At 36.7% G+C, this 1,153,433-nt stretch overlaps 1 protein-coding gene and 1 pseudogene across 5 annotated transcripts; one reads left to right on the forward strand and one right to left on the reverse strand.

Annotated features, from left to right (window-relative positions):
* Positions 1 to 229,054: 229,054 nt before the first annotated feature.
* RBMS3 (RNA binding motif single stranded interacting protein 3) lies at positions 229,055 to 901,557 on the forward strand. 5 transcript variants are annotated; one of them, XM_063114184.1, is made up of 14 exons: positions 229,055 to 229,209; positions 371,392 to 371,564; positions 421,550 to 421,608; positions 516,172 to 516,263; positions 660,653 to 660,810; positions 675,668 to 675,747; positions 771,308 to 771,414; positions 787,642 to 787,680; positions 791,057 to 791,103; positions 802,036 to 802,132; positions 804,357 to 804,407; positions 849,508 to 849,618; positions 896,271 to 896,351; positions 901,426 to 901,557. In XM_063114184.1, exons 1-14 carry the CDS (start codon positions 229,135 to 229,137, stop codon positions 901,555 to 901,557), a joined length of 1,302 nt encoding a protein of 433 aa, XP_062970254.1. In that variant the 5' UTR covers positions 229,055 to 229,134. The 5 variants fall into 5 exon arrangements, with proteins under 5 accessions (XP_062970254.1, XP_062970251.1, XP_062970252.1 ...); XM_063114181.1 differs by lacking the exon at positions 787,642 to 787,680 and adding an exon at positions 857,279 to 857,326; XM_063114182.1 differs by lacking the exon at positions 787,642 to 787,680 and adding an exon at positions 857,279 to 857,326 and having other exon boundaries at positions 371,395 to 371,564.
* A 92,768-nt stretch (positions 901,558 to 994,325) lies between these two features.
* Positions 994,326 to 995,079, reverse strand: LOC134391251 (large ribosomal subunit protein uL30-like; annotated as a pseudogene).
* Positions 995,080 to 1,153,433: the final 158,354 nt, after the last annotated feature.

Consider the following 1,153,433-nt stretch of genomic DNA (forward strand, 5'->3'; position numbering starts at 1 on the left):
CATGCATTCACTTGTACAATTGGAGCATAAGAAACATTACCAGCACGTTTCAAAGGATACTATTAAGGGCCCCAACCTTTGCTACCAACTTACGGATAGTGGTCAGGTTGATATAAAACTGTTTAGTCTAAATAAGTCCAATCTAGTCCCAAGACCTCACTTGTCTTATTTCTAATGAGAGGGAGAGTGACTAAATGGGTTTACTGACCAAGTGAGGAATAAAAATTGGCTGATAATATTGCATATTACTTTCTTTTTTATGTTTGTAATGGCTGTACATGGCCTGAGATAAAGTGGAGGTCAAAGTTAAATTTGAGTGAAGAAAATATTAGTCATTAGAGGCAGATCTAAACTGGATCCAGAATGAGGTTTATACACTGATGAGACCATGGAGAGTAATGGGCATTCAGATCATGGACTGCTTGGGTGTGAATCCTGGCACCACCAGTCACTTGCTCTAATGGGGACAAGTTTCTCTATCTCAATCTGAGTCTCATGTTCCCTACTGTAAGATGACAGTCATTGACCCTTTGTTTTACAGATTTATTATAAGGATTAAATGAGTCAATGGCTGCTACGTGCTTATAATAATGCCTGGCATGTAGTTAATTGCTATATAAGCTCTTAAAACTTTATTTTCAGATAAAATACAGGAAAGGGGAATTTTAGAGTAGTTCAAGGTACCATTTTTTCCCCATTTGTGAAGCCCACTTCAGAGCTCTACAAAAACATCTTATGTGGACAATAGGATAGAAAAAATTTAACAGATCATTAGAATAAGGAATATGAGTTGAGCTTCAGGTACAGCAGGTTCCAGATGCCCAAACTTGTGACAGTTCCATTGTGGAGGCCACCAAGATTCATTAGTACATTTGATAAGCTAATATGCAAATGTTACAAAGCTCCTGGATTCTTCTCTGGTTGGCATTTGTGACAGCAACTGAAATCCTTGGTGTGGGAGGGTTTAAATACTCCGAGATGAGATGCCATTGAAAGTGCCTCTGTTAATCTACTCTCTGTAATATTTAAAATGGATCATAGATGTTGCTCTGCTACCTTCCCTTCAACTCCACTGAGCTCCAGAACCTTTAATAATTGGCTAGATAATGAAGCTGAAATATCTTAATACATTCACTTGTTTCCAAAGGAAGCAAGTCTTAAAAGTCACATCATAAGGTTGGGGGTGGGGAGGGGGAGTGTATTCCATAATGATGGAGACTTTGTCTGTCTTGCCCATGACTATATCTCCATGCTTGCAACATTCCCTGGCATACACATTAATACACTTTCATTATGCTCTATTTTGTTTTAAATTTGAATAAATATGCAGATGGAAGAATAGATGAATATTTCAATGAAAAGAAAATATGCTATTTATTTCTGAATGTATATATATGTGAAGTAAAAAAAAACCCGGTTTAAGTTCCTCCTTGCAATTTTATAGCCAGGAAAATTCCAACTACAAAAACTCCAGCCTTTCTTGGGTAATCTGGGAAACTTACAGCTCATAAATCAGTGAATCCACTACTCTAATTTATAGGCATTCAGGTTTTCGATGTGACAAATACAATGTAGACAATCACTTAATATAACACATAACTGAACTATAACTCACATTATTTGTTGTTAAAGTCACCTTTTATATTTTGAGATAATCGTAGATTCACATGCAGTAAAAAATAATACATAGAGATCCCATATACTTTGTCTCCAGTTCCCCCCACTGGTAATATCCTGTAAAACTGTAGTGTAATATCACAATTAGGATATCAACATTGATACAGTCAAGATCCATAATATTTTCATCATCCCAAGGATTCTTCAAGTTCTCCTTTTATAGCCATATCCACTTCCCTCTCTCTCCTTCTCCACTCTCATTTTTCAACCCCTGGAAACCACTAATTAATTGTTCTTCATCTCTATTATTTTGTCATTTCAAGGATGTTATGGAAATGGAGTCATACAGTCTCTTGACTGGCTTTTTGTAACTCAGCATAATTATCTGGAAATTCATCCAAGATGTCCTCTGTATCAACAGTTTGTTTCTTTTATTGTTGAGTATTATTCTGTGTTATAGATGTGTCACAGTTTAACTATTCACCCGCTGGAAAGCATCTAGTTGTTTCCACTTCCTGGCTATTATTATGAAAGCTAACATGAGCACTCATGTACAGGTTGTTGTATGACCATAAATCTTTATTTTTCTGGAATGAATGCCCAGGAACGCAGTTGCCATGATGTATGGTAGTTGTGTGTTTATTTAAAAAACAAAAAACCAAACTGACAAGCTAATTTTCCAGAGTGGCTGTACCATTTCACATTCTTACTAGCAATGTATGAGTGATCCTCACTATCATTTGATGTTATCAGCACTTTTTAGTTTAGCTCTTCTAATAAGCATGTAGTAATATTTCATTGTGGATTTAATTTTCCTTTCCCTAGTGGCTAACAATGTTGACGATTTTTTCTTTTTTCTTTTTGTTTTTTCTTTTAATTTTATTTTGTCGATATACATTGTGGCTGATTATTGCTCCCCATCACCAAAACCACCCTCCCTTCTCGCTCCCCCCCTCTCCCCAACAATGTCCTTTCTGTTTGCTTGTCGTATCAATTTCAAATAATTGTGGTTGTTATATCTTCTTCCCCCCCCCTCCGGTTTGTGTGTGTGTGTGTGTGTGTGTGTGTGTGTGTGTGTGTGTGTGAATTTATATATTAATTTTTAGCTCCCACAAATATGTGAGAACATGTGGTATTTCTCTTTCTGTGCCTGACTTGTTTCACTTAATATAATTCTCTCAAGGTCCATCCATGTTGTTGCAAATGGCAGTATTTCATTCGTTTTTATAGCTGAGTAGTATTCCATTGTGTAGATGTACCACATTTTTCCGTATCCACTCATCTGATGATGGGCATTTGGGCTGGTTCCAACTCTTGGCTATTGTAAAGAGTGCTGCGATGAACATTGGGGAACAGGTATACCTTCGACTTGATGATTTCCATTCCTCTGGGTATATTCCCAACAATGGGATAGCTGGGTCCTATGGTAGATCTATCTGCAATTGTTTGAGGAACCTCCATACCATTTTCCATAGAGGCTGCACCATTTTGCAATCCCACCAACAATGTATGAGAGTTCCTTTTTCTCCGCAACCTCGCCAGCATTTATCGTTCATAGTCTTTTGGATTTTAGCCATCCTAACTGGGGTTAGATGGTATCTCAATGTGGTTTTGATTTGCATTTCCCGGATGCTGAGTGATGTTGAGCATTTTTTCATATGTCTGTTGGCCATTTGAATATCTTCCTTAGAGAAATGCCTACTTAGCTCTTTTGCCCATTTTTTAATTGGGTTGCTTGTTTTCTTCTTGTAAAGTTGTTTGAGTTCCTTATATATTCTGGATATTAATCCTTTGTCAGATGTATATTTTGCAAATATTTTCTCCCACTCTGTTGGTTGTCTTTTAACTCTGTTAATTGTTTCTTTTGCTGTGCAGAAGCTTTTTAGTTTGATATAATCCCATTTGTTTCTTTTTCCTTTGGTTGCCCGTGCTTTTGGGGTCGTATTCATGAAGTCTGTGCCCAGTCCTATTTCCTGAAGTGTTTCTCCTATGTTTTCTTTAAGAAGTTTTATTGTTTCAGGGTGTATATTTAAATCCTTAATCCATTTTGAGTTGATTTTAGTATACGGTGAGAGGTATGGATCTAGTTTCATTCTCCTGCATATGGATATCCAGTTATCCCAGCACCATTTGCTGAAGAGGCAGTCCCTTCACCAGTGAATAGGCTTGGTGCCTTTGTCAAAGATCAGCTGGCAGTACGTGTGTGGGTTGATTTCTGGATGCTCTATTCTATTCCATTGGTCAGTGGGTGTGTTTTTATGCCAGTACCATACTGTTTTGGTTATTATAGCTTTGTAGTATAGCTTAAAGTCAGGTAGTGTTATGCCTCCAGCTTTATTTTTTTTGCTCAGCATTGCTTTGGCTATGCATAGTCTTTTATTGTTCCATATAAATGTCTGGATAGTTTTTTCCATTTCTGAGAAAAATGTCTTTGGAATTTTGATGGGGATTGCATTGAATTTGTATATCACTTTGGGTAGTATGGACATTTTCACTATGTTGATTCTTCTAATCCAAGAGCATGGGATATCTTTCCATCTTCTTGTATCCTCTCTAATTTCTCTCAGCAGTGGTTTGTAGTTCTCATTATAGAGATTTTTCACCTCCTTGGTTAACTCAATTCCTAAGTATTTTATTTTTTTGGTGGCTATTGTAAATGGGTAGGCTTTCTTGATTTCTCCTTCTGCATGTTCACTATTGGAGAAAAGAAATGCTACTGATTTTTGTGTGTTGATTTTGTATCCTGCTACTGTGCTGAAATCATTTATCAATTCCAAGAGTTTTTTTGTAGAGGTTTTAGGCTGTTCGATATCTAGGATCATGTCATCTGCAAACAGGGACAGTTTGACTTCATCTTTTCCAATCTGGATGCCCTTTATTTCCTTCTCTTCTCTGATTGCTCTGGCTAGTACTTCCAACACTATGTTGAATAGGAGTGGTGAGAGTGGGCATCCTTGTCTAGTGCCTGTTCTTAAAGGAAAAGCTTTCAGCTTTTGCCCATTCAGGATGATATTGGCAGTGGGTTTGTCATATATGGCTTTAATTATGTTGAGATACTTTCCCTCTATACCTAACTTGTAGAGGGTCTTTGTCATGAATGAGTGCTGAACTTTATCAAATGCTTTTTCAGCATCTATAGAGATGATCATATGGTCCTTGTGTTTGAGCTTCTTAATATGGTGTATCACATTTATTGATTTGCATATGTTGAACCAACCTTGCATCCTTGGGATGAATCCCACTTGATCGTGATGAATAATTTTACGTATGTGTTGCTGTATTCTGTTTGCTAGTATTTTAGTGAGGATTTTTGCATCTAAATTCATCAAGGATATCGGCCTGTAGTTTTCTTTTTTGGTTATATGTTTACCTGGCTTTGGTATCAGGATGATGTTTGCTTCATAGAATGAGTTTGGGAGATTTGCGTCCGTTTCAATCTTTTGGAATAGTTTGTAAAGAATCGGTGTCAGTTCCTCTCTGAATGTTTGGTAAAATTCTGCTGTGAATCCATCTGGTCCTGGTCTTTTCTTTGTTGGAAGCCTTCTGATAAAAGCTTCAATCTCCTTTATTGTTATTGGTCTGTTCAAATTTTCTACGTCTTCATGGTTCAGTTTTGGGAGCTTGTGTGTGTCCAGAAATTTATCCATTTCCTCCAGATTTTCAAATTTGTTGGCGTATAGTTGTTTATAGTAGTCTCGAATGATTCCTTGTATTTCAGATGAATCAGTTGTAATATCGCCTTTTTCATTTCTAATTTTTGTTATTTGAGTCTTCTCTCTTCTCGTTTTTGTTAGCCATGCTAATGGTTTGTCAATTTTATTTATCTTTTCAAAAAACCAACATTTTGATTCGTTGATCTTTTGAATTGATTTTTGGTTTTCCATTTCATTCAGTTCTGCTCTGATCTTAATGATTTCTTTCCGTCTGCTAACTTTAGGTTTGGATTCTTCTTGTTTTTCTAGTTCTTTAAGGTGAAGTGTTAGGTTGTTCACTTGCCATCTTTCCATTCTTCTGAAGTTAGCGTTTAATGCAATAAATTTTCCCCTCAATACTGCTTCTGCAGTATCCCACAGGTTTTGGTATGATGTATCATTGTTTTCATTAGTTTCAATAAATGTTTTGATTTCCTGCTTGATTTCTTCTTGGACCCATATGTCCTTAAGTAGAATGCTGTTTAATTTCCATGTGATTGTATAGTTTCCAGTGTTTCATTTGCTTTTAATTTCTAGTTTTAATCCATTGTGGTCTGAGAAGATAAATGGGATAATTCCAATTTTTTTGAATTTATTGAGACTTGATTTGTGACCTAATATGTGATCTATCCTGGAGAATGATCCATGTGCTGCTGAGAAGAATGAATATTCTGAGGTTGTTGGGTGGAATGTTCCTTAGATATCTGCCAATTCCAATTGGTATAGAGTCTTGTTTAGATCTTGTGTTTCTCTACTGATTCTTTGCCTAGATGATCTGTCTAATATTGACAGTGGGGTGTTCAGGTCCCCTGCTATTATGGTATTAGTGTCTATTTCCTTCTTTAGGTCTAATAGAGTTTGTTTTATAAATCTGGCTGCTCCAACATTGGGTGCGTACATATTTATGATTGTTATGTCTTCTTGATGGATCAGTCCTTTTATCATTATGTAATGTCCCTCATTGTCTCTTTTTACGGTTTTTAGTTTAAAGTCTATTTTGTCAGATATAAGAATAGCTACTCCAGCTCATTTTTCTTTTCTGTTTGCATGGTAAATCTTTTTCCATCCTTTCACTCTTAGTCTGTGTGAATCTTTATGGGTGAGGTGGGTCTCTTGTAGGCAGCATATAGTTGGTTCCTCCTTTTTGATCCAGTCAGCCAGTCTGTGTCTTTTGATTGGGGAATTTAAGCCTTTTACATTAAGAGTCGTTGTTGAAAGGTGTTGATTTATTCCTAGCATTTTATTGGTTGTTTGGTTGTCTTAGGTGTCTTTTGTTCCTTGCTTTCTGATTTACTGTTTGGTTTCTGTGTTTGTTGGGTCCTTAGGTTGTAGATAGCGTTTTTGTTTGTTTGTTTTCTCTTCATGAATGCCATTTTTATTATACTAGTGGGTATTGATTTTTCTTGGGTTTTTATGGCAGTGGTAGTTATTTTTCAGGAACCAAACCCAGTACTCCCTTGAGGATTTCTTGTAAGGGTGGTCGTGTGGTAGTGAACTCCCGCAGTTTTTGTTTGTCTGAGAAATATACTATTTGCCCTTCATTTCGGAAGGATAGCCTTGCAGGGTAGAGTATTCTTGGCTGGCAATCTTTGTCTTTTAGTATTTTGAAAATATCATCCCATTTCTTTCTGGCTTTTAGGGTTTGTGATGAAAAGTCTGATGTTAGCCTGATTGGGGCTCCCTTTTAGGTGATTTGATGCTTCTCTCTTGCAGCTTTTAAGATTCTCTCTTTGTCTCTGAGTTTTGCCAATTTGACTATGACATGTCTTGGAGAAGGCCTTTTTCGGTTGAATACGTTTGGAGATCATTGATCTTCCTGGATCTGAAGATCTGTGATTTTTCCTATACCTGGGAAGTTTTCTGCCACTATTTTGTTGAATATGTTTTCAATGGACTCTCCATTTTCCTCCCGTTCTGGAATACCCATGACTCGGATATTTGAGCATTTAAGGTTGTCTGATATCTCTCTCAGATTTTCTTCAATGTTTTTGATTCTTTTTTCTTTCTTTTTGTCTGCTTGTGTTATTTCAAACAGCTGATCTTCAAGTTCAGAGGTTCTCTCTTCAACTTCGACAAGCCTGCTGGTTAAACTCTCCGTTGTGTTTTTTATTTCACTGAATACCTTCTTCAGTTCAGCAAGTTCTGCTACATTTTTTTTTTCAGGACATTGACTTCCTTGTACATTTCCTCTTTCAGATCCTGCATACTTTTCCTCATTTCATCGTGATGTCTAGCTGAGTTTTCTTGTATCTCATTCAGTTTCCTTAGAATTATCACTCGAAATTCCTTGTCAGTCATTTCAAGGGCTTCTTGTTCTATAGGATCTAGAGTTTGCGATTTATTAACTTTTGGTCATGTACTTTCTTGATTTTTTGTATTTATGGTATCTTTTTTTTGGTGTTTATTCATTGTGGCAGGGGGTTTCACAGTCCACCAGTTTGAGACTAATGACTAACTAAGATGTTGCTGTGGTTGCCAATTTCATATGGCTCCCTCCGTGACTGCTCAGTGGGCCTCTAGTGCCTTGTGTGTGTGGTTGCCTCAGGTCTTGGGCTTCTCCGGGGAGCCACCTTTCTGGTCAGCTTGGACTCTGCTGGGCTGGTGGATCACGTACCACAGGGTGTGTGATCTCTGTTGAGCTTTCACTTCCTGTGCAGGACTTCTCCCTGTTCCGTGTGCTCTGGCCCAGGTTGTTGGATCATGCAGTGGCGACCCCACAGGGTGTGTGGTTTCTGTCGAGTCTCTGCCTCCCTGGCCACACGTCTCCCCACTCTGTGCGCACTGTGCTGTGCTGGGGCGTGTCTTCTGCAACCTTCGTCTATCAGCTGGGCCTTCAAGACCCTGCTCGGCACCACCTTGCCCAGGAAGTCTGCCAGGTTTCTGGTAGCACAGACGACCGGTCACTCTGGGTGCCTTTGTAGCACTGTGTAGATCTTTCTCGGGACTTGTCCACCTTTGTATCCCCCTGGCATAGACCGAATCTAGCGCCCACCTGCAGCCAGCTCTCTGGCAGGTTCAAGCGGACCTGGGAACTCTCCTACCACACTATTCCCAACCAGAAATTGGTTAGGCTTTTTTCCGAACTGGTGGCCGCAGAGATGGTATCTGCCTCCCAGTAACAGGAAGTTTACCGGGGGCCGGAGTCCAGGTTGTGTTGGAGTGACAGTTGGCCCACCCGTACTTCCTTGCCCTCCCGACACTGGCCGGGGACGCCCCACACTGCCAGCCCCGCCAGAGAACCGCGGAGGGAGTGGGAGGGGAGGCCGGCCCGCAAGCTCCAGAAAGCCCCGCGCTGGACCAAGCAAGTGGGAAGACTCAGTGACAGCTGAGCCGGGCGGAGCTGCCAGCACCTGGGAAAATGGAGGCAGCCCCGGGGCATTGAGTGGACGGGTGATGCAGGCGGGAGCCGGGTGGGCGTCAGCCCCCCGAACAGAGCTGGGCCAATTGTCACTCACAATGCTGTGCCAGGTCGGGTGCTCACTCTCTGCCTCTGGTTTGTCACCTTCCCCGTTCTCGGCCGCTGCCGCCTTGGGCTGTTCAGTCGCGGCGCGGCTCGGGCGCTCTCAGGAATCTTCTTTAATGCCAGCCTGAAACCTCAAAGACTGAGTAGGGCAGCTGGCCGCCTTCAGCGCGGCCCCGGCCTCCGGGATCCTGTCTGCATCCACAGCAGCCCTGGAGCCGTGTTCCCTGTTTCGAGACTCGCTTTTGCAGCTAAGAAACAGTTCTTTTCCTGCTCCACACTTCAAAGCTGTTGCCTGTAAATGAGGCAGCCTCTCCTGCCAGGGTCAAAGTGGCGGTCAGCCCCCACGACCGGCCAGCAGCTGCGGTCCTCCCTTAAGAGATGGCAAGAGGAAGGTCCACAAGTTTCATGGCTGCCTGAGGCCCAGTGGCCGCCTTTTCCACCTCAGCTACTCTGCGCCATTAGCCATTCTTTTAACATAGGTCTGCTGGAGGTAAATCCTCTCAGTTTTCCTTCATGTGAGAATTTCTTGATTTCTTTTGCATTCCTAAGGTCTATATAATTCTGGGTTGACAATTCTTTCCTTTATGCACTTGAGAAATATTATGTCACTTCCTTTAGGCCTACATTGTTTCTGATAAGAAATCTGTTGTCATTATAATTGTTTACTGTTTATAGGTAAGATGCTGTTTCTCTCTTATTGCTCTCAAGATTTTTTTTTTTTTTTTCAGTATTTTGACTATGATGTGTCTGGGCATGAATTTCGTTGGATCTATTCTATTTGAGGTTCAGCTTCTTCTTGAATCTACATGTTTATATTTTTGGCCAAACTTAAGAAGTTTTCACCCTCTATGCCTCTGAGTAGTTTTTTTAGCTCCACTGTCTTTCTTTTCTCCTTTCAGGACTCAAATGTCATGAATGTTATATCTTTTTCTCTAGTCCCACAGGTCCTTGAGGTCTATTCGTGTTTTTTCAGCTTATTTTCTCTGTGTTTCTCAAATTAGATAATTTCTATTACTCTGTTTTAAATTCGCTGATTCTTTCACTGTCCCCTGCCATTTTGATTTTGAGCTCATCCATTGAATTTTAATTTAAGTTACTATATTTTTCAATTACAATATTTATATTTGGCTCCTTTATATATCTTCCATTTCTTGGGTGATGTTTTATTTTTCTGTTTGTTTCAAGTGTGTTCATAATTGCTAATTGATTCATTTTTATGATAGTAGCTTCAAAATCTTAGTCAAATAATTCTAACATTTCTGTCAACTTTGTATTGGTGTCTACTGACTGTCTTTTTTCATTGGAGTTGAGGTTATCAAGGCTCTTGGTATATGACAAGTGTTTTTCAGTTGAAACCTGAACATTTTGGGTATGTTGTTAAGAGACTCTAGATCTTATTTGTACCTTTTGTTTTAGCTGGTTTCCTCTGACACTGCTCCAACAAGGGAAGGGTGCACTGTCTTGTAACTTCCAGATGGGTGTAGAAATTCAGGATTTCTACTTAATCTTTGTTTATACCCTGAGAGAGTAGGGGGTCCTTATTACTAATGGATGAGGGTGGGAGTCCTAGCTATTCATGAGGCTTCCCATGTACCATTCTGACTATTACCGCATTCCGTGTGGCTTCCCTTAACACCACGGTGAGGGGAGGGTAGTCTTGTTACCTATGGGTGGTGATGAAAGCTCTGACTCCATTTGGCTCTTCTGACACTGCCCCAGCAGGAAACTTGGCACTGTGTTACTACTGGTGGGGGTAAAAGTCCATGATCCTCACACAGTCTCCACTGATACCACAGGGGCAGCTCCATTACCACCTGGCTAGAAAAACGTCTCAGCTCCCAACTCAGCCTTCTCTGACACCACCCTAATGAAGGTGTTGGGTGCCTCACTAAAGCTGGCAAAGGTGGAAGTCTAGGTCCCCAGCTCAAACTTTGCTGGTGTGGGGTGTGGTAGGGCCGCAGTTCTTTCTGTGGCATTTCTTGCTGTAGAGCTGTTATTATCTAGAAGCTTTTATCTTGCTACACTGTCCTTTTCTTGGTTCTTTAGAAAAAGAGAGTAGGCTTGGGGGAGAGGGTGAGTTTGTTTGTTTGTTTGTTTGTGCTCATTGTTGTCTCTGAGTTGCTGGCTTCTTCAGCCATAAGTCTTGGATATATAAAGCAGAAAGTAAACCTTGGGAATTTACTACAGTGTCCTTTCTTAGATCTGGAGGTCCCTGGCTGGTTTTCCTTCTTCCTGCCATTTTTCTGAATCTTACTATGTTCATTTTATATACAATAATAAATTTTTTGATGCTACTTAGTGGAAAGATTAGGGAAACATTATAACTATTTTATCTTCCCAGAAGAGGTCCATTGTATTCATTTTTCTTCAACATTTAGAACTTCTTTCGTGAAGGAACAGATTCTTCTCTACCAGGTTCACTGTAACTTCTTTTCTTTTCTCTGCACTATCCAACGATAGTTCTAATTTGCATCATCTTTTTGTTTACCATGTCAGATTCTAATAGTTGTAATGAAGTATAAAAGAAGATATTCAAGATATTTCCAAGTGGATTGTCTTCTGTAATTTAAATTAAGAAGGCATTACAGTATTAAGAAATTGCAATTAGTGTATTGAGCCTATATGTTCTTATTCAATACAGAAAAGAAATAGAGAGGAAATACTAGGACAATTGAGAGAAAAAATACAAACACAGTTTGGTTCTATTATAATTCTCAATGAACAAGCTTATACTAAACCAAACCTATAATATTCATATCAAAGCTTTTGAATATTGCTTTGAAATGAAGTTTGCTTTAAATATTTTGAAAATGAGAGATCATCTTTTCATATTATGATATTTTAGCTGTTACTGAACAACTGAAATAGTATAACAGAGTAATGCTATTCATATTGTGGTCCATAGACCACAGCATCAGTATCACCAGAGAACTTGTTAGAAATGCAAATTCCTGGGCCCAACACTAGACTTAATACATTAAAGTTTCTGGAGAAGGGGCCCAAAAGTTGGCATTTTTAGCAATTCCCAGAATCCACAGATGCTTCTTATGTATACCTTTGACTAGGTGAGTAGGAAACCTTTGGATGCAGTACCTCATTGCACATTTCATCTCTACCACTTCTTAAATGTGTAACTTTTATCCTCTAGTTGCCTCAGTTTCCTTACCTATAAAACAGAATAACAATAAGATATGCCACTGAAGATTATTTTGAGAATTAAAAAAAATTGATAGATAAAAAGTACTTGTTATAGTTGTGCCTCATACCTAGTTAAGGCTTGATAAATGTTAGCTATTATTAATATATAGTATGATCATAACAGCTAAAATTGAGACCTTTCATTGATTTATTTCCTCTTTTCCACTTTCAGTGGAATTCATATGGCATGGCAATATCTGACTTACTAGTATGCTTTCTCAGTTTCCAAGACAACATATCTTTCCAGCAATGCAAACATGAGGCTATTGTATATCAATTTTATATTCCTTAATGGCAAATATTTTGGTGCCTAAAAAAAGCATGCATGAAGACATGAATGTGGGTATGTGCACATGTTTGTGCACACTCACACACACATGCACACATGCACACACGCGCGCGCACGCACACACACACACACACACACACACACACACACACACACGTTGACTTAGATTGTATTTGTAGAGAACACTCTATGGAACCCCAGTAGGTAAAACACTGGGATTGTTTCATAACTGTTCCCTTGCTTCCCATGGTTTTTGTGGCTTGTCTATCCTCCATATTTCCCTGCCTAGTTAATAGTTGCAACACACCACACTGAATACATCCTTCCTTGCCTCTTTTCTGCCTGCCAGAGCCTCTGAACTTCAGGGCCACTTGACTGCTTATAAAAAAAAAATTACATCTTTGTAATTTAGGCTCCTTAAAACCTCCTCCATTATAATTTCTTGAAACCCACTCTCTACTGCTCCCCTGTAATAATGTTCCTTTTGATATAATCTAGTCTTCAAGCCTTGGAACTTACCATGTTGTAGTAGTCCTTTTCTGTTGCTTATAACAAAATACTTGGAACTGGGTGATTTGTAAGAAATCAAAATTTATTGCTTACAGTTTTGGAGGCTGGGAAGTCCAAAGTCCAGGGAACACATTTGGTGATGGTATTCCTTGGTAGTGGCTACAGCAACACTGAGTATCACATTGCGAGATGGTGGAAGCAGAGAGAGAGCTAACTTTCCTAGTTGGCTCCTTTTAAAGCCCTCAGAACCACACCACGACCACCATTATTAATCCATTCATTAGGGCGTGGTCCTCAGAATCTAATCACCTCATTAAGGCCCCACCTTTCAATTACCATAATAAGATTTCCCACCCTCTTAATATTGTCACAGTGGGGACCAAACCTACAATACATTAAACTTTGGGGGGACACAATTCAATCTACTGCACATGTGTATTCCCACCTCACCCTCATCTTCCCCCTGCAACATGTATTTGTTGGAAGGACAGATTGAGCTATAGTCTGTACTTGGGTCTTGATATTTACTTTTATATATCCCATCTCATCATCAGTTTATTCATTATTTTTAGGTCAGGGAAAAGGTTAAATCTTTTATCTCTTTATATATCCAGACTTTGGTGGTCTTTGTCTCTAATAAAATAATTTTAAAAGTACTAAAATTTTGATAAGGCTTTTTATTTCATGAACTATTTTTATGAACTCTTTAATAACAACAATAACACGGGTTGAGTTATTTCTTTATTGGAGGCACTGTGCTTTATATAATGACTCATTCAATTTTCATTAGGTAAATATTGTTATTTATTTACTGTAAGGTAATTATCGTTCTTATCCACATTTTCCAGAGGATAAAACTGACACCTCTAACTTCCTGAGGTCACAATGATAGCAAATGGTGGTGAGTGGCTTGGAACTCAGGCAGTCTGACTCCAATAGCTCTCTTTTACATCTACCTTGCTCTGCTACCTTTTAATATTACCAAAGAGAAGACAATTCAAGAAAGTTAACTTTTTCTGGGATAATAATTAGGTTCTCTGGCTTCAAATTCTGTATTTTTAATACCGCAGAACTACTATACAAGCAAATGCTTATTAATGGAAATAAAGACTTGGGAAGACTTTTGTGTGGTATATTTTTTCTGCTTCTGACATCTGAGATCTCACTGCAATGATGTGAATTTCTTGTTGAATGTAATAGAGAAAGAGAAGGAAAAAGGAAGGGAGAGGGGGAGGGAGAGTTGGATGAAAGGAGGTAGCAAGAAGGCACATTTCATTAAGAAGATTGGGTATTTGTGACATTCTGTGTGCTGTCCATGTTTTCTATCTATTTTACTAATTGAAATATGAGTGTCCTCATATTTGTTGCCAATTTTCAATTATTAATGAAGATCTGTCTGAAAAAGTTTTATAACAGGTTTGCCCCTTGTTATACAGAGAAATAAGAAGAAAATAAACATCAACAAAAACAAAACCCATGCCTGTGGTTTGAGCAATTACCAACCACTAACTCTAGCTTCAAGTTCTATTAAAGTACTGAGACCAAAATTAGGAGGAAAAATCTGTACATATCCAGGGAGTAACACAACATTAGCAATAAACAACTTCGTTTATAAAGAACAAATCATGCTAGACAGATTTAGTCACACTTTTCCAATTGAATCACTGAGTTAGTAAATGAAGAGAAACAAGTAGGTATAATATTTTTGGCTCATGAGCTAGGAACATATAGATATGTCTTTCTGTACATAAAGTCCAACCCAAGGAGGGGGAAGTTAAGGAAAAAAACTAGCTTAATCAGCTATGGAAATTATTGATTTGTTCCTTGAACAATGAGGAGGAACCAGAAAGCAATGAATCAGAACTGTGTGTAATTGGAATGGTGCAAGGCAATAAATTATTACTCTATAGCTGAATCCTATCAATGCATTTGCTAGAACTCTAGCTCTGTTTCAGTCTATACTGAAAACTCGAAAGGAGGTGTCATACTCTACTAGCCCCTTCTTCATCCCAACTTAAGTGGTCTTACGGTCCAGCTCTCATCAAATCTAGGTGCCTTTTACCTGTACCTTGACTACTGTATTGTGGTGGCTGTCACTGTGGTCACTGTAATTTCTCTTCCAGAATCCCAGACCACTTTCTCTCATGCAGGGAGCATCTTTGCCAGGTACTGGATTTTGAACCAAGGGATTACTTACCTTTCTTCTGATTTCTCAGGATCTAAGAACTTTCTGTTCTTATTTTGTAGAATTATTGTCTCTAGTGTTGGACTGTGGGGCTACATGCAAGCATGTTGACAGTTTCATGGTGCTGTTTTATTTTTCACAGTCTTCCTGGATAAAGGAGGCTTGGTAGCCCACTGGCCCCCCTAAAATGAAAATAGCTCATTCTCTTTGTAAGCAACTCATCTTCCCCTCCATTTCTAGCTAGCCTCTTTCTCGCAAGTCAGAATGCTATACTGCAGCATTTTCATTCTCTCACAACTTTTGCTATTATGTGGAAAAAAAAAATCCTGAAGAGAGCAAAGGAAAGCACACCATGTTCTAGAGCAGGCTATTTCAAATAATACCCATCTTGGAAACAATACATTTTATTGTTTGATTAACTATATACTTTTCCAAAAATAATTTTAGCATTATACACTTGCTTTTTAATGTATTTTCTTTTCAAAATGAACAATTATTCTTTTTCCATATGTGCAAAGGGAAGGAAGATCTGCTCTCTTGTGATGGTTAGGAAGATTATGATAGTGAAAGAAATGTAAATTATTGCCTATTCTTCGTTGCTATAGCCTATCTTTTTCTCTCTAAATCTGACTCTACCTTTCCAACTCTGACATACAATTCTTTATTTTCTCATCTGTCTTTGGACACTCTGGAATGTTGGCCCTTCTTTTCTACTACCAAGTTAGTTTATGAAACTGAGGCCAAGCCCATGCCGTGCTTCTTTCACTGTTGCGGTAACTGAGGTCTCTTTGTTCACATACTTGGGCATAAAAAAGTATTTCCTGTGATGTTAATGAATAGAGAAAATGAGATTTTCATTTTTTTTCTATTCACAAATGGTTTCTCATGTGAGCTAACCTAATAAGGGAAGAAAGTCGCAAAGGAACTTATATTTGTTCATTATCAACTATGTACCACGAATTGTTCTAAATATTTACCTGACCTTTGTCCCTCTTTCATTTACTCTTTCCCAAAAAGCTACAAGATAGTTCCATTTTACAGATGATAAAATCAGGTATTAGAGTTCAAGTTACTAGTGCAAGATTGCAGAGACAATAAGAGACAGAGCAAAGTTGAAAACAAAGGTCTGTCCGTTTCCTACTTGGCCAACATCTCCAGAACTGGTCCAGACAGCGCCTCTGCTTTCCCGCTCAGGTCCCTTCTTTTATAGGCTACTGTCTCCTATTCTTATTGTACACTCTCCTCCATCTGCCTATGACATTTATTGTTAACTTTTAAAAAGTTAAATTATTTAGTAAAGGATAACTTAAATACAAAAATGTGCACGGTGCATGCACAAGGTTTCTTGAGCTGAATGTACGTCAAGCTTAACCTGCTCCAGAGAGTGGTTTGGCCCCAAGCAAAGGCGTCCAGTGCCTATTATCCTTCTGTCTTACTCTTGCTTTGATTTGCCCCTCTTCCGACTATGATTTTCTCATTTGCCCCGATTTGTACTGCCATTAGGCTGCCTCTGAATGCACAATCCATTCAGCATCCATCCACATCAAAGCGAGGGAGAACCAGTATCAAGGGTCTCCTCCGTCAGCATCCATGCTTTGAGAGGGATACACAGTCACATTTAAATGGTATCTATTCAGTAGAAATAGGGCTACAATCCCACTTCTCTGCAGCCGTTAACTCTTAAGTCCTCCCAGCATTCTTTCACAAAAATATCAATTCAGGAAAAAAAGTTAGACTTGATTTATGCTAGAATTTCACATCAAGCAAAATCATTACTTGTAAATATAAATTATAGCCTTGCTATTGTGGGAAACTGATAAAAAAAAGAAAGCAATTTCTACTCTTTTGCTTAAAAATACTTTGGTATGATAAAGGACTGGATGTGGAAGCCATTGTTTCACTCTGATGAATAAAAAAGCATACTTACAGTGTGGTATTAAGGATGTCAAACTTAAAATCAGGTTTTGTCTTCAACATTTACTCGAATGTTCTTTATCAGTCTAAATCTTTGAGTCCCTGCTCCTAGCCAGTCAGAAACAGTTTTTTACCATATTACTCACTGAACTGTCCTAATTAAAATGTGTTTTGATTTCATTACAAAACCTAAACCAACCAACCAATCAACTAAATGTACATGCAAAAGAGGACCCTCAGCGGTGCATGTCCAGTAACTGAGTTTTGCTCTGTCTGGCATAAAAACTGAGTATTTCTCTTTGTTCGCAATGCCTGATACAAAATGATATGTGTTCCACTGACTCTAAATATCCTGGAGACTGACACGAATCTTTTGCTAAGTTTTATTAGCAGTATATCAACTTTTTATTTATTTATTTATATTTATTTATTTATTGACACATAATAGATAATACATATTTGTGGGGTACAGAGTTGACTCTTAATACTTGTGTACAATATGTGATGATTAAATCAGTATAATCAGCATATTCATCATCACAATATATAATCATTCTTGTGTTTATTAACCATTTTCTTGCTGACTCTCCTCCCCATTTTCCACCTCTACTAAGCACACTTCTGCTCTCTCCTTCTGAAAGTTCAAAGTATTATTGTGAGTGGTCTTTTGTGCTTGGTTCATTTCACTTAACATAATATTTCCCAAGCTCATCCATGTTGATGGGAATGGCAGTATTTCATTCTTTTTTGTGGCAGAGTAGTCTTCCATTGTGTGTATATACCACATTTTCCTCATCCAGTCGATTGTCACTGGACATTTGTGTTGGTTCCATAAGTTGGCTATTGTAAATAGAACTGTGATAAACATGGGAGTGCAGGTGTCCCTTTGACATGATAATTTCCTTTCCCTTGGTTATATACCCAGTAGCGGGACTGCTGGATCATATGGGAGTTATATCTGTAGTTTGAGAAACCTCCACAATGTTTTCCATAATGGCTGTGCTAATTTACAGTCACAATAACAGTGTAGGAGGGTTCCCTTTTCTCTGCATCCTTGCTAACATTTCTTATTCTCTGTCTTTTTGATAACAGCCAGTTGAACTGGGTCAAGATGATATCTCAAAGTGGTTTTGGTTTGCATTTCTCTGATGATTAGTGATATTGGGCATTTTTTCATGTACCCGTTGGACATTTGCATGTTTTCTTTTTAGAAATGTGTAGTTAGCTCCTTCATCCGTTTTTTAAATTGGATTATTTGGATTTTTACTTTAAGTTGTTTGAGTTCCTTGTATATTCTGGATATTAATCCTTTGTCAGAAGTATAGTTTGCAAATATTTTCTCCCATTTTATAGGTTGTCTTTTTATTCTGTTGATTGTTTCCTTACTGTACGTAGCTTTTTAGTTTGATATAGTTCCATTTGTTTATTTTTTTCTTTTGTTGCTCATGCTTTTGAGGTCTTATTGACAAAGTCTTCACCTAGTCCTACATCCTGTAGTGTTTCCCCTACAATTTTTTCAAGGAGTTTTATAGTTTCAGGTCTTATATTTAAGTCTTTAATCCATTTTGAGTTGATTTTGGTATATGGTGAGATAAGGTTTCTAGTTTCATTCTATACACATGCATATCCAGTTTCCCCCACACCATTCATTGAAGAGGCCATCCTTTCCCTATTGTATGTTTGAGGTACCTTTGTTGAGGATCAGTTGGCTATAAGTTCTTGGGTTGATTTCTAGGTTTTTATTCTGTTCCATTGGTCTGTGTTTCTGTTTTTATGCCAGTACCATTCTGTTTGGGTTACTACAGCTTTGTAGTATAATTTGAAGTCAGGTAGTGTAATACCTCCAGCTTTATTTATTTATTTATTTGCTCAGTATTGCTTTGGCTATTTGGGGTCTTTTGTTCTTCCATATGAATATTATGATTGTTTTTCCTGTTTCTGTGATGAATGTCATTGGCAGTTTGATGGGAATTGCATTGAATCTGTAGATCACTTTGGGTAGTATGTATAATATCACAATGTTAATTCTTCTAATCCATGAGCATAGAATGTCTTTCCATCTTTTGGTGTCCTCTTTAGTTTCTTTCAATAGTTATTTGTAGTTTTCACTGTAGAGATCTTTCACCTCCTTGGCTAAACTGACTCCTCGGTATTTTGTTCTTTTTGTAGTTATTTTAAATGGGCTTGCTTCTTAAATTTATTTTTCTTCTAGTTTGTGTTGGTGTACAAAAACACTACTGATTTTTGTGTATTGATTTGTGTCCTGCAGCTTTGGTGAATTCATTTATCAGCTCCAAGAGATTTTTGGTAGAGTCTTTAGGTTTTTCTCTACATAGAATCATGCCATCTGCAAACAGGGACAGTTTGACTTTGTCTTTTTCAATTTTGATGCACTTTATTTCTTTCCCTTGCCTGATTGCTCTTGCTAGTACTTCCAATACTATGATCAATAGGAGTGGTGAGAGGAGTCATCCTTCTATTTTTTGTGTTCTTAGAGGAAAAGCTTTTAGCTTTTCTCTATTCATGATGATTTGGGTGGTGGGTTTGTCAAATATATCTTTTAACAGGTTGAGATACTTTCCTTCTATACCTATTTTATTGAAAGTCTATCATAAAGGGATGTTAGATTTTGTCAACTGATTTTTCTGCATTTATTGAGATTCATGGTTTTTGTCCTTGATTTTGTTGATGGAGTGTATCATATTTTTGATTTGCATACATTGAACTACCATTGCACCCTTAGGATGAATCCTACTCGATCGTGGTGTATAATCTTTTTGATGTGCTGTTGTATTTTGTTTGCTAATATTTGGTTGAAGATTTTTGGTTTTGTTCATCAAGCATATTGGCCTATAGCTTCCTTTTTTGTGTCTTTGTCTGACTTTGGTATCAGGGTGACGCTGGCTTTGTAGAATGAGTTTGGGAAAATAGCCTCTGTTTCAATTTTTTGGAATAGTTTTTAAAGGATTTGTATTGATTCTTCTTTAAAAGTTTGGTAGAATTCAGCAGTGAAGCCATGCAATCCTGGGCTTTTTTTTGTCAGGATACTGCTAATTACTGCTTTAATCTCATTGCTCAATAGATCTTAATTAAACAGATCTTTAATCAATAGATCTGTTCAGGTTTTCTATTTTTTCTTCATTCAGTCTTGGTAATTTGTATGTGTCCAGAAATTTAGCCATTTCCTCCAGATTTCAAATTCGTTAGCATGTAGTTGTTCATAATTGTCTCTTATTGTTTGTATTTCTGTGATATTGGTTGTAAATCTGCTTTTTTAGTCCAATTTTTTTATTTGGGTCTTCTCTCTTCTTTTTTAGTTTGTCTATTTTGTTTAACTTTTCAAAACACCAACTTTTTGTTTCATTGATCTTTTGTATCATTTTTTGATCTCTGTCCCATTTAGTTCTGCTCTCATCATAATTATTTCTTTCTACTAATTTTGGAATGGAATTGTTCCTGTTTTTTCTAGTTCTTTGAGGTGTAGTGTTAGGTTGTTCATTTGAAGTTTGTCTTCTTTTGATATAAGCATTTATTGCAAAAAACCCTTCCTTCTTAGTACTGCTTTTGCAGTATCCCGTGGGTTTTGGTAAGTTGTGCTTGTATTTTCATTCATTTCAAGGAATTTTTTGATGTCCTGCTTATTTCTTCTTTCACCCTTTGGTTGTTCAGGAGCATGGTTTTTAATTTCCATGTGTTTGTGTAGTTACCAGAGGTTTTTGTTGTTGTTGTTAATTTCTAGTTTTTTTCCATTGTGGTCTGAAAATATACTTTATATGATTTTAATCTTAAATTTTGTTGAGGCTTACTTTGTGGCCTATCACGTGGTCTAATCTGGAAAATGATCTATGTGTTGGTGAGAAGAATGTATATTCTGCAGTTGTTGGATGAAATGTTCTGTAAATGTCGATCAATTCCATTTGGTCTAAAGTGCTGTTTAAATCCAATATTTCTCTGTTATTTTTTTGTCTAGATAATCTGTTGATTGCTTAAAGAGGCATGTTAAAATCCCTAACTATTATTGTGTTGGAGTTCTATCTCTCTCTTTAGATTCAATAACAGTAGCTTTACATATCTGGTTGCTCTGGTGTTGGATTTATTTATATTTTATAAATAAATATATTTATATATATTATTGTTATATCTTCCTGCTGTGTTGATCCTTTTCTCATTATATAATGTCCTGCCTTGTCTCTTTTTATATTTCTTGGTATGAAGTCTATTTTATCTGATATATTATGGTAACTCATGCTTGTTTTGATTTCCATTTGTGTGTAATATCTTTTTCTATCTCTTCACTATTAGTCTATGTGTGTCTTTATTGGTGAAGTGTGTTCCCTGCAGGCAGCATATAGTTGAGTCTAGTTTTTTAATCCATTCAGCCAGTCTATATGTTTTAAGTGGGGAATTTAATCCATTTACATTCAGGATTGTTATATAAAGCTATTGCCTTCTTCCTGCCATTTTATTAAATTTTTTTATGGTTGTTTTTTGTTCCTTTTGCTCCTTTCTTTCCCTTTTACTGTCTATGCTGGGGTATTTTTTTGTTTTTTTTTTAGAGATAAGATACTTTTTTCCCCCCTTTCTCTTTTGTGTATCTTTTCTACTAGAGGATTTTATTCTTTCTTGTATATTTATGGTCATATATATCACTCACTTAAGTCCAGATTTAGAACTCCCCTGAGGATTTGTTGAAGTGCTGGTCTTGTGGTGGTAAATTCTCATTACTTTGGTTTGTTTGGGGAGGATATTATTTCTCCTTCATTTCTGAAGGAAAGCTTTGCTGGATATAGTATTCTTGGTTGACAGTTTTTTTCTTTTACAACTTCGAATATGTCCCATTCTCTCCTGATCTGTAGGGTTTCTGTTGCGAAGTCTGCTGTTAGCCTGATCAGGGTTCCCTTATAGGTGATTTGATGCTTTTCTCTTGCCATTTTTAGAATTCTAAAATTTTGGCTTTTTTAATTGATTAAATATATTTATAGGGTACAGAATAGCATATCAATACATGTGTACAATATGAGGTGATTGAATCAGGATAGCTAGTGTACTCATGTTTACAAAACATAATCCATCTGTGACCCTTAACTAGTTTCTAGCAAACCCCCTCCCACTCCCCCTTCCCACCTCTAATAACCACAGTTCTGTTTGCTTTTTTTCTTTAGAAAGTTTAATGTATTATTATGATCTTTTTCCTTCCTTCCTCCCTCCCTCCCTCCCTCCCTCCCTCCCTCCCTCCCTCCCTCCCTCCCTCCCTCCCTTCCTTCCTTCCTTCCTTCCTTCCTTTCTTCCTTCCTTCCTTTTGTGTCTTAGGGAGGTCCTTTTTGGGTTGCATCTGTTTGGGGATCTTTGAGCTTCTTAGATCTGTGGGACCATCTGTCTCTCAATACTTGGTAAGCTTTTGGCTATTATTTCATTAGACAGGCTTTTGTATTAGTCTGTTTTTGTTGCTTATAACAATATACCTGAAACTGGGTGATTTATAAAGAAAAATGAAATTTATTGCTTACAGTTTCTGAGCTGGGAAGTCCAAAGTTCATCTGGTGGTGGTGACAGTGACCCACAGGTCTCACATTGCAAGACGGTAGAAGCAGAGAGAGAGAAAGACAGACACTCCTCTTCTTTGAAAGCCCTCAGAACCATGCCCCTTGCCACCATTTTCAATCCATTCATTACTGCATGGTCCTACAACCCAATCACCTCTTCAAGACCCCACCTTACAATTATTGTAATAGGAGTTCCCACCCTGTTAACAGTCACAGTGAGGGCTAAGTATCTAATACATAAAACTTGGGGGATACAATTCAAGCTTCATTGAGTTTTGGGGGGACATAATTCAATCCACTACAGCTTTCAATGCCTTTTTTTCCTTCTTCTTCCAGTACACACATAATAATATGGATGTTTTTACACTTAAGGTTACCAGAAAGATCTTGTAGGCTTTCTTCATTTTAAAAAATTCTTCTTTCATTTTTTGGTTCTACTCTGTTAGTTTAAAAGCCTGTCTTCTAGTTCAGAAGTTCTTTCTTCTGTTTGTTCTAGTCTGCTACTTATGCTCTCAGTTGTATTTTTTTTTTTTTTTTTTTTATTGAATGCATTCTTCAGTTCCAGGGTTTCTTCTTGGTTCTTTTTTATTATTTCTATCTCTTTGTTGAATTTCTCATAAATTCCCTGGACCTTATATATATATATATATTTTTTAACTTCATGTGATTTCTATCTATTCTTTTGTCTGTCATGTGGCATTTCATTAATACTGACTTTTTGGATTTCTCTTCAGATGATTCCCCAGTTTCCTGTTGTTTGGGGTCTGGTATTGGAGAATTGCAGTCTTCTTTGGGGGTGTCATATTTCTCTGTTTTTTTCATGCTTCTTTTGTTGGTGTCTGAGCATCTGGTGGTTGTGTAGTCACTTCCTTTAATTTTCAGAGTGGTTTTTGAGGGGAGAAATATTATAGAAATATTATAGAAGTATTTTATGTTGATAGTTGGGTTGGACTGTGTAGGTTTGGTTCTGGGTGGGCATAGTAGTAAGTGTTGGCTCACTCCCTGCACCTTCTCCACTGGTGCAGATGGCACAATCTGCTAGATGGGACACTGGGTTTCCATGGAGGGTGGCATGGATATAGGCAGCTTCTAAGCCCCCATTGTGCTCTGCACTTGTGCTAGTAGACTCACTGCATCAGGAGGATCTCTAAGCTCTGGGGGTAGGAAGATGTGGATTTAGGCAGCCAGTGCAAGAGACTTTCACAGCCCCTTTTCATTGTCCGCTGGAGAGGTTGCATGGCATTGAGTTGGGTGGGGCTCTGGATTCAGGCATCCAGTGCAAGGGGCCAGTACAGCTTCTACTTGCTGTCTAGGGGAGCAGGCATGGGGCAGGGCTCTGGATTTCCAGAGGTGGAGGGCATGGATCCAGGCAACCAGCAAAAAGGGTTAGTGCAGCCAATGGGAAATACAGTCACATGGGCTCTTAGCTTCTCCATATGTTGTGCTCACTGTCCATGAATTCCCCACAGTTACCTCACAGCCTGGTTTGCAGGTGTCTATGGTGGGGATGCTGGCTGCTGGACCGCCCTTACCCACCTTGTCCCAGCAGTGCAGAGTTTCTCCAGTCTCCAAGCCAGTCCTGGTTGAGAGTTTCTCCAGTCCTTCTATGTCTTTATCTTGAGTTTCTTGGTCTTGGGGGGTTTTCCTCACATTAAGCTGGATTTTGTTATTTTCTCCTAGACACACTACTGTTCACGTGACTATCTATTTGCTACTTTGGACTTTCTTTGCACCAGAGGCCGAGTTGTCTTTTTAAACACTAAAATTCTTAATATGCTCTTTTAAAAATGATTGTCAGTTACCTTTAAAAAGAAATCAACTAATTTTTTTAAAAAATTGAAACCTATTCGTATGGGTGACATATTTATATTGCTACATAAGATATAAAAAACATGTTAACAGTAGATGCTATTTAAGTCCCAGAAGATGATGTTTGTTTGGGTACTGATTAAACAATTTATTTTTAAAGGTTTTGTATTTTCATCATATATAGACCTGCATCCAGGAGCTCAGGAAAGGACCATTTGTAGAAAACCTGTATGCCAAAATAACGATTTGGGGAATGAAACAATGTACATCTTTGTGCTTTAATTTCCTATTCATATAGCCATGGGTTTCCTAATATGAGGTAGCTTTCAAATATGAGGTAACTCCTTTCCAAGGTCCTATCCTCTGATGGCAGGTCAGTGACTGTTAGCAAATACCAAGAGCTGACCACATAGACATAGCACCAAAAAGCTATGTCGCAAAGAGGGAAACTATACTCTTGTCTAAATTTCATTACATCTGACTCTCTATTGACTATTTCAATTACAAATTTTGGTTTGGGCCCATAAAGAAAATGTGATATGAATTTTCTGAAATGCCCAAATTTTTATGTGATTCCCTGACTTCACTCACCATTTCCACTGTGACAAACATTCTGCGTAGCAGGTAATTAAAAGCATTACTTTATTCTACTCCCACCATCCACTTTCTCTGTGAATTTGGGTCCCTATCACTCAGAGAGAAGCAGAGAAAATAAACAAGGGTAATGAGTCTTGAAGGCATTCCAGTGGTCCTCAAAGCCTTTTCTTTTGTGACCAGTAAGGGGATCGGAACCCTTGTTCTTTTGTGATCGGTAAGGGGATCAGAACCCTTGGCTTGGTGTCGTCTGCACCACACTCAGCCAGTGAGCACACCGGCCATCCCTATATAGGATCCGAACCCGGGGCCTCGGCGCTCCCAGCGCTGCACTCTCTGGAGTGAGCCACGGTTTGGCCCTGTCAAAGCCTTTTGTATGTCTTCCCTCCAGGGGTTTGGTTATCGAGCCCCTCTTTGGAATCCATGAGTCAATCAACTCTCCTCTTCCTTTATATAGTTAGGGTTGGGTTTCTGGTACTTGAAATAACTGGGTCCTGACTTATAGAAGTTATGCTTATTGACAAAAGCGTATATTCATATTCACCTGCATCCATGATTTCCCTTTTGTCTTTTTATTATTATTTTGCTTTGTATTTCAGAACCATATGTCATTTGTTACATAAGAGGAAATTTTGAAGAGTTGAATTTCAACATTTTTTTAGAATTCTTATATAACATAATTTCCAGAAAAATTTTAATCATGAGGTCACCCTCAAACAGACTTATTACTCACCATCCAGAAATAATAATAGAAAATATAATAATAATGTTCCTAGAGTTTATGAGTGTAAGTATAAGAAATTGATTATAGGTGGGCAGGGAATTACATTACTCACTATTTTGAATGTGCTGTAATTTAGGATCTTTAAGATGGAAGGCATCCCTTCAATGATTAGGAGAGACACAGGTGAAATAAATATTTTATTACTTATGGGCCCTGGGAGTACACAGCATGCCTGGAGGCCACACACATGGAGGTTAGGAAGTGTGTAGAAAGAGAGAGGGGGGTCCATGGGTCAGTGCCTTTATTGGGTCCAGGACATTATCCAAACAAGTTTCCCATGGGAAGTTCTAATTGGTGAGTTTGAAACAAGCAGGCATGAGTTCCAGGAGGTCATGCTGTGACTGAGAGGTGGTCACTGTCATATATCTGTACAGTCCATGCAGGGTATGGGGGTCAGAGAGCCAGTCAAGTAGGTTGTATTTTGCTGTCCCACAAGGAAGTAGTCCACAGGAGGCAGTTGTATAAGGCACCTATGTATCTGGATTGACCACATTGAGGAACTGGCAGGAGGTGTTTACCTGGAAGCTGTGTCAAGAGTGACTAAGCCTACTTCTGGTACGGGGAAGTTAAGTTTACATTTAAAATGGTTGCTGAGGCAACATAAAATTATATTAATTCACTATAGGGAGATATTAAAGAAGGATACATTTTCTCATTGTATATGGAATAAATATTATGAAAATACCTAGTATTGCAAATGTGACTTATTATCATCATCATCATGATTAAGGAACATATCCTAGACCTGACAATCATCACTCAGATTTTGTGAGGGTCAAGAGTTTTCACTTTGATTAATTGCATATTATTATGAACAGGATTGTTATTATCAAGATCTTTGCTTCATGATTTTTTTCCTTTCTGAAAGAAGTTCAGATCACATAAAAGTTATCCAAAAATAATTAGAAATGGGTGGCAGGAAATGGAGCAATTAATAAATGGGGATTGCTAATCAATCTAGGGCATAAATCACTGTATGGCAACAGTTTTGTATTATGACTTTTGTGGGCCCTAGGCAATTTTGCCTTCCTGGGCCCTTCCTCCATAAAAAATTATTAAAAATTGTATTTTAGGACTATTGTTATAACAACAAACCTACTAATATTATGTGATAAAACATTTTTTGTGAGCTAAAAGTTCATTTTTTTTCCTTCTAATTGGAGAAACAAAAGTATTTTAGGTCCCTGAAAGTATTATCGGCCCTTGGCATTGTGCCTACTTTGCTTGGTAGCTGTGTTGACCTTGAACAAGTCAATCGACTCACTCTCAAGCCATGTTTAGATTAGATCATGGAGGGCAAAGCTCTGGAGAATGAAATGTAGGAAAAGAAAGTTTTATTAGAAAGCCAAAAATGGTAGAATGTGGCCTAGTGAAAGAAGACTTCAATCCGGCTGCCAGGGGTGGGGATGGAGAAAGCACTAGGAGTGGAGGTCCCAAGAATCTGGAGAAATGTTTAAAAATGGAGCCGATGGAAGCATAAGTAGAACAAATAAACACTAACCAAAATCCTGATCTCAGCCATCTCCAAGGTTATCAACCGAAACATGTATGTAGCAAATGACTCCAGTCTTAATAGCCCTTATGGAAGAAATTGCTTTTATTTATATAAACTAAACACTTTGTGATAAAATGCCTATCTATTTTATTTTTGGCTTCTCTCAATGAAAGAAAATTATCCTCCATGCAATTGCAGCTCTGAAAAGAAATTAATATTTTTGCCTTTCTGTGTTTTTCCCCAGCATACCTTTCAAGTTAAGTCTATAAGCATTTTACGTGCAAATCTTTTATATGAAGGAACGTCAAAGCCTAATGTGTCAGCGGAGACTTGCAGGCACAGTGCTCATTTCATTTGTAAAAAGTTAAAAGTCATAGTCCTTCCTGAACATTCTCACCTTTATTTCTGCTGAAAATAATGCCAAAAGGTTAGAGGGGTGTGGGAGGTGATGGGGGGCATGTTTTAACTAAGACTTTAAACAGGTTTACAAATATATCTTTGAGAACTGCTTTATGAAAATTAGGCGAGGATTAAGTACATGTAAATATATTATAGTTGAATACAATTAGAATTGTCATGTCATAGAATGAAAACCTTTTATTCTGTACTCTAACAAAAATCCAACTCCCCTTTATTGCAAGTCATGCCCTTTCCCTTAAAATAAAAATAAAATAGATTTTAATTGATTTTTTTTCAGTATAGTGGGTTGTCATTACCACTATAGTAACATTTCATGTTATTACTATTATTTTCCATGGTCATGTATATGGGGGAAAATACACAGTATCTCATTCTGTGGGTTATAGAAAGAGAAGTTTTGGGTAAATTACTTCTGTCTAGAAAGACTCCTATCTTTTGTTGTGTCATTCATCAGGCAAGGAGAAGAGGGAATCAAAGAAAGATGAGTGATTCTGATGTAACTAACAGACCAACCACAAGCTGATTTGAATAGTGAACATGGTGCATATCCACTCTCATAACCATGTATTATCCTCACAACTTCAGCAGGTTTTATTTATATACTAACAGAAGGACCATGTAAAATCCATACACGGTCCGTCATCAGGAGGACTATAAAACACAAGGGTTTGTTGTACATGTGATGATTATGGAGTGAGACTGTGCAGTGTTCCCTATACCTCGAAAACAAAGCTTCAACTTAAACCTTAAGCGAACTGTTTTGGGTCAGCTTATCAAGGGTACGCAGAGCCCACTTAGCAATATCTCCAAGGCCATTTGTCCTTAGGGGAGAGAGAAAAAGAAACCATAAAGTTTATAATAGTTGGTGTTGTCTGATTGAGTTAAGTGGAATCTTTGAGTAGTTATTTTAGTCCGTTTGTGTTGCTATAACAGAACATTTGAGACTGGGTAATTTATAAAGGAAAGAGGTTTATTTGGCTTATGATTCTGGGACAGCTGCATCTGGCATGGGCCTCAGGCTGCTTCTAGTCATGGTAGAAAGGGGCAGGCAGCCGGCGGGTACAAGCAGGTCACATGGTGAGAGGAAGCAAGAGAGAGAGAGGAGGTGCCTGGGTCCTTTAAACAATCAGCTCTCAGGAACTAATAGAGCAAGGACTCACGCACTACCCCTCCTCCCCCAGGGAGAGCATTAATGCATTCATGAGGGATCTGCCCCCATGACTCAATCAGTTTCCAACACTGCTACATTGGGGATCAAATTTCCACATGAGTTTTGGAGGGGACAACACATCCGAACTCCATCAGTAGTCAACACTGCTTTCATAAGCAGAAAGAGGAATGTCGTCTTGCAAACTTTTTCTTTCCTTTTCCTTTCTTGTTTGATGGCTTATTTGCACAGTTCTTACTCTAATAATCTGAACTACAGAGATGCTTTTCTGCATATTGTCCATGCTGGGATAAAAAAATATAGAAAACTTTGATTTTAAGTGAATACTGCTTATAGAGATTTATTTTCCAAATAAACACGAACTTATGCACTAATTGCATACAAGTTTCTGATGCTGTTTTGGGGAATTCTCAAAGATTTATGAATTTTCTAAATATTCCTATCACCAACTTAGACATACTTCAGGATTTTATCTTTGCTTTTGGCAAAATACATTGAGTTTAAAGGTTGTAATAGAAAATGCTCCACACACCAAGTATTGGATAAAATCTGAGGCTTTTCAGAATGCTACAGAAAATTCCAATTCAGCTGCCCTTCTGGAATTATAAAACAAGTCTGCCAAGCTTTATGTTAATTTTACACTTTGTATATGCAAATAAAAGAAAATATTCGACCATTTTTCAAGACACTTAATTTGACCAAATCAGGTTTGTTTTCACCAAATGAAAAATGCATTCTTCATTTACCACATCATTTTACTTTTCTTTCTTATGACTCTTTTTTTCTAAGCAGAGTTTGCAATCAGATGCCTACTAGCTGGGTGTTCACGAGCTGTGATGGATTACTTTTAATAGGTGCTATTTTCCTACTTCATTAACTGCTCTTTATCTGGTGGTGTTTCTTTGGGCAAGTTAGAAAAGAAACAATGGTTTAACCATTTACCCAAATAGGCAATGACACTAAGTATATTTCTTAAAAGTTGATTATGTATACACAAGGATGTGTTTATTTGGGGAGTATGTGTGAGTAAGAGCTTGAGTGTGTGTGAGCATGTGTGTGCTTCTTTCAACTTAAAACTCTCTCTCCGCCTGGCAGACTGCCATCTCCATGCCAGTCTCCATAGCAACTTCCTTAAGAGTAGAGTAACAGAAATGTGAGGAGGCTTCCTGCCCACAAAGCTGCCACAGCCCTGCCAGAGACCTGACTAGACAGAATCTCAGAACACTGCACATTCCATGAGAATTCTGCAGGTTACTGTAGCTGGTTCTGTTTAAAGGTGCAGCACCTCTAGTCCTGTGAGGAAAGTTAAAGAATGTCTTCTGACTGGTATTCCCACATATTGGAATGTGGGTATGCACCCCCTATGTCTTCACATTATTTTCCCTCCCCATCCACTTTGAATAATTTAAATATTTTATATCTAGCATTTATTTTTGAGTGATATTTGTAACTTTGCTTGATTGAGACCATTGCCTGATATAGTGTGTTGAAAACTTAATCAGGATATGATTTAAGTACCTTTAAATTACTTGCATAAAGTGATGACAAAGTGAGACTTTAAATATTTTGTTCCATCTTGCTTTTATGAAAAGATTCATTTATTTCTTTTTTAATGAATTGTAATAGATATGCCAGTTTTTCCAAGAAATTAATGACAGTATTTATTTAATATACATATATCTAGTTCTTAACGGAGAACAATTTTTTTCCCCTGTAGGACACTTGGCAATATTTGGAGACCGATATTGTCATGGCTGGGGCTGTGATATTGGAATCTAGTGGGTAAAGTCTGGGGATACATTTAAACATCTTATAGTCTACAGAACAGCTCCAGGATTACTGGCCCAAAATGTCAATAGTGTCAAAGTTGTGAAACCCTGATATATATACATACATGTAATGGTGTCTGTGTGTGTGTATGTACATATAAACAATTTTAAAAATAAATATTATGTGTAGCAAGCTCAGATAGGAATAAACTGTGCTAAAGTGCCTTTCTATCTAAGTTGATTTTGCTCTGCCTGCTCAGACTGGGCACCAGAACTCTAATGACAATTGCCAATCTAGAATCTACTGTTCAGATGTGTCTATATAATGTATTTAGCATTCCTATAGCTGCAGTTCTTTTTTTATAAAGCACAAAGGATTAGCTGAGAATACCAGACCTACCCTAGGGAGTAAGAACTATGTATACTTTACGTACAGTAAGAATGATTCATATGCAATGAACTATAAATAATATACAAGGTGTTTTTGACATTAGCTATTAATTCTTTCCCATAAGGAATTAGTAAAATGCTTAGTAAGTATGGCTAAGGGAAGTATTTATGATCTGCAGCATCCTGATTCCTCATTTCATTACCAAAGTTCTGCTAACACTCTCCAGGGTGTTTATGTTGTTTCTACTCCATGCTATTTGCAGTTTCCTTACATCAGTTTTTTAAAAACAATTATGGAAAATTCTGAATTTCTGGTTGAACAAATGTAAAGTACACATTAAAGGCAAACCAAGGTGTCTGTGATAGAGACTCTCTGCCTCGGGAGGTTCTCTTTCAGGTCTGGAAGCTTCCCCATGGAGGGCTGAGAGACAGCTGTGGAATACTAATTTCTGGCCCTACGGGGCCAGCACACGGCCCAGCAGGTAGGTCTTGCCGCCACCACCTGACTCCATCCCCAGCCCAGCCAAGTGCGCATGGATCAGAGAGGCACCGGCTGGAGAAATGGAAGTTCTGCAGAGATCATGCGCCCTGCAGTGCAAGCGCACGACTCAGCAGGTAGGCCTCACACCACCACCCGACTCCATCCCTAGCCTGGCCAAGTGCATGCTGACCAGAGAGATGCCTTCCTGGAGAGACCCAAGACCCGAGGTGACCAAGCACCCAAGGCACTAGTGGGCAACCAAGCAGACACTGAGGCAGCCATATCAAATTGGCAGCCCCAGCAGAATCCTAGCCAGACAATAGTGTCTAACCAGTGGACCATGAAATCCCCTGCCACAATGACTAAACATCAAAGGAAAGATACCAGAAATATGAAAAATCAAGAAAGTACACCACCAAAGAGTAATAACTCTCAAGCTCTAGATTCTATAAAACAAGAAGCCCTTGAAATGTCTGACAAGGAATTTCAAGTGATAATTCTAAGGAAACTAAATGAGATACAAGAAAACTCAGCTAGACAACATGATGAAATGAGGAAAAGTATACAGGACCTGAAAGAAGAAATGTGCAAGGAAATCAATGCCCTGAAAAAGAATGTAGCAGAGCTTGCTGAGCTGTAGAACTCATTCAATGAAATAAAAAAACACAACAGAGAGTTTAACCAGCAGGCTTGCAGAAGCAGAAGAGAGAACTTCTGACCTTGAAGATGGGCTGTTTGAAATAACACAGGCAGACCAAAAAAAAAAAAAAAAGAAAGAAAGAAAGAAAGAAAGAAAGAGAAAAGAATTAAAAACTTTGAAGAAAATCTAAGAGAGATATCATACAACCTTAAGTGCTCAAATACCCAAGTCATGGGTATTCCAGAAGGGGAGGAAAAAGGAGATTGCATTGAAAATATATTCAACAAAATAGTGGCAGAAAACTTCTCAGGTATAGGAAAAGACACATATGTTTAGATTCAGGAAGCTTAAAGATCCCCAAATGTATTCAACCCAAAAAGGTCTTCTCCAAGACATGTTATAGTCAAATTGGCAAAACTCAAGGACAAAGAGAGAATCTTAAAAGCTGCAAGAGAGAAGTGTCAAATCACCAATAAGGGAGCCCCAATGAGACTAACATCAGACTTTTCATCACAAACCCTATAAGCCAGAAAGGAATGGATGATATATTCAAAATACTAAAAGACAGAGATTGCAAGCCAAGAATACTCTACCCTGCAAGGCTATCCTTCCAAAATGAAGGGCAAATAGTGTATTTCTCAGACAAACAAAAACTGCAGAAGTTCACTACCACAAAACTACCCTTACAAGAAATCCTCAAGGGAGTACTGGGTTTGGTTCCTGAAAAATAACCACCACTGCCATAAAAACCCAAGAAAAATCAAAACCCACTAGTAAAATAAAAATGGCAACAATGAAGAGAAAACAAAAAAAAGTTTATCTACAACCCAAGGAACCAACAAATACAGAAAACAAATAGTAAATCAGAAAGTAAGGAACAAAAGACATTTAAGACATCCAAACAAAAATCTATAAAATGCTAGGAGTAAATCAACACCTTTCAATAACAACTCTTAATGTAAAAGGATTAAATTCCCCTAACAAAAGACACAGACTGGCTGACTAGATTAAAAAGGAGGACCCAACTATATGCTGCCTTCAATAGACCCACCTCACCTATAAAGACTCACATAGACTAAGAGTGAAAGGATGGAAAAAGATTTATCATGCAAACAGAAATGAAAAACGAGCTGGAGTAGCTATTCTTATATCTGATAAAATAGACTTTAAACTAAAAACCATAAAAAGAGATAATGAGGGCCACTACATAATGATAAAAGGATTCATCCATCAAGAAGACATAACAATCATAAATATATATGCACCCAATGTCAGAGCAGCCAGATTTATAAAGCAAACTCTGTTAGACCTAAAAAAGGAAATAGACACTAATACCATAATAGCAGGGGACCTGAACACCCCACTGTCAATATTGGACAGATCATCTAGGCAAAGAATCAGCAGAGAAACACAAGATCTAAACAACATTCTTGACCAATTGGACTTGGCAGATATCTACAGAACATTCAATCCAACAATTTCAGAATATTCATTCTTCTCATCAGCACATGGATCAGTCTCCAGGATAGATCACATGTTAGGTCACAAATCAAGTCTCAACAAATTCAAAAAGATTGGAATTATCCCATGTATTTTTTCAGACCACAATGGATTAAAATTAGAAATCAGTAACAAACAAAATTCTGGAAACTATACAAACACATGGAAATTAAACAGCATTCTACTAAATGACATATGGGTCCAATAAGAAACCAAGCAGGAAATCAAAAAATTTATTGAAACTAATGAAACTACTGATACATACCCCCAGTACTAAGGGGGAAATTTATTGCACTAAATGCTTACTTCAGAAGAATGGAAAGATGGCAAGTGAAAAACCTAAAACTTCACCATAAAGAACTAGAAAAACAAGAACAATCCAAACCCAAAGTTAGCAGACAGAAAGAAATCATTAAGATCAGAGCAGAACTTAATGAAATTGAACCCCCCCCCAAAAAACCCAAAAGATCAATGAATCAAAAAGCTGTTTTTTTGAAAAGATAAATAAAATTGACAAACCATTAGCATGGCTAACTGAAAAAAGAAGAGAGAAGATCCAAATAACAAAAATTAGAAATGAAAAAGGTGATACTGCAACTGATACATCTGAAATACAAGGAATCATTTGAGACTACTATAAACAACTATATGCCAACAAATTTGAAAATCTGGAGGAAATGGATAAATTTCTGGACACACACAAGCTACCAAAACTGAGCCAAGAAGATGTAGAAAATCTGAACAGACCAATAACAATAAAGGAGATTGAAGCTTTTATCAGAAGGCTTCCAACAAAGAAAAGCCCAGGACTGGGTGGATTCAGAGCAGAATTTTACCAAATATTCAAAGGTGAATTGACACCAATTCTCCACAAACTGTTCCAAAAGATTGAAAAAGAGGCAATTCTCCCAGATTCATTCTATGAAGCAAACATCACCCTGATACCAAAACCAGGTAAAGAAACAACTAAAAAAGAAAACTACAGGCCGATATCCTTGATGAATATAGATGCAAAAATCCTCAATAAAATATTAGCTAAATTATAACATAGGCAAAATTATATACCACGATCAAGTGGGATTCATCCCAGGGATGCAAGGTTGATTCAACATATGCAAATCAATAAATGTGATACACCATATCAATAAAATCAAACACGAAGACCATATGATCATCTCTATGGATGCTGAAAAAGCATTTGTTAAAATTCAACATTCATTCATGACAAAGACCTTCTATAAGTTAGGTATAGATGGAAAGTATCTCAACATAATTAAAGCCATATATGATAAACCCACTGCCAATATCATCCTGAATGGGGAAAAGCTGAAAGCTTTACCTTTAAGAACAGGAACTAGAGAAGGATGCCCATTGTCACCACTCGTATTCAACGTAGTGTTGGAAGTACTAGCCAGAGCAATCAGAGAAGAGAAGGAAATAAAGAGCATCCAGACTGGAAAAGATGAAGTCAAACTGTCCCTGTTTGCAGATAACATGATCCTATATATCAAACAGCCTAAAGCCTCTACAAAAAAATCTCTTGGAGTTGATAAATGATTTCAGCAAAGTAGCAGGATACAAAATCAACCCACAAAAATCAGTAGCATTTCTATTCTCCAGTAGTGAACATGCAGAAAGAGAAATCAAGAAAGCTTGTGCATTAGCAATCAGAGAAGAGAAGGAAATAAAGGGCATCCAGATCAGAAAAGATGAAGTCAAACTGTCCCTGTTTGCAGATGACATGATCCTATATATTGAAGAGCCTAAAACCTCTACAAAAAAACTGTTGGAATTGATCAATGATTTCAGCACAGTAGCAGGATACAAAATCAACACACAAAAATCAGTAGCATTTCTTTTCTCCAATAGTGAACATGCAGAAGGAGAAATCAAGAAAGCCTGCCCATTTACAATAGCCACCAAAAAAATAAAATACTTAGGAATTGAGTTAACCAAGGAGGTGAAAAATCTCTATAATGAGAACTACAAACCACTGCTGAGAGAAATTAGAGAGGATACAAGAAGATGGAAAGATATTCCATGCTCTTGGATTGGAAGAATCAACATAGTGAAAATGTCCATACTACCCAAAGTGATATACAAATTCAATGCAATCCCCATCAAAATCCCAAAGACATTTTTCTCAGAAATGGAAAAAACTATCCAGACATTTATATGGAACAATAAAAGACCACGCATAGCCAAAGCAATGCTGAGCAAAAAAAATAAAGCTGGAGGCATAACAATACCTGACTTTAAGCTATACTACAAAGCTATAATAACCAAAACAGTATGGTACTGGCATAAAAACAGACACACTGACCAATGGAATAGAATAGAGAATCCAGAAATCAACCCACACACTTACTGCCATCTGATCTTTGACAAAGGCACCAAGCCTATTCACTGGGGAAGGGACTGCCTCTTCAGCAAATGGTGCTGGGATAACTGGATATCGATATGCAGGAGAATGAAACTAGATCCATACCTCTCACCGTATACTAAAATCAACTCAAAATGGATTAAGGATTTAAATATACACCCTGAAACAATAAAACTTCTTAAAGAAAACATAGGAGAAACACTTCAGGGAGTAGGACTGGGCACAGACTTCATGAATACGACCCCCAAAGCAAGGCAACCAAGGGAAAAATAAGCAAATTGGATTATATCAAACTAAAAAACTTCTGCACAGCAAAAGAAACAATTAACAGAGTTCAAAGACAACCAACAGAGTGGGAGAAAATATTTGCAAAATATACATCTGACAAAGGATTAATATCCAGAATATACAAGGAACTGAAACAACTTTACAGCAAAAAAAACAAGTACCCCAATTAAAAAATGGGCAAATGAGCTAAATAGGGATTTCTCAAAGGAAGATATATGAATGGCCAACAGACACATGAAGAAATGCTCAACATCACTCAGCATTTGGGAAATGCAAATCAAAACCACACTGAGATACCATCTCACCCCCGTTAGGATGGCTAATATCCAAAAGACTGAGAATAATAAATGCTGACGTGGTTGTGGAGAAAAAGGAACTCTCATACATTGTTGGTGAGACTGCAAAATGGTGCAGCCTCTATGGAAAATGGTATGGAGGTTCCTCAAACAATTGCAGATAGATCTACCATATGGGCCAGCTATCCCACTGCTGGGAATATACTCAGAGGAATGGAAATCATCAAGTCGAAGGTATACCTGTTCTCCAATGTTCATTGCAGCACTCTTTACAATAGCTAAGAGTTGGAACCAGCCCAAATATCCATCATCAGATGAGTGGATACAGAAACTGTGGTATATCTACACAATGGAATACTACTCTGCTATAAAAAAGAAAGAAATACTGCTATTTGCAATGCCGTGGATGGACCTAGAGAGAATTATATTAAGTGAAACAAGTCAGGCACAGAAAGAGAAATATCACATGTTCTCACTTATTTTGGGGAGCTATAAATAAATAAATAAATACACAAACAACCGGGGGGGGGGGGGGGAGGAAGACACAACAATTACAATTCCTTGAAGTTGATATGACAAGCAAACATAAAGGATATTGTTGGAAGGGAGGGGGGAGACGGAGGGGGGAGGCAGGTTTCGTTAATGGGCCACAATAATCAACCACATTGTATATTGACAAAATTTTTTAAAAAATTAAAAATTAAATAATATAAAGGCAGACCAAGGAAGTTTTGTTGTGTTCAGCATTGCTACATAAAGCGTGATTTCCTAAACTGGTGAAGGATCCCTGTTTTTTGATTACCAGTCTCCAACAAAATAGATGAAATTGAGAGTAAGATTTTAGATACATTTACAATAATTTGACAGTACCACAGCATCCAAACACTCCTCATCAAACACTCCGGGTGTTGTCGAATTCACATGGTGAGTCACGGGTTCACTAGCTATGAACTAGTCAGCGTGATCATGCGAACTCACATGGTGGATCATATATGGGTCTATGACAAATTAGAAATTGAAAATATAACAAACTCCACCACCAATAATACAAGAAACAGCATGACATTCACTTTATTTTTAATTATCTGGAAATGCCTTCTTATTTTATTCGTGCATCGGTCAGCTCTGCATTTATCTGGAGAGGTCTGGTTACGCTACCCCTATGTTTTGTTACAGCATTGAGGTTAGTTGTTTCTTACAGGTAGAGTAATGTATGCATTTGGTACTACCTACAGTGGGTCTTCTTTTAGAGAGAAATTAATATTACACATACCAGTAAAGATATACTAAATTATGCTGGTGTAATCAACAACCCCCAAATCTCTGAGGCTTAAATCAGCAAAGGTTTATTCTGGCTAACAGTCCCTGTCTATCATGGGCAGGCAGGAGCTCTGCCATTGCTCTTATGTTAGTCACTCAGGAACCCAGGCTGATGGAGCATCCTCCCTGTTTACGTTGCTGATCATTGTTCAGAGAGCAAGGAAGACTTTTGCCACTCTTTCATCAGGTAATTAACTCACATGTCCCTTCTGTCATCTCAGTATCCAGATCTTGTCACTTGACCCTATCCAACCATAACAGAAAAGAGGTGCAAATCTAACATGTGTCCAGGAGGAGGAGAGCCACAGAAATTTGGTGAACCCCATTGATGACTATGACACTATAAAACTTCAAGGTACTACTATTAAGCACATACCTTTGCCTTTAATATTCCTAGGTTTACTCTTTAGCATAACACTTTCACCTTTACATAGGTATAAGAGGCAGTGTAGGAAAGCAGAAAGAATATTTCCTTTTATTTCAGATAGAATCCCAACCCTACATCTTAGTTGTAGTACAATCATATATAAATTATTTAGTCACTTGGATATGGGAAAATAATGCCCACCCCATGGATTGTCATGAAGATTAAATTCAATAACTTTCATTAATGTGCCTTTCATATTACTTGTTAAATGTAGACAAGTGAAAGTGTTTATTGTTAGGCTATAATAGTTTCAGTTCAGCTTACAAAAATATCTTTTTCTGGTTTGGAAAAGATAATATTGGGGTTAATTTTGGTAGGTAGAACTCAGCTATCAAACCATGGTAGATCCTTAAACATCATTACAATCTTATCTATTGGTGTTGATCTAGCCAACATGTTTGAAATCACGGTGGGTGTGAGGGGATGCAAGTTACCAGATTTTTCCTTGGGATAAAAATGTTTCTAGTCTTTCTCACATTTTCCTGTTATAGCATTTTGTGATGCCACTTGGGTCTTGATTGTTCCAGATTACTGTGTAATATCATTTCTAGGAAATTAGAAATTAGATATGGGGGGGTCTTATTTCAAATCTCTGTTCAATTTCAACTGACTTTCATGCTAATTATATACATAATTTTTTTCTGCTTAAGAGTATTTTATGTAGGTTAATTCTTTTTAGAACAGATTATTTTATAGAATCAAACTAAATTTAATAAAGATAATTGATATGTCAGAAGATTATTTGTATGAAGAGCAGATGCTGTTAATGATCAGACAGTTTTGCATTTATGACAAGGAAAAAGCTGTCCCAGCAATGGTAAAATGTCAGTGACTTATTTCCAATGTAAGGGTAACACACAAGCTTTGCAGTCTTCCTTTCCTATTCTGCAATGAACAGTTTGTTATACCACTGAATCAGTCTCTCTCTTTCTTTATAAACCTCCTTTTCTTCCTCTTCTTCTGGATTCTGGACCCATTCAGAGATTTTATTATTTATTTATTTAATTTTTATTTTATCCTTATACAATGTAAACATTTTTGCGGCCCTTTACCAGTTTCTCCCTAAACCCTTCTCCCCCTCCCCCTTTTCCATCTCTCGTGCCCTCACTTCTGTTCTCTCCTTTTGAAAGTTTAAGAAATTATTGTGATTATTGTATCTTTCTTCCTTTGTTCATTTTTTTTTTTCAGATCCCACTTATGAGTGAGGACATGCAATATTTCTCTTTCTGTGCCTGGCTTATTTCACTTAACATAATTTTCTCTAAGTTCATCCATGTTCCTGTGAATGGCAGAATTTCATTCCTTTTTATAGCAGAGTAGTATTCCATTGTGTAGATATACCACATTTTCCTTATGCAGTTGTCCACTGATGGACATGTAGATTGGTTTCAACTCTTAGCTATTGTAAATAAAACCGCAATAAACATGGGAGTGCAGGTATTCCTTCAACATGTTGATTTCCATTCCATTGGGTATACACCCAGCATCAGGGTTACTGGATTGTATGGCAGTTCTAAGTGTATGTAATTGTTTGAGGAACCTCCATACTGTTTTCCATAATGACTGCAAAAATTTACAGTCCCACCAACAATGTAGGAGGGTTTCCCTTTCTTCACATTCTTGCCAGCATTAGTTATTCTGTCTTTTTGATTCTGGCCAGTATAACTGGAGTGAAATGATATCTCAATGTGATTTTGATTTGCATTTCCCTGATGCTTAATGATGTTGAGCATTTTTTCATGTATCTGTTGGCCATTTGTATATCTTCCCTATATAGCTCCTTTGCCCATTTTTTAATCTTATTACTTGGTTTTTTTTAACTGTTGTTTGAGTTGCTGTATATTCTGTATATCCCTTGTTGGATGCATAGCTGGCAAGTATTGTCTCCCATTCTGTGGGCTGTCTTTTCACTCTGCTGTTTCTTTTACTGCACAGAAGGTTTTCAGTTTGATACAATCCCATTTGTTTATTTTTTTCTTTTAGTTGCCTATGCTTTTGGTATCTTGTTCATAAAGTCTTTGCCTAGTCCTACTTCCTGAAGTGTTTCCCTTATGTTTTCTTTTAATAGTTTTGTTTCAGGTCTTATGTATAAGTCTTTCATCCACTTTGAGTTGATTTTGGTATATGACAAAAGGTATAGTCCTAGTTTCACTCTTCTACATATGTTTGTCAATTTTCCCAGCACCACTTATTGAAGAGGCTTTTCTTTCTCCAGTGTATGCTCTTGTTGTCTTGTCAAATATCAGTTGGGTTGATTTCTGAGTTCTCTATTCTGGTCCACTGGTCTGAGCATCTGTTTTTATGCCAGTACCATGCTGTTTTGGTTACTATAGCTTTGTGGTATAATTTGAAGTCAGGTAGTATTATGCCTCTAGCTTTATTTATTTATTTATTTTTTGCTCATGAGTGCTGTGGCTATTTGGCATCTTTTATTGTTCCATGTGAATGTTAGGATTGTTTTTTCTATTTCTGTGAAGAATGTCATTAGTATTTTGATGGGGAATGCATTGAATCTGTAGATTGTTTGGGGTAGTATGGATATTTTCACAACGTTAATTCTTCCAATCCAAAAACAAGGATTGTCTTTCCATCTTTTTTCATTCTCTCTAATTTCTTTCAGCAGTGATTTGTAGTTCTCATTGTAGAGATCACTCACATTCTTGGTTAAATGGATTCCACGTTTTTTTTGTTTTTGTTTTTGTTTTTTGGTGACTATTGTAAATGAGCTTGCTGTTTTGATTTCGTTTTCTGTTAGTCTGTTGTTGGAGTGTAAAAATCTACTGGTTCGGGGGTGTTGACTTGTATCCTGCAAAGTTGCTGAAATTGTTTATTGGCTCTAAGAGTTTTTGATAGAGTCTTTAGGTCTTTCTATATATAGGATTATGTCATCTGCAAACAGGGACAGTTTGACTTTGTCTTTTCCAATTTGGATGTCCTTTATTACTTTCTCTTTCTCAATTTCTCTGGCTGGTACTTCCAATACTGTGTTAAATAGGAGAGGCAAGAGTGGGCATCCTTGTCTTGTTCTCATTCTTAAGGATCAATTAATTCAGGGTGTCATTGGCTGTGAGTTTGTCATATATGGCTTGTATTGTATTTATTAGTTTCAAGAAATTTTTTGATTTCCTGTTTAATTTCTTCTTGGAACCATAGGTTGATCAGGAGCATGTTGTTTAATTTCCATGCATCTGTATAGTTTCTTCAGTTTTATTTGTTACTAATTTCCATTTCCAATCTGTTGTGGTACGAAATTATATCTTTTCAAAAAAAATTTGTGGAGACCTGCTTTGTGACCTAACATATGGTCTATCCTGGAGAACGTTCCATGTCCTGATAAGAAGAATGTATATTCTTTAGTTGTTGGATGAAATGTGCTGTAGATATTTGCCAGGTCCAGTGGGCCTAAAATGTAGTTAAATCCCATGTTTCTCTGTTGATTTGTTGCCTAAATGATCCGTTCAATGCTGTGAGAGATTGTTCAGTTCCCCAACTCTTATCATGTTGTGGTCTGTGCTTTTCTTTAGGCCTAATAGTGTTTGCTTTATAAATCTGGGTGCTCCAGTGTTGGGTGCATATATATTTTTGATTGTTATGTCTCCTTTCTGGATAGATACCTTTATCATTATATAGTGGCCGTCTTTGCTTCTTTTTATGGTTTTTGGTTTAAAGTCTATTTTATCTGACATAAGAATAGATATGCTCATTTTTGGTTTCCATTTGTGTGGTATATCTTTTTCCGTCCCTTCACTATTGGTGTGTGTCTTTACAGGTGAGGTGAATCTCTTGAAGACAGAATATAATTGAGTCTAGCTTTTTAATCCAATCAGTCAGTCCGTGCCTTTTGAGTGTGAAATTTAATCCACTTAGATTTATGGTTGGTATGGGAAGGTATTGTCTTACTCCTGGCATTTTATCAATTTTCATTTGGTTGTTTTAAATATCTTTTGTTTCTTTATCTCCCTTTTATTGTTTGTCTTTGGTGTTTGTTGGTTTTTTGAGGTGGTAAGATTTGGTTTCTTTCTCTTTCTTCTTTGCATCTTTATTCTACTAGTGGGTTTTGTTCTTTCTTGTATATTCATGATAATGATCATTGTTTTGGGGATTCCAGATGCAGGACTCCCTTAAGGATTTCTTGCAGGGCTGCTTGTGTGGTGTTGAACTCCTACAGTTTTTGTCTGGATAATACACTATTTCTCCCTCATCTGAAGGTCAGAGTTGATGGGTATAGTATCCTTGGCTGCCAGTTTTTTTCTTTTAGTATTTTGAATTTATCATCCCATTTTCTTCTGGCCTACAGAGTTTCTATTGAGAGGTCTGCTGGTGGTGTGATAGGGGATTCCTTATAAGTAACTTGACACTTTTCTCTTGCTGCTTTTAGGATTCTCTCTTTGTCTTTTAGCTTGCCAGTCTGACTATAATGTGTTGATTGGAGAGTATCTTTTTAGATTGAATCTGTTTGCGGATCTTTGAGCTTCCTGAAATGGAAGGTCCATGTCTCTCTCTATACCTGGGAAGTTTTCCACTATAATCTCATTGAACAGTTTTTCAGTGACTTTTCCTTTCTCCTCCCCTTCTGGAACACCCATGATTTGAATATTTGCATGCTTAAAGTTGTCTCCTAGCTCTCTCTTACATTTTCTTCATTCTTCAAAATTCTTTTTTTTTTTTTTTTTTGGTCCACCTAGGTTATTTTGAAAAGACTATCTTCAGGATCAGAAATTCTTTCTTCTGCTTGTTCTAGCCTGCTGCTTAAGCTCTTGGTTGTGGGGTTTTTGTTTTTATTTTTGTTTTTGTAGTTGTTGAATGAATGATACTTTCAGTTTCATGAGTTCTACTACATTCTTTTGCAAGGTATTCATCTCTCTGTAAATTTCCTTCTTCATATACTGTATTTTTCTTCTTGTTTCACTATGTTGTCTGAGTCTTCTTGTATCTCACTGTTGGTCAGAATTCCTTTTCAGTCATTTCAAGGGTTTTCTGCTCTATAGGGTCTGGTATTTGAGAATTACTGTATTCTTTTAATGGTGTCATATTTTCTTGGATTTTGTATTTCTAGCTCCTCTGTGTTGATGTCTAATCATCTGCTAGAGCAGTTGCTTGTTCTATTACTCTAGATTGGGCTTTGAGGGCAGAAACTTCTTTTTCCAGTCTCTGCTAGTGACCCTCCTTGTGTCAATCCAGACAAGTGTCTGGTGGGCTGCCTGCATGGTGGCTGTGCCTGCTACCATGGTGGTGAGCCAGTTTTGTAGCAGCTGTGGCTGTGGTGGTGGCTGTGGTGGGCCACCTACATGGAAGTGGTATTTTTGGCATGCTCTTGCCTTCTGCCAGGCAGCAGGGGCTTCCCATGGCTCCTGCCTAGGACCCTATGTCCATGCAAAGATTTTGAAAACTGATTTTTTCCAAGTTCCTGGGCCTAACTTCAATTTGAAGAGTCATTATCATTGTTTTTGTAATGGCCATTGTGGTAAATTAATGCAAAAATATTGCCATTTCTTTCACCTATTTCTGTAACTATGTTACCAATTTGGCTTTGCAGCTCCCTTCTTTAAGATATGGAGTCTATTTCCCCATTCCTTTAATCTGGCATGTCTGTATTGCTTTGGTCAGTAGCAGTGATGGTATGTCACTTCAGAGCCTTGGCCTCAAGAGGCCTTGTATGCTTCTATTTTCTCTCCTGGAACCCTGCCACAGCCATGAGAACAACCTGGGCTAGCCTGCTGGAGGATAAGATCCCATGTGAAAAAGAGCCAAATCATTCCTGCTGAGGCCATTGTAGACCAGCCAGGATCCAACAGACCTGCAGCTGACTGCAGACCCAGGAGTGAGCACATCAGAATTTCCCAGGCGACCCTATGACAAATAATACATTGTGGTGTTTATGTCACCAAGTTTTGGGGTGGTTTGTTAATACTGCAACTGTTATGTGCACCATAGGCATATTTAATATTTCCATGCCTAAGTGAAGGGAGGGGACAATAGTGATTGTTAGTCTCAAGGAGATTCATCAATTGAATCCTAAATCTCAGAGTGTTTCCTCTCAAAATAGCTACATTCTTCATTTACCTAGGGATTCTCATCTTCACCACTTTTAGTTTCCTTTAGCTTCTGTAACAAATTACCACAAAGTTAATAGCTTAAAATAACAAAACTTTGTTACCTTATGGTTCTGGAGTTCAGAAATGCTAAAATCGTGCATCATCTGAAATCTGAATAGGATGAGAATGCCCCAAATCATTGACTCCTATTTGTTGTTGTTGTTGTTTGTTTGTTTGCTTGTTTTCTCTTTTTTTTTTTTTTTTTTTTTTTTGCTTAAGAGTTCTTCTCTCAATTTGTCTTTTTCCTCTTACAGTTTACTATAAGCATCAAGAAGAAACAGGGCCATACTTTCAACACCTCACTTGGAATTCTCTTTGGCTCAATACCTGAAGGTAGTGCTCACACATTCTGCTTTCCACATATATGGAGGACACAACCCAACTACTTCTGACACTATATAGCAAAGATCCCCTTTCTCCCAGCTTCTAATAGCGTGTTTCTCACTTCCCTCTGAGTCTTTATAAACAATGCCTTTCAAGTCCGTATTTCTACTATCAGTCTGTTTATGATGCTTTAAATATCCTCTAAGAGTCCTCCTCTCTTACATATAAGTCCTCACAAGAACAGTCATTAGCACTGATATTTCCACTAATAGTGTGTTTAAGGCAACCTAATATTATCCATCATTGTCCCCAGAATTCTTGCAGCCTCTGCCAATTGCCCAATTCCAAAGCTACTTCTGCATTTTTAGTTGTTTTTTTACAGAAGCACTTCACTTTTAGTGCCAGAGTCTGTATTTGTATTGTTGCCGTAACAAATTAGCACAAACTTAGTGGCTTGATCCAACATGAATTTATTATGTTACATTTCTGGAGGTCAGAAGTCCTAGAGACAACATCTTAACAGGCTGTACTCTTTCTGGAGGTTGTAAGGAAGAATTCATTTTCTTGCCTTTTCCAGATTCTAGAAGCCACCTACGTTCCTTGACTTGTGACCATTTCATCTGTCTTCAAAGCCAGCCACATAGCATCTTCAAATCTCTCTCTTCCCCTTTCTCTGATTTACCTCTGCTTTTGTTGTCATATCCCCTTCTCTGACTCTGACACTCCTGCCTCTCTCTTATAAGGACCCTTGTGATTACAGAAGGTCCACTCAGATCATCTAGGATAACCTTCCCATCTCAAGATCCTTTACTTAGTCATATCCACAAAGTCCCTTCTGCAATTGAAGGTGATATGTTCACAGGTTTCTGAAATTAGGTCATGGATATCTTTGGGAAGGGGGCATTATTCTATCTACCACAACTCTCTTTCTAGGTGGGTTTCTTTTTTTTTTAATATCAAGATCCATCTACAGCAAATAATTCTCTTTTATGGTATTAAAAAGGGATGCATATACCAAAATTATGGTTCTAAAAGATGAAAAAAAAAACTTTATCTTATTGGAAATTGATATACAGTGAAAAGTAAAATAAGTCCTACTCATTTCCTTAAATAAATCTCTTTGAATTCTAAGCTACAAATGAACAATTCATGGCTTAAATGCTTTTAACTAGTATTAAATTTTTGCTAGTAAGAAAGATCATTCTTCATAGAAGTCTGTCAACAATAAGCAAAGAACATCTTTGGATTAGTGGGAAAATAGAAATGCCCTGTGGTCTATCATTTCTCTGATGCTTACATTGATATGATCTGCCTCTGAAGCTGTTAACAAGGCAGAATCACACTGTGCTTGCTTCTAATGACCACAGCTGTCAGTCACATTTCCATTTTAGGGACAATGTATGGAGGCTAAACCAAATTTTTAAAGACCTCTAAGGTTATTTGTTCATATCTTGGCTTTGGGTTTGATCACTCCTCACTTAGCTACACCATTGTCATTGTTACTGCTGTTTGTAAAATTGTTTAGCTTCTTTTTAATTCCAGCCACAGTATTTGACACCCTGTCCTTCAGTGACATTGAATGCCACAAGCTGATTGTATCCTGTGGAGAAAAAATTTCCTTTTATATATTTTGTTTACTTGCCATTAGCTGCTTGTGACCTTCGTTCTTGCTTTGTAAAATTGCATAAACAGAATATAAAGATAGATCTTCACTAACCCTATCCCATGGGCCATGGCAGTATTAAAATAGTACTTCTCAGTGTCTTCTATTTGCAAAAGACACTATTAGTTATTCTTGTCACCTCATATAATCTAAATGTATGACCACAACTCTTATTGTACTTCTTTGAAGGCCCTTGGATTCTGGTCCAAATATTGCTCTTGATATAGGAAAAGATTATTTACTTTCTCTCCATGATTGTTTCACTTCTGGATTTAAGGCACAAGCAGTGAAATAAAATGTAATTTTTTAGCTCAGTGTTAGGTTCTCCTCCTTTCCGCATTCTGCTGAGTATCCTGTTTGCTTTTTGAAAATTGGATTTTCACGGTGAAGAACATCATCAAAGTAAGTCCAGAATAATTCCAAACTATTTTCTCCATAGAACATTTGGTTAGTGTAGAACCCAGCTGTTGACAGATGCAAGGTACAATGAGAAAGATACCCTTCTGTGATATTTATTCTCTTGCATTCATGCTATGCTCCTGTGACAGTGAAATACTATGAACTGACTTTTTATGCTAATGTTAAAAGAAAATCCAGAATGCTACACCTGGAAGTTGTTTTGATGCTTTGCCCACACGTATTATTTCTCCCTTTCCAGAGCTAATTTTCATGTGCCATCAATCTGCCTCCTCACCCACTACACTGGAGTCCATCTGGAATTTCTTTAGATCATCTGTGGGTTTCCCCCTCCTGTCAAATCAAGGCATGTTAACGTCATCAGAACCCTTCTTAGTTACCATCTGCCACCTCACTACAGATTTGAGATTCCTACAGAATTCACAAGTCCTGAAACTAGTCATGGTTCCATCGAAGACTTTTTATGCTGTAATCTATAGTGTTATCATTAGGTATTGATTGATTTTCTAGCATTTGACCGCACGCACGTGTGTGTGTAGGTGTGTCTTTTAATGAACACTGTGGTTGATTAGTAGGATTGAATTACAAACTGGGAATTTTTATAAAAGATATTATGACTTCGTGGTTAAATGTAGGACTTTGGGGTTAGCACACAGGTATAAATCATGACTCTGCCCTTTACTAATATTTCATGCTTAGGCAATTACCTTTGCTCTCCAAGACTCAATTTCTTTTTCTTTAAAACAGTGATCATGATAGAACCTTCTCGATAGGGTTTTTGAGAAGATTTAATGAGATCCTGCAAATTACATCCTTGGCATGGTGTTTGGCAGGTGTTAAATACTCAGTAAATTTCATCTTTTATTTTTTCATTTGATAAAGATGTTGAGCAAATGTTCAGAAAAGTTCCAACTGAAATAGGAATATGATTATATTGGTTAAAAGGGAGTTGACATTTATTCCCTCAGTATAAATTTACTATACACTTAATATACCTCTGGCATTGTATATATAAATTTGATGTCCTTGTCCTTAAGCAACTCACAATATAGGAGGGAAACAGTAAAACAAAGGATGATAACACAACACAACTATGATGTGTAGAGATATGGCCAAAATGTTATGAGAAAACAGGGGTACCTACCCTGAATGTTGGAAAGAGGATGGCAAAGAGATGGTTTCCTGCAGGAAGTGGGGTCAACATTCAGTCCTGAAATTATTCTAGGTGCAGAGACAAAAAGAATGATATGATATAAAACAAACCAAAAACAAAATTAAACAAAAAACTAAACTAAAAACTGGATTATGGCAAAAGAACTAAATTGAATTTCTGGCTTGAATTTGTATAATATCAAAACCTGCTTAAGGAACTAAATAGCCTATTGGGCAGATCTCATTTAGGCCATGCTATAAATACCTGGCTTAGCTTCTGCCCTTGCACTAAAGTTAATAAAATAATTGTGACTACTGTTTTATTTAATACCCACTATGGGACAGATTCTGAAGTTGGTTGCTTAACAACCATTGTCCTCTCTGGTCATGTTATATTTATTGTTTTCAAGCTAAGTCCAGTAAGCATGCCACCACTGCAGAAACCTGTAGCAAATGAAAGGAATGTTAAACAGAGTTTGAATGCCCAACTCTCTTTACTCTGTCCAGGTGATTTGGTTATTTTTATTATGAGGATTAGAGATGTAAATTTAAAGATCTAAAGAATTCCTCCCTGCTGTTACCAAATACTTAGTGTTTTGATATGGCAATATTCAACAGCTTTAAGATTCTAATTAAAATTATTAAGAGTGTATAACTTTCCTAAATGTCAGCAACCAAACTTGCAACTTGTTAGCAGCTGATGCTTTTAAAATATGAAGTTATCAAGTTACTAAATTTGAAACTTTGCATACCTTCATCCCTAACTCTCATTCCTTCCCTCCCAAGGACGAGCACAGACAGTAACTTTCTTTGTTTCTGGACATGCGTGACTTCCAGAGAAAACCATAAAAGTTTGTCAACCTTCTACATGGAGAAGCCTACAGAGCAGAGGGACAAGGCAGTGAAGGGGCTCTTTTCCTCCGTTTTATGGAGGACAATGATCATTTGGATTTTGTAAGATGCTACAACCTTGAAGTTGTGCTCTTCAGTGAGAATGTAAGCTCTGTAGGAAATGTAAAGAGCTCTGATGACCATGCCTGACCCCTTGTTAGAGTTGCTTCTCTTGACTGCTAGCATGCCTGTCAGGTTTGGAGGTGGTTTCTGGATTCATTATCTGCAGAAAAGAGAAGTGTGGCTTCTTCATGGATATTGATCCTATAATGTGCCTTTGCTTTTAGTGATCACAGTGGGCTTACCAATGCTAAGTATGTGTGCACTATTTAAAAGGTTTAACTGCAGTGAATTGAGCTAATAAATATTTAAGTAAATAGTGTAGTTGCTGATTGGATTGTCTTGATTGTGTGTTCCTACTTTTCCATTTCTCTCCACTGCTTACCATTATACACTGACATACCCAACACCTGTCACTTTTGGTTGGTTGCTGGTTTTTCTTCTAAGGTCCTGTATTTCCTAGTGTCTTAAAGCAAAAAATGTTTAGAAAGAGATCATATAAAATGGATGGCAAATATCTAGCTACCCATCCCTTACCATAGAAGCCATCACCTATTGATTACAGTACCCTTTCTTGTTGACACTGCACTTGGCCTGAGAATCCTTCTCCTTGCTTCAGAAAGTATAAACAATGGGAGATGGCAGGTGAGATGAAACCTGTTGGTCCTTTGAATGAGTCATATTTTTTCATACTTCAGGAAACCAAGTGAAATTGGGCAAGAACGCTTAAGTTCTACCAAGCTTGTAAGAAGAAAAATGCTTATTTTATATGTGCATATGTGTATATGTTTGCTTATGTGTGTCTCTATTAACATACATTTGAGGGAGAGAGAAAGGGAGATTAGTTCATTACATACAGTTAAACAAAATAACTGTGTGTATAGAGTTTTCATAATCTATAATAAATTCAATTAGTAAATTGTAGAAAGAATGACTTTGTAATATTTTCCCCATTATATACATTTATTATAGGAACACTCTGTAAGATTGTCTTTCTTGTAAAGGTAAGTAAACATTGTCTATCTTCGTGAAAAAAAAAAATTAGTCTGGCAGTACCTATACAGGTTTATAGTTGGAAACTATAACTTCTTTTTATGGGGTTTAAACACAGGGAATGGTTCATGGTGATTTGGTTGTCACAGCAAACCTAAGCAACACTTTGTAATTTTCAAAATTCTATGAGAAACAAAAAAGATGGTTAAGAAGAAAGCTGTTCCATCCCTGGGCATCATACAGAGTAGAAGTCGATGGTTCTCACTCCTTTGATTTTGTATTTCATCTGAAAAGTAGAGTAGAAAATTTTCTCACCTCCTCAGGTCATTTAAATTTGCGGAACATTTTTTAAAAAGGGTTTCTACATAGTCGTAGGTGAATTAAGCATCTTATTATTTCTGGCAAAGGTTTTTTAAGTCCCTGTTAGATTTATTTACCAACTGCTCAGTTTTCAGTCAGGAGCACCCAAGCTCTTAGTCTGAAGTTTGAGTTAATTCAACCAGTTCTATCAGATAAAAAAATTAAAAAGACTATTTTATTTATTTTTTCTCATAGTAAGATCATTTACTTGCTTTGGGAACAGCACTATTACATTATTTTAATGTTTCTTTATAAAAGTTTGTAGCAGTTCCAACAGCTTCCACTTCCCTCTGAAAATACTTTGTAAATAGAAGTGAGAGCAGTGAAATAGGTCATCCCTGTGATAGATTTTTTATCTTCTGCTTTCTCTTTCATCATTCAGAATTTATCATGTTTACGTATGATATTAAGCAAAAGATGATTTTTCCATAATGTTGAATAGGCAGGTGTGTGAATTTCAATAGTTTTTTGCTAAAGTATTTTGGAAGAACAGATTGTCCTGGAAAAGTGATATTTGCTAATATCTTGTATTGAAAAGTGACTTTCCATCTGACCAGTTGTTATACCCTATTGATGGAAATTATAGTCATTTTGAAAAACATTTGCTGGTGTTTGGCTTTCTAGGCACTTTTGATTGGGTTTACTGTGATTCCATATGAATTCTTCAGCATCAAAACTATTAGCTTAGAATTTTAAGATTGAGAGGCAACCTTTACCATCCCCTTGGCAGACTGAAAGGAAGTTCCTTAGTAAAAGGCAAAAAATTTATACAATCTGAAGAGAAACCACAGTGTGAAAGGAAGTTCTTTAGGAAGTCGGTCTGGAAATTACTACACACTCAAAAATGTCTTCCTGACCAATTAAAGTACTCTCAGAAACAAATTTGAAGTCCCTCCTTTCCATATAATGTCTGAAATGTGGACCATGGCATTGGCTTTACAGAGAAAGAGAAGGAAAGGGAATTTGGGAAACTGAACCAGCTCCTATACTATACTTGCTTCTTGGATATGTCAGAGAATTTAGAGGATGCAAAGTTAGAGGTTGGGAAGAAGACAATTTATGGAAAAGAAATGGAACTATAAGAATGTTAATATGTCTCTGATTGTGGAAACATATGGAACCAATAATAGACCCTGCCACAGTGACTAAAAATTAGCATGTGTGTCAGACAAATGTGGGATGTCTTTTTCTTTATATTATAAGTTTGCATGTGATTTTTCCCCTGCCTTTTCAGTGTTTTTAATCTAACGATGAGAAGACGGTTAGCAGCAAGACTCTTTCTCCACGTTCATCTTTACTTCCCCCATTTTACTTCTCCACCAGATAAATGTGTTTGGGTTGGAAAGTGAAGTTAGTGGTAGCAGTGGCACTAAAAATATCCTGGCTGCCAAGATATCCTCTCAGAGAACATCATGTCACATATTTAGGGAAAATACAGCTTTTATTCTAAATAAAATGAAGTGGAATTTTATAATGCTTGGAGTTAACTACACTTCAGAGCTTCTTTTCACTTTGGAATTTCATTTTACGCAGGCATCCTGAAGTTAGAGTACGAGCAGAAAAACTCACATCAAAAAATTTCTTCTTTAAAAAGATCCTTTATGGGGCTGGCAGGCTTGCTCACTTGGGAGAGGTGGTACTGGTAACACCAAGGTCATGGGTTTAGATCTTGTTACTGGCCAGCTTTGAAAAGGAGGGGGGGTGTCGGGGAGGGGGGGGAGAGAGAGAGAGAGAGAGAGCGAGAGAGAGAGAGAGAAAGAAAGAAAAGAAAGAAAGAAAAGAAAAATCCTCTAAGTTTCAGGACTTTTATGCTTTGAATGGAACTTTTACACTAGCATAACTAAGCCACAGAAGATTCAGGTCTTGTGTCTTACTTGATTCTGAGTCACACACCCATTGAATGGATGATGGAGTGAATCAGTTACTGATATTTTTAAAATTTTTTGTCCTAGAATGTATAATTTCTATTAGTTACATATACATACGATGTTCTATCCTTCCCTTTTTAAATACACAATTAAATAATGACACTACACTATTATGTTTATATTTAGTTAACAGGAATAATTTCTGCTAATTATTAATGCAATAGAGACCATGCTGGTAAACAATTGTGCACATTTCTTGACCCACTTACTACAATTTGTATCTGACCTCCTGATCCTTGGGAAATTTTATCTGCTGTTGTGCCACTTTTATCCTGTCTCAGCTATTTGTACTGAGCTGTTAGCTGTCTGCAGGCAGCTCAAAACTGCTTACAGAGGTAAGAGGCCCGCAGAGATCAGGAACTACACCAGACAATATAGTTTGCTCTTGTTTTTGCATATCTGAGTCACATTATCAAACAGTAAAATAGAAGGATATGGCCCACTACACAGAAATATATGAGAAAATAAATTTTGAAATTCCTTTTTAAATTTATTTTTTATCGTAACATATTTGATTGTACATATCTGTGGGATATTAAGTTGAATATCAATACCTGTGCAAATATGTGATGCTCAAATCAGGATAAACAATGTATTCAACATTATATAATGTAATTGTTTTTCATGTCCCCTTACCACTGCTCCCTTATCCCCCTGCCTCCCCCTTTGTCCACCTCTGGTAACCTCAGTTCTGTTCTCTGCTTTTGAAAGTGCAAAGTATTAATATTATTATTAATAATATTAATATAATAGTATATACTATCAATAATATATTGATATCAATACATTGATTGCTGATATAACATAATCACATATAATATATGTGATTGTTGTATCTTTCTTTTTTAAAACATTTATTTATTTATTTTTTAGCTCCTACTTATGAGTGAGGACATGTGGTATTTCTCTTTCTGTTCCTGGCTTATGTCACTTGACATGATTTTCTCTGACTGTTTCCATGTTGCTGTGAATGACAGAATTTCATTCCTTTTTATGGCAGAGTAGTATTCCATTGTGTATATATACCACATTTTCCTTACTCAGCCATCTGGCAATGGATATTTAGGTTAGTTCCAACTTATCCCAATGATAATTCAGAATAAGGAAAGTAGGTCATATTTGAAATTGGGTGATTTCAGAGGTTGCACTCATTTGTTATATAGGCTATGAAACTGGTTAATGATAATAATGCAAATAATATAAATATAGGTGGTAGATTATTAGAGTAACAGTTTTCAATTAGGCACACTTCCCTGTCTTCACATGCTTATGTAGTTCACCCACACTGACTCTAAGCTTGGCCATGGGACTTGCTTTAACCAATGAAAAATTAACTAATGTGACATAAGTAGAGACTCAAATAGGCCTGGTGCATTGAGGCTAGCTTTTTGTAACACTGACATCATGTGAAGACACCCAGGCTATAAACTGCTAGAAACACGTGATCCAGCTGATGGGCACCATGAACCTTCAGATAAGTAGGATCATTTTATGTCATCCAACCCCATTGAGCTGCCAATTGAGGACAGCCACACAAATGAGCCAAGGTGGGACTAGCAGAAGAACCATCAGAAGAACTCAGCCCAAATTGCTGGTCATGCATTAATAAGTGATAACTTTGAATCTACTGAGTTTTGGGATTACTGGTTTCTGATATGGTAAGTAAGCATGGATTTTTAAAGTTATTTCTCTCTCTCTCTCTTTCTTTCTCTTTTTTCCTTCTTTCTCTGCTTTTAAGTCTCAAATAACAATACGTATGAGGATAGATAGTGCAGGGCCGGTACAATAGATTGAAGATGTCATCAAGGGACTTTCTATCTTTAATGTCTTGGCTTGCTGTTTATGACTAGATGACTTTTCTATCTTCAGACATCACATCTATGCTCAGCGCAGGAAGAACGGAAAATGTCTTCACTTACTGCTCCTGCTCTATTCATTAGGAAAGCGGAAATATTGCAGGCATCCCTACCAGACTTCTGCTGTATTTTATTGGATAGAACATATCATCTGGCCACTTTTAGCTGCTAGGGTGGCTGGGGAAGTGAGTGTTTAGCTTTTTCAGCCCCTTTAGTGAATGCAGGGAAATGGATTTGGGAATGACTACTGTATTATCCAACAACAGTGTCAGGTTTTTTTGTTGTTGTTTTCTTTTCACATTGCTTTTATCTTCATGGTCTTACATGCAACTCCAAAAAAAGGAACCAGATAAAACTATATTTGTATCTATTCATTAGTTAGATAATATTTACCCCTTTGAGCCTCAGTTTCTGTCTTTAAAAATGTGAAATAATGCTGCATTCTTCAAAAATGTGTTTAGAATATTAAATTATAATATGTATAATCATATAAAGAAATGATATTAATTATAGGTAGGAATGATTTAGGTAAATTTTTATTTGCCATTTTTGTGATACATAAGGCCATATTGTTTTGAATGATCAAACAGGTATATACTGACTTTCCCTTCACCTTATCTTTCTAGTTATTAAAGTCAAAATATCATTCATAAACAACTTTGACTCTAGTGAACCTTTCTTTCTGTAAGACTAGTTTAGGTTTGAAAAAGTGAAGAATGTCTGTTTTATCCCAGAAAAGCTCTCTTCCATTCCATGACTTAGGGATCCAGGAAACTTCTGTCTTATGGCAGAGCCATGAGCACATGGCCTCATGGTCACAAGTAACTAGGTGATCAGAAATGGAGGCATGTCAGCTTTAATGGTCTTGGTCCAGAAGTGACAATTGTTACTTCTTGTTTTTATGTATTATTCAGAATTATCACATAGCCCAACATACCTCAAAAAGGGGGGTAGAATATGTAGAGAAGTATGGATATTTAGTGAGCACTAATTGTCTTTACCATAGAGGAAACTGATTTCTTCATAGTTATAACCTTGAGGGTTAATTCAGTGAAGTAATATTTATACAATACCTAGTTGAATATCTGGTTCCATGAGCACTGAGACAATATCTGTTTTGTTTACTTCTATATGCTTAGCAATGGGCAGAGTGTTTGGCAAATAAGAGGGACAATAATAAAATGAATAGATGATGACAGAACAACTGCATGATTGACTGACTGAATGAACATACAGCCAGTGATAACTCCCTTACTCTCAACTGTATTTTATTATCTTTGAGTGCAGACAACACAACTTATATTTCTGTGTCTTCATAGATTAGTAAAATGTCCAGCATGTAGTACATACTCAATAAATATTTGTTGATTAGAGGTTGATGAAAAACAAGGCTAACAGTCCACAGTCTAACTATGATCGCACTGAATGATTTGCTTTTCCTTTCACAGGAAGGGTTAAATTTATAATGGAATAAATTGTATCTTTCACTGGAAGTTTATGTATATTTTAGAAGTAGAATCTTGGAAAACCTCATTCAACTTTGAAATACCAGGACAAATGTTCACCATGTGCTACACGAAGCTTAAGGCATTTAATATAACTGCCCTGTTATAGCACATTGCTTTTCTTCCTTAAACAACATAAATTTGCTGAGCTGGGCATTAGAGAACTATGATTTGTTGACATGAATTCAATGTGATCCCAACCTGCATAATAAGAATGTTTTGATTCATTTGCCAACTTTGATTCCTTCGCCAACTTTTGTGGATCATGCTTTTGGTCTTGGCAATCTCCTGCATATCAGCTATCCCATTTCTCTGAATTTTCAGAGAAAGTCATTAATTATTTTTCTTTGCACTCCTGGGAGTTATCACATGAAATTACTAGACAGCAGCAGTGGATTCTTTCCCTGAGACATTTTTAAGTTGGGGTGGTACCAAGGATTTCTGAAAGTCAGAGACCAGGTCTAACTGGTTCACTGTCAACTGGTGTTTATCCAAAGATTATTGTTTCACTCAGTCACAGCAAACATAAGTAAACTGAAGTGCTAAAGTGTCCATGAATACATGAAGCGTGCTTTTCCATTTTTATTCACAAGAAGTGTTCTCTTGATGGAAACTCTAGGTGAATATGGAAACCTGCATTTTTGGCTTTAGAGAGGAAAACATTTGAAATTCTAGTTTGGGGATTTGTACAAGTACAGTGTGAGGCAATAATATTTAAATGACACCTGGAGGATGAATAAATGTCAACCTTGCAAAGAGAAGAGGAAATGGCATTTCAGGTAATCAACATATATAAAGTTATTTAGGAGGCAGAGAATTTGGAGCTTTCAGAATATAAAGAGTCAAGTTGGTAAAGAAAATGGAAAATGACTGGCCTGAGAGGAGAAAAGCGAGGAGAGTTTGTTGTTCCAAAAGTCAAGAGGAATATCATCACATTAGGTCAAGTAAGTTTAAGATTAAAAAGAAGTCCATTGAGTGGAGGATATTTGTGACATCTCATATTTTGGTATTGGCATTCACACAAGGGTTTTTTTAAATCGTTTTTTAAAAAAATTTCAAGTGCATTTTTTTGCTGTTTGTTTTAATCAAGAGCAATGTGCTCATGGTTTTGAGCAAGGAAGTGTCTTTGAAGTAGAGTGACTAATTAATGGAAAACGAGAAAGTCACCATAGTGTGTCTAGATAATACTTATGAGCAGTGTGCATATGCAGAGGAAGAGAGAAAACAGTAGCTAGCAAAGGAGGTGGCACTAAGGGAGTTTTTCTTTTTCTTTTTTGGTTGAGGCCAATTACAGCAAGTTAAAATGCTGATTTCAGAGAGCCAGCAGAGAGGGAGAGCCTGAAAATGCAAGTAGGAGGAGATAACTGAAATGGCAGCAACCTTAGAATCTAGGCACCCATGCAGGGACTGGCCTTTGCTAGGAGGAGCCCCACTTACTCCAAGGTTATTGAGGAAAAAACGGGAAAGATGAGTCAATACTTAGGTTAGTTTATAGATCTGACAGCAATGTTAATTATATACATATATATATTTTAGGAAATATAAAGCAAGCAATTAGCGTGGAGTTGAGGGAGAAAGGCTAGAAGGTGGGTAAGAAGAAAGTTCAGGTATTTGAAGGCAGTGAAGAGTGGTTGTGGAGAGTGGGAAAATGAACTTATTAGAGAACTGATGTGAAGAATGCCAAGCAGTGTTGGGTGACCATTTGAACTGATGACCAAGAATTTATAGTGAGATCAGCAAATTACAGTTGAATTACAGTGGACCTAGAAGCAAAGTGAGAATAGTTTACAAAAAGCTTCTCTCTCAAATTTCTTAATATTAAATCCAGGGCTGGTGCCATGTTTCTACAATTATCAAGGGTCGAGGACTCTTTTGTTTTGGTACTCTGCTTTTTCCATCATTTAACTTTACTTCATGGCAAAGATGGGCTTCACTCCAACCAGTAAAAAGAGAGAAGATATAAAAAAATGTGCATCCACCCCCCTTTTAATGTGTTGCCAGAGAATGGGGTGATTGAATTAATGACTTTGAAGACTGTATTAGTCCATTTTTGTGTTGCTATAACAGAAAACCTGAGAGTGGGTAATTTATAAAGAACAGAGGTTTATTTGGCTAATGATTTGGGGACAGCTGCATCTGGCACGGGCCTCAGGCTGCTTCTACTCATGGTGGAAAGTGACAGGCAGCCAGTGGGTACAAGCAAATCACATGGCGAGAGGAAGCAAGAGAGACAGAGAGGAGGTGCCAGGGTCTTTTAAACAACCAGCTCTTGCAGGAACTAATAGAGCGAGATCTCACTCACTACCCCCAACCCCCAGGGAGAGCATTAATCCATTCATGAGGGATCTGCCCCCATGACTCAAACAGCTCCCAACACTGCCACATTGGGAATCAGATTTCTACATGAGTTCTGGGAAGACAATACATCCCAACTCCATCAAAGACTAAGGAATTTCAGGTGTTGAGAAGTCCAGGACCTTACTGTGGGAATGGGTGGCTGAGGTGACATGAGGAAAAAGTCATTAGAAATGAGGAAGTCAAGGATGGAATAAGCCATACTATATAGGTCTTTCCCATGGACCATGATATCCAGAATGATGGCAGAATTTGGGAAACAAAATGAAAGACCCATGTTATTTTTTATGATTTTCAAAATTTAGAGTATCCAAATCTAGTGCTGGTTATCTTTACACATATGACCTTTACTTAACTTTAATGCTTTATTTAAATTATAAAATAAATATGCCCGTAATTTAAAATAATCCAACAGAGAAAGTTATGGATTTAAAAGCCAGAATGTCTTTCTCTCATTGACCCTTTCATTCCTGGTACCACTCCTTTGAGATAATTGTTTGAATTTTTCTAGAGTCTCCTTGGTGGTTAATCCAATAATTTAAAATAATGTACTAAATTCTATGTTTTTTTTTTTAATGTGACTGGTAAGGGGATCGCAACCCTTGGCTTGGTGTCATCTGCACCATGCTCAGCCAGTGAGCGCACTGGCCATCCCTATATAGGATCCAAACCTGCGGCAGGAGCGCCGCTGCGCTCCCAGCACCGCACTCTCCCGAGTGAGCCACAGGGCTGGCCCCTAAATTCTGTTTTTTATCACCATTATACAGTATTTGTTGACTTCCTGATAACAAAAATTGCGAATTTAGAAGAATTGTAATTCTAAAGTCCTCCTTTACCCCTCTACCTCCTGATTTTGTTAGTAATATTATTTTTTTGTTTTAACAATTTTTAATCTACCTACTTAATCTTCTATTTCTTGATTGCAAACTTTGGGCAGTCCTACTGGGAAAGATAGGGAACTTAGTGTATCTCCCTGACTCTCCTCTGGTCCTCTTTCACTTCCTACCAATAGGCTTAACATGTCAAGACTGTGTCTTTTACATCTTCTTCTGTGATTTAATTAATTCACCAATGCTTTACCCATAAAATGATACTAAACTTTGAAAATTTTATTTTTTTTTATTTATTTTTATTTATTTATTTATTTTTCCTTCGGAATTTCTATTTTTTTCTTTTTAATTTTATTTTGTCGATATACATTGTGGCTGATTATTGCTCCCCATCACCAAAACCTCCCTCCCTTCTCCCTCCCCCCCTCCCCCCAACAATGTCCTTTCTGTTTGCTTGTCGTATCAATTTCAAATAATAGTGCTTGTTATATCTTCTCCCCCCCCCCCCCCGGTTTGTGTGTGTGTGTGTGTGTGTGTGTGTGTGTGAATTAATATATTAATTTTTAGCTCCCACCAATAAGTGAGAACATGTGGTATTTCTCTTTCTGTGCCTGACTTGTTTCACTTAATATAATTCTCTCAAGGTCCGTCCATGTTGTTGCAAATGGCAGTATTTCATTCGTTTTTATAGCTGAGTAGTATTCCATTTGGGCTGGTTCCAACTCTTGGCTATTGTAAAGAGTGCTGCGATAAACATTGGGAAACAGGTATACCTTCGACTTGATGATTTCCATTCCTCTGGGTATATACCCAACAGTGGGATAGCTGGGTTGTATGGTAGATCTATCTGCAATTGTTTGAGGAACCTCCATACCATTTTCCATAGATGCTGCACCATTTTGCAGTCCCACCAACAATGTATGAGAGTTCCTTTTTCTCCGCAGCCTCGCCAGCATTTATCGTTCATAGTCTTTTGGATTTTAGCCATCCTAACTGGGGTTAGATGGTATCTCAATGTGGTTTTGATTTGCATTTCCCGGATGCTGAGTGATGTTGAGCATTTTTCCATATGTCTGTTGGCCATTTGTATATCTTCCTTAGAGAAATGCCTACTTAGCTCTTTTGCCCATTTTTTAATCGGGTTGCTTGTTTTCTTCTTGTAAAGTTGTTTGAGTTCCTTATATATTCTGGATATTAATCCTTTGTCAGATATATATTTTGCAAATATTTTCTCCCACTCTGTTGGTTGTCTTTTAACTCTTTTAATTGTTTCTTTTGCTGTGCAGAAGCTTTTTAGTTTGATATAATCCCATTTGTTTATTTTTCCTTTGGTTGCCCGTGCTTTTGGGGTCGTATTCATGAAGTCTGTGCCCAGTCCTATTTCCTGAAGTGTTTCTCCTATGTTTTCTTTAAGAAGTTTTATTGTTTCAGGGTGTATATTTAAATCCTTAATCCATTTTTAGTTGATTTTAGTATACGGCGAGAGGTATGGATCTAGTTTCATTCTCCTGCATATGGATATCCAGTTATCCCAGCACCATTTGCTGAAGAGGCAGTCCCTTTGCCACTGAATAGGCTTGGTGCCTTTGTCAAAGATCAGCTGACAGTAAGTGTGTGGGTTGATATCTGGATTCTCTATTCTATTCCATGGGTGAGTGTGTCTGTTTTTATGCCAGTACCATACTGTTTTGGTTATTATAGCTTTGTAGTATAGCTTAAAGTCAGGTAGTGTTATGCCTCCAGCTTTATTTTTTTTGCTCAGCATTGCTTTGGCTATGCGTGGTCTTTTATTGTTCCATATAAATGTCTGGATAGTTTTTTCCATTTCTGAGAAAAATGTCTTTGGGATTTTGATGGGGATTGCATTGAATTTGTATATCACTTTGGGTAGTATGGACATTTTCACTATGTTGATTCTTCCAATCCAAGCGCATGGAATATCTTTCCATCCTCTTGTATCCTCTCTAATTTCTCTCAGCAGTGGTTTGTAGTTCTCATTATAGAGATTTTTCACCTCCTTGGTTAACTCAATTCCTAAGTATTTTATTTTTTTGGTGGCTATTGTAAATGGGCAGGCTTTCTTGATTTCTCTTTCTGCATGTTCACTATTGGAGAAAAGAAATGCTACTGATTTTTGTGTGTTGATTTTGTATCCTGCTACTGTGCTGAAATCATTTATCAATTCCAGCAGTTTTTTTGTAGAGGTTTTAGGCTGTTCGATATATAGGATCATGTCATCTGCAAATAAAGACAGTTTGACTTCATCTTTTCCAATCTGGATGCCCTTTATTTCCTTCTCTTCTCTGATTGCTCTGGCTAGTACTTCCAACACTGTGTTGAAGAGGAGTGGTGAGAGTGGGCATCCTTGTCTAGTTCCTGTTCTTAAAGGAAAAGCTTTCAGCTTTTGCCCATTCAGGATGATATTGGCAGTGGGTTTGGCATATATGGCTTTAATTATGTTGAGATAATTTCCCTCTATACCTAACTTATAAAGGGTCTTTGTCATGAATGAGTGCTGAACTTTATCAAATGCTTTTTCAGCATCTATAGAGATGATCATATGGTCCTTGTGTTTGAGTTTATTAATATGGTGTATCACATTTATTGATTTGCGTATGTTGAGCCAACCTTGCATCCCTGGGATGAATCCCACTTGATCGTGATGAATAATTTTACGTATGTGTTGCTGTATTCTGTTTGCTAGTAATTTAGTGAGGATTTTTGCATCTATATTCATCAAGGATATTGGCCTGTAGTTTTCTTTTTTGGTTATATCTTTACCTGGTTTTGGTATCAGGATGATGTTTGCTTCATAGAATGAGTTTGGGAGATTTGTGTCCGTTTCAATCTTTTGGAATAGTTTGTAAAGAATCGGTGTCAATTCCTCTTTGAATGTTTGGTAAAATTCTGCTGTGAATCCATCTGGTCCTGGGCTTTTCTTTGTTGGGAGCCTTCTGATAACAGCTTCAATCTCCTTTATTGTTATTGGTCTGTTCAAATTTTCTACGTCTTCATGGTTCAGTTTTGAGAGCTTGTGTGTGTCCAGAAATTTATCCATTTCCTCCAGATTTTCAAATTTGTTGGCGTATAGTTGTTTATAGTAGTCTCGAACGATTCCTTGTATTTCAGATGAATCAGTTGTAATATCGCCTTTTTCATTTCTAATTTTTGTTATTTGAGTCTTCTCTCTTTTTTTTGTTAGCCATGCTAATGGTTTGTCAATTTTATTTATCTTTTCAAAAAAACAACTTTTTGATTCGTTGATCTTTTGAATTGTTTTTTGGTTTTCTATTTCATTCAGTTCTGCTCTGATCTTAATGATTTCTTTCCGTCTGCTAACTTTAGGTTTGGATTGTTCTTGTTTTTCTAGTTCTTTAAGGTGAAGTGTTAGGTTGTTCACTTGCCATCTTTCTATTCTTCTGAAGTGAGCATTTAATGCAATAAATTTTCCCCTCAATACTGCTTTTGCAGTATCCCACAGGTTTTGGTATGATGTATCATTGTTTTCATTCGTTTCAATAAATTTTTTGATTTCCTGCTTGATTTCTTCTTGGACCCATATGTCATTAAGTAGAATGCTGTTTAATTTCCATGTGTTTGTATATTGTCCAGAGTTTCGTTTGTTATTAATTTCTAGTTTTAATCCATTGTGGTCTGAGAAGATACATGGGATAATTGCAATTTTTTTGAATTTAATGAGACTTGATTTGTGACCTAATATGTGATCTATCCTGGAGAATGATCCATGTGCTGCTGAGAAGAATGAATATTCTGAGGTTGTTGGGTGGAATGTTCTGTAGAGATCTGCCAATTCCAATTGGTCTAGAGTCTTGTTTAGATCTTGTGTTTCTCTACTGATTCTTTGCCTAGATGATCTGTCTAATATTGACAGTGGGGTGTTCAGGTCCCCTGCTATTATGGTATTAGTGTCTATTTCCTTCTTTAGGTCTAATAGAGTTTGTTTTATAAATCTGGCTGCTCCAACATTGGGTGCGTACATATTTATGTCTTCTTGATGGATCAGTCCTTTTATCATTAATTAGTGTCCCTCATTGTCTTTTTTTATTGTTTTTAGTTGAAAGTCTATTTTGTCAGATATAAGAATAGCTACTCCAGCTCATTTTTCTTTTCTGTTTGCATGGTAAATCTTTTTCCATCCTTAACTCTTAGTCTGTGTGAATCTTTATGGGTGAGGTGGGTCTCTTGTAGGCAGCATATAGTTGGTTCCTCCTTTTTGATCCAGTCAGCCAGTCTGTGTCTTTTGATTGGGGAATTTAAGCCTTTTACATTAAGAGTTGTTGTTGAAAGGTGTTGATTTATTCCTAGCATTTTATTGGTTGTTTGGTTGTCTTAGGTGTCTTTTGTTCCTTGCTTTCTGATTTACTGTTTGGTTTCTGTGTTTGTTGGTTCCTTAGGTTGTAGATAGTGTTTTTGTTAGCTTGTTTTCTCTTCATGAATGTCATTTTTATTATACTAGCGGGTTTAGATTTTTCTTGGGTTTTTATGGCAGTGGTAGTTATTTTTCAGGAACCAAACCCAGTACTCCCTTGAGGATTTCTTGTAAGGGTGGTCGTGTGGTAGTGAACTCCCGCAGTTTTTGTTTGTCTGAGAAATATACTATTTAGCCCCTCATTTGGGAAGGATAGCCTTGCAGGGTAGAGTATTCTTGGCTGGCAATCTTTGTCTTTTAGTATTTTGAAAATATCATCCCATTCCTTTCTAGCTTTTAGGGTTTGTGATGAAAAGTCTGATGTTAACCTGATTGGGGCTCCCTTATAGGTGATTTGATGCTTCTCTCTTGCAGCTTTTAAGATTCTCTCTTTATCTCTGAGTTTTGCCAATTTGACTATGACATGTCTTGGAGAAGGTCTTTTTGGGTTGAATACATTTGGAGATCGTTGAGCTTCCTGGATCTGAAGATCTGTGATTTTTCCTATACCTGGGAAGTTTTCTGCCACTATTTTGTTGAATATGTTTTCAATGGAATCTCCATTTTCCTCCCCTTCTGGAATACCCATGACTCGGATATTTGAGCGCTTATGGTTGTCTGATATCTCTCTCAGATTTTCTTCCATGTCCTTGATTCTTTTTTCTTTCTTTTTGTCTGCTTGTGTTATTTCAAACAGCCCATCTTCGAGTTCAGAGGTTCTCTCTTCAACTTCGACAAGCCTGCTGGTTAAACTCTCCGTTGTGTTTTTTATTTCGTTGAATAACTTCTTCAGTTCAGCAAGTTCTGCTACATTTTTTTTCAGGACATTGATTTCCTTGTACATTTCCTCTTTCAGATCCTGTATACTTTTCCTCATTTCATCATGATGTCTAGCTGAGTTTTCTTGTATCTCATTCAGTTTCCTTAGAATTATCACTCAAAATTCCTTGTCAGTCATTTCAAGGGCTTCTTGTTCTATAGGATCTAGAGTTTGAGAATTATTAACTTTTGGTGGTGTACTTTCTTGATTTTTTGTATTTCTGGTATCTTTTTTTTGGTGTTTATTCATTGTGGCCGGGGGTTTCACAGTTCACCGGTTTGAGACTAATGACTAACTAGGATGTTGCTGTGGTTGCCAATTTCATATGGCTCCCTCCGTGACTGCTCAGTGGGCCTCTAGTGCCTTTTGTGTGTGGTTGCCTCGGGTCTTGGGCTTCGCTGGGGAGCCACCTTTCTGGTCAGCTTGGACTCTGCTGGGCTGGTGGATCACGTACCACAGGGTGTGTGATCTCTGTTGAGCTTTCACTTCCTGTGCAGGACTTCTCCCTGTTCCGTGTGCTCTGGCCCAGGCTGTTAGATCGTGCAGTGGCGACCCCACCGGGTGTGTGGTTTCTGTCGAGTCTCCGCCTCCCTGGCCGCACGTCTCCCCACTCTGTGCGCACTGTGCTTGGCTGGGGCGTGTCTTCTGCACCCCTCGTCTATCAGCTGGGCCTTCAAGATCCTGCTCGGCACCGCCTCACCCAGGAAGTCTACCAGGTTTCTGCTGGGCACAGACGACCGGTCTCTCTGCGTGCCTTTGTAGCACTATGTAGATCTTTCTCGGGTCTTGTTCACCTTTGTATCCCCCCAGTATAAACCGAGTCTAGTGCCCACCTGCAGCCTGGTCTCCGGCAGGTTCAAGTGGACCTGGGAACTCTCCTACCACACTATTCCCAACCAGAAAATCGTTAGGCTTTTTTCCAAACTGGTGGCCGCAGAGATGGTATCTGCCTCCCAGTAACAGGGAGTTTACCTGGGGCCAGAGTCCAGGGTATGGTGGAGTGACAGTCGGCCCTCCCGTACTTCCTTGCCCTCCCAACACTGGCCCGGGACACCCCCTGCCACCAGCCCCGCCAGAGAACCGCGGAGGGAGTGGGAGCGGAGGCGGTCCGCAGGCTCCGGAAAGCCAGGCGCCAGGCCAAGCAAGTGGGAGGGCTCAGTGATGGCCGAGCAGGGCGGAGCTGCCCGCACCTGGGAAAATGGAGGCAGCACCAGGCGGTGAGAGGCCTGGTGGTGCAGGCGGGAGCCGCGTGGGCATCCCCCCCCCCGAACAGAGCTGTGCCAGGGATCATTCACAGTGCTGTGCCAGGTAGGGTGCTCGCTCTCTGTCTCTGGTTTGCCGCCTTTCCCAGTTCTCGGCTGCTGCCGCCTCGGGCTGTTCAGTCGCGGCGCGGCTCGGGCGCTCCCAGGAATCTTCTTTAATGCTGGCCTGAAACCTCGAATCCTGAATAGGGCAGCTGGCCGCCTTCAGCGCGGCCCCGGCCTCCGGGATCCTGGCTGCATCCACAGTAGCCCTGGCGCCGTGTTCCCTGTTTCGAGACTCGCTTTTGCAGCTAAGAAACAGTTCTTTTCCTGCTCCACACTTCAAAGCTGTTGCCTGTAAATGAGGCAGCCTCTCCTGCCGGGGGCAAAGTGGCGGTCACCCCCCACGACCGGTCAGCAGCAGCAGTCCTCCCTTCTAAACTTTGAAAATTTTATAAATAGAATTTATAATATTATGGTTTTTATTTATTTATTTATTTATTTATTTGTCTTTTCGTGACCGGTAAGGGGATCGCAACCCTTGGCTTGGTGTCGTCCGCACCGCGCTCAGCCAGTGAGTGCACCGGCCATTCCTACATAGGATCCAAACCCGCTGCAGGAGCACCGCTGCGCTCCCAAGCACTGCTGCGCTCCCAAGCACTGCACTCTCCCGAGTGCACCACGGGGCCGGCCCATATTATGGTTTTATTAGTATTACTCACTTCAGAGTCAAAATGAAATGAGAATGTCTGGTCTCATGGATGAAGTCTATGTTCTCCTGAAGACAATCTTTACACAACACTCCAATTTTCTGATCTAAGTTACAATGTCTACTTTACAGCCTTATGGCTTGACTGCCATTCTTTGATTCCTTCTTGCTGTTTTACATTTCATTCCTAAAGTCATTTTATTGTTTCTGAGATATCATGATTTCTCTCTCTTGTATTCCTCTCAGTTTGCTGGAGTTTTGTTTTTAGAAAGAAGAGACGGAAAGTAAATTTTCAGAATTCTCCCACATCACTCTTGCACTCTTGACCTATACTTCTTATTGTTTTTTTTTTCTAACATGAAATATTGATGATGAGAAAGAATTTTAATGCTATTTTGATTCTTATTTCTTTATAGATTATGTGCTTTTCCTTTTGAGAAGATTTAGAATATTCTTTTATTGGAGTGCTGAAAACTCATCAAAATGTATAGGCTTGAAACTTTTTTCACTGGTTCTGAAGACTTGAAATAACTTTTCTATTTGTTTTTTTATTGGTACATTTTCTTTGTTCTCTTCGAGCACTCTGAGTCTACCCTCCATGTTTCTTTCTTTTTTTTTTTTTTTTTTGTCTTTTTCATGACTGGTACTCAGCCAGTGAGTGCACCGGCCATTCTTATATAGGATCCGAACCTGCGGCGGGAGCATCGCTGTGCTCCCAGCACCGCACTCTCCCGAGTGCGCCACGGGCTTGGCCCTACCCTCCATGTTTCTTAATATTTCTCTAACATTTCCCATCTCTTTATTTTTTTGGACCGTGTTCTATTTTTCCTTGAATTTATGTTACCTGTTATTAATAGGTTCTTTATCTATATTCATTCCATTATTCAGTCTCTCTAAAGAGACTAAAAATTCAGACAGTTTTGTAATCATTTTATTAATTTATGAGATCTCACTTATTCTTTTTAATTGATCCTTTTTCCTAGTTGCTTGTCTTGTTATACATGACTATTTTCTCAAATTTCTCTGAGAAAAATAAATACCATTTAAAAACTCATTATTGCTTTTGTTTGTTTCTTTGCATTTACTATCTTCTGGGTCAGTGCTTCTATTGTCTACTTTGGTTTTTCTCATTGAAGTTGTGAACTTTCTTCAAATACTAAGTAAACCTTGGTTGACTATTCATAATTAAAAATGAAGAACTGCATTGATTAATGTAGACAGCTGGCCTACATTTCTTTTACAGTTGTGGAACTGTTGTTCCCAAAGCCTTACACTCTGAAAAGGGAAAGCCAATTCTATATAAGAATAAGGACCCTGTCAGTGTGAAGATTTCCCTTTAGACTATGTGGATGGGACGTGTATTGGCAGGACCTGGGCCACCACTGTTACCAAGCTAAAGAATATTTTATTTTGAGGTTTTATTGGTTAAAATCTTAGGTGCAGAAGAAAGGATCCACTCCAGTTAGTTTAATTAGGAAGGCATTTATTAAAAGATAGTAAATAACTCACCTAGTTGTAGGGAGGCTTACAGGATGAGTCTCTAGAAGAAACTGCTGGAAAAACAAAAACAAAAATGGAAAACAGTTGACAGAACCTCACTGAAGAACTGGCCTAATTAGGGAACTCACAAAAGGCCACTTAGACCCTAAAGCATCCAACCTCTGCTGCCACGCACAGCAGCAGAACAGATGCCCTGTGCCCAGCCTTCCTTTCAAATTGTATCCCAGGAAGCAGTATTCACACTGTGGGGAACCATCAAAAGTAGAGAGTGCTCAGAAGATTCAGAGAGGTCACAAATGTCAGAGGTGCCCTACATAGGGAAACATACTTGAGCCTGTTTCCATCTCCTGGTTTATCTGCTTTTCCTTTTGAGCCAGTGATTCTATACTTGGCTTTGTACCTCTCTCTAGTCCTAAAACACAAACTAATGATCCCTTACCAATTAATTTTTCTCATTAGAAAGCCCTACCTGAGGCTTGAGATGGGATTCACTTCTGCAGCCAGCTGAACAGAAAATGAAATTGAAGGGGTTGACCAGCCCCAGCTGTGCACAGCAAATTCTTTAACTATCCTAATTCTCACCTGTAGTTTACTGTACTCCCTGTACCTGCTGATTCCAAACTTGGTGCTCTGAGGGGGTCCACCAGGAAGCAGTGTGCCCACCTCCACTGTAGACCCTTCTGACTATTTTCTCTGATCTGATTGATTCATCCATAAGACTCATCTAATTGCTATCTTCCAGGAATTAATCAAAATTTCTGGTTTGCAGATAGCATTTTTCCTTTTTCTGCACTCTTAGGGATGAGTTGTTTTTGTATTTCTTTAGCATCATTTCATTGGGTCTTTGGAAGGAATTGAAGGTAAATGTGTGTGTTGACACAACTATTTTGTTACAAGGTTTAGTCCATGTTTTAGAAAAAAGAAAAGCAAAGAAAATCTCGTAGCTGGCACCCCTGTCTGCCCTCTGCCCTGTGTTTACTTCTATATTGCCAACACCAGGGGATGGCGAACATTTTCTAAAAAGGGTCAAATAGTAAATATTTCAGGCTTTTTGACCCTATGGTCTCTGCCACAACTACTCAAATCTGCTATTGTAGTGCAAAAGCAGCCATAGGCAATATATGAAGATATAGGCATGGCTGTGTTCCAGTAAAAGTTTGTTTACAAAAACATGGCCAACAGACCATAGACTGCACATCCCTGGTCTACATGAGAGGTGCTGAGGCAGAATATACTGACAGTCTTAGCACTAGACAAGGAATGGAACATTTGAGTATGCAATTGCTTAAACTCTTAATCTCTCCTTGTGCATAAGTATTCAAAATTTTAACTGAAAAATTGTAGGTTTATGAATATACCAGTCTACTCACAAAATGCTTTGTTTTACCATTTCCTTATGCCAGTGAATGAAATCATTTGTAGTAGGCTTTTTGTGACTTTGCTAGTTACAATATGAAGGCAGTATATGCAAATAATTTTCTGGTGTAAAACACACTGATATCAGAAATATTTTCCTCAGAAATGAGCATGTTTACATGCAAAGGAGAAGAAAGGAAAAATCTCCAAAAGTAACTTTAGAAAACTAGAATCTTACATCCTGGTAAATTAGCACACGAGGAGACAACAAAAGGCTACTTGCCGTTATTTTCATCTGAGTTTTCACTTAAATAGGAAACATATTACAATTTGGAGGCAGGAAAAGGGCAAAACTGTGGAGAAAAAAAATACTATAAAGTATTTTAAAGTTTAAATGGATCGGAAAGTTGCTGAAAACATACTTTCCCCACACGTTTACTAAGGTGGATTTGTGACAGAAGCAGATTATATTTCCCTCTTTCATTTTATCCATGCAATACTTCAACACCAATAAAAATCCCTTTAACTCAGATGTTCAGCTTGACATTTGTATATGCAAACTGGAGAGAGAGAGAAAATGCCACTCTGAAGCTGTCTTGGAAAGAGCAGCAAACCTTAGGGGGTAGGGCATTAAGCCTCCAAGTGAGGGGAATGTTCACACTTGCGAGGGCTGATTCTCCATGCTTTCTCAGTTGCTTCTGTTGCTGTTGAGGCGAGAAGTGGCTCTTTGGGGTGCTGCTTTTGAATGAGAAGTGGCTCTTTGGGGTGCTGCTTTTGAATGAAAAGTCTCCACTCATGACTTTCACTGCAGCGCCGCTCCCTTGTTTGCAGCCAGGCTTCTTCCCACGTCCCTCTCTCCCACATCTCTAATGCAACTAAAACGGACTTGACTTCGTTTTTCTTGACTGCTATGTGGCATGTGATATTTTTCTTTAAAATTTTAAATCTTTGATTCGTAAACCCTGTATTTCTTGTTTTCTTCCAAAATCTTTAATTACTTCATCATTTGGAATTCTTCCCTACTACTTCTATTTTGTAAATATAAAGGTTTTGCCAACTTTGATGCTCATTGAAGGACAGGATTATATAATGATTCAGAGCATAGGTGCCTGAGCCAGATGGAATGGCTTCAAATCCTGGCTTGACCTCTTATTAGCTGTGTGGACTTGAGCAAGACCCTTAACACTCTATGCCTCAGTTTTTCCATCTTTAGAATGGTCCAGTAATAGTGATTACTGAGAAGAAAAATGTGTAAAGCAGTGTTTCTCATATTTTAATATGCATACAGATCAAATGGAAATCTTGATAAAATGCAGATTCGGATCCAGTAATTTGGAGGTTGGTTTTCAGAGTCTGTATTTTTAACAAACTCCCAGGTGATGTGAATGCTATTGGTCTGCAGACCACATGGGAGTAGCAAGGAAGAAAACCAAGCTTGGCACTATAGAAGTGTTAGCATCAACGTCATCATCATCACTGTCATCATCACTGTAGTCAACATCATATTTCTCTTTCCTTGAAAAATTCTCTTCTTTCAGTGATCTCATGTATTTCCTAAATATCGTCCTACAAGAATGAAAGCTTTGTAAGTTCAGGGATCTTATTCGTCTTATTATATCTAAGCATTCATTAAGTATTTGCTGGAAAAAGAAAAAGAAGGAAAGAGGGAAGGAGGTAAGGAAGGTAGAATAGTTACATTCCATGTAACTCCCAGTGTTTATCACAGATCTGACTTCTCTCCAGAATTCCACCCACACCACTGACTCTGCTAAACATCTACATGTGGAAGTTCCCCAGTATCTCACTTTTAACTCTTGCAAAACTCACTTTAATATCTGCACTAGTCCTTCCCCTCTTCATCTTTTTTTTCTCAAAATCTGTGACTCTCTTCTAGGTTCTCTTCATGGTACTCCCACATTTTTCTTTCTTTCTTTTGTTAATGCCATTTTTTCCTAGAAGGAAAGCCCTCAGCCGGTTTCCACCTGTCTAGACAGTATATACTCTTGATAGCTCATCTCACCTTCCACCTCTCTCAAGGAGCTCTCCTGTAGGCCCCAATTAGATGCGTATTCTTAATACCCTGACACCAATAATACTGCAGATGGTATCTCTCTCAGGGCACACATCTACCTGATTGTTTTGTAGGGTATAGCAGTGTTACCCAACTTCAGTCATGCACCTGCTGGCTTTAGGATTTTGACATAGCCCTGTACCATCTCTATTATTACTGTCATTTTTATCAAAATATATATGCACAGAGTTTAAAGAGAAAAAAGTTCTAAAAGTATGTAGATAATCCTAAAACTGAAAACAAGAAGAAGCAATAGGAAAAAGAATAATCCTTTCCTGAACACACATGCATATTTCCTATTCCCTATTCCTCACGGGCAACCACTTTCAACTCTTTTTGTGGGTTCTTTTGTTTTTACCTCTACTTCACTAAATAACATGCTTATGCTGCTGTTTCTTCCTCTTCATTTTAGTAATATGTATAAACTCTCCATTCTGAAAAGTGAAGAGCTGATTCTCTTTCCTATCCCATTTCTACCATGCAGGGGTCCACTTCCCATTTCCCTAGTTTCAATAGTTCATGATTTGGATTAGATCTATGTTTGATGCTTACATTATTTTGACAGCTCAGCCAATAATGATTTCCTTTTTATGTACAATCTTTTGTTTTTTCCAGAGTTAATAATTGTGTGCCCATCATTATCATTTTGAAGATCTCCTTTATTCTCAAAGTGTATCTCTCCAGTGTCTGGTCCCTTGTTTCTGTGATTGTGGGTCTTTTACTTTTTTGGGTTACTTCTTTGTTTTTGTGTTTGTCCATGTCCTCCAGGTTTTCATATTTGTTGGCATACAGTTGTTTATAATAATCTCTAATGATTCTTCATATCTCTGTGGTATCAATTATAATGTCTCCCTTTCATTTCTGTTTTTTGTTATTTGGGTCTTTCTCTCTCTCTCTTTAACCTAGCTAATGGCTTGTCTATTTTATTTATCTTCTCAAAAAAACAACTTTTTGTTTTATTAATCTTTTGTTTCATTTTTGGGGTCTCTCATTTAGTTCTGCTCTGATCTTAATTACCTCTTTCTGTCCACTACTATTAGGATTGGATGGTTGCTGGTTTTCTAGTTCTTTGAGGTGTAGCATTAGGTCATTTATTTGAAGTCTTTCTATTCTTTTGATGCAATAACCGTTTATTGCAATAAACTTCCCTCAGTACTGCTTTTGCAGTATCCCACAGGTATTGGTATGATGTATCTTTATTTTTATTAGTTTCAAGAAATTTTTTGATTTTCTGTTTAGTTTCTTCTTGGACCCATTGGTTATTCAGGAGCCTGTTGTTTAGTTTTCATGCACTTGTGTAGTTTCCAGAGTTTCACTTGTTATTGATTTCCAGTTTCAATCCATTGTGATCTGAAAATATACTTGGAATGATTTTGATTTTTAAAACTTGCTGAGACTTGATTTGTGACCTAACATGTGGTCAATCCTGGAGAATGTTCCATGTGCTGATGAGAAGAATGTATATTCTGCAGTTGTTGGATGAAATGCTCTATAGATATCTTCCAGGTCCAATTGATCTAAGGTACAGTTTAAATCCTGTATTTCTTTGTTGATTTCTCTGTTCAATGCTGAGAGAGGGGTGTTCAGGTCACCCACCATTATTGTATTTGGGTCTATCTCTTTTTTTAGATCTAAGAGTGTTTTCTTTACATAGCTGGTGCTCCATTGTTGAGTGCATACATATTTTTTATTGTTATGTCTTCTTGCTGGATAGATCCCTTTATCAGTGGCCTTCTTTGTCTCTTTTTATGGTTTTTGGTTTAAAGTCTATTTTATCTGATATAGGAATAGCTAATCCTGCCCATTTTTTGTTTCCATTTGCATGATATATCTTTTCCCATCCCTTCACTTTTAGTCTGTGTGTGTCTTTATAGGTGAGGTGAGTCTCTTGAAGACAGCATATACTTGTGTCTAGCTTTTTAATGCAATCAGTCAGTCTGTGTCTTTTTAATGAGGAGTTTAATCCATTTATATTTAGGGTTGTTATTGACAGGTATTGCTTTACTCCTTTTTATTGCTTTTAGTTTAGATGTTTGAAATATCTTTTGTTCCTTTTTTCCCCCTTTATTTTTCATCTTCAATGTTAGTTTGATGTTTGAGGTAGCATGATTTAGCTTCTTTCTCTTTCCTGTTTACACTTTTGTTTTAACAGTGGGTTTTGGTCTTTTTTGTAAATCCATGATAGTGATTATTGTTTTTCACATCCCAGATGCAGGACTTCTTTGAGAATTTCTTGCAGGGTTGGACATGTGTTGGTGAACTCCCACAAATTTTGTCTGTCTAGGAAATACACTATTTCTCCCTCATTTCTGAAGGAGAGCCTTGCTGGATATAGAATTCTTGACTAGCAATATTTTTCTTTTATTATTTTGAATGTATCAGCCCACTTTCTTTTGACCTGTAAAGTTTCAGTTGAGAAGACTGCTGTTAGTCTGATGGGGGCTCTCTTATGGTTATTTGCTGCTTTTCTTTTGCTGCTTTTAGAATTCTCTCTGTCTTTGAGCTTTGCCAGTTTGACTATAATATGTTTCGGAGAGGATTGTTTTGGATTGAATTAGTTTGGGGATCTTGGGCTTCCTGGATCTGAAGATCTGTGTTTCTTCCTCTACCTGGGAAGTTTTCTGTTTTTATTTCTTTGAATAGGTTCTCAATGACTTTTACTTTCTCCTCTCCTTCCGGAATACCCATGATTCAGATGTTTGTGTGCTTGAAGTTGTCTGCTAGCTCTCTTAGATTTTCTTAATTTTTAAAAATTTAAAAATTCTTTTTTCCCTTTTTTTTTTTTGTCTACCTGGATTATTCAAAAAGACCACCTTCAAGATCTGATATTCTTTGTTCTGCTTATTCTAGCCTGCTGCTTAAGCTCTCTATTGTGTTTTTTATTCCATTGAGTGAATCCTTCAGGTCTAGGAGTTTTGCTACATTCTTTTTTAAGGTATTAATCTCTTTGCAAATTTCCTCCTTCATATCCTGGTTATTTTTTGTTTCGTTGTGTTCTCTAATTGAGACTTCTCTTATTTATTTGAGTTTTCTTAAGGTCATTGCTCAGAATTTCTTTTCAGACATTTCAAGGGTTTCCTGATCTATGGGGTCTGGTACTTGAGAATTATTGTTTTCCTTTGTTTTTTCTTCTTGTTTATTTGTAGTTCTAGCACTTTTTTGTTGTTGATATTTAGTCATGTGTTATGGCACTTCTTTCTTCTATCACTCTGGAGTGGGCTATGAGGAGAAAGACTTCCTCCTCTATTTGTAGGTTCCTCTGGTGACTCTTGTATCCATGCAGTCAAGTGTGTTGTGGGCTGCCTATACATTGTCCCTGGCTGCCACTGTGGTGGTAAGCCATCATTGCAATGGCATTGGGTGTGACAGTGGCTGTGATAGACCAGCTAGGCTCCTGCTCAGGCTGTGGGCAGGACTATCCAGGGCTTGAGTCTGGTCTCCAGGTGATGGTGCATGGGGCAGCACTCACCTCAGCTCCTGCTTGGGCAGTCCTTTTTTGTTTTTGTGGAATACATGTCTAGCAGCTTTGTGACAAAGGGTATATGTGATGTAAATATTTTGCAACCATGCATATCAGAAAATGTCTTTTTCTACATCACATTTGATTGATAGTTTTGTTGAATATAAATTTAGGTTTCAGATCATTTAGCTTTAGAATTTTGAAGGCATTGCTTCATTGTATTTTGGCTTCCATGCTTCTATTAAGAATCTGATGCTATTTTGATTCTTGGTCACGATTGTATGCTAACTTTTTTACTCTGGAAGATTTTAGGATCTTGATCTTTTTTCATATTGTTATCATGTATGTGAATTTTTATGAAGACCTATTTTCATGTATGCTGGAAAATTGGAGGCCTTCAAATCTATAAATTTTAAGTTCTTTATTTACAAAAATATTTTTGTATTTTGTGTTGATATTTCCTCTCATCCTGTTTTAACCATTTTTCTTTCTGGAATTGCTGCTATTCAGATGTTCCATCTTCTAGATTCATTCTCTAAATGTCTTATACTCTCTTTTACATTTTTTGTTTTTTCCATCTTTGTTCTATTTTCTGGGAGATTCCCTTGTCTTTATCTTTCAATCTTTCTATTGAGGTTTTAATTTTTATCAACATATCTTTTAATTTTCAAGAACTCAGTTTTGTTTTTTGAATGATCTTTTTATATCATCCTTTTCTCAATTCACAAATAAAATATTTTCTATTCTCTTTTTGAGTATATTAACAATATTTTTGAAGTTTTCTTCTCCATGCATCATCTCTGTTTTCTTCAAATTTCTTTTTCTATGGGTTTGGTTTCTGTTTTGCACAATAGAGTGTTTTTCCCCCCTCAGTATCTGTCTGTTATTTTTAACTGCTCAAACTTTAGAGTGTGGTCCCCAAGCTGGTTGGAAATTCTTATATGCAGATGATAATTTTCAAATGTCGGTTGACTTAGCTGTTTTTGGGGGGAATCCCCCAAATCATCACCTTCCAGTCAAGTTGGTCAGAATCACCAGAGAATATTCCAGTCTTTTGTAAACTCAGCATCATATGTAAATTTTTACTTATTCTCTATTTTCGCTAAAGTACTGCTGCTCTTAGCTCTGCCTTACTTCTCATCGAAGTATTTATTTACTCATTTTAGACATGAATCCTCCAGTCTTTTGCAGGGGCAGGCAGTGGCAGTTGTGTGACTATGAAGAGTGGAAGAAGGAATCTGTATATCAAAGTTTTTCTTGAACAAAATCACAGTGTACTCTCCGATTTTTCTCCACTGTCACTCCCTCTTCTGGAAGTTCCCATACTATCAACTCTTAAGCCTGTGGGAGTTCTCTAGTGAAAGGTAGATTGTTTCTTAGCTTTCTCATGGAGTCTCCACATTCAGCTTTCCCAAGACTGAATATGCAAGCTTCCCCTAGTGCTGCTGATTTCAAAACTATCAAGTTATGTTGCTGTTGTCTCTTCTTCACTCCCTTTTGTCCCTGTGAATTTGTTCTTTTTAAAACATCTATTTACCATCATTTTATTTGAAATGAGTGCATCTAAATGATGTCATCCAATCCTCCCTGTGTCATTTTTTTAAACTTAAATACGTACTTTCACTTTATCTTAAGAAATATTTGTAAAATGTTTTTTTCTGCATAGTTATTTTTCTTATGCACACCAAATAAACACACAGCAATTTTTTAAATTGCCCACAAAATGCCCAAGATTATTTTATGAACATCTAATTTCAAGCATAACTTATTTGGGGAAGTACTATGCAGTATTGCTCAGCATGGGATTGACACTCCTGAGACATTTATTGACTTGAAGAATTAATGGTCCCTGGACATTCCTTAGAATAATTTTTTAATAGTGTATCTTATACAATACATTCATGTATGAGCTGTGTGTGTGTGTGTGTGTGTGTGTGCATGCATGCATACATGCAGCAGCTAATCATTCAGTCACTGAGTGGAAGGAACACTACAGATTGTTTACCCCCAGGAACAATTTCCCACTGTTGAGTTGCCGTATCACTCAGCAGGGCTGAGACCCTGTCAGTGGCATGAGTATTGTCATTATTTTCCAGAATATTACCATCTACTCACTTGATCCACTAACCTCCTATTGTACCTCATGAAAGAAATGTTTAGGCATAAAGGCAGATACACTGTAGAACCAAGAAGAGGAAGATACTTTCAGCATGCACTTTGGTTTGGGAACAGGGGTCAGTGCTTCTCTCTCTCTCTTTTTTCTCTTTCCTGGATAGTTTATTAACTTTCCTGTAGGGAAGCGGTAATTGCTAACATAAATGAAGTGATCCTAGTTTAGATTGTTTGTTTACTAAGTTAAGACAAATCAATTAACATTTGATTTAGTCATTTCTCTGTGTTCGCCAAGGGGTGAAAAAATAAATGAGCTAATAGCTGGTTAAATTCATGTACAGGTTCCCCCACACCCCAGTTAGCATTTAAAATCAATCATTATACTACACTGAAATGATGTAATTCTTTTTTGTTGGTCATATTGACATTTACATGAGGTTGTAGAATCTGAAAAATTATGTGTTTTAGTGGTTTATCTGATTTACTTATCCCAGTAATTTTATATATTTCCCATTGCTTCATAGTAATAAATGCTCATAATATATGCTATGTGGCAGACATTGTTTGGAGAACTATGTATATTAACTCACTTAATCCTTACAACAACCGTTCAAAGTATATATTATTCCACTAACAAGATCAGGCACTCAGAGAATTCAGAAATTTTCCCAGAGACACATAGCTAGTTAGCGGTGGTTCAGCTCTCTGAAGCCAAACCCATTGACTGCAGAGTTCATCTTTCAACTCTACACCCCACCAACATCCTATCTTCTGAGATAATGCTTGTCCAACTTGGCTGAAGGAGTGAACATTCTCGACTAAAGAATGAAGACGAAAAATTTCTTTTTCTGTCCTGAGGTTATGCTTATGATACAGGTTGTATAAGAATCTAGGGTCTACACAAGATATTCAATACAAGGGTACTTCCAAAAGTTGGTGGAAAGATAAAATTACAATATAGATCTTTCCATGAACTTTTTGATGACCTTTCATATAAGCCCATTGCTTTCTCAAGGTTAAATAATGGCCTCTCAGTGTATTTAATTTTAATCTTGTTTAAGGCTGCCTTAAAATTAAAATAATGTGAATTCATTGGACTTCTAAACTAAAGAAATCATATCAAAATAACAAATACAAATTCAAATGATGTGAATTCTGGGCTCTTAAATTCTTGAAATCTTTTTTAAAAGTCAAACAAAACAAAAAACCTTGAAGTGCTAAACAGAACATTATTTTAGTTATAAGAAGATTAAAAATGGAGCTTTGCATTCAATACTCATAACTTAATTTCACATGGTTAAATTTACTATCTAAGTGCTTTAAACCCATAGTTGTTTTCAAATATATCAACCTAGTTCAAAATATGACTTAGGAAAAATTGAGAAAGTCACTCACCTGTACTTTTTCTCCTTTGGGAGGTAAAGCATTCAGCAGAAAATTTAAAAACAGCAAAAAACAAAAAACAACAAAAAACAACCAGTCCAAAAATAAAATCAATGCATTCCTTTTCATCTACTTCCACTTCTGTGACAGTTATTTTAAAATATTTTATTTTTTGCACTTTTTGTGAGTTCATTATTACTGTGTTTCCAAAATTGTCTTCATTGCCTGAGTTAAATTAGTTCTGTTATTTTATATTTAGTTGATGAGCAATCTTCCTTTTATTCTTTACAAAGGACTTTTTAAATCTTTATTTGGCCTCAGAGCAGAATCTGTCCTCACAGAATTAAAAATTGGGAATTTGAATAGGAAGCTAAAATGGCTTGATGTCTATATTTGAATGACTCAATATAGGAATGTTGAAATAATCTAGTCTTCCCGTTTTCTAAAAAAAAAAAATCATGAATTTTAGACTTTTTCAAGAAAGAAAGGTAATAGGGAAAGATAATATAGCTTCTCCTTTAGAGTTTAATAATACTATCTTTTTAAGGATAATTAATATGACAATTTATATGAATATAAATTAAAATATTTAAGGAAAATATTTTGTATACAATGCTGAATGTATACACATACACAAATAACATGAATAAATGAATGCATATAAAATATATACATATCGATATGGTTTGAATATGTCCCCTCCAAAATACAGGTGTTGCCAATGTGATAGTATTAGAAAATGGGGTTTTGGGGAGGTGATTAGCCCATGAGGGCTGCTCATCTGTTAAGGGATTAAGGAAAAGAGGCTTCACACTTACCTTTCTGCCTTCTGCAATGTGAAAACTCAGCAAGAAGACCCTCACTAGACACCAAATGTTGACACCTTGCTCTTGAACTTCCCAGCCTCCAGAGCTGTGAGAAATAAATTTTTGTTCTTTGTAAATTACCCAGTCTGTGGTATTTTTTTATAGCAACACAAATGACACATATATACATATAAATGTTTGTATGCATATATTTAAACCCACACATTTTATTTAGGTCCACATTGTAATAGACTTTCATTTTCTAAATCTAGAATACCTCTGGTGAATCCATGTTTTCCTGAGATGGTAAATTTCTGCTCTTCAAATAGTTTCCGGGCGAGCCTGTGGTGCACTCGGGAGAGTGCGGCGCTGGGAGAGCGGCGACGCTCCCGCCGCGGGTTCGGATCCTATATAGGAAAGGTCGGTGCACTCACTGGCTGAGTGCCGGTCACAAAAAAGACACACACACAAAAAAATAGTTTCCGTTTATCTTAAACTACCTGTTTGATACAGGAAGATCAGATTAATGTTGAATATGAGACAAACATTCTTAACACTAAAATGATTTATTCTCACAATATTTTAGACCAAACGTGACCATGAAAAATGCTTGCTAAAGTACACCAGAAAAACAATTAACTTACCAATCAGATAAGATATCTCTTAGTTTTCTAAGGGATATGATGTCAGTCAGTATTCACATAAACTGGGTATTTCAAACAAAAGAAATTTAATACTGGTAATTGCTTACAAAAGAGGGAGAAGGGAAAGAAAAGCAAAGAGAAGAAGAGAGCCTTTTCTTTTTAATAACGATAGCAATTGCTAAAAACCCATATGTGTGGAAGAGAAGTAGGGAAAATGATGTCATCCAGAATTCATGATTGCTGTGATGTCGAGGCTGTTAGAGCAAATGCTGAAGCTGTCCTTGCCAATCAATGTATACACCAATGCTCTTCCCATTCTGCAAGAAGACTGCACTTCCACCACATTGCTAATCTATATGTATATAGAATTGTTAGAATATTATTTTCTAATTGTTTATTGCTGGTGTAGAGAAATACCAATTGGTAACAATAAATATTCCATAAACCTGCTGAAAACTTTTATCAATATTCTAGTCACTAATCTACAGTTTCTCTTGGATTTTCTACACAATGTTATCACCTGAGTACAATTACAACTATTTCATTATTTATATAATTAGTTCTATTTTTTTTTCTTTCTAGGAATTTTTCCTGTAAGTATAGGTTTTTGAGTTTATTGGCTTAAAAATATTTCCTGATATTCTCTTATAGTCTTCTGATTAATCTCTTCACTATCTTTAGTTATATCTCCATTTTATTCCTAATATGCTTTGTTTTTTCTTTCTCGTCTTTATTCTTTTTTTTATTTCTTGACATTTTTTTAATTCAATATATTTTAACATTTACTTGTGGGGTACAGTACGTTGTTTCAATGCATGCATATACTGCACAATGATACACTTAGGGTAGATAGCATAGTTTTGTACCAATTAGTCCATCAGTTTTCCTCTTTGCCCCAAACCCCCATCCCCAGATATTATCTGGTAAACATTATTCTACTCTCTACATCCATGAAAATCTGTTTTTTTTTTTTTAGATTCCACATAAGAGTGAGATAATATAGTATCTGATTTTTATGTGCTTAACTTCATTTAATATGATGGTTCCCAGTCCCATCCTTGTTACTGCAAATGATAGGATATCTTCATATTTTTTAATAGCTAGGTAGTATTCCATTATATATACCACAGTTTTTTATCCATTCATCTGTTGATGGACATTTTGGTTGCTTCGATTTTGGGGCTATAGTGAATAGTGCTGCAATGAACGTAGGAGTGCAGGTGTCTTTTTGATATATTGATTTCATTTCCTTTGGGTATATACCCAGTAGTGGGATACCTGGGTCATTAGGTGGATCTATTTTTAGTTCTCTGAGGAAACTCTGTTCCTATTTCCACAGTGGATGTACCAATTTACCTTCACCAGAAATGCATCCTTGCTAGCATTTGTTATCTTTTGTCTTTTTGATAATAGCCCTTCTAACTGGAGTTAGATGGTATCTTATTGTGGTTTTAATTTGCATTTTTCTGATGATTAGTGATGTTGGGCATTTTTTCATGTGCCTGTTGCCCATTTATATGTTTTCTTTTGAGAAATGTCTGTTCATGTCCTTTGCCCATTTTTTAATTGGGTTATTTGATTTTTTGCTGTTGAATTGTTTAAATTCCTTACATATTCTTGATATTAGCCCCTTGTCAGATCTGTAGTTTCAAACACTTTTTCCCAATCTGTAGGTTGTCTCTTCACTTTGTTGACAGTGGCCCTTCCTGTGCAGATGCTTTTTAGTTTGATGTCGTCTTATTTATGTATTTTTGCTTTAGTTGCCTGTGCCTTTGCAGTCTTGCTCAAAAAAACCCTGCCCACTCCCATTTTGTGCAGCATTTTCCCTCTGTTTTCTTCTGGTAGTTTATGGTGTTAAATTTAGGTCTTTGATCCCTTTTGAGTTGATTTCTTTATATGGTGAAAGATAGGGGTCTAGTTTCAGTCTTCTGCATGAGGATATCCCATTTTCCCAGAACCACTTGTTGAAGAGGCTGTCCTTTCCCTGGTGTCGATTTTTGGCACCTTTGTGGAAAACCTTTGTAGCCCCTTTGGCTGTAAATGTGTCGGTTTATATCAGGGCTCTCTATTCTATTTCATTAGTTAACTTGTCTGTTTTTATGCCAATATCATGCTATTTTCATTACTATAGTTTTATAGTATATTTTGGAGTCAGTAAGTGCAATACTTCCAACTTTGTACATTTTGTTCAAGGTTGCTTTAGCCGTATGTGGTCTTTAGTGGTTCCATACAAATTTTAAGATCATTTTTTCTATTTCTGTGATGAATGTCACTGGTATTTTTATGGGTAATACATTGAATGTACAGGTTGCTTTGGGTAAAAGGGACATTTTGATGATGATAATTCTTCTAACCCATGAACATGGGATATCTTTCCACTTACTTGTGTCCTCTTCAATTTTTTTCACCAATGTTTTATAGTTTTCCTTGAAGAACTCTTCCACCTCCTTGGTTAAATTTGCTCCCAGCTATTTTATTTTTTTAGTAGCTATTGTGAATGGGATCACTTTCTTGATTTCTTCTTCTACCATTGCATTATTGGCAAATAGGAAGGCTACGGAATTTTGTGTGCTGATTTTGTATCCTGCCACTATTACTGAGCTCATTTATTAGTTTTAGTAATTTTTTGGTGGAGTCTTTAGGCTTTTCTATATATAGGATAATGTCATCTGCAAATAGGAATAGTTTGACTTCCTTCTTTCTGATTTAAGTGCCCTTTATTGCTTTCTCTTGCCTTATTGTGCTGGCTAGAACTTCTAGTACAATGTTCAATAGGAGTGGCTGATTTTGTACCAGAAATTTGTCAGTTTTGCAAGTTTTTCCCCCAAAGCAAAGTTGTTTACATTGCTGAATCATTTTTTCCCTTTGTCATTAACTTCAGGTTTTTTTTATTATTACCCTATTCTACTTTATTTGTGATTTACCTGTGTTCATTTCTTTTCTTGAAATATATGCTTATTTTATAAATTTTCTACCTTTCTTCTTTTTTAATATAAGTGGTTATGGATATATATGCAATAGTCTCATCGTATCCACAGGATACATTTCAAGACTGCCCAATGGATTCCTGAATCTTTGGATAGTACCAAACCTGGTATATACTTTGTTTTTTCTTATACATACATGCCTGTTATAAAGTTTAATTTATAAATTAGGCACAATAAGAGATTAAAAACAAAAAGTTCTAATAAAATAGAATGATTTAGAAAATATACCAACATCACTACTCTTGCACTTTGGGGCCATTTTTAAGTAAAATAAGGGAGACTTGAACACAAGCACTGCCATACAGCAACAGTACATCTGTAATGGAGATGGATGCTAAGTGACTAATGGGCTGGTAGCACAGACAGCATAGATATGCTGAACAAAGGGATGATTCACATCTCAGGAATGATGAAGCAGGACAGTGTGAGATTTCATCATGCTATTCAGAATAGCATAAAATTTGAAACTTATTGTTTATTTCTGAAAATTTCCACTTAATATTTTCAAACCATAGTTGACTGCAGGTAAATAAATCCATAGAAAGGAAACTGTGGATAATGGGGGACTACCATATCCACATATATCCGTATACTTGTGCGTACATATGAGCTTTGCTGACATTATAGAATGTAATATATTCTTTATTTTGTTGTGATCAACATGTAATTTAATTTAATTTAAATATGTATACACACACACTAAATTATTATATATGTATAATCTGATCTTCTAGGACTAATCCCCTTTCTTCTTTCATGTAAAGTCTCTGCCTAACATTTGTTTTTTCTGTGGACTGCAGATTTTTTACCCAGAAAAATCCATTTCACTTCCATTTCATTATTTTCGCATAATTTGAATTCTGAAGTAGGCTATCCAGTTATGCCATAGATAAGGATTATTGATGTTTTTGTCAATCTACATTTTTTAAAGGATTTATTGAGAGATACGACTTGATAAGCTTCCATTAGCCTATGAGAACATGTAGCTCTTCTCTGTTTTCTTGACTCTTTTTAACATGTATTTTTATGTTCTCTATCTAATAATTGTAATGTCTGAATCTCCCACGGGTCTGATTCTGCTGACTGTTGTTGTTCTTTGCCCTTTCTCATGGGGCTCTGCATGTTTAGTAAAATGTAGCAAAATTTTCACAGCAAGATGCTTATTTAAAAAAAAAAATTATTGTAGTTTTTTTTTTCTTAAATTTCAGGATGAAATTTTTTTTGTTTTCCAGAAAGGAATTTTGCTTGTTGTTGTCATGTGTCTGGGAATGTTGGCAGTTTTTGACCAGTTTATGAATAAGGATATTCCCTTTGGGTTTTGTACTTTATTTAGTATACCTTTTTGAACCCCTCACCTAGAGAAGGCCCCACCTAGAGAATCATTTTGTCTTTAATAGCCTGAGTCCCACGAGTCTGTAAAAAGTGATGCTCAAATTCACAGTTCGGAAAAATCATCTTAACATACAAGCCAGATGTCTTAGTCAGTTAGGACTGCTTTAAGAAAAAGTGCCATAGACCACGTGGCTTAAACAACAGAAATTTCTCATAATTCTGGAGGCTGGAAAGTTCAGGATCAAAGTGCTGGCTGCTTTGGTTTCTGATGTGGGCTCTCCTCCTAGTTGACAGATGGACACTTTCTTACTGTGTTCTCGTACGGCAGAGAGAGAGAAAAAAAAGAGAGAGAGAAAGCTCTTTCCTGTCTCTTCTTGTAAGGGCACTAATCCCATCAGGAGGGCTTTTGACCTAATTACCTCCCAAAAGCTCCATCTCCAAGTACCATATTGGGGATTAGAGTTTCAGGATATGAATTTTGGGGAGACAAAAATATGCAGTTTATAGTCCCAGATTCATCTCAGTTTTTGGCCTCAGAGTTATATGCCTTACTTTATTGGCAGGTCATTGATGCAGTCAAAGACATAACAACATGTTTTCAACTATTTTTAATAGTTTTTACTGGATATAATTTGTACACCATGTTGGGTGGTGAAATGCATCCTAGTTCATAATGATTAGAGTTATGAAATAAGCTAAACTTACATCAATAAATGAATGTTAAATAAATAGATAAATATTGCGATATCCATTCTGTGGGACACAGCTTGCTCAACAGCTTTTTAAACAGAACTTACTAGGTCTATATATGCTGAAATGTAAAATTCTTTTACAGTTTTGAGACAAAATCAGGTAAAACATGAAAAACATGAGAGAAAGAAATGCATACAGGCACAGATGTATGCATAATGTAAATGACCTTAAATAATTCTGTAAGAATGCATTCAAACTATTACCAGCAATTACTTGGACAGAAGAGAATAAGATCTGTAGAGAAATGAGGAGTTGAAGAAAGAATTTTACTTTTTAATCTAAAATCTTCTGAATTGTTTATTTTTTTAGGGAATATATGTTCATCTATTAAATTTTTAATTACATTTTAAGGAATCCTGATAAAAGATAGCCTGATCACTAGTAAGGTCTTTATATGAACTAGCCTAGTCCCATGAATATAAAATAAAATAATATAATATAGAGTTATTTTTGCAATATCTATGAATATCTTTATTAATTTCATAAAAGGTTTTGCTGATGCAAAAAACTTTCACATAAAAATTTTATAGCATATAACCTAAAACAAAAGGAAACTATATGAAATAAAGATAATATTCCTTTAATATAATTTTTTTAATCTAGCTTGTTCTTCACCTTGATTTGGCATTGAGTAGTCACTGCATTTCATAATTTCCATCTTCTCAGCTGCTGAAATTTAAGCTCTATTAGAGCTAACTCTATTAAATGTTATATCCTAGGTTTGTTGTTTAAATAAGTTTAAATTAGTTTTAATTCAGAGAAGGATCTTTCTTCTGTAAACACGTGTCAGATTTGTTAAAAATAAATTACCAAGTAAAACATTTCCGAAAAAAAGTTCATTCCTGCTATAGTAGTTTGTGATAACTACTTGAGCAGTCTCACAGATAATTTTTTTAACTAAATATTTTAGTGATTTTATTTAAAGCAGTAATTGTATCAATTAAAATTTTGAGGAGACTAAAAATTTTTTTAACACCTTCTCTATTTTTCACACTGCATTTTTCACCAGTTGAATTACCGGCTTGGAAGATAAGTATAAAAAGCTACTTATGAATTTTTTACTTACTCTATTGTCATGAGGACCTCATGAAAAATAAAATATGTATATCATAATGATAAATCTGTATGTAGCTCCAGTCTTCAGAAAATACATACAAAATGTTTTTTTTTTCATGATTACTTTTGTCCTCAAATGCATAACCTTTTTTTATGCCTGCAACAAATACAACTGAAAACTTAAACTACAGCCCTTATTTCATAATGGCCCCAATGTAACGCATTGACTCTAATGGCTTCATTTTACTAGTCAGTGATGTTTGAAGCATGATGAGGTGCTTGGCAACTGGTGAGAAGGCATTCTAAGCAGTGAGAGGAGCACAAGCTTCAAGATCTAAAACAGCAACTACATTTGTGTAAAGCAAATAATTCTGAATAGCTGTAAACTAAGCTACTGTATAATTGGAACCTAGGGTACAAGAAGCAATAGACAGTCATGCACCTGGAGAAGTAGACAGGAGAAGGGCCATGTCATGTAGAAGCTTTTATACCACTTCATAATTTACTACGTGGGTAGAGAGAGAGAAGGAGATGAATCGGTGGATATAGGGACATAGATAAAAGGACATGAATACATGTTTTATATTACACAAATAAAAGTATGTATATTACACATATTGACTAAAAAATTAGTATATTTCAATATATTATATTAGATCTGCATTTCTACATTTATCAACTCCCTTTGCTTATTAGGTGTCTTATACATTTGATGATCTTTTGAAATAATACAGCATTGTTTTCTTGAACAAACTTAAAATTCTATAAAATCCCTATCAGTTCAGAAAACACTTGAATGAATTTCTCATGAGGATTTGGGTTTATAATTAGGCATGTTCACTAACATTTATGAAGGAGAACAGATAATGGGGCTCCCAATTTAAATGAATCTTTCTGACCTCATCCTTTGTTTATTCTTACACATACCCCATTATGGTCCTACAAAATTAATATGATGGACCATGTCATTAAGTGTTAATTATGTGGCACGTATTATCAGCAATGTAGCAATTTAAAGGTGGTAAAGCTGTTGCCCTTGAAATAGTTTGGAGGTTTGAAATATGAAAAATTTCTGTATTCTATGGTCTACTTAGTACATATGTCAGAAGAGCATTGGTAATGGGCAAAGAAACATACCATTTCTAGTATTTATTCATCTTTATTCATATATCTTTATTCATACTCTAGTATGTGGGTTAGAATCTAAACACAGAACAAGTCCCTAATACAAGTTCATTATGAACAACTTACCAAACTGTGTATCATTTAAATGTCCTGTAGTTCCAAGTGGATATTCTTCCTTTTGTAAATCTTGTATAGTGTTGTTCGGGGACTGGTGTTTCTTTGCAGAAAGTTTTAAAAAAGAGAAATATCTCTTTCATGGGAATTTTTAAAAAATGCAACAAAACCTCTCCATCTCAAGCCGTTGATTATTCTATTTTCTCTGGTTCTTTCCAATTCTAGGTGTGTCAGTGTTGTTAAAGATCAAAGATGGTGGGGAGAGAGGCTTTCCTTTCCAATTTATATTTCATTTGGCTTTAATTATATTTTACTGCTGTCTCTTCAAAACTCTTTGAAGCTTGACCCCCATTGCAACAGTGCTAAGAGGTTGAGAAATCTGATTATGACATTTGAAAGGAGGGGCCTTTAAGAGGTGATTAGATTGTGAAGACTGTGCCCTTGTGAATGGTTGATCCATTTATGGAGTAATGGGCATGGTTTTGATGGCTTTATAAGGAGGGCAAATAGGAAGGTTAGCTCTCTCTTGCTCAGCCCATTCTCACCATGTGATACTCTTGAGTTGCTGTAGAAAGTCACCACTCAGGAGAAGGCCCTCACCAGATGCATTCCCTGGACTTTGGACTTCCCAGCCTCTGAAACTGTAAGAAATAAATTTTATTTTTTTACAAAATACCCAGTTTCAGATATTCTGTTATAAGCAACAGAAAATGGACTAATACATTTACTCAAGTTAAATATTCTTATTTTATTAGTAATTTTTGGTTTGATCCCTTAGAGAAGACATCATTGTTGCCCTTTTTTGTTCATAATATTTATAAAACCTAGAACTCATGGTTTTGCTAATAATACATAAAATATCTGGTGATACATTATAGTGCTGTGATCGATATGTCATTTAATGTACACATATTATCATAATATACAAATAATTATTAATATATAAATTTAAGAATGTCAGAGAAATGTGCTATTCTAAGTAGTTTAATTTTGGGGGTGGTTGAATTGCAATGATTCTTAGGTGCATATTTTCACATCGTAACATCTCTGAAATTGCATTATGCCTTATAAGCCGTGATGACTCACTGTCTCCTTTAGTCAGATGATAGTTTCAGCATAATGGTCATTGCTCTCTCATGAGCAGACCTGGTTGTGATTCATGGTGGCATATCCAGACAACTTCAGCTCTCAGTGTTTTATTCTGTGCACCATTTAAGGACTATTTGAGCAGGGAATATAAATCCTGTTTGTTGCTTTAAAACCTTCCAATAATACCTTCTGCTGATATTTAGCAAGAGTTGACCCACTCCGATTTGATCATCACATATTTTATGGTATTAAAATCTAGCTCTGTACCCCATAAATGAGTACAAGCAATACATGTCAATTAAACAGTAAATAAATTTATAAAAATTTGGAAAAAAAAAAAAAAGACTGGCAGAATGGGTGTCAGAAGCTTGGAAGAAAGGCTCAGAGACACTAGTGGAATATCCTCTTAAGAAAAGCTGCATCACTAACTGTCTTGCTGGTTCTGATAATGCTGTTTGTACAGAAAACAAGGGCAGTGACATTTTGAGTTGGAAAGTGATACAGAAAATTCTGTCTTGAATGTGATAGTGTTACGAGTAACTTTATTTCACTTATATTTTCTTTTTTAATGATTACAAAAGAGTGATAGAGTTAAAATTATGTCAAAGGAAATCTAAAAGAATTATTTCAATAAGTGTAAAATAAAGATTCTAAGTGATAATGAAATATTGTGTCATTTTATAATTGGCAAGTTTTTAATTCTTTCATAGAATCTATAAAATACTTGTGTATAATGCAATTAATAGTATCTTAGAAAACTGATGAAAATTGTAATTGTCTTCTTTTTCATGGTAAGTAAAGTGGATATTATTAAAACTTTGTTTTTTTTATTTTGGGATTTTGTGAAATCATCCCTATAAAGGTCAATTCTGGCTGTGCATGCTGTCAATTAGCATAAAAAGATTAGAGAATATAGCACTTAATAAGCGGTAAGTTAGAAATTGTTTCTTTACATCTCTGATATCAGCTCTTCAGTTTTTTTGTTTGTTTGGCCTGACATTTAATTGCAGGGGGATAAAAAGTCAACCAAGCCAAACACTTTCATTTATTTGACTTTTATTTTAATCAGATTTTATTATTTCACTTTTGCTAAATACTTATGTTTTATAAAATATATTAGAGATTTACCCTATACCATACTTGACCTAATATTCTTGTGATCTGCTTTAGTCATTTACAAGAAATTCACAGGCCCTGAGAAAAACAATTTAATGTGAATCAATAGGGGACTCTCGACTACCCAAGTGTTATTACCTAACATTTCATTCTCGTAAAACTTATTCTTTATTTAAATCAGCATAAGCACTTGTAATGAAAAAAACTATTTGATGACAGCCTTGGTATGATCATTTATTATATGCATTTTAGAAAATGTATTCCATCAGAATAAAGAAGAGAAAATGGAGATGTTAGATCCTAATGTAATGCCGTCTTATGTTTTCTCTCTGTAAAATTATTGATTTTCATTTACCAGAGTATCTGTTTCCCTAGCTCATAAATTCAATAGCTGACTGAGACCTACAAATGCAATGTTTCTTTAAGATATTAGAAATATAGGAGGGATATGGCACTGTTTCCATCATCTAAATCATTAGGAAGCACTTTGTACAAACAATTCATAGCATTTATCTCACCGTAGAGATATTATTTGCACACAAGTCTGTTGACTGAACATAACCATGCAATTTTTGTCAGCAGGAATCTTTTGTTCTATCTAAATCCATAATTCCTAGAGTCTTGTCTAGCTTGTGGCCTATTGTTAAATGCTCAGTGAAGTATCATGAATGGAATATAAGCTACCTGAGGTTACAGACCTAATCTGTCCTGTTCCTTTTGCCCAGTAGGTACTCAGTAAATATCTTAAGTGAATAATGTAATGAGGGGAAAAAAGGTCTTTGAACTTTCTCCCAAATTATGAGCATTTGTGAAGCAAATGGCAACATGGATGAGGAACAATTTTAGCTGCATTTGTGCACCCGACCTTGGAGGAGCTGCCAAGTCACCCTTCCTACCACACACCTCCCTTCAAAGTCCCCCTGTCTTGCTGAGCTGCAGACAGAGCTAGCAGACAGGAAGGAAGGCGTGCCTCCCTGACCTTGCTTCCCACAGATTCCCAGCCAGCTGCGGGCCTGGGAAGGACAGATTTTCAATAGGTCTGCCATTCAGGTTCATTTGATTTAAATAAATATTTATCATTAAAAGTGCTCCAATTCAATGCTTATTAGTATTTTCTCTCTGAGTGACTCCAGTCTGAAGTTCAGATTCTAGAGTATGGATGATCTGTAAGTAAAAAGGACTTTTTTTGTGAGTATTCATATCTTTAAGGCTGACTGTAGATTTTAATGACTGACAATTGCTATTTAAAACTATATTTCTGGGGCCTGGCCCGTGGCTCACTTGAGAGAGCGTGGTGCTGATGACACCAAGTCAAGGGTTAAGATCCCCTTACTGGTCATCTTTTTAAAAAACAAACTATATTTCTGGCTACAGATGAATGTGGCTGAAACTCTACCTAGAATTATGAGTTCAAGAGTTGAATAAGAGTTGCGTTGCCATGATATCAGAGACACAAAGTTGAATACAGGGTCTTGAATCTTTTAACTTGTAGCAGAATATTATTTTATAGAGGCTAAGATTTATATTTAAAACATTGGCCCCTGACTCTATACTCTTGTACTTCTATAATTTTTCCTCTTTTATATCAGGTTTCATGACCTACCCCCTACCTTTTGCACATGGTTTTCTCTCTCTTCAAGCTCTAAGATCTTTCTTTTATCCCTACAGTTCAACAGTGTGAATTTTAAAATGACTTATAGTCCAAAGGTATGAGGATCTGATTATTTTAAGAAATAGTGGCTTGCAAAATTTAGCCATTTCCATGGAGCACAGCTAGGTAAAATAACAAAATTTTAGGCTTCTAAAAAAATAATGCCTTTTATTGGTCATCTCCAGGTAGTAATCTCACACCAACTCCTGTCAATAACATAACTAGAGACAGTTACCCTAACAGATGTTTCTGTAGATTATTGCCAGTGAACAGAGCATTCCCATTTCTCAATGGATACCTCAGATTGCAACGTACACATGAGTACACAATAAACAGGATTTATCTTAAGCAAAAGTTAAATGAGACATGATTGAAACAAAAGGAAAAAATGAGAAAAACTCATTGACAGCTAAATTGCTCACTCTTGATTTTTCTCTCTCCCTCCCTCCTTTTCCTTTCTAAAGACTCAAAGAACTATAGAAAACCATTCAAAAATGAAATTTAGAAAATCAAAATGGAAGAAGCAAGAGGGGATTTTCTGAGGCAGGAAAAAGGGCAAGTGAAGAAAAAAGATGTTAGCTGAATGTGAACTGTACCAGTATGATGGCAGACACTGAAATGAAACATTCGGGGAAAGGAGGCAAAGAAAATTTATTCATATTTGAACATCTGTTGTTCTAGTTAATGAAGCAGATACTTCACCGAGGTTTGATTCTCACAACAATCCTATGAAATAGATATTATTATGCCCAGCTTCACATGTCATGTAACTTAGGCTCAGAAAGTTAACTAGTTTATCCAAGTTTTCACAGCTCGTAAGTAGCATTAATGAGCTGGGAACTCCAGTCTGTTGCTCCAGACAGAAGATTCTAGAGAGAGTTGGAGAATGTACACGGAGTTTAAAAGGCTAAACTATGGAGATAGAAACATTAAAGTAAAAAAAAAGGGGTAATAATGATAACTACTTATGTAATTAAGAGCTTGGAATAGAGAAGAAGGGATGAACTGAACAGGAGCTAGGGATCTGATTCTAAAAGTGACAAGCCAAATAAACGCATCCTTCTATATATTTTACATTTCAAATACTTCTCACAATTGTTCTATAGTGGGAAAGTTACACATTAAACTGGTAATTTTGTCTATTTTCTCAACATACTGACTCTGTAAGTCCCATCTGAGTGACATATTGATTGGAAGGAACAATTCTAGGACCTATAGACGGAGTGGTAAGGTGAGAAACACCATTCATAGATTAGTTTAGATATCTGGATTCATAGCTCAGCTCTGCCACCTGTCCCTTCCGCTCTTGGGGTCTCAGTTTCTTCACTCACAGTAGAGGCATTTGGATAAGATGACTTTTGAATTTTCTTTCTCCATTAGTACCTATAATTCTATGATTTTTGATCAGTGGTATACAGTTAAGACCCTTGGATGATTGTGCCTGTCAGTGTGACTTTTTATTCTTTTTTTTGTTTGTTTTGTTTCCCCTAATTTACTAAGCTGTGAGATTTTTGTTGTGGGTTTTTCGCTGCTTATAGACTCTTTTTTTTTCAGTCTTTGAACAGTAGCTTGTGAGCAAGCTGAGGATTATTATTAATTTGTGGCTTTAAACAATGTTTACTCTCCACATGCCTTAGATTCCTAATCTTTCAAATGGGGATAATACAATGAAATTATCTACCTTTTAGGTTTAGTAAATAACTGTTATAATTAAGAGTTCTTAATATAATACTGCTTGTTACACAAAATATACTACGTAAATTTTCAGTAAATGATCACTTCTCTTACTTTTCCAAAATAAATATAGATTACTTGCTTTTCATAAACTGGAGGCTATCTCCTCAGAAATTAAATGTAACATTGCCAATTTCATTTTCTGAGAAAAACATCCTCTTTTATATGGCTCCAAAAATTAAGGTTCTAGAAATAAAAGTGTTTTTTCAAGTTAGTATGAAAGGAATGAGATTTTATTTTAGTTATGTTCTGATTCAGCCATTGATCTATGCAAACCTAATGCTAGTTTTAAAAATTTGTTAATAATTTATGACTTTGCTGACTGACCATAGGTAAAATTTTGTAGTGATTTAGCCAAAAGGACACTAGTGTAATCAAGTTAAATTGACAAATGAAAGCATCAAAGTCACTGTACTAATATTCTTAACTGCTGTGCTTTTGCTAACAACCAAGGATCTATTTCTTTGATATTTTGTAAACTACATCTTTGCATTGCTACTTAATATGTTTCATATACAAATCTTGTTCACTTAAAGGCAATAGAATTTACCATTTTCAAAAGTAATGGTTATAAGAATCACCCATGGAACTTGGTAATAATTTTGCTTTCTTGGCCCTACCCGCAGAAATTCTGATTCCGTGGTTGTGCAGTGAGGTTCAATAATCTCATTTTCAATGAGCACTCTAAGATACTAAATCATGCATTGGTTACTATAGTATAGGGACCAATTTGTAACCTTCATTTGGATTTCCTACAGAACTCACAAATAGCAGCTGCTCAACAAATTCATGAATGAATGAATCAAATAATCAGTGAAAAAGTGAATGTCTCTATATCATCTTATCTGGGTGGATACTCATGCATTTATGACTTAATTAATATTGCTCTTTATTGCTTGCTGATATGAAAGTAGAAATCTTTTGGTTATTAAGGGATCGTGACCGGATTCTTGGGTCCTATAGATCCCATACTTGGTTATTTCTGATTAATATAGACCTGAATTCCTGATATTTAGTACCTTCCCTTTCTGGTGAACACTAAACTCATGGCATTTAACTATCACCTCCATATATAGCAAAGCAAATATGGGATAATTCTTTTGTCCTATAATAAAAGCTTCTCCCCTCTCTCATTGCTTCCTCTTTCCGGTATTTTAGCCAGCATTTTTTTTAGAATACTAGGCAGACCCTGATCACCACTCCACACAATTTAATCAACTTTGCATTTTAAAAGAGGGAATTTATAACAAGAAAGGTAGGAGTGAAACTTATATTCATTTACATTATGCATCCCAAACTCACAGAGTTGGCTTTAAATGGTTTAATTACATTGTATTATTTTTCCTATACCTTGGAATCAATGGCTAAGAATGAGTGGAATGAGTGAATCTGGTGTGAATCAGTGGAAACCAGAATTGAGTTATTAGGACTATACATTGAAATATAAGCACCCTATTGAAAGGAATTGAATCTCAAATTATGAAAGGTGAAATTGGTTGAAAATAAAAAGAAGACTTGGTTATTCCTATGACATATAACTAATATTTCTACTTTGAGTATTATTTTTTAAATTAATTATTTTTCTTCTGATTCAAAGAATATTTATTTGCTGAAAAGTTGGGGAAATTTAAAAATGTATAACAAAGCAATAGCACATTATCGACAATTCCATTGCTCAGCTGTAACTGCAATGAGACTTTTTGTGTAATATATTTTATTCTTAGGAACATATCTCCATTTTTTACTTACTATTCTATTGCTAGCAATTTTTCATTTCATTAATAATTACTAGAAAACATTCCAATTACTGCATATCACTCTGCCATACAAATGTACCACACTTTCTTTGCTGTCCCTTATTATTATATATTTAGGTTATTTTTAAATTTTTTTGTCCTAATACAAAGACAGATGTCCTCATACATGAATCACTCGGTGTACCTCTGATTCTTTAATGAAAACAAATTCTAAGAAATGGAATTCTTGGGTCATATTGTCCTATTTCTCTTTAGAAAACATTTATCAATTTATTTCTTCATCAGTATTGTGTAAAAGCACTCATCTTTCCATACATCATCAACTTAGGGCAGGTACAAAATAGTATCTCATTGATCTATTTTCTTTTCTTTGATTAGTAATAAATTGGAATAAATGCAAGCTTTAATTTCCCCTTCAATATATTTTTTTGGAGTTAGGGGGACTGGGGGAAAAACTTTGATGGAAAACCTATCCCAAGTTTGCTTTACATGGGGTAGAAAAGTCACCAGATCAACAATGAAGTTTCTGAAAAACTTGAGAAGTTCAAATGCTATTAATCACCTGACGCTCATGATGTTGACCAGAGAATACTGAGGAAAACAAATAAGAAATTATAAAGGCAAGAATTAGTCTATCCAATAAATATCTTAAAAGATTAATCTATTTGAGATCACCAGAAAGCAGGCCATGATAGTTAAGACCAAGGGTTTTTGAATCCCGCAGCTCTGAGTTAGGATCCCAGCTCTGCCATTTATTAGCTGGGTGGTTTTGACAAAGTTATATTTCTTCACCATCAAGTGAGGCTAACAACGCAATTTCATAGGATTGTTGTAAATATGAAATACGATTTTAAAATTTATATCACAACTCAATTTATAGCACTTAAGAAATCGTAGCATGAGTAAAAACAGTAAAAGTTGTCATTGATATGTCATGATTGCTATTATGCCAGGCAGATGGACTGACTGACACAGAAACAAGGTTGACAGTGACCTTTGTGAACCTTTTGTGATACAGTTGAGAAAACTCCATGAACGCATTCCCCTAAAAATACCAGCCCATCCACCCTAACAGCTCACCTCCTGCCTTTATTGCCTGAAATTCTACCTTAGAAGATTTGTTCACTTTACTTTAAACATTTTCTATTTTAAAATAAAAACATACAGAAAGATGAGACCTATTTTTTTTACTAACCATTTACATTTCAATATGAATTAGTTGATCAGATTCTAACTGCAGATTTTAATAATGAGAAACTTGAGAGCTCTGTGTGCCTGAAGGAGTCAATGAAGAATGATATTATCCTGGAGTACCCCTGATTTGAGAAAGTAACATAACAATGGTGGTGATGAAAAAGAATGGTTAAGAAGAAAACTTATTTGTTACATTAAAATAGAGAATTTGTCAGTGAAGAGCTAAATACAGTAAATTTGTTTGGTAAAATGATTTGTAGAGGGAAGTATATAATTGTGTTTTGTATTCAGTTGGTGGAAATAAAATGAGTTCTTTAAATCACTGAGTTCAGCAGAAGAAATAGATGTGGAGACAGACAAGGTATCTGGGGTGAGGTAGGAATACCATTGGAACTCAAAGGAATGATCAGAGTACTGCTTTCATCTGGACATGTTCAATTCTTGTCACTGGTCCTGGGGCTCCCTCCTCATGATGTTATGTGAGTAATAAAAGCCACGTGGAAGCATGTATTAAGGGGCTGAACCACCTGTGGCCTGGGAAACATCAAAAGGCAATTGTACTACAGATAAAGGGTGAGACCAGGAGTATGTGAATTTGGATTCTAATAAAATAAATTTTCATGAGACAGCAAGGTTCAGAAGTTCTTGGAGGTGTCGTGGACAAGTTGTCCCTCCCTTTTTCATCATACACATCAATGAAAATAAATTAGGTGGACTTGCTTTGTCTCCACTTTCCTTCACCTGCTCTACACGGTGTACTGCTCAGAACCAAGAGGCACAGAACTTCCCCTAGAGACTTGTGTGGACTGACTTATGATACCAGCTTTGTGTTTTAGGCCATGTGGCATCTTGTGTCAATACCTTTTTTCCATTTACTTGCAACCACCCTGGAAGGAGTGACACACCCAATGGGGCTAGGATATTTAGAAGTGGGGACCACAGCAAGGGTATCTCCAGAAGGATGATGGAAGCTTGAGGGTTTTTTTCTTTCACTTTTAGCCATCTGCCCTTGTGGGCTCCAAGGTTATTTTACTGTCTCAAGAGTATGTTGTTCAACAGTTGCTGAAAGAAGGTTACATTTGGTGAATATTCAAATACCTAATTAGACTCACTTCCTAATATTTATAGTAGGAGTTTGATAATATAGAAATAGCAAGTAAAGAATGGTGCTTGGAGGAATCATGTCAGTATCAGTCTGTTTCTGTTGCTTATAACAAAATACCTGGAACTGGGTAATTAACAAGAAAACGAAATTTATCACTTGCAGTTTCTGAGGCTGGGAAGTCCAAAGTCCATCTGGTGGTGGTGACAGTGACCCAGGGGTCTCACATTGCAAGAGGGTGGAAGCAGAGAGAGTGGAGAGAAAGACAGACTCTCTTTTCTCTTCTTTTAAAGCCCTCAGAACCATACCCCTGACCACCATTATTAATCCATTCACTAGGGCACGGTCCTGCAATCTAATCACCTCTTCAAGGCTACACCTTTCAATTATATAATAGGATTTTCCACCCTCTTAACAGTCACAGTGGGGACCAAGTTTCTAATGCATAAAACTTGGGGGACACAATTCAAGCTTCAGTGAGTTTTGGGGGGACGTAATTCAATCCACTACAGGTCACAAATTGATCTTCTATAAGGTCGTTCCTACTCTAGCTGCTTTCTTTTTCATGATGAATACTTCTGACCCAATTAATCTAAAAACTGTTGTTTAGATTTCTTCCTTCAATGACAAATTTTAGAAGTATGAAACTAAAATCTTAAGATTTGTTATTAGTGAGAAAGCCCAGTCTTAAAACTCAGCTACCTCTTAATATCCAAGAACTCATCATTGCACTTGTGTAGTGGCTTTTTCAAACTCTCTGTTTTTCCTCCTGTCCCTCAAATCATTTGCCTTGAGCTATTTCATTTCTGATTTGCACTTTCACTAGAACATGGATCTCTAGAGAAATTGAATTCAAATAATTCATTTTTATTGCTTATAGAGGAGAGTTGATAGGAAGGAAGCTGAAATGACAGAAATGAGATTTTAAATCTCTTCTATAGATTTCGTTTATTCCATCCATGTTTATTGATTGTCTACTGTGTAATAGGTGCAGTAGGGAATACAGAGAACATAAAGCATGGTGCCTGCCCTCCAAGAGATGTTTATCTCAAAAAAAGATGTTCTATACACAAATTATGTTATCTTAAGTTCCCCATTGAGAAAGACTGGTATAAATAAATATATCCACATTAAAAAAATAGCTGCACCACCAGGAAGTTATAAGTGTCATATAAATAGCACACAAAATAAATAGTGGAAGAATTCAGTTGAGAATGAGGCAAGTTTAGAGGGTGTGTGATCAGGAAAAGATTTACTGAAGAACTAACATTTGTCACAAACTAGATGTGTGAGAACATACTACCTGTGGTTATTTCAAGTTCTGAAAGTATTATATATTGATTGTACAAAATTGAAAAGTACAGGAAAGCATATAAAAAATAAAAATTACTCATAATCTTACCAGTTAGTGAGATACCCATTGTTAGTTTTTGCAGCATATTGTTATAAGCTTTTCCCCTCTTTTTATGTATAAGTGTGCTTGTATTTGTAGTGTGGCAATTAAGGTCCTGACAGGAAACAAATGTCAAGGTCAATTTCTATGAATGGGTAAAACATAGGGAAACCACAAGGGGTTGCAGAGTAACCCAGGAGCTATTACCAGCCTTTAGCCAGTTGAGTAAGGGACAATGGGAGGATGTGATTACTGGAACCTGGAAGGAGGGCAAGTAGAGAAAAAGATACCTTAAGAGAAGCAGTTACCTTCATTCAAGGGACTCAGCCAGCCCAAGCAACCTTGTACGGAGAGGATTAGGAAAATAAACACCCTGATCTCCTCCTCTCCCTTGTCTCAGATATCATGCAGGGGTTTCCCATTTGTGAAGCCCAACTGGAAAACAGAGATCAGAAGGGCTCATTAAATAGTGCATACAGATTAGTTTCCTGGGGCAGAAAGCAAGATGGAGAGGGTTATGAATAAATCTGGAAGGGTAAATCAGCATATCTTCCAAAATTGGATCAATTTATTTTCAATCTTTTTCACTAATAATGCTAATGCTATAATATGTGTATGTGTATGTGTGTGTGTTCATTTGTTTGTTTATTTATTTAGTCTATATAGTGGATTGAATTATGTCCCCCCAAAACTCATTGAAGCTTGAATTATGTCCCCCAAGTATTACGTACTAGAAACTTAGCCCCCACTGTGACTGTTAAGAGGGTGGGAAATCTTATTATGGTAATTGAAAGGTGGAGCCTTGAAGAGGCAATTAGATTTCAGGATCATGCAGTAATGAATGGATTAAAGATAGTGGTCAAGGGTGTGGTTATGAGGTCTTTAAGAGGAGAGTCTGTCTTGCTCTCTCTCTGCTTCCACCCTCTTGCAATGTGAGACCCCTGGGTCATTGTTCCCAACACCAGATGGACTTTAGAATTCTCAGCCTCAGAAACTGTAAGCAATATATGTCATTTTTCTTTATAAAATAGCCAGTTCCATGTATTTTGTTATATGCAACACAAATGGACTAATGCAGTCTACGTATACATCTTTATTTTTTTTAAGATCAATTCCAAGAATGGGATTGTTTGGCCAAAGGATATAGTTATATTTAAGGCTTTTGATGTTTATTGCCAAATTATCTTTCAGAAGACTATACCCATCTGTAAAAGTGAACCTTTAATGTATCATCTCCTTTGATACATGGAGATGAACAGACTATTTATAGATGGAAACTTGGGGAGACTTCCAAGTAGCCACTATGGAAAAGGGAGTGGAACTGAAAGGGCATGTGTTGTATCCCACAATACATAACTCATGGAGGTTGTCCATAGTAGAATTAGTAACAAGGTCTAATAGTTCATTCCCCCTCACAGTGTTTGAAAGCCCCAGTATTAAGATGGACCAGATCTGTAATACAAGACACAGTATAGCTTCAGAAATAACACCCCAGGTATCTACAAGTAGGTTCCAGATTAGAAGTGGTAGAATGAGAACAATTTCAAACTCAAATTACAAAAGGAGATTTACCTGGTAGAGTTATGTTCAGTAGATGCAAGACAATAGTACAAATGAATAAGCCTGAGGGGCATTTGACAAATTACAGTTCAGATTGTGGCTCCACTACTAATTACCTGTGACTTTGGACCAAATGAAGTACAATCTCTTGCTGTGGAGGTTAGAGAATTTGTGTTGAAAAGTGAATGTTCTAAGAGGAGAGAAACATGCATTTGTTGTGGGTTTTTTTTTTGAATGTCAGGATTCTCTGGCTCAGTGTACAATAAGTCATTTGTATTTTTCTCTGTAGTCTTCTCATTTAAGATAAAAGCGACACATACTACAGCATCTGATGCATGACAGGGGCTTGATAATTAGTCACTACTAAGGAGAGTAAATGGTGACTGAATCTTGAACCCTGTTTTTTTGGACATTGGCCCAACTGGTGAGGGAAAGCAAGCCCATTGACAAGCCAGTAATGCAGGTATTAAGCAGTTGAACAACATTTATACTTAATGTTTAACAAACTGGATAGAGGTGTTCAGTTAGGAAAATTAGAATAAAAAAGATTTTTCTAATATAAATCTCCAGAAAAATACATAGAATTTTATCAATTGTAATTTTTCCATAATTTTTGAATCCCTTTGTATTCTGTTACCACTTACTTGCCTTTCAGCACTGGTAGAGGAATGATATTTATATGTCAACAAGTCAATCTCTAAAATATCCACTGAAGCATTAGTATATGTCCTTTGTTTTGCCTGCCCAGTTTCCACTCATCTTTCTTTGGGTGACATTAACACAGTTTCTTTCTGAAAAACTCCAGTTTTCAGTTCATGAAGTTTGTGTGGACCTGAAAGAAGGGAACTTGTAACTCAGGCCTGCCTATTCAGAGCACAGGACCCTAACCTCAGTGCTTGGTTCTGGGGTGATGTGACCACAGTCAATCCAATCAGAGGGAAACCTGGGATTTTATGGGCCTTTAGTAAGAGCCCACTTTTTCTTTTTCTCCAATGGACTTAGGCTTATAAGGGTGAAAGCCTAACACTGCTGGTAGCAATCTTGCTGTCATTAGGTTACCTGATAAAGAAGCCAGCATGGAGATGGTCTGCAGTGAGCTGAGTTGACAAATAAAAGTGATAAACTAGCTCCTGTCACTACCCTGATACCCTGGATCAAACTACATCTAAAGTCAGATCTCCCCTTTAACTTCACAGTTACAAGAGACAATAGTTTTTCTTTTTCAGCTTTAGTTCGTTTGATTTGGGGTTTTCTGTCATTTGCAACTAATACATATACTTGGTTCAGCAGTTTATTTTTCATGGAATGTGAGGTCATAGTTAGGACATTAAATCTTTCCAGTTCCCATGATGGGACTGAAAATTAAATTTCATGCTATTCAACAGAGTTTGAGAACCAATAAGCAAGAATACACTGGAGGTCACAGCACCTCTTTGAACTTGAGGGCATAATTTTGTATCTTTTATGCAAGAGACACTTCAGCAGGAAGTCCTCTAATCACTGAAATACTGCACTTTAAAAATATGTATAAGGCAAACATGTGAGGAATCTAGTGGAATCTCTCCATTTTGTCAAAAGAGAATCTTCTAAGAGGAGAGAAACATTCATTTGTTGGCCTTTTTTAAAGTCAGGATTGTCTGGCTCAGTGTACAATAAGTCATTTGTGTTTTTCTCTGTAGTCTTCTCATTGAGGATAAAAGCAACACATATAACTGCCAGCCCTGGTCCCACTCACTGCAGACTGATTTCTTCACTGCTTTTATCTCAGCAGTTGCTAATGTCACAAATAGGCAGGCTTTGAAGTCATAGGGAGGAGACCAGAGCACACAACTCCTTAACTGTACAGCAACCAGGAAACGTCTTTGGAAACCACAATTTCAGCAAATTCAGTTAGGATGCTCTTGCTTACAGGGAGCAGGGGGAATCACTGCCGATTGATATGTAAAGCTATTTCCTTCATCTTTCTCTTAGTCTCAGGTGTGAGCAGAAACCCTGTCCGTGTGTATTTTTGGTTTGAAGCTGAAGAGAAAGAGGGGCAGAGAACCTGGGCCCCTTGGAGAGGTCCTGCCCCTGTGGCCAGTATGATTAGTACGTTCCTTTAGTGTGGCTTTGGAATTAGGGGAAAGGTGGAAGCCAAATGGTACTGGAAATAGAGAAGAGAGGAGGACGACCTGTTTCTCACTTTCTTCCTCTTTGTACTTGCTTTTCCATTTGCATCCTGCTTTGGACATTGAGGCATGAACAGACATTCATGACAGGTATTTAAGTTCTTTGTGGATTGCTTTGAACTTTGGATACAAGGTGCTTATACAAGTTTCCTGCATTTTTGTTTATTCGCTTTTATGGAGTAGATGGGAATAACCCCAAACCACATGGATTTTGGGGGCAGGGGGTGTAGATCCTTAACATATGAATCATGTTGGCCTTTCCCCTTCCTTCTGTCCCTCCCATGCTCCTTCCATGCCTTATACTGCTTTCTATCTTGGAGTTGGAAGAGGTGTGGAGAATTTCTACTGAAAAGTGCCATTGTCCACACACACTGAGGACTCCATTGCGTGAAATCTAATTCCATAGTTCATAATTTTCCTCCTTTGCTTTCCTGTCTCTTGGCTGTGTGTTTAAATTTTCCATCAGACTCTTGCTACTCTTTGTTTCTCTCATTCTCTCTCCTTCCTGTTTTTAAGTAGCCTTTTCAAGCTTACCCCCAAACAATTTTATATGGCCACGTTTCTCTCCTTCTCTCTGTCACTGCACCTTACCTTTTCAGAAATTTTCCTTTTCTGAATTTTTTCTGAGTGCTAAGACTCTGGGCAAGGCCTGCCCAGGGTGCCTGCAAAGCTTCTTAGGGAAAAGGCTTTGGAAACTTTAATGGGACAGTAACATTCCGAGCTTGGCATGAAGGGCTAAGAATCCACAATTTTCTCTGGCATGAGATTTTTCCAGAGGCCGTCCCCATAATGCTTGCAGAACTTGGAATTTCCTGATGTGATATTAGGGTTACAGACAGTCAGTTTGCCTATAAAAGCTAATCTGAACCTTAGTCTCTCATAATTATTGAAAAAAGAGAAAAGCCATTTCCATGACAATCTTCCTCCTTTTTATTTTATTTTTATTTTATTTTTTGTACCTTTATTCTAATACGTGGCTTGGAATTGCTCACATTTAAACAAGAAATATCAATGTGCTGACTGTATAATTATTTCACAATAATTAAGACAATGGGTTAAACAAACTTACATGCAGCACCCATTCTATCTGACAGAGGCTCACAATTCCTTTTAACATCTGTTTTAAATATGTAGATGTAACTTAAACTTTATTTGCCTATTTATGAGAAAAACAATTTCTCTTTCTATCTCCTAATTCCCTACATGGTTGGGTGTGATTTAACAATTTCTCATAGTCCTGGTGAAGGGTCTGGTCAATTTTAAAGGTAAGAAGTATTCGGGAAGAGGAAAGGTTAGGAACAGAAACCCCAGTGTGGAGAATGTCACCAGGCAGGCTTCTGGAGTGAGACACTGAGTGACTCCCTAGAGCTGGTGGTGGTGTGATGTAACAAGGCAAAGGAAACTCCTAGACCAGCCCTGCCAGCACACAGCAATGTGGTCCTTAGAAAGCTACTGATAGAATCTGAGCCTCAGATTAGACAGAATCTGTAAAATATGATCTGGGACTATTACTATCTTGCAGAATTGTTGATGGGATTAGATAAAATAATGTTTGTAAAGTACCCAGTACATTTGTATTTAAACCTACATAAAACTTTCTATGGGCCAGACAGGGTCTGAATATGCTACAAATATTCTTTCATTCCTCATGACAGCTTGGTGAGATAGTCTTATTTTTATTATCATTTCATTTCTCAGAGGTGAAAAATGAGTTACAGAGAGATTAACTAACTTGGTTAAGGTCACACACCTACTGACAGAACTGGAATTCCAACCCAGATATCTAGTCATCAAAACCCTGCACCTAACCCTGGGGTGGTGCCTTCTATATATCAGGTTACTCCATGAATGTTAATGTTTATTCTTGATTGTTGCCCTATTGTGTTTTTATGATTTCCTATTATATCTTTTGGCTTTGTGACATGGATAATTGCTATTTTACCTGTAATGTGACTACTGTCTTAACATATAGCTTCCTCTTTCAATGTTACTATTTTCTTAGCTGTTTCCTTGCCCACTGACCCCTCCATTTGTCTACACTTACATTCCTCAACCCCCCTACAACTTTTCACCCTCCTGGTTTAACACATGTTTAATAATGTTGTATGGCTTATTTTTAAAGTTCCTTTTCCTGAATTTAGAACTCTTAAGTAGAACTCAATAAGTTGCTAGAGAATAAATTATAACCCACATCAAATATAGGCAAATTTGTATTTTGTATTTTGTTTTAAATGTCTTGTTTCCTACAACTTCACTCTCAGCTGATAAATAAATGGCCTAATGTACTGTAAAAGCTTCGTTCACGTCATATTCATGGCAGGTAACCCCACTCCATCAGACTTCCTGCTGAGCACTAGTCTTCCTACCTTCAGTTATCCTAGTGCCTATGTCTTAGAATGCAAAATGGTGGGTGGATTCAGCTGCCAGAATGTAATGTCAAACGTGTTTTTAAAAATGGATGAGATTCTCTATCTAGGTTTGGCCATGGGCCCCTCAACTCCCTGTTGTCTTATCCTTAGCCACCAGATCACTACCTTCAGGTACCTGCCTGGCCCTACAGTGATCTGAGTTTGTGATGAATGCTTCAGCAGCAGGTTTCTGGATATCCAGAGGTAACAGTTTCAATCATGCTTGATATATCACTTGGTTTATATACATGTCTATCTTTGCTTTTTACTTGCCTTCCACCTTGTTTTTGACTTCACCATCAATCCAATTCTAGGTCCAGATCGACTCCAGTTTTCTCCCACTTTCTGTATGATTCCTAGCTGTCTTTGTTGTTCTGTCACTACTGGGTCCTGGTTCCTCATGGCCATTGTTCCCTCACTTGGACCCAGCGCCTACTGAATCACATTGCCATGGGCCAGCCCTATGTGGCAGCTGCCATGTCTGATTTTTGTCAGGCCACCTCCTGACTTAGGGACTTCCAAGGCACTCAGATGCTATACTTTTAGCACCCAAGGACAGTTTCTCCTTTTCAACCTGGTCCCTCTGAACCTTTCATGACATTTGAGTCAGTCTTCAAGAACCACACAAGCAAAACTGTTGGGAGTCTCCCACGTTGTCCGTATCACTTTCTTTGTGCTTTATAATAAGGTTAGTTCACACTATCTCTTATCAAGCATTAGGTGAATTCCTATTATTCCCTCGGTGCTATTTAGGGTGTTGTAGAAGTACTATGATTTCCTTTTCAAGGCAGTTTGCTGCATATGGGGGGAAGTTGGCCAAATGACCCATGCCCGGATTTTCAGCTGAGCCCTAACACATGTAACTTAAATAAAAGAAGCTGCTAGTATAGCACCTGACTGGCATCTCTGAATCCCCCAGGGAAAGTACATAAATTTGATCCAGAAAAACCCCCTCTAGTTGCCTACACTAATACTATAATTTTGACTATTAGTCCTGGCAAAGAATAACCTATAAATCTTTTTAACTCTGTGGTATCTAACCCGACAATTTAAAAAGATGCCACAAAATTTAAAAAGATGAATCCCCAGTAAATACAAGATGTTCTCAGTTGACTGTACCTGGTTTTTAGCAAAGATGTTTTACACCAATGCCCAAAAGACAGATCTTTAATAGCCACCATTTCTGTTTCAAGTTGCAGACAGTAGGGGTAGATAGAAGTACATATCTGAAAGGCAGCTGAGGTTTCTTCCTGACACCAGATACTTCTTTCCTGGAATTGGGCCAGGTTGGAGCTGTCTGGATTGTTTGTGAGCCTGCTCCAAACCAACATATTTATTATCAAGGAGGAAAGCTTGCCTGATGTTAGATCACTGATGTTTGCCTTGCAGTGTTTTCTTGCAGAAAATTGCAAGACAGTGTTTGAAATGAGTTTACTGAGGAAAGTACAAAAAAAATCCACTTTTTTCAAGGGCAAAGCCCTGAAAATATTCTTGCAGATTGGGAAAACTGGCTATTTCCTTTCACTCTATTTTTATAAGATGAAAGATGCATCTAAAAAGATAAATAGTGATAATCTTTGAGGGGTCAATGATTTTTTTTTTTTAAGGTTGGAGCAGTCTCACTAAATGTTTTAAATATTCTTGGTTGTGAAAATGGGGCTTTTTAAATGAGTATTTGGCCCAATCAATGCTTATAAAATATCTGCATTCTGTTGGTACAACACTCAAATCTTTTGTGGTGGTTTTGAGAAAACCCAGACTTCTCAAGTCTGGGAACAGATGGAGCTCTAAACTCAACTGCATTTCACAACAGGGACATGTGTTACTATCTGCCTGTCTGTTTTCACTTTATGTGAGATGTTCCACTCTCTAGTCAGCAGAGTTATTAAACTTCTATGAGCATACAAGCTTTTGAAGTGGATGTGCTGCACAGTTATAGAAATTAGAGAAATCCAGACTCAGCTATGCCTTTTTAACAGTTCTTGGTAATTAAGAAGACCTTTAGAAAGTGTAATCGTTTAAATATATGTTACAAGATGGGCTCTGTAGCATTGTGGTTACAGGTATTAATATGCTTACATCTGCAAGAACTTGAAGTTAGATGCTTTGAAAACATCAAGATAAAAAAATTAATCTCAATCCTAAAATTTCTCATTCTCAGGTAGCTGGCTAAAATCCACTGGAAGAGAATTAATGGATGGTACATGTGGGGCACTGTAGATATTGTGCATTTTTCACAACTTTATCATATCACATGTAGCTGTCTATCTATCTGTCTGTCTGTCTATCTCTATTTTGTCTTTGCGGCTGGCCAGAACAGGGATCTGAACCCCTGACCTAAGTGTTACAAGGCTGTGCTTTAACCAACTAAGCTATCTAACCATCCTTTTTTTTTTTTCTCTTTTTCTTTTTTTGGTGCTGGCCAGTATGGGGATTTGAACTCTTAACCTTGGTGTTATCAGTAAGGTTACTTCGACTAAAAAGACCCATACTACACGTAAAATGACTCAACTTATGTATATACAATTGACTCAAAATGCTTTTAGAATATTTGCTTTTTAGTTAGTCCTAAAATATTGACTGGATAAAGGGATCAGTCTTAGACATGGTACTTTGTATAGGTTTAACTACAACATTGTAAAACATTATTAACGTAGGACAAACTTAGAATATTTGTTATTGGGTATATTGGAACCCTGGAGAAAATAGCATTTGAAATAGTCACATGTTGGCATGGATATTTTTGTATGTTCAAGATCTTAATGATTTCCTTGTATTTTAAATTCCCAAGATCATAGTCTCTGAGACCATTCTCTCTAATTGTCTGCATCATTGCATCTCTGCTTTCCTTTGCATTGCTGTGGAAGGCTCTGAAATGCCAGCTGGGATCTGAAATAGCTTTGTTTGTTTGTTTTGTTTTTATTGAATTTGTGGTACTTAGGAGGTGAGTGAGGGAGGCCTGGTAGAGTTTTAGCTGTCAGCCCTTAGCCAAATGAATATTCCTTTTCTTGTAATATGGTTTTTCAGAACTTGGACAAATTGGCTGCCTTGTGTCTTTTTTGAGTAGAATGGGCCATGATTAAACTTGGTTGAGTAGTCAGTAACTAATTCAATATAAGTTTTACAGAAAGTCCCAATTAAGCATAATATAACAAATGTTTATGTTCAGGAGAGACAGACTAGGACTTAGATTAGAGAGTTGGGTCTTCAGTGCTTTTCCTCTATGTAATATGATAAAAATAAATAAATAAATGGCTTTAGACAAGTGGTTCTCACAGTGTGGTCCCTGGACCAGCAGCAGAAGCATCATCTGGAAATTTAGTTAGAAATGCCAATTTGGGGCCCCTTCCCTGATTGATTTTAATGGTAGAGGGACAGGAGCTTGAAGATGTCCACATGGCAGGTGGTCCTTTGGATAATCCTTAAGTCATAGAGCATAGGAAACTATCTGATTGACCTACTCATCAGGTTGTCTGAGATTGGAAGAAATCTTGTGAAGTTGTATCTCTGTCTCTTGCCTATATGAAAGGATTATATCCCCATGCAGCCATCCTAGTTAAAAATAACCCTATTTTTAAAATTTCATGGTTTTTAAAATAATTCACCCCCGATTTAACAACCTTCATCATCTGGAAATTTGTTCTGTGGCTTAATTTAGGCAAACCATTGTGTTATCTATTTTTTAAAACTAAAAATATAAACAAACACATAAAAAAATAGCTGCTTAATATCCTCTTCCTTTCCTTTGGACACATGAAAAATAATTAAATACTCTATTTGCCTTATGTATATACTTCATGCTTCTTCATATAAGTCTTTTCTTCTCAGTTTTATCTTTTCAGAATTTATTTCTCAACACATGTTGAGAAATAAATTAACCTAGTTCTCCAATTGGAAACATGTTGAAGCAAAGTCCCTCTTTTGCATGAGGATAGAAAATGACAGTCCTTTGGATACAAAATTAGTTCCTCTTAATCCCCCCCACAAGGTGTACCATTTTGTGCTCCAACTTGTATGGCCTATAAACTTTGAGGAATTTTGTTGTCTTTGAACATTACCCAGCAAATATCCTCTAATTAATTTAATCCCTACAGACATATGCTTGTTGATTAGTATAAATCAAGGCCAAGAAATATCAGTCCTGCTTGGAAAGCTCTGCTTCTGGCAAGAAGAGTCTTGATCTGAGTTGTTCAGAGCTCATGCAGCAAAGACACTTCAGGAGGGATTTTACCCAATTTACCCCCATTTTATAGAGACAATTGGCAGACACAGTAATCTTCATGTATGTGCTTATTTCTTCTGACTTCTTTCTCCCAACTGCTAATGAAAATTAATATTTCTATTTTTGCAGAAATAAACTAATCAGAAAGCTAACCATCCTGAGAGGTCACTTAATACATCCTGTTTGCTTAAATCAATTTTCCTCTAAAGGATAGTGAGGATGCATGCCTTTTTGTTTTTTTCAGGACTTCCAGACTTGAAGTACCAATTGTCTTTATAGATAATGCAGTTCCATGATTAACAACACCGTTCATCAGAAGAATTTCTCTAATGCTTAAACTCAAGGCCTTCAACTATATCTCAAGATCATTGTCTCTGCCTTCCTTTTCCATGCCTAGAAGTCCAGCAGTAAATGCAGTAAATCACCCTTTAGCTTTCTTCTCCCTCATTAAATTATCCTGATTTCTTTAATCTTCTTCTGTCTGTTTCTAGCTTTCTACCTTTCTCTTAATTCTTTCTAAACTCTTTTATAAACCAGATTTTATATTTTAGGAGGATCAAGGCAGTGCTGACGTGAGTGGGCAGATGAATTACCTAATGATTCTTGGGTATATTTTTATTCTTATACCTCAAAGTCACATTACAAAATCATAGACTGTTGTGGTTATCCATTCTTCACATACTTACATGTGGATTTAGGATTTTATTTTCTTCCAGCCTATTTTATATGTTGGTAGACAAATAGAAAACCCTCTTATTGATTGTTTTTAAAAGAACAGAATTTGAAGTTATGATGTCTACACATAATGCTTTTCTCAGGCCAGTTTTATTAGAGATTGGTTAGCCTTTATTTAAATTGTAAATATTAGTAAATATAGTAAATATTTTACTAGGTAATATTTTAGGCTTTGTGGGCCATAAGGTCTCTGTTACAACTACCTGACTCTGCTATTATAGCGTGAAAGCAGCCATAGAAATATCTAAATGAATGGACATGGCCGGTTTTAATAAAACTTTACTTATAGGCAGTATATGTAAATTGAATTCATGTAATTTTCACATCACAAAATATTATTTTTCTTTTGACCCTTTTCCAACTATTTAAGAATGTAAAAGCCATTCTTGTGGACAGTAGAACAGGCAGTGAGCTGGAATTGGCTCTTGGGCTATAGTTTGCTGACCAATGAATCATATGAAAAAGAATATATTAATGAAACACTACAAACATTTATAAACCTATGTCATATCTTTTCATCCTAAAATGGTTGTTTTGTTCTCTTTCATATTTACTGCTGCAGTCTTTTACAAATCAGACCCATTTTCACTGTTTTCTAATATTCTTTCTAGCACTGGTTTAGTGTCACCACACCACACTCCTCCTAATAGATAAATGACAGATGTTCAAACAATGTTGAATGAACAAATGAATGAATAAGAACTGGGCAGGGAAAAAGGATGGAAGAAAGAGAGTACCTAAAATGAAGACAATTTTATAATTGGTAAAGTGGAAAAATAAATACTAGTAAGCTCTTTGAAAGAAGGGATTTTTTTTGTATTTTGATCAAAGAGAAAAAGTTTTGAATTGAATATAATTCCATTGCTCTTCCTACTTTTCCTTTAGTATTGCCTCAGATTTGTGGGTAAGTTTTAATTTTTGTGCTTATATTAAGATAAAAACACCTGTGCTATTAAAAAAATGTCATTCAGTACAATGAAGTTATATTCCTATGTGTGACTGGTTCACTCAGTCGAGAATCTTGTGCTACCTAAAATAAAGTTAATTGGTTCAAATCCACTCTGGACAAACTGCTTCCATAGCAGAAGACCTAACTTCTAAATGTGAACAGCAGCCTAGTAAATTCTTACTCTTGACAAGAAGATCTAGGGAAGAGAATGTGGGTGAATCAAAATGAATCCTTCCCAGCAATTAAAAATATGCCTTATGTAGTTTATCCTTTATATAGTAGATAAAAGATTTCCTCAAATAAATGAAGAACAGCATGTTTAGAAAACTATTGAGTATTTATTTAGTCTATCTTTATGGGATACAAAATCCATCCTAGTTAATGAAAATCCCTTTTTATGAGTTAATTTTTTTTGAACATTGAAAATCTTTATCATTATTGCACCCATATTTATTCTATGCATGTAGATATTTACGTAAACTTCCTTGGTCGTTTTGACTTTGGAAAAACACTGCTGTTTTGACAGCTGTGACAACATGTATTCTTGTGCTTTCTTTGGCTTTACTGCTTTAAGTATATATTAAGCAATACACTGAAAATGTTTATTTAAATAAGAAATAAAATAGAAAAGCCACCAGTTAATAGATGTCTAGGATGCTTTGTATTCTATTGAATGTGACCAGTCGCCTCTGGAAGGGTTTAGGCTCTTAAAGGGTGAGAGAACAATCTATATCCATTAGAACAAGCTGATGAACTGCATTTCCACAGGCTTGACTTGCTCCAGTTAAATGAGAGACAAGCTAGCTAATAGATCCATCAGATAAGCCAGCTAAGGCCACAGCTTTTATTCTACATGGAGAGAGATTTAATTGGGAAGAGGCCAGGTTTACTATTCCAGTGCTTTCCAAATATGTGCTCTAGAGCTTGACTTCCATAACATGCAACCAACTAAAGGTTCTGTAGTGAAATTAGTTTAAGAGTCACTATGGGATATGGTCTGCCACTGGAGATTCATAGGGCATATTAACATATTAAGGGCTCTGAACAGTCCTGCGATAGATAGCTACATCAGGAACATGTTTGCTGGTTCTTTGTTGTCCTGTATACATTATGAGGCTAAAATTAAGTAGTGCTTAGTTAACCTACTACGTCACTTTAAACTGTGACTTTTGGACATGGAAAATTCCCCAAGAAGATGAGATCAAAAGTCAGAGAATGTTTTTCATCTATAAAATGTTTTTTCTCTGCTTAGAGATGAAAAACTATTTTTTAAAAATTTTAAGTGATTATGATCTTATATATTCTCAACTTGAAAGTTTTTTTTTTTTTTAAGGTTTTTTTGTGGAACTGACCATGGAATGAGAAGTAAAATACTACCCTTCCAAATTCTTTATAAGTGCCAAAGTGTATCCATTTAAGTGGGTCAGCTATGAGTTAGGGTCATTAAACCATAGTCCTGGTTATACAATGCTCAACAGTGCCTTTGGTTATGTTAAGGGGTTTTGCAGAAATACTAGAAAGAAAACATTTTTATTTTCATTTATAGGTTGACAGCATGCCACATGCATGTTTACATGTATGTTTTGAAGTGATAGGATGTGGCAACTCCCAAAGATTATGGATCATGGGACTAGAACCAGGTTTCTCACCCTTGGCACTACTGACATTCTGCACGAAGTGGGATGTTTAACAGCACCCCTGGCTTCTGTCCACTAGGCTCCAGTAGAATTCCCTCCTTCAGTAGTGACAATCACAAATGTCTCCAGATATTACCAAACGTGCCCTGGGAGGCAAAAATCATTCCCGTTTGAGAACCACTGGGCTGGCAACTCTGCTATTTTTTTTTTTTTATATTTTATTTTATTTTTTTAATTTTTTAATTTTTTATTTTTTATTTTTATTTATTTTTTTTTTTAATTTTGCAACTCTGCTATTGAGCTACTTGGTTAGGTTGTTGCCTGGCTGCTTTTTCATTTCTTCACAATTTATAAACTGAGCTTTAACTACTTTCACAGCACTTGATTCATTCATCTGGCAATGAGCTCCAAAATATGGCTTTTTAGTTGTAAGCATCCTGCTCATATTTTTTACTATATTCTTTTAAAATAAATTCATAATTGCTAGAGGTCTAATTCATTATTATAAAATCCAAATTGTGTAGAAGTCCCCAGTTTCTGCTGTTCATGGGGCAGAGTATGAAGCAAGAATAGTTTAGGTAGTTGTATTAGTCCATTTATGTTGCTTATAACAAAATACATGGAACTGGGTAATTTATTTTTTATTTATTTATTTATTTTTTTTGTTTTTTATTTATTTATTTATTTATTTATTTATTTATTTTTTAAATTTTATTTTGTCGATATACATTGTAGCTGATTATTGCTCCCCATCACCAAAACCTCCCTCCCTTCTCCCTCCCCCCCTCCCCCCCAACAATGTCCTTTCTGTTTGCTTGTTGTATCAACTTCAAATAATTGTGGTTGTTATATCTTCTTCCCCCCCGCCCCGGTTTGTGTGTGTGTGTGTGTATGTGTGTGTGTGTGTGTATGTGTGTGTGTGAATTTATATATTAATTTTTAGCTCCCTCCAATAAGTGAGAACATGTGGTATTTCTCTTTCTGTGCCTGACTTGTTTCACTTAATATAATTCTCTCAAGGTCCATCCATGTTGTTGCAAATGGCAGTATTTCATTCGTTTTTATAGCTGAGTAGATCAAACTAAAAAGCTTCTGCACAGCAAAAGAAACAATTAAAAGAGTTAAAAGACAACCAACAGAGTGGGAGAAAATATTTGCAAAATATACATCTGACAAAGGATTAATATCCAGAATATATAAGGAACTCAAACAACTTTACAAGAAGAAAACAAGCAACCCAATTAAAAAATGGGCAAAAGAGCTAAGTAGGCATTTCTCTAAGGAAGATATCCAAATGGCCAACAGACATATGAAAAAATGCTCAACATCACTCAGCATCCGGGAAATGCAAATCAAAACCACATTGAGATACCATCTAACCCCAGTTAGGATGGCTAAAATCCAAAAGACTATGAACGATAAATGCTGGCGAGGCTGCGGAGAAAAAGGAACTCTCATACATTGTTGGTGGGACTGCAAAATGGTGCAGCCTCTATGGAAAATGGTATGGAGGTTCCTCAAACAATTGCAGATAGATCTGCCATACGACCCAGCCATCCCACTGTTGGGAATATACCCAGAGGAATGGAAATCATCAAGTCGAAGGTATACCTGTTCCCCAATGTTCATCGCAGCACTCTTTACAATAGCCAAGAGTTGGAACCAGCCCAAATGCCCATCATCAGATGAGTGGATACGGAAAATGTGGTACATCTACACAATGGAATACTACTCAGCTATAAGAACTGGGTAATTTATAAAGAAAACGCAATTTATTGCTTACAGTTTCTGAGGCTGGGAAGTCCAAAGTCTATCTGGTGGTGGAGACAGTGATCTGGGGGTCTCAAATTGCAAGGCAGTGGAAGCAGAGAGAGCAGAGAGAGCAAGAGACAGATTCTCCTCTTCTTTTAAAGCCCTCAGAACCACACCGCTGACCACCATTTTTAATCCATTCACTACTACGTGGTCCTACAATCCAATCAATCACCTTTTCAAGGCTCCAACTTTCAATTACCATAATAGGATTTCCCACCCTCTTAACAGTCACAGTTGGGGCTAAGTTTCTAATACATAGAACTTGGGGGACACAATCAAGCTTCAGGAAATTTTGAGGGGACATAATTAAATCCACTACAGTACTATAACTTCTAATATGGTAATTAAATTATAGGATAATATGTTCTAGAGTCAATGGGATGAAATATGAAAAATATTTTGGGGAAGTATCTGCATAATTTGTTTGAATGTGTGATTTATGTGAAAAATATAAATATAATTTACTATTTTAATAAAGCTAAGACTTTGTCAGATTAATCAGTCTGTGAGCACACTAAAAGTGGTGACAAATAAGATATTTTCAGCTCTGAACTTTTCACCCCAGATTCTTGGGTCCACACTTCATTTTCTACTGGAAGAGATTCAATAGTTAAAAAAATAATTTAAAAAAATGTGGACTAGCAGGAACATGTTATAAAATTAATGCTATGCAATCCATGAACCTGGAGAGATCACGTTTATGTATCTGAATTGCTTGTAAGATACTACGTTAGCTTAATTTTTAAATGTATCAAATTTGTGTCACATTAATAACAACCTATGCAATTTTTAAATTAGCTTTTCTGGTATTTTTACATTTCACTCTTTCTTTTCTCGTTATTGTCACTTTTCAACTTTATTTCTTATTATTCAGATCAGAAAACTAAAAGAATAAAACTGTCTGCTCAAAAATAAATCCACTGGGCAAGCAGAGTTTTTTTTCACACAAACGTTCATGTACACACACAATAAGATAAAAAAAGAGAGTGAGGGAAGGGGAGGGTAGAGAAAGGAAAGGAAAGAAAAGAGCTAGAGAGTTGCTAGAGATATTTATGATTCGAAACGTGCCTTACAGCACAATCTTTTGTACCTATTTTATTAGAACAAAATTAAAAAGGAAAAGACAATACAGAGCCTTAGTGAGAGAAACTGTAGGCAACTAAAGTCCAGTGCACTCAATTGGGCAGACACTGGAATGACCTATGATGAGGAGGAGCTTTTGGTTCTTTTTGGGCTTGGGTAACAGCAGCACGCTGACCACTTCTTCCTCTTGCAGAGGAGGCTGAACAAAACCAAGCATAGCTTTCTACAGGATGAGCCATCCAAGGTGTTGGCACATGGAACCCATCGTTTGGAATCTGCTTAGTCTCCTAAATCATAAGGATTGGCTCTGGGGATGATACAGTGAAAAGTCACAAGTATTGAGAAGTGGACCTGTGTTTTGCCATTCATTCACTGTGGGGCTTTGAGTGTCTCCTTTTGTTCACTAGATGTTGCATAGAGGTCCTGTGGTAAGTCCAAGGATGCTCAACACAGAGTCCCTTTAGGAACTTTTAATCCATTGGGCCCTCTAGGAAAGAAGGTCAAGAGAGTCATCGTTTCCTGAAAACTGTTTTCATGAGGCACCAGTGAATATTTACTTTTGGTCTTGTTAATATTTAGGCTGAGAACAAAGATTGACTCGAAGCATTCATTTAATGCATATCTTTAATTCATTTATTTTGTGCACCTGCTTCCTAGTTAGTGAGAAAAGTTATTAAAGACAGGATTATGGTTTGTAAGCCTTTTCTTAGCTCTTACTACATTATTTTGAAATGATCTGAGAATACTATATCTAATATGTTAAAATGATCTATTGAGTGTATATTCAATGTATTGTAAAATCTCCCTCCCCTACTAAACTATCAAAGTATCAAGGGCAGGGTCTGTGCCTTATTTATCTTTGGAACCATAGTGTCTAATAAATAGTAAGAGCTCAATAAATGTCAAACTGAACAAAGATTAGAATTGTGATATGTGATCATAGGACCAGTAGAATGCACGATATCTGTTTGTGATGAAAGAAAAGTAAGGTCGGTTAAATAAGTTTAATTTTCATAAAAAATTATATTCCCACTATGTCAGATTATCTAAGAATTTAGCTCTCCAGAGGTGCAAAGGGATAAATATCATTTTGTTCCCTTGAGTATTTCTTTCCTGGAGAGAACGTGGCTGGCTTGCCCATTCAGTCCTGTTCCTTTTCATTCTGCCATGCAAGAAAACATCCCAATATTCAGCAACCCCCAGTTTTCCTTTATATTTATTTCTACCTCATCTTGTGACCAAAGGGAACTGAGTTGAAAAACTCTGCTAAGAATTATGCGCCTACTGACCATGCTGACCTGAATCTCTTGGTCCCTTGCTTGTTTTTTTCTTAAGTAATTGTGTTCTGAGCAGGTTTTCAACTCTAGTTGCTAACAACATGTCAGATAAATAATAGATGAAGCAACATATGTATTTCTTATGTGCCATGGAAGTCTTACTCTGAATAAATAATAAAACATTCGGAGGATAGCGAGAGTGGTTACAAAGGACTGTTTCTATCAAGCTTTCCAGCCCATTTGGTATATAACAAACAGATTTAACCCAAGCAGTTTCTTTTGTCACCATAAATTGTTTTGTCCCACCCACTTTGGATGGGAAGAATCATGACAGTAAAATGTGGATCTAACAGTAAGTTCAGAAAATGCTGATGCATGGTTTCATGTATGATACATGTAAGTTCAGAAAATGCTGATTCACGATTTCATGCATGCATGTTTTCCTTTCATGAAATCAAAGGAGACAGGATAGAAAACACTATTTCTCAGTAATGTTGCATTGCAATTCTCAAAAACTTTCCATTTGTGCCTTTTCAGACAAAGTTTGTAAGAAACTTCACTTCACTGAATTTTTTGAATTTTCTTAAATCTTAAGTCATTAATTTTACCTTCTTAATACTATATATTGTGTGTAGATGTGTGTATGTTTAATTAATACATTTAAGTACAATGAAGCTACATGTGGCTTAGTTCAAGTAGAAAATTGAACTTTGTATATGACGTTGATATCTTTCTGAAGCAGGGGTTGGCAAACTTTCTGCAAGAGTCAAAGAGTAAGTATTTCCACTGTGGTGGCCATACCATCTCTGTTGAAACTACTCAATAATAATGGACATGGCTGTGTTCCAATAAAGCTTTATTTACAAAAACAGGTGGCAGGCTGAAGGTGGCCTGTGGTTTAGTGATCCCTATTCTAACAAAATGCAAAGTGGATAATATGCGAAAGAAGGCACCTGTCTGTACAGCTGCCGGTCATCTTTGTGTAAACACATTTATAATCAAATTCAGTACTAGATCTTTTTTATTTTTCCTAGACCACATATGAATCACTTGTCATTACCAAATAAGAAAATAATGCCTTTGTCACCATAAAACATTGCTCCCCACCCCCGTTCACATAATTCCCTTTAGCGTATCCCTCTCTATTTAACTGCTTGGTGATAAACCTTACTGGTAAGAAGAGCCAGAGATTTGCTGCCAGAATGACTTAGCATCCTCAAGCCCCTGCCTGCAGCTCCTGAAAAAGCTCCCAAGCTCGGCTGGTTGCCTGCACTGGCACTCTGTTACTGAGGGTTAGAGTGGATATCACATTTCTAATGGATTAGCTGACTATTGGGAATGCAGAAGGGTTTTTAAAGTCTCTTAACTTCTAAATGCGCACATAAATGGACTTCTATGAATATTTAATTTGAGTGCAAGACCCGAAGTTCTTTGCAATTAGTTTGACTGTTGCTTTCAGGAGAGAGAGAGAATTTTCTTTGAGTGTTGTAGGATTCACAGTGCACTCTTTGTTTTCTTCATTTTGGGACTTTCCGTGAGCTGGGTCATGACCACTTTTATAAAATGTTCAGAATCCATTCCTTTCTTGGTACATCTGTCTTCTTCCAGTTATTAGTAAAGAAAGAAATGGACTTTTCAGGTACAATATCTCTCACGTTTTTAGTTAACTATCTTCTCTCTCTTGTCTTTAGTTAGGATCTCAGCAAAACCCAGATACTTGGGTTTGCCTAATGGACTGGAAGTCTTGGCTGCAACATTCATCTGCTTAACTTTCCAATGAAACAAGAAGCTTATTGGAAGTATAATCTGGCCTGAAAATCTAGATGATCTTTTGCCACAAAAATTCTCGAATAATGCTCTCAAAAAATGATTGACCGAATAAATTTCAAGCTTCTAATCCTAGCTCTTTCTCTAACAGTGGAATCCTGGGTAAGATCCTTAATATTTCTGAATAAGAGTTTCCTTATTTACAACACGAGAGATTTTTATAAGGCAATTTTAGATCTCTTATCGCTTTTAAATTTGATACATCTCTGGGCTCAACACTTTGCTAGGTACTGAAATGTCTACCAAATGTTAGAAATACCTGACCTCTGGGGAGCATAACATTAATTAGAAAGGCAACAAGAACACATAGAATAACTAGAAAAAATAAAATGAATCTTATAATCAAGAATGACTAGTATTGTTTTCAGAATGACACAGGTCATTGAGAATGGGGGAAAAGGTGATGAAAAACAAGAATTTGAAGTAAGTCACTAATATGGAAATCAGGCAGCTAAAAAGAAGAAAGGGAAATTTTGTAAGAGAGTTATTAAAGGAAAAAGATGTAAACGAATATATGGAAACAGGAAAGAAGATGTGTGTTGAGAAAAGCTGGAGATTTGGCAATCCCAAATCCTTGTACTTTATTAATATTGAAAGTGCTCTGCTGGGGACAAGTTCTTTTTTCCTTTTTTTTTTTTTTTTTGTCTCTTTCCTCCTTTTTTCTTCTTTCCTTCCTTTTTTCTCTTCTCTCCTTTTTGCTTTAAAGTGAACATGATAGAAATGGCATTCATGTTATTTTATTCACCAAATATTTTCTGAGCTCTTGATATATACCTGAGGTCAGCCCTCAGCAATGCTTGCTTAGGTTATTGCAATAGCTTCTTATCTGTTGTCTTGGTATTGAGCTTGTCCTTCTGTGGTTTCTCTACTCCACTCATGCCAGAGTAACAGGCAAGTCTAAAACTTTCAAAATGCAAGTCCCACCTTGTCACTGCAGTTCCCAACATCTGTGGACACAGCACGAGCACTTTCATTAGCATTGTCAGCCCTTTGAGTATAGCTCCATCACCTAAAGCCTCGTCACTCCTCACTTGTGCACCAATGAAACCTGATTTCTCTCACTTCCCTGGGCCACTTTCTCTACCTTGCTTATTTATATCTGGTGTCATCTGGTTGCAACAACCAGATGGTAATTATAGAAAAAAGTTTGTGTCTTTTCATTTTTGAATTCCAAATACCCTGCACAATATTTGGCTAATAGGTGTACAATGAATGTTGAACAAATATCCGGTCTTTGGCACTAAGTTTACAAAGTTTGAGAAAGAGCTCATGTTCTTTCCTGTATAAATTGAAGTTCCCTAAGTCTTCAGAAAATTATCTGGCTTTAATTGGCTTTCTATCTTATTTGAATCTCACATCTAAACATATCTTTTTCTCTGTCTATCTGCTGTCTGTCTAGTTCCATTATTAATCTTGAGAATAAATGTTTCAATGTATTCATCATAAATGCCTTAATTTTCTTTAATTTGTACCATCACCATCTGCTATCTTTTTGTGGTGGATTCTGGAAAATATTGTGGGTTGCCACTGTGGGAGAGTCTTTATGGATTAAGGTAACACTGTACTTCTGTTTCACAATATACTCGACCCAACAACAAGACAACATAAGACCTTCCATGGCAACATCTGTGGAGAAATAAATCCTTCTGTGTGTGCAAGCATCTGTATCCCATATATCTCTACATGGTTAGGACATGCATTTTCCAGGACCTTTATTTATTTAGCACAAATAAGTCTATTTTCCACAAGAAAGTTGGAAATTGTGAGAAATGCCCACACCCATCCAATGCCAAAGAATGGACACAGAGACACGAGGTACAGTGAAGTGAGAATTTAATTATGTCCAAGGTTCAGATGTCTGCAGGGCAGGCACACAGAAAAAGGCTGTAGTAAACAATTTATTCCCTAGTGCACAAGTCCCTCCCCCCACTTCCTCATTGGCTGAGTACTACAGGGTGCAAAATATTCCTGATGGCCAGAATTTATTACCCCCTTGCAATGCAAGGAATTCCTTTATCTGGGGGCTCAAGACAAGCCTATGAAATAGGCCCACTTGAGCCCTGTGATGGGAGAAACACCAGGGAATGAAGAAGACAATAGGGGCTGTTAACTAATTACCATCTCGAGGAGAACCTTATCTGTTCAAAGAAAGCAATAGGGGCTAGTAACTAAGTAATGAATTACCATCTCAATAAAACACCCTCAGATAAATCATTTCTGAAAATGAATCACTTAGATTATTTTCTTACAGAAATGTATGAACACACTATATATAGGCAACATCCTTCACATGCTTTAAATGTGAATAAATACTAAAGATACTTTGCTTCTATGACTTATTCTGAGTTTATGATCATTTGATGCATTTTGATAGGACTTTGAAGTCAATAAAATGCATATTTCACCTCTTTACTATTTTTATTTACTTTATTTTACTTAATGTTTTATTTATCTACTTTTGTTCATACAAGAAATCATAATTACAGCAAATGTATATCCATCTATTCCTTCATCTCCAATTTGTTCCTCCCCAGATGCCACCATTATCAGTTAGGAGTTTGGTGTGTATGCTTTCCGACCTTTTTCTATGCGTTTATATAGCTATAGATATATAGGTGTATACACCCTCATAAATGCTTTCATAATATATGCATATATGTATATGGTTGTATTTTGTATTTTATTTCCATAAATGCTAGTCCTATAATAAACACATTCTAACTTTTCTTTCTTTCTTTTTTAAGTCTTTTGTGTTTACATTTAGTTCTTTAACCCATCTGGTACTTTGTTGTTTAAATGGTGTAAGTACAATCCTATTTTTACTTTTTCTGTAAGCAAATAGACAATTGTCTCTATAGTAGTTTTTCAATACTAAATTTTTTCATTAGGATTTGAAATACCATCTTTGTCAAAATCTTAATTCGTACGCACACACGGACTTTTTGAAACTCTCCTCTGTAACTATAGTCTATTTGTCTACTCTTGTGCCTATATCACACAGTTTTTAAAATTAGTCACCCTTTGTACTATCACATTATATTTGGTAGAAGTCTTCACTTATTATTTCTTCTCAGTATTGCTTGATTATTCTTGTATCTTTCCTTTTTCATATGACTACTATAATCAGTTTGTCAAGATCTATAACAGTAAAGTATTTTTGTTTTGTGTAATAAAGGCATTGCATACTTTCTTATGGATTTATTCCTTAAAATTGTCTTTTTGTTAACTTTGTGAATAGATTCTTTTTCCTATTAAATTTTCTAATTGGATATAGTGAATACATTTTTAAAACTTTTAATTTATGTGATTTGACTCTGAATCCATCCATCTTTCTGAAATCTTTTAATATGTCAATAATTTTAAAGTTAATTTCTTTTTTTGTGTGTGTGTGACCGGTAAGGGGATCGGAACCCTTGGCTTGGTGTCGCCCGCACTGCGCTCAGCCAGTGAGCACACCGGCCCTTAAAGTTAATTTCTATGCATATGTTATGTTGACATAAAGACAGTTTTATCTTTTTTACTTTCATACTTCTTATTTTTCTTATCTTATTGGATATGGAAGCACATCTCATTCAGCGATGAGCAAGTAGCAGAATTCTTCTACAGTTCCTGAATAAAATAGGTACATTTCTAATATTTAGTCATAATGTAGGACATTTATTTTTCTAGTAGATGTCAGGATTAAGTAAGCACGTTTCCTACTAATGCTGATTTGCTGAGGGTTTCTCACTGGTAAAGATGCTATATGTTTTCTCATTCATTTACTGGTGAATTAACAAACAACAATAACAAAGACTAACACGTGTCCGCTAGAGCTTTGCCTGCCCTGAGTTCTGCTGCTTCCTGCAGCTAGAATAGTGTGTAAAACAGCCCTCAGCTGCCTGGGGGCAGGCGGCCAGCCATGTCTGTCCCACACTTGAGTGAGTCACAGACTGACAGAAAAATGGAAAATGACAACAACAAAAAGACTAACATGTATTGATTCTTTATGCTAGTTATACAATCTCTCAGTTCTCAACCAACCTCTTTACTTGTAGGGAAACTGGGGCACAAAATGGTCATATAAATTAACCAAATTTACATAGTAAGTAGCAGTAGATAGGCTGTAATAAGGAGAGTTAGTCTTTTAAAAACCCTATTTATCATGAAGTGTTTTTCTTTTCAAATGCAGCTAGATTTACTTGTTGAATATTTAATTTAGTGGCTTTGAATTTATGTTTATAGGTGAGATTCACTGACAAGTCCTGGAACTGGACAGAATTGGATTTCAGCTGCTTACTGACTGATGTATGTAATGTGCTGAGTGATTTTCTTTCTCCTTTTTTTTCGGGAGCATTACATACATATATGTTATGTATGTATGAGCATATGTATACATCTATGGGATAGACATTATGTTCATTAAAGAATTAATGAAACATCTGTGAATCTGTTTGGATCTAGTGATACTTTTAAAGATAGAGGTTGACTTCCTTAAATTATTTCAGCAAAGTTGCAGGATACAAAATCAACACAGAAAAATCAGTAGCATTTCTATTCTCCAATAGTGAACATGCAGAAGAAGAAATAAAGAAAGCCTGCCCATTTACAATAGCCACCAAAAAGATAAAATACTCAGGAATAAAGTTAACCAAGGATGTGAAAATTCTCTATGAAGAGAACTACAAATCACTCTTGAGAGAAATTAAAGAGGACAGAAGAAGGTAGAGAGATATCCCATGCTCTCGGATTGGAAGAATTAATATTGTGAAAATATCCATACTACCCAAAGTGATCTACAGATTCAATGCAATCCCCATCAAAACTCCACTATCCCCGGAAGTGGGATAGTGGGATCATATAGTAATTCTATCTTTAATTTTTTGAGGAACTACATACTGTTTTCCATAGTGGCTGTGCCATTTTACATTCTTACCTACAGTGTACAAAAGTTATAATTTTTCCACATCCTCACTGACACTTGTTAATTTCTTTCTTTCCTCTTCTTCTTCCTTTTTTTTTTTTTTTTTTTTTTTTGATAGTAGCCATCCTAAAGGGTGTGAAATGGTATCTCACTGTAGTTTTGATTTGCATTGTGGTTAGGGTTTTATTTTTGTTCTTGAGATCTCCCATGAGTCCTTCAGTGAATGCTGCATTTGCTTCCACCACCTTCTCCAGAGATATAGGTGAGTCTCATTTCTGGGAAGATGTGCTTCAGCTTAATTTCCAAAGACAGGGGGGATGCTGAAAGGTACAGTAGGATGACAGCTAATTTCCTGGGAAGGGACCCTCCCATTATTTCTGACTGTCCCCAGACACTTTTTTGCCTCTTTTTGAAGCAAGCATGCATTCTTCTTGAGTGCAAAGTTTTCTTCATTCATTCAATAAATATTCATTAAAAGCCATTATGTTGCAGTTACTGTTTTAGGAGACAGGGATACCAAAGTGAAAGAAACAAAGTCCATGCCTTCATGGAGCTTACATTCTAGTGAGGGGAAACTTAATACATAAATAAAGAAGTAAATAGGCAAAATGTCAAGTAGAGATAAGTGCCTTGGAAAAAAATAAAAAGGTTGTATTTGTTTTCTATTGCTGTGTAACAAATTACCACTAACCTAGCAGCTTGAAATAACACAAATGCATTATCTCACAGTTTCCTTCTGTCGGAGTCCAGCATGACATAGTGATTCTCTGCTCACGTGGCTGAAATCAAGGTGTCAGCGAGGGCTGCTAGCTCATCTGAGGATTGGGGTCCTCTTCCAAGCTCATTTAGTGTGCTGGGTGAATTCAGTTTCTTGCATTTTTAGAACCAAGATCCCCGTTTCCTTGGTGGTTGTCCTCCAGGGGGCTGTTCTCAGCTCCTAGAAGCTGCCCACCATCTCCTGCCATGTGGTCCTCTCCACAACATGGCAGTGGCTTCTTCAAGACCAGAAGGAGAATCTCTTTGCTGCTTTGAAGCTCTGACTTCCTCTATCTCTGAACTGTAGACCCAGGTTTAAAAGATCCATATGATTAGATCAGGCTCACCCAGAATATCTCCCTTGTTGAAATCAACTGTGCATTATAACATAACCTAATCAGAGAGGTAAAAATCCATCCTATTCAGTCTTGGGGATTATACAGGGCATGTGCACCAAGTGGTAGGGATCTTGGGGACCATCCTAGAATCCTGCTTACCACACAGGAAAAGGGGATGGGTAGTACAGGAGTGGGGTGATGCAGGGCAGCCCCTCTGGCAAGTGACATTTCAACACAGCTATGCGATTTCTTGGGGAAAAGTGTTTTCTGTGACGGAGGAATGCAAGTGCCATGTCTGAAGCAGGAGCATTAATGATGAATATGTGTTAGAGACAGCAAGAAGGCAGCTGGGGTAGAGTGACTGAGGGAAAGAGTTTGGGGAGATCTGTGTGGGAGGCTCAGATCAGGTCAAGACTTGAAGGCTATCATAAGAACTTTGGTCTTTATAGCAAACTGTTGCTTTTTGGGGTAAAGCGACAATATAAATTCCTTATTATTATTATTATTATTATTTTTTAAAGGGCTTATAAAGTTGTGTTGAGATTCATTTAGGAAAACATTTATGAACACTAAACCTCTAGTACTTAACTGGTTCACAGCCTGGAAAGGCTGAGGTTCCCAGTTGTCAGTGGAAGTCACAATGGGATGGGGATGGGGAATGAGGAAGATTATAAGCTCGATGTTTTAAAACAACACAAATTGTGCGTGTTCCTATGGTGAAGCTTCTGGAGGAAATAAAAATGTCAGGACATGCATACACACACATACACATGTAATATTCATATTACTTAGTGATGCTTTTGGTCAGATTGAATATGCGCCACATTTCATTGTAAAGACTTTAAATTTCACCTTATACAAACAAACTTACATGCCCTGACTATTCTTAACCATGATTTACTGAGGATTCTTTTATTTTATTTTGTTTTTTTAGTTTTATGGATTAGACTGTACAAAGTTAGGACTTTGGATGTGACAGGAAGTGTGAGATTAGCATCTCTAATTGGGCCACGCATGTTTTCTTTTATGACCGCAAAACCAACTTTGCTGTATCTACTTAGACATCACTGAAACAGAAGAAAAAAATAGAAATCTTGAAAATCAATTTAACAAATCAAGGCTTCTGCCTGAAAGGGTTACTGGTGTGTAGCCTGCAAACCATTTTGCAAAATGGACAGTTTTCTGACTATGAAGATACAGGTAATCTCCAACCATCTTTCTTACTCACACAGCAACGTTAAAAGTAATGTGCTGAATTTCTAGGCATATTCTTAGACACTTTACCTGAGTGTGTCAATACTGTTCCAAGATCTGACAATTTCTTTCTCTTACAGTTTCTTTTCTGCCAAATTCTCTCCTTGCTGATGGAGACACCATCTGCTACTTGTGCAGTGACTGAGACATCACTGAAACATCACTGTCAGTTTTATTTCAACATTCAAACAATTACTGGTTTGTTTTTGAAGCAGTTCTCACTCTAAAGCTCCTCATTTAAGATTTATCAGTCATGTTAACATTTGCAACGTCAAGGCACATGTTCTAGAAGCAGCCTTTCATTGACTTGCCTTCTATTGGCCATTAGTGTTCTTGCAGAGGGTGGACGCCCTCCAAGCCAGATACTTTCCTCATTACATCCTTACAAACTATAGAGTTTGGGGGTGAGAGTGGGTTGGTGTAAGGTCAAAGAATTAGAAAACAGCGACTACTCAAACAGTTAGCACAGAACACCACCAAAGAAGCCACCAACAATGGGCTTTTCATTATCGTCACTGTCCAGTCACAGAAAGCAGCTTGTTCCCCCAAATAATACATCCCCAAATGGAAGCATAGTTCTTGAGAGCCCTTTTCCACATTTTTTGTTATCCTTTTCCCTTTCCCTTCCTCTCTCTCTCTCTCTCTCTCTCGGGTCCTTGTACGAGCCAGCTGCAAAACACACACACACACACACACACACACACACACACACACACACACACTTGTTCCAAGTATTTTTTTGGACCCTTCTGGTTACTTCTGCTTCTGAGATTAATCCATCGAGGCGAAGGCAATTTAGCCAAGAGGCTGAAGAGCATGTGCTCTGGGGTTAGACATATTTGTTTTTGAAACTTAATTTCACTGTTTGCTAGCTCTAGTTCAGGAGTCCTTGGTATGGACCCCATGCAAGGTTGCTGTGAGGATGGCTTATGTACTGTATACAGTGTGCCAGGCAATGATAAGCTCGCTTTCTCTCTCTTGCTCTCTGTTTCTCTAGTTCACTCTGTGTGTATGTTTGCACATGTGTATGTACAATATGCATATATACATATAACATATACATGTATAGTATAATGAATTGTGCTCTCTATATAATCATACAATAAATCTGCTTCTATTGCAATTTTTCCTTATGCTCTTCTCTTCCGAGAACCTACTCAAGTCTCTCTATTCCCTGGAAGCTATATAGAGTCCTGAGAAAACTCTCACTAGGTCGTATCTAGAGGAAGAGAAGAGATGAAGAAACTGTCGTTATCCACAGCCCTAGATGAATCACACCTAATATAATCACAGAAAGATAAATGTCTATCCCTACCTATATAGTATATTATGTATTTGCACATGTATATGAAGTTACATGTATATATCTAAACCCTTTAAGCCAGATTTCTCATATTTGCAAATTTTATCTCTATAGTTAATTGAATTAGTGGCAGCATCGGAGAAAAGGAAACCAAGAGACTTAGAAAGTTCTTATTCTTTGTTTAGGACTGTAAAATGAGATATATCTGATGAATATCATGAATACTTGTAAAAATGATAACTGTTTAGTTACTAAGATTCCCTTAAAACTGAATTTGCCAGTTAGTATTAACCAACAAATTTTCTCCTTTGTCCCATACTTGAAATTTTACTTTTCCGTATAGATGACCTCAGATCTTTCTGATTTTCTCTTTTCTTAAAAAAACAAACAAACTTGGTTCCTTAGGAACATCATCTTCTAAAATAATATCAACTGTTTTGCTTTTGTTTCGGTGTATGGTCAAGAATATACTTCTCTAAACTATAATTCCAGATTTACACTTAGACCTATTTATCTTTGTTTCTATAAGATATTCTCAATTGGATATACTGTTAAGTATATGGAGCAAAATACTGATGGGTATAGAAGGAAGGAAACAGTTCTCCTCTTCCTTATCAGTCTCATGAATACCACTATTCATCTTCTTTTACAGACCCACTGTCCCTGATAATCTTTTCCTCTGAATTTCAATATCAATTATTTGCTGAAATAAGCATTAAGAAATTTATTAATGGACTCAAAGCCTTTTCTTTAAGTGGCTTTTATTTTCATAGCATTATGCTTGCTGTTGGAAAAGGTACGATGATACATTAAAAAAAGTTGACAGTTTAGAACAGGGTTTGGCAAACTACAGCAGGCCAAATCCAGCCCACTGCCTGTTTTTGTAAATAAAGTTTTATTGGCACTCAGCCACATACATTATTTTACAGATTGCTGCAATGGTAGAGTTGAACAGATTCAACTGAGATTGCATGAGCTACAAAACCTAAACTGTTTACTATCTTTACTTTACAGAAAATCCCTGTTCTGAAAGATTGTGGAATGTGTGTGTGTGTTTGTGTGTGTGTGATAGTGTAAGATATAAGTGTATGCATAAATGCATATTCTAACAGTTTTGAACTTAGACATACTTGCCACAATAAAACAAAAAATGATATAAGTTCCAAAATGATGTGATAATAAAGATAAAAGAGCAATTAATATCTGCCGAAGGGCTAAAAAGTAGATAATATTTCACAAAAGACTTCACATTTCAGTAGAAATTTTAAAGATAGTATGATTTTGATAACAAGAGGTGAGTACAGGCAGTTCTTTCAATAAACCTTTGCTGAATGTCTACTGATATATTCAAATACGTGGAAAATTTACTCAGCATGAGAAGCTGGCCCTTCCTTGTACTTTCTGCAGGATCTAGCATGGTGCCTTGCACTTAGTATGTTGACAATAAAGACCTGTTACTTAATTAGCTGATGAAGTAGTATGTAACAAATGCATGATAACATTCTACAGCATAAACTATAACAATGTTAAAGAACTTCTGGCAAGATTATTTGGAGAGGATGCATGGGGAGGTCACTGCAACTGAAGTGGTGTGATGGATATGACAGTTCTTGGGTGATGATTACCATTTGACACTAAGATTCATTTATTATACTAACCTTAATTCTCTGACACCCAAAAGAATTTTTCAGTTGCGATGATTTTCATGGCTGGTAAAGAGAACATTGTATGCTTTAGAATGAAAATTCCCAATCAGCTGTGCCCTTTGAAGTCGGAATTCAATAAGTGGTACTAATATTAGAATGAGCCTGATGCTAAGGGCAAACTACTTATGATAGTTTGCCATACTTTGCAGCATGGAAACAGTAATTTTATAGAATTTTCCATTAATAAACCACTCTTTATGTCTTTGGCCGATGGGAATTAATTTTTTGGATACTAGACCTAATTGAATTAGCTCATCACCTTAAGCTTATACTAATAAATTTGGTGATAGCCTTAAGCCTTCTGCCTTCTCAACTCAGTTTATTTACATGGTTTTAGTTACTGATGACTTCTAAGTCTCCAGTGCAGAGCTCTCTACAGAACTCCAGACCCACAGAAATATCCAGAAATGTCATTATGTCTGTGTTTATTTGAATGTCTAGAATCCTTGCTAACTATTAATCTTTATGAAAGCATGCTCTGTGTCTCTTTCTCATGGTTGTAGTTCCAGCCTCTACAAAATACGCATCCCATTGAAGACCATCATTAAATAGGTGCTTAATGAATGACTAGATGGATGATTCATGCGGAGTGCTGTACACTAGATGTGGTATTAGGTGCAGAGACATGAAAATTATTAACTCCTGCCTGGCATCATTCATGATCTAGCATTGAAATTCCTCTTAAAACAGATAAACTAGCTTACCTCCTGATGTTAAGCTATTAAAAGACTTGTAAGAATCGTTTTCCATTTATCTTATCGTCATTTTTATAGGTTAATTTCATTTTGAAGAATCAGCCCATTCAGTCTCAGTCACTCTGGGGCTGTGGGACTGTCCTCCAGAGATGTTCTATGTGACTTTAACTTCCAACACACTCATGCAGGAGCAATAGTGTGCTTGGGCTCATTGAATGTGCACTGAGCCAGGAATCAGCTGTAAAGTGTCCTTTAGTGTGGAAAAGAAGAGTCGGTATTAGAATCAATTACTCAGGTATAAAGAAATTAGCTTGTGCTAGGTTGATTTTTTTTTTTTAAAGAAAGAGAGGAGGATAGGAAGGAAGGAGGGAAAAAAGGAAGGAAGGAGCAGAGGGAAGAAAAAAGGTAAAAAGGAAGGAAAAAGGGAAGAAGGAAAAGAGAGAAGGCTTTTTACAAATTCCAGTTCCCAAGCCCGTTATATAGGTTTCTACGGTTTTAAAAATAAAAAATGAATAGTAGCTATTTAATTCAATAAGAATTATTAGTAATATCTAATGAATGCAAGACACTATTAAATGTTTTATTAACACATATAATTCCAATGACAATCTTAATCAGATAGGTTCTGTTTTTAGTCTAATTTTACAGATAAGGAAACTGAGGCACAGGCAGGATAAGGGACTTTATTAAAGTTATAAAGTTGGGCGGTAAGCAGAGCCTGCCCTGATTCCAGCAGTCAAGCCCTAGAATGTGCGCACTGAACCACTTTTCTTCAATATTTCTCTTCCTCAACATGTTTTTATGGAATATAATCTATGTACCAGATACTCTCACATATGTTATTTTATTTTAACCTCCACAGTAACCCTGTGAGCCAGGGATTTTCACATGGGGAAGAGTGCAGAGTTATGGAGTGACTTAGTCAAGATCTCATAAGCAGAAATAGGCAGGGTCAAAATTCATGTCTAGGCATTGGACTTTAAGTCCAATGTCATTTGCATTCCCATTATATCTACCTGATCATTACCTAGCCAAGTATGTGAAAGAAACTGAGAGAATTTGAAATTAACTCTATTTACTTTCGTGCCAGAAACCCTTTTTCCAATCTCCAAAGTAATATGAGTCATTGTAATAAGTAGTACTCAATAGTGGTCAGAGCTGCTTCTTACTCTGTCCTAGCAGAGGTTTACTAGTCACTGCATGGCAGTTCCCACATTCTAGGACGAAACATCTGATCAGTCACAGTGTGTCAGGACACTACCTGGTCCAATCAGATAGGAGTGTGGGGAGTCACCTACTGAAGCCTTGCTGGTCTTCAGTGGGAGCTGTTAATGCACAGCATGGCTGGCAAGTGCCCCAAAACACGTCTTCTGGATCATACAGAATTTTCTATCACATTCCACCCTTTGAAGTTTCGAAGCTTGACAATAATAATAAAATTAAGTGCCAGAAAGCACCATGTATTACAATTATTTTATAAAAAGGGTCTGTGATAAGCAAAAGCTCCCTCAGATACTTTATGTTTACAAGCCATAAAACAAGCACTGTTGGGAAAATAAAGACAATCCCCACGTCAGGGGGGCAACAATAACAATAACAAAAAATCCTCACTATCCTCAGAGAAGCAACTCTGCTGAGACCCAGCAAGAAACTTATGTTTGAGGAATGTTACAAAAGATATTATGTCAAAGAAGAGAAAACACTTTTTTTCCCCTGTTCCTCTGGGGGTGATGGGGTGTGAGAAGAACTTAAAAGTTTCTACCCATTTCCTTGTGCAGCCTCCTTCCTTTTGAGCTCATGATTTAGATCCATTTAAAAGGATTTATTTGAAAGAAGCTTCTTATACCATGGGGGCAGTTTGTCTCTCTCTCTTTCTCTCTCAGGCCTTTGTAAATGAACAAAGTAACCACTTGTCCCACACAGGGTGCAAAGAGGTTTGGTGTGGGTTTTACTGTCCATTCAGGCTGTGTATTCAGCTAGTTGTAAGTGAAATCTTTAGAAACCACACAGCAGGAATCCTTTGCTTGGGGCAAGGGGTGGGGAGGGAACTTTGAAAAACCTATTGAAACTCTGAGAGTTGTTGGGTAGAAACTGTTCTTTTTAAACTTCCTCATAGGCAGCACGGAAATAAACACACACAGGAAGTCATTTAGCCTCTCAGTGAACTTAGCGTTGACATTTGCTTACCAAAAAGTCCATTGTAAGTATTTTAAAAATGCATGTACATGTGTATGTATGTGTGTGTGTGTGTGTGTGTATGCACATACAAGTATATGTATGTACACACACACACATATATTTATATAAACATTTTCTAATTCTCCCATATCGTGATGTTCATAATGAGTACTGCAAAAAATAAAACTAACAATGGGGGGGAAAAGAGTAACACACAAAAATATAGGGGTAGATACCTTTTACAACACTGTATTTTTAGGCTTAGGAGCTAGACATGCATTGTATATTCTAAACAAATATTTTACAATTTGCTGGTTGGCCTTTCACACGTGTACTTTGTAGTATTTTAAACTAACTCCTTGACCCACAATGTCATTATTTATGTGTAATGTTTTGTTCACACGTTTTATTTTTTCCTATATGATTTTTAATTTGGAAGTGACTCAACTTTAAAGTCTTCAATGAACGGTCATTGAATCCCTAATGGGAACTGGAAATGCTGATTTAAAAAGCCAAAGGAGAAAGGCAGTAAATACATTGTTAGAAAGAGAAATCCGTTCAAACTAGTGAAGGCAAAGGGGCAGTCACTGGAATGATACATGGGATTCCTGGGAAACGTGTTACTGGCCTCACGTGAACCAGAAAGTCCTTGGTTTCTCTTTCCTTCTGGGCCACATAGTCTCTTAACTCTGCTTCTTTCTGCACATCTGTTCCTTTCACTTTGCCTATTCAGTGGTCATTTAATTGCAATTTCTACTCAAGATCACCTAAACAGATAAGAACCTAATATGTGAATACAAGAATAATTTAAAGAAATGAGGATCAGTTGCAAGAAACTGGAGCCAAAAACTTATAACTGAAACTTCTTCCATCTCCTTTGAGTAAGACAACCAAACCCCAGTTCTTTTATTATATCACTTCTTACTTCAAGTGGCCAACAGAGATTTGCCATTCATTGCATGACAATTCTATATTTCCAGGTGAAGACATGTGATTGCTCAGGTGGTTCAGATTCACATGGTTTAATCAGACTTAATTTGAGGAATTTACCTGGAATAATCATGTCTGTATAAGGATATACTTCAGCAGGAACTGTTGGAAGACAAGCTGGACTGCAAAGGCTATGGAAACATGTCTACTGCAATCATTATTATGGAACTCTCTGCTTTGTTAGTACATGCAATATTTCCATATATTTTAATAGTATTTATTAGAAAGGACATAAATTCTCAAGACTAACTTTAGCAGTATTTTTAAGTTACCATTGGCACACACTTAAAGTAATTTCAGTTTAAATTTATCCACTGTTTCTAGAATTATCTTGCAATTTCTTCCTGCTAAGGGCATTGCAGGAAGTGCAATGATAGTGACTGAGCAAATTTAAAGGAGACAAATATATGCAATTGAGTTGTCTATTGCATCATCACTAATAATTAAACCTTAGTTAACTTTAGTGCATCATTCTGTGATAATCATATCACAAAAAGGGAAAGATGGTATTATTCTATAAAAGTGAGTGGTTCTCATGCCTGCATGTCACAATCTCATGCTTTTTGGGATCATCAATTCTCTCTTTATATTTATATTAACATACATGAGTATAGTCATGCATCACTTAACAACAGGGACATGTTCTGAGAAGTGCATCATTAGGCAATTTTGTCATTATGCAAACATCAGAAGGTGTACGTACACAAACATAGATGGTATGTGGTATAGCCTACTGCACACCTAGGCTGTACGGGATAGCCATTATAATTTTATGGGACCACCATGTAAATGAAGTCCATTGTTAACCTATAATGGTTTCTCTCTTAATCTGTCTTTCAGAGTAGAGTATGTGGGTTATTCCTGAGCTTTATTCTTAGGAGACAAGTTGTTAATCAGTAACCAACCCTAGTTTTGTATCCTTTGAACCTTTATTCCTTAGCTCTGTATACTTACTAGCTTCGTGTTCTTAAGCAAGTTGCCTAACCTCTGTATGTCCAAGTTTCCTCATCAATAAGATGTGAATAGTAACACATACATCACTGGATTGTTTGAGGATCCAGAGGGACTATGCATGAAAGACACATAGCAGCGAATGTTCAATTAACATTGCCATTACGATCACCACTATTACACTCATTATTCTTAGAGAGGTGGTTGTAGTAACTGCATCCCATTTCCTAATCCCCAGATCTGGCTCATCTCTGATTTCACTTGCAACTGTGATGGACAGTTCTGATTCACCTAGCACCTGACAGCATCCTTCCTGATTTTACCTGTGTGTCTTTCCACCTTCTGCCCCAGGGCCTTCTCTGATGACAAGAGAGCTTATTCTCCCATGCCCAAACACAGCTTGGAAATACTGGTGATGATAATTCCCTTGAGGGCAACCCTTGTCCAGTGGCAAATGCTCTAGCCTCCCATCTTTCAGTGGACAATTTTAGGTGGTGTTTTGAACACTTCTCAGAGGTCTCAACAGAATCCAGTGCCTTTTACCTTATAGCGTAAATCTCAATAACACACATTTATATTGATTTTTCATTTTCTTACCCAGTCTCTCTGTTCCTTCCCTCCTGTTTGCTTTTGGGGATTACATATTCCTTCTCCCACAAACAAACAAACAAACAAACAAACAAAATAACCCAGTCCTTTTCTTAGAATCTGCTTTAGGAAGAACCCAAACTAAGACAGCATTATAGCAGAATATGTGAGAGCATGAATTCTGGAGTCCCTGCCTAGATTTGAATCCCAGCTCAACTGTTTAGTAGATATATGATCTTAGATTTTTAAGTTACCTCATTTCCTTCTAACTCAGTTTCCTCACCTATAAAATGCAAATAATAATAATTACCTCTTAATATTGTTATGAGGAATACATGAATCACTACAGTGATATAAAGCACTTGAAACAGTGTCTGAGAGATAGTTTAGATAGTAGGTTGCGTGTAAGTGTTAGCTCTTATTATTTTCCTGTAGCACTCATTCAGTTGTGTCTAGGAATCTTATGGTATTGGTTATTCCCTTTCTCTTCATTGCATTTTTTTTTCTTTGTGCAGCTTCCTTCTTCCCCTCCCTTTCTTCCTTTTGTTTGCTAGTGCTGACTGAGCGGATAGAACAGCAAGTGTTCCCTGGAGCTCTGTAATTTCTGGAAGCATGTAAGAGGTCCCTTCTTTTGTGCTGCACTCCATTTTTTCTTACGCCAACAGCCCTGACCCCTGATCTGTTGGCAGACACCGGATGATGCTGCCAGCTCTTGGTTATTCAGAGGCTCTTTATCCAGACTCTTTGCACTTCTCTCTGGCTGCCTGCCTTTTGGCTGTCAGATGCTCCCTGGCATTGCTCTCAGTGGTTAAGCCAAGGAGGAAAAAGATAGTGAAACTCAGATTAGGTAATTATGGAGTCTCAAAAATTAGGATTTTTGGATACCTGGGCTTCAGTTTCTGAGCCATCTCTACCCTTTGTTGCATGGAAAATTTGCAGTCAGTCTTTTGTAGTAGCAGTATATTTTTCTTTGATCGAAACATAATTAAGATGGACATAAATAAAATGCATAGACCTCAAGTGTTCAATTTGATGAATTTTGGCAAATGTATGAATTCATGTAATGACCCCTACAAATAAGATAGCAAACATTTCCATCACCTTAAAAAATTACCTTATTCTCCTTTCTAATCAATTTCCTGCAGCTCCTCTCAAAACTTCTGATTTCTATTACTGTACATGTTTACTTCATTTTGAGCCTCATGTAAATGAAATCGCTCACGTCTATTCTTCTGTTCCTGTCTTAATGATTTTGATTCATCCATGTTGTTGTGTGTATGAGAAGTTTGTTCTTTTTGATAGATGAATAGTTTTCCATTGTATGAATATATTCCAATTTTTTAAAAAATCTGTTCTCCTATTGATGGACACGTGGGTAATTTTCAGTTTGGGTCTTTTATAAACAAAGCTGATATTTACATTCTAGTAAAAGTCTTTTTGTATATTTATATTTTCTTTTGGGTAAATAAGTAGGGGTAGAATTGTTGGGTTATGAGGTTGAAGTATATTTAATTTTATAAAAAAAATACCAAACAGTTTTACAAAGTAGCTATGCCCTTTTACCCTGACACTGACAACATATGAGAATTCCAGGTACTCAATAACTCACTAACATTTAGTGTTATCAGTCTTTTTAGTTTTATCAATTTTAGTGGTATGAACTGGTATATTTTTGTAGATTTATTTTATGATTTCCTCATGACTAATGATTTTGAGCACCTTTTCATGTGCTTACTGTCCATCCCCAAATCTTCTTTTGTGCACTGTCCTTTCAAGTCTTTAATGGCAATATAGTCAGGCCAATTTGACCAATGTTTTTGAGCTCTAGCTATCAATCATTTAAAAAGAGAATGGAGTGTCTGGAGTTCTATGGTAGATGCAAAGAAGTTCAGGGAGTCAGCCATTTAGTAGCAGATGCTGTGAATACTTTGCTCATACCTTGGCAGTTACTTTTCCTGGGCATGTCAACAATCTTTTGGGACACTGTACTTGAGAACTTTCTTATGGCCTATATGTGAGGCAGGCCAGAGGCAGTGCCAGGAATTAATGCCCTCAGCTAATACAAATGGGAATTGGAGGTTAAATGCTTCACCTTCCATGCATGTTGGCTGAAAAAACTTCATGGCATGTTCTATACTATCTCCCAGAATCCTGCAGTGGAACTGAGACTTGGTTCTGTATAGGAATAACTTATTCAAAGTGCAAATATATTGGCTCACTCTTTATTGTTACTGATTTATCTTACTGATTTTCTCTAGGGTCATTTCCAAAATGAAGTACTTGTATTCAAGTTCTTGCATTATGATATGCTTCTGAGCAAACACAACTAAGGTAGCTATCCCAAAAGATGTGTGTTGGGACATAGAGTCGTGTGAAAGATTACTTAATAAATTTGGTGAATTATGCTGATGAAATTATAACATTAATTTCCTGGGTAGCCACACAGATGAAAAGATCAGATGAATATGGCAGAAAATCAGTAATGTCAGTGTCCGGTAGAAGCAAAAATCCTTATGTGCTGGTGGCTGAGGTTGTTGGAATAGGTTTTCCAGAAAAGGTTGAGTCTAGCAGGGTCATTGAAGTGTGAATTGAGAGGAAGCGAGGAAATTATAGGAAGCAGATGACTGTGACAAAGGCATGAACATACAAATCATATTTGGAGTAACGGTCTATCTGGAGATTGAGGTTATATGGAAAGGAACAAAAAACAAGCCCTGCAATGTCAGTTACGATGAAATTATAGAGAATCTCAGATGAGAGACTAAGAAGTTTTGACTCTGTCTCGTAGATAGTGGAGAGGCATTGATCATTTTTTGGCAAGTAATAAAACAGTAAAAGTAGGTTTTTAGAAAGACTAATTTAGTGTCATTAAGGAGGGTCAATCAAGGCTTAAAAGGACATTTCTTGATTCAGTTTTGGTGGCTCTGATGTAAACTGATAAAATCCTAAAAATTGGTGTGGTAATTGGAATGGAAAGGACAACATCAATTCAAGGACTTCTGAAAAGATTCAATAGAATTTGGGGACACTGATAATGGAAGTTGGAGGAGCGCTAAATGAGTCAAGGTTGTTCTGAGGCTTCAAGGCAGTTGATTTCTGAATGTGAAATAATGTTTTTATAACATTAATAAAAATAAGTAAGCTATAGGGAAGGTGAAATTTTAAAGTAAAGCAATCAATTCATTTAATTTTATGCACAGCCATTTAAACTTTGGTTACTCTTGTGGTGACTGATAGGTATACATCGCTGTTCAGCAGATATTTTAAGATTTGGGGCTGGAATTCAGGAGAGAGTTTAGACTTTTAAATTATATCTGGGCATTACCTTCTTTGAAATAATACTTACAGCTTTGACCATGAATGAGATCACAAAAGAGAAAAGTTAAAAGAGTTAAGAACACAGAACTGAGGTTTAAGCCCTGTAAAATGACCTAATTTAGGGAGAATAAAGAAAAGGAGATGCAAGTAGTGAGACAAGAAGGTACAGTCGGAAGGGACATGGGATCAAGGAGAAAGTTGATTATAATGAGGAGCGGGTAAACACTGTCAGAGGGTTCAAAGGTCAAGCAGAATGAAACACCTTAGAGCTGTGGAAAAGGCAATATATTACCTTGACCTCAGTGGGCTCTCTGGAGCCTGGTTGGAAAGCTGAGGTTCATATACATGGGGAACAATATAAAACAACACAGTCACATGCTAAAGTGTTTGAGCAACACCGTGTGGGCTCTGTGAGAGCAGGAAGGCAAGGGGTATGAGCTGGAGGCATCAGGAGTGGAACCGAGTAGGGAGTATAACTTCAGCATGAGTTTTACAAAAGAGGGGGAAAAGGACTTTTAGGAGGAAGACCACCATGAATAAAATCATTGAGGAGAGACTGATGCCATTTGAAAACAAGGGGTGAGGATATTTACAAACTGACTTATGCATTAACTTTAAGTCCCCTAAGCTAATGTAAATGTGAAAATAGGCAAGAGACTTAACCATGTAGTTACAAGGCCTAATCTTGAAAGAGCAGCTTACAGAGGAGACTGAGTTAGTAAAAATGATTGATTTTAGTGGCCATAGATGCAGAGCAGAAACCAAGACACTTTGGGGGCCAAAGGTAAGTTTTGTAGTGGGCTTATTTACTCTTCAAAGTGACTCTGTATGTGGTACAAATAACAGGGATATTTATATCGGTACAGAACTTCCATGCTTAGAACCAAGCACAGATTTTCTATTTTTATGAAAGTTCAGTGTTACTTTTCCAACACAGGTCTATCCTAGGGAGGTATGCAGTAGTATGTACCTTTTTATTGCTGTGCCAGTACATCTCATTGAATTATTGAACTATATGGATAGCACACATGGTTAAGGTGTTGGTGGAGGATGGGAGTGGGAAAGCTACCTTAACAAGTCTGTATTCTCCAGTTTTGGGTTTAAATAATTTACATTGTTAACTACCATTAAATAACTGATTTAAGTTTTCTTTTTCTTTCCAAATATTTTTGAGGCTATTGTGAGAGAAATGGCCCTATCTAAATTATTTGAGTTGTTGAGGTTCTTACTTTCTTTTGGTTATCCTAAGATGCTCAAACCTGTCTTCAAAAAAGTTGTTTCTCTAAGAATTTAATGGTATCAGAATATAGCCCAATGGGAAACACAATCTTGGATGGAAGTTTCTTCTCCACTGGGTTTCCTGAATATAATGGCAATGTGATTAGCACATTTTCCCAGTGATTAAGTTGGCATGTGCCCATAGACTTATAAATAGAATTTATTGTGAAAGTTACTGTGCTATTGGTGTAAGTGGTTGTTGCAATTTGATGATAGAAAGTGTTCTCTGAAAAGAAACTATTATATGCCTTCTATGCCATGGCCATCTGAGGACAAAGAAGGATAAAAGATACCAGTAAGTTTTGTGTTTACTTAATTCTACCCTATATGCAGTTACAACAATCAGATACATTTAACATTTGGCGAATTGAAATTTTTCTACTCCTCTGTTTTCAATTGCATTGGCAGAGCAGGTTGGGGGTAAATGGTAATTTCAAATCTTTCACCATTTTGCTGCCTTTAGACAGTAGAATGGTGATATGTTGGAATGTGTCCAGATTTCTGCTGATGCTTCCCCAGGAGAGCAATAGACTCATGGTATTTGAAGACCATTTAGAGTTAGGCACCAGTCTGTGCCTCAGTCCAATCCTCGTAAACTAAGATTTTTGTTTACTGCATTCAGATGAGACTAATGGTGAATTTCTAAAATGAACACTGTGATGAAAAGACATTTATGTAATTGAAAATATCACTGTTGCTGTCACCACTAAAACATATCTCATTTCTGAAGGATGGAAAAACTAGGAAAAACTGTTTTCAATAATATCAATTTCAATGAGACTTTGTGTTTTGTGATCCAGTCAAAATTCTATTAATGAGAAAACATTTTTATCCATCAGAACAGTATTTAATGTTTCCTCTTAAGCCATTAGCCATTTCCCTTTATCAGCTGAGTCCTGTGCCATGATCATACATGACAATGCATGCTGCTATATATAGCTGGCTTGGGTTTTATACAGAGCCGTCTTTACATTGCATTTCTTTCTTCTTGATAGTCTAGCTCCACAGTGAGAGCCTATCAGACTAGTAAATCACGAGTGACCATGAGCCCTGGCTTCAGCTCCCAGTGGAACAGCAGCCAGCCAGCCTGGAATACATACTCCTTTCCACGAGCAAGCTTGCACTACCAGTCCCATGCCAGCTACACCTATTGTACTGGACACCCTGCCGTAAGTACCCAATTTTTCTGTATTTAGTAAGTTGGATGCTTTATGCAGGCACATTTTAAATCCAGAGTTTGTCTCTCTCTGTTAACTGGTCTGTTTCTCTAATGCTATAATTTCTGAGATAAGAATATGCTGTGCTTGAGTAGAAGAGATGAGCCACAGAGAACTTTAATGTTTAAATGACATATGTTTGGATGATCTTTGCTGAAAATGGATATTTCATTTAAACTTATTTCTTGGTGATATAAGTTAGCAGAATTTTCAGAATGGTGCTGGCGTGGAGACTGAATGTATGAATGTCTCTGGTTTTATTCTTCTGGCTTCTTGGCTGTTGCTTATAAATTTAGTTGGTTGCTTTTGTGTTGTGAGAAGGTATCTTTCAAAATGTCACAGAGGAGTCAGTGAATTCTGGATGTCCCCACTTTCATCAATGACCTTTTTGATATATTTATACAGATACAAATATGTAGAAATAAATTCATCTGAGGTTGTTGGCATAGATGACTCAAAGGGCAAGAGAAATAAATTTTTAGCAAGGAACAAAATGAACTCATGGAGTTTGAGGACCTTTTAGAATAGGCTACCTGTTTCTGCCAAAATGTTTTTCTGTGTCTTAATCTAATCTTCATAAACTAAGATGTTTGTTTTATTGAAAATTATGTTTTACACACTTGGAAAAGATCATGATGAATGTTGATTAGGAAGATCTCTGTTCAGTGCTAAAAATCCAAGCACAGGGCTCCTGGATAATGAGAGGCTTTGCAAGTGAGTCACACGTGCTTCTCATAGCAACTCCTCCAACTGGTCAGGGATGGATTCTGCAGCCATTCGGAAGACCCATTGTGGATTTCTGTGCTTAAGTTCTTCTGTTTGCATTTCAAGGTTTTGGAATTATGAAGTATCTGAGGCTTCTAAGCTGAGAGAATGTGTCTCGAATATCATTTCATAAAGTCACTTGCAAGAAGACTCAAGGAATTCACTCAAAATGTAAATTAGTATGATTTTGTTCAAAGGCAATTTAGAAATAACTACCAAAACTTAAAGTGTACTACTTTTTGACTCAATAGTTAAACTTTTGGCATTTAACTGGACACGTACAAGGATATATGCACAAGGATGGTGTTAGCAACAGTTTTTAAAACTACTTGGAACAAGAACCTAAATCACCATCATTCATTTTCATCCATACATTCTTTCGACAAAAATTTATTGTGCAAATTACCCATGTATTATGTTCCAGCATTTTTCTAGGTAAAAGTGGTACAGGAGTGAACAAGGCTAAGTCTTCTTCTCATGGAGCTTCCATTCTAGGGAATGGGGAAGCTAGTAATTGTATAAATAGACATATAAATAAGTAAAAAGAAAGAAACAAACAAAATATACAGTAATGTTAAATGCTATGCAGAGACTTAAAATACGTTGAAATGATAGAGAATGACTGGATGGCTAGTTGACACTGTTTGGTCCGCCAAGTCTTTATTCTGGAGGCTAGGTTTCATCAGAGATATGAATGAAAGACAGGCATAACTATGAAGAGTTCAAAGAAAGAACATTCCAAGCAGATGAAGCAGGAAGTGGGAAAGGTCTCAGGCAGGAATGAACCTGGATGTTCGCTATACAGGGAGAAAGTCAGCATACCTGGAGCTCAGTTAGGAGGGAATGGAAGGAGATTTGTCTGAGAGAAGGGCAGAGGCCAGAGGATGCAGCACTTTGTCATCCAGAGTATTTAAGTGTGATGGGAAACCACTGAGTGTTTTAATCAAGGAAATAATATGACATTATTTTTTTTTTTTTTTTAGAATTCACTCCGGCTGCCAGGTGGAAAATTTTTGGTAGAGGAATAAGAATGAAAGCACAGAGTCAAATTAGGAAAGATGACACACACTTGTGACTATAAGAAAATACTAAGTTTTTCTTGTATGTCCTTTGATTAATTTGATATTCAAAATATATGCAACTTGTTTTCATAATAATAAAAACAGTTGCATGTATTTTGTATACATTTTTCTTTTGTAATCAGTTCCATATCTAATATGTCTCATTAGTTTTTCCCTTCGGTCATTATTTCTCAAGCCAGAAGATGATGAATTATAATTTAATGAAGTGTTTCTATTTATATTCTTATTGGCTGCTAGGTTATCTAAAAGTAGCTGATGTTTATTGAGCACTTAATATATTCCAAGCTCTGTAATAAGCACTTTTACATGTGTTTTTTATATATATATGTTTTTGGTTTTGTTTTTCCAAAATGACCCTGGGAGGTAGGTACTATTATTATCATCATTTTAAGGTTTAATGAAATGAAGTTCAGAAAACTTAAGTATCTTGCCCCAAGTTACACAACCAACAGGAGGGCCTGAGATTCAAAGATTGGCTCTCTAGCTATTCACCAGAATTCTCATCCATTGTATCTGACTGCTCCTTGCCATTGAATCACAGTGTCTTTTTTTTACATGCTGAGGACAATTACATGATTGCACCCCAGACAGAACTCTTTCTAATCATTTAATTTAAATGTGCATGTTACTCCTTAGGGAGGTATTTGCATTTATAGCATACCTGATTTAAGTCTGGGGGTAGGAATGAAGAATAGGTACTATCCTGTCTTGGAAACCCCTGGGAAAATTACAGGTTGTCTAGCCACTTTCTGTGCTTTAAAACCCAGCAAGCAATACTTTCTTTTGTCATACTGCAGAGAGTAAAGTTACTCAAGAAAGAAAAGTAGAAGCAAAAGATTAGACAATCCTTATAAAATAGCCATGGATGTTGCACTTCCGATCTCAAGAATACTCTCAGGATCAATTTTAAAGCCTACTTGACATTCTTCCATTCTTTCAACACTTAACTTTCAAATTATCTTCCCATGCCTGATCAGATGGCATTAAACTCATGACCTAAGATTAGTGCTCACTTAATTCTACTACTGCTTTGTAGAAGGAATTATGTTATCTGAAAATAAAGCAAAGTTTCAGTATAGAGAGACCTTGAGAGCTGGGTTAGGATGACAACATACAAAAGTGTTGACTACCTCATAATTTTTACTTGGATCCATTTTGCAAGCCAAAGTACTAGAGAAATATTTGAGGCTCCAAAATGTGAGAGCAGATTTCATAGTTGCCATGGAGTGTAAGATCGACAGAGGTTTTGTGGTTAAAACCACAGAAATGGAATTCTTGTCTGAATAGATTCCCAGTGATTTTCTTGAGTCATATAATTTAGTAGCTTGTAATGGAGCTATAAATGCTCTGCCTGCCTTATGAGACTCTGGTCCTTTTCTCCAGCTTACTAGTTTGATTGAAGATTTCCAGTTCTTTGACTAATTTCCTGGGGTTACAACAGTGTCAGCCAATGTGATGTTTGTATAGTAAGCATATATGACTCAAAGAGCTCCCTTTTGCCTCATTTCCCCTGCTACTGAGGAATCCTGATATCCCATAAGTATCTAATTTAGTTAACTAGAAATCAGAGTTGTTACAATTTCAGAATAGTTAGGTAGGCCTCTACCTGACCAAGTAAGGATTTTCTCAGAGCCCTTTTGTACAACACTGTATTAGTTTCCTGTGGCTGCTGTAACAAATACCACAAACTTGGGAGATTAAAGCAACACACATTCATTCTCTTAGAGTTCTGATGGTTAGAATTCTGAAATTAGTTTCACTGAGCCATAATTAAGATGTTGGCAGGGCCACACTCCCTCTTGATGCTCTAGAGGAGAATCTGTTTCTTTGCCTTTTCCGGCTTCTAGAGCTATGTCTCTTGTATATTTTGGCTCATGGGCCTTTCTTTTATCTTCAAGGTCAGCAACACAGCATCTTTAAATCTATCTCTGCGCCATCTTCCCATCACCTTCTATGTCTGTACTCAAATCTCTCTCTGCCTCCCTCTTGTAAATCCACTTGTGATTACATTTAAGGGCCCATCCAAATAATACAGTATAATCTTCCCATCTACAGATCCTTGACTTTGTCACATCTTTAAAGTTCCTTTTGCCATGTAAAATAACAGTCACAGGTCTGGGGATTAGGTCTTGGACATCTGGATGAACCATTGTTCAGCCTACCACCATTGTAACATTCAGTGACTCAATAGGTAACTTTTGATCCATGAGGTAATTATTTGGGATGTCCTGAAATTAGTGAGGCTTGTCTCACTGAAGGAGATAATGTGAGAGGGATTTTGTGAATAACTGAGGATGGGAATGGATACCCTATGGCAATTTAAAATTACTGAAACTCATAAACATAAGTGTGATTTTTCTGAAACCCACTGTTTTCCCACATCTAAAATGAGATAGATGATAACTGTCTTCTTGATAATCACTCCAATACATATTTTAAAAGAAAATGCAAAACAAAGTTATCAGTACTCTGCCAATGTTTAATACACTGCACTAGTAAAGGAAGAAACCTTGTCCAGGCATCTAGAATGGCATGTTCAAGTTGGGATAAGAAATAGCAAAAAGTAATATTCAAAATATTCAAGTAGTGCAATGATATAACTCAAAAGTCAAATATTAAATGTACAATACTCTTTCTATTATCTAAGAAAGCTAATGATATATAATATAATTTTTTTACCTGGCCATATTATTTGTAGCACATTTCACTCATAAAAGCATTCTATCATTATAACGCTTTCCAAATAGTCCTAAATTGTTGCTGTGATCTTTCCTATGCCAATTTTGTCAGTAGCTAAACAATAACTCCATGTGCTTCATCACTTGACATAGGGAATGTCATTAAATTTCCAACAAGTTCCTATTAACTGATAGCTATTAAGTGACTGGGGATCATGTTAATCATAAAAGGGGATTTGTTGGCTACCCTCATACTAGCTCTCTACTCCCCCCACATCTGCTCTTCTTTTCTTCTTTCTCTTCTCATATCTGAAAAGATATTATCATTTATGTGATCCTAGGGACATGGAGAGAGGGAGAAGGGAAGTGGAAAAAATTTAACGTAGTTGGGGATAATCTGATCCTAGTTACTGAGGCACGGAGCCTGTGTATTATTTTCCTCTTTCTCCAGTGAGGAAGTATCATATGACTATGTAACCCATTGAAGCAAGTCAGGAGATAGCTTGTCCCAACCTTGGGACAGTGACCAGGTGGAGCTGACTTAATAAGGGAGATAAAAGAGAGAGGTGGTAGAGAAAATAAAGAGTAGTAGGAGCATGCTCAGAGGTTCGTGATGCCTGGAGGTAGTGGAGGCTTCTTCTAAGGTCTTGCCTCTCTTTCAGGAGTAGAACAGTCAGATAGGGGAGAAAAAGAAAGCAGATTGGTGCTGGATTTCTTTCAGAAAAAATCTGCAAGGGGAAGGATGAAGATGTGCTACTGTCTTGCTGTAGAATTCTCTCTCTTTTAGTCATTAAACAGGTTTAAAGGAGATTCCCTCCCTAAAAACTTGCTTACAAAGCACAGGGACAACCACCTTCCACCAGGAATTAAGTTGTTAAATAAAACAAGGTTTCCCCAAATCCACAAGAAGGGACATCATCCCTCAATGAAGGCATTTTCTATCTATGTCCATGGCAACTTTCCATGTCCATGGCACCCAGGAACCTTACTAGCTGCTTCTTGAGCCCAGACCATACGTTTTTTCCATGGACAGGTACAAACATTTTGTTTGGAAGTTCATAGAAGAGATTGGAAGAGGTTGCAAGTCTCCTTTCTCCTACATAAGGACTTTTATGCTTCAAGGCTATCACCCACTAGTTCTGTGCTCTATTAAGCAAACCACAAAGATGTCTTGGAATCCTAGTTTGCTTGTTTGTAGTTTCTGAGACGAAACACAAATACTGGAATTTAGGTTATTAATTATTTTCATTGGTTATCCCAATTACCTCTATTCTATTTACTAATGTGTCGGAGTGTTTCAATACTTTAACAACCAGTATGACTGGACACTAGCTTAATAATAGGTCTTCACAAGCTGTTGGGGCTATGGAAAACTTTGTAAGGAGTACTGAAAACAAACAGTTTTTAGGGAAATAATGACCAGATCTTTAACTTCTATGAATTATCTTTTGTAAACTATTTTGCCTGATAACTCACCAGCATTCTGATAGCTAGATAACTATATATCTCAGTTTTCCTGGTATATGCTTTTTTTCCAGTATAGTTATTAATAGTGTCCCCTTTTGCCCTCCGAAACATTCAGATTTAGAAGATATATATTATATGGTCTCCCTACTACAGACCTTTACAAAAAAGGCATATTCCTTGTGCATAAATCTTACTGTGGTCCATTGCCTCAGGGTATAAAAACTCCCTCAGGGAGCACCAGGAAAGGAGATGCCTCATGTAATGATTAATCAGGCATCATAAACCAAATGGACTTCCAGTCTTTCCCAACCACGTACATATCTCTGTGCTAAGTGAGAAGAACAAGGTTATCTTGGTCTGGAACTCACATCCTTTGCAATTATTTGAATTTATGAGATTTTTAGATAACTTAAAAATGGGAAACAGAGTATGTCGTTTTTCAAAATTCTTCTAGAAACATAAACAGAGTCTGAAGCTGAATACTCAGTGGTAATTTTTCCTAAACTTGTTTTTTCATATCCTGAAGGCTGTTCTTAGTGAAAGAAGCTGCTCAGAACTCAAGACTCTTGCTGCCCCCAACCCTGCCCAGCTTCTCTAAAGGCCAAGAGATTAAATATCTCAGCACATCTATATCTCTTTCATAGTACACCATGTCCAGGGCTGTCATTTATTCCCCAACAAATTCCTGTCTAAGACTAAATATACAAAGCAGATAATAACATGTTTGCCCTCATTGAAGGAGGGGTAAAAATCTTTATCAGTTAAAATTCTTTTGCTATTCATAACAGATATCCAACTGAAAGTGCCTTCAAAAGGATAAGTGCATATTAACTGTCTTAATAAAAAATCTGTACATAGAGGTGCATATTTATATTTGCCCGAGATGGCTGCAATAATACCATGCATCGTACATGCTTCTCTACAATGTGGCATTGCCAGTTCCCAAACAAGAAGTGGTATCTAAATATCCTCTTCTTGAATCTGGCTGGCTTTGTGACTCACTTCTAATCAATAGAATGTGGCAGAAGTGATGCTGCATGACTTCTGGGTCAAGATTGGAAAATATCATGCAGCTTCTATCTGGTTCTCTTAAAAAGCTTAGTTTCTGGAAGAGTGTCATCACAAATGTGGTGGAGCAGAAAATCCCTGGCATTACTCCCTCGCAGAAAAAATCAACTGGCAATGATTAAAACACAAAATTGCCATCCTGAAATCACCAGAACTCAGGGGAGGAGATGGAGAGTCCCACTAAGCCCATGAAGGTATGGAAAGCCACAACAGGCAGGAGGAAGGTTCACTTCAAAAAGCCCCAGCCACTTTCCCAAGCCCACATGGTGCAGCACACAGAAAAACTCCCTGAAGTCTGCAAAGCTGGGCAGCACTGTTTACAAGAAGCCACTCAGATCTGCATAGGGGAAAAGTGCCATGACCACTGTGAAGAAAAACATCACTTCAGAATGCCCCGTTTCATTCTCCAAGCTGGTGTAGCTGCTCATGAATTTCCCCTGCATTCATATAAGTGGGAGGAAGGCTACTGGACCTGCAGGCTCAGACATAAGGAGAGAAAGTAAGAATGGATGTTTGATTTGCTTAGTGGTCTATTAGTCTTCATAGGGTCACACGCAGGACCTGCTCCATGGGAAACATTTTGAGTACCAGAGGGAGATGATCCACCAGGGGTACATTGAGGTGCAATATTTATAGCTGATCTGTATAATGATCATCACAGGCACCACACAGTGGAGATGGACTGATGTCACAATGCTATAGTTAACACAATCTGTGAGAAAAACTCAGTCCCGGATGGATTTTCCACATAGCCCAGTTGCTTCTGTGGAGTCTTCCCATGACTTGGAAGTGACTTAAAGGCTAAGAATTAAATTCCAGTTCCTGCAATAAATCTGTCGCAGCTCACAAATCAATGGCAGGACAGCAAGTTAGTTCAGGCTCAGTATTTAAGTGGTGGTGGTTGCTGTAAATCCTCCACAGAGGAGAAAACAACTGCAGGCCAGAGATAAAGTTCTGATATTGTGCAGTGAAGGTCTAACACCACCAAAGAACACCTACAAAAGCTGGAAAATGTAGCCATTTCCTCAAATGCATAGGCATCATATAAAGACAAAGATCAAGAAAGAACAGAGAAATCTGATACAACCAACAAAGCCCCAGCAATGAGCCCAGAAGAATAACAAATTTATGATATGTCTGACAGAGAATTCAGAATAATCCCCTTAAAGAAGTTCCAGAGTCACAAGAAAATACAGATAGAAAGTTAAATATTTGGAAAATAATCCAGGAACAAAATGAAAATCAAAAAAATGTAGTCAATTAAAACAACAAAAACAAAAACCCCAAAATTCTAGAATTAAAGAATATATTACCTGAAATGAAAAATGTGATTGAAAACTCTAAAGTCAGATCGTTACATAGAGGAAAGAATCAGTGTACTCAAAGACACAACCTTTGAAATTACCCAATCAGAGGAGCAAAAAGAAAAAAAGAATGAGTAAAAGTGAAATAGGCCTGCAGGGATTATGGAAAACCATCAAATGAAATAACCTATGTATACTTGGCATATCCAAAAGAGACAAAAGAGAAAAAGATGTTGAAAGCATATTTGAGGAAATAATGGCTGTAATTTTCCTAAGTATGGAGAATGATGACAGTTCCAAGCACAGAGAGCTCAGAGGTCACCAATCAAGTTCAATCTGAAGAGGAATTCCCCAAAGCACATCATAATCAAATTATCAAAAACTAAAGACAAAGAAAGAACATTGAAAGCCAGCAAGAGAAAAGAAACACATAACATTCTGTGGAGCTCTAATACAGCTTTCATTGGATTTCTCAGCAGAAATCCTACAGGCCAGAAGACAGTTGGATGATATATTCAAAATGATGAAGAACAAAGACTGTCAACCAAGAATTTTGTATCCAGCAATACTAACCTTCAAATAGGAAGGAGCAATAAAGACTTTTTTGACAAACAAATGCTGAGGGAATTCATCAATACTAGACCTGCCTTTCAAGAAATGCTAAAAGGAATTCCTCAATCTGAAAGAAGAAGACACTAAAGGGTAACAAGAAAATATTTGAAGGTGTAAAACTCACTTGTAAAGTAAGTGCACAGAAAAATTTAGAATACTCCAATGCTGCAAGCATGGAGAATAAGCCACTTAGAACTTTAATATGAAGACTAAAGCACAAAACTTTTAAAGATAATAATAAACTCAACAACTGTATAAGAGATAGGCAATATTAAAAGATGTAACTTGAAACAACAAAATGTCAAAAGGTAGGGGAAAATGACATCAAGGTGTAGTCTGCTTTTGTTTTTTTCTCTTTTCTTAGCAATCAAAGTTAAGCTGTTATTCATTTAAAATAATCTGTTATAACAGTTATATGTTTTTGTAAGCTTTGTGATAACCATAACACAAAAATCTATAATAGATATACTAAAAATAAATAGTGTGAAGTCAAAATATACTATGAGAGAAAATCATTTAATTACAAAGGAAGACAGTAAAACCTAAAAAAAGGTAAAAGGATCAAAAAACATAACAAAAAGGAAGTAATAATTCTCTGTCTATGAATAATATTGTGAATGTAAATGAATTAAATTCCTCGATTAAAACACACAGAGTGGCTCAATGGATTATAAAACATGAACCAACAATATGCTGCCTACAAGAAAGTTCACCTATAAAGACTCACATGGACTGAAAGTGAAGGAATGGAAAAAGCTATTCCATGTAAATGGAAACCAAAAGAGAATAGGAGTAGCTGTCCTTATATAAGATGAAATACACTTAAAGCCAAAGAAAGTAAAAAAAAGATTAGGAAAGTTATATTGTAATAAAGGGATGAATTCAATAAGAGGATATAATAATTCTAAAATATACACTGCTTTTGTTATTCTTTGTCCTTGATTTTTCACAGTTCGATTATATCGTTTTAATGTAGTCTTGTTTAGATTGACTCTAATTGGAGACATTTGATCCTCCTGTACCTGGATATCTATATCTTTCTCCAAATTTAGAAAGGTTCATGCTATTATTTCTTCAAATAGTCTTTCCATCCCTTTGTTTTTCTCTTATTCATAAATTCCTGTAACTCAAATATTTATTTTTTAACTGCTATTCCATAAATCCTATAAGCTTTATTTAATTCTTTTTCATTATTTTTTTCCTCCTCCTCTGACTATGTATTTTCAAATAAGCTGTCTTTGAGTTCACAAATTCTTTCTTCTGTCTGACCAATTCTGCTATTGATGCTCTCTATTGCATTTCTCCTTTTACTCATTGTGATTTTTAGCTTCAGAGTTTCTGTTTGATATTTTAAAATAATTTTAATCTCTGTTATATTTCTTATTTTGGTCATTTATTGTTTTTCTTGTTTCATTGAATTGTTTCTCTGTATTTTTTTTGAAGTTCCCTGAGCTTCCTTAAGACAATTATTTTGAATTCTTTGTGAGGCTGTTCATGTATCTCCATTTTTAGGGAGTCAGCTGTTGGGAGATTTGTGTGCTTTTAGGTGATGTTATTCTCCTTGATTTTTCATGTCTCTTGTTCCCTTATATTGATGTCAATGCATTTTAAAAATTAGGGACTTATTTCAGTATTTGCTGACTGGATTTGTTCAGAAATTCTTCAGCAGTCAGCTCATCCAGAGATTCTGAGAAGGTGAGCTGGCATGGACCAAGGGTAGTCTTGATTTTGGAGTCCCCAGGCACACTGGCCTAGTGCCTGAATCAACCAGGATGTGGGCCTGGCACCTGGGTCCACAGAGTGAGGCCTAAAGCCTGGATCTACTTGGATGGACTTGTTGAATGAAGTCATATCTTCAGTGTAGCAAACATTATGTACTGTGTGCTGGATATTATCCTGTGTAGGCACAATGGTAGGGGACAGAGTAAAAGAGGAAGGGAATAGAAAATAATATAAAATGTCCATATGTTCAAATTGCTTAAAAGCTAGTGGAAAAAAGAATTGAGGAAACAAAGTGATATTAGATAATTGCTAGGGAGGTTCTAAACCAATGGTTCTCAAATGTTAAATGTTAAATGTCTTAACATTTAACATTTTTCCATAGGTTGAGAAAGCTGTAGACATGTAATGGCTAAACCTTGGGACTCTGGAATCAGACTGACTTGTGTATATATCTTAGCTCTGTCACTTATTTGGTGTATGATCTAGGACAAAGTTATTGAATATCTGAGTCAACTTCCTCTATAAAGTATGAAAATTATAGTCTACTTTTTGAGGTCATCATGAGAATTTAATGAGATAATATATGTAAAGCTGTTTAACACAGGCTTAACCCTTAAAAATCACTTGGTAGAAGTTACATGAAAATAGAAAAGAAATCAATTTTAATTTGGGTCATCAGAGAAGGCTCATAGACTTCCAGTTTGCACTATTTGGGTGGTGTCTTCTTAAAGACAGTTGAACTTAAGCTTTAAACTACTGAGAGTTCTTTAGGTACATGTAGCCTTACTTATGTTTGCCTGGAAATTTCAACCTTTCTCCTTTATTTGTTGTTGAACATTCATGCTTTAGTAGACCAAGGCCAGGAAGACATTAGAACTTTGTGCAGACTTGGTCATTCGTAGTGAGGTCTAAGATCTAAATACCATTTGTTTCATGTGCTTTTCTTCCCAAAGACAGTATTTTCCAGATAATATTGAGAATCAGTTATGCTTCTCTCTCCTGACCTTTATTTTTCTCACATGGCTTGAAAAACTGGAGTTTCATCTAGTGTATTTTATTGCCTTTGTTTAGTTCCTAGTCATGATAGTCTCTCTTCCTGTAGCCTTCCCTCTCTTCTAATAATTCCTTATACCATCTGTATGATGCATGGTTTGATGCTATTTAATTCTGAGTGTCCAAAACAAATGTTCTGGGAAATGAATCAGCTATTTGTCTGGGCTTGGTCCATACCTTGCATGGCAGATGCTTGGATTTCATAGGACATTGTCAAAACTGCAGGCTGCAGTATTTCATGCTGTTCTGCTAAAACTCCAATAGCTCTCAGTTTTGTATATTTGATGTTCTTTAAAAATCCCCTGCCATGATAATTTTTGAAAATTAACATTGAAATTGATTAAATGCAGTAAGCATCACATTAAATAGTAAATTTTTAAATTATCAATAAAACATTACCTTACAGAAATAAACTATTTTCAAAGACTTTAATAGCATAGGATCTTGAACTATTTGGTTATAACCACTGGGGTGAGATTAATCTCTCTTTATAATAAAAATTCTGATACCTGAGAACAATTTAAAGATGATAAAAAAAAAAAAGAATGTGGCACCATTGTTACAAAAGGCACAGGAGATGAAAAGGTTTTGGTTTATGATCAGTGCTATTCTAAATGCTAGGGGTGACTTAAATTATCAATTTTATCTGTTATCTGTTACCTATATGAGTCAAGCCTCCTAAACACAATCTTATTATGCTGAGTCTTTGAAAGAAACAATGACAAAACATGCTTCCATTGTGATGAGTCCCTTTTGAAAAGTAAAATAATTTTACGCTTAAAAACAAAAGTGCTTTTGATTAGTTCTTCTCACCCTTTTATGGAAGGCAAATTTTATCAGTCACTTTTCTGAAAGGACTTTCAAAGCTGTCTCTTAGGGAAAAGCTTTGTGGCAATCACAGGCAGTGAACTTGAATGACATCAGCTTATCAGCTCAGCTCATTGGAGCTTCTCTGTAATCATTCATGTATGAAGATCCATTAAGACTGGCTCAGGCTTTCCCCCTCACCCCGATTACAAAATTAGTGCAGGTTCTTTTGGGACAAACATTCAAACTTTTCAAATATACATTCAAGTGAATTTTTTTTTTTTTTTTTTTGTCCTTTTTTGTGACCGCGATCAGCCAGTGAGCAAACCGGCCATCCCTATGTAGGATCCGAACCCGCGGCGGGAGCGCTGCTGCTCTCCCAGCGCCGCACTCTCTCGAGTGAGCCATGGGGTCGGCCCTTAGAGTGAAAATTTTAACTTCCTCCTTCTTTAGCCATGGAGGAGAGTTGTTTGTCTTTCCAGATAAATTCTGGTTGTGAAAACTTATTGTTCAGTAGCTGTTTAAACTTAGATGTACATTTGAATACTAATAATAGAGAAATAATAACAAGAATATAGCAATATATGTACCTCTGAACTCAATATCCTGCTTCAGAGACAGAATAATAACAACAGTTCTGAAGCTCTCATATACCCCTTTAATGAATCCCCTTTCTAGTCCACGTAGGTAAACATAATTCAGGATTTTGTTTTAAGCTTTTCCTCGCCTTTCTTTATAGTTTTGCCAGTTACAGGTATCTAAACATATTATTACCTGGTTTCAAACTTTATATCAATGCAAAATGTATTTTATGTATTTTTGGAATTTTGGTGGGTTTTTATTCAACATTATGTTTTTGAGGTTTGTGCATTATGATGTGATTAGCTATAGTTCATTCAATTTTATTGCTGTGTATAGTTCATTTTCTGAATATATCAGAATTGATTTATCTATTTTAATGTTGATGAGCATGTGGGCTGTTCCTTGTTTTTGCTTTAATGAGCAATGCTGCTGTGTTCCTGTTTCCTGCTGCACATGTTGCCTACACCAAGAACTGGAATTGCTGGGTTGTAGGGTGTAACCCATTCAAATTGTCTAGGCAATACCAGATTGTGGCTGTACCACAGCTTAGGTTGGAGTGTGAGCATCTTCTATTTCCTGTTGCATGAAATGCTGTCCTATCTTTTCTTCACTTTTCTATTAGGATTTTTGTCTTTTTCCTTATGATTAGTAGAGTTTCTTTATAAACCTGGGTAATAATTGTCAGCTCTGTATATGACAGATTCCTCCTCTTAGTTTGTTGATTGTATTTCATTCGTTATGATGTCTTTTGATGAGCAATGTTCTTAATTTGAATGTAATACATTTAATCTTCTTTAAGTTGGTAATGCTTTTCGTGTGTTGTTCGAGAAATTCTTGTTTGCTACAAGGCAGATGATGGCTGTCTCTTCTTATCCCTGTCCCTCTTGTAGAACGATCAGAGAAAAGAAGCCAAGCTTTTCCTTTCTTTTCATAATAAATTTATCTTCAGTAATCCTTTTGTTATTTTTATATGGGAAATTTGAAGGATAACTAAGTGGGGTCAGACATTCAGTGTAGTGTGTTTTGACATAGCTCACTCTCTCCCCTTTTTTCTCTCATCTTTCTTTGCATACCTATGGAACCACCAAGAAGATCTCTGGGGAAGAGCAAAGCTATATTTACTCAGGTTGTCTTGGGATGTCAGATTCTACCCCAGACAAGATTATCAAAAAATTTCTTTGGAACAAATGCAATGTTATCCCTGAAAGAATTTTGGTGGCTAGAAATAGGATACGACATAGAGGAAAGCCCATTACACTTAATTCTGGAGCTTCCTTTTTGTCACTCCGCAACGTATCATGAACATCCTTTCCTTGCTAAAAATATAAGATATATCTTCCTTTTGGTTGTTGAAAAAAGTATAATAATATACCTTTATAATGAAGTATTAAATATTTTCTTGTTAGGGACCATTTAGGTGGTCTGCAATTGTTCTTTATAATCATAATGATAGAGCGAATTGCATGTGTATGTGTATGTAACATTGTGTGAATATACACATGTGTGTTCACGAATGTCTGTAGGTATATATTCCTATATATGTTCATAATATTATTTCTTTAGAATTGTTTTAGAGAAGTAGAATTGCTATGACTAATGATATTTTTGTTTAAAATTTTTACGGTAACTACTAAGTTGCCTTCTCACTAATGTTGACAATGGTACGTTTTACCACACTCTAGCCTGTATTAGACACTGTAAGCTAATTAGACTTTTGTTAATTGGGTTGAAAATGATATTCTATTGCTTTAATTTTCATTTATCTCATCACTGGATAGGCCAACTTTCTTTTCAAATGTTTATCAACCATTCATAATTTTTCAAGACTTTAGCTCCTTCCCTGAATAAAAGTAAACTGATAATATAAAGCAGTATACCCGAAGATATGTTTGTCATTTTACTGCAACTGTATTTTCATCATAAGAGCAATAGAATTAAATTTTTATCACCTGCAAATTGGTATTTTTGTGGCTATTTGTACTTTACCTAAAAAAATCGCATACCTAATCGTGCTGCAAATGAATGAATTTACCTGGGTTTAGTGCCTGAAATCTTTCACTTTGGGTGTTTTAAAATAAGATGAAAAAAAAAACAAAGATTTTCAAAAAACTTTTACCAGTGTTATCTCATTTGATCTATTATATGTTTGTAACAAATTTTTAGATCAACAGATGTCAAGTTAAATAAAACAAAACACAACAAAATGCGTATCAGTTTATTACTGCAAAGGTTCATAAACAGATGTTGTATATTCAAGATTCTGATCTTCATTCCATAGAACAAGCTTTTAGCCAAAATATTTTTAAATGTTAATGACCAAATGTAAAAAAATCATAAATAAAACCTGGAAAATTTACAAAATTCAGAATAAGAGGAAACACTTCGGAGGGTACATGGATAGCTCAACTTTCCTGGTAATGTTCTGTTTCTGAAGCTGAGTAGTGTGAAAACAGGTATTTGCATATATATGCTTTATAATTTCTCATATTTATAAGACATTCTTTAAAAATTAAAACCTCAGTGCTTGCCTTTTTCCATTTCTACAGTGGCACATAAAAAAAGGATTACTACTCTAAAGCTTAATGATCACATCTGAGGGGTTCAAATGCCAGTACATTTGGCAGCGATTCAGTGCAGGGTTTGTTGAGCCAATTCACCAGTTCTGAGTGGCCTGGGTGTCTGTACCTAATCTGGCAGAGGGAACATTCTGATGATAGCAATTACTCTGATTCTTTTAGTTCATATGGCCACAGAAGTAATAAAAGTTCTTAAAGGCATCTACTAAAAAGGATGAAAAATAGGGATGGTATATGACTCAGCAAATCTACTAAAAACTACTATATGTACAATATTTTTTAAATTTATCCAACTGTTCTTCTTGATTGATTATTTTTTATAAATTATATTATGTAGTTTGGATATATTATAATATATACCTGATACTCATAACCTTCTACTATTTTCTAAATTGAGATGATGAGTTTCTGGAATCTCCCAAAATGCATTTGTTATTGAGGCCTAAGGATACGTATTATGGGCTTCGTGTGGTCCGTCTAACTTATTTTGAAGGATAATCCATTGAATAGCTAATGATTGTTACTCTTGTATGTAATAGTTAAAATGCATAAGAATTTCTGTGAAGCAGTCTTTTCAGGGTGGGAAGACCTGTCTTGTTTAAGCAAATATAATTTTTGTTGGCAAAGATTTTTACTGGTGGACATGAAAAAAACTGCAGCCTCACTTTTGGAATGCATACACATTTGGACCTGACATTGGCTTTGTTTTCCCTCTCAGGTACTACAGCAGACATTTGCCCTGTAGCAGCATTCCATTGAAGTGGTGTTCAACACTGCTATCAGTGGCAGTTAACATTTATGGCACAATTCATTTAGGTTTTTATGAGTCGTTCATATTCCCTTTATGATCCCAAATAGGAAATGTCAGTGCAGGGAATGAGTAATACTGTACACCAAAATCTCTTTGGTTTTATTTTTTACGTTAATATTCACTAAACTTCTAACCCAAGAGGTATAGTTTCCTGAGCCATAAGTGTCGTGTACACCTTGGAGGTCTCCAAGCATCATCTGAATGGAATTTCTTACTGTGGAGTGATACTATCTTCTTTACTCACTTTAAGAAAATATAGTTTAGGGACAAAGACATGACATTGCACAGCACGTAATACCATTAATTTAATTCTTTTGTTTATTTAACAAATACTTGTTGCATATTTATTGAGCACCTACTATGTGCCAGGCCTTGGGGTGAGTTTGTTCAGGTATTCACATGGCTGGTTGCTATAACAAACCAACTCTCAAATTTTAGAGGCTAAACAATTAGAAACTTATTTCTTATTCATGTGAAATCCACTTGGGAGTCAGAAGATTTTCCACAAGGGATTAGGTACTAGTTTCATTATATTTCCCAACTTTGCCATCCCCAAGAGTCTTGGAGTCATCCCTGGGACCATTTTTATATAACTTGCAAAGAAGGGAGGAGAGAATAGAGAAGTGCGATTGGGAAGTCTTCCTGCATCTTTCCTTGAAGGAGCATCATAACTGCTACCATAGTCCATTTGTTAGGACTCAGCTATGCAGTTATGCTGATTGAAAGAAAAACTGAGAAATGTGGCATAGCCATTTTTTTAGAAGAGAGAAAGTAAGTTTGGTGAGCATGTAGCCAGTCTCTGCCAAATATGCTACAATATTAGACAAGGCAGATGAGCTTCCTAATGTATGGAGTGGCCCTTTTGGTATGGTGAGATAGGCAATAAACCTAGAAACATATGGATAATTGCAGGTAGTGTTGAATGCTGATAAAACAACAACAAAGAGTAATGGGATTCAGTGTGAACAGCAGAGGGAAGGGAGCTCTGCTAAGAAGCATGATGAGAGAAAGAATTTCTGTTGAGATAAAATTCCATCAGAGACCTGAACAAAGGGAAATGGTTGGCCATGCAAAGTCTTAGAGAAAACCTTTCCAAAGAACAAAGGGCAAAACCTGAATAGACTTAGTGTACTCAGAGGACAGAAAGAAGGTGCATCTGGCCTAAGCTTATTGACTGATGTTTGGAGTGGGATGGAGGAACAGAGGGAAAAGCAGGAAGGCACATTATGCAGGAAGGTCTTCGTTGATTTTATGTACAGGGATTTTTGCTGAGCATTTTAGATACTTTATCTCTTTTAACATTTTCAGCAAATCTGGGAGGTAGGTATTATTTGTTCCTCCTTTTAGAGACGAGGAATGGAGTTTTAGGGAGTTTCAATAACTTCTGCAAGGTCACACAGCTGATGAAGAAGCAGAGTCAGATTTACACCTGAGTCTGTTGGACCTCAAAACCCATGCTTCTAACCATGACGCAACTGTGCTTTTAACCAAGTTTTTAGTTAATACTGAAAACTTCTTTTCTATTCCATGCATGGAAGAATGCAAAAGAATGGGCTCCGCCATCTTAAAATTTCTGACAACTTGAAACTACTGAGACTGTCCCAAAGCTCATGTATATTCAACAAAGACATTTAAAGTATTTCTGTTTAAAAATTTTTCTAATAAACAGGCTTTGCTCTTGAATTAAAATTTTTAGACACACTTATCATTGTCAATTATCAGTTATTGTTATGTAAGGGAACTTGTGAAACTCAATCCATGTCATTTCTTTTTTTTTTTTTTTTTTTTTGTCGTTTTTTTCGTGACCGGCACTCAGCCAGTGAGTGCACCGGTCAGTCCTATATAGGATCCGAACCCGCGGCGGGAGCGTCGCCGCGCTGCCAGCGCAGCACTCTACCAAGTGCGCCACAGGCTCGGCCCAATCCGTGTCATTTCTTATGAAAATACTGCTCCCAAATATTCCTCTTCATGAAAATGTACAGCAACCTTACTCTAAATTAAATAAGGAACATCCAGTGCATGTTTGGTAACTAATTCCTTTTTTTCTCCTATCTAGCCTGCTGTTTTCAGAATTTATATTTTTTTCAAACTGCCCCTACCATCATTCCAATCTTAACTTCCCTGGCATCTAACTTTTCTTAAGTTTAGCTATTCAATTTGGAACTCATTCTGAAGTATAGATTAATAGGTTCAATCAATGTCAGTCTACATTTCTCTCAAAATCTAAACCATCGGAAATTCACATCCAATTAAGGATGAGAGGTTGCATGGAGTCCTAGTCTACCTCTATCACATTTCTTTCTTACAATAAATTTTCTTTCCTTTTCTTGTATTTCTTTCCTCAAGGCATCTTTTGTCAGCCCATGGAGGACAGGTTCACTCTTAAACTCTGGGATACAAAAGTAATTCCACATAAGACATTTATGTGGAAAAGTAGTCCATTTCCTCATTTTCCATAAATGAGATGGGATTACCAGAGAACAAGGGACCCTGAAAAGTGTTGCTGTGTACAGAAAATATCTGTATTGGAAGGAAGCCTATTTGGTAAAACCTTGAACTTGTTATATGATATGTAAACATCAGGATAGAAGGTCTCCCTTTTGCTCTTCCTCATTCTTCTAATGCATGAAATATTCACAGATTTAAAAAAAGGCATTTTTTTTCTTTAAAGATAGGGATAATTCTGTAATTGATTTCAGAGGAAATTAAATAAATGTGAACACTCCATAATGGCTGAAAGCAGAAGCTGAGTAACATTTTTTAGAAGAAAACTAAAGGGACGTAGGCCAGGTAATCTCTCCTGGCATCAGCTTCCACTCTTCACCATCGTCCTTTGCTAATTGTATCTTGTAAGTTTGACACTGCACAATGAGCAGAGACCTAAATTTGTGTCCTGACCCTGCCATTTATTTGTTTGATGACTCCGGAAAAATCAGTTGTAAATCTTGACTTTGTTTTCTTCCCTGTAAAGTATGATAATACAGAGGAAAGCGCTTAGTAAATATTTAATGTTATATTAATGGAAAAATGTTACCATCCTTAGAATCAAACTTTTCTGATGGAATTTAGCATCCTAAGTTTGTCTCATTCTTTTTGTATGATCCCTGTCCATTCTGAGCTCTCTATCATGCCTGGACCCTCCTACTTCCAAAGCTTTCCCTTAGTTTGTTTCATTCAATGCTTCCCCTGTAATTCTTTTAGGATCAAGGAAGCAATTTTAAAAAGAACTGCATACAGATTCGTGGATTAAAAAAAATTTTTTTTTATGCATTCCTGAATAATGTGGCACCTTTCATCCCTCTCTTCTCCGTCCCTATCCTTACTCTTCCTAGTCCAATTTGTCCCACTGTTTTCTTCTTCCAAGAAAATGCATTTTTACTATTTCCTTGGACTTCATAAACTTCCCAACTCTTTGAATCAAATGGTGTTCCCCTTCGAGGAATAAAAGAAGTCATTTAAAATTATCTGAATTTTGAATTTAGTGAAGGTTTCACTTCCTCCAGAAAGTTCTTCCTGACTCCATGTGCCTCAGTATAGACACATTGCTACAGGCTTGTGAATACCCATAATGCTATCATATAATCTCATATAAATTCATTTCAGGGGGAAATGTGTAATTCTGGGGGAATTACAAAGTACTTACAATATTCTTTTTAAAGACAGGTTATTTCTAAATTGAGAATGGCTTATATATTTATTTGTTCTTTTGAAAAATATTTATAGACCATCTACCTGTGCCACATGTTGATCCATGCTTGGGGTGCAGAAATGAATTAGTCGCAAACGCTCAAGAAGCTAGTAGTTTAAGAGAGTAGGAGATACCTACCAATCATTAAAATCTCAAGACAAGGGTAAGTACAAGTCTGTGGAAAGTGCCATGGAAACACCAAATATGAGATGACTGCCCTTGCTTTCTAACCAGGGATGACATCACAGAATAAAGGGCAATTTAGTGGAATCTTGGAAAGTTTGGTTAGCTGTGTGGGGATGAGGTCATTAAAAGCAGACATAATAACAAAGCAAAGGCCTATTTCTTCTTGCATCATCAGTCACTCTGAGCCAAATTCCTTTGTAACGTGAGAAAGTTAGATTAGATGAGTTTTCATGTCTCTCTCCAAACTCCATTCTCCTAGGATTTCTGCGATGTTCTGAATACCCACTACATGAAAGCAATGTAGTGACCTCTGTGAGGAAAATGTTAGGTCTGTCTTTGAGAAAATTATCCTCCAGAAAGACATGGTAAAGAGGTTTCATTTCTTTAGCTAGCCAATTGATAGCAGTGCTTGAGGTGCTGTGTTGAGAAGGATTGCAAAATTGCATCTAAGTTCATCACAACAAGCGCTATGACCAATTATTAATGTCAACTCTGGTGAGTTATGTACATCACATGTTTACCATCCTTGTCATAATCTTAGAGGTTAAATTTAGTAAGTCATCCAAAACCTTATTAAAATAGAAAGTTGAAGAAATGAATTTTAAAAAAGAAAATACCTTGAAAATCAGAGTGTTATTTTATGCATATTCACATCATTAAATACAAAATCCCCAACTTCATGGTCTGTTCTTTTTACAACTAATCCAATGTCCATAGCCATTAAAACTGCTTATGTATTTTGGGGGTGCAAAAGGTAAACTCAGTTAAACTGCTTTTGACAAATTAGACTTCATATGTCCTCCTAACACCTATTGTCTGCTATGGCATCAGATGTGTGTGCCTCACTAAAGCATATATTCTTGGAGGACAGGGACCTTTGGGTCAGTATAGTGACTGCAGTATTCCTAGCAGCATTGAGCCCAGGACTGCTACATGTGAGGTATTCAATGGGTACCTGCTAGTTGAGTGTTGAGTAAAAAAAAAGAAAAGTTCTACAAGTTAGTTTGTGTAACTTTTTGGGCTGTCAAAGTACGTGCAGAAATTCACATGTGCAGACCATAAACAAGATGTGAGAGAATGTCAGGTACTCAACTGAAGGCAACATTGCACGAGGAAGGGAAGTTTAGAAGTGAGGTTATTTCAGAAATAAAACTTTGAGAATCTTGCATATAACTAAATAATAAGCTGGCTTTTCATTTACAGAATGGCAATGAATGTTAAAGTATTCACAAAGATTCATGGAGAAATATAAAGTTATTCTGATGAAGTGAAGTTTTAAATGCAAAGAATGAATATATTTTATAGACTTATCTCAGCATGTAACAGATTTTGATGAATACAGTGCAGACCACGGGTATAGAATTCATTTATGCAGATTCTTATGGCATAGCCCATTATAATTCTTGAAATACATTTAGCCCATGTTTAATAAAAACTCCAGAAAATTTATAATTTGCTTTTACGCCTCTGTCTTTCCATTTTTCTCTTAACCAATTTATACAAGACAGGCTATTCCTATTGTTGGGTTTAACTTTGAAATTTCATTATTCATTAAATTGTTTAGAGAAATGTTTCAATTCTAGGAAGTGCTTCCTTCCAGCTAAACCTCATAATCTTTTAAAGTTAGAGACCCATTTCTGGCTTCACCAAGGTACCAAAAGTCCTATTGAAGCTCACATTGTAGATTAAAATATTGATTGTAAAAATGTCTATGAATGTGAAAACTTCAGTTCAAGAGCTTATTAGTTATGAAGTTAGCCTCTTCATCTTCTGACTTTAGCAAATTATTTTGAATCCTATTGCAATTGCTTTTTAAGAAGTCTCTTATTTTCTCTTTCTACAACAAAGTTTAGTATTTCAGAGACACAGTTTGTGACTTTGTAAGGAAGATGTCCTCGGACCTCCTGCCATAGGAGAAAGTTAGAACGAGGACCCTTTAATCACTTCCAGGCATAAACACCTTTGGATGAATTCAGGATGGACTGGCTTCATTTTGAACTCCAATACAGAAATGTCTTTGTTACTTGAGTGTATCTCAGATATCCAACCCTATCTGTTAGAAAAAAATTATATTAGTAACCTGATTTAAAAAGAAAAAAGAGAAAATATTACACCTTCTAGGGTACCTTCTTGCTGCAGTGTTTTATGTATTTTTCCTTAGTTAACTTGTGTAGTCCTTTGAGAATTTATAAGCAAAATTAGTGAATGTGCGGAAAAGGTAATGTGAAAGATGGTTAGAAGGAAAGAATTAACTTGAAAAGATGTGAATAATTCATTTTCTAACATCCCCTTCCAGAACCTAAATCCTGAACACTATGAATAGAAATAAGGCGGTTCCTGAACTTGACTCTATTTGAGGAGTTTAATAGACATTGGATTGAGTATATTTCTTTAAGATGAAAACTTTAAGCATTTTTTAAACATAAAAAATGGTCTAGCAGTCTACTTGCTCATGAAATTCACATGATTAAATATAACGAGGATTTTTCCTCCACAGAGTAAATAACCTCCTTCCCATGTGTATATTGATATAAACTCTCAGTGCATTTGTTTTATGATTTAGCACAGATGGTTTCTCCCTTGTTTGAGGCTGAAAAATGGATTTCCTTTTGGCTCCCCTCGAGTTTTTTGTCTTTGATTGTTACAGAGTAGGTGTTAGCTTTTCTTGAAAATCACACTTAAAGAAAACTACTGGTATGCCTTTAAAATGTTTTTATAAAAATTTGTTTATATTTCAAAAAGAAATGCACTAAGTTATTATCTGTTGTTAGCACACTTTAGAATTTATGTTCTCATGATAAGAACAATTCCGGAAGAGTCATAAGAAAACCACATGATTTTAAGAAAAATCACTTGAAAATCCATTATATTAAAACAGACAGTTGGCATTTATTATACTGCTTATTCTACATATTTTGTCATTGTCAGCATAACATTCAAAGGCATATTATCTGTTTATCACATTTAGATAGAGATAATAAGATTAATCAAAATAAGTAGGATATAATCTGAAGATTTTTTAACAGTGTGGTGAAGAAGATTTAAATAATTTCTCTATTTTATCTAAGCTATTCATAATTACTACATTTGTTTCTAGGTCAATATCATTTAGTCTGGCATAAGTGCTTGGCCTTTTCTAAACCATTTAAAGTCATTATTCCATAATTATCAAAACAATACCATGAAGTACACAGTGTTATGTTCTCTAACGTGATAGATACAAAGAAACAGGAGGCTTAAGTGGCTTACCTCAGATGACCCAGGATTGGGGGGAAGGGAATTAAGTTAATATTAGTTCTCAGTTTTTTTATGGGAACAATTCTGTCTTTTGAGGCATAGTATTTGAATAGATGTCCTCATTCTTATAGGGTACATTCCCAAATGGGAACATTCTTTGGACACATCGGGCCTGAGATGAGCCTTATAACAGTAGTAGTAACAGCTAACATTTATTGAGTGCTAAATATATTTGGCAGTTAACAAAACTTTTTAAACATTACTTCATTTAATTTTATTAATTACCTATGAGATAGAGCCTGTTGTTATCACCATTTTAGAGATGAGAAAACTTGGCTTTAAGGACTAGACACTGACCCAGTATCATGAAAATTAATAGATACTATAGTCTAACACCAGATATTATGCTTTTTACCAATATACTGTGTCATGAGAAGAATTCCTCTGATCAGGAAAGCCAGAACAAACCTTATCACTAATAAGAATATTGTAAAAGCCTGTTCTAATTCTTTAAATTACTGTTGGACAAATATAATTAAGCTTTGAAAGTAACTCATCAGATTAAGATCCTACATTATAATTTAATCCTTTTGGGTTTGGGTATTGCTATAAGCACAGAGCTGTACAAAGAAGTGTGAGGCTTCACAAATTAAATGATTAGCAGTTCTAATTTGGTAATGGTATGTCTACCAAAGTAAGCTAAGCAAACAAAGAATCCTCCTTTTGTATATGGATCTTGGCCAAACACGTTTCTCCCTGGTGCCATTGTGTTTTCAGATGTCTTCCTCCCGTGGCCTAGGCTAGTTTTCCTCCATGCTTTCACTCCATGTTTCTTTCCAGCCCTGCTGTTTCAATCCCTCTTACCCTACTTGCCACTACTTTGGTTCCTTTTCATGCTTCCTTATGTCTGCTCACTGTCCCTGAGATGCCTTGCAACTCTTTTAAGATTCTAAATGCAACTGATACGTGATTGGTGCAGGGTCTATGGAGTCAATAAGAATTTTAAAGACAAATTTAGACATGCTGTAATTCAGTGACAGTGGTGAGTGAATGTTATAAATGAAAAGCTGTGCTGCAGATTAAAACTTAATCAATATATGCTAAGTGATTGGAGGTCTATATTCTTCATGTAGCCTTGTCAACCTCCTTTGTCCTTTGGGTTTGCCTAAATCTTCTATGCATTTGCTGTGCATGTATCTGTCTCTTTCTCCATCACCTTAAAATTTTTCCTCTGCTCATTTTATTAAGGAGCAAAACAGCTTTGCAAAGAAATACCATCCATCAATAGAAAGTAATGAGATTTATCTACACATGATACACTAGGGTTTTCTTTTTCCACTATAAGTTGCTCATAAGCCACACATACTGTCCTTTCCAAGTTGGGTTGAATTTTATTTGCATTTACACAGATGAACTCTATCAGATTTTAAGATCAAAAGCCTCAGATAGATTCCCTGTGTAAAAGTATATTAAAACTCAAAAATAAAATGCAATACTTCAAGATTAAAATAATGAAAAAGTCATGTTTAATGCATTTGATAATTATTGAATTAATAGTCTCCAACTGGTTCCATTTGGAGTTGGCATGGACAGGGGTAAGCAAATCAAAATAAGCCCAGTTTCATTCATAGAAGACCTCACAGCCTGGGAATTTTGTTTTATACTTTCTATTGTTTTCTTTCTTGTGAGCGTTGCCACCACCCACATTTAAATTAATGGGTTAATCTGCACATAATTATATGTAACTATTATAAAGTTGGAAATACAAAACATTAGCCAAATTCTCTAATCGCTCTAAATATCCTGATTCCTTGAAATAATGTTGCTGAGGGATTGATGTCTCATCATCTACATATCCTTTAAATGTTTCCCACGAATGTCTCCCACCTTCTTCTTTACTCCCAAATGACTAACATATGTTCCTTTTTTTTTTTTAAAGCAGGATTTCCACTGAAACTGAATAAATCAAGAGATCATGGAAAGCTTAAGAAAGTAGAAGAAAGGTCATGATATATGTAGGGGCTGAAAGGGTGTAGAAACTAAAGATTTTCCTCCATTTGTGGTTCTAAGATATTTAATCTGCTTCTATTGAGCAGTGTAATGAAAGACACTACTAAAACTAAACGGTAGATATTTTGAAGAAATTCTGTGCTCTTCTTACTAAACTAAGCCTACTTTTGAAAAAATGATTGGCCGCTGGCAATTTTGATTGACAAAATACAACATGTTGGACAAGCTGTCATGATCATCATGATAGGCACATGATGGAATCATTGCAGTTTTTCTGTCTTTCTATATCATCATTCAACATAGATGCTGTACCCACTGCCCTCTTTTGGCTCATGAATATGAGTGGAAACATGGAAAGCAGGGTTTATTTGATATCATTTATTCAACAAGCTCTTGCATTCTTTGCAAGAAGTTGGGATACAGAAAGAAATAAAACACTGCCACTTGGAATTTTCATTCTAATAGGAGAAAGATATAATAATAAAAAAATAGCAGCACCTAATGCAACATAATATCTGATAGAAAAGAGGTATAAGTGCTGGCTGGTTAGCTCAGCTGGTTAGAGTGTGGTGTTATAACACCAAGGTCAAAGCTTCCGACCCTCTTACTGGCCAAAAAAGAAAAGAGGTATGTACATAGTACAATGGAAGCAGCAGGGAAAATATGGTCGACTTCTCCTGGGATGGAGAAGTGGGGAAGGGATAGACATCTGCAAGTAGAGATCTACCTGAATTTGACTTGATTGCCCAGGTCCAAGCACTGAGATGACCTGAAGACCTACCCCAGATTATTACTAAACAAATTTCTGAGATTTTTAAAACCTCACAAGTAACTTCCATCTTCAACTCTGCTCCTGCTTACACAGGTTCTGTTTCACCCCATGTCAACCAGAATGAGAAACTAGCTTCATCATCAATTTTCTCAAAAATGTTCAGTCACACTGGCCTTGACTATGTTCACTGAGTATTTCATGACTCCAGAGAGGCAATAACAGATGTTGCACAGTCTATTACCATCTCTTTCACTTGCTCTTCTTTCTCTCTTTCTTTCCAAACACCTAGAATCAAAGAAATGTCTCTCCTGGCTCTTTTTAGAGTAATCAAACCACCTTTTAAAAATTTTGGCCGCAGCCTCCACTCATGCTCCAACAGACTGATCTACCCTAATTGGGCTTATTAGAAAATTTTCTCAGCAAAGGCAGTTCTCCCTCAAGCAGGAATTGTCAGATAGGCTTCTAAGAGAATGAAACTTTATGACACAAAGAAAGCTTCACTGGGATGGTAAAAACTTGGCTGAATGAACAAATGGCCTTGGACCATTCCTGAATAAATATGATCAGGTAGTACCTATTGAGTGCTTACTAAGTGCCAGGTTCTGTTCTAAGCATGTGAAAGATTACTATCTCATCACATTTAGCAGCAGACCCGTGTAGTGACACTACTACTGTTCTGATTTTACTGCAAGCACAGAGAAGTCACTTGACCAAGGTAGCACAGCTAATAAATGGTGAACCATGATTCAAACCCAACGTCTGTGTTCTTAAAAACTATTTCAAAAGAAGTGGGCTTTGAACAGAATGTTGACTCTGTCAAAGCACTCCAGGTGTATTAGATATTGGTTTGGAAGTTGTAAGAGAAATCCAAAAAAAAATAGCAATTTAAGCAATTTGTGAATAAATTTCATCACATTTAAAAGTATAAGTTGACACATCACATCTCACATCCATTGGCTAGAATTTAGTCACATGATGGCACTTTCTTACAAAGAGAATGATAAATCAAGATTTTATCTTGATGACCATGTAACAAATAAATTCTAATACTATGTAAAAAGTGAACAGATACTGAGGCAACCAGACACCTGTGATCAAGTGTATTATCTCTTCGAATCTATCCTCAAGTTCTTTCAAGAGTCATTCCTTCTCCAAACAGTTTTACATCAGGCTTGAGTTACAAAAGAACATTGAGATTAATCAGATACAACAGACACATCTTCATTTTGTCTTTCTGTATTTGCACACCCCCAGCTCTGCACAACATGGACATGTGGAATCATTAGGGCAGAATATTTAATAATGTATGGGCATTTTTTTCTATGTTTAAAACTACATCACAGGAGAACAGATGGCCCCAGATGCCCATAAGTCCGACAGTTCTATGATGAGGAGGAAGCCTGGGGTCTTGCTCAAGTCAAGTACAGATGTGTAGGCAGGCATACATTCTCTGAGGGAGGTAAAAACATTGACCAGAGGCTTGATAACTTGATAATACTAAGAGAAAGTCTTTGGATTTTCAATATTAATAGGGCACTAATTTTTCATTTCTTTCCACTGGGTTCTAACCCAAGAGTTGGCAGGTAAATAGGTGCTCTGAAAAGAGCAAACAAATTGTCAAGGGTGAAGTTTGGCATTGATAAGGGGCATTGCTTTTATACAGCTGTAAGTATACCACTTATTAAATTATGAATCAAGATCTATACTTGATATTGTGCTCATTCAACAAGGTCAATTATGTTGAGGAGCGTAACACATGACAGCAGTGAATCCCTTGATTGCTTCAAAAGTGAATATGGGGTGGGTGGGTGGTACAAGGTAAAAAACTATTCCGATTCTGGTGCTATATGCCAGACTCTATATTAGGCTATGGGGATATAGTGATGAACAAAAATAACATCTCTGCCTTTGTGGATCTTATATTCTGGATAGGAGACAAGAACAATAAATAAATAATATAATAATGCATAATATTATTAAGTATTATAAATAATGTTAAAATTTAAATTTAAATAATAATTTTAATAATAAATACTAAATAGATGAGAAATAAAGATTTGATCTGTAATATGGTGGTATACTAAGAAGAAAAATATAGGCTAAGAGTTAGAAATAGCATGGCATGTTTTAAAGAGTGGTCAGGAAAGACCCTCTTATAAGGGGCATTTATATAGAGACCTCATTGAGATGGACAGCGAGTCAAGCAGAGGTCATAGGTGCAATGGCCTTGACTCGGGATAGTGCGCGGGTATTTGGGGAACATTAAGGAGACCAGTGTGCCTGGAGCAGAGTAAGTATGAGGCACAGTGGTTAGTGGTGAGGTCTGAGATGGCTCTAGGGAGCAGATCTTGTAGAGACTTTCAAACCAAGGTAGAGAGTTTGAATTTTGCTTGGAACAAGATAGAAAACTATTGGAGGGTTTTTAGCGTGTTTTTGCCTATTCATACAACAAAAACCCCCTAACCTTTCCCTATGTAGAGGAGAGACAAACTCAGCAGTCAGCATTCCCATCTCTTGATGATTGCTTATTCTTCTTCTAATTCATTTACATATCAACTAAATATTCTATAACTTAAAAGTCTTTATAAATAAAGACAATGAGGAGGGTGAGAAAATTCATGTAATATTGTTAAGAAACAGAAATGATAAGGAAGGAGGAAAATATGAATATCTATTAGAATCCTCATTTCCATAAATGGTCACAGGACCGTTGTTGATACTTATAATTTCCTTCTTTTGTTACTCATTTCATATTCCTTATTTCATCAGCCAGCATTTCATCTGAACATTTTTTAAATTGGTGGGTTAAATTAAGACTTCATTCCTGAACAGTCTGGAAGGCTTGAATTCTGTGTCTGCGCCTTTATGTTTTCCTGTAGCTTTCCAATAAGTTATGCATACTGGACATGAAATACTAAGAGGTATCTTGGACAATCTCCTGGGTTGCAGGAAATTGTCCCGTTGTAAAACATCAATCTGATTTCCTCTTGGTAAATGACACTGAGTGCCCAACCAATTTTTAATAACTTTTGTCTTTACTACAGGAGCACCAAGAGCCCAAAATGTCCAGGTAATGATGTCCACTTCCAATTAAGTGGAGCCCTGGTTGTATCACCTTATCAAACCATTCTTCCCTTGGGAATTAAGACAGTGAAATTAGAAGAACTCAAAAGTGTAAGAACAAAAAGCAAAAATTTTATGAAAGGGACATTAGTTGTAATAGTAAAAGGAACCTCTCTTACTTCCACCATAGTATTCTGGCTATGGGAGAAAAAGCATTGTATATTGGTGTGTGTTTCAGATTCTATTCTGCATCCTATTGGCTAACACTCCAAACTTTTGGAGTGTTATTTCCCAATAGATGCCATGTCTGAGTCTTTAACAGGCCATTCTACTGATCTATCAGCTCAGATGCTTTTGAATAATAGTATATGTAGTAACACCAGTGTATTCCATGTGCATGAGCCCATTGCTGTTTTTGTTTGTATTTTTGTTTGTTTTTATGTTTGTTTTTTGGCTATAAGATTAGTTTCTTAGTCAGAATCAATGTGTTGTGAAATGGTGCTATCAGAAGCATTGTAGAGTTGAAATGCAAATTAGTATCTAGAATAAGTGTGTACACCTTTGAAGACAAATCATTGCTTCCATTGTGATAGAAGGGCCCAGTGTAATTAATTTGCTATCAATTTCCTGTTTGGCTCCCTGGGACTGCCTTGGTATTTAGTGCTTGCAGGTTAGTTACTCAGTAATGGTGAGAGTCTTTTCAGCCTTGGTGGGGGAAGTCCATGCTTTTGAACACATGGGCATCTTCAGTCCCTGCTGCTTTGGACCCTTTTTAAATGAAAACATTTACCAAGTACTAAGCTAATTAGAGAAAGAGGCTGACTGATATACTCTGTGGATATTCTTGGCCATCCAATTATTGAGAGCCTCCTCTGTGGTGGAAGACACTTAGTTATATCTCATATAGGACAAAAATATCATTACATTTGTCTATTCTGACAGATCCATGATATAACTTCTCCCCAGACCTTCTTGTCACCAGTCTTCCAACACTGTTCTTTTCAAGTGCCTAAACCATTCAGCCAAACTATTAGCCACTGCCTATGAGTTAGGATAAATCCTTTCCTCTGGCCGTCTCTGATCTAGAGAAAGGGACAACAAAATATACTGCTCAAATCCTCTCCAGCAGCATGTTCTCCCTTCACTTTTATCTTTAAGAACTGCCTTAGATTGAGGCAGTAATGCTGAAGCAATCTATTTCCAATTGCTTTCAGTATATCATGCTATCATCTGAGCCCAAGTGTTTGTTCTTAGTCAGCCATTCATAAACTTCTCATGAAGCCTTAAGTATAGATCAAAGGGGAGGAGGCTGTGCAGCAGGAGTAGGTGCTACAGGAACCAATCACACTATTGACTTCTTCCTTTAGGACCAGCTCCAAATCCATCTCCACCTGGTGGATTGCTGGTGCGTGTGCCCAACCTCCTGATTGGATAGGTCAAATAACACAGTGTGCAGTTCAGGATGCATGGTCACCTGATGTCCCACAGTCAAGCATATAGTACCTATGAGAGCTCAGTGTCAATCTAGGAGATGTTTCTTGCAAAAAGAATAGTTATCTGTAGAATAGGATAAGACTTTGTGAAACCTTGAAGGCGTGCATTGTGATTGCCCCATTGAAGTTTCTAGCAGGTCTATGAAACACCCATATTTGCCACAAGCACTCTAAATTCCACTGGGTCTGCTGGGACATAAGGCCCAAATGGCAGAGCAGCTTTCATTGCAACCTGGACCTGTAGCAGGATCTTCTCTTTCTCTGGTTCCCACTCAAAATCAGAAGCCTCGAAGTTACCCTTTAAATGTTTTGGAGCAGCACACTCAAATGTGGTACATTTTACCTCCAAATTCCAAAGGTATCAAGCTATCACTTTGCCTCTTTCTTAATTCAGGTAGTGCAAGTTGACACAATTTGTCTTCCACTTTGGAGGAAGTATCTCAACTTGTTACAGAGCATTGGAGTCATAGAAACTTCTTGGAGTTAGTTAAACTTCCCTCTGAATTTCGGTGCTCTGTTATCCTCCAGCATGTCCGGTCAGCACAGTGCCATCAGTGTAGTGGGCCATAAGGTGATCTATAGAATGTCCAGACAAACAAAGTCCCTATGGAACAGATTTTAGGATAGAGGGGAGGAGGGCTGGCATAGCCTGAGAAAGACAGTGAAGGCATACTGTTGTCCATGTCAGTTGAAACCTAATAACCAGTGCAGGAGTTAATCGGTATAACAATAGTATTTAAAATCATGAGGCTGAATAAATTCACCTAGAAAGTGAGTGTAGAAAAAGGAAGAGGTCTGATGAATAGTGCTCACTCTAGGGTCCCTCTATTGTTCAGAAGTCAAGAAATGAAACTGGGACGGTCAGAGTGACTGAGAAATGTCCAGAGAGCTAAGGAGAAAATGAGAAGAAAGTGGTATCCCAGAAGCCAGGTAGAGAAAGTTTTATAAGGAGAATGTATTAATAGACATTCATAAATTTTGCTAGAAGAATGAGTAAAATAAGGATTGAAAACTGAATGTAGAATTTAGCAATGTGGGAGTCTATAGACACTTGAAAGAACAGTTTGAATGGAATAGAGAGCAGGGGACCAAAAGTCCTGATTGGAATGGCTTCAAGAGAAGAGAGTAATTGAAGAGAACAAGTATAGAAAGGTCTTTCAATGAATGTAATTGTAAAGATAATGAAAGAAATTAGTGTAAACTGGAGGAAGTTAATGCAGCATACTTGTGTGCTGATGGAGATGAAAGAAAAAAATGTTTCAGGAAAGAGGAGAGAAAATTACATAAATGAAGACAGTGAGTAAACAGGAATCAGAAGAGGATTCTACACTTAGGATCCAAAGATGCCTGTAATAGTTGGAAGAATATGTGGTGATTTGTAGTCAGAGTGCAGAAAAGGAAGGAAGGAGGGCAACAGTTTGAACTTAGCACATTTGTTTATTGTGTGAGAGGTTGGCTCAGAACTGCTCTCCCTTCCCCCAACCTTCACACACACACACACACACACACACACACACACACACACACACACACACACACACACACACACACACACACACACACACACACACACACACACACACACACACACACACACACACACACACACACACCCCTCCATGCAGGCACAAATACATCAGCACTGAAGCATAGAAAACTTGAAGGCCAGGTGGAAGTGCTCATAAATATTTACTAGGGCATCATATTGGTGTTTCCTGGCACTCTGTCCTCAAATACCACTATAATGCTTCAGAACCCAGTATTTTTGCTAATAGATTACAAATTGTTTCAGGACCCAGGGAGGCCTATGTGCATATTTAACATAACAATGTACATTTCATGATTTAGCAAAACAAATATAAAATCATTTAAAAATGCAGATGTCATTGATAGATTATAAGAACAGCTGCCACAGTATTATTGAGTCAGGAAAAAGAATATCTTGCTTTTCTATGTATTGAACATTTATTGACTTGGAATCATTGACATTGTTTGCCTATATCGTTGACATAAGAAGTCGGCAAACTTTTTTTATAAAGGGCCAGGTATCAAATATTGTAGGCTCGCAGACTGTATAGTTCCTGCCACAACCACTCCATTCTGCTACTGGAGTTCAAAAACAGCCATCGACAATACATACATGAATGGTTGTGTGTCTCAATAAAATTTTATTTACAAAAACAGATGAGAGGGCAGATTTGGCCTGTAGGTTATAGTTTGCCAGTTATTGTTTTACATAAATTTAGGAAATAAAAATATGTTTACTTATCAGCAATTCTTAAATTTGTACATTTCCAATATCTAACTGAAAAGAGATGTAAATTATAGCTTTCTAAAAATTTTTGGCATATTGTATTTAAACACCTAAAGAATCTATGAATGCTTACAAATTGTTGGCTTTTCTGTACATTCTTAAGCTGCTTGGCTCATTAAAATCTGGTCAGGAGGAAAGCAGTTCTTTAAAAAAGAAATCTCATTATAGAGCATGAGGGGCAATACTCCCAAATTAACTGAGGGTCATGGCATTTAGCTGGGACAAAATGTTCCATACGATGTATGTATTCTTTCCAAAGACTTTATTTTTTGAAAAAAGTTGAAATAAATACATTTCCTTCTGAAATGCTTAGTTTGCTGACCAAAGTTGTTTTTATATCATAAAATTACATTCTGTAAGACACATCTTCACTATTACTATTCACGCTTCTTAGTTTTTTGAGAAATAAATCTTAGCATTGTCTTGACAGTATTTTAACCAATCAACATCATTCATCTTGACAGACATAACTTGACTGATGCCATAATGTCCCCTTTGTTTATTTATAAATTATAATATAAGAGAAATATTCAACTTTAGTGTATATTAGTTATTTTCATGCATTGTCAATTCTTTCTCTTTTTCCCCCTTTGGAAAACCAGTCTTACCTTATTTTATTATGTGTATTTCAGGTAGAATTAATCCCGATTTTTTTCAGGTAGAATTAATCCTTATTAATCCCACAGGCTCAAGGTGGGTCTTCCCTCTAGGTCTTGCCAGTCAGAGCACTGCGCACACAGAGATGGGCACATCACACAAACCAAACTGGTCAATTTCAATCGGAAGTATTTTCAAGATTTTTTCCTTGAGCATCTGGCAAAGAGACATTTCCTTTTACTAGGGGATGAAATAGAATGTCATCTTGGAGACTTTGGGAGACATCTTCCTTCCATGAGGGTTGAAACTGCCTGAGAATGAAGATGCTGCTGAAGGCAGCAGAGCTGAAAGATACCAGGACCAGACCAAGATGATTTTGTTTCAACTCCTGCTTAAAGCTGCAATCAAAGGAGCCTAAAATTCCCTTTTGGCCATGCCAGTTTCTGTTAGATATTCTCTTACTAGCAATCTGTTCGGCTGGTCATTGTAATGAGCACCTTCTGTAATATCTTGATTTGATGCCACAGTGAATCTGAGGTAGGCTTTATAATTACTATTTGACAAATAAGGAAACCAAGCCATAATATTATCATAGAACCTTAGTTTCTTTATTTGTAAAATAGGTTGCCCAGCAACATCTAGGACTCAGATTTAGGCCTTTAAGCCTTCAAAGTTCTTAACCTCTGTGTTTTTCTCTCTCTCAAAGGGAAGGGGTCACACAGGAGGGACAAAGCCCCTTCTTTTTTCCTTCACCTTATTCAGATTCTGCCACCTTCTGCTTTATCTCTAGAAGCTAATCTATTCTCTGGCAGAAGAACTTGCCAGAAACAGAAGGAAGTCAAAGCCAGAAGCAAATATAAGCAATGGAATTGGGTAATCCATGAATTACTATGTATTATATCTATATCTATTTTGTAGTTGGCCACATTAATAAAACTAATTAATTAGTTTTCTCTTATGAAGAATTACATTCCTCCAGTTACTGATAAGGCTTCATAGTGTGGCAGAGAAGAGCACCTTTTCTGGAGTCTGTTGTTTACTAGCTGTGTGACCTTGGCACAATTATGTACCATTCTGTGTCTCAGTTTACTCATCTCTAAAATGGGTGATATTAGTATCTGCTTCATACAGTTGTGCGAATTAAATATGTTTACTTGTGTAAAATGCTTAAAACTGAATTTGCTGTGAAATACTCTCTCTGCCATTGTTGGCTATTATTATTACAATTATTGAAAACTTCTGTAGAGTCTGCCACATTCTCTCAGAACTTTTTGGTTTGGAGTTTTTTTTGTTTGTTTTTTTTTGTTTTGTTTTGTTTTGTTTTTTTAGCACTAGAACTATTTCTAGTTTATCCCAGAGCTAGGATAGTCTTTACCTAAGCTTCCTCATGCTTTAGTACATGTGGCCCTGTTAGGTTAGCATCAAGATCTTACCTTACAGAGTAATTGGATGCAGAATGGCTGGCTTTTCCTTCCTTGGAAAGCAACTAAGAAGAATGAATAAACTCTTTAAGAATATTAATTGTACATCTTAGCAGATTATTAATTTTGTATCATTCTCTGAATGCCAAAGTAAGGTGTTTGAATTTCCCCTGTCTCTTTAACTATGACAAAAACTTAACTATTGTCTAATCTTCTTTACTTCAAGTTCAGAAGTTGAGAATATTTTCCCTTCCTTTCCTTCTTTAACTTTCAATTTTTATTATAGTTATTCATGTTCTTTCTAAAAGGAAAATGAGAGAAAATAGCAGTTCTCTGTCTTGCCTTTGCATTTTGCTCTCAGAGGAACTTCTTGGAAGTCTTCTTAATTATTTATCTCTATACTTCTGAGCAATATGCCTGTCATTCTATTTCTTGATATTTCGATTTTAGATATTTTCTACCATTTTTCCATTATAGAAGTTGAAGCTTTCACTCTTTCTCACACACTCGTAGACATACTTCTCCATCATATTTCTCCAAATGCAGCTAAAACTTAATATTCAGTTAGATGATGATTCAGGGTTCATATTATTTTAACCCAGCCAAGCTATGATTTGTACTAAAATTGTACCTTCTTTTTTGTGTAATATTTTATGTACTCTGACTTTTGACTTTCGTTACTATTTGCTTAATTTTCCTGTTCTAATCTGAACTGTTGCTCTCAAGACCTGCTGCAGAACTAACATCTGGGATCTCTTTCTACACTTGTTGTGGGGATTCCCTTTCTCCCTCTTCTGTGTTGGATCCTCTGCCTTCTGGCTCCAATGTCTTTCTTCCTCTTGCTTATTCCCTCATAGCTGCCTGAACAGGACATGATTTAGATATAGAATTCCAAGTTGGATATTATTTTTCTTAGAATGTTGAATACATTTCTCCATCATCTCCTAGCTTTATGTTGATATTCAGAAATCAGATGACATCTAATTTCCAATGCTTTATATGTGATCTGAAATTCCACAATGATGTGGCTTGGTATGGGTGTTTTTCATCCATTTTTTCTGGAACTCAATAAGCCATTTCAATTGGAAAAATCATGTTATCATTCTGGAAAAATTATTGGATATATTTTGATAAATTTCTCTCCAGGTAGAGCCTTTTAAGCCTTAATAAATAGTTGGATTTTATTTTGTTTGCAGAAGGAAACCATTGGAAAAGTTATAGGGAGGGAAATTATAGAGAAAATATGTAAATCAAACCATGATACTAATAATGTTTCACATAATGACTGAATATTTTTCTACTCATAAATTCATTGTGGGAAATCCATATACAACAATTAAAATTTAACTTTTGAATAGCTATCACATTATCATGGTTGAAAAAATCACAAAAGTATGTAAATGTATATGGTGATAAGTCACACTCTTGCTCCTCTCTCCTATCTTCCCAGTTTTCAATATCCACCAACATGCGGTAACCACTTTTATTATAACAGTTTGTAAATGTTCTTTATGCAAAAATAAGCAAATGAAAATAAGTACTTTCATTTTCCATCATTTTTATATAAACTATGCACACAATTTCACCTTACTTTTAAAATTTAACATATGAGAATATTTCAAAAACCTCATGAAAAGATTCATATTATCTTTTAATTCTATTTTTCCACAAACTTTTTTTTTTTTTGTCGTTTTTTCATGACCGGCACTCAGCCAGTGAGTGCACCGGGCATTCCTATATAGGATCCGAACCCGCGGCGGGAGCGTCGCCGCGCTCCCAGCGCCGCACTCTACCGAGTGCGCCACGGGCTCGGCCCTCCACAAACTTTTTGAAGTATCCTTGTATCTTGAAACTATTTCTATATCAGTAATTAGAGAGCTTCTTCATTCTTTTATACAATTGCATAGTATTCCATTTTATTTATATAATGTAATCTATTTGTCTAATCTTCTATTTAGGGTCATGGTATTTGTTTCCAAATATTTGCTGTGAACAAGGAATAACCTGTGTATATACCTTCCTGCAGGTGTGAAAATATACTTTTGAGGTAAATAGTCAAGACTGAAATTGGTAGGTTAAAAGGTTAATGTTTTTGTAATTTGGGTAGATGTTGGTTAAATTTTTAAGTGTTGTCTAACTTGCTAGTTAACGTCTTGGGTTCCAGAATCAACTGACATGGGTTCAAATCTCAGCTTTCCCACTGCTACATTTTTAAAATGAGCAGTTTCATCTACCTCACATTGCCCAGCTAGAGCTGTTTCCATTCAGATGGGGTTATAATCCAATATCAAGAGAATTAAGGGTATGAGTATTGAAAATAGAGTCACCTGTTTCAAAAAGTTTGTCTATAAAATTTAAGAAAGAATGTAAAGAGCTTGGGATGATGGGTGAAGAGTTATTTCAAAGTGGGAGAGACTTGAACATCTTAGATGGTAGGAAAGGCACCCTTCTGCGGTAACATAGGAGATCACGAAGACCAAAGAAAAGGGAAACTATAGTGATAGGTGGATTTGTAGTTTTAGTAAAAGGGAGCTGAAGGCTTTTCCATCTAATTACTTTATTTTCACTGCAGTAGAAAGCAGGGTCACCTGAAATTAAGGGGAAAAGGAAGAGTGGAATATTAGAAGTTGGATTGTCGGGGAGGGTAGAGAAGGTTGAAGTTATTGCAGACAATGAGAAATTGAGTTGGTCAGAGAAATGGACCATGATTGCCAGCCAGTGCTGTGCTCCTATTTGAAATTAGTGATTACGAATTTACAGTGGATCTCTGCTGTCCTTCTGTGGGACTGCAGCCAAGCTCAGCCACTCAGGTGTAGAATACGTATTATTCCTTTATTTTCTAAGTAAGCAACAGGGAGGGTACAGCTCTCCACATGCATTTTTAAAATAATGAGCCACAGGATCTAAGCTGAATGAAAAATGAGGTGAAAAAAGCGATGGATTGAGGAAAGTAGAGGATAAAGTAGGATAAGGGCAATTTAACAAGCAAATAGGAAGGAGAAGTTGTAATAATAGTTGTTTTCAGTATTAAACAAGACAAATACACAAATTGTTTAGTACCACCCCTAGCACATACTTAGCACTCAATAAATGTTAGCTGATGTCATCACCATGAATAGAATTGTGTTCTACATTTATCCAACTTAACACTTCTCTTTGAGTCCAAAAAGTACAAGAATCTTTAAACAGAGAAAATAGATGAGAGAGCCTTCAAGCCAGCTGCCTATTTCAAAGGTGTAAAATCAATCTACTTTCTTAATCTGACAAGCTGATGGGGCAGTTCATTTTTATTTTCCTTATTTCTATTGCAAACACTTTGCAGTAGCTTTGAGAATGATAAAAGTACAAGACAAATGAAATTTGACCTGGTCATATCGAGCGTTTTGGTGATAACCTTCAGAAACTGCCACAAATGGGATATCTGATTTAAAGAGGCATGATTCCCTTTCTTTCACCTCCTCATCTTTGATGAGTTTGGGTTGCGAAATTGGACATAGGAAAGGTGGAAGAGAGTGAACGCTTCTAGGTCATTTGTTGTTGCCAGAACCAGGGTATATATTGATCAGCTTTGGTTATTCTATCCTCCTGTAATTTTGTTATTCCAATACCATAAAATGCTGAGTCTCTAACAGAAAGCTGTTTTGCTAGGGGTTCGCTTGTTTACTGAAGAGCAGTTAGAGGGAGTGGGAGAACTGATTTCCAAAGCTGAATCCAAACAACAAAACAAGGGAACACAATGGAAGTCATCTAATTTATTGTCTATATGAATGTGAAAGCATAGAAGAGAGCAGAATTTTTAGTAGTCCTGGATGAAAGATTAAAATAATTCAGAGTGATTTGTTGCAAGCTATGCGACAGGTCAGCACATTTGAATCTCATTTGAATTCAGCAATGATCATAAGAGGTGTAAGCAGAATATCTTCAGTTAGCTCTGCATGTCTTTTACCGGCAGTGAGAAAAATAAAACTCTTTTGCTGTCCATAGGCAGAGAACTTAAATAGTGCTGCTATTAGATGCTTTAAGTTTTCCAATGGACATATTTATCTTCCCTTTTGATCCTTTTAATTCTGTTCATTTGTTGTATGTTCTTTATTGTCTGTCTCCCTTATTAGAGAGCAGGCCCTGTATTTGTTTTGTTCCAGTTCCTAGTAAAGTGTCTGAAACATATTATTGCTGCTCATTAAATATGAGTTGCATGAATTAATGAATGAAAGATAAATGAATGTCTACATTGTGCTTTCACCTTACAAATAAATTCTGTTTTTCTGAGAAAACATTTGATTGAGACTGTGTATGAAAATCTAATATTTTTGTATTGCTCTCACAGAGCAGCGATTTAAGGCGATTTAGTGGGTAGATCCAAGATGTGTGGGGCAAAGGACTTTAACTGCTGTTGGTGATATAAAATGTTCACCATCTGAGCTGGTGCCAGTTAACAGTGGTGTGTCATGGGGGAATTTACATTTTGCTTGATCAGAGTATAGAGTGACACTTTGTTGGAAATGTCTTCAAGCAAAAGTATTTGTAAGAAAGAAATACTCCAATGGCTATATAAATCGCTTTTTTAAATTAATTGAATGTGAGCTGGGAAACCAGTCTGGGTTTTTTCTTTAAATATAGAGCTGATATCAAATTGTGATTTCAGTCATCACGGTTATACAATATACATGACTCTTTAAGAGCATTGCAAATAAGGTGGCTTAGGAAGAAGAATCTCTTGATTTTTTTCTCATTGTTCCTTTTTTTTCCCAGTGAATTCTTGACTATATAAAATATTACATCCTGATTTCCTAATGTAAGAAGCAAATATATTCCTGGATCTTTTTTTTTTATTTATGAGTAGCATTTATATTATACACAGAGTATGGCCCTTTCTGTATTTTTCTTTTGAAAACCTCTGAATAATCCATACCTACAAATGACTTGAAAATCCAATAAAAATGGGAAAGGATTGCAGGATAATGGTTACCTTTCAAGCAGAGATGAAGCTTTTTGATTACATAGAGTTTCCTTTCTCTATTTAAGAATACTTCACCCTTTATCCTTGCTCCTCACCTTCTGTTTGCAGTGATCCTGTGTATAATGAGGTGTGCACTGCACAATGTCAGAGAAGGGTCCAGATAAGAGAAGGAGCATAATCAGATAGTTCTTGTCTAACACACAGTATTTCTCTCCATTACCCTTATCTTGTACACTGTACTTCTATTACTATACCTTCCCGAGTTTTCGAAACCAATATGTAACTGTGTAGCTCTTTTACAGTAATAATAAACATTTTAACAGCTGGATGCACAGATATTAATTTATTACCTATTCATGTATATTCCATGAATTAAAGAGCAGAGCAGTTTTTACTAATTTATCTAGATGAATTTACAAGATTTAGAAAAATAAATTGATTTGTAGGATCATTTGCTTTCATTGTCTTATTTTAGGTGACTTTCAAAGTCTACCACTTTACGTTTACATGACTTTTTACCTTTCCAAATTCTCTGGTATCAGCTGCAATCCTTTTACTGCTAGACTTGCTCAGTTATTTTTAATAACACTACTACTGTTTTTAGAAAAATAATTTTCCTAGTTGATTTGCTGTATTCCTAGGTTTGAACAAATTTGTGAAAAAGCCAGATTTGAAAAATAACTACTTTTTAAAAATTAAAGTTTAATTTACACACAGTAAAAAAAAGCACCATTTTTAGTGTACAGTTCTGTGAGTTTTGACAAATGCACATGGTCATGTAACTATCACCAACCTTGCAGTTTTTATCCACTTTGTAGTCAACTCCTCATCCCACCTCCACTCCCCGGCAAATGACTGATTATTTTTTTCTATCCTTATAGTTTTGTCTTTTACAGAATATAATGTAACTAAAATCATATAGTATGTAGCATTTTAAATCTAGATTCTTTCATTTACCATGTGTTTGAAATTTATCCATGCTATTGCATTTATCAGTAGATAATTCTCATTTGGTCTTGGGTAATATTCTATTGCATGTATATACCGAAGATTTTTCTTTGTTTGTTTTAATCCATTTTCAATTTGAGGAACATTGAGTTGTTTTCAGTTTTCTTGTAATTACAAATCAGGCTTTTATAAACATGTTTGTATAGCATTTATGTAACCATAATTTTTTATCTTCTTTGTGTAAATGCCTAGGGAGTGGGATTGCTGGATCATATGGTTAAAAGTACATTTAGCTGTATTGAAAAAACAACTGCCAAAGAGTCTTTCAGAGTAGCCATACCATTTTGTGTGCTCACCAGCAGTGTATGAACGATCCAAGTTGTAGAGCTAGGGCTAGGTCTGGAGCTCACAGACCCCTTAAGGCCGTTGTCCAGACTGGGTCCCAAACCCTTCACATGCAGGTCTGCAAGCTAGGCAACTGGAAAAAAAGGTCCTTGGAGCCTTGGTTGAAGACAGCACACGCACATCTAATAGCTAGGCAGTCCAAAGAGAAACTCAGAAACTCAACTGCTACTGGTAAAGTCCAAAGAAAAACTGAGTAGCTGCCAGCAAAGTAAACATGCTCTATTTTTAGACACGAGCTCTCTGCTGGCTAGCTGCTGCTTCACAAACTCTGAAGAAGACACAAGAATAGCAACAAACTAAAAAGATACACGGGTGTGCATGGGTGCTAACTCTATCTACATACAACTTGTTTACAAAGAATGTGCTGCACTACACCCAACTGGACCTGAGGTGAGCAGGCCTGACCAAACTATTCTATTTTCCCCACACAGGTGCATCCTCACCCACCCTTCTTCCTTGTCTTTATTGCTTTCTCTCCTTCCTTCCATTTCTCCTTCTTTCCTTCCTTCCTTTCTCCCTTTCTCCTTTCCTCCCTCCTTCCTTCTCTTCCTTCACTTCCTTCCTTTTTTTTAATCTCTAATAGGTGTGTGATGATAACATATTATTGTACTGTGGTTTTTATTTTTTTTTTTAATTAGTGTCTTCCTAATGACTACTGACGTTAAGCAGCTATACATATGCTTTTTTGCCATTCATATATCTTCTCTGGTAAAGTGTCTGTTTAAATTGTTTGCCCCTTGTTTGTTTAGTTCTTGTCATGTTTTTGGAATTCCTCATATGTTTTGAATACAAGTCATTTAACAGTTACGTGATTTGTGAGTATTTTCTTTCAATCTGTGATCTGTCTTCATTCTTTCAACACTGTCTTTCAAAAGGCAGGCATTCTTAATTTTGATGAAGACTAACTATCAATTTTTCTTTTATGTCTCATGCTTTTGCTGTTGTATCTGAGAATTTTTTTACAATGATTTACTCCTATGTTTTCACATAGCAACTTTGTAATTTAGGTTTTACCTTTGGAATTAATTTTTATACAATGTGCAAGATAAGGGTCTAGGTTAATTTTCTGCATATGTATGCCGAACTGTCCCAGCACCACTGTTGGAAAGACTATGCTTTTTCCATTCATTTGTCTTTGTACCTTAGTCAAAAATCAATTCACCATACATGTGTGGTTCTATTTCTGGACTCTCAATATGCTCCATTAATCTGCTTTTCCTTTCTCTAATACCATATCATCTTGATGTAATTTTACAGTAAGTCCTGAAATCAGGTAACATAAGTCATCCAACTTTGTCCTTCTTTTTCACAACTGTTTTGTCTTTTCTTATTCCTTTGCATTTCCATATACATTTTAGAATCAGTACGCCAATTTCAGGTTTTTTTAAATCCTGCTGGGATTTTAATTAAACTTGTATTGAACTATAAAACAATTTGGGGCATCTTTATAATATTGGGTCTACATATTATGTTTTTCCATTTATTTAGGTCTTTGATTTTTTTCAGCAGTGCTTTATGTCTAATCCCATTTAATTATTTCATGTGTCTTCTTGTTTCTACATTATGAGTTTGAAATACCAACCTCACAAAAATAAATACTGTTTTCTAGGATTAAATAACAGTAGGCAATATGTATCAGCTCTTCGAGAACTCAGTGGATTGTGAGCTTTTTGAGGCTATTGCTTGTGCTTTCACCCTCTCACCCTATTTTAGTATTTAATAGATAATGCAAAATGTTTGTTTCTAGAAAATTTTCTAATAAATAGTATGTTCTGATATAGAAAGTGATCTGGATTAATCTCAAATTACTTTCCACATATAAAGGAAATAAGGCCTGGGAAAAGTTTTGTGTAAAATCTGATGGATTCTTCTTCTTATTTATTTTACTTGAAAGAATCACAATTATTCCTTTTATGAAAAAAGAGAATATTCCACTTTATTACAAGGATCACAAGAAGTATCCTCTTTAACAGTTATCTATTATATAACAGAGTAATGATGTAGTCATAGACATGGGGATATTTCAAGAGAATGCCTGAGGTCAAAGAGGTAAACCTACTTGCTTTCCAGAAATTATTTTTGAAACCTACTATTTTGTACCTTTTCTCCCATTTTGTTTAGCAGTGTCTTCAAAACAATAGAGTTTACATATCCAGTTGTCATCGTGAAGTTCATCTCAAATCCCTAATCAAGCCTGAGTTTGCTCTTAGAAGAATTACCTTAAAATATGGTATTTATTAAAAACCAATCTCATATATTTTGTTTTAAAAATTCTGAAACATGCTCAGAAGTCTATTATCTAGTCTGCTTCTTTCATGAATCTGAATGGAGAGAATTAGCTATCCGGTACCTTACCCTAGCTAGAGCACGCTGTAGCAATGCCAGAAATTCCATGGCTTAACACGGAAGGGTTTGGCATGCCTTGTAATAGCTCTTTTGCAGAGATCAAAAATTATGCTTTCTTCTATTATTATGCCTTAACGACTTAAATAATAACTATGTATTAGTTATGACAAATAGTTACCAAAAGAACATGTGTGAAGGCATTTCCAAAATAATCATTGTGATTCTCTTGTTATTAAAATCTACAAAAAATGTTGGTGGCTTTTACTCTCATCAGATGTCATTTTAAAAAAGTATAAAGGGCTTTACACCTGAAACCAATCTGAGACTTATGACAGTCCCCACATTTCACATCTGAGGATATTAAAACATGGGTGAATTAACTTGCCCAAATCCCCTCAGCTAGTTAGCAGAACCATAACTAAAATTCATGTCTCTTCCTTAAATATTCCTTGAGTGTCAATATGGTGTGTTTGCACCTTAAATCTAATTTTCTGTTTAATAATTAATGAAATACATCGTATAATCTACACATATCAGCAGCCTTTCTCTTTTGTCAGTCTGCTACTTCTCGTTGATAATCCCTAAATTTAATTGACTCTATTGGGGCTTACTGTAAAACTTTGATATAAAATGTAGCTCACAGAGGGTTCAGTAGTTGGATCATTTAGAAAGGTCTATGAGGTTAATTTGGACATGATAGCAAATACGTGTGCAAAATCTTATTTGATGTATTCCCATTCTGTGGCCTGCTGCAAACAATATCATAACACCAGAGATAGTCATTTGGTGGGTATATATGTAACAATTTAAATCCCATCGAATGATGTCCTGGATGTTTTTGCTATTCTTGAAAAGCTGACTACAAACTTACATATGTATCTCAAAACTCCTTCCCTTGAAGCACCAAGGTCATGAGATTTTAATAGTTGTATGGAAAAAATAGGTCTGTGATCATTAAGTTTGAGAGATTTTAGATTAAACAAAAAATACATGAATCTTTGAAGGAGGCTTCTCAGAGCTTGTAATAGTTTCACAGTCTAGCAGGTTGCATGCCACTCTAGGGGCTTGGGATATGACAGTAATAAAACAACGATTTCAAGACTTCATGGTGTTTACACTCTGGTAGAGGAGACAGACATTAAAAATAAATGTAAGTAGTAAAATATATGTTGAATTAGAAAATTATAATGCTATAGAAGAAAGGAAGAAGTTGAGTAGGAAAAGTGGATTGAATAAAGATGGAGGAAAGCAGGATGTGAACTTACACACTCCTGGTAAGGGTAGTATCACTGAGGATACAGCAATTGATCAAGACTTGGGGGAGGCAGGGAAAATAGCCATGTAAGTAGAGGAGAAGAACACTTCAGGCCAGGAAAATAGCCCGGAAAAGGCTCTGAGGTTGAACTGTGCCTGGAGTGTTTGAAAAACATCAAGAAGGCTCTGTGGCTTAAGTGAGTGTGAAGGTGAGTGTGAAGAGGTTAATGAGACAGGGAGAAGTAGCTGTGGTCAGAGAGATGATGGAATTTGGCATTATACGGCATTGCAAGCACTTTGGTATTACTCCGACAGAGATGGGAAAACAGCAAAAGTTTTGAAGAAAAAAGTGATATCATCTAACTTTATTTCATTTTTCTATTCACATTACTTTAATTATTTTTTTAGAATTTTTAAAAAATTTCTTGAAACATAATTGATTGTACATATCTGTGGAGTACAGCTTTGAATGTCAATACCTGGGTTCAATATGTGATTCTCAAATCAGAATGATTAGTATATTCAACATTACACAATGTATCATTTTTGTGGCCCTGTACTAATTTGTCACTAACCCCTCCTCTACCTCCCCCTTTCCCATCTCTGGTGGCTTCAGTTCTGTTCTCACCTTTTTAAGTAACTTTATTTTAGAAGGGTTAGTGGGGCTGCTCTTTGAAGAATAGTTAGTAGGGGAACAAGGATGAAAATAGGAAGACTATTGGAGGCGAATGTAGCAAGCCAGGTAGAGAAGAAAGTGGCCCTGTCCAAAGGGGTAACAGTAAAGACAGCAATAAGTGGACAGATACTGAATATTTTTAATGATGAAGGTGACAAGATTTCTTGACAGCTTGAATGAGGTGTGTAAAAGAATAAAAACTCAGAGGACTCCAAATTCTATGGTCTGAGCTATCAGAAAGATGGATTCACCATTTACAGTAATGGTGAAGACTGGGGAATGGAACAAGTTTTGGGGAAAAGACCAGGAGGTCAATTATAGATTTGCTAAGTTGGAAATGTCTATTAGGCTTCGGCGTAGAGTTATCAAGAATACCAGTGGATGTGAGAACCAATTTTCCTGGTTTCAATTCTTGCCTTTACAATTTACTGGCTGGTTGTGCTACTTTCAAAAAGCTATTTTACCTCCTCGTGCTTCCAATGTCAATCTTTAAAATGATAATAATACTACCTACGTCATAGGGTTGTTAAAGTTATTAGATTCATTGATATATATATATAGAGAGAGTAATCTATATATGTCTATTCATATCTATCTATAGATCTACAGATATTGCTATCTGTCCATATCTACATATTATGTTTATATTAAATCTATATTTAGATATATAGATCTATAGATAGATATATGTCTATAGATAAGTAGATAGCACCAAATATATTAATCACTAGAGAGTTTTAGCTATTACCATCATCATTATCATCATCATTTGAGTTTGCAATATGAGAGAGAGGGCTGGGCTGGAGATTAAAAATTTAGAAGTCACCAGCTTATAAATGTTATTTAAAGCCATAGGACTGAATCCTATCCCTATCCTATATGTGGATATAGATATTGATATTATAAATAGTGTCAATATCTATTGATATACATATTATAAATAGAGTATGCTTCATTTTTAAACTTTCTTGGTCCCGAGATCTTTTTTCTCTTAAAGCACCTCTTTATTTAGTGTGTTATGAATGTTACGAAAGGCCCTGAGTGGATGCTCAGTGAAAACTTTTTGATTAGAAAATGTCACTTAAAAAAAATTGGGCATTAATCTTCCAATCTTCCTTAGGAAAGTCAGTTAAGTGTGTTTTGTGGGAAAAAAAATCAAGTCTATATGTCAGGAGGCAAAGGCGGTGAATAAGAAGCAAAATCAATGGACTCACACTGGAGAATATAGATAGCTGCTTGATAGATACGCCAGTTCTTTCCAGTGATTCCTGTCTGTCACAGATGCATGTAGGATACAAAGCCACAGTTACACTGTCTCCAACAGATGGGAAACTATGCAAATGAGTTTTGGTTTATCAGCAATTACACGCAGTTCTCTTATTGGTCACTGGCCAGGTGCTTACATTTTTAGGGGATAGTGGGCAGCTCAGTTGTACAATCCTGATGCTGTCTTGAGCTACTTCTTTCCTTGTGAAACCTTTCCCACTGGCCATCTCTAGAACCTCTTAAGTTTTCCCTGGGCACAAGGAATCCCATTCTTTATGCATGGTGACATAACTGACCCACGGTAAACAGGACATAGGTTGAATCATTTCTCTGGTCTTGGTGGATAGATTTGCACTGTTCCTTTCATGTGCTCACATCTGTTCTTACTTGTGGCCAGATACTAGAATTAACAGAGGATTAGCTTGAAATGAGGGTTTGGCCATTGACCAGGGACCAAACTGAAATTGACAGACTCCTATGAGACTTCATCAGACGCCTATATTCTTGTCACAACTATGTTCTAATCGACATCATGCAGTGCTTGGGATAATACTCACTCTTTGTAGAATTGAAGATTTTCCATAAAAGCATTTAACAAATTGGTAAGAGATAATGAACCCTACAATTCTTTCATAGAATTTATACAGATGAAAATTTTAAGATATTGTTAATTTTTCTTCTCTCTGTCAACAATTTACTAAGCATTTCCTATACATTATTTTACTTATTTCTCAGAAAAGTCTATGTTATCCTATTTTCCTAACGAGGCAACTGAATCCTCAGAAGTTAAACAGAAATGCATAGAGTCACATTCTAGGTAGAGGTCAATATGTATTGGCACACTTCCATCGCTATCCTTGCTCTCTTTTTTTCTATGCTTTAGCACCTCCTATGACCTAGCATTTTAGGTCAGGGACCCAGAGATATTGCACTCAGTCAAGTTGGCACATTTAATCACTGAGTTTTTTGGATGACTTTTCTGTCACTTGTGGACATGATGTGAAACACCTGTGGACAGCCTTCTCTGATCAGGTGGACTTTCTCCCATGGTGCTGTTTGCTGGAGTTCTATTATAAAAAGAAGTCCTTATTTTCACTAGGTTACTTGAAGCTTTTTTTTTTTTTTTTTTTGCACATTCTATGAGGAAGTCAGTCCATTCTGTCATGTGAAGAGAAGCTAAGGAGGTTGCAAGTTTATGTTTTGGAGCTTTTCATCACTGAAGGCTCTCTTCATGAGGTGTTGTTTAGCTTTGCTTTGCATTATGTACACAGGAGCACAGAAGCAAGCTTTCATGCACATGTGAGGGCACTTCAAAAAGTTCATGGAAGGATTCCTATTATCTTTTAATTCATTTTTCCATGATCTTTTTGAAGTACCCTTTTATATCTGTACCTATAATACATTATATACACACAAATACTTTTAACTATGTATGCATTTCATTACATATATATTTGATGAATCTTGATATATACATGTTATTACCACCCACATCAAGATATAGAGCATTTCCATCTCTCCCAGAGAACTTCCTCATCCCTTTCCCAGTCAAAAGCAAACACTACCCTGAACCCCACCTGTACGTACATGCAGATGGATATTTGGGTTAAAGCTGCTATGAGCACTCTTATCACAGTCTTTGTGTGGACATAGGCACTCATTTCTCTTGAGTATTTTCACCTGTGAGTGGAATTGTTGGGGTCATAGAGATCAGGCTTCTATTTTCTAAAAATGATTTGGAATGCTATTCAGAGTGAAGGATGGCAAATCAAATGCTTAAAATGAAGTAGAATAGTTCTCGTGATTGAGGAAAGAAAAATTGAGGTTACTCAGTCTGGAAGATAGGGCTAAGAGGTGATTTCCTAATTCTCTTGAAGTATATAAAGGGTAATTTTAAGGAAGAAAGGAACACACTATCAATTTATACAAAGTACAAGATGAGAGAAAATGGGATTAAATTTCAACAAAAGAGTGCTTAGGCAGAGTATTATCATAATTAACATAGAAATAGGTTACTGTCCCCAGGGTGTCTTCAAACGTAAAATGCTTTCTTCTAGGGTAAAAGGTGGATAGGTATGGAAGCAAGCATTTCTTGCTATCTCATGAGTCCTTATTCTTGATTTGTTTTCTGGAAGATACAGTTTTTTTGTGAATGTGTTTATGATTATGTATATATATATATATATATATTTTTATAATATATATATTTTTATGTCTTGTGATTACATATATATTTTTAATTGTTGAAGCCAGAATACTTTAGTTCCATTCAAATGCTAAACTGGAATGTATGCTAGGACAAAGACTTAAATTTGGATTCTGAGGAAAACTGCCCTCCCTATCCATGGGTTCCACATCTATAGATTCAACCAAACTCAGATCAAAAATACTTAAAAAAAAAAAAAAAAAAAAAAAATGGATGGTTCTGTCTGTATTGAACAGGTATAGACTTTTTCTCTTGTCATTATTTCCTAAACAATATAACATCTATTTACATAGCATTTACATTATGTTAGATATTATAAGTAATCTAGACATGATTTAAAGTATACAGGAGGATGTACATAGGTTACATGCAGATACGATGTCATTTTATATCAGGGACTTGAACATCCACGGATTTTCATATCTCTGAGGGGTCCTGGAACCACTCCCCCATGGATACAGAGGTACCATGGTATGTGTATGGTGTGCTATTTAGGATTAACATTTGACACAGTTGGACACATTTGGCAACAGTAAAGCTAGCGAGGAGTCTACTTCCAGTGTGGCAGAGTGGCTCCTATTAGACCAACCTTTCTACAGATAACAGAAGCTCTGGACAAAGTATAATGAACAACTAACTGACAGCACTAGACAGAGCTTTCATCCTAAGGAAAGGCTTCAGTATGCACGGGTGCTGGGTGGCTAACACTTTTGAAATCATCTTCCACTTTTATTGGGACAGGGACTTATAATCTTCATATGGTTTCCTGAGAGTAGGACACAAAGACCACTTTCATTTGCCCCTGTAATACTTGCAAACCCAGGTCTTAGCTTACTTTTTTATTCTGTATACCTGTCTACTGTCTACTTTGTGTATCAATAACAGTAAAAGTCAGTACAAATTCATTCTCAGTATCAGGCCCAAGAAGGATCACTGTTAGCATATGTGACACCATTGGAAGAATTAGAAAATGCCACCCTTCTTGATAAAACAGCTTGCCTGGAGAATGCTTGGCAAGCAAACTGCAAAGATGTCTGGGGCCACTGCATAGCACAGCTTCAGGGGATGCCGTTCTCATAGTAGTCTTTATAAAGGACAGCTTCCAGAGTTGTGGCAGGCATAACCTGTTGAGCCTTATGGTGCTTCTGTCAAGGGACCCCTTCCTCTAAGAGGTCACTGCCCCATATCAGACCACATGGCTTGATGAACAGAGTGTGGCCTGGGTTTTGGCCACAACTTGCCCATTGTGCAGTGAATGATCCATACAGATGTAAATGGCAGCCTTGGCCAACTTGTTCTTTCATGGCTTAGGAGATTTCCCATTTAGTTTATACTCTTGGACTTCTTTACCTTTAAAATGCTGTTCTTGGACCGTTGTGTTTTTTTCCTGCTGCTCACTGGACAAAGATGAAGGCTGTAACTCAAAACTCTCTTTGATGTCAAAGTTATTCTTCAAGGGCCTAGCAATTCGAAAAGACACTCCAAAGCCTACATGTGTGTAGGTTTTCGTAGTATAGCTTGAAGTCCTAAGACACTAATTCTGATAATCCAATCAGCCATCATCATTTTGGAAAATAGCTTTATCTAAATTCTACCTCTGAAACCACTTTTGTTTTATCTTGAAATGTAGCTAATTTTCTATCTGAGCATGTCCTTTGATTTAAAAATGTAGGCATTATATGGTTGGGATTACAAGGATAATTTTTTTCATTTTGGTCATGGGAATCATGGCAGAGGTTCACTTTGGCCAGTCTTCCAAATATGGTGGGCACTGTATTAGTTTTCTACTGTTGCCATAACAAACTGTATTATCTTACAGTTCGGTGGGTCAGAAGTCCGGTAAGGATCTCACCAGACTAAAATCAGATATCATTAAGACTGTGTTTTTTCTGGAGGTTCCATTTCCTACTTATTTGAGTTGTGGGCAGAATTCAGTTCCTTGCAGTCGTAATTCTTGTTGGCTGTCAGCTGAGAGCCTTTCCAACTTCTAGGGACCTCCACATTCCTTGGCTCATGTCTCTTTTCCTCCATCTTCAAAGCTGGAGAGGGTGACTTAAGTCTCTCTCAAGTCACATTTCTCTGACTCACTCTTTTTTTCCTCTTCTTCTTTTAAGGACTCATATGATTAGATTGGGCCCACCTGAAAAATCTAGTAAAATCTTCCATCTCACTGTCCTTAGCCTTAATCACATCAGCAAAGGCACTTTTGTCATGTAGTATAACATATGCACAGGTTCCTGGAATTAGGAGTTGAACATCTTTGTAGGGGGCTATTTGCCTGCTAAAGCCTTCAGACATTCTGCCCTAAGTACATTCTTAGATCAATTTATTTAGTAAACATTTAATGAACCTTTAGTTAGCAACAAAGAATATAGAGATGAATAACCAGTGACCCTACTTCCTAGGTGCTTATCACTACAGAAACCAGACTCATATTTACAAATACACACCAAATTCATCATTATAAATGTCAGTTTACCTGGATAGCTCCTTAAAAATAGAGATAATCGCTTTTATTGCTGGATTACCAGTGCCAAGCTTTCTGTGTGGCACATAATAAGCACTCAGCAAGTTTTGCTGAATTCATTAATTCTAAAAGTATTTTTAAAGCATCTACTTAATGCCAATACTGTTCTAGATATTTAGTAAATATTAATGAATAGAATAAAATAAACAGAATCTGTACCCTCATGGATCTTTCACTCAAGTGAGGCACTTAATATTCTAGGGGGGCACTTGTATTCTATTGCTGAATGATTGAATGAAAACATGCATGAATGAGGCTGAGTAAATAAGTTGACAGATGGTCAGAGATTTTAATGCCTTCTAAGGGTATGTTGTATGTCCCCCAAGGTTTCATGTATTGGAACTTAATCTCCACTGTAATAGTATTAAGAGGGTAGGAGATCCTATCATGGTAATTGAAAGGTAGGGTCTTTGAGAAGTGATTACATTGTGAGGTCCATAACCTCATGAATGGATTAATCCATTGATGGTTTCATAGGTGGTAATGGGTGTGGTTCCAATGGCTCTAAAAGCAGAGCAGGTGAGGAGCTTAACTCTCTCTTGCTTAGCCATTTCACCATGTGATGCCCTGCACTGCTGCAGAGAGTGACAACCAAGAAGGCCCTCACCAGATGTGCTCCTTGGACTTTGGACTTCCTAGCCTCTGAAACTTCACAAAACACATTTTATTTCTTTATAAAGTGTCCACTTTCAAGTATTTTGTTAACAAGCAACAGAGATGGCCTAATACAGAAAATTGGTACAGAGAAGTGGGGTGTTGCTCAATAAATAATACCTGAAAATGTGGAAGTGGCTTTGGAACTGGGAATTTATACAGACTGGAAGAATTTGGAGGAGCAGACTAGAAATAGCATAGATTCTGGTGAAAGTCTAAAAAGACAAAGAAACCAGGGGGAAGTATGGAACATCTTAGAGACTGGTTAAATCATGGTGATCAGAATACTGTTAGAAATATGGTAGTAATAAATAATACCTGAAAATGTGGAAGTGGCTTTGGAACTGGGTATTATATACAGGCTGGAAGAATTTGGAGGAGAAGGCTAGTAGATTCTGGTGAGAATTTAAAAAGACAGAGACCAGCGGAAAGTATGGAACATCTTAACAACTGGTTAAAACCTGGTGATCAGAGTGCTGTTAGAAATATGGACTATAAAAACCATTCTAAGGAAGTCTCAGATAGAAATGAGGGTGAGCTTATTGGAAACTTGAGCAACAGCCATCCTTGTTACAGAGTTACAAAGAACTTGGTTGTATTCTGTTTATGCCCAAAAGTTTTATGGAATGTGGAACTTAAAGTGGTGAACCAGAGTAATTGGCGGAAGAAATTTCTAAGCAGCAAAGCGTTCGCAGAGCTGCGTAGCTACTTATAACAGTCTATGCTGAGTTATGGCAGTGAAGGCATGATGCAAAGGCAGAATTTATAATTAAAAGGGAAGAAGAGAGTAAAAAATTGGAAAACTCTCAGTCTGGTCACATAAAGAGGGAGAAAGTCTGTTCAAGAGAGGAAACCAAGTGTGAAGCCCATTGACCATTTGCTAAGGAGATTAGGACACAAGAAAAGAATTATCCAAAAGAATGGTAGAAAGATCCTGAAGGCATTTCAGAGATCTTCCAGGCATCCCCTCCCATCACAGGCCCAGAATGGGAGGCAGAATGGTTTCAGGAAATAGGCCTTAAGTGCCTTCCACAGGCTCTCTGCCCAAGGCTGCCTAAGGATGCTGCTCCCTGTACCCTGACTGCTCTGGCTGCTCCAGCTTTGGCTAAATTGGCTCCAGGTGCTGCTGGACACACTGCTTGGGAGATACAAGCCAGAAACCTTGGTGGCATCCACGTAGTATTAAGTCTGCAGGTTTGCAGAATGCCAGAGCTGTGCCACCCAGATTTCAAAGGATATATAGAAAAGCCTGGGGACCTAGGAAGAGATCTGTCACAGGGGCAGAGTCACCACAGAGAGCTTTTGCTAGAGCAATGCTGAGTGGAAAAGTGAGGTTGGAGTTGCAGCAGAGAAACCCTATCAGCACCATGTCTAGTGGAGCTGTGAAATCAGGACTACCATGGAGACCCCAGACCTGTAGAGCTGCCAGTGTAAAATGCCAGCCTGGAAGAGCTAAAGCATGGCTGGAGACCAGGAAAGCCATGAGTGGGCTACCCAAGGACTTGGGGCCCCAACCCTCCCACCAGTGTGTGGGATAACAAACATGGAGTCAAGGTACATGATTCGCCAGCTTTCAGATTTGATGCCTGCCCTGTTGGGTTGTAGACTTGCTTAGGACCTATTACCCCCTTCTTTTGGCTTATTTCTCCCTTTTTGAATGGGAATATATACCCTATGTTTGTCCCACCATTGTACCTTGGAAATAGATAACTCGTTTTGATTTCACAGATGGGATGTTGAGACATTGGACTTTTGAGCTGAAACAAGTTAAGACTTTGGGGTAAAATGAATGTATTTACCTATGAGCTGGACATGAACTTTGGGGGCCAAGAGTGGAATGTTACAGGTAAATGTGTCTCCCAAAGTTCCTTGTATCAGAACTTAATCCCCACTGTAATTGTGGTTAGAGGGTGGGAAATCTTATCATAGTAATTGAAAGGTGGGGTCTTTGAGAGGTGATTCCATTGTGAGGTCTCTACCCTCGTGAATGGATTAATCCATTGATGGTTTCATAGGTGGTAATGAGCATGGTTCTGATGGCTTTAAAAGTGGAGCAAGTGAGGGGCTTAAGTCTCTCTTGCTTAGCCGTTTTGCTATGTGATAGCCTGCATTGTTATAGAGAGTCACCAACAAGAAGGTCCTCACCAGATGTGTTCCCTGGACTTTGGACTTCCCAGCCTCTGAAACTGCAAGAAACAAATTTTCTTTCTTTATAAAGTGTCCAGTTTCAGGTATTCTATTATAAGCAACAGAAATGGACAAATGCAGAGTGTCTGAATCTTATCTCATAGGCAGTGTATTAGTCTGTTTTTGTGTTGCTATAACAGAATACCTGTGACTGGCTAATTTATAGAGAAAAGAGGTTTATTTGATTCATGAGTCTGGGACAGTTGTATCTGGCATGGACCTCAGGCTGCTTCTACTCATGGTGGAAAACAGCAGGGCAGCTGGCATGTGAAAGAAGATGACATGATGAGAAGAAGCAGGAGGGGAGGGAGGGAGGTGCCAGGATGTTTTTAACAACCAGCTCTCTCTCAGGAACTTGTAGAGTGAGATCTTGCTCACTACACTCCCTTCTCCTAGGGAGGGAATTAATGCATTCATGAAGGATCCACCTCCATGACCCAAACACCTTCCACTAGGTTCTACATCCCAATACTGCCACGTTGGGGATCAGATTTCAGCATGAGCTTTGGGGGGATAAACATATCTAACATATGTCAAGTAGTGAGGAACTAGGAGAGGTTCTTAAGCTGAAGTGAATTGATAATATCTGTTTTTAGAAACACTTGATGACAGAGTAGAGGACAAATTGGAGGCGAAGAGTAGCTCAACAAAGACTTGAACCAAGACAATGACAGTTGGAATAGAGAGGAGGGGATAGGCCTAAGGAATTTTTATAAGACTGAAATCTGGAGAGTGGAAAAAGTTTAGGGAAATTGGTCTGATATAGTAGAAGCTGATAACAAAGGTCATACATTTATAATTTATTAGAATATAGGTTATAGTTACTCTCTTAAAATTAGGCACTTGCTTAATGAGAAACATTTTTTCCTATTAACATAGTAAAGTGCACACACACAGAGACACCTCAAAGTAAAATATTCCAGTATTTTGTATTATGCTACTAACATAACCAATAATGTATGGAGTATCTGTCGAACATATAGTATCCTTCAACATTCAAACTGGGAATTTGGACAGTTTTTCTTTTTGAAAGCAATAGACTTTATGTGCAGAGCCATCAGAACTGAAAGCTTGACATGGGAAATTTAGCAGTTGAAATGCAACTAAGAACACATCAGAGGTGACCTACATAAAAAAACTTAGTACAAGTGATTCCTCCTTTGGGGAATCTACTTTTGTTCTTTCTTGTTCAACTGGGGAGAGGGAAAAAATCCTGTCTATAAAAATGCTGAGAAAGAAACTGGGATGGAGAACTGCTTTAGAAGGCCCATTTGCAATGTGTCTGTGAGAATTTCCAATAGTTGGATGTTAGAATTTATTCATTCTATCTGCATATGCTTCTTTCTTTAATGGATTTTTCAGTGATGGCACTCTTGAAATTGTCTGGTCAGTGTCCTGCAGGTGTGAAACCATTGATCAGGAAATGCTCTTGCAGCAGAAATAATCTGGAGGCATCCTGAAAGTCCAATAGGATCTTTGAAATTGCAGTCTGTTTCCTGACCCTTCCACTGACAGCTCAAAATTGTTTTCATACTTAACATAGAACAGTCATTGTAAACCACAGCAGGAAAGGAAGCAACCACCTTTGACTTTATATTTGCTGTGATAAATACACACACAGACTAAGACATAAAAGTAAAATCCTAACATAGTAGTGTATGTGGGGACAAAAAATTCAAATGTACAAAATGTTTGTTTATATTATTGAAAACTTAAAGAGATACTTGCAGTGAATTAGCTCAGTCAACTGACTGGGAATTTTAGGGTGCAAGAGTCAATCACAGTAGTGCTATACCCAAATTAGCTTTATTGTGGTTGTAGGGTTTTCCTGTTTTCCATGTAAAGGTATACACACACACACATGCATGCATACACATACTAGTTAAGAAATAAACCTAGCTTTTTTTTTCTTTTAAGATTATAGAGCTGTGTCAGAAAATCTCAAATTCTCTCTCCAGTACCTTGTGCAGTGGGCTACTAGTAAGACAATTATGTCAACTTTCAATCATGAAGTTGTGAAATCTTGGAGCTAGACAGGGGTTTGTCTAATCCCCTTATTGAGAGAGGAATAGAGAGTATTTGAGAATTTTCCAAATACATAGAGCTGGATAATTTTAGAGCTGAACTGGAATCCATATATCTTGTCCTTTCTTGAAGGATGTCCACTCACTGTTTTTGTATGTATTTAAAAAATGCAATGGTGCTGATGTTTATAAGGAGAAAGAAAAAGTAGAATTTCAGTAATGTAAGGTCCAGAATGAAGGATGTTCAGGAATATATCTGTCTTTTTCTCTGTCTTTGTCTCTCACTCTTTCTCTTTCCCTCTCCCTGTTATTATGACTATATGTCATGCTGGGAAGTTTTATTCAAACATGCTGCATATCTTAGTTTTATACCTCCCTAATATCAAAAGCCCTGTCCTTTTGCTTATCATGAGGGAAAATTTCTATGTTTTTAAATTAAATATTTGATATTTTATAAACGTTTGTCTATTGCCTGATCATAATGCTCTGAGGAGAATCAAAAGACTGAAAAACAATTTCCTAAAATTGAAAGATGAGGAAACTTGGAAGTGTGAGGGTCAATTTTTTTTCTTTGCCTAAAGCTGTTTATAACTGTTTTTACATTAATCATGAGGTTGTAATATTCCCATCATGTTTAGAAAATGATAAAAACAAAACAAAACAAAAAAACCCAAACTAATTACACTAAGAAAATATTTATTCATCTTTGTTTTCTTATTCCAAGACTTCAACTTTCACCGCTTGCTTAAAATTTTTTTAAAAGGCATGTTTCCTGAGAAAGTTGAAGGTGATTGAAGAAAGGACATTACATGACAAATTGAGGGAATTTTATGTTCCAACGTAATGTGCTGAAAGAAACTTTGTTGAAATATTTTTTGCTGTTATTCCCAGATCAAAAGATTAAGGGCTAAAAAGATTATAAGCTGCTTAAGGACAGGAGCCCAGTCTTATTTAATTTTGTTTCTTTTCAGGACTTTTATATAGAATACTCAACAGTTATTGTTATCCTGAACTGTAAGCGGCCTATAGTTCAGCTGTAGAAATTGGAAAAAAGGTGTATCTATTATTCCTGCCAAATTTTTCATTGTCCTCAATTGCATTGAAAAATTTTCTATAGACTATATTCACCAGTAAACCAGTCAATGTCAGATTTAAGTATGCAGTACTAAACCACTAAATGAGCTTAAGAATACCAACTGGCCATCAAAGATTGCTTCTACGAATTAAAAATTATAGTAAAGAATTTCACAGGTATGACTATAAAAATATTTTTAAAAAGTGACACTTGAATCCACTATATAATTCATTCATTTTAAATTATATTGAAGTTTTAACCACAGTATTATATTTTCAATACTTACTGATTATTTACTATTTTCTAGAAGGTATTACAGTTGAAAGGAAAGAGGAAGAAATATTTACTTCCTTCTCCAATTTTCCTTAAAGGTGTGAGATGAAAACAAAGTGTTTGTGTATTCCAACTCATTTCTTAATTTATTCCCACTCCCTTTCATGATTATAATCAAGGAAAAGTATGATGTCTCTAAAACTTATCATGAAAGAATATGGTCTGTGGAGCTGCAAGGTATGGCTGGAAAGTACATGGATTTTACAGTAATATAGATATTGTTTCCAATGACAAATTGGCACATACTCACTTTGAGAGGTATTGACACTTAGAGAAACTTTCTGAGCCTCCATTACTCTATATGAAAAAAATCCAAAGTATTACTGGGAATGATTGAGAAAATAAGTGCAAGAACATCCATCATATTTTCTGATATAAATATTTGCTTGTTACATATGACTTTCCTTTTCCAGAATTATCTGGTGGCACTTATTTCAAGCAAATGAATGACATTATGCATGGAAGAATCCACTTTCTGTGATCATTTAAATATACAGCTGCATATCATTTTCTATTCATACTCTGTTCTAACTCTTCTCCAAAGAGTTATTGGAAATGGAAACTAGATACAGTTGCTTGTTCGAGATGAGTGACACACTTTTCTTCTTTCACTATCCTGCTATTATTTTTCATGTATTTCCAGAGAGCTATTCACCTTGAATACAAAGTTCTTAAAGGCAATAGACATTTTTACCCACATTCTATACAGTGGCTACTCTCATATTTTAAACAGCAGAGATTTCTCTAATTTAATGAGTTGGTTAAGGATGGTAGCAGTAGGAAAGAGCTGTTAAGTGTTGTGTTTGTTAGATCCAAATGCCACCATTTTAACCAAGTGAACAAACTTAATGTCCTTCACAATAGGATCCAAGTAATAGTATGTTCCTGCTGTTGTGATGTGCTAGGAGGGCACGGTATCACCTACATAATAATCCTGACAAACAAAGTTTACCTTGAATTCAATCACAAGGAAACCATCAGACAATTCAGGATCATGAAGCTGAAAAAAAGACTAGGTTTACATTACATTAAAGGAGACTAAAGAGACACGAAGACTAAATGATCCTTCACTGGATGCTGGATTTTTTTAATGGTATAAAGGTCACAAGAAACATTTTTGGGAGGACAGCTGGGGAAATTTGAATAAGAACTGTATATTAGATAATGGTGTCACATGTCAAAATTCTTGGGAGTGAAAAAAATAAAGTGGTTTTACAGGATAATTTTTTTGTTCTTAGAAGAGATATGCTGAATAATCAAGAGAGGAGTTGTCATGTCTGCCACTTGCTTTTAAATGTTTCAGCAAAAATGTGTGTATGTATGTGTAGATGTAGTAAAATGTTAAAACTGGTGAATCTTGGTAAAGGAAAATATAGGTGTTTATAGAACTGTCCTTGCAACATTTTCAAAGGATTAAAATTTGTCAAAATAAAAAGTTGGTGAGGGAAACAAGTGTCATGTTTATATTCATGTATGAATACTTCTCAAGAAAACAAAGTTAACTAGAGTAAGACATGGCAGAAATACAGTCGAGAATAATTTTGTCTTGAGTATCTGCCTGGTTGCTCAACCAAAAATCACAGTTGCCCTTTATTCCTTCTTATTCTCACCCTGACATTTCTATTTATCCACAATCCTGTCTCCCCTCCCTTCGAAACATATCTGACATCTGTTAAACTACCTCCCTCTCCACAGTTGTCACACTAGTCCAATCATCACCACCACTGTCACCTGGCCGTAGAGGTGCCTCGTCTCCCAGCTTCCACCCCAGCCCTCCCGTTATCCGTTCGCCCCAATAACAGTCATAATGATCTGCTGAAACTTTAATTAAATCATGCTGCCTACTCCTGCTTAAAACTCCCCAGTGGCTTTCTACCCCACTTAGAATAGTAAGATTCAAGCTGCAAGCTTCGTGTCCACTTTTCTACTTTTGTTCCTGACCTATGTCTACCCTTCTGAGCTTTTCCTGTCTCACCTCTCGCTTGCTCAACTATTCTAAGCTCCTTTCGGCTCAGATTTCTCTGTCTCTGCATGGAATACCCTTTCCCCTCTTCCTGGCCCTTTTTGTCCTTCACATCTCATCCCTGTTAGGCTTTCTCTTACTCTCTAGTCTAAACTAGTGCTTATTCTTTTACCCTCACGTGACTCAGCTTTAATTTTTTGCATTATTGTTACTTTTTGTTATTTTACGCTTTTGTTTCTCATCTATCTTCCCCAAACTTAGGAAGTTTCATGAGAGCAGAGATATTGTTTGCTTTGTTCCATACTATGTCTCTAGCAACTAAAGTGATACCTGCCACATATGGGTACCTGATAAATGTGGAATGAATTAAAGAAAAATGAATAGTCTATAGATTACTGTGAAGCTGTATCAGTTAGGGCCCATCCAAGAATACAGAATCTGTGCTAATTATTTTTCTAAAAAAGAACTTGGTGCAGAGAATTGGCTACACAGGTGGTGAAAGGACTGAGAAGCCAAGCAGGGTGCTGTGAAGTAGCTGAGAGATTACCAACAGCAGAAATCTCCTTCACTCCTTAGGCTGAGGGCAAATGGAAAAATTTGCTCTGTTGGAGCCTCAGACCAGAGTCAACTGGTAGAAGCTGTAACTACAGAGAAGCTTCCTTCTGATGGAGAAGCCTCCAAAAGCAGAGAAGAATGAATGGGGAAATAACCTACTTTTCCTTCTCCCTGCTTCCAGTCTCAGGCTAGATGGATCCCAGGCAGAAGCCCATTGATGGGACCAAAGCAGAAGCCAGCAGACCTAGGAGCTTGGGAAACACAGGCTGCGCAGCAATTGCCCGTCCAGTGGAGGATGAGGGGATAGCAAGGAATGGATGTGGGGGCAAACCGACCAGGGACCTACCTGCACGGGAGCCTTTCATTGGATGAAGCATTTCTTCCTGATCAACGTAGCCCTACACGAGGGGTCTTCAAAATGTTCATGGAAGGATTTGTGTTATCTTTTAGTTCTTTTCTCCATGGACTTTTTGAAGTATCCTGTATTTAGGGGATTAGGAACATGCAAAAATATCAAAAATGTCTAGTAAGAGAAGAAAAATAACGTATTATTTATTGTGCTTTTTTCCCAGATGAACAAGCAAACTCATTATTTTGAATTTAGAGCTACTTTACATGAAAAGGTGTCTGTAGGTTGAGGAGAATGCTATTTCTTTTATTATTAAAAAATGTAACTAACTTTTTTTTTTTTTTATCCTGTGTTCTCTGGCTTGTAGGCTATCCTGTAGTGATCTAGCACACATCTTTCTGATTTTTGAGTATGGTCACCAGTAGAAAATGAAAATCACCAAACAAGGATTGTGCTTAATTATATGTTGCATTTTCCAACCCACTTGAATTCTGGAGTTTTCTTTTCTTTTCCTATCATTTGCAAAGATTAAAGTCAGCAACTGGAAGAGGCCAAGTGATCCTGTCTACGCCAGAGCCTTGAGATGCTGGCCCAGTCATGAGACTGTGAAGGGGACAGTGAGTCAGAGTGTGGACTCCCCAGCTCCTTCTAACAGTTTCACACCTGCTCTCCCCTTCCGGCCATTCCTCTGCCCACCTGTGCCTCCATTTCTCTCTCCACTCCCTTCAGACACCAAAAGAAATTAGACTGTAGTGTCTCCTTTCCTCTTCATGCCACTGTTTCAGAAGCCACCACCATTCCTCTGAAATATCATGTATTAAAAAAAACCAAAAAACCCACAAGGCAGAAAGCATCCTGGCTATCACTGTCCCAAGGGAAGGTACGCTTTCACAAAATGAAGGTAAATGAATTTATATTTTGGTAGCCTGTGATGTGATGCAGAACAGATACAGATTCTGTTTAGGGTTCCAATCCCACTAGGCCCATTAAGGAGGCAGACACAAGAGGAGCTGCCTTTAAAAGAGGACATTAATGTACATTTAAAAGTAATGGGTCGGACAGATAAATCACAGGAGGAATGTAGTACAAAACAGTGAATGAAATATTTATGCATTCCATTGAAGCCTAGCGTATGTTCCAGAGAGAGATGTTCTGGAAAGGTGGGTCTTCCCCTTTGTTCTGAATCTATTTTCCAATTGCTCTGACACAGCTGTTGGCTTCACAATCACTCTGAAGTTGATTAGATCAGAAAGCAGAGGCTTGCCTGCCCAGCATGACCAATGACAAACATCAAGGTTGTGGGTATTCCAGGCATGAAGTCTGTATATTGAAGAGGATGTTGGTGTTGCACAGGCCTCCTCCAAGTGGTTCTCCAGATTTTAGTACTGCTTCATTTGTGCATCATCTGTGTCCCAAAAAGTACACACAATACACAGTGCGTGTACACTTGCATAAAATCTACCGATTGAGCTTGAGAACGGCCGTCAGATCTATGGAGCATGGCTATTATTACATTCCCACGAGTGTTCAGCTGAAAGCAAAATCGGAACCTTATTACCTTTGTTTTAATAAAACAAAACACTTAACTATAACTTTAAGCAAAGAAATTGTTACTTATTGAGAAATTCTTTTGACTTGCTTTTGGAATGATTTAGTATTTCCGAAACACATGGACTAGGTGAGCCTAAGCGCAGATTCTTAATATGAAATATTACATTAGTATGAGATATTATGCTCACTGCTTTTCAACATTATTTCATTTAATCTTAAAAAAGAAAAATCTCAAGGAGGGAGGAGGTATGGGTTTCAGTCTCCATTTTACTGATGTGGAGATCGAGAATGACAGATGCCTCTTCCACCCCCTGCCCTTGTAGCAAGGCCTGTCCTTAGCACTGTTCTGATCCCAGGTCCATCTGAGTGCAAAACCATAGGCAGAGTAGCCTCCCAGTGAGGTGTTATCCTTTTTCCAAAAAAATCCTCCTAAGTGAATATTGGGTCACTGTGACTATGAGAACAACCGGGAATGATTTTGGGCCTCGTCAAAGGAGAACCATGAATAGCTCTTTGCCAGCAACAGCAACACTCCTGCTTGCTTTCGTCAAGTTTCATTGCCAGCTTGGCTCCTTGAGAGCTTCATCTTGCCAAAAGCACCTGGTGTCTAAATATAAGGTCCAGAGCCAACGTCATTTTAACTTCGTCATCAGGAATGGTCAGCTGAATTATTGAATCATACAACTTTAGAGTTGGTAATGACCTTAAAGTTCATCTGGTATACCCCGTCAATCTCCAGATGAGGAGAATGGCCTCTAGGGAGTTGGAGAGATTTGACTAAGCCACAGGAGTAGGGAGGGCAGTCTGGGATGAGAAATAACATATATTCACTCCCAGTTCTGAACTCTTTATAGCCAGGACACGCCATGGATTTCCCTTGGCAATAGATAGAGTCTCCTTTGAAATGCTGATACTGTATAATAGAAGTAAGAACTGAATAGCTGGGATATAGAATATGATAAGTTTTAATTTTTTAATCTTTCAGAAAAAAGCTGGCTTTTCATTTATTATTTTAAACTTCGTACTTGAAAATTGTTTATCATCTCTCCTGAAAGAGACCAACAGGAAATGAAAATACCTTACAATAAAGTTAACTTTGTAGGAAACCAAGAACAGCCATAAGGTTTTTTCTCTCTACTCTTTCAAATGCTATGTGATTGTAGGAATTTTGGCCAATAATCCAGAGGCCAAATCTAGATGCATAATTCTTTTAAACTAGTATCATCGCACCAAAAACTGAGAAGGGGCATCCTAGATATTGACATTTCAAATGGAGGAATTTTCTTCACAAGTGTAGATTTCTAATCCTTAATGCATTCTGAGAATTTGACGTTGGGTTTCTTTCATAACTGTGAAAAAACTACATTTGGAACAACAAAAACATAACTTTAGAAAACATACCATTCTTTTCTCTGAGGAGGCTCAGAGAGACTGCATTTTGCACATGTTGTGTAGAAGAAGCAGGCATACTGACCGAATACGATGTCATGTCTGAGCCCTTTTCATGTGCTGGGGGAATAATCGGACAATTATGTAAATGCCTGAAAATATGTGGCTGTTGTATTATTTTCATTTTTGAAAAGCTGGCTATTAAAACTGTTATCTACATGAGAAAAGGTTGTTTCTGATAAGTGATATATCTAAAGCACTTTTTAAAAATGCTACTGTTTCTGTGTTTGGAAATAAAGTGGGTTTTGGGGAAAGCAATGAGTATCTTCAAGAGACCAAATCCTCAAGAAGCCAGAATACAAAATACAATGCAAACTAAATTCAGCCTTCCCATGCCGTTCTCTGGTGCCGTTCCCTGGAGATTAGGTTTGGAAAACTGAATGAAGAGAGAGTATGTGAAACATTTCGTCCAATTTGTAATATTGGATCGGGCCCATTTTAAACTGTGCTAATTTATTCTTCATTGAACCATGGAGATTAATTAATCCTTTGTTTTGCTGGATTAATGAGTAATCAATATGCCAAAGGGGGAAAAAAAGAGAATGATTTCTTTCCAAGGAACAAAGCATTCAGGTAGCCAAGTCATTTTATCTTTCATGTTTACAAAGCACACCTCAACCCAGATAAAATATGTGACATTCAAGGAGATTTGAGCTCTTTCTCTGTCTCTTTCTCTTTTTTAAAAGAAAATTAAGATATCCCGAGTTTAAGGGTTTCAGATGGAATGAGCCGGTGGGACGATGCACTAAAGTAATCAGTGTGTTTTAGTGGCCTATGCTCTTCCCACAACATTTAAGTCAGTTTCTATAGTTCTTTGGCACCCTCATGAGATGAGAAGGTCAACTCCCCTGATCAGTTGTCCCTAACCACCAAAACTAAATTTTAGCATATTCTCTTACCACTAAACCAGTCTCTCCCAAGTAACTGACTTATTTTCTTCATAGTGCTTGTCACTATCCAAAATTGTCTTATTTGTTTATTTACCTGCTTCTTGCCAATCCCACAACTTTCCCTCCCCCAATATAAGCGTAGGGATTTTTGCCAATTTTGTTCAGTATTATATTCATCGAGTCTAGCAGGGAGCCTTGCACATAGAAAACAAGTAGTGTTTGTTCAATGAATAAATGAGTTTGCAATGGAATGGACTTGACCTGACACAGCTTCTCTGAGAGAAACAGTCATGTGAGGGTTTGGGTGGGGAGAACTTGGAGCTCTTAGTGGCTTAAAACCTAAGTAGGATATATTGAGAATGTTACAGCAATTTTGGAACCTGTAGTCGATCTCCAGAATACTATGGATCTACTACATTCCCTGGGTCAGGAGATGTACTGCTAAGAGTTCCATAGAGGCTGTGGTCTCCTCTGTGACTGTGCCGTCTAAGATTATTTGTGTGTAGTTCAGGAGTGGGATAGCGTGTCTGGAAGGGATGCTCCTCTTAACTGTGAGAATCAACCTAGCACTACTCAGTGTCTGCTGCCACCATATTAATTCCCATTTGGCAGATTAATAACAGATACCAGGACATACTCTGTAGAACAGTGCATTGTTCGTTTTGTGGAAGTGTATCTATAATCACAAGCTCTGAGACATATTTTTATATCCTACCATGACAGTTAGAATTTGACTATCTCATTAATATTTATGGCTTCAACCTGAAAGGTAGGGATACTAAATGCTTGTTAATATATTCATTTTTAATTTGAGTGGGGCTTATGTTATAAAACACATATGACAGTGGCATAAAGGGGTATCTGAAATCTTTTTGACATGTGTGATATATGTCTAATATAAAATGTTCAATTAAGATATGTAATCCATTGGCATCAGAACTGGCAAGTGATTCTATGTAGTAAACATATATGTTTATGAATAATCATGATGTCAGTCCCTTCCAATAAAATTGAGACTGCTCTCTTCATTTGCTGTTTCTTGACACCATTCCACTTTAAAATATGAAGTCAAAGTCCACTTTTTAAGATTTTTTTGAAATTATTGGATTTTTTTTTTATTTGAGTCACTGTACGTAGAGCCCAATGGTGGCAGGCAACAGAGACTATCCCTGTCTTACAGCAATAAAAGCAATTTATTAAAATGATATGTAGATTGGAAAATCAAAGCCTTCTCAAAGAAGAGCTGAATTTGAGAGATCAAAGAACAAGAGTTAATGAGGACTCTCTTCAAGGCATCATAGTGGTGATGAAGAAATGCTAACTATTTTCCATTTGAGGTCACTCAAGACATACATTTTCAGGAAATGAATCTGATGGGTTCAATTGAATCATGGTCAGGTGTCCATCCCTTGCATGGGTAGGAGACCATCTTTAATAAAGTTCAGAAGCAGATAGGGACTGTTCCCCAGGGGAACATTAGCGTGCTATTACCAAACAAAAAAATAAAAGGGATGCAGGTCTAGCAAAACTACAAATGTCCATTATAGTAACTAAGCTAATCCCATCAGTTTTTCATATTTTGTTTTCAGAAGCATAGGAAATCATCAATCATACTAATCACATCACCTTGAGCAATGATAAAAGAATAAACTTAGATTAAATCTTAGTGTTGATTAAAGTACAATGCAGCCAGTACTTTAAAAAGAAATATTAATTGATGGTGACAAGGTAGGAAAGTGGAAGGAAATTAATATTTGGAGAGAGCCAAGCACTATGCTAATTGCTTTACAGGAGGCTCTCATTTAATATTCATGGTGATTATAGGAGAAAAACATTCTTAAACTCATCTTGCTGATAGGGAAACTGAGGATTTTTTCAAGGAACTGTTTTCAAGGTTGCATATTTAATGACATACAAATCTAATGATAGGGTACAAGCATTGTATTATTGTCAATACAGTTCCGAAGGAAGACGTGCAATTGTTAGTCTGTCTTGCTGATATGATACTGCAGTTGTCTCGGATAATTACTACATAACTCCTCTTTGTTGGACCATCATGTTATCTTGAGACCTAATAATATATAAGCATCCCTTTTCTGCCAGTATTTTTTAGGATTCTGGAGTTTATCACTGAATAGCGTATTCTCCTTTCTCGATAAAAATTTGTTTTATTTTAAACCGGCTATATTGTTTTAACCCATCCTAGAAGCAGATCTTGAGAAAGGGATTCAGGTGTATGTGATTTTTTACAGAGGACTTTTCAGGAAACAAACAAATATTTTTTAAAAAGTGAGAGAAGAAAGAATCAAGCAAGGATGTGCTCCCAGGTAAAAACGGGGAGCCTTGTCCTGATCCACAGGGTACTCCGGAGCATACTTTGTACAGTAAGATATTTCTCCCTTGAATGTGGGGACTGGGCAAGGTATCTAATGAGGGTAATTATCCAGAGGTGGGGTGCGGTGAGCCTTCAGCAACAATATTCACAGGAGCTGGCAGAGGAGTAGACCAGCTCAGTCAAAACAATCTGGGCCAGTCATGATCAGAGTCTACTCTCATTTGACATTCAGGGCTTAAATCATTGCCTGGCACATTCCTGTGTTCAAAGGAAGAGTAGGTCTTGCTTCTTTTTTCTTCTTTCCTTGCAAGAAAAGTTTCCACTTATTGGGAAACCTCCTTTCTAATAGGAAGATACACCTCACAGCTGAGCCTGCTAATTCCTGGCAGGGGGACATGTGGTGTTGGATGTCTAAGGTGATTCTTAGTCATTGGCTGGATTTGGACCGCCTTCCATATCTGTGATGTTGTAGTGGCCTTGTCCTAGAAGACAGTAGAGTACCATCAATGCCACACAGCTGTGATTCACGGCTCTAGTCGATGTACCTGTAGTCTAATGATGAAATCTTATAAGAGAAAATATTACTTTTTTTGTTCGTTTTCTTAGCTTGCAGATCTCGCCTAAACATACATATCTTACTTTTATGGTTTAGGTAGATAGCTTTTGTTTATGTCCCTAGTCCCCTTTCTCTTATCTACCTCTCTTAAATTGAGTTTTGTGAATTGATAACACTTTTGTGCTTTAATAAACATCAGGCTATTTCATATTATTTGAGTGTGATAACTTTGAGGCTTTATTAAGCATGGGGATTTTTAAGGTGGCAAATAGGTATTTTTTACTTTCTTCTGTCATATATCCAAATGATAGTCATTTTTCATTTATTTCATTTTTACCAACTAAATCTTTCCGTGTTTCCTCCCCACACCTCCTTTCTCCTTCCCTAGACCATTATCTTAGTTCACACCATTATCACTTCTCCCCTGGGATGTTAGAATAGATTGCTATGTACTTGTCAAAAATGTATTGATGATTTACTGAGAAATCAAACACACAAGTCCCTTTACTATAAGCAAGGAGACAAGATACTAGTGGCATGGAAATGACTTTACAAAGCTGGATATTCAGAAACATTCACCCCACTAGAGAGACGCATGTCCCTTGTCTTCACAGAGGGACCCTGTTGCCAATGATAGGGTCTGGAATGAACAAGCCCATTACTTTCTTGAGAATTTATCCTTACCTTTCTCACATGGAGTTTTATACCCTATGGCCTCTCCCAAATGTCTTAGGGAGTCTGCCTTTGTGCCTGCTAACCTACTAAGTGCAAGAAGGAACTAAACCTACACACAACTGCGTACTTACGATGAGAGTACAGACCAAGTCTTCAGGAGCCTGCATGGCCCTCGCATCCTGAGTTTTAGTCGCTTCCACTCTATTCCTGCATCTCTTAACTGGTCTCTCTTCCTATATGTTCTGCTCCATTCTCATACATTGTTCACGCTGCCACTAGAATCCCATTTATTCAATGCAATTTTTTTCTCTTTATCTTTTGAGCTTTTTTCTTGTGCATGCTTTACACAGAAATGAATAAGCAACTAAAATTTTTTTTTAAATAGCAAATTGAATTATGCAATTTTCCTACTTATGTTTCACTAGTTCTCCATAATGTAATTGATTATGAATTGTATGTATGTACGGTAATTGTATGTATGGGTAAATATATATCTTTAATGTCATCTTATGCCAGTTGGCACCTTATACCCTGCACACCAAACGACTTGTAGATTTGTGAACACACCGTGCTTTTTCAAACCTCTGTGTTAACACATGACATTTTCTCTTTGGTTCAGTCTTTCCTTGCTTGTCTACCTGAGCAAATCTCAGCCATCTTTATGTCCTCATGATTGAACTCAAATTTTACCTCCTGAAAGAAGCTTTCAGTGAATTCCCAGGCAGTGTTATTACTTTTTCCTATATTTTATCCACCTTTTATATATGCACATTTTAATAATTTGTAGTTGTCTCCTATGTCTGTTTCTCCTCTGAGTCCCCGAGGGCTGTGATGTAACGACATAGATTCAGTTCCCCAAGGTTCACCTGGTTGTTGTTTTCACATGGTTATGCTGGCCAAACACTTTGTAGAAATCAGTGGAAACAAAAATACCACATCCAGCTGAAGCCTAATGAAACACACTCTTACGTAGGATTGTCTCTACGCAGAGTTGGAGAGGGCTATTCTAAGTGATTTATTGAAGGAGTGCTCTCAGGAGAAGCCTTTGAAGGGGTAAGGGAAGGCCAGTAGAACAGGGGAAAGAGGCCGAGAAGTGGTTTTAGAAGGCGAGTTTCAGCCTGCTCCCATGGGGAGCTCAGTAGCATGAGCTTTGCCTGGTTTTAGGCAAAGGAGCTGGGCTTTTACACCTCTAGATCAGGAAGGTAGTGGAGGTGAGTAGTCGTAACCTCTCAGGCACCCCTGAGTGAGGTGGCTCCTGAAAACTAGAGGTTAGCTCCAGAAAAGATGAGAAGATGGGAACAGGGGCTTGGCAAAGGAGACCTGGCAGGGGCAGAAGCAGAATCTGCTATACACAGTCAAGTGTTCTTTATATATAAAAGAAGGCAGTAGTTCTCATTTATTGAGAACTCCCTTTTTACCAAGCACTGCGCTAAGTGCCTTACATGCTTGAGCTTGGGCCCTTCAGTGTTCTGTCCTGGAGTGTTTAACCAACTTTCAGCCAGGATATTACATCACAAAACAAATCCAGTCAGTGACCCTGGGAAACAATGCCTGTTCTCGCATTTCATTGATTTCAAGATGTGCTGATTGCAAGGTGCATCATTATTTTATGTTCTCCTGGGAAGGAAAAGAAAATGTTTCCTATTAAACCATAATGAGTGTTTTCATGTCATCCACTTTGTGACAAACCTGCTTTCGGATACATTGAAATATAGGGGAAAAAAGCATGTAGGAAATTTGGAGATTTATAAATATTGATGGTCAAATGACAAGAAGCAGCAGATTATATTTAGAGTGATGCAATTTTAGATGATTAATTAATTTAATCCATTTGAAATTAATTTTAAAACGGGTTATTTAAAATGATTATTACTTTAAAAATAATATAGTACATAAATTGTAAAAGTTACATATGCTTCTAAGTCAATCACAGGGAAAGAGTTTTCAGAGTACATACACTTTCTGAAACATATTTGGTCTAGAGAAATGTATGGTATTCTCACACATGATCGTTATGTATTGAGAAGAGATTATCAATTACATTTATCAATAGTTTGTCAATGACTAGTATGATTTGTTAGAATGGTATATAGAATATTGGAAATAGTGTTTCTTGTTCATTTTTTAAAAATTCTGCAGTGTAAGGCATAAAACCAGAGAGACTATTGATAGTTTCAAGAGATTTTTAAATAAATGGGGCCAATCATGTATGATCTTGTGTGACACACCATCCTGAATCCCTACCCATTGTTTCCCTTGCACCTGTCACATTTCAAAAGGTAAAAAGCCAAGGACAACACCATTAATTTGATAAAAACAAGATTTTGATATTGGTGTAGTGGGGCATTCTATTACAGATTGGCTTTTTCCTAATTTTCCAATATTAGTGTGAATAGTATAATATTAATTATATTAGTGTGAACATTGTAAATATTAATCAATGAAATATTTTTAATGAACATTCTTTGAACAACTGCTGAATGAAATCAAACAGCCATACTTGTTATGCTTTAGTTCAGTTAGTTAATTGAAATATGAGAGATTTCTTTATTTATTGTATATTAGAAAGTGCTTATTGCCTTAGCCAGCTAGTTGCTATTACCAAAATTAAAAACTGTATAAATTATACAAAGCTATCCACAGAGGCTAGCATAAAAATTAGTGCTCCTGCTGAGGACAAAATGATGTCTTTGGTTGAATTGCCAGATACGAAATAACAGCAAGAGATAAATTATTTTCTGAAACATTATTAAAGGATTAAAGGTGGGTCTCAAATCTCTGTTGACCAGAATCATTTTCTCTTCTAGGGTTGGTATTTCTGTACTTGGTTTTGAGTTATTACAGTGGAAATTGCTGCATTGTTAAATAAAGCTAAAAGTTACAAAGAAAACAATTCTCATTTATTGTTTTGTTTATTGGTTTGGTTTTATGTACCAATGTCAGAGTTAGCTCTGACATATTTTACACATTATGAAAATTTCTATTTGGTTTATGCCTAAACTGATAAAAAAAATACTTAAAAGCAGATTTAAAGATAGAATTGGAATTTATTTTCAATTACTAACATTTTTAGAACTGAAAGTCCAAGTCTTCAAAATTGTTTTGCCCTTGTGTGGGGGTAGTAGGCTTGGTAACAAAGAAAAAGTTTTCATCACATAGTATCGCCCTTAGAAATAAGCTTCAATTTTTCTCCTGTCTAAGAAACAATATCTCAAAAGAAAGCCAAAATGATAACCTTTTAAGGGAATGTGAGAGCATCTCTCTCCTGGACCATTCAACTTGGCCCATGATGAAATTGTATCATAGAAAAAATTGAACAGCTTCAGATGTTATGAAACTGGGTCATCACCCACCATTATGATTGATCAGAAACTACACCAAAAACAGCAGGAGTGGGAAAAACCCATGGAAATAACTGCAGAACTGAGATATCTTTTATTACTGTTTGATTCAATAATTTAAATAGATTTTCTTCTTTAGTTGTTCTTTAGCTTGAATACAGAAGAAATTTAGTTTATTTTCCAGGCTAAGAATAAGAGCAATGAAATGAGCACCACCATACATTTTTCCTTTTTATACATTTTTTTTTCTGGTTTTAAATGTAATTGGAAAAATATAGATAATTTATAGAAAAAAAAATAAAATCACCTTTATTTTTACTACCCTGACATTCTTTCATTCTTTAGCCTTTACTATGTACTAGGCATTGTTCTAGGAACTAAGGTTATGGCAATAGGCATTCCTACCCTCCTGGAGCTGACAGTCTTGTAGCGAGACATAGATAATGAAAATAAAAGTAAATGATATCGTATGTTAGAAGGTGATAAGAACTATGGAGAAAGATTAAGTGAGGTCTTCACATTGCACACAATTTCAGAGGGTACCATTTACTTTCTATTGTATGAGAATCTCATGCCCTGGAACTGTGCAACTTGGCTCTCAGAAGGAGAGTTAGAGACTTTTGGCAAGAGTGGAGGGAGGAGAGGTGTGTTGGGTAGGGGTGGCTGGATTGCTTGAGAAGGTTACATTTAAGACTCGAAGATGATGCTATTTAAAAGAAGAATGTGCTAGGCAGCTGTAACAGCCTGTGCAAGGGGAAGAACATATTTGGCAAGTCTAAGGACCAGTAAGGAGGCCAGCTTGGTTGGACAAGAGTCAGTTCAAGAGCAGTAGCAGGAGATAAAGTCTGGAAAGTAATAAAGAGGCTCATGAAATGCACTGATGTACACTGGAGAGTTCTGAGCAGAGGAATCTGATTTACATCATTAACTGGTCACTCTCCCGACTGTGTAGAGAATAGAGTATAGGGCATGGAGTGGGCAAGAATGGAAGCCAGGAAACCTATTAGGAGGCTGATGCAACAATCTACGGAGAAGTGGTGGTGACTAAGATCACGGTGGTAGAAGAAGTGGATAGTATTTGGATTCTGGATATATCCTGAATAAAAGGCCAATTAAGTTTTTTTTTTTCCTATAACATATGAAATAGTAAGAAGATTAAAAATAGCTTCAAGGTTTTTTGTGACTGTTACCATAATGGGCTATATCTGTGCAGTACTTTTGTATGAATTCGTGTGTGTGTGTGTTTAGGTGTTTAGGTGTGTTTAAGCTGAGAGGGTTGTGGGTCTTGTATAGTCTAAGCCAATCATGATAATTCCGTTTCCCTCATCAGTGAATGACTTGGGAAATTGCATGTGACTGATTCTGTCTGATGAAACATGGGAAGTCTGCTGGGTGAGATACCTTCTGGTAAAGGTATCTTACATGTTTAAAAGATATAGACAGAAAATTTAGATATCTCCTGATGGTAAGTAAGGAAAACATGGCCAAATGTGGGGTTTTTCCCTTGATTTTGTAGATGTGGTATATCACACTTATTAATTTGTATATTATTCATAGTGGTGATTATCATTTTTTGTATTCCAGATGCAGGATTCCTTTGAAGATTTCTTTTGGGGGTGGTTATGTGGCGGTGAACTCCTGCAGTTTTTGTCTGTCTGGGAAATACACTATTTCTCCTTCATTTCTGAAGGATAGACTTACTGGAGGTAGTATTCTTGGTTGGAAGATTTTTACTTTTAGTACTTTGAATATAGCATCCCATTCTCTTCTGGTCTGTAAGATTTCTGCCGAGAAGTCTGCTGTTAGTCTGATGGTGGCTTCTTTATAGGTGACTTGACGTCTTTCTTTTGCATACATTGGGAAAGGACAGCCTCTTCAAATAATGGTGCTGGGAAAACTGAATATCCAGTTTGTAGAAGAATGAAATTAGACCCGTACCTTTTGCCATATACCAAATCAAGTTAAAACAGATTAAAGACTTAAATATAAGACCTGAAACTATAAAACACCTAGAAGGAAACATACGGAAAACAGATCAAGATGTAGGACTGTGCAAAGACTTTATGAATAAGACTGCAAAAGCACAGTCAACAAAAGAGAAAATAAATGGGATTATATCAAACTAAAAATCTTCTGCACAACAAAGGAAACAATCAACAGAGTAAAGAGACAGTCTACAGAATGTGAGAAAATATTTGCAAACTATGCATCTGACAAGGGATTAATATCTAGAATATACAAGGAACTCAAACAACAGTAAAAATCAAATAATCTGATTACAAAACAGGGAAAGGAGATGAATAGACATTGCTCAAAGGAAGACATACAAATGGCCAATAGGTACGTGAAAAAATGCTCAACATCACTAATCATCAGGGAAACGCATATCAAAACTACTTTGAGATACCAGCTATTATCAAAATGTCAGAGAATAACAAATGCTGGCAAGGACGCAGAGAAAGAGGAACCCTCCTAGACTGTTGGTGGGACTGTAAATTAGTGCAGCATTTATGGAAAACAGTATGGAGTTTCCTCAAACAACAGATAAAACTACCACATGACCCAGCAATCCCACTACTGGGTATATACTCAAAGGAACAAAGGAATGGAGATCATCACGTCAAAGGGACACCTGCACTCCCGTGTTTATTGCTGCTCTATTTACAATAGCCAATCCATGGAACCAATCTAAATGTCTATCAACAGATGACTGGATAAAGAAGATGTGGTATATATACAAAATGGAGTACTACTCAACCATAAAAAAAGAATGAAATTCTGCCATTCACAGCAATATGGATGAACTTGGAGAAAAACTGTAAGTGAAATAAACCAGGTGCAGAAAGAGAAATACTGAACATTCTTAATTATAAGTGAGAGTGAATGAAAGACAAAAAGAAAGAAAAAGACAAACAACAAACACAATAATATGTTGAACTTTCAGAAGGAGAGAAGAGAACTATGGTTATTTATTAGATGGAAGAAAGGGGGATGATTGGGGGAACTTTGTTAATGGACACAAAGAATGAATATGTTTTGAAATGATGAATATGCCAACTATTCCCGATTGATTATCACATATTGTACATATTGTAAATATTGTACACATATTATACCTATAGTCAACTCTGTACCCCACAAATATGTATGATCAGTTATGTTTCAATAAAAAAGTAGATAATCATAAATGATCGTTGAATATTATGTAGCCATTTTTAAAGAAAATGCTCACAGTATGTTGTCAGAGGAAAAGTATGCAGAAATTTTATAAAATCAAAATAAAAAGATTTTATCCAGATCTCACATAGTATGAGAGAGAGAGGAGAGAGGTATATATATATATTCATATATTCATAAGCGAAAAAAACAGATGCAAGTAGAATAAATATTCATAGCAATTACCTCTGGGTTATAGAATCAGATAGAATCATATGTGTAAAGTTTTGTGTTTGTTTTTATACAATTTTGCATTTCAACATTTTACAGTGAAAATGTAGAGCCTTTATAGTCAGGTGTAAGTTACTAATTTTACAAAAATTTACAAAAGATGATGCAGGTGCCCTTCAGGGCTTCTCTAATACGACTGTTAAAATCTTGGAGTCCTTTCCATGAAACAGAGAGAGACAGGGACCCTCAGTCTACCTTTGCATAACTTCAGCTCCTTTGTCAGGCTCCAGCCTCATTTTAAATCCTTCATGGAAATCGGAGATCTAAATACCACTGTTCTGAAGAGCTGGTGAGAATTCTCTGCAGTCCACCTGTCCACTGCATTTCTCCAATGCTTCAAGCCAATGGGCTACCCCTATCAATTCATGGGTGGGCTGGCCCTCATATGTGGTATCCTGCTCTTAATTGACAAACTACATAGGCATAAAATGGTGGACTCCAGTCTCTATAAGGCCTCCTCTTATGTTAGGGCACTACTTAATGGTGATATACCTAAAACAAGGATAGTAGTGATGGATTCTAATGCATAAATATTTTTCCACCCTAAGGACCAGGGCAAGATGAGACTTAAGCATGCAGATGATATCTCCAAGTTTGCTGCATAGTACAAATTAGAATTCAAATCAGCTTGAGTGACACAGGAGCTGGGCCTCTAAGCTAATTTATGGTGACCTGTGCAAGCTAAAATGAGGCAGAATCTCGACCTTTTCACCAGTTATGAGACACTGGGAATGATTCCTGAGTCACTGGTAAGATGCATTTAGGGCTAACATTTAATATTTTAGAATACATAGCAGGACACAGTATTATTCCTCCTATTTTCTGGCAAAATCATAGCATATAATCTGTCAGTCTATATGAGGGTACTTCAAAAAGTTCAAGGAAAAATAGAATTAAAAGATAATATGTATCTTTCCATAAACTTTCTGAAGTACCCTGGTGTGGACTGGAGCACTTTTGATATGTTGTTTATCTGCTGTATGATAGGAACAAAAATGAAACTGTGGCAGAGCAGGTATACTACGTTTTTATGTGGACAGTCTGCTGGTGTGACGGTCAGTGTGGTGATGTCCTAAATTGTCCGTTTGGGTTCTTCCAAAACCAGAGCTTGAGGCAAGGACTTAAATGCTGGTAGTAGGCTTGGGACATGCCTCACTGAAGTGGGGAAGGTGGAAGCAGGAAAGTTCAACATAATGGTGTGTTATCAAGGTTGCTGTTAAAAAGTTTGAAGCAAAAACCAAAACAAAACAAAAAGCTGAGGTCAGTCAGTGGGGTTCAGTGTCACTGAGAAGCTACAGAGGACTTCTAGAATCATCTGCCTGCAGGCCGGGAGACACGGGCAATTACCTACCCGCTCCTGTCTTCACTGCTTAGTGTCGTCTTGGTGCTATCACCCTCCACTTCCAGGCTACACTCACACAGCTGAGCAGCCCTGTGCACGCTGCCTCTGGGAGAAGGTGCTGGGGCAGAAATGGAACACCAGATGGCATTTGCTTGAGGTGGGGCACTCTATGCAAGGTGAGTTTGTGCTTGCATGGAACAGTTACCTAGAGCTGAAGTTGTGGAGGGGATGTGACATGGGACACCAAAGTCCCTGGTGACTTACAGCCCTTAGAATTATTATTTTGGGAGTTAGAACTTGGATGAAAGGGGTTTGGACTATATAATCTGGATTTTAATTCATTTATTGAGTACCTATTATGTTCTAGATGCTGGGGAAACAGAAATGGGTAGGATCCCCTTAAAGATTCCAATTTGGTGCAGGAGATAAGTTCATTTCAATCAAATGTGTTACCTACTCTAATGAAGGTATGCATAGGACGCCTAATGAGATTTCTTGGGAAAAGCTCTCAGAGGAGGTAAGAGGTGGGATCCACTCACATATACATACATATAGATAGACATAGATATAGATATATGTATACATATATATGCATGCGTGTACTTATATACATATACACACACACAACTGGGTGTGTGTGTGTGTGTGTATATATATATATATATATACACACATATACATATACATGGCAAGGTAATCACTGCCTGCATCATGTGAATTATTTATCCTTATTGTCAAAATTCAAATCCAGAAACATTTTAAGATTCATGGAATGCAAAAAGATCACACAATAGACTGACTTTAGTGAAAGTGTATTTTCCTCCTAATTTATGCTTTGGATACTTTTGTATTTCTGGTTTTCTAGTAGTTACTTATGTTCATTGCAAAAATAAAAAAGCATCCACAAAGCTTATTCCTCGGTTAGGATTTGTATTCAGCAGAAGAAAACCTTTGCACCTGCCACTAAAATGCATCCGCTTCTGGGTGGAATGCACCAGCTGTTTCCCAGTCTCCAATGGCACGCCAAGCAGTTCAGCACCAAGAATGAGGCATCATATCCCAGGCAAATGAAACTGGTGGGGAAATTTCAAGTCGACAGAATGCAATTACCCAAATTGAAATTAGGCCAGGGGCATATCAGGAGGCCCTCCCCATCTGTTGGGGAAAAGGATCACCAGATATTTACGAGGGTAAGTGGTCAGGATCTTAGCTTTAGGAGACATTTAAACGAAAGAACTTAAAAAAAATAGTAAAGGAAAACTGTACCTGGTATAAAAATCATATGCCTGCACTGGAAAATAACATTAAGGCCTTGAGAAGCTCAGCCTTTTTTTGCTCTGGTAGGAAGGAAATGTTTATGGATGGGGAGGTTAAATATTTCTACATCAGCTACTCTTAGCAAGGACAGGGTGTAATGGACAATTGGTTATACTGGAAGTGACAAAAAGCGATTTCCCAAACCAAACATATTGAATCTAATACATTTATCCCTGGTCATAATGGATAGAGCCTTCATTACAAGCTTATGGAAAACACTGTGTGATTTTTCTAGGGACTTTGACACAAATGTTTCTTTACCAAGAAAATAAGCTAATTTTTAGAGTTTTCAGCAAAAACAAATAAGCTGGGGTTGCACAGGCCTTTAACAGCTACGGTGTGACGATTGCACATCAGGACCATAGAATCTGCGGGTTCATTTTAGCACAGGGATCCCCTGCCTGTTTCTGCTGTCCTTGTTAACATTTGTCACTTTCTCCCAGGAGGGTGACTTTTTGTGAGGAAACAGAAGAATCTATCTTAGTCTCTGTAGCAATATGAATCTCAGCATTGGCGTAAGCTCCCCACACCCCTAATCAGAGAGAGACCAAGCATAAGGCACTTTACACCAGGTCATGGTTTTGGGGGAATCCGTCATACTGAGCATATAGACTGGCTTCCCTGTGTTCATTTCTCTCAATAATTTGCCTTCTTTTTTAGACTGAGAACTCAGTGTTTCCAGCCTGAGGGAGAAATAATGGAGGGGCATCTCTGGGCCGGATGTTTCTTTTCCAACTGCTGCTTTTTGGAGATGTGGTGTCCCTGGGTTCCCACATGCCACTCCCCGAAAGGTACCAGGGAGTCTTTGTACCCTCCCTGCAAGCGGCAGTTTGATGCCACATTGCTAATCCTGAAAAGCTCTCACTTCTCTTTCTCACTGGATGTAGAGAGGACAGGAGAGCAATGAGCAGTTAAAGAATCTTATTCAGCATTAAAAGAAAAAACTTCCTTTGTTAGGGTGGCTCACTTTGCACTCTCTTTGCTTGCAAAGAAGCAGCATACTGGGGAATCTGAGAGAATAGCCATGCTGGAGGGGGTGAGACAAGGTTGCTATCACATTGAATGCAGCTGTCCACTGTGAGCAGGAAGAAGCCACAGGCAGGCCACCTACACTCACACCCACCAAAATGTCACCATTTACCTGTCACTGTGGCAGTTCAGATCAGGAGTCCCAGAGCCTCAGGGCCTTCACACTGGTCTCTCCCCCACACAGTGCCAAACCTTCCCAGGAAACCTCCTAAACTGAGGTCGGTCCAACCAACAGCCCCTCCTAGCCATAGACAGATACTGTTCTTAAATCTTAAGAGGTGTAAGCATTTGCTCACACTTGCTGAATTCCTGCCTGAGCTTGGCCACTTTTTTTACTAATTGGCAAGCACGGTTTTCTTGACCTCTTTGTTTTTGATTCTTTCTTGATAATCTGTGGGTAACAAAGTTTATCTCTTACAGAGGAAAACAGAGAATGTATTAGTTCATGTTGACCCAGAGCTCTGCAAAGGTTAAAAACTTGGCATTACTGTTTAGAGGCTTAGCTTGTACTAATTACCTCTTAGTTTTACTAGCCCTGTATAACAAGCTACCTTCTGCACATTTTATGTGAAAGCTGATTTTCTGAAAGGATGAAAGTTGTAGGAGCAGGGAAAGAAATAGGTGCTAAGTTTTATTTCCTACTAAATAATTCTCCGTAAGGTGGGTAAACTTTTAGTAGTTAAATTGCTAAAGGTGAAGATTCTACACTACAGGAACAAATCTCTAAGTGACAATTATTCGTCTGTATTCTTAGCATTTATGAATCTCAGTAAATAGTCAGTACATTTATATTCCCTCCATTACCTTTGGCCATAAACTTTCTTAAAGAAAAATGCATAATTATGTTTCTTGACAGCATAATGGGCACGAACATTCAGAATACTAAAAGCCCCTGGTGGGCAGATGGAACATCTAGGCTGCCAGGGGTTAAACTGTTTTTGAGGCATTGGCAAAAGTGTCAGGCTGACCATATGGCTATGATTTAGTGCCATGTCTAAAAGGCAAATCATAATTTGTGGGGCTATTTTTGGAGCCTGGCCCTCCCAGCATACAGCGGCTGGGAATGGCTGGAAGTGTCACAAGGCCCTAGCTCAGATGTGTCAATCTCATGCTACTGATGTGAGCCTTGCCATCCAATCTTTGAGGCCAGCCAGTGTAGCCTTGTAACCAAAATGATGCAGTCTTATCTTAGCTCAACAACAAGTGCATCATAGCATTGTGGAATATCAGAGTTGGAATGTGACCTTTAATGACCAAGCACAACCCGCATTTTACACAGCACGTAATTGAGGCTCCAGGTGGAGAACCCACATCAATAGATTCAGTCATTCACATGTCCTGACTTTGGGTTTGATACTCTTAGATATCTTCCTTGGGATCAGGAAGGTGGTGCTGGTTAGAGGGCAAGGAATAGGCATAAAAAGAGAGTCAGGGAAACAAGAAAAATAAATTTGAAGGAAATAAATTTTTCCTTTGTAGTTCATGTCGGTTTAATTATAAAAATACCTCAATGCAGCTTTTTTTTTAACCACTAGAAGTGTGCAAATGTACGTGAAGGGAAATGAGAAATTTTATGTTTTCTAGAGTAGCACTTTTCAAACCATCTGTGGTGAAAGACTGGTTTCTGTTTTTTGTTTGTTTGTTTGTTTGTTTTTCTAATTGACCCTAGCTGATATTTTAAATTACTAGACAGATGAAATGCAAAAAAGCAGACTTCCAGAACTGCATGTCTAAACTTTATTACTTAGAGACAAGACATAAAATTCTTCAGACAAATAACTGTAAAGTTGCTAGACACAGGTTCCTGATCTCTGTACTTGCTGGACATGGACGTGTGAGTTTGCAGATCAGCACTTGTCTGTGGACCACACCTCAGGTAGCATTGCCCTTACTCTTTTCTCTTTTGTTTTGCTCATTTGTCTGGTCTCTCTAAACGACTCCTTTCTGATATCAGGGATGGGGATCTGGGCATCTGTCATTCTAGACAGGACTTTTTGTATTGAATAACAATTTAAGAAAAAAATTAAAAATTTCTCCCACGCTCAAAGGAAAGACACTAGCTTAAAACTATAGCAAAAAACCGAGCTTCTGGAATGCTGTATGAATATATGTCAGGAACACAACTATGGTTTAAATCTTTTAAGGAAGAGTTATTTTGAGGACATTTTTCATTTACCTGGTTTGAGTGTAAAGAGGATTTGAAATATTAACCATTGCCAGTTGTAGTTAAATTTGGACTCTCCACCAAATTGGTGTCCTCCGAAAGGCCTATAGACTGTCTCAGCGCATCAATTAGGAGCAGAGTTGCCAGATTTACAAAATAAAAATACAGAATGCCTGGCTACATTTGAATCTCAGAAAAATCGATGAATAATTTTTATCTATATGGTCCGTATATTTGTTGGGTCATACTATATGTAATATTTGGTACATACGTATTTTATATACATGCAGACATACAAACTTATTCATTATTTTATGAAATTCATATTTAACTAGGCATCTTGTCTTTTATCTGATAATTCTAATTAGTAAGCTTCTGGCCTGGATTTCTCCACTCTGAATTTTTCTAGGGAGAAGAATCATCCCAGCCAAATCAAATCTAGCCATATCGACCTAACTTGCTTAGCTACTGGCAGCTGGAAGCTAGAAGGTCAATAAGAAGTGATGATATTCCTTTTAGAAAAATGTTTTTCCCGTGTGGCAAAACAGCTCATTTTCCCCAGCTGTGAGGTGTTCAGTTTGGTGTTTTCCAATTCGCTGGCCCACAAATGGCACCAGTCATGGCAAAAGATGTGCTTGTGAGAAGGGCCACTAGAATCAGCCAGCTACATCAGGATAGTCAGCTCAATGGGCTGCAAGTAGTGGACTTCTTTGTATGGAAGTATACAGGGAGACATAGGGATAGACTGGAAAAAAATCCCTATTCCTATTAACACATTATAAACAAGCTGTCAGAGAGGCATCAATATCTTGAAACAAAAAACAAACAAAAACCTCAGTGATAAGTATAAGGCAAAAGTACAAAGGCAGAATTAGTTGATATTAAAAAAATGAAAATTGAATTTTTATGCAGATTTATTTTAATCATTTCAAAGATTTCTCCTTTGCCATTGGTAGCTATTATTCTTTCACGAAATGAGAATATTTGTCTTTAGGTCTTAAATGAGAGTTAGGACATTATTTTGATATAGAATTAATGCTCCCAGAATTTAAAGAAAAGCAAATTTTTCTTAAATTGATGCAGTAGGAGGAAATGGCTACTTAAATTACATGGGTAATTTATTTTTGTGTTTGTTACTCCAGGCTTTAAAAAATTTCCTCTTGCCTAATAATAAAAATGACACTTTGGAGTATACTTACTTAATAATTTCTTTTAAAATCATGTTGATTTTAAAGAATGCAATATATACTCATTTTGAGATGCATTGAAAAATGCCAAAATTTATCAAAAAGAAAAGTAAAATCTTCAATAACCCAACCACAGATGAAAAATTTCACTTTTGTTATTTTGGTATGGTTCTTCTATTTTCTTATCTACGTGTTTATATTTCATAGTTGAAAACCTACTGCATATACAATGTTGTATTCTGATTTTTTCCATTAATTATTCAATTTAAACTTCTTTTCATCCTGTTAAAATGTTTTCTAAGTATCATTTTATTGGTTGAATCTTAGTCTATACTGTTATTTATTTAACCAACCTGCTAGGGTTGGGCATTCAGGTTTCTCTAATTACTTACTTTTGAAATGCTAATCTGATGATGAGCTTTAGATTCTTAAAACTGAAATTATAGGGTGAAAAGAATGAAGATTTTTAAGACTATCTGTTTTGTTAAACAGTATTAAAAGTATTATAAACATTTGTTAGAAATGTATGGGAGTGTCCATCTCCTTGACCTTCTTAGCTTCCAAATTTCCTAATATTTCATTAACCTGTTGCATTAGTATTCTCTTAACATTATATATCCATATATATATAAGATCTCTCCATATGTGTGTGTACACACACACACACACACACACACACACACACACACACACGGAGAGAGAAACAGAACCAGAATGGTGTGTGTGTGTGTGTATATATATATATAGAAGAGAACCCTAATATATAGGGTTACATACAGAATATATATAGAAGAGAACCCTAATATATAGGAGGGAGAGAGATTTTAAGGAATTGGCTCATGCGATTGTTGTGAGGACTGGCAAGTCTGAAACCTTCAGGATAGGTCAGAAGACTGGAGACACAAGGAAGAGTTGTTGTTGAATCTTGAGTCTGAAAGCAGTCTGGCAGCAGGATTCTTACCTTCTCAAGAAATCTCAGTCTTTATTCTTAAGGCCTTCAGCCGAATGGAGGAGGCATGGCCACCCACATTACAAAGGGTGATCTGCTTTCTTCAAAGACAAATAATTTAAATATTAACCAAATCTAAAAAATAACTCACAGCGACACCTAGACTGGTGTGTGATCAAACAAGTAACCATCACAACTGTCATCCAGATAGAGTCAATGATATATGACAGAAGGTCATGCTCTTTCTTGCCAGTCTTCTCTCTGGTCAGCACCATCTGTGTCTTTGATTCTATGAAGACACAGCTGACTTACTTAAGACTTTTATACATACTGTGAGTTTTCCATTTTAAGCACAAAGATTGTCTCACCCAATTTTGGAATAGAGCATTTAATTAAGATCTCTGTTAAGTGATGCTGAAGAAAAAACTCCAGTTTGAGCCCCATATAGACATGAGTCAGGAATATTCCTCTACCATGTTGTAACTGAGTGAACCAGGATATGGTAGTGAAATCCTCTCACTCTCAATTTGCTCAACTGTAAAGTATGAAAAATCATAACTACTTCCCAGAAGCATAAGGAAAGATCTATAAGTTTGTAGTACAGTGTCTAGTATGTAGCAGACCATTACTTTAGTTTATCTTTATTTTAGTTCATTTCCTCCTTGTCTCAGTCAATTCACACTGCTGTAACAAATTACCGTAGATTGGTGACTTAAGCAACAAACATCTATTTCTCACAGTTCTAGAGGCTCAGAAGTTCAAGATCATGATAGTGGCAGATCTGTCGTCTGATTAGAGCCTGCTTCTTGGTTTGCGAAGTGTGGTCTTCTCACTGTATCCTCACATAGTGGAGAGAAAAATTATACCTTTTATGTCTCTTCTTTTAAGGGCACTAATCCCATTCACCAGGGCTCTACCCTCATGACCTAATTATGTCCTCAAGGCCCCACCTCCTAGTACCATCACACTGGGGGTTAGGATTTCAATAAAAGAATGTTGGGGAGATAACAAATGTTCAGTCCATAACACTCCCCCACCTTCTTTCTTTCCTAGTTAATCAATCCCAGTACCCACACCCAGTAGTTAGTATAGGGAAATCTTTCCCTTCTCTGATACCTCAATATTTTAGTAGCTCTTCTCCCAGAAAACTTAACATTTTTTATGTTTTGGGTATATGCTTCATTATCCCTTCTATTATTTCACAAAATAGCATGCATTAACCACTAGTAGATAAATGAGATGATTTTAGATGGAAACCTTTATTTATTCATTCTTTTATTTAACAAACGTCTATTAAGGGTGCGTTAAATTCCTAAGAGTATTCTATGTGTTAGGGATAAAATTGAATATTACGGATAAATTCCTTGCCCTGTGGGGCATAGATATTAGTGGGAGATCAAGAAAGCCATCAAATATGCAATGAAACTACAAATAATGCTCTATGAGTCAGGGTAGGCTGGGCTATTCTATGGTAACAATCACCAAATTTCACAAGTGTAATATAACCAAGTTTTATTTCTTGTTCATGACAAGTCAGTGGCTGGTCCAAGCTGCTATCCAAGGTAGCTGTCCTCAGACTTCTAAGATGCTTCCTTCTTATGGCTTTTTCTTATCAGCACATGCTTCTACCAGAGAAGAATCAAACATTAGCACCTAAAAGCTTTCACATGTATCTTTGCTGCTTCCTGTTTTATCTGCTAGAGCAAGTCACCTGAACATGCCCACTTTCAGTGCAGTGAGGAAGTGCAAGTCTTGGTTCTACTAGGGGTAAACAAGAACTGGATGTGCCTACCATAAGTATCAAATGCCATGAAAAATGTATGTATATGAGAGTGAGAGGATACAGGGTACATAGTTTTTACAAAGATAATAGAAGCAAAATAAACATGAGCTTTTATGTATATTATTGCTTAGAATTATAATGAAGTCTGTATTCCAGAAAACCAATTGAGTTGATTTAAAGAAAACTATTTAATAACTATTGTTACAAGTCAGTACTCAGATATGAGAAAAAATATTAAAGTCATTCATGAAGGCTGATGTTTGGAAAATACAGAGCTTTTAGGTCTATTTGAGGACAAGGGTAATAATATTTATATTGGAATCCTTGATTATTTAGGTACACAATAGGTGCTCAATAAAACTCTATTGAAGTTAATACTTGTAATGCTTATTGTTTTCAATTCTTCTTACTTTTCTACCTGATTAAATGTCTCAAACTATATTCTGTTATAATATTGTCCTGAGGTTTGAAATTGTCTTACAAGGCCAATTTTTATTGTTTAACACTAATAGTTTTATAATCGATTAAAAGTTTAATTTGGATATCACAGGCTTGAATCACTAGTTGTTTCTTTCTCTTTATTTGTCTTGGGTATTTTCCTAAACCATTGATAAGTATTCAGTAGGAGAAAAGAAAGTTGTAATACTATCTTAATGTTGAAATTTGAAATCTACCATCTTGTCTTTTTTTTGTAAACATCTTTTATGTTTAACATCCCTTTGGCAAATGCTATGTTGAAAGGTATTTCACAAATTTGAATAAAGAGGGCAGGAAATCCCAAGATATTTTTAAAAATTTTATTCAGTGTCATGAATGTCTTCTTGAAGATGGTAGAATTATGGTTTTTCTTTATATCTAGAACTTCTTTTCTTTTGCTTTTGACTAAGTCTTTATAATTAAAAAAACAATCAGCCAAAGAGAACTCAGCTACTCCTTGTGTGGATAGGTCGAAGGAAGCCAGAAGAGGGTCTCCCTCTCTTCCCAGTTGACGTTCATTTCATTTCTACCACTTTCCCACCTTCCAACGGCATGTCTGAGGCACCATCTCAGACTTATGAATCAAAACCTTGTCTTAAATGAGTGCTTTTCTGTCTGGGCTGTGAATCATGTGTATCTGTAAGAGTCTATGCCCTTTGATGCAGTTTGCTGCTTTGGGATTTGTACAATATTTGTTGGTTAGTTGGTAAATGGGACACAGCTGTCTTCTGAATTAGAGAGTGCCTTAACCCAGTTACCTCCTACCTTAACTTGATCATTTAAATGGAAAGCACTACTGCTCCAACAGAGCAGAAATGATATAAAAACTATTTCTGACACGAGTAGCTTGTCTCCTGAATCGCCATGGCTACTGGTATCTCTGAGGGAAAAAATAAAGAAAAGAAAAATAAAAACACAGGTTTTACAATTCTCACTAGAGGTAAATCCACTTTGCATTACTTAAGAAAAGCTTTAAGTGTGCAATGAGTGTTCTTAGGCTAATGACAATTGATGATCAGAACATTACAATAAGGTAGTGAAATAGAATAGCATTTTGGAAAGTAGCAATTTGTGTAAAAATTGCTGATAGCATCAACACATGCTGGGAACTTTACATATGAGTGGGCTATAGCTTTGGCTGAGAAGTTATTTGGTCTTTGATTTGTAAATAAGACTATTCTTTTCCCTTCAAGGAATATCAAGGCTAGATTTTAAGGGCACTAATCCCATTCATGAGGGTTCTACCCTCGTGACCTACTTATGTTCCCAAAGCCCCACCTGGCTAGTTATTAATAAAATAATACTGATTTCCTTTGTCCATACTGGTAGAATTGGCAAAAACCATCTAGGATCCTGATGTTATAGGTCTTAGAAGTTGGAGAACGCTGCAGGATGACAGCATTCTATAGTTGAAGATGACTGCATCTAGAATCACAATATTTGGATAGAGTCCTTGTTGTGCTATTAACTGTCACTATTTTAGCTTACTATATACCAAGTCCTTACCAAGACTTATGTGATCTGGCCCCAGGGCACCTCTCCAGCCTTGTTTTATGGCTTTTACTCCTCCCTCATTTTATTCCAGCCTCAATGCCCTATCTTGCATGTTACAAAGACACATTCTCCCTGCAGGCCTTCCTGCACTTGCTATTCCCTCTGCCTGGTATGCTTTCACTCCAGATGGAGGGTGGCATTTATTGAGCAGATGCAACATGTTACAAACAAGGTGTTCTAAATGCTTCACATGTTTATCTTGGTTGATTCTCGTGGTAACTGTGTAAAGTGGATAGTGACATTTGATGGATGAAGAAATCAAAGCAGATGGATGCAGGAGAGGCAGGATTGGAACCCAGGCAGTCTGGGTAGGAGCCAAGGTTTTAACACTAAGTGCTCTCACAGTACACCATACCCAGGGCATGGTTCACACCCTTGCTTTAACCTTAGGGCTCTTCCTTGGAGGGTATCTTCCCGAATATCCTACTTAAAATAGAATCCTTGTGACTCTGTTTCTCTTTACACTGCTTCACATTTCCTTACAGCATTAAACATCTCCTGATCGTTTACTGCATATTTATTTGCTTATTTCTTTATTGCCTCCACTAGAATAGGCAGTCTATAAAGGAAGGGCCTTTTTCTCATCCCTGTGTCTCTATATCCCCTGCATCCAGATTAGCTCCTGACCTGTGTCAAGGACTGAAATTTAGTGAAAGAAGGATATGAGTCAGTTTAAAATTATTTATCATGTTTCAAACATTTGATTCTTCGAACATTTCCTGGGTACCCGTTTTGTGCCAGACTCCATGCTAGTTTTTGGAAATATGAAGGTCAACAAGAATGATGTGACCTCCTGCTATTCCAGAGTTTAGAAAAGAAGGAAAGACACAAGCAAGAAAGACAAATACAGTAGAACAAGCATTCTATTAGGGCAAATATAAAGTGCAGCAGGGAAGGAAGGATTTAGGGAAAGCTGCTCCGAGGACCTGCTGGAGGATGGACGGAGGGTGAGGGAGGTGGAGGGGGGTTGGGAGAGCATCGCTGACAGAAGGAATGACAGAAGGCCCTGAGAGAGCACGAGCATGTCTTGAAAAGAGCTCCCAGTGACTCAGGTGTGGAATGTGAGGGGCAGAGTTTAAGTTTGGAGATTGGAGCAGGAAGCACGGATCACCCGGTGGCCAAGTGTCTTGAAAACTATTTCTAGGAGTTGGGACTTAATGTGATGCCACTGATGGATTTTTAAATCAATGCAATTTTTAGTATCTGATTCAGTTTACTGCCCTCAGCCTGGTAAATTGGGAGTATCTCCATTTTATAGATGGGACAACTGAGGACCAGAATGAAGGGAGGTGATTTAATTTTCTCAGTTACAGTGTTGTCCGGCCTCTTAACTCTTACTCTCCCTCCCTCCTTCCTACTGATTATTATTCTTGTCAAAAGTAAAACATAAAACTATTAACCGGCCATCCTTATCTTTCACCGAGGAACACACATGCACACATACAGCTTCTAGGAACCAGTTCTCCTGAGTGGAAACCAGTTGCCTCAGGGGCAGTGGGGTTTGTAGGTAGATGGACACCATATGTGCACTGAACCCCAATTCTCTGTTCTTCTTAACTAGCAAGCTAGATTTGAACAAGAATCTTCTATCTGAAAAGGCGACTCCAGGCTGGAGAGAACAGAGCCGACTTGACAAAGTAGAGAGGAGCTCAAAATTGGTCTGCCCACGCTTTGGGCATGCGTGAGCACTCCCAGCAAAACACAGCTGGCACATCTAATTTTAGCCTTGCCCGCCTTGAAAAGGGACCCTTTAAGGAAATACATTTTCTCTGAAACAATTTGTATTATAATATAGCAGCTGATAGACATGGCAGAATATTATTATTGGTGGGAAAAAACTCTGCCAAGTAATTACAATTTTTGTTTTTGTTATTTGTTTTTTTTTTTTTTTTGAGATGATATCAGTAAAATGATTAAAGCATCCGTGAGTCAAAATAATCATCACGAGAGAAACAATGGGAGACACAGTGATTTCATTTATAAAGAAGCTGAGAAACCTAAGGGGTCACTTCCTCTGATTTTTACAAATGGGATGTAACGATAAGAATTATTGTTTCTGATATATTCAATTGATCAGTCAGATCTGGTGATGCATGCCTTGTTAACAATAGTCCTAGAGTAGACCCTAAAATTTCTTCAATACTTAGTATCCTCCGGATCCTCCAGGAAGTAAAAGGTTAGTTTCTCAATCAGGTCTTGGATTCATCTGGCTTTCGTGCGTTAACAGGTTTTGAAAGCATCCGGGACATACTTTTTTTTCCATCTTAACCCTCAAGGTTAGTTCTTCTGCTTTAATTTAATTTTTTTTTTCTTTTCTCCTTCCTCCCTTCCTCCTCTCTTCCCTCCCGTGGTCTTGTGTGTTTAGTTTAGTGGTGTGGCTTACCTTGGAACTTGGCAAGAAAAGGAAAGAAGGCAGCTCTCCTGTGGGGTGGACGGTGGGGAGGGATAAGAAATCATCCACCGCCCGCATTTGAGTTCTTCAGGTTCAGTTCCAGCGGCAGCAGCTTTGCTGCAAAAATCGCTTTGCTATTCGAGATAGCCAGCAGAGGGAATCGGAACTTTGCTTGCAGCAGGGGTTGAAGCAAGCCTTTTTTTTTTTTTTTTTTCTTGGAGGAAATACTGCAGCCTTCTGGACTGCGTACGCTGCTCCCTGGAGAGGCTCTCTCGGTTCCACCCACCGGCTGGAAGGAGGGGAAGTGAATGAAAGGACAGGACAAGCCCCGAACACCATGTCACTCTGGGAGGGAGACAGCAGCAACTAAGCTGTGCAAGGTTTTTTTTTTTTCCTTTTTTTTTCTTTTTTTTCTTTTTTCCCTTTCTTCCTTTTTAAATTTTTTTTTCTGTTCCTTCCTTTTTTCTCTTTCTTTCTTTCTTTTCTTTTTTCTTTTCTTTTTCTTTAAGGTGGGGAAAGAGACAAACAGGAGACAGGAAGCTGATCTGCAAGGATTCGGAGTTGTGCTAAAAGGACTTTGATTTTTTTTTTTTCCCACCTCTACAAACGCTGGCAATTGACATCACTACAGACAGCCTGGTTAGAGAACAAACTGCCTCATCCCGAGTGGACCCCAGCAGCTGGGGGAAGCCCGGCAAGATCTGGGGAGACTGTGTGGGGTTATTTTTCCTACAGATCCCGCTCCACCCTCCCCCACCCCCCTTTTTTTTGTTGGTGTGTGTGTTTTTTGTTTTGTTTTGTTTTGTTTTGGAAATTCTTGCCGTGTTGGAACTAGCGAGTGGTGGAGTCTCTGAAGCCTCATCAGTCATCGGGACTGTCAGGAATAGTGGTTTAAGAGGAAGCTCGGCCTGGGGCACTATACCCTGTCATCCAGTTCCCTGCCTCGGAGATAAAGATTCCAGCTACATGGGCAAACGCCTGGATCAGCCACAAATGTACCCCCAGTACACTTACTACTATCCTCATTATCTCCAAACCAAGGTATGGCTCGACCCACGGTCTGGCAGTCAGTGTGGTATCGTTCTGCACTTGGGATGGGAAACAGACAGGCTTGTGAATTATTATTTAGCCCCCAACCCCGTCACCTCTTCCTGTTTCTTTGAAATTAGTAACATACCAATGGAGTTAATGAGGCAGGGGAAGATAGAAGAAGAAAGCAGCGAACCCGGAATGGTAGCTTTCTCTTTAAGGAGAGATAATAGTTTCACTCGAGTTCCTTTGTTGTTATTTGGCAGCATAAATGTTCCAGATATTTGTAAAGTCCTCTGCAGATCGGCAGGGTTTTTAGAAAGGAGATCACAACAGTGGTTTTCAGGCACAAGAATGTAATTTCAGGGGCTTTTCTGGTGAGCAGTTCTTTGTTTGTGGCTCTACAAGGGTTTTTCCCACTGGATAGGACATGCCAGGATGGGGGCGACTCAAACTTTTAATCGCTGAGTACAGGGTGAATGGAAGGTGTGAGAAGGTATGGGACATCTACCAAAGTCTCTTGGAGTTTGTTTGGGTGTATTTTTATTTTTAATTTGTTTTACATATTTTTAAGATGATCAGGATGCTAGAGACTGAATTAGGAGCTTTATAATAGATGTTCTTTTCTTTTAGAAGCTGTTTTTCTGTGTTAGCTGCCATCAGGAGGACTGCATCTTGAAAAGGGATGGAATGTAACTGATAATAATTGGACTTGAATTGGTTAAATACTTTAGGCTCTATGTGTGTGTGCTCAAATGATCATTAGGGGCCCAGAGGCAAGCCCATGTAACTAAACAGTGGGCAGTGCCAGCCCTGAACTTTATCCTGCAGTTAAGACATGAAAGACTCTCAGGTGTGAAATCACTGCTCCAATTTGTCAATTAAATTGAACTTGATTTGAGGGAAAAATGTTGGTAGAGTTACCACCTTGAGTGCACAGATGATATTATTTTGTATCATGGCTTCTTAATAAATAAATATGCTGACAGTGAACAAGGCGTGCCCCAGTGATCTGTGCTGTCACCACGACTCGCTGATGTGATTAGGGCTTGGTAATTCATGCTGTAGTTATCTCTCAGTTATTCTGTCTCATCAAACAATGCCTATTTGTAAACCAGACCAGGCAGCAGATTTTCAGTATTATATTAAAGATTGTTGCTTTTTTTTTTTTTTTTTTTTCATTTTCCAGTTGCTTTATGGTCCACCCTGCCCCTCCAAGGTCGACTCACATTGCTTTTGGCCTTTGTGAGCATTTAGTTTGTGCTGCTGCTGCTTAAATAGACCAGCCCTCCTGCTCAGTGCCTTGACTTTTAACTCTTTGGGGCATTGGGTTGAGAATGCTGCCTGCCATTTCTCAAGGAAATGGCAAAGCAAGGACAGGTTAAAAAGGGGAAATTTTATACTCGTTTCTCATCCCCCAAAGAAACAAAAACAATAAACTCAAGGGTTGCCTGAAAAATATCAGACATTCCATCCCTTTTACTCATTTGGCTAAATTTTTCCAAATGTTTCAAACATCATGCTTTGTTTTTGGTCCTTGTTTTCTACTATCATGTGTGTTTCAGAAAAGAAACTTTAGATAGAAATGAATTAAGTTATTCTTTTTTTCTGTGTGAGATTTCTTTTAACCTGTTACTAACAGGAAATAATAAATGTTGTGCACATTATATCAAAGACACAGGGTGTGCTGGATAAGCTGCACTGGTAGAAAGTACGTGTGTAGGGGGCAGGGTAAGAGAGAGAGTGGAGTGGTGATGGATAAGGGGAGAGCCTGAAAAACATAGAGGGAGGTTTTCTAAAATCTGTTTTGGGGTCCTATGTAGTTTAGTGTCTTGTAGACAGGCGGCATCTGGATCTTGGCATCTGGATCTTGTTACTTTCAAGCTGGCCAAAGCTATCAACTTCTGGAACATTTTTGAAGAAGTTAGATCCATTAGGCTTTCTAAGTTGATATTTGGGTAAAGTTAAGGGTAGCAGGGAATATAAGATTAGCTACTTTGGCTATCGTGGTGGTTCATATTGATTATTATGTTGTAAAATTTTGACAGTGCTGTGAAATTGTCAAATCTTGTTACGGTGGCTCTGAAATGACAGACATTAATAACATTCCTGGAAGCTGAAGATGTGAAAATGTGTCCTGTTGTGAAACTTGGGTACAGAGAGAATAAGTGGAAGGGTCAATGTGCAATCATATTTTAAAACATGCGGTCTTTCCGACAGGCTTAATACTATATAATGAAGCATTATCATTCATGCCCCAGTAGAACAGGAAAACAACTAGCTTTTTTTTCTTATCACTTTTTGCCCCTTCTGCACTTATGTCTCAAAATATAATTTATAATAATTTTTAAAGAAAGTATGTGCTGCTTATATTTATTTGGTAAGCCTGGGTAGAATTTATAAAATCTACTGTTGTAGCCATTGCTTACATTTACAATCCAATCCAATTTTTAAATCATAGATGCTTAAAATGATGCTTATATTTAAAGAATTCTTATAAGTCATATTCTGGTGATTTAAAGCTTTAATTGTGTTCCAAATTCAGGTGTGTTTTTTTGTTTTGTGTGTGTGTGTGTGTGTTTTCCTCTGTCTCCAGGAACTGTTTGCTGACAGTTCTGGGGGGGAATCTTCATGAGATTTTAAAGAATTGAAATGTTTATTATTGTATTCTTTCAGAAAATGCAAAAACACTGAACTCATTCTACTTAAATATGTGTAATGTTGAATATAGCTGCTATTTTCTTATAATAAAACAAAACGAAAGTAGGATTTTTAAAATAAATGAAAATGTTTTCCATTCCTCAAATGTATATTATAAAGTTTTAGAGAAACGTGTGACACTTTTCTGCCTTGTCTTTTTCTATTTCCCATTACATTAGAACCAATCTCTTAACTTTGCTTCTTAAAAAGGAGACATGACATTGAATAATTTTGAATAATTTTCCAAATGTTTAAGATATTTTATAGTAGAAAATGTACATATAAGTTAAATAAGATAAAAAAGAGTGGTTGACTTGTAGCTATTCTTCGTAGCAGTGTTACAGCGTGCTCACTCTTTCACAACTCATATTTTTAAAAGTTGTCATTTCTCAATTTTGTTGTGACCAATTTTTTTTCTAGCAATAAAAGCAATTTCAAGAAGGAACCTATGCTTTTGGTTAAGGAATAATGAAGAAATCTTAGTGACATGTTATAATAGTTAAATAAGAGACATGACCAAATTATAAAAGAAGTTTATCAAAGCAAATTCGCTGTTTGGAAGGCCACCCAGAATAATCAGAAAGTTGTAGAGAAAGGGGGCCCCAAAAATAGTTCATTAGCTTAATAACAAAAGACAAAATGCAGTTTGTTATAGCCTTTTCAAAAAACCTACTTGTTGCTATTGGATTATGAGATCCAAGGTGGATTTCATTCTGAATTTGAGGTACTTTGGCAGCGGGTGGGGTCGGGGGGGGGGTCTTCAAAAAAATAATTAGTTGAACAAGGAAAGCTAAAAAGAGCAAAACGTGGTCACAGCCTGGTGAATTGATATTTTGCAGTTGAGAAATAGATATTCCTCTAACATGTGATACTTGGAAAACTTAGTCATCTTCATAAGACTTAAAACATCACCCAAGCACACACAACAAGTTTCTCCTTTCTTTTTCATCATACCTTTACCAGTTCACTGTGTTTCTACCAATCCCATACACAGTTTCCAATCACACTGCTGCATTCCCTTGTTTGGCCATTTGGTTCCCCAAAGGTCTTGAAGAAAGGAGTTCAGATTAGAAGACCTTATCAGGGTTTCTCTGGCTGGTGGTACTCAGCTTGTGTTCAGAGCCTGGTGTGAAGAAAGGGTCAGGTGTAAGGAGTAATTCATCAGCTGTACACTGACTTCAGGCTGAAGTTTCAACCATCTGCAGCCCGGACTGCCTCCCAGCTCTGAAAGTCTAGTTGGAGAACAGTGGATTGTGCCATAGAAAGAACAAACACTTGAAAACAGGAGGAGTGAGAGTAGGCAAAGAAAGAGGCTTCTATAGGGCAAAGGATATTCTTAAAGATGTGAATGTACAGATCTTTCAAAAGCAAAACAAAACAACCTCTTAACACACTCCTTATACATGAAAATGTAGAAAATCTTGCAGAGGGAGGGAATGAGTTTAGAATTTCCTTGGTACTTCCTGCCTCAGATTTGCATTGATAGCCGGAGTTGGTAACTTGCCAGTTGTTTTAAAACAGCCTTGACGACTCCCAAGTTCTGTTTTCCTTTGAAAGCCTGAAACATACAAAACTGGTTTTCTAAAAATCTTCCAGTGATAGAATTTTTAGGTACAACTCCAAATATTTTCTTTCGCTGCAGGGGGGTAATATGATAGCATGAAACTATGATAAATCTTGTTTGTCTCATTTTAGAATGTATAGAATTTTAATTGGTTTTAAATAAGAGAAAAACAGAAACAAGAGGCCACTCTCCCTTTTTAGCTTATTTATGTTTTTATTATTATTATTACTATTCTTTACTCCCTCAAATCTTTATTAACAGTGGGATGGATGCAGTTCCGAAGCATATTTTACTATTTTTCTCTTCTATAATGTAGCCATTGTTTTCAAAACACTAAGTTTGTCGCCTACTTTAAAGGCGTAGAAATGTAAAAAGTTCATGTATTTTTCTCCAGAATAAATACTAACTTAAGGGAGATGCCATGTATATTTCCTTTAACAGTATCTTCCTAAAGCATTTTCCTCTTACTTTCCCTCAATTTTGGAAAAAAATATTTTTAATGCAAAATTATTTCCATAAAGTAATAAAATTTATTTGAGGTCGGGGGTAGGGGTGATTTGCAGGGAGGGACACAAAAAAGAAGGGAGGATGCAAGTTCATTCCAGGTCTTTCTGTCTTCAGGAATTTTGGAAAACTTCACTTTCACACTAATATGATTGTACACAATTCTTTTTGACATTATCAGTCTTTTTGGCAGGGAGAGGTTTCGGTCACAATTATGTCCACGCCTATTTCTGTTTTTTCCTTTAAAAGAAAACTGTTTTAGTGTCAAACTATTTTATTCAGAGTAAATGGTTGATGTTTATTCAAAATTGGCTTCGAGTACTACATTAAAATTGTTTTGTAACAGTCTCATAAGCCACAGCTGTATGTGATTAAATAGTGTAATATCAAAAGCATGTGAGAATAGACGTTTTTATGCTATAGTTATCGCACAGCAAGAGTGCAGATGGAGCTAAAGAGAGACCAAGAGCAAAAATGTATTCATGTGGTGTAATACGTGTGTTGAGGATATGCGTTGCTATTTTTTTGCAGTACTGGGAAAATGTTGAACTATTTTGGATGTGCTTTAAAAATATGCTTTCTGAAACGGAAACAGACATATGTACCATTTTTAAAAATCTGGAGTGGATAATGTCATTTAATTAGCAGACACATAGGTACTGAATGGGTCTGAAACCAATGATAGAAAGATCAAAATTACTCCCATAGAGAACACAGTAAAAAAAAAAAAAAAAAGTTAATTTCTCATTTCTGTTTTGAAATTATAAATACTTTCTCTTTCTTTGGTTTTTGCTTCTTTAGTCTTTGTAACTATGGTAAGAAAACCTTTAGACTACTTATCCCTAAAGAAAAAGTTGATTGGTAATAAGGATAAGCAACTTAGAGCCAGCAAAAGAAGTGGCAGTGTACTTATTTTTAAAGATATCTGGAAATATGATATTCAGTTTTATATGAATATTACTCTTTTTGCCAGTGTTATAGATTACAAAGTTACAGGTGGACAAACAACTTTTGCTTCTATTTCTTTAGCAAGGACGTTATAGTAAAGATTTTTTGTTTTTTATGGGATGCTTTCGCTACAGTGTTTTTGAAATGATATTTGTTCACAAAAACTATAATCTGTAGTTTTCTAGAGATTATAAATGTATATGATTAGTAATACTAATAGATCTTATAGATTTATTATAATAATAAGTAAAATAAGTTCTGATAAATCTGTAGGACTTAGTAAGCATTGTTGTCAGGGCCTTGAAACCTGTAGTGTTAGCTATTGGTTTTCAGACTTCAGATTTTAGACACTAAAAAGTAATTTTAAGAAAGAAAAAAAAGAGGTGTGGACGGAGGTGAGTTCAATCTTGTTTGGCTTTCTTTTCAATACACATTCTTTCAAGTTGGTATTGGCAGAGAACTTGTTCACATTTTAAAATTTTTGTTTTTTTTCTATGTAGGTTTATTGATCAGGAAATATACACCGTGTGGAATCAGATGTATAAATAAAGTTTTGTTAATTCAAAACTTCAATCTCTAATAGATATCGAATTTCAGGAGTATGAATAATAAAAGAGAAGGCATGGGTTCTGTTTTTTCTTTGGGTAAATTCTCTGATTTATATTGGTTTCTAGGTGAGGTGCATTCACTAAGATTCCTTCAAGGTTTAACATTTGTGACTCTTGCTTTGAGAAAGCTGAGCCTGCTTTAGATTCTTAGTGGTACTGGGAGGCGACCTCAGTTTTGTGCCATTCGTGAGTTTTTGTTTGGTTCCCCAATGCTTTCTACAGAGCAGATCAAATGCTGCTTTTCCGACTCTCTGGTGATTTGACAAATGGGACCGTCTGCATCCATCGCCACATCTAAATCCAGTGCACCAAGAGAAACACATTCATCACTTGGGAGAGGGTGGAGAGCAGTTCCCAGGGGTGGGACAAAATGACAGACATCATTTAATCATTATCAGTCCCGGCTTTGTGCTGGTGGTTAGAGTTTTCTCCTTTGAGTGAGTAGAATTAGGGCTTATCCAAAGACTTAACAGTGACAGCGCGATGCTTTACTCTTTCTTCCTCATGTAACTTCCTCTGGAATGTTGAATGATGGTCGAAGAGCTGAATGGTTATGCATGTGTTCGTCCAAACCAGGTGAGGAAATGAAGGGAACTGAGATTGCCACAAGATACTGACAACCCTCCGCTCATGAATGAATATAGGAGCCAGTGTAAATACGGAAATAACAATTGAGAGATGAAATATTTTGATTGGAGTCTGCAAAACCTACAAATCTCTGAATCTCAGAATAGTAGCCTTGAAAACATGGGAATAAAATAGTATAATTACTATAGTATATGGTATTGTAGAAGGAAAATAATTTCTCAAAGACGTATAAACAAGCACATTATCTTCTCCTCTTTTTCTTGCTGGATACCCTTCTTGCTTCCTATGAAGGCCCTGTTAGCTGAGTTAATGAAAATAAATGACATACGATATCCTATTTTAGATAATTTAAGCTTTGAAAATCACAAGTTGTTTTTATATAATTTAATGCATAAGTTGCTATTATGTTTGCTGCAATTACATGTGTATATTTGGAGTGTGAGACAGAGAACCTATCCTTTGAGAAAATTTGTTTCAATTCATGCTAATCTCTGAGTTAATTTATTCATCTGTGCAATGGTTGTGATGACCCCCAACCTCACCGATATGTTACAATGACCTCTTCTATGGGAGTTTTAAAGTCTGAGCTGTTCGGAAAAGAGCAGTCCATAAATAACCAGCAATGTTATCATTTCTGAAGCCCCACTGCATATTTTTATTTACTTTATTACAGTCCCAGCTTTGAGGGAGGCAGTCTGTTAATTTAAAACAGATAAGCATTTAGGAGCTCCCAAATTTGAAAAAGCCATTTCTATTTGCAGAAGCATAGCCCTTTACCACATAACCATTAAAAATCATGTTATAGAAGAATATTTGATGATGATGGAGAAATGTTTACAATATATCAAATAGTTAAAACAAATATATATGTTCCCAATGTTATGAAAGCATAAAGAATACAAATATATATACATAAAAAGGATTAAAGGAAATACATCAAATTCTCAAGGAAGAGAAAGTAAATGGAACCCTGAATTTTGTTTTCTGGATGATAAATGAATACAAAAACTAGACTAGATTACATACTCAGTCAAGGTAACCCTGATAGTGCCTCCTCTCGTTGTGTACAAAGTGAGGTGTAATAGGAGAAAAATAAATCTAATAATATCCTATATATTGGCAGTAATAATTTTAGGAGCTTATTTTAAAATTTGTTTTATAATTAAGTTTCCTTTTATTATGTTGTGCAGTTAAGAAATTCATATATACCTGTATTGCATTCAGTATACTAGATGCAGATGATCTTTTGGTTATTTCACTCTTAGCTGATAATTTTCAACCTGAATATAGATCATACATTGAATTTAGTAAGAATTTTTGAGAAGTCTTCCTATTTTTTTATCTTGTATACTGATGTCTATTTAACTTAGTCATTTAGGCAGATTGATGACAATTTAGTGAAAAGGAAAATTGAAAACAGAATGCTAACTATCTGGTTTTCTGAAACTGATTAAGATATCTTAAAAAGCTTTTTTTGTGTATATGAGCTATATTTGAAGCTATTATTGATGTCTGTAAACTCTCATTTTGCTCCTTTTAAAACTTATCAATCACATGCATTGGACAATGGCTCCCTGAAAATAACTTAAAATTAACGTAATAAGAATTCAAGCGAACATATTTTCCAACTGCCAAATAATTTTGAGTAGATGAAGTATTTGAAGAAGTGTATATGAATCTTGGAATGATTTTGGTGACATCACTTGCTGATAATTCATTTTATCACCATATATTTTTAAAATTTCAGAGATTGCTTTCTGAAATACCAAACAAACAAACAAAATGTGGCACACCTATGATGTTTAATCTCTTCTGAGAGATGAGAAAACCACATTTTATTTTCTTTGACTTGGTGCTAGTGTCTTGGAGGGTTGTGACAACCCCTAGATTATCCCTCGTCTCTGCTTTTGGCCCCTAGGTCTCTTGTACATTGCCCTGCACACCAATTCAGACTGTTCCTTTAGAAATAAGAATATTCTAAAAATAATAAAATTCTGATTTTCTTTTCCTAATTTATTCCAAAAAATTAACCACTGTCTTCAAACTTTGTTATTCACCTATTTAGGGCAATTTGGCCACAGCAATGGAAATTTTTGCTTTATTTTTTCTTTCTTTTGTGTGTGTATGTGTGTGTGTGTGTGTGTGTGTGTGTGTGTGTGTGTGTGTGTGTGTGTGTGGCTGGCTGGTACAGGGACTGAACCCTGGACCTTGGTGTTATCACCACCATACTCTAACCAACTGAGCTAACCAACCAGCCCTGGAAATTTAAAATTTTCACTTTCTGACTTGTTCTTGTTGTTGTATTTAACTTTGTTGATAAATTGAGGGGAAAAAAAAAAAAAAAAAAAAAAAAACAAGGAAAAAGCCAGATCGATAAACATGGAAGAGTTTTACTCTAAGTTTTGTGACTTCCTTTAACAATGGGAGAAGTGCAGGGTCATTTTAAAACCTCCGTATTTTCTAGACACTTTTGGAGCCCCTTGTCGCACATCCAGACAAACTTATTAAAGTACACTAACATTCTGTGTCAAATTTACTTTGCAATAAAATATTGAAAGAGCTTTTATAATTTTGCTCCTGAAACTCTTGAGTGCAAGTAAATTCATTTAACTTATGTGTGCCTGTGATTTGGGGGCCATCATCTTGTATATGTGGATGATCTTGCAAAATGAAAAAGAAATCTAATCTACAAGTCTTTTTGAGGTACAAAGAGATTATCAGGAGACTAAGTGGAATGAATAAAGTTGACAATGTTTTGTAGCCATGCAAATACATATTTATTAATTTTGGTTTTGCAGTTTTCTTTTTAGAGTTTAGATGCAACATATATTTTCTCTAGAGTTTAGAAGCAAAACATGTGCTGGTGTTTCTGGGAGTCCTGAAAATGGTCAGAGTGCCTAAAAAGTTGGCCACATTTCTCTCTATTGTGGCCTTTGGCGTTCGAGCTATCTCTGTATTTTAGTAATCCTAAATTTCCAGGGAGGGACACATGGTAGAGCAGCACAGCATATCAATAAATGTCATTAACATTCTTTGGCTAAAATATCTCAAAAGCAGATACACTGGATTGGCCCTTGGCAGAGAGAGCAACTGGGAGTTCCAGCTCTGGGTGCCAGGTTCACAGAAGTTTTTATTGCGCAATTGGTGGAATTGTTGACTAGAGACAGAGCGTGGATGTAACAGGTGTTTTCCTGGGCCCTCAGTTTAGGGGTGTAGGCAGAAGGCAAATTGATGGGCACAATACTTATTCTATGGCATAATCTTCCCAAATTCTTCTGTCTCAGAATAGGGGCGTGGATTTTTTTATATGTATTAAAACTGCCATCTCCTTCTGTTCTCGTTTCCATGGTTATTCACTTAGGATAACTTCTCTTTGGTGTCCAGAGGCCTCTCTCAGCCTGAGAGAATCTTTGTGCCTCTTGAAGAATACGTGTCTCTACAGATATGCACGCTCAGCCAGACCCACCAGTACTCTCACAAGTCGTTGGACACCCCGAAGTCACTGCTCCCCCAGCCTTCAGCCAAGTGTGATGGCTTTCTTCATTTTTATTCTTAACTTGATATTGTAAGAAAATCAGGATCCCAATCCGAGACATGGCCATTTCCTCCCATCATAATCAGGAAGGAATTTTTTCTCTCCTTCCAGCTCCATACATACCCTTTTATACTTGTAAACTCGCTCCCTCCCCCAATTCTCTTGTACTCACCCTATGTTTTGATTCTTTACCTAATGACTCAATTTTCCATCCCAGCCCTCTAGCCAGATCTCACTGAATTTCATCAGCAGATTCAATGAATCAACTTTTATTGTTTCTCTTACACATAACACACACACACATACATGCACATACACACATATTCCTGGAAGCCTTATTTTAATGGTTCTGATTTTCTCTGAGGCTAAAGGACCGCAGAGAAATATGGAGGAGCAAAGTGGTCTTAGGGAGACACATACCTGTTCTTTCCAGTTCTACTAAGTTTTTTACTGCTAGTTGGTAGCACAAAGGAGTGAGTCTCCCCAAAATAGGGGTGACTAATATTTTTTGCTTTTTTTAAAAAGAACAGTATCTTCCCACAATCTGAGACATATTGACAGTGTATTATGCAAGTTAAATATCTATGCTCTTTTTCCTGTTATTCTTGATAGCATCTTTTAGAAATCTTATTGATTGATCAATTCTAAAGTTTTCTCAAATAATTTCATAATAGTTATTTATATTGTGGAGAGTCTAATGATCCTCAAAACTTTTAGTGATGAGGCTATCAATAGTAGGGTCTGAAAAAATAAAAAAGATGACAGTTCTACAACTTTAATTTAACCAATGATTTATGAGAAACACCAAAGTAAAACAAAGAGAAGAAACAGAAAATAGAAAGGCTAAAGGTATCAGATCTCAATCAACTTTTGACAATTTCTGGAATTCGACAACTTGTTTTCCTTTCCAAAGGTAAAAAATAAGAGCTGTTTGGCAAGGAAAAGATAGTTTACAAATAGAAGAACCATATTTGGGAAAAACTTTACTGTGAATACAAAATTTGATGTGGAGGAGTCATATAGTTGAGACTTTTGGTATGTTGTGAAAAAAAGGACTGCTTATGTGCACAGTTAGTGCCTTGTTTTGGTTTTTCACACATGGCAGCATTCAGTAAAGTCCAGCATTTGCTTTTGTTGTTTTGACTTACCACTAGTTCTCAGGGAGAATCTGGAGAAAAGCCTTAATAATGCTTTTAATTGGAAAGAAGAGTGTTTTTCAGAAGGAGTCTTTGGTATCGAGTTTTAACACATATTTTGGAATTTCTGTATATAACATATTCACATACAATCTGTATATGCTTAAAAGTATAATCATGAGTGATGCTGATGTTGTTCTGTGCAGAAAGGTTCTGAGGAGGAAAAAATCACATCTCTGCTTATGAAACTATCAACGCTGTACTGGCATGAGAATCACACAATGCAAAACGCTAATCGAACAGTGATGTTAGAGGGTCCCTAATGTGCCTGGGGACCCAAGGAGCAGGTCATTCAAGGATGTGTGTGCCATTGTGCTTATGTGCTCTGGACTCTCAGCCCAAGCTATGTTAGAGGGAGGACCCTGGTGAAAGAGTGTCTAGATTTCAACGTGGTCTAAGGAGGGTTACCTATTACAGTTATTATTCATGGTCCATCTTCTCTGCCAAGTTTGTTATACTCACTTCTCCCTCCTTAATTTTTTAGTATAGCTGTCTGAGGGGACCTTGATTTTACATCGTGACTTCTACATCTCCCTGTCTTTCCCAGATTATCCTTCCTGTGACTAATTCTTTTATTTTTGTATCATAGCTTTTGCTGCCCTTATCTTTTCCTGCTTACCCTTTTTGCTCCTGTTCATAAGTTTTCTGTGATGGATTTCCCTTCTTTGCCCCCTGCCTGCCCTCTGGTCCTAAACTTGTGCTTCTTTCTTTCTGTTCTTTCAGCCTTCAGTCCCTTCCTGTCTTTTTTATTTTTAATTCTTGTTTTTGTTTTTTCTGTGTCTTTCCAAGGAAGAGTGAGATCGGGTTTTAACTTTCTTCTTTTTTTTTTTGGCTTGGTTATAAATCTATTTCTGGGTTTTTGAGCATATCTGTACTCTTCAATATCATATTTGTGTCAGAGGTAGTCTGTGAATAATCTGAGGACTAGGGACACAGAGTTTTTATCTTTGAATCCATTTTCAGTACCTAGTTTAGAGCTGGATGCAGACTAATAATAATAAAACATAATAAAATGTTTTCAGAATGAATTAATCTATCTTGTTCTGTGTATCCAGTACATTACTCTATTGCTGAAGGCAATGCTTTTTAAAATGAGAATTGCTTAATGTCATCTTCGCCTCTGTGATGCTTAATGTCAAAATGCATTCAGTATACCAGTGATAAGTCTTAGTATCCCTCTTACATGTCCAGATTGATGCAAGCTTTTCCTACCTTACCTTTCCCCTGTGAAATATGTACTTAGCTAGGTACCCGAGAGTTGTTGGGTAGAATTGGGTTACATTCCTAGCTAATAGTACACATTGTAACAGCAGAAAGTGAGCTAAATCAGAAACTGTCATAGAAAAAAGAAAGGAGAGAAAGGAAGGAAAGAAACCACCATAGTTCTGCATTCCAAGATGCTGGCAAGAGAGTCAACACACGTGCCAACTCAGGGAGCAGCAGGAGTGGATTTTAAAGACAGATTGAGCAGCCAGGGATTTGGAACTTGGGGAGGAGAATAAGCAAGTAGGTCAGGACTAAATGGTAGTGGTGGTGGTTTGGGGAGGATTGGAAAGGCAATTCCCGAGCAATTGCCAAGAATATCAGTCTTCACATGTGGCTTCCTTTCATGGGTTGGCAGAAAGTTGAACATATCAGGAGATGAACTTAAAGAGCCAAGAGATGGGCTCAGTGTTGGGAACATCTTTTGGTCGATATTGCTTATTCAACATCCAAGGTCTTGAGTGAAATAGTCATATATTAACCACCCATGCCATAAACCTATCCACAACAATACCTAGATGGGTTTCTTAACTTAGAAATGGGAAAAGACTTCAAGGATTAGGTGAAAAAGGACAAAATTCCCATTTTGAAAGGAGAACCCTACTGAGTTTTCCTATACAATTAATTAAGCAGGTATAAAGGCATGTCTAAAGTAAAACAAAATGATATGGTGTGTTTCTGATATGAAAGTCAAAGCCTTCCTCACTAAGGAATACATGAAAACAATAACCCAGTGTAACTAAGAGAACAAACTGTGATTTGGGTTTGGACTGCTCTTGATTTTTCCAGTTGTGCTGAAGCTCTTATGTTTGTTCTGCATTTTTTTCTCTTTTATATTCTTTTATTGTATTGAAGTCCTTATTACCATTTGTAGAAAATACAGTTTCTACATCCAAAATTCCTCAAAATTTGGTAAATTTTTCTATTGCAAAGTAATATGTTTTTGCATATCTAGGGAAACAATTCAAGACGTAGTGAAAATATTGATAATCTTCCTCAACATACCACATGGGTCCTCAATAACTCTTTGAAATAACCAGTCTTAGTAGCTAGGTGTGTGTCTTTCTACAGAATTCTCTGTGCTCATAAAAACATGCAATCTATGATATATGAGATCTATGATATATGAGATAATACTGAACACTTTATTTAACTACTTTTTTAAATGACAAACATATTTAGTACATTCTTACTAGGTTATTAGATCTTTTTGTTTCCTATTGGCAGAGTAATTGCTCTTAGTGTGTTTGTACCACACTTTATCAAGTACATTTGTCAAGTAATGTTATACGGTAAATCACTGGGCTAGAATAAGTGACTTTGGTAAATCTAATGAACCTAGGCTAAATCTGATTTTATTTCTTTTTTTCCTTGTACTTGTCCTGTTTCTCACTTTTAATCCCAATTTTAATTGAGATCAAAACATAACAATAAAGCATAATACAAAAATTTACTTACTGAAGATACTCTGTTGTGATGTTATAGAAACATTTAGTACCTAAAATCTGTCTAGAAGACAGTACATTATTAAATGTCAACAGTTTGCTCTTCCTATAAGAAAAGTTAGACCAAGAACCCATATTTCTAATAACACTTAATTCTCTGTGTATATTCACATTTCACAGAACTTAATCACACCTTTCAAAGTTTGATGACCAAGTCCCACATGCTTCTTTGGTAACTCAAGGAGTTTTTCCTAACCAAAGCTCTCCAAAGATGACTTTTCTTCTTTTACTTTGATGTGTGTGGGTTGGGGGTAGGGAGCTTGGTTTAGTACCAAACTAATCTTTTCTCCTTTTAAAACCAGAAGACTCATTGTTTTTTACCCAAGCATAAAAATCTCTAGTATATAATTCTTCATATACATGAGTTCTTTAAAAACTGCATGGGAAAAATGGAATTAAACGGTAATATGAATCTTTCCATGAACTTTTTGAAAACCCCTCATATGTTTAGGTCAAGTAGAAACATTTTAACAAAGTCTGGAAAAGGAATTTAATAATCAGAAATGAAAACAGCAGTTTGGTTGGGTGAAAGTACTCTGACTTTGCTAATAATAATGGTTTTAGGAGGCCCAAATTGTCAATTGTACAACTTGCTTTAATACCATCTCCCCAGGGTTTCCTTACCTTTTTTATATTTTAGTTTCCTGTCATTTCTTTCCATTACAAGAACATTTTAGTTATTTGATAAGAATGTCTTGAAGATCAATATTAGACTAGTAGTAATGTGTTTCAATGTTCTGCAAAGAATGCCAATATATTAACATATTACGAAGGTGATAAGATATAAATAAGAACCATTAACTCAAAGAGATTGTTATCAGTCATAATGGTAAGGAGAGGGTGATTGAAAGGTTTGGAATTGACTTGATACATGAATATAATGGAGCACAGATTCTTATGATGGCTCAGATCAATGCCATTCATGGAAACATTTTTTTGCACTTCCATTATGTTTCTCCAGCCTCCATCTCTGCAATCAGCAGGACTGAAATCATATAGAGATTTGCTTTCAAGCTTTCTCATACTTCTTACATGGATTTTTTTTATTGTTGTTTTGTTTTGGAAAGCTCTGCAAGTCTGTCTCAGCACTCTGTAGAAAGCTCACCTGGTAGTCTGAGATGAATATGTTGGAAAACTGTCTGGTTTTTATATCGCTGTATTTCACAATACTTGCACTTGCTTCATTTAAGTTTCCAGGATGCATTTTGTCTTCTAGAATAACTAAATTAAAGGGGAAAAGAAGTGGCATTTTCTTGCAGCCAGCTTACAGTGTCAGCTCTTGCTTCCCTAGAGTGAAACCTCATGTTTAAAAATGCTATGAGTGTGGCCAGCACTGGCTCTGGATATGGTGTTGTGTTTTAACTAGATAATTTTTCAGACCATTCATTGGGAGATGAAGGAATTGAGTTTTGCTTTAGTTTCTCCAGCTTAACTATGGGCTTTCAAATATCCTTCAAACTTGTTCACATTTAGCATTGCTAAACTTTAACTTTACCCTTTTGTTAGTCTTCTTCCAATTACTATGGCAACCTTCATCAAACTCCTTATGATCAAAACCCAAGGGCTTCAAACTGTATGATCCCCAACACCTGCCCTGGCATGTAGTAGATGCTTAATAAATATTAGTTTACTAAATGATTGGTCCTTCTACAGGGAATTTGCTGTTCCACATCCTGAGCTCTAATAACACTTACTGATAACAATTTGGGGCACTTAATCATTTTTTTCTTCTTTGGTATATTCTGTTAGCTCCCAGAAAAGAGAATCCTTGTCTGTTTCATCTTTGTCTTGCCCTCAAATCCTACAACATTGACTTGTACATAGTCAGTGCTAGATAATATCTACTGAATAACAATAAATGGTCTCATTCCCTAGACATCCTTTAATTGATTTATAATCTTCAAGAAAGTTTAGTAAGACCTACTTCATACTTATCTGTGCTTCTCTTATAGTTTGCTTTATTCCTTTTTAATTTCAAAATAGCATTCCACTCTTAATTCCAAAGATACTCACATAAAGCTAGAAAAAAAGTGTTAAAGTGAAATTCTCCTCAAGGTTTTTGGCATTTGTTTTCCTATAAAATATTTGCTTTCTTCTTGCTTGCTCATGTGTTTACTCTCAAGTCAATATTGACTAAATAAAAAACAGATATCTGAGTATATCTACCTCCTCCCACCCCTTTGCATATATTTGGTCTGATGATGTTTTGGAAAAAAAGGAAGTAAGATTGTTTTTTCAGCATCTGTGCAGTGCTGAATCATAATATCTTGCAGCCTAGTAATATGTTCATTCATTTTGTATCCTATAAGTATTAAGAAGGAGTTTGTTACTTGAAATATTGGGACATGAAATAAAGTATATCAATCAATACATATTTATGGAACTCTCCCTTAGGTCAGCATTATATGGGGTGGTTTGGATTAGACAGAAGGAGGTTATAATGTGATTTTGCCCTTCAGAAACTAATAATTTCTTTGAGAAAACAAAGATGACTTGTGGAACAAAGGAAAGTAATTAAATGCTAGGTTGTGTAACACTGACTTATGTTGAAGAGAAAAGACAAGGACCATTGGAGCAACTAGAGCCATGACGGGAGAAGACAGTCTTGGGTCTGCCTTGAGGTGGGCAAGTGATTTGGGTATTTGGCATATTGGTTAAGTCAGGGAAAGAAAGGAGGGTTGTCCTCCTGGAACAAGAGGAAAACATCACACAGGCGTGAGACTGGAATTGGGAGAGAGGGGACAGGTTAGTGAGAAAACAGAGAAAACAGACTTAACCGGAACGGAGAATCAGCCAGAGAGGTGCTAGGTTTGACAGCCAGAGCACAGCAACTACTGAAAGGCCTTAAAAGTCAGGGGGAAAAAAAGTGAATAATTGTTTAATCTGTGTGCAGAGAGAGATTTCATAAGTTTCATTTCAAAGGCATAACCACAATTAAAAAGAATGATAGATTCTAAATTCTTTATTGTTCTTATGAAATTCCTGCATTTTGACTACAGTGATATTTATAAATATTTATATAGCAGAAAACCTACCATAATGAAAAGTAAAAAGCAAATAAACATTTACAAAAACAGGCTTTCAGTGTATATGACAAAGGTTTAATACCCTAGATAGGAAATATGCTCCTACAACTCAATAGGAATAAAAGGGGCAAAAAACTCCAGTAATAAGAGGGGTAATAATTCACAAATGAATAAATAAGAAATAGCTAACAAGCACTCAAAAATATGTCACTAACAATCAAAGAAATGGTAACTAAAATAAAAGGGAGAAATTATTTTTACCTATTAGATTTTTTTAAAGAGTTAAACATTTCCTAATAACCATAGTAGACTGAAATATAGGGAGATAGCCATTCCCACACATGTTCATACTCAGGGGAATATTATTGGGTAGGTAGATTTGGGGTTGTAATTTGAAAAAAATGTGTCAAAGTCTTCAAAAATATACGTACCCTGTTAGATGAACAGCAAGACCAATTCCAGAAGTTTTTGCAAAGGGGTTAAAACATGTATGCACAGAGATGTTTATTACAACACTACTTTTAATAGAGAAGATTATATGCAATCTAAATGCCCATCAATGGGGAATAGATTAAATAAATGATGTTGTATCTTTGCAAAGAACCTCTATGCAGCCATGAAATTGATGAATGTAGATACAATGACTGGGGAAAATTCCATATTGTCAAGTTAAAAAAGTTATAAAGCAGTTTTGTAATATGATAACAAACCTCTCTTTAAAATCTGTGTATGTATGTGTATACAATTTTATGCTCATATCTGTGTTTATCTGTTCCTAGAAAAGCCTAGGAAAGTTATGTCTGGGTTTTTGTAGTTATAGGCATTTTTTAATGGTTTTGAATATGAACTGATCATCATTGCAAGTAATTAACATTGACAATTGCTTCCAAAAGATAATAACAACAAATTAAGAGGAAGCCAAGTAAACAAATAAGGATGTTGATGCAGTTAGTAGAAGGGAGCCATTGCAAGTTGTTTAGCTGAGAAAGACGTAACATACATAGGAAGTGCTTTGAATTGATTACTAGTATTTTGCAAGATGCAATGGAGCAGAAAGGTAACATTTCATAAGTCCAGCTAAATCTGAGTAAGCATAGATAGGAAAGCCCAAAGTATATGGAACCAGAGAAAGGCCAGTGAGGTAGGTGACACTATAACTGCAGGAATGCTGCCTGTTACTACTCTAAAAATAAAGATAATGATCCAGTTTTAAACTTGTTAATTTTAAGGTGATAATGGGACATCAAGATGAGATGTGCTATAGGCAAATAGAAAGAGAAAACTGAAGCCTGATCTTAATTCAGTGCCAAAAAGAGAGAATTAGGTATCATCTCCACGGAGGTGACATTTGAAGTGATAGGTGTATATGAGATTGCCGAAAGTGACAATAAAGCAACACCTATAGAAAGGGATAACTTATCTGAGAACTGTAACCAGACAGCTTTCTTCTCCTCTCATCCTGTCTATGCTGTGCATGTTTTTTGCTTATGGTTTAAGATTGTCTCAACATGATGAGGCTCTTTAAAATGTTAAGAAAAGAATTAGTAACTACCAAGATTAGTTGCGTGGTAAACCTCCAAAAGTTTAGAAAACTAGTCTAGCAGAAACTTATTTTTTAAACACTTATTTCTTTCATTATACATGTTTATGGGGTAGTTTGTCTCAATACATGCATATATTGAAAATTAACTCATTTATAGTCTAAATTTTTCTTTTCCAGGTTTTAATGTTATTCTTACATGTAATAGTCCCCTGACATTTGTTTATTATTTTGTTTCAATGACGATTTTGTGTGGATTTCGAGTTTTGAGCGTTTTCTTTGAAAAGAATGAGACAGTTGGCTATAGTTCATTAATTTGTTTGCTTGTCTGAGTGACCTTTTTGTTTGTTTCTTTTTGTTTGTTTTTTTATGAATGACCAATAGAATGTTTTATGTGGGATTTCATTTTCAACTCGTATTTTAGGGCACTTGTTCTCAAACTTTAGCATGCGTAAGAATCCTAGGGAAGACTTATTACAACAATGATTTATGTTGCCTTCTTTTAGAAATTCTGCCTCAGTAGATTTGGGATGGGGCCCGAGAACTATTTCTTATGATCTCCAAAGAAATGCTCCTGCTGGTGGTCTGCAGACCACAGATTGAATAGCATTGTTCTAGGAAACATGATTTTGAAGCCCACTTTTATTTTCACGTAAGTCCCTTTTCACAAAGATACATCTAACTATATCACTAAATGCAATGTTGAAATTTATTGATGGTGGTACTTTCTGATTATTGTTATACACGATATAGCCATTTAACCAGATTTTAATTTTCCTGTAATTTAAATAATTAAAATAGTTTTTATGGCTTACCCTTCCGGGTTCTGACGTCTTCAGACTTTCATCGTATGATTGGAAGGAGATTTAAAGGCGAGCACAATGAGTTGTCCCCAGGATTTTGGTAAAAAGAAAGATTAGTTTGCCTTCTGAGAGTTAAAATTAACTGATTTTATCAGTATGTGTTGAGAAACAATATTTATCTAGGTGCATATAAATGTGAAGGGACTGAAAGTTGGGTAGATGTGTGCTGCCTTAGCCAAGGAAGAGGAAATTCAAATCCCATAGTCCAAACATTCTTGCCAATAGAAAAAAGTTCTGTGCTATGTGGCTGGGATGCTACATCGAAGCCTCAGCGTGGTCTGGGGAAAAAATCCCTCTTGCTTGTCCATTTCCTTGTATTTTAATTGCATTTTATCAGAAGCCTTCTTATTTTCTTTTTATTTCTATAAAATGTGAATATCCTGATCATATAGGGTTATTTTCTGTTGTATATTGATAAATTGGCCTTCTGGCTTGTACCTTCGTCCAGTGTGAATTGATTTAGAGGAACTCTGTCTCTAGGATTCTGATCATCTCAGTGTGTGCTGAAAAGTCTAGTTCCTAAATCTACAGGGCTGGGAGAACAGCCATGGACCACCACAAATTCACCAAGACAGCCAAATGGTGGGTCCTCTGAACAGCCACCAGCCATGCTGTTGATACTCATTAGCTTTCCTGAGAATATTGTCTGCTGTTCATTTGTTCTTTCACTATGAAGCAGAGCTACAGAGATTTTACAAAATGGAAAGGAACTTTGACGTTAGTAGGGTAGCCCTGTCATTGTGAAGTTGAGGCCACAAGCTTTCACTGGAGTCTAGCTCATGAACTTGGTAATTGACATGATTTAAAAGTCTAGGTTCACTGTTCAGAAATATTCCACAGTGTTGTGTGGTGTTTCTCTTTTGTAATATCTTAGTCTGAAATGTGGTGCTTGGCATTGGGTGTAGGTGCTAGTGTTATGGTGAGAATCCATCAAACTTTAACCTCTGAGTCACTTCCTTACTTTAAGAATCACATGTCTGCATTATAAACCCTGTCTATTTTGCTTATCTTTAAAGGTAAGCTTTCCTTTCATTAAATTTTTCTTTTTAACCTTTGTAGCACAGGATGACACTTCTTGATAAAAACTGCAAAGAATAAATCCTGTTGAAATGAACATATCCATATGAACATATTCATATTCTTATGAACATATCCGTGGGAAAAATACACATTAGAGCACCAAATAAGGTTGAATGAATTGTGGACTTACTGCACTATTAGACGTAAAACATACATTCCAATATTCATTTACTAATAAAGGGGAATAGAGAAAGTTGTTTTTCACAGAGTGGTTACTATCTGTTTGCTTTTGTGTATAGTCTGTTATAATGGAAACAGAATGATCAAAAAACTTGATTCTAATTATTTACTGTCATTTTAGCTTTCATTTTTTTTTTTCTTCTCTAAAAGATTTGGTAACAAGGATGATGTATGCATCTTGTCTAGCAACAAGGATGATGTATGCATCTTGTCTAGCAGACGGTACTAGATATGTACTCGAGTGACAGTCATCATACCTATGGAGCATATTCTAAATTAAACTGATATTTAGAATGGATGGTAAGACTCTGAGCAAAAGTGGATTTAAAAGCCCTGAGAGAATATACCTGGACTTGCCACTTTTTAGCCTTGCCTCTGCCTTCCTCAGCTTTTCACAGTTGGATCCACTGATATCACAATCCTGCTGACAAAGGACTGCCCTAATTTTGACTGACTTAAGAAAGGCTATTTCAGCTCTATCTTCACTATGTGGAAGATGCTAGAAATAAACCACCCACCCAAGGATGGGAATGTGGTAATCTGATCACAAACACTGGCAATATCCTGGCACTCTCCATAAGACCAAATCTAGATAAACATATTGCCTTAATAGAACTGTAGTTCTCTCTTAGCCCCTTCTCTCTAACTAGTCATTCTGCCCAATCTTAGTGTCCACCTTGTGCTCTGTGCTCTGTTTCATGGTGGGGTCTGGATCCCCAGCATTGTTCATACCTACCTTCCTCCTCCTAAATGAAATCCAGTCCTTTGCTGAGCCCTTCCTTACCTCACTCCCCACATTCCCTGATGTGGCTCTTCACCAACTTGACTGTCTTTTCTTGTTTTTTCCCCACCATCCTAATATATAGCTTCTGCTACTGCTTCCTGAGACATCATCTGAGTTTACTCTTTAGAAACTGCCCTTACCAGCTGCCCGCGTGGACCCTACCCAACTCAATGGCCTCATCTCCTACCACTCTCCCCTCGCTCTTCCGTATTCCAGCCACACTGGCCTTACTGTTTCTCCAACGTCCCAAGGCCTTTCCAGCCCCAGTGTGTTGGCAAGAGCTATTCTGTCTTCCTCGGTTTTCCTGTTTCATCCTGCACAGTGCAAGGATTCTTCTTGTTTTTCAGATCCTAGCTTAAATGCCTTTGCTGACCACCTAGTTTAAAAGAAGCCCCAGTCAAGCTCCATTGTTTAACCATATTTTGATTCCTTGTAACGCACACAGACCTATTGTTATTGGGTATTTTCTTATTTGTTTCCTATCTGCCTTGCTTGTTAAAACATAAGCTTAACAAGAGCAGGCATCTGGTCTAGCATGTGCTCTGCTGCATTCCCAGAGCCCAGAGAAGTGACTGGTACATAGTAGGTACTTACTAAATATTGTTGAGTGAATAACTAGCTGCCTTTCAGGTTTATGTCTGTATCTGGCTCTGTTCTCCCAGTTCCTGTGCCAGATTGTGTGCCTGGATAATGATTTCTTTGTCTTTGATAACAAAAATGAACCTACTCACCTCAAATACATTGGCCAGCTTTACCCATCACCTCCTTTATCCAAGGAGACACTGATCATTGATGACTATGCCCACCACAGCCTTCCGATCCTCATAGAGTTCCAGGAGGCACCATGCATTTTCCTGAGCATGAAATCAAAATGGCTTGTCCGTCTTTGATCCTTAAAGTTGTTTCTGGATTTCCATTTTACCAGAATAGGATTGATGGCACCTGTAATGAATTATCCACATCTTCTTTAAGTAAAGAGATTTTCCAGAGAAAATTGTTTAGGCAAAGTTTGCTCTTCATTTTAAAAACACCTGATGAAAGTTATCAAAATAGTAAACCATCGGGATTCAGAGTCTGGGTCTCACTACAGCTCAGCAGTCAGAGTGGTCAGAAAGGAGAATGAATTCAACAGATGGGCGAGTATCCATCAGTTGTTCCAAAAACACCTGAAGAAACAATAGTACATGTGTATGCACACACCATGCCCGTCTGTTTTTTGTCACGTCTTTTCTCTCTCTTTTCTTAGACCTATAGAAAACCTCTGTTCTACATATTGCATGGTCTGGATATCTGATTTTGCATGTACAGCATATGTTCTTTTTTGTTTTCATAAATGTACCTCCATTTTCTTATTGAAGAAACTAGTGTCTTATTAGATATGGTTTTGGTTCAATTGCTTATCAAGGAGCAAGGGACCTGGACACAAGGTGGATTCTTGAGTCAATGTAGGAAACGTAGCTCTTTTTTCCTAGGAGATATATTTTTATTTGTCCATGTTATCTTCAGCATTTAAAAGACACTGTCTACTAGTTTCTTCAGCTTAGATCCCCAGAGCATCTGTGAGGTTTCTATCCTCACAGAGGCTTGCTTCTTCAGGTTTGCCCTTGCTTTAATAATCCAGACTTCTCTCTCTCTCTCTTCTCTCTCTCTCTCTCTCTCGCTCTCTCTCTCTCTTCTCTCTCTCTCTCTCTCAGCTTTGATTAATAAAAATCAATTAGTGTCACTTGCAACCATAGAACCCTAAATCATACAGAGTGAGCATTTAATAAATCTTGTACAATAATAATAAGACAAATAATTGATATTTAGGTATTTAGTATAATGGGGAAATACAACCGAGCTTTGGATTTTCCCTCCCTTTCTTCCATACTTCTGCCTGAACTGGAGCTATGTGATGTGTATGTATACATAAGGCAGAAGTGTCCATTACTTCCAAAGAGTGTATAGGGTCTCCCTTTCTAGTGGCTCCATTCAGTTGGTCACATTGAGGCTCTATCTGCTTCACTTTGCTTATGCTGTCCCCTTTGACTGGAGTCTTCCTCAGTTCTGGCTGCATCTCCACCTTTCATGTTCCACTCACATTCTACCTCCTCCTAGAACTATAGCTTCATTAAAATGAACCTTCCCCCTTTATTCATTGAATCTTATTCATTCTGTGCCCCCACCCCAGCATGTTGCCAAGAGCCTTGCATCTCATTGCTAGACCAAAAGCTACATTTTAACTTAATCTGTTAAATGAAGGAAAAAACATACAATTAAGAGGAAACTCATTCTTTTAAAAAATATATCAATGCTCAATTTATTGACATTGTTTAAAATAGCTGCTAGTTCTGCTGCCACTATTTCCATTACATTCATCGAACTCAGGCAGCCTTAAAACAACCTCTCTGTTATCACTCCCTTCCCCTTACCAAATGTTTCCACCTCCATTAATGTTTTTCCCACAACTGGTCATGGAGCTAATCAATGCATTGTGCTATATCTAAAGAAATCGTAAGTGGAAGGTTGGAGGAAGGTTGAGCTCTCTTCAGTGCAAATATTTTTGCATTCCTTATAAGCAGTTATGTTTGTGTGTTAGTCCTATCTCAAGTAATTTATGTACAGCTCGTATTGAGCAATGAGTAAGCATGTGATTCCCTATTTATAAAATAGCTCCTGAGCCCTCCCCTTGTGAGCCCAGCTAGAAGTGGTGGTCCGTATTGGAAGAGGGGTTTACTAGAGGTCAGGATTATGCTGGGAAAGAGCAGGGAAACCCAAGAGGGTTTAGGTGACTCATCACAGTGCACTGTTTGTGTTTCCTTGGGACTACAATGTTTGTTCATTACAAAGTAAAAGCCTAAGAAGGACAGATGAGAGACCCCATTTAGAGCACTAAATATGTAGGAACTGGCTTTCTTTGGGATTTCCAGAGAAAATAAAAGGGAACCATGCCATTATGGGTTAGAAGAATATTACAATCTAAAGGTAGTTTCATTCTAGCAATATGGAAAACAGAAGCCTTTGTAAATTAATTGCTTGTCTATGATTTGAGGGAGTATAGAACAAGAGCTGTTGAGTCTAAATCAACAATTGACTGATGAATAATTTGTTATTCACATAAGATACTTAATAGTATATATTAAATTTTTTTAAGTAAGATTATTAAGTGAATAAATAAATCATTAAATGCCTACATAGGTGAATAATATAAATCAATAAAATTACCTCTCACTTTGCTTTTTAATTAAATTAACTGAAAATGTACTAGATTCTTCACCACTAAAAAAAAAAATCTATGTATAGGAAACCCCAGTTTTCTGAAATAGCATTTTGTAAACCCATAGAGTAGTATAAAGTTTGTTGGTTTTTTAAAAAAATAGTTGTGGATCATATGTTCTGGCAATTGGAGTGAATACTTAAGACGGATAAATATTGAGTTCAACTCAGAGTTACTAGTTTGTCATAGAAGTTAGGAGAAGTGTTTGAATTCACAATGGCTTTACTACAAAATCCGTAAAGACAATTCCAATTCCATTCCACATATATTTATTCAGCATCTGCCATATACCAGGCATTCTGCTAGTTTGAATGTGTTGGCTCACTGGAAGAGACATGGTTATTTTTATGTTGCATTTCTAGAGTCTATCATAGAAAGCACTCAGTCAACACTGAATATATAATGGTCCTAAAGTACTAAACAAGATATTAGTATATGAATTACAAAGGGTTTTAAGACGGGAACATACAAGCTTAGTATGTGATATTGGAAATGTTTAGTCCCATAGTAGATACAGAAACCTGTCATGTCTAATGAAGTTTTAGAGATTATGTCAATCAGTCTGGAAGTATTGGTTAAAACTTCATGGAAGATATGCCATTTGATATGAATCTTAAGGAACTTATAGAAGTATGTGGAAATGTCTGAAGAAATGGTATGGCCAAAGGTCTGGAGTTGGAGAAGTATGCACTTGAGAGGCATACAGCATAGTGGTGGGAAACAGGGAGATAAAACTGGAAATGAAAGTTTTACCAAAAATTGGAAGAACGTGAATGCCATTGTAAATATGCTGATATGTTTTCTCTAGGAGATGATAAGCTGTAATCGTTTTTTCAGTGTGGAATAATAGCAATCAGACAATGGTTTTAAATAGTTACTCTAATATTGTTTAGCATGGGGTGCTAAAGAGAGAACTTGGAAACAGGAGGCCAGGTTAAAAGTTATAGAAATAACGATAAATAAAAGATCATGAAGCTCTGGCTTAGGGAAGTAGAGGAAGCATTGTGGAGGCAGCACTGTCAGAAACTGGGCAGTACTTTAATTCATGGGGTGAGGAATAGAGAGTTTTTAAAAGCCAGTCCAATGCTACATGCTGGAATGACTCCAAAGATGGGATATTCTCACCTGAGAGAGGAAGCATAGGAGGAAGGACAGGTTTGGGAGACGTAACAGAGCTAAGGATTTGGAAGTATTTGTTAGTCTGTTAGCCAGTGGTAGCTGCCTAGGAGCTGTAGCCTTGTATTGAGGCTTGAGATAAAGATTTCTATTAAAGATTCAGTCTTAATAATATTACGAATAATGATAACAGCAACAACTAACACTTCTTGAGGAATTTGTATTGTATTTTGCTAACCCATTAAATCCCGGCAATAATCTACAAGGTAGGCACTATGATTATCATCATTTTGCTGATATGTGATAATGATCATCATAGCTGTTAGAACAAACAAGATTAAAAGGGGAAACTGTCGAAATAGAAAAAAAAATTAAGGATCCTAGGAAATATAGAGAGACGGAAAAAACGGAAATGAGTATTATGAGAGCAAAGTGAATATGAAATATCACACAAAAATTATTTAGTGATTTCATATATTGGAAAGAGTTTAAGATATTTGAAGAATGAGAAAAAATTTATTGCATTTAATAATTTGAGATCCTTATTGACCGTCAGGAGAAATAGTTTCAGCTGGAGGGCTGGTGAAGAAGGGGTTAAAAATTTAGTGATAGTTAAACTAGAGACATTAGTGTAGCCTACTCTTTCTACAAGTTTGAGATTGAAAATTAGAAGAGAAATTGTTATATACTAATGTGGTATAATGTAATTAAGGGAAAGTGTCTTTTGAAATAGGGGCTTGAACATATTTGTGATGTCAGTCGAAGGAAGAGGAAACAATGAAGGATTGGAGATGTGAGGGCGTGGGGAAGGGGTGCCATTAAAGGTGCATCCTGGAACCAGGGGGCAGATATTGAACAGATCAAGGGCACAGGTGGAGCGATTGGCCTTAGAAAACCTAATCTGTAATCACTTCTTCCTCTAAGGAAGGAAGAAAGAGAGGATAGATGAGGGTGAAGATAAATTTTGTGTTGGGACAAAGTAGAAATAGATCATGTCTGAAAACTTTAATCTCAATAAGGTAGGTCTTCTTCTGTGAGTGCTCCGGGGGCCCACGAGAGGTCATACTGCAGAAGCAAAGGCAAATTTGTCTTCCTAGTAGAATTTCATGCTTTATAGCTCCAACAATTCAGAAAATTCGAAATTATCATTAAATGCACAGGATGTATATGCAGTGGAGTTAGATTCTTTCCACTGAAGTTCTTCAATACACTTGAATCCAAGATTTTTAGCTTCTGTATTTTTTAAAAAGCTTTGATTTTTAGTGAAATTCTAAACACTATGGTTAAGAATGAGAGGTCTGTAAACAGTGTTTGTATGTTAATGTTTTATAATTTGTCTTATGGGAAGATTTCCTCTTCCTAAGGAACATGAGACGAAGGAAAGTCACAGGAGTTATCTCCTCCAGCCCACCTTCCACATTGTTGTCAGGCTAAACATGGAGGGAAAAATCACTCAAGGTGGACTCCTTGGGATAAATTGATGTGATGAAAATTTATTGTCATGTGACACTTTGGGGAGCAGCATCTGACATATTTGTTCATGTTTATGAACTCCATGTTTATGGCTCTAATGATCTTCTGTTATTTTATTTTTCTTACATAGATTAGTGTCTTATCTCCATTAAGTTTTTCTGTTATTAGATAAAAGTGAAGCAAAGGAGAGCAAAGCAAAACAAAACATAAAACCTTTTAGTTTGCACAGTGCAGCTCACGGTGAGTCCAAAGCTATCTCTGATGTTGTATATCAATAGTGCCACTGTGTTATCACTCCTGATGCTTCTTCTGTTGCCCAAGCCATAGGTATTTCTTTTCAAATCAAATCCCTGATTCAGTAGGTTAATGGGGCTGCCGAGCTGGCACTGGTTGATAAACAAAGCTAATAAGCAAAGTTGGACATTATCTTTTATGTGCAAACAGATTTGAGGTGGGTTTGTTTGTTAGGTTCTTTTTATTCTCTCTAGAGAGCCCTGGCAGGAAAGTATCATTCTCCAGTGCTCTAATATAGCTCTTCTCTGAATTGAAATTTAGATCTCTGATCAGCCTGTGTTTGAAGAATGTAATAACAGTTTCTGTAGACTGCTTTATGCACCATAGCCAGGCCTCAAGGAAGGAAGGACACAGGTAGGACAGAAAATTGAGCTGAGTATGAGGGGCACTGACTGCCAGATTAACTGAAGAATAAGTGCTTATTATATTCTAAGTGTGTGTCTCATACCCCAATATGCAAACCACCAAGGGAAGTTGGTTTTGTGCCAGGAGATGTGTGAACATGGCATATGTTCCTGGGGTGCCTGTTTAATTCAGCGAAATTCAAGTTTCCTGGGGAAACTTTGAGATTTACTGTTGTAGGCAACTGGAAGCCACTATAAAGGAATAAGCATAGAAACACTGTGTTGAAATCTACAATTAGTAAGATTTGCTTGGTTATGGCATATGCACTTGACTAGCTGAAGGCAAAAATAGAGGAATTGGGCATTTTAGTAATCTATGGGTGAAGGAATAAGGGTATAAAGGAAAAAGAACATGTCCCTAGTAATCATCCAATCAATCAATGCCATCCACCAATTTGCAGCATTTGGATAGCCAGGTGTGTAATGTAAGGACAGGCCTTGGTTCCTCATTTGTAAATGAGAGGGCTTGAACTGGATCAGATTCTTAAGTGCACTTGTGCTGTGGGGTGTACTTTGAAAAAGTGCTCTCTAATCAAGTCTGGGAAATGCTGCACAGCCCATCTGTATTGTAGAGAGTCCCAAGGCCCCTTGGTATATTGAAGGATCTGAGGTCTGAAGGTAGGAAACCTGTTCAGATTTCATGACTCCATCATTCCTCAAACTTTGTGACCACATAGTTTTGTGGAGAATAATACCTCCAGTGTTACATTATAATACTGGGTTTATATTCTAAATGATAAGGCAATTATGAGGAATTTAAAATCCAAAACAGTTATTTTTTCCTCTAGCATCCTGTTGCTTTGGAACATACGATAAACTAATCAACTTGTATTGAGGGGCCATGTTTTTTTGAATATGTGCTCTATTTTTAAAAACTTAAACTGCTCTCAACTTGGCAAGATATTCACTTACATAGAGACATAAGAGAACCAAGAATGATCAGGGAAAAGAAAAGTTATATTTCAGGACTTGAGTTCATGCTCTGTTACAAATTTACTAGCAGAATTGTGGTAGCATTAGTAAGTAATCATAAATTAGAATCCCTAATTCATTCTCATTCTTTCTGCAGACTCTTGCTCTTTTTCTTTTTGTCTGCATTTGTGTCTATGTGTCTTTTTCTCTCTCTTTCCCTGAATATCTGCATGTCTCTGTCCATCTCTGTGCCTCCATCTCTCTCTCCCCTTTTCTCTCTCTCTCTCTCCTCTCCTCCCTTTCCACTCCTTTTTCTTTCTTCCAAGCCAGCACATCAGCAAACATATAGTTGAAATCCCATAAATTAAATGTGCATGTGCCATGACTCCCTGTATTGACCTTTTGCTGAACTACTCTTCCCTGGACACCGTGGACACTGGATAATCCCGAGATCCCTTGCCTTTTATCTGCTCACTCTCCTCTCCTGGCTGTTGTGGGTTCAGCTCTCCTTTTCCCCTTCAACCTCACCACCCCGCAGTACCGTTCTCACCTTCCCCATCTTTCAGGACAGAGGCATGGGGAGGGATGAGACAGCCTGTGAATTTCTCAGTGATGACCTGGAAGGCATTTTCTTACCATCTGCGGATCCCATAATTAATTACTTTTTCAAGGAATGTTCACATTTCTTATCTTGCTGTTATGCACATCATTTTTCAAACTTGGGAACGATGAGCTGGCATTTCAAGTAAGGGTGGTCCCACAAATCAAATGTAGTGTGACTTTGGTTTTGTTTCTTTGTTGAAACATCTGGTCTTGTTTAGTGCACAACAAGGAAGAGGTAGGAAACATGTAAAAGTCCTCACCGCCCTCCGCTCTGATGGCTTTCCCTTTCTGCCATTGTTTTGTGAAACTTACTGCCTCCAGTAGAGAAAGGAAATTCATTCCACAACAGCTAGATTTGCCAAGAATCAACTGCATATCCATGGGCACGGAGGCTCTGTGTGGCCTGCTTTTCCAAATTCCAGTCTGGGACTCCTGCCTTGAACAGAGAAGGTTGAGGCACAGGTCACTGGTGTCTGTGGTGACACGATTTACTTGCAACAGTGTCAAGTTAAATGTCATGGTATTAATACAGGTGATGTGAACCACTGCTGCCCCTCAACTTTGCTAGCCACAAAGTCATATTTTTTCTCCTCAGGAATCTGGAAAATCCGTCATAGGAATAATATTCTACATCTGTGGTACATAGACTTCAGGTTGGCAATATTTGTTAAAAGGGCATGCTGCCCACCAGAAGGACAGCATTGGTCTCCAGAGCAAGCTGTGTGTGCCAAGCAGGTGATATGTTTATAGAGGGAGAGCATGCTTAATATAAATGCAACGTCTTTTACACAGCGTCTCTCTTAAATACCAGCCTCTAGTCTTAGCCCTCTATCCTCCAGAGTCTATCCATTGAGTTTTTGGCAAAAGGAAAATTCAGGATGAATGGAGAGTAGTCAGCACAACCTAGAGGGATTATCCTTGAACAAATACATGGAAATCTTTTGGCTGTTATTTCTTATCATACTTGCACTTCTTGGTCACTGGCAAATTCTCTTCCATTGTTTTGTCTATGTTGTGGTGGTGTAGTGGTAGAGGTAGGGGGTTGGCAGAAGTGATAGAAGTCAGAGGGGTGATGACAGACCTTGTGTATACTATCTGCTTCATGCCAGGACCTATTCTAGGTGTTTAACTTAGTCTTCATAGCAACCTTATGGTAAAATCTCATGATACTGTGTCCTACAAAGTAGGGTATGATGTCATTGCAGTTGATTCCAGAATTCCTGGGCTTCTCAGCCAGCTAGCTAGCTAACTCTGGTCATTTCATTAATCTGACAATAATGCTTTCTCATGTTTTATGGGATTGAATATTTAGATTCCATATAAAAAGATGTGGCAGTAGATTAGCATCCTCATTTTACAGATTAGGAAATTTAGGTACAGACTGTTTAAGTAATTTTTCTAAGGATCACATAGCTAGAATGCAGCATGCTTATAAGGTCAGGCTGTCTCTGGAATTGATGCTTTCCTTGACTATGGTGTAGGTGGAGGTTTATAAAAGACATTAAAAGGAGGGATTGTTGCTTAAGAGGTAGGAGGCCATGGTCCTTACCCTGGTTTAGTTACAAAGACCCTGTGTTTCAGTATTGCATTCTGCTTTTTCACCAGTTGCTCAGGGGTAGAGGCAACCAGAAATGGTGTGCAAAAAAACCTGCTGGGGAGCTAAAGCTGGGAGCTGACTTGTCATGGGGCCTTGAATTTGATTTAAAGTTTCAAGTTTTATCTCAAAATGAGAATCATGAACTGTAGGAATGATTTTAAGTCTAACTTTATATGTCAAGCATACGTGTTCTCTTGTATTATGCTTTTCTGAATTAGAGTTGCTCTTTCCTAAAGAGCCACAAAAAGGCATGTGCTTTTGCTTGGCAAAGTAATGCCAGTAGCTGGCATATGAGATCAGTAAGATGTATGCCAAAAGATCATTGGATCCTCCATCTGGATTTAGCTTTGGAGAATCCAGGATTGGGAAACATTCTAAATGCCCGCCACCAGAAATATAGAGCTAGAATGTTTGTAGCCTAAAGCTTTTAGGCCTAGGAGCGTGGCCATCTCTGCTCAAATCATAGCCCTTGCTAAAATTTAACTTGAAAAAGAAAACATACAAATTTGACACTATTGAGAAGCAATTTGGCAGTATTTACCTTAAAATGTTCATAAGCTTTCATCTAATAACCTTATGTCTAGAGTAGTGGGAAAGGTTTATGTTCAGAGATATTCTTCACAGTTTTATTTGCTTATTATTTATTTAGCTAAGGAATAATATTCTGCTTGAAAAAAAATCAAACCGATATACAGAATTAAATGTGAAAATGCTTCTCACTACAGTTCTACTAGCCAGAGTTCAATCCCTCTTAACAGTTTGGTTTCTACTTCTAAAGCTTATCCTCATTATATTTCTTTCTCCTTTTCTCATATATACACATACATACAAGCAACTCATGTACATATATACATGAACATATATATGTGAAGTGTATTTTTAGCTACTGTATTAGTCCATTTGTGTTGCTTATAACAGAATACAGGGAAATGGGTGATTTATAAAGAAAACAAAATTTACCACTTACAGTTTCTGAGGCTGAGAAGTCCAAAGTCCATCTGGTGGTGGCGACGGTGACCCAGGGGTGTCACATTGCAAGATGGTGGAAGCAGAGAGAGAGAGACAGACTTTCCTCTTCTTTTAAAGCCTTTAGAACCTCACCCCTAAGCACCATTTTTAATCCATTCATTATGGCATGGTCCTACAATCCAATCACCTCTTCAAGGCTCAACCTTTCAATTACAATGATAGGATTTCCCACCCACCTAATAGTCACAGTGGGGGCTGTTTCTAACACATAAAACTTGGGGGACACAAGTCAAGCTTCAGGGAGTTTGGGGGACATGATTCAATCTACTACATTACACCCCTGGCCCCCCAACCCCATATCCTTTACAATTACAAATACATTCGTTTCCTCCCCAAAGTCTTAACTTGTTTCAACTCAGAAGTCCAAAGTCCACAGTCCCATCTGTGAAATCAATGCAAGTTATCTACTTCTAAGACACAATGGTGGGACAAGCATAGGGTACATATTCCCGTTCCAAAAGGGAGAAATAGACCAAAAGAAAGGTATAACAGGTCCCAAACAAGTCCAAAGTCCAGCAGGGCAAGCATTAAATCTCAAAGCTGGAGAATCAGGTACTTTGACTCCATGTTTGATGTCCTCTGCATGTTGGTGTGAGGGTTGGTTCCTCAAGTCCTCAGGCAGTTTCACTCCTATGGCTTTCCTGGTCTCAGTTGATGCTTTAGCTCTCGCAGGCTGGTGTTGCATGCTGGTAGCTCCATAGGCCTGGGGTCTCCATGGCAGTTCTGCTCTCATGGCTCCACTAGGCATGGTGCTGATGGGGTTTCTCTGCTGAAACTCTGACCTCACTTTTCCACTCAGCATTGTTCTAGTGAAGGTTGTCTGTGGTGACTCTGCCCCTGTGACAGATCTCTTCCTGGGCCCCCAGACTTTTCCATATATCCTTTGAAATTGGGGTGGAGGCTACCAAGTCTCCACAGCTCTGGCATTCTGCAAGCCTGCAGGCCAACACCATGTGGATGTCACCAAGGCTTCTGGCTTGTGTTTTCCAAAGCTGCAGGTCCAGCTACACCTGGGGCCAATTTGCCCACAGCCAGAGTAGCCAGAGTAGCTGGGGTGCTGGTGCTGGAAGTAGCTTCCTGAGATGGCCCTAGGCAGCGAGCCCATGGAGAGATCCTTAAGCCTGTTTCCAAAGACCATCCTGTCTCCCTAGGCTTTGGGCCTGAAATGGAAGGGTTGGTCCCAGAGGCTTCTGAAATGCCCTCAGGGCCTTTTTCCCATTCTCTTGATAATCCCTTTCCTTTGAACTAACCTTCTTAACTAATGGTCGCTGGGCTGTACCATTGCATGCTCTCTGCTTCTCTACTGCATGGCCAGGCTGCAAATTTTCGAAATCTTTATGCTCTGCTTCCCTTTTATAGTTTGGCTTTACATCATGCCTTTTCCACCGTAACTCAGTGTAGGCCATGCAGCTTCCTTAATGCGTTGCTGCTTAGGAATTTCTTCTGCCAAGCGTTCTGGTTCACAATTTTTAAGTACCACCTTCCACAAAGTCCAAGGGCAAGGACACAATGCGGCCAAGTTCCTAGCTATGGTGTATGTAGCAAGGGTGATCTTTTGTCCAGTTCCTGATAAGTTCCTCATTTCTATCTGAGACCTCACCATCTGCATGGCCTTTACTGTCCACATTTCTATCAGCATTCTGGTCACAAACATTTAACCAATCTCTGAAATGTTTCAAACTTTCTCTCATCTTTTTGTCTTCTTCTAAGTCCTTCAAATTCCTCCAACCTTTGCCTAATACCCAGTTCCAAAGCTGCATCCACATTTTCAGGTATCTGTATAGCAACATCCCACTTCTTGGTAACAATTTTCTGCATTAGTCCATTTGTGTTGCTATAACAGAATACACAGAACTGGGTTATTTATAAAGAAAATGAAATTTATCGCTTACAGTTTCTGAGGCTGAGAAGTCCAAAGTCCATCTGGTGGTGGTGACAGTGACCCAGGAGTCTCACATTGCAAGATGGTGGAAGCAGAGAGAGAGAGACAGACTCTCCTCTTCTTTTAAAGCCCTCAGAACCTTACCCCTGAACACCATTTTTAATCCATTCACTACAGCATGGTCCTACAATCCAATCACCTCTTCAAGGCTCCACCTTTCAGTTACCATAATAGGATTTATCACCCTCTTAACAGTCACAGTGGGGGCTAAGTTTCTAATACATAATACATGTGGGGCACAATTCAAGCTTCAGGGAGTTTTGGGGGGAGGTAATTCAATCCGCTACAGCTATACATATATATATATATATATATATATAAATGGAATTTTTAAGAAAATTATAAGGCTGTAGATAATTGCTCAGTATCTTACTTTTTCCACCAAATTATGGGTAGTCTTTTTTTTTTTTTTTATCAGAACTTATGGATCTACCTAACTCTTTTCTCAACTGCATAGTATTCTAGAATAAGGATGTACTGTTGAAGATTAAACTTGGTGAACACTAGGATTGTTTTTTTTTTTTTTTTTTTTTTTCTTTTTCGTGACCGGCACTCAGCCAGTGAGTGCACCGGTCAGTTCTATATAGGATCCGAACCCGCGGCGGGAGCGTCGCCGCGCTCCCAGCGCAGCACTCTACCAAGTGCGCCACGGGCTCGGCCCACTAGGATTGTTTTTGATTTTGACCTTACAAACATGCTATGGTGAGCCCATTTGTTGCTATATTTTGATACATGTATAGGAGCATATTAATGGAATCAAATCTTGGAATCAAATCATCAATTCTAAGATGGAATCAATCTTAGAAGTAGAATTGCTGAGTCAAAAGGACATTTAGAGTTTTATAGATCAGCCTAAATGCCCTCCCACCCTGCCACCATCACTGGTAAAGCTCTACTAATTCACTTTCCCCAAAACAATGTGTGACAGTACTTTGTTTATTTTGCTGGGTTTTTTTCTAGCTTCTTGAGATGAATGCTGTATCAATTATTTTACATTTTATGATAAACTTATTTTAGACTATAAATTATCCTGTGAATGCTCTGTTGGTTCTGTCCAATAGGTTTCAATATGTACTATCAGGGGTGATACTCAGAATATTTATGAACTGGTAATAACACTTCAGAAAAGGTGCCATGATTGTCTACTCCAACCACAAACAACTGGTTTGGCTGTAATGAAGTGAATAAGCCAGGTTTCAGATATGAGACTTTCCCTGGAATTCACTTCCTGCAGCCCATCACCTAACCAAACTGTACAACTTGGTATTTTCTAAATATATCAAATATACCTTGCCCTTATGCCTTTCATCAGACTGTTTTCTTTGCTGGTATTCCTACTCTCCATGACACTGCTTAGTTCAAGGCTCATCTTAAGTGATACCTCGCTGTTAAAGAAGTAATCTTTCTGTGAATGATCTTGTCATTTTCTTTAACCTTGTTATGGGAGTTGCTCTCATCTTCACCAAGGGTCAGCAAACTTTCCTGGAGAGGACCAGATAAGGAATATTTTGTGCTTGCTGGGCATACACTCTCCACTATATGCTATTTAGCTCTATGTAAGGTGAAAGTAACCATAGGAAAATGGGTATGGCTGTTTTCTGATAAAATTGTATTTACCAAAACAGTTGGCTGGCCTGAGGGCCATATTTTACTGATCCCGTATTTTGAGCTACACTATTTAATAGCTATTGTAAACTTTTCTAATCTCTTCTATTCTGCACTATACACTTCTTGGAAATGAGGCTTATGTAAGTGGCTGTGTGGCTTAACCTTTAATTCCTATGTACTCAACAGATGTTTGTTGGATGAGTGAAAAATACTAGTACCATTATTAGTCATCTGTAGAAATTTTAGTGATTCTAATATAAATAATGAATTTTGGATATATTAACATACCAAAATAAAATTTGTGTAAAACTCTCATTTGTTATCTAATTTACGCTTATATTGCTCCCTTGCTCATGTGTCAGATTTAGTTTGTTCTTTGAGATGCACTTTTTTGTCAGAATGCTTTTAGGAATAAAGAGGTTTGGAAAAAACTCGATCCAATGTTTGAAAAAGCCCTAAATAAAAATACGATAGGTCTAAAAGGAAGCCTATTCAGATTGAGTACTATGACATTTATTCTTGCTTAGGGAGGGTTATATGTTGCTAATTTGTTTTGGGCTTAAATAAACTAAGCTAAGCTATTGACATCTGAAAAATGATATATTTAGAAAGCAAACACCATTGTGAATCAATTTTTTTTTACACTTGTATTTCATTATGTGTCTTGATAAGGTATTCTTTAGGACTATAGTAGCATGTTGACTTTTGTTTGGTATGTCTGGTTTTAGGCTTTACCTGAACCTGAAAGCCTTAAATATTCTGTAGATGAAAATTTCACCTTCTGTCATTAGTGTGATAAGAGAAGGAATGTGTAGTTAATTCACAGCCATTTAGAAGCCACAGAGGCAAAACACATGTGTGCTATTACTAATTGGATAGAAAAAACAAGCATCAATAAATACCTATAGTACACATACTCATGCACACATACACACAGACACACACACACAAATACATGAAAATAAAGGAAACAAGGCATAAATAATTAAGGGATTTATGAAATTGTAAAATGTGAAAGAGACCATATTTACATAGTAAAGATTTGAGAAGGAATACTTCTCCCTGCTGACCATAAAAGGTCAAAGAATGCAGTAATGTCACATCTTTTAAACTGCTCAGTTCATCTTCCAGAGGTAGCAGGAGTTTGTTTTACTCACCTTTAGTTTTCTTCTTACAAGACTGCACTTGTTCCATCCACTCATGAAAAGAACAGCTTGTCTTATCACCCTCCAGTGGAAATGAGTTATGAGCTTTTTACCTAGAGTTTACAGGGAAGCTTTAACCTCTTTATAGTTGAATTTCAGTGATGAATACAATATCTTATTTCATCTTTGTTCATTTTTTTCCCCCAAGAATTCCTTTTCCTGTTCTGATTTGTAAGTACATACAAGATAATAATGGAAAGATCAAATTACTCCATTTGGGATCATGTTAAACACTCTTGTCCTGCAAGTCTTCAGTATTAATTTCCTGTTTCTCTTTCTGTTCATGTCAATCCAACTAGAAAAACCAGGCATTTGTGACATTCGTAACAATCTGGTGTCTCCACTATATTCAAATAAAAGCTTGCATTTTATGCAGTACCCATCTTAAAATAATCCTTCATAGACTACTTTTGTTAGCCTGTTCTTAAGTTTATAAACTGAGCTGTCAAGAATCTTGTGAACTAGAAATGTAGAGACTGAGATCACTTGGACATCAGTTGCAAGTCAAAATGATTGCTCACAAAGATGCAGAAGCTCTAATCTGGTACCTTGAGCAACAGCAGGAAGAGTGAGAGGCACTGCCCAAGACACATGGATGGCCTTATGTGGCAGCTGGCTAATACCTCACTTTTTTAAAGCCCTCGCAATGCAAGGTCCTGACTCTTAACTCATCAAACACAAGAGACTATTCCCAAGAAACGCACCTTCCCCTGATACTGATTAATAATTAGGTTTGAGTGATTACCTTTGGATGATTGGATAGAGTTTGTGATTTGCCCAAAGCCACAACCAGTTTAGGTAATCATGGAATAGCTCCTTTCTCTTGACATTTCATAAATTCATCTACACATTCATCACTGATCCTGCGCGAAGTGTAGATCAGGTATTGTGCTATGTGCCGGAGGTACAAATTTGAATGAGACAATATTTGGAACCTCGAGAGGCTTATAGGAAGTAATAAATATTCAAATCAATGATTATGTTACATTTTTATCAGTGCTTTATTGGAAGCACGAACAGAATACCAGGGGAGCATCATAGGGGTATCAAAATCAGATTCAGGAAAAATAACCTGGAGGAACCTGGATTTAGACTGAATTTTGAAGAACAAGTATGATGGCTAGTTATAGAAGAAATGAGACCGAATTGTAGCATGTAAAAAATCAAGGAGACATGAAGCAGTGCCAGGTATTTGAGAAATGACAGATACTCCAGCATGGCTTGAGACAGGTGGTATTGCTGAAGGATAAAGCCAGAGGTCACATATCAATAGACTGAGATGCTAAACTAGGGGATGTGATGCCATAACTTGGAACAAGGTGATATACGTTAAGAAAAGTTATGGAAAATGCCCATTCCATAGCATTCTGGCATTATGCCAACTCCATGTCACACAGTCACAGGCTCTTCCTTTGCTTCATTCAGGGCATTTCCATGGGGTTTGGGGCATGAGCTTCAAAATAAAGGCAGGTCTCTTCTCTCTAAATGGAATTCACATACCAACTACTAAGAGAATATATTCTTCTTAATGTCATTTCAATTGTATTTTCCCTCTTAAACTCTGGGGGTCAGCTCAGCCTGCCTTGTTCTTGTGAACAATTTTCTCTTTATTTATACTAGTTTGACTGTATATGAAAAGGGGCAGATATGCCCTCATGGGAGGCATAAGACTCCACCAGTACCTGCTGTGGTCCAGCCACTGTGCCAGACCATTTATATAGTACCTCATTTAATCCTCACCGTATCTATTGATATTATTCTCATCTTCATTTTACAGATAAGTAAAATAGGTATCTTTCTTAAAGGTGCACAGTAAATAGGAAATGTGGATTTTTAACTCTGGTTGGTCCGTTTTCAGAAAACCATTCTTTGTATGTTCTAATCCTTCCCAGTCTATGGAATATTCTTCCAAATTTGAGTCCAAAGTTCTTAGAATAGTAATTAAGTCTAACACAATGACCTATTTCTATTCTTGTTAAAATTGGTCATGTCAGCACATGTCAAAGCTGTTAAGGACATAGTCAGTTAGCACTCTGCTCATAAAACCCTGCCCTCTTGAACCTTCTGAGCTAATATTCTGGCAGGCACACAGTAGAAAGAATCAGTTTTAAGATTCTGGAGACACAGGTTTTAAACCAGGTGTTAACCATAACAGTCTTTGAGATCAGACTCAAGTCAGTTATGTTCTCTGGGCTTTGGTCCCTGCTATGTAAAATAAGGCAACTGACTGACTTCATCAAGTCCTTTTTCTCTGTGTTCCTGGATTTTGTTTTCCAAGGTGAGACACTGAATAGGCTATCTAGATCACCTTTGCACAAGCTGCTGGATTAATTGTAGATATCAATGAATTCATTTCACTCTTAGATTAGACCACGGTTGACTGTGAATGTGAAGGGTCAGAAGATTCTACAAAACAGGAGGACCTTCAGAAATTCAGAGTTCTCTGAAAGATTCAGAATGCTTGTTTTTAACTCTTAAATATCAAAGTCCTTGAAAACGTTCTAAAGGAATTTAATGAAAAACATTTTCTCCAAAGGTGAAAGGAATCATTCATTGTTTAAGAAACTAGACCATCTTTCTTCTTAGAATCATTCTATGGCATACAAATAGAGAAATTTACACTATCATAGAGAAAAATTTACACACATTCCACACATAACTTGGTGATGCGTAGTCCTCAGAAATAATACTCAAAGAGAGTTATATTCACTTTCAGGGGCATAGTTTTAAAAGAAGCATTTGCTAGCAGATTGATTTTCTATTTTATGTTAGCTATTTAGTGATGCCGTGGCTTTGTTATTCAGGCAACTTGGAGTCATCAGAAATGCATTGAAGAAAAGGTGTTATGTTTAGTTATTATTTAAGAGTTTGAATAAATAATTGGGTTTTTTTTTCCTAAATGGAAGGCTGTGAAGAAGTACTTGAATGCCAGATAAAAATATAAAAATGCCCTTTGATAGAAAAGTCAGTTAAATATAAGTGACATATTGAAAAGAATAAACTTTGAAGTCAGAGAGAACAAAATGTGAACCAAGCAAGGAAACAATGCTCTTTGTTTCTAAGATCTTGGGAAAGACTTTGAACTTTATTCCCCTGTCCTACAGGGAATGTGTTTTCAGGAATAAATTGAGTTGAAATATAAAACACTTAGCTAATGAAGTTATCAAATGATTTCCAGATCACCTGTTCATGTCATGGGGCAGGAATCTGGAGATGGCATTCCATAGAGATTTTTCCTTCATGTACAACCTCCACATAATCACTTTTCATTAAGTGTCTAATTGTACCAGATATGAGTTTTCCAAACCTATACCATGTATTAGCTCTTTTTATTGAAATATACAATCCTAGGAACTTCCTTGGAAAATCAAGAATAATTATTTTGACATTATTACCTGGTATAAATAAAATATGACAAATTTTTACTGTTTCCCGTTTAATAAGTGATGTATCCTGTTCAATTACTTCATAGTTAAGTTTGTAAGAAACTTATTTAAAAATATGAAAATAGAATAATAATTTGACTGCAAAACGATTTCAGATTTCAATGTGTATTGTATGGCTAAATTCTATAATTTTCTAAAAATGAGATAAAGGGCAAATTTTATATTGAGAGCTTTATCAATTTGTTGCATATTGCTGGCATGTATAGTTGTTAGTTGTTTATTCCTTATAAATAAAGAACCAGATATTTCCACATGTAGTTTTTCTTCTTACACTTAACTATGAAATCCTAGAGTTATCTTGATAAACTACGTAAGACAAGCTCAAATCATATTCTCAACACCGGTGTTCCATATGCTGCATTTTAACCAGAGCTCCATCACCAATACAAATAATGAGTTGCAAGACTAAAAATGAAAGCAACTTAGACAGTTATAAAGGTCAAAGCCACCAAGCTGGCTAGAGATGTTCGGCCAAGGGCTACAATTATTGGACTCCTGACTCACAAGCACACTTGTTCTTTCTCCTCTAAGTGCTGTGCATCCTCACTTAGTAAACACTAAGTGGCTCTAAATGGTTTCCTTTTAAGCAGAAAAACATGTTTAGTGCATTATTTTATTTATTGATTTTTCAAAATTAGACATTATAATGGATCCAACTGTGGCTTTAATGACGAGAATGCCTAGGAACATGTGATGAAAATGTGGAAAAAGATATAACAGTGATTTTGCCAGGCACTGTGCTTAGTGTTTTATGTAATTTTCTGCAGAATGCTCCCACAGTCAAGAGGTCTTCTCCTTTCTTCTTTTCTCTCCTTCCTTCCTTCCCTTCTTTTCTACTCTTTTCTTCTTTGAGTCGACCAACATTTCCTGTATACCCACGAAAAGCCAGATATTATACGAGGAACTAAGAATATTAAATTAAATTAAAGAGTTTATAATCTAGTAAAAATGTTTTCTGTTTTTTTGGCTTTTAGTATACTGGGAACTCATCTTTAATTACATATAAATATATGAAATGAAACTAAGCTGAAATCACTTTGGATACTTTAAAATACAATACTATTCTGGAACCTATCCTCCACGTGCCATAGACATGACTTAAAAGTTCATCCTTTAATGTTCAAATAGATCTGGTGAAAATAAGGTATGAACTTTATGAGTAGAAAATCTTAGCCTGCTATTCTTGACTTGGCTTCTCTTAAACCACATGGCAAGGTCAAGTCAGTTGTCATGCCAATTATTCTTTATACGTGAAAAAAAAAATGGCCACACTTTGGCTAATGATCTTTATATTTCTGGAAAGATACCATGTAAGAAAACACTACTATATGTAAAGGATATGTGGATGGTTCCTTGGAGTTAATTTTCAGGGGCTTTAGAAGGTACTTAAACCCTAAGACAAGGAATAAAATATGGAAATGTACTAAATAAAAAATGGAAATGTACTTTATTTTTTACATAAAGTTAATTTTTATAGTATGCATGCATAACACAATAGAATTTGTAATAATTGCAGAATTATCTATAGCTACCATAGGAAAGAAACAAAGCCATAAACTAGCTTATATCATTCCTGTGGTCTTTCAAATTTTTGTACAAAGTAGTGTTAATGATTTGGCAAGCTTGTGACTAGGGTAAAAGTTGAAAATTCTGAGATTCGGATCTTCTCTATTATTATACTATTCTAATCCTTACATGGCCTAAAATGCATGTGTAACTCCAGCATACATAGTAAAATTTATGATAGAAAGAAACAAAAATCAGTGACCATATGTAATAAATATGTCTATTGTTCTCTTGGCTTCTTTCTCCCTTCTGTCCTGAAAGGTGTGTCCCTTCTGATATTGTACCTGTAGAATTAAATATATGCATGTCTGTGTGTATTAGACGGATTGAGTTCTAGATGAAATCTTAAAAATAAACTATTTAGTATTTCTTAATATTCACAGCCTTTCTTAAAGAAGCAATCTCAGGGATGAAGTAACGCTTTCAAGATATTATGCTGTTATAGGAATTTTCGGAAAACACTAGTGAAGCCGATAAAATAACATACTCATTCAGATATTACCCTTGTTTAAACAGGGCTCCGAAATAGGACCTGTTTTCTTGGGTTTACCCACTGTGTTTGGGAAAAAATTCACTGCGAGTCAAATCACTACCTTTAACAATACCGAGAGATTTTAGTTTTGTTTTTATTTTTAACTCTGGACTTTATTAAGAGGACAAAGGAACTCACTGGAGTGGTAAAAGTGGAGATTTTACTGTGCAATGAACTTAAATGCATTTCTTTAAAAGTAACCATGAACACTGACTTCAGCCTTTCATTTTCCTCAGAAGGGACCCAGATGGAACCATCAGTCACTGTGGATGAGGGGAGAGGCACAGTGTTCTGGTCTAAGTTCTGGTCCAAGTGGTCTAAGTTCTTCCTTCCTTCTTCAGTCTCTTCATCTCTTTCGGTTTACATTGCTCTTGTGGGCTTCTTTTAGGACTGTGTAGCTCTTTATAGATTATACAGAATTTTGGCTAATATAATAAACATTTTCCTCAAGAATCAGGTCTTTATATGTAGTTTGTTTATTTGTTTGTTTGTTTTCCAGAAAGTGAAGTCTCCATCTGGATGGTCCACTTGCTAGATAACCTTGAATGGCTATGTCCTGGGCTTTGTTCATAGACATCTGCCTCTCTGTGCTGTATTTTGGCCTTGGAATTTAGTGCTTCCATGAAGCTGTAGTGGATAGGATTGTTGGGACAGGTACACTCACTTCCTTACTAGGCTCTCCCAGTATTGCAGAGCTTCATGATGGTTCCATGTGCCCTTCCACTAAAGGCCCCACTCCCCCCCACTATAGTTTAATCACTTCTCTCATTACAATATGAAGACAAGAGCTTCCTCCTCTGTTAATTCTTTTCTTGACTCCTTTCCCCCACCCCTTCATTCTTCTCTGTGACTTTCCTAATATTCTGTCCTCCTTGATTGCCTGCCTGCCCGCCTTCCTTCCTTCCTTTCCTCTCATTATTTTCTTTCTTTTCTTTTTCTTTCTCTCTGTTATTATCTTTCTTCTACTCTCATTTCTTTTTTGTTATGCAACTAGATCACAATTTATGGAGATTTATTCTATTTGCACACAGGTGAAAGAATACATGCGGATTAGGTTTAATGCTGCATTCCTTATAGTAAAAGAAGATTGGAAAAACTCAAATATCCATCAATAGGGGACAAGTTAAACTATGACCATAAAGTGGAACACCTTGCAACTCCAGAAAAGAGTCAGAAAGCAATCTATGTATTAATTTGGAAATATCGCCACAATTTTTTAAGTTAAAAATTAGCCAAGTGCAGAAAATTTGTATTTTATGTTTCCCTTCTGAAAAAGCTCGTGAATAAGATTCTATTTTTGTATTTTAATTGCTACCAGTAAGTGTAAAAGAAATTTTGTAGGAAACTACTCACGGGTGTCAGGGACAAGTCAGCTGAGGAGAGATTCTTCATTATACCTTTTTGCATTGATTAGATTTTAAAAACATGTTAATATATTATCTAATCAAAAAATTAAGTATAATGATGTAACATCAAAAGCCAAAGGGAAACTCAGTCGAAAGAAAACTACTAACCCATAAAGTGCTAAAATAATGTAAAGAATTGACATAGCTGGTATATTTGTCCAAGCTTATGGATACTCTTATGTTAGTTGTCTAGGGTTTGAATCATGTAAAATTGTCATTTTTGTAGACAAAACAACCCAACTGTTGAATATTGGCACTTCCATTTAATTAATCTAATCTTTTTTTATCTCAAATTAAGGCATCAAAAATCCATCACCAAGTTGCCTGAGCCATTATGCAGTCAAGTTTTACTTCATTCCTCTTCTGTGCTATTCATTCATTTTCCTGGGCCACTTGGGTAGTACCATGAGGGGTGGCAATCCTGAATCACCTTTCCATTCAGGTTTTATTAATTTTGCACTTAACTATAGGTTAAGTAGTCATAATCTACCACTGGGATTAAAATGTTCTTTTAAGAAGTCACTCTGAATCTCAGACTTGTCTTGCAGGTGTAAAGTCCTCATTGCCACTGAATTTATATCAGTGTAATGCAGTTTGAATCCTGTTATTCCTAAGTGTATCTCTCCTTTCTTCTTAACGAGTAAATATGGACTAAACTCCTTTGCAAGGCATGAAATTCAGCCTTATTCTCATTTCCAGCCACTGAATGCTTTTGCAAACCCACTAAACCTGTTCTTTCCCCAAATTGTGCTCCTCACTAGGCCTCCTGGCATTGCTAATGATTTTCTATTCACCAAAAAGGAACTTCTCCAGCTTCTTGCAGAGGTCTTGTTACTTTTAAAGATTCCACAAAAATAAATCTTTTCTCTATAGGTCTGATCTCTGGCCATCCACAATTTCTCTTTTGTTTCCTTGTTCCCACATACATACCCCTATTATAAATGTCCTTATTATAGTGTATTTCAGATATTTGTTTATGTGACTGTCTTCCCTACTAACTAGTGACCGCTTAACAGCAGAAACGAAGGTCCTGGTTATCCTTGTATTCCCTTTTGCTGAGCCCAGTTTTTGGTATGTGGTTTTGTGCTGAGTAAATATCGGTATATTGAGAAATGCATCTCTCTTACTATTGGACTCCTTTTCGGTATGGAAGAAAGTTTTTGAAAATCTTGTTAAAAAAGGGAAGGTCTTGGAAGTGGGGAAAGAAATGCCTTTACATTAGGATGTGAAAGGCAAAAATCTGAAAGTTAAAAAACTGTCCAATTTCTTCATTGTTTACCATAAGGACCAGATTTAGTTTTGAATGCATTTCACCAAGTTCTCTTTGATTACCTTTTTTGCTTCATATTGATGTTCATTTTGATGACAACTAAGACAGTATGAATTGTGTTGTCTTTTTGTTAATTATTCCTTAAAAAATCTTGATCCTTCCTGCTGCTTTGAAGTTCTATGTTTATATTTAATTTTAAAAGTTTAGGCTACTTTTGGGCCGAGCCCGTGGCGCACTTGGTAGAGTGCTGCGCTGGGAGCGCGGCGACGCTCCCGCCGCGGGTTCGGATCCTATATAGGACTGACCAGTGCACTCACTGGCTGAGTGCCGGTCACGAAAAAACGACAAATAAAAAAAAAAAAAAAAAATGTTAAAAAGTTTAGGCTACTTTTATGTCATAGACAGAGTTCTCCGAAGAATAACCTGAAAATTCTGAGTGAAGGAGAAATGGGAGGTTTTCTACTTCTTCCCTTTCACCTTTCCCTCCTCCTCCTGTTACTTAATATTGCTATAATTATTATTATTTTCCCTTAATCTGGAAAAATAAAAGCCTATATAAGTTGGACTTGTACCTCTGTTGAAAAATATTAAGATATCACCTTGGAGTAAGTAATCAACATAAAATGAGAATTATTTTATGGGATGTGGGTCCCACAGATCGCATGGATACATTACTATAACTAAGTGGCACTCAGAGCTGGAGTGAGTTTTACTACAAGAGGGTGTTTTAGTCCTTATATCTTTATCTTATCCAAGGATCAGTCTCCCTGTTTTATAGCTCCAAATAAAAACTAGTTTTTATATGTAAGTCATTATTGCCTTTTCAATTAATCATAATTAGCATCAAAGAGCTATTATTCATCCCTTGAGTGATGCTTATGGAATGCTAGTGGAAGTTTTAAAGCATTTTAGTCATTGGGTGCCTTTCTTTGTCAATGAATGATTATTATCCATGACCAAAGAAAGAAAAGAAGTTGGCATCATAGCAGTGTGCTCACTTAGATGGGACCTGCTTTGGTCTGGTCTGTGGTAACATTACTATGTCGTGCTAATGGCACCATGCAGTGACTGCCCTTCAGCTATTTTTCAGAGTGTCATTCCATTTAAAGAAGGTAGTACATTGGAATGGTTCACTAGGAGTATAAAATTTGAGGCTTACTGTATATCAGATTTAAAAAATGAGATTTTCTATTGAGCCCGGGAGTATGTGACAGTGGGCATGACTTTAAATGTTGAAACGTTAAGTCTGAGAACAGTGAGATGATGATTATCTGTTGGAAGGAATAGATCTGTTTTCTGTAAACGTGAATAAATTGAAATGAAATGTTAAAGCTTCTGGGGTTAAACAAAAAATTTAGTATTACACAATTCTTTTTCTATTCCACTACCCCCCATCACCCACTTCTTCACCCCAGAATTAGGATTAGTCTGTTGCTTTCCAGATGTTCCATGTCATAGTTAGGTGATTTAAGAACTCTGGAATACGTCCTGTTTTCCCTGAAGCTCCAGGTAACGTTATTGCCAGTTAATGCTAGTCTAGTATTTTCATGGCCTAGAAAGTGTTCTCTCCTTTCTTCACCTAGTTAACTTCCATTTGTCCCTCTCATGTCAGTTCAGTTCTCCCTTCCTCACCCAAGCCTTCCCTCACCTTCTTGGCTGGTCAGAGCCCCCATGGAGGTGCTTAGAGCTCTGCTTACTTTCTAACACTTGGCACAATTTCAAATTCATGTTTGTTTACATAATTAGTTTTATTAGTCTTCCATCCCTGTTAGTTTAAATGCCCCATAAAGCTGAGGACAGTCTTCAACTCACAACTGAATCATCAATTCTTGGTATAATGTTTTGCACATAATAGTCATTCAGTAAATATTTTTGAAAAATGAAGGACTGTTCAGATCTAAAAATTGTCATTTTGTCTATAGAATATCATTTGGAGTATCTATATTAAATGCATATGTAGTTATGATTTTATTAATTTTCTGAAATTCATATCAATGTCTTTTCTTTACTCTGAAGAGTAAATTAATGTTGAGTGTTTAATCTCATTATATTGGTGACACAGGTGTTTTTGGTTTTTAATTCCACAACATGTTATATCTTTTTCCCCATATAATTTAATTAGAAGTTCTGTCTCTCTCTCTCTCTCTCTCTCTCTCTCTCTCTCTCTGATAACCCTTTTGGTTTCAGGGCATAGCCACATCCACCTTTTCATGAACCAACTACTAGTGTAAGCATACAGACTTTAAAATGTGCCAAAGCTCATGGTATAATTAGAATTTGGAAGGTTAGGTGGTTGAGAGATTCTAATAAAACTTATTGTGATGCTCTAAAATAAGAATCTAAAATTTAAATATCCAGTTTCATAGTTAGCACGTGTCCAAAGGATACACAGTGAAAGCCACAGAAAGAGGATTTATTAGAAGAGTGATCATGAAACCGAAAGAAATATTCTACGAGGAGTTGAAACATAGAATAGCATCATAGAAAACTGAATAAGGTTTAGAAGAATATCTTACTGAATAAGGTTTAGAGGAATATCTTACTCTCTGCCCTTCCTTTGGGCAGAGGCCACTACAGAGTACCAACTCGTAGGTTATCATTGTCTCAATTCACTCATTCAAAGAAATGACGTGTTTCAATGTGCCATTCATGGAGCCAGGCATAGTGCACAATCAGGCACAGACCCAGTATCTGAGTGGTGAACTGGTCTTCTGCTCCCAGATGAAATTTAAAAATTTTGTGTCTGACCCAAAGAGGTCAGGATTAGATCTGGAAAATTTGAACCCCTTGTCACATTCACAGAATATTTTTAAATCTCATTCATTTCTCCAGCTTCTAGAATAATTTGTCCAGTGCAACTACTGAAATCTTTGTGAAATTTATTTCTTACTGTATGATTTGATTGGGCACTGTCACCAGAATAGACTGGGTATCTGGGCTGTGTCTCCACACCATAGACATCAGACAGTGTTTGGACAAAGCACAAATCCAACACTTGAAATTGTTGCTCATTCAAGGCCTCCAAATACTCGAATTCAAATATACCACTATGTGATATTTTGGTCTCTATTTCTCTACACTGCAAAAATGTGCCTTCCTGGTTCCCCATCTTGAAGGTGGGTGTTTGTTTATAGGTGCTAGATGTGTATTTGTATTTCCAGTTATGTTTGTCACTCAATAGCTTCTGCATTCAACCACCCTTGTACTGGATACACTTTGGGATAAGTAATATTTAGTAAGTAATATTTTAAACTAAACTGCTTTATCTAATTTATGAAATCATTTGGGCTGGAAGAGCCCTACAGCGAAACCCATAGCTCATCCCCTTTTCTAGAATAGTGGGATAGATTTTTATTGTCTATAAAATCCATTCTGGGTGGGTATCTATTCTCAGCCTTCATTATCTCCAGTGATAGCAATTCCACAGCCTCCCTTGGCAGCCTTCCCTATTGCTGAACTAGCCTTCCTTATTAATCCTATAATAATACCTTATGTTCTCTAAATATTGAAGCAGTGCTTAAGTTTCCCCTGCTAACCCATCCCTCCCTGCCCACCCTGTGAAATGCTTCCAGAGGGGGAATAATTATGTAAGCACACAGCACCAAATGATGTGTTGTGCAGCCTTGTCCTGAGGCATTCCACAAGGGGCTTGTTAGGATGGACATTGTCAGTCCACAGAAAATTAAGCTATTAAAACTGCAGCACCGGGGTGGTGGTTGAATTGCTTGTGCCACTGGGATGAAACTGCTTTGCAGACATATGAATTTCACAGCCAGTAGTGTTCTTCCCTTCCTGCGTGCTCTAATTGTACTGTTAGATTAATGCAATGATTTAGGGGCTACTCTGGCATATTTGTGCTGGTGTTGGGACAAGGGCATTGGTTGGACCTGTCCTAGGAGGGTGTGGTCCAGGAGTTTTCCCAGAAAGAGAATTGATTATGGTGTTTGGATGAGGAGCATCGTCCGCCATTTTTCATCAGTCTGTGTACTACCCAGAGTTGACACTCTACTCATATCTGTTTGAATCCCTTTTACCGTCTCTGCGCTCCCTCCCCTGGCTTCTGGATGCTTTGCTTGTGCTGGCTAGTAGTTGTGACTTCCTGCAGAGGACTGTCCTACGACAGCACAGCCGGAGAGCTGAGGCCCTTAGGAGTTTATGTTCCCCCAGTGTGTAGGAAAGCCCAGCTGCCTTGCCTTAAGTTGAGACAAACTCCAACATGGAACTTACAGCCTGTCGTTCCCCAGTGGGAGAAAACTAAAGCTGCCCTTCATAGAACTTCACCTGGTGCTCGGCTTCTTTCCCTCCCTGTCTTATTTCCCTCCAATCCCTCCCTAGTTTATCTTGGGAGAACTTCTTTAATAAATTTTGCCTATGAGTCCTCATCCTAGACTTTGCTTCTAGGGAACCAGCCTCAAGACACCAATCCTTGTTTTGCCATCTACCTGGAAGGTAACAATCACAGTCTAGTTAACCTCAGCCTTATGTGGTTAACTGACCTTTCTTTCATGGATGCTTTTCTCCTGAGAAACATGCCTGATCCTGCCCATGGAAGTCACAAGTTTTGTTCCAGGATTGATGTAATATTACTTCGAGTTTTCTGAGATCACAAAACTTACTTGGTATTCAAACCCCAAGTGCTGTATCTCTCCTGTTCTCCTGAAACTAACTTGTCCTTCAGTTACAGCACAGGCCACATCCTGCCTGCATTTAAAGATTTTGTCTGTCTTCACTGTGAATTCTTTGGGGGTACCTGGTCATCACAACCCCAACAAGCAACTCACATGGTGTCCTTCCCTCCATAGCTACCCAATAGTTGTCTGCTGCCTTCTACTGATGAAAGGACTTGAGTACATGCATGTTCATGGTAACAGTCCTTCTGGTGGGTTCACTTTGATTAACCCCTTTTGTTTCAATTTATTCAGCTCAGCTCCCAAAACGCTGTCTGATTTATCTCTTTTAAGCCCAATAAATTTTATATCCCAATTTATTAGAGTGTCAGATCAATCAAGTGCAAGTGGCAAGGTAGGAAGTGATTTGGGGACAAAACAAGAGGAAGCAGCCACGATAATTTTCTCACCTCCTTTTGTTCTTTTCTAGGGTCTTTATCAAGAAATAAAATGTTTTGTGTGTGTGTGTGTATGTATGTGTTTTTAAGTCTTCTCTCTCTCTATGTCTTTCTCAAATATTTTATCTCAGAAATGAATATCTTTTCAAGAATGAAAACTGGCTTGAGTGTAATGTCGAATTAGCCCAGGGCACTAAGGACAACTTGTCTGGTCATGAATGTTCCAGAAGCTATTACATCCAGAGCATGACACTCCATGTCATGTCAGTGTCTCCTTTAGTTCTAACCTCTTCCAATGAATACCTGGTCATATGCCCTCTTTCTGACAGGGCTGTGCACACAGTTGGTCCTCCACAGTGTTTTTCAAATTAACATTGGATCAGATTAATTTGGCACTATATTTTTGTGAGCACAAAAAGCTATTTTCCAAAGTCCTACCCCAAATACACATTGACAAATAAATAAGGAAATTGTATTTATGTTGCATGTTCCTGCAATCATTAACAAGCTGACTTTGAAATGAGGATTTAAAGTATAATAATTAAATAATAAGATTGTTATAGGATGGCTTCATACCCATGTTGTAAACTGGCATATGCTTTTGCTAGTTATTATTTTCTTAGGTACTTTCTTAAATACAGAAAAAATTCATTAACAGGAAATAAATATCAAAAAATTTCAGCAACAGGAAAACCTAGCCTTTTACTCAGTAACCATGTATTTTTTTTTCATTTGATCCACATCCCCTTAAATTTGTATAAGTGTGTGAATACGTAGTTTGTATGTATATTAATATTTGCATATGTTACTTTTATATCAGAGAGAAATTAAGGTAAAAGGCCCTGGCAAACTCTGAAACTATACTTACTCTATCTTTCAATCCATTGTCCATTTCATGGCATGATCCTTCCTGGTAGATTATTTCCCTTATCTTCTCACCAGAGGAAAGGTAGTCAGTGACCATTTGCATCTAGGGCTTTCTCAACGTTTTATGTCCAACTGGAAAGCAGTGGCACTACTGTGCAGTGTCAGCACACGGAGCATTCAGCCCTGGGAAGGTGGCTTCAGGAGCTCAGTGTGAGCTTTTTATGTGCATAAAAGTCCACATTTATAAAACTATTCCATTCCGCTACATTAACCCATTCTTCTTTAACTGTAAGACAGCAATAGAACAAAAATAGAAGCAAAACAAAACTGCTTTCAATCTACTGGACAATTTAACTTTTAAATTCACAGTCAAGTTACAATTAAGGCAATTTAGCATAGCCCCTGTTCTCAGAAATGTTTCTCCTTGTAACTGTGAGGGCGATGGGGCTTGAAGTATTCAAGGCAGAGTGATGCGTGTGACTGAGTCATGTCTCCATTGCATAGTTGTTGCTATTTTAGTATGATTAGGCTGTGAGTTTTGATATGACTAATTGACAGTTCTTCATAGGCTAGCCTGACAACCATATTTAGTTTTTGTTTATGTGAGGAACCCCACCCCCACCCCTCCACCCCATGGAGCAAGGAAATATAGCAAAACCGAATAGCAGAGTTCTCAGCGCTTCTGGGATTAGAGAGACCTGTATTTGCATCTTACCCCATGATTATAAGCAAGTTGTATAATTCTATGTTTTATTTTCCTTATCTGAACAATGGACTATATTAGAGAGTTGATGTGAAAATATAAGTAAAAGCAATTATGTCTAATAATTAGACATCATTATTATTACTTAGCCTAGTACCTGACACCTAGCAACTGCTCCTTAAGAGTGGTGGTAGTTAATAATACTAATAGCACAGTCATAGTTGTTACATTATTCTTTTGTTTTTATTATACATGATTATTATCTAAGCTTTTCACAACTCCTGTTTGCAATACAAACATAACTTAGTGTTTTTAGTACATTCCAAGGTTGAGAGTGAAGGTGTCCTTAAGAATATGAAATTAGGCCAGTCTGCTTGAATTACTTTCTATTTCTAATTTTGATTAAATGTTTTCTTAAAGTAATCTTTTACATTATTTAATAGTTTGGTTTTTTCCCATCATACAAGACTGTTTGTAAAGACTCTCATGTCTCTATATTTTTAAGAAACAGTATTCTGTTTTTATCTTCAATTTAATAGTTTTTTTTGCAGCTGTGAGGTACAGATAATAAATCAAAAACTAATATTTCCAACTACCTCAAAAAATAAAAGTCTGTGACAGACTAAATATGGGCTAAATGAGGCTTATGGATGATTTGTCCTAATTAGATATAAGGTAAATGTTCCTGCAATTGTGATTTTTATTAAAGTCAGAACATGTGGTTGTTCAAGCTTTCCTGCATTGCCCTTTAAAGAATCATTTGAAAATATTTTGGGTCTGCTGTTGCTGAGACAATATGGCTTGGCAGTGTATTGGTAACTTAATAAGCTCACCACATTTGTCATGCAGAAACTGTTCTTTATATGCAAAGCTGTCAGGCAGATTGAGTGTATAATTCTTCTTCACATGAAATAATATGATAAAACTCCAGTATCAAATTGAATGCTGGACTAGCGTTTGGAATCTTTCATGCATAGGTTGGAATTGTTTTACAATGGAAGCATTGTTTGATGACAAAAACTCTTTTTGTAACATTCACCAGTTATATTTTAATAGTAGGCATTATCCTTGTGACTACAGATCTGCCTTTTTTGCCTTCAACATACTGGAAAATGAAGTCTGCTTCTCAGTTATGTTTGACTTTTTTTTTTTTTAAGGGGTTAGCTGCTACAATTAGACTACTCTATCAGTGTTGTAGATGTTTTCATTCTTCCTACAAAAGCCTAACATATCGGATTTTGCCAGTTTTGTAATAGAGTAGACTATATTTACCTCCTTCCTGGTTTTGATTCAATCTACAATGATAAAGCTTACTAATATAATATTTTAAGTCTCAGTTCACCACAGAAAGAGAATTGAATGTGGTATGCACCCATATTGGCATGAGCACTGGGAGAAATCAGTTAGCAGAAATTGTGGATATAGCCCATGTGGCAAATTCTAGAAGGTCAGGCATTTGTATTTTGCTCAGTGGTGGACGTCCTCAGTGAACAGGCCCACCCATGTCAGTTTCAAGGAGCTAAAAGGGAAAGAAATTGCTGCAAATATGCACACAGCAAATGTGCTTAAAGCAGATCCTTGCCAAGCAAGTTCCTGTTACAGAGTGGCCTGGTGCCAAAGCTCTTCCAAGCACTCCATTGCTACTTAATGTATTTGGTATGTGGGAGAAACTCGTAACTCTGGGACTGCCCATTGTACAATGTCTGTCACGTCTGAAGTGTGTGCATTCCAAAGCCTCACAGCCACCCAACTCAGAACTCAGCAGGGAGGGCAGGGTCAGGGTTTAGCCTGGGGAGGAAGAGACCACAAAATACATTTGTGAAATTTGTCAAGTCCTTTCTCTCTCTTCTCTCCCGCCCCCCTTTTTTTCCTCTCTTTTTCACAATTCCTCCCTCCCTCTCTCTCTTTGTTTTTGCTTTTTATTGTTTTATTTTTGAAGTGAGCTCTGTTCTCAATGTATTAAAAACGATTATAAAATATTCATGGAGTATCTTAGGCCTGGGCTTGGCAAACCTTCATTCTTCAGCTGATCAGACTTTCCGGTTTTTCTTAACAAAGGAAAACCAGATTATTTGCATCCCATAACTTTATAGCAAAGCCTCCATCTGGAATGAATTCGGCGTCTTTAACAAATATGTGTTCTCTATTCAAAAACCATCTAAAAATAGTGCTCAAACAAGTAAGAAAAAATATTTTGACATTTTCTTCATGTTTTGTATGGTAAGCACAGTTTGAAACAGGCTTTCTGTTAATTTCCACAGGCTTAAGAGTTGATGTACTTTTGTATGCTTGTACAACATGTTTTGCTCAAAGATGCTTTCTGATCCAAAATTCAACATAGCAGTTGTTTGTTAGCAAGGAAGCCTTCTCATAAAACTCAAATACAGGTATCCAAAGAGAAATGTACAATCAAGATCTACTGACACATGCCAATACTGATGTTTCTTACGTAGTTTCACATGAAGTCAAAAGCACAGCTGACCTATGAAGTTGTGTTTATGATGTAAACCACAAATGACACTGATGTTAGTGACTTTAGTACCAAACACAAGAATTGCCTTACAGGAAAGCTGAACCCTTCTAAGAACAATAACCACTCCTATAATTCATTAATCAGCTACCATATGTTAGACATCATTTAATCCTATAAAGAAATTATTAGTCACTCTATGATGAGAAAACTAAGGCTCAGAAACTTTAGCAAATTGCTAAAGGTAAGATTGGTCAGATTCATATTTGAATAATTACAAAAAAAATTAAGCTCAAATTCTGTGTACCTTCTCCTTTCTAGCATTCTAGCATTCTAACACTATTTGATATTTTAAAGTATAGAGTTTGAGCAAACCTTGAACTGCGTTATTAAAAATGCTATCATTATAATTTCATTGTAACATGCTTAAAATTCTAAAATTAACCCTACAATATTAAGGTACAGGGGGTCTTCGAAAAGTTTATGGAAAGATTTGAATTATCTTTTAATTTTATTTTTCTATAAACTTTTTGAATTACCCTTGCACGTATCTTTGATTATTCTTAACCCCTAATGATTATACCTTTTGTTGTTTTGTGGAGATGATTAAGGAAAATACTCTAATCTAAAGTTGATGGACATTTATAAAGATATTTATAAGTAATGAAAAAATTGCTATCACCTAATTAATTTCTAGCAACCAGCATATTGTCCTAGGAATATTTGATATAAAATGTTGAAAATTATCTCACTCGATCAAAACTATTCCTCCTATAATAAAAATAGTGCCTACGTGACCCTAGTGATCCATAAGACTTAGGAATATGCTAGGGAAAGTCATGTTTCAGATTTACATCATGTTCTAAAGTCATATGAAACTGCACAGAACCAAGGATTGATGTAATGGTAAAATCATCTTGTAAACCTAAGCACAAATATAAAATACCATCACAGCAGTGCTTGTTTCTACTAATGCTTAGTATTCCCAGGTGTATAGTTAAGAGATGTACTTGGTAAGGTTGATTATTCTAAATTACGTTTATGGTGCAAAGTGGTATCTGTGTGTTTTAGGAAAGAACAAATAATTTTGAAAACCATTCCATTGACTACCTGATAACTTAGGTTAGAATGGTACAAAGGGAAGGGACTAGGTCTTCTACTCTTGGCCTCCCCACTTTTGAGATGAGAAAACTGAGGCTAAATGGTACCAAGTGACAGGCCCAAGACTTGAGGCCAGTTAAAGACTGAGGGATCTGGGAACAAAACTTCCTGTGTTGTGATTGGCTCTCTTTAAGCTTTTTTGAACAAACTCCACATCAATTTTGTTTTTATGTGCCAGCTCTAAAATATCAATTCCAACATCTTAAATATCATAAATAAGGCCTACAATGTATTTTATGCTTAATCTGTGAGTTACATAGAAGCAAATAAAATGTTTCATACTTTACAAATTGACATCAACTGAGGCACAAAAAAGTAATTGGCTTGCCTTCCGCCCAACAGTTTGTCCTTTGTAAACTGTAGAATAGAATGTGTCCTGTAAAGGATGAGAGGAGTGGTTCTCAAAGTGTGGTCTCTGGACCAGCAGCTTTATTACCACCTGGGAATTTGTAAGAAATGCAGATTCTCAGATTCCTCCTCACAACCCTCCCTCTCTCCCTCCTTCCTTCCCTCCCTTGTTTCCTTCTTTCCTTCCTTCCTTCCTTTTTTCTTCCTTATTACATAAACAGTTTCTTGTTTTTGCGTAATTAGTGTTTTTAAATATATAGCTATTAAGCAATCAGTATGTCAGCTATTATTCTGGACTTCTGATATAGTTCAGAACCAATTTTTTCACCCCTGTGTGGGTGACTGTTGGTGGGTGATTTCCTTGTTAATTTCAGGTGATGGCCTCACCTGTTTGTCTCTGTTGCAGTTGGCATCTTTGTTAGCAGACCCCAATGAGGGCTCAGCCTTTGCAGGCCCAGAGACTTCACAATCCTCTCACTCACGCTGGCCTCTCACCCCTGCTGGGGTAGCTCCAGGGCAGGACTGTGGAAAGGGACGAGTTAGTTGGTGAAGCCTGCCTTCTCTGGGGCCTGTGCCATAATTCTTTTGAAGATAAGTAGGGAAGCCTCATTCCTCCAGCTCGAGGCCTAAATTCCCTTTCACCAACACTAAATCCACTTCATTATCCTTGTCTGACTGAAGAAAGACCAAGACAAATGGCATTTATAAATGAAAAAATCTTGGGGGCAAGAGCTTTGGAGCGTGCCTACGAAGAAATCAGTTGTTCTCTCTGTCCGTGTTTTGTGTGGTAGAAAGAGTGCTGGGATATGGCTGCAGGTCCTCAAGGATGTGGAATTTCTGATCTGAATTTCTGATCTTTTGTTGTCCAAAAATGGCTGGAGAGTGCTGTGTTGCAGAGTCATTAATCATGATTATTAAGCAAAGGAAAAGGAGAGCGTCACAGCTGTTATTTAACTCCTAACAGTACTGCAAAGTGCATAGACCTCAAGCAGACCTTAACGCTTTTTTTTTTTTTTTAAAGAACAGAATGATGTTGTCAAGAAAGTCATATCTTTCTAGTAGGGGGACTGTGGGATTAAATAGTTGCTTCACAAGTACAATTCTAAGAGTTCTGGCAAGAATCGCTGTCTCAAATAGTATGTTACTAGCACATCTCAGATGCCATAAATTCCTTTAATAAAGAAGAAAGTTTTGAATACATTAGAGGAGGACCTGAAGTCAAAATGTTCCAAGAAAAGGCAGACTATTGCCTTAAAATCACAAAATGGTGCAGAGTTCTGTTGTCAGATCATACGCTGGGGTACAGTGAGGAGCACAGTTTGTTGGCTGCAGATAGGGGAAAAATGGGAACAGCAGCATCATTTGCACCTAAGAAGATGACCACCAAGAGGAAAAATGGTGCATAAAAGACAGGATGGGGCCAGACACAAACATTACTTTGCATTTTTGCTGAGGATAGGCCTTTAGGGTTAGATTTCTTCTGTCAAAGCAGTGTTCTTCAAGTGGTGGGGCCAGTCCTAGATCAGAGAAGGGGCAGAAATGTGTAGGGAGAGATTTTGTCTGTCTTCCTAGAGGACTCCACATAATTTGTGGAGCCTTGTGCAAAATGAAAATGTTCGGCCTTTTGTTTAAAAAAAAAATAATTAAGAATTTCAGGATGGTAGCAGCAGAGAATTAAACCAAGAATGGTGTCCTTATGAGCGAAGGGCCCTGTACATAGGTCTCATGCCCATGAAGCTAGTCCTGTCTTCCATTACATCTTTTCACAAGTTATTTTTCCTCTTTTTGCCCTGTGAACATCACCATAAGGGTGCTAACCTATGACAGAATGCAATTTTGGAAAGTCTGATTTTGGCATTGAGTATTACATGTTCTCTCTTGACTTAGTGGAGGAACCAAATAAATCTAGTGGCCAAATAAATTGAGAGTTGAATGTTTCTCAAAATCATATGCATCTGCCCCATTTATCATATTCTTTATAGCATTAGTTCCAACTATGTACTAGTGAGATTTTGCAAATTATCAAATATCTCCTTCTGTTCAAAAGTCAAGGGTCCTGAGAAGAGAGGAATGTCTTCTGCCTGACTCTATTATAGCGAAAGCAAAGCTGGTCTTACTGTGAAATCCCCTGAAACCAATTTTACATTTTAAGAGATGTCAAATATCTCAGTTTCTTTTATGTGCTTTGCTTTTTTGCTTTGACAAGGTAGTTACAGTGTTTCTGTGGCATAACAGAAATGGTAGCAAATAAAGTACATTTTATGTTTTCTATCACTTCTGCCCATTATATATATATTTTTTTTTAAAAAAAAGAGTTTAGAGTAAGTTAAATCTTTTTCTAAATAGATAAAAGGCTATCTTTATTTAATGCTTTCTAATTTAATTTGTTTTAAATTTAATTTAATGTTTTTAAACATATTCTTCTATGTTTTCTTAGTTTTCAACATGTGAGATATGATTATCATAAGCTGCATACCTATTCTTGCAGTGAATAGGAAGAGCTGGCCTCTAGCAGTAATCCTTTTGGCTTGTTACAGAAAAAATAAATTCATATATATATATATATATATAAAATAACTTCATATATTTATATAAATGTAAAAATCTCTCTCTATAAAATCCATATATATATAACTGCTGTTGTACATATGCATATATAAAGTAAATAAATAAGTGATAAAATCTTTATAGTATATGTAATTAAATTTAGTGGTAATTATATAAAAATATTAATAAATATGAAAGAATTGAAATGTTTCCTATGTTCTCTCATTTCTTTGTTATAACTCCGTGAAGTAGACCTTATCACTCTTTTTTCAGGTAAAGAAAGAGACTGAGGATAATTCAGTTACGTTGCTCATTGTCAGTCACTGGAGTTTTCAGACACTGGTCTGTATTAATTCCAAAATACATGTTCTTTCCACACTACCCTGCAGCTTCAAGCAAAACATTTTGAACTTTTCTAAGTATTTTATTCTATTATCTCTTTTTATCCCTATTGTTTTATATTAAGGAAGTCGTATAATAAATATTCAATTTGGCCAACAAGGTTATTAAAGCTTAAGGAGGTACGGTGAGTTGTCTGAGCTTGTTCAGTTCTCTAAGAGCACACAGAGAGTGGCATGTGGCACTCATAACCCAGCTCTGTGTTCTTGTCCCTAGACCATGCCATTTCTACTTGGCTTCTCCTCCTCTTATTACTCTTAACTAACAGCATTTATTTATCTTCTATAGTTTATAATCCCTTATAAGAGTCTCTGCCTACTTAACATGTGTAGAATTATTATTACTTTCCATCTCCCACCATTTACAATGATAATTACTCTCAAGCAAGGAAGACATATCACAGTTATTTTCATTCTAAGAATATAGAACAGAGCTCTTCATGTTCAGGACCATGCCAAACACTGCTGATTGGACTTCATTTAATTGGACTAAAATCAAAGGGGCACATTTTCCTCTTGTCTGTGTAACCTCACTCCTCTTGCTTAATCTTTATAAAATATCAGGTGTTTGGTAAGATCGTATCCCTAGGGATATAATTTGGGTAGCTGGTGACTCTAGAGAAGTCTAAAAGTAAGATAACGATTCCTGGTGCCATAGGGAGATACACGTTCACAGCGATGTGGAATAAATCGAGAAGAGACTATGCTGAATTCTGAGTTAGTACCAGGAATGGTGGCTTCAAGTGTGAATTGAAAATAGATACTTGGTTTTCTTATCAACTGACTTAGTAGATCATCCGTGGGGATTTGAGACCTAGTTCTCTCTACTACTCACAGGTATACTGAAGAACTGACCATTTTTAAAACCAACTTGTACGCCAATTTCAAGTGGACAGAAAATGGCAAATCTTTTATTGGCTTGAGTATATTTTTATCTCGTTGATTTTCTGGATTTGAAATATGCTAAAAATTAATTTACATGTGACTTACCCACTGTTTTCTATTATCTGCATTTATCATTTCTATTTGCATAAGGTATTAAAAGTTTAGATCACTGAAAAAAGTATCTTTGGAAATAGGTCTTTAAGAATCATAGTACAATAAATAGATTATTTAAGACTTAGGTCATGATAACATAGCAAACCATAGATATTAGCGAGTGGGTGAGGAATTTATTTCCATAGTTGTCAGAAACATAATTACCTTGAACCTTATTTTGACCAATTGCGTAGTCAAGTAAGTGTATGTTAAAATCTATAAATTATGATTTAATTAGATGGTTTTGCACACATTGTATAAACAGTTCATGCATTTGAGGAAGAGTTGGAGAAGACCCCCAGCCCATACTCACTGTAAAATTCATAATCCTGTTTGTAAGATAAAAAAAAGCCAACAAATAATTTTTATTGGACTAATTTGCTGGTAGAAAAACTGATTTATTGGCTTCTATTAAAGTAGAAACTGAAATTCTGATCAGATGAATGTTATATTATTATATGTTTAAACTATTTTAAAAGTTGAGCTATTAAGAAAGAATTGTAGTGCGACTGGTTTCTTGTATAGTGGCTATTCAGTAGGAGAATGATTTCTGAAATGAAAAATTTGTATCTGTATGTATAACTGAATTCAATAATATGTATGCATCCATGTTTTTGATCTAATGAGGTAATATATGAAAAGAAACCTAAGAAAGAGCTTGCATGAATATAGTAGAGGTTATGGTTTCTGGTCTGAGCGAACTATCTTTTGGAATTGATTTATAATGAATAATTATGTGCATAAATAATACTATATTGAGACTTTTTTGAATCTCTTAAGATGTAGTCGATTACCTGAAGAAATCATGTGTTTTCTACTTAAGTCTAGTCTTACCAAAACCGATGATATTGCTAAGTCTCAATATACTACTATAATTGACGAAGAATAATGCAATTTAACCTATTAAATGTTTTAATCTGAGTGAATAATTTTAGGAAAGTACAAAATAAATTTTGCTACTTGAAAAAATAATCTATGCATCTGTCTACTTAATATCCAATAGTTTCTCTTAAGTAGATGGCTAATATTTTCCCCCTATTTATGAAAAAGTTTTTCTTTTGTATGTAATACCAAATCACAGAAAAATGCTTCTAACTTCAAAGATGGAAGGTAATGTTCCCCCAACTAGAATGCCACTTAGGCATTGATAAGAATGTTGGTGAATTGAAAGCACTGGGGAAAGCCAATTCTAAATCATTGCCTCTCAAAAACACCTGTATTTATAACACATCCTTCACAAAACAAGAATCAGATATAGTGACATAAATTTAACTTCCCTGCTGCCTTTTATCCTAAGACAGTAAGCTAGTAAGTGGCAGAGCCAGAATTCAAATTGAGACCATCCTCTCCATTCCCCTTTGCTAAACTATGTAGTGGACTGGGCTCACACAGGTCCTTTTGTCTCCATTGTTCTTGTTTTTTACTACAATAATGCACTGCAAGCATAAATTGTAATGTTCCCATTTTATAGATAAGGAAATGTCCCCATATTATAGATAAGGAAAAGATATAGATAAGGAGTGTGTGCAGTTCAGGTACTTGCCTCTGGTCATACAGTAATGGGTGGCAAAGCTGGGATTGGAACCTAGATCTCTTTTCATAATTACCTAATACTAACCCCAGATGGAAGAAATCAGACCTCCTTACCTTCCTTCATCAAAACAAAGAAACTAAACCCACTCATAGTTGTAAAGGAAAGCCCTTTCTACCATCTTTATTCATCCATTAATTTTGAAGGCGTACTCTAGACGAGTTGCTGTGCTAGGCACCATGGAGTACTGAACAGTTTTGAATACCTATCATAGGTACTATGTGGTCTGTAGAATTTTGTTACTTGATAGCAGTCTCATGGTTCCTGAAAAGTAGAACAGACACTGTCTCCTATAAACTTATATTTCCCTTAACTAAACAAGGGCAAATTGAAATTGTCCTTGGTTCTGCTTCAGTTCACTAGTTCTGAATCTTCTTTTGGGAATTGCTGGGAGAGGGCAAGTTCCCTATCATAGCTACTATTTTTAGTTTCATAAGGACTCTTGTGTCTGTAAATGGTATTCTCTTTGTTGAGGCTAATGTCTTAAATGCAGTCCAAAATCAATTAGCTATTATGTGTAACCAGGCTACCGGTTAGAAAGGTGACTGTTCTCTTTTGCATATGCTTACCAGTATTTGGCATCTAGACCACAAGGCAAGGAGGAGAGTTACTGGTGCTGTTCTGTGAGTTGCTTAAGTCAACAATTTTCATGTGTTTCCCTTTTCTCTTCCCAGAAAGGATTATTTAAATTTTTCAACACTTAAGCATAGAAGAAATGCATAAAATAGATTCTCTTGTAATTTTCTCCCAAAGAGACTTCTCCAGAAAAGAGAGAATGCAGATACCCCAGTGGCTGTTATCTCTTTAACTACTAGGCCAGCACCTATAGACTACTCTGCAGGAACTTCAAGCCCACCAAGATGTTTCCTTGCAAAGGCCTGTACAATTCTTAATTATCAAATGCAGAGTTTCAACCATCCTGCAAACACTATGTAGCCAAGTGTGGTTACAACAATATTTGTCTTGTTAAAGACCCTGAAGTTAAATTACTGCTGCACTATTTTCCTTCAAGGCCAACTTGTGATGGTGGAAGTGAGCTATTGACTGGGGTCTTCTCATTCATCTAGACTTGCTTTATTATTTTAAATGATCTCATGAGTTAAGGGGCAGCAATTTGCATTCTTTCTTCAATGGATTCTACCTGATAATCTGACTATAATCTCCCTTGTGAAGGGAACAGAGAGACTGAGAATGAGTAAATTGTCTCTTGAAAACTCATGGCTTTATCCACTTCTGTCACAGAAGTGCCATAGATTTCAGTTCTCTTGCCTGAGGAATATTTAGTAACAGGAAGTCCTACATTCTCACGGGCTTGAAGGAGGAGGAATATTTTCCTCCCACTCTTTTTCTCTCACTCTTTCTTGCTCTTGGCTGTACTTTATGTAAAACCTTAATTTCCCCCATAGCTTTTATGGGGATTCCTCTGAAAGACATAAAATGCCTCTCTCCATAGGAAGCCTGCTCATAGGAGACAGTTCTTTCCATCTGTATATTTTACTTGCCTTGCATGTGGTTTTTTCATCCAAATGTAAAGCTCACCATGCTTTAATGCACCTTACTAGAGTCTCCCTGCAAATGTGTGTTATCAGGCTCACACGTGGGTCTGATGTTTTAAGGGACAGGCTGACAATCCATGGCCAAAGGAGGACATTAAGGAAACAGGTTTGATTGAAGTTCTGACACAGTTGTTGACAGCATAATTAAAATGATTAATTTGGAGAAGAGAAGTGTTTTAAGCTAATTAGAAATGTGTTTGGTCATATACCCAGACTGTACATGTGCCTAGCGGAATCCAACTTTTTGATATAGAGAAGGGAAAAGTGAATATATATGTTAAGACTGTGTCGTTCTTTTATTAAGAGGATACTGCAGATTTAAAAACTATGAGCTTTTTTTTTTTTTTTTTTTTTTTATTGGTGGTTTTTCTGTACGTCTTTGGGTCTATTATCCCAGCTCCTTTTGCAAGGTTGCTGACTGGGATTATTAGGGATGCAGCCATGTTCAGAAACAGAGAGAATACTTGTACCCACCAAGAGTTGGTCCATATTAATATAAATTAATTCTCAATAAAGGTGACTATTTACCTCCTTGCTGCTACTTTAGAAAGAATACAAATACAAATACAAAAACAATAGCAGGTAACTTAGCACATAGCAGGGGCTCGATATTTTGTGTGTGTGCTCAGGCAGCCAAAGCCGTGGTTTGGGCTAAGGCAAAATGATAAGGATTCTGGGCCGAGCCATGGCGCACTTGGTAGAGTGCTGCGCTGGGAGCGCGCGACGCTCCTGCCGCGGATTCGGATCCTATATAGGACTGACCGGTGCACTCACTGGCTGAGTGCCGGTCACGAAAAAAAAAAAAAAAAAAAAAAAAAATGATAAGGATTCTGCAGTTTTGCTTCCAGTTTATGCCTTAGTTTTGTTGATCATTCTGTTGTATTGTGAATTCTAGTGAAGACAATTAAATCTTACAGTTTCAGAACACCTGAATTATCATGGGCCAATTGGTTTGCAGATTATTAATGGGCATTAGCAGGGTTGTATTTCAGACTTCTTTGCATATACAACTTTGTTAAAACATTCCTTTGTTCCTATAAAAGCTAATGTTTGATATTGTAGTTTTGGAGCTTTTAGTGCACAAAGAGTATATTACATAAAATAACTCATTTGGCCTTTAAGCAATATATTTCAAAAGCCGTTGATTGTAACTTTCTAACTAAAAGTAATATGAAAAACAAGTTCTTGCCAGAGTTCAGGTTTTCTTTCTATTTGTGTTCTGCGAAGCCTGATGGTGGGTTTTCAGTTAATACCTTTGGCTACATAAAAAGGAGTTTCACCAAGAATGTTGGGAATTCCTTTGGTGCCCAAAAGGAAATATGAGGACTCTGGAGGCTGATGAGAAAGGCGAAAAATGGAGAAGCCATTAACATCATGCCAATTCTTGCAATATATTTCATTTTCTTTTAAAAATAAGATCTGAAATTGCTGACAAGAATTTTTAAAAAGCATCAAGTTAACTTTTCAGCACTTTCAAGTTTAATGCAATCAGTATTCTTTGAGTGACATAAATATGTGTAGGTGAGTGCACTATTTCTAGGTCTGTTATTTTTAATGATACTTTAAAACTGGATTCTAAGTGGCTGGCTGGTTAGCTCACTTGGTTAGAGTATGGTGCTGATAACACCAGGGTCAAGGGTTCAGATCCCTATACCAGCCAGCCACAAAAATAAATAAATAAATAAATAAAACTGGGTTCTATTTGTCATATGCAGGGTGTGGACTACAATTGATAGGGGAAAGGGTGGTCTAGGGATCTGTTTGTTTTAATTAATAAAACTAAACACATTTGTAAACTTGTTAAATTATAGTCTATTTTTTATATTCCTGATAATTAAAGTTATTATCTATGGGGTGTGTGTGCTCCTGATGGAGAAAAAAAGGTCTCTTGGGAAGAAAGGCATTTTGACGAATCATAAGAAATAGTAAATTTTGTGAATTCCACACAGTTCCCAAGACTATAACAAAGATTTTACTCCCGAAATTCATGAACCAAGGTCCAGAGGGAGTTTGGATGGAATTATAATTCAAGTGGTTTACTTTGGGAGGAATATAGGGTGGGGACAGAATTAAATGTTCAGTTTATTTCTACAGACAAAACCCATTGTGACAGCAACCTGAAGAGGGAGAGAATGCAAACTTGTTTATTTACACTAAAAGTTTCTAACAATATGAAACACTGAAGTATTCAAGACGATATAGGCCTTAAAAAAGTTTAGGTTGGTGATCATAATAATAACCTATTCAAAACATTTCAGGAAGGAGCATAACTACACTGAATAAGGTTGACTATAAACTTGAAATGGTAATAAAGTAAACAGTGAATGAGTTTTCCAGGACTGCATGCTTATAATTTACTGAGTTTCAGGCTCTCTTTATCAATAAAATTTGAAACCTTATTTTTTTTCTCATATGCATTTTTTTCCTGTTGTTTCAAGTATCTTGGCTGCCTTGTCAGTTAAGCTAATTAAGGCTGAAAATAATTCTCCAGAGGGGACATCAGGCTAAAGCATTTCAGGCAAAAATCATATTCAAGACTTTTAATCTAGTCAGGAAATATTAATAATATGCAAATGGAATTATGTATAAAAGAAATACTATAAAATGCTACATTGTTTATGGTGCATATAGTCAAACAAAACACTGCATTTACTGTCTCCAGAAAATGAAAGTTAATTTATTCAGTTCATCAACAGGCTTTATTATGGTGCCACATATTTGTGGTAGACTTAAGGTCGTGGGAACTTTTCACTCTCAACTTCACTCCTTTAAAAAAAAAAAAAAGAAAGAAAGAAATCAAATCAAACCAGTCTTTATTTTTAAAAAGGGGTACAGTACAATAATGGAAATGTGGCTTATATTCTCGGCTTTTCATTAATAAATTGAGTAGCAATTGTCAAAAACTAAAAATCTTAAACTCTCTGAGCTCCAATTTCCTCCTTAATTAAAATGAGGTCACAGGGATGCAGGATCCACTTTAAGTAGCAAATTGAAGCTCAATTCAGAAATTAGGATGTGCAGTTCTCATTCAATGATCAATCTTTAATCAAAATGTAGATTAACATTAAGTTGCATCCCTTTCTCCAGCCCCAGCCTGCAGCAGAATGGACTCTTCAGAGTAAGGAAGGAGGGACACTTCATGTTTTTTTCTCTTTCCTCTCTAGAAGTTTACCCCCTTCCTCAGCCTGCTGCCTTTCCCTTATGCTCCTCCTAGTGTCAGTGTGAGGGATGGGTAGGGGAGAGGCGAGGAAGACAAGGTAGTTCTTATTTGACTATCTTGAAATGTCTTGGTGCTCCCTAAACCAGGTCTCTTTCTTTCTTAGGAACTTTCTTAGGCTCCCCAGAGGCCTCTACTCTTAATGTTTGAAAGCACAACTGTGACACTGGTGATGTATTCTTCTCCAGCTCTCTGCTCCCTTCTCAGCCTCCCTTGGATGTCCACGCTGCAAATTCTCTCTGTAGGAGTCCCATTAGCCTCGCAGTGGTTCTGCTGGATAGGAGACACAAAAGCTTCAGCCTGGAACTCTCTCTCTTCCCTCTGTAACCACATCTTGTCCAAGTTCTTTTCATCCCAGGCCAATCCCAATACAGACACATGCTTTCACTTTATCCCCAAAGCAGCTCATAAGTTGCTTACTTTGTTCTCTGCATTTCCTGAATAGGGACCAATCATAGTCCATTTTGCCCTAGTAACTCAGAGGAAACACACTAAGCTCTTGAGGGGTTCTTCTGTTGTTTCTCTCCACTGAACTTGAGAAGGAAGGCACACAACAACTTTTTCAAAACAGGTCCTTCGTACAAGTCTCTCTTCCTAGGTTCATTGGTCTGCAACAATTTTTTAACCCTCAGTGTAGATTTAAGGCCATTTAACTAGCTCTCTGCCCTCCTACTCTGACATTTTGCAAATGCTATAACATTGCGTGTCTGACAATGTACTTAGCTATCTGCTTGTTTCTTCTTGGTGCATCACAAAATCCAATTTAACATACTGTTGAAAATGGTTTAAATTCTTATAGTCTTCAGAACTTATTATTCCAGTTTCCCTTTGTGAATTCATCCAGTGAATCCCTATTTATTCCAGCTGTTCATTTTTCAAAGAAAGTTTTTTTTTTTAAGTCATTATACAATTATGGCTAATAATGAAGGGATTGCTAAACCTAAATTAACAACATTGGTTATTTGTTTTATTTTTGTAAATTAAATGTTGAGTTAGGATTGGTTCATTTTAGCGATTACCAGTTTATTTACAAATGTTCCTAGATCTGGATTCATGTGCATGGAGCAGAAAATTATAAAGTTAATTTCAACTAATTTACTACATGAAAAATAAATGAAAACTTAATTCAATCTTAAAATGTCTTCATTTGACAAAATTGCACTGAACATCTTATACCTGTAAGTGCAAGGCAGTATAGTAGGTGGTACAGAGGCCACAGAGATGAATAAAACTAAGACACTCCTCTCTTGGGACAAAATCTGCTCTGGGACAGCTTGTCTCTCTAGGATAAACCTTAGTAAACATCACAAATATGGGATAGCTTACTTTCTTTTGAATGGTAGTTGATTATTAGCATTAAATAGGGTGTTTTCTTTTTAATATTAAAGAATATAAAGAAGAAACAAAAAAATGGTCCATAATCCACATATCCAGATATTGCCTTTCCTATAAAAACTAACAAACTAAATAAAAACAAAAACAAAATACATGTGCACAAGAAGAACATTTTAATAATATGGTAAGCTATGAAAAGAAAAGTGAACATCATCTATACAGTGCCCTGTTTCCTCTTTACAAATCTATCTACTGTTAACATTGCTTGGCTATTTTTCTAGATAATATTATATGTATATTTATATTTGCATATATGTATATAAAGTTATCATGATAGTTACACATATACCAACTTGCTTGCTTAATTTCTTCCTTGTTTCCTTCAGTTATTCACCTTGTTTTTCTCTTACAGCTCTACTTCATTCTTTTTAATCGCAACGTTGTGTTTTATGTTTCTTATTATGAAGGTATGAGGATATAGTTTCAATCAGCCCACTCTTGATGGATGCTTTCATTGTCAATGCAAACAATGATGCGATGAACATTATCATGCAAATATCCCTATGAATTTCAAGGACTGTGCTCTCAGGATAAATGCCTGACAGTTACAATACTAGATCAAAAAAACCTTGAGTTTTCTGTTATTTTAATAGAGATTGTTAAATTTCCCATAAGAAATAATTTATACATTTATATTTTACCAGTACAGTTGAGTCTGTGTATAGTGGATTGAATAAGTCCCCCCAAAACTCACTGAAGCTTGAATCGTGTCCCCCAAATTTTATGTATTAGAAACTTGGTCCCCATTGTGACTGTTAAGAGGATGGGAAATCCTATTATGGTCATTGAAAGGTGGGGCCTTGAAGAGGTGATTAGATTGTAGGCTAGTGCCATAGTGAATGGATTAAAAATGGTGGTCAGGGTTGTGGTTCTGAGGGCTTTAAAAGAAGAGGAAAGAGAGTCTTTTTCTCCACTCTCTCTGCTTCCACCATCTTGCAATGTGAGACCCCTGGGTCACTGTCACCACCACCAGATGGACTTTGGACTTGCCAGGCTCAGGAAGTATAAGCAATAAATTTCGTTTTATTTACAAAATACCCAGTTCCATACATTTTGTTATAAGTAATAGAAACAGAGTAATACGCTGTATTTCCTAATAACCTCTCTAGCATTACAATCACTGAACTTACACATTTTTGCCAAAAATTGTTGTCTTGCTATAACTTTATTTTATTGTGAAAAAGGTTAAGGTACATTTATCCATCTCTCATATTTTTTCTAGAAACTTACTATTCTTTACAGATTTTCATTTTGTATTGTCTTTTCATTGACTTTCTTAAGTTTCTTTGTAGACGAATAAAATAACATATGTATTTGACATAGCATTATATATATATTTTCCCATGTGTTTTCCACATTTCATTTTGTTTATGATATTTTTGCCATACAGAAGTTTAAAATATATATGTAATATAATCTAATGCTTTTTTTCTTTTGAGCCTTCTGGGTTTTGATATCTACTTAAACTATCTCTCCTATTCAAAGATTATGAATAAATTTAACCATACTTCTAGACTTTTTGCATTTATTTTTATATTTTAGTGTAAGGGGTGAAATACACACACAAACATCTATCTATCTGCATACACACACATACACCTATCTGTCTGCATAAACACACATACACGTGTGTGTATGTAATTTTAATCCAATCAACTAAATCTATAGTCCCCACACTAAGTATTGAATAATTTCTCTTTTCACACAGATTTGAAATTTAATTACACCGTGCATTTAATTTCCATTTTGGGGGAGTATCTTTCTGAATTCTTGTATTTTGCTTCACTTAATATAAGTTTATTTCTTCTCCCTCCCTCAAAAAAGAGTTTTAAAAAGTTGTAATTTTATACTATTATGTCTTCTTTTTATAGTGCATGGTATATCTGTTCATTCAGTAAAATATTCTATGGTATTTAGAATTTTATATTTTCTTCACATAAGTGACAAATTATTTTTTAGATTTATACCTAATACATTATATTTTTGCTTGCTACTGAAAATTGGTTTACATCTTTATGATATTTTCTACATTTAAATGATAATTTTATATATTACTTCCTTACAGAATTATTTTAGTGTTCCTAGTATATTTTAATTTGATATTCTTGGGTTGACTTAGGCATAATCACATCACCTAAGATTAACGATAAATATATCCACTGCTATCCTATTTTCATAACTTTTTTTCTTTCTCTTATCTGATTGCATTACCTAGTATCTCCGGAGCAGTATAGAATTATAGCACATTCTTATTATGTTCTTAATGAGAATGATTCTTGTTTCCCCATTAAACACGATGGTGGCATTTGACTTTGTGTGTGTGTATGTATGTGTGTGTATATGTATATGTGTTATGTATATGTGTGTGTATTAATATAAAAAGAGTAGATATTTTTATTGTTAAGGGTTTTTTAGTATCAATATTAGACTTTAATTCTGTGCCCTTTTTGTATTGATTAAGGACTATTTCTTAAATGGCCACCAGCTTCTTTCTTTGCTTGACTGAAGCTGGGCTTTTTTTTTGCTGTTCTTGTACTTACTTATAATTAGGTTTTGGGGAAGAAACATTTTATAATTTCATTCTGCCATCTGAAACCAGAAGTCTAGTGGGAATGTTTAAATTATTCATTGTGGAATCTCTGTATAGCAAATCAAGTAGAGTTATGTATTTTTCACTCGATGATTTTGCTAATATGATTCTAATATTCACAACTTAAACCAAAAACAGCCAATAATGTTTTAAAACAACATAGTTAATTATTGCTTGGAAGTTTTTACCAAAGGGCATATGGACTTCTATGAGATAAAATTATAAACCAGGAAAGAGAGAGATCAAACCTTGTATTTTAATATATATGCAGTTTCTTATTAGCAAAATCTCGTTGATAAAGATACGCAGAGTTATTTTAGGTGTGAACCAAAAGTCTTACCCAAAAGTCTTTTAGAAGTAAACGTGTTCTTCATCTGGACCGTACAACATTTGAAATCACATCAGCTGACACCAATTAGTATCTGATCCAGAAGTTTTGCCAGCAATTCTTCTAGCAAGTGAGAAGGACTTTGGTTTGCTTTTCTTTTTGGTTTGTTTGTTTTCTTTTCTCTTCTGATATTTATTTAATTGTTGATATTTTATGAAATACTTCTTAAAATTGCTGTTACAATTTATTGATTAATTATTAACAATTTTAACTTTTCTTAGTGTTTTTATCCAAACTCTAAAATTAGGAAAAACCCACATATTGGAACATTTGCTTGCTCTGTTTTGATGTATACATGTTTATGTATGTGTGTGTTAATTTCTGCAAATGCTTTATGTCCATAAATATTTATGCCACAATAAAAATAAAATTTTGTTCATTTACAGTGTGAAATATACCTCTCAAGCAGACTGTATTCTTGTTTCTCATGGTCACTTAGCCTTTCTCTCTCTCTCTCTCTCTCTCTCTCTCTCTATATATATATATATATATATATATATATATGTATGTATATACACACACATACACACATGCATACACATATATTCTTTCTTTCTTTCTTTATTTTTTTGACCGGTAAGAGGACCACAACCCTCGGCACGGTGTGGTCTGCACCACGCTCAGCCAGTGAGCACACCGGCCATCCCTATATAGGATCCGAACCCGTGGCCTTGGCGCTACCAGCGTCACACTCTCCCGAGTGAGCCACAGGGCTGGCCCCATATATTCCTGAATATTTATATTCTTGGCATATATATATACATACTATATAGTGAGTCAAGTTTTCAGGGACTTCTATGGAGTTAAAACAAGAAGAGATGGATGATGCTACTAGTGACCAATATCAGGCTCTGTTGCTTATATAGCACTCACTCTGTGTCAGGCTGTGTTCTAAGAACTTTAAATATATTACCTTACTTAACCCTTACAAAGCCTTGTAAGATAGATACTATTTATCCATTTCACTTTCAGATGTGAAATTGAGGCACAAGGCATTTAAGTAACTTGTCCAAGGTTATACAACCAATAAGTGCAAACCAGGATGTGAGCCAGGCACTTTGGTTCCCAAGCCTATATTCTTATCTTCTACACACACTATCTCATTCTTCATGCTGTGTTGTAATTACTCACTTAATGCACAGGCTCCTGCTAGACTGCCTGTTCTCTAACCAAGGAGAGCCAGGCCAATATTGCCTGTCTTTCTATCTCATGTGATCACAATGCCTGGCATGTAATAGGGCATACAAAACTGGTTTTCTTTTTTAATTGAATTAAAGTGAAACTTTGTCACTATAATATCCTTTTCCTATGCCTCCCCAGGAAATAAGCTTCACAATAAACTTTGAAAAGAGGTTTTTTGGTTAAAGAAATATAGTACAGGAAAACAACCACATATTTCTCTAATGTATACCTAATCTGAATTACTGCTTAATTCCCTTTTGTCATCAATGTATTTCAATGTGCTTTTGACAAATGGCCATTTTTAATATCTTGGAACTTCCTAACACATTACCCACATTACCCTAACACATTAGCCAAACAAGGTGACTCTTATGAAAAAATATGCACTGTGTAAAAAAACAAAAAAACAAAAAACAAAACAAAAACAAAGGGAAAGAATAGGTGGAAGATGTGTGCATTTTCTGATGACACTTGTTTAGTTAGGACACACAATTGTGTAATTGTCACATGTCAGAATAAAACATACTATTCATTGCAGCAGGAGTCTTCCAAAGTATTGGTGACTCCACAGTGTGTGACTTTGTTCACCAAATCAAAGGAAAAGCATTGAGTGTATGGTAATTCCTTTTTTTCCCCCAAATAAAAAAATCATAGGGGAAACTACATTGAAGAATAATTTACATAAAACAAGAAAGCACAAATCTTATGTTTATGGTTTGGTGACTTTTGATTTATCATAACTCCCATCTCAATGAAGGTATAGAACCATTCTGTTCCTCCAGAAACTTCCCACATTCCCTCTTCCAGCCAATGCTTCACACTCTCGCCCCTTATTTACTACTGAGATGATTTCTATCGTAGTAACTTAATTTTGCCTGATCGAGAACTTTGTTTTGATCCTTACAAAAGCAGAAGTTACTTTAAAAAAAAAACCTGTGATTATGATCACCTTTGTGTTTGTAAAGACCACTTGTTGGGTCCATGGTAGGTACAGCGTCTGGAGAAAAGTGCTGAGGAAGGACAAGCAGTGAAAGTTGAATTCACAAGTAACGTTAAACGCAGACATGGAAGGGGGTTTTAAGATTGCTCTTGAGAAACAGGTCTCACACTAGCAGTTTCTCTCACCACTTTTCTATTATGTTTCTTTGAATGACTACTGTGTGCTTTGTTTTCACAACCTTCTCCATAAAGTAATGATGGGAAAATACTTTTATGCTACATTTTGTTGATCTAGTGGCAAATTCTGTGGTACCCAGCTGTTAAGCAATCAGATCATAATAATCCCTCAAGAGAATATTTTCTTAAGGCAATTTATTGGGGCAAAGAATCCTGTGAAGAAATAAGGGTATCTTTTACTTTCGAACAGCCTGGTTAACTTCCCTCTACTTGTCATGACTAGCCAAGATGTGATCTTGGTCACTTTCATTCTATTAAATAAGTATTTATGATTGTCCTAACCGTTCTTGCTAAATATACATATGAAAATACCATGGCCACTGTAATCGTTACATGATTCACCTTTTCTCATGGACTGTGTCTCTTTAAAAAGTTGATAATTTGTACTTACTCATGTGATTAGTCTGAAGTTTAGGTAGGGAATAATATTTACCAGGAAAGATATGTGTTTGTCAGTGAATGTGTGCATGTGTTCAGATACCAAATCCCTCCCATGTGACCACAAGAGACTTCATTTTTCTCTCCTGTAAATTGAGAGTTAATGATAGATAGCACTTATTGCACTGTGCCGGTGGGAGGACTGAGTGAGATAATACACTCAAGAAATGTTGGATGTTATTCGGTTTGGAAATTTCTTAAAAGGCCAGGCCTTACATTGGGTGCAGCTTTACAAGATGTACATGAGTGGTTGCATATATATATATATATACATACATACATATATACATATATACATATATATATATATGTATATATATATATATAGTATCTGGTTTAAAAAAGGGAAAATAGTGGGTACAATCACAATTCTAACCTGTATGGTTTGTACCTAAACATCACAGCTTACATTTTAGATCGAACCATGTATAGTGTACTGCACCAGTGGGCTTAGGTATTTTGAAGTGTAATTTTGACTATACTTCTGTTGAGCTAATTAACACTAACTTAGAATCTACTCCCTAGTACAAGTCAACTCCATTGTAATAAAATTCCTTAGTCCTTGAATAGAGTCTCATTTGGGATGTAATTCCATCATCTGTCTACACACACACACACACACACACACACACACACACACACACACGAGAGATCTTCAAAAAGCTCAGGGAAAAATTCATACTATCTTTTAATTTTATTTTTCCATGAACTTTTTGAAGTACTCACATACATACATACATACATTTGAAATCCTAATGTGTACAAAGAAATAAATGAGTGGTTCCCTTGCTTTTGAAATTTTGGGTCATGTAGAAATTTTCCCTGTCTTATCTGCCCTTAAAGCTGGTCTTGCCTAGATGCCAGTCTGTCTCAAACACCTGACAATGGTTTTACTGCCCAATTTTGATTTTTGCCCTTATGTCTAGGCCTTTTTGTTGAACTTGTTCTCTCCTCATGCTTTGGCCTAAATCTGAGGAGTGTCTTGTTACAATCCCTTAGTAGACTTACTATGTTATTCAGAAAGAGTGAGACACAATGCATTTAATTTATAATACATTTGGGTAAAAATAAGCCTGGAAAGAATTGGGAATAGATTGTTCCTTATTTGGGTTTGCCTTCTTTGTGGAAGAGCATCTTTACTGCAAATAGTCACAAAGTGATTAGCAAGACCTGATTACTATGTAATATAATACCTACAGAGTCTCTAACCCAGGGGTTTGTAAAACTTCAAAATGTAAAAAGAATGATTGAGGCTTCACTAGGTAGTGAAAATATTTACACATTATCACAAGGTTAATTTAAGCTCAAATTAAAAACAACAATGATACATCTTTTTGCTATCAAATGAATAAAGATTTAAAATATATCACCTAATATGTGAAGATGAGCAGAAATGCTTATTCTCATATGCTAGTGAGTCTAACTCAGAAAAACTTTCATATTACCATTTGGAAATATGTAGGACCTAAGATATATAAATTTTAAAACCAGATTTAAATTTATATATCTTAGGTCCGACATTTCAACTTGTAGGAATTATGTGCACATATACAAAGTGATATATGACAGTAACATTGATTGCAGACATGTTGGTAGCTAGTAGCAAAACAGCGTAGATAGTATCAGTCTTGAGCCTTTTTTACATACCTTTATGTTTTTCCATTTATAAAAAGATGCTTTGGAAACAGCCATGAGAGTCCTTCTGGAATAGCCCAATCTCTGCAGCCTTATTAGATGAGTAGACGTGTGTCTCCTGATGAGAGTTTCATGCTGTGAAAGTCATTAGAATAATAAATTAAACTTCTCTACATACAGGCTGTTTAAGCTTCAGGTGTGTATTCCTTTTATGCTTTTCCTATTTTTTTGTTGCTTGAAGTATTGGGATTGTCAACCTATTCTTTCCTCCAAAGTTTTGCAAGCATAATGAGTTCATGGAGTCACTGATGCCTAAAATCATTTGTGGAGTTTAGATTGCAGTAGCTCTACCCAGTTCACCTTCTTCTCAGTTTCTAAGAGCTCAGTGAAAAAATAAGACCTAATTAATGGAAATAGACTTCACAAGAATTAAAATGGAAGATTACATAAAATGATTTTTGATATTTTGTGTTAGAGTTTGATCCCAGGTTTCATTAACATTGATATTAAGATCATCCAATAGCACCTATTAATATGTACGGAAATTATTGCATTAAGTTGCAATCTTCATATAGACAGATTTTGGAAAAGGCCTTGGGCATACCAAATGGAAATTTCTTTAAATGAAACAATATTGATGACGAAAGCTTCAGAAAACAATAACATGTAAATTTAACATTAAACTTTGCCTTTTAAAAGTAAGTATATCAAAATGATTTAGGAAAGGTGTATATTGTATACATTCTTTTTTAAAAAATTAAGACATTATCGTTTATTTTAGGGAATATGGTATAACAGAGCATTTTTCCATCCTGCAAATATTGTTGTTTTTTTTTTTTTAATTTTTATTTATTTATTTATTTTTAATTTTTGCAATTTTTTAAAAAATTTTATTATGTCGATATACATTGTAGCTGATTATTGCTCCCCATCACCAAAACCTCCCTCCCTTCTCCCTCCCCCCCTCCCCCCCAACAATGTCCTTTCTGTTTGCTTGTTGTATCAACTTCAAATAATTGTGGTTGTTATATCTTCTTCCCCCCCCCCCGGTTTGTGTGTGTGTGTGTGTGTGTATGTGTGTGTGTGAATTTATATATTAATTTTTAGCTCCCACCAATAAGTGAGAACATGTGGTATTTCTCTTTCTGTGCCTGACTTGTTTCACTTAATATAATTCTCTCAAGGTCCATCCATGTTGTTGCAAATGGCAGTATTTCATTCGTTTTTATAGCTGAGTAGTATTCCATTGTGTAGATGTACCACATTTTCCGTATCCACTCATCTGATGATGGGCATTTGGGCTGGTTCCAACTCTTGGCTATTGTAAAGAGTGCTGCGATGAACATTGGGGAACAGGTATACCTTCGACTTGATGATTTCCATTCCTCTGGGTATATTCCCAACAGTGGGATGGCTGGGTCGTATGGTAGATCTATTTGCAATTGTTTAAGGAACCTCCATACCATTTTCCATAGAGGCTGCACCATTTTGCAGTCCCACCAACAATGTATGAGAGTTCCTTTTTCTCCGCAGCCTCGCCAGCATTTATCGTTCATAGTCTTTTGGATTTTAGCCATCCTAACTGGGGTTAGATGGTATCTCAATGTGGTTTTGATTTGCATTTCCCGGATGCTGAGTGATGTTGAGCATTTTTTCATATGTCTGTTGGCCATTTGTATATCTTCCTTAGAGAAATGCCTACTTAGCTCTTTTGCCCATTTTTTAATTGGGTTGCTTGTTTTCTTCTTGTAAAGTTGTTTGAGTTCCTTATATATTCTGGATATTAATCCTTTGTCAGATGTATATTTTGCAAATATTTTCTCCCACTCTGTTGGTTGTCTTTTAACTCTTTTAATTGTTTCTTTTGCTGTGCAGAAGCTTTTTAGTTTGATAGAATCCCATTTGTTTATTTTTCCTTTGGTTGCCCGTGCTTTTGGGGTCGTATTCATGAAGTCTGTGTCCAGTCCTATTTCCTGAAGTGTTTCTCCTATGTTTTCTTTAAGAAGTTTTATTGTCTCAGGGTGTATATTTAAATCCTTAATCCATTTTGAGTTGATTTTAGTATACGGTGAGAGGTATGGACTTACTGCCATCTCATCTTTGACAAAGGCACCAAGCCTATTCACTGGGGAAGGGACTGCCTCTTCAGCAAGTGGTGCTGGGATAACTGGATATCGATATGCAGGAGAATGAAACTGCAAATATTGTTAAGATGGGTTATTTCCCCTCTCCATATCAAAGGAGAAAAGAAAAACAGTACTTGTATGTGAGGATCAATATCTGGATCTTCTAGTTTAAAACTGGAGGAAAAAAACATTACACCTAAATGCAATGAACATGAAACAAAAATGCATAGTATTTCTTCTTGTTAAATCTGTATATATTCATTCCTTCCAGCCCATACTCTTAGAAAAGACAACCTCTCTATACATCTCTCTATATACCATTTCTTTTTTTCTCATGAGGTTCCATGTCTATTGCCACAACTTCATTTAAAATCTTTCCCTTCACGTCTGCTTTTAAATATATGCAACTACCTACTGTATTTCCTCTGTTTCTGAATGGGAAAAAGAAATCAACTTAATTTAGCTGCTAATTTTCTCACTTAACAGTTCCCTATATTTTATTTGGGAACTTCTTAAACCCAACATTTCCACAGACTTTTCTCCAGTTCCTGAACACTGTCTCCTTAACCTTTGTGAGCTATAACTTGTTCCTGGAACCTCACATTTGACTTAAGTGACTTCATTCATTTGCTCTCCTTATTTTGATTGGAAGAAAAGTCACATATTATAATTTTAGGAGAGAGGATGTGAAATAAGAGTCAAACCAACTTTCAGCTTTAAGAATATTCTCTACTGTAATAAGCATATCAATTTGAGACAGATGAGGAAATCACTTTTGTAAAATTATAGTTAAAGTTGGGTTTATTTTTTCACATAAGATCACTTAAAAATAGTATGACTTGGTTAGGTGATAATTGTATTATCAGTGTCATGCAGACATTACTCAACTACATAGATCTATATGGATATATTTGAGAAATATAAAAAGAACTTAGAATACTAATGAAAGATGCTGCAAAATTTTTGTTTCTGCATCCAACTGTATTAAGAACTAAAGGAAATATAGTTGCTCTGGGGCTAAAAGCTTCCTAAAAAGCCCAAAGAGCAATCCAACTATGTACTTTAACACAAAATTAGATTCATCTCCCTACATTTTTTATTTCTCTTTCTGTAGCAGAGCTGTCAGTTTTTGGTGACTTCTTTGCCATTGTTTCTTTATAAAAGTCAGTCTCTACTAGAAAAGCATTTTGATCCTTGCTCAAGTAATCAAAACAAATATAAAGTCTTATTGGCAACCCAGATGTCTAAAAATGGGGGAAATATTATATATAAAATAAAATGATATTTTATAACACATGGGAATACTAGAAAAGAAAAAGACGATGAATTTGTATATACTGTTTAGTGAAAATTAATTTATGATTTAGTAAAAATTATTTATGATTTGAATCTATAATATAGGAATTCTTGAACACGTTTAAAAATTTTGATGGGATATTCTATTTTATGAAAAATGTGGCAATGTATGTTTTAAAAACATTCATGTTCATTTCAGTGTTAATTATAATAGAAAAATGGTTCTATCTAATTCAAATAATATGTAAGCATTCAATTATTGTACTCTACGTGATGACATATGATATCTCTGCAAAATCTTTTATTCAAGAAAAAGTATTTAATGACCTGAAGAATAACTGTGATATATTAAGAAAGCAATATACATTGTGCATGTGTGTTTGTGTATAAGAGGGTGTGTGTGAGAAAGACAGACAGAGACAGGAGAGGTAAGAAACTTAAAGTAATTCTGAAAGGAAATGTGTCAAAATAATAGCACTGGTAGAATTACAAAGAATTTATTTTTATTTTATACAATTCTCTATATTCCACATTTTCTGTTATTAATATATATTACCTTTATAATCAGGATAGCATAATAAATGATTTTTTTACAGCAAAAACAAAGCATAGTAAAACTCAAGGGACATACAATTTTTTAAAAATTGTGGGTGTACTTGCTTGATAGGAATATAATTGCTTTTTATTTTTTTCTGACTTCCTACACTTTCCCTTCTTTTCTTATGAAGAACATAAATCACTCTTAGAAGAAAATATAAAGTTGATTTTTAAGAGGCAAACAATATTCCCCCATGCTTAATCAAATATTTTGATGCAGCTAGAAAAATATAAGACAGGAATGCATTTTCTCTACAACTAGATTATTACTAATCAGGAAGAATGGTAGTACACTTTATTTTATTATGCCTTCTTTTTCTGTTCTAAGCCATTAAATGAAAGGAAATATTGAGAAATACATGTTCAAATGTCCATAAAACAATGATAGAGATGCCAACTTTGATGGAAATAAGTGAATTATTGCTGCATCTTTCTTTTTTTAATTTTATTTTTATTGATTACACATATTCATGGTGCACAGAACTTTCTTTTACACAGAGACCAGTTTGCACATGGAACTCATTAAAATTGTAACTAGTTCTTCAAACCTTCATTAATCAGAGAATTGCAAAATGTCTCCTTATATATAGTTTTGGGATACTTATGTGGCCATCAATTTAGACGACTTTTTATCAGAATAGAGAAGTTTCAGCCTGAACTAATCTGCCAGTAGAAGTTAGAAATGAATATAACATTGCATCGTTTGGTGAAAAAGACCACCAAGATCTGTGGAGTAAAACTCCACGATGCAGCTCTCTGGGAACTAGCAAATCTCGTTAGTACTTGGCCTGATCACCTGGAAAGAGGATTGTCCTTACTGAGATGTGGAAGGCTGAAAGTGGAGCAGATTTGATCTATGTTCCTTGGAGTATGCCTGGGGAGTAAATTGGTCATCACTTTGTCTCCAATGCCTAGTACATTGCCTGGCTCTTAGTAGGTGTTCAATAAATATCTGTTCAGTGAATTCATGAATTCCAAAGGCTTCAATCTGAGCTATCTTTCATATCACAATTGAAAAATGGGAGTTCAGGAGGGGCTGTTTCAAAAAAAAAGAAAAAAGAAAAAGAAAGCTTCATTTTAAGTTTAAATAAAATATAAGATGTTTTAGATTTCTTGAATCTGTGACATTCCCAATTTGTATTATTATTTTTTAGATCTCACTAATGTTTACAATAATTCTGATAAAACTTATTAAGCCACTGTCCCCAACCCAAATCATCTGTCCTTAGAACACACGCGCACACACACATTAGATGATGGTGGAAAAGGGAGAAGGAGCAATAAAAGGAAAAGTGGTTTGGCTAATTAAGGCAATCACTGAAGTTTTTCTTTAGCTTGTATTTGTGATGGTTGGGGTAGCATCAAGGAAGGAGGGAGTGTAGGGAAGACTGGTGGGAAAATGATCCTGAGTCCAGAGCTAAGTGACAAGAAAAAGAGAGAAGCATGGGGAACTAATGAGGAATAGATTATTGAACCTGGAAATGAATGCAACTGAAATTCTTTTTTTCCAGTAAAAAGGTCCCAAAATGATGACAGTGAGGACTTTCAAAGGCAGCCATTCCTAGCACACTCTCCAATTTCGTCCCTGATTTACAGAGATAACGTTTCTCAGTAAAGCAGCAGCCCTGTCTGAAACTTCAATTCCAAACCTTCAAGGCGCTGCCTTAATTAAGTTGAAGATACAATGCAGGCTCCAGCTATTCTTTCAGATGTTATGTTCTTGAAGCCTAAAATTATGTCTCTCTAACAAATAGTCCAGAGAAATGGCTTTGTGGTTTTCCTTTTATACATTCAGGGATGACAGACAGACAAGACTAATGACATGTACTTCTGGGAAGTGTTTTTAATTGACTTGTCTACAGACTTAAAGAACTCAAGCAGCCAAGTTGTCTGCTATTTTTCCTATCACTTTCCTGATAGACTTTTCTCAAGAGAGGGCAAGTAGATTATGATGTCGTTCATTGGTTTCAGTTGGGCTTTGTTGAGCCTAGAACCTATTTGAGGTATAGTCATAATAGCCTGCATCTCATGTCTTAAATTAAAATTTGTGTGAACACATTGTGGAAAGTATTGTTGAGATTGAACACCCATTTTCACGTTAGATAACCTGCTTTGGAATTCCTGTCTCTTAGTAAATGTATTGCTTTTGATAATCTTTTGGACTTTTAATTTTTGCATTTTTCTCTTTGTACTCAACTATGCATGCCCCTTGGATTTTAGTGCTTGGTTTTTAAGGCATATTCAGACCACACCCTTTCTTACTGGTTAATGGTGATATAAACCTGGCTCCTTTGCTCATGTGACTCTTAGATTCAGAGTGTCTAATAAATCACCAGAGGAGGAATAATTAAAAGCTTCTTTCAGTTCTATTATTAAATCAACAAGAATGCCTGGCCCTGCTTCTAGATGTGTTGTAATTTATACTATTAGTGTGGATTGTTTTGCTTTTCTAAAAATAATAAATGACCCAGTGAATAACACTTGGCCAGAGGCATACAAAAAACAATCCATAGTATATAGATTTGTTCAATGGCATTTAAAAGACCTTGATTAGAATTCAGTCTGGGCTGGAGTGATGAGAATGCTGTTTACTGATGGCTGTTTGAAGTCGTCCTACATGGCAGAGGCTAGACAGAGTCACAAACAGAATCATTTCTTACCTCCAGTGGCTGGATCCAGCAGTCAAGAGAAGCTGACATTTTAAAATTGAGGTATAAACATGTCTGAATGCCATGATTGCGGATGCCATTCTCATGATTTTGATTTAATGCTTTTTTTTTTTTTTTTTTCCCTGTGAAACTCCAGCAATGATCTGGGTCAGAATTCCCAAAGATGCTGTGTTAAGGTTCCTTGCAAAAATGTGGTGGTTTTGTACACAGAGTGGGGAATATCTTCTCTTGCATAGTTGTTCCCTTGCACCTGTGTTTTTGTCACCCAACCTTAGAATTGTTTCAACATATTTGGTGTTTTAAGATTGGTAGGTTTTTCTTGGATAGTGAGGGGGTGGCAGTGGGGCAGGCAGAACAGATCCAAGGTGATAAGTTTGAGTAGTTCATCTTTGAAACAGAAACAGAGACATTTTGTTGGTTTTGCCAATGGGCTGGGGCAATCTCTCATACTGAGAAAGTAAAAGTGTGTACTTGATGGGCCAGTCAAGTTTATTTACCAGAATTGGGATTAGATATCTACTTGTAAAATTATGTTGGAAACACACACACAGACACGAGCTTTATTGAGTGAACAAACATGTGGTCACTGCTCTTGTGGAACTGACAGACAGAATGTTAACATAATCATATTGAAACATGATAGTGACATCCTTATCTATTTGTGTGAGCATGTGTGTGAGTGTATATGAGAGTATGTGTGTAACTGTGTGCTGCGCATGTCATGCTAAAGGGAGGCAGAGGATGGCACAAGTAATTTTGTTTTCTTGGGTTCAAGAAAGGCTTGACATTTGATCTGGTTTTCTCAGGAAAGGTCCTGAGTAAAGATGGAGATGATACTCTAGAGGAGAGAGAAAGTCAAAGCAGCAAACCTGTCTAATCCAGAGTTTGGAGAACTAAGCAGTGTTCCAGTCAGTTACTTGTACAAAAAGGTCCTTCTGAATTATTTTCCCATTGCCTCATCACCTTTAAAAGATTTCTTCATTTGTTCATTCATCATTTATTTGTTCATTCATTCATTAATCCTTTGAACATTTTTTAAGTAAAAAGCAGATATTAATGTTCTGTTAGATGGGAGGAGTTCAGAGGTAACTGTTCTGGATCATAGAATAATAAACATGGCTAAAAAGTACCCAGTAAGGGGTGGGAGGTGGAGAAAAGAAAGAAACCATGGAAGCACATATAATCTTCCAGTGATTACCACTTATATGCAAATGTTAATGAATTAAACAGATAAATTATGAAAGTTTACCAAAACATTGTTCTCATTTTTTAAAAAATTTTTATTTGAAAAGAAGTTTAATAATTCTTCGTTGTATTTATTTATAAGAGAAGCTAGCTAAAGTGTTATTATTTTCCAATTCTAATAAACAGGACAGTATCTAGTGAATAATCAAGCAGAAATATTTCAAAAACTTAAGTTGGAAATTATTGTTAGAAAATATATTAAAAATGACTTTGTTGGGAGGCAAAGCCCTATGTTTCTTTGAACCAATAAACAACAAAGTAATTCCACTTGATTTTTTTAATCGCAGTGTTTTTCATGTATTGGTTTTCTGTTTCTTTCTCTCAATTTTACTGTTGTTCCTCTAATAATAAATGTCTCAGGGAGACCAAGCACATCTTTTTTTTTTTTTTGACATGGGAAAAGAGAAACCATTAATTGAGATGTCTACTCTGCCTAGAATTACCATTGCAAGGAAAAGAAAAAAGGACAAAAAGATTTGTCTTCAAGTTAACTCGTCTGTAAAATGGAAATGTTAATAGAACCTACCTAGTAGCCTTATTGTGATGCTTCAATGAGAAAAAAAAATGTACTAGAAGCCATTAGAACAGTGCCTGGAATATAGTAAGTGCTCAAGTATGTTAGCTCTTTCTATTCTGTGTTTATTCATTGGTAACCTAAATATAAATTTCAAAAACTAGCAGAAAAAATTCTAAGACATTGGCACACGTAGCTTTCTCTGGATTTTTAATTCTGCAAAGAAGGGTGCTTGGAATTACTTTCTGAGTTAGTGTATGGGGTTTCTCATATTAGAGTTCCTCCATAAAGTCCACGTGCATGGGGTGGTGATGTCATGTTCCTTTTGCATGTTAATCTTGAATTCATTCTGTCCATTTGCCTCCAGAACCTGCTGATCATGTGCAATGCATTGAATTCTCAGCACTGTTACTCTGGGCAGAAGCAGCTTCTGAATCTAGGAGGGAAAAAAAAAAGGATACTTTTGGGTCATGCCAAGTATAATCCTTCCCCTAAAAGAAATTTTGGCTTCCCAATAACACCAGCTGGGTGTTCTCCCTAACCTCCTGGCTGCACATATGTGGTGAATAATTGTGATTTAGCAAAAGAAAGTGAATGGAAATGAAACAAATTGAAACAATTAACTAAAAGATGTAAAAACAAGAGTCAGACTTGGCCCCCAGACCTTGTGGGAAGGAAACCCTTGGAGTTGGTTAAAGAAATGGTAATGATCAGTTTCCCAGTTTGCAGACTGTTATCAGTGGTTAAGGTCCTTATGATTTGTGCTGGAGACTGAGAAGGAATGCTAACATATGAAACCAAGCAAAGAAGTGGCAAGTAATTGAGCCTTGAGGGATCCCTTTGGAAAGGGTCTTGTCACTTAGAGGAATGCACTTTTGATATTCATCTAGCTGGTTTGTGAAAGCCTGTTTGCAGAAAATGAAATTCTAGGCTTTGCTGTTTGAAAAGGGTAGGATAGGGGTGGGTAGTGTTCTCAGAAATAATCAGAGCCTTTTGAGCATTAAAGATGATTGTGGAATGTTTGGAGCTGGAGGCACAATGATGCAAATCAAATGGTGTATTAGTATCCTGCCTAGTGAATGGGGAAACCTTAAAAATTGGTGGTCAGCGTCAGAGCCTTAGACACAATTCACTGTGGCAAAGAAACCAGAATACTGTGCACAGTGGCTGAGAAAGAAAGTGTGTTGTGAGGGTGGGGGTGAGACACCCGTGGGCTTCCAGAGAAGGGAGGACGTAGGAGCCTGGGGACCATGACCATGTGACTTCCCTCTGTCTGAGCATAATGACCAATCCAAAATGGCAGAGGTCAGCAAGAACGAGATTCTAAAGTCGTGACAATAGGTCATTACAAACGTAGATAAACAGCTCTTCAGTAAATGTAAGTTGATTTATAATGCAGATACATTTGTTAAATTGCAGAAGGTATCTGTGTGCTACATATAGCTCCGACCGGCTTGTGAGAGATGAGTTAATCTTCCAGAAATTTTGCAAGTTGGTTTGAAACAGAGTCAACATTAAAAATTATGTCAGAGAAATTTACAATTGAATAAATTATATAGAAAAGGCAATACTCATAATTCATCACATTGTAATAATTTTTACTGTGTTTTACTCTTTTCTATGCTCTTCGAGTTATTTACATGTGTTGTATCTCAATGGAGAAAATACTATGTAGTGGTGTGCTAGTGCACATTTCTTCCCAAGTCTGCATTCTGTGATGTGATGTGGGCAGCTTGAAACTGGCTTTCCATTTTCCATTTCTATTGCCCTTACTCTCAACCACATGTAAAGCAGCAGCAGGGTGGTGATTCTGAAGCTTTCCCAGGAGCAGTTAAAAAGACACAGTGTGTTAAAGGCAGTGCCATTGGCTAAAATCAGCTTCTCTATCAGTCCTTCATTGGATTCTTTCTTAGTGGCTCCATTTCTTAGCAGTTAAGAGGAACTCCTGCTACAGCAGCAGAGCCTCTACCAAAGCCAGAGGACCTCAGGGCACCACTGGAGGTCAGATTTGCTGAGCACGAACATGAACAGAACCAGAGGTTCTGATTTAATTGGTATTGGGTAAGGCCTGCACGTTTGGATTTTTAAAGGCTCCCCAAGGATACTCCCCAAAGTTGAAAACCACTAGTCTAGGCAAATTGAAGCTAATTTTTGCTTACCCTGCTGCCTACCTGACCCACCTGTGTTCACCTTCCTAGTGACTCTTCCCATGTTGCCTACCAGCTCCAAGATTACATAAGCCTCAGAACTGCACACCTCCAAACAAGAGAGGTATTCCTTGCCAATATTTCCATCAAAAGTCCCAGGAAGAAATTTACTTGGGCTGGCTTGGAACATGTGTGCCCATCTCTCAAACAATCACTGCATCCAGGACAGCCATCCCTCTGCTCAGTCATGCTCCTATACCAGAGCAACCCCACCATGACAGATGCTGGGCAAACGATGCATGCCTGCTCCACTGGGTTAGGTGTTCATTACCCTTATCTTATTGTTAAGGGCATCATGGTAATCAGCAGCCAAAAAAATAGTGGTAGTCCTAAAAATAGTACCAAAAGTATTTAAAGTCTGGTCTTTCAGCAAGTATTTTAGAATAAAATGATTCTTGTTGCATGTATTTTTAATCAGCGTATGCATATTGATCTCATTTCAAATACTGTAACTTCAACATATAGCAAGCAGTCCTGATTCTTCTTATTGGGCATTGGTTGCCAGGGAAAGCCAAAAGCTACAGTGGAAAAACTACTGAGATTCCCTCTCTAATCTGCCTCTAACTCATTTTGAAGCCTTGGACAAGTCCCTTAACATTTCTCCATCAGCTGCCTAGTCTCTGAAATAGAGATAAAAATACCTGTCTATCTCACAGGGGTATTGTGAGAGTTAAATGAAGTAATGTTGAAGAGATAATTCTGAAAAGTGTATCAAACTACAGCTGTAAAGTATCGTGCTTTACTTAGTTAGCTAGACAAGTAAAGATAAACATCCAAATGCATACATTCAGATGATTGTTTTTAATGTAAATTTTCTCCCTATATATATTCTTCTAGTTGTAGATCTGATTGGATTGCAGATTCTATCTTTTCTAAAATAAAATTTTATTGAAAAATCTTAAAATGAGTTTTTCTACTGATGGCCATTCTTAATCACTAAGTGTGACACCAAAATATATTCATATAGGAATACAAATAATTTATTTTCCAAATAAGCTCAATTAGTATTTGGGATAACATCTCTCATTTGATTTTATAATCTTTGAAACAGGTTTGCTGCTTTGACTTTCTCTCTCCTCCAGAACATTATTTCTATCTTGTCTGCCAAGAGATTTTCCGACAAGATCGATCTCAAATTTATAGCCTTCTTTTAGACTTCCATGATAAAATTCCTACTGCCATTCTCTTATATCCTGAGCGTCACATTCATAAACACACACACACACACACACACACACACACACACACACACACACACACACACGGGGCTTACGGATACAGGCCCTCACACATAGTGACATTTTACAAGGATTATTTGTCCATTATTTTTTTCTCCGATTCTTAAAAGCAGTAACTCAAAGTGTCATTCTATCCCCTTGCACCTAAGAATACTGAAGTGTACTTATACATAGAATGAATGATTGAATTAGAAAATTGATTTTTTGAAGTTGATGAGAAGTTAGGCTAACAAGAAAAAAAGTCAAAAGATTATTAAATTTTATTTTAGATTAACAGAGAAATATACTTCATTGACTCAACATGTATTTATTAAATATTTACTATATGCCAGGTATCCAGTGGATATGGGATTTAGTAGTGGAGACCACAAGTACTGCCTTGATCCACATTGAGTTATGCAAACAACACATAGGTACCTATAAATCATTTCAAATTGTGATCAGAGCTATAAAGGAAATAAGCAAGGGGCGGGACTAGACAACAATGAAGGATACTTAATTTAGTTAGTGTGGTCAAGGAAGGATATTCTGAAGAGATGGCCTTTCATATGAGACCTGGAGTAATAGAAGCGATTAGTTTTGCAGAGACCCAGAGGAGGGCATTTCTGACAGGAGGAAAGAGCAGAAGGGTATCAGGACCTGAAAGAAGAGCAAAGAGGCAGGAATGTGATGAGTAAGAAGCCCAAGATGAATAGTGGGTACCGTAGCACTCATAGCCTTTCAACCAGGTTACAGGGCAAAGAATAATTGGAATCTTCTGGGTTTTTAGTTGGGGAGTGACACACTGTGTGTGTGTAAAGAATTGATTTTAAACAGTACCTTGTACTTTTTAAAATACATTAGCTCATCATAAGTATAGTTTATTCTGACAAGAGCAAGGTATGCCAATATATTCTGTTATATGCTCCTCTGGACATTTTGATGTATGCAGTTTGCAAAGCCAGCTCTATGGATTAAAGTGGCATAGTGAAAATGAAATATAACTCATGGTCGTTAATGTGCTTGGTATTGTTCTAATTATTTTACTTTGTTTTGCATATGTTAATTTGTTTTAATCTTCACAACAACCCTATGAGGTAAGTATTGTTTTTGGTCACCATTTCACAAATAAGGAAACTGAGGCAAAGAGGGATTAAATAAACTACCCACGTCATACACATTAGTAAGTAAGCAATGGAGCCAGGATTAAGGCAGGGCAGAGAAACTCCAAACTCCATACTCAAAACCAGCATTACTTAAATCATAGTCCACAAACTGATGCCAATCTGTTGATTACTTGTCTTTGATCTGTGATAAATATGGAAATAGAGAGTGACTGTGTGATCAAGTGTCTTTTCAAGTTAAACAAAATGTAAAACCAGTTTGTGTTGTCAATGTAGTGTGGAATGGCATGTGACATGAGCTGTGTATGAGTCATGAACTGTAAGACCACATATCAGTCCACAATGGATTGAGAGAAAAATGGTCCTTTACCTCAGATAGTTCAAAAAGTACTGTTCTGAACCATGTGCTCTGCTGCTGTCTCCTCTCCTGCGTCCCCTGATATTCTACATGAAACATCATGTGCAAAAATGTCATTTGTAATTTGCCTTGTGGAAGCTGGTTTTCTTTCTTTCTCACCTCTTGGGCCTGTGGGAAAGTAAGTGAGAGAAAGGTCCAGAAGGAGAAGAAGCCATATGACCTCCTGCTCTCCACCGACACTACCAAGTAGTAGTTTGGGTTCTTTAGTGATAGTTACCATCCCCCAATCATCCTTTAACACCTCTGGAAATTGTGAGCCTATGGGAGGAGTGAAGTAGTGTAAGTGCCGGATACTTACAAACATTATCTCTGGTCAAGTGGTTCAGAAGATATGAGCATGGGGTTAATTGCACATATGGTATGTGCTACCTTTCCTCTCTCCTAAGGCAATAACCTAGTCTTCTAGCCATAAGCTACCAGCCTGGAGAAATGGAATTGGTTATGAAGTTTGAATAGATTCCTGTAATGTTATCACCATGGGGTGGGAGACGGGGTGGTACTGAGGAGAGTTTTGTTTTTGCCATCTTTGTGTATGAAGAATAGCACAGTTATTCTCAAGTGAAGAAAATAATATAAAAGGAACTGAAATAGTGTTCTTACCATTATGGTAAAATCAGCATCAGCAGCACATTATGCAGAAATCTTTATCTTTTAATCCAATATGGTAATCCTTAGATCATATCCCCCCGTTCCCCTTGCTCTAACTAGAGAGTTTTATTTTGTTCACTTAGCTAATGACTCTTCCCAGGTCAGATACAAGATATATGGCACCTGGGTGGAAGTGATGAGCTCATTTTTGTCTTTTTGTTATTGTTATTAGCGTCACCTCATATGTTTGGTATTTTGTATTGGCGTGGAACCAGATTCCTCTCCCTTTCCTGCAAAAAAAAAAAAAAAAAAAAACAGGGAGCACAGTCTAGCATAGGAATCTTTTTTTCTTTCCCTTCCTACTTTCCTTCCTCTCTTTTTTCCTCCCTCCTTCCCTCACTCTTTCTCTCTTTCTTAGCTGGAGAATTAGAAAAACTTCTGATAAAAAAAAATCATAGTGTTGAATAAATATTGCCATATGTAAGTCTCTCCTTGCAATTTTGAATAGAATCATAGCCCTGATAAAGATACTCTGAAGGCTTATGATTCTCACAGAGTCCAGATGCTTCCACAAACAGGTCACACACAGAGGTGAAATGTGGAATTTGGGGAAGACATTTAGTTCCCATGTTGCCTCACTTTAGAAATTTGACCACTATGTGTTGGGGAAGGGAACAGATACATGAAAACTAATGCTCTGAAGTGTTCAAAGTTCTTTTATGTACTCTTGGGAGCACTGAAAACCAAACAACTTGTATTGAATAACTACTATGTTTATTGAGATTCTGGAAGCAATACCTCGTTTTGACTTTAAGAGGCAAGACCTAAATTATAATGTAATCTACTAAAATATCTTTCCAGTTTTAACACGACTCTAGACATGTATCAATTTAGGATTTTTAAAAATTTATATCCCCTTTCTATATTACCACCACTTAAACAGACTAACACAAGAATATTCTTTGCAATTTTAATACAGAATCTAGATAGATAACATTTTGTATTTTGTTATTTTTCCCCTATTTCTTTTACTAACCACGTTTAAGCAAATTAACAATATCTGGAGGTGGTTAATGGAAAAACTACACACATATAGACTCACCTGCTCATATTATTCATGACCCCTCTGATGAGAAAACAAATAAAAACAAAATGAGAAACCTGTTCTCTTATTCAAGGGATAAGGAGAACTGTCAAATAGAACGGCTTCGTGAATTGTATCCTTCACCTGTGTTCTGGCCTTTGAGGTCCCACAAGCAGCCTCCAGTGCTACTATGTCATAAATGATATATTCTTTTAAAATAACAAGGGCTTTTATTTTTAGGATGCTACTTATAAGGATCTTTGCCAAGATAGCCATAACTATTTTGATTCCATAAATAAGTGAAAGTTATGTTTTTCGATCATAAGAATTGAAACAAGTGAGAACATAATCTTTTCTGAGACTAGTTCAGTGAGACTAGCTCAGTCTGCTCTCACCACTTGCTTGTTTGGGAAGAGTTACAATGTATAACTTATCCTTCTTGATTCTGCCTCTCACACTGGATGCACATCTCTTGACTAGTGTTTCCTGATGCTACTTACCCCTTGAAGATGGAGAAAAGGCAGAAGAAAGTTATTTTTGTAATACTGATCTTTCTTCTGTGACATTTGTAAATTGATTTGCCAAGACGGTATCCCCTTCAGTCTACAAGCATGCTTTAAAAATCAGTGCAGATGGCTAAATTTATTGTGGTTCTTATTCAGACTGTTGCATGTGGGTGTGCACTTGAGAGTCAAGAGAGAAAAAGGTATTGTTAGCATCAAATATCTATTTCTACAGTGCACCGGGAGCTTCTTTAGGTCGGTTATCTCAGTCAACTTCATTTCCTGGCACCTACCTTAGTATCTGGCAATGTACTGTAATATGTAAGAATTTGTTTGATCCAGCATCCCAATACCCAGTTTCACCTTCTGGCTCTGCTGCTTACTGACGATATGATCCCAGGATCATTAGTGTTTAGTGTTTAATGTCTTCAACTATAAAACGTGAGCAATATTACTACTTAGCTCATAGAATTGTTATGAAGATTGAACAAGGTAAAGTGTAAAGTGTGTAGAGTACTTGCTCACAGTGAATAACTAGTGCATGTTCATGATATGATGAGCATTTTTATACCCATCATACTGTGAAGTAAACTGTTACCCTGAGGTGGTTGGTAACAATGAAATTATAATGGGAAGGAATCTAAATGTGAAGATGGAATTTTAACCATGCTTAAAAAGTAAAAACACGTACATCAAAAAAAAAAAAAAAAAAAAAAAAAAGCAAAGAAAAGAAAAGAAAGAAAGAAAAAGATAAGCCAGAAAGACTTCAGACATATTAAATAGCATCTGACAGGATTTGAAAAAAGGTGGTGAAATGGAGGCCCACAGGTCCTCTTTTCTGGTCTGAAACTTTTTATTGAACTACCTGTGTCATAAAACAGGGAGAGACATTTTGCTACCAGTGATGATAATTTGATGCCTTCACCATATTAATATAGCAAGCGTGAGTCTATTTTGATGTCTGGAGTCTAAATGAGGAAGTCTGAAAAGAGACGAGCATTTCAGAGGTTGGGAGCTGTGAAACCAATAGGCAGCCACTCCATGTAAAGCATCCTCCTCCCCGAGGGCCTCTGACATTCCTCAGTGTTGTGAGCAGGGAGGAGAGAAATGCTTTTTAGTTGGCTCAGATTACTTTGTTCTGGTTAAATGAAAAAATATAAGCATACGTTCCTTGTCACCACAATTCCAGCTGTCCCAGTCAGGGCTCTTGTCAGAAGCAGAGGAGAGCTTATAACTCCTGAACTTAGAAAAAACCTCCTCGTCTCTGACATCCTGCTTCCTGCCTCTTGTGTGTGACAGGAAGGTAAAGAGGTACTGTCTAAACAATAGATCCTCTTCAGTGACTGGTTAGACCAGCATTAGTTGACTGGTTAGACAAGCATTAGTTGATGGCATATGGTGTTTGGCCTCCAGAAAGACACTGATCAGAAAGCAAACCCCTTAAGGAGAAAAATAAGCCAGATTTCTTGGGCTTGCAATCCATGAGCACATGTTAGAATGACCACAGTTGTTTTTAATGCCCAGCAGACCTTTACAGCTAATTCCAGTACTGCAAGACATGCAGGACTGTCTGGTTAGCTCTCAGACCCTAGTCCCCATAGCTCTTTCCACTGCCTTTTCTGACCCCACATCCAATCCCTTCTCCCGGGCCCTCTGGAACTCACAAAATCATATACAAAATCTCATTTATCCTCAAATTTAATTGAACTTTTACTTTTTGTCCCTCAAACTCAAACTTGGATATCCCAAAGTCACTGCTTCCCCTAAAACCACGTCAGATTGGGGGAGTGTACCCCGCTGGTGCCAGGCAGCCTTTTTAATCACCATCTTCAGACTATTCTCATGCTCTCTTAAGTTAAACACCCAGCTATGAATCCCAGGGGTCTTCCCACATATCACCCCACCTCTCTGTACTGCACTCACTGTGTCCTACACTAAACCTGCCACGATCTTAGTGATTTTAGTATTCTGGCCTCTCAGTTCCTTGACGTCTTCTCCTCCAGTATTTCATTTCTATTCAACCTCAGCCACTCAGCCAAACGCCATATCCTAGATCGTGTCATTACCAGTTACTAAAACCCCTTCAGAATCCCAATTTCAGGGGTCCTATTTGTGGGTCACTTTCTATTTTTCCAGCTCACTGCTCTGGATATTCTGATACCAACACTTAAAAAAAAAACAAACAAAAAAACTCATTAGGAAGTATGAGCCAATCCTTCCATTATGTTTTCTTTGTTGCCCATTTTCCCCGTGTCCCCACATCCCCCCATACTCTGCTTAGATTTCAGGGAAGCCCATTATTCCTCTCTCACATGCACTTACATGAACGTCCTTGTCCTTCTCTTCCTCTTTTGAACTACTCTAGTCAATCCTAATCTTGGCTATACCCAACTCTCTTCTTTTTTTACCTTCATGCACATGTCTGAACAGGGCAGGAAAAAACGACTGTACCATGCTGACTGGTCTCACGTTAACATCGTGACCACTAACCTCAAGTGGGTCCTTACTGCTGCCACACAACCTGAGATATTTCCCCAGTCCATTCATTCTCCCATTCCCCTCGATGACTCATTTGGACATTATCTCTCCTCTCTCCTCTGGCTGATAACTTTGCTTGCTATTTCACTAAGCAATCAAAATAGAATTTCAAAATGCTCCCATTACAACATCTTCCAACCCTTCTAAACTACCAACTTCTTTACCTTTTTACACTCTTCCTTCTTCCCTGTTACTGTGGATGAATATCAGTATCCTAGCAAAGGTCATCCCCTCTACCCACGCACTGGATCCCATAACCTTTCTCCTTTACAAGGCAGCAATTTGTCACTCTCCTATACCGTCAGTTATTTTTTTCTCCTTTCAACTGAGTTATTCTTACCGACATACAAACATGCTATGATACCCCCTCTTAAAAAAAAAAAAAAAGATTAGAAAGCTCTGACACCATTTCATTTTCAGCAACAGCCTGATTTCTCTGCCCTATTTTAAGGCAAACCTCTCTAAAGGAGTGGTCTCTACTCTCTGTTTACGCTTCCTCTCATACTGTTATCTTTTGAGGCTGCTCCAATCATGGTTTCCTCCCTAACACCCCAACAAAACAATTCTTGTCAGCATCACCAAAGATCTTATGTCACCCAGTCCAATGGACCATTCCCGTTTCTCATTTACTTTAAATCTTGGCAACATTTGACCCACTTGATTGATTCTTCTTTCTCAACAGTAGGATTGTGAGACACTGTTCTCTGGTGTGTCTTTTGCTGGCTCACCATCGGCTGCTTCTCAATCTCCTGGGCTGGTTTTCCCTCATTTCAGTGTTAGAGGATTCTCGTGCTCAGTCCTTGGACCTCCAGATATCTTTATTCTCACTCATTTTCTGAAGGAGCTCATCAAAATTTTCATCTTTAAACATCATTTATATCTTGATGATTCTCAGATTTATATCACTAAGCTTGACTTCTCACCTAAACTCCAGACTTTATGTAAAACTGAAGACTAGAATTTCCATTTGGGTGTTTAAAAAGCATTCCGAAGTTAACATGCTCAAAAAGTCATCATTTCTCCCCAAACCAGCTTTACCCTCAGTCTTAACAATCATTATAAAGGTCAGTGGTATCTTTCTAGGTGACTCGGTTAAAACCTTGATTCCTCCTTTTTTCTCACATGTCACATAGAATTTATCAGAAAATATCAATGGCTCTACCTGACCATTTTTCACCATTTCCATCATTATAATCCTGGTCCAAACCAACATAATTCCTTGCCTATATTATTGTAATACCATTTCAACTGTTAACCTTTTTTATATCCCTGCCTCTCCGTGATGTCTCAAATACCTCCCTGCCTCCCTGCTCTGTAGCTAGAGTAAACCTTTTAAATCAATTCATGCCATGTTTCTGCCCCAAACCATCTAAAAGTTTTTCATCTCATTCACAGTAAAAGAAGTTTTTATAAACATCCACAAAGCTCTTCTACTTTTCTGTCTTACCTTCTTTCTCTACCAATTTATTGTAGTCCAACCATGCTGACCTCTTACATGTTCCTTGTGCTAAGAAGACTCCAAACCTGCCTCCTTCTACTCCCTCTCCCAGTCATCTGTTTGGTTTATTTATTCAGATCTCTGATGAAATGTTACTCCATCAGAGAGAACATTCCCTAACAAACTCTATCTTTAATACATATATATTTATTTATTAAGTATAATAAATATATATATATATATATATATATATATATATATAACCCCTCTCTTTACCCCTGACTTTCCATATACCTTTACCCGCTTTATTTTTCTCTATATTCTGAAATCAGTCGAGATATATAGTTTATTGTCTGATTCTCTGCGGTAGAATGTAAGCTAAGCTTCAAGAAGATAAAAACATTTGTGTGTGTTGTTTATTGCGAGATTTCTAGTACATAGAAGAGTGCATGACACAGAGCAAGTGCACAATAAATATTTCTTGAATGAATAACTTTGAATAATGGGGTATAAGCTTGAATTTGATTGTTTTTTTTTCTTTAAATCACTGCAACGTTTAACTCAAGTCTGCTCTCCAGAAGTTAAAGAATCACTATAATTAGAGAATTTGGCTTTAAGTAAACACCATTTTGTGCCCCTACCCCCCACTCCCCTCAATCTGTGGGTTGGCAGAATTTTTCTGTTGCAACACGATAGCATTTTTTCCCTACAGAAAAAGCTTGCAGACCTGATGTCTCCTGCCTTTAATGTAGACACCTCATTAGACAGTTTCCCACATAATGTTCTGAGCATTTGAGAGGAATTGGGTTGAAGGGGATAACACTTAACTGAAAATTAAATCCTTTTTTGATTTTTTTTCCCAAATTTTAAAGCATCATTTAATTAAATCCTTTTGGAGAATTACCCTACTCAGGGAAAAATAGTAAAGTGATAACAGCAGAATCAGCTTGACATCCCCTCTAGACAATAAAAAAATAAAAATGCACAAAAATATTCAACTCTCACTGCCTTTGCCATCTTCTCTGATTGCCCAGGTATGTTTCTTAGCTGTGGGTTCTCATTTTCCTTCTTTGTCATTAGCATGGCTTTTAAATTCTCTGTGTTCAAACAGCCTCATGTTGAGATTGCTTCAGCAGTGATCCCAATCTCTAATAAAACAAGTTTACAAATTTCATGAGGAAGAGAAATGAGGGAAAAAGCCACTCTTTAGCAGCAAAGCTGCACTTGGCTTTGGGTTTGCTGTTTGTTCGTTGTGTTAAAGTACCTGAGCACGTGTTTTATCACAGAGACTGTGTGTTGAGGTGCATGCACAATGCACTGAATGTACTCAGGCATAATTTATTTGTGGACTGGGCACCTTTAAGGACATTCTGACTTCATGGTCACATGACCAGGCAGTGCAGGTCCCACTCACTATCTCGATTCAGAATCTCCCATCTGGCTAACGTATGAATTTCACACGGAGTTGGAAGGTGAAAGATATGCTTAGCAAATGTGTTTTCCTCAGGTCTGAAGTTCACTATGGTGATAGACACTGTCTCGGACTAGAGATGTGAGTTCCAAATAAAACAAAAGCGATAGTCCTCTATGTCCATTTCTGTTGCTTGTAACAGAATACCTGAAACTGAGTAATTTATACAAAAATGAAATTTATTTCTTATAATGCAAGAGGCTGGGAAGTCCAAAATCCAGGGAACACATCTGGTGAGGTGCTTGTTATTGGTGGTGATTCTTCACGTGGTGAATGGGCTGAACAAGAGAGAGCTAAATTCCTCAGTTGCTCTCCTTTTAATGCCACACCCATTACTACCCATTAAGCCATCAATGGATTAATCCATTCACGAGGGTACAGTGCTCACAATCTAATCACCTCTTAAAGGCCCCACCTTTCAATTACCATAATAGAATTTCTTACCCTCTTAGCACTGTTGCAATAGAGATCAAATCTCCAACACATGAACATTTTGGAGACACCTTTAACCCACTGCAAATCCCCAGCTTTTGAGGGGTGTTGCAGGCTTTACTGTTGTTCATTAAATGAAGATTGAGATAGTTTTTTTTTCTTGCATCAGGATCTGCTGTTTTGGGGCTCCACTATAGGGAGGTTGAGTCCTTAGTAGTGGCAGTTCTAGAGTTGCTTCATAGAGGTGGGAGTAGGAGTTAGGGGCTGCTGGTTGGTGGGAGGAAGGGTTGGAGACTGCTACTAAAAGTGGCCAGCACACTCTCTTTACTTATGTTGTATGTTTGTGATGCCTTTGGTAGGGATTGATAGGTAGGGGTGTGCTGATGGAGATTAGAGAAGTTTAAAGGACTCTTGTTGTATAAGACCCCTTGGTATCCCCGACCCCCGCAAAAAAAAATATTTTGATTTATGTTTGTATGACTTTATATCAAATTCCATTCTGAGTGAGTAACAAAGATATGGGAGATTTAAAAAATTCTTTTGAAAATTGAACATTGCAGGAATTCCCCCTCCCCCATGTCCCCTGCCTTTGTAGATAGCTTGGGGATTTCCAAATTCAGGATAAAATGTCACTGTTCCTAAATAAATAAATTTTGGAAACATAGTTTTGACACACTGTTTCCCCAAAAATGTTCTATTGCCACACATTTAAAGAGATATTTTGTGATTAAAAATAGCTTCATAGTCAAATAGGGTTGACAGACATTGCCTATTACTGTATTTCATTAAATCTAAGATGCTATTGAGTATAATACAGACTATTTGTTAATGTACTGCTGAGAAAAAAAAGGTTGCTAGTTAAACTTTGATTCCAACATAAGAAGGATCTCCATATCAAAGTTTATTTGTAGAAAAAAAAATATGTGTTTGAATTTATGAAATGTAATGAATATAACCTTTTTAGAGAGCCAGAGTGCATTAGTATAACATAGGTTTTGACAGGTACGGTAGTAAAGAACTCTGCTGAAATTTCTTTAAATCAGCATTTTCTTTTCTTTTTTTTTTGGTGGCTGGCTGGTATGGGGATATGAACCTTAAATCATCATTTTCTAAACCACCTGAGTAGCCATATGACTTTCTAGCAACTTGCCCCACCTCATAATATTTGTTAAAAGTTCTTTGGAAATAACTGGTGGAGTATTATCCAATACAAGTATGGCAAAGACAGGTGATCCATTGAAAGATAAGAAGAAATAGTGAGGAAGAAATGAAAGATGATCATGGAAGATAATAGATGCTACAAGTCAGACAGGGAAACACTTAAGAATCCAGAAAAATAAAACAATCAAAGAAAATATTCCAAACAAGCTATCAAATTTGTGTGAGAAACTCTCTGACTTTGCTAAGAGGAGTTCAGTTTGGTAAAGGGCAGAAAGGAGATTGTCTGATTATAATTGGTGAGAGTTTGTGGGGAGAAGCACAGTGACAAAAGCTATTGCTGTCATTGATACAATCTTAGCTTTAAGCATACAACTTTTCCTGAATGCTAGTTAAATCAGACGTCTGGTGGTGACTCAGATTATGTTTGTAGAAGTTTTATGGGAAAGGTTGGGAAAGAGGAATATGGTTCAGATCTTTGGAAGAAGATGTTTATATCAGCTCTGTGGTCACTACATTCTTATCTGTACAGTGAACAAAACTGAATAGTTGAGAATCCTTAGACTGCAAATGTTTAGTGATTTAGGAATCTAAGAATGTCAGATTCTGTCATTCTGGAATTTTAAAGGAGAGACTTCCTTGAAGTTATCTCTATAATGAAATTTTGTTTTGTCAAAAATCTTTGAGAAAAAGGAATAAAAAGAAAAAAGAAAATGCATAGAAAATTATTTTTTGTAAAAGTTAATATCTACAGAAATGCAAATCAATGTCGTTTTATAACTCACTGACAATGAAATGGGAAGTATAACAATGAAATTCGTTTTTAACATAATGAATTACAGCCATGATAAATAGAGTTGAAATAAGAAAATGTAGAGAAAAATAAAGAAAAAATTAAGTGGGCTATAAAATATAACCAAATATAGATATGTGTATCACAATACCTAAAATTATCTTAATTTTCACTTCTTTATTCCCTGTCTCATTTGCTTGGAGAGTATCACTCAAGAGAGAAGACTGTGTTTTTCATCACTGTTTCCCACCTCTTATGTTAGAGACTTGAAATATAGGAGACACTCAATAAATATTTGCAGAAAAATGGTGGTCATGAAGATGGCGGTGGCTGCGGCGGTTGGCGCGGAGTAGCTGAGGTGGAAAAGGCAGCCACTGGGCCTTAGGCAGCCGGGAAACTTGTGGACCTTCCTCTTGCTGTCTCTTAAGGGAGGACCGCTGCTGGTGGCCGGACGTGGGGGCCGACCGCCACTTTGCCCTTGGCAGAAGAGGCTGCCTCGTTTACAGGCAACAGCTTTGAAGTATGGAGCAGGAAAAGAACTGTTTCTTAGCTGCAAAAGCGAGTCTCTAAACAGGGAACATGGCACCAGGGCCGCTGTTGACGCTGCTAGGATCCTGGAGGCTGGGGCCGGGCTGAAGGTGGCCAGCTGCCCTATTCAGGATTCGAGGTTTCAGGCCGGAATAAAAGAAGATTCCTGGGAGTGCCTGAGCCACGCCATGGGACCGAGTGAGCAGCCTGAGGCGGCGGTGGCCGAGGACAGGGCCGGCAACGACGCAGAGGTAGAGAGGGAGCCGCCCGGCCTGGCACAGCCCTGTGAGTGACCCCCGGCCCAGCCCTGCTCGGGGGGCGGACGCCCACCTGGCTCCCGCATGCCCCACTGGGCCACTCACCGGCAAGGGGCTGCCTCCATTTTCTCAGGTGGTGGCGGCTCCGGCCCGGCTCGCCAAGCCTGTCCTCCTCTCCCGGCTTGGCTCCTCACTGAGCCTTCCCACTTGCTTGCCCCGGCACGGGGCTGGTGGCGTGGGGTATCCCTGGCCAGCGTCGGGAGGGCAAGGAAGTACAGGCTGGGCCGACTGTCACTCCACTGCACCCTGGGCTCCGGCCCCTGGTAAACTTCCTGTTACCGAGAGGCAGATACCATCTCTGCTGCCACCAGTTTGGAGAAACGCCTAACCGATTTCTGGTTAGGAATAGTGTGGTCGGAGAGTTCCCGAGTTTGCTTGAACCTGACTGAGAGCTGACTGCAGGCGGGCACTGGACTCGGTCCGCGCCGGGGGGATTCAAAGGTGAACCGTGTGCTGCGGGCTCCTCCCCCGAGGAGCTCACGCTCTGGTGTGGGAGATAAGACAAGTACACAAATAACCGCAATACCAGGAGGAAGGTGATAAGTCCCGAGAAAGATCTACACAGTGCTACAAAGGCACCCAGAGGGACCGGTGCCGAGCAGGGTCTTGAAGGCCCAGCTGATAGACGAGGATTGCAGAAGACACAGTTAGGATGGCTAAAATCCAAAAGACTCTGAACGATAAATGCTGGCGAGGTTGCGGAGAAAAAGGAACTCTCATACATTGTTGGTGGGACTGCAAAATGGTGCAGCCTCTATGGAAAATGGTATGGAGGTTCCTCAAACAATTGAAGATAGATCTACCATATGACCCAGCTATCTCACTGCTGGGAATATACCCAGAGGAATGGAAATCATCAAGTCGAAGGTATACCTGTTCCCCAATGTTCATCACAGCACTCTTTACAATAGCCAAGAGTTGGAACCAGCCTAAATGTCCATCATCGGATGAGTGGATATGGAAAATGTGGTACATCTACACAATGGAATACTACTCAGCTATAAAAACGAATGAAATACTGCCATTTGCAACAACATGGATGGACCTTGAGAGAATTATATTAAATGAAACGAGTCAGGCACAGAAAGAGAAATACCACATGTTCTCACTTATTGGTGGGAGCTAAAAATTAATATATAAATTCACACACACACACACACACACACACACAAAAATAAAAAACCAGGGGTGGGGGGGGAGAAGATATAACAACCACAATTACTTGAAGTTGATACGACAAGCAAACAGAAAGGACATTGTTGGGGGGGAGGGAGGAGAGGGAGGAGGGCGGGAGATTTTGGTGATGGGGAGCAATAATCAACCACAATGTATATCGACAAATTAAAATAAAAATAAATAAATAAATAAATAAATAAATAAGTAAATATTTGCAAAATATTTGCAAAGTGAATGAATGAATACATGAAATATAATTTAACTCACTGCATTTACTACTTATAATTTAGTAATGTGTCCTCCTTAAAGGTTTTAAACTTTTGCTTTAAAAAGTTAAAGATAATATTCTTCTGAGGAATTTATTAATATTATAGATAACAAAAAATTTTAAACAACAAACCATGGTGCCACAATGAAGGGACAGTTACATGAATTGTTTTAATGTGATCAGTCATAATTACACATCTATGATGGCAAAGGTAACAGAAGAGAATGTGCTGTGACATTTCCTCAGGTGGAAGGAGGTCATGCCCGGCATTACCTTACTTTTTTGTGTGTCTCTGCAGACACCATGCCATTTTTGCAATGACGGTGTCTGCAGAGATACAGAAAAAAGGAGACTTTTCTCCCTATTGTGATTTTTCTTACAAAGTTTAGGGTCAAATTCATCCTGCTGACTTTTTTTTACTCTTTCTCTGAAAGAGCCCCTCTTTTCACAGATTCCATTAACAATGAGTAAACTTTTGTGGTTTATATTTGAAAACTACTCCACAAAGGTCAAGCTACATCTTTGAAAGTCAATACCCAGATGGGAATGAAATGATGTCTCTACATCTCAAGGATATGACCCACATTTTTTTTTTTTATTATGAGACTTTGAATTGTAAACTTCCAAATGTATTTATGTGAGAATATGTACAAGGGGATAGATTAAGCTTTCTGTCACTTTGTATTCTAATGCTGCTGCAGAAAGAGCAAACCTTTTAAAATGCTTTATTTCAGAGTTATCCTTCTTGTTTACAAAATCTGAAACTTGACTTGAAATTTAGTGTTTTTCAGTGACAATCCTCAAGATCATCTGGTTTGCTCTTTTTGTAACTTCAGGGTATTTTTATTTAACTCTTAGCAGAACAGAATCATTTTTATCACTTGTAATATTCTGTGTGAACTTATGTATGGATATATCCCATCGCTATGTATAGTTCCCCATTCAGCATTATGGAGACCCATGCTGTGACCCAGAAACTTTAGATTCTGAGAATTAAAAGATGCATGGGACTACACTCAGGGAACTCATGATTCGGGGTATGATACCAATATGTAAATAGATACAGTATGATATAGTAAGGAAAAGGGTTGGTCCTCTTGAAATTATTATGAGTAAATAGAGGAGAAATTTGGAGAATTAAAGAATTCAGGCAGAGATGGTTTAAGAGGTGATATACAGGGGTACTTCAAAAAGTTCATGAGGACTGGCTGGTTAGCTCAGTTGGTTAGAGCCTAGTGTTGATAATTCCAAGATCAAGGGTTCAGATCCCACAAAGAATGATTACACTGTGTAATGATCAATGTACTAAGTGTCCTGATGTGAGCATTATATATTGCACGCAGGTATTGATATTCAGTGCTGTACCCCACAGATATGTACAATCAATTATGTTTCAATTAAAGAAGAAGAAAAAGAAATAAAAGTGAAGAAACAAAAAAAGAGAAAAAGTGAGGGGTGGGGGGGAAGATGTGGATCCCCACACCTGCCAGCAACAAAAAGAAAAAGGAAAAAGAAAAATATATATATATGTAGTTCATGGAAATATACAATTAAAAGTTAACACAATCTTAATTCAATCTTTCCATGAACTTTTTGTAGACCCCTCATATTCCAAGTTCTACACACACACACACACACACACACACACACACACACACACACACACACACAATTAATTAAATTGATTTTTATTATGGAATGGAGAAATATCAGGATAAGGAGAGAATAAAAATGCCTAGTGGATGATGAGCTACCAGATGCCCATTTCGTTGTCGTAGTATCATACTTAGCAAAACCAGGCTTATCAGATAGAATAAAAATATTAACCTTACTGATTCTGTTAATGTAAGTCAGATCATGTGGCTCTTGTGCCCCAAACCCTTTAATGACTCCACCAAGTCTTCACTTGGCCTCTAAGGCCCTCTGTGATCTCCCCAGCCCCACCTCTTTGACTGCATCTCCTGTTACTTTCCTGGTTCAACCTGCTGCAGCCACAGTGGCCTCCTTGCTGATCTTCAAACAAGGTCTTGCTTTAGTTCTTTTGCACCACCTATTCCTTCTGTCTAAGATGCTCTTTCCTCAAATAGCCACACCTCCATCAAGACTTGGTTCAATGTTACCTTTTCAATCAAGTCTGTCCTAATCCTCCTTCTGAAGTTTACAAACTTCCCCTCCTTTCCTTCCCCCAATCCCACCTCCCAGACTTCCAAAATGACTCTATTTAGTTGTATGTTGAATTGGGGGGTCAATCTGTAAAGAAGAATGCATGATGCTTTCAAGTCCTCAGTGCCATTTTCTAATTCAAATGTGGAAAGCCTCAGGAGCCAGTTATTATAGATCCCCACTCATCTCCACTGCTGCTCATTTTCTATCACAAGTTTTTCCTAGCCGCCATTGGGAACCCAAATTTCTGGAATAAGCTATTAGCTTGTGTATTAACAATAAACACATGGCTGTGCATATGTGTGTTTGTGTGTGTGTTATGTATGTATTTGTGTAAAGGCTTGTGGAGTATTATAGGCTATTTGGAAAATTCTGTGTCAGCAGTCACAAGATATACTCAGGGTCAAATCTCCATCTGTAAAACGAGAGTAATGTCTGTTCTACCTAATTCACAGCATTCTCATTAGGTGAAAATAAGTTTGTGTACATTACAGCAATAATGGGAAATATTATAGTACTCTCCAGTTTTATTTCCCGTTATTGTTATAACATCTACAAACATTTAAGTGCATGCTTACATTTAATAACACCTTATATTTTTATGAAGTGTTCTACTTTCAAAAGCAGTAAACAAGTAACCATTGTTTTCAAGTAAACTGTTACTTTATTTTTCTCAGAAATATTATTGATATTATTTTAATGGTAGAATTTGGATTCAAAGGTCAGTGACTTGTCTATAATCAGATTGCTACTAGGCGATACTGAGTGTCTTTTCTGCTCCACAATTTTTTTCCCACGTAAATAATGAGACAGACAATGGGTAAATATGGAGGGAGGTTGGAATTGGAAAATCATTATATTAAAATCAGAGTAAAAATTATCAATGGATGCTAACTCTACGGAGAACAATTTGATGGGGAGCAAGGTACTTTTATAGTCTTAAAGTATCGCTTCATTAAGTGCTTATTAGTTGTATGCTAAAAAATAGTAAGTATTCAATGGAAAAATTGGACAACACTTTAACCAAGTGATCAGCATGTATCTCTGGATGTGAATCCCTGGGAAGGATACAATGTCACGTATGTATGTTCCAGCTAGGAATAACACATAACCTGAATTTGAAGTCACAAAGTAACATCACACAAATCCAAAATAAAGATCATTCTTAATACAAGACAAAAAGTTTGTATTTTTCAAAAACATTAATGTTACAGAAGACAAAGAAAAACAAACAAACAAAAAATGTTCCAGGTTGGAGGAGACTAAAGAAATATGACAATTAAGTGCACTGTGACTGGATCCTATATTGTTGAGGAAAAAATGCTATTAAAGTCATTATGGGGTGACGGGCAAAATAGGAGTATTGATAGTAGATTATTATATCAGTGTTAGATTTATTGATGTTGATAACTGTGCTATAGTGAGTCATATAGGAGAACAGCCTAATTCTTGAGAAATTCACATTGAAGATTTTAGGGATAAAGAGCCATGATTTACCAATTTACTTTTAGATGATTCAGAATAAAATGTTTTTAGAAAGATAGACAGATAAATCTATTTCCAGACAGAGAGAGCAGCAAATTTTGAAGCAAATGGGGCAAAATGTAATAGGTGAAACAGAAGAAAGGATATATGGGTATTCTTGGATATTTCCTTGTACTATTCTTTCAACTTTTCTGTGTGTGAAATTATTTCCAAATAATAGGTCTAAGAAATAATAAATAAGTCCCAGTAGTTGAGGCTTCTGTTTATTTGACTCATTTGAAGGAGTTTATTTTCTTTAGTAAATACCTAACTTACAATCAGGGAGGGACTTGGTCTCTTGGGAAGGTAAGATGTTTTGTGCATAAAAATAGCAACAGAGGTGTTTGATATGATAATATTTTACTGCGTTTTCATTTTTACTATTTATTATTAATGAAATGCAGTTGCCTTTGATGCCTGCTGAGTGTTTAATAATGAAATTGTGCATCATTCATTTTCAAATGTCTGTGCCCCATATGTGTTAGAAGCATAAATTCAATATGCACCTCAAATTATTTTATGAGGGTGGAACTACAGACAGAGTTAACCAACTGATGCTGTTAAATGCATGTTTATATACACAATTGACAGATCAGCTTGGTAGTTTATAAGTTTGTGTGTTGTATGCAAAGTGCCCATTCACTGAGCTTTTGGCTATATGGTCTTAGACATCTAAGTATAGTGTGGTTTAGTAGCATATTTCCTGTGGTCCACAGTTGAATCATTCACTTTTAAAGACTGATTATATGCTTCATTAAGATTCCAGGGTTCTTTATGCAAATTAGAGTAAATTAGTTCTCAATTTATGGTGGTGCTACCCCAAAAGTTGGCTTTAGTGTTAAATGGTTGCTGTGTTGAGCAGTTCTACCCAACTTCTATCATTTCTATTAGTCTGTTTCTTTTGCTTATAACAAAATACTTGGAAGTGGGTAATTTGTGAGAAAACCAAATTTATTGCTTACAGTTTTGGAGGCCGGGAAGTCCAAAGTCTAGGGAGTGCATCTGTTGAGGGTCTTCTTTGGTGGTGGCTTTATAGCAATGCAGGGGTCTCACATATCAGAAAATGGCAGAGCAGAGAGACAGTCTCATATGTTCTCCTTTTAAAGCCCTCAGAAACATGCCCCTGACCACCACTTTTAATCCATTCACTACAGCATCATCCTACAATCTAATCACCTCTTCAAGGTCCCACCTTTCAATTACCATAGTGGGATTTCCCAACCTCAGGAGTTATAGTTGGGGATGAGCTTCTAATATATGAACTTCGGGGAACACAATTCAGTCATTCCACAGCATCATTATACTCAGCATGTTCAATGCAATACATGTCCTCAGCTAGTTTGAAATGAGAGAGGGAGACTTTTTTTAATCCTCAAGAGAAGTAACAACACTTAAGACAACAAGTTGCCAAACTTTCCCCCCTCATTTGTCCTCTTTGTCCTCTCCATCCCTCCATACAGCTCTTCTCTCCTAAGATCCTCTCTATTTTAGCCAGAGGTGAGCTGCAAGCCAGTGATTCCATAACCACAGGACCTTGATTTGCAACCAGTAACAGAAGAAATAGAAGAAGTGCTTCCATGGTGACGAAGTGTTCGAACTGTGATAAGGAAGGAAGGATGTGGAAGAGACAACTTTTAAATCTCCTCATGGTTTTGGGGGAATTATGCACTTGGCTACTCTCAGTGGTGTTAATGAGAGTGGAAAGTCTAGACCCAAATGGACCTGAGTGTAAATCTCTTCTTCACCACTTATTTGCTGTGGAACACCCTAAGCAAGCATCTCTGAACCACAGTATTCTCATCCATCAAATGGACATGATGACAGTACCAATTCAGAGGAGTCTTGTGGGGGAAATGCTATCTAACAGTCTATTTATATTGTTAGTTTAGCTGGCGATGTTATTTCTTTAATGCCACTTTTTGGAGAGTTCACCTCTTCAACTCCAAGACAGTCTTTCCAGATCTTTTTGGGATAGTGAGCAAGATGGATATAATTTGTATGAAGGAGCTAATGAATAAGTGAAACAAATTGCTGTCCCTTCATCCCTCTAGCCTTGAGAAGGTCTCAATGGCTGATATCTCATTAGCTGCACTTCCTAGAACCATATGTCAGCTATTGTAGTGAACACAATAATCTTTTAACTGATAATAACAAGATCTTGGGTTGTCAAAAGCCAGAATTATTTTTGTAATTTGAAAATTCTTCTGAATTAGAGATAAAAAGATCTTCTCAGATCTTCCCTGTTGGCAGAATTCCTGCCAGAACACACAGCCATTGCCTATCATGACTGTGACTAGGACTTCAGGAAATGCAGTTGAGATGGGTATACAGTGAAATAGTGTTCTTAGTGCTCAAAAGACCCCGTCTTCCAAGACTGTGACGTGATGCAAGTGTCAAGTGATCTAAGAAACGTTTACATGGTGTGAATAAAACCAAGAACTGTGAATCTCAACCAGCCTATTTTTTATGGTGTGTTGACACAGGAAGACACTTACGAAGGGGAGAATGTGATTTAGGCTCTTGGAACTCAGCTTTGAAAAGGAGGGTTTTGATGTTTCTTTTACAATTTTTTGCTGTACATCTGGGAAATGCTTGTTGAGAGCATGAGTCACTTTGTAGATCTCCTCAGAAATGCGTGTCCATTTTCCATGATCCCAGCCTGCCAGTGCTAGGCAGTGTTTCTGGCTGAATGCCAGCTTTGGAAAATTACTTTTTTCCTGTATGAGACTTCCTTTCTTTTTCTAGCCTTGCCTCATCCCGTTTTCTTGTCCCTGAAAATGTTAACTTTCTTTCATAAGCTGCAGAGCATAGTCACTCAGAACAAATAAACAGAGCCCAAATCTCAAACAGCTGTGACCCTACATTCCTATGTATATAAAAATATACATAAATAAATATACACATCTATATACATTTTCATCTCACAGGCTCATGCCAGTTATAGTTTGGTAGTAAAGAACTTGCATTTGAAGGTGGTTTTAACAAAAAATCAGTTTCTTGCGTTTGTGGACATAGGTACCATTTAACCGAGCATTCTGATTAAGAAGTTTGTCCTCTTGACTACAAATAAGAGCAAATCTATCTTTCAGGAGCTATAAAAATTGAGGTTTATTTGCCTTTTATAAAAGAAGACCGAGACAAACCCTAAGGGTTAACCACCACTCAAAAGTTCCGACATTCATGGTACTTTGGCTTTAGCCTCATGATCTCAAAATAGTTGCAGAATGTCCAGCATCATGCCCTGATTATATCAATATCCTGCATCATGCCCATTTTAAAGGTCTCATTAAAGCCAATGAGAAAGGAACAAAAGCCAAAGTTGTGTGCCAGCTGAGTCTATTACTTTGATTAGAAAAGTAAGATATTTTTCCCATGAATCTCCACTCAGCCAATTTTCAGTTATGCCTTTTTGGCTAGAACTGTCCTAAGGACATTCCTAGCTGAGACACTGCTTGGCAGGGAGAAAAGTAGAATGAAGGATCGTGGCTGAATCAGCTAGTCAATTGTGTTTGCTATAGGTCCCAAGAGAACAATGAAGAACTATGGGGGTTTTTTTTTGTTTGTTTTGTTTTTGTTTTTTTCAGAATGGTTGGGTTGATGGGTTTTAAACAGGGAAAGAGCCTGCAGGGATCAAATCCTATATATGTATCAGGCTGTTGAATTCAGGTTTCAAAGATATGGAGCAAAAGCATAGAAAGGTTTCGTAGATTCAGAAGCAGAAAGGTTTTTGCACCAAGCAGAGTATTTAGCTAGGGTGATAATTAAAATATTTTTAATGTTTATTTTCCATCCCTTTTGGGGAGAAAAGCTTGATAAACTTTCTAATACAATTGAATGTCTTTATTTTATTCTGAGACAAATAGTTGAATTCAATTTAAGGAATATTTATGAACTATCTACTGAGTTCAAAAGTATTGTACTGATGTCACAGGAATTCTGATACATGCTACAACACAGACGGACCTTGAAAACGTTATGCTAAGTGAAATAGGCCAGACACAAAAGGACAAACATTGTATGATTCCACTTATTTCACCACTAGAGTAGTCAAATTCATAGAGACAGAAAGTGGAAGAGAGGTTACCAGGGGCTGGAAGGACGGGGGAGTGGGCAGTTGTTTAATGAATACAGAGTTTCAGTTTGGGAAGATGAAAGAGTCCTGGAGATGGACGGTGGTAATGATTGCATAACAATGGGAATATACTTAATGCCACTGAATTGTACACTTAAAAGTGGTTAACATGATAAATTTTATGTTATGTGTATTTCACCGCAATTTTAAAAAGGAGAAAGAAAACAAACAGAACAAAAGGAAAGTAGCTGCCATCAAGGATCTTACCATTTGCAAGTGGGAAAAGTGCACTACTTACTTTTAAACCAAGTAGAGGTCAACATGGAAGAAAGAGATATTTGTGGGGATCGACAGGTCTAAAGGATAGGAAATGAGGAAATTCTTCCCATTCACATGGCATTTACAAGTTTAAGACAGATCCTGATAGATGTTTTCACATTTTATAGGTGAAATGGTAGGGACAATGGTGAAGAATATCAGGAACTCCATGACATTTCTAATGAGGAGCGAGTAGACTCTTTTGCCTGGAGTATGGACAGTGGACTTTAAATAGGAGGGTCATGGACTGTAAAGTTCAGTCTGGAGAATAAAGTGAATACTGAGGTAAGAAGTTCTATGCAATTTACTGTAGACCTGGTGTTTTTGGTAAGACATTGATATAATCAATATCGTCAAGAAAATTTGAGAGGATGAGAGCAAGATACAATTACAGCTCTTGATCTTGACTGCTGGTATGATATGGAGTAAAATGGGACCAAGTTCAACGGTGGAGTAGTTCTGAATCCAGTTGACTGGGAGTAGTCTCCTTTACCCCCCAATAGGCATTCCTATTATAGATAGATAGATAGATAGATAGATAGATAGATAGATAGATAGATAGATAGATAGATAGACAGACAGAGAGATTCCAGAAATGTCTATCATTCATTGTCAAAAATAGCTCATGCTAATTTAAAATTAGTAAACATGCTATGTTCTATCAGTTAACATTGGTACAAAATATATTTAAGTAAGATACCATCAAATCATCAACACAATGAAGTTATAAACTGTTAATTGTGCATCTGCAAAAGAAACATGAGATCTAACTAGGGCCTCCTGCATTTGTAGTCTTTGTATTTTCAGCCCAATGTTTTTTGGAAGGATGAACAGTTTTAGGACAATTCATTTTTTAATCATGGGAAGATATTTAATGCCTTCGTTGGTGCAGAGCTATAGGAAGGAGTATGACTTCCCTTTACTATTGCTTATTTAAACACAGGGCATGCCTTAAGAAGAGAAGAATATAGCAAGACTAAGTTGGCTTTTATTTAAATAGTGATTATCACTTTTGTGTCATAAGGGAGCATAGATGTGTAGAATGACATGAGCGGGAACTTCTAAATGAAAATTAGGGATAGGAATCTGTCTTCCTTTCCAATAATGCTTATAAGTAAAACTGAACTTGAATTTAATTTTCTTTAAGTTTTGTTAAACAGAGAAACTCCCTTTACAGAAAAACTAGTGCTATGCTAAGGTTTATCCTCCTCAATGTTCACAGAGCTGCTACAATTCTTTACTATCATGTAGTCATGACTCTGATGGTTAATTTTTTAAAACTGGAAAAGGGGAAATTGCCTTAAATTAAAGAAAGACAGCTTTGAACAAGTTTCCCTAGCATAAGGCATTTTAAATGTCAAGAACGTTAGTGAAGTTGCCTATACTGTAATTTAGATAACAGCACAGATACCAAGCTGTTGTGTGTTAGATGTTGAGACATGTGGATGATTGCCACTTTCAGAGCTCTTTATTTGATGCTATAGTCTTGATTTTTTTCCTTTGACAGTGTTGAAAAAAGCTCTTAGAAGTATATTGAAGAATAGACTTTTGCATATATGCCTGAAAAAATGGTAAATGCTGTGGCCTTCATATCATAAGAAGCATGTGTGTGTAGGGAAAATTATTCTACTGCAGAAAGAGCTTATCTGGAGTATCTTAAGCCAAGAAGTCAAGGTAGTACCGAAGACTCCAGCAAAACCCTATGTTAAGCCAAATACAAAAACAGCTCAATCATGTATCTTAGAAATCAGTCAAAATATTTCAAGGGATTGTGTCTTGTTTTAGTATTTATTCCCTGCAGAGTTTGTCCTCAATAAATGTTCATTGAATGAACAGATTAAACAGTGAGTGATGTAGGTTTTTACAATACTAGAAACCAAAAATCCGAGTAAAATTATGTAGTAGTTGTGAGATGTGCATTGATTATCTTTTTCTTTTTCTTTTCCCTAATAGTAATTGCAGTGAATTAGCCATATCAGTCTCTTTTCAGAGAGATCGTGGAAATGTTTCTCCATTTGGTTATGAAGTATTATTGATTAGAAATATAACAGTCAAAGATCTGATGATTTTGGAGACCTCTCCTGTATATCCTGTCCCGACTCTAAAGTGTAGCATCTTTACTAATTTGGAACTGGTATTAGTTTACCTTTCTCAAGGAGGGGGACTCTGTTCTGCACAATGTTTGCAGTCTGTGGCACAGAACTTTCCACTAGAGAATATTCAAGCTGGGTTGATAAAGAAGAATTCAAATTAAGAGCTAAGAGGATGAAGTAGTTTATTGGCACAAAGTAACTCAGCAGTTTGAAACAGAGGGAGACAAAAGACACAATGATCTCATCTAATAGTTATCTACTATTTATACTTTATTTACTGAACATTTAATTTGTACAAGGCCCTGCAGCAAAAAAGAAAGAAAAAGTATAAGAAGATTCTTAAATGTTTTTAAGATAGAGGAGTAAAAGGGAGAGAGGTTCAGCTGTTGGTCATAAATGAATCAGATATGACCTGTTCTCAAGCCAGGTAAGAGAGTTACAAAGTTAGAAATGAAATACAAACAAAAAATATGTATCTCCTTTTTCCTATAGTTCTTTAATAATTGCAGCTATATTGGATATATTTCCTTTTCCTGGCAGGAAAGTGCCTGGCCATGCCTACACTGAAGTTCAGGAGGAGAGGTCACAAGGAAAGAAATGCACAGGGCATAGATGGATGCATTTCGTGGTCTCATCTTATTTAAGGTGCTTGTTTAGAGCAGAGCATGTGAAGCATCTTTTGTCACTTTAAGTTGAGGTGTGACTGAGGGAAGCAGCGTTGTGGAGTGTCCAAACCAGATCTGGCTCTAAGTAGAAGAACCAGATCCACCTGAGCACCAACTTTACCATCTTCCCATCACCCTGGGAAAATGAGAGGGGGAAGAAAAGCTAATCTAGGACCTGTGAGAAGAGTCCCTCCAACCTGAGGCCAATTCGTTGTTAGGCTCATAGGGAAGACCAGACTTGAAGAAGCGATGGGATTTCTAGAAGTACATTCTAGGGCTGTTGAAAACTCTCTTTCCGTGGCAGCATGATGGTCACTGGAACTCTGGAAAGGTGATGGTGAAGTGAGTGGAACGATAAATTGCAATTAAAGTTGGAAAAAAACAATCATTTTTACTTTTTTCCTTTTACATCATTGTTAAAATATAATTGCAGACATGAGATTAACATTTCTTATTAATAAAGAAATAAATTCCTTACCCCTGGGAAAATCTGTCCCAAAGCAGACAGCACTATGTAGTTCTCAAACTGCTCAGTGATTTCTGCTTCCTCTCATATGAAACTTCTTGGTGCTAGAAATCTGAATGATTTTTATGTTTATTTTGCTTTGATATAAATCTGTATCTGATATCAACATTCTTCTCTATTGGATGATGCAATATCATCAGAGACTGGGTCAGAGTAAAGAATATGAAGGTGTTGTGGAGAGACCAATATCCTAGGAATCAAGAGGACTGATTTCCACTCATGATTCTCAGACTACCAAAGATGAAGATCGAGTTTTTGTTTATTTCCAGTCCATTGCAGACTAATATAAAATTAGACACTTGGATGACCTGACAATGTCAAACTGGCATAAAGGTTTTTCCACTCCTTACTCTCAATTTCTGTAATTGATCGTGTTGGATATTGGTCACAGTTTTCAAATTGGCATCAATCCATGGGCCAAACTGAGTGACACCGATTTACAGTTCTGGCTCTGCCATGTGTTTTTGCAACAGTGATTTACTCATTTCCCCCCATTTATAAAATGAAATGCGAGCACATTAAATGATTGCTGACATTCTACAATTCTATTATTATATTATTTTGATAGTATTTTCTCTTCTTTTTGCTGTTTAGGAGACATTTATCAGATCTATAGCCTACTATCTAAATGGTCTCTGTTAGGTCACACGTATAAATGACGGCAGAATATGCTTTAGCTGAGAGTTTACAGTCAATATTTTTGCAGTGTTGTCAGTTAATTGCAGCACCATTTTTAGAGTATCAGGCTTTTTTTTTTTCCTTTTTTTTTTTTTTTTTTTTTTACCAGCTACTTTGAGGGAGAACATCACTGTGTGGGTAGCTCCAGATTCTCTCGTCATACCCTCTGTCCCTGTGCCACCCTGCTCTAGTCAGTATAATGATGATGAGTTGGCAGGTCAACCTTGGGTGATAAATCTTCAATTTGCTCCACTAACAGAGGTGTGAATATTGAGTTACAAATAGGTCAGTCCTGAAGATGGCGATGAACCTGCAAACTGAACACATTAGCTTCCTCTTCTCTCCCAATCCCTCGGGTGAAAAAATATATACCAAAAGAAAGGCAACAAGAATGTTAACAGTAAAAATTGACAAGTAATATAGTCTTAGGTAGGTATTTAACTGTGGAAAGATTATGATGCTAGATTGTTACTTCATCCTCTTTGAATTTTAATGAATGACAATAAAACTGGGAATGGAAGAAAATATTTACATTGAGTTAAAAGCCACAATAACCATGGGTAAATGATTATGCTTAGTCATTTTATGCCTAGGGTTTATGTTTTTAGAATGTTTTTTAAATTCGAGGATCCAAACTCAAGTTTTCATAAATTTTAAAAAGTTCTCAAAAGAAAGTTAAATCATAATGGGAAGGTCAGGTGTTGTTCATGAATAAGTTATTTGGAAGCTTCCATGCTCTGTCTGAGAATCCCAGACTGTTAAAACTTTCTCTGAGAAAACAGATACTGCAGATAGGTAAACCATGTTTATGCTTTCAGATGCTAATTTCCAGACGTTGTATATGATCCTGTGCCGTGGCAAAAAAAAAATAAATAAATAAAAAAAATCACGGAAAATCTATTTGCCAGGTCATGTTTTTAAGAATTCCTCATTCTTAAGTACCTCTAAGAAAGAATTTTTTTCTGCCAATACTTCTGAATCCACAAATATTCTTATCTATTTTTTACTGTTTTGTGGCAAATCAGGGTACATAATTTTCATAGTGAGAGTCATTGATTTTTAATATATAGTATGTGCCATTTGTTGTACATGTGGCCATAATGTATTTTCGGTAAGATGAGCAAGAAAGTGTGTGTACTAATTTGGTGAATGAGTCGCGTGCGCGTGCGTGTGCACACACACACACACACACACACAGAGAGAAAGAGAGAGAGAGAGAGAGAGAGAGAGAGAGAGAGACTTGCTTAAACACCTCTTGCTAAATTCAGTCTGCAAATTATATGGCTATTCAACTGTCTGCCTTATTTGTCATCTACAGCAGGAGGGAAAAATCAGCCATTTCAACTATACAGTATTTGCAGTATTTCAAGGTGTACCTAGCGACCTAGGGATTGATTTGGAAAACACGCTTTGTTGTTTTGCTTGTGCAACTTGCCACTATTGGGAAAAGGTGAAGAGGCTGCACAACTTTTGAACTTCCTTGCCATCTTGGGAGAGATGTATTAGATTAGACAGATTAAAACAGTACTCGAATGTCCTCACAAAAATTCCAGCCAAATCCAGACATGATTTTTTTCCCCACTACATAGCCTACTTGTTGAATTTTTAAAAATGAACCTAATTTCTAGGTTGTCTTTTAGAGAGATACACATAAACACCCAGACTATGTTTAACAAACCTTCAAATTCCAGTGTCAGTCATTGTGATGTTTGCCTAGAGACACATTAAAATAGGTAATCGTCGGTGCCATTCTGAAGGAGATATTCATCCAGCATTGTGATCCACTCTTGATGTGTTAAACAGTTGTGTCTCACAGTTATGCTGGCTCCAAATTCATTCTGTTGAGCCTGACATTATGAAAATGTAAAAAAGCAATTAGTTTTAAACAGTAGGAGTGCCATCCGTGTGAAAGAAACAAATTACACTGTGGGGTGATATTTTTAGTGATTTTTAAGGAGATTATTAAAAATGAAATCTGCACTAAAAGCTGTGATTGTAATTTTTAGAACTGACATAGAGCAATGCATTCATTTCAAACCACTACAACTTCCTAAATGTCAGCCCAAGCCCCTTTCTCTGTGTGGCTGAAAGGTGGTCTGTCTCACTAAACCTCATCACAGCTCCCCATGAATAATCGAGCCAAGTATTCCTAACACATAATTTGTTAGCTTCGACCCTTTTGCCTTGTCATTCAGTATTTCAGCAAATATTTATAGTGTACCTACCATGAGTCAAAACTGGGCTTGACATTAGAAATTATTGTTTATAACCCTTAACTAGACCATTAACTGTGCTAAAAAAGAAATAATAATACGTGTGTGTGTACACACACACAAACACAAACACACTTTTATGCAGGGAAAAGGAAGAATTGGTAAAGGAACACAAAAATCAACTACATTGTATATTGACAAATTAAAATAAAAAATAAAAAAAGAATATGTAGCAAAAAATAACAAAATTAAATTTTTATGTTTTATTGACTACTTTCAGTTAGAAATAGCAAAATGACACTCTATTCCTTTGAAATGTCACTTGTTTTCATTTAAATAGTAAAATAATAGCTAAAATTGGCAGAATTTTTAAGTTTAAAAATCAAATTTGCTGTCTAAATTACAGTCACTTACCTGTATCCAAGTTTCTATTGCCAAGGAAGGGATGACCTTAGGTAAGTTTGTTACCATTTAAAACTCATGTTTATGAAATTTAGACACATGCTGATCTCCTATGAATGGCATCTCAAGGTTGAAACTCTGATATGCAGAAGCTGTCTAATACATTGTGTAGAATCAATGTAGATTTCAATGCTGTTCAGTAATAAATTTAAAAACATGAACATTACAAATGGTAACAATGACTAACACTGCATACTTGCTCAGTAACTGTTCTAAGTGGTTTACAAACGCTCAGTTCACTCAATCATTGCAACAGCCTGAGCAGATTAGTTCTATTGCTATCTTCAATTTTTAGGCATGGAAACTGAGGCTCAGAGAAAGTTAAATAACTTCTCCAGAGTCTCGTGACCAGCTACTGCAGAAGCATGTATGCAAACCCTGGCAGTTAGTTTCAGAGCCCCATTCTTTACCACCGTGTTCCATGGCTGAATATTAGGGGCAATTTTTTTAAAATCAATATACTCATCATAATTGATTAAAATGTACATAGTCAAAGAATTTTAGTATAGGCAGATACAATATACTTATAATTTGATTTAAACATGCAGATTATATAATAAACATAATGTGATTAAATGATGTAGCATCAAAGAATCTTAGGAAGGTGTTTTGGGGGTCCGATTAGTTAGCCAGGTACTTAAATGTTTCTACAACGTCTTCCCTCTACCCTAACAGATGATTGAGATAGGCTTGAGCATCACACTTGCTTCTGTGGCTGAAATAGCTCATGTTGCTGTCCTACCTGTTAGCACAGTTTTCCTCACAGTAATACAAATCATTGTCCCCAAAGCTTATCTAGAAGAATCATTATCATAAAATTATACTGTTGGAATTTTTGCATAAATATTTTAACGTGGGTAATAACAGGATAATTCACATTATTAATGGAAATAAAATTAGTGAGTAAATATTAATATCTTTAAGAGACACTGCAGAACTTAGAGGAAAGCATTCCTAATAGGAGACTTTGAAAACTGCGTAAATAAACTGTTTCTGTTTAGTGCGCATCAGAATGTCACATTTCTTTTGATGTAAGTCAGTCTTTAGTTTTTCTCTTGGTAATACAATACCTTCATTACCCTAAACAGTTTCTGACATAATTCTTTAACTCTTAAAATAACTGTCATATTAATTATTGGTCAGAATTCAATTCAAATAACAAGAAAATCCTGGGTTTATTTCCAATATGAGTCAAAACAGTGTGTTTTGGGGTAAGAATGCAGAATCTGGAGCCAGGCTGCCTGGACTATAAGGACAGCTCTGCCACATACCCACTCTGTGCTTAATCTTTCTGTGCCTCAGTTTCCTCATCTGTAAAATGTTTTGGATATTGCATGACATACCCTAAGCACTCCAAACGTGATGGTTGGGGTTGGGGAGACATCAAAGGGTCAAAAAAAATTATAACCTTATTCTTTGTATTTAATTGATGCAGAATAAACATTTGATAATGGTATTTAAATTACTCTGTAACCTTAGGGGACTTACATATGTAAATAGGTACAGATCTCTGACTTTCTAATATCATCATAATACAGTATATTTTTATATCTTTTCATTCTAAACCATGGAATGAGCTTACAGCAGCAGATCTCAGCTCTATTAAAAAGCATCCATCCCATTATATTGTGTAGTCACTATACCAAGCAATTTTTTTTTTCTTCAGAATATATACAATACAGAGTTGAAAAATCTACATGAAAATGCTCAGCTTTGATTAGGCTGAGCTAGAAGCCTTTTTCACAAAGAATGTTTTGTTATCTGGAGGATTTATATTAGATCACGGCTGCCAACTTAAAATCCCTTTCTTTTAAGGATGCAGGTTTGCATAATTAGCTTGCTGTTGCAGTCAGGATGCTAGCCACCTGTATTTTAATTCCAGTACATGGTGAGTCTCTCAGAGCTGGAAGGGTCCTTTGAGACCATCTAGTTTAATTTGCCTATATTACAGAGGAGAATATCGCCACTGGCAGATTACATGTCACACAGTAAGTTAGTTGTCCATCAGTACCTCAGGAAGAAAAGTTGCATTTTTAAGTGATTATTTCAATTCTCAGTTTTACATAACAAGTAGCAATAGATGATGAAGTGACTAAAGACGACAATGACTTGTTTTTCTAATAATTCTCTGCATTGACTTACCAAATCTCTGCTCCATGTGGTACCAACTGGGGTTACTTATGCAGCTCCAGTCATCTGAGAGCTTGGCTGCGGCACCTCAGTTCTCCTCTACATTGCCTCTTTCTCCATATGGTGTCTCATTTTCCAGAGTCTCTGCATGTGGCCTGTTACTATATTCTGGGGCTGAGATGGCACATGTTTCAGCCCTAAGTCTTAGCACAGTCTTTCTTACACGAGTACAAATTATTGTCCCCAAAGCTTATTTGGATAAATCAACATCACAAAACTATGTTGTTGAAATTATTTCCTTACAGCATGGTGGCTGGGTTCCAAGAGAGAGCATATCAAGAGACTAAGCCCCATTGTTCAAGTGCTTGTCAAATCTCTGCTTGTATATTACTTGTGAATATCTATTGATAATAGCAAATCTTTGGCCAAGTCCAGAGCTAATGTGAATGGACACTGGACTAGAGCATGAATTATGGAAGATGTGGTTCATCTGGAGTTACCAATGTGCCTGCCTACCAAAGTGGCAAATAATTTACGTGGTCAAGGTGAAAAGAGCAAGTTGCAAGACCTTGCATATGTGGCACATAATGTGATACTACTTAAATCAATTGACCATTTTTGTTTGTTTTGTTTTGTTTTTATTTCATTGCTTTAGTATACAGTGCACAGTCATTGATGTATTACAGAATTGGGAGACAATTGAAACTTTCCAGAATTTGATGAGCAGTAGGAATGTTCACATTACTTTTGGCAGCCACTGTTTCTTTATTGCAGATAGTGAGATTGTACAAGAGCCAGGCAGCTCTCAACATTTCAACATACAAGTCTTTGACCATAAGACTAGAAAGGAGCCAATATTTTCAATGCATTTGTCATAAAAAGTGAAGGCATGCGAATGTTATTTTGGATATGATTCACCAATAAAAAAGAGCAAGACCTTAGTCCTTTACTGGGATGAAAATTATTCTGACTTGAACCTACACTAAACTTCTGCAGATGTAACTCAGAAGGAAAAAAAAAGTGGTGCCACTGAATTGCCAGCCACCTAACAAATATTGCCTGTCAGCATGCACAAAAAATTGCAAGCATGAGTCAGTCATGAAACTGGATTACTATGTAAGTCTTCTCTTGGCCTCTTTCAAGTCTTTGACACACACCTGTGTCACTACCAGCTAGTATGCAAATTGCCTAAAAGCTCCATTAGCTGGTCTAGGCATGGGAAGCCCATCTGTTAGTTCTGTGACACTTTCCCTCTTGGATCCTCATGTGGGAATATGTCCTTGAGATACCCAGATGGATGAATTTGTGCCAGTGTCCGGTACCACCAACCTTTGGGGAAGTTGTCACTTCTGCTTCTGTTATTGACTTTAATTTTTGGTTAAAATCTTTCCCCTGCTCCTAAAGAATAAAGTTTTAACACTGAAACCTAAATAGATGGTAAAGCTTCTTTATTCTCAATAAAAAGGACACATTATTTTTTAAGCACAAGATGATGGAACATGATGAGCCTTCTATCTGAGAATTCTCGGTATTCACTGAGTGTTTTCCAGTACTGTGTGTGTGGCCTAGTGTTGACAGGAGAGAACACACAATTTCAGATTAGCTGGTGCTTGTCAGCTGCTGCTGATAGCTGTTGGAAGGTTTGGAGAAAGACAGTGGCGTGGTGTTATTTTAGCAGGCCTGCCTATTAAGGGCATTTATTGGAAATGGCCTCATGATTCCCATTTCTTCTTTTTTCCTTTAAAAAAAGACAGCACAACAATTTCATGTAAGCAATTGGAAAAAGAATTCCAACCTTCCTTTCTTTCTTAGGCAGTTTGATGAGTAGACTAAAGTATTTTGCCCATCTCAGGTTGGAATCCCCAGAGAAAAGTCAGAAGTGGCAACAACGGAATCAGAACAGCAGCCATCCCTTTGATAACTGATGTCTCTTCTTCGTAAACAGACTTCTTTCAGCTTATCCATCTGGCCTAGCAGAAGGTAGGGTGGCAGAAAAGTAATGGTAACCTCAACACCTAGGGAAAGAAAACATTAAGGATCAGAAAATAGTTCCTAGAAATATGCAATAAATCGTAATCTAGCACCAGAAAAGTACAGTATTTCCTCTTTGGAAAAATTCTTAGGTCTATGGTAAACAATCTATGAGGATATGTGAAAGTTTTAAGACAGGACAGGATTGATGCTTTTGATTATTTTGGCACCTAAATGGTTCACTATTTTATCAGATTAGAGTCTGTTTTCCATTTTGCAAAAAATGGTTCAAAAAACATACTGTTGTTATTGACAAGACTGCCAAACTGGTTATTATTTGCTAATAATGTTGTGTTAAAAGTCTGAGCAGAGTGTCTTGCCAGAGAGAGAGAGAGAGCAAAACTTTTATGCCTAACGGTGTTTGGATGAACAGGATAATTATACCCTTGTCCACAGCAGATGCTCTGTTCTTTGCTTTGGCAGTTTCTCTGTTCAGTGTGCAAATAATTTGCTCCACTAAAGTTGGTGGCTATTTGCTACAAATATATTTCTTTTCCAACAACGAATGGATTCTTTTCCATTACCACTCAAATAGCAACTGAATTGATTGGGGTTTTTATTGTTCAGCACATGCACAAATTTGATACAAAGAAGAAAGAAACATAGGAATGTCCATCAAAGGATGTTAACAAGAAAGAAGTCATTACTAAAATAGTTGGAAAACTACATTGTAACAATTATGTTGACTTATATAAATCAATATTTAAAAAAATAAATCTCAATGTTGGTAGCCAAATATTTTTTAATTCAAACGTGCCCTTAGTTTGTAATAGAAAAGACCTTTGTTTATATTTATTGCAAAAATCTTATGAGCTTTCTCTGCCTCTGCATTTCTGTAACAGGCAAAATTCACTTCTTACATATATAGTAAGACACAAAACATTAAGTTCATCTTCACAGTTTTGACAGACATGTATGACTGTCCTATACTTGAAATAAATGTGCGTATTCTCCCTGGTCAATGATGAGCAAATATAGTTCCATAAGCCACTGTGCCTTTTCGGGGGTAGCCCAGATGCTGTGGTTGTCTGTAAGCAGCAGGCTAGCAGGTGCTTTGGCAGAGAGCTGCAGAAAAAGAAGAATGAAGGAGACATATTTTCTATAATACCCCTTTTCTGTTCTTACTACAGGCCCCAGTAGCACAAAGGCAAGTATAACTACTACTCAAGTGGCCGTGTTTTCACTACTATGTAATCCAACTGAGATTTATCTAATAAAACTAAGAATATAATTGGGGGTTAAGTTTCTGAATTATCCCTGAACTCCCAAGAATAATCATTATTGATTAAATTTTTATGGTAAAATTTAACTTCCAGCAAATGACTAAGTACCATCTAAAAGATTTATTCTAAGAATATATATATATATATATATATATATATGTGTATATATATATGTGTGTGTGTATATATATATATGGGTATATATATATGTATATGCACACACATATATGAATATATACACAAAGGTACATACATACACAAGGGTACTTCAAAAAGGTTGTGAAAAAATAGAATTAAAAGATAATACAAGTCTTTCCATGAATTTTTTTTGTATTATATTTTAATTCTATTTTTCCATGAACTTTTTGAAGTACCCTCTGTGTGTGTGTGTGTGTGTGTGTGTGTGTGTGTGCGCGCATATGTGTGCCTGGTTGCATGCCCTGTCTTCAACTTTACAGCATGCCAGGGGTAGAAATACGCATTGAAGGACAAAAGTATTGCACAAAATACTTATCACCAGCAGAAGCATGAGGAAAATGTCCCCTAGAGCCTTAAGCAGAGAGGAGATAAATCTGCCTCTGATAAAGGTGTCTCAGAGGAGGTGAAATTAGAGTGAGGCCTTCAGGATGAATAGGTTTGGCCACTGGGGAACCAGGAGGAGATCCCACACAAAGCAACAGCATGGATCAGGAAGCAGTAGATTCCTCATTCGCGAATGTCATTATCAGAGCATGCTCAAATGCCACTATTAGGTTAGATGGCACTGAAAAGGATAGGTGGCCCTGTTTGAACATTGACATCGTTTTTCTCCTCTTGTTGGAGAAAGAATTACAGCTGAAAAAACACGGGGAAATGCAAGTACTGTTTCTATAAGAATACCAGACTATGATGTGTATATATAAACTAATGTTTAATAACTCACATATTTATGAATATAATTCTAGTTGTATTAAATCATCACAGTGGTGTCACTTGAGATAATATTAAGAATGATAGTCTGAATAGTAGTATAATAGGATTCTTGGAACCTCCGGAGTTTAATGAGATTAGTAATAACTTTTCTTTACATGGTACTTAGCACAACTTGCAGGTCATTTTGCTTTTGGATCCTCAGTGCTGGATGTCCACTTATTTCTAGGTGAAGAGAACGGAGTGCACAAGGGCTGTCCACAGAACTCTACCACTGCTTAAAATGTTGCATCTTGAGTTATAAATGAGTGACTCCTGTGTAAATTTGGGAACTTCCTTCCCAGTAACATAATTAATGCCTGAATCAGGGACATAGTCCTTCTTCTCTCTTCCTTCCTTTCATTTAACCTTTCCCCTTACACTCTCTAATCACACACACACACACACACACACACACACACACACCCCTATCCTTCTACTCCCTTCCACCTTTAGGAATGTGCTTATACACACTCAGTGAAAACAACAAAATTTGGGATATTATTTTCTCCTTGTGGAGAAATCTATTAAGGTTTTAGAATGGGGCACCATATTAGTCTGTATCTGTTGCTTATACCATAATACTTAAAACTGGGTGATTTATAAAGAAAACGAAATTTACTCTGTACAGGTTCTGAGGCTGGGAAGGCCAAAGTCCATCTGGTGGTGGTGACAGTGGCCCAGGGGTCTCATTTTGCAAGATGGTGGAAGCAGAGAGAGCAGAGAGAGAGAGAAAAAGACAGATTCTCCTCTTCTTTTAAAGCCCTCAGAATCATACCCCTGACCACCATTTTTAACCCATTCACTACTGCACGGTCCTACAATCCAATCACCTCTTCAAGGCTCCACCTTTCAATTACCATAATAGGATTTCCCACCCTCTTAACAATCACAGTGGGGACTAAGTTTCTAATACATAAAACTTGAGGGACATAATTCAAGCTTCAATGAGTTTTGGAGGGACATAATTCAACCCACTACAGGCACTATTGACAGGTAACCTGGGTCCATTTCTAATCATTGTTCAACCATCCCTGTACTTTCTGTGTTTTTCCTGTGTCTGGTCACATCCAATAATGAGGTTGTACAAAAACAAAAGCAAAAAAATTGGATTGTAATCAAGTAAAGGAGAACTACCTGATTAACAAGTTTTACTCATATTTAGAGAAAAATATATCCTTCCCATGAGATAGACCACAGTCAAAGGACCACCCACTTTTTCCATTAATGTGTACATAACTGTCTGCTTCTAACTATATTATCATTCTCTAGAGATAACCACCAAGGTCTTTTTGTGAAAAAAAAAAAATGAGTTAGAACCCAAAACAAAGGAACACCATTCTTCCCCAAATAATTTAATTACTCAGAAATGCTTTTTGGCGAAACATAGTTTCCAGCATCTTCCATCTTCCTGCTATTTATCCATTCTCTGGATTACCTCATTCATTAGTTCTGACAAGGGACTGTATTTGTATCATTGCCTGACAGATGTGTTACATGTTTCAGTCTTAAAATATTCCACTCTGAGCTCAGTGCTGCATACTTGGGAGATGATGTTAAATCAGCCTCAGCGACACACTGCTGTCATCATGCCCAATAATTCAGGGGAAAAATGATAAGGGTATAAAGAGATCAATAAGGCAAGAGAATTTGTGCTTTCAAAAGTAAGGCAAAATATGAGAAAGACTATCAGTCAAGCATTGGGGCGTAAATAAAGCAAGAATACACCATGTCTGGGACACCCTTATGCTACAGTGAGCCATTATCCTGTGGGTAGTAAATATCGGTCATTCTAAAATACAGCCATAAGATTCACTGGCACATTGATCAGTCTGGTGTTTCTCTTCCTTCTGTCCTAATAGAACAAAATGAGGATATGGCTGAAAAATGCTGAGGAACATTTCCCAGACCATTTCGATGTGAGCGGTCACACTGGAGCATTCTCTCTGCATAATGAAGATTTATATTACTCACATCTTTGTAAATATGAATTATGCAGATACATTTCCACCCTTTGAGATCATATTATTCAGCAAGGACCCTCATAAGTGCCCAGTCATGTTGGATTTTTTAGATGGAATAAAAGCAAATTGTAGAAAGTGGCAATTTGGAAATTAAATCTTTTATTGAGTAATAGGTACTGAGATGTGCAGCAATAGTTTTCTTTTTCAGCAAAAAGCATTACATTATTATAAATTTGTAACAATAAACATTTGGAAATAGGAATTTATTTTTGTGTGCTAATAATCAAGGGTACTTTGTGAAACTGGATGAGTGCCCTTGAATATCAGTCTAAGGGAGATGATCTGGGGACCAAGAAGAGCATTTCAGGATTGTTTTTTAACTTGTGGATGATGCATGAAAATTAATTTTGTTTTGCAAAGATAAGGCTGAGTGCAGGATAGATTAGACTACTTGGAGCTTGGGAACAGCAAACACAATTTGGAGAGGGTTACGTTACTCCACATGTGAAGTGAAGTGCTTGTAGACAAGAAGAGAAGCAGTGGAATGGATGGAAAGATAGATGTGGGAGACACTAAGAAGGAAGCACAGGCAGGACTCAGTGCCTGAATGAGAAGTAGCCATGAATAAAAGAACAACGGGTGTATCCAGATGTTAAGTTACCGATACACAGGCGACACGTGGAAAATGATCGCTAAGTTCGAGTTGAATATTCAAGGCATCATGTAGCATGATATGGTCATGCCACCATCCGGGGCCACACTTGGAAGTGCCCTGCAACACACAGAGCCATCAGGAAAAGTGTCCAGAGAAAACATGAAGGGGCACAGGCTAAAAGCACATTGTAGGCAGAAAGAACAACAAGTGGGAAAGCATATCTGTAAATGATCACATGGGATACATCTGAAAATGGGAGATCACCTATTTGTGTGGCTGAGAGGTGAAATTTTCATATCACCTCTTAGTATGTGGGAGAGATGGATGGGTGGCTGGAAAGGTGTGTTAAGGAGTCAGTGGTGACAGGTTTGCCTAGAAATTAATACAATTTAGGCTTTAGGGCCTTTCCTTTCCCCCCACCCCTTCTATGATCCTATATCTAATCTTGTGTCATTATTTTATATTCTTCTCCTTAAAAGTGGTCAGTGGCCATCCAAATTGAATAAACTTTAGGCTTCACAAAAGCCACATTCTTCCATTGACTGGTAATGTGGTCACGTGGCCATATGGGTTTGGAAATTTGCAAAAGAAAGATTTTAATCACAACTAATTAAGGCCCTTGTCCCTTTCCACCACAGCTTCCCCATTTTCTCAGGTGGTGGTGGGTATTTTATAATTTAGCTAAGGATAAGTTGGGTAGGAGTTGCATTTAGTTTGGGTTTAGTGGAATGTTGCTAGCTGTCCTGTTTTCAAGACTACTCATAGTTCCCACTGTGCCGAAGTCCTAAGCATCGTGGTGGGAATGTGCACGACCCTGTTGTGGGAGAAGTGTGCAGAGGTATGGACTCTGGTTCCCTACACCGGAAGGATGAGGGAAGCAGAAGAAACAAGTTCACAAAATCTAAAGCACGAAGAAAAGTTTATGTAAAATTCTTCCAAATTTTTGTTCCCAAATTTACCATGCTAACGACCGATAAGCCATTACCATAAAGGAGTGGTGAAACCAAAGAACTTTTCAAAACTATCAGTTAAAGAATAAATGTCTCTTTACTACTAGAGGACAGACAGAATTATCTTTTTATTCTCTCTACAGAAAGAAGTATGAAGCTACTGATATATGAAGAGGCAAACAAAGGGTATAAAGCAAAAAAAGAGGAGGGATTATTTTTGAAGTGTGTCAGGGAGTTAATATTGTTATTTTCTGCATTTTTTTTTGATGTTTGTGTTATTTATCAGCTTTTTAAAATTGGTGATTTGTTGCAACTTCTTTTTCATTCTACACAGAGAGTCATTTCTGTAAGTAATTTTGTATATATAAATTTCACTATTCTTTTAATGGGTCCCCCAAATGTGTAAGCTTGAGTTACAACAAAACCTAGATCAGTCCCTGGGGTGGGGGAGACCTTAAGTTTCTTAATCAAGTACATGATCTTAACCTCTGGCTCATCCATGCAGACCATTTTAGAGTTAAACATCTGTTGCTTTCAACTTTCACAGTTTTTACCTTTTCAACTTTTTACCTTCGGTCATTTAGCTCTACCCCATGATATCTGAATTCTCTAATTATTGTAATTAGGGAATATCTTAGTGGTATATATCTTAGTGAAATATATTAGGATCCCATAATATGCTATTCCCTAATTCCAGTTCGAAAGAATGTTTCTTTTTCTGCTTGGCATAGTATTTGAGAAATATATTTAAGCACAGCTTTAACACTGGTTCAAAACACAGATATGTGGTTTGAAATAAAACCACAGTGAAATACATACCAAAGTCAGGATGATCTCACAATGTAATATTATTCCACTTAGGGAGTTTCAGGAATTTTAACTGGTTTTATTCAGAAAAGAATTTTCAGAAGTAAACAAAGGATCTTGAACGACTGCCAATTGAAGGAATTCTCTGTCATTAATCAATAATACATTGCCAGCAAAACAAATGTTAAATAATTATTTTCACTCCATTTCATAATGAAACACATAAGATATGTTCTGATTCACAAGAAGACCACCCATTGAAATATAAACTTGTATAATGAGCAAATTTTCAATGTCAGTGATCATTTTTCTAGTTTTCCCCAATTCCTCTGTATCTTCAATAAAAAGTGATCTATAACATTAGGTAGGGATAAGGCATGGGGATATCAGTTGGTCACTAGAATTAGCATATCAACTACAAACATAATTTTCATTTCCATTCCCTTCGTAAAGAAGTTTCATCTTTATTTGACCTGCTAGGGTGTGATATGGAGCTCAGAGTAAATGGAATACACTAGGTCATGCCATTCTCAATCTTCTCATCAAGAGAAAGTTAGTGCAAAACATGCTTCTATGTCATTGCACAAGATTGAAGATTGGGTCCACAATAGAAACCAGTGGCCAAGATTAGGGGTGTGTCTATCTGTCTCTGTTTCTCAAATTGCTGACATATGACACTACATAACCTTGTCAGAAGCCTTAGTACTGACTGGAATTAATGACTTGTGAAATCCAAACAAATAAAGGGAAATGTGCATTTGCACATAGCGTAGTCAGGTTTGGAATGAATGGACAATGTTGTTGAATTTGTTGTACTCCATACAGTGCTTCTTGGCCAATGGTGGGTGTGACAGATTCTCACTCTTTGGCATGCCCGAATTGGGAGGATTGGTGCATTAAGAAAGAGTTCTACCATTGTGGTACAGTCTACACTTTGCAAATCTTTACTTTCTTCCACTGAAATCAGAACATAACAACAGTGGTGACTGTTTTCACTGGATAACACATATTTCTGTGTCAAAAAAATGTCTAATATATGAATCTACTGATAAACCTTAACTACCATGCTACTAAAGAAAATCTTACGTTGTTAGTCCCTCTCTCGTTTTTATCTATATTATTACTAAATAGTTTTCTTCGGTTTCTCCAAACCACAAGAAATAGCAATCAAATTAATTCCATTATTGTCTTTGAGAACTCTAGTTATAAAACTAGACCATCCCACAGTTCTATTCACTCTGATACTTAAAATGATCACTCTAAGTAGTAAAATGTGCTGATCTTTTTTTTATTATAAAGATTATAGCTTATAGTGAAAAAAATGGACATTCTCCTAAGAATTAGCATTTGACTTTTTCCCTTATATTCTAATAGAGGTAAATATAGACCACATTTTGATATTACCAAGTTTCTCTATTTATCTTTCATTTGCTTTCTATTTTGTGATATGTGCTGAGAACTCTATGTTAACCTAACTTGTCTAAACACTTCTATTTTTGTTCCCTAGGGTTCAAGGAGTAATTGCCACTGGTTATATTTTATCTTTTAAAATATTTTCTCATAATAATACCTATTTTTATAATAATATTGTTGAATTTACCTAAAGAATTCTAATGATATGTTCTATTTTATACATGTTATAGTGTGCGTTAAATTTTTATTGGTTATCTGAGAATTAGAAATCTTTGGTCTTGGGCCGAGCCCGTGGCGCACTCGGGAGAGTGCGGCGCTGGGAACGCGGCGACGCTCCCACCGCCGCGGGTTCGGATCCTATATAGGAATGGCCGGTGCACTCGCTGGCTGAGTGCCGGTCACGAAAAAGACAAAAAAAAAAAAAAAAGAAAAGAAATCTTTGGTCTTTATTTGTTGTAATAGCTTTTCTCTAATTAGATCCATCCGTCTAGCCAACATTCTTGACATAAACTCTTAATGCAAGCAGACTTGGGAACTTGATCTATAGAAAGGAAACATTTTCTGTATCTGCAAAACTCTCATTATAGTATAATGATATATAGTAATATACAGAGTAATATAGTAAATAGTAATAGGGAACTATAACAAGCTGTAATTCCGCAATGTCAACATGAACTAGTCACTTACCCATTATTTGCCAAGGTTTTCAGTTCCATTTGAGGTAGGCTATATGCAGAAGGGTGATCTGATACATACGTAAGAGTATGCGAAAGTTAATGTATAAATCTAGCTTATTAAAATGTTGAGCTACACAAACTGTTAATTAGATCTATTTCCTGATTTTAAGGAATAGGTACAACACTACCAATGTAATTTCAAGGAGGCAGTTTGTTTCATTACTACAGTAGTTGATGTTATATTTCTTTGTTTTGGTGATACATGCTGTCTCAGTTTAGCTTCTAGGTTTGGTTGTCTCTGTTTTGATTCTGCTTCAGAAGGGATCAAGTTCACAGTGTTAATGGTCTGCCCTCAAAGAGATTAATGTAGGTTCTGAATATTTGTAAGGCAAGAAATGACATCAGTAAAGATGTTTCCTTTGCAGAGTCCTCTATTGGCTAATGAACAGAGAAGCTGTCTTTGAGTCCCATCTTTCTTTAAGAAATTCTTGTTTCCTGTACTGTTCCTCTGATAGATCATGGCGATTTATTAAGTAAGCCTGCGCATTCTGCCCATGTACTCTCTCATGGGGACTTCTGGTGCTAGCAGCTGAGGCAGGGCCACCAAGAAATTCTTATTCTGTCCTCCCAACGTACTCCTATTCGCTTCTTTACTACTCATGCCTATAATTTCTTTCATTTGTTTCTATATTCTAGGGTGTTGGGCCATTGAACGGCATTTCATCTACAGTCACATCCATTATGTGGGAGCTGGCCAGTACCACCTGGGAGAGCTGATTGTTAAATTCTCGGAAATGTGGTGACTCAGTTGTTGAATTGTTTGTAGGTTAAAATCAGCCATATACTTACATGACAAAAATCAGCAGAACTATAAATGGGGCTCTTTTAATTTATTTTTTCCCTCAGAGACCCAGAATAACAACACACCCCTTAATCTCATCAGTTTGCTGTTTGATACACCACTTCTGCCAGTATGCCTTTCACTGCATAGAGCAAGCACTGGGGCTTCTTTTGAGGAAGCAAAGAAATTGTCACTCCTAAAAACTCTTTTAGTGATTGTACTTTAGAAAAGGCTGTTACCACTGTTTGCCAAGTTCCACATAGTATTTTCCAAACCAAAGCAAAACAAAGCAAAGCAAAGCAAAACAAAACAAAAAAAATCATCCTTGGAATATTGGAGATATGTAGTAAATGCTTTGGAATGTATAAATGTTTTACTATCCCATTTTAATACTATAAACTATTTGCTTCAGCTACCCTGGGGCATATCTCATACAACCTGTTAGAAATTAAGGAGATAATTAAAATGAAATAAACAATTTAAGCCATTGTTATTCACAAAATATTATTGCAGGGCAACATTTTTTAAAAACCTAATTATTTTTAGTGTTAGAAGGTATAAAATTGGTACAGTTTATTATCTGTATATAAAACTCCTTTTACTTAAGTGCATGGACATTTAGTAGTTGGTGTGTTATTTAACCTGTAAGTTTTTTCCACTGACAATAAGATATATCTTATTTTAGTGAGTACTACCACAATTTATAGATATCTTCCCAGAATTTGTATACTGTAAGAATGATTTCCTTTGTGAGAGTTTATACTTATCTTAAAAAAAACTATTCCAACGGTCTGTTCATGAGTTTATCTGAGTGCAGTTAGTATCAGTAACTAGACTAGTACTAACTGAACCTACTGTCCCACTGAAGACGGGCATTTCTTGATTTCTAATTTAGAGAATTTCATTTTGACAAGTATCAATGGACTTTTTACTTCATATTATAAGATTTTAAACCAAGCAAAGCAGAGTTCGCTATGTCAGTCAATGGACCAATACACCTGTTACACAGAAGAACATTATTTTTCATGTTAATGGGCATTATGAAAATGCTTTAGGATTTATCTAATAATTATATCGTACGTATAGAGTGCTTACTGTGTTCCAAGTTTTATTCTCAGTGCTTTCCTCATTTAAATGTTTAACAATTTTATAAGGTGGTTATTATTTTTACAGATGAGGAGACTGAGGCAAAAGAGGATAGGTAATTTTCCAAAGGCCAGACATACCATAAGTGAAAAAGCAGGACTTGTACTTGGGTGGTGGGTGTATCTTCAGGATCTATGTTTATAGCCGTGCACAGTAATAATAATACTTTCTTCTTCTTAAGCTTTTGGGGAGTACATTAGTCAAGGGCACACACCCTCTATTTGCCAATCTCTGAAGCCCAATCACTTCTTTGGAAAAGGACAAGAGCAATTTGGAGAAGAAAAGCAGGGCTGTTTTATTATTGGGGATAGTTCATTCTCGTAGAGTATCACCAGGCAGAAAAAAGAATCCTCAGTAATCACACAACAAAGAGAAAAGGCATCAGAAACCAGATGTGTCTATGCTATTTTGAGAAATTGCCTAAGGCGCAAGGTGGATTGACTTAAAATGTATGGAAAAAGAAAGTCTCCATAGAATTTTATAATGATGAGAAATAGAAGTTTGAATGTGTAAATATCTAATGCATTTCTGATTATAAAAAATAAAAATAATAAATTTGACAATATAAATTGCCTAATATTCATTTTATCATGAGACAATTTTTTCTTGAACTTTAGCATTAATTTATTCTCATAGTTACCATCTCATAGCCCCAAATATAATAAATGTTAAAAATATATTCATAGAAAATTATCTGTGCATGCTGTCCTTTCAATTTTTATAATGAAGCAATTACTTTGCATGTATTAATTACTGTCACATTTTTGATCTGTGCCCTAACATTGTCTTCTGAGGAAATTATGAAGTTTTATAGTCCAAATTTCTTAGATTTAGAACTTTAAAAGCTTAGGTTCTGTTCACATTTAATTTTGTTACATCAATAAAATATGAATGAATTGGCTAAGAAAGCAACAAAACTATTTTATGTCATGGAATATAGGTTATTTCTGAATTTTCTGAATTGTTCTAGTAGTTCACAGTAAGAAAGCATTTGCCTCTTTTGCACTGGTCCTGTTTGGAGAGAAACAAGATCAGTAGAATAGTATGTTACCTGGAGGGTGGGGGTGGAGGTCCTCTTTTGGGTTGTACAGGCTAGTAGATGATGTGATATTGAAAAGGCAGAGTGGCCCAGGCAATGAGCTCATCTGCCAAAGAGAGAGACATTCTGTACCAGCGGGTAATCTCCATTGCTCTCTTTTCTTGGTATTTAGCAATTTTACAGCACAAATGAAACTTTGGTTACTGTTTAAAAATAAATAAAATACATCTTGTTCTTTCCAGAGATTATATTTTTACTTCCTGGAAGTCTCCTTTATTTTTAATTTTTATATATTTAGGTGTGTATTTTCCCCTTGACTTCTCTTTTTTTATTAAATTAAAAAAAAATTTTACCATTATACAATGGAAATATTTTTTGTGGCTGGCCCTTTACCAGTTTCTCCGTAATCCCCTCTCTCCCTCCCCCTTTCCCAACTCTGGTGTCCTCAGTCCTGGAAATCTCTTTTAATAATATCTACTTTTGGTCAGGGGAAGTATCTGTTGAAAGAGAGATTTTGTATGCCAAAATCTAAACTTAATATGGTCTCTCCTGAAAGGAGATAAATTGCACTTTAAAAAGCAAACAAAAAAGACAGTAGAATAGAAATTGTGATTATTACATTCTGAGCACATTCAGGTACTGTCTATGTGTAGCATACTGTGGAGACAATGCCTTGTAACTATAAGGATAATCTACAACAGCACCATCCCATAGTACTTCCTATAATGATGGAAATGTTCTATGTCTGCCTGTGGGATACAGCAGTCGGTACCCAGGTTTGCTTTTGAGTATTTGAAATGTTACTGGTGTGACAGAGGAATTGAATTTTTAGTTTAATTCACTTTTAATTAATTATATTTAAATTTAAATGGCTGCATGTGACTAGTGGTTACCATATGGGACTGCACTTATAGAGAGTACAACATGGAATTAACTGGAGTGAAGACTACCTAGTTTTAGGTCTTGGAAATGTTGCTGAGAAGCTGAACAACCTTGGAAACTTATTTAACCTTCCTGAGTCTCAGTATTCTCATCTTCAACATGGTAAAAATAACAGTACTTACCTCCAGGAGTTCTGAGATCAGGAAGTAAATCAATAAGTATAAAGCTCTTAAAACTGTGTCTGGCATATAATATGTATTCAATTAACATTAGCCATTGCTATTCTTGTTAATTATGTTATAATCTTTTGTAGATTTTAATGATGTGGAAACTGAAAAGAGATGGAAATAAAATAGGTTTAAAGTGATAGAAGGGAAATATCATGAATGGTGTAGAACTTTAGGTGTTCCTTGAGGTACATATGCAATTTGCTTTGGACATCTAAATTTATTCTTTGTGTACTGGTTTAATTACTAATGCCTCCCACTTTTGCTGTTGAATGTGTCCCAGTTTGTAAGATAAATTTTAGAGTCACCCTAGAATCAGATGTAGTAGTATAACCCAGGCATTCCAGGTGGAAGGAAGAAGATAAAATAAGGTATAAATGCAGATGTAACTATGGTGTGGTATGAATGGTGAGTAAGTATTGGGAAAAAGGAGGAAACAGGCTGCATATGGGCTGGAGACACATATGGAGTTGGGAAGAAAACCTGGATAATGAAATTAGATTTGATTGTACATGCTATTTATGCTATTATTGCAGTGCTCCTGAATCAACATAGATTCACTTTCAGGGAAGCAAAATTCTCATTTAATTGACAGAAACATTTGGTGTATCAAAAAAGCCTTATACTATTTGGTGTTCTGTTTGGCTTTCCATTATTGATGGTGATTTTTTGTTATATATGGTTGGGAACAAAATGTGTTATTTTTATCACCCATTAGCTACCAGCAACTAAATGATTGGTTAATATGAAAATTAGTCAATTGAATAGGAAAATGTCTCATTATATCTGGAGCCATGACTTTCACAACTGAAGGAGGAAACTTTGAAAGAGTTCATTAGTTGCAATAAAGTATTACCTCAACATATCTATGGTGGTGCTCTTTAAACAACATCTATTGGTATCTATCCTACTTAGGAGGGCATATACAAGAAAGTTAGGGGAATTAATTTTTGGCAATATTTCTAATTTTAATTTTAGGGAAATAAAATATTGGATTGTAAACAGATTATTAAAGAAGCAAAATTAGAAAAATACTAAAAAGTAGAGACTATGGAAAAAAACTAATCTAAAAAGTGTAGGCAACCATATCTTATAAAGTGCAAGAATGTGACTCTGAGCACAATTGTTTTACTCTTTCTCTGGTTGCATTCAGCATTAAGATGCTGACCATTGGATATACCAGACAGCCCCATGAACAGTTGCTGGTGACCTGATCTGGGTTTTCCCTCTTTGCCCAGTGATTCTAGTCCATCATAAGAGCAGGCATTTGGGCTGATCTCTGAGGTGTCCTCTGGACAAACAGAGCAGATGTTCCATTCAGGGATTATGGTCACTTTCAGTACTTCTGGGAAATTTCCTGATTCTAATAATTATTATTCATAGTGTAGCTGACATGAACCAATTATAGCTCATTTTTTCCACAAGAAACCAATCATTATCAATATTGGAATCATGAGTTGTTTGGGTTATTTTCGAAGTTATAAACTTGACTTTTTAAAACTAATGCCATAAGTAACTCAAAATATTAAGTGTGTGTTAATTTGGTTTGTTTTTCTTTAAAAGATCAAGAGTTGGTCAAATTAAAAGAGAGGCTGGGCAAAGACCAGATGCCATTGGCATTTGGAGAATTAGCAATCTTTATAAAAGGCCATCAGCATCATTTACAACAGCCGCTCTTCTCTAGCTTGTACATTTATTAATGAAATTGGTTTATAGGTGCTTCAACTGAACAATAACAAGTTAACTTGTGTTTTCAAGTACCAAGGATTTTAAAATGTCATATAATATATAAACCTCTGAATGGAATTCAATGACTTTAAATTAAGCCTATTTGTAAATAGCACAGAGCAATGTGTGATTATGCAATCTATTGAGATTTCTTAAAAACTAATATTCAGAGCAAAAGTGAATCTCATCCTAACAGAATTTTACTAAAAGCTTGGTAGTGATTTGTAAATACCTTGAACCTAATTAGCCATTCCATCCACAATGATCGTTTCATCACTGTTTAGTTATTGCATTTTGGTTCTTGATGAAAATGGAAAACCACAGTTCTAATGACATAATTTCATCTCAAGAATAGTGGCCTCATACTTAAAAAAAAAATGATTAGCTCTTATAGCATCTTCTTCAAGGTAAAGTACTCCACCTAGAACTGAGAAAGCAATACTTATCTTAAAGATCTGCCTCATTATGATGGTGACCATGATGATAATTATGGTGATGATGATAAAACAAAAATAAATATGTAGTGAATATTGGCTCTGTACCATGCACTATACTAAATATTATACATGCAATTTATATATTTTAGCTTCATAACAGTCCTATAAAGTGAAATGATAGCTGTCCCTTTTTTTACTCATGACAGGAAGTTTAAGTGCCTAGTTAGTGGCTAAGCTGGGTTCACAGCAGGCAGTCTGGAGCTCTTAAGCACCATGTCACTACTGTTGACAGCTGCTATTACCTAGGCCAGTTGACAGAGAATGTTCAAATGATGGCTTTTTGCGAGGAGTTTCATCCTCTATTGCTCATTTTCATATTTTTGCTGTGAGTAAGAAAAGAGAAGTAGGGCAGGTTTTCACCAAACTCTATTGTAAAAGTCATAATTGAAACAATTGTTTTCTATAGTAATATTCTAGATAATGGAGAGGCAATTGCCTAGCATAAAATTGCAAAGCCATGATATATTTGGTTCATGAAACTATGGCTAAAATTGCATGGCTTCCCTTAGATAAAAATTTAGCTGCATTTGTTATTGCTTGCATGGACGGTATTCATATTCACCCTCATTTGAGGCTATTATAGCCCTACCAGTGCTCTTGCCGTGTTCTCTCTCTCATGGTGTGTTCACTAGAAGAGAGGTCTGCAGATGCAAGGTTATGTGGAAATTACAGTATGAGAGAGGAATCGAATAGCCTGCAGCAGCATTATCCACTGAGCAATGGATTGCATGTGTATGTGCAGTCTAAATAATGTATGATTTAAGACAAGAATGTGGTTTGTATTCATTTTTGGATAGTAAAAGAGTTGGCATGTCAGTCCCTTGAGAGGCTTTATCCAGGGCTTTACCCTTGAGTGGATAAAAGAGTACAAATTCTATTGCACTGGAGATGAATAAAAACAAATTGGGAGACCATCAGCAGAACAGACTGCTGTGTGATGCAGTCCAAGGCTACTCCAAAACCACCAGACCAACTGCCTAAGGATCCTGCCAGCAACCAGATGCAGGCAATAGAATTGACTGCAGTTTGGCATCCAGGCCATGTGATTCCCAGCCAAAGGGAACTGCATGCAAAAAAATATTTAAAATTCTCTTTGTAAAAGAGTTATGTTTTCAATCAGAGGGAGAAGTACATTTTAGACCTATTCTGCTGCAAATGAAATGTGGCATACTGACATCTTGGTTACAAAGGGTGGAGATGAGTGCCATTTGTACTTGGGGTAGGAGGTGAACTTTGGTTTGGTTGTGAGGTTTTTTAATGAAGTGGTTTTTTTAGCCATTGAGTTAGTATCACTCAGTGAGGGGTTCTATATTGGCCTTTCAAGAAAAGGGGATGGGTCTGTTTAAAATAGTGATTCTCAACTAGAGGAGATTCCCCACCCCCATAGGGGACATTTGGCAATATCTGGAGACATTTTTGGTTGTCACAACTCAGGGGGAGGGCAGTGCAACTGGCATCTCGTAGGTAGGGGACAAGGATGCTGTTAAGTATGCTACAATGCACAGGGCAGCTCCCTACAGCAAAGAATGATCTTGTCCGAAATGTTAGCAGTGTCAAAGCTGAGAGCCCTGGTTTAAAAGTATCTGGCTAGTGTTTGTGAATCACAAACCTGCCTGCAGGCAAGTATTCATTGAGTATAGTTTGATATTGCATTAAAAATGATTTTTTAATGATTTGCTTTACCTTATTGATGTGTGAGCAACATTTATTGGGTGTACCAAATGTTTTCTGTTAAAATAAACAAAGAGGAAAAAAACAAACAAAAACAGCTCACAGTCCTCTCTAATCCACCTCCTAAATACATAGAGGAAAAAAACACAACTGACCTCCCTTCTAACTATACACACAAACCACACATTTTACAAGAATGTAGGAGGACCTGGGTGATTCACTTTTCAAACTTGAAAAATGAGATGTATTAACAAAGCACACTAAATGAATCAGCTGTTTAGGGTGATCTGCAAGCCAGTTCATTTTTCTATCATTAAATAACAAACCATGAATCTTGACAAATGAACCCCCTTGTTTGACTTTATTTGAAAAACTCATAACATGCTTCGTCCTGATGGTCACTTCCCCTTTGAAATTAAATTTTAAGATGGACTTCATTTAAATTCTGCTAGAGAGAAAAGGCTTGTTAACCTTCACTGTGACTGTCTGCTGTTGATCGTCATCATTCCTTTCCTCTTGCTTCTGCTTAGATGCTTCTGCCAGAGTGTCTTCCTCCAGAGGTTTACTTGAAAGAAGCGTTTATATTTATTGGTGCCCATATCATTAAGAGTTGAAGTTCTGTAGTGTTGCAGGAGACTGCATGGCTTCTGGAATCACACTACCTGGGTTTAAATTGGGGCTCCAGCTGTGTGACCTTGAGAAGGTCATTTACCCTTTTCTTGCCTCAGTGTCTTCATTTGTAAAATAAGAGAAATATTTGCCTCATTAGGTTGTTGTGAAGATAATGTATAAAATACTTAGCAAGTTGGTATACATCCTTGGTTAACACACACACACACACACAAACCAGGGGGGGGGGGGAAGAAGATATAACAACCACAATTATTTGAAGTTGATACGACAAGCAAACAGAAAGGACATTGTTGGGGGGGCGGGGGGGAGGGAGAAGGGAGGGAGGTTTTGGTGATGGGGAGCAATAATCAGCCACAATGTATATCGACAAAATAAAATTAAAAAAAAAAAACTTAGCAAGCACACAACAAATGTTACCTATAATTATTAGAATTATCGTTTTAAGAATAGCGTCTTCCAAAGTGGATGCCAGGTCATTTTATTTAATTTCCTAAAGAGGACACTAATACTGGTTCTCTGATTTAGCAGCCACAATGTGTGATTAAGGGGCTTTAGTCCCTATTCCACAATCCCTAACAGACTCTCCCAGCAATAACACCATAAATAAATATCTATGAAAAATCTGCATACATGCCAAGCATGTACGGCTTCGAGAGAAGTCCTCTGTCTCTCTCCTTCAATCAGAGTGTCATCCAAAGCCCCTCTTCTGAAAATCTGCGATTTCTACTGCTTCTAAGCAAGCTGACACTGCAAATTCATAGCAACCCCTTGCCCTGTCACAGCACAGCATTACAGTGTTCAGTAACCTCAGACTGCAAGTCCTCCCCACTCCTAAATAGGATTTATAAACTGTGACTTTGAGCAATATAGCAAAGTCAATTTTATCTGAAGGAAAATATTTTTCTTTACTAACATTTTAAAATCTCTTCCTCAGCACCACAAAATGATTTAAAAGCTAATCAATGATAAAATTCCAACTCCATCTAAAGACAAAGAATTGAGAAAGGAAGCAGAGCTGCTTTAATCAGGAAAGTGGCTGCTGCAACCCATTAACCCCTAGAGATTATTGACACTCTTTTTTTTTTTTTTTTTTAATGATGCTGTGGTTTGGTCATCTGTCTTTTGTAGTCAGAGCATACAAAATCACTTTTGCTTTTCACAAATTAATTCATTTAGACCTGTGCATTTGTCAGGCATTCTGGGAAGCTTCTGCCAACAATTTGTTGATTAAAGGATGTGTATTTTGGAAATGGGTGGAGAGGAAGGAATTTATAATTCTTAAAACCAAAAAAGTGATTTATAATCCTGAGTGCTACCTGAATCCATGGGTGCTTCATCAACAGATAAAAGAAATATAAAAGATTAGGAAGAATCCCTGTACTGGGTATTAAAATCTGTGGATTGATTGGTTCTATAACACAGAGAAAGTCTACTAACAGGAATATGACACAGAAAACTACCTTTGATTGTGTATATTTTTCAAAGGGCTTCTGAAATACATCCTTTCTTGAAAAGTCTGGTGCTCCCACTTCAATTTATAAATTACGCATCTCATTTCCATACACACAGGTTTCCTATCCTCATCTCAACTTTGGCTGCTTTTGATTGTTTTGTTGAATTTTTTTTCCCAGTGAATATGTTGGGCCCTTTGGAGGGCACATTTATTGTTTTAGGCATCATGCAATTTACTAAGTGGTGTTCCGGTTATGGAAATGCTTGCAAAGAGCTCAGGGCGGGCGGTGTGGGGAGAATTCAGTAAACACATATTGATCATCCTCTAGCTGGTGCTTTCTTATTTGATCAGTCAAGGGCTCAGTCTGAACTGGCCCATCTAATCTGTGATACACAGAGCTGGAGACATTTTTCTGGCTCCCTGGTGGTTTTAAAGGCAATGCAATGGGAAAAACTGCTTTAAACAAAGTCTCATTTTAAAAGAAGCCTAAGTACAGAATGGAATTCAAAGAATTTGGAAAGAGAGGAGGTGAAAGTCATAGCAAACAGCTTTTAAAAGGCCCTGGGAATTTTAAGAGAATAAAGCACGTAAGGGAAGTTAAAGATAAATCCCATCTGATCCATTGTGAGATAGACCAAAAAGCTACTTCAGCAAGCATGTATTGAACACCTACTGTGTGCAGAGCTGTAAAAGAGGTAAAGCTTAAGTGTTGTTTGGATTCCAAGGTACAAAACAGAATACTTTAGGTAGGGAAGCAAGACGTAGCTTTTCATGCCAGCAAACAAACTTGAGCTTTATGCAGATATTAAATTCCAAAAGGCAATGAATATATACCATTTAATTCAAATGTTGGGAAAAGAAAGTATTCTTCTAGGTAATTCATTCTAAAATTCCACATTAGAGATATTGACGCTAAATAAATTGTATTTAAAGAAATGGTTGAGGAAAGTGTTTATTTCAAAGAAGGGAGTTGGAGGCTCTGGGTTCTAACAATTTTGTGTTATCCCTCCACCCATGAATAAGAAGCCTAATAAGGAAAAGAGACCATATGGGAAGCTTGAAGCCCTTTACATATTGAGCTGGCTTAGGGAAACAATGTGAATTCAGAAAAAAGGATGATTTTAGGAACCTGTCAGAGATTTTGGTTGCTGACTATATTCTGAGATTTAGAATTAGAGAACAGATGAAGCTAGCACTAAGTTTTCTAGCACTGAGGTTGGAAGAATGACAGCAATGCTGAAAGAAATGGGTAATTGTGATGGGTGGCTGGTGTGGGGAATTGGGAGATGAGAGGACAGGTGTAATGAGTGGCACTTCGATCTGAAATCCAGGAAGGTGTAAAACAGAATATTACAGCAAGAAATAAGGCTGGGTGCTACTGAAACTTGGCCTCCTGTCTCTATAGGCAAAGTGCTGTGTTATTCCATTTTTATTGTACATGATATAGCCTAAGTATTTAGTAACCACCCACTATATATCAGGGACTAGGCTATGTCCTTTTCATATAAGTGTTGACACATTCCCTGCCCTTGGGGAGCATACATATTAGTGTTAGAGACAGGCATTAAATAAGTAAGCCAAAAACACATTAGACAGAGCCCAAATATGCTGGAAGCTATGAGGAAAATAACAGAGGGCTTAGGGTGATACTTAATTTGAAATTACAGAGATGGGTAAAGCCAACCAAGCAGAGTAAGGCTGAGAATGGAAAGGGTGAAAGGTTGGGTATGGGATTGAGTCTGGTGCAAGAAGTGATCAGAGGGGTAGTCAGAGAAAGAGTCATGTGGGGCTTTCAGGACTATTTAATGGGTCCACTGGGAAGCCATTGCAGGATCCTATCTAAAGAGTTCAACTCTCTATGATCAAGGCCACATTCAGCTCTATTCCCAGGATCTGTACAATTTACCCATTATGTTTTTAAGAATTTTTTTAGAATGAGACCACAGAGGCACAATGTACATTTTTCTTTCCTCAAATTATCCTCTTATTTCTTAGCTTTGTTTGATGGCACAAAAAGTTTTATAGTTTCACCTCTTCTGAATAAATACTTTTTTTGCTGTTGTGCCCCAAACTTACTGTTTGATGAGTACACACCTCCCAACCCTGATAAAACAGCTAATCAGTCTTTGGGTTAGAACCTAGCCAAAAACTCCCCCAGTGGAATCTTGATGAATGTGTTCAGTGTGACTTTGGATAAGATTCAGGGATACAACTGAGAAAATCTGGGATACTTTTATAGACTAATATCACTGGCAAGGCAGATACAAACCACAAATACTAACACTATTGTTATTTCTTGTTACTATTTATTGTGCGCTTACTAATTTCCAGGACCCATGTTGTTTATATCAGTTCATTGTGTTTTCTTAAAAACCCTATGACAGGAGAGTACTATTATTATCCCATTTATATTAATGAGAATGCTGCACCTCAGAGAGGTTAAGGCACCATCTATTGGTCACAAGGCCAATAAGAAACACAGCAGGGACTTGACCAAGACAGTCATTTGACAACTTTTGAAGATATGCCTGTATAAAAAAGAAATAAGCGTAACGAATAAATATATCTACTAATTTTAGCATGTATCATTATAAACACCCTCACACTGTATATTCCAAGTTTCTGGGAGTCATTTTATCATTTTCATTTTGTCATAAAATGGTGTGACCGATTGAAACAGTGGTTCTCTAATAGGGGAGATCCCTACCACCACCAGGGTACATTTGGCAATATCAGGAGACATGTTTTGTTTATCACAAATGGGAGATGGGTGCTACTAGAATCTGGTGAGTAAAGGATAAGGGTCCTGCTGAACATCCTGCAATGAACAGGACAGCCCCACAACAGAGGATTATCCTGTCCAGATTGGCCATAGTGCCTAGGCTGAGACCTTGGATTGGACTAATTGAAAGCCGATCTTGAGTATAAAGAGAGAATGGTGACTCAGTCTTGCAAACAAGGGACATTCAGCATGAAGAAGCAATTTGGAGAATGGGGAAAGTGCTATGATGGATTCACTCATTTAGTCATTTGTTCATTTATAAAATCACTATTTATAGAATGATTTCTATGTGTCAGAAATTGTGCTGGACGGGAATGGTAAGGAAAACAATATGAGGAGAAAAGGAGGGAATGAAGGATAGAGGCAAACCAAAGATTCCTGGCTATCATCAGTAAGCTAGGGACAGAGCTTGGGTGCCAGGAGTGAACTGTTTTGTTTTATCAGGGAGAGAGTTAACATTCTACTTTTCAGGTCTAAGGTGAGTCAGTGTGGTCAGGGACAAATTCAAAAGCCAAATGCTAGTGCCAGGAGCACCTGGTAACTTCTTTTCATCCCATTTATGGCTGACATATGCTGATCCAAATGCAGGGCCAGAGGGGAAAAGAGCAAACAATGTTCTCAGCAGCAGCCCAGAGTCGTGACATAAATGTATGTGTGCGTGTGTGCATTGAAGGGGACTAGAAGCTTGCATTGCTTTCGAGTTGCGCTGCTGGCCTGTGAACAGGCACTGGCTTTTGTTTTTCCAGTAACAGCTTTTTCTGTTTCCAGCAGTCCTATGCACCAGCTCCCCACCCCATGGCTCCGCCCAGCCCCAGCACAAACAGCAGCAGCAACCACAGCAGCAACAACAGTGGCGGGGAACAGCTGAGTAAAACCAACCTGTACATTCGAGGCCTTCCACCAGGCACCACTGACCAGGACCTGATCAAGCTGTGCCAACCGTAAGTGCCCTTCTGCTCTCTGTGCCATTTCCAACTCACGTGCTTGCCTCTGTGGGCAGGGCCTGTTATTGCACCCTGGGTACCCATTCATTGGTGTCTTGGTGAGGAAGACTCTTCTGTACAAGGGGACTGAAATTTGAGATGTGATTCCAGCTGATTTTAGAGAATGGTATTTGTTTGATTTTTGTTGTGCGGGTGGAGGTCCTTGAGCAGACATACATGGGAGTGCTGGCTGATTTGCATATATTGAGCCAAAAGATGAAGAGCCGTGACAGTATTTTGCTCTCAAACTGTGTGGCTGGCGAAGTCAATGATGAATCTCATGAAAGTAGCTGCTTCTCTTGAGTAGTATTAGAGGGAATCTCAAAAACTCAAAAGTGAGTCTGGCTGGTTATCTCAGTTGGTTGGAGCACAGCCATATAACACCAGCCTCACTGGTTCTGATCCCCACACTGGCCAGCTGCCCAAAAATAAAAATAAAATAAAATAAAATAAAAATTTTAAAAACCTCAAATGTGGTAGATTTCAGGATGATTATCTCCTGCGTTCCAAAGGTTTTCTGGCAAGTGCTTGGAAAATGCAGGCTCAGGCAGAACCAGGTAATTGGAGAATTATAAAGTGAATCTTCCAGTTTCCTTGAAAATATCTACTGCCTCGTCCATTGAAGCCATCTCCCACCAAGGCCAAGACCTGCTCTCACCAAGTAGTTTTATATTTGCTAGGAAGTGTGGAAATAATTAAATCCTCTTCTCACATATCTTCATTAATCTATTACCTACCAACACTTACTTTATTAGCTCTCATTTCTGAGCAAATAAATTAAACAGATTTAAGTTTACCCTCCAAATGAAATTAATAATAAATAATGAATTAAGAATCATAGGTGTGTATTTTTAGATTGCTGTCTGATTGTTTTCAAAGTAATGTCAGTATACATATTTGTCATTTAATTGTGCTGAAGCTGGGCATTTTTAAATTTGGGGAAACTATTAACCCGATTTTCTCTTCTCTTTTGTAATGCTTTTACAAGAAGTCTGAGAAGATATTTATTTTGTAAATTTTCCAACCTCTAAAATATTGCAAGAGGAAAACAAAACAGACAATATTTATTTGCCTTTGTTCTGCATTTTAAGATTTGGGAATACATAGCAAAACAACAGAAAGTGGCAGATAAACCAAAACACAAATACGCAACTGTATAATCAGTTGACAAGGTGGATTAGCATGAGGACACCCTGTTGCTATTGACTGCCTTAATTTGTGAAAGAGGTAAGGCAGACCTTGAAACATAAATATTTATTTAAAAAATTGTTTTTTTTCTTAAAAGAAATATTAAAAGTGACAGAGCTAAGACATACAATTATATGTTAGGGTTTGTTCTATAAAATATTGTTGTTGAGAATTGGAAGGTAAATAATTCAACTTTTTCTTGTTAAAAAAATCTAAGCTATTTTAAAAAGTTAGGTCTTGGAAAATGTGAAAGATTGCAGGCTTTGTGATAGAAGGTTTAGATGAAGTATCTCCACTTTAATGAATGTAAAAAGAATAGCTATTTTCCTAGATTTTGTAATTGAATATCATTCATAAACAAAATATAGGTGGATGTTGAGGAAAGTTTCTCTCTCTTTGATCTATACCACTAGTAGAGCTTGTTGAAACACAGTTTTGGCCCAAGAGATTATGGTTTATATATCTGGAGGGGAGCCCCAAATTTGCATCTCTAACAGGCTCTCTGGTGTTATTCATGTTGCTGGTCTTTTGAGAGGCACTTTCTCTACAATCATATGAAGACTACTGACTGTTTTTATTGCATAAAGTTTTACTTAATTGATGAGGGGGACTGAGGTGAAATACTGGGGTATTAATGCCTGCTCAGCCACTGTGTGACCTTGAGGCAAATCACTTTCTTCCTTTGAGACTGAGTTTCCTCTTCATTAAAAGAATGGGTTGAATATTTCCTTGTAGTATTAGCGGTGTACAGGAGTTGCCTCAGACTAGTGCACTGAAACCAATTGTTAAATATTCAGGAATTTTGTGAGCGATTTAGTATAGACTTGGTAGCTGGAAATCAGCCATGGTAGCTGTATTTATAACACAAGAATCAGCAAATCCTACAAATCAGAACTTTATTTCATTTCATTTTATTGGAGAGCTGGTTGAAGAGAGTGGTACACATCAGCTATACCACTGATGTAGCATTATTCTATGAATTTGTGTCAATATCCGTTTCTGCAAAAAATTGCCAGAGCTTTATAAATGGCAATTATTACCTAAAAGCCTGTATTGGCATTTTTAACTCAGGAAGGAGATGTGGTGACAGAGAAACACTGTCATTTAGAAAATTAGTTTTGTTAATGTTTCTCATGTGCATTTGAGAAATATAAAGAATGCTAAGTAAACAGAGGGTAATGGTTACTTGTTCATATTAATATTTGCTAGCTAATAAGATGTGGCCCATTTACTGTTTTTGTAAAAATGTTTGTGGGTTCTCCCGTTACTAAAGTGATCTGGACGTGGGGTTTATTGCTCAGATTCTTTTTTATAGAGAATCTTAGAGAACTGATGTGGTCAGGCAACATAATGTAGTGGGAAAAACTGTGCACTAAAAAACTGGCTTTCAGTCCTGACTGTGCCATCAACATGGTCTGTGGCCTTAGGCAAATGACTTGTTCCCTCTTAACTTTGGTTTGTTCCATGCATAAAATAATGGATTTGAACTTGATACTCTTTTACACTTCATTCACTCTAAAATTCTGATATTTAGTGGAAGTCCTCATCATTTAAAGCCACACTTGCTTTGGATTACCTTTTACATTGTTCTCCAATCCCGTTTTACAGTGCTGGCAGGGGCACAGCCTGAATTGCCTCAGCTGCATGAATCTGACCTGATAGCTGGAGACGCCTTTGGTAAAAAACTGATGTAGGTCATTTGTAAAATCCTGCTCCCCCTCTTGTAGTCTTGGTCTCTTACAGTGCTCATAACTGTTTTACATTAGCGGTCTTATAAAGATTAAAATAATTGTGCATTCCTTTTATTCACCCAACATTTTAAAATAACTTCACCTACAAAACAGATATTTGTAGATTTAAATGAACTTGCCATCAGGATCTATTTTCCATGTTTATTCCTATGAAATTATGAGTACTTTTAGAGTTAATCTTTCTTATATTATAGGAAATGTAATATTTGCAAATATCTATGGTAATAAAATAATGGAAAACAGAGATACACGTAAAAAGGCAGAGACATATTGAATGAATTTTCTGGTATTAGTATATAATAGCCATGTTAATGCTAATGAACAGCAAGGAAATGATATTAAAGAAGAAGAAATTGCATTATTTCTCAATGTATAATCTGAGAGCAAATTCTTATTAGGGAATTCTGTTCACATTCATCACCAGCTCCTATGCTCAGATCACAAGTGAAATCAAAGAAAAGAAGACAAGACTGAAGAAAAATAGACATGAAGAATGACTTTATGAAAAACCTCTCTAGTTATACCTACATTTTAGATGAATATATTATATTGCGTGTGTTGTAGGAAATGTTATAGTTAAAGACCTTGTAATGTCTTTATTTGAGAATCCTCATGGAACTTTATTGTGTTTTCAATCAAGAGATATTTACAGAGTACCGGCAGCATGCCTGTGCTGAGGATTTGGTGATGAGTAAATTTAGACAAAGGCCTTGCATTAGCAGAATTATATTCTGCTGAGAAAATAGACATCAGTTAAATAATTATATGATTGGATATAAAATTGCAACTATGCATGCAAAAAAAAAAAAGAGAGGAGCAGGAGTTTATAACATGGGATTCAACCTCATTAGGGCAGTTGGCAAGGCATCTCTGAGGAAGTGACAATTGAGCTAAGACCAGAGGATGAGCAGGTTTAACTAAGTGAGGAAGGAAAGAAAGAGCATTCCAGGCCAAGGGAACTTCACAGTACAGGACCAATGCCAGTGGGGAGCATAGCAAAGACGAGAGGCTGAGTTTCTCTGAGTTTTGGCCATTGTGGCTGCAGTAGAGAGAGGGAGGTAGAATATGGGGCAAAATGAGCTGGAAACATGGAGAGGAACGCAAGGATTCCTTTGCAGATTATGTTAGGAGCTTCGCTTTATTTTAAGAGCAATGGAGAAGACCATTGAGTTATCCTAAAGAGGAAGGTGGCATAATCTGGTTTTTGTTTCAAAAAGATAACTCCAGATGCTCAGTAGAGAGAAGGGATCCCATGAAATCAAGGAACAATAATAGTAGGAATAGTTGAAAAGTAAGCTGGAAGAATGATTTGTCTTCAGAGAAGAGGATGTGAGAATTAATAATTGTGGTGATAGAACAATTATGTGTGATGAAGGATGTCTTTCATCATATGCATTCATTTTTTTCCATTAAAAAAAAACAAAGAAACAGAAGAAACAGCAAAGTAGCACAGAACAGAACCAAAATCTGATGATTCTTAGTTAATCCTATATTCTTAGCCAGTCATGCATGGGTCAGCAATATACTATTAAACATTTAGTGGCTATAATGTTAAAAGCACTATAGGCAAAGATAATGAAAACTAAAACTCTAATTGATTATGCACATATATTGATGGATGGGTTATCAGTTGGAGACTACATTTGGAATGCTTGGATTATATACCCTCTGCTTATCTCAAGAGGAACAGATGGAAGTGAGAAAAGATAGATTTGGTTTAATAAAGTGAAAGAGAACATTGCAACATTTTGGGACCAAATAAAATTTTGGTGGTGTATGATTTTTCACATAATAACTTATATTTTCTCTTTCAAAGAAGTTGGTAACTTCTATTATATGATTGTGAACACGTCCGTAAAACACATTTACATTGCTCTTACAAAATAAAATCAAATATTTACCACAATGGACAGAATTTAAAATGGAAAAAAATATATATTAATATGTTTATACATTCCACATGCAGAATATCATTTACCTAAACATCCATGTGGATTCTAAATTTTAATTAATAGAATACTAGACTCAGCCAATTGCCCCCACTTCCATGTGATTAACTAATGTGTAGTTAATTAAAATATCATGAAAGGGCTGAGTGAATTGTTCTTCTGTTATAAAGTAAACGTGCTGCTGCTCAGGCCACCTGATGCAGAATGAAGGAGAACAGAAGGGAAACCCTTGGGTAGGTGCACAAGTATTTCCAGTTGTCGCCAGAAGAGCAGGAAAGTCAGCCTCCAGCCCTTCATTTTTCTCGGTGAATGTTCTCTTTGCTCAAGTTGTGACACCCTAGCATTTCCCTCTTTAAAATGAAACTGTGAATGTCACTTTAACATTTAACAAGAGAGGAGAGAGGAGAAACACCCACAACGAAAAGCTAGGGAAACAAAATAGGAGTGTTTGTGCTTAAGAGCTGAAGGGCTGCACAAGCTAATCCCCCCGACTTTAACCCAACCCTGTTGGATGTCTCGTTATGGTGGGCGCTGAACGCTGAATAGTAAGAGCAGACTCAAGTGCCATCCAGGCTCTGGGTGCAGAGTCCATTATCCACGGTGTCAGACAGTTTTGACAAATGCTCTGACACAATCAAACCTTTTATCAATTTAAAAGTAACCTTGTCACAGTAATCTGTCAAACCGTTCAGATACAACTAAAGGAAAACAAGTCATCATGCACTCCAGAGTAACCAAGTAAATAAGAAAAATGTGACTGGAAATTTTTTGAGTTCTTTCTTACTGTGTCATCGAAGATTTAAAAGTTCCTACTAATAAGACCCGAGGAAATTTATTAGCAGCTTTCTTCTGCAAGTCAGACTCAAATTACGCAGCTGCTTTTGAGGTGTCATAAATCTGGCGGTGGCAGGTGTGAGCAGGAAGTGAATTCCAGAATCTTTGAACCCTGCCTTTGTGTATTTTAACTGAGAGAGTGCCTTAAAGACCCAAACTTGGTATGTGAATTCCTTCAGTGAGCACAGATCTGACACTTAGAAACAATTATATTTGCCAAGCATCTATTGTAAACCAGACCCAGTATTTGATTACTAATTAATAAATAGTAATTGTCATTAATAATGCATTGTTATATTTATACATATTATTAACAACATTTATTGTGTGAGTATTGCATACCATGTATGCTGCTAAGTTTTTATATTGTTTTATTTAATGCTCAGAATAACCCTATGAAGAGGGAATAATAATTTCTGAGTAAAAGCTAAGTAAACTGAGGCTCAAAGAGGTTAAGGAACTTGATCAAGTTTGTACAGCTACCAGGATTCAAAATCTGGCTCTGACTTCAAAGCCCTTCTTCATGACCAATAAAAGATTCATGTAATGGAAACAAGGGTAGCATAAGTGATAGGTTCTCAAGTCCATGACTGCCCATGAGAGTCCCTTAGGGAGCTTTAAAAAATAGGAGGTCTGGATCTCACTCTCCTGAGTTTCTGATTTAACTAGTACGGGGTCAGCCTGGACACTGAAATTTTTAAAAACCTGCTCAGGTAGTCTTAAAATGTAGCTACTTTTGAGAACCCCTAGACTTAATAATGCCTAAATTAATTGGAAAATGTAATTTAATACTGTTTTAACTTCCTAACTCTGACTGTCATAGGATCTAGCAATTTCATAGGATTTGCCACTTTGACTTCAATTAACCAGGAAACTTAAAAATAGATTTAATTAAGACAATTTTGGGATAAATTATTTTTTTGATCACAAAATTGGGTTTTTAGATTAGGCACATGGAAAATCAAGCCGTGGAATAAGTCTCTACAAGTATTTTAAGGATGTGCTTGAAAGGCTCTCAGTTTCCTTCTTCACCTGATTTTCATAAGTCAGACATTTCTTCAATATTCTGCTTGTTAATAATGTTTATATTAAATATATGAATAAGCAAGAAACTCTTTCCATTTTGACTCATGTCACTAAATTTCTATATATACTTATATTTTTCTTACTGACCATACTCTAGTGAACATTAGTCTAGTGAATCTTAAAAAATAATCTGTATCTTCCAGCATTTTGGGGTACCCTGGAAATCATTGTCCCACTGACTCATTGACCATTCATTCATTATTGTTCTCATTACTTTGGATGAAGAATGTTCTGCTGAATATTTTCTTATTTCAAGATCTATTTGAAAATATATTTATTTAAATTGCCAACAACTGACAATGCTTTTCCCTATTTATTCTAGAATCAGAGAAGAAAAAATTAAAAAATGAAACCATTGGGAGCACAAGTTAACTTAGTTTACCATGTTGGTGGTAGCACAGGAAGGATAGGGACATACAAGGGTATGATCAATTCTTTCTGGATGTGCCAAATAAGGCCTGGAGCTTTGGGAGAGGTGGAATTCCAGGCAGATATGCTGAATGCCTGAAAATTTGAGGCACTTGGGGTTCAGGGGCAGGATTCTGGCAAGTTCAGATGGCATTCTGGTTTTCAATTTGTCTAATGGTTTTCTATTTAGCAAATATAGCCAACTCTTTTTAGTCCTTATTTTACTCGATCTCTGTCATTTGACCCTGTTGACCCCTCCTCTCCCTCTATCTGCCTCTTGAATATTTTGGAGTTTTCTGGAGGTTGGACCTTTCCTCTTCTCACTCTACAAACCATCCACTCTCTACTACTTAAATAACTTCAGCTATTCTGATGATTATTAAATCCATCTCTCCAGCTCATGGAGTCTTTTTTTAGTCTTAGATTCAACTGTGTATTACAAGAACTATCAAAAACTCATTGTCTAAAATAAATTATTCCTAGACCTAGTCCTTCTTTAACGTTCTCTTTTTCTGTGGTTTGTACCATCTCCACTCAGTCACCCAGATAAAAAATCTTGTTGTCACTATTTTTTCTAACCTAGAATCATTTTCCAAGATATATACGTTTCACATGCTTATGTTGATAATACCCAGTATCTCTTCTGCTTCACTACTGCCGTAGTTAATTTGCTCATTTATTCAGAAGTATTTATTGATTGTCATCTATGCATCAAGAACTGCAGGTATCTTAAGGACTGTTAATTCTCTTTATAAAACTTGTATTCTAATGCAGAGAGATGATATATGAATAAATGAATAATTACAAAAAAACCAGAATATGTAAATACCATTAAAAGTAGGTTGTAAGTAATGACTGGGAGGTTACTATAGACTGGGTGTCTTCTTTAAGGCGAGATCTCAATTTCCAAAAGGAGTCAGGCTGCTGATGTTCAGACAGAAGGGCATTACGGACTTATGTAAGAGCTTGTACAAAGCCTGAAGGTGGAAATGAGTGTGGTGTGTTTGAGGGATATAAAAAAGGTTAGGTATTCTGTAAAGAAGCAGTTTTAGGGAATTATGAAAGGAGGAGCAAGAAAATGAGCAAGGAAGCTATTGTGGAAGTCCAGGAAAGAGAAGGCTTGGAGTAGGATTATGGTGGTGGAAGAAGTTAGATGTGATGAATTTAGAATACATTTTGGAGATAGTTTTGATAGAATTTACTGATGAATTGAGCATGGCAGGAGGATTAAGGGAAAGAGAAATCAGAGATAACTTCTCAGCTTCTGGATTGAGAATCTAGTGACTATAGAGCCATTTAATAAAATGAGGAGGATTGTAGATGGAGCAATTTTGGATGGAGAGAAATCAAGAGTACTTCTTATTCCTGTTATTTTTAAAATCCTATGAGACATTTCAAATGAGATAGAATGGCAATTTAATATGCTTATATGACTCTAGTGTTCAAAGCAAAGGTTAAAGTAAGATATTGAATGGGAGTCATAAGCATTATAAATGGCTTTAAAACCCATCATACTCATGAGCTAATGACAAAGTACCTAATATGCACTAGATACTATTCTAAACATTTTGCATGCAAGTATTTGATATTACATCTGCCAATGCAATTATACCTCATGCCAACTTTCATTTCACAGGTGAAAAAATAATAACACAAAGAAGTTAAGTGGCTGTCCCAAGGTCACCCAACTGGTAATTGGCAACTACAGGGTTTAAATTAAGGAGTTTGGTTAAAGAGTCCTCTCTCTTAATCGTGAACCATACATGGGGACTGTACATAGTAAGGAAAGAAAATGTGCACCAACCCAACATTCTGAGATTATGAGAGGAGGAGAAGCCAAAAAAGGCATTTATACAGGAACCATCAATGAAGTAGTGGAAAACCAGGAGAGCAGGAGAATGTTACACTACAGAAGTTGGGAGAGGAAAGCATTTCAAGAAGACAGAATGATTAAAGGTGTTGAACACTATTGAGAAGTCAAGAAATATATCAACGAAGAGTTACATTTGGATTTGGCAACATCAAGGTCATTGGCAAACTTGACCAGGACAGTCTTTGTAGATAGATAGAAGCTGAAAGCCATTTGGAGTGGGCCTTTCTTCAGAGTCATCATCTGACATTCTTTTCAAGTAGATATGCTTGCCTCTCCTTTGTGCACCAGCTATACCTAAATAGTCATCTTTCCTAACCTTTTCCCCCTTTATCTGTTTTACTCTCTCTATTATTTCTGTGTTCATCTCTATCTCACTCAATCTCTGTTCCTGTAACTCTCTGTTCTCTCTCTGTCCATTCCTCCCCTATCCCTACCAATCTCTGCTCCTTTTTTAACTGAAAACATTTGAGGACATTAGATTTACCTCATTTATTTTGTACCCCTAGTTCCTAGCACATTGCCAGGTATTTAAATGGTAACTGATAAATATTTAAAGACTGAATGAGGCCCAAATTCATCAGTAATATAAAAATGATTTTATTGGACTTATATCATAAAACTTGTTCTGGGGTAGACTTTGAGTTTATAGTGAGAGATATAGGAAACAGCCTTTTATCTTAGATAACTGCTTCCAGTGTTGTACCACCAGAGTGAAAGAAGAAAGATTTTGAATATAAAGCTCTTTTATTATGTAGATCCCAAGGAGAGTTTTGGAGGGAAGCCTTAGGATAACTTGGACCATGTGTATTAAAGGAACCAAACAAGGATCATTACTTTGCTTACTCACTATTGCTGCTGAGACAAGAAATTAACCATTTATTCTTGCCAGAGCCATCAGGTTTCAGCTATCAAAGAGATCACAGTGTTCCACTGACTCTGCTAATTCTATGCCTAATGCTTAATAATTTAGATTCATTGAATGGTGTTTGCTGATTTTTTTTTTTTTTTTTTTTTTTGGCTCTGGAGTATTTTCACGGATTTCCCTTTGCAACCAATGATTTGGGGGCGCAGAATAAGAAACTATAGATTAAAACACACACACACATGCACAAACCTTATCTGCATATTTGATATATTAAAAATAACCTTTTACCTGAAAATTTGCATAGTATGATTTATATACATTATTTAATCATATAATTGAGAACAAGTTATGGTTACAAACTATTCTTAAAAAGAAAAATTTTTTTAAAAAACAATCTTTTTTTCTTTACTTCTTATCTGTTTTTATATTCACTATATTTCTGACATTGTAGTGTCTATTGACAAAAAAGTACTTTATTTGATACAACAAATATGTCCCCAGAATTTTTGAAAATAGATTAGTTATTTTAGTTTTTCAATCAACATTATTGAGGAGTAAAATTAATGCATTCATTTTAAGTATAGGATTTGATGAGCTTTGACAAATATATGCATCCTTGTAGCTATGAAAGCTATCAAGATATACAACATTTCCAACACCCTAAAAGTTTTTTAAAAACAGTCATTTGCTAGGAAGTTCACAATTTAAAATTATCTTACTTAAGACAGCAAAAAGGCAGCATGATATCATAAGAGTAGCAAGAAGTTTGAATCAGTTGTGGGTTCAAATTAACCACTTACTAGTTGTGGAACCTCGACCAAGTCATTTAGACCTTCTCAACCTAACAGTGCTTGGTACATATTAAATCCTCAGTAAGTGCTAGTTATTGCTATTCACTTATGCAGTAGAGAAAAATCTATATTATAGTTCATATTTTTACACAGCAGGATTAATTAAGTGAAACTTACCTGTAATTTTAAGGGTTCTGAATTCAAACAAAGCACATATTTTGGTTCATATATTGTTGCTACGTTATTTATCTCTACGTGATCAACTGAGATTATGCAAATATGGTGACCATGGATCCTTGTAGTATCTTGTATCATCACCACTATCCATTGTGTAGTGGCATATTTTGCATAATAAATATTCACAGTATCAAGAAAAATACGAACAATTTAGGCTGCATTTAAGAGATAAAAATGAAAATATAATATAAAACAAAATTAAAAACACTTGTAGTTCATAAATAAGAGAGTACTTCAAAAAGTTTGTGAAAAATATAATGGAATAATAATATGAATCTTTCCATGAATTTTTTGAAGTATTGTTGTATGTCATAATAATAATATGCATTTTTGTTGTTTGTTTACTAGATACCTCTATTTAAATAATTCTACTAAATTTGCAATCAGGGAAACAGATGCTTAAATAATATCAGTCGTTGTAATGTTTATTCATAAATGTATAAATTCAGATCCAAATTAAACTTGTTTAGGTTGACTTCTTTCTAAGAAAATACAGACAGCTTGTTATTACTGTCTTCTGTACATCATTACGAGGGTCACTCTGGCACCAGAATGCTTGGATCCAGCTCTCAAAGCTATCATTTCTGAGCTATGTGTCCTTGGACAGTTTACACAACTTCTCTTTTCCTAAGTTTCTCTTTCTATAAAGTGAATATGGTAATGGTATCTCCCTTTGTTGAATTGTTAAAAGAATTAAATGAGTTTATACATGGAAAGCACCTAAATAGGGTCTGGCATAGAGTGTGCACCCAGTCATTATTATGATTATGAGAACTTTCCCAGTATAAACTGAAGTTTATTTGCTTTCAATTCAAACATTATGTTTGAAGCTAGTGGTCATTTTGTTCAAATGATTTCTTGTTCGGCACTGAAACTCTGTATTACAACGTATTATCCAAAGTTCTTCCCAGTTCTGGTATTTTGCAATTTTTTAAATTCTAGATCTTATGTACATAAACATAATTGCCTTTATCATTCAGGACACAGACCTTGTTTTTTGATAATTGTTGTCTTCTACTCATGAGTTTTCAAAGGCATCAAGCCTAACATTAGTTACCTGTAAAATTGAGCCTTGCTGATTCTTGCACGGAAATCTTGGGAAAGGAACCAAATGTAAGATAAAGAACTGACCTGTTTCACTGATTCCTGTTTCGACATCACAGGGCAAGCCAGAAACATAATCTATAGATGACTGCGAGTCTCAACACAGAACAGTGGTGCAATCGCACAGTGAACTCTCTGATCGCTGCAACCACCTGAGTGTTTTATTGAATACTAGGTGTCCTTAGGACACTTTCATGGCAAGAAACCAGGAAAAGGCTGTAAGCAGTTCAAGAAAGAACTAGAAATGAGGTTATCAGAGAATTGTAAAAGGCTTCCCCAATTTCAAAATTTAAAAAAGGAGTCATCCTAGGCTAATAATGAGTGACACCTCTGAGAAAGGGAAAGGAAGTGTATTTTCAGGGAATGCTTTCATGTCAGAATCGTTTTGTCTGAACAGAAAGTGATTTGCTATGGGCCTTTAAATAAACAGTCAGTTCTTGGTTCTTCGCCTCTGTATGTGACTCTCTTTTTCTCTAACTCTAAAGCAAAAGGGTAGCATTTATTAGGTTGCAACGTCACGCTACAGTGAAGGATTAATGCATCCGTATTCATTCCATGTTTGAATTCCAGTGAAAAGGACCATTATAGTGAGAGCCAACATTTCACTGGGTGCTTTGTACCAGGTATTGTTACAAGCACTTTACAGGTAGAGGGATCAGCTCTGTCTGGTTTGCTCAGGACTGTCCCAGTTTTAGCATATAAGTCCTACATTCTGGGAAATCCTCAGTCCCAGCAAAGCAGGACTCTATTTACACATGTATTATTTTATTTGATTATCAACCCCTTCCCTTCGCAATGAGGCACCATAATTCTCTCTTGCAACTAAGGGAACTGAGGCAATGATAAGTTAAGTAATTTTCTGAAGTTTTAACAGCTACTGATATTTCCTAAAAGTGGCTGAATATGAACTCAAACCCAGACATTAGAGCCCACTCTTTTATTCTCTACCAGGATTTGATTATTGGAAAAAATACTTAAAAGTGGTAGAATAAGACCATATTCACCAGAACCTGGCCTAGAACTCAGGTATTTCAGTCCCTCTGGATGTAGGAAGAGGAGTAAAAGTATTTCCACACCATTTGTTGGTGACATCAAACCATAATGCAAACTCCAATCTCAGAAATGCCTGTCAGTGGCTGCAAAGGAATGTCTTTCTGAGCCACTACTAGAAAATTAATTAATTGCAAAATTCTGCCAGAAAAATCCCTATAACTTACAGATGGTGTAGTACCTTTCACGGTAACTACTTAAGAAATAGTGTTGAGTGTGTAGTTTGATGAAAAATCACTTCAGCAAACTTGATGTGTTCTGTTTGTGCTAATGTCCTTCCTTTAAAAAAAAGAAAAACATGAAAAACTATTCAGACAAATTATGATAAAATATCTGCAAGTATAAAATCGTGTTTCAAATGGAAGTTGCTATTCCTTGTTTATTAGTGTGACATGAATGTCCTTTGTTGCAGTTTTATTCTTTCCGTTACTCATTGCCTGCGTAAACAACCACATGTTCTGAGTAGCGTAGTGACATCACTCTCTGGTTTTGGATGTAGAAAAGCAGTAAAATAACAGGGAAAGAGGGGTCCACGTGGTATTGCCAATTTTTAAATTTATCAAAGAGTGGGAGCTAAGAGAGAAAGAAGGAAGGAAAGAAAGAGCACGGTGGTGTGTTGGACTTGCAGAGGGAGAGGAGACCTAGGGATACAAAGTGGAGAGGGAGGAAGGGGAGAGAGGGGGGAGGTTGGAGATAATTGGGTGGGGGACACAGGGTACAATTGCAATTTGTGGTAATGCGCATGCTGCCAGTGTGGATCTGGCCTTCACATTTTGGGTATGAGGGGTGACAATCAGCTTTGTATCTCATGAATACTCATAATCAATAAAAAGTAAAGTAAAATAAAATAAAATAAAACATCCAGTATCTATTATTTACTAGCCCATAGACAGAATACCGTAAATTTACTGTCACTAAGCACATTTTTTTAAAAGTTCATTTTAACACCAAAAGAGCTATCATCTCGGTGTCACAAACCAGAAAGTTTAACTGTATCTTAACATATTTCAGAAACAGGGTTAGGTTCTGAAAAAATTTGACCACGTTTGCATCACCTGCACTTTTTTGGTTCCTGCGAAGTAGTTTGAGATGCTGTGCTTAGGGCAGCACTAGATGGGGCTTGGTTTTCCAACTTGCTCCAGAGTTGGGGTTTTTTTAAAAAAACCACAGTCATTGTAGAATCTCCAATTTCATATCTGTGTGTTGACAGAAATGGGAGCAGCATATTTCATGCTATTTCCCTCAATTGAGAGTTTTCTGGGCAAACTGAGAGAAGCTGAGGAAACATAGCCCCCAAGCTAGCACCAAGAAGAAAATGAACTGCAGCCGGCCGGCCTAGTATCTCCTAAGGTACCCAAGCGGAGGGGGCATTCTCAGCTCAGGGGTGCCTGTCCCCACAAAGAGATCCCAACTGGGCAGCAAGAAGCAGTCGGGAAAGTATTTGAAAGGCGTACGGTAGGTCAGGGAAAACATTACTGAGGACTGGTCACTAGTGCAGTGGCTGGGTATTAGGAGATCTGAAGTCCCTTCCCAGTTCAGCCACCAGAGCTTCATGGCCTTGGCAAGTCCCTTTACCTGCCTAATCTTCAGTTGCCCAATGATTTTATGACCTTCCAGAATGCTCCCATTATTCAACACACACTGTTTGATTTCCAATTCTCTGAGATGCCTTCTTTCTCCTAACAAACAGTGTGCAGTAAGTATTATCAATCTTCCTGAAGAATAGAGCTTCACAGTGACTGGGAGGAAGAGAGAATGGGGATTTACTGGTTAAGGGGTACAGTTTCTTTTGGGATGATGGAAAAGTTTTGGAAGCGGGTAGTGGTGACAGTTGTATAACATTGTGAATATTCTCAATGCCATTGAATTGTACATTTAAAAATGGTTTAAATGGTAAGTTTTATATGTGTATTTTACCACAATAAAAAAATTGTTAAAAAAAATCAGTCTTACTTAATAGATTTATCTTTTCAAGCACAACATTAAAATTTACCTGGATTTTAGTGATAGTGGTTCAACTAAATTTGAAATTCTGTGTTGCCTTTGTGCACAGATCCACCTGGTGTTCATTGCTAATTGCTAAAACTGAAATTACTGCATGCGTATTTCTCATCTTTTGTTCCTGAGCGTGTTTTTCGTAGAGGTTTGGAACCTGATGAAAAGTAGATGCCCTAAGCATAAACCATGGTGATAAATAGAAAAAAGAAAAAAACAAAAAACAAAAAACCATCAGATTACAAAGGCATATACTTGATTTACCAAAAATAGTGGGGCAGATTAGAAGTCTGTGGTTAGTTTTCCAAAGCAAGTAATATGGCCAGTACCCAGCAGCACATACCACACACACACACACCACACACACACACACACACACCACCACCACCCCCACACACAGTGTCTATGTGCTTGTTAACACTTTCATATTTGGAGATTATAATTTCCCTGAGGACAGGCATGGTGTCTGCATCATTGTCTCCCCAACATTTAGCTCAACGCCTGCCACCTATCAGGTGCCAGGTAACAATTTGTGTCAAGAAGTGTTCATAACTGCTGGAACTAATTTCTAGGTCCTGAAAATGTTTCTTATGTTGTAAACTCTTACCATTTTCACCCCTTAGGATGGAGTGGGAAGAAATCGCATTCTACAGAATGAAAACTTCACAGACTAACCAATTTGTGTTAATACCCCCTTGTATATTAAAATGATAAGAGGAACCTCCTTATAACTTCAAAATGCTGAGCCAGATAGTTAGAAGGATATAGGTCATGGTGAAGAAGATGAAATATGAAAAGAATTCTTATAGGATTTTATCATAGATACTTGGCAAAAATCAGTGCCAGTTCCCCTCTCTGAGCTTTTTAAAAATAAAGCCATGAGAGGTGAAATTTCAAGACATCAGTACATAGTCAATAGACAAAAGGCTACTCCACCAGCATTTTAGTTTCTCCCAGTCTCCCCAGTATAGACTTAAACAATGTTCATTATTACCTCAATAGCCTCAACCTTCCACTTATGAAGGTGTTTTGTTTTTGTTTTCTCCTGATTTTCAAGTAGATAGGACACCTCACTTTTGGGGAGGGCAGGCATGATGGGTTTTGTGCAAAACCTCTGGAGAAGGAAGGAAGGATGCTGGTATTTTCTCCCCCACCCCCAAGCCCCTTGGATGGGACCTGATGGGCACTGTGCCCGTTCAGTTATGTCTACATTGCCTCATTTGAGGTGGGCTAATGGACAGTTACCTGGAATTTTTTTTTTACTAGGCAGCTTAGGCAGTAAATAAGCAACTGTTTTTCAGAAAAGTTTCTCCCTGGAACTCTGCAAGCATACCACATTCACATTGTTGCAGCCTATCCTATGAGAATCGTGTGAGCAAATCATGATGTAGTTCAAGTGCAGTAGGTCAAATTGCTAATTCCCTTTGTTTCCCTTGAAAAAGGAAAAGTCATAATTGCATAGTAAGTGTTAGGGATATTTTGGGCAAATAAGGGCAAATTGGGTCAAGAATCTTTAAGAGCAGATGTTTTTTTTTTTTTTTGGATCCAGATGTGTTTGTTATATTTGTAATATATCAAGTTATACATTTAGGCATGACATCAGGTACATGGATTTTCCTCTGTAAGGGGCTCATACCTTTCGACAGTGATGTATACAATATTTAGCTCCCTTATAGGCAATGTCCCTCTTAGCTGAGTTTAAAGTTATTTACCTCTCTGTTGTACCTCTTATTTACAACAACTCTCAGGGGTGTGTGGGTCAGTTTTAGACAAAGCATAGATATAATTTCTTGAAATCTGGAAACAAAATAGGGTGAAATAAGCCCGTAGCTTATTAGTTGTTTCCTGTTTTTGGAGCCCTTGACATAGCTCTCTCTAATGGACATTCTTACATATTTTACGTTGTGATCTAGAATTAACAAATTTCTGCAAACTCTATACCAAAGACCAGATTTCTTGAAACACATGAAAAAGGAGAACATTATCATTCTGAATGTCAAAACACTTCCTACAAAAACAATGTGATAAACAATTACATTATATTAACACCTAGAATGCCCATAAAATATAATGAATGTGGTAGATGAGTGAACTTCCAGTGTTGTTCAGTATAGTTTTTTCAAAGAATTGAAACCAGCCCCGGAAAGCTGGAGACAACAAACAGTTTCAGCTGTTGAGCCATAGGAATTAGTCATCATTAATATCCCACCAAATTATTTGACCTTTCTTTGTTTGATTTTATTTTATGGTATTCAAAAACAAGTAGTAAACATGAAATTAAATTGAAGAAAACGTTTATTGGCACTATCCTTTTTGAATAGCTCAAACCAGGAATTTATATTAGACAGAAAAAATTGAGGTAAAGCTCAGTTCTTTACTAAGTTTCTAAGGAGCCACTAAAATTGTATGCCAAATTTTGAAAGTATGCTAGAATGTACACTTTTCTGGGTCAAGTTTACATAGCTGGAAAATGTTTTAAAAATTGGTATAAATGTTAATGATCCTGGATATACAGCAATCTGATACGTGTAATCTTGCTATTAATATGTTTATAAATGGGAAAAAATCTACATATTCACTGAGTTTACACTGAAAGCTCTGGGAATCCTCACGACTTCCCTCGCTTGCTAAGACAGAAGCCGCAGGGACAAGGGCAGCTGTTTCTGGGACACCACATTTAGCTAATCTCAAATGTTTTTACTTTGACTCGTTTGGAAGATATGTTTTAGTTTGCAGCATTTGCTTTGCAACCATTTTTTCTGGAATGCTTTTACTCCACTTAGGCAAAGAAAACTCAGACTTAAGGCTACCACAGGAAGCAGATACCACTGGACCGAATTTGAGACTGGGAAGTGCTCTGTATCGTGGGTTTGGCACAGCCTGGTGAAAACTGTTGAACTGCAGTGTTTCAGACATTGTGCCAGCCTAATGGCTAGATGCCAAAGTTGCTATTTGGCAACAAGCAGCCAGACAAGCAGCTGGTTATTGCAGAGAATCCGAGCAGCGTGCTTGGGGCTGCATTCTCTGGTGCCAGATCCTCCAACCCAGTTAGCAACTGAACCCTTGAGGCACTGCCTGGCTCTGGTCGCTTCCCACTTCGAGGTGGGCTTTGCCCTGGCAAGAGTGGTCTCCAGCAGGTTGTCCTGCCTGAGCTGTGGTGTCTGGCTGGAGTGGGATGCTTGTAGACTACCTGAAACTGAGAGACTACTTGGCAGCTGTGACTGACCCCACAGGGGCACTGGCCAGAGCATGCTTGCACTAGAGGCTGGCTGGAAGAGGGCAGAATCAATAGGAGCTGCTGGCATTCCACTCTAGCCAGGGGCAAAGAAGTGACAGCCTGCTGGCATCTGTCTTTGGCCCTGCTGGCGTCTATTTTGCGCTGCTCTTTGTGAAATGTGCTTTGACGGAGGGGCCTGGTGAGCAAACATGTCGGGAGGAAATGAGCAGGAGGAGTTGAGGGACGTGACCCTGGCCCAGGACATACAACCATAATCAGTGAGTGCAGTGACATTAGCAGTGGGTGAGGAGGGTCTTACTACATTTTCTCTGTTTCCAAAGTGGAAAAAAAAATTCCCTCTCTGGGCATTTTAACTCCCTTTTTCTGCCAGAACTTCTGGACCTTGAGGAGAGTTTGATGTTAGGCTTTTGGAAGGGAGAAAGCACAGCTTTTCAGGAGGCCCGGGCTCCCTGTAAGTGTCACCTCCTGGGGTCTGGCACCATCTGCAAGTCTGCTGCAGCTGCTGATGAATTTAAAACTGACTTAGCAGGAGTTGGGCACAGGATATTTGGAAAGCACTCATCCCTCTTATTTTGCTGGGGTGGCAATGAGGAGGACTGGCAAGATTATTTTCCCACTTTTGCTTAACAGACACCATAATACAGTTTTCAGCACTGTGCCCTCCGTGTTGATTCCCTGGAACTTAGAGAGCTGTTGAGAATGGTTCAAAATGCAGTCTGACAATTTGAACATAGCTATGGGGTAATTCTCAGCATCTTTGAAAGGATGCCTGTAATTTCTCCCGGGGAAAGTTGAAGTATACTACAATGGTGGATCTATTAAAAATATTGGCACGGAGGAACAAGGACTGTATTGTCTTTGATTGCTGGGATTCCCGCCTCATCACACAGGACAAGCACCAACAGGACGCTTTCTATGAAACACATCTTTTATTCCTAATATGCGATCACTTTCTGGAACTAGGCATATGAGTAACCTGTCTATGGCTTCATGCAAATAGAGTAAGTAGAATGGGAATATCATTTCAGTGTTATACTGCAATTGCAAAATTTTTTCTCTTGCTTCTTTTGATCAGGTACACTGACATTCTTTTACTTACTTGGTCGTTTATCTAAAAAACCTTATTTTTTAACCCACCATACACAGCAACCCTCAGGGCCATGTGGGTCACGCACAAAGCAGACTCATCTATGAGTATATAGTGTGAGGAAAAATCTGTTAGTAGTTTAATCACTATTTCACTCATAAATAATTTACCACGTTAAATCTGAATGCTTTTCTTATGTAGTAATGTGCTTCAATTATCAAAACAACACATTGGCATTTGGTATTTCTGTTCATGAAGTCATAGTTGGATAACGTGCATTTGAGCCTTCATTCCTTCCATCCCCTCCCTGTGTATCTGCTGAACACCTGCTCTACCTAGAAATCAACTCAAATGCATTATATGATGCACTCTGTGTTCTTTCTCAATTTTGGCAGAATCATTTGGCACAGCATTCATCTATATTCTCATTTCACTTTATATCTTGGTTATCACACTTTTCACCCTATGTTCTAGTTCATCTTTACCTCTTCGTCTCTTCTGCTGGACTGTGAGGACTCTGAAAGCAAGAGCTATTATCTTATCCATATTTGTATACATTATCATTTCAGTGAAATTAAATTGTATAGCAATCTGAAATTTACACCCTTTACAGCAAGAACTTTCCTAGTTTCTGAATACAGAGGTACAGTTGATTCTTGTTATTTACTTAAGTTATTTCTATGAAGTCGCCACAAACAGTGTGTTAGCAAATATTGAAACAGAGCTCCTACGGGAAATACAGGGTTAGGTTTCTGCAAGCCTCTGGGTCACAACGTTTTCATCAAACAATGCATTACTTTGTTTTATGTATCTTCCTGTTTTAAAGACATCTCTGTGATATATATTGTTGATTCATTAACATTGAATTCATGTAGTACTATACCTCATGCCTGAACGAGGGTTATCAAACACATGAATTTTCTCTGTAAGGCACATTGTAGCCTTCTTGCACTTAGGAACACTTGAGAGCACTTCAGCACTACATCTGGGGACCATTTTAAATAGTAAAATTACCTCCCCAAAAAGGTAGAAAAATGTGGCACTAAATAGACCTCCCCAAAGGACACTTGTTTACAGTATGACAGGTGAAACAAGAAGACAGATCATCACCTTGTTCCACCTTGGCTGGGAATGCATGTTAGACCAGTTTAATTTTTCATCACACTGCATGTGTCTGCAAATGACCACAAAATGGCTGCTACTACAGACTGTGGGGTTACAAATAAATTTTAGCAAGTAGGTAAATTTGCAAATACAGAATCAGTAAAGAATAAGGATCAACTATATTACATATCACTAATATTTAACTGATAGTCACCATTTTGTTTTATCCAAATCATGTGTGTGGTGGGTATATAATTTAAAAACTTAGTTTCTGTGGAGTATTTTATAAATAGTAATCAATAAACTTTCATTTGAGGTAGATTTTATTTTTAAATTATGATATCCAAAGCACTCATTATTTATCTTGAGTGTTTAATTCAGAAGGGTGAGATAATTTAAAAACATGTGTTTTCTGGAAAATACTCTAGTCCCCTATAATTTGTTCTAGTATAGAAGTTAATGCAATATTATACTAAAAATAAAATATAGAATGTGTTAAGGCACATCCCGAGCATAAATATGTGCATAATAGATTTGCAGTAAAAGCAATGAGCTTGAGTCAGAACAGAATATGGATATGCATATATTATTGATGATAATTCACTCTGGGGAACTTTCCTCTGCAATTTATCCAATCCACTCTGCACCACTGGATATATTATATGCATCTTTTTATTCATCCTATGTGGGATTATGAACAATTCCAGAAAGATGCATTCATGAAGACTCATAGGAAAATAATGACCATTTTCACAGTAATAGATTTTTTTCTAATAGGAAAAAATGGGTATTATATTTCCAAGATATTACTCAAATATATGTGTGTGCATAAATACTTGAGAAATCTCAAAAAAACAAAAAACAAAAAAAACACCCCTCTCATCTAGAAGTAAATGTGTTCAGTTAAAGAGTCAAGTGTTTGTGTGTGAAGGTGATATAAGAAATACATGGTAAGGCATAATCCTGACAATACAGGGGTCAAGGAAGGCACAGAACTGGAGTTAAACAGGTATACAAGGGTCTTTTAAAAGTTATGGAAAAATAGAATTAAAAAATAATATGAATCTTTCCATGTACTTTTTGAAGACCTCTCATACAAATAACTTTTTCACACCAGGATGATGGATATAAAATACTGTGATAAAGATGTCATCAAAGTGAAAGGATCTGGAAAGTATCTTTTGAAATAGTCCTTGCAGGACAGTTGCATTATAACAGCAACTGTTATAATGGGACAGCACAGGGCACACTCAGAGTCACACTTCAGCCCAGGTAGAATAGTGTGTGTGGAGCATATAGCACGACTTGGCACAGAATTAGGTTGACTCACTCAGATCGGTGATCTGGCAGACATCTTTGACTCGTCCTTCTTTCTCCATCTCACAGTCAATCAGCTGCCAAGTTCTGTCATGCCTGTCCTGGATTTCTCCTGAATTTGTTCATCCTTTTCTCTTCATCCTTCCTATAATGACCTTCATGCAGGTCCCCGCTATCTCTTACTGCAAAGGCCTCTTGACTGTTCTCCCTGCCTCTACGAAAGGCCCTTCAATCTGTTCTCCACATTGCAACTGGAACTAACTTCCCATTTTATCAACCACACGTTGTCACCTCACAACCCAGAGCCCTTCAAGGATTCCCACAGTTCTTAGATGTTACAAATACCACTCAAGATCAGGGAAGTTCTCCAATTCCTGCTCGATCCTCACCTCTTCCTGTGTCTCACTTTGCACTTTCTATTTCAAAATTAAGAAACTCACCTCAAGTCCCCACTATTGCCATGTTGTCTTTTGCCTGTGGGATTTTATACCTGCTGCTCCTTCTGCCTAAAATGCCCCACCTTCCCCAACACCCTCCTACTTAGGTAACTCCTACTTACCTGTTTAGATACTAATCTACTTGCCAATTCCTCTAGGAGGCCCCTGACTCCTTCCAGATTAGATAAGTTGGCTTTCTGAATTTCTCACATAGCATCTTGTGCTTAATTCATGTAAAATGAATTCACAGTGCAGTATAATGACATCTTTAAATTGTTGGCCTCCCCTCCAAACAAACTGTAAGTTCCTTGCAGACAAAAACTACCTCTTCTTTACCACTGTGTGTTTTCCAGTATAAATTGAAATAGCACAATGACTGGAACACAGGCTAGTGAAGATTTTTGGAGGCAGCATAGTGCTGATGGTAGAAATATAGCCAGAGATAAACATTATTTATCTGTATATTACCTTGTACATGACCTATACATTATTTATCTGTATATTACATATATACACATGGTTCGCAGTGACTTATGGTTAATTCTTTAAATTAGATAGGAATTACATAAAAGACCTACTAATAATCTTGACAGGATAAATGGAAGAAGAGCTATTTAAATTGTTTTTCAATACATTAAGTTTTACTAATTGCCTATGTTCTTTTTTCGTTGTTGTTTTTTATTTTAAGAGTACTCAGATGGAAGCAGGGTGAATGTTAGCACCGTACTTTCAGCTAAGTATATCATATTACATAACATTTAGTGCTATGTCTTCTTTTATTCAATTTATCTAAAATTTTTCTCAGCGATTAATAATTTTCCTATTGCATCATGAGGGGAGGGACCCTGGGTGGGGAAGTGAAATATTACAGCAGTCGGGAGATTGTGTTCTGCCTCTGTTCCCTTAGGTAAGTTAATTTGACTCTCTGCTGAAGGAGCTGTTGAAGTGAGTAGATAGAACTTACAAGTCATTTGTTTCCAGAGATGAATGTGTGATTAACACCCTATATATATATTCAGGGCCCTTTCCAAGGTCCATTGATAAACACACACCATCTTTTCTTAATTATCATTAGGAAGTAAATTGACAAGGTTAGTTTGCTTGGTTTAAAACTTCATCCCTTCCTCCACAGTTTTACAGTCCAATAGCATGTGCATCATGATTTACTATTAGAGGTGAGGGCAGTCCTGATTACTAGTGTCATCAAATAGAGCTTGACTAGAATTTTAAAACTTGATTTGTATGCCCTTTTTGTTCCATTATTAGCTGAACAATTTCTTAAGAATACAATAATCATCTAAAGTCCAAAGAATAGCCTTATTTATTATCTACCTGTTTAAGATGCCATAAAGACAAGTCCTATTCTTCTCATAAATTGTCTTCTGTTTCCTGGGCCTAGGGGCTTATCATTATGAGAAATATTTATTCATTCAGTCTTTCACTCATTTAGCAAACTCTCACTAATTGCCAGCTATGTTTAAGCCTCTGTGACAGGTGCTGGGAATAAAAAGTGTTTAGAGCAAAGACCCAGCCCAGGAGGACCTGGTGGGCAGGGGGAAGGGAAGGAAATAATCACAGCAGTATGCTAACTGCTAAGTGCATGATTTAAAACTTTTTGCTTTAGATGCATTTCTGTAATACAGGCCCTTTGGGTAAGTGCAACTGAAAATTTAGACCAGAAATGTGTTAAAATGAAGCACAGGACCAGAATTGAGAGAACCATAGAATCCTATGGTTAGAGTGGGCATTGAGACACATCTAGTCCAAACTGTTTTCTAAAGCTTGAGTTTGCATCTAAAACTCAAGTCCAAAGTGTTCCACAGGCTTGGCTTGAACACTTGTAATAAAATGTATTCTCCACCTCCTGATGTATTCCATGTCACTGTTGATCAACTCTTGTTGTTTATGAAGTATTTTCTTGTAATGAGTCAAGATACATCTTGCCATGCAGAACAAAGCTAATTCTTCTTCAGCATAACAGCCTTGCTGTTATAATAAGGTAACTTGCTTATGTAATAAGGTAACTGTCAATGACCTTGAGTGTTTTCTCCAGGCTAAATAAAATCAATATACCATAGGTAGAAGTCTGTTCACCATCCAGATATGATGTAGGGGGGAGGGGACAGAGAGAGGGGGAAAGAGGAATGGGTAAAGGGTCATGAAAATTGACTACAATGTTTATGGAGAAGTTAAAAAAAAAAAGAAGTCGGTTCACCATCCCAAAGTATTTTCTGAATATGCACAATACAGTTTTTCAATGTGTCAGTTGCAATAAATGGGTAGTCGGGTAAGTCAAGTGGGTAAGATTTAGAATACAATAAAATAAAATACAAAATGTTGGTGTGTTTTATGCATAGTAAGCATAAGTATTGTTTTATGAAATGTCTGTTTCAGGAGTGTGTTCATGTCTGTTTGTGTTTCTGTGTATACTGACTCCCAAAGTAATTTATTTCTTAATCTGGGTCAAAATAAATAAAATAAAATAAAGTAACATAAAATACCATTGACATGTCCACACAGTAGACTTGACAAACCCTAAATGAGTGCTTCTTGAACGAATATCAGTGTGCATAGAAATCACCTGAAGAGTTTGTTAAAAAACAGATCGTTGTATCTCATTCCCCCCTTTCTCTTCTCTAGCTTCTGATTCAGAGTGTCTGGAGCAGGGGTGGGGGGTCTATGGTTTTTAGTAAGCTCCTGGGTTCTGCTGCTGCTGATCTATGGAGCCCACTCTGAGTACCACTGACTGAAATGACACATGGCTAGCTTACAGAAGGGCTGAAATGAGGACACACGTGTCAATCTGTAGCAAATATTTAGTAATGCTTAATTTTTTTATATATTATAAAATCAAACTAAATACAAGTAGAAACTCTAATAACGCTCTTCACAGCCCCCTTTGAGGCAGTTGGAGATGTGGGAATAGTGCTTGAAGGTGCGATCAGAGTTAGAGATACAAACACACGTGGGACTCTCAGTGGAGTGTCTAATTCCCAGGAGTTACTCCTTTATATTTGCTGACCTCCGAGTGCATCTGACCCTCTTACTTTTTTAAATATAAGTTCCCTGAACTGCCATTACCTCATTTTGGAGAGAATTTACACTCAGTTGTCTCTTTTCTTTTATGATCTCACCATCAGTTCCATCTAACTTCTCTAGTCCAAAGTTGATTTTCTTTAACAGAAAATGAATGCAAAATAGTCCACAAATTGTGCTTACTTTTTGTCATTTCCCAACTTGATACTTCTCATTTTGTTGTCTTTTAACCTCAACATTTAATTTTACCTGCTTTTTCCTTTCTTGTGCATCTTGTTTTATCTTAGAATCATCCAGAGGCTGCTTTTGAGAACACTTTCACTGTGTAATATGCTTGCAGTTTGGAGGGATTCTCCATCCGTTTAGACTTGTGCTTGCTATCATGCCCATTTCTTTTTCTTTATTGTCTTCTCATCCCCTTCCTGAAATCCAGAACCTCACGTGGCCTTACCTCTGCAGGTCTTCAGGACTCTTCCTATGCCAAAAGCCCATTCTCCAGGACTCTTCTACGGTGCAAACAACAACAAAAACAACAAAATGACATCTTTAGTTTCACACAATTCCAAAGACAAACAAACTGTATCAATTGCAGAAAGAAGCTTTGACACACACAGATTAGAAAGGCCTCCATCTTGGTAATATTGCAACATTGTACAGAGCTGAGCTCTTGAAACCGTGTATAATAGGAGCAGGAAGTGGTTTTCTACTCTGTGAGGTATTTGTGAACCTTTAATATTTGGGAATATAGCAAAAGGAAGTCTAAACATGTAAAGGGAGGCTAAACTTTTGAGTTCAAACCTGCCGCTTATTAGCCTTGTAGATTTGGGGCAAATTACTTAATTTTCTTAGTCTCTATTTATCTTTAATGTGGGGTGATAATATACCATGAGACAGTGAATTAAGTGCATAATAAAATATAAAGATTTACACTTATGGAAGGTTCTGTCCTAATTACCACTGTTCATTTGATTCCTGAATTAGGGCTCCATTTGTTAGGTTAGATCCCATTTCTCTATGTACCCTTTCTCAATGGTGTTAACCTCAGCTTCAGGTTGCATACCTCCTTTTGGGAGAGGCTGTCTTCAATCTATGTCATTTATTCATTTAATCTTGTTGTCAGTTCCAAACATTTAATTATAAATCACTGGCTACTTTTTGCCTGGACACTATCATATATCACCTGCTAATTGGATGGCATGTCGTATTCTCATTTACTTCTGTTGTCCATTTATTAAGCTTTCTGGGCAGTCTAGGCCAAATTGTTGGCAGCTGCCTGGCTTTAGACTTAGGGCTACCCCTTCTTAGTTCTTTTGATTGCTTCTTAAATGTCACTTCTGGGACAATGCCACCCACTCTCTCTGCTTTTCCCAGTGTTACCCAGAACTTAGTGAATATAACACTTATTTTACCCCTACTCTCTCTTTTTTTGTTTTCTCAGTATAAATAAAACTATTTTTGATGCGTGCCAAAATATATATTTGGAGATCACTACCACAGTGGGATTGTTGAAAATGATAATGCCATAACCTAGAGGGATGGATTTTTGCCTATTAGAGCTCTTCAGTTATTGCTTTTGCTTGGAAACAGAAAATGGCTTAAGAAAACCAAGACTTAAATTGAAAAATTAAAACTATTTTTGAAACAGATACAGTTTTTTAGATACAAACTTCAGTCATTCATTCAACAAATTTGTATTAGTTGCTTATTATATGGCTGTTGCTGTTAGGTGTTGGGAAATCAAAGGGCAACAATATAGATATGATGATGTTTTTATGAATTTTTTAAGTTTAATAAAAGGAGATGGACATGAAACAGCTAAAAGCTGTAGAAGAAAAGTCCAGAATATTATAAGAGTACATTTTAAAGGGGTCTGATTGAAGCTGGAGAGTAGGGAACCCTCAGAGAAAGACTTCAATGACAAAGTGATATTTGAGTGATATGTGCCTCCAGAGCATTTATGCAATACAATCACATATTTGTCCATATTTAACCTATTTTTAGGTAGATCTTTGAGTGTCATTGGTGCTCTCAGATAAAGAAGCAATGAGTATGTGTATGTGTATGTGTACCTATACCTATATAACTTTAGATTAGCAATGAAAAATGGTAAATTTGCCACTTCACAGCCCTAACTTTCTGGGAAATACCTTTCAAACATTTGGCTTAAATATGTATACATCTAGCTTTTGAGATGGTTGGGGTAAATATGTTGAAATCTAGAACTGTGTGTGGTCCTTGAATCATTCTTCAGAGGCAAGTTATGTTTCTTCCCAGGCCTAGAAACAGTGTGAAAGTAAGAATACTCTTCACTCAAAGAGAGGGGACTGTATGGCACTACCCTAGGTCCTAGCAGCTGGAACACTTAGTGTTAGTCCAGGATACAGTGGGGAATGGACATCCTCATTACTTAGAAATGCACTGCAGTTGGCATTGGTGACTCTCTGCATTTCACCTTCCTTTACTACATAACCTAACCCCATACTTCTACATTGAACTATCTTGTGGAACTTAGATAAACAAAATAGGGTGTTATCCTGTTGCCTTATCTATTCTTGGGTGACAGGATGCTGCCCTGCCTTACGTTCCACATATCAAAGTACAATTCAGAATTGACAGCCACCCAGTTCCCCCTGTGCACCAATGAAACATTGTCAACACAATGTATAATTAAGATCTTTGAGACCTCCAAGATCTATAGTGATCTTATTCCTCTTTGGACACCTGCAGCCCTTAAATAACTTGTGAGAAAACTGAGGACAACTCAATGGACAATCAGTGTGACCATGACCCAGGGCTCTAAGGGTTTCTAATATATAAAGAAATAAAAGGAAATGAAGAAAGCTGTGAGAAAGGCAGTGATTTCAGCCAGTGAGGATAGGAGGTGGGAGGACAGGTCCCAAGAGGGTATGAGAAAAGATTCTCAACCCCCAACTGCAGAGGGTTTATTTTGGTTCAAGATTGTCAAAGAGGCATTTGCTCAAAACAGCAGAGGTTAAGTTGAGGATCACGCTCCTCCTTTGCCCTCCAATACCCCAAACCTCTCCTTTAAAATATCCAATGTGAGTTTGAAGGTGCCAGGTCATTAGCTTACTAGACTTTCAAATGCATCGTTCAAGCTGTGGTTACTCTCAGGTAAACTAGAAACAATTAAATGCCAGGACCTTGTCTTGGATTTTTTTTTTTTTTTTAATATCTTCTATGGCACTTGGTATACTTAACTGCACCAAAGGAATATTTGGTTGATGGGCTGAGCTCTCCATGACTGTCGGGGGCCACAAGGCTATTGATGAACATCATAGGTTGAATGTTGTTCATTAGAAGAAACAAAATTCACATCTCTGAGACTTGGATAAGGTGCTTCTTTCTTTGGGAAGCTTTTGAAACCTGTCTTCCTCTGTTCATCCCTGCCTTATTCCTAGCTTCCAGCATGGATGTATCCACACCTGCCTCTGTTTCTCATGGAGTCTCATCCTGTGTACTTCAGTTATAGCCACTCAGTACCATTAACACCACATTGGACTGATTTATTTTCATGTCATGAGCCTACCTTAGTTGGTAAGCAATTTGGGGACAGAACTCTGATCTAATTTATCTCTACATTCCAAGGACAATGACTGGAATATAGAGGGTGACAGGTATATAGTTATAAAATACATAAATGAATAATAAACAATAAACATGACAGTGATAAACACATACATCTACCTATCTGGCTCAACCTCATTTCTCTAAAAGAGTGTGTGGGGCCCACAATAAATGATGGCGATAACACAAGGGGGTTTAAAGATAGGGAGTAGAAAATATGAATCTGGTTGCTTCTTCTTCCTGTGTTCTGAAAACCCACAGCAGAAGTCACATGAGTAAAAGACATAAATGTCAGTGAATGGATTTATTGTTGTTAACTGTGCCAGCTTCTTGGTATAATGCTTGAGCATTAGTAGTTAGGCAATACATTTTAATGACTGTTTCTAACTACAAGTGTATATTTGGAGATGGGAACACTATAGCACTTAAATAATTAATAATAAATAGTTAATATGTTCCTCCAGAAAAATGGCTTCTATTATCTCTGGCCTATTGGGTGGTCTGCGTTTATCTTTTTAAAAGGCTTTATGATTTGCAATCAAAATAGAGGGTTATGTACATTTTCTTTGAAACATTTTTTTGTTTTCTGTATATCTAGTGAGTCCCCTGAGCCTGGAGGCCTTTCAGAAATACATACTTTGTTATTTATAGGTTCAGGTATCTACATGGTGAAAAATTTCTTTAATTGGAATACTTTATGTAAGGTTCTAAAAGTGGTGTTTTCAACAACAGAAGTCATTGCTATACAGGGGATTTATTTTTTCAAAGCAACGAGTTCATATTATTGACTTTTTAAAATTAAGTTTCCTTACGTGTTCTTTCAGTCATGCAAATTCTGAAATCACTTTTAGGTCATCTAACATATATCCTTTGTTATTTTATATTCTTAAATTTCATCCTAATTTGGATCTGGGTGTATTATGGTGGAATGAACTGGGAGAGAAAGATTGGTCATTCTGGTTTGCCCTGGGCCATCTAAACAGCTGTGTAAGCAGCAGGTCCTGGAAATACTGGGCTCACAACTTTTGGATATGATTCAGGGATCAGCATGAGTCCACCACAGGACTTCACTCACTGCCTATAGCTGTTTCTTTGTGGTCATTCTGGAAGTCAAAATTCAATATGAATGCCTCTTGAGAAATGTTGTTAATGAACTATAAAAATCAGTAGTCTGAAGAATAAGCCATTTCTGATACAGTGATTATACTCATTTCTGCACACCAGTACCAATTAAAGAGTGTAGATATGTAACAAGCAGGAGACATACACTGCTGCAACACCAGCTGAGTTATGGCAACTGATGAAGCACATACCTGGAAGTTGGTGATTTCTCCATGAAAAGCAGAGTTCAGCCTTCTGTGCTTCCACTCTCCTTTCAAATGCCCTCTCTATGAACTCTCCCAAATGCTTTAATTTAAAAAAAAAAAAAAAAAAAAAACCAGTTTGAATTCACAGGCATAGTGATTGTTTATCTTTTTATCCCTCCTTTGGAAGATTAAATATTTAAGATTTTTTTCTTTTAGATCATGCATTTGCACAGCTTTTGAATTCTTTTGAAATAAAATTGCTCTTAATGAAACATCTGAAAACATGAACAAACACTGAGCAAGCAGAGTTCTTCAGAATAATGATGCTATTGTTAAGTGATTGAATACTTGGGAGATTAATATCATGGTGTACTGGCATGTTGGTTAATTTGAGCCATAATTTAACAGTAAAACCTACTTAAGAAAGCAGGAGGCTGAACGGCATGTCAGACATAAGGCACCCACACATAGAGCTCAACACAATAACAAATTAAGCACTGTTTATATACAGACAGAGCTGGACTTATTTTTTTCTTAATCTGTGATTTAGGTAATAATTGCACTGTTATTTTAACTCTCTGTGCAGTTTGAATGTTTGCTTAATTGTTTTATTACCATTGTATTCACAGATACTAATAAAGGGTGCCAGTGAAATTTGGCTCTGTGTCCCTAAGTCTTTATTTACATGAGACTGGCATTGATTTAGTCTTGATAACACATATCCCATTTCCACTAGATTACTCTAAATGTGTTTGACCAAAGGCTATGGGAAAATTTTAGGCCTAGTGAAAACATATAATTAAATTTGTGAAGAGTTCTCGCATTCTCTAAGCTAGGCTTTTCTTTTTCTTACATATTTTACAGAATTCTCCAGGCAAGATCAAAATGCTTTTTGCCCAAATTTTGGCATACCATGAAATGTGTACATATATTAGCTGTAGATTATGGGAATATATCAGCTGAAAGCTGTACAAAATCTTGAAAAAAGGGAAGAAAACCAGAGCCTCATGAAAAGTTCAAATGAACCTTTTAGCTTTTTCAGCTTTGCTACATTCAGAGTTTACTAACTTGAAAAGTTATCTTGATTCGTAATATGAAATTGATTTCTTCCTAGTTTTTTGGTTCAAAAATGCGTGGAATTTCATAACTTTGTATGTGTATGTGGCACGTGTGTGTGTATCATAAAACTGTGCTTCAGACAGTGATGTGCATGTGAAATCCTTGGTGATTTTGTTAAAATGCAGATTCTGATTAAGTAGGTCTGGGGGTCAAGGGGAGCCTCATGTTCTGCATTTTTAAGAAGCTCAAGGTGACGCCAATGCCGTTGCTCTATAGAACACACTTTAAATATCAAGGTCATAAGACATGATAATGAAAACATGACTCGAACTCTTTGCCTGTTAGCTAAAGTTGAGTCTTTCTAAGAATGCTGTTGACCCCTTCACCTGTTTTGTTTCTCCACATTAATATGGTCTCATCTATGTATAATAAAGAAATGTGCATGTTAGTGGAAGTGATTTCAGGGTCATAAAAGATTTCATAAATTGGGTTGCTTCTGTTGATTTTATGGTTTTTAAATGAACCTAAGAGTCTGTCAGCAACATGCATGCTAAACTTGTCGATGTTCTTGAAATTGCCCATCCTTCAAAAAAAGGGGCGGGTCAGAAGATCTACAAGTCCTTTGACATTTGTGGTGGTGGGTCCCCCAGAAGACTTGTGGTTTGATGAAATTTAAGCTTGTTTAGATAACCACACACAATACCCACATGTTACCTCTAGAAAGGCTCAGCTTTAAATGTAGCCATTACACTTAGAAAAACATCATGTGGCATTAGCCTAATCTGGAATAAGTTAAGTGGTTTATTCTGAGCACTTGGCAGAATACAGTAACCTTGTATGACTTGGGCTTTTGGGCTTTCCACTATAGAAAGTCCTTTAACATCTCATGTAATATTTAAGAAATAATTTGAATTAAGATGAACATTTACTTCATCTCCTAACTTTGTCTCCATGATAACACCAGAAAACATAGTTTTATTTTTACTGTTAAATATTTATTTGAATTATTTCAATACTCTCCTAACTAGTTTATTTCATATGAAATTAGTTTTCTAAGCTAGAGGAATCTTCTCCAGACCTAATGTAAACTGCCTTAAATTAACCAAAATCTTGTGGAGACAAAACCATCTAAGGAACAAGTGTTTGGAAATAAGGATGCTCTCTGGATAATGTCATTTTTCAGTTCTATTTTTGTCAGTATTATAGCCAGAGATGCGTGCACATGCACACACACACACACACACACACACACTCTCAAGATTTTTCTTCAAAGCATGGTGGATTATAGAAAGATGGTGAAACATAACATCACAAACATTTGTCCCTTCTAAAAATCAGACCTTGTGTTGAACCAGTTCATGACTCAAGACTTTGATTTGTCCAACAAGTTTCACTAATACATTGTTTATTAATCTGTAAAATCTAGAAATCTTACAAATAATTATAACATTCTAACTCAAGAGTTAGGAAATATTAAAGAAGTTTGTGACATTAAACATTGATAAGTTGTGGAGAAATTATTATTCTGCTGGTGAGACAACCACTTTGGAAAACATGTGTTCTGCATACTTCAGCAATCCTACTCCTGCACATATGCCCTAGGAAAGTGTTTGCACATTTGTACCAGTAAATAGATATGAGAATGTTAATAACAGCAATGTTTATAATGGCAAAAATAAAATGGGGTTTGTGGATAATCCTAACTGAAAACAGACAGGAGATAGCATAAATAAGCTTGGTGAAAATAACACAGTCATAGCCCCTTGCACCAGCATGGCTGAATTCATGATTAAAAATATTAAGTTAAAAAATGATTTGCAGCAAAATATGCAAATTATGGTTCATTTAAATAAAGTATTAATATAGGCAAGCATAAGTAATATATACATATAACCCAATAGAGAGAAGCAAGGGAAGTAGTTGTTTATGGGGAAAGTTCAGCAGATGGGATTGAACAGAGGCAAGCAAGCATTTCACAACTACAACAACAATGTATTTTGTAAGCTCTGTGATGCATTTTCCTTTTAAATTTTTTATATCTTTTACATATGCTAGAAATAATCTTACATAGTCAATATTTGTGCATATATATATTTATATAATTTATATATAAATTATTATGTAATATATAATTTAATAACCAGGTTATATGAGATGAAAATATAATATAACATATAATTAAAAATATATTTAGAAAATATATTTATAGTGGTATAATAACTGTAGTGATTATATTTAATTTAAATTACAATAATTAAATATACTGAATTATAATTACTTACAACACAAATAAAACAAGACAGTGTTTGGATAGAAATAAACCAAATTAAAAAAAAAAATCATAGACTAACTCCAAACTTTTACCTTTTGAGCGTGATATGGAAAAAGACCTTGATAAGCGATGTATGTTGTAAGCTTTTTGAATGTCTGTTTGTTTTTAAAATGTAATGTGATGGTAAATACTTTAAAATGCCCCGCACCCATCTAATATAAAATGGAAGTTCTATCATTTTAAAAAATTCCTTTGAGTCTTCAGATGAGATGTCACAGTGCATGAATTCTTGCAGTGTATTGACAACTTTAAATAGAGATATGAGTTATTTCTCAAACAAGATTAAATTTAGTCGCTCGTGACTACACGACAGAAGCTGTGGAAAGAGGCCTTTCTATAAGTGCACACACGCACGCGCACACACACACGGATATCCATGCTTTCTGATCTTATTTTTTTGAGAAACATGTAATTTCTAGAAGGAAGCAATAAATGTTAGATCAAAAGATATTTACGGCAATACTAATTATCAAATAGCTGGTAGACATAAACAAGGGGTCTTCAAAAAGTTCATGGAGAGATTGTATTATATTTTAATTCCATTTTTTCATGAGCTTCAGGAAGTCCCTTATACATTGATAGGTGTCAGCTGCTAACACCTGTATCCTTTTGAAATTTCTTGGTTTGCTAACATACCCTGGAATGCTAACACATTTAAAATTCAAATACTTGAAACAAAACAGGCAGTAAAAATGAATTAAATGAGTTGCCACCTATACATTCCTGAGGACATTCTTTGGTATTTAGCAACTATTCACAATCAATTAATCAATAAACAAATTTAGTAAAAAATGATAATGATAACAGTAAAAATTCCTTTGTAAGTGTGTAAGTTATAAACCGCCTGGTGATGATGACTACTTACTTTCTGTTTACTTGTTTGTGTGTGTGGCCTACCCTATAAAATTTTTCTAACACTGACAGAATTTGTATGTTATATACATTGCTTTTGGCATTGCTTATACTTAAAAGTTATGTAGGAAGTTATTAAAAATGTTAGTGCTAGATACAAAATTGTGTGGTGTGATCACAACAATGTGAAACACACAAGCAAGAAAAACTATATAGAAAAGGGAATTAACCAACATAGGAAGTCTTTGTGGGGGGGGATTATAAACAATTTCTATATCTCTGTTTTTTCCACAATTTCTACGTTTGATTTTTATGAGGTATATTCTCTCTATATTTGAAACAATAATCAACTTACTATATTGTCAGTGCTCCAGTGAGAGTGAGCTGAACACTGTTACAGAATTTCAGTTTTATGGGCATGAAATGTAGCTTTTCATTACATTTAATGTTAAGAAAAGTGGAACCAATTATGTTCCCATGGCATATGAAAAGTATATACCACCTAAACATATCAACTTTTACTTTGACTTACCCATGGCTAATGTTAAGATAAATGAACAAGAGGCCACTTCCTGAGCAGAATATATTACATCTTGTTGGGAGGTGAATTCCATTGCAGAGTGCACATCTGTAACCACAGCACAATGAAACCCATGATGATCCAGTTAGGAAAAAATCATGTAGCTTTGAAGGGAACCCACCTGGCAATGGAATCAGGCTTATTTACAAGAAATAAATGTATGTGTGTGTATACAGGGCATATGTTATCTACTTCTCAAAACTACTGTTTTCATTGTTGTAATTAATTTTACATCGGGGAAGTGAGTTGTTTTTTTCTTAATTACTGTCCTTTGATACAGTGAAAAGTCTCTTTACACAATAAAATCCAATATGTTGACTGACAATTTATTCTCATCCCTAATTTGTACTTTTGCTTGTATATTTTCTCCTCACTCAGCCTGTGTCAAATGGTCCTAAATTAAGGATTTTAGAGACTTTAAACATAACAGTAAAATTTTCTGGTAGGATGATGGGTAGGAAGCATTTTTTACTTCTCTATGTCCATATAGCTCCTCTTCATTAGAAAATATTGTTAGCTTACACCACCAATGCTATTAATTTCTGAATGTTTTATTGAGAAATATCAAATAGCTGGAAAAGTGCACTAATCATCAGTGTACAGGTTGGTGTATTTTCAGAAACTGAACACATCCATGTAGTCAGGAGCCAAATCATAAGACAGGACATGATGAGCATAGCAAAAATCCTTCAGGCCCCTTCTACTTGCTAACTATTTCCAAGGATAACCAGTATCCTGCCTTCTATTACATTAATTTATAGAAATATAATCATATGATATGTACTTCAGTCCTTCTGGTATCTTTTGCCCAACATTGTTTGAAGATTCATCCACCCTGTTGCTTGTAGCTCTGGTTTGTCATTCTCATCTTGGTATAGAATTCCATCATTTAAATAAACCCAATATATTTATCCATTCTATTATGAATATTTGAGCATTCTTATATTTGTAAACAGTGTTTTTAGTACAAGGCATTAATACAAGGAAAAAGAAACACAGCTTCCCTAATAATTTTATATGTTGTGGGTCTAACAGAATAAAGTTTCAGGTTTAAGTTTTCTTTTAAGCTGATTATTTGCATAGGATTAACATCCTCATCATTAGCTATTTGATGACTTTTATTGAACATCTATTTTGTGTTGTGTTCTGTGTAATGACTGGGCATTACAAACAAGAAAGACAGTTTATGTTTTCAAGTAATTCTCTGAATTAAATCCGTGCTTACCATAGAGTGGGGATAGTGCTATGATGGAGGTAGAACTGGGCATCCTGGCAGAGAAGAAGCTCCTAATTCAGCTAAAAGAAAGATGGTGAGGGCCGAGCCTGTGGCGCACTCGGGAGAGTGCGGCGCTGGGAGCGCAGCGACGCTCCCGCCGCAGGTTCGGATCCTATATAGGGATGGCCGGTGCACTCACTGGCTGAGTGCCGGTCACGAAAAAGACAAAAAAAAAAGAAAGAAAGAAAGATGGTGAGTGATGTCATTCTGGGGGAGACAGTCAAACTGATGTTAGAACAAAGGAAGTAAAAACAACAAAAAGGAAGTAAGAGGCAGGAGGAAAGGAAGAAAAGTCTTGGCTTACAGAATTGCATTATAGCAGGGAACATTTTAGAAACTTCTAGGAATTAAATTTGGTTGGATTTGGGGGCAAACTATGGGGATTGATGAGAATAGAGACTAGATAGAGAGACTGAATTTAGTATCTCCCCAGGCGGATGTAGTATTAAAGAGATATACAAAGCATTGTGAAGGGCCAAAGGACTATTCAAACATAATAATATTCCAGTATTTTTCACTGAGATAATATTGCAACCCAGCTGAGCAAAGTGACACATATACGATAATGAAGAGTTTATTATGGTGTAAATAGTGTCTGTAATGGACTCTCAAGGCACAATTAAATACAAAAAAATAAGAATAATAATTAATCAAGCACAACACATTTGTCAGTAAGTGATTAGCTTTAATAATTTTTTTTTTCTTACTTGCTCCACAGTAAGAGGAGCCAGTCTTATCTTTCCTGGAGAAACATTACTGCATCATCAAATGTTTCCTGTATTTCTACTAGGTGTAGATACACTTTGCACCATAGAGATGTATAAGTCATGATGTCTCCCCTTAAGTATTATGTGCTATGATCTCTGCTTAAATGCAAAGATTCCTAGTCATAGGTGTTTCAAGAGAATATGAAAACAGAAATTTGGGTTGTGAGAGTACAAATATTATGTCATATTGAGAGCATCATGTGGGGACCTTGTGGTAGAGATTGGAGACATATATTAAAGCTTATCAAATAAGAGTTCATTAGATAAAAATAATCCATAAGAGACATTATGTTCTTCCTAGCATGTGGGAAGCAGCTGAGTTTTTCTTGCCTTTTCTCTTTAGCCCATGCCCCTCCCATGTGGCATAGACTGAAAAAGTGTCATAGGTTTGTTCTTTGTCTTGCAAAACACCCCTCACCCACCCCAAGGGAATAAAAAAAAAAATGCACTCAGGAGGTGTATACATGTACAGTAACAGTGGGAAGGATTAAGGCAAATGAATGAATCAGAAGTCACTAATACTTGAGTTGAGACAGCATTACACAGATTTTGCAATCTATTTTCTTTCTCGATTATGCCTCACAGAATCTAATTATAACATCAGACTGAATTTTCTGACCATTAGGCAATTGAAAGATTGTGCATCACCCAGCAGCTACTGCTTTTGAGCATCTACTATAAGCCAGTCATTGAACTGGAATGCTTAACATGCACTGTTCTATTAAGTCTTCTCACCTCCCCAATAAGATGCTTACATACATTTTTACACATACTTTTAAAAGTATCATGGATAGTACAGAGCGTCAATAATGCCAGTAATTTTCACATAAGTAATTGAATTGCACCATTTATTTATGTTACCATGAATTATTTGAATACACACTGGACAGTAGACTTCCAGGTATAGTTCCACAAGGGCTGATCTTTTGAGATGATACAGAGCAGCTTTATCCAATATGCTGCACAAATTTTAATACAAAGGGATTGGTGTTTTGACAAAAATGGTTGTGTTCTCTTCTACTTTGTGTTTCACATGTTTTCAGAATTAAGGAAAAGAGGGTTATTTTAAATTAAAGTTGGGCTTAATTTCATCTTTTCTGCTTTTTGTATGTGTGAGCTTTAAAAAAAATGAAAACTACTTTCATGGAACTACCTCTTTCTACATTATATGGCTTTGTGTATTTTGCCCTTTGTGGGTTGATTCTTCTAAATGAAGCAGTTGCATTCTTGTGTTACTTAATCACAGAAGTGTGTTTTTAAGTGCTGTAAAGTTAAAAAAAATTCCACAGACAGCTCAAGACTATCATTCTTTTACAGACAAATCTCCCTGGAAAATACATCATTGAATTCTTTGCATTGCACACTTATTCATACCAATATTAAAAATCATGTATCCATTAAAAGCCTACAGCAGTGGCTATACTATATAAAATTTCTCTTTTAATATTTTACCTCCTTTTTTTTTTTCCTTGAATGTCTTTGTAGTTTTAAAATAATACAATTCCATAAAACATTTGACAATAAGGACTTTAAAACTATTTCTTAGTTTGGCCCTTGAGTGATTTTAGAGCTCACTCTCTTTTTGGACAGAATGAAGTAAATGAGATCAAATAGATATAAAAAGCAATGTATCATTATCAGTAGAATATGCACTTTGCCACATTGCAAAGTGGAAGATAAAACAATAGCAACAGAAAACTTTTCTGAGAACTTAATATGTGCTTTGAAATTGCACTGGCGGATACAGTGGAAACCAGTTGTCTTAGTCTATTTGGGCTGCTATGGCAAAATGTCACAAACGGGGTGACATTTAAATAATAGAAATTTAGTACTCACAGTTCTGGAAACCAGGAAGTCCAAGTTCAAGGCACCAGAGAAGTCAGTGTCTGGTGAATGCCTGGGCTCTGCCCTCATAACCTAACCACTTCCAAAGGCTCTACCTCCAAATCACATTGGTCATAGGATTTCAACATATGAATTTGGGGGAGGACATAAACATTTAGATATTCAGATCATAGAACCAAGAGTGTGTTATAAACTGAGACTGAAATGTAGCTCTGAAAATGGGGACATATGCTGCACATTTGGTGGAGTTTTCTATTAAATACTACTGAGACTGCAGATGATGTCAGGATTTTCAGAATCTGAGATTTGATGTCTTCCCCAAATAGTAAATGTAAATTCAGCTGCAAAGCTATGTTTTTCATTATGCATTCAGTTGATGTAGATATACAGTTGTACTAGAATGTGTTATATGTTGTGAACCCATAAACTTCTGTAAGGATTAAGTTTCTTTAGAAGTGAGTTCTAACAATGACTGGTGAATGTCCAGATGTACTATTTCCAAAGAATATTGGTCATTTTTCTGCATTTTAGGGGATTAATTATGTCCAACATTTCCAAAAACTTACAAGCAGTTTTGTGGCCTCTTGATTGACCAGAGGACTGATTTATCTGGGTTTATTCACTATTCATTAGGAACAGTGCAAAATCAAGGAAAGAGTGGGGATTTTGCAGCCAAAGGACATGAATTTAAATCTAAGCAATGCAACTTAAGAGCTGTGTGAACTTGGGCAAGTAACTAACTTTGGTTTTTTCATCTTTAAAAAAAGGAAAATAATAGCAACTTATTAGGTGGGTATGAGAATTTGAGATAAAATAATTCACACACGGTGTCACATAGCAAGTGCTCAATTAATGCAATATACATATGCATGTGTCTATACATGTAGTCGAGTTATCAGTAGATGCTTCTGATCTGGAAAAAGTTGTCAGGTCCATAAAAATTACTGAAAACTCAGCAGACTTTCAAGGAGGCTTATTATGCATCAAGCTCTTTACTAGATACTTTGGGGATGATAGGAGCAGCATAAAATGTTATCTAGGCTCCTTTAAAGTAAAGGTCTGGTTGAAGAGACAATCTCCTGGGAACAGACAATATTATAAAATAAAAAAGAAAAGTAAATTAAATGCTAGGTGATTTTATACAGGTTGTGAGCATAGCAGCTATTCAGATTCAGGAGAAATAACATGGTTGGGTGGGAGGGAGGAGGGGGAGGAGGGAGGGAGGTTTCGGTAATGGGTCACAATAATCAACCACATTGTATATCGACAAAGTAAAAATTAAAAAAAAAAAAAAAAAGAAAGAGCATGCAGTTTAGCTTTGAAGGGCCTTGTGTAGTATTTAGAAAGAAAAGGGAAGACTGGAAGACATCAGTTCCATGGCCACAAACTCGCAGTCTTCAGGCTCAGTCTACTGGGAAAATCTATTTTGTTTGGTATTCACATTGCTTTACAAAATCTCTAAGCCCACTTTGAAAAATTGGGAAATTTGCCTAAAAAATCAAGATATTTTTCAAAAAAAAAACCAAAAAATCAGAAGGCCTGGCAATGCTGGGATTATATTTCTTCATGGTAACAATGACTGGAGCTAAAAACCAGGTACCCCTTTAGCTGGGGCTTGAGTTCCCCAGGTCATTGTAGAGTCCACCCTATATCCATTTCACTACCTGACTGGCTTCTGCCCTGGAAACGTTTTCAGAGAAGGGAAAAAGGGGAGATGATGAGTTCAACTCTGCTGTGTCATTTGAGAGGAGCAACATCCAAGGGAAAATATCAAACAACTCTAATTGGAGATTCAGGACTGAGGTTTGAGAGTGAAGGCAGATCTAGAGAAGGAAACATGAGAGTGAAACACACAAAAAAAGGGAATTCAAAACATGATAATGAAGGAGATTTCTAATACAGTGGTTCTCACAGTGTGGTGCTGGATCAGCTTTTGTGAAAAATTTCTGACAAACTGAATCAGAAATTCTGGGGTGGGGGCCCCAGAGTTATAAGATGCTGTCGAGATGATTCTGATGCATGCTAAATTTTGAGAATTGTCAGTCTAATGGATATTGTCACACTCAAACACAGCAGACCAAGGATTAAGCTTGATGCACACTTTTTGGCAAGTGATGGAGGTAAAGGAAGAAGTGTCTGCAAGGAAAAAAAGATAAGAACCAGGCCAGGGTAGTGCATGGAACCCAAGGGGTGGGTGTTTCCCCTTCATCCAAGAGGATGGTATTGAAGGAGGTTAGATAGTGGTGAGAAGTCAAGGCTGATGATAACTGATTGTTCAACTTATTAAGAAGTTACGGGTTACTTTTCAAAGCATTGTTCCGATAGATAGAAGCCAGTGTTTCCATGTTAAGCAGAAATTGGACAATAACAAGAATGAAGTAGCATGAGTAGAGCAATTATTCAAGAAAAGTCTAGCAGTGAATGAAAAGAGAGAGACCTGATGGCAGCCCATGTATGGAAGGGAAGGATATACAACTGCTTAAGGGCAGGCATAGGGGAAAGAGTCCTGGCATTGGAGGAGAAAAAGGTGTACATTTCAGAAAAATATAGGTGATGTATAGGATAACAGGGCACAGACATCACAGGGGCAAATCATAACTGGAGGAGAGGGAAGGAGAAGCACTGGCTTTCATTTCGAGATAGGAGGGATGGCAGGTGGCACTGGAGCTGAGAGGCAGCATGCTAAAGCATGGGTAGAGCACAGGCTCTGAAGCCAGACCGCCTGAGACCAGATCCTGCTTTTGCTACTTCCTAGTTTTACAACCTTGGGAAAGTTACTTGTCTCTGCCTCAGTGTCCTCATCTGTAAAATGCAGCTGGAGACAGTGCCTACCTCATGGGGTTGTGATAATTAACAGGAGTTGATATGTGTAGAGAGCTTAGCACAGGGGCTGGCTTATAAGAGGAGTTAAAAAGTGAGTGCCAACTAAATAAAACCAATTAAGATGGAAATAAGACAGGTTTTAAAGGGGAGACCCTTGAATTCCTGTGAGGCATTTAAAACCACCAAAATCTAAAAGCCACTTACAGACGACCTTGAGAGTTGATCCTACAGGATTGGGCTCTAGAAGACAAGATGGCCCTGTGGGTGGGGTATTATTCACAATCAACGATGCATGAATAAATGAGGAGTTGACAGCTGTGAGGACCAAAGAATGCCAGGGTTAAGATGTGTTTGACCTGATACAATAACTTTCTTGGCTGATGGTCAGGAAAGGAGAAAGTAGAGAAGCTGGTGGTCTGGGGTACTGAAGTAGAGCAAGGGGCGCTGGGGGATGGTGGAAGGTTAAGAGGCAAAAGCATTTGGCAAGGTAGTGGGGACAGCATTGAAGTAGCTGTGCCTGGAGAACAGGCTAAGCAAGTAGTTGGGTATTTCCGGAAGGAGAATGAGTGAAGAAGAAACTGTGAATTGACCTTGAGTATATATGAGAAGCCATAATAATGCTAAAGTATGTACTTCCTAAGGAGGCCTCTGCCAACATTGAACTGGGCACGCTGGCTCTATCAAACGGTGAAGATATCAGTATTTGAGTTATTTTCATGCTATCCAGTAAATGTATAGGTAATAAGGCAGGATTTAGTGAGAGAATGGAGGCAATTTCAACATGTTACACATTGTGCTAAAAGTTTTAATACACACTATTAAAGATGGCAGGCTATATACCCAAACTATATAATCCAAATATATAACCTAAGCATAACCCAAGAGTTACTAACTCAAAGTACTAGCAATTTAATGTTTTTGTTTTGTTTTGTTTTTTTGCTTTTAGAATTTGAAAGTATGCATTTTTGGTCTACTGTATATATCCCAGGTTTACATTCATTTCTAATTAAAGAAACTGTAAAAACACTAACCAGTTACTAATCATCATCTGCTTGCCAGTTTTCTCAATAGAGATTAGCACTGTATTTTAATCAAGCTGCTAATTAGCAACTAGTTATTTCACGTGAAGGAAGAGAGAGTTTGGAAAACTTTTTTTCTTTCTGAAAGCTATCTGAAAAAGAATGTCAAAATAGCTATACTTGAGTTGTGAGTTGTTGGCTAAGTGAAGATTATCATTAGGCAAAAACTTTGAAAAAAATATATAGTCTGCGTTTTTCAACATTGAGATTTATTTGAACAAAAGAAAAAGTTGTTTGCAGTTTTGAAAGTAGTTCTCTGTATCTGTAGAAAGCTCCTTTAGTCTCTAGAGTTCTGCAAATAACAAATCATATGCTTTGCCTTTTGTGCAGTAGTTTTTTTTGGAGCAGTGGTTTTCAAAGCACTATCAGCAGTATCAGCCTCACCTGGGATCTTGTTAGAAATGCAAATTCTCCAGGCCCACCTCATATCTACTGAGTCAGAATTTCTGGGGCTGGGACCACACAATCTGTATTCACAAGCCCTGGGAGAGATTCTGGTGCATATTAAAGTTTAAGAACCATTACTGTGAACCCGGGGGACAGCTGGTGCAATTCCTGGTGTTTAAAGCTGGAGAACCTGGAGATGTGATGTCCAAAGGCAAGAGAAGAAGGGTGTCCCACCTCCAGGAGAAAGAGTGAGTGAGCAAATTCACCTTTCCTCTGCCTTTCCTCTTCCTGGCCCTGGCTGATTGGATGGTGCCTGTCCACACTGATGGCGGATCTTCCCCACTCAGTCCACAGAATCACATGCCAATCTCCTGCAGAAACACTCTCACAGACACACCCAGAAATAATGCTTTACCAACTATCCAGGTATCCCTTAATCTGGTCAAGTTGACACCTAAAATTAACCATCACACCTGCCCCTGAGTTTTAAAAAATTTTTTCAATAATTGTATTTTTCACTTTCAGAAATTATATTTGTTTCTTCTAATATACATGGTCATTTTTTATAGTCTCTTCTTCAGTCTACCTGGGGTAGGCAAAGTCGTCTTTGTGTACCACAATGTTGCAAAATGTTTTGCTGTATTTTCTTCTAAAAGTTTCAGTTTTAGCCTTTATTTTTATGCCTGTGATGAATTTTGAGTAAATTTTTGCATATGATATGAGGTAAAGGTAGAGATCCATAGTTCACATAAACATCCAGTTGTTCCAGAACCATTTGTTAAAAGACTATTCTTCCTCCATTGTATCATTTTTGCCCCTTTGTCAAAAACCAATTAACTATAAATGCATGTGTCTGTTTCTAGATCCTGTATTCTGTTTTATTTATACATGTCTGCCCTCATGCCAATTCCGCACTGTCTCAATGTCTGTATGTTTATAGTAAGACTTGACATCAGTGTAATTCCTCCACCTTTGTTCTTTTAAAAATTTGTTATGTATGCTTGTTTCCACGTAATCTTTAGAGTTAGCTCGTTACTTCTAGAAAAACAAACAAGTACTTCTGTACTTTCTTGTGAGTTCAGCAATTTTTTTGTTAGTAACATATAAACTTATTTTAAAATGTTAAAAAAATAAATAAAAAATAAAGTTTAAGAACCATTATTTTAGAGTAGGTAAAATTTTTAAATGCACCATACATCCCTAGGATCCTGGTGAATCTATTTGTAGCATGAAAATAGAAATTTGCTAAGTAGTAACATAAAGGCCTGGAACAAAAACCTATTTTTAGAACTGTTTTTATTCCTAAGAACCAAATAAGCATTTGATTGTCAAAAATGTTGCCCTTTCTTCAAATACTTCCTGTTCTAAGAACTTTTCTCTAATTCTCCTGGCTAGGGACTATTATTTTGTGTTCTTTGTAAGGTGTTCGCCCTCAGTTGTGTGTTAGTAAGAGACGTTTTGGTTTGTATAATAGACTTGTGAAATTTATTTGACATGGATCCATGATTTAAGAGTTTGATTATCTTTGAGGGTGTAAAGCTACGAGACTATGACAATTGTCAAGAAAGGCAAATCATAACTAAAGCCAAAATGTTTCATTATTTTAGTTATATTAAGCTTCCATTTGTATTGTCAGGGCTAGGGCTCAGACCCTTCAAACCCATTGTACAGACTGGGTCACCAGACCTTCACATGCCAGGCTGGGTCAACAGACCTCACACTCAGGTCCACGCTAGGTAATTGGGAAAGATCCCGGGAGCCATCGGCAAACAACACGAGCTCAGTCCTCAGCAACGACAGCAGCAGCTTATAGGTGCAGCAGCTGACAGGTCTGGTGGTGGTGGCAGCCTCTTGGAGGGTCCCAGGGGCTCTGGCAGCAACAGCCTCCAGCAGCAGTAGCGGCCTCCAGGGCATTCCGGGGGCGGGGGGCGCTGTGGATCAGAGCCACTCTCCTTTATACTTAAGTCCGTAACCCAGGACACCTGGGTGCACTTGCACAATTACATTAGACAATAACCAAGGAACCCCTGGGCACACATGCATGTTTATATCAAATGCTCAGCAAGATTCTGAACATGTGAGGGGGCCCTGACCATTTTCCTATATTTTCCCAGCAGAGGGGAAATAAAGAATACCCAGACTACAAGGCCAAGGACCATGTTCTGCATTATTAGTTGTTTGCTCTGGGTGACACTGGAAGTTCTTGGCCTCTGTTATCACTCACAAATGCAGGATGACAAAGAGCTCAGCAGCCTTAGATGAGGGCTTGGAAGGGTCAAGGGCAAAATCACTGAGCAAAGCATTCAAAGAAGGAGTGTTGTCTGCTGAATCCTCTCACCTCTCTTCCCTTTCCCAAAGCTACACTAGGCCTTGAAGAAGGGGTTATTGTGTTTGTTAGGGCTGCGATAACGAAGTACCACAGACTGGGTGGCTTAAACATTTATTTTCTCATAGTTCTGGAGGCTGGAAGTATGAGGTCAAGGTGTTGGCAGGGTTGCTTCTTCTGAGGCCTCTCTCTTTGGCTTGTAGATGGACGTCTTCTCCTCTGCCTTCACAGTCTTCCCTCTGTGCCCATCTCTTCTTATAAGGCAGTCATATTGGATTAGGGCCTACCCATGTGACCTCATTTTACCCTAATTATCTCTTTAAAGGTCATATTCTGAGGTACTGGGGATTAGAATTTCCATGTATTAATTTTAGGGGGACGCAATTCAGTCCATAACAATTATACATGGCTTTTGACCACTCTTTTGTAAATTGAACTTGTTGATGCTTCAGAATATTAATGGATTGTGGACGTGGAATGAAACCTGGCTGATGCAGTCCATCAGAGGGATAGTTCCATCACACTCCAGCCAGGTCCCTAAAGCTACAGATATGCTCCATTAGCATCCCCAAATGCCAAAGAATGAATGAGCCATCTAGGAGTAGGCAAACAACTACATTTGCTAAGAAGATAATGTTTCATCCATTAAATAAATGTGATACCTTTTTCTAGTCTGGTATCAATATAGAAGGTATGTGAAAAATGAGTTAGCTGAGAGTTAATTGACTGCGGAGACTATTTTCAGTCTCTGCCTTGTATTTTTCGAATTAATATACATAGTGGGTGATACAGCAAAAGGGTTTAAAAATAAATTCTTTATAGGAAGATTCCTCCAATTTGATATCTTCATAATTTATAAAGAGCAGACCAATAATGGCTCTATTTTCTCTTCAACTTTGGAAAATAAAAGATGCCATTAGTTTAAATTAGGCTTGTATGTGAAATAATCAAGTGTATCAACAAATATAGTTTGACTCAGATGCTGTGTAAGAATGAGAATCCATGCCAGGAAAGAACTAGTTATTTCTTTAAAAAATTAAATGTAAAACTTGTTTTGACAAGCTAGGGTAAAAGTATTTTAAAGAGTTGGTAGACAATGTATGAATTTATAAAATTCAGTTATAAAAACTGAAAATATAATAAGTAGTTATTATAGAATAGCTACACTTTGAAAGAGTACCCTTAGAATATAAAGAAAATGTTATTCGAGACCTGACTATATTTAGAGAATGTGTGAACACTGAGAATATTTGGTGAATATGTAGATATGATATGGAATTGAATATTTTTTTATGTCAAAAACTGCCCTAGTAATGCTCTCTTAGGGGCTTCTCACACTGGCTAGAAAAGAACTACATGGAAAGAATTATGGTATTAAATATGTTCAGTTCATTTTTTGTTTCCCCCAAGAATCTCGAACACCCAAGGAAGTCGACTGTGGATAGTATTTTATCTCTTGTAGCTGTGGGAAATGAAAGGATAGAAGAGTGAATTGGATTTGTCTGAAAGCTTCTGGAGCCAGGAGGCACATGGGATAGTGCTCAGGTGTCTATTTACAGGTATCATTCAATAGTTAGGTCACATAAGAGTATGTTTCTCTACTATGAGATTTTGCTTTCCACTTGTGAGTGGCGTAGTTGAAGAAAAACTTTATGAAGACTTAGGTCTTGATCTAAACCCTAAGAAGGGGAAGAGTAAGAGGTAATAAACAACATTTAGAAATACCTTGTGCCTTAGAAAACTTTTCTTTTTCCTTCAGAGTGTGTAAAAAATGTAGTCTGTGTTGTCATTTTTACTGTAATCTTTTAGTGTACTTTGATAAAAACATCAGGAAGAGAGACTTAAGATAATTCTTCACAGGTATATTGATGGTTTTTGTGTTTTGTGTGGCTGGGTCTTTTAAAAAAAAAAGTCTAAACTTTATTTACCTCCATCAATTGTTTACTTTGCAGATCATGGAGAATATGCAGTCATGCAGAAAGTACCTGTTTGTCACTGTGAGAGTTCAGACATGAACTGTACCCAGCGGCCCATTAAGTACCTTCTCTTGTTTAAAGCATACTCTAGCTTTGCAAAATAATTGTTAATGCAGAATGTTGTAACTGAGCCAAGGAATGAAATTCCTTTAACCCCATTCAGAGTAGAGGCTGTGTCAAGTGTGCTGAATTGTGTTCCATTGTTTTGTGATTCTGTACACTGTAAGTCTTGCCTAGAGTGTCATTAAGAATAGAGAAGTCAAGAAATAGCATAGTTTGCTTTGCATGTGTATGTGATTTTTCATTTAGAGTAATATTGTAATACTTTCAGGAAATAAAGTTTGTTTGTTTGTTTGTTTTCAGAAAAAAGTTGCTTGCCAAAATGCCCACAAATGATTTCTACAAGAAAGCATTTGACTTTTTTCTTTGCTGTAAAAAAAATGATAGCCATGTTTTACACATACTACATTTAATGAAATAGAGGACATCCTTGTAATAGTGATACAGTAGGACGATGTGCGCACCATAGGTTAACAGTCCACTTTTGAGAGGTAATTCACTATGAGATACAGTAATTTTTAATTTTATCTTTAAAAGACAGGGCTAAATTTTAATTTAGGAGGTACTTACATGAAAATTTCAGGAGTAGCTCTAAAAACCAATTAAGAAGGATTTTCGTCTTAAGGGTTTATATGCCTGATGTGAGATGATTATAAATGTTCTAAATTCTTTTTATTTCTCTGGTTTTTACCTCTCACATACTGTATTAATGGTGGTCTGTGTGGAAAAAAAAAGTTTCAGCAGAATTTCCTTTTCTTCTTCTTTTTTCTTACTCTAATGTTTATTTATTTTATTTATTTTTTCTTACTAATGTTTACTGAATGCCTGAATAGGCCAAATCTAGTACATGTCACAGCAAGTTAGTGGGTATGATTGAAGGTATCACGAATCATTGTCGACTGAAGAGACTTAAAATGTTGTATTATTTTACTGGTAATTTTCCAATAGAAAAACTCTTGGGATGAAATAGGACTTGAAAGAGAGGCATGTATGTGTTTGTTGGCGGGTAGGAAAGGCAGGGGTTTGTGGGATTTTAGAGGGAGTGAGCGTGTATGGTAATAGCCTAAGTGAATAGACGTTTTGTTAACACTCAACTAACAAAAAAGCTTTGAACTTGTGAGTATCTGTGTGAACAGGCCAGTGAGAACATAGTTAATGAAATCCCTAACATTAAAAATAACAATGTAAATTGTGAATGTAGGTTATCTTCTAGCAAACAACTTTACCTGCCTTTGATTTTAATTTTACCTTTAATTTCTTAGTGGAAGATTTTGACAGTGATAGCTTAAGCTATTATTTGGGACAGAAACTTGACTCCCTTCTACTTCTCACCTACCTCAGAGAATGCCAAGGGCTGGAGACATTTATATACAGCAGATAACAGGGAGATTGTACAGGGAGAAGAGCTCACATTTAATGAGCACTTATTTCCTGTCAGCCACTGTCCTCAGCACTTTAAATAGTGAACCCCGTTTAACCCTCACAACAATCCTGCAAGGGAGAGAAACTTATCCTCGTCCCATATATTTATAAATATATTATTTATATTTATATATATATTATATTATATATATTATTTATCAACTATGTTATTTGTAAATATATCATTATAAATATGTTATTTATAAATATATCATTACAGATCATTAAAAATAAGTAATAATCTAAATCACTACTGAAATAAATATACTGACATTATTATAGATGATGAATTGATGCAAAGAGCACACATGTGACTGACTTAGCCAACCAATGATACCTGGCTGAATTGGGATTTGAGCCATGGCAGTTTAATGTCATGGTGTATTCTTTAAACTACTACACTAAATTGCTCCTAAAACCTAACACCTGAATTCCAGAAGACGTGAAGGTTGATTGAGCCAGAAGATTTGATGTGTGTAGCTTCTTATTTTCACAGTTGAAGAAACTGTGGCTTGTAGAAGGTGGGTTAAACTGTTCAGAGTTTACAACACTAGGTCAGAGTCGGAGTTGGAGGCAAACTCCAGGCTGCCTGGCACCAAGCTCCACACTTTCTTCCGTGAATCCACAGGCTATAGTTTACTTTGATCACAATCACATGCAATCCCTTTTCAACCACCTATGACAGGCTGACAGGTTTATTTTTGAAGGCTCAACCCAGCGCTTAGGTAGGGAAGCACATTCCTAAGTTATAAGGACGACCTGGTGAAAGAAGATCATCCAGGTGTGAAATGGGAGTTCAGAGCTTGTTTTCTTGGTTTATTCATGCTCAGTTGTGTGTGCTCGATGATCATTAAGGTGTTTTAAGTGTCTTCACTGGGTTATAATAACATGGTTTTTTTTCTCTCTCTCTCTTTCAGGTATGGAAAAATTGTATCCACAAAGGCAATTCTTGACAAAAACACAAATCAGTGCAAAGGTATGTGTCACAGCATCTGTACCCTGAGTTCTTGCCTATGCTGTTTGATTGATGGCTTCTCCATTGCAGAGGTCTGGGCACCAGCGGCATAATGATCATAATGTACAGTGTATGGCAAAACTATCTAATAATGCCAATGCTTTGATGAGTTGTATTCCTAGTAACATTTCTCATTAATTTTTTTCATTAACAAACAAAATGAAAATCACAAATCAGAACAAGTATCAAATTGCTTCAGCATAAAACAAATTACCTCCTAACAACTTTGGGTTGTCTGATTTGAATGATATCATCAGTGATGCAAATTGATTTCCTATATAAAAATGAGGAACTATGGGGAAAACTTTCCCATGCAAGACACGTTTTAATTTCTTTCTTTAAAGCTTTAGCAACATTGGTTGACTAGAAATGAATTTACTGATGGGCCTATTGCATCTCAGCTTCAGCTATAAGCATCTCAGGATTTCAGAGTTAGTATCTTATTAAGTCAGGTTTTTGTTTGTTTGTTTGTTTGTTTCCTGGAAATATTTCTGAAGTCATTTGACTTTATCTGTGGCTCATGTTTCTTCATGTCTGGCAATCTCATACTCTTTTAAAGGTTGCATTAAATTATTTGTGAAATCTATATGGTCTCTCTTGCATGACTCAGTTCTTACTGGAAAATTGGAATGTTTCTTGTAACATGTGTTATTTGTTGTTCCTCTAATCCAGTCTTTGTTGCAGTACTGAAATCAAGAAGTGTGGTAGAGCCAAGATCATTCTAAATACTGCCACTATTTCACATACAAATATAATGTGCTCAAGTCTTGGAAAGAACACTCAGACACTTCTATATATATCCTAACCTACTTGGGTAATGGTAGTCAGATTTAATTCAGCAGTAAAAAATAAAAAAGCATTCCATGTTTCTTATAAACTCAGAAATGTGCTAGGTACTACAAAACAGAGAATAGTAAGACATGGTTTCTGCTACCTAATAGTTCAATTTCTAGTTGAAAAGAAACAAAGAAACCGATCCCAATATCCTTATTAGGATCAGTATATCACCCTAATATGTGTGAGAGTATAACAGAGGTATCTATAACAGATACATCCACAAAATATTGTTAGAGGAGAATATGGAGATTCTTTTTTAGGGAACAAAGTTTATAAAGGCAGGGTAGAATGGATGAGCTTGGGAAAAGTTGGTATTCAGGAGAGAGAATTTCAGAATGTAGTTGAGTAGACCCGTGTAGCTGAAATAGAAAAATGCACCAGTAAGGATATTGGTAGGAAGAAGGAAGGAGTCAAGATGTGAGAGGCTTTTAAAATGTTATCCTGGATATTTTGGAATTAATTCTGTATGCAACATGGACTCTTTAATGGTTTTTTGAGAAGACGTGATATGATTCTATGTGTTTTAGAAAAGTTATTTTGGCAAAAGTGAGTGAAAATGAATTATGGTGGGAAAAAATAGAGGGAAAAAATGTAGTCATAGTTCAAGAGGAAAATTAGAAAGGAATCTCTCTGGCGCTATTAGGGTAGTTGGAAAGGGGATCACCATGAGAGTTTTCAAAGGTAGAATTGGTTATTCTCTGTAAAAGTGAAAGAGAGGGATGTATGAAATGAAGCCTCCATGTTGAGCTTTTGTGATTAGGGAAGATGGCTGTGCCATTTACTAAGGTAAGAAGTCCAGAAGAAGTACTAATAGGTTTTGGCACAAGGAGATAAATTATGTATCGGACATGCTGAGTTAGGGGCCCTGGCATGACATCCATGTGGGAGATGTCAAAGAAGAAATTTCAGGAAAGCTCAGGGCTATGATGGTGACTGAGGTCAAGGGAGTGAATAAGATTAGCAAAGTGTAATTTGTAGAAGTGAGACAGGGTGTGGTACGTTAGGGCGGGCAGCTGAACACTGAATCTTATAGAACATGTAAGGACAAAGTGGGGTCATGACAAGGGGACATTCTGTCACTCTTGGCCTGTAGGAAGCATATGGAATACTAGATGTGTTAGAATGCTAATTTTATTGCTTCCAGACCTGCATAACTCATTTTCAAAGTCTTTTGGGTAAAAATATCTATAGGAAAAACCAGAGAAAATTGAGATCCTACGTCAGGCAGTCAATAATGTTGCTTAAGCACCAATCGGAAGCACAAATGCTTCACAAGCAAACCACAGTAGATTCCATTACGTGCCTGATAATCAGAATAGTCAATATGAAGGATCCTTCCCTAAGCAAAGTTTTGCTCAAGAATGCAGATATCTCTTCTCACTGTGCAACACTGGATACAGTGGAAGTATAAATTGATAGCTGAAAAATTGTACTCTGTATAATTGTGAGTGTTTGAAGAGTAAGGGATATAATTGAAAAGGGGTGGTCACAGTTTCCATAAGCAAGTTATCTAGCTCTTGGAGAGGGGGTGGCTGCTGATCTGGACCAATCATCCTCTGGATATCCTTATCTCCACTCCTAACACTCCCATCCACATTTTTTTTGCAACTGCCTGTTTAATTTTCTGTCTCTCCAAAGAGATCTTTAAAATCAACGAGGACATGGCCTGTGTAATCTAGAACACTTATCTCTAAAGTGCGATGTGTGCAGGGGGATGCAAGACTGTTTATTGGGACTACTAGAAGAAAATATTAGAACTTGCATCTCTCTGGGTTTTTTTTTTTTATCAATTTTTAATGAATGTTCTATAATGTATATATTAGTATAATCTTACAAATACATGTGTTTTAAATAAATAAATATGTAAATATTGGGTTTGCTGCTCCAAATATTTTTATTCATAGTGATGTGGAGTTAAAAAGTAGTTTAGAGATTACTGGTTTCGAGTATAATAATCAACAATAAAAATGGAAGGGAGAAAATAAGGAGTAAAGGATGGAGAAAAGAAAAGGAGGGAGGGAAGAAGGAAGAAAGCAATAAAGGATGCAAGGAAGGAAGGAAGGAAGAAAAGGAAGGGACAGAGGGAGGGACCATGGAACAACCTAGGAAAATCATTAATAGAAGGGCGGCTGAAGATGACTGTACGGGAGGTCAGGGGGCTGATAGACCTTTTCTGCCTTGAGGGTGATGTAAAGAAAGCAGGGCAATCACATGGCCCTTATCCCCTTATAAAAGCCTCCAGTTGCCTTGTTTTGGCCTCAAGCATTTGGAGCCTGTGGTTAGCAGTAGTGAATCTGAATCACAAACTTCATCAAGCACATCGTGCCCTAAAAGTAAGTGATCGTGATCAGAAATACACTACTATCACTTTCAGGTTCGGGGGAAAATTCTGTTTTAATGATATACTGGGTCCTCCTCTTTTCAGAAAAATGGACCTTGAAATAGTTACGAGTAGAGAAGAGATAAGAAGAGGCAGTTATGTTTATGAAATATTGTTTACAACTATGAATGATGACCGTGGGAGCAAGCTGCTGAGGTTGGGAGGAAGATATGAGGTCATCAGAGTTCAAGGAAATGATTAGACGGGTATTGAAATAGTTATCTAAACGTTTATTGGAATCACCAGGAAACGAAGCAGGAGTAGTATTAGAAAAAGTGACTGACCCAGAAGGTATTTTTGGATAAATAATGGGAATATACTAGGGGTCTGTAGACCATGGTGAAAATGAAATTTAGTTGATTATAAAATTTGTTTATGTGAGATTCTAAATTGGATCTTTGAGGTAGGAGGGAAACCATACTTAGAAAGGAGCCAGGAGGACTCGATACTTACAGGTCCAGTGGGAGAGGGGATGTGGTAGAAAATAAACAAAAACAAAAACTTGAGAGGGCTACTTGAGGGCTACTGGAGGAAGCAGTGTCCTCAGTGCAAGTCAGAAACATGCAACTTGGGCCGAGCCCGTGGCGCACTCGGTAGCGTGCTGCGCTAGGAGCGCGGCGACGCTCCCGCCGCGGGTTCGGATCCTATATAGGAATGACTGGTGCACTCACTGGCTGAGTGCCAGTCACGATAAAAAAAAAAAAAAAAAGAAACATGCAACTTAATTTGCAATGATAGTTTATATCCGTGAAAGTAGCAAACATTATAACCTGTAGGCTGTCCAGTACTGCTTACTGTGAAACTGGTTCATCCATTCTTCATCGGTAGTACCATTGCCAAATGGATAGAGCCTTTTTAAAAAGACCGGAAGGAAAAAGCAATAAAGGGTGAACTGGTGATACTACTTATTCTGCTGGGAGCATTTTCCCAAATACTTTACTCAAACATATATTTTTAAAAAAATGTATATATACACAACTCAATACTCTTTCATTCTCTAAACTAGGAAAAAATATAGGAAACATCCAAATTCAAGCTTAGCGAGCATATGCAACTGCTTGTAGCTGTTAAAATGGTAATCATGGGGACTAGACTATGTCAAACCCTGGAAAATGTTTATTGTATGAAGTTAAATCAATATGAAAGAGTATAAAATAATGTTACACTAAGTATGAAGCTATGTAAATATTTGAGAGTCAGCATTGATGTAGTTATGACTGTAGTGGAGGCAGACTGCCTGGTTTGAACACAGCCTATCCACTTAATAGCTGTATCCTGTGGTCAATTACTCTGCCTTGCTGTGCCTTAATTTCCCCATCTATAAAGTGGTAATAATGATAGGGCCTCACTCATAGGATGTTGTGATGATTAAATGAGTTAATACATGGAAAATGCTTGACCATGCCTCATATTTCTTTTGTATAAAATTCTAGCAATATTAAGCAAGACAAAAATGTTTGTGTTAAGGTGGTGGGATTATGAGCAATGTTATTATCTTAACATTTCTCTGAATCTGTTCTGTTGTCTTTTCAGGCAAACAAGAAAATACAGTTTTTGGAAGAAACTGTGCTCTATTCAATTATGTTTATGTTTTGGTTGTTCTTTCTATGAAACCTAGGTAACTTGTGACTATATGTTTCTTTGTTTTTATAAAATAATGTCAGATGAAAAATAGAAAAGAATGAGGAGTGGATGCCATGCTTTGCTTCTTTAAGTAAGACACAGAAGTTGAGTTTTTCTTGACCCCTGCTTTCTTGAGGACAGAAATTAAAGGGGGTGTGAGGTGGCTTTTTCAAACGAAATCACTAGGAGCATCGAGACTGTCATTAGAGAACCCAAGTTGGATTTGATCTTCTGCAAGATGCTTGCTTTTGAGTCACTTACAACTTTGCCTCCTGATGAAGGCTATGACATTTAAACCAGATATTAAGACAAGAATTTATTTCTTTCTGTTTTTAAAGACATGATATGAATTCAGTGTTTCATAAGCTGTTGCATATGCAGTGTATTATATGCAAGTTAGAGTTTAGTAAGGTCTGAGAAAGTCCACACACTAGTCTCCTTAGAGATGAAGAGAAAAGGCATCAAAATGAACCTTCATGTATTAACCCAACAGGCTCTAATTCTATCTTAGCATGTACAAGAAAGGCTTTTGTTCTCTGCTGAGTTCACACCCACACTCTGTCAGTCAGGGACAGTAGTCAAGCCCAGATAAACACACTCACTTCTCTATTCCGGAAAGGGTCATGGGAACTCTTTCAACATAACCTCTCGTTTTTGAGATTATTCTTTCCTGGGTGGTGGCTGCAGCTTTCATTTCTGTATAATATGGCAACATAAAACAAAACAGTCACCATCAGGCCAAAATGACCAGAAATTGCCTAACAAAGCAGGCGACAGCTCCAGATGGGGAGTAATGAAAACCAGACCACAGTTCATTCAGATATTCAAACACAAGCACTAAATAAGAGCTATTGTACAAATCACAGAGACTTGCACTCTTCTGTTTTTTTTTTTTTGTTGTTGTTGTTCTTGTTTGTTTCTTTGCTTTTGTTTTTCCCTGTGTGTTTTTTTCCTGGATCCAGTGTATTTGCTAATTTAAAAAGGGAAAATTAAATGAAAGAAGCTATTGAAAACAAGGTGTAAATCTTAAACGGATTTACTTGTCTCTGCCTTTTCCTGCTTTTTAAGGTTGGCTTCCCTTTTCCTTCCCCCACCCACCACTCACCCCATTATTCTGACAGGCTATGTGTTTGGAGCAGAGGGAATGAGTAATGGATATTCCATAGAACTTTTCCGTGCTTAGCAGCCATAGGGTGTAAGAGTGGTTAGAGAGGGCCAAACATACCAGCTCACTTCTAAGAGACTGAAATACTCACTTCTGCCTTTGTTGTCACAGGCTGGTTGAATTATATTTATAGAAGCTTATGTTGCCTTTAACATTTCACTGGGCTCTTAAAATCAAAGTTGAAGATGAGCATCGAGAAGTTCTGAAATCATCCATGAAGGATATCATTCAGTCTTGATGAAATCATGAATTGTTTTTCTGTAAGAGGAATAATCCTGCATGTTACACTTCTTTCATAGAGAAGACAGAATCCAACTAGATTATATCGGAGGGCAGCATGACCTTGTTATTGGAATGAATCTTTATTACCATTCTACCTTCATGGCCACATTATACACTTTTTCCCCCCCAAGAGTTTCTAAGTGACTAAATATAAAGCCATACATTTGGATAAATTTAGAATTAATCATTTTTTTTTTAACTTTCTTCCTTATGCACTGACAAGGAGTATTTATGTAGCAAGTGAGGAAAGTGCAGAGTTCTGTGTTAAACCCCATGAACCTGCAGGGAGGGTGGACATTATATTTGTCATATTTTTAGGTAGAGTCACTACAGAGTATGAGGTAGTTCCTACCCATGGATCCATTCTAACAAGCAACACTGGCATGCAGTGGGGGCAGAACGTATATGCATGTTAAATGCAACTGTGTGATTCCAGCAGAGAGTAAACCTGCCCTGAGCTGGTCCACACGGACACAGAGTAAGTAAAGGAAGAAACTAAACACCACAGAAAGCCTCTTTTCTAGTACCTTTTATTTCCTGAAAGCAGAGCAAACCAAAATAAATGTTCTGGGAAATTTATGAGTCTTAGGAATTACATTTTGAAAGGAGTAGGCACCTCCACCAGGTGGGCTCACAGTCTATTGAGCAAGAAGCTCATGAAGCAAAAAGACCTGAAAAACACATTTATTCAATTTTCAAATAATGCGATTAGGTTAGCATAAAGGGGGGGGGGGACAAAAACAGTCATTTTTTAGACAAATATATGTCCCTTTGGGATATGAGATATGTGATATTTTCCTAAACTTCTTTTGTGAATTTTACTCTAAATGTATTCTGGTATTAATTTTACCACTAGTCATGTGTGATTAATGTATAAACTTACACATTTGCTTCATTCGGTATTGATATTGGCTTTTGATTTCTTTTCAGAAAAGGTTGGTTTATGTAGGAACTTTGGTATTTTTAGCTAAAGCATAAAGTTTACTCAGAATTGTCCTGTAGATACCTTTTCATAGAATGTTCATCCTGGGCCTCTTTTGAGAAAATGCCAATTTTTATGGTCTTATAGTCAGAGTTAGAAAATAATATCCACTTTTTTGGTAAATGGTCTTCATCTGTTCCCAACTCAACCAGACAGCTACAGTCGAAGTCATTTCTCCCACCAAAAAAACTCTCCCCAATTTATCATTTCCAATATTAGGACATTAGATATTTTAGATTATTTTATTATTATTATGCAGTGTTAACTTGGAGAAGGTTTTGAAATAAATGTAAAACCAAATAGGTACTTCACATGTTTTAGGAGTCACACAGCTGTACGATTTTCTTCAACAGTGTTTTGTAGCTATATATGTACTCAGAATTTACTTGTAATGACTCTTACGCATATTAGGCAGAAGTAAAACTATCCATAAGTGTTAAATATAACAGACAACATTGCTATTTTAAGCATAAATTTGTATTTGACAGCATTTAATACCTTAACCTAACTCTAATACTTTTGCACATGCAGAAATGACATGATTTTATTGGGAAACATTTTTAAATGATTGTTTTAAAATGTAAAATGGTTTAAAAATAAAATGATAGAGTTATATTGCTTTCATCTATAACTGGCATGCTACTCTTACTCATCCATATCTTCTATCTTTACAGAAGCCTTTTGTCCAGATATTCTGTTTGCTATCCTGCTGCTGTCTTTCAAGTCTCTATTTTTAGAATATTGCCTTTCATGCTAATACACATACAATACTCTCTGTTCTTACCTCTATTAGTCTATGTCAGTGTTTTCTTCCAAAATTCCCCTTCTCAGGATGTCCTCAGTAGACTCTATCCTATCTAAACACAACACCACCTCTTTGGAGCATTATTTGGGATCACAGATCTTATATTACCCCATCTCTCGTGCCTTTGTGATTAGTTTGTGTTCTTTGTCTAGATTATAAATTTCTCTGGCTCTGAGTGGGACTTATTTTCTCTTACCAAAGTGTGAGGACATAGGACAGTTCCATGTGGTTACTTAAATTCTAAGGGCTTCACCTTTCTCTCTGAGAACCTTTGATTTTGCATCAGTGGAAAGTACAAACATGGCTGGACATGTGTTCCCTAGGCCTGTGAAAACAAAGAAATGTACAGATACACATGTTTCCCAGAGTTACTTTTTAAAAGTCATTGTTTCTGACTCAGAATATTCATTTTATTAGTGTGGACTTATCCCTCTTACTTGTTTGAAGTTATCTATCTTCACTTATCAATGATTTTATAAATATATGAGAAATTAGGTACAGTGATGTATTTTTAAAATGATATGCAAAATATAATAATGTGTAATGTGCAAATATGATATGTGTATTCAATTCACTAAAATTTATATAAATTTACAATACCATATAAATAAATAACTTTTCAAATATAAAAAAAAAGACATAGTCCTTCAAGGACTTTATGGTATAAGTCTATACCAAAACAATCTCTAAGTAATAATCTTAGTTTTCTTGGACAAGTTACATAACATCTCTGAACATCTGTTTTCTCAACTGTCAAATGAGGTTATTTATTCCTACAATGCTAATGGTGTTTTCGAAATTACATGGAACCATGTTTGCTATGTGTCTGTCCTATTTCTTCTCATAGGAAATGTTGTAGCCAGGGATCCTACATAATTTACATAATTTAATGCAGTTTTGAGTATATTTTAAGTGCTGAAGGAATGTGTGTTTCATGAATTGACATGTGTTTACTGAGACTGGCTTTGTTAATAGCAAATAGTGTAAGGATTTAAAGGATGTTTCTTTCATACATTTTGGTGCTGGCTATATGATAGCCCTCTGGATTTTTCAGGGCCTATAAACCTGATGTCTTTGAGAAAAAGCACATTCCGTCACAGCAGCAGGTGGTGAAATTCATTCTAATTGAGTTGGATAGGTTCTGGAAAAAAATGCTTCTTTTGTTCACCCTTTGTTATGCTGTTCATTCTGTAATGTTGTTTTACAAGTTCAAAGGTAAGAAGGAAAAAAAAAGAAGCCTAAAGATTCTTGCTTCCTTACTTTGTGAAACCATAGTAATAGCGTATAACATTTAAGGCATGGTTATTGTCATATGATTTGATGCTTACTATTGTTCTTACTAACTTATTGGTAAATTATATTGCTATTAAAATAGTTATTTATTTTTCCCTTTAGTAAAGGAACAAGGACTCTGGAGTATGAGAGAAAAAACTCATGAACATAGCTTAAAAAAAAAAATTATGAAAAAATAAATTGAGTTTGAAAGATGAATGTATCATTTGTTATTGTTCTGCAAGTGGCTGTAAGTGGGCTCAGATGTCTCTTTATCCATAAAATATTGGTAATATAAGGACCCTGTTTCATATGATCATTTGAAAAACTGGCATGAATTTCTCCCTGTATTGTAGAACAAGAGAAAATTGCAAGGTGTGCATTTAATTTCTGCTTCTCTTAAGAAAAGATAGTTCATTTTAATTGCATCCAGATAGACCTACTGCTAGTTTAGTTTGCATCAGCCCTGAATTGGAAGAAACTCATAGTCAAGAAGCATCTTTGGAACACTTCTCTATGCCACTTATAAAGATACAGATTCTCTCAATAAGCAATAAGAAGCTTAAGCTGCAGGTATCACAGCTATTCATATCTCAGGGCTTGTCCACTATGGGAAAAGCAGGAACTGAAACAAAAGATTTTAGGGAGGAAACTGACAAAGAACACACTGCACTTTGCATTTAAGGGTGACGTGAAAAGTAACCACATTTGAGATGTACTGAATGAAATCAAGTGGCTAAGTTCCATGAGAAATATAAGGCACTTTGGAATTATGCTCGTTTAAGCAGTGGTAAAGTGTAACTATATTTGAAATCTGCATGAAATTTTAACATTTGTACTTTGAATCATTGCTACAACAGATACAATAAAACTATAGGTTTTTATTCGAGGAATGAATGAAAGAAAAGTTTTTCTAAAAAGGAGAATTATTTGAAGTAGAATTTGGAGTCCTTCTAAAGAAAATACTCCTAAAACACTATAGTTTAGAAGTTTCTCAAGGGTTCCCTTGAGGTTTTTTGATCATGATTAGAAAGTTCCTAATCTTACATGTAAGATACAAAGAAATGATGGGTAATACTCTATCTTTTCGTAGGGAAGCAAATGATGAAACAGAATGATTTGACAAAAGGGAAACTTAACAAGGCAAAGTTTCCCATATGAAAAGTAGAATTTTCCCGAATCCATCTCATATTTTAGCCATTGTTTTGAATCAAATGAAAGTAACTCCAAGTAAAATAAAAACATGCACTTGTAATTTTTATTATATATAATATTAGTATATTTATTTATTTTACATGTATAATTACCTGTGTATGTCAGCATATCTGTGTGTGGATGTGTATCACAGGGAAAAATATTTATGAGATACTTTTATTCTAAGAGAGTTTAAAACATTGTTAGATAAAGATTTACCTAAAAGTTTATCTTTTAGTTTAATAAAATGTAATAAAAGAATCTTGAAGTGAAATCCCTATAGTTCTTTGTAATTAAGCATCTGCTTTGTTACATAAACCAGAGAAGTCCTGGGGAGATTATTGTGCCTTGGGTAGTTGTCATGTTCTTTGTGTTTTTTTTGTTTTTGTTTTTTCCTGTTGTGAGAAATAATGCAAGACAGATAATAATGAGCTAACATTGCATATACAGTTGTCAAGCAAAAGTCTGTTCAAGAATTGATGAAGTATGCATATGTTTGAAATCTGTGTGAAAATTGAGCTTTTCTACTTTGCATCACTGTATTTGCCACCTCTTAGGTCCTGTTAATATGAACTAATAATGCATCTGAATATGTGTTAACGTTGTGTCCAATTCAGCCTATCTTTCCTCTCTCCTTGTTCTTTAAAAATTACTAGTGTAGAGCTGATCCTTTGGCTCTTTTTCCGGTTAGAAAAGATTTTTAAAAATCATATAAAGTGTATCTTTCCAGATAAGGTGGTTCGAATTTACAAGTGACCTCTGTAGACAATCAAAAGCCAATATGGTACATGAACTGGTGAAAAGTTAAGACACAATGACAAACAAGAAATAGTTTATCTGTTTTGAGAAGAAGACTTACTGGCACTTCTATTAACGCACAGTCTTTGGTAGCATTAAGGATCAGTCCTATCTGTATTAGCATTTACTAACATTTTTATCTTGTTTCTCATCTGAATTGCCTTAAGTATAGAAGATAAACTCTTTAACCTACCTCAGATCTGCCTACCAACCAACCCATCCACCAGTGAACCAAATAAAATAGACTAAAGGACCAAAACAAAAAGAAAAAAGAAAAAAAAAAGGAAACGAATCTCAAGGACAGGGTTAGAAATGGTGTCTTTGGGTTGTTTGTCCAAGAGAGAGCCCTGCTTAACAGGATGAGGGGAGAATGAGCTGATGATGAGCTGGGGAGTTCTCAGAAATATGGTAAGCAGAGGTTATAGTGGCATAAGATATATTTATACTAATGTGCTATGGGACTCATCCTCCATGAAATAGTTGTGCAGCATACTGGAGTCTAGAAGTCTCTTAGAACATTCCTGTAATTCATCAGAAGGGCAAATTTGTCTAGTGGCGGAATGTTGTTTGGCTACAACATTGCTTAAAAGTATTTAGATGGGAATGCCTTTCGGTGAAACCTCAACCACACTGTATTTTCTTAAAACCAGCTCGCTTCCCTCAGCTGGGTACCTAGTTGGCCACTGAAAGCATGGTTACTTTTATAACCTATACGATTGTTGGGTGGATATCAAGTGATAAGAGAATTATTTTTATCACCATTTTACTCATGAGGAAACAAACATGGACATGCTGAATAATGTGTGGACCATTATATAGTTAACCTTCAAACATGTCTGTCTAACTCTCAAAGTCTACATCTCTCTACTATTTAACTCTTTCTCCCACAAAATAATCCCCACAAGTAAGACTGGTAGTAAACGATCCTGGAGGTTATTAATGGCAAGCAGACACAAGAACAATGTTTTGAGAGGTGTTATAGAAGTGGACAGTTTGAAAGAAACATGCAGTAATTCCTACCTACCCACTTCCATCCCACTGTAAATGGTATTGATTAGGGATTCTAGTCTGTTTGTCACTAAATATAGATATAAAAGACATGGAGATTGTGCCTTGAAAGCATAGGCTCCTTTGAAATATTTTGATTATTCTGTTTGATTTAGAGTCATTTTCCTTTTTTATATTTTGGGAATCATTTTCTGATAACTTCAATTTTGCACTTATATTGACAAATGTCTAGCCTTCTGTCTGTGTTAACTTCAGAGTGGACAACAGTTTAATAAATTTAAAGTGGGAAAATAGCCACAGAACTATGCATGGGGTGGGGGGGGGGGGTAGGAAGACAAAGTATGGACAGTAATTTCTCTTACTCCCAGGACTTGGAATGAGGCATGTGCTCCCTTAAAGGCTTGCGTGGTAGAGTTTCACAGCAAACACTCTCCTTCATCTTATTTAAGTTCTGTTTGGCTGGCCTCCCATGTTTGCTCAGTGGGGATAAGGTTAAGACCTCTGAAGAGGCCACTCTATCCCAATTACTTATCCAGCCTCCCTTCTTTTCTTTAAATAGCTTGCACTTAGTTGTAGAGAGTGTTTGGGGGTCATTATCTTCTTGATGGATGAACCTAAGGATAAACAAGTATTTTCTATTTGGATTCTAAAGGTATGATAAAGTTTAATCCAAAAGACTTTTCATGTTTTGAATTTATCCAGGAACCAGTTCTTGCAGGAAAACATCCAAATGCTTGCTAAGGCCAGTTTTTCCTTTTTCAATCTGGGTTTTCGCAAAGGGCTCTTCCCCCCACCCACATAGTTTCCTATTGTCTCAAGTTGCCTTCTCGTTTCTAACTGTAACCTAAAGCCTGCTTAGACTCTCATTCCCTTCTGTGCTTTAAGGAAACCGTAAGCAGCTGTGTTCAGTTTTTTTCAACAGCTATATTCAAGCACATGCTTTATTTTCTCTTCCCACTCTACAATCCCCTGCTGAAGTTTGTCTGACTTTTTGTAGTGTTTAGATTCTAATTCCATTTCTTTCTTGCCTAATTCCTGGGAGTTATCTTTCTCAGCACTGACATTCTTCCAGACACTGATCTTATAACTAGATTCCACTTATTGGGACGATTGAGAGAATTATTTTACTTTTCTAACACCACCATCTGCATTTAGTGTAAATTTGCTGATGGAATTTTTGTAGGAAGCAACATAAGAGCAAGGCAGCCATTTTATATTCGTAACAAAAATCAAATCATTCTCAGGGAGGGCATCGATATATTTTCTCCTGTTCCTTGTCAAGCTGAAGATTGTTTTCAATAGTTATTATGAAGTACCTCTGCATTGGAAGCAATCACATCCCACGTGGCATGGAATCCCTGTTCCTCCTTGGTAACCAGTTAGCTTTGACATTGCCAGAGATTTTTTTTTTTTTTAATTTTTGGGACAAACAATGAGGAAAAATGTAAAGGCTTTCTCATTTGGATTTAACTCAGGAGCTAATGCGTTACCTGAAGCTCTGCGTTGCAAATGCTTTCGTTTGGGCTTTGTTCTCTAAACAATTTGTAAAGGGCTGTGTTCAGAATTCCCAGTCCTCATTAGCTAACTGCACACATGTGGAAACACAGAGAGGCTATGACCTTCAGATCCACTCCAGAAATACAAACTTGGTCTCTAAGTTTACAGAGGAAGTGCTTCCCTCTTGCTAGCCAGGAACTGGGACTGATGTTTTGCCCAGGTCACTCATACGTCTGAGCTGTTCCAGTCAGGAGGGAAAAAAAACGACCTCCTGGGTAATATGTGCGTCATGAAGACTTGACTCTGTCCTTGGTCCAGGGAGCAGCAGCTCACTTAAAGTGCACAGGCCCTTGTGATTCACGGGTAGGGGGAGTGTGGGGTGGGGCACAATACATGGACCCAAAGAAAGTGGAAATTATTGATAATTAGTCTGTGAGAAGTCAACCAAAAAAATTAACTTAAGAGGCAGTGAGGATGCCTTCTTTTTAAAATTTTTCTAATTTATTTATTATGATTGACAAATAAGAATTATATGCATTTATCATGTACAACATAATATTTAAAAATATGTGTACACTGTGGAATGGCTAAATAGAGCTAATAGCTCTATTTATAATGACTAAATAGAGCTAAATAGAGCTAATTAACATGCATGCCATCACATTATTTTTTGTAGTAAAAACATTTAAAATCTTCAATTTTTATGAATATGATACATTATTATTAACTGTAGTCAACCTATTGTGCAATAGATCTCTTAAAATTATTCCTCCGTCTAAATGAAATTTTGTACCATTTGACCGACATATCCCAACCCCATATCCTCCTCAGTCCCCAGCCCCTGCTAGACACTATTCTACTCTTCGCTTCTATAACTTTGCCTTTTTTAGATTCCTTATGTACGTGAGATCATGTGGTATTTATCTTTCTGTGCCTGGCTTATTTCATTTGACATAACGTCCTCCAAGTTCATCCATGTTGTCACAAATGACAGGATTTCCTTCTTTTTTTAAGGCTGAATAGCATTCCATTGTGTATATATACCACATTTTCTTTTTCCATTTATCTGTTGATGGACATATAGTTGATTCCATATCTTGGCTATTGTGAATAATGCTGCAATGAACATAGGAGTGCAGATATCACTTTGAGGGCCGCCCCGTGGCGCACTCGGGAGAGTGCAGCGCTGGGAGCGCAGCAGCGCTCCCGCCGGGATCTTGCCAGTGCGCCCACAGGCTGAGCGTGGTGCGGCTGGTCACAAAAAAAAAAAAAAAGAAGAAGAAGTTTCACATTTGCAGATATCACTTTGACATACTGATTTCATTTCCTCTGAATATATATCCAGTAGTGGGATTGCTGGATCATATGATAGTTGTATTTTTAACTTTTTGAGGAACTTTCATACTGTATTTTATAATGGCAGTAGTAACTTACATCCCCATCAATGGTGTACAAAGGTTTTCTTTTTTCCACATCCTAGCCAAAACTTAGCTTTTGTCTTTTAAAAAATTTATTTATTTTTCACTGACACATATTGATTGTACATATTTATGGGGTACAGAGTTATATTTTAATACATGTATACAAGGTGTGATGATCAAAGGGTAATTAGCATATTCTCATTGCAAGAATTTATCACTTCTTAGTGACAAAAACATTTGAGCTCCTTTCCTCTAGCCATTTGAGAACACACAATCGTTTTTAATTATAGATGCCTAGCACTACTGTATACCACTAAAACTTACTTTTCTTATCTAGCTGTAATTTTGTATTCATTAACCAACCTCTCCTTGTCCTCTCTCCTTTTCCCCTTTCCAGCCTCTAGTAACCACAATTCTATTCTCTGCTTCTTGAAAGCTCGACCTTTTTTTAAGCTCCAACATATCCGTGAGAACATGTGTTGTTTATTTTTCTGCACCTGATTTATTTCACTTAACATTATGCCATGCAGGCTCATCCATGTTGCTGCAAATGACAGGATTTTTGTATTTTACAAGGCTGAGTAGTATTCTGTTGTGTATATAATGCTACATTTTCTTTATGCATTCATCCGTGAACACCTAGGTTGGTTCCATACCTTGACTATTGTGTATAGTGCTGCAATAAACATAGGGGTACAGATATCTCTTTGGTATGTCAGTTTCCTTTCCTTTGGATAAATACCCAGCAGTGGAATTGCTGGGTCAAATGGCAGTTCTGTTTTTATTTTTTTGAGGAAACTCCAGACTGTTTTTCATAATGGCTGTACTAATTTACATTCCTACCAACAGTGTATAAGAATTCTATTTTCTCTGCATCCTCACCAGCACTTGTTATTTTTTTGTCTTTTTGATAATAGCCAGTCTAACTGGAGTGAGATGATATCTCATTGTAGTTTTGATTTGCATTACCTTGATGATTAGTGATACTGAGTATTTTTTCATATGCTTGTTCTCCATTTGTATGTCTTCTTTTGAGAAATGTCTATTCAGGTCATTTTCCCACTTTTAAATCAAATTGCTTCTTTGTTTGTTTGTTTGTTTTGCTATTGAGTTTTTTATATATTCTGGATATTAATCTTTTGTCAGATGAATAGTTTATAAATATTTTCTCCCATTCTGCTGGTTGTCTCTTTGCCCTGTTGGCTGTTTCTTGCTGTGTAGAAGCTTTTCAGTTTCATGTGATCCCATATGTCTAGTTTTGCTTCTATTACCTGTGCTTTCAAAATATTCTTCATTAAATTTTTGCCCAGACCAATGTCATGGAGTGTTTTCCCTGTGCTTTCTTCTGGTAGTTTTATGATTTCAGGTCTTACATTTAAGTCTTTAACCATTTTAAGTTTCAACTTTTCCCCATTCAGTGTGATGTTAGCTGTGGGTCTGTCGTATATGTGTTGACATATTTTCCTTCTATACCTAATTTGCTGAATTTTTTTTCATGAAGTGACGTTGAATTTTATCAAATGCTTTTTCTGTATCTATTGTGATCATGTGGTTTTTTTCCTTTATTTTGTTGATGTGGTGTATCACATTTATTGACTTGCATATGTTGAGCCATCCTTGCAAGCCTGGGATAAATCTCACTTGATCATGGTCAATAATCTTTCTGATGTGCTATTGAATTCAGTTTGCTAGTATTTTGTTGAGAATTTTTACATCTATGTTCATCAGTGATGTTGGCCTATAGTTTTCATTTTTTACTGTGCCCTTGTCTGATTTTGGTATCAGATGATGCTGGCCTCATAGAAGGAGTAGGGAAGAATTCTATCTGCTTTGAACTTTTTGGAATAGTTTGAGAAGAATTGTTATTAATTCTTGAAAAGTTTGGTAGAATATATCAGTGACGCCACCCAGTCTTGGGCTTTCTTTGTTGGCAGACTGCTGACTACTGATTTCATCTTGTTATTCATTATTGGTCAGTTCAGGTTTTCTATTTCTTTTTGATTCAGTGTTGGTAGATTGTATGTGTCCAGAAATTTATCCATTTCCTCTAGGTAAATGAAAATTTGTTGGTACCTAGTTGTTCATAATAGTCTCTAGTGATTCTTCGTGTGTTTGTGGTATCAGTTGTAATGTCTCCTTTTTACATTTCTGATTTTCTTTATTTGGGTCTTCCTTCTTTTTTTCTTAGGTTTTCTAGCTAATGGTTTATCAATTTTGTTTATCTTTTCAGAAAACCAAACTTTTCATTTCATTGATCTTTTTAATCTTTTTTTTTGTTTGTTTGTGAAGCAATGTCTTATTGGGGTTTTAATGTGCATTTAACTGATGAATAGTGGTGAACATTTTTTCATATACATGTTGGCCATTTTATGCCTTCTCCTAAGAAATGTCTATTCAGATACTGTGCCTACCCATTTTTAAATTGGATTGTTTGTTTTCTTGCTATTGAGTTGAGTTTCTTATATATCTTATATATTAACCCTGATCAGATGTATGGTTTGTGGATATTTTCTTCCATTGCATAGGTTGTTTCTTCACTCTCTTGATAGCTTCTTTACATTCATTCTTTCAGATGCTTTTAGTTTGATGTAATACCATTTGTCTATTTTGACTTTTTTTTCCTATGCTTTTGAGGTCCTATTCACAAAATCATTGCCCAGACCAATGTCATGGAGATATCCCCCTATGTTTCCTTCTTCTTGTTTTACAGTTTCAGGTCTTCCATTCAAGTTTTTAATTCATTTTGAGTATATTTTTGTATATAGTGTGAGATAAACATATAATTTCACTTTTTTGGATGTCAATATTAAGTTGTACCAATACCATTTATTGAAAAGACTCTCTCCCTGTTGTGTGTTCTTGGCACCTTTATCAAAAGATCAATTGCTTGTAAAAGCATGTATTTATTTCCGGGCTCTCTATTCTATTTCATTGGTCTACATGTCTGTTTTTATGACAATACCATGCTGTCTTAATTACTATAACTTTGTAGCATAGTTTGAAGTCAGGTAGTGTGATGACTTCAGCTTTGTTCTTTTTGTTCAAAATTACTTTGGCTATTTGGGCTCTTTTGTGGTTCCATGCAAATTTTATGATTGTTTTTTCTATTTCTATGAAAAACCTCATTGGAATTTTGATATAAATTGCATTTACTCTTTGATCACTTTGGGGAGTATGGATATTTCAATGATTAATTCTAATTAAACTTAACAATATTATTCTTCCAATCGATGAACATTGGATATTTTTCCTTTTATTTGTGTCTTCTTCAGTTTCTTTCATCAACATTTTAATTTTCAGTGTACAGGTCTTTTTCCTCCTTGACTAAATTTATTCCTAAGTATTTATTTATTTTGGGGGGTAGTTATTGTAAATGGTTTTCTTGAATTTTGGGGGGTACTTAATTGTTAGTGTATAGGAAACTACTGTTTTTTGTATATTGATTTTGTATCCTGAAAACTTACTGAATTTGTTATTATTTCTAACAGTTTTTGGGTGGAGTCTTTAGGTTTTTTTAATATATTAATTCATGCCATTTGCAAACAGGAAGAATTTAACTTCTTCCTTTCCAATTTGGATGTCTTATTTCTTTTTCTTGCCTTATTGCTCTGTCTAGGACTTCTATTACGGTTTTGAATAAAAGTGGCAAAAGACAAGAGAGGGCATTCTTGTCTTTTCCTGATCTTTAGAGAAAAAGCTTTTCACTTTTCACTATTCAATATGATGTTAGATGTAGGTTTGTCATACAGACTTTAGGGTATTGAAGTACATTCCTTCTATACCTAATTTGTTGAAAGTTTTTATCATGAAAGGATGTTGAATTTTGTCAAATGCTTTTTTGCATCTATTGAGATGATCATATGATTTTTGTTTTCTATTCTGTTAGTTCTTTATTCTATTAGTGTGGTGTATCTCATTTATAGATTTACATATTGAGCTATCTTGCATCCCTGAGATAAATCACACTTGATTATGGTGAATGATCTTTTTAATTTGTTGTTGAAGTCAATGGTGTGGTAGTATTTCGTTGAGGATTTTTGCATCTATGTTCATGAGGGATATTGGTGTATTGTTTGTTCATTTGTTTGTTTTTCCTTGTAGTGTCCTTGTTTTACTTTGGTATCAGGATAATACTGACCTTGTGATTTGCATTTGGAAGTAGTTCCTCTTTTTCAATTCTTGAAAGTGTTTGAGAAGGATTTATATTGGTTCTTCTTTAAATGTTTGGTAGAATTCAGCAGTGAAGCCTTTAAGTCTTGGGCTTTTCTTTGATGGGAGACCTTTTATTACTGTTTTAATCTCCTTACTTATTATTGGTCTGTTCAGATTTTCTATTTCTTCATGGTTTGGTGTTGGCAGACAGTATGTGTCTGGGAATTTATATTTCTTCTAGGTTATCTAGTTTATTGGTGTATAATTCTTTATAGTAGTCTCTTATGATCCTTTGTATTTCTGTGGTATCTGTTTTAATGTCTTCCCTTTTATTTCTAATTTTACTTATTTGTCTCCTTTCTCATTTTTTAGCCTACCTGTAGGTTTCTTGGTTTTATTTATCTTTTCATAAAACCAACTCTTAGTTTAGTTGATGTTTTGTATTGTTTTTCTAGTTTCTATTTTATTTATTTCTGCTCTGTATTTTATTACTTTCTTTCTTCTACTAACTAGATTTAATTTGTTCTTTTTTTTCTAGTTCCTTGAGGTATAACATTGGGATACCTTTTTTCTATCAGCTTTATTTAAAAACAAGTGGGGTTTTTTTGTTTGTTTTACAAATACATTTTCAGAGTCATTAAACTTTCTGTATTATTTAAGCAAATAAACTTGGTTCATTATTTTTCTAAAAATAATATTCTATTCATGGAAAATCTGTATGTGTGAATATAATCTTTGCTTTGTATTACTGAAATCTTAGAAATAACCTAAATATGTATAAATGGGGAATGGCTAAACTGTGGTTAAAAGCATATAGAGTATTTTACAATTATTTTAAAGGATAATTGTTAAGACTCTAAGGCAACATGGAAAACTACTGACAGTATAATGTTAATGTGGAAAAAGAAAATCTATGTAAGCTCTGCTAATAAGTAGTTCAAAACATGATGTATGATAATACCTGAAGATGTTTTTGCTTGATATAGGTAATTATTGGTTGACATGTCTGTTTTCTTCTCTGGACTATGAATTCTTTGAGGGAGGAATTATAGTTTGCTGCATGTGCAAAACCAAGACCTAGAACATGATAAGGGCTAATAAATATTTCTCAATGAACTCATTAAAAGATAGCAAAACAAGCAAATTACAAAATTGTATATGTGATTGAACCTAAATTCTGTAAAAACAATGCATTTAGAATGCTAAGGACTTGAAAAAATTATGGAACAGTGATTGCAAGTATTCTTTGTATAGTGAAATATTGATTTTTGAAAGTCCATTTTATTTTTTTAAAGAAATGTGCTATTTAGGAAAACAATAATAATTACTACAGCAGTGTCAACATAATTTAACAGTAATAAAATGCAACAAGAAGAAAACACTCCCTTATTCAATTAAAAGGAAGTTTAAAGTTGTTTTCAGTCATTAAAATTCATTTTATGTATAAACTTTAGGATCTTTATTATTTGGAGAGAGATGTCAAAAATGATCAACTTCTAACTGCTTATCATAGGACTGTAAGGCTGTTTATGATCTGGCTTGTCCTCTGCTCTATCACCAGAGCTACTGCACTTTTTGTGTAATGTGAGCCCTATACAACTGTGGAGTGAGGAAGTATTCACACTGTAATCAATGTGAATAGTGCCATTAGAGTTGTGCAATGAGCAACCTACATGGCCATAGTGATGGCCCTAGTCAGTTCTTATCTCTTACCACATATGCAACATTTCCCATCTATTTACATGCCATATGCAAAGGCACTTTGGTGTCAATTCCCTTTGCCTGAAACATCACACTCACACACACACACACACACACACACACACACAGAATTAATAATGTCTGGTATTTATTGAGCATTGAGCACTTACTGTGTACAGAAATTATGCTAAGAGTTTTCCATACATTATTGCAGAGTTTTTGAAATTGTTATAAATATTGTCTCCATTTTATAGGTGAGAGAGAAAAGGAACTTGCCTAAGTTACCACAACATGAAATAGCTGATCTGGGGTGCAAATTCAGGTCTGCCTTGCTCTAAAGCCTGACCACTTAATCTCTTACATGTCCTTCCTCTTCCATGCTGCCTTTGTGTTCTTCCTCGACTTGCAAGACTCAGCTGGTGAGCTCCAGGTCTTCAGTTTCCCCATTTCCTTCACTCCAGCCCAAGCTGACTTAGATATTCTTTCTCTGTATACCTTAATACAACTTTGTTCTCCCAAAAGCGTAACCATCATTTAGCAAACTGGATGTGATCAGTGATTTTTCTTTTTCATGTGTCTCTTAAACCATGGGCTTATCAAGAGGAAGACAGGAAAAAAAAAGAAAGAAAGAAAGAAAGAAAAGACTGTATCTTGTTCATTTCTTGTTCACTTTGCTTAGCACATGCTTGACACATGAAGTAGTTATCCAATACATGTCTGGAAAAATAAAGCAATAAATGGCTTAACCACATCTTAGATCCTCAGTTTATAGATATAGCACCAAGAATTGGTCATGCAGATTAAAGAAGATTCCTGGGAGCGCCCGAGCCGCGCCGCGACTGAACAGCCCGAGGCGGCAGCGGCTGAGATCGGGGAAGGCGGCAAACCAGAGACAGAGAGTGAGCACCCGACCTGGCACAGCACTGTGAGTGATCCCTGGCACAGCTCTGTTCGGGGGGTGGATGCCCACGCGGCTCCCGCCTGCACCACCAGCCCACTCACTGCACGGTGCTGCCTCCATTTTCCCAGGTGCGGGCAGCCCCGCCCCCTCGGCCATCACTGAGCCCTCAAACTTGCTTGGCCTGGCGCGGGGCTTTCTGGAGCCTGCGGACCGGCCTCCGGTCCCACTCCCTCCGCGGTTCTCTGGCGGGGCTGGTGGCGGGGCGCGTCCCAGACCAGTGTCGGGAGGGCAAGAAAGTACGGGCGGGCCGACTGTCACTCCACCACACCCTGGACTCCGGCCCCGGTAAACTTCCTGTTATTGGGAGGCAGATACCATCTCTGCGGCCTCCAGTTTGGAAAAAAGCCTAACGAATTTCTGGTTGGGAATAGTGTGGTAGGAGAGTTCCCAGGTCCACTTGAACCTGCTGGAGAGCAGGCTGCAGGTGGGCGCTAGACTCCGTTTATACCGGGGGTGATAAAAAGGTGAACAAGACTCGAGAAAGATCTACATAGTGCTACAAAGGCACCCAGAGAGACCGGTCGTCTGTGCCTAGCAGAAACCTGGTAGACTTCCTGGGCGAGGCGGTGCCGAGCAAGGTCTTGAAGGCCCAACTGATAGACGAGGGGTGCAGAAGACACGCCCCAGCCCAGCACAGTACGCACAGAGGGGAGAGACAGCGGCCAGGGAGGCGGAGACTCGATAGAAACCACACACCTGGTGGGGTCGCCACTGCACGATCTAACAGCCTGGGCCAGAGCACACGGAACAGGGAGAAGCCCTGCACAGGAAGTGAAAGCTCAACAGAGATCACACACCCTGTGGTACGTGATCCACCAGCCCAGCAGAGCCCAAGCTGACCAGAAAGGCGGCTCCCCGGAGAAGCCCAAGACCCGAGGCAACCACACACACAAGGCACTAGAGACCAACTGAGCAGTCACGGAGGCAGCCATACGAAATTGGCAACCACAGCAACATCCTAGTTAGTCATTAGTCTCAAACCGGTGGACTGTGAAACTCCCTGCAACAATGAGTAAACACCAAAAAAAAGATACCAGAAATACAAAAAGTCAAGAAAGTACACCACCAAAAGTTAATAAATCTCAAACGCTAGATTCTATAGAACAAGAAGCCCTTGAAATGACTGACAAGGAATTTCGAATGATAATTCTAAGGAAACTGAATGAGATACAAGAAAACTCAGCTAGACATCATGATGAAATGAGGAAAAGTATACAGGATCTGAAAGAGGAAATATACAAGGAAATCAATGTCCTGAAAAAAAATGTAGCAGAACTTGCTGAACTAAAGAAGTTATTCAGCGAAATAAAAAACACAACGGAGAGTTTAACCAGCAGGCTTGTCGAAGTTGAAGAGAGAACCTCTGAACTTGAAGATGGGCTGTTTGAAATAACACAAGCAGACAAAAAGAAAGGAAAAAGAATCAAGGACATGGAAGAAAATCTGAGAGAGATATCAGACAACCTTAAGCGATCAAATATCCGAGTCATGGGTATTCCAGAAGGGGAGGAAAATGGAGAGTCCATTGAAAACATATTCAACAAAATAGTGGCAGAAAACTTCCCAGGTATAGGAAAAATCACAGATCTTCAGATCCAGGAAGCTCAACGATCTCCAAATGTATTCAACCCAAAAAGACCTTCTCCAAGACATGTCATAGTCAAACTGGCAAAACTCAGAGACAAAGAGAGAATCTTAAAAGCTGCAAGAGAGAAGCGTCAAATCACCTATAAGGGAGCCCCAATCAGGCTAACATCAGACTTTTCATCACAAACCCTAAAAGCTAGAAAGGAATGGGATGATATTTTCAAAATACTAAAAGACAAAGATTGCCAGCCAAGAATACTCTACCCTGCAAGGCTATCCTTCCGAAATGAGGGGCAAATAGTATATTTCTCAGACAAACAAAAACTGCGAGAGTTCACTACCACACGACCACACTTACAAGAAATCCTCAAGGGAGTACTGGGTTTGGTTCCTGAAAAATAACTACCACTGCCATAAAAACCCAAGAAAAATCAATACCCACTAGTATAATAAAAATGGCATTCATGAAGAGAAAACAAGCTAACAAAAACACTATCTACAACGCAAGGAACCAACAAACACAGAAACCAAACAGTAAATCAGAAAGCAAGGAACAAAAGACACCTAGGACAACCAAACAACCAATAAAATGCTAGGAATAAATCAACACCTTTCAATAACAACTCTTAATGTAAAAGGCTTAAATTCCCCAATTAAAAGACACAGACTGGCTGACTGGATCAAAAAGCAGGACCCAACTATTTGCTGCCTACAAGAGACCCACCTCACCCATAAAGATTCACACAGACTAAGAGTGAAAGGATGGAAAAAGATTTACCATGCAAACAGAAAAGAAAAACGAGCTGGAGTAGCTATTCTTATATCTGACAAAATAGACTTTAAACTAAAAACCATAAAAAGAGACAATGAGGGACACTACTTAATGATAAAAGGACTGATCCATCAAGAAGACATAACAATCATAAATATGTACGCACCCAATGTTGGCGCAGCCAGATTTATAAAACAAACTCTATTAGACCTAAAGAAGGAAATAGACACTAATACCATAATAGCAGGGGACCTGAATACCCCACTGTCAATATTAGACAGATCATCTAGGCAAAGAATCAGTAGAGAAACACAAGATCTAAACAAGACTATAGACCAATTGGAATTGGCAGATATCTACAGAACATTCCACCCAACAACCTCAGAATATTCATTCTTCTCATCAGCACATGGATCATTCTCCAGGATAGATCACATATTAGGTCACAAATCAAGTCTCAATAAATTCAAAAAAATTGGAATTATCCCATGTATCTTCTCAGACCACAATGGATTAAAACTAGAAATTAATAACAAGCGAAACTCTGGAAACTATACAAACACATGGAAATTAAACAGCATTCTACTTAATGACATATGGGTCCAAGAAGAAATCAAGCAGGAAATCAAAAAATATATTGAAACTAATGAAAACAATGATACATCATACCAAAACCTGTGGGATACTGCAAAAGCAGTATTGAGGGGGAAATTTATTGCATTAAATGCTCACTTCAGAAGACTGGAAAGATGGCTAATGAACAACCTAACACTTCACCTTAAAGAACTAGAAAAACAAGAACAATCCAAACCTAAAATTAGCAGAAGGAAAGAAATCATTAAGATCAGAGCAGAACTGAATGAAATTGAAAACCAAAAAACAATTCAAAAGATCAAAGAATCAAAAAGTTGGTTTTTTGAAAAGATAAATAAAATTGACAAACCATTAGCATGGCTAACAAAAAAAAGAAGAGAGAAGACTCAAATAACAAAAATTAGAAATGAAAAAGGCGATATTACAACTGATTCATCTGAAATACAAGGAATCATTCGAGACTACTATCAACAACTATACGCCAACAAATTTGAAAATCTGGAGGAAATGGATAAATTCCTGGACACACACAAGCTCCCAAAACTGAACCATGAAGACGTAGAAAATTTGAACAGACCAATAACAATAAAGGAGATTGACGCTGTTATCAGAAGGCTCCCAACAAAGAAAAGCCCAGGACCAGATGGATTCACAGCAGAATTTTACCAAACATTCAAAGAGGAATTGACACCGATTCTTTACAAACTATTCCAAAAGATTGAAATGGACACAAATCTCCCAAACTCATTCTATGAAGCAAACATTATCCTGATACCAAAACCAGGTAAAGATATAACCAAAAAAGAAAACTACAGGCCAATATCCTTGATGAATATAGATGCAAAAATCCTCACTAAAATACTAGCAAACAGATTACAGCAACACATACGAAAAATTATTCATCACGATCAAGTGGGATTCATCCCAGGGATGCAAGGTTGGTTCAACATACGCAAATCAATAAATGTGATACACCATATTAATAAACTCAAACACAAGGACCATATGATCATATCTATAGATGCTGAAAAAGCATTTGATAAAGTTCAGCACTCATTCATGACAAAGACCCTCTATAAGTTAGGTATAGAGGGAAAGTATCTCAACATAATTAAAGCCATATATGCCAAGCCCACTGCCAATATCATCCTGAATGGGGAAAAGCTGAAAGCTTTTCCTTTAAGAACAGGAACTAGACAAGGATGCCCACTCTCACCACTCCTATTCAACATAGTGTTGGAAGTACTAGCCAGAGCAATCAGAGAAGAGAAGGAAATAAAGGGCACCCAGATTGGAAAAGATGAAGTCAAACTGTCCCTGTTTGCAGATGACATGATCCTATATATCGAACAGCCTAAAACCTCTACAAAAAAAATGCTGGAATTGATAAATGATTTCAGCACAGTAGCAGGATACAAAATCAACACACAAAAATCAGTAGCATTTCTTTTCTCCAATAGTGAACATGCAGAAAGAGAAATCAAGAAAGCCTGCCCATTTACAATAGCCACCAAAAAATTAAAATACTTAGGAATTGAGTTAACCAAGGAGGTGAAAAATCTCTATAACGAGAACTACAAACCACTGCTGAGAGAAATTAGAGAGGATACAAGAAGATGGAAAGATATCCCATGCTCTTGGATTGGAAGAATCAACATAGTGAAAATGTCCATACTACCCAAAGTGATATACAAATTCAATGCAATCCCCATCAAAATTCCAAAGACATTTTTCTCAGAAATGGAAAAAACTATCCAGACATTTATATGGAACAATAAAAGACCACGCATAGCCAAAGCAATGCTGAGCAAAAAAAATAAGGCTGGAGGCATAACACTACCTGACTTTAAGCTATACTACAAAGCTATAATAACCAAAACAGTATGGTACTGGCATAAAAACAGACACACTGACCAATGGAATAGAATAGAGAATCCAGAAATCCACCCACACACTTACTGCCATCTGATCTTTGACAAAGGCACCAAGCCTATTCACTGGGGAAGGGACTGCCTCTTCAGCAAATGGTGCTGGGATAACTGGATATCCATATGCAGGAGAATGAAACTAGATCCATACCTCTCACCATATACTAAAATCAACTCAAAATGGATTAAGGATTTAAATATACACCCTGAAACAATAAAACTTCTTAAAGAAAACATAGGAGAAACACTTCAGGAAATAGGACTGGGCACAGACTTCATGAATACGACCCCAAAAGCACGGGCAACCAAAGGAAAAATAAACAAATGGGATTATATCAAACTAAAAAGCTTCTGCACAGCCAAAGAAACAATTAAAAGAGTTAAAAGACAACCAACAGAGTGGGAGAAAATATTTGCAAAATATACGTCTGACAAAGGATTAATATCCAGAATATATAAGGAACTCAAACAACTTTACAAGAAGAAAACAAGCAACCCAATTAAAAAATGGGCAAAAGAGCTAAGTAGGCATTTCTCTAAGGAAGATATACAAATGGCCAACAGACATATGAAAAAATGCTCAACATCACTCAGCATCCGGGAAATGCAAATCAAAACCACATTGAGATACCATCTAACCCCAGTTAGGATGGCTAAAATCCAAAAGACTATGAACGATAAATGCTGGCGAGGTTGCGGAGAAAAAGGAACTCTCATACATTGTTGGTGGGACTGCAAAATGGTGCAGCCTCTATGGAAAATGGTATGGAGGTTCCTTAAACAATTGCAAATAGATCTACCATACGACCCAGCTATCCCACTGTTGGGAATATACCCAGAGGAATGGAAATCATCAAGTCGAAGGTATACCTGTTTCCCAATGTTTATCGCAGCACTCTTTACAATAGCCAAGAGTTGGAACCAGCCCAAATGCCCATCATCAGATGAGTGGATACGGAAAATGTGGTACATCTACACAATGGAATACTACTCAGCTATAAAAACGAATGAAATACTGCCATTTGCAACAACATGGATGGACCTTGAGAGAATTATATTAAGTGAAACAAGTCAGGCACAGAAAGAGAAATACCACATGTTCTCACTTATTGGTGGGAGCTAAAAATTAATATATAAATTCACACACACACACACACACACACACAAAACCGGGGGGGGGGAAGAAGATATAACAACCACAATTATTTGAAGTTGATACGACAAGCAAACAGAAAGGACATTGTTGGGGGGGAGGGGGGGAGGGAGAAGGGAGGGAGGTTTTGGTGATGGGGAGCAACAATCAGCCACAATGTATATCGACAAAATAAAAATTAAAAAAAAAAAAAAAAAAAAAAAAAAAAAGAATTGGTCATGCATGTGATTTTGATTGTGATTAGATGGGGGATAAAGTTGCAGCCATTTATCACGGTGCTGTAGTAAGCACAAGTTCTTGTTAAGAACTTGTAGACTTAGGACACTTTTGCAGCTACATTGCCTTATTTAAGCAGTACTTTAACCACATCACTTGCCTGCATAAAACCTGTTGTTAACTTGTGGTTCCATTCCTTATCAAGTCTGAATTCCTCAGTATAGCTTTAAAGAACATTTATAACATGGATTAATCCACAGCACATTTCATTCTGTTCCAACATGTATCTTCAGTGCTAAATAGTCCAGTCACTTTGCTCTCCTAACACACTATACTTATACCACCCCTGGGTCTTTACTCAGCTCATTCCTCCTCTGCAGAATACTCCTTTCGGTAGCCTCTTCCGTTCTGAACCTGACTTAGAGGACTAGACAAATTCAAATTCTGTTTACTTTATGGAGGCTGCCCTGTCTACTTTACCTGTCTTGGTAAAGTCCCTTTTCTATGAACTTTCATTGCCTATGTCAAATAATTTACTACTACATAATAATATTGCTGACTATTTCCAGCATTGCTTTAGTTGTGTTAACATTGTTTTTCTGGCAAAGTTATTAACAGACACCATGCATTTCTTCTGTTGTTGTCTAATACCACTAGTTTTGAGTTCCCACTATGTGCTAGGATCTATTCTGCATGTTTTACAAATATTTCATTATGAAAATATTTGATTTTTCCCTTTGGTAAACAAATAAGAAAATCTTCCAATAGAGATAAAAGAATTAGTTAAAGTCAACAGTTGATTTCTAAACCAACTTTCTAAAAGTATTTTTGACTTTCAAATTTAACAGTGATCCTAATAGTGCATGTGAACAGATCCCAGCATAAAACAAGTTCTGTGCATGGGAGTTTTGTGTTACTTTCATATTTAGTATATAACACATGCGAGAACAGTTTTAATTCTCTCCCGATAGTTTTTGGTACCTTTGTGAGTCACTATGTCTTGTCTACTGAATCTACCTCATGTCAAAAGGCCTCAATCTTCTATTTAGCCCAACAATTTGCCAATGTTTGCTGTTGGTTATAAAGAGGAGCCAGGCAAAAGAGTTTGAATCAGTGCAAAAGAATTAAGGTTATGAGCCTTACTCATTAGGACCATCGTTTGTAAAGAGTAACACTCTTTTTGCCTTTATTTGGAGAATGTCACTCATTTACTTCACCATTTATAAGAATAACAACAAAATGGGATTTTCATATTATGACTTTAAAGTTGAGAGGTCCAGTTGTGTTTTGGGAAAGAATGAAAACACATGTGTCACAAGACTAACTGAAAACAGAAATTTCATTTCTGTCCATGTTAAGAGTCACTTTGCTGACACTGTGCTCCTGAGTTTGCAATGCCTTGGAGAGAAGCTGGAGAGTAAAAGGCCAACTTTTCTAATAACATTTGGTTTAAATTTGCATGCAACTAAAATTATTATGATATAGTACTGATATTTTTCCCTTTTTGGTTTCAGAAACATTAGATGTTTCTGACACATTTAGCAAAAATCTGCTTTTTAAAATCATTTCTAAGTATTCATTCAAGTTTACTAAAAATAAAAGCCAAGAGGAAGAAAAAAAAATGGAAAAGTCTACACCACAGAAAGGTGTCTTCCTTATCTCCCATAAGACAGGATTATTAGGCAAGTGGAAGATTTCTCTATCATTTTTATATTATGCTTGTTAGTAAATAAATACATCACAGATTTCTAAGTTTTGGATCTGAGCATTTGAAAAGGGTAAACAAAAAGTAATTTATTCTTTACCTGCAGCATGCAATGAATACAATGAGCAAATTTTGATTCACCTGACATTATAGTTTGAATTAAATATTCTAGAGATTGTAAATATTGTGTGAATCTTTCTTAAATTTAATAATTAAATTATATAACTGTTCACGAGTATTTCTGGAATAAGTAACTAAAATAGTCTTAATGCTTTAGGATGTGATATCAAGATCTAAATGTAATTTCATTTGTTTGCATTTTTTATTTGACACTTAACCCACCCTGCTTTATGTTTTCACATCCACCAAGAAACTGACCCAAAGACTTGAGAACTAACACCCGGACTTTTCAGGGAAAATAAAAACAAAATAAACAAAACAAAACAAAACAGAAAGCACTGATGGTAGAGCTATAATACTTCCTGTTCCTCGTAGATCAATCTAGGACAAAGGCTGTCTAATATTTCAAACTCTGTGGCATGTGAACAATACTGTGTGCACTGGGCTTCCAGCTTTGGCATTTAGAATGCATATATATGAGCAGAGGAGTATTCCAACAATCCATCTTTTCTTTATAATCTTGCAGCAGTTCCAAAAGTCCTTAGCTGGAGGATATATTTGGAAAGTGCTGCTTTCCCACTCTTACCACATTCAGGTAACCATTCCAAAGCTTCTAAGCTTTCACTTGAGAGGTAACTTGCTATTACCATTTGTGCTGTGTGTCATAAATGGGCCCTATTATTTTCAGTGAGACCCCTTAGCAGCAGTTGCAAAGGAATGGCTAGAGATTTGATTATACAGGTCTCTCTCCTGAACACATCCCTTCGCATTTGACATTTACACTGGTTGTGGATTTTTATGTAACTCGTTAGAGAGCAGTCTGAACCTTAAAAAGCTGTTAGTCTTCCTAGAACCCTCTGGCAAAGGAAAGTCCTTTATTGGACTTAAATGTTTTTGAGTTGAAAACTGTACTTGTCTGATTGAAAAACGTTTCAGGGAACAGATTTTGTTATTTTTCTAAGCGAGGCTGCAGGAATTGAGCTGGAGATATCACTGACCAAAAGGAATTTTTTTCCTCAAAGAGCTGAGAACCAAAGGAAATGACTCCAATGTTTAAAATCCTTTTATTTCCTCTGTGAATGATATCTCTGCAGCTGAGACGAACCATTCCAATTGGCCCCCACCCAGACTTTATGGGAACTTAGATTAGGAAGTTGTGTGGTCAAAATAGTCACTGTACAAATTGCTTCCAGTTTAAAAACCTCAAAGTTCTTTACAAAGACTTGATTTTTGCCACATTTTATTTTTTCACATGCGTTACTGACCTGTCATTCATTAATTACCCTGCCAGGATTTCTTCAGTTCTTTTAGTAACATCTATAATTTTTTATTTTTCTATTTCCTTTGGGAGGAGAAGGCAGAATTTGTGAGAGAAGTATGCAGACTGCCTATAAAATTTCTCTTTGTGAGACAGCACATATTTTGCCCATTTCCATTGCCTTCCATCTGAAATAAAATATTGCTGGTCTACAGTCAGGCTCATACAAACCTTCTTTCTTCTTTTCCTAATTTCATCCTGTACTTTCCTTCTTGCCTAGCTTTTTCATATCTGAGAAGAACAAAATGCTCTGTGTGGTCTCGGAATTCAACACCCAGAATTTCCTTCAACACAATCATGACCTGGAGAAATGGAATGATATTCATCACTCCATAAAGCATTCTATGCCCTTGGCTTTTCTCCCCAGCCTTGATGATCTTATTAATCTTTGTGTCTCTGGTGCCTAGCATAGTGCCTGACATGTTTAGAGGTCTTGATACACATTTGAAGGGTGAAGTAGGCTAGAATGGGCAGTAAGATAGGGTAAGGATGCACAGAGAAGGTAAGAAAGGAATTTATTACATGCTTTAAAAAGTCAGGGATTGTTTTCTGAATTAAAAACTGTATGGAGGGGACAGCAATGACAAAATTTTCTGTTCTTCTATTATGTCTTTTCTACTTCATCTGTGGCTATGTGGCAGAATGCTCTCTTGCCATGTTTGACTTTATTCTATATGAACTTAAAGCTACTCAGACTCCCTTGGAGGTAATTACTCCTCTATCTCAGTGGTTTTCTTTCCAAGACTTATTTGGATCTTATGGGAATTTGTAGTAGTTCATATTAAAATGAATTTAGTAGCCTAGCCTTTAGCGTTGAATGGGATTTACATATACTAGATGCTCAGTCTAATTTGATTTAATCCAACATTTGTCAAATAGGTAATTTTGACAGACATTGTGTTTGACAATGAGGATAAGAAACAGCAAAGATGTACTTCCTATCCCTAAGTGCTCAAGGGGAGGAGAGACAGGCACTGTATACATAACTAAAAGATAATATGAACATAATAGCTAATAATAATATCTAATAATCAATGAGTCCTTTGTACATGTCAGATCTTCTTCTAATGACTCTATGTGTCTTAATTCATTTAATCTTACAAAGACCCTATGAGGTAGGAGTTACAGTTAACAGCATTTCTCAGATGAGTATATATAGGCACTGTGCTCAAGACATATATACTTTACTACAGTAAGAAATATACATATATATAAAAAGATCACTCAGCCTCAAACCTACAGAGCCTGAGTTCAAGCAGTTCCAAAATATATATGCTTTTAATTGCCATGCAATAGTGCTATAAATACAGTGCTCTTAAAAATGAGGAAGTGGTTAAATCACCCCTAAGTTTGGAAAAGGCACAGAGGAAAGATGCAGAAAGGAGGTGATAGCTAAGCTTGACTTTGAAGGATGAATGGAAATTTATCTAGCAGAGATGGCAAGAAAAGATTTGCCTGGAAGAGGAAAGAGCACAGCAATGGCAGAAAGCTGTAGAAGTGCGTGGCATTTTCGATGGATGAAAAGCACAGTGCTTGCATGCATGTGAACAAGAAGAGATATAACCCAAGTGCAAGCCCTGTTCTTATTGTGGAGGCTTTTGCATAAAAGCCATAGTAAAGAGCATGTTGCAAAGGCAATGGGAACCAGGGAGAGGTTTACAGGCAAAGGAAATAATGTGGCCAGAGCTATATTTTAGAAAGTTCATTCTGGCAAAGAATTGGGAATAACAGAGGAGGAAAGCTAGATGCAGAAAGACAGGCTAGGAGGATGTGTCCTTTCCTTTGCATTCATCTGCTAGTATCAGAAAAAATGACTAAACAGAGACTTAAACTATTTTCTCCCACAGCATTAAGAAGGAGCCTGATGGTAGACAATGCAGAGCCAATATGGTGACTCTATCATTAGGGACTCAATACTCATCTGTCCTTTGTGCGTGTCTTCTGTCTTTGTGCCTTTGCCTGTGGTTGCAGAGGGCTGCTCCGCATTAGTATTACATTTGCATTCCAGGCAGGAAGAACAGGAGGCTAAAGTGCAAAAGACAAGAGCCAGTTGAGTGTGTCCTTGCTCAACAGCTTTCCACTTATGTGTAATTGGCCCCAGACTGTACTATGGTCATGGGTTCATGATACCCAAGTGATGCTGGAAATTGTTGTTCATAACTGGGCACATTGCCAACCATTAATAAAATATAATGCTGGTAGAAAGAGAATTCTGTCAAAGTGGATATTTCAATTATCAATGTGAGAATTGAAGATGATGTGGAGTAGGGTCTTTGAGGGAAGAAAAGGTAAAGTGGAGAAATACGTTAGAGATGAGAATCAGCAAGACCTGGGGACCAATAAGATGAGGCAGGCTGGGAAGGGGGACAATCAAGGAACATGCTGTGTTTTCTGACTTTGGCAGCTGTGTCAGTGATAATGGTTTTAACTGAGATGGGAAGAATAAAGGAAGATCAGCTCTTATGGGCAAAATAATACAATCGGTTCAGGATATATTGAGGTTGATATATCTCTGGGATAGTCCGTGGAAAATGGTCAGGAGATGATGATCTGAGCATCAGGGTCATCTAAACCATAACAGTTGAAATCACCTCAGGAGGACATGCAGGGGGGCGTATAGCGAAGACTAAGTAGACGAAATTTTTAAAGGCAAGCAGAAAAATTCAGAGGAAGAGGAGCAATGTCATGAAAGCTAGGAGTAGCGTTTCTAAAAAGAAATGGTCAACAGCGTCCAATATCTTAGATGATTTAAGAGTGCAGAGGAAACATTGGGTTAGTGATTAAGTCCTCAGTAAAGATACTGAGATGATAAATGCACTGTCACATGAACTTTTTAACTGTGTAGGTAGGTTGATTTCATATTCCTGCAGAGACTGGTTGTGTTAAGAGAAGAAATCAATAGAAGAAATCAAGGTAGTTCCAAATTCTATTGAAAGAAAACCATAGTAGCTGAGGAAAAGAAACATCAAGGAAATACTGACACATACCATGAGTAAAGTACTAAGTGAAGACATTGAATTTTATACAGTATTTCTTCTTCCTTAGAAAGTTTTCTTCATATCCCAGTTTTTTCGAAATACCCATTCTTACAGCTTTTGCAAAACTGTGTCTTGCAGAATGCATTGGGGTAGGCAAAAAGGCGGGGAAAAGACCTGTTGTGCCTAAGTAAGAATAACTTGCAATGTCTGCATTTTTTGGATAATCCTTGCCTCTTATCTCTTTTAGGGAGCAGGGCATTCTTCTATGCACCCGCAAGTATATAATGAGTGACCGGTATGTGCCTGACACTGTACTCGGCACAGCCAGTGAGTGTAGCTAGCATCAGCATTTCTATTAAGAACTCAGTCAGATTCTTTGTGGTTAATTTTGGAGAAATAGTAAACAAATACCCAGTTTTCCTATGTGGACCCATACCCACTTGGAAATGATTTTCCTTTTGAACTTTAAAGAGAGGAAAGCTATTGTTTTATAATATCTAGGCATTGGGTACCAAATTGAGGCTTCCATTTCTTGTTTTAGGCTATTAAGCACCCAGCTCCTTATGTGGACATGTACAAATAATGAAAATACCTTAGGAAATATTGAGAAATATTTCATTGTTAAAAAAAATGTGCGTGGATATCGCCTCTTGACCTCTCCTATAGTAAAGGATGACCATCATTAAAGATGCATCTTTGAACAGAAAAAGATATGAAAACATTTAGTTTTCAGGGTCAATTAGCAACTCTCTTTTCTCCTAGGCAGGTCATGTCTAAAGCTTAAGTTGCCATTTCCATCTTGTCAACACATTTCATGACACTCTGTTCATCTTTCATAATTGGTAAGATATCCTAGCTCATTCACAGTTTGCAATTTGCTGAAGGCAGGGGTCTACTTATACACTGCGTGTTACAAGGTGGCAGAGATGACATTCTAATTTTGTATCAATTCATACAATTATTTAATTCCTCCATAAGGAATTCATTATGATGTTCACCAAAAGCAAAACCAGAGAATGATAGAGCTGCCTAGCTGAGCAAGGCTGATGGGGGACCGGAGTGAAAGGAGTGGGGAGGAGACAGTTGAAAGTGAACTAATGGGTACAAAACTGTCATCCTCCCTAAGTGAACCACTGTGCAATATATGCAGGTATTGAAATGATACACTGCACCCCACAAATATGTACAAGGAAAATTTTTAAAAATGGACATTTCATATGAGTGAGATGCTGATGAACCATCTGAAAGAAAGTGCAAATAGAGCAGGTTCCATGCCTTATGTATATTTTTATGTTCCAAAAGTAATAGTAGCCTCAACTAGCAATGTTGCAGTGAATTGCTTTGTCTTCTGTTGACATTTGTAATGTGAATTGGTACAATCCTTCTAGAAAGCAATTCGTCCATATGCATCATATAACCTCAGCATTTACAATACTGGGAACAAACCTTGGGACAGAAATAAATCCAAGAGAAGAAGAAGGGATTAGAAGTGTGGGATTAGTGTGGGATTAGAAGATATCCCAGCTGGAGATAAAGATTTGGAAGTCATAAGTGGTCTTTGGGAGGAAACCCCAAAAAAGAAATAAAAAATAATTTATTGAATAGAATTTTAGAAGAATTGATAATTGGGAGGGCTATGCTGCATTTGGGGAAAAATCTCGTGATATAATATTAGGTAAAAAGTGAGAATAAAATATACTTCTGCTATAATTATAATTTTTATGCATGAAGAAAAGGACTGGATGAGGACAACAATAATTAAAATGCTATAAAATATTATTAAAATATTATGAAAATAATATAGTTTGCATGCACAGTAGGATGATGAAAATATTTTATCTTTAGCTATTAGTACTATTTTTACTGGGTTTATGCCATAAAAATAACTCAAATACATTTATACGTACTTAATCTCCCTATGTATTACTATAGAATTATGAAGTTTAGAAATGCTCTTAGAAGGGAGTGATTTTTAAACAGTGTCATTTAATAAAGTAGAATTTAGATAGGCACCATGTATATGAAACCCATAAAACTGGAGCACCCTTGTTTGAAGCTTTGGTGGAGGATAAAGCCTCTGGCCTGGCCCCTCAGGCACTTCTCTTAACCCATAGCTGAGGGCCACAGTGTAAAAACCACTCAGTGTTGTGTCGTTCTCCTCACATGAGGGTGTGAAACGCAGAGGTCAACCAGCAGAACTCAAATCTGATTCAACTGTCTGACTGGCAGTTCTTTTGCTGTTTGGTTTCTATCTGAATATTTCCTGCTATGCCTTTACCTGTGAACTAGACCAATTAGGATGGCTGTATAAGGTAGATTTTATTGCTGAAATCTCGAACTTGGACCTCATTTTCCCCCAAAATAGTATCAAACTGCCTTATTATTATTAAATGAAAGTTTTACAATGGCATTCTTAAGTATGATCATTCTTTTATACCACATGATAACTTTTTTGTGTGATTTATTGAGTCCCTACCCCCAAATCTGACCCCTCTGTTCCAATTAGAGTTGCCAGATAAAATACAGGCACTCCAGTCCAATTTGAATTTCAGATAAACAACGAATACGCTTTTAGTATTTGTTTAGTGTAAGTATTTTTAGTATAAGAATGCTTCATATAATTATTATAGTTTATGTGAAATTCAAATTACACTGACCATCCTGTATTTTTATTTGCTAAATATGACAACCTAGTCCCAATATTAAGAAGGTACATTCATTCTAATTATCTAGACCTAGTGAAAATAGCCAGGAGCCAAGTGTGGCTACTGAGCACTTAAAATGTGTTTAATCCAAATTGAGATGTGCTGTGAGTGTAAATACTCACCAGATTTTGAAGACCTACTATTTAAAAAAATAATGTAAAGTATCTCAATAATTTCAATATTGGTTACATGTTGAAAGGATAACATTTTGGATAGGTGGGTTAAATAACATATATTGTTTGCATAGAGATAGAAGAGCTAACCATCTAAACACGATTTAGAGGGGCCTTCCAGACGTTAGGACAGCAGGGAACTGCTAGCCCATCTAGGTCTTGAGGGATATTGGAAGAAGATGGGGTTACAGGAAGTTGCTACCACCACTAGGTCTAGAGGACAGTGGGAGGAGCTAGGGTTACCATAAGCAGAAGCTGGGGCCATCCAGTGAAAGCTAAAACCATGGCAGGACTGGTGGGAGCTGGGACCAAGAGGAGATGCTGCAGGAGAAAGAAATACCTTGACTTTTCCTTTGCTTTAGTCCTTTATTCTTCTGCCAATGCCTCTCATTGGCCAAATCTACTGGAATACAGTTAGCAAAGGAGCCGGGGAATGTAGATTCCCAGGATACAGAGCAGAAATATGTCTCTTCAGGCCACAGGTAATTGACCATCACACATGAGGTGCTCTCATATGGTACTCTCATTCAGAGCCCTGTGAATTCAGAATTCCCTTGGCCCTTACTTAGTACCTCTCCACTTTTGTCGCATTTTAGGTGTCAGCATGGTGCTGGGCACACAATTGCTGCTCATAGCACTTGTGTTCTAGCACTGTCATGAGTGCTGTTCATAAAGTAACTTCTTTAACCCTCACAAGAGCCCTGAAAAGTAAGAAAAACTATTATCCCCATTTTCCAGGTGGGAAAACTGAGGCACAGTTTTCTCCAACATCACATGGTGAGTAGATGGCAGAAGCTGGATTGAAATCCAGTCTGAGCAGCTCCAATTCCATCTTCCTAACCACTGCACTCCACTGCCTCTCAAGATTATCAACTCCTTCACCTTTCCAACTCATCAAGCATCCAGTGCTGGGCACTGTGGACCAGGCGCTCATTAAATAACTGTTTGAAAAAATAGATTTCCTGGTTTAATGTTATGTAGTAGTTGCTTAGATTCCTAAACTCTTATAATCACTTGGGTTTGTTTTCCACACTGCTTTTTCCCTCATCTCTCATAGTCTGGCTGTTCATTTCTTTGCTTTTTCACCTTCATAGCTGAATGTTTTATTTGGAAGGCAGCCTCCACAGGGTCAAATATTCAGGAATATTTTCCTCAGACATCTGCAATGTTACGTAGGAAAGTGACACTGTAATAAAAACCACCCCTCATTCTCAGGAACAGAATCAGTTTGATTCCTGGAAACTTAATTTAAATGAGGGAAAAACAGACTGGCAACAGCTACTTTTTGTAAACAGTCTCCTATTGATGGCTTACTGGACTTCAGAAGTTTTACATATATAATCTCTTTTAAATGCCCATGACAACCCTATAAGTTTTCTGATAAAATTTTCCAAAACACTTATTTTGTATCCTTATTTTTACTACCTAGTTCTTTTTTAACTATTATCATATCCAATTTCAAGATGGGGAGACTCAGGCATGTGTGCCATACCCAGTAACTGGCAGAAAGGGGATTTGAACCCATATCCGTCTAGCCAGAAAACCTGCTAAGGTTTCAGTGACACTCAGTACCTTGCAACATGACAGCATGCAGAGATGAAAATGCAGCTGCTCCTTATGATGCCTGCGTGATGATGCTCTTTTATGCATGTATTATATACTAATTTAATAAAACCTTTTGGCCTGAAAAATATGAGTGGCTCCCTTTATATTCTTAAGAATGACCTCTTAGGACCACAAAGAGCAGAAGGAAACATCTGAAGAATGAAATTTTTTAGTGAGAAAAACACTGACAAACATATATTTTAACTGTAACTGGGAAAGTATATTCAATTAAGAAATTTATATCCTTCTCTTGTATTTTGGCTTTTGGGTTTCTGCATATGACTGTGTTATTGGGGACTGTGGCTTTAAAAAAAAAAAAAAAACACCCACAGCTGGCTTGTGAGCACATTTTTAAATCTGGCTGTGGCCACAAGAACTAAGTTTGAGTAGGCTCTGTATCAAAATCAAATCCAGAGAGACATTCCTCAACTTGGACCTTTTGTCCACGCTCACTTCCTGTTGACCGAGTGACATCCCTTCAGCTGGCCGTCGGTCAAACTGTTCGCACAGAATAGAGAGCAGTGTTCTCAAGGGCAGCAAACTCTTGCAGCTGATTAAAAGTAGCATGGGATGCAACCAAGATGCCAATTCTCTTTCCCTTTGGGGTTGGCTTGAGTGCAAAGTTCAAAAGGAAGACAGAGCAGCTCAGTGTACTGGTTTGTGATTCCGCTGTGGTACAACCTATTCAGATCCTTGTCTCCTCGAGTTCTTCAATCTTCAGTCTCTGTCCTTTAAACACAGGCTTGTGTGAACATTCTATTAGCTGGCAGGTTCCAATTTCAATATTAGTGGTTACATTCGGTTTCAAGCTCCTCACAGTTGTCTGTACTGGGTATGAATCTGGAACTGCTGCCAATTTTCTTTGAGGGCAGTTCAGTATCATTATCCCAGTGCTTATGCTATTATCTCTGAAGTGTTGTTTTCCAGCTATTTTCTATCTTGAAAAAGACAGGGTGGTTTAGCTATTTTATCAATGAAATTTGAGCATGTAGTGCAGTTGACTCTTGTGATTTTCTTTCTTTATCTTATTCCACTGCCTAGCAAAGGAAACACTCGATATTTACAGTGAGAAGGCACCTTAAAGAAGTCCCTAGCTACTCAAAGTATGATCTACAGAAGAGCAGGCTGGGCATTACTTGGAAGCTTGTTAGAAATGCTCAGTCTTAGGCTTCACCCCATAACTGCTGAGTCAAATCTGTATTTTAACATGACCCCTAAGTGTTTCATGTGCAAATTAAAGCTTGAGAAGCAGTGATCTGGCCCAGATCCACAATTACAAATGGGTTTTTTAAGCAGTTCTGAGAGGGGTTTTCCAGCCTCTTTTCGGAAATTTCCAATAATAGCAATGTCACTTATGCAAAACTTACTGGACGGCTAAACTCTATCTCCTTATAATTTCCACATTTTGACCTTGTTTTATCTCTTTATTATTTATTTATTGTCTTTTTCGTGATTGGTACTCAGACCAGTGAGCGCACCGGCCATTCCTATATAGGATCCGAACCTGCGGCGGGAGCATCGCTGTGCTCCCAGCGCTGCACTCTCCTGAGTGTGCCACGGCTGGGCCATTATCTCTTTAGAACAAACAGAATAAGTCTAATATGACCCATGTCATACTGGAAGGAGCTAATATGTTCCCTAGCCCATTCCATCCCATTCCATCCTTTCCTGTCTCTTTCTCTCCCTCTCTCTCTCCTTTTTTCTGTCTCTCTGTCTTTCATTGTCCTCTTTCATTTCTTTCTACCTACTCTTCCTTCATCCCTCCCTCTTATCCCTTTTTATGCTAAACGCATTTCTTAACCATTCCTCATTTTGCCTGGCTTATAAATTTTTAAACGTAATGATTACTGTTTTACTAATGGTCTCTAGTTGTGAAGTTGTCAGCCCCCCTCTTAACATGTGATGTCTAAAATGGAAAATATTATTTTAATAGATGTACTGATAAGTACATTTTATGATATGTGTTTGTGGAGAAGTGCAGGAGGCTCTTTAAAACTACAGAACAAAGGGAGAGTTGCTGCTGCTGACAAATATGTAAAAGCATTATCCTGGAGGCTGACAGGTCACCATGTCTAGGAAGATCCACTGAGATACATTGTTGTTTAGATGTCATCAATATGTAGAGTTAAAAAAAAAAAGATGAGAAGTAGCTACTTAAATGAGAACTATGCTAAGTAAATAGTAAAGCTTCAGTAATAAAATGCAGAATTACAATCTGAATTTCCATTAGCCACACTCCCTACCTGATGCTATTTAAACAAGTAGAGTCCTAAAGTAGGATTTAGACCCTTCTTTTCAGATCTAGTGCTTTGCACTGATATAAGTAAATTAAGCTTCATAATTTGCAAGCAGTTGGCCTGAACTCAGATATTTGTAGTGAATCTAGGTCTGAAATTTTGCCCACTAACCAGGTAGCAAGGGGCTCAGAGTATGTAAGGAGGATCTTAATTTCTAGCTGAAAGTCTGCTCTTCACTTTTCACATTCTGCATAATTCAGTCATCCAAAAGTGCTAGGATTGTATCACCTTTCTTAGCTGTTGGTTCTTATTTGGCAAGTCACTCAAAAAAATATCAATTGGTCACACCATTTTGATTTAATATAGAGACACTGCCTGATTTATAACTAGATCTTCTACATAGAAATACCAGAGATGATCTTCCTGTCAAATTATCAATGTTTTTCCTTTTTTCTCAAACACTCAAGTACGAGTGATTGTCTTTACAATCTTAATTGCAGAGAAACATAAACAGGTGATGACAACTAATTAAGAAATGCTAAAAATGTTTGAAACACTCAAAAATGCAAATAAGTTTAACAAATACTTTTCTTTATTTGTATTTGTATTTTTTTATTTTTTATTTATTTTTTTATATACAATTACATTTTATTTTATTTTAATTAATTAATTTATTTTTTAAATTTTTTTTTAAATTTTATTTTGTCGATATACATTGTGGCTGATTATTGCTCCCCATCACCAAAACCTTCCTCCCTTCTCCCTCCCCCTCTCCCCCGCAACAATGTCCTTTCTGTTTGCTTGTCGTATCAACTTCAAGTAATTGTGGTTGTTATATCTTCTTCCCGCCCCCCGGTTTTGTGTGTGTGTGTGTGTGTGTGTGTGTGTGTGTGTGTGTGTGAATTTATATATTAATTTTTAGCTCCCACCAATAAGTGAGAACATGTGGTATTTCTCTTTCTGTGCCTGACTTGTTTCACTTAATATAATTCTCTCAAGGTCCATCAATGTTGTTGCAAATGGCAGTATTTCATTCGTTTTTATAGCTGAGTAGTATTCCATTGTGTAGATGTACCACATTTTCCGTATCCACTCATCTGATGATGGACATTTGGGCTGGTTCCAACTCTTGGCTATTGTAAAGAGTGCTGTGATGAACACTGGGGAACAGGTATACCTTCGACTTGATGATTTCCATTCCTCTGGGTATATTCCCAACAGTGGGATAGCTGGGTTGTATGGTAGATCTATCTGCAATTGTTTGAGGAACCTCCATACCATTATCCATGGAGGCTGCACCATTTTGCAGTCCCACCAACAATGTATGAGAGTTCCTTTTTCTCCGCAACCTCGCCAGCATTTATCGTTCAGAGTCTTTTGGATTTTAGCCATCCTAACTGGGGTTAGATGGTATCTCAGTGTGGTTTTGATTTGCATTTCCCGGATGCTGAGTGATATTGAGCATTTTTTCATATATCTGTTGGCCATTTGTATATCTTCCTTAGAGAAATGCCTACTTAGCTCTTTTGCCCATTTTTTAATTGGGTTGCTTTTTTTCTTCTTGTAAAGTTGTTTGAGTTCCTTCTATATTCTGGATATTAATCCTTTGTCAGATGTATATTTTGCAAATATTTTCACCCACTCTGTTGGTTGTCTTTTAACTCTGTTAATTGTTTCTTTTGCTGTGCAGAAGCTTTTTAGTTTGATATAATCCCATTTGTTTATTTTTCCTTTGGTTGCCCGTGCTTTTGGGGTCGTGTTCATGAAGTCTGTGTCCAGTCCTATTTCCTGAAGTGTTTCTCCTATGTTTTCTTTAAGAAGTTTTATTGTTTCAGGGTGTATATTTAAATCCTTAATCCATTTTGAGTTGATTTTAGTATACGGTGAGAGGTATGGATCTAGTTTCATTCTCCTGCATATGGATATCCAGTTATCCCAGCACCATTTGCTGAAGAGGCAGTCCCTTCCCCAGTGAATAGGCTTGGTGCCTTTGTCAAAGATCAGATGGCAGTAAGTGTGTGGGTTGATTTCTGGATTCTCTATTCTATTCCATTGATCAGTGTGTCTGTTTTTATGCCAGTACCATACTGTTTTGGTTATTATAGCTTTGTAGTGTAGCTTAAAGTCAGGTAGTGTTATGCCTCCAGCTTTATTTTTTTTTGCTCAGCATTGCTTTGGCTATGCGTGGTCTTTTATTGTTCCATATAAATACCTGGATAGTTTTTTCCATTTCTAAGAAAAATGTCTTTGGAATTTTGATGGGGATTGCATTGAATTTGAATATCACTTTGGGTAGTATGGACATTTTCACTATGTTGATTCTTCCAATCCAAGAGCATGGGATATCTTTCCATCTTCTTGTATCCTCTCTAATTTCTCTCAGCAGTGGTTTGTAGTTCTCATTATAGAGATTTTTCACCTCCTTGGTTAACTCAATTCCTAAGTATTTTATTTTTTTGGTGGCTACTGTAAATGGGCAGGCTTTCTTGATTTCTCGTTCTGCATGTTCATTATTGGAGAAAAGAAATGCTACTGATTTTTGTGTGTTGATTTTGTATCCTGCTACTGTGCTGAAATCATTTATCAATTCCAGCATTTTTTTTGTAGAGGTTTTAGGCTGTTCGATATATAGGATCATGTCATCTGCAAACAGGGACAGTTTGACTTCATTCTTTTCCAATCTGGATGCCCTTTATTTCCTTCTCTTCTCTGATTGCTCTGGCTAGTACTTCCAACACTATGTTGAATAGGAGTGGTGAGAGTGGGCATCCTTGTCTAGTTCCTGTTCTTAAAGGAAAAGCTTTCAGCTTTTCCCCATTCAGGATGATATTGGCCGTGGGTTCGGCATATATGGCTTTAATTATGTTGAGATACTTTCCCTCTATACCTAACTTATAGAGGGTCTTTGTCATGAATGAGTGCTGAACTTTATCAAATGCTTTTTCAGCATCTATAGAGATGATCATATGGTCCTGTGTTTGAGTTTATTAATATGGTGTATCACATTTATTGATTTGCGTATGTTGAACCAAATTTGCATCCCTGGGATGAATCCCACTTGATCGTGATGAATAATTTTTCGTATGTGTTGCTGTATTCTGTTTGCCAGTATTTTAGTGAGGATTTTTGCATCTATATTCATCAAGGATATCGGCCTGTAGTTTTCTTTTTTGGTTATATCTTTACCTGGTTTTGGTATCAGGATGATATTTGCTTCATAGAATGAGTTTGGGAGATTTGCGTCCATTTCAAACTTTTGGAATAGTTTGTAAAGAATCAGTGTCAATTCCTCTTGAATGTTTGGTAAAATTCTGCTGTGAATCCATCTGGTCCTGGGCTTTTCTTTGTTGGGAGCCTTCTGATAACAGCTTCAATCTCCTTTATTGTTATTGGTCTGTTCAAATTTTCTACGTCTTCATGGTTCAGTTTTGGGAGCTTGTGTGTGTCCAGAAATTTATCCATTTCCTCCAGATTTTCAAATTTGTTGGCGTATAGTTGTTTACAGTAGTCTCGAATGATTCCTTGTATTTCAGATGAATCAGTTGTAATATCGCCTTTTTCATTTCTAATTTTTGTTATTTGAGTCTTCTCCCTTCTTTTTTTTGTTAGCCATGCTAATGGGTTGTCAATTTTATTTATCTTTTCAAAAAACCAACTTTTTGATTCTTTGATCTTTTGAATTGTTTTTTGGTTTTCAATTTCATTCAGTTCTGCTCTGATCTTAATGATTTCTTTCCGTCTGCTAACTTTAGGTTTGGATTGTTCTTGTTTTTCTAGTTCTTTAAGGTGAAGTGTTAGGTTGTTCACTTGCCATTTCCATTCTTCTGAAGTGAGCATTTAATGCAATAAATTTCCCCCTCAATACTGGTTTTGCAGAATCCCACAGGTTTTGGTATGAAGTATCATTGTTTTCATTAGTTTCAATAAATTTTTTGATTTCCTGCTTGATTTCTTCTTGGACCCATATGTCATTAAGTAGAATGCTGTTTAATTTCCATGTGTTCGTATATTTTCCAGAGTTTCGTTTCTTATTAATTTCTAGTTTTAATCCATTGTGGTCTGAGAAGTACATGGGATAATTCCAATTTTTTTGAATTTATTGAGACTTGATTTGTGACCTAATATGTCATCTATCCTGGAGAATGATCCATGTGCTGATGAGTAGAATGAATATTCTGAGGTTGTTGGGTGGAATGTTCTGTAGATATCTGCCAATTCCAATTGGTCTAGAGTCTTGTTTATATCTTGTGTTTCTGTACTGATTCTCTGCCTAGATGATCTGTCTAATATTGACTGTGGGGTGTTCAGGTCCCCTGCTATTATGGAATTAGTGTCTATTACCTTCTTTAGGTCTAATAGAGTTTGTTTTATAAATCTGGCTGCTCCAACATTGGGTGCGTACATATTTATGATTGTTATGTCTTCTTGATGGATCAGTCCTTTAATCATTAAGTAGTGTCCCTCATTGTCTCTTTTTATGGTTTTTAGTTTAAAGTCTATTTTGTCAGATATAAGAATAGCTACTCCAGCTCGTTTTTCTTTTCTGTTTGCATGGTAAATCTTTTTCCATCCTTTCACTCTTAGTCTGTGTGAATCTTTATGGATGAGGTGGGTCTCTTGTAGGCAGCATATAGTTGGGTCCTCCTTTTTGATCCAGCCAGCCAGTCTGTGTCTTTTGATTGGGGAATTTAAGCCTTTTACATTAAGAGTTGTTATTGAAAGGTGTTGAGTTATTCGTAGCATTTTATTGGTTCTTTGGTTGTCTTAGGTGTCTTTTGTTCCTTGCTTTCTGATTTACTGTTTGGTTTCTGTGTTTGTTGGTTCCTTAGGTTGTAGATAGCGTTTTTGTTTGCTTGTTTTCTCTTCATGAATGCCATTTTTATTATACTAGTGGGTATTGATTTTTCTTTTGTTTTTATGGCAGTGGTAGTTATTTTTCAGGAACTAAACCCAGTACTCCCTTAAGGATTTCTTGTAAGGGTGGTTGTGTGGTAGTGAACTCCCACAGTTTTTGTTTGTCTGAGAAATATACTATTTGCCCTTCATTTCAGAAGGATAGCCTTGAAGGGTAGAGTATTCTTGGCTGGCAATCTTTGTCTTTTAGTATTTTGAAAATATCATCCCATTCCTTTCTAGCTTTTAGGGTTTGTGATGAAAAGTCTGATGTTAGCCTGATTGGGGCTCCCTTATAGGTGATTTGACGCTTCTCTCTTGCAGCTTTTAAGATTCTCTCTTTGTCTCTGAGTTTTGCCAATTTGACTATGACATGTCTTGGAGAAGGCCTTTTTGGGTTGAATACGTTTGGAGATCGTTGAGTTTCCTGGATCTGAAGATCTTTGATTTTTCCTATACCTGGGAAGTTTTCTGCCACTATTTTGTTGAATATGTTTTCAATGGACTCTCCATTTTCCTCCCCTTCTGGAATACCCATGACTCGGATATTTGAGCACTTAAGGTTGTCTGATATCTCTCTCAGATTTTCTTCAATGTCCTTGATTCTTTTTTCTTTCTTTTTGTCTGCTTGTGTTATTTCAAACAGCTGATCTTCAAGTTCAGAGGTTCTCTCTTCAACTTCAACAAGCCTGCTGGTTAAACTCTCCATTGTGTTTTTTATTTCACTGAATAACTTCTTCATTTTAGCAAGTTCTGCTACATTTTTTTTCAGGACATTGATTTCCTTGTACATTTCCTCTTTCAGATCCTGTATACTTTTCCTCATTTCATCATGCTGTCTAGCTGAGTTTTCTTGTATCTCATTCAGTTTCCTTAGAATTATCACTCGAAATTCCTTGTCAGTTATTTCAGGGGCTTCTTGTTCTATAGGATCTAGAGTTTGAGATTTATTAACTTTTGGTGGTGTACTTTCTTGACTTTTTGTATTTCTGGTATCCTTTTTTTCGTGTTTATTCATTGTGTCAGGGGGTTTCACAGTCCACTGGTTTGAGACTAATGACTAACTAGGATGTTGCTGTGGTTGCCAATTTCGTATAGCTCCTTCCGTGACTACTCAGTTGGCCTCTAGTGCCTTGTGTGTGTGGTTGCCTCGGGTCTTGGGCTTCTCCGGGGAGCCACCTTTCTGGTCAGCTTGGACTCTGCTGGGCTGGTGGATCACGTACCACAGGGTGTGTGATCTCTGTTGAGCTTTCACTTCCTGTGCAGGACTTCTCCCTGTTCCGTGTGCTCTGGCCCAGGCTGTTGGATCGTGCAGCGGCGACCCCACAGGGTGTGTGGTTTCTGTCGAGTCTCCGCCTCCCTGGCCGCACGTCTTCCCATTCTGTGCGCACTGTGCTGGGCTGGGGCGTGTCTTCTGCACCCCTCGTCTATCAGCTGGGCCTTCAAGACCCTGCTCGGCACTGCCTCGCCCAGGGAGTCTACCAGGTTTCTTGTAGTCACAGATGACCAGTCGCTCTGGGTGCCTTTGTAGCACTGTGTAGATCTTTCTCGGGTCTTGTTCACCTTTGTATCCCCCCGGCATAGACCAAATCTAGCACCCACCTGCAGCCAGCTCTCCGGCTAGTTCAAGTGGACCTGGGAACTCTCCTACCACACTATTCCCAACCAGAAATTGCTTAGGCTTTTTTCCAAACTGGTGGCCGCAGAGATGGTATCTGCCTCCCAGTAACAGGAAGTTTACCGGGGGCTGGAGTCCAGGGTGTGGTGGAGTGACTGTCGGCCCGCCCGTACTTCCTTGCCCTCCCGACACTGGCTGGGGACGCCCCATGCCGGCAGCCCCGCCAGAGAACCGTGGAGGGAGTGGGAGGGAAGGCCAGCCCGCAGGCTCCAGAAAGCCCCACGCCGGGCCAAGCAAATGGGAAGGCTCAGTGCCGGCCAAGCCGGGCGGAGCTGCTAGCACCTGGGAAAATGGAGGCAGCCCCAGGGCGGTGAGTGAACCGGTGATGCAGGCGGGAGCCGGGTGGGCATCAGCCCCCCGAACAGGGCTTGGCCAGGGGTCACTCACAGTGCTGTGCGAGGTCGGGTGCTCACTCTCTGCCTCTGGTTTGTCGCTTTTCCCGCTCTCGGCCGCTGCCACCTCGGGCTGTTCAGTCGCGCGACGGCTCGGGCACTCCCAGGAATCTTCTTTAATGCTGGCCTAAAGCCTTGAATCCTGAATAGGGCAGCTGGCCGCCTTCAGCGTGGCCCCGGCCTCCGGGATCCTGTCTGCATCCACAGCAGCCCTGGCGCCGTGTTCCCTGTTTAGAGACTCACTTTTGCAGCTAAGAAACAGTTCTTTTCCTGCTCCACACTTCAAAGCTGTTGCCTGTAAATGAGGCAGCCTCTCCTGCCGGGGGCAAAGTGGCGGTCTGCCCCCATGACCGGCCAGCAGCTGCGGTCCTCCCTTAAGAGATGGCAAGAGGAAGGTCCACAAGTTTCCTGGCTGCCTGAGGCCCAGTGGCCGCCTTTTCCACCTCAGCTACTCCGCGCCAGCCGCCGCAGCCACCGCCATCTTGAAACCTCTACGTTTTGATTTTTTAAATTTAAAATACAGGATATGTTGATCCATTTTCAAATAGCTCATATAGGTGATCCCACTAGGAAACAGTCAAAAAACAGGATCACTACACATGTGAGTTCTTTAGTGCAGTCTGAGGATTAATTCTCTAATTGTACTTTATCAAAGAATGGAAATTGTAAGTCTGATTTTCTACTTTATGAACTAGAAGCACAACTTACAAGTAATATCATTGTGAAACTATGGGGTTTTTTGAGCAAATGGGATTTGTGGTATTGTTTATAAAATTCTACTAGCTCTTCATAAATGCATATGGGTAATTATTGGAAAAGGGGAGAAAATATTTGAAAAGAAGTAGTACGCTACAAGAGGGACAGAGAACTGATTTTACTTACCAACACTCTAGGTACAGTGCATGTTATATTTTATTGGATAGTAAGTAAACATTTTCTTCATCCAAACCTGTTTTATTTTCCTTTGACATTTTTGTTTCCTCTGCTAGGCTTCCCCTGCCCTACACACTCTGGGAACTTATTCTTTCATGTTAAAAGCCTTCTTTCCTCAAAATTCATCCAAACAGACCCTTTTATATGCCCAGATCCAGTGTTTTTCCCATTTTAGACCATTTGTTCTAAGAAATAGATGCAAATTCTCTATTATAAAATTTATATTTGTACAGAAATTAACCAACAGAAATGAATTCTGATAACAGCTAAACGTTCCAGAAGAACCAAATAATATAGACCAAATTTAGAATTGTAAAATTTCCACCCCAGAAATTTGGACTGGTTGAAGTAATAGCCACCAGAGACAATTCACAATGATAAAATTTGATATGGGCTAAAAAATATATAATCTGTAAAATTTGGATGGAAAATATCTGACACAGAAGATAATTTTCATAAAAGTGAAATTAAAATGCTTTGATGCCATGTATGGAAAATTGATAAAGGAATTAACTTGGCTAAATGCAGTTGATTTTGAAAAATAGTTTACGAAAATTCTTTAATGCTTATACTCATATAATCTCATCTAAATGGTTTTTGTATTCATAGACATGAATTAAGAATATTTTGTGGGTAAAAAAATGGAGTCTAAATCGTGGGATCTGAAGGCCCTTGACTCTCAGGAGCTTAATGGGTTATTCTTCTAAGGATGCTTATATTTTTACAGAGCTCAGATTTGATAAATTTGAGAGTGTAACAAAGTGAAAAGATAACAATGAAAATTTAACTGCCATCCCACTGAGGGATGGAGGCTGAGTATTTTGTAGCTTTTACCTGGAGACTGAAGGTCAGTTCCCTTGCTATTCAAAGTCTGGTCTACAAAACAGCAGCATCGGTATCACCTGGGGGCTTGCCAGAAATGGAAGATCTGTCTCAAACCAAATCTACTGAATCAGAATCTGCACTTTAACAAGATTCCTAGGCGACTCTTATGTACAAAAAATTTCAGAAGTGCTGTTCTATTCTAATGCTGCATAAGACAGGCTTCAACCCTAAGATTTACTTGGATTGTTGTCATTTCAGTGTACTGAAACTACAGACTGCATGGTGATGCTACCACCTTTATGTCTGTACAAAGGGATACATCTTTTGTTCTTCATTTTTTGATTTTCTACTTTATTGATGAGGAGATATAAACAATGTGATTTGAAAAGAAAACCTTGTGATCTGTTTCAGAGCTGAATTTTGTAGCTAGAATATTTATAGAATAGGAGACACTGATGTTCCATGCGTCCTCTGTTGCAGTGACTGATGTTTTTGTTGTTAGTAAGCTCCCTTCCCCTGGTGTTTGAGCATCACAAGTGTTCTTGCTGAGGCAGCAAGGAGCATGTGATTCTGTGCTTGTGCGGGATGTTGTCTTGGTAATGAATATGATGGTAAGCCTCTGTCCTCTCAGCATTTATCAAAGTTGCCCATAAACTTCAGAAACAAAAATAGAACTTGTACCACTAGAGTCTGACTTCTTGGCTAGCCCATTTAGGGATCAGTGTTAACTGTCTTTTGTCACGTAGCAATTCCCTAGTATTTTCCCTTTTTCCATTACTTGTGCATTCTTCTAGGAGCCTAGTCAACTAACTATTTTGGTCTCTGGTCTGTTTACTCTGTTTCTTGGAAAAATAGAAACAGTGCCATTCTGAGTCTGAGGAGGCCTGAATGAGCAGCATGTCTAATATTGCAAGCATTCAACACATGCTAGTTCTTTTTCTCTCTCTCTTATTATCCATAATTAGATATGTCACTTTGAAGTACTGTTTAATCCTTTTAGCTTTCATTTTCCTCAACTACAAAATGAGAATTAGACTGAAACACCATAAGCATGCATACATATACACACAACACACACACACACATATATACATGTGTCCATTATTTATGGTGTCTTTGAGATTGGTATGTCCTAAGACAAGAGTCCCTTAGACTACCAGGATTCAATATACATACCTTAGGTGCCATTCTGAGTTGGGGAAAGCTGAGTACAGGGGTCCAGATTCCCCTTCTTACTAACACCATGCCTACTGCACATGTTGTGATTCTTAATAAAATTTTGATTGAGAAAAGTTTCCAAACTCTTAAAAATAAGTTTGAGAGCTGATTCTCTAAGAAATAAAAATAATTGATACTGCAGTGTGCATCAAAATCACTCTAACAGAAGCAATAAAACACATTTATGTGTATGACCTTCTAGTCTTCACTTTGTGCAGTGACAAAAATCAGAGAAGCATAACCCCTAAAAAACTATTTTGAATGAATTAGGCCACTGATATCTATATAAGTTTACTACCTGGATTTTGGAATTGCCACATAGATTTATTTTTTTAAATTACTACTTAAAGCTTTCTGATGATTACTTTTCTCTCAGGTGCCATTTTCTTATTTTGAATTTTTAATTATTTTATCTATTTATTTATTTATTTTAATTTATCGATGTACAATGTAGTTGATTTACATGTCCCTTTACCAGTTCCTCCTTGTCCTCCCTCCCTTTCCCCCTTCACCCCAACATCATATCTGTTCACTTAACATGTTCAAGGAATTATAGTGATTGTTGGTCTCACCCCCCCATTAGTTTGTTTGTATATTTATTTATTTATTTTTATTAGCTCCCACATATAAGTGAGAACATGTGGCATTTCTCTTTCTGTGCCTGGCTTATTTCACTTAATATATTTTTCTCTAAGTCCATCCATGTTGCTGCAAATGGTAATATTTCATTCTTTTTACATGTTTTATGCCAATCAATCATGAAATCATCACTAGCAAGAAACATTTAGCTCATATATTTGGCATAGATATCCTCCTGCATGTTTCATTTTAATAATGCATTTATTTTTAACTACAATTTTCTATTAAACACTTTTGGAATTTATACTTCTACTCAGTTCTTGCCATAGATATTAAAGAAATCTGTTCCTAAGCTATTCATTCTGCTGAGCATTAAATGCCTTGTGATTAAAAAGCTAAGCAAATACTTACCAAGTGTTTCCTGATCAACATTATGGGTCATTCCTTAAGTCATGCCTAAATCTGTTACATTTTCATGTCTGTTTTGTTCATGGAAATGTAAACACAAGTGTAATTAAAAACTATGGCTCAAATTGAGAAAGGAGATCAGGCTGACACTTTTGGTAACTCTCTGAGTGTAGTTCCCTATTTATCGTACTATGGTATGCTCCATCTTCACATAATAATGGCACCTGCCACCAATAGATGCAGCAAATGTTTCTGAAGGCCGTAGTTTTCTTCTTTTTAGCAGTATGGGGACAAATATCATGTTCCAGAAACATCCTGAGCAAGCATTTATCACCAAGTATATTCTATTTTGAAACTCAATCGGTTATCTTTAAATAAGAAACTGAATTTCTGCGTTAAGCAAAGAAAAGACTGGCAGGATACCTTGTGCCTCCAAAAAGTGGGTAACTAAGTACCTTTTCCTTCATGTGTATCTTGGGTGAGTAAAACAAAGTCACAGATTTACCTCATCCTTTTAAGAAATATCTCATTTTCTAATTATACCCAAATTTGTACTCTATAATAGGAGGAAAAACTATAAAAATGCTGTCTTTCTTGCATGCATGTCATAGGTGGGAGACAATCCACATCTGTTAAATGTGAGAAACTTCTTCTGATGATTCTTTGCACCTTGAGTTAGTGTTAAGACATTTAAGGTGGCCAATGTCAGACTTATAGATTTTGTTGGAATTAGCTTTACCTCTTAGGTCATGAAGATATTTAGCAATGAGAATTTAGAATATATATCAAATCTTCTAGCTGGTGACAAACTAATTATACTTTAAATAATTAAAGTATTTGGTTCTACAGCTTTCAGTAGCACAGCTAACATATTATCCACTCCTATCATATGTCATCATGCAAACTTGAAGAATTATAACTGTAACACATTAATTGGTTAAGTTTTTTGATGGGAAGGATTATTGATTGAATGCAAGGATGTGAAGAAAAGGAAGTCCAGCACAAATTGAAAAAAGAAAAATGCAGTCAACAGTATGATATATGTTGGCAGCTGGTTGTATGGAAACTGCCAAACTAAATACCAAAGGTGCATTTTATGCCTATGTATGAAACTGACTGCAAATAGCAGAACGATTTAGCACACAACTTGTAAGATCATTTACCTAGGGGTTCTCTGTTAAAGACATTCATTTGTCAGAGAAAGGGATTCATATGTTTTTGCTAACTGTTCATAGGGGCTTTCAGAGAAATTTTAAATTGAAGCAATAAAGCACATCCTAGTTATATAGTAAAGATATTTGTGTGTTAGTGATGGTAATGACTGTATCACATTAAAGATTTCACAAATGTCTTTTCTTTCATTTTGAAAATTTGTGCGACATTGTAAATGCATCATTCTGTAATCTCATTTTCTGGACTGTGAAATCACTTTCATTAAAAGTTTTTTATTACGTGCCAACTGTTAAAATTCTTTGACTATGGCTCAAGAGGAGCTAATTGCCATTACCGGTAAGTTCATTCCTCTCTTTGGGTATGAAATTCTCCTGATTAACTTTTTCTGCCATCTGGAGATCTCTAAAGATGCAGGATAATGGAGATTTCCTGGATCTGGAGTTTGGCGAAACCTAGTGTACGTCATAGTCCCTTTCACAAACTTTCCCTGAATGCTCCTGTCATAAAGAATTTGTGAGAGCTACAAAGCACAGGTCTATCTAATAAGGCGTTTCAGTATGAGTTCAATGGTTGATGTCATTGCCTTTTTTGTTGCTGGTAAATAGCAGTTGAATTTCAACTGATTAAGAGCTATTCGGGATGGTAGGTTTGGACTGCCTGGCTCACCTAATGGACCGATTTATAATTCAGACAAGGATTCTATTGAGTTATTTTCTGCTTACTAGCAAACTGGTCTATTTCTGATCTATGTGTAGTCTGTTAGTTTGACAGATCAGCACTGCTTGATTACATACATTTGAGAATAAGCAACAAGTAGTCTCCAAAGTGCACTAATCTCACTCCTTTTTAAATCTCATGCAAAGGTTTGAATCTTTGCAGAATTAACTAAACATATGTATTACCACCTAGGAATGACCTCTGAACCACTTCACAAGGAGGTTGAAAAAGACCTGAAAAGCTAGCATGGTGGATAGTCTCAAATTTCTTTCTGACTTGCATTATATTCCCAAATAGAAAATTCCTGGGAAAGGCAATGCCAAGAATGTCTTGGTAGGCATGTGTGCTCTACCCATACGCGGTAGGAGCCAAACAGTCATTTATAGTAATTTCATTTAATGAAAGCTTGAAAGTCAAGGGAAAATATTTTTTGTACGTGTGTGTGTGTGTCTGTTTTTAATAAACATGTCATACTAGCTTTCATAACATGCTAGATCAGAGTATTTTCATTTTTTTCCGGAATGGACAAACAAAAGAATTACTCCCAGAATTACTAAATGACTATTAAGGTTGTTTCTGCCTACCTTCCTTATCATTGTACCATGTGCTGCATTGGTTTTGTTATAGTTATGATACTGTTCTGATAGTTACTCACTTAGAACATATGCTTTTGTTAACTACACCATGCTCTCTATCATATTTCACTACCATAACCTTGCAAGGGGTTAGGAAGACCTGGAGATGTGTCAGAAGAGCTTACCAACCTCATACGTTAGCCAGATTACACAGCAGTGCTGCAGAAATGAGCAGCAAATTCCAAGCAGCATATTGAGTTTGTGATTTATTTGCTCTCTGGGTAGGTTAATTAATTATTTTGCTGTGATGCCACCTTAAATTGTAAATAGAAAGAGAGAGAAAATAAATTGTCACATTTCGTGCCTGTCTCTCTTCCCACTTAGGATGACAAAAACAGTTTCTGCCCTAACTATAGGTGATAACATGAAATATGACAATTGGGTTGGACCTGAAGGTGCTGGTCAGTGTGTCCCAGAGATATTGTTTGAAATGATTTTAAAGATATTGTACTAATATTTTATTGTCTGTAGGTTCTTGAGAGGATATTATAAGGCAGAGAAAAGGAAATTAATTCTTATTTCATGCATGCTATCATGTGTGCTTTCTTTCTTGGAAACCTGGGGAATAATGACTTCTCCAAATTTTCAAATTTATTTTTCCATATAGATTTGAAATGGTTATTAGATTTTTTTGCTAAGGGGGAAGTACTGAAGAGGTAAGAAAGACAAAATAGTCAGTTATGACTCACAATGTGGAGATGAAATGGAAAAGATTCAAACTCATAGTTTCAGAGACACATGGGAGAATATGGCTAAGGACAGTTTTTGTAGTAAAAAGCAGCTAGATTATTCATCACTGAGTTGCTACTTCCATAGCCTTTGCAAATAATTTCCCTTTTTTCCATCTTGAAAACATATTTATATATGTCGGTTGAATGGACCACTGGCATGTTTTCATTAATTCAAGTGGAATTTGAAATGGTTTGTCAGAACCCTAACTTTGGCCCTAAAAATACTAGGTGAAAGACTGTTTTATTTTACTTGGTAAAGAATAAGTATTTTAATAGAAGAATGTTCTGGTTTTCAAATCTGCTCCCTTGGCAACAGCAATTTGAAGTCAGACATGCTAGAGAATACCACGAGCTCCTAAGAAGTTACCAAAATACCTTAAGCTAAATTGCTTGGGAAAGTTGTTTCAAAAAACCATTGTCTTTACAAGAACCAATGCAGGAGCCATCATAAGAATAAATTCTGCCTCTGACACCGTGAGTTTGAATCTTTTCCATTTTCACTTCACATTGTGAATCATGACTGACTATTAACATAATGCACTGCCAAATGTTTCAAGCCTTATATTTGGTTTGTGTGTATATATTTAAGTTCTGCAAAATTTAGGAAGCAGGGGCAAATCTTTCTATGATATCTAGGAAAATAGGTGGCATCCATCATGTTAAGCCACTGTATAAGCTTGACCCTGAATGTAACTTATTATCCACATTCTTTGGCAGTTTATCACATACCATAGAAAAGCACTATACACTTAACATTAGATTTTACTCAAGAAACATGAATAAATATAAATGTGGATACATAAATAATCCACTAAATACTGGAGCATTTATGGTACTATCATGTACATAAACACATTTATAAATTGTTTTGACTTCTTTGCAATTTATGTACCCTGGGTTTTCCCACAAAAGATTTGAAGTGACTTAAACAAAAGAATATGCTTTACAATGAACATAATAAACTCTAACTAGAAATGGAAAACCAAGAGCAGCGATTGGGAGAGGAAGGATATATATACTGTTGTGGAACACTAAGCTTCCTGGTAATCCAAACAAAAAGGGATACAAATAAGGAACATCATTATACTTATTATACTGAGGAAGTCCCTCAGCAGACTTTTTCCTGGCAGAAATTTCTAAAAGAAAGGTTCTTAACTTATTAAGTGACAGTTGCTTACAAGCCAGTGAATCTGAATTTGTCCGGTGCTTAAAAACCGTACTATGTTTCCAAATTACAAGCTTTGGATTTTTTCAACATTACTTTTATAAATGCCATCATAAAGACGATAGTAAGCATCTAGTGGTTTCCTTTGGTAGACTTAGTCCTCGTGGTTAGTAAAGGTACATGCTGTCCAGCAGGCAGCATAGAGTCACGCCAACCTGGATTTGTACTGAGCTCTGTGTCCTTTGTCAAGTTCTGTGACCTCTGTGACCTTCCGAGTCTTTTTTAATCTGTAAAGTAAGAATGATAAATTACATGGTTATTGAGATTACATAATAAAATATATGTAAAATATCTAAGATTATCACAGCACTGTATCAAACATTCATAGCTAAAGATGAAAAAAATATTTTCCCAACTTTTTATGCTTATTTTCCCTTCTGGTCACTAATTTCAATTTATGTAATAGAGAAATTAGATACACAAACGAACAAGTATAATCACAGAAATTATAACTGAAGTCAGGGCTTCTGACTCAGATAGGTGCATTCAGCACCCAATACTATCTGGGACTTGAAAGAAATGAGTTATTATGAACATGTAGGTTTCCAAAGCTGAGCATCTACCCCTTTGAAAATAAAACATACTATTGTTTCAAAAAATAAAGATGACTGTTTATAATGAAAATCTTTCTCAAATTGGATTACACCCTTCCTTGTTTTTAAAGGTGAATATACCAAATAAAAAGAAACTCTTTTGTAGCAATTTAGGATCATCTGGCTTTACTCTGCTTTAATACAGTGCCAGCTCTAGGGTGCTTTGTAGTCATTGGAATGTGTGTCCTACACAAGTAGCCCCAGCCTCCTGTGCATTCGGTATGTGTGGGTCACTGTGCTCCATTTGCCAGCCCTGGGGCCCCTTTACCTCTTTCCAGTTTATGTCTGATCTGCATTGGACTTGAAGATCAGATAACGAAGCTAGTTTTTAACTGTGAGTAAAATGAAAATAAATAGAATCTGGTCATCTAGGTATCAGGTACCAGGGTTTTTATACATGAACTCTGTGACTTCTCTTTTAGTTCCTTGGAGCTCCTTTTGACTTAATTGCTGGTTTTCACTGTGTTCTGAAAAGGTGAAATGTTATTCTATTTTCTCCAGGAGTTATGAAAGGCTGGCAAGACATCGGAAGTGCCCCACATACACAAAGTTCAACATAATTAAAATTTTTGAACACTTGAATATTCAGTTATATTCACTAATAGAGAATCACAGCTCTTTTGTCTAAGTTTACTTTGGATTATTCACAGGAGGTAGCTGTTTATTCCTTAAAGAATTTGAGAGAAGGAAACTTTCATCTTCTTGGTAGGTTTGGTCAAAGGTTCAGCAACACTTATTACTCAAGCATTCTTGATTTATGTCTCCCCCAGATGACTCTTGGTAATATTCTGTTACTTTTCTCTGGGTTTCATTCACAATGAAAATGAAAGACACCACTAAAGTGTTTTAAAGTAACTATTAAATATCTCTAAGTTTTATTGTTCATTTCAACTGTTTAATTTTTTCTTTGTCCTTAGGCCATACTTCCTAGTATATTGTAAAGGGGATATTTTTATTCCTTAATAAAAATTCCTTTATTCTATTCCTTAACTCAAAACAGCAATAAGTGCTTCCCACATGACCAACAAAGTGTAAGAATGTTACAAAGTGTAACACAGCTTTTATACTTCCCTGAAATATATATATATATATATAAATACCATTTTCTCTTTTTAAAATTTGTGTATGTCATCTTTATTGATGTTTTCATTAGGTAGTTAGTTAATTTATTTCTTTTCATTTTACTCTACCATATAAGACTGTATTCTATACAACATTTGTTCATTAACAAACAATCGTTCCACCTAATATTTCTGATGTGTTTGTAACATATTGAGTGGAATCTAGAATGATTCCACCAGTTCTCTACTGGCTAACATTTATTGTGTTCCTAATCTGTGCTGAGCTGCGGGATTGAGGTCATGATTTCATACATGACCTCAGTATATCTCCATAATAACTCATCAACATGGGTAAAGTTATAAATCTTCATTTTACAGATGAGGTAACTGAGGCCTGAGAAGTTAAATAACTCACCTCACTTATCCAGTAGATGCTTGAGCCGGGACTATACCCAGGCCATGTGGATTTACCCCTTTACGCCAGTGCCCTGAGTCTGGGTCTGGGTTGATGTCTATGAGCAGAAAACTGCTATCTACTCCCACAATGTTTCTTTTAGGAGTAGTGATGCAGCCTTGCTCCCACAGCCATGTAACAACACAGGGATTGATTTCTTCATAATCTGAGGTTTCTCTGACGTGTTTCCCTACTCTGCTAAATTGTATTATTACTCTCATGCAAATATGAGCAGCTCATCTTCACTCAAGCACTCGCACTTGCACATGATTTCAGGGAAATGAGCTAGAAAGTAGAGAGAAGACTACGTAGCCATGTGTGGCCCACACAGGGACATTGATGTGGCTTAATCAAGTCTACTCTCAGTGTCACCCATAACACCTTTAGGTGGGTGGGCCTAAATTTTACACTCTTAAGCACTAAATGAATCTAAAACATAGCTCGAAATACCATCCCTATGTGGAAAAACACTCTGCAAAGTGTATTCAGAACTCAGACCTCTCCCCAGAAAAGCAGCCCCATGTACCCAGTGCCTAGTCAAAAATCCACTTAGATGATGAATAAGCATCTCTAATGAACATGCCAAAACCAAACTCCTAATTTAACTCCCCAAACCCACTCTTTTTTGGAGGCTTTCCTGACTTAGTAACAAACAACTGCGCTTCCAGTTGCTTAGGCCCAAAGTCTCAAGTTAGCCTCAGCTTTTGTCATTTTCCCACACTGCCCTTCCCACCATGGTGTAGTAGCTCAGCAAAGCCTGCTGGCCTTACCTGGGCATGTAAGCCAAGTCCCACCTTTTCTTAGTGCCTTCCTTGCTGTGCCCCGCTCCAAACACCTCTGTCTCTTGCCTGGACCTTGCAGTGGCTTCCTGACTTGATGCCTGGCTCCTTCCCTTGTCCTTCTTTATTCCCTTCACAACTGGCAACCTAAGGGATTTTGTTGACATACAGGACAGTGTGTATCATTCCTTCCCTCAAAACTACTCCAGTGGCTTTCTATCTCACACAAAGTAAAGTGCATGGCCTTTGCCATGTCTACAAAGCCTTATGTCCTCTCTCCCCCCATCCTCAGCCTCTCTGATCTCATCTCTTTATCTCCCCCTCACTCACCTGCTCCAGATACTCACTGACTCAAGCCTCGGCTCTTCTGTTCCCTCTGCTGCAATGCTCTTCCCATGGCTGGACGTGTTTTCTTCTTCACTCCTCTAGGGGGTTCCTTGAAGGTTTCCCTCACAGTGAGGTCTTCCCAGACTTACCCCAGCTAAAATTGCAAGTCCTGTTCCATTTCTCACTTTATTTCTCCCTTGAAAATGATCACAAACATGTTTTGCTTATTTCCTTCATCGATTGTCGGGCTTGCCCCTAACGTGTAAGTTTCATAAGGGTAAAGACTTCTGTCTAATTTAGATCCTGTATATTCAGGGTCTAAGAATATCCTGGGAGATGGTGAGCTATCACTAAATATTTGTTGAATGAATAATGAATGATTATTGGGTGATATTAATAACATGTCAGAAAATAAAAACTTTTCCCTTTTTTGCTTAAAACAAATACAATGTAAAGTGATGTCTTTTCATTTTAATACCTTTTGCTTGCTCATTTCATGTCCCTTACTCTAATAAGCATCTGATATTCTTTGCTCAAAATCAAGAGTTAATATCCCCGATTTTTAAATAGCAAGGAATGTGACAGTTTCCTTCCTGTTAAATACTCTGTTCCTTCTAATAAGATTTGAACCATTTCTAGGTTGGCTGACAGTTGGAAAGTCTGAATAATTTCCCTTTCTTTTATTTTACCATTACCCAGGGGCATTTATGTCAAAGACTAGCTTCTTTACTTGCTTTTGTAAAAAGATCAGAGAATCTCTTAAGTAATCTGTAAAGTATTGTTCACCATCCTTGGTAAACGTAAAATTTAATAGTCCAGAAGAGTTTTCAGAAGCAATGAAAATATTTTTAAATGATTTAAGTTTAAGAGAAATGGAAAAACATCGGTACATTCACTGGGGGAAAAAATCCACTGCATAGTGCCCCTCTTTGAATGAGAAAGTTTCCTGAAAGTGTCAGAGGAGAGAGACCCCTACATGGGGAAAGGGAACAAACAGTGTGAAAACCATGCTTCTCCTTGACCTCTCAGGGGCATGCCTGTCAAGTTTAAGATTAGAAGTGAGAGTTACCATCAACAGATAAACCCAAGTTCTGCCACATATGCCAGGCAAAGATTTACATTTTCTGAACTCAATTTAGAGTGAAACCAGAAAAAATAAATAGAAAGCAAGAAAAAAGGCCAACAAAACCCACAATCTTTCATAGTCCTTAAGCGATTTATGTTGTATTTTGGAAAAATGTTTAAAAAAAATCTCATATATCACTTTATATTTACCAAATAAATGAAAAGACAAAAAATCACTTAGTTGATTCTCTGCATTGTCATAGAAGATGTTGTAATACATTTAGATGTGTTTTGTGATCTGATTTTGAAGGAGTTATAGGATACAGTATTCAGCATTTTTTCAGACTCTTGTTTATTTTTTACAATAGTTGTAATACTCTTAAAATAGAAAATATATAAAATTATTGGGATAATTGGTATATAACTATTGGGGTAATAAGATATTGGAAAGATATTGGTGTCAAGTAACTTTATTATCTTATTGATATTTAACTAACAATTTACTGTGAGGATCATTATGAAAAGAGTAAATACTTTCTCAAAGTAACATAGTCTTTTGTAATAATAAGAGAATTATCAGGCAAGTTGGCATTCCTGCTTAACATAGAGTACAAAGGAAGAAGAGAAGACTGAGCAAATTCTGTCTTATGCTATGGCCTTAATATTCCAAACAGAATGTGAAAGACAGTAGGTTAAAGGTTATCTACTAATTCAGCTTTATTTTTGCCAGAGTGTAATATCGCATAAAGAATGAATAAGGTTATGTAAAGAAAGAGAAATAGAGGAAAGTTGAGAAACAATAAAATCTTAGAGATCATTTATTAATTTATTTTCAATTTTTAGAATTTTCTTTCTAAAAATTTTCACATTTTCACTGATGGCAAAATTGAGTTGGTCCATTTTCTCTTGAGAAATCATACAAACTTGTTTTTTTAGCAGATAAAATGTCAACCAAAAATCTCCCCTGGTTATTTTTTATATCTATTCCTTGGAAACAGTCAATATACCAGATGGATCACTAAGCTGAGAGTCCAAACACAAAAGTTGATTTCAGCAGTAAATCTGAAAGTTCTTCAAAAAATTCATGGAAAAATAAAATTAAAAGATAATACTAATCTTTCCATGAACTTTTGAAGACCCCTCATATAAAATATTACTTACTTCAGTCATATTCTTCAAATTTAAATTATCTGTCTATAAAACAAAGGGGTTAAGCTAAGTTTTCATTATTTTTATAAGATTCCCAGTGCCCTTCAATTCTAGGAATCCCACTGAAGAGGATATTTTTAAATTAGGAAAAATGAGGGGTGCTGTGTGTGTGTGTGTGTGTGTGTGTGTGTGTGTGTGTGTGTGTGTGTGTGTGTGTGTGTGTGTGTGTATTTGATGGTGGCCCATTATGAGCAAAGAATGGTCTCTATTAGTGTTTGAAAAACATTTTCTGTAAAGGGCCAGATAGTAAATAATTTTTGTTTTGCAGGCCATGCAGTCTCTGTTGAAACTATTCAACTCTGCCACTGTAGCATGAAATCAGCCACCGACAATATGTATAAGAATGGGTATGGCTGAGAATTGGCCCATGACTATTGCTTGCAGACCCCTGATTTTACATGCTGGTGAAGGTATGTTAGCTGGTACAGTCATTCCGGTAGGTGGTATTAAGGTCATATCAAATGACTTCGTGAATGTTCTCAGCCTTTGACACTGCAGTCTCACTTTTAGTCATTTGTCCTAAGGGAATATTTGGAAAAATGCTTAAAGATAGTATCTACAAGGACATTTATTATTTATGATAGCAAAAAAAAAGGGAAACAAACTAAAAGCTTTTCAAAATGAAGTAAATTATGTGTATATTATAGTGTATTCATACAATGAGATACTACATAGCCGTTAAATTGATGTCATGCGTCTATATGTACAGACATGGTATAATATCCATAATATGTGGTTAATTGGAAAAGAACCTATAAAACATCAAGTATAATACTATTCTGGATTTGGTGATTATCACTAGATTATAAAATTAGAAGTAATTTCATTTTCTTAATACTCTACTTTATGATGTTTTTGCATATATGTATTGCTTTTACAACCAGAATAAAAAAGCAAAGGTATGTCAATTTGGAAAAAAATGTGTAACACTAAAAAGATTATTCAGTTATGAGGGGACAGATATTTTCAATAAAATCTTAAAATATTCCATTGTGTAGATGTACCACATTTTCCGTATCCACAGGCACAGAAAGAGAAATACCACATGTTCTCACTTATTGGTGGGAGCTAAAAATTAATATATAAATTCACACACACACACACACAAAAAAAAACCGAGGAGGGGGGGAAGAAGATATAACAACCACAATTACTTGAAGTTGATACGACAAGCAAACAGAAAGGACATTGTTGGGGGGGAGGGGGGAGGGAGAAGGGAGGGAGGTTTTGGTGATGGGGAGCAATAATCAGCCACACTGTATATCGACAAAATAAAAAAAAAAAATCTTAAACTATCTCATAACCCTATAAATATTCTTATGTACTGTTAATTTAGTTTTAACCAGGGGGATTCTAACTCTCAAAATCTCAAAGAAACTGGCATTTCAGCTCTGTTTGAAGAGAGCCATGGCCACACAAACTTCCCTAAAGAGGAATAGCACTCTGTATTTAACATTATGATTTAGGCTTCTCTCAGTTTGTCTAAAAAGAAAACAAAAACAAAAACAAAACAAAAAACTCTTGTCTTTTTTTCCCATTGTGGCCACTGCCAATTGAGACATTCTTTGGTCTTTTTAGAGAAGGATGTATTTCACAAGTTTGTTTATATAATATTGAAAGATAGGTTAGGTATTGAGTTCTTTAGTTCTGCAGAGAAATCTTGGAAGATGTCAAAATCCCCGGATCTGTGGCCCTCTGTAGTCTTTCTATTTAACTATACAATGAAACTCTCAATACGCAATACGAACTTTTCTTCTATCACTCTTTTTAAAGTCTGCCTAAGGAAAATTTTGTCCAATGGTTAGCAGCAAATTCTACCAGAATAAAACTCACTGACAAAAAACAGCAACTTTTAAAAAAGGCTTTACTTAGAGCTTAATATGTCATTGGAACTTTTTGGTTATATATATAATTAATACATATGTGTGTGTGTGTATATATATATACACACTTACATATGTATGTATGTATATATTATATATATACACATATATATTAGTTCATTTAATCTTAATGACAACCCTAGAAGGTAAATACTCTTATTATTCGTTATCATTTATTTTTACAGAACAGAATGAGGCACAGAGAGGTTAAGTTTTTTGCAAAAGGGTACACAGGTAGTATGTGGCAAAGCTTAAGATTCAAACCCAGCTAGGCTGTGATATGATCATTTCACTCTGCTGCTATGTAGCCTCCACAACAGTCTGACACTAACTTATGAGGTAGGTGCCTATAAAAATGGTAAAGAGGTAGTATACCGCAAGAAAGTTCATGCTGTACAACTTCTCATGTACATCTAAAATAAACAAAAAAACCCTGATGTGCTTACCTTAAAAGAAACTTGAAATTTCATTATAGTTCTGAAAGAAAAGTGTTTCAAAGGCTTGAACTATATTTGTGACAAAGTGTAAATATGTATCTGGGCTAGTAGCACAATGATCGGCCTTCCACGTGGGCATTGTTTTGCTAGTGCTCATTGATTGCATCAGGTTGGGATACTGACAATGTTTTGCTTAGAAAGGAGGCAAGAAATGTTTCTTTCTTTGGAGTAGATTCCATCTTGGCATTGAAGGTGTCCTAGGAGACTTTTCTACCTCTTTCCTGCATGAATCCAAGATCACTGCTGACAGCAAGTCCATAATAACTGAAGATACTGACTATATCTAGAAATCTTTTTTCTTTTTGAACTTGAGCTCTTTACTGACAGTTTTTTTTATTTAAAATTTTTATTTATTATTAGCATATTCATTCTTGCAAATCGTGATATTTCTTTATGCCTTCTGTCCAACCTATCATTTCTCAAACCTCCTCTCTCCCACCCCCAATCTAGAAATCTTAAAAACATTTTTAAGTAAGAACAAATTATACTTTATTTAGATGTCAACACTTTAAGTTTTATCTTTATTACTGCTTTAGTGTTCTACTTCCTCTAAAGTTTGCACAGGATTTGCCCTTCTTCATCCTAAATGCCATTCAGAAAGTCATCAAATATTATTGTGGGTTAGTTTTCATTACCATAGTTACCAATACAATGTAGGCAGTAACTTGGTACTCAGTTTCAGAAAGATGCTGAGCAGTTGGTCTATCATCTCTCTTTCATCAATCAGTTGCAGCAGCAATTAGAACATAAACAAAATCACCCCTCATTATTATAAGTTCCATTAGCGAAGAAAAGTAAGAGGAAAAAAACATATAGAACTGTCCAACTCTTAGCAGCATTACCTATATTTAAAATTTTTATTAATGCTAAGGTGTCTTTTTTTTTAAATTCAGGGGTTTCATTGGCCATAATTACAAGGCACAAAATGACTAAACATGCTTGAAATAAAAAACAAAAACAGAAACCACTTGCCACTTCTTTGAGTCTCTTTCAGAGTCTAGCAGACTCTTACAGATCTGCTAGAAGAGTCAGCTTACACTTCATTCATGGTTGCTTGGTAAACTTGTTTGTGGATTGAAATTTTACACAGGAAAAAAATCCATCCATAAAAAATTAAGAAAGGATAGAAGTAGAAGTTTTATAAAGTTCATAAAAACTTTATAAGAAAAAGGAAAATAGTGTCAAACCAGAAAACCAACTAGGCCTCTGTTAACTCACTGTCAAACGTCATTCAGTATTAAAGCTACAAGTTGCCCAATGCAGGTAACCTCTCTCCAGTCCTCAACATCCAACTCTCCATTCTGTAACCACTTCGCAGAAGGAAGAAGCCCACTCAGTTTACCAAGCAAGCTGTTTATTCAAAGTTTCCACCAGCAAGAATGCAGAAAAGACAATATGCTAAGCTCTAGAATATCAGATGTTTGTTGAGATGGAGAATCTTGGCCAATACACAAGGGTACTTCAAAAAGATTGTGGAAAAATGTAATTAAAAAAATACAAATTTGAGAATTGGTGGACTGACAACTACAAAACTATGTGAATCATAGTGAATCACTGTGCAGAATATGCATGTATTGAAACAGCACACTATACCCCACAAAAATAAATATAAATAAAATTGAAAAAAAATTCTTCCATGAACTTTTTAAAAACCCTTCTTATGTTATTTTCATAGCAAACCTAATTCATACATGAAAGCTGCTGAAAGAGAGTGAAAATCATTTCTAATTTGAGCAAGTCTTCTATATTGAATCACAAATCACCAAGTGAGTGATCTGGAAAACAAACATGTGTACACTGGCCCCAATTCTCCTTTATTTTCTTACTTCTGTTGTCTCTCCATCCCTGTCCAGACCACCCCTCATCTATACTTGTGTCTTCTGTATGACTTACTCGCATTTCCCTTCCTTCCCTTTATATTTTCTTTCTCCTTGTTTTTTCCCTAGTTCTTTTTTTCCCCACTGCCAATATCTGTGCCTTGCTGTTGCCTATTGGAATTTGACTGGTGGCAGAGGCAATATTTAGAAATAAAGAATAAATTGGTCACTGATTACAGAAGCTGGGGCAAAAGACTGAGCTAGGACAAAAGATTGCTTTGGTCTTCTGTTCCTGGTCACTTTGGGCTCAGAGACAAATCAAAGAAAAGAAATACAATTATATTGATCTTTATAAACATTAACCAGGAAAAATATGTCAGTAGCAGGAATTTATGGAATGCTTAACAAGCTTGGCAGCTGTGCTGGGCCACAGAGGAAAAACAAATGTAATATATGGTTTTTGGACTTCAGGTAGTCAAATCTCATTTCTAGTTTGATTTGATCCAACAGCCAAGTTTCCTGACAGATAGCTATATTATATACTGTTCTCTTGTCCTATTGCTTATTCTGTGCTAGTCCTTGCTCTTTTATCCATGGGCATTAAAAAAACAAACAAAACAAAACAAAACAACAAAACAGCAACCAAGCATAAAATAAAATCAATCAGCTCTGAAGGTGTCAGTGCCCGTACCCCAAACATTCACTGTTTCCCCATGGCTCCATACCGAAATTGGAACATTTACCTTGCCAGCTGAACTTCTCAAACATCTGATCTCATCCCTCCTTTCCAGCTTTATGTTCCACTGGTGCTGTGTTAGGCAGGATGGCAGGCATGGGCTTTGCAACAGTAACATTTCAGTAATCTTAGTGAAATTAAGCTCACGGAGCCTTCATTTCTCACCAATATAGAGTCTGATGTGAGTCTGCAGACACTCTTTTTGTCTAGTAAATCAGAGATTGAGGTTCCCACCACTTTGTGATGTTGAATTTCATAGGGTTGCAAGATTTAACAAATAAAATATAGAATGATTAATTAAATTCAAATTTCAGGTAGACGCTTTTTCTTTTAGTTTAAGTATGTCTCATGCAATGTTTAGAATATACTTATACTAAAAAAGTATTTGTTTACCTGAAATTTAATATTTTAGAAAAAAATTAGTATGTTTTATAGTACAGAATAGGATGGTATAGTAGTATATGGTATTATAGGATAATAGCATAATAACTTTGTGTAAAAATAATTTTTAGTATAAATATGTCCTATGCAATATTTGGGACATGCTCACACTAAAAATTATTTGCTGTTTATCTGAACTTTAAGTTTAAATGGGAGTCCTGTATTTTATTTGGCAACCCCACACAATTCAGCAAGTGTTTTCCAAGGTTACAGCAACCACGGGAAAAAAGAAATGGATGTATCAATGGCACTTTGTCTTCGTTGGCCTGGAAGCAGCATGCATCACTTCTGCTCACAGTTTATTGAACAGGACTGGTCACATAGCCTCAGTCTAACTAAAGAGGAGACTGGAAATTGAGGGCAGCTCATGGATAATCGGTGACCACTAATGTCTTTGCTACACTCATCCTGTGATACTTGTACATCAGCAGAGGGAAAAAAGTGATTACTTTGCACTAGAGAGGTCTGGAAGTACTATGAACATTTAAAAGAAGGGACAATTTCTTCTATTGGTGAGTGCCACTGTGGGTATAGAATTTAAACTCAGCTTTGATGGGCAGATGAGGAAGTAAACGGGCACTTGATGGGCAGAACAGCATAAACGTTATTATGGAAGTAAGAAAGACAAAGCATAGAGGAGATAAAGTTAACATTGTTCTGAGCACATTTTGATTGCCATATAGATCTTTTCAGATTTGTCCATCATCTCTATTCTCACTGTATTAAAAAGAAGATTTAATTTTAGATTGACACATGTTATCCTATGAAGATGATCAGGAAACTAGGAGATGGAAGGTTGCAGATAATAAATAAATTCGTCAAGAAAGCAATAAGATATAACAAAATTAGTTGGTAAATCTCCAAATTATATTAATTAGTTTATGCTTCCAGCCATAACAACAAGGGGAGATCTTGTCAGATCAACACATCTGAAGTTTCTAAAAGTTTTGGATAGATGCTTTAAAAATTATGAAGATGCTATAGTGATAAAGAAAACAATCAGGCTCAATTGTATTTAAGGTTCTACTTGTATGTTTGTTGTAAATTCAGTAATTCATAAGTGGCGCGTTTTCATTGCAAAAAATATGTCTGCTTCTTATAGAAACATAAGAGGGATAACATGAGAGATGTTAGAAAAGAAAGAAAAACACTTTTTGCTTTGTCAAAAATTTAAAAAGTAATCTTACAATTTAAATGTAAAGAAGTATTCAAATCTATTTCTATTTATTTCTGCAAATATTCAGTATCTCAACAGAAAATAAAAGGAATTCTCATCACAGATATTTTGTAAGTGTGCATATCACTTTGGCATGTGAACATAGGCTCTCTGATCGTGGAAAAGAAAGATGAAAAGCTTTTAGTTCCCATTTGTTGCTGCAGATTCAGTACCTGATGACCCGAATGTTGGATTGTTTTAATGAGACATATTTGCAATATCCACAAATAAAAAAATTCAGGCCAATAAATGGTTAAAACAAAAGAAACACTACGTGACAAATTTGCTTCTAGCCTTGCATGCTGAATTTTAGTTGGGAGTACGTTTCAGAGGAAATTGCTGGAACGCTGAATATTGAGACTGAAAATAAAAACCTTGACACAGCACATCATGGCTTTTGGGGGTGAAAGGAATGTTTACTTGTGTTGGAGTTGGTAGACAAGTCTCCTCAGAACATCATGAAGAAACATATTTCAGTGCTTGGGATCCTGTTATCTCGGTGTTTCACATTCCTGACCTTTTAAAAAGCTGTGTTTATTGTTGCAAAGTCTTGTGAGGTTTGCTATAAGATCTAATAGCCACACTCTCCTTTTCTGAACTATGCATTCATAGTAAGGGTGTGCATTTAAAAAATGCACACTATTAATGAAAACAGTCTTTATACTCTAGAATCTTCTCTGCAGCATGGTTCTGAAAATGGCCTGGTCTTTTCAGTTGATTTTTGCAGTCCTGGAAGTATGCAGAGGAAGTGTTTTATTTCTTTCAAGCACACTGAGAATAAAGCTAATTGGTAATAAAATGCATCAATCATCATCTCTAAGCAAAAATTGAATAGTAGTAGTTATTCTGATGGTTTTTCTTTCAGCCTTTTCTTCCTCACAACTTTTAGTGGTTATTGACTGAAGAAAAGAAAAGAAAAAAAGAAATGATTACAGTGCTCGATACCTCAGAACTGGAGGGTTTTATCAATACTTAAGAGGTCATAACACCAAATGGAAATGCAAAATATATGTGTCCTTTTTGTGTGTTCAGTTTTTAGGTCACTTCATTCTATATATGGAAAGAGCAAATGGTATAAGCTCAATGAAGTTACAAGTCCCTGAGTTCCAAACCTCGTCGTATCACTAACTTGCTATGTAACGTTGGGTAGGCTAACTTACTACTCTAAAGCTCAGTTTTTTATCTACGAATAGGGCTGACAGGGAATAGTATCAGCCTCATAGGGTTGTGAACATCGAATATATTAAATCTGTAAAATACTTGGTGCTTAATGTACCTCACATGTAAGTTCTTAGAAAATGTGAGAGTATTGTTGTACATCCAAGTCACTAAGGTATACCTCACAAAACATTTTTCCTGCATCTGTTTATTTCCAACTTTCTAGGTTCTAGGCAGATTTAATTATAAATGCTGTCTTAGGCCAGCTTTCCTGGGAAACAAGGTAGGAGGCAGAGATTTGCAGGTGAAGGTTATTGGGGAGAACTATTGGGATCAACAATAGAAGGGAGGGAAGGAAGCGGGCACCAGCAGAAGGATAGGTTGAGCTGTCCCAACAAGACCCACAACTCCTTATTACACGGGCTTAAATGGTGCTTCCAGGTTGTCTTACTTTGGGGAGAAGGGATGGGGCCTTTATATACCTCTCACATTGATGAGTCCTCTGAGTGGGAAGGGGCACAACCATGGGCCAGGTGGCTCTCTTGTTCTGAGGGCACTGCCCAGATAGTGACTCCTCTGGCAGCTGGCACTCACCGACACCATCAATAGCTGGGAGAATGAGAGTCTAGTCCTGAAGGGGACATCTAGTGACACACCACGTGGAACCATTACACATGCCTATATAATATTATTTTCATTTGTTACTAGTGTCTTGATTTGTTTTACTATAGATCTTTCATGCTCAGACTGAGAACAAGATAAATGCATTTTCTTACATACCAAAATTTGCTGTCTAATTCAATGAAAAATAACATTTCCTCAACCACTTGCCTCTTTATCACCTGAAAGCTTCGCCATGTGAACATTCATGTTTTAGCTTGCCATCTTTTTTATGGTGTAGATAGAGTCTCTGAGTTAGTAATGTTTGAACATATTATAATTATTGTGACCTTTCAAGCCTTGCTCACTATGAGTTTTTGTTTTCAATTCCATGGCATAAATAGCATTATAGGAAAAATAAAGTGGATTTTTAAGTGAACGCATCATTTATTTCATGCTAAGATATCAACTATATTTGTTTTAATTATTTTTTTCCTAATATACAAATATATTTTACATAAGCATATCTATGATATATATTTACTTTGTATTGTCTCTTTTTTAACATTACATTACATCATAAATATTTTCATGTGGCTACTGATTTTTACAATTATAATTTTAATTGAAACATGAAATTCCAATGTGTTGCTGTACTATAAATTGCTTAACTGTTCTCTTATTGTTTGGCTTTCCGGGATTTCCCTATCAAATCATATTATAAATTATCAAATTCCAAACTTAGTAAATTAGTTTGATTCAGTAAAGAGTAGCAGTCAATGCTGGCTCGTATTAGAGTAGAGGGCCCATTATAATGATAATATTCCATCTGTGCTCAAAAGTACTTATGAGTGAAAGCGAGGCACAATCGTATAAATAAGTAGCCTCACAATAAAACATAGCCAGTGATATGGTGGAGCAGATACAGGAGCAAGTATTTCTAACTGGGTAGGAGGGAAAGGCTTCATAGAGGAGGATGATTTTAAGCTAGGCTTTGCAGGATGAGTAAAATTTAGACAAGGGAAAAAAGATGATCAGGGCATTTTGAGCCTAAAGAAAAGCAATAGCAAAGAAAAGGGGATGTTAAAGTAATTTACAGATATAAGGAACTGTGAGCCATGTTGTACAAGAGGCTTACAGGAGATGAAGAGGTAATGAAAGAGATAACTTAGAGTTATATTCCAGGAACTTGACCTCCATATTAAAGAGTTTGGATTCCTCTGTAAGTAAAAAGATAGTTCTGAGCATAAGAGTGCTATGATTAGGTTAGCGTTTCAGAAGAAAATTGGTGGTATTGATATGAAGCATGTATTGGTAAGGGAGATAGATAGGAGACTCACATCCCAGTTGGAAAGATACTGTACTAATTCAAGAAGAGTTTATTCACCTATTCTTTCGTTTTTGTTCTTTCCTTCATTCATTTATATTTCCTGAGTATGTAATCACCTTAGTAGGGTGTTAGGCCCTGGGGCTATTAAAATAAAGATAGAAATCTATTTAAAATTATTCATTCTTTCAACAAATATGAATTGAGAGAGTGCTTTGTGCTAGATTAGTAAACCAGAGATGAGTTCACCTCAATCCTTGACCTTGAGTTCTCAGTCTAGTTGGGAATATGGCATAGCATTTAGTGACTACAGGCCAGTGTGTTACAGATATGAATAGAACACTGAAGTTCTTCACCAGGTGACATTTCACAAAGGAGATTATACAGACTCTCTAAATGACCCTTCATCCCAGCTCCTCTCTTCAGTGGATCAGCTCTGTTCTGTTATGTTTTTCCTTTATCTACAAACAGAAAAGCAAGTTCCAAACCTGGAAATCCAAATCCAAATGGATCAGTACAAAAGTCCAATAATCAGGCTGCTTGATGATCAGGAGGAATTAGGATACCTTGAAATGCTTTATGTTGGTTTGCTGAGTTTATTGGGACATTCCCACTTCTGTGAGAAATCAAGGGCTTTGAGATTTCATTCTGCATTTTAACATCACTCCTAATCTAAAGTGCAATTTAATCCTCCCGCTGCTCCTCCTCTCTATGGGTTGCCTTCAGCCTTGTTCTCATTCAGGCATACACCAAGATATCATGTTGTTGTGATTCCATTACTTGGGTCTCATGTAAATAGATCAACCACTGACCAAAACAAAAATGCTCTGTTTAAGAGAAGACATATGTGCTAAAGACTATTTCAGAACTAATGTAATAATAGTAATTGAATCTTATACATTACCTTTTAAGTGTTTAATAAAATGTAAGAAACATAAAACCAGATTACATTTAAAATATATCATCTGTGAATATCTGTTTTAATTTGAAGACATGTTGAAAGTGATTAGCTACATCGAAGAGTCTAAAATATCCATTTTATTATTTTGCCACTAACACTAATAGTCTATCAGCTACAATTAACTTAAAGTATAAGCTTATGACCAGGTAAAACATCCTTTGCTCTGAGAGGACAAAATTATATCTCATCATCTTTTGTTAATTAACGTAACTTTATTTGATGGGTTGAGGCTGTAGTTAGCAACCTTTCTGTTGGTATGATTATCTCCCATGGCCCTGGAGGGTCTGGGAGGGTATAGATAAGAGAGTAAACTGTAATAGGCAAAGTGTTTATAAGAGATACTCTCAGTGCTCTTCCCAGACCCCTTGGATCCCTTTTACCTGTTCCCAGACCCAGGTATGCTTTTGTTTCCACCTGCTAGAATCTGTGACTCTTTCTCCTAGTGTGGTCCTCAGTGTACTAGAGCTGCTTTGCCTAAAGGTACACAGTTAAAGTGCCAAGAAGTTTGAGAGCTCCCCCCCCTTCCCCAGCCATAGCTCATACCCTGTGCCTGTCTGCTGCCTGAATCTAAAAGCCCAGCTCCCTTGCTCAGGTAGGGACAAACTCTGGGGTGTGACTTACACTCGAGCTTCCCTGCAAGGTTAGGCACAAGCCACCCTTCATACTTTGTCTGAAATCATACCCTTGCTTGGCTGCTTCTCCTCTCCTGCTGATGTCACCGCAAAAACAGATTTTCCTGAAAGCACTTAATAAATAGCTTTCATATAAATGCTTGTCCTAGAGTTTGCTTCTAGGGAAGCCTGAGACAGAGCTTTTGCTTAAAACATCTCTTTCCTGAACTTCACCATTTAGAGATATATTCTAAGTGAATAAATCTTTTAAGCTGTGTAAATATAACATCAGAGAGATAAGCATAACAGAACAGAACATTCCCAACAAACTGAATTGTTATACAGATCCAATAAGCAAGACTTGGGAACAGGACAACTGGGCTGCTTGTGTGGATGCTGTTTTTTTAAGATAGCCAAGGTGCTGTTACCATCTCTACCAACTTCATTCTTTCTACACCCAAACAATGAGTGCAATTTCAAGGTGTAGAAAGAGCTGCTGAGACCAAGTTCTGGCTGAAGGTCTAGTTCCTACAAGTAAGATGCTTGGGTAGGAAGACGGAAAAGGAGGCCTAGTGCAAATGCATGCTGAGCACTGAAGATTTCAGTATGTTTCATTGGTTTGGAGACTCAGATGCACAACAGATGAAAGAACAGCAAACCTCTGCCCGGGATATCCACACACAGTGACTGTTAGACACTGGGACTCATCTAGCGGCCGCCCAGTTACAGATCCAATTGGGATTATAACTCAGATATTTAGAAAATAACAATGACCCAAAGGAAATCCACTAACTCTATCTATTTATACCTGGTCTGGATAATTTTCTCCTAATTTTGAATAAATGGTAAAAAATGTACCCAGTAAAAACCATCCAGTGGCAAAAACAAAAAGGAACACCACCCTGAAGACAAGAGGAAGAGCAGAACTCTGGACATTATTTATAACAGGAACCAGAGAAAATGTAGAAAACTATTTATCATACTTAATCTGATTTAAGAAGACATTACTTTTGGTAAACAGGAAAAGAAAGCCACAAAATAGAACAAGCTGAGATGAAGGGACAGCAGGATGAGATAAAAAGAAGGCAGGATGTGGGGCCAAGGCAACAAGCTGGGATGAAATGGGAACTCTTGGTGAGATGAAGGACGTGCACATGGAGCCCAGAACAACAATTTCAAAATTAAATCACTTTCGAGTCAACCCCTCCACACACACATCCCATAATAGCACATAGGAAAACAGAAGAAAGTGATCTGAAATATACACGACAAGTGAAGGAGAAACATACTAAGAATTGTAGGAGTTTTTGGAAGGAAACTGAATTAACTAGAACAAAAGTAGTAATTAAAGGCACAGTTGAAGAAATCTGTCCAAATCTGGGGGGTTGACCAGAAATGGAGGCAACTAGAATGCAGGTTACAGGGGCTGCCATGATCCGGGCAAAACTATTTAGGAAACAATTAGACTCATACCCTGATAATATTCTTAAATTATAGGGAAAAATACTGATAAGCATAAGCGTGCAGGAGGAAAAACACAAGTTATTTATGAAGCAATTGATACCAATTTGAACTCAGATATATTTGCAATAATAAATTTCAAAGGGTGATGGAGCAAATTTAGAGGAGATTTTATTCCTTAAACAAACACTAACTAATCTCCTTGTATGTATACAGCACTGTATCAGCTACTGAAAAAACTACAGTGTAAAGTCTTAGAACCCGAAATTATCTGTGTATGGGATAAAAAGTAGTCATCACAATTAAACACAAAATTTAAGTAAAGGTATAAATATCATAATTATTTATATGCTGGGCTCTACCACTGGAGTTTCTGATTTAGTAGTTTTAAGGTAAGATCCCAAGAATTTTCATTTCTATGAAGTTCCCAAGTGATACTGATGCCACTGGTCTGGGAAACACACACTGAGAACCTCTGATTTTCATTAAGAAAAATTCAGGAGGGAAAGAAACAAATTTTCCACTGCAGGGAAACAATTGCATAATTGTAACCACTGAAGTAATATTTTGAGGATGATTCAATGCTGTAGAAAAATCACAATAGTACAATATTGCACAGGATAAGTCAGCAGGTAAGAATTTACGTATTACATTCTTCAACCAAACAGAGACAGTTAAGGGAGAGATGGATGTCAAGCAAAGATTGTGAGGAGACACAAAAGTTGTTAACAGTGATCATCTGTAGACCGTGTCTCTATAGTCAAATTTGATTTTCATCCTTATACTTTCCTGTATTTTCTAAGTGATTATGCATTAATTTTATATTGAAAAAAAGGGGGGGGATCCCTAAAAGACCCAGTTCAAATGTTATTTCCTTAAGTTCTTCACAGTCTCCCAGACCATTAAGCCAAAGGCCAGCTGTGAGTTCTGTCACCGCACGGTGGAAGCATTCATCACCTTCTTAATCTTTCATTAAAAATTGACTAATCATATTAGTATTTTAAAGGTTCTGAAAAGTCTCAGTTAAAAAATGTTGTTTAATGTTGCTTATTCTTACATGTTCCAAACTTTCCCACAAAAATGTGTAGAACATATGTTAATGTTCTGCACAATAAGTGGTCCACACAGTGGAATTAGCCATCCTTTGGCATTTATTAAATGAATGAATGCAATCAATGAATAGATGAATCATTGGCTAAAATATGTTGAATATGTATTTATTGATATTTTTCCTAATGGTGAACCTAAGCCAAGAGTTTCCTTCCATAGGCCATTAGCCTTTTTATTTATATGTACATATACTTCACATTCCCTACTTGCTCAACTCAACAAACTTGATGGCATGCCTACTGGGTGCATGACACTCTGTGACATGCAAAGGTATTTTATTTTGCATGGTCTGAGCTCAGCACAGTGTTTATTTCATTACTTCCTCAGTTATCCCAGCCTTCAAAAATATTTAAATCACTTTTTATAGATCGTTGTGTATCTACATGAGCTTTGTTTAAATTTAACCAAGAGGGATAATTTTGATCACTATGGGTGAAAAATGCCGGTAGGAGTATCCAAGCATCCTCTCACAGAAACGTGCAAATACCAGATGGAGTTTCCTGCTTTTTGAAGTTGATGACACTGTATTTCCAAACAAATATTGTATGCCAAAAATAAGAGCCCATCTGGACTTTTATAATTAATTATTTTCTCTGCCAAATAATCTTTTTTCCCACTGTAATGGCAACGTTTCATCCCTTTACTACTTTGGATCATGGAATTTCTTATGGCCCGTTATGTTTTGCAACTATATGAGTCCTATAAAAATATGAAAAAAAATGTTTGTAAATACTTGGTAACTTAGCAACAAAAACAGTATGGAATGCACTCATATATAAACAGCATGCTTCCCAGCACACACGCATATCGACAAACACAACAAGTAGAAACAAAAGTCTCTGAAATTAGGGACAAACCATTAATAAACTTAAATTCACTGTTATTTTTTCATGAGGATTGCAAAATGCTTCCCCCAACACTGCACATATAGCAAGTGCCTTGAAATAGTTTGTTTAGGAATATACAGTGAAATTAAAAGATGTCATGAATTTGGGCCGGCCCGGTGGAGCACTCAGGAGAGTGCAGCGCTTGGGAGCGAGCGTAGTGGTGCTCCCCCCACGGGTTCGGATCCTGATAGGAATGGCCGGTGCGCTCACTGGCTGAGCGCAGACTGGCTGAGCGCCGTGCGTGCGGGCGAACCCACGCCAAGGGTTGCGATCCCCTTACCGGTCACAAAAAGACAAAAAAAAAAAGATGTCATGAATTTGAAACTGAAGAATGTGGGGGTGACTGGAATTAAAGATGATCATTTTATTATGTAAACTATGTTTTTAAGATGTCTTAACAAATACAAACGAGTACAAACACTTCTTCCATAATGAGACGATGAAAAACGAACATTTTAATACAGAATGCCATACTTTAAAAAATCATAACCCTTTAAAGACATTACTGTCTTCCTTTAACCAATGTATAAAATGAAACGTAGCCCAGTTAGGTTTAAAGTGAATATCATAATCACCCAGTGAGGTATAGAGAATAGAATGGAATTAACCACGGCTGTCTACTCATTGTGCTTAAATATTGGTCTTGATAGCTTGAAGACAACACTGTGGCTTACCCATGGGCCACACCTTTTTGTAATTGATAAAATTATCTAAAATATGGTTTTTAATCATAAAGCATGTGAGGTCTTTACTGACAGAAAAATAATAAAATTGCTTATTTTATAGGTATAGCACTTAATAACCCAGGCACTGTTTCAAGAGATTTACATACAATTAACTCATTTAACCTTCAAAAAACCTATGAATTTTAAGTAGGTACTATGATTATACCTATTTAACAGTGAGGGAATGGAGGTGGTATGAGAGAGGTTAATAACCAGAATCTGACACCACATCTTCTGGCTTTAGTTTAAGGGTTTAACCAGGGTCCTATGCTAGTTGTTTTTCAAACAATGAGAAACACTGGGGCAAGAGGTTGAAATCCACATATACATACACCTGTAAACTATGCAGCCACATTGCATGGGAAAGGCAGTGTAGCATTAACTGATAACAAAGAGAAGCCTGTGCGAAGTTACTCTTCTTGAACATGATTCAGTTATTAAACTACAACATCCTGTAATTCTCAATTTTCAGAGCTGGAGACTATAGAATATTAGAAATCCAGTTTTTTGAGTTACTTTTGTTTGTTTGCATCAGCCAGGAGTGTTCCAGGCAAGAAATGCAAGTAAGTGTGTCTGGGTGGGCACTATGGCAAAGAGACTCAAGCACGAGCAGACTAAAGAGGACAGCAGTCCCTACTCAGTGACAGCCAACTGTTTTCACACAGGCCCACTCTGCCCCATCTTCTGATTGTTACAGAGAAGCTGAAAATCTGATTCTTTTTAGAAATTTCTCAAATTTCAAAATGTATTGCAAAGAATTAAATGAAGTCAAAAAAATTTAATAACAGTGCAGACCAAAGGGATCACATCTGTGGGCCAGCTCTATCTACCTCATGAGCCACTGGTCTGCAATAAGAAGAAGCTGTGATTTAGTTATAGAGTCCCCTATGTCAAGGGATGACTTGCTACCTCTGGTAGATGATCCAGAAGCTCACCTGAGCTACTTGCCCTCTCTCTCTCCACACAACCAAGGAGCGATTTCTTTTTTCTTCAATCTACCCTTTGATCTACTTGCTATAAGGTTGCTTGGGTATAGGATTCTAAATATGCTGTTAAATCTTTTGAGAATTTGCCTTGAGTTGTTAATTGCCCACAAGTAGGGTTTGCTGGTACCACCTTTCCTCCTCCTTCATAGATTTTTCTTCATGTGCATATCCCAGCTCAGCTCCACCTTCCTCTAACCGATCCTCGCCCATCATGAGCATAGACCACCTTTGAGCAAAACACCAAATCAATCTCTAGGAAAAATTATTGCTGATTAAAAATATGGTTCCTTCAGAGGAAGCCACTCTTGAGATATCAACAACCCAGCTGGAAAGTTTCCTTTGTATTTTGGGCTTAAAGATTTCACTGAAAGGACTGAGGGATGGAGTCACATCTGGAAGAAAAGCCTGGGAGGAAAAAAAAAAAAAGACAGAAAGAGACAAAGTCAAGGGGTTTATATGGTTGTTGATCTCCTGTGATGCTGACCTGTCAAGTGATAATCACAGAAGCCTTGAGAAAAGCCGGTCATTGTATAGGACTGCTTTTTCCCATTCATATTCTGTCTTCTCTCTCATTCTCAAGAGCCTTCCTGAAAAAACCCCTACAGGTGTATAGGTTCTTAGAAAAGAACCTATGGGTCTATATGCTGTTACTTGATGCATCTAAGCCAGGACTATATATTACTTTGAAAGACACAAAGGAGGAAAGATACATATTAATTGAAAAAAACACCCTTCTAAAACTCTCAGATACTTCATGCTTTAATCTTATTGTCAGTTACCCAAAATAACTAGTGACCAACCTGGGTCTGTTAATTTCTTTATTTAATCAATATTTCTAGACTACCACATTTTAGATTCTTCTACAGGTGGTAAGTATACCATACTGATGTAACACCTATCTGAACCTTCAGCCAGGATATATCAGCATTCATCTTTGATCTTTACTACTAAAGGAGGAGCCCCTACTACTAATTACCAAGAACAGAATGTTTTAATATCGTATTTTTACTCATTTACTTAACTAATACATATTGAAGGCTTACATTGTATCAGTTACTCTTCTAGATACTGGAGACCAATAGATAAATTTTTAAAAAATTCTTTGTATATATCATGAATGAGCATTATAATTAATGCCCATTTCTTAGAAAATATTTCTGTATCTATGGTTAAGTCATTTAAACAATTAAAAAATATATGTATATATAGAGAGATATATATATCAGAAAAAGCACATCTGCATAATTTCAAATTGCTTATGCAACTCATCTATATGACAAGAAGAAAATTTTAGCTCTCTGATACTAGGTTACCTCATGCGCAAAATGGGAGCAGTGATACATATAAAGTTGTTGTGACATTTAAATACAATAAAGTATGAAAAAAATTAGTTCATTGCCCATCATAGAGTATGTAGCTTTTATTTTTATTATTATGTAAATTCTGATTATTTATATATACATATTGGACACTGGAGCATTTGTCTAACCCAAACCAGGAGGTTTGAACTGCCCTGCAAAAACTTGCTAGAAGAATTAGAATACTGCTGTCTAACCCTACTCATTATTTCAGGATGGAATCATCCTGCTGTCATGTGGCAGCTTAGGCAGGTCAGCTTCCTGAAAGATAATGCCAGAGTTTGGGTCTAGATACAAGTCAATTCTGTCATATCCAAGAAAAGTACAATATCTTAGAAATCAGTTTCAAAATGTCTGATGTTATTAAAACTCTTGCTGCTTTGCTTCCTAGAAGAGGATGCTTTGGGCAGCAGGAGTTTCCTTAGTCTTACTTTTTTCATGCTTTCCTTCCTCCTAAGGACAGAAAGCAAGTATTCTTAGACTGATTTTTTTTTTCCATGTGTAATTCAAGACCAGAGGAAATTCCATGCTTCCTACTCATCAGCAGAAGAAAGTGATATGAAATGAGAAGGAAATTTATTCTCCCCCCACCAGCAGGTTGGGGAAGGAAAATTAAATTGTGTTCCAAAATATTTATTTATTGTGTAGTGGTATTTGTTACATGGTTAAAGGACCTTAATGTACAGTGAAAAAGAGAGCTCTCAGGAGCTTAAAGGGAATGAGTTGTCAATGTGGTATAAATATGTCAGAAAGGAAAAAAAAAGTTCTGACTTGTGCCACTGTGAATGTTTGTGTGCTTGAAAACATTTTCAAGGGCAGGACATAGAAAAAGTGACTTCTCAACCTTTGCAATTATCCTGTTTCAGTATGTAGTTCTGGCATCTTTTAAACAGCGCTTCTTTGTGAACATCCTTGATCTTGGTGGGTTTTGTCCCTTCAAGATGAGCCATCACCTCACCTATTTTTTTTTTCCTTCTTCAGAGCAATATTGTTGCTGTATCCTTTTGTTAAGCCACAATAAACTAGGCAAGCAACCAGCAGGCCCTCGACACAAAGTTCTTTATTGATCTGAAAACCACACTGTGCTATCCTCACCTTAAAACCCTATAGAATACTATTCCAATTCCTCAAAAACAGCCAAAGCATTAATACCAAAACACCTGATATCTCTGTTTTCAGTGCACATTTGACATTTTAGAAAAGATAATCCTGCCTTATTATGATAATAATTACTATCTGTTCTGTTATGGTGACTTTTATATCTAACATCTTCCAGATCTCTCTTGTAGTTAAATATTCTTAAATATTCTTCCCTGTTGTGACCCAAAATGCATAAATATAGATCAAGCCAACATCACAACTTTAGGGTTGGTGTTACAAACTTACAAGATGTTGTGTTGTTCCTTAAATTATATCATATAGAAGAGCATTTTAGGAGAAAAGAGATGAGAAATCATTCGTCAAGGAGAGTTGTGTGAGCTATAATGCCTGAAGTTAGATATCTGACTGGATAAAAACAGAAGCTTTCAATTTGTTATAAATTTACTTATTCATTTATTAATTCACCCATAATTCACTCATTCTTTCAGGGGCTAATATGAGCCAGAAAGTGTAGTAAGTCCTGGTGATACAGTTATGAACAAAACCATCTTGTTCTCTACTATCTTGGCTCTTGGCAGTTTATTGGGGGAAAGTACAATGATCTTATAAACAAATAAAATAATCCACAGATTATTACCATCATAGTGAAGGATATTGACAGCATGTGATGACAGAGGCTAATGGGGAAGAGGAAGAATTCATCTCCTGTACGATCTGGGAGATGAGTACTCCAGTCACAGAGAACAAGCAGGTGCAACAGCCTCAAGGCAATGTGGCCAACTGTACAGTGAGGGAATGGGACAGCAGTGCGGGATTTGGTGTAAAGTTAAGAAGTTCTACTTAATACATGGTCAGGTAATGTTATCTGCCCTGTGCTGTTTCACACAACACCTTCCCCAGCCACTCCACTTTGGTCTAGATTAGATGTTCTTGTTAATTGCTTTAACTCACCCTTTACTTACCTGTCCCCAATTATTTGCTCAAACTAGAGTGCTATTTCCCCTTCATCTCTCAATGGTATCATTATACTGAGCAAAACAAAAACAGAGCAAAAGGGTATACACTGTGTGATTATGTTTATGAGATTCTAGAATCGGCAAAATTCATCTACAATGACATACATGGTTGCTGGGGGGTGGGTTTGGGGAGTTGACTGTGGGGCATCACTACAGAGAGATACAAAGGAACTTCATGGGGTGATGAAAGTGTTCTGGTTCTTAATTGTTATGACAGTTGTACAGGTGACTATATTTGTCAAAACTCACCAAAATGTACACTGAAATGGATATTCATCACATGCAAGTTATACTTCAATGATGTTGATTAATAAGTAAGAAAAAATAAGAAAAAAAGAAAGTTTTTCAAATTTATCTTCTCCATTTTTCCTACGCTAGTAAGAAATAAGCTTTCTTTCTACCATCCATGCTATATGCTATAGGTTTTTGTATCTGTGACAAGTGTACCACATAGAGGCTGTAATGAGTGTCATGGTGTTAAAGTGGCTGTTTTTCCATTGGGCTTGCATATCTCCCTAGGAGAGAATCCATGTCTCATTTGTCTTTTTCTCCACCCATAGCACCTAGTTAAGAATTACTAAAAGAACCTCACTGAGTATTTATTAAATCAATAGCAATATTTTTATATTTATATCCTGCCTGGTTCCCCAAAAGGATGAACAGGAAAAGGAATTGATTTCCAGGAGTTGATGAATGAATGGACTGTTCTTGGTGCTGGAACCCACATCCTGTCTCCTTGTGTAAAAATTAGGGACAGAATGGGGTTCTCGACCTACCTTCTTCACACCCGTGCTTGCTTATTGATTTAATAAAATGCTTGTGATGGTTTCTCTGTTCTCCAATAGTACATGGTGTACAAACCCTCTGCATTATCCTTCTTAATGGTCCATTATTTCTCTGTAGAGTCCAGTGGTAGAATCAATGTTGGCAAGCCGCAAAGAGGTGGCCAGTGTAATAGGAAGGTGACTATTATGTCCCATTACCACATCAAGAGAGAGAAAATCGAAGGAGCACAGTGGTCTATTGCATAATGCCAGTCTCGGGTTGTCGTGGGGAAAGCTCTGTAAATCAGCTCTCCTGTGCTTATCCTTGAGAAACCCTTTCCCCCTTCCTGCATACCCTCTCTCTGTGCAATTTTTGATGTTCTCAACTGGCCGATTACCTGGAATATTAGCTTTTCAAAATATGACACGGAAGTTCACCAATTCCTTCCAACTCATAACACTTTAAAATTGCGACTCCAAATTATTTCTGTAAAAATAGCTGATCTTTATGACTCCTAGGAGATTTCTTATTTTAATCTGAAAACTTTAGAAATGGTTCAGTTTTGTGGAAATGATGGGGGAATGTCTGCCCTTAGCAGTTTTTGTGTTCAAGGGCAAATCAACCTCTGTGCTTGCTAACTTTAATTTTCCAAGGGTTATGAGACTTTAATTTGATTCTTTATCCAGGGTGTATAAAATGTTCACTGGAATTTGCATAATACATTTATTGTATAATCACTCTTCACATTGGTTACCTGCTTCCTCAAATGAACATTACTTTGTTAAAAGGATGTATTAATGTAGGTCCAATTTGAACTTTTCAGCTAAACAGAATTAGGTATATCTCTGATGGACAAACATAAAGGAGAGAGAAGATGGGCATGTACTTGTTCTGAAATAGGCTGATATGTTAAAATAGCCTCAATCATTATTTTCAGGCATTTTGCAAATATAAGCAAGAAGAGGATTGCTACCTTTAAAAATACAAAGGTTATGTGGAGAAGGGAAAACACTTGTCTGGTTTGTCTCTTAGAATGTATTTAAGACAAATGGATTAAATTAGCGTGCTAGATTTCGGCACAGTCTAAGATGAAGGAGTTGGAGAGAAAGGATGCGTTAGGCACTAGGCCAGGTCTTTTAAATGCACTTAAATTCATTCAATGCCCAGAGCCAACCTGTAATTTAGGTAATATTATTATTATCCTCATTTTTGGTTGAGTGTTCTGTGCCTAGGGACTCATTGCCTTCAAATAGCAGAGCTAGGATTTGAACCCAGACAGTTCGAAGGCAACGTCTTTGCCCTTCAGTTACACCAAACAGTTTTCTATTAAATAGACTTGTCTGGCCTGGGCTGCCGTGGGAGACTGCATACTTGCTAACATTGGAACAGTACAGGTGGAGCCTAGAGGAGTGTTCGGCAAAGAGACTGTAGCGAGATTTGAAGACCAGATAGAGGTTGGATGAGATGGCTTTGAAGATGCTCATTCTTCCTGCAGTTTCATGAGAATAGGAGGTGTCATACGGATTTGATGAGTGGCTTGCTGCAGTCCAAGGTGTCTCAAACTTTAATGTGCATATGAATCAACTGGGCATCTTATCAAAATGTACAGCCTGATTCAGTATATCTGGGGTGGACTTGAAATTCTGCATTTCTAACAAGCTCCCAAGTGATACCAATGTTTCTGATTCACAGATCACACTTAGCATAACAAAGTGGAAAACCTCCCAGGTGAGGACCCTCTGTTCTGTGTTTGTAGAGCTATTTTTCCGAGTATTCCAGGTCCTGACCCTAGTGAGGACAATAGTACGTAAACATCCTAAACTGCATCTCAATCAGCATGTCCTAGGACCCTGAAAGACTATGCTCATTATACAGCTAGGAAGCTGCCTAGAAGAGAGAAGGTCCCAGCTGCAAGTCATGAATCACTAGCTATTTAAAGGGACACAAAAGAGTTGGTAACATCAACAAGCACACCAATTTACAAATTATAGTAAAATTTCCTTGGGGGAAACATGTCTTTGATTGTGGAAAAAAAATTCCACTTTCAACTTATAAATAAATATGTAATCATGATATGATGACATGGCTATTCAAACTCTTGTTATCCTTTTTGAATCACAGATCTCAAATCTTGTCTTATAAGGTTCTGATATGTTTCCAAAATTCCTTTGAGATGGATCCAACTTAATTACAATGAGAAGGAAAATGGACTTCCAAACCCCTGTATTTCAGTAGGCAGGTGTTTGATTTTGACTTAACTGGCTTCTGATTTCTTTGGTCTGCAATACACAAGAATCCTTTTCTAAAACATCTTGGAATGAAACAAAAAAACATAGGAAAAATCACTTCCTTAAGTCTAGAAGGCTTTGAAATCATCTATTTCTATTTTATTAGTTTAAAAATCTTTCCAAATCTTGGAATAAAATCAGTTTTACAAGTTTGGAATCATTTGGCTAAAGCACACTGTGAAATTCAGAAATCTTTAAGAGTAAGGCAATTGGAATGCTGAAAATATTAGATTGACAGGATTATAGAGATCCATATTTATTGACCAGGAAAAGGCAACCACATGTATTATTGAGAAAAAATCAAGTGATAAAACTGTGTGTATAATCCGATAGCATTTTGGTTAAAAATGAAGAAAAAAATTAGCTTTGTGTGGTGGCATCATAGCTAAGTTTTCTAGGTATTGGCTGAAATTTCTATAATAAAATTGTAAACTTTTGAAAATTAGAAGAAAACAACCACTATATTTAGGGAAAAAATGGACAATTGGAGGGCCGTTTACAAAATCTTAAGTACGAATGTTTTTCATTTTATGATTTTTGATAGCAGGAATTATATTTTTATTATTCTATGAATCCCTCAGTGTTTTTAATACATAGAATAGTGAGAGCTCAAGAATTAGTTCTAGTTGCCTTTTCAAGTGGGACCAGCAGAAGGAATCAGAGGACAGTTTCTTCCACCGAGAACCATGGTCCATGGAAGCAAACTCATGTTTCACCGAAAACTGTTTTGTTTGACTGGATATTTTTTTTTAACCATATAGATATGTTACAATTGCCCATATGTGCATTTAAGGATTTTTACTTTTTAAATTCTAATACAAGATTAAAATTGTATTTGGTGTGTCAGGTGGGACAGAGAACAGTAATTTGGGGTTCAAGAAGATGTAAAAACCACCATGTTTCAGAGTGATAGGGGCAGTGATTGTGGTTATTTATTAAAAATATTTGGAATAAGGCCTATAAACAAGTGACTGAAAAGCATATTCAATAAAACATGAGGTGGCTGGCCGGTTAGCTCAGCTGGTTAACATGCAGCCTTATAACACCAAGGTCACGGGTTCAGATCCCCATACCAGCTGACCACCAAAAACAAAGATCAATAAAATATTAAATAAATTAAATAAAAATAAAAATGTGAATATAAATAAGGAAATGCACAACTGTAGTTAAAAAAGAACCTTCTTGGGGGTTTGGAAGTGAATTTTGTCAAAGGTTTGGAAGGAAGAAATCATGGATGGAACCCTTTCCCAGGAAAATAATGGTGTTCAAAAGCACACAGGGCTTTGTATGGAAATTTAAATGAAGTGAAAAGTTGGTGGAAGGAATATCCCGACTGTGGAGTATAACAAAACAGAAGCTCACAGATAATGTCTGCCTCCTACAAAGGTTACCATTTATGTAGGATTCACCTTCTCTTCCTTTCTGCACTGAGCTACTTACTGCATCCCTCTGGGTAGTTGCCCAGTTTTACTGCAATGGTCATCCTCTAAAGATGAGAGGGTGGTGAGAAGAGGGATGTTTCTGTTGTAGAGGTGAATAGGTAGGGATGAGTACGTGCTTCCTAGGCCATTTGCTGGAGCCATTGATTGTGAATGTGGATACCTGGGAAGTACCTTGGAAGGAGGGGAGGTTTTCTTCAACTGATGCTCATACCGAGCCATTATCTCTGTTCCTTTCATGGAAGAATAGTCTATAGCTCTACCCATCTGTAAGGCCAGAGCAAGAAGAGGGAAGGAAGAACAGGGCAGCCAGGAATGAAATCCTACTTTAAGTTTGCTTTCCCTTCTGTGGGCTGGGGATTGGATAGCTATAATTACAGTGTTCAGTTATAGCTTGCTTCCATCATAGTTACAAACTCCATGGAATTGTTTTATCAATACTCTGGGCTTGCACCTGCAGTCATCATTACACACTTGTACCTCCTGCTGTTCTGATGACCGAGACACATAAGACCAATGATTCCCACAAGATATATATTTTATTTGTATTTTTGAACACTGCCTGTTAGCAAATGAAAGCTTTGCTAGACGGTTCATAGATGTTAATCTGCCCATTTACAGCCAAGCAGACTGTTTCCTTAATCTCTGCAATATTATCTTTAAAAAAAACGGTTGTTCCAGATGAAGGCCTTGGCAAATCAGAGTTCCTTTAATCTCAATAAAGAATAGTGATCTCACTAAGCCCATAAATAATGATCCCAATTCTAAATTTGACTTTATTCAGTATAAAAAAGCAATTTCTCTCATTTAAAAATCAATTGAGCAGGGTGAGAAGGAAGTGGATTTGGGGATTTGAATTTGTGTTTAGTTTAATAAGACTTTTGTGCAACGTAAATAGAATGAGAAAGTGTCACATTTGCAGGTGGCATACTACTAAATACTTTGTTCCCTAAATTGGTCCATCCTTGTAATTGTTTTATTCTGCTGGGAAATGCCATCTTGGACCTAATTTCTTTTCCCCAGCCCTTACTTTTGTCATTTGTGCACAAAACATACTGAGTTTGCCCCCACCTGGAAGAAATAGTTGCCATTTTAGAATATTGGCACTTTCTTTACACCTTTTCTTTGGTAGTGATCCTCTGTATACCTTGTACTTAATTTAATTCATTTCAATTTTACACCCAAATTGAGAGACAGAAAGATAGAATGATATATACATACGCATAACTTTAGAATGTGGATAACTTTACCATCATGCCACTTACTGAAGGGAAGCTGGCTCAGTCAGACAGAACAGTGCACACAAAACCACGCATACCATACTCTATGAAATTAGTTCAATAGTGTGACGAGAGTTTTGACCATATGCTCACTTCACTTAACCTGTGTATAAGAGAGCCTGTCACTGTATTTAAATTTTTTTAACTATTCTGTTAGACCATAAACTCTTTGGCAGGAATGGCCATGTCAGAGTCATCTTTCTTTTCCACACAGCATCTAGTGGACTACCTTCCTTGCACGTAGTAGATGCTTAGTAAATTTAATAATAATTACAATACTAGGAGAGTCACATGATGGTTCAGAAGTGTCCTTGGGAACGAGCAAATCCTATTCCAAAAGTGATGTCTCGTTTTAGTATTTCTGCACTAGAATATCAGAATGTTTAGGAAATTAAGCTGAAACATCAGGGCGATACATGAAGCAACCTGCAACCTGTCTACTATAGAATGGACATTGTTTTCCACCATATTTGCTTCTATTTGCTGAGTGTCAGGCTGCCGCCCTTTGTACTGGCAGTCCATATGCTGTTTCTTTTCTGTATAAAATTGTTGGATCCTACATTCTAAAGATGTTTCAAAGCATAGGTGATTTCAGATTGTAATAATTTAGAGTTTTTTCCTCAAAATAAGCATTGTTGTCTCTGGCTTTTGCAATCTAGCAGGATTTGTCTTGTATCTTTATTTTTTTCACAAATCTAAGTTAGGCTCTATGCAGTTGTCTGTGATATCCTGTCTTCACTGTAATGATCACTCACAGGAAGTACGTACAAAAGAAGATTCTGAAGAAATTACTAGGTTTTCCTATTTGTTTTTATAAGTAGAAAAGTAGCAATGAATGATACCAGTGCTGTCCTTTGACTACCTCCTTTTGATCACATAATACAGAGTACTAAGAAATCTAATAATAAGGAGAGACATTCAGCAATCGCTTAATAGTTAGGGATGCAAGAAAAATCCAGCAGAAGTAGGCATGGAGGCAGCCTGGACCCCACCAGACTTTCAGGCAGCCTGCAAACCACTCCTCCCTTCTTGCAGGCCACCCCTCCCTCCCTGCAACTCAATCTTCCCTCTCTGAGCCCAGACAACAGCCAAGCCTAAAAGCAAGGAGAGGGAATTTATGGAAGGGAAATTCTCAAGTATCTTCAACTGTTAAATTTGAGTAGAATTTCAGTTGAACATCCAATTCTTGGCCAAAGTGTTCACTTATTCTGTTTAGAAATCACATTTGACTCACAGCTGGATAGTCTTTGAAAGAAGTTGGGTATCACACCAAGCCATCTGCGCTTCAAGTGGGCTTTTATTACGGTCACTCTGCAGAGGAAGAACAATACCAATGTTGTGAAATTTAGTGCGCAGTTGCACTTTGAGAACAAGTCTCCCTTGGCTGACTGTCGGTGCCCATCTGAAGCAGGAGTTTGGGTTTTATAAACCCCACCCAACACACACACATAAAGAACAATCCCAATGTTGATAAATAAATAAGCACTTTAAATAGAGCATTTAAGAATCCAGCAGCAACTCAGAAGTATAAAATAAGCTGTCAAAGATGGTAAAGAGACTTTTAATGAAATTCCAAATGGATCGTCACACAGTGGTTTGGTTGAATGGCAAAGGTCTCAGCAAATATGTTGCCTACAGATGCACTAATGGAAATTAAATAAGAGCCCTCTGGGCAATACTGTTGTTTGTGGAATTCTGTTAATACACACACACACACACGCACGCACGCACGCACGCACACACGCACGCACACACACACTCACGCATACACACACACGCATACACACAAATACATATACATATGTGTGCATGTGTATATATATATACATATAACACCTACATTTTTTTTTCTTTTTTCTAAATTCACCAGGATTGTAGCGCAATAAAAACAGCAAAACTTTAAATTAACACACAAGCTTTAAAGCATTTCAGGAAAGCATTGATTCTATCTGCCAGTGGAATGAGTACATTTGGCAAATGACCTAATTATCATGGAGTTGGTTCTTTCTCGCTGCTCCACTTCCTGCTAATTGCAGAACTGCTGGCCTTTTCCCCTGACAAGGAAGAAAAACAAGGACAAGGGTGTACGGAGAAAACAGTGACATTCAGTTTTAATTCATCTGAACCTTCTACCAAGCTTAATTATGTAACTGAGAGAGTGAGACGGGTGGGCTTCCAGCCACGTGGGGCAGCGTTTCGGATGGTTGGCAATCGCCTGCGTTTTGTTGAGGATTTTAGCAGTTACCATAAAGCATTATTAGCTGGAGCTGAACTAATCTCCCTACCTTTCCCTTCACCAGATGTAGGTACAGAGATTCCTGTTCCCAGACTTGATTATTTGTCATTAAGGAAAGCAAATTGAAACCAAATTGAAGTTGCCCTTTTCCTTAGTAAATGCATCATTCTTTTTTAGGGGCAGCCTCACATTTCATATTATTTTCTTCAGATTGTGATTCAGATGCTCTCACATAAAACTCAGGAATGCAATGTTTATTCATAGAATGGGAGCATTTTTCCGGGTTGCTTGAGACATTTTGCCTCTGAACTTATTTTAACTAGTGAAAGTGAGTATTCATATGTATGAAAAACACATAACTTAGTGAAATATTTCAGATTTGGTGGCTTATTCTTTGTTCATAATTTTGTTCCCGGAGCATTCTCTCCCCTGTTGGCTTGGAGCCATCAGGACAGGTGTTCTGTACGAAGGGGCCACTCTCTCCTTTTTGGCATGGTGACTCTCTAGAAGTATACTTTTCTCAAAGTTCAGCCATAACTTCACTGATTCAGAGAAAGCCAGCGTGTCCCATGCCCTCACAGGGATTTCTTCTGTTTGGATTGGAGTTCAGCCCTGGAGGTCAGCATCTTGATTTTGTAATATCCTGTGTAATGTGTGAGGGTGGAAGGAAAGGGACAAGGCTGGAGAGAAAAGGCCTCACCAGAGTACGGGGTGAGAGTTGTGGTCTACAGGGCTGCCTTGCTGGGCTGAACCAGAACCGTGACTACTTAGTGTTTATATTGTTCTTTAGAGGCCAACATGTATTAATAGATGTTTTTATATACACTAATTAATAGACAGTGGATCCCCACAGTAGTCCCATGAAGTAAGTTAGCATCCCTTAAACATGCTTTCAATTTATTTCAACAAATATTTATTAAGCACAGGCTATGTGTTAGGTATAGTCCCAGTACCTGGGGATACACAAAGAAATAACACCTGGTAAAGCAGAACACTCTTTGTTCTTTCCTGCAGTTGCAATGAGAGAAGGCAAGGGCCCTTCTTCTAGCAAAAGGCAGCACTTTCATATATATTCTAGGTTCCCTATCCCTCTGCTGTCTTAGGAGATTATTCTGTAAATTATTCCCTTGCCCTCCTAAAGCTTTAATCTCCTGTTGTCTGCTTAATCTTGCCTACCGATATTCAAAAATGCCAAGAATAGCATCTGTCCTATAGTAGGTGGTCAATAAATATTTGTTGAAAATTTAAATAAATATTGAGTAGTCCTCTACCCCAGCTGCACAGTAGAATGAGGTGGAGAATAGATACACACACACACAATCATAGTATTTCCTATCTTAAAGCAAACAAAAACAACTCAGTTGGCCTCATATTCCCCACTAGCTAAATCTGTCTCTTAATTCTCCTTCCCAGCCAAGATAACTGCACACCCTCTCTCCACACCCTCATCTTACTCTTCAACTACTCAAGCAGGCTTCGATCCCCACCGTTTGCCTGAAGCAAATCATGACAATGACATCCATGTTCCTAAACACACTGGGCATTTTCCAGCTCTCTCCTTGCTCATACTCTCAGTAGCATGAGAGTCAAAAGCTGATCTCTCCCTCCTTCTTGGAACACTCCTCGCCTTGGCTTTGAGACATCCGTTTCCCTTTTCATTTCCTTCTTCCTCTTGGATTTTCCTTCAGCCTTCTTTGCAATCTTATTTTCTTATCTGACACCTAAATGCTGAAGTTGCTCAAGTTCCAAACCTGAGCCCTTTTTTAATACTTACTCTAGGCATTTCTGTCTATTTCTGTCTCTGTAAATAACACTGCTATGCTGTTGCCCTCCTAATTTATATTTCCAATGGCATCCTCTTTTCTAAGCACCAGCTTAATATATCCAACTGCTACGTGATATTTCTACTTAGGTGTCTCACAGGCATTTCTGACTCAACATGTCTCAAACCAGTGTCTTCATTTTCCCTCTCGCCTGCTGTATCCTCCTCCAGTCTCCCCGTTTTGGTAAATCACATCTCCACTCATCCAGTGGCTTATGGAAAATAGCAGTAGTAATCTTTGTTGTCTGTATCTCCCTTTCTCCCAACTCAATCAATCCATTACAAAGTCCTGTTAATTCTTCCTCCAAAATATAACTCAAATCATTCATCTCACCCCATCCGTTTCACTGCCAGCTGCCCTTCCTCTGGATCACTGCAGTAGCTGCTAAGTTATCTCCCTGATCCTACTCTTGCTGGCGACCTGCCCCACAGCAATTTAATCTCTAGCTAGGGTGATATTTTTTAAAATGCAGATCATTTCATGCCACTGCTTTTTAAAAAACTTTCAATAATGAGCAATCAATAGTTAGATTCTATATTACATGCTCTCATTTTCTTTAAGGAAGACATGCCATTTTGTAATTATAGATTAATTGCTATGATTATTTGCTTCGTGTTCATATCCCAACTCAACTATAAATTGCATAGAATAGAAATTGGGACTATTTTTTCTCACTACTGTATTCCCTATGCTTGGCACAGTGTCTGACATAGAATTTCATTATTGAATGAACGGATAAGCCTATGTATGGATAAGGAAGAATGACCAAATGTCACGAGGTGGAAGGTATTGCCTGTCCAAAGCTCATTTAAAGATTTCTACTGAGAACTCAACCACTCCATTAAGCAATGTACTGTACTGACTGAATGAGCTGGATTGAATATTTTCATGGAATTGTTTCATTCTATGTCCTACCTTCAAAATCCAAGGAATTATAGAGTTGAGTCCTCTCCCTGCTGGGCTTTAGATGCTACTAGAAATAGTTTACAAAGCTGTATTATAAAGCAGTTTCTTGTGTGGTGTATTTGAAAGGACATATGCAGACTTGTCTTCAAATCCTAGCTCTGCCAATTATGTGGCTTGTGATTTTAGGCGATTTGCAACACCTCCCCTGAACCTCAGTTTCTTCATGTGTGTAATGAGCACGAGGACAATAGTGCATGAAGTTAGCATGACTTCACCAAGTGCCAATGTGTCAAGCCCCCAGCATAGCATCTGGCACGTGGGAGATTATGTGTACATTTTAGTCTTTCTTTCCTCTCCCCCAACTCTACTTCTGGACTATTTCTACTTTTTCTTCCTGCTTCCCCCCCCCCCATCTTACTCTTCTTAGTGGGTGGTAATACCCATATTATCCACATAGTTTGAATTTTGTGGGAAGAAAAGAATTAGCAGTACTTACAGAACAGACTTCCTTTTGGATTAGAAATACAAACTTCACAGCTTCTCTGCCCAGCTTTTCAAGAGCATTTTATGGTACACTGCTGTGTAACAAGTTCATTTTAGGATAACATGCTGGGAGGGAGAAAAAGAAGACAGGATTCAAGAGGAGAAAATTAAAAAGTTAATTAAAAGAAACAACTTGGCAATTGAATTCCTTTACACTCTTCTTTGGTTATATATATATTTTTGGTGGGCGGGGTGTGGGGGTACAGTGCATAGCTTGCAGTTTGCTTCGGTGGCTTGCCTCAAAACTTCTGAATGAGACAAGGGTGAGTTTCTACCTGACTGAGCAAATTTCTGTCTGACAGATGAGAAAAGGTCTAGGACACATAAGGGGGGCTTTTAGGCATGCCAGACAAAGCTGCCTTCATACTCATTCTTGAGCACTTATATTTTGAAATATTTTGGGCTGTTGGCATTGCTATTGTGCTAAGCCCTGGACTAATATCAGCTATCTCGAGGGCATGCAAACTTCTGTTTTCATTGACTTATAGTGGATTTTTCATTGGCATCACCACAAATACACCACACAAGCACACAATCAGAACAGTATACACAACTCTCATTACCTATTCAGATTGTATTCTAGTAACAACTAAGAGACATGAGTGTTTGTTTCTTGTTTTTAAAAGAAGCTTGACTATTTACCTATTTAATCACTCTTATTACAGTTCACTTAAGAGTCAATATAGCTTATTTAAGATGTTATCACTGAGACAAGGTCCTGTGATGAATTAGCATGGGCTTAGTAATCAAATGGAACTAGGTTTAAACTCTCTAACTCTCATTCATAACATTTATCCACAAAGTCAATACATGTTTATTGAACTCTTACTGTGTGTCAGGCATGATTGCAGCTGCCTGTGATAACCTAATGCAAGTTCTTACCATGGCTTTAATTAATGTAAATTTTTTGATGTTTTCAAAATTAACTTTAGAGATAGATTTTTCTGTATTTTTTCAGGATTTTGTGTTCTTCACTCTTAGAGCAAATCCCCTGATGACAGAAGAACACTACAGTGTATTACCTTATACACCAAATTAGTCTAAATCAAGATGCTGATTGTATACAGTTTCCAAAGCAATTTGTAGAAGATAAGAGTTACTGCTTTATCTCTAGAAATATTGTGTATCTTTCCCAAAGCACTAAGGACCACTGATTTAAGAGCCTTCATGTTTGCAGCATCGTGTGTCAAAAGAAGTGAATGCAAGTTTGACCATAAACCTGTGTTTTATCAGTATGATAAAGACACAGATGTTTGGGAGTACTAACAGTGGGTTTTGTGTTTTTACAGGTTATGGGTTTGTAGATTTTGACAGTCCTGCAGCTGCACAGAAAGCGGTAGCATCTCTCAAGGCAAATGGTGTACAGGCTCAAATGGCCAAGGTAAGACTGATATTTAGATGTGTGTGTGTGTGTGTGTGTGTGTTATCAAATATTTCTCCTTTGCTGTGAGCTGACTCAGAAGTGGGGTTTGCCACAATTTGGTTTATATTTACTGTACTTGATAGGGAAAGTAGGAAATGCCACAACAGTTTTGGATTGGAAGAATCTGGCTGATTTACTTCATTGTTTCTGTGTGTGCTCTTTTGTTATGGTAACCTCATAAATGATTTAAGAACACTTGCAAAGTGCTCTATTTTCCTGAAAAAGGAGGGGTGTGTGTGTGTGTGTGTGTGTGTGTGTGTTTGTGTGCATGCGTGCGTGTGTGTGTGTAGTACTGTAACCAGTAAACAGAGTTTTGGAGTAGTACAGTTATTGGCAAGTTGTGTTTGATAAACTGTGTTCTAACAAATTTGCTCATTATCGTGCTGGGGAAAGCTGATTGTTGAATGATAGGGTCGTCTTATCTGTGCAGGTTTAGCTGCTGTATTGCAAGAATTTTACTTTGGTCTTTATACATAGTGTTTTCCTAGATAACAGTTTCTTAGATATTAAAAATTTTCAATATTCATATTGTTATTTAGAATAAAGTAGTGTAGAATCTTCTATCCGAAATCATAATGCATTTTTATATCTAACAAAGTAAATAAACTCATTTGTAATAATAGTTTTATATCCTGATTTCAGTAGTGGTTATAAGAATCTACACACATAATAAAATATCATAGAACTATATGATCATATTTTACCGATGTTAATTTTCTGGTTTTGATATTGTATTATAATTATGTAAGACTTAGCCTTTGGGGAAACTGGGTGGAGTATACATCAGATCTCTAGGAACTATCTTTGCAACTTCCTGTAAACCTGTAATTATTTCCAAATAAAAGATTAAAAAATTGCTTATAACATATCGATGCTTGGTAGATATTTGCTTTAAAATAATGGTTATTTTTGGCTTGTTCATATACAACCTAAGTTTAAATTTTTTTTTTTCTGAATAATACTACTGAACTTGTTTATCTCTAGAGTCTCAAAAATATAGATAGAATAGCCAACAGACCTTAAATTCCTGATCTAATGCATTTATGCCATATTCGTATACACACTTGCCATTAAACTATTCCCATAAGAGCTGAATGATATAATGATGACATAATCAAAAGTTCAGTCATTTGGATTTTGTTATGATTGCCAATATTCCCCAATAATATTTCCCAATTTCAACCTCAGATAGCTAGAGTTGGGGTATTTGATTCCCTTCATCTTCAGTTGTCTTCCAGAAAGCTCATACAGCCCATGTCTGTTAACCTTTTGCTGCAAGTCACTTCCCATATAGATTACTTTGGTGGATTCATTATCCTTTCTGACACATTAATTGTTTTTTGAGGTGGTATAAATTAGAATGTGAATTCTTTCAACTATGTAATGTATTCCTCATCAGGATTATGCCTGGAAGCTTTGGGTTTGGTCATGACCTAAGATTGATGAAGTTAATATTTTAAATTAATAAGGAAATTCTGTACATGTCTTGGTTTAAAGGTTACTTGGCAAAGTGTCAATGACAACCCAAGTAGCAACTTTTTGTACCCAGGAAACAAACAATAAATAGTTGTTAGGCATATGCAAAATGTAAAACTTGAATTTGGACAGAAAGCAACACCTATTGTCAAGAAAATGATTATAAACATGCATAAGAACAAAAATTGTTATTGTCATATCTTTGATCTATTCTATTGGTAAACTCCCCAATTTTGGAAGTTGCTAGAATGTAGCAGTTTAGAAATAATGAATACGGTGTACATAATCTCCACTGATTCAAATGTTCTCAGAATATATATTGCATTTTATGTATCTATATAAATTATATATTATGTATATTTATATATAAAATATATATACAAATGTACAGTATTATATATAAATATATGTAATAAATATATATAAACATATAAATTATATATATTATATATTTTATACATAAATTATATATATGAACATATATAAATATGAATTTTATAATTTATATATACAAATAAATATATGTATATATTTAGTTAGTTGTTGGATAAAAAACACTACTATCTACTACAACAGAAAAAGAAAGTAGACATTGACTTTATGAATACTGAGGAGCCATTATGAATATTTTGCCCCTATTTATGAGCATTCTGGTGCACAAGGAATCTCTCTTTCTCTCTCTCTCTCTCTCATACACACACACACACACACACACACACACACACACACACACACACACACACACACACACACACACACACACACACACACACACACACACACACACACACACACACACACACCCTAATCACTGACATCTCACTTAGTTAGGAAGCTATCAAAGGGGAAATATTATAAAGAGCTTCTAAAATGATTATTCATTCTAACCAGGATTATGGCCCTTGGTCCATGCCCAAGGTACACAATAAGGAGATTACAACTGAAATGTTTAAAGTCACTTTTATTTCAGGAGTTGCTCAAAGATATCACCTTATCAATTGTGCTGTCTGCAAAGTATATTCTTATTCTTATTTTCTCACAAACTTTGAATCTAAGCCTAGAGCTTTAGATTCACATCTGCCTACTGGAAAACTTTCATCAATAAATGAGTCTGTAATTTAACTGCCCAGAAGCAAATAAATAGCCTCCTTCTGACAATGAAATGGAACAAGCTTGACCACCTGTATCAAGGGATTTCGCACTGAGCGTTTGGATTTCATGACATTTTTTCCCTTTGTCCTGGTGATAACTATTATTTATTATCATATAAACCTGCAGTCTGCAGGGTGTGTGAAACTTGCACTATATTTTTGGCCATTTAAGTATCTACATTGAATTGCCTCCTGCATCCTTGTTCTTATCAATATTCTACTATGCAGGTTGTGGTGTCACATTTTAACAACTCCAAGGGTTTTAAAATAAAAATGCTACAAATAATCTAGGTTCCCAATAGCAACCTGGAGCTAACATGAAACTCTACATGAGAATTGATTTTTTAATCTAACTTATTCTATCCAATGTCTGCATTTGAAAAATCCAACTGATTTGTCAACTAAAAGGAATTAAATAACAAATCATCCAAGATATAGTAATAGACTAGTAATGAATAACCATTAACACAGACTAAAATTTTCTGTATACTTGCTTTCTGCCAAAAAGGGTTTGTGGAGATCAAAGGATGTTTCTTTCAGAAGAGCAGACTTAGAATATTTTAGTAATACATAGGGGTTAAGAGCATAGGTTTAGTGGGAAATAAACTTGGCCTTGAATCCTGGCTCTGGTGCCACCTGGCTGTGTGACCTTGGCTACGTTATTTAAATATCTCTGAACCTCTCTAATAATAATACTTAGGTAACAGGATTGCTGTGAGAATTTTTTTAAATGCACAAAGAATTGGGATCATGTGTAGATTATAGGAAGAATTCAGTAAATGTTTATTCAATAAACATTGTTATGCATTGTTGGGAAAATATAGGAAAATGGTAAGGGCCCCTCAGATGTTCAGAATCTTGCTAAGCATTTGCTGTGAATAGGTTGTGTGTGGGTTGAGTTAGTGCACCTGCGTGGCACTGCCACCTTGGCTGAAGTTTTACTGCCTCGGGAGGATGCCGCTCCACACAGCCATGCTTTCCAACCTACGGCTTCCAAGGACCTATTTGCCAGTTACTTAGCTCATAGACCTGCATGTAAAGGGCCTGGTGACCCAGCCTGGCATATGAAGGGTTTGTGACCCAGTCTGGAATAGACTTGAGATGTATGTGAGCTCCAGACCCAGCCCTAGCTCAACAGTTGGCCCAGTTGGGGCACAATTACTGGCAGGTAAAAGAGCCTGACAACTGGTGAGTTTGTGTAGCCTTACAATTGGCATCATGAACAGGATTAGTAGCTTTACAATTAGCAACGTCAGCAGCATTCTGACATTAGCCAGAGTGCCCTACAATTGGCATAGACGGCAGGATTCTGAGCAGGTACAGGAGCTGAAAGCCCTTGGAAAAAGGAGGAAATGTGGCTATCCTTGAGCATGTGGTGCCCAGTGGCTACTTTTCTGCTGACCGGTGCCTGGCTGCTGCTTACTACACTGCAAACTGATTGAGATTTGCAGCAGAAAGCAGAGTCGTTGGAAGCATGGATGAATGGCCTGGAAGACAAGGTGCAGCAACTAGCAACTCCTGCTTCTCACACCAGGGAAGATCACCAACCCAGTGGTGAGTTGGGGAAAACCATGCATCTCCAGGCACAACTTGTTGTACACAAGAAATGGAGGCCATAAAGCAGCAGAAACAGGGAGAGCCCCTGGCCACCTGGCTGCTGCAGCTATGAGACCTAGGGGTGGATGGTGTAACGTGCTTTAGAGACGATGTAGTAAACACATGTTGCATTTGTCTGAAGGCAAAAGGCTTGAAGGGTACTACTTAAACCCAAAGGCTTGAAGGGTGCCATACAAACCTAAGAAAAGAATGAGAAAAGAGTTCTACATGCAGATGGGCAGATGACCCAAGGACGGGTGCCCCTGCAGAATTTCAAATATGTTTTCACCCAGTGAAAAGGTGGAAAAGTTAGTCTCTGTTACTACACACCTGTCTCAGCGGCAGCGGTTCCAAAAGAGCCGCAGATATGCACAAGGGCGAGGAAGCCACTCCTTGATGGATTGAGTGAATGCAGCTGTTTGAACTGTGTGTGCGAATGCTGCCAAAGCTGCCTGAGACTGAGTAAGTAGCTGGTGTAAGCCAAGCTGATTGAAGTAATTCAAAAGCCAGAATGTAAAAGGGAAGCAGAGCGTAAAGATTTGGAAAATTTGCAGCCTGGCCATGCGGTAGAGAAGTAGAGAGCAGGAAAAAAATGCAAGGGTGAAGCAGATAAACTGTTTGCTAAAGACATTATCTTGGCAGCGGGGCAGCCAGATGCTAAAAACCAGGACAGTGGGGAAAATGCCCTAATGGCATTTGAGAAGTCTGGAAGGGTGCCCCACCAATCACAGGCCCTGAGGGCATTTGAGAAGTTTGGGAGAGGGCCCCCACCATCCTCAAAGGACTGAGTTGTCCTGGAGGACAGACCTGAAGTTTCATTGCCCTCGGCAAACTGCTCCCTGTATCCCAACCACTCTGGCTGGAGCAATCCTGCCTCAGCACCTCCAAAGAAAAAAAGCCAAAATCCTTGGTGGCATTCACATTGTGTTAAGTCTGCAGGCCACCAGTATGTGAGAGCAGTGGAGGCATGGCAATCTCCACCTAGATTTCAGAAGATTTATGGAAAAAGCCGGGGGACTTAGGTGGAGACCTGATTCAGGGGTGGGGCCACTGCAGAGGTCATCTATGGAGCAATGTGGAGCAGAAAAATGAGGTCAGAGCCTCCACAGTGAACCTCCACTGAGGTAATGTCTAGTGGAGCTAGGATGGTGCAACTGCCAGCGGGAGCCCAAAACTGTGGGGCTGTTGGCAGTGTGCAGTGCCAGCCTGGAAAAACCACAGGCACCAGGCAGCTCGATGGTCTGCATTTGGCGGAACTGTAGGGGTAAGGTTGCCCAATGCTTTAGGCGTCCAGGTGCCCCCACTGTGCTTAACGTTTGCGCTGTTTGGATTTTGAATTTGTTCGTGGGACTGTTTTTCCTTTCTATTACTCCCTCTGGAATGGGAATGTGTACATAATGTCTGTCCCACTGTATCTTGGAAGTAGATAAACTTGTTTTTGGCTCTTTACAGGTTCACGGCTGGAAGGCCTTTTGCTTTTGGTCTCAGAGGAGACTTTGGACTTTTGAGTTGTTGCTGCAACAAGCTAAAGACTTTTGTTACTGGGATGGAGTGTATACTGTGTTAATGTAAGGGTAATTTATCCTTGCTAAAGGAATGTCACGGAAGATTCTGAACACGTAGATTGTATGGTGAGGGTCCCTGAAGGGGTGGATTGTTGGGAAAATATAGGAAAATAGTCAGGGCCCCTCAGATGTTCAGAATCTTGCCGAGCATTTGCTGTGAATAGGTTGTGTGTGGGTGTAGTTAGTGCTCCTGCATGGCGCCGCCATCTTGGCTGGAGTCTACTGCCTCTGGTGGCCACCGCCACTAGTCTGGAACAGACTTGAGGGGTCTGTGAGCTCCAGACCCAGCCCTAGCTTGACAATTGGCCCAGTCAGGGCAGGATTACTGGCAGGTAAAAGAGCCCAACAACTGGCATAGTCAAGTAGCTTTACAATTGGCGTCACAATCAGGATTAGTAGCTCTACAATTGGTGACGTCGGCAGGATTCCAACATTAGCTGGAGAACCCTATACGCATTAAATTCAAATTTGCTACTAAACCTTCTCTAAATCCTAATGACTGCTTTAAGTGTTTTGTTATTACAAAATAGTTTCTTGGAAAGTATAATAAATAACACCAGTTAATGACATTTTTATAGCCTACTATGTGTCAGGCCCTGTACTGGATGTTGAAGAATTAAGATTGTGTAAAACCTTTTTCTTATTCAGAATTTTTAACATTTATTCTATCTCCTGGATTATTATATCACTAGAGTAGGAATTGTGGCTATTACTGTTCTTACCAACCTCAAGATGTATAGAAAGAAGTTACTGGCCAAGGAATATGTGTCTCTGAATCATGAAAAGAGTGAAGAAAACCCAGCTAATGATAGCTTAATTTTCAGGTGTTTATTTTACTCATGTAATATGAAGGCCACAGACAAGCAGTGAAGGGCAAGTGCTTTGTGTTGCCATCAACGATCAAGGCTGCTCTGCCCTCCTTTATCTATGGCTTTCCTGCCATACATTTATATCATAGCTTCTAAAGTTCCAGCTCTTGTAGCCACAGTTAATCCCGGAAAAAGAGAAATGGCTGAAGGAACATTATGACTGATTTTGTCCTTTTGAAAGCTTTCCCAGAATACTAACTCAGCAACTTGTACTTACATCTCAAAGGCTAAAACTGAGTCACATGGTTTCCCTTTTATCTGCAAGGGAGTCTAGTGTAATGAGTATGTGAGCTTCTTTGCCTCTGCAGTAGAGAAAATTCGAATAGTTCATCCCTCTGGCTGTCCAGCATCCATGACACCATTAATCGCATATGTACATTTTAGGTGGTATGCATTAATTTCTTGCCTAAGGGAGCCCACCTGAAAGCCTTATCCCTTTATCACATCTGGTGATGCCATCATCTCCAACAGGTTCATGGCTGTTCCTCATGGCTCAGCACCCATAACATTATTTATTTATTTATTTTAGGGGGTGGCTGGCCAGTATGGGGATCCAAACCCTTGACCTCAGTGTTATAACAAACACTGCACTCAAACCGAGCTAACTGGCCAGCCCCCAACCCATAACTTTAAAAGATTAGTTATCTGTCTGAACTCCCACAATACAGAACAATAGAGAAGTAACAGAATACATGCAAATAAAGGAAAACTATTATTTAAGAAAGGAGAGGCCAGGGAACAAGCAGAAATCACTGATTTCTAATACATATCAAATCCTGCCAGAGTGGAATAGAATTGTTGCTTTGTCAATGCATTAAGTTCCATGGTGATCCAATCATATAATCCTCGATTCTGCCATCCAGAGGGATCTTACTTACGCATTATTCCCCATGACCTCATTGAGGCTTCACTGAAAGGCTACACAGCTTTAGAAACTGACTTTTCCTGGAAATAAATTTGGAGGCTCTAGAATGGTTCTGCATGTTGGACAGTTGCCTATTATTACTAGCCAAGCCTGAGTTAACTCAAACTTAATAGGCCTCTTTCTTATTTGCTTTCTGTCAGTTCCAAATGTGAGAAAACACAACACATCTCTTTCCATATGAAGGTCTGTGGAGGAGCAGTCGCCTCCTCTCAGGGCATTTAGGTTAGGCTTTGTCAGGTCTACTACCAGGACTGATGTTCCAGTTCCCAAAGGTGATTCACTTTACTGCAGGATACGTAGAATAAATCAAAGTTAAGTGATCACAGAAGAGTCCAAATGTCCAAGAGAATGTCAAGTACTTTGACAGGGATCATATAAAAATATCATTTCTGCCATGGCAGAGAACTAGATTAGGACCAGAGGATAGGAATTCTCTCTTATAAATCAAAACCTAAGATAGTAGTTCTCTTGGTAAAAAGGCAAAATGAGTGAATTTTTTTTTCACTTGAGATCTGAAATAAAAAGTGAAAATCAATGAATACAAGAAAGCAAATGCTTTAAATTCATAAATACTCACGTGTGTGTATATATGTGTGTGTATAAGTATATACACACACAATTAATTTACAAAATATATCACCTCAGTGTGGCCCTACCAGTTATATTCCATTGGAGACTTTTTGTTAATTAAGAAAGGGCCTATATCACAGAATATTCTTAAAAGTTCTTTAAAAACTGCATCTACTCAACTCATGATGTGGCTTGTTGTCTACCAAACCTACTCTTCTGACTGTATAGGTACATGCCAGGCTTTGTCAGCCAGACTCCTGTGGTCTAAGGTAGTATTAGTAGTCTCTGCTTTTACTCTTTCTAGGAATAGTAAAGTAAATAGGCTACTGATGTTCATGGATCACTACGATGGGGTGGGTCTAGTGGTAAACCAGCCAAACATGGAGGCTTCTCGAGGGGAGGAGAGAGGCACTATTCAAGAGCAACTTGAGTAGGCCATAAGGGAGAAGTTGTTTCCTGAGTCTGGGTGGGAAACTCAGTCCATCTCTGGGGATCCTAATGTTCCTAGAATAACGTCCAGGTCTTTTGTTTGTTTGTTTGTATGCAATGAGATCAAAGTATCAGAGAAGCCTATGTACTATCCTTTGCCTATATCCCAATTTTTTTCTGGGAAGAGCACAAGCTACAGCCTGGTACTGGAGCAGTAATATCTTATTCTCTTAGTTTCTTGACACATTTATGTTGAACAACTACTACGCACCAGGATTGTTCTACATGCTGAAGAAAGCACTGAACCAAAGAAAGTTTTGTGAAGATCTCATTCTACTGGAGGAAGGCAGAAGATATAAAACAAAGAGATATAATATACTAGATGATAAGAAGTGTCTTGAGGACAATTAAAACTGGCTAAGGGTACAAAATAGATAGGAGATGGGGGTGATGGTTAAAGGTTGGGCAGGTAGAGTGGACAGGGAAAGCCTTTCTCATGATGTGAGATTTGGACAGATACCTAAAATAAACAAGGGGAACAAACTATACAAATATTGATTTTAAGATATGGTTATGAATAAATTCTATAGTAATTTAAAGTAGAGCAGAGTTTTTGGTGAGCTAACACGTTTAGGTTTTGTTATCATCTATATTATATACCTTTTTCTGAATAATAGAATAGTTCTGTATGTCACCATCACTTCCCCCTTTATTTTTTGTGGGAGTTCTCTGGTTTCAAATTATCCCAATGGCACATTTTTCAGATGGGCATGCTGGTGGTATTGATCTGGCCATTACCTCTTGGGCACAAGTGGTGATGGTCAGCTTTGAACCCCATGAATATGCATAACAAATAAAATAAAATAAAATAAAAAGAGAAAAGAAAAGAAAAACTTTCTCATACAAACCAAATTCTAATTGAATCAGTAAATATTTTCTTCCAACACTTAACTTCTTTAAGTCATGTTTTTCTGTTACACCAGTAGATGTAAATACATGACAAGATATTCTGCACCACTACTGTGGAAGGTACTTTAAATAACTGTGGTCCCAAAGAACAGCAGTGTGATATTGCTTTTAACATTGCTCTTGGATGACTGCTGCCATGTAATGAAAACCTTGCTTGACGTCTTTTCCTAAAATGAATGTTTGTGTCCTCTGCCCCTGTGTGATACACCTCCATCAGAAGAACATCTCTAACAAATAAGCACTAAGCATTATTTCCTCATGATTGAAATTTTGAAGTTTTTAGTAAAAATAAACTTAGTGATTGGCCTTTTACCTGTCTCTAAACTATTTGTGAATGTCTGAATTGTTGGCTCTGTCAGCTTGACTTTCTTTCTTTTTTTTTTTTTTTTTTTTTTCCTGATCCTCATGCTGAATGCAGGGATTCAAAACCCAATATTGAAATTGTCAGGGTTGATCTTAATCCTATTCATTAATTATTTGAAGTTTTTGAAGCAGAATCCTGTGAAGTTAAATATTTGTATTAGCTACTACCAAGTGATTTACATAATCTGCCTGTGGGTCCTACCCTGTGCTTCTGCAAGGACTCTACTGGATCCTCTTAAGTGAAATGGTGGGTATATATGTTAATAGAACTTCCTGCTTTCCTAGTACTGGATGAAAACAAAAATCAACCAAAAAATTGCCTTAGTGTCCTAAATTGGGGGCTCTACCATTTGACCAGGTACTTTCTTACTGCAGTTTACGTGTGGATTACAGGTTCTCTTTAACTTGCAAGAAATATCAACACTTTTATCCTGCCTCTTTGAAGTGAATGTGTCCACAGGCTGATCTCAATCAATAACTCATTTCTTGATGTACTGTTGAGAAACCTAATAATGAACAGTCTTCATTCATGGCTTTAGTAATTTGTTCTTAAAGTTGAAAGGAAAAGATCCTTTCTCTGGTCACCATTGTTAGAGATTGAAGGGGTCTGGTTAAAAGCATCATTTTGTCTCATGTAGATTCTGATCCCATTGAAAAAGACAAAGAAGTACGTCAAAATAAGAAAACTATCAATTGGATTACTGGTAGTATTGTATTAGAAAAAATGTGGCTTAGATTTGTAAGGAAAATGAGCCTTGTGATGCTGAATGCCAAAACTTGATTTATCCATCTAGTCTCAGGGAATACTGGAATGCCATGGGCCTCTCTAGCAAAGGATAAGGTCTTGGCTTATGAGACCTAGAAGGAAAGGTGAATGTGCTCTCTGCTGGCAGACAGATCCCAAGGATAAGGGAGAGAGAAATGAGCCACACTTGCTGAGTTCTTGCTCTAAAACTCACCAGTCACGTGAGTTATTACTTCTCCCATTTGGAAGTGGTCATATTGAGTAAGTGGACAAGTAAGAGAAGGACCAGAATGTTACACCAATATCCTTCTGTGTGAAAATACAGTGAGAAGTGATCGAAGCTTCTCTGGCCCCAACTCCTAACCAACCATTAGTGCTTTCTGCATCTTAGTTTTGCACTGTACCCTAAAGAAAATAATTGGATGAACTGAAATGTTAGAATTATGTATTATGTACATTATGCTAAATGGTTTAACATCCTATCATTGAGAAACCTGCTGTCTACTGTGGTACGTGGTCCACCTTCTGTTTCTGTGTTTACTGCTGTGTGGTTTGTGACTCTCAATCCCTAAACTGTATCCATTCTAAAAAAGGCAAGGAAGCACATGAGAAGATGTAGGGGATAAAGGAAATCATGCTTTTTGAGTACCTGCTCTATGCTAATGAAAAGGTTAAATGTGTTTATAGTTATCATATTATTTAATTTTTGCTAGGATCATATGAAGTATTATTACCCAGTTTTACAGATGAAGAAGTGGGGATGTCCCAAGTTCACTAAGGTAATCAATAATGAAGTCTGCATTTGAACCCAAACCCATCTGATTCCAAAGCTTTGTTCTTTCCAAGGAAATAATAAGGCTACTAATGCTGTTCTTTAATCTCCTCAGTGGTGCTTAGCTATTGGATTTGAAGTGAAAGAACACACTGGACAAATTATTAATACAATGGACTGCTGAATCTTTTAAAGTCCCTGATTTACATAGTAGGAACTTGGTGAATCTTTGTTGAATGAATAAATAAATGAATAAATAGTGAGTGTTGGCTATGTTGTAATGGTTTTCAATTCTGATAATTTGTTGTGACCTTAAACTAACTTGCAGGGGGATGTTACTTTAACTCACTATTCTAACCAGTTATCCAGGAGGACATAATTCCTGAGCTCACAAACAATGGTTTGATGTAATCGTTCCAACTATTGACTTCAGGGATGGAGAGGATAGGTTATCTTTGTTTCTTGAGAAGACATATGTCAGAAAATTGTAAATAAAGACCAATATCTCCTGCATTTTAGAATCTTGAAAATAATTGAATAGACACTTGCATATATATAACACATGCACACACATGCATCCACAAAATACATGTTTTTTAAAAAAAGGCTTTTAATTATCACAGATACCCATTTTTTTAATGCAGTTACACAATAAATACAAAAATGTTTGGCAGCTCCCCAACATGTCTGCCTTTTGCTTGAAAATTGAGCCTGAAGTTAAGTAATAAACAATATTGGATGACAGGCCTCTGTGATATCTGGCTTTCTGTGCATGTTTTATTTATTACATTATAATCTGTATCACTTGGACAGTTGTGGGTGCTATTAACAAATGCATTTGCACTGGAAAAACAAAACAAAACAAAACAAATTTGAGTGCTGTGAATGAGTTAGGCACCATTCTCAGTGTGATCCTCTTTTCCTACCACCTTCAGGACACACTTTTTAACTGCTGCTTGAATTACTCAACCACATTATGAAACTCAGAGTCTGCTGGCCACATCAGTGGGAGTTGCCATTCAACCTCATCAAACACGTTTACCCCTTTTCCGTCTCTAAGAAATATTCCAAACTATTAAACTTCAGAAAAATGGCGAAAGTCAAAACAACTACAGAGTTCCTTTCCTTATTAAAATTAATCTTTTGACCATTCTGTGAAAGTGACTTAAGGAATTTTGTGCCTTTCTATAAAGGAAATAAAGTTTTAAGTGAAGTAATACTAAGAACTCATTTTTTTCATACTGATGAGTGACTTTTAGCCTATGGCTTCACCTGGGAGTTATTTTCACATATCAAACATAAACTGTCTTCCCTTGTGTTCATATTTAAAGTAACTGAACAGAGCTGCTTCGATAAGCACAGTGCAAAATGAATTTTACTCTTTTCTAATTTAAAGGTAAATTTCTAGTAAGGTGATAGACATTATTGAAATCATTATAATTTAAAAATATAATTCACATTCCATGAGAGAAAGACATGTTACTTGGGGGTACCAACACTTACTTACGTATTCTTAGGAATCTGGCTTCAGAACCAGCTCTATTTAAACAGTCATATAAAAAAGTCACTGTTTTATGAGGATACAGTATCAAACAAAGTAAAAGTGTACTGTACTGGAGAATATTTGGTGTTGCATGCAATACACAAAAAATCTGTATTCTAAACTCCCAGAAAAATAAAATTTTGATTTACTAATGTAAAATTCATTAAATTATCTACCCAGCCTCTGGCTTCATATATCCTTGAAGAAGCCATTCTCAATTTCTTCATGAAATATGCAAAGATATAGGAAAATATGATCAACGGCTATCTTTGAAAAACCAGATGTTGTGATTCCCACAAACATTTGAGAATTTCATAATCACTACCAAAACCTTGAAGTAGAATTGAGATTCTTAACATCCTATCACTTCATTATTAATTCTTTTACAGAACAAAGTTTAGTTTTTCTTATCCCCCTTTCTTACTTAATTTCCAGCAGAAAAAATTTACACACAGACACATAGCCACCATATTATATTGCTAGGTATTGGCATTTTATATTGATTGCAGTAATTCCTGCTGAGTATCAGATTCACCTGAGGAGGTGTTTTGTTTTGTTTTGTTTTTCTTTTATCCTCATTTTGCAATAGTAATTTCTCTTACCCTTTGCCCATTCCCTCCTCCACTACCAAGAACTAACAGGTTAGTGTCTCTAAAAGCAGAATCTGGGAATGTGTATCTTTTTAATTGAAACATAATTGATTATAAATTATTTGTGAGGTACAGGGTTGAAATCAATACCTGTGTACAGTAAGTGTTAATCAAATCAGGATAATTAACATATTCATCATTACAAAACCTAATCATTCTTTGTCAATTAAACAGTTTCTCACTAACCCACTTCCCCCTCCCCCTTTCCCACTTCTAGTAACCACAGTTCTGTTCTTTCTTGAAAGTTCAACATATTATGATTATTTTCTTTCTTTCTTTCTTTCTTTCTTTCTTTCTTTCTTTCTTTCTTTCTTTCTTTCTTTCTTTCTTTCTTTCTTTCTTTCTTTCTTTCTTTCTTTCTTTCTTTCTTTCTTTCTTTCTTTCTTTCTTTCTTTCTTTCTTTCTTTCTTTCTTTCTTTCTTTCTTTCTTTCTTTCTTTCGTCTCTCTCTCTCTCTTTCTTTCTTTCATTTATTTTTACCTCCCACTTATGAATGAAGACATGTGGTACTTCTCTTTGTGTGCCTGGTTTATTTCACTTAACATAATTTTTTCCAAGCTCATCCATGTTGCTGCAAATGGCAGAATTTCATTCTCTTTATGGCTGAGTAGTATTCCATGGTGTATACCACATTTTCCTCATTCAGTTGTCTGTCGATGGATATTTAGGTTGGTTCCTCATCCTGGCTCTTGTAAATAGAACTGCAATAAACATGGGAGTGCAGATATCCCTTTGATATGATGATTTCCATCCCCTTGGACATATACCAGTAGTGGGATTACTGGATCATTTGGTAGTTCTATCTGCAGTTGTTTAAGGAAATTCCATACTGTTCTCCATAATGGCTGTACTAAGTTACAGTCCCACCAACAGTACAGAAGGGTTTCCACTTTCTCTGCATCCTTGCAGACATTTGTTATTCTCTGTCTTTTTGATAATAGCCAGTCTAATTGAGGTGAGATAATATCTCACTGTGTTTTTTTTTTTTTTGATTTACATTTCCCTGATGTTTGGTGATGTGAGCATTGTTTCATATACATGTTAACCATGTATATGTCTTCCTTTGAGAAAGGTCTGTTCAGCTCCTTTGCCAATTTTTTAATTGGATTATTTAGTTTTTTACTGTTAAGTTGTTTGAGTTCCTTGTATATTCTGGATATTAATACCTTTTGGATGTATAGTTTGCAAGTATTTTCTCCCATTCTGTAGGTTGTATTTTCACTCTGCAGGTTGATTATTTCCTTTGTTGTACAGAATCTTTTTAGTTTGATATAATCATATTTGCTTGTTTTTTCTTTTGTTTCCTGTGCTTTTCGGGTCATATTCATAAAGTCTTTGCCTAGTCCTGCATCCTAAAGTGTTTCCCCTATGTTTTCTTCTAGGAGTTTTACAGTTTCAGGTCTTATATTAAAGACTTTAATCCATTTTGAGTTGACTTTGGTATATGGCAAGAGGTATGGGTGTAGAAGCTTTCTTCTACACGTGGGTATCCAGTTTTCCCAATACCATTTACTGAAGAGGATATCCTTTCCCCAGTGTATGTTCTTGGTGCCTTTGTTATAGATCTGCTGGCTGTAAGTACTTAGTTTGATTTCTGGGTTCTCTATTCTGGTCTATTGGTTTGTGTGTCTGTTTTTATGCCAGTACCATGCTGTTTTGGTTATTGTAGCTTTGTGGTATAATGTGAAGTCAGGTAATGCAATACCTCCAACTTTATATATTTTTTTCTTTGGTCAGGATTGCTTTGGCTATTTGGGGTCTTTTGTTGTGCCATATGAATTTTAGGATGTTTTTTTCTTTTCCTATGAAGAATGTCATTGGTATTTTGATGGGGATTGCATTGAATCTGTAGATTGCTTTGGGTAGTACAGCCATTTTCACAATATTAATGCTTCCAATCCATGAGCTTGGAATGTCTTTCCTTTGTTTTGTGTCCTTTTAAATTTCTATAACCAGTAATTTGTAGTTCTTGTAGAGATCTTTCACCATCTTGGTTAAATTTATTCCTAGTTATTTTATTTTTTTGGTAGTTCTTGTAAATAGGATTGCTTTCTTGTCTTTTTTTTTTTTCCTGCCAGTTCATCATTGGAGTATAAAAACGCTACTGATTTATGTTTGTTGATTTGTATCCTACAAATTTACTGAATTCGTTTATAAGCTCTAAGAGTTTTTTGGTAGAGTCTTCATGTTTTTCTATATATAGAATTATGTCATCTGTAAACAGGGACAGTTTGACTTTGTTTTCTCAAATTTGCATGCCCTTTATTTTGTTCTTCTGCCTGATTGCTCTGGAGGCTACTTCCAATACCATGCTAAATAGGAGTGGTTAGAGTGGGCATCCTCGTCTTGTTTCTGGTCTTAAGGGAAAAGCTTTCAACATTTCTCCATTCAGGATAATACTGCTGGTGGGTATGTCATATATGGCTCTTATTGTGTTGAGATACTTTCCATCTATACCTAATTTGTTGAGTCTTATTCATGAAGTAATGTTGAATTGTTTCAAATGCTTTTTCTGCATGTATTAAGATGATCTGATGATTTTTGTCCATTATTTTGTTGATGTGGTGTAACACATTTTTTTCATTTGTATATGTTGAACCACCCTTGTATCCCTGTTATGAATGCCATTTTATCATAGGGTGTAATCTTTTTGATATGCTTTCATATTCTGTTTGCTAATACTTTGTTGAGGATTTTCCATCTGTGTTTATCAGGGATATTGGCCTGTAGTTTTCTTTTTTTGTTGTTATATCTTTGTCTGATTTTGGTTTCAGGGTGATGCTGGCTCATAGAATGAGTTTGAGAGAATGAGCTCTGTTTTTTTTGGAATGGTTTGAAAATGATTGATATTAATTCTTCTTTAAACGTTTTGAAGAATTCAACAGTGAAGCCATCTTGTCCTGGGCTTTTCTTCATTGGGAGACTCCTGATTCCTGCTTCAACCTTCTTGCTCATTATTGGTCAGTTTAGGTTTTCTATTTCTTCTTGTTTCAGTCTTGGTAGTTTTTTTGTGTCCAGAAATATATCCATATCCTCTGGGTTTTCAAATTTGTTGGCATAGAGTTGTTCATAATAGTCTGTAATGATTCTTTGTATTTCTGTGGTATCATTTGTAATGTATCCTTTTTCATTTCTGATTTTTGTTATTTCAGTTTTACCTCTTCTTTTTTTAGTTAGCCTAGCTAATGGTTTGTCTATTTTGTTTACCTTCTCAAAAAAACAACTTTTTGTTTTGCTGATCTTTTTTTTTTTATATGTATGATTCAGTCCCTCTGCCAACCCACAATGTACATAAAGCATAAGAAAGAAATACATCTGTGTTGCCTTACTCCTTTGAGATTTGGGGTTTATTACTTCAGCTTAACTTAGCCAAACTTAACTGATACAATCAATATAATAGGCAGTTTGAAATTAAAATTATTGTTGTTATTATTATTATTTACCCTATTATTACTACTGTAACTACTGCCTATAATAAACAATCTTATATTTTTATATTTTTATTTTTTAAAATTTAATTTAATTTAATTTTACTTCTCAAAATACATTGTACTTGATTTTCATGCCCCTTTACCCATTCCTCTCGACCCCCTCCCCTTCCCCCCGCACACATCGTATCTGTGCACTTGGCTTAAATAGTTCAAGGAATTTTTGTAGGTATTCTGTCTTCTTCCCCCCACCCTTTATTTGTTTGTGTGCTTATTTATTTATTAATTTTTAGCTCCCACAAATAAGTGAGAACATGTGGTATTTCTCTTTCTGTGCCTGACTTGTTTCACTTAATATAATTTTCACTAAGTCCATCCATGTTGTTGCAAATGGTAGTATTTTGTTCTTTTTTATAGCAAAGTAGTATTCCACTGTGTAGATATACCACAGTTTCCTTATCCACCCATCAGATGGTGGACATTTGGGCTGGTTCCAGCTCTTTGTTATTGTATATAGAGTGGCAATAAACACTGGAGTACAGGTATCTCTTCGGCATGATGATTTCCATTCCTCTGGGTATATTCCCAGCAGTGGGATAGCTGGGTCATATGGTAGATCTATCTGTAATTGTTTGAGGAACCTCTATATCATTTTCCATATAGGCTTCACCATTTTGCAGCCCCACCAACAGTGGATATGATTTCTTTTTTGTCTGCAACCACTCCAGCACTTATCATTCTTAGTCTTTTGGATGTTAGCTATCCTCACTGGAGTTAGATGGTATCTCAGTGTGGTTTGATTTGCATTTCCTGGATGTTGAGTGATATTGAGCACTTTTTCATGTGTCTGTTGACCATTTGTATATCTTCCTTTGAGAAATGTCTGTTCAGCTCCTTTGCCCATTTTTTAATCAGGTTATTTGTTTTTTTTGTTGTAAAGTTGTTTGAGTTCCTTGTATATTCTGGATATTAATCCTTTGTCAGATGTATATTTAGCAAATATTTTCTACCATTCTGTTGGTGGTTTTTTTACTCTGTTGATTGTTTCTTTTGTTGTATAGAAGCTTTTTAGTTTGACATTATCCAATTTGTTTATTTTACCTTTAGTTGCCTGTGCTTTTTGGGTCCTATTCGTGAATTCTGTACCCACCCCTATTTCCTGGAGTGTTTCCCCTATGTTTTCTTTAAGGAGTTTTATTGTTTCAGGGTGTATATTTAATTCTTTAATCCATTTTGAGTTGATTTTTGTATAAAGATACAGGTCTTTATACCAAAGATTTTGGTGAAAGATACAGGCCTAGTTTCATTCTCCTACATATGATTATCCAGTTTTCCCAACACCATTTGTTGAAAAGGCAGTCTCTTCCTTAATATGTAGACTTGCTGCCTTTGTCAAAGATCAGATGGCTGTAGGCATATGTGTTAATTTCTGGGTTCTTTATTCTGTTCCATTGATCCATGTGTGTGTGTTTATGCCAGTATCATGCTCTTTTGGTTATTATAGCTTTGTCATATAGTTTAAAGTCAGGTAGTGTTATGCCACCAACTTTAATTTTTTTGCTCAGGATTGCTTTGGCTGTGCTGATCTTTTGTGTCATCTTTTTGGTCTCTATTTCATTTAGATCTGCTCTGATCTTAATTACTTCTCTCCATTTACTAATTTGGGGGTTTGATTGTTCTTGTTTTTCTTGTTCTTTGAAGTGTAACATTAGGTTGTTTATCTGAAATCTTTTTATTCTTTTGATGTAAGCATTTATTGCAATAAATTTCCATCTTAGTATTGAGTTTGCAGTATCCCATAGGTTTTGGTATGATGTGTCCTTTTTTCATTAGTTTCCAGAAAAGTTTGGATTTCCTGTTTAATTATTTTCTTTTCTCTGTAGATCATTCAGGAGAATGTTGTTTAATTTCCATGTATTTGTATTATTTCCAAAGTTTTACTTGTTATTGATTTCTAGTTTTAATCCATTGTGGTCTGAAAAGATGCTTGATATGATTTAAATTATTTTAAATTCGTTGGGACTTGATTTGTGACCTCACATGTGGTCTATCTTGGGTGATGTACCATGTGCTAATGAGGAGAATGTATCTGTAGTTGTCGAATGAAATGTTCTGTAGATGTTTGCCAGGTCCATTTGGTCTAAAGTGTAGTTACGATCCTGTGTTTCTCTGTTGATTTGTTGCCTAGATGATCTGTCCAATATAGATTGAAGAGTGTTGAGGTCCCCAGCTATTATCGTATTAGGGTCCATCTCTCCCTTTAGGTCTATTAGTGTTTGCTTTATATATCTGGGTGCTCTGATGTAGGGTGCAAATATATTTATATTTGTTACATCCTCTTGCTGGATAGATCCCTTTATCATTATGTAATGACTTTCTATGTCTCTTTTCATAGGTTTTGCTTTAAAGTCTATTTTATCCGATATAAGAATAGCTATTCCTGCTCATTTTTGGTTTCCATTTGCATCCCTTCATTCTTAGTCTGTATGAGTCTTTAAAGGTGAGGTGAGATTCTTGTAGGCAGCATATAGTTGTGTCTAGTTTTTTAATCCATTCAGACAGTCTCTGTCTTTTGAAAGAAGAATTCAATCTATTTACATTTAATTATTGAAAAATATTGTCTTACTCCTGGCATTTTACTAATTTTTGTATGGTTGTTGTAAATATCTTTTGTTCCTTTTTTTTACTTTTGTTGTTTGTTTTTGGTGGTGTTTTTTTTTGAAGTGGTATTAATGCATATTTTTAAATTGTTTCTTCAGTAATATTAATGGTAACCATGTTTGTGATCAACTTAGAGGATGAAAGATGTGCTGTAAAAAGGAACAAACATCTACAAAGAAAGAACAAAGTCTAAATTCAATAGGACAAAGTGCATAAACATTAAGCTAAAGAGAAAAAGGAACTCAGTGTACTGAATATGTTTAAAAAGAAAAAAATAATACATTAACAGAACTACATTCCATATTGGTGGTAATTGGAACAGAATGGACACCACAGAAAATCAAATCAGTATCATGAAGAATTGATTAAAGAAGGTCTTCCAGTATGCAGGAAAATAAAGGTCAATTTAGAAAAAGGATGAAGGAGATTCTGATGTGCATTATAGACAGAGAGTAGAGATCCCACATATACGATTGGTATATCATCCAGAAGAAGAAATAAGGATAGCTGAAAGAGAAGCAATAACCAAATATATAAATTGGAGATGTCTTTCCAGAGCTGATATATTCATTCATGGAGAATCAAAGGAATGGCAACATTGCAAACAACATAAAAAGATGCACAGCTTCAGATACTTAAAAAAATAGCTAAAATAAAAAATAAAAAATATACAAACATTCATGCAGAAAAAAAAAACTTGTTTAACTGAAAATGAATAAAAATGAACTCTTTTTATATATTTACTGTGAGGTTAAAAATCAGAAGACAATGGAATAATGATTACTGATTGTGGAAGGTGTGACCACAAAATTGCTCAGCCTTCTGAGTGCAAAAACTGTCTATTTGAAGTGGAATAGACTGATCTTCTTAATGCATAGAGTGCTTACCTAAATCAGTAAATGTAATGTCCAAATATAATAAATAAAAGACGTGCCCACAAGTCACAGATGAAAATACACAAAGCCAATAATATTACAAATCATCATAAATATCACTAGTAAATGTAAACAAGATACCATATTTTACTCTCAAATTTCCCTGATTAAAACAAATAAAAGTGTAATAGTTTACAAAGTTGCTAGTTGTTGTTGAAATGTGAATTGGTTTGACTTTTATGAAAATTACTTTTTTGAGTTTGAACAATTAGTTCCTTCTAGATATCTATCTGGAAAAATTCAAGATGCAGACCAAGGTCTATTGCACCATGAATTATAAGTATAAAAAATTTGAATCACATCAACTAACTAAGAATAAACCTGCTAGACACAGTCTCTGTAGAGTAATAGTTTGATAGGTTATGGCAAAGAATTAAACTGCTGCCACAAAAATGATATTTTTTGCAAAATATTTAATCTTAAAAATGGTTATAGTAGAATATTAACTAGGAATCTGGGTACAGAATGATAATTAATACTACCAAATGTTTTTATTTTTAAACTGATTTGCATAGAAAAGCAAATAAGGAGATGTACCAAAATCTTAACCATGGTTATCTACAGGTAGGGAAATGTGGTGATTTTTATGTTCTTTAATAAAATGTATGTGTTTTCCATTTCTCTAGAATGATCATTGGCTACTTTGTAATTAAAAATGACAGCATCATAATTAAAAGATAATAAATATTATTTATAATAATTCACCTAGTCTGTTTTTCAGAGACCAAACTTGTCACATGGCATATGCCAGTTAATGGATTATTAAAACATGACCAATGTTGGAACTATCTTGATCACAGTTAAATCAAATCAATCTCCTTAACTGTGAGCTAATTGTGACAATTGAGTTTGCCCTTGTAAAGTGACATAAAAATATGTTTATTACATATTAAATATGATAAAGATCTGTAAATATGTAGATACATGCAAATGTATAAAGATTTTTTGTGCAATGTTGTTTTTTAACATATTTCACTTAGGAAATGTTATTCTGATGCTTGCTAATAATCATAACAAAATTTAGCTATGAAAGGCAAATAATTCTCAATGCTGATTTCACATGATCAAAATATATATGACATCTTTGAAATTAGGAAATTGGGGACCCTCCTACTGTAGTATATTCAGTAAACTAAAGTGATGTCTATGATTAAGTGAATAACATTATTTATAAAGTGATGTCTATGATTAAGTGAATAACATTATTTATAAAGGTTTGAAACTTGTCAGTCTCCACGTGAAGATAGACTTTTGAGCTGGAAGGGAGTATAAAGAAACATTCCAGAAATATTCAGTGATGAAGTGGTATGCTAAGGTTAAATGGTAAACTCCTTTTATGTATGCTAAAAATTAAAGAACATGTGTTTGCCTTAATAAAATATTGTCAGTAATCTTCACACTATTAAAAACCAGACTACCCTTCTATTTTACTATTCAAATGTTTCACTGTGCAAATAGTTTTTAATTGTAAACAAAGTTGTAGCCCAATCCCGCATATTAAATAAGTCAGTAAATAGAATACCAAAAGCGAAAAAGTAATAATGCTCTGGTCACTTAATTGTTTAATTCAGACTCTCAATCTTTTCTGTCTGATTATGCACCTTTTTATTTATGTCTTAAGATCAGCAAGATAAAATGAGAAGAGATGTTGGTAACATCCAAAGTGAACACAGACAGTGAAATCTTGAGTAGAGTTGGAAGGGATCAGTTGTATTCCTCCCCCACCTTGGGAATTCTAGCTAGCCAAAGAGCAACACTTACAGGCTAGAAAGGAAGAGAGGGACAATTGTCATCCATTTGGACACACTCTGAGCTGCAAGTACATCCCTAAATACTGGGAGGAAACTCCCTGGTGATTTGTTCTGCTTCATACTCCTCTTGCTGTGGACAACCGAGTTCCCAAAATTTTAATAAGGACTTTTCCCAGAGTAATTGCACTGCACATTAATACACTGTTAGCTTATTTTTTACTACACATATCCCTTCACTTGAACTTTCTGGCCTTTTCTCATATGTTTTTGATAAAAGAATTACAGATAGAGAGTGTTATCATATCTTAGAGGAGGAAATTAACCCTGCACTAATGTCTGAAATGTGTGATCTTGGCCATCAAGCCTCTCACTTCAGCATTTGTGGGGACACAGGAAACCAGCTAATGGCTGATAATGACCAGGAAATTAGTAAGTCATGCATATGGTAAATGTTCCAATCCCAGCCAAATGATTTGTTAAACTGAAAGCTGGAGTTCTCATAGGGACTGTTAGCACAGTGGAATTGTAGGGCTTTATTCACTGGACTAAGTGCTAAGCCTTGTTCTCTAGTTGAAGAATTTAACTATAATACACAAAACAATGTGAAATTGTACATCCAGAAAGTTAAGATGTTAAAGGCACCAAGATTCTATATTCCAAAAGGACCTTTTTATTTAACACTATTTTTATTATAGTTTTCTTCTAACATTATTATCTTAATTAGTTTAGAATTCTATAAAATGAATTATGAATACCTTTTAATTGTGGGAAAGATGTTAAAACTGATGCCATTTTGTTTAGTGTCCTGTTCCTATCTGTAATTTTGTCAGTGATAGTGCTGATTACTTGAAACCCATTGCTTGCCCTCACTGATGAGCTGCAGAGTATCAGGACGGCCTCCTGCTATGCGCTTTCATGTATTGACTCATTTAATCTCCCTACCTGGCTCCTGTTCCTTTCATAGTTAACTTTCATGTATCCCTCTGACCTCAGTTCAAGTGTCAGTTCCTTAGGGAAATCTTACAGCCCAGTCTAGGTCAGCTCCTCTTTTTATATATTCTTATAGAACCTTTTTCACCTTCACAGAATCTATGTTCACAATTTGTTATTTAAATTTAATGTAGGAGGATGTTGGAATACTGTTGCTGTCCCAGTCTAGAGTATAAAATGCATAAGTGCAAACACCATAACTGTTCTCACCACCACTATATACCTTCTGAATCAAGAACAATGCCTATCCAGCAAGTAACAAGTAATAATATTTGTTGAATGAAAGAACCCTATGTGGTAGTTATTATTATCCCGGTTTTACAGATGAACAAATTAAAGCTCAAAGAATTTAACTAATTTATTATCCAAAGTTGTGCACCCAACTGGCTGTTCGAATCCCATCTCATGTCTGACTCCAAAGCCATTACTGGGTTAAAGTTCTTTTAATAAAGACAATGAAAGACAATACTGCAAATTTATCTTTCTTTTTATAACAATGCTGAACATTAATAAACATTTGCCATTTCTCTTTGCCATCTTTTAGAGCAGCGATTCTCAACTAAAGGCATTTCCCCTCCCTCCATACACAAGGGACGTTTGATAATGTCTGGTAATATTTTTGCTTGTCACAATTTGGGGGAGGGTGCTATTTGCATTGCCTGGCACTCTATGATGCATCAGAGAGCCCCTCCAAGCCATGTTGGCTGGTTCAGCTACCTACCTTCCTTGTTTCCTTCCGTCCTTTCTTTCTTCCTTCATTGATTCATATATGTGTACAGTGCTTATTATATGGAGAACCAATAATGAATAAGGCACAATTCCAGACCAGAGTAAACTTACTGTCTATAAGGAGGTGTAGATAAGTAAATAGGGAGTTATTATACGTGGTAAATAGTTATCTGGAGGTATACGCACAGGAGCAATGTGTACAATCTACATATAGTAGAGACAATGTCTTTCATCTGGGATGCTCAGAAATGCTTTACTGGAAAACAATGGCATCTACTTAACATCTGAAGGATACTTTTGAGCAGTGGTTCTCAACTGCAATGTCTAGAAACATTTTTGCTGGTCACAACTTGAGTGGGGGTAGGGCTAGTAGAGGCCATGGATGCTGTTGAACATGCTACAGTGTGTGGGACAGTGCCCCTCCCCTCCAACAAGGAACTATTTGGTCCAAAATGTCAATAATGTCAAGGTTGAGAAACCCTATTTTAGAGTGATAATACCAGGTCATTGTGTGTTGCCACTGCATTTTTAAAATCCAACTTAATTTTATTGTGCTCAATTATTTTTTGCATACTGCAATTACAACTAAATTTGTGTATGTGTGTGTATGTGTATATGATTTTATCTTATGAGTGACAAGAAACTATATGATTATTGGAAACAAATTGGCATTTTCAATGCTTTTAATGACATATCGTACTTAACAGTTATAATTTATTGTACCTCCTTCCTTTTGAATTTCTATCATAGTACAATCCTAAGCCTCTATGGCACTTTTCATTTTTCAAACTTAGTCCTGTTACTATACCCTCCTAGAGGGCAGAGTCCATGCCTAATTCATCTTCATACTTTTGTAGGAGCATATGGTGGGCTCTCAGATTTTTATTGGATGCCTCAAAACAAGTTAATTGTATTCCAGAGGCTGAGCAATTAAACATCTGCTAAAAAGTAGAAATCAATTGATTAAAATAGTTATTATACTGAAGTACCTGAAAATGAGCCCAGATATTGAATTTTTGATCACTAAAAATTCCTTCAGTTAGAGTTCTAACATCATTTATGATTATGCTTCTGGATAATTTGCAATGGATGTTAGAATTTTCTCAGGCAATGGCACTGTTTCTTTATTTTTTAATATGTATCACTCAGTAGATCTTAGCAGTTAGTGATCATTAGTTTTTCTTCAGGGATATACCACTAGAGGAGTGGAAATTTGATTGGCATTTGTCTGCCAGCATGTTTTTTAAAGGGACAGAAAATGATGATGAATTCAACCTTAGGTGCATGGAGTTATCTTCTGGCATATTGGCTATGTTGACATACTTCTCTAAAATAAGGCAAAACTAAACTTTAAAATGACTTCTTTTCTTTTTGCAAATGCTAAAACTTTCCCCTATCTGGTTTTGTAGCTGGCATGGAAGATTATGGTTCTATTCCTCCTCTGAACATTTTAAGTGTAACATTCATGTTTTTCTTATATTTTTGTAAATTGTTTATCCTCATTTACTTTTTCTTCTTTAAAGTGCAATCCAAAAACAAGTTATGGATTAAATGGAGAACCTGTGCAGAGTATAAATTTTTAAGCTGAAGACAAAAATGAAAAGTACTACAAATGCTTAGTTGTTGTTAGCCTTGACCCAATAGCAACAAGGTCAACGCACCACCACATAGATCCATAGTGTTTTAATATAGACAACTCCCCATCTCCAGACCATTGTAGATGTCAATCTGTAGAATATATTATATAATTTTATGGGAATTCCTTTGAGTTTTCCAGAATTCTAAATGAAGTGAATTCATAAACTTTCTATGTTGCTCTTAATATTAACCACCTACATACTTCGTGTACTTCATGGTAGAACTTGGTAGAAAAGGAAATGGGTTTTATGATGGATGTAGATAACAAAGGTAATCCAAGAAGAATGAAGAAAACGTAGAAAAGGGAGATGATATAACATTTCTTCACAAGCTGATGAACTAGTGAGAATAAAACATGGAGGTCTATTATTGTGGGTCTTGACGGTTCAGATTCTATGAGGGGGAGAAAAAAAAAACAGTGTAGCTTTCTGACCCTTTTCAATGTTCTCCCTAATTCAATTTTAGTGTGTGGACATAGTACACCATATCTAGTTTGCCAGTTTCTGTGACTTATGTCCTTTCACACTAATGCTGCTAACATGCTTATTGTGCTTCTAAAGATGTTGTAATAATTATTTAAGAGCTGGTTGAATGTAGCAGTTAGGTGTTACATGGTCTTCTTGCAGTTTCTCCCCTTTTTGGCTTTGGTAAGATATGAAACAAGCTTGGGTTCCTTGTTGCTTCTTGGCAGTGTGTAGAAATCTTATGAGTTACTTTTTGGATTCCATCTACCATGCTGGCTTTGATGAAGCTCATAGTTTTCAGGGTTTGGACTTTCTTAGTAAGTAGGAGTGTTGTTGAATCACGCCCCAAAACTGAGGTTGCAAATTGTCTGTCCCTGCTATCACCGGTGTGTTTAATGATCAATTATACAATGGATGACTGTTTTTTTTTTTTTTTTTTCACTCTTAGTTTTTGTTTAACACACACTCAGTGGTGTTGTACCACTCCCTATGGACGGTCATGTAATTGATGGTTAAACACTGTATTGTTTGGAACCTGATTCACATCAAGGTTTATGCAAATGTGCATTGATCATGATTTGGCTTACAGGCTGATAGACATTCTGGCCAGGTCACTTGCACACCATAGGATTTTTTTCTCAAGTGTTTGTGAATGTGTTTGACTTCTTTTGAACATCAGCATAAGACTTACTAGCACTCACAGGATTTTAATAACATGTATAATTTTGAATCAGAGTTGGTATTGGAGATGGTTTGCTCATATCATAGGAATCTTTCCTCAGATTTTAAGTATAAAGAATCTATGAGAAGCTGTCATGTGTAATTTTTTATAATAAGTAGGGTTGATTTTATGAGCAGAACATATGACTGTATTTTATGTATGTAATGTAAAATCATAACCAGGCATAAGTAGACATGAGAAAAACCAGCAGCCAGATTAAACATTCACATGTGTTTCTGAGTTTTTCTGTATTGTTCCTTTGCTATTTGTTTATTCACTCGTTCATCTTCTAGAGCTCACTCACAGACAAATGTTGCCAGTGCCAATGTTTAAGAAAACTACATGGTAGAAAACATAAATTCTATCCATCAATGTACTGTTCTTTTCTTTAAATTGAAAAAAAAAAATCCCACCATATTAATTTAGGGCAAAATTCTTCTCTCCTGAAACACAACCGTTCTATAACATGCAATCCAAAAAATAGCCAAACCAAACAAGATATATTAATAAATAAAATAACCTGACCAAGAGAAAAACTACTGTTTTCTTCACAGCTTGTCTAATAGAACATAAATATTCTATGTCAATGTGCTGAGGTATGTTGGAAAATGGCAAACTGCCTGTTTGGGATTCCAGAATTGGGTACATTTCCAAGATATTATTGATTTATTTTGTCAATTGATTACAGATATTAGATATTTATGAGTAGAAAGATGTAGATTGAAAACCACTAAATATTTTATGTAACTTTAATTTAATTTTTAAAGTCCCCTTCTATTAGTGGTTGCCTTAGCCCATTTGGACTGCTATAACAAAATACCATAGACTGGGTAGCTCATAAACAACAGACACATATTTCTCACAGCTCTGGAGGCTGGGAAATCCAATACTGCAGAAAATTCTGTGTCTGGAGAGGGCCTGTTTCCTCCTTCAGATGGAACCTCCTAGCTGTGTCCTCACATTGTGAAAGGGGCGAATAAGCGCCCTTGTGCCTAATTTAAAAGGACGCTAATCTCATTCATGAGGGGAGAGCCTCCCAGAAGGTATCTCCTTGGCAGTCAGAATTTCGAAATCTGCGTTTTGGGGAAACACAACATTCAGATCATAGCAGCTATATAATTGGGAAAAAAGGATTGCCCATTTTTAAGTTTTCTGGATTTTGAATTTTTTGGCCAAACACCTTTACTAGAAAGAAAAGTTGAGCATTTTATATTTCTACTTCACCTTCAGAAAATTCCTTTCCTACTCTGTTGCATTTTTCACACTATTCTTTGTTTAAAGTTACCAGTCAGAGCATATTGAAAATTGAAATTTGCAAAAGGTAATTAATACCTTAAAATATGTTTCTTGTGAATTTTAATCTATTATTCATATATAATATTAATTCTTTGCTGCTGGTTTTAAGGAAAAAGTTAAGCTTTGTGGAAAAAGATGTGCACATACATATTTTATGCATTTTTACCTTTACTATAGAATTTTTGAAACACGTGCAAAAGCAGAGAATATACTATAATAACACAGTATAAGGAACCTCAATGTATTCATCACTCAGCTTTAACATTTATCCTAATATTGGTCTTGTTTCATCCAAGGCTTTTCTGAACTTCCTTACATTACTAGAACACATCCCAGACCTCACAGCATTTTATCTGTAAATACGAGATAAATTGTATTTCACTATTACCTGAAAGGATTTGTTTCTACTCATGTAACTACCACCCAGATTGAAGTATTTTGTTGCAGTAGTTTTAATTTTTTTGAAAATATTTTAACAAGTTTCACAGAGTGTGCTCAGTTAAAATCAAATATATCTTTCTGATCAAATAATTGAGAATTGGCTGAGAAAATGACTAAAAACTGTATGTAATAATGATAATGGGATATTAAAGGATAAGTCATGACACATTTTTTTTTACATTCTTAGTTTCATTATTTGAGTTATATGCTGTTAAAGTCAAGACTACACAATTTCACAGAAAACTTTCCAGACTAATCCCTTTGGGGTTGGTTTTGGCTGTTATGTCATTGTTTGGATGACCAAAGGTGGCAGAATGTACTCTTTCATACTTTGGTGTGTCACTCATCTAAGTTTTATACATATTTTTATGCATAGAAGCTGCATGAAGCAGCTGAGTTTGGGAGAAGAATATGGCAAGAACAGGCAGGTGGATACGTTCACCAAAACTGCTTAAGGAAGGACTGCTTCATTTACCCTTTAACCAGGATAGCCAGAGGGCCAGAGGTCTGAATGTTCCCTGAACTAGGGTAGAAATTTAGTGTGCTTAGTGGCATATTTGGTGCTCCTTGTTTGAGTAGGGAAGAATATTAGAGGACAGCCAGGACTCTTCTCTTCGGCTAATAGAATGCTTGTTTTATGTATGTTTTATGTTTCATTCATATTCTTTATATACAGAATTCACTGCAGTGTTGCTACTACTGAAATCCTTGCTTCTAACACTCCGTGTGTTACTGGTAGCTTTATTTCCAATCTGTTGTGAACTGATCCTTTTGCAAAAGACAATAAAAAGAATTACCTGAGAAATGAAATAAAAGAAAACAAAGACAAAGCATACAAGCCTCAATTTTTAGTATTAGTTTTAACAGACATAAAACTTGCCTATCAAATTGATATAAAAGTTTCTAAATGTTTACTCTGCATTTCAGTTTCTAACTCTTCTTAGACAGGTAACAAGCACTTTGTGATGTGTCCCTTATCTGCAGACCACACTTAATATCATTCTGGTCTAGACTGTTGATCTGTATGCAGGGGTGGCAACCACAAAATTGAATTGCTGGTATAACACTGTCACTGACCAGCAGGCACAGATGCCAGCCAAAGAGCTGGTGAGAGGGTTCTGGATGTCCTCTTACCTGTTCCAGGTTTTAACTAGATTGAGAGATGATTCTAAGGGTCCTAGAGGAGGATTCAGGGTAATCAGGGAGGCTGTGAGAAACTTTGTGGAGGTGGTTTGCTCAGAAACTGTTTTTCAACAGGTATGGAAGTATTTCCCTATATTAACAACCAACATGACCACACATAAATCATACCAGTGTCTATCAGTGGAAAGTGTGCATGGTTCACATCTCTACAGCTACAGGCATGGAGAACAGGGATCTTTTTGTTGCCTCAGTGCCTGGAGAAAGGCCTGGCACATAGTAGATGCTACGTAAATATTGATTAAGTTAATGGGTGACTGATTGAATGACGTTGTAGAAGGAACACTTCTTTTAAAGTTTTTATTAAGCCATAGTAATTAAGATACTGAAATAAGGTGTGTATATGTCAATGTCAGGATGTGCAGAGCTTTCTCTCTAATGAGATCTGAGTGAACCCAAGCACAAAAAGGAGAAATAAATTATTCTTGAACCTATGCTCATGTCAAAAAGTTCTTAAAGCACTTTTGCTTTGAGACACATGTGGAGCTTTTCTCTTTATTTGACCTAATCCTATTTGCATGTATACAGCTATAAAAACTTGGCTTTCTTTTTAAGTACAAATGTTAACTTTAAAAATCAATTTTACTTTGAATCAGGCCTATTCTAAAAGAAGTATTTTTAGAAAAACTTTATTCAAAATATTTTTAGATGATTGATATTCCTTATGAAGACAAAGATGAGTATGGAGTATTAACTGATGAAAGAGGATACAAGATAAATATGGACCATATCATTAATACATGTGCAGTCTAGAATGAATAGAACAAATTAATACATAAACATCAGCCAAAAAATAGTAGCAAACTAATATAAGGCTAAATGCCCACAAGAAATAAATTACACAGCAGTCACCGCAATTTGTTGTGTTCTTTCTCAAATCCAGGCCTATGCATAAGACTTTTTCACCACTCATCCTTGCCCCTGTTGATGAAGAAACACAAGCCATTTTTCAGATGTCTGTGTAGATGACACTTCTTTCAGGACCACTTTGAGGGACAGTGCTTCCACACAGTTCAGTAATTTGTCCCGTCCTTGAGCCTTGCTTGAGTCTTTCCGGCCTCCTGTAATCATCCTGTCAGATGACTTAAAACGTTTTGACATTGGCTCTTTATTTCTGGTCTCTCTCACAGTGTTAGCCCCATGTCTAGCATACAGGGGCTCAAATAATATATACCAACTCCATAAAATAAATAGTAGGTTGTAGATCTATTAATAAACCTTCAGAAACCCCATGACCTTATTTTAATTTCCTAGAAAACACTCTGCTCCAACTCTTGCTGAGCACGGCTGAGAAAAGAGCATAGCATCATATTTTGAATGGAGAAATGATTTTGTAAAAGATTCATACATTCTGGTGGAATTCTAAGCATATATTCTCAAAGCTGTACAAAAACTAATGTATCTACACATATATTTTCTACCCCATATCCCTGACCTTTCTGACTTTTTCTGGGAAAAAAAATCTGTTCTTTTTATATGTTTAATGGGATTTGTCAAGTCTCTTGTGCAGACATGTTTTATTTCCCAAGTAATGAGACACTTCTGTTCATGGTAGGGCATCTTGTCTTGCCCCAAATGAGATATGCCAAGCCAAATATGAATTGAAATGCCAAATATTATGTCTCGTGTGTTTGTCAGGTGTGTGATCTATTTCCAAAAACTCAAATGCAGTGCAATGACATATTTTACTATTTGTGAACTTTACCTTCTGTTAATATGATTGAAGCAACTGGAAATGGAAATTGTCACAGCAATTTAACAAAGAAGCCCTGTAAAACTTATTATAGTCCAGGTAGTAAAAAGCAGTTTAGGAGGCATATTCTTCAAACCTGAGTTTTATTTGGTAAAACACGTTGGTGCCTGACCTTTCGAGAAGCTTACCAAAAAGGAGTCATTTAGAGGTCCCTGTCTTAAATTATAAACAGCAGCTTGATCAAATTCGGCTGTATTTTGCTCTCAGTATATGACAAAATGCGTAAGTACACCAAACAGACAGCTAAATGATGGCTATTTAGGCGAGTTTGATGTGTATTTTATGTAATTGCATACTGTACAAGGCAATAAAAAGTCAATAAAAATAAAAAGGAAGCACGTAAGTACTGAGTGAATCAAAGAATCTTTGCAAGTTTATAATTCAAGTTAATCTTTTAATGGATAAAACCAGAGGGCAAGAGCTCCATACTCACAGGCAACTTTAAAAATTCTGCAGTCCAGGTTCTAGGGTAGAAAACTGGAAGTGTTGCACATTTTGCACATTAAAACATATTTTTAGGGAGTGTATTTTCGATGCAAAAAATGGAAAATTCTTTAAAGTATAAAATACAAAGTCAGCCCCTCATTTCTCATCCATCCCCAGAGGTGCTCTCTGATAACAGGTTCCATATGTGCATCCTAACATTTTCTGTGCACATCCAGATGCAAGTATATCCTCTCCAGTGTGCACCCAGGAGAGGTAGTGCAGTACAGTAGTTATGAGTCAAGGCCTGGAATTTAATTCCTGGGCCTCACCTACCAGCTGTGTGGCCTTAAGCATGTTACTAAACTCCCAACTGCTCCATTTCCTCATTTCCTTCTTTGTACTATGAGAATGATTCTAATATCTATGTCATAGGGTGGCTGTGAGAATCAGGCTATCTATCTCGCTGAAGAAGAACTATTGATTATTTTTGTTATTATTATGAATAATGACATAATACCTAATTAAATTAAAATAATGTGCATATATATGTAAATGGTAATTTCACATGTGTATTTTTTTTCATATTCATACAAACGTGTACCTGTAGATACTGGTCTGCAACTTAACATGTATCTTGGCTACATTGTCTTATTAGTATATGAGGGGGGTCTTCAAAAAGCACATGGGAAGAGTCATAGTATCTTTTAATTCTATTTTTCCACGAACCTTTTGAAGTACCTTCCTATATAAACGTTTGTGTGTAGTCACTGTATAGAATTCCATTTCACAGATATACCACAATTTATGAGCCTTCTACTGATGGATATTCAGACTTTTATTAGTCTTGTGCTATAATAAAAATGTTGTATCATCTTTGTGTATGATTTTGCTCTGATGAAACTATATAGGATAAATGCACAGAGGTGATATGCATTTATATTGGGTATATGCATTTAAAATATTGGTAGTTAATGACAAATATCCTATGAAATCTTTGCTAAGATTTTCTTTTATCAGCAAGATGAGAAAGTTGCCATGCAAAGAAGATGTTTTGAAGACTGTTTATTTAGTGCTTAATCTTTAGAATAAAAGGTTATGAATATGACACCAAGATAGGAGGAAGGGAAGAAGCCAAAATAGAGTTCAGAAAATTGGATTAATTGGTCTCATGTGATTGCTTTTGCTTTTTTGACGGTAGCTAGTAGTCACACGTCATAAACCAAAGCTGAAGTGAAGAATTACATTTCAAACATACAACTTTGTTGAAGTCTGAAAGAAATATTGCAAACACATTTCAAAACCTTAATATGTTATTTTAAATTGTATAGTTAAATGATGCAATTAGTTTTGTAACAGAATTATTGCAGTTAATTTTGTTAAGGACATGAAATAAGGAATTTGACTCAACCCATTTCATGTTCTCTTCTATGTGCCTCGCCTTATTGGCACTAGGGCCAGCTTCATGGTTGTGTGACATGGTCCCATGCTCAGTAGGGTCCCGTATGCTCCATTGTTTCCACCTTGAAATTCTTAATAATTTTTTAACAAGGGGCCCCTCATATTCATTTTGCACTGGGCCCCATGACTTTCATATAACCAGTCCTGATCAGCAATAATTAAATGTCCTTCTAGTTAGCCTGGCTTAGTTGAAACCCAATCAGTGTATCTGTCTATTGAGAAATGCCTGATGATTGTGCCCATATTGTATTTGTGAGAAAATAGCATGATTTAAATACCTAGAAAGTATATCAGCAAAAGTGTATCAGTAGATCCAAAATATATAAGGAATTCTACTCAATAGCAAGAAAATAAATAACCCAATTAAAAAATGAGCAAAAGACCTGAACAGACATTTCTCAAAAGAAGACACACAAATGGCCAACAGGTATATGCAAAAATGCTCAATATCACTAATCATCAGGAAATGCATATTAAAATCACAAAATATTTCCTCATATCTGTTATAATGGCTGTTATCAAAAAGATGAAAAATAACAAGTATTGGAGAGGATATAGAGAAAAGAGAATCCTTGTACATTGTTGGTGAGAATGTAAATTAGTACTGCCATTATGGAAAACAGTATGAAACTTCCTCAACAAAATAAAAACAGAACCATCATATAATCCAGCAATCCCACTACTGGGTATATATCCAAGAGAAATGAAAACAGCATGTCAAAAAGATATCTGCACTCCTGTGTTCGTTGTAGTATTATTCACAATAGACAAGATACGGAATCAGCCTGAACGTCCACCAACAGATGACTGAATAATGAAAATACGGTATACATACACAATGGAATACTATTCGGCCTTAACAAAGAGGGAATCCTGTTATTTGCAATGTCATGTATGAATCCGGAGGACATTATGTTAAGTGAAATAAACCAGGCACAGAAAGACAAATAATGCATGATCCCACTTATATGTGGAATCTAAAAGAAGTCAAACTCATAGAAGCACAGTTGAAGGATGGTTACCAGGGGCAGGTGGTGAAGAGAATTGGGGAGATACTGGTCAAAGGACACAAAATCTCAGACAGTAGGAGTAAGTTCAAGAGATCTATTGTACAGCATGATGACTATAATTAATAACAGTGTTTTAGAGACTTGAAAATTGCTAAAAGAGTAGATGTTAAGTGTTTAAAAAGTATGATAAAAAATAAATATGTGAGGTAATTTATATGTTAATGAAGATTTAACCATTCTTTCTACAGTATAGACATCTTTCAAAGCAAAATAAAATAAAACTTTATTGAGTTGGTATTATATAAATCAAGGGGAAGAGTGGACTGTTTAAGAAGTAGCCCAGAAACAACTGGTTGACACATGTAGAAAAAAATTTAATTAGATTCTAGCCTCACCTCATACCATAGACCAATATAAGTTCCAGATGGTTAAAGAGATAAATATAAAATAAAAATATGAGTCTCTGGAAACTATTAAATATCAACCAAATGATACAGAGCTGTGAGAAAATACTTGTGAATAAGATTTTGATATAGATCTATTTCAAAGAAATCCTACTCATAATTTCTGAATAATAAAAATGCCTTGTATTTACAGAAATGTTTATTCCATAGGGTTGTGGTAGAATAGCACTATACATGAACAAAAATATTTTTCTATCCAAAGTGTTAGGCCAAACGGAGTTGCTCAATTTGTTCTGATAAATGTATACTTTAGAGATCTAATTGTCCAATATTCTCGATTTGAAAAACAAAACTGAAGCTCAGGGAATTTTAGGATTTGTGCCCAGTGACATGCACATTAATAACAAATTTTGAACTTGAACTGAATCAGCTTTGTGACCTTCTCCTTCCCTAATTCAGGTTTTTCTACCACGTTTTGATCATTGGTTCTAATTGTAGGGAATTGTCATCATAATATTCCATGACGGGTTCTCCTTCCTGATATAGAAATAAAAAAGCAATTAAAGACCTTACCAATAACTGTGGAAAGTGAGAACTACTCAAATCCTGAAATTAGACCACTTGGCTTCAGGCCTAATGCCTGTGACCTTGAGTCTTAGGAGCCATTCTGAGCTTAACATTCCTGATCTTAAAATGAGGATAATAATAAAATCTTTGTTGTAGGTTTGTTTTTTTAAGATTTAATGAGATTATCTACATGAAGGACATGGACGCTGTTAGCACTCAAAAAAATGATTGTTTAAAACAAACCAAAAAAAAAAAAAACAAATGATGCTTCATGTAAATGGCTTTTTTCATACATGTCAGGTAAAATATAGCAAGACAAGATGTATTTTTTAAATCAAATTTTACATTGTTATGGCTGGCCAGTTAGCTTAGCTGGTAAGAACATGGTGTTGTAACACTAAGGTCAAAGGTTTGGATCCCTATACTAGCTAGTCACCAAAAAAAAAAAAAAAAAAGAATTTTTACCTTTTTGATAATCTAAGTCTAGGGTAAGCAGAAATGAAAATATTAACTAAATTATAAAGTCCTGGTACTCATCAAAATGTGTACAGAGTGTGCATACTTTTGAGTTAAAAATGTTCAAATATTATAAAAATATATAATTGGAGCATCTTTAACATTTGATTGGCATTTTTAGAATATGTAATATATTAACTACTCTAAACTAAATGTTATGTCAGGTGAACAGAATGTTAGCTCATATGATCTTAATTAACTGCCAGACAACCTATGCTTGTTGGTCACAGCACTTTCTTTAGAATACTTTTTTTTTTATTATTATAGTAAAAGACATTATAGATAATTTATGCTAGAGTCTTCATTTACCATTAAGAAAACTGAGTCCCAGAGTGATTGTTCAGTGTTTAGTAGAGAATCACACATCAAGTTAATGACAACTATTTTTATCTGAAAACTGAAGTGTTGTGGTAAATTAGGTATATGGACTACATATGGCTCATTGTCATCCTTCTGCAATGATTGTAGAGTTCTGTCATTTTAAATTCCAAACCTGACATTTAGGAATGTTGATGTGCAAGAAGAATCAGATAAAAGAGTGAATATGGTTGCGTCTGGAAAGCAAGACTCAGGGGCTTAAAGGAGTGTATAGAAGACTTCCTTAAACTATAAGCTTTGGAGGAGTATCTTAAATTATATATGTATAGTAATTCAATAAAAATAAAATTAAATACAAAATAAAATATTAAAGCTAAATAAATTTCATTTCCAAAGTGACCCAGAGATATTCAACAGGAAATTGCAAATCTCATGAGAACTTAATTCCTTTTTTTAAAATCAGTTACTCATCTAAATAAAGTGTCTCTTGTGTCTTTGCTTTTGGTTTGTTTTCGTTCTAAGAGCCATAAAGTGATGGGAAGAAATAATAATTTTTGAAATGAGGACTAGAAGTGCTTGCTTTGTGGATTTTTAAGTTTAGGGTTTGCGGAAATGAAGCAACTTTGGTTGAGGGTACGAAAGACAGCAATTATTATAGAAGCTGCCTGCTCACGACCATGTTCATATGACAGGGAAACAGTGCAAGGAGAAGATGAGAGTGGTTATTGGAGGGAATTATAGAAAAATCCAGCTATTTCTCTTCTCCCCCAGCTTACTTTTTTAACGTCAACTTTATTGAGTCATAATTTATGTAAAAATTTACAAATTGATGTGTTTTGACAGATGTATACAACTGTGAAACCACCATGACAATCAAGACACAGGACATTTCTGTGATTCCCGAATGGTCCCTTGTGTTCCTTTGCACTCGATTTCTCCATTCATGATGTGCTGCAGCTGCAGATCAGGACTTGGACCTTGCAGCCTAATAATATCTCTTTCCACATCACCAAATAAGCTTATCTGCTATGATTTCCTAGAGATTTTTAAGTCAGTATGCCTGTTCTGGGAAACATAAAGAGAATAGGTTTCATAGTTGGTCATCTTTATTTAATAATCAGAAGCAATTATGTAGAAGAAACAATATTTAAAATTGAAAATGCACAATAGAAAAGCCAAAAAAACTAGGTTCACTATTCAAAATCCAGCCTGATACAGGGGGAAAACATGTAGAAGTCCCAAGAGGGCCAGTTTTTGAAAATACAGCTCCTAGATAGATTCCTGCAGATGTGTCGTCCAAAGTCAATCTCACTGCAGTGCATGAGGGGAGCATCACCAAATGGATGGAGGCTGGGTAGATGGATGTGAGGAGGCAGGGAGGGAAGACCACATCCAGGTCACTTACTGGTAGTAACTCGGAAAACTGAGGGGCTGGAAGAAAAAGAATGTTTTAGACTGTAAGACTATATTGACTGGTGGGTAAGAACATAGGCTTAATGTTGGAGAGACTCAGGTTGTAATACCGGCTCCAACACTAATGTGATCACATGGACTATGTCTATACCTTACTGGACTTCATTTTTGTGATGTGTAAAATGGGGATGATAATATCAATGTTGAAAAGTTGATTTAATGATTACATGAAGTCATGCATGTTAAGACATTAGTACAAGAAGTCAGACACACACACAAACATTCACTGTGATTTTATTTACATAAAGCTCAAAAACTGTCAAAACAAAGCTATGATGATGAAAGTCAGAACAGGTGCTACCTTTGAGTGGAAAATAATAACTGAGAAGAAATATGAAGGAGGCTTCCGGGTTACTGATGTTCTACTCTTTTATCTGGGGAGTAGTTGTATGGGGCTTTGTATGTATATGCGTGTGTGTGTGTGTGTATACGCGTGTGTACATATATTTAATACTTAAATAATGCAAGCCACCTCTTTCATGTTAAAAAAAGAAAAAGCAGGGACATATTTATGTGTCCTTGTATGATGCTGTAAAGCCAGTTCTGGGATTTTTTTTTTTTTTTTTAATACAATCTTTGTTTAGGGAAGGAAGACAGGAGGCAGAGGTGGGAGGCTTTTCACAGAATGCCTCATAATATTCCTTACTTTTTGAAATATATAAACGGATTAGCTATTTAGAAAATTAAATAAGTTTTCAAAAATAGCACAGGGCCAAGCCCAAGTTCCTCCTCCCTATCATTTCTCAATCCTCCTGGTCCTATGTGGTTAGGGATTAGGTGATGGTATGATGATGAGACTGCCAAAATACTGTAGTACCAAAAAGTTAACTTCTTGACCAAAAAAAAAAGGCTCTTTATAATATTACCCAAAATACTTTGGATTTCAGGTACTTCCATTAGGAATGTCAAATAACCCAACCAGCATTTTTAAATACCACAATAATTTTATCAAGTACCTACCATTGTAGCCCATGGCAAGCATCTGGATGCTGCTTTAATTTGCTTCTTTTTTTGTCCCTATCCCAGCAGGAACAATGATGACAACAACAAAAATTAACTTAGAGAAGTATCTGGAAGGAGTGGCGATTATTTCCAAGCCCAAACAAAATTAGGTAGGGAAAAAATTATGCAGAGAAAATATTTTTCAAGATCTTCTTGTAAAGTGTGTGGGAGAGTATATGAGAAGAAAAATGCACATGTAAATAAAATGTTTTCATTATACTTAGAAAATTATGGGGTATTAAGAGTCCAAAAACATAGTTTCAGCCAAAAACAAAGCAAAAAACAACTCTCCCTCAAAACATTGTGATGTACATATTGGAATTAAGGATAGTCGTAAATTGCATAAAATCACAATGATAGATGTGACAGCGTAAGCTTTTCTATGGTGAGGACCGTATTGTCAATTTCACTTGTATTTCTCTCCTAGGATGGATAGAGACTCCTAGCTGAGAAAACTTTGTAAGACCAGATAAGCAATATGGCAATAAAAAAAGCAGCAGACGGAGAAAGAATCTGCTGTCTGCTGACCTTGGACTAATCTCTTATTTCACCAGGCCTCAGTGTATCCATCTATAAAATGGGCACATTACCCTAATTAACCTTTCCCCTTTATATAATATGAGTCACTTGATTCAGCTGAACACTCCAAGATTTCCATGCTTTGAGATTTAGTAACAGGGAGTTTTTGCAAACCCTGTTGGATAGGGCCTAAGTTATACTCAACTTATATGAAATTGTTGTACTTTCTAATACAGTGAGGATTTTTTGCATGTTGTGATATATTTAATAAAAGATACCAAACCCTTGATCTTAGAAAATGAAAATCAGGGAATAGGAGGATAGATTTACAAATGTGTTGAACCCTGAGAAAATTTTCCTTTAAGTTAAAATGAGGATGAATAATGGTTAAGGAGAGACTTAAAGGTTCCAGAAACAAACAAACAAACAAACAAACAAACAAAACTGGGGGCTGGGAGATACAAATGGGCCAACGGGAAGAGTAAGTTTGATAAGTTTTCTTTGGCCAGCATGAACTTTTGTTTCCTGGATTGGACCTTTTCATGCTTGTATGCCATCATTCTTATTTTTGATATCTGTGTATGTGACCCTTACTAAGAATTTTAGGTTGTTAATTTTTTTTTCTAACATTCTACATTGCATATTCTATGTAATTGGCTATTTTTCATTCAATGACTTCTTTGTATGATTTTTGAAAGTCTTCACTTTGCTACTGATGATTTCTCTTTCATATGCCCAAGTTTGCACTTCATGTCTCACTTCCCATTGAAGTCACCAATGACATTACACCATAGCTAAAAGAATCTTAGAGGCTGTAATTAGAATAAAGCTCATGTGACCTAAGTCATTGTTCTTTAACCGAGGTGGACCACCTACTGTATAAATGCTGTCCAAAAAATCAACTAGAATAATATTTGTAAGTATATTATCTTTGTGTTCTTGCTTTTCATATCTGAGTTCAAAACAGTGTGTTTTAAGTAAAATTTTATTTTTGACAAATGTTATAAGTTAACTTTGGCATTCTTTAAAGGACTTTCATTTAGAGAGAAAAAAGGCACTTAATTAACTTTTTTCTTAGAAATGTTTGTTCCTAAATCATCCTAGAAGACTATCCCTGACTATTTTGATTTTTTTTTCCAGTAATCTAAAGTTACTGGTTAGTCTTTTTAAAAAGGTGATCTTCTTAGGGTATTAAATTGAGTGGTTTTACTAATAATTAAAATACTGTGATTAATTCTTTATTATTTTTAATTGTGCTAAAATGCGCATTTCAATTATTTTAATACCTAAATATATCTAGTAAGTCTAAGAAATCTAGTATTACTTGTTTTTAAATGAAGAACCCTGTCCATACCCCGCAAATATACTCAGGGGACCCACAGCTAATATGGGTGCTGGAACATTCTGGCCCACATGAGAAGTAAGCCAGTATAAGGTCTCTGAAGCTCTGATTTTAACCTTAGTGAGTCTTTTGGGGTTCTTTATTCATGTCTCCAAACCCTTGCTCCAAATGCCTGCTTATTTTCTTTATGCCTCTTTTGGGTGAAAGAGAATACTAATTCCACTTATTTAAATAAACTGATATAATAAATAATGAAGTAGAACTTTAAAGTCTCGCCCACTCTGAAAACATTGAAAAGGCTGCAACAGAAACATAAATCTGCAGGCACTTGTTTATTATAAATTTGGGGGAAAGATGAACCAGTAAACAGTCATGAAAATTAACTACAATGCTAAAATTGTGCATGTAAAAAACAAACAAACAAAAAAGAAAATTGAAATAATCTCTGTTTCAGAAAGATACTCAGCAGTCAGTGGGCAAGATAAAAGAGTTGGAAATGGGACTCCTGACTGTCATGGACTTCTGGTAGATGATTTTTAATGGTCTTTCTGCCACTAATAAAATAGTGAACGTAAAAGATAGATGCTGTATCTAAAGAAAGCCTTATAGTATCTTGTTAAACTGCTCAGTAAAAGTGACTATCATTTTACTTCTACTAGTTGGGAAGGACAGCTTATAACTCATTAAAGAAGTCTCCTGATAACTTTATATCATATTCTAGAATGAAAATAAAATGACTACGCAATATCTGGTTTGGACAAGATTAAGGTAGCCTGATTCAAGCATTATACTTTATTGTGGCATGCAAAGTAAGCACTGTGCCATTTTTTTTTTTAAAAAAAAAAAGGAGAAAAGAAAGAAAATCTCTCAGGTAATAGAGGGAATCTTGATTGAAATGACATCACATACCTGTGGAAAAAATAGAAGACTTAATTTATGTTGTTCTTTCATTATTATTTTATCTATCTATTTATTTATTTTGGTGGCTGGCTGTACAGGAGAAAACTTACTTTATGGAATTAATTTCAGTCTTGATATTGGAATGCCTGATCTGGCCTCAGCTTTGCTACAGGAAAACCTACATACATTTATAGAAATACCTATCCTGTGCCAGGCACTGGCAAGAGATGAAATAAAAAATAAAAGATTTGGCTTTTGTGTTCTTCATTTATAAGACCATAGTTCCTTTATTGATGAAAATAAAGGATCCAATAAACTTAAACTCCTTCAGTTCTAAAATTCTATGGAAAAAAACCCGAACAAATATATTCATTTATTCTTTCTACAAATATGTGTTCTGACTTAGGAACTGTGCTGTAGGTATTAGTGAACAAAACATAGAATGTTCCTGCCCTTATGGAGCTTATATTTGGGGAATCGGAGACACAGCCTGCAAAAATAATAAACAAATAAATAGCAATATAATCTTGGATAGTAATAAATTCAGGGAAGAAAAAGGAACACATATGATGATGTGGTAGTGCCTGGGAGAGCTATGGGTATTATTAGAATAGAGCTTGGAGGGCAAGGTGATGTTGTTGAGAGTATGCATGTGCAATTATTTTTTATTATATGAATCTAAACACAATTCATAAAATAAGTGCATCAAGACATTTTGAGTGACAGCTTTAAGTAATAGACTCACAAATATTATCCAGTAGAATAATCGTCTATCAGACGAAATGTACAATAAAATTGACTTGTTAACCTCACTGTCCCATGTAGTGGAAGCATCCAAGGTATAAAAAATCATTCCGTGCCGATGAGGGGACCTGAATTTTGTATAAATAGTAAGTGCCATCAAAGTGACACTAACCATGGAGAAGCAATGTTTAGTGATGTAGAGCACAGATTATGGCATCAGACTGCACAAGCTCACATTCCAGCTCTACCACTTACTGTAGAAACTTTGGCAAGTTGATTCATTCTCCCATGCCTCAGTGTCCTCATCTGTAAAAATGGGATTAAAAAAGTAATCTCCATTTTACAAAGTTGCTCTGAGAATTAAATGGGACAATCTATTCTTGGGGAAAGTCTAAGTTATTATTAATATCCTATTTTAATATATTCAATTTTAAGATGGTCATAATGTACTTGAAATGCTACCATTAAGTATGCACTGAGTACTAGACAATAAGTAAACATTATAAACGTTATTTCTCTTTCTCTCTCCTTCCAACAATGAGCTTTTGTGCTACCCAATCAAATCACTTTTCAAGAGGCTATATTGAAAGCATACAGGTTGTATTGGAGAAATCAGGAAGACATCACTTGGAGGAAAAATAACCCAAATGCCCTTTATCACCTTATTGGAAAATGGAATGCTCCCTTGATGATAGATGTCAATAGATGACTAATGGACTAATGGATGGATGACAGTGGACTATGAATGAAGCTTGAGTTTTATAGGGTGTTACTGCAACATTTTCTCAAACTGTCTGCTGGAACCAATAGATTTTTTTTTAATACAATATGTCTGGTAAATTAATTTTGTGGAGTGTAGTTCACTTAAACTATATATAAAAAGCAGACAGCCAGTATGGCTATTATTATAGGCTGTTTTATTTTCACTCTAACATCCCAGGAGTTACACTCATATCTAATTTGATTTCTAAGAACCCACATTTCAAAAAGCCTTCCAAAGTGTACCCCAGTTTACTTGTAAATATGCTCAACTAGGCAAGTGTCCGTGAGCCACAAGGAAACTTCTGCCACAATGTGTACAATAATCATTTCAGACAAGGGTTTTAAGAAAGCACTTTTAAATTCTTTTTAAAATAGGACTGCGAATGGAACTTATTCTCTATTTCATTTCCTAGGTCAGGGATATAGAAGTCTAGTCACCCCAAATTAAAAAAAAAATCCTGAATTTTTATAAAGCAATAAAAATTAGGAAACATTATTGTTACGAAGTGAGGCTCTAAAGACTTAAAATCCTTTGCTCTTCCCTTTTACATTCAGTTTGGAAATCCACAAAATACTGAAAATAGAGCCTAAAAGCATCTCTTAGCCTTGGATAGAAGAGATTCTTCCTTTTCCTCTTACTGTGATTTTGTATTAATTTGTGAACACTTTCTCTGATTCCTGGGAAGAGGAAGGCATAAGAGGAAAGAGTGATGTAAGAAACTGTTAGACCGAAAGGGACACAGTCCATTTCTATTTCTGATAGTTATGTCTTAACTCTATTTAAAATCTTTTAAAAAACAAAAGGAGCACATATATGAGCATAAATAAGTATGAACATATTCTTTGATTCCCAAAGAATGTTCAGAGTATGATGATATCTTTTTTCTCAGCTCAGAATATTTACTACAAATTATTTAAAATTCTTGGCACTTAAGGCAAACTGTGACGTTACTGAACACCGTTTATATTTCTATAGTGTTTCTATAACAGACACCATGGAACCAACTGAAAACAAAACCTTTGATCCTTGGAGAAGACAATCCGATGCAAGAAGAATTCTGTTGGTGGAGCCTCCTTAGACCCACCATCCATCAGCTTTGACAGCATTCTGTGATCTGTGGCCAATAATCCCTGCTAAATCTACAAAGTGTAAACTCTTCCAGAAAGCAAATGTGCTCCCAGGTGTTAAGAAGGTCATTAGACAAGTTCATTGCTGAGATAGAAGAAGACAGACATCCTGGAGACATGTCCTCCTTTGAAGTCACTGGGGAATATGACTTTATCACTGATTTCAGTGATAAACAACAAAAAAGCCCTTTAAAAATACAATAGTGTGTGTTATTGGATGCCTACACAGGCCTGTGCTTACTCACATGAATGTGTGATTATAAAGAGGGATGAAAGGCTTAAGAGGCTTTTTTCCTTATCTGGAGACAACTTGAGCATTTTGATGGAGTGAGACGTGAACTAGGCTTTGCAGCTCCGCGCTAGCTAGCGGCTCGATCTTGGACAAGTCACTTAAACTCTCTGAGTTTCACAGTCATGGTAAAATGGGAAGACTTATATTTGTGCTCACTCCTCCCCTCCCCAAAAGTTAGTGTGTGGTTTATAGGAGGAAAAATGTTAAAAAAAACAAACAAACAAAAAAACCAGGAAACTACCTAAAAGTCAGGAACAGTTGACAAAATGTGACCAAGCTCTCTTAATTCTAGATATCAGTATTAGCCGCACTCTGGCCTGTGGGAGGATGAGTAAAGCAGTTTGAGTGGTGAAGGGGCAATGAATGACCTGCACCTGAAACATTAGAAAATAATTATTTATCCAGAATGGTGGCCAAGAAACAATGTACTGTTAGCATATGGATGGCATCTTTGGTAACATTCTTGCTTGGTAGTCATTGAGCAGTAAGATACATTGTAATAGAAACATCAGGATAAGGAGTGAAAAATATAAAGTACCTACAAGTCAGTAGATTTGTATGTAAATACCAATGTTTAATAAATATCACCAAGTGTAATCTAGTAAATACAACAAGGGTATAGTTTTGAGGTTAAAGGCTTGAACCCTGAGACCGGAACACTTGATATCCCAGCTTTGTCACTAACTAAATCAGTGACGATGTTACTTAATCTTTCTGTGTCTCAGTTTCTTTATATTGTTCAAATAGGAGCAATAATAGGATTAAGTATGTAAATACATGCAGAATGCCTAGAATAGTCATAACACTAAAAAGAGTTGGCTATTGTTATTATATAGAATAATAATAAAGCCTGGGTTGCTACCCTAGTCCTGCTACTTCTTTTCTTTGAGTCTGTTTTCTTATCTGAAAAATGGTGATAAGAATGTCCACCTCTCTCTGTACTGAAAGATTTAACGGGATAATATGCCATCATGTGCATTGTAGCTTTCAGGAAATATCCAAATGTTAGCATTTTTTTATTTTAAAAAAATGTATTGCAGTAACTTGCATTAAAGTGCTGACTGGAGTGTCGCCGTACTCCCCATATATACACATCTCACCTCTTTACACCCCTCCCCCAACACACACACAAACATATTCCCCACCCTCACCCCTCGGCCTGGCTAACACTAAAGCAAAGTTCCTTAACCTAAGCATTATTGACACTTGGGTTCTAGATAATGCTTTGTTATGGGAAACTGTCCTATGCATTTTAGGGTGTTTAACAGCATCCTTGGACTAGATGTCTGTAGATGCCAGTAGTACAACATCTCCCCCTCCCCAAGTCATGACCTCCTGGACTGAAAAATTACCCCCAGTTTAGAACCAAAGCTCTAAAGCATCTTTTCGATGTTAGTGTAGATGTCACTTCCTCCAGGAAAGCATTCTGTGAGCATCCTAGTTGGTTAATTGTCTCTCCTATGTGATCCTGTATGTACACCTCCTGATAAGTGCTTACCTTGTATCTCATTTACCTGTTTTCTTCTCCATTTCCCCTATAGACTGTCTTATCCAGCATTGATTTTCACATAATAGGCACTCAATGCGTATTTTCAGAAGGAAGGAAGGAAGGAAAGGAAAGGAGGGAGGGAGGGATTAGATAGGTAGTTGATCTAGCCGTGTTACTTACTAGTAACCCTGAAAAAGACTCATTTAATCTGCCTGGGCCTCTGTTTTCTCAACTGGAAAATGAGAAGTTGGTTTTGATATTGTCTAATGTCCCATCACTTATCTTTCAGGACCCTTTGCTGTGACAAAAATAAAGTCGAAGTAGATTCCTAAGGAGTAATGTGCAGAGACCACACTTAATTCCAGGCAGGGGCCCAACATGTGCCAGAGACCTGGTCCATTACCGTTTATATCATGACCAACCCTATATTTAACAGACAACTTATATCCTTGCATGGAACCCAGTGGCTTCAGTCAGAAACAGAACAGAAACTGGAACTGGCCTTTGTTTCAAAGGGATGTGGGGGCAGTCAGACATTTGTAATGAGAGGAAACTCCCAGCACAGAGAAACTGTAGTTTGTTAATTAATACTCACTTTCAAAATGAAACAGAAGGGCTGCCTCAGCTGTTTCGTGACATATAAGGGCTGAGGTCCACGTTGAATGTCAATGCGATTGGAACATTTCCCCTAGAGAAAGGGAGGGATAGAGACTTTCCTCTCTCAGAACTGGCTATGTCAGTGACCCTCTCCTCAGCCTAGCTTCTCCACCCATGAATGGACTCTCAGAATGGACTTCAGTGGAACTGAACTTCAGAGGGGCTGTGTGGTCTCTTGAGGGGGCTGGTGCTTGCCAAATCTAACTCTTAGAGGCTACTGAGTACTTAAACCAGTACACTGGCATCTTGCCTAAAACCCTCATATTTAAAGGGTTTAAAGGATCTGATTACTGTATTTCATCTTGTTTGTTATACATCATTTTTTAATGTACCACGAGGAAAGAAAAAACATTGCCTTTTAAGCCTATAGTGCACTGTTTTGTAACAGAATATTTTCAAATAGCTCTTTTAGACTTTTTTAGGCATAGTTTTTTAAAAACATTCTTGTGTACTCATAGAAAAGAAAGTTTAAGTAAATTAAACTGTTTAAGTCATTCTAAACAGTTTTTCACAACCAGAATCTGATTCTGAATGATTTAGTGACTAAGAATTGTCATTGTGTGTGTTTTTGGCCCCATACAGTATGCTCCTCTGTGCCATCAAGTGCTTCCCTGAGATAGTATTGATTAAAAAAATGCTCTGCTGATATCTCTGAGGTTTTCCTCCAAGTCACCCACTCCTGATGTTTGGAAGTTCATATGCAGGCAATAATTGTATCTGGTTGACAGCTACTTTAAGAAACATCTGAATTTCAGAGGCCATTAAAGTATGAAAAAGAATGTGCATTTTAGAATTGATGAAATAAATAATTCACACCTTAATGATGGGAACCATCTTCTTCGTACTTTAAAGTCTTGAAAGAAGTCAGAGTGGAAAGTACAGAGATTTCAGAGCCAAACAGTGCCGAGTTCACATTCCTCGGCTATCTACAGTCTCTTTTAATGAGGGCAAATTATTTAACTCCTCTGTGTCTCTGTTTCCTCACCTATGAAAAATGCCTTATAGGATTATTGGGAATGATAAATAAAAATAAACCTCCTTGCCCAGAGTAGTTGTACAAAAATATATTCTCTTCTCTTTTTGAAACAAGAGTTCAGCTTAAACTGATGTTTTCTCTGCATTTGAATATTTTATATGTGATGTTCTAAGTGGAGATTGCTAAAATTGATAAAGTTATTGTCTTAATGAATTGGTCACTTTTGAAGATGATGGGCACATTCAGATAGCTCTGTTATTAATATATTTCACTGAACAGGGAACTGTGTTGTGAACTGATTTTTTCTTCCACCTATCAAGAATTTGAATTTTGGCTAAGGTCAAATGATGAATCAGCAGGTGGTTAAGAATTGATTTTATTTTTTCTCCTATACCCCCTTTCAGTCCAACTCTTAAGCAAATGTTAACTCAGAGACTAAATCTTGGCTTAAAATGCATTTGACCTGACAAGGCTGTTATCTATTTTAGACTAACATGTATTTCTCAGTGTAAGCACTAATAACCTCCAGTACAAGTCTTGAAAATTAAAATCAAAGGATTAGCGTTATCATTCCTGATGTTAATTCTGTATGAAATTCATAGTAGGTCACAGGAAATTGTCAGTTTCTCATTTAATGGAACAGAAGAACACAAGACGTTCAAAACTAAAAGCCAATATATGGCTTCTCCCAGAAGGTAACAGAAACTGGGTAGCCACTGGAGGCCTTTGGTGCTTTAACTTGTCTTTTTGATTTCTTTTGCTTCTTCCATCTTGTCAGCTCCTGAAGAGTCTGGAAAAAGCATTTCATTTTCCACAGAATAAGAAATAGTCCTTTTTACAAAATGTAGAGTAGGACTTCTGTTGAGTGCCATCTTGGTTTTGTTTTTTCTTCTGTCTCTTAGGATAAAAAAGCTGGTGAATGACATTGTCATAGTCACTAACAGCTTCTATTCAAGTTAGGAAAATTTTGGACAAATAGATGTTATCACCATTCTTTCATATGTGTTTTTATTGTGTTATAGATTTTTATCATTTCAGTAAGAGTTGATGAGCAGTCTGGAAGCAAAAACTGGGAACTAAATCACTGTCAGCTTGCCCCAGTGCCTACTGCAGTGGCTGCCATACACAGGGAATTCAGTAAACTCTTGTTGACTGAAATAGAAATTAGCTCTCTAGAGAAGATTCTTGAATTCTTTCTGAATCGCACCAATACAGTAAAGCAACTGGTTTAATTATATATATCATCACCTGCATTTATGGTTAGAAATATGATTCTTAAGCCCCATCCCAGGCTGGCCCTTGAATCCATATCCTCAAGAGTAAGCCTTGGAAATCTATTCTTATAATTATCACTTTTGGTGATTCTTAGGCTCAGACAAAATTTTATTTTATTTTATTTTATTGAAACATAATTGATTATACATATTTGTGGGGTACAGAGTTAAATATCAATATCTGTGTACAATGGGTGATGATCAAGTCAGGATCATTAACATATTCATTGTTACAAAATGTAATCATTCTTTGCGTCCATTAACCAATTTCTTGCTAAACCTCCTCCCCCTCCTCCTTTAACGTTTGTAGGAACCACAGTTTACTCAGACAAAATTTTAAAACACTGGAGTACAATGGTGCTATTTTTTAAACAACTGTTTAAGTTGATAAAACAAGTAATGATTAATTTTAGGCCAACTTAGCATTTGAGCATTTCAGACCATTGGGAATATTGGAATGTGGCGCTGAGCAGCAAAATGACTTGGGAGGAAGTTTTCTTGTTTTAGAAATGGTTTCAAAACCATCATTTCACTCTTTTTCTGGAGCACTCTATCTGAAAGAAAGTGAGCCAAGATGCTGGGTACCGTTCAAGCTTTATTAAAGAAAGAAATCTGCCAGACTATGCTCAAAATGGAGGACAGCCCAGGGCTGCCCTGAAAATGGGGGACAGCACCAGGTGTGGAGGTGGTAGAGCTTATATAGTGTGCCAAAGGCTGGCTGATACCATCAAGGAGGGTCATTATGGTAATGTGGATTGGGGTGGAGAACTACGTCCTTTTGGAAGCAAAAGGGGTTTCTGTTTAAGTCAGGAGGCTTCTGTAAAGGGAAGCAGGGAGGGGCTTGGTGCTGGAGTGAAAGATGAGGCTGGTGGCTATTTTGGGCTGGTGCTTATTGTGTGCACAATGGCGCCGGCCATGTCCAAAATCCATCACTATCACCTCTTCACTGGGCAGCAGGAAAACGTTATTTTATTCTAATCTCAGGACCTAGTATTCTCTAATGCTCAGGAAAGTTTGGATATTTTTAAAAGGTCTTAAGTTGGTATTGATTAAGAGGAGTGACTCAGAAAATCAGAAACTTTTTCTATCTCTGCTAATTGCATTACACCCATTACTGTAAAGACAATAAATAATACATAACATGAGGACATTCCTTGAGGCTCTACTTTTCTTACAGTTTTACATTGCAGTATGATACAGAGATGCAGGATAAACTTGCAGAGCTCTATTTTTTCACATGTTTTGTCTTTACACATTGTACCGGTTTGGTACCATCATTTCATCTCTAACCGCTTCTCTTTGTTATCTTTAGGGTCTGAGTCAGACACAGCATTATAAATAATAAATATTATTGAGTGACTTGATAGCTTAATCCCAGAGGAAATAAGAGATTCAAATTTCCATGTAAGATTTTGCTTAACATTTATATAAATATAAGTAGAGTTTTTAAAATACTTCTAGAATATTATTACTTTTCTTTAGTAAGACATATTGACACACCGTAGGTCAAACAACAGAATCCCACTAGAACAAAAGTTGACCCTAACCAAAATAATTACACATGTCCCTTTTCACTGGTGCTTACTGATTCCTTTATAATGAGATTTTCTGCAATGAATAGCCCAGTTTGAGCCTGTTTGTTCTAATCTTTGTAAATCACTATTTGTCTGTCTAAAAACCTATTTTGTTCTGTTTGCAAAGTACTTTTCACTTGCTAATGATCTGTGCAAATTAAATAGAAAAGGTGAGGAGAGGCAAGGTTAAGTTTTCAAAACTCCTTTACTCTGGGTGAATGGTAAGCAAGAAGCAATTATCCACGGACCCGCCTTGCTCCCAGGAAAACTTCCCAGCCACAAAGAAAAACAAGGAACACACATGAGAGCATGCACACACCACCCAGAAGAGCAAACTAGTGGGTGGAAAGTCTCTCCACAGCACCGCCTTGCAGACAAACAGCAATTAGATTAGATGCTTTCTCTAACCTGTATAGACTCCTGCCTGTTGTATTTCTCTATAGTGTGACTTCAGTTCAGAGACTGGGCATGTGCTTTGGTGGAATTTTCTCAATGTGATTCCATTAGAGTAGAATTCCAAATCAACCAGATTTTGACAAAATGCAGGCATAGAGGATCCAAGGAGTTAGCAACTTTTCTAAGACCTTCAATCGTTTAAATACTCAGCATGAGAAATAAGAATTCTGATTTTCGTGGAATTATCTTTGTTCTGCATTTTCTCTTGTTCTCCTATTTGTCAACTTCTTTAACAGTCTTGGTGGGAAAGGACTTAGTGTTTGCAACTGAATATGTTTATATTTACTTAAGATTTATTGGTTAATAATGACAAGGTTTTTTTAAAAAAAATTGACATATTAGAAAGTGTTTAAAATTCTACCTTTCATTTAAAAACTGAGAGCTACTAAGCTTTTGAGCAGTAGAGCATCCTGGGATTTGGGAATCCTATTGCTCTCTTTTATTTTGTGAATAGTGTTTTTGATGCTAATTATAAAGAGGATTTTGTAGTGGCTTTGAAAATGTTCACTGTTGTAAATAGCATTTTGCTACTCAAAAGCCAGGGGAAATGACTAAGTGGACCTTTGTGACATTCTAAAAACACCAAAAAGTAACTTCTGTGAAATGAGATTTATGAATGTATGAAACTTAATAAGCAAAGAATGGATCTGTGTGTGCATTCTTCCCAACATTGAATTTAAAAGGTTTTCTCTGTACAGTACAAGGACAAGGCTCTGCATATCCTTCCTTTGCTTATTTCCCAACACCTTATATAGTTTCTAATGGAACTTTTATTTTCTTCTGAGTAACTGGCACAACTAAATGTTTTCATTTTTATTCTAATGAGGTTTACTGTGTGCTAAAAGCAATTTTATGAAGATCTCCTAGCAAATCTTGTACTGCGTTTCTATAAATCACACTTGAGGATGTTCCAGGAAAATGAGTTCTAGGCTTTTGCTGCACTCATCCTTTTGAAGCCTGATCTCTCATATAGGTAATGCCCATTAATCAACAGCTACTTTCACCTCCATATGTCAGTACTCAGAACACAATGAAACTTTTGTGCAGCTGTCTGAAAATTTGGACATTCAAGATGGAAGAAATAAAAGAGTCATCTTTCTGCTTGAAACTCACAGTCAAATTTAGAAATAAACCATTCCAATTCCCTACCTAACCTACAGATAACCTCCTTAAGGGAGTTATTTGCATTAAGGAAAAAGTCCAGTTTGACAATAGCAAGAAAATAAATAGATAGGCATAAGACATTATATCTTCATATACCCTCTAGGTAATAGTGTTAGAGTTTGGATGGTCTTGTTTTTAGTTCATCCAATACAAACTATATAATTTGCCATCCATTTCAAAATTAAGAACCAGTATGTAGCAAGAGCATCATGAGACAGAAGAGCTGTGGCATACCAAATTAGTTTTATATAATATAATATTACTGTTTTGTTGTCTTGTATTTTGGAATCCAGAGTCAAAGTTAGTGCTAAATGCAAGTTTACTGCTCTCTTGGGCATCTGGATCCCATCTAGCTATTTGTGCTCAAACGTTGTAAATCAACAAAGGGCTTTTTCTGGCTGCCAAACTGTTTTTTTTTTTTTTTTTTTTTAAATTAATTTAAGGCAACTGCTGGTTTGGCCAATGGTGAGAACTTTGTTCTGCCCTAAAGAGCCATAGACACTAGCCCAGGGTGCAAGTAGAGGGAGAATTCTTACCTGCCTGAATTCCTGGGAACAGAATGAGAGAGGAATCCACAGATGAATAACTGAAACTCCTGCCATTTTGCTATAATCAGACAAAAGATCCAGCTTGTACTTTTGGCTGATTTCCTGGATGAATCGAGATTGGATACCAGGTTCCTGACTCCTACTCCACATTTTATTGTCTGAATATTAATAACTCTGAGTATGCAAAGATTCCATTTAAATAATCCCACTCAATAATCTTGCTTTTTTTTTTTTCTAGAAGAGCATTTGGCAAAATGAGGTCAACTAACCTGCTAATATCTCATAAAGAAATTTCATAGCAATGTTGTAATACCTGCAGTATTAATTGTTGCTTCTGACAAAGGAAGATATTTATATCACCAGAATAAGTAAAATTAAATCATCTAGTAGGTATTGATTGATCACCAATAGTGTTTCAGCATAGTAGTAAGCATTGCGGGTATCCAAAATAGGAAAAAAGATATTCTTTCCTTGATGCTGCTCTCCTTTAGGTGGTTTTTCACTATTTAGCATTTGTGTAGTATAGCATTTTTTCTCACAATTGAAATTGCTTTAATATGCAGAAAGATACTATGTGCAATTGCCTACGTTAATATGGACACATTTCTCATTTACAAGAGAGATCACGGACCGTTTTCATAAACAAAACTTACCTTCTTCTACAATTTAGTAACTTAGCAGATGCTGTGGCTGTCCTAGTCATATCTCTTTGTCTTTTATCTCTGTACATGGAAAGCGGCTTGCTGCAAACACCTAGAACTCTCTACCTGTAGGCCTTTTTCTGGAAGCTGCAGCCCTCAGTCACTAACAGTAGGAAGTAGGTAAATATCACCCCTCTTTGGAATAATTCTGAGGTAGGTGTTCTATACTGTGTCTCAGAGGTCCCCAGTTTCCCACAATGGTAACTTGCTTGATAACATGCTCTTTATTGACTTCTTTCCCTTCCTGACTACTCCCCCTATGCCCTCAGGGCATGTCCTGGAATCACCTCCCAAATAAACTACTTGTATTTAAATCCTCATTTCAGAGTCTATTTCTGAGGGAACCCTAACTAAGATAATAACTTTTTCTAACACCTTCCATTCATTTAGATTAGAAAAATACCATTTGTTCCAAGACACCACTGTTCCCTTTCCCAAGCTCGATAGTCAACTCATCATGGACACTTGCACATTGAACCCCATCTTTCTTTAGGACCCTATTTCTGGCATTCTTCCACTCAGGCCTGGATTACTACAGTAGGATTCTAATCAGCGTCTCTACTTCTAGCCTGTATACCTTTCAAATAATCTTATAAATCATGACTACACAAGTTTTACTAATCATATATTGGTTCCATGGCCCTAGCTTTAAAGAATCTTCAGAGGTTCCTACATTTACTACTTTAGTAATATCATCCAGTTTTATGGCTTTAAATATTATTTATTATGCCACTGATTCCCAATAATTATACTTCCATATCAAACCTTTCTTTCAAATTACAGTCCTTTAGATACCACTGCCTACTTTAAATCTGCACTTGGATGTCTATTAGACGTTTCAAATTCAAAATACTCTGATCTCCTACAACAAACCTGCTCTTTCTGAAGCCTTCCCTATTTCAGTTCATGGCAGCTCCATCCTTCTAATTGCTTTGGAGATATTCTTAATTCATCTTAGATCCTCACAACCTATTCCCAATCCATTAGAAAATTCTAGTATCCTTATTCAAAATATATTCAGAATCTGACCACTTCTCACTCTCCCTACAGGTAAAATTCTGGCACAAGCCAACATCAGCTTTCACCTGGATTGCTGTGTCTGCTGGTTGCTCTTGTTTCTATGTCTGCTGCCTTCTATCTGTTCTCAATATAGAAGACAGAGAGCTCCTTTTAAACTGTTGGATCTCAGATCATGGCCCTCTACTGAAGAAAGCTGTGCAATGGATCCCTATCTCACTTGAAGTGGGCTGACCTAAAGAGTTCCTAATAGCCTTGTGACCTCCTCTTACACTATTTGTCTCTCACTCACTTCACTCCAGCCATATTAATTTGTTACTTAATGTATTCATTTACTCAACAGATGTAAGCATTGGGTTCTGAGTCAGTTGTGTTCTAGGCATTGGGCATACATACTAAACGAGACTCATATGGTTCCTATTTTCCTAAACCTTAGTGTCTAGTAGCTTTTAAGGTGTAGTAGTTTTCAGGTATAATTCTTTTTTTTTTTTTTCCTGACTAGTAAGGGGATCACAACCCTTGGCATGGTGTTGTCTGCACCACGCTCAGCCAGTGAGCGCACCAGCCATCCCTATATAGGATCTGAACCCACGGCTTCGGCACTACCAGCGCTGCACTCTCCTGAGTGAGCCATGGGGCCGGCCCATTTTTCAGGTATAATTCTAATCAACTATACATCCCGGCTTCTCCTGCCCCTGAGGATCCTGTGTCACAAATCTATCTGTGCTCCAGACAGGAAACAAAAAAAAAAAAAAGAAAGAAAAAAGGAAGAAGAAGCAAACAAAGAAAAGACAGTTGACTACAGATAGGAAACAAAATTCTTTGAGAAATCCCATTACACATCAGCTTACTCATCATTGGTCAATGTCACATGGCCACCCTAGCTGCAAGGGATGCAGGGAAGTACAAGTATTTTGAAGGGTCTGTTGCTGCCATTATGAAAATTACTTTTTTTTCCCTCAATTAGGAAGAAAGGGAGAATATATACCCTCTTAGATAAATAGCAGTTTTTACCAAGATGGTGTAAAATTACCCATGGTCTACAGACCATGGGTCCTACCCACTTCCGAGCATTTTTAGTCAGAAGAGCATTACTATACTACTTGTTTTCTTTATTAGGATAAGGGCTATTTATTGCCATCAGCTCAGGAAATGACCTAGTATGGCTTTGTAAGACAGAATTAATTTGCAGTGACTCCAGCTGAAAGTTGGCTGCCTTTTAACTTAATAACTTAAGAACCGTCAGTATCCTTTGAAGTTAATGATAGTTGTAAAGTGCAAATAAAAATTTTCCTAGAGGAAATCAAACACACTAAGACTAGTAAATAAATGCTCTGTCACTAGAACTATAAATGTATGTGTGAAGGGACGGTGGAGGGGTGGGACAGTATTTAGAATTTCATTGTTATTTTGTCTTGTTTTGTTTTGGCTTTTGGTTCATTTAGAATGCTGAACAAGCTTTCCTCTTGGAGATGAAATTTAAAGCATTTAATGGGTTTCTGGTTGTTGAGTAGAGTATTAGACCTAGAGATATTTTGTGTGAGCATTTGTTTTGGATATACTTACAATGCAAGAGTCATCTCCAGCATTATTTGCCCAGCAGGACTTCACACAGTAAATGAACATAGTTACTTGCTTCAGTCTTTCTGCCATGGGAGGTGATTTTCCAAATAGGTATATGGAGCCTCATTTTAATTAGATTTTATTTTCTTTAATGAGTAAAGTAACTGGCTGAACCAAGAATAAAAGATTTATCAGTATTGAAAGAGTAGGCAACTGTTTGTCTAAGTTATGTAAAGCAGCAAACGGGTCATTTCAAGGAAGCGTCAGGGAACATATCATGTATGTGTGAAATGTAACTGTTTCTAATTTCAGTCCCAGGTTATTAACCATGTGGAAGTTCCTGGAGGAACTTTCTGGCATAGTATCATCCTGGCCTTTCATTTACAATGATGCCACTCAAAGTTGGTTGCAGCAGGAAGCAGCACTTTTGATTTTTTTCTCGTTGCATATTTGTGAGTTTATTTCTACTTAATTTGCTGATCTGAAGAGATGCCAGATTGACATCCCTGGTGACTGCTGTTTCCTGTTGGTGCCTGTGCAAATGAAGGCAGCAAGCAGGAGCTCTGTGTTTGCTGGATATCTTGGTGAGTTTAGGTTTCCAGAGGCAGAAACTAAAAATCCTTCTGAAACCTTGGTTGATATGCTCTGCCTACCATCCCCCTCAAAAGACATGCAGCCAAGTTGATCTCGTTAAAGTTGGTTTAGGAGAAATTAAAGGGTTCTTTCTCATTATGCCTTTCTCAAATACAACCTTTCAAAATCCCAAACTTTGTTATAACTCAGTGTTTCTAAAATTCCCTATTATGAAAGACATGTGCTTATTGAAGATGTAGCATTTAAGATTCTTCCCTTGGAGATTAAGGCCTGACCAAGTTTTGGTGCTTTTAACAAGCATCTCAGGTTGTTCTTATCATCAGGCAAGTTTACCCCTCTTGTATGAACAGGCTGCATGATGGATCTTAGACTAAAAGCACCAAGTTTAGTATTATCTTTGCAAATCCCTCATTTCCTCATTAAGAAGTATTTATTACCAGGATACATTTATAAAGCATTTAGTACCCATAATAACATGATCACTGGAGTAGACTGTTTCTCTCTTCATTAAATGGGAGTAATAACTTTAAGAGCAATAAAGAACCTTGCCTAACAACATACAAACTCTACAAGTGTTGAAAGGCCCCTAAAAAAACCACAGATGTTCTTTGCCACTGGAAAACAAACAGACAGAACTGTTCATCTTTTATTGAACATTTATTCCATTTAGAAGAGTCATGAGTTGTGAAAAAATACCTTTTCTTAAAGAGCTAGTTTTATTTTAGTCGGACACATAGGTCAAGGTACATGTGAGTGTGTAAAGCAATTTGGGAATGTGTTCTTGAATAGCGCAGGAAGATAGAGAAGCCTTCCCCGCCATTCCCACCAAACAAAAAAATATCAGAGCCTAAAGCACAATTTTAATAGGACTGAGAATGATATGCTCATGAGTTTCACTGTAGTCATTTTCTGCATGTTGGTATCTATCTTGGAAAACATGCCAGGACAGGATCACGAGGCATATGATTCTTCTGGAGTAAGAAGAGGTATTGAAATTCAATCCTAGTCAACAATAGATTATGAGCCTATCTTATAGTAGGTGATAGATATGTATTTAAAATCATTAATCCATCAAGGCTGCACCTCATAACTTTTGATACTCTGATATTATCCTGAGCATTTCATTTAATCTCCCTGGATCATGTGGCTTACAAGATTTTCCCTCACAGCTGCTAAATTACTTGATAGCTTATTTGTCATGGTCTTCGGTTACTCAACACAGCCCAGCAACTGTTGATGGGTGTTTCATTGTCACTATTTAGAGTATAATTCCCAATTCTTGCCTCATCCTGGAACTACCAAGAGATAGCCTCAATCCTGAAATATTCAATTGCCTTTCAAGTGAATGATTTGTGAGGCATTTGAAGTCTGCAAAAATCTGCAAGGAGAGACAGGTCAACACATTTCATAGTTTCTCTTACTATAAAATTTCATCACAGACATTTCTTGACTTGAAATATGTAGGAAAGGTTGAAAAATGTGCTGTTCTTTATACATTCCCAAATTATGTCTATTTTGAGCTCTAGACTACTTGGTCGTTTGTGTCACATGTTGCAAATTAATCCAAAGTTTGTTGTGCATCAGATATTACTTCAAATTTAGAAATTTTCTTAATGTATATTGATGGAAAATATGACCACATTATTTTATTTGAAAAATTGGGAAACATTTCCAGCTTCCTGTATCTGTTAAAAATGTGAATCAGAATAACTTCTTCCCCCAAAGTTATGTTTCTTTTATTTTGAAGTCTTGCAGATTTCCTTTCAAGTTTACCTATAATGGCACAAATGTGCCTTTGTAAGGAACAATCCACTTTGGTGAAAGAGGACTGGGTGGGGCTTGGGCATGTTTAGATGGTCTATCTTGGCTAAATTTCCAAGTAATTTAACTTAATCTCTGCATGAAAACCTCCAGAATTTAATAGTATTTATCTATTCCTGCAAAAAGTTGGAATGATATTCACGACTAAGGGAAAGGAAATGATCATGTACAGGAAAGACAATTTGGAAGCACTTTTTACAAAGTGCAGATTCCCAGATCCTATCCTAGACCTAACAAATTGAAATATCCAAGGGGAAGTTTCTTTCAATTGTATTTTTTGTAAACATCTCTGGTAATACTTATCATTCTGCAAACTTTGAAAGCATTGCACTATTACATCTGTAAGGTAGAATTTTATTTGGCCATTATGTTCTGCTTGCAAATAATTTGTACTGAGATGAGGAAATGTTCACAATAAAATACTTAATGACAAAAATCCAGAATATAAACAAATTTATATGTGTGTATATGTACATATATACACACTGAGAGACATACAGTGTGATCAGAATGCATCACAGAGTAAATAAAAGTGTCATTGTAAAAGTTGGCCTCAAGTCCTCTTTTTGTTTAGGAAAACACCTGGATGTGTGGCAAAGCTCAGTGTCTGCCTGAGAGAAGGACAATCATGAGACAAAGAATGATCAAAAGGATCACAGGAAAGTGGCAGGAATTTTTAGTTCCCTGGGTGTCTCTTAGAACAAGAACAGATATAGTTAAAAGAAAAGGGAAGGAAGACTGAGCAAGACGTTTAAGACAGGAGAAAAATGTGCAGTGATGTCCTGAACTGTGATTCAGTCCCTTTTCATGCCCCAGCCTTCAGTAAGCATGCTCTGGGAGGACTTAAAGGAAAAGCTGCTGCTACATTCCACATACAGGTTAATGCAAGGCCAAGAGAAGGGAGCACTGGCAAATCAGAAAGCACAGGAGCAGATAGATACAGATGGGTAGCCATCTCAAATATTTCTACACATCTATTAGAGTGACTCTGGAGATCAGAAAGATCTAGGTAGTCCCTTGCCATTAACATTTTGGCTACACACACACACACACACACACCACACACACACACACACACACACACACACACACCCTCCCCCCACCACACACACACACACACACACACACACACACACACACACACCCTCCCCCCACCACACATCAGAAAGACCTATAGAACAAATAGCAAATAGTAAAAGGGTTATCTCTGGAGGTTGAGATTGTGCATATATTACCTCTAAAACAAAGGAACAAATGATTACACTTTGGAGAAATAAAGATCATTTTTAGATGTTTTTCAATAAAAAAAAATTCTAAATTTGGTAGAAGATAAGAAAAAACTAATACTCAATTTAAAATCCTGTAAAACCAAGAGCTATGCTACACTAGTTAACGTTTTAGGAAGACATTTATTGGTCAGTCTATCATAAACAAAACAAAATCCCTGGGTTCTTGAAGGATGATGTGTTACACCAGATAGTTTGTACAGAATTGTTGGATCATGAGTAGATTCCTCTGGTTTAAAGTGGGGGGAAACTTTTTAATGATTTTTACATTCATCTGTACAATTCTTTTTGCTATCAATCATATAGTGACTCTTGGCTTCTTTTCCCTCTTTTGAAGATAGATTTTTCCTATTTAAAGAATAATACTTATGAAACACTGTTGTATTTAACCCGAAAACTTTGTTTCTTTGGTCAGATAAACTGAGTTTGAAGGCCATCTCTACCCCTTACTGTGTGTGATGTTGGGTAAGACATTTACCTCCTCTGCAGCTGTGTTTACCCATCTGCAAATGGGGATAAGCACACTTCCTACTTCATAGGGCTTCTGTGAGGATTATATGAGTTAATGCATGTAACGAGCTTAACATAGTCCTTGGCCAATTGTACACAATAAATTAGCTATGATTGGTATTTGTTTATAATATCAAGTTCAGGAAAAAAAAACATTAAGAAGGAAGTAAAAATCTCTATTTCCACCTCCAAGGCAAGCAGTACTATCATTTTGGTATCTTTTAATCTTCCTTCTTTGTTTAAACAACCAAAATACAACAATACATGTACTCATACATATTGTATTTTCATCTGGTTGCTAAACTTTATATAAAGAAAATATTTTCAGTTGTTAAATATTGTTCCAACACATATTTTCAGTGGCCACATGCATTTCCATTTGCAAGAAAGCATCATACTTTATTTAAATTATATTACATTAATATTATGTTGTTGTTTCCAAATCATTGGTATTTCAAGAAGGCTCCATTGACCATTTTTATAACTAAATATTTGTGCATAGCCATAATTATTACTTTAGAATCAATTTCTAGAGTTGGAATTACTGAACCAAATGGTATATTTTTAAAATATATTTGGTACATGTTTTTATGTATTGCTAAAGTATCTTTCAGAAAGATTGTGCCAGTCATTGCTTTTGATGGTATATGAGATGCTCTTTGAACATAGGTACATTCACTTTCTTTTTGCGATAAAAAAAGAAAAAATTGGCAATGACTTTTAATTTTTTAGCTTTACTCCAATGAGTTTAAAAAAAGTTTGGCCATGTGTTTTTTCTCTTGTATATTACATAAGCATTTGAATTTTTAAATATTTTATTGTTTCTTAAATTGCCACATTCACTGAGGTAACATTTGTTGAGCACTTACTCCTGCTCAAGGCAGGCACATTGTGTGGGGTGAGAGATGTAAAGACTAGGACACTTATGCTAAAGTCAGTGACATCTATGAGGAGCAGAAGCCTCATAGAATCCCTCTTGGAACTGTCCTCCCAAGGGAGAGAGAACCAAAAATCGAGGAGGTTTGACAAGTCCCATCAATAAGAAACTGACATTTCTTGAGCATTTTATGAAGAGAAAAAGACTCCGGTTTCACTTGTTAAAAACAACTGCTCTCATTTATTGAATGTGCAGACTGTGACAAGCTCACTGCTAATATTTTATGACTGTGATTGGAATCGGAATAACTTATAGGTCTGCCAGTGAAGTGAATCCTGAATCAGGGCGGAATGAATGAACGTGCTCAAGAGTTTTCAATTATCAGTGGAGATGCTGGAGTTCCCCAATAAATCTGATTTCATGTTCTCCCTCCTCTCACATGTACACCCTCATTTCTCGACATTCAGACTTTGTTACATTTGTGATTTTTGCCATATCTGCATGTTAAACTTTTCTTTCGATTGATCCCTTATGTTTATTTTTGGAAGTTTTATTTTTGAAAGTTTCTTTTAAAAGGAAACTATATCTCTGCCATAAATAGAAAATCAGTCATTATTGACCATATATGAATATAATAAATAAAAATGGATGGTTTCATGTGTACCACCTAAAAGCATGTCATTCCTGTACCCATTCTTCTGTCTCCTGCCAGAGGTCAGAGTATCACATCTGAGGAAACACTGCTCCAAAACTTCCCCAACAAAAAATGCAGAACAAGACTATGGGAACTTTGTAAGAACCTGGAACCTTTGTACCTTCCTTCTGTTTTTTTTGTTGTTGTTGCTTTCCCTCATTCTCTCTGGATGGTTCCCAAGAGTAACTGGGAAGACAGCTCGTACAGTGTAATGGGTGTGTGTCCTTGTCTCAGAGGGGAAGAAAGAATAACTCCAGAGGTTCAGCTAAGGCTCAGAGAAGGTTCTCTACCTATATTGCTGAACTTCCTTTGAGCTGTAAGAGACTAGAGACCCAGACATTAAACCAGAACCACTGGCTTCATTCTCTGGGGAATTCAAGGCTGCTTATCCATGAATAGATCCCAGAGATGGCTAGTCAAGCCTGGTAAATTTCCATTTACCAGCACAGATTAAGCCTGTCTGGCCAGGCTTTTTCTGATAGCATTTTCTTAATCAAATACAATGACAATTTGAATAAACTCAAATCCACTGAACATTTTTCATGTTTTATTATTGAGGAAAAAAATAGGCACATTGATTCTTTGAACACACAAAAAAACTCCTCACTGTACCAGTCTCTGTTTGTTATCATGGGGCAGGACAGTTATCTGAGGAGAACCAGCCGGATTTAATCTGACAGCCACAGTCAGGGAAGAGTGCTACCAATCTAATTATCCAGTAATCTAGTCAGAATGGGAGTAATTCTAGGCCTTTCTCAGGCAGCTAATCACATTTCCTGTGCATTAGCAGCCACACATGGGGAGCTTTTAGGAACAAGGTTCTGGCCTGCATGGGCCTCCTGCGTTTCATAGCAGTGTGATTTCTCTGTTGACTTCCCCCAGAGTGGGTTCTTCAGGACTTTTTTTTGTTTTTTGTTCTCTTTCCTACTCCTCCCCTTCATTGCTGAGGTTGTCTTAGTTCAGCTTCAAATTCTAAGTTTCACAAGCTTCTGACCTTCCTTTCAGAATGCCACAGAGGAGGAGGGGATCCATTTGCTTATTTTCTTGTGCAGGGATAAATTAAGGGGTACAATGTAATCTCTAGGGAAAAAATGAGAGAAAAATGAGAAAGTTGTTTTCTTCAAGGAAAGCACTGTTGTTTGTGAACGATTTTGCATACATTTCTCCATCGATGTGGGTGATTTGAGAGAGAGGTTTTATGGAGAAAAGGCGAGAGAAAAGAGACAGCTAACAGATATTTAGTCTGTCAGTGTCCCTGCATGTCAAGCTCTCGGCAATATTGATCATGTTTCATTTCTGTAACTTGATTTTAATATGGAATGTAAGAACTGAGAAAAAAAGGAATATATGCACATTCAGAGAGTGGGATCATTAATTAATACCCTGCTGTTTTCTTTCTCCAAAAACCTACATTTAGGATAATTTTATATTATTTCCGTAATGCTGAATGTTTTTCAAGTGCATTGGTTTCTGATATTATAAAATTGAGGTGTCTCTGAAAAATCATTATGCTAGCAGCAGGCCTCTGAACATTTCCCCAACTTTTCATAGTCACTGCTTGGTCAGTCTGAATCAAAGCATTTGAATCTAATAGAAGGGAATTCCACTCACTAATAGGTTTATAATGTAGTAATTTTCCCCAAAGTTATCCGTGATAAATGGGCTTCCCAAATAGCCTGTAGCAATCGTAACATACCACATTAGGTGAAACACTGCAATAAAGAGGAAAAGTGAAATGCTGTGTTAAATTGTGTGTTGTAATATTGAACAGGTTTCAATCACAATTTGCACCCTCTCAACTGAAATTTTTCATGGATTTAAAAATGATTTTACTCCTATACTGGTGGGAGGTATATGACCCTAGGAACTGCATTGTTTGGGTGTGCCTCTGCACACATGGGGACTGTCGCTGACTCGTAAGTACATGTGAGCCTTGAGGCTGATTGTCCCTGATGTAACAGACAGACTGCTTTCAGTGCTCACTGTTCTGCTTCTAGTTATGTCCTCTCCCCATTTGTTCTGGGTTCAGATTCCACACATGCTATCGATAGGACCTTGTCCGTGGAGTTCAATAAAACCATACATACACCCTAGCCTTGAACTATCTATCATCTGATATAATATTATACAAAATTTAGTCTCTTATTGCAGGCACTATAATTGTTTGACTCCCAACTACAGATGAAAGTAGGGTTATATCTGAAGAGTAGTTCATGTCAGGCATTTTTATCAATGCTTCCGTGAGCCTGAATTTTAATTCACTAAGGTCGCTAATTGAAATGTTTATCAAGTAGAAATTATATTTAAGTGTATCAATACTATATCACTTTATATATCTTCCATCTGAGAATGTGAAAACATTCATGGGAAACTAATGCTGTGGTGGCTAATCCCTACAAAAATGTTGCTTAATCATGGCTCACTTCTTACAGAATCAAAATGAGAAACAAAAATGTTATGGCAATGACTTGTAATGATTCCAGCATTTCTTAGTATATAATTGGCACAAATAAAAAGAACATTTCTTATGTTTCTCAAGGCTATTTCTCAATACAAGTTAAAATGATTCAGAAATATAGGAGAAGCAAAAAGGAGGCTGCATAGTGAGAGCTTGTCTGAGCAATGGAACCTCGAGGTATTTACAAATGTGGCACTCTTTTCTCTGCTTTAAACCCTAGATCTTGAATTACTCAAGTGATTGTGATCTGCAGATCAGTATACATTGTTGATTCTTCTGTTCAGTTAATATCTGCTGAATGAGTTGGGCTTTGTAAAAGTTCAGCTTTGTGTCTTATTCATTCTTTGCCAGGGTGTTTAGTGCTGGCCAAGGAATGTCCCAGGACAGAGGGTCTTTGTATAAAAAAAAAAATAATAAATTCCATTATTGCCCCATATGAATTATCAGCCTACCCTCAATCTAGTTAGTTTCTGTACAAAGAGTGCTATCGACTTTGAACTTTAGTTAAATCGTGATGAGGCAATGAATCCAAGTGTTGATCCAATATATAAAGGATCTTTCATTTTAGTGTATCATTTTTAATACTGTTTATTTTGCAACAACTTTAATTTGGTTTCTTTTTTAAAAAGCCAATTTATGTGACACGTTTTAGTTTAGAGGCAGAGTCTACATCAGGCTTGTGATCATTTTTCTTTCTTAGACAATTAGAAATGCCCAAGTGTTTTGCAACATGGATGGAATACTTCCCATGTTGGCATAGTTCAATGTTTTTGGTAATGTGAAAGAATTGGTAGTTTGGGTAAATTACCACTGGCCATTTTCTCCCGCCCCCATATATAGTCTTTTAAATTTATATTGTCTGTTTATGTGATTCTTTGTTATGGCCCATATTTGGGAATTCCTGCAAAGCCCTCCATTATCTCTGATCTGTTCAGGCAATCTTGCTGGTCATGCAGTAGTATTTTGTATTGGGAATATACAATCTCACTGCCCTTCATGATGTTCCCTTGAATCTGTGTTGTCCAGTAGAGTAATCTTTCGGCCATATGTCTGTTTAAATTGGAATTTAAATTAATTTTGGTTAAATAAAGTTTAAAATTCAGTTCTTAATTGCACTAGTCACAGTTCAAGTCCTCAATAGCTACATGTAAATAGTGGCTTCCAGACTGGATAGTGCAGGTATAGAATATTCCTGTCATTGTGTAAAGTTCTGGTGGACAGCACTGCCTTAGAGGCTTGATAAACTTATAGAAGAGAACGACTACATTGACTTAGAGGTAGAGAGCAATTGTAGCCATACAATCCCAGGTTCAATACCAGAAACAGCAAAGTCAATAAAAGTGGCTGAGAGTCTCAGAAGATACGCACTTGTAATTACAACTCATTATGAGTTCTTGCCACAATTAAATGAAATCATTCAAATGTTGGTTTTATTAATCTTTATAAGGAACAGAGCAAACAGCCACTTGACAGTTCTGTCTTTTTATTTTACTTCAGTAACATGTCACCTAATGTCTCTTACAAATGTGTCTACCTTTAAATACTGGTTTAAGTTTCTTAACAATTTTCTTTTTTTTTTTTCTTTCCAAATAATTTCTATGCCATTGCCAGCCAAAGGCTCATTTTTCCTCCTCTTTTTCTCATCCTACCTACAGTTTTCCCTTCCCTTCCTTCTTCCCGTTCCCTACCCTTCTCCTATTCCTGTGATTCTGTCTCAATAATGTTTAGGTGTCAGAGGGAAGAAAGGGAGGAGGCTTAAATGTGTCTTTTTAAGTAGATGTTCTGTTTTTGAAATCTCCCACACGATTTGGGTTAAGTGGAAGAGTCTTTGGGACAAGCCAGCTACCTTGCACATTTATCTTCCTCTTTCTGAACACGTAGAATTACCTGGTGGTACATACCGGTTTCTGTAGTATCCTTCCTCTCTTTCCTGTTGAGCGCTGGAACCTGAATGCCCATGGGGATTGGTGGCCCTTGCCAGGAAGTGTCCTAACTCTCTGTGGATAGTGCTGCATGTTCTCTTTGAAAGCTGGGACTCATCAAACTGCAAAAATACTTGTCTATGATTCAAAGTTTTCCCATAAGACAATCATGTGGCAGAAGCCTAAATGTTCCATTGTCAGTTTTCTAGATAAAGGGGGAAATTCATAACAACTAAATATGCTGCAGTAATTCAGTGTGGAAACAAACGAAAAGAAGTTGTGTGACTCCCTAGGGTCTGACAAGCTTACGGTTTTCAAGAACTTGAGATGATTAGGAGTATATTATACTTCTCCAAGGCAGTGTATTAGGAGCAGGAGGTAACCTATTTCAAAAACATGTTTAGATAAACCTAAAAGTTTAAGATGTGGGGATCTCATAGTACTCAGATATAGACATACGATTCTTGCCATGATTTTTTTTTTTTAACTAACTCATATTTCTCTTAAGATATAAAGGTTAATTATATTTTTTAAAAATCATGACATCTTTTGTGAATGTCCTATTGCTTACCATGACTGTCTTATCTGCTGCCACTCTCCTGAAGCACCCACATTTTAGCAATGTCTAAGTCATTGCCATTCCCAGTGCAAGCTGTCCCATGCTCTCACTATGACTGGAATGCACTCCTACCCTATCAACTATTTTGAGAACTTGAACTCATTCATTTTTAGTGAAGTACCACCACACTGTATTAGCTATCTATTGCTACATAACAAATTACCCCAACACTTAGTGGCTTAACACAACATTTATAATCTTATGGTTTCTGTGGGTCATGAATCTGGGAGTGACTTAGCTGGGTCCTCTGGCTCATGGTCTCTAACAAGGTGCACTCAAGGTGTTCATCTGGGCTGTATCTGGAGGAGAATCTGCTTCCGAGATCACTGTGATGGTTAATTTTAGGTGTCAACTTGATTAGTTTAAGGAATACCTAGAAACCTAGTAAAGCATTATTTATGGGTGTGCCAGTGAGGGTGTTTCTAGCATGTGAGTCTGAGTGGACTAGGTGGGGAAGACCCTTAATATGGACAGGCACTCTTCTATCTTCTGGGGTCCCAGAGAGAACAATAACAGAGGAAAAGGCAAATGTCTCACTCTATCTTCTGGAGCTGGGATACACTCTTCCCTCCCGTCTGTGAACATTAGAACTCCAGGCTCGCCCGCCTTTGGATACTGGGACTTATAGTAGCAGCTCCCCAGGCTCTGAGGCCTTTGGCCTCATACTGAGAATCACACCATTGGCTTCCCTGGTTATGAGGCTTTTGGGCTTGGACCAAGTCATCCTACAAACATCCCAGGGTATCCAGCTTACAGACAACCTATTGTGGGACTTCTCAGCCCTCATAACCATGTGAGCCAATTCCCCTAATAAATCCCCTCTCATGTATCCTCATACATATCCTATTGGTTCTGTCTCCCTAGAGAACCGTGACTAATACAATCACTTGTGGGTTTTGGCAAGATTCAGTTCCTCCTGGGATATTGGACTGAGGCCTCTGTGTCTTACCATGTGGGCTTCTCCACAGGGCAGCTTGCAATATGGCAGCTTACTTCATCAGAGCAAGCAAGTGAAAGGAGCCAGAGTGAGCATTGAAATAAGATTGAAATCACAATCTTTTCTAACCTAATCTTCCAAATAATATCCTGTCACTTTTCCTATGTTCTGTTTGTTAGAAGCAAGTCCCTAAATTCAGTTCACACTCATGAGGAGGAGATGATACAAGGGTGTAAATACCAGAAGGTGGGGGCCTTTGGGAACAAAGCTTTTTACCACACCCTTTGCTCAGCCATCCTTGAAGTGCTAAGAATTGAATCCTTATACTTTCTTATTGCAATACTTCCCTACTGAATTACAATTGCTGGTTTCCATATTTTATTTATTTTCATGTGTTCATCACAGTGGCTACATGGGTAGTGGTATATAGATGTTAGTTGAAGAACTGAGCAAATAAATCAATTTCTGTTATGAGGATTTGCATAAGGATGGTTAAGACCCATTGGATTTGCTAAATGGAAAATCACATACAAGTGTTACTAGCATAATGCTATGTTCTGCAAAAATTATGCACTAAAAATAGTAACACATGAAAAAAATAGAGATGGGGCAGATGACACAAAACCTATGGAACTTTGTAACCCAAACGCTTATAAACACACTGGCAATACAACCTTAAACCCTGAGGTTGGCCCTTGTTCCTTCAGGATGTAGGTGTTGAAGGGCATTCAGTTCTCCTAGAGGCTCTTTATTCAAGTTTTTAAAATCATATTCATGATTTTAAGTTACTTTCTCATTAATCTGTTGTTTTAGCATAAAGGAAATATCTTTCCGGCATCTTCAGCTGAACTTACAACTTTGCCAGATGAATTAGCATAATGGAAAGCACACAGATCTTTGAAACTTCTATACCATCTTGCACTAAAGGAATGCAATTCTATAGAATTCTTAAACATCTTCCCTAAACATCTCTAAATATCTTTTTTTTCCCCCTTTACTTATATGAAAGCTTACCCCTGGTCACTTCAAAATATTAACCTAGGAAAACGCTCAGAAAAGCCAAAAAGAGTACCATATTATCCTCTTACATCATTCTCTTAATTTTCATATGAGCTAATTGCATATGAGCTAATTAATGTCACCGAAACACCCAATACTGCAGAACAAACTATCTCATTGTTCCAGCTTTAGGAAATCCCCTAAGATTCAATGCAACATCCACCTGTTTTGAGAGTATAGATGGTGCCCTTGGCCTTTTGGCCTAACTAACATGGCGACTTAATTCTCCTTCCCTACTATGGAAGTAATATTATTTTTAATAAGCATAACTTTTTTGGCTTAAGGCTGTCAAATATGTTACTCATTCACTCTTTCCCTATTTATAAACATTACTTGTTGCCATGTATTTTTATTTATTTTTAATGAATTTTTAATTGCATTCTATTTATTTTTTGAATAGGCAATATGTTCACATGGCAGTAAATGTAAAGAAGAGACTCCTTCTCAGCCCTGCCCATCATTGGGACAGTGTCCCTCCTGAATCCACAAAACCTTGCTGTGTAGCTTTTGGGGCACAGTTTCCATTTGCTGGAGTTGTGCAAATGCCATGTGAGTTTATCAGTACCTCTCAGACTGTGTCATCAAACTCAAAGACCTGACATTTTTTAAAAACTCATACAAGCACATTTTAACTTTACTTTAGCTGAGTAAATGAAGTAAATATATGATTTGTGGCCTGTGAAGGTGTGCATTACTTGGGCTCTTACAGGATGTAAAGGGAAAGATGCTGTCATGGTGACGGGTGTTTATTATAAGCATATGTGGGAAATGCTGAAACATGGTGAACATTCCAGGCAGCTGCAGAGTCCCTCAGGTTCTCAGAGATTGCCAGTCTGAGATGGTTATCAAACAACTGCAGAGGAGGTGGAAATGACATATTGTTGTTTATAATACAAGGGCAAATCTACTCACCATAGTCTTTTTTATTTTCCACCAAGAAGTACTTTTGACTGCCTTTTATGTGTGTTCATTTGCTTCCCAAAGATAAAGTTTTGAGTGTGTTGGTACCCAGTACGGAGATCCTCTGGATGGTCTCTGACTATAACTCCTGATGGTGGAGATGCCCTCCATATCCATGGATGCCACAGACTCCAGGTTAAACTCTAGTATAGACCATTGCAAGCAAGGAAGTAGGCTCATGAGGCACAAGGCGAAGCACTCTTACTCAGAAAGGCTGATTTCCCATCGGCCATGGCCCTCAGGATGGGGTGGTGCTAGACAGACAGGCATATAAGTGTTTCAGAGATTATCCAGAGTTTCACATTCTCATATAGAAGTTATTCTATTTTATTTTTTAAACATCATCAAAGAGATCAGGGAAAAAACCAAAAAGATATTTTCTCATTTTACAAAACACCTGGGCAAGTTAAGTAGTGTATTTGGACTGTTTCTATGAGAAACTGAGCCAGTACTTTAAACCCAAGTAAGTCAACTATTCCCTTGCTTTTTCTACTTGAAAAGGTAGTTCTATTATGAGAAAAAGTGTCAGTTATATGGAGTCTTTGACAAGCTACTGCCCATGGATAAATGAATAGAATTAGACAAGACAATTTAATTACTGGGTAAAAAACACTTAAGTTATAAAAAGGCAACACTAAAATTGTCTTTCAGGTATGTTAGCTAAAAGTGCCCATTTTATTAATGCTACTCTGTTGTAGGATTTTCTAATGCTTCAACCATCTATTAATTTGGAAAATCTAGCAGTCTTAACTCATTTCAGGAATTTTTTGAGTATCATGTTGTGTTTAGGAATGATGGTTTATTCTGCATGGTATAATTGCAGTTCATTCTACAGAACCTGAAGTCTTGATACAGTTGCATACCCCAGGATAAATCCCAGCTACTTTAGTTGCTGATTTTTTTTGGTATTGTCTTTTAAAAAAAAACATATTTATTAACTGATCAAACCAATAGGCCATCAAGCGGCCACATGAAAGTCTCCTTGGATCAAAAGCAAAGGCCTCCCCTGCTGTAGAAGCTACTGGTTTCAGGGCATGGGAATCAGAATAGGGATATCCATTAGACCTCTCCCTGGCCTGACACATAATTAATACACATAAAACATGTCGAATGTGCTATCTTACTTAATTAGGAGGAACACCTAATTTCTGTAATTGAAAAGTTGGGGGAAACTTAGAATATACTCAGAATACATTTTTTTTTTAAAGAAATCAGTTTCCTTTATTGTGGGCTGGGAAATAGGGTTGTTGAGTGTGATTATTATTCTCAGAACAAGGTAAAATGGCAGATTTGGGCACAACTAAAGAAATGCTTCCTCAGTCTCAAGTCATGACAAATTTAAAGTTAAGCGGTCACCTATGGTTTGTACATGAATATTCAGAAATTAAGCAAAAAATTCATTTTGATTGGTATCACATTCCAAAATGAAGAAAACGCACACACATACACACAAGTGCACACACATAAACATGCAGTTTTTGAAAGCTGATTAGTTTTTAAGCACTATTAGTCATGAAAGAGTAATTTTGTGTCCAATCCTAAAGAGAAACTTCTTTTGGCATATTTTCTACTTAGTACTTCAGTGATGTAAATCCTATTAAGACTACTTATTTTCTCTGGATGGCTGATAGCAAGATCTCATCCAACTCAGCCCTAGATACAAGTTATTATGGCTTATATCATGATTCTGAATACATTCTAGAAATAAATAATATCATTCCACTTAGAATAATATAATTAGCATTTTCAGTAATTAATGACAGCTTTTTAATCTATTTTTTTCTTAGTCAACTTAAAAATTCTAGCACACTTCTGCTCACACATACACAAATATAACTGTATTCCCTCCCTTCTGTTTGGATAATCATTCACATAGAATTCTGAAGAAAGAAAATCCCCCTTTTTAATGATGATGGTGGACAGAAGATGTCATTGATTCCAAACAATCCAGGAATGTAAACATTTCAATGCAGATTCCCCAAATCTTCCTGAACCTGTGAAATGCATACAGATGAATGTGGTAATCATTCCCTTAGCTGTAATTTTATCTTGCTTAGTTTTTATAAATTCTCATATTAATAAAAAAGTTCACCAACATTTCTAAGTGTTCCCCAAACCTTGTATACTTGTAGGGAGATGGGAGGTGATGTAAAGAGAAAGCCAAAAACTCATAAATGGAAATTATTAAATATGAGCAAGATGCTTTCTAAAGTATGTGGAACACAGGTAAACACTGAAGATTAGATAAGAAAATCAGTATTATTTTTAATTTCTATGCCTACCTTTGGGTATTTAATATTTATCAAAAGTCAATGGTTTTAGGCTCCTCTGCTAGTGATCTTAAAATCACATGCCTGGTCTAAATCTGGGGAGGAGCTCATGAAGTGGTTGTAGCAAAATTGTATTGCTTACATTCATAGAACAAGAGACAAAACTAAAATTTCCCAAAGGAAGTTCTTTTTGGAGGTGTCTGAATAAACTCATGCACAAAAGAAAAAAGTTAATGGTGTTTGACGAGGCAAAACATTTGGAATTTTATTTCTCAAATGTCTCTAAGATTTGTTTTGTGACTGAAGCCCTCTAACCTCAGAGGTCCCAGGGGAAGCTCTTTACCCAGTCATGCTCTCTTGTGAATTTCTGAACTTCACGGATATGCAAACTTCACAAGTATTAATTTTCTACTCCTGGAGGTGTAATGCTGTCCTCTAAAATTCAAAGGCTGTTTAAATCTCTTTGGCCTAAACTTATGGGAAGGTTAGAAGAGAGAACTTGTAGGAAGCAAAGAAATGGATAGCAGCAGATTTTATGTCAGTGGGAATGTAGAATAGAAATCAGCTGTAGTCGAATTCCGTATGAGGGAGTGGATTAAGAAGACAAATATTTGGAGATACTGGTTGGAAAATAGTTATTATTTGGAAAAATAAAATGAAAAGGCTTCATAAAAAATTACTATAATTATTAAGATTTACTTAGAAATCTTTGTGATAGTGGCACTGGAACCATGGTGACACTTTCTATCAACACGGATCTAGCATTTAATTCCAAATCTGTTGCTTATTAACAAAGAGATCTCAGATAAGCGACATAAAACTCTCTGACATTTCCTCATCTGTACAATTGGGATAAGTATATTTACATTGCATGGTGTTGTTTTGAGGATTACAAGTATTGAATAGAAACTTTTAACCTAGAACCTAGCAAAGAGTAAGTTACATCTACTATTCCTTTTCCTTCTTATCCTCTTCGTTTTCATCATCACTAGAGATGCATGATTCCGTTTAAAGTCTGAAGGACAATATAAAGTTGAAGGTAAACATCTCTGAATTATGTTTGACTGCCCAAGACCAGATGTGCAGTAATTTCAGGATTAATATTGTTTTCTTTCAACTGAAGTTTTCCAAGCCATGGACCAAGGTGAGGGTGTATATTTACAGGCTTCTATGTGATAATAGTCCTTGTACCTAAACCTTAATTAACATCATCACCCTCCCATACTAATAACACTTTCATTGTGGTATTAGCCCATGTCAGTTGGGGGTGTTTTGCTTTTCACCAAATAAGCCTTGCAGCTTATTCCTCAACGGCCAAAAGCAAACACCATAATATATCTGTAGTAATCATCCTGACTTTGTCATGAATCAAGTCTCTTGACCACAATGCCATGCTTAGGGAGGTCTAATGTTTTCCACAGAACCAAAAGTCTTAGTCCTCAACTCCAAGGTGTCTTTGTCAAGCCCCATTTTCTGTATCTTGGTAAACCTTGTCATGCACTCGTTCATTCAGCACATACCTACTGCACTCTGCTTGCGAATTCATAAGGATGTGGTGAATTATGTCCCCTCGGAGTGAACTTTATTCCATTATCCATTTCTGTAAGAAGAGAGATTGGCATTTTACAGGTACCATCTAGCTGGTACCTCTGCCCCATGCCCCCCCCCCTTTTTTAAACAGCTGCCACTGTAGACACAATGTTAAAGGGAGAGGGTAGCGAAGATTGACAGAAGAGTCTCTGCATATATAATCCCTATTTGGATAATTTTAAACCTATTTTACAAATGATAAAACTAGCATGTAGTAAGGAAAGGATTTGGTAATGAAAGAATCTAGATTTAATAGGTCCTTAATGTAAGGATAGGGCCACTAATTCATACGTCACCAGTAATTATTGGCCAGGGGTTGTCAAGTGACTACCATAACAAACTGGAGAGTGCAGACCTGGAGGACAGGGAGACACAACTACTCATCTACAACTGTGAGGTGCCCTGAAATGCAGGAGTGGTGCTGGGTGTGACTGACTACATCTGATTTTCAAAGAGAAGGCAAAACACATGGTGAATGGACACAAAGAATGATTGCTTATCATAACGATGAATAAGCTAACTATCCTGACCTAACCATCACACATTGTACACAATTATTCAAAATCAACGTTGCACCTCACATGTATGTATAATAAATTGTCTAAAACACACACACACACACACACACACACACACGGATTAGATTGGGTGTGTGTGTGTGTATGATTTTTAAACATTAACAGCTATTTTTAAGGCAGTACTAGCCAAACAAAACCAGGCTTTGTGGCTGCAGAAGATTAGGGTTTTGTCTCTAAATCCACGTACTTATTTCATATAGCATTCTAGCTGATGCCCTTTTGTTTATTCTGGAGCCTTTCCCTCATGCTCTTTCTTCCTCAGTGTCTTCGTCTGCGAAATAGGGATAAGAGCATTTGTTTTTTGGCCTTCAAAAGATCAAGGATCATGGCGCATGTGAAGATGAATGAGGTCATTTGGATAAGTGCTTCTCACTGGGTGGAAGAAGGATGACTCGTGAATACCAAGTAGCATTTGAATCATGTGTGCTTTCATGGAAAGAGAGCTGGACCATTTAGCTCCCCCTCTGCAGGGAGTTATAAAAGAAGAAACTAGGGAGGAGGAAGCTGAAAATATTTCTTCATGACTGTCTCCTGTGGTGAACTATGAAGTGGCATTGGGAATTCTGAGTTTGTTTGCATGATGCTGTAGACTGTATGCAGTATAAACCGAAGAGAGCAACACCTCACACTGTGAGTTTGTGAGTTCATATCTGTTGGAGTAGGGTGAGCAGATGTGGATGTGAAATAACCTGTGACCTATCTACCTAAAGCTGCTTTTGTATTCTCTAATCAAATTGTATTTTTAATCACTGGAATTTCGCTCTCCCTCGTATGTTAGTTAGGGTAGACTAACTACTGCAACATACCCCAGCATATCATTAGATTAATCCAATAACAGTTAATTTCTCTCTGAGATACTCCTAGTTTATGTGTGGCATTTCACATAATGATTCAGGAAACCGAGCCTCCTCCATTCTATGGCTCCCTCTTCCTCTGGGCTTCCCCATTAGCTGGTGAATATGGTAAGAACACAGTGAACTATATATGTGGAAGATTATTATGAGAGAAGCCTGAAAGTGGCAAATGTGATTTTTTGACTCGTGTGCCCTTGGCTAGAACTCAGCACAAAGGAGGCTGGGAAACATAGTTGAGCTCTGCCCCAAAGAAGAGGAAATCCTTTTTAGCAACCCAGCATCACTGCCAAGCCTGAGATGTTCTCAGTCATTTGTCCTCCCATTTTATTATCTGCCCCAAATATGGCTGATTCCTTTAACACAAGACACTCGAGCCAGAGTTTGCCATTCCCTTATTCTGCTGTAGTTGTGCAGCTATCATACTGGCTTCTTGGTTTTCTGTTAAACATTTTGTACACTATTTGGAAGGTTTTTTAAACCCTTCTGTTCTCTCTATGTACTAACTCATTCCCTGTATTCTTGCTTAGAAGGGAGGTTTCTTCTCCACTGAGTATTGAGAGTGTCTAACTTTGAAGACCTCTGTTGTCAGTAAGCACTGACAGTGACTAATACGGCCTGTATCTGTCTGTGATTTCCTTAGCTATGCCCTGGTAGAAATTGTTAATTCCTGGGAAAAAATCCAAAAATATGTTTGTTATTTTTAGTTTTTGATTCTGAGACTGTCATGGGTTGGGGGTAGGGTTTTCTTTTGGAGTAATGTGTAATCTAAAATAAAATGATTGAATATTGTGGAATTATACAGTGACTTTGATTAGTGTAGGTAGTCAATGCTAATCAGCACATAAAAAAACAATACAAATGGTCTTGCTCTTTTAGCACAGTGCTTTATATGGTGTGACTGTTAATAGTTGATAAATGATAAGGCAAAAGAAGGTAGATATATAGCTACCCAAGCTGGTACTTGTTGCAAGGATTGCAACCGAAGTATCTATGAAACATAGGTTTCATTAACCTTTCACAAAGCTTCTATTAAAAAAAAAATCCGTGAAATTGGAAAGCTTCAAGGTAAATCAGTGACAAAAATATCCTCCAATAATTGTGTATCTTTAGGCAGTAGAGTTTAGTGTTTAAGAGCTCTGTAAATGGACTACCTGGGTTTAATTCCTAGGCACACCAGATCCTATCTGTAATTCTCAGCAAGTTAATTCTGAAACTCATTTTTTTCTCTTCTGTAAAATGAACATAATAACAAAAATCACTCACGATGTCTTAGCAAGGATCAGTGAGATGATGTTTGCGAAGAACTTACAACAATTCATGGCAAGTAGAAAGCACTTGATACAGGTTAGTTGTGATAATCGTGCACATCTTCTAACAGAGAAAAATGGTTTAAAACAATGCTTCTCGAAATGTTACGGACATACCGGTAATCTGAATATCATGTTAATATGGAGATTCTAGTTCTTTAGGTATGGCATGGAGCCTGAGATTCTACATTTCTTGTAAGTTTCTAGATGATATTAATTTTTCTAATCCATGGACAACACTTTGAATATCAAGGGGTTAATCTTTAGTTATAGTTGTAGTCCTATCTAAATCTTGGGTTATCTGGTTTTTTCTGTGAATATAATAATTTGATTCCTGGCAGATGTTGAGAAAGAGAAACTGCTCTTCGTGATGCAGAAGAATATCTGAGATACTTCCATAAGTAAGCAAAAGGTGCTGTTGAGCTAGATGTCTGAGAAACAAAAGAAGTTATACTAATTTTCATGCATGTCATAATTTGATGCCAAGAATTATTATAGCCTAGGAATGTAGTTTTAAGGACCAACGAAGTAGGGATGATCTGATTCAATATTAATGTGGCTTTTTAATATGCTGATTTTTTATTTGCTGTTTTACTAATCAACTTTATCAAGGAATAATTCATATACAATAAAATGTACCCATTTTAAGTGTATGGGATTTTTTCCATTTTTTTATTATGATAAAATATACGTAGCATAAAATTTAGTGCTGTCTTAGCCAGAATTCTCCAGAAAGATAGAACCAATAAGATATGTATATATGAAAATATACATATATGAAAATATATGACAGGGGATTTATGGGGGCATTGGCTTATGATGATTATGAAGACTAAGGAGTCCCATGACAGGCCATCTGTAAACTGGATGCGGGTACCATGGCTCAGTCTAAGTCTGGAAGGCTCAGAACCAGGGAAGCCAATGGCGTGATTCAGTTCTAATGCTAAAGGCCTGTGCACCAGGGGTGCCTCTAGTGTAAGTCCTGGAACACAAAGACTGAAGAGTCTGGAGTTTGGATGTCCACAGACAGGAGAAAAGAAGATATCCCATCTCCAGAAGAAATAGAACAAGAGATTCACCTTGTCCTCTGTTTTTGTTCTCTCTGGGCCCACAGTGGATTTGGTGTCTGCCCAGGTTGAGGGTGGATCTTTCCCACCCAGTCCACTCAGGCTTCCATGCTATAATGTCTTCGAGAAACATCCTGATAGACACACCCAAAAATAATGCTTTGCCAGGTTTCTAGGTATTCCTTAATCTAGTCAAGTTGACATGTAAAATTAACCATCACAACTATATTAACCATTTTTAAGTGTATAGTTCAGTGGTATTTTATATATTCACAGTGTTGTGCAACCATCACCACTGTCCATCTCCAGAACTCTTTCCATCTTATAGAACTGAAACTCCGTACCTGTTAAACAATAACTCCCCACTCCCTTCTTCCTCAGTCCCTGGCAATAACTATTTTACTTTGTGTCTCTGATTTTGACTACGTTAAGTACCTCACATAAGTAGAATCATACAGTATTTGTCTTTTTGTGACTGGCTTATTTTACTTCAGATAATGTCCTCAGGATCATTAATGTTGTAGCACATATCAGAATTTTCTTCCTGTTTATGGCTGAATAATATTTCATTTTATGTGTGTACTGCATTTTGCTTATCCACTCATTGGTCAATAAATACTTGGAGTGCTTTCATGTTTTAGCTAGTATGAATAATACTGCTATGTTATGTGGGTGTACAAATATCTGCTTCAGATCCTGCTTTCAATTTTGGGGGGTATATTCTGAGAAGGGGAATTGCTGAAAAATATGGTAATTATATTTTTAATTTTTTGAAGACCCCGCCGTACTGTTTTTCATAGCACCTGTACCACTGTACATCCCACTAATAGTGCACAAGTGTTCCAATTCCTGTACATCCTCATCAATGCTTTTTTCTATTTTCTTGGTAGTAGCCATTTTAATGAGTGTGAAGTGGTACCCCATTGTTGTTTTGATTTGCATTTCCCTTATAATTAGTGATATTGAGCATCTTTCCATGTTCTTATTCACTGTTTGTATATCTTTCTGGGAGAAATGTCTGTTAAAGTCCCTTGCCCATTTTTTAATTGGGTTGTTTGTTGTTGAGTTTTAAAAGTTCCTTATGTATTTTGGATATTTATGCCTTATTAGATATATGATTTGCAAATATTTTCTCCCCTTCAAATTTTGTATTTTCTCCATATATCTCGTTGCTTTTGAATGTCCTAGTCTTTACTATCAGGCTCCCATAAAAAGAAAAAGAAAAAAAATGAGGGCAGGGGAGGCACTGACCCTTTAAATCCCCTGGAAGTCATTTAAGCTAGAGGGGAGGAAATTGAAACAATGAGGGGAGGTAGAGCAACTGTGGCCACCAGCTTCTTTGTTTGTACCTCTGTGATCAGAAGCAGCAATCAGTGATCAGAAAATAGATCCCCAGTATTTGGAGGGTGCTGTAGATGAGATGCCCCCCAACCTCACTGAGGCTTTATCCCCACTGTAACTGTTGAGTGTGGGAGATCCTATTATGATAATTAAGAGGTGAGTCCTTGAAGAGGTGATTAGACTATAGGACCATGCCATAGGGAATGGATTAATAATATTGGTCAGGGGCGCAGTTTTGAGGGCTTTAGAAGGAGAGTGCATGAGACATTAGTTTCTCTCTGCTCTGCCTTTTTCTGCCGTGTGAGACCCTGGGTCACTGTCACCACCATCAAGGCCTTAACCAGCTGTGTTCTCTGGACTTAGGACTTTACAGCCTCCAAAACTGTAAGCAATAAATTTCATTTTCTTACAAATTACGTAGTACCAGATATTTTGTTATTAGCTAAAGAAATGGACTAATTTCTTTAGCTAATAACAAGAGGAAGAGTCCTTTTTGCCTTTTTGTCCTTTCTGCACTCCTATCAGCTATGTGCAGGTTGCTCCAGGAGCCTGTGCACAGCTGCCTGCCACTGGGATAGGGATAGGAGATAAGTAGCTGCTATTGTGGTAAGAGCTAAAATTGACTGATTAACCACAATTTACCATCCAAGCCTTCTGGGAGTTGCAAGCCTTCAGTAGACTCCAGAGTTCCAAAATAGGTACATCAGACCAATTCTGCCGGTACAATTGTTATTTAGGTGGGGGGACTTTCTGGTCCTTCCTACTCTACCATCTTCCTAGAAACCTCTATTTGTTGCATTTGTACATGACCTCTTTGAGCTATTGCCTGGAATTTCTTGTTCTGGCATTATTTTCTCAATATGTTGAAGAAAAGTCTAGAAATTTAAATGGTAGACAATAACTGGCTTTTAAGGTTGTGTAGTCTTTTTTGGCTCCTATTTTGGATAAAGCTCATTGCATCTTTTTTTCAGAGCAGTATCTTGGGATTCCTGCTAGATTACTTAATTTAGGTCACTATTGTTTCCATTAATATCATCTATTTTTACCTCTTAATTGTCCACTTAGGAATGTATAATCCTGCTTTGAAGTATGTCATTGTTGAGGGTGCTCTAATATTCAGATTTTTAATCCCTTCATGTCTGTTGGTCATCTTTCTACATGTTCCTTTTTTTCTTCTCTTCCTTCAGAGTAGACTTATCTTTATTTTCAAGGAATTCTACAGCTGAGTCAAGACTTTAACTAATGTAGATGATGTCCTGCTGGCGAGCGTTGAAGACTCTGGAGAGGGTTAGATCCCCACTTTGCCCTTCATTCTCCTTGCATCTACCCTGCTGCCATATTTCTACAGTGAATGGTGTAATGCCTATAACTTAGAGAAGATGGGTGGTAAAGCTCCTAGAGCCTGGGAACCCAGAGAATCCACTTGATCAAAATCTCAGCTCTCACTTCTTGTCACAATGCACTGTGAACACTGTGCATTCCAGTGCGCATATTTTCAGTTTTTACTGCCACCAGTTCTATTTATTATTATAATTGTCAGCTGAATGGTCTATATGCATTTTGTAATAAAATTTGCATTTCTTTTTTTAGGGAGAAATTCTACATTTAAGGCTTTATTACATAGGATTGTTCTGTTAAAAATAAAACAGGTGGAGAAAAAGAAAAGGCATATGAAACTGTGATTATATTTAGCCATCTGTATGTATATACTTATAGCCATATGTGTGTGTGTGTATACACACACACACACACATATACATATATATAGTATGGACACTTTCAGAGATAAAAATATTGAAAGTGAACCCAGTTACACACTTCAACATCTAGTGTTTTCGGTGGAAGTATCAACTTATATTACCTCTAAGTACTGGAAAGAAGCAAACATAAAGATTAACTTGCAAAAAATAAATATTTGTTTAACATTTTCTGAAAAATAGGGAATGCCGTCTATGTATTAATTCAACCCATTTCAACTGTATGCGGAAGAAGAAACTCAGTATCTTGTGATACAAAAATTGGCAATGAAAGACGAACAGGTTTTGATGCATACCTAAAGTATCCAAGAGTTAGGGACAGAATCAAGCTGTCAACACAAACTGCAAACAAGCTGAATTCCAACACTGTAAGAAAACTGGGATTGCAAGTGAATGCTCATAACTCCAAAGTGCCCTGACCACACTAATTTGAAGTCTCTGCCTGTCTCCAAATAATCATCTTTGAATTCTATCCAAGTGATCCTTCTCCCTTCTTAATCTGCCCTCTCTGGCAGTTTCCTCTCCATGGGAACCCAGAAATGAGAGATATGGAAATAAGAGCTAGGAGCGGGGTGGTCCACCAGTGGCTTGGTCATAGAAAGCTTGTGCTGGTAGGGCATAGGGCACCATGTTTATATTTTATTTATTAATACAAGTGATATAAACCATCTGGTCCTTCCAAGAATATCTTTAGCAGTGAATATAAATCTGATCAGTTTTAATACATTTGGGGGTTGGTTTGGGGGGGGGTTGCTGATAATATTTTTCTTTTTTTTTTAATTGAAGCATAATTGACTGTACATATATATAGGGTACAGAGTTGAATATCAATACCTGTGTGCAATATGTGATGCTCAAATCAGGATAATTAGTATATTCAACATTACACAATGCAATTGTTTTTCTTGGCCTTTTATGGGGTTTTTGTTGGTATAAGTTTGTTATCCACCAAGACAGTGGGATGCTTGGAGGTACAACTTCCTGTCTGATGGCAAGTTCTTTGGAGACAAAAGCTGTGCTTTATTTTCTTTAAAACTTCAGTCATGCAATGCCTCTCACAGAGTAGGTACTCAAAATATGTGTGTTTGAATTAATGTTGTCTCTCTACAATTTTTTGCTATGATTTATAATGGAATAAATAAAAAATGATTTATAGTTTTAAATCATCTCCATGAACATTTCATGAGAGAGATTTAATGCCTATCATCTCCTATGAAGTACACAAATGGGCAGTAACTCCTAAAATTCCTTAGCAGTCTATGTTAACATGCTCTAACAATCGTAGTTAGTTTCTTGCATATTGAAGACTTCCATTCTAGACTATCAGTAATGCCATTTGGGGGCAGAGAGTATACCAAGAAAGAGCAATTTTCTACAGTTTCAATTAATAAAGTGGCCTTGGAGATTTTTTGTAGCCTTTAATGAATCTTATTTTCTGATTCTCTTAATAATTTGATGGCATTCTTCCAAAAGGGAAAAAAAAAAAGTCCCTCTTGGGGTCTGGAATAATATGACAGCATCGAGGAGCCAATTGAGGAGCCACCAGAGGCAGTTTTAGGAGATAGAAGTACTTCAGTGTTCATAGGAGGCCTCTGCTATCTAGCAATTTAGGTGATTAGTCTGACTATACGTGGCATCGGTAGGAGACTCCTCACAATCCATCACGATCCATGATATCAATGATATCCATAGGTTACGTCTTTTTTAAAAAAATTATTTTAGAGTATCATGGTTTTGGATAGTTAATATGTTCCTTGGGAAGAAGGACTTTCTTAGTTTCATGGCTGTGTTCCCAGGGTCTAGAACAGTGCCTGGAGGAACAGAAGCTCAATAAATATTTTGGATGAAGAAACGAATTAATAGCTCAATTGGAAAAAATTCTATAGCTTTAATTTCCTAATTTTGATAAAATTTTCAAGCTGTTGAATTAGTTTTCTACTAAATATTGCAGTTAGATTCATATATAAATATGAACTCCTTGAAAATGGCAGAATTGTCTAGTATTCACTTCTGACCATAAATTTTACCATTTTTAAGACAGAAGGAGGATAATGTCTCCAATTTGGATCCAGAATTTTGAGATGCTGGATTTAGGGGGATTGGATGCCAACTGCATTTGTCAATCAAAGTTTTTCTTACCATATATACTTAGCATGACTTACTGTTTTACAAAATTGAGACAATGATTTTTTATATGATAGATAGCCAGTCCAATGAAATTAGTGTGATACAGTATTATCCAGGAAAATCGTACCAAGGCAGGAAATTCTCTCTTACCAAATACCAACTTAATAATAAGCTCAGATGAGAAGAAAGTATTTTAGGTTTCTTTGGAGCAATAGATATTAAAGCAAAAAGAGTCTTAAGAAGACACTTAAACATTTTGGGCAATATCCCTGTTAATTGGAGCCCAATTCTATATGTGGATTGAAGCATAGTTTAGAATACTTTTAGGTAAATGGGGTTTATTTCTAAACACCAAATAAGAAAGAGTTCATTGAAGACACATTTAAAATCATTCTAGATTTCTGTACAATGTAAGAATGTATCAGGGAATAAAAAGAAAAAGAAATTGCTTATTTGAGTTAGCTGGAGGAAAAAGAAAGGAAGGCTATTTAAAGCCCAAGTATGAGTAGGAAGAGTAGAAGAAATTATGAAGAATAATGTTTAGTGAAAATAACGTTCCAGCTCTGTAGGTAATATCAGCTAAGGAAATGGATACATAAAACAATGAAGATGCTGGTAACTGGAATTAGGCATAGTCAGTCTTTTAGAAACCAGTTCTTACCAGATTTCTGGAAGATACATATTTAGCTACTCTGTGCAATAGACAATGTGCATTGAATCCCTTTCTTACTATTTTTATTGGTATTTTGTAAACATGAAGCCACTGAAGAATAAGCGAATTTTCCCCAAGGAAAATACAACCAATTATGTATCAGTGACTAATTGAATTATGTCATTTTTTTCCCTCTGTAAAACATCAATATAGTTTGAAAATGAAATAGTTTACATAATTTAATCTTAGCTGAATTTAATGATTCTATTATTTTTTCACCAAATAAATATTTCAACAATTCAGGATTTTTTTTCTCCTCCCCTTCCCACACCCTATCCATCTCTTCCCCTCCCAGCCTAAATTAGTGAATTTGTCAGGAATGATAGCGTTAACATAAACGTTCCGATAATAGCCCCTCTTCTTTGCAAACAGAACTGATGGCAGTATAAACAGTTGCTCTAAATAAGCATTCAAGTTCACCAGTGTTTCTCTTCTGGGTTTTATAACTTATTCATTCAGAAACCATTTCATTTTGAGAACAACTTGTTGGTAACCAGTTAAGAAGAGGAATGGTTTGATCTTTTTTTATTTCAAATGTTTTTTATGCTCAAAGAACAAAAAAATTTAATTAATTATCACTCATATCTGGTACGGTGATAGGGATTCTATATGAAACTTTCCAACTGTACAGTGCCGATAAAGTTTCTAATCTTAATTAAATACCAGTGTCATTATCTGAAAGTACCAGCTCATTTGTGATATTTAATAAAATTCCCTTCAATGGCTCCCCATCTCCCTCAGAGTGAAAGCTAGTCCTGAGGATAATCTACCAGGTCCTAGAATTCTGCTGGTCTGCAGTTAACCCTCCCCTCATTGCCCCCACTCTCTTCCTCTTGCTCACTCTGTTACATTCACTTCGGGTTCTCTGCTGTGTGGGGAGCTCCACGGGCATGCTTTGCTATCAGAGCCTGTGCAGGTGGCATTTACTCTGTCAGAATTGATATTCTCCCAAATATCCCTTTTCTCTCCATCTCTTTCAAGCATTTGTTCAAATGTCACCTTCTTGATAAGTGGACCACACTGACCATGCCATTGAAAATTGTGTCACCCCTACTATAGTACTTCCTACCTTCACCTCTGCTTTATTATTTTTTTACAGCATTTACAATATATTAAAAAATTTACTGTTTTAATTGTTTATTTTCATTCCCTAGAATAAAAGCCTGATGAAGGCAAGGCTCTTTATCTACAATTGTTGCTGCTGTATGCCCAGGGCACAAAAGAGTGCCTGGCACCTAGGGGACACTCAATGTATGTTTAGATATTTGTTTATGAGATAAATAAATGTATGTTAACTGCATTTTGCATATTCACGTGGCTTTTTAAAAAAATTATTTATTTATTGAAGCAAAATTGATTATACATATTTTTGGGGTTCAACATTGATATATATTGATCAAATCAATATTCCCAGCATATATATTGTTACAAATCATAATTATTCTTTATGCCCCTTGTCTTATCTCTCCCCATCCCCCTCTCCTTCCGCTTCCCCCCTCTAATTACCCTAGATTTCTTCTCTCCCTCTGAAAGAGTAATGGTTACTCTGTTGATTTGTTGCCTAGATGATCTGTACAATGCTGAGAGGTGTGATCAGGTCCCCCAATATTATCATAGAGCAGATGCTTCTTCAGTCACTCTGGAATGGGCTTTGTGGAAAGAAACATCTTCTTCTTTTCTTTATCACTGATGGTGACTCTCCTTGTGTCAGTGCACTCGTGGCTGGTGGACCATCTGCATGGTGGTTGTGCTGTCTAGCCACTTTCACAGCAGCCATGGTTCTTGTGGTGGGCCACCCACACGGAGGTGATGTTTTTGGCATACTCCTTGGCACTGGTGGTGTGCCTGGTTGGAGGGTGTGTCTGATCCCCTTCTCCATGCCTCTGGTCCCTGGGTGGTCCCAAGTTGCCAGCGTGGTGTGCCTGGTTGTGGCAGGGCGGTCCGGTCCCCTTCTCCAGGCACCAGGTATTCACATGGCTTTTGAGATTTTTCACTATGTCCATAGAAATATGGAAACATGTATGTTTGGGTTCCAGAATCTTACATGGCAAATAAACGGAATAGAGGAAAAGGTAACTCCTTTTTGTACTTGAAAGGTGAGATTGGCACATAATAAAACACAGTATAGGATTATGTAAAATCAATTTATCTTTAAATCATTCTATTACTTGGATACTAGTATAATTGGAAACAGTGATTTTGCATCACTGGCATTAATTTCATAATTTTTTATGAATTGCTATGTAAATCTACCAAGAGAACATATTTGATTTTTTTTCCAAATTGATTACTTTTAAAGAGATAGTTTTCATATTTAGCATGCTTATACAAATAGGAATCAGTTCATCAGAATTACTAATCATTAGCCCTCAATTCATTAGCTTTGAAGTTCAATCATTTACCTAAGTCTTACTGACCTGCCCAAATTAATGATCTACTAAATTCAGGGATTATAGTGCTAGAACTGAACTGAAAGTAAGGATATTTGGTTTTACTGCTCTGTCTTATACTCAGTAAGCCAATTGTTAAAAGTATCCAAAAGTGTAAATCAATGTTTAATATTTACCAAATCTTTCCTCTTCCTCAAAAAACAAAGGAAATAATGTACTTGCTCCCTACCCGTGAAGAAATTGAAAAGATAACAAGTGGAAAACATTGATGATAATTGGATTAAGTCAGGTCTGAAAGTAATGAAATATAATTTTGAAAACTACAGCTTTTTACCTGCTATCAGGTTGACATTGACATTGGTTTAAAAATACCCATTTTTCTTTGGTGAGAATTCATCAGTTGGTTGCATCTAACTCTCAGAAAGTTCTATAATCTAGAGTAGTTCTCAGCATGGGGTCTCCACACCAAAAACACCAGTATCCTCTGGAGACCTCTCTCAGACCTCTTAATTAGAAACTTTGAGAGTGGGGCTCGGTAATCAGTTTTTTAACAAGCATTCTAGATGATTTCTGATGCACCTAGTTTGAAAAGCACTGATGGTTCCCATGTAGTAAATATGTATGAAGCCTCTGTGATGTATAAGATACTATATACTATGTCTTAGAAAGAATACAAAGATGCAAAGTACAGGTTCTCTGCCCTAAAAGAAATTATAGTGAAGATCTCTGACTGGCAAGACTTTGCAGGAAAGTCTTCTCAAGTGACACTCTACTAGCACACATTAATGCAGTCTGCCCTTCATATCTGTGGATGAGGAATCCATGGGATCAGAGAGCTGATTTAAGAGACTTGAGCACCAGTGGGGGATCCTGGAACCAATCCCAGAAAGACAACTGCATCATTTCTTGGAGATATGCAACAATGACCCAGTCGTTCTCTGGCTTTTTGTTTCATTTTTTATCTGTAGAAATCTCTAAGTCCATATTTGTAAATTTAAATTTGTAAGATAAAAGCAAAAAGAGTGTAAAATAAATAGAACTTCAGTAACCTGGTAAGGATGGCAAATCATATTCATGTAATGCAAAACAACATGATTTTTCTTTGTTATCACACCTCTGTAAATTTTGACTTAGGAAATAGAGCAAGAAGTAACCTATCAGAATAAGTGTAGCAGATGCCACCCCCCACCCTCTGCAAGATATTTTCTTTACTATTTTTGAGCTAAGCAATTAAGCATTGGTTGTCTCTTAGATGTCATTCTCATTGCAAACCATATTAGCTTCTTTGTGGATAGTGTATGTTTGATATCATATCAGTCAGTTATCCAGACAAGAAAAAGAAAAAAAAAAAAAACCCTCTACGTATTCCAGATTAAGGTCTTTTAATACAGGAATTGTTTCCAAAAATGTTAGGACTGGAGGAGAGAGAAGAGGGTAAAGTAACTCAGGGATTAGTAACAAGAAACTGCTACTACTCCTAAGGCTGGCCAAGTAAAACTGAGAAGGTAGTATTAGCAGACCATAGGGCTCACTCATGTTTAACACTGCTATAGGACTCTGCTACTGTGGGAACTGCCACCAGTCCACTGTAAGAGCTGCCAAACATTACTGCTGGCCCAGGCTGGCCCTGCCATTTTGGTCAATAATGCTGGAGCTAGCTAGCAGCTGAACTGGAACTGCCAAAGGTTGCTGGAACAGGTAGCTGGCTACTGATGCTGGTGACAGCTCCAGAGGCCAAGAAAAAAATAGCAATTTCCTTTTTTCCTACCTTCCAGTAGCCCACTACTACTCCGCATTAGCAGAACAAGCAGAAGTTAGCTGGAAAATACATGGGAAATGTAGTTTGCAGGATCCCAGCCCTTGGGACAGAGAAGAATGCACCAAAAAGTGGAATGAAGCTGAAAGAAGAGAGGACAGATGGGAAGACATATCTTAAAACAATCTGTTGGAACTCATACAATCATAGAATTTCAGAGCTTAAGTGATCCTTGGCATTCTTCTACCTGTGATTTAAAAAAATTTTTTTTTCTATAAAACAGATTTTGAAAGGAAATCTGAGGAATAATTTCATTATAAAATATATAAAGGCAGGGCCAGCCCCGTGGCTCCTTCGGGAGGGTGCGGTGCTGGTAGCGCCGAGGCCGCGGGTTCGGATTCTATATAGGGATGGCCAGTTCACTCACTGGCTGAGTGTGGTGAAGACGACACCAAGCCAAGGGTTGTGATCCCCTTACCAGTCAAAAAAAAAAAAAAAATACACACACACACACACACACACATATAAAGGCAAAGCTGTGACTGGAACTGATGTTGGAAGATTAGATCTACCTGTAGTAGGTATTGTTGGGGTACTATTGTTCCCCATCTATTTCCTCTTTACCAGATTAATGCACCCTGGCCTGGTTGTAGGGAGTGTGATGTTTTCTGGCCCACAGCTGTCCTGTCCTCTGGGGCATTGCCCAGGGCTGAAGGGAGGCACCTCACACACTCTGGGTGGGCCTGCTGCTCTGACTGACCGATAGAGATGTACAAAAAGCCGTCCCCATGGTCTCAAGGTGGGAGAAGCCTGTGGTGTGGAATATGCTCCAGAACCCTGCGTGGAAAGGCCAAGGCTAGACTTTACCTGAGACTACCCTTCCCTCTCCTGCTTCACCTCACTTACATCCGTCAGTAAATCACATGTAGCTGAATCCTTGACTCAGGCCCTGCTTCTAAGCACCTCCGACCTAAAACAGTACCCATCCTCTTTCTTCTCACCCTTCAACTTTGAGCCTCACATGAGTTGCCTCCTTGTACAGTAGACAAAATCAAGTCACAGAAAGTCATCCGTCTAAGTGCCTTGTCCAAGATCGTGTTGCTTGTTAGGAGTTAACCTAGTGCTCTGACCCTAGAGTCACTAGACAATGCTGTTCCTACTCTCGGCACAATAAAAGAAAATAAAAAAAAATCGGGATACCTTTGTAATTTCCCTTAGGACCCACTAATATAGGAGGCCGGAGTGGCTGGTAGATAAAAATGAACAATTCAAGAACAGAGCTCTCACTGGGGTGTTAGATTACTGGCTCCCAGAACCATCTGGGGAGTTCTGTGGGTGATTTTTTAAGCCTTCACATGATTGTGGGTTCCCCCTCTCATTTCACTTTCTTCCTCCTTCTTGTTTTCTTCCCATGCTCAGTGCTAGTTTTCTGTGTTTGTTTTTTAAACCACCTATACCAAAGAAAGGACTGGCTCCTTACTGGAGCAGACTGAACACATCAGTGCCCATTGGCACTGTTTAACCTTGACTCAGTGGGCAAGCACTTCTTCATAGAGTTGTGCCTAGCTGTCTCTCCAGATGCATCTTGCATCAATGTCTTTTGCCAAGCTTTAGATTTTCAGATTACAGGATCTTATATAAGGCCTTTCAACCTGAGATTTGTCAACTTTTGTTTTTTCTTGTTTGCCAGCTTCTTGTCTTTTTAACAGAGTGACCATACAGTCATTCCTTGTAATTGTTGATTGGTCTCTGGTGATGGTCTATTACTTTCATAAACAGTATATAATAATTAATACATTTCTGCATGCAGAAAAGGCTGGAAAGAACCTTATTATGGGTTGAATTGTGTCTTCCCAAAATTCATATGTTGAAATCCTAGTCCCTCCCCCCACCTCTGACTTACATGGAAATAGAGTTGTTGCATGTATAATTAGTTAATAAATTAGTAAACTTACTTTTCCTGCCATTACCTCTCTACTCCAGTTTCCAGATTCAATTATTCTTATTCCTGCTTTTACATCTAGTTTCATAATATTTACATTTTATTATATAACCATTATAACCAAAATTGTTCAGCTTTAGTTCTGCATTTAAATGAAATCAGTATTTACTTTCAGTCATTTTATATAATGGCTATGCAACTCTTGAATTCTCATATTTATATTACAATTTTCTGGATTTCATCAAATAGTAGTTTTTGAAAGAAAAATATAGTTGTGGGTGGTATGTTCTAATGCTTAAAAACGTATTTGCATGTTAATTGTAACTTTATTGGGAATAAAATTCATGAGTCCTTTTTCTCCCTTCAAGCCTCATTGCATCATATTTTTTGTTGTTTTTATTTGTTGGCTTGATTTGTTGTTTGTTTTCTTCTGGTGATACTGTTGCTAAAGTAATCCTCATTTTCTACCTGATGGCTAAATTCACTTTTCAGGATAGATGTCTATAGGATTTTTTTCTCTATCCTTGAAATTCAGCAGTTATTGCTTGTTTTGTATCAAAATTTTTCCAAAGTATGGTAGTCAATTTTGTTCAGTAGGTTTATGACAATCTTCATATGTTTAATTAAACCTCTGAATACTTTTGTTTGGTGTGATTTTTTCTAAAGCCTGTGGACCATATTAGTGTCTTGTTTTCAGGAGTATCTATTCTACTTCCCATTCCAGATTTCTCTGCATTTGGCATATATACTTCAACATCTGCTCTCTGGAATTGTGGCATTTTCCCAGTCTTACTGTAGATATCCTTAGCTTCCTGAATTTTTTGTTCTTTTCTTCGTTTTATTAAATTTTCTGGAAAACATGTCCTTTTTTTCACAGTCAATCTAGGACAGTTTTCTTGAAAATTAGATATAATGAAGGATATACTCTTGGGGTTAGTGTAGTGTAATAGAATAAGCCCCGGAGTGTGAGTCAGAGGGACTTTGAATTATGGTTGTGTCTGTCATACACTAGCTCTGTGGCCTTGGTTAGATCACTGAAAATCTGAGCCTAAGTTTCTTTACAAGGTTGTCATGATGATTAAATAAATAACCGACCTGAAATTATGAGTAAGTTCCACGTGAACAGAAATGCTAGCTATTATTATCTTATTTATTTTAAATGAACTATAGGGCTAAAGAAAGGAGGATTAATTCATAAAGCTCTGGTTAGTCCAGTGTTAAAGTTTTCTTTCCCCATTCTTCAACTCCTGTCAACTCATGATTCAATGAAACTTTGGTTGATATAAAATATTCTGTTTAATTGGGGATGGTGGGAGAAAAGGAAAGACAAGAAATGGTTTTAAGAATGTATCAAATAGGAACTTTGCTTTCAAGTACTTACATGCCCTCATTTTAGACAGAATTCAGAGGAGATTTATAAGTATCATTAGGGGTTAGAAAGGAAGCAGTCCTTATGCCAAACACTAAAGAAGCTGATAGTATTTTGCTTGAAGAAGTCAGAAAGCAAATTTAATACTCTACTACTTGTGATACCAATGAGATCTATAACCAACCAAGATTCTTTGTCTGCAGTGATTATAGAGCAAATGAAAATTGGCTTTAGTTGCATCAGTAATAATCTCCAGACAGTAAAAACAGGTTGGGCTTTGTTGAAGGAAAGAGCCACCCACTTGCAATATCAGGGGACTGGGAATGGCCACTTGTTTCCCTGCCTTGTACATGCTTTCCAGATCTCAGTGATTGATGCTGTAATTTCCATATTAAAATGTTATTGCTTTAATTAGAAACCAAAAGTATTTTATCACCCACAAGGAGGCAGTCACCCCAGGGAGAGGGAGTATTACAATTAAAAGTTTCAGCAAATGAAGTTCCTGATAGTTTTCTAAAGCATGTTTGATTGGCATTGGAGAGATGTCAATGATATTCTTAAGGGGGGAAGAAGTTTACACCGCCTTGGAGGGGAAAGGGTGCAACCTGTGTGATCTGGGGGTCCATTTACCTCTCCATTTCATTGAGATCCAACCCTCAATAGGAACTATTAACCACTGACTGGCTCCTGAGTGAGATGATGTAATCCCCTTTCTAGACATCTTTAAAAGCTGGGCAAATGATTTACAGTTATCTTAAATGATTCCTGAACTTTCTGACAACTATTTAGTGTAGTAGCATACATCAGAAAGGTTTGTACAAGCACTACTCTGAGTGGTCCTAGGATCACAGCATCAGTATCACCTGGGAGTTTGTTAGAAATGCAAATTCATGGTCATCACCCAGACCTGCTAAATTAGTGTCTCTAGGGGTGGAGTCCCGGGCTTCTGTGTTTTAACAAGACTTCCAGGTGACTTTTATGCATGATAAAGTTTGAGAACCACCGATATTAATTACCTTGTGCTGGTTAAGGACATACATGAGCTTCTTATATTTATTTTTTGCCTCTTGGCAACATGTTCATGTGCAAATAACTGAAAAGCAGAGTGAAATATTTACTTGCAGTATCCGTCAATCTTTCCATTTGTCAGCCAACTTCTTAATAGTATTTATTAGAGTCCTTTTTGTCATACAATAGATTGCCAAGATCATGATTAAGAAGCTTATTCAAATGAATTTAAAATGTTTAAATGGAAACGACCTGGAGATGTAATTGCCAAAATTTAATCAAGGATTTAATTTGTATCTCAGACCAGCCAAATGGATTTTCCCATTTTTCAGTTCACTGTTTGTACAAGGAAATTAAAAAGTATGGAATCACAGGCCGAGCAGTGAACCCTTGAAGCATATTGCAGTGTGCTCACTAATTCTCATTAGCCATGTTATATCATCCTCCTCCTTGAGAACTTTAGTTCCCAAAGCCAGACTATACAGCAAGTAGGAAAAAAAAAAGATGTATATATATATATGTTCAGTCAAGTGTTATAAATTATTAACTCACATATTGCTATGAGCATTAACAAGATAGGTTAAAATATCCTGTTCTTAATTCTGCTTGTTAAAAAATGCCCTTGTTTTAGCATGCCATGTTCAGCTGCCCTCAAACTGCTAACGTGGAGAGAAGAATGTTTTAGAATTGGAACATATTTCATGTGAATTTGATGATAGCCACTTCTAGTGAAATATCATTGCTCTGCCTCCTTCACTCTGCCTGTGATAATAGGTTTTCACTGAGCTCTTTGCACTTGTTTTACAAAAGCCCAAGCCTTGAATACTTTGTGCTTCACAGTATCCATCATTTAGACTCTGAAATCCCCAGTGTAGATTTCACAGAACAGCAGTTTATCAACTGCGGTTTGCCAAGTCAGCACTAATATCTGTGTGCCCTGAGGGAAAAAAAAAGAACAAATAAGGTCGGTGATGTTCTAATCAAGCCATCAAGCCGGGGCAAATATAAAAACATGTTTGCCTAACAAAAGTGCTGGGTTAAGATACGTTAGTATAGACCAGTTCTGTTGCTCTGGGTGTGATGAGGGTAGTGAGTTCCAAGTAAACAGTGTGTCTTTTTCTCCTCTGGCTAGAGTTTTGTAGGCACATCCCAACACTTCTTTATGAAGAAGAAAATCAAGACCTTTTCAGTAATAAGTCACTCTATTTAACTTTACCTGGTACAAATAGTGACTGAAATATTTCTTGCTTCCAATCAGAAGGAAGCCGGAGAAAAGACAGCTAGATCACAGGAGTTTCACAATTAAATAAAGAGGTACTTATCATAATGTTTCCCCAACATTTTATTATGAAAATTCTCTAGCACACAGAAGAGTGAAAGAAAGTTTAGAGTGAACCCACTACCTAGATTCTACAATTAACCTTTTGCTATACTTCCTTTATTATATACCTATTGCTTTATCAATTCATCAATCCATCTCATTTTTTTTCAATAAGACATCAGTTGCAGATATCAACACTCTTCACCTCTGAACACTCAGCATGCATATCATTAACTAGAGTTCAATTTCTATTTTTTTTTCTTTTGGGATGAAATTTCCATGCAATGAAATACATGAGTTTTAAGTGCGCTGTTTGATGGGCTTTTACCAAATGTATCCACCTGTATAACTCAAAGCCCCAACTAGGCTGAGAGCATTGCCATCACCCTAGAAATTAGTTAATGTGTATATTTCTTAATTGTGTATACATACTGCTAGACTTCTGATACTTTTCTTCATTTAGCAAGAAGCTCCCCCAGGACTTTACACAATGACTGTTGGGGCCAACATGCTCATCTTCTTTCTGCCTGCTTTCTCTGCTTGATGAAAATGACATTCTACTCAGCCTATATATCCTACATTTAGCTCATGATTTCTTAAAGTTTCTTTATCCCATATTTCATCAAAATCAGTAGAAGAATGTAAAGATGTACGAAGAGAAAGCTAATCGGCTTCCTCCCATCACCAACGCTTCCAGCTAAAGTAAACAGCCTCAAGCTGATTGGTCCACAACTCTCTCCATGCTCATTGGCCTCAAGGAAGTACTGGCCAGATGCAGAAAGGCAATCAGATGCTACTTTTTAAACCAGCTCTGCTTCATTGATAATGACTATTGGCTGCTTGGCATGTTATGTTAAGAAGGATCTCAAGGCTACGTATGCACTTAGTGGAAGAGTATCTAGCTAGCTTAGTGATGTCTGTCACAGGTGAAGCCAGAGCTGGGAAGCAACAGCATGGATGCCATTTCTTTTCCATTGAAGATTTGGGGAGTGAACTGCCTAACCAGGCAACTGAAAAGGGCAGAAGGGTACTCGGTACCACTCTAAAACACTTCTGTTCTAGCTCATATTTGTATCCATCAGAAAACACAGCATTTCTTTGCAACAGTCCTACTCACAAAAGGAATGTCTGAATGGGGTTTGAATATACAAGGTAGAGAAGATAAGAGAGAAAAAGAGAGAGAAAGATGTAGATGGAGAGGCAGGAACTGGCATATCCTACCATTCTGACAATGAAAATGTGTCACTCTTTGCCTGATGTACTCCTATGCAAAGCATAAAATTCTAAGTGTTTTAATATTTGGATCACTTCTACCGTAGGATAATAATGTCCAGTTCAACTTTACTGCTTTTCTCTAAGAGGCAAATAGATACTAGATCAGTCAAGATTATTCTTAGCATGTGGGGGCAGGTTGGTGGGGTGAAGAATCAAGCCTTTCTTTCATCTCTTTACCACTGGGCTTTCTTTATAACACTTCAGCAGATGTCAAGACAATTTGTTTGGTTCCTCGTAGCCTCTGTGTGATCTCTCTCTTCACTGCAGTGTTCCCCAAGTGTGAGTTACTTGGCTCAGGATCATTTTCAAAGACTCAATTTTCAAAGCAAATACACACACAAGTCAGTAGTATTTTTGAAAACAAAGGTTATCACATTTTTCCAAGGGGGATAGATGAGAGAAAGGAGGATGCTGAGACTAGACTGTGAGTTTATTTCACATGGCAGGTCTCATAAAGATTGCATCCGTAAATGTGCTGCCAAATTGAACAACAGCAGAGGGGAATAAATGGAGTGGAGAGGAGGGAGGACTTAGATGAAGACAAAGTGAAAGGAAAAACTTGAGCAAAGTGTGAATTTTAAGGAGACGTGCCTGTAGGTTTTCTTACCAAGTCTCACGTTAACACCTGACCAGAAATACACAGGGGGAGACACACAACACACACACAGAGACACACACACACACAAACACACACAAACACACACCCATCTCCTTGAAGGGAGAAAAATTTTATTTCATCAGGATTGCTGAGGAATGTTGCTGCAGATAAAGCTACAGAAAATATTTCTGGGAGTGCAGTTTTAGAACTTGGGAACAGAGACAGTCTGTCTGAACCCGGCTCAACATTGCTTTCTTATCACTTTTAAAAGCATGTTATCTTTAAAAGCCAAATTAACTTTTCATGATATGGTTTCTCAGCAGCTGATACTTGGCCATCCCAGGGCTGGACAGGAATGACTAAGCAGTTCTGTAACATGGCTATCCCCAGAGCTGCTGTCTTGGTGGTTTTGGTGTCAATATATACTTAGAATTTTGTTCCTCTCTAGATTTGTGTAGCCTCTGTAAGAATAGAACTGTTTGTTCCACGAAAGGTGTTAATAGTGTCATAAATAAAAGGAGCCACAAAATATATTCCTGTGAGAAACCAATTAATTATTCACACTGATGTTTTACAAATATGGTTCATTTTCTGACATGAATATTGCATTACATAGAATTTTCTCAATGCATTTGGGAGACACACTTAGCAATGCCCTGGACAGCAATTGTAATAGTTATGGTGCTGTGCTGGAAGAGCTACCAACTAAAATTCAAAAATAAAATAAAGCACTCCCTACTGTTAGGAAGAGAAGAGTCCCAATATTTAAATCTTTACTTTTGATGACTTTCTTTATTATTCTTTGGCAGAAGAACATCAAATTTCTTATTATGCTGCACTTTAATGTTTAAAAATGGGTCAATTTCCAGAAACAGAACATTCTTTAAAGTGAGGCACATACCAAGTGTATTTCTGCGGGCAGCTATAGGATAAGAAGTTTTACCATATGGTTATAGCATTTACAGAATCAAACAAAACCAACTAACTGTGGTGTTAAAAAAAAATCACTTTCACAGGATTTATTTATCTGTGTATATAATTGCATTTAGAGAGTTGTAGAATGACCATTTTTTCACAGAAATCATTGTTAGTTTTCTGTCTGTTTGCTAACAATAAAAGTTTTCCTCGTAAAGTATAGGATATTTATTTTTTTCATATATGATTATTTCCTACTATTTATTTTATTATTGGAAACCAATTTTTTGACCTTTTATATTATCCAAAATTTGATCACAACCAAAATTCAGACAGCTTAAACTTAAGGTTCATTACACACGTATATATATATACACACACACACATACACACAAACATACTATGAGGTAAAGAGGCTGGGTTTTGTGTACTTTAAGGAATAACACTTCTTTTTCTTACCGTCTATGTTTCTTGATAAACCCAAACAAAATTCTCTTTGGTTTATGTTGCATGTTTTAATTGTTTCATTTTCTTAGTTTAATTTTCCTTTTGTTGTATGTATGTGTTCATATAACTTTTACATCTTTCAGTGGTAAAACAATTTCTGGTAAACACTTTGCATAGAGGTAGGTTTAATACTTCCTCTATGAGTGTCTCTGTTTTTTTTTTTTTATATATATATATATATATATATATATACATTTAATGTGATGCTGAGGTCACTGCTTAACCTCTATTTCAAGTCCATCTTTTTTTGTCCCATGGGAGTCCATTTCATCCTCTAGAAAAGGGAAGGGAATTAATTGCAACCATTCTTTAGCCATTACTTGGCACAAGGTAAGAGTTGTCTTCCTTCCTCCCTCAGCCATGGGTATGAAATAAAAAGACATATATGCATATTTAGAAAGAAATCATTTGCATAAACTGGAGGCATGAACCATGGGACTTGATTTTGAGCAAAAAGGCATCATGGCCAGGAAAAATTTACTTTGGTTCAATGACGTTTCTTTCGGAGCTTGTATGCATTATTTAAGAACGTATCTAGGACTTACCCACATCTTCACTTCTGTAAGCACTCCAGTGGCCTTTCCTGTTCGTCTTCTATGTGCACTGTCTGTCACATTTATTCCCCTCTCACCCTCAAATCTGTGTCACTACAGCCACCACCATCACACTGCTCTGCAGCCAGGTGTATGAGAGAGATTTCTAATGTTGGTTTTCCAACATTTACTAACAATCCTTCCAAAGTGGGCCCAACTTTGAATTGTACAACATCACTGTCCCTGTTGGAGCTTCACTGTTGGAAGTGGAGGTAAGCAGTTGGCTATAGCAAGCCCTTTTGCCCTTAGATAGGGTCTGAAAGGTAGAGATGCCAACTAGCTCTTAATACATATTCAGAAGGGTTCCCATCCCAAGCCTTTCTCTGGCTCATTGAGGCAGACAAAGGATATTTTTCCTTTTGTGCTCTCATTTGTTCACCTTGACTACTTCTATTACTTTAGTGAGCACATTTTAGTCTAATTGCTTGCATGTCTGCCAGTGAAATCATGGTCATCTGAGTCCGTCTTTATATCAAGAACTATTTCATTTCATCGTTGCAAGCACAGTATGCCTGTGAAGGGTGTGCTACATATTCATTGTTGGGTAGAAAATCATGAATGGTTCTAATATTTTAAATAAAAAATAATTACAAGGAAGGATAAAAAATAAATTAAGTATGAGAACCAATGGTTACTTACATTTTCACACATAGCTTCTGTTTATGTTGCATCACCATCTTGGTACATATGAACTCCAAAATAATAGGATGGAAATTTAAACAACTTAGTTTTCAATTTTTATTGTTTATTTCCTCTTTCGATTTCTGTATGTGAAACAAAATTTGGGGGTTGTGAGAAATGAATCTATTGTTTTGTTTAAGGAGGAGGGGCCTGCTGTCCTTAGTAAACATGCCTGTTATCTTTCTTCCTCTGAGATAAAATGGCAGGCACTGATCAGATGTTCCATTCTACAAACGCTATATCATTAGTTTTGTTTTGCGTTTATACTAGTACCAGGAAAGAATGAAGTAATGCATTTTGAAAGTCAAGTGCATTTTGTGGATTTTCTTTACGTGTGGCTTCTTTTTTAGTTAGATGGGTTTTTTCCTTCCTTTTCAGGTCTCACTTACACCTGTATGCAAAATTTTGTAAATTGTGTTGACCGAGGACATTGTTAAAAATAGCAGAAGTGATGTTAAAAGCCACTGAACATAAAAGGATTTTTCTAAGTCTCCAGAACAACCAGGTTTCTGTTCAATCCGATCCCTTCAGATTGTATCTTATGCCCTGACATTTAAAGCCATTAGATCATCTGCAAATAATCAAAAGGATAGAATCTTTCAAGAATCCAGTCCATCGGCAACATGTATTATGTTATTTAGTTAGTTTTGTCAGTTATCTAAGCATTTAAACATTATTATATGCAGGATATCTTTTTTCTTCAACATAAAGACATCTAGTTCAGATTTGTAGAGCAAAGAATATCTGTTTCATATTTGACATGAGGTGTCTCAATTTAATCCCCATCTTCCTTCATTAGACAGGCACTGGGCTAATTATTTTTCAGAAATAAATGATAAATAACAACTGACAATTAGACACAAAGGCACACAGGGGGAATGTTTCATCTTTTTAAATGTAAAACATTATAATGTAAAAAGCATTAATTTGAAGAAACAATTTAGGCCCTTCAAACTATGCTTTCTCATTTTCTGGGCTGTTGGGAAGATACCAATATTTTTACAATTGTGATTTGCTAGAAATAAGTTGCAAAATATAATAAAATGATATCCTGCCTATTAATTGTGGTGACAACTAGCTTCCAAGGAATTATTAGCCCCATGAACTGAAGTCAAATATAGAGTATACAATAATAATTATATATATTAGAATATTTCCAGATTACAGGTGTTTTAATATTTTCTTGCCACAAAAAGACAGCAGTCATATTATTATTTAATGGTACATAAGGAAACTGCATGAACTAGAAAGAGTAGTTACTGTCAGTTTCATGGAAGATTGGAATTAATATTGTTTTTACTCATCTCTATCACGACTGTACAGTGCTTTTCATGGAACAGGAGCCAGCTTTCTCATCTTTCTGCTTGATAAGATAGATTCTTCAGCCTTTGTTTTCTTCTTTTCTCTCACGTTCTATTATACTTAGCCTGTGAACACTCGCAAGCAATGCTTTCACGTGCATTAATTTCATTTTTCTGTTTTCTTGAGGGTGGAGAGATCATTCGCTTCTTTGGTGGTTCCCCAAATTCTTATTGCAAGGTGGATGGCTTAATGCATTCTTGTTGACAGGAGCTCTTTGTTAGTTTAGAAGAGGACAAAGACAGGGGACACTTTCCTGTCCACACATTATACTGCTTTTAAAGGCTTCATACACGCCAGTCTACATCTTTCTGGAAAAGTGTAGCTTCCCACATTGTAAACTTAACCGTTAGTATGGTGTATTAAAAATTTTTCATTCTGATTAGTGAAGATAGTCCAGTTAAGCACAGAAAATCACAGGATGTTTCTTGATAGAGATTGATGGAGAGATTTTTCTCTTAAAAGAGAAATCAGAGAGGTGGGAATTTGTGAAAAGATCATGATTTGACCTTTGCATGGGACAGCTTCACAGCTGTGTGACCTATTAACCTTGTACCAAAATTCCTAGAGCTAATATTTTATCATTTTTATTGTCATGCTGGTTTCCTGCCTCACAAAGAGTTTGGTCAAAGTAATATTTTTTTTAAGAATGAATTATTTTAGGAATTTACACTTATTTATTAAAATTCTTCTTGGACATTCTTCTCACTGAAAAATACAGAAAAATGCATAATCTTAAAAGAGGATCTGCACCTTGTTTCTGTCATTACTTCTGTGCTCTCCATGCCTATAGAGAAAAATTTAGATGGAAATTATTTAGGATTCTTTTTTTAAAAAAACTGTTTTGAAATACACAGATTAATTTATGAGAAAGTGTGGTCTTAAGCTTAATTTTGTGACCCATACATTCTGAATGTTTAAAATTGGTCTAATGCACAAAGCAGTAGATATTCTTAGGGGTTTAATTTTACTTGTAAGGCTAGAGTTGATGGTTTGTGAGTTTTACTTTTCGTTAGGGAAATTTTACCAGGGAAACAGAGTGGAATATATACAAAGGTTTATCCTAAACTGGCAAAATGGAGCCCTCAATAGAATTTGTTTACATGTACCAATAAACTTGAATGCTTACCTTGTGAGGAAGCAACTATGCAAATAATTTTATTTTCTAGGTTATTAGACCAAGAAAGAGACAGAAAGTAACTTTTATTACTGAGAAATATTTGCCTTGCGTACATATTTTTCTTTCCCTCCTTCCTCCTTCCCTCTCTTCTTTTCTTTTTTTCTTTTCTTTCCTTTTCTTTTCTTTTTCCCCTCCCTCCCTCCCTTCCTTCCTTCCTTCCTTCCTTCCTTCCTTCCTTCCTTCCTTCCTTCCTTCCTTCCTTCCTTCCTTTTGCCATCTTTATATAAGAATGTTTTGAGAGACAGGTGCTGTTATATGACTATTTCTTTGATGATCTAGCTACTAGCTACCCAAAAGTAATGAGATATTGCTTAAGATACTGATTTTCCAGTGCATTTTGAGAATGTAAATTTTATTCTTCACTTATCTCACAATATATGGATAATATATATATGATATTTATAAGAGGTTTTTTAGTAAGTGATTTACATATTTTCTCGAGAGACAAAATAAAATGACATAATTCTGTAAAAATTTTGCTTTTATAACTAATTGAAATTGTCCTTCACCTCCCAGGACTCTCTGATGAACTGAGGGGTTTTTTTTTTTTTTTTTTTTTTTTGGCTGTATCTTTAAAATTAGTTATATATTTTCATGATTCAGTTTTAACAATATTCAAGTGCTAAATAATCTCTATATTCACATCGCCCAAAGAGTTTTGTTGTTGCTATTAGTATACGGATCAGAATTTTTAGAAGCCCAGAATCATCTTCTGAGTTCTGTACTTTCCGTACCGGTTTTGAATTTTGGTTTTGTCCAAACAGTTTGAATTTTGTGCTGTGTCATTAAACTCCTATATTTACTTTTCTGCCTTTTGCTACAATTTGAATATTTGGATTGATTTTAACAGATCAGTATTGAGTAGAAAAAAAATGTTAGGAATTTTTATGTCAGATAGGTTATTGAGCTGAAATTCTGGCTTATGTCTCAATCCAAAAGATTGAAAATATATTTCTTATTTCATAATTAACATCTACTTAAAAGAATTTTTGTATTCTCTGTGTGTAACATTTAGCAAGGTTTATATATGTGGAGAGGTATACCTAGAAAATATATTCAGAGGGATTCTATTATCTCGAAGTTTGATAGGCAAGTTTAACTCCATGGAATTGCAGGCAGAAAGAGATATTATATAAACATGCCAATCATACTTTAACATCACAGTCTTGTATTGACACTTCCATCAAAACGTGAGAGAAAAAAGCATTAATCTTGAGGTATGAGTTCCTGTATTTTTCAGAACAAAAGTTTTCTCTTGTACTTACACTAAGTCTTCTAGGCCACAAAAGTACCAAAAAGAAAATTGATTAAATGTCAGGGGTTCTGTACCTCCTCCCAAATACCTGGCCTTGACCTGAGGAATGACTTTCTGCTCTGATAAGGTTAACCCAAAATATGGCTCAAAAGTTACCGTCCTCTCACTGTTCTATGAAGAACTAATACCACATGCTCTCATGACTTCCCTTTCTATGACTTCTGTGTGGGTTTCTGTCAACACCAATCAAGTGATTCTTTATAATAGCCAATCTTTTGTTTAATAGGTTCCTCATTTCCATTTATCTAGGAAAGTCAAGAATTCCCACAGAAATATCCCAAAGGAAAAAACAAAATCAAACAAAATGGCTTAATTCCTGATACTTGAGATTCATTGAGTTTTCTTTCATCTGTCATGTAAGATGTACAAACAGCAGATTAAATTTTTATTTTTCATCTTGTTTCTCTGACAGAGTCTCATACTTCTGCCCTAGAGTTAAATCTAATGGAAAAGGCACTTCTTGAAAATAAATACAATGGTTTTCTCTCCATATTGTCTTCTCTCCTACACGCAGAAATGTGGGTTTTCTCCTAGCACTTTCTGTGAATGGCTATCAAAGCTAGAACTGGTAACAATCAAAAAAGTTAAAAATAAATCTTATTTATGTTTAGTCCTTTGTTATATTCTTTAAAATGTCCTCTATGTTCATTTGAACTTCATTTTTGCATCTCTAACCATTCAGCCAAGCTTGCTAAGACTTGAAGAGGTATAATATTTAGCTTGCCAGTATTCATTGTCTGGGGTTTTGTTTACAATGCAGTATAGCAAGAAGCATTAGCAAGCTTCACTGAGTTGAACCTGAATATGCTTGAGTGACCTGACTTGCTGATATTAAAAACTGAACAGCAGAACAGGTAGAAAAAAGCCCAGAATCATTTCAAGATATTTTCATAACACCTTTACTAAGAGAATTTATTTGGTAGCCTAATCAAAGAACTGACCATTTGTATTTTTCTCCCATCATTGCTCAGATTCTTTTTCAATAATATCCCCTCTCATTATTTCCCATCATGATCTGTAGCCTCCTTTTCATGCCTCACTTCAATGCGGCAGCATGAAGGAAGGAGAAGGTATATGGTAGTATCATTTCTCCAGTCCTCTTCCAGACCACCTTATAATATTCTTGTAAAGCACATTGCAAATACAAATACTGCCATCTGATCTTTGACAAAGGCACCAAGCCTATTCACTGGAGAAGGGACTGCCTCTTCAGCAAATGGTGCTGGGATAACTGGATATCCATATGCAGGAGAATGAAACTAGACCCATACCTCTCACCATATACTAAAATCAACTCAAAATGGATTAAGGATTTAAATATACACCCTGAAACAATAAAACTTCTTAAAGAAAACATAGGAGAAACACTTCAGGAAATAGGACTGGACACAGACTTCATGAATATGACCCCAAAAGCACGGGCAACCAAAGGAAAAATAAACAAATGGGATTATATCAAACTAAAAAGCTTCTGCACAGCAAAAGAAACAATTAACAGAGTTAAAAGACAACCAACAGAGTGGGAGAAAATATTTGCAAAATATACATCTGACAAAGGATTAATATCCAGAATATATAAGGAACTCAAACAATTTTACAAGAAAAAAACAAGCAACCCAATTAAAAAATGGGCAAAAGAGCTAAGTAGGCATTTCTCTAAGGAAGATATACAAATGGCCAACAGACATATGAAAAAATGCTCAACATCACTCAGCATCCAGGAAATGCAAATCAAAACCACATTGAGATACCATCTAACCCCAGTTAGGATGGCTAAAATCCAAAAGACTATGAACGATAAATGCTGGCGAGGTTGCGGAGAAAAAGGAACTCTCATACATTGTTGGTGGGACTGCAAAATGGTGCAGCCTCTATGGAAAATGGTAGGGAGATTCCTCAAACAATTGCAGATAGATCTACCATACGACCCAGCTATCCCACTGTTGGGAATATACCCAGAGGAATGGAAATCATCAAGTTGAAGGTATACCTGTTCCCCAATGTTCATCGCAGCACTCTTTACAATAGCCAAGAGTTGGAACGAGCCCAAATGTCCATCATCAGATGAGTGGGTACGGAAAATGTGGTACATCTACACAATGGAATACTACTCAGCTATAAAAATGAATGAAATACTGCCATTTGCAACAACATGGATGGACCTTGAGAGAATTATATTAAGTGAAACAAGTCAGGCACAGAAAGAGAAATACCACATGTTCTCACTTATTGGTGGGAGCTAAAAATTAATATATAAATTCACACACACACACACACACACACACACAAAAAAAAAACCGGGGGTGGGGGGAAGAAGATATAACAACCACAATTACTTGAAGTTGATACGACAAGCAAACAGAAAGGACATTGGTGGGGGGGAGGGGGGGAGGGAGAAGGGAGGGGGGTTTTGGTGATGGGCGACAATAATCAGCCACAATATATATCGACAAAATAAAATTAAAATAAATAAATAAATAAATAAAAAATAAATAAATAAATAGGCCATATCCACAAAATAAAATAAATAAATAAATAAATAAAAACCCAAATAGCTATATTGCTCCTGCATGATAGTAACTAATATACTGCTAATTCCAAATGGGCTGAAAGTTAAGATCGGTCTTTAACAAAGCAGACAACATAATACACCACTGGGAGTAATTATGCTCTCTTTTTTAGGATAACTGATTAGTGTTCAATTTCAGTGCTTATATTTGCTTTATAAAAAGTACATTGTGCTCACTTATGTTTTGGCATGGAAAGATGCCTTATAAGATTTCTTTATATAATATATTTTTTTAAATCATTGACTAGACAGCATGATTTACATGTATATTTCCATAATCATATACCACAACTCATTCTGTGTAATGGCTAAGACACTAATATATAATTACGTTGAGACTGAAATGGTCTTTTGCTGAGATAGTTTCCTCTATAATGAATCAACATTATAGTGTATGATAAAAATACGAAGTCCTTCTTTTCTTTTTTTCCCCAAATTTTAGAATAAACTAAAAACATTTTATCACCAGAAAACATTCCTTAAGAAAGAGTGATTGTGGTGTTTGATGCTATACAGGGAAAATTCAGACTAATGCATAGATCTCAGATTTATGAATATAGTTTTCTCTGGATATTAACAAAGATATTTTAAGATGGTTTAATGCCTGAAGAATAGTCCCATTTATTGATTGCATATACACATATATGCACATGTGGATACCCCTATATAGGTATGCCTATTTATACATACAGCTCTCTGGACATGAGTGCAAATGTTAGCTGTTTGACATAAGATGTTGAAACTATTAGAGGTGGTCAACACAGAAAGGTCTAATCAAACCTTTGTTTCAAAAGCATACCCTCTGAGTTTCAGGGTTTGAAACTCATTTACATGTTTCAAATGCCTGAATCCTTGGTCCTTTCATCAAATTTTAAAATCTAGCTAAGTGAAAAATATGCATGCAAAAAATAAAAATAAAACAAGGCAGATGACTTTATATTCATGAAACAATTGTCAGGCACAGAGAGCCTACGAAGAAACATTCCTAGTGAGCAGCCTACTTATTACTGCCGTTTCAGTCTGATGGGAGCCTCTGGGTGCCTGCCACCCGGTCACTCGCCCCCATTTTGAAAGTGAGTTTGGCCATTTTTTGTTTGAAACAATATTTTTGCTCAAATAACACCCAAAATTCCAACTTCCTTTTTGATATTTACTATTATTATTACCAAAGCAGGATTTGTTCATATTAGGATCTCATGGATTATAGGAAGAATGAATTCTTACTGTAGTTTTGCAGAAGTTTAGCATAAGAAAAAGTAAATAAAGGAAACTGATAAAAGTCAAAATAACATGGCTTCAGGTTTTGTGACTTTTCTTTATTTAAGAAAAAAATTTTAGTGATACTGACTTTACTGGGTTCTTGTAATGGTTAGAAGAAATAATGTGGGCAATTAGGAAAAGCAGGCATTCCATAAATGTGAGCTGTCTTCTAGCTTCTTAGAACTCTGTATGAACTATTTATTCCTAATAAATTCGTTCATTAAATGGGAGACATTTTACTCAATATATAGATCGAACTCTTAATTATTATTTTGACTCCTTAAATGTTAGTTCTCTTTTCCTAGAGTTTTTATTCTGCTGGATTCCCATTCTTTCCCTCTCTTTTACTTCCCAGTACAAAATTCTAAGTGAAATCTTACCCTCAGGTAATAGTTTCATGTGAAAAATTAACCATAATGAACTATCAAAGTAGTAATTCCAGGAAGTTATGAAACTTTGCTAACTTTTACTAACACATAATGAATTTTCTTCTTTTTATTGTTAGGAAGTTGTATGTCAACAGCACTAGAGAACAAACTCTGCTTGCATATATTGCCAAGTCTTGCTTAATTTAGTTTCACAAACAATACCAAACTTAATTTTAGCCAAAAATGTAAACCAGTTCCCACGGCAAAAGTTTACTAATTTCCAATTTGATTTTTATTTATTTTACATTCCTCTGTTGATTGAGCTGGTCAGATTGAGCAGTGAGATGGCTACAGGACAAAGGGTAAGGGCCAGAGGTCACTGGCTGCTGTGTTTCCCCTAAACCAAGACCAAATTCTAGGATTTCAATGTTTCTTTCCTTGTACTTGCATTTGATAAAGATCCTCTAAGCACTGAGATTTTAAAAAATTCTTGTTCTCTGTTAATCCACTCCCTCAGGATCCTGATCCCTTATCAGGATGAACAGTGAAACTTAATTATGGAAAGTCATAGGCATCCAATTCAAGCAGCCCTGGCTTTCGATCCCAGCTTTGCCCCTTACTAGCTGTGTGACTTCACATAAATTAGACTCTCAGTTTTTTCATCTTCAAAATGGGGATTATAGTATCTGATTACAGTACAGATCATAGTACCTGTCTCACAGATAATGTAAATGCACCAAGCACACAGCATGGAACATAGTAAGTGCTGCATAAATGGTACTTGCTATTATTTTTGCAACCTAATTAGTGGTGATCATTTATGCTCACTTTATATCTTATTCATGAGAGGCAATGTCATCCCTCAGCAATTAAGCATAGTGAGAATCTTACTGAACACACATTCTTAAGGGTACAACGGATTTCTATTGAAATTTGAAACTGAAACAAGTGTAGTTTTGATAGAGAAAAGCTCTAACACGCCTATGGAATCTCAGACCACTTCCTCCAAACCATCAAACTGTGTGCACTTGCTTCTCAGTGAGTCCACGTGCACAGTTGTATTATCAGTTTTACCCCATATGCTCATCCATGTCTCTGAAACTTTGGGGGAACGTGACTAGAGCTTTGTTCAAGTTCCCTTCGTTTTCGTTGTTTTACCTACCTGTCTGAGCTACTTTGTATATCAGTGTTTTCCCTGAACTGACAGGACAGGTTTTATTTTAATCTAGTATTTTGCTTCTCAAAGGAAGAAACTTATTATACAAAATCTTAGATAACTATTCCTCTACCTGATCTGCTTACAAGTATATTCACTTGCAGTTCTACCAGTTTCTGTCCTTTTGTTATATTGCTGATAATCGTTATTCCTCTCACATGTTCCACGTGCACCTCAGTCTTAACAACTAAGGGGGAAAGCAACACAGAAATCTTCATACCTGGTGCTTCATTTTCTGTGGGCTCCCTGAAGGGACAGGCTTGTGGCTGTGCCTACATTCCTGTGAAATTAATGCTCCTTCTTCAGACTCCCGTTACTCTATTTATAGCCACAGGGCTTCAGTTTTATAAGTATCCAAAAAGTTCTGAGTAATGCACAGAATTCTACCTACACAGCAAATGCAACCTTGGCAAAATATAGTCCCTGGTGAGAGAGGAAAACAGAGAATCAACAATCCATTGCTTTTATTGGAATAATAAAATTGTGGCCGTTTGTGTCTGAAAGCACTGTAAACCAGATTTTTTTCCAATGTAAATTCTATAGCTAGGATATAATGGACATTGTCATGAGTGTGGTAAATAGAAAAATATAGTCTTTGCAGGAAAATTGTCTTCTCCTCAACACTCTTTGTTTACTCATTCAATTATGACTATTTTAATGGATGGTTGGTCAAGATGTGGGGCTAAATGAAAAACAATATCTCATACTGAAATGAGCAGGAAGAAAATTTGTATATGTCTACCAAAACGTTAAAAAAAAGTGCATACAATCATTTGCTCTTATCATCTCCCAAGTCTTTCCATATGCTTCTTTCAAACTATTAAAAATTTTGGAAAAACTCTGTGTGAAGTATATTATTCCTAATGTTTAATGAAGAAGGGGGCATTTTTCGTAATATATAGAGCCTACTCTTAATTATTGTTTTGACTCTATGAATGTAATTACACATTTTTGTTACAAAAAGTTTATAGAATGAACATTACCATGTTAAAGTATGTTATGAAATACCTGTTTTCAAATTCTGCTGTATTTCGTTAGGGATAGTAAGAATGATGGTGTTGGACTTTCGACATAGAATAGATAGTGGGATGGACTCTGATATAATGTAATGAAATGATCTCAACGTAACTATGAACGTAACAAACCAATGGAACAACCCACGTTTAGAGGAATGGATGTGACTCTAAATCTCTGTGGGTCATGGGTCTGTAGGTGGGCTGTCTGTGTTTCTGGTAGGTCTTCAAAAACAGATTAAGGTTTCAAAATTGTTAGTATAGTTCTCTCTCTGTTTCTCTCTTCATCACCATGGCTCAGATAGTTCACATATCTCTTCATTATATCATGTTAAAAGCATTTTAGAATCAAGTGGTTCCTCATGAAACAACAATACCCCATTTTTCAACAAATTTGCTTTAAAAATGTCAATTACATAAGGCAACACTTTAAAAGGAGACCCTCAAGGGGGACATAGGTGGTCATTTAAGGACCAGCATTTGCAGTGGCATGGATATTTGCTCTAAACCATATTTAAGATACTCATTCCAACCTTAACTGGGCCTTTACTACTTTAGTTAGAAGCAGATTGCCAAGGTGAGCCTATTACAGAAGAAGCAGAGATTTTGTTTATGAGTGAAAACAAGTTCTGGTTTTAACCTATATTTTCCTGTATAACAATATTAATCTTTTAAAAATGTATGTATTAGCCATTTCATTTCCATGAGTTACCTATTCATGTGCTTTGCTCATTTTTCTATTTTTTTAGTGTTTTCCAGTTTTATTATAAAAATGTCAGACATATATAAAAATAAGGAATATGGTATAGTAAACAACACCCTTCTTCCCATCACCCAGCAAATATTTACTCATGGCTAATTTTATTTCATGTATAATTCCACTCACTCCCTTCGCTTTTATGTTATTTTGAAGCAAATTGACAGGATAAAGTCTATAAATATGTCTGTATATATCGCTAAAATATAAAGACCGTATCAGTCCATTTCTTTTGCTTATAACAAAATACATGCAACTGGATAATTTGTAAAGAAAATGAAATTTATTGCTTACAGTTTCTGAGGCTCGGAAGTCCGAAGTCCAAAGTCCAAAGTCCAAGGAATACATCTGGTGGTGGTGACAGTGACCCAGAGGTCTCACATTGCAAGATGGTGGAAGCAAAGAGAGCAGGGAGAGGGAGACAGATTCTCCTCTTCTTTAAAAGCCCTCAGAACCATGCCCCTGACCACCATTTTTAATCCATTCACTACTGCACAGTCCTACAATCCAGTCACCTCTTCAAGACTCCACCTTTCAATTACCGTTATAGGATTTTCCACCCTCTTAATAGTCACAGTGGGGGCCAAGTTTCTAATACATGAACTTGGGGGACACAATTCAAACTTAAATGGGTTTTGGGAGGACATAATTCAATCCACTACAAAGACCATTTAAAAACATAGCCCCAATGCCGAAATTAATGACTAAATTAATAATCCATTAATATCATTAAAGTTTCAGCCAGTGTTCAGATTTTTTCTTAAAAGTTTCAGTTTGTTTGACACAGAATCCAAATAACGTTTACATGTGTAACTGAATGAAAAAATGTCTCTTAAAATCTTGTTTCATTTATAGGCCATGTCTTCATCTCTCTTTTTTTTCCTACAAATTTTTAAAATAAGAAACCAAGTTATTTGTTCTGTAAGTTTGCTACAGTCTGGAATTTGTATTGTATTCCTGTGATGTCTTTTAATATGCTCCTGTGACCCACTGTTTCTTGTGAATTCATAATTAGACTTTGAAGTTTGGAAAGATTACTTTATTGGTGGTACCATCAGGAGGGATGTAATGTCTGGTTGTCTCATGTTTTGGGATACAGTGGCCTTTGATGATCATTGTCAAGATCTATTAATCCATTATTAGTGGCAAATGGTGATATTCTAATTCTATCATTCCTTTCTCATTTATTAGCTGAAGTATTTGAATAAAAAAACTCACCACTTTTAAACTCTTCAGTGACCTGTAATATAGTTTGTGTGGGAAAAGAAGGATAAATTCTTAATTCTTTTCCTTTGTAATCAAATACAATAACTTCCTTCCCTAAGATTTTGTAAAAGTGAAAAATAAAGTTTTTTTTTTTTTTTGGTATGTTTTGTTTTATTTTAAGTATCATTATAAGTGCATGGAAATAAGTACATTTGTTAGGTTTCAATCCATCGCAATTACATTAAAAAAAAATGTTTAAATTGTCCCACTTGAGGAGGTCAGCAGGAACCTCTTCAAATTGGTTTCTGAGTCATTGTCTTAGCCTGCTTGTGTTGCCATAACCAAATACCATATACTGGGTAACTTAAACAACAGAAATTTATTTCTCACAGTTTTCAAGGCTGAAATGTTCAAGATCAGGCTACTAGCACGGTTGGGTTCTGGAGAGGGCTCTCCTCCTGACTTGTGGTGGGCTGCCTTCTTGCCATGTCCTCCCATGGCAGACAGAGTGATACAAGCTCTCTGTTGTCTCTTCTTATAAAGACACTAATCCAATCATGAGGATCTCCCCCACCATGACCTCATTTAAATCTAATTACCTCCCAAAGGCTCCATCTTCAAACTGTATCACATTGGAAGTTAGGGATTCAACCTGTGAATTTTGAGGGGACACGATTCAGTCCATTACAGTCATTTTGATACAATCCTGCAGTCTCTGTTTCTTTGATTTAAGATAAGCAAGATATTCTAAGTTCATTTTACACTTTTTCTATCCTAGCACTGGGGTCAGGGTGCTTAATTTTTCAAGAAACTCTGCTTCCTTTAAGTGGGAAATAGGAATTAAAAACCAAAATCTGAGCACTGGGAGTGCTCATTGCTTTCGGTTTGGCAATTGTTTCTCTAGCATTTTCAGTGGACAAAACAGGATTTTTTTTTAAAATAAAAAACATTATAGTTTTATAATACCTCCAATTTAAATTCAGAAGCATAAGCTTTTATTAACTTCATTTGTCTTATATCTACATTTCTTTTCTTTATATCAAAATTCTTGGTTTTTAAGGAGACCATTAGCTTATTAGTTTTTGTAAAATGAGTCTTAGAATAACAATGCAGTCTTACCATCAATAATATGATACTGAAAGTTTCAGATATTTTTGAAATTTTTTTCTCTTAGATTATATTCCAGTAGAGTTTTACAGGCAAATTGCTGTGTGTTAAAATCACTTTTTATGTTCTTCTCTCTATCTTATGCCACCAACTGTACCTTCTTTGGGGTTTATATTTTTATTTTACTTTCTGTTGATTTAGATTGCTTATTTAGTTCAATTTTATTATAATTATGAAAATATTAACAAGGTTACAGAGTAAAATATATAAAACAAAGTATATTCAAGTACATCTTTATTTTTATTTTATTCCTTTCCTGTCCACTCTTTCCTTCCTTCCATAAAAAAATAATTGTTATAAAGTATGGTTTATCTTTATTTTTTAAATATAGGCAAATACATGTATGTGTATTCATACCCCTTCACCATTTTTTAGATAAATGATAACATTCTTTTCACAGTTGTATCCATCTAGCTTTCTTTACATAACAACATATCCTGGTGCTCCTTTTATAATAACGTATATAGACATCTTCCATTCATTTCTGACAGATGCATAAAGTTTAATTTTGTACATACATAGCAGTTTAATAAATCAGTTTGTAAATGATAGGCAATTGGCTTGTTTCCAATTGTTTGCTATGAAATATTGTCCCAGTGAAGAGTCTTCAGCATGCAGAAAGAATCTTAGCATAAGTTCTTTTTGGTTCCACATGTACAGCCATTTTCTAGTGGCTAAAATTCAGGGTATGCAAAGACGAAAGTGAAAACCACCTGTAATCTTACCTCCCAGAGGTAATTACTGTTAATCTTCTCCTTCTAGCTTTTCTCCTGTTTTCACACACTCACAACCCTAGAAAGCATAGGAGGTTAAGATGCATATAGAAAACCCTGTAGGCTTTTTTTTTTTTTAAGTTAACACCATAGTGTGTTACCTATGTCAAAACAATTCTCTATAAACATTATTTTAGTGTATGCATAATATTGTCATATTATAATTATAACCACTTCCCCATGATATACAGTCATAGTATACCCTCCATACTTATTGCTTTATTACAAATAAGGAAAGGTATACTGACTCGTACTGTAAACAACAGTGCACACATATCTACACTATCTGTCCATGAAACTTCCTTCTGATCATGATGTGATTATGATCACATCGCAGGATAGGGAACTGAAAGACTTCCTAGCAGCTGTGATCTGCAGGTGTCATTTAAATCTAGTATCATATGAAGCTTATAAAGTAATTTTCATACAGAAAAAAAGCATATGGGTACATCTTCCAAATTTTTCTTTGGATCAGGACATTGTCTTTAAAAGGGGCACATTATGCAAATGAAGTTCACTTTCTTTTCCTTTTTTGCTTTTGTAACTTAAAAAAATCACACGTTGTAGGAACTCTTTGTTTTCTTTGAAGACATTCAGAGAAGTCCCTCCAGAGCATAAGTGCTTTAGTTCTATACTTCAGTACAAAGAGTAAAACCTAATGAAATTGGAAGTGTTAAAAACTGGAATCTAATTAATATAAACATTTACCAGGTGTATTTTTCTTGTGAATGATTGTAGTTCATTTGTTTGACGATTTGTGGGGTTTTTTTTTTCTGTTTTTTTGTTTTTTTCAGTCATTCTTTTATTTATACCCCCCATGCAAACCTTAATACACAGAGAAACATTCTCATAGCATAATCACATCACAGGATGGGTGAGGAAGGACTGCGATGATGTGTATGAGTATACGTAAATATCAGGAGGAAGTGTTGGTATCCAGCTTTGAGAACTAGGGTGGTACTAACTTCACACAGTTGATATTACTATTCACACAACGAATTGTGATAATTTCAGGTTTGTTCACTGACTAAAAACAAGAGAATAAGGAGTATTGGCTGAGTTTTCCCTTATTCTTCAACAAAACAGCAGGTGTACTGGCAAGGTCTCTGCCTTCCCTTCTGTGGCTGTCATTCACATCAAGCTGGTTTTTGCAACTGTGATCCACTGAAGCTCCAAGGACATGATGTCACCTGCTGAAGGCTTCCAGTCTGCTGTGACAGAATAATTGGTACCCGGTACAAAGGAAGCATATGCCATTGATTGTGAGAACTCTGCCACTTCATGTCAGGAATAGAAATTATAAAAGGGCGAATCTACCATATGCCTAAATTTGTCATGAAAATCCCCCTCATAAAAGTATTCTACTCCTAACACTCAAAATCACTTGCTTTCTAGAACATAATTCCAGTGTTGTAATTTCTTGCGTTGATACTTGTGGCTCCCCCATCTCTAATAAAATCTCTGAAAATATTGAAGCATCTATAACCCTGACTTGCTCTGTTCTGCAAAGGGTGCTATGATATTGTCATGACATCAATCATGAGTGACACATAATCAAGACTTCCAGATTCAAGCAAGCTCAATTGCTCTGCTTCATTGTTTATTTCACAGGCAGCTCTAGAGAGGGGAGTGAAGAGGGGAGAGCTATCTACAAAAGATTTCTCTAAGGATGCCTTTCAATGAAGCTTAGATTCAGGATTTGACAGGACTTATAGTATGAAAACCTGTACCCCACTATGCCACTCTCCCACAAGAAACTCTTTAGACAATAACCAGTGACATTTTGAAACATCCTGCAGATCTTCAGGGATGGGACCATAAATGGGAAGGACGTTCATAAAGTCAATCACTACCATTTATATACTCTATATCTCACAGAGGAATGCTTTAGCAAAACCACAGTGGCTCGTGAGTTTTTCCCAGAAATCTTTCTGGATAGGGCATTGCAGTGGATTGAATTTTGTCCTCCCAAAGTGTAATGCATTGGATGCTTGGTCCCCACTGTGACAGTTTTAAGAGGGTGGGAAATCCTGTTATGGTAATTTGATGGTGGTCGTGGGCATAGTTCTGAGGGCTTTAAAAGGAGAGCACGTGAGAGTCTCTCTCTCTCTGCTCTACCATTTTCTACCATGTGAGACCCCTGCATTGCTGTAAAGCTGCCACCAAAGAAGACCCTCACCAGATGTGTCCCTTGGATTTTGAGTTTCCCAGCCTCTGAAACTGTAAGAGACAAATTTTATTTTCTTACAAATCCCCCAGTTCAAGGTATTTTGTTATAAGTAACAGAAATGGACTCATACAGACATGTTCAGTATTGCTTTTCCAAATTACCCTGAAAATAGAAGATGGTGTTTAAGAGAGCTGAAATTCCCAGTTATCTTGCATCCATTTTCTTGGAGTGGAAGGTAAGGAAATGCAGATTTTTTCAAAGATGGTTTGCTACATAGTGAAAATGTCCATACTACCCAAAGTGATATACAAATTCAATGCAATCCCCATCAAAATTCCAAAGACATTTTTCTCAGAAATGGAAAAAACTATTCAGACATTTATATGGAACAATAAAAGACCACGAATAGCCAAAGCAATGCTCAGCAAAAAAAATAAAGCTGGAGGCATAACACTACCTGACTTTAAGCTATACTACAAAGCTATAATAACCAAAACAGTATGGTACTGGCATAAAAACAGACACACTGACCAATGGAATAGAATAGAGAATCCAGAAATCAACCCTCACACTTACTGCCATCTGATCTTTGACAAAGGCACCAAGCCTATTCACTGGGGAAGGGACTGCCTCTTCAGCAAGTGGTGCTGGGATAACTGGATATCGTTATGCAGGAGAATGAAACTAGATCCATACCTCTCACCATATACTAAAATCAACTCAAAATGGATTAAGGATTTAAATATACACCCTGAGACAATAAAACTTCTTAAAGAAAACATAGGGGAAACACTTCAGGAAATAGGACTGGGCACAGACTTCATGAATACGACCCCAAAAGCACGGGCAACGAAAGGAAAAATAAACAAATGGGATTATATCAAACTAAAAAGCTTCTGCACAGCAAAAGAAACAATTAAAAGAGTTAAAAGACAACCAACAGAGTGGGAGAAAATATTTGCAAAATATACATCTGACAAAGGATTAATATCCAGAATATATAAGGAACTCAAACAACTTTACAAGAAGAAAACAAGCAACCCAATTAAAAAATGGGCAAGAGAGCTAAGTAGGCATTTCTCTAAGGAAGATATCCAAATGGCCAACAGACATATGAAAAAATGCTCAACATCACTCAGCATCCGGGAAATGCAAATCAAAACCACATTGAGATACCATCTAACCCCAGTTAGGATGGCTAAAATCCAAAAGACTATGAACGATAAATGCTGGCGAGGCTGCGGAGAAAAAGGAACTCTCATACATTGTTGGTGGGACTGCAAAATGGTGCAGCCTCTATGGAAAATGGTATGGAGGTTCCTTAAACAATTGCAAATAGATCTACCATACGACCCAGCCATCCCACTGTTGGGAATATACCCAGAGGAATGGAAATCATCAAGTCGAAGGTATACCTGTTCCCCAATGTTCATCGCAGCACTCTTTACAATAGCCAAGAGTTGGAACCAGCCCAAATGCCCATCATCAGATGAGTGGATACGGAAAATGTGGTACATCTACACAATGGAATACTACTCAGCTATAAAAACGAATGAAATACTGCCATTTGCAACAACATGGATGGACCTTGAGAGAATTATATTAAGTGAAACAAGTCAGGCACAGAAAGAGAAATACCACATGTTCTCACTTATTGGTGGGAGCTAAAAATTAATATATAAATTCACACACACACATACACACATACACACACAAACGGGGGGGGGTAAGAAGATATAACAACCACAATTATTTGAAGTTGATACAACAAACAAACAGAAAGGACATGGTTGGGGGGGAGGGGGGAGGGAGAAGGGAGGGAGGTTTTGGTGATGGGGAGCATTAATCAGCTACAATGTATATCGACAAAATAAAATTAAAAAAAAAAAAATAAAAAATAAAAAATAAAAAATAACAATCTGGGGAAATAAAAAAAAAAAAAAAAACAAAGATGGTTTGCTATATTCTTAATATAATCTTGAGGTCTCAGGGAGGTCACCATTGCCTCCCTATAAGGTGGCAAATGAATGAAGAGGGGTGTACTGTGCACTTTTCACATTCAAGTGGAGTATATACATGAATCGTCTCTGTCTTTGCATGGATTGAAACATTGAAAAGATAATGAAGGAACTGCTTGACATTAATGTCTTCCATGAAAGATGGCTTTTTCACATCTGGAAAATATTTCTCTGTGTTAATGTTTCTGTCCCCAAACAACCATAAGGTATAAAGTTTTATCTTGTATATTTTAAACAGATTATGGCAATGCCCATTCTGTTTCCCTTTTAAAGATTACTATTGCAAGAAGTGAAGTAAGTTGTGTGAAATAAACCAGAGTCTACTTTTGTGCCTATGTAGGTTTTAGTCATTGGGTTAGTCAACACATTCATCCTTACTGCTAAAACATTTAGATATAAAATCAGGGATTAATGATGTTTTCATAGCTCTCTAAAATTAAATAGCCATCTTTTCCATACCTGTTTATTTTGGAAATATAGTTCATGGTTAGAATGATTTTTTATAAGTATGGTAATGGGTTAATTATCACTGTCTTCAGTATAAAAACAAAAGGAACATCTGACAAGAAAAACCACTGAATAATTACTTTGCAAAAAAAAAAAGGAAGGAAAAAAAAAGCTGTTTTTCTATTTTTCCTATAAGGAAAAAATATGCCTTGCTTTTTTTTGGTCTGTCCCTTCAAATCCATGTAAAACCAAGCTAGACACAATTCATGTTTACAGAAATCAAAGACACTTTTATTTTTTGGTCCCCTGACATTTCTCTTCACTGTGGGACAATTATTTGCTGTGTTTCTTGCCAAACGAGGGTAGGAATGGAAAGACTGTCAAGTGCCAGTAAGCCCGTTTGAGAAAAGACAGGTCAAAGTTTTTCATTTTAGAAAGACTGCAAAATACAGAACAGCTTATGGTTATATGTTGTGATACTTTCAGTCGACACTTTTATTGTGGTGTGTTTTATTGTTAAGTTCCATTGAACATCAAGTGATTGGCTCAGCCTGTGGGATGGCTCTCAAGTGTGACAGTGTCAAATGTTCCTGGTGGCAGGCCTGACATGGGCTGATTGCTCCTTCCATTTAGAGAGCATCATGTCTTTTGCAACAAAGAGCAGACCAAAGCCCCCACTGATTGACAGCGATGTATGCTACTTTTGTTTTTAATTCTTTAACGCTTGACACCCTCAGTAGTACTTTGTAAAAGAAGGCCAATTTCCAAAACAATCTTACTTTAGAATTTAGGAGGTGAGATTAGATTGAAGATAACCTTCAGTACTGATTATCTCTAGTTTCCATTTAAATATCAGATGGAAAGTTTTGAAGCATGCTTATTATGTTATTAAATAGATGCTGACCTAAGTAATGGGAGAGAAAGTAGCCATCAAGTCAGAGGCATTGCTAAATGTAGGCAAGAATATTAGGGATTGTCCCAAATTATTAACCACAACAGGTGTTCTATTTGAGAAGATAAAATAATAAATGGTGTTAATCTCTATAGAGTTGGAATTAGATCTTGTGGGAAATAATTCTCCCTGTTAACATATTAAAAGCTGTGCAAACTTAATTTCTTCTTCATTGGCATTATCTGGTTGTACTACTCCCAACGAGATGCTGAGAGAAGTCTCCGGACATTGGGGTGATTCTGGCAGCGGCTACTACTCATCAATGGTGTGATGGGTGGATCCAAACCAGTCACCTCTGATGGAAATCAGAGACCATGGGTGGGGTCAGGAATCATAAGAAAGCTATCTAACCTTGGAAGTACTAAAGGGTGTGGTGACACTGTGATATGCCACTCAGACACCCCTTCAGGGAAGAACTTGTTGCCCTAGCTACTGGGAGGGCTGTTGACAGACAACCTTCAATCCCTGAAGGGATTGTCTCAGCTGCAGACAGCCAGTTGGCCCAAAGTCATGCCTTTCATACTGTGGGCCACGTTCAACAACTGATCAGTGTAGTTGTAATTAATGCCCAGCCATTTCAGCCCAACTCAGGATAATTAAGGGCCACTCTAGCTCCCACTGGAGCCAGCTGAGGTCAGAGCTATACCACAGCTTGATTTCTCCCTCTGTTTATTCCTACTTCCTTACATTCCCTTTCACAGGTGACTACTCCCCAACCTCTCCTTAATACACAGGATACACTCTAAACTCTGTCTCGGGGTTGGCTTCCCCGGGAAACCAACCTGCAGCCTATGAGTAATCAATCCCATTTAGAATTCTTGTACTGGATTGTTTGCAATTACAATCACGTTGTAGGATTGTGACCCTCTTTTGTGTTTGATAGGTCTTGTTAGCAATGCCAGAAACTTCACAGCTAACATTGTAAGTATAGAAATGTTATGTGAATGAGTCTAAGGAAAGTCCCAGGCCTTTACCTTATAGCTAGGATCAAGTGTCAGCTCCTGATGGGACTGGAGAAAATCAACACTATATTCTGTTTCGTGAGAAGTATGCTGGCTTTAGTGTAATGAAGAAGTTTTTATAGTTTTTGAGTGATGTGCATGGCCCTATGAAATTTTGTCTTTTAAAAAACTTCTTCTGATTTAAGATTTTGAAGAATTATTGCCTTCATTATCGGTACTCACTGATGCTGCCAATTCAATTAACTATAATGGAGGGCAGTGGTGGCCAATATAAACTAATACAGTGAATTATCCAGAATCACTTATGTTTGTCCCTGAAGTACTTTTTTTTCTCACATTTGAATACAAATGCCTTATATAATGCACATTTAAAAATATAACTTTTAAATAAGCTGCCTGTGGATAATTGAAAAAAGACTATATTTATATTTGGTTCTTTCTCTAAGAAAGTTATAGTCATATATAATCATAAAAATAAAGCATTATCTTGCATAAAAGCCATTTTTGGTGTATTTTATTAGTCACAAAGAATACTAAAAGGCAGCAGAGTGAATATGGGGTCCGTCATGTGCAGGGGCAGTGGAAAGACACTTGAGGGCAACACACATTGCCATTTTTCAGATTACATTTATAACTTCCTTATGAAATGGAAATAAATCAACTGAAAGGAGATGCTTCATGTGAAAAAACTGGCATAACGCATTCAAACTTGATGGTTACACATATTAAAATTTTCAAAGAAGAAACACTTCAAGCCCTTTTGATTTTAAAAGTCCTCCTGTTTATGGAGAGTGTTATCTATTTGTCTTTTCAGACTTGTGACTAGACAGGACTCAGGCCTTATGAATTTATATGGACTTTTTTTTTCTTTGAAGTGAGATGGTCATTAGGAATGCTAGATTTGAATATTCTCTTTCTTCTTTATGTTAGTAATAAGTAGTATCTCAGTGATAGAGCTAAACTTCATTGCATGTATTTTTTGTGCAGTCATTATACTGGCACCTCTAAATATATTTTCTCTTTGTTTCTCCAGAAGTCATGTAAGGACGCTCACAGTAAGCCTATAAGAAGCTAAGGCCTGGAAAGTTTAAATAAGTCACCAAAGGTTGCACAGCTAGAAAGTAGCAGACATAGCATTCAGGGTCAGACAGCCTGACGCTGGCACTCACACACTTTCTAATATATTGAACAGTAGCAGATGACAGCTCTGTGCCCTGAGAAGGAACAGAGTCAGCTTCAAGTGAAAACAGTGTCCTAGCTCAGAGATGGGAAAACAGAATATGTCTCATTTCAGTGAATTTTATTCATCCAGTTTAACTACCAGGCCATACATATCACCACTTATAACAAAACAAAACAAGAAAAACAAACAAAAAGAAACCCCCTCTGAGATTGACTTTAAAGCATTACTGTTTTTTTGGAGGCTTCCAGATGTATCAAGACTGCTCTTTGTAAATTTTTTTAATTACTCGTCACTGACTTAATGCTATGCCTTATGGAAATGCTTTAATTTCTAAATTTTTCAGTATAAATAATTGCTTATGTAGCCATTATAATACATGTCAAGGGACATTTATTCGTCATAAATATTTGAGTACCTACTATGTGTAGGCACTGTGCCAGGCATTCAGTATAAAATAAGTAAAGAAAATAGGTATTGTGTCCACTTTCATGGTGTTTATTTTCTTGTGGGAAAAGAGGCAAACAGTATGAGTTCTAGGGGCAAATTTATAATATTTTCTCTCATGAATTCATCCATGAGCTGTTAACGCTCATAACCTAAAGACATTCTGAAATAAGAGGAATTTGCTTCTCATAAAGTTTTTTTCTCATCTATGCCATGAAAGCAATAAAATGTTGTTTTAAAAATGCATAAGTCAATATAAAGTGGTATTTAAAAAGCAGGGTTTGAGGCATGCATTTGCTGATTAACGGGACCTAAAACTTTTCATTGTTTTCAGTAGCAGTGATTATTATATGTATTTTATATAGTTAATTTTTTTAAGTGTTCTAAAATACACAATTAATTTTTTGTTGTTTCCAATCCTTTTTTCCCAAAATGTTATACCTCAGCATGTTTAACACAACTGATATAGCTAAGAAAAACAAAGACCTAGAAACCTTAATCCTTAAGCTCTACCTTAATTGTTCCCAAACGTTGGGTCATCTTTCTCAGCATATGAGCTAAGATAGCAGCCATGTCTGCAAATATCTAACTCTCATTATAACCCTGTCAAAAGCTTAGTGTCATCCTTCCTATTTGTTGGAACTGGATTAGAATCATGACCCCACTTCTACTACTTTGACGTATAATTTTGGCCCATTGTTGAATGCATTCCTTAGACTGTTCCTGGAAATGATATTTTCCACATTTATTGGCTTTCTGAACTGTTCTGAACATGTTAGGGAAGAGAGTTTCAATGTTTTGGGTCTGTGGACTTGGCCTCAGAGTGTGAATAACCCGGTCATGCTCCTAGCCTCTAAGGAACTTGGAGCATGGCCTAAGAGGTTGCCTGATAGATACAGTCATGGAATTTGGAGCTGGAAGGGACCTTAGAGACCACCTAATCCGACCATTTCAAACAGATGCAGAAACTTTAGAGCCAAGAGAGGTCAAGTGACTAACCCAGGATCTCAGAATGAGCTTGTGGCAAAAGACAGGCCAGAATCCATTTCTCTCCTCCAAGGTCACCCTCTTCCCATAGCTCTTGACACACATTCTAATCTTTAACACACTATAATCTTTGGTTTTAACCTAGTAAGTTGGACGGATGATTCTAAACTTTGGGGAGGGTTATAATGAGGTTTATAACCAGCTATTGTCTTTTTGGATTGAGCAAACATCTGGCTCAATGCTAGTTACTAGCAAAAGAAAATAATAATGTGAACCAACTACATTATTTACCAGTGTGAAAGCAAATACTAGCATAACTATTAACAGAGTTAAAAATTCAATGGGTAATGACTGCTCATATATCTTTGGGTGGCTTATAAATAACAGTCACTGCTGTCTTAGGTGATCACTTTGCTTCTCCTTTTTCTTCTTTATGTGATTAATTATGATGAAAGAGCATTTTCTTCCAGAATAAAGCCTACAGCTTAGAAAGTCAGATGCTTCCCCCCTAATTTGTTTTTTGACTCATTATCTAAGAGAAAGAAGTGTTATTCTGTTTTTGCAATAAGAGATTTAGAGTCTTCCCTAATTGTGATAAATAATTTTAAATATTAACCTGACTGGGTTAAGGGATACTCAGATAGCTTATAAAACATGATTTCTAAGTATGTCTATGAGGGTGTTTCTGGAAGAGATTAGGATTTGAGTCAGTGGACTGAGTAAAGAAGATCTGCTCTCAGCAATGTGGGTGGGCCTCTTTCAATCCCCTGAGAGTGTGAATAGAACAAATAGTTATAAAGGAGAGGAAAACTAATGCTTTCTTCTGGAGCTGGGACATGCATCTTCTCCTGCCCTTGGACATCAGAACTCCAGGTTTGCACTTCAGGCTCTGGGACTTATACCAGCAGCCCCTCCCCAGTTTCTCAGGCCTTTGTTCTAGGATTGAATTACACCACTGGCTTCCCTGGTTCTCCAGCTTGCAGACAGCATATGCTGGACTCCTTGTCCTCCGCAATTGTGTGAACCAATTCCCATACGTATACATGTGCATAATTTCCTATTGGTTCTGTTTCTCCGGAGAACACCGACTAGTACACTTTCTCTGTGAGAATATGGTTTTGGTAATATGAATACTTTATGACCTTTCTATCTATTGATTATTGTGACAAATAACTATTATATTATATTGAGCTTCTAAAAAATATTGTGATTTAAGCAAGCCCCTTTGTGCCACAGATTATAAATTCTTTGTAAAATCATGCTTTAGGAAAGTTATTAATTGCATGAAATTTCTCCTCCCGCTCCCTCTTTCATTAATGTCTTCATCCACACTTTGGGAGCATCATTTCACTCTCTCCTGGTTCTGGGTGTCTGCATTTTGACCCTATATAAGGGTAATTAAAACCCTCAAGAGATGTTATAATAAGCGGCTTCACACTGAAAGAAAGGTAAGGTATAATGTGCTCTTCTCCTGGGCTACCTGGCATGCCATTCCAAGAGGCAAAGAGAAAAATCTGTAATGGAAGCCTATAGGCTATCTAGTGCCTAGAGGAAAGTGTTTATTTTTCTGGATCTGGGGGTACTCCACATACCTGACTGGCCAAACCCTGTGCTGGCTCCTCCCCACAAAAGAGACTGGTCATTTCTATATCATAAGAAAAGCAAGAGTATATTTATACGTATACCTTTTTAGTTCCTGGCCTAGGAAACCACTAATCCTGCCTCTTCACTTTACATTCCTTCAAACATTCTAGCCACAGACATGAATAAAAAAACGCTTCGTGCCTTAACGCAAATTCATATATAGTATAACCGCTTCTTCCACACATGTACACTGTCCTGAGAGCAGTAGAACCAGCCAATGCTCCAAAACTTTGCTAAAAATTTATCTTTTCTTTTAACAAATGTTAATTGAGCTCCTGCTATGTGCCAGGATCTCTTCTAGGAGCTGAGACCACATCAATGAACAAGGTAAACAAATATCCTACCCCCATGAAGCTTGTGCCTTCATGAGGGAAAAAGATAACAAAGATAGATAGTAAGTTACATTGCACCATATTATTCTGAAGAAAGACAAGGCACATTAAAGGCATGAGGTAGAGGAGAGGTGTATGTGTGCAAATTTTAAACGAAGTGGTAAGGGGTGGCCTCTCAGAGAAGGCAACATTTTTGCAAGATCTTTTGCGGAGATCTGAGAGAGAGAGAGCCATGTGGTGTTCTGGGGAAAGATGACTCTAAGCAGAGGGAACAGAGTGCAGAAGCCCTGAGACAGAAGCATGCCTGGGGTGTTTGAGGAACAACATGGAAGCCTGAATGCATAGAGCAGAGTGAGCAAGAGGAAACTGATAGAATATAAAGTCAGAGAAGAAGCAGAGTAAGGTATGGCCTTGTGCATCATTTTATGGACATTTTCTTTTATTCTGAGTGAGATGGGAGGCCACTGTAATTTTTGACCAGGAAAGGTATCTGATCAAATGTACAGTTTCCAAAGGATTCTCAATCTGCTGAGTTGAGAGGGCACTATAGGCAGGCGAGGCTGGGAGCAGGAAAACCAGTTAGAAGGCTGTTGCAATAATCTCAGGTAGAGATAATGGTGGACTGGACTTGGGGGACAGCAGTGGAAATATGAAGAAGTGTTTAAATTCTGAAGGTAGATTAATAGAATTTAGTGACTGAATACAAAATACATATAAAAAAAGAGAGAAGCATCAAGGATGACTTCAAGTTTTGTGGCTTATGCAACAGAAGGTTTGAAGTTGCTATTTATAAGATGAAGAGAATCAGGAAGGAGTAAGTTGGGGGAGGTAGGGTGTGGACAGCATCTGTAAGACATCCAAGTAGAAATATTGAATGGACAGTTGTGTATATGAGTCTGGAGACTAAAGGAAAGGACAAGACTGGAGATATGACCTACAGATGGAATTTGAAACCCTGAGACTTTTATGTTTATCCATGTAGTGTTTACCATTGCTGGGATTCTCTCTCTCTCTCTCTCTCTCTCTCTTTTTTTTTTTTTTTTTTTGGCAGCTGGTCAGCACAAGGATACAAACCTGTGACCTTGGTGTTACAAGGCTGTGCACTAACCAACTGAGCTAACTGGGAGAAATACCACACGTCCCTACTCATAAGTGGGAGCTAAAAAATAAACAAATACATTTTAAAAAGAAAGAAAGAAAGATACAACAATCACAGTAATATGTTGAACTTTCAAAAGGAGAGAACAGAACTGAGGTTACCAGAGGTGCGAAAGGGGAAAGGGAAAGGGAGATAAGGGACAAATTGGTAAAGTGCCACAAAAGACTCTTACACTGTATAATGCTGAATATACTAATTATCCTGATTTCAGCATGGCATATTGCACACAAGTATCGATATTCAACTCTGTACCCCACAGATATGTACAATCAACTACCTTACATTAAAAATTTAAAAAAAAAAAAAAAAAAAAAACCGTAAGACTCGATAACATGACCTCATAGGGATCCCACGTAGGGAAGGGAAGACAGGATGTAGACCAGAGTAAATATGCAGCTCTCTTCCTAGAAGCACAAAGAGCAGGTGTTGTAAGTTATTTTATTTTATTTTTTCTATTTATCATGTAAGGTAGGATTGGGTTGTAGAAAGTAGTTTAGATATCTAGGCATGCACATGCGTGTGCACACGTGTGTGTGCACACGCGTGTGCATGCACACACTCACTAGAGTAATACCTCTGAAGAAATGGAGGCAACGTTGAATGGACTCTTTTTGAGAATAGGCCCATGAAGAATATGACAGCAGTTGCAGGCCTTGGGGTAAATGTTTTTTCCTGGGCCGAAGTCTGATTATTTGATTAGTGACCTGTACTCATATATTCTCCATGTCACAAAGCACAAGGGGATCTTGTGTAGTTTCCCTGCCCATAGATAATAGATCATTGTTTTAACTTCTTGGAAAAAAATAAGTGCAAAAACTTCTTGGAGATAATTTCATTCCTCTGTGTGCACCCACCCCTGCCAAATTAGTGGTTTTGTTTGAAACTAGTTTTAAGACTATGTTCCAGAAGGTGATTTCCCTGTCCTTTGTGCATTATAAAATAGCGTACTCCAGTCAAGCAAGATTTATTTCTTTAATGAACCAATGTGAAATGCACTTGAGGGGTGCCCGTATATGCCAAGCACTGTCTGGGCATTTCATAAATGCCCTCACCTAATTTGCCTAGCAACCCTGTGGTATTGCTATGGTGTGCTTCATTTATGGTGGAGGAAAGCAAGATTCAGAGAGACTAAGCAACTGGCTTTTTGTAAGTCAAATCCTACGCTCTTTTGTTTGTATACTACACTGAGTCTTTTTACAACTCTACACTTTCTTTCCACACTTCTTCAAAATTTCTGCCTACAGTTTAAGCCAAGCAGATCTTCCTAAAGGTGTAAGTCTACCTGCTGTGACTTCCCTGGGATCAGTGCTCACTCTCTTCCAGTCATGTGACTAAGCACACAGTTTGAAAGTGAATTGTGTTGACAGCATCTACCCTTCTCCCCTGGACGTTCAATGTGCCATGATCTTAATCCTCATTGCCAGTGAATGGCTGCTTCTATCATTAGCTTCATTTCACAGACCTCATAACTAAGAAGTGAAAAACCATTCTCAAGGTCAGAGGTGAAACCATGGACCCACTGCTGTAGTGACAAATCATTTCTTGTGGGGTGCATTACCTGCTGAGGCATTGTGTGTGTTTGATGAAGGGATTGTCCTATTTAGTGTATCAACGCCTTATCACATTTGTGCGCATTTCTTCTGTGTATATGCTTACTTGGCCTGTGCACATTCCAAACCAATCTGATTACCCTTTGATTCTTTTTCATCTTTTGTTCTGCCTTATGATTCTTAGGAAGTTTTTTAAAAAATGTGTTAAATATGACACGTTAAATTTCAATGACTTGAAGAACTTCAGGCAGAAGTGGCCCCTGAATTCAGCAAATGGGCTGGCAAAGATGAAAAAGACAGGTTATACTATTACTGTAGGTGTGGGAGGAAAATGGTACCTTTACGTACTGCAGGTAGAGGTATAAATTGGTTCAAATTTGGGGAATACCTAAAACTCATTAAATCTGTATTGTCTTTGGTTTAGTAATTCGACTACTAGAAATGTATCCTCTAGATATGCTCACACAGCTACCAAAATTAAGATATCTGGCAGAGATGACTGGTCCAAAATATTTGCTCATCACAGTGTTGTTGAAAAGTAAAGGGCTCTTTGGCTTTCAAAAACAAAAAAGAAATAAAGCACTGAATTTATATTAAGTAAATTATTTTGCTAATGCTGCAAGTCTTATCCTTTCTGTGTCAAAAAATTTAAAACCGTAAATAAGTAAGAAAGAAAAAAAAGAAGGTATATTCTTGATGCCACCACCCATCGATAACCATTATTAAAAATTTGTTGTGTTTTCTTCTGCTTCTTTTCTGGGCAAATGTATTTTGTGTCAACACACTTTTCTCCATGCTTTTCTGTTATAACTTTATAACATTGCCATTTTCATTTTATTAAAACTTTCTTTAAGAATCACTTTTTAATAACCACTTGATTCCCCATTATATGGAAGTATAGTAAATTAAACTTTCCCCTTGTGTAGTGTATCTAGTTGTTTCCAGTTTTGCTTTAAGTTCTCGGACAGTAGCAGGCCAAAAAGTACCTACATTTTCCAATTTTTATTAATTAATTTCTCTGTTCCACATATCCTGATAGATTCTGAGTTTGCTGAAGTTTTGTTAATAGTTCAGGCCAGTATATTCTAATTTCTTTCTTTCTTGGTAAATCAACCTTATGGCTGGTATAGTATATAGTATACTATATAATACATATAATATAAATAATACTTACTAATACATATAAGTAATACTCATTAATACTTATAGAACACATAATACAATTTTATAACACATTTTATAGTACTTATATAATACATTTTTTCTTATTATTTCAGCCATAGCATTTGATTTTAACATATATTTTGGTTGGCACCAAGTTATATTATGAGTGGTAGACTGGTATCTTTTAAGAGCTTGGATTCTGAAGTCACTGTCCTGGATTTGAATCTTGACTCTGGTAGCTGCGTGGTTTTAGGTGGGTCCTTTATCCACTAAGAGCTTCAGCTGTCTCATCTGCAAAACAGTGATGACAGTAATACTTACACTGAAGGCTAAATATAAGTATTAGAGGTAATGCAGGACATGGTGCTCAATTCATAGTAGGTGCTTAATAAAGGTAGTCACCCTTACTATTGTTACTTGCTGCTCATAATTCACACTGTTTTTGATTATTGTAGTTTTTGTTTTGCTTTGTTTTTGCCATACACTTTCTCTTTACTTCTAGTCAAAGATCTTTTTCTCAGCTATAAATTGTATTAAGCTTATGCATTCTTTTCTGTAAAACCACATTCTCCCTTCCCTTTGCCTCTACTGTCCCTTTCTCTACCCTAATTATTGCTAAAATATAAACTATACATTACTAGCATTAAAATGAAAATGATGACAAAACCATGAGATCCAGCTTTTCTTTCAAATCTATACTGGTTGATATATTTTAAATCGGAACTACATCACTCATTTTTAAGTCTTCCTGCATTTCTGTAAAAGCACTATTTTTCAGCATGTGCAGTAACAAAACTGTTGAGCCATTGGCATTGCCCAGAAATGTGGGGCTTGAACTCTTACAGTTCTCCCACTCATCAGTAGTAAAGTTCAGACTCATTGATTCTAGTGTAGAATTCAAATTGGAGTAGGAGAAGAAGCAGAAAAATGATTTAGCTTCATGGCAAATTGACAATAGCCTGTTTAGATCTCTTCATTATGTCCTGTGGCTTTTCTGGATCCTTAACTTCAGATTTTGCTGCGGGCATTTTGTATCTCTCAGGGGGGAAAAAAAATCATAAAGATCATGAAGGGCCACCCTTTGTAAAGGAAACTACTGTCACATCAGTCAGATTCTCATGGGGAATGGAAACCACCAAGGGACAATCATAAATGACAGTTGTGATGATGTAATTTTGTATGCACTGACATTCGCTTCCCTATCTTCCATATGGAAATTAGAAGATCTCTTTTCCCAATGTTTTTCATTTTTCTCTTCTTTTTTAGTTTGTAAAAATGTAAAATAACAATAATAGTAACACAAAAATATCTGAAGTGAAAGTCTCCTGTCAATCTGCCCCAGAGACAAACATTATCGTTTTCATATATAAACTTCCCCGTCTTTCTTCAGGTACACACACGCATTTGAATCTATATACTTGTGTATATCACAAACCTGTATTATATACTTTAAAAATAGCATGAGTTTTGTTTTTTTCCCCCTCAAAGTAGACTCTGAGACAAGGATTTGAATGAATCTAGCTTATTTGGGAAGTGCTTCTAGAAAACAGAAGGAGTGGGGAAAATAAGTTAGGGATAAAAGAAAAGTCCAAAAAGATGCTCTGTTAAGCAAGTTTTAGCTGTGTGCAATGGAGCTCATTCCTGATGGGGAAGCCCGGAGGAATCATGTTGAATACACCTCACATGAAGAGGCTGGAGTGTTTATTCTCCAGTTTCCATGCCCTATTCGTTGGAGTTTGCCCCCATGGTGTTAACTCCCCTGCAACTTTGGTTGCATATGTGCACAGCTGAGCAACTTTCTGCAGCTTTGGAAAAAGCAGAGCAAAGAGAGACCCAGAACATGTTTGATACAGGACTGGCCAAGGTCTGGGATTGTCCATCATGGTTGTTGTAATCAAGTAGGCCAAGGAGATGTGCTGAGGTACACCCAGAGCTTGGTCTACAATCCTGTTCTGAATGCTGTTCTTCAACTAGCTTTCTAAAAAAATTCCACAATGTATCCTGGATACATTTTTAAGTCAGGACATGCACACATTCTTTTTGCTTTTAATGGTACCATTTCTCACTGAATTTGAGAGTGGGCTAGCTAATCATTTAAGAGAGCACAATGCTAGCTTTCTCCACATTTTACTGTGTGAACATGTAGGTATGCTAAATAATCCTCCATAAAACCATGAGGGATTTAACTTCTTCTAAAACAATGCTTCTCAAGCTTTTATGTACACATGAATCACCTGCAGATCTTGTTAAAATACAGATCTGATTTCATACATCTGGGGTGGGGCCTGAGATTCTCCATTTCTAAAAATTTCCCCAACATGGCTGGTCCACAAACCAGGCTTTGAGTTCAAGATTCTACAACAAAATAAACCAAAGGGAACTTGCACATTGTGAAAGTATTCCTAATAAAAGTCTGGAAAGCTTTCATAAAGATAGACATATTGAACTAGGAGCAGAGAGAATCTAATTTCCAGCTATAAACTTACTTTGGGAACTTGGGCAAGTCTTTTCTGTTCTATGAAAAAAAATTTGAGATGGTTATCACTCAGGAGCCTTGGTTCTATGCAGTATTTTATGATCCAATGTGTGCTTCCCTTTACTTGCAAAGAGAATATGCTCCCTGTCTTTTCGGTTCTATAAATGTGTTAGGTCAAAATAAACCTTGAAACCAGATGCAGAATATCCTGAGTGTTTACATTCACACAGCATCACTATTCCTATTAGTTGAAAGTAGATGACTCAGATGTCAAACTTAAAGTATCTAAAAGAGAGTTCCAGATCCCTCCACCTTCTCAAATTTGGCCCTCTGTCTTCTGTGACAATTTTAAATAGTAAGTATGTGGCAAAGATGAGTATGTCAAAACCCTGAGATCATTCTTGAACCTTCCTTTCTCAAATTCCTCACATCTCTTCCATCAGAAAGTATGGAGACTATACCTGCTAAAAAGATTTTTTTCCAATCCACTTTTCTTTGCAACCATCTCTCTACTGCTATATCCATAAAGAGTCTCCTGACCTACTGCAACAGCTTCACAGCCAATGGGCCCCCTGCTCCATTCCTTAGACCTCTGTTCTCTCACATGTATATTTACTTTTTAAACAAATTAGATCATGTCTTTCCCCATTTAAACTCTTCAATGCCTTCCCATTGCACTTAAGAACATTATCCCAATTCCCAGTATGTTGGTCCAGCATGGCCTGCAATATCTGCAATCTGGTCCCTGCCTACCTTTCCAATGTCATTTCATGCCACTCATTCCTAGTTCCCTATGTTCCAGCCACAATGGCTGTTCTCTTTACCCAGTGCACAGGAAACTCTTTCCTGCCTAAGGGACTTGACCTTTCTACCTTCCTGGAAAATGTTTTGAATTCTATAAATTCTGTAGTGTTTTTCTTTTCAGATAATCTGAAATTAATTAATCCTTTCTCTAGATAACTCGTGTCATATATAGTCATTATAAGTCTTAATGTGGCACCTTTTAAAAGGTTCGCAAGAAAATAGAAATGAAAAAAAAGGAAGTCTTGATAATAGATATATTTTGATTTAGTGCTAACTTTAATATAGCTTCTAAAATTGACACAGTTACCTATTCCTTAAGTTCTTAATTTTATTTTGTTTCTCATTTACTTGAGAAGAAAATGTAGGCGGGTACCCAGTGAATGCGTGCAGCCTATTAAGATTATATCAGGAAAGTGTTCACTTAATCCTATGGTAACTCTATGATAGTAGTATCATTCTTTTATTTTTTAATTTATTTTTTAATTGAAACATAATTGATTATACATACTTATATGGTACAGAGTTGACTATCAATATTTGTGTAAAATATGTGATGATTAAATCAATATTATTAGCATGTTCATTATTACAAATCATAATTATTCTTTGTGTATCATTCTTTTAAATGATGAGGAGACAAAGACTCAAGGAGGTGAACTTTGCTAGTCCAGAATTAGAGTATACATATATGTGTGTCTGTGTGTGTGCGTATGTGTGCATAAACTTATATGTAGCTTTGTGTGTAAGTGCTTCTGGATCTGAAAGCAGATCAATCATCCGTGGAAATCTCTGGTGGTTTTTATTATATTGATATCTTTCTCACTGGAATCTATGAAAATAATTTTTAAGGATTCATGAGTTTCCTATGAAAATATATAAATTTGAGACTTCCCATTTTATGATAATCTTTTAAGAATTGTGAAAGCATATTTGAAATCATCTGGATGAGCAGTTGATGTCACTGCCTGTGTCTGTATTTATATCTATAATCACATGGTGCCTGGGAGGCCTGCTGTCATGGTCTGGGGCTAATGAGGAAAGAAAGAGGAAAGAGGCAGACTTAATAAGTAAATGATGCTTTTAAGCCAAATGAAGGCTGTTACTCCAGCAAGATGTGCTCAAATGAAGATTTCAAAGGAAAAAGTGGTGGAAGAATCAGAATGTCATATAGCACAAAGAATATAGCCCATGAATTTCAAAACTGTTTGGTGTTACAACAGTCAGTAGCATATTCACATTGCAAGTGGCAATTCAGATTTGGCAATACAGCATCATTTATGGTGTTAAATTAATGTTTTAATTGAATTGTGTTAGTTATAGATGTTTGCTTTTATGCAATTTTAAAGTGCATTTGGCTTAATAGTTGCATTCAAGCTATTAAGAGGCATTTATACCTCATTATATGCTTGCACATATTTAAAGGCTCTTTAATAAAAATATTCAAATCCACACTGGAAGTCTTATGTATATTTATGTACAATATATAATGGCATACAGTATTAAATATATAATGATATATTAGGTATACAGTAACATTGTATATACATGTATATATTTTTTTCTCTCAGAGGGGTTCATATCAGGATATCTCAACCTTGGCATGACAGATACTTTCTTTCACAGATAATTCTTTGTTGTAGGGGCTTTCCTGTGCATGTAGAATGCCAGTATCAACCCCTTCACTGCAGTTGTGACAAGCAAAAATGTCACCAGATATTTCCAAGTATCCTCTGGGGGCAAAAATGCCCTGCTCAGAATTACTGATCTATGCATTACTCAAATATAGTACTGCTGCTTTATCCCATGTTATGTATGAGGTTGCAGACTCACAAAAGCATCATCTTTGTGTCTATTAATGAGGAAATTATTCTGGTAGTACATAGATAGGCTACATTATGCGGAGAAAATCTGGCAAGGTCAGAGAAGCGTGGTGGTGGTGGAAAAGAATTATGTCTACATTTAAAGAGAATTTATCTGGCTTTCATGAACTATTGCTTACAGACTCGTGGAATCCCGTTTGAATCTCCATCTTTGTTCTCTCTATACATTCACCTGAGAAGAAATGTTACCTAAAACCTTTAGTGGAAAACATGAGCTAGTAGTATACAAGGGAAGCAGGCAAATGGACACTGTCCAAGGTGTTGTTGAATATAATCATCACACAGTATTAGGGAAAACAGATATTGAAGTCCATGATTGGTAATCTGTCTTGAGAGTCCAGTTTGAATGCAAGACACAAAATGTACACTGTCTTGTTTCTTTTATAATTTGAAGTACTTATGATGAATACTTTTGCTTTTTTTGGAGTTTACTATCAAGACTAATAGCTTATTTCATTTGGCAGGAACTTTTATTTTTGAATAATTTCAAAGTTATAGAAATGTTGCAGAAATAGTGTAATTCTTTTCACTCAGATTTTCCATGTATTGACATCTCCCACATATGCTTTATCATTTTCTCTATAAATGTTTACATATTATTATTATTTTTAAAAATTTGAGAGTAAGTACAGATCTGATGCCCCTTTATTCATAAATACTTTCATTGTATGTCCTAACAGGACATTCACTTGCATAACTATAGTAAAATAATCAGCATCAGGAAATTAACATTAACATGATAGAAATGTCTAATCTACAGACCTCAGTCAAATTTCGAGTTATCCCATCGATGCCCTTTACAGTAAACAAAAATATGGCTGGGAGGGGTTGGGAGCCAAGATTCGATCAAGGATCTATTGTTATATTTATTTGTCATACCTCTTAGTGTCTTTTAATCTGCAGTAGTTCCTCAGTCTTTCTTCATCTTGACATTTTTTGAAGATTACAGCGAATTATCGTGTAGAATGTCCCTCACTTCAGGTCTGTCCAACTCAGGTTAAACATTGCTGGAAGGACTGCCACCGTGCTGTGGTGTCCTTCTCGGTGAATCATATCACAGGCACATGGTGTCCACTCCACACATGCTTGTGAGGCTATTTTGATCACTTTTTCAAGGTGAGGTCTGCCAGCATCTTCATGGAAAAGCTATTTTTCCTCTTGTGATTAAGAATATTTAATGGGAGATTCTTTGAGATTATGTACATTTCCTATTTCTCATCAAATTTTCACCCACTAGTTTTGACATCATTGGTCATTTTTTCCTAAATCAATTATTAGTGTTATGGGTGCCAAGTGGTAATTTTGTAATTCCAACATTCCTTCTACATCTATTAGTTTTCATTCTTCTTTAGCGAGTAGCTTTCTATTCTATCTCTTTTTATTTAGTTAATCACTTATGTAAGGAGGAACTCATAGATTCTTATTTTATTTTGTGGGTTAAAATCATTACTAATATATTGTGTATTGATGCTTGAATGTTTTGAATAGAGCTCTAAGAAGGTAAAGACAAATGGTTAATATGAACTAGTTACTCTTTTCTCCCTTGTTTATTTAGTGTAGCATATTAGCTAATTCTGCAGCCCTATTTGGGTATTAGGATAATTCAACAGAAGTTGCCATTTTTTCGAAGGTTGGGTGTCGTCGGTTCTGCCGCGGTGATTCATTGAGGTGGGGCTGAAGAAATGGAAGTCACTCTCTCCCTGGAAGCCAGGAATGTGTTATTGCTCTTAATTGTGCTGAGAATACCAATGACTGAAGCTGGGGGAGAAAAAGGCTCTTAATGAGTTTCAGCGTTTTAACGTACGGCGGGTTCCCAATTGTATGAATTTAAGAAGCTTAGCAATTAGGTATCTTCTGAATAACAGCATTTATTTTTTACTCTAAATACTCCCAGGGAAGTCTGAATAACATTGCAGCTTCTTTGGTGTAATAGCTTTGGTGGGCTAATTGACTTGAACAGTGGAATTGCTCCTTAAAAAGGGGGGGGGGCACACTGTTTTGATTGATGTGCCCAGCAATAAATCATTAATCTTTGTAGCTCATAAATGATAGGAAGAGTGTTATGTTTCCCACACTGTAATATATTCTAGATTCTCTTGCTGATACAGTGGCCATGTTTAAAGGATCTCATTATCAATTTTATATGCCCACCTCCTCATAATTTAATATAATGTCTAGTAAGTTTGCACCGATGAGGAACACAATGGGACAAATTGTATACATTGATAATTGTTCTTTTATGAACATGACTTACATTTAGTTAGTAGCTGTCCTCTTGCAATGCCCTAAATTTCTTATGTAATAATAATTATAGAGATTATGATGAATTACTAAGGTTCTCCCATGTACCTGTCACTCTACTCAAGTTTTAGTATGTTGTATCATTGAGTCCCCACAATAACCCTCTGAGGCTGTTAGTGTTACAAGGATACTTCAAAAAGTTCATGGAAAAGTTCATATTATCTTTTAATTCTATTTTTCCACAAACTTTTTGAAGCACCTTTGTATTATCTCCATTCTACAGTTCAGAAAATTTGCTAAGAAATGTTAATAATTAGTTAATGTTACAGAACTGGTTAATGTCAGAGCCACTATGTCACTATCTGTTCACAGATCATTTCTACCCAAACTTTTCTGAAGAATTATAAACAAAATTATTTTTGTCAAAATGGAAATATATAAAGTTATATAGATAGCTTAAACTGACATTTGTAGTTGTGTTAGGGTATAACAGTATCCCAGGGATTTTTATATTTCAACAATTAATTTTCATGTTCACCGTGGAGCTGCGACAGCATTTAGAAGTAATTAGATTGTCTAATCACTACTTTGAAGAAAATAGAATTTCAAGTTATGAACTATAAGCGTTAAGGGGCAGATGTCTACATTCTTGGCTATGCTGATGTTTTAGCTGATGAGAAATAGCACTTTATTATTGAAATTTAGCTAAAAACTATCCACTAGGCTGAACCCTCTAAGGCACACAGGGATTGTGGCCTATTATGTCCATGTCCTCAGGATTTAGCTCAGTGGTTGGCAAACACTGGAAGATGGAAAAAAATGTTGGTTGAGTGAATGAAAAATGGTCAATAGCAAAAGTGCCTGAGTCAAGATATGTAAATCAACAAGTGACTTTGAATTGGATTGTCGATTGTCGTTGTGACTCTAAGTGCCTCCAGTTGTTCAGGTGTGCTAGTCTGCTGAATCACAACACTCCCATAGATAGAAAATCTACAACTGAACAGAAAACTGACATGTATGCATTCCTTTTTCACTGATAGTCTAGGCACTCTTGGTGAAATAATTTAACTCATTGTTGAGTCACATTCAGAATAAAACTTACCTCTTTCCTGCTGATGAGTTTTAAGAAAATCACAAATCATACATGTGTCGAATAAAAGCTAGCAATGATGATGGAAGATAGTCTTTTAAAAGACAATGTGAGAAATAATAATAATAACAAATAAAAATGAAATACAATGTGGTTTTCTTCATGTGAACAGCTTCAACAACCCACTGCTGTACCTCCTCTTTGCTGTTTCTCCACCAAGTCACAACGTTAATTTAAGAAAAGGAAACAAGTCAGTAGGGCCTGGTTAGGTTCCTTCCCTATCCCATCCTATGTTAATAAACTGGTTTTCATTGTGAGATAAACACAAGCACACACTCCCACACACACCACATTTTTTCCAAGCTTATGTTAAGAATCACATGTCACCAAATGTTTTGCAGCCTGTTTAGGCTCTCTTTGGAAAGACTATGATTAAATAAACCCAGGATATACCATCCTTCACTTAGACTGACAGAATTTTAATGTACAGCTGAATTTGGTGTTTTTTTGTTTTGTTTTTTATAAAGTGCCAGTGTAGAGCTGACTGCTTCCTTTATAAGATGTGAAATGTACATGGCTTTATAAAGCCAGTTTCCTGCGAAATTGACAGTGGACAATCTAGTAATAAAAATAGATTCAAGCAAAACAGCAATACAATAGCACCTTTTGTATACAAATCTTTGATGTTTCACTTTCTATATATTAAACACATGTTTAAAATTTTATCTTTATGCAATAGAGTGTAGAAGAAAATTATTAGCCTTGTGTGATTTCCTCAGTAAGTTGGGAAATTTTATTGCTCCATCTTTACAAGTAGAACTTAATCGTGGGTCCTCTTTTGCTAACTCATTTCCCCGCTATGATAAAATGATTCCCATTCTTACACAGGAAGGTGAATTGTGCTGCTAAAAGTAGGTTTACACATTGAACACCTGTAAGAAACCATCCAACAACGTGTCCTTCACTTTGATTGCTCAGAAAAAGTTGTGAGCGAGCTAATCAAAGCACTACATTTGTGTTCACATCTCAGACTTCTGATTCAAATCAATTTGGGTTTGAATTCAGTTGGACTTCTTAACAGTCACGTAATTTTGGGCAATTGTGTAACTTCTTATAATCTCAACTTTCTCACATGGAACATGGAAATATTAATAGTATCTACCAGAAGGGTTGTTTTAAGGAATAAAACATTACTTACTTAAATGACTTTAAAGCACAGTGGTTGGTATACAGGAAACCCAGAATAAATGCTAGGTAATATCATACCATGCAAGGAAATAGTATGAATCCTAACAACAAATAATTTATTGAAGATGATATTAATATTAATCCTATGTAGCAATGAATATTTTTAGTATAAGTATGTCCCATGCTATATTTGAGATAGAATTATACTAAAAAAATGTTATTTATTATTTAGCAGAAATTCAAATTCAACAGTGTTTCTTGTATTTTATCAGCAGCCCTAATTCTGTAGGACATGGTGTTTGCCACATGAGCTCTGTTGCATAATTCCCGGAGTCACAGTTTGTGCTGTGCACTGGAGGTGTCATTTACACCGATGACAATGAGAATGGTTGCCCTCGAGTAGAACTCTTTGTCCCTGACATCTTTTCCATCTCAGTGATACATTTGTGTGTGTATACTAAATATGGATCTGAACCACAGCCAGTCTAAGCTGTCATTTTTAGGCAGAAGACACAAGAATGTTTTGCATTTGTTCTGTACTTTTGGGTTGTGGCGATTCTTCCAGAAAAAAATAGTAGGGTATCATAGTAAACTTATAGCTATATTCATGACATTTCCATAATCCATAGGTATTTGGAGGAGGATCATGATCATTATCAACAAATCAGGTGACAGCTTTCTATCTTGGAGTTCACAGCAGGTTGATAAAATAGACGAACTTGAGGCACCCCTTCAGAGTGGTGTATTAGACCCTGAGAAAATGTGTGTTTTGTTTACAATATTGAGTAGTTCTCTATAGTTTTGTTGCCTGTTTTCATTTTTGACCATCAGGACCTTGTGTACAAAACCATACATATTTGTGATATAGTAATATATTACAATAAAACTATAGAGAGATCTCAATATTGTAAAATGTTAATTTAGCATTTTCTCACAGGAGAAACCATCACGTCAGGGCTGATAACTGGTGATACTGAGCTCGAGTTCATGAGGTGCTTGTGGAGGGGAGAAGTCCAGGAAAGCCAGGAATCCAATCTGGCCACCTGTTCCGGGACCACAGGTAATTCAAATTCAGCCATAGAGACTCAAGGGGTTCATTTAATCAGTCACTGCTCATCTCAATTCGAGGCTCCTTGATTGATCTAGAAATAAAAGCCAGCCCCAGCCTTCAAGAATAGCACAGATGACCAGAGATCAGGTTGGTGGGAGCACGAGGCTTTGCTTTACACCCAGACCTCCACTAAGTGTGTTCGCCAGACTTAAACCCTCTGATTGAACTTGAGGACATGAGCTCCAGTTGTCGATGCTGTGCTTATATTAAACCTGAAATAATTAAATGCTTCTTTTAAAAAAATGTGTTCCTTAGGGAAATTGTTTTTATTGGTTTTTATTTTAGGGTAATTGTTTTCATTGGATTGGTGCCTTGGGAGGAAAAACTAGTAGTCACCCTCCTCTAACTCCAGCATTATGTGGACCTAGCAAAATAGAAATCACTGCCTCCCTTTTGGTGGAGGGAAAAGACAATTGAAAACCTTCACTGCTTAGCAAACAAGGCCACACCTTGGCCGTCCTTTACTTTTCCCTCTAGTTTTTGATACATTGCCTTGGATGTTTGTTTCTCGAGCACCTATCTTGGGGTATGACTGTGCATCTCTCTTTACCTGGTCAAAAGCACTGGCTTTGTAGCCAGGGAATGCAGAAGTCCTAGATTCCTACTATGAAGGTCAGAGCTGAGAATGTGTCCTTATTTCTTCATAACAATACAGATTTGACAAAATTAACACACTGTATTAGAGTTCTTCAGAGAAACAGAACCTATAGGATGTCCCTCTCTTTTTCTCTCTCTCTCTCTTTCTCCCTCTCCCTCTTTCTCTTCAGGGAGAGAGAGAAAGACAGAATGTGCAGAGAGAATGTATGTAGAAAGATTTATTATATGGAATTGACTCATGAGATTACGGAGGCTGACAAGTCCCAAGATGTGCAGCTGGCAAGCTGTACACCCAGGGGAGCCAATGGTATAGTTCCAGTCCAAATGCTGGCAGGCTCAAGACCCAGGAACAGCTGGTATTTCAGCACAGGTCTGAAGGCAAAATTAAAAGAGGTCTAAGCTTAAAGATAGTCAGGCAGAAGAAGTTCTCTTTTAATTCTGGGGACGGTCAGCCTTTTTCTTTCATTCAGGTCTTCAACTGATTGAAGATGTCCACCCACATTAGGGAGGACATCTGCTTTACACAGTCTATTGCTTTAACTGTTAAACTCATCCGAAAACATCCTCACAGAAACACCCCAAGTAATGTTTGACCAAATATCTAGACACCTTGTGGTCCAGTCAAGTCGACGCATAAAATTAACTATCACCTGCAAGTACGCTACTGAAGCAAGTATGGCCCAAACAGCAGGCTTCCTCCAGGGCTCATCAAGAGGTGCTGAAATTCCTACAGACATGCACCAGACATGCTGATAATATCAGCAGGAGGGGGAGAATATCTTTGAACAAAGTTTGTGCTAAGCTAATTTCGAGATATCAGATGCCCTTAAGGGCAGCTTGTCAACATGATTCCCTGCTTCTGTTTTCACAGTAAGAAAAAACATTTAGTTTTTATTATCAATTTTTAAATTGCTACAGCATTTAAAGTAGACTGTCCATTAAAAAACAGTTGCTCCTTTTTCTCCTCATTGATTTTTTCCCCTGCAGGTGAGATCCATTCAATAGCAATATTCATAGGCAATCTCCAGAGTTGGTGTAGTGTCGTAGAAGGAGTACTAAATCAAGAGTCAGACGATACCACTTATTCACTTACTAGCCATGTGACTTTGTTAACTCTCCTAAGACAGAATCAGTTTTCTAATTTGGGTAGGTGGGATAATAACTCTTGCCCTGTCTACCTGATAGGGTTATCATAAAGGACCACATGATATCAAATGACCCTGAAACACTTTGAATACTGTAACACTGTTCTCCATGTAAGGTAATATTATTATATTTAGTCTACGTGAATGTCCTTCTCAAAGTGTTTTTAAAAATATCTGCAGTTGCATATTTGCTCTAGAGTTGTTTCAATCCTCCTCAGGATGTTTCTAGATGTTTTGTCACCACTGTTCAGAAAAAATTCATCTTGAGATAGCATTTATCTACCTGTTAGTTCAAAAATGACTATAAATGGTTTATATACAATTGTGTGATTGAAAAAGGACTTGATAGTATATAAAGTAAGCAAGAGCTAATAACTTACTAAGACCCATAGGGTCTTATTATGAAGGAAAAAATATGAATATAGTCCCCTAAAACAATGCCACTCAAAGTTTGTTCCACCATCCGGTTTACAATGAAATACATACAGAAATTGGGAGTAAGCATTTTATAACAGTTTGACATTAATAGGACACCTAACCCAAGATGTAATTTTGTCTGTTGAATGTAATAATAAAAAGTTGGGACTTGCATTTTTCATCTTTTTAAAAAAAATTTATTCTCTATTAATTTATTATTATATGTTACAAATATTGGTCCATAACAGATTGGTCCCTGCCCCAGGTGGCTTGAGAAACATTGCTCTAAAATCTCTGTTTAATGCCAGTAACAACTTCCTAAATATTTAAATGTTGTTTAGTTATATGCGAGTGTTACCAGATTGTTGTTAAGGGTTTTTTGTTTGTTTGTTTGTTTGTTTTTGTTTTTGACTGGCAGGGGGATCACAACCCTCGGCACAGTGTTGTCCGTACCATGCTCATCCAGTGAGCACACCGACCATCCCTATATAGGATCTGAATCCGCGACCTTGGCGCTACCAGCGCTACACTCTCCCTAGTGAGCCATGGGGCTGGCCCTGATTGTTGTTAAGTTTTGAAATTGTGTTCTACTAATAACCTTTATCAGAATCCTTTTTATATATTAGACATAATGCATAGTACTCAAAAAACATAGCCCCAGATATAGTCTTTGATCTAGATACCAGGGCAATGTTTTTGTTTTGTTTTGTTTTATTTTGTTTTTTTTCCTCTGTAAGTATTCATTTGCTTAGCCACCATGATAGGTTCTAAAGTTCTGAAGGTGTCTTAAACTGCTAAAATGCAAATGAATGTCAATAAATTCTATTCTAGCAGTTTAAATACACTAAAAACATGAGCAAAAGGAAGTCATTGCAGGAAAAAATAAATGATTTACATACTCTTGCATGAAATGACAGACTTCTATTCCCATTAACAATAGAAAGGATATTTTAAAAACTTTTTTATGAGCTTTTGACAAAACTAAATAATAAATCAAGAAATCCCTATACAGATAAAAAGATGTAGAAACAAACAAAAATGGGGGGTGGGGGTATGGGTAATTATGGTGACATGGTCAATTAAATGTACTAGATGTATGAATTGTAGTTGTATACTTTTACAAACTAGTATAACTGCACAGTATTCTTTCAGATACTGTGTGTAGAATGCTTACTAAGACAGGGAACTCCTATCAAAGCCTTTGTAACTCAACATTTTTCTGTAACTCAAGCTAATTGATGAATAGGCAAAGATGAATTAAACAAGGAATTCAGAGATATTCATTTTCATCTATACTAATAATCCTTTGAACCTCAATTTGCTGTTTACAAGTCATTGGATTGTAAGAGTGGAGTCGGTGTTATGAATTGGTAAGAACACTGGATCGTTTCAAAGAACATGGGTTCTATTTCTAGCCTGGATGGCCTTGGGCAAGTCATAACCGTTCCTCTTGCTTCTGTTTTTTTCCATCTGTTAAATGATAAGATTGGACAAGATGCCTCCCTTGGCCCATTCTGGAGCTATATGTCCATGAAAATTTAAGTTTAAAAAAGGATTTTTAAAACTTATTTAGATTGTAGTTATTACATGAGAAATCTTTCTAAAAAGGGAAGTGCTCTTTTTTTCATAGTGCCAATGAAACTTTTGAAAATGACCCTCTGTTTATACAAGCCTGATATGTAAATAAAATTGAAAGTAAAAACATAAATGTATGTACTATTTTAAAGTTCATTCTATGCAGAAGTTAAATTATAATGTCAACAAAAAATATTCAAGACCAATACTGTATTTCAAAGGACAGAATTACTTAATAAGTAACATTACCCAATAATATAAAATTGAGGAAAAGCAGTAATCCAATGCTATATTGTCTCCATGAATACAAATAAAGGAGTCGGTCTTATTTGAATGTGGATTCAGAAAATAGCTTACTGGGCAATCCCTATGTACTAAGAGCTACTTGTTTATTGAGCACCATTTTGAGAAGCTGAAATGTGTTCAACATTTAGGGAATTGGGGAATGGATCTGAATTAGGATAAACTAGTGCACTGTTGCCTAGAAATAACAAGATCTGTACAGTACCTTACAACAGCAGGGTAGGTTGCTTGTGGTTATTTAGCCTGATCAAGGGAAAAGAGGGGCCGAATATTGGGTAAATTTTAACTCATTCATGGGACCACCATGTGCTGTGGCCCACTCATTGTTAATCTCTGGATCCTAAGCTGTGGGACATGTATTTCTCATGGAATGAAAGTATATCTAGGTGTGTGGGACTCAGAAATCACATCATAAGAAAGTTATTCCTTTCTCAATTCTGATTCGTCCTACTAAAATGACTCAGTCTTACGCTATTGTGCTTCTAACACCTCTCTTAATTACAAATCCCCTTTGTAACAGAGTCAACCAGAGGTGACAAAGCCTTCTGCAAACAAATATTATCTAGCTACAATTTAATAACATTAATTTGCTGGCTGTTCTTACAGTAGCCTTCTATTTATGGCAGATGAAACTGGCTTTTAAGTTATAGTAGCAACATAAAGTTATCTTATTAAATATATTCATTTAAGCCCCAAAGGTATGTTGATTTAGAGAAATTTTTAAATAAATAACATACATGGCTGGCAAAAATTTCTAATATTTCACATGCAAATGATTAAGCTAGTAGAAAATGCCCTGAGGTGGAAGATAGGAAATATGGTCACTGAGTCTAAATCTAACTGTGTTACTAATTATTGGATTGTCCTTGGGTAAGATGATAAATATTTCATGACTCCAATTCTTTATTATCTAATAAGTATAATAATATTTGCCAAACTACCTTTGGAGAGACAAATGTGAAGATTTAAATTAAATGGTGGATAGTGAAATAGTATAAAATTTGTAAGTTACATGTACATAGGTTTATTATTATGTACCTAAAATATGATTTTTTATTTTGTTTTTTTTACCACCCCAGCAAAACCAAATCAAACCAACAAACAAAAAGCAAGATCATAACAGTTTGGAGAAGGATAATATTATCTCTGTTTTCTCTCTAAAATGATGCCATTTAATGGTATTGGTGGTGGTGGTGGTGGTGTGTGTGTATGTGAGAGGGAGAGTGAGGGAGAGAGACTTCACTTGTATAATTTCTACATTTACACCATTCCTAAATATTAAAGCTGTGGTTGTCTTTTTCAGATTGATTATATGTTCATCTTTGCTATTTTCCATGGTAATAAAAATAGCTTGAAAGTAAACTATGTTTAAAAAATGAACCTAATAACAGATCTTATTCATCTCAAGGTTTAATAACAATATTATGACCCATTTGAATATTTAGAGCTGTCAAAAATAATGAAATTTAGTTTTGTTCCAAAATTCTTTCTTAATCTGAAGTAATATTAAGAATCTTGTTTATTTTACTTTTTTGTTGTGTTTAAAACCTCAAATTTTCTGATAATATGTCATCTTTTCACAAAAGATACATTGCTGTTACATAATGACATCTCCTATAGATTTCAGGATTTCCTTTTCCCATTTAATCTCTTGCTTATCTTTGAAGTTAAGGTTGCTATTATGGTTAAAATGTAATGGTTCAATTAAATATCTGATATGTTTTGGTATTAATGATTAATTATATCAGGTTTATGGCTATGTTTTATTTTGAGACTTTCTAACATTAATTTATTGTATGAAATGCAGAATATTCATGCATGTACAAATAATGCTAGCAATTGTGGTTTTCCCTTGCATTAAGCAAAGTTTATTTAAGTATTATTGCTGCTGGATTAGAAAATAATAAACATCACAATCTCATTTGTATATAAACGCTCATGCTTGGTCTAGGACAGGGATTCTCAAACTTGAGCATTTATCAGAATCACCTGGAGGGCTTGTCAAAACACAGATTGCCTGGCCCACCCTCAGAGTTTCTGATTCAATAGTTCTGGGGTCGGGCCTGAGAATTTGTATTTCCAACAAGTTCCCAGATGCGCTGCAGCTGATGCGGTTCTGGGACCACACTCTGAGACCCACTGGTCTAGTGGAAGGCAGAATAGCAGAGCACTGAAGCTCAGGAACTTAGGTGATAGGCCCAGATTTCAGCTCTGGTTTTGACATTTATGGGCTGTGTCACTTGGACAAGTTAGGGATCAATTTTGTCATCTATATAATGATAATTAAATTAATTGAGAATATTGAGTACAATAATGCATATTAAGTGCTTGGAACAATGCCTAGCACGTTATGAACACTCACTAAATGTAAATCAGTAACTAGAAGTAATGCTAGTTAGAGTAGTAATTGTGGAAGTAGCATTTAGTGGTAATAGAAATGAATATCCACATTTACCTTAGTTCAATTGCAGTAAAAGTTTATTAGTCTTTTCGGAGAAAGGCTGGACAGAGAGCTTGGCTTTCACTGATGGCATTGTTTTTATGAGAAACATTCTGCACAGGAAGAGAATTCAGTAAAAAGAAGTAGTGCCCGGGTGAAAGCACTTTCCAGAGCACTGTGGAGACTGGAAACCAGACTGCAGTTTAAGCAAAAGTTTCTCCATTTATACAATATTTCTCAATATTCAGAACTCACCACATTTGTTTCTTTCCTTCCCTTAGCAACAAGAGCAAGACCCAACAAACTTATACATCTCAAATCTCCCCATTTCTATGGATGAGCAGGAACTTGAGAATATGCTGAAACCCTTCGGACATGTCATTTCCACAAGAATACTAAGAGACGCTAATGGAGTCAGCAGAGGTGTTGGCTTTGCCAGGTAAAACTCTTGCTCAGTATGTAACTTATCTTCCTTCATTGTTCCCTTTTGATTTCATTCAGTTCTAGTACTTGGGCCCAAAGCAATAGAATATGCAAAAAATAAATAAATAAATAAAAGGCATCTTATCAAATCTTTGTGTCTCTATATGTTTGCTTTGAGCCAAAGAATTCCAATGTAATTATAAATACATTATGCTTGCTGAAGTGTGTACCTAGAATGTGTTTATGTGTCTTGAGTCATAATGATATGCATACAAGCTCCCAATCCTCTCTGTGCCTGTAGATCAACAAAATCAGATGCGGCCAGTTCCTGCCAGGGATAATAAATGCCCAGTATCCCAAAACAAAAGAAGCTGTGTGGTGAACAAAACATCCAAATGTTTTTGCATTGATTTCCAAAACAGAGAGATGGTAGAATTTCTCAGTAAGGAGAAGAGAGAAGAGAGGAAAGATTTAGGAAAACAGGAATTGTTGGGAAGTCCCAAGGAACCGAGAAATATAAGGGGAGGCCAAGAAGGCATTTGCATTTAAGAGGCCCTAGCTGTGTATTTTTTAATATTTTAGGCAGAACAGGAAAAAAAAAAAAAAAAGTTGTATTTCTTTCATTGTTGCAAAAGGAAGAGTTGTTTTCATTTTAACTTTAAGGGAATGTTTATAAAAGAGGATCTCAGCCAGAAATGGAGTTAAAATGGTTGTACCTGCTGTGCTTTCATGAAAAACAAAGCTCACGAAACCACAGAGTAAAAGAAACTGCTCAAAGACAAAGAAGCAAACGCTGCTGTCTGCAAGGCTTTGTGCTTTTATGTGCGTCTCCAGCTGACTTAATGTGGATGTTTCGGTGAACTCCTACATTGCTCAGGATGAATGTGAGGTGTCATCTGGAAGTCAGCCCATTGCAGACAGGTGTGTCCACCTAGGATGAACCCAACCATCACTTGAAAAACCATTTTGAATCAACTTCTGTTCACCCACTTTGGGAGATAACAAATAGTAATATAAATGTTAACTGATCCCCAACTTGAGGTTTTGGAGGTCATGGACCTTTCTTAAACATTTTTTTATTCCCCGTAATGTTCCACACATATTAGGCCAGTAGACATATGTAAGATACATTTGATGTTTTGAACAAAAATAAGCAAAATGAAGACAATCTCCCTGACTCGAATGGGTGCATGAGGCATTCAGGCTTTCAGCACATTGACGACTATTGATTTTCATGGTCATGGCAAAGCTAATGACACCACCCGGGGCTCTCAATTTTGCCAATGGAGTCATTCTTGGATAGGGTACAACCTGCTATCCAAGGTCTGAGCAGTGTGGGAGTTCACCAGAACAACTGCTACGTTGCACTTTGCACGGCATGCACATTCCTGCAATGCTTCCCTCACCCCTTGCCCTCTAGAAACTCTAATAAATTACTTTCTCCTTCATTTGTACTGCTGCTGAGAAATAAATGCATTTCAATGTCATCTAGAGAACACACTTTCTAAGAAGATCTATGGCAATTTTTTTTTAAACATGGATTTTTTGATATAAACTATGTTAGTTTGCTAGGGCTGCCATAACAAAATACAGCAGGTTGGGTGGCTTAAACAACAGAAGTTTATTTTCTCACAATTCTGGAGGCTAGAAGCCAGAGATCAAGGTGTCTTTGGGGTTGGTTTCTTGTGAGGCCTCTCTCTTTGGCCTGTAGGTGGCCGTCTTCTCCTGTATCTCCTTCACGTGGTCTTCCTTCTGTACATGTCTATGTCCTAATCTCTTCTTCTCATAAGGACACCAGTCGTATTGGATTAGGGCCCACTGTAGTAGCCTCATTTTAACTTAAATTAGCTCTTTAAAGACCTTGTCTCCAAATATATTCACATTCTAAGATTCTAGGGGTTAGGACTTCAACATATGACTTCTGGGGGACACAGTTCAGCTCATAAGACAAAGATTGTACTATTTACTTCTCTCATGTTTATCTTTTCTGTACACTTTGAGTTTGTTTAAAATAGAACTTATTCTTCTTAAGCTAAATATTATAGTAAAATATATTGTAAGTGGTAAAACTGTAATCATGGCGTACAATGTTATGAAAGAGTAAAACTTACAAAGATATTTTTCTTTAGGAACTGAGGAAGGGTGGGAATTTTAAACTGATATTTTATCCCTTCTCTGAATGCAGCCTCTCACTCCTCCAGAAGCCACAAGTGAGCCCTTAAAAATTCACATCTGATCATGTCACGGTCATGTTTACAATCTTTCAATATGCCCTAAGTGATTTCACTTGCTGATCTCTCAGGCATGATCCCTGATGTCACTAACCTTCCTGGTTTTGACTGTCCTGTCCAGGACACAAGCTGCCCTTCTTGACTGGTTATAATTTTCTTGACTTTTCCTCTGGCTTCTGCTTATTCATCTCTCAGGTATTGGCTTAAAGGTCTTTTCTACAAAGAATCTTTACTGACCTCTAAACCTAGGCTTCAGACGAAGTTAGGTGCTCTTGTTACAGCTCCTGTAAAAGTTCCCGCCCTCCCCCGCCCCATAAAGATGTATCACAATTGCAGTGAATTCACTATCTAATTTCTGCCTTCACTTACTGAATTGCATGTTTCCTTAAGTCGTTTCCTTTTTCATTGTTGGATAGATGGATGGGTGGGTGGATGATGGAACTCATAATCACCATTTTACAAAGGAAGTTCCTGAACAGCTAAACTCAATGGTCTTTTAAAACTTTGAGCTTTGAATATGAATTATCAGTCACATTCCAATACTGAAGCTTAGGTGTCTGCACTCTAAATCATGTTTTTTTTTCAATTTCAGAAAGTGGTATGTGGGTTGAAAAGGAAACCATAGGTTAAAGTCAAGCCAATGGTTTCCTATGCCTAAGAAAGAAAAAGAAAATGTGAATATGCCTGTCTTTTGTTAAGCCAGGAAACTGATAGAGAAAGACTATTTCATTCTCCATGTATCTTAGACTTTAAATTTCAAAGATCAGGATCCCACATGATTAACCTAATTTTATGCAAGAAAACAATTTTAGCTGTGCCATATGTAAGTAGATCTGCCCAAATTCCTTCTTCCTCACACTTTAACATTTGTTCTGCATTTTCTCAAACAATTATGGCTAATGCCTTAACTAACTTGGTCATTCAGCAACTTAACTCTTGCACAAGTGTTTCTTCTTTTAAAAAATATTATCCCCTCCCCTTTTTTACGCAGCCTTTCTGCGCTGGAATGTTACCTCTGAACCACAAACAGAGATGATTTGAGTCACTATTTTCTCGATTCTTCCAAGGATAATACATAGCAAGTGAGAGAAGTTATTAGATTACATGCAGATGTCTTGGGACAGTGGTTCTCAAAGTGTGCTTCCCAGATCACCTGAGAACTGTCTAGAAATGCAGTTTTTCCCACCTACTTACCTACTGAATGAGCAATCTGGTGGTGGGGGTGAGCAGCAACAAATCTGCGCACTAACAAGCACTTCAAGTTATTGCTGCTTTCAAAAGGTTGAGAAATGTTGCCTGAGGGCATTAGGACTGGTTCTCAGGATCATCTGGAAGTTCTTTAAAAACTCAGACTTCTGGGCCTTGCTCTTAGAGTTTCTAGTTCAGTAGGTTTGGAGTGGGACCAAAACATGCATTTCTCACAAATTCCCAGGTGATACTGACACTGCTGTCTGGGAACCACACTGAGAACTACTGCTCTAAAGTTATTATCTATGATTTTTCTAGATGGAATTGAATCCTGTTGATGCCTCTATCACACTGTATCACTTTCTCAAAATGCGCTTATCACAAGTCTGTCTCCTTTCCTGTTCCTCAAGGATAGAGACCATGCCTCCTTCTGCACAGCTATTCCAGCATCTAGAACGTTGTCTGACACATAACTCATCTTCAGTAACTTTTTGATGATGAATAAATAAAATCACTCCAAGGTTTTTTTTGGTTTTGGTTTTTTTGTTTGTTTTTTGACAATAGCAGTATGTAGGGAGATAACATTTTATGATAATGGTAGGCCAATACTGAGACAGGGAATACTGGCATATAAGAGAATACTATGTATATAAGAGATGTATATAAGATGTATATAGATGTATATAAGAGAATACATCAGCTGAACTACTATTGGTTCACAAGTTGTTTCTTTCTGTAAAAGTTCTCAGTGCCACATCCATTATTAAAGGAAAAGCCAGTCTATAATCATATCTAGTAAATTGTTGTACAATTCTCTTGAATTTATGACTATCGCAGTTCACAAAACCTGAATAATTCTTTCAGCTGGCTTCATTTTTGAATATTACCATTGGTCACTTCTAATCAGATGTAGTCCTAATTCATGTGCAAGAGTCTAAAATTCCTTTGACTAGAAAAAAAAATCCATTATTATTTTACTTGCAAGCTATACATTAATCTTCTTTGATAACCATCTCTTCAAAGTAAAAGGAGTATCTTCATTTTATATTTAAAACACTGAACTTCAAAGCAGTGATTTGAATGCCAGTAGGGTGCGTAGACAGCACAATTGCAGGCTTTTCCAAGTTCCAGAAGCACTAGTGTCTGAAATTACAGACATTTTATTTTATTTTTTATGTTTTTTTTTTTTTTACTCTCTTGTAACTTAAAACAATTTTGTAAGATCCATCCCCCTCCAGGCAGCATTTTATAGTCAAGTCATAAACCTCTAAAAACAGAAGTTTATGGTGGGAATGCTGACAGTCAGACCCAGTACTGCCGAGCTCGTGGGTGCCAACAGACTACCCTGCCTGGGAGGGTGAGGATCAGAGCATAAATCAGCTAGAGTCTGGGGGACATAACTGTGTGTTCATGCTACCCATTTCCCATTCCCAGAAACTTGAGACCGTTTGTCCAGCAAAATCACATTGAAAGAGTATTAGGAGAGGCCAGTAAAGAATGACCCAGAGTGGGGAAGGGATGGGGGTAAGCATTCACAATTAATCCAGCTTCAACATCTGGGAACATAGAGTCTCTTTAAGAAATGCATTTACTGTCCCCTGGTGAGCTAAAGAGCGTGAGAGACCACGGAACACAGAGACCTTTGTGCTTTGTAGTATTTTTCACCCTTCTTCATTACTCTTAATTTGATTCTCATGGAGCTTTGTTTGCATGACTTTTAACATAGGGGCGGCCCTGTGTACCACCTCTTCTCACTGAATGAGAAAGCTTTCTAAATAAGAAATTTCAGTTCTTTATTTTCACTAAGTAAAAATAATAATAATAATAATGGCAGTTATAGGCAGAAAATACTAGCCTAATTAATAAAAATCAGTATAAATGACAGGTTAAAAATATTCTTCTTGTATCTTCTATGAATAACTTTAAAATTGTATTGATTTACCTTCTACTGCCTGATACTTCTTCTTGCTCCCTATCTTCTCTCACCTCCTGGAATATGAGAACACTGAGAACAGACATAATGAAAATATAGGAATTTTTAAAAATTTGTAAGCAAACACCAGTACTTTCTTTGGGGACAAATATATGATTGTTTATTTATATGACCATCAAGTCTATCAAAATTTGTATTCATTGTTTGGAGTATGTTTTGACTATATCTACCTTGAGTCCATCATCTTGTTGACGGTTCCTCCCTTGCCATTTTGGCAACTCGTTTGCCATTACTGTCTCAAATACATGGAACCAGGAAATTAAACTGTGACCAAAGAAAATCTCTAAGGTGTACACTTAGCGATTAGCAATCTCTAAACTACAGCTGTATTTGCACAGAAACAGGTTATAGTTATGTTTGCTGAGATTGAAGAGAATGAGAGGTTATGTTTCATTCCTTTTGGTAATTTTAATTCCTCTTCCATTTGTCAGCAACATGGTCCACTGCAGAGTATAGTCCTGGTCTCTCCTCCAGCTTCTTCAATTTTGTTCTTGTTTTGTATGTCTCTTTTACTTTCGGCTGTTTCTTCTCATTGCCTCTTTTAATCTTACCATTGGAAAGTCACGATCCTGGCTGGAAAAGGCAGAACATTCTGCTTTATTTTCCATATATTCAGAGACCTGGGTTTCAAAACCCACAACAACCAACCAACCAACCCATCAACCAACCAACCAAACAAATAAATTAAATTGCATCAAATATCAAATAATCTATTATTCTGAAATCTTCTGGACTCAAGTCTTCTTCTATATACACCTTTATAAAAATCTGGAGAAGGGGGAACAATATATCCTTTTTTGATTTATTATTATAAAATTGGAGGAATGACTATATTCCAAAGATTGCCCTCTGTGGCATGCAAAGAGAATTCTGAAAAATTATTTACCCATGTGAAACTGAATTTGGGCAACTTTGTTATCTCTAGATTGGAAATGGTGGCCATTCTGTATGCTCAGGACCCGTAAGACCACTTTGCCCTGTACCTGCTCTAAGCACAAAGCATGACAAGAACTCCTGGGGCATCCAGAAGGTGGTGGGGATTTGAGACAGGTAGTCTTCTTCTACTCAATAGAGAAGAAAGACTTGCAAATATAGCCAGATATCTCTATTTATTGTTTTTCTTATACTCTCAGCTTTCTGTGAGTTAGGCTAAACCATTTATTCTCTACATTTTTATGGTTTTGAACATGGCTCTACATGGGTCGGAAATAACCTAGCTTGCATGTTAGTTCTGCACCTCTTATTTGTGTTCTTGGGCCAGTTACTTAAACTCTCTGAGCTTCTTTTCCTGATAAATAAAATGTATTCAATCGTTCATTCAGTTCATCCAATAAATATATATCGAGCACTACTAATATGCCAGTAATTGTTCTAGATGCAGTAATCCAGAGATGTACGCAAAGAAAATATCTGCTTTCATTACTGAACTGGGGAGATGACAATAAGTATGAAATAAACAAATAATCAAATATCAAGTAATTAATCCCTAATTAAAGTGTTACAAAACCAAAACAAAACATAGGGGCATGATAGATAATGGGGGGACTAGAGGTCAGGGACAGGAAAGCCCTCTGAAGAGGGAATATTTAAAGTGAGGTGCAAATGAGAAGGAACCAGCCAGGAGCCTTTCTTGGAGGAGAGGAAGAGGGAAGAGTGCAATCCTGGCACGGGGAAAGGGAAGTAGAAGGTCTAAGGTGGGGCCAAGTTTGGCATATTTGGGAAACAGAAAGGAAACAAAATTGTTAGATCATAGGTCAAGGGAAAGATGTATAATAGGTAATAATATCTACGAATGAAATATGGCTGTAGCTCAAAGAGATTGATCAAAACTGATAATGCATTCTAGAGGCATTTAATGGCAGGTGTTTTCTAGACCTATACTTCTAGACCTATAGTTATTAATTTCCTCTTTATCTCAGTTTAATTTTTTAAGTTTAATTTTCTTCCACTTTTTCCCACCAAAATTCCTTTTGGAAACATTAGTCCACGGCTAAAAGATAGATTTAGAGTATTATGCATCTAGACAAGGGTGCCCAGTGGGGGTAGTCAGGTAATCTAAGTGACAGAAGTAGTTTCCAGATCGAGTGTAAAAAAAAAATTTTTTTTCCTTTATTTTTTAAAACACAGCCTCTGGAGTAAGTTTGTATTCCTCTATTGTTTATAGTTTTATGATGTAGCCATCAGGGTGCTGATTGGAAGCAGAATTTCACTCTAGATGACTCAAGTGAAGAGGATAGAATGGAGGAGTATTTATAGAAGTGTGGGCAGACTGAAGGGGACTGACACTGGCATGTTGTGATACCCCAGAGGATCAACAGACGAAAGCCCTCACCACCCTGTGGGCTGCAGGGGCAAGTGGAGGCATGCGGCCAGAGCCGATGAGACCTGGAGCCTTTGGGCAGGGACTGCCTAGAAGAGCTGCAGACAGAGAGGGATGCAGCCCCTGCTAGACAGACACGGTGCCAAAGCAGGGAGAGATTGAGGAAAGACCACTTTCTCTACTTCTACTTCTCTCTACTCTGTCTTTTGATGTCCCTTCAGGAGTCCGATGTAGAACCCCATGGAAAGCCAGCAAATAAGAGAGCTAAGATGATACAGTCCATAGAAGGGTCATTTCTTTGGGGCATAGAGCAGGACAGAAAAGACATATGTATAATGGAAAGGCAAAGAGAAAAACACCAGTCCATGTGGATAAATGAAATTAAATATTTTTATTTTCTTTTGGCTCCACTATTAAAAAACTAAACAAAACAACAACAACCAAAAAAAAAAACAAGTGCAAGGTCAGCGATAAATGGCATCTACTACTTTGCCTTAGGATTAACAATTGATGCTGCTTGGTAGGAATGATGGCAAACTGGCTTTCCTTATGAAAGCAAGTGTTAGGCTGGCCCATTAGCTCAGTTGGTTAGAGCACAGCCTCTGATACATCACGGTCATGGGTTCAAATCTCCATACTGGCCAGCTGCCAAAAAAAAATAGGCAAGTGTTTTTCATCTCCAGCCCACAATCTGTGGTCTTTTTATCTGACACTAAATATATGGTGTTTTCTGACATCAAATATATGTTGTCTTTGCATACTAATTCTTCGACTTTCTGACACTACTGGGTGTGCTACAATGCAATTTAATTCTGACACTAACTACCTGGAATTATTGTCAGACTCCACAGGTATAAGGGCTTAGTCCCATGCCAGCTGCAAACGAGCTATACACTTCTGCCCTGCCAACTACAAATTTGGGAGTTCTCACAACCCCCACCCTGCCATCTCAGGTTAAATACAATACGGGAATGACTCACAGAAACACTATACTTATGCTTACCAATTATTATAAAGGATACAACTCAGGAACAGCCAAATGGAAAAGATGCATATGGCATGGTATGGGGGAAGGGACATAGAACTTCCACATGCTCTCCGGGCTCACCCCCCTCACAGCACATCAGTGTGTTCACCAACCTGGAAACTCCCAAACCTCATCATTTAGGGGCTTTTTATAGACATTTCATTAAGTAATCATGATTGATTAAATCATTGGCCATTGGTGATTGAGCTCAATCTCTAGCCCTTGTCCAATCCTCAGAAGTCAGAGGGTGGGGCTGAATGTTTCAAACCACTAATCATGTCTTAGTCTTTCTGGTGACCAGCCCCCATCCTGAAGCTATCTGGGGTGGTCACCCCACCCTGAATGACCTCATTAGCATAAACTTAAGTGTGGTCCAAAAATTGTCTGTTCTGAGTAATAAAAGATACTCCTATAACTCAGAAAATTCCAAAAGTTTTCGGAGCTCTATGCCAGGAACCTGGGACAAAGATAAACTATATTTTTTATTTTACCACAGTTGCCATGCAGAAAACATGTCAGACTATCCCATCTTTCTAGGGGAGTCAGAAATTCACATTTTCATGTGAATGCTACCAAGTTTTAAAGGTTAACAACTATTTCAAATTTTCCAAAAACTCTTTGCAGTCTAAACAAAATATACTTGTAGACTGGAGTTGACCCATGGCTTCTGGTCTGGGAAACCTGACATAGTGCTCCAGAACAGCAGTTTTCAACCCTGGATGTGCACAGGAACCACCTGGGTAGCTTTGAAAACTTTGTGCCTGGGCCTCATGCCAAAACAATTAAGTCTGAATCTCCTTGGCTGGGCCCCAGATATTGGTGTTTTTAAAAATAGTTTTCTGATCATTTTAATATGTAGTGATTTTTTAAATAAACTTTATATTTTGGAGTAAGTTACATTTACAAAAATGTTATAAAGACAATACAGAGTTCCAACATACCACATACCCAGTTTCCCCCATTAACACCTTATATTACCATGGCACATTTTCAAAATTAAGATACTGACATTGGCATATTACTATTAACTAAACTTCACACTCTATTTGTATCTCACCAATTTTTCCATTAGTATTCTTTTTCTGTTTCAGGATCTAATCTCGGGTAGTACGGGTACATATTGTGTTTAGTTGTTACATGTCACCAGCCTGCTCTGGTCAGTGATAGTTTCTCAGGCTTTCTTTGTTCTCTTTGAATAGTACTAGCCAGGTATCCTGAAGAACATCTCCAGATCTGGGTTTGTCTGATGTTTTTCTCATGATAGGACCTAGATGATGCATAGGTTTTTGGAACAAGCAACAGAAGTGATATGTCTCATCATATCAGAGTATGTCTCCAAATTTTGAAAACTATTTTAGTTAATCATGTCTGAATGGAGTGGAGACAGCAGGACCCATCCAACTTCAGAACAGACTGAAGTAGATCAGCCAGTATGGGCAATCAGGAGAGACGACATGTGGCCAGCAATGGAGCTCCATCTCTTCCAAATAAACCATCTGAGTTAAGAGGCAAGAGACAAAGGTTCTCTTCTGAGCTCACCCACTAATTAGGCTTTAGGGAAGCCAAATGTAGTCTTCTGGTGTTAGTTTTTTCACCTGTACAATGTAGAAGTTGATATCTGAGCCCATTTCCAGTCCTGAAATTATGTGATTCTACAACTCTGGAGTGGGTTTTCATTACTCAAATATTACCCACAGTTCCATTTCCTAAGAGAAACGTAATGCTAAGCAAGACACCACCAAAATGTCTGGGTTTCTGCAACAGGGGATGGCAGGGAGGCTGCTCTGATTCACTATGTGGCATTTATGCCACTTGTATCCTAGGAATATCAGGCGCCTGGCAGGAAGCAAACTAATTACACAAACTAAGAAAAAAATTCAGCTCATTCATTCATCTTTGTTCCTAGGGCTCACTATTCTTCCTTCCATTACAATGGACTAAGAAGTAAATGACATAATTTGTTTTTGAAATGTCAGAAGGAATACACATTTTAGTACTTTAAAAAATCTTTTAATGTTGACCCTTCTCGTAAATCTTACCGGAAATAAATATGAGTGGTTTGCATTGTTGGATACTCTAAGTTGCCAATAGTTTGTACAGAGCCTGTGATTGCAAAACGACAAACATTTCACAATAGTGGAAACCTCTAATTAACCATAATAGATGACAGGGTGGATTTGTTTTAAACACATGATTTAATAATGCCTGTTGCTTTAAGATCATAAACCGTGAGATTCTCTATTGAGGTGAGTGAGATAGGTAGACTGCAAATGGTTTAGCAAAATACTTTTCTACCTTTGAATGTTTAGTCTGACCCAGAACATTCTACTAATATTGGATCAGGCTCTCATCTGATGTAATTTGCCTGTGGGAATTGTATTGGCTGTGAAACTAGCTCCACTTCGTAGTTGTTGTTAAAAAAAAAGAAGAAAAAAAAAAAATAAAAAGCAGCAGCAGCACAATTCTTTGGTGCGTTTCGAATGACTGAAACTAGGTTCCTAGGCACTGAGACAAGAAAGAATGTCAAACAGGACCTTTAATGTGTACTTATATTTAAACATCAGACCTAACAGAAAACCCTGAAGCTTTATACAATGATTGGAGTCTTGTAAGAGACTAATTAATGTGTTGTCAGGTGAATGGTTGGCCTGGCACTTGAGCTGTTCTGAAAGACGCAAGGGGGTTCAGGTACCGCCTAGGAAGAATAGAAGCAGTTGTAGCAAGTGATTCGGTGGCCTGCCTGAAAGGGACATGTAAAGGCAGCCGTGTCTGGTGTGCCGGCTTTTCAGACTCACTTGATAATGCTAGTGTCAGTTTCAACTGAAGCGTGTGCCAGATTTCAGATAGCTTGTGCTGGCGTTTCAGAGCAGTTAATTGTGAAACTTGAGAAGAAAATGGGCGCATTCTTCCTAAGATGGCTATTCAAATCCAATCTCCGTCCCCCCCAAGAGCTCTCTGGGATTCACTTTTGTTCTGTTTCCACATAAAATGTGTGAGGAACACTGAGCCTTTTCCCCTTGGCAGCTCCTATATTACCATCTTTGCTGGGACTGCTTTGCCTTGTTACAATGTGCCCCGTGTATTAAAATGAAATTGTCACTGCTGGGTGGTGCAGCATAACATGGTTTGACACTAAGTGCCAGCAGCTACAGAAAACAGACTTTTATTGCATTTATTCTTTCAGAGATGAGAGTCTCTTAAGGCTCACAGCAGACATACACTTAGTTAAATCTGAATGAACTCAACGTGAACAATCTATGCTGCTGCTGCTGTCTTTGCATTCACAGATACAGCCCCATCCAGCTTGATATGGCTGTAAAACAGTGTTAAGATGATCATATGTAGAATTCAAAAGGGAAGACTTGAGACTTTCAAACCAGAACAAAAATATTTTAGGTGGGCGGAGCGGGTTAGCTACCTGGTTTTCTTCTTCAGCTTCCTCTCTATTCCCTAAAATATATCTGTAGAATCGACAAGCACACACACACTAACCCCCATCTAGGTCTACTCTTCATCTAGAATTCCATATCATTGTATGACAAAGAGAAAGAATTTGATTTATAGGACTCTTGCAAGCAAGTTTTGGATTCTTAACTGCCTTTTGTCTAGATGAGTACCCAGAGAGAGATTGAACAGGGAGGGGCTCTGGAGCATAAGTTTTTCATTCTGTAACTCTCCTGGAATAAAAATTCCATAAAGTAACATCTGTAGCAATTAAGGGCTTACATTTCTTCTCCCATTCATATCTCTTCTGGGAAGGAAGGTTATTTTCCCTGAGAGACAATAGATAGTAGATCCTGGGGGAAGAGAGAAAGAGCAGAGTTAGAATTATTTTGTTCCTAGAAATGGAAATTTCCTGCTTAAAAAAAACCAAAAAATTTTGAAGACTTACAAAAAAGGTTCTACTGGAAAGAAAATTTGAAAGATTTAGGAAAACTGTACTTCGCTGTAGCTAAATATTTTGAATGGAGAAAGATTCATCTTGCCTTTCTTATTTAAATATCTTCTGATTTGGGGAAACTTGTGATGCAATAATAACCAAAATGCTATCTTTATTTTTATTTATTGAAATTGCATGTAATGTAGCTTAAAGATTTTTTTTTTTAATTTGACACCAATTTGATTTATTCTTAAGATTTTCTTCAGAATAATACTTATTTGGATCCACTGGGTCATCTGATAAAATGAATACTGACCTGCTAATGTTAAATTAGTTTCCCGCACTTTCTTGTCGTAGCAGGATCAGCTACATAAATAATAGGGCCCAATTAAAGATGACAATGCAGGACCTCTTGTTAAAAAATTATTAAAAATTTTAAAATGGTAACAACAGAGTTTAAACCAAGTTCAGGCTTATTCTAAGGGTGGGGCTCCATGGGAGAACACAGGTTTCATGCCGTTAAGTCAGTCCTGCTTAGTAGTCGAAATTTGCCGTGTGCATCAATACAGAAAGGTGATTGTCCCTCCCATACTTCATAGGAATGTGCCTCTGAAAACACTTAAAAATTTTCGGAAAATAATTACATCTCTCCAATGGAACCTGCTCCTGATACCATCTCCACATTTGATAATACAGGTACAGATGCCCTGTTTGCATCTCCCAGTTTATCTCTAAGAGTTTCCCAGGTGAACCTTCCACTCAGTTACGTGGTCTGCTCCCCCTACCACCTTGTGTAAAGGACCCAAGCCCTCCCACCTGTGCAGCTCAGCTGCTGCCCTAATTACTTCTCCAAAGTCCTTTCCTGCCTTTTGTGCTTGCTTCTCTGTTTGCCTGGCTTCTGGGATTCCTCTCACATTAGAATCCTGTAGCTGTAATAAATATGTATAACTTATTTGGCATCTGTTAACATATTTTTTCCTTATTTTGTTTCCTCAGCATGTAATATGGTCACGTAATATGGTTCTGAAAACAGACATAAAATTTCAACATAGGAAAATTTTACAACTGGCATCAGTGGGCTCCATTCCAAGAAAGCTCATATTAATAACATAGCAGAAAATCCAAAATTATACTTTGCCTTTTGGACAAATTTCACACATTTCATATGCATTCTTTCATGTGTATTGGTGCTGTTCCTTAAATTTATTTTTGCTTGCAGTGTACTGTTTGTAGGACTTAATTTCCTTTAATTAAAATCAATATTTTACTTTGTATCATCCCCACCCAATTTTATAAAATAATAAAGGCCAGATATCATTTATTACTTAGAAAAATGTTACAAATACGACTGTACATAAGGTATAGCAACACTGCCAAAATTGAGACTATGGTGGTATGGCTCAAAATGTTCATTCCTTAGATTGTATGTGAGATGCCAAAATTTGGCACAAGAACCCTAGTTCAGAAATATTGATATGTACTATGAAAAAAATAGGGGATTGTCCAAAATTCGAAATTAAGAAAGGATAGGACCTGAGATTCTAAGATTTATATATATATATATATATCTTCATCCCACATGTAGGACCCCCAAATACTCTCTTTGGGTGTTTTTTACCCAGTACGTTTTCAATGAAAGCACGATGCTGATGAGACAGTACTGCTGTAATCACTCCTTTAGGCTGCAAGTGTTCAAATAAAAGACATCTCCTCAGCTTGTTTTGTGGAGTCCCTCAGTGGCATAGCTTAGTTGTTATATTATAAGCTTTAATTTTGGACAGGTGTCAGTTCAAATTCCAACTCTACCACTTATTGGAAAGGTAGTCTGTCCCTCTGAGCCTCAGTTCCTTCATGAATATGAAGAGCAATAACAAAGCTTACCTTTCAGGCTGCTAATTTAGTTATTCAGCAGACATTTATTAAGCACTTTCCATTGCCAGACGTCCTTGTGTGAATTAAGTAAAATAAAACCTCAGGGTTATCTCCAGGTGAGCACTCATCACAGAGCCATCCACATAGACAGCTTTCAGTAGAGTGAAGAATGCTTTGGGCAATGATGAGTCTGTGATGTTCTCCTATCAGACAAGTCATGGAGACAGTTGACAATTCGGGTAATTTTCTCAAAGCAAGCCTTTACGTAGCGTTCTCCTTTTCCTTTTCTTTTCTATTTCTTCTTCTTGGATATGCAGAACTTGATGAAAGTGTGTGATCCCCTGTTTACCTTCTTCTTCCAGAATGGAGTCTACTGAAAAATGTGAAGTGGTAATTCAACATTTTAATGGAAAATATCTGAAAACACCACCAGGCATCCCAGGTAAGAAATGCCATTAAGAAATCACTAAATAGTGTGTAGGAAGGCTTATTGCTTTATTAGAATGAGCCATAGTAAAGGTCCTTGGTTGGTCACTGGGAGGGAAAGGTTTGCTTTTGTAAATGTGTGTTTTTTGATAGTATGGAGCAACTCATCTTTCTCAATAGCTTCTTGGTGATTCTTCTTTGGCTGTTTTTTGATCTCTGCTGCTATTTTTTAAAGTGGATTATGAAAAAAACAGCAAAGAATAGTTAAAGAATGCCCTTGAAGCGAAGGAAGTTTATGACTCACCATTGATATTGAAATGCTGATGTCTCATCTGTAAACTATCTACGCAGTGACAGTCACAGTGGAGTCCGTAGGTTGATGCCAGTCCCTAAACATTTCCTACTAGTTGTATTAGTCCATTTCTGTTGATTATAACAAAATACCTGGACCTGGATAAATTGTAAGAAAACAAAATTTATTGCTTACAGTTTCTGAGGCTGGGAAGTCCAAAGTCCAAAGTCTAAGTAATACATCTGGTGAGGGTCTTCTTTGGTTGTGGCTTCACAGCAATGCAGGGGTCTCACGTGTCAGAAAATGGCAGAGCAGAAAGATAGAGATTCATAATATGCTCTCCTTTGAAAGCCCTCAGAACAATGGCCACAACCACCATTAAACCATCAATTTAATCACCTTTCCAAGGCCCCCCACCTTTCAATTACCATACTGGTATTTCCCACCCTCTTGACACTGTCACTGTGGGGACCAAGTCTCCAACACGTGGAACTTTGGAGGATACAATTTAAGCTTCAATGCGTTTGGGGGGCGGGTGGAGCATCCAACCCACAGCACCATCTATGACAAGAAACGTGCAGAAAGTAAGATTAAATGTTTAGAAACATTTATAGCAACTTGACATTGTCCTGAAATCTGAGTTTATTATTTTATATTTTGCAAAAATATCAGTTACTGACAGACTGAACAGTTTTTAAAATACTGCCCATTCATCAGAGATAGTTTGAGAAGCACCAATCTAGACTATTCCAGTGCATTTCACATTTCCCAACACAAAATTCTTACGATTTTACGCATTTCATAAAATGATATAACTTTATGCTATTAAGAGTTACATTCTACATAAAAGAATTGAATATATCATGTGTATCAGGGCTACAAATGCTTCAACTTGATATTAATCTGCCAGTAGCATATAGGAAGGCATTTAATATTAGGTAAGTAAAATGTAAAATGTATCTTACTCATGCATAAAAAAATTAAAGATTGAATGAAGTGCTGAACTAATAAAAATTACAATGAATAAAGAACTGTCGGACTAATTAATGTTGTTTTATTTGTTGCTCTTTTCTTTACGGTGATTCCCAGAGGAAAAAAGTGACTTCTTCGGTTGTACAGTATTTTCCTTTTTCCTTTTTAGGCTGGATTTCAGTAGTATTTGCCATACAATGCATCTACTATTTAAAACTCATTAGAAAGTTCAGGGGCTGGGCATTTCAGTTCCATAAAATATATTGAGGTTAAGTAGAAGGGGATCTGTGAACAAAAAGAGAAATATTTTTGTAGAGAGTCATGGGTCCCTTTATGACTTGGTTGGTTTGGGGAGAATGTCAAGAAAGCAGAAAGACCCTACAGACAGACACTTGCCTAATCTGAAAAATCTGAAATAGCTGATCGCTCGTTAATCAGTGAGTCAGCATATAGTCGAGACTGTGCCTTGATTTGGTTAGCTCCCATGTCTAATGTTCCCTTGAGAACTGACTTCATTATGATCCAATTGGAGACATATGGTGTTAAGGAAAGAGTTAGCAGTTTTCATCTCAGCATGTAAGTTGCCCTTGCACTTTAGGAGAAATACTTATTTCTTTTTTTCCTTTTAGCATAAACAGACATTTTAAGACACTCTATTCAGACTCATCATTGAATAAAGAAGTTCTATTGTTAGTGGACTTTCCCCTTATTTTATCCAACAGACGCCTATCTATATAAAAGACATTCAAACTAGGTGTGAATTATATGGTTATATAAAAATTTTCAAAAATCAACAAACTATGTAGAAATTATTGTTGACTCAAGTTTTAACATAGACCTCAATTTTTTTAGGTTTCTTCCTTTTTGGAAAAAGACATATTGAAATTCTTCTTGATCAGATTGATTTGAAAGTATTTTATCTGGTTTTCCCCATAGAACATACTGCTGACTAATACAATTTAATGCCGAAAACTAAGAAAGTCACTGTAAATCCCCAAATATCTGGGCATCCTTCCTGAATAAGCAGGCTGTGATATTAACCTATCTAATATCATAGCTACACCCAATGGAAACATTGTGAATAGCAGGAACTTAGTTATGAGTTTCTCACTCACTTTTATCTCATGGGAGCAATAAAGGCAAAATAATTGTGCTCAGTTATAAAATTCTTAAGAGATAATATTATGCTTCTGGAATTTGCACTTAGCATAATAGAATTAATACAATATTGATCATCAGTATTTGAATTTGCTTATTTATGCATTACTTTGGAAGTCAGTTAGAGTTTAATAAAGGCTTCAAATGCTAACTGAAGATATTAATTTTTGATACTTAAATTTGATGTGAAATAAAAGAGGGTGTAATACAAGATATGGGTATTTTGGAAGATAAAGTAGTAAAATGTCCTTGTGGGGTATAATAACTAAGTTATGACAGATACAATCAAATTTGGGTAATCTCAGTCTGCCTTTATTGGTCCTCATTGCTTATTTTAGGGGGATAGTTGAAATCTTACTTTCAGGAACTCATATCTTAATTTGATATTCTATTCCATCTTTAAGACAGAGAGTAAAATATTACTATGAGTACTGATATCAGATTGGAAGTGATTCTTGTGACATTTTTAAAAGACGTGACCAATTTCCAAACTTTTTTCAGTACTCTAGCGAACTTGTCCTTGCTCATGGATGTAATAATTTAAACCAGATATAATTGGTATAACCCTCTACAACTACAACAGAATTTTAAAATTTAGAAAAATCTCAGTATTCTGCATTATCAAGATTTGTCATCTTTGAATTCAGAACTGCACATTGATGGTTTCAATGCTTTGCTTTAAGATCATGTGGATGAGGGACCCACATGATCCAGCAATGACCTGAGATCCTCAGGCCCTAAGAAAGCTATTGAAAAGATTAAATAAGTCAGCCCTCTTCTTCTTATACTAGAGCCCTGCTTTTAACCTTTTTCTAAGCAAGTACAGATCAATTAGTGCCATATTCACATTGCTTACTTCTCCATTTAAGGACAACTTGGAGAAATGTGCATATGCTGTTAGGCAAATAGAATTCCATTTCAGTTTGTGTCACTCTTGACAATAATAATCACACTTAAAGGACATGCAAAGCTAATTATTTTTCTAAGATGATCATCTATTTTCCAAATCCCCTAGTATGTAATTTCTATAAAAGATCAACAACAAAAAACCTACTTCACCCTAAAATTTTGACATTGCTCTGAATTTTGAATTATAAAACATGATAGTTAATGACATTTGCAAGAACATATAGCATTGAACACATTTGTTTTGCAGCCTCTGTTTTAATTTGTGCCATTACAGGAATAATTTGCTCATTAGATATGATTCATGTTGGTATTGAGTTTCGATTCCTGACAGTCACATGAGTTGAAAGGGATCTATGTACTCATCTTCTTTTAGGCCACACTTTTTCTCTCTGGGCTCCTCTTAGTAATTCATGAAAGGTCTAATTTTAACAAATACAACATGGATCATTAATGCTTCTCAGTGCCTCCCAGAACTAGTTCTGTTCACTTTAGATTATAATGTTCTCCCCAGATTTTGGTTACCTGGATCAATAAAGCTAAAAATACATGCCAAATATCAAATTATTAAGTACTAATATACAGGAAGGTAACAAAGATCAGCTGACAGTGTTGCTGCTAGTAGATGGGAAGGAGAGGCTAAAGGCGTGTGTTACTCAGTGTCAGTCACTTGAGTGTTGTAGCCATCAGCAGAAGGAGATCATCTAGTATTTTCTCCCTCCCCTAGAGGGAAAAGAAAACACAGTGTTCCATAAATGTTGCATGTCCTACATATCGATCTTGATGTTTTCTGGACAAAATGAAGGATCATTAGTTGCTTGCCTGCCTAACCCAGACGTTTCTTTGTCCCGTAATGAATTGCACAGCAATGTTGTACAGCCCCAAAGCGTTCCATTTTAAAATCTTTGGCAAAAGCAAAGGGCAAGTTCCCAGACACTTCAGGGATCTGTAGGGCATAAACTTGAAAGGCTCACTTTCAAAGAGCCCCCAGAGCAGAGTGATACACCATGCGAAAAAGGATCCCACATGTAAGGACATGTATCGATGAACAGAACATGCAGGCCAGTTTGTAAGAAAATAAATCAAGTTTTGCTCTCAAACTACAGTTTTGCCTGTAAGCACATGCTTCTATCAGTAGAGCAGTCTTTCCGGAAGAAAATGGAATAACACACTTTTGGCATGATTTTCTTACTCTTTAGATAATTGTTTCTCATCCTAATTAAACTCCAAAAAGTAGGGAAAGGTTGAAAGGGAGCTCACCACTTTATGAGATCTTTTAAATTTTAACAGGTATTGTGATCAACAGAAATTTGGACAAATAATTAAGTCCCGGAAGAATCATATTTTTCTAATAAATAAAATAAAACTCGTGTGCCTTCTTGATGCTTTCACATAGTAATTTTACATTGTGTGTTGATGTAAATAAAACTGTGTATGATTGTGGGTATATGAGGATACTTAAAAACATCCGTGGAAAAATAAAATTAAAAGATAATACATATCTTTTCATGAACATTTGAAGTACCTATATGAATACTTTGTAGGCACAGGAAAGGAAAAATATTTGTAATATGACAATATGAGTTTAAAAAAAAAATGACGAAAAGAAATGTTTAAATTTAACTTTCTTCCCAGAGTGAAATATTGACAACATATTTAAATATAACTTGTATTAAAAACCATAGTTCAAAAATGTGAATATTTGAGCAATAGATTTACAAATTTTTGTCAGTAGAAAATGTTGCAAAGCCTCAAAATTTGTGTCTCCTCGGTGGTACCAGTCTGTTAAGTCCACAAGTGCAACTATAGTTGAGAAAGAGATAACAAATAAAAAAATACTATGGTGTACAGTTTGGCTACAATATATCTATTGTTCTGCTCAGGTGAAGCATTGACTCACCTGTGTTTCATCTTTGTGAAATTAAAACATCATTTGCATAACACACGCGGTAAACACTACAGTCCCCAATTGAGTATCAGTTTAGATTTCTCATTAGTGAGGGAATTTTTGCTATACTTAGAAGCTACTTGGTGTGAAGCCTCTCATCTTTAATGTCAGTGATGCTTTCTAGATCATTTCTCTGTATCAAACACATAGTTGCTTTATGCTGAAACAAACACATTTAGAATATTATTAGTGAACTTCACAGAGCAGCCAGACAACGTCTTGGTCAATGGAGTCTTAGAATAGGTGTTGTGAATTCTATGAAAATTGATTTGGTCAATCATTGCCCAACCTTTCTATGGAGCCACATCTGATATTGTGAAAGTAAACATGTCATGTTTTGGTAACAGATTAGATATAGCAGAAAGAAGGCAGAGATTATTAAATTTCTAAATTCGGATAATGAAAAGCTAGATAGAGAAGAGACAAGGATTCATCTTCAGGAGAAAAGAAATAATTGGAATGGGTTTTGTGTCCCATGCTACATCTCCTCCACTCACCTATGATTTCAGCTGCAGATGGGCAATCCACACACCCTGGAAGCATCTCATCTTGGGTATTCACCTACTTTCTTCCCTTTTCCACCTTAGAACAAAACCTATAAAAGCTTGCTCAACAAAACACGGGTCTTCTGCAAACTTTGGGGGAGTTATCATCTCCTGGGACAACCTTCAATCAACAGAATGTAGGAGTCAGTGGAGAACATTAAGCTTCTCATCCTTTGTGAGAGACAATTCTGAGTCTTTGGTTCCTTGAGGGGTTGCCCACAGTGGTAATAAGCTCAACGAGGCACTCTTTATTAGCCTTTCTTCCTTCCCCACCTTCTTTCCCTTTCCCATCATATCTGCTTCCTGGTATCAGCTCCCAGTTCAACTGCTTTGTCCCAGGCTCTGATTTGGGGGGAACTCAAATTAAATTGAGGTTTAGTAATTTGTGTTGGGGAATTACTTTTTTATTTAAAACTGCTCTCTATAAAGTAAGGTAGACCTAGTTAAAGTAGTAAAATGGATTTCATGGACCAAATGTACTGTTTTCTTTTACTTTTTTCTTTTTTTTTTTTTTTAACGGAAGAGACTATAACCACATAGTAGGGTTCATGAAGGTGAATATTACTGGAGGCAGACAGGTAGAAAGCCAGGGTTGAAATTTAGCAAGAGAGATATGGAAGACAACTGAGGCAAAGTGCCAACAGTGGCATGGCTGGCCTCCCAACAACTGACAAAAATAAGAAGGATTTAGAGAAATGATAATGCAAGCAAAGTGAAGGTGAGGTGCAGGCATAGAAAATTATCATCGTCCAGAAGGTAATGTTCGAGGTATTGGTCATGGATAAATGTAGAGTGGTGGTCGTGATAATGAGATCCAGTGTGCATGCCTGTGGCTGGCTGAAGTGAAGTGGAGACAATCTTTAGCTGAGCAATCAGAGGCTTCTGATTAGAATGTTGAAAGGTTTTTCAATAATACTTTGGATTTTATTACTTAGTCTCACACTTCCCTTAATTTTCTCCTGAAGCTCTAATCTTGGTAGGAGCAGGTTAAGAAGTGTGAATAGTGGTGAAGAAATTCTTTTAAAAATTTATCTGATTCTGAGTTTTCCAAACCATGGCCTTTTTTATTTCTGTAACTAGAAGGGCTATGTACTTAGCTCGGTGTAAGTTTTCAGTAAATGTTCTTTGGAGTTGTACAATTCTGTGAATTGATTAACTCTTGTACTTGTGTTTGCTTTGAATGAACTTCCTGAGGGTGTTGGGAGACACACACCTTCACCCAAAGAAGTGTGCAACCAACCTGGAGAAAAATATTGAGGAAAACCTTCAAATATTTTTAAAATTTTTCATAAAAATCCTCTACAACACATATGTATATCTAAATAAAAAGGGAAAGAGAGAGAGAGAGAAATGTTCACGAGAGTGAGAAAATTATTTGAGCAAGATTCCAGGTACTTTTTGGATAGCCTCATTTTTCCAAGACTGCTTTTCAAGTTATCTCTTTAAAGAACTCTTCTTGGACAATGCAGTTAACAACTCTGTTTTCTGACAAGGCAAGTGGTCTTGCCGAATTATTTTGAACTCATGTCTATATCTTTGCTTTTTGTCGTTGGAACTAGTTAAGCACTATTATTATGCTATGCTTTTGCTTCATGCCTCCCCCCACACACACACCTTTTTTTTTCTCTCTCCTTCACTTACAAATGTGAATATCTTGAGAATAAAAAGAAAAGATAGTTTCCAGGTTTATGATTTGTCTCTTTTGGCATAGTGTTCCCTGCCTAGGGGAAGTACCACATTGGCTTATTATTATTATAATTTTTTTGTCAATGGGATATGGTTAATGCTTTGCTGACCATATCTTTTCTACAGGTAGGTATAAAGCATCAATATGTAGTAGCAGAATTTGTCTGGAGTCTCCATTTGGCTTCAGGAACCAATCATTTAAAGCAGTGGTAATTTCATGAGACAGAGAAAAGGGATGAGGAGGTTTTCTATACAACTCCAAAATCATGAGCCATTTTCATCAATTATTTCTAAATAGTATCTCTATTTGGGTCTGCACAAATTTCCGAACTGAAGATGTCATGGTAATAACTTACAAAATAAAGAATCAATCCTTAATTTTATTTCTAAGGCCATGTTGGGTTTTGCCTTTTGTCAGCATCACTAAGTGAGTAGCTAAACCATTTATTGTCTGTCCGAATGAGTCCCATTAGCAAGGGGAAAGGGTTGTGTGGCTTAAGACCAATTAAGAGACAAGCCAGGGAAACCAAGCTGAATAATTAAGTGCTTAGTGTATTTCCAAATTTACAGTCTCATTTAATAGGATTGATTTAAAAATGAATTCTGACCAATTTTTGAATAAATGGATAATACTCTGAATGAAACACTTGCCACTCTCTCCCAGTAACTGTCAAGAAGCCTGCCATGCATACAACTCATTATTTATGATGTAATTGTTTAGAATAAGAAGTCTGCAGAACTTAAAAAAACTTTTTTAAGAGGAATGTGAATGAAAACACTCAGACAAGCTCTAAACCAGGCATCATTTGTTTATCTTATTAGCTGCTTCCTCTGATTTCTTTAGTCTTTCAGCGCATGAATGATGAATCAATTATTATTTTGTTGTTATTTTAGCCATTTTTCAGTATAAAAAGATAAATCTTTCATAGGAAGTTGGCATGCTTATGGCCTTTTTTTAGACTTCATGTATTTCAAAGACACACTTTTCCCATTAGATTATAGGTTTTTCTAAGAAAGAACTTAGATGTTTATCTCTCCCTTTAAAAAACAACTCTTACTCTACAAACCCTTTTAATACAAGGACTGTACCTTGCTGTTTGTTGAAAGCATCGAACCCAATGTCTGGCACAGAACAATACAAATAATTTTTTGTTAAATAAATAAGTAAATATCTAGTTGTGGTAAGCTAAATTGACTAAATTGACTAATTGGCTAAATTGACTTAGGGTTTTTTTGTTTTGTTTGCTAAAATTGGATTTTGCAAGGAAGTACATAGATGTTTCTAGTAGAAGGTTAAAGTTTGGCCAAGCAAAGATTTGTCAGTGTTGTTTGCGTTACTTGTATATTAAACAGGGAAAAACTATCCTGTTAATTATTTCAACTTCACAGTTTCTTTATACCTTCCCGTAAGTATAAACAGATGCTCCACAATTTACTACATGGTTACATCCGATAAATCCATCATAAGTTGAAAATACTGTAAGTTGAAAATGCATTTAATACACTTAACCTACCAAACATCATAGCTTAGCCTAGCCTACCTTAAATATGCTCAGAACACTTACATTAGCCTACAGTTGGGCAAAATCATCTGGCCTGTGATCACGTGGCTGACTGGGAGCCTTGGCTCCTTGACTCTGCCCAGCAATGCAAGAGTATTGAGAGCATATTGATAGCCTGGAAAAAGATCAAAATTCAAAATTTGAAGTATGGTTTCTACTGAATGTGTATAATTTTCAAACCATCATAAAGTTGGGGGCTGCCTGTATTAGAATGGAAAACTTAAACATTCGAAAGAGAGCATTTGTGAGTAGGAGGGTTCTTATATCTCAGAGTACATTGTTTTTGACCCAAAGAAATGAAATATTAATTTAAACAATCTGGTACCATAAAATATGCCAAGAAAAGTATACCAATTGCAGATCTAAATTCATGCAAATGTGTATCTCTTAGGTGTCAATCTTAATACTTGCTTTCAGTAATTCCTGTCATTAAAATATCATTTAGGTTTGGAAAGACAAAATGGAGCTCACTGAGATTATGTAGCTGATATCAGCTATGAGTCTTAAATGATTATATCTAAAGCATAGATGACGAAATAAGAAGTGAAATAAGAAGTATATTAAAGCTCTAAATGGTTAGCTTTCACACGAAAGCTTAATTTTGAGACACCTAGTAAAAATCCATGGAGGTAAATATGGAGACTTATTATGTATTAACAAAGACAGATCATTCTCATGATTCAAGTGATTAAAAAAATCTGTAAGTGAAATTTCAAAAATGTGTTAACACCGCACCCTTGCTTGGCTCTTTCACTTCCTGGCCTCAATTCCCCATACCCTTACTGGTTTTTCCTGAAAATCCTTCCCAATAATTCACTTTCACAGGCATCCTTATTTCAAGGTCTGCATCTGGTAAACCCAAACTGAGACAGATATTAAATTCGTATAGGCATTCAATTCATTATTCTGCAATCTATTATTTTCATTAATATTCTGAGCTTTTAAATCTCATCTGCAAAATATACTGAGTTAACTAAGTTCTTCAGGACAGTTTGAGGGAGAATTAAAAAGTGAATGTAAAATTCCTCAAGCTCTCTGACTTCACAGGACATACTAGACACACTCTAAGTAAGGTAGCACTTGTTGGTAAGTAACAGGCTTCTTTGTTAATGGCATACACAGTTTGATTATTGATAAGATGTTTGTAATGGTAGGTAAAATTGTGATCAGGTGTCCTGTGAGTGAGCAAATCACTGGTTGATAGTATGATTTAGTGAATCACAATATGTCTTGATAAAGGCCCATTCAAAAGAGTCAGAATGGTACCATTATATAAGATAATGGGGTTTTAATATAAAAAATCTTAAAGTAAAAAAACATTGAAGTCATATATATTGAAACTAACTTATTTTTATGTGCAACCATTTTAAGATGGCATACTGAGTTCCAGACAAATGGTGTTCCGGAGACCCCTGAAGGTCCTTTGCAGTGGTCTACAAGGTCAAAGTATTTTCATAGTAATGCTAATGTTATTTGCCTTTTTCACTCTGATTCTCTCATGAGTGTAAAGTGGAATTTCCCAGAGGCTACGTGATTTGCGAGATGGCAAAAAAATTGAATGCAGAAGCAGATATGAGAATCCAGCTGTCTTCTATTAAGCCAAAAATTACAGGGATTTGCAAAAACATAAAATAAGGCCACTTATCTCTTGATTTATTTTGTTTTTGAAAATAGTTTTTTAAATAAAAATATATTATTTGTGTTAACACGTAATGGGTCTATTATTGTTATTTTAAAATAAATTAATAAAGAAACATCTAAAATTCCTGTTTTATTTTTTTGAAATATTAAGTATCAATGGATATAGTCTATATAAACAAAATCTCTTTGTGTCTTCAGTCATTTTTAAGAGTGTAAATAGGTCCCAAGACAGAACAAAAAACAAACCTTGCAAACTGCTGACATACAGTAAAATTCAAACCCTTTCATTTTCTGAGATCTAAAAAAGACTAAGGATGATACCTAGAATAGAGATGAAGTTTTAAAATATCCTCTCATTTTTTTAACCATATTTTGAGAACCTAGGTGTGTTCTAGAAAGCTATATTAAGTGAAGGAATTAAGAAATAAATTTCAATTAAATAAATTACACTACTTGTTTTAAAAAAACAAGCATTCAGGTACTTTAATCTATATTGAGTGTTTTGTTTTGCTTTTTCAAATGCAGAGGTAATAGTTATTATGAACATTTGCCTTATTGTTTTTATTAGCAAATAGTACACCGTTTGACAGAATATGTGAATTAAAACAATATGTGTGAACAGCATTAATTCTGGAGTTGTAGGGATAGAACTGTGGGATTTTATGAGTGGCATGTGGGTCTGCCAGAATTTAGGGAGAGATTAAGACTAATGTCAAAGAACCAGAAAGCTAACCACAGTAGCACATGGGAGTTATGTTTTCATGAGAACTGTTCTGTGTTGCTTCTTTTGGTCACTGCTAATTTCAGATAAGTGCTCATCTTACAGCAGGACTGCGACATAGTGTGTTACTCACCTGTGGGACTCATTGTAAGTAACAGCTTCCAGGTTTGCTAGTTTTAGTAAAAGATAATACTGTTATAGTCATAGTAATTTAAACACTAATGTATAACTAATTAAACACTGTATGTTATTAGCATCCACATAAAATCTTTTTTATTTTCAGAAATGGCAACGTCTCCCATTGTAGAGTCACAATCATGATTTTTTTAAGCTTATTGTATCTTAACCTAATTTGAAAGAACTCTAAGGAAAGTAATTCTCTAGCTATCCTTAGTCACTAGTTATCATTTTAACTGAATATAGTGAATGTAATAGATGAAATAATTTAAGATAAAATTTCTCCTGTAATTTATTTTGAAAAGACACAATTTAATATTTACACGCTTTGACAGCCCTTTATTTCTCTCACCCTGAGGACACGTATTTTGCATCTTTGCTGCATCCATCTGCTATTAAAGAGCAACATTCATCCAGCTTATGATATGCTTCTTATGAGAAACTCTTGGCTAGGATCCTCTTTTGTCTCTGTGAATTTAATTGCTGGGAAAAATGTATACGATAGAGAATACCGTCTTTGCCTTTGGAGGCAGATGGATCTTCATTTGAGTTTTGATGCTGTCTCTACTTTTGAACTTGTGTAAGTGATTTAGCCTCTTACCAGGTTCTTCATGGAACCGACTAGTTCCATTAGGTGTTAATATTACCTCCTTTACAGAAATGTTGCTAGAATTAACAGGGATTTTATATAGCTCCACAAAGAGTTCTGGCAGGAAATGATAGATATTATTAGTAGCATCTGTTGGCATCATGAGAATTTCAAAAAACATCCGCCTTCTAGGCTGGAAATACAATTTAACAGTTGAAGTCTATGAACTACAGTCATTGATGGCATTATCTGGTACAAGGCTATGAAGGTAGTCCTCCCTTGTTACTAGGTAAGGATTGCCTTTCATTTTGAGCCTTATGCACAGTTGTCATTTCTCACTCTAGAATGCTACCCAGTAAATCTGAAGTGCCCATATTGGAGCTTGACAGTTTTCTGGGGTGATTAGAAAGAGTATAGCATCAGATAAATAGATTTATAAACACTGTCATGCTTCTTATAGTACCAAGATGGCCACGTTAATGCAGAGTGTCATTATTCTGGGTAAAACAACTACAAAAACTTGTATGAGTCTGACCTCAAGCATCTTATAATGGTTTCTCAACATATTTTTGCACTTCTAGTTCTGAGGACCTAGAATCCCCTTCTTACACCCTCATTTACCAAAGAATTTTGGCACAAATATAAATAGAACATTTTTCATGCCAATTTTCCTGATTTCCAACTCCCCTTCCCTTAACTTTTACTGTGCCCTGTTGAATTGTTTTCTTCTATACTGGGTGTCTATTTGTGATATGTAGTCTTGTATAACAACTGCTGTATACTTACCTTATCCCACTGGATGGCAGAATTATGCCTTTTTATCTTTGTATCTCCTCTAATACCTAGCATTTGAACATAGGATGCTTAATATAGAAACACTGAATTGAATTAAAATAGTTGAACACATTATTCTAGTGGGATGTCTTAATTTTCTCTTAATAATGTACTTGATTAGTAAATGCTTCTAAAGTAAATACAGAAACCATCAACTATGATGATTCCACAGAGAAATATTTTCCATAATATTTTCCTCTTTGTAAATTTTAAAACATTTAAATCTCAAAAGCTTTCTTTGGGATGGAAGTCAGTGTTCAAAAGTACAAGAATCCTTTTCATTCTTTTAAAGGTTAAATTATTTTTCCATTCTGCTTCCTATTTTCCATTGCTCCTATTGCCAGATTAAAATTAAAAAAAAAAAAGTTATGGCCTATGGAAATTAAAAGAAACAAAAGGAATAAAATAAATGTGTTGGAACACCAAACATCCTAATGGATGTTACAGTTAATTCTAAAACTACCAATTAGACAATTGTTTTTCTAATTAAAATCATTTGAAAACACAGCTCTAGTCTTCTCAAAGGTTTCTCTTACCCAAAGTTTCCTGCAGATTCTATCCTTGTAGTGCTGGGGGCTGTGGTGCCTCATGCTGTCAGCAGGATGGATTCATTAACCTTTACATTGATTTGAACTGTTGTTTGAATAAATATTTATACCCTTTTTCCCTGATGGTTTAATGAAGTCCTTTATCAATTGCATTGAGATCTTCTCCCCTTGACCTTTGCTACCTGTTCATTCAGAAAATTTTTATCAAGCTGTCTATTTACATTGTTAATCTCTTGCTGCCTCAGTCAAGTTTGGCACAGAAACATATTTGTCCTGGATTCAGCAGAACTATTTTACACTCTTTTGGCTTCTGTAGAGAAGAAATTTCTGTCTTCGGATTTCCTTTTTTAACTGCAGGGTAAAGCGTTTCCTGCATTCTGCATATTTGTCTTTCTGTCTTTGTCTGCCTATACAGACAGTATTTCTCTTGTTACTCTTTGTATGTCATTACTTCAATTTCACCTTTCACACCAATGTTTCCTAAAAGATAAGTTAGAGCCAGGAAATGCCTCTATCCTGTCCCTGCCGATGAATACTTTTCTTGTAAGGGAGGTTGGGGACAGTTACTACGTGCCAGACATTGCACTTAGTGCTTTACAGATTTTTTCAATTTACTTCTCAAAACACTCTTAGGAAAAAAGTCATTGTTTCATTTTCAGATGAGGAGGCTGAGGTTTACAGAATACATGTAAATTGCTCAGACTCAGTCATAGTAAATCCCAGGATTTAGTTCTGCAACTAATTAGATGTCTGACCTTGGGCAAGTTACTTAACCTTCCTACCTCAGTTTCCTCATTGGTAAAATGGGGATAACCGTAGTCTCTTTCTGTACTAATGTTGTGAGGATGGCTGTAGATTAAATAAATTAAACTACATAGAGCTCTTGGTATGTTTCTGGTAAATACTAAGTGCTACTTAGGTGTTAACTTTATACTGCTATGCCATAAGGTCTTTTCTTGGATGGAGAAAGGATATACCATAGGAGAAGAAATCAGCAAGAAATCCAATGATCTTCCCCTCCGTTCCCAAACTTGGAAGCCCAGCTGTCTCCCTTATTTGCTAAATAGAATGAATATTAATATTCTGTCTTTGGTTAAATGTTTCATTTCTTTTGTCTGTTCAAAGCCTTCCTCGAGATTCAGTTGCTTACTTCAACACTCATTCTAGTTTTCAAAAGAATGAAAATATTTGTCTATCACTCTGAGCAAATCATGCAGTTGGTTTTTATACTGTGTTTAACAAGTGGTTCTTTCGTTTTAGAGGAAAGGTAGCCTGTTAGAGAATCTCCCTTTAGAGAAACAATCTTCCTTTAAAAACTAAGCTTTAGAATGTCGATAGTGCTTCTCAAATCATCCTCAGGAAAAAAAAAGCATTTTTTCATTTTGCAGATGAAGAGGATTAGGTTTACAGAATATATGTAAATTGCTCAGACTCAGACATAGTACATGGGCTGATTGAGAAACAATCTTCCTTTCAAAACTAAACTTTAGAATGATGTTATTTTGCTCTTTTGAATTGTATATAAAATAACAGCTAGGTCCAGAAGAAAAGGCACATAATTAAAAGGCCCCAATTAGATGATCGACAGACCCATATTTTCTCCATCTATATGGTAGCTTTTCATTGAATGGCCCAAAGAAGCCATGGAAAGTAAGTGGGACCTGATAATGCTTATTATTCCTTGCATTCCTGAGGTCTGGAGAGAAAATGTCTTGCTATTGGTACTGTTTTTAGAGTTAAAAGATGCCACTTAGAAAAATGGTTACCACAGGTACTTAATTCAAAAGACCTGAACAGATTTCCTTCTGTGGTTACAAAGAAGCTGCAAATCTCAAAGTCATAAAGGTAAGTAATACCTACTGGGATAAAAATAATCCCGGCAATCCTAGATTAAGACCCCCCGCCAAATTAAATCTTAATGACGTAGCAAAAGATCCGATAGTTCAGTGATGGAAGACACAAGAAGACTGTATTCTTTACAGCCTAGCTTCTCTTGGAGTATTTCAATGTCCTCTACACTTGTAGATATTGAATTAGTTTTTTCTTCATTCATTAAACAAGTATTGTTAATTTGAGTGCAAAGTAGATATAAGAATAACTTTTCAGTAGGAGGGATAAACACACAGTGTAAGAAGTGTAAAAAGGGGCCCAGAGACTGGAGGTAAAAAGGAATCGATCGACTCCACATAGAGGAGAGACCAAGAAATATTTTAGGGAAGTTTAACATACTGACATTTTTACAGTCTTAATAATAAAATATTTATATTTTGATATTGAATAAAATTTCCTGTTAGCATGATCTTTGAAATACAAATTTGATTTACATTTACTTTTCAAAGTTTTTCATTCTTTTTGGTGAGTGAGTGTTCCCTGACACCGCACTCTACAGACCTGTTCGATTTGTTTAGCTTCGGTCATCCCCTGCCTTGAGTCTTAGACTTGGTTGGGGACAGGCAAGGAAATCAGAATGAACCCTCACACTCCAGGCCATGATAAAAGGTTCACCTTGTTCCTCTGTACCAGTATGTTTATGAAATCTAGTAAAAAATCCTGCTTTCAGAAGTCCGTCTTTGTTTTGTTTTGTTTTTAAAGAGCCTCTCATACATAAGTGGGGTGAATAGGTGAATAACATTGATTTCTTTCAAAGACGGGTATAATGTAAATGCTGCCTAGTAGAAATGCATTTCCATTTCCTGCACTGATCTCATCTTAAAGCCTGGCAGTCAATCCTATTTTTTATGTATTGCTCTTTTAACAGAAATTCCATGTTCCAAAATGAAAGTGACTGACAAAAGATGTTGAAATGATGCTTAAAAGCCTCTTATCTATCATCTTTGGAGTTTCAGGATGCCATTAAAAAACAACAGCAAATGATAAAAAGAACAAATGGTTGTGTACTTTAGCTGATATCATTATTCAAATAGCTTCTCAGTGGTGGTGTTTTTTCCCCCCCTAAAATTTTTTTTGGAAGATGGCTTTGAACTAGGCTCAGTCCATACAGAACAGATTTTACTGTTTATCATTAGAAGTAGAGTATTTTCTTACCTTAGAGACAATACAGATGAACTCATCATTCATTATGTGGCTAGAACTCTCTTTTATCCCTAAACTTTGACTATTCAGCTAGGAGAACCAAGTCAGAACCTTCTCTTCTCTGAAGACATCCTGGTGGGAGTCTACTAAAAGCTAGTCAGTAGGTATCCCAATATTTTCATCAACAAAGCAGTGACAGATATATCAATACATTTTGCATTTATATTGCAATGTCTTGGGCATAAAATAGGAATCTTGAATGGGCACTGGCATATAATGGTTATTCTTGCGCTTAATCTTTGTTACCATTTTTTTCCCTAAAATAACCTGATTCTATTTTTAAAAACTTAAAGATAGTGATAAATCTTAATCTCCAAATTTGATTTAAATTCTACTGTAGTTTTTAAAATATATTTTCAGTTGGCCAGAAACATCTATGATCCCTGCCTTTTAATCAGATGTATTAAAATATTAAAAATTAGGTGCATGGAATCAGAATTCATTTTTACAATATCACAGCCATCGACCAAATAATGCCGTGATTTCTCTTCTGTGCTTCCAGTATTTTCAATCTAAAAGTGATAGAGGGTTAAAGAGGAGAGAGAGAGAAAAAAAAGATGGATTTAGACCAATATCCAAACCTTGGTTTTCCACTTCGGTTCATAACTGCCATTCATTTTTCACAGTCTGAATCCCAGTTATCACAAAATAGTACTCAATCCAAACTGCATTTCAGCTTCTGGCAAAGGAGTTCATATATGTCTTCTTGTTTTTCATATTCCATATGAAGTTTTTACTTTGAAATGCAGGGTCCTTCATGCTTTGGCTCCATGCTCTGACCTGACCAAGTTTTCTAGCTTTGTCTTCTACCAAAATGTGCACATATCTTTGTATCTTTGGCTGATCTTTACAAAGGCACCATGGAGCCAGACTGCCTGGATGACAATTCCAGCTGTACCTCATACTAGCTCTGTGTCCTTAGACAAGTGACTTAACCCTGCAGGGTCTCAGTATCCCCATCTATATAATGAGATAGCAGCTACCTCACAGGATTATTAAATTAAATTAGTTTATATATGTAAAGCCCTTAAAGGAAAGCTACCACATAACAAGTACTCTAAATATGTGCTACAGTAATAATATTTATCATCATCATCATCATCACAAATAGATTTCAATATCACTCATTTACTTCTACCTTGCTTTAGCACATCCTGAACTCTTCAACTAAGACTTTTGGAGTGGGATACTGTATAGTCATTCTTGTTAGCAGCCGTAATTATTTTCTCGAGTAGGCAAGACAAAAAAAAGAAAAAGAAAAAGAAAAAACAGGAAGGCAGTATTTAGGAAAATCACTTGAGTGAAACTGCCTATGATGGTATTTATTTCTTTACTCTGCAAATATTTATTGAATCTCTACCATAAACCAGGCACAGTATGAAGCCCTGGAAATAAGGTAACAAACAAAATAGTTATGATCCCTGAACTCACAAAGCTTACTGTCTGGGTGAGAGACAGTTGATAATCAAATAACCTGCAAATGAATAATTGTACATTTTAATAATCCTATATAAGAATACAATAAAATGTAATGAGAGACAAAAAGATGTGACCTACTTTAGATTAAGTGATCAAAAAAATAAAAAAGCTTTCTGGAGATGACATTTAAGATTAAATAGAATAATTGATTAATAGAAGCAGTAAAATTCCTGCACAGGGCAAGTGCTCAGTAAAACCTTAACTATTGTCCACTAACATTTCATTTTTGGGCTCACATCTTTTGATATGACACAAAGAAGGGCCTATTAGCATCAGAGACCTTCATTTATTGTTTGTTTCTCTGTTGCTTTTTGTTCATTTTGTCTTCTGATGGGGCCACTTTCCTTCCCTGGCAGAGATGAAAATGCCTTATTTGTTGTGAACACAGTTAATAAGACTGACTGTACTCCCGTGTTGGCCACGTTGCTCTGCTGATTTTCAATAAACATAGATGAGAAAGAAGCGATGAGAAAAACACCAGCCTGCATGCTGATGTTTGAGGACCAGCTCTTCTCTTCTCTTTCCTCTGGACACCTTCCAGCCAGTATTTCTCTCATTCCTCTAGCAGCCCCTCTTTTGTACCAGGCGCTGTGCGAAGCCCCAGATGCACAGGCCAGGTGCTCACTTATCTGTCTGAGGGTCTCTGGGGGAATTTCATGCTATCTGCAAAGTTTTCTCTGAGAAAAGTTTCTACTGACACATGGAAGGCAAATTGTTTCTTAAATCCCTTAAGGATGCTAGTTTAAAAAATTGAAAAAGAATTATCTGGAGAAAACATTTTCTACTTTAAATGGTGATGGAATATATAAGAGGATTAAAAAAATCAATTATTTTGATTTATTTCAGTTGGGTAAAGGGTGATGCAAAGGGAAAACACAAAGCCTCTCAATAATGTATTGTCATCTCCAGGGATGGTGATAAAATGCCGTGGGAGGAAGAACTATCTGGAAACGAACAATAAATAAATAAATACTACACGCACTCCCCCAGTCACTGCTCAGGTGGTCAGACTAGAGTTATGAGTGTTCAATCACTGAGTATGAATTAAACATTTATCTCAAATGGGATTCATCTTACCAGAATGTTTCTGAGAAGCCTGATGAACCTCGTCCGGGTGCTGTGTGTCTGTAATGCTGGCATGACTCTTAAGCCATGACTCTCTGACAGTGGGTAAGCTGACCTGCATGAGAAGTTCAGGCTCACTGCTAAATGGAGGCCTAGTTCTAGCTGTGAGAAAGGCCAGCATGAGTTTGAACATGGCTATAACTCCTCGCTGAAGCTGTGCATTGTTTCTTCTTCTTTAATCTGTAACCTAACCCAAAGAGGCAACGTATTTGTCAAGAGCTTTTGAGTAAACACAGTTTCAAAATATTTGCCTGTTTGATGTGGTACTAATTAGTGGCTAAGAAGGTGGGCACTGGAATTAAGCCATGGATTCAGACTATGGTGCCAGTGCACACCCAGCTGTGTGACCCTTCACAAAGCACTTTCTTTGCATTGTGGGGACATTAATGCCTACCCCAGAGGGGGGTTCTGCTTACAATCCAACGAGCTATGGGCATGTAAAGCCCATACTTGCTGGCTCCTTGTAACTTGTCAATAAATGCAACATATATGCAATATTTGCTTAGTTTAAAACCAGTTAAGTAGTGTCTTTATAATTATGAAAAAGCACAGGTGACCTACTACTTTAAATGGTGGGTTTAGAGACTCAGCATTTTGTGAGTCTATTTCATCTTATCTTCATATATTATGTTCATTGTGCTCAGAGCCTATAATAAGTCTTTTGTAATAGCCCATGTTGACTTGCTACATGTGAGCATCATTGTGTTTTTCCCGTGCTCCTTTGGTAGAAACTACTGGTCACTAAGATAGACTAGAGGAAAAGAGAGGTAAATAGAACTGACATCGATAAAACACCAATAATGCCAAGTAGTGTTCTAAGTACTTGTGGAACATCACCTCTTGTCCCCACAAAAGCCTGCAGCTTAATTTCTGCCATTTCTAATTAAAAACTGAATTTCACAGAATTTCAGGTATTTGCCTCAAACACTTAGTATGTGGTCTGGCCAGGATTTGATACCAGCTGAGATTTGATACTACAATCAAAGCTTGGCCAAATGAAACAGGAGACGAGAGAGCAAAAATACAGTTTATCTTTTCTGCTTGATCATTTACTCCTTAATTAAACGATCATTTATACCTCACCAGTTTCTGAATTTAACAAAAATACATTGAAGTTTACTTAATCCCAGTTAAAACATATGGGCAAATGGAACCAAAGCAAAACAATAAAGAATAGTCAGTGAGAAAGAATATTAACTTGTTATAGCATGGTCAGGACATTTCAGTTTTGACCTAAAATGAACTATAATTGAGCTCCCTGGAAGCAAAAGCAAAAAGAGAAACATAGTAAGTTCTATAGTTCAGCCTAGAGGGTTAGCTTTTGGGGCAGTCAAGAACCTTTGTCAGTTTTTTCATTGCTGTATACTAACAATCTGAATGAATCTTGGCTAATAATTTGTCTTGTAATATTTATTGAATGAATAATTAAATCAGTAAGTAAATAATTTTAGAAAGCATGTCACATTTTCTGTTTCTAAGAAAGTAATTTATATGGCATTCATATCTCCAAACTGTAACTTCTCTCATTTAATATGAATAATAATGCCCTATCTTACTTAAGAAATGTATTCTATCCTGAGGAGTATGATAAAAATAATTTTGACTCATTACAAACGCAGCCGATCCCAGCTCTCTTTAGCCTGTTGTATCTTTAAGCTGGTAATCAGATGAGAATCACGACTGCATTGCATTCTATGAAGCTTATTTTCTCTGAAATGACTTACATGTTGGTTCAAAGATGTGTGGTCATTCTTTGTTCCTTCGTAGTGACTGTGGTATCTCACTACACCCTGAGATTGTGTTGATAGGCCGCTTGTACTGAGGAAACTTCTCTTGGCCATCTCTTAGCCTTGTTGATGGAGGAGCATGTTCAAACCACATGAACAGGGCTTTGAATCATGCATGTAAATGGGTTTTCAGGAAAACAGTCCATTTTCTGAATGGATTTCCTGAATGGATTTTCTGAAAACCCATTTACACGCACAGGATTTTGTAACAATTTGAGATAATAAGTGAATCACAGGTCTAGCAGGCACTGCTCCTTCTTGAAGAGATTCTTTGACTGCCTCGATACCCTCTAGTTTAGGAGATTCATCACGTGAGCGGACCCAGCTATCCACAAATGATAATGAGCACTGTACAGAGCAAAAGAAATTGGGGAATGGAAGAAGGGGATGAAAGAAAAGAATCTATTAAATTTGTTTCCTCTCTCACAGGGATCCCTTTAAAAGATGTGCATGTGATGGTAGCTTAACTCTGCGCTTCCCGTTCTAACTCACGAATGCTACTCGTTCAAGGGTGCAGGTTGTTTGCTGACATGGACATTTTTAGTTTTGTTATTACTGGACCCCATCGGATTCCCCAGGCTGCATGTGTGTTAGCATATCTACTTGCCTTTTCCAACATGTTAGCTGTTGTTTGATGGGGATTAGGAAAGGGCAGAAGGATGGTGAATAACACAGCATTGCTGGTATATTTTTCTGTCTTTTGCTGTGATTGTAAATGCTTGTTAACAATCCAGGATTTTTGGAGAGAGGAGAGAAAACACAGATGAGCATGTGCACTCTCACAGAAAGTGGGAGCCAGTATACTTGTGAAATTCACACTAAACCATGGAAATACATCAGAGACATGCTCCAGCTCTGTAAACCTCATGACTGAGTGCTTACATAAAATGTATTTTTCTGGTTAACTACATATATAACAGGCAAGATAAAATAGTGCATTTTATTTTCTTCTTTTGGTATAAATGTCACCTTATAACTGCAAATCTGCTTGATGTGTTTACTAATTAATTCCCATATTCCTGCACTAGTGCATCAACTCTATGAGGTCAAGAACCTTGTTAGTTTTGTTCACTGTTTTATCTCTAACGTAAAACTGTATATTAGGTATAAAACTAACCAATATTTGCTGAATTAATTAATTGATAAATGGTAGTAAAATTAAAATCTAATGCATGATACATTATTTGGAAGTTATTTAATCTTGGCTATATTTCTTAAAACCTCTTGGACTCATCTTTCTCTGTGAACTGTGAGATAGGGAGAAGAGTGCCACTAGATGACCTGTGAAGGTGCATTCCAATTCTAACCTTCTATACATTGTTAGCAGGAAAGGATATTGGGCTGATTCATTGTTTCCCTGATTAATTGACTGAATAGAAATTAATTGAATTCTATATAAGAAAATTAAATTGCATTTAGTGCCTACTGTGTGTCAGCCTAATTTGGATAAAACATAGTTCCTGTGCTGGTAGATTTCAGAGGGGTGGGAAATGTATATGAACAGACATGTCATCATCTAACTTTGTATGATACAAGAGTGAAAGATGACCAATATACTATGGGAAGCTTAGGAAATCTTCATATATAAAGTGATATATAAGCTGACTCTTGAAAATTGAATAGGAATTTTCCAGCCTAAGAAGGAGGAAAGGTTGGAGAAGATGATTTCATTAGGAGGAAACACGAAATCATGAAGGGGCATGTGGGATTGGAGAATGGGAGAGATTTCAGCAAGTCTAGAGCATAGACTACGTGGGGTGGAACAATTTGAGATGAAACTAGAGAGGCAAGGTATGGAAATACACACATTAAACTAAAGCATTTAGGTTGTATCCACTTAGGGTATAATTGCTTAGTACTCTACTATCATTTTACTAGTGATGAAATGAAATATAAGTGACTTGGCCACGGCCATTGTTGAGCTCTTTTACCTGCCCGTAATCCTGCCGACTGGGCCAATTGTAGAGCTAGGGCTGGGTCTGGAGCTCACAGTCGCCTCCAGCCCATTCCAGACTGGGTCACAAACCCTTCACATGCCAGGCTGGGTCCCCAGACCCCTCACATGCCAGGCTGGGTTACCAGACCCCTCACATGCAGGTCTGTGAGCTAGGTAACTGGCCAAAAGGTCCTTAGAGCCATAGGTTCGACAGCATGGCCATGCAGGTGGACACCTGAGGCAGATGCCACCCAAACTGAGGCACCGCACATGTGCACTAACTCCACCTCCACACACACAACCTGTTTGCAAAGAATGCGCTGCATCACCACCAACCTGCCCCGAGATGAGTAAGCCTGACCAAACTATTCTGTTCCCAGCAATCCACCCCTTCAGGGTCCCTTGCCATACAATCTATACGTTCAGAATCTTCTGCAATGTTCCCTTAGCGAGGATAGATGACACTTATAGTCACATATTACGCATTCCATCCCCGTCCCAAAAGTCTTTAGCTTGTTGCAGCACCAACTGAAAAGTCCAAAGTCTCATCTAGAACCAAAGGGCAAAACTCCTTTCAGCCGTGAACCTGTAAAGAGTCAAAAACAAGTTTATCTACTTCTAAGATACAGTGGGACAGACATTGCATACACATTCCCATTCCAGAAGGGAGGAATAGAAAGGAAAAACAGGCCTGCGAACAAATCCAAAACCCAAACAGGGCAAACATTAAGCACACTGGGGCACCTGGACCCCTAAAGAATTGGGCAACCTCGCTCCTACAGCTCCACCAAGTGCAGCCCATTGAGCTGCCCTGGTGCCTGCAGCTTCTCCCAGTTGGCACTGCACACTGCCAGCAGCCCCACAGTTCTGGGCTCCTGGTGGCAGCCCTGCCATCCTTGCTCCACTAGACATTTCCTCAGTGGGGTTTCTCTGTGGGGGCTCTGACCCCACTTTTCTGCTCCACATTGCTCCATAGATGACCTCCCCAGCGGCTCCACCCCTGTAGCAGGTCTCTGCCTGAGTCCCCCAGCTTTTTCATACATCTTCTGCAATCTAGGTGGAGGCTGCCATGCCTCCACTGCTCTCACATACTACTGGCCTGCAAACTTAACACAGTGTGAAAACCACCAAGGTTTTCGGCTTTTGCTCTTCAGAGGTACTGAGGCAGGATTGCTCCAGCCAGAGTGGCTGGGATGCAGGGAGCAGTTTGCTGAGGGCAGCTGCACCCCAGGTCTTTCCTCCAGTATGACTCAGTTCTCCTAGGTCTCAGGGTCTGTGATGGGTGGGGCACCCTTCCAGACTTCTCAAATGCTTTTAGGGCTTTTTTCTCATTGTCCTGGTTCTTAGCATCCCCAGCTCCTGAATTACTTCAATCAGCTCAGCTTACACCAGCTATTCACTCAGTCTCAGGCAGTTCAGCAGCATTCACCCACACAGTTCAAACAGCTGCATTTTCTCAGTCCATCAAAGAGTGGCTGCCCTGCCCCTGTGCATATCGGCAGCTCTCCTGTAACTGCTGCTACCGAGACAGGTGCACAGGAATGGAGACTAACTTTTCCACCTTTTCACCAGGTGAAAACGTACGTGAAATTCTGCAGGGGCACCCATCCTTGGGTCATCTGCCCATTTGCATGTGGTACTCTTTTCTTGGATTTATACGGTACCCATCCAGCCATTGGGTTTAAGTGGCACCCTCCTAGCTTTTTGCCTTCAGACAAACACAACATGCATTTACTATATCGTGTCTAGAGCATGTTAGACCATCCACCCCTAGGTCTCACACACTGCAGCCACCAGAGGCTCTCCCTGTTTCTGCTGCTTTACTGTCTTCCCAAGCCAACCAATTCATCCTGGGTAGACAGGACATAGGTGGTGAACTGGGTCACCTGTGGATCACCCACTGGTTGTCCGTCTGGTCCCATAGGCTGCTTGTGCTTCATTTTCTGATGCACAACAGGTCGTACCTGGAGACACATGGTTTTCCCCAACTCACCACTGGGTTGGTTGTCTTCCCTGGTGTGAGAACCAGGAGTGGCCAGTCACTGCACATCATCCTCCAGGACAATCATCCACGCTTCCAACAACTTTGCTTTCTGCCACAAATCTCTATCAGTTTGCAGCATAGTTAACAGCAGCCAGGCTCTGGTCAGCAGAAAAGTGGCCACCGGGCTCCACATGCTCAAGGATAGCCACATTTTCTCCCCGTCCCAAAGGGTTTTGCATTGTAGTACTTGGTCTGTGCTACCTTGCAGTACAGTGTGCAGCAACCAGATCCCAGTCAAAAGGAAAGTGGCCATAAGGCACAGCATATTCAAAAGTAGCTACATTTCCTCCTTCCAAGGGCTTTCAGCTCCTGTACCTGCTCAGGATCCTGTTGCAGACTATGCCAATTGTCATGCTCTTTTATCTGCCTGTAATCTTGCCGACTGGGCCAATTGTAGAGCTAGGGCTGGGTCTGGAGCTCACAGACCCCTCAAGCCCATTCACAGACTTAGTCACAAACCCTTCTCACTCCAGGATGGGTCCCCAGACCCCTCACATGCCAGGCTGGGTCACCAGACCCCTCACATGCAGGTCTATGAGCCAGGTAACTGCCAAAAGGTCCTTGGAGCCCATAGGTTGGAGGGCATGGCTGCGTGAAGCGTGGATGCCCTAGGCAGATGCGAGCCAAGCCATGGTGCCACACATGCAGCTAACTCCACCCCCTCACACAACCTACTTACAAAGAATGCACCGCACCACCCCCAACCTGCCCCAAGGTGAAGGAGCCTGACCAAACTATTCTATTTTCCCAACAGCCATAAAGCTCCTAAATGTCCAAGCTAGAATTTGAGTAAAATTGTTTGACCCTGAAGTAAATGTTTCTGCTGTATCATTATCATGCTATTTGACCAGTTGCATAAAGGTGTTAAGAACATAAAGAAAGCCTAAGTGCCAGAGTTAATATCTCATGTTGGTCAAATCTTTCACCAAATCTCAGGCAGAATATTTGCTTCTAAAAAGAGATGCAGAACAGGGTGTGCATAGCTGGTAGAGAACAAGCAGAAATAGATGAGGCAAATTTGGAGCAAATGAAATTTTTCAAAGTATACCTGGGTATTTATACAGAGAGGTAAACAACTCTATTATATTATAAAATCTAAAATATATAATATACACACAAACACATATCATATTAATATATAAAGAGTATTTAACTTCTATTCTAGATTTATCTTATTTGGAGGTATGAGAAGAAAAAGAAAAAGAGAGAAAGGGTGTGTCAATGTTGTCCAGAAATCAATTTGTCTCTTATTTTACTGGTAACAAAAACTACATAACATATACAGAGATGGAACATGAGGTATTTCCCTGAACTCTATGTGCTAACACTATTGTTTGCTGTTGCTATGCTATACTTTTCACCAGAGCATTTAGAAAAACTTTTAGGAAGGTTCATCTTATAGAACCCTCATCTTAGCCTCTTTGTAACTAAGCCAACCAAATGATATAGACAGGTTGGTGTCTGTGCCATAACAACTAAGGCTATCAGATAAGTACTGCCAAATATTGTTGCAATAGTGGAATTTTTGGTGACTTTATGGATCTGGGCATTTTATCATCTGGATCTTTGAAGTCAAGAACACAAGTTCTTGTTGCAACATCAGTTGTAATGATACATATCCTCTGTTGTTTGAATTTTTTTTCTATTTACGTTGGATTTTATGATCCAGTCTTAAAGTTGGGGGCCCTGTTATCTTTTTCTGTACCTTCTTTAAGTATTTAGCAACTGTTTCACAGACATTCTTTTCTTAAGAAATGTCATTGATTTACCAATGAAAGCAGCCAAATCCTATTGAGGAAATAATGGTGAATGCCACTTAATCATCTACAAATTGAGTTGACCTAATGCTAAACTAAGCTCCAACATAAGAAGACCACTGAAGAAGTTTTGAACCAAGATGGCCAAAGCTATTCAAAGATTACATAAGCCTTTATCTTTTTCTACCAAATCATCAGTTTCCAAACTGTCAAGCCTTTTATTTTTTTCTGAGTGACAGGATTATGCTTGAGTTTCCCACATTTAAAAACTTGTCTTTGGATAACATTCCTCCGTGCACGATGAATAATTTTACATTTACACTTAATAAATATTCCCTGCAACTTTCTTAGCACATCAAGACAAATTATGTTAGCACTATCCTACTTAATGCCAAGGGCACACCCCAAAAATCCCAGAAGGAAATACTTTTTAAGTCAGTTTAAAACTTACTTACTCGTTTTAAATATTTCATTGCATTAATTTTTCAAAGCAACAAAACAAATATTCGTCAAATGAAACTAAGCATGACCCCCCTCAGAAGGGTACATCTGGTGCTTTCCTGCTATGTCCCTGAATAATTCATTTTAATACATTTAAAGTATACACTTCATTCAAATGAGCTACACTCGATTATACATTAAATGCACATTGATGGAAACAACAATAAAAGCTGTTAAGAAAGCTGACCCTGAAATTTTGTTACTCTTTGTGGTTTATATCTAGCTGTCTCTGTTTGTTTGCCTCTAGAAGGATGGTGTAGAGGTATTTTCACACCCCCTGGTCCACTGAGGGCTGTACTTATATCAGCAAATATGTGGGAAACGTTAGCCAGATATTTTGATACCTTTTTCCCACTGCCTTTGTTCCTCATGAACACCTTCAACAGAATTGGTAGTCACTGCTTGTCCATTTTAGCTCCCTCTGCTCACATCACATAATAGATGCACCCTGTATACTGAATGAAATCAAAGCCAACACAGAGAATACTGATCAGTTTTAACTTCCTGAAAATGATCAACTTGTGCTCACCCAATGCAGTCAGGAAAAATTCTTCAGTTTTATTCACTCCCTGTCCTTTTGAACTCTGTTAACTGATGACCTAAATGGTTTTGAGGAAAGGCCTTAATATTTTTCACCACCTCCCCCATCCCTATGGTTATGTCTTAATCCTAGAAATGTTAAGAAAAGGAAAGAAAAAGAAAACGGAGGAAAGGAACAGAAAAACAGATGAAAGAAAGCAACAGAGTTTAGCAGTTAAAGACACAGTATTAAATATTCCCTTTAAAGGAACTTGCTTTCTATAAATTGTTTACCTAAAAAAACAAACAAACCTTACTTTCATGTAAGTCTGGAATATAAATCTTCAATGACATAGACTCCAAACAATCAAATCATCTACAAGATGTTTTCGATACAAAACTTTATCATATCTGGCAATTTTCACTGTTCCTACTTATTTGAAAAAAGTTTCTACATCGTAAGATCATCAGTTCTAAAGAGCTAAATATAAGAGCTGCGCTACAACACACAGTTTTACATTAATAACTAGTAATAGCAATTCGATTTTAAAACTAGTATTATTGTCTGAGGAATCAGAACAATTTGTGTACATTTAATACTGTCCATTTTAAAAAAATGAAAGTAAAGTTAAATGTAAAAATAAAACAAAACAAAACCTTTTGTTTCAATGGTGACTGGTTGACATCTTTGTAGAAATTAGTCTTTGAGAACATACATATTTTACACATCACTGTATTTCGATCTATTAAAGGATTTGCGCAATTTTCCCAGTTTATGTGATCCTTTTGTCAGGAGAAAAATGTCCTGGAACTACCTCCCTAAGCTCTCCCTGCTTGCTTCCTGACTTTGTTTCCTCCCCTCATGCGCGCGCGCGCGCACACACACGCACACACACACACACACACACACACACACACACACACACACACACACACACACACACACACAGAGTAACCAGAATAAAGAAATAAGCAGGACATAACAGTCTTGCTGTCAAAAGGTAGTATAAGCTAATAAGTATGCTAATGGAGGATAATATAAGGAAGTTTTACATTGTTTATTTAAAACTGAATCAAAAGCCAAAGCTTTAATGTGTCCTGAGTGAAAACAACAATGGAGGTCCCTGCGCAGGTCACTGAGAGACCCCACGGTGGCTCAGATGTGGCACACCTCCCACACTGAAGAACCGGTACTCTTAATCTCAACTTGCTGGCTGGTTAAGGAAAATGCCATGTAACTGAGCCCAGGTATTTCATTTGTTCTTTCTTCCTCATTTATACGACATGTTTCTCTCTGCCATAAACAAAAACACGTTCTAGGGCATATTTCTTCTTACTGTCCATTTTTTATGACATGCAGTAAAGTATGGCCTTCTAGGAAATTCTGCTCTTTTTCTCATGCCTTGTAAAACAGGAGTGGAAAGATCCAAGGCTTTAAAGACGGGCCTGGGTTCAAATTCCACCACTTCTCTTGACCAGCTCCATCTCCTCAATTCCCTCATCCATAAAATCAGGCCATTCTTATGTACCTTTTTGGGCTGTTGTGAGAATTAGAGCACCTATGTGTATTCAGTAATGAGAGCTGCTATGATTCTTACTAATTTTTAAAGTTCAACTGTTCACACTTTCCAATGTCTGTCCTTTTTCTTTTTTCAAAACTCCCACACTCCCATTTGGTTTTAAACAAGATAATGCACACATTGGAAAGTATAGAGCACTGTAGGTATCTCTAAACATCATGAATATTTAGGCCTGGAAGGTTTGGGGTTTTTTTTCCTGTTTTCTTTCCATCTATCACATTCTTGCTCTACTATTAAAGCCTGAGAGGAAGCCTAGGTATAAATCAGGAGCCATTAGGAAATATCTAATTGGGCATCAGCACCAGAATCTACTTTAGAGCTGTATGCTCATCCGCTGCTACTAATCTATCTGACCGGGCAGTGGCAAAGTCCACGTCATTCAAACCTCAGACTTTCTTCTCTGGATTCCTAGAAGGCTGTCTACTGTTCTCATATTACATTAGCAGCAAAGGTGACCTTTTGTCCAAGGGTATGGATAAATACATACTTGTGTATAACATGTCTCAGTTCTCACAGCAGGAAGAAAATTATCTCTGATTCTTTGATTATTTTGGTAGTTGCATTTTACAAGTTCTGGACTAGCACAATACTTACCTAAATGTAACCCACTGCCGTGTAAATATGCATTGTCCAAAGATGATTGTTTACCTCTGACAAATACTGTGTGCCCACATGTTAATGAAGTAAAGCAATCATTAAAGTAGTGTAGCTTGTGCCCCCATTCTATTTGGTCATGCTTTATTTGTAACATGCTGTTTAATCTACACTTAATCCCATGCCTTGCATGTCAGTTTATAGTTAAAAGTTTGACTTAGGGTCAAATCCCAACAAAGAATAAGGTGGTTGACCAGTGATCCAGTAGAGTCAGTGCGCTATGATGTAAAGGAAAGACAACTAGCGTTCAGTGTGGTTTCACCATTCGCAAAGGTGGGCTGTGTGTGTCAGTAACGTTTTATTCCTATTATAAGGCATCTTTAGATCCACCACCCTGAACTGTGGGTATTGAAAACACAGACACTCTTGATTGAGGTGAGGGGGTTGGAAGAGGCAGGGCAGAAGTTAGACTTTCTGGAAACATGACCAGGGATTTTATGTGAAAGCTCTAGTATTGTATCTCTATGATGTGATCCTCTTTCATTCTCACGGCTCCTTGAGGCAAAAAAAAAAAAAAAAAAAAAAAGATCCATGTTTTTGTTGTGCAAATGAAGAAACTGAGGCTCAGAGGGAATTCACGACGCAGCCAAGATCCTACCAAATGCCTTTCCCTTATCACTAGTTATGTGGAATCAGAAAAGTCAAGATTTTACTTGGACTTTGTCACTTTGTATATTAGGGACTTGAGAAAATCAGTATTTTCATTGATACAATGCATGATAGTAATCCACTGCTATGCCTGTATATCCTTAGGGGTTTTTAAAATTGAAGTTAAATAGGGACTATGAAGATGCTTCATGAAAAACTCAAAGACTTGCATAAATAAAAAACATTAGCTCTAACGGCAACATAGAGTACCCTCCATCCATCCCCATCACTGTGTTATGTGAATAGTTTCTATTGAGAAGAAGTTTGTGGGCAAAGGAGTGTTAAAGATGAAAGCCACTATTTGTAGGAACATCTGTCACCTTAATGTAGTCTTTATAATCTGCAAAGTGATTGGCTGTAGTGTTCCTTAGAACAGAGCCAGAAAATATATTTCATCAACCCGTTGGCACAATTTATATATACATTTATATATACACACATACACATATATGTATAAAATAGTCTCAGCCTACATAAGAGTTGCAAGTGAAGAACAAGGAAAATATTTTTAAACCATTTGAGAGTAAGTTACTGACATGGTATATTCTCAAGAGATGGCAATTATGTAATTATTATCAAACAAGTAATTATTATTAAGAGTCAAGTCTTATTTAATTTGGCAATATTTCATTCATCCAGAGTGGACAGCGAGTTATTTTATTCTTTTATGTGTATTTTTCTTCTAAACTACTTTTGATTTTTTATATACAGGAATCATTAGGGAACACCTAATCCAAATCCATCATCACAGATAAGGAAATTCATGCCAAGTTAAGTCATTTGCCCTAGACCACCAGGTTGCATTAAATCACTTTATATTAGATTTGACAAAACTTGGCCTTTTCACCACTGCTTTTAAAAAAAAAAAATGTAAGACTGGAATTCTTTATGTGTCTTTTTTCTTCAAGGTGGTCTAGGGGTATTTATGTTTGATATAAAACTAATTGAGAAAAAATGCTGACAGATAAGATACATCCACAGATGTCAATCTAGAATCCATTGGTTTAGAATATGTTTTTGACTTGATCAGGGAAATTAACAGAGGAAAACAGAATCACAGAACAGACCCAAATAATTTATAATTAGCTCCATAATACATAGACTTATATTTTATTTGCTTAAAAATTTTTCGTATGCTCTCCAAATAATTCAAAAGCAACTCAGAGCTTGGTAAATGGCAAAAGAGAAGCCTGTGTGTGTTTTAAGATCAATCATAGGAACTACAAATTAGATACACCGTGTGCCAATCATTGAGATTCAACTCTACTGTTGAATTACTCTTAATAGTAAAACCCAATTTTATGACACAAAATCTGTACTTCTAACACTCTGAGCCTTGTATGTTCAAAAAAAAAAAAATGCTTCCATATCTTACCATTTATTTCTAGGAACTAGAGATAGGCCATTTTTTTTTCCTGGAAAGTCAATATTTCTGATTTCTTCCTTGTCAGAAAACCCAGTTTTCACTTTCAGAGCACAGAATGAAACCTCAGTGTGCATAATGCCTTAAAGAAACCACAAAATGAATCTGTGAATTTTTTTTTTTCTGATAAATGAATGAAGATGCCAGTTGCTTGAAGTGCTCTAATTAATAACATACTTTGTTACAGTTTATCATGCTTTCTGGATGAAGACCTGAGGTGTGGGGGACAAAATTCTAGTGAAATTCCCAGGGATACCTACTGAATCAGTTTAATTCTCTATTTTGAAACTACTTACTAGTAGTGTTAAATCCTTTTTGTTTACTATCTATTCTGTGACTGGGTAATTGGATTTCTAAATACTTTAAAAATGGAGAAAAATCGATTATTGTTCCCTCACGTGTATTCAAAGTTGGCTGAAAATTCTCTCCCTCTCACTTTAACTGCCCTCTAATATCTGTTTTCAGCACTAATTTTTCTTCAAAATGTATGAGAATTAAGAATGACTTTGAGAAGTACCTTGTCTTTTTTCATTCCAGAGAGTAATAGATTTTTTAAAACCTATTCAATGCATGAGCCATTTTTCTCTTCTTAGAGAACTGGAAGCCCACAGACAGAATCAGAACCCTAAAAAAAGAATCCAAACAAATAAATAATACCGATAGTTTAAAAGAACAGAATTCATTTTTTAATCACTCGTTTATTTTCTGTCATTTTGATATTTCCATGTCACTGTGCAAGTATTTCAAACCAGCTCAATGACAAAATGCTTTATCCACAAGCTCTCCCCTTGATAATTTAAGCCAATGAAAAAGAACATAGACACAGGTAGTCTATTTTGACAGATAATCCAAAAGTCTCACACAAAAGTGTGTTGTAGAATGTACCATATTTGTGGGAATGTTGTGCTGCAAATTTAGGTTTATTTTGCACCTCCTATTTATCATAGCAGTGGGCATAGTTTTGATAGATAATGAAAGAAGCCAGCACAATTTTTAAACCTGCAGGGTTGCTTCGCACTCAAAGACTTAACACAGAGTTCATGAGTAAAATGTGAAATTTTATGAAGCAAGGAAAAATGGAAAGAAAACGATTGCCTTAGTCTCTTCACCATGTCTGTTTATAGAATCCAGCCTAGTGTATCATGGTTCGTTATTAATTACAACAAGGTAATGTCAGGTATCTGGACCATGGTGGATTCCCTCTCACTTTATTCAGGTACATCATGAATTTTTTTTTTTAACACCTACTGATTATTCTCAGCACCACACTCTCCCATAACACCTACTGATTATTCTATGTTGAGTCCTGAATATTAATCAAGAAACTATGCTTTTTAATTCTATTTCTTTTCATAAATTAACTATTTGCAGTTGCTTTTTCAAAAAAGATATAGATGTTTTTACAATGCAATTGAAGTGGACTCCCTCCGCCCCCGATATTATAAATGTTTGAGTCCTGAACATCTGTATTTACTTTCAAATGTCAAAATCCATCCACTTTGACTATATGCATTATTAAGCTGTAAATTGAGTGTGTGAAAATATATGCTTTAATTTACAAATGGACAGTTAAGCAGGAATACCTCTAGAAGCAGAGAAACAAATGACATGTCTTACTTTTCTAACACAGCAGGATTATACAAGGTCCAAAAGAAGAAAAACAAACATACAAGCACCTGTGATAAAATAGTATGAACATAAAATTGTCAGGATTAAGACTGCTTTTCATATCACAACATGACAAAAATGTCACTACCTCACTAACTAAGCCACTGTCTTTTTCCACTCTGCATAAATCTAGCTTTTAAGCTTTTCCAAATCCTTCTCAGAATGAAACAGGGATTCTAATAAATTAATAAATGAAATGAAATAAAAATATTTTATATTATCCATGCCAAGACATAAAATCTTATTAGAGGGTGATTTTGCACTGCATATTACAACTTTAAATATGCATAATCTATTGACCCGACAATTCTATATGCAGGGCTCTGTCCCACAGAAATAATAGCATTTATACATGCAGATGTTTATACAAAGATGTCTACCACAGCATTGTTAGTACTATAAAACACTGTTATTACAATTCAAACTTCTTTCAACAAGAAAATGATTTTCAAAAATTTACAATGTACAATGAAGTACTATGCAGACAATAAAAAAAGAATGAGATGGCAATGTGATGACTTAAATATTCCACAGCTAATTGTTGCATGAAACAAGCAGATATAGATCACTAGATGGAGCTCAATCTCATTGTGGAAATAAAATACTATGTGAAGGATTGTGTGTGTGTGTGTTTGTGTGTGTGTGTGTGTGTGTGTGTGTGTGTGTGTGTGTGTAAAATATCTAACTATACCTGTTCGGGCAATGGAAAAAATAGTATTTTCCCATTCTAAATTCTACTGTTTTCTTCTCTTTCTTCTACACCATAATCCCAAATTTCAGTTTTTCTCTTGCTAAGTGAATTTGGCTCTGTATATGCAAAACTAAGTGCAGTTTTTCCAAATTAGTGTTACCGAAATTTGAGTCAAAGCTGTTATAATCCATATACCACATTGATTGGGTGGACTGTTTGCTCCCGCACCAGGTTTATTATAAAGTAGAATATAGCAATCCATGGTTAATGGTATTTAACTCTCATTATTCATTCAAAGCTCAATTAACAGGTCACCACTTGGTTATCACAATATTTCAGGATCTCATGCTACTTGGAACTGTTTTGTTGCTCATTCCTTTTGTTAGCTATGTCAGCAGATAATATTCATATTCTAATATCTCTATAGCTGGGCATCAAAGTCCCATAACTTCTTCAGCTTTCTCCTTCCTATTTGTTCACTGACCTTTTAAAATTTAATTATTAATACCCAATTTGCCGCCTTCTCTCTTTTTGCCTGCTAGTGTATCAAATGTAGAATTGATATTGTCAACTAGGCAATAGAAAGTGCTCTAGGAAATCTCTCGCTTTCTAAAGCCAAGTGACAAATGAAAAAGAAAATGCCAAAGGATTTTACAGTTTAAAACACAGAGTGGTAAAATAAGGATGCATTGCTGAGGTTATAATGTAACACATTTATTTCCCCCCTGCAGTGACGAATGTTCCACAATACTCGGTGTAGACCTTTTGATCAGAAAAACACCCAAGCACAGTGCTGATCCCCTAATCCAGCATCACTATATGAATGGGCTAAATAATTTAATGTCTGGCTGATCCTCATTTCTGATAATAAGACATCACAGTGTGACTCATCCTGTTGCCTGCTTGGTTATCACCTAGACCTCTCCAATTATTTTGACAATTAAATTATAAAGAGAGAAAAGAATATGAAAAGCCACCCAAATCAGTAGGATCCATACATTGGATAATATGGTATGAAAAGCATTTATAATGACAATAGCAATCCTGATATTTTGATGAATTTGAGAATTTATTTTTAAAAAATGTATTTTAAGAGCAGAACTACATTCTGTCCAATTAAGGACATTAAGAAAAAAATACTCAGGGAGGAAATATTGATCCTAAATGTGGTGATGGAAAAAAACCTAAATGTGGATTCTCCTTAGCTTTCCTTAATTATGGAATGATCCAAAGATCTAGTTAGTACTGATTAACTTTTATTTTCTAACAGTCAGTGGAGAAGATAAAGTAAAACTTAAGGGTCAGAAAAGAATTATTTGTCACTATTTCAGATTTAAAATGTTGGATAGAATGATATTAAAAGCAGCATCAACAACAACAACAACAAAACCCTTTATTGGTGGATGAACAAAAGAAATGAAGAATTTACCTAAAAATTTACCTTTTAAAAATTTTTTTAAAATTTTAAAATTTATTCAGTTAATGTTCAGTTTACTAAATTCATTTTGTCGAAATATTTTTGGATCATGGGAGGTATAAGATAAATTTTTTTACATGATTTGTTTTATCCACAAAAGTATGCATATGATTATAGCACTGATGTATCAGAAGTGTTAAAAGATAAACTGAGGCACATTAAAATTTTAAAGTATTTATTGCACATTCAGACTGATGAATTGAGCTGCACCAGATCACACGCTGTCAGGGGTCAACCCAGGGGGCACAAGGGGAAAACTTCGTGAGGTAGAAAAATTTCTTTTCTCACACATTGCTAGATTCATGGTTGAGGCATCTATAACAACAGCACAGATTAAAAAGAGAAAAACATACAAATTTATTTAAGTTTTATATGATGTAGAAAACTTCAAAAATGAAGACCCCAAGAAACAGGGAAAATTGTGTATTTTCATGGGCAGTCATGCAGAAGTGTGATTGGAGGACAAAAGGATATGATCTAATGGTAATTAATTGGGGGGACTTAGCAAGGCTTTTTAGTTCAGGTTCTTCTTGATGTGTCTCTGTGATATTCTTTTCCTTGCAGTATAAGGCACATGAGGGGTTTGACTTACTTCAACACAAAACTACAGAATTCTTCTATGACCTATTGCAGGGGAGAAAGGGAGAGAAGGTCAGAGTGACCCTCTTGCTACTGCCATTTCCACAAATGCAAAGGTGCAATGTTTTGGTGTACTCTGTCCTGAACTCCATCAACTTTTATAAAGTGTTCATGGGAGCAAGACAAAGAAAACATTTGAATAGTTAAAATGGAAAGTTTACAGTTAGAGATTAGTTGGTGATTTCTGATTGGTTAAGGTTAAGTTTCATTTTTACTATTTACATTGAGTTGGGTTTCCTTTTGCTTACGTAGGAACCCAAGGCAATGGAGCCATATCAGCCTAATGGCCACCAATTAATTTTTTTAACATAGGTATTTAAATTTCCACTTGTATACCTCGACTATGATATTTTTTCTCTTATTTCCCCCAAATAAGAAATGGAGAGAGGAATCAGTGTTTAATGAGTAGGTAAAACAATATTAAGTGTGCATTTTTGAAAAAGTGTTAAAGATAAAATATATCTAAATCCTTTTAGAAATATGGGTTTGGGTTTTGTCATTGGAGAATTTCATTCTTGCTATGTTACTGTCCTAATGATTGTTATCAATAATAAGAATTTCAACCACATGGAAATAATTTGAAATTCGAGTTATATTTTCACTGAAAGGATCATGCACAGTGGAAAAGAACATCATAGTAAAATACCCAGGTGTTATATTTGTTTATTTTATCCATATGGACACTGTATATATGCACACGTTACACCAGCTTAGCATTTGTACATGCACATGTGTGTGTAACTTTTTATTCTACAATGAGACAATAAATCATTGATCCATTACTAGTAACAGGGTCTTCAACTATGATAATACTTCTCACCAATGCCAATTTTCATTACTAAAGTTAAAAGTTTATCTTGTATTTGATTGATTGAGGTTTGTTTTTTATTTGTTTTAATAGAAGGCAAACCACTTATTTCTGACCTTACATCTTTTGTTCTTCCCAGACTATCTTTTCCTCTCCCACATATTTTTAGGGATTGGGAGAAAGTACCTACCTTCTGGGCACTCCTCTTTAAGATTTGATCACTGTGATGATTAACACAATGGACTGATATTTCCTGTGAAGACAGCAGTCTTAGGCAAAAATGCTTTATAATAAATGGAGAAAGTAAGTTTCATCTTTGGAATTTTGAGGGGAAAAAAGTGCATAAGCAACATCTGTTTGAAATAAAAATTCTATCACCAGCCCCCCCCACCTCCATCTTGGTTCTTAAATTTTCCTCTCATTGGTTAGATATTTAGTTCTTTTGTATTTCATTTTACTATGCATGGTGTGTTAAGGAATTTATTAAGGAATTTGTTTGTATTCTTATCCAGGAAGCATTGTTTACAATTTCTTTATCCAAGGACAACAAACATGATGCGTAATATCTCATTGGAGATAGATGACCTCTTTAGCTCTAACATTCTCTGCATCTCCAGTTATAATTCTTTTATTCCTAACTTAAAATTAAACTTAATCTATCCTCCCTTTCAGTTCTCCAGGGAGCATTAGATACTGATATGTCATTGCAGCTTATTGCTATTTAAGTGAATGGTTGGAATCTTCAAACTATCGTGGAGTTGTTTTGCATTTGACAAGTTTTCTTCCAGGTGGTATTTCAAATGCACACACAAACATATGCATATGTGTATGTTTCTAACATTTTATTCTAGAATAAGAACATAGAATTAAAGTAATTAATATTTCTTTTAGCATTTTTGAAATTTTTTCCCCAAATAACATATTCATCATATATTGAGGCTTATTTTTGGGTACTTTTGATTTTTAAAATCTATTAGTATTGGTTTATTTTTTAGAAACAGAAAATATACCTAAATAGCAGAACTCCACCTGTAGAAACCTGTCACTTATTTTTTGATGTATTTATATTTCTTCAAATTCATTTCCTTGATAATGAGTATTTTCTCCACCAAATTGGATTATTGAGCAATTTGACTGCAGAGTGCCACAGCTGTAGCATGGGGTCCTGGGACACCACCTTCTCCTTTGTAAGTCTAAATTTTGTGGTCCTGGGTTTTGGGTGAAAAGGAGGTGAAGGGCAAACATTTTCAGTCACTGGGAACATGAAGGATTTTTTTTTTCTTTCTTGGTTGGTGTAGTTCTTCAGGTAATGACTGAAGGGTGGTGCTCTCTCTAGGGCCCTCTGGTAGGGTTCTCTGAAGCTGCTCCACTTCACATTTCCCTGACCCACAAGAGTTATCTCCAGATCAACCTCTACCAGCCTAGCAACCATCTTGTGTTACTCCTGGAAACCCACACAGCCTCTGGCGGCTGTCCAGTAAACAGCCTTCATTGGTATACAGCAGGGCAACTCAAACTGTCTCTCTTCTGTGATACCTACTATATTCGTTCTGCAAATATTTATTGAGACCCTTCTATGAGCCTGTTCCTCCTCTAGGTTCTTGAGATTCATCAGTGCAAAGCCACTAAAAACCCTTGCCCTCACGGAGACTATATTCTAAGGGCCCATGGGAAACACCTGCATCTCTACCATGCTAAAATGAAGGCACAAGGCTGCTTCAAAACCTGTTTTTTCTTGGCCCTGTTAGGCCGTTCAATTTCCTTCTACCTTCTCAATTACCAAATGCCTACATGAAGCAGATGTCCAACTGGCAAAGGAGATTCCAGTGTCTGGTTCTCAGAGGTACTCCCAATCTCTTGTCCATTAGGATGAGAACTAATGACTTCAAAACTTTCCTCTCCTTCTCTCCTCCCTAGACTTCTAATATTGACTTGGAGTAGGGTAGGTGAGCTAATCATGGTTTCTGGTAATTGCTGGTAAGGCTTGCTCTGGCATGTCTTGCAAAGTTGTGGAGGAGATTGGCCTTTTTCAGGATGTAGATGACGCTATCCTTTTTGTTCCCACACCTGAGCTCTGTATGTCAATTCCCATATAATGGAAAATGCTGTGCTTGATATTTTGTTGCACGTCCGTATTTTATACTAGAGATAGACATAACAAGATATTAGAGTGGGATGCCTCTGGCTTCAGCTCCCGCTAAGGTATCAATGTGATAGTTAGCAGGACACAAGGTGAGTGGGAGTCAGATGCCCTCCTCTCACCCACATATGGAATTACAGTGAAAATAGTTCCAACAATCTGATAAAGTGCTTGGATACAAGCTGCTTAGCTAAATTAAAGATACAAGAAGAGGTCATAGACAGAGGAGAGGGGAAGGATCGGTAAAGAGATTCCTTAGGAGAAAGCACTAAATCTGACCTTAGTATGTGACCTCCCCTAACTCCACTCCTGCCCTTGAGGAAAGGGTAGAGTCCTACTTTCTGACCCCAAGCATAGTGAGGAGAATTTTAAGGAAATCCTCATTAAGAGCTTTGCAATGTGTGTGCTGCTCTTGGAACTAGACTTAGACTCAAAAAAGCTAAACCCAACTGTGAACTGGGATCTAACTCTCTCTGCCCAGTTCCTTAAAATCTAGAGGGTAAGGTAAGAGCCGGCCAACTGTTTTTGTGGCAGGATCAGGAGGCTTCCAGTGTGTTGGAATCCAGCCTGCCCATCTAAAATTTGGAGGGAGAGGCATATTTAAAGTGAGGTTACATTCAAGGGTTTGACTGTTACTTGGGATTTGAATTTGGATATTGAAATCAAGGTGGTTTTATTACAAAAAGTGAGAAAGGGATTTTCTTTCTTTCTGAGAGTGACCAGGAAAGTCTAAAGCATGCACACCCATGCCTTTTTCGGGGGATATGAAAAATTAGGACCTCCACTGCATGAATAATATTTAAAGGGATTGTGGGACACATAAATAAAGTTGCATTTTTATTAAACCTCGAATCTTGATTTTTCAGCTTACCAGTTGTGTGTGTGTGTGTCACAGATGTGCATATATATGCATACATATACACATATAAAAATATTTTTATATATTATATGTTGTTCTAGTGCCCGCTATTTTCGTGCAGTGCTATATCATGAACTGCTTTACATATCAATATGGCTCTTATTGGTTTCATTTGCTATATTTCACTGATATCCTCTTATTGGACCTGAATGGTGTTTCCGGTTTTCCTTATTATAAAGAATACTGTGATGAGTATACATGTGGCTGCATCTTTCATAAATTCTTTAATTATTTGCTTAGGGTAAATTTCTTAGAGTTATTATTTGTTTTTAATATTTGTGGGTCATCATACATACCTTGCTCATAATGTGGTAAATATTTGACCACCAACTCTGGAAAATGTTATTCATATTAAAAATAATATTTTCATAAGATTCTTGGCATAATAGCCCAAGAAGCCATGAGTTAAGATGTCTTTCTAGAAAGTGTTGGCCCACCAGAAAGCCATGATGTGCTACACAGAAATTCAAAATTGACATATTATTTTCCATCTTTTATGGAACATTTTCAAGTAAACCGCAAGAGCTTAGAAAATAATTAATGCTAATTTTGGAAGACAAACATTTAACACACAGCCTTCTGTTATCCATTCTTCCTTGCAGAAGATGAAGTTGCAGAATGAGTGTTTCTTTAAAATATTCAAGTGGCTTTTTGAACAGAAGGCTGCCTGATTGCCAGTTTAAAATTAAAGCAAAATGACCTTAGGGCTTTGAAAATAACAATGAGAGAATTTTTAACATATAGTTTTAAAATTCTCTTTTATTTACATACTTCTTACCGTAAGAAATTAAAATACTCAGGAGTATATGAAGTAAGTACATAAGCTCAAACACTTTTCCATGCTAAATATAAGCATTTATGTGTTTAACCATAAATGGAAATAGAAATATTTTGGATAATTTGGTTGTTTTTGTTTGTTTGGCAATATGTAGTATACATATTGAAATGACAACACTGTAAATATAGATCTAACTGATTCTTTTAAATAGTTTTGAAGCATTAATTGCATGGATATACCATCATTTACTTAACTATCTCCCTATCTGTACTATAATGAAGATAATTTATATTTTAGCATCTTCCATTATTGAGGGTTTAAGTTCTTTATATGTATATCTCATTTAAATCCTACAGCAACCCTAGAAAGAGAAAACAATACATCAGAAAAGATCTTTGCATACACACAATGATATATTTTTGCTATTTTGATCACTGGGATTGTAAGGTCCAAGAATAAGTGCATTTAACATACAGAGACATCAATGCTTATTTGTCCCTTCAATTTATAGAGAATTTAAAACTGGAAATATTTAGTTTCCAAGAAATTCATTATTACAGATAAAAATTTATGCTTCCAGAATGAACCAGAATAAAAACTAATAATAATTTCCTGGGATTGATTGCATTTGAGTGTTTGGTGAGCTGTTACTCAAAACCCTAAGAGTTCTTTATCTTTTATTCACCACCGTCACTAGTATTGCTTTTAAAAAATTTTTAAAACATTAGATGTATTGCTTGGTGGGAATGAATGTTTGGAAAAAGACATCCTAAGCAGTAATGGAACAACTCTTGTAATGACAAAGAAGATTGTCCAGGCACAATTGATTGAACATTAGTTCACCTCCATTTTTCATCTGCTTAGCACGTTCCTGGGGGCCTGGTATCTCATCCACAACTGCGGCACATGCTAAGAGCCGATCTGATTATCGCTTTACTTTAGATGCAGTAATAAGCATCAACCCTGGTCATATAATTCCCAGGTTCTTAAGTTTCCTATCTGCACTCTAGTTCCCATACGTACCCAAGCCCTTAGAAATCATCTGCTTCAGCTACCTGCAGTAGTTATTGTTTATAGTCTTTTTCATAACTTAAAGCACTTAAAGTCATAGTTGCATCTTCTTTTTCTTTGTCTTTGCTTCCATATTTCATATAGGAAACTATATATTGTAATGTTTAAGAGCATGGGCTTTAGAGTGACATTTGGTTAGAACTTGAAGGCAATTTATGTAATCTCTGTAAGCATCAGTCTGTGCTTTGTTAAAATTAAATTTAAAAACAGGGTGTTGTGAAGATTAAAGTGGATATTGTATTAGCTATCACTGTAGCTATTATAGGCTACCTGACATAACTCACTAAAAGTTAATCTTTTGTCAGGTCATAGTCTAGGTGTGGTGAGGTGTCGGGAGTGTGGATTCTAAACCACATCTACATGCAGGAATTCAGACTTCTTTCATCACATGGCTTGATCATTTCAAGCACCTGTGAGTCCTCTGGACTGTCTTCTTTCTAGTTAACAGGCAAAGGAAGATAGACAGCATAGAGCATTGCCTGATTAGCAAAACTGAAAAGTCATGTACATCCCTCCCACACACACTTCATCAGACAGAACTTCATCACATGACCCAATCCCCTAAATGCAGGAGATCTGGAAAATGCTGAATGCAGGAGATCTGGTTGCATGCCTAGGAGAAAGAGAATGCAAATGCTGGTGAACATTTCGGCAAGCTTCTGCTGCGATTATCATTTGGATATAAAACCAACATATTTTTGTTCATTGGCACAACCTCTAAGCATTCCTTCGACTGTTATTAGCTTTGTTGAAGTTCAATGTAGCCAAGCCCCGAAATCAAAGGTTCTTGCGGTGATGAAAACAATTTAAGACAAAGACATTACTATGAATGCTCATAATGTGTAGTTCTTTTCATTTTTTGCCCAAAAAGTACCTTTTAAAAATAGTCATTTCCATATCCAGAAAGCTTTTGTGAGTCATAATAGTCAGCACAGAGTGCATAAGGCATGTTTGTCCCAACTGTCACATAAATAGATAGAAAAAATAGATAAATAAAAAATGAAGTAGATATCCAATACCTCTCAAGAGTTATCTCTCTTCTTATTCTTTTTTTTAAAATTAAAATGGGTTGCAGTTCTAAATTTTTACAAGCCGCAGTTTGAAAGACACAAATTGAATTTAATAATTGTGTATTCTATTAAACTTTCATTACTTTTGATTGGATCTGAAGGTAGAAATCAACATGCATTTGGGAAAGAAAACATCAAAAATAAGAAATGCTTTTGGTCAGCATACTTAATATAGAAAGGTACGTTTATTAATACAATGTCATCTTCTCGAAGATTGCATTTCTAGTGGAAACTATGTTTATGTGGGCTGATATGGAAAAGGAATAAACCGTTTGAAATAATTTTTGAAAAGAAATAGAATATTTCTTTTAAAAACAAGCAGAAAGGTCCATTGTAGATTCGACAGTCTTCTTCAGTATCTCTGGCAATGTGTTGTTGAAACACCAATACAATAATGCATTTATCCATTCATTCACCCAGTTATCGAGGACTCATTGCACACCTGCTATATGCCACACTCTGTATTAGGTTGGATCTTTTTACAGCAAGTTGTCCTTGATACTAGGTTAAATTTCAGCAACCTTCTGATTTAGATTTATATATACAGAGATATATAAATGGCTATAGGTATAAATAAAGAGAAAGAAATATAATTAATCAATGTCACATTAGTCATTGCTGTCTAAGTATGAGCTCATTTAATATTCAAATTCCATATTTTTAATTGAAAATCAATTTCAATGAATAGCTACTAGATTACTTTTTTGTGTGTGTGTGTGACCGGTAAGGGGATTGCAACCCTTGGCTTGGTGTTGCCCGCACTGCGCTCAGCCAGTGAGTGCACCGGCCATCCCCGTGTAGGATCCGAACCCCCAGTGGGAGCGCCACTGTGCTCCCAGCACCGCACTCTCCTGAGTGAGCCACGGAGTTGGCCTTACTAGATTACTTCTTAAAGAAGTTTGTCAATTTTTCTCCTCCACCACCAATATACAGTAGTATTTTTCAACCCTTTTCTGAAATTACCAGTTTAAAATACTTTCCTAAAGATACTAGTTTGAATTTTTTGCTTGCTTAGTAGGTAAAATATAATTCTAATTTAAATTTTTTCTTTATTGTGAGGTTGTATATTTTTTCACATTATTTTGTCCATGTGTCTTTTTTTTCTGAATTCCCTTTTAATAATTTTTATCAATTTTTATAGCTTCTTGAATGCTGCTGATAGAATTTCTCAATGACTCAGGCTTGCATTCTGATATGATGGCCTTATAAAAAGTTTTGTTGTTGGGATCTGGTTGGTTAGCTCAGGTGGTTAGAATGCGGAGTTATAATACCAGGGTCAAGGGTTTGGTTCCTTGTACCAGCCACCCACATACACACACACACACACAAAGATGAACAAGTTTTGTTGCTGATAATGATAATCTATAAACATAGATGCTTTCAAAAGTATGAATAACATTCAGCTTACTATGCAACCTTGATTTTCTCCACAGAGACTGAATTAGAATAAGCAAAACATTATTTATTAAGCTGCGATTAAACAAACATACTATAAATATTGGTTAATTTCTTTAGACATCCATATTTGATTGGTACAATAATAATCAGTATGCCTTTTATTTACTTAGCATGACCTGAAAACATATGATAGGGCCCTTCATTTGGCCTAATGTTGAATTTAGCAGTTCAAAGAAAGGTGTTATCTACATGTTAGCTACCTTTGTCTTTCTCAAAATAATGAATGTTGAATTCTACTATCAAAAACCTACATGCAAAGTAGTGTATTTTAAGTTAAAATTGTATTAAACATTTCTGAAAAAATAATTTTCTAAAACAGGAAATTGTAGTAAAATAAAAAGAAATGCATTTCACTGGCACCCAAGAACATTTTTTAAAAAGTGTCGGTGACTTGTACTATGTTTTGATGGTGTTATGCCAAACATCAAGTGTTCTAGTCTTGTCTTCTCCAAGCATAGCCAACCACTCTCCTGAAATAGTGTATATCCTGCTTCACAAGTTGTTACTTATTACCGCATACTCATTGTCATTTATAACAGGAGTCAGCAAACGTTTCCTTAAAGGGCCAGATAGTAAATATTTTAGGCTTTGTGAGTCATAAGTTCTACATGGCAACTGCTCAGCTCTTCCCTCAAAGCACAAAAGCAGCCACAGGCAAGACGTAAGTAGAAGAAGATGGCTGTGTTCCAATAATACTTTATCTACATAAACAGGTGGCAGACCAGATTTGGCCCACCAGACCGTAGTTTGTCAATTCTTTCTGTATTGTATTAGCAAGTGCATTTTTAAGATTTTTAGATAACATCAAAATACATTTTTGGCTATTTTTTTATTTTTTAATTTTTTTTACATTTAACAACATGGTTTTGAGATTTGCATTTGTTGGTACATATGGATCTAGTTTATTCATTTAACATGCTATGTAAAATAGTTTGTTTATTTAGTATTTTAATGATGGGCATTTATTTTGCTTCCCCACTTTTCACTCTGTCAGCAGTGCTGCAATGGTCATCCTTCAACTTCTCTCCCTGTGTATATGTCCAAAGATTCTCTATGGAACTGTATTGACATTCTGAGTACTTAGATTCTCTGTGTCTAAGATAGCGGCTCTAAAGACATTTTCTAGGAGACAAAAATCATGGGCAGCAGAGATCTGTTAACACTTTTGATGAATCTGGACAGAATCAAGGAGTTGAAGACACTCTTTTTATTTTTACTCCTCTTGTATTAAATATTAGGAGAAGAAAATGGTGAATTTAAACACTGTGGTCTGTTTATTAAATTGGCACATTATCAGAATACAAGGACATTATTTTTAAAGATGACAGTTCAAATCCTTTCCGGTTGTAAAACATAGGCTTTTCCTACAAGAGGAGTTTGATAAATTCCATGTTAATTTTTCTGGTAGTTCAATCAAGTGCCATTTATATTTCTTAACGGTTATTTTCTTTTTCTTCTTGGGTTCAAACCAGCTAATTACAAGGATAGCATTCATTTTATTAAAATTTGGCTGCTTATAAACTTAAAATACAAGTATCCCCTTTTGCCTTAAGACATTTTCTATCACCAATTAAGTTTTGGTCTGCAAGATTGTACGTATTGTTCAAAGTTCTTAACCTAAAATACAGATAAACTACCTGTTTAGACTGGACAGACAGTGGAAAGTGTTACTTTCTAAACTAATTAATGCACATGGTGCTACAAAGTTCCAGGAGGACAGGAGAGTACACAGTAAAAAGTAATTCTTGCTCCAACTAATTCTGTTTCCTGGAGGCAGCCTTTGTTATCAGATTCTTCACCCCTCTTCCAGGAATATTCAGTGCCAGGAATAGTGGTGTTTTATGATTGAAATCGATTAGCTTCCTATAGAAGAGCAAATGTAAAATGGGTGTTCATATATTTTTTTATTGTTTTTCAGCCCAAGTTGAATACCTTATCCAAACAGCCAAGTACAGATATTGTTATTTGTGACCATTGATAAATCTTTTTAGAGCAAGTTTTCATGAGATACAAGCATCTAGGCACAATTTGATTTTTCTCTCATTTATCTAAAACTTTTCTTAGGTTATAAAGAGTTTCTTGATTTCTATAACTTTCACTATTTTCAATTATTCTAGCATTTTGTATTTATCGCTTTAATTCATAATCATGAAATTTATCTTGAGTAAGCTCCTGGGCCTCCTGATTATTTCAATCTGTATTTTAGGTTTGCTTCTCCATCTAGAAATGGTCTACAAAGCTATTGGAAAAGGATCAGGGTTGTTTACCTGACTTCAACATAAGGCAGTAAGCAGACACTTAATACCTAGACGTATAAAGCAAAACTGACAAGCACAGTCTTAGAAAGAAGGCATATTTATCGAGGTATTTCTTCTTCTGCTTTTGACTAGCTCTTGTTTTCATAATCACATGATAAGCAAACTACCTGTGAGAGACTACAACATTTTTGATGTTAGGAAGCCAGAATATTGGAATGGCTTCCTATAGAATTATTCCCTGGAAAATACAGCAGAACAATATCAAGAGAAGTTTCGAATGATAAGAACATTTTACAATTTAGAGAAGTTAAAAAGTAGGCTAGCAAGTACATCTCTCTTCTAAGGTTTTGATATCAGAGCACGATAAGAAAAGGTGTTTGCTGTGATTAAGTTCTTGCTTTTGTTTCTTTCTGGTTGCTTCTGGCCACATCAGATTTTGATGTAAAGTGTATCCTTTTTTTTTTTTTTTTTCTTTTCTGGTCATTAGGAAACATAAGTCTGAAAACAGATCATCAAGAATAGAATATGCCCAGCTCTTTTTTTCAAAACTCTACTGTCACTTGACTACTAGGGAGCATTATTCCCCCATCACGTGTTCATTAATTGGGTCATTACTTCAAACTTAAGTATATGATTTTTATTATACAAACCATGCAAGGATGATAATCCTTAAAACACAAGGCTTAAAGCTTTCTGTGTGCTTTCCATCAGGCGAGTAGGGGCCCCACTCTTTTTCACATTTGCTTTGAAACACTCCATTCTTCAGGGCATTTGTGCGATTCACGGCTTCCTGAGACTGAGCACGTGACAGCAAGTATTTGAGAGTTTTATTCCTCCCTCCCTTTAGACCAGTGACTGACCAATTTTAAAGGAACTATTTCTGCCACTTTCCCGGCTTAATCCCCATTGCCATGATTAAGTAGTCCAAAACATTCTTCAATGACGTCTGAGGCTGCGGAATTTAAAAGTAAATTGCTTCTGGGAAAAACAAATCAAACTTGCATTGCAGACCTACAGAAAGTGCATTAAAACATATTACGCTGCACTTTCTTGGTGGAATAAATTGAGAGTCACAGTAATGTTTCTTCTAGCAATGTCAGATTCTGAGACACTTCGATTAATTTTGGATTTAGATTGAGTTTCTCTCCAACACTCCACTCTCTATTTGATGTATCTACATTTTTCAATGTATCCAATGACAATTTATGCCATAAATTATTGGCTTTAGAGCCAAAAACCTAGAGTAGAAAGGTAAACTAATATACTAGGGAGAGTGCATGGAGATGATATGGATTTGATTTGATTTCCCATTACTGATTTGTTGTGTGACATTGTGCAAACTGTGGGACCTTAGCAGGCCTTCGTTAATATCACTATTCATGTCTACTTATGATGGTGTCACAGCTGCCATGTTACATTTGAGGTATCTTTTCTGGTGGAAGGTGGTGGGGTTGGTGGTAAGAAATAGTCTAAAATCATCCATTGTCACATACACACATTGCATGCCCTATTTGAAAAAGTTAGAAAGGACTGTTTAGTAAAGTGTACCTGGAGGAATTTATTGTGTTTCATGGCTTAGTTTAGGACATTTAATACCTCAGTAGAAAAGAAATGAGGAGAAAAAAAGAAAAGCAATGAGGAGAGAATGAATATTTACATTTTAAAATTCACATTTAAAAGTTATGTTCCAGCTTAAGTCTTAAAAAAATTTTTATGTTAAAGTATAAAAATGTGTATATTATAAATATATATCTTAGTCAATTTTCACAAGCTGAACACACCCATGGAACCAAATTCTCACCAAATGACCCCCATATGTTCTTTCCCAGCCATCACCCCTCTGCACAACACAAATAACATGGATAATCACTGTCCTAATTTTTAACACAAGTGAGTTTTACCTATTTTGTGCTTTATATAAATGGGAACAGTCTGTACTCTTTTATGTCTTACTTATTTCACTCAAAAAATATGTTTCTGAGAGTCACCTGTACTATTTCCTGTAGATGCAGATAGTTCATTCTCATTGCTGCATAGTATCCTTTTGAGTAAGTGTGTCACAATATGTTGACAGACATTTAGGTAGTTTCCAACTTTCATCTACTACTAACACTCTAGAATAGTGTAGTGCAATAGAATTTTCTACAATAATAGAAACTTATCTAACATGCACTGCCAAATATGGTATCCACTAGCCACATGTGGCTATGGAGCTCTTTAAGTGTGACTGGTTTGGCTGTGAGAAAACCAACTTTTTAATTTAGTTAATTTTAATTAATTTAAACTGAAATAGTCACATTCAATTAGTGGCTACTATATTGGACAGCACAGTTCTAGAACATGCCTTTAGGTGAACATGTACTTATTTCTGTCAGGATTGTCTTTTATACATAAAAGTGTAATTGCTTGGTCATAAGGGAGGCAGATACTCAGCTTTAGGTAGACTTCGCCAAACAGTTTTCTACCAGTTTAGTTGTACCCATTTACATTCTACCAGCAATGTATGAGGGTGACATTTCCTTCAAATCCTTGATAACACTTGGTATTTTCTATTTAAACAGACAAATTTAACTGTTAATCGCTTGACTTTTGTGTGTAGGCACCCCCATAGTCTCTCCACATCCATTCTTGGCTACTTCTAATCTACTTGTTGTGGTCTGAATGTGTGTGTCCTCCAAAACTCATGTGATGAAATACTAACCTCCTAGGTGATGATATTAAGAAGTGGGGCCTTTGGAAGGTGATTTGACCAAGAGGGTGGAGCCCTCACGAATAGGGTTAGTGCCTGTGTAAAAGAGGCTCGAGGGAGCTTGTTCGCTCTTCCTCCATGTGGGGACCCTGTGTGAAGTTGCCATCTATGAGAAAGTAGGCCCTCATCAGACACTGAATCTGCTGTCCCATTGATCTTGGACTTTCAGCCTCCAGAACTGTGATAAATAAATTTCTGTTGTCTGTAAGCTACCCGGTTTATGGTATTTTGTTTTAGCAGCCTGAATGGACTAAGATACTAGTCTTTACAAAAGGGTCAAGTCTTTTAAAAAATACAAATCAGATCACAACTCTTTCCTATAAATTAATTATCAACTTTCCATTGCATTTCCAATGAAATCCAGGTCCTTATTAAGGTGATATATGGTCGTGGTGACCTCTCCAGGATGGGCACCTTCTACTCCCCACTGCTGCTCCCAAACTCATTATACTCTTGCTCCATGGACTCTTTGTGGTCCACCAAACATGCAAACCTCTCCTTTTGCCTCTGGAACTTTGCAATGTAGTTTCCACGGCCTGGAAAACTATTCTTCATTCCCCTTTCCCAGCCTTTCCTGACTCTACCTTGTCTGCCGTTCACGTGAGCGCCAGTCTTCTGCCTCAGGTCTCGGTTTAAATGTCACCTCTGTAGTGATGCCTCGCCTTACTATCTACCTATCTCGATCCTCTTTTTTCATGTTCTAACAGTTCATCTGGTTTATTTCTTTCTCAGCTATTATCACTAATTGTAATCATTCATGTGATTACTTATTTACCTGTTTTACCTATATCACTCTGTCACCTCACTAGATTGTAAGCTTTGTGATAAAGACATGCCTCTTCTGGTCACTACTGTGAACATGTAGTATGGCCCTCTGAAGACGTCCAAGTCCTAATCCCTGAAACCTATGAAGATGTGTTGTTGGCAAAACAGATTTAAAGTCGCAGATGGAATTGAGGTTGTTAATCAATTTACCTTACAATAAGGAAATTATCCTGGATTATCTGGGTATGTCCAGTGTAATCACAAGAATTTTTAAAAGTGCAAGAGAGAGGCAGAAGAGGAGAGCAGAGTGATGTGCTCTGAGAAGAACTTGCCCTGTTCTTGCTGGCTTTTAAAATGAAGGAACAGGTCATGAGCCAAGGAATGTGGGTGGCCTCCCAAAACTGAAAAAGGCAGGCAATTGGATTCTCTCTTAGGGCATTCAGAAAAGAATGCAGCCCGGTGACATTTTGATTTTAGCCCCGTGAGACTCATGGCAGGCTTCTAACCTACAGACCTGGAAGATATTGAATTTGTGCTGTTTTAAGTCATCAAGTTTGTGGTCATTTGTTACACCAATAGAAAACTAATGCAAAAGCTAACTAGAATATATAAAGTTAAAAGTGAGAAACAACACAAGAGTTGTATATGAAATGAGGGAGAGATCCTGTCAGATGGGATGAGTAGAGAAGCCTTCGTGGAAAAGGGACATTTGATGTGACACTTAAAAATAACCTGAATTTAGTCTGGTAGAGATACATAATGTGGACATTGCAAGCCTGTAACTTTGTTTCATGTTTCCAAACTTAATCAAAATGTTCATCCTCAGAGGCCAATTTAAGATCTCAAGAAAACTTGCTCTAATGGGTAATTTAGAGGAAGCTTAGCAAGGATTTTACATTTTATAAATGAAGAAATGGTCTCTGGAGAAGTGAAATTATTTCCCAGGTTGCCCACTCACTATCACTGTGCTAAATGCTGGACTTATGATGCAAATTAGGCACAAGGCTTTCTTCAGGATCCTTTACATTGCTTGTTGATCCTGAGAGGTCATCTTTCTCAGTACAAGCTAGAGAACTATGGCCTCACATATCAGGTGCAAATAATTTTCCTTTATAAGATTTATTTTCCCCTTTAATATTTATCACCACATTATAGACTGTAAGAAAACCTAATGACATCCTTAATGGAGCCTAGCAGTGCCCCTACCCCTGATCCCAGTTACCTGATTGGAATACTTTTCATCCAGACTCTTGGGTTCTGGCAGCTTACATCTATGCTTTAGAAGCAGGGAACTACTTTGCCCAGAAAGTCCTTAGAGATTATTCTCTTAGGGAATCAACAGCCAATTACTGACTGACATAGGGTGCAAAAGACCATCCTTCTTGCTCCAAGGAGGGACAACTCGATGCCATTCCTGCTTTCTAGCTTCCCATGGGATCAGGCTGAGACTAGACTCCAACCTAAAGTAACATACTTGCTTAGCTTCTTCTCCTGCTATAGCCTAGGTCCCTCATTTCCTTGCAAGTTTCACTCAGAGCACTCACCTGCTCTGCTCCTAGGAAACCCACCTAAATCAATGTCACATTTCTACAATTTTTCTACATAACATCCAGATAAAATATTTTTGGGAAGGAACTAGTTTCTTTCACTTGTTCTAGAGAAACTGTACTGCTACATTATGAAGTGTCACTCTTCTCTAGATATAACACACTCCAAAAAAAACCACAATACTTTAGAGAAGAGATAAAACCAAAGGTATCCTAACAGAAACCACCATGGAAGCCACTTTGGCATATGGATATCTGAAGGCTTTACTCAGATATCTGAGCACTGGTGAAGAAAAACCAGATCTCTGGTCTCCTGACACCTGGTCCTGTCCTTTGTCCTCAGCTCACTCATTACTTCTCTATACATTGTTATTACAATTTAATGTGATTCTTTGCATGGCTCTAAGTGAAACTGTTTGCATAGTAAGAAAGAGATTATTGCTAAACTGCTCCCAAACTCTTGGAACAAGGAACAGAAACCAGAAAAATCCTGCCCATTCAATAATGGCCCCAGTCAGAGACTGAAATTGTTCACCATCAAAAATATGTTGCATCAACATGATGTTTTTTTTGTGTGTTTTTTTTTTTGTTTTTAACTTTTTTTTTTGTTTGTTTGTTTGTTTGTTTGTCCGTGACCGGCACTCAACCGGTCATTCTTATATAGGATCCGAACCCGCGGCGGGAGCGTCGCCGCGCTCCCAGCGCAGCACTCTACCGAGTGCGCCACGGGCTCGGCCCAGCATGATGTTTTTTCTTTAAGGAGGTACATTGGCCAGAGTGAAACAGAAAAGATATGGCCTTTTCTCTTAAAAGAATGAATAAATGAATGAATGAATGGCTGGCTGGCTGAATAAATGAATCAGTTGATGCATGAGTAATTGAATAGACTTGCTAAACTATTCTTTAGCAGTAAATTCCACGATTCAATCTGTTCTTCAGCCATAAAGAGGTATGACTAAAATTCTATCTAAGAACACAGAAGTTGGAGCCTGTACCAGCCAACCTCCCAAAGTAAGTAAGTAAACAAATGAGCAAAGAAACAAATCAATAACACAGAAGAGAAAGGCAAGCTAGGTCATCCCTTTCTCTTCACTGTCTCTTTTCTTTCTCATTCTTTTATTATAGCTACAAAAAATTATGAGTTATTTGGGGATTTTTTTAAGGAAGATATTATGTTGGGACTCATTCTCACTTCAAGATGCCTACTAACTTCTATTAAAGTGATTAATACCAGTTTCTTCAGCAACAAGATTTCTATTTCTTGGTAGACACAATGTTTTGAAAGTTTAGCAAGTCTGTAAAGGAAACTTTTTCAGCTTCCAATAAATATATGGGAGAAGTATATTATAGTTAAAAAGTGGTATAACTTAAAAGTGTTTAATTCTTTATGTATATGTTTATAGTCATAGCATAAAAATATATACCAATATATGAGGTTTTAACACCATATCTGAAGTCGTCAATTAGCAGACTTAATAAATCAGTGTTTAAAACAATTTATTACTATTGGATGAGATATCAAAAAATGTAAAAAATATTTAACTAAGGAAAAGTGCATGTATAGAGGAAATTTATTACAGAATTCTTACAATCTTATACTTTCTCCAAACCTCATACCAGTGAAGGCCATGAAAATTGTCTTTTGGAAGCCTCACATAAAGGGAAGTTTGAACATACAACTTTTCCCCCTACAACTTGTCCCTATCATTACACTTAGAAGATAGGACTACCCCACTTGTTTTATTATTAGAATTTCTTCATACTTTATCATGTTGTCTCTGGGATGCCACAGGCTTTTACCTTACAATTTTTAAATTACCACCTTCAAGAGTTTGGGGAATAAGTGTTAAGACAAACTGGCTCTGAAATATCACAAAGGTAAAATAACTTCAAAGAAAGTAATTAAAATATATGGGTAAAAGTTTAGAACATAAAAGAAAATGGCTTCAATTAAAAGACACAGTGTATCATGATACTTATAAACAAGCTTCCTTTGGTTACCTTTGGCAAAGTAACTAAAGGTGATTGAAATATATCTATTAAACCCCTCAGTTTAATTTCATATGAAGTGTGCTGAAGAGAAATGATATAGATTAGTTTGAAGTGGTAATGACAGGACAATAAGTTGGAGCAAAAATGGCAAGGACTAGTGTTTACACTGTCACACACAACGACATAGCTCCCGTGAGTTTTAAAAACACAGGCAAGGTCTGATGAAACACAGCCAGACCTTCCCATAGGAGCCCTCCTGGGGCCCTTCAATTCATTTATGCTGTCATTTTGCTGCTAGTCATTAGAATGAGATGCCCGGATTTTAATGGTCTAGTTGCTTGGCAAATAATAATATAAATAAATAAGCCATCTTATTCTGACCTTTCCATTTATCTCTAATTTGAATCCCTGTTTCAGAATGTTCCACACCCTATATTTCTGACAAACAATAAGAAAGGATTAGAATGGACAGCCATTCAAACAATGTTTAAAGATGATGTGCTGATACCTTATTCTCAGAATATATATTACAAGAACAGCAGATGCTGTGGGAATGTATTGATATGAAAATGTACAGTGTAGGGGAATGGAAAATAATTCAAGTGTGCTTGGTGCACTACCATAATTGAATTTCTGAACACCCTAAGTGATAACAAAAAATGTTCTGTGTAAAATTAATCACTTTCTTTGAAGTGAATTTTTAGTATCTTGGTTCATCAGGAATCAGTAGGTATGTCTATAAAAGCAAATATAGCATTCTCTTCTTTAAATTAGAATGCTTTTATCCTGTATGATTTCTGAGCTACATTTCTCTGGAATTTGTTATATAGGGTTACGATCGAAAACTGATTTCCAAGTTTGCCCATATGTAGGCTTCACCATTAGTAGATGTACCACATCACCTTTCACTATGGATAAAATTTTCTAGTGCTGAAATTAGTGTGAAGTTGATATAATAACGAAAGGAATGAGTTGGTATATTTCTCCTGGAACACGTTCATGTTGCCCATTTGGTTGGCTTACTTATATTTACTTTGATACTTATGAATGTTCAATCACTTCACTTCTCTGAGATTTATTTTTCTCTACTGTGCAATAGAAACCATCACAAGGATTAGAACTTTGTGCGGAAAAGTGGTAAATGATAAAGGCTGATAAAACAACATGTTATTCTTCTGGAGTACAAAGCCAGCTCACACATCTTTACCAAGTTCTTTGACTGCAACAAGGCTCAAAAAAGAGCCAAGGAGGGAATTAAGTGGTCTAAGAATCACAGAGTTTGGAATTAGAGTGGACCCCCAGTAGAGATCCGTATATTGCATCAAGTTAAAAATCGAGTTTATTTATAAGAGGTTAAGTGCCTGGCCTAAGATGGTATCTCCGCTATATAGCCATGGGGGGCTAGAACCTAGATCTACTTTCTTAATTGCTAGAGAACCTTTCATAAAGTCATGGGTCTTAAAAGTCTCCTGTACTTCCCCTTGAAGATTCTTGTATGTGCCTTCTAATTTGTACTGCCATCAGTCAAATTTGGCAGGAACAATCTGTAATAAAAACAACAAAAAAGCTAATGAATCTGTGGATCCAGTTGTTCTTTCTGGGCCATATGACTGTCAGGACGGTGGTCCCATTATCTATGGTCTATGGCTTTCTTTTGACAAATATTGTCTTGTTCCCTCTTGCATATATATTACTTCAGATAAATATCCTGGAAACGTAGAAGTTATGGATCTTCAGGGTTCTCACATTTTATCTCATCTTTCTCTTTCTTTTGTTAATATGTGTGCTAACACCCCAAAAGTTAACCAGTTCCCCAGATCACATGGCTCCTTTGGTGGTAACTGAGCCAAGGCTGGAATTCTTAATTCTGACTAACATTCAGAGACTTTCCCTCAATCCCAAGCTGTGTTATCTCTGTTGGAGTAACCTGGGTGAGTTTCTCAGAACCAGAACCACAGGTGATACATTATTTAAATATTACACTGCATCTTGCACATAACTGGAACAAATATATTACCTAAGAAAAATAATGAATGAATTGAAAGCCTACTCACTAGGTAAACTACAAAACTGATAGTCAGCAAGTGGCAGGCTGGAAAAGAGAACAAAAAGAGGATAGAAAAGGGCACATAGAAATGGAATAGTCAGGGCTGAGCCCGTGGCGCACTCGGTAGCGTGCTGCGCTAGCAGCGCGGCGACGCTCCCGCCGCCGCGGGTTCAGATCCTATATAAGGATGATCGGTGCACTCCCTGGCTGAGCGCCGGTCACCGGAAAAAAAAAAAAAAAAGAAATGGAATAGTCAGATTGTGTCTCTGTTAAATCCTTTGGATTTTTATAAATGCTTTGCCTGATGGTAACCTCACAGAATCCAGAAACTGAGTCATTTCTCTCCTTTCCCTTGATCTTACCCTTGACTTTTCAGAAGTAGCCCCGTTTAAAACTTTTTGCTTCAATGAGAAGACACTTGACTCTGTGTGTGTGAGTGTGTGAGTGTGTGAGTGTGTGTGTGTGTGTGTGTGTGTGTGTGTGTGTGTGTGTGTGAGAGAGAGAGAGAGAGAGAGAGAGAGAGAGAGAGAGAGAGAGAGAGAGAGAGGGCAGCATAACCCAGAACTGTTCAGCTACCAACCTTAATCTACTAGCCATGCTCTCCTGGAAATCAGTTTCCAGACACACAAAATTTCACTGGCCTTATATCCCAAGGAGCTCTGACTTGCCACTGTACTGTAGACTTCTCTCTCCCTCTAGAGGTTCTTTCCCCCTTCCTTTCTAGCTGTATGCCTTCAATTTGAGCCATTTTATTGTTGTTGTTGTTTATTTTTGTTTTAATATGAAAAGCCCACTTGATATTTGGTCAGACCACTTACATGTATTGCTGGGTTGATATGCACACTTACTCTTCTGAAATGTGTTTAGCACTAAGTAACTTAGAACATAGAAAACAGTGTATCAAGCACATTGTCTTCATTTATTTTTCCCCCAATCCTAAATGATATGAGAGGACTGGACACATATCTTTCCTTCAAGTGGATTATCAACATTATCCCCAAAATGACCTACTTCCTTAAATAAGGAAGATATAGTTTAAAATTTGTGTAACATTCAAAGAGTTAAAATTATGAACTTCACATTTCTTTAGATAAGCCTTAATAAGAACAATCTTTGGCAGATCACACACTAACAAAGGTAACAGATGTTGGACTGGAAACTGCACAGTCTAGAGAAGGAAAATTAATTTGTGAAAAAATACTGGGTTTTTTTCCCTGTGTGTGTTTTTGATGACCTTAGCAAAGCAAAATGGAAATATTTGCATTCTCTGCAATCAATTTACATGCTTAAGCATTTGTTTTCTTCCTATTCTAAACATAACTGTTTAGTAATAATCCACATAGTGGAAAGAAGGTTCAAGAGATACTGTGTCTTTGGCATCCAGCCTACTGTCAACAAGCAAGTTTCTGAATCTACAATGCATGCTCAGAATTTCTCTACTCATTTCTTGATGCACAAGTTGCTGAACATACTGCTAAGAAAAAATAGGTATGTTTCCCAGCTCTCTGGTGGAATTTCTTCCTCCTCTCCCGTCTGACTTAAATCTTTCATCACACTTCTCCAGAGCTGCCAACAAAACAGTCTTCTTTTTATCTTCAATATACTGTGGAGTATTGTGAAATAGCCAAAGCAGAATGAGGGGTGGAGACAGTGTAATAAAAAGAAACTGTTTTATCTAAGCATTGAGCATGTTACTTTTAAATATATATATATATATATCTTCTACTTAGAGCTGATGCTGATGAAACCTTGCAGTTTTGGCAAAGTAGTTGTGTTTAAGCCATATACAACAGATTTTACACACAAAATAATCCCCATCGTGACCCTTATTTCAATATCAGGCATTAAGATAGAATGCAGATATGAGAATATTTTTCAAAGGTCTCATAGCAGAGGACAGACTGGAAAGAACAGTAAGAAGGTATTGTGTCTTTACAAAGCATTTCAGTTCCATTTCTCTTGCTAGAATTTCTAGCATATCTGGTTAAAACTTGCAAAATTAATATGGGGCTTCCTGTTTTTCTATCCCTTTTCACTACTTTGGTCAAGAGAATTAATCAAAAAATATTTGCCATATTTTGGAGCTGTTTGTGAAAGTCTCATTATTTCAGTTAAGTAGAACACTCATATTTTGTTAGCAAGCTGTTCTGTTTCTATGGGCTACATTTCTATATGCTTCAGGTATTTATAGTGGGTGATGGTCTTTTTTTTTTTTTTTTTTCTTTACTTGTTACTTCTCCCTTGAGGAATTTTTGAGAAAGTATTGCTGCAGGTGACTTGAAAAGGATTATTTTCTATATCAAAAACTTCAAGTTTAAGCAATTTGATTAAACATACTGGTGTTCATGAAACTTAAGTCAAGGGTTTCATTCAAGAATGGAGTATTTTAGTTCATGCATACAAAAATTTTGTTCTGGAGCAGATATCAAGCAGACAACCCATTTAATACCATTTTCAGCTTTCCCTTGATCTCATATGCTACACTTTTAACTCCTTTGTCTCACAAATAAACTCAATAGATTGCAAGTGATGGTAGAGAAGATGCAGGGCAGGCCCTTACCAGCACTGAAAAAAGAAAGAAATTTTAAAACATGACTCCTTCTGATTGTGGTCAATACTTTGTTTATAAAACTTTCACAAAGTATAATACATAGAGTGGGTGTGTATATAATACACAGATACAGGCTTTAAAAGCTCTCTGGAGAATTACCTTTGATGAGAATTTTAGTACTTAACTGAAAATTATGGCTTTTCAACTCTTTTTTATTTTTATTTCTGGTGAATGCATCAAATACAAAAGCAAGTTGTTTAGCTTACAAATTGCAGTTCAGACCCTTTGCCATGTGTACATTTATCTCCAGCAATGTTTTCAATACCATTTGATCTTAAACACCCAACAGAAAATAGAAGCAGAGGGAGCTAGAATATTACCTCAATAAGTGTAGACAAGCAAGAATTAAAGTGACCTTCAACTTCAGATTTCTCTGTCCTTCTATAAAAATGGGATATACAGAGGTGCTAAGCTGATTTATGTTAAGTTAAAGCCATTTCAGTAAAACAATGACCTTGTACCAATAAATGTTTAAGTATTTAGTTCTTCAGGGATCTGTGAAAATATACCATTTTAAAAGTAACACAAATCTTCTGTGAGAGCTTTTGACTGCCTGAGAATTTACTCAGAGTGGGTTTTAAACAACTTGCACATACAAAAGAACTAAAACATGGCTACTATATGCTTTTTGCTTTAACTTTTATTTACAGGTTGAATGGTGCCAAAGATGAATGAAAAAAGAGAATACTAGAGACCAAGATATGTTTGTTTGCTCATAATATACTGATCAAATTCTGATGAGGACTAAGTAGAAGTTAAAAGTGTGAGTTTCAGTCCTACTATTCTTCTTAAAATTACATTGGTCACTGTCCTGCATGGTGGGACCTATTTGTCTCTCAGTGTTCTTGGCTACTAAGCAAAAGTGAAGGAAAAATTATGTGCAAGTGATTTTTAGCTCTAAAAATTCTGGATTTATCTCTGAAAATAATTTGTAAATGATCATAATTCAAGATGTATGTACAAGAAGATTTTAATATAAGAAATGTAAAACCATACATAGAAAAGGAGTGTAAAATAAATATATGAAAACACAATCAAATGGTTACTGTAATTAATTATTATAATTCACTCAAAAATTGCTGACATAGAAGGTAAAATAAATATTTCAAAATTCTCAGATACTTTTTACTAAAAAAAAAGCAGAAATGTTTAACAAATCTATTCAAGGGACTATTTCCATTCAAAATTACATATAAGATTCTGATTTACCAAAAGCAGCTTGACTGATTTTTCCTCTTATTTTTCAAGGAGACCAATTGCTATAAAGTTTGTTAAGAGCACTAACACATTTTTGGTTTTAGAGTAGACATTCACTTTAAATAACCAGATAGTTTGGAAGAATGGATATGATGGGATGTAGTATTTCATACAAGGTGTCTTCAAAAAGCTTATAGAAATATTTGTATTATCTTTTATTCTATTTAATAGTAATAAAAACAGCATGGCACTGGCACAAAAACAGACATATAAACCATGGAACAGAATAGAGAATTCAGAAATGAATTCATGTACCTTTGGCCAACTGATTTTTGACAAAGGAGTTGAAAACATAAATTGGAGAAAGGACAGTCTATTCAATAACTGGTGCTGGGAAAACTGGAGACCCATATGTAGAAGAATGAAACTAGACCCCTATCTCTCACCAAAATCAACTCAAAATGGATTAAAGAGTTTACTATAAGACCCGGAACTATAAAACTCCTAAAAGAAAACATAGGGGAAATGCTTCAGGAAGTAGGACTGGACATAGACTTTACGAATATGATTCCAAAAGCACAGGCAACAAAAGCAAAAATGAACAAATGGGATTATATCAAACTAAAAAGCTTCTGCACAGCAAGGGAAACAATCAACAGAGAGAGGAGACAACCTGCAGAATGGGAGAAAATATTTGCAAACTATGCATACAACAAGGGATTAATATAGAATATACAAAGAACTCCAAAACTGTAATTCTATTTTTTTGTAAGCTTTTGAAATACACTTGTATATGATAAAAGTTATCCCAGATTAGCTTTGGTGTATGAGCATAAGTTTAATAGGGCTCAAGTGACTTAAGCAATTGTAATACTGTCCAGTTTTCCTTTTAGTTTCTCTATGATATTTCTATGTGTGTGTGTTTCACTTTTTACGCCAGAAAAATTATTGGTAAATATTTGTAAGAGACTATGATATTAATTTCCACACCATAAAGATGGATTTATTGAAGTTACATTGTATCTCTATCTCATACCATGTTAAATTTTTTAAATGACAATTTGTTGTTTTTTTCTTATTACACAGACTCATTATTTAATTTTGGTTTGTGGAATAGAACAAGCATTACTAGACTTGAAATAAGCTTAGAATACTGACCACTGCATTTACTAGCTAGGCAGGCTACTTAATCTCTCCCATATCTCATTTCCCCATCTGTAAAATGGAAATTATAAAAACACCAGTGATTGTTAAAAGAATTAAGTGCATTCCCCCAAACATCTTCCATGCCCACCGCTCATCTAGTACTTTCATTTACTAATATTCATTCTGATAACCTTATCAGATCCCACTTTAAAATAAAATAATTAATATATTTCTTCAAAATGGTGAAGCAGGGGCTGATTGGAAAAAATAAGAATATAATGAGAAATACTAATCTTTACTTCTCTTGAAATAATATTAAGACTGAAGCTAGTGACTAAAACCAAAGTATTATCTGTTTGGCTTAGGTAAAAAAATATATTGAGATATTTCACTACAAAGAAATCTGGAAGACTGATGAAAAGCTCTGGATCTGAAGGCAGAAAGGCATGGGTTATAATCATGACCCTGCTCCTACTAGCCACAGACCTTGTATAGCCTCAGCCTCTAAAAATTTCAGTCTCTTTACCTGTAAAGTGGAGATGATTATAAAATATGAATTATTAGATATTTGTAAAGATTAAATGAGATAATGCACATAATATGTTTAACACTTTGCTAGGGAAATGAGCTCAATAAATGTTATCAGTAAGTTTATCAAGAGAAAGAGAGAAAGTACTTGTGATTCATTTTTATCTGATGCAACTTCTTTCCTTTATACCAAGCTGATGGCCAGGCAATAAACCTATAAAACTCTAATGATTAGAGCAAAAGAGTAGAACAGGAGCTTTCTATCATAATCCCCCAACAGAAGTATCAATTTTGATGAATATCCATGGATGTGAGTACCTGTGTAGGTGTCTGGGCCTATAGCAGAGAAGTTCTAGCACGCTGTTGGAGCAAAGGTATCTGTGAATATACATACTGTAGAAGGTAAGAAAAACAGTTTCACTTTACCCATGTTATCCTTTCCTCAAGATGGCACAGCTCAATGTGAAGAGAGACTCCCTCATCCCTCAGTTTGTTTCATAGATAGAAGTAAACATGTAGTGAGAAAGTGCCTAGCTCCCGCAGCCTTGTGGGATATTGCTCAGTAGGCCCACTTCTTTCTTATGCTCTCCAGAATATGAGGTAATTGGCATGGCTGAGAGGTTGGGAGGGGCTAGGAGCAGGGAGGGGAAGCTACATACCCTACTAACCACTCCAGGGGCCCCATCAGGAGACCCACTCATGAGCCACTTGGGATACATTTCTTGTGGGTCCTCTCTAACTGGATCATGGGCACTCCAAATACTTCACTCAGCTCAAATCCCCCAAGACAGTTCTCTGAGTATACCACCATGGACAGCAAGGATGAGTGTCACATGCAGGCAGCTGATTTGATTCTGCAGGATTGGGAGAAAGCATATGAACTTGAGTATTTCAAGGCATGGCCCTCGGTAAAACAAATGGGAGGCTTTCAGCACATGTCCTGGCTTTGTAGGATCCAGAGAAGGCATAAAACTTTTAAGAATTTGTCCCCAAGAAAGAACAAGATGTGTGGAACAGTCAGATCCATAGAAAAAGTCTATGACAGATTCAGAATCCCTAGCTTGGATGACTGGTAAAGATGTTTCTCTTTCAAGACAGTCAGTATAGAGTGGAGGAACATAATCTTTTAGAGAAAGGACAGCAATGCAAGACTTCTAAGGAAAAATACAGACATCCAGGTATATGAAGTCTTCAAACAGGCTCAACCTAAAGAATGCTTCACTAAGATACATTGTAATCAAACTGTCAAATATTAAAGACAAAAAGAATTTTGAAAGCAGCAATAGAAAACAGGCTAATCAGATACAAGGGAACCTACATATGATCATTAGAGGATGTCTTAGCAAAAACCTTGCAGGCTGAGGGAGTGAGATGACATACTTGAAGTACTGAAAGAAAAAAAAAAAAATTCCAACCCAAAATACTTTGCCTGCCAAAGCTGTCCTTCAAAAATGAAGAGATAAAGATTTTCCCAGAACAACAAAGGCTAAGGGAGTTCAGCACCCTAGACCTGCCTTACTAAAAAAAAAATAGAAGAAGAAGAAAAAAAAAAATGGTAGCGAGTACTACAAGCTGAAATGAAAAGATTCTAATAACATGAAAATGTATGAAAGTATAAAATTAACTGGTAATAGTAACTATATAATCAAATTTAGAATTCTCTAATACTGTAATGGTGGTATATAAATCACTTATAACTCAATTATGAATGTTAAAAGACAAAAGTATTAAAAATAACTACAGGTACAATAATTTGTTAATGGAGGCACTATATAAATAGAGGTAAATTGTGATGTCAAAAACATAAAATGGATGGGAGAATAAAAGTGCAGAGTTTTTGCATGCAGTTGAAGTTATAAGCTGTTATCAGTTTAAAACAGACTGTTATAAAGTTGCAGGATACAAAATCAGCATACAAAAATCAGTAGTGTTTTTATACTCCAACAACAAACTAGCAGAAAAATAAGTCAAGAAAGCTAGCTGATTTACAGTAGTCACCAAAAAAGTAAAATACCTAGGAATTAATTTAACCAAGGAGGTGAATGATCCCACAGCAAGAACTGCAAATCATTGTTGAAAGAAATTAAAGAGGACATAAAAAGATGGGAAGACATTCCATGCTCTTGGATTGGAAGAATTAACATAGTGAAAATATCTATTATACCCAAAGCGATCTATGGATTCAGTGCAATCCCCATGAAAATACCAATGACATTCTTCACAGAAATAGAAAAATCAATCCTAACATTCATATGGAACAATAAAAGACCCTGAATCAGCAAAGCAATCCTGAGAAAAATAAAATAAAATAAAATAAAATAAATCCAGAGTCATAACACTACCTGACTTCAAACTATACTACAAAGCTATGGTAACCAAAACTAGCATTAGAAAAAGACACACAGATCAGTGGAACAGAATAGAGAACCCAGAAATCAACCCACAAACCAACAGCCAACTGATCTTAGACAAAGCACCAAGTACACACATTGGGGAAAAGACTGCCTCTTCAATAAATGGTTCTGGGAAAACTGGACATCCATATGTAGAAGAATGAAAGTAGACCCATACCTCTCACCATATACCCAAATCAACTTACAATGGATTAAAGACTTTAATGTAAGACCTGGAACTATAAAACTCAAGATAAAACATAGGGGAACTGCTTCAGGAAGTAGGACTGGGCATAGACTTTATGAATATGACTCTAAAAGCACAGGCAACAAAAGGAAAAATAAACAAATGGGATCATAACAAACTAAAAAGCTTCTGCTTAGCAAAGGAAACAATCAACAGAGTGGAAAGACAACCTATGGAATGGTAGATAATATTTGCTAACTATGCATCTGATAGAGGATTGATTCTCACAATATACAAAGAACTCAAACAACAGTGAAAAAACAAATAACCCAAATAAAAAATGGGCAAAGGATCTTTATAGGCATTTTTTAAATTAAGATATGCATATGGCCAAAAGACACATGAAAAAATGCTGAACATCACTCAGCATCAAGGAAATGCAAATCAAAGCCACATTAATATATCATCTCATCCCAGTTAGACTGGCTGTTATCAAAAAAACAGAACAAATGCTGGTGAGGATGCAAAGAAAGGGAAACCCTCCTACACTGTTGGTGGAGCTGTAAATTGGTACAGCCATTATGGAAAATAGTATGGAGATCCCTCAAACAACTACAGATAGAACTACCATACAATCCAGCAATTCCACTGCTGGGTATATACCCAAAGGAATTAAAATCATCATGTCAAAGGGGTACCTACACTTCTGTGTTTATTACAGCTCTATTTATGATAGCCAAGAGTTGGAACCAACCTAAATCCCATTGTCAGATGACTAGATAGGGGAAATGTGGTATACTTACACAATGAAATACTACTCTGCCATAAAAAAAGAGTGAAATACTGCCATTCACAGCAACATGGATGATCTTAGAAAAAAATCTTGTTAAGTGAAAAAATCCAGGCACTGAAAGAGAAATACTATATGTCCTGTCTCATAAGTGGGAGGTAAAAAATAAACAAATAAAATTTTTCAAAAAAAGAGGAAGAAGAAAGAAAGATACAACAATCACAATAATACATAGAGCTTTCAAAAGGAGAGAACAGAACTGAGATTACCATAGGTATGGGGGAAGGAAAGGGTTAGAGAGGAATTGGTAAAGAGCCATGAGGAATGATTACATCATATGTTGTTGAGTATACTAATTATCCTGATTTGAACATCACATATTGCACACAGGTATTGATATTCAACTCTGTACCCCACAGATGTGTACAATCAACTATATTACAATTAAAAAAAATTAAAAAGAAATTTTTAAAAAAGACCGTTATAACTGTAAGGTGTACTACGTAAGCCTCAAGCTAACCACAAAGCAAAAACCTATAGTAGATACACAAAAGATAAAGAGAAATGAATCAAAGCATAATACTACAGAAAATTATCAATTCTCAAAGGAAGATATCTAGAGAAAAAGAAAGAAACACAGGATCTACAGAACAGCAAGAAGACAATTAGCAAAATGACAGTAATGAGTCTTTACCTATTAATAATTACTTTAAATGTGAATGTATTAAATTTTCCAATCAAAACATAGAGTGACTGAATGGATCAAAAATAAGATCCAACAATATACTGCCTATAAGAGACTCACTTCACCTTTAAGACTGAAAGTTCAGGGATGGAAAAATATATTCCATGAAAATAGAAACAAATAGAAAATAGAAAGTTCAGAGGTAGCTATACTTAGACAAAATATACTTTAAGTCCAAAACTGTAAAAGGAGACAAAGAAGGTCATCATATAATGATAAAGGGGTCAATTCATCAAGAAGATATGACAATTGTAAACACATATGCACCAAACATCTGGCACCTAAATACTCATGTGTTAAGCAAATATTAACAAATCTGAAGGAAAAAGTAGACAGCAATGCAATAATAATAGGGGACTTCATTCCCAATTGTCAATAATGAATAGATCATCCAGGCAGAAAATTGATAAGGAAACACTGGACTTTAACTACATTTTAGGCCAAATGAACCTAACAGGCATATACTTAACATTCCATCCAAGGGCAGCAGAATACACATTTTTCTCAAGCACACACAGAGCATTCTTCAGGATAGACCATAGGTTAAGCCACAAAACAAGTCTTAACAAATTTAAGAAGATTGAAATAATATTAAGCATCTTTTCTAATTGCAATTGTATGACACTAAAAATCATTCACAGGAAGAATACTGGAAAATGCACAAATACATGAAAATTAAACAACACTTTCTTTAACCACCAATGAATCAAAGGAAAAATCAAAAAGTAAATAAAAAAAAATCTTGAGATAAATGAAAATGTAAACACAATATCTCAATACTTATGGGATGCAACAAAAGTAGTTCTAAGAGGGAATTTTGTAGTCATAAATGCCTACATGAAGAAAAAAGAATCTCAAATAAACAACCTAACCTTACACCTCAATGAACTAGAAAAGGAACAAACTAAGCCCAGATTTACTAGAAGGAAGGAAATACTAAATATCAGAGCAGAAATAAATGAAATAGAGACTAGAAAAACAACAGAAAAGATAAAATTAAAAGTTGGTTTTTTTGAAAAGATAAGTCAAAAACCTTTCACTAGAAAGGTTAAAATAATATTGGAAAATTTTATTAGAAGAAAATGAAGATTCAAATAAATAAAATCAGAAATGAAAGAGGAGACATTCCAACAGATACCACAGAAATAAAAAGGATTGTAAGAGACTGCTATGAACAATTCTATGGCAACAAATTTGATAGCCTAGAAGAAATGGATAAATTCCTGGAAACAACCTACAAAGATTTAGTCATGATAAAATAGAAAATTTGAATAGAGCAATGATAAGTAAGGAGATTGAATCATTAATCAAAAATCTCCAATCAAAGAAAAGCACAGGACCTGATGGCTTCACTGGTGAATTACACCAGATATTTCAAGAAGAATTAACAGCAATCCTTTTCAAACTCTTTCAAAAAACTAAAGAGAAGGAAGCATGTCCAAACTCATTTTACAAGGCAGCATCACCTTGATACCAAAGCCAGACAAGGACACGTCCAGAAATGGAAATTACAGGCCAATATCCCTGAGGAACCTAAATGCAAAAGTCTTCAACAGAATACTAGCAAACCAAATTTAAAAGTATGTTAAAAGGATCATATACCATGATCAAGTGGCATTTATCCTTGGGATGCAAGCCAGACACAGATACTGCATCATCTCACTTACATGTGGAATCTAGAAATGTTGTCCTCATAGAAACAGAGATTACAGGGGTGGTTACCAAAGGTAGAGGGATGGGGGAAATGAGGTGTTGTTCAAAGGGTACAAACTTGCAGTTACATAATGAGCAAGTTCTGGAGACCCATGTACACTTGGTGACTATAGTTAATAGTAATATATTGTACACTTGAAATTTGCTGAGACAGTAGGTCTTAGATATTCTTACCACAAAGAAAAGGTACAATGTGAGGTGGTAGAAAAGTTAATTACCTTGATTGTGGTAATTAAGTCACAATGTACAAAGATATCAAAACATGTTGTATACCTTAAATATATACAAAATTTATTTGTTAATTATACCTCAATAATTCTGGGGTAGAAAACTCTAATGATTAACTTATGTATAGGATGAAGGACTAACCTATATATTTTGATCTAAACAATTTGCTCATTTTTGTCCTCTCACTACCTCCAGATGATGGTGACCTTCCCATTCAATAGCGGGTGCAGAAGCAGGAGAAATGACCTTTCAGGTCTGGTCTTTGCTTGAATGCCTAACAGGGCATAAGCATTGCTGCCCTCAAATAATGGTTTTGATTACATTGTAACATGGGGCCAATCCCCATTAATGTAAGAGGCTTTAGTAATTTTTTGTCTTGGTGCTATAATGATAGTTTCAACACAGGGAATTCTTCTCTAAAACCATAGTGATTATGAGTCTGCTGACTGGATAGCTGTACTAGTGAGCAGAGAGTAATATTTTTGTTAACTCTTTTTATGTTGTTGCTTATTACTGTTTCTTAAGCATATAGTTACTGTTTCATGATGTCTTAATATTCAGTTTTAATTTTCTTGCTTTTCATTTTAACACTTTAATTGTAATTGGTACACATTTGGACCATTTAACTCTGAATCTTGTCTTATTCGATAAAGCTTGTCAAACTTCCCCAACTTTAACCCTATCTATTTCTTACCTATTGCTATAAATCAATATCAGAAGCAGAGTTGGGTGAAAGGTTGTACCTCCTCCCTAGGCCTGTATGAGCTACTGTTGTGTTTGATTCCACTAATTAATGGAATCTTTATCTGAGGAAAGAAAGTAAAATTGCTAAGATGAATATCTCTCCTACTATATTTTATGAGGTCAAGATAGAATAGTTATTTAATTCTTGGTCATCAGAATTGTCTCTGGAACTTTGAGCAACAATTCAATAAACATTTAATTTCAAAGAAATGTGAAACATTAAACTCTAATGCCACAGTAATAGTGACTTCAGACACCAAACATCAAATTGGCATTTTTTTGTGAACCCTGCTGAGGAATGTGATGTGATTCATTGGTTTTGTGTCTTAGTGGTCATATAATCCTGCTGGCTATATCTGGTGAGTCTTTTTCTTTTAAATGATGTATTCCTGCATTCCTTCATGCTGCCAGAGGTCTTTCAAGTTATAAACACAGGAAAATACTACAGAGCTCTGGTTTGTCTTCCCACAGGTTTCTCTGGGATGTGGGAGAGGTGCCAAATTATTATTTTCTAAGCTTATGTCACAGAGTAGGTTTTTGATAGTTCTCAGTTTAATTCTTCTTCTGAGTATTTGAATATTGAAATAACTCACTTAAAAAAATTAATGCTTTTCTACTACAAGTTTATCCATTATTCGTTAATAACATGTTGATTATGGTGAGACCACCTGAGTATTAAGTAACAATATGTTCTTCAATGTTACATCAGTTTTACTCCATCTGCAAAGGATATTTCAACAAACAAAAGTAATAAAATGAAAAACCCTAAAAGAAGTCTAATTAATAATACTAAGAAACATATTACATGGTGAATTTTTCACTTACTTTTCAAAGCGTTTTAATTTATTTTATGCCATAAAACCATATTTTTATCTAACAAAGACATTCTGATGGACATTAACTCTGGAGTGTTTTTCATAGTGGATATTTGCTAAATCTGATATAGTCAATTATTTTTTATTTCAAATTGGCAATTTTTTAGTCTTGGTGTTATGCAGTAATGAAATCAATTAACCAGAAGGACTGAATACAAATACATGTATCTATTAGCGTCAAGATTATATTTCTATTGTCAACTAGAATGTTTTTGTTTGGTATAACGATCTAGAAAACAGGCTCATCAATTCTGTAAGATTGGTTCACCATTAGGTAGCTCTCAGGATACAGGTATAATCAAAGATGAGAAGAGATTTGGAATTCACTAGTTTATGTTAATGAACATTCTCCTAACGGCTGCCAAGGGGACAACTTTTATTGGAATTATCTTTTGTGAGTCCTCCTTGTTATGGGGTAAAGTCTTACTAAAGTGAATAATTATCTTTCATTCAGAACTGCAATGTCAACTGTAATGAGTGGATTTGTTAATACCTCTTTCCAGGTAGCCCCAGTCTTTCATCTGTAGCCATTAATTTGGTGACAGACAATAATTATTTTAAGTGGCCCTGATGCTGAAATGCACAGATGGCTTTCTTCCTGTGTGGTGCAGGGAACACTCCTAAATTTCTTAGAGGTTTCTTTCATTCCCCAAAGAATTTCCTGATAGCAGTGGCATTTGGCTTCATCATTTATTCTCTCAGTTCCAAGGCCTCCCTGTAGTGGCTCTCATAGTCAGGAAAGCTTCTGTTGTCTTACAGCCACAGCCACCAACATCTGCCAATATTTTGCTTGAAGTTTCCCAACTTGTCTTTAAAAAATAAAACCTTCATTTTATGTTTTTAGGTTATTTTCCTGAAAACAATGTCAGACTTTTATTAAATTTCATAGGGGTACACCTCTCAAAATTATTAATGGGGAAACTTTTAAAGATCTAATTGGAGTAATATTGAAAATGTTTATAAAATGTTACCTAAAAAATAATAAACTCATTATTACTTAATAAATAAATTAATTATAGTAGAAAATACTCAGAAGAAGTACACCAACATGGTAATCACTGGTCTCAGCAGTGGAGTTACAGATTTCATCTTTGTGTTCTCTATTTTTCAAATATTATAAAATAATTATTAATTAGAAAAAACTTATTTAAAATGCTAAAATAATGGTTTAATGGTTATGCAGATAAACACTAAGCACGAATGAAAATGTTATAAAGGAGAATATCTTTCAAATATTTTAAACATATAATTGTACTGTTACCTATTACTGTACCTATTACTATTCAATATACTTTTAAAATTATCCAAGAATACTCTTCTTCATAGCTTCTATTCTTCTGTGTTTGTTTGTTTTGTTTTTTTTCCCCCTTATTTATATCTTTTTCCCTTTTTCTTCCTCCTATATATCTGCACTTTTAATGTGAAGCTGTAAGGGAAAGAAGATTAGATTGGAGATCTCTGCTGGGAAACAGCTCATTGGCCGAGGTCAAGGTTTTAAAACTTCCTGTTCTCAGGACTCCTTTACACTCTTAAACATTATCAAAAATTCCCCAAACACTTTTGTTTATGTTGGTTATATGTATCAGCATTTGCCATATTAGAAATTAAAACTGACAATTTAACAAATTATAAATTCATTTAACAGATGATAAAAGCATTGAATATCATTAATTAAAATAACATTTTACAAAAAGAACTGTATTTTCCAAACAAACACACAAAATTCGTGAGAGGGTAGAATTATTTTACATTTTTGCAAATCTCTTTAATGTTTTTCTTAAAAGAACACAGCTAAATGTTCTTATCTGATTCTGCATTTGCCATATCACATGTCATATAGTCTCTAAATGAACTCCATGCTACCTGGTGGGATTGAGAGTTTAACAAAAAGAGTGAAAGAATAGCAATAATATCTTAGTATTATTATGAAATAATTTTGACCTTGTGAATCCTTTGAAAGGGTCTCTGAGACACCCTTTGAGAATTGTCAGCGTAGGACAGATATATTTTATTTTTGTAGCTGCATTATACTCCATTTTAATGAATGTGCTGTATTTATATAAAATGCTCTGCAAATGAGAGTATGTATTGCTTGAAGTTTGCTTATTTTTCTTACAGTGTTGCAGTGAAAGTACCCTTATAAAGATATATTTGTTTACATGCCTGGGTATGTAAAGAAAGGACATTTAAAGGTGAATTACTGTGTTAAAATTTATGTATATTTTAAAGTATGATGTGTTGACCCCCTAAGAAAAAGGCTTTATAAGTATTTAATTCAACCAAAACAATACAAACTTCTGTGTCCTAGTTCTTTAAAATAGTGGAAAAGAATAAATTTTACAGTTCCTGCCAATCTAAGAGATGTAAAATGTAATCTTTTTGTTATATGATTTTCCTCTCTACTAGTGAGTTCAAGCCTTTTTCATGTATTGATTGTTCATTTATATATCTTTCACATGTATCTATGGTTTCAGTCCTTTGATGATTTTTCTCTTAGATTGTCAATTTTACTTATTGATTTGTTAGAATTCTCTGAATATTAACCAAATTAACCCTTGATTTGTTATAAGATTATACCTCTCAAATATTTTTCCCAATTAATACAATCACTGTTTTCAATATACATTCCTCAATTTGACTTGAAATTTCTGTATTGTACAAATTTCACAGACTATGTCCCTCCCCCATAGATTTTATTATTTGAGGAATAAAAAAAAAGTAATAGAGGAACTGGATAAACAAAGCTACTTTTAAAATTTGTCGATGAAGTTTTGTTCAGAATATGATTTATTTCTCACTATTAACTTTGGATATCCAGATGTAGATAAGCCTTAGGAATTTGAATACATGGCCAGTGTAGCTAAGTTGGGCTCACCTTTTTAGAGTGTCTGTCATGTACCAGATTTTATTTGATATGATTTAATGGTTCAATAGATATCTGCTAAATAAATGAATAACAATAATTAGGATTGGCATTAATTAAACACTTTTTCTCCAGCTCTATATACTGAAAATCCCTTGTATAATGCATTTAAATATAGAAACCTTTTAATACTACTCTATGGTTTTGAAAAATTCATCAGGAAATGATATTTTCTACAATTAGAGCAATCTATCAATAAAATGAATTCCAAAATTATAATAATTCCTGAAATTGTCCTGAAGCAAAATTTGTTCTACTTTCATAAGTGTTTCCATTTTTTTGTTAGGAAGAAGAGTTACAGTCTGAAATCCAAGTCTAATTTTCCCCTAGGCATTAAAGAGAAGACCTTAGTAATTACTTGTCTTATTCATCCAACCACTTAGTGTCTTCTTTTCCTACTTTTTGCCAGTGATTGGAAAAAATGATCTCCACAAAGAGAAAATGTTCTCCCTTTAGAACAACGGCTCTTAGAACTTCAGTTATACTTTTTACCTTCAACTTATTCTTTCCAATTCTTCACATCCTTTCACAGTTAAAGAATGTTCCCCACTTAAAACTTTTTTGAGCACATTATTTTGAATTTGCTATTTTCGTGTACCATCCATGTTATTCTCATTATTAATTGCACCCTGGGGACTAAATCTAATTAAATTTTTTTTCTATTTTGCATTTTGGATGAACTGAATAAATAAAGCTACTTTTAAAAATTGTCATTGAATTTTTGTGCACAATATGATTTGTTTCTCAGTGTTAACTCTGGACATCCAAATGTAGACAAGCCATGAATATTTGAATACACGGCCAGGTAGCTAAGTTAGGCTCACCTTTTTAGAGGGTATATCATGTACCAGACTTTATTTGATATGATTTAATGTCTCAATAGATATTTGCTGAGTGAATTGGTAACAATAATTATTATAACTGTTATTAGATCATTACATGCAAGTTTTTTATCTTTTTGCCTTTTCTTTCACCTCTTTTCCCCCTTTGGAAAGCTGATTAATTGCATTGCAGAGATATCCATGTCCTGATCCCCAGGACATGTAAATCTGTTGCCTTACTTTGCAGATGTGATTAAGTTAAGGATCTTGTGATGGGAAGATTATCCTGGATTTTTCAAATGAGCCCTGTGTAATGGCATGCATACTTATAAGAGGGTGGTAGGAAGGTCACAGTTAGTGGTTGGTGATTTAATGATAGAAGCAAGAGGTTGGTGTGGTGTAAGGATGGGGCCACAAGCCAAGGAATGTAGACAATTTCTAGAAGATTGAAAAGGCCAGGAAACAGACACTCTCGTGAAGGCTCCAGAAGGAACACAGCCCTGCTGACACCTTGATTATAGAGTTTTGAACTCCAGAACTGTAAGAGAATAAATTTGTATTGTTTTAAGCCACTGAGTTTTTGAGAATTTATTACAGTATCCATAGCAAACCAATATACCCCTTTCCCTCCCATTTCTTTCTATGTTGCATGTCTCTAAAGGTTTCCTCTAGAACCAAGCATCTATGGTAGTGCATGGCACTTGGATTGGATGATCAATTTAAGTTCAACCCCTTTGCCATAGTGGATCTGATTCTACAGTTTGTACTAGTGTGTTGGGAACTTCTATCAGCTCAAAGGTCTTTCCTGTCTTTGTTATATGAATATAAATACATTCAAGTAAAAGTGTGTTGCCCTTTTTCAGAAGAACAGATTGTCCTTGGACTTGTTTCTCACAGAACTTAACTACGTCTCTTTACTGAAAAGTAATATTAAATTTAGGTTACAATTTAGAGATACAAGATCGTGAAGATGAACAATGCAAGACTCCAGTAATTTTTAAGTCAGCAGCACATGTGTGATCTTAAAACACTGAAATTATTGAAATCATATAATAAGTATACATTTAGCTTACTTTTTTTATTCCAATAACCACTGAGGTATATTTCATTGCTTATAATCAATAACCAAAATCTTTTGCTATAACATTCAAAGATTTTATCAAACCAATGGACATTAACCAGATTTCTTTTCTTTCATTAATAGAAAAGGAAATACATCTGCTATTGTTCATCTTATACATTTTGGAATAGAAAGAGCCAAATTCTAAAAATTGCTTTTAGTTAGTTTATTCAAAGAAAGTATAATTTATACCTTTGAGGGATAGGGAAAACTATAGACTAAAGCACTTGGCTGCATTCTTCCTTTGGCTATTATTAAAAATATGTAGTTTCACATTTTTTTTTTGGTAGTAATTCTGTCTATATCAGGAAGAATGCAAATAGATGTGGTGCAAATTTTTTGGTTGTGTAAATATTACTCTAATTGTGAAATAACTGACCATTTTTACTGAGATGAGCTGAGAAGGCTCTTTGCATCTAGTTTGCCTATAATTGGTTCCCATGGAGACCTGAACAATCCATGATTTCTGATACAATGGAGAGCAATCGAGGATTTGTAAATTATAAAGCAATTATGACTGGGCTAGTCAATAAAATCTCAAAATCAGTTATTAGTGTGTTGTATCTAAAGTGTGTTAGAGAACACAGAGTACAGAAACGTTGCCATTAACTAACATATAAATTGTTCCTATTTATTGGTAAGATAATAAGACTTTTAGTTTTCCTTTAATCCTAACGTTCTCTGGAGGTTATGCAACGTGAAGCAATATGATTAATATCACAGTTGAATAATTCAAAAGTTTTTCCTCCCCTGAAACAGGTCCCATTAACAGGACTTAATACAGTCTTCAGTGGAAAGTTCAGACTTTGGATTCAGATATCCCAGCATTTCCATCCATTTAGTAATTATGACTTGGAGTAAGTTGTTTAATATCATTAAGATATGTATATGATCTGTAGAAAGGTGGTAATAATTACCTCAGTGAATCATTTGAGCAATTAAATGAGGTGCTGTGCTGGAATTGGTCCGAATAAGATATCTCATACTTTGGTAATAAATATTATCAAATTTCAGTGGCTAAACACTTAAAGAGTGTTATTCCTTTTTCATGTTTCAAAGTTAAGTTGTTCGGGCTCTGCTGCACAGACACACAGAGCCATGTGAAAAAGGTCTTTGCACCACCTGGAGAACACATGGCCTCCAAGGACACGATGGCAGGAGACTGTAGATGGAAGGGGCACACCAGCCCTGGGGGCTTGGCTCAGATGTCACACTTGTCATGTTTCTTAGTTTATAGGGCAAGGAGGCTTGGAAACAAGGGAAGACTGGGAACACTGATATTTGCAAGCACTGTCTTTCCTACAACATCTGGAAGGCTCAGCAAGATGCCTGGCACATAGTTAGATTAGCTCAATAAATGTTGTTTTTGTCATTATCATTATGATTATTTTAGAGGCAGTGCAAGTTTATAGTTAAGGATCTGTTACTAACTCTGACTTAGAGCAAGCTTTTAAAACTCTCTGAATGTCCATTTCTCCCATTGTAAAATAGGTTCCACCTCTTCAGATTATTATAGTAACTAAATGAAATAATGTGATGCTATGTAGTGTGCCTTCTAAAAATATGGCAGTTTTGCTGTGATGACACATTTTCATTCATTTTATCTATCACTTGGTTAAAACCAATTAAATGCTTGCATGAGTGTTTTTAATGTAATAATGTTAAGATTCCTTGATTCCTATCAGCATGTGTAAACTAGTAAAATATTAATTTTTCTGTTTATGACAGACATATACAATTATTAGTCATTCATCCAACAGGCATTTATTAAGTTTCTACTGTGTTCTAGAGGCTGGGGGTAAGCAGTAGACAAGATAGGCAAAGCCTTTGCTCTCATGGAATTTGAATTCTGGGGCAGTAAGGATGGAAACAGACAAAAAACAAGAAAATATAAATGAACTATTGATTTCTGATTGCAACAATTCCTGTGGATACATAAAAACAGAAAGATTTGGTTAAGACTGACTGGTTAAGGCTTATATTTTGTATAGTCAGAAATATCTTCTTGAAGAAGCAACATTTCAGCTGAAATTTGAATGACATAAAGGTATTTGGGGCGAAAGCCTTCCTGGAAGGGAGAATTCCAAGTGCAAAGTCCTTCAAGCAAGAGCTACCTTAACTAGTTTAAATGTAATTAAAGCAGATTGAGCAATGGCAGAGCTGTTAGAAATGAGGCTATGTTGGGACCTTTCTGTCTACGAAAAAAGCTTGTTTTTCCTTTCTCCCCAAAATTTGCTGTAAAACTATTGGAGGTCTTCAAACAGGAAAGGGGCATGACCTAATTTTTGCTTTAGAAATATCACTCTGACTAGTGCATAGAAAATTTATAATAGGGGCCATTGCAGAATTCCAGAAAAAGATGGTCGTCATTTTGAATGGATTGAGTGGGTAGGGAGATGCATAGAAGTGGAAGATTTGGGATATATTTTGAAGGTAGAGTCAAAAGGTAAGAGTGTGGAGTGTGGGGTGAAGAAAGGAATCCTACAGTTAGGGCTTGAACAACGGGGTGGTATTTGGTATTGAGATGAAGACTGAGGAAAGAATGCGTTGTTGATGCGATATCAAGAGTTACACTTTGCACCTGCTATGTTTAGATGCCTCTCCAACATTTTACTGTCTGTCATTCATATGCAGATCTTTCAGCCTTTCTAATAATGGCACAATGTCAGTCTAGGATTGTACCCATTTGGGGATGACTGCTTGCTACGAATGTAATTCACTAATGTGATGAATGAGTATCTTTTCTTTTTGATGCTCTGTTGCAAGAAAGTTTAGAACTTAATTTAGAAGTTCACAAATGTCCTCTAAGGAAACACCTGACAGAATTTACAAAGCTAAGCTTAAAAATATAGGCAAATAAATTTTACTTGAGGGCCAAAACCAGAAAATTTATTTTCAGTTGAGAATTTATCCAGGGCCAAAATGAATTGATTGGCTAGTAAAAAGAGCAGTGCTTACTAATAGTAGTTTTGTATAGCTTCTTTGTTTTTAAAAGAACTACGCTGTGTGTGTGTGTGTGTGTGTGTGTGTGTGTGTGTGTGTGTGTGTGTGTGTTTTCCTTCTCCTAATGAAATAAAATATTAGACTACAATTTGGAGTTGAGTAGTTTGTTGTAGTCTACCATATCCAAGCCCATCTGACATAGTACCCAGGAAGAAATCAAAGATGCAAGAGGCCATATTGCATGACACACATGATAGCAAGGTCACATAGGGTAAATACATTTGTCATTTCAAGGAAGTTATTATATAATACAACCTTGGGAAAGCCTGTTTTGAAGAGGTAAATTGATAAAGTTCTTTAGAATGATGAATTAAAACTGCCTTTTACGTTTTCAATCATGTCCAATAAAATTGTTTACAGTGAGCAGGAGGTCCTTCCTTCCCGGATCTAAGGTACAGTGTACAAGATGCACATTGTGTGCAAAATAATCTGATGTATGCTTGTTTGTATGTAATTCCTGCACAGAGATATTAACTTCCAAGTTCTGGAGAATCTTTCTTTGTGTTTACTAGTTCTGACTTTGTCACTCAGGGTCAGAGTTCCAATTTCAGCAGACAAAGCCCTTACTTTTGGAAGCTAAAGGCCTGCTATTATGGGCAGAGATTAAAATTACCCTGGGCCAAGATCTATAATTTTCTATATTAAGTCTTGGGTCAGTGCCATAATGCTTGTCAAGTGAGGTATCAGTAACTCATTTAAAATTCTTTTTCTCATGAAGTAGTCAGACTAGTAATTCTGTTAGGCAGTCAAGAGGATAAATCTAGGCAGCTCTAGTGTTGTGTTTTAAATAAAACACTGTGATTCCACACAGTGGGATGTGGTTTCTTCCCCTTCGTAGTTTGTGGAGTGCCAGGATCCCTGTTATCAATACAGAGCAGAGCCAACTCTTCGTTCACCTTTTTCCTAGATGTCCCCTTCCCACACTCCTACCCCCATCTCTGAATGAAGGAACCATCTGTAGTATCGTTTCTCAGTTGCTGGTGGCCCTTTAAAGAGAAAGGGAAGGACAGCTCACAGAAGTCCTTCCTTTCAAAGACAGCCCAGGTGAGGTCTCACACTTCAGCCAGCCAGTGCCCGTGGACAGTGTGGGTGCATTTGCAGGGTCCTTCTCAATACGCTCTCAGTCACTTTTCTTCTTACATTTGTGTCATATGAACTATGCTGCTTAGCATAGTTCTGGTGCTGCCTAATTCTGTTGTAATCCATATTTAGTAGCAATCCAGATGCTATTAAATATGGACAAGATATTGCCTTTGCCTTCACTTGAAGCTTATGCGTAGAGTTATAATATGCCTATATGCCTTAGACTTTGTTCAGAGATAACTGTAGGTTCTGGAGCAACTGTTGAACTTATGTAACAAGGAAGTCTAGGGGGTTAAAAAAAAAAAATCAAGGGATTTTATTTTAAAATCTTCACATATTCTGTGCATGGCTTTAAAATACCTCATCCAGAAAAAGGGGAGAAATGTTAGATCAAACAACATAGGCACACTATGAATAGTTATTGAAACTAGGTGGTGGGAATATGGGGATTTTTTATACTATTTTCTCTGTTTCTGTGTGTGTTTGAAAATTTCCATAAAAAGAAATTATTTTAAAAAATAAATAAATAAAAGCAAGCATACAGGAATGGCTGAGCAGTTTTTTAAAGCAAACTTTTAAGAGATTTTGTCATTAACAAGTCAGGCTCAAAAATACGGAGACAAACTAAAACCTAAGTGGAGAGAAAGGGAAAAAATGCTACAGTTCTAGCACATTATTCAATTTCACGTCATGAGTGCTGGAATTTACTCCTTGGAGTGCAATTGGAGTCATTTTTATTTGCTTAGAACACCACAAAAGGTATTTTTGTGTTTATTAATATATTTGCAGCCTCTTAGAGACCTTCATAGTCTTTTATGCAATAATACTGATGTAAATATTCTCTTTCTCATAAACTCATGTGTACATGCGCACGCACACACACTTGGACACACATTTAGAATGACTTGCACCCCCTCCAACAGAGGAATTGGTATGTGTAGAATAAGTGTATGTATTTCACACTTAAAAGCAGGTCGATTTAAAGGGTTTTTTTTTTTTTTTTATCAACCATAGTATTTGGGTTAATCACATAATGCTGCAAATTCTCTTTCAATTTTAGATTTTTATATATGTAACTGCACCATTATCAAAGAAGTGGAGAAGTTTTGATAGTATTTAAGGAATAAAACCACCAAACACCAACGAAGAGCTTGAATTTATGGAGAAGATTTTAAAAGCAGGAAGCATTCTACAATACATTTCCATTTTGATGACCATTGTAATACCAAGGCTGAATGAATCTCACCTGTGCAATAGAAAATTCCTTGATTCCATTTCATTTAAGGATTTAAAAGCAGCAGCTCAGACACTGGAGAGTTAATCAGTAAACATAGCAATTATGTTAGGGAGAAAAATTATGAATGCCTGAATATTTACGGTCTTATTTCTCCTTCGCTTTACAAAGAATATTCCGTGGCTGCTGCTTTTTTTCTCTTCTGATAAAGATAACATGCAGGCAGAGTTGCAAATCTGGAAGGAGCTGGGACACACTGGCAATATTCCCTTTTGGGAAACTACTAGCAGGAGATTAGATTAGATCCTAGAGGACAAGGGATGAGGGTACAAAGACAGGATTCTGTGAAGACTGAGAATGAATCCTGAGGCAGACGGGATATGCAGAGAAACTGAAAAAGGCAGGAGAAAGGGATCTTCTTGATGTCTTGTTTGTTTGGTTAAGCTATTAGTATAGATTAAGTTTTTAATATTTGTTAATTGTTTCATTGCACTTGACTCCATGCTGAGACTCGACCATGAAGAAGGGCGTCTTTATTTAGGTTACATAATCATTCACAAATAAAATATTTAATCTAATTTTTTTGGTTAATGTTTACTGAAAGTACAAGAATGAATAGCCACAAAAGAATCTCTTTTTCTACTTTCGCCCACTCTTCCAAAGGAATTATTTTTCTATTCCCTCTTCCACTGAAACTCTGGGTACTTTGAAATTACATTATTGCTACTTTTTTGGATTCCTCTGGGCCAAACTGCTCCCCATCATCACTATGGAGTTAGAAGCTGCATGAATAAGGATAACTTTCATTGATTCTTAGAATGGCAGACCTTAGATTGTCCCTTCTCCAACACCTTCATTTAAATATGAAAACACTTAGGGGTTTGGGTTTGTTATCTTTACCAACAACTAAAACTGAAATCTCTACGTTTGGCAATAGAAGTATCTCCACTTAATTAGAGACAGCTAGACCTTGAAACCTGATTCTCATCCCTTGAGCTGCACCTTCCTCAGCAGGCACCCTGCTAGCCTCTCGAAGTCCACTTTAGCCTGTCACAAAAGAGGTCATGAACGGACCCCTCGCAGCTCTCTGCCCTTCTCTCATACCACCTTCCCCCTTCCTCATTCAAGTCCTGCACTTCATTGCCATTCTTCCAAAGAGCTAAACACATGCTAACCTCAGGACGTTTGCACTCTGTCCCTTTGCTTGGAACACGTTCCTTCCCCACATATCCAAAACTTGCTCCCTCCTTTCATTTAGGTCTTTGCTGAAATCTTTCCAGATTACTGGATCCAAAATATAGTTACCTCCCCCGTCACTCTCTGCCCCTTGCATTACCTTGACTATTTTTTTTATCACTTATCACAATTGAAATATTAATTATATAATTACTTGTCTATTGGCTGTCTCTCCTTACTACGATATAATCTCCTTGATAGCAATGTTTGTTAGTCTAGTTCTGCAGGATCTAGAATAATGCCTGGCACATAGTAAGTGCTCAGTAAATAATTGCTGGATGAATGAATGTTCTTCTGCTACTGTTAAGAAAAGGCTGTAATCATTCAAGATTATGATAAGTAAGGAGGAGTGGATAATATGATTCAGGATGCAGTAAGGAATGAACTATGGAATATCGAAGACCTGGGATTAAATCCTGGTCCTAATGCTTATTAACAGTGTATACTTACTCTTTGATCTTTAGTTTCAACTCAAAAACAGGTTATTTTGAGGAATAAATGTGAATGCACTAAAGCATCTAGCACAATGTCAAAGACATAAGCTTCATTTCAAAACTGATAACTATGTAATTCACCTGTTCTATGTAATTCAAAAGTTCATCTGTCCTTTAGAATTTACAATTTGTATCAGATCTTAAATTGCAATTTTCTTTCTTACCATTATTAAATACACCAAACAGGAGCACATTCTGAAACATCTGTTCTCAAAATTATATTTTTAAAAAACGCAAGGGGTTCTCCTTCCTGATCATCTAAAACCAGTTTCCTCAAAGCCAACTTTCCATGTGAGGAACCATTCTAGATTTAAGCCACCTTTAGAAGACCTCCTTTCTATTGCTCTGAAGGCCTCAGGGTATTAGCCAAATAAGATTACAGCACAATATGCCCAATATTCAAACAAGAACAGTGCACTGACTCTGGTAAAAGGATTATTTTATTTCAAGCTCATAGAGAGAGGAGGACAGATGTTAACTTTCTTTGAGAGCATCCAAAATGGAAAAACTAAGGAATGGCTGTACTTTGCCCTTTATATTACCTGACAAGTTTGACAGCGTCTCTCATGGGCTATGTCTACAAGAGTGAAACAAAGCAGAGTGTTCTCTAGTTATGTAGCATATTTAGGTCCTTTCACAAAGTCAGCCTTGGTAAAACAGATCATAATGTATATAAGAAGAATGTACCTCTTCTTACAGCTTTAAGTTTTATAATCTAAAATAGAACTTTTGAACTCTCATCGCTTCTCAACTGCATTACTGTGATGCCTGCACTTTTAGGTCTATTTTCAATTGACTATACTGTTCCTGGGAATAAAATAAGAAGAATAAAATGAGAGGCATGACTCCAGGAAAATGGCCCTAAAAATAATACTTTTTATATGTGCCTCGACCATATTAATAATATGTAACATTTGTTTCGTGTGCTTCCACGGTTCATAAAAGTTATTCCCTTGCCTATCTTACATAATGGCTCGAATTACCCCCAACCTTTCATACATTCAGCAAATATTTACTGCATGCTACTATATACCAGGTTTGAGGCTAAGTGCTCAGTGTAAAGTCATATAATACTGAGGGTTAGAGGGCAGACCCAATTTATCAATAACCTCCCAGAATTTTAAGTGGCTGGCCCAAGATTTTACAATGAATAAGTGATAAAACTGAGATGTGAAAATAAAATCCATTATCAGCAAAAGAATCATATAAATTTTATCCTCAACTATCCTCAGTGTGTGAGAACTACATCAACGTCACTTTTTCCTTAGAGGAAAGCTTGTATAAGTTCCTAGATGGTTAAGTGTAACTGCTTCTATAGGTTTTTCTTCTAATCATCATATTCCCAAGATGTTCAACACAAAATATTTACTTTTTTGATTATGATTATTCTTAACTAAAAATGAGCATGTTGCCAAGCTGCAATTACTTAGGATATGTTGAACATGTGACTAGCCAAATTTCCAATTATCTTTAGAAAACAGGGAAAAGGTTTTCAGTACCTACTTTAGATAAGAAAGCCTCTTGAGGGACTTTTTAAACATTAAATGCATTGTTAGGAAATTTAAAGACTTTGTTTATGCAAATATTTTTTAAAAACCTGACAGACATACACGCTGCCCTACTGAATTAAGTGCAGCTGGTTTATTCAGCTGAGTGCTCTGCTGTTGACAAGCCATAGGTCAGTTCCCAGGGTGTCTTTTACCCTGAAAAAACAGGTGAGTTTGCTAACACTGTGTGTGTGTATGTGTCTCTCTGTGCGTGTCTGTTACCTACTATGTTCGAGGACCTACATTATACTTGGGGAATACAAAGATGAATAATGCAGAGATCCTCCCTCAAGAGGCTTTTGACTTAGTAGAGAAAAGCATATAAACAAATGAGTGAGCTGGGGTGTTTTACAGCAAATGTTTACTGCATGCTACTATATACCAGGTTGAGCCTAACTGCTTAGTGTGAAGTAAGACAAACGCCAAATTGGAAGTCCACGTGGTCAAAGCATACAGGAAGAAATTGGAATTGACTTGTGATTTAAAAAAAATTATTTAGTGTCTGATTTTCTTTCAAACACAAATATTCTTTAAGAACTAGGACTGTGTTCATTTTATTCTCTGCTTGGTCTTTCACAGATAGCACTAGTCCTGATAACATCACGTTTCAAATGAATTTTGAGTGAATTTCAGGCAACTGTGAATGAATAAATTGATTGAATGTATTAAAGAATTCATTAATGATAAGTTCTCTCTATAGGAATCTGGGGGGTGGGAAAAGAGGAAGGCCAGTCCAGGCAGAAGGAGCGGTGTAAGCAACTCTGTAATGGTGTGAAAGGTCTCAACAATCTTTTGAGTTGTTCTGTAAGTGGAAATGAAGATTATATATACAGAGGTCATCATGTTGAATAGCCTTTTGTGTTAAGGAGTTTGGACTTTTCTTGTGGTTGGACATATGAGGGATGTGCATAAAATTTACATTTTAGAAAGATCTATAGACAATCCATTCAAGATGTCTTTAAGGCTCACTCCCAGTGGAAGAATTGGTACTTACCTAAGAAAAATGAAGTTCTGAACAGTTACTCAAACTTTCCCTGGGGTAGTAGCCCTAAGCTATTTTATTCCTTTGTTTCTGTAGCAAGAATGGATGGATATTGTATTTTAGAACCATTTGTATGCATTGTTTTTACACTAAACTTCATAGGTGGGGCCACCACATTATTTATTTATTTTTTATGATTACTTAGATTGATTCATCCATAGGTGTTTACAGCACAAATGTTCCTTAATACATCTTTGAAAAACTTGGTTTCTAGAACTTGAGTTAAATTTATACTGTGTTGATTAGTAAGTGATTCAGGTTACATGAGAGCACTCTCCAAATTGTAACGATTTCAGTACTTTTTCTAATACCTCTTGCATTAGAAAAACTCCAGTCCTAAGTAATAGCACCTATAAATCCTTCACTTACTGAAGGTGAAATTCTTGTCCTAGCTGATGCCTCCAACTTGTTAACTGAGACCTACAGTGTAATTCATAACTTTCACTTTGAAACTGGAATTATATTTATTTTTGCTACCTCAGTTCATTTCATTGTGGGAATTCTTTCAGCCTCTAGCACAGGAAATATATGTTTAGAAACAGCATGAGGGAAATTGAGATATGTTTTCTTGACCTGAGTTTGAGTTCAGTTTGGGGGTGCATATGTGTTTTCTTCCTTGGTGGAGGATTGTAAGTGGATACTAGAAAGAATCCTGATGTTTTTCATTACGGGATTCCTCCCTGTCTTCTTCCCTTCATTTGTTTTTTCCTAGAGCAGTTAACATGAGTTCCACATGAAATTAGAGACACACCTGGGATTAGGACTTGGAATTCTGTTTGTTTGTTTTTTTTTTCCAAGTAAACTCACTAGTTATATTTAAATATGGAAATTTTGGGACTCTATCCTACTTTAAAAGAGAAAAAAGTGTCCACAACTCTCCACCCCCTTAAAATTTCATTGCAGAAGTGATCTTAAGAAGTTATTTTATCTGTTTGCATTTATTTAATAATTTGATCAACAGATCATGAAATGAATTACCCTCAGCCACTTTGCAAGACCACTGAGGACACATGAGGCAAAGATGTGTAGGGCCCAGTTCCTGACTTCAGTCTAATCAATTCTCATAATAGTGGAGAGGACCATGGGATGCACTATGGAAATGTAATGAGTTTTAGCTCATCCCCTATTGATGAACATTTATAAATTATGGTACATTATAATTACGTGACAATACTGAGCAGCATTTCAAAAGGATGATATGTACCAAGATGGAAAGCTCTTCATATATAATTATACAAACAAACAAAACCAACATGCTAAGCAATATCACCCTCTTTGGAATTAAAAAAACAGAACTAGAGAGATGGATTAGTAGATAGATATTTATAATAAAATAAATATATAGGAAGGAAGGATAAAAAAGGGAGAGGGGTCTCAAAGAGGTCTTTTACTTTTTATTTCTAACCTTTGTATATTTGAATTTACTAACTTTATATGTGTTCTTCTTCCACTTATGTATTTATTTATTTTAATATCTAGGGGTATCTAGGATTATAGCTATATTTTTCTTCTTAGTCCTTCTTTCTAATAAAAATGCCATCTTATATGCAGTATCTAGTAATCTATAAATATAATACACAGTGTGCTAAAAGCTCTACAAGAGGCAAGCACCATACCGTGGAAACAAGGATGGGGAGGAATGTGGCAGGATCAGATATGGTCCATCAAGATCATTAAATAGAATTCTCCTATTTTTAAAGACTATTCACCTTAGAAACCTTTTCTTGATGTTCTGCCTTCCAACCATACGAGGTTCCCTAATCTGTAGTTAGGTAAGTCAATTAATGCTTCCTGGAAGTGCTGGTACTTTCCGTTTTCTTGATGTCAAAACATCATCTTCATTCAGCAGTGAGAATGTTTCAGTTATTTTCCCCTTAAAAGGAACTAAGTTTAACTGTCAGCGAATACTTTGTCTTCCACCTACTTGAAGCATTAACTTTCTCTCTTTGAAACAATAACGTATTATTTCCCTTATGGGCTATTGTTTTTCCTCTTAGTCAACACCATCTTTTCACATAGAAAAGGAATTATCAGAGAATTGTTATCAATAAAAAAAAAAAAGATGGTGTTTTAAACCTTAAAACAGAGATGTGGTTTTGAGACCATTATTTAGGCCATATGTGATTTTCCATAAATATATTCAGTTATCATGGGTCAATTAAGAAAAAAAAAATTAAAAAGAAAAGAGTGCTTTGCTTTTTCTTGTTTCGAGGCAAACAGGTGTTCTCTGCTTTTATCATTAATGTGGAGCATTTTCTTTCTTGTAAGACTGTTTCCCATAGTAGAGAATTATATATGAGTCTAAATATAAGCACTAATCCATTACTGAGGGATACAGTTGGAAATGTACGTGCAAATTACACTTTCTTTGAAGTGTGCTATTAACTTTTTATTTATTTCCACTTTTTTGATATATATTCCTTTGCCAATTTTGGCCTAAATGACAGGGGTAACCTTGTGTCTGACACTTATAAATATAACCCATGTGATTTGTTTATTCTGCTAAAACAAGCTGATATTAGAGGGATGGCATAAATCATCTTAGGCGATCTCATTGGTTTCTTAGTTTTCAGTTCAGATTCTAACCTGTGGTCAAAGAACCAATGTAATCACATTTTAATGAATATTCAATCATTTTACTGCATCCACAAATTATGAAGTGTGTCACAAGAACTGCTTGAAATGCATCTCATTTTCCGTTTGATGGTAAAGAAGGTGTAAAGTATGTAGCTGGAGAGAGAGCATTGACTTAGAAATCATGAGAACATGGTTCTGGCTGTAACTTTGCCACCCGCTACCACAAATTAGTGGGCAATTCATTAAACTTTTATTTTTTATTTTCCTATTGACAAAATAAAGAGTTTGAATTAGATGTATTTTATGATCATATGACAGAGTCTATATGCCTTCCAGGATGGAATTTTATTACAGTTAATAACTACCCAAATAGCTACACCTTACTTGTTATAGTATATAAAACATAATTAAATGGTAAACAGGATGCCAAGTAATCAAAAGAAATATAATCATATAGCTCCCTTTGCCATATGCAAAAGGTTTTCTGACTTCAGAATAAAATAATTCTGTGTTGTAAACTTCAAGCAATTTTTACCGTGTAAATTGTGGTTTAAGTTTGGAGTCTGCTAGCTCAACATCTAGAAATACACACACACACACACACTTGCATAAGAAGTCTATCATGTATCATGTACAGGGCATATATGGAAGAGAAAATGAACATTTTCTAAAAAAAAAATTTGCAGACCTATCAGAGGCCTTTGTCTGCAAAACTTTTCCAGATATAAGAGAAACAAGTATTTTGGAATAAGTTAAGAAAAATAAAGGCATGGGTTTTAACATATAGTTAACATTAAATATCTTTATTTCTAGGAGTTTTACATAATTATTCTTTATTCCAAATCAATACAAACTACTTCTGTCTACATAAGGAAGGAACTGAGGGATGCTAGTCAGGAATAAGACAGCAGAAAGCATAAGGATTGTGGAGAACTGGCGCAAGTACTGCAAGGAATTCGACTTGTTGAAAGGCTGCCGGTTCTCACCTTCAGGGCTAGATGGCCCCAGATGTTCTAAAAGCATTTCAACTAAATGTTATCACTGTGTCTGTCTGTCTCATTCATTAATATTTTCATTCAACAAACATTTGATGAAAACCTGTTTTTACTAGGCTAAATGATACTTAATCAGTCCTCCATGATTTGGCAGTTGGTATGAGGTAGGGCTTGAGGGGCAGCCATGAAAACTAAATTTCAAAACGTCCTGTGGTATTGAATATGGTAACTAATTTAGAGGAAATTCTGGGTCTGTAGTGCTGGGGGTTGATACCCATTCTGTGCTCTCCAAAGGCCTGTGTATATTTCTGTTATAGCAGCCATTGTGATCTATTAGTGTTTTTCTTTTACTTGGCTTTCTCCCTCTCTGGACTGTGACCACTTTGCCAGGTGCGAAGTGCACAGTAGTGCCACCATATATTAGGCACTGAATAGACTTAAGTTTAAAAAAAAAAAAGAATGACTGTGTTAAAAATGTTTCTGAATGTTATCATCACCCTTCAATTAGTATCATTTTTAAATCCATTAGGATGATCAGTTTTTTAATACGCAAGTCACTCAGAATAACACAGGAATAATTTGGGGGGTTGGGGGTTATTTTGGTTTGTTTTATTTTTTTAATTGAAAACTAATTAAAGTCCACATATGTTTAAATAAAAAAGTAGTTCCTGGATTAAAATTACATTTTAACTTACAGGTCTTGAAATTAATTTTTTTTTTAATCCCATCTGCATTAGTCTAATTTTATGTTGCTATAACAGAATACCAGAGACTGGGTAATGTATAAAGAACAGAGGTTTATTTGGCTTATGATTCTGGGACAGCTGCATCTGGCACGGGCCTCAGGCTGCTTCTACTCATGGTGGAAAGCAGCAGGCAGCCAGTGGGTACAAGCAGGTCACATGGCGAGAGGAAGCAAGAGAGAGAGGGGAGGTGCCAGGGTCTTTTAAACAACCAGCTCTCTTGGGAACTAACAGTGAGATCTCACTGACTGCCCACTCTTCCCCAGGGAGAGCATGAATCCATTCATGAGGGATCCACCCCCATGACTCAAACAGCTCCTAACACTGCCACATTGGGGATCAGATTTCCACATGAGGTTTTGGGGAGACAACACATCCAAACTCTATCACCATCCCTCTGTCCTCACTCTGAGGTTTTATAAAGTCACCTTCAACACACTGATTTTGTTGTCATTAGCAGCTCCTTCTATACTGCTCTGATTTTTTTTTTTCTGAAGCAACATTTATAATCTATCTAAGGTATTTAAACCAGCAGACCTGTAAATGATGATAATAAAGAGACATATAAAAACCATCATCACAATTCAATACAAATACTAGAATAATTTTTATAAAACTGAAAGCTAAAAATAAAAATTGTTTAAGTTCTACAAGAGAAAGCAGGGATTCCACTTTTGATATATATTAGATAAAATCTACGCCAATATCTACTTGCCTATATGATGCTAGAGAACATTCTTAGTGAGTTATCAAACTGAACGTATGTAAAGTTTTAAACAGAAAATCAAATTGAAATTTTTTACCATAATTTTGCTAAGCAGAATTTTTGTTGTTGTTTTGTTTGTTTGCTTGAACGACAAGTTCTGTAAGCTATTAGATCATCATATCAGCTTATGCATTGGATGTTGCATTTTTAATTCAAAGTTTAGAAGACTAGAATTACTCCACTAAGCAAGCAAAAGTAATTACTCCTTCATAACTACCATGCAACGTTATTGCCATGCATTGTTATAATTATACTTTAAATACTCCCCATTTGCATGATAGACCATAATGTTTTTTCCAGCACATTACAATCTGTGGCTTGTAACAGCATCTCACTTTCACAAAAGCCTCTTCTTCATTTGGTCTCTATTTTAATTACTGTTAAAAGAGACTAAACAAAATTAATTGGCACCATAATCCTGCAATAAGGAAATGGTAGGCAATATAATTTTTTTTTGTGTTGCTGAAATCGTCGTGTTATTCAGAGGATTTCATGTTGAACATCTAAAATGTGTTCCCCCTTCTTTTAAGGAGCCAGTCACAATCAAAATAATCCTTTTCAAACTTCACTGTGCACACAAATCACCTGGGGATCTGGTTAAATTGCAGATTTTGATTCAGTTGGTTTGGGGAGAAGCCTAATATTTTGCATTTCTAACAAGTTCCCAGGTGGTGATACAACTGCTGTTGATCCATTGACCTTACTGTGAGTAGCATCACTTTCACGAGTTATCTGTACCTAAGTGCAAAATGCTGTTACCAGTATGCACACCCACACATACACATTGCACACACGCAGACACACACTTGACCCCCACCGTTGCTATGATCACTTTCTACCCTCAAGCCTGGAAATTAATTGCTACTTTCAAAGGACTTATTTAGAACAAACACAAACAACTTTCAACCTAAGAAACTCTGCCAAATAAATAATTTCACTCTGAGGTGAGCTGGGATAGAGTCTGAGAAGGCTTTCTCATAGTTTGCCAGATGAAAGGTGTGTGAGGGAGGTTGCAGGGAAAGGAAATTCCTGGCAAGAGGAACCACATTTAGAGATGAAGGGACTGTAAACCATTCAGAAGATGGGGGATGCTGATAAAGATAAAATTAAGGAGACAAATCTTTATTCTCTAATCAAGGAATTTGAATTTTATCTTGCCGGTATTTAGGACTCATCTAAGGACTAGGAAATTGTATAAATCTTAATTCACCTATTTTACTAATGTTTTCCCTGACATTCTCAATGAAATATTCCCCTTTGGGAAACTGACAATCAAAATTGGACTCCTGGAATCCAAGAATAGTATTATGGATATATATCCATATTTACTTAATGACACATTTGAGAATTCATTTCTGGGGTTTTATTTTTTAATGCATATAGTAAAACATTATGGCCCTGTGTGTCTTTCTGTTATAATCATCTTCAGATTAATAGAGTAACATCAGATGTTTCAACTTAGCAATGTTAATAAATATAAATAGGTTATTATTAATATTCATAGCCTAACTGCTTATGAAGATTCGCAAATGTCAAGGAGGCTAAGATTTGAGACCTTCAGGAAATTGTAAAATTCACGAAGGCAGTTCACAAAGACATCTCAGTTAAAGCTAAGAAAGTTTCACCCCAGGACTTTTTAAATTTCTCTTAGTGTTAAAATAATTCTTTGAAAGTTCTCTTTTCAGTAATGGAAAACTTCAAGGTAGATTTAAAATTCAGAATCTTATATTCTATCTATATCAGATCCTTGGCAAACTAGAATACTGTTATTTAGTAATATTTGTTTCAGGGATACTCTGTTAAAGTTTTTTATTCCAGTGGGTAGAAGAAATTATAGGGTAAATAATTCACTCAGGGCCTTTTCTTTTTCTGCCAAAACTACTCCCCTGATTCTATAGCTTCCAAGATTCTACAAAAAAGGTTTTTAAGTATGTATGTGTGTACATATGTGTATGTGTTTGTGTGTATTTATCTATTTGTATATATATATACAACAATTCCCTTGTCTAAATAAATGTACATAGTATATGTACATATACTTGATACATATATTTTAATAAAAAAATTGGGAAAACCTTGCTCTTTTAGACATGTAATTATAGACATGTAACTGTTTTAGGTAGAGCAAACACAAGGTATAGAATACCTCTTTTAAAAAAGAAAGATTTCCTGGAACTTAACTCTAGAACAGTTATTATTTAACATTTTTAATATGGGATCTGAAAAAGGGAAACCCTAGTGAAATCTATTGCTATGTAGATGGCCTGATACTTTTCCTAATAGTAAAATATAATTTTGATAGATTTAAACTGCCAACAGAACTCTTGCAATTGAGTGACAAAATAGCAATAATGGTAACAATAATGCAAATTTAAAAAAAAAAAAAAAAAAAGGAACAGAGAGCATTCATTGTAGACAATTGCAGGTTAACACATTAAGGTAACATGACCTGCATCACTTTCAGGAGTTAACGGGAGCCAAAATTCTGGTGATGACTCAGAAGAGAGACCTTGTGCTGTAGTGGCCACATGGTCCCATGGCAAGCCATAGTCAAACAAGAACCATTTTGGAAAAACACAGATCCTCTCCATGAATGCATCTTCTTCTCATTCTTGGAGTACAGTTGCAAATTCTGTTGCTGAACGCTCCGTGGAATTAAAATGAAACAGAGCCGATGAAAATGAAGCCCAGTTGATTAAGCACTCTGAACTCTCTGAAGCTGAGAAGTAATCAGGTTTCACAGCTGATAACAGAGAAGTGGTTATCAGAGATGCTAAACTATAATGATTATTGCAGCTAACATGGATTCAGTATTTATTTATGCACCAAATACTCTTTTAAGCCCTTTACGTGCATTAATTTTTGTAATCTTTACAACTCTATATGGTATTTAACATTATCATCTCCATCTTATACATGAGAAAAATGGGTCACAGAAATGTTAAAAGAGAAAAAAAAGTGACTGCTATCTTGTAGCTAGTAAAACCCAGGAAGCAGACTGGTAAACCTAACAATTAAATACACCCAAAGTATGTGTTAAAACAGCAAGAAACATGAATTACCTAAAGACAAGTCATTATTATATTCTAGACTATTAGAACCAGAGACTATCCTATGTACCTTAAAAGAATCAGTATTAATGGACAATAAAAAGAATCCTGCTTCAGAGAGTAGAAAGCATGACTCATGAAAGCCATTACCTGGTGTATTAGTCCATTTCTGTGGCTTATAACAAAATACCTGACACTGGGTGATTTATAAAGAAAAGGAAATTTATTGCTTACAGTTTCAGAGACTGGGCAGTGCAAAGTCCAGGGGACACATCTGGTGAAGACCTTGGTGGCAGGAACACTGACCAGGGATCTCATATGCTCATATGGCAGAAATGGCAGAGTAGAAAGAGAGAGAGAGAGAGTAGAGAAAGTAGAGAGAGACTCTCACATGCTCTGCTTTTAAAGCTCTCAGAACCATGCCCACGACCACCATTATTAATGCATTAATTAGGGTATGTTCCTCAGAATCTAATCACCTCTTCAAGGCCCACCTTTCAATTACCATAATAGGATTTCCTACCCTCAACAGTTACAATTGGGATTAAGCTTCAATACATGGACTTTGGGGGATACAATTCAGTCAATCCACAGTACCCAAGTATAAAGGTAGAATTTAAATAATTTGAACAGGGATTATCATTTACAACTCGGAAAAGGAACCCAGGATTTTCTATAGCCACCAGTCAAGGCATTGCTACGCCCACAGGGCAGAATAAAATTCTAGAAATTATCAGGAAAAACTTTAGGAACAAAATAAGCAAGTTGGTCTCATTTTAAATAAAAATTTGACATAGGCTGAAGAACAGAGGCCTTAAGATTGTAATATTTGAGTAGAAAGAAGCTTCTGACATTTAGGAGTGATTGATATGTTTATTGTCTTGACAGCGATGGTGATCACATGGGTATATACTCATCTATATATGAGAGGTCTTCAAAAAGTTACTGGAAAGATGCATATTATCTTTTAGTTCAATTTTTACACAAACATTTTGAAGTACCCTTGTATGGGTGTGTATGTATATATGTCAAAACTTACAAATTGTGTACTATACATATGTGCAATTAATTGTATATCAGTCAACTAAATAAAGCTGTAAAAAACAAAACAAAAAAAGTTTGTGTGTGTGTTGTGTGCGTATGTGAATTTAGTTGCTAGAAAAATTTTTTACCTAACAAGGGTACACAAGGCTGACACCTCTCCTCACAAGAAATGGGAACCAATTTATTTACAGCAGGATATGAAAGGTGCTTCTAGATTTGTTTGCTTTTTGTGAGAAATGTGTACTACTGACAATGAGGAACTCACGTTAGCATGACCATCTCATTTTAATGGACTGATGTACCTTGAATCTTTAAAATAGTGAGAGAAACTATAGAGAGGAATGATTTTACATATTATATAAATATGTAGTTTTGAAATCTCACAGGAAATTTACCAACTCATAGAACGTTGGGATCCAGTGATCGCATTTAGGTTTTTCATCTGGAATAATAATTTATACTACTTCTACTGTAAAGGCAACAACTATCTACACACATTCCATGATGCAGTGTTTCCCTTGTGCGATTTTTGCGGCTTCACCAAAGTCAACGAAATCAGAGGCTAATCAGAGCAGACAGCTGAAAAGCACTTGTGTTCAGTGAGGCAATGATATTTATTGAGTGCTGTCTATGTACAGAGCAGTGTGCTCTGTAGAGGGCAGGGATGGCACTTTATTTTTCATTTCTCTTGGTCAGTGGTGACCCCTGTCTTTTTGAGTCATTTCCTCCAGTACTGAGAGATCTGCTGCTAATAAAGAATAAGGTAAAAGGATTGGGCAAAATATTCCTGCCCCTTAGACTCAAATGATTTTCAAATATTTATTAATAGATACTTGTTTGCCTTTATTCTTTTTCTACTATGGATTTTGGAAACAATTACAAGTCTCATGAATTTCATAATATTTTTTAGCTTTATCCAGGTGGGTAAATGCAAGCAATCTAGCTGGCGGTGGAAATGAGGAAGAAGGGATGTTGGGGGAGATTCTGTTATCTATTAAGACAATAATGCCGCATATTAACTACAAAATCTTCGTAGCATGAAACAGTAAAGATTTCTTTAGCTCATACATTTGTGCAGTGGCCTTGATTGATATCACCCGGGCTTATACATTTTTTCTATGGTCACCTGCAAGTTAGCTCTGCACCCCTGCTGATCTTGGAGGTGCTCAATCTCCTGCCTGGGTGCTGGCTGGCCTTGGATGGTCTGGTATGGCCTTGGCTGGTGTGTTAGGGATGTCCAGTCTTTATTTTCATCTCATCCTCCAGCAAACTAGCATGGGCATGTTTACAGAGCCATGCAAAGAAGCAAAAAAAGCAAGCCCCAATGTTTAAACCCATTTTAAACTTCTCCTTCTGTCTTATTTGCTCACAGCCCATCGGCCAAAGCAATTCACATGGGGTCAGACCAAGAGTGAGAGTGAAAGGGCTCCACAAAATTACACGGCAAAGGGCAAGGATTCCAGGAGGGGTGAAGAATTAGAGCCATTCGTACAGTTAATCTAGATCAGAACACATTGTCCCATGGAGTGGGAGGAGGAGAGGGTTCATTTTGGTTTTTAAACTATAAATTGAAATATTAACATTTGGTTTATTCAAGCCAAGAAACTAACAGATTAATTCCCCTCAACCATATTAATGTATTGACTAAGTTTGTCAGGCCATATTCATTCATTTAAAATATATTTGTGGTAATAATAAGCAGCTATTTTCCAGACAAGTGGAGGAATGTGGAGGGGACCATCAATTCTCAAAGAATTTTGCCCTGTTGGGTTTTAAAAGACAGTCATTTTTGCAATGTCATTGTTGGAAGAGAGGTTCTGACATGCTTTAGTTTTGGTCACTTTCCTTAGAAAATAAGTTTATTTGAGTCGCACGGGACCACCACAGTCAGTCAGTGATTCACGAGTTATAGCCGTATCTTTTGGCTACATTTCCTCATGTGGGTTCTCTTAATATTCTAATAATTGTTCTCCCTGGTATTCTGACTAGATTTTACTAAGAAGTTGGAGTGAAAAGGATTGGGTGAAGGATCAACTTCCACTCTTTTTGAAATTACAGAGGATAAATATAAAAACAAAGCTAATTTGATTGCAATTACCAAAATATCTTCTTTTTTAGAAAGAAGCTGCTAAGTATCTCTTTCCAAAATTGAATCCTACATTTTCTACAGTGAAAACATAGTTGTATTGAGAGAGAAATATTCATCCACACGCAAATCCCAATTACGAATATATTTCTAACATAACTGGAGGGGTCGATGCTTGCCTGTTTACTTCTAAGGCGCGTTCACATTCTGCTTCGACTGATTGTTTTTTCAACAGTATTTGTTATATTCTTTTATGGTCTGCCAGTACTTTTTTGAAACCCAGCTAGTTAGAACAGTGGCCAACAGAGTTGAGACTAAAAGGAGGCCAAATGTCTCTCCAGAAGCAAGATGTTACTTCAAAAGATCTGCATTACAAAGCACTACTGTGACTCAAATAATCACTTATTTCTAAGGGGGATTTGCTGATGTAAAATTGGTTTCTTATCTTCCCAGCCCCCAGTGAGCCTTTACTGTGCAAATTCGCTGATGGAGGACAAAAGAAGAGACAGAATCAAAGCAAATACACCCAGAATGGGAGGCCTTGGCCCAGGGAAGGAGAGGTGAGTCCAGACCAACAACTTTTTCTCAGACATTTGGCAGCAGAAGGGTGGAAAGGAAGACATTTGGGGCCATGATGAAATTAGGTCTGGTGCAAAACCAAATGGCTTCAAAGGGATAAATGAGCAGACCTATACTAATGTGTTCAGGACGAAATTACTTGCAGAGGACTCTAGGACTTCAAAATTAATTTCAGTTCTGCGCTACAGTAAATCTTCTGTCTTGAACAAAACCTGAACCTGAAAGGAACTCACTGAAAGACTTATCCACAAAGAATTGAGCTGTAATTGTATAATAGTTATAAAATGACGGTATGAATACTTAAGAAAATATTTTCAGTGAAATCAAGAGAGTTGAATGTTTGTGTTTTGAAAAAAGCAAGCAAAAAATTGAGATTCATTTCATCCTACCACTGAGACGATCTACCTATACATGCATGTATGTATATTTATATATATGCCCATATGTTCATAAATGTGTTGGTATGTGTTTTATTTGCGTATATATCAGTATAAAATATGACATTTTCTGTTTGTCAAGAAGGAGGAAGAAAAATTGAAACATACAGGGTTTTACTTTTCACAAGAAAGAGAAGGAAAAGAGTTTAACAGTTGACCCTCCATTTACTCTCCTAATATGAATTGGTAGAAAAGCAAGCTTGTGGATCCAGTGCCACTTGGAAATGGATTCCCTTTGGTTAATGTTTTTGTAAGAAGACAAGGAAAAGGTGTCCAGGCTTTTATGACATCTTTTCACTCTTTGTGAAACAGAATGGAGTTGTTTGAATGACTTGAATAAAGGGCATTTTGCACCAAGACCTTAATTTCAGCAGAAGAGCTTTATTTAGTATTTCTGTTTAAAGCACCACTTCATCCATTTATCATTTAAGAGGCATTATATTTGATGCAGCATTTTACACTTTTAACACTGAGAAAACGGTTGTAAGAAAGAAAGGAGGCTGGAATTTTTCTCAGCAAAACCTTTAGCCGTTTTTCAGTTTCTAAGACCTTTGTCTGTTTTGAGTGTTTCCATGCAGGTTTCAAAACCCCTCCTGAAGTGCATGGTTATGTTTAAGTACTGCATGATCTATAACTCATTACATCAAGACATAGAAAACAGAACCATCACTGACCATTGGAAGCTAACAAAGGCAAGAGTATCAATATTCTCAGCTTTAGAAAGTCAGTTCATATTTTGTTCTTAAAAGAAGGTGGTGGGGGGTGTAATTCAGTGTCTTTAGTGTGGAGTTTAGCACAGCAGCAGGTAGCCCTATACCCCAAGAAGACAGATGAAGCTGATTGCATTCATTACCACCCATCATCCATACCAAACATCTAGAGAGACTCATCTAACCATTTAAAATTTGGTTGGGTAAAATGCCTGCTGATTAAAGATATCTATGGATCATAACCCATAACCAAAATATCCTAAGACTCAGTTAGGTAACTTAGCAGTAATGATTGAAACTTCGGTTTCTGTCTCCTGAAGAACCTGTAATGTCACTTAACACAATAGATGGCAATTATACCAAGGTACTTCACCTGAGTCTGAATTTCCTGCAAAACAAATCAATAAACATAGAAGAAATGTAGAGTTAGAGCTGCCAGCGTACTACTGTGAAGAGAATCTGGGGCTTTTGGTTTTGAGCATGATAAATACCATGTGTACTGTGGTGTGAAAACATTGTGGAATCAATTTTAGGACACAGAACACCTTATAATTTAGATGTAGGTCTTAAAAATATATTCCCAATCTTTGTTTTCAAAAGTTGATACTTAAGAGCTATAGATTTTCTGTTTAGCTATGAAAATTAAGGGACCACAATAAATTTATCTATGACCAATGAAAATATATTCCAAATGTATTGACACATTGAGAGGGAAGATATCAGGAAAGAAATGTTATGCACTAGAAATATGCCTATCACATATCTTGGCTTTGGGATGAGAAATAGACACACCTAAAATGTTGAATAATTTTGTGTGCCCACCATGCCATATTTTTTGCCTCTATTTCCCCTTGCACTGTACTTGTCAGAGTAACTTAAAGTTTATTAGCATGGTTGATAAAATATGACATAATACAAATTAGTCCTATATAAGAAACATTTAATTAATATTTATATATCAGTAAATTTTAATCACTGTATTTCATTGGTTCTAAGACACAAGTTTTTGTTATCGTTCTTTTTCCCTACTTCAACCCTTCTGAAATTGGTTCTTCTCTTATAATCAATGGCATCTTACAAGACAATTTGCATTTTCTCCTGTTATTACGTTGGGGACACTACCTACATTGTCTGCTTGCGGTCTGATCACACTGGTTGCTTGAGTAAAATCAGTAACCAAAGCAAGGATTGTGGGTCAGATTCTCAGGGGATATTTTTCTTTGTCTTCTTCCTTCATTCAATGTCAAGACTGAAACATTAACATTCCTTAGAATTCATTTCTGATGGGTGTTTTTGTTTTTCATTTACCTTTACACTAAAGTTGGCATCCCAACTTTATAAGGAGATCATGTGGGGTGTTTATTTTTGCTTGTTTGTTTGTTTTAGGATATAAAACAATGGAACACCCTTTAACTCTTGTTGTCTTAGGTAAAATGAAAATAGTAACTTAGATTCTGCTGCTCCAGAATTTGAGGTAATAGCAAAGACTGAGACTAATGTTTACTTTTCTTCTCTCTTGAAAGTCAAGTAAAAAATGATAATGTGAAAAGGATTTCTGATGAAATGCGTAAGATACAAAACCAGTGGATTATAAGCATTTGAGAAGTACCATAAACATGACAATGGATAGACTAATTAAAATTTTAATGTATTATTTAAAGCTGTTTTCTTCTACGCTGCATTTTGATAAGATCTTGTAGTATAGTTTGGTGAAATGTATTTCTTTATGAAAAAATCTAACACTGAAAACTTTATACCCATAAATTAGTTTAAATTAGCAAGATTTTAAGTATAAATATATGCTAGTGACCATGTTTTTGCATAAGTGAAAAAGAAATATTTTAAAGTTATTAACTAATCTTTCAAGAGACAAGTGGAACTCTGAGTTGTCAAGGGTTAAGCCAAGTCAGATCAAGGGATTGGGGCTGTTGGGCTCCTCTACTCTGGTGCTCTATAGTTCTTGTTGTTTTATTTCTTAAAGTAGCAGTCTCAAACTTTGGTCTCTGGGTCCATTTATACTCTTAAAAATTACTTATTAGTTCAGTTAAAATATGACAAATAGAAACCCTCACATGCTAACAAAACTCGTATATTTTTATGAAAAAAATGTATTTTTCAAAGCAAAGGCAATGTTTTAACGAAGAGTGGCACTATTTTACATTTTTGCAAATCACTTTAATGTCTGGCTCAGTAAAGGATGACAAGATTTGCTCATCTGCCTCAGGATTCAGTCTGTTGCTATACACTGTTTGAAGCATATGAAGATATTTAACTTCACATTCTTTGAAAAGGGAAGAGCTTAAGGATCTCCTAAAAGGATCTTAACTTTGAAGTGTCGTCAGGTCACCCTTTGAGAACAAATGCCCTAGAGAAGCTTGAGTCAAGGATAGGACTGATATTCAGCTTCCATATACTGGAAGAGCCATGCAGCTTGTTAAAATATTAAAATGTCTCTGTATCATTCGGTAAGTAGTCACTAACCCCTAGTCCATCACTGCAACCCCACTTCCTCTTCTACCCTAGTGCCTCCTCCCATGATCCAGCAAGAATAGGGTGCTGGCTGGTACAGCAGGAGTTCCTCACGATTCTTCCCCAGCATTTACATTTTGATTGGCCAGTGCTTATGCCATACTGGTGGTAAAACACTTTTAATGTCACCCAAGCTCAGGAGCAGTTTCACTTTATCATACCTATGGCCCTCATGACTCCCATGACATTGCATTGGCCAGATGTTCTGTTACATATAAGGTCGTATACTCAGTTCTTACTTCAGGCAGAATGCTGCCCAAATTGACCTTGTTCATACTCCTCGAAATGATGGGCCTGGGACCAGAAATGCTTCAAACCAATTCAAAAATATATCAGGAACATGAATAGGAACGCCTGTCTTCTGCGTTCCTAAAGAATTACACTTCCAATGACTACTAAGAAACCATCAAATCGGACTTTGTACCCCAAATGATACGAACAGCTGATCGAAAAGCAATAGCTGCAAGAATTCCCCAGATTACCACATCAAAATATCATTGATGGCAACTTAATGCCTCAGTGAGGAAAATTGTAAACTAAAATAGATGTTTATTCATTCATTCATTCCACGATTATCACCATCACCACAACAACACACACACACTCTAACTTGTGGTATGCATATTTTTACAACCTTTATTCAGTTATGCTGTAGAGATGATTGGATCAAATCAAAGATGAGTAAGTCTTCACTACAGTGATGAGAGTCACTCATATTTTAAAATTGCTTCATGTTGACTTGTTGTGACTGGTTTTTGAGTTTCCTTTAGAATTTTCAAATATAAGAAAATACTGAGTTTCAAATTACAGAATATGGTGCCTTTTACCAAATTTTTATGCTGGGCTTTTAAATAGTGCCAATTTTATAAACCAGTTCTCACTGGCTTCAAAACTCTGATACAGCTTTCATAAAATTTTCCCAAGCTTTACATTAATTGAGTCAGTAAATGTCATTGGTAACAATTGCTTTGGGAATTGTACATCTGAGAAATAATGTCTTGGCTATGGACACAAACAAGATATGACAACTGAACAAAAAATAACCCAAGAAAGTACTCAGATGTCTAGTGAAAAGATGCCAAGATTTTATTATAAAAACAAAAATCAATAAAATGATGTTTCTTGCCTTTATCTCACTTACAGTTCTCTAGTAGAATCTATTTATTTATTTATTTTTCAGTAGAGTCAATTTAAAAGCAAAGAACAATAATGAACATTTTCTATTTGTTGCTCTGAAGATATTTTTCTTTGCTATGGAAACATTTAACAAGATTATCTTCACAGTCTGGATATGAAAATGAACTAAAGGAAGTAATGTAATATTGTTAATAATCAACACACAGGTTCCCAGGAATAGCTTACAGGTTATGTTGAGGAGAAAATTATGCAGGATTTTTGGGATGCATTCTAGAAATAAAGTTTGGATATCCTTAACTATTCCCAATTAAACAGCAAGTTTCAGGTGGAGCATGATGATATAGTATTTCTTGAAGATATTTTATTTAAATGCACTTTATTTGCCCAAAACACAATCCCATAGGTACAGGAGAACAAGTGTGTACATTGCTCAATACCAAGGGTGCCAGTCACACAAACCACATGTGAATGATGCCCCTTGGGATAGTGCAGTATTATGGATCTGCTTGGCCATATTCATTTGAAAACCTTTAAAAAGTGCAATATACTGACAGAGTGTACTTTAATTTCCTTAAATTAGTAGGTCCCACTTATACACTCACAAAATTCAGTATTAGTGACCTGAAGCTAAGGAGTTATCAGTTTCTCATAACCAATTTAAGGTAAGTGATTTGTTATGACCTATAACCTAGGTAATATATTGTCTATTTTCAGACCTGAAATCAACCTGTTTTCAGTGATGGATGAAAACTTCCCCTGTGCTGTAAAGTTTTATAACTCTTGTCCATTCAGAGCTACTATTAATAAAAATTCTCAGTGCCATTAAGTCAATGAAGGCCTACAAAGACCATGTGGGAGAATGGGATCTCCCACGCTAAGTCCATAACCAAGTGCAAGCAAAGTTGATAAGCTTGATTCCAAACACCCAGCCTCCTCCCCGTTGTGACTCATGGCATTAGGAGTAATAATTCTTTTGGACTAAATCCTTGTATGATTGAGACAAAGATGTCTTGTTAGATTTCTAAGAAGACAAACAGCCATATCAATAACACAATAGTTACATCCTATATTGCGATTCTAGACAAACATTTTCTTTGGGGAATATGTTCTAGTTTTTTGTTTGTTTTTGTTTTTATTTTTATTTTTGAATGAAGGTAAAAACATGCAGATTTGGCATTGTAATTGTCAATTTGAACCATGTCTTTATCACCATCATCATCAGTATTGTTGTTATCATAAAGCGTTTGTTCCTTCATTGACTAATACTTCATGCTGTGCACTGAGGATACAGCATGGTATAAGGAATGACCCCTGCCCTGAATGTATGAATATATCTGAAATATACCTTCACAGTGAGAGCCCCTCTCATCTCCTTGTGTTTCCTATGTGTATGACTTATTTTCTTACTTTTTCCATGTATGGCTACTTTTTGCAGAAATGTTCTTTTTAAGAGAAGAATTGTTTGAAAAGAGATTTTTAAAAACACAATATTGAAGAAGAAACAACTCAAACAAAAAGCATTCCATCGGTCAGTAAGCACTTATAGAGTGTCCACTATATTATATGGGAGACATGGGACTGGATAGTACAGATGTCATGTAAACATATAGACAGATTTCCTCCTCCTTTGGACCCTAAAATGGCAAAGATCTTTGCCCGCAGAGAAGGAGATTAAAAGTGGAATAGAATAAAATTTAGTGTTGTAGAAATTAAATCATTGACTGTAACTGACTTCATACCTACACAACAGTGAAAGAAAACCAAAAAAAGCCAAAACAATAATAAAAATAACAACCACCAAAACAGCAGCCACAAGAACATCAGTTTACATTTGTGTTGTTATTAAATATTAATGTTTGTTTTTCAGGGTGGGCAAACTGAAAACTGAAAATTGGTTTATGTGCATTTACAACCCAGAAATGCTTTCCACAGTTGGAAAGACCCACCTTGTCACTTGGCCAGTAGAGGCCTCTACGCCTTTGGGTGATGAGTGGCACAGGTAGAATAATGTTGAAAGAAGCAGCTTGAACTCTGGGGTGTGAATATTTCATGAATCCTAAGCCCTTCTCTTATACACCCATTGATAGTAATAATTCTTCCTGGATTTTAAGAAACCAAATGTGTCACCATCTGTAATGTGCCCGATGCGGTGTGTTTTTCTTCATAATTCTCCAGGCACTCTATTTAGTGGTTGAGGCGGGAAAACTCTAGAGTTTAAATCACAAATCCACAGCTTCTGAGCTGAGTGACAATGCTGGGCAAGTTTTTCAAAGTCCTTAATTTCAGTTTCCTCACCAGCAGCATGAGAACGGTTCACACATTTAGTGCTTGGGTGTGTTAAGTGAGGGGATGAAGGTAATGTACTGGGTACAGTGCCTGGCAACTGTAATTGCTCAGTAGCAGCTATTATTGTAACTATTTTAGTATTATTAACATAGCTCAGGGCTATTTAACCCAAAAGCCAGCTTTGCTCTCCATTCCTATGACTACAATGCTTTAATTCTTTAGTTTCTAATTTTATACCACATCAATTTATTTTCCAAGTAGAAATCATTTTCAATGATACATTTATGGGAAAGAAAATTTGCTGTCAATATAATCTTCCAGCTGAATTTTTTACTTATAAAACATATTAAAAAACAGATAGAAGTTAATGTATTTAACTTTAACCCACATTATATTAATATCTTAATAAGATCACATTCCAAATCATAAAGCATTATTTAGCACTGCCACGTTAGGTAGTTTTGGAGTATCCCAACAATTTCCTCTCAAAGGTCATGTAATCATCAAAGCCAACAGGAGAAGAAGTGGCAGGGGGAGAAGTGCTTGGTTGGAAAAGATGAACAAAAAAGCAAAATAAAAACATGAAATATGGCTAGAAATCCAGGGAAAAAATTGAGCTACTATTGAACACTGATCAATAACATCGATCAATTACATTTAGTTTTTAAGGAGAAAGAAGATGAATTATTAACTTATGCTGGCAAATAATGGCAATAAATTTTGGAGATGAAAGGTGCTTATGCAACCTCAGGGGCAATAAGAAGGATTCTTCATGCTCCAGTACTTTCTACTATCCTTCAAAGCAATTATTTTTGACAGAAGCAGCATTCTAAAGCTTCAGTTGGTGCCTTATTGGATTTAATAAAGAATTGGGAAATAGGAATTTTCTTCCCTATACTATGTCTCTTTAGTGCTGAATATAAATAATCTTTAGGCTTCTACATCTTAATCTACATATGAAAGGGGATGCTACCAAATTCTTCTGTGTAACTTTCACAGTCCTTACAAATAGTGGCATTAATGCCATTATAAAATTTCCTTTTGTTTGCAAAAAACTCAGACCTCATGAAATTGTCAGTATGAAAAAAAAAAAAGGTTGATCCTCATTATTCACAATTTCATATTTGCAAATGCACCTACTCACTAAAATGTATTTGTAACCCAACCATCAATACTTGTGGTGCTTTCTCAGTTGTTAGCAGATATCAGCAGAGCAGTGGAAATTTAAATCACCTGACAGGCACACCCCCAGCTGAGGTTGGAAAAGGTGATGCTCTGCCCTCCTGTTTCAGTTCTCATTCTGCAAACAAGCGTCCTTTTCATGGTTTATTTAGGGCCACATTTTCCACATTGTTGTGCTTTTTGTTGGTGATTTCACTGTTGAAAATGGCCCCCAAATGTAGTACTGAAGTGTTGTCTAGTGTTCCTAAGTGCAAGAAATCTGTGATGTGCCTTACAAAAAAATTCTAAGAAAACAGAGATAAGCTTCACTAAGGCATGATTTATATAGTGCTGTTAGCATAAGTTCAATGTTAATGAATCAATGATATTTATTAAATAAGCTGGCTTTAGATAGAAACACACGTAAAACAAGACTATGTATTAATCAGTTGGTGAAAATGCTGTGACCAGAGGCTCTCTAGAACTTAACCCTGTATTTCCTCTAGGAACTCTGATTCACTGTCTGCCTAATTCAGTGTTCGTGATGACTTTACAGAACTTAAGAACTAAGAATAACATAAATTGATTCTTGTTTCATGATTTTTATTATTGAGTGGGATCCAGTCTATTGATTAAGTTTGACCTCTCCCATTAATTTAAAAAGATAATTTGCATAGCTATCAAAAGTTACTCTACCAATGCATGAGCCAACTACCATTATTTGAAGAGTTACATTAGAGCTAATTATCAGCTCATATGGATTTGACAACAATAATTGTGACTGCACTCGGCTTACAAATGCAAAACTTTCTAAGGAATTTGTAAAAAGTTCTGACCCTATTCTCATTAACTGAATGCATCTATGATTGACCAGTTGGCTTGTAATCATTTTGCAAAGATCATTAAACATTTGACCCAATTTAAATTTTACTACTTTCCCTGGAAAGAAAAAGTCCTTAACCTAATACTCTGAATTATTTCTACCGTCATTTCTAATATTCCTGTTTACTCATCTATTTGTATATGAGAAGGCCCTTGACCCTTTACTTAGGAACTAAAATGGGTCACATTGACATGGAAAATGTTGAAGTTAAAGGGTGCACAGATGGCTCTGGAAGTAATGGCAAACATGCCACAAACATGCTACATAAAATCTGCAGAGAAAGAGGCTTATTTCTACGCTCACCATTCACTGGGGTCCCCCTCAACAGAATATTTTGTTGAGTTTCTCGAAAGCATTTGGCTGTGGCTAACTGTAACCACTACACTATAAAACATATACTTTGAGGCATTCTTAGTGAGCAGACTAGACACAACTCAACAAAATAGCCCCCTTGCCTTCAATTGAATCTGCTCTGAATGGTGTATCCAGCTCATTAACTATTTGGTCAGTCACTAGTCAACATCCTTCTTATTGAGTACGAGAAGAACACACTGTCATTCCTGACAATGAGGTCCAGGAATATATTTCATTTCTATTAGCTTTGAAGCCATATTGGCTGCAATTTAATTGTACAATACTGAACACTAGAAAATTTATGTTTCAGAGATATGGAATTGAAGTACCATCCCAATGAACTACTAGAATAAAAAATATTTGAGGAGAGACTGAAGCATAATTCCTATGAAATAATGTATATATAACGAATTATTTGGAAAACATAGTAATACCATCTAGACTCAGGATATTTTAGACCATTTTTGGTGAAGGTAGGAATATCGTCTATATACAGTAGTCCACCCTTATCCACGAGGGATACGTCCCGAGACCTACAGTGAATGCCTGAAACCATGGGTGGTACCAAACCCTATATATGAGGGTACTTCAAAATGTTCTGGGAAAAATGGAATTAAAAGATAATATGAATATTTCCATGAACTTTTTGAAGACCCCTTGTATACTATGTTTTTCCTGTGCATACATACCTATGATAAAGTTTAATTTTTAAATTAGGCACAGTAAGAGATTAATAACAATAAATAATAATATAATAGAACAATTATAACAGTATACTGTAATAAAAGTTATGTGAATGTGGTGTCTCTCTGTCTCTCTCTCAAAATATCTTATTGTACTGTACTCTCCTATTTTTGGACTGCTTGTGACCGTGGGTGACTGAACCCACAGAAAGCAGATAAGGGGGGAATACTACAGTTGGACACTGTTTCCTTTGTGTATATCACAATGCTTGACAATCAGTTGCCCAATTCTTTTCTTTAACAAGACCCTGGAAAAAAATTAAGATATATCTGCCAACATTGCCAGGTTCTGTAAAAGTCCTTTTAACCTTGAACTAAAGGAGAATCTTTATATATGTGATCTTGAAAAGAGCTGTTCGTTTTTATGATGCACGCTAACATTTGAAAGTTGGGTTTGTTAGCTAGCCCACCAGATGTGGTTTTATTTATTTCACATGCTTTACTTACAATTTAAAGAGCAGGATCAAGGTGAACGGGCCTTCTAATCTTAAAAGAGATCTTCACATTGGCACAAGAACTTGAATTCTCAGTAATTCAGCACAAAAACTTTCTTACTCAGTTAAAGTGTTCTGTTTGAAAGTTGCTAGGCCCAATATTTACTAACCTATGATCACTAAGGATAAAAAGTAAATCTTGCAAATCCCTTTAACAGTGCAATTTTTAATGCAATGAAATTGGTGATGAGCTCCAGTCCTCTGCCTAGCCCATGTTCTCAAGGGAAAAGACAGAATAGCATACTTAAGTTCTTGGGACAGGGGTAGGGGTGGGGAATTTAGGAGGGGCTTAAGGCTGGGAAGATTATAATAAGCAATTATGAAAGGAAAGGCTGATGGTTGATCTCCATACCCTCTGTATTGCTCTGACCCAGTTTCCCTGGATGAAGGCAACTAAATGGGGCATCAGCCAACTGGGAGATTTCTGAAGTTGTTGGCTTTGTCCTGGTAGGCCCAGTCTGTCACAAGACTCAGAATCATCCCCATCCATGTTTAAGCTACAGTGTAAAATCTTCAGGTAGTGCCAAACTACAACTGGAACCTGGAAGAATGTAGACCAATTAGCCAGATACCTGGAACTTTCTCCTGTGGAGCTGCACAGGCTCACCCTAGCAGCGACCTTATCATTTTATATTTTTCACCTAATTAACCATGTTATGGTGGTATTTAGCAGTATGTGTGTGTGTATATATATATATATATATATATATATATATATATATATAAAATACATCATTAACTATAAGACATCATTGATTGTAGATGAAATATTATTTTAAATGCAAAAGAGAAGAAACTTGACAAACTATGAAATGCCATCAATTGTCATATGAATCTCAATTTCACAGGTATTAAAATGTGAAAAAAATAAAAAAACAAATGTGTGTTTCAGAATCTCTGAAATTCAGTCATTTAAACTGAGATAAAAATAGATGAACCAACATACAAAATATTGACAGTCTCTTGTCTCTTTTATGGTTATCAATCAAGGATTAATTTAATTTTGATCTTAATAACAAATCAGACTGCAACTTATTTTTCCAACTTTAAGACTTAGCTATATTATAAAATGCTATTATACCTTTTCTTCTGCTTCCCTTTCAGCCAAGCTTTTTCTGTGCAACCATAGGCTGTCTCAATTTTCCAGTCCTAATTCTATTGTCATCTTTCTCTATTGCACTTCTCTACTGCTATATAAGGGAGAAATTCTCTGACAAAAATGCTTTAGCAAAAGCCAAAAAAGGAGAAACATTGTGGTGATATAGTGATGACGCAGTATATAAATAACATCATGACCCTCCTTGATGTTCTTTTCCCCAAAACAAAGAGGTTACTTTTCTCTATTGTGGCTATTTCTGCTACTTTTAAAGTGATAAATCAGGGACATCTAATTTGCTTGATTCCCAAATAACCTGTTGAAGATGTCACTATGACTTCTAACAGTCCTTCTGTCCTACTCTTATTGTGATTCTGAGCCAGAAATTTCAAGAAGGGACTCCAGGGTTTTTGGCCGCCTCTAATTCCTCCTAGGCTACTGTTCTTGACTTAGTGTAGGTCTACTGGCTTTCCCACTGCATCGGACATGTCTCTTGGCAATCCCAGTAATCATCTTGCTTCCCCTTGTCTCTATGACCAGCCAAGGGCTAAAATATTTTCTTTAGAAGTTCAGCTGAATACAGCTTAATTTTTTCAAGAGAAAATTTTACTAATAAAATAAGAAAAAATTAAAAATATACTCAAATTCCATTTATGATACAAATTTAACTAAAGTCTAAATTCAAAATTTTCTTTTAGTCATTTATTCATTTATTTATTCATTTAGCAAAATTTATTGAGGCTCTATGGACGTTCCAAACACTAGGCTAGAAAGAGGAGATACCAAGATGGAGATGGCTAAGAACCTAGTGGGGAGACACACACATATTAGCTCCTATCCTGGGTCATGGGGGCAGAGCAAAGGCAGCATTTAGTGCTACATAGAGAGAGAAATGGCTTTAAGAGACTGTGATATCTAGTCTGAGGCTGGAAGAATAAAATTTCAATTATCCCACAGATGGTAATGGAGAGAGTTTCCAGCCAAAAACCACAGTTGTAAAGACCCAGAGGTAATGCTCTAGGGTCAGGTGAGTGTATGTCTGAGTGTGGTGAAGGGTGAGGTCTAGAGTTGCACAAGAAGGTTGTGGAAATCAGCAGATACATAGGGACTTGATTGTGAAGGGTTCTGTGAGTGATGTTTTATCTTAAGGTAACAGGATGCCACTGAACAGAAGAACCATGATGTGGTCAGATTTGTTTCTCACAAGAACCATCCTCACAACACAATGATATGGCTGGGGATTAGAGGGGGTTTTGAGCAAAGGCAGGAAAGGATATTATACCACAAGATATTGGTAAACACCTAAACAAAAAATGAGTATAACTTGTAAGAAGGCAGTAACCACACATTGGACTTAATAATTTAACTCGGCAATAAGTATTTGGAATTCAGGATAGAAACTTGAAGTTGAGACCAATATTCAGGAATCACTAGGACATAAATAATAGTTGGGATCAGAAAGTGAATGTCACCACTGTACAGAGGCAGAGAGGAGAGGGAAAATCCTGTCCCTGAGCGTTGGCATCTCAAAGGTAGGTGGATCACATAACACCAAAGAAGAAATTGTTCTCTGAGAGAGTAGAAGAAACCAAGGGAACAGGATCTCAGAAGTCAAGGGAAAGGAGTTTTGAGGGAAGAAAAAATTTTACTGGTCGCATGATGCAAACTAATCAAATATGATTTGGGATAAATGTATTCCTTGGATTAGAAATTATGAAAATTAGGAAGTATAGTGTGAGCCATTTCACAGGTTGGTTGGCACCTTTTATAGGACAATTATCCAAGATTTTTCTATCTTACCTCAGGGCTGCATAGACCTTGGAAATTTCCTTTCCTTACTATCTTATTTGTCCATCATCTTCTCTTCAAGAGAGGGACTGGTTGCAGTGTAGCCCAGGGAGCATCCCTTCAGCGGTGAGAGCAGACAATTGCCCTACATGATTGACTGCCTCTCCTGGGAGAAACAGACCATTCAATAATGTGCCAGAGCCTTCCCCCAGAAAACCCTACCACTTGTCTCTTACGAAGGTCAGAAGTTCATCATGCCATATCCCCTTTCAGTTACTGAACCAATAACCTGTCCTCAATTTTGCTCTGAGCATATTTTTTCCCAGGATTAGTTCCTCTGTTAACAGAAAGGAGGTTAAAAGCCCTTTCTTTGGCCAACAGCTTGACTTAGTATTGGTCATCTAGTGGTTTTTTTGATTATTGCTGATTTTTATTGGTTGCTCTGAATATCTTGCATATCCACACTTGTTATCACATATGAAACCAGTAATTGCTCAGCCAGTCTGGTTATTTGAGTTTCTGAATTCTTACTAGCTTCTACCACTAGAAAAACTGTATCATTCACCCTGAATTTTTAGTCTTCCTTCCTGACATCCTGCCTATTCTCTCCTTGACCCTTCAGGATGGAGTAACCCCATCCATCCCACCTCTTCTGTATTCTACTGATCCAGCAAAGCTAAATGCCTCCTGATATTTTCCTGTCTGCTTCTGAATCTGTCCTCTGATCTATATTAGTTTTACAAATAATATGCTTTTTTTCCCTCCTGAATTTAAAATTCTAAAACAGTCATAGAGGATATAAAGTTCTTTTTTAAATTAAAGGTTTCCTCCACCATTGTAAAAGTAATTATTTTTATATACAACTTAAAGGAGTCAGAAAAAAATTTATGAAAGAAAAAAAAAGTCATTTATACTTGTATCACCCAACGTTTTATCATTTTGTTGAAATTAATTTTTAGTTTCATTTCTAGTCAATGATTTTTAAAATTTTAAAATTTGTATTTTTTGGCACATATTGTACACATAATTTTGTGTCATGATTTGCTCACTAAAGGACATGTTTTCTAAATAGAAATACTGATAAATAAATATAAGCAAAAGCTAAAGGAGATTTCACTTCAAGAGCAATACCTAAATGTTTACAGCACATGATAATTTTCAAGTCCCTTTTAAGTCACTTTATTTATTGAATTTTTAATTATAACCAAATAACAGTTTTAAATATTATTAAAATTGGTTGTAATAAATAAACTCTCTAAAAATGATATCTGGAAAACTATATTGTCTTTGTCTTCTTTGGTTTTCTGGACTCAGTTTGTACTAATTAAGTACACAATATTTACTAAAATATGTAATATGAACTACATACTTACCAAAGTATTGTCTTATATCTGATCATAGAAGACTGAAAATTTTTGTAATTATTTGTTTATAATTTATCTGGTTACAATACATCATTGTGTCAAGACAGACCTTAGAAAAAGGAGAAATGTTGCATCACAAAGGAGAAATGTTTTCATTTTCCAGGTATTTCAGTTTGTATCTAATTGTATAAATTTTACTGCCTCAAACTTTTGGATCCCCATTCACAACACAGTGTAAAAGTATTTTCAAAAGTGATAAAACAATTCGGTCAGTCCAGAATCTCATTGACTTTGTCATAGTCATGATTCTCTGCTCCTCAGCTAAGACCAAGTGTTACAGTCCAGGGGATGGCTCTAGAATAGTAATGCCTATTCCCTAATGTGTTCACTTTAAGCAGTATTTCCATAAGTATTACCTCTTGACATAATCTAACTTAGTCATTTACAGTTATGAATATCTAATATCTAACTCTTAAGTCAAACTGATCTGTTTCAATGAATCCCCAACATTTGTTAAAAACAGAGATACCCTAGTTATTTCAGTAAGACATTTCAAAAATTTTCTCCTAAAATATTGAGCTCTAGTAGTATAGATTCTGTCTAGAAGACCTAGAAACACCTTATTATAGCTGAAATACCAAGCCAAAACTTAGCTGCTGTTGAAAATGACAAAAATTTCTCATATTGTTTTAAATAAATTATAAGTGCTTCCAATATATAAACAATGTAAACTTGAAACATGGAAAATATTTGTGAATTTAATAAGCCCTTTTTGAAAGTAAGTGACAGGATTAAACATCACTTTTCTACATATGTAGTGTGACATTTTCATTTTGTTCCAAGATATTTTACTTTTTCTGTGATTCTGGAGTTTGTAAACATGCCATAATATGGTGATTACATAACGATGATTTCATGGGTCTAGCTTAGTATAAAGGTGGCTAGACAGAGCAGCCAAATCGATTTCTTTTTAACTTTGTGGAAAAAGAAAAAAGGAAATTGAATGCAAAATCTATATTAAAACCATATTAGAATTATAACTCAACGATCTGTTACACATGATATGAGAACCAGATGTAGCCAAGCGTTAGTTATTTTGCTATGATATCCAGCCAACAAGTTAAGTTCAAAAAATCCTTTGTTTAAACCATGCCTTGTTTTGTTACCCACAATGTTCCAAATGTATATGACCTGACACTATCTCTTGTTGTCTCCTCTTGCCAAAGGTACTCAGAGGCAGGACTGTCCCTAGGCAAAATCATGAAGTAGGTGAAACTTGTGTTCATTCCCTACCCTTTTGCAATGACAATCTCACCTTAGATTCTCTCCACCTTCCTGTCCCCAGGTACCTACTCCAGTTGCTTATTGCTCTGGATTCACCCTCTGTTTTCCAGGGAGCTCATGCTATCTCCTGTTGCCCAATCCTTATGTGATTGTATAATTTCCCTTATCAAAAATGTTCAGTGGCTCCCCAAGAGGAACTGGGCAATCAAGATCCTCCCTTCTTACCTTTTGAGACTCATTTTCCACTCTCCCCTCCACATGTTCTACTGCAAGTAGATCACCTACCTTGCCATTTTTATTTACATACCATTTTCCATGCTGTTCCTTTTGCCTGAACTGGCCTTGACCTCTCATCTCCATCTATGAAAATCCTACTCATCTTCAAGACTCCGCTCATCTGCACCTCCTCTAAGTGCCCTACCTGACCACCCCCAGCCTCTCTCCTCTGCACCTCATCCATACCACTCATGGCACTTAACACATATTGCTTTGTATTATAATATTTACGTATGTGTCTTGTCTCCAGGCACTGTGCTGGGCGCTTTACAAACGTAATCTCTTTTAAATTTCACAACAATCCAATGAGGTAGGTATTATACCACTTACCAGTTGAGAAAACTGAGGCTCAAATGGGTTAAATAGTTTGCCCAAGGTCACACTGCTAGAAAGTCACAGAGCTAGGACTTGAACCGAGGCCTGTCTGAATCCATAACACATATTGTTTCCAATATACCATATTGCCATCTTCTCAACTCTTTTCCATCTTCTGAAAGATAGTATGGGAGTTTAAGATGGAGGAAAAAGCCAGCCTAGATTTTCAGATAAACAAATATGTATCCAACAAAGAAATATAGTTTATTGATAATTACTACCTTCTTAGCTAGAACTGATAGGTTAACTTTAACTAGAATCCATGATGAATTCAAGTAAAATGTCAGAGAAAAAAGAAAAAGTCCTTATCTAATACCTAAAGTGGCCAGAATAAATAAACATGCTGTAAGAAGAGAATGTTCAAAACAGTTTATCATTCAAGAAAGCCTACATAGCATTGGTCTGTCTCTCAGCACTCTTGGAAAATAAGTACAGGGAAAAGAAGTAAATGTAGGGTTGACTAGGGAAGCCGTCCTATAAGTCCCCAGGATTTATTTGGGGTAGTTGGGGAGGCTGACGATAGGATTACCATTCTAAATCTCTTATGAATTAACAATCCCTATATTAAGTATAAACCCACTTTTTTCATTCTTTCTCCAGTGTGGCGTCTTGGATAAATTAGCAGAGAGAAGCTTATTGTTCCTAAGGAGAAAATCTCATCCCAAATGGACAGCTTTTACAACTGCCCTTTTGAATACCCAGGACCCTGGAGTTTCAGCTCAGCCCTGGAAAGCTCTATTCCAGCCAGTGTTCAGCTTAGGGCCAGCCTCCCACAAGTCACATAGCAGAGGCCCCATCTTTGGGAAGAATTTAGACTTTGGATCTCTATGTATTTTAACACCACTTTTTACCTCTCCCAAGGCAAAAAACAAAAAGCTTTCATTTCTGATGTTTTATTCTCTTCCTCTAGTCCCCCAGCTTGTCATATTATCAGTTGCATATTTCTTTAACATGAGCAAATGAGCAAGATCCTTAGGTTTAAAGAGGCCATGCAGTTACCATTAAACATGAGTTCTCAGTGCACTTCTGTTAACTTCTGACAGTCATCTCAATTGTGTCTGCAAACTCTATTTCAACTCATATATGCTCTTTTTACACCAATCCTATTCATGTATGGCTCCGTACTCTTGTTCCTCTTACCAATCTTAATAATAATTTAAAAAATATTATTTAGTGAAAATAATGCATGCAATCTAAGCATACATGCAGCAAATCATCCTGTACATCAGGCAGGCCCTGTGTTAAGAATCCTGAGAATTTTCATTTTAGTTATGTGCTAAATCTGAGGAACTCAAGGATCCCAACAGGAAAACCACCTTCAACCACACTGGGAAAAGGGAAAAAACTCAAACATGGAAGCTTTTTTTTTTTTTTTCTGTAGCACTTTTATGGGTTTTCTTATGCTTTACAAAAGTCCTCAAAACTCATTCACTTTTTTTCTAACTTTTTATTTTGAAGTAAGTATAGATTCACAGGAAGTTACAAAAGAAATTTATAGGAAGGTCCTGTATACCCTTTATCCAGCTTCTCCCAGTGGTTACATATTAATTATAATACACTATCAACTCCAGGAATTTAACATTGGTCTAATTCACTTTTAAATTTCAAAAAGGAAAAAAAAATCCATAAGGACAGCCTGAGAAATTTGAAATTCCGTTCTGTATTTTCTTCCTATCACAAGTGGTAACCATACTGAGAATCCTGGTAAACAAGAGGTGGTACGTCTATACAGCTACAAGGAAAGTTCCCCCTCGTTGTCAGAGATGATGTTCAGTTCTCATTCAAATCCTAGGCCAGTGTCATAGTAGAAACGTGGAAAGGACTCCACATCAGAAGACTTGGGTTGAAATCTGGTTCTGCCTCCAAATGTGTGACCTTGAGCAAGTCAATTGACCTTTCAAGCTTCAATGTCTTCATCTATAAAATGGAGAAAATACTTCTCCTGCCTACTTCATAGGGTTGTTGTGAGGATCAGATGTGATGCTGTATACGAAGGGATGAGGTAGGCTGTGAATCAGCAATCATGACGCTTAAATTCTTTTCCAAAACTATTGCCCATTATAAAAGTATAATTTCTCAGAGGTGGTCTTATTCTTAGAAACAGAACAAAACTACCTCCTTATTTAATCTTGTGGTCTAGTATTTTCATCATATGTAAATATCTCTCCTTTCTACCATTCTTAGCAGGACAGGAACTAGCAATATATGGAATAAGCACTCTGTGACTCACTACCTACACACCCCTGAGGCATATGATCTATTTTAAAATAAGCATTTCTTAACATTTTCTTCCATAAGGTTTAATGCATTTTAAGTAGCTTTTATTTTTTATTCTGACTGCAAGATTCATCCTTACTTTTTTTTCATGCCATGAGATGTACAGTAGATGCTCTTGACAATAGTGAGAAATTATAAGGTTACCAGATTAGACAGTGGATGGTTTACGAAGTAGAAATGGAAATCATCCAAGCAGTGTTGTTCCTTAGTTTGTCTGGATATCTAATATAAACTCCCAACTCACTGGTGGATTCTGGGGTGTGGGTAGTAAAAATGCTAGTCTTGGCAGTTAGGGTGGAAAAACATATAGGAGAAAATAAACTTAAATCATGGAAAGTAAAGATAAAAGTCTTTGTGTGTACTGAATGCTTTGGGAACCACAATCAAAATGTTAAAATCTATTTTCTTCCCTCTCCCTCCTATACACAGGCTGGCATGGCTCTGACCTATGATCCCACAGCCGCCATACAGAATGGGTAAGTTGACCACATTCTCTCTATTTTAATTGCAAAGACATCTTTGAGCTCTGAATCAGTACCAATTAAAAATGTTCAAATTTGTTTTGTTTTTGTTTTACATCTTTAAACAAAAACTTTAGACCAAACATTTCTTACCATTGTAATTTTTTTCATTCCCATAAGTGATTCTGATCTCTCATTCTCACAAGGACTTTGCCCATATTAAATCCTTCCCTCTTCTCTCTCTCTCTCTCTCTCTTTCTCTCTCTCTCTCTCTTTCTCTCTCTCTCTCTGGTTGGTGAAAGTATGAGGAACAGGACGTAAAGGAGTAGCATGGATAAAGCTAGGCTGGGAGAATTATCTGTGTGTCTCTAGGACAAGACTGTTGCCCCTGCTAATGACTATAAAGTTTAGCTTTCAATAATTTTTAGTATGTGCTGAAGTTAATTTCTACATTAATAATGATTTTACTCTTTTACTCTGGTGATCAAGAGAATGGTGATGGATAGAAATCAAGTCAATAACTCAGGTGATTGTATCTTCATTCTTCATTTTAATAAGCATCTGGAAGTCTTCAGCCTCTTACTTAGACCATGTCACATAGCTTAAAATTCCTCCTCTGAAAAATAAGAGTGTTAACTAACATGATCTGGCCTCTCTACAGTTCTGTGCATTCTGAATATCTTTGGTTGAACTTTTCTTCTCACTCCCTAATCCCTTTTCTTTGCTTTGGCTTTCTTGCAGTTGGCAATAATTATTCGTTGGTTGGTTGCTTGTTTTATTTTTACAGCCTTTTATTTTGATTTCTCTATGGCTTTCAGTTATCTGTCTTTCAGTCTCCTTAAAGAAGCAATCATGATGAAGGCCTCATTGGTCAATATAGGGGTAGAATTAATTAAACTTCATTTTGTATTTGGTCAATGGCCTTTAAAATTTGTGGGATGTTGAAAGTGTTTGAATTATTATAAGTGTACCTCTTACTCTTGTAGTTATTTGTCAGGCAGTCATTTATTTAGGCATTCAACAAACATCTAGTAAGTCTGCCAGGCACAGTGCTATGTTCTACAGGTTTAAAAAAATAGTGTATAGTCTTTTCCTTCAACAAGCTCACAGTCTTCTCTTCCATAAAAGAGTAAACACTGGTGGTAGACTAGGCTAGGAGTCTAGTCCTTTCTCCTTTCATTGATTAAAATTTCCCTCTAGGAGTGAAAATTAAGGATAGCCTTTCATTTATCAAATAAGCATTTACTTATTTCCAGCAAGGCACTACAAACTCAGTGGGTAGAAAAAAGTAAAGACATGGGGAAGAAAGTCCTCTAGAATCATATTGTGTAGATGGAGATAAAATAACTACTCAAAAGGTACAACATAAGTCATTATGTGTTAAGTGACCCTGACCAAAAAAAGGGTGCTATAATTGAAGGAATGACATTTATTGAATACATGTTATGCACTGAGTATATTTGTAATTTAATTGTACATCGTTTCTGGATCAAATTAATACACTGATTACAATAGAAATTTATTTTGAAAATTTGCACACATCCAGAAAAATAAAAATAAGTTGAATAAATACTTGTATGCCCATTAACTAGGTTCAGCAAGTGTTAGATTTTGCAGCATTTTACATGCATGCATATGCATGTATGTATTATGTATATATATCTTCCTATCTGTTATATATAAGTTATATATCTACTTATAAAAAGTACCTTGTTGCCTAAAGCTGTATGTCAAGGATTGAAGATACAGCAGTGACTTAGACATACCTAGCTTTTTCATTCATAGAATTTGGATTGTTAAAGTAAAGATAGAAATAAAATAACTTTTTTTATATACCTAATTATATAATCAATTATTTAATTACAATAGTGTTAAGCATTTAAATAAATAGAAATTTTTTGCTGGACCATATCAAAGTAAAATTTAGACATTATAACATTATCCCAAAATTCTTTAACAAACATCTTCAATTAGGACATTAGTCTTACAATATCATTCTCATATAAAATGAAATTACTAATTTCAAATATCACATATTATTTAGATTATTTTCAACTTCACTCATTTGCATCCAGAATGTACTTTATAGTATGTTGATTCTAGAGCAAAAAGCAAAAAGTCATGTCAAAATACCTTACGTGAGTTATTTAATTTACTAATGATATCCTTTTGGGGTGAGTGTTGACATTCCTATTTTACGGATAAGCAAATGAGGCCATTCAATCAGAGGTAAGAGCTGGGAGTCAAATGACAATCTCTGACTCTAAATAGAACCTGATGACTTTGTCCAGCTAGGATAAAGGGAAGGCTATATGGAAGCAGTGGGGTTCGCCAGAGAATATCAAGGATGACTTAGTTTATCGAGGATAGACACAGGGAAAAATGCTTTCTGAGAGTGGACTGGTATGAACGGAGATGAAGTTTGTAGAGATTAACAAACTCCAGTTTTACTGGTGGAAGTTACTTATGAAAGAAATTTGCAAATTTGGAAAATTTTGTCAGTGTCAGATTTGGAAGTTGAAGGATTTAATTTTTATTTCATAAGCCTGAGGAATAATTATTGGTATTATAGCAACAGAGTGAAATGACATAAATAATGAAAAATGAATTGGAGCAGGAAAATCCTCTAAGTAGAAAGTGGCATTAACAGAATATCAAAATAGTTCACTTATAAATGGATAACAGTTTGTTCCAGAGTGGTCAATGTATGACTGGAAGAAGAGAGCCAGGAGAGATAATCTGAAGAAACTATTTAATCATGAATTAAACAAATAGCCACCAAACAATTCTGTATTCAGGTTCCTCCATCAAGGATTGGGGACATACTGGTGAATAACAGGTTCAGTCTTTGCTCTCCTACATTGTAGTGATAGAAATTGACATTTAAAAATTTCATTATTTATATACAGTGAGCACCCAGTGGTGAATTGCAGAGTGTTATGAAGAGTGTGACCTTGCGTGGGTGACTATCAAGACTTCTCTGGACATGTGATGCCTGGAGCTGAGCTCTGACAACACTTAACGAGTAACATATGTTATATTTGATGGCAAAAGAGAGAGAAACAAAAGCAACTCTGAAATTTTAATCCTGGAAGGACTGGTGGTACCATTAGCAGAAAGACAAGGAAATAAAGTGGGGAAAGATAATTTGCTCAATTTCAAACATGCTTGATTCAGAGACTCACTACAACAAAAGCCATCAGGAGTCAACTGTAAAAATGGAACTGGAATTAGAGAATGAAGCCTTCTATGCTTTAATCAATCATTCTCCAATGAACAATTTTAAATTTTCTAAAGGCATAATTTTCCAAGTACTCATTCCTGTTCATTTCAAACCTAAAGAGAAAAAAAATTGAGATTTCAGCTCCTAATCCAAGCAGTTAGAGATGAACTTTGGGTGGTGCCATGTTGGAGGTGGTGAGGGCTGGCTAGTCCATGGTGAACATGTCTCCCTTCTCCTGAAGGTTTGCACCTCACAGTTTAGGTCACCACCTCTAGACCAATTGAGGTTGCTGCAGGTACATCTATTAACTTCAAATCACCTGAAATATAATATGTCTTTATCTGTGTCTTTTACTAACAATGTAACATGAAATCCTTTGAACTATTTGGACAATTGCAAAAATGGTTCACCCTCTGCCATTGCCCACTTAGATCTACACAACAATGAATATTTTCCTCAAGAAACAAACTTTAGTTAAGACCCTAAGGTAACCAAATTCTTGGTTTTACCTGGTCTCATATAATAAAGAAATTTATTCCATTAATCAGTCGCTCTCTTCAATACCTTCCTGTCCACAGAATATTCCTTTCAGCCTGTACATACACTCAAGTCTCTCCCATCTATAAGGAAGGTAGAATCAAAACAGTCCTTTCCTGCTGACAGGATCACTTCTAGCAGCTGCACTGTGTTAGCCCTCTCTGCTGCTAAACATCTTCGCTTTCTCTCTACACTGTCTTCCTTTATTCTTCACTAATTTAGCCTTTTGGAGTATGAGTTCTAGTTTCAAAATTTACTGGGATTTCCCTTGCTGATGTCCCCACTTACCTCCAAATTTGTCAGTTGTAACTGACACTTTTCGTCCTTGTACTATTTGACATCTTGCCTGATTTGACTTTTTCTTTTTATCATTTATATCTTTCGAAACTTTCTCATCCCTTGAATCCCACAACTCCATTCTGTGCTGTACCTACTAGGTCCTCACTCTAACTGCTCACATAGTGTCTTCTTCTGATTCCTCTTCTTCTCCCTGCTTTTGCTTTCTCAGGGTTTGGTCTTTTTCACTGTTTCTTCTCTCTAGTTTATCTCCTCTACCCCTCTTGCTTTTAGGAACTGCAGAATCCCAAGTCTGATATGAATATTCAGAATAAAGTGTGTTATTCCCTATTCACATTGTTGTATTTGGTCTAGCAGTCAAATCTAACTCAGAGAGAAGTAACCGAACAGAGAGAGCAACATTTATTTCTCTCTCTCTCATTGTTCTCATTGTAGAGAACAATGCCTGTTCCATTGCAACTCACTCTAATCCAGTTAATATTGTTAAACATTGCTTAATGCTCATGGCTGAGTTTAGCAAACTTTTTTGTTGTTGTTGTTATCTATCTATTGTACTGTTTAAAATCCTTTTGGTGAAACAATTTGAAAAACAAAATTTTCAGTATTAGGGACAATGGACTTGTACATAATTCTAATATGAGATAGAAAATAGAAGCACAAAGTGCTATAACATCGATGCACTTATTCACTTTGATATGTATACAATACCTTGGGAAGAGTACACAAGAAAGGGGGAGAGAGGTTTTCTGGGGAGGGTCAGTGGGTCCCGGAAAATAGAGGTGTGAGAGAAGCTTGATGGAGCCCTGACATGAGCTTTTCCTCTTGAGGACGTCCCACGTCCTAGCTAGAGGGCATATTTTATGACCTTGTGGCATTGTGTACCTGCGCACTAATCCGTAGGGCTTTCTGAGTATCATAAGCAAAGATGTGGCTGGGTTGTGGCTAGTAGCTCAAACTGTGTAAAGAGTTAAATGTTCTGAATACCATAACTTCCACATTAATACAGCCACATGAAACTGAAATGAAGACTCCCAAATTTAGCTTGGTTGTTAGCTAATGAAGAACAAACATTTTGTAACTGAACCACGGTGAATCTGTGCTGTTTGCATTCAGGCAGGAGAAAATGTCAGTTCTGTCATCTGCCTGAATCTATCCAAATTATCCCATTAAAATGTTAGTTCAATGTCACTTCTAACTAAGGCTTTGAAGTTTAGAGCAAAGAAGTGTCTGGGTCACAATGGATAAGTAAAATCTTGCACACTTTTTTTATAGGCTAACTTAAGAGAATAAAGATGCCCATTTTTCTTTCAGAGCTATTCAGCAAAACTCTATAATTTGTTATTACTAGTGCCCTATTGCTTTTTTAGCAGTCCAATATGAAATTCCATCACTTTCAAATATGTGCGCAGGAGATGGGAAATAATCCCTTCCATAGTCAAAATCTCATCTTTCCTGTGCCTTTTTCACTGAGAGCTGCTGTGTAAAAGCCTCTTGGATTGTTTCATTTGAATAAAATGTATTCTTGGGGGAGATGTGAAAAAAGAATGTTTTCTATAGCACTGATTTGCCAGCTGTTTTATATGAGCATTTGATACTAAGCAATACAGAAGCCTTATCTTATTACACTAGGAAAGGAGTCTAATGTGAAGGATATGTTGGCATTATAATAAAAATGACCAATAACTTATCAATCTTATGCTACTGTGTTACCCTGAGGATAGTATTCATGGTTTCAACTCTAACAATATTGCCTGTGGACATGAAAAACAAGGCAGTGCTGTTTATTTCAGTTTGCAAATAGGATTTTGTATGTTTTTTCTACAGTAAAAAAACATTCTACCCTGGGGTTATTGGTCTATTAATGTTATTTTTATTGTCAGTGAAATAAGATTGTACCATATTTCTACTTACTGCCAAATCCCCTGAGGATAATTTTTCTGCAGGCAAACTAATGTCCTATTAGTGACCTAGACTTGCATTCTCTAGGTTTCTGGAGGACACTGCCTTTAATGCCAGAGAAACAAGTAATTCTTTGCATTCCTTAAAAATCTTGTTTTTTAAAGGCCAGCTTAGAGTTCTATAGATCATACTTTGTTGACTTCTCTTAGCCATTTTGGCATTTGGTATTTCGTTCATCTGAAACCTCTCCAGAAGTAACTAGCTCATGTGCCTAAGGCAAGGTTTCTCAGTCTCAACGCTATTAACATTTTGGACCAGATGATTTATGTTGTGAAAGTGTTCTATGCATTGTAGACTGTTGAGCAGTATCCCAGACCTCTACCCACAAGATGCCAGTAACACCCCCTGACGCTAGTTGTGACAACCAAAAATGTCTCCAGACATTGCCAAATATCCCCTAGAGACGAAATCACCTCTGGCTTAGCACCTCTGGGCTAAGTATAAAAGAAGCACTTATTGTACATAGAATGCTATGTGAATCTTGGCAAAGAAATATTTCTTAAGAGAGTAAACTATTCCCAGGGAAATAACTTGTTGCATTATTCCCAGTTTTCTGTAACAGCATTTGCAAGGCATAATGCATATATATTACCAGATACAAAAACATAAAGTCACACATTTAGAATTGCCTTAACGTTGTTATTATAGCTAAGAAGTTTTGTCAATTTTCTCTCTCCTGATCCCCAGTTGCATGATACGTCTGCTTAAAGTATTTATTTGGATGATCTGATTTTTTTTTAACGTGATGCCTGTGTGAAAGTGTTTTCAAACCATGACAGGCACATGGCAGGGACTGAGAAAAGCAAAGAGATTGGAAAACATTCTGCAGTTCTCTCTCTGGAGTCTGGCCCTGTCTATTTTCCTTAGATGCCGTATTTCCAAGGCTTAGATGCAATAGCAGCTTCTCCTGTCATGGTTTAAGCAAGGGTTTCCTGTAAATTCATCTGGTTTATGTTTGGACTTGAGAAGACCTTATTTCAGAATACCAGAATTAAGGGATCAAGACGGTGTGCTGAGCCCATTCTTTCCAGTACATTTTCTGTGCTGAGTGACTCTCTGACTTGAGTGGCAGTATTGGAACTTGCTTGGAAGTATGAAATATCATTCCTGTTTGATGGATAGGATTAGAGTAGATAGAACAAAAATGCATTAAATTTTCCCCCAAGGGTTCCCTTTGCTAGTATCAGTTTACTTGGCTGATTTCTTTACGTTTCTGCTCTCTGTTTTCCCCGTAGAATTTCCTATAAACTCTCCCTGTCAATCCAATCTTTATTGCTTTCAATTTTAATACTCCAATTGGTACATTTTGCAAAATAGACCAGCCATGCTAAAATGTGATGCGTGATTTGCTCCGTGAGTATAAAGGGCTGAACCTGGGTTTCTAGCAGAGCTTAAACCATTGCATGTTGTATGAGGACTGTTTGTTGAGTGTTCATGGGTGTCTGTCATGCCATTATAAGCACCAAATAAGCCTTTTTGTCCCCTGCCTCATAAATAAGATCTGCCAAAGATGAGACCTAAAGGAGATTTTTAAATGCAAACCATGATTTTTATAGAAAAGGACTGTTTTCCCTAGTTACTAATGCCCTTGATTGCTTAGAAAATAGGTATGAGTTGAGCTTCCACTGAGCACTTACGAATATGTGAAATTGAACCATCTTCTCTGGGTTCTCATCCCTCAGCTTTCCACCTGTTTCAGGCACTCATATTTTTTTGCACCCATGCATTGGCCATTCTTTACTGTAATCACCACTTAATTCCCTAGGCTGCTCTGCATACATTCATTCATTCAGCATATAGTTTTTTGTGTATCTACTATGTGCCAGGCTCTGTTCTAGGCAACAAGGCCACTATGTCCTGGACCTTCTTGGAGCTAACATTCTAGAGGGAGAAATAGTCAATAAGTACATTATTAATTTGTCAGCTTGAACTACCATAACAAAATATCATTGACTGGGTGGCTTAAACAACAGAAATTTTATCTTCTCACAGTTCTGAAGGCTAGAATTCAAGATCAGGTTCCAGCTGATTTGGTTTCTGGGGAGGGCTCTCCTCCTGACTTGTAGATGGCTGCCATCTTGCTGTATCCTCACATGGCCTTTCCTCGATGTGTACTTGTAGGGAGAGAGAATGAGATTTAGCTCTCTGGTGTCTCTTATTATAAGAACACTAATCCTATCCGGTCAAGATCCCACCCTTATGACCTCATTTAACCTTAATTACTTCCTTAGAGGTCCCCTCTCCAAATACAGCCACGCTAGGGGTTAGACATTCGGCATACGAATTTTGGGTAGACAAAAACATTCAGAGTATTACACACATGAAGAAATTTTTAAAAATTACTACTTTAGATGGTGATAAGAAAATTTTCATCTAAGTGAAAATTAGGTGAAAGAGATAGAGAACAATTGGGGCAGAGATGGCAGTTGCTTCTTTGGCTATAGGCCCCTCTGAAGAAGGTGCAGTTGAATGAGACCAAAAATGAAAAAGAGGCAGACTTGTGGAGACTGGGGAAGGGAGGTAGAGAGAATTGCAAGGTTGTGGCCAGCTGGAGGTGAGAATGACAAGATCACGGGAGAGAACAAAGTCAGTGTAATTGGATTCTAGTTGGCTAGTGGGAGATGGGAGAAAAAATATAAGAAAGGTGCTTGGTAGCATGCCTGTGCAGGACAATACAAGGAGTTCAAATTTTGTTCTTATCAGCCATTGGAAAGTTTTAAGCTGATTAATGTACGGATAAGGTATAATTGAAGTGACTAAACAGAGAAACTCTAAGGGGTGTTTTAGAGTCTCGCCCATGTTTAATACACATAGTAAATGCTCAATAAATTTTTTTAAGTGGAAGGATGGATGCTTTTTTACATAGTAATTGCCTTTTTAGAAAAGTCAGGTTTATTAGATATAATTTATTAGGTATATTTACACTTTTTGGCATGCAATTCTATGATTCTAACACAGAAAACCATGTAACCACCGCAATAATCAAGATATAAAACAATTACATCCCCTTTCGAAATTCTCTCATGCTCCTTTGTAATCAACCCCTTCCCCCACCCCCAGCCTTTGGTATCCACTGATCTGTTTTCTGACATAAATGGAATTATATAGATTTTTGATTCTGACTGCTTTCAATTAGCATAACTCACTTGAGATTCACCATGTTGAATGTATCAGTAGTTATTTTCTTTTTATTGCTAAATAGAGTTCCATTGCATACATGTGCCAAGGTTCATTTATGCATTCAGTTGAAGGACATTGGGTTGTTTTCCAGTGTTGAGCAAGTGTGAATAAAGCAGCTATAAACATTTGCATTAAGGTTTTTGCATAAACAAAAGTTTTTACTTATCTTTGGTTAATACGGAGGAGTAGGATTGCTGGTTTATATGGTATGTGTATGTTTAACTGTGTAAGAAACTGCCTAGTTGTTTTCCAAAATGGCTGTACCACTTTACATTCCCACCAGAAGAGAGTTCCATTTTCTTTGCATCCTTGTCAGCATTTATTATTGTCTTTTTCTTGACCATTCTGTTAGGTAGGTAATCAATATCTTTTTTTAAAAACTTCACAAAAATAAACTTAGGTGTCTGGTGGGTAGAGATAGCAAAGATATAATGTGCAATGGAGTAATTATTTCACTTTTTTTAACCAAAAGAGTATGACTTATAAAATCCTTGTTAAGAGCTAGATAAAGTAATTTTAAGACTATAATTCTCTAATCCTTGCTTGAAGACTTGTAGTAATCGAAGCTTGAAGAATTTACTCCTTGAATCCTGCCAACCATGAATTCCAGCTCTCCTATATCCAATAAGAGTCTCGTGAAATGCTTCCTTAGCAAGGTAGCCCATAAAATTCTCTATTCAAAATGTCAGTGACCCCTGCGACTTGATGAAGACTTTCTCTCCAAAATCTGAACCTCAGTCATTATCATTTTTTATAAAATGAACATAGTAATTGACTTGGGGTAAGAGTATGGCAAAATGAAATAATGATTTCGTTATCCCTGTCATGCATTTTTCTGATCTATCCTCACAAATGTGAAATAATCCCTCTCAGGCAACCTGGTTTTGCCCACTCTGTGGCTGGCTCCTCTATTCTTTCACTTACCAGTGAGCCATGAAGGAGGAAATGTTTGTATCACTGGAGCAGAGAAGGGCATGTCGCTGATTTTCATGCATACGAGCCACCCCTTAATAGATCTCCAGAAGGATCATCCCTCCTCTGATTTGTGAATTCCTGATCTTGTCTAGTATCATTCTATAATGTCCATCATCTATAATTGTTCCCTGGAGGACTAGAAAATTCAGTGCTTATTACAGAGTCTATAGGAATATATCACATAGGTTCAGTAAGTCTACCAGTGTTTTCATCAAATTCAGAAAACATTCTCATTCCAATCTAGACACAAATTGTCTTCTTCTCTTTTCATGGAGAAAGTATTTTCTGCATGAGGGCATGGACCCATGCCTAACAGAAAATATCCAGAACTTTCTAAGAACTGATCCTTATTTCCTGAATGAAGAAATAGATGCAATTCCTGTATGTGTGTAACATCAGCCGTATTTATAAAGCTTGGTGCTTTCATTTTGCCTATCTTTCAAAGAACTTTTAAATGGCATTGCCTTTTTTTAAAAAATGATATCCATGGTTTTTCTCCTCCTGTTGGCCAAAGACACTGTTATATTCACCTGGCACAAGAAAGATTTTGTGCGGCTAAATTTTATAAGGTGACTCAAAGTTGTCATTTTGTCCAGAACGATTTATTTCTCATAGTGGGATCATATACTGTAAATCTCCTGGATGCTCCTGTTAACAGTCAGTAGAAAAACACGAGGATGGAAATACGTCTTTCCCAGAGGTGCTTGGTAGCACTGAGTAGCAGCTAGGCATACAGCAGCTTCATGAATCTTCTTTTTTTTGTTTTCTGTTTGCAGATTTTATTCTTCACCGTACAGTCTTGCAACCAACCGCATGATTCCACAGACATCCATCACGCCATTCATTGCTGCCTCCCCTGTCTCCACATACCAGGTATGTCCGATTTACCTGCACCTCAGGAGAGATCTGCCTTGCCAACAATGCACTACTTAGAGGCAAAAAGGACACAGTAGACATAAAAGAAAAATTGTCCTCATACACTCTAATCACAACTTAACGTAATAATGCTCAAGTTATGAATTAGCCTATGCTTTGAAGGGCCTATTTGCATCAATTCACTTAATAATAAAATCCACCCTGCTTTTCATTCTGCCTGCTGAGTTTTCATGATTATGCTGTTTTCCAGCCAACATTAGTGCAGCTCTCTTACCACTGGGAAATTATTTTGTTTGTTGTCTGTTATTTTGGTTGTTCACGTTCCCTATCGTGTCTTTTCTAAATGCACATTTCTAGCAGTTGCTTCACTACTCCAGGATATTTTGTCATTGTCATCTCGTGTTTATTATGGTTGTCCTGGTAAAGCTAAATGGATAGATGTTAAGTCATACTTCCCAACAAACAGAGAAGATTAAAAAGTGGTAAAAAATGATTCCTGCTCCCTGCTTTTACTTCATACTCAGGTCCAGAGACACCAAAGGAGACCTCAGGGATTCCATATGTTGAAATGCAGAAAAATCTGAGACTCAGTGTGTGTCCTCAACCAGCTGTTGCAACCAGTTAATTCCAAATACACAGGTGGATTGAAATACTCCACTTCTCCCTCAAAAAATACTCCTTTTCATATTTCTTTGAGTTATCAAATACGTGATATCACTCCCTGCTCCTCCTGACCTAATTGTATTCCTCAAACAAATTTTCTAATTCTAATTAGAAAATGCCTATAACTGCTACATGTAGAAAGAAGGTGTGTCATTTCTGAAGTTTGGAGAGAGAGAGAAAGAGAGAGTGCCAACGTGTGCATGCATGTGCTTCTCTATACTTTGCAGATCGTGGGGGTGGATGTATTACAATAGGTAAAACTGCATTTTGCTGATTGGTACTAATTCAGTGAAGTTTCACTTTTATTCAGCCACTACATACTTTATTGCAGGATGTCCCAGCTGTCAGAGCATCAAACTTGAGACTATGTGCAGTTTTCCTTAACTGATTCCCCCTGAAGCAGATCATTTTCATTCTTTTTCTGTACTCAGACTCTCGAAACATGTCCATGAGCGAATAGAGTAGACTTTCATTTGAATTGCATTAGAGGGTCTCAGAACGGCTGATTTCCTTAATTGCCTTTCCTTGGGACCCATGAGGCTACGTGCAGGTGCTGTTCAGTTTTTGTCCTTCCTGAAGGCCTGCCTGGTTGTAATGTGTGTGTGTTTGCTTCACCCCCCCCCCCTTTTCAAATCTTGGCCTCTGTTTCAGCCAAGACCACCCATTGAGACACACTGTAGAGCACTTTGGTGACATGCATAAAATATCCACAGAAAAGTGATTTTACTTGGGAGGGCTCATAAGTGGAATTTAACTCGAGCTCCCTTTTCTCAGAAAAGGAATTAGAGCAATTTCCTATGTTGTTGATTCTTGCCTTTCAACACTTTTTTTTAAAAAATCCAAAGTGCATTGGCAATTTTGTCAGTGTGAGTATGTTGAGAAACAAAATCTTCAGGGTTCTCTATGTGACAATCACTCTGTATGTGCTGACTTTCTCATTTGGCTGACACATAATGCTTTTAAGAAGAGATGGGTGGCTTCAATACTCATTTTTATTTGCCATACCAATTACCATGAGAGAAAAACACTTACAAACTTGCCTAACATGGGTTTAACCCAAAGCATTTCCCAAAATTTCTGGTTTATCTCTTTAAGTTCTTACATCTTTTACCACTTGAACATATTTCTAAGATGGAATCACCTAAGCATTTAAAGTTATAACTGATGATGAAAAAAGAGGAAGTCTAAAAAGTCAACGTTTACTTCCTTCATTACTTGTTAGAGCATCCCTGGGAGTTGACCTCCAAATAGTCTCTGAGGCCTACTAAGATTTTAGTCTTCAACATCAACGTCAAAATATGCTTTAAGACTCAGACTGGTCCATGAGGGCACTGAAGCTATGGCCAGTGAAATGGGAAGTTGTTTTACATTTTACTACATTTCAGGGACCAAATTAATCAGGTCCAAGAATTCCCTTTTTATCCTTGGTTTTGAGCATTAATTAGCTGTAAAGTCAGATGGACTCCACTTTCTTATGACCTAGTGTGACTCCACTGAACGCAAGAACCAAGTTCTCTCTGTGATTGCTTTGTGCTAATAAATGCTGTTTGATGCATAGGTCCAGAGTACTTCATGGATGCCTCATCCGCCATACGTTATGCAACCAACAGTAAGTGTTCTCAGTCACCTGAGGCTACATATTTCTATTATCCAAGTGCAAGCTTTTGTAATGCATAGAAGCTTTGGGGTAAAGCTTTTGTTATATTCTGTAACTCTTTCAGGCAGCCATATTCTTCAGATAAAAAGCTGTTCCTGAAATTCTACAAAAGCATGTAAAATAGATAGCTAGAGATAAAGCTAGAGGTAGACAGAGAGACAGAAGAAAAATGAGAAAGGGATGAGAGAGAGAGAGAGAAAGAGAAAACTTTATTGGAGGGAATAGCAGTCAACCTCCCGAGCTGATATCTATCATTTATTATAAATGAGGAATTTCTGCTTTATGCAGGAACTCAGAACTCTGGACAATTATATCCATCGTAAAAGGAAAGTCTTTGTTTTTCTTCTCCTTTCTGTTATGCTTTGCTTTCTACTGACACAGTCTGATGTGCTTTGGGGACAATTTTGAGTATTGTGGCCAAGTGTTAACTTGAAGTGATATATTTGAAATGTATAGGTAGTTTTCTACTAATAAATGGGGACATATATATGGAGAGGACAAGGTGGATAGGTTTTTAATGTTGACTAACTACAGCCATTGTCTTCTTCATTAGTGGAAAATTTCTTCCCAAAATATTCAAACTCTATTTTCTACTTGCTAGATCTCCCATTTTGTGGTGCAATATTACATCAGTCCCAAGAAAAAAGTATGGCATATTATATTAGAAACTACACTGAAAGCTAATGATTTCATTTATCTTTGTCGGGGTCTTCCAGGTTTTCTAGCTCTGTAGAAGAGCAAGATAGAGAGATTTCAATAGCAACATATTCGTGACAGTGTGAGGCAGGGAAAGAGCCCTAGACTGGAAGCTGTTGAACGAGGTCCCTGGTGTACTCTCCTGGGTATGCGCACATCTGTGCCTTTGTTTCCTTTTCCGTCACTATTCTTAACAGTGCTTTTAGAGGGATCACATGAGAGAGAATATTGAAAACAATGTAAAAAGTATGATATGCTATACATTATTACCCTTATCTTTATTATCATTGAATATGTTAGTTGTATAAAGAAGCAATGCTACATTTAACCCTTTAGAAGCTAAATTTAAATAAGGTAGCACATCTTAAAAACCAGGGAGCTAAATACAGAGACATCCACTTCCTGGACTCAAAAGATCAGAGTCTGGTTTTCATATTTGAGCTTTGCTCAAAATTTACTTTTTTCCATTTTTTTAATAAGGAAATTTCCATGTTGCTCCTAACATTTTGATTGTTTTTCATTTAAAGAATAAAATGTATGTAGCTTACCACAGCAAAACTTTGGACAATATTTTGCAAATCCCTCTATTTACTATCATTTACACACATTGGGGGTTTCCTGAGTTCATCTGTTCTATGTTCTATAAATCATATCAATATGCAACAAATCCAGGCTATACTTTTCTGTCCAAGTCATGAGGTAAAATTCAATATGTGCTGCTAAGCCAATATATAGCATAGCACAGACTCAGCCAACACCGGAAAAGGGAAGAAGTCCTGCCAAATTCTACAGAGAAGACTTTCTGGAAGGAAACAACCACCTTCTGAAAAAATAATATGTTCATCTATAGAGCACTTAATGTTAGCTTAGTCCTCACACTGAGATTCAACATCATCTCTTTGTGGACAAAAGAAATGCACATCTGGCAAAATCTGAGTATTTTGCCAGATGTCAAAGTATGTTAGATTCTTCAGTACTTCTAGGGCTGTTAGGAGAAGGAAATATGGTTGTATGGGTCTTTATTTCAGCTATCGCTTAGGACCTTAGCGAAGTTTTTATTATGAGTCCTCCTCCACCCCTTCACAGCTTCATCCCCACGTTTGCGTGAATTATTTCTCACACATCTTCCTCTAGCAATAGGGGTGTGTGTGTGTGTGTGTGTGTGTGTGTGTGTGTGTGTGTGTGAGAGAGAGAGAGAGAGAGAGAGAGAGAGAGAGAGAGAGAGTTAATTTGTCCCCATGGATTTTTCTTGCTGTGGCTACTGCTCACTGATATCATATCACTTCCAGTGACTAGACTGTGCGTCATGTTTAAGCTTAGGCCACTAGGTTTAAAACGTAATGATTGTGGCTGAGGCAGTTTTCTGGAAAAAAGGAGTAGGTGGGCCACCCACAACCTTGTTGTTGTTAACTGAATGGTGTCATGGAAATGCGGAGTTTGTACCATCAATCTTTACCCTGTAACAGTTTTACTGGTTGTCTATATTACATAAATAACTTGACCCAACTGACCTTTGCTTCATCATCAAAGTAGGGGTTAAATTAATCACTCCATGATACTAAAATATAAAAGTACTTAAGCCAAGGGTTGGACCATTAGCTTTCTTGGTTAGAGTGTGGTGCTGATAACACCAAAGTTAAGGATTCAGATCCTATACTGGCTAGCCACCAAAACAAAAACAAACAAACAAACAAAATACATAAGCCAGCTAAGGCCAAAAAAAAAAAAAAAAAAAAAAAACAAACTTGGATCTGAAAAGAAGGAATGAATGACTTGATGATTAATAGCATGGATTATTGGTTAGGCTTGTTGGGATAGGAATCTTTCCTAACTATGGGGTGTTGGGCAACTTAAACTTTCTGAGCTGCAGTTTTCTCATCTGTAACACAGACATACTAATACCTAAATAATTACTTTTTGTTCCTTAAATGAAATAAAGCTTTAAGACTCTTAAAATAGTTACTGGAAAATAGCAAATACTCAATAAATTATTATTACATAGTTATATGAGTAGACTTTATATTATGCTTTAGATTAGCCCAATTGTATAAAGCGAGTGTTGACACAGGACAAAAGTTGAGACTAAGCAAGAATCACCTATTTCTACCACATTTACAGCACTTATTTAACTTACTGTCCTAACGAATTTTGCGGGGATAGACTCTGTGGCTATAAATAAGACAAATTATTTAGATTAGCACTTACTTCATTTACTTACTAAATCATTCAACACCTAATACTTAAAAAAATGCTCATTGGGTACTTTATCAGTAACTGGAGCCTACTTTACAAATAAATTCAAGGTGTCAATATCCGTGTCTCAAATAGGTTGCCCATAATTCCAATTTGCTTGCAACTTTTTTCCTCTCTTCTTGCATTTTAAGAAAATCTCACACATGAGCTCTCATGGTGGAGGCATGCTACTCCCCCAGTCAACACGCATGCTTACTAAATCCTGTACTGGAGCCAGATGCACTGCCTCAGCCAGAAGGTCTTCAGGTTCTCTTTCAGACTTGACTTGCAAGGCTCTGCAGTCTCAATCAAGTTTGTATCTGAAGAGAAAACAGTGCTTCAGCAAAATTTTAACATAGAGCACAGTGCCTTTGTCTCTGTGCCAGGGTGGAGAAATGATTAAATGGGAAGGGTAACAATTGGTAAGAGAAATATGAAATAATGGAGATAAGAGAAGAGAACAGTGAAGGGATGAAGGAAGAATAGAAAACATAAGCATATAGTTTGCTGAAGTCTGCCATTTAAGTTTGCTTCTTTGAAAGAAGAGAGGAAAAAAGTTTGCCATTTAAGTTTGGGGAGAGAGGAGAAAAGTCTCCTTGCATAGGTTATAACTGTCATTCTTATGTCTGTTCAGGAAAATGGATCTCTGTTACTGGACCCTAGGACCTTATTGGATCTCCTGGAAAGTTATCAAATTCTGCTTAGCGAAGCAAGAGTGTTTCTGTGTACACTTTGTTATTGTTTACTTGAATAGACTCTGAGGAGAGAGCCCTGTTAGACTAAATTAGGGATTCGCTTTTATTGGAAGTAAAAGTGCTGACTTTGTCAATTCAATTGGTTATTTCCTTCTGCTTCTCAGCACAGTGTTGTATTATACTCTGAAATCTTAATCTTACATGAACAGAATTTTAATAGTTGATGGATTGCACCAAATATCTACTCTACAGAGCAACATGTCACATTGGGATGTCATATGAATGCACAATTGAAATTCCCATGTTCTGATACAGTGAATATTTTGTTAAATCTATGCTACTGACAAGGAGAAAAGATGATAGTTCCCAAGAGGAAGCAGAGTTCTATTCCCTTGAATTCTATTTAGGCTCATTTGAATCATAAATCTTCTGTTTTTCATATGGTTAGTGTTATTTCTTCTCAAGGAGAAAGGTCAGCTTTCATTTTTACTTAATTACAAATTGGTTATCTAATTACAGTATTCTGAGAAATGCAAGATGCCCTTATTGAATCATTGGATGATTTGTTACATGCATGACTAAATCATAATTTTTATGATTAATAAAACCTAAGTTTACAGCTGGAGAACAAATATAAACTTCCTTTCTACAATAAGGCTGTTTTAAAAAGCTCCACCATACTTGATTTGGCATTCTTCACTGCAAACAGGTAAGGACTAAGGCCTAGTTTTAGAGGTTGTGTCCTGAAAATTTGCAGATATGTGTTATGAAAAAGTATATCATGAAATCGGAAGGAATATTAGAAATCTGTTCAGAAATCAAGGTTTTCAGACTATCCTATTACTTCAACTCCTGAGCTGAGCAAAAATCATAACCCTCATGGTTTTATTATCAAAGTACCAAGCACAAAATGCTTTTCGGCTGCCTAAGGAGTTAACGTGTGTGTGTGTATGTGTGTGTGTGTGTGTGTGTGTGTGTGTAAGGGTACTTCAAAGAGCTCATGGAAAAAATAGAATTAAAAAACAATACAAGGAGACATCATCAAGATGGCAGAATAGTCCCCAGTGTCACTCTCTCCCACAACTAATCGATTTACAACTATTGAAAAGCTAAGACAGCCAACCTGGGACTACTGTAGCTCAGGGGAAGATGAGGAGAGACCATCAGAGTTAGCAAAGGTGGGAGAAGCAGTTGTGAGAGAAAGAAGGGATCACTCCAACCATTTAGAGGTCTGCTGCTTCAGGGCTGGCCATGGTGAGCACACAGCAAGAGCTGGCAAAAGCTGCAGCTGTGTCTTTTGAAGCAATTTGGAGTCTGCAGGGGGGAAGAGGGCCTCAGAATATACCATACCAGCCCCCAGGCCAGCAAGACCACTGACACTGTTCCTGTGGACCCACGTAGAGGTAAGGGGCTACACTGACCTAAAATAGGAGCCCACCAGAGGCCAGCCCGCTCAGTGGAGACTGGTCATGGAGGTAGAACTGCAGCAGGTGAATTTTCCTAGAAAGACTCAGTCCCTGGACCAGAAGTCCCACAATCCCGGGTGTATCTGATCTCATAAGCCCCAGGAGTGATTAAAAGGTCAACTATTAAAACCTCAGTGGCAGAAAAAGCCTTCCCCGGAGAACTGGTGGCAAAGCAGCAATTTAGCTCAACCACAGGGCTCACGTGTTGGTCTCCACAGGAAGTTCCCCTACTTTAGAATTAAACAAAGGACAACAAATTAGTTCCATTGCAGAGTTTAAGGGGTGGTGGTAGATAATAATTCAACATAGAACTGAAAGAAAGAAAAAAAACCCTACAGATCAGAGACAAAGCTCTGATATTAACCAATAAAGGTCTAACATCACCAAATAACACCTGTACAACCTAGAAGAGGTAGCAGTCTCCTTAAATGCCCATGCATCACTGAAAAGACACAAAGATTGAGAAAGAACAGAGAAATATGACACCATCAAAGGAAACAAACCAAGCACAAGCAACGGATGCAGAGGAACAGCAGATCTATGAATTGTCTGACAGAGAATTGTCTGACTCTGTTCAGGGAGTCAGAAGAAAACACAGATAGAACATTAACTGATATCTGGAAAACAATCCAGGAGCAGAATGAGAAATGACGAAGGAATTGAATCAATTAAAAAACAACAACAGCAAAAAACAGGAATTCTAAAAATAAAGAATACATTATCTGAATTGAAAAAATTAACAGAAAGCTCTGACAGCAGGTTTAATCAAACTGAGGAGAGAATCAGTAAGCTCAAAGATAAAATATATGAAATTATCAAATCAGAGGAGCAAAAAGAAAAAAGAATAAGAAAAAACGAAACAGAAATACAACAAATATGGAACTCCTTCACACTAAATAACCTCCACGAAATTGGCATACCCAACAGAGGAGAAAAAGGAAGAGATGTAGAAATCATATTCAAGGAAATAATGGTGAAAATTTCCCAAGTATGGAGGAAGATGACAGCATCTAGGTACAGGAAGCTCAGGCCCCAGTTAAATTCAGTCTAAGGAGGAACACCCCAAGGGATATTGTAATCAAACTATCAAAAACCAAAGACAAAGAAAGAATACTGAAAGCAGCAAAAGAAATAAGCATATAACATTCAGCTGAGCCCCAATACATCTCTCAGTGGATTTCTCAGTAGAAACCCTACACACCAGAAAAGAATGAGATGATATATTCAGACTGCTGAAGGAAAAAACTGTCAGCCAAGAATTTTCTATACAGCAAAACTAACCTTCAAATAGGAAGGATAAATTAAGTCTTTCCCAGACAAACAAAAGCTAAGGGAATTCATCAACACTAGACCTGCATTCAAAGAAATGCTAAAGGGAGTTCTTCAATCTGAAAGAATATGACACTAAGAAGCAACAAGAAAACATTTGAAGGTACGTAGCTCATCTGTGATGTCAGTTCACAGGCAACCTCAGAATACTCCAAGGTTGTAAGGGGAGTGATTAAACCATTTATATCCTTAGTACGAAGACTAAAACACAAACCTAACAAGACAGCAACAAATACAACAACCATATGAGATACAGGCAATATTAAAAGATGAAACTTGAAACAACAAAATATCTAAAAGGGGTATGACACTACAGTGGAGAGTTGGCTTTGATTCTTTCTTTTTTATACATAAGAAAGTTAAGTTGTTGTTTGTCTAAAATAATCTGTTATAATTGTAACATGTTTTTATCTGAGCTTCATGGTAACCATTAAAAAAAATATGAGACATGCTAAAAATAGTGAGAAATCAAAATACACTGCTAGAGAAAACCACTCAATCACAAACAAAAACAGTAAGATCAGAAAAAAGAAAAAAATGATTAGCAAAACAACCAGAAAAAAGTAACAAAATGGCAGTAAAAGTCCCTATGTATCAATAATAACTGGAAATGTAAATAAATTTAATGTCCCAATTAAAACACAGAGTGCCTCAATGGATTATAAAACAAGAACCTAAAATATTCTGCCTACAAGAAACTCACTTCACCTCTAACAACACACTACCTGAAAGTGAAGGGATAGAAAAAGATATTTCATGCAAATGGAAACCAAAAAAAAAGGGCAGCTATGCTTATATCAGTTCAAATAGACTTCAAGTGAAGGAAAGTAAAAAAAAAAAGATAAGAAAGGGCACCAGAAAATGATAAAGGGATCAATTCAACAAGAGTATATAACAATTCTAAATAAATACACACCCAATTCTGAAAAGCCTAGTTATATAAAGGAATTTCTATCTACTGGGAGAAATAGACTCCAGCACAATGATAGTTGGGGACTTCAATATCCCACTTTCATCAAAGGAAAGATCATTCAGACATAAAATTAACCAGGGAACATCAGAATTAATCTCTACTCTAGCCCACTGAGACATATATAGAACATCATCCAACAGCCGCAGAATATACATTCTTCTCAACAGCACATGGAACATTCTCTAGAATAGACCATATGTTTGAATAGACCAAAGCAAGTTTCAACAAATTAAAAAAAAAAAAAAATGAAATCAATGACCTTGTCTAACCACAATGGAATAAAACTAGAAATCAACAGCAAAAGGGACACTAGAAATTGTACAAATACAGGCAAATTAAATAACATGCTCCTAAACAATGAATGGGTCGAAGAAGAAATTAAAAAGGAAACTGAAACATTCACAGAGACAAATAAAAATGAAAACACAACATATCAGAACTTATGGGATGGAGCAAAAGTTCTAAGAAGGAAGTTTCTAGCATTAAATGCCTACATCAAAAGAAAAGAGGAAAGACTTCAAATAAACAACCTAACATTACACCTCAAGGAACTAGAAACACAAGAACAAACCAAGCCCCAAATCAGTTGAAGAAGAGAAAAAAAAAAAGATCAGAGCAAAAATAAATGAATTAGAATTAAAAAAAAAAAAAAACAAAAGATGGATGAAATAGTTATTTTTTGAAAAGATAAACAAAATTAATAAACCTTTGTCTGAACTAAAAAAGAAAAAAAGAGAAGACTCATATAAATAAAATTAGAAATGAAAAAAGAGACATTACAAATAATACTACAAAAATACGAAGATCATAAGAGACTACTATGAACAACTATATGCAAACAAACTGCAAAACCTAGAAGAAATGGATAAACTTCTGGACACGTACAACTTACCAAGGTTGAATCATTAAGAACTAGAAAACATAAACAGGTCAATAATGAGCAATGAGATTGAAGTAGTTATAAAATGTCTCCCAGCAAAGCAAACCCCAAGACCAGATGGCTTTACTGCTGAATTCCACCAAACATTTAAAGAACTAGCATTAATTCTTCTCAAACTCTTCTGAAAAATTGAAGAGGAGGAAATAGTTTTAAACTTATTCTAATAGGCCAGCATTAACCTTATACCCAAACTAGAAAAAGATACAGCAAAAAAAGAAAACTACATGCCAATATCCCTAATGAACACAGCTGTGAAGTTCCTCAACAAAATACTAGCAAACAGAATCCGACAGCACATTAAAAAGATCATTCATGGGCCAAGCCCGTGGCGCACTCGGGAGAGTGCGGCGCTGGGAGCGCAGTGACGCTCCCGCCGCAGGTTCGGTGCACTCACTGGCTGAGTGCCGGTCACGAAAAAGACAAAAAAAAAAAAAAAAAGATCATTCACCGTGATCTAGTGGGATTTGTTCCAGGGGTGCAAGGACAGTTCAACATACACAAATCAATAAATGTGATATATCACATCAATAGAGTGAAGAAAAAATACCATATGATCATTCTAATAAAGGCAGAAAAAGCATTTGATAAAATCCAACACCACTTTGTGATAAAAACTCTCAACAAAGTAGGTATAGAAGGAATGTACCTCAACACAATAAAGGCCATAAGTAACAAATCCACAGCTAATATCATACTGAATGGACAAAAATTGGAGGCTTTTCCTCTAAGATCTGGAACAAGACCAGGATGCCCACTTTCTCCACTTTTGTTCAACACAGCATTGGAAGTTCTAGCCAGCACAATAAGGCAAGACAAAGAAATAAAATGCATCCACATCATAAAGGAGGAAGAGTAACTATCCCAATTTGCAGATGACATGATCATATACATAGAAAACTCTAAAGATTCCAACAAAAAATTACCATAACTAATGAGTGAATTCAGTAATGGTAGCAGGATACAAAATCAATACACAAAAATCAGTAGTCTTCCTGTATGCCAATAATGAAAAAGCCCCCCCCCAAAAAAATCAAGAAAGTAATCCCATTCACAATAGCTACCAAAAAAAAAAAAATGAAATACCTAGAAGTAAATTTAACTAAGGAGGTGAAAGACCTCTACAATGAAAACTATAAAATATTGGTGAAAAAACTAAAGAGGATAAAAATAAATGGTAGATATTCCATGTTCATGAGTTGGAAGAATTAACATCATCAAAATATCCATATTACCCTAAGCAATCCACATATTCAACACAATCCCTATCAAAATACCAATGACATTCTTCACATAAATAGAAAAAACAATCTTAAAATTTGTATGGAACCACAAATGACCTTGTATGACTAATGCAATATTAAACAAAATGAACAAAGTTGTAGGAATCATACTTTCTGACTTCAAAATATACTATGAGGCTATAGTAACCAAACCAGCATGGTACTGGCATAAAAATAGACTAATAGACCAATGGAACAGAATAGGGATCCCCAAAATAAACCTGCACACTTACAGCCAACTGATTTTTAACAAAGCTGCCAAGAATATACAGTGGCAAAAGGATAGCCTTTTCAATAAATGGTGCTGGGAAAACTGAATATCCACATGTGGAAGATTGAAACCAGACCCCTGTCTCTCACCCTACACAAAAGTCAATTCAAAATGAATTAAAGACCTAAATTTAAGACCTGAAACTATGAAACTACTTGAAGAAAACAGGAGAAATGATACATGATACATGGAATGGGAGTGGGCAGAGCTTTTTGAATGAGACCACATAGGCATAAGAAACTAGAGCAAAAATACACAAATAAGACTATATCAAACTAAAATGCTGCTACACAGCAAGGGATACTATCTAAAAAGCGAGGAGACACCTACAGAATGTGAGAAAGTGTTTGCAAACTACATGTCAGAAAAGGGACTTATATCCATAATATATAAACAATTCAAGTGACTCAATAGCAAAAAAACAAATAATCCAATTTAAAAAATGGGTAAAGGACATGAATAGACATTTCTCTGAAGAAGACATACAAATGGCCAGCAAGCACATGAAAAAATGTTCAAAACCACTAATCATCAGGGAAATGTAAATTAAAATCACAATCAGATATCATCTCATCTCAGTTAGAATGGCTATTATCAACGAGACAGAAAATAACAAATGCTGGCAAGGATATGGAGAAAAGGAAACTTTCCTCTTTTTTTTTTTTGTTGGTTATGAATATTCATGAGATACAGAGCTGGTTGTCACCCCTCATGTCCAAGATGTGAAGGCCAGATTCATACTGGCAGCATGATCATTACCACAAATTGCATTTGTACCCTGTGTCGCCCACCCAATTATTCCCCACCTCCCTCCCCCTCACCCTTTCCTTCCTCCCACTCCACTTTTTATCCTAAGGTATGTTCTCTCCCTCTGCAAGTCCAACGCACCACTGTGGTCTTTCTTTCCTTCCTTATTTCTCTCTTAGCTCCCACTTATGAGTGAGTATATGCAGTATTTATCCCCCTGTACTTTGCTTATTTCACTCAACATAAGTTTCTCCAAGCTTATCCATGTTGTTGCAAATGGGAGAATTTCATTGTTTTTTATGGCAGAGTAGAATTACATGGTGTATATATACCACATTTTCCTTATCCAATCATCCATTGATGGACATTTAGTTTGGTTCCATGTATTGCCTATTGTAAACAGAGCTGCAATGAACATGGGAGTGCAGGTATCCCTTCAATATGATGATTTCCATTCCTCTGGGTATATACCCAGCAGTGGGATTGCTAGATCATATGGAAGATCTATCTGTAGTTGTTTGAGAAACCTCTATACTGTTTTCCATAGTGGTTGTACCTACATTGTTGATGAGAATGTGAATTGGTATAGCCATTGTGGAAAACAGTTCGGAGGTTCCTCAGAAAACTAAAAATAGATCTACCTTATGATCCTATTATCCCACTACTTGGTATATGCCCAAGGAATGGGCATATATCAAATAGACACCTACACACCCACGTTCATTGCAGCACTATTCATAATAGCCAAGAGATGGAATCAACCTAAATGCCCATCAACGGATGAATGTGTAAAAAAACTGTGGTATATAGACACAATGGAATATCATTCAGGTATAAAAATAAATGATATCCTATCATTTGCAGCAACAACATGGCTGGAACTGCAAACCAAGCCATCATGTTAGATGAAGTAAGCCAGGCACAGAAAGACAAATACTGCATGGTCTCGTTCATATGTGGAATCTAAAAAAAAAGTAGTTCTCACAGAATTAGAGAGTAGAATAATCGTTACCAGAGGCTGGGAGGGTAGGAGGTTTGAGGGAAAGAGAAGGGGTGAACTAATGGGCACAAAGCTATGCTATCTGGCCTACGTGATTCATTGTGCAGTATATGCATGTACTGAAACAGCACACTGTACCCCATAAAAATAAATATAAAATTGAAAAAATACGAATTTTGCCATGAACTTTTTGAAGATCCCGTGTGTGTGTGTTTATGCCAAATTTTTAAACTAAGTAACAACAGCAAAACAACCCAAAACCACCCTAACCTATATCTACTATGTCTACCAGAAGGGAATTCAAATGAGTGAGAATAACCTTAGGAGGGACATCTTTTGAATGTCACCTCCTTTAAAATACACTTGAAGGGGTAAAGTAAATATGAACAAAACAATTTCCACAGCAAGTCTCTTAGACATCTTAACTATTGTAAAAAACAGTGTTGGTTCTGCTATTGTTAAATGTAACTTTAAAATTGTACAGTAATTTTTAAAAAATAATCTTAGATTACATTAGGAATAAATGTTAAACAATGAAATTCAAGGCTCATAATTCAAAATTGTTTAGAATATAGAAGACTTTCCACCTAGGATTTCTTCACTCATTAATTATATTCAGTATGGACAGTGACGTATTGGTTTATTCACAAGATTATCTTCTTATGCATATTAAAGAATATAATTTGCAAGAATATAAATGTGTGTATATTTAAAATATATATACAAGATTTCTCTACACATGTTCTATTGTAACTTGCCTTATTTTTCCCCCAAAGTAGAATGTTCTGGATATTCATTAGATATGAGTCACATATAGATCTATATCAGTTTTTTTTAACAGCTTCATAATATGCCATTGTATAAGTGCACCAAAAACTATTCTACTAATTTTCTACTCATAGTTCTTTAAGTTGTTTCTACTAATAATTTAAAAACTCAAGACTGTAATATTGCACGCTCATGAGAAAATATCTGTAGGATAAATTGCTGGCACAAAAAGTATATGTGTTTTAAAATTTGATATACTTTATTGTCAAACTGCACTTTAAGCAACAGTTTTTCTTTCCCCATGGCTCAATTAACACTGAGTTATCTTAAGTTTTAAATATTTTGTTTATGTGATAAATAGTGAAAGGTATCCTTCTGATGTTTTGCTTTTATTTCTCTGAATCTTGGAGGATTTGAGTTGCCTTCCATTTATTTATCTTTGAACTCCAGGTTCACTTATTCGCTTTGCCCATTTTGTTTTTGGTGTATTGATCTTTTCTTATTTATAAAAGATCTTATTTTAATTAGCAAGTTAATGCTATCATAGATAATTTAGATATTTTCTTAGTTTACGTTGAATATTAATGTTATGGTATATGTCACGGAAAATTTTACTATTTATGTATTAAAATTTATCAGTCTTTCCTGTTAGAATAAGGGTCAGCAAACTTTTTCCATATAGAGCCAAAGAGTAAATATTTTCAGTTTTGAGAACCATATAATCTCTATCATACCTACTCAGTTCTGTGGTTTTAGTGTAGAAGTAGCCATAGACAATACATAAATGAATGGGTATGGCTGAGTTCCAATAAAATTTTATTTATAAAAACAGGAGGGGGCCACAAATTAGCTCACAGGCTATATTTTGCCAACCTCAGTTTTAGAGCATCTGGATTCCATGCAAAATTCTGTAATCAGTATAAGCTTTAAAACACCATATTTTTTCTTACTATGTTTATAGGATATTTAATTTAAAATTTTAGTTATATGGGGAGCAATAATCAGCCACAATGTATATCGACAAAATAAAATTAAAAAAATAAATAAAAATAAATAAAAATAAAAATAAAATAAAATAAAATTTTAGTTATATTAGAGTTCATTTTGTAGTATGAGATGAGATTATGATCAAAGTTTTTTTTTCCTAAACATGTAACCAATTATTACAACAAATTCTACCAAATAAAGTCTTTTTCTTCACTGATATAAAATTTGTTCTAGTATTTATCACAGAATAAATCTATTTTTATTTTTAGGTCTGTTTCTGAATTCTATGAGAGTACTTCAAACAGTTCACAAAAAAATTCATATCTTTTAATTCTATTTTTCCACAGACTTTTTGAAGTACTTATGTTCTGTTCTACTGATCTATTTTTTGACCATTACTCTATTTTAACTGCTAAACTTTAAAATACCTTATACATTGGTAGGAACTGTCACCAATATTATTTTTTTCCTGTTTTTCAATAATTTTTCAAGTTATTTTATATTTCCAGAGGAAGTTTAGTAGCATTTTGTCAAGTCAAAAAAATTTACTAAAATTTTGATTTTCACATTAAATTTATACACTGAAGTGGGTAATTTAGGAATATGACATATTTATAAAATTGGATTTTTCTACCCAAGAAAAAAGTATGTCTTTCCATTTGCCCAAGAATCCTTTTATGTTTTTTGGGTCCCTTAATAAAGTATTTATGTTTCCTCCATTTATGTTCCGTGCATTTCTTAAAGTTTTTTTTTTTTTTTTTTTGGCATCTTAATATTTTTGTTACTATAGTTATGAATTTTTTATTGTATTTTTTTACTGGTCACTTTGGTATGTCAAAAAATAATTTATTTTGAAAAATAATTATATTTATTGTAATTAAAATTCCTTTTAATTATTCAAAAGCATTGTTAAAATTGGAATATAAAATACCAATTCCTTCTTACCAAAAGGTTATTCCAGCTAACATATAATGGTAGACATTTCTAGATATCTGTATTTATGTCTATATCTACTTATCTATCTACATCTACACACATATCATACAAGTATTTATCCCATGCATGTGTGTGTGTATCTCTCATCAAAGTGAGATCACACAGTACACAGTACACACAGTACAGACCATTTTTATGCTACTACTTTTGGCTAATAATCCCCACTTTCTCATGTGAAAAAAATTTCTTTATCTCCTCTAATCAAATTTTTCAACTAACCAAAATTTCCTGTATAGATGTTTTACTTAAACTAGGAAGCAATCGGTGACCACATATTATATAGTTTATTATGTCCTTTAAGACTCCTTTAGTATAGCAGTTTTTGCTATTTTTTTTTCTTTCTGGTGTTCCTGATTAGTTCTCCTGCAGAGTATCCCGAGTACCCCACCTTTGAGAAATGTTTGATTAATTCTTTATGGTGTCATTCAGCCCATTTTCTATCCCATATACGAAATAATTTTTATAACCAGCTATCTTTCTGAATTCGCTAACTGTTTCCAGTGGATTATCCCATTGATTCTTGGGTTTGTGGGCCATCAAGAAAAAATCTAATTTTTCATCTCATTTTAATATTGATATTTATAATCCAGTTTTTGGCCCATTTGCATTGGAGTATGTCCTTTGACTTATTCCTTATCATAATGGGAATGCCACTATGAAGTGTCTGATTTTTTTTAATTGGGTGTAGATGTTGAATTTAATCAAAGGTCTCTTGAGAAACTATTAAAATTTTCTTCCTTTTGCCAATTTTTTAAATTAATATATTTGTAATTAATTGTATTACATTATTAATATATTTCTTAAGGTAGAACCACTCTGCCATGAACTCCATTTGATCATGATGTATCTTTCTTAAAAACATACTTCTGGATTATACTTGTTGATATTTTATTTATTATTTTGGTATCAGTCTTCATTAATGAAATTATTAAGTGATATTCTCTTTTAGGTGTACTATTTTTATCACATTTGCATATCAGAATTACAAAGGCTTCATAAAAATAATTTGGAAGAATTCCTTTTTCTCTAAATCCTGGAACAATCTTAAGTAGCATTGGAAGTATCTATTTTTGAAGATTTAAAAGAATTCACCTCTACCTTGGCTTTTGGGAAGGGATGCATTTATTCCACAAAACCCAGTTTCAAAAAATAATTCATTACTCTTGTCAGATGTGTTGTCAGGGTACTAAAACATTCGAATTCATTTAAGAATTTGTGAATATCATGCATGATCATTAAGAACTTTACCAAATTGTGCATAGTTGGTGGTTTATTTGCTAAATGATCAAAGCAATTGGATTGTGAAATGCCATGGTCTTAACCAAATTGGCATTATTAGTTGCTCCATGACTAGTTTTGATCTTTTGGGCCATATAGATCTTAAATTAAATGTAGTGCAAAGTAAAAATAACTAGTCACTACCTGTTTAAAAACGATTGCTAGATGTTAGCAAGTTGTGGATCATTAACTTGTAATTTTTAAGAATGTATGGAGTTTTTCTTATGGCCTTCATTGTCGTGAAATTTGAGAAATATTTCCCTCAAATGTTCACTTGATTTGGTCTGTCTTTTGCTAAGCCCTTCATCTTACAAAACTGAGAATTTTGGGTTCAATGAAAAAAAAAATCAGCAAATAAATATTCTTAAGCACCAAATATTCTTCTAGGTGTTGTTGAAAGTGGATGAGAGGAAATAAGAAAAAAATCTGTCCTCAAGGCATGCAGCCTAATTGCACAGAAAATATGTGTATACTTAGGATGATTTAATTAAAATATATGTGAATATATGCTGAAATGTGTCAAATGTTTAGCAATTATATGACATTGACAATGAGTACATCTATGAACAGTTAAGGACAGGGAAAAACCAAAACATAAACATGACACTAATGCATGGGTGGTGTTTCTGGTGTTAAGAAGGAAAAAGAGAGGACATTTTAGGTGAAAATAATACACAAAAAGTATGGGAGGGGATCTCAAGTTTTTCCTGGAGGCAGAGAGGCAAATACTCTGCCTTAAGTGAAATGTTTGTGTTAGGGAGTAAGGGAAAGATTTGGTTGGAAAGGTAAATTTGGTTTATTGAAGTACAACTTTCATTTAGTCAAATCTGGCAGACTTTCTTGCACATTTTTTATTAGCTTGACAACCCCAATGCTATTGTGTAGAATTTAGGTTTACTTTGGAAAATGTAAAACAGAAAGGGTAAATTATGTCACTGATGTATGTTAAAAAGTCATAATTTCCAGTGGAGTAATGGATGAATCATTCACGAATGGAAAAAAATTTAATTTTGCTGTATTATGAAAATGCCATTATGAAAAACCTCGGCACATAAAGTCATTTTATATCCATAAAAAATATTTTTGGAGGTAATATTCATCCTCCAAGTCCAGCTTCTGAAAGCTTCTTGGAGAGAACATTCCCTGCTAAGATCCCTGCCTCCTAAGTACAAGACTGTCTAGAAGCAATGGTGAATCCAGAATCTTCTGAAATCCAAAAATATGCTTTAATACTTTTTTAAAGATTCTCAGATATGGTAGTTAGGAGCTGCCAAGTGCCAGACACCAACACATCTCCAGGGAACATAGGGATGCATCTAGATGACCACTGTCTCTATATCCAGAAACATGAAAATTGGCACTAGTTGAAGTATTCCAACCGCAGTACTATAAGAGTGTGTAGGTGTATTTAGGCGTATGTGTATACATGTGTGTGTTTGGCCTGTTTTCTGAAAGTGGTTTTATGTTATTTTACTATGAACCTTTAAAAAGAATCAAGGTAAAATGTATTACTTTTCAGAACTTCAGGCACAGTATTCTGAGCACAAGACTGACAGCTGCTAATAGACAAAATTCCAATCGTACATAATCCCCAATGTGTCCTTGGATAGAACTTAGAATTCCTTAGTCACTTCATCAGCGGTAAAACAGAATATCACTACCTTGCCAGTTCCTTCGTAAAGACATTGATGACATTACTTCCTCAATAGCCATTTAACATGTTAAATATAATTAAAATGGAAACACAATGTTAAGTATCCAATCTATTAAAGCCTTATTTTCTAAAGAAAGCAAATATGCAGCTAAAATAAAATCCATGTCATACTTTCTAGAAAACAGCAAGTTACCAGGGCAACACAATCATATAGAGATAGGGTCAATCATTTATTTTATAAATGTTACCAGGGCAACAGAAACTACTCATGAAATCACTGAAGGATTGAGGATGAGGGTACAGATAGTCTATGGAACTATTTGTTCTTTCATGACACATTAAAATAAAATGTCCACACATATCTGAAACCTTAACAGTTATGTGAAAAATGTGCGTGTTTGCTAAACAAATAGTCATGAATGGGCTCAAATATTGAGGATATTCCTACATATCAAATTATATTCTCTTTTCAGTGCATCTCAGGATGTCATTGGGACACTTTATTTTGCTTTAAAGATTGACTTTTGCTAGGTTAGCCCTGGAGAACCTAATTATTTCTACCTAGGTGCTATGTCTGCAATTTAGGATCATGATTAATGGTGTTAACTAGCTTGGGTTTTGTAGGTTAACCAATTAGTATATACCAGGGAGGGGTGTGGACAACAGAGAGAAAAGGAAAAACTATATACAGTCATTCCTCTGTGTCCACAGGGTGTTGGTTTCAGGTCCCAACCTCCCACATACACACACTCACACATACATGCAGATACTGTTCCAAAATCTGTGAGCTCAAGTCACTTATCTAAAATGGCACAGTACTTTCATATAAGCTACGTACATCCTCCCGTATACTATAAATCATCTCTATATTACTTATAATACCTAGTACATTGTAAATGCTATGCAAATAATTGTTACACTGTATTGTTTATTTGTATTATTTTTATTGTTGTATTGTTTATTATTTGATTTACTTATTGGTGAGGAAGTTCTTTATTTTGTTGTTGTCGTTTCAGATATTTTTGGTCTTTGGTTGGTTGGTTCCGTAAATACCTGCAGACACAGAGGGCAGACCTTACATAGTTTTCTCGTGGTGTGTGTGTGTGTGTGTGTGTGTGTGTGTGTGTGTGTGTCAGTTAATGAGATATTCTTTGAAAAAAATCTATATTATTTTAGTCTCATTCATAAATGAAGAAATGATACAGTTTAGAGTTATAATTTTTCAAAATAGTAACACAAATATAAGTTAAATACCTTCAAACTTTTCTATTGCCTAAGAAGTTGCCAAAAATAGAAATTAAACTTACATTTGCTCCGTTTTAGTGCAATTGTTTTTCTCTTGATCAGACTATCAGTAAACAAATAATTATAATGTATTCATCTATGGTTAACAATTGAAGTATGTGCCAAGTATAGAAGTGGTAAAGAGGAGGGAGTTATTCATTGTGCCAGTGGTAGAGGGATAAAGACAGGCTTCACAGATGAGGGAACTCCAGGACTTCATTCTGAAAAACAAAGAGGAGTTCTTTAGATAGACAAGTGCCGAATGTCAGGCAGGAAGGGTGTTCTGAGCAAAGCAAACACTAATTCATAGCCAGGGTTTTGGGCTATCTACCATGAGTTACAGCTGGTGAGCATCTGAGAGAGGGCAAGTTATTCCCACCAGGAATATCAGGTGCCACTGCCAGGTGCCACTAATGTTGAGCCATAGGCATGAGATTTGTGTACCCTTCAATAGTTATTCCACAGAAGGTGTCAATTCTGTGGAATTAGGATTGTCATCTCTCATTGCATTCAACATGGCATCTTCTCCTAGAGATCTGCCTGCATTTCTGGCCAAAGCCTCCTCACTAATATTCATTGTACCCCTTTAAAAGCTCTCCACTCAGAGTTGAGTGTAATATGCTGAATATGTTTTGGATATCACTTGAGTATCATAAAATAATCATTACAGCTTCTGCCTGTTGCTAACTTAGTTCCAGTTCTCTGAGCAGCCCAGCTAAAAGATGGATCCCAATCTCCTCTCAGAACCCCAAGAATTCTTAGTGTTTCACCACTTGACTGTCATCATATACTTCATTTTTAAGTTATTCAAATAATAAAGGAAGAGGATTGACTGTCTAAGAAAAAATACCAGAACTTAAATATTTACATGAGTTTTTGAGGGTCTTTTTCTGCATTGGAATACTTTGAGAGATATTATCCAGGGATGGCATCTTAGAATAGGAAATTTTTTAAATGTCTTCTTTGGGAAAAAATTTCAGAGGCAATTTATTAATCATATAAGAAAAACAAGCTCATTAGGTTATATTCACACCATAGATGGATAGATTGATAAATAGATGGACAAAAGGATGGATGGATAGATGAATGATGGATTGATAGATGGATGTGTGGACAGATATATGGATGGATGATCAGAGAGACAGACAAAAAGATAATAGATACCTTATCCTGGGACATATGTCTAGTTCTTCTTTCCCAATTAGAATATGATTTTATTATTTGAGAGCTCATCACATGTAATTCACAGTATCTCTCCCTTTCCATTTTGTTCCTTGCACAGAATAGGTACTAAATAAATATTTATGAAAGGTTACACTTCACAGACTGTCTCTACATTGGCAAATATTGAGACACTAAGCTCTCAAACAAGGACACTGACAGGTTTCCGAGGAAAGCAAAAGTGTGCTTCTTCTTAGAACCCAAGACCAACATGGAAGGGAAACTGATCCTGATATCAAATTTGTCTTGGTAAATTGTGTTGTTAAATCTTGTCATTGCCAATAAGTAGGTTTGTTAAAAACAACTTAGGCAAAGTTATCATGTTAATAATGTAGAATTCTAATTGCTTTTAATTTGCAGATTTGTTTATACCAGTTTATGCAACTATGTTACTCACTAAGTCTGTCTGTCCCTTCGTCTCTGCTCCCACTCACTTACTGCGGAATCTGAGAAGCATTGGGAAGATTTTGCATGCTAATTATGAAGCTCCAGAATGCAGTGTTTGCAATATTTTTATGCACTTGCTGGCCATGTTTGATTATAGGCAAAGGCTATAGAGAGTGAGGATTATTCTCCAGTTTCTTCTCTATCCTCTCTTTTCCTTCCTAAAAATATGAAAAATTAGTAGATTTACTTGTTAGGACAAGCAGCAACCCTTGTTTCCACTAAGATGTAGGAAAGCACTCTTCTTGGGTGGAATAAAATAAACAATTTGAAAAGGTGTTATGTGTGATATCAGAACATATGAGTTCTTCTACTTCCTGTGTGTCCTAATTTCTACAGGCCCTCTCCCTTTTTGGGCACCAATGTGCATTTGAATAAGAAAGGGATATCCACCCTCTTCTACCTTGTCTACTCTTAGAAATGAGCTGAGATTACTTACAATTAAAGACAACTTCAAAAAATTAAATTAAGGAGTGATAAATAAAAGTCATATAGAAAAATAAATTTGTTGAAAGCTTAGGCTATGGATAGTTACTAAAAGGATAAATTTTTAATAAAATTTAAATTTATTAAGTTTATTGAAATTTAAGTGTTAAATAAAGGTTAAATTTTGCCTTGAGTTTTCTAAAGCCAAGGTGAAGAAGATAAAATAAAATAAAATAGTTATATTGTTTCATCCTCTGATAAAAGGAGGCGTATCAGGTAGCCCAGGGAAGCATTTTTTTCTGCTGCTGTATTCTAGAAAAGGAAATGATAATGGTATAATGTTATCTCTCAGCCTAATATCTTAAATGGCTGTTGTACATGTAGAGAGAAACATTTTCTTGTGATCATTTCTTCTATTAATTCTCAATAAAAACCAAGCAAATGTTAACTATCAATGTTGTTAAAAAATGTATACAGCAGATAAATTAATATTCTTTAGGTACATAAGTTTCCCATGACTTATCTTGACATAAAAATGACACTTAGTAAATCCGATTGGTTAACATGTGGCTTCTTTGGCATTTCAAGTTCCCTTAGTCTCAACCAGGATTTTCTTAAAATTATGCCATTTGACTTATAATACCATCCAGGTAAAGGCTGTTTTATTTCCTCATGGAAGGGACTGCAAGACTGTGCAGTTTGTGCCAGAATTTTCCTAGAGAATTGTCTTTAGATCTTCCAGAAGAGCTTGAACATGTACTCAATTGAGATCCTGTAGTTCTGTGCCTTTTAGTGTTTGAGAGGCAAATTTCTCCTAAAACATTGATGGTGGATGTGAAACTAATCAGCCATTATCACTCAGTGGCTCATGAAACACTCATGACTTTTAGTAGTACTAGCTCCTTATGTGCTTGCCAAGATGAGTCAGGTGTAAAATTCACTCCTCAGTAGCAAACTTGATAGACAGAATAGAATTATTTGTTATGCGCCATGAGAATTTTAAAGTATCTGCTTAAGTTGATGATTTGGCATCAAATATAGCCATTGAAGCTATTCTATCTTGCAGTAATTACTCAACAAATTCAGCTGACTCTGAAAGCTGTACTTGAGAAGTGACAGCAAAACCATATCATCAGCAGAGAAGAGGAAACTTACCTTCCTGCTGACTTGGTCAGAAAGACATGCAAATAATTCATTTGGCATCACACTGTTTATGTATAATATGTTTAAAAATAACAGTGGTACTTGTCCCTTTTTACATCACTTATCATAAGTATAAATCCATTGCACATAATGGAATAGAAATACTAGGAACAAGCTGAGAAAACTAAACTAAAAGCAAATTTTAGGGAAAAGGATTAATATTTACCCACATTAAAAAGAACGTTGTGCTCTTGGCTTTTTAATTCTCATTTAGCACAGAGGTAATCAGCCTAATTATCAACTTGAGCTCTAAAAAATAATCTTAAAACTTCTACTCAGAAGAGAGACCTTTTATCAAAAAGTTATCCTTAGAGGGTTTTAAATCAATACACATTAGAACCATTTCTGCATAACAATGTTGTATATTAAAAATCGATTCTTACTTTCCTATAAAGCCTTTTATCTTCTCAGTCTTGTATCTCTAAGTATTTTCAATCAATAGTGAAGAATCATTATGATGCTTAGTTTGTGTTACATGCTACATGTATAAATCCTTAGATCCTAACATTATGCTCCAAAATGATCTCTCTCTAACTTTCTGAGATGCATATATGGAATTTATTTTAAGAAATAATTTATATTAGACATAGCATGAACAGATTGATGGATGGATGGATAATGCATATACATTACTGTCCACATATGCTGATCTCCACTAAACAGATATTTTTTAACCAAAACACTGACCTACGTGTATAATACGATTGTGCCTTTATATGAGAATGTTCAGGGTCACATTTATATGATACAAAAAAATACTGAATGGTGTTGAAATTTATGGTATAAATTAGAGTGAGAGGGAAAAGAACAAAAGATAGGAAGAAAGTGAAGCAGAAAAACTAAAGGTTATGTGGAGGATGCACTGGTCAAGACTGACTAGCAGATTTCACCCTAGGTAGCCAGCTAGAACATGATGTCCTTAAACTGAATTAATATGTGTGAGAGAAGAAATAAGTTCAGTACCAGGGATATTAACTTTCTTTTGAGAAAATTGAGTTTGTGGATCCAGATAAAGATTTTCAAGATGTAGTTTGAAATACAGGTTTGGTGCTCAATAATGGCAGTAATAGACTTGGGAATCATTCATTCCTATTGGAGAGAATAGATGGGATTTCCAGCAATCCATTTACTTTTAACTAATAATTACCATGATATATGCAATAGCCCTTAGACTTAGTAATGTAGAGTAATATGCATATGATGGTATTATATAAAGTGTAGTAGTCTTATGTGCACTAATTCAAGTGCTTGCTTATGCCCTTGCAAGCAAGATTACTTAGCAACCTAATTATGTTTTTTCTTAGATCTATAATTTTAAGGCTAATTATGTATTATATCACATATGCCTTTTTGAATCAGCCAAATGCGTACGCACCTGATATTTCCACTTAGGAATCTCACCACAGTGAGAAGTTAGAAAATAGAGATAGATACATCAAAGTATAAGAAATCTTAGGGGCCATTATACGACACCCTCATTGATGTATAGGAGTCGATATAAAGGTCTGAGAAATTGTCATTTATGTCCATGAAAAACTGCATAACATTTCAGGAAGACTTTTTTTTATTGAATCACCTTTCTTCATCAAACCCATAAGAAAATCCAAAGAGGCCTCTGCATAATTATTTATTACATTGTTTAAATTTATTTATCTCATCGTTAGTCATTATGAATGTAAGAATTTATAAATGCTACACTGTTACCACTGAAGGATTCATACCACTTGTAGAACAGGGTGGTCTCTTCTTCATGTTTCTGAAAAATTTTCATTTCTTTTACTCTATTGAGAAGGATAGATTATTTCAGGCTTTGCTGGATAATTTCATCTTTGGCTCTTGGGGCTTTAAACTGTATTTTTCTCTAGCAATATGGTTGATGCTGGTAATAAGAACCACTTTTACTGATCATAGAAGTATGAGCTCAGAATGACTCACTAATTCCAGTGTTACAACAGGCCAACTTGAAAAAGCTACATAGGGGGAATGTGAGAGCTAAATTATTGAAGAACATCATGTTTTCCTATGGGGCTTTTCCATGCCCTGAGTATTTCATAAAGGCTGTTCCTTGGTGTTTTCTCTCCATCCTATTTCACATTTTAAAGAGAAGAAGCTTAAAGTAAGTTTCTTAAGAAGCCCTAACTGTATGTCTATAGCTCTAGACAAGTGTTTACAAATTGGATTGTGGCTTAAAGATTAAACTTTCCTTCACATCTTTTTCTAAAAATAAGGTTCAGTCTGAAATTGTCAAGAGTGAGGACTCATTGACAGACAATCATTAAGAGGGCCTTTTGGTGGACTATTTATTATCTGTAATACAAAACGATTAAACATTTCCAATATAAATCTTTAATCTGCACTATCTAATGACAGACATCTGAACCCGTATCACATAATTTGTCCTTTTTCTAATTTTATAATTCTAACAAACAAAGAAAAAAAGCAAGACTCTTAAATCTGTATATGGAACAAACTTCTGCCACAAAAGCATGTAGCTTTAGTCTTTTCTTTTGAAATGAACTAAGATGTATTTCCAATATTTCTGATTTGCAATAGTTCAGCAGGGCTGTCCTGTTAGTAGCGATCACCCTTGCTTATGATGTTATGTAGACAGTTCCACGTAAATCAGAACAGTCCAATCATTCGATCATGCCCATTTCTATTACACATGGCCAGGCATATGATGAGAAATGTTCTGGCTGACACAATTTCTTCCTACAACTATCTTAGAGAATGAAATAAATTGTTACAGGATTGACTTTCTAGCAGAGTCAAAATTATGCAAGAAAAGTCCTTTCACTTTTACGTATATCCCCGTACTCTCCGATGGATCTTTCTTTCCTTCCCTCTCTCTGAATTTACTTTTGATCTTATACAGATTCAATCCATTAGATAATTACTAAGTAACACCATACTTTTGTTTAAGTGCCTGTTCCCTTCTTGAACGTGTTACGTTTAACAATCTCCAGTGAATATCCATTAGAGAGCACGTACTTTTTTTTTCCATTTTGAATTGTTAAGCTTCCTCAGAACTTAGGATTTTAAACCTACCTGAAAGCAGTTAGATATTCCTGTGTTGCTTTTATTAGAATAGTTATTTATTGGCTGTTCAGGAGAAGGACACGTTTGTCCTAAAGTAGGCTGTTAATTATCATATATGTCTACGAAAATGGTAATCAGAAACATGGGTTATATTTTCAGGAAAATATATGTGCATTTGGAAATTCCATGGGGGGAGAGGAAAATGTGTTTTAAGTTTTATTAATCTCAAGTCATTTAAGAATCTTCCAAAGGGAGGCTCAAGAACTGCAAATTATAAATATTGTGTAACTAATTAACTTCTAGAATATTTGCAGTAGAATAAAGAAAATTACTGTTGCTTGGATTTTGGAAGAATGATAGCCATGAAAAAGTAGATATCCCTTTCCGTTTTTTCCTCTCTTTAACACTGCAAATGATAGATTGCTTTTAAGCCAGTAAACTTACTGAAAAAATGAAACCGGAGTCATTCATTTATTTATTCATTCAGTCAATGAACATTTATAGGGTGTCTGCTATGTGCCAGTCACTGTTCCAGGCACTTGGAATACAAAGCTAAACAAAAGAAGGGTCCCTTCCCTTATGAAAATTATGTTCCAGCAAGGAAAAATATAGTAACAAAAAATAAAGAATACACAGACAAATGGTGTTAAATATTTGAGGCCAGATTTTGGTAAAAATGTCAAGCAGGTATAATTTGTCTTTAGGAACCTCAGCCATTATTTTCAGCATCCTTTCTCTTCACTTGATTTTCTTTTTCAAAGCACTTAGGTGTTCCAAAGCTCATTTTTTTCTCTCTTTTGTTTTTTTATTTAAACAATATTTATGGAGAACCCACGAAATGATAGATGCTGTCTTGTTCCATATTCAGGGATGTAGTTTAGAGAGTAAATCAAGTATAGTCCCTTTCCTTATAAAACTTACAGAGTATTTGGGAAGAGAGAGATCAATCAAATCATTATATAAGGAATATGAAATTAAATTGGTCATAAGTTGTATTAAAGAAAGATCCATGGGGCTCTCATCTCACATATTTTGGGCCCTGATTTAGAATGAGTGTATGGGTGTGTGTGTGGAAGGTGTGTGTGTTTGCACATGAATGCACATTTGATGGGATCCTAAAGAGGAATCATGGAAAATAGAAAACATCCTTCCTCTTCAACTAAACTAACAGAATGATTGCTTCTCTCAAAATCTCTTCTGAATAATTTGATCTGGTCATTAGTATCTTGGTTTAAATAAGGCTGTCAATGGGCTTGAGTATGAGCATTTTTTTTTCTATGACTATGTAATAAAAAGTCTGTTACTCTTCTAGAAAATTCCAGGCTCAGCAAACAGGTGTATTGGTCTTTTAGATTTGAAGTCTTCTATTCAGGTTACAGAGGTAAGCATATATTGTATATGCCAACACAAAAGGTAAACCTGAATATTATAGAATAATATTTTTTATGAGTGAAGGAAGAGAGGCTCAGAGGTTAATTGACTTTCCCAATATCACACAAGTTGATGGCAAAGATGGGATAGGAATGTTTCAATCTAGTTAATACTTATTCTATTTCACTATATATGTGACTTGATCCTTCATTACATTTTTATATTTCAAGTTGTATAATTTAACCTAGAGTAAATCAAATTGACAGATTAATAAAAAGTATCACGGCCAGTTTCTTCAGTATATAGAATACAAAATATTAGTATGTTATCTATGTCCATTAATGTTGGCTACATTAGCATAAGTGAGATATCCCATCATTATACTTTATGTGTAAAGGAGTTTTATAATTTAGTTAAAAGCTTTAACTTTGACAGGCACATTCTTTCAAATGGTATTAAAATTTAATTTTTTGCCTCAAAATTATATAATGTAGGATGATTTATCTATGGTAAATATACCTTATTTTTAATCTGCATAATCATTGGATATGGCCCATATTAATATTAGGAATATTGTAGAGATATTTCAGGCTGCCAAATTAATGACACTTTTTGCATTTTAAAAAGGTAGATTAAATAAAGCACACTGTAAATAACTGAGAAAGTTCTGCGAAGGTGCAATATAAAAATTGCATCACTGTATTTTCTGTAAGCCTGTGTTAACTAGTGCACTCTCTAAAACTATATGCTAAAATTCTTTTCAATTTTCTGTACATAGTATTATTATAGCAGGTAATTAATTTTGAGCATTGTGTAATAATTTTTATTTAATTTTGTTTTTGAAAAGAGGACTCTTACTTTTTTCAAAACCCCACATATTAAGTTGGAAAGATCAAGTTTTGAATTAAAACCAAATCAAACAATTTCTCCTAAAGTAATAATGATTTGTTGTTTTTCTTATATTAAATACTATCTATTTTTAAAGTAAAAATAAAAATAGTAATTAAAAATAAAATTAAAAATAAGAATCCTTTTTTGTATATAGGCTCACACTGCTTTTAAAAAATAAGAAGACAATTATTAATAGCGAGGTAATATTTCCTACTTTTTAAAAAAGTTTCTCCCTAATTAATTTTTAAACTATTTAAGCAGTTATGCTCATAATCCTATACTAATGTAATGGCATTGAGAATAATCTGCCAAAAACAGACATTTTTATACTACAGAATCAAATCCAGTGGGGTTCACTCATCTGCATCCAACTCACTACATGAAAAGTGAAGTTGGGGACCAGCCCATTCCCACTGGGAGATAAGATCAATGTTGGCTCACGAATCTGTGGCACAGGGAGCTGCAGCATCTCCTCCAAGAAATCAGAGATGGACAGGTAATCTAAAGGGTCAGAGAAAGATAGAATTTTTCATAAAAGGAAGAAGGAATGCAGCTTTCACAGGAGAAATGCTACTGATAAAGTTGTAGACCTTAATGCATGCAGACTCTCAAAGCTACTTTGTATACAGGTGTGTATAATACTCACTTCATGCACAGTTTGTGGAGTCAGTAATTGTTACAGTTGCTAATCTCAGTTATAATTTTTGTCAACTGTCCCTCTACATTCTCATTATAATTCCCTGTCTCTTAGTAGTTACAAACAAAATATGCAGGTCTTTGGTGACTTTCTATACTGGACCATTTCATAATATGTGGGATGCCTCCATGGGGTAGGCATAGGGAATCCCTCCCAGAACTAAATTCAGGAGCCAGGAATTCTAGATAGCTGCAGGTTCCACCTCCCTATGAAATAGGACCCTGGCAACATAAGGCTAAGGTCACTGCCTGAGACAGCTGCACCTGCTTCTTTGAGATCTGTAGGTTGTCAACTTTTCCACCACTTTATTCATGAACTTTGCTCCAGCATTGTTCACCTAATTATCTCCCTGCTTCTCCCTACTCTCTGATTCTAAGGGGAAAAAATATGGAATAATATCTTAAGTGTGTTAGCTTCAGAACTCTTTAGAAAGGCCAGTTGTTTCATTACTGACCTCTCTCTTTTTTAAAAAAAATTACCTGAGAGAAAAATGTCCCATGACCTCTGAAGGTCTGATTCATGAGTCAGGTCATGCATGGCAGAAGCAAGATCCTCATTGACCTGCTGAAAATTAGCCACATGGAGTTAAAATCAAACCCAATCAAAAAAAAGGTGAATGAGACCAAATAAAAGATGAATTGTCATTTGCTTTTATGATAAGTTTTGACATTTGAAATGGGTCAGCAGATTTCCTACTCCTCTTGTGTCTGTAAACTGAAAAGCTGAGAGGCTCATTTATACTTCGACTTTTAGAAATTTTGTAGAGTGAGCAAATTGGCAAATATGATAACTTATCCTCACAATTTAGATGTTAAAAAGAATGCCATTTAAGCACTGCATTTTGTTATTTTCAAAAACCATGAGTAAATTAAAAAGTTCTCTTTTTCTGTAATTCTTGCACACTATTACCTTCATCCAAAAAACAGGATCTTAAAAAAATAATTTGACCCATCTGAGTTCACACTAGAGCTATACCAATTAGGATGGGGTGAAATTATCATTTCTTGTGTGGATACATTCTTGGAATATAATGTTTATTTTTAACTATGACAATTGATTTCTTGATTCATTAAGGCCTCCAATGAATGGACATAAAAGTAATAGTTACTTTAAAAAGTCACAGAAACAATTATGAACCAATGAAGTTTCATTATGTTTAATTAAGTTTAACTTTTGGACATATTTGGGGACACTGTACAGAAATAATTTTTTTAAAGGAAGGCCAGATTCCAAAACCATTGATATTAATATTTCTTAGGTCCATCCTATGAAGAATACATGGAATTATAATTAGACATTTTGGTTTTTTAATCTTACAAAATACCCACAGTAGTCAGAATAGGTGGCACTTAGAATGTGTGGATTAGCTGTGCTCGCTGTCCCATTGCCATGCAAGTACTAAAAGCTACCAACTGACAAGTTGTTTTTGGGGTGTGGGCAAAATTGTCAGGAGGAATGACACAGTAAAATATTACCAGTCAATTAACAAGTGGGTTGACAACTGGACTTGATCAGAAATAAGCAGAAAGGGGGCTCTCCCCATAAGTAAGCTGTGATTGACAACAGATATGAACAAATATGTGGTTATTGCCAACTTTTCTTCAGAGATGAGCCATCCATCCCTTGAGACTTTAGGACTCTAGCCTGTGAAGGCATTTCTGATACTAATAACTAAGATAACTATAGAGTCATTTTTAGACACAATCTGGTGTGTCTACAAATCTCCCTCATTTTTTAGAGCTATTTCCTTCTTAGCTTCTTCAGTTTTGTGATCTCAGGCTGTTTCCTGGGGACCCATGGCCTACTGCTGCGGGAAAATGTCCAGGCTTGCTCACCTTAGATGATGCCTTAACTTACAGGGGGAGATACAGTTGTGGGCCTCACCTGTGACTCCAGAAGATGAGCGTTAGCATCAGCGAGCCAAAATTTTAGACTAAATGAAGGCAGAAATTGACATGGTATTGCCAGTAATGTTTTACTTCTGTGGAAAATTTTAATCTCCTTGATTACTATTTCTGCATTACATTTTTGAAACTCGTTTTGTTATACTGCAAAGTTATTTAACTCTAAGTTACTCTAAGTTCTTTCAGAGCGAAACATTATAGGCACACAGTAAGATTAGTGAATTAATTAATTAATTAATGTTCTTGATCCTAAATGCTATATTTCACCAAAATACCTTTTAAAAAGTTATCAAGGCTCTAATGTTGCAGACAGTTTGGTATATATACAATTTAAGAAGCCCCCTCAGTATCTGAAGGTAATGTAATTATTTCTACTAAAAGTTTTGCTTTGTCTGTTTTAAGCAAGCAAGTAGACTTCTTAAAAACCAGATTAATTTTTGTTTCTAAAAATATATCCTAATGTCAAGGTATAATTTTACCACAGAGCAATTCAAATTGATTGTCCATCCATTTGAGAAATGTGTTATAGTCTCTTCACAGTATTTCAAAGAGTTGGATGTGTTAGTGATGAAAACATTTCCTCATGGGAACTTTATACAATTAAAAGAGAATAAATGATTGACTGATGCATACTCTAGCTAATTGAAGAGATACTGAGTCAACCAGATGTTTTCAGCTGAATCATGCCCACAGATGCTATTGCTTTATTATTCCTTAATCTAGGGATTACCTCAGCTAGCTAACTTGGGGACATTTGAGGGTTTCAAATAAGCTTGCCTTTCTTTTGTTACATACTTCACAGAGAGCTCTTGCCTAAAGGGGGCCTACCTCCCGCCTTGGAAATGTTTTCAAGGAAGTTATCACGGCTGTTTATTTTTCCTGCTCTTGGATGTGGTCTTCAGTGAGGTCAGCAGAATGGAATGACAACGGCCACAGATGACAATGGAGCTGTTTCCACAGCTGGCTGCAGAGAGTGGGCAGTCTCTTACGGATGAGCTAGCATGTGGAAGCAGATGATATAAAACATCTGTCACAATGGGAATAAGCAAAAACAAGGTGCCTTTGAAGACTGCCTTTTAATGATGAGGTGGAGGGGGAGGTTGGTCTCCATGAAGAGAATGAAAGAAGTAGTTGCTGGCAGGCAGAAAGCTTCAGGCTTGTCTTGCATGAAGTAAAGCAAAACTATATGTTGGAAACCTCTGATGCTTGTCAAATCACCTGATTTTGCTGAATATTTATTTCCTTGCTCATTCCACAAATAATCTATAAGAAAAGGAAGGGAGTGCTAAGAGAAAAAAGTTGGAGAAAAAACTAAGAAAAAAAACTAATTCTGGGCTTCTGGTCAAGATGGCAGAATTGACGGTCCCCAGCGTCACTCTCTCCCACAAATCAATCAATTTACAGCTATTAAAAAGAAAGACAGCCAAGCTGGGGCCACTAGAGCTCAGGGGAAGAGGAGGAGAGACCTACGGAGTGCATACAGGCAAGAGAAGCCACAATAATAGAAAGAAAGGATCGCTCCCAACGTTTCAAGCCCTGGCTGCTTCCAGGCTGGAGCTGCTGAGCACATGGAGCAGGAGCTGGCAAAAGCCACAGCTGTGCCCTTCGGATGAAGTTGCTTGAAGGTGGCAGGGGAGAGGAGGGCCTTCTTGGCCCCAGGCCAGCAAGACCACTAATAAGGTCCCCATGGACCTAATTAGGGGTGAGGGGCCACAGACAACTGAAAAAAGGAGCCACTCAGAGACCAGTGAGTGATCGCAAGGGACCAGCACACTGCCCGTCCCATGGGAAATGTTTGGAGTATGGGTGGTAGGGGACATGAGCCACCATGGGAACATTGGGGCACAGCATGGACAGCTGATCTGTCCCCCAATCAGCACAGGCCCACTCAGTGGAGACTGGTCAGGAATACAGATCTGATGGGGTGCAGTTTGCTGAAAAGACTCAGGCCCAGGCCAGAGTTTCCACATAACCCAGGTGTACCAGACCTCACAAAACCCAGAAGTATATACAATGTCAACAATTAGAACCTGAGCTGCACAAAAATCCTTCCCCAGGGAATCAACAACAAAGCAGAAATTTAGCTCAACCACAGGGCTCAAGTGCTGGTCCCCACAAGAAGTTCCACCATTTTAGAAGTAAGCAAAAGACAACAAATTAGAGGGGAACAGCAAATAATCCAACACAGAACTGAAAGAAAAAACAAATACCTACAGATCAGAGACAAAGTTTGATATTAACTAGCAAAGGTCTAACACCACCAAAGAACACCTATAAAACCTAGAAGGACCAGAAGCCATCTGGGCTCCCAAGCCAGGAAGTCTGAAGAGCTGTGGGCCTCAGCCATGCCCCCCCAACAACCACACCCAGCTCAGCCTCGACCAGCAGGCTGCGCCCCCCCCCGACATCTGCAACCAGCCCAGTGATGACCACTGCAGGCTGCCGCAGGAAGCACCCTGGGCTCCCAATCTGGGGTGGTGGGGGGCCTAAGGCTTCAGCCACATCCCCTGAAATCTGTATCTAGCCCAGCAATGACTGAGCCACTGCTGGAACCCCCCTGGTCTCCCCTGCTGGAATGAGGGGGGGGGCACAATGGGCCTCAACCAAGCCCCTTCTCCTTCCTCCTTCTTCTACCTTATTTTCTTTCCACTTCCCCTCTCCTCCTCTCCCCCCAACTGCTCCACAACAACATCTTAGAATATAAAATAATAACAATAATAAATTAATTAATTTAAAAAAGAAACTAATTCTGAGTATTTTCCTCCTGGATAACTGTAATATATCAGTTTAATTTCAGCTGGTAGCTAAGAGATCAGAAAAAGTGTTTTTGCATTAAGTTTACTTGAATGTATTTGCAGCCCCATGTTATTTTTTATAGTTTTGAAAGGTAATATGAAAATGTTATGTCATCCAGGCCACATGGTGATAAACACTTCAAAATTTGAATACTAGTTAGATATAAAGTCATATTTCTTTCTCTTGAAGGAGCAGTAGGAAATGATAAAAATATCTTAGTAAACTTTTTTTATTAAAGAAATTTATTTTTTAATTGAAGTGTATTAATTGTATATATTTATGGGGTACAGAGTTCTATTTCAATACATGCATACATTGTGTAATGATCAAATCTGTATAATTAGCATACTCATCATTGCAAAAATTTATCGTTTTTTTTTTTTTTTTTATGAGAACATTTGAGCTCCTCTCCTCTGGCCATTTGAGAACATACAATAAATTATTGTCAATTATAGATGCCTAGCACTACTGTCCCTACTATGGCTTATTTTCCCTATCTAGTTATAATTTTGTGTCCATTAACTAACCTCTCCCTATCCACCCTCCTCACTTCCCCTTCCCAGCCTCTAATAGCCACAATTCTACTCTTCACCTTAGTGAACAATTTTTGATAGAATGATGTTAGTTTAATTTCTAACCCCATCTACCTTTGAAAATTAATTAAAAACAATAAAATTAGCACATATTTTATCTCATATAGTTGCTATAGAAAGAAAAATCTTTTCAATAGATTGATCTGATAGCAAATAAATGCTGAGTATTGGTGGACAATAAAATTTTAGATATCCTGTTATATGACTAAAGGGGTGCTACTGCCACTGCTGTCCCCCAAACCACATTGCTGTGCTCTGGTGAGGAAATGGCCATCACTGCTGCAACATGGACTTCTGGCACTTTTGCCACCACCTGGCCAGGAAAATGGATGCCACATTCTCTGCTCATTCTTATTCTAAACTGTCTTCCAAATCTGATTCCCCTGCAGGTGCTTCTGATTAGCAGAAGTCTCAGATCTATATCCATCAGCAAAAAGGTCTAGGAAATGTGGAGATTTTGTTTTGTTTTGTTTTTCAATTTGGATTCACTTTGTGGGGAACTAATAACATGTGCAGAGGGTATTAAAAAGTAAATGTCTACAGCCATGAATGACAAAGGAATACCATGGGACATAACTGGATTGATCTTAATGATAGATCTTAAAAGGAAGAGAAAGCAGATTTGGAAACATTTATGTTGTCACATTGACAAGAATTGACTACTAGGTTACTATGAATGATGAGGGAGAAGGAGATAAGGATGGCCTGGAATGTTCTATATTATCTCAAGAATCAGTGGAGAAAGAATATGGGCTGAGAATGAAAGAGAAAGAAAATATTTAGAATGGGTCATGGTTGTTTTGAGGTGCCCACGATTCTAGAGGCAGTGAGCAGTTGGAAATTTGAGTTAGGAGTTCAGCACTTTTGATTAATTTTTAAACTCATTTCAGCACTTTTAATTAATTCCATTAGATCTTAACTAATAGCAATATTTTTGAATTTTTCTTCTAGTACCTTGCTAACATCTTGTATTTACGGTATGTATATACAAAAATATACAAAATATTAACCAAAATATTTAGATACTGACTCTTACTGTTTTATGAGGCATATAGCATTTCTCCTAACACTTGACTGTAAAAGGTATTTCTAACTAATTGGTGTAGCAGAAGATTTTATTTGAAACTAATGGGGGTTTCAGTGTGAAGGTTGTCATAAAAATATGTCATAGGAAAGAAAAAAATTTTTTTGTAAAGGTGATTTTATGGATAAAGGCAGAAACCCTATGGAGATGATTAAGAAACTGGACTAAATATTACTGGCTGTTTGTGGTTATAACAGGAGGCATATTAACATTAAGATTATCTCAAGCTATCTGGCCCTCAAATAAGAACTAAAAAAGGAATTAACAAAACGATTAAGAATTAAACCAAGAATCTCTTTAGAAGCAATGCAATAGAAAATTCACTGAAACAGAGCCATGACATATAAAAAGTAGAGCAAAGCTTCTCAAATGTTACCATGGATATGACTCACCTGGGGATCTTGCTGAAATGCAGACTCTGATTCCATGGGACTGGGGTGGACTTGCCATGCGGCGCTAAGCTCCCAGATGATACCATCTGGTCCCAGACCACTTTGAGAAACAAGGTACTAGAGAACTGAAGGCCGTTTGATTAAACTAAGAAAAAGTTAAAATTACTCATATCATATTACTGTTTAGGCAAAATGGCAATAAATCTAAGTGTAATAAAACATAACTAAGTTTCTGGCATAGATCCTACAACAAATAGGACACTGAAGAATAGCAACAAAAATCTGGCTTTCATCTCATCTACTAGACAAGGTGTATATTGAAACCTTGAAGGCCTTATCTTGGTTGGATGCTAATTTATGTGTTTACCTTAGGATATGTCCTTTCCCCCAGAACATATTTTATCTCAGCATTAGATTACAAAACACATCATCAATAGTCTATATACTGAGTTTGAGACATGTTAGAGACAATAATACTAATAGAAAGTGTACTTTAAAGGGAGTAAATTAGTTTTTTAACAGGGTCGTGACTTTGCACCTGTATCATTATATCTAGTTGAGTTGTCAATTCTGAACAAGTAAATTCTTAAAAATGTCTTAAAGGAGAAAAGAAGTAGCCCAGAAATGTCCTCTGAGGAACTGCCAAATAAAATGCATTTTGTAGCGAATTGCAGGACAAGGAATAGCTACTTTCCTGGTAATAGCCAGAACGGAGGTGCCTTGTGACATATTTAGGCAATTTGCACTGTAAACATTGGCTATAAGTGAGATAACAGGCAGCTTTTCCTCTTGATCACCTCTGTGGTTTGAGAACTGATTTCCCGGGCCCATTCACCAATATGATCCTGCCTGACCTTGAAAATGATTTGCAGCCATGTCTTTTGGTCTATTTGTCGTGAGGAGAAGTTTTTAATGAGAAGCTTTCTGATAGCTCACAGTCCTGAGTGCTAGTTAACACCAGATAAATATTTTACCAGACAAAAGATGGAGTCCATAAATATTCAGACATCTGCTGGGAATCCTGTTTGTCTTATCATTTGGAAGAAGACTGGCCTGGAATACCGCATCTGACATGCATTTGAAACTTTCTGTACACTGAAAAATCTACTTGGAGGTATACAAAATGATTGCTGTACAAGTGAATAAAGCATTTATTCTCTTATCACATGGAAAGGTTTGACAGGAATTTTAGGCAGATATACGGCTATTAAAACAGTTTGTGACACAGGAAAGCCCTAATAGAAAAGCTTAAGTTGCTTTAGTGGCCCTGAACATTGGCTGTAGTACATAAAGGAAATTTTGTAGCATTTAGTCAGGTATATGTAATTCTTCCACAGAATGGAAATTATTTAATGAACTCCAACGTTAAAACTTCCTTGGGTAGTGTGAGACTCTCAGAAGTCCTGGAACTCTCATGGTAAATGACAAGAAGGTCAAGCAGGCAGTGGTCAGACATGGGCATTTTTAAGGGACGGTGGAGAAAATGGATAGATGGATCTTTTAAGTCCACCCTTTTATTCAATAAAGAAAATGTTTCTGTTATTTCAATTGAATTATCTTGTCCAGTTTGAGTGCAGAGCTACTGTGATTGTTTTGCTTTCTATTAAAGTCATAAGAACCCTGGCTGATGAGCAGGTGTCATTCATTCATTTAGTCATTCAGCACCACTAACCAAGCACCTGTTTCTTAACAGACCCTGATAGGCTTCAGGACCATTGAAAAACAAATGTATGTATAAAGTGATATAAATGATACCAACAAACTTAGAATCCAGGGAGAAATAAAATATGATCATGATCAAAGTGTGTGCAAAATTTTATGAGAAAAAAGACAGCCAGTGACCGACAGCCTGGGTCCATCAGGGGAGATATTCCGTAGAATGTAGCATTTGATAAGAATCTTAGAGAACACATGCAAACCTGCTGTAGGTGACAAGCACTCCTGGCAAAGATACCGAGGATGTTGTGTAGTGCAGTGTGGTGCAAGGAGAACCTTCAAGTGGATGGGTCTGGGGAATCAGGCTACAGGGATAAATTGTGTGTTATGCTAACAAGGCCATCCTAGACCTACCTGTAGAAGCTTTCTTTTGGACAGAGATAATTCTGAAACAGAGTGGGAAAGCACAGGCTTATGGGTAACCCCACTAATCATTCACTCTAAATGCTTCTGCGTAGGGCAAGCAGGAATGGAAAATGGTTTTGGTCCCATCACTGAACTATCCCATCTTCCCTTACACTCCTCCCAACACATTTAATTTACAGTAGGGATTGGCTTAACAGTACCAATGTCCTACAAATGACGTTTCTGCTATGAAATAATATTTTTCGAGATGCTATTTCAGCTGTAAAAATGAGATCTAGGCTTTACTTTGGTAATGAAGGTAGTTTAACACCGTTTCCCTTATATCCCCATGTGGAACAAAAAATAAGCAAAATTGGTTCTGCCCGTCATTAAAGGTGGGCATATATATTTGATTATCATTGTTAAGGTAGGAAAATAGTTAGGAGCTATTTTCCATGTCTCTGAGGTCATTTTTTTTATTATGTAATATATTTGGTGGGTAGAGATCAGGGGTTTTCTTTGCATTTTATAAAACATGAAAGGTGGTGAACTATGTTTTGATTAAGCCATTTATTTGGTGTCATCGTTAAATGGTCTTTAGTCTTTGGCTTTTGTTTTGTTTTGTTACTGATCCCTTTAAACTGATTTTAGAAGTACACAGTACATCCGTGTGGGAAAGGTATATACCACAAGGCCCCTGAGAAGTGAGGGCAAAGGACAATCATTAGTTGTTCCCCACAGATAGCCTGACTCTTTCACATCCTCTACACCACACCACACGGATTTTTTTTTTTTTTAATTGTCATTTTTTTCATGACCGGCACTCAGCCAGTGAGTGCACTGGCCATTCCTATATAGGATCCGAACCCGTGGCGGGAGTGTCGCCGCGCTCCCAGCACCGCACTGTCCCGAGTGTGCCACGGGCTCGGCCCCACCACATGGATTTTTACAGCACACATGTTTGTGCATGGTATACAGCCCCAGCTGAGAGCTACTCCTTGGTTTTGTGTTTGGAGCCAGAGCCTAATGAACACAAGTTCACCCTTTGTGGCTCAAACCATATGAAACTTGCTGAAGAGGGCCTGGGATTCTTCTGTGAACAATTAGTATTTCCATTGGCTCAGGAACTGTGATCTCCATAAGTAAAAATAAGAACAGAAAAGAATAGAGTAACCTAACTGCAAAATGAAATTCCATTTATAATTTTAATAGGATTGGTTCTTATAACCAGATATATAAATTTAATGATAAAAGAATTAAGTGTTCTATTCCACATTCAGTCAGCAAAACCATTTGATCATTGGGCCCCAAAGTCTCAGTTTTTCAACTCTCCCTCAATAATGTAATATATTTAAAATCCACTTTGTTGTGACAGAATTCTAAAGAAGCTTGTTGAAAACACAAATAGCTACTCCTAAACATGTTTCTTTAGTTTTAGGCACAAAAGTCTAAAGGATTAAATAAAGCATTGTTGAGAATCCTAATTATCTATGTACCTACTTTGGTAAGAAATACTTCAATGTGACATATTTACTTTATATTCTCATTCAAAATGACACTATTGTATTAGTAGGTACTTAACAAATAATTGAAACCATTATTCACAGCTGAATAGCCATACTATATAATTAGGATTCTTTTAAGAGGGCCTCCATGGGTAAAACTAATTTTGTTTTAGTGTCTTTTCATATTACACTAAAAAAAACCAACACTTCCAATTAATGATAACTGAATCAAAGCAACCCAAAATAAGAATATTTGATTTGAGTAGAAGAAAAAACTCTAATTTTATAACTAATAGATATCTCATTAGGTAAACTATGTGTATAACTCTTCTACATTGACTGTATAGCAATGGAAAATGTCTTACTTCTAAACTACCTCTAGCTCATAGCTATATATCTCTATGTAGTAGTCCAAATATTATGCTAACTAAATCTAACCTTGTCCAAGTGTTGGAAAGAGAAACCCAGTTCCAGTTAGTCACATTTCCAAAATAAATAGAAAAATGAATTTGAACTAAAAATAATGATATAGTCATTGAAAGTCACGTTAATAGTCTCATTTCCTTTCATTGCTCCATTATAGAATTTGGGAAATTGGTTTATATCAGAAATATAATCTTAGCATATAATCTAAGATCTGCTGTTAGTTGTAGGGAACACACAGTATATGCCTACTTTGTGTCCTTTTCTAACTAGTGCAGTTCCAAATTCTTTCTCATTTTGTGTAAATGGAGCTTATGAATACACACACACACACACACACACACACACACACCAGGGTTTCTGAACATCAGCACTAATGATGTTTGTGGCAACATTTTTTTATTTAGACTATATATATTTTTTAAATTATCTATTTATTTGTTGTGTGGAACTGTCCTATGTGTTGTAGGATGCTTAGCAACAATTTCTTCTGCACCTCAGATGCCAATAGTATGCTTTCTCCAGTTATAACAACTGTGCGTGTCTTCAGACATTGCTAAATCACTCCTGCTTGAGAACCACTGATATGTGCACATGCACAAATATTTTTTTATGTTCATAATTTCCATAGATATAGCATTAGTAGAACTTTTTATAACAAGTGAATTTCAAATCTCATCTTTAAGAGCACGGTGGTCAAGGATATCATAAATGCACATATACAAGAGCTGTACCATGGTTTTAAAACTGTATCATGGTTTTAGAACTGTCCCTGGCAAGAACACGTTTTCCCAAAAATTTTGGATTGCTCCATTTTGATAGTAATCTCAAAAAACATTCCTAAGTACTTTTGATTTGTAATTTTGTTCTTTCATTCTTCCAGCAAATATTTACAAAGCATATATTACATGCCTTATACTGTAGACAGCACTATAGACACTAAATAAACAATGGTAAACAAAACAGACATGATCTTAACCCTTTTAGGATGAACAATCTAAATCAGAAGTGTTGGTAAATGTTAACCATTTTTAATTTAACTGATTAATTAGTGGTACACTGACATATAAAATTAATTTACAAAGGCTGATTTGAGTGTCTACTGCTTGCAATTTCCTATTTATAGGGATTACAAAAGTGTGTAAACATAATCTCTGGACTCTTGGAAGATATAGTGTTAAAAGAGGCAATTAGAGAATAATAAGGGAGAGGAAGGGATTACGTGCTAAAATGGAATTCTGGGGAGAGTGTGGCTTCCAGCTTACCATGGTTATTCATCATTCTCCCATACCTCCAGCATTTGTCAGAGGTCATTACAAAATGCTTCCCAAGGAGAAGGCTACCACCTTTGCCACAGGTTTCTGGATTTTAAGCATAATTTTTAAAGTCAGACTTCCCCTCCAAGTTAGTTGGAAGTTTATCAGTGTAGCTGAGGATTAATGATTATTTTGAAGGATGGGGGATATTTCTTGATCCTTTTATTCTCTCCCCATAGCAGTCCTTCTTAAACCTTCCCCCCAAAAATCCCTCCAGAAAAACCATCAACAAATGAAAGAGATTAAACACCTCTGTATATACTACAAGACAAGGAATGTTGCAAACTAATATCGCAGGACACTGCAACTAGTTAAAGGAAATAACTTTATGCCATTCATCGGATGAAATCACTGTTGTTACTGAAAAATCATTCCCACTAACTAGTTTATTTGTGAGCTCATATCATTCACTGCACTCCTTTTACATATGCTAAATATAGTTGGGTGTACACAAACTCAACCAAATATTTATTGTAGAAATATTAAAAATTGACAGAGAGAGAAAAATCACACAGATGAGAAAGAATAATGACCTACAACCACATTTTTAAAAGTCATATTGAATGATAGAATTACTAAAAAGTTCTTTTCAGTTTTGCATGAATCACTATAGGGGATAGTACAACATGGACCACAAACACTGTGACCTGAGGCATTTAGACAAGACAAGAAGGGAAAAGGGGGTGATATTTTTTTCTTTTTTTCTTTCTCTCATATTATCCAAATAATTTTCTTACCTTGTGCTTTTACATTCCTAGGATTTCAAATACAAGGCTCACTGAGTTTCCAAAAAGGAAGGATTCTCAAATGTATGATAACTGATCAAATGGAAGCATGTCAGGTCATCAGGCTTAGGCCTGAATTATTCAGATAATCTCCTTAGTTGAGCTCATCAAAAATGCAGGCTTGGCCTCTTTGAATTTTTTTTAACAAGATGTAATATGATTATGACATAAAGGCTCATGCCCTACAGCAAGACTGGATTAAATCAAATAATTGAGAAGCAGCATAAATAAAATAAAGCCAGCTGTTGGCCTCTAAGAACTGTAACATTGGCTTATGCAATAGCAGTTTATAGACAGAGCATACGTTTTAAACTTTAGGGTATATCAGAGTCACCAGGAGAGCTTGTTAAACAGATTCCAGGGCCTGAAGCCAGCGATTCTAATTCGTGGTCTGCTTCTGCTGCTGATCCACAGACCACAGTTGGAGTGGCACTGGCCTAGAATACTGACTATCACAGGAATATTAAAATAGCCAGTTTTACATAGTCGTCTATGTTCTAGCATCCATATAGGTTTTAGGCCAGCTATGTGTGCTCTTAACGAGAGAGAGGTTGCATGCTTTCCCTGATTTGCCAGTGGTCCTGTATTTCAGTGGGGAAATTAAAATATTGATGCAGTCTCTAAGACTTCAAATTTCTTTCAAATATTGGCAGAAGGTTAACAACACAGATGTTTTTCTGGCCTTAGATCAGATATATTTACTCCACACATGATGATCTTTGGAATTTACCCCAATTCCTGTTGAAATTGTTTATTTCAGAACTAGAGTGACCAGATCCAGTCTTTGTCTCTGGAGTGGGAGCAACTTTGTTCTGCAGAGGCAGTGGCTAAAATGGACCAGACGTTCTCATCAGCTGTTTGGTCAATGTGCTTTTTAGTAGAATTACAGCATGCTACAATATTTTTCTTTGCAGCTTAAGCATTGAGCAAACCCAGACATCCGGAGATGCTAAAATGAAAAATCTGTTTCCTCTTGCTTTGCCATTTGCCAACTGAACTCTGTCAGACAGCACATTCTATACATTTCAAGTAAACGAAATTATCCTTAATGTGTTGGCAACATCTGTCACAAAACACTCTTCAGTCTATGGCTTAAATGTATTGAGTCGGAAAGGATTTGACAGTGTATTTAATGAAGCACAATTATGGTTGAGGGCACTTGTTTTGCCTTAACAACGAAAAGGTTTTTCTTTTCTTTTCTTTTTTGTTCCACATGATACAGAGGAGATTCTGTAATCTTTGATAAACAAAGTAGCTGGAAAACACCACTCTTTGTTGTAGGTAACCAACACTTAAAACTCTAGTCTGTCCCCAATAAAGTATCATCAAGAATTTCATTTTTCCAAGGGGTTCTTGTCAGTTACTTCCAGCTTACTCATTGTGAATTTCTTCCATTTCCTTGAGATTAAAGAATTTATGTTCCTAATAATTTATGGGAATTTGTTATTCATTGAACATTTTTACTAAATATGAACAAGAATGTATATTCTTACATATCCTCTCCGAAGAATCTTTTTTATTTTATTGTTCATTTATTTGCAATAACTGGTCTGCTTAGGAAACGAATGTTTCCCTTGTATTGTTTTCCACTCTGTGCCTAGTGCTGCTATTTACAATTCAAAATTATGACAAATCTTTTCCCACTCTTTTCTTTGATTGTCAGGTTTCTGGTTTACACACAGAAGCAGTACTCACTCTGTGGCATCTATAATCAGATGAATCCCCAAACACTGCTTTCAATGAAAAGATTGTCTAAGAAACCAGACAATCCTTTTTAAATTAAGTGCAGGCATTCAATCCTTCTATTCTCATTGTGCATAAATTTTGATTGATCTGTCACATGCTCACCTACCTTATTTGCATATTACCTCCCTGTCAAAGACTAAAGTCTACCTCACACACCCCTGGGGAATGTCATAACTCCACAGCACTGAGAAGAAAGTGTCTTTACCAAATACAATTTGCTCTTTGTCTCTGATTTACATGAATGATCCTGTATATGGCTAGAGCAGGCTGCTTAGAATTGAAGGGTTTGGGGGTTGTGATAGTTTAGCTGCATGTTGGAATGTCTAGGGGCAAATGTTCTACGAACATACTCTAAATCTCAAGTTCAAGAAGAGAATTGAGGTCCCGCACCTGCTAAAGATTAGAATGTTGTGCAAGTGCCATATTTCTTTGTTGAAAAACATGCTTCAGGAATTCCATCTTAATTCTGAAGTTATTCTACAATTTATCCTAGTTGACTTAAGAGGAACTCTAGTTCTTAAAGTATTTACTTCTGGTCTGGCACAACAAATATTTGAAATGAAGGTCAGTAAGTATTTTTAAAAAAAAAGAAGAAGAAGGAGAAGAAAGAGGAAGAAATAAAGATACTTTTGTTAAAGAAATTCAGGAAGCAGGAAGAAAAAGTTATGTATGTCTGAATTATAATTAAGTGAAAGCTTATCTTATCGTGTCTGTCATTTATGAAGTATCCTGGTGAATGACAATTCACGGAAGCATCAAGAAATTCAAACAACAGAAATGCACAACTATGTATATTTATGAGCTACAGACCTATAAAATAATATAGTCAAGGATACTTCAAAAAGTTTGTGGACAGGTTCTATTATCTTTTAATTCTATTTTCCCAGAAACTTTTTGACGAACCCTCATATGTTTTCTGATGGATTCCAGCTTCAAGTCCAAATGTCTTTGCGAACAGAGCTGGCTTTGCATATCAAGCATTTCCAATGTCTGGCTCAATTTCTGTTCTCCTTCAAGATTAATGGGAGGAGCCCATAGGGAAGGCGGACTGGTAGCTTAATCTTTTAGCATTTACAGTCAGGAAGTTGGATTTAGATAATACCATGACAAACTGATCACCCTGAGCAAAAGCATTTTGGGAAACATCTCCTTGTGTGTAATTAGTTTGGTTGCCGAGGGCTTGCTGTCTGCACACATCGGGCCTAGTTTTATTTCTTCAAAATGTTTACTTATACGAAAAAAAGAAAAAAGGTCACATAGTGAGAATGTTTAGGCAAGAATAATTTACTCAAATGCATAATCATTTTATTACAACTGGGTATTTAAGTGGATTGTTCTATTATGAGCTTCTTCCTTCACCAAAATCTTTGTAATAAAGCTCTGGAATGATATAATCTCAAAGATTTCATCCAATTTCAGCTTTTTAATTTTGTTTTGAAAAAATATTGTTTCACTCTCCGAGTTAATTAAGGGAGAGAAGTAGGGTAGAGGAAGAGGAATGGAAGGTAACATGGCCTGGACCCATTTGTCACTAGGCATATGACACTTGATATATGGATGAAAGTCTTTAAACATATCTATTATTTCTTGTATTTCCAACATTTATAATAAATTAAAAATATATATCCTAGAAGTATGCCCTTCCTAACATCTGATAAAAGTATTTAATACTTTTGCTTTTTCTTAAATTTTAACTTATGGATGAACATAAGAATTTGACCAGCTTCATCAAAATTCAGTAGCCTTCTGTCTTTTGTCAAATGCATAGATAGAAAATATGTTCAAATATCCCATATCTTTTCCATAAGAGGATATATTTCTGTTCTCCTTCAAGATTAATGGGAGGAGCCCATAGGGAAGGCGGACTGGTAGCCTAATCTTTCAGCATTTATAGTCAAGAAGTTGGATTTAGATAATACCATGACAAACTAATCACCCTGGGCAAAAGCATTTTGGGAAACATCTGCTTGTGTGTAATTGTATTGTGTGAGGATATATTTCCTCCTATGGAGAAGATATGGGATATAGTAACTTTGATTTTTAGATCGTTAATGTTAGATTTAATATGTCCTTCAAAGAGATCTAGTCAAGAAACCCATCTGGGCCAGCATTATCCCTTGGGGTGATCGAGAATTGTCTATAAATCATAGATGAATGTCATAATCCAAAAGCTTTATTCAGTATCAAGAAAAATTAGAGAATTTCCATTAATGTTCAGATTTTTTAGTAAGAGAAGTTTGTATTTAGAACAATGGAAGAGAGGATATATATAATTTATTTGAAAATGTTCTACATCAAATGTTGGAAATATAAACAACAGGTATTTTAGACACATCACAGATAAATCACATCAGAGGAAATGAAGTTGCTAAAGTCATATATTTAGACAAGCACAAAATGACGGATGGACATAAAAATCACATATGGTAGAATTTAGTCATTTCATTAGAAAGTAAACACATTTGATGTTAACACATTAACTCAGTTTACTGTGTTTATTTTTTGAAAGTTTCTTGCTTGTGGAACATGTTTTCAGATGGACATTGTATGTGCTTGTAGGGTGCTGTGATTACACCAACAATGGACCACCCTATGTCAATGCAGCCAGCAAACATGATGGGCCCCCTGACACAGCAGATGAATCACCTTTCATTGGGTACAACAGGAACGGTGAGTTGAAGGGTTTGTTTTGTTTTCTTGGACTTCCTTGATAAGATGCAGTATTCTGTTTTCACTAGCATTATTAGCGAAACCAGTTCTGTATCACTGACTAACACAGCTTTCAGGTTCTGCTGTGAATAAGGCTGCATTCTGTATGCCTGTTCAGTTCCAGGGTACATTTACTCATGTTGACAAGGCTGAGAGTTCTACTGTGTTTCATTTAAATTCCAGCTATTTCTTGTTCTGATGACACAATGCACCAGGTATAATGTCTGTTTTTGGAAAGATGCAGGTTTGCATGCACCTGCAAATCTAGACCCTGTAGCTGAATATACTTGAGCCTGGTTTTCTTTTCTCAGCTGCTTACCAGTTCAGCCTATATATCATTCCCAGGTTATTCAAGAATGACGGGCCAACTGTGACTATGACTGATATAAAGGGCTTTTTATTTACTTTCAGTGTTAAAATCAATAAAAAGTAATTGAGAACCTGGTGTAATCAAATTATTTTCATCTTTCTTTTGAATATGTTGACATTGATGATGTTGAAAAGAAGGAAGGGAATCTAATGTGCTTGATCTTTTCTTACAGGTTGAGATATATTTGATTAGTCATATTTCTCCTTGGGAAACAAAAGTTTATTGAAAAATGCCTATTGTAGCCTTGATTTTATATCAACAAGGCATTTGAAATCACGGGCAAAACTTTGTTTTCTGAAAAGACGATTCCTCCAAATGTTCAAGAAGGAAAATGTCTAATACCTTCACCTAGAATACTGAAACTTTTTAACTATCATTATGGAGAACATCAAAGCCAGCTGCTCCTGACACCATCAATAACCATTTTATTTTTCATGAACGTTAATGAAGAAAATCTTGCCATTTTTAAAGACATAGAAAGAAAAAATATATTTTCCTCTTTCTTGGCAGCTCGGACTAGGAGTCAGGAATCCTGGATCCAGATCTTGATTGAGCCCTGATATTTCCATCTGTCTTTGGGAAATGATATCTTCAAGTCTCAATTTCCCTCTCTAGTTGAAGTATTTAACTTGATGATACCGTTAAGCCTGCATGTCTCATAGTCACTACCTCTGTGATTCTGCACAGTTGTGCTGGCTTCATCTCTAAGTACCTGTGTACATTGTGCACACTTGCTAAGTATCGGCAATTTTATCTCATAGTAGTGACTTTCTTGCCAAACAGGTGTTGTTGATTCATAGACATTTTGGAATATAAGAAGTTTCTGACAGGTCCACTGAGGACTCACTAATTTGCTCTATATAGGAAGAAAATCGAAATACCTTAATGGAAAGAGTCACGTTGTTTCAATAAAGAAATTTAGTTTTATTAACATAAAGTACTGATCTCTAAGGCCTCAGTTGCTGAACTTGTAAAAGGCAGTTGATGATACCTTAGCCATCCAAATGCTTGGGCTAGATCAAAGGATTTGTTAGGTTTTGGAACTAGACTTTTAGAAGTCATGTCTAAGACTACATTTATCTATATAGGATGATACAGCTAATTTTCATCATGGAGATAGAGTGAAAGATAATATGTGCATTGCTTTTAGCAAAGTGTAAGGATTATTTATAGTCACTTTGTGCGTTACTGATAAAACAGGTCCCAAGAGCAGTACTGGGAAGCTTGAAGTTTCTCATGTTCCCACTGTAGATTTCACTCCATGTCAACCTCCCTCTCCTTTAATGATCATAAATTCTGAGTGAGTGAAGTAATGCAATTTTACTGTATTGAATGACAATCTGGAATCCGATAAAAGAGGCAGTTATAATACAAATCATACAAAGAAACACTTTATAAATTTTTCTCACTTGAATCAAAAGCAAAGCCAACTGAGTTGCTAAGGTTCAAGTTTGCAAACTAGTAAAACTATAAGAGATAGATTAACTCAGTACATGACTAAATCCTTTAGGTAATTGAAAAATAAGAGATATAGAACAGACTCAGAATTGTAACAGTTATTGATTCAATAGCATGTATTATGATTGTGTGTTTGAGCATTTTCAACAAAAACATATTTATCTGGGACTACAAGTTTGACCCAGTTCATAATAGCCAAATATATATATATATATTAGTGATGTATATTGTGTGTGTGTATATATATATATATATATATATATATAAAGTGATATCACTCTCTTTCTTAGACAGTAAAAGTTTTAAGCATGTGGCTTATTTGTAACACCAAATTTCCTCTTTTTCTTTTTTTCATTTTTTTCTCCCTTAACATTAGTACTAAATAATGCTTAGATACATTATAAGCTGCCCATAGCATGATATTATACAAAGATTTAATATTTAATAAGGTCTGGAGAGGTGCAGAGAAAATAATATTACTTTGTAGATTCATTCAACAAAATATCATTGAGTTTGTTTAATGTCCAGAATACTGTTATGTTTTTTCTTAAACTATCACTCTAATTCTTTGATATGCCATTTTAGATTCATTGTATCTGAATTTTTGACTGGCACTTAGAGTGGCTATTATGTAGCAGAGGTTGATTTTTTAAATCAAATTTGCCCACCTTATTGCATCTTTCCAACATTTCTGTTAATAGGAAGGCAGCCTGGCATCATGCAAGGACCAGTGGGCTTTGGAGTCAAACTTGAGTTCAAAGCCTGGTCCTTCCCCCTTATTAGCAATGCATTTTTAGGCAGGTTACTTAACCTTTTTGAACTTTACTACCTCATTTACAAAACATCCCAGGGATGTTGTGAGAGCTTTAAATGCAATACTGTATGTAGCATACCTGATAGTATGCGTGACATCTAGTAGGTGCTTATGGAATGAGCTGCCCTATGCCTGTACTTCCAGTGGCTTCTAACTGGTGGGAATCTAGTCCAGGTCACCAGAAGGAATGTAGCGCCCTGTCAAATCCACAGTACAACTAATTGTTCTTGTCTGTTTCACTTGATATAACTTTTTTCTTTAAAGTCTTCACTTTTTTAGCTGCTAACATACTCTTACAGGAGTGCAAACTCAAAAGTCCATAGAGTCCAGCCAAGTCACATTAATAAATAAAGTAGACTGAGTCCAAGCAAAACACCTTGGGAATATATAATCATTTTATAATTATAACCATATAATAATTGTCTCTATATTTGCTTATATCATAAACATAGTCATGTCATATACATAATACTGGAGATTACATTTTAGAGATATTTTCAATGCAGTAATAGTATCTCTGCCAGAGTGTCGGGTGAATAGTAGAAAGAGATGGCACCTTTGGCAGCCTGGAACACAGATGCCTTGTCAAGAGAGGGCAGCCACTACTCAGCTCCAGACAGCTATTTACACATGGGCATACAGACCCAGGGTGGTCTCACCTTTCTGTTTTTCAAGATAAGCTAAATATTTGGATTTTGATGTGCAATTTTCCTATCTTTGAATATTGGGCCCAGTTTGTCCCAAAAGCTCCCAGTTAGTGACTCCTGCCCAAGGTTTTCTTGGTTCTTCTCCAACTTCTCTGGCTATTACTTCTTTTCTTTCATAGGCTCCAAAGCCAGGGTTTCAGTTTTAACTTACTTCTCATTCATGTGATTTCCTTAAGCAATCTCATTCATTTGCATGGTTTTAAACCCCACCCTTTGTGCTGAAGACTTCTAAATCTATGTCCTCAATGCTAACTTCATCTTAGAATTTTAGACTCATTTATTCAACTACTTGCTAAATATTTCCATGTGAATCTCCCTCAGACATCTCAAAGTCAGCATGACCCAAACTAATCTCATATGCTTCCCTGAGCTGTCTTCCAACAGAATCCTCTTCCTTTTGTGTGTTCCTGCCCCCTATTTCCTTTGGAGCTAATGCCATGAAAATTTTCCCTGTAGCCAAACCATACAAGTGGGACTCAGTCTAGACCCTTTCCTTTTTCTTCACAACCATATGCAATTTCTTTTCAAGTCCCACCGATTTTGTCTCATAGACGTGTCAAATACATTCTATCTACCAAATTTGTAGTGTCTGCCCAGAGCCTTATTTGATTAATTGTAATAATCTCCTAACTGCTCTTCCTGCTTTCAGTCTCAATTTGCTCCAATCCATTCTCCACCATCTTGCCACAGCCAATTAATCTAAAACTATTTGACTGTCTCCGTCCTACCTGGAACTTTTCAAAGGCTGTCAGACATCTGAACTCACTGAAACTCTGCAAAACAAGGTGTGAACAGTGACAAGTCAAGATTAATACAAGAACCTCAACTCTAAAACCAGATGGGTTCCAAAGGCAGTGTAGAGCACGATCCAGTGAATGAGCCAGAGTAGGCAGTGATTAGGGCTGGTGGAAGTGGGAGCTAGGTTAGAAGTTTCCATTTTTAGAAGGGGGCCTCAGGCCACAGGCTGTGTGCCATTTTCTCTGTAGGAGATCCCTAAGAGAATTGTATTGAGCCCAAGCCTCTTTTTCATCTTGACAAAAGCAGATATATTTTCATCCTCCATGACCCCAAATTTTGAAATGGATACCATGTAGTCTAATTAACTTTTCTCTACAATTTTCCCCCTCAAATGTTTATTGTCCAATTTTCTACCTATTTGAAGCTGGGCAGAATCTACAGGACTTAAAAGAAATGAATTTTAGGCAAGCAGTGTAACTGTTTTATCCCAGGGCTCTGCTGACCTTGAAGAATTTTTCTAGCTTTCCTGCTTTTGTTTATTTTTTGTTACAGGATTCCCTCGATGCAACCAAAGCCCCATTATCCATAATTTCTTATCACTTTATTGTAAGGTTTAGCAAAAATCATTGGGGACTTCACTGTGTTATTAAAACCTCCAAATTGCATGACAATCTTGTTTTACAAGTTCCTTATCTCTTTTCCATTTGTTCAGTTGCTGGTCACCAGTGGCTTACAACATCACCAGAATCTGTTGAAAGAAACAAAAAGTTTTGTTCTGCAGGCTTCTTATCTGCACTTCTCCAAGCCTCTGGTGATTTCTTACTTCATTGGATTCCCGTGCTGTAACCATAGCCACTCACAAAAATGGTCTTGTAATTGTACTCCATTGTGCACTACAGTTCCCTAGCATTTTTAAGTCACACCACTCCTCCCTGCTCTAAAATTCTGATGGTATCAGGTGACAATCCTGAATTATTCACTTTGCGTAGAGTTGCCTTTTTCTTTTGCATTACTAAGTATCCACATAAGTATTAAGACTGAGAGTTACAGAAAGCAACAAAGGATTTTAAATAGACTCCTGATTCAGGAAATAATATCATAAGTGGTAATGAGTATGTCTATTTAAATAACTTTACAAAAGAAAATATCAATTAACTAAGAACCGTCAAGTATAAGGAAGAAAACATAGATAAAAATGTAATAGTTTTAAAAACTTTGTTTAGTCTGATTGTGAAATAAAAGACCTTTGAAAGTAATCTTATAACATAAAATGTAAATGAGTAGGCATTAAGTGAAAGTCTGGTATATTGAAATAGTTTATGTGCAAATATTATGCTTTTCTGTTTAAAAAATGAATTCTGAGTTCACATAAATTAATGACATAATAGAAAAGTGCCAATAGATAAAATGCCAAAGAACATGAACAGATAGCTGATAAAGGAGAAAACAGAATGCCAGAGAACATATGAAAAAATTGTAATCAAAGAAACAGAAATGCACACACATATATCATCAAATGAAGTTATTAAAATAATACACATTGCTGATGAAGGTGTAAGAAAATAAGTATTCTCGAACACTGATTGTATGATGATGGGAATCTAAATTTGTGTCAGTTGGATAGCAAGGTGGGCAGGCAAGACATTTCAAAACATTTATATTGACTGACCAAATGGTTGTAGTTTGGAGAAGCTAGTCTGTGGAAATATTCTAAAATAATGGAAAAGACTTCATGCCCCAAAGATGTTTGTGCCCCCAAAATGTTTGGCACAGTGTTCTTTATAATGTCTAATAAAGAAGAATTAAATAAATCTAATGCATCCATAAATCAGAATGTAATGCAGCATAAATCACGAGTTTAAAATAATTAGGAAAAGTATTATTTATAGTGTTAAATCAAAAAAGCTGGATGTAAATTTGCATATTTGGAGTACAGTATCAGCTATGAAAAATATATTTATAAAATAAGGCTGTAGAGAAATGCAAAACAAGTGTTATTATTTCTGGGTGATGAGATTAGGGTAATATCTATTTTAATCTTTATATTTTTCTATATTCTCCAACTATTGAACAATGAACATTATTTGTTCTTATTATTTATTTTAAAATGTTATAAATATATTCTTGTGAAATGACTGGTGACATGGTCCTTTTTAATTTGTTTTTTGTTTTGGAATGGTAATGTATGATTGCAGTTTGTTGAAAGGTACTAGGAATACTAGGAATTACTACCACTACTAATAAAACTTTTGGAGACACTTTAAAAGTGATTCTACTTTTCCCAGATTTGGGGATTATACTCAACATACTAGTTCATGTACCTGTTTGGAAAAACAAAATAACTTGTGCCTATGGTTTATTTGCATTTGAATCTTTTGATCAATGTTTGATTTTGTTGGTCAATGTGCCTTGCAACGTTCAAGTTCTAATCTGACTTTTCACATGCCATTGACTCATGGGAGAGTGATTAAAAGTGTCCTTCTGTGGTGAGGAGATGAAAGTGAGAAATTTATGATAGTCCAAAAGTTGACAAATTGGTAAAAAAAATAAATTTGGGGGTTGTAGAAAAAAGGGGCACACAAGAGAATCAATTGAACCATGTTCAGTTTTTAGAATGTGAACAACACCTGGTCCCTTACCCCTCTAAGGGATGTTGGGGAAAGACTTGTATCTTCCATTTATAAAAGGGGGTCCTATGGCCATATGCTGTGTACCACTCCCCTTTTTAAGATCCCTGGAAAAAGGGATTGTATTAAACCAAAGCTGCATCTTTTTCATTTTCAGTAAAAGCAGATATACTTTGTCCCATATAACCCCAAATTTTGGAATGACTGCAATATAGGTTAATTAAGTTTTCTTTATAATTTGCCACCTCCAATGTTAGGACACTTTGGAAAAAAGACAAAAATTGCCTATTCAATAGATTCTGTTCTGTGTATCTCCGCTCCCACAACTACAGCTCATAAAGCTCTGCCTTGAGCTGAAGGCACCCTCAACTGTGCTTCACCAACAACCTCTGGGATCAGAGCCAAACTGAGTGATTAATAGTGAGACTTTGACTTCAAAATGCATTAGCCTCCGGAGAGTATGAGAATGTGCAAATTTTTTCATTTATCTCTTTTAAATGTTAGTTCTTTCTCTTGTTCTGCAGGACTTTGTTTCATGTTGTGCTTTGGGCTCCCTCCAGATGGGCTGCCTTGTAGAACTCTTGTGTCAGCCAGAGAGGGTAAAAAAAATCACATTGATTTTCTGAGGGAGGGACAAAACAGGCCGAGGAAGATGACAATGTTCTGGAGCAAACTGTACTGTTCCAGCAGGTCCTAACAACATGTACAGTGTGAGGGTAATGGGGATCATGGTATCAACTGAAAACTCAAGGTCATAATGCCTTGACTGCTTGAAGGCAGGAAGTGGGCGGGGGTGTCAGGCAATCATGTGGCACCCAGCAGGCTCTTCCAAGTTTTAGAGCAAAGTTTCTATTTTATTTTCTTTTGTACTTCATTGCATTCTTTCTCATGCTCTTTTCATTCAAAGATTCAATCCCAAGACAGGATTATGATACTCCACCAGCTGTTGTGTCAGGTAGGAAAATTCTAATTCCTTTCAAGCTTGATTGGAGGGGAGAGATGGAGATTGCCTGGTTTTCTCCAAAACTCTTTAAAGCAGTGATTCTCAACAGGGGAGGGTATAGGAAATTTGAATTACAGTTTGGCAGGGGGCATATGTAGTTCTGAAAGGTATATCTAATTTCGCAATCCAGTTTTATGTCTAGAAAATAAATATGTGGCTTTTTAAATAAAAAATAAAACCTCAAAGACACTTTGTCTATCAAGGATACACAGAAGATAGAGTCTATGTTCTGTGTGCCAGTGATTCTCAGTGTGAGACAAGGTCACCCGAATTTCTGAAAAGTGGGAGAAGGATTTTATGTTTGGCCAAAGAGGGCATAGCTTAATAAAAATAGTTTGAGAAGCACTGCTTTAGAGACCAGAATTCTTCTGAAATCAGAAAATTATCCCATTTTGCTTGCTCAGCACCTAGCATAGTGTCTGACACATAGTAGGTGCTCAATATAATTATTTGTTGAATGAATCAAAACTTCAAATTTGTTCAAAAAATGATATTTTGGATTCTGAAAGCAAAGCTGCCAATGTTCCATTTGTACAACGAAGTGGTACAGGTTGATTTGAGAATACATTAGTGTCTTGAGGATTTTAATTAGCAATATTTGTTTTATAAAATTTAGTGGTACAGTTTGTAATGGGGTACATGTACATGGAGGAGGTGGGTTTTATTTTGAACTGCACAGATCTTCTTATACTTTCATCTTAATTTTGAATTTTGGTTTCTTGCAAAGAGGAAAATGAACACAATTTTTTATTTTTGTTGTTTTAACTAAATAAAGTACTGGCAGTCTGAAGAGCTTTGAACTCTTTGATACTTTAACATATCAGATGGCAGGGATGTAAAATAGAAACCAAGATGGGCATTGGAAAGATAGAGCAAAAAACAAAGCCCAGAAATAGACTAAAAGAGCCCATGGGGCAGTTGAGTCTAGTGACTGAACAGTGGTTTACAAGCAGAGAACATCTGAAGGGTAATCCTCTTCTCATGTCTTGCTTAGTATGGTTCATTACTGAATACTCATATAGGAACTTCATTTAAGAATGTCCCCATTGAGGAACAATGAGTTAGCTTTCAGCTGTGAAGTCATTTTGGTCCTCTTCAAGATCTCTATAAATTGCCATTAATTAAAATGCCACTCATCTTTCCCCAAACTAGATTGCCTGTCATATCCTAACATGCCTATTTTATTTAGGATATGGGACCCCTGGGAAGGGACTTCACTTAATGTATACAGCCTTTACTTTATTTAACATGTGGCAACTTTGTTTAATAAGAGGCATCTATGCTTGATAATTTACCAATATTAATAATAGTAAAAGACACAAACTGGAATTTCCTTTCAACTAGGTTTCCTAATTTTACCTTCAAAAACATAAGAAAAAAATCAATCAAAACATCTAGATGTCAGCCGTGGGTCAGGCTCTACACAAATCGATTGAGACAGAATATCTGGCTGAAAATCTAGGCTCAGCAGTTCCCATTTGATTTCATAGAGAGAAGCCACTGAAAGTTCTTGAGCAGATAAATGACTTGATAAAAGTAGTGCTTTAAGGAACTTAATCTGGAAGTTTTGTGTGTGCTTGAGGAAGAAGAAATAAGAACCGCATAAACAGAAAGTCCAGATATGATATATTTACAATACAAAAGTTATACTAGATTCCTAGCAGTGGAGTACAAAGGAAGGGACCAATATGAAGTTGATATCAAAAATAACTTTTGAAGGGATTTTACAGTTATTTTCCCCTTATAAAATTTAATTGGTGTTTTGATATATAACACATTTAGAGAGACTTCTTTGGTCTACCTCCGAATAGAAATGGACTTGCCTTTCTAAAATGTTCTCTGTTAATTTGCTGGTGGGACAACTTCAGTGACTTTTGAAAAATTGTTTAACCTTTGCCTAACCCTTGACCATATCAGAAGAGTGAAATAGGCAAGAGTGTTGTTATATCTTTTTCTCAAATCTCCCAGTATGCCAATATTTTACAATTCAAAATAATTCTGTCAGTGTAGGAGGCACCCAAATTGCTATAATTTACTAGAATTCAAGATATCCGTTTGACAATCTACAGAGACATAACCCAACCTAATTTTATGCTACCAATATTTCAAATATTTATTGAACAACTTCTGAGTGCTAGACAGTGCCCTCGAGTGCTTGGGATACAAAGATAATTTAAAAATAAACCCCTGGAGGGCCGAGCCCGTGGTGCACTTGGGAGAGTGAGGCGCTGGGAGCGTGGCGACGCTCCCGCCGCGGGTTCGGATCCTATATAGGAATGGCTGGTGCACTCACTGGCTGAGTGCCGGTCACGAAAAAGACAAATAAATAAATAAATAAATAAACCCCTGGTAAAAAATATCATGGTCCAATTTAATGTTATTATTTGTGATGTTAAATGTATAAAGTATGCAGGAACAAGAATCTAAACCGGAGATTTAAAATCCTCAGGAATAAAGTAAATTCTAAGCTCAACTTGGAAGGATGAATAGGAGTTTACCAGTCAGACAGGAGTGGGAAGGTATATTAGGCAACTGGGACAGGATGTGTAAACTCTTAGAAATAAGAAACAATATGGGGTGATTAGATACAGAAAGTCACTTGGTATTGTTGGGGTAAAATATTACTATGGCATACACTGAAGCTTGTAGTTAGTATAAATCTAATTTGGGGTGAGTAACCTTTTTCCTTTGAGTCATGTCATCTTGCTCTTTTATTTATTTAAATAATATTTATTGGAAGCATACTATATGGTAATCACTGTGCTAGGTGCTGGGTATGCAACTTGCCCCTAAGAACTTAGAGTCTAGTAAGGAAGTTATGTATAAACAGGTTATTACAGCACAGTGCCATAAATGCTTCCATATGAACAGATACCATGTTGTTTAAGTTTGTAAACTTTTCAATGAGACGCCCAAGTTTAGAACCTACTTGTGTCATTTACTAGTTGTGAAAACTTGGAAAAATTACTTAACTTCTCTGTAACTCAGATTACTCATCTGGGGAAATATTAATAATTACCTCATAAGGATGTTGTGAGCATTATGTGAGTTAAGATAGAGAACAAATCCTGGCATAAGCTGAATGCTCAAATATTATTAACAATAACTATAGTAATTATTAGTAGTACAAGGTACTGTGCTGGTACAAAGAAAGAGCAACTAACATATAGTAGGAGAAGTCAGAGAAGAGGTCCCAATAGAAGAAATCTCTAAATGTAGATATAAGGACACTTGGGAATTAGCTAAGTAAAAAATAAGTCAGAGGGGAGAGTTTTAGACCCAAGGGCAACATGTAAAAAAGCTCATGGGAGCAGGGTATGGCCAATTCAGGGAACTACGGGTGGTTAAATAGGGAAAGGATACATATAGAAATATGGGAAGTAGAGAAAATGAGCCTGGAGAATTTAATAAGCTGGAGCAATATTACCAGATATGGTAACTTGAACTCTGTCCTGATGGCGATAGAAAGACATTAAAAAGTTTTAAGTTGGAGAGTGACATGATTACTCTGGTTACAGGAGAAGTATGCACTGGAGAGAGGAAAACTAAAAAAAGGGGAACAGAAGTCAAGAATCCAAGAAAGAAATCGTGGTGGCATGTACTCAAGTTGTGGAAATGAGAGTGGAGAGTTGGAAAACATGACATATTAAGGAGGTATAACACACAGGACTTGGCAACTGATTGAATATCGGGATAGAAGGAGAGAATAATTAAAGGTAGCTCTTAACTTTCTGGCAGTTCAATGGCCTAAGGTGCCATTTGCCAGGATCTGAACCACAGGAGAAAGGATCAATTTGTCAGAAAAAAAGCTGAGTTCAGTGTTCAAAATGTCGAATTTGAGACATCTGTGATGCATCCAGATAGAGATGTTTAATAGATGTTCAGATGTGTGTATCTAAGCTCAGAAGACATCTCTTAGGTCAAAGTGGATTTTGGCATTACCATTATGGAATTAAAAATGTGCTTAGAGTCAAGAGAAGTAGGTAGAACCTTGAAAATAACAACTGGGCAGAACAAGGAGCCTGAAATAAAGATCGAAAAAAGACAACTATAGACATATAAAGAAAACCAAGAATATGAGGTTTCAAAGAAGCCAAAAGCAAAAAAGTATTTCTAAAGAGAGGCCTGTGTAACATGAGCTCTGAAAAGAAGCCATTTCATTTAGTGATCCAGAGGTCACTGATGAATTTGATGGTGCAATTCTAGGGGGAAGGGCAAAGACAGTGAATGTTGTATAAGGAAGTGGATATAGCAAGCACAGGAAACTCAACAAATTTGGCCTTGAAAAGGAGAGAGAAGGTAACAGAAAACAAATGGAGAATGGAACTGACAGATTTATTGATTTAAGACGAAAAATATTTGACCATGATGGGAAGAATCCAGGAGAGAGTTCTAAAGTTTGAAGATGTCAGATAGAACAAGGAAGCCAGACATCTGGGAATGTGGGAGGACAAGAGGAAGGCGTGACGTATGTGCATGCAAGTTTATAAATGAAAGATTAGGTAGTCAAAGTATTTCCCACGTGATAATTACTATTTGTTTTTATGTAAAGTATTAAGTGACATCTTCTTCTGAGAGTGAGTGGGAGATGTCATGGTAAGGGATTAGGAAAAACAGAGATTTGGAAAACTGTGGAGCGAGAGGGCCAACTATCAGCAATATATAGGAAGTTGAAGGGGTAGTACTGGGGGTTCATTTGGAGCTGTAGACTAGATGTTTGTGATAGTAATTTATGAGGATGTTACATTTTCTACAGTAATGATCAGTAGCCAAGAAGCCAGACAGGTGAATTAACTGAGGATTAAGGATTTACTGAGTGAAGTGAGAAAAAGAGTGATGTGCATTGACGGTATTGGCAAAAAAAGTAATGGAGTGGCAAACTGTGGTTTCAAGGAAGAACAGGAAGAAAAGAGAAGCCAGTGGGGAAAGGAAGATGAGAAGGAAGCAGAAGATAGAGAGACCAGGGTTCTCAATGAGACGTACAAAGTGGTCAGAAGTGGAATACTTGGAGTTAAGATTTTGTATTATGAACTATTTCTTAGCAAAGTATGGGTCATGGGAGCAGGTGGCCAAGATGGACTTGAGGTGAAGGTGACAGAAGTTAAGGAAGTCAAGCAACATGAACGAAAGAAGCTGCTATTTGAGTGGGGTATTTTTGCATATCTGGGTTTCATTTTGTTTGTTTTTTGCCATTAATAAGCTATGTATGGTTTAAGGAATATTTTGTTTAGGAAGACCCTGAGTGAATGTATTTTTAAAAAACGTATTCAACAGTGAATACATTTCTTAAAAAAATAATAATTTGGGAAGAAAGAGCTAAGGCAAGTGTGGTGATACCCAAAAGAAAGTGACTGAACTTTGGGAAACAGAGGAGTCTGATTTATTTCACTCTCTTGACTCCATCCTGCTCTCCCTTACCCAATTCATTTCAAGGACAGAAGACAGAAAGCTGGAACTACTCTCTACAGTTTTATGTAAAATCAAGAATTTGTTCTCTTTTTAGTGTTTCTTTTTCATAACAATTATAACTCCAAAGAAGATCTTCCTATTTTAAGCAAATTTTAGTGAAAAATATGTAAGTGAAGAGTAAAATATAATTTTTCATACATGGTTGGGCTTTCAGAAAATTTATAGTCAAATTTTTATCTCAGTTGCCTTTAATTTAATTTCCTTGGAGGGCATCAGCATGAAATCAAGCAAAAGACTGCTATCAACAGAAAACAAAAATATACTCAAAATTCATCCTCTTTTCTAAAAAGCTTAGATAGAGTTCAGAATTTGAACCTGGGATTGAAAATAATGAAAAATGAAAAACAGGCCCCCAAAATTCATTGAAAAGAACCCATAGAACTTCTGAAACATATATTCATTCTCTGCCATATCCTTTACTCACCAGCTAAACTAAGTTGAAATAGTCAATGTTTTCAGTACAACTTCACAATGAGGTTTCACAGAAAAAAGCATCCATAAATCACAATATACTAGTTGGATATTAAGTCTTTAAGAGTCAAGTTTCTAGGGCTGATCCTGTGGCTCACTCGGGAGAGTGCGGCGCTGGGAGCGCCGAGACCGCAGGTTCCGATCCTATATCGGGATGGCTGGTGCACTCACTGGCTGAGTGCGGTGTGGGTGACACCAAAAAAAAGAGTCAGATTTCTAGCCACGGAGTCACAGTTTAAGAATAAAGTTCCTCATAGGGGCACTTGCCCCAATTAAGAAAATATTCCCTGTTAAAAATAGTATGCAGTTTTTTCACATTGTTTTTGCTAGTTAGTAGTATAAGTTTACATTGAAAAGCCTCATCAGTTTGGAATTGGTGATGTTCAACCGAAGATTTGTTTGAAGCCTCTTTATGCTGCCTCTTCTTGGGAGAGAATTACTTTATAAACGTATCCCATATTATGGTGGTACGGGGTAGTATTTAAGCTACTTCAAAGAGTAAAACCATTTTTCAAGCTCTAAGCAACGTTTGTTTTCATGGATACCATGAGCTAATTACAAATGATTTCCATCTTTTAATTAAAAATTAAGACCATGAGTACCTCCAATTAGCAACAATTAGCCATTAAATTGTATTTACTGTAAAAGACCTGACACAGAGTTATAAATGTTCCCCCAAGCCCCACTTGAAAATCAGTTTCATTTCTTTGCTCACATACTGTGTATTTACTTTGATTACAAAACTTTAAATGTACTAATTAATTGATATTTCATTTTTAATAAGTTCTAATAAGGGAGACTTTGTTCTACTTATTATTCATTCATTCAACTAATATTTATGCAGTTCCTACAGCCTACAAGAAATCAGGGCTAGGTGGTATAAAATAGTAGATGCAGTCTTTGCCCAAGAGCAACGAAGAATCTAACAACAGAGGACAGCATTATAAAGAACTATCATATAACACAGCATGTGACAGATATCATAAGAGTAATCTGCAGAGTGGGACTTTGTACATGATATTTATACAAATGTTTGACAAATAGGCATGTGCATGCTGAGTTACTATGTTCCTGCTGATACATTTTCATTGTTCAGTAAATTATAAAAATGTAGTCTTAAAGACTTTTCCTATGGGACCACAATTTTTATTGATCCATTCAAGTAGCTTATCCTAAAGAGACCTTAAGCAAATAGACTGTTCTGATATATAAACATTGATGTTATTCAAACCAGTTTTTTTTCAGTGGTGGGATAGGAGGGTACACAATCCTGTATGCCTTATCTTCTAATCCAGCAAGCTTTTTCTGTAAAGATCCAGATACTGTTGTAAATATTTTAGGCTTTGCAGGCCATACGGTCTATGTCACAACTACTCACCTTTGGCACTGCAACATGAAAGCAGCCACAAACTGTATGCAAATGAATAAGTGCGTATGTTCCATTAAAGCTTAATTTACAAAAATAGGCAGCAAGCTGGATTTGGTCTGCAGGCTGTAGTTTGTCCACCCTTGCTCTAATCAGTTTATTTTTATAAATATTCCAAATTAACACTATCGCTGATATTCTTTATAATACACATAAAGTGTCTTTTTAAAATCAGCATTGTTGTGCCATTTTTTGGGGGGTTTTTTTTGTTTTTTTTGGATGGCTAGTCAGTTCAGGGGATCTGAACCCTTGACCTTGGTGTTATCAGCACCGTGCTCTCCCAAGTGAGCTAACCAGCCAACTCATTTTTATATTTCATGAAAGTCAGATGAAATGTCAGTAAGTCAGAGGTGGCAGATATTGAGATGGAGGTTGAGAGAATTTAAATAGCGTAACTGATCATAGTATTAATGTATTCAACCCTTTAAGTATATTTTTATTTTTCACATTCTTGTCATGTATTGGTCTTCTAGGACTTATTTGTATGTACCAGTAACAGGGGATCATCAGCCAGAAAAATGAAATATATATTCTGTTTAGTATCCTCTTGGCAGCCTTCAGAATTCTGTACTTTTAGAAATTAGAGAAAAGATGAAAATATATCATCCCAAAGGATTTATAGTAAAAGCACATTTTTCAGTTTTGCCGTGCCTTCTGGGGTTTTGTTGTGGCTGTTGTTGATTAGTGTCTACTTAAGTTACTCTTGATCCACCAGTATTAGCTATTCTGTTTCCCCCTGGGTAACTGCTTCTCAGGGTACTGTATTCTGCTTTGTGCTCTGAAGGTGGAGGAAAGCTTTTCTGGTCTTGTCCAACGACCAAATACTGCAAAAGGCTAGCCTGGGATGGCTGGAGATACAACTGCCCTTTGTGGCAAGGTCGGAGCAAAATGCCACTTGGTGATGCAGCACACACACCAGGTGGAAAGGCGGCATCCCCAAATGCTGTCTCTTTGCGGTAGGATCCAGTGAGCATTGGCAACCAACCCAGAGCATGCCACAGCAGCAGCACACAGTGTCGTTTAGTACCTCAGTTGTCTACAAAAGCACAGAGCCTGAATAATAGGCAGAAAGGAAGAGAGCACTTCCAAGACAGTAGCTTTGAAAGCATGCTAATTACATGTGCACAAATCAGTACATCTGGTACTGAAAGCACATGATTCCCTTTTTAATCAACAGCACAGAGTGGGTACTTGAGGCTCCTGTCGGAGAATACAACCATGAATTGAGTGTGATTCAGCACTTGCCAGTGGAATGCTCAAGACAGCCAATACTGGAGAGGTACTGCCTGTCAGACATGTTAACGTGTCTCTAGGCGCTATGTTAAATTGGTTTATCAGAAAGCTAAATACTTGAACCGTATGATTGTTATGTTCCTATTGAAATGCTCTCTCTCAGTTAAAATGTAATGTTTTAACCTTTTCTTTCTTAGAGGAGTGATATATTCCCAAACACATAAGTAATGTTACTAGCTTTTTTGAGATGCCACAGTGGACATAATTGTTCATTATTTTACCCAATGTCCCTTATATAGAGAAGCAAATGATGAATTGTTCCTTGAGTTCAGTGCTGTGGCAAGTATCTCTCTCCAGATGAATGAATATACTTCTTTTGAACTGTCAATGTGGAATACACAACTTAATCTATTTCCCTTTTGGCCTTGGTCATCAGGACAGTTGCAGTTAAATGGGGTTTCTTGCAAATGTTCCTGCTAGCAAGTTTGCTAAATTGCTCTCAACTGTTTGCTGATTTGCTGGTGTTTTTAGTTGAGTTTTTTAATATGGTGCTTAATTTTGTAAGCCCTTCATAAATTCAGCCTGGGAGTACAGGGGCTCTAATTCCTGTAGTAAAAAATAAACAAAGAAATGCTAACAGGTTAGGGGAAGTTCGAGTACTAAAACTCCCAGTGGAAAAGACAAAATGAAAGATGATTTTGCTTATGTCTTGATCTTATATAAAGTTCTCATCTAGTTTTATTTATTCCCACACATGCAGCTCTGAATAGGAAAAAAGTATGGTCTAAAAAATAGAAATGGCTTTTAGAGTCAAGAGGGTATATGTAATTCCTGGTCTGTTATTTAATAATTATTCAACAGTGAGAGTTATTCAAATTTTCCGAAGCTTACTTTTCCTCTCCTTAAGAATAGATAATAATGCATTATCACCTCTTTTGCATACACAACAATAATAATTGAGATGACATATCTCAAGTACCTAATAAGTGCCCAGCTCATAATATATGTTAAATAATTGAGGCTTTCTTTCTGCTTCCTTTCTTTGCATTCAGGGAAATGTGTTAGGACTTCTTGAAGTATCGCTAACCTCACATTTGCTGTGATAGATTGACTGAATCAAAGTAGTATTTTAAAGTAGTTTCCAAACCCAGCATCTGAAACTAGAAAAAATATTAAGGGAGTTTATTATATTCATCCTATTAGCTGAACTATTTTGATATTATAAGCTGAATTAATATAATAAATAAATTATAAATATTTTATAACATGAAAAATAACATTAATAAAATACAATAAAAAAAATGACAAAATTAACATAATTATGATTTTCAGTCCTGAAACATGAACACGAAAAGAATTTAGAAATGCATGAAATTCTTATTATGTGTGTTTTCAACTTCTGTTTTTCTAGACTTTTTGAAATGTTGTTTTGCAACTTAGATAATTCACTAAAATTTTAATAGCAGTCTTTGAATACCTACAATTTTGAGGGAGATATTTATGTACCAAGAAAACATGACTGTATTAATATTAAGATGAAAATAGAGATGATGATGATAATTGTGATGATTATACTGGTCATAGAGTAGCAGTGGTGACCTCTAAAATTTTTTGTATTTCCATTCAACACATCTCAACGTTATGGTATAATGTGAAATTAAAAGAAATGTATTTCCCTATATGGCATGAGATTTTTGAGTGATTCTGTAGTCTAAAGTCATCACTAAGTTTTGTGTGAATTCATCATCCACTTACTGGAAGGTCAGCATCTCCACAACCAATTGCTAATGCTGCTTTCAATATTTTTCATATTGAAATTACGTGTCAAATGATACATTCTGTTCCGTGCATGCAGCACTTGGCCTTGGAACAACCTAAAATCTTCCCAGTTTATTCAATGTGAGACTTCCAGTCCCTGTGTTTTATGGAACTGATAAAACATATTTGAAATTGGGACCATATATAACACACTTTTAATTACATATTCAGTCTAACTTCCACAAGTTTTATATATGTATGTATATAACCTATTACATACATATGTATGAAACCTACTATTATATACATTTTTTTTCACTTTTCTGCTTAAAACAAGATCTCTGCTTGTTGGACATAATTTGTATCCCCAAGCTGTATATCACAAAATATTGATACCTTCCAAAATCAAGCTGATATCATTTCAATGCCCATTTACTATCCAAGATATTGCTTATTCTTCCTTCATTTCTACGACTAAGTTTTATTCATTTTGATAATGTGGAATATATCAGTAGCTATATTATTTCTTATCAGGCCAGTCTTTCTTTTTCACTTGTCGGAACCATGCACTTCATTGCATTCATGGGTTCCCCTTTGATTAGTTATTGATTGAAAAGCCATCAGCTAACTGACCTTGGTGTTATGTATCAAAACTATAATCACTTCACATCAAATTTCCTTAAAAATGGAAATCAAAAAGTTGGAAAGATTTTAAACCAATGGTACCCTTTTGATTTACATGAAATGGACATATTTCAGTTGGCAGCAAAACCATGTTGGTTTCAGAAAGATGGGTTGCTGACTCCATAAAGGCATACATTAATTACTTTAGGTGCCTCTCCTGAGTCCAGCAGTATGCTTAAGAGGCTCAGATCTGGGAAAGTACAGGACTCCAGATTTAGGAAATGTGAATTTCGTTTGTAATTGAGTAGTTTCTTTAGCAAATCAAGTATGCAGAGTTGGTAAAAATTACTGAAATTTTTAAGCTACTTGCTCTGGAAGGTTAAGGCTTACTATCCACAGAAGACCAAAGACCAACTGTAGTCAGAGTTTCTAGCTTGCTGACATAAGAGAAAATGTACATGCGGTAAACCACCGTGTTATCTCAGAAGAGGAAGTTTGTAGGGGCTTATCATAGGACTTGAGCTTGTGCAGTGTGACTTTGGGAAAGGTTTAAGGAAGTGACAATTTATTTTGCATTGGATGCTATCAGGAAGTGAAGGGCAATTGAATGACTAGGTGTCTTAGCAAGTGTTCTCTAGTAGGTGGGAGGAACAAAGTAGGACTAGAGTTGTCACTGGCAAAGATGCAGTAGTCACTGATGTTAGACGTAAAGGGGAGATATTTAGTTGTTTTTAGGTTTGGAGAATGTCCTTGTCTCTTTTATCCACCACAGTTATCAAGTGGCCTTATCTGATCATTGTTAATAATCTTTGAAAATTGTTTAATTGGGCATAGTATGACCCTGCAAATAGCTACCAGCTAATTAAAGGTTATTTGAAAAATTTCCATAAATTCTTTCCTTATCTCAAGGGCAATTATAACATCAACTGACAAAAAAAATAACAAGACATCAAATGGCCTTGATAAAATATAAATACAAACATGAGATAGGCCAAAGTGGCGTGTTATTCATCACATGTATTGAGTGTATGTGGAAGGTACTGGGAATGAATTTGCATACACAAAGAACACCCTGAAGCATTGTACTTAGTGTTTTAGGTGGATTGATTTGTAACATTTGTTGTCACAATCATTCTATAAGGAGATTCTGTTTCCACTACAAATTTGTTCTTAATAAGCTCAGCTGAACCCTCACTCCTACGAGGGTACTTCAGAAAGTTCCAGGAAAAATAGAAATAAAAGGTAAAACACATCTTTCCATGAACTTTTTGAAGTACCCTTGTATTTATGCTCCGTCAGGTGTTTTAAACTTTTTGACGTTCTCAAGTTCCAAACATGAGTCCTACCATGTATGCTCAGAAGATGACTGTCTCCTGCTTTATGAGAAGATGGATAGATACCACATTTGATCTGATCTTCAGGTGCTTCCTCTCCACTTCAGTGTCTGTTTCTTCAATCTTCCTCTCTTCCTCCTCTTTTTGTCAATGTTAACCGTTACTTCTATGTTCTAGATTTCATCTGTCTTAACCTGTTTGTATGGTCTTATAGCATCGATCACCCTCTATCCCACATACATCTTCTTCAGTATAGGAGTATACTTATTCATTGGTGATGTCTTTCTGCTTAATGAAATGTATAGATCCTTTCTACATCAAGTTTCTCAGCGTGATGATCTTATGACACTGCTTTTCTTCATTCCCTTCCTCAGTGATGTCATCTGCTTCCTCACCTTTAATTATCATACGGATGACCTCTGTTGGGAAAATAGAATAGTTTAATCAGGCCCCCTCTCCTCGGGGCAGGTTGGGGGTGGTGCAGCACTCTTTGTGGGCAGGCTGTGTGTGGGTGGAGTTAGTGCACCTGCGCGGCACCCTCACCTTGGCTGGAGTTTACTGCCTTGGTCAGATGCAGCTCTGCACAGCCATGCTTTCCAACCTATGGCTTCCAGGGACTTGTTTGCCCGTTACCTAGCGCATAGACCTGCGTGTAATGGGTCTGGGGACCCAGCCTGGCATCTGAGGGGTCTGGGGACCCAGCCTGGTGTGTGAAGTGTTTGTGACCCAGTCCGGAATGGGCTTGAGGGGTCTGTGAACTCCATACCCAGCCCTAGCTCAACAATTGGCCCAGTCGGCAGGATTACGGGCAGGTAAAGGAGCCTGACAACTGGCGTAGTCGTGTAGCTTTACAACCTCCAAATGTATATGGCTAATCCTATCCTCTGTTTTGATTTTCATACAGGTATTTCCAACTACATCCTAGATAACCCCATCCACTCCCACAACCCTTAGCTGACCCATATGAAGTAGTTCAAACTTCATACTCACAATTTCAGTCTCATAATCATTCTTCCCAATCTGATTTCTTCTTCAGTCTTCTGTAGGGTTCAAACAAACCTTTGTAAGTGCAATTTCTCTAAGTCAATACTTTGAAAATTAAGTGCAGCTATGAATTTAGGATGGTTATGGTCTTTAGCAGTGGCTTGGAGTATAGCTCTTCTTTTTAGATGAGAATCATATGATTTAACATTCAACTGAACTTGGAGTAGGATAGAAAATCTTTTATAAATTGGTGAGTCATTTTTTCTTCCAGCCGAATGTGCTTAAAACCTCAGAGACATTTTGACACATACTATCCCACTTGCAATCTTCCTTTTTCATGTAGGTTCTACTTAAATTTATTTTGAATCTCTTCTACCCATTCCCTTCTATTCCCTGGTGCAGGCTGTGTCCTTCTTACCTTTTAATTTTATTATTGCAATGTTTTTCTGGTGTCAATACCTGGCCCTTCCCTTTCTTATTCATCCTTCACACAAATGCCTGAATAAATTTTGAGATTAACATTTTTAAAAAAACTTTATCTGTAAGGATATGGACTTAACATAACAATTATCTTAGTAGATACATTTTCCGACCATCTGATTACTGCCAGAAAGTAAGATACAGATCAGTTTTCTAAATCTAAAGTCATCTTTTCTAATAGCAACCCTTGAACTCGCAACCAGTATATACCAGAAATGTTACACTACTCAAAGCTGTGGTTAGCTTACCGAGATTGTTCAACAGGGAGGTGGGTATTACGACTACGTCATACTGAAGAACATCAAGATGGTTGCCCATTGGTCTCTCTGTGAGTGCACACCTAATTTTTTTCTGAGAATATTGTCCATCCTGCAACCAACCTCCAAATGAAAAGGTGTATGTGTTGGAGGGAATCAGTGGGTTCTCTTAAATTCTTTTTAGCTTCTTCCATTGGAGACTATCCAATGCCAATTTCAGCTAATGGTTAAAACATATGGGCTTATATGTAACCAGCAACAAAGAAAGCTGCGTTCCAAGTACTTGCCAAAAGTATAACAATTCCAAAATCGCTGCCACTCATACCTTTCAGAAACTTGGCTGTGAAAGAAAATACTTTTTGGAGAAATATTTGGATATTCTGCAGTATATTCATTCTTCTTGGATATTCTAAATTATATCCCTGGATTAAGCTGAGAAAGCTGTTTTACCTGGATGACTGCATCCCACTGGACCCCTGAAAAATAGCTTTTCATGAAGTGTGCCTTGGCACACTGCCGTTCACTTACGTTTGAAGGACACTATAATAAATAGCTCCTGGAAACTTGCTTTGCTTACTTTAAGGCTGTTGTTTATTAGGCTACAGTGTCTGTTCCTTTCAGATTCATGGGAGAAACAGCACTCTTTCCTCCATATTGGGAATCACTCTTCTATGCACCTGGTTTATTTTTTTACCTAATGGACATGGTGACTTGAATAATGTATTGCTAAGTAACTCTGATGAATTTTTAATAGTATGTATTTTATTAGCCTGCTTGCTGACTTCATCTTACTTTTCTTTTGCCTCATTTTTCTCACTTATTTGACATTACAATATTTTAGACAACTTTGGAAGCTGCCTTAAATTCTTTTGGGAAGCAAGACGGGCTATAATCAAATGAATTTTGGAAATGGAGATTCCTAGTGTATTATTTTCCCAGTCCAGAGCCGTAATGCAAAGGCTATAACAGTTAAGAAGGACTCATCAGCCTCATGTTCAAAGTCTGCCATGGTGTAATCCTCAAGCTACTTTCCCAGCTGTTTTTCTTCCTGTCTCCCTGTATGACTCTGTTATTTCACCGGTCACAGTTATTTGTAGGATGTGTTTGTCTGTGGGCACTTTCTTGCTTGCCTTTGCTCAGACTGACTTTCTACTTGGAATTTCCTCTCTGCCATACCTGTAGTCTCTGCTGGTCAAATCTTACCCATCTCTAATGGTCTATCTCTTCCATGAATCTCTTTCTGATTTTCACAGCCAGATGTGGTGTCACTTTATTTTGAAAACTCTCAAAGTCCTCTGTTAGCACCTGTTCTGCTCCATCTGACATAGTAGATATTTATACATAGTTCATCATCTTCCCTCCACCCTTTCTTTAGACTGTAGGTCCCTGGAGGTTTGGAGGTAAAGGACTCTGCTATTCCTTTTTTCCTTTGTGGTGCTAAGGCTCAAACTTTTTATAAAAATAAAAGTCTTTGAGTAAAGATTTGCCTCAGTTAAAGACTTCAATGTTGACTTCTCCAAAGGACAAAATGTGGAGGCAATACTAGGCTAGTCAGATGCCTGAATTTTCTCTCACAGGCCTAAAATTTAGGATTTTTTTCCCCAGAAAGTTGCTCTAGGTAACCATCATTCCTTAACAGGACTTGCATGACATTCATCTAACTAGTCTTGCAGATTCAGGCCTTATCCCACCTCAATCCATTCTCTCTACAATTCCAGAGCCATCAAAACAGTGATCTGCTTCAGATCCTTCCACAGCCTTAAAGACGAAATTCTCCATCCTTAGGCCATGCTACAAGGCCCTTCATGATCCTGGTGCCTACTTCCTCAGACTCACCTCTTACTATTTCTGTGCTTCTTGTTCCCAGTGTGGGCCAACCCTCCAGGGTCTTTCTGTAAGTGGGAATATAATAAATATAAACAATCCCTCTGTCTAGAATACTTTTTCTTCTACCCTTTAACTTGCTAACACTGTCTGATTTTTTTTCATTATCTTTTTAATGTAATTATGCTTTTATTAAAATTTTTTAAGTAAAAATCTTAATAGTAAAATATGGTCTTGCTCTAAACACTGTCTTGTTTCACAGCAATTGCCCCAGATGCTTTTTTTGTTGGAAACCTCCCTCCTCCTTCCATTTTGTCTTAAAGTTGCCATTTTCTCTATTCCTTTAGGTTTCTGGAAGTACCTTCATTATAACATTTATCACTCTGAATCACCATCTTCAGATTAATTATCTTTCTTTCCCTCTAGAGCCAAGACTACAAACTCCTTTAGAGCAGGGACTACTCCTATTTATCTTATATCTCCATTAATTAGTAGCATCTGGCCTATGGTAGCTGTTTAATAAATATTTATTGATTGAATAAATGATCCCTCTATGTGAGAATGCTGATTTGCTAGACACACCTTACATATAATCCTAAACTTCAACTCAAAGGATTAAAATAGCACAAGAGAAACAGACTTGGAATTCCCGAGAAGTTTAGAAATTTAAATGAACAACTAAATGCAGAGAGCTTTCTGAATGGGATAGAAAAACCTCACAAACAAGAAAATGGAAGAAATAGTAAAAGGATTTGAGAAAGTAGAATTATTGGGAAATGATTCTTACATAAAATAATTTAAAATATTGGTGGAAACCTACAATGTGTCTGTTAGAAATATGACTGCCCTTCAGTAATGGTGCTTACCTGAAATGTTTCATTTTGTTAGTTATTTTCCCTAAATAGCCATCTTGTTTATTTATCTTACTAACATCATTATATTTGATTCCGCAGTGTCACCTTCTGAAAATACTTTTATCCTCTTTTTATTGCCTGGGTTCCTCACATGCCCACCATTTCAAACACACTGTGGTCTAAATTATTTAGCACCTTTACCTCTGGTCTAGTCTTCAATAACCCGTGTCATGGTTTTTACAGATTCTCTGGAAGATACACATCCAGGGGCCCTGCCATCATTTGTATGGTAATCAGGATAAGTAATAGCCTTTAGCTCTTTTTCATTAATTAAATGGAAAAGCACCACACTCAAACGGTTAGTGATACACTTATATTGAGAGCTTACTGAAGACAGGCAGTCAGCCAACGGACATAGGGCTAATTTTCCTTAAATAGGATTTTCATCCATGATCAAACAAGGCACTCTTTCATCGAGCAGGAAAATTTACGCTCTCTTCTCTCTCTTTCTTATTTGTTTCGTCCTAATTTATCCTGAAAGTCCATGAGGAGTTTAATGTTTTCTAAATGACATTGAAAATTCTTAAAGATTAACAGTATTCAAAGGGATAAAATATCAATTAGTCTTTTGAAAGCCTTTCTTTTTGATTGTTTCTGTCTAAGGATTTTAGTTTCTTGAATTTCTTACTCTCAAAGAGATGTTTTTCCCCTTGATTTTTCTCATTACAAAACTGGATATAAATGTAAAGTAAGCAGTCATTCCATTTTTTGTTTTTTTCATTTTTTAAAATTCTTTTAGCATTCATGCAGATAAAACTCCCCTGTTTTCATTCTTTTAGGAAAGTATGTTTGGTTGATGCTCTTGAACTTGGTTAGGTCAGGCAAGATTTGAGTGGTTTTTTTTTTTTAATATCCTAAACTCAATTGAATTATTTTGCTCTTAGCTTATAGTTTATAAGGCATGTGTTGGCTTTAAAATTCACTCTATCGACATTTGTACTTATTACCCAAGCCATTTAGACTTCAAATCCATTTGAGGAATTAATCCCTATGTTGCTAAAGTGTATACATGTATACTGGGCTCAGTTCCTAAAATACCTTTTCTTGGGAATCTTACCAACAGTGGAATGCCACTACTCAGCTAAAGCAGAGCACATCAGCTTCACAGACCTTTTTCTAAAATTACTAATTTGGGTGTTAAGAAAATGAATATTAAAGCAAGTAATACAACCAAGCATTCTTGTTAAATAAAGCATGGAAGTGCAGTTTTTGTGTTCATTTCTGCGTGCGTCCCCTTCATCATCTCCTCTTCACCATAGTTTACCAGACAGAATGAGAAGACGGTGAGAATTTGACAGCTCAACAACAGTACTTCATTCCATTGTAATACCTGACAGGCAGCATGCAGTAAGAGAGTAAACAGAATTTTGAAGAAGATAAGCATTTAAATCCCAGCTATTCCCAGTACTCTTTGTATGGCCTCTCTGGAGGTGCCTTCTCATCTGTAAATGAAGATAGTGATAATAACCAACAGACATACACTGTGAGAAATAGATGAGATACCAGAATAGTCATACAGATACTCAGTCTTCCTCAGTTCCCAGGATTCCAAGTTTCTGGCTTAACTTTTTCACTTCTCTAAGCTATTGTTTCTCAAGACGTGGTCTTAATCTAACAGCATTAGCACCTTCTGGGAGCTTGTTAGAAATACAGATGCTCAAGCCCCACTTCAGATATACTGAGCCCAAAGCTAGGGCTGTTCCCAGCTATCTCATTAATAAATAGCTCTCCAGGTGATTCTGATGCACTCAAGTTTGAGAGCCACTACCCTAAGCCAGTTAGCCAATCACAGGCATTAGTGTGAATGGGGAAAAGATAAAATAAAATAATGGGAGAGAATTAAACTGATGATAGGATAAAGGTAGAATGTCAATTTTCCTCTATTATTGAAACTCTTCCCTTCCTTCCAGAATTCTATTACATTTTGTTTTTTTCCTTTATGATTTCTTCCTTTCCAATGACTATTTTTTTGAAGACCAACAGATTTGACTTAGTTTGGAAATAAGTATATTGGGTCCTTTGGGGAGAAATAGATTAATCCCTATTTGAATTTATGCAAGATAAAATGATATATTTAGAAACTCCTAGAAAAATGAAATTAAATGAATCAGCACACTGGCATAGTGTGTGTATCCACTATGGAATTGTTAGTTACCAAGAGATAACTTTTAGAATTACAAAGGCCTGAAACCAGAATGAGAGCTCAGTCTCATCTCTTAGTCTGGAGAGGAGGGAACCTCAATTGTTTACAAATATTACTGCAGTAATGTGAGGGCATGAAGTCCTTCTAGTCCTTTTACATGCTGACTTTTAGGGAGCTCTTACTAATGTGATTAGTTAAAGGTCTATTTTTAAAGTGGGCCAAGACTCATGTGATATATATTTGTATGATAACACCATGTCAACAAGCCTCTGCCTCCCTAAGCAATTAGGATAGTAACTAAATGGCCCTTTTTATTTTCCACTGGTGTCAGTGCCAGCTAAGAGGATTACATTGTACTTGGACATTAAGGCTCTTTTTGTAACTAGCAGCATCTAATCCTGATTATTCACTGTTTGTACTTATAAAATATATAAAACTAGAAATAAATCTCTCAACTGAGTCCCCAATTTCACAGCCAAGTTGACATTCATTGTCTGCAGATTTACTGTGACTCATTGCTAATGAGGACATTGTAGTTTTTGTTCTATTTTTTCTCAGTGCCTGTAGAATGAATCCTGTGTAGAATCAGGAAGAAATTTTATTGTGCATATATTTACTTATCTCCTGTGCCCTTCACAATTACTTTCAGTTCCTCTGGGGATTTTTTTTTTTTTTTTTCCTATTTTATTTTTCTGTTCCCAATGCAAGATAAAATCCCATGGAAGAATGATTGGAATTCAGAGTACTCAACACAAATTTATCACTTAAACTTAATTGTTCTTTTGGTCATATAGATTTTCTTAGAGAACATATTTAAGTATCATTTCCCAAATTTTCCCTAGGGTAGTAGATGTAAAAGTTTGTAACATATTAGAATCATCAGAGGAGCGTTAAATATCCCAAAGCCCCAGCCACACTCTAGGCCAACTAAATCAGGATATTTGTGGGCATCAGTAGTTTAAGTCTTCTGAAGTGATTCCAACGTAAAGTCAAGTTTAAAAACCAAGGTCCTAGAGAAGGCTCCTTGGTCTTATGAGATATCAATGTTATACTTTTAAAAAAGTTTTTAAGGTTTACATACATTTGAAAAACATAGCAAACTGTATTTGTACTTAAAAACACAAAGAATCACAATAAACATTTATGCTTTAAAGAATGCAGAGGAGAAAACTAGTGGATGTAAAGAATGAAGGAAGAAAAGATAAAAATGAAGTCTTACCCTCAAGAAAAACTAAAAACCTGCTTAGCCTGGTTTATCCCATCATCTTTTGAATTAGTTTACACAATAATGCCTTTGTATATGGAACACCTGTAAAAAAAAAATATCCCTTGGAACACTCCTTCCATGGAAACTATAATTTGGAAGATACTGATTAAAAGGAATCCACAGCCACGTCTTTTCTTTAAATGCTTACTACAGACCTGGTTGTGTCTAGATTTTACTGCACTCTCATGTAGCATTTGATATTTAAAATAACTTGTGGAGTTTAGTGTTAGGCATTCAGAAATTATGCAAAGTCTATAACAGAAATAGGGCATTTGGGTCACAAGCACCATATGAAATTGTTTGGGAAAGTCAGTCTCTAAAAATTAACAGAAGATTTAGATGAATGGTATGTAGAGCAAGCCACTCTGAGTAACACTGGAAAGTCACGGGAAATCCAACTGGGTGAGAAAGTGGAGTGGGTTGATAGCAGAAATATAGTGGCAGGGTATGCTAGGTCTAGTATTCAGTAGCATGTACAGGGTCAGCACCAACAAAAAGATTAGTTTGGGATTATTCAATATGCCCTTTCTATTGCACTTGTTCTGCATCTCATGTTCTCTTCTCCTAGGATTTTCTAAAAACTTTGTCTCAGAACTTTATACTAGTTCTGGTCTTATAGTTTCTTCTTTTCCTTTGAAAACAAACCTGCACCTGTTTCTCAGAATTCTCCTAACTGTATCTTGGGGGTCAATTATATGATAAAATTCTAACTTCTGAATATGTTAACATTTAAGGCTAATGATGTAATTTCAGGCACTGTGATGGGTTTTTAGTTCAAGGAGGATGCAGAATGAGGGTGGTCATTCTCCGTATGGGTTTCCTAAGAGATCTCAAAAAATTCTGGTCAATTAGAGTCTCTTAATTATGAAAAATTCTTGAGTTACTGGCTTTTTTTAAAAGACCAACAGAATTTGACTTAGTTTGGAAATGTATTGGTTCCTTTGGGGAAAAATAGATTAATCCTTATTTGAATTTATGCAGGATAAAATAATATATTTAAAATAGTGGTGAAAATATTTAAAATAATGAAGCAAATCAGATTTGGATAAACATTTAAAATGGATAGCAAACTATCACTGTTAGAAAAGTTTCCATCAGCAATTGAGTTTTATGGACAGGATAAGGAAAGATTAAATGCCTAACAGGGAAGCCTCAAAGTCCTGTGTTATCACTGATCTGAGTTGTTTTTGGCTAATTCTATCAGAGGTGGTGATGTTGTGTATTTCTTTGTAAGTAATTTTATCTCTTGTCTAGTTTCCCCTTCCTAATTTACATGACCTACCTAACCACAAAGAACAGTTGAACACCAAGCTTGAAATGGTTTCATTTAAAAAGAAATTGATTGATTCACATATCTGAAAAACCACAGGAAGAACTGGCTCAAGTGACACTACTGAACACCTGTTTTCTTTATACTTAATCTGCATTTCATCTTCACATTTCATAGTCTCATATCTGATGAATCTAGGTCCTCCCTGTCATGGTAGCAGAGTGGTTGTCATAGTGATGACATCATGCTTACGTTACGCCATACAAGGAAAGAGAAAGGGTCACTTCTAGAAGTCTCAATATAGAAGGGAGAGAGGTTTTCCCTTCCCCAAAATCTCAAGTAAACACCTCAACTTTCACTGGCTCTGCTAGGATTATTTTTATCCATTTCTGGCCAAGGGATTTGGAATGGGGACATCAGTATTCCCAGAGGAAATGTGGGTCATTATTAAGGGGAAATAGCTGCTCAGTGATAAGAAAAAACATGCAAATAAAAGTTTACTCCTCTCATCATTCTTCCTTTCCTCCTCTGTAGAATCTACAAATGAAACTTTTGATTTTTACTTTTGATGTTGAATCACAGTTTAGTCGTTGATCCCTCTTTTTAAAAATTTCTCTTACGTATGATAAATATGCTCTAGATAAGACTTAACTAAGAGCATTTTTGTAGATATTCAAACCCATGTATCTTTATTTTCTGTACATGAAATCCTTTAAAGAGGAGATTGGTTTATATCAGCCACTCACAGTATTTTAAACATAATTGGTTTTCAATAAATATTTTGAATGTTATATATGAAACACAACTCCATTGGGGAAAAGAAAGAGAAGGACCAAAACTCTAGAAAGTTTTGTAGTTAATGTTTCTGCAAAACAGTGTCCATAGTAGCCTTTGAATTAGTGAAGGAATGTCCCCAGTCCCTAAACAGAAACTAAAGTCTTCTAGGATAAAGCAATCAAGGACCAATGAACTAGGAGGGACCAGATCAAGAAAATCAGAGATCAAAATGAAGAGTAATTTGATATCTACATTGCCTTTTCTTTTTCTTTTTCTTTCATTTTGGCTGCCTTCTTTGCTACCACACACAAAAAAGTGCACTTCTGGTTTGCTTGTTTGATTGCTTGTATGTTCCACTAGTTTTATTTCTTTTGAGAGCTAGGTCTCAGACTCTTTATTTCTTATTTTTCCAATGGATGGGAAATATTAAGATTTGGGGCAAATTTTCAGCCCTTCAAATTTTAATATTCCCCATCCATTGGAACATAAAAGGTTGAGTTGATTGTATCTGGTTTTCTTTTCTTTTTTTAAGAATGTAATCTGGATATTACTGGGTCCCCCAAAATTTTGAAACCAGATCATTAGCTAAAATCTCCAATACCATACCGTTTGGAAGACTGAAGCTTTCTGCAGTGTATATTGGAGTATTTGAGGAATTATGGTCATGCCATCTGCTCTCTTTCTTCTACATTGTGTTGATTTTTTTGTGAAACGTATCTCCTTTCTAATTTTCTCACAAAAATCCCACTCAGTCACATTAGTGAAGACTTGGGATGTGTTCAGTAATGGACACAATGATCATTCAGGCAATTTCAAATTGAATACAAAGATGCATCTTTGTGCTTAAAATGGCCTTTGGCAGCTTCACCAGAGTGGGATTTCACCAGCCCTTCCCCTCCACATGTGCAGGGTCATGCCACTCATGGGCATCTCTCTCTTTTGCCTTCTGCTAGCTCCTCTAGGTTTCCTCTCTCCCCTTCTTTCTCAGAAACACAGGCTCTTCCCATTCCCCCCCTTTGCAACTATCTCTTCATGTAGGTTTTGTGTCTGTCACCCATGGCTTTAGAAGGCCCTTCTGTGTACCCCAAGTGTCTTATCAATGCAATTTCCAAGAGAAAATAGATGAGAATCTCCTACCCAAGTTGATGTCTCATGCTATCAAACTATTAAGATAATAACATTTTTACCTTTTAATAATAGTACCAATAAAAATAAAACCAGTTATAATAAAACCAGTTCCTGTCTATTCGGGTCTTGATATGTACAAAGCTCTATGCTAAGTGCTTTGTATGCATTATTTTGTTAATATTTTTCAAAAATCCTTTAAAACATGAATGTTTGACCCCATTTTACAAGAGAGCTGAGATTCATAGATGCAAACACAAGTCTCTGTTATCCATCATGCTAAACAACTCAAAGATGACATATTTCCCTAGATTTTTATTGGCTAATGTTATTATTCTGAGTATTTCACATTGTCTTGGAAAATCTTAAATGGAAAACTACTTCTAACCCCCTAGTGTTAAATAGATAATGATCATTTTGAAAAAGAAATGCACTGATTCTTGTGTAATTTTATACCAGTGCTCAGATTGAAAAATCCTTTGCAATATGTATCAACAATCCTCCCAAAAATTAGGTTTCCATTTTTTAGCCTCTCCTTTTTCCCAGAATACATGCATATTTACCATGGACATCATCTTCATTATTAATTTGCTTTAATTTCAAGCATAGCATTAGACTAATTTATTTTTTAAATGATCTTCAAGCTAATGCAGTAGACTATGAATCGTCCCCAAATCAGTTTATTGTCAAGCACCTATCTAAGTGCTTGAAAATAAAACAAACAGAATGTATTCATCAAATAAGGGTATTTCCTACGCTAAATTAGAGAACACCAAAAATACTCTGTTAACATGTTAATATGCCCCATAGCATAATAATTAATATACCAAGGAAAAACAATAACAACAAAAGTAAACAAGAAGAAACAAAACTAAAAGAAAAGTTTAGTTATGTTGCTAGATTATTCTCTGGTTGGAAGGTTTTGATACACTTCAGAGAAGTTTTTCTGATTAATACCAGTAGTAAGTTATTTTTTAGGTATCCCTTCTTCCTGCCCACTAAGAAGTTGTGAAAGCACTGGTTAGTCAAAAATAATAGCACCTAATGTAGTTTCTAAGTGCCATTTTTCAAGATACAATCATTTGGCAAAGTTCACCAAAGGGAACATCTGCTTAGATTTAAATTAAACTTGAATTCAAGTGTGCAATCTTTCTTTCAATTCCCAAGAGTGAACAATTTCTAGTAATGAGGAGGTAGGAAGAAAAGAAGAAAGAATGTTTACAGAGCAAGCAAGTACTAGTTTTAGCATTACTAATAGGCATCTGTATATCAGACTGATGAAATTGTCTGAAGTCTCATCTGGCCTGGCTGGGACTTGGAGATGAGAAATGCCAGCAGGCCTCACCCTCATCTGAATCACCATCCTAATTCAGTACTTCTGGGTCTTCTATTTTCATATTGTCTTTATTCTCAAGACATGCTGTCCTGCTTGTCCAATGGACCATCCATTTATGACTGACCTCATGTGATATATTTTCCTCTGTGCCTCTCTGAAAGCACTTTTATAAACCCCAAAATAAATTCTTCTGCAGCCTCATGCTCTGCACAGAAAGTTCTCTCTTTCTCATGTCTTATTTAAAATCTGGTTCTTCCTAAGAATATGGTTTCTCCAACCACTCTCTCAAAGGGAGACTTCACTTTTCCCTATGACCAATGGAACTGAAAGGAGGTGTTAGCTGTCTTCCACATCACCGTTGCCTCTTCCAGGCCTTGGGCAAATTCCTCCTCTTTTAATGAAAATGCTGACCCAGGATGCTGTCTTCTTCCCCCTCTTGTTGCTATTATGTGTTAATCTCCTTGCCAACTTCCACATTTGATATGCCCTTTTGTCATCAATCTCCTCTTACCTTTAACTCCTGTCTCATTAATACCATAGTGTCAGCATTCTCTAACCTCCTTGGTTCCAATGACCTTTCCCTCAAGCTGCTCCAGCTACCTGCTGGACCTAACCGTAATGCTTCCCCTTCTGAAATCTTAAAACCTTCTACTCGCTTTATCAGCATTTCATTCTTGCATCTCTCCTTTTCCACTGAGTCCATCACCTCCCCCATTCCATTTCTTTCCCTCTCCAGCCAGAAACAGTTGAGTATCAATTCAACTGCTCTCTTGACAGCACCCTCACTACCACAGCTAATAACAACAATGGGGCCTGAAATTCTGTCATTTATCCTGGGTTGCATCTCTCTCTAATTTTTTAATGAAGTAATCCCAAGTATTCATCTTTCAACCTATTTCAATGAAAAATTTCAGATCTTCCCCTTTCTGCTCACAGTACTGCACCGGTATTCTTAGGCAGTGGACTTGCCACCATTTTCACAGAGAAATTTAAGGGTGTCAGATTCTGGTAATCAGCCTCACTGTTTTTTCTCTAATGGCAAAGGAAAAAGTGAGCCTACTTTATTGGACTCACTTCTCTACCCTGGCCCAATATTCATCTTCTTTCACCTCTCAAAGCTACATTGTTTCATTATAGTGATCCCAGCCTCAGCTTCACCTTTAGAATATTTTTCATTCTACCAATATGTTTGTCATCACTGTGTAGACGAGATCTTCCTATGATGGAATATCTTAATTCTATATCTGATGAACAGTCTCCTTTTGTCCTAATGTAGTTGTATTTTTAAAACTTTTATTTATTTATTTATTCATTCATTCATTCATTTATCTTATCTTATCTTATCTTATCTTATCTTATCTTATCTTATCTTATCGACAGCTGGCCAGTACAGGGTTCAAACCCTGGACTTTGGTGAAATCAACACCATGCTTTAACCAACTGAGCTAACTGGCCAGCCCCCCATTTCTTTTTTTTTTTAATTTGTTTTGTAATTGTATCCAGTTTCTTCTCAAATACATTTACAATGTAGGGCAATATTTTTTACTGGTTCTGAGTTTTCTCTTAATTTTAATTTTTCCCCTTCATTTTAGCCCTGAATTATTCAATTAATAAAAACAAAGGCCTGCTTTATTAGCTGATCTTAGGCTCCCTGAGTTTTTAACGTTCTCCCTGAAAACCTTGAGTTTTCCACCCAAGTACTTAATTATTCATTCATTCATTCTTTCAACAAGTGCATATTAAATACATACCATAGGTGCCTCGTTAGCGCAGTAGGTAGCGCGTCAGTCTCATAAATACATACCGTGATGAATCAGGCATGGTTCTTGTAGGAGTTTACATGGTTTGACTGCTAAGAGCTGTAGCAGAGGTACAGGTAAAGAGCTGTTAGATATCATAGGAGAGAGTTAATTCCAAACAGGGGACTGAAGGAAGGCTTCATACGGGAATTGGGTATTTGGACTCAGCTTGAGGGACAGGGTTTGGATTTGTGTTGTAGGTGGATAAAAAAAGGTTGAAACACAGTAGAAACAGAAAAGGCACGGAGGAAGGAGGTTAGGAAGGGAGTGCTTTTAACTATGAGCAGGTAGGTTTGGGGGTAGCCAAACATAAGTGAGATGATGTAGGTCACAATGATTCTAAGAACTCAGTGGGAGCGGGTTAAAATTTATCCCAATATAATATGCTCTGCTTCTCCGTTGTTTGACAGCTGTCATCAGACAAACTCCTCTTCAATTCTAACGGCAAGGAGTAGAATCTGGACTCTGGCATCTTTCTATCTTTTTGCCTTTGGCTCTTTACTTGAACTCCTCGTATGCTTGGAAACAAGGATGATAATATCTGTAGCTTGGCAGAAACTCCTCCATTATGTTTTCATATTGCCAAAACTGTGTGTGCTCACATGGATAGAGCAGTACCATTTAAATCTGTTTTTTTTTTTTTCTCTCCTAAATATGCTCAGTTCCTAGAAGTAATGAGTCAAATAGCTGTACGTCCTACTTTTGCAGTTTGTAACTTGTTGTTGCTTTCTATTATTCCCACTTTTTTAAGAACGTTGTTCCCTCTTTCTCCTCCACCCTTTCTCCCTGCCTGCATTTACTCCCACCCATCTTGGATCAATCTCTAATATGAATATTCTAAATAGTTGAGTAAATCAAGTTTTGTCTCTGAAAACCTCTTGACTGAAAAACAGATTCAAAAAGAATGTGCTTGTTGACTGTCATCGAGACTGAACTCTGTTTTGAGGGACTTTTAGGCGCATCTTCGAAATTTCATTTTGTTGAGTTGTATCATCTACTCTAGTCCATTGGGATGACTGACTTTCACGATGTGTGGGCCTGAGACCTTTGAGAGGAAATGTTTTGTGTGGAAATGGAATTTAGTGTGTGTGTGTGTGTGTGTGTGTGTGTGTGGCAGTCTGGATGGATTCCCTTTCACTCTGGCTGAAGCATCTTTACACAACCCAATTTAATGCTTTAGTCACAAAACTTAAATAGAAAATTACAAAGCTCCCAGGCACATTGAGGATTTCTTAGTTCACTTGTCTTCTTGACAAAATTCCTCTGTGCTTTCATTTCCAAAATAAAGAAGCAAGCCTAATCTCCTAGAAAAAACACTGAATGAACCTGAAGAGCCTGAGGATATTAGTTGTTCAGCTGTGTGTTCATGTAAGTTTCTAACAGAACTATTTATAGACAAGAGATCAGTCAGGATATTTGTCAAAGTGATTTCTTCTGGATGATTTCAAATTTATAGACTGATAATAAAGTTGATTTGGCCTTAACAAACTCTGTCACTTCAAGAGGTCATCACTTCACATGAACTTTTTAATTCTTTACCATTGATAAACCATACTAATATGACAAAAATAATAGAGAATGTTAAGGAATGCCAGGAGGGTGTCAGCAGACAGCAAATTCAAATGTTTAATGGAAAGACTAACAGAAGAAAGTAGAAATAATACAAAAAAGAACCAACTTGTAAGGATTTGATTAACTACTCTTTTCCTGGGAACTATGCTAAATGTTCCCAGGATTGCAATAAGGATTGCAATAATGAATAAAACATAAAAATAGCTTTATACACATGATATCCGAAAGGAGAAATGAGCTATGCCGTACACTGAATGGGTTAGTAACAAAACCAGTTTCTTCTGGACCTTATCAGGTTGTAATGCTCAATTTATGCTTTAATGCTATCGTATATGGTTACTCAACACAATACTTGGCACATAGTAGAGGCTCAAAAATGGTTGACTGAATGTTGCTAGAAAGTGAATTAAAAATGTGTATTTTTCATTAATATTTAACAAAAAAACATTTTGGCCTCTCAGTTTCCTGAGGTTTTGGTTTCTGGTGACCTTTCTCTACCCTATCCAAGATTTTGTCATTAGCAGTCACTGCACCCACTCCAAATCTTAGTTTCACTCAGTCATTTTCCTGCATAACCAGACTCTGATGACCACCTCCTTCCTTCCACACACTTCTTTTGTGACCCTTATTGCAACAATTTTTGACACCATTGAGCCTGTCTTTTTGTTTATTGCCTCCAACTATTTCAATGTCAGTTTCCCCTTCATTTCCTCACATCCATTAGAATCAGTAGTGGAACAGTGCAATCACTTTCCTTCATGTGCCTTCACCTTCCCCTGGCTAACTCTTCCTCCATCACACTCTTCTGGTAAAACATAGATCTTGTTTGCATTCAATCCTGGCTGCTCCAATTCTTTTGAACAGCTGAATGTGGCTAGTGTAAAACATACTACTATGCTGATGAATTTCACATTAATTTTGTGACCATGCAACCTAAATAGCCTCTCAGCACTGCCCAGAATCTTACTGCATAATCCTGATCCATTCACTCTCCTATTCTCTAAGCCAACTGTTTTATACTTTCTCTCACAACCCCAAGCCCACCACCTCCCACTTTAACCTCATGTCTTGCCTCAGAAATAGAAACAGTGAAAAGAGAATGTAGACAATTTACAAATCTCCCAACCTTCTCATATCCGAATCCATTCACTCTATCCTTTTTGAATGCACAAGTTGTCCCTGCGCTCATTAAAGGTCAGCCTTTCCTTTTCTCTGAAGGTCTTTTTCTTCTTTAATACTCTTTTATTGAAGTATAACATATGTATGTACAGGAAAGTACACAATTCACAGATTTACAGCTCAATAAATTTTACAGTGTAAACACTCATGTATTCACCATCCAGATCAAGATATAAAAGGTTCCTATCATCACAGAAGCCTCCCTTGTGTCTCTACCCTTTTATTATCGCCACAAAAGTTTCCACCATCCTGACTTCTGTCACTGCAGATTTGTTTTGTTTTTGAACTTTAACTAAACAGAATCATACAGAATGAAGCCTTTTATATCTGCCTTCTTTAATTCAACATTGTATCTGTGAGATTCATCCATATTTGTAGAGCAGGTTTTTTTTATTGTTTTATATTATTATAAAATATACATATATTACAGTTTATTAATTCTACTATCAATGAATATTTAGATTATTTCCAGCTTGGAATCTTTATAAATAATGCTACTTTAAATAAGTCGATATATCTTTTGGTTTGTAAGAATTTCTGTTGTATGCATACTTAGGAATGCGATTGCTTGGACGTAACTTCTGCAAATGTTCTTCTTCACTGGCACTGCCAAACAGTTTTACAGAGTAGTTGTACCAGTTTAAATTCCCATCAACAGTGTAGGAGAGTTCCTGTTGTTCACTTCCTCACCAACACTTGTTATCAGCAGTATTTTTTATTTCTGCCAACCTGGTTGGAGTATAGTGTTGTATCATAAATGCTTTTAACTTGCATGTCCCTGATGACCAACTGGTGAGGTTAATATGTTTTCATATGCACATTGGCCATTTATATCAGCCACATATATATATATATAAATACCATATATATTTAAAATTTTGTTGTTTTTGGTTTTTCTTAGATAAGATTTTTATTGAGATCATAGTAGATGCAGATGTAGTTTAAAGAAATCATGTAGAGAGATCCCTTATATATTTGCCCCAATTTCCCCAGTGGAAACATTTTGCTAACTTATAGTATATCACACCAGGAAATTGACATTGATGTAATACACAAATCTTATTCAGATTTCTCCAATTTTACTTGTCCTCACTCGTGTGTGTATGCATTTCTATACAATTTCATTACCTATATAGGTTTATCTACCACCACAGTCAAGATACTGAACAGTTTCAATACTGCAAGGATCCCTTCCTTTTATAACCATACCTGTCTCCTTCTTACTCCCACAACCTCCTTCTCTAATCCCTAGCAACCATTAATTTATTTTTTACTTCTAAAATTTTGACATATTCAAAATGTTCTATACATGGAATCATATGGTATATAATCTTTTGGAATTGGCTTTTTTCCTCTTTCTTTTTTCGGTTCTGCATAATTCCCTGAAGATTAATCTAAGTTGTTCTGTGTATTAATAGTTTATTCAAACTCATTTTTTTAAATTGAGTTTTCTGTCTTCTTACTGATTTGTAGATTTTTAAAAATATATCTTCTGTATACAAGTTTTGTCAGATATATGTCTTTTAAATATCTTCTCCCAGCCTTTTAATAATCAGATATTCATAACTAATTAGCCCCAATTTATCAAACTTTTCTTTCATAATTAGCTTTTTTGAGTCATATTTAAGAAACTTTTGCTTTTCCCAAGATCATGAAGCCTTTAATCTGTTTTATTCTAAAATTATATTATTATACTTTTAATATTTATATCTGTGATCCATCCCAAATTAATTGTGTATGGTGTGAGGAAGGAGTCAGCGTCATTTTTGTTAGATATCCAGCTGATTCAGCATCATTTATTGAGATCATTCCTCACTGAATGGCTGTGGCACTCTTGTTATAAATCAGGTGCCTATATCTACAGTATATTTGTTTCTAGTCCCCCTTTTCTGTTCCATTATCCTAGTTTTCTATCCTTGTAACAATACCACATTATCTTAATTACCATGACCTTTTAGTAGCAGCTCTTGGTATCTAGTAGTATATTTCCTTCAACTTTTTTTTTTTCTTTGAAGTTTCCTTCTAAGTCCTTTGCATTTCCATGTAAAGTTTAGAATGGGCCCATTCATTTGCACCAAGAAATTTTCTTGCAATTGGAATTGCATTGATTATACAGATATGTTTTAGGAGAATTGAGATTTTAACAATATTGAGTCTTCTAATCAGTGAATGTGGTATGTCTTTAATTTATTTCAGTCTTATTTAATTTCTTTCATCAAGGCTGTTTAATTTTCAGTATGGAAGTTTTCATGTCTCTTTTCAGACTTATTTCTAGGTGTTTGATTCTTTGATACTACATAAATAAAATATCATTTTTAAATTTCATTTTTAATTATCTGTTGCTGGTATATAGAGTACATTTTTTAAATGACCTGTGTCCAGCAACCTTCCCAAATTTCCCTATTAATTCTAATAATTGTTTTCTTTCTTTTTTGGTATATTTTTTGGAATGTCTACGTATCAACTGTGTTATCTATGAATAGTGATGGTTTTATTTCTTTCATCTTAATGACTTTCATTTCTTTTTCTTCTCTTATTGCACTGTCTAAGACATTGAGGACAATATTAGAAGATGTGATATTGGACAACTTTATCTCATTTAAAATTCAAATATAAAGTTTTCAGTATTTCATCATAAACTGCAGTGCTAGCTGTGAGGTTTTTTTGTACACAGACCTCTATTCCTAGTTCTCATCTATTTCTAGTGTGTTAAGACATTTTATCATAAACAGATGTTAGATTTTGTCAAAGATATTTCTGAATCCTTTAAGATGATGCCTTAATTTTTATCTTTGTTCTTTCAATGTGGTGAATTATGTTAATTGATTTTCAAATGTTAAACCTACCATGCAATCCTAAAATAAATCCCACCTAAAATAAATCCAGTAGAGAGTGTGTATGTATATATGGTGGCTAAAATGTTATTTAAGAAGTTTATATAAATGTTCATAAAAGATATTGGGCTGTAGTTTTCTCTTCTTGTAATGTCCCTGTCAAACTTTGATATAAGGAATATGCTAGCTTCATAAAATAATTTGGGAAGTGTTTATTGTTTAGTATTCTCTGCAAAAATTATACAAGATTATATTATTAATTTTCTAAATATTAGTAGAATTCACCAGAGAAGCTAATTGAAGCTAAAGACTTCATTGTGTAAAAGTTTTGGATTATGAATTCAATTTCTTTAGTAGTTATAGAGCTGTTCAGATTTTCTGTTTCTTTTTGAGTCCGTTTTGCTAAATTGTACTTTTCAACAAATTTGTCCATTTCATATAAGTTGTCAAATGTATTGGCATAAGTTCCTTCATAACATCTTCTTATTATCTTTACTACTTACTCACCTCCCATTCTTTACTGAACCCAGTAAGTCATTCCCACTCCACTGTAAATGTGCTTTCACAGTTACAAAGGACCTTCATTGTGCAATCTGATAGACAATTAGTACTCAGTTTTTATCTGACTTACTTATCTTTACCTACTAAGTGGTCTTTGTCATCCACTCAATCTCTCCTCTGTCCCATCTTTCTCTAGATTTCACGTTAGGCCATACCTATCACCAAAAAACAGGGGTGGGGTAGGCACGGAAAGTTCGTAGTGCCTGTATAGAGTTGTTTTAGATTCAAATTTTAAGATATAATTTCTTAATCAGCTATATTCCCATAGTATTACCTTTTATTTTTATTACTGCAGCAGAGATCTATGCCCATGCTTGAACCTAATGGGCTTTGGTTTTTTCCAATACATTCATGAAAATTTCTTTCTCTGCAAAATTGAAGGCCTGTAGTCACTTGTGATCACATGGGAATGCAGGGGGTGAGGTTTTGTAAATCTTCAATCTGAGGATGAGATCCAAGATTTTTTCTTGTTACTGTCTTTGCTGTATACCACCAGCAAATGCTTCCCACTTTAGAATACTATGAGGACTACCTGTGTTCTTGTTTAATAGTATAATGCACACCTCTCTGTGAGATATGTTTAGTGCTGCTCTGAGGAACTGGATGGGATGACAGAGGCTTCATACCCCTAAGAATTTTGGATCCCCATTATCTATCAATCCCACTAACGTGTTCTTTTCTCTTCAAGTGCTTTCACTCCCTGTAGAAGTATGTCTTAATCTGTATTCACTTCCACCTACTCTTCAGGGACAATTATTTCATCACTCACAACTTTCTACTTTGTTATTTTTATATTAATATTTTAAAAACTACCTTTCCTGCCTTATATATTAACATTAACTTAAAACACGAAAGCATACACTATTACTGTTCTGGATTAGGATCCACTTTATTATCCAATATTTCATCAGCAGTAGAAAGAGCAGAGGAATAACTGAGCAGTAAAGTTCCAGGTGGGAGTCCAGCTTTACCATGCCCTAGTGGAGACACCCTTTCTTTTCAAGAAGAATCTCTGCAGTGCTCTTCCTCTCTCTGGATGGTCTCTCATCCTTTGAGTGACATGGTAACTTCGAAGGCATTTTTAGAGTTACACTCGAGGCAGCTATTACTACTTAATCAAAGCAAGTATGTGAAATATCAATTTGCCATCCAACGTCAAGGCATTGCACCTCAACTCTGAGATGACAGAATTATACAAATTAAAAAAGTATAGCCCTCAGAGCTTCAGAATACCTCTATTTGAGATAACACTGCACCTCTTCCTCAGTCATTCATCCAATCCTGACAAATTATAACTTAGATTGTTCCCTATATTTTCAACCTTGCCTTGTTAAAAGAAACTCTGAACTACATGATTTTGAAAGTAATTCACACTGCATGCTGTTAGCATCATTTACCACTATCTCTTCTTTCTTCTGCTCAGCTTCCACTTGGAGGTACATTTTTACAACTTTCCTGTATCTTTCTCATTGACTTTCTGGGTTCGATAAGACCTGAACAACTCCCCTCTATGAAATTTGTTAAGCAGCTTTACAAATCTTATAGCAAGGACTGGAAGCAACAATTTAAAATCTAAACAGTATAACTCCAAATGAACCAGTTTGAGCAATTATTTTTTAAAATTTCAAAAATTTAAATTCTAAAAATTAAAACGTGAAAACTTCTTAGACCCTCCCTTGCTCTACAAATAACTAAAATAAAAAGCTTTCTCACAGGAAATATATAAAACATTTTTGTTTTGTTTTGTTTTGGTGGAAGAGGAGAGTAAATTCGGAACTAATAATTTGAGGTATTCTTTCTTTGTTTCCACAGAAATAATCAATGGTTCCACAGTTATAGAAACAGTTTGTCCCAGCTTACATAGGCAAAAACACAATTCCTTTCCAATCTCACATTTTTTTTTTTTTCTCTAAATGTGACTATCTTGGTGATGCAGTGTCTAGACTTCTTGGAACAACTGATGGAGTCTGAAATTTATACTGCAGGTTTGAAAATGGCTATTCAGTGTTCCTATACACTCACATTGAAAATCTAATGTTTTTAAAATATGTAAAAATTATCAACCTGTTTACTGAAAAGAAAAAAATATTTATCTATTAATGCTATAACTTCTAGCTGTTACTGACAGGAAAACATTGTATGGATTCATCCATTTTATCTTCTTTGTTTCATTGTAATGTGTTTCCCATAAGCCACATATCAAAAAAAAAAAAGTGCAAAATAAATAATTTGTATTCTAAAAAAGTTATGGCAAACATTTTCAGGCTTTTTTGAGACATAGTAAAAAAGAAATTAGCTTAAAGGATTTATATCTATTCTTGTTATAATTTTAAATAAGTAATCCATGGGAATTTATCAAGTCAAAAGGGCAGAATTGATATCACAGGTTGTTATTTTAGTTCTTTGTCATTTGTTAGCTGGAGAAAATGAAAGCAGTCTCTGAGGTACTCACATCTAAACAATGTTTGTGCAGCCTGTATTATTAAGTCTGACTGTAGTTTATCTGTGCTCTGAAGGAAATCAAAGTGTGCGCTTGCAGAGAAAGTTCAGTTATTTGTCATCAATTACCTAAAGCTGAGAGTTGAGCTTACACATAGCTGTAGCCATTTCCTTTAAGTACTTGCTCCTGATTTTACAAAGTGTCATTTCTTGAGGATTTACCCTAGAAAATATATGTCTACCACAGAAGAGCTTTACTGCAAAAATGTATCTGGAGATAGTAGTCTTAAGAGGAATAAAACTCCATAGCATTGACTTGTTTAAAATAATTCTGTCCTTAATTTTTAAACAATTTTTTCAAGCTCTATTAGGTTTCCTGTAGCAAAAGAAAAGCAACCAGAAAGATATTTTTTATTAAAAGATACATGCACACACATACACACAGAGCACATTGAACTGAACTGATCTCATTTATACTATAAAATCTTTATTGATTCTGTTCAGAAGAACAGCATAAAATTAAGTTACCAAACATATGAGGTAGCCCTCCTAGAAGAAAATTAGGCATTCTGAGTATAAAGTGAAGATAAAGAATGCATGGGGAAAAAAATAACAATAAAAAATTAATCAATGTCATATTATTCTATATTTCTTAATTGGAATGTCAGTTGTTAAAGCCCATTAACAAAAACAAGTTTATATCTACATTAAATGGTAATGATCAGAAGGAAGCTCTTAGGATCTTATCTACTTAACTTCAAAGGTAATGAAGTAGAATGAGAAGTGGGCTGAATCATGGGTCAGAAGAACTGAGGTTTATTTCCATTACATGTGGCCTTGGTTTCTCCATCAATAAAATGGGTGAGAACCATTCTCCAGACTCAGAGTGTTGTTCTGAAAACAAGATGCATATGAATTGCTCCATAAGCAGTTCAGTTTGGGCCATGTTTAGAATTTCATTAAATATCATGGAAAAAGTGAAGATTTACTGATTCAGTTTTTACTAAAACAAAACAAAGATGAGATTTTTAATAACTCAGAGTCATTTGAAGAAGCTTAGCTAAGAATCACATAATATGCTTTTCATCAACCATACTATCTGTAAATTCTTTAGTTTGGCAAAAAAGAACTAACTAATTTAGTGAATTCTCATGCAAACTCATTAACATTGCTCTGTATGGCCATAGGTTATGTCCTCAGTGACCTTCAATTCATAGAAATGTCTCCTTAGAGATGTAGACAGTGGAGTGGGGATAAATCAGAGCAGTGTCCCGCAGATGGCTTTACAGTGACATCATCTTATGCAAAGGACGCACTTACTAACTTACTAGGCCCAGTTGCAAAGTTTGGAATTAATAACTCTGCAATAGAAAATACCCAAATGGGGGAGGGATTATCCAAGTTTTACATGTAAAACTTGGAAAACCAAGAGCATGAGCCACAATAGTATCAATTCTTATTTAAATAAACTCATAGTTTGTAAAAAATAAATTTTCATTTGCTACAAATCTGTTAGGATTTTTGAGATTCAATTTTAAAATATTTTCCAAAGTATATTCCTCAAAGCACTAGTTCTAAGCAAAATTAATAGGTACTACTAAAAACTAAAAAAGTTTTAGAAATATTGGTTTAATCATTTTTAAATAGGCTTCTGTAAAATATTTCTCAGAGTTGTTTATTACATGTCAATATAAAGAGATACATATTATGCAGCATTGCTCAAATGCATTGTAATGTAGTAAGCTTTTCTCTCAATACAGCTAGTGTTCCAAAGAGTACATTGTAGGGAATGCTAAATTAAAGGATATTTAAAACTTACAACAGAGGCAGATCACCTACTTGAAATGACCAAAGACCTGTTATCCACACACACACTCTAGAGCAGTTTTGTTGACCAGGCAGACGCCAGCTGTAGGGTTTTAAATAGGAAGTATTTGCTGAAATGTGACTCCAGAGTTCCATACTTATTTGAAAAATTCATAGCAATCAAACACCTGAATACTTATTGTCTCCTTAAGGGCATAAGGAAAATGATGAGCTGAGTTGGCTAAGGTATTTGTTTAAATTGGTTGTACTGGTTATACATACATATTATTGGGGATGGTGAATTTAATATCTATAATGAGCTCAGAATTTTCAATGGCTTAGAGGCACATAAGATTTTTAATTGAAAATAGAAGACTTTCTTCTTGTATCCTTTCATTTGGTATTGAACAGTTTCTTATTGAGTACACGCCGTTGCCTTGTGTATTGGGAACTGCAGAGACAAATAAAACTTGGCCCGGGCCTTAAAGGAGATAATAGTCTGGAAAATTTTAATAGAAGAATGATTAATGCTGTGAGATCACAGAGGACAGGGTACAGAAATCTCTCCTAATCTTGAACTACAAAGCTAAAGGACTAATATCACCAGGACTTTTAAACAATTGTTTTTGGTCCAAATTAGAAGGTAGTTTTTATAAATTGCATTCAGTTGTTATTAGTCACAACACATGGATTACAGAAAACAGTGTGATTTGTTTGATTTCGGGTTGTTTCATTAAGTCTGTCTCTATTTTTAGCAAATTGATTCAGCAGAACAGTATTTAATTTGGGATGGAAATGCATTTATTCAAAAGTTCCTTTATTACCATAATTTGCCATGAATATTAAACCGCCACCACCACCAATGGGCTAGTGTCCATGAAGATATTACTCTTGAATCATAATCATCATGCCTCTTAGATACTCAAAGTACTAAGGTACAAAAACATACTAACATAGGTTTTCTATATTTATACACAGACCTAACGTTTCATCTCAGCAAATTTAGAAGAATATGGAATCAGAGGCTTTTGATTTTCATTAAAAATCATTCCTCTAACCTTTATGCATTGAGAAACCTTGTCTTTTTAGGTAATTGCAGTTCTGAGCTTTTGTGATATTGGTCAAGTTTAGAAACTCAGAAAGATAGTTGATTCCATAGAAAATTCAATTCTTAAATAGTAGAACTTTGAATTTGCAGGGGAAGTGTGTACGAGAAATAGGAATGTGGATCACACTTTAGGCTTATGTAAGTGAGCATGCAATTTTTCCAGAGCTCCCTTTCTTTGTTGCAATAAATGTTATCCCCAATACATATTTTATTGAATAATACAATTTAGGAAAAGAAGATTTGACTATTTCGTTATTCATCCCAGTGAGGAAAATTTGGAGAATTAAAGGAGTTGGAAATGAAATATTGAAAGTGACGTGAGAAAGGAATGGGAGAAGGGAACGAAGGAGACTTCAAAATTATCTGTAGTACTCCATTTCTTTTATATTGAAAATAGTGATGTGAAAATGACAAAATGGTAACACTTGCCAATTCTGAATGCTGCTACACAAGTATTACATTATTTCTCGACTTTTTTATTAAAAAGAAATTGTTACTAACAATTAATATGATGATTCATTAATTCATTCAACAAATACTTGTTGAGAGCCTGCTATGGGATAAGTACTACCAATAAAATGGAGAAAAAAACAGATATCATTCCTACCCTCACAGAGTTTGTGTTTAGATGTAAAATGTTTCAGATTTTATGTAGAAAGTTTAAAATGGCAGAGTGAGGGAATGGGGGTGAATTAGCTTGCACTGATTCTGTAGAGGTGAGACTGTGTTGGTACCGAATCAGTAAGCAAACGTCATTCAAATGCAGCCTTATTTTTGGTCAAAATAGAGTTTGACTAATAACGCACTGGCCATGGATCACACATATAAAGCAGCCTCATGTGTTATCTAATTTTCTCTCTGGTTGCAACCTCAAGTTCACATGCATTTTTCTTTGATTCCCTCTAGTATATGACTGCTGCCGCTCCTATGCAAGGGACCTACATTCCCCAGTACACGCCTGTGCCTCCGACAGCTGTTTCTATTGAAGTAAGTCTATCTCTGTCTTACAGAAAGAGGTTAAGGGAAATAAATCTCAGTCATCTGTACTGTGGTCCCTCACAACCCAAGGAATCCTCGTGTATAAATATTGTGCTGCTCTAAAATTTAAAACTACACGCTCACTGTATGAAGGTATGCACATTTACTCAAACATGCCTATGTTTTGCCTTGTGCATGCAATAAGTAATCTGCTATGAGTTATACGAGAAGTGACATTTGCATACGTAGAGAAAAGTTCAGAGACAAAATCACTACCCCATCAAATGTTAACCACAAATACTTAAACATAAGGAGGGAAAAATGTTTGCAACTTTTGGAATGAGCACTCTAATGCTTTGTTATTCACTGAGTGGTCCCTGAATCAGCATGACTGGCATCACCTGGTAGCTTGTTAGATGTGCAGACTCTCAGACACCCAGGCCTACTGAAATCTGAATTGCACTAAAGAATATCCCTCACTGAACCCAATGTACATTAAAATTTGAGAGACACTGGGATAGTGCTTTGGTTCTCAAATTTTTCTGCACATTGAAATTATTTTTGGAGCTTTAAAAAATATTGATTCCTATTGAAACAGCATACTGTACCCCATAAATATGTACAAGTGAATGTTAAAATACCTTTGTATTAGTCCATTTTGTGTTTCTATAACAGAAATACCTGAAACTGGGTAATGTATAAAGAACAGAGGTTTATTTGGCTTACAATTCTGGGACAGCTGCATCTGGCATGAGCCTCAGGCAGCTTCTACTCATGGCAGAAAGTGGTAGGCAGCTGATGGGTACAGGCAGATCGCATGGTGAGAGGAAGCAAGAGAGAGAGAGGAGGTGCCACGGTCCTTTTTAACAACCAGCTTTCACTGGAACTAATAGGGTGGGAACTCACTCATTAACCCCTCTCCCCCAGGAAGAGCATTAATCCATTCATGAGGGATCCACCCCCATGACTCAATCAGTTTCCAACACTGCCACATTGGAGATCAAATTTCCACATGAGTTTTGGAGGGGACAACACATTCAAACTCCATCATTCCTCCCCTGGCTCCCAAAAACTCATGTCCCTCTCACAATCAAAATGCAATTATTCCATCCCAACAGTCCCAAAAGTCTTAATTTGTTCCAGCACCAACTTAAAAGTCCAAAGTCCAAAGTCTCATCTGAGACCAAAGGCAAAACTCCTTCCAGCTGTGAACCTATAAATATCAAAAACAAATTTATCTACTGCCAAGATACAATGGTGGAACAGACATTGTGTACACATTCCCATTTCAAAAGAGAGGGATAGGCCAAAATAAAACTGTAACAGGTCCCAAAGAAGTCTGAAACCCAGCAGGACAGACATTAAACTTTAAACCTCCAAAATAATCTTCTTTGACTCCATCTCTTGCATCCCGGGCCCAATTGGGCATCTGGGCCGCTAAAGCCTCAGGCAGCCTCACTCCCACATCTCTGCCAGGCACAACCCAGTGGTCTACACTGGTACCTATGGCTTTTCTAGGTTGGCATTGTACTTTGCCAGTGGCCTTACAGATCTGGGGTCCTGGCGGCAGCCCTGCTGCCTTGTCTCTGCTAGACATTTCCCTGGTGGGGGCTCTCTGTGGAGGCTCCAACCCTAATTTCCTGCTCAGCATTGCTCTAGTAGATGACCTCTGCAGTGGCTTCACCCCTGCAGCAGGACTCTCCCTGTGTCCCCAGGCTTTTCCATTCATCCTCTGAAATCTGGGTGGAGGCTGCCACACCTCCACTGCTCTCATGTCCTGCCAGCCTGCAGACTTAACACAATATCGACACCATTGAGGTTTCAGGCGTCTACTCTCCAGAGCTGCTGCATGAACCACACTTGGGGCTGCTCCAGCCAGAGCAGCTGGGATGCAGGGAGCAGGTTCCTGAAGGCAGCTGCATCCCAGGTCTGTCCTCCAAGACAACTCAGTCCTTCTAGGCCTCAGGACCTGTGATGGTGGGGCACCCTTCCAGACTTATCAAATGCCTTTAGGGCTTTTCTCTCACTGTCTTGCCTATTAGCATCTGGCTGCCCATGCAGCTTCCTTAATGCTTTGCTGCTTAGAAATTTCTTCTGCCAAACATTCTGGTTCATAACTTGTAAGTCCCACTTTTCACAAAGTCCAAGGGCATGGACACAATGTAGCCATGTTCCTTGCTATGGTGTAGCAAGGGTTATCTTTTGTCCAGTTCCTGATAAATTCCTCATTTCCATCTGAGACCTCATCATCTGCATGGCCTTTACTGTCCACATTTCTATCAGCATTCTGGTCACAACCGTTTAACCAATCTCTAAAATGTTCTGAACTTTCCCTCATTGTTTTGTCTTCTTCTAAATCCTCAAAACTCCTCCAACCTTTGCCTATTACCCAGTTCCAAAGCTGCACCCACACTTTCAGGTATCTGTATAGCAACACCCCACTCCTCAGTACCAGTTTTCTGTATTAGTCCATTGTGTGTTGCTATAACAGAAATACCTGAAACTGGGTAATGTATAAAGAACAGAGGTTTATTTGGCTTACAATTCTGGGACAGCTGCATCTGGCGTGAGCCTCAGGCAGCTTCTACTCATGGCAGAAAGTGGTAGGCAGCTGGTGGGTACAGGCAGACCGCATGGTGAGAGGAAGCAAGAGAGAGAGAGGAGGTGCCACGGTCCTTTTTAACAACCAGCTTTCACTGGAACTAATAGGGTGAGAACTCACTCATTAACCCCCCGCCCCCACAGAGGACATTAATCCATTCATGAGAGATCTGCCTCCATGACTCAATCAGTTTCCAACACTGCCACATTGGAGATCAAATTTCCACATGAGTTTTGGAGAGGACAACACATCCAAACTCCATCAACCTTGAATTAAAAAAAAAATATATATATATAAAATATATATATATATATATGTATATGTGTGTGTGTGTGTATATATATATATATATATATATATATATTGATTCCTGTGTCCTATTCCCGGAGATTCTGATTGATTTTCTGGGAAATGAACTGGACATTAGGATTTTTAAAAGGTCTCAGATGATTTCCATATATACTGAGAACCACTGATCCGGTGAATGAACCTTGACAGGTTTGTGGTTTCCTACAGAGAAGAAAGAAATGGTTGGGTCAGTCTTATTGCTGTGGATATCATAAATGATGATTTCATCTTGTCCTTAATGGAAGGTTTGCCTTTTTTTTTCCCCTGTTTCCATCGGGCTGAATCCATCCCCTGTACACATCATTTTACTGTACAGAGCCACCAAGCTACACAGAAAAGTAGAAGGTGTAGAGCTATGCAGGTAGTAGTAAAACACTTGTGTTATTCTCTCTGGTTCTACCTGTTATTTTTATTGCCCATCGTCTACCTCTCCTGATCCGGATGCATAGGTTTATTACAGTCACAGCACAGCCCTTTCCATCAGCTGGGAATCCTCTGGAATTGATGTCTTTGCTACTTCCTGAGTTGATCAGCAACTAGTATGGTGGCACCACTTTATGTGAAAATCCACCAAGACTTAAAGACTAAACTGGATCTTTTAAAATTGTTTATTTGTTTTTGGTGTGTGACAATGTTTGATTATACCAAGGTTTGGGAAACCCAAAAGTTTAACAGGGCACTATTGTGTAGTTTAGAAAACCAGTAAAGTCTAATTTTTAAATCTTTTATGTGTTCCAGAACTGTAAGCCTCAAAGAATGTGTTATATTAAACAGGTTTTAATTGGCTTTTCAGAATTTCAAGAATATGTGATTAAATTCTCTGTTCTGTGCTATACTCATATTTAGCTATCAAAAAGCACCTATGCCATGAGAAAATTAGGAATCCTGGCATTGTAGACACTTTAAGCATAATCATTGCCATTTATGTATATTTGTCTTTGTCTACACCAATGGCATATAATCATCTACAGAATTTGAGCATTTTGATGACTATATTATAATGAGACATTTGACAGTATGGTTTATTGGAGATGGTCTAGTTATAGTTAAATGTGGGGTTTAAAAATAAGTCTTTGAATGAGAAAGATATAAGTATACTCTATATACTGCCTTGAATTTGCCCTTATAAGGAAAATCACTGATTCATTTTCTGTGTATGAACACTCATTGAACATTCATCAGTATCCACACAAGTAAATGTTTGTAGGAGGTTCATAAAAATGCACAGTACCAAATAGTACATTTGGAAATAAAAGATGGAATGAATATAGGGAGAATTTCCAGGTTATAAGGAAAATTTTCAGGCATCTTTAGTTAGTGGCAGAGAATTGACCAAGAACATATGAGACCCCCAACATCACTGCAGGTATCCAAGACTATAAGTAAAACCAGGAGAATGTATTCAAATAGATGCCATTGTTAGGTCTCCTAATGTCCATATAAGACCACCTATGCCTGTCTTGGAACCAAACATATATTTTTAATGATGACCAATTCCAGAAATCCATTCTTGCTAGCATCTATGAGAAATAAGAGATTGAAAGGGTGAAGAAAAGCAAACTAAAATTAAGGACTTTTTTTTTTTTTTTTCCTTTTTCTAAAACTTCTAAATGAATTCCAGTTCAAGTCCTGGAAAACAAAAACAACATAAAACAGATCAAATTGCTGAATGGATTATATAATTGACAGTGTTCTTTTAAGGGATTTCCTAACTTTGATGTTGATTTTTATTGCAATTATAGCCCCATTGTTTTGCCCACTGACTTAGCATAGCACAGTGAACTAGGAAAATGTTTGAATATACAAGTTCCTATAAAAATTCTGAATGAACTTTTTGATTAAAAGTGGCTGTGTGCAACCATGGTCTAAAAGTTCCAAGTATGGACAAAATGATTTTCTAACCGTTTTGCTACTCCACGGACTTCTGATGGCAAGCCTTCTTGGTTCATTAGGATGAATTCCTTAGCCCTTATTCAAATGTGTTCTGTGCTTTTCCTTTTAGTACTTATGGTGGCTTCATGTAGCTGAGAACATCTACTCAAGCCAAATAAAAGAGGGGTACTTATGATCCATCTAGAAGAGGACCCTTTGCCAAAGCAAATAAGGCTTTTGTGTTCTTATTTACCTCCTTAGGGTGTTGTTACTGATACCTCTCCCCAGACAGTGGCACCTTCATCCCAGGACACCAGTGGTCAGCAGCAACAGATAGCAGTGGACACATCCAGCGAACACGCATCTGCATATTCTTACCAACAGTCCAAGTAAGTTTGGTCTATGCTTCTTCTTCAGTGTCAACCATCTTGACATCATTCTCTCATATTGTACTGTTGGCTTGTGCTACGATACAAACCACCCCAAACTTAGTGACAAGCATTTTATTTAGCTCATGATAATGTGGGTTGGAAATTTGGGCTGACTTCAGGTGGATGGTTCTTTTGATTTTGACTGAAGTCAAGTGTCCAGGAGCAGCTGCTGATCACCCATGCAGCTCTGCTTCTGGGTGTTGGCTGGGTATTGGCTGGGTGATGGAAGCAATTGGGCCACATGTTTCTGATCCTCCAGAAGGCTTATTCACATGTGAGTCTCAGAATTACAAGAACAGCAACAGAGCAAGTCTAAATGTGCAAGCACTCCCCAATTCGGTTAAGTTATTTGCTACTGTCCATTGGCCAAAGCAAGTCACATGGCCAAGCAGAGTCAATGTTAGAGTTCACTATTAAGAGGCTTAATACAGAGAGCAGTATTGTAGCCATTTTTCTAAAAAATTCTACCATCCACATTCTTGGAAAAGTTCCAGTATTCCTACTTGAAAGGAGATAGTGAGCCTACAGTTTGGTCTCAGTTTCCTCACTCTTAAGTGAAGACAATAACAGTCCCCTTACAGAGTTGCTTAGAACACATAGTTAAATATTTGTGTAAAAACGTATTGTAAAATATAAAGCAATGGAGAATATGGTCTAAATCAGGAATGAAATGACAAAGGAAAAATCAAGTAGTCAGAATTACTCTTGAAAATCCTTTAATCACTCATAAAGCAAAACGCATTTGGCTTTGTGTTGAGTAAATACACAGGCTAAATTTTGAGAATTTTTATTGAAACCAAAGGAATTTAACAAAAGAAAAGTCTATATACAGATGTCTTGGCATGCCAACTATTCAACTTCATAGATAATAATCAAACCCCTGGTGAATAGAGAGTTCCTAGACAACTCTGCCTGTCTGCAGAGTGTTGCTCCATTTTGTTATCATCATTTTTCTTGTTAATGAAAAAATTATTTGGTCTTTTTAATGAAAAAAATTATTTTGACACTTGTTAGAACAATAAGAAAGACTTTATTCAGGACAACTGCAATAGTTGTCAAGACTACTGCAACAGGGGAGAGAGATTGCACTCAACTCAGAATGCAGCAAAGAGCAGGAGATTTGTAGTGAACCAGCAAAGTGAGGGAGTCAGTGAATGGAAAATTACTAAGAGGAGATGTAAAGGGTAGGGGAATTATTGCTAAACCAACTTAAAAGGATTCTTACTGAGGACAGAACAAGGATTCATTTATCTAAGGTGGAGGAGGAGGAAATTGATCAGATATTGAGGGTGATCAGATATCGATTAAATTTAATTTCCTACAAATTAAATTTGCTCAGAACATGACAACCTTACAAATTTAAGGTATGATTACTGCCATTACTACTATCAACAACTTCCAGGAAAGATTTTTACTGAGTAAAGCAGTTAGTTGTTGTTGTTGTTTTAATTGACCTACAGCCTGTACGAATTGCTTTTACACACAACAAACAATATGGTAGTCTGTGACATTTTTTTCAGTCCAGTTAGTGTGTTTATATGTGGGGAAAGGAGCAGATATTGGCTACATAGAATCATAGTGAAAGACACTGGTGGAAGATGAGAGATACTATGTGTGATGGTTAATCTTATGCGTCAGTTTGGGTCATGGAGTGCCCATATGTTTGGTCAAACATTATTTTGGGGTATGTTTGGGAGTGTGTTTGGGGATGAGATTAACATGTGAATCAGTGGACTGAGTAAAGAAGATTGACTGCATCCTGAATGTGGGTAGCTCCCATCCAATCTATTGAAGGCCTAAATAGAGCAAAAAGGTTAAGAGAGAATCCCTGCTGCCTGACTGCTTGAGCTGGAACCTCCATCTTTTCCTGCCTTTGGACTTGAACTGAAACATTAGATTGTCTTGGGTCTAGAGCCTGCCAGATTTGGTACTGAAATTCACACCATCAGCTTTCTTGGTTCTCAGGCTTTCAGACTCACACTGGAACTACGCCATTGGCTCTCCTGGGTCTTCATTCTACAAACTGCAGATCTTAGGACTTCTCAGTCTCCATATTTATGTGAGCTAATTCTTTATTTTAAAAATTTCTCCTCCCTCTCTGTCTCTGTCTTTCTTTGCTCACACACACACACACACACACACACACACACACACACACACACACACACACACACCATTCTGTTCATTCTGTTTCTCTGGAGAATCCTAATACAGATTTTGATCCCGAGAGTAGTTTTAGAGAAAAAAGAATTTTAAGAATGAGTTGTCTGAATTGGTTCTTGGGTTTCTGGAATTGGCTCTCTTATGTGATTAGATTTACAAACACTGATGACTCTACTTCCAGTAGTAAAGAGAGCACGCATAGTTTATGGCATGATCTGGCAATAGAGATATGCAAAATATCTGCACTGGATACTTCTAATCAACCACTTATAAGAAGGAGCTGGATCACTATGTATATGATATTTTCAAACATTTTTGGCAAATTAATAACTATAATGAGGGGGCTGGCCAGTTAGCTCAAGTGGTTAGACAACAGCCTTGTAAAATCAGTTTCATGGGTTTAGATCCTCAGACCAACCAGCTGTCAGATAAAATAAAATAAATATAATGAGATTGGCTGGTTGTTCCTAATGTCTCTGAACAAAGTGGGGAAAGAAGATCTTAGACGCTGCATAAATGATCTGAAGGCTTCTGTGTCTGCCTTGAATAAGACCTTTATGTCCTGTAGCCACAGGGCTGAGATTGCTGAAAATCAAACTCAGAAGCTCATCCTACGACTGGCTGAGTTACAAGGCAAGTTGAACTCCCAGCCTTGTAGGGTTTCTAGAGTTAAAGTGAGGGCATTGTTTAGGAAGGAACAGGATGCTGAAAGTTGAAATGGGTACATGTGGGAAGGACTTAATGAAACTGGGGGTGCTGAGCCCCTAAATTCTGATGAGTCATTTTGCCAGTGGAAAAGGCCTCCCTACCCTCAGTGGGAGTGGCCTCTCCAGCCCAAGTGGGAGGAGCCTCTTCACCCCTGTAGAAGGGCATTAAACTCTGCATTGCCTGAGGAAACTGTAATGGCCTCCCCTGAGGCAGTTTCCATGTAAGAGTGCTGAGTCTCTTTAGGACTCACCTTCCCCATCCTCTTTGCTTCTAGACCTATAACTAGAATCAAATTCCAGCAAGCCCCTAAAAGTGAAGTTCAAAGGGTGTCCTATAAGGAGATGCACTGCACTTCAAAAGAACTGCTTGAGTTTTCTAATTTATACAGACAGAGTTTCAGGGAACATGTGTGGGAATGAATATCAAGGGTGTGGGATAATAGTAGAAGGAACATAAAGTTGGGTCAGCCCGAATTTATTGATATGGGCTTACTAAGCAGAGACTCTGCATTTAATGTTGCAGCCCGAGGAGTTATAAAAGACTCTTAACAGTTTGTTTGATTGGTTGACTGAAATATGAACCAAAAGGTGGCCAACAGTGACCCAAAATGACATCGTAGTGCATTAATCAGAGTATGGGTTTGTGGAGGTCAGGTGATCAGTGGAGTTTCAGCTCAGGTCCATCTCACAGTGGGTCCAGTGCATCCCTGAATCCACCCTGAGGTTATTTCCCTTCTTCTGGAATGGCATAATTGGAATAGATAAACTCGATACCTGACAGAATCCCCACGTTGGTTACCTGACCCACAGAATGAGGGCTATTATGGTGGGACAGGTCAAATGGAATCCACTAGAACTGTTTCTACCTAGGAAAGTAGTAAACCAAATGCAATATTGCATTCTTGGAGGGATTGCAGATGTTCGTGCCACCATCAAAACTTTGGAAGATGCAGGGGTGGTGATTCCCATCATATCCCCATTTAACATACCTATTTAGCCTGCATAGAAGACAGTTGGAACTTGGAGAATGACAGTGGATTACCATAAGCATAGCCAGGTGGTGATTCCAAGTGCAGCTGCTATACCAGATGTAGCTTCGTTGCTTGTGCCAATTAACATGTCCCCCAGTATCTCATAGGCAGCTATTAATCTGGCAAATTCCTTTTTCTTTGTCCCTGACAATAAGACCTTCTGAAAGCCATTTGCTTTCATCTGTCAAGGCCACCAATATGCCTGCACTCTCCTACATCAGGAGTATATCAACTCTCCAGCCCTGTGTCATAATTTAGCTTGCAGGGACCTTAATCACCTTCCCCCTCCACAAGATATTACACTGGCCTAGTTAGCAAGAAGGAGCAACTATTTTAGATTTATTTGTGAGACATTTGCATGTCTGAGGGTGGGAAATAGATACAATAAAAATTCAAAGGCCTTTCACCACAGTGAAGTTTCTAGGGGTCCAGTGGTATGGGATATGTTGAGATATTCCTTCTAAGATGAGATGAAGGATAATTTGCTGCATCTGGCACCTCCAATGATCAAAAAAAGGGCAAAACACAAAGTGGGCATCTTGGATTTTAGAGACAGCATATTTCTTGTTTGAGTAATTTACTTTGGCCCATTTACTGAGTGACATTAAAAGCTGCTTGTTTTGAGTGGGACCCCGAACAATAGAAGGCTCCACAATAGGTCCAGTGCTCTTTGTGTTGGCCCATGTGATCCAGCAGATCCAGTGGTGCTTGAAGTGTCAGTGGCAGATAAGGATGATGTTTGGAGCCTTTGATAAACCCCTATTGTGAATTGCAGGCAGGCCGTTAGGATTTTGGAGCAAAACACTACCATCCTCTCTGAACAACTACTTTCCTTTTGAGAAACAGGTCTTGGTTTTCTACAGAGCCTTAGTAAAGACTGAATGCCTAACCATAGGCCACCAGGTTATCACGTGACCCGAGAAGTCCATCATAAACTGGGTTTTTTTCTGACCCACCAAACCATAACGATAGACATGCGTAGCAGCACTTCATCATAAAATGGAAGTTGTATGTAAGTGAGCAGGCCGGAGCAGGCCCTGAAGGCACAAGCAAATTATATGTAGAAGTGGCCCAAATGTACACAGTCTCTACTCCTGCTACACTGCCTTCTCTCACACAGCCTGCACCTGTGACCACATAAGGAGTTCCCTACAGTCAGCTGACAGAGGAAGAGAAAATGTGGGTCTGGTTAACAATGGGCTTTGCACAATTTGCAGGCACCACCAAAAGTGGGCAGCTGAGGCACTGTATACCTTTTCTGGGACATCCCTGAAAGACAGTGGTGAAGGGAAATTTTCAGAGTGGACAGAACTTCTATCAGTGAACCTAGATGTTTACTTTGCTTGGAGTGAGAAATGGCCAGAAGTGTGATTATATACTGAATCATAGACTGTGGCCAGTGATTTGGATGGATGGTCAGGAACCTGAAGAGAACATGGTTGAAAAATTGGTGACAAAGAGGTTTGCTGAAGAGGTACATAGACAGACCTCTCTGAATAGGCAAAAAATTTGAAGATAGTTATACCGCATGTGAATGCCCCTCATAGGGTGACCTTCACAGAGGATAATGTTGATAATCAAGTGGATAAGATGATACATTCTGTGGATACCAGTCAGTCTTTTCCCAGCCATCCCTATCATTGCCCAATGGGCTCACGAACAAAGTGGCCATGGTGGCAGGGTTGGAGGTTATGAGTGAGATTAGCAATATGGACTTCCATTCACCAAGGCCAACCTGGCTATGACCACTGCTGATTTCCCAATCTATGGGCAGCAGATCACAGACATGGCATCATTCTCTGGGGTGATCAGACAGCTACCTGGTGTCAGGTTGATTTCATTGGACCACTCCCTTCATGGAAGGGGCAGTATTTTGTTTTTACTGGACTAGACACTTACTCTAGATATGGAATTGCCTTCCCTGCATGCAATGTTTCTGCTAAAATTAGCATCTGTAAACTTACAGAACACCTTAATCACCATCATGGTATTCTACACAACATTGCTTTTGATCGAGGCATGCACTTCACAGCAAATAAAGCGTGACAGTGGGTTCACGCTCATAGAATTCACTGGTCTTCCCACGATCCCCATCATCCTGAAGCAGCTAGCTTGATAGAATGGTGGACGGCCTTTTGAAGACTCAGTTACAGTGCTAGCTAGGTGACAGTACCACACAGGACTAGGTGAACATTCTTCGAAAGGCTGCATATGCTCTAAATTAGCATCTACTATATGGTGGTAATTCTCTCACAGCCAGTTTTCATGGGTCCAGGAATCAGGGTTGGAAATGGGAGTGGTACCACTCACTATTATCCTTAGTGACCCAGTAGCAAAATTTTTCCTTCCTGTTCCCATGGCTTTATGCTTTACTGACCCAGAGATCCTAGTTCCAAAAGAAGGAATGCTCCTACCAGGATACACAACTATGATTCCATTGAACTGAAAGTTAAAACTGCCATCTGGCCACTTTGGACTCCTCATGTTTCTGAATCAACAGGCAAGTAAGGGAGTTTCTTTGCTGGCTGGACCTGAATACCAAGGGGAAATTGGACTACTACTCTACAATGGAGGTAAGGAAGAACATGTCTGGAATACAGGAGATTACTTAGGAATTTTCTTAGTATTGCCATGTCCCATGATTAAAGTCAACAAAAAACTACAAGAACCCAATCCAAGCAGTACTACTCAATTCATTGGCCCATATGCTTCAGGAATAAAAATCTGGGTCACCCCACTAGGTAAAGAATTATGACCAGCTGAGGTACTTGCTGAAGGCAAAAGGAATACAGAATGGGTAATGGATGAAAATAGTTATAAATACCAGCTACAACCACGTGACCAGTTACAGAAACAAAGACAGTACTTGTCATGAGTATTTCCTTCTTACTCATTTACAAATATGTGTGTGTGTGTTTATATGTTAATATATATATATATATATATATTAAGCAAATAACTTTGTTTTCTCTCCTCTCTTATTCCCTTAACATGTAACATAGGATGTATTGACTTTATATCATAGTATTTAAATGCTGTTTATTTTACATCACAGTATTTAAATTACAATATGTGAAGGAGAAGAGTTAACATCACTCAAAGACTTTACCTCCTTTTCTGGGGAAGGGGTTAGTGTGTTTTCAGTTGTATGTAGGGTATTTGTGACATGTTACAAGGAATTTGATCTTGTTACTGTCTTTACTTAGAGATAAGTATAGTTTATGAAGATATGTATGGGTGACAGGTTGACAAGGGGTGGACCTGTGATGGTTAATTTTATGTGTCAATTTGACTGGGCCTATAGACTTGTATTTGGTCAAACAGAATTATGGGTGAGTCCATAAGTGTGTTTTTGGATGAGATTAACATTTGAATCAGTAGACTGAGAAAAGCAGATTGCTCTCCTTAATGTGGGTGGCCCCCATCCAATCAGCTGAAGGCCTGAATAGAACAGAAAGGGTGGCCCTCCCATGAGGAATAGGGAACTCCTGCGTGACTGCTTGAGCTGAAACATCAGTCCTTTTCTACCTTTGGACTCAAACTGAAACTGAAACCCTGGCTCTTCTTGGGTCTCAAGCCTGCAGTTCTAGGCCTGGAGTTTACACCATCGTCTTTCCTGGTTCTAAGCCTTTCATACTCAAACTGAAACTACACCACTGACTCTCCTGGGTGTCCAGTTTGCTGATAGCAGATCTTGGGAGACAATACCTTGTAATTGAATCTGTTTCTCTGAAAAACCCTGACGGGTACTGTTTGCCAGAAACACCTCTCAAGGCTCAGTGAATGGCTGAAACTGGCTTTGGTTTTTCTAAAGCATAATGAGTAAATGAATCATTCTAGAATCTTCCTGCTAACAGTTTAAGGATATGATATCTGGATAAATGAAAACGATGCTTTCATTCATCCAATCAACAATTATTTATTGAGCACCTTGTATGTGGCAAGGAGCTGTCACAGGTGCTGGAGAAAGACCAGTGAAAGAGGCCGATGCCTCCCCCACTCTCTTGGAATTTACTTTCTACTGCAAGTAGATTCATAATCAGTGGATCAATCAGAAAACAATAAGGGCCAGCCCGTGGCTCACTTGGGAGATCGTGGTGCTGACAACACCAAGTCAAGGGTTAAGATGCCCTTATCAGTCATCTTTAAAAAAAAAAAAGAAAGAAAGAAAGAAAACAATAAAAAAGAAACAGAATTGCAAAACTGATTATTCAGAAAGATTCTTTTGATAGAAAGTGAATAAGTACCTATTCAGAGAAGGCCTCTCACATAGGTCTGGGATCTGAAAGACAATTAGAAGCTATTCTTGTAGAGTTTTGGAGCAAAAGCATCCTAAGCAAAGAAAACAGGAAGTTCAGAGACCCTGAGGGGGGACCTAATGCTGGGGTGTCATAGACAAGAGGGGAGAGTTGTAGAAGATGTCAATCAGGCTTATCTTATTTGGCCTTTGGATACTTAGCTCTTTGTAAAAGTAATCACACTGTGTTTTATTCTAAGTGAGGTAGGAAACCTTTGGAGGGTTTTAGAAGGAATGATATGGGTTGATTTCCGTATCAATGATCTATTACCAATTAAGGCTGGGTGTAGAGGGATCTATTTCAAGGGGTGGTTTTCAGGATGCAACCTTGTCTCCTTCTTGCAACTGTCCAGAACATTCTTCTCTCCTTACCTGATTAAATAAGCTTTAATTGTCCCTACTTGTCAGCCCACAATGAAGTGCTTTCTTCCTTCTCAGAATTGTTCCCACCCAGGGGTGAGGCATCATTCCATGATCATTGTATGATATGGTGAGAAAGGGGGTGCTCTGCCTGATCCAAAGAGAGCATCTCTGCCTCTCATGGATTCCTGCAACAGTCTCCCCATCCCCCTCCACACCCGGGGCCAGCTTCATGCCAGCTACTGTGTCCGTGGCAGGAGACAGTATCCCTGCTCTCAAGGGCTTACAGTCTAGGATGGGATATAGAGCTACACATAGACAAGATATGTATATGGCAAGAAAGAAAATGAAAAGGATTCTTAAAAAGTACTATAGTAACAGGAGAATGCATTTAACTTTTTTCTGCCTGGGTAAGCTTTGGTGGAGGTGATGGCAACTGGAGCTGGTAATGGCAAAAGAGCACTGTTCCAGGTGGAGTAACATCTTCACCAAAGGCCAGGAGTGAGCTCAGAGTGTTTCTGTGAGGAGTGGAGCAGAGCAGTAGAACAGTGTGAAAAGGCAGATTAGACCCAGGTTGTAGTATCAGGTGCCACACTGAGGTGCTTGTACAGCATTTCCTTTGTTCTCTGACTGCTCTTCCAGCTGAAGTAGACAATGAATTTGGAAGTAATGGAAATTATTATTGTCTTATTATTGTAATGGATGTAGGGAGGTAGGATGGGAGGTAGACTGATGGAAAAGAAAAAGGTAAACAGGACTTTAAAATTCCAGGCAAAACAATGGAGTTATTGATGTCACTAACAGAGACAGATGAGCTAAAAGCCAAGGAGGTCCTGATTTGTGGAGAAAGACAAGGAATTTATTTGTTCTTTTGAGTCAATTCAAAGAAACATTATTCCCTGAGATATTTGAGGATGTCTGAGTCCAACTGCATACAACTTTAAATGTTTAAATGTGTTTAAAATTATGGTTATCCCATGATGATATGCCTTGAGCCATGGATTCTTACGGTTGACAATGCTAAGTGTTCCAAAGATAAGAAATATCAAGGAATAAAATTCCCCACCCTATATCCTCATAGTGATAAGAATGCTGATGAGTTTTCCTTGTGTGAAGGAATTTGCTTTTGCACTCATGCAAGGAAGGTATGTTACAGGGTGTTCCACAGGGCATTCTCTTTGCTGCAAAGTGCCAGAGATGTAAGCACCCTGCAACATTTCAAAAGTGTGGCATGTGAAAACAACTTGCATTGTCTTGTGGACATTTCTTTAAACCTGGAGAAGATTTTAACAGGTCCTGCTTCTATTCTCAACTTCCTCTTTCATATGATACAAAGTGCTAGGAGCTTTTGACTTGAAACAACAACAATACACTATTGAATGAAATAAAAACAATATCCAAAATCAAATAAATTTGTGTACGGCAATCACTCCTGAAATCTTATAAAAGAAAGTAATTACTGTGGCTCTGTATGAGCTTTTATGAATTTCAGCCAAGGAAAGCTGATTTGTGTCGTGGTAAGACATGAGATTCTTCAAAACCATTCAAGGAAGACACCGGGAACTAAGCTGAGCATTTGGGTCATGCCAACGTTTTCCCAGGTAACCGTCACTGGAAAAAGTTTGAGGGATGCAAGAGCATATACAGAGACATTTATTAAATACACATTCATTAGAAATCAGGCTCAAAACGATTTATACAAGTCATCCATTACATTTGATAAAGTCTCAGCTCTGTTCTTTAAAGTATGACCGTACCTTATATGAAAAATTCATTCAGGTTAGATTTGATGATTTTTCAGAGGTAGGGAGGACTGTTTATTCATGTAGGGGCCACCAGAAATCTACTCTATGACAATCCCATTTTGAGATCAAGCCTCAAGCAATATCCCAAAGTTAGAGGCTACAAGTTTCTCCACATTCTTATTATATCCTTTCTGTTCTTGTATAGTGGACAGTATCTAACATAATTTGGTCAATCCACCTTATCTTGAATACTCCAGATTTCACAAATGGCAGCTCATTTCCAGCATCATTATGATAATTAACATACCACTACTTTCATCACTGGCAACCCATTTCTAACAGTCATTATGCTAATTGAGTTATGGATAGCTTAAAGTACTTCTATAAACTTCTGGCTTTTCTCATTAAATGCTAGCTGACCTCCTGTGGGATGTGAAATTCTTTTTTTTTTTTTTCTTTTTTAAGGTAGTCATTTTTTATTGTGGTAAAATATACATAATATAAAATTTACCATTTTAATCATTTTTAAGTGTACATTTCAGCCGCATTAAGTGCATTCACATTGTTGTGCAGCCATTCTGATTAGGGCAGCTGAGTGCCCGTGGAAAGTAGCTTAGCCTGTGACACGTACATTTAATACCACCATGTCTATACTAAAGATACTGGAAAGTAAATTACAGACATCACAAGAGAAGATCACAGGAGAAAAGTTTTAAAAATATAAATGATGTGCCTATAAATTAAGGGGCTACATGTCAGCAAATATATTAATATACCAGATTCCACTTTCCAAGCTAAAACACAGGACTTTGCATTTTGTATGTATCCATTTTTTTTCCATCATTAAAAGAGGCTGTTAATGCAAAAGGGATTCTGGGCTCTTATCAGAAGAGGAAATGATAACTTTGTTTCCTTCTGGAAATTCCATGGAAATTCCAATTCCCACCCAAGTTATCTATTTTTCTTTGTGCTGCATATGAAGCCTTAAAGATAAGTAGGATATGAAAAGTATAATCTTCAAGCAAAGTTAAAATTCTAATATGCAGAATCAGAAGTCCTCAGTTCAAATTTCACCTTTGTCACTTCCTACTTATCACTCAACCTTTCATTTTCCTGTTTTTTTAAAGTGCAAGGATTATATCAACATTCTCCAAAGAGTATAAATTAGGTCTCTAGTGCTGAGAAAGGATTTACCATCATGCCCTGGAGTTGGAATATGGTGGGAGAGAAGCACTTCCTAGTCAAATTATATTGGAATACATTAAATGAAATGTTTATCTTAATTGCAGTTTTATTCAAAACCATTAAAATACTAATGGACATAACCTCCTAGGAGCCAGATAAATACTTCAGATGATTTACCTCCAGAGAGATTAGGGTGTGTGTGTTGCCTTTCTCCTATAGAATCCCAAGAGATTTTTTTTAAAAGAACATAAAGTTATTTAAAAAGTCTAACAAAGTTTTGATTTTTCTACATGTTGATTATTTTGATACTATAAAAGATTACATTCTTTCAAAAACAATTTTATTTAAAAAATAACTGTGCCCTTCTTTGTGGGTGCCCTAACCATATGTTTAGTTTGCCTGTGAGTAATCCAATAGTGGGGATATAGTATGCAGTTTTTCCCCAGATTTAAACCACAGAATTCCTGTTTTTACACAGCATCAGTTGAAGCTAGTTTATCAGTAATTAGTTTGGGAAATAGTGCATCATCAGACAATCTCTAAGACTTTTCCCAGCTCTAAAAGGCCAAGATCATGGTATGCTACTTTCCAGTCTATTCCCTCTGCTTTTTTTGAGGGAGGAATTTTTTTTGAGGTTGTGATTAAAAAATTTGAAATGACTCTATGTTCCTAAAATCAGTCAAGCTCCTAGTCTAGCAACATACACTGTGACCTTAGAAGTCCCTTATCTCAATCCCAGTATTGCAAGTTCTTTTTATTCTCTGGCTAACTGAACTGCTGAACACCCCATTCCTATACATTGTCAGTATATTAACGATGTGCAATTAATGTGTCCTTGATGTCCTATAAGCTTGTGAGTAATACTTCATTCTATGTGTACTGCACTTTACAGTTTGCAAGTGGTTTTTATGCTCATTATCTCTTTCACATGAATTCCTCTTTTTAAATTGCAACCAATTTTATTTCTAAAGTAGTTTCACTATCCAACTCAGAACATTCTTGTTGCTAATGGTCACAGCCATGAAAATTTAGAACACTTCTATTTTTATAAAAGTGCAATCCATAAGCAGTATGTTAATGTGCACCATCACACTTCATCTAGGACAGAGAAAGTGGATAGGAATGAATCCATTCTATTAAATAGCAACATCATTCAAAAAGAAAAAGAAAAAAAAATACCAACACCTTTTTCCTTCAAACTTCAGCTAGCAACCATGAACATGTAAAGAACAACCATTTATTTCTCCTCATCTGTTTTTGTGTAGTAATAAGGCCACTTTAAGAACCAAGCAAGTTATGGGAGAGGGCTATTGGAAACATCTGTGTAAGTTTATAAAACCTAAAGGAGCTCCAGCACAGCTAATAAATATCTCTGCTTCTGAGATCAGTGAATAGCAAGTAGCTGAGCAGTGAGGATGTTCTATGTCACTGTAGTCCATTGAGTAAGACACCATTCATTGAGCAGCTGTTATAGAGATTTGTGGTGTTTGAGGCATTTTCTGCTCAATACACAATAATACCAGGGTGGAAGATGGGAGTGGAAATAAAGAACAGAACACAGAAAACAAACAAAAACGCAAAACCAAGAAAATAAAGTTTTGTTCTCATAACAAGATAGTATTTTAAAAATAAATGGAGTAAGTCTATAGTTTACAAAAGTAGAGAAAGAGACCTAAATTTTGGCAATGGTTCCCATGACTATTTCTAATAAAATATCTTTTATTATTGTTTGTATTACAAAAATTATAATTGCATTCCTTCTTATAAGAAATTTCACTTTCTCGTATAACACACAAAAAAGGAGATGTATTTCTAGAGACTTAAACTATTGGTAAAAAATTCAGTCTATCAACTAGTCACTTTCCCTACATGATTCGAGGACCAAGTTAATTAAATTTCTAATAGCCACAGCTGGCTCATATGATGTTTTCTTGCATATTAGGAAAAGGATATTTTTCTAGGCCATCTCAGGCTAAATATCACACAATTTAAAACATTGTTGGTGGCTTTCTTGTGAATTTGAATATGGTCCACTTATTTGCTCAGGGCAAATGCAGCCCTGAACTAGAGTAAAACAGCTTGGGGAGCAGAGAGTGGCTGGAACTTAGCCCCTTGTGACTTGTACAGTGAACAACCTATACAACTAAACCCAGCAACCCTGAGCCTTATTTACTAAATTGAGCAACTGGACATCAGAAAATGGCAAATCTTTTTGCCATCCACCTATGCCCTAAGGAAAGAGGCCTTCATCTAACAGTGACCTACAGATAGTTTAAAGGCCCTTCTTTCTATAGCACAAGTCTGATATTATTTAACAAAATTCAAGTCTGTGGGCAGAAGAGCTAAGAGAAAAGGTCAACTCACCAGAAGCTTAGCCTGCAATATAGAAGAGGAGCAGCAGAAGACATTGTTTGAGCTTGGCTAAGCAAAGTGGAGTACAATTAAATTACATTTGTCTAGGTAAACACCTGTTATGTGCAACACAGTTCTGCCAGACTCCTGGAGAGTAAAAAGTTGAAGTAAAATATAGTCCCTGATCTTAAGAACTTAAAGTCTTCTTGTGGAGAATAAGAAGGAAGAAGACAAGAGGAAGAGGGGAAGAAAAAAAAAAAAAAAAACTTCATTGCCCTCTTGCTTATTTCCTGGGTCAATAAGTCTTATGTGAACATACTTGGTAAAAACTACAAGAAAACACGCAACCCAGTTATCCTGGGTACATAGTAGGGAATCGCATCTTTGTTGACTGAGTTAGTGATACATCCCATGGTAGTTCTTCAGGGATAGAATTACTCAGATAATCTGTGGGAGAGCTATAACATAAGCCAGGCATTGAAAACCAGGATCCACATGGAATGATTACAGTTTTTGAGGATGAACATGCTAATTATCCTGGTTTGGTCATCACACATTATACACAGATATAGATATTCAACTCTGTACCTCACAAATATATATATAATCAATTATGTTTCAATAATAAATGAAAACTAGGTTCCACACTCATAGGGAGTATTATGTCTCTGGGTATATTTTGTGTACATTTGTAATATTTATTGCTTTGAAATTGAAAGATATTCTTTATCTATTAATCTTGACTTTTAATGTGAACAGACTCTCTGGCCTGAATATATATTTGTGTGAAAATGGCAGAATTTGACAACCTTAAGTCTCAATATGCTTTTATAATATCTTTCATGTCTGTGTTATAATGAAAGAGCTTGGTATCTTCCAAAGAGACCTCACTGGAAAAGAGGACAGAAGGCAATTTCAAAGTTGCTCTGATGTAATGACCACTCTTATTCCATTGTTTTCACAGACCATAGGCAGGACTGAAGAATGTCCGTCTGAAACTTTGCCTTGAATGAAGAAACTTCATTGAACAAGAAGTTGGCTTCCAGTTTGCACAGACGTCAATGGAATGCTTTTTTTTTTTTTTTTTTTTTAGTTTTATACTTTACCCAATGAAAACAAAGTTTTTATGTCCTGTGCAAATGGTTCCTTCATGTGGTCTGACAGTTTATTTTTGCCATTATTTTTTTTTAATTAAAGAAAAAAAATCCCAGAAGAGGGAAAAAAAAAAAAAAAAAAACATTAAAACAAAACTTCGAAGGGTGACATTTTATCTGGAAGAACATATGAATTCAGAATTTACCTGAAGGTGTAGATAAAAAAAATTTTTTTAACAGAAAACCTGATGTCAAGAGGTGGGCAAACAGAAATGGAAACAAATTGTCTTCCTCGGTAATTAAGCTACTCTTTCTTTTTTTCTTCTTGTTTAAATCTAGTGGGTTGGTTTTTTTATTTTATTTTTTCTTAGAAATATTTAGGTAAGGTTTATCTTGAATCTTAATTGCCTTAATTTTAAGGACGTCAAAGGCTCTCAAGGCAAGCTGTCAACGTCTTGTTAAAAAAAAAAATCAAGAAAGAATTGAAATATTGTGCCAGCTTTAACTGGTACAGAAGTATAAGACTATGAGTTTTTAGGGTGAAAAAAAACTGTACAGTTTAAAAGAAAATGTTTTTCTTCATTTGAAGAAAATTTGTTGATAAAAGAAACCATGACAACGGCAAGAATTGGGAAAATGCTGGGACTTTTCATGAACTTTGTCTTAAGTGTTGACACGAATCATTCTAGAAGGCTAAAACATTTTATGGTAAAATTATTAATGTTGGTTTAAAACAACTGCATTAGAAATAATGCGTGTTTGGGGGGCAGAATGCAGATTTTTTTTATTTACAAAGCGTGATTGCTAGCAAAAGCATTAGTGCTTTTTATCTGCAGTCTTTTTTATGAGCTTTACAAAGTTTTTAGTCAGCTTTGCTTGTCACATTGCAAAACCTAGCTTAAGAACATTAAAAAAAAAAACTTAAGTAGATAGGAGCTTATGGTCAAAAAGTGCAAAAACAAAAAGAAACAAATAAAAAAAACAAAAAAAGCAATAGATAGAGAAATTGTTGACAATTTCTGTAGTCTTTCCTAGTTGTGATCAAATTCAGCCTATGGATGGCCTATTTTATACCAAAGATGAAGTGACATCCTATTACAGTCCAGAAGATGGAGGTTTTTTTTGTTTTGTTTTGTTTTTTCTTTTTTTAAATTTTATTTGACCTACATGGCCGGACCAGTTCTTACTTTGTTGTTTGTTTAAACTACCTTCCACTGGTATTTTACATCCTGCAAAAAAAAAAAAAAAGAAAAAAAATTAATGTATATTCATGGATAGTAGAAGCTTGCACCTGCTGTGTTTGGCAGTTCCAGCATGAAGAGTTCTGGATACCAAGTGATAGAGCCAAATGGCTTCAAATTCTGTGAGCTTCTCTGGTTCCTCTCTAGCTCTTTTGAATAGTGAAACCTGTACTGATGGCCACTAATGAGCCAAGATACTTGTTTAGCAGGTTGAAATTTCTTTGTATCAATTTTGAACTAATGGCACTTCCTGAACCTGGTCTGAAAGGTCATTTGTCAAAAAAGCTTAGTGATATCCTGTGAAATGGTGAATGTCTCCTAAAAAGGTCTTACTGTATTTGTAACAATAGTCTTCCTTCTAAATTTCAACACCTCTTGGTTTTGTCTTCTCACCACATCTTTGTCATCATCTACCATGAATAGCCACTTTGATTCTGCAGTTGGGGAGGGGGTATCTTCTTTTTGCCTCTTTTCATTGTATTTTTATATCTTGGTGTTGCCAGAAAGAAAGACAAATGAGACCTTTTTTTATTTCAGTTTATCTCTCTGAGGAAAGTAGGACTAATAAGTTTGAGGATTCTATTAGTGAAATTTAAAGAAGCTCTTAAAATGCTAGTCGACAATCAAGAAATTGTATGATTTATATTAATAAGAACCAAAAGAATGAAGTTTAATCAATCACTAAAGCCAAAGGAGATATATTTGCATTTAGAATGATGCAAAACTTTGTCTAAAATGAATTAAATTGACTTATCTAGAAAACATCTCTACATTTTTGATTCATGAAATTTGTGTTTGACCTGCACAGTTTTACCTGGAATTAAGGACACTGAAATGGAATTTTGTTAATTAAACCATTCAATAGAATTTCTCTCTGAATGAATCATTGGAATCAAATAGTTGAAGCTCTCTGCACAAAATGAATAAATCACTGGAACCTGTCTTGGTCCAGAAGGAGGAGGTAAGTGCATTAAGTGCACTGCAAAAGAAAAACAGGGTAGGCTTTTAAAAACTAAAAAATTAAAAAGGTAAATAGTATTCCCTTTAGGTCAATATGAGTAATGAGGTTGTCTCGTGAAATTATCATTATTCCACAATTTAAATAAGGTTCTGTTATTGGCAGCCCCATGAATTGGAAGTTCAAATGAGAATGACTTTATATTTTTGTGGTCAAATTAGAAGCAAAGTATATCCAAGAAAAATGTAGCATGTGCTACAGAGAAAATCCAACTGGTCACATTCACTTTTATGGTTTTCCATGCTTTAGAGAGAATCCCAGATTTATGCTTTCTTCTGTTCCATCCTTCAGCTTCCCGTGTATTGAAAGGTTGGAACTTAAGCTTTATCTTTTGGAAAACTGGGCCCCCAAAGTTTAGGGGGTATTAGTAAAACGTATGGGAACCATATTTTTTTTCTTTTTTCTGTTCTGTGAACTCTTTGTATAAATAAGGATTATCCTAGGCATAATTCAAGTGAATATGAAACCAATATGCTTTCTTTTGTCTCTGTAAAAAAAAGAAAAAAAAGAAAAACAAAACCAAAAACATATTAATGTGATAAAAAGAAAGTCTCATTTGCACAATCAACAATGAGGCTGAGAGGTAGCTACCATGTGGCTGATGAATGTGCCTAGGTAACTTCCTGTTTCTATTCAAAACTGCTGCTTTATTTATACATTCAGAAACATTTTTTCAACTAAGAAATTTCAATAATCTCAATTTTTTTAAGCCACTACAGGCAAAAGGAAATTACTCTACCTGTCATTTTTTGTGTCCATGTGTGTTTTGTGTTTGGATTGTTTATATCATACCATTCTATAAAATATATTATTTCAAATCAAAAAGAAAAAGACATGAGGAAAAAAATGGCACATTTTCAAATTTGTCCCCTTTATCTGTCATCTTACTTGTGAATTGCTTTCAAGAGTAAAGTCTGGGGGAAAAAAGGATCAACAGGTAAGCAGCATTACATTGTATAAAAAATAAAACAAACGAAAATATGCATTCAATATATGCAGACATCAGAATCCTAATTTAATCAACAATAGATATTATAATTTTAATCCAATTTAAGACTATAATCATTTTTCTAAAAGTTGAAGTTAATTTTCCATGTATCCTGGTTCACCTGATTTTCAAGCACTTACTCAGATGTCTCAATTTTTCATTTGGACTTTAATTGCCAAGACTTAGCCTAAACATCAAGAAACAAATGAAAGTCACAGTCCAAATGAGATAAACACTATCTCATCCAAACTCTCGTGTCATGGTCAGCAGAACAGTGGGTTTTCTTTTAATAATGATAGGTGCTGTCAGGGCAGGCAAAGTGTACATAGTACCTGGGAGCTCCCCGATGCATATCCATGTCTCCTAAAGACAGCATAATGGGCCCTAAGTGAACTAAAGGTAATAAATAGCAGGGGCTAATACAGTCTGTCCTTGAGCACTGACTTGTCATGAATATTGCAGGTGACATAATATTCTAAAAAGAACCCTCTACCTGACTCCATGTTGGCCACAATTTCCTTCCTTGGTAGATTTCAACAGTTCAGAATGTTATGTCCCTATTTCACTTGAATTAATTCTTCCTGTGACCTTAGCAGATCTGCCACATTTGAAAGCACAGGACTCACTTCCACCTTTTTCTAATGAAAAAGTACATGGTGTAAAAAGCAATCCCCTTAAAAATGGAAGGCTTGGAGCTGAAGAAGGTTGGAAGAAGTAGGAGTTCAAATTATTTTCACTATGCCTACAGAAGGCACTGTAGACTCCCCTCCTTTGCAAACTGCTTTTAAGCCACTTTTAATTCATGTATGACCAAAAAAAGTACTTAGTGTTTTTTTTTCCCAAAAAAACTTTATTGAGTAATTGGGATATCTATTATATACCTATGTATCTTTTACAGTGGCCTAAAATCCCCATTAATGAAAAGTGAAATCTTATTTAAATAGAACATTTGCAATCATCTTCATGATTGAAGAGAAGTTTCAAGGGGCTGTCTACACAGATTATGATATTAATAGGAGACCAAAAATACATTTGATAATTTAGTCTCATTCTTAATTTCAGTGCATGAACCACTGCAGATGAGCTGATAAGCAGAGAAAAATTCTTATGTGGGTTTCAGCGATAATTGCTTTTTGTATTATTTCAAATCAAATGAAGGGACAATATTTATGTACATGTATAACAACTTTCAGCATATTTGGGGAATCACATCATAGTGAAGTTTAAGCATGTCATAGAACCTTGTTCTATATTATTTTGTCCACAGTATGGAGTAAGGGCTAAGATTTTTTTTTTTTTCCCATATTATTGTGGCTGGCATGCTTCAAAAGTTTGAGCTCACTGGGACTGACAGCCTCTCACTTCAATCTGAGGGATTGATGGAATTTAAACAGGCTCATTGATTCTGTACACTATACCCTTTCTGTGGCAAAGTGATAATGGGATTTCATTAATGAATCGATTCATTTTACAAATGACATCCAGTGTGGCATTGGAAGACGGTTGGGTCTAACTCAAGTTTAAGCTTTCTTACCAAACGTTCTCATGTATGAAACTGGTCCCTTAATCCACATGCTCTTGGTCATGGCTGTTCTTTGTGGATTACGTAGAGTTAAGGAAAGTATGAAAGCTAAATACTAAATCCCCAGGTGGTCCCAAAGATCTTTTATGATTTAGGGGAGAGGAGTTCATTCCAGATTGATGATTTCTTTTATCTTTGGTTTTATGCCCCAACATATTGATGCTCACTGTCACAAAAAAGTGATGGATGACTTTTCAATATTCATTTCTGTTTATTTCGAGGGGGAAAAATAATGTATCATGAAAATTTCTTCCACTCAGGAAGTGTTAAAGCTGAAGCAGAGGTGGATCAAGTGTGGAGTCTGCAGGAAGAACAAATAGGCCACTGAGTCACACTTGAGTTTTTCTCAGTACTGCCCCAATTTCTGAGTCCTGCAGAAACGCAATCACTCTCAATTTTTGAAGGGCTAATTATCTACTTTGTGGATGTGTTTTGTCTTTTCAACTACTAGTCCTGGGGCTCTGTTTCCTTTCATTAACATTTCACGTTGAGGGTGGAATAAGACAAAATTGGAAATGAAATTCAAATCATTCTATTTTGTTTTTTGTTAAGTATTGATTTGTTGAGGGAGTTGGAAGTCATTGGTCAAATTAATGTCAGTGCATTATATACTGTGGATTTTGATTATTCATAATGTCCTTTTCCCATCAACCACAAGTAATTGAGAGTTGGCTTTATTGTTGGAGAATATGAAGGGGGGAAAAACTATAGCAAAGAATTGCTTCCCTCAAAAGAAAGCTCTTTTGGTTTCATTCACTTTACTGAAATTTAAACCAGTAGGAAAGGTCAACACCATTTCTATTACAAGAATATAATAGTAGCTCTTGGTTAAATGTCCACTCTTATCCCTGTATTTAATCTTTGACCAAAAAAAAACATGCATTGTTTTTGTTTTTTTCTGACTTTGGTTACTGGATTAAGACTGATGACTTTGACCCTCCAGCGGATATTTTTATGATCAGATCAAATTTAAATAATGTCCAAAGTGTAACTTTAATTTTATACTTTGCATTTTAAACCCTCTGGTCTTAGGTTACTAAGAAAGATGCTCTGTCCTCCTCCCCAAAATATGATATTTCCTCATATAAAGAAAAGGAGTTATTCCATATTTTCAGGAACTGTAAAAATTATTTCAAAGAGACACTTGAAAAGGTTTTCTTCGTTCTGGAAATAAATGCTTCCACTTATTTAAAAAGACGAAGAATATAATTGGAATCTTAACTTGAAAAAATGTATGTAAAAGTACTTGCTACGAGATATCCTGTTTCTACAACAATGGGACACAGCTTCTTTGAAACCCTTGTTTCAGGCCATATTCGACTTCATGGAACTTCTGAAACATCATTCAATTTTGAACTTTATTTAAGAGCATTTTTTGTGCTGCTGTCTCTGACTGTCATGGAAAGTTCTGTAATTCTACGGTGTTTCTGGTTTTATTTTTAATTTTTTTCATCTGTACCACAGTCAAATTAGATACCATTTCCCCCATTCCTTGGGCTTTCTGTAGATCAGTGGATGTTAGGTTTAAACTTCTGTTTTCTTTGATGAAGCTTTCAATAAAAAATGAAAATAAAATCAATCAAGTAGGGCTGTTGTGTTTTTCCGCACTCTTCCAGAGACCAGTTGGGGGAGGGGGATGGGTGAGAAGGGAAAGTGTCTGTATTTAATTAGTTACACTACTGGAATTCCTCAAAGAAAAGAAAATCCCTGGTAACAAAAAGGAAGACAGGAGGGAGTATTTTATTCACATGAGGGGGCCTGAGAAAGCCACTGTTCGGGGTCTTTAGAGGGAATAGTCCCTTTAGGTCTTCCCAGGGCATCCCACATTCTTCCTACTTCTTATGTTTAGGGATTCAGAGACCACCCAACTCCTATCTCCAAACGTGCTACTTGATGCATCATGTGTGAAAGTCAACAGGAATAGCATTATCTATAACAATAAAGAAACTTCTTTTAACACCTGTGGTTTGTGTCTTTGCAAGGATTAAACTCCAGGTCAACCAAAATGAGAAATGTCCATTTCTCAAGCTATGGATGACTGTGGTAAACATATAAATAGAAACTATATTTCTCTGGTCCAGAATCCTCCAAGCTAATTTGGTGATCATATTCAAGGGCAAAGAATATTCTCTTCTATGATATACATTTTGCTGTATTGTCCAAGAATATCCTTTTCTACTACAGAAAACAGGAAAACAAATGGGATGAATGAAATGCATATAATCTGTGAAACAGCAAAGTAAATAACCCTTGAGGACAGATAAACTAAGTAGAGCATGTGAGTGTAAACAAAAATAGAAAAGGATAGAAAGATCCAGAGAATGCTATGTATTTATGATGCACTGAATATACATGAGAAATATGAGATACTCAATATTCATTATGTCTTAATTTGTTCACCTTTTGGTAACACCCATTCTGGTACCCTTAGCAGCTCACCAGGCTAACTGGTGAATTTCAACTACTTGCCCCTGCTTCTCAGAGGGAACAAGCATGTTTCATTGTCTCCCTCCTTCTGTTGCCTCTCTTGCTCAAACCTCAACTCTGGTGCTGGTAACACATCATCAGTGGGGAAGGATGAAGTGGCAGAGGGAGAGGGAGGATGTATGAACATTGCAGAACATTTAATTAGTAGGGTCTTTCCACCCCTTTTGCATCCTACCCTCAATGAGTCAACTTACCCCATGTCTTTCCTCTTGCTTCTTGCTGTGGGTTTTAAATTGATTTAATAAGCCCTGTGCTTTGAGCCTCTTTATTTGGCCTGTGAGCCTTTGTGTTCCATGACTTCTAATATAACTTGCATGACAGTGTATTTGGAGGCTATCACCGCATCAGGGTAATTTCCCACATGGCATCGTCACATTTTGAAATATATGCACCCAAGGGAAGGTATGGAGAAAGCTAACTAACCAGTGTCTAGGCTCTACGAATGTGCTGTGTATATCCTGTTGCCCTTTATGAAAATCAGCTTGTGTTATACTAGCAGAAGAGAAAGCTGAAGGAAAGCATTTATTGGAGAATATAAGAAAATAAAACTGAATTGAAGATCTTGAACTTAATTTTACCCACTATCTTAATCTTTTTGGGCTACTGTAACAAAATACCTTAGACTAGGTAACTTACAAACACCAAAAATTTAGTGCTCACAGTTCTGGAGACTGGGAAATCCAAGATCAAGGCACCAGCAGGTTTGGTGCCTGACGAGGGCCTCTTCCTCATAGACTGGGTGCCTTCTGTGTGTCCTCTCATATGGCAGAAGGAGCAAACCAGATCCCTCAGGCCTGTTTCTACGGGCACTAATCTCATTTATGAGGGCTCCACCGTCTTGACTTAATCATGTTGCAAAGACCCCACCTACAAATACCTTGGGGATTAGGTTTCAATATATGAATTTGGGGGGACACAAACATTAAGACCATAATACCCATCTTCCATTAAAGTTTGTTTAGTGAAGAGGTTCTTTTTGATTGTTTGTTTAAGACTTTTAAGAAAATAATACCACCACTACCTCATATGCACAAAAAATATGCTTCAAATTGCAGGGCATTTGGGAACTTCCTGAAATGTATCCATAGGCTTTGGTGAAAATTCCTTGATTTCAAGGTATAAAGATAAGAGAAAGAAGACTAGAGAATGAAGAAACGAACTACATTTATTATAGTGTCCCTTGTACATAAAATAATCATGATTTCCTTACTTCATATCTATGTATTTTTTTAACTGTTTTATAATTTATTTTCTCCAAGAAAACCTGAGTGTTTTATCAACTTTCAATAGTTCCAATAAGGTTCATGCTCCATGTTTTTTTAAGGGATGCTGATGAAGATAACATTTAGCTGCTTTCCAAAGTTAATAAAGTCAAAAATAATATAGCTCACATCAAATCTCAGTGGATTTGATTATTTATGTATTTTCTATAAAGGCATGTCATTTATAATAATGACGATAAAGTTTCTCTAATATATCAAAAGACTGTCTTTTCATTTAAATCCTCAGAAACAGAGGGAGCAGCCTTCCCTCGGAGGATCTTTCTCCTGCCCTTAGCAGGTTGTAGGTTACTGTTGTGGTAGAGTAGTCACTAGGTGGCGCTGCTGTATTAGTCTCCAGTGGATTCTAAATCCAAATCCCAGATTCTGTCCTAAACAGAACCAATCAGGTGAGATAGGGCTGTAAGAGCAATGGTTGACTTTAACTGAGAGTCACTCTGTGCTAGGAACTGTTCCCAGTGTCCCCACATACTTGAGTTCACACATCTTTCACAAGAGTGCTCTGAGGTAGGCACTAACATTGGCCTCATGTCCCAGATGAGGCTCGAAGAGTTGGGCAATCTATCCCTGGACCTACATTTAGGAAGGGTTCTAGTGTGCTTTTAAAAACAAATCCAGATTCTCTACTCCTGGTTTCGAAGCTGTCCTCTTTTGAAATGACTCTGGGAAATGCCAGTGTGGAAGGTAACTTTTTTTAAATCAGCAATATTTTTTTTTTCAAATAGTTCACCTCACTCGGCCTGAGATTTGTGGTTTCTGTAGAAGAGAGGCATTGGACATTTATTATAATCATCCTGGTGACAGAAACCCAACACAATTCACATTTTTCATCCCAGAAATAACTTGCTGTTTCAATCTTCTCTTGATTTGAGCCCGTTTTTGATTTGTTCTGGAAGGAAAGGAACTATCTACCAAGTAGAAACATATAACTTTTCATTGACTCATTCATTTGACAGTGCCTAGCATATGGACGCCCCATATTTATTTTAATGATAAAAAGAAAGAGTAGACATTGCTCTTGTTTGCAAGGATGTCATATTCTAGTAGGTACTTGTTTGTAACAACATTTTAGTGTGAAATAATATCAGCAAATTTTATGGGCAATATATTTAACCCTTTAAAGATTTGAAGCAAAGTAGATGGAAAAACCACCTGTTCTGAATGCTGTCTCTTCTCTCATCAAGACATATTGAGGGTCTTCTAGCCCCCTCACTGCTGCCCCTAGTTCAGCCCCTCAGTAGAGTGGCTGTTACCCTTCTCCCAAATCATCTGAGACATTTAACTTTCCTGACAGCAAAGAGAGTGGAATATTCTCAGTTGCCCATAGTTAGTGGCAACTATTACTTATTACCACTAATCTTTTCACAATCACAGAAGTTAAAGTGCTGGCCACGTTTTAAACATGAGAGAACTGGGGCTCTGAAAGTTATATGACTTGGCAATGTTTCCATAGTACAGACAAGATCCAAGCTTGGGATTAGCTAGGTACAAAAACCAAAGATTTTCCTCTTAATACTGCTGGATCTACGGCTATGATTTGAAAAGACACATTGTTTGCCCAAAATAACTTTTCTATTACCTGACATTTCACCATAGTAATTTTATTCCTAGAGATAAATCACAAAATATTGAGAAAAGTACCAGGCAAGTAAGGGAAAGAGCTTGGATTCTAACTTTAGGTATACTATCTGCAAAACATTTTTTTTTTTTCCTCCCTCTGAACATCAGCTTCTTTATCTGTCAAAAGGCATACTTTTTACTTCTCAGAGTGGTTATGAGGGTAAAATAGGTATTATATATATTATGTATAAATCCTCTAAAAATTATAAAGGCAATCAAATGCTATGCATAACTTTAACTTTTTAGTTTTGAAATTCCCCTTTAAATCACAAGATAGTCTTGTGAGGGTAACTCTTGAGAGTTAAAGGCAAGATAAATATCTGAAAAATAAAAGAAGGGAAGAAAATAATGGTAGAGCCAAGGTAATACTCAGCCACTTTGCAATGTTGCCCAGATTCTGGAGGACACAAATGCTGGGCTTGAAACCACCAGCTCCCAGACCACAAGAGAGCACAGAGACCTGGCTGCTAGCTAAATTCACACACAATTTCAGATGAGAATCCTGTGCCATCATCCAATCACCAAACACCCTCTACCTTCTTGGGACCTTCAATATAGTGGCATATAATCTAAAGACAGCTACTGATGGAAGGGGGTGTGTATTAGCAATTCGAGAAGACTACGAGTTTTACAGGCGTGAGCTGCAAACAGGATTGAAGAACTAGGTGTAGGATCTTCTGCAGACCTCAAGTCCATAAGGTATGGGGTTTTTTTTGTTTTGTTTTGTTTTTTTAATAAGGTATGTTTATCTCAAGAAGTAGATGGGCTCAAAATAGTCACATCAGTTATTAGATGAATCAAACAGATACTTGCAAGATAAACTATTGCTACTAGAAAAACATAAATGAGATCTGGCCTTTAAGGGATCTGAAAAAGTCTAATGAACATGAGATAGTGGTTGCCCCTTTGCCAGATGGCATGGTTCCCCCTCCCCTCTTGTCTCATACTTGTTTCCTGTTTGTTTGTAATTTTTATTTTTACCTTTTACCGAAATAGAAAAATATTATAAAGAAGCATGAATATAGCATAAACGACCAACAAAATGATTTTCACCAGGTGAATATGCAGGTGTAACAAAGAAAGAGAATGTTATTAGCACCCAGAAAGACACCACTCTCCCATGCTCCCTTCAGTCATCATGAAAACCACCTGTCCCAAGGGTAATCTATCTTGAACTCTTGCAGCCTAGAATGATTCTGTCTCAATTTTACTCTATATAAATGCAAGTCGGCTTGACTTTTATGAGAATATGGGTGTTAGACATGGAGAGCACTAACAATGTTGCTTATGTTTGAAACCCCAAGATATTTATTATTCCTCTGAAAACTACACACATGGCTATATTATCCAAATTTTAAAGGTTTTCCATTTCAGAGATCACACAAATTATTTTTGCGACACTTTCAAAGTTTAACATTCTTTACAGCTAAGAAACAAAGCCGAAGTCCTAAACTAAATGTCCTTAAGACAGTGGAAGCCACATTCTGAAAGCAAGAGCTGAGTCTCAAGGAGAGGCTAGTTGTAAGGCTTCATTTAAGGTTTGGCAGCATGTCATTCATTGTCTGCTTACTCAGACAATGACTGACACCCGGCAGCTGATGCCAGATTTCATCGGGAGACCATACAAAGCCAGAAGTTGCCAATACACCACTGTTTACACAAGAGCACAGCATATGGAATATATTAAACCCACGCCCACCGACCGAAATGGCAACTCCTTCAGCTTCTGATTATAATTTGTAATTGCTTAGGGCTTTCTTATGTTAGAGATTTTGCTCTCACTTTCTTTCCTCCTTCCTGACGCTGAATCGTTTAGGCCAGTAAAGATCAACCAGGTCCTTTTATGATATTTTCTAGGTATGTGCTTTGGGGTTTATAAAGTATTTTGGGTGGAGGGATTACCATACGTAGCAATCTTTTATCGCTCTAGTCCTAGAAGCAGGAATCAAAGCCTTTGGGAAACCAACATAAAGCCTACTAGTTTGGTGAACCCTCCACAGACTTTCTAGTGAAATATGCATCGTGCTTTAAATATTTTCCAAGGGGGGGTGCTCTGATACTCTGATTAAGCTCCTCAAACTTTTGCAAATGTTGCCGTCCCTTCTCTCTGCTGTAGTGCTGGTCCGAGCATGGGTTCCTTACTCTTCTCCAAGGGCAGAGGTTTTTATTTCTTTTCTCCCCCCCACCCCCCTGTTCACTTCCCCAGGGTGCAAAGGGTTTCCCACTGTGCCTTAAGGCAACAGTTTTTATCTTGCTCTTCCTACAGATCAGGGTTGTGGTGGTGGTGGTTGCTGTTGGCTCTGTTCTTTGTTTTGTTATTGTTTTTCCCCCCCACAAGGGAGATGGGTCTGGCGACATTTTTGACAGAGGCTTTTGTTTATCTCTCCAAGCCAGTGCCCTAATCTCCGTGGTGGGGTTCCTGGAGGAAAAGCCTGCAGGAGGAAGCAAATTCCCTTCCATCTGCAGCCCCCTGGGGTCCACACTCTCACACTAGCCCACATGTGTGTGGTCTTTAGCAACTCACAAAGAATGTTTAGCTAAATCATATTACAGGCCTTATATGGTGTACTGGATTGAATTGTGTCCCCCTCCATACCCCACTCCCCAAAAGATATGTTCAAACCCTAACCTCCAGAACCTGTGCATGTGACTTTATTTGGAATAGGGTCTTAGGAGACGTAATCAGGTTAAAATGAAATCATCCTGGATTAGGGTGAACTGTAAATCCAATATGACCAGTGTCCTCATAAAAAGAGGTACATTTGGGAATAGACACACACACACACACACACACACACACACGCACACGCACACGCACACGCACACGCACACGCACACACACACACACACACACACACGGGAAAACAGCCATGGGAGTACCAAGGCACCAAACTGGAGAGATGAAGCTACAAGCCAAGGGATGCCAAGAATCACCAGAAGCAAGCAAAAAAGGCATGGAACAGAGTCTTCCCTAGAACCTCAGAGGGAACATGGCCTTACAGACACCTTGATTTCAAATTTCCAGCTTCCAGAACTGTAAGAAAATAAATTTCTGTTGCTTTAAGCCACCTAGTTTGTGCTACTTTGTTATGACAGCCCTAGGACCCTAATCCATAAGACAAGCACAGATTTTGCTCCAAGCGAGCAAATGCTCAGGGTTTTTTTCCCCAGTAGGTATTTCTTCTCCCAGATTTTTCCTTCCTGGGTTGCCCTGTGACCTCAGGTTTCTGATGGTTCAAGAAAAGGCATTAATTTGCAGCCTGTCAAACATTTTCAAGGTTGTTAGTGTGGAGCTTTCTAGCTTTCTACATGTCTCGGCTGAAATGGAAATCCTTGATTATGTGAGTTTTTAATTTCAAAACCCTAAACAAAGTTTCTTAAATGAGACCTTTCACTCCAAAGCTAATTGAGAACAAACAAAAAATGAGAAGTCTTGGCTTCTCTAAGTAGCAATTTTCTCTGTTTCTCCACTGTGCTCTTATCTTCCCAGGCCCAAAAAACAAAAGGAAAAGTGGACAGGGAAGGACAAAGAGCATCATGCTGTCCAGCTGTCGGTTGTTTGCTTGAGCATTGATGAAGTTAGTGATGCCTGGTGGATGGCACTGGTCTGGGAGGATCTGTGCCAACAATTCCGATGAGAAGTGACCCACCTTGATATGGTTTTCTTGCTACACTTAGCTCCCGCAGTGGGAGTTATCCTGGAGGGGAAAGTAAAGTCAAAATCAGAAGTCTATTGACTAATGGTGGTTCTCTAACTGGAGTTAGGGTACACTCTCTCCACCTCTCTACTCTAAACCCTGCTATAACCAAGGACTTGTACCTGACACTACAAAGATTTTTTTCCCTCTAAGACATTTGACATTTTTAGCTAACTTCCTTTTCTAATATTCAATTAGGTTATTTACAAAGGTAAATTTACCTTATATAGTCTTGCAACTTAAAATAAATTTAAATTTAATCATCTTTACATCCAGCCATCCATATTCATGAACAATATGTCTTCCACTACTAAATACGAAATGTACCTAAAAATATTAAGAGTAATACAAATGGTGCATCTAGTGGGTAAGAATTTCTTCCAAGTCCCTTTCTACTAAAGCAGCAGAGGTAGAGTCCAGCAGTTAAAAGTACAGGTTTTCAAGCCAGGCAACATGTGTTTGAATTTCAGATCTCCATTACTGAGTTTGTAAATCATGTTTTCCTCATTAGTAAAATGAGTAAAATAATAATAATTCAGGAATTAATCCACAGTGGAGAATGAAAAAGAAGTCCCTATCTAAATTAAAACCAATGGGTAAGAATGTTGTTCTATGCATTTCTTCTGAAGAGTTCTTATACTATAATTCTGAAACACTTTAAGAATATTTTCAGTCTTATAGGATATCTGACGCATGTCCCCTGTATTGGGGTATTACTACTGTATTCACTCAAAATATACCATCTCTAGTTTTTGTTCTTCTGTTCTCATTTGCAAACTCTTTTTGGGAAGAGTTTGGGAAGAGACCCCCCCAGCTCTCTTCCTTCAACTTGCCTGCCCCCCACTGCATATGGAGGATACCTAGGATGTCCGTGCTGAAACTAGCAATGTGGACTGGCCCCCTAGACCCTCCTTTCCCCCCCATGGACTGTAAGTGTACATTCGTCATTTGAAAATCTGTCTGTGGCAGTCGTGAACACTAGCTGCTGCACGCGCCAGACCCTGCCTCTTGCATTTGTGTCCATATAGGACATACTGTTACCTAAGTGATGCTTGCCAACTGCTGTACACAGTTGAAGGAGGGTGTTTATTTTCCTTGAACACTTCTCAATATCTTATTTAGGTAGTTGAATCCAGTCTCAGCTGCTAGAAATGTCTGCAGTCTTCTTTTTGAATGAGTTTCCTATTAGCTTCCTTTTTCTTCCATCTGTATTTAGCTAGGTCATAAGCCCTCAATTTATTTTTTCTCTCTTCATAGCCTTTCTGTCTCTGTCTTTGCTCCTCTTAAGTTGAATTTTTGTTGATTCATTTACAATTTTTTTCCTAATTTTCTGATTGTTCATGATTATTATAGAGAATTTAGAAAAATGCAAACTGATTTATAGAAGAAAGTATATATCTCATTTCACAGCAGAAAAATATGGTTCTTTTTACTCTTTTATTTCCTGTATGCAAGGGGCCGGCCCGTGGCTCACTCGGTAGAGTGCGGTGCTGATATTTCCTGTATGCAGTCTTAAAAGTACCAATTTAGAGTTGTACTAGGCAATTCTGTGTCATTTTTTACTTACATTACAAGCACTCTCACTATATTATTTTTGATTGCAGTATTTTAAATATTGTATTAAATTTCCTTGAACAGACTACTATAATCCGTCTCTGAATTTAATTAAAAAAGAAAAATATTATAAACTGTGGTATTACCAATGATGGGCAATTTACTTTTGAGGAGCTAAACTCTAAACTACTTAAGTAAAAAAGTCAGCTTCCATTAGCGATACCCAGAAGACTATCTCATGTTATTTACTTTAAGCTGCTTACATTGATTGGCCAGTGCACTCAAATTTGTGTTGAGGATTTCAGGCGTTAAAAAAAAAAAGAAAAAAAAAATTTAAATAATGCATGGTAAAGTATACTTAGTTTTTAAAATTTTGCTTTTAGGGCTGGCCAGTTAGCTCAGTTGGTTAGAGTGCAGCCTTTTAACAAGGTCATGGATTCAGATCCCCATACTGGCCAGCTGCAAAAATAAAATAAAATAATAAAATAAAATTAAAAATGAACTAATTAAAAAAAATAATTTTTTTTTTTTTACAATTTTATTTCCTTTAATTGTGGGTCAAACAACTAAAGTTGAATGTCAAGGATTCTTATTTTGATCTCCAACAGTAATTTTGAACTAATGAGAGATGGTCATTATTTAGTAAAATAAAGAAAAGTGCAGAACAATGTGTGCTGTAACACTGGCTGAGTTGCAAAAAGAAAAATTGCGTGTGTGTGTGTGTGTATGTGTGTGTGTGTGTGTGTGTGTGTTTTCACATATGTTTACAATTTTCCTTTTCTGTTTACATATGCCCATACCCACACATTCAATCTGCTTGTATAGGGATAGAATATCTCTGAAATAATCACAAGAAACTCATCACACTGGTTTATTCCACCAGGGGGAGGGGAGGACTAGTTTTCTAAGATTTTTTTACCATATACTTTTTATATCTTTTGCATTTTTTTCTGTGAATGTATTGCCTCTTCAAAAAAAAAAACCAAATGAACAAAAACCCCAAAATAAAAATACTAATAAAAAAATTTTAAAAGAAAGAGGTGAATATTTTTAACACAACTATGCATCTAGGTTTGAAACTCTCCAGTACTCCCTGCAATGAAATTGTTAGACTGCCAAGAGAGAAGCATTTCTCAGGGTTCTTAATTTTCTGAGCGTCAGGGGTCTCTTTAGCATTTGGTAATGCCTTCTCAGAAAATGTTTTTAGAGACAAATAAAACACAGAGGACCAAAATAGAGCAATTATATTGGGGAAAAAAATTACCAAAATATTTTTACTTTTTTTTTTGATATAGCAATGTCTGAGCTTCTTTATTAATGCCATAAATGATGTTTAATAACTTCTGGAATTTTGAATTATCTGCAACAAGTGCGATATGAAATTATCTGTAATTTCTGTTAGTGACAAAGCACTCCAAATAGTACTATGGTTTATTGCTTATAATTATAATTAAAGGAAATGTTAAATTTCTGTTGGATGTTACTGAAAATAAAGGAATATATTTCCTCCTACTCAAGTTCAGAGACTACTGAAGGAGTATCCCTTGACTTTCATGGAGGGTATGTTGAGAACCCTAGTGGGGTTCTCCTAAGAAATAATTTAGCATAAACTCATACCTATGAAATAACAGGATAAACTCATTGAATAAAACATAGTGAGGGCTATGGTGGAGCATTAAGCCAGTCTGAGGGAATCCAAAGACTTGCCACAGAAATGATGTCTGAGCTTGGTCTTAAAGGACCAGCAAGAATTTGCCAGATGAATAAGGAGAGAAAGGAATGTCTCAGGAGATAGAACCATGTGAACAATATCAGAAGGATGTGGGAACTTGCAGAACTGCAGCTCATGGAGAACTACGTATATTTCTTTATTCTTGAAGTACTAACTTAAGAGAGAAGTGGGAAGAGGTGAGGCCACAGAGGAGGGTGGGAGTGTGCATTGAGAACATTATGTAGGGCCGACCCCGTGGCGCACTCAGGAGAGTGCGGTGCTGGGAGCACAGCAGTGCTCCCGCCTCGGGTTCGGATCCTATATAAGGATGGCCGGTCACAAAAAGACAAAAAAAAAAAAAAAGAACATTGTGTACATCACTAAGGAGCTTGGAGAGTGTTTGGTAAGCAATGAGGAGCCACTGAAGAACTGTAATGAGGGGAGTTACATGGTCTGATTTGCGTTTTCTATTGAGTATTCTGGCTATATTGTAAAGGATGGGTTTGAGTTGGTGGAAGACCAGAGAGGGTACTCGAAAGTTTGGGCAGAGATAATTAGTAATGAAATAGGGACCCTTTTTTTTTTTTTTTTTTTTTTTTTAGGATGGGGACAAAGGATAAAAGTAAGAAATATTTAAGATATTGTGGTAGATTGGATCATAGGTATGCAATTCTTTGTGCTCTCTTGTTTTGGAATGACACATCCACAGCATTTGCCATGTGACACTATACCTCATAACTAGAGGCAAAGTGTATTTCCCATCCCTTGATTTTAGGTTTGGCCATGTGATTTTCTTTGGCCAATGGTGTATTAGCAGAATTGTTACAGAGGTTTGAAATGTGATGGTGCAGTTCACCCTCCTGAGCCTCTTCCATCACCATGTAACACACTCTAAATGGCCTCTAGATCCAGGAGAATGAGAGAAATGTGGAGCACTCCTGAATGTCACCCTCAAACTGAAGCCAAGCACAGCTGCCTTGCAGTCTAAAGCAGAGCATCCCTGCTAAGTGCAGCCTAGATCAGCAAAACCATGGTCACTCTTCCAACTCATAAAAATGAAAATAAATGCTTATTGTTGAAAGCCATGGAGATTTTCAGGTTGTTTTTTTATGCAACATAAGGTGATAAATAAAAATATGAAGTTAGAAGGATTCAGTGGTCAAATGAATATAGGGATGAGAAAATGAAAAAAAAAAAAAAAAAACTGGACAAGATTCTCCAGGTTCTGATTAGGGTAACTGAGGATATAATGGTTCCAAAAACTGAGAACAAGATTAGTGAAAGAGAAACAGCTTTTGATTCAAAAGCTAATGAGGTCAGTATAAGACATTTTGAGTTCCAATTCTTGGTGTGGCGTCTAGATGAAAAAATTAACAGACAGATGTAGAAATAACTCAAAGCTTGAGAAGATAATGGGACTGAAGACAAAAGGGTGAGTCATTAGGTTATAGTTCGTAGCTTTATAATAGCTAGAGAGTTAATAAGATGGCTCAGGGAGAGAATGAGTAATGAACCTAAAATCTGGCCAAAGAAAGAATGGTGGTCAACCCAAACAAAGTCTGGATAGAGCAGAAGGAGCCAATCAAGGAAGCTGACAAGAAATTGTTTGTAGCAAGTTGGAGAAACACAGTATTTCAGAAAATAAGAAAAAGCGAGTTTCAAGAAGAGATAGAAGAATATTATTAAATATGTCTGTGGTGGGTTGGTGTAGAAGACAGATTGCAAGTGGGTTGAGCAGCGACTTGGAGAGGAAAATCTTACTTTTGTCTGAAATTTATCCCTAAACTAACAATGACATCCAAATATCTCAACCACAAGTAGACCTTTATGCAATGAATACCATGTTCGGGAGATTAGTTTCCTCTATTTAAAGTCCATTTAGAATTATTTTTAAACAAAATCTTATGGATTACTTTAAAACTGCACATATAAAATAAAGTATTTTAAGCTTTCAAAAAAGTAAATAAATAAATTAATTAAATAAAGTATTTTTTCAGTCTCTTACATACTTAATATCTGATTCCTAAGACAACCATGAAGGTAGAAGCAGCTGATGAATTAGCATTCAAACTCAAACTTCAAATTTGGCTTCAAATCTTATTATTTCTTTAGCTACATTACATCATATGATAATGGCCACAAAGTGGAATACCAATTGTGCGTGAGTGTCTTTCCATGTCTCAGCATCTGATGAGCCCATTTGATCTATGAGAATCACTTTGGTTATTACTGAAGGCAAACAAGAGCATCTTGGCAGTAACTATGTTTTATTGTATCTGTTAAGCAGAAATTTAGGTAATATAGGATCAAGGTATGACAAAACATGTTTCGAGCTCTGTTTTAAAGCCTTATTATGCTTTGTCTAAATGTTTTAAAACAGTACATTCCAGCAATGTTGGATTTAATTGAATGATCTGTTATAAAACGAATTCAGTCAGAAGCAATTTGCAAAAGTTGCTGAGAGACTGTGGTAGTCATGTTTATAAGTGCCAACATTCTGACAGAGAGTTTGGGGTGCAAACCAAAGAGTCCGAGAGTCATTACAGTAGTAAGAATATTTATGCTTTCTTTTTAAATAACTTCCTGGTTATGATATGCATTTTTTAGTCATGATCCACAGCTTGGTGACATCAGTGCTAGAATATTGGCGTATGTTGGTGTGTATCCATCTTTCCACTTTTTTTCTAGAATATCCATAAATTATACCACTTTTTAAAAAGAGACCATAGTCTTACAATTTTCTAGGCTGTTTTTAAAAAGAACATTTTATATTTTATTCAGTTTTTTTATATGAATGCTTCTCAAACAATTTGTAGCAAAGAGTCATTTGTTGTTTTTAAAAAAATTCTAATCTGTTGCAAACTAACACTTTTGTGAAACACAATAAAAACTAATTACTAGTTTTCAGTCTCTCCAACAGTGTAGGAGAGTTCCCCTTTCCCTGCATATTTGTCAGCATTTGTTATTCTCAGTCTTTTTAATAATGGCCAGTCTAACTGGGGTGAGATGATATCTCAATGTGGTTTTGATTTGCATTTCTCTGAGACTGTTGAAGCTGAGCATTTTTTCATGTACCTGTTGGCCATTTGTATGTCTTCCTTTGAAAAATGTCTATTTATCTCCTTTGCTCATTTTTAGTTGGATTAGTTGGGTTTCTACTGTATAGTTGTTTTAGTTCTTTGTATATTCTGAATATTAATCCCTTATAGGATGTAGAGTTTGCAAATATTTTCTCCCATTCCAGAGGTTGTCTTTCCATTCTGTTGATTGTTTCCTTTGCTGTGCAGAAGCTTTTTAGTTTGATATAATCCCATTTATTTATTTTTTCTTTTGTTGCCTGTGCTTTTGGGGTCTTGTTCGGGAAGTCTTTGCCCAGGCCTATTACCTGGAGTGTTTCCCCTATATTTCCTTTAGTAATTTTATGGTTTCAGGACTTATAGTTAAGTCTTTAATCCATTTTGAGTTGATTTTGATATATGGTGAGTGTCCTGCTGTTGGTGGGACTATAAACTAGCACAGCCATTATGGAAAAATGTATGGAGGTTCCTCAAACAACTACAGATAGAGCTGCCATATGATCCAGCAATCCCACTGCTGGGTATATATATATACAGAGGAATGTAAATCATCATGTCAAAGGGATAACTGCACTCCCATGTTCATTGCAACTCTATACAATAGCCAAAATATAGAACCAACCTAAGTGTCCATTGATGGATGACTGGATAAAGAAAATGTGGTATACATCTGACAAAGGATTAATATCCAGAATATATAAGGAACTCAAACAACTTTACAAGAAAAAAACAAGCAACCCAATTAAAAAATGGGCAAAAGAGCTAAGTAGGCATTTCTCTAAGGAAGATATACAAATGGCCAACAGACATATGAAAAAATGCTCAACATCACTCAGCATCCAGGAAATGCAAATCAAAACCACATTGAGATACCATCTAACCCCAGTTAGGATGGCTAAAATCCAAAAGACTCTGAACGACAAATGCTGGCGAGGTTGCGGAGAAAAAGGAACTCTCATACACTGTTGGTGGGACTGCAAAATGGTGCAGCCTCTATGGAAAATGGTATGGAGGTTCCTCAAACAATTGCAGATAGATCTACCATATGACCCAGCTATCCCACTGTTGGGAATATACCCAGAGGAATGGAAATCATCAAGTCGAAGGTATACCTGTTCCCCAATGTTCATCGCAGCACTCTTTACAATAGCCAAGAGTTGGAACCAGCCCAAATGTCCATCATCAGATGAGTGGATACGGAAAATGTGGTACATCTACACAATGGAATACTACTCAGCTATAAAAACGAATGAAATACTGCCATTTGCAACAACATGGATGGACCTTGAGAGAATTATATTAAGTGAAACAAGTCAGGCACAGAAAGAGAAATACCACATGTTCTCACTTATTGGTGAGAGCTAAAAATTAATATATAAATTCGCACACACACACACACACACACACACACACACACAAAACCGGGGGGGGGGGAAGAAGATATAACAACCACAATTACTTGAAGTTGATACGACAAGCAAACAGAAAGGACATTGTTGGGGGGGAGGGGGGAGGGAGGAGGGAGGGAGGTGTTGGTGATGGGGAGCAATAATCAGCCACAATGTATATCGACAAAATAAAATTAAAAATAAAAAAAAAAGAAAAGAAACATAATACAACTCCAAAAAAAAAAAAAGAAAAGAAAAGAAAATGTGGTATATATACACAATGGAATACTGAGCCATAAAAAAGAATGAAATTTTGCTGTTTGCAGCAACATGGCTGAGTCTGGAGAAAATTATGTTAAGTGAAATAAGCCAGACAAAGAAACAGAAATACTACATGTTCTCACTCATAACTCACTACTAAGAAGGAAGTGAAGGAGGGAGGGCTTATCTCATCATAGGCCAGTAATAAACAGTTCGCCCACTGGCACCTGCCCCAATCCACACTTTGAGTATCCCTATGCTACAACATCATTTTTGGTATAATATGTCCCTTACATTGTTTATATGTACAGAAATGTGTTCCGGTCATCCCTTCTTCCTTCTTATTGGGTTTAGGCAGGGGCAAATTTTGTAAAGACCGGAGTCAACAGTTGAAGGAGCACTTATTATCAGAGGTGAACTTTATTGTATTTGAGGAGGGCAAGATATAAAATTTAGATAGTAGAAATAAAATAAATAAAATGCATAAATTTGGACAAAGTGTAAAAGACAACAGTGCTTTTGGACAGATGGCCCAAACAAAGAGAAGAAGTTGGCAGAAGAGTAGAATGGTATTCATTCTTCAATCAGAGAAATGAAAATAGCCAAGAGCACAATTAGTCTAAGACCAGAGGGAGTTGTCTGTCCCATAAAAGGTTTGTATCAGATCATTATTTTCAAAACTGGGATACATGTAACATTGGTAATATACAACATGTTATTTGGTGATACACAAATGAGTATGTTTTTATATTTATATTCATGAATATTCATCATATTAGAAAAATACAGCAGCAGCAAAATTCTGATATCACATATAACTTAAAATAAGGCTAAATAGTAAAGAAAGTTGAGAGAGTTGAAAGAAAATTATTAATTAATACTAGTAGTTGGCTGAGTTGGTTAGAGTACAGCCTTATACCAACAACGTCAAGGGCTTGGATCCACTTACTTGCCAGCTATCAAAAATAATAATAATAAAAAATAATAGTAGAGGTGATATGCGAATATGGCTCTGTGGAAAATACTTAATTTCTGGGAACTCTGGTTTTCATACAATTTAAAGTGCTATTTATAGTCAAAGTTCTGTATATTTTCAGTTGCTGTTTTAAAACACAATAAATATCATGGAACTCCGGGCTCTGGGGAAATGGTTGGAAACATAGGAGACGGTTATTTTGGCTAGAGAAGATTTTATTTAATTTTTTAGAAATTTTTATAGTTGTTTTAGTAGAGTTTTTATTTAATTTATTCAGAGAAGTTCTTATTTCATTTAAAAAAAAATTTTTATGGTTGTTTTAGTGGCCTAAAACAACCATTATATTATGTCATCAATCACCTAGGTCAAGAATTGAGAGAGGGCACAGCAGGAATGGCTTGTCTCTAGTTTACTTTGTCTGGGTCCTCAGTAGGGAAGACTTGAAGCACCTGGGCTGGGAGGATTTGAACACCAGCCTGGTGACCTGAGTACCTATACATGACTTCTCTGAGTGACGTGGCTTCCTCACATTGGATAATTTCCACATAGTCGAATTTCTTACAGAGCTGCTCATGCTCCAAGAGCAAGGTGGAAGCAGAATTGATTTTTCAGACCAAGTTCAGAAGTCATATGGCACTGCTTCCAATGTATTCTGTTGGTTGTAAGAGCTTCCTTCTCAAGTGCACCCAGATGCAAGAGAAAGAAACACAACCTCATCATTCCATAGGATGAATATCAGAGAATTTGCAGCTGTTAGTAATCAGAAAACATTATCCCCAAATACTTGGAACTGAAGGCAGGCCTCAGAAGCAAGAAGCTCACTCTGACCTTCCCTGCCTTTCTGTGTGAAGCATGGTCATAAAGAAATTCCCTGACCAACCTTACCTGAAAGTTGGTCATAAGACCCTCATTCCAGATGGGTCCTGCCCCATATCTAAGGAGAAGGAATGCTACATAAAGAGGCCAAGAAGAATTTGAACAAGCAGGCCTTGCTGGGTCGCCCCCACTGACTCAGTTTACTACCATTAGATCATACCCTTTCTTTGCAAGCATTCTTCTTTCTATGCAACTGTCCCTTCTTCACTGAAACTAAGCATAAAAATACACAGTATTTTCTGGGTCTTTGGGTCCGCATTTCTGAAAGCTTCCATGTCATGTAAAACTTTTAAAAATAAATGTGTTACCCTTTTCTCTTGCTAACCAGTCTTTTGTCATTGGAATGTCAGTCGTAGCCCTTGTCATGGGTGAAGACATCTCTACACAGCCAATTTTTTTTTAAACAGCCTTAAAAGATGAAAATGAGCCACATGGCATAAAGACACGTTTTCCCACAGTATTATAAATTTAATCAACTTGATTTTGAAACTTTCTCACAAGTATTGTCCATGCAAATATGTTGAACAGTGCCCCTCCTTAGATCAATATCCCAAGAATAACTACTTGCAAGATAGTCCTTTGACAAGGATGCAACAGAAGTTAATTAACGGAAATTAAATGCTTCTACCACATTTACTGGGTTGTTTATTCACCTCCACACCCCTGACTATCCTTGACTCAAAATAATTGTCGGCAAATGGAAAATAATTTTTTTTTTTTTTAAAAATGATGAAGAGGTTTCCAATGAGATATTCCTTCTCTCTAATTAAATTCTAGACAAACACTTCATGAATTTTAATGCTATTCTTTTGGTATATCTCACTTTTGTGCTTTTACTCAGGGTAATGAACAGAGAGCTATATTTTTTTTTTAATGTGCTTATAAATATTTTCTAGTCATCTGCAAGACTGATGATTTCTGGAGGTTTTTTGTTGTTGTTTTAGTTGTAGCTCAGAGATAAAGGAATTAAGTAGAAAGATCCAGTATGACACACTGTTGTTCATAAGCAAATCATCCTTTGCCATTTTAGAAACTCTTGAGCCGTTGCCAAATCAGTCCACATACTCAAAAGACTATAATTCAAAAAAGATGAAATTAGATGGCAAATTAGCTACTCAGAGAAGCTCTTAAAGGAGAGTAAAATATTACATCTGATGTTTCCTTAAAAAGGAGAAATCATTCAGTAAAACATGCAACAACTAGGATGGAAACCTAAATATCTGGTAGTAAAAGTTCCCATCTCTATATGGCTTTACCCTCACTTATTGAGAAATTGAGATTGGTTCTAATTGCACCCTTCTGAGTGGTGGTGTTCTCTTCCTCAACCCTGTAATCCTCCTTGAAATAAGTTCCAGACAACAGAAATACTGTGCAACAGAAATAAGACTGAACGTTGTGATATGGTGAATATAAGCTCTACTCCTTAAAGAAACCAAGCCAATCAGCTGAGAGACTATATTCTATACTTGGATTCTTCTTGAATTTTTTCTGTTGTTGGGTTTACGCTACCTAGCTTTTTATATTATTATTATTGCAATTTGGTTGAATTACCCATATATTTTAAAGCAAAATATTTGGGGGGAGTCTATGATAATGAACAGTGCTTCTCAAGCTTTAATACACACACGAAGCAGCAGGAGATTTGTTAAAATGCATATTATGCAAATTATTCTGTAGTCACAGATAGTGACGGGTAGGCGTGGCCTGAGATTCTGCCTCAAATGCTGCTGGGCTCAGGACTACACTTTGAGTTACAAGACAGGACGTAATATATGATATTTTGGGTTTCATTCATTAGGAGAATTTCAAAAATAACCCTAACTATAATCAGTTTCATATAATGTTTCTCCATACAAAAACTGATTCAAATAAGTACTATCAGTTGACTCAAATAAGACACATTTTTGATCAAGGAAAAAACATTTTTAGCTTTTTACCAGAAGCACGAAGATTGGCAATGTTAGAGTTAAATTACAATGAGAAATGAGATAAGTGACATTAATGAGAAATGACAAAATTATTGTAGTGTTTAACAAACATTTGATTGGCTTATTTGAATTTATAGGTTTGAGTTTCTAAGGCTGAGGTTCTTGAGATGTGTGTTTTCCTTACACACTGGCTGCTGTGTTCTGAATCTTAGAATCAAAGACAAATTGAACCTTCAGAGCAGCCAAGCACATGCACAAACACACACATGTGGAAGCTAAATTTACTGTGCCAGTAGCATCCCCAAATGTGTGTGAAGAAATCAATCTAGACATTTCTATCACAGTCCCAGCCCTTTACTAATTTTCAAGCTCTGAGGCAAAAGAAAAAGGCAACAGTATATAATTAGAGAAATCTATGATTTACACATTAACAAGCAATGAAATGCAACCCACAGAGGGGGGAATGAAATTGTGGCCAGCTAATAAATGTCTGTATTTATTAAGGCTAAAGAAACAACCTATGAAACCAATCTAAACCTTTCCCAAACCATGCAGTGCAATTATATTTGGCATAAGTTCCACAGGGAAGATGCAGCTTTAGAGGCCTAAAGAACTGACAAGTGGAGGGCTGGCCAGTTAGCTCAGTTGGTTAGAGCCAACCTTATAACACCAAGGTCACGGATTTGGGTCCCAGTATTGGCCAGCTGACAAAAACAAACAAACAAACAAACAAACAAAAACTGAGAAATGGGAGGAAGAGAGCTAGATACAAGTAAAACATTTTCCAGATGTATCACAGATAAGGGACGGGCTAATGGTGAGAAAAAGGAGAAACTGAAGGCAGTGGGGTAAAGGAGAAAAATGAAATAATGATTTTTTAACCTCAGCCTTCATTCTGGAAGATGATGGGAAAATTTAAATTTCAAAAAGTCACCGTGAGAACTTGGAGAATAACCTTGATGGAAAATTTCTAGCAGGAATACAGAGATCTTTAATGCCCCAAATCGAAAGAAACGGATGAACAGTCCCTTGAAGAATTTATTCCTCTCCTAATGGTAACATTGTTAAACACTGACTCTTTTACTAGAAGTGATAAAACAAATATTGTTTCTGCCTTTGAGTAGTTTCTGTGGAGGAAAAAGTCTAGGAACACTTATACACTCCAGCCATCCGTATTTGCAAATTCAGTAAAAACTCTGGGCCTTTTTCTCACTGGGAACTTTGGGTTCAAATCCCAGAACCTCCACTAGGAAGTAAGTGTGACCTTGGGCAGGATACTTCACCTCTTTGAATCTCTGGTTACTTATCTTTAAAGTGGAAATGATAATATGCATAAGTCAAGACTGTTGGGAGAATTAAACATGAGAGCGCCCAACTCTTAAATATGTAATACTTGTTTTTCTTTCCTTTCCATTTAAATTAAAGCATGCTGCAGAGGGCTAAGTTTAAGAATGGTGTCTGGGACATTCACAATGGTCTATCTGCTTTTCTAACCTCTTCCTTTTTTTCCTTCTGACATTATTGTGAAAATCACAATAATGAATACGATTTCTGTACTTAATGAGTTCATAGTGGAGTAGAAGCAGAATTGTAAACAATTTCAGTGCAATATAATAAATTTTGTAGCAAGGTGAGTCCAAGTTATTGGGGGTGGGGGTCAGGGATGACTCTCCTAATTATAGACAGAGACTGGTAATGATAGCAGAAACTAATGGTAGTAGAAGTGGTCAGGAAGGGCTTCATAGAGGCAGCGATATTCAGATACGTTTAGGACCCCCACATTGACCTAGTTCTATGCATTATCTTATCCCCAGTTTCTAGAACAGTGCCTGATATATAATTGAAGGTTAATAAATTATGAATGAATGGATAAATGATGGTGGTGGGCAAGGACAGGAGAGTAGATTGGACTCTCTAGACCAATGGTTATCATAAGTAACTGGAGATTCTAACATTCTACTTTTATGATGGAGTACAGGATGATGAATTTTTATAAAGCTCCACAAACAATTCTGTTATGCATGCTTCTGTAAGAATCACTGTGCTTGGAAGGAAGAATTGTAAATGTAGAGATTCAGAGACACAAGTTTGTTTATTATGGGTAGATAATTAAGAATGTAGCAAAAAGTGGCCAGAGGGATTTTGAATAGAGCAGAGCAAAGCAAAGCAAAGCAAGGAAAGTTCTTTTCTCTCACAAGGCAGGGTGGAACCTTCTGCTAGATGACTGGCCTAGTCAGGCTCCCCTAAAGCCCACTTAACAAGGTCTTGTGTGCAGGTAGCTTATTTGGAGTTGATTCCAGGAAGCAGGAGCAAGGTACCAGAGGAAGTATAAAAGAAAGCAGAAAAAAGATTGTGTTACTGAATTGGTAACCACCATGGGCAACTTCATCCATCCAGATCCGAGGAGCATCTAAAACAACATTCAGAATTTTCCACCAGAGGATCTCCAGTGAGAAACATTTATCAGCTCCAGTACCATTTGAAGTTTGCCCTAGGGTGTGTTAACTCCTCCGTACTTGTAGGAATGCCAAGCAGAGAAACCCAGGGGCAGAAAGCAAAAGATGTGCTGTACACACTTGGGGTGAACTGCTAGCAGAGCAAGGTGAGTTAAATTTCATATGGAACTATGCTAAAGCCACAGTGCAAATCAAAGATGAAGCTGAGAGAACGGAGGCGGGAGAGATGTAAAAGGAATCTGGTACACTGACCTTCCTGATTTCTTTTAATGAACTATTGAAACTTCTCCTACTTAGTTGCAACACACATTAAGAATTATCACCCTCTTATCAAAGCACATCACTTATTCCTCTACTTGGTATATGTCCCATTTAACCTACTATTTCAGTCTCCTGCAGTCACTGGCTGTGTCTTCTGAGTGTATAGAATTTAGCACAATTTTCTACTGCACCTAATAGGTAGGTGTTCTATAATTGCTTGTTTAAAAAAATTATTTCTCAAGATTTTGTTACTCTCTTTTGGCATCCCACTGCAAAGCTATTCTTGTTCCCAGGCCTTATGATAAATGATATAATAACCTCTTATTTTTTATAAATGAAGATTACATTTTATCTCCCATCCACCATGATCAAAGCAGCTTAGAAGTACTAATGGAAATATGGAAATCTACATGATGATGTATGGTGTTGCCAAGGACAGCTGACTGACTAAAGTAGTATTCACCTTGGTAAATTTTTGAAAATCCTTCTTCCATATCCCAGGTTTTCAGAGGCAGAAACTCATTTTCTCAGTGCCTCAAGCTGTAACAGGATCAGGAATGCTAATCAGATATAGATAAATGTGTGAGCTTCCTGAGAGCAGAATCTACATGTGTTTTGTTCACCATTATAAAGACCATCCCCAGGGCTGCAACTAAAATGCCTTCAGAAACCAGGCAGGTCGTATAAATGGGTGAGATCACATGGGTGCAGAACCAGTGGGAATTGGACAGCATGTGACCTATTTAAAGGCATATGATTTTTTTCATTTGAAAATGCTATCTGGCCAAACAAAATAGCAATTACAACAACAAAAACAATCAATGACTTACTGATGACATCAACTGGGGGGTAGAAATAAACCCTTTATTATTATTATCATTATTATATTTTCATTTTATGGGCTCTACTATTCAGTTTACAAACTTCAAATAAAATTCTTTGGCTCTCACATATTACGCATTCGGCAATAAACACACATTTATTTGATTTTCCCTTTTTCTTTTTTCAGTTTATTTTTACTTCATGAAATCCCATAACATTTATATACTGTTTTTCCACCCTTGTTGTCACCCTTGTTTTAGAGGTAGATCTAAACAATATACAGCCAGTGCTTACCTGAGTCCTTTCATCCAGGTTTCCCTAGTCATTTCTCAGTTGGATGAAGCTCTTCAGGAAAAGCTCAGGAGTACAATATTCTTCAAGGTTTTGAATGTTTAAATCTGTTTTTCTATAGCCTCGATACTTGAAACACAGTTTGGCTGGATATAAAATCATGTGTCACACATTGTTTTCCTTGAATTTCTTGAAATTGTTGTGCCACTATTATTTTATTTTGCTTGTTACTGCCAAGATTCTGATTTTATGTTTCATAGAGAAACATGGCCATTTTCCAGGAAGTAACAGATTTTTATTTCTATAGCACTGAAGTCTAAAAAGTTTCCTAGAATATATTTCAAAGTTGACTCTTCCTGTAATGGTGACCCCTTTCAATATGTAGATTGATAGTTTTATTTCTGAAAAGTTTTCTTTGACTATAGTTTTAAATATTAGTTTGTTTCACTGTTTTGTTTTTCTTAGGTCTTTTCCCTATCTTCTATACCACTTTCTTTATGACTCTTACATTCCTCTCCTTCGTGTCCTTTTTTTTTTTTTTTTTTTTTTTTTTTTGTTAATACTACACTACCTAGGCTACTCTTAATTTAGTCTTTATTTGTGGGATAATTTTATCTTTTTCTTCAATTTATTTCCTAGGATTGGTCAACTCTCATAGCACATCTTCCTATTTTGGCCCATTTCTAGCTGAATTTTTGTCTGACTTAAGATGTTCTTTTGTATTTGCAAACGTTTATTTAAAGGTATTTATTTCATACCAGAGTGCTGTTTTACAGGTTTTCTCTGTTTTATGGTTTCTATTGCAGGGAACATTTTCATTCCCTGAGAAGTTTGATTCTCATATTCTGTTCTCTTCTTATAGTAGCTTTATAGGATTCTTGCCTATCCTTTTCTGTTTATTTTTAAATGGCCTAAATTTTCCTGGGTGAATAATAGCACGTGTTTCCATGGTGAGGAGCCTGGGATTTAGGTGGCTTATTAGGTTTCTAAATCTCAGAAAGCACTTTTTGATTGGCATAGTGAAATGCAGGTTGTTCAGGAGAGTGTTTGTGAGGTGGGGAGGGCTGTGTGGTCTGATTCTGTAATTTTCCCTTTTTTCTGTAAGACTCTTAATTGATAAACTTGCATCCTTCTTTTTCTCTTTACCACCATGCCTCCAACAGAGGACTTTGCCTAACAAGATAGCTCCATCTCTTCCAGAAGCAGGACTTTCCCAAGACTAATCCTTCTGATCTTAGTGGCTGTTGGCAGGAGGCTTCTGTTTCTCTCCATGTAGGCTTTTTCACAGGGCTGCTTGATTGTCCTCACAACATGGCAGCTGGCTTCCCCAGAGTAATAAGAAAGAAAGAGAGAGAGAGAGAGAAAGGAAGGGTGATATTAGTCTCCCACTGCACCCTTTTCTTCTGTGTAATATCTTTTGACTCTTTACCCTGGCGTGGGCTCTTGAGGAACTTATTTGAAAATTAAAGGTTGTAATATTTTTTTCTTTCTTTGTGATGCTGAAGGCACAGGTTATGATATATTTTCCTTTTTCTCTTCTGATTGATCTGTATGCATTTTGGAGGTAAAGTAGAAAAATTTGCATTCAGACAGCATTATCCTAAGGAAAACTGAAAGCCTCCCCATAAATAATTGTTGAATGTGTGAGTGAATGAATAAATTGATACAAAATAAAAAGGCTAATTTATTGAATTAAATTATACTGATCATCCATTCAGGAAGCTGTATTCTTGTCACCATGTAATCAGACTCGTGTTTCTGGAGAAAATAAAAACCCATATTGTAACCAAAGTGTTCCTGGGTGAGATTAGAATGTGTTAAAGCAGAATCAGTTATAACATTTGAAAGTTTAGTAGCATAAGACCTCCTCGTGTGACCTGAACTCTGCCTTTGGCATGAGGGTTGCCTGGCAAGGTGGTCTGATAAGGAATGTAAATCCAGTAACCTGTTGAGTGAGTAAGCCATGTCCTCAGCCTTCTCAGCACTATGTTATACTGTCTCAAAACACACTGATATTGGTTGGAAATGTGGTTGTCTTTTCATGCACATACACTAAGAAATGAGCAATGGGGATGGAGTTGCATGTCTCCAAACATGCATATTCACACTTGCAGATAAGAGCTCATGCACACCTCCTATTCAGATATGATCCATCTTTCATCTCATGTGGAGTAAACCCTGCAGAGTGGGAAGTGCTTAAACTCTAATATCAGACTTGGGTTCTGTAGCCTAATGTCAGACGTGAGTTCTGTGGGCTGAGAGAGAATGCCACTGAGAGAACTTAGCCAAAATACTTTCTCTCTCTGAGCCTCAAGTTATTTGTCCAGACCCTTAAGGCAACTTTTAATTTCTTTCTCAACAAGTCCATCTTATTAAAATCTTTGTTTTTCATAGGCAACACTTGTTTGTACTATTGACTTCAAATATTTCCAATTCTGTTGGGCTAAGCTTCTTTATTACCATTATATTCTCAAAGACAGACTCTGCATTTCTGAGGTAATTCAGGATGTCATATTCTGTTGAATCCTTTCGGGTTGGGTTCAAAGATTTTGAAAAGTAGAGAATTTTCTCTTAAGTTGGGAAGCATAAAGAAGGATGTTTTCTTCAACTGTGCTTCAGAGCTATCATTTTGTAAAGGGGAATGATTATTTATTGATAAGCCCAAACCTACAATCACAGTGAAAATGCGAAAACGTGCTACAAATCAAGATTGCAAACACTCACAATAGATCACATTTTTCTTGTCATTATTTCATTTGTTTAATTGCATATCATCATTTCCCATAGTTCCATTTATATAGACATTTCTTTTATCGGCAGTATATTTTAGATTATTTGGTAACAACACCCAACAAGTCATGAGACTAAGTTCTCAAAGACTAAGTTTAGAAGTTTTACTACTTCTAAAACTATGGGATTTGGGGTTATGGAAATTTTTTCAATGAAACTTTTTTTAAAGGGGCATCTCAGAAATCTATCTATAGAAGCCTCAAATTCTGGACAAATCAACATAGAAAAAGAGGAGTATTCAAAAATAAGGGACTTTCTGGTCATAAAACACACATGTGTGCACACACCACATGCAAACTTCTGGTTTTACACTTCCTGGCAGTCTTTCAAATCCTAGGACAAGACTGCCTGAGCTAAATCCACATTTCCTTGAGAATTGACACTTGGTTTTCAGAATTAGGAGACATGATATCGATTCCTTTCCACCAGAGGGCACCATAGACTACAATCCAGCAATCGTGCTTGTGGGTGTGGGTCCATAAACAAAATCATCTAAAGCAGCTACATTTAGGCTTTATATTTTTTGTGACAGGAAGAGATTTTTAAGATCAACAAGTGAGCATTATTGATTTTTTGACAAGGTAGGATTTGTTTTAAAGACACTAATTTGAGTCTTTATACCCTTCTGATATTTTTGCCCTCCAGATAGAAAACAAAAACAATGAAAACAGCACCTTAATCTTAGTGGTAGTATATATGTACTACCACAGGGTTATTTAGTTAGAAATTGGGTGATAGAAAACTGTTTTAGCTACACTTACTCCATGGCAAAGTCCACCTACAATTTTGCCTGTTGGGATACATCTGGGACAAGTATTTGGAATTTGTGGTTTCTGTGGAATTGTCCTAGGTTCCAATTTCCAAGAAAGCTACAGGAAGCAAGGCCTTTCCCTCCAGATGTTTCTCTAGCACTAGAAGTTAAGTGTGTTCATCCATTTTCAACCCAGTAGTGCACTGAGAAAACCCTGCCCCCTCAGCACAGATGCCCCAGCTCATCATCTGTTGGAAATCCAGGCTTTGTCCGAGTCTCTGACAATCGCATGCTGGCAAGCCACCCCTTTAGTTTGCTTCAAATGCTGGGCTGTAAAAACAGATTTACTTGTACTCCCTTTGTACTCTGAGGGGCAAATTTTATCAGCTGAAAGCTCACTTGCAGTCTCCAGTGAGTGTTCTGTAAGCCGACGTGCTTGTGAAGTATAACCCCCATGGCTGCTCTCTACTGGCTGATTAGGACTGAAATGGTGCATTTGAAAATGGAGCGCCATTTGAAATTCATGGGCTGGCGGAGGATCACAGCCGATCATAATTTCTCATGTGAAAATGTGATTTCCCTCCCCCTGTTTCCTCTTGTTATGCTGCTGAGGAGTATTAAGTGAGTTTCCCAGCCTACGGCCAGGGACTTCTGCCATGGCGCTGCTAGTGAGACATAATTAAGAGTAACAAAGGCATGAGGTTTCCAGGCTCTAACTTTTTAGACTTACCAGGGGATGGCTTTCAGGTTTATGAACTGATGAATCCTTTAGGGTGGGAAAGCAAATGCTTCCAAACAGTTTAAACCACCCCGTCCCGCCCCCAGTTTAACACAATTTCAACAATCAGTTTGGTTAACAACATGACTTTGTATCTAACAAGTGTCTCATAGAGATAACATATCTTTGAGTTTGAGATGGCATCTAAGGCCTAAACTGACCCTCCCACCTTCCCTGAGACACTGGATAGTGATTGTAGCTGTTTCTATTTCCATATAGCAATTAAGAAATTACTAAAATTTGTTAAGAGGATAGATGCCCGTTACATGTTCTTACCACAAAAACAAAGGAATATAAGAAAATAAATATTTTATGATTTAAAAAAATTACTAAGCTATTTAAAAACATAACTAAATCGACATTCCACATAGCATTAATTATTGTTAGCAAACGTAACTTATCTTGTGGCCCCTCCCCTCCCTCACAAAATATCTTGTGTTCCTTATTCTGACACAATGCTAGACTATTTTACATTCTTTACAAAGCCTACATTCTCCCCCTACAAAATTTAATCATGAGAATTCCTGCCACATGTTTGAGCCATTTAATAGGGAACACGGGCTCTGAAAATGGGGGCCCCAGGTCAACATAAATAATAAGGAGTATTGACAAGTTATAATCAATAATTCAAAACACTTCATATGGAATTTAGTCTGAGTAAAGCAGTATATTCTTTTGCAGTGGAATTATAGCAAACCAGTATGTTTGTACTGATCAGAATCTATCTGGCAATTAAGTATTTCTGACTAATAGAAATAGGAAATAAAATGTTTGCTGAATAAATATATTTATGGAGTTCTCCATAAACCCATGCATCCGGCCTTCTCTCTCCCCTTCCTTTCAAAGCATTTAAGAAATTGAAAGAGACTTTTGTTATCTATACTTCTCATTTCCCATTTATTCCACAACCCCCAATTATTGTATTCTGCTTCCAAACTTTACTAAAACTGCTTATGTTAAAGCTTATGACCTTCTGGTCTCAAAGGTCAACAGAAGCCTACTGTCCTTACGTGACTTAACCTTTCTGTAGCATCTGGCATCACAGACATTCTTCCTTTCATCACCTGACTCTCCTCTGGTTTACACCTTCCCCTCTCTGGCCATTTCCTCTCTGCCTCTTTCGTCTTCCTCTGCCTATGCTTGCACATTCTCTGGGCTTCCATTCTTATCTCTTCTTTCTCAATGTATACTCCGTCCACATCACCTCATCCTGACTTCAACTACCATTTATATAATGATAGTTTCTGAATCGTTTATCTGGTTCAGACGTCTGAGATTCAGCCTCACATTTCTGTCTCCTGAATTTCTCGACCTGGCTGTCTGGAGTGGAGAAAATGCTATGTGACCACCCAAACTGCTGCTTTCTTTACTGTGTTCTATTAGGCACATACTTGCCAGCCTTCCCTGCAGTTACGCAGGTCATGTGACAGACTTATAGCCAGGGGAATGTGGATAGAATCGAAACACATCCCTTTTGTTTCTGGTCCCTGTGATGCTCTATGTGATCCTCCAAGCTCTTTCTCTTCTCTAATATTGGGGGTTGGTGATGTCACAAAGTTCACCAGCCAGGAGCGTTCACATCAGACTGAAGAATAAAGTGGTGTTAAGTCACTGAGAACTGGGGTTACAGTTCTCAGTTAGTTACAGCCGTTAGATTACTATATTATTGCAGGGTAATAAAGGATTCAATATCTCCAAAATGAAACTCATTTTGCTTCACAAAACAAATTCTCCATTTGAGTGAATGGGACCCCCCAACTTGCCCAAACCAGAAATTTAAAGACTCTCAAAACTCATACTCCAACCTTATTTCCACATCCACAAAGCCATGTTCATTTGAATTCTCTAACATTTCCACACTGTCTAGTTCAGACCCTCAGGGCTTCTTAACTGTCCATTTCCTACACCCTCAAAGGACAATCTTGTACTTCATAATTTTTTTTTCATTTTAAAAATTAATAGCAACAACTTTTTGCTAATGTATACATGTACATTTTAGAATTTTTGTAAACTAAGAAAACTATTAAACAGAAAATAAAAATCAACTATAATCTCAGTACCCCATACAAATATTATTAAACATTTGGTCAATGGGTTTCCTGTTATTTTTATGTTTGTGTTTATAATCTATCTATATAAAATTTTAAATTTCATTTTTATATTTATCAAAGTAATACATGTATAAATGAATTGATTGTTTATAGTGAAAAACAACAGTTCCCTGTCTTATCCCTCCCTATGTCCAATTTCAACTCTCAGAGGCAAATGCTTTCAACTAGTTTAGTGATTTATTATTCAGATGTTATTTCCCATATTTCTAAGTGACATTCAGCTTATTGATTTTTAAAATTTTTATGTCATCTACTTACTTTCTCCTATGAAAAATGAGAATTTAGTTCTGTTACATCTCATACCCCCACACAAATTTTCTACTTGACAATAAAATTATGCCACTCTTTTTGGTTAAATCAATAATGGTATTTACATTTTTATTACTTTGTAAATATTATTCAGAACTAGTCCTAAGTACACTGATTATATTCTTGTTCAAGTTTTTCCTGGGTTTAATAATTACCTCTATTTATTGTCTTCTTAGTTTCCTATACATTCATCACAAATTTATTTCCATATCTTCAAAAAACATCAAATATTCTTTCACTACATAAAAACACATTAGATATTCAATTAAATACATTTCAGGGCAATTTCCCTATTAAAGTCCTCCATAATTCATGTTCCAATCTGGCCTATATATTTTTAGTGTTCAAAATATGTAAATAATGCTTAGAAATCAATAAAAAGAAGACAAAAAAGAGAAAAAAATGGAATAAGATGTAAAAAGACTATTCACAAAAGAGGAAGACAGTGGCCAATAAGCATGTAAAAAGTTGCTCCATTTCATGGGTATGGAAAAAATTAAAAAGCTTGATGATACCGAGTTCATTTAAAAGATAGATCAGTACAACCTTTTGGGGAGTGCATTGTAATCTAAAGAAGTTGTAGACATGCATAACCCAGAAGTTATATACCTTAAAGTAACTCTTGCTCATATATATGAGCAGATGTGCACACATGCACTTTGCAGCATTGTTCTTAATAGCTCCTAATGGGAATAATTCCAATGTCCACCATTGGATAAATAAATTATGGTATATTAATGCAGTGGAATGCAGTACGGCAGTGAAATTAATGAAGTGCATATCTATATGGATAAATCTCAAATAACAAATGCAGAGAAAGGACAAAATGCCAATTTCAATATAGTGATTACCTCTGGGATAAAAGTGCTAGGGAAGTGGTGGGTTAGAAATACGCAGAGGGCTTTAACTGTATTAGAATTTTCTTTGTGAAGCTGCTTGGTGACTACATTATATTATTCCTCAGGCCCCTTTGTCTTAAATATTTCATAATACATGAAAAAGCCCAACTGGAGTCAAAATATTACAAGAGAGCATATTTAATATTATTTTTCAGTATGTGGAAATTGCTGATTTCATGGGTTGTAAGGTTCCCACTGGATGATTCTTCAGAAAGAGGATCATAAAAATAACGCTATTTGACAGAAGAGAAAAGGAAGAGTTAACCACCCCCAATTTTTTTCTTCTCTCTAAACTTCTCTTAGAGAGAAGAGGTGCTGGGTTTGAATGGTATTTGGGGAATAAGTCTCCTGGGTTAGTCTGTGGCTATTGAGCAATTTCATTTTGATTTAAGGAAACTATATGTCCGAAAGTGCATGAAACAGTCATTAAGCAAACACCTGACTAGAAAAATGAGCTTTAAATGGCCCAGCCTGTCATTTTAACTGGGAAATGCCTTCAGAAAAATTCAGCCTTCTGTAATCTTAAATCTTGCAGACTCATGTGGAAATGTTGAAGACTTTCCCAGATTCGCATACGCCTTGATGTTGCAGGAGTTTGACTTGCTAATTAAGCTAAGGTACTCTGCCAGTGAGGTTTATTAACAGAATTTTGAATTTAGTATTGATGCTTCTGCATGTGTTTTATTTTGGATTGAACGCATCTCTGTATTGGACTGCCAATATTGTCCATTGTGATGATAAAAGAACGGCAGCACGCACACAAGATGAAGGCACAGATCACACAGCAATCCCAGGGCTTGCTTTGTGCTGCTGTGTCCACTAAAAAAGGAATTCTATGAAGTTCTGCTGTGAAAGCAATGGATTAAATTAGAGTTTCAGAATTCACTCCCAGTTTTACTAACTTATTGTCTGGTAATGTGGCAAGTAACTCCAAATCTGTCAGCTTTACCCACTAAAATGTTAAAAGGTTTACAGCACTCTTTATAGCAAGACTTAATAAATGTTTAGAAATTCCTACTAATAAGCTGCCTTTCCTCCAAAGCATTCAAGATACTAAAACTAATTAGGTGCTATCTACTTATTAAGTGCTAGATGATGAATGTTTTTACTGAGTTTTGAGATTCCGGGGAAGAAATTGTGAGGCATAATTATTGTTGGCAGTGAATAGTATACATGATGAATAGCATGAGAAAAACTTCATTTCATTACTGTAGCAGATTTTAGCTATTTTACTGCAGAAGTGGGAAAAAGTACTGTCTAAATTGAAAGGTGCATCTAACATAAAGAAACATTGATATATCTGAATCTTCAGGATGGGCCCTTAGGATGTCATGTGAGTTGAGACTAAGGAGAATATTTTTCATTATCTAATTTGTATCTAGAAAATCTAATTTCAAGAACCACAGTCAGCCCTGGAAATATTCTAGTGGCTCAGGAAAACATATAAAATCTGCCTTTGGTAGAGAAAAGAATGGTTAAGGGCTTGGAAGAGAATGAAACACAACAGCCATAATTTCAAAGCTTTCTAGAAGTACCACCGAGAGTCTGAAGACAGGGCCAGGGCACTGCAGCAACAGTTCTTGGTGCTTCCTCCACAGACGCTGTCAGTGCGATTAGGTCTCAGCCTGGCCATATCAGCACCCAGAAACTGTTAACTTTGTTTTAGAGATACTTTTCCCTTTGTTATATCCAGGTTGGTTATACCATAGCCTATTTTATCAATTATAGTGAGCAACTTAGCAGCACTAAAGTAAAATTTCATTTCAGTGATTTCCTGTAGCTGCTCGGTAAGCCGAAGAATAATCATCCAAGTGTAAAATGCTTTAGAGCTTCTAAAGTGTTTTAACACTCTGTTGATTCTAAAGTCAAAGACAAAATAGTCATTTTTTAATAGTAGTTATTTTTCCCAAATATAAGTCTATTTTTTCCATTTAAAGCAACTTCTTTATGCTGAGAACTGTTCAGGCCCTCCAAGTTTTAGGTTCTGTTCTTAAGGTTGCAGAATCTAGAAAACTTGAAGAAATCTTATTTAAGACCTGTATTATTTTGATCCGAAGTGAATGAAAGTCAGCTTTATATGGCTTAAACTTAACAGGGAATGTATTTAGCTTAATCTGCAGGTGAGGCAAGAATGTAACTGAGCTCAGAAACATCTGAAACCAAGAAGGCCAGTGCCAACAGGACTTGCTCTCTGACTCTCACTTTTGCCTTTCTTTGTTTCAATTTTATTCTCTCTCCTTTAGATCACTGCTAGAGCTGTGCTAACTTGTGTTTTTTCAAAAAAAGAAAAGAAAAGAAAAAAATCCAGGGGAAGGGCTTGGATATGGTTGGGGTGGGGGATGGTGGTGAGGAGTATAGAAAACCTGACATCACTAGAAGAATCGAAAGGTTATAGCACAGACAAAAACAGCTACCCACGTAAGATGGAGGCTGTTCTTAGAAGAAATGGTGTATGGGGCAGATAGAACAGGAGTCGTCTGTGGTGAAATCTCATTTAATTCTTCACCATTTGCAATGGATAGAAGAGAAAACAGATTTAGAGTGGGATAATGATTTGTTCAAGGCCATGCAGTTCCTAAGTGAGAGAACTGTGCCTTGAACCTGGGCTTCCTGTCTCCCAGGCCATTCTCTTCTCTAACATATCGCTGTGTAATTTCATGTACAGGTTGATGGGTGTCAGATGGCACTGCAATGTTTCAAAGGTTTCTTGGGAAGACACATGAAGGTTGTGTAAAAGGAATATTCCAAGAGTTCATGGAAGGATTTGTATTATCTTTTACTTCCATTTTTCCACAAACTTTTTGAAGTACTCTTGTATTCTTCCAGGTTTGGGGTTGGTCTCAAAGAGTCTGTGAGCAATATTAGTGACTCACTCCCCAAAGTCTGTCAATCAACATCTATTTATTGAGCACCTTCTATAATCCATGTATTGTGTCAGGCTTTTCAGTTACAGAAAGGAGGAGGGAAAAAAGTTATATTTTAACTAATTAACTAAATAATCATAAAATATTAAATGTGCCAAAAGGAAAACTACCTAATGCTATGAGCATATGCAAAATAATATAATATGGGGATGTGTGGGTGTGTGTTTAATAAGTTGGGGGAGGTGTGATTATGAAAGTTTTTCTTCTGGAAGACTCTGAAGTTACTTTACTATGTAAGAAACTGGTTAATTCTAAGAGTCGATTTCTAAATGTGTGTTAGTGCTCTTAGTTTTCTTTCTAGGGGTCATCTAGTTCTGAAACTCATACTCTGATTGGAATGCAAGAAACCTGAATTCATTTCAGAGGAAATACATTCTCACTATTAAGGGCCAGTTAATGCTTGTATCTGTATAGTGTCTGTATCAGTTAGCTATTGCTGTGTAATAAATAGACCCTAAATTTAATGGCTTAAAACAACACTAATTATTACTCATGCATCTACTGGTTACTGGGGCTTTTGCTCATTTTTACTGGACTTGACTGTACTAGCTGAGGATCCATCTGGCTTTGGCACCTTACAGCTATCTGGTTCAGTCTGCTCCCTGTGCATTCATCCTGAGGCCCAGGCTGAGGGGTAGCAGCCACAAAGGGGAACCTTCTTTCATGACAAATGTGCCATGAAAAATCCCAATCATGTAGGCAGGTTTTAAGCCTTTGCTTGTGTCATCTTTGCTGGCATCGTGTTTTAGTCCGTTTTGTGTTGCTATAACAGAAATACCTGAGCCTGGGTAATTTATAAAGGAAAGAGGTTTATTTGGCTTACGATTCTGGGACAGCTACATCTGGCATGGGCCTCAGGCTGCTTCTACTCATGGTGAAAAGTGGCAGGCAGCTGGCGGGTACAAGCAGATTACATGGCAAGAGGAAGCAAGAGAGAGGAAGCAAGAGAGAGAGAGAAGGTGCCAGGGTCTTTTTAAGCAATGCGCTCTCATGGGAACTAATAGAGCGAGAACTCACTCATTAACCCCACCCCCACCCCCAGAGAGAGCATTAATCCATTCATGAGGGATCCGCCCCCATGACTCAATCACTTTCCAACACTGACACATTGGAGATCAAATTTCCACATGAGTTTTGGAGGGGACAACACATCCAAACTCCATCACATCCCATTGGCTGAAGCAAGTTACATGGCCAAGTCCAAAGTCAAGGGGAAGAATATTGCTCTCATGGAGATGGGGAGGGGGAGCAGAGCAGAGCAGGGATCCTAAATAATAGTCTAATCTGCCACAGAGTCCACAGCTAACAGTGCAATTTTTAAACGTGTATTTAAAAAGTGCATTTCCAGGTGATTCTAGAGGAGAATCACAAAATGTACTGTGAGAAAGGTGTTGACTTTAAGAGTGGTGGATATAGAAGGGTACTTCAAAGGGTTTGTGGAAAAAGAGAATTAAAAGATAATACAAATCTTTACATGACCTTTTTGAAGATCCCTCATATATTTTTGCCACAAGAGGCAAACAATGGTTTTCTTTGTATTTTAATTTATTTTTCAATATACTGAACTTTTCCTCCATTTAATTTTATTAATTTCATGTTAGCCAGGTAATCATCTGACTTTATGAACTCATTATATAATGTATGTTGGCACAGTTTTTCCTTTTCATATTTCAGGCTCAGAGTTGAGTTAATCATTATCCTGATGAGGTCACATTGTTATGCTTAGTCTATGTAAGGCCATTTTCTTGTTTTGAATTTTTGGAAAACTTTTTTCTTTTTAGTTCTCATAACCTACTCTTATTCTGTTCCTCTTCTCCACCTTTGGCAACAATTCTCAGTTTTAAATGTGTATTTTTCTGTTTGCATTTGTTTTTCCAAATTGTGTATTGATAATTTTGTATTACTATATTTTTTAATTTTGTGAATGGTATTATGTTATGTATCTTATTTTATTTCTTCTCTTCACACTTAGCACTTCTCTGGTAATATCCATTCATGTTACTATGCACACCTGTTATCCATTGCTTCTCATTGCTTTTAGCACTTGGGAATTTGTATCCACCACATTTTGCCTGTCCCTTCTCCCAAGAATGGAGGCCTTACTTGTCTGCTCAGGCTACCATAAGAAGGTATCACTGACTGGGCAGCTTAAAAAACAGAAATTTATTTTCCCACTGTTTTAGATGCTAGAAGTCCAAGATCATGGTGCCAGCAAGATTGATGTCTGGTGAGGTCTCAGCCCTTGGGTTGCAGATGGCCACCTTCTTGTTGTGTACTTGTTGTGTGCATGGCTTTCCTCGGTGCTTGCATGCAGAGCAAGAAAGAGCTCCCAATGTCTCTTCTTATGAGGACACCAGTGCTATTGGATTAGGGCCCCACCCTTATGACCTCATTTAACCTTAAATGCCTCTTTAAAGGCCCTATGCCCAAATATAGTCATATTCTAATATACTGGGGGTTTGGACTTCAATATACAAATGTGGGGATGGGAAGGGCACAATTCAGTCCATAACAGAGGCTCAGATTGTTTTCAGCAACCTATGACTACTAATAACCCTTAAAAAATCCCATTGTGTACTATATTAGTCGGCATGGTCTGTCTTAACAAAATACCATAGACTGGATGTCTTAAATAACAAACATTTATTTTCTCACAGCTCTTGAGGATAGAAGTCCATAATTAAGATGCTGACCAATTTGGCTCCTGGTGAGTGATCTCTTCCTGGCTTGTGGACAGCCACCTAACTCTGTCCTCCCATGGCCTTTCCTCTGTGCATACATGGAGTGAGTGAGAGTGAGAGAGAGAGAGAGATCGTACCTTCTAAAGACTCTGTCTTCAAATACAGTCACACTGAGAGTCAGGGCTTCAAGATATGAATTTGTGTGTTGGTGGGGGTTGCGAGGGTGAACACAGATATTCAGTCCATAATATGTACATATATGAGAATTCCTTAGGATATTGTATCAGTTATAATAGGCTAGCTTGTACTGCAAGAACAAACAACCTCACAATTTCAGTGGCTTAACACAACAAAAATTAGCTTCCACAATATACATGCAGGAGCGGAATTTCTAGATGACAGGGTACATTCACATTTTCTTAATTTGCCTTTCTGATGCCAGTCATCACTCCATACTGGCTGCACCAGGCTACAATCCCTCCAGCAGTGTGGGAGATGTCCACACACTCTGCAATGCTCTGCATGATTCAGCTTTCTAATTTGTCAGGCTAGTGGGTATAAACCAATACCTCAATGTGGTTTAATTTTCATATATCTGATTAGAAATTATTTTGAATATGACTTCATATGCTTAATTTTCGATTTCCTTTTTGTTAAATTGTCTCTTCATATTCTTTGTTAATTTTCTCCTGATTTTTCTGTCTTCATACAAATTTTTAAGAGCTCTTGTTATATTCTAGATATTAATCTCTTGTGGTTTTACACATTGGAAGTTATTTCTCCCATTCTGTCACTTATTTATTAACTTTATCCATGATGTCATTTTTGAACAGAAATTCTTAATTTTGGCATAATTTACAATTGTCCTTACCCCCCCTTATGCTTTGTACATTTGATGTTATGCTTAAGAATTACTTCTCTGTAATTTACAATAATATTTTCTTCATTTTCTTCAATGAATCATATAGATTTGTTTTTCATGTTTAGGTCTTTAATCTACCTAGTATCCACTTCTATATGTAGTGATATGTAGGAAAAGTTTCATTTTCTTTTCATTATGAGAGAGTTTTTCCAAGTAATCTATGCTTTTCTCATTGATTTGGTGGTACCATATTTATTGCATATTAAATTTCCATATCCACATGTGTCTGCCTTTTAGCTTTCTATTCTTTTCATTGGCAAATTCATTTTTCTTTTCACCAAACTACAGTTTTTAAAACTATGGTTGTGAAAATCTTTTCTTTAATTAAGATTAACTTAGCAATCAGTGGATATTTAGTCAATCATGTAAATTTTAGTATAAATTAAGTTCCTTAAAAAATAGAATAAATGATATGACATTGAATTTATAGGTTAATTTAAGTATAACTGACATATTTATAGCATCAAGTTGTCTTATCCAAGGGTAATGACTATCACCACATTGACTCCAATTATATTCCACGTGCTTTATTAGATATTTAAAACATTCTCCATAAAAGTATTGTATACTCAGGTTTTTGTAACTTGTACTTGACAACTAACTTTACTAAATTTTCTTATTAGATGCAATAATTTAATAACTCCTGTTTTTTCTGTTTCAAAGCAGATAATACTTCTATAAATAATGACAATTTTATTTCTTCTGTTTTAAAACCTTCCACTCTTCCTTCTCTTTTTCTTTCATTACCTTGTTGACCAAGACTGTCAGGACCATGTTCGGCATTAACAGTGAGATTGGGCAGGTGCTTAAGGTCTCCAACTAGAAGTGGTGTGTGTTGTACATTATAATACATGATCTCTGTGAAATGAAGATTTCCTTCTAATCCTAGTTTACTAAGAGCTTTATTTTTTTGTTGTTTTTAAATAAATTCTGAAATCCATTAAGTGCTTTTTCTGGATCAAATGAGCTAATAGCCTCATTTTTTTCATTTTAGTCCATTACTGTCGCAAATTAAATTTTTTTGTTTTTTTAATCATCTTTGTGTTTATATATATATATATACCAGTATTTTTTTTTTTCCATTCATCCATTGATGGACATTTAGGTTGATTCTATCGCTTGCCTATTGTGAATAGAGCTGTGATGGACATGGGAATGCAGGTGTCTTTTTGAAATATTGATTTCATTGTTTTTGGGTACATACTCAGTAGTGAGATAGCTGGGCTGTAAGGTAGATCTATCTTTAGTTTCCTGGGGAGCCTCTACACTGTTTTTCCTGACTGGCTGTAAAATTTACACTCCCACCAGCAGTGTAGGAGAGTTCCTTTTTCTCTTTATCCTTACCAGGATTTCTTATTTTTTTGTCTTGTTGATAATAGCCATTCTAATTGGAGTGAGATGATCTCATTGTGGTTTTAATTTATTTCCCTGATGATTAATGATGTTGAGTATTTTTTCATATTCCTGTTGACCATTCGTATGTCTTCTTTTGAGAAATATCTGTTAGGTCCTTTGCCCATTTTTTAGTTGGGTTATTGTTTTTTGCTGTAGAGTTTAAGTTCCTTGTATATTCTGGATATTAGTCTCTTGTCTGATGTGTAATTTGCAAACACTTTCTCCCATTCTGTTGGTTGTCTCCTCACTTTATTGATAGGGTCCCTTGCTGTGCGGAATCTTTTAGTTTGGTGTAGCACCATTAATGTATTTTTGCTTTAGTTGCCTGTGCATTTGTAGTCTTCTAGTTATTTTATAGTTTTAGGTCTTAAATTCAGGTCTTTGGCACATTTTTAGTTGTTTTTTGTGTATGGTGAGAGATAAGGGTCTAGGTTCAATGGTCTACACATGGATATCCAGTTTCCCAGCACTATTTGTTGAAGAGGCTGTCCTTTCCCCATTGCATATTTTTGATATATTTTTCAAAAGTCAGTTGGCTATAAATGTATGAGTTTATTTCAAGGCTCTCTGTTTTATTCCATTCTTCAATTTGTTTTTATGCCAGTACCATGCTTTCTTGGTTACTGTATCTTTATAGTATATTTTGAAGTCAGAAAGTGTGATGCCTCCAACTTTGTTCTTTTTGTTAAAGATTGCTTTTCATACAAAATTTAAGATCTTTTTTTCTACTTCTGTGAAGAATGTGATTGATATTTTGATAGGGATTGCATTGTATGTGTAGATTGCTTTTGGTAATATGGACATTTTGATGATGTGAATTCTTCCCACCCATGAACATGGGATATCTTTCCATTTATTTGTGTCACCAATGTTTTATAGTTTTCATTGTAGAGGTCTTTCACTGCTTTGGTTAAATTTACTTCTAGGTATTTAATTTTTTTGGAAGCTGTGGTGAATGGGATGACTTTCTTGATTTCTTTGGCTATTGCATTGTTGGCCTATAGAAGGTTATTGATTTTTGTGTATTGATTTTGTATCCAGCCACTCTACTGAATTCACTTATTAGTACTAGTAATTTTTTGGTGGAGTTTGAAGGGTTTTCTATGTATAGGATCATGTCATCTGCAAATAGGGATAGTTTGAATTCCTCCTTTACTATTTGAATGCCTTTTCTCTTGCCTTATTGCACTGGTTAGAACTTTTAGTACTATGTTGAATAAGAGTGGAGAAAGTGGGCATCTTTGTCTTGTTCCAGATCTGAGAGGAAAAGCCTCCAATTCTTGGTCATTTCATGTGGTATTGGCTGTGGTTTGTTATTTATGGCCTTTATTGTGTTGAGGTACATTCCTTCTGTACCTAATTTGCTGAATATTTTATTATGAAGAGTTGTTAGATTTTATCAAATTCTTTTCTGCATCTATTAAAATGATCATTTTTTTTGTTTCCTTCATCCTGTTGATGCGATGTATCATGTTTATACATTTGCATGTGTTGAATCAACCTTATGTCACTGGATGAATCCCACTCCATCACAGTGTATGATCTTTTAACATGTTGGATCCTGTTTGCTGGTATTTTGTTGAGTATCTTCATGTCTGTGTTCATTAGGAATATCGGTCTCTAGTTTTCTTTTTTTTGTGTGTCTTTTTCTGGTTTTGGTGTGAAGGTAATGCTGGCCTTGTAGAATGAGTTTGGAAGTATTCGCTCCTCTTCAATTTTTTAGAAGAGTTTGAGAAGATTGGTATATTTCTTCTTTGAATATTTGGTAGAATTCAGCAGTGAAGCCATCTGGTCCTAGAGTTTTCTCTGTTGTAAGACTTTTTATTACTGCTTCGATCTCATTACTTGTTATTGGTCGTTTAAGTTTCTAGATCTTTATGATCCAACTTTGTCAAGTTGTATGTGTCCAGAGTTTATCCATTTCTTGTAGGTTTTCCAGTTTATTCACATATAGTTGTTCATAGTAGTCTCTTAATGCTCTTTTATATTTCTGTGGTGTCAGATGTGATGTCTCCTTTTTCATTTTGTATTTTATTTCTTTGAGTCTTCTCCTTTTTCTTTGTTAGTCTACCTAAAGTTCTATCAATTTTGTTTATCTTTCCAAAAAACCAGTTCTTCCTTTCATCAGTCTTTTGGTTTTTTGTTTGTTTATTGGGGGAGGGGTTGTTTGTTTTTTTACTCTCTAATTCCTTTATTTCTATCCTGATCTCTGTTACTTCTCTCCTTCTATTAATTTTGGGTTTGGTTTGTTCTGGTTTTTCCAGCTCCTTAAGGTGTAACATTAGGTTTTTTATTTGGAGTCTTTCTTCTTTTTTGATGTAGGTATTTATTGCTATAAACTTTCCTCTTAGAACTGCTTTCACTGTATCCCCTAGGTTCTAGTATGTTGTGTTTTCATTTTTGACCCATTTGTTATTTAGGAGCATATTTTAAAATTTCCACATATTTGTATATTTTCTAGTGTCCCTTTCACTGTTGATCTCTAGTTTTATTCTATTGTGGTCAGACAAAGTAGTTGACATAATTTTGATTTTTTTAAATTTGTTGAGATTTGTTTTGTGTCCTGACATATGGTCTGTTCTAGAGAATGTTTTGTGTGCTGCTGAGAAGAATGTGTATTTTGCAACTGTTGGATGAAATGTTCTATAAATTTCCATTAGGTCAAGTCAGCCTATAACAGAGATTAATTGTGATGTTTCCTGGTTAATTTTCTGTCTGGATGATCTGTTCTTTGCTGAAAGTGGGGTATTAAAGTCCCCAACTACTATGTGTTGAAGTCTATCTTTCCCATTATGTCCAATAACAATTGCTTTATGTAACTGGGTCCTCTGGAGTTGGGTTTGGATATATTTAGAATTATTATATCTTCTTGTTGCATTAATCCCTTTATCATTATATTTTGATCTTCCTTATCTTTTTGTATTTTTCTTGGCTTGAAGTTTATTTTATCTAATATAATATAGCTACTTCTGCTCCTTTTTGGTTTCCATTAGATAAAATCCCTTCACTTTTAGACACACAGTGTGTGTCTTTGTTGGTTCAGTGAGTTTCTTGTAGACAGCATACTGTTGGTCCTTGTTTTAAAATCCATTCATTTCTACTGCATCTTTTAAATGGGGGCATTTAATTCATTTACCTTTAGGATTATTATTATTAGATAGGTACTGATTACTGCCATTTTGCTATTTTTTTCGTGTTTTATAGATCCTTTTTTCTGGCCGTGCTGTCTTCCTTTGTGGTTGAGTGGTTTTCTGTAGCTTTGCATTTTGATTTCTCCTTTTTTTTTAGTATGTCTAATAAGTTTTTATGTTACAGTTACCATGAGGCTAAAACATAGTTATAGCAAATTATTTTAGACTACTAACAAATTAACTTTGATATCTAAGAAAAAAGAAAAAACAAAGCCAATTCTGGCATCATTTCCCTCTACTTGTTGACATTTTGTTGTTCCAAGTTATATCTTTTAATATTGCTTGTCTCATATATTGCTGTTGTATATGTAATTGTCCTGTTAGGTTTATCTTTTATTCTTTATACTAAGGATGTAAGTGGTTTATTCACCACCCTTACAACATTGGAATATTCTGAAGTTGTCTGTGTATTTACTTTAGTAATGAGTTATGTACCTTCAGATGTTTTCTTGCTACTCTTTAGCATCACCTTCTTTCAGTTTGAAGAGGTCCCTTTAGCATTTCTTGTAGGGTGGGTCTAGTATGATGAATTCCCTTAGCCCTTGTTTTCTGGGAAAGACTTTATTTTTCCTTCATATTTGAAGGTTTTTTGCTTGGTACAGAATTCTTGGCAGACATTTTTTCCTTCAACACTTTGAATATATCATCCCATTCTTTTCTGGCTTGTAGAGTTTCTACTGAGAAATCATCTGAGAGATGTATTGGGGCTTTGTTGAATGTTATGTGCTTCTTGCTGCTTTCAGTATCTCTGTCTTTGGGTTTTAATAATTTGATTATGATGTGTCTTGGGGTGCTCCTCTTTGGATTGAATTTGATTGGTGACCTCTGAGCTTCCTGTGTCTGGATGCTGTCATCTTTGTCCATACTTGGGAAATTTTCACTCATTATTTCCTTGAATATGATTTCTAGTTCTCTTCTCCTCAGTTATTCCAACATGTGGAGGTTATTTAGCTTGAAGTTCCATTTTGCTATATTTCTGTTTCATTTTTTTTTTCTTATTTTTTCTTTTTGCTCCTCTGATTAGGTAATTTAATGTGTTTTATCTTCAAGTTTACTGATTCTTTCTTCCGTTGGATTAAGTCTGCCATTGGAGCTTTCTATAGAATTTTTTAATTCAGATAATGTATTCTTTATTTATAGAATTTCTATTTTTTTAATTGATTCAATTCCTTTGTCAGGTATCTTGTTCTGCTTCTGAATTTTTTCCCCAGATACCACTTAATATTCTTTTTAAATTTATTTTTACTTTTAAAATGTTTTTTACCAGTCTTTACTAAATGATGTTTTTAATTGTATATTTTTATTCTTCTGACTTTTTGTTTTTATTTTAACTTCTCAGTATACAATGTAGTTGATTTTCGTGACTCTTTACAATTCTTCTTCCCCCCTCCCTCTCACTCCTCCCCCCATCTACATCATGTCTGTTCACTTGTCTTAACAAGTTCAAGGAATTGTTGTGATTGTTGTGTCTTCTTCCCACCCCCCACCATATATATATATATATAATATATATATATATATTTAGTTCCCACAAATAAGTGAGAACATGTGGTATTTCTCTTTCTGTGCCTGACTTGTTTCACTTAATATAATTTTCTTTATGTCCATCCATGTTGCTGCAAATGGTGGTATTTCATTCTTTTCCATAGCCGAGTAGTATTCCATTGTGTGCATATACCACAGTTTCCTTATCCACTTAACTGATGATGGACATTTGGGCTGGTTCCAACTCCTGTCAATTGTAAATAGTGCTGCTGTAAGCAAGGGACTACAGGTATCCCTTTGACATGATGATTTCCATTCCTCTGGGTATATTTGCAGCAGTGGAATAGCTGGGTCATATGGTAGATCTATCTGTAATTGTTTGAGGAACCTCCATACCATTTTCCATAATGGCTGCACCATTTTGCAGTCCCACCAACAGTGTATGCGGGTTCCTTTTTCTCTGCAGCCTCACCAGCATTTATCACTCTGTCTTTTGGATATTAGCCATTCTGACTGTAGTGAGATGGTATCTTTTGATTGGCATTACCTGAATGCTAAGTGATGTTGAGCACTTTTTCATTATCTGTTGGCCATTCATATACCTTCTTTTGAGAGATGCCTATTCAGCTCCTTTGCCCATTTTTTAATTGTTTTTTTTTTTTGGCTGTAAAGTTGTTTGAGTTCCTTCCATATTCTGGATATTAATCCTTTGTCAGATGTATATTTTGCAAATATTTTCTCCCACTCAGTTGGTTGTCTTTTCACTCTTAATTGTTTCTTTTGCTGTACAGAAGCTTTTTAGTTGATATAATCCCATTTGTTTATTTCTCCTTTGATTGCTTGTGCTTTTGGGGTCGTATTCATGAAGTCTGTAGCCAATCCTACTTCCTGGAGTGTTTCCCTTATATTTTCTTTAAGGAGTTTTATTGTTTCAGGATGTATATTTAATTCTTTAATCCATTTTGAGTTGATTTTGGTATATGGTGAGAGGTATCGGTCTAGTTTCATTTTTCTACATATTTTCCTACATATCAGAGCCCACATCCTTAACCGTTTCCTTATCAAGCTCTCACATACCACATCAGTGTTTCTCCTGTCCTCAGTCAACCGAAGGCCAGATACCAGACAATTAGGAACAGATCCTGTGACCCAAAGCCCACCTGTATTATTCAAACTAGCCAATTTAAAGCTGTTTGCCCTACCCTACTTTGCCTTTTTCCCTCAGAAACCCCAGTAAAGGCTATGGCCTAAGCCTTCCCCTCATCCCATCTGCCTTGTGACTCACCTTGGTGCTTCCCCATGTGACACTGCATGTCATGTCTCCTGATTTTAGGGATCTGTCAATAAGAACTTACTCCTTCATGACAATCATTTCTTGTCTGTGTCTTATCATATGTAATTAAAAAAAATCCTGCGTATAAAATTTAAACCATTTACTTCTTATTTCTTATCACTCATCACATAACATACTATATAGCTTACTTATTTATATTGTTTATTGCAAGGCTTCTCCAACTAGAATGCAAATTCCATAAAGCAGTAATTTATTTTGGCCAGTTTTCCTCACTTTTATGCCCCTATTACCTGCACTAGTCCTTAATAAATACTGGGTGCTCAATAAATATTATGAATGAATCATTGATGAGTAAACTGAGTCTATAATTTTCCTTTTAAATAATGGTTTCCAAACCATATAAGGAAAATAAGAGGCAGTCAATGTTGACATTTTGACATCTAGTATTCAATTTATGCATTTTTAAAATTAATAGTTGACTTAATGTTTTTATCTGACAATGATCATTTAATGTTTCTTTAGCAACTGTTTACTCTGTATCAGACACTGTCGAGTACTGAGCAGGCTTGGAACTCGTCATTTAAGAGTATATAAATAAACACGATTCGTTTGCAGGTGGTTTTCAGTCTTCAATTTATTGATCCACTGTTTATTGTGTTATGGGCAATTTCCCTCATTTTAAAAATAAGATTTCTATGCAAATTAATTGGTTATATAACAGAAAATTTTTAACAACCTTCTACCCATTATATTGAGTTGGAAGACTTCCTTTGTTTATTGATGAAAAATTTAAAGTAGTTGCCACTAACTTAAAAGTTGATGATTTCAGATTAAATAATCCTCCAGTTGCACTACAAAAATAGAAAATTATAGAAAAGGGGCCTATATCCCCAAAAGGAAACTAATGGATACTTAGAGCTGAGTGGCAGTATCTAATTTAGACTAGGTATTGGCTCTTCAGTAGGCTCTTTTTTTTCATCTGCCTGATTTTCTCATTTTTATTAATGGACTGGCCTCTACTCATTTTGTTTTCTTTTCTTTTTTTTTTTTTGTCGTTTTTTCGTGACCGGCACTCAGCCAGTGAGTGCACTGGTCATTCCTATATAGGATCCGAACCCGCGGCGGGAGCGTCACCGCGCTCCCAGCGCAGCACTCTACCGAGGGCGCCACGGGCTCGGCCCGCCTCTACTCATTTTGAATTTGTGAACTCTGTGTAGAACATTACCTTATCTGGATGAATCATAATTTTCTTAGTTGTTTCCCCAAGGTTAAAGAATTAGGCTATTGCTAAATTTTCACTTATAAATAGTAAATAAATCTAATCTATATGTCAGATTCTTTCCTTAGGGTAGATTTTCCTAAAAGAGAAATGACTAAGTCATAGGGTAAGAATATTTTAATTGCTTTTTAAAAAGAGTTTACAATTTTCTACTCTCAGTTATGTATGAGGGTATATATTTCAATGACGGTCTACTAAATTTGCATTTTAGACTGTTTTTAATGTTTACTAACTTAATGAGCAAAAATTGTATTTTAATTTGAATTTCTTTGATTACTACTGAGACTAACGTGTTTCTATATTTTCTTAGCAGTTACATAACACTATTAGCAAATTGCTTTTATTTTAATTTACCATGAATTCGTATTTGGTATGAGTGATTCTTATATTAATTGTACTATTTCTTTGCCTTATTTACCATAAATATTTAATGGTTTTTTAACTTTATGCCTTCTTTCATAAGTAAAAATTATTTACTTTTTAATGTTCAAATTAATGTATTTTTATTTTTTTATTTCTTCTATGGTTTTTAACATTACTGTATCCTTTCTCCTATATAGAAAATGTTCACTGATACATCATACATTTTATGCTTGAATTTAAACATTTTGCTCTTATTACCTCTGGAATCTATTTTGGTGTAAAGTGAGATCTAAATTTTGTTGTCAGTTTTTATTTTTTTAATAGCATCAAATTGATATTCCAAAAAATATTCTGAAGTAAACTTTCTCTTTCCCACAGATTTGTATACCTCATTTAATATGTGTTAAGTTGTAATGTACATTAGAGTCTGTATCAAAGTAATGTTATGATTTCATAAATCTGTCTCTCAACTCATATTATTTCATTATTAAAGCTTTATAGTATGCTTGAGTAGCCACATCCTGCTGAAGACCGATCCTTATGATTTCATTTGATTTTAACTTTTCTAGAGGACATTTAGAATAATAATTTCAAGTTCCAAAAAATCTTGTTGAATTTCAAATTGGTATTATGTCAAACATATAAATACATTTAGGAATAATTGCCATTTAAAAAATAATATTGACACAACCCTTTCAAGAAAATAGTAGTCTCTCCACTTCTTAACATTTCTGTTGTACATTTCATTAACGTCTTATCAGTTTTTTAAATAAAATTTTATGTAGTTTGGATATGTTTGTTACCCCAAAGTTCGTGTTGAAGTCTGATCCCCAGTGTGGCAGTGTTGTGAGGTGTTTGTGTCATGGGGGTGGATTTCTCATGAGTAGATTAATGCCCTCCCTGGGGGGCGGTGGTTGAATGAGTTCTTGCTCTACTAGTTCCCAAGAGAGCTGGTTGTTAAAAGGAGCTTGCCATTTGATCTCCTTGCACCCTCTGGCTGTCCTGCCACCTTCCACTTTGAGAGGAAGTAGCCTGAGGCCTGCACCAAATGCAGCTGCCCCAGAATCATGAGCCAAATAAACCTCTTTTCTTTATAAATTACCCAGTCTCCAGTATTCTGTTATAGCAACACAAAAAACAGACCAATACGAAAGACTAATACACATTTGGAAACAATTATTGTTTTATATTTTGTTGATATTTTGAAGAGGATATTTTCTGTTATATCTTCTACCTGCTTATTGCTGGTACTTAGAAAAACTTTTAATATATTTTTAGATATTTATATTTCCTTCTAAATCTTTGTTTTTTATCCCCAATTGACTCAATAAGTTTTCTATGTATTCAATATTGTAATTGCTCAAAATGATATTTTTCTCTTCTTTTTAATTAGTATAATTATTATTTTGATTATGTTTCCTATTGTTTTGGTTATAATTGCCAGAACAACAATACAAATATTAATGCTATTTCATGTCTTTGCCTTGATTGTGGTTTTAATGGAACTGTCTCTAGTGTTTCACTTTCAGATAAGATATTGTCTATTGATTTGCAAATACCTTCATCAGGTTAATATTATTAGTTTATTAATTATTTTATGTAAAATCGGAATTAAATTTAAATCACTGTCTTTTCTAGCATCTACTGAGATAATTGAATCTAGAAAATTTTACTAGTTGATAATCTAGCATTTTATCAGTAGTTTTTAAAATAATAAATATATTTTTGCAATGCTTCAGTTCCAATTGAATTACAGTATTATCATCTTATCCATGGGTTGTTATCTGTAATCAACTGTTTGTTGAAAGTATTAAATAGGAAATTTTAGAAATAAACAATTCATAAGTTTTAAATTGTGTGTCATTCTGAGTAGCATGATGAAATCTTGTAAGTTCTGTCTCCATCCCACCTGAAATATGAATTATTCCTTTGTCTAGTATATCCACGCTATATATGCCACCTGTCCTTTAATCACTTGTAGCCATCTAGATGATCAGATCAACTGTCATGGTATCACAGTGCTTGTGTTGATGTAATCCTTATTTTGCTTAATAATGGCTCCAAAGTACAAGAGTAGTGATGCTGGTGTATTGTTATAATTGTTCTATTTTATTATTAGTTATTTTTAAATCTCCCACTATGCCTAATTTATAAATAGGTATGTACATATAGGAAAAAACATAGTACAGTCATGCACTGCATGACAATGTTTCGGTAAGCAGTGAACGGCTTCTATGATGGTGGTCCCATAAAATTATAATGCCATATTTTTACTGTACCTTTTTTTATTTAGTTATGTTTAGATACATAAATACTTACCACTGTGTTACAGTTGCCTACAGCATTCAGTACAGTAACATGCTGTACAGATTTGTAGCCCAGGAGCCATAGGCTAAGCCATATTGCCTAGGTGTGCAGTAGACTGTGCCATCTAGGTTTGTGTAGGTACACTCTATGATGTTTGCACAACAATGAGATTGCCTAATGGCACATTTCTCAAAACATATACCCATTGTTAAGTAATGCATGACCATACATATAGGGTTCAGTACTATCTGCGGTTTCAAGCATACACTGTGGGTCTTTGTCCATATCCTCCTTGAATAAAGAGGGTTCTTATATTCTTCTGCTCTGCTGTTGAATTTTATTTATTAGTATTTTAAAGATATTTATATTCATAAGTGAAAATATATACTAGTTTTCTTTTTTTTCCCTTATATTTGTAAGTTTTAGGGTTAGATTACAACTATATTTGCAGTCTCTGTCTCTCTTTCTGTCAGGGATGTTCTCGTTGAGAAGACAACGTCTCAGAAGAGACTTAAAGGAGCTGAGGAAGTTAGCGTGCACGTATTTAGGGAAAGCGTTGAAGGCAGAGGAAACAGGCAGTGCAAAGCCCTGAGTGAATGAGTTACTCTAATCTGCCAGGCTTGACATTGGATCCAGGAGTTGAAAGAGGAATAAGAAGTTAACTCTGCCCTTGAGTCTAACAATGAAAGTATATTGATTATTCTATAGAAAAAAAAATAACAGAAAACAAAAAAAACAAAAACAAAACTTACTGTGAGGGAGATAATCACATAGTGTTTTTGGAGGCCATAAGAAAGGATTCCAACCTAGCAATCTGGTGTCAACATCTTGGAACAACTCCTGCTGGAGACAACACTTCATGTGGGTTGGGTAAGTAGAACTTACTCGGGAGAAGATGCAAGCTCTGTGTGAAATAAAATACAAACATAATTTCAAACAGGTGAGTATAATATGAGGAGACAGTATAAGAGGTTGTAATGAGCATTGAGATAAGAAAGCTAGGAGGGGCCAAATCATAATCATGTTGGAGAACCTAGACAGTCCATTATCTCTATTTGCCAATAAGGAGTTATTTAAGTGCTTACAGCAGGGGAAAGACTGGAACACAGTTTGTTTTAGAAGAGTGACTGGCTGTCATGTGTAAATGATATCGAGCTTGAACAGAGCAAAACTGAAGGGGGTGAGGTTAGTTAGGGTCCTGGTTATGATCTGAGCAAAGACTGAAAGAGAACTGAGCAGAGGCAGACAGAGGGGACAGATGAATGGGTGGATTTGAGAGCTATTAAGTAGCTAAGATCAGCAGGCATTGGTGACTGACCAGAGGGAGAAGAAACAATAGTTCAGAGTCTAGAATAATTTCTAACTTTCTGGTTTGTATGATTAGGTAACATGTGTTGTATTCCAGGAGGGATTCCCTCCCAGATAAAGAATCCAGGAAAAGAAGCAGGTTGGGGGGAGATCATAAAAAAAAAAAATAAGCAACATCAATAAAGGATTTAATGTCAACTGAAACACACTAGATTCAAACTCCCAAAAGTGTTATGTGTGTGTTTTAATTTCCTTTTTTTCAAAAGTGGTGTACATTTTCATAATTTATTAGAACTGAGAGCCTGCTTTATTTTGCATTTGATACCTACTATATGTATGTGTGTTTCTAACAGTCTAACTACATCCAGAGGACTTGTTTATTAATTGAATTTCCTGAGGCATAACTCATTCCCATGAGGTACTGATAATCTGATAATTTCAGATCTTTAATGCTAAAAATATTGGTGAGAGCAATCAAATAACTTCTTAGGAACTCTATTATTCATATTTGTCTTTTAACTTTTGCTAGAATATGAGGATTGTTTTTTCCTTATCCCCCTCCCAAACACACACAAACCTTCCTATTTTAGGAAGCCTTCATTAATGACCTTTCGATGTGTTATTCAAAAGACAAACATATCTAAAAGTGTCACCTCAATCACACTGCTTCCAGTAGGAAGAAATCTGCCCTTGATTCTTGAGAGAAGGTTACATGAGGCCAGAGGGCTCCGGTGTTCTAACTCACTGACCTCCCCTTCAGGCTGTTTTCTCGGTTCTTCCCACTGGGTAAGTCAGCACTTTCTGTTCTGTGAGCCCTCAGATGTGAAAGAGGCAGGAGAGGCCTGGTGCGGCCACCTTTTAGCACCATGGGGGACAGACTGCCGAGGGAGGGGATGGTATGGCTGAGCCTGCTGGCCTCATGGCACCCAAAGCAGAGCACGATCCTCCAGAGGAAGAGAGAGTCTTGAGGAAAATGGAAGAGGGTCAATGTCTTAGTCCCATCCTGCCACTGTAACAAAATACCCCAGGCTGTGTAATTTAGAAAGAACAGAAATTTATTTCTTACTCTTCTGGAAACTGGGAAGTCCAAGATCAAGGCACTAGCAGATTTGGTGTCTGGAGAAGGCCCAATCTCTGCTTCCAAGATGGTGCCTTGAATATGTGTCCTTTAGAGGACAAATGCTGTGTCTTCACGTAGTGGAAAGGATGGGAAAGTGTTCACTGTAGCCCTTTTACAAGGTCACTAATTTCATTCATGAAGGCTCCACCCTCATGTTTTAATCACCTTCTAAAGGCTGCACCTCTTAAAACTGTCACATTGATGGTTAAATTTCAGCATGAAGTTTGAAGGGGACACAAACATTTAAACCATAGCAGTCAACGTGACAGAAGAATAGCAGGTGTATAAAGTTGGCAACAGGGTGTAACCATAGAGGAAGCTATTCTGAGTGCAGTTCTGACAATAAGAGCTCTGAAAAAAAATTCAAACTGAGTGACTCGTGGATATCTGCAAATATTCGGTGAAATTTGAAGATGGTTTGGGTTTATTTGATTTGAAAATGTATTAAATGCTTTAATGGATTTCCTGATGGAAGACCACCAGCATTTACATTAATCATGTAATTGTCACATGTAAATGTCATCCATTCCAACCAATTTTTATGTTAACGTTGTATAGCATTATTTCTTTCTAGGTCACTTTTTGGTGCACTTGATGGTATAAAAACCAATTCTGAAATCATACCATATTGGGTAATTTTTAGTCTTTGTGGTAGACCATAAAAATCCAGCAATATCAAAGTCAAACCATGCCTAGAACTTCTGCCTAGGATGCTGGCCACCTGTATAAAACTTTCTAGCTATATCACTATGCCTTTTAAAATGTAGCTGAACCAACTTGGGAGACAAATTTATTTGGGGGTCAGAAATGTGTGTTAAGCTACATACATAAAAAGTCAAGATATTTTTTAAAAGCCAAGATATTTAAGACTCACGAATAGATCCAAATAGTGAAGCAACTTGAAAAAACATGCTTAGAAGATCCACTGAAAGTTCAAGTGAATATAAAAATGGAAAAGGGAAGGGACTTTATCAGCCCTGGCAACTAGAAAAATGGTGCCAGCTCCAGGCCAGAAACTTTAAGAAATTCTGCAGTGCAGAACACAGAGAAGAGCCAGATCAGAACACATGATGACACTGAACAGCTGGTAATTTGGTGTCCCTTCAAAGCTGTATTCTATAATATCTGATAAGCATTTATTTAAAAAGAATATGAGAGATTTTCTGAAAGGGGTGTGGGGTTGGGTAGCTAATCAGGGCCAATGTGGAGTCTTAGTCTCTCCCAATTTCCTACTTATGCTTCTCACTCAATAGTTAATAGGACCCAAACCTATTAACCCAAAGAGCTGTTCAGTGATGATCTAGTGTTACCTGAACAGGTTATTTGTGGACTTAACCCCCACTCCAAACAGCTTATCACAGTATTCCTTCTAACCATCTAGAGTCCTCTCTCTCCGTTGGTAGTAGTGGTTAATACAGTTTTCTTCTTTATCACGTTTCCAGTGTTATTTTTGCCCCACAAAGATGCACCCCTGACTAACTATAGAGCTTGGTGATCCCCAAGCCACCTCTAGTTCAAATGACACTAATTTGAAAGAAAAAAAAAAATCTATGCCTTACCTCCTGCTTACTGATGGTAAGTAACTAGAAGAACATTCAGCTGAGGGCTACCGTTGTCTTCCCTCATGCAGATCAAGCATCCCTGGAAGTGAGGTGGAGTGAGAGGAGGAGGGTGGGTGAGGACAATTTCAGTATCACCAAGGCCTGGAATGTGCTACAGCTACCAGTGGCGCACACGCTACATTTGAATATAGAGCCAAAGGAGTTGCCAAGGCTGCCTCCAAGAAGGGACAGCATGTCAGAGAAAGAGGGTTGAGCTGCCTGCCTATCTGAGTGCTGCCAGCACATGGCGGACAAAGTCTTCTTCAGAGAGGGAAAATTCCCTACAGCTGGACCAAAGCCAGTCGGTCAAAAACAATCCCTCTCTGATCCCTTCCTCTGTCTTTTGCCTGCTGAACCAAAAGAAAGTATAGTAAAAAATAAACTTTTGCTTCTTTCTCTGTATTTACTGAATGATGAATAAATGTACCCACATCATCTCTCAAAAAACAGATGTCGAATCCCAAGGCTGGGGAAAAAAATTAAAACACAAATTTTTCTCTTTAAGAATGAACAAGTTATCAGTAAAAAAGGCCAGACATTAAAAAATGATGTTTAAATTAATAAAGAATTTAATTAATAATAATTAATAAAGCTAATGAATCAAAGCTAATGTATTCTACTATAAACAGCAATAACTTTACTGTAATAAAAATCAGAGAAACAGGAGAAAAATCCGCAACTGGTATTCTCATCAAAAGTCAACAGATACTATATCTATGAATGAGCACAAAAACGGAAAAATCAGAGTTAAAAATGTTCTGTTTATTAATTGCTACATGAATAGCACTCATGAATTTAAAACTGTCTTTAGGCAACAGAAAGCATCCTGGAATTCTGTAAAAACTTTAATCAGCAAAGGAGGAGAAAAGGACATTACTTCTTCCTTAAGTCACGGGGAAATGGAGAAAGCCAGGCTATAGCAGTCACCCATGCTCCTCATGCTCTTCGCTGAATATTTATGTTCAGATTCACAGATAAAGTCAAGGATAGACACCCAGTTAAGCTTGAATTTCAGAAAAATAATGAATATATTTAAATGTATAAGTGTGTCTGAAATACTGCACGAGGCATATTTATTCTAAGAATTATTTATTTACATGAAATTCAAATTTAACTGGCCATTTGGTATTTTTATTTGCTACTTTCTGGCAATCTTGCTCCACTCTCCATCTTTTGTGTATGATAGGACTACATTCTCTACAGCTTGAAGGAGTTAGGCATGACCATGTTATTTGCTTTGGCCTGTGAAATAACAGTGTAATGAATCTGAGTCTCTTCCAATGGGAAACTGCTAAGAGCCAACAAACAATTTGACAGGGCAGAAGCCCCAACCAGCCCACCTCAGACAATTAGTATAAAGGGGAAATAAGCCTTTGTTGCCTTAAACAAAGAAGATTTATATTGGGCTTTATTTAAAAGACTATTCATCATACAATGCCTTAAGTAAAGATTCAGGGGTTATTTGTTACTGCAGCATAATCTAGCCTATCATAAGTAGATACTAATGTGACCAGATATATAAGCAAAGATTAAGGGAGGAAAATAGATATGCATATATTTAAGATTCTAACAGCTTATTGACCAGACTTAATCACAGGCACCACTCAAAGGTAACAGGAGGTACAACCCTACTATGCACACAGAAGTGGGGAAACCAAAAATGTGCTAAACAACATTAATACGACCACATAGAAATAGAAGGATACAGCAAGAAAGAAAAAAAAAATCTCTAAATGAAAAGATTGTACATATTATAGCAATAATAAAAGTAAAAGTAAAAATCTAAATATTAATATATATAAATAAAAAATAGCATTTAAAATGAAAGACAAAGGATATCTTCAATGTGCAAAAATATTGCAAAATTGTGGCCATTATTGGCCACTAATCTAGTATTCACTGTTCTTTCTTTCCTTATCGTGAGAAACTTGGTTTTATTCATTTACCTATTTTGAGGCTACTTGAGGCAATGTGCATATCTAGTTTTATTTTCAGCCTCTTTTTCAGAGAAGAGGCAGCATGTGACATAGTTCTGACCCATAGGAAGTGAGTGGAAGCCCCAGGTGGGGATTCAAGGAAAATGGAGCAAACAGCATTCACAAGCTTTTTGCTTTTTGTCCTCCTCCTTCCTCTGACCTGGAATACAATTATAATACTGCAGATGGCTGCTGTGGATTGATTGAATTGTGTCCCCCAAAGTTCATATATTAGAAGCTTAATTCCCACTGGAATTGTTGAAGGTAGGAAATCCTATTATGGTAATTGGACGGTGGGGCCTTGAAGAGGTGATTAGATTGTAGGACTGTGCCATTGTGAATGGATTAATAATGGTGGTTGGGGGCATGGTTCTATGGGCTTTAGAAGGAGAGAACATGAGAGTCTCTCTTTCTCTCTCTCTGCTCCACTATTTTCTGCTACATGAGACCCCTGCATTGCTGTAAAGCCACCATCAAAGAAGACCCTTACCAGTTGCCTGGACTTTGGACTTCCCAGCCTCTGAAACTGTGAGAAATAAACTTTGTTTTCTTACAAACTACCCGATTCCAAGTATTTTGTTATAAGCAACAGAAATGAACTAATACAATGGCACAGCCATTCTGAAGTAATGAGGAAATCAGCAAGAGTCTAGAACCATGATGGATGAATGGAAAGACAGAAGGAGCCTGGGTGTGGACTTCTTTTTATATGAGAAAAATAAAATCTCTCTTTACTTAAGACATTGGATGATGAATAGTCTTTTAAATAAAGCTGAATATAATTCTTAACACATACACAATCAAAAAGAAATAAATTTAAAACATCAAATTAAAATGGTCAAGTATATCAACAGGTACCTTTGCCTTCACAAAGGCCAGTTAAGATTTATAATAAAATGAGAAAATACCTTATATTGGTATTGGGGTGTGGGTGGTGTCTTGGGGAATCACAGCTATGCCTTGTTGGTGGGCATATAATCTTGTTTAATGTTGGTGGAGATTACTTTATCAGTGTTGGTAACAGTAAATAACAGGAAGCTTTTTACAATGTGCACAAATTTACACCAAGCAATTTGACTTCTAGAAATTTATACTATGGACACATTTAGGATAGGGGTGAAGACCAATGTTCTGAAAGCATTTATTATGATAATAAAAAATGTTAAAAATAAATTGGCCCAAAATAGAGGGTTTTAAAAAAAATCGGAACTATTTTATTCAAATTTATTCTAGAATCTCATATATAAATATATAAATTAGATAAAGTTGCAGCTACTGTGATTGCATTAACATACAAAAGCCCAGGATATAGATGATATATATCGCTAATAACACACACAAATTTACTTATAAGTATGCATATATGTAATTATTAAACAAAAGAATTAGACTATATGCAACTTGCTTTTTAGAATTAAATATTATACTCTGCAATTTTAGTACATTCACATTTACCACATTCTTTCTTAACATCTTCCTACTATTCCACTCAGAGTTTTACTGTTGCTCATCTTCTTGTCTAATCCATCTTTTTCTTTGGGCTTGTTTGTTTCCATTGCTTTTAATTTTTCTTCCTCATACCCATCTTGAAGTTAGATTCTTTTAAAAATAATTTTATTTTTTGGCCCCTGATCCTTTTTACGCTTCTAAAATGTAGAATATGGTGGAGGTTAAAATTAAGCATTTTGTTTGTTTGTTTGTTTAAACTAGCACATTAACCAATTTTTCTTGCAAAGTTCCCTGGATTAAATATTTGCATACAATGCTTTGTATGGGCATGTGTTAAATTGGCCATAGATCTGGAAATCAGAAATGTGAGCAGAGAAACAGGGAACATGGTGCCAGGGCTGCTGCGGATGCAGACAGGATCCCGGAGGCTGGGACCGCGCTGAAGGCGGCCAGCTGCCCTATTCATGATTCGAGGTTTCAGGCCGGCATAAAAGAAGATTCCTGGGAGTGCCTGAGCCACACCGTGGGACTGAGCAAGCAGCCCGAGGCGGCAGGAACTGAGAACGGGGAAGGCGACAAACCAGAGGCAGAGAGTGAGCGCCCGACCTGGCACAGCCCTGTGAGTGACCCCTGGCCTGGCCCTGCTCGGGGGGCTGACGCCCACCCAGCTTCCGCCTGCATCACCAGGCCACTCACCGCCCCGGGGCTGCCTCCACTTTCTCAGGTGGTGGCAGATCCAGCCCGGCTTGGCTCCTCACTCAGCCTTCCCACTTGCTTGACCCAGTGGGGGCTTCCTGGGGCCTGCGGGCTGGCCTCCCCTCCCACTCCCTCCGCGGTTCTCTGGCGGGGCTGGTGGCGTGGGGCATCCCCGGCCAGTGTCAGGAGGTCAAGGAAGTATGGGCAAGGAAGTACGGCCAACTGTCACTCCACCACACCCTGGACTCCGGCCCCCGGTAAACTTCCTGTTACTGGGAGGCAGATACCATCTCTGCGGCCACCAGTTCGGAAAAACGCCTAACCAATTTCTGATTGGGAATAGTGTGGTAGGAGAGTTCCCAAGTCCGCTTAAACCTGCCGGAGAGCTGTCTGCAGGCGGGCACTGGACTCGTCCAGGCTGGGGGGATACAAAGGTGAACCGTGTGCTGCAGGCTCCTCCCCCGAGGAGCTCACGCTCTGGTGTGGAAGATAAGACAAGTACACAAATAACTGCGATACCAGGAGGAAGGTGATAAGTCCCAAGAAAGATCTACACAGTGCTGCAAAGGCACCCAGAGTGACTGGTCATCTGTGCATAGCAGAAACCTGGTAAACTTCCTGGGCGAGGCGGTGCTGAGCAGGGTCTTGAAGGCCCAGCTGATAGACGAGGGTTGCAGAAGACACGTCCCAGCCCAGCCCAGTGCGCACAGAGTGGGGAGATGTGCGGCCAGGGAGGCGGAGACTCGACAGAAACCACACATCCTGTGGGGTCACCACTGCACGATCCAACAGCCCGGGCCAGAGCACACGGAATAGGGAGAAGTCCTGCATGGGAAGTGAAAGCACAACAGAGATCACAAACCCTGTGGTACGTGATACAGCAGCCTAGCAGAGTGCAAGCTGACCATAAAGGTGGCTCCCCGGAGAGGCCCAAGACCCGAGGCAACCATACACACAAGGCACTAAAGGCCAACTGAGCAGTCACAGAGGTAGCCATACCAAATTGGCAACCACAGCAACATCTTAGTTAGTCAATAGTCTCAAACCGGTGGACTGTGAAACCCCCTGCCACAATGAATAAACATAAAAAAAAAGATACCAGAAATACAAAAAATCAAGAAAGTACACCACCAAAAGTTAATAATTCTCAAACTCTAGATCCAATAGAACAAGAAGCCCTTGAAATGACTGACAAGGAATTTTGAGTGATAATTCTAAGGAAACTGAATGAGATAAAAGAAAACTCAGCTAGACATCATGATGAAATGAGGAAAAGTATACAGGATCTGAAAGAGGAAATGTACAAGGAAATCAATGTCCTGAAAAAAAATGTAGCAGAACTTGCTGAACTGAAGAAGTTATTCAGCGAAATAAAAAACACAACGGAGAGTTTAACCAGCAGGCTTGTCGAAGTTGAAGAGAGAACCTCTGAACTTGAAGATGGGCTGTTTGAAATAACACAAGCAGACCAAAAGAAAGAAAAAAGAATCAAAGACATTGAAGAAAATCTGAGAGAGATATCAGACAACCTTAAGCGATCAAATATCCGAGTCATGGGTATTCCAGAAGGGGAGGAAAATGGAGATTCCATTGAAAACATATTCAACAAAATAGTGGCAGAAAACTTCCCAGGTATAGGAAAAATCACAGATCTTCAGATCCAGGAAGCTCAACGATCTCCAAACGTATTCAACCCAAAAAGGCCTTCTCCAAGACATGTCATAGACAAATTGACAAAACTCCGAGACAAAGTGAGAATCTTAAAAGCTGCAAGAGAGAAGCGTCAAATCACCTATAAGGGAGCCCCAATCAGGCTAACATCAGACTTTTCATCACAAACCCTAAAATCTAGAAAGGAATGGGATGATATATTCAAAACACTAAAAGACAAAGATTGCCAGCCAAGAATACTTTACCCTGCAAGGCTATCCTTCCGAAATGAAGGGCAAATAGTATATTTCTCAGACAAACAAAAACTGTGGGAGTTCACTACCACACGACCACCCTTACAAGAAATCCTCAAGGGAGTACTGGGTGTGGTTCCTCAAAAATAACTACCACTGCCATAAAAATCCAAGAAAAATCAAAACCCACTAGTATAATAAAAATGGCATTCATGAAGAGAAAACAATCAAACAAAAATGCTATCTACAACCTAAGGAACCAACAAACACAGAAACCAAACAGTAAATCAGAAAGCAAGGAACAAAAAACACCTAAGACAACCATACAACCAATAAAATGCTAGGAATAAATCAACACCTTTCAATAACAACTCTTAATGTAAAAGGCTTAAATTCCCCAAGCAAAAGACACAGACTGGCTGACTGGATCAAAAAGGAAGACCCAACTATATGCTGCCTAAAAGAGACCCACCTCACCCAAAAAGATTCACATAGACTAAGAGTGAAAGGATGGAAAAAGATTTACCATGCAAACAGAAAAGAAAAACAAGCTGGAGTAGCTATTCTTACATCTGACAAAATAGACTTTAAACTAAAAACCATAAAAAGAGACAATGAGGGACACTACTTAATGATAAAAGGACTGATCCATCAAGAAGACATAACAATCATAAATATGTACGCACCCAATGTTGGAGCAGCCAGATTTATAAAACAAACTCTATTAGACCTAAAGAAGGAAATAGACACTAATACCATAATAGCAGGGGACCTGAACACCCCACTGTCAATATTAGACAGATCATCTAGGCAAAGAATCAGCAGAGAAAAACAAGATCTAAACAATACTCTAGACCAATTGGAATTGGCAGAGATCTACAGAACATTCCATCTAACAACCTCAGAATATTCATTTTTCTCATCAGCACATGGATCATTCTCCAGGAGAGATCACATAATAGGTCACAAATCAAGTCTCAATAAATTCAAAAAAATTGGAATTATCCCATGTATCTTCTCAGACCACAATGGATTAAAACTAGAAATTAATAACAAACGAAACTCTGGAAACTATACAAACACATGGAAATTAAACAGCATTCTACTTAATAACATATGGGTCCAAGAAGAAATCAAGCAGGAAATCAAAAAATTTATTGAAACTAATGAAAATAATGATACATCATACTAAAACCTGTGGGATACTGCAAAAGCAGTATTAACAGGGAAATTTATTGCATTAAATGCTCACCTCAGAAGAGTGGAAAGATGGCAAGTGAAAAACCTAACACTTCACCTTAAAGAACTAGAAAAACAAGAACAATCCAAACCTAAAGTTAGCAGACGGAAAGAAATCATTAAGATCAGAGCAGAACTGAATGAAATTGAAACCCAAAAAACAATTCAAAAGATCAATCAATCAAAAAGTTGGTTTTTTGAAAAGATAAAAAAAATTGACAAACCATTAGCATGGCTAACAAAAAAAAAAAGAAGAGAGAAGACTCAAATAACAAAAACTAGAAATGAAAAAGGCGATATTACAACTGATTCATCTGAAATACAAGGAATCATTCGAGACTACTATAAACAACTCTGTGCCAATAAATTTGAAAATCTGGAGGAAATGGATAAATTTCTGGACACACACAAGCTCCCAAACCTGAACCATGAAGACGTAGAAAATTTGAACAGACCAATAACAATAAAGGAGATTGAAGCTGTTATCAGAAGGCTCCCAACAAAGAAAAGCCCAGGACCAGATGGATTCACAGCAGAATTTTACCAAACATTCAAAGAGGAATTGACACCGATTCTTTACAAACTATTCCAAAAGATTGAAACGGACGCAAATCTCCCAAACTCATTCTATGAAGCAAACATCATCCTGATACCAAAACCAGGTAAAGATATAACCAAAAAAGAAAACTACAGGCTGATATCCTTGATGAATATAGATGCAAAAATCCTCACTAAAATACTAGGAAACAGAATACAGCAACACATACGTAAAATTATACCACAATCAAGTGGGATTCATCCCAGAGATGCAAGGTTGGTTCAACATACGCAAATCAATAAATGTGATACACCATATCAATAAACTCAAACAAAGGACCATATGATCATCTCTATAGATGCTGAAAAAGCATTTGATAAAGTTCATCACTCATTTATGACAAAGACCCTCTATAAGTTAGGTATAGAGGGAAAGTATCTCAACATAATTAAAGCCATATATGACATACCCACTGCCAATATCATCCTGAATGGGCAAAAGCTGAAAGCTTTTCCTTTAAGAACAGGAACTAGACAAGAATGCCCACTCTCACCACTCCTATTCAACATAGTGTTGGAAGTACTAGCCAGAGCAATCAGAGAAGAGAAGGAAATAAAGGGCATCCAGATTGGAAAAGATGAAGTCAAACTGTCCCTGTTTGCAGATGACATGATCCTATATATCGAACAGCCTAAAACCTCTACAAAAAAACTGTTGGAATTGATAAATGATTTAAGCACAGTAGCAGGGTAAAAAATGAACACACAAAAAACAAGAGCATTTCTTTTCTCCAATAGTGAACATGCAGAACGAGAAATCAAGAAAGCCGGCCCATGTACAAAAGCCACCAAAAACATAAAATACTTAGGAATTGAGTTAACCAAGGAGGTGAAAAATCTCTATAATGAGAACTACAAACCACTGCTGAGAGAAATTAGAGAGGATACAAGAAGATGGAAAGATATCCCATGCTCTTGGATTGGAAGAATCAACATAGTGAAAATGTCCATACTACCCAAAGTGATCTACAAATTCAATGCAATCCCCATCAAAATTCCAAAGACATTTTTCTCAGAAATGGAAAAAACTATCCAGACATTTATATGGAATAATAAAAGACCACGCATAGCCAAAGCAATGCTGAGCAAAAAAAATAAAGCTGGAGGCATAACACTACCTGACTTTAAGCTATACTACAAAGCTATAATAACCAAAACAGTATGGTACTGGCATAAAAACAGACACACTGACCAATGGAATAGAATAGAGAATCCAGAAATCAACCCACACACTTACTGCCATCTGATCTTTGACAAAGGCACCAAGCCTATTCACTGGCGAAGGGACTGCCTCTTCAGCAAATGGTGCTGGGATAACTGGATATCCATATGCAGGAGAATGAAACTAGATCCATACCTCTCACCATATACTAAAATCAACTCAAAATGGATTAAGGATTTAAATATACACCCTGAAACAATAAAACTTCTTAAAGAAAACATACGAGAAACACTTCAGGAAATAGGACTGGGCACAGACTTCATGAATACGACCCCAAAAGCACGGGCAACCAAAGGAAAAATAAACAAATGGGATTATATCAAACTAAAAAGCTTCTGCACAGCAAAAGAAACAATTAACAGAGTTAAAAGACAACCAACAGAGTGGGAGAAAATATTTGCAAAATATACATCTGACAAAGGATTAATATCCAGAATATATAAGGAACTCAAACAACTTTACAAGAAGAAAACAAGCAACCCAATTAAAAAATGGGCAAAAGAGCTAAGTAGGCATTTCTCTAAGGAAGATATACAAATGGCCAACAGACATATGAAAAAATGCTCAACATCACTCAGCATCCGGGAAATGCAAATCAAAACTACACTGAGATACCATCTAACCCCAGTTAGGATGGCTAAAATCCAAAAGACTATGAACGATAAATGCTGGCGAGGTTGCGGAGAAAAAGGAACTCTCATACATTGTTGGTGGGACTGCAAAATGGTGCAGCCTCTATGGAAAATGGTATGGAGGTTCCTCAAACAATTGCAGATAGATCTACCATACGACCCAGCTATCCCACTGTTGGGAATATACCCAGAGGAATGGAAATCATCAAGTCGAAGGTATACCTGTTCCCCAATGTTCATCGCAGAACTCTTTACAATAGCCAAGAGTTGGAACCAGCCCAAATGTCCATCATCAGATGAGTGGATATGGAAAATGTGGTACATCTACACAATGGAATACTACTCAGCTATAAAAACGAATGAAATACTGCCATTTGCAACAACATGGATGGACCTTGAGAGAATTATATTAAGTGAAACAAGTCAGGCACAGAAAGAGAAATACCACATGTTCTCACTTATTGGTGGGAGCTAAAAATTAATATATAAATTCACACACACACACACACACACACACAAACCGGCTGGGGGGAAGAAGATATAACAAACACAATTACTTGAAGTTGATACGACAAGCAAACAGAAAGGACACTGTTGGGGGCAGGGGGGGAGGGAGGAGGGAGGGAGGTTTTGGTGATGGGGAGCAATAATCAGCCACAATGTATATCGACAAAATAAAATTTAAAAAAAAAGAAAAAGAAAAAAAAGAAATGTGAACAGAAACCTTCCAGTGTTTCTCCTGGGGGACTTTAGGCAGTTACATCACTGCTCAGGATCCTCCATTACACATGTGAAAGATAAAAGTATGCCTTGCTTGTGTGTGTGTGTTATGAGAGGGCCAGTGAGGTCCATACATCTGTCCGTGTTACATGTGATAGCACACTAAATAGCTGCATTTGAATAGAACTGTCACAACAAGATAATGGATGGCTTATCTGGACAGTTCAAATTGTGGCAAGACTTCCGTTGGCCCCAGGAACTGCCTTTCTCAACTTCGTTCCAAAGCCCAAGGGATGCATTACAGGGGTGGGTGTAAAAGAAAGAACATGGGAAGACAGGCTGAGGAAACATTTAGAGACATGTTTCCAAGGATGACTTTGGTCTTCAAGAAGCTCAAATGCCCTTTGGATTAGAGAACTGCAGAATAAGGCTTGGAAAATGGAGGCCAGGACAAGCCGGCTGCCACTGGCGTGAAACCAGTCGCCCTGCTTTAGGTATATTCAGAGTTGCCTACATTTCATATTCAGAAAACGTTCTCCACTAAAAAGTGGTGATACTCTTTTTCACTTTCTGTTCATTTCCAGCCTCATGACTGTAACTTTTGACTCCTGTGTAGCCACAATTCTCTCTCCACCTACAGAGGTCACAATCGCAAGCCTGAGGTGATGTGATAAGACACCATTTAGAAAGTCATCTTTTTAATTGAGAGCCCTGCCGTAGTCCCAGTCAGCCCTGACATCACAGGGTGAGGTAGGAGCTGTTTTTGAAGTTCCTGAAAGGTCATTTCTTCCTAGACAAGACTTTCTGAAATTATAGCCCAGGAGGAAAATGGTTTTGTGCCAATTCTAATGCATGTTCCAACGCAAGGTGCAGCCTCAGAGGTCCAGAAGATAGAAAGAAAAAAAAAATGTACCTTTGATGACTGCTCTTTCTTTTCCCTTTTGCTTTGTTATTTTATTCTGCTTGGGAACTGAAAAGATTTCTTACAACTATCCAGAGAGGAAACAGGGAATAAATAGTATTGCAGTTTTTCAGTTGGGTTTATGGATTTTGCTAACTTCAAGTTTAAATTATTAAATTATAGACAACCAAAGAAATAACTAAAATAATTATACTTTTAGTACTCAGGCAGTGCTTTCAAAGGTACTGAATTTCAGTTCAATTTTTTTGTCTGTTTGATTTATTTTTTATTTTTCTATTTTTTTGAGCACTACTATGGGTCCGGCACTGTACCTAGAGGAACAAAGAAGAAATAAGACATGGGTTTTGCCCTCTCAAATATTTCAGTCTGATATTTCATGGGAAGAAAATTAAGTTGAGTATTTTATATGTTGTTTACTTGGGAATGTTCCTGTTGTTTCATTTTATCATCAAAGTGCCCCTAACTAAGAATAATAGTGGCTAGGCAGCCTTACATTTTAAAGCAAGGTACTAGACCATCTCTGCAGGAGCTGCAAATTGGGGGATTCAGAAGCCAGTTATGCCAGTGTTTGGAAAATTGGCCATTTCTTTAAAGGCTAAAATATACTTACTCTATGACCCAACAATTCCTCTCCCTTAGTATTTCATTTCTAAGTGTGAATATTTGGTTGAAATTTTTCTGATGGGACCAGAACCATCTGTTTCTCAACATTTTTGCTTTAGAAGACCATTCTTTTTACTTGGTATTCTTTAAAGTAGGCAGCAATATTTCACTTTTTCTCTGTTACAGCTTCTGTTACTGGGTTGACATACTTTCTGCCAATAGCCAGAAGATGTTCCTTTTTTTTTGTTTTCTTTTTCCTCTTCTTCTTTGTTTTTCCCCTTGCAGTGCAGCAATAATCTTAATGTACCACTGTGTTTTAATAGTCAATTTAGCTACTATTAAAATAAAATAGCATGCTATAAAATGACTGCATTAATGAGTGCCCTCCAAATGGTAGATCCCAAGGAGATAGTGTTCTTTTTAAGGGACAATGGGGCTCGATTGCAGCTGGGGGGGTGGTGGGGTGGGCAGAGAGAGTAGTATGCCTGCCTTATGACATCATCCCAAAACAGAGTTTGTTTTTTAGTTTGCTGAGATACTCGGTTCAGGGTGGTCACTGAACGAGACACCACTAAATGAGACATTGTAAGCTTCTTATGGGGGGTGAGGTCCTCTGTACCCTAGCTCTGTCTTCACTAGAAAGAACTGGAGAAATATTCAATAGGGAATCTCCATGTACTGTATGCCCTTCGGCAGAGCACCAGAACTATTTTTATGTTAATATAGATCTAGGAGAAATATCAACATTCTTTACTTGCTGATTCTAATTAAGAACTCAAGTAAGAATGAACCTTAAACAAAATGGGAATAGAATATATTTTCAGGACCTCTAATTCACTTATGGGTTCCGCATTAACGTAAATGCTGACCAAGTCCCTCTTTGACCTCAGGCTGCTTCCTGACTATTCCCCAAATTTGATACTTTTCTCTACTTCTCCCTTCAGTAATTTTTTAAAAAAATTCTTTCACAATCCTTTATTCCAGTCAGGTAACAATTTTTGCATATAAGAACTCCCTGGGTGTAATGCTTGAACCACAAAATATGTCCAAGGGAACAATGTGGTAATATATTCAGGAAAGCAGTTGAAGTCCTGGAAGGAGTGAAGGCTTTTGGTCTCCTATAAATCATATGATATAAGATTATGGCCTACTCTGAGAATTCAAAAAATTGTCCTTAGGCTCCTGAAGGCCTTATCTCAAAGAAGATCAGGTAGTCAGGAACCTTGAGGAAAGACCATTTTATATCTTCATCTTTACCCTTTTTCACTAAAATCTTGGCACAGGTAATACCATGTCCTGGGAAGTACTAGGCAAACCTAGACTTGTCAAGCCTGGAATTAACTGGCTAGAGTCTTTTTTATTAGAAATATGTTTCTGAATTTTAATCTGCAATCTCTCAACTCTAAATTTCATCAGGATGCCACACCTGCACTGAGTAAATCTACAAGCCAGGTTTTAAAACAGAAAATCTGATAGAGCTTATGTATATGAACTTATGTTGATTTACACAGAGCTATGTTTGTTTATGCTTGATGAGTCAGTGCTAACCACAAATATTAAAATAGGTCCTAGCAGTGATGAGCAGCTTTGGATGTGTTTACAGTTTATTTCTTAAGAATATACCCTTCTACAGGCACATTCTGTGTAGATGTAGACTGGTCAGGAATATAGAACTGCAGGGAGTGCAGTTTGCTGAAAAGATTCAGGTCCAGACCAGAATTTCTATATAACCCAGGTATACTGGGTCTCACAAGACCCAAAAGTACCTATAAAATCATCCATTAAAACCTGAGCTTCAGAAAAAGCCTTCCCAAGGGAATCAGCAGCAAAGCAGCAATTTAGCTCAACCACAGCTCAAGTGCTGTTCACCACAGGAAGTTCCCTCATTTTAGAAGTAACCAAAGGACAACAAATTAGTTCCAGTGCAGAGTTTGAGTGGTAGGAATAGCAAATAATCTAACAAAAAACTGAAAGGAAAAAACAAAATACCCAAAGACCGGACACAAAGTTTGATATTAACTAGTAAAGGTCTAACACCACCAAAGAACATCTATAAAACCTAGAAGGTCTGTAAGCCCCCTGGGTTCCTAATCAAGGGAGAGTGAAGGGCCGGGGGGCCTCCACCATGCCCTCCGATACCCACAACCAGCCCAGCGACAACCATCGAGCTGCTGCAGGGAGCACCCTGGGCTCCTGAGCTGGGGCGGTGGGGGCACTGAGGACTTCAGCCACAACCCCCTGGCATCGGCATCCAGCCCAGCAATGACCAAGCCACCACTGGGAGCCCTCTGGTCTCCCCTGCAGGAATGAGGGGGCTGCCACAGGCCTCAACAACATCCCTCCTCCTTCCTCCTTCTCCCACCCTGTTTCCTTCTCCTTTCCCCTGAACCTCTCCCACCCAACTGCTCTGCAAAAACATTTTAGAATGTAAAAAAAATAATATTAATAAATAAACTTAAAATAAAAAAATAAATAAATATGGAAAAAAAAAGGAATATGCCCTTCTTTTAGAGGTTGAAAATGCTCTGACTTAATATGCCTGAACCTTTCTGCACAAGTCTATTTTCTCATTGTATTTTCTATGAATAGTTCTCAGTTTTCTATGGTTCCTTTTGGAGTAGAGGAATGAAAATTCAAAACAAGGGGAGAAAAAGCTGAAAATTTTAGTACTAGTCTTAGAGTGAGGAAGAGAACTTAAAAGCAACTGAGGAGTTTTCATCTAGCTAATGGTGATACCTCCAATGCCCCTAATGGGCTGTAGATAATTGCTGTTGTCTCCATAAGATATGTTGTTGCTTCTCCACCAGACCACAAGAGTCAGCTCCTTATGGAGTGACTATAAATGCTGACATCCTAAGAGGACTTGTAAACCAAAGAGACAGGGTATGCCTTTCTCTGCAGCAAGTATCATCCATGCTCTTGTGCTGACTGCGGTTAGCAGCTGCCAACTAGAATGCTTTTAGACTGTGCTTTGTTTCCTTTAATCATAATAAGATGGAAATTGTGGGAAAACCAAGAGCGGAGGGTGGTCCAAGGCTCTCCTATGACTTTTATTCCCTATTAAATGCCATGAGAATCAGTATTCAGATATTAGACATTTTGCCTCCAGCACTTGGCTTCAAGGGGGTTCTTCAACTCTCTATGTGGTCCTAAAGCCCAGAGCTGACACTTCTTACTTAACGATTAGGAACAGGCATCATGGGACTGTGCCCAGAGCAGACTATGGAACACCTATAGTTATCAATTCCAACAAAAGGAGGTCCTGTTTCTAGAAGAAGTTGTAGGAGCCACAGTGAAGTAGAATTAAAACTTCCCTTTCTGTATTTGAAATATTTTTCCCTAACTTACCAAAAAGTTCAAGCAAATAGTTCTATGCAAATATATTTCAAGCAGGATATTGGCTAACATTTTGCAACCTCCTTCCAGAAAGATAAGCTTTCTGTATTTCAAGAAATGGCACAATGACAATGGCATAACTAACACTGAAAATAAGGAAGACAACTCTTAATTCCATCCGTTCCATGAGGAGAAAAAAAAAGTCACCTGGAGGTCCTAGAGGCCACAAATCCTACCTAAGGAATTTTCTCCTCTTCATGGATCTTTGAGAAAAAAAAGGTTAACATGTTTAGATTGGGTTTCAATTAACATAAATTATTAGGAGAAATTACAGAAAATAATAATCTAACACATATATGAAGTAAAAAATTAAGACTTATGAGGAAGGGTGAAAATTATCATAATTTTATAATTTCAAAACAAGTTCACTCTTTTTTCTCATATCTAAAATTTTGTTAGGAAGAAACTATAGGTCTAGAAAGCAGCGGTTCTGAAACTAAAGGAAATCAGTTCAAATTATCATAATTTTGGAAAGCTGGTTTACCCAAAAGGAGGACTCTTTGAGGCTAAGCTGTATCAGGACACTCCACAATTAATCCCAGTGAGGGAGATGTTTAGAAAGTATTACATGTAGATACAGCAAAAATTGGGATTTAGTTGCTTTTAATGATAGTTACTTTATAAACAATTTTAGTTTTGCTTTCCTTCTGTAACAAATGGAGCTACTTTTTTTATCCCTGGCATGATGGACCCAGATGTGCCTTATGATTTCCCCAAGGAAAGGTATATGACGATAAGGTGAAGCTAACATAGAACCTACCTGTGGCCTTCTGATTGAGTGTCAAATTGAATAAGCCAGTAGGGTATTTTCTCTCCAGCATACAGGATAGTTATTGAGTCATCTCCAAGAGTTCAAAGACACTAAATATTGGCAGCTGATAGAAGACTTATTCCCAAATTCAGTGCAAGGGTATAATCCTTAGCCTTCACTACTAGTGGTGTTACTCTCCATTTGGATTTTCCCCTGTTTCTGGGTCTCAGAAACTGTTTGGGGAAGTAATAGTACACATTTTGCCCTTTCTCCTGGTCCTGGCACTTTTTGAGCCATTAGGAAAATCAAAGCTATGTCAATCTGATGCGCTCAGGATTCAGCTCCTTTATTCCATTATAGAACTCCCTGCTGTCTTTTCTCAGGCCACCTTCCACTCTATTAAGAGTCCAGACTCTCCTCCTTTTATGTTTTCAAGCCCCAAACTCCTGATGTCCATCTTCTTCTCAAACAGTTTAGTTGCATTGCTACTGATTGATGCCTTGTTTATAGAACATTTTGAGATGGGGTGTGAAGACTCATAATCATTGTGACTTCCCTTTTTCTTTTCCCCTTTTAAAAAAAATTGTAGTAAAAAACACAGAACATGAGATTTACCCTTTTAAAAATTTTTAGTGAACAGTGCAGTATTGTTAACTATAAGCACAATGTTATACAACAGATTTTTAGAAATTTTTCATCTTGCATGGCAAAAATTTTATACCTATGGAACAGCAAGTCCCCATTTTTTCCCCTCCTCCCAGGTCCTACTACTTTGATACCTCATGGAAGGGGAATCCTATGGTATTTGTCCTTGTATGCTAGGCTTATTGCACTTAGCATAATATCCCTAAGTCTCATCCGTGTTGTAGCATATGGCAGGATTTGTTTCTTTTTATACTGCCTTTTCTTTCTTTACTCATCTGTCTAAAGGCATTTAGATTGTTTCTACCTCTTGACTATTGTGAATAATGCTGCAGTGAACATGGGAATGCAAATATCTGTTTGAGATCTTGATTTAAAGTCTTTTGAATGAATACACAGATGTGTGATTGCTGGGGCACATGGTAGTTGCACTTTTAACTTTTGAGGAACATCTATACTATTTTCCATAGCACCATTTTAGATTCCACCAACAGTGCACAAGGGTTCCAATTTTGCCACATCCTTGCTAGCACTTGTTATTTTCTCGTTTTTTGTTTGTTTGTTTGTTTGTTTTACTTTTTGTTTATTTATTTATTTTAATAAAGGCCATCCTAGCAAGTGTGAGGTGATATCTTACCATGGTTTCAACTTCCATTTCCCTGATGATTGGTGATGCTAAGTATATTAAACACCTTTTAATATACTTGTTGGCCATTCATATGCTTTCTTTGGAGAAATGTCTATTCATGTTACTTTCCTCTTTCTGACCTTTGAGCAGAAAAGACTTTCCTGGAAAATGTCCTGGGCCATTATTGGATTTTTATCTTCAAGAGGCTTCAGAACTTCTAAGAGGCTTAGGTATCAATCCTGTTGTTAGGGAAAACTTTCCATACTTTAACATGGATAATTTTTGTGACACCTTTATCGATAATAGCGAGAAAAAATGTCTTTTTCATCAAATTAATTTACTAATTAGCCTATCAGTCATTGTTTAAACATAAAGCAGAATTCCCCCAGATGGTTCAAGTGAGAACCATTAATGAAGGAACTGCTTACAAAAGTGTGGACAGAGGTTAAAAAAAAAAAATAGGTAGATAGACAAGGCAATGATGAGAGGAGCCACAGTGGAAAGCTATTATCACCATGAGAATTGAACAGACAAGGGCAGGAGACAGTAATATCAGAGTGAGAGCTGGAACCATAGAAGAAGTGTCCAGTGGGCTGCAGCTATGAAGGGACACAGCTACTTCCAGAGACAAGCGTTAGTCTATTTTCTGTTGCTTATAACAAAATACCTGAAACTGGTAATTTATGAAGAAACAAAATTTATTTCTTACAGTTTTGGAGGTTGTGAAGTCCAGGGTCAAGGGGTCACACCTGTCTGGTGAGGGCCTTCTTCTGGATGGGGAATCTCCATAGAGTCTCATGGAGATGCAGGTGTCACATGGTGAGAGAGTGGCATGAGGGTGAGGGAGCTGACCTTCTCACTTACTCTCCTTATAAAGCCCATTCATGAGGGCACAGTCCTCATGATCCAATCACCTCTTAAAGGCCCCACATTCCACCACCATATTGGGGGGTAAGTTCCAACATGAGCTTGGGGGTGGTATTCAAACCATGGCAAGACACTTCATCAGAGTGGGGAAGGAATGAGGAAAAAAATCTAAACTCTTGCCACTGTCTCTCATTGATGAAATCCAACCTCAGGCTGGCTATCAAGGGGTCCATTGGTTGCATCAATCTAGTGTACAAAGCAAGGTAGAGAAGAATAGAGAATGAACCTGGGGAACAACTAGAAAATAATCAGCACACTAGCTAACTCAACAACAACAGAAAATATAACAATAGCAGGATATTTGGCTACAGTTCTTTCCTATCTGATTTTTGTTTATGCTTTTAAATTCTAATATATTTAAGTCAAAAAAGTTCATCAATTATATATTTGGTGAGTACCTTTTTTTCAAGTTGGAAGCAGTCTCTGTTTATTAACTAGCCAGATTGCAAAAATAATCATGGCAGACTCCTTAGTTCATCCTTCTATTAAGCCTGTTGATCTGGTCTTCTTTGCCAGCATTACCACCTTCCACAAAATGGGTGGTTGTCTTCTTTATCCCACCCCATGGAGAAGATAATTTGAAGGACCACAGGAAGTTATTTGCTTCTTTGAAGCACTTTCTAACACAATAGATCTCACGAATCAGATCCTCCATGCACATGATGCCATATTTACCAAGAGATCAAGCAATCAAAGTGTTATCTCTCAAGGCAATTTGCTTCTTATTGATTTACCATAACCATGCTTGTAGATTAGTTCATTTACTGTTTTCAAGTTTGGGTATTCCCAAACAGTATATGGTTCCACAATTCTCAGCATATTAATTAAAGCCTTTTTGAGCTTAGCAAAGATGCCATTGAAGATCTGGTGACGGAGAATAAGCTGCATCACCTTTTGGGCTTTTGGGCTCACACTATTCACACCTCTGATCCTAATGACAAATACCAACTTGGGTTCTGCAGATACAGAGAAGTTGCCAGTTTTTTGTTTTTTTTTTTTGCTATCCTTGCCATACAAATCTCAGTTCTGAACACCTACCTATATTCCTTGTGATAGTGCTTAGCTTTTTCATAGGTAATCTTCCTCTTTACCCTTTGAAGCATCTTTAGGGCAAACTTCTTCCTCAGGCACTCGATCTTCAGCTCTGCAAAATTCTTTTGCTTTTCCTTAAGGACTTCTGGCACAGCAGAATCCTTCTTTTTCTTCTCTTCGACACCCTCCATGGTTCCAGCTGGAAGAGAGGCTGGTGAGTACTTTCTTTACATGCAAGGCTCAGTACCAAGCATTGCAAGATAATGCTTCTATTAGTAGAGAGCCCAATGTCAGTGGATATAAGGGAAGAAGCATAATTTTTCCTAAATGTTGACTATTTTATGTTTCTTAAAACAAGTCCAAGCTCTATGGAAGTTCAAACAAAAAGAAGTTTCATTAGCTTGATGGAGATGCAGATAATTTTAATGGATAAGCAGGAGTTTAAAAAGACTTTGATCTGTGGCATGATTCTGACAGGCAGGATACAAAATAGTGGGAAGAGCATTCCCAGTAGGGGAAAGAGAAAGGCAGAAATATGTAAGATGTGTTTGGGAAGCAGTGCACAACCTCTAGTACAGTTAGAAAGATGAGCAAGAGATAAGCCTGGAAGGTCAGCTTTGATTAGACAATGAAAATAGAGAATCAAGACAGTGATTTAGGAAAGAAAGATAAAAGTGATTTGGGAAAGAAAGATAAGGCAAAATTGATAAAATCTGTTTTCATTTGAGTCTTGAGTTATCCATGCCATGCTACAAAATAAATCAGGCAAATCAAAATCTAAGCCAATTCCAGAAAGCAAAAGTCATGGGAGAAAACAGAGAAGGCAGATTTTGGCTAATAGAAAGAAATATTTACTAACCTGCCCTGCAAATGCAATAAATGATCTGAAAAGAGTACATGGAATGTTCAAAGCAGAATGTGCCTAACCACATACAAAAGAGTGATGCATCGATCCTTTCTTACCTTAAAAAACTGAAACGATGAACTTCAGGATTCCTTCCAACTTTGAATATCTTTGTCACAGTACAAGATACAAATTTTAGTAGGAAAATTTCCAAACATTTTTATAGCTCTAATGAGGGGATAATAAATCACAGAAAAGAAGCATAAAGAAATTTATTTCCTTTCTCCTTCTCTTCCTTCCGTTCTTCCTTCCTTCTTTTTTTCTAGAAGGTTCAGGACTGAATTCAATTATAGAAGGGCCTGGAGTCCTGAGTAAAAAGAGTACCACCTAGAACAAGTTAACCTGAGTAAGAATCCTTTCTCTCTTCTATTGCAAGCTTGGCGAGCTTGGAGCCTCCTCTACCTCCTCTGTAAGACAAGGTTACAATCACATTCTTATAAAATTTTGGTGGAGGAGGAGAGATTAAAAGAAGTGCTATATATAAATTTCCTGCTACGTAATAGTTACTTAATAAATGTTAGTTTCAACATATGTTACTTTTTAAATTTTTTAATTTTTAAAAAAATTTTAAAATCCACATATAAGGGTACTTCAAAAAGCTAAAATTCATGGAAACATTTATATTATCCTTTATTTTTTTATTCAAAATATTTTAACATTTATTTGTGCATATTTGTGGCATACAGTGTGTTGTTTTAGTACATGTATGCACTGCACAATGATTCACTCAGGGTAGGTAGCATAGTTTTGTACCTATCAGTCCACCATTTTTCCTATTTTTCCATGAACTTTTTGAAGTACCCTACTATGTTACTTTTTAAAGACCTTTGGACACAAATTTTCTATTTTAAATAATACAGCAAAAGTTTGAGTTTAATAAGAAAGTGTATTGTGTAATTTGTTTTCAAAATTAGTGTTGTAGGAATATTTTCGGTTAAAGGAGGAAATGGTATGCAATAGGAATTTTGAGCCAAGTCAAAAATATATAACTTTTTCAAACAGCTTGATCACATATTCATAGTGATTCGATGATGAAAACCTACTAAGTTCTTCACCTGGTTTAGGGTTGAAAACTGCCAATTGCCTCAGGTAATTCAGACTTCCAATGTTTTCTAAGAAAGAGGACCTGCTGCACATGTGCTTCTGACATTCCACCCATTAATGACTTGAATATGTTTTTAGTCTCAAGGAAAAAAAATTATTTTAATGAGTAGATTTTGAAAACTCAGAAAAATATGCACAAGCTATTGCATAAGTACAATTTTTATTTTCCAGCTTCACTCAAAAACAAACAAACAAACAAAAAACCCACCAAACACCAAGCAACCAACCAAACAGACAAATAATTAAAAAAAAGTCAAGTAACATATCTGCAGAAAGAAAAATGCAAGTTTTTCCAATGTTTAAGTCTCGGGTTTTACTGGCAATATTGTTCCTGGAATCTAAAATGACAATTTTTGTTATTTTGGGTGATTGATTCTAAAATAACCAAGAAAAAAGAAATATTCCATTTGCTATTGCTGTATTAAAAAATCTCTCTAAAACATAATGGCTTAAAACAATAAAAATCACTTATTTTGATTATAAATCCATGATACTGACAGGGCTGTGTGGGTTGACCCATCTCTGCTTTATTTGGCATTTGCTAGAAGACTCCCATTCAAGTGGCTTGTTCACATGGCTGGCAAGTTGGTCTGGCTGTTGACTGGATGTTGCGGTCTAGGGGACTTGGTTCCTCTTCGTGTGAGCCTCTACCTGGGCTGTGTGAGCTTCCCCACAGCATGGGAGCTGGGTTCCCAGGGCAAACATCTCAAGAAAACCAGGAGGATGTACATGATATTTTTGAGTCAACCTTAGAAATCACATAATATACTCTATTGACAAAGGCCATCACAAATATCCATCCAGATTTATGGGCAGAAGAGCACAGACCCCACCACTAGATGAGAAGAATATCAGGGTCACACTGTGGCAAAGTGTGTAGAATGAGAAATATCGGTGTGGCCATCTTTGAAAAATACAGTCTGCTATAGGTGAATATTGGACTCATTTACAATTTTTTAAGTATCTTTATTTCATTTGCTCTAAGGAAATGTATCAGCCACTTCATTTCTCCAATTCTTACTGTAGCGTTTCATAAGTTGTTTGCTGTAGGTTGAAATCTTTTTACTTATTTAACAATATAAAGTTTCTGCTTGTGAATAACATTTTGCTAAATATTAATGCTATCTTTGTGCATTTTCTTTATTCTTCTTTTTCATAAGTTCACTTTTCTTTTCCGTATCTCTCTTTGTTTTTACTTCCTAGTTTTAAAAAAAAGATCAAATAGTGTTATAAACTATCAAGTGTCTAAGTAGGTGAGGGCAGTTCTTTAAGTGACATATATATTTTTAATCACTTATTTTAATCAAAAACATTTCACTCTCTGTGCCCCTCTCTTGCACTTCCAAAAAATATCATAACAGTGGTTAACATCTACCTAGCTCTATACTAGACATCAAAAGGCACAAAAGAAGAATTCAGTTGTAAATCCCCTTGAGGTCTGGGACTTTGCTGTATTCAAAATTAACACTTATCAGAAAGTCTGACCCATAGGAGTTACTCAGTAAATGTCTGTCTTATAAATGGATAAGTTCATAAAGCAGTGAAGAAAGACATGGCTTTTGTTAACGGTGAGGTAATGAACTGTTTGGAAGATCAGTAATTTATAAGGTAAAGGAAAGAAAGGTGAGGTGTACCGGTTAGACTGAAGTGTCTCCAAAATCAAAGGGTGCTGGACAAAATCAGATGAAGATAAAAGAAGGAAGAATAACAAGAAATATCCATCACTGTCCTCAGAACTCAGGTGGTAGTGGTGGGGCTGTGGGGATTATTGAGGGGCAGGGTGGGAGGAGTACAGATAGTAGAGAATTGGACCATAGGTAAAGGCCAAAGCAAACAGTTACTCACAAGGTAACTTGAATGGAATAGTGATTGGGAACACAGCCTTCAGAGTCATAGACCTAGATTCAAATGCCAGCTTTAGCAGTGATGTGATATTGAGTTAAACTCTCTGAGCCTCAGTTTTCTCATCTATAAAATGGGATAACAGCATTTATTTTGCTGAACGAAGAAGGCATGAACACATACCTACCATTAATACCATGCTGTTTATCACAGCAGCGGAGTATCAGAGCACAAATCCCTCAGTTCTCATTACGCTAAAGGATTTGTGCATAGGCAGGGGGCACTGAGTAGGACACTCCCTGGTGAGTGCTCCACTGCAATGACTGCCCCTACAATGCTCGGCATATCAACAAAGAAAGGGGGCAGGGAACACCTCAGTCAATGTGTAACATGGAGCTTCTGGGTCAAGAAAATGGCCTTATTAGAAAGGACACAAATACAAAGAGAACACCCTGTGAAGAGAGAGACACTGAAGACACAGAGCAGCATGCCATGTGATGATAAAGGCAGAGACTGAAGTGGTGTGTCTATAAACTAAAGAACACCAAGGACTTCTATTGGAACTGATTCTCCCTCAGAATCTCTAGAAGGAACCAATCTTGCCAACACTGTGACTCCATTTCAGACTTCTGGCTTTCAGAACTGTGAGAGAATAAATTTGTTGTTTAAAGCCACCCAATTTGTGGTACTTTGCTGTGGCAGCCCTAGGAAACTAACACACTGGCTAAAAGGTGACTCTAGTTTTAAAACATATCAACTTCTATGCTACGCTAGGCATACCTTCTCCAGAGTATTTTAAAACTCCAGTTCTGATCTAAGCATTGTCTCAAAAGTTTATCAACTTTCTGCCCTGTTTTTATTTGAGACGGGTAGAACATGGGACTAAGATTTGGACATCTTAGTCATTCTCTTTTTTTATTTGCCACATTTAATCATTCATCAAGATCGGTCATTTGTTTCCCGTAAATTACACTTGAACTGGCCATCACTGTTGCTGTCTTACTACAAGCTCTCACTTCCACAGATGACTTTTTAAAAATTTAGATCTGCTCATAAAAGAGGGATTTGAGGATTCCAACTGAACTCGAACAGATCAAATGACCCCTGCAATGGAAGAGCCCATGTGGACATTATCAGCTGCACCAGTTGCCACACCCTTGCACGTGTTCCATGTTATAACCACATAATCAAGCTGTGTCACACTGTTATGTATTCTTTACTGTCACAACTCCTCCTCTGTCTCTCTGCCTCTGCACACACTATGCTCATCATGATCCATCTCTCTCTGGCTAACTTCTATTATCTCAAGACTCGATTTTAGGAATCACTTCCTGGGAATGACTTCCTTGATTCCTCTAGATTTAATTTAGCATTTTTCAGATTACTCTTTGTTTTAGCATTTTTCCACATTTCATTGTAGTTATTTTTAACTTCTCTGTTTTACTCATAAACTACATTCATTGAAGGCTCATTTTGTCTTCTCTGTTTCTATCCCCAAAACTTATGACAAAGAAGTCATACAATAAATGGTTGTTGAATATATTGTTTCTTCATTCACAAAATAATCTCCATCATCCATGGCATAATGTATTTAAAGATGTTCACAACCCTAGTTTTCTAACTGTGTCTTACACTGGTGGTTTTTGTTGTTGTTATTTGTGACAGCTTTTATTTTCAATACTTATGTGTCAGTGTTTAAACTTTCTTTTTCAAATATAAGGTTGAATTACATAAACAGTCTCTGTTTCTGTAGAAAAGCTAGAAATAAGGTATCAAATACTGTAAAAAATAATTCTGACTTTTAAAAAAGTTTTACTGAAGAATGTGTCTGTGATTAGGATATTATAAGCATTACATTTTTGTTTTATACTTGTGCATTATTAAATCCATAACTTATAAGTTTAGACTTCTATTTCTATGCTGGATTATGAGACATTTAACATTTTCACCTTATTATATTTATTTTACACATTTTTGGTTGTTCTCTTTCATTTTTTTGTCTGTTTTATGCCACCATATTGTTTTGTCAAAGTGTTTCTTTGTGCAACATTTATTCAAATTCTAACAAAATTAATGCTTTTCCTTTAAAAAACATTTCTGTGATATTTCGCCAAAAGGAAATAGAGTCTATATTCCCTTCCCTTGAAATCACATAGGTTTTTGTGACTGCCTCAATGAACAGAATGAGGTAGAGGTAATGATGTGTAATTCTGAGGCTAGGTTATAAACTGTGATACAGCTTCCATCTGCCTTGTTCTCTTGGGATGGGACTTAGAATACAGCCACCTTAGGGAAGCTCAGGCCACAAAGGACAGCCAATTTAGAGAAGAACTGCGTTCCCATTCCTCAGCTGTATTGAGTTTCCATCTCACACCCAGCCTCACCTTGTCAGCTATATTGGGAATGATCACCCAGCTTCTACTCAAAAGACCCCCAGCTAATGCCACATAGAATAGATATGAACCTTCTCTACCAGACCTACTCAAATTACAGACTTGTGAGCAAAATTAATGATTGTTATTGTTTTAAGCCATTAAGTTTTAAGGTGTTTCATATGGCAATAGATAACCAATGAATAAACAATAAATCTGAATAATAAGCAGTCTTTAAGAACAATTTGATCAATATGGAATAAACATTAAATAAAAACGGTACATGAAAGCTAGAGGAAGATCAACGTCTGGGTGGGCAATATGTTCAAAGGTCCGTGCTGAGCAAACATCAAAAAAAGAAAAAGAAAAAGGGGGTCTTTTGCCATTTAAATGTAAATAGAAAAATGTATTTTATATAAACTTGAAGAGTCCATATATTCCAATGCAAAAATTAAAAAGACATATAAATTTACTTATATGGAGCTGTTCCTATATCTGCACATGGCCAAGGAGATAAACTTAAAAATCTGAAACTCTCATTAGTCTAGAAGTTAGCTGGATTGTTACAATGATGATGATCTTTGATCATCTGAGAATATCCATCTGATATCTGACACTGTCCTTTGGTGGATCTTTATTCAGGAATCCGCAAATTATGGCTGGCAAGCCAAATCTGCTACGCTGCCTACTCCAGTAAATACTGTGGACTGAAAACAGCCACACTCTCTCACTTACTATCAATGGCTACTTTCACAGTAAACAACAATGTCGAGTCATCATGACAGATCATATGGCCTACAAAACTGAAAACATTTACTTTCTGGCCCTTTAAAATCAAAGTTTGCTGACGCCTGTTTTAGATGATTGGTACTGGGGCTTTACAGGAGGTCTGTAAACTATCCTGGCCTGAGCAGAGCTCATTTCATCATATCCAAAATCTCTACCTCAGAGACTAACCCACAGTTCTGGGGAGTCCCTTCCCTGAATAGTTTCTTGTCCCCAGAACTGAGGAGTGGAGGTGAAGTTTAGAGGAAGGCGGAGAAGGCTATACACACAAGCCTGGGTGTCAGAAAGATCTGATTTAATGGGCAAGTTAAGAAAGAATTGACATACCTCAGAATGTTAAACACCTAGGAGTTTACCTGACTTCAAGTGTCACTGGAACCACAGGATCAAATAATTTTATGAACAGAATTTCTCTCCTAGATCTGAGCTTTATTCTCAGATCTCTGCAGGCAATTCCTGACATTTAGCAATCCAGTGAGAAGAGATAATCTCTTTCTCAATAGTTTCACCAAAACTCCTGGAACCTATCCATTTGGTCCAGCCAGAGTTACATGCCTATCACTGAACATTCACTCTGACCAGGATGATGAAGTCCTTTGATGGGCTAGGTCTTGGCCATATCTAGCTTTAAACTTAATCATACTGGTTAAGACTGAAGAAGGGGCACTTCACTAAAGAAGTAATGAGCAATTTTTTTTTAATATGTTTATCTCATCTACTCATTGGTACCAGCTTAGGGTTGCCATATAAGATGCAGAATGCCTAGTTAAAATTTAATTTCAGATGAGCAACAAACATAAATACATTTTTAATGTAAATGGGTCCCAGATACTGCATGGAACATACTTATATTAAACATTTTTTTTTTACTGCTTTTCAGAAATACAAACTTAATTGAATGTCCTGAATTTTCATTTGCTAAATCTGGCAACTGACCAGCTCAAAGTTATCTTCACTGATTCCTATCTAAGTTGGACTGTTATAGATAGAGCTCACATTATTTTGAGAATCAATCAAGGTAATAGTGGAAAAGCACCTAAAAATGATAAAGTGCTATAGAAACACAATAAATTATATTTTTTCTGCATTGCATTCTCAAAGTTTTATCTCAATCTTGATGGCTATTGTGAGACGGTTATGTACCAAGGTCACACAATTCTAAACTGTAAGGCACTTGCTGTCCCTGACAATTAAGGGATTAATAAGATTGAGCTTCCTGATATATGATTTAAAATAATTGTAACTGAAAGGATTTTTTCTTAGAGCTAATAAAATAAATCAATCAACATTTCTCAAAGGCAGACATATGTCTTTTCTCAGTCTCAGGGAGAACCAAGTTCAGTGTTGACTGTCAACAACTAATTGTGAGCCTTAAACTTTGTCTCAAAATATTTCCAAGAGATTTGTTTCATAATTCTGGTTTGAAGTTTTGAAAGTCTGCTTATGTCCCTACTGCCAAGTTTTAATTACTTCCTGTAGGGGATCCTTCTCTTCTCTAGTCCCTGAAATTATTCAAAAGACAATGTGCTTGAAGAGAGACATCTGTTTGCTGCGACACTGAAATGCTTCTTCCAGACACAAAGATTTTTTTTCTCTCTTTTTAATTTTTCCCTCCAACCAGTGATGAAGTCTATTTTCTTTTAGGGGAAACAAAAGGCAACTTTGCCACTTACCTCTCTTTACTTCCAGAGGGAACTCTTCTTATTCTTTTACGAAAATGGAGGGTTTTATCTATATAGAATAGATAAAGGTTAAATAAAACGTCAGGTCCAGATTTCCCAGGAAAGCTGAGAAAATGGTATCTTTTACAACCTGGTTCCGTTAAAGAGGTAAAGTGATAGACTCTGTTGCAACAGAATATCATATTAAACTGGAAAAACACCACTTGCACCCAACATTGTATATAGACATGACAAAGTGCTAAATAGTTCTTCACAGGCAATTAGAAAACAGGACACTATATAGTGTGTTAATTATTTTAAAAATATAATCACTGCAGGAAAATTAGAGAAGGGAAGGTGGGCATGGGACAGAGTTCTAAAGCTAGACTACGCAAAGCACCCAGGAGGAAGGGACGATAATACTGGAAATGGCTTTGACACCTCCTCAATGAGTGACTGTGGCGAGTCGTTTAAAACCCTGCACCTCAGTTTCATCATTAAATGGGGACAATATGATGACTACCTTCAAGTTTATTGCAAGAATAAGAGATACACGGCTTTTGGTGCACGTTGAAAACTGCCTGACTTATAGCAGATCTGAGCTCTGGATTGTTCATAGCTCTCCATTTCTGTTTACTTTGGATTCTTTCTCCTCTGTCAGAGACTTTCTTCAAATGACCGATGGTCTTTCATACCAAAAGAGCCAGGTGCTAAGCAGCACTGTGTGCAGGGATGGGCTTCAAGACAAGGTGCATGCTTGTGGACCAGCTCTTGGTTGAGAAACACAAAAGGTTCAGTGTCTGAAAGTCTTTGCTCAGGGACCATTCTGTTTTTCCAGAGAAAATGCTCCCAGCTCCTGCTTGGGTCGGGGTGGGAAGTGGTGTGTGCTTGGTAGCTGCAGTAACATGGGCTCAGGACTCTTAACCCCTCATGTTTTTCGTCATGTCCACATCCATTCTCCACTCTTCCCTGTGTCCCAAGTCCAGATCATCTCTAGTCCAGCTGTTTCAGAAAATAAACTGGGGGTCTTTTTGGGGTCGAGTGTAGGGTAATAACCTGGCTAATTGGAATCATAAAAGGATGTAAAAATATAAATGACTCATACAAAATCTTAATCAATCATTTAGTCCATTTTGGATTTATGCATCTAACCAGCTTGCTTCTACATATGTCTATAAATTCTTTGACACACCTCCCATCAAGAGGTGGAATCATTCTCCTCCCCCTGAACATGGACTGACATTATTGGCAAGCTTCTAACTGATATAAGATGGAGGAGATAACAGTTGACAACTTCAGAGGCTAGTTAAAAAAAGGTGACTATAGCTCTGCCTAACTTACTTTGTCTGAGACATGCACACTGGGAGTGCAGAGCCATCCTATAAGAAGCATGGCTACCCTGAAGCTGCCCTGCTGAAGAGGAAAGATGTCCTGGAGACAGGGATGCCAAAGGAGACCCAGATATTCTGTTTAAATCTTCCCAGGTCAGTTGCCAGGTGTGTAAGTGACGAAGACTTCAAGATAACTCCAGTGTCAGTCATTGTGTGACTACAAACAAAAGGCACTGTAAGTCAGAACCTTCTATCTGAGCCCAGTCAACCTCCAGAACCATGAGAAATAACACTAACAATTAATTGCTGCTGTTTTATATTACAAAGTTTGGGTGGTTTGTTGTAAAGGTGGAGGAAACTGGAACACTTGGAGTGTTGACCCAAGTATTTAACCTGTGAAGAAATGGGACATTACAATGGAATCCCATTCTCTCTAAGGAGTGCTTGGTCCTGCCTCCATTAGATTTGCAGTCTTAAAGGAAGACAGTAACACATTCTCCAAATCTCAGATTTCTCATTTAAGAATGTGCATGATGACACCCTGTGAGCAGGGCTTCTGTATGGATTAAATAAGAACAAATATGGGAAACTTTAGCTACTGCAAAACACTGCATAAAATTGTGAGTTATTATTGAAATTTTTATCATGGGAAGTACTTCCCATGAGAGAGTTCACTGAGGAATTTTCAAAAACTTAGCCAAGGCTTTGTTTAATGGTTAAGGTTTTGAGGGAAGGGAGGATACTTCTGTCTATGTAATCAAATTGATATCTTCGTATTTTATTGTATTTAAAATTTTTTTATAATTCCATTGATGTGTAATCACAATAGGAAATCATTATATCGTCTCCATACTCAGGAATATGTCAGTTATATCTAGGCATGAGATGATAAGGAAAAAGTGTTACACTGGCAGTAGGAGCCCTGTAAAGACTTGTGGTTGAAGATTGGATGTGTTTTTTAATGAAATGTGTTTTTTAGCTAGCATTTATGTCACCTTAATATAATTCCTAATGATTGTTCCATTTATCATCAGATTCATAACTTTTTTTAAAAATTAAATTAAATTTAAAAATTTTTTTATAGTAGCAAGAATGGATTTGTAATGATTTAACAACAATTTACAGGGCTCAGCAGTCTTAATAACCGATAATAAGAAAGACAATATGTGGCAGGTACGATCTCAGTCCACAAATATGCAAGAGTGATATTTTTTTTTTCTCTAACTCAATTTAATTTTATTTTGAGCGCCATTTCACCTGCATGTTTTGGTGTAAAGTTAATCATACTCAATTTGTGGTTTCCTCCTATCCAGGATTGCATCTGATTTCTGATGTACTTATGCAGTCTTAAAATGTTGGGAAAGTGATGTGTTCCTTTATGTCATCTGTCATTGCTAGACTTTGCCCCTCACTTTTGAAAGATGGCATTGCTATCTAATGCAGTGATTCTTAAACTTTAGCAGGTATCAGAATCAACTATAAGACTTGTTAAAACACAGATTGCTGGGTCTCACCCCCAGAATTTCTGTTTCAGTGGGGCTATGGTAGGGTCTGAGAATTTGTCTTTACAATAAGTTCCCAGAGGATGCTGATGCTGATGGTCCTGGACCACACTTTGAGAACCACCAGCCTTAAAATGAGAAAGTCAATCTGCCTGCTTTACTGAGTACCTCACCTATCTTAGAGAAAGCCTTCACCACGAGCAGTCCCATGGTTCTACACTAGTGATTCCAGGACAATGAGAGTAAAGGGGTGGGGAGAAGGAAGGAGTGCAGTTCGATTTTTCAGTTTTAATGAACCTCAGGTCATGTTTTTATTTTATTATATTTAATTTAACTGATGTATCTATCAACTGGCTAGTTAGTTTCAGAAGCCACACACACACACACACACACACACACACACACACACACACACACACACACACAATCAATAAACTGTGACCCAGATAGAGAGAAAAGCTTTGTTTTCCCTTTATCTATCTCTCTACCTACTCACAGAATGATTGTATACTCCAGGTTTTATTAAGAAAAAATATGTTTTTGCTAATGATTAGAACAAATGGAGCTCATCTTATTACCCTTTCCTAGATCTGAAGCAACCACCTTCAAATGTGCCATCTCATTTTACTTTGTAACAGAGCAAGTGCCAGAGAAATCTTGAACAGTCTCGGTACAAATGTCTTCATCACAGAGAAATGATAAATGTTCGTGGTGATGGATATGCTAATTAGCCTGACTTAATCATCACACAGGGTAAACATGTATCAAAATATTACTCGATACCCCATAAATATGTACAATTATTATGCATCAATTAAAAAACAAATTTTAAACAAAGAAAACAAATTTTTAAATTATGTATACTTCAGTAACTTTCTTCTTTTGAGGTGAGAAGCAGGGGCCACCCCATCTGGCTGTGAGTGCCCTGTCTCCGTTGCTTTCTCTTTCTCTCTCATTCTCTGCAATCTATGGGCTGCAAATTTTATAATTCCTCTCTGTACCTGCAACCCCTTATTTATTTGGTGAGGTTTCTATGGAATCTGTTAGGTCTGTATTGTGTGGTTTACTGGTTTTAAATGTATTCTCCCTTGAGGTGTTCTGTTTGGGAGATAAATCAGAGAAAGAGGAACCGATAGTATAACTACTTGATAATGAAAATGGACAAAGTTTCCTTTTGAAAAAAAAAAATCTAGATCTCCTCTTGGACACACACACATACAAGTTAGAGTTCCTCAGAGCTCAGTCCTAGGTCCTTTTCTTACTCTGTTTGGTCTTGTCTTTAAGTTTGGTGACTGATATGTGTCATATGACTTATGAGTATTTCAAAAAAGATTACAGAACGTATAAAATTGATATGTTCTAGAAGCACATTATTACTGAAGCAGAGCACAGATTTTGGTGCCACACATGGGTTAAATTTCTAGCTAGCCCATACTCAGACTATGTGAACTTGGGCAAGTCACCTCACTTTGCTGCAGTAGCACAGTGTTGATAATTCCTGTCGGGTGTGAGGATTGGTCATGGATGTAAAGCACTTGGCACAGAATCTGCACAAATAGCAAATCACAGTAGCTTGCTATCACTCCACATCCTTTCTTTCTTTTCTTTTTTTCTTTTCTGCCGTCCTTTCTTTCCTGCCACCTCTCATCTCCACAGAGATGAAAATCTTTTCTTGGTCACTAGGTGGAGAAAGCAAGCCTTCTACAGTAATTAAATTAAACGCAAGGCCAAAATCATCCTGACCTAAATACTACAGATATTCAAGGAGGAGAAAGAACATTTTTTCCTTCCTCTTCTTCAGAAATTTAGATGGTATAAAGAGGCAATCTGCAGAGATGTTTGGGAGAATTTCTGAGCGTTCACAATGAAAGTGTTTGAGTTTTAAGTGTGTCATGCCTTGAGATACTAGATTTCACGCAGGAACGGTCCTAGACATGTTATGAGATTCAAAAAATCTGCTTTCTAGCACCTTGTCATACTCCATGCCCTAATCTCTCTCACCTGCATTTCAAGTAAGCTCTCATCCAGTATTCTTTTCTTTCTGAGGTACCATATAGCTACTGATCTTCAGGAACATTTGCATTTTAAAATGAAAGCCCTTGATAAATTACTTTTCTTTAATCTGTAGTATGGGATTAACGAGGAGCTCTTATGAGGATTATTTAAATAATGCATTTGCAATCCTGTTGTGAAGTATAAGTTCTAGACAAATAAAAAATTGTATTTATATTGAAGATCCCAAAACTGTTTAGTTAGCAAGGAAAGAAGCCACTATAATAGAATTAGCATGTCATTTGCAGGCCAGGGTCTGTTGAAATCTCACATGTAGGTGGACCCCTAGCAATTCAAATTTGCTCTCTACCTCACTGGTTCTTCCCAAGGTCAGTTTGCTACGAGGGTACTGCAAAAAGTTCATGGAAAGATTTATATTAAATGTTAATTCTATTTTTCCACGAATGTTTTGAAGTACCCTTGTATATATTTTAAAAATTATATCTAGTGATTTCACACTTCAGGTTTTAAAAGTATAAGAATCATTTTCTGATATTTTCTCCTTTAAAGAAATTACATGAGAAGTCCAAAGTATTTTTGGGGAAAAAAAAAATCTAAGTTGCAAGTACCTGAGTTGATACGAAAGGATATTGTGAAACTTTGTTATTAAACAGTCTTAGGACCAGGTGGTAAGTGAAAGGGGGTTTGTATTTATGGAGGTTTGTGTGCATTTTAAACAAACAAAATGTCTTGGAGATCATCCACGTTCATGACTACATCCCCACCCCATACTGAGCCTGGAGGCATTTTAGGTAAAGCCCTGGGGCTCCTTGGAGCACAGGCTCAGGCACTGTTCCAAGCTCCATATTTCCTTGTCTTACGCTCCCCATCTCTCCCTCTAACCTGGTTTCTAAAGTCTGCTTTCGTTTGCTTTTATATCTATATTTACCTTCCCAGCATTGCCCCTCTGGTAAATAACTATTTGGGAGGTTAAGCCCATTCTATTAATTAACATCTCCCCAAGAACTATCTCACTGGCTCCAATAATTGCAGCTATCACCTTCATTCCTGATCCAAACTTCAAAATTCCATATCATTCCGGGCAAATACCCATGATTCCCTCGTATATAAAGGTACTCAGAAAGAAACCATCCAAAGATTTTTTATTTTTACCTATACTTTCATTTACAATCGCAAAATTTTCTGCTTCTCATGTAAATTATGTATTTTATGGCAAAAAAAAATCACTGCCTTATACTTTTAACAAAGTTATCCTATTTGCCTTTCTACTAGTGCTATTCACAGGCATTTCTGCTGTTGCTTTGGTTTTCCTATGTTACTTAAAGAGAGAAAAGGCAAGGGAGAAATTCTAGTCTATGTTCAGTAAATTTCCACTCTAAGACCTGAACAAAAGTTCCCACAGGCAGCCAAGAGTGTGGCTGGAGCCCTGGAATGCTATTCCATTTAAATGTGGTTTGAAATAGCACACTTATTTCCACTAAATTTACTTTTAATGCACCTCATAGAATGATAATTTGTGCATAATCTACACACACACAAAAGCATCTAAGACCTAAACATAAGATCTAAGTGTAAACTTCATATTTTCTGCTTACAACATTTTCTGATTCTCAGTTTATAGGGCCAGTTTTCAATCACCATATTCCATATGCATAGGACACATACATAATATTAAGTGTCTTATGTTGGGCTTCCTCCAAAGCAGGGTCTGAAGCAGATTTTAGTGCAGGCAGTTTACTGGGAAAGGCAAGAAACACAGGTAGAAGAAGGGCAGAGAGAAACATGGAAAGAAAGGCAAGAAATAAGTATATTGTAAAGCTGGTTTCCATAATGGACAACTGGAGATTAATTGTATGGAGAAACTCTGAAAATGATGCAAAATATACTCTTCAGTGATATCTGGTGAAGGATGGAGAAAATGGCATATTTATATCCCTATACCTGTCAGTTGGTTAAGAGCTTCTTGGGGAGAGATGTTAATTCCCAGCCCTTTTTGTTACTCTTGCATGTGAGGTAAGTGGGTTTCAGCAGCACAAGAGCAGCTGCAGCCATTGGAAGACAGGCTGCCATGCACTAAATGATAAGAAGATCCAAAAGGAAAGGGGTAGAGTGCTAATACACCTGCTACATCACCTTATTGGGCAAAATTGCTGCTCGTGTATCACACTCCATATTTATGCCTACATTTCTAGCAAATTCCCAAACTAAAAATCAATACGCAACTCTTCCAAAAGAAATCTCCAGGCCCAGATGGTTTCACTACAGAATTCTACAAAACATTTAAAAAAGAATTAGCAACAATTTTATACAATCACTTCCAGAAAATAGAAGGAGAGGGAACAGTTTCCAATGCATTTTATGAGGCCACTATTATCTATCCTAACATAAAAACCAGACAAGGAGAATACAAAAAGAGAAAAATACAGACTGATATCTCTTCAGGACTTAGATTCAAAAATCCTCAACAATATATTAGAAAACTGAATCCAATAATGAATAAAAAAAAATTGAACATCATTTCCAAGTAGAATGTATTCCAGGTGTGCGTGACTGTCTCAACATTTGAAAATCAATGTAATCCATCACATCAACAAGCTAAGCGGAAAAAGTCATATAATCATATTAATTGACACAGAGAAAACATTTGGCAAAATCCAAATTTCATCCAGGATAAAAATCTCAGCAAGTCAAAACAGAAGAGAATTACCTCAACTTGATAAAGAGCATCTATAAAACCCCTACAGCTAGTATCTTATTTAATAGTGGAAGACTGACTGCTTTCCTCTAAGGTCAGGAAGAAGGCAGTGATGCCTCCTTTCACCATTTATATGACATAGCACTGCAAGTTCTAGTCACTTCAATAAGGAAAGAAAAAAATTTTAAGAAAGGATACAGATTGGAAAGGAAGAAATAAAACTGTCCCTGTTTGAAGATGATGTGTTTGTCTACATAGGACATTCCAAGAAATATGCAACTCCCAAAACCCTAATACTAAAAATGAGTTAAGCAAGGTTGCCAAATACAAGATCAACACAAAAAAAATTAATCACATTTCTATATACTAACAATGAACATGCAGACACTGAAATTAAAAACACAATACCATTTGCAAACATTCCAAGAAAAATGAAATACTTAGGTACACACTTAAAAAGAGGTCCAGGTTCTGTAATTCTGAAATTTCACAATGCTGTTAAAAGAAATCAAAGAAGAGAACACACTGTGTTCATGGATTGGAAGATTCAACATAGTAAAGATGTCAACTCTCCCCAAATTTTGGAGAGGGAATTATTCTACCTGATACTGAGATTTACTGTACAGTGACAGTAATCAAGCCTATGTGGTACTAGTAGAGTGACAAACCCATAGATAATAGAACAGAACAGAGAACCCATGAACAGACCCAAACAAAAATGCTCAACTTATTTTTGAACAAAAGTGCAAAGTAATTAGGTGGAGGAAAGAGTCCTTTTGACAGAGAGCACAGAAGCAATCAGGCATGCACAGACCAAATTAATAAAAAAAAAAAAAAATAGATCATGTACATAAAGGCAAAATGTAAAACTATGAGCAGATAATAAAGATTATTCCTCTATTTTGTGCTGTCACTTTTCCTGTCAATATTTTAGTTTAACTTCTTTTGAGAAGCAACATCAAGTTATGGCTAAATGCATGAGTTTGCATCAAATGTGTGGATTTGCATCAAATGTGTAGTGGACTGGCGTCCATGCATTGTGGCTCTTCCACTCACCAGCTCTGTGACTGAATATGTTTCATAAATTCTCTATCTGCTGTTTCCTGATCTGTGAGATGGGAATAATAATAACAGCCCCTACCTCAAAGGGAAGTTAGAAGAAACAATACCTGATATATGGTAGGAAATCTATGTGTTAGTAAGTGTTTTCTAATATTTAATTTTGAATAATCTTTCACATTATTTATAAGAAGAATGTTTCCCAACCCATCTGCTAAAGGCCTGTAAATTGAAAGCAATAACCATCCTGCATTTTGATCACTTGCATACCCAAGCAAGCAAGTTGGATGCTTTTTATATTTTTTCCAAGGAAAGCTGTTTCCAATCCTATTTTGCCCATGAAGTAACATATTTGACTATTACGAAAAGATAATAGACACCCATCTGAGCTCTCAGCTTGATATAAATAGCAGAATTGGTTTGAAACACAAATCAAAGTGGGTATATAAAGCAAATAAAAGATAATATAATTACGTGCAAAGATGAGAACAATACCGACAACAATGGTACTTTAAAATATAGGTCATTTCTCACTCAAATTGGAATTGATTTCTAAATTTTATAATGCAAAACAGGTAGCCCCTAAATTCAACATTGTCTTCCTAGTTCTGAAGAAATTTTGTTTTTAGATTAGGGATTTGCTTCCTGAAGTAACTTGTTCTTTTCAGTATCCATCAAAAACTATGAGAAAATATAATTTATTCTTATCACATGGTCAGCTTCAAATGACTATTCATCCATGCATTTGGGGGTGTTATTTCACACTTTCTTTGCCATCTATTCAGGCAAAATGTATGCCTTGATTTCAAGCATATTCTGAAAATTAAAGGTAAATTCCTATTTGTATTTTTTATATGCAACTTAATGCCTGATCCTTGGTTGATCAGGATACCTTGGTGGTCTCTTTGGGATTGGCATAGTATTTCTTTTTCTAAAATGCTGACAAGTTTCAAAATTATCTCTGCATTTATTTCTGCTTAGAAATCTTTTATTCTACCCACCTATACTATTATTATTAGTAGTTAAAAACAAGATTATTTTGTCTTTTTTTTTTTTTTTAGTTTGTTCTATATGTGTGCCACTTTGGTTTCTTCCAGACATGTCAGATTTGACATCAAGTTGACAGTAACTAACTATTTTATTAGGTTGTTAGGTTTTGCTCCTACTGCAATCACAAGACTGAGCTGGATTATCTGCTGTTAATTTGACCCCACCACCACTACTCTCTAAGGCTAGAAATCATATTTCCCAGAATCCTTTTTCACATATAGTTCCAGGTTGGTGTTTGCCAATGAATGAAACTTGTGTCTGATTTGAAAGGTGGGAGAGAAACAGAAACCATTATTTTCTGGAGACAGGTGCGGCCAGATGTGGCCCACTTTGCAGAGCAGATGAGAGCTTCTCAGTGATTCTTGAGAGTTGTAGTAATCTCTAGGCAAATGCTGGATAATCACTAAATCTGGTGCTTCAGGCTGAAATCTTCAGTGTCAATTCTTTCGACTTTCGGTGACAGCTCCCCTGGCCTTCCATAGTAGCCTCCCTGACTGTCACTCTTCTGTCATATAAGCTCCTAGTTCTATACTAAATCTTTTGTACCTGAAATACATAGAGTAATTCTGTTTTCTTGATTGAACCCTAACTGACACAAGGAAATTATTTAATACCTTGAAAATAATATCCCAACTGTTTCCAAGAGTCCTCATCAAGTATCCCAACTTAGTCTATAAAAACCTTTTCTGCCACATAGCATCTGCCCTGTTGTTCTTCTCTTGGGGATATTGCATTGCTCCCAAGATTGTCAATGATGACCATGCAAAGTTTGCCATCTCCAGAGATATGCAGACTGCTGAGAATGACATCTTGAAAACCCATGAGACACCAAGGCTAAACAGTAATCCATGCAGAAACAGGAGTATGCTACTGTTCACCCCATTTAGTGTAGAACTTCAACACTTAAAAATCAACAGCACTACTATGTCCAAGTGTTCCAGAGTCACTCATGATAACATCACCTTTGAATTCCGTCTGCTACCCATTTCTCTTTATTGGGTTCAACATGTTTCTGTAGAAATACCATATTGTGTTCCCAACATTATCTCTTTAGCAAACTGCCCATTCCAATTCTGCCACCTTGGAAAACTACCACACATAGTGGCTTTAGTCAGATTTGCCATGTAAGTCTTCTCTGTGTGGCTAGACATGTATGTATCATAGCACTGGGCAGAACTTAATCTCAATTGGCAGCTCCACTATGTGAATATGGATTATTGATTATTTTGACTTCAGTGTTTAGAAAATGCAGGGGCAATAGTGAAAGGAAACCTGAAACCTGCTTCTCTGATTTGACATAATGGTTAAGACTAGAAGCTTTAGAGCCAGACTACCAAGGCTTGAATGCCACCTAAACCATCTATTCTTTATGTGTCTTGGATGAGTTAATGTGTGTTTATCTATGAAATTTATAGAATAATAGTATTGATGTAGTAAAGTTGTTATGAGGACTGTCTTGATTATAATGATACTTCTTTGTATTCACGTCAAGTAACTTCAGCAAAATCCTTTTGTATGACTGCATTTCAGAATCCTCAAATGAAAGTTCTAATAGCCCAACTCTCACATTCTGTGGACCTATGTGTATTTTACTTATCAATTATGGCTTTGATAAAATTGAAAAACAACAACAACGGGCAAGACTGATTTTATCCAGGGCCAAGGCAAGCCACATTGGAATCATTAATCACTTCACTGAACTTCATGCTGGGCAGTAAATTCTGAATGTAGATATTAAGTAGTGAAAGAGGAGGAAGAGGAGGAGCAGGAGGAGAGGAAGAAGTGGTAGTAATGGTAGTAGTAGTAGTGGAGGAGGAAAAAAGATCGAAGTCCCTCAGCTGAGAATGCCCTGGGGAGTTAAGTGGTATGTAAAACTTCTCACTACAAGTCATCCTCCGATCTTGCCTACAATCACTGCAAGAAGGACCTCAGAATTTGCTTCTGCCATCAGCTCCCAGGTTATGTAGATGCTTCTGATCATTGGACTGCATCTCGAGTATCACTGCCCTAGACTCTGAGCTTGGATTCTTAGCTTTCAAGGAAAGCTACATCAAATAATGCCCTAAATATAAAGATGTAGGACATTGTTCTCCCATGGTTGATCACAACCCAATTCAGAGCACCGTCATTGTAAAAATCAGTAGGAGAAATGTGTACAGAATCTTGAAGGACAAGTAGAATTTCAAAGCATGGATGAAGGGATGAGGAAGGAGTGGTGGTGGACTTGCTGCAGGGGAAAATCGGACAGGAAAGCCTGGCTGAAACCAGATGTTGACTTTTAGTATACCCCTGGGCCCAGGGTCGACAGAGCAGAGCATGCCCGTATTCAACAAAGCATGTGACTACTTGCTATTCACACTAATCAAGTACTAATCAGAATCAGTACTAAGAGAACCCTTTTTGTGGCCATGTTTTATATTTATAAACAGAAAGAAAATTTTCATTATTTAACTGTTTAGGTTTTATTTTATATTTAAGTATTAGCGTCAATTTTAAACATATTTTACTGTACTGAAAAGTTAAAAGATACAACAAAATGTTCCTGTCTTATTATTTCTTGCAAGCTGCTAATAGACAAGAAGGGCAAGAACCATTTTTAAATTTCATGTTTCAAGAGCATTATCCAGATCTTAAAACGTGTAGTCATCTTGGGTGCTCTCCCCTGTCCTCCGCAGTCAGTAGCACAGGTGCATTTTTTGTTACTATTATTATAAACATTTATGAGGATGGTAACATCTTGCAGCCTTAGTTTATTCTTCTTCACCCTAACGCCACCCCACAAATTCCTGGTTCTGTTTCTAGGCCTCCTGTAGTAGACCTACATTATCCTCTGTCAAATTTGTACAAAGATTAAAAAGTACTCTACTACTGGCTAACGTGAAAAACATAAAAATTGGGATGCAGGCTTTCTTAGAAAACTTTCCTTCTCCCAAAGATGGGTGAAAAAATGACATGGGCTGAAGAAGAGGAAGGAGGGAGGGACCAATGAAAGAGGAAAGCGTAAGATCGAGAAACCCGGAGTCTCCTCCAGATCCTCCTCCAGAAAGAGCACTGACCTGACGCTGTGAAAGCTTAGCTGTCCTCCTCCCTGCCCCCGTGAGGACCGCCAGTCACCATCAGCAGGTCCCTCCTTTCAGTCACCCAATCTGGAATGGCTCTCCCAGTCTGTCTTTTCTGTTCCATGGGGATGTCCTTCTTGCCAGTCCAGGACACACAAAAGCACTCCTCCATGGAGGGACGGTGTGCTAGATGTTTCCAACTTATCCCTCCAGATCCACTCTTCACCTTCTCCACCTTCACTTGTCCAAGGAGGCTGTCCGAAGGTGCACGCACTCAAGGCTCCTTTGACTTCTGCCTCCTGGTTGCGTGTGCAGACACCAGCAGAAGACAGGAGAGTGCCGGGGTACGTGTCCCTCCTGCTCCCTCGCTGCTGTGTCGTGATGGAGTGGCTGTGACTTTCTACTGAAGATCACATCTTCCAGTAGACAGCCCATACTCTCTGGGATCTGAAAACCTCTTTGGTAATGACTCTCCACTGCTTCTAGCCCTGGGGAAACTGCAAGATTCCCTGCCAGTTTATCTTAAACTGGTAAATAACTTTGACTAACACAGGCAGGGATTTAGGCATCTTTAAAGGCTAAGATAGTGGGAAAAGAGAGTCTCATCCTTGGTAAGTGTGGAAATAGTCCCTTGTAGCTTGGCATCCCAGCCAGTGGAGAGGAAAAGCCCTTGATACATTTACAGTTCATCAGATGGATACATTCCTTCAGAATAAAATATGTGTAGGGCATTATCTAGGCTCTGGGTGTAGGGAGTGCAGAAGGTTGATGAAATTTTAAAAATCACGTGTGTGATTCTAAGGGCCTTAAAATCTAGAGGAAGATAAATATGTGTGTATGGAGTGATGTGTGTGCGAAATAAGGTATGGAATGAATGTAGAAATGGGTGGCTGCACCTGGAAAAGGACAGGTAAATTGCTTATTATGCAGCACTTCTGCTTTACCCATCAGGAAAATGGTTACACAGGTGCTATTTAAAAGTCCCATCCTGGTGCTATTGGTGGTGTTTAAAGAGGCCTTTTATGGGCAGTGAGCTCTGGGACAGACCAACTAGAAGAGGCATTTCCTAATTTCATCCCAGGAGTGTGGCTGATGGGAACTCTTTTACAGATCTTGGTCCAACAAGAACAGGATACTTGGACTATTTAGAGACAGAGGAGGGAGGAAAGGGGAGAGGGAAGCCAAGATAATTTGTTAGTGTTATTTTTGAAAATCAATACCAATTACTACAAAGCTTCTCTTCTGGAAGGAAATAAAAACTTGCACAGGCAAGGTGCCATAGGAAAAAAAATTGATTTGAGATATCTAACTTCCCTGTTTCTTAACACTTCTCCAGCAATTTACTCCTCTCCACCACAAACTTTACCCAATCATTATTTCTTTCATTCTCCTTCTCATTGGCTCCTCTAATAGAAGAAAGTTGTTACTTTCTTCTAAAATTAAACCAATGCTCTATTTATTACTTAATCAGGTACCTACTTCCTCTTTCTTTCATCTTCAATGTCTTGTTTTCATCTATAACATATCCCAGTCTTTTCTATTCCAGAAGGATTATTTCCTTAATGTTCCTTGGTGTCATCCCATAGTCCTGAACTATGAAATGATTTCTGTTACTATTAAGACATATTCACTTATTCGTTTGATAATTACTTATTGATCACTTACTATGTTCCAGGCACTGTCATAGACACTGGAAATGCAGGGAAAAAGAGACTATACATAAAAAAGAAATATGAGTAAGGTAATTTCAGAAAGAGATGCATGCATTTAAGAAAATAGACAGGGTAATGTCATGAGGAATGACAGGCAAGGGTAATGAACTCTTGGGGAAAACCCCACTGAGGAGGTGAAACTTGGGCTGATACCTGAGTGAGGAGAAGGAACCAATCTTGCAGCAATCTGGAAGAACAATGTTCCAAGAAGAACACGTCCGCATACCTGAGACACATATACCTGCATATACATATCTGCATATACATATGTACATATACAAAGACACATACACTTGCCTGTACATATGAACATACACATATACAGAGATATATATTTTCATTTTGACCTTGAATTTCCAGTACTACATGTTAAAGGACTTCCTTCTTAGTACCATTTGCCCTGGTACTGTGTTTCCATGATAACTTAAGATAGAGACTAGTCTGGTTTACTCATCTTGCAATTTGTCTGATTTTTTGTTGCCCAGGGGGAGCCTATGGGAGCTGGGGTAATGCATGTCACTGGCCAAATCTCCAAACAGACATTCTAGACAAGACTATATAGGAAATATAAAATCCTCTCTAACCTCCAAACTGATAATCCATTGCCAACTTCTTTCTCTCTTAATCCCCACTGGCATGAAAACTTATATTACTGGATAGGAAGGTAAGGGCCCTTTTAGGGAAAAATAGGAAAAATCAGTCTGACACTCTACACTTCTTCTTAACTCTGTAATCCCTGGAAGATATGCTTCCATTCTCCCTTTTGATCTCTTGTCTTCTGGTGATATATAATCTATAAGCACTGAAAGATTCAAGTTATTTCATTGTCTTGGCAGGAATGGTATTCCTTGTGTCTCCTTCCTTCTATCCAACTTCAGTAGATCAGATGTTATTTTAAAATGCATTGGTTTTATCTTTCAGAAGAAAGGTGAATTCAATTATTCTAAGACAAGAAGGTATTGCAGAAAAATGCAGAAGTTCAGGGCATCAGTTGTCAAGAAATATGAACTAGAATATGAACTAGAATAGCTTGGGCTTTTGATCTCTGCCTGCTGATTAAGCTGGAAACCCAAAATAGCTCTCATAATACCATCTGTGACCTCTTCAATCCCTTAGCTATTTTTTTTTACTCATGCCATGCTACTCCAATTCTCTCCTTGAAGGTCACCAGTGGTGAATGACCTTTTAGTTAACAATGTCCAATGGTTATTTAACAATCCCATCTTCAACCTTTCAGCAGCATTTGATGCTGTCAACCCCCCTTAGGTACTTGCAGTTCTGGTCTCTTTGTGCAGTAAATAGTACTGCTCTGCTTGCCTTTTGATTTCCCAGAATCTTCCTTTTAATTCTCAGTCCTGATTTTTCTGCTACACCATCCCATTAATGAAAAGGTGCACTGTTTTTCTCTCTCTCTCACCATCAGTGATGTCAACAACCACCTCAATGGGATTAGCCCCAAAGTCTTAATCTGTAACCTTAACCACTCTTTCAAGACTAAGCCCTATCTTGTCAATTGTTTGCTGATATTTCCTACCAGATATTGGCACCTTGTCCATTTCTGGACCAGCTCCATAAGGCCGCCAGGCTGGACAAAGGATCAGGGTCCTTGTGAAAGAAGTGCCCTGGCTTGAGCCTGGTATTCCCACACTGAGATTTTCCATGACTCCTCTCCCTTTTCACTTTCTTGAACTCACTTTACTTGATCTCTCCCATGCTTTACCATATGCTTTTGTTTGATGTGCTAATCTGTGGCTTCTTTCCCTCCTGTGCCTCTTTAGAATTCTGGTTATTATCTCATCTCTTTACTGTAGGGGGACACTTCCATGATCAGTCTTTCAGGTAATATTCCCAGTAAGCTCAACTCTTTCCACCACTGTAGTAGAAACATCTATCCCCTTTAACAGAACCTAGGTGGTAATTAACATGTTTAGCATTATCTTCATCTCAAACCCAAATGCGTGTTTGTATTTTTCATTCTGCTCATGGTGTCAATATTCTCACAGTCTCTCTAATGCAAAACCTAATTCACCTTTGACCTCCCTTTCCTTCATCTCTAATAACCATTCTATTAGCCAAATTCTGTTAGTCACTTTTCTTTCCAACTTCTGACCTCCTATCCCCACTTCCAGCTGTGAAAATCCCTAAATGCCAATCTTAGATACCAATTACAACAGCGCAGACTTTTTTGATAACTGTGGTCAGAATTCAGTATAGTCTAACTAGAAACATACATTGTTTCTTGCATTTTAGCTAATTATAAGACAACCGGATTACTAGCTCAATGAAGTAAAAAACTAGGGACTTGTAACTCTTTTTTTCTTTCTTTCTTTCTTTCTTTTTTGTTTTCTTGGTCCTTCAGTATCACTTATCTGTAAAATAGCAACACAACAAAGAGTTATAAATTGATTATTTAAAATGGTGCTCCACAGCTTTTGGTACATTGAGCATTAATTGAACGAAACATAAGCCTCTCTAGCTACATTAAGCAGAAAGTGATTTAATACAGAGAATTAGGTTGGATCAAAAAACAGCAGAAGGACTTGTACCTTTGGCTGTGCCATGAATACCTCCCTGAACAACATGTGGGATCAGCCCACCGGGGCAGCTGTAACTCTGTCAGGAAGCCACTAATGAAACTGTGAGCTCCAAAAGCAAACCAACCTGACCAGGTCTCAAGGGTCAGGAAGCCCTGCACTGTCATGCCTACTAGATATCTACTGGGAAAAAAAATGAATGCCCTATGTCTTGCCTCTTGACTCTCATAAAGAGTGAATTTTGATGCTATTGAAAAAAACAAACAAATGACAACAACAAAAACCCAATGTTATTTCAAGTATGTCTCTGCCTCATTTTTGTGTTCCAGATCTCATGGAAGTGAATCTGATCTGTTGAACCTGAAGATGATCTGGAACTCTAACTATGAAGGAGTCAGAGAAATGAATTTTTGGCTGGTTGGCTCTGTAGTACAGTGGGGCACATGAGAAGAATGAGATTCTTGTTGGAAGCCAGTCCCCCATATCCAGCACAAATGTTTTTAAAGAACATTTTTTTTTTTTTTGCTGATTGCAAAATTAATAGTTTTATTATCGAAAAATAGTAAACTGAGAAAAGTATAAAAAACAATTTTAAACTTTATATTGAGAACATTTTGATATTTATATTTTTCATCAATTTAAGAAAAATTTTGACATTAAGGGATCCTACATTTGTTATTTTCAAAGGCCTGTGCAAGCTTGGGATTTCTGTTAGGGATAGAAAAAACAATTTTGGTGCCTCTTTTCATTCAATCTACATTGTACTTCAAAATGTCACTTAGAAAAAATTCCAATTTTCAATTTACCTGAGTCTCCAGATGTAAGTCAGAGCAACAACAGACAAACGGTCTCCAATGGTTTTTGTTCTATATTGAATTAGACTTATAGCCTAAAACTTTTGTTTTCTTTAATTTTGCTTTGCAAAGTAGCACTTTTTTTTTCCTGCTACCAAGTACAGAAACATATTAAATGATCTAAATAATATAATATATTTTCAATAGGCATATATAATAAATAGATGATGTCTGGTGTATTGAAAAATTAATATAAGGAAGTCTGTTGCCTGAACTAGAGATGGTTTGGGATTTTTCAAAATGAAATTGTAAAAAGTAGAGTTCAAAAAGCTTACCATAACCAAACCCAATTTTCTAATCTTTTGATTTACATTTCCCCCCTGCAAAAAAATTGCTGCAAATGTTTGTGAAAACAATGTTCCCATTCCATCAGTATGAACTGTATAAAAATAATGTATTTGAAGAATCTGGCATTAATGAATATCTCTGGATAATCACACTGATTCTACCACAATCAACATGAAAAATCTGATGTATTTTAAAATGGGTTGAGACAATAAAGCATTTATTAGTCCGCTATGCCACAGGGATGGAGGGGAAGTGGGGGGAGGTGACCTGAGAAAAAAAAGCCTGGAATACTTGCTTTCTCAAACTATCTTTTTGTTCTTTTTCAGAAATTAAATTGCATGCCACCAGCATTCCAAAGCAATGATTGATTGTCCAAGGTAGGGGAGTATGATGGACTAAATTGTGTCCCCCAAAATTTGCATGTTGAACTCCTAACCTCCAGTACCTCAGAATGCGTCTGTATTTGAGGATAAGGCTTTAAAGAAATAATTAAATTAAAATAAGGGGTTTAAGGTGAGTCCTAATCCAATCTGACTGGTGTTCTTATAAAAAGTAAAAATTAGATTACACAGTGAGGGTAACCAGGGATGTGTGTGCATAAAGGAAAGGCCATGTGAGGACATAGCAAGAAGGCAGCTGTCTTAGTTCAGGATGCTATAACAGAGTACCATAACCTGGGGGACTTATACAATAGAAATTTATTTTTCACAGTTCTGGAGGCTGGAAGTCCAAGATGAAGGTGCTGGCAGATCTGTTGTCTGATGAAGGCAGTTTTCCTGGTTTGCGAACAGCAGTCTTGTATCTGCACAGGGCTGAGAGAGGGACTGATCATCTCTCTCATGTCTCTTCTTATAATGGCACTAATCCCATCAATGAGGTCTCTACCCTTATGACCTAATTACTTTCAAAGTCCATGACTCCAAATATCATCATATAGAGGATTTAAGCTTCAACATATGAATTTTGGGGAGATACAAATATTCAATTCATACCAGGGGTCATCTGCAAGCCAAGAGAAGCCTTAGAAGAAACTACCTGCCCACACCTCTTAGACTTCCCACCTACAGAACTGTGAGGAAAAACAAAAAAAATTCTATTTCTTAAGCCACTCAGTCTGTGGTATTTTATTATGGCAGCTCTAGAAAACTAGGGAGAGCAAAAGTAAAACTTGTAATTTTAACAAATCAGTTTGATACTCTGCTTAGTGTAGAAAAGTGGTTCTCAAGTAGAGGTGATTTTGCCCCTCGTAGGGGACATTGAGAAATGTCTGGAGACATTCTGATTGTCACATTCAGCAGGAGGGAGGTTCTACTGGCACGTACAGCACAGAGACCAGGGATGCTGCTAAACATCTTACAATGCACGGGACAGTCTCCCCTCACCCTTCCTCCTCACCTGCCCTGGGACCAAAGAATTACCCAGCCCCAAATGTTAATGGTGCTGAGATTGAGAAACCCCACAACACTGGCATGAATTTGCCTGACAGGTTTCTGATTTGGAAGTAGGGAGCTTTAACTTTTTTCTTGCTGATCGAGTCTATAAAGTCATTTCTGCACCAATTAATTATCTTGTTATCTAGCAAACGCTTTCACTATTGACCCTCATCAGGCCCGTTGACCCCACGTGTGATGGACAAACTGGACTGTGGACTTTCCACTTTACGATCAGCAGAATGAAAACATCTCTGCTCCTTCTCATCTCACAAAACACAGAAGGCAGAAACTCATATGTCAGAGGTATCTCCCTTTCAAGATGAAGGAAAAATAGACTCACTCTTTTGACCACAATCCTTTTCTCTTCTTCCTTCACTGTCATCTGTATCAAGTTACCAAGGAAGAGCAAGAAAGGTAATGATCTTCCTACCTGAGAAGCTGAATTACTGCAAGTATGCTCTATTGCCCCAAGATAAACTTGGACTTCTGCACTGGAGCTGGCAAGAAACCAGCAAATAGAAATGAGCTTTTTCTCTAATTGAATCTAGAGGACATTCTAGAGCCAGCCAGTATTAAAACTGCCCTGAGTCATCTGCTTCCAATTTACCAAATTGGGTTTTAACCAGGGACATAGTGGTTGTTTTGCCATCCTTTCTCTAAAATCCAGCAGTGTCAGTATAAATCCTGGAACTTTTGAGGTTGGGGATGCCCACTGACTTTTGATTTAGCAGGGAAATGATGGGTATCACAGCTGCTTGCCCCAGGCTCCATTTTCCTTCCCACGGCTATAACACTGGTATTTTAGGAAAAGGAAGTGAAGATTAAACGTTACAATTAAGAAAGAAAAATTCTCTCAATCCTGGAGTAGGTAGAAGTGTATCAACTAATATGATTTGCTGTCTTCTTCTGGGAAGTAATTAACAGTCCAGAGAAAATATCTGAGCAATTTTCTGGTAGTCTTAATGAGATTTAAGATTTTTTCTGGGGAGTTGATTACCCATCCACCCAGCAAACTGTTAGTCGAATGTTAAAAAGTTTTAACTAGTCATTTCTTTACTACTTCCTTTATTTCCTATAAAAATGAGAAAATTTTGACTTTGTGTAGAATCTATTACTTGGCAGCAAATTTGAAGTAAAACTCTGACCCTTGCTTATTATCAATTTTTCTTAAAACTTTTCATATTAGTACTCCACCACCCCAGAAGGTGACTATCTTCCTGTCATAGATTGGAAAGAAGGAACAGTGAGCTACAGAAACATAGCGAAGTTCTCACTGACAGCACTTTGGAAAACACCCAGAAAGGTTTCTGCCTACAACAATGGTGGAGTAACTGATATGGAATTTATTTTCTCACTGTAAATAACTAGAAAACTGGGGAGAGTCAGAAAGCAAACAAGTGTTTTTAGATATTGGAAAACAGACAATACAGAACGTGATTCTTGAGTAAAGGGAGAGGAACAATGTGAGACCTGATTTTCCTAACTCTGTGACTAGAGGCATATACTGAACAACGGTGCAGGGAAGGGCAAACCCAAATTTAGCACAAAAATTTCACTAAATTGAAGAGGCAGATTAATTCGCAGAAACTGAAGTAATTAGAATGTATGAAACAATATAAAAGAGAGTAGATTTTCATTGTGTCTTTGGCTCAATATGTGCTGTGTGTTCATGAGGCAAGACTCCACAAGGCTGGACAAAGAAAAACAGATCTGTAAGCTAAACAATATCCAGTGCTCACTTACAGCTAAAAATCATTTGAGTTCTGACTAGTCAGAGTACTTTATTGAACATCTGAGACATTCAGTAGAAACTGCCAAAAGTCATACCCTAGTAGGTGTGCTAAAGTATCCCCAGAGTAAATTCTACCAAGGCAAATGCTAACAAAGCTTGAAAAAAACTTGAAAGGATTACACTGATCTGCAAGAAATCTAACTGCCTGCCAAAACACGACTCAACACTCTTTAAAGGAATGGTCTTTAAAATCAGACACTTGACAATACAGCATTTATAATGCCTAGCATCCAATAAAAAATTACTAGAAAGAGAGAGAAACAGAACAGTGTAAGCCAGGACCAGAACAGGACAAAAGTCAATCAGTAGAAACAGAATGCAAATGAAGCTCCCAGGAAGTTCCATGGAGAACTGTCATTATTTAACCTGTCTGGTAACTCTCTGGAAATACCCACTCTCAGAACTTATAGTCACTTGACTCAACTCAGGGCTGACTCAGTGTGATCAGATTTCTCTACACAATATTTGCTTTAAAAAATTAGCAGAAAGGGCTGACCTCGTGGCTCACTCGGGAGAGTGCGGCGCTGGGAGCGCCGAGGCCGCGGGTTCGGTTCCTATATAGGGATGGCCGGTGCGCTCACTGGCTGAGTGCAGTGCGGACAACACCAAGCCAAGGGTTACGATCCCCTTACCAGTCACAAAAAAAAAAAAAATTTAGCAGAAATTATTTAACATTACAGCTGCCTGAGGTAGTGAAAACAATAAAGGACAAATAAGAGGACAATCAAAAACTTAAAAGGAAAAGCTAGGAAATGAAATTTTCAAGGGGCTTTGAAAAGTTCTGAAATGAGCTGGGATGCTAAAATGCTGTGTGCATACATAGGTCTGTGCACATGCCCGGAAAGATCTGAGAAGGCCTAATCTCTCCATCTGAGGGTCTATGCAAGCAGAGAATAAAGGCTAAGGTAGAGTGCTAGACTGCCTGCTAGAGCATTGAAAGCATGCTCAAACACACACTGAGTCCCTGGGCAAAGGCTGAGAGACTTATTGGTTGAAAGCATTTAAGGAAGTCTCAATCCTTCATTGACAAGTAGAAAACTAAGCAGAGAAATTAGTGGCCACACATAAAAAAAGAATACACACTTTATGGAATTACTTCGGGAAATTCATTAAATAAACAAACAAACAAAATGCCAGTGAAGAAGAAACAGCAACACAGCAACAGCATTATATTATTAAAATATCTAATTTTCAACAATAAAAAAAGTATACTTGGAGACAAATAGATCTGGGTTCGTTTGCCCACTGTGACACATATATGACCTACAATAAACTGGAGACATGTAAAGAAACAGGAAAGTATCTCCCATACAGAGGAAAAGAAGCAGTCAATAGAAATTGTCCCTGGGGAAACCCAGACTTTGCATTTGCTAGCTAAAGCCTTTAAATCAGCTGTTGTAAATATGTTTAAAGAACTGAAGGGAAGTATGAGAACAGCATCTCACCAAGTAGGAAATGTTAATAAAGAGATGGAAATTATAAAAAGAACCAAACAGAAATTCTCAAATTGAAGAGTACAATAACTGAAATGAAAAAAATCAGTGAAATCACTGGAGAGGTTCAACAGTAGATTTTAGCAGGCGGAAGAAAGTGTCAGTGAACTTCAGAATACAGAATAGATCAATTGAAATTACATACTCTTAGAAATATAAGGAAAAAAATGAAGAAAAATAAACAGAGCTTAAGAGATCTATGGTACCAACATATGCAAAATAGTAGTCCTATAAGATAAGGAGAGAGAAAAAGGAACAGAAAGAATATTTGAAAATGTAATGACTGAAAACATCTTAAATTTGATGAAAAACATTCATCTGCACATGCAAGAAATTCAATGAATGTTTAATAGAATAATTCAAAGAGATCAACACCTAGAAACATTGTAATAAACTACTGTTAAGGAAAAAGAAAGAACTTGAAAACAGCAAGAGAGAAGCAACTCATCACAGAAAAGGGATCCTCAATAAGATTAACAACTGGCTTTTCATCAGAAGTCATGGATGCAGGAATGTAGCATATTCAAAGTGTCAAAAGAAAAGACTGTTAACCAAGAATATTATATCTAACAAAACTATCCCTCAAAAATGAAGGAGAAATTAACACATTCTCAAATAAATAAAAAACTAACAGTGTTCATCATCAGTAGACCTTCCCTGCAAGAAATACTAAAGGAATCTTTCAGGCCGAAATAAAAGATCACTAAACAGTAATTTTAATCCACACCAACTACACAAGAGCACCAGTAACGGTAAACACATAGATAAACATAAAAAGCAGAATAAGTGTAGTTTTGTTTGCAACTTTTTGATTCTTCTGATTTAAAACACAACTGCATAAAGTAATAATCATAAAACTGCAGTGACAGACCTAGTGCATAGAGTTAAAATTTGTACAGCAATGATAGCACAAAAAAGGTGAAGAAATGAAGATATATTTGAGCACAGTGTTTGCATATTATTAAAATTAATTTAATATTAATTCAAACTAAATTGTAGAACAAAAAAAGACATAAAACCTTTAGAAAACAAGAAGCAAAATGGCAGATATAAATACTACATTTTTAAAGAACATTATATGTAAATGTATTAAACACTGATCATAATGCAGACTGACAAAATGGATAAAACAAAACAAGACATGATACAACTATATGCTGTCTACAAGACACACACTTTAAATTCCAAGACATAAGTAAGTCAAAAATAAAAGAATGGAAAAAGATGTATCACACAAACAATACCCCAAAGGGCTCAAGTGTCTAAAATATCACACAAATAGATGTTAAGGCAAAAATTGTTACTAGTCATGAGGAAATTTTACAATGGTGAAAGAATCAATCCATTGGAAAGATACAATCATAAGCATGTATGCATGTAACAACAGAGCCCCAAAATACCTGAAGCAAAAACTGATAAAATTGAAAGGAGAAATAGACAATTCAGCAGTAATAGGTGAGAGTCAATGATCTCACTTTCAATAATAGTTGAAAAAGTAGACAAAAGTAGAAGACTTGACAGCACTACAAACCAATAGACATCTGTAGAAAACCTCACCCACAGCTGCAGATATACTTTCATCTCCAGTGCATGCAAAGCATTTTCTTATAAAGACCAAATGACCATATGTTAGGCCATAAAAGAAGCCTCAATAATTTTGAAAGATTTGAAGTCATGCAAGTTTGTTCTCTAACCATGCAGAATGAAATTAGGAATAACAGAAAGAAATTTGAAAAATTCACCCACCTGTGTAAATTAAAAAATACTAAATAATTAATGGATCAAAGAAAAAATTGCAAGGGATATTATAAATTACTTTGAGATCAATAAAAACTAGAACAAAACATACTAACACATATGCAATACAGCTAAAACAATGCTTAGAAGGAAAACTATAGGTGTAAATTCCTATTTTGTTAGTAAAAAGAGAAAGATCTTAAATCAGTTGCCCGAACTTGCACCTTAAGAAACTTTGAAGGCAGAGCAAAGAAAACCCAAGCAAACAGGAGGAAAACAATAATAGAGTAGAAACTAATGAAATAGACAATAAAAAACTCAATGGACAAATTCAATGAAACCAAAAATTTGCTCTTTGAAAAAATTGACAAAATTGACAAACCTTCAGCTACACTGGCAAAAAATAAAAAGAGAAGGTACTCGAATTACTAAAAATTACAAATGAAATCCTGGATATTGCTATTTATCTTATGGATATAAAAAAGGATTATAAGGGAATATTATAAAACATTGTATGCCAAAAAATAAGATAGCCTGGATGAATAGACATATTCAGAATAAAAATTACACAAACTACCAAAACTGACTTAAGAAGAAATAGAAAACCTAATAGACTTAAAATATAAACAGATTGAGTTAGAAATTTAAAAACCCACAGCTGACATAATATAATGGTGAATGACCAAATGTTTTCCTCCCAGTATGAAGAATAAGACAAAGATGTTTGTCCCCCAAGAACTAATTTTTTTCTCCTTTGGGGACAGTATCTCTCCTGTTGATAATGTATAACTTAAAGCTTCTAATTCACAATTTTCATTTTAATAACAACTAGCTCTAATTGTGACAGTGTGCTAGGTACTTTGCATGGATGTCTTAGTCCTCTAGTACTGCTATAGATGAAAATTGTGCAAAGCCTCTTTTATAAAGGCCTTTTCCCATTCAGGAGGGAGGAGCCTTCACAACCTAATCAACTCCTAAAGGCATCACCTCTTAGCACTGTTGTATTGGAGATTAAGTTTCAACATGAATTTTGGAGAGATACAAACTTTCAAACCATAGCAATTGATCATCTAATTTAATCTTCAATATCACTTCTATTTTGCAGGTGAGTCAACTAGCTTTAGAAGCTAACAATAAATTGCAATCTCTAAAGTCAAATTAGGCAAACTTGAAAACTGACTCTTCAGTGTAATAATTTTGTGACCTTGTGGAAAATTAATTATCTTCTCTGTGCCTCTGTTTCCTCTTTTGTAAAATGGGGATACTGACAGTTCCTACCTTGCAGGGTTGTTGAGTGTGAGAGAAATAAAGTACGTGGAAATGGTTCCTGAAACAGAGTGAGGCTTGATAAGAATCAGCTATTATTATTATTATTAGTTACACATGTAGATAATATGCATACAGTGGACATGGAGAGGTACTGCCCATGTCTCACTTCAAGAAAGGACTTGTTTTCCAGCTGTGGACACTGAGTACAGCAGAAGCCTCTGGCTGACATCAACTTCAGGATCTATGTTAGCTGCAGAGAGCTACCCTGCTCAAGGTCTCACAGTTCCCAGTACAGTCCTAGGTTCGGTGACTGAATGAAGTGGAGATATAGAAGTCTGGCCATTTTTACCATGTGACAGCTCTAGCAGGTAATATTTATTTCTGAGCTACTTTCCTGGTCAACCAAGACTCGACTTTCATTGCAGTTCAACTTCATCCTCTTGCCAATTTTGCTTCTGTCCACTTCCTTTCATAGGTGTTTATCCTTAATAAGTATCTTGCACACCAAGCTCTGCCTTTTATATGCTTCTAGACAACTCTCCCTGTAACAGCACACTAATACAGCATTTAGAAGCCATACATGGAAAGAAACTATGGGCATGAGATATACAGTCACTATTAAATAGAATAAGTAGTTGAGAACTAATTTTTTTTTTTTTTTTTTTTTTTTGAGCTATAGTTCTGTGCTGGACAAAGTGCTCAACATAATTTCATAATTTAAAAAAATGTACAACAGTCACTATCATCATATTTATGATTGGAGGCATACAATGGTTAAGTAGCTTGTCCAAAGTTGCACAGCTAATAAATGACCAAACTACAATATAAACCAAAATCTATTTGACTTCAAAGATCATGATCTTATATTCTGATTCATTTGATGTAGCTGTTAAACTAATACTTAGTAAAGAAATTTCAATGCAATAATTTGTCAATAAAAGTTGTGTTATGTCAAGTAAGAATATACTCATAATAATCCTGACAATTATCTGGAGAAGCTTCTTAAAAGACTTGGTAAAATCTTGCAGCTAAATACTATAGGTCTTTCCTGATTTGGGGAGTATATTGCAGTGTCAGGAGGGGACAATTCTTTGACTTCCTTTTGCCCTACATTAGATACATTTGCCAGTCAATAGAACTGAAAGCAAGCTTTCTGGCATCATGTTTCTAGGTTTTGTAGAAAGTCAAACTCCAAAACAAAGAGAGTTAAATTGGTGAATAAGAATGTTCATCTGCAATCCTCAAAAGCCACTCTTGTCACACTCCAGTGACCTTAGCTTACATCGTAATCACCTGGAGGGTTTGTTAAACTATGAATAGGTTTGCTAATATTTTGTTGAAGATCTTCCTGTCCGTGTTCATTAAGGATATTGGTCTTTAGTTTTCTTTTTTCATTTTGTCTTTTTCAGGTTTTAGTATGAGTGTAGTGCTAGCCTTGAAGAATGAGTTTGGAAGTATTGCCTCCTTTTCAATTTTTTGGAAGAGTTTGAGAAAAATTGGTATTAGTACTTCTTTGAATGTTTGGTAGAATTCAGAAATAAAGCCATCTACTCCTGGGGTTTTCTTTGTTGGAGGACTTTTTATTACAGCTTCAACTTCATTACTCATTATTGGTCTGAGTAGGTCTTCTAGTTCTTCATCAGTCAATTTAGTAAGTTGCATGTGTTCAGGAATTTATTCATTTCTTCTAGGTTTTCCAGTTTGCTTGCATATAGTTATTTGTAGTATCTCTCATGATCCTTTGTATTTCTTCATTATCTGCTGTAATGTCTCCTTTTTCATTTTGGATTTTATTTGAGCCATTCTCTTTCTTTCTTCATTAGTTTAGCTAAAGGTTTATCAATTTTGTTTATCTTTTTGAAAAAAACAACTCTTTGTTTCATTGATTTTTGAATTTTAAAAAAAATCTTTAATTCCTTTATTTCTGCTCTGATCTGTATTTCTGTCTTTCTACTCATTTGGGGTTTGGTGTGTTCTTGTTTTTCCAGCTATTTAAGGTATAACATTAGGCTGTTTATTTGGAGTCTTTCTTCTTTTTTGATGTAAGTATTTATTGCTGTAACCTTCCCTCTTGCTTTCACTGTATCCCAAAATTTCTGGTTTGTTGTGTTTTCATGTTCATTTGTCTCCAGAAATTTTTCAATTTCCTTCATGATTTCTTCTTTGACCAATTTGTTGTTTAGGGGCATATTATTTAATTTCCATGTGTTCATGTGGTTTCATAGTATTCCTTTTATTGTTGATTTCTAGTTTAATTCCATTGTGGTCAGATAAAGTAGTTTATATGATTTTGATTTGTTTTAAATTTGTTGAGACTCATTTTGTGTCCTGACATATGGTCTATTTTACAGAATGCTTTATGTGCTGCTGAGAAAAATGTGTATTCTGCAGCTCTTGGATGAAATGTTCTATAACTGTACATTAGGTCAAGTCAGCCATTAGTAGAGATTAATCCAGATCCAGCAATGCATCAAAAAGATCACACACCATGATTAGTGGGATTCATCCAGGGATGCTAGGATGGTTCAACATATGCAAATCTATAAATGTTATACATCACATCAACAGAATGAAGGAAACAAAACACATATGATCATTTGAATAAATGCCAAAAAAGCATTTAATAAAATCCAACACCCCTTCATAATAAGAACCATCAACAAATTAGATATAGAAGGAAAGTACCTCAATACAATAAAGGCCATATTCAACAAACCCACAGCTAATATCGTATTGAGTGGACAAAAATTTGAGGCTTTTCCTCTAAGATCTGGAACAAGACAAGGATGCACACATTCACCACTCTTATTCAACATAGTACTAGAAGTTCTAGCCTATACAATAAGGTAAGACAAAGCAACAAAAGGCATCCATAAGAAAGGAGGAAGTCAAACTGTTGCTATTTACAGATGACATGATACTACATACAGAAAACCCTAAGAATGCCACCAAAAAATTACTGAAACTAATAAGTGAATTTAGTAAAGTGGCAGGATATGAAATCAACACACAAAAAACAATAGTCTTCCTATACACCAAAAAGGAAATAGCCAAAGAAGAAATAAGGAAAGTAATCCCATTCATGATATCTACCAAAAAAAATTAAATACTTGGGAGTAAATGTAATCAAGGAGGTGAAAGACCTCTACAAAGAAAACTATAAAACATTGGTGAAAAAAATAGAAGAAGACACAAATAAATCAAAAAGATATCTCCTGTTTATGGGTTGGAAGAATTAACATCACCAAAATGTCCATATTACCCAAAGCAATCTACACATTCAGTGCAATCTCTATCAAAATACCAATGACATTCTTCACAAAAATAGAAAAAAAGGTCTTAAAATTTGTATGAACCACAAAAGACCCCATATAGAAAAAGCAATCTTGAACAAAAAGAACAAAGTTAGAGGCATCACATTTCCTGATTTCAAAGTATAGTATAAAGTTATGATAACCAAAACAGCATGGTACTGGCATAAAAACATACTGATTGAAGGAATAGAAAAGAGAGCCCTGAAATAAATACATGCACTTATAGCCAACAAATTTTTAACAAGTTGCCAAAAAAATGTAATGGGAAAAGCACAGCCCCTTCAATAAGTGGTGCTGGGAAAACTGGATATCCACATGCAGAAGACTGAAACTAGACCCCATCTCTCACATTACACAAAAATCAACTCAAAATGGATAAAAAAACCTAAATTTAAAACCCAAAATTATGAAACTACTAGAAGAAAACATAGGGGAAACGCTACACAAAATGGGAGTAGGCAGCACTTTTTTGAGTGAGACTACAAAGACACAGGCAACTAAAGCAAAAATACATGAATGGGACTACATCAAACTGAAAAGATTCTGCACAGCAAAGGACACTATCAACAAAATGAAGAGACAACCTACAGAATGGGAGAAAGTGTTTGCCCCATTAGATAAGTTGCTAATATCCAGAATATGTAAGAAACATAAACAATTAAACAGCAAAAAACCAAATAACCCAATTAAAAAATGAGCAAAACCTAAACAGACATTTCTCAAAAGAAGGGATGTAAATGGCCAAGAGTCACATGAAAAAATGCCAGTAATCATCAGGAAAATGCAAATTAAAACAACAATAAAATATCACCTCACTCCAGTCACAATGGCTATTATCCACAAGACAAAAAATAAGAAATTCTGCTGAAGACATGCAAAAAAGGAACTCACCTACATTGCTGGTGGGTGTGTAAATTGATACAACCACACGGAAAACAGTATGGAGCTTCCTCAGAGAACTGAAAATAGATCTGCTCTATGAACAACTATCTCACTGCTGTGTATATTTTCAAAGGAAATGAAATCAATATATCAAAAAGACACCTGCACTCTCATGTTCATTGCAGCACTATTCACAATGGCCAAGAGATGGAATCAATTTCTGAATTTAGTAAAGGGGCAGGATACAAAATGAACACACAAAAATCAATAGCCTTCCTATATGTTAATAATGAAACAGCCAAAGAAGAAATCAAGAAACTAATCCTACTTGCAGTAGCTATCAAAATAATAAATACCTAGGAGTAAATTTAAACAAGAAAGTGAAAGACCTCTACAAAAAAAAACTATAAAACATTGGTGAAAAAAAGCCTAAATACCCATCGATGGATGAATGGATAAAAAAACAAAAAACTGTGGTGTATATTTACAATAAAATACTACTCAGCTATTAAAAAAATAATATCCTATCCTTTGCAGCAACATGGATGGAACTGGAAACCATAATGTTAAGTGAGGTAAGTCAAGCACAAAAAGACAAATACTGCATGAGATCACTCCTATCTGAAATCTAAAAAAAAAAAAAAAAAAAAAAAAAAAAGTTGTTCTCAGAGAAGGGAGGGGAGGAAAAGTGGCGGACTAATAGGCACAAAACTGTGCTCTCTACCCTAAGCGAATCATTGCACAGTATATGTATGTATTGAAACAACACACCATACCCCACAAATATGCACAAATAAATGTTAAAATAATAATAATAATGAAAAATAAGCTACAAATTGGTCTGCTCCACCCAATTTGCATTTCTCAGGAGCTCCCAGGCAATGTTGATGTGTGCAGTTCAGGAACCACCCTTAGAGAACCACTCCCTACTCCATTGTTTCTCCATAACTCATAGCGCATAAGATCTAATTATGTCATTCCTCACTGTTCCACCATTCCTACTTTAGACTATAATAGAGTTCCATCATTCTTTTGCTTAAGAAACTTCATATGGCCTATTCCAAGTATAAAAACAGTCTGGCATAACAATGAATGTTTGTTGAATACATGTATAAATACATACATAAGCAAGCATTTAGAGCTTTAGGAGTATGCTTTGCTGTTGTCATTTTGTGTTACTATTTTTGCAAGTACTAACACCAAACTAAGGGACCATTGTGGAAAAGGTGCTTTTACAGGCTACTGTGATGTGTTTTGCCTACAACAAAGCATACAATTTTCTTATGCCTGGGAGGAAAATAGGAAGATGGAGAGCAACTGGCCAGATTCAGCCTTCAGAATTCTGCAGTGTAGGATTTAAAAAAAAAGAGCAAATGTCCTTTGGGATCACAGGATCACAAAGCAATTGAAGGCTCAGTGAATGCAATAGACAGTGATTTTTTTTTTTTTTCTTTCTTTCTTTCTTTTTTTAAATATCTGGCCTTACATTTCTGGCTTTGACTTGGTAAGGTTTATTTAGGTGATTTCATTGATGAGGGAACCTACAGATCACCAGCTCTGCTTCTTGTCTGCTTCTTCCCCTCATCAAAGTGCTGGCCTAAATCAAAACCTTGACTCACAATTCATCAAGATGACTCTGAGAGTACATCATAAATTGGGAAGATTAGATTTTGTATATTTTTAGCTCCACAAATCATAATTATGAGTCTCCCTGCTGGATGCAGAGAGGTAAGAGAAATATGGGGAAATATGGGGACCAGAGTGAGATAATCTCATTTGAATTAGACAAATGAGGCCCTGCTGGAAAGGAACACCCAGTGTCTCTGGACAAATTTATGAAGTCAAAACAAAAAATAATTACACTGTAGAAACGGTTGGTGCTGGATGAACCTGCTTCATTCCTAATGTTGGTTGGCAGCTCTTCATCCTGATTATTCCATCTGGAGATAATTGTGTGATATCATCCATAAAATTAAATCATAAATCAACCCAACTAGTGAACAGGCCAGCAAGCTGCTGAGAAAGCCACACATAGGGGAGGTGAGACTTCTCATCTTAACCAGAGGTATGGGAGTGACATTAAGAGAAGAAGACATGTAGAAGGTGACCCTCAGCATGTCCACAGCTCACTTACTGGCGGCTACCCCACCAGTATCAGGACAGCCAACGCATTCCCTGCAGTACCGATTTGCTGATGAGGAATGAATAGTTCTGTTCATGAGTGAAACCGTGCATTGCTTTTTAATGATTACTGTTTGGAGCTGTGGATGTCTAAAATGAACACATTTTATTTCCTTTTCTGATGAAATGTTAACATGGATAGAAATTCTATAAATGTAATGAAAGTTGTATGTAAGAGCATTTGGTCAAACATCTTCTCTAGGCTTAGTTTTTGGGGACTTCCAGTCTTCGATTTTGCTAATAAATGAGCTTTAGTAAATTTGTAGGTTATTATTGAAAAGGATTTGCCTTTTTCAGACTACAACATATCATTTTAAAACATTTAATTATGGTAAATAAAAGAGTAAAGTTATTAAAATAAACACAAATGTATGATTTAAATAGTTCCTGTTGATTGTCACAAGGGCTTCTGCTGGGGCCTGCAAGTTGGAAGGGGCCAAAAGTCAAAGGTCATTTCAGACTCCTTAATAGCTCAGGCTGGAGCAAATGGCCAAAGGGCGTATATTTCTTTGGGTCAACTCACTTGAGATAATCAATCCCATTGGCTTTGAAGATTCCATTTGTGACCATAATAAATGCAAAGTTCATCTGTACATCAAGTCTCTGAATTTTTAAAGGAGCAACAGTAACAGATGTTGAGAAGCTGGCAGCTTGTGAGCATCTGCTTGGCAAGGTTACTGTGCAACTCAGCAAAAACATAAGTAGAAAAACAAAAATGATGATAAATTCTTTCTTGTCCCCTCCTTCCCCCAAATAATAGTAGAACCAGTAGAGCAAGAAAAGTCATCAGCTCTGAAAAATGCATATTACTTATTATTATTAATTGTGTTGAGTACATATAATGCATATATATTGAACTCTATGTATTTGCAAGTGTAGGGGTCTAGTTGGTTTTGGACAATTCTAAAATGTAGACCAATTAGAAAATGAAAAACCCTCATAGAAATAAATAGTATTTACCTGTCTTTAATTATTTCCTTCTCTCCATTTCCTGCCCCCACAAAAATGTTTCATTTTGGCCCATCTCAACTAGAAACCAGAAAACCACATATACTAACTTTATAATTAATGAACAGCACCAGAATTCCATTTTTACCAGGTTTATGTATTGGTCAGGAGGCATTTAGTTGCAAACCTCAGAAACCCAACTCAAACTAGTGTATGCAGAAAAGAAATTTCTTGCAAAAATAAATTTACATAAAGATCTAAATATCTATACCTACAGGTGAACTGTTTTAGGCATGACTGCATCCAAGTTTCAAATAATACTTATAGTTCTCCTATCTTTCTCCCCCTCCTCCAACCCCTGCTTTCTACCTCTATCTCCATCTATGTGTTTATCTCCATCAATTTCTTGATTCCACTTTTTTCCTTTTGGTTTCAGTCTCAGGCTCTCTTCCTATAAAAACAAAGTCCAAGGTGCACCAGGCCTATATATTCTTTGATGTTATTGATTTCCCAGAGGAAGAGAGTACAGTATATATTTATCAATGATTTCAGCAAACACAGTGCAAAATGACTGTAATATGTATCTGGGAAATAGAAGGTAACGCTGTACTGTCTGAATGGAGCTAGACTGAATGGCTTGCATTTAGCCAAGTCTTACAAAGTTTTTGCATTTAGGAAGTTTTATAAAGTTGTAGAGTTGTAAAAAAACCCACCAGATCTTTATTTTAGAAGGAACGCTCTGATAGGAATGTGGAAAATGAATTGGAATTGGAAGAACCTCGATTCTTAAAGAGAGATACAGGCAGCAGAAGATGAGGGTTTAGTGGCAGAAGAATTCCAAAGGATAAAAAGCAGATCCCAAAGGCCCCTGAGAAATATAATTGAAATAATTTAGCAACCAATTGATGGTGGTCACATGAAGAAAGGAGAAATGAAAGACAGCATCAAAGTTTCCAGTTTGGGTGATTTAGTAGCTCTTACAGTCACTCACTGATGCATTAAGACATCTCATAGCAGTGAGTTTGAACACATTCATTCTTTGTAGATACTTTAAAGTAACTTTTCTACCCCTGGGTAGAAATACTATCAGATCTCATACCTCTTTCAGTCCATACACAGCAGAGAAATTGTGGGACAAGAGTTTGGGCAACATTCAAAATTGAAATTAAGATAATGTTTTTACCACTGGGGCCATTTATTCTTTCAGGCTAATTTTATTAAGAGACATAATAAGTTTAAATATTTCTTCTCAACTTTTAGTAATCCAGAATATTGATGTTATAAATTTTTGACTTTTTAAAAAATGTATATTATGATTCAACAATTTAAAAAATGTTAGTTTATTGAAGGCTGCACTTAACAATTACCTGGAAGAGGACATTTAGGAGATGTCTAATCTAGCCCCTGGTGCTGCAGTGTGTAGTGCCCAGCAGGGGAGCCAAAGAATATTGAGAGTAATAAAACTTTATGTACAAAAAACAGGAGGCCAGCCATAGTTTGTTTAAATAATTGAATTATAATATTATCCATTGCTGTGGATTGATTGAATTGCATCCCCCAAATTTCATGTATTAGAAGCTTAATCATCATTGTAACTGTTGAGGGTGGGAAATCCTATTATGGTAATTGAAAGCTGGGGCCTTGAAGAGGTGATTAGATTGTAGGACCATGCCCTAGTGAATGAATTAATAATGGTGGTCGGGGGCATGGTTCTGAGGGCTTGTTTCTCTCTGCTGTCCCTGCTCTCTCTGCTCTGCCATTTTGCAATGCATACCTCGCCATCACTGTCACCTCCACCAAGGCCTTCAGCAGATATGTTCCCTGGACTTTGGACTTCCCAGCATTGGAAACTGTAAGCAATACATTTTATTTTCTTTGTAAGTCACCCAGTTCTGTGTATTTTGTTATAAACAACAGAAACAGACTAATACATCCATCTTGATTACCGAATTTTTTGCATCTCCTTAAATTTTTTTTGTGTGTACAAAGATAGTGTTTTATCTTTGTCCCAGTTTTGCTGGTAATAAGCTAAAATGAGATTTTTTTTAATCAACACATAAGCTTAGGGCAATGTATTTAGGAGAGAGACTATGAGCAGGAAGAGTGAGAGCCAAAAGAATCTATCCTATTTTGGGACATCATCTTACAAGCAAAGCTAGCCTAACCATAGCACCATGTCTGTGAGTAGTTTGGTAGGTTTCCTGAACTAGGAAAGTGCTCTTGAATTTTTTGAAATGTGCTATACAGAAGGAAATAATTTATGAAATGTGATATTTGATTCTGAGACTTGCTGCTAAAAATGTGGTCAGTGGATTAGCACCATCAGCATCACTTGCTTGCTTGTTAAACATGCACATTCTCAGGCCACTCCCCTGACCTACTAGATCAAAATCTGCATTTTAACAATAACCTCAGGCAAATTTTATGCACATTAAAGTTTAAGAAATGACCCCCAAGAGGACCAAAATTAAAATAATAGAATTTTAATTTTATTATTTTTTATCTCATATTCTTACCACTAATATATAGACAAATTTTATAATATATTAATAAATTATTACAAATAGTGCATATCTATTAGTATTAGGGATATAGTCACAAACTTTTTTTTGTAATCAACAGAAATATACGACCAAAAAGTTTTGGAGACTGCTTGTATTAGTCCATTTCTGTTGCTTATAACAGCAATACCTGAAACTGAGTAATTTATAAAGAAACGTGATTTCTTGCTTACAGTTTCAGAGACTGGTAAGTCTAAAGTCGTGGGAACACATCTAGTGAGGGCCTTGTTGGTGGGTGGTTACTTTTCACAGCAAAGCGGGATGTCACATGGCAAATGCTTGAGTAAGAGAGAGAGCTAACCTGCTCACTCACTGTCCTTAAAAATGATCACAACCACACCCCTTACTCTATGAATGGATCAATCCATTCATCAGGGTACAGTCCTCACAATCTAATCACCTCTTAAAGGTGATTACCTTTCAATTACCATAATAGGATTTCCCACCTTCAACACTGTTACAGTGGTGCTTAAAAAATGATTACATTGTATGATGCTGAATACACTAATTATCCTGATTTGAACATCACATATTGCAAACAGGTATGGATAGTCAACGCTGTACTCCCCAAATATGTACAATCTATTATGTTTCAATAACACAAAACAAAAAAACAAAAACACATGGACTTTTGGAGGACACAATTCAATCCATAGTACCACAGTTTGGAAGACTGCAAATTTGGTACGTAAGTCCTTGTAGAGATAAATAAAAGAGGAAGGAACAAAGTTTAGAATATTCTAATCTTCTGGAGCAACCTTCAAGGTTAGTCTGTTATCCTAAGGTCATGATGACTAATTAATGTGTCTATAAATTAACCAAAATCCTCTTAGTGCCATCCAGAAATCTTCTTTATCTAAGTTGTCCCAAAGTGGTTTATCATTTTCCTTTAATACCTGATCCTGGAATACTCAAGCAAGTTAAATTCACAAACCAATGCTTAGAGCAGTATCAAGTGATAAAGAATAAGATAAATTTAGAATTTTGCATAATCCTTTCTTAAACTGATATTTGGAGTCATACCTATCCATTTAAAACTCCTAGTATGGCACTATAATATATAGTAGGTAAACAATGAAATGCAAATAGCATGGGTAGTTAATAACCTGATAAATGTTTTATCCTTTTGGAACAGGGAAATTCATGCTAAGGTAGATCCCATTTCTGCGATATATTTTTCTATGTAATTAGTGTTGCTTTGACTCAACCCCCTAGGCCCAAAGTCAGTTTCTTGTTTTCTTTCTTGCTTCCTATATCTCTATTCTCCCTTTCTTTTTTTCTTCTTTGTACTTTCTGCCATGAAATTCAGGTTATAGGTAATTCACATTAACAGAAGAAATAAGAAAAAAATCAGTCAATGGCTCTTGGAAAGGTTTTAATAATAACATTTAACTTGAGACCTATCTGAGGATTAGATAAGTAGACATTTGTAAGTAGTATTTAAATTTATTACTTTTATATATCTGAATGTGGCCTTTGGGGAAAATTCAAATGACAAGTCCTAGAACAAATAATTTTCCTTTCAGAATTTGCTCTCAAGATGCTCGAGAATGCACATTTGCAGTGCAAAGAAGCCATATTTAGAAGATTGCCCCTGTTTGCCTTTCTAATTTACCATATTGAGCTTCGCTCTTACAGGAGTCCATCTGGGCTCACATGTGAATCTTGTTCGTGGACGCCTCCCTTTGGCTTTTCAATCGCTATCAGTAAATCCCTTTGGAAGGCAACCAGGATTGCCCCAACTCAGATTAAAATTCAGTTTTAGTGAATTATGTTGCAGTGATTACTGTTAGCATCTGAATGCTGCAGTTATGGGTAATTTCTCCAAGAAAATATGAAAATGGGAAAAAAAATTGGTCTTTATAAGTTAAAATATGACAGGCAGAGGCACACACAGGAAAAAAACACAGGATTTGGAGTCAAAATTGGCTATCTAATAACCTTGGACATGTTACTTAATCTTTTTCAGCCTCACCTATAAAATGAGAACACATTTACTTTCTTTATAGGGCTGTAGTGATTCTTAAATGAGATAAATATAAAAAGTTCTTCTTGGGGTTCCAGCAACCTAGAAGCTACCATAATAAGGTAAAATTTCTCCTCTACTTCTTAGGGTCTCTGACTAGGCCTAAAAATTAAAACAACATAAAATTTAATTTTATCTTTTTTCTTCTCCCGAAAATCTGTATACCCAGGAACTGAAAATCTTTGAACTGTATCAAAATCTACATAAGTATACAAACTAGTTGAAAGATAAAGCTGTTTGCTTTTATTAAATATCTTCAATTATATGAATATTATATATTGTGTGCATATGTGTGTCTACATGCTTTCCTTTATATATGCTTGAGAAGATGTTTGAAACTTGATTATACTATTTATAATTGGCACAGTACTTTGAATTATGCCAGTACTACATTATAAAGCAGAGTTGTATTTTTTGATATTTGACAATGTTTAACACTTTAAAATGCCACTTCTGAGGAAAGAACATGGTGTAACATACTGAATATGTATGATGCAAAACTTTTAAAAATACAATATAAGTTATGCTTATTATTTTCTCTGGTTTAATCTTGGTCGTGTTTTGGTGTGTATTTTAAATTTTTTCTTAAAGTAACACTTTGGCATGAACATTACTTCAAGTTTTTGATGAGTATAATGAATGTATGGAATTCAACTGAATTTGCATGGTCTTAAGAGTTTTTTCTGTGTGCATAAATTTAACTGCTAGTAACATAAGAGAGAACCTTCTGAGTAGCCATGTGCATTGATCAGATACAATTTTTCTGATATCTTCAATTAATCTCACTTTAAAAATGACCAAAACGTATCTTTCTTGAATTATCTCTGGTTAAAAGTTTGTATATAAAAAAAAAAATTAAGCCAATATAAGAAAAATTAACAGGAGAAAAGCATGCACATATACACGGGAGCCTTCACAGGAAGATTGAAGACTGAAAGACGTTAGGGCTGAAAGCTTATTTACTAGGTTGGACAAAGAGTTGTAAATTGTGTAAACATGATAAGACAAAGGGGTATGAGCTGGGGCAGTTAATTGTGCAAAAGAACTAGACAGATAGGGCCAGTTTAACAAGATTTATTTATACAGATTTCTTAGCCTTGACTCCTTGTCTCTGGTGATAAGAATGTCTTCCTTCCTCTGTTACAGAAAGGGCATCTTTCACATGGGAATTTTATCTCCTGCTTTCAAGAAGAAAAAGGAAGGTCAGAGCACCCTTTTTGTATCTACTGTTTCCCAAGTGCTTTAACTCAAAACAATCAATATGCCAAAGTGGCATATTTGGGGGTGAAATGCTGAACCCCTACACTATCCCCATGGTAAATATTAATATTATTTTTAAAATAAATGCATTGATTCTGAGCCAGATGTGTGAAGTCCTTCTGAATAAGCCTGGAACTACTGTAACCTGACTACTAACCTCAGGTAGTAGGAGGTTTACTAGAAATAGAAGCACAAAAGAATGAGAATATTAGGAAAAAACAAAGGCAGGAAATTTCCTTGCACTTTCAAAGGAAAAAGAAGAAGAGGCCTTAACCAAACTGTTATTTCTGATCCCCCAAATGAATTGTATGCATTAGGTGTTATAAATTGATGACAATTAGTATTTTAACATTTGAGCCATCTCAGTCAATAGTTCTCAGCCTTGGCTCCTCATATGGTCACCGGGGAGTTTTTTAAAACAATATTTATCCTGAGCCCCACCCCACGGAGATTTTGAGCTGGTGTTCTGAGGTGGGCCTAGGCATTGGTATTTTGTAAAATAGTCCCAGGGAAGCCAGGGTGGAGACCCACTGATGTAAGCACTTTTGTTCTTAATTGATGTTCACCAGTCATCCTTCTGATTTCTATGTAGGCTTCGTCCACATCATCTGAGTGAGATGACCAAGAGAATTTTAAATATTTCGCTGCCTGTGGCTGATATTTCTCATGATGAATCATTTATGTGACATTTGATTATGATTTGTTTTCCCATGAAGGCTGATAGTAGAACACATGCCAATCATGCCAGAATAAATGCTACTGGCCCCCGTGATCATTAAAATTCTCCCTGTGAGTTAATACCTCAACATTTTGTAGCTCTAGACTAGTTTCCTATGTCCTGTTTCACAAGTCAATTCCTTGATCTCTGATCACTTCTAATAATAAAAAATTTTCCTCCTTTGTTCTTTCTAGTCCTCTTCTCTCTTCTTTCTTTTTTGTTCCTTCTTGAATAATTTAGTCAAAAAGCCATTAAGAACAAATAAGCGAGGTTGGCAAACAAATAAGCAAGGTGTGTATGGGGGAGCCAGAGGTGCCCAGAGCGGGCTTTGGGGTCCCAGCATGGTGAGTAGAATATCTACACAGAATGGGAAGTGGACAGTGGCCTAATGGAGGTGTCAGAACTCAAGTAGGAGGACATCCACATGAGCAGGAGGCAGTGGAAGGGTTACGGCCAGAGCAGGAAGTGGTAGAGCCCAAGTGGGGTAAGGAGCGTGTCCCCGTGGGTGGGTGGACTGGTATTTGGTGTCACAGCCCAAGTGGGGTGAGGAGGATGTTCATGGTGATGAAGCCCAGCAAGAGATTTCATAGCCTAGGGGTGTGAAGGGGCAACTGTGATGGGGGTAGAGGGTGGTGGCAGGGAAAGATTGGTTACATACAGGGAACTGAGCAAGTAAGTAAATATATTAAGGATAATAGGAGCCAGGTTGAACATTGTTAGAGAAGAAAGTTACAAATATGGAAAAAAGGAAAACATAATGATTCTTGTGATGTTGACTTGGAACTGGAGGTATTAGAGTACATGATGGTTTACAGTAGATAGACAGATAGCTGTGTGTACACATACTGTGGTTTGAATGTATCCCTCAAAATTTCAGGTGTTGTCAATGTGATAATATTAAGAAGTGTGGCCTTTAAAAGGTCATTAGACAATGAGGGCTCCTCACTTTTGAATTGGATAAAGCCCTTAGAAAAGAGGCTTCACACAGCATTCAGCTAGCTTGCCCTTCTGTTTTCTGCCATGTAAGGATGCAGCAAGAAGGTTCTTGCCAAACCAGATGCCAGTGCCTGCTGATGCCTCCAGAACTGTGAGAAATTCTGATCTTTATAAATTACCCAATATTGTGTTATAGCAGCATAAAGTGAACTAAGACTATGCTCACAAACACCCATGTATAGACCACACACGTGCACGTGTGCACAAACACACATTCTCTAGCTCTGTCCATTGAGAGCTGCAGCACCCCAACAGTAATGAGGATGCTTAGCACCCAGATCTTGGTTTTTAATATCATTTTCCATTAAAAGGAAACAGAGCTCATTGGATAAATGACTGATTCCAGAAACAAGACATGGAAAATAGGAGAACCTAGAACACCTTGTGCCAGGAAGTAGGAAAGTGTCCAAAGAATGATAGGATATGTCAACAGGACACAGAAACCAGATTATAAGGGTTCCCCTGGCCAAATCTAAGAAAACTGTTTTCCTCTGAATAAAAGGAATCCATGAGTTCATAAGGATGTAAATAAACAAACTAAAAGTTTGATGAGGAACAGAATATATGCATAGTCTCAATATATTTCCCCACAAAATCCTAATTGATTTCAAAAAGAAAATGAGTGACTTTATAATGGGGAACCTAGCAGATAACCACCTTAATCGAATGATCACTGCTAACCTCATCAATGAAGGCACAAAGCAAAACTGTGTACTAGCTGACAGGATGCAATAGAAAGAACACAGAAACGTGTCTGGGGTATTCCTGTCAAAGAGGCATAACCTGAATCTAATCATGAAGCAACATCCAATAAACCCACATCCAGGAGGATTGTGACATCATTGAGATGGCAGAATAGACAATTCCCAGGGCCACACTCTCCCACAGGTAACCAATTTACAACTATTAGAAAGCAAAGACTGCCCACCTGGGATCACTGGAGCTGGACGAAGAGGAAGAGAGACCCAGGGAGTTTGTGAAGGCACAAGGCAGTGGTGAGAGGGTGAGGGACGGCACCTCATGTTCTGAGCCAGCCTGGTAGAGGTGGGGACTAACTGTCACACAAGGATGAAAGCTGGAAAAAGCCACAGCAGCACCTTTGCATAGACCTGCTTGGAGTTCACAGGGAAGAGGAGGGCCTCGGATTGCACCATACCAGCCCACGGGCCATAATGACGACCAGCAGAATTCCCCCAAGCCCACGTAGGAGCAAGTGGCTGCAACCGACTGGAGAAAAGAGCTGCACCGAGGCCAATGAGTTATCTCTAGGGACGTCTACACGGTCTGCCCCACAGGAAGTGGTTGGAGTGTGGGAGAAAGGCTAGCCCACTAGAGGAACCCTGGGCACAGTGTGGGCAGCTGGTCTCAGTGGAAATTGGTCAGGGCAATAGAACTACAGGGGGCTCAATCTTCAGGAAAGTCTCCATCCTGGGCTGGAATTTCCACACAGCCCAGACCCAGAAGTGATTAATGATCTGTACAAAAAGCCCTCCCCAGAGCATCAGCAGCAAATAGCAGTCTTCTCAAATGCCTACACATCAATAAAACCATATTGAGGAATATTCATAAAATCACTGGTCTGTAATCATCAAAATCATCAATGAAAAACTGAAGAGCTATTCTTCAATGGAGGAGAATACAAAGACATAGTGACTAAATACAATGCATGGTTCTGAAAGGAATCTTTTTGCCATAAAGGTCATTATCTGGACAAGTGACAAAAACATGAATAGGGTCTGCAGATTAGAAGGTAGTAATGTATCAGTAATAATGTCCTGATTCTGATGGTTGCATCGTGGTTATATAGGAGAATATCCTTTTTTGTGAGAAATACATGCTAACCTACTGGTGGTAGGGTGGGGAGATATGGCATCATGTTGACAACTCACCTGAGGAAGCTCAGAACAAAACATTCTTGGTAATGTTGCTATAAATTATCTGTAGTTTGAGATTATTTTAAAACAAAACAAAACAAAAGACTAATTTCTCATCCTTCAAAGGAGAGAACTGATTCTGCAAGATGATTCTGGATGAAGATCTTCATCTTTTAGCCACTTTTCTTTTAAATGACAAAATTACTATCTGGAACTTCTTGGTTTCTCTCTGTGCTCCCCTCCTGCCTTTGCTCCCCCTGTTACTCTCACACCCTTGAGTTGGACAATAAGATCCCAGGGTATTTATCTTCCTGATAACTCTATTTTATGGCTCTCTATCTCCAGAAGTGCCTCCCAAACTTGCAAATTGAAAATTATGTGATATATTTCACCAGTAAACTGTGTGTGAGACATCTGTGTTATGTAGCCAAGTGCACATTATTGTGTTCAGGTGTTTATTCAAAGTCCAAATATTTGAGAGGCAAAGCATACTGACAGTAATATTAAAGGTTGAATAAGATCCCATTTCAACTGTAATATAAGCTCTCAGAAAGTTTTCCTTACCTTTCAATTATCAATGAATACAATTGTGGTTGGCACTAAATATAGGCACTCGATAAATGTTTGTTGAATGAATGAATCAATGAATGAATTCACTTAGATTTTCTTAATGTTACCTCTTATAATATCTTCTCAAATGAGAGCCAAGCATCATGGAGTAGAGATAAACTGTCCTTGCCATATGCTTTCAAATTCCTGAGTCCCAGAATTCATGAGTTTCTAGATAAAGTCAGTGTTGCTGTAAGGGCCCTGAGTTTGGGGTGGTTCATTACACAAAAGTAGATAAACAGACACCGGGCCATTTATCGACCAATATCTGTCTTTCACTGGTTGTAAAGCATTAAGTCCCTAAGACGTTCAGGCTGCCCTGAGTGGCCAAGAAATTTCCTACAGGTAGAGAATTACAGATATTTAGTACTTGAAATGGGAAGCCATCTGAGTGTACAGTCCCTGTCCCCTGCAGCTGCTGGTGATTGCTGAGTTAGATTGAGAACACAGGAGCAGCGCAACCCAGCATCTATTTCACCTGTAGTCAAATTGCATACATTATGGAGGGGAAGATGAACATGTAAGTTGACAAGCTGGAATGTGCTAAATCCAATGATAGCGTCAGCACAGGGTGCTCTGGCAGCTCAAAGGAGTCTCCTACCCCAGACCTTAGGGTACAAGGATGGTTTCCCAAAGGAACAACTAAGTGAGCACTTTAGCCCCTGCTACATCAGGACGTGGGGAGGAGAAATTGGTTCCCTTCTCCAATATGCTAAACACTTTTGGAGAAAAACATTTTATAAAGTCATCTGCTTTCAGGATAGCATTATATTGGCCTACAAATGAAACCTTGGTAAGTCACAATTGAGCATATGATGACTACTGGCTTCCTTTACTGAGAGAACAATGTCTTAGCCTGCACAAAATTAATGACTTGAATGTCCTTAAGATGGGTAGGGAGACTTTTGATTTTTTGGTAAGTGAAGAGAATATGCTCTCCTATACTGATATTCTTTAAATTCCCACTTAATTCAAAAGGTATCATTTTTCCAAAAAAAAAAAAATGAAGATAGAGAAAGGGAAATAGAAAATGGCATTATCCTCTGGCTCTCCAACTGAATGTAAAGAATTTATTAAACATGACTTTCTTTAACTAATATTCTGACCCCTATATGCCAATTTTTCTGGCAATTTCTACAATGCTGAACAAAATTTCTGTGTGTAGGTATATATGTGAATAAATTTTCTTGTGTTTTTGATTCCTTGACTTTTAGTAAACTTTTTATTAAAGTCTAACATACAGAGAAGAACACATATCATTGCAGCTCAATGACTTTTCACAAATTATACACACTCATGCAAACAGCCAACAGCCAGATGAAGAAAAAGAGCATGACCAGCACCCCAGGAACGCCTCTCATTCGCTTCCAGGCACTATCTCCCCAAAGCTAACTCCTATCCTGATGTTAAACAGTAGGTCTGCATTGCCTGCTTTGAGGACTGTATAGATGGAATTATACTGTGTGTTCTCATTTGGGTCTCACTCCTTTCACTCAATATTTCTTTAGAGAGAGTCGTCTGTCTTGTGTAGAGTTGTTTATTTTGACTTTAATTGCTTGATTTTAATTGCCATGTATTAAATTTTTCTTTCGCTGGAAAAATCGTGAGGAACATGGTTATCATCTGACATCCTGGCATTCTGCTTCCAACTTAGAAAAGCTTTTAATAGAAAAAAAAAAAACAGAAAACAAACTTTCTAAAACATACCGCATTATAGTTAATGTCTGGAAATTTGGCAAAGGTATAGGAAGAGGAGTGTATTAGCCATTCAGAGGACTTTGTCCTCAGATGGCCTAATTTTGTAGTTAAACAATTCCCATTGTAAGGTAGAATTAATTCTGTTATGTGGGTTCTGTGTATAACACTATACTAGAAATGTAAAAGCTAGAATTTAAATTCAGAGTACCACCACTGATATTTATTTGTTTGCATTATCATATTTTGGGTTCATAATCTCTGAATTTGGGGCCAAGGATGAGGGGGAACCTCCTTCCTAGTATAAAACATGTCAGTGCCTCTTAAAATATGGTGCAGGAAGAACTTTAATTAGTGAGTTTCTACCACAGTGTAGTAAAACTACAAAATCCTCATCTTCTTTGCTCAGAAAGTGGTGACATGCTGAGTTGAACCTGCATCAACAGGAGAAATAAACTATTTTAAAATATGCAGACAGTTGAATCTCTGCAGCAAGTTGCCTGCCTCAGGAGAATGTGGGCAACCACTTGTCAAAAAGGTATAAGTAAGACCTTAGTTTATTAACAAACTGGGTAAAAGGACAGCCTCGTAGTTCTGCCCAGGTTTCATTGTCTTAATGTTTTCCTAAAATTTTTGCGAGGAAACCCCAGCTAACTGCAGCCTCTGTATGTATCTATAGTATGATATGATGTTCTAAGAACCTGGCATGCTCTTGGGCTGGTTTACCAGAGGGAGCTAGAAAGCAAGGAAGGGATTGAATTTGCTCCTTTTTATACTAGTCAAATTGCTTTTGGTATACTGTATTTAATATTTGGAGCCCTATTCTAAGGCAGTTAGTAACAAAATTGAGTAACTTTGTGAGTAAGCAACCATTACAATGAGAGCCTTGAGATACCCAATAATGGTCACTGACATTTATTATGTGCATACAACATTCCACATCCTCTTTATGGATGAGCTCATTTAAACCTCCCAACAACTCACAAGGTTATTATTAACTCACTATTATTATTCTTATATTTTCATGCACAAGAAACTGAGACTTAGAGAGACTAAGTAACTTGCTAAAGTTCACACAGCTGGTACAGCTGGCTTTGAAACTTAAGTGGTCTGACTCCAGAGCAAGTGTCTGGAAAGGTTAGTGGAGATGTGGCAGTGGTCTTCCTTAGAAATAATGTTCCTGTAGATGGTTAAGATGGCACACAGCATGGTGTGGTGGGAAGGGCATTGCTTTAGAACTGGGGTATTGCTGTTTCTTCTTACAACTGACTTTTCACAAATCACTTAACCTCCTTGAATCTCTTTCTGCATCTCCATGGTAGAGATAACCATTACCTTCCAAAATTCGTATGAAGCAAACGTAAAAAGTGCTCTAGAAATGTCTGGCACATAATGGAAACCTTGTAGAAGTTAATTTCCTTCCCAACAACCTGTGTGACTCTGGACCAGAGGATGGAATTGTGATTAACCAGAGGAAGTTTAGATTTGGTCCAAAAACTGTTATCTGTAATGAATGGGCTTCCTCAAGAGAAAGTGCTGGCTCATTGTGGAAGTTAACTATTTCAGACAAGGGATGGGCTTGGATAAACTACTTGACCCCTTTTTCTTTAACTAACATGAAACCAAGAAAATATTCATACAGACTTAAAGAAAATTCATGTAGTATCACTCAAGCCACAGCAGTTTTCAATAAATCCCAGGATTCTTTAACCTTGTCTACAGCAAACAGTGACCAGAAGATAAAGCCTGGACACGTAGATCCTATTGACTAGTCTGCTTCTGCTGTCTTTTTGGCTCAGCCTTGTTTTCTCTGTACCTTAAGGTGGTGGTGGTCTGTGTTGGGTTTCTTAGTGACAGCATCTAGAATGATGCCCAGTTAGCATATTTTTTAAGCCATTCAGTTCATTTTATAATTTTTTCTTTCTTCTTTTCAAACCAGAAGAAAGGGACTTTGCATTTCCTTTCCTTAGACTTTTGCTGAGCAAAAACTGATGTCAAAGCAGGAAGGGAAACAGTGGAGTGACTTTGAACGAAGCATTAAAGAAAAAAATTATTCATGACACTTGTTGAAGATGGTAAGGGGGGCTTTATTTGGAGGCAGGAGGGTCTACTAAAATGGTGTTTTGCAGTATGGGAGAGAGATTCAGGTTCAACTTCAAGTACAACAAGGACAAGTGGAAATTTATGGCCAAGGAGCAGGGTGGGGGTCAGTGGATGAAAAGTTCCTAAGAGGAGACATCATGGATAGGGATATTCTGGCTAGACAGATTTGACAGGATTATTGCTGAAGGCAGGCCATGGTGATAAGATATTGAGGGTGAGGGGTAAAGAATTTGATCAGATATCAAGGGTGGAGGATTTTCACTAATCTGACCCAGCAGGATTCTTGCTAAAACTGGACTAAACAGGCAAAAGACAGAGCCCAAGTTTGGGCTTACTCAAAAAGAGAGCTCAGAGGAGCTCGACTAGCATTTGATCAGAGAGTCTTTTTCAGTAGGAAATGAAAGAAGAACAATTTCTCCCTCATGTGAACAGGGAGGACACACCATCCCTGCTGCTGAGAACGGCCCTGGGGAGACAGTGAGACCACAGAGGGAGGCTGCCTAGTAGACATAAAGTAGAGAACCTGAGGAACTGAGGCTTCCGAAATCAGCCAATATTTCCATGAACAGAAGCAGCAATCAGCAGTGCTGGAGGAACCAAGCAAGCTCTGCCAATGGACATCTCGAAGTGAACTGGTGATAACTAGTGATCCAGGATGGTGACTGGCATGTCCCTGAGGATTTCTGAACTCTGATAAGGGGCAGCATTCATAAGACTGGGGTAGAAATTTCCATTACCCTGCTGAGTTGAAGACTGGAGTCTGATTTAGGTTGATGGTTAAAACATAAGAAATTGTGATTATTTCTACTATACCTGATTCTGTAGTTGAAAATTCATACCTTCCGCAAATACAAACTCATTTGAGAATTTGCCATCTAACGTCATAACCCCCGGTCTCTCATGATGATTAGACATTGTTTCCACATTAACTTAATCAAAGGTGAAGAGAGAGACCCTGAGAGATATTAAGTGATTGATCCAGCTACAACACCACCGTCAGCAGAGTCTGGGTGAGTGAAAACCATACTTCTAGATTTCCTACTCGTAATTGCTCCCTTTCCAGATTTGCAAAATGTTGTCTCAATATGACATCCATTATTTCAAGCAATATTTTATTTCTGTTCATGGTATTTACGGAAACCTGGAGGAAGTTAGAAATGCAGCAGTGCTCTCCTGGTGACTTTCAGAGCCCTGCTTCCCACCTTTACTCGCACGGCCTCTGCACTGCTTCTGCCTGGTTCTGAGAACAGGAGGCTTAGAGAAAGCGATTAATGATTGAAAAGGACTTTCAAATCCTGAGATGAAAGTGCTTGGTGAGGCTGAAGTGCTGCTCCTTGAAGGATTACCTCTGTTTATGCTTTGGCTGCCACTTGGTCATGTTTAAGGGAAAGGCTGATTTCAGAAATTGATCCCTTTCCCCTTTGAGCGAGCCAAAATGGACAGAATTGAAAAGGGGCTTGAGGCTGCTGCCGGCTGCTTTGCTATGGAGGCCTGTTATCACCCCTACACGGGGACGGTCTCTCGGGATCAGCTGGCCCGGAGAGGTTAATGAAGTCTCCTGTAGGGTCACTTTAATTCCTTTCCCTCTGTAGCTTGCACACTTGAAGGTGCATGAGAGAGACGAGCTCCTGAGAAGAGAGGAGAGGGGGCATTTGCCAGCTGCACATGGTCAGGCCCTCAGCCTTGTCTTTGGTCAAATTGTGTCCAAGCCTTGAGAGAGTCAGGCTTTGGTGCTCAGTTGAAAAGGCAGGTGCCCTGGATTGGGTGGGGAGGGTTAGGGAGAGGCCAGAGAGGGCAAAATGCCCTTGACTCTGAGCTACTGCTGGGTGAGGGACCCGCATGCTGTCCTCACAAGCTGCAATGCCCATGGGCTGCATCCTCCTGTCTTTCTTCTGCTGGTTCACCACCCTCCTCTCACGCTGGCTGCCTCGCCTTTGACAGCCTTTCTCATGATTTTGATTTCTCCCTCCTAATGTCTCTTAATAGAAACAGAGATTGTTGGAGCTTGAAACCGTCTACCAAACTTCTCACTTTATAGAGTTTATGGAAGCAGAAAATGAGGAATGCAAGTGACTAACGACTCCTCTCCAGGGCTCTTTATAGGGTGTCCCAGTGCCTCGTCTTTTCTTCTCTCCCCTCCCTTCCCTTCTCTCTGTCTCTGTCTCTCTCCCTCACATTTTCTCTCTCTTTCTCTATCTCCCCCTCTCTTTCTCTCTCTCTCTTCCACACACAATGATGTCAGGAAGTAGGAAATCAGAGTTCTTGTCCTGAGTCTGTTACCAAACAGCCATGTGACTTGCTGAAAATCACCCAGACCCGAGGCTTCAGTTTGACCATTTGTAAGATGAAAGATCTGATTAAAGGGTCTCAGTGACAGCGACAATTCCATGTATTCACTAACCCCAGCTCATTTTCCTTCTGGGCATATGGAAAGACCACATTTTTGAGCCTCTGTTCTAATATTTGGGACCAAATGACTGAGTTTTGGCCAGTGAGATGGGTAGAGGTGATGGCTCTCATTCCAAGACTTGATCACAATACACCCTGCCCGGTCGTCCTTGCTCTTCTTCTTTTTGGTGGTGACCTTAGAGACTGCAGATAGAAGTTGGCAGTACGGCAAGATGGAGAATGACTGCAGGCAGCATCATGCTCCCCCGCCCCATGTCCCTTCTTCACTGCGTGGGACCTTGAGATGAGAGCACTAAACTTTGCTACATTCCTGAGAGTGAGCAGTCATTTGCTACAGCAGTTAGCACACTTTTACTAATGAAGTCGCTGAGATTGTTATCAGCTACAATGTCCTAAGAGTTTACTTACCATTATTACTTTATCTTATTCGTGCACATTCAACATTTATTAAGCACCTACAGTGTACCAGAAATCATGTTAAGACTTAGTTCTTCATGTCTGTAGGGGCCTTCTAACCCCAAATCTAATGAAGACATGGTTGGGGAAAATGTAGTGTATAAGCTATAGTTTGTCTTTGATTTCTCAGTCTTTCTTCCTCCCATGGTGGTAAAGAGGAAGCTGGGAGGAATGGCTTTCAATTGCCATTATCCAGCACCATCACAGGGGAGTCTCAAAGCAATTATTAAGTACCAGTGGGCCAGTTACAAAGGAAAGGGAGGCAGGAGCGTTTCTAGTTATGGTGCTGCTAGAGCCTCTTTGAAATGATTCAGCACTGCCCACTCCAGGGTACTGGACTATGTGACTCCATTTAGAAGTACATGTATTGGGCCCTTCGGGTTCTTTTAAAAACATCTTTAAATCAGGCCCATGGGCAAGTACTGTCTGTCCTTGTTAGAACCACCAGTTCCCTACCGGCTGTGACGGCCACTCCTACTCTCGAATTCTTGAGATACATTTTTCTTCTCGGCACTGCAGCTCGGCACATCCATCTGGCCACAGAAAGAATATAATAGGGCATATTTTCAGCATGACCAATTAGATGTGCAACTCCCATTAACAATAACAAGACTTACACTCCAGATTCTTCCTCAATAAATCTGGCCTTTCCCCTTATGAGCAACAGATGGATTTTCCACAATGGCTCATTACCTTCTGGCTCAGCTCTGCTGCCAGAATTGAAATATAAAGTTATTTATGGATGGAGAAAGATGCATAAGTCACTGTGGATTATTTCCTGTCATCCTTTTTCATTTATTTAGTTAGAGTTTTCTATCGCTCAAGATGAACAAGTTAGAGAAGATAGTGGTGGAAATGGAGATGGATATCCCTTCAGTTTGGTTACTTTTCCTGATGGCCACAGATCTCTGGGGTGATGCTGTGTTTCCTGCAAGGAATGGTAAGTGGGATATTTCCATAGAGAAGACACTCATTCCTCACAAATTATTGTAGCCTCTGACAGGCCATTTCTTGATTTGGTCAGTGGGTGCACCAGTCGGTGCCACTTAACTGCATATGACACATTTGAGAAAAGAGAACAAATTGCTTCTTTATGCAATGCCAGTGTTTTTCAGCACCTGACATTTCAGCCAGATAGAGATTATTTCTCTGTCAATTGGGGTAGGACAGGGAGCCAGCCAAAAAAGACTGCCATGCTAGACTTTATACAAGCAAGTACACAGCTAAAGGATAAAAATACATGAAGAAAAAGAGAGGAGAGACGGGGAAAGGATCTAGAAAACAATACTGTATGTAATGTTCTCAGACTTCATGAATGCTGAACAGGCTGTACTATATGAATAGACTCCTGTTCAGTCTAGTTCTACCCTATGCCTCAGTTTCTCCAACTCTAAAATGAAAATAATAATGATAATGAGCATTACATAGGATTAGTATAAGAAATAAATGAATTAACATTTGCAAAGCACTTACCGTAGTAGTACCTACCATGTAGTAAGTGCCATAGCTGTTTGTTATGTAGAGAAACTCAAGCCAGCTGTAGACAGCAATTGTTTTGTCTTCTCCTGTGGTTCAATGGGGATGCCAACTACAGGAACTTCCTTGACCCTCAATCCAAGTTCTTTCTTAGGATTTTTAAAATGGATACAAAAGAAAGATGATCATGCGTTAAAAATCTAGATGCTTCCAAAAACCATGTGCCCTGTACCATATGACCTGGAAAAAGTTGATTAGCAACAGAAAAGATGAATCCATCACAGAGGGAAGCAGAGATGAAAGATGTTGAAAGAGAGACCTAAGTAGTGTTCTGATTCCTGTTGATTTCTAAGGCAGTGATACCCACGTCCTTCCTGCAGTTTGCTTACATGAATCAAAACATTCTCTTTTCTGAGATGGGAGGAAAAGCATAATCAGTTCAAATAAGGTTTCTGTCACTCATAACAAAAGACCAAAATTTACTGGGAAATAGCTCCCTGTATTTCTCCCCTTTCCTCCCAACATGTCAGAGAGATAGGGATGGAGATAATGAAAAAGAAGGGGCAGGGAGAGAGAGACGGAGACAGGGGACAGAGACAGACAACATGGGGAATGGGAAGGGTGGAAGGTCATTTACAGAAAGACATCTAGCAGAGATATAATCCCAGTATTACTTCTGTAGCCCAGCCATGAGAATCACAGAATCACAGAGTCGCAGAGATTTCATTCAGGTGATATGATTTCAAACTTTGGCTAGACATTACTTGACCCAGGGAAGCCGTTTCTACTGAGGTGGTTAATAGCTCTAGTAGGGAAGACAGTTATTCCTCATATTGGAGCAAGTTTGACTTTGCATAGTGTTCCCTCATCATTCCTAATCCTTCCCTTTGGAAAACAGTGAGTTTTTTTCCTCATTCATATAAGAGGATTACAATATTTGAACATAGTTTTTATTGCCTCATAAGTCTTTTCTTCTTTGGGACAAACATTCCTACCAGAACATTTTGTTAAATATTAAGAGATAAACTTTAGGACACTTGAGAGACAGCAGGACTCGTGGAAAGTTTTGCTTAAAACTGTATTAAAATGTGGCAAGGCTGATGGGAGCCTATCACCTAAAAAAAAAAAAAAAAAAAAAAAAAAATTCTAGGCCTGAAACAGCCACACAATGGAATACTGTTCAGTAATAGTGAGGACAAATTACTGATGCATGCAACAACATGAATTGATCTCAAATGTATTATCATAAGTAAAAGCAGACACGAAAATACCGTGCACTGTATGATTCTGTGATTCTATTTATATGACAATCTAGTAAAGGCAAGATATAGAGACTGAGAACAGATTAGTGATTAGCAGGAGCTGGGAGTGATAAAGGGCAATGACTGCCAAGAAGAATGAAGGAAATCTTTGGGGTCATGAAAATGTTTTATATATTGGTGGTAGTGGTTACATGACTGTATATGTTTTTCAGAATTCAAAATATAGTATACCTGAAAAGAGTGATTTGCTTTGCCTGAAAATTATACCTTAATAAACCTCACTTAAAAAATGCTGCACAACAAACCACTCCAAAACTCAGTGGCTTAAAATACCTCTTATTGTCTAGGACCTGCGAGTTGGCAGTGCCACGGTGGACAGTTGACTTGGCCGGGCACAGTTGTGGCCATTCTGCTTCTTGCTGCAAGTATGCAGGTCTGGGTCTCACACACCAGTTTCATCCTCTTTGAACCGCAGGATGCCTGGTACATGTTCTTCTCATGCTGATAGTAGAGATACAACAGAGCAAGTCTAACCACAGAAGAGTATTTCAAATATTTCTTTGCATTCCATCTGCTAAAATCCCTCTGGCAATAGGAAGTCACATGACTTAGCCCTAATTCAAGAAGTAGGGAAGTTCTTATTAATGGTAAAAAAAAGCACGTTGAATGTGGAAATGAAGTGTTGGAATAATAATTCAGTCTTGCAGAAGTCTCTACTGAATCACAATTGAATAGTATGCCCCTATGTTTCTTTAAGGATGACAAGAAAAAATGGTGATATAAAGATCATATTTGCTTTTTCTACATTATCACTATTGAGAACTTAGACCAGAAATTCATACTTTGTTTTCTGAAAAGCAGTGGAGTTGCTTTTATCAGACAATTAGAAGTCTAGGATTCATTTTGATTCCTTTTCATATTGGTAGCCAGGAAGCTCAAAAACAATCGTTTTGCTCAATTTCATGATATTCCATGTCCTTTGCATGTTTCTCTGCATTCTGCAGGATTTATAGGCTCTTTTTAGATTTTATATGTATCTGCCTTATTCTGTGTGTGCTTTTATCTCAGGATTCTCAAATATATTTTCAAAATAGAAATACAGAAGGAGTTGGATCATAAATAATGTAAAGAATAGTAGATGGGGGTAGAATATTTGCACTCCAGTCATTTCTTTGGAATATACTATGTGAACTTTACAAATCTCTTGATCTCTCCATGCCTTGATCGCTTAATTATTTTATAAGGGTAATTATGTCTCTCTCTACTTACTTTTCAACATAATGGAGAAAACATGTGAAATCACAATGCATTTTTTTTTGGCACAATGGACTCATTGGTTATAAGCTGTTTTCATTAAGTGAATACACAGATCTGACTTGGACCCTAGAGGAAGCCCATATTGTTCTATAAATGGAACAAAAGCCTACCCTTGATTTCTTACAATGGGTTTGCCTGCCAAATAATGCAGGAAATTTGTAATAAGCAGAAGGCTCAGTTTCAGCTCACTTGTGCTTTCAAACCTGTGCAGAAGAATGACAGTTCTTCAGTTGCTGACAGTTATGAAATGAGCTGGGGGTCTCAGGCTGATTTTAAGTAGAAAGCTTTCCACAGTCCCAGCAATATCCTGAGGGATTTACTATGTCGAAGCCAAGGTTGAATGAAGTGCAAGGATAAAGGAGCTTGACTGGCCACAGAGGGGCAGCTTCTAAGTCAGGGAGTCATTGAAATGGTGCATATAATAGCCCTTTGGTAAGAAGGCAGTGAGGGAACTCTGGGATGGGTATAACTAATACTCTGAGCTATTCCTTATCTTCCCTTGACTCACTGTGTAACACCGGGCAAATGCCACAACTTCTCTGAGTCATTTATGGATCATAAAAAGTGAGAAGATAGTGACTTAAGTGGACAATTATTTAGAATTTGTAGAGACATTTGAACCAGAGGAATTATAATCTACATGAGCCCAGAGGATGTGTTTGATTTTATCATTGTTTTAAAACCTGCATGTTTCCAAGAAACCTTGGCCTTATTACTTAAAATTACTTAAAGCTCAGGGCAAAGTTACACCCTGGAGCTCTGCTCCTCAAAAAGCATGACACATAGGGACATTTCATTCTAGAGCTAGTAATTCGATGTGAATCAACTAGAATTCCCCCTTTGCAGAGACTGTGTCAAAACATAAACTTGAACCAGATTCACCTAAAGTGCCAATGGGGGTCCCCCTTCCATCCTGAATTAGAATTAGACACCCTGAATTAGAATTTCAAAGGTGGGGTCCCACATGGAATTTTATTTTCAAACAGGTTTCTCAGATGATATTAAAAGATGAGAACCATGACATTTAAACAGAGTCTACCCTAAGTCATGCTTCACAAACCTAGGTTCTTGCTTCCCCAGGTGCCCCCAACTACACACTGTCTAAACGTGGAGTATTACCCCACTCTTCTTCACTTTTGAAAGTAATTTAGCTTGGTACCATTAAGAATTTTTATTTTAAAATATTTGATAGAATGCAAAAGTAGCATGACTTTTTCAAATAAAACAAGAACCTACAAAGAAACATCTTTTCTTGCGGAAGGGTATTTCCAGGTATGCTCTCCAGTTTCTTTTGTTCTAGTCTGTTCATCTGGGCTATCTTCCACTACATGAGAGGCACCTGGAAAATGTAAGACAAGGTTCTTGCCTAAAAGAATCCTAAAAATACCTAAAAATCCTAAAAATACGCAGTGAACAGTGTACTGTGGGAGCCCACAGTAGACAAAAGATCAATTCTGGCTACAGGGAGAGAAGTAGAAAGGTAGGGGATTTGGGTAGCTGATGATTAGGGGAGTTTCAGCTGAAGAAATGACATTTCTGCTGAACTTTCAGAAGTGAATAGGATTTGGAGCAGTAGAGATCGGAAGAATGTCTTGGACTGAAAGAACAGACATAAGCAAAGAATAAAATGGGAGAAAACAACATTTATTAAGCACTCTTCTCCCCGCTTCCTTTCCCTACCCCCTGACGCCCCCAGAGCACAGTCTTGCAACACCAAGTCAAGAGTTCAGATCCCTGTACTAGCCAGCCACCAAAAAAAAAAAAAAAAAGACATTTTATTAAGCACCACTCCCTCCCAAAGTTTCAGGCACCACAAAAACTATTTCATAGTGATCTTTTGGCATTTAAAATTCAGTTAAACTGACGTCTCCTCTTAAAATGAACCTCCCTGACTGTTCTATCCTTCAGCTTTGTTACATTATTTGCATTTTATTTTAAATACTTAATCATAAGTGGGGCAATATTTATTTGTTAGTTAGCTTAATCTAACTAGGCATAGTTATTTATTATTTGAAGTACGCTAATCAGGAAAGCACACTCTAGGGGTGGGTGGTTAGCATTTAAATGCTCTGTTCAGAAAGTCACTTTTCGAGGACTGCTGTTACCAACTATTTATCTCAGGTCAATATCAAGGTTGGGTTTGTTAACGATTATTAGAAATTATTTTTTATCAATGAAAACAATTGTGTATTAGATATGTGGATTTATTAGAAAAATTATACAGGCATCTCCGACCTCACATTGATCTTGCAAATTATATCCAGCTAGGCCTACTATAGGCATGGTCATATATGTCATCATTTTCAAGGAATTTTGCTGTCTAAACAAACTTAGGTTAGCTCCATCTCAGTATTAGAATGTTGACTGATTCTTTCATACAGCGATGCTTGTCAGAGGGTCTGAAAAGATGGAGAGCTGGGAATTCTTAGAGCTTGTGGAATATGTGTATGACCTATTTCTTGTGCTGGATTTCTAATAAGTGCTCAAATGTTCCATAGAATATGATCTCAGACTAGTTGTCTTTTTAACACATCATGTGATAATGAGATTGAAGGTAAAGAAATCTATAGCCTTCACCTACTAGGACTATTGGAGGCTACAAATATTTACCAAAAAGAACTTAATAATTGTGAATGACCAGACAAGTTTGGGTGGGTTTATAACAAGACCCTTTTTTCTTTGATTCAAATATGCCTTCTTTATACTCTCATATCTCCCTGAATATGCATCTCTAAAATGTCACTACAATTCTCCATTTAAGTTTATTCATCTGTCTCCTCCCCTTGACTGTGAGTCTCCTGATAATGCAAAATAATCTGGCCAGTTTCACAGGTGCACATGTTTTAGGTGCTTTTTGGTAAATAAAGGTAGACATCTAAAATTCTGAAATGGGTGAGATTTAGCTACACCATCTTTCCCCTTCTTTAATCACAAAATTGTCACGGGCAGATATTTATTAACTAGAGATTAATTAATAAATAAGCAATCAGAGAAAACAATCCACATAAGCTGTTCCATAAGCTCAATCAAATCTCATCTTTCAGTCTTCATCAAATCCCATCTTTCAGGTGTTCCAATCATCACGTTGCATGGGGCAGATCCCATTGGGGCAGCTCTGCTAATGTGCAAAGACAGGGTGCTGTTATGCTTTCAGCAGATATTTGGCAATTTAAATCCTCCAGTTTCACAGAACCATTTAGCAGTTACTTCTTGGCATCCTCCCTCAGGGTAAAGGCTATACACCTGACTGTATTCCAGCATTATGTTCAAGCAAGACTGGGGAATAGCTCTAAACACTTAGCCCATTCATAGATCCTCAATACCTTTTATTTCACCAATGCAAACCCATTTCTAACATTCATCATGCCATCAAGATATTAATCGCACAAACAAAAACTAATTTTTGATACTCGCCATGCTAATTTAAAGCCTTTGGTGTTGGTAGAATAAGGATAAGAGATGCAATTTGTAATAGTGCTTCTGGATAGATGGGATTTATCTGAGAGCCATACACTTTATTTTACAGGTAGCTGGTGATACATCAAAGATTTCTTGAGTAGAATAGTGACCTAATTCCAGCTTTGCTAGATACAATAATCACAACAATATGTTGAACTTTCAAAAGGTGAGAACAGAACTTGAGGTTACCAGAGGTGAGAAAAGAGGAGGGAGAGAGGGTAAGGGATAATCAGGGTAATTAGGGGCCAAGAAAAATGATTGCATTGTATAATGTTGCATATGCTAATTATCCTGATTTGAGCATCACATATTGCACACAGGTAATGATATTCAAATCTGAACCCCACAGATATGTACAATCAACAATGTTACAATAATAATAATAAAGAAAGATGAATCTAGGGGTAGATATTGAAATAATTTTAAGTTGGAAAGAGGTAAGGAAATCTAAGCAGAAAGCATATGGCAAGGAGAATGGAAAACAAATAGACAGGAGAAAAATAATTAAACCTAAAAGGACAAAGTGTGGTGACTTGCCGAATGTAGGATAATAAGGAGGAGAAGGAAATAAGATAATTCAAAGTTGGGTGCCTGAGTTACTAAAAAAGTTTAAAATATAAACAGTGGTTAACATGGGTAAAAGGCTGTCAGTTATCCCCTAGGAAAATTATTTCCAAATTCCATGCCAAGAAGGCATTTTCTTTCATTTATGTCATCCTGCTCAAACAAAGGCATGTGTGTCCTGTGTTGAGTGAGCAAGGCCCCAATTTCACAAATCTGTGTTGAGAAGCCACCAAGAGGGGTGCATGCCTGTTACAGACTCTCAAAAGCTTAATTTTCAAAATGTGAAAAAAAGCACAATTATACAAATTGATAATAAGCGTGTGCCAAAGTTTTATCTTAACTCATTAATGGGGGAATCAGCGAGATGATAAAGCTAGTTCAAAGGTAGATAAGATGAAATGAATGTACATTCACATATTACTTCAGAAGAGACAATAAATGTATAGTCATTGAATTAAAAAAATCACAAAATGCTTGAGTAATATGTATAAGTTAAAGACAAAACTAATTAATGTCCTGTGGTACTATAAAACATAGCCTCTGTGGTTATCTTCTCTAATTGGCAAAAATCATTTGCATTGCTATCAGGAAAAAACTCTTTTGCATAACCATAAGATAGAAATAATTTGCATCCATTTTCTACAATTATTATCTTTACAGATTTGTAACTTTACTGAAATATCATATATATATGCCTTAATTAATAGCAATAGTAAGCTCCATTCCGCTGGGGAACTAAGTGACACACAGGCAAGCTTGATGTCCTAGCATCGCATCAAAGATCTCAATAAGTTCTTTGTTTTATTTCCAAACACTAGATAATTTTTCTTCATGGAACATGCATTTTGCCTGCCTACCAGTCACACTTTTCTGGCAATTGCATCTTTCCTCTGTGCTTTCTGAGCAGTTCACTTTGCTAGTGTAATGTAGCCCTGCACAGCCCCAGAGCAGTTCTCCTCTAAGACTGAGGAAAAGGCTCAGGAGAAGGCTGGAGGCTTGGGGGTTACTCTTTCTCAGCTTTTCTCCCTTCACTCAGAATTTGCCAAATTGAGTGAAATCATACTAGGTGTGTCAACTTACAATTTTTGCAACTGGATTTTTGATAGTGATTGTAATAAAAATAGATGACCTGAATAAATTGAGTAGTCAAACTCCACTTTATTTTGCACGGTCCAATATGAACATACAAAATGACAACTTTTATCAAAAAAGGATTCCATATAACACCATGTCATGCAATACATTTTTTAGGCTAAAACTTTTGTCTTTAATTTTTATTAACATATCTTGGTTTCTCTTTTTTATAAAAAAACATAAGGTAATCAATATTTTTTCCTGGAGATAGAATCTCTTTTATTCCAAGATTATACTCAACTTTTTTTCAGGTTAAAATGCTTTGTTAAGTGTGTACAAGAATGGTGATAGAAGACGGTAGATGTTTTTGTTGGTTTTATTTTGTTCTTTATGTCCTTACCAATAAAAATAGAAATGGGCAACCCCATGTCTGTTTCTTATTTCCTTGTGTGTTTTTCTTTTCTTGTTTAGAGAGCACTTTCTTAAGAAAGCCAAGTCTAGAAATCATTGTAGAAAACTTCAGAAAGAAAGCAAAGCCATGTTAACATTCTCACTGTTCAGAGTTTAGCTCCAAACATTGCAATTTTCGAAGCCAGGATTGTTTTTTCTGTCCATCAAGCATAGGTTAGTTCATTCGGGGTTGACTCACATTAACCAGGATGAAGATATAAAACCAAACTTAGGATGTAGAACAAAAATGTCAACTGACTAAATTAAAATTTGAGTTCTAACCGCAGAGGGAGTGGATAATTAAGTTCAAGGATAATTAAGTTCAACACTTCTCTCTGGCCTCACACCACCTTGGCCAACTGCCAAGTCACGATCAGACAGTGGCTGGTTAGCATGCAAACAGAGCAAGGGACACTGGTTTGAGGATTCGAGAACTTCATCGGTTAACAGTTTCAGGCTTGCCACTGGGGCTAAGAGTACTGTTTCAGGGAATCCCCCTCTTGGACAATGCTCAGGAGCTCAGGAGGACATTGCAAACACTATTTATGCATCTTTTATTGGTTGCCAGGCTAAGAAAACCTCCTTTTTTTTTTTTTTTTTTAGCAATATATCTTTCTTTTCTATTGGATGTAATACCTTCCACCAGGGCTGAAAACTACGGTACCTCTTTAAGAAATCTTTGCATACTTTTATTCTGACCCATAAGGATTGATGCTAATATTTGATTCTAAAATGATGACCTTCTTTCTTCCTTTGACATCTCTGATTTTCCAGGAAGTGTCACCACTCCTCCCACCCCCCTGTGCATACAACAGTCAACATTTTCTTTAAAAGTTACAGAGATTGATTGAGGCCTTATCTGGTGTATCAAGTTTAGGGGAGAAAAGATTTCTTTCCATCTTAGGTTCATGGCTGAGGTCCCTCAAAGACAGATTAACAAGAGAAAAATCAGAAAAATTTATTTAATATAAGTTCTACATGACACAGGAGCCTTTGAAAGGAAGACCCAAAGAAACAAAGACACCTGTGTATTTTGATACTATGTTTGTTGAAGAAGTGGATAGTTGTGAAGAAGTATGATTGGACAAAAGAAGTATGATCTAATGGTAACAAACTGTAGGGAATTTAGGAAAGCCTATTGTTCAGATTCTCCTGTGTCCTGGTGTCTTGGGAGATACGGGTATTTGTTTTCTCTGAGTATGGAATGGCCGCTTCTCCCATGAGAGCCTTATGACCTACTTCGGGAAAAGATCACAAAATTATTTTCAGGTTTTATGGACTCCTTCAGAGGCGAGGAGAAGGAGAAAGTCAGAGAGATCTTCCTGTTTCCATAGTTTTCTCAAATGCCAAGGTGCCATATTTTGAGGTAGTATGTTCTGAACCCCATCACAAGATATTATTTTATCATAGACCTTCATTCTCTGTGTATCAGACCAAAGATACTGATATACTTTTCAGAGCCCTGCCACCCCGAAGTCATATTTTTTCCTTTTCCTTTTCTTTTTTTTTGTCTCTAATTTCAAATGGAAGTGGTGTGTCCAGTTTTTATAATAATATTTTACAATCGTTTGTTTATCTCTCATATCACTTTTGAGAATTGCCTTTTCCCTAAGATGCCCTTTGCTGTTGGATTGGATTTGAGTTTTAAATGTCTTATTCCATTCTCTCAAGTTTTTCTTTCCCAACAGTTATTTTTGCCCTGAAAAAAAAAAAAAGAAAAAAAAAAAAAGAAAAAAAAAAAAGAGAAGTCCTGTGCTCTTAACATTGCAGGTATGTACTTACATTTTTTGCTTGTAGGAATTAGCTCAGTTCCCAAATTAAAAGCTAACATTTATTAACTAACACCCTTGTCTCTTACTATCTTAGAAAATTCAAGTTGTAAATTTATATAAATTCTGAATAATGAAAATAATTTTCTAACTTACAGTAAGTTGGACCACTCGAAATTGCCAAATTTTCACTTAGAAGTGTTTTGACCTATAAAAAAAGGAAATACTATATGGTTCAATCTAATAGTCTTCACACATAACAATCCATTCTTCCCCAGAACTCCTGAACTATTTTTGAAACCAATAAAAATGATATGTGGTGGAGAAAAGGCAAAGTAAGGCAGATGGGGGTCTCTGTTGAATTTGAGGATTGTCCCGATACCCCAAATCCCAAATCCATCTCCACCATAGGGATAAAGACAGGAAACCATGAAGTCTCAGACTGCTGTTTAATTCTATGTCTTAACATGCTCAACAACTCCTTGATCAAAGCCCATATCTCTCCTTTGAATTATCTGCCTATTAGAAAACAAATTCTCTGATTCCTGTCTGACTGTGTATGTTTTTTTTTTTTTTTTTTTTTTTTTGACTGGTAAGGAGATCACAACCCTTGGCACGGTGTCCTCCGCACCACGTTCAGTCAGTGAGCGCACTGGCCATCCCTATGTAGGATCCGAACCCGCAGCCTTGGCGCTACCCCCAAACTCTCCCAAGTGAGCCACGGGGCTGGCCCTGACTGTGTATGTTTTCCACAGGTATTAAAAAGTCTTCTCCCAGCTTCCGGTCAGGATGGCTGAGTAGATGGTCCCCAGTGTCACTATCTCTCATGAATCAACCAATTTACAATGATAAAAAAGCAACAACAGCCAAGCTGGGGCCGCTAGAGCTCAGAGGAAAAGGAGGAGAGACCTATGGAATGCATGAAGGTGGGAGAAGCCATTTTGATAGGAAGAAAGAACCACTCTGACTGTTTTGAGCCTCGGCCACTTCCAAGCTGGAGCTGCTGAGTACACGGAGCAGGAGCTGGCAAAAGCCGCAGCTGTGCCCTTCAGATGAAGTTGCTTGGAGGCTGCAGGGGAGAAGAGGGCCTTGGTGGCCCCCAGACCAGCAAGACTACTAATTGGGATCTCACGGACCCACATAGGAATGGGGAGCCACAACAACTGAAAAAAAGGAGCCACTCAGGGACCAGTGAATCACTGCAAGGGACTGGTGCATGGCCCACCCCATGGGAAATGTTTGGAGTGTGGGAGATAGGAGAGATGGGCCCACCAGGGGAGAATTGGGGCACAGAAAGGACAGCTGATCTGCCCCCCAGTCAGCGTAGGACCACTCAGTGGAGACTGGTCAGGAATATGGAACTGCAGGGGATGAGCTTTGCTGAAAAGACTCAGATTCAGACCAGAGTTTCTGTACAACCCAGATGTACCAGATCTCATGAGTTCTGGAAGCACCTATAAAGTCAACCATTAAAACCTGAGCTGCACAAAAAGTCTTCCCCAGGGAATCAGCAGCAAAGCAGCAATTTAGCTCAACCACAGAGCTCAAGCGCTGGTCCCCACAGAAAGTTCCCCCACTGTAGAAGTAATCAAAGGACAACAAATTAGTTCCAGTGCAGAGTTTAAGTGGTAGGAACAGCAAATAATCCAACAGAGAACTGAAAGAAAAAACAGAATGCTCAAAGACCAGAGACAAAGTTTGATATTAACTAGTAAAGGTCTCTCATCACCAAAGAAGACCTATAAAACCTAAAAGGACTGGAAGTCCCCTGGCTTGGTAGCTTCAGCCACGCCCCCCAACACCCACAACCAGTCCAGCAACAACCACCAAGCTGCAGCAGGAAATGCCTCAGGCTCCTGAGCTGGGGTGGTGGGAGGGGGGGGAGGTGAGGGCTTCAGCCACACCCCTCTGACATCTGTACCCAGCCCAGCAATGACCAAGCCACTGTTGGAAGCCCTCAGTCTCCTATGCAGGTGCCACAGGCCTCAACCCCACACCTCCTCCTTCCTCCTTTTCCCACCCTATTTCCTTCCCCTTTCCCCTCTCCTCCTCCCCCCAACCGCTCCACAACAACATCATAGGATGTAAAAAAATATAAATATAGTAATATTAATAAATAAACTTAAAAAAAGAAGTCTTCTCCCCATCTTCCTCTAAGTTCCTTTCTCACAATTATGTAGGTTTCTTCTTCTCTTTTACAAATGGCCTTTCTGAACAACTGCCATGCTTTGTGTCTTTAAAACTCCAGGGATTCTGGGGTGTGTGTGCTGCCCTCTGCCCGGGAGCCACAGAGACCCTGTTTATTCCTCTTTTGGTGCTTCTCATCCCAGCACGTACTTGCTTTGGTTTCATTATCCTCAGGTTTTATTTCTTCCACAATTTTTTCTTTTTTCCTGCCATGGAAAAATACCCAAAAAACTAAAGAAGAACTAAAACAAAACCACTGATAACTCTTACTTTCCCTCTTTATTTTTTAAAAGAAATTAAAAAGTTAAGCTCCTTAAAAGGTGAAATAATAAATATTTCTAAATAAATATTTGTAAGATTGGTCAGACAATTTCTTCAATATTAGATTTAATTCTGGTTAGTGTCTTTTAAGAACACTTATATTCAGTTGAACCATTTGAAATGGTAGTTTTTGTAGCTCCAAAAGAGTCAAATATCAAGAATTTAACTTGGTTAAAAAAAAAATGCTTCATCAAGAGAAATTCTAAGAAATGAAGAAGTCTAGAAACCACATCATGTGAAGACCCCAGAAACTGGAGATTTTCTGGTAACTATATCGAACTACAAGAAAGACTTAACAGTGAAGAGGCTACAAATGTCTATATTGTTCCAGAAGCTAAGAACTAAATTCCATAAGTAAAAATGATGAAGGATGAATTCTGGTTCAATATGATAAATAAGTTTAAAATTGTTTAAGAGACATGCCAAAAAAGTGAAGAGTTAATTTTAGAACTAAAGTGATTAAAACTTCATAGAATTTTCTAGAACAGAGGTCGAAAAGTACAGCCTGTGGTCTAACCTGGCCCACTGCCTATTTTTATAAATAAAGTTTCATTGGAGCACAGTCATGCCCTTAGTTTACATATCGTTTATGACTGCTTTCTTACTATAATAGTCGAACTGAGTAGTTGCTACAGAGACTATAGTGTCCACAGCCTAGAATGTTAACTATCTGGCTCTTTACAGAAAAAGTTTGTCAGCCTGTTCTAAAGGAAGATGCTCTTAGTTATTTTAGCTGGCCTAGGACAATTAGAGATAAAATCTAGATCCCAGGCTTGTAAAACTACAGAGAAAAAAAGGAAAATTTGCTGGTATATGCAAAATGAGCTAAAGTGACCAACTAATCCTGGTCAGAATTTTCTCAGTTTTAGCACTAAGTATTCCATGTTCCAGGAAAACTTTTAGTCTTTTACAAACAGGGACAATTGATCATCCCAATATATATAATGGTCAGAGCAAAGTCATGAGAAGGACAAGTCAAACTAGAGAAGAAAGAAACAAAGCTCAATTTGGAAAGGAGACCAAGTAGGAGCATTCTGAAGAGCCACCATGGTCAAAGTTCACATGGTGAGTTTGGCTAATGAAATGTGCAGCACACCCACTATATCAGCTAAGATTAAATTCAACTGTGAGTGACAGAAAACAGCAAGACAGTGACTTAAACGGAAGCTTATTTCTCTCACGTTAATAAAGCCTGAAGGTAAGCAGTTCAGGACTTGCATGACAAATCATCAGGGATCTAGACACCTTCTACCCCATCGCATTATCGTTCTCAAAACATCACTTCCACCTTCTGGAACAACATGAATGCTTGAGGTCCAGTCATCACAGCTGCATTACAGTCAACAGGAAAGAAGAAGGGATTAAAAAGGGAACGTCTTTGTCCTTTAATGACTCTTCTTCAGAGTTGCACATATCACTTTTGTTGACATGTGACCATACCTAACTGCAAGAGAGGCTGGGGAACACTGTCTTTATTCCTAGAAGCCATGAGCCCAGATAAATATAGAGGGCTTTTTTACTAATGAAGTAATAAGGAATGGATTTTGAGAAAACTAGCACTCTCTGACACATGTAGACAATTACATTTGTTATAAATTTATAGCTAATATTATTGGGCTGCCTTTAATTATCAGGTACTCTACCAAATCCTTAATGTAAATTTTCTCATTTAATCCTTCCAAAAACCTGTGAGTTAGATATTACCATTATTCTGTATTTGATAATTGAGAAAATGGAAGCTAAAATGGATAAAATTACTTATACTAGATTACACAACTTTGAGGTGAATCTGGGATTTGAATTCTTATTTGTCGTCTTCATTATATCCATGAATTTAATCACCTCTTCATGCTGCCTCAAGAGCATTTTGTAAGGGTTGATTTTTACCAAGTTTTCCAATCTCATGGACCAAAATCCAGAGTCACATGAGGTCAACCATTGGGTTGCTATAGATTTCTGGAAGAGTTAGAGCTCATGCAACTATAATGGCTTCTCAAAAAAAGTGACTATATGCATATCTATATCTAATCTCTATACACACACATAAATTTATTATAAATTTTACTGATAAAAAGGAAATGTAGCAAACAATTTTCAAACAATGAATGTGCAATACTCTTTATTATAAACTCTACATGGCCAATTGATGCCATAGAAAGCTTTTTTCGAGTTTTGCCAAACTCCTATGTTTATAGACAGCCTACAATTGTAACTGACAAAGTGGAGTTTTGACCTAAATGCTGGTTGATATTTTCATGTATTTTAGCCAGTGAGATGGGAGTGAAGCAGCAAAGATGTTGGGAGCTTCACTTATTCATCAATAATGTGAGTAACTTCTTTGCTGAATTGCATAACAGTTTTTAAATATAGGAAGAACATATACTCAGTTTTTTTGTGTTACAGACAGTATAACAGCTACTTTTAAGTTAGTCTGCATTATGAACATATTCATCATTTCTTTCTTAGGTGTAAAACAGGGATTGAAAACTGTGGCTCTTTGGCCAAATCTGTCCTTTCCACCATTTTTGTAAATGAAGTTTTATTGGAAAACAGTCATGTCCATTCATGTACATGTTATCTATGTCTGCTTTTACATTGCAATGTCAGAGTTAAGTAGTTGTGACTAAGGACATATGACCCATAAAGCTGAATATATTTACTATCTGGCTGTTTACAGAAACTGCTTACCAACCTCTGGCCTAAAAGTACAGAGAGCAACAGATTAACGGAAGACTGGTTCCCATATTTTCAGTTACAGAAAACAGGGCTTTCACAAAGACCAGTAACTGTTTTGGAAAAGAAGATTTTAGAACACCTTAGCATAACAGTGTGGGTAAAACACCATTGGTTGGTTTATGCATTGGATCCTAGAATTCCAGGGAATGTGGAAGGCCATCTAGCCTGGCAGAAAGATGTTCACTATATTTCTCCTAGATGCTGATTTAAAAAATCATGAATATGAAGAGACATTGAGGAGGAATCAAGCCAACCCTGGATGGGTACATTTGGTCCCTCTGCCTGTAATTTCATTATATTAGTTTTTTGGAGTTTTATAACATACAAAGAACTGAGTAACTGCCAGAAACAGAAGCATAAAACAATTGCCAGATAAAATCCCAACTAAAAATTTACTTTATTCTGAAGCACAAAGGCTCTAGCTTTCAAGGCTAGCTGCAGGTCTATTTTAATTTCCGCAGCTTTGTTAGGTGTTTATAGACATCAGAAAAGAAAAAATAAATAAATAAAAGAAGATTGAAAGAATAAATAAGGGCATGTATGAGCTGTATAAATAACAGATGTCCTGAAAAGATAAATTATTTTATAGAAAAACATTGACAAGTTCTCAAAATGCAAGTCCTCGATTACTTATTTCTTCTCTGAGGATGCAGTCTAATTATTGATAGAATCAGGAACAGAAAATTCTTCATGGTGTGTTTAATGCTATCAATACATTGCATATTTAATATTGGCATAGCAGTATTTATACCGCTAGTGAACTGCTCAAAGATAGTGCGGTACAGTGAGAAACTCCTAGAGTGAGTGCTCCTCAGAGTGGGCACTATACACTTTGTAAGAGACAGGCAACCTCATCTACCACCATGTGTCTTATAATGTCTCAGTTCTCTAGTCATTTTTCTCTTTGAGAATGATGCCAAAATTTAGTTGGTTTTGGTGACAGAGTATCATGTGATCCTGGCATAAGCTGAATTAATAAACACAAATGGAAACACTGACACTGAAATCTTTTGGAAAAGTTTTATTATACAAACGTCATGTACATAATCCAAAAACTTTCTGTGAATTTTCTGATGATTATTAAAATAAAAACATAAAGGTAAAATGCTCTGAGATTATATCCAAGGATTCTGAGAAATCCATTTGACAAAATTTGATTGAAAATGTTTTTTCAAATGCATTTGACTTTAAAAAAGTGTATTTGTGGAGCAGTCAGTGGAAACCTACTTTGGAAAATATTGGATTCCATGGAAAAGTCACATTCTGTTCATTGTGTCTCTTCCCTGTGGTAGAATGGCCAACCATGGAAAGAGCCTAGCCTAGGGTCTGTTTTCTCAAGATACTGGCAAAGAGCCAGTTCAATATCAAATTGAACCATCACCTTCACACAGCCCAAAACATTTTCAAGCTTAAAAAATAAGAAATAGATCACTGCACTGTCTGACTCCTGAGGGGACCAAAAGCTAAAGTGCCAACCTATTGTAAAAGGAGCGCTTTTGGTGTACAGTTGAAATTGTCAGTTCGAATGCTCTCAGGAGATAGCCTGTTCTTAAGAAACCTTGAGACCATTTTGCAGCCTTGGCAAGTGTGGATAAAGTCAAGTCCCTTTGAGACTCTTTAGTTTATCATGATTATATCTTTACACTTACAGAGCATCTTTTCTCAAAAAGCCTTCAGGCATTTTTATCAACTATGAAAGAGAGAGAGGGAGAGAGAGGGAGAGAAAGCTAGAAAGAGCTTTTGTAAAAGTAATGCATGTATGTATTAGTCTGCTGGAGCTGCCATAACAAACTACCACAGACTGGGTGGCTTAAACAACAGAAATTTATTTCCTCACGGTTCTGGAGGGTAGAAGTCCAAGGTCAAGGTGTCAACAGGTTTGGTTTCTTCTGAGGCCCCTCTCCTTGGCTTGCTGAAGACTGTCTGCTCCCTGTGTTCTCCCATGGCCTTTTCTCTGTGAATGCACACTCCTGCTGACTCTAACAAAATACCAAAGTATTAAAAACAGAGTAAATTTTTTAAAAATCATCTTTCTACCACTCAGAATTAACAAATTTTCCTCTTGGTGAATGTCATTACCTACGTCTCTTCAACCATTTGGATGAATCAGTAGCTTGATAGAGAATGAGATAGATGGATTCTAATCTAAGAAAATAGAATCATAGTGCATAACTTACTTTTTAATTAATTTGAATTTTTAGTAGTGTGATATTTTACCTTAGTTTAGTTGATTTAAAACCAGTGCATAAAATTACTGTTTTTTCTGAGGATTTTATAATTACCCATACAGTAGAGTACACTTGTTTTCATGTATAAATGCTGTTCACTAGTCCTTACAAACATTACATTTGAGACCCTGTAAGCTACAGCAAAAGAAAGAAAGAAAAAAGGATAACCTGTGTGCATATGTCTAGTCTTTTAAACCATTTAATAAGTGTAAGAGAAAGTGTAAAATAAGTGTAAAAGAAAATTATAAAGTGCTCCTAGTGGCATACAATGGTTATTCTATCTGTTTTAAGATAGTCTCTTTAAGTTGGCTTATTTGTTTTAATAATTAAACCAAATAATACATATGAAACATCTGGTATGAAAATATAACAACTGTTCATAATAAATGTTCAATAACTATTTGTCGACAGAATGTAAATCTTGCTTAATCAGAGTCACATATATTCTTCTATCTTGAAAAATTATACGAAAAAAAATGGCCAACTTAGTATTTCGTGTTGGAGTCCTATTGAATAACTGTCACTCTTATACCCCTAGGCATTGAACTAATAGTGTGGAATTTTACAAAAATAGGTTCTGTAGTCATCCATATGTTAAATGATGTAATTCTATTATACCCCTGCTGCAGAAAAAAAAAAAAAAACTTAAATGAAATAAAATACATTTAAAACCTAGGATTAATGTTTCTTAACCCCAATACATAATATTTCATAAAGTATTCCTCAAACTTTATAAAAATATTATAAAAGTAAATAAGATTTTAGAGTCATTCTTGTATTGTTAAAGTGTTTTTTTCTATTTTATACCACCTGCTATAGATGACAATGAATTTAGGCTCTTGCAATTCCTCCTGATTGTTCTTCTTGGTACTTAATTTTTGTTATGCATGTGGTGTATATAAAAATTACATTTGTACTCTATTCTGTGATCATAATTTCCACTGTTAGTCCATTTTTTAATAAATTTAATGTTCTCCAACTTTTTAAATTTCATTTTCTGCATTTCCAAGTTCATTGAGAAAATCTCTTAGTTATCAGAAATTCACCAAGTACTTCCATTCCATGAAGAATCCATGAGTATGTATGGCTATAATGATTGCATGTTTAAGAACATCTGTGACATTTATTGTAAAATGACAACTTGACTTGGCACAGTATTCATGGATCACTTTTTTTTTCTCTCTCTGAAATGTGTAGACTTTGCTCTTATGTTCTAGCTTTGAATGCCAGTGCAGAAAATTTTAAAGCCAGACTAGTATCTCCCCCTTTTGCTGACTGTATGCACAGAGAATTTCTTCTTTAAAAAATTTTAAAGCTTAGCCAGGATATGTCTGAGTGTCAATCACTGTGGATCTATTTTTTTCCTCCTAAAATAAACTGGTTTTTCTTCCAACTTGCAGATCAAGTTTTCTTCACTTTTCAAGGCTTTCTTTGAATACCTGTTTCATTTATTATGTCACTTACTTTAGCAGGAACACTCAAGAGTAGAATTTCCTTATGTTGAATTAGTTTCCCCATCTTACACAATATTTTTTTTGTTCTGGATTGTTTTAGTCATTCTGCCATTTTCCTCTGTGATTATCTCAACTTTCCTTATGTTAGTAATTCTATTGACAGCCATGTGTATTGTGTTTCCTGTTATTTTCAATTATCATGTCTCTAATGGAATCACTTTTCTTCTCAATTTATTGCCTCGATTTGCAATTTCCATTTTTGTTCCATTGTTTTGACATCCTGACATGTTCTTATTATTCTAAAGAATAAAACATTCATGGGAAATTTACTTCTTTCTTTGGAAGGTTTTTTTCCTTCTAGAATAGTTTTTTTCATCCATTTATACCTCCCAGGTCAGTGAACTGACCCACATACCAGCAAGACAGGGCACCCTAACTCCACTGTACAGAAGTTCCCACACTCAGGACCTACTGTACCTTGCCCTGTATACCTCTGCAGTTGGCTGTTCATTTGCATCCTTTATAATATCCTTTATGGTAAATCAGTAAACATAAGTAAAGTATTCCCCTGACTGAGCTGTTATAGCAAATTATCAAAACCGAGGAAGGGATTGTGGGAATCCCTGATTTGTAGCCAAGTCAGACAGAAGTGTTGGTAATCTGGGAACCCACTGCTTGCAAGTGGTATCTGAAATAGGGGTCAGGCTTATGAGACCGAGCCTTTCCCTTAAAGTGTCTGTGTTAACTCCGGGAGTTAGTGTCAGAACTGAATTAAATGTAAGAGACCCAGTTGCTTCCACAGAGAGTTGGAAAATTGGTTATTGGTGCTGAGAAAAAAACCGCACATATTTGGTATGAGAAAATGTTGTAATTAAAGGAAGTTTTTTTTTTGCTTTGCAAAAACCTTTTCATATTATGATGCTGTGCTGTGCCTCTTTATTTTTCAATTTTTTCTTTTTTCTTTTTGCTCTCAAGTTATTTTTATTTTGTATTCATTTCATTTGATAAATTTTGGGGGATGGGAGTCTTTGATCTGACCTCAGTGTGACATAATTACTTATAAACCCTCATGGATTAGGTTTTAATTCCTTCAATGCTGCTGAAATATGTCTTTGGCACTTTCATTATACTTGCAGAGGTACTGGGTGAAAACTAACTATAAAACCCAATCGTTCATTGATATTTGAAATTATAACACCTACCACAAGATTCTGGGACTCCTACATGATTATGTTTATTGTTATAATAACAAGCATATTAGCAACTTAAGTCTAAGAGTCTCGAGGGGTTCCGGGGCACAGTCAACGGGCGTTGCCCTTTTTTGCAAATAAGAGGCAGATACACAATCGCAATATCATGCTCAAGGTCAAACAGCTATAGAGGCAGCATTTGAACTCCTGTTAGCATCCAGATTCTGTCTTATAAATATTTCTCAGGCAAAAAATATTAAACAATCATCACTGCACGTGCCTTCTGACTGTGCAGATCCCGAGGCGAGGAACCAGCTGAGTGGGGAGGCTTTGCTGAGGCCCCCCGCTGACCCATGACCCACACTGCACATTTCCAACATCCAGTAATCATCTCCCATCGATCGTCAAACACTGGTGTACACAGAGGTGTGGAGACTTCCCCACACTTCTATAGGTGAATACATTTCCTTCTTTCACTGTGGAATTATACTGGCTTAGAAACTGCCAAATTCATGTCTCTTAAAAAATTCAGCACATACTTTCATTTATAAAGCAGCAGAAACCCAATGGATTCCTGCCCTAGTGAATTTTAAGAGCTGATTGAAAACATCCAAAGAAATAGCTGTAAATGTTCAGCTTTATTGAACGGGATGAAGAAAGACAAGGGAGTATGTCAGGAGACCTGTGAGGAGGGAGGAAGATAGAGAAATCTTTTCCTTTATTTGTTCTGAGCTAAGAAAACCCACAGTACAATCAATGACTCTAGACCCCCTCCTGCTACACCATCTTCTCAAAATCATGACCTCAAATCACCTGCTTATGGTTTCAAGCATCACAATACATTTTGTTTAATCACATGGATTACTTTATTAATGAGGATTTAGAACATCTTGGACCAGTATCCCTTCACAGTACAGTAGACACTTCAGAAAATGAATATTGTAGTAGACAGATAATGGCCCCCCAAAGCTAGTCACATCCTACTTCCCAGAACCTGTGAATATATTACCTAATATGGCAAAAGGGACTTTGCAGGTGTGATTAAGTTAAGGACATTGAGATGGGGAGATTATCCTGGATTACCCAGGTGGACCCAAGGTAATCACAGGGGAATGTATAAGCCAGGAAGCAGTAGAGTCAGTCAGAGAGGGGGTGTGATGACACAAGCAGAGGTCAGAGAGAGATTTTAAGATGCTGCACTGCTGGCTTTGAAAATGGAGGAAGAGACCATGAGCCAAGCAATGCAGGCAGCCTGGAGAAGCTGAAAAACGTAAGGCAGTGGATCCTTCCCTGTGACTCCAGAAGGAATGCAGCCTGCTGACCCATGTTAGAATTCTGACCTCCTGAAATGGAAGGCAATACATGTGTTTTGTTTTACGCCACTATGATTGTACTAATTTGTTACAACAGTCATAGGTAGTAATAGAAATAGTGGTTAGGTGATACAAATGCAAAAATTCCTGACTAAATCATTGAAATACAGATTTTAGAGTAATCAAACATGGTTACTATAGGAACTCTGAAGAAAATAGTCGATCTGGTACCATACAATGAAATCCAGGGTTGCTTAGAAGTTGCAGTAAGGAGACCCTCACCTATTATTAATTATGAAAGAAGCATTTCTGAGGAAGTAAAGACCTGTTTTTCTTCAAGCACCTCCATTATTTTTCAGGAGCTGATAAAGACAAGTTTAAGGGAAACAGGAATTATTAATAACGATTTCCTCCTGTATCATATTGAACGGACATGCTTCATCTTAAACCACAGCTATTTCCATTTCTGCATGAGCAAGTGTCCACTGGGTTTTCAAAGCCTTTGACTGAATGTTTCTGTTGATGCTTGTGTTTTTCCCCATTCCATGGGAAAGACTTTTCAAGTGGTTTCCATCCATAAGTAGAGAGAACATGATTTTATCATGCCGTAGAGAAATGGAGGGTCTTTGTTTCCTCAAAGAGACCTCAAATGGCCTTTGAAGAATCCTAGGGAATTTCTTTACATACATCTTTCTTCTTTCCTCCTAATAAAAAGCAGCAAGATTAACAGCCACCAGTTAGGCACTGCTAATTCAGACGCCAGCCTCTCCACCCAGTTAAGTCCTCATGGCTCTGCCCACCTAACTGGTCCACAACAGAGCTCTCATTCTGTCACTTCCATCACTGGACATAGCCAATGGCTCTTTAGTGCCCCCTGCATCACACTCCTCTGCCTGGCCTAAAGTATCCTTCATAAATTGCCTCTTTGTTGGAACATAGTCACTTACTACAGAGAGTCCCTTACTTAAAGAATTGTTGTTCAGTCAATAGGCAACTTAGATTGAATTTTCTCATAGGAACAATATTTTACAAGGCTCTGAGATGCCAGGACTAGCCTGCAAGAAGCCAACTAATAGTAAGTATTCATACTATCTCCACAATGTACTCTCCTTCTCTGCTCCCTCAGTGAGTAAATGTTAGCAAGAGTTCTCACTTGGGTTGCTAAATGGATTTTTTTACTCACTAGGATTACTTCTTGGGGATTAGGATAAGATTAAAAGCACTGTTATGAACCCATTTAGAATCTTCTAACTAAAAAGGAAATTGCAAAGAATACATCCCTCTTGACTCATCAACACTATCTAGGTGGCTGTAATGCTGCTGGTAACTGTAAACTGTAAACCGAGTTCCACTTGAGCTTAGGTGGGGTTAGGTAAGGGCCTCTCCTAGGAAAGGGTAACTTATTATCACACCAAAATACACAAATAAAAACACTTTTCTATAACTTTACAGTTGCATAGAAAAAGGTGTCGTTTGAATATAATCATTTATTGTGTGCTTAAGAAATAAAGAACAGTTGGCTGAATTCCCTTCTACCCTCTGTCAGTATGTGTGGTTGTCCCTATACAGACGAGTTAGCAACTAGAAACAACTGCTGCTTCTCTGTAGGGATCTTCTGCTCCCCTCAGTCTCTCTTCCCAGGTTCCATCCTTCTTTTTCTTTTGGTTATGATTTTTTATTCTTCTAGGTTACAGAGCATGTAATTTATGAGCTGCCAGATGGTCCCTTTTCTGTATATATACAAATTCTGTGCATCCTTCAAAGCCTGTCTCAGTTCTCTCTGAAGCATTCGTCTCTTCTATAGCTGTGAGAGACAGTTATTATTCCATATAATAATTATTATATATTATTATTATGTATATAATATAAACCCACTGTGCTTCTCTTTTTATTGAAAGAGAACTCTCTTACTTTTGAGTAACTCCTCTTTTTCCAACCTTCTGCCTCTTACCACTCTGGTAGCAGTGGGAACTAGTAAGACTCCATCTCCATAACCACAGCAAATGACACCTGATTCATCTGGAAACCTATTGTCTTCCCACACACTCCTTATCACAATGATGAGCCTACAGGCCAATCTCTTCACTAAGAATTGTGAACTGGAGCTGTTATTGATGAGCCCTTACCTTCCTGGTCACAAGTTGTGTGAATAAGCTCTTTCAAGTAGCCAGAGACGAGGTGGAGAAAGTCAATTTGCTTTGTCTAAAAAGTCAACAGAGGATAGAACTGAGAACCAGAGAGAAGAGACAAGGTAGATAGGATACAGTCATTCCTAAAGCCAACTTTATTCCTGTCCTTTTTGCAGTTTAACTAAAAGCTCTTTTCCTCATGCTAGTTAGGTCAGGTGTTTGCCACTTATCACCATGAGTTCTGGCATCCTCCAGCCCCTTTCCATAGACTTTCTAGATTTTGATATTACCTACTGCATCGGTTTTCACTAATCTCTGCACTATCCCATTGCAGACAAATGACTCCTTTTGCATTGTCTTTGTTCTCTAATTGGATCATGTGACTTAAGAGTAGATAACCCAACTTGAATTTAGAAAAATGCTTAATATCATCATGGGATATTAAGAGAAACCTCAGGAAATACTTGGTGGTTGATAATGGAAGAACTTCCTAAACAGATGAGTTACATGTTTATCATACATTTTCAGATATTATCAGCTCAGTTGGGTACACATAAAAAGTACATGAGAATCCTGTCCATTCAGTTCATTTTCTCTTTGTCTTTGTGTCATTGTTTAAATTACTTCACCTTTCTGACCTCCAGTTTCCTTTTTATATTCTAGATAGGAAATAGTAATGTGTTGGTCATAATACTTTAGGTTGCAAGGCACAGCAATCCAAATTAATTTTTTAAGCAGAAAAGGACTGTTTAGTCTTATCTAATTTAAAGAGAAGCAGAGTAGACTTTCAGATACGAGTTGCTATGGATTGAATGTTCCCCCCGAAAGTCATTGAATCTTGACCCCCATTGTAAGAATGCTAAGAAGGAGAGAGATCAACTATGGTATTCGATAGGTGGAGCCTTTAAAAGGTGATTAGGTAGTGAGGACTACTCTCATGAAGAGATTGATCCATTTATGGAGCAACAGGTTTATTGTCACGGGTGTGGTCCTGAGGGCTTTGTAAGGAGAGCAAGCGAGAAGGTCAGCTCTCTTGCTTAGGCCATTCTCTCACCACGTGATACCCTACCTACGTTGCTGAAGAGACTCACCACCAAGACAAAGGCCCTCACCAGATGTGTTCCCTGGAATTTGGATTTCCCAGCCTCTAAAACTGTAAGAAATAAATTGTCTTTCTTTATAAATTACCTAGTTTAAAGTATTCTGTTATAAGCAACAGAAAACAGACTCATAAATGAGGTACCTTCAAAAAATGCACAGAAAATGCATATTATGAAAAAACTGTGCATGGATTTCAATCTTTTTGTACCAAAATAATCTTGTATTAACTTGTTACAAGAGGTCTGAACAGTATCTCGTTTGAGGCACTAAGAAGGATAAAACATAACTTTGAGAAGAGACCTTATCAGAGCAGCCTATTTTTTGCTAGAGTTGAAGCAAGAAACAAACATCAAATTAAATGATGAAACCTGGGTGGAAGAATATTGAAATCATTGATGCTTTATGGAAAATGTATGGGGATAATGCCTCAAAGAAGTCATCAGTTTACAAATGGAAAACTTATTTTAAGAAGAAATAAGAAGATGTTGAAGATGAAACTCACAGCAGTAGACCATCCACATCAATTTGTAAGAAAAAAATTAATCTCATTCATGCTCTGATTGAAGAGAACTGATGTGATATTAACAACAGAATCAAACAGCAAACACTATGGGCATCTCAATTGGTTCAGTTTACATAATTCTGACTGAAAAATTACAGTTGAGCAAACTTTCTGTTCAATGGGAGCCAAAACTGTTGCACCCAGATCAGCTACAGACAAGAACAGAGTGTTTGATGGAAATTTTAAACAAGTGGGATCAAGATTGTAAAGAATTGAGGGGTTTTCAAGATGGCGGCGGCTGCGGCGGCTGGCGCGGAGTAGCTGAGGTGGAAAAGGTAGCCACTGGGCCTCAGGCAGCCGGGAAACTTGTGGACCTTCCTCTCGCCATCTCTTAAGGGAGGACTGCTGCTGCTGGCCGGTCGTGGGGGGTGACCGCCACTTTAACCCCGGCAGGAAAGGCTGCCTCATTTACAGGCAACAGCTTTGAAGTGTGGAGCAGGAAAAGAACTGTTTCTTAGCTGCAAAAGCGAGTCTCGAAACAGGGAACGTGGCGCCAGGGCTGCTGTGGATGCAAACAGGATCCCGGAAGCCGGGGCTGCACTGAAGGCGGCCAGCGGCCCTATTCAGGATTCGAGGTTTCAGGCCGGCATTAAAGAAGATTCCTGGGAGCGCCCGAGCCGCGCCGCGACTGAACAGCCCGAGGCGGCAGCGGCCGAGAACTGGGAAAGGCAGCAAACCAGAGACAGAGCGAGCACCCGACCTGGCACAGCACTGTGAGTGATCCCTGGCACAGCTCTGTTCGGGGGGTGGATGCCCACGCGGCTCCCGCCTGCACCACCAGGCCACTCACCGCCCCGGTGCTGCCTCCATTTTCCCAGGTGCGGGCAGCTCTGCCCTGCTCCTCCATCACTGAGCCCTCCCACTTGCTTGACCGGGCGCGGGGCTTTCCGGAGCCTGCAGACCGGCCTCCGCTCCCACTCCCTCCGCGGTTCTCTGGCGGGGCTGGTGGCGTGGGGCGTCCCCGGCCAGTATCGGGAGGGCAAGGAAGTACGGGCGGGCCGACTGTCACTCCACCACACCCTGGTCTCCGGCCCCAGGTAAACTCCCTGTTACTGGGAGGCAGATACCATCTCTGCGGCCACCAGTTTGGAAAAAAGCCTAACGAAATTCTGGTTGGGAATAGTGTGGTAGGAGAGTTCCCAGGCCCGCTTGAACCTGCCAGAGAGCTGGCTGCAGGTGGGCACTAGACTCGGTTTATACTGGGGGGATACAAAAGTGAACAAGACCTGAGAAAGATCTACATAGTGCTACAAAGGCACCCAGAGAGACCGGTTGTCTGTGCCTAGCAGAAACCTGGTAGACTTTCTGGGTGAGGCGGTGCTGAGCAGGGTCTTGAAGGCCCAGCTGATAGACGAGGGGTGCAGAAGACACGCCCCAGCCCAGCACAGTGTGCACAGAGTGGGGAGACGTGCGGCCAGGGAGGCGGAGACTCGACAGAAACCACACACCCGGTGGGGTCACCACTGCACGATCTAACAGCCTGGGCCAGAGCACACGGAACAGGGAGAAGTCCTGCACAGGAAGTGACAGCTCAACAGAGATCACACACCCTGTGGTACGTGATCCACCAGCCCAGCAGAGTCCAAGCTGACCAGAAAGGTGGCTCGCCGGAGAAGCCCAAGACCCGAGGCAACCACACACACAAGGCACTACAGGCCAACTGACCAGTCACGGAGGGAGCCATACGAAATTGGCAACCACAGCAACATCCTAGTTAGTCATTAGTCTCAAACCGGTGGACTGTGAAACCCCCTGCCACAATGAATAAACACCAAAAAAAAGATACCAGAAATACAAAAAATGAAGAAAGTACACCACCAAAGGTTAATAAATCTCAAACTCTAGATCCTATAGAACAAGAAGCCCTTGAAATAACTGATAAGGAATTTTGAGTGATAATTCTAAGGAAACTGAATGAGATACAAGAAAACTCAGCTAGACATCATGATGAAATGAGGAAAAGTATACAGGATCTGAAAGAGGAAATGTACAAGGAAATCAATGTCCTGAAAAAAAATGTAGCAGAACTTGCTGAACTGAAGAAGTTATTCAACGAAATAAAAAACACAACGGAGAGTTTAACCAGCAGGCTTGTCGAAGTTGAAGAGAGAACCTCTGAACTTGAAGACGGGCTGTTTGAAATAACACAAGCAGACAAAAAGAAAGAAAAAAGAATCAAGGACACTGAAGAAAATCTGAGAGAGATATCAGACAACCATAAGCGATCAAATATCCGAGTCATGGGTATTCCAGAAGGGGAGGAAAATGGAAATTCCATTGAAAACATATTCAACAAAATAGTGGCAGAAAACTTCCCAGGTATAGGAAAAATCACAGATCTTCAGATCCAGGAAGCTCAACAATCTCCAAATGTATTCAACCCAAAAAAACCTTCTCCAAGACATGTCATAGTCAAATTGGCAAAACTCAGAGACAAAGAGAGAATCTTAAAAGCTGCAAGAGAGAAGCATCAAATCACCTATAAGTGAGCCCCAATCAGGTTAACATCAGACTTTTCATCACAAACCCTAAAAGCTAGAAAGGAATGGGATGATATTTTCAAAATACTAAAAGACAAAGATTGCCATCCAAGAATACTCTACCCTGCAAGGCTATCCTTCCGAAATGAGGGGCAAATAGTATATTTCTCAGACAAACAAAAACTGTGAGAGTTCACTACCACACGACCACCCTTACAAGAAATCCTCAAGGGAGTACTGGGTTTGGTTCCTAAAAAATAACTACAACTGCCATAAAAACCCAAGAAAAATCTAAACCCACTAGTATAATAAAAATGGCATTCATGAAGAGAAAACAAGCTAACAAAAGCACTATCTACAACCTAAGGAACCAACAAACACAGAAACCAAACAGTAAATCAGAAAGCAAGGAACAAAAGACACCTAAGACAACCAAACAACCAATAAAATGCTAGGAATAAATCAACACCTTTCAATAACAACTCTTAATGTAAAAGGCTTAAATTACCCAATCAAAAGACACAGACTGGCTGACTGGATCAGAAAGGGGGACCCAACTATATGCTGCCTACAAGAGACCCACCTCACCCATAAAGATTCACACAGACTAAGAGTGAAAGGATGGAAAAAGATTTACCATGCAAACAGAAAAGAAAAATGAGCTGGAGTAGCTATTCTTATATCTGACAAAATAGGCTTTAAACTAAAAACCATAAAAAGAGACAATGAGGGACACTACTTAATGATAAAAGGACTGATCCATCAAGAAGACATAACAATCATAAATATGTATGCACCCAATGTTGGAGCAGCCAGATTTATAAAACAAACTCTATTAGACCTAAAGAAGGAAATAGACACTAATACCATAATAGCAGGGGACCTGAACACCCCACTGTCAATATTAGACAGATCATCTAGGCAAAGAATCAGTAGAGAAACACAAGATCTAAACAAGACTCTAGACCAATTGGACTTGGCAGATATCTACAGAACATTCCACCCAACAACCTCAGAATATTCATTTTTCTCATCAGCACATGGATCATTCTCCAGGATAGATCACATATTAGGTCACAAATCAAGTCTCAATAAATTCAAAAAAATTGGAATTATCCCATGTATCTTCTCAGACCACAATGGATTAAAACTAGAAATTAATAACAAACGAAACTCTGGAAACTATACAAACACATGGAAATTAAACAGCATTCTACTTAATGACATATGGGTCCAAGAAGAAATCAAGCAGGAAATCAAAAAATTTCTTGAAACTAATGAAAACAATGATACATCATACCAAAACTTGTGGGATACTGCAAAAGCAGTATTGAGGGGGAGATTTATTGCATTAAACGCTCACTTCAGAAGAATAGAAAGATGGCAAGTGAACAACCTAACACTTCACCTTAAAGAACTAGAAAAACAAGAACAATCCAAACCTAAAGTTAGCAGAGGGAAAGAAAGCATTAAGATCAGAGCAGAACTGAATGAAATTGAAAACCAAAAAATTATTCAAAAGATCAACGAATCAAAAAGTTGGTTTTTTGAAAAGATAATTAAAATTGACAAACCATTAGCATGGCTAACAAAAAAAAACAAGAGAGAAGACTCAAATAACAAAAATTAGAAATGAAAAAGGCGATATTACACCTGATTCATCTGAAATACAAGGAATCATTCGAGACTACTATAAACAACTATACGCCAACAAATTTGAAAATGTGGAGGAAATGGATAAATTTCTGGACACGCACAAGCTCCCAAAACTGAACCATGAAGATGTAGAAAATTTGAACAGACCAATAACAATAAAGGAGATTGAAGCTGTTATCAGAAAGCTCCCAACAAAGAAAAGCCCAGGACCAGATGGATTCACAGCAGGATTTTACCAAACATTCAAACAGGAATTGACACTGATTCTTTACAAACTATTCCAAAAGATTGAAATGGACGCAAATCTCCCAAACTCATTCTATGAAGCAAACATCATCCTGATACCAAAACCAGGTAAAGATATAACCAAAAAAGAAAACTACAGGCCAATATCCTTGATGAATATAGATGCAAAAATCCTCACTAAAATACTAGCAAACAGAATACAGCAACACATACGTAAAATTATTCATCACGATCAAGTGGGATTCATCCCAGGGATGCAAGGTTGGTTCAACATACGCAAATCAATAAATGTGATACACCATATTAATAAACTCAAACACAAGGACCATATGATCATATCTATAGATGCTGAAAAAGCATTTGATAAAGTTCAGCACTCATTCATGACAAAGACCCTCTATAAGTTAGGTATAGAGGGAAAGTATCTCAACATAATTAAAGCCATATATGCCAAACCCACAGCCAATATCATCCTGAATGGGGAAAAGCTGAAAGCTTTTCCTTTAAGAACAGGAACTAGACAAGGATGCCCACTCTCACCACTCCTATTTAACATAGTGTTGGAAGTATTAGCCAGAGCAATCAGAGAAGAGAAGGAAATAAAGGGCATCCAGATTGGAAAAGATGAAGTTAAACTGTCCCTGTTTGCAGATGACATGGTCCTATATATCGAACAGCCTAAAACCTCTACAAAAAAACTGTTGGAATTGATAAATGATTTCAGCACAGTAGCAGGATACAAAATCAACACACAAAAATCAGTAGCATTTCTTTTCTCCAATAGTGAACATGCAGAAAGAGAAATCAAGAAAGCCTGCCCATTTACAATAGCCACCAAAAAAATAAAATACTTAGGAATTGAGTTAACCAAGGAGGTGAAAAATCTCTATCATGAGAACTACAAACCACTGCTGAGAGAAATTAGAGAGGATACAAGAAGATGTAAAGATATCCCATGCTCTTGGATTGGAAGAATCAACATAGTGAAAATGTCCATACTACCCAAAGTGATATACAAATTCAATGCAATCCCCATCAAAATTCCAAAGACATTTTTCTCAGAAATGGAAAAAACAATCCAGACATTTATATGGAACAATAAAAGACCACGCATAGCCAAAGCAATGCTGAGCAAAAAAATAAAGCTGGAGGCATAACACTACCTGACTTTAAGCTATACTACAAAGCTATAATAACCAAAACAGTATGGTACTGGCATAAAAACAGACACACTGACCAATGGAATAGAATAGAGAATCCAGAAATCAACCCACACACTTACTGTCAGCTGATCTTTGACAAAGGCACCAAGCCTATTCACTGGGGAATGGACTGCCTCTTCAGCAAATGGTGCTGGGATAACTGGATATCCATATGCAGGAAAATGAAACTAGATCCATACCTCTCGCCGTATACTAAAATCAACTCAAAATGGATTAAGGATTTAAATATACACCATGAAACAATAAAACTTCTTAAAGAAAACATAGGAGAAACACTTCAGGAAATAGGACTGGGCACAGACTTCATGAATATGACCCCAAAAGCTTGGGCAACCAAAGGAAAAATAAACAAATGGGATTATATCAAACTAAAAAGCTTCTGCACAGCAAAAGAAACAATTAACAGAGTTAAAAGACAACCAACAGAGTGGGAGAAAATATTTGCAAAATATACATCTGACAAAGGATTAATATCCAGAATATATAAGGAACTCAAACAACTGTACAAGAAGAAAACAAGCAACCCAATTAAAAAATGGGCAAAAGAGCTAAATAGGCATTTCTCTAAGGAAGATATCCAAATGGCTAACAGACATATGAAAAAATGCTCAACATCACTCTGCATCCGGGAAATGCAAATCAAAACCACATTGAGATACCATCTAACTCCAGTTAGGATGGCTAAAATCCAAAAGACTGTGAACGATAAATGCCGGCGAGGCTGCGGAGAAAAAGAAACTCTCATACGTTGTTGGTGGGACTGCAAAATGGTGCAGCCTCTATGGAAAATGGTATGGAGGTTCCTCAAACAATTGCAGATAGATCTACCATACGACCCAGCTATCCCACTGTTGGGAATATACCCAGAGGAATGGAAATCATCAAGTCGAAGGTATACCTGTTTCCCAATGTTTATCGCAGCACTCTTTACAATAGCCAAGAGTTGGAACCAGCCCAAATGCCCATCATTAGATGAGTGGATACGGAAAATGTGGTACATCTACACAAGGGAATACTACTCAGCTATAAAAACGAATGAAATTCTGCCATTTGCAACAACATGGATGGACCTTGAGAGAATTATATTAAGTGAAACAAGTCAGGCACAGAAAGAGAAATACCACATGTTCTCACTTATTGGTGGGAGCTAAAAATTAATATATAAATTCACACACACACACACACACACACACACACACACACACACACACAAACCGGGGGGGGGGGGAAGAAGATATAACAACCACAATTATTTGAAGTTGATACAACAAGCAAACAGAAAGGACATTGTTGGGGGGAGGGGGGAGGGAGAAGGGAGGGAGGTTTTGGTGATGGGGAGCAATAATCAGCCACAATGTATATTGACAAAATAAAATTAAAAAAAAAAAAAAAAAGATTGTAAAGAATTTATTCAAACAAATGTAACAGGAGTTGAAATATAGATTTATCAGTACAATCTTGAAGACAAAGCACAATGGAAACCTTGGCTACCCAGAGGTGGCAGTTGTTCAGTCAAAACAAAAGAAGACCGGTCAAGAGCAAGAATCATGGCAGCTGATTTTTGGGATTCTCAAGGCATTTTGCTTGTTGACTTTCTGGATGGCCAAAGAACAATATTATCTGTTTATTGTGAGAGTGCTTGGATAAAGTTAACCAAAGGTTTAGCAAAAAACCAAAACCAAAAACAAAACAAAACAAAACAAACAAACAAAAACACTCAGGGAAAGCAAAAACTTTACCAGAGAGTCTTTCTCCGACAATGTTCCTGCTCGTTTCTTTCATCAAACAAGGGCAATTTTGTGACCGTTTCAACGGAAAATCACTAGGCATCCACTTTTCAGTCCTGATTTGGCTCCTTCTGGTTTCTTTTTGTTTCTTAATCTTAAAAATATCTTTAGTGGGCACCCATTTTTATTCAGTTAATAATGTAAAAAGACTTCATTGACATGGTTAAAGTTCCAGATCCCTCAATTCTTTAGGGATAAATTAAATGGCTGGTATCATCACTTACAAAATTGTGTTGAAATGGATGGAACTTACTTTGAGAAATAAAGTTTATATTTTAATTCCATTTTTCCACAAGCTTTTTGAAGTCCCCTTGTATAATTGAGTATGCATGAGCAAATAATGTCAATTTCTTCATATCGTGGCCTTAATTTTTCCTCAGTGATTCCTTATTTTCAGGTAAGGATTTCCTAACTGGCAACAAATCTAGCCATGATAAGTTTCAGGCTTCCTTTTAATCCATTGCACAACCCAAGAGGAAATAAATTTCCTCTCTTCCAATAGTCCTGATGTGGGTCTCATTAGGTCAGCTTTACGTGAACAATGTGGCTAGAGAGAGTGAATTGATTTGACTGGCCAAGCCTGAGTCATAGCACATCCTTGAGCTGATAGATGGTGCCACTCTCCATTGAAACCATATATGTTGTGAATAATGGCTCCCCAAAATGCACATATCCTTATCCCTGGAACTTATGAATGTTATTGTAGAAAATTTTGACCTAAAAGAAACTGAGGCATACAATGCATAGGATATTGAGCCAAGATGATGATTGCAGCTAGAGAAATGCATAGGTCAAGTTTCCCTAAGAAATGGATGCCAAAGAGGACCAGCAGAGCTTACTTAGCATCCTATAACCACAAGAACGGGAAAGAATCAAAGGAGAGAAAAAAAAATAGAACAGTCCTCCTTATCATTACATTAGTTTTTCTGCTGGTTGTACATGATGTACAGATCTGGGACTGTTACTACCTTACATTCTATATGCAGTAATCTAGGATAAGCATTGTAAGAAGCATTCTAGGTTATTTTATTACTTTTCTGGTGCCAGTGTATCTGCTTCTAAGTAAAAATGGTCTTATAGTAATGTTTTCTAGGACATAGGACATAACTACTGACTCATCCCAGATTTCTCAAGGCATCACAATTTAGCTGACCTGGTCAGAGGAGATTTTTACTGTTGTAGTTATCAAAGGCAAAAGGAACTTTACAACATGATTAAGTTAAGGATCTTGAGAGGTGAATATTATACTGTATTATCTGAGTGGATCAAAGGGTGCTTATATGAGGGAGATAAAAGAGCAGAGAGAAGAAGAAAATATAGTAATAGACATAGAAATTGGTGTTATGCACTTTGTAGGGAAGGAAAAAACTTTTCCTCTACTCTTTTAGGTTCTTAGGAGCCTGCAAATTAAACTGACAACAGACATATTAATGGGCGAAAAGGCATACAATTTTTAAAAATACTTTTAATATGCAAAGGAGCTTCACAGAAAAGAAGTGAAAAACCCAAGGAAGCAATTAGAGTCAGGGCTTATATACTACTTTAACAAAGGGTGATAAATTATGGATAAGTGGCCAGACAAAGGAAAGCAGTTTGGGCTTCTAGATCTTGCTAATCCCAGTTTACTGGGTGAGTCAATGAAGGAAAGCAAGATGAAGATAATTTAATAATGGCACACAGACAACTAGAGCAGGACAAGGATTATTTGTTTTTTGCTTTTCAGACCACATTGTTGAGGTATCACACACCTTTCTCCATCTCAGGGCAATGAGAAGGAAAATATAGCAAAATCACATTGATGCAGAGAAGGAAATCTCTTTCTCAAGGACAAGAGCATCAGGTCTGTAGTTTTTTCCACAGCCAATAGATTGAGCATCCCTTGAGTCTGATATAAAAAATATGACCCTGCAGCAAGATGGTGGAAAAGGAGGTCACCCAATTGTATTTCCTGACAACAACAATTCTGCACCCATTCACAGAAAAAGTCTTTGTGGAAGTCTGTGATTCAGGTAGGAGATTGCAAAACCCTGGTGTAGCCCAAGACCATGGAGGGTGTTTTGAGAGTGCAGACCTGCATCCAGATGACAGATCTACCAATTATACTCCTGGGTTCAAACTTGGAAATGGCCCAATTCCCCAAAGAGCTTAGCTACAGCCCTGCTTGGCCCTGACGCTGCCACCAAAACCATCTGTCAAGGGGTTCAGGAAGAATCATGCACACACACTAGTGTTTTGGCAGACAGACTTGTCCCACTGACATAAGCTCAACAGTGGCCCCAGGAAGTTCTCCTGTAATTTGGCTCCAGCCCCTGCTCAGCTGTGATCCAGCTTAGTACTGCTCATAGAAGGACTCAGAGGGAGACTCACATATCTGTGCCACTGGGACAGGCTTGAAACCTTTATCCCACAGCAGATCCTGAAGGTGCCCTAAAGCTCTACTCCAGCCACTCTAGGGTACAGCCTGAGAGCAATCCCAATGGTACATGGAACTCTGGGAGATATACCTGTCTGTGCCAACTGGACAGGCTTATTGGCCTATGTCCCACAGCAGAACCTGAAGGGGCCTTGTCTCAGCTCCAGCCCTTCTCTGTCACAGCCCCAGAGTTACCCGACTTGTGCAACAAATTCCTGGGAGATGCAAGCTTGATTTCCTCTGTCCCACATAAGTTCCAGAAAGAGTCTTGAATGTCAGCTACTGCCAGTTGCAGTCTGTAAGCAGTCCTGCCTGCCTAAGGAACCACTGGAAGCCCCACCTCTTGGTACCACAGATAGGCTTGCCAACATTGGTCCCACAGCAAATTCTGAATTAGCCCTGAAGCTCAGTTTCTCCCCTCTCAGCTGTGGTCTAGAAGCAGTTCTACTCAACTAGGAGATTTGCTCATCTGAGTCCCTGTGGCAGTCTTGCCAATATCTGTTTCTTAGCAGATCCTCAGATGGCTCTAGGTCTTGGTCCTGGCTCCTCTCATCTGTAAACTGAGAGCAGTTCTGCCCATCTGGAGACCCAGAGGGAGGCACATCCAGTAGTGCCCCTGCTGGCTGATGCCCTGAACTCAGTCACTTTGTGAATTTTGAAATGACCCTATAAGTTGGCTTCACCCTTTCTCAACTGCTGTTGGAGAGGAGGCCTGTTCAGTCAAGAGTCCACTGGAGACATGGCTATCTGTGATCCCAGAGACAGGCCTGAAGATCTTCATCTTGGCAGTGAACCTGAAAAATCCTGTGTTTCTGTTCCAGCCTAATTCATTCACAGACCAGAGCAGTACAGCCATCCAATGGAGCTCTCCCAGAGACCTGAAGGAAAACACATTCATCAGTGTACCTGGTAACAGGACTGCTGTCTGCAAACTCTAATGCAGACTCTCATCTTAGCACCAGCCCCCGACTCCAGTCTGCCCAGAAACCAGATAGGACACACTCTAACTAGAACTTCTGGAAATAGGCCTGCTAACTGTAGTCTCAACTGTGTACCCAGCAACAGCCACATGACCCAGATCCAACCCCATTCAACAGAAATTCCAGAGGCAATCCCATCAGCCTGGAGACCTAACAGGAAAAGGGCTTACCTTGTTGAAGCAAGCCTACATGACTGAAAGAGGGGTTTGCTCCTTAAATGCACAGATGCCAATGCAAGGCTCCATGAATAACACAGAATTAGTCAAACATGACACTACCAAAATAAACTCATAAAACTTCAATAAACAAACACCAAAGAGATGGAGATATACATATTGGTTGAAAAAGAATCCAGAATAATCCTATTAAAGAAGCTCAATGAGATATAAGAAATAAAGATAAACAACTAAATAAAATTAGAAAAACAATGCTTGAATAAAATGGGTTTAATATAGAAAAAAACACAAATTCTAATACTAAAAATACAGTGATAGAACTGAAAAACTCAACTGAGAGTTTCAACAGCAAACTTTATTACGCAGAAGAAAGAATTAACAAATTTGAAGATAGGTCATTTGAAATTAGCCAATTAGAGCAACAAAAAGAAAAAAAGATTGAAAAAGAGTAAAGAAAGTATAAGATATCTATTGGACACTATCAAACATATAAATATACAAATTATGGGAGTACCCAAAGAAGAAGAGAGAGACAATGAAGTGGAAGGCTTATTTAAAGAAATACTTTCTGAAAACTTTTCAAATCTTGGGAGGGATATGGACATACAGATTCAGGAAGCTCAAAGGACACCCAAGCAAGATCAATATAACTCTGGGACTCGTTATAATCAAATTGTGAAATGTCAAATAAATATAGAGAATTTTGAAAGCAGCAAGAGAGAAGAAACTCATCACATATAAAGGATCTTTTATAAGGCTATCAGCTGAGTTCTCAACAGATCCTTGCAAGCCAGGAGGGAGTGAGTGGGATGACATATTTAAAGTGCTTAAAAAAAAAAAAAAATTCTGACTAAGAATACTATGCCCTGCAAAGCTGTCCTTCAGAAATGAAGGAGACAGTTATCAGAGGCTGGGGGAGGGTTGTGGATAAGGAAAGGGGAGAGGTTGATCAAAAATTCAGTTTGCCAGGAGGAATGAGCTTTAATGATCTATTGTATACAGTGGTAACTATAATAAATAATAATGTATTGTATTTTTCAAAATTGCTAACAGAGTAGATTTGAAATGTTTTCACACAAGTAAATAAGTATGTGAGGTGATGAATTTGTTAATTAGCCTGATTTAATTATTCCACATTGTAAACTTATACCAAAACATTACATTGTATGCCATATATGTACGTACACACAAACACACACACACATATACATAATTATTTGTGAATTAAAAATAACGTTTAAAAAATGTGATCCTGAAATTTCTGGAGAGGAAATATGAATTCAACATAACTTCTGTCTTCATTCTTTCATGCCATTAAGTCTTCGATGACTGACTAATAATAATTATAGTAATAATATTTAAAATAATTGCAGTGATTTTTAAAATCTGTACTTCAGGGACCATCTTCTCTTTGACTTACTTGGTCTTCCCCACTGAAGGAATATAGGTACTTATTAGCTTTTGTCAAGGATGAAGTTGGTATGTGAGTCACGTTTTGCCTTTATAAAAGTGTGGGAAAAGGTAGGGTGTTTCTGCTCGCTTCATTATCACACGGACTTCTGTTTCTTTGAGGAATTTATGAGTTTGGGGCATTGCTCAAGAAATGTATTTAATGTTGCTATTTGTGCATTAACTGATGCAGTGAGAGAGAATGGGGAGGAGTTTGCAGAGGGGTAGGTATTAAGGAGAATGTGGAATTACCTACTTTGGATAGACTTATTTCATTGAACTTCAGACAGTGTAGGCACAGATATAAAATAGCTTATTTATTATTCTCCAGAAAGCTCTCACACCTTTCTTCCTCTGAAATGTCACTGTTCCTGCCACCATGATCCATTGACGTTCATAAGATTTGTGCAACATTGCACTCCTCAGCCAGATGATTTTTGAAATTCCAAATGTTAAAAATTTTCCCATCTAAGTTGCCTCTAGGAGCAAGAACCCAGCCAGTTCTCAGAGATTCCCACCTGGTTGGGGAACTGGCAAAAGTTAACCAATACCATGGTGAGAAAGGTATCTTTCTGTTGATTTGAACTTGAAAAAATTCTTACTAGTACCTATGAAAAATAAAATGTTTGTTTTGAAAGTTTAAACACTGGAAAATCTTTGGTAGTGCAGTACCAAAAGCTATGAGGTTTTCTCAGGCCATCTCTTATCGAATCCATCTTGGTCTTACTTGATTATAATGGTCATACAAATGCACAATGATATTAATAGCACCTCTGAAAGTAATCCCTGTTACTAAGTACGAATCTGCATTCTCAACCTTTCCTGTAACATCTATATTGTAATAGACATCAAATTGCTGTCAGTAACCGTGCCTTCTCACACAAAGAACCACCACCAAAAGCATTTATCTCTGTCATTTGTTTGTTATGCATTTCAATTCCTCTATTAGTGCTTTCTGTCCGATTAATTATAAGGATCTCTTTCCAGTTTTGCCTCAGATCTAGGATTGATTTCTGAATCCACAGATAAGTCTGTCTTCCTAATTGTACCCTTTTCTTTAGAAGACATCCAGCCGGATGACTCCTAGGTCTGTCCTGGAGTGACTATTGCTTGTATGAAAATCTTTGAACTCTGTCAAAGTTTGCCCTTGCTTAGTACTTTGGTAACAGTCATGTTCACAAACCTAGGTGAACTCAGAATTAGATGCTCTCTTCTCTCTAAAGCAGTGTCTCTTACCCCTAGTAGGATATTATAGTCACCATGGAATCTGAAAACAAACCAATAAATAACAACAGTACAAACAACAAAACCCTGGCTAGGTGACACTCATATCAATTAAGTCAGAATCTCAGAGGCTGAGTTCATGACTGAAATCCATGATTCCAGAGTTATAAACAGTTACATGGCACAGGACTCACTGCATTTTCTTTTTTTTCTTTTTTTTTTTTTTTTTTTGTCTTTTTCGTGACCAGCACTCAGCCAGTGAGCGCACTGGCCATTCCTATATGGGATCCGAACCCGCGGCGGGAGAGTCGCCGTGCTCCCAGCGCAGCACTCTACCAAGTGCGCCACGGGCTCGGCCCACTCACTGCATTTTCAAATGCTGTGTTATCTATTAGGACCAATAGGTAGAGAAAATCTGAAAAATCCCAGCATGACACACTAAAGCAGTGATTTTCCACCAGGGACAATTTTGCCACAGACATTTGTGATGTCTGAAGACTTGGTCATCACAACAGGAGAAGGGAATCCTACTGGAATCTTGTGGGTAGTGGCCAAAGATGCTAAATGTCCTACAATGCACAGGACAGCCTCCAGCAACAAAGAATCATTTAGCCCAAATTGTCAATAGTCCTAAGGTTGAGAAACCCTGCTGAAAGGAAGGTGACTTTCTCCCTTTGCCACTGCCCTATCTGTAACAACCAATGAACTGAAATTCCAAGCTCCTGAAAGGTCAAAGAGGCGTAGTACAGTTTTCTTTAGGATGATTCATAAGAAATGGTGTTGATTTCTTTAAATCATCTTCATATTATCTGTCACTCTAACGGAAGATGTTCTTAGTGAAGGTGTGGGTGACCAAATTTCTTTGAATCTGTCCTTCAGTTGGCTGTCATGAAATCAGTTACTTTTCCAAACACCAAAGACACCTGAGGATTTTCAGACTTGCAGTGAATTCCAGATTTAAAAATTTATATCTCACAGCAGCTTCAACATCATCCTTCTTGACAATCTTCTCCCACATAAATATTTTCTTAAAAGACAGTAGGAAGGGAAATATACCAAATGAACAAGATAGAATCAACATGTATATTTAAGTCACATGATTTTAGAGTAAAAGAAAACCCACTATCAAACTGTTTTTCAGAGAGGTTGATACTGTCCAAAGTTTTACAGATAATGGCAGAGTATGGACAGATACTTCTGTCTCTCGATTATTTTATCCACTGCCTTTCCCACTAGTCCATATACTTTTCAAATGTGAGTATTAAGGCTAAAGATCCAATCCCGTAGTATCAAATTTAGCCATTTAAAATTAACTGCTCTTTTTGATTTTTTCCCCAAGTCAGACTGAGAATGCCATCTGTTTACTCAAGTAGCAGTTATATCTTAATTGTGGAGAGGTGGATACATTAGATTCTGACAGCCTGAGATAGCAGGTTGTATTTTCCAATGATGACTGCCACAAATATCTCATCCTATATGTTCTTTTCACAAGGTGACTGTGACCCTACTCCGAAAGAGTGGTGAGGTCTCTTTGCCCTCCCCTTGAACCTGGGCAGACCTTCTCAACTTCCTCGCCCGATACAGTACAGTTTAAGTGATGAGTGTGACTTCCAGGGTTACTAAACTGCCCGGCATTTCTGCCTTTTCACTCTTGGATATTCACTCTTAAAAACCAGCTACGATCTGTGAAAAAGCCAAGCAGCCACACAGAAGGACCACCGACAGGCGTCCCAGCCAAATGCCCCAGCTGCTGTCACAATAGACAGCCAGCATCAGCTGTCAGACATGTGAATGAGGAAACCTTCAGATGATTCCAGCCCCAGGCGACAAGTCACCTCCAGCATTCAGGCTGTCCCAGCTAATGCCACATAGAACACAGATGCACAATCTCTGTTGAATCCTTCCAAAAATGTGGATTTGTGAGCAAAATAAGTGATTGCTGATGCTTTAAACCATTGAGATTGGGGTGCTTTATTACTGAGAAGTAGATGACTGCAACACCTGGCATTATTAGGATTTTCAGTCATGCAAGTAACCTAACTTCCTGTGATCATCTTTGGTTCACAGTAGTTTTTCATAATTCTTTATTCAGCAATTAATTGAATCTATTCCATGCTCACAAAGAAGTTCCAGATCTGGTTTGGCAAATATTTCAAACCCTGTAATGATTGTTAATTAATAAATTGGCATTCTGTATCATGGATCGGTCTTTGTGAGCATGTTAAATATGAGTCTGTTCCTCAAAGATCAATCTGTCTGCTGCTAAACACCGCATTTCTAAATCCCAAAGGGCCAAAAACTAAAGTGTGTTAAATTGATCACTATAAAGGATCCTAACCTTTCAGAACTTGGTCGACAATCAAACAGTCTCTCCTCTGATACATAAACTTCATGGAACAACTTAAATCTCAGCTTCAACTACAGCCTTTTGCTCACATCTGAGGATTTTATATTTGATCAATCACTAAATATAGATAAAGAGGTGAAAACCTAAGTAATTTTGCCATGGTCTTAAAGACCATCCTTGGATGTACAGTGACAAATGCTCTGTTCCGTATCCTAGTTCTGTCTGTGAATAAGCCAAATCTCATCTTAATCAGGCATGTGTTTTTGTGAGAAGAAACACCGTTCTTTATCTTGGCTGTCCTCCACCGAAGCAGAATATGTGTCATACAAACTCACCAAGGGACTCCAGGCCAAGTGTTTTCGATTTATGGAGTCTTAGATGTGGCCTACAATGAGTTAATTACTCTTGGGAGCAAAATGCTATCTTAGAGATCAAAGCAGTATTTAAGATTTATTTGTGCCAATTAAATAACTCACAATAATGTAAGATAATTTTTTCTAAGGCTGTGGTCTTTCAGAGTTGAAAAAAAATCCCTTTTCTTAGGAGCCAGGAATATAAATGGGGGACAGTTTTCTCAGGAAATAAAGTTTCTTAAAGAAAGAATTATTTTGAAGCATAACAGCAGGCTGAAAAATAGACAGGTAGGAGAAAAAAAATGTGAGATGACTAGTTCAACCGGGGCTAAAAACTTAATCTAAATTAAGACAGCTTGATATTGGTACAAAGAAAAAAATACAGACCAAAGACACAAGAGGGTCAGACTAATGCATTTAAGTAAACCTAATATATGACAGAACTGTCACTGTGATCATTGGGGAGAAAACAAAAGGTTAACTAAGTATGTTGAGACAATAGACTATGTAAAACAAAGAAAGAAATTGGGTTCATACGTACTAAAATTAATTAATTAATAAGAAAAAGTCAATTCCAAATGGGTTAAGTACTTAAAAGTGAAAGACAAACTTTAAACTTATAGACAAAAAATATAGGTGAAAAAGTTTATGACCAGAGAAGGATTTATTAAAAACATGCCAAAAGCACAAAGTTTAAGGGAAAAGCTTGACAAATTCAGCCACATTAGAATTAAGACACCTTACAAAAAACACAAGCCACAAGATGGGAGAATGTATTTGTAACAGATACAATCGACGAAGCTATATTATCAAAAATATATAAAGGACCCCTAAAGCTGATAAGAAAAAGAAAAACAATGTAAAATGAACAAAAGATAGCAACAAATATTTCAAAGAAAAGGTAGTACAAAAATATAAAAATTATAAGGCACTCTACTAGTAATCAGAAAATGCAAAATGAAAATGAAAATTATACTCCATATTAAGTCATTATACTGGCAAAGAGTAAAGTTTCATTATAACAAGTAATGACAAGACAGTAAATAAATGGGAAATATTGTGCATCAATGATGGGAGTGTAAATGAAGAAGCCACTCTGGAAAACAATTTAGCATAATTTATAAATTCGAACATATGCAGATTCTACAATACCAGAAATCTCTCCTCTCGAATTATCTTTGGCACATTTCATAAAGAGACATACAAGTGTGCATAAGTACATTGTTTTGAATAACAAAACATGAAATAAACCTAAATCTCTGTAGACTAAAGCATTAATAAATACATTGCAGTTTACTTCATAATAAAATCTTATAGAGTAGTGGAAATGAAAGTTCTGCAGGTCTACATATCAATACAAACATCCAGCCATACAGTACATATCAGTACATAATGCTACATGAAGAAAAGTCACGGAAGAATACAGTCACTGTGATTTAATAAGTGTTAAAATATATTATAAAACATGTGAGCATAAAAACAGGTATGAAATGAGATATTGTTTACAGGTACTTACACAAATAGAAAACTATGAAGTAAAACAGGAGAATGATTAATGACATTCCAGACATTAATTATCTTTACAAGGAGATAGGAGGAAACAATCAGCTACAGACACCCGAGGAGCTTTAAGGCTGTGTTCTGTTAAGCTGGCTAATTGGTTCATAGTGTTTATTTTATTGTTATTCTTTAAATCAAACAAATATGGTAGAGGTACTGTTATCTAAATGATATATTTCAAAATAAAAAAAACAAAACAAAAACAAAGAAAGTAGATATCATGCTATTTGAGGGTAGGTTTCACATCCTAACTTTCTGGTATCTTTGTAAACTAGGAAACTGCACTAGGTAGATTAAATTTCATTTCCGAGTGGCATTCATAATTAACTGCTCTGTGTTAATACAAGAGGAGCTTGGTTCCTGTTACCGAAGCTATAAATAGATAATCATAGGTGATTTCCGGAGGAAAACAATGCCCAAGATTTGGAATCTTTATTCAAACAGGTGTTCTCTTGGCTTTCATGGTTTCAGCACAACCCTGTCCTAAACATGCCCGGAGGATAAGGTCCTCACCAAAGCCTTTCACACACAGGTCTACTGCTTGTCAATCTCACCCCGATGCGCTGTGGTTGTCACAAGCCTCCTGGTTTCTCATGGCTAGCCTTAAGCTTATTGTTTAGTTATTATTATTACTATCTTTAATTTATTTTCCTTTGTTAGACAGAATCAAAACTAAAACACAATTTCGGATTTTTTTTTTTACAATTGATAAAGACCTCCTGAAGCAACATTTATAATCCTACTTTAAATACATCCAGGGATCAAATATTACACCACATCTTTGTTCTCAGGGACCCCATTTGATGACTACAGACATTCATAGTGTCCCACAGGGCAGCTTCCCAGCATAGTTGAAGCTGGAAATCTACAGATGCCCACACCAGATGAAATTGCATTTTAAATGGGAACGTAGTATCTTCTGCTTGAGGGATTCTAAAGCTAAATTGCTTATAGAGCTTTAATAAGCAGCTTTTCCAGTTGTTATTTTCTATCCTTCTTAGATTATAGTTATTAAATCTGAAACCATAAATTTAGGTTTACAAGAAATAGAAATTAATTTTTCTGTGGCTTTAATATTTTACAGTTGAAATTAATTTCTAATTGAGCTCACATTTCACCTAGTGGCAGAACCTTAAATTTATTCAATTTATTTTATTCACAGTTAAATATTTTGTTCCACTACCCCACCCCGCACCTTTCTGACATAAGCTGGTCTCTAATTTTCATAAGGGACATGTGTGCACAGCATTAGCAGCTGTAAGAAAGGCAGATCTGGTCCATGGCTGTCACCTACTGAGATATGTGTTTTCCGACTTGGTCTCCAGCTGCCAGCCCATGCAGCTCACACTACATCCTTTTTGCACCATTCACTAGACCCCATCTGGTCTACCACTGATTAGTGCCATGTCTGGTGCCAAGGAAAAACACTTTTTCTCTCTTTTCTCTCGTTAGGTTGGCTGTCTCTAGTAGGTCTTGGTAGATCCGTATCTTAGGCCTTTCTGAGATGCCTCAAGAAGATATTTCTTATCTCTAATTTCCTTGCTATGTGGAGATATGAACGGATCTCTGGGATAATGCTGTTTTCTAGTCTCTCCTCTGCTTTCAAATCCCCCTATTATCTAGAAGTATTATTTTTTCCGGGACAAAGTCTGAAGAGTGAATTGTCAGGGGCTCATGGATTCTTCACAAGAACTAGGAATTAGTCTCTCTGCTGATGAAGGCTTCATTACTGCTACACTTGTCATCTCAAGCTCATTCTGTCCTTATAAATTCTAAGAAAAAGCTCCTTGGTTTTCATGCACTCTGATATACAGCCTTTCTCAGTTTGTCAGATATACTGAGATGCATCCAGTTCAGTGCTGAATTCCTCAAAATAACACCAGACAACCTGTTAGGAAAGAGAAACTAAGTTTCTTGGTACTTATTACAGTTGGCAAGGACATCACCTTGACAAGGTTTTAAAAGCAACTCAAAAGGGAAAGTCAGAAGTGGGGTATTTATAGCCCTTTGGGGTCTAGGCTTCAGCAGTCTAAGGTGGGTCTTTCAACGTGGGTAACTGACTAGAACTGGGGAAAACTCATACTACGATAGGTTAGAATTGGTCATCAGTGAGACAAGTCTCAAAGAATGTGTTGATTTATTTTTGTTTGCAAAACAAGCTGTTTACCCAGGTGAAAAGATCATTGTTCCTGATAAACTGATTTGTAGGAATTTCCTGAAGCAAACAGTGAAGTTATTTACTGGTTCACAATCTTATCTTTCCTAGGCAGTTTTCCTGTAAGAAACCACTAAGTCACGTTGACATAAGTGATCAAAAGTCTTACGTAAGTCCTACTGACATAGAAGTTCTCCAGTCTCACTTGCTTAGACCCAGACTTTGGTTTACACTAAATAAAAAATGAGTCTTTGCAAGCTATACACCCTAAATACCTTAGAAATTCCAGAAAACATCTCTGTGTAATGGGGCCTCAAATAATGATTTTCAGAAGAGATGCTATCTTAAAGTGAGTCTTGGAAAATGAGCAGAATACAGAAAAATAGAAAAGGGCAGGAAAGCAACTGGGAAGAAAGAAGGGTATGAGTGTGTACACAAGGGAGGCATTTGGGAAGAACAATGAGAAAATTTTGACTGGAGAAAAAGGTTCATTTTTGAGAAAATAAGTGTTTTATTTTTCTTTAATTTTTGGCGAATACATTAATGCCAGGTTGTGATGGGCCCTGCATGCATAATTAAGGAGTCATTGCATCCCCATTTACATATTTAAAATTAGGGCTTCCCAGGAATCTTTAAGTTTATTGAATCCCATGACTTGTATGCTTTCAAACAGATCCCAGATCACAATAAAAAGGTGCCGTATTTGGGGAATACGAGGGAGTGGATGGGGATGACTCTAGATGCACAATTAAGAAAAGCAGTAAATAAAGCACCTAAGACAGTATCTTGCGCATAGCAGGCATTCAATAATTACCAGTTGATACTGTTATTATTAGATTGTGTTCAAGTCTTAAGAAGAGATTTTGGTGGCACTATAATTGGGCATGCAGGAATGGTTGAATCCTGTGGATGCAATGAAAAAAAAGTGAGAATTATAATTTTATGAATAGTTGCACATGCACTTAATGGATCAATATGGGCTCTAGGTTTAAAGGTAAATTTGGAGCATGAAGCTTATAGACTACTCTCTGAAAACTGGAAAACAGGTGAGCAGTGAGATTGTTTATTTTCCTGTTTACATACTGATGGAGTTTGGATGTGTTGTCCCCTCCAAAACTCCTGTGGAAATTTGATCTCCAACGTGGCAGTGCTGGAAACTGATTGAGTCACGGGGGCAGATCCCTCATGAATGGATTAATGCTCTCCCTGGGGTGGGGGGATTAACGAGTGAATTCTCACTCTATTAGTTCCCACGAGAGCTGGTTGTTTAAAAGACCCTGGCACCTCCTCTCTCTCTCTCTTGTTTCCTCTCACCATGTGATCTGCTTGTACCCACAAGCTGCCTGCTGCTTTCCACCATGAGTAGAAGCAGCCTGAGACCCGTGCCAGATGCAGCTGTCCCAGAATCGTGAGCCAAATAAACCTCTGTCCTTTATAAATTACCCAGTCTCAGGTATTTCTGTAATAGCAACACAAAACAGACTAAAACACATACATAGTATCAAAAAAGAGAACTAGAGTTTGGGAGATTCCTGAAGGGAATTCTCACTGACGTTTTTCTCTTTCCCTCTCTGAAGAGGAAAAAATCAGGCAAAAGCAGCAGAGAGTTTGAGTTCCTGGGTTGTGTGTGAGTGTTGAGAGCACAGTGACTCTGCCTGCTGGCAATTGTGATCTAATCAATGTCCTGCAACTCTCATCAGCCAGATCAACTACTCCCATGCTTTGGGGTAGATCTAAGAAAGTCGTAGGCAGAAGTATGAAAAGGGGGCAAGATACTGATTAGTCTCCTGACCCCTACATTCTCCTATTACTATCCTGCATGCAAATTTACCTGGAGTGAGGGTGTGGGTTTGGAGCTATACTTACCTGGTTCATGAAACCTACAAACTCCTAATTCTTCCCTGTGTATCAATCTCCACTCCATGGGATTCCTAGAAGAGGTACATACAGAATAAATAATACAAGAAAGAGAAGAAGACTTACTTTATTAATAACTATGTAAAAATCTTAATACACATAGTGGAAGAGTCTACATTAAAAGCTGAGCTGGCACATACAACTTAGGATGAAGGTATCCTATATTTTCTTTCTTTTTTTTTTTTTTTCCCAGTTAAGTACTTTTTTTTTTGTATTTTTTATTTATTTTATTTTATTTTATTTTATTTTTTAAATTTTATTTTGTCGATATACATTGTGCCTGATTATTGTTGCCCATCACCAAAACCTCCCTCCCTCCTCCCTCCCTCCTCCCCCCCAACAATGTCCTTTCTGTTTGCTTGTCGTATCAACTTCAAGTAATTGTGGTTGTTATATCTTCTCCCCCCCCATTTTTCTTTTTTTTGTGTGTGTGTGTGTGTGTCTGTGTGTGTGAATTATATATTAACATTTAGCTCCCACCAATAAGTGAGAACATGTGGTATTTCTCTTTCTGTGCCTGACTTGTTTCACTTAATATAATTCTCTCAAGGTCCATCCATGTTGTTGCAAATGGCAGTATTTCATTCGTTTTTATAGCTGAGTAGTATTCCATTGTGTAGATGTACCACATTTTCCGTATCCACTCATATGATGATGGACATTTGAGCAGATTCCAACTCTTGGCTATTGTAAAGAGTGCTGCTATGAACATTGGGGAACAGGTATACCTTCGACTTGATGATTTCCATTCCTCTGGGTATATTCCCAACAGTGGGATAGCTGGGTCGTATGGTAGATCTATATGCAATTGTTTGAGGAACCTCCATACCATTTTCCATAGAGGCTGCACCATTTTGCAGTCCCACCAACAATGTATGAGAGTTCCTTTTTTTCCACAACCTCGCCAGCATTTATCGTTCAGAGTCTTTTGGATTTTAGCCATCCTAATAGGGGTTAGATGGAATCTCAGTGTGGTTTGATTTGCATTTCCCGGATGCTGAGTGATGTTGAGCATTTTTTCATATGTCTGTTGGCCATTTGTATATCTTCCTTAGAGAAATGCCTACTTAGCTCTTTTGCCCATTTTTTAATTGGGTTGCTTGTTTTTTTCTTGTACAGTTGTTTGAGTTCCTTATATATTCTGGATATTAATCCTTTGTCAGATGTATATTTTGCAAATATTTTCTCCCACTCTGTTGGTTGTCTTTTAACTCTGTTAATTGTTTCTTTTGCTGTGCAGAAGCTTTTTAGTTTGATATAATCCCATTTGTTTATTTTTCTTTGGTTGCCCATGCTTTTGGGGTCTTAATCATGAAGTCTGTGCCCAGTCCTATTTCCTGAAGTGTTTCTCCTATGTTTTCTTTAAGAAGTTTTATTGTTTCATGGTGTATATTTAAATCCTTAATCCATTTTGAGTTGATTTTAGTATACGGTGAGAGGTATGGGTCTAGTTTCATTCTCCTGCATATGGATATCCAGTTATCCCAGCACCATTTGCTGAAGAGGCAGTCCCTTCGCCAGTGAATAGGCTTGCTGCCTTTGTCAAAGATCAGATGGCAGTAAGTGTGTGAGTTGATTTCTGGATTCTCTATTCTATACCATGGATCAGTGTGTCTGTTTTTATGCCAGTACCATACTGTTTTGGTTATTATAGCTTTGTAGTATAGCTTAAAGTCAGGTAGTGTTATGCCTCCAGCTTTATTTTTCTTGCTCAGCATTGCTTTGGCTATGCGTGGTCTTTTATTATTCCATGTAAATGTCTGGATAGTTTTTACCATTTCTTTTTCTTTTTTTTTTTTTTTTAAGTTTTATTTTGTCGATATACATTGTGGCTGATTATTGCTCCCCCTCACCAAAACCTCCCTCCCTTCTCCCTCCCCCCCTTCCCCCCAACAATGTCCTTTCTGTTTGATTGTCATATCAACTTCAAGTAGTTGTGGTTGTTATATCTTCTCCCCCCCCCCCCCGGTTTGTGTGTGTGTGTGTGTGTGTGTGTGTGTGTGTGTGAATTTATATATTAATTTTTAGCTCCCTCCAATAAGTGAGAACATGTGGTATTTCTCTTTCTGTGCCTGACTTGTTTCACTTAATATAATTCTCTCAAGGTCCATCTATGTTGTTGCAAATGGCAGTATTTCATTTGTTTTTATAGCTGAGTAGTATTCCATTGTGTAGATGTACCACATTTTCCGTATCCACTCATCCGATGATGGGCATTTGGGCTGGTTCCAACTCTTGGCTATTGTAAAGAGTGCTGCGATGAACATTGGGGAACAGGTATACCTTTGACTTGATGATTTCCATTCCTCTGGGTATATTCCCAACAGTGGGATAGCTGGGTCGTATGGTAGATCTATCTGCAATTGTTTGAGGAACCTCCATACCATTTTCCATAGAGGCTGCACCATTTTGCAGTCCCACCAACAATGTATGAGAGTTCCTTTTTTTCCACAACCTCGCCAGCATTTATCGTTCAGAGTCTTTTGGATTTTAGCCATCCTAACTGGGGTTAGATGGTATCTCAATGTGGTTTTGATTTGCATTTCCCGGATGCTGAGTGATGTTGAGCATTTTTTCATATGTCTGTTGGCCATTTGTATATCTTCCTTAGAGAAATGCCTATTTAGCTCTTTTGCCCATTTTTTAATTGGGTTGCTTGTTTTCTTCTTGTACAGTTGTTTGAGTTCCTTATATATTCTGGATATTAATCCTTTGTCAGATGTATATTTTGCAAATATTTTCTCCCACTCTGTTGGTTGTCTTTTAACTCTGTTAATTGTTTCTTTTGCTGTACAGAAGCTTTTTAGTTTGATATAATCCCATTTGTTTCTTTTTCCTTTGGTTGCCCGTGCTTTTGGGGTCGTATTGATGAAGTCTGTGCCCAGTCCTATTTCCTGAAGTGTTTCTCCTATGTTTTCTTTAAGAAGTTTTATTGTTTCATGGTGTATATTTAAATCCTTAATCCATTTTGAGTTGATTTTAGTATACGGTGAGAGGTATGGATCTAGTTTCATTCTCCTGCATGTGGATATCCAGTTATCCCAGCACCATTTGCTGAAGAGGCAGTCCCTTCGCCAGTGAATAGGCTTGGTGCCTTTGTCAAAGATCAGATGGCAGTAAGTGTGTGGGTTGATTTATGGATTCTCTATTCTATTCCATTGGTCAGTGTGTCTGTTTTTATGCCAGTACCATACTGTTTTGGTTATTATAGCTTTGTAGTAGAGCTTAAAGTCAGGTAGTGTTATGCCTCCAGCTTTATTTTTTTTGCTCAGCATTGCTTTGGCTATGCGTGGTCTTTTATTGTTCCATATAAATGTCTGGATAGTTTTTTCCATTTCTGAGAAAAATGTCTTTGGAATTTTGATGGGAATTGCATTGAATTTGTATATCACTTTGGGTAGTATGGACATTTTCACTATGTTGATTCTTCCAATCCAAGAGCATGGGATATCTTTCATCTTCATGTATCCTCTCTAATTTCTCTCAGCAGTGGTTTGTAGTTCTCATTATAGAGATTTTTCTCCTCCTTGGTTAACTCAATTCCTAAGTATTTTATTTTTTGGGTGGCTATTGTAAATGGGCAGGCTTTCTTGATTTCTCGTTCTTCATGTTCACTGTTGGAGAAAAGAAATGCTACTGATTTTTGTGTGTTGATTTTGTATCCTGCAACTGTGCTGAAATCATTTATCAGTTCCAAGAGTTTTTTTGTAGAGGTTTTAGGCTGTTTGATATATAGGATCATGTCATCTGCAAACAGGGACAGTTTGACTTCATCTTTTCCAATCTGGATGCCCTTCATTTCCTTCTCTTCTCTGATTACTCTGGCTATGTTGAAGACTATTACAAGACTGTTGAAAAGGAGTGGTGAGAGTGGGCCTCCTTGTCTAGTTCCTGTTCTTAAAGGAAAAGCTTTCAGTTTTTCCCCATTCAGGATGATATTGGCAGTGGGTATGTCATATATGGCTTTAATTATGTTGAGAACTTTCCCTCTATACCTAACTTACAGAGGGTCTTGTCGTGAATGAGTGCTGAAATTTACCGAATGCTTTTTCAGCATCTATAGAGATGAAGATATGGTCCTTGTGTTTGAGTTTATTGATATGGTGTATCACATTTATTGATTTGCGTATGTTGAACCAACCTTGCATCCCTGGGATGAATCCCACTTGATCATGGTGAATAATTTTACGTATGTGTTGCTGTATTCCGTTTGCTAGTATATTAGTGAGGATTTTTGCATCTATATTCATCAAGGATATTGGCCTGTAGTTTTCTTTTTTGGTTATATCTTTACCTGGTTTTGGTATCAGGATGATGTTTGCTTCATAGAATGAGTTTGGGAGATTTGCGTCTGTTTCAATATTTTGGAATAGTTTGTAAAGAATCGGTGTCAATTCCTCTTTGAATGTTTGGTAAAATTCTGCTGTGAATTCATCTGGTCCTGGACTTTTCTTTGTTGGGAGCCTTCTGATAACAGCTTCAATCTCCTTTATTGTTATTGGTCTGTTCAACTTTTCTATGTCTTCATGGTTCAGTTTTGGGAACTTGTGTGTGTCCAGAAATTTATCCATTTCCTCCAGATTTTCAAATTTGTTGGCGTATATTTGTTTATAGGAGTCTCGAATGATTCCTTGTATTTCAGCTGAATCAGTTGTAATATCACCTTTTTCATTTCTAATTTTTGTTATTTGAGTCTTCTCTCTTCTTTTTTTTGTTAGCCATGCTAATGGTTTGTCAATTTTATTTATCTTTTCAAAAAACCAACTTTTTGATTCATTGATCTTTTGAATTGTTTTTTGGGTTTCAATTTCATTCAGTTCTGCTCTGATCTTAATGATTTCTTTCTGTCTGCTAACTTTAGGATTGGATTGTTCTTGTTTTTCTAGTTCTTTAAGGTGAAGTGTTAGGCTGTTCACTTGCCATCTTTCCATTCTTCTGAGGTGAGCATTTAATGCAATAAATTTCCCCCTTAATACTGCTTTTGCAGTATCCCACAGGTTTTGGTATGATGTATCATTATTTTCATTAGTTTCAATAAATTTTTTGATTTCCTGCTTGATTTCTTCTTGGACCCATATGTCATTCAGTAGAATGCTGTTTAATTTCCATGTGTTTGTATAGTTTCCAGAGTTTCATTTGTTATTAATTTCTAGTTTTAATCCATTGTGGTCTGAGAAAATACATGGGATAATTCCAATTTTTTTGAATTTATTGAGACTTGATTTGTGACCTAATATGTGATCTGTCCTGGAGAACGATCCGTGTGCTAATGGGAAGAATGAATATTCTGAGGTTGTTGGATGGAATGTTCTGTAGATATCTGCCAAGTCCAATTGGTCTAGAGTCTTGTTTAGATCTTGTGTTTCTCTACTGATTCTTTGCCTAGATGATCTGTCTAATATTGACAGTGGGGTGTTCAGGTCCCCTGCTATTATGGTATTAGTGTCTATTTCCTTCTTTAGGTCTAATAGAGTTTGTTTTATAAATCTGGCTGCTCCAACATTGGGTGCGTACATATTTATGATTGTTATGTCTTCTTGATGGATCAGTCCTTTTATCATTAAGTAGTGTCCCTCATTGTCTCTTTTTATGATTTTTAGTTTAAAGTCTATTTTGTCAGATATAAGAATAGCTACTCCAGCTCGTTTTTCTTTTCTGTTTGCATGGTAAATCTTTTTCCATCCTTTCACTCTTAGTCTATGTGAATCTTGATGGGTGAGGTGGGTCTCTTGTAGGCAGCATATAGTTGGGTCCCCCTTTCTGATCCAGTCAGCCAGTCTGTGTCTTTTGATTGGGGAATTTAAGCCTTTTACATTAAGAGTTATTATTGAAAGGTGTTGATTTATTCCTAGCATTTTATTGGTTGTTTGGTTGTCTTAGGTGTCTTTTGTTCCTTGCTTTCTGATTTACTGTTTGGTTTCTGTGTTTCTTGGTTCCTTAGGTTGTAGATAGTGTTTTAGTTTGTTTGTTTTCTCTTCACGAATGCCATTTTTATTATACTAGTGGGTTTTGATGTTTCTTGGGTTTTTATGGCAGTGGTAGTTAGTTTTCAGGAACCAAACCCAGTACTCCCTTGAGGATTTCTTGTAAGGGTGGTCGTGTGGTAGTGAACTCCCACAGTTTTTGTTTGTCTGAGAAATATACTATTTGCCCCTCATTTCGGAAGGATAGCCTTGCAGGGTAGAGTATTCTTGGCTGGCAATCTTTGTCTTTTAGTATTATGAATATATCATCCCACTCCTTTCTGGCTTTTAGGGTTTGTGATGAAAAGTCTGATGTTAGCCTAATTGGGGCTCCCTTATAGGTGATTTGACGCTTCTCTCTTGCAGCTTTTAAGATTCTCTCTTTGTCTCTGAGTTTTGCCAATTTGACTGTAACATGTCTTGGAGAAGGCCTTTTTGGGTTGAATACGTTTGGAGATCGTTGAGCTTCCTGGACCTGAAGATCTGTGATTTTTCCTATACCTGGGAAGTTTTCTGCCACTATTTTGTTGTATATGTTTTCAATGTAATCTCCATTTTCCTCCCCTTCTGGGATACCCATGACTCGGATATTTGAGCGCTTAAGGTTGTCTGATATCTCTCTCAGATTTTCTTCAATATCTTTGATTCTTTTTTCTCTTTCTTTTTGTCTGCTTGTGTTATTTCAAACAGCCCGTCTTCAAGTTCAGAGGTTCTCTCTTCAACTTCGACAAGCCTGCTGGTTAAACTCTCCATTGTGTTTTTTATTTCGCTGAATAACTTCTTCAGTTCAGCAAGTTCTGCTACATTTTTTTTCAGGACATTGATTTCTTTGTACATTTCCTCTTTCAGGTCCTGTATACTTTTCCTCATTTCATCATGATGTCTAGCTGAGTTTTCTTGTATCTCATTCAGTTTCCTTTGAATTATCACTCGAAATTCCTTGTCAGTCATATCAAGGGCTTCTTGTTTTATAGGATCTAGAGTTTGAGATTTATTAACTTTTGGTGGTGTACTTTCTTGATTTTTTGTATTTCTGGTATCTTTTTTTTGATGTTTATTCATTGTGGCAGGGGGTTTCACAGTCCACCAGTTTGAGACTATTGACTAACTAAGATGTTGCTGTGGTTGCCAATTTGGTATAGCTACCTCTGTGACTGCTCAGTTGGCTTCTAGTGCCTTGTGTGTATGGTTGCCTTGGGTCTTGGGCCTCTCCGGGGAGCCACCTTTCTGGTCAGCTTGGACTCTGCTGGGCTGGTGGATCACGTACCTCAGGGTGTGTGATCTCTGTTGAACTTTCACTTCCTGTGCAGGACTTCTCCCTGTTCCGTGTGCTCTGGCCCGGGCTGTTGGATCGTGCAGTGGTGACCCCACAGTGTGTGTGGTTTCTGTCAAGTCTCCGCCTCCCTGGCCACACATCTCCCCGCTCTTTGAGCACTGGGCTGGGCTGGGATGTGTCTTCTGCGACCCTCGTCTATCAGCTGGGCCTTCAAGACCCTGCTCGGCACCACCTTGCCCAGGAAGTCTACCAGGTTTCTGCTAGGCACAGACGACCTGTCTCTCTGGGTGCCTTTGTAGCACTGTGTAGATCTTTCTCGGGACTTATCACCTTCCTCCTGGTATCATGGTTATTTGTGTACTTGTCTTATCTCCCACACCAGAGCATGAGCTCCTCAGGCGAGGAGCCCGCAGCACACAGTTCACCTTTGTATCCCCCCGTACGAACCAAGTCCAGTGCCCACCTGCAGTCAGCTCTCCGGCAGGTTTAAGTGGACTTGGGAACTTTCCTACCACACTATTCCCAACCAGAAATTGGTTAGGCGTTCTTCCGAACTGGTGGCTGCAGAGATGTTATCTGCCTCCCAGTAACAGGAAGTTTACCAGGGGCTAGAGCCCAGGGTGTGGTGGAGTGACAGTCGCCCCGCCTGTACTTCCTTGCCGTCCCGACACTGGCCGGGGATGCCCCACGCCACCAGTCCCGCCAGAGAACTGCGGAGGGTTTGGGAGGGGAGGCCAGCCCGCAGGCCCTGCGAAGCCCCGTGCCGGGGCAAGCAAGTGGGAAGGCTCAGTGAGGAGCCGAGGCGAGCCGGAGCTGCCACCACCTGAGAAAATGGAGGCAGCCCCGGGGCGGTGAGTGGCCCGGTGATGCAGGCGGAAGCCAGGTGGGCGTCAGCCCCCCGAGCAGGGCCGGGTCAGGGGTCACTCACAGGGCTGTGCCAGGTCCGGCACTCACTCTCTGCCTCTGGTTTGTCACCTTCCCCGTTCTCGGTTTTCGCCGCCTTGGGCTGCTTGCTCGGTCCCGTGGCGTGGCTCGGGCGCTCCCAGGAATCTTCTTTTATTCCAGCCTGAAACCCCAAATCATGAATAGGGTAGCTGGCCACCTTCAGCGCAGCCCTGGCCTCTGGGATCCTGGCTGCATCCACAGCAGCCCTGGCACCATGTTCCCTGTTTAGAGACTCGCTTTTGCAGCTACAAAACAGTTCTTCTCTTGTTCCATACTTCAAAGCTGTTGCCTGTAAATGAGGCAGCCTCTCCTTCCGAGGGCAAAGTGGCGGTCAGCCCCCACGACCGGCCACCAGCAGTGTTCTTCCCTTAAGAGATGGCAAGAGTAAGGTCCACAAGTTTCCCGGCTGCCTGAGGCCCAGTGGCTGCCTTTTCAGCTACTCCGCACCGACCGCCGCAGCCACCGCCATCTTGAAATTCTCCCCGTCTCCTATCTTTTTCTAAACCTAGATGTTGGGATTCTGTACTATTGGGGATGGTCTTACACAGGAAGGAAATTAAGTACACGGGGAGAACAATATGGCCATGTCTATGCTAAATATCTGGCTTAAAATTTCCCATACAGCCATAAACAGCAGGTGGGCTGAAAAGAGGAACCTGCACTTCTTAAACAGATCTGCAGGACCTATTTAAGATGTATTTTCCTTTCCCACTAGAAATCATGACCCTTTAACATTTTAACCTCTGAACAATTATACTAGTGATTCTTCTCCCATTGCAAGGAAGTAGGGAAGAAGTGAACTGTGAAGCCAAAGAAGAGGCTGAAATTTCTTCTCTCCCTACCAGTTTTTCAGCATTTGCTTTAGAAAAGCAGAGGAGATCTGTGAGAGAGAAGGGTATTGAGAAGCATGCTGCTGGCATCACTACACACATCCTCATTCCCTGTGGTCTTTTCTTGAGCAGCCCTAGGCTACTGATGTCATTACACCAGCTGGCCTACCCTGGGTGGAGGCACATTACTAGTGACAGAGTTTAACCTCTATATGAGCAGACTGTGTGTAGTTTTCAGTGTATCACATGAGCTTAATAAGTATTTGCTGAATTAAATGCATGGCTGTTAGTCTGCATGTATTACCCATTATTTGAGAACTACTAAATTGGGGATCACATGTACCTTCTCTCATTTCTAGCCACATACCACTTGGGTCATTCTCTCACATGGTGGAATGTGTGGCAGACTTTCTACCAATGCCCTTTGTCCCTGGCCACCTTTCATTTAGATGCCATGAAAGCTAAAATGTCACCTTCCCAGCCTACTTTGTCCCGAGGGGTGTCCATGAGGCTCAGTTATGGCCCATGAGAGGTAAGCAGAAGTAGACTATCATGTTTCTGAAAAGTTTTTGCTCTGCTAATAAAAAGGACAGACATAAGTGGTATTAACCCTTTCTCTTCTTCCTGTTTCGAATGCAGACATTTGCCTACTATTTGGGCAGCTATCCTATGCCCAAATCTGAAGGTGAAGCTGAGAGAGTTGCAAATGTCAGCAGTGACACCTTCAAGCCTCCAAACCAATACCGGTAAGTGCCTACATCTAACCTGGTTGCCACATGAGGAAAATAAAGTCCTATTAGATTAAGCTGATAACTTGCCTATTATATGTAGTCATTAAAATTCTTGACAGTTACAGAACTTATCTGGGAAGAAAACAGGGAAAATATCATGAAACTAATTCACCCAAATGAATCACATCTGAGTTGAAATATAATCACTACTTTTTTTTAAATATAAATATTTACAACCTGCATCTGTGAGCTACTTCCCCCAGGAGCACAAGACAGGGGAGATGGAAAGTGAGGCTGCTCTGGTTTTTTACTTGTGGGTTCAGGAACAAATACAGAAAAATGATTCTCCATAGAAAAGAAAAAGCCAGGATTTAAATTTCAAGTGTCTGACTTTCCTCTGTGCCCAGTGCCCAGATCCTTGAAGCTAGACTCCCCGCTCAGGTTTCACAGACCCAGATGTCTGATTTTGAAAAGCTGCTGTATTGAACAGTGGGGCTATGCACTGTATTTCTTTTATGTTTTTAGATTGTTATATATTTCTTCATTAAGAATACAATAGATTTACTAAAAAAAATGTATTAGTGGGATAATACATTTTACAGAGCCATGGTTTAGCATAAGACAGCTGGGCTTAGCATTTAAAAAATCATATTCTTCTAGATTATTATGCTTCCAGGGAATGGTTACATATTTAAGTCAGCTCACTAGTGAAAAAACACTAGCAGTGGAGTCAGACAAACTTAAAATTGAATTCTGTTTTCACCATTTAGAGTAGTATGAGTCATTTGCAGCTAGTATACTGGTTACCTACCAAGGTTGTGATTTTGAACAAGTAATTTAATCTTATAAATTATAAGATGTATTTTAAAAGATTAGTCTGAATCTGAGTTTTCTCAGCTGGTAAAGGAATTATTAAAACCTGTCCTCAAGGTTGTGGTAAGAAGCAGAGAAATATACCTGATATAGAGTATTAGCTATTATCATTACTAATTAGCACTTGGCAGACAAATATCTTCTCTTTCTGCATTACATTTTGCAGGAACTTCCCAAAAGGTCACTTTTTCTCAGGTGAGGGAGACGGGTAATGATATACGGAACCACTCCTCCAGATCTTCAGTCTGTCCTCAACATTCCTGGACAGCTGCTTAAGCCATTTTGACCAAGAGCAATTTAGAAAACAGACAGATTAATCTGAGTGAAGACAGTCTTTGTTACCCTCTGTCCAGCATCCCAGGGGTTGGCAGGGCTGAAAGTCAGAGGTGAAGGGGAGGTCGAAACCAGTCCCTTTTGGAAGTCGTGGCCACAGATTGGTTGCAGCAAGCAAGAGCCTGGGCGCTCCCTGAGGAGGCGCTGTTCTTAATCAGAGAGGAAAAGCACATGTTTATTATACACCCTGCTGCCTCACTGCGGGCTCTTCTCTCCTTGTAGATTAAAGGCTGAAACTGCTTCACTCTTTGTTAGTTTATTGATCTTGAAAAAAGGAATTCTAGACAAGTCCAGGAGTTATAGAATATGTCAAAAAAGGGTGTCTGCTAGATTGTTTCACTGAATTATTAGCCAAGCTGAATTTCTTATACTGACAACCATAGAGTAAAATTTCCAATGCTTGTAACCTATCTTAGGGAATATAAAAGGCAAGTCAAGTAAATCACAAATATTTGCTTATTTATTTACTTATTTATTTAATTGAATGGGGAAAATGAGGCTTAGGGATTTTCCTGAATCCACAACTTACCCTCAGTGAGCTAATGTTCTCCAGAAACCATGTGGGCTTGGGCCAGATCTCGATTATAATTTAGGATCTGCTATTAAATAGTCATGGTTTTCTAGAGATCGTACGACATTTCTGGGTCTCTGTTACCCCTTCTGTAACATGAGCTTGCTTATATTCAGTTATCACCAAGGACACTAGCAGATCTAATGCTGTGATTCTTTGATTTAAAAAGGCAGCATTGCAAATTTGGCTGATGAAGGGTAATACCTAAATAGTTGTAACACCTTTCCTGGTCTCCACTATGACACATATAGAATCATGCTATACATTCCTGGGCTGGACTATCACCTTTTAATGTATACAGATTGACCCTTTCAAAATGCGCAAGTAATATAAGCATCAAACTTTTCTGGCAGTACATTTTCTCCGACAGTTAGACTCATTTGCAATCAGCTAACACATAGTATTGATTCTCGGGGTTTATACTCATTGGAGTCTATTTCTCTGGACCCTGTTATTTCAGGTTGAAGAAATGCAGAGTTGTGGATATTCTATTACTGTAAAAAGCAGACATCATAGTGACTGTGGAGTTGACACGGGCCTGCATCGCCACCTGTTGGCTGAGGTGTTAATAATCACCACATAGTTCTAAGCTTTCAGAAAAGCTCACCTCCAAAATAAAAACAAGAGGGCAGGGCATATGAGCACTAAATTTAGTTAAACTCACTTATATTTGAAAATAAAAAAAAAAAAAAACGTGACCATATAAAATGGGTGGGGATACTTAATTCTAGATGGCCATGTGGTGGCAGCTGATTTTCATTTACTTTATTTTTAATGAAACACTAGTGGAAAAGGGAAAGATAGAAAATAGAATTTCGGAATTAGATAAGTTTTTAATTAATAGCATAACCTCTTCATCGTAGGGATGAAAAACCAAGATGCTAGGACATTATGTTCGTAGTAGTGAGGGTGTCCAGATTAGAGCTCGCTTCTTCAGAAAGTTTAGTTCAAAGTTCTTTCTGGTTAACTTTCTTTAAGAAGATGTATTTTAAAAGACCTTTATATTCTCTATTTTTAGTAGAATGCTGTTGAGAATTAGAGGCAGTTCTCACAGTATTCCTTGTTTAAATTCACACCATTCCAGAAGCCGCAATTTAGTTAATAACCCCTATTTCTATCTGCCTGTTAAAAACTTTCAACAGCTGTTAGGATACTTACAGATTCTGAATTTGCCAAAGAACAACTTCTTTTCTTATCTTTTCTCATCCTTCTCAGCAATTCATTCATTTTCTCCCACCAGGTTTATCATACAACGTAAAGGAATGCCATTGAAGGCCTGTGGTTCCATTGAGACAAGGACTCCTAGGTATGGTCCCTGAAAATGCTAATTGCCCACCTGAGCCAATGATGAAGCAGCTCCCAGCCTACTCGCTTTTCCTGATCACATCTTCAGGTCTATTCAAAGGCGATGGAAAGTTAATTGAGAAAAGGGTCATCATAGCATAGATAAGATCTGACACAGGAAAAAAAGATAAAGTGAATGCCACCCTCGGTGATAAAAGGCCACAGGAGTCTGACAAGGCTCATAAGCACCATCGTGGACAGAGTCCGAACACATCTACCAGTAACAATATTTAAAACTTGGTAAGATCTTCAAAATTAAAGACACTTACTTCTATTTTTAATTTTTAAGTGAAGGATGAGCAGCTTGTTTTTTTTAAGGAGAAATAACACTTAACACTCACTTCCTAAGAGCCGTGCGGAGAATGAGAATATGGGAGTCAGGTCTTTCTTCCAAGTGTGTTTTAGGAGTAGAGGATGAGGAGTAGGGGAGGCTTCATAGGGGAAAGGAAAGTAGGTTGCATCAAATTGGATCAACTGGATGCTGCCTTCGTGCATACAAAATGGTCTTAAAGATCTGATATTGGAAATGTATATGGATCCCCAACCTGATTCAGTCCATTTGCCCACATCGGAAGACTGAGAGTTATCCATAATCCCTCCTCTCCTTTAACCCCATCAATTGCACCACTTCTAAAATATCTCTGAATCTGCCCTTTCATTTCTATTCCCACTATCGCTCCTTAGCACAAGTGACAGATCGCACTACAACTGCCTCCTTACTAATCTCCTTCTCTGGAAATTTATATTTCTATACTTTCACCAGCTTTATCTTTTTAAAGTGCAAATTGGATAATGTCATTTCCCTGTTTAAAACCATTTAGCAGGGAACAAAACCCAAGCTCCTTAGCATGACATATAAGATTTTCCAATTGGGCTCCAATCTCCTGTGCAGTCTCATTTCCTGGGTCAGTAACTCCAGCTCCCCTGCAATTCAGGCTCCCTGTGCCACACACTTGTCTGACTTCTGCGTCTCTGTCTACATCTACAGTCAGTTTCTCCAGCCTTTTGTGCCTTTCACTCTCATCACTGGGCAATTCCTTCTTCATTCTTCAAGGTCCATTTCCATTACCACTGCCCCTAAGGAGCCTTCTGTAAAGTCCTCAGGCAGGGGCTTCTTCGCTGTGTGCACCTGCACTCGGCTTCCCTATTACTTACCTTTATTACAGCATGAAGCTCACTGTGTTGTAACTCCAGGAGCAAATTAGTCTTCCTTACATAGACTATGAGTTTCCTAATGTAAAGATTCTGATCTTTTCAGCAGTTCAAATTCTTATCACACAGTGCTTCACAATGTTCACTAAAGATTAAGCATAAACCTATCACTGTGTTAAATACTAAAGATGCAAATATAAGCCATGAATGATGCCCACAGTAATCTCACTCAAGGTTATCTCTCCTGAATCCTAAGTAGGCAAATAATTAATAGAGAGGAATTTTGAGTGTTCTACAATGGCTCGGCTCTATTGCAATATGGCTATTCTCTGTGGTGATTCACCAACATGAGTGGTAAAACATATTAGATGTAATGTGCAGTTTTAGTTCTTACCTGTGGAACTAACAGATGACATCTTCTGCATCATTATTTGATTGTCATGTGTACAGCTTTTTTTGAAAAAGTTTGAAAGCATTGTCCTATGGACTGCCTGTGTACTGTACACCAGTACTTTACAAGCACAGAATTTTTATTCAATGTTTGTGGAATGAATACATATATGGATGGATGAATGAGTGGATGGGTGGATGGTTTAATAGATGAGCTATTGAAATGATGAACAAATGGATACGTTTGAGTTCTTGATCTTCCTCCCATGAATATCCGTTGCACTTGGTGTTTAAAGCTGTGGACCTTGAGATGGATACTCTTTGCTGATACTTAAAACCATTACTGCTTTTCAGAACTCTCCTCTGTTCGGTATAGGCATGAAGAATGAAAAGCTACATTTCTCAGTTGTCCTTGCAGCCTGAGTCTAGTAAGATTTCACCAGTGAAAGGCATTTAGGTGAGATTCAAAAACAGAAGAGAAAGAGAAGCCATTATCTTCTGGTGGCAGTTGTAAGTAGGGGAGTGGGCATTGGCAGACAGCCAGCATGGGGTTTTGCCTGTGGTTCTCAGACATCTTACAAGAAATCAGCCATGTTGGTGCCACAGGCAACTTAGATAATGATGGTCTTGCTGAAATTTCTCAGCTTCTGGTTGTCTAGAAAGTTTCTGTGTTGATCTTCATTCATTCAGCTTTCTAATAATTGTGTAAGTTTCTCCTTGCAGTAAATTTCTTTCTACCCAAAATACCTAGAATGAATTTTGAATGATGTAGACTCTTGGTTGGGAAACTAAAGTAAAATGGTTATTTATGCCGCTGAACATTCAATTCAAGTACCTTTATAGTGTGTGTGTGTGTGTGTGTGTGTGTGTGTGTGTGTGTGTGTGTGTGTGTGTGTGTTTCGGTGATAAAATACATATACATATGTACTTTCAGTGATGGAAGGCTCATTACTTCACAGAGTAGCTAATTCCTCTATGTGAGAGTTCCTATTTAGAAAAATTAATTAAATCCACTTTTATTTACCTTGAAATGATTGGTCCTCATTATTTATGATTGATTCATTCTCTAGCCTCTCCACCTCTAGGAAAATTTCAGAGTCTGGGTACTGACAATGTCTGTAGAGAGATCAGTACCTTGGATTCTCCGGAAGGGATGAGGAGGTAAGTGGAGTGGTAGCTTAATTGTGTGTTTTTTCTTGGGGTGACAAATGTCAAAGTTCAGGTTTGATCATATAAATATATCTGACCACTGGAATATAAGCTTACTAAAGTCAGTGACGATATCTTTAAATCATTTAAATCCCCACTACCTTTTAATCCCAGTACCTACCATTGTGCTTCTTTGTTGCTGAGCTGAACTTCATATTAGTTCACTTCTCAGGAAGCAGCACAGCTTCTTTTACAGTACTGATTCTAGATCAGAATATAATATTGTTATAGTAAAAATTGATTCCTATAGGACATGAGAAGTAAAAATATTTAAAACCAATAAATAGCAAAGAATTGCTTCAGTTTTTTTGAACCAAAACTTAACTGATTGAATAAATTTTTCTAAAATTTAACAACTGTTTATGACAAAACCTTTTGCCTTTAAAATGTTCAGAGATAACACATACACTTTTTAAAAAGTCAACAAAATAGCAAAAAGTTAATATATTATCATTCCTAAAGGGCGTCTAGCATATTAACATGTCATAGTAATATTGCATTGCTATTCTTATTAAAAATTTGAATGAGACTTTAAGTTCTGGCCAAGATGGGGTAACAGAGATTGGACTTATTGCAAATAAAATGGCAAAAAAAAAAAATAGACAAAATATATTCAAAAATGTTTCCCAAGAGGTTGGACATCAAGCTATGTTCAGCAACCTCTGAGGAACAAGAAAGAAAAGAGGGTTCAGGATGTGATTCAAGGAAGGATAGCCCAAATGGAGCAAAGCAGTGCTTGTGAGTAGAGGGGATGGAGCTGGGAGCACAGGGAGGTCCAGGTGTGTAGACTTTGCAGGGCAGAACCGAAACAGGAGAAAGCTGCACACACACACACACACACACACACAGAGAGAGAAATCTCCAGAGAGCTTCAGGGAGTCCCCCTTGTATCTTCAGCTGGGTATTGATTAGCACATTTTTGTGAGAAATCCACCAAAGATGGGAATATAATCACCCAAAAGAATTAGAATTGTTTCAATTCCCAGAGTTTATAAAGGGCCAGGAATGTTGCCTGTTTGTAATATTTGCAAAAGTAGGATGTCTGAGAACAATAGTACAAAAATCAGCAGAGGAGAATTGGGTGCATACTTTTGTGTGTTTCTAATACAAAGAAGAAGCTGTAATTTACTTAAAGATAGATTCTGATAAATTAAGGATGAATATTATAAACCCTTAAAGCAAGCACTAAAATAGCACAAGCTAAAACTAATAATAAGACACAAATAAAATAGAATCATAAAAAACACTCAAAAGAAGACAGGGAAAAAATTAAAGTATAGATGGGACCAAAAGAAAACAAATAGCAAGTTGATATATTTTAACACATACTTGTCAATAATTGCAATAAATATAAATCACCTAAGCATTTCAATTAAAGGTGGTGATTATCAGATCAGAAAAATAGCAAGACTTTATAGGCTGCCACAACACCTCATTTTAAATAAAAAGACAGTAGTTTTAAAGTAAAAGGATGGAAAAACGGTAGACAATGCTAACACTAATCAAAAGAAACCAGGAGTGGCTATATTAATATCGAAGAAGACTTCAGAAAAAGGGATATTACAAGAGATAAAGAGAGTCGATCCATAATGATAAGGGTGTGAACTCATCAAGAGAACATAAAAATCTTAGATATTCATGCAACTAAAAACAAAGCTTCAAAATATATGAAACAAAAACAAATAAAACTGCAAGGAGAAATAGATAGAAGCACAACTGTAGTTGGATATTTCAAAAGCAGTCTCTCAATAAGTGGTAAAAGAGTAAACAGAAAATCAATGAGTATAGATGTTAACAAAGCTGTTCTCATGACCTGTTTGACATTTACAGAACTCTCCACCCTCAAACCACAGAATACACATTCATTCCTCCCAAGTGCACATCAAATATTTACCATGACAGACCATATTCTGGGCCATAAAAAATCTTAATAAATTTTAAGGTATTTCAATTACATGCAATGTGTTCTCTCACTACAAAATAGTTAAATAAAATCAATAATTGAAGGATCTCTGGAAAATCCTCAAACATTTGGAAACTAAATAACATTTCTAAATAACCCACAGGTCAAATAAGAAATCAAAAAAGAATTGAACTGAATAAGATGAAAAGGCATTTCAAGATTTGTGGGCTGCGGCAAAGCCAGTATTAAAAAGAAGTTTATTGCACTAACTGCCTACATCTGGAAAGAAGAAAATCTCAAACCATTGACCTCATCTTCTACCTTAAAAACTGAAATAATAAAATCATAGCACTGATATAGAAAATGAAAAAAAATAATAGAGTAAATTAATAAAAAACCAAAATCAGTTTCTCTGAGAACATCAACAAAATTGATAAAATTCTAGGCCGGCTAATTAGAAAAAAATGACAGGATACACAACTTTACCAATATCAGGAATGAGAGGGGTAAATTACTATGTAGATTCAGGAAATATTAAAAAGGATATCAAGGAAATATTATAAGCAACTTTATGCCAATCCATTCAACACTTAGATGAAGCTGACAAATTCCTCAAAAGACACAAACTACCAAAACTCATCTAAGAAGAACTAGATAACTTGGTTAATAGTTCTATATCCATTAAAGAACCGAATATGTGGTTAAAAATTTTCCCACAAAAAATTCCAGGCCCAGATGGCTTTACTGGAGAATTCTTCCAAACATTTAAAAATTGAAAAAAGAATAATAATAGTATCAATTGTGTACAAATTTCTTCAAAAAATCAGAGATGAGAATTCTTTCTAGCTCATTTTATGGGGCTAGCAATAGTACTCTGGTAATCCAAACAAGGCAAAGATATCACAAGAAAAGAAAAATACAGACTCATTCCCCTCGTTATCATAGATACAAAGATCATTAACGACCATTTAGCAAATCAAATTTAACAATATAAAAAGCATAATATGTTATGACTGTGTGAAAAAGAATTTGCCCTTGCCCAAAGAGAGGTCTGGCCTTTGCCTTTGGCTCCTGAAGTGTAATCTCTAACCCGTGAATTGTCCTGTCTGATAGAAAGTATCTCTATTAACCTGGGGGCCTTGGGCCATGACCTATATAATGTGATAATAGGATTTAAGGTGAAGGCTTTTGGTTATGTCATATTTGTTCTGGACAGGCTGCAGGCTAAGGTCAGCCATGTGCGCAGTTGACCATATCTATGAGATGGAGTTCCAATAGAGCCTCTGGTCCCCAAGGCCTGGGTGAACTTTCTTGGCTGGCAATACTCCATGTGTTTGCCTGACACACATTGCTGCTTGGAGAGCCGTGCTCTTTCCATGACTCCACTGGGAAAGAACAACTGGGAACTTGCAGCTTTCCTGGATTCTGCTCCATGTGTCTCTTCCCTTGGCTGATTTTAATCTGCATCTTTTCCTGGTAATAAACCATAACCATGAGTATAACAGTTTTCAGTCAGTTCTGTAAGTCCTTCTAGCAAATTATTGAAATGGAGTGCACTCTTAGGGGACCAAACTTGCAATTGATGACAGAAGTGAAGGTGGTCTGGTCATGTGGACCACTGGCTACCTTTACAATGACTAAATGTAGTTAAGCTAAGGAATGCAAAGTTGATTTAACACTTAAATGTAATTCATCATATTATCAGATTGTAAAAGAAAAATGTATGATCATCTCAGTAGATGCACAAAACATAGCTGACAAAATCCAAAATCTATTATTGAAAAAGACCCGCAGCAACTATGAATAAAAGAGACATTCCTCTATCTGGCCAAAAAAAAAAAAAAAAAAAAAATCTATGAAAAAATTTTTAGGTAACATCAAACTTAATAGTAGAAGACTGGATGCTTTTCCTCTAAAATCAGGAAAAAGGAAAAAATATCTGCTCTCACCACTTCTATTCAGTCTTGTACTGGAAGCTCTAGCCAGTGGATTAAGGAAAAAAGGACAAGAAGAAAGAGGAGGAGGAAAAAATAAAAGACACCGAGACTGGAAAAATAGAAGTAAAATTGTCTTTATTTTGCAAGATAGCATGATAATTTCTGTAGAAAATTTAATTGAATCTACAAAATCACTGTGAGAACTTGTAAATGAGCTCAGCAAGGGTGCAGGGTACAAGATCAATATAAAGAATCAATTGCATTTTTACACATTACTAACAAACAATTGGATATTGAAATTAAAAATGTCATTTACAATACATCAAAATATTAAATACTTGGAAATAAATATGACAAACATGTATGATATTTGTACATGGAAAACTGTAAAAACTTCCTGAGAGAAATTAAGGAAGACTGAAATAAATAGAAAGATAGGCCATGTTTATGGATCAGAAAACTCCTTATCTTTAAAATATTAATTCTCCTCCAAATTGATCTATAAACCCACTAAATTCCCAGTCAAAATCATAACAGGCATTCTTTTGATAGAAATTGACAAGCTAATTCTAAAATTCATATGAAAATGTAAAGAATATAGAGTAAGGTAATAATAATAATAAATAATAGTAACCTTGAAAAATAAAAATTTGAGCACTTATACTATCTGGCTCCAAAACTTATTATGCATTTTGCTACAATAATCAATACAGTGTTGTATTGGTGTCAACATGGACAAATAAATGAATGAAACAGAATATAGAGTCCGGAAATAAAATTACTTAGGTATGGTCAATTAATTTTCATTTAAGTTACAAAGGCAATTCAGTGGAGAAAGAATAGCATTATCAATAAAGGGTTCTGGAACAATTACATATTCAAATGTCAAAAAAAAAAATACAGGAAGGCTGTGATAGATACCTTGCACCATATACAAAAGTTAACTCAAAATGAATTCTAGGCGTAGATGTAAAACTTATAAACTTTCAAAAGAAAACATAGAAGAAAGACTGTGTCACCTTGGGTTAGACAAAGATTTCTTGGACATAACTTCAGAACTATGACTTATTCAAAAAAATTGGACTTCATCAAAATTGAGAATTTCTTTTATTCAAAAGACACTAACATGGTAATGATGAAAGAGAAAGTGCACACTGAGACAATGTACTCACAAATCATATCTAATAATAGACTTGCAACCAGGATATATAAATCACTGACAAAAATTACCAATGAAAAAACAGACAGCCTAATAGAAAATGGATAAACAACGTGAACAGACGCTTCACCAACATATAAACATATATAACTATACAAGAATATACTCGACACCTATGGTCATTATGGAAATGTAAAAAAAATGAGATGCTGCAAAACAGCTATTAAAATGTCTAATATTAAAAAGCCTGAATATACCAAGTGTTAGTAGGATATAGAGCAACCAGAAGTCTCATACACTGTTGGTAAGAACGTAAAATGGTACAATCATTTTGGAAAAGAGTTTGGAAGTTTCTTAAAAACATACAGCTACTATATGACCTGGCCATTTTACTCCTGGGGATTTACATGTGAGAAATGAAAGCCTGCATCCACACATGTACATGAATGTACAGCAGCTTTGTTTGTAGTAGCCTAAACTGTAAACTCCCCAAATGCCCGTCAACCGGTGAATGGATAAACAAATGGTGGTATATCTATTCAATAGAATAGAACTCATCAAGAAAAAGGAATGAGCCATTGATACTCAACAATGTGGATGACTCTCTAATTACACTGAGTGAAAATAGCCAGACAAAAAGTACATACTGTAGTATCTCATTTATATAAAAATTTTAGCAAATGTCAATTAATGTATAGTGACAGAAAGCAAGCCAGTGTTTGTCTGAAGATGAGAAAAGTGCAAAGAGGGCCATAAGGCACAAATTACGAGGAGGAATAAGGATACTTGTACCTTATATTGATTGTGTTGATGTTTTCATTGGTGTGTTTATGTGTGAAAGTGTGTCAAGTTGTACACTTTAAATATTGTGCATTTGTAATGTCAAGTAAATCTCTGTAAAGCTGTTAAGCATTTTTTCAATGGCGTTCAAAATGTTAATACTTTGTAGGAACCATGAAGCAAGTAAATGACCATTGAAACAATAAAAGTAATGTTTCTGTCTTATGCCAAAAATAAGGCTTTGGTTATCATTTGGAACTTATGGTATGAACACATAAAACTAACTACTTTGAGCAACCCAGAGATTTCCTCCTACTGGAGTGGTAAACACAAAGCAACTGCATTTCACATACTGCATTTCTCACCTTCTCAGATTATAAATAACTACAGGTAGGGTAGAACATTTCACCATTGTGCTGTTCAGTGGTGAAATTAACAGCCAGGATTCACTTCCCATTCCGATGCTGCTTCACGTTTTCATGGCTTGTGGCTCCCTGCACATGCATTACGTATGCTTGTCTTTGGTTCCCTTTCTGGGAAATGCTCATGTCTCTTTCATTCAAGATTACAGACCTGTGCCTCATGACCTCTGTATCCACTTTATTCCATTTTCATTCTATCACGTTCCCTTTGCCTGCAGAGCATTTTGGATCCTTCTCTTTTCTCACTTTTGTTGCCTTTGAACTTTCATCTTCGGATTTGTTGTGGGATCTTTTATCTCTTTCCTTTCTTCTCTCCTACATGAATAGCAATTGTATTCCTCATCAGTCTCAACCTCTCCATGTCCTTCATGAGAAAATTACTGCCTTCTTCCTGTCATGGTCAAGTTCTTTTTCTTATTTTCCTTCAAACTCACTTCAACAACAAAAATAAAAGTATTCATTTTATACATATGCACACACACATATAACATATATAATATATATAGTTTGTGCTTTCCTCCAATGTACATATAAAACAAAAATAAAGTTCCACACAAATTAATATCCACAAATTAGTCTATAAATTTGATGCAACCCAATCAAAATCCCTATGTGATTTATGTCTGTGTAGTAATACTACATATTATATAATAGCTATTTTTATACAGTTCCTGTGGGAGTGAAAGTTGATCAAACAACTTTGAAAACAGGATTTCCAGGTTTTAGTACATTTGATGAATTATGCACATATGCAACAGAATTCAGAATAAATATGATAATTGTGGTGTATTTACACAATGAACTACACAAAGCATTGTACTTCAGCTATGAACAAGCATGAATAAATCTTACAAACATAGTGTTGAGCAAAAGAAGCAAAGCACAGAAGAATAGAGTATGATTAGATTCATACAAAGTTCAAAAATAGACAAAATTAAACTACATTGTTTTGGAATACATCTTAGGTAGTAAATTATCATGAAAAGTAAGGAAATAATTACTGTGAAATTCAAAATGGTATTTACTTCTAGGAGAGAGTGAGGGGGTCACGTTTGTGGGTAGTGTAATGCAGGTAATTTTCTGTGGCGTGTTGACATGGGCATTCACTTTAGAAATTCTTGTTAAACTCTTCATTTCTGTTTTGTTTATTTTTTAGTATGTGGTTTACATTTCACAAAAAGTTGCAAAAGAAAAGCTCATACTGACTCTAATAACCTGCTTTTTTTAACTTAGCAATTAATAATGATTACTTTTTCATGCAATTAAATAGGCTTTTAAAAATGGATTTTTTTTTTTTTTTTTAATGAATGCTTTTTTTTTTTTTTTTTTTTTTTTTTGTCTTTTTTCGTGACCGGTACTCAGCCAGTGAGTGCACCGGCCATTCTTATATAGGATCCGAACCCGCGGCGGGAGCGTTGCTGCGCTCCCAGTGCCGCACTCTCCCGAGTGCGCCACGGGCTCGGCCCTAAAAATGGATTTTAAAGGATACAAAATGCACTCACTTTGAATGAGTAAGTCTAGAGATCTAAAGTACACCATGAGGACTATAGTTAATAATATTACATTGCATACTGGAAATTTTCAGAGAGAGTAGATTTTAGGTACTCTTACTACAAAAAAGAAAAACTAAGGAAAGAAAATAAAAGCAAAAAGTGACTATTTGAGATGATATATGTTACTTTACTTGACTGTAGTAATCACTTCACTGTGTATGTGTATATCAAAACATTATATTGTACACAGGAAAAAATAAATAAAATGGACCTCAAAAGATGCTCTTCAGTCCATTGTGCCATTATGTATTTAACCAATCACCCAATTTGGGGAATTTTGACCTTGTTCTCTCTGTTCCTCTTATAAAATACGGTATAATAACCACCATGTGTGTAAATCTCTGTTTCTTCTCTATTTCCTTAAGATGATTTAGATGCTTAATAGTCAAGTTGAATAGTATGCATTTTATAACCTATGAATAGAAATATTCCTGCCAAATTTTTCTCCAGAAATTTTCCATCAAGTGACACTTCTACCAGCCTTTTAGGAGAATGCTAATTTTCATTCACACTCACCAGCATGGCTATTAAATGTCTTCACTAATTTGAAAATTAACTAATTTAAATTTCATGAGAGTAGAGACCTTTATATTTTTTACCAGTATGACATCTTGCCCATGCTAGCTGCTCCATAAATATTTATTAACTAAAATAATTATATCTGACTTATTTTAATTGGCATGTATTGCTGAAAGTTCATTTCAGTACTATTGCTGTAAATTGATATCTTCACAGATTCTTTTTCCTTCCCTGTATATTCTGGCAAATGACCATCATTGTTACTTATTATTTAGGGAATGATTTTGTACATATAATTTGATCTCTGTGTATTTATTTTGTGTGGGTCAACTCTTTTCTCTACGGCCCACTGAAAGGTAAGAGCATAAGAATAGTCACTTACAAATTAGATCCTAGGCTGATGACTAAGTTCCTGTGTTCTCACCAGCAGTAGTTACTATGAGGTACCCCTGTACAATCAGATCACACTACAAATAAATATCTGTAGCATGCATGTATGTGCACACCCACATATACACCTGCACCCTTAATAAGGACACCAGAGCCTAATGATTATGGCAAAGATTTATAAAGTTCTATTACACACAACGGTATATACCTTCTGCTCCTTTGTTTAGCAAAAACTATTAGTATTCATCTACTTGAATGGAGAAGAGATAAAAGGATAAATATTACGTATAAAATGAAAATCATCTATTCATGTTATCTATTGTCTCTTACCAAACAGATGTTAACTCATGAGTACTTGGGCAGTATCTATTGTATTGACTGGTTTGGATGATGAAAAAATTGAGCTAATTTAGCATTTGTTTTCAATGTGGAGTTTCTAATTGCTTTAAGTTTGTCACAAGGATGATTTTTTTTAAAAAAGATCAGATAGCATGACCCAGTGGATGAAATAGTGCTCCTAATCTGATGAATTGGAAAGTAAAAATGTGATAATGTGATCTAGTTTTAGGGTTGCTGTAGCTTTAGCTACATGCCAAGATATATTTTCTATTTCATGCCTAAAAACCCCAAATTCTGAAGTCAAACTTTATGTTTTCCACTAATAGGATGTTATGATATAAAGCAACCTGGCTTTTACCACTCCACTCCCATCCGTTTAAACAAGGTTCAGGAAAATTTCCTTACTTGCCAAATCTGATTTGTACTGTGTACTGAATCAATAAATATTTGATTAAAAAAAATGATTCACATTTAAAAAATCCTATTTGAACTCTCTGTGACCTTTAATGCTGTTGACAACTTCCTTGAACTACTTTCAGACTCTGACCTTTGATTTAATGGCATATATTCTCTCTGGACTTTTGTCAGTAGCTCTGACCATTCTCTCTCTTTTCCATGAGTCTCTTCCTTTGTTTGTTTTTAAAACATTGATCTTCCCAGTTTTTTTTCTTCAGTCTTTTTTTCTCTTTCAACCAGATACACTCATCCATTCACTGCTGTGGCTTTAACTATCACCTACATGCAATCTCTTGACTCTTAAATCTCTTCTTACAGCCCAGAGCTCTCCAGAGAACCCACTCTTCCAGGGATCCCACTCTTACAAAACCCACTCTTCCTCCTGTTTACCTTATCTTCATTGGCAGCACCATTATTCACACAGTCATCTGAGTCAGGATTTTGAAAGTTATACTCCATTTTCAAATGCGTCCCCTAAATCATTCTTCCAACTCCATATACAAGTAATTTCTCAAATCTTCTCCTACTTTCTACCTTTTTTTTGAGCAGCTTCTCATTATTCTTGAACAAACTTTTGGAGTTTTTTGGGTTTTTTTTTACCAAGTTCTTTGCCTCTACTCTCACCCTACTCTAAACCATCGTCCAAATTGCAACTAGAGTACTGCGCAGCATAAGTCCGATAATATACCTCCTTTACATGAAAATCTTTAGCGGGTCTGTATTGCTTATGCAATAATGTCCAAACCACTTAGTCTGGCATACAAAGCGCTTCATGAGCTTGCCTCCCTGTATCTCCAGCTTCATCTCCTAACTCACTAAATACACACATGCGAGCGCATACACACACACACACACACACACACACACACACACACACACGCACGCACACACATGCGCGCCCTGTGCATCACACTCTATTGAGTTATTTTTATATCTTCAGCATCTCCCCGGGTTGTTTCATATTTGCAGATTTTGCATTGAGTCATTCTTATTCTTTATTCTTTTGCTTAAAATGACTCTTTCTCACTCATATGTATCTGAAAAACTTCCTTTCAGGACCTCTCTCCAGCCATTAGATAATTAATCATTTGCTCCATGCTAAAACAGTACCTGATATATGTTGCATAGAACATTTTATATTGCGATTTATTTTTACATATCTAATATCTATAAAATAAACTTCTTTGAGGATAGAAACTATTTCTTCGTCATTCCTCATGCTCAGCTCATGGGATCTGCTTAAATATCTTTAACAAATGGATGAATGAATGGATAAATAAATACATTTATAAAGTATGGGTAAGGAAGACAGTAAGCTAGGTGGTTTATTTATATTATTTTGTTTAATTCTTATAACTAACATTCAAGATATTGTTAGAGTAGTACTGCAAATGTTAGGAGCATATGGTAAGAGTCAGACTAACCATGTAGAGCTAGGTTGGAATCCACTTGTCAGCTGTGTAACATTGGGCAAGTCACCGAACTACTTTGTACCCCAGATTCCTCATCTGTATAATGGGAATAAAATACCCAACTGTATTAATTAGGATATAGTCTAAATTCCTATAAAAAGATATTTTAAATTATGACTTTAGGAAGATGTACATCGTGTACTACCCGTATATGCTTGAAGTGGGCAGTCCTGGCTAATCTTTCTCCTTGTATTTATCTACAGACACAAATTTCTTCCACCCGTTATTCTGCCTTCCCATTGAGTATCGCCCCTTCCACATGGTAGATGCTGGGTCACTGTTATGTTGGTGAAAATGCAAAACTAGTAATTATCTTTGAGGGAAGTGATGCCAAGTTCACACATATCACTTCAGCTCTCATTCCTTCAGAGTCAGCTATTTCTGCAAAATCTAGGAAATGTAGCCCCTGTCTGGGTGACCCTGGGACCATTTAGAATTTTATTACTTGAGAAGGGAGGAGAGTTATTGGATGGGCAGGTAGACATCTGCCCCACTTTTTCATCATGCTGTTATGAGAATTTAGAAGGAAAGTGTGAATGTGTGTGAAACCATTTAAAACAGAGTCTGGCACATAGTAAGCACTCTATAAATATTATCTATTGTGATGATTATTTTTACAGTTAAGGAAACTGAGATTCAAGGAGGTTAAATAACTTGCCTTAGAGTCTCACACTGAGTAAGCAGAAGAATAAGAATCTGAACTCTGGTCAGCCTGAGTATGAAGATTTCTAGCCTTTCCACTGCCTAAAATATGCTGCACACTGAATGGAATCTGGAAAATAGAAAACCAGTCCTGTTTCTTACACTGCAACGGCATTCATTTTAGTGAATAAACCCTCTGTGTTCTTTAAACAGCTTTTTAATGAAGGTTTCTACACTTCTGATTGTCACAGAAAGCATTTGTAGTCTGGATTTTGATAACATCCTCTAGAAAACATCATCAAAGGGTTTAGATAAAGGGGTATTTACATTCATTAAGAAAAAGTTAGAAGTTTTCTGCCTCAGATTTATGTTCCGAGCATTTTACTTATACACAATAGAAGAGTTAGCAGGCTTCTATCAGTTTTAAGAAATTCCAATTCACTTTTAAGTTCTCTGCCTAGTGTAGTAGGTTGAGTGGCTCTAAAAGATTTGTCCATGTTCTAACTTCCCTTAACCTATGAATGTGATCATATTTGGAAAAAAGTCTTTGAAGACGTAATTAGAAATTTTGAGATGAGATCATCGTGGATTACTGGGTGGGTCCTAAATCCAATGATAAGTGTCCTAACACAAGCCAGAAGTGAAGAAAAAAACAGAGCAGGAAAAGGCATGCGAACTCAGAGGCAGAGTCTGGGGTTCTGCAGCCACAAGCCAAGGAACACCTGGAGCCACCAGAAGCAGGAAGAAACAATGAGGAACTCTCCCCTGGAACCTCCAGAAGGAGCACATCCCCGTCAACACCTTGAATTTGTACCTCATGCCTCCAGAACTGGCAGAGAATACATTTCTGTTGTTTTTAGTTATCCAGTGTGTGGTAATTTGTTATGACAGCCCTATGATACACCTGATACAGAAATTTTAGCTGGTAGCTTTTTAATAATGACCCAAAAGTAAGGAGCAAGAAGCAAGGCGCTGACTCTAACAACACTTTCTGTATCCCTAGATCTCACAGAATGGAAAACAGTGAAAGCCTGTGAGAAAAAAATGAGAAAAAGAGAAAGAGAGTGCAGAATATGAGAGCCAGAGAGCGAGAGCCTCTTGAGCTGCTGGGGTGGGGTGGAGGGTGAGGGGTCCCCAGAGACCGCAGGAGAACCAAGGCTCGGCAGGTGAGCAGACAGCTGCAGGAGGTGCACCAGGAAGCTTCAGGGTCCATTTTCAGACACACTCTATCTGGCTTGTGAGGCTTCTTTCCCTCCATGACCTATCTACACTCTAAACCACATATGGTACCTGTGTGTTATATTATGGATAATTTCTTCAAGAATATTTTTAGCTTTCAACTTTGAAAATAGAATGGAACATGTATTGAAGTGCTAACACCACCCTGAGGATCATCTGTATGAGTTATCCCTAGAGGGTATCGCTGGGGAAGTCATGGCAGGAATGTCATGGCTACAGGATGGCCCCAGTGAAAGGGGATATTCTTTGCTTGATTTCTGACTCAAGTCTGATAAGAATCCATTTTTGTAAAAATTATTAAGTTTTAGCCCACGTGGCATTTCTATAGTATGTTGTTGGTATAATTATGCTTTTACACAAACTGTCTCATTTGATCTTTGCAATATCCCCATGTGGTGGACCAGAGTGGGCATTATAATCCTTTTTTTATCCCTGTTTATCAAATGGGCATTTATTGACTTCTTCCAGGTCATAAAGAAAATCACGGGTGGAGCTGGAATTAAACTGCAGGATTACCGATTCCTTTTCCAATGTTAATTCTATGTTGCTCACTTATCAACCATATTCAACCAACAATTCCTGCGCATCTACTATATTTAATGTTAGGCATTGGAGAAGGTGGGCCATAAAAATGCAAAGTAGAGTTTCTGACTTCAGAAACGTCATAGCCTTCTCAGAAAGACAAGCATACAAAGGCCTACCTAACATTTAAAGCAAAATGAAATATATGTAGCAAAACCCTTTGATATAATATTCCATAATAAAAAGAATTTTGATACAATGTTGAAGACCAATGCTTGGCCTCTTTTCTGCAGTTAGCATCTATTCTCAAACATGCAGGTGGGCAAAAGTGGACATAGGAGGCAGGAAAGCCAGGGAAAAATATGGGCTTGGCAAGTATGGAAATGCAGGGGACCTCTGCATCACAAGTACCCTCCCAGCTGGGCAACAGGAACCACTAAATGGGGAGTTTGTGTTTTCTCTGTCACTGTCCTGAATGTGCCACCCAGCTGCAAGACCCTAAATTGTCCCCAATATTTAAGCCAGAGCACGTCTCAGTGACACCCAGGATCAGGGTGGATTTCTGTCTTGCATTCAGACTCCTATTCCACCTCTGCTCAAACTGAGGCAAAATTTGTCCTTTTTACAATTAAAAAAAAAATTAGTAAAGTAGTCTAAATAAGATATTTGACAGATAAAAGAAAATGGAGTTAAAATGCAAACAATAGCTGTTGGATGGTTGAAACAGTTTTAAAATTGATAAAACTCTTTATTAAAACAGTTTTAAAATTGTTTTCCAGTTAATTTTCTAGTTAAAGTTTAAATTATTTAAAATATATTTCACCTGAATTATTTATCTCGAAATTTGATTTTGAGCCAGATTTTCTTGCATCACATCCTAGAGGCAGATGTTTCTCACAGAAATGATGGAATATGATTATTAGTAGGATTTGTATATATAGATGTCAGGAAGCAAAAGTAGATCTCATAAATAAGATACGTTTGGGACCATTTCTACTATTTTATTTACACTATAGTTAGCAACTATCTTGATATTCTCTTAAGTTTCATTCCAGCCTATCGTAATTATTGGGTGTACATATGTTTTTACCAACTGAGGAAACTGGTCCTCAGAGATGACAAGTGGCAGGTCCAAGGTCGCACAGTTATCAGTGAATGAAACTGATTTTACCATGCTTACTTTACTACATCAGAGGACCTTTTCTGGATTAAGCTAAAATGCCAAATATAGCCTAACAGTTAAATAGAAAACTTTGATTCTTTGATCATCAGTATTTTATTTCATAGCCAAAGTGTTAATGGCACTGCAGACTGTACTGGAAACTCTGCTCCTCTGGTTATTTGGCTGTGTTCGGTATGCTCAGACCTATGATGATGATAATGCTGGGACATTATCGCTGAGGTGTGAGCACAATACTGCTCATTAGATGCAGGCTGAGCATTGGAGTGTCCTCCAGGACTCTGTGATACACACCGTACCACTGATACCATACTATCCGTCTCCCTTTCTTTCAGCTCTTAGATACGTCTTGGCAAATTATCAGTGCTCAAAAGGAGCATTTGAAAACTGAAGGGAAGCTTCAAGTGCAACAATGAGGATTTAAGGAATCTGAAATGGCAACCACAAAGAAAATTCTTCTGACAGTTTTGAAGCTCATTTCTTTAATAAAATGTCCTTCTTGTAGCCTTCAGAAGACTTAAAGAAGATTTAAAATCAAAGAGGCTTCCTTGATGTTTAATAGGGACTTATGGAATGTGTTTTAGTATGGCAATGATGGATTTTTCCAGTTACTCAGAGGAAATGAGATATTCCGATGTCAAATGGAAGGCTGGGAAGAGAAACTAGGGCAGGCAGCAAACTTCACTCTGCCTTCTCCAGAAGCCTGCCTGGTGCAAAACTAGAGGAGCAGAAGTGATGGTAGAAACACCAGTAGAGCATATCTGGGCCCCAGGCCATACTTACATCTTGTATTCACAAGATTACCCTAAGAAATGATTAGACCCCAGGCTGACTCTGTAGTGAGTACATTACAGCATGATCATGAACAGCATGGACTTTAGACCCAGCTCAGCCATTCTTCTGTGACCTGGGGCAATTTATTTTATCCTCTCTGCTCCTCCCACATATAAAATAATTGTCACCTACTTAGTTGCTATTCCTATTTCTCATCTTAGTTGGCAGAGCCTGGCTTCCACACTGCAGATTAAAAGTGCTATTATTCACCTTTCCCTGTTTCCTTCGTGCCTATCATCTGAGCATGTGATTCAACCCAATGAAATCCAAGGAGATCACAGGAAAAGCCTGTTTAGAAACCTCTGAGAAGCAAGGGAGAAAACTCTTCTTTTCTTTGCCAGTAATTGTACCTATAAGGACCACAGCCACCTTGCAACTATTATAGATAAGGCTGAGAAAGAAGCGAATATAATAAGGATGACATAGTAGAGACCTGCACAGACCCTGGGTCCTTAAAGTCATTTATGAATTAATGCACCAGCTTTGAACACTCCCTGCCTTCAGTCATCTTATTATTATAAGAGACAATAATGGTCCTTAATGTTACACCAATTTTAGCTAGGCCTTCTGTAATTACCTCCCAAAGGATCATAACAGATACAATAATAGTTATAGGGTTATTGTGAGGGTTAAAGGAGAGAATGCATCTAAAATACAAAGCATTCAAATACAATGCTTGGCATATATGTATATAGCTATAGGTAAATAGCAGATGATAATCATAATTAAAAAGGCTATTTCTCAAGTCTGACCATTGCCCTCCCCCATGAATACATGAATATTTTCTCTGTTTTGTTTCTGACTCTATTGCAACTGGTCAGGATCAACTCTTACCTTAAAATTTCATGGGATTGTCATGACTCGAATTTTTTTTTATATGAACCAATGTTTCTTCATCCAGAATAGCCCGGTGCACAACTGGAGTAACATAAACACTATGTTTCACTCCCATCCCACCTACAGATAAAATTGACAACAATTTTGCAGTGATTTTAAGACATCTTCCAGAGTGTCTCACATGTGCTTCCTCAGAAGTCTCAACTTTCCTTGACATCGGATGCCTAAGAACTCAGCTGCCTGATGAGCAGCCAAGAAATGACTGCCACTGCTACTCATTGTGGTCACCTCCCTCTCAGCACTTCCACCTTTGCTGGTAGCCCTGACTCTATCAGACACCCTTGGTGTCTTGAAGATTCTGGAACCCTCAACATGCCAAAGTGGTATATGCTGGATTACTCAGGATGCTATTGCCATGACTATTTTGTGCAGAAATGGGAACCTCGTGTTCATCCCTGTTTTGTATCACATTTAGACATGCGATCTCATGGTAGTTTTATTGAGGGCTCAACATCCCAAAGAAATTTTAATGACAATAACTGTTTAGGCCTTTATTTTTGGCCTCATTCTGCCTGCTAACTCCATACATATTATCTCACTTTTCTAGATTTAAGACTTTTGGGGTCTGTGTCTAGGAACAGTTAGGAGAGACAATTGTATAACTTCTATGGAGTCTTCTGTTCATGTCTATTGATTGAGGTTTGGCTAGTGGGCTAAATTTGTCTCCTTTTTTTCTCTCTTTCTCTCCCCTAATTTCTGAGATGCAAATATAATTTGGACAGCCCTTTCAACCAAGCTTCTAGATATTTTCAGAGTCATGTGAAACCCAACCATGTACCAGGCGTGGGTTTAATTTGGGGCCCTCCTTTCCCACTACCTGCTTTCATCAACTATCTAGAATTGTCAAACAGTAAGAACACCTGTCGTATCTTTTCTTCCCACCTCTTGCCATTGAATAGGGCATATTTTATCAATCAGATTAAAGACATTACTTTTCCCCCAAACTTCAGAGAGTGTTTTCATTTTTTTCCTATCTAGGTCTTTGCAAATGATAATAAACTTATGCTTAATCCAATGCTTAAAAACCTCAGTGTCCTGAAATGATTCCAAGAGTTGGCCTAAATCTCTCACACTGCAGCACAAAATAAAATTCTTCTCATTTGATCTTCATGAAAACAGACTGGCTAATCTACCATTCCTCTCTAACTTAGTGTCACTCCTAAATCACATAAAAAATTATCTATCAGATCTCTGTTTTTCTTTTGAGTCAAAAATTCTAGAGATCTTAACTGTTTCTCCTTTCATTGTTCTAACTTCCCAAGAACTCTGTTTAGCTACATCTTTGAAAGGTCTTCATGCTCTACCACACCTCCTGATCAGATAAAGGGACTCCAATTGCTCTGATCTTCCGTTATAAGTCCTACTTTCTTGTGCTTTCATAGTCAGCATTGCCCCCTTCTGAATCTTCTCTAGTATTTCTGTTCTGAATATAACTGATAGCTAAAATTTGGTGTTGGTCTTTCTCATGGATGGTCAATCAACACCAATAAAGCAAATGTTACCTTCATGAGGAGACAATGAAGCGACAACTTAATTGCTATCCCTATCTTCGAACCAGAAAAGATTACAACCCTCAAGAGAAAAAAAACATGGTGGGGATATGCATGAAGGTATCACTCTTTAAAAATGAGTGGAGTAACAAAACTAGCACTGAGTTCATATATAAGCCCCCAAATAAATGAGCAAACAAAAAACAAGCAAAAAACCAAAAAACTGTAAGACATTTGCAAAAATACCCCCAGAGGAAACTCTTTTTAGAATAGTTGACTTATAACATACTTATAAAATATTTCTCTTGCTATATAGGTGGCTTTTTTATTATTACCACAGAGAAATTTGACTGTGACAGTTAAGTGACATGCTCTACAGAACTGCTTTGCAGAAATAAATGAATAGGAGCAGAGAAGAAAAGAAATAGCAACAATAAAAGAAACAAGAAGGTCATACATAGAGAGAGATGGGTTGGGCGTGGGTCAAGCAACCATGTGAAGACCAGATGCCTGAAGACGTGTCAATAGGATGAACTTTTTTTTTTTATATCAAACACCTTCTTACAAAGTTTGAGCTTTCCTGCTGAGCTGAAGATGCAATAGGAAAAGACATCCCCTACTCAATTTTCTTTTCTTCTTTCTATGAACTCTTGGTTAACAAGAGTGAAGACATTAAGAAAGAAGAAACTAAAAACAAAACAAGCAATGACCTAATTCTTAGGAATAACGATGGGCCTCAAATATGGAAATTCCATGAGCTGTCTCCAAAGGAAAGCTACTTTATATAAAGATACAGGGCAAATTTTGACAAATACAGAATACCGTAAATCTAGAATGTGTAACTCTGACTTTAATGGTAGAATTGCTATTATTAACATGATCAACCATTCGGATTATGAAATCATATCCATCCAAGTCTATTTATGGGGATAAATAATGAAGTGTGATATTATATATTTTCTATGTAACCTAGGGGAAAAAAAAAAAAACCTATCAGCCATCACCAAATGGTATCCCACTGTCATATCCTTGGAACACAGGTCAACCAGCTCACATATTTTTGTATCTATATTTTAAACTATCCATGAATCTGATGAAATGTTTTAAGTCAACTTATTTCATTCCTTGGAGCTAGCTGATTTCTATCAACAAGAGAAAGGACTGGTATTGTCAACCATGTTTAAAACTGGGAACACCAAAGTGCTGAGAGACTATGTAGTTGGCCAGTGTGACTATATTTTAAGTCAACTAAGGGAATTGAAGCTAATTCCAGATGTACCAGTGACTCAGTTGAAAACAGAACATAAACTTAGCCCCATTAAAGTCTAAGTTTTACCATTTCATAAAAGTTTCCTTTTTCATAAAAAGCTTACTACTGTAGAGCTTTTCTTCTGATATTTCATTTTGTTCAGGCCAAGAATGCTGCACCCATTCAAATGTCTTCCCTCTTAACTGACTCATCCGGTGAGAATACCTAATCCCACAAACCAATCAAATTTAAAAAGACAGGAAAAAAGGGCATAATCAAGGGAAAAATTTATAATTTGGAAATATTTTTTAACCACTAAGAAAAACCTTTAGTTGCTGAATGATGGAGTTTTGATGTGTTGTCCTCCCAGAACTCATGTGGAAATCTGATCCCCAATGTGGCAGTGTTGGAAGCTGTTTGAGTCATGGGGGCGGATCTCTCATGCACGGATTAATGCATAGTGGGGGTAGTGAGTGAGTTCTCGCTCTATTAGTTCTCATGAGAGCTGGTTGTTTAAAAGACCCTGGCACCTCCCCTCTGTCTCTCTTGCTTCTTCTTGCCATGTGATCTGCTTGTACCCACTGGCTGCCTGCCAATTCCCACCATTAGTAGAAGCAGCCTGAGGCCTGCACCAGATGCAGCCATCTCAGCATCAGAAGCCAAATAAACCTCTGTTCTTTACAAATTACCCAGTGTCGGGTATTATGTTGTAGCAACACAAAACAGACTAGTACACTGAAATCATGGGGAATAATAACTGATCACAGAGACTAAACAAGAATGGATAATTTCTTTCTTGTATAAAGCAAACACAAAGTAAAAGGATTTTTTTGTCTCAGGCAAGTATCTCATCTATAGGACTTTCATCTGTGACTATAGAGAAAGATAATAATCAAAACCATCTGAGTAATAATAATATGATCATATTGCCCTCTCCAAAATTCTACATGCCTATGTACACATGAAGCCTAGACATCTTTGGAGAGAATAAATAATGCTTGAAGGTCAACTGAAATTTTTCTGTTTAGTAATGTCAGGCAGAAAATGGAATATCACTGCTCAGATGTTCTTTTACAAACATTCCTACATCTTTTCATAATGCTAACAATGACCCAGATCCTTATTTTATATATCTGTGGACATGCCAACATTGTTGTATTCTGTTCTATGTGCTATCTTTTTTCAGTTAAAAAAAAAGAGAAAGAAAATAAATCAGCTAAATAATCAATCAACCATTTAACTGGCATTGGTAAAGTGCCTCCTGTGTGCCAGGCACTGTGCTAGCATCTGAGAATAAGAGGAATCAAACCAAACCCAGTGCTCCACTGGCTAAACATTTAGCAAAGTGTCCTATAGACAGGGAATGAACCATGCAGCACTGCAATGAGCGTCACAGTGACATTGTGAACAAGACAGGCACAAGGGAAAAACAATTTTCCTTAGTGAACAAAGGCTTTTCACCAAAAACACCTTAACTCAGGGATTCTTTTTTTTTTTTTTAGACAGATGGGCGCAGGGAACATTTCAGGCAAAGAGAACAGTTTGTCACATGAGTAAATGATTATAGGAATGTGGGGCCTTTGGGGAACTGTCAGAAGTTTGGGATGACTAGACATGAAGAGTGGAAGAAATGAAGGGAAGGAGATGCTTCATTAAGGGACAACCCTTAACTGCAGGCCCTGAAGGACCATGAAAAATTTTAGCAGGGTACTGGCAGAATCAGAGAACATAACATAGAGGACCCTGGGTCCACGTGGAGGGTGGCAAGAGATGATGCTTGGGCTGAGGCTGTGGTAACAGAGATTTGAGTTACTAAGGACCTGGCAGCTGGATCAGAGGAGGAGTATTATGGATGACCCATTTTATTTCTTGAAAATAGTCACCCTTGCCCAGGCCATCCTACAATGTCTGCTTTAATTCCCTCATTTTCAATTCTGAAACTGTCTCATATTTTGTGGTTGAGACAAGTTGCTTTCACTTATGAGATTGGGCCATTGAGTGAGTTCAGAAAGAATTATATGAATAACCAGAGAAATGAGCTGTCCAGAGACTGGCCAAAAGAGGAGCCTTGGGTCCCCTTCTTTAAAGAACTAGGGCATGAATTAGTGATTAGCCGAGACCAAAAGTGAAGTGTGGCTGTGGATACAGTATGAAATGTTGGGTTGGTAGACCAGATGTTTGCCAATTTGTTTTGGGAAACAAAAGCCCTAAGAAAGGGTTTAGAATAGGCCACTAGGGAGCACTAACCTGCGACAATGGTCGAATGCTGTGATAACCATCTTTCCTCTGCACAGATGTTTCCAATGATAGGAAATGTGAAAATATAAAGGCCATTTGCCTAATCAAGCCCACACTTAGCTAAGCTGGGAACAATGCACAGAGCCTAGTTTTAAATCCTCTATTGTGAATCTTTGGCCTTCCCAAGAGGGCAGGAAATATGGTTATTCAGTTTGATTTTAAAATCTCTTTGTTTAATAACACCAGCTGTATATTCTTGTTGAAATCCCGTACCAGGAAAACCCATCAGACTACCCGGAAGAGGGTGCTAACAATCTTTGTGCTAATTATTTGGGCTAGTGGCACAGCTTTTTGCTTTCAAGCTTCTTGTAGATATTTGCTCTTCTGATGATGACACGATGCGTGTAATGTGGCCAGCCAGCCAGAAAACACCGTCTCTGAAATTTGTGACATAAACTTGTATCGGCTCTTACAAAAACCATCTGTGGCTTAGTGCCAGGTGGGTGAAAGAAAAAAAAAAAAAAAGATAAACATTCTAAACGATAAGAGGTCATATATTGGTAAGACTAACAACCTTACTACTCAGTATGATCCATGGACCAGCAGACAGGTTTCACGTGAGAGCACAGAAATGCAAATTCATGGGTACCACCCCAGACCTGCTGACTAAAAATCAGCATTTTAATGAGATTCCCCAGGTGACTCCTGTGCAGTCCATTTGAGAGCCACATGGAGAGCTTCATATGGCAGGCCTTTGGGGCAAAGAGCCAAATGGTCTATTCCTCTTAGACATACATGCCTTTTATCATGTTTTGGGGTTTTGTCCCACTCTAAGCTAGAAGATCCAGCTCCTCCTCCTCCTCGTCTTTTTCTTTTTCTTTGTGCGCACAGACCTCTTTAGTAGTCTGGGAAAGCCTACGAATCCTTCTACGGAATAGTTTCTAAGTATAAAAGAAAGTAAATATGATAAAGGAAACCAATTATACTGATATACAGTTATCAAAATGGTCACAAAAGGAAAGGTGAAGTACAGTTGTATATGTGTTTTTATATTCAGTCACTGAATGACAAGATCGAGAGGCAGGGCTAACACTCCTATAATTCTGAAGTAGTGATAAGTGTCACCTGTATTTAGAAATACTTGCAACAACTACAATGTGATATAAAAATAACTGTGACAAAGTCATCGATGCTGCTAAACTGTGGGTTATTACCTATATTCATAATTAAAGGAAGCACTAAATATCACTTAGTTAGTAAAAATTGGATGTAATTTTCTTCCCAACCAATTTAAACACCGCCAAATCCTATCCAAGGGCTCCAGGTTGAGAACGTCTATTCTAAGTGGTTAATGCAGTACATTATGAGACGTGTTTTCACTTGGTTTTGTTCAGAGGTGGCTGAGGGCACCTTGAACTATCTCCATCCAGTCCCTCCTTAAGTACACGGTGAAGGGAGGTGTGAAAGGGCTGGTTTCCTTCCACAACAACTAGCTAGCCTTTAAGTGTTCAAGCCCTGCCCTCCTTTCTTGGGGTTCAGTGTTCTGAACGTTTAAAATGGTAGGGCTGAATCAGACAGAGAATTTGCAAATCTTTAGTTTTCTACATCAGATCCATTTGTGCAAACATTGCATTATGTCATAGGAATATTTACAAAAAGAGTTGTGTTTGTAGTTATCTATGTTTTGCGTATTTACTTAGAATTTTTTAAAATCTCATTTGGTTTTGATTTCGTATTTTAATTTAATTAATGCTGTTCCTTGAGCAAAAAAAAAAAAAAAGCCAAAATAGAATGTTTGTATATTAAAATCATCACGAAAAAACAGCACAATCATGGCCCTATGAAAAAGATAAAGCAACTTGATGGTGGGGCAAATATTTCACCTTCTCAGTTAATTAATTTTAAATTTTAAAAAAGGCAAAATAAACAAACAAAAACTGAGTCTGACTTGTAATAAGCACACAACATATATTTGGTGAATTAATCAGGTACCAGAAAGAAAAATATTCAAAAGGACTTTCTCTAATAGCCACTACTCATTTTAGTGATAGCCACACCTAATGGACTTACAATATTCATGTTATAGGAAGAAATTCATTAGCATAATTGAATTGAATTTAACACTTCTTCAAGTCTTTTGAAGTTGTAAGGTTCAATAATTTTAGTATAAACGGATGGACCTTTAGTAATGATCTGATGTTATGTTCAGGAAGTGGCTTTGGCACTGTCAAGTATAAGATAATTTAAAACCACCAAAGCATTCTCATTGTTAATATTTAAGGAGTTCTGGGAAATGTGTTCATTTATTTCACAATTTAAAATAAACAAGTCTTAATAACAACTTTTGAATAGCTCTAAACAAAGTTATCACCAAGCACCATTAGAAACAGCTTTAAATTGTGAATCTGTGAACTCTCTCCACAATATCAGTCTTTCAATCACTTGTAACTGAGAGTTAATTATATTCATGATGATGTTGGAAATGGACCAAAAGCAGATACAGGATGCAAACTGCTGCTACCTTGTCCTCATAATATGTCTTCAGATGAAATTTAAGAAGTTCAAGGCTATGTTATTTGCATTTCATTGTAGATATTACAAAAGTAGGTTGCTCTGGAGTAATTTTTATTATTCTCATCTTGGTTAGCCTGGAGCATAAAACCAGAGATCAGGGAATTCTTTTGTAAAGTGAATGAGGTTCTGTATTTGCTCAGGAGTTCATTCTAAAAGGTTCTTTCCTATGTCCATCTGTTTAAATGTCCAATATGACCCACTATAAACACTTTCTAAAACTATATCTTGGTAGGGGCAGAGAAGATGTACCTTGCTTGAGTTTGTGGCATTATTTGTCATTTGTAAACTTTAGAAGAGATTTTTCTTATCCAAAACAGTATTTCTCAAATCATATGTTTCCAGGTGCTACTCTGTCAATATGTCCCTTGAAAAGTATGAGCTCTGCAGTTAATTACATTTAAGAAACTCAAAGGAGTAAGGTTTTCTCTTACAAATTCATAGTATCATTATGATATTAAAGACTTAGAAAATATTACCAGAGATTCTTGATAAAGACCACACTGTGATGGCACAGGAGGACTTGAAACCCACCCTTAACCCAGAAAGACTGAATTAAGTACCTAACCAGATCCAAATGAAAAAAGAGAATTTTTCCAAGTGGCAAAAACAGATAAGGGGACTGATAGAACCTCTATTGACTCATAAACCACTTTGTAGAAATTAAAAATAAATGTTTCTTTCTCCAGATACTTTATTTTGCTTGTTGAAAATATTGTCAAAACATACTGATTTTATTTTTAAAAGCATTTTACTGCATCTATGAGGAAATTTCAATAATAAGTGTATGAATATATGATGTCTTAAGTGTGGCTGGCACCCAATGGGTTTGTGCAGTGCACCGTCTGACCAACTGTATGTGGGAGCCTGCAGAATTTTAAGTCAGAGAGGTAAGAAAAAGCTGGAGACTGATGGCCATTGCTGAATATAGCCCTAGGTTGTTTTCCAGGTATAATTATTGATAATACCACATCCCACTCTGAATAGTTTACTTCTGTGGAAAAATAAATTCTAAGGATAACCTACTTAGGAAGTATAAGCATGGAGGCAGGGGTTTTCAAACTCACAGAAGAACAGAAGACCCACTTTATTCATGCAGTTGCCCTGCTCATCTCCCCTCTGGCCAGCGATTTCAGTACATGCACACTTTACTTTCAACTGCTGGCATGTCTCTTTAGCTGAGGGATTTCTCTGGCTTCTGGAACCCACTCTATCCAGGTACATAGAAGGCCAAAAATGCTGGGCCTGATGCCCCTTGTCAGCATGCCTCAATCTGTGACTGCTTTAATTTAGTCTATAAGTACTCAGTTCCCTTGCCCCTCGGGTGAGGTAACTCTGAAGCATCTGCTCGCTACTGGCTCCCAGAGAACCCAGTGAGATTAAAGTCTAGTTGCCCACCATGGTAACTTGCTTGATAAAAACCTTTCACTGGCTGCTTTCGCTTCCCTGTCTCACTTTCCTACTCCCATTCTTGAGTTTCCTGTGATCTCCTTCCAAATAAACTACTCAGATTCCTTGACTTAGGGTGGACTTCTGAAGATACCCAAACTAAGACATTCCCATGAAGCAGAAGACTCAACCAAGCTCCTTTTTAAAATTCGGGTACCTTTCTAGCTATGATTTTATATCCATGAACCAACCTCTCCCTATCTGCCTTCTCTCCCCCTCTTCCTGGCTTCTAGTAACCACAGTTCTACTCTCTATTTCTATAAGCTCAAACATTTTCTTTTTAGCTCCCACATATGAGTGAGAACATGTGGTATTTATCTTTCTGTGCCTGACTTATTTCACTTAACATAATATATTTCAGGCTCATCCATGTTGCCCCAAATGACAGAATTTCATTCAATGGTCTACAGTAGGGCTGGGCTTTATAATTAACAATAATTTATCATATGTTCTCAATTGGCTAGAAGAGAGGAGCTCAAATGCTCTCATCACAAAGAAATGATAAATTTTTGCCATTACAAATATGCTAACTGCCCTGATTTGATCATCATACATTGTATTCATGTATCAAAATATAACTCGGTAAACCATAACTATGTACAATTAATATGTGTCAATAAATAAATAGTTTACCTTCCCACTAGGATTCCCACTCCATCAAAATAAAATAGAAAATGTCATCTGCTCACCATGGGGAGGAGCTAGAAAGCTTGCCATCCACCCAGATCCTGAATAGTGAGTTACAAGAAATTAGAAACCCAAGACTGTGCCATGCACAAGTTTGAGGTCTAAATTTATATAGTAGCATGATAAAGAAACTCCAAATTATGCTACTAACCAACAATAAATGTATAATTTGTAAAGGCTGTGAACCTGCAACAAATGCAAAGCTAAAACTATTCTATACGAATATTTCTACAATCAAGGGAGATAGAACACCAAAAGAAAAACACCCTCCTGAAAATTAGCTAAGATACATATTTACAAACTATACATGAATATGAACCACCATGTGACAGAACTGGCAAAAGCCACAAATCACAAATTCAAACTATTAAATCATATTTAGTTTATTTAAACTATATATTTATAGATTTTATAAAATATTTATATATTAAACTATATATTTACATAGCATGTAATACTACGTATTTAAAAGAGGACTTCAACATGTTTGTGGGAAAATGGAACTAACAGATGAAAATAAAAAACATAAACTTTATTTCTCTACATAAGCTTTTTTCAAGTTCAAAACACTTTTGCAAGCAGTGATACCAACCCATTTAGTCCATCTGTAAAGAACTGAGGGTCCTGGAAATTTAACCATGTTGGTGCAGTCTTTTTTATATTATTAACTGAAGAAAAATGGATGTCCTTTAAAGATTTTTTAAGAGTACAGAACAAAAAGAAGTCAGAAGGAGCCATATAAGGACTGTACAGTGGATGCCTCATGATTTTCCATCAAAACTCTCACAAAATTGCCCTCATTTGATGAGAGGAACGAGCAGGAGCATTGTCATGGTGGAGGACTCTCTGGTGAAGCTTTCCCTGGGTGTTTTTCTGCTAAAGCTTTGGCTAACTTTCTCCAAACACTCTCATAATAAGCAGATAATATAGTTCTTTGGCCCTCCAGAAAGTCAACAAACAAAATGCCTTGAGAATCCAAAAAAAAAAAAAAAAAAAAAACTGTTGCCATGACCTTTGCTCTTGACTGGTCTGCTTTAGCTTTGACTGGACCACTTCCAGCTCTGGGTAGCCATGGCCTTGGTTGTACTTTGTCTTCAGGATCATACTGGTAAAGCCATGTTTCACCTCCTGTTACAATTCTTTGAAGAAATGCTTCAGGATCTTGATCCCACTTGTCTAAAAGTTCCATTGAAAGCTTCTCTTGTCTGCAGCTAATCTAGGTATCCATTGAGCAGAAAGTTCTCTCAACTGTAATTTTTCATTCAGAATTGTGTAAGTTGAACCAGTTGAGATGTCCATGGTGTTGGCTATTGTTTCTGCTGTTAATTATCAGTACTCTTCATTTAGGGCATGAACAAGATTAATTTTTTCCTCGAAAATTGATGTGGATGTCTGCTGCTACGGGCTTCATCTTCAACATTATCTTGCTCCTTCTTAAGTCAAATTATCCATTTGTAAACTGCTGATTTCTTTGCTGCTTTTTCCCCATACACTTTTCATGAAGCATCAATGATTTCACCATCTTCCACTCAAGCTTCACCATCAATTTGATGTTTGTTCTTGTTTCAATTTTAGCAGTATCCTATCAGAGCTCTTTTTGAACTGATATCCATCTTAGTGCCTCAGACTGGATCCGGTTCAGACATGTTATGCCAAATTAGTATGAGTATATTTTGGTGCAAAAAATTTTTGCAATCCATGCATAGTTTTTTCATAAAATGCATTTGTCATGAAATTTTTGAAGACCCCTTGTATACTTATTGTATATGAATTTAAATTATATAAATAAACTATATATAATGAAAATATTTAAACTATAAGGAAGAAATATAAAGTAAATGTCAAAAATGTAAAAAGAAAGAAAAGAAGGTATGTAAATGCCGGAGACCAGCTCCACAGGATTCGTTGGACCTGAATAGGTGGTGTGGCGTCGGCAAGGAAAAAAGAGAAAGGCAGACCACAAATGTCAAGTGCAAGGGTGGACAACGATCACATGAATCTTGCTTTATTTATATGTTTTACTTAATCTTTTACATGATGATTTATCTTTTAATCAAAACATTTCTTATTTCATCTCTATAGAAAAAGAAAAATCAAAATGTTCCAAAGCACTCATGCTGTGACAAAAACACCCACTCATGCATCAATAGTTCACCCCAAAGCCTGTGGCTCGTGGCCAGGAAACTATACAATAGCAACATGCTTGGCTTTAAAACATCTGACTTTTGGTCTGAATCATAAACCTTTACCTTCTTAGCTTACAATTTAACCCTTTTTTAATCTTACTTATACTTACTACACTTAATTTTAATAACATTGATTAGTTATGGTTAACAATTTAATATTGCTTATACTCTATATTGATCATTTTAATTTAAAATCAAAATTACAATGTTTATAACATGAATATTGTAATAAACTTTAACTATAAATCTTATTAAATTTCTATGTTATTGTTACAAATTTTGTGTTACAAACTGATTAAAACAAAACCTATTAATATCAAAATTTGTTTGCATTTCTCTACTATCTAACTTGTTTATCTTATAATGAAACCTTTTATTTCCCTGCCAATAAACTCTGGGAACAGAACAGGTGACAAAGTGAGAAGTTAAATGACCCTTCTTAAGTTTGTTAAAATACACTGCGTCATTCCAATCCCGGAATGATATGTTCTTGGTGAGTCAAGTGAAGCAGTGGGAACAAAGAAATCAGTAACTGGTTGTGATCAATTAGTTGTAAACAACACTGCACTCGGACCCACCGTCTCCCTAGGAGACATGGATAGAATTTTTAACACAGTAACTTCATTCCACACGCACAAGAGCATGATCACAACTATAGAGCTAGTTATTCTAAAATTATGGGTCAATGCGCACACCACTAACAGGAAAGATTAACAACAAGATTAAATCAAACCAACCCATACTGGGAACATACATCAAAAACACTTCTAGTACTGACAATGCCTTTTAAATAAAACAATTAATTTTGATATATTATTAACATGTTCTTTGAGAAACTCTAGGGCCCTCAGAATCTACCAAAGCCATACTAAGCCAAAAGTTTAGGCCTTCTAATTCTGGGAAGCCTTGTCAAGTAACCAAAGGTGAACAAACAGGAAATTCCATGGAGCCTTGCCACACACATGGGACACCTTGCAGCCTACTGAACAAGGGGTGTCACTCTTCAGGCTCCCACACCATTCCCTATAGCAGGATGGCTCTCGACATGTAAAACATAAGGCAATGATTGAATAAGAAAAGTAAACAGGTTATTTGAAAAATAAAGAACCAAATAGAAGTCTTAGAAATTAATAATAAAGTCATTAAAAATTTTAAGAAAACCAATAGGTGTGTTCAATAGGATATTAGACCCAGCTGAATTATATCATAAAAAATTAATGACAAACAATAATTTGGTTAAGATATTTGCAACATATAATACAAATGTTGGTATCTGCAATATACAAAGAACCCCTACAAATCAATAAAAAGGAGTACTAGAAAAAACAGGCAAAAGATATGAATAGGAAATCACAGTTATTTGCTACTAAACATAAGAAAAATGCTCCAACTTATTAGAAATTAGGACTATACAATTTTTTTTTAGTATGATACATTTAACTCATTAAACTAGCAAAAAAAAAAATCTGACAATAGCAAGTATTGGCAAGGATCTGGAGAAATGAGAACTTTCAAACACCTCTAGTGGAAGTGTAAAATATAAAAACTACCTTGGAAGAAAAGTGTAATGCTATTTAATAATTTTAAAGATACATCTAAATATTGTACCAGAAATTCTTCTGTTCCAAGGTGTGGAGTGTAGGAACTAAGAACATAAACTGAGAAGACACGATGCTGTATTTCAATCTTGTCTGTTGCCTACAAGATCTGTGTTCCTAGGCAAATTATTTAGCCTCACTGAGACTTAGTCTTAGTCTTTCTATTGTAAAATGGGATAGAAATGGTATCTACCTCTTGGAGCTGTGGTGAATATTAAAAGAGCAATGGAGTACTTAGTAAAATGCTTGGGATGAAATAAGCTTGGTGTAAATGTTAATAATAGCTAAACAGTTTAATAATAACTAATACAATTTAGCTATAAGTGTTGTGTACACATCCTAGAAAGTCTTGCAAATGCACATAAAAGGTATATAAAAGGAGGATCACTGCAGCATTGTTGCTACTAATATTAAGCTGAAACTAACCTAAATTTTCTCTAGTGTGAAAATTAATATGTAAACTGTGGTATATTTATAAAATGGACTACCATACAGCAGTTAAGTGAATGACCTAGATCAGGGTTAGGCCAAACACGGCCCATCTGTGCTTGTAATAAAATTAAATTGAAATACAGCTATGCCCATTTGTTCAACATATTGTCTATTGCTGATTTCATACCACAAGGGTAGGGTTGAATAGATAGATATATAGATAATATAGCACAAAATATTTAAATACTTACTATTATTGGCCTTTTACAGAAAAAGTGTGCTGACTCTCCAATCTAAATATTTACATATAAATGTTAATGAATCTTTAAAAAAGTATTATTGATAGAAAAAAACCATAATAAGATAAATATAGTGTAATTCCATTTCTGTAAGTATTTACATATAAAACCGTACTGTATGTATTTTACATAATACACACACATATGTGCACACAAATGCAATAAAAGTATCAACAACTGGACAAGAAAGATGTACACCAAGAGATGGATAGTTATTAGTTCTGGGTAAGAAGGAAGGGGAATCAAACCAGAAATGGTACAAAAAGAATTGAACTCTACTAACTAGGTTTCTTAACTATAAACAAGTAAACAAGCAAATAAATAAATATGGCAAATCTAAAACAATAAAGATATTGAATCTGGGCAAGTAAGTATTAATCTTTATAGTTTTACATTAATAAAAATATTTATTTTTAAAAAATCTTGCAATAAAGAAACCCACTAGTCACTATCTTGAAATACCTAAGTAAAGTAGGATTCGGGAAAACACATTTGGGAAAACTAATAAAAATTATTATATGGATTTGCAACATACTCCAATAATCTCAAGGTTGTCACGAAAGTGATAAATTCCATAATGTTATGAAGATATCATTCTTTATGTCTACGGGCTTTGGTTTCAATAGATCCAATTTAGCTCCTGGCTCCATCATTTTTATCTGAGTAACCTTGGGTGAAGAGCGTATACTGTCTCTGTCTCAGTTTAATCACCAAAAAATACACCAGTCCATACCACTGGAAAAATATTAGCTAGCTCCACAAGGAGGCAAAATGAGATGGTGTTCTAACCCTTCTAGTATAGTGTCTGGCACTAAATGATCATTGTCTGTCATTACCATTGCTGCTGTGTGTAATACACACACTTGCACACACTCCTTTCTTCAGAGAGGAAGAAAACAGTTGAGAGACAGACTGCTCAACTTGGTTTTAAAAAGATAGAGTATCTTGTCTCCATCCCCTGTTTTTGCTTAGCCTGAGATTTGTGTTTCCAAATTTTCTTTAGTTTATTCCTCTAGTTAAATCTCTTCCTTTTGGTCATTGCTGCAGTTAGTGCTTTTTGGATTCTCTCCTTAGACTTGGGTGCTTGGTTTTTCTTTACAGCTTTTGGCTCAACGCACCCTCTTCACCTCAGCATCGTTCATTGTCTCTAGAGATATGCCATGAAACAACACGCTTTAGTGCTTATTTGTTTCAGCCCCAGTTTCCCATGGGTGAATAGATGGATTGAGATAGAACATCATTCCCTGTAACACACCAAACCAAAGTTTAAGTTTAGCACATCACACTAAACAGTTACCTTTCCTCAAGTCAATGCCACTTATAAAGTCATTTTAACTAACATTTTCTTGCACACCTTTAAAAAAAAAAATTACTGAATTAATATTCTGCTTCCAAAGTCTGTTGTTGCAAGATAAAACAATACACATTCATATTTCAAAGGCAATAGTAATTGCATAACTGTAATTGAATTAGATATATAACAGTGTTTCTCAAACTGGGGTACTCTGTCTCCTTGGGATTCCTGAAATTTCCACTGGATTTTTAATTTAATATTGTGTTTTTATTTTGATAATTGTCAAAAAAATTATAATAACAAAACCATAATTTGGATCCTCTAAATGACCTCCTCATAACAAATATAGTTACTTGATTTTAATGCCTACATTTGATTTTATGCTCATAAGGGCATAGGAACCAAAACATAACACCTTAATTCTCCTTATCTAAGAACTAAAGAACAAAGGCAATGATAAGTTTAGGCCAAATAAAGGCTTAATGAAGAAAAAAACTTCACAGGCCTCAGAAACAAAGGCTTCAGAGAACAGTATCTCTACCCTGATTAGACATTAGAGTCACTAGGAAGCTTTTAAAACATACCAGTGTCACAGTGCCACCCAAAGTCAATTGAATCAGAATTCCTGGATTAATGCCCAAGCATAAATGTATTTTAAAACTCCCTAAGTGATTCTAATGTATAGTCAGTGCTGAGAGCCATTGTTTTAGAGTAATTAAAATAGAGAATTGGATGGTAGCATTGGACTATCCAAGGTACAAGGTACACATTAATATGGGCAGGGTGACTGGAAAAACTGTACTTTAGAAGATAGTATCATGTCCATACAGCAAGGGGAGCAACTTAGTTTCAAAAACACAGCATCACCCATTACATGAATGATGCTAATACTACTTTATATTACTTATGTATTTGAGTTTGATTTTCATTTATAAAGTTGTTTTTATTTAAGAGGAATAAAGAAGGGAATTTATCCATATCACCGGGAGACCTTTTCTCTTTAAAATTGATCCACATTTGAATCCAGTTTGAGAAACACTGATAATGGATTTTGATCTGGCTCATCGAGTCTGCAACTTGAGAAAGTTACTGGGTAATAGCATATGCTGGTATGTTAATGAAAGCTAAATATAGCCTGGATGTGTGTTATAATGGGGTGTCCTGGGGACCATGGAGGGGAAAATCTTCAATTATGGACTCATAAGAGGATATGGGAAATAAACTAGGCCACAATTAAGAATTTCTCCAAGAGTCATCTTGAATACATATAACTATTGTTGATTTTGAAAATGGTAGGGTCCTTGGATTCTGAAAAAAATAAATTGGTATGTGGTTCTGAATAAGAAAATCTACGGGGAAAAAAATAATGAAAAAGTAAATGATCTCTGGCTTTCTCAGTTACTCTCTTTTGCTACTCTTTTTCAAATATTCTAGATTTTATACAGAACTCTAATGAAAGGTCTTTCTAGAAAAAGAAAATCATCAGAAGGTACAGGAACATAAACCTATAATTCCAAGTACTTCTTTCTTATGCTTTCATATGGGAGACCAAAGCAGTGAGAACATAAAATTATATTTAGTCCAGCTCTTATTATTAACAAAAGTAGAAGTCCAACTTTGTAAATACACACAAACTTTTGGTCTACTTACTGAATCCAAAATTTGGATATGTTTTGTTTGAGTTACACAACATTTTAAAGATTGATCGAAGGTCAAAACTCAGGGGACTTTATTAAAAAGTCTGAATTTTAGACTTCAAAAAATATGGCAATATAGGGCCTGCAGTTCACCATAACAATAAGAAGTGGAGCTAAGTAGTATCTTTCCTTTACAGACCAGATGCCCCATCACGTGGACCACAGACTTCACTGCTCCTCTGTCCCTTAGAATCTAAGATTGTTTTCTTACACTCAGCCGACATCATTGATTTATATTACCTGCCTGGTGCCCATAGCCCTGTAAAAAAAAAAAAAGAAGACTGTAAAAGATGGTTTAGGACAAGTACTTTGAAGCATTTTTTAACTCAAATTTTCATGAATATAATGAAAGTATTCATGATGAATGAACTTACACTCTGCAATAAGAATTACATATTTTGTTAATAACAATTTTATTGAGACATAAGTCACATACCATCAAATTCATCCTTTTAAAGTGTAGAGTTCAGTAGATTTTAGTGGATTCATAGAGTTGTACATCTATCACCACTATCAAGCTCCAGAACATTTTTATCATCCTCCAAAATAACCACATACTCATTAGGAGTCATACCCCGTCCTTTCCTCCCCTCCCTGGCTCTGGCCCTTGTCAACCACCAATCTACTTCCTCTCTTTACTGGTTCCCCCGTTCTGGACATTTCATACACATTAAATCATACAATATGTGGTCTTTTTCCCCTGGCTTCATTCACTTAGCATAATATTTTCAAGGTTTATACATATCGTAGTATGTATCAGTTCTTCATTTTGCTTAAAGCTGAATAATATCACACTGTATGTATGTTCCATGTTTTGTATATACATTTATTTGTTGATGGGCATTTGGGTTTTTTCCACCTTTAACTATTGTAAGTAATGCTGTGATAAACATTGGTGTACAAATATCTTTTGAGCCCCTGCTTTCAGTTTTATTGGGTGTATACCTAGAAGTGAAATTTCTGGATCATGTGGTAATCCTATCCTTAAATTTTTTAGAAACTTCCATACTGTTTTAAACAACAGATTCACCATTGTACATTCCCATCAGCAATGAACAATGGCTGTAATTTTTTTACATCCTCACCAGAACTTGTTCTTTTCTGGTTTTTTTTGTTTGCTTGCTTTTTTGTTTTATAATTATCATTCTAATGGGTGTGAAGTGGTATCTCACTATGGTTTGGATTTGCATTTTCCTAATGATTAGTGATGTTGAGCATTGAGCATCTTTTCATGAGCTTATTTGCCATTTGTATACCTTCTTTGAAGAAATGTCTATTCAGATGTATTTTTAACAATGGATTCTTCAGGCTATATATAAAAGATCACATGATATATATAAAAGATCATGTGATCTGCAAATAGAGAGAATTTTACTTCTTGCTTTCCAATCTGGATAATTTTTATTTCTTTTTCCTGCCTAATTGCCCTGAAATTTCCAGTACGATGTTGATAGAAGAAATACTTTACCAACAAAAATACATTTATATGGTCTTTTATATTTACTTATGCATTAACTTTTGTAGTGCTCTTAATTTCACCACGTAAATTAGATTTATTGTCTATTGCCTTTTTAAAAAATGCTTGAGGGATTCCTGTTACTATTTCTTGTAGGGCAGTTTACTAGTGATAAATTCTTCTTTTGTTTATCTAGAAATATCTTTATTTTTTCCTTTATTTTTGAAGAAAAATTCTAAATATAGAATTTTGGTTATCAGTCTTTTCTTTCAGCACTCTATGCCATTCCACTGTTTCTTTCCTCCATGGTTTCTGAGAAGTTAGTCAAGAATCCCTTGTACGTGGTGAGCTGCTTTTCTCTTACTACTTTCAGGATTATCTCTGTCTCTGAGTATGATGTGCATAGATGTGGATCTTTTTGAGTTTATCCTACTTGGTATTCATTGAGCTTTTTAAATATAAAGATTAATGTTTTTCATCAAATTTGGGAAGTTTTCAGCCATAATTTCCTCCGATATTCTCTTTAGCACTTTCTATTTCTCCTTTCCTTGTGGGACTCCAATCATGTATATGCTGTTTAATGGTGTCTCAGAGCCTCTGAGGCTCTGTTTATGTTTATGACTTTTTTTCTTTCTGTTCCCTAGACTAATTCTTTCTTCTGCCAATTTAAATCTGCTATTAATCCCATCTAGTAAATTTTTTATTTCAACATTCTACTCTTCAGTTCTAAAATTTTTCTGTTTTGTTTTGTTTTGTTTTATAATTCTTATGTCTCTAGATTAATACTTTCTATTTGGTGAGAGGTTGTTTTCATACATCCCTTAGTTCTTTAGACATAATTTTCTTAAGTTATTTAAACATATTTTTAAATGTATTTAGAGTCTTTCCCTATTACATACAATATCTGGCTTTTCTTGAGGATGGTTTCTATTACCAGTTTTTTCCCCTGTGTATGGGC

This window comes from Cynocephalus volans, chromosome 11, assembly GCF_027409185.1.
Source record: "Cynocephalus volans isolate mCynVol1 chromosome 11, mCynVol1.pri, whole genome shotgun sequence".
In the NCBI taxonomy this organism is placed as follows: domain Eukaryota; kingdom Metazoa; phylum Chordata; class Mammalia; order Dermoptera; family Cynocephalidae; genus Cynocephalus; species Cynocephalus volans.

Coding starts and splice junctions, on each gene's coding strand:
- RBMS3 (XM_063114181.1), top strand. CDS start 229,135: ATGGGCAAACGCCTGGATCAGCCACAAATGTACCCCCAGTACACTTAC. Junction 229,210..371,391: donor CTCATTATCTCCAAACCAAG/GTATGGCTCGAC, acceptor TTCTGTTTCCAG/CAGTCCTATGCACCAGCTCC. Junction 804,408..849,507: donor CATACGTTATGCAACCAACA/GTAAGTGTTCTC, acceptor ATGTGCTTGTAG/GGTGCTGTGATTACACCAAC.